The 1153433-nt window shown below is 44.8% G+C and overlaps 1 protein-coding gene, 1 long non-coding RNA gene and 1 pseudogene across 3 annotated transcripts; 2 read left to right on the top strand and 1 right to left on the bottom strand.

Moving 5' to 3' along the window:
• The first annotated feature begins 281902 nt into the window (after positions 1–281902).
• LOC144792966 (uncharacterized) lies at positions 281903–283219 on the top strand. Its single transcript, XR_013602645.1, has 4 exons — positions 281903–282009; positions 282093–282172; positions 282724–282793; positions 282881–283219. It is a non-coding gene; the product is annotated as an uncharacterized LOC144792966 (long non-coding RNA).
• Positions 283220–533253: 250034 nt separating this feature from the next.
• On the bottom strand, positions 533254–1041732 carry LOC144791256 (ephrin type-A receptor 3-like). Of its 2 annotated transcripts, none has more exons than XM_078665908.1 (17): positions 1041603–1041732; positions 902490–902554; positions 893252–893912; positions 761897–762052; positions 719910–720245; positions 703166–703278; positions 692159–692321; positions 688807–688915; positions 638091–638176; positions 627876–628001; positions 616033–616218; positions 581033–581094; positions 544722–544931; positions 543294–543443; positions 539280–539473; positions 537008–537148; positions 533254–535997 (listed from the first exon to the last, which is right to left on the bottom strand). In XM_078665908.1, the coding sequence occupies exons 1-17, from the start codon at positions 1041691–1041693 to the stop codon at positions 535898–535900; spliced, it is 2949 nt and encodes a 982-aa protein (XP_078522034.1). In that variant the 5' UTR covers positions 1041694–1041732; the 3' UTR covers positions 533254–535897. The 2 variants fall into 2 exon arrangements, with proteins under 2 accessions (XP_078522034.1, XP_078522035.1); XM_078665909.1 differs by having other exon boundaries at positions 638091–638158.
• LOC144791992 (ubiquitin carboxyl-terminal hydrolase isozyme L1 pseudogene) lies at positions 756802–757454 on the top strand (annotated as a pseudogene).
• Positions 1041733–1153433: the final 111701 nt, after the last annotated feature.

Genomic DNA, 1153433 nt, shown 5'->3' with positions numbered 1-1153433 from the left:
ATCCACGATATCTGGTCTGGGCTTCGTGCATAGTTCAGTCACATCAAGGCAATCGTGGTCTTCACATTCTTCGCCTTCTATTACACTTGGTAGTGGCATCAGAGTAGCAGGGTTCAAGACAGAGCATCTCTTAAGGGTCACGTTCTCCGCAGCAAGGATAACTTGCTCGTAGCGCGTGAGCCTACTATTGGTCAGATGCTGCGTCTTGGTCCTGGTCATTAACAATTCTACTGAATGTGGTACATACACCACTAACTGGTGTCCCATTACAATACTCTCACACCGTTCAATGCTGACACCCGTTGCAGCAACGGATTTGAGACATCCGGGCAACGCTGCGGCTACCGGATCTAATGTAGCCGAAAAATAAGCAACTGGTCTACGGGCATTTCCATGAGCTTGTGCCAGGACTGACAAGGCACATCCCTCTCTCTCACAGCAGTAAAGTGAAAAAGACTTCTCGTAATCGGGCATCCCCAGGGCCGGAGCACGACACAAGTCATCTCTCAGCTGCAGGAATGCCACCAAGCATTCATCGTCCCATGGTACCGGATCACTCACCTCCTTGTGCGTCAGTTTCTGTAAAGGTTTTGCTTTCAGTGAAAAGTTAACTATCCACTGTCGGCAATAACCAACCATTCCTAGGAACATCCTAACTTCTCTCTGTGTCGTAGGCGCATTCATCTTCATTATCGCCTCAATCCTGTCTGGAGACACCTTACGCTTTCCCTTTTCTAACCGGTGCCCCAAATACTGTACTTCTGTCAAACAGTACTGTAACTTGCTCGGAGATACCTTATGTCCATTTTCAGCTAAATGGTTCAACAAGGCAATGGAATCTGTTTTACAGGCTTCCTCGGTCTCTGACGCAACAAGTAGGTCATCTATGTACTGGACCAGAACCGAATTCTGCGGCAGTACTAGATTTTCGAGATTCTTCTTCAACAACTGGTTGAAGATTAATGGGCTGTCTGTGAATCCTTGTGGGATTCGACACCATGTTAAGACGCGATTTTCCATTTTAAAAGCGAAAAGATACCTGCTTTCTTCATCCAATGGGATTGAAAAGAAAGCCTGGCAAAGATCTATCACTGTGAACCACTCAGCTTGGCATGGTATCTGAAACAGTATCATTGATGGATTCGGTACCACTGGACAGCATGAAACAACTATATTGTTAATTTTTCGTAAATCCTGAACTATCCTGAATTTCCCACTAGGTTTCTGCAAGCCCATAATCGGGGAGTTACAAGGACTACCCACGATTTCTTTTAGTATTCCCTGTTGAATCATTGACTCGATCACAGGTTTTATTCCTGCAATCGTTTCTTGTGACAATTTGTATTGAGGCGTTCTTGGATACTCGGCATTTGGTTTTACCATGATCTTTACTGGTTCTACCCCTTTGATCAATCCTATTTCTTCACCTGTGAAATCCCATACCTCTGACGCCACTGCATCTCTTAAATCCTGGGGAAGATCTTCTACAGTCAGAGTAGGATATAGTTCTATGCAAGATTTTGAATTGGCTACTTTGAAGGTAGCATCATCGTCTGTAGTCTGTACCTCCACTCCTTGCGGTGTGCAGTATATTGTGCAATTCAATTTGCACAACAAATCCCTTCCTAACAGACATACAGGACTCGAATCATATACTACAAACTGATGTTCATTCATATAGTTTCCTATTTTTATGGACACTGGTTCAGTCAAGGGACTAGTCATCCTTTTGTTTGCGACTCCTACCACTTGAATTGTTTCCCCTGATATCGGTAAATCTGGATCCACCGCTGATCTCAGAGTTGATCGAGTAGCTCCAGTATCCACCAAGAACGTTGTAGGACATCCTGCCACTTCAGCCTCAACAAACGGTCCCCTTTGGTCCACTTCTAGAACTGCCCCGAGGGTACAGTCCTCCTCTTTACTCACACGTTGTCCCGTCAATGGATCAATATAATAACATTTTTCCTCCTCTATGAAGAGAGGCATTTGTCTAAAGACCTTTCCCCCCGTCGCAATCTTAGGTGGCTGTGGAATCTGGGCTCGTGGAGCCGAACTCCCCCCTTTGACCACCTTGTTTCCTGGGACTGTCGCCTTTTGGGCTGGAACTTCTTGAACTTGCTCTTCTAATTCTAGCTCTCCATTTTCAGGGTTAAAGGGACACTCGCGTCTCCAATGTCCCACCTGGTGACACTGGTGGCACTTCGTCGTTTTCTTTAAAGTGGCAAAATCTATTCTAGGTCTCTGGCTTTCTTCACTATCCTTGTTCTGACCATTCGACTTCCGTCCCATTGTCCCCGTTCCCTGTTTCTGCTGTCCGCCGTTTCCGGCTGACTGCATTTGCACCACCATCAGCTTCTCCTTCATTTTCTTTGTCTTGGAATCTATCTCATCGCTACAGTATCTGGCATACCTTAAAATTTCATCTAGTGGTTTGTTTTGCCAACAAATTAAATGTTGCTGAATCATCAAACAAATATCAGGTCTCAACCCCAGAACAAACTTTGACACAAACTGTCCTATATCTTTGGGATCCATTACATCGAGTCCACTGTATTGTTTGAATGTTTTCAACAACCTTTCATAGAACTCATGAACTGTCTCCTTTGGTTCTTGTCTTGTTCGGTCTATTTTTACCCAATCTATGTCCTGGGGTGGTACCTTATCTTTCAGCCAAGCTATTACCCTTTCATACTTTTGCATGACAATTTCGGACGGTCCATTTGTCAGAGCATCCCTCACTGGTTCAGTAGTTCGCCATTCAACACTAGTCTTGCACGATGTCCACAAATCAGATGGGACCACGATGTCAAACAAGGTGTTCAAATCAATCCACAATACTTTCGAGATCTTTACAAACCTTTCTACCTGCTTATACCACTCTACTGGATTGTCCCTTAACTTCGGAAATGAGTTGGTAAATGCAGCTAAATCTCCTCTACTCCAGGGTACATGTACATAATTCCCATTCGATATTTCTCTCAAAGGGAATGCCTCCATCTGCATTACCCTTCCTTCTGGAGACATCCCACTCATGCTCCGTCTGACAGTGCCCCTTTTGGACCACCTCTCTTCCCATTTGTCCAGATCCCTCCACGCTCTTATTCCTGCTATCAGTTCCCTTATGTGTGTTTTCAATCCGGTTGTCCTTTTTTCATCTAAATCCTGATCTGTGTATTGTAACCTATGGTTACTCTGTAGGGTCTTTGTTCTGGACAAATCTACCGTGTACCTGTCTGCCAGTTCAGACAGTTTCTCATGAGTCGCTCTCGCCTTTCGAGTAACATCTTTCGCTATGAACAGCAACTCATCTTGTTCATACAAGTCGATCCTTTCTAAGGCCAACGTACCATCTATGATCTCATCCAAATCAGATTTTAAACTGGTGACATCAAGTCTTTTCGCCTTTATTGTAGCTTTCAGTACGCTAGCTCTAGGGGGTCCATTCACATCTTTCCCATCCCAGCTCCGAGTCCTACGTCTGGGCTCAGGTGAGTTACGTGGAGTCCTCCCATGCTCCCACCCCTCCAGGTCCCATGCTGTTCCGTCCTCTCTGGGTGGATGATGAAACACTCCATTGTGCCTCATAGTCCCACCTTCCCCTTCATGCCTGGATTCTCTGAGTTCATGGTAAGACATTCCATTACTCCCCCTTTCTTCACAATTGGTCTGTGACCTCTGCTCACCCGATGTATGGCAAGATCTTTCATTGTTCCCCCTATTCCAGTGTTGCACATTCTCCCCTGGCGCGTGATAAGTGCACCTAAACCTATCTCTGTATGCTAGTACCATTTGGTCTCCACCCTTTTCAAAGAGCCGAGACATCTCTTCACACTCCATGCTTCTACCATCTCGCTCTTGCTGGTCCCTCCCATCATTAGGACGTATCACTCCTCTGTTCTCCTGGCTTTGACCCTCACGTCCCTGACTGCTTTCGCTAGCCCCGCAGTGAGATACTGTCCCATTGCCTCGATTTCCCCACTCAGCTTCTGCTCTAGACCTATTGCTCTGCGTTTCTGCGGACCCATCCCATTCTCTCAAGTCAACCCTTAACTCTTTAAAGGATTTCGGACGTGGTCCCCTTAGGTCCATCGGTCCTCTTTGACCCCCCTGCTCTGTTGAGGGACTCACTGTCGGTTCGAATGGGGTGTTCCACGTTACCGGTCCTGGCAATTGCTTCCAGGCATTTGTCGTGTTATTCCTCCTTTCCATCTCAACCCTTTCTCTATCTAACCGCCTCTGTTCTTCCTCTCTGTCTCTCTCAGGGTTATAGATCGATACTATAGGTCCTATGGTAACAGGCACCTGAAGAGCATCTGGCAATCCAAAAGACTCCACCTTTTCGGTGTTTGGCGTCTTCTGTACCACAAACCTTCCCACTACACTCTGTACTGTATTATGTTGAGGTGTCTCCTCTCCTTTAATAGGTGTCCATTCCGATATAGGGAGTGGTGTAAACCCCTCTATGGCAGCCCCATCTTCCCTTGCGAGTCCTCTATCTTCCATCTCCCCAACTCTCGGAGGTGGTCTATCTATCAGCAATCTGTTTATCAAGTTGTCTTCCGAGTCGCTCTCCTCATCCTCTTCCATGAGGTTCCTTTCTCCTGCCACCTCCCTCATTGGATACAATTTATCCACCTCAATAGCCTGTACCCTCCATCTCTTTGCATCCTCGTCCCATTTAGAATCTCGCACTGCTCTTACCGATCGCGTCAGTCTTTGTTGACGCCTGTTCAAATTTCTGTCGTGCGCCGCCCTAATCCATGCATTAAGGGCCTCAAACTGGGTTGGTCTAGGCGGGGGTTTCAATGAGGACATGGTTGCTTTTAGCCGATGTAACACCTCTAACTTAAACGTCCCATACTTTGGGAATTGCATTTTCTCGTTCCCTTCCGTAAGCTTATTCCAAGCCCCAATCCATAATATGGTATGCAGCCCAACATTCGCTGCCATATAATGAGCTGGTGTACCCTCTGGCGGTGCTTCTTCCCCGTAATAGTATTCGCTACTTTTTCTTTTAAAAATCCCTTTCAAACACTTAAAGCACTTCATGATTTCTCTTTTCTCCGCGTTTGTTTACTTCCTGATGACAATCCACCAATCTCAGCGCTGTTCTCGCTAACTGGCCTATCCGCGCGCGCCTTTTCTCCGACGTCACTCTAGCCGCCCAACCAGAGCGCGGCTCTAGCTAACGTCACACCAACCGCTCAATCACAGCGCGGCTCTAACCAACGTCACCCGTCCCCCTTTGCAGCAGTTCCCCTCCTTTTTCAGCTCGTCTCCTCGGTCATGCATACATCCCATTCATACTCTGAAAAATGATTACTTCCGTCCAAGCGATCACTTTTCTTGACTGTACGCCCACAGTCTTTCTGTAGTTGTCACCTTAACTTGACGAAATGTCTTTCCGTTTACTTCCAGACAATCGCCTTCTCTGATAGGTTACTTACACACGGTAACTTTTCGACCAGCGTCAGTTACCCACACTCTCACTCTTACACTCCCCCTATCTCGGTCCCACGGCGGTCAATGGTACCTTGTGACCTCCGTACCTTGGTCGACAACTACTCTGGATGTTCGATACACCCAAAACCACTTAAGCTCTGGCCTGAACTTAAGATTTCCCACCAGTTTTCCCTTTTACCAGGTTTACCAGTTCACCAGGTTGCGCGCGCTCACAACCTTCTCTCACTCACTCTACAGGCATTCAACTCCGCAAGACATTACAATACAAATACAATACAAAACCCCGCAATCTGTTCACGCATGACCCTTGTTATACTCACTCCTCCGATACTGCTGCTTCTCTCGCACCGTCAGCACCCTCGGCGCACGATTCTTCCGTTGCTCATCTCTCGACGCCTAGCTCTAGGGGCCTTGGGGTAAACTAACCTAGCCTAGATTACCTTCCTCAAGAAGATAACCATCCTAATCTGCTACCAACTGTTAACGCGGGGTATCTGGTCTCTAGTTACTTTACCAGATCCCCAATCATGTCGACTGAATCGTTGATACCTGTCATTGAGTAAAAGGCAATCTTCTACTAGGTTAGTCAATTAAGAACTTAAACCACTCTAAAGAATCACTTACCACTGGGAAAGTTTAAAAGTTTTAATTCAAAGTCAAAAGTATCTGGAGATACAAACATCTCAGAATAAGATTTAAAAGGTATACAGGTATTAGTACAAAAAGGTACTCTCTGAATATTCTCAAACGACAAAAGGAAATTATCAAAACTATTTCAAAGAGCATGAGTGTTGCAAGAATCGCTGTGAGTTGCAACTTGAAAGTCATTTACAGAAAAGAAAATTCAGGTTAGTCTGTCCCTACACTAGACTAAGTGACATCCCTACTTAACAAGATCTTTACCCCAAAAAGGAGTCAGCTGTGGTGACTTCCTAAGAAGATCACACACTCCTCCTAGTCTCTTCTTAAATCAGTATCTTGTGCTCACCCTATCTGCCTACCCAACCGCTCTCTTAGGCTCCCAAAATCATCTGCTCTCTCCTCTTCCCCGGGTCGCTGTCCCTAATACGAAATCACATTTCCAATAGGAACGCCCCTCGGGACGCCCCTCACGTGGTGCAGTTTTGAGCGGCAAACTCCATGATGATACTCTTCGGGACCCTCGTTAAAGTTGACCTTGCTTCCCAGGCTTCTTCTCCAGCGAGACGGTACCCCCTAAATTCCTGAAGACTCCTCCAGGCCTGCGCCTGGCTCTCTTGAACAAAGGGACTGTTCATCACGGTACTGATTAGGGCTCCTCGCACCTGCAACAGACACATGTACTGTGGGCCTCAAATTCCAACCTCCACCATATCTTGGACCATAAAACATGTGAAAGGATTTGCAGTTAGTGCCTAGCACGACTTTCCCCTTAACGAGCCCCCTTAGATCAAAAGAAATGACTTTATCTCTTCAGACCTATCAGGAATACATAGAACGGTTTCTGCTCCTCTGAAACATTTAATTTCTACCTTTAAACAGTATTTCAACCAACACCCTATAATATAATGCGACACATCTATATAAAATATATTTCAATTCAATGAGTAAATCTTAGAAAACAATGTTAACCACGTTTCACGTTAGTTAGCAGCACTTTATCTCTACTGTGAATTGCCATGCGGCCTACACATCTTCATTGGTTTGTAAGGTTTCATCTTCCTTTACACACAGTCACTTAACATGAGAAACGTGAGGTTTCATATCATTCTAACATTTCTACATTAGTCTCACACTGCTATGTTTACTGTTACTCTACTTAAACACTCTTGTATATTTCACTTCTGGATATATGACACTCTTGTGCAATGTATATTAAAACTAACTACGTGCTTGTAAATATGGTGCACTTATACCATTTTTTCCAGATTTACGCTCTCTCAAACTCATAATCCATTTTAAAATGAGCTCCCACTAATTTGCAAATTCCATGCCCTGCGATTGGTGGGTGTGCTATTTGCACCTGCCTTTTGTGCTCCAATCCTCTTTCGATCCTTTGAAAAGTATCGCCAAATAACGAGAGTTTCAGAGAGCATTAGAATCTATAATGATTTCTCTGAATTGAATGAAGTTCTGGATTTTATTTTGCAACCTTGTGGCAGGACCAAAAAAGGCTAGAATGACAGCTCATATGTTTCAGTTAGAGTGTTCTAATACATTGGTGCGCTGAGGTTGGAGAGGCACTTTCTCCAAATGTTTTCCAGTCTCAGAAGACAATTCCAGATAATAACTGCAGTAACCCCCTTCTCTGCATTTTGGCGCTTCCAGGACTTGAGTCCTCTTCAAAAGCAACTAAAAAATAACAACATCAATTTTAAGGAAGGACAGATGGCGACGTATATTTTTCTTTCTTCAGAGACAGCTGGTTAAATATTTGTTGCTTGCTCTGGGCATATTTGGACTGCGGGACTCCTAGTTCTTGTCCTGCTCTCTCTGCACAACAGCGTCTGCTCTGCCTCACAAAGTATTTTCCAAAGCTCTTTGATTTTTTTTGTTAGAAATCCTTTTTGTTTTTGAGCAGCAGATGGCAACTACATTTATTGAATGCTGCTGGGCGTTGTCACAGTTAGTTGCTCTTTCCAGATATGTAATTGTCTGTGAAACGAAAATCCTATTTCAATTAAATTCAGAAAAAAAGTTTATTAACATTTTTTGTCCTCATAAACAAAATACACCTTATTTAAAACACAATACAAATATTTGGTCTCTGTTTAGAAAAAAAAAGTAATCTTCACAATGCACATAAAGTGCTTATCAACATAGTGCCTGAAGCTAGAGTTCAGGTTAGAGCACTTCTCTTTCTAAGGTTACAAGAGGTTCAGCACACAGGTGGGCATGTGTAGAGTCCACAGGTAGGTTGCATAAAGCAGGGTCGGAATGCGATGGAAAATAGGGGGGTGCCAAAGTGAAAGTGGCTTCCATTACAGGGGCATAACAAAGGCTGCTGCAGACCATTTTAGAGACCCCCCCAACCCTCCATTCAGGTCAAGGAAAATGAATATCTGTGAGATATCTGAGACTCAAGGGCCCTCGTCAGATTTTGCAGGGGGCTCCATCATTGTTCATTACGCCACTGCCCCGCTAGCGTATCAAATAGCTAAAACCTGGCCCATGTTTGCAAATTGGGACAATTTTTAACTTGAAAAAAATATTGTATTAGTGTTTTGCAACACATGAAAGACTGCATAGCCTTAGGAAATGCGGACCAGGAGAGAATTCAGAATGGAAAATGATAAGGTTTACAGAAGATATTGTATGTCACACCGCATGCACTGGGCTGCCAAGAAATAAGGCTAGGGGCTATCCCAGGAGGAGAGAAGAGGAAAACGGGGGTCATCCAGGGTACGCGACTCACACCGGGTCACTGGCAGTGGACTGCTGGTCAAGAAATGCAGGTAGGACCACCCAACCAGGAAAGTGGCAGAGGGCATGTTGCCAAAGAGCCAAATTACCAGGGTCAATGTGGAGGGGGCAAGCCTGTGTCATGATTTGGAAGGACAAGGGACACCAGGTTGGTGTTGGGAGCTCACTACTCCTGACATCAAATAGTCCAGCAGAGACTACATCCTGCTGGAGATGGCCCATGGAGAGATGAAGGAAATCAGCACCGGTGGAGAACAAGTGCCACCTGCCTACTAGGATCCATTGAGCCCCCTGCACAGAGAGAGTCTGTGGACAATAGGAAGCGGAAGTGCAAATATCCGCTGCCAGTAGCATGATCAAAGCTACTAGTAGTTCATATTGTGTAAATACATTGGGGAAATGAGACACACTAGGATCTCACCAAGTCACCTGGCCCAACAATGTAGTGGCGAAGCAGATGCTCTTATGAGAGCAGGCAAAGTACTGCTCTAAGAACAAGGAACCCTGGATAAGCACCAACAGAATTATGTGTCCCCAATAAGAAAAATGACCTAGATCCCCAAATATGGTGAACAGATTTGAGCTGCACACACACAAGGGCACTGAATGAGTTAGGTACCTCAGAGGTGATCAGATGTCCCCTGGGTAACTGAAATAACCTGGTCCCTGGAATAGGAGTAGATAAAACTGGAAATATTTTTCCTCTGGTGATATGCGCAATTCTCAAGAGAATTATGCTTTTTACGCATGTTACCCATTGGCAGTCATCAGTGTGAATATTTTACCTCAACTCAGTTGTGTACACAATCCTTATGGTGGCCAGTTGAATCAAAATAAAAAAGGGCTGGTTTTCCCTAACATTTTCAATTGCCAGCACAAAAAAGATCTCCTTCAGTAGCTCACTAGCAGACAATGTGGTACCCAGAGAACTGAGGAAACTCAAAGAGGGAACCTGCAGTCTCTTTTTCAGAAGTAGACCATTGGAATTTCAAACAATTTAGCAATCTGCACATGATTGTCATGGTATTGCTATCTGTCGCTAGACACGGGATGATTGTGGTTTGCATCTTGTTCAATATTGCCACAATCATGTTTATTCTGAATAAGTGTCCTATAAGCTGACACAAAATATTACATCAACAAAAGCATTTACACAACAGGATTTAAAGTTTAGGAATCCCAGTTGATTCAGGATTTTACTTTGTGTCAGATATTTATTATTGAGTTCTAAGTGTGTTTGTGATACATATAATTAATAACCCTAAGTGGGTGTTTAGGTGTATGAGGCAATTGCATTATCTAAAGCGTCCATTATAAGAAAATGATTAATTTTTAAATATTGATTGCAGACACAGGACTCTTACACATCTATTTAAAATGGCCTTCAGGTCTGGGCTTTGAACAACTTGTGGAAAGTAGTGGCTGAATCCTCATAACACTGTGCTTCATGTGTACTCACGGCTCTTTCTAGACACCGCTGGGAGATTCTCGAAAATTTTGTTCTGGGTTAGCATAGCAATAGTTCAGCTAACCAGCAATTTTTTTTTCCTGATTCACTCTTTAGGGCAAAACTTGCTTGTGTGCAAATTGTAAACACAATCGCTCTCTGGGCCTTTATGGCATCCTTGTAATGGAGCAAACAAACAAAATATGCAACACATTTTGCTCCTTGGCAGCCTTTGCCCAGTCAGAACCAAGGGCCATATTTATGGCCAAGTCACGCAGTGCACAAGTCACCTTGCTGCGCTGCACTGTATGACAGGGAAAGGGCAGGAGTGTGCTGTATTTAAGGCAATACATTGCTTTCCTGCCTTTTCCTCTGCACTGTTGCCCTTTTGGCTGCCGAGCACCAATGCAGGCCCCTCTGCACCATGGTGCATGGAGGCATGGGTAGTAAGGAGAATTGTTTTTGTGCAGGAAGGGGCACCTTCCTGCACAAAAACAATCCCCCAAGGCTTTTTCCTCTTTCTATGTGGGCAACAGAATGCAGCACACATAGAAAGAGGAACAAATGAAGAGAAATAAACATATTTCTCCTAGTTATGCCTCACCTGAAGAGCCGTATGTTTTGGCACATTTCCAGGTCTACTACTTCTGGTAAATCTGAGAATGCATCAGAAATCCATGGATGTTGCATGGGAACACCCATGCAACACCCATGCAAATGCCTCCCTGGTGCAGAGTAATGCAACACAGTGATTTACGCTGTGTTGCATTACTCAAGATTTTTGAAGCCACTCAGGGCCCTGCAAGGTGGCCTTGTGTGGCTTTATAAATCTCATTTTTAATTTGCATTGCTCTTTCACCACATTGCAAGTCAAGTCAAGTCAAAATATGCTTTATTCGAGATTTCACTCATAAAAGCAAAAACGATTAAAAAATACAATTTGGTTATCAATCAATTACAATATAAAATTAAAGCATAATATTTACAGTTCATGACTCAATATACCAATCAGAATTTCAAAAAGTCATATATCAATAGTTTTCCATTAAAAGTTTAAAATAGTTAACAAACGCCCACATACAATCAGGTTTATGAAAAATATAGCATGGATCGATTATACAGGTAGTTTATCTAAACAGAGAATAATCTATTGACTAGCAGTCTCTGTCTGTTTGACCATACAATTTACCCAGACATAGAATAGTCAACTGATTAGCAGTCTCTGTCTGATCGACCATGCCCATCCAAGGTATTTTGCAGTTGCTATTGATATCCATATCTCACTACTGGTACATATAATACGCAAGGCAACAGTACTACTAGTAGTCCCTAAATTCATGCACATAGGTTTCAGCCATACACGTCTCGGGTCCAAGTAGGCTGTGCAAGAAAATAGAAAATTACCCTTAGTTTCATTATCGGAACCAGAACCAGGACAACTAGGATTCAGGCCATCTTTCCATTTAGTAGTCAGAGATCTAAGAGGTAAAGAACCTGCTCTTAATTGGAACAAAAGTTTTCGGTCACTAGGCCTAGTTATACAATCCCAGTACGGTTCCAAGGAGGGATACAACTTAGCCTCTAAAAATCCATCAGTCATGGCTCCTAGGCTAGTGCTACTCAAGCCCTGCGAAGCTACCTTTTCCCAATAAATTTCTTTTAAGATTCTTTTGGAATGGAAGGTTGTTCCAGCTGGGTGTAACCAAAGGGAGCTTAATCCCAAATCATTCAAAATTGCTTTCAGGGAGTTCAGCCACCTATTTTTATGAAACGTATCCGCTTTGATAATATCTAAAAAACCCTCAGCATAATGGGAAAGCTCAGGCGTAGTTCAGAGCCTTCTCCAATACAAAATTGGTCGGAGCCCGGCCAAGTCTGTGACCATTTTTCTACCCAAATCGTACCTGAGGGGCAACAAGGGAGTACTCTTCGGACACCAGTTATAGACCGGAGGAACTTATTTTCTGAGATTTGCAAGGCAGCCACCTTTTCAAAGCCCCATAGCTCAGCACCGTATAGTGCGGAGCCAAGGGCTTTTGCCTCGTAAACCAGCGAAGCTGGTTTTATAGGTTTTGTCAGGGACTGCCTATGCTCAGAACTAATAGCACCAGATAATTGTCTGTGCCTCAGCGTAGCTAATTGTATATGTTTACTCCAACCATTTTTGTTTGAGATATGGATACCCAAGTAAGTAAAGATGTTCACCACTTCTAGAGGCCGACCGTTCATAATGATTTTAGATTTAAAACTAGGATGTGGATTAAAAATCATAAGTTTTGTTTTGGTCGCATTAACCTCCAGACCATGCTCACTGCAAAAAAAATCAAAAATAACCAATGCTCGCTGAAGACCACTTGGAGTTTTTGATAGGATGAGAGTGTCATCCGCGAACATTAAAATTGGTATTTTAATACCTGCTAATGAAGGGGCGTCCAACTCTGCCGATTGCATGCGGGATACAACACTGTTGATAAACAGAGTGAAAAGAGTAGGGGCCATTGAACAGCCTTTGCCGAACGCCCCGTTCCACCGGGAAGTCCGCTGTCTGCTGACCCTGTCCCCCGCATTGAATTCTGGCAAATGTTGATTCGTGAAGCCGCATTATCAAAGTTAGTAAATCTTCAGGAACACCCAGGTTCTTGAGGACAGACTACAACGTTGTCCGCGGCACCAGGTCGAAGGCAGCCCGCAGGTCGACAAAAGCCGCATATAGGCTGCCTCCGCCCAGCACCACGGTCTTCCATTGCAGTAAGTTAAAGCGGAAAACCTGGTCCACAGTACTAGTGGACCTGCGGAACCCCGCTTGGAACGGTGACAAAGCATCGTTGTCCTCCGCCCAGTCAAGGAGCCGATTCACAATCACACGTCCTATGATCTTTTGTATAGTATCTATAAGGCTGATCGGCCTATAGTTACTGGGCTGGGATCGGTCACCTTTCTTGAACACTGGAATGATTACAGCTCCCCTCCAGGATATCGGTACCGCAGCACCCCTAGCAATATTGTTGATAAGGAGGCGGATGTACTTACACTGGCGTTCCTTATCATTAATAAAACCGTCGGCTGGTACGCCATCCATGCCCGGAGCACGTCCACTATTTGCCGAACTCAAAGTCGCCAGAATTTCTTGGGGACTAAAAAAAATATATTTAAAGTGGGCATATTTTATGACTGGTATAGGTAGAGCTTGGTTTGTCTTAGCATACTGAGTTCTAAAAAAATGTACCCACTCTTCTTCCGGAACATTGTTATTAGGAGGATCAGGTTTCCCATCTCCACCCCATTTAACAATGTTCCAGAACAGTCTTGAATCTTTCTTTTCACTGGCCCTTTTTAATTCGGACCAGTGATGCTCATCCCAAGCTTTCTTTGCGTTTGTTATACTGGCCTTGTAATCCTTTCTGGCAATTGGGATAGCCACAATATCCCTACCCTTTAATGCAATACTTAGGGCCTTTCATGCTTCCCTGCAATCGGCATTATACCATTTTGCATTTTTGGGAACTCTCTCTCCCCTGCCCTGTGATGGCTTCAAAAAATGGTTCTTAATTAATGAAAAGAGAGTGTTGTGGATTGCAACCAGGCCTCCTAGCCCATCAGAGGGAAAGTTAATATGTTCCATTGCTATTATTGTTTTGTCAGCTTCGATTTTGATATTATCCATAACCTGTTGATTGGTTGCAACACTTATCCATCTTAACCTACGCATATCATTAGAAGGGACAGTTAGAGGTGGAACAAGGGCTGTGTCACAGCTAGTCCTGTTAGATAATGACCACCATTTATGCTTTATACACAGAGGATTGTGGTCACTCTCACCCCTCCACACAACCTCCATGTCATTTAACAGCGGCCATAATTGCAGGCTACAAAGTACATAATCTATTCGACTCCTGTGCCGCCCATTATCAAATGTCATATTACCCTTTTTGTCACTTGTCGTCCTACCATTTAATGCTCTGAGTCCTTTCTCAAAGCATAGGGCATTCATGCTAATCACGTCTTCAGTCCAGCGTACAACTGGATCCAACTCTAATTTAGGGACCCCCCATTGCCAATCTTCTTCATCTCCTAGAAAAACATCTTCTGTGGCTAAGGGTTCAAAAGTTCAATTAAAGTCACCCGCAATGACAATGTGATTATCTTGGGAGTTAATATCAAGTAGGGATTCCAAGGCCACCAAAACCTCTGACCTCCCACCCTTAGAACTCCTCACATATACATTGTAGATGTCTAATGTTCCCATAGTATCAGATTTCATTGTGATTAGTTGAATGTCTCTATGGTTAGTTACTTTTACTTTAACCTCTAATTTCAAGGACTGTCTTACCCAAATGGTTAGACCTCCCATCGGTCTTCCCCTAGGACCTTTTGAGGCTGGCACAGTATTATTCAAGTATCCCAGAGCAAAAGATGGTTCACATAGCCAAGTTTCCTGAAATATACATAGATCAAAGGAATAAACAAATCGAAGCCACTCTCCATGAACTAGTTTGGAGCCCAAGCCTGCAATGTTCCATGAAAAAATTTTCCCCACATTGTCCTCTGTGCCGTCCCAGTCCGTCAAGATAGGATTCTCCACTCTTCCTCGTAATAGATCCTGTTCAATTCCAGACAGCAAACCTTCGTGACTAATAACATCACTAACATCTGCTCTTGCGGGAGTATTCTCTGTATTAATACCCGTTATTGAGACAGCAGCACATACTTCGATCTCAGCCTTTGCGATGAGGGCCGAAGACAGCTTTGGGGATTATTTCCTCTTACTATTCGCCAAAGGGTTTGGGTTACCTATCAGTATTCCTTGAGTCATAAAAGTAACGTCGGAATAACCATCATCCTCAACAGGTGCAGTGTAGATCCTATTTATCTCAGCCAGATCTTGGGCCATACCACAGCCTACTCTCTCAAGTCAATCACAATCATTCAGGTTTGACAGGGCAGCAAATCTATTTTCAACACTAATACCCCATTCGCTAGGTTGTGCAACCCTGCCCCATTTATTTGTTACAGAGTTCCATTTCGTTTTTAAAATACTTGAGTTCACTGTGCATCCTCTCCTATAGAAAAAATCCAAGGTTAGCAGGACAATCTCAGTGCTCCTGCGCTGTGGGGAAGAATATATCTTAGAAGCTCTGGAAGTACATCTGGACTTAGGAAATGCAAGACTACACAGTCTCCTTTTAGTTTTTTCGCGCTATTCCCTATCCAGTCCACCCTTCTTGCCATGGTAATTTCCCCTACTAGCAGTTGTTTTCCCCTCGGAGATATCAGCATATTATTACATAGCCAATGGTATGCTTTGTTAATCAAGGAGGGAGTGGATTCAACCTGACCTGGATTTAGAGCGAGTACATTAGCCAGGACCAGGACAAGGGGAGAGGCCTCGACAATAAGTTGAACCGGGCCTTTCTCAACACCAGTCCCTGTAGAACTTTCGAATAAATCTTTATTGTGTATTACCCTGTCTCTCGTATCTACTGTCTGTTTAGTAAGTGGCGAAACTGATCTTGCATCAGCATTACCCCCTGTACCTTCCTTAGATGTATTTGACAATGGAACGACCCTATTTGAAGCTGCAGTTGGTATAATACCCCCCTCCGTCACTGGCTTGTTTAACAGACCTCCTAATCGGTTTACTTCAGCTGTTAAAAAATCAATCTTGGCTACCAGTGGTTTAATTATCGATTTCATCTTTAAGTTGACCATACTCGCTAGCTTGTTAATTAATTCATCACCCAATGTCACATTTTCACCTTGATCCCCCTTATCCTCTGTAATTGCTGCTGCTTTAGGTGGGGAAACTGTTCTTTTCCTACTGGAACGTAACCCACCCCGTTTGCTCTGACCCTTTCTGCATGCTCTGATGGCTCTAGCCACAGGCACAGGCACAGGGGAAAAAGGGTCATCTACAATTTTATTTAACTGGTTACCTGGATCATTGTCTAAATTAACAATCGAAGAGATATTCAAATCGAGTTTAACATTAGGGCTTATCTCGGTAGCTGATGTATCACTGTTATGTACCTGGACCGGAACTTCAAACACATTAGGATCTATAGAAGTATCCTGCATGGGAATAGAAGGTGGTGAGCTCAGGCCCAACGATATACGTCTTGTACTATTTATTTTACTTACAACATGTACCAAGTAATTATCTATAGTATTAGGTACAGATAAAACCCTTTGTTTAGACATGATGAAACAAATTGTTAGTAGTCAACTTGGAGTAGCGCCCCAAGGTCAAGTAGAATATAATAATCGACTATTGATTGGATGGTTCAACAGGGGCTTCAAAGGAAAGTTGTCAAAAATATTTCTTACTTGAAGGGTAGCGATAGTAAACCTCGACAACAACAGACAACAGACAGGGTTCCTGGCCCAGCCCAGTACGGTCAGTCACGGACTGTAACAGACTGTCTGCCCTTTGTCCGGGCTTCGTCCCGGGCTGCGTCCCGCTAACGCGTCCCGCTAACGCGCAGTGGGGGCGCCTAAAATACAAAAATCAAGCTGAAGGGGAGGAGTCACGGGAAGAGGCGGCAGGTGTGCGAGGTGTTAGTAACGCACAGCCTGATGGGCCTCGCAGTCCCGGTCTCGAGCAGGCTGACAAAGTTCTCAAAGGCTGTCTCCAGCGAAGCAGGTCACCTCCAGATACAAATAGCGGCAGAACAGAGCTGGCTTTCACAAAAGCGACTTCGAGCGGCACCCGCATCATGTAAGAGCGATGCACAGGGGCTCGTAAATATGCCCCCAAATGTTTATGATATGTTGGAAGGTGGATACCTGACTATGGTTACCCCAGATTTTTCTGCCTTGTGTTTAGCTGGTTTTCGACTTAGTTGGCCTGGGATCCTGCTAAACAGGTCCCCAGGCTATCTGCTCTCTCTTTAAAATGGACTCCATGTACCCTAGGTGCATAAATAATTGGATATTGGGTCACCTTATCAGCCCCTGTACAGTGTACTATAGGTACCCAGGGCATAGGTGCATCCAAGGCCTACCAGGGGCTGCAGCATATCTTTTGCCACCCCTGGCTGGCTATCCAAACTGACGCAACTGGCTGATCACTCAGCTGGGGCAAGGTCGTGTAATCACCCCATGCTTGGATATAGTATACCTATATCTAAACCTATCTGGACACCTATATACCTATAAGTCCTATGGCAGGCCTTAACAATCCTGGAGGCAGAGTGCTAGGTTTTATGTGAGATGGTGCTCTAGCATGAGCTGAGCCTGTCTGCAGCTTTTGGAACCATTTCCTTATAGCTGTTCCAGGGTATTGCCATACCATATACTCTTAAGTGCATTATAATCCTCGCGGTTATTGCTAACTTTGGTTTGGCTTTATCAAAACATGTCGTGTAAGGTGTCATACACTTTGGAATACTACCCCCTCGCCAGTTCTGGCGATGGGGGTAGCATTCCACCCTTCTAGAGGGAAAAGACATGTTACTTTACTTAAAACGCGGTTAATCCTAACCAGAGCCTCAGCATCACAAAATGGATGCTGCTGCCACAGACACAAGTCTGGCCTCCTGCTGCTGACCGAAACCTGGCAGGGGAGGCTTGGACAAAGAGTTTCCTGTCACAGGGAGGTGCTACACCTCCCCAGATAGGAGATAGTGGATTGGGGCAGGGAGGGCTGAATGAAACTAGACACTGCCTGGGGCACACAAGGTGTCCCATGCAAAATCCAGTCAAACCGGTTCTGGGGCACTCCAGCCCCAGCTCTGGCACGAAACTGGACAAAGGGAAAGGGGTGTAACCACCCCCTTCCTGGGCCCCACCCATAGGAGAGACCTAGCAGGTAATCCAGCCCCTTGATTTGGAATAAAGGTAGGAGCTGTGCCAATGCACATCAGATTATCCTGACTGAAACTTTGATACATAACTCTGGACCCTTCGACATCCCACTCGACGTGGAAGACTGAAGAATCTCCCTTGTGGTCAAGGAGTGACCACCCTGTGCAAACAGGCACCATCCAGCTCCCAACAGTTTGCTTAGTTGCAGTTCCCGCCAGAACTCAAGCGACAGAGATCAACAAGACCCAGCTTCCCTGACTTACAGCAGCCCGATCCACTGTCCCAGCGAATCTGAGACCCATGGAGGCGACGGGAAGCGTGGAGCCGGCCATCTTGGAAAAACTATGAAGTGCTGACCGTGCAGCTCCCGAGGCTCCCTCGAAGCTGTGCATCGGGTTTGAGAAGCCCCAGCCCCGAGCAGCTTTTGCATCAAAGATCTCCCCTCCACACTCACCGAGTGCTGCGTGGGGCCCTTTTGCATTTTTCTGCTTGACGCATTGGTCCGGTCATTTGCCCGTTGGCTAGTGGCCCCAGTACCGACGAAACCTTGAATTTACACTGCTAGTCTGGTTGCTCCAGACTGGCCCTTGCTCCCCTCAAAAGGAGCAATCTATCTGACCTTGCTGGTCCGAACAAGAAGCGATCTTCCAATCCTGCATGGGTTGCACTTGCCAAGGCTTGTTAACTCCGATCCGGAAGCCGATACCGCCGACAGTGAGAGCTTTTGTGGGACAGCTCGTGATTCACTCCAAGTCATCCTCGGTGCCCCAGAGTCCACGTGACAGCGGAGACAAGCTTCTCAACAATCACTTGATTGCGCCCGACATCGCCTGGTTCCTTCCTGGTTCCTTCCTGGTCACTGGCCTGTGACCCAGACTCTGTTCCTTCTGCTTTCAGGTACTCTACATCTTCGATCCACCCTTGGATCCAACCGGACTACTCTCTCCTGGCCGCCTGCAGCATCTTCATCTCCAGGCTCCATAGAACTCCACGACGAAACCCGACACGCTTTGGCACCTATGCACCCGCTTCCTGTGGGTGAGGTAACTCATGAACGCCGGTGCTCCTGTAGTGGTTTACACCTCTAGTGTCCTAGTTTAAAGTGGCTAAGTTCTAGTACAGTCGGAAGACTCCTAAAACTGTAACTCGATAACTTTTACGCACCATTGACTTTGCATTGGTGCATGCGTGTGCTTTTAGCGCTGCACCCGAATCCCGCGGGTTACTCCCGTCCTAACTGCTGTTAGTCCAGTGTAGTCCCAGCAATTCCCAAGGCCCCAGGCCTTACCACTGTTCGTAAAGTGATACTTATACCACTTTTTTGATATATGGTTTGAGTGGCCACCGGCCCTATCCATAAACGTGCAACTTTCATATGTTAAACTGTGCTTTTGTTTAATTGCTTGTGCTTCTATACTCTTAAAGAGTACAGGGGATTTTTCTAGTAATAAATACATATATTTTTTATAATATATAACTTGTGTGGTGTTCTTTCATTTGATATTAAAGGATTGCATATGGTAAAACAGCTGGCTTCACATGCCCTCTTGAGTTTAGCCTGAAGGCTGCTTAGTCCATGCTACCATTAGGATAGCTTGTCTTTTAAGGTTGACTTACAACCACCACCATAAGGGATTGTTTGGACTGATACAAGGTGCCCCCAGAATTGGAGACATCATACATCAGGCCAACTTCTCACATGATATAAGGAAATGTTTGCCTAACTCGGAAGCGAGTTATGTTTGGCTTGAATCGCTCAGCAAACTTGATCATTACAGCTGACTTGGGAACCAGGATTTAATTCCTGACACTGGCTTACAATTGTATGGTTCTGGGCAAATCACTTAGGGGCATGTTTAGGAGAGAAGTTTATTTTCACTTGCACCACGCAACATGGTGTTTGCGCGATGCAACTCTGAAATGTGATTTTTGAAGCCACGCATGGCTACTTTGCGTGGCCCTCAGTGGCTTCATAAATCTGGAGTAAGGCAATGCTGCACAAATCACTGCGTTGAGTTACTCTAGCCTGGGAAGGATTTCCATGGGCTTTGCTTGGATGTTCCCACGCAACTCCCATGGATTTTGGCGCATTCACAGATTTTCCATCACAGAGCGACCTGGGAATGGATGTATGACGTTTCAACGCATGCTTTTACCACGCATTTCTTTATAACGCAGGTTTTACAACGACTTGCGTTGGGGGCGCTGGATAGTGAATAGTTTAATTTACTATTCCAACTCCAGTCCCCGTGGATAGTAGGGAAGGTGTTGGATAGTAAATTAAACTATTCCCAATCCTAGAGCGCCCCCCAGCGCAATGCGCTGTAATAACTTTCGTTGTAAAAGTTGCGTCGTAATGGTAGTGCGTGGTAAAAGTTGCGTTGTAAAGGATGTTTCCCCTGGGAATGTACCAAAAAAATATGGCTTCTCAAAGGAGGCGTAACAGTGAGTAATATCTTTATTTCCCCTCTAAGGATTGATTTTGGTCAGGAAGGTGACCCATACTGCACAAAAAACAATCCTGCATGCAATGCAGACTAAGGGTGCCTGTGTTGGCGCTAGGCAGCCCTTTATACCTGGGACAGGGGAAAGGACAGGAATGCACCGTGTTGTAATACATATGGTGCCTTCCTGCCCTTTTCCTATAACACTGCACAGCAAGGTAACTTGCTGCACTGCATTACATAAATATTCGCCTTAATGTTCTACCTAAAAAATGTTTAAGCAGTTTTCTTCTCTTGAAAAGCACTGTAGTGCCCTTGGGTCAAGTTTGCTCTATAATAAACTGCAACAAATATCACGTTCTAGGCTGCCCTGATTATCTTTCCTCGCATATTATCTGTTAGCAGTAAATGATGGTTGTTTACATTAATTTGGCTTTATAAAACACAAAGCCTTCAGATAATGGCTGGTGTATTGCAAAGTCTGTACCCTTTTACTCTGTTGTAGGTTGCGTTGCAGAATGTTTTTTTTCCTTAGGGATACCTGACAAGACATTTCACAGATCCATCTTATTAGAAGAGAAAGCAGAACTTGAAAGGTGTTCGTGTCGAGTGTACACGCTACACTTAAGCTCTTAATGAAACACAATGGCGCGTGGGCAGCGGGCGGGAGAGATCGGCGCCCTGGAGAGAGCACGATAATAATCTGAGAGGGATCTCGACCTTGTTTTCCATTCGAAGGGATTGGTGTGTGTGCCCTCGCCAAACACAGCACTTTTTAGGTCTCGCCTGTCGATGCGCATGCGCATCGAGCAAGCGAGACTATAGGGGCTCATCTACTCTTTATCTAACTTGCAAGGAATCGTGGCGATTCCTTGCAGTGCCCGTGACTTTTAAGCTCAATGCGCATGTGCATTGAGCTTAAAAGCGCGTGCACAGCCGCCCGCATTCCTCCGACACCTTTGAAGTGAAGCTTAGCTTCACTTCAAGGGCCCGGCTTCCACGGCCGCCAGGCCACATCAAAGGCTTCCCCAGCACTGCCCCGCCCATCAATCACCCTCCCACTGCCACCCCCCTCCCTCTCCATATGGTGCGGGTATTTACTCCACTAGCAACTTCCAGGTACCGACTTAATCGTTTCTGTGCCTGTCCGGGGACCCGTGCTGCTGAGATCGCCAGCACGCCCCTCTACAACACTTCTAATTTATAAAATAACCCTTTAAAAAAAACATCTTTTGCGGGTTGCTTCATTACATGCTTCCACGGCCGCCAGGCCACATCAAAGGCTTCCCCAGCACTGCCCCGCCCATCAATCACCCTCCCACTGCCACCCCCCTCCCTCTCCATATGGTGCGGGTATTTACTCCACTAGCAACTTCCAGGTACCGACTTAATCGTTTCTGTGCCTGTCCGGGGACCCGTGCTGCTGAGATCGCCAGCACGCCCCTCTACAACACTTCTAATTTATAAAATAACCCTTTAAAAAAAACATCTTTTGCGGGTTGCTTCATTACATTTAGAGAGAATGATGTAGCGTTCTTAGGAAATAAAAAGCCATCTGACCGCTTTGGCTTTCTCCTCTACTCCCCCGCCCCCCTCCCCCAGCCCCACTTCTCTCTGCAAAAAGCCACTGAAATGATAAATATTTGGGAAAGCGAAGTACACTCCAGCCCCTCAACTGTCCTTTCCAGGCACGCTCACGGCTGCCAGAATTTGGGCGGATTGGCCTTTCATTTCGACAAAAGCCGGCATTCCTTAGATAAAGCCGCGCTCGGCGCCCACAGGCCAATAAACCCTTTTTCACAACACAGGCGCTTCGAGGGGACTCCGTCGCGGCCTCAGGAGGCTCCCCTTTTTACACAGTCTCAAAATACACCCCACTGTGTCTCGTTGACCCCCACTCAGTGGTCCTTTGACCTCCCCAATTGTTTGCGCCTAGCATCAGGAGCCACAGAATCTGCCCCCACCGCAACGCCTAATGCGCCTTCCTTCCTGGCTTTGGTGAAACCAAATGCAACAGTTCCTTTCAGTCCCCCCTCCTCCCTCGCCACTTACACTTCTGCTCCAGATGTTAGGATTGAAATGTTGCTGACTGGGGGGCGTGCAGGGAGGGCGATCTCGCATCTGTGGAGCAACAGCCAAAACACAGAACAGAGCCAGAGGCTGTGACAATGACCGAGCGCTGCTCCCCCACTCCCCGTGCCCCAGCGTTGCCCCCAGGATACAACCGGCCATAAAGCAGCAATATATCTGTGGCCACATGACAGCGCCGAGCCCCTTGACACTGGCACACAATGAGGGAAGTGGAGCCCGAGCCACCCCTACGCTCCCCGCCCACCCCCATCCTTCACACCCTTCGGCACCACTTTTACATGAGAGCTAGTTGCATAGTACAAGAACACATTGCCTTCTTAAAGCCGCAGGAAAATTGTGTGTATAAGTTACAGTTCACTCGCTGATGCACACAGCAACTCCGCGGCGCTGACGCGCACAGTTGGATTTTAAATTGCGTGCCTACTTTACAGTTTACTCACTGATGCGCACAGCAGCTCCATGCTTTCTTGCAGACTCGCACAGCAGTGCCCAGTGCAGACTTTTACGTTCTTTCGCTGACACGCAGAGCACTTTTGTACAAGTATTTGGTCGTCTACCCTGCAATCTTTTCGCTGATACGCACATCTTGATTTTAAAACTGCGTGTCTAGTTTACAGTTCACTCGCTGATGCGCACAGCAACTCTGCTGACGCGTTTAGCTGGATTTTAAATTGCGTGCCTACAGTACAATCGCACAACACTTTAGTACAAGTATTGCGTGTCTACTCTGCAATCTTTTCGCTGATGCGCACAGCAACTCTGAGTGCAGTCTCTTTCAATCGCTGACACACACAGCACGTTCCCATCTAATTGTGTGTATACAGTACAACATATTATATCCTATGTCTTCATTAACAATATAGTGTATCTGTACTGAATATATATCCAGCATTTCAGACTGCATTTCAGAGCTTTTAGAAATGTTTATGGCTTTTTTTTTTTGAAATTCTTTAGCATTGGCTACAGGAAACAAAAATGCTAAAGATTTACAAAAAAAACCCATAAACAATTCTAAAAGCACTAACTCTAATGCTGCGAGACCTATTGCATTTTCAATGCTTGTTAATCAGAGGGTAGCTGGAAGGGCACCCAAACAGTATCCTGGAAGCGTGTAAGTCGACTTTGTGGATTTTAGCACAATGTTTGTTTTACCACTCATGACAGAATATTGTTCACAATAAGACAGCAGGTTTTAGGTGAAAAATTTACTCACGTGAAACTCAAATTGCAGAATTAGTATAAAATACACTTGAGTAGAAAATACATTTGAATCGGCATTTAGGCTGACTTGTTAAATGCAAGGTGATACTGAGATGTGGTTATTATATTACTGCGTTTGGAATCAGCGCTTTACACCATATTTAGGCTTTTATGCACATGAATGGGGATTGCTTTCATTGAGCAATATGCTATTAAGTCACTTTAAGGGTTTCAAGGGGTCCAGAAAGTATTATAAATGTGAGTACTCGTTTAAACCTTAGACCCTTGGGTGAGGACCATTCCGGAGTGACTTATGTGGGTCCATGACAACCTTGAATCAAGCGTTATGCCCAAATAGACATTTGATTCTTGCTTAGATTTTGTTCACCCACATTGATATTGCTCTTAAGGTTCTTGTGTGGTTTTATTGCCATGTATTTAGTGTTCCCGATATTTATTTCTAAGCCCTTTTTACTGCAGTATGTATTAAAATCATCCAGTAAGGTTTGAAGACCCCTCAGCGTCTGTGAGATCCAGATGGTATCATCTGCGAATAATCACGCAGGAATAGGTATTCCACAGAGTTTCGGTGAATCATGCTTGGATTTGTTAAAATTATCAACCCCATCATTAATATAAAGGGAGAACAGGGTGGATGCATGCACGCATCCCTGCCTCACTCCTCTGTTAATTGAAATCAGGTCTGTTAGTTCGCCATTCATACCCCAGCAAACTCTTGAATGATTGCCTTGATGTAACCTTACTAGCTGGTTCAAAATATCTTCAGGTACACTGTGGTTCTTTAGCGAGGCCCACAAGACTCCTTTGGGTGTGAGCTCAAATGCCATCTTTAAATCTATGAACGTGAAATAAATGTGGCCTCCCTTTATTTTTATTTACTTCTGTACGATACACAAAAGTCTAAAGACTTGAGGAGGAGCTTGGCGGGCCTCTGTGATGGCCGCGTGAGCACAGCGCTCTCCGGACCCCCGCCACTCCCGGCATGAATCCTGAACATATCCTGAATAATTACAAGGATTCTTGTAGAGGAACCTGGGCTGAACTTGATACTGTTTTTGGATTTCGAATTGGACCTGGGGCGCCGAAGCTACGTCGACTCGAACTTTCGGGGCCCGCCCTGGTGGTGCGCCCGGGACTTGGTGAGGCTCTGTTGCCGTGTCTGAGTTGAACAACAGCGGCAGGGGGATTCGACTTGTGGGTCCCCCTCTTAACTTTCGGTTTCGATTTGACTCGGACTACGTTCTCCAGCGGAGGTGTCTGTCCGGTGTTGAGATCAGCGGCGCGAGGTCGCAGTTGCACCTTCTGTCTGCTTTGTGTCCTTTCGGGCCGCTTCACACCTCGGTGTGCCCTCGTGGCTGACTTTTGGCTCCGGCACCTTGTCTTCCTGCGGCCATTTTCACCAGGTCGCGTGGGTCCCTCGGGGACGGATTCTCCACTATGACTGGCAGAGGGGACCAAGAGAGGCGAAAGACCAAGACGCCCATTCGCGGGGGCCAGGTCCAGTCTAATATCATGGACCGGTACACTCAATCGAAGGGGTCCCCGGGAGCTGCCTTGCCTGGCCCGAGTGCTGTGGGGCACCCTTTGGAGGCTTCGGCGGAGCCGTCCCTGCAAGACATTATGGGCGCCATCTCTGGCATAAGAGAGACCATCGGCCAACAGTATGAGGCTCTGGCCCACAAGATCGATACTGTGGCTATTGACGTGAACTTGATCAGGGCCGACCTATCTAAAACTAATGAGAAGGTGAAATCGTTGGACCTCAAGTCATCTAGCCTCACGGCCGACGTCTCTGAAATACAGACGGAGATTGGCAACCTTAGAAAGGCAAATGGTTTCATGACTCAGCGCTTGGAGGATTTTGAGAACAGAGCACGGCGCTGCAACGTGCGTGTGGTTGGTGTTCCGGAAAATCCTGACCCACATTCTGTTGATCTCCTGGTTGAGGACTTGATACAAAACTACCTTTCTCCATCTGGATTGAGCAAATTCTTTGCGGTGGAGCGTGCCCATCGCGTTCCGGGCGGCCAGGGCAAACCGGGCGCCCCGCCGAGGCCCATTGTTGCAAAACTTTTTCACTATAGGGACCGAGACGCTATCCTGCAGGCCTCGCGAGTTAAGGGCCCGGTGGCCTTCGAAAATGCCACGGTGAACTTTTATCCTGATTTCTCCCAGCTTGTGCAGAGACAGCGAATGGGCTTCCGTGGAGTCAAGAAGCGTCTTCGGGACTTGGGACTGCGCTATGCCATGCTTTTTCCTACCAGGCTGCGAGTTGAGTACCGTGAACGGACCCTTTTCTTTGATCGGCCTGATTCGGTGAATGACTGGTTGGACTCTTTGCCGGACCGGCCTACTTTGACTGAGCCCACCGAGCACCCGGGTGGTGCCGAGGGTGGTGTAGAGAGTTGAACTTGCTGTCTGCGCCCCTGTCTCCATGTAATGTGTTTCTTCCTGGGTTCTGTACTTGAGTGCCTTTATTTTCTGTGTCTTCTCTTTTTCTTTATCTCTATCGGGGTGGCGGGTGGGACTGGGGCCTTTTCCTCCTCCGGGGTCTTTTTGTAGAACGGGGGTTTTTGGGCGACAGGCACACTGCATGTTGGGGTGGCTTTTTTGCTTATTGCAGGGGTGCAGGGTGGGGGGTGTTTTCTTGGATGTTGGGGGGTGGATTGGAGGGGTGTTTGAGGTTCGTGTTTTGTTTTTTCAAGGCGATTCTATCTTGATAATGGAATTTTCAGTGTCATGCTCATTTGGGGATGGTTCCTGCATCACTTTGTGGGATGGGGGTAGCGGGTTGAAATTTGTTTCATGGAATGTCAATGGTCATGGGGATCGTATAAAGCGGGGGGTGGTGTTGCGATGCCTGCGACGTTTGTCTCCCGATGTTGTCTTTCTGCAGGAGACACATCTAGTGGGTAATACTTGTCATGCAATGAATAGGTGGGGCTATCGTCTTGTTGCGCATTCAGGATTTACTACGGGTTCCAGGGGGGTGGGCATCCTTCTCCGGACTTCCCTTCCCCTTGCTATAGATGATGTAATCCTCGATGATCGGGGGCGTTACGCCGTCCTCGTGGGACGATACGAGGGCCGAACCCTTTCCCTGTTCACCGTCTATGTGCCCCCCGGCCAACAGTCCTCTACCTTCTCCGATTTGGGCCGAGTGCTGTTGGGACTCCCTGATGGTGCCCTTTTCATGGCTGGTGATTTAACGCTGTTCTCTCCGGTTTGAATGATCGTTACCCCCCTAGGGATACTCCTTCGGCCCAATTGTGGCTGGGTGGCTTTTTGGATACTTTTGGTTTGGTTGACTGTTGGAGGCTTATGCACCCCACTCAGCTTCAATACACCTTTCATTCTGGAGCCCATGGGAGTTTGTCTAGACTGGATTACTTCCTCATGCCAGCTGCACAATCGTCGGCTGTCCGGGAGATTAGACACCTTCCCCGGGGCATCTCGGACCATTCTCCACTCTGGCTTTGTTTTGATGTGGGGGTGGAGGCGGCGGGCCGAGTAGCCCCTATCAACCCTTGGTACCTGACCTCCCCTGTGACCCGTGGTGTATTGATTAAGTCCCTGGACAACTACTTCCTAGATAACGAGGGGTCTGTCTCCTCTGCGGTGTCCCTTTGGGAGGCTTTTAAGACAGTGATTCGTGGGCAGGCCCTGTCTCTTATTGCTGAAACCAAAAAGGCGAGGAATCGGGAGGTGGTGGGTCTTGAAATGGAAATACTTGAGCTGGAAGCTGACTTGGAATCGAGTGTTACTCATGACAAGCTCCATGCCCTGGGTCTGAAACAATTTGCCTATAAGTCTCTGGTCACAGATGCGGCTAAAATGATGTTTCGAGAGCAACAGGGTCGTCTGTATGATGTTGGGGACAAAGCGGGTAAATTGCTTGCCTGGTTGGATAAGAAGGAGAGGGCGAACCGAGTCGTGCCTGTGATTCGGACTTTGAGTGGTGTGAATGTGACTGACCCAGTTGAAATAGTTGATTGCTTTGCTGATTATTTTCGTGCGGTTTACTCCCCAGTGTCGAAGCGGGATACAGACGACTCTCGCCTCTTGTTGCGCGACATAGCTTTGCCCTGCCTCTCTGACTTGGAGCGGGGCTCTATGGAGGCCCCGCTCTCTACGGATGAAATAGCGACTGCGATTCGCTCTCTCCGTTCGGGCAAGGCTTTGGGCCCGAACGGTTTGCCAATCGAATTATACAAACTGTGTCCTGATAAGATTGCGCCCTATCTTCGTACAATGTTTTCGGAGTCCCGTGAACGGGGTGCTCTTCCTTATGACCAACGTCTAGCTACGATTGTTGTAATTCCTAAGGACGGTAAGCCCCGGGATCTTTGTTCGTCGTATAGACCCATCTCCCTGTTAAATGTTGAGCCCAAGGTTCTTGCCAAGGTCTTGGCTACTCGCCTCCTAACGGTCATTAGTGACTTGGTTCATCCGGATCAGTCCGGTTTTATCCCGCACCGTAACACGGCTCTGAATCTGCGTCGCCTCAACGGAGCCATCGCGAGGGCGGGGCTTCTGACGGAGCCGGCCATTTTGGCTTCGTTGGACGCCTCGATGGCCTTTTATACGATAGAGTGGCCCTACCTTTGGGCGGCTCTTGAGAAGTTTGGTTTTGGCCCGGGGTTTATTGGATGGGTGAAGCTGCTGTACACCAACCCCCTGGCGCAGGTTGTGGTTAACGGCCGAGTTTCGGTTCCCTTTTCCCTTGGTAGGGGTACCAGACAGGGCTGCCCCTTGTCTCCGCTGCTGTTTGCTCTCGCATAGGAACCGCTGGCTGCGTGGCTTCGTTGGGAGCCTTCTATCAAGGGTATACGTTGGTCCCCGGATCTTGAGGACCGTGTTTCGCTTTACGCGGACGACATTCTTCTTTATCTTACTTCCCCGCGTAAATCTTTAAATGTTTTATTTGATGTTCTCACCTCGTTTGGCAAAAATTCTGGTTTGGTTATTAACTGGGCTAAATCCTGTGTCTATGTTCTTTCGGGTGATCTGCCCCCATTGCCGAACAGAGTTCCTATCCAGATTGTTCAGTCCGGGTTCAAATATCTGGGGATTTTTATTACGCTGGATTCGTCGCTCCGGTTTGAACGTAATCTCCTTCCCCCACTTCTTAGACTGAGGCTGGATGTGGCCCGTTGGCGTAGATTACCGTTGTCACTGCTGGGCAGGGCCGCCCTTTTCAAAATGATGTCCCTACCGCGATTCCTTTAAGCACTCCAAAATTCTTATGATCTTATCCCTGCTACCTATTTCCGAGAGGTTGAAAGTCTGCAAAGGCAACTGATTTGGGACGGGCGTCCACGTCTCGCCCTTGCGAAGCTCACCATCCCTTGGTATGACGGGGGCATAGCACTTCCTGATATCAGGAGATATTACTGGGCTACCCAACTGTCTGCCATTAACCATTCAATGTATTCCCCGGGTCGGAACCCGGCCTTTGACATGGATAGACTCCAGCTGCCGGGTGGGGACTTTAATAGAGCGCTTTATTCTAGGTCGGCTGGGCGCCATCTTACGGGCCCTACCAGGATCGCGGTTAGTGTATGGCGCGCTGCGAATGTGAGCCTGGGGTGGGACGACCGAGTGACGCTTGCTACTCCGCTCTTTGCATCTGAGCGTCTGGGATGTCTCTGGACGACGAAGGGGTTTGACCGCTGGGATACGATTGGTATTTGTAGAGTGGGTGATGTATGTGTGAATGGAGCGGTGAAGTCCTTCGAGACCCTTCGGAATGAATATGAACTGAGTGATAGGGAATTTTTTAGATATTTGCAGGTCCGTCATGCTCTCGCTTCTGTGCTGACTTCTGGTACCGCTCTTCCCGAATCTTCCCCCCTCGAGGATCGTATCCTGGACGGCCATCTCCCCGATAGCACTATCTCCTTGATTTATAAGAAGCTGATTCACAATCGCGCCTACTTGCTTGTTCGACTCAGGGAGGCTTGGGTCGGCGACGGGCTGGAATTGGATGACGAAGATTGGCAGTCGGCGCTGTCTTCTCCCAAAGAGGTCGCCATTCCTGCCCGCCTCCGTCTAGTTCAGCTTAAGATCCTCCACCGGGTGTACGTCACTGGTCCTCGTTTGGTTGTGATGGGTTTTTCCCCGGATGGCCTGTGCAAGCGTGGGTGTGGGGTGAGTGCTACGTTTCTTCATATTATCTGGGAGTGTCCGAGGGTGGCTGCCTACTGGACGGAGGTGCTTGCGGTGATGACTGATGTGACTGGAATTGCTCTGGCGCCAGAGGCCCGGAGATGCCTGTTGAATGTGTGGGAACCCACCGACTATTCGGTGGCCCAGACCAGATGGGCGACCCTGGGATATATGATTGCGAAGCGAGACATAGCGCAGCTTTGGGGCTCCCACAGGCCCCCCAGTGTCTCTGTGTGGGAAGACAACATGGACTGGTCTATGTTCCGCGAGAAGACTGTTTACACGGCCAGGGGCAGGCCTAGGGCATGGACGAAGATCTGGAGTCAGTGGAACGCCTATTGCGGTGATATTTGCGCTCCTCCCTTGGTTGAAACCCCTGATGTTACCCTGTCTCCCTAGGCTGACGTTCCTGAACTTTCGTATACTGTCCCTTGATTTGATTGACCTCCCCGCTGTCCCCCCCTGCCTTGCCTTATCCTGTTGATTGTGACTTTGGATTCCTGATCAGTGGGGTTTCCCTCCCCCTCCTGGGCTGACTCCGTTTATTATGCATTCGCCTTTTAGATGTTTGTTTGTTTTTGTGTGTATAAAATGGAAAATTGTCTTCTCCTGTTCTATAGTGTGGGCGACATCCTGTATCCGGTTTGTGCCCGCCCGCCGGAAAGGCTCTCATTGTTTTTATTACATTGTGCTTTGCTTTTAGCGGCCAGCCCGTGCAGTTGTAGGCCCATCTCTGTAAATTTGATTTTGTTGCTCAATAAAAGTTTTTAACCAAAAAAAAAAAAAAAAAAAAAAGACTTGATCAACCATGCTTGTACGCGCTCTAAACCCTGCTTGGTAAGATGTTAAGATATTGTTGTCATCTATCCATTTGTTTAATCTATTCAACACCTGGCATAGATTTTCTGCAATACATCTATTAGTCGAATGGGCCTGTAATTCCCTGGTTCTTGCCTATTACCTTTTTTATGAATAGGGACTATTTCGGCCCCCTTCCATGTAGCAGGATTTTGCGCTCCTGAAGCTGTGGCATGAGTGCCCAAATTAACAGAGGGGACTCACATCTCTTTTTCCTGCTTAAACAAGTCCCCAGGTAATTTATCTAATTTAGCAGCTTTTTAAGGTTTGATGGTGTCAATCTCCTACGTTGTTTCTTCCAGGCGAAAGTAGGACGTGTATCCCATATCATTCTAAGGGAATTGGGGTTCACAAGTAAACAAGTTAGTGTCGAGTAAAGGTTAGCAAAATGCTCAGTCCAGGTCGCGGGTCCAAATAATGTTCTGTGGAAGCAACTCTGTTATTGCATCTGTGAGCAAAATAACGATGGATTAAACCCAGATCTGTGACTGGGGGCGAGTGTTTTGCCATTGTGCAACATTCCGTCCATAATCTTGTGTGTTTTGCTGTTCACCCTATGTGGGAAGGGTATGCCCAGACGTGGGTCCCGTGCTCACTAAGCCACTGGAGTCAAGCTATCCTGGCTGAAGACGGCTGATAGCCAGAAACCGGTCCTAGGATGCTTGATTCTTGTCCAGGGAAGACATGGCTTGGCAGTTCGGGCTGGACTGTTCCCATGAGGCACAGGGTCAAGACTGATTTGCATATGGCCATGTCTGAACTGGGGTGGCTTGGTGAGCAAAATAACTATGGATTAAACCCAGATCTGTGACTGGGGGCAAATGTTTTGCCATTGTGCAACATTCCGTCCATCATCTTGTGTGTATTGCTTCTGTTAGCCACTATTCTCCAAAATGTAGTTGTATCTTTGGACTTTGCTGCCTCAAGAAGGTCGCGCCAATTAATCTCCTCCCATCTGTTTTTTGGCACTATTTATTATCTTTTTATACTGATCTCTAGCTTCCCTTACCAACTGTGCGTTCCCATCCTTCAACTTCTCAATTACTATTTCATTTATAAATGCCAGTACCAATTCAATACATTACCTTGCTTCATTAATTACTCTAAGAGGATCATTTGTAGTAATTTGATTACAACACATGCAACATGTTTAGCACACTTTATATGAGGGCATGGATGCTGCTGCATCCATGATAGTCTTAATAACAAGGAATCGAGAGGTCTTCAAACTGTTTTGCTCTGAGCCCCCAAAGCAAAATATTTTGAAGTTGGGATCCCGCTCCAAAACTTTATGGCAAGTATTGTGGGAAGGACAATGCTGAGCACAGGGGTGTGGTTTATGAAATCATTTCATGGGTATGTTGTAGCTTCTAATCCATAATGAATGCAACATTTTACCAAGGCAAATTCATCAATCAAAAACAGAAATTGACCAAAAAACTGTGCTCCCCATCATTTGGGTGTTGTTGTGTGCCCCTCGCGCTCCTGGGCCCCAATGCAACTGCAGCTACTGTACTAATGATAGATGTGGCCCTGAGTAGCACTATGTTTCCTCTGCCTCTTTCACCCCTTCCCTACCATGCCTTGTCAACACTTCAATCTTGAAACAGACTCTCTGTACCTTTAGGTTTTGTGGAGTTTTACATAACGCAGACTCGGTCAAAGGCATTGGAACACTTTACATGAGCACCAGATATATTACACAAGGTTAGAATCACAGAATGTTGAGCTGCAGCCTGGCTTGAACCCAGTTCCCCTGTTCCAAAGTTGGCAGCTCTCCACTTAGGCCACATCTCCTCCTTTTTTAGAAAACATTAGCTCCTATGAGTTGCCTCCCTTTATGCAGCAAAGGTGCCTTCTGCCCTAATTCTACCAAGGAAATGAGCCCCCATACACTTTACTTAGAGAAAGACAGTCATAATTGTGATCCAACGTGCCCTTCAGACCCTTGGATCCCAGTACTGCTGCACCTGCTTCACTAATGATAGCTACTGCCTTGCAACATGGGCTGTTCTTTCTGCCCTTTATTAATAAAATGTGCTGCGAGCTTGACCCATCCCTGTTGCTGCCATCTCTCAGATGTCCAAACTAAGGTGTCTCCTCTGCTTCCATTTTCCATTCCTGTGAGCAGTTGCTCCAAGGGCCAAGGCACCATTGGTACAACAAGCATGAACTGGGGGAACATCCTTTTCAACGCGGATGTTAATTAATTAATTAATTAATTGTGGGTTTCTAAAGCGCTAGAATCGACTCCCGAAGGAGTATCTCTGCGCTGTAGACCGCTGGGGAACCCGTCCTGGCTTTCCCTGTGAGATAGTCCCTACTGGGTATCTCCAAGGTGAAGCCAGGCATCCCTGGCATATGTGGGGGGCCGTTGTGGAGATGAGGCAAGCTAATGCCCAGAGTTGCCGAGTGTGATCCCTGGTTAGAGTAGGCACCGAGGCGAGAATTATCGAGTCCACGACCCTGCCGCGTCGGGGATAGAACCCTGGTCCCGGCCCGTCCTCTGCTTCCGGGTCTGCCGCCTCTAACCAGTGAGCCACACCACTCCACTACCCCGCAGTGCTTTTACGACGCGTCCTTTACAACTCAATTCGTAACCACGACTTGTGCTGGAGGGCGCTAAAGGATAAAGAATAGTATATTCCCTACTATCCATGGGGACTGGTGTTAGAATAGTAAATTATACTATTCACTATCCGCGCCCAACAACGCAAGTCGTTGTAACGACTTGCGTTGTTAAAGACGCGTTGTAAAGGCACGCGTTGTACCGTCATACATCCATGAACTGGTGTCAAGTGTAAGGAAGGACAGTAAAACAGCTATAAATGGGCTTTAGCCAAGATCACTAGAATTATACATGTTTTCTGCATAAATATGGATTCACCATATTTGCAACAGAATCAATCATCTGCTTCATAATCTATAAATTTTAACAAAATAATTAGTTTCTAGCTCAAAAAATCAAAGTTTCAGCACATTAAAAGGCCCTTCGTAAAGATTAACTGGTTACCTTTCTGTCGCTTATTGCTGTATTTGTGTGTTAAACTTGTACTAATGAGATGAAATCTATGCCCGCAATGTTAACAAATGTGAACATGACAAAGTAAAATAATACTATCATAAAATGTGCTGCATTATGCCGCATAATTTGCCTTTACATGTCGCATCATTTAGTCCACCCTGCCACACACTCTGGTCATTCCAGTGGCCCTGGGTTTAGTTGGCCCTTCCTATTGCTTAACACTGTGCGATTGCTCAAGCACCAAAGATAAAGACTGCCTGACAAGTAGTACAAGCTTCAACTGATGGAGTCACTTGGAGCTCCACCGTGACACAGATTTATTCTTCTTGCTCGGCAATGCAAGAGTGTTACCACTTTGAGTTCTGGAGTGCATCCTTCTAATGGACAAATGCTCCATGTATATTCTAATTACTTATTACAAAAATATATACTTATAAATGTATTTTATATTATTACTGCGCATGCTTAGAACGACCCCCCTCTTTGCAATTTGTAATGAATCTTTTAAGATTTTGCAAGTCCCTAAAATCCCTTCTGGTTTAATAGTAAGTCCACCTCACTCACATAACTATTCACCTCTTTGTTTCCGTGTTTGATTCTGATGGTAGCTCCTGAAGATGTGCAGGTAACTGCACGCTTTATAATTAAAAAATCAAATCAAGTTATATCAACAAAGATTTGCATATGCACGGTGCTTTTTGGCTAAGGCTGGAGCTTCGTAGCACTATAAATACGCAACTCACTGTTCCCTACTATGCCAACCAGGATTTACTTCTGGAACTCTGAGTTAAGGTGTGTGCATGTTTGCCTCATATGCAGTTTCCTGACAGTAACAAGGCAAAATAGTTATGGCATAGTTTATTCTTTTTAGCCACATTTTTGACTCCACCACGGTACTCAGGATTACAGTTCCACACTTTTAATCTACTTCAGTTTCTGCATATAAATAAAGGCAGCATGGAAACGCCCCAAACAAGCAATCTGTACTTACAAGACCTTATAGAAGCAGGGAAACCATCTAGGGATATCTAGGGGGCAGCCCCACAGTTTGAAGACCTCTGAACTAGAGAAATTAGCATAGGAATGTGACCTACAACTGTTACATCATCCTTATCAGTGCTATCATTCAAATAATGACCCTCTTTTTATGTGTCTTTGAAAGGTAGGCTAATTACACTACGTTCAGTTTTGAAATTTAGGCTCAGAAAGCAGATCATGTTTACAAATATTTTAACAAGAACCTCTGTAACCCATCTTCTCTGCTGCAACCCTGTGACATTTAGGCCCTCATTACTAAAGTGATCTAAATCTGAATGGGACAAAATCAAATACAAAGTCCGCTTAAAAGGCTATTTCACAGGTGTTGACAGAGCCAAGAAACGTTCTTACATTCATTGCATAGTTGCTTCCTCAATCCTAACAAGTGAACTTTAAAAGATTTTTTAGGATATTCAGATAAATTACTTATCATTCATTGAATTTTTATCGTCCTGGCATCTTTTTATTTATTTCTTAATTTGTTCTATATTTCTAAATTGGTTGGAGATTTTTCTTGTGTTGTTTTGTTACTTTATTACTTTTTGTGTACTGCATAACTACTTTGCACATTGCCTCTATGTTAAGCCTGACTGCTTTTGTGCCATGATACCCCAGGTTCAGTTAGATTTTATTGTGGTTCACTGTGAGAAGTTGGCCTGATGTATGATGTTCACTATTCTAGTGAGCACCTTGTATCAGTCCAAACAACCCTTATGGTGGTGGTTGTAAGTCAACCTTATAGACAAGCTATCCTAGTGGTAGCATGGACTAAGCAGTCTTAGGCTTAACTCAAGAGGGCATGTGAAGCCAGCTGTTTTACCATATGCAATCCTTTTAATACCAAATGAAAGGACACCACACAAGTTATATATTATAAAAAATATATGTATTTATTACTAGAATAATCCTCTGTACTCTTTATGAGGACAGAGGCACACGCGTTTAAACAAAAGCACAGTTAAAGATACAAAAGTTGCACAGTTATGGATAGGCCCGGTGCCCACTTAAACCATATACTAAATAAGTGGTATAAAAACCACGTCTCGAACAATGGTAAGGCCTAGGGCCTTGGGAATCGCTGGGGCTACTCTGGACTAACAGCAGTTAGGACGGGAGAGGCCCGCGGGACTCGGGTGCAGCGCTAAAAGCACATGCATGCACCAATGCATAGTCAATGGTGCGTAAAAGTTACAATGTTACTGTTTTGGTAGTCTTCCGACTGGACTAGAACTTAGCCACTTTAAACTAGGACACTAGAGGTGTAAACCACTACAGGAGCACCGGTGTTTAATCGTTACCTCACCCACAGGAAGCGGGTGCATAGGTGCCAAAGTGTGTCGGGTTTCGTCGTGGAGTTCTATGGAGCCTGGAGATGAAGATGCTGCAGGCGGCCAGGAGAGAAGAGTCCGGTTGGATCCAAGGGTGGATCGAAGATGTAGAGTACCTGAAAGCAGAGGGGACAGAGTCTGGGTCACTAGCCAGTGATCAGGAGGGAACCAGAAAGGAACCAGGCGATGTTGGGCGCAATCAGGTGGTTTTTGAGAAGCTTGTCTCCGCTGCCACGTGGACTCGGGGGCATCGACGACCAGGAGTGGAACACGGACTGTCCCACAAAGGCTCTCGCTGTCGGCGGTGTCGGCTTCCAGATCTGAGTCAACAGGCCTTGGCAAGTGCAACCCATGCAGGATTTGAAGATCGCTTCTTACTCGGACCAGCAAGGTCTGAGAGGCTGCTCCTATTCAGGGGAGCGAGGGCCAATCTGGAGCAACCAGACTAGCAGTGTAAATTCAAAGGTTCGTCGTCGTAGTGGCCACTAGCCAACCGGCAAATGACCGGACAGACGCGTCGAGCAGGAAAATGCAAAAGGGCCCCACGCAGCACTCGGTGAGTGTGGAGAGGTGATCTTCGGTGCACAAGCTGCTCGGGCTAAGGCTTCTTAGTCTCCAATGCACAGCTTCGAGGGCGCCTTGGGAGCTGCACGGGAAGCACTTTGCAGTCTTTTCAAGATGGCCAGGCCCACGTCTCACGTCGCCTCCACGGGTCTCAGCTTTGCTGGGGCTGTGGATCGGACTGTTGGATGTCTGGGAATCCGGTTCTTGTCGATCTGTGTTGCTCGAGCTCCGGCGGGAGCTGCAACAAAGCAAACTGTTGGGCGCTTGATGGTGCCTGTTTGCACAGGGTGGTCACTCCTTGACCACAAGGGAGATTCTTCAGTCTTCTACGTCGAGTAGGATGTCGAAGGGTCCAGAGTTATGTTTCAAAGTTTCAGTCAGGATTATCTCAAGTCTATGGACACAGCTCCTACCTTTATTCCAAATCAAGGGGCTGGATTACCTGCTAGGTCCCTCCTATGGGTGGGACCCAGGAAGGGGGTGGTTACACCCCTTTCCCTTTGCCCAGTTTCGCGCCAGAACTGGGGCTGGAGTGCCCCAGGACAGGTTTGAACTGGGCTATGCATGGGGAGCCTTGTGCTCCCCAGGCAGTGTCTAGTTTCACTCGCCCTGCCTGCCTCAATCCACTATCTCCTGTCTGCGGTGGTGTAACACCTCCCTGTGACAGGAAACCTTTTGTCCAAGCCTCCCCTGCCAAGTTTCAGTCAGCAGCAGGAGGCCAGACTTGTGTCTGTGGCAGCAGCATCCATTTTGTGATGCTGAGGCTCTGGTTAGTTTTACCCGTGTTTACTGTTACCCACATGTCTTAGCCCTCTAGAAGGGTGGAATGCTACCCCCGTCACCAGAACTGGCAAGGGGGTAGTATTCCAAAGTGTATGACACCTTACACGACATGTTTTGATAAAGCCAAACCAAAGTTAGCAATAACAGCGAGGATTATAAGGCACTTAAGAGTATATGATATGGCAATATCCCAGAACAGCTATAAGGACATGGTTCCGAAAGCTGCAGACAGGCTCAGCTCATGCTAGAGCACCATCTCACATAAAACTAAGCACTCTGCCTCCAGGATTGTTAAGGCCTGCCATAGGAGTGACTTATAGGTGTATAATATAGTATAGTGTATAGTATAATAAATAACTGTCTACATAAATGGTTGTTGATCTTTTGACGGCATTTGCTTTTCTGTATTTCGTTCTCTTAGCCATGGCGCCGGGAAACCCTTTGTGGGTATCTGTGCGCATTACAAGTGTAAAAAATAAATAAATAAATAAATAAATAAATAAATATGTGTCCAGATATAGGTATACTATATCTAAGCAAGGGGTGATTAGACGACCTTGCCCCAGCTGAGTGATCAGCCAGTTGTGTCAGTTTGGATGGCCAGCCAGGGGTGGCAAAAGATATGCTGCAGTCCCTGGTAGGCCTTGGATGCACCTATTCCCTGGGTACCTATAGTACACTGTACCGGGGCTCATAAGGTGACCCAAGATCCAATTAGGTATGTACCTAGGGTACATGGAGTCCATTTTACAGAGAGAGCAGCTAGCCTGGGGCACTTATTAGCAGGGTCCCAGGCCAACTAAGTCGAAAACCAGCTAAACACAAGGCAAAAAATCTGGGGTAACCATAGTCAGGTATCTACCCTCCTACATAACCCCCCCCCCCCTCCAAACGAAAGGAGATAAGGCTATCCTTGACCAGGTAAGCCTATATTGCCTGAGTGGCCATATAAGGAGGAACCTGCACTGGCATGGTTACCCCCATCTCATGGTCCACTAAGCCATCCCTCACCCTAGGGGTATCAGAGGGTCTCCACCATAGGGAATTACTAAATGTAGTGTGTTTTGGCAAAGTAAAAGGCTGGTGTTGAGATGGAGTACTGAAGTGAGGCTCCACTACTGTAGGGCTCAACTTCCTCCAATCACTATCCACCATGGGTGCCTTTCTTTCCATGACTGAGTTGCACTGTGCTCTCAGGGTCAACCCCTGGCTGCCTACAGCTGGAGTCTGGGTCCCTTTGGTTGGCTTACTGGAGAGACAGGACAGGTTTGGGGCCTTGGGGTCCCAGGTTTGGATGTGCCCAACAGGGTCCATCTGGGGGAGGTTCCTAACTAGTGGTAAGGGAGATCCCTCAGGAGTTTTTAAATGTTTCACCTGGCTAGGGCTGCTAGCTTTGGTGCCCCTAATCTGCTGATGGGGGGTTTTATTGGACAGGGGGCCCTTTGGGGTCCACTAACCTCCTTGACCTCTGCAGCCCTGTGCTGACTGAGGCAGGGTAGAGAGGGGCAGGTTACCTGCTCCAGACTGGGTCCCACCTTAGAAGGGTCCACTGACATCAGGGGCTCTGCCAGGCTAGGCCTGACTACCTCTGGGGCAGTTTCTTCACAAGGGGTAAGATCAGTTTCCTGAGGAGGCTGATCCATTCCTAAAGTCTGGTGGGAGGGAGATTTCTCTTCCTCCTCAATGCTCTCTGTTTGTGTGGATTGATCCATAGTTTCAGGCTTCACAACACATGAATCTGTTTGAGTTTAGGCTGTGCCCATCACAGCCCCACCAACCTTTTCAGGAAGGGACTCAGTTTGGGTATGGGCTGTTACCATCACAGCCCTGCTAATCTGTCTAGGGAAGGAGTCTGCTTAAGATGGGGCTGAGTCTAGCACAGCCCTACCAACCTTGTCAGGGAGGACAACTTGGATTGGAGCTGTGGCCATCACAGCCCCACTAACCTTTCCATGGAGATTTACCATTTTAGAATGGGTTTCTTGTTCTACCTCAGACCAGGCTGAGATTTCCAAATCATTTCCAGTAGACAATCTACAGACATGTTTGTTGACACTGCCACTCTCTTGGGGCAAGTGACACCTCCCCAGCTGAGATTTACTACTGCCATGGGATGATTTGTCTGCACTCCATCAATATTGGTCACCTGGTATGTGGCACCAGGTAAAAGTTGCCTTGAGGGGACTAGATTCTCAGTCACCATAGTGATACTAGCCCCTGTGTCTCTATAGGCCTCAACTTTCTGACCATTGATGATGGGCTCCTGTCTGTACTTGCTCAAAGTGTTTGGGCAAGCAGTGAAGTTGGCAAACCCCATGCCATTTTCACAGACAAGAGTAGCTGTAGTAGGGGACCTGGTTAGTCCACATGAGTTCCAAAAGTAAACCCAGCCAAATTCTTGGGGGTGCTCCAACCACCTGGGGGATTACTACTAATAGTAATATGAGGTGTAGGACCCTTACTTGGAGGAATATTTTCTTATTGTTATTCTTTGGGCAACTGCTATCAGTTTTTTCCAGTGGCCAGGCTGCTTACAGGCATGGCAATAAGGTTTCTTTGGGTTAGAGGAAGTGTTTTGGGACCCACCCCCATCCTTGGAGTTTTGGAGCCCTGTGGGAGACTTGTCTTTTGATTTATCCCCACCCTTCTCTTGAGTCTTGGAATTATCCTTCTTTTGGTCACCACCCTGATTCTTAGGCCTAATCGTGGTTCTGACCCATTTGTCTGCCCTCTTACCCAATTCTTGTGGAGAGGTCAGATCTGAGTCCACCAGGTGCTGGTGCAAAAGCTGGTTTTGACAATTACTAAGGATCTGCTCCCTCATAATCAAATTATACAATCCTGTATAGTCATGTACTTTGCTGCCAAGTAACCAACCTTCCAGAGCCTTAGTAGCACAATCTACAAAATCAGTCCAATCCTGAGTCTGAGCTTTTTGGGTATCTCTGAACAACAACCTGTATTGCTCAGTGGTTAAGCCAAATCCATCAATAAGAGCACTCTTCAGGACAGTGTCGTTTTTAGCATCCTCGTGTCTAACAGTGAGGAGCTTATCTCTCCCTTTCTCAGAAAAGAAGAGCGACAAGATTGCTGCCCACTGAACTTGGGGAACCTGCTGTACCATGCAGGCCCTCTCCAGAGCAGTCATCCATTTGTGGATGTCATCCCCATCTCTGTAGGGGGGCACAATCTTACTCAGGTTCTTATGATCATAGGACCTGTCTTTATCCTTAGGGATATTGCTGCCACCAGTGGAATCTAATCCACCCAATTTTTGTTCCCTTGCTAAAGCAAGTTTAGCTTGGGCCAGGGCTATCTCTTCCCTCTCTATCTCGAGTTAGACAGCTTTCATCCTAGCCCTATGCTCTTTTCTCTGACGTGAAGTAATTCCCCTCTGAGAAACTCTTGAGGTATTAGAAATGAGGGATTCCCTGGAAGGGGACCTGTCTCTTCTAATGACTGGATTAAGTCTACTATTAGGCCTGGAAAAGTGGAACACTTCTCCATTCCCATGTAGGCTTAGGTTAGCCTGGCTAAGCCTCCTGACTTGAACCTGACTATCCCCCTGATCATCTGAATCTAGATCTCCATCTACGTCCTCCTCATCTACTTCTGGGGAGATGGTTTCAGGGTCTATGAGGGTTTCCCCTTCTCCTGTAGCACCTAAGGGGCCTGGAACAGACTTCTCAAGATCATCCTTCTCTAGGACTTGTATCAGGATTGGAATGGTACGGTTGTGACCCTTTGTCAGCCCCCTTGTAGTGCACAAGGCACTCAAGTCTCTGAAGCTGAGTTTTTCATAACTGGAAGGTGCATTGGGAAGGTCACCTGTCACAGGTAGAGAACTGGACTGTTCACCTGTGCCAGACATTCCAAGTGAGGTGTGGGTGTATGCACCTACCTACACTATGTGTTTACCTACTAGAACCTTGCTAGTGAGTTGTAGTCAGGGTGTGCTAAGCCCTTTGGTCTAAGTGCAGTAGAACTTAAGTATTTTAGCTTTGTTTATATGTACCTATGGTACTTAATGTGATCTTTCAAATGATATCAAAGATTACAATTGGTAAAACAACAGCAAGCTCAAATCCCACCCACTGCACACCAATGTGAGAAGTTTGCCTGATGTATGATGTTCACTATTCTAGTGAGCACCTTGTATCAGTCCAAACAACCTTTATGGTGGTGGTTGTAAGTCAACCTTATAGACAAGCTATCCTAGTGGTAGCATGGACTAAGCAGTCTTAGGCTTAACTCAAGAGGGCATGTGAAGCCAGCTGTTTTACCATGTGCAATCCTTTTAATACCAAATGAAAGGACACCACACAAGTTATATATTATAAAAATATATGTATTTATTACTAGAATAATCCTCTGTACTCTTTATGAGGACAGAGGCACAAGCGTTTAAACAAAAGCACAGTTAAAGATACAAAAGTTGCACAGTTATGGATAGGACCGGTGGCCACTTAAACCATATACTAAATAAGTGGTATAAGAACTACGTCTCGAACAATGGTAAGGCCTAGGGCCTTGGGAATTGCTGGGGCTACTCTGGACTAACAGCAGTTAGGACGGGAGAGGCCCGCGGGACTCGGGTGCAGCGCTAAAAGCACACTCATGCACCAATGCAAAGTCAATGGTGCGTAAAAGTTACAATGTTACTGTTTTGGAAGTCTTCCGACTGGACTAGAACTTAGCCACTTTAAACTAGGACACTAGAGGTGTAAACCACTACAGGAGCACCGGTGATTGATTGTTACCTCACCCACAGGAAGCGGGTGCATAGGTGCCAAAGTGTGCCGGTTTCGTCGTGGAGTTCTATGGAGCCTGGAGATGAAGATGCTGCAGGCGGCCAGGAGAGAAGAGTCGGGTCGGACCCAAGGGTGGATCGAATATGTAGAGTACCTGAAAGCAGAGGGGACAGAGTCTGGGTCACTAGCCAGTGACCAGGATGGAACCATTAAGAAACCAGGCGATGTCGGGCGCAATCAGGTGGTTGTTGAGAAGCTTGTCTCCGCTGCCACGTGGACTCGGGGGCATCGACGCTGACCAGGAGTGGAACACGGACTGTCCCACAAAGGCTCTCGCTGTCGGCGGTGTCGGCTTCCAGATCAGCGTCAACAGGCCTTGGCAAATGCAACCCATGCAGGATTGGAAGATCGCTTCTTACTCGGACCAGCAAGGTCTGAGAGGCTGCTCCTTTTCAGGGGAGCGAGGGCCAGTCTGGAGCAACCAGACTAGCAGTGTAAATTCAAAGGTTCGTCGTTGTAGTGGCCACTAGCCAACCGGCAAATGACCGGACAGACGCGTCGAGCAGGAAAATGCAAAAGGGCCCCACGCAGCACTCGGTGAGTGTGGAGAGGTGATCTTCGGTGCACAAGCTGCTCGGGATAAGGCTTCTTAGTCTCCAATGCACAGCTTCAAGGGCGCCTTGGGAGCTGCACGGGAAGCACTTTGCAGTCTTTTCAAGATGGCCAGGCCCACGTCTTACGTCGCCTCCACGGGTCTCAGCTTTGCTGGGGCTGTGGATCGGGCTGTTGGATGTCTGGGAATCCGGTTCTTGTCGATCTGTGTTGCTCGAGCTCCGGCGGGAGCTGGAACAAAGCAAACTGTTGGGCACTTGATGGTGCCTGTTTACACAGGGTGGTCACTCCTTGACCACAAGGGAGATTCTTCAGTCTTCTACGTCGAGTAGGATGTCGAAGGGTCCAGAGTTATGTTTCAAAGTTTCAGTCAGGATTATCTCAAGTCTATGGACACAGCTCCTACCTTTATTCCAAATCAAGGGGCTGGATTACCTGCTAGGTCCCTCCAATGGGTGGGACCCAGGAAGGGGGTGGTTACACCCCTTTCCCTTTGCCCAGTTTTGCGCCAGAACTGGGGCTGGAGTCCCCCAGGACAGGTTTGAACTGGGCTATGCATGGGGAGCCTTGTGCCCCCCAGGCAGTGTCTAGTTTCACTCGCCCTGCCTGCCTCAATCCACTATCTCCTGTCTGGGGTGGTGTAACACCTCCCTGTGACAGGAAACCTTTTGTCCAAGCCTCCCCTGCCAAGTTTCGGTCAGCAGCAGGAGGCCAGACTTGTGTCTGTGGCAGCAGCATCCATTTTGTGATGCTGAGGCTCTGGTTAGTTTTAACCGCGTTTACTGTTACCCACATGTCTTAGCCCTCTAGAAGGGTGGAATGCTACCCCCGTCGCCAGAACTGGCAAGGGGGTAGTATTCCAAAGTGTATGACACCTTACACAACATGTTTTGATAAAGCCAAACCAAAGTTAGCAATAACCGCGAGGATTATAAGGCACTTAAGAGTATATGGTATGGCAATATCCAAGAACAGCTATAAGGACATGGTTCCAAAAGCTGCAGACAGGCTCAGCTCATGCTAGAGCACCATCTCACATAAAACTAAGCACTCTGCCTCCAGGATTGTTAAGGCCTGCCATAGGAGTGACTTATAGGTGTATATGTGTCCAGATATAGGTATACTATATCTAAGCAAGGGGTGATTACACGACCTTGCCCCAGCTGAGTGATCAGCCAGTTGTGTCAGTTTGGATGGCCAGCCAGGGGTGGCAAAAGATATGCTGCAGTCCCTGGTAGGCCTTGGATGCACCTATTCCCTGGGTACCTATAGTACACTGTACAGGGGCTCATAAGGTGACCCAAGATCCCATTAGGTATGTACCTAGGGTACATGGAGTCCATTTTACAGAGAGAGCAGCTAGCCTGGGGCACTTATTAGCAGGGTCCCAGGCCAACTAAGTCGAAAACCAGCTAAACACAAGGCAAAAAATCTGGGGTAACCATAGTCAGGTATCCGCCCTTCTACATAACCCCCCCCCCCCCTCCAAACGAAAGGAGATAAGGCTATCCTTGACCAGATAAGCCTATATTGCCTGAGTGGCCATATAAGGAGGAACCTGCACTGGCATGGTTACCCCCATCTCATGGTCCACTAAGCCATCCCTCACCCTAGGGGTATCAGAGGGTCTCCACCATAGGGAATTACTAAATGTAGTGTGTTTTGGCAAAGTAAAAGGCTGGTGTTGAGATGGAGTACTGAAGTGAGGCTCCACTACTGTAGGGCTCAACTTCCTCCAATCACTATCCACCATGGGTGCCTTTCTTTCCATGACTGAGTTGCACTGTGCTCTCAGGGTCAACCTCTGGCTGCCTACAGCTGGAGTCTGGGTCCCTTTGGTTGGCTTACTGGAGAGACAAGACAGGTTTGGGGCCTTGGGGTCCCAGGTTTGGATGTGCCCAACAGGGTCCATCTGGGGGAGGTTCCTAACTAGTGGTAAGGGAGATCCCTCAGGAGTTTTTAAATTTTTCACCTGGCTAGGGCTGCTAGCTTTGGTGCCCCTAATCTGCTGATGGGGGGGTTTATTGGACAGGGGGCCCTTTGGGGTCCACTGACCTCCTTGACCTCTGCAGCCCTGGGCTGACTGAGGCAGGGTAGAGAGGGGCAGGTTACCTGCTCCAGACTGGGTCCCACCTTAGAAGGGTCCACTGACATCAGGGGCTCTGCCAGGCTAGGCCTGACTACCTCTGGGGCAGTTTCTTCACAAGGGGTAAGATCAGCTTCCTGAGGAGGCTGATCCTTTCCTAAAGTCTGGTGGGAGGGAGATTTCTCTTCCTCCTCAATGCTCTCTGTTTGTGTGGATTGATCCATAGTTTCAGGCTTCACAACACATGAATCTGTTTGAGTTTAGGCTGTGCCCATCACAGCCCCACCAACCTTTTCAGGAAGGGACTCAGTTTGGGTATGGGCTGTTACCATCACAGCCCTGCTAATCTGTCTAGGGAAGGAGTCTGCTTGAGATGGGGCTGAGTCTAGCACAGCTCTACCAACCTTGTCAGGGAGGACAACTTGGATTGGGGCTGTGGCCATCACAGCCCCACTAACCTTTCCATGGAGATTTACCATTTTAGAATGGGTTTCTTGTTCTACCTCAGACCAGGCTGAGATTTCCAAATCATTTCCCAGTAGACAATCTACAGGCAAGTTTGTTGACACTGCCACTCTCTTGGGGCCAGTGACACCTCCCCAGCTGAGATTTACTACTGCCATGGGATGATTTGTCTGCACTCCATCAATATTGGTCACCTGGTATGTGGCACCAGGTAAAAGTTGCCTTGAGGGGACTAGATTCTCAGTCACCATAGTGATACTAGCCCCTGTGTCTCTATAGGCCTCAACTTTTTGACCATTGATGAGGGGCTCCTGTCTGTACTTGCTCAAAGTGTTTGGGCAAGCAGTGAAGTTGGCAAACCCCATGCCATTTTCACAGACAAGAGTAGCTGTAGTAGGGGACCTGTTTAGGCCAGAGTCCACATGAGTTCCAAAAGTAAACCCAGCCAAATTCTTGGGGGTGCTCCAACCACCTGGGGGATTACTACTAATAGTAATAGGAGGTGTTGGAGCCTTACTTGGAGGAATATTTTCCTTATTGTTATTCTTTGGGCAACTGCTATCAGTTTTCCAGTAGCCAGGCTGCTTACAGGCATGGCAATAAGGTTTCTTTGGGTTAGAGGAAGTGTTTTGGGACCCACCCCCATCCTTGGAGTTTTGGGGCCCTGTGGGAGACTTGTCTTTTGATTTATCCCCACCCTTCTCTTGAGTCTTGGAATTATCCTTCTTTTGATCACCACCCTGATTCTTAGGCCTAATCCTGGTTCTGACCCATTTGTCTGCCCTCTTACCCAATTCTTGTAGAGAGGTCAGATCTGAGTCCACCAGGTGCTGGTGCAAAAGCTGGTTTTGACAATTACTAAGGATCTGCTCCTTCATAATCAAATTATACAATCCTGTATAGTCATGTACTTTGCTGCCAAGTAACCAACCTTCCAGAGCCTTAGTAGCACAATCTACAAAATCAGTCCAGTCCTGAGTCTGAGCTTTTTGGGTATCTCTGAACAACAACCTGTATTGCTCAGTGGTTAAGCCAAATCCATCAATAAGAGCACTCTTCAGGACAGTGTAGTTTTTAGCATCCTCGTGTCTAACAGTGAGGAGCTTATCTCTCCCTTTCTCAGAAAAGAAGAGCGACAAGATTGCTGCCCACTGAACTTGGGGAACCTGCTGTACCATGCAGGCCCTCTCCAGAGCAGTCATCCATTTGTGGATGTCATCCCCATCTCTGTAGAAGGGCACAATCTTACTCAGGTTCTTATGATCATAGGACCTGTCTTTATCCTTAGGGATATTGCTGCCACCAGTGGAATCTAATCCACCCAATTTTTGTTCCCTTGCTAAAGCAAGTTTAGCTTGGGCCAGGGCTATCTCTTCCCTCTCTATCTCGAGTTAGACAGCTTTCATCCTAGCCCTATGCTCTTTTCTCTGACGTGAAGTAATTCCCCTCTGAGAAACTCTTGAGGTATTAGAAATGAGAGATTCCCTGGAAGGGGACCTGTCTCTTCTAATGACTGGATTAAGTCTACTATTAGGCCTGGAAAAGTGGAACACTTCTCCATTCCCATGTAGGCTTAGGTTAGCCTGGCTAAGCCTCCTGACTTGAACCTGACTATCCCCCTGATCATCTGAATCTAGATCTCCATCTACGTCCTCCTCATCTACTTCTTGGGAGATGGTTTCAGGGTCTATGAGGGTTTCTCCTTCTCCTGTAGCACCTGAGGGGCCTGGAACAGACTTCTCAAGATCATCCTTCTCTAGGACTTGTATCAGGATTGGAATGGTAGGGTTGTGACCCTTTTTCAGCCCCCTTGTAATGCACAAGGCACTCAAGTCTCTGAAGCTGAGTTTTTCATAGCTGGAAGGTGCCTTGGGAAGGTCACCTGTCACAGGTAGAGAACTGGACTGTTCACCTGTGCCAGACATGCCTAGTGAGGTGTGGGTGTATGCACCTACCTACACTATGTGTTTACCTACTAGAACCTTGCTAGTGAGTTGTAGTCAGGGTGTGCTAAGCCCTTTGGTCTAAGTGCAGTAGAACTTAAGTATTTTAGCTTTGTTTATATGTACCTATGGTACTTAATGTGATCTTTCAAATGATATCAAAGATTACAATTGGTAAAACAACAGCAAGCTCAAATCCCACCCGCTGCACACCAATGTGAGAAGTTGGCCTGATGCATGATGTTCACTATTCTAGTGAGCACCTTGTATCAGTCCAAACAACCTTTATGGTGGTGGTTGTAAGTCAACCTTATAGACAAGCTATCCTAGTGGTAGCATGGACTAAGCAGTCTTAGGCTTAACTCAAGAGGGCATGTGAAGCCAGCTGTTTTACCATGTGCAATCCTTTTAATACCAAATGAAAGGACACCACACAAGTTATATATTATAAAAAATATATGTATTTATTACTAGAATAATCCTCTGTACTCTTTATGAGGACAGAGGCACAAGCGTTTAAACAAAAGTACAGTTAAAGATACAAAACGTGCACAGTTATGGATAGGACCGGTGGCCACTTAAACCATATACTAAATAAGTGGTATAAGAACTATGTCTCAAACAATGGTAAGGCCTAGGGCCTTGGGAATTGCTGGGGCTACTCTGGACTAACAGCAGTTAGGACGGGAGAGGCCCGCGGGACTCGGGTGCAGCGCTAAAAGCACACGCATGCACCAATGCAAAGTCAATGGTGCGTAAAAGTTACAATGTTACTGTTTTGGAAGTCTTCCGACTGGACTAGAACTTAGCCACTTTAAACTAGGACACTAGAGGTGTAAACCACTACAGGAGCACCAGTGATTGATTGTTACCTCACCCACAGGAAGCGGGTGCATAGGTGCCAAAGTGTGCCGGGTTTCGTCGTGGAGTTCTATGGAGCCTGGAGATGAAGATGCTGCAGGCGGCCAGGAGAGAAGAGTCTGGTTGGACCCAAGGGTGGATCGAAGATATAGAGTACCTGAAAGCAGAGGGGACAGAGTCTGGGTCACTAGCAAGTGACCAGGATGGAACCAGGAAGAAACCAGGCGATGTCGGGCGCAATCAGGTGGTTGTTGAGAAGCTTGTCTCCGATGCCACGTGGACTCGGGGGCATCGACAATGATCAGGAGTGGAACACGGACTTTCCCACAAAGGTTCTCGCTGTCGGCGGTGTCGGCTTCCGGATGTGAGTCAACAGGCCTTGGCAAATGCAACCCACGCAGGATTTGAAGATCGCTTCCTACTCGGACCAGCAAAATCTGAGACGCTGCTCCTTTTCAGGGGAGCGAGGGCCAGTCTGGAGCAACCAGAACAGCAGTGTAAATTTAAAGGTTTTACGTCGTAGTGGCCACTAGCCAACGGGCAAGTGACCGGACAGACGCATCAAGCAGGAAAATGCAAAAGGGGCCCACGCAGCACTCGGTGAGTGTGGAGAGGTGATATTCGGTGCACCAGCTGCGTGGGGCGAAGGCTTCTTAGTCCCCAATGCACAGCTTCAAGGGTGCCTCGGGAGCTGCACGGGAAGCCATTTGCAGTCTTTTCAAGATGGCCGGTCCCACGTCTCACGTCGTCTTCACGGGTCTCAGCTTTGCTGGGGCTGTGGATCGGGCTGTTGGATGTCTGGGAATCTGGTTCTTGTTGATCTGTGTTGCTCGAGCTCCGGCAGGAGATGCAACAAAGCAAACTGTTGGGCACTTGCTGGAGCCTGTTTGCATAGGGTAGTCACTCCTTGACCACAAGGGAGATTATTCAGTCTTCTACGTCGAGTAGGATGTCGAAGGGTCCAGAGTTATGTTTCAAAGTTTCAGTCAGGATTATCTCAAGTCTATGGACACAGCTCCTACCTTTATTCCAAATCAAGGGGCTGGATTACCTGCTAGGTCCCTCCTATGGGTGGGACCCAGGAAGGGGGTGGTTACACCCCTTTGCCTTTGTCCAGTTTCGCGCCAGCGCTGGGGCTGGAGTGCCCCAGGACCGGTTTGTACTTGGCTATGCATTGGGAGCCTTGTGCCCCCCAGGCAGTGTCTAGTTTCACTCGCCCTGCCTGCCTCAATCCACTATCTTATGTCTGGGGTGGTGTAACACCTCCCTGTGACAGGAAACCTTTTGTCCAAGCCTCCCCTGCCAAGTTTCGGTCAGCAGCAGGAGGCCAGACTTGTGTCTGTGGCAGCAGCATCCATTTTGTGATGCTGAGGCTCTGGTTAGTTTTAACCGCGTTTACTGTTACCCACATGTCTTAGCCCTCTAGAAGGGTGGAATGCTACCCCCGTCACCAGAACTGGCGAGGGGGTAGTATTCCAAAGTGTATGACACCTTACACGACATGTTTTGATAAAGCCAAACCAAAGTTAGCAATAACCGCGAGGAGTATAAGGCACTTAAGAGTATATGGTATGGCAATATCCCAGAACAGCTATAAGGACATGGTTCTGAAAGCTGCAGACAGGCTCAGCTCATGCTGGAGCACCATCCACATAAAACCAAACACTCTGCCTCCAGGATTGTTAAGGCCTGCCATAGGAGTGACTTATAGGTGTATATGTGTCCAGATATAGGTTTAGATATAGGTATACTATATCTAAGCAAGGGGTGATTACACAACCTTGCCCCTGCTGAGTGATCAGCCAGTTGTGTCAGTTTGGATGGCCAGCCAGGGGTGGCAAAAGATATGCTGCAGTCCCTGGTAGGCCTTGGATGCACCTATGCCTTGGGTACACATAGTACACTGTACAGAGGCTCATAAGGTGACCGAAGATCCAATTAGGTATGTACCTAGGGTACATGGAGTCCATTTTACAGAGAGAGCAGATAGCCTGGGGCCCTGATTAGCAGGGTCCCAGGCCAACTACGTCGAAACCCAGCTAAACACAAGGCAAAACATCTGGGTTAACCATAGTCAGGTATCCACCCTCCTACATTCACCCTGATAAGGAGTGTAGTTGTTTCCTGAGTGGGGCTCTCACCCCCCAACAAATCACTCAATTTATTACATTGGTGTTCAGTGGTTGTATCCAGTAATTGTGTTTGTGCAATGCCTATCAGTGATTTGTGTAAAACCAATAATTCCATATACATATTCTGACATCAGAACTGATGTGTGTCATTTTAATTCTTCATCCTTGACCATAATGTTTTCTTTTTGCAAATGTAATGTCTTCCCTATGCTGTCCTAGCATTTGATCTGTTAACAGTTGCTATTTTACTCTCTATGGTTTTAGTTGTCTCTTTTTTTATTGTTTAGAATGCTGCTGCCATCTGTACTTGAATTTTAATCACAAACCTGATATACTGTATACCTCCAACTACTTTGAGTTATATCAATGTGTTAATTTTTTTTAGAAGATTCAGCAGTTTCGTGTTAACTATCTGTGCGAGAAGAGCTCTCTGGTTTATTTTACTTTATGGAAATTTGAAATATTAAGTCATTAAGTGCAATGTGCTGTGAACCAATGATGACATTTACATTGTTTTATTTTTTTTGTTGTTTTGTGTCAAACTTTTATAGCCTACGACCGAAATAAAGTATTTATAACGCAAACTTCTGCATCACATTTGTGCACCTGTGACTCCTGCTTGCAAAGATGAAGCTGGAGTTCAGCACCACTAATACCCTCAATGTGGTAGAGGGAAGAAGAGAGGGCTGACCCTGGGAAAGAAAGCCACAAAGGTGGATTTTCAAGGTCCTCAGAATGCAAGTTACAACAAAGAAGCGGGAGGTGGATGACCCTGACAATGAGGAGGTGGATATGGATGATGAGGGAGGAAATGGCCTGGCATCAGGTCCATAGCCTGCAGCAGGAGGCTGAGGAGGACAACTTGCCCACAGGAGGGAGATCCCCTGCCAGGGAGAAGTGTGGCCTTCCACAAATCTGTCCCTTGAGGAGTTGGTGGTTAGGAGAGCTGAGAGAAAGCTCAAGCTGCAGCTGGCACAAATGAATCTGGCAGAAAAGGAAATTAAAGCAGCTAAGCAGATAAACGTCTGTCTTTGGAGGAAAGAAAGCTGGCCCATGAGGAGGAAAAAGGCTGAGGCTGAAAGTGCCTTGAAAGAAAATTAACTCTTGTTGGCTCAAGAGGTGTGCCTGAAATAACTGGACTTGAATACTGTTAAAAACTGGGTTTGTTGTTGACAGGGGTATAAACCCTAGGCAAGCAGCAACCACAATCCTAATCAGGTTAAGAGGCGGGAAAAACTTAAATTAACCTGTGATCACCCTATAATAGCTTGGCACAGAGCAGTCAGGCTTAACTTTAGAGGCAATGTGTAAAGTATTTGTCCAACACTTCAAACAGTAAATCAGTGAAAACACCACACAAAAAGATTCCACAGCAGGTTAGAAAAATAGAGCTTAATTAATTATATTTAACAAATTGCAAAACAACAAAAATTCAATACGTAGAAGTTGAGATACTCAGTTTTAAAGTTTTTATTGAAAAATAGTGCTAAGAAGCACTAATGGGGCTATCTGGTCGCGCCGGACTGGGACAAACTCAAAATTTCCTTCTGACTCCGATGGAGTGCAGGCCGACTACAGGGACCCAGTAATGCCTGCTGAACCAAAGTTCCTTAATACTGGTTGAGGAGCGCTTGCGTGAATCCATGTTGAATTGCGTTGCGCAGCAGTGGCAATGTGCCAGTTCCGAAATGCGACAAGGCTGCGGTGCAAAGTCCTGATGTGTCAGCGTCCAGATTCTTGTCAACAGAATTTCCTATGCGAAGGCTAGTGTTGAGGTTGAGAGTCACATTGAAGACGATGTGTCAGTTCTGACAAGCCGTGAAGCAGTGATGAGATGCGGCAGTGCGTCATCAAGGCCGCTGTTGACGAGAGATGCAAGCAGTTTGTGCAGGAAAAAGCTCCATGCAGTGCCAATTCTAAAGACAATGCATCTGTCCTGGATGTGGAATGCAGACATGATGCAAGTCTTATGCGACAAGTCTACTCCACATAACAGCGGTGATTCATCGGTTCTGCTCAAAGATGCACCTCTCAGCCAATGAGATGTGTTAGTTCGGCTTAGAGATTTGTTGCTCAGCAGAGGATGTGTCAATTCCATTGGGGAAGTACCTTAACCCCACTTCCAAAGGTCTGAAACTGGGGTTGCACCACTTGGCAGGGTAGACTCATAGATGGCAGAGGATGGGTGCAGAAACAGGTTATTTGGAAGTCTTTAATGCCACTGAGACATTAGATCAGGAGGCCAGCCAGCTAGTCTTTGGAGTCACTCTTGGTTCAAGTGATGCAGGTCCAGTCCCTTCACCCATGCAAGAGGCAGCAGGTCAGCATAGCAAGACAGGAGTACAGCAAAATAGCAGTCAAGCAGAGTGGCAGTCCTTTCAGCAGCACAGCAGTTTTTCTTCCTGGCAGAGACTTCACAAGGCCAGTAGTGTACTTCAGTGGTTGTGTCAGTGCACCAGTACTTGTACCCAGTTGGGCCTTTGAAGTGGACAGATTTCAAAGACAGGCCTTTGAAGTGTACAAAGGTCCTGCTCTTCCTGCCCAGGTTTCAGACTGACTACAAGGGGTATGGAGCCCTTTGTATGGGGAAAGGACGCTGCCTATTCAGGTGTAAGTGAGGCTAGTCCTGCCCCTCCCTCCCATACTAGTAGAGAATAAAATTACCCCTGGATGATTGTTGAGACAGACACACTAGCACCTTCTGTCATATCCTATTCACATACCACTCATGTACTAGGGAACCCCACTCTATAGAATTATATCTAACATATATCTCCAAATCAAGATGTACTGCTAATGAAGCAGTACACATTTTTATTTCTAGATCATAATAAGTACAATGTCAATTCATTAAAAAAATGCTAAAATCCAAAACATCTTTTTTCTATTGCATGTTTTTTTACAAATTTCACAAAAGAACCCACATGTCAGGTAAATATCAGCAGAAAAATATACAATCAAATATATGCATGTAAATATGCATAAAAAAGAGAACACAAGGAAACCCACATGTGCACAGATCTACTTAGACTGTTGCAAAAAGTGATCCACCATTTAATGAAAGACAGAAGAGCTGGTGGGAATATTACTCCTATCTCAGAGCTTCGCATGGTTGGATTCAGGTAAGTAGCGTTGACACGTTTCGGTGGTATGTAGTGCTAATTTCTTAAAAACCTTCCTCAGGACTCACAATCTGGGATTTACTCCTCTTCTTATTGGTAGGCGTGTTTTATATCATCAACTGAAAACATTTCGTTATTGTTAGTAGTCCGGTTTTTCATGCCAATATTGCTTTTTTTTCCTACTTGTGTCATGTATGGGATGGAATTATTCAACAAAACAGTGGTACATAATTTATGACTGCAGAGAACAGATCCATCCATGGCAGAGCAGCATTTTCTGAAGCTATCAGGGCAAAATATACGGCACCACCTAACAATACTGTTGTTTTGTTTATTTTCTCAAAATCTATGAATGAGGGAGACAAGTTATTGCTGGGCAGTTTCTCACTCGTAGGAAGGGCATGGACGCAGAACGGCAATTCTTTAAGTCTTTCCATCTGTTTCACCATAGAGGTGGTATGACTATAGAATACAATAAGCTTGCCTCTAAATCTGTTAAGCAACGAATATACAAGTAAGACCTCATTTGATTTGCCTCCAAAGCATGGTATAATAACGGAATAATTTGAAACTGGGCCTGTTGTAACTGCTCCCCGCCCCCTCCCATGCCTACTTGCTTTGCTATAATAGCAGTAGAGAGACTGTCTCCTTTGTGTAAAGCAAGGAGGAGTAATCCTCTAATCCTCTTAGCCTTATTGAACAAAAAAAGGTAAACTACTGTCTCCTTTGATTTATATTTTAGTTTTATTTAATGCACTACCTCACCCCCCCCCCCCCCCCCCCACACCCAATGGTAGCCTAAGAAGGCTATTGGGTACAGGTGCACAAAAGATGTAATAGAACAATATAACTGCAGAAAAAGGGGCTAGGAAGCCAGTTAGTTGATTGATAGAAATATAAAACTGATAGGTCCGCTCACGCAAAAATATCCCCAAATGATGGTGAGTCCCTGAGGAAAATAGAAGTTCTGCTGGACCAGGATGTATAAGGAAGAGCTGGACTTAGGAGTCTGGGTAAAAAATAAGCATCCTTTGACTTCATTTTTTTAAAATCGTGGCTTATTTACAAGCTCCCTGTGCTACCGGTGCATCACTTTTAATATGGGAAAAAGGGACATACCGACAGTGTAAGGGTTTGTAAATAAGCACCATGGTTTTTACTATATCTGCAACCTTACATGAAACATCAGGTGCACTGTTACACCTTCCCCTGTTGATGAGACTCACCTTACCATGCCTGAAGCGGAAGTCGGTGGTGGAATGTTTATTGGCCCCGAGGGCTAGGGGCTGAGGACTGTGCTATTGACCTGGGCAGGGGAGTACTGTAGAGCCTCCTACCCTTACAAAATGTTTGGTACTACCCACAGGTGATGTGGGTAGGGTAATGAAAAGAGAAGAGGCGTGAGCTACAGGGTTCTGTGCTACTGCTCGAAAGCACAACGCTGTGTCCGAGACTTCCATTTATTCTAAATCCACGGTCTAACCTCTAGTGGTGCTCATGCCATGCCCACGCATCATGTAGGCTGGCCTCGCCTGCGCTACCTTCCGGACACGCAGCATTCCACAGCCTGGAGTGAGGGTAATGATATCAGTATCTTGCTCCTGAGCACACGCAGCACAGAAAGCCCACTATTGTTGATACATGGGGAGAGGCTGTATCAAGCCCATACTCATAAGAAGAAGGATAAAGAAAAGATGGACAGAGAAGCACTCTAGTGCACTGTTGCTGCCATACCTGCCACCAGCAGCACAGCAGAACTCACTTTGTCATGGCAAGAGTGCTGGCCATAGAACCTTTCATCATTGAAGGGGTATCATCCACCCATGTGCCCAAATGGAAGGATTTGGTGGAATGCCTGGAACTGTACTTTGAAACCATTGAAATGAAGGCAGAGAGAACAAGAGCACTCCTGCTTCACCTGGAAGGAAAAAGAACCCGCAAGATATATAAGACACTCAATGAGGCATTGCCTAAAACACCCAGGGGCAGATTTACAAGCCCCTTGCGCCAGTTTTGCATTACTTCTAACATAGGAAAAGTGACACAAAATTGGCGCTAGGGGCTTCTAAATAAGCCCCCCAATTTGCAGCCCTCAGTGCCCACTTTAAACGTACGGCCAATCAGGGCTATGAATGCTATATATTACGGCAAGCACGTCATAAATCCCTTGACAGCTTCTACTGCAGGCTGTGGGAGTAGGCCAGGACCTGAGGGTTTGCATATGAACAAGGGGAAATCCGAGGTCAAATCATCCAAGTGTGTGCCTAGATGAAGCTGAGGGAGAACATTCTGCAAGTCTCTGGAAAGTCCCTGAAAGATATCCTCATGATGGGGAGGTCAAAAGAACTCTCACAAATTAGAGCTCCGCAAAAGTGTGAATTTCCGAAGCAGAAAATCAGCTTATTTGGCTACATCTACTCAGTGAATGGATTTGCCCCGTACCCTGAGAAGGTGTGTGACGTCAAGGAAAGCCCAGCTCCTTCCAACATCTCTGAGCTGAAGAGCTTCCTTGACATGGTGAACAACTGGGGTCTATTCATACCAGACCTGACCGCTCTAACATTGCCACTACATGAGCTAACCAAGGCCACAACCATGTGGACATGGAGGAAACTAAACCAAAGCATTCAGGACACTAAAATCACACTGCCAGCAAGCACCACATTGGCCTACTTCCACCTGGTGAGGCTCACGACCCTTGTGGAAGATGCCAGTCCAATGGGGCTAGGTGCGGTTCTCACCGAACAGCAACTCTGTGGGAAAGTGGCCCCAGTCGCTTATGCCAACCGGCCGCTAACGCCAATGGAGCAGGGGTACTCCCAAATTGAAAGGGAGGCAATCGCCATACTTTAGGCATGTATCATTTCCATCTTTATGTTTACGTACATCCATTCACCGTGATCACAAATCACAAGTTGCTTGTCCCACTGTTCCATGGAACATTCTCCAACGCACTAACCCACATTGGAAAGTGGATTCTACAACTACAAGACTACGACTGCCAAGTGAAATACAAATGAGTAGCGAACAAACTCATGAAAGCCTTAGTAGCCACTGTAGAAGAAGAGGAAGACGTGGAGAACAAAGAAGAATATGTCAGATATGTCCGGGAACGATCCCAACCACAACCACTGTCCCTAGAGAACATCAGCCAGGCAACCGAGGGAGACAAATGTTTGCAGCTGGCCCTAGCAGCATCCTGGACAGAAAAGTGGGAGAACTAGAAACAACACTGGACACTCCGGACACCCTAAGTGAAACAGATACTAGAGTTGCTAGTGACTGGGGGTGAGTGTCTGAAAAGTTTCAGCACTCGGTCCATCATGTCCTTGTGTTTGCTTTGTTCGCCCTAAGTTGGCAGGGTATGCCCAGCCGTGGGTCCCATGCTCACTTTGCCACTGGATTCAAGTTAGCCTGGCTGATGAAGGGAGTTACCCAGAAACCGGTCCCAGGATGCTTGTTTCTGGTTCAGGGAAGACCAGTCTTGCCAGTTCAGGCTGGACTGTTCCCATGAGGCACAGTGTCCAGACAGATTTGCATATAGCTGGGTCTGAACTGAGGTGGCTAAGTGAGCTAAAGAATGATGATGGATTCAACCCAGATCTGTGACTGGGGTCAGTGTCTGAAAAGATTCAGCACTCCGTCCATCATCTGCTTGTGTTTGCTTTGTGCTCTAAGTTGGCAGGGTATGCCCAGACGTGGGTCCCTTGCTCAATTTGCCACTGGATTCAAGCTAGCCTGGCTGATGAAGGGTGTTATCCAGAAACTGGTCCCAGGATGCTTGTTTCCAGTTCAGGGAGGGCCTGGATTGGCAGTTCTGGCTATACTGTTCCCATGAGGCACACTGTCCAGGCTGATTTTCATATAGCTGGGTCTAAACTGAGGTGGCGAAGTGAGCTAAAGAATGATGATGGATTCAATCCAGATCTGTGACTGGGGGTGAGTGTCTGAAAAGTTTCAGCACTCTGTCCATCATCTCCTTGTATTTCCTTGGTGGAGACAGAAACCTAATTTTCCTCCTAATACTGGCATAAATAGGAATTCAGGTGCATTTTATCCCGGGGAGCTCTATAATAGGATATATTCATGCGCCGTGGAGGAGGTTTCAGGATACCAAGGTCTAAGTCTAGAGCTATCAAGTTGTGGCTAGATGTGCTATTCAGGGTTATAGAGACCTCCACTAAATTGCATGATAATGTTTCTGCCATCAGTAAGTAGTCTATATGTGAACGGGTACCATGGACACATGACGTGAAAGTGTAATCTCTGTCTTGTGGGTGTGTTAGGCACCAGATTTTCATCAGGGCATGATCACTTAGAATATCAGTCAGTATAAATGTTCTCTGGGTTGTCTGGCATTGGGATTATCAGACTGTCGAGGTGTGGGTCTAGGGTTGGATTCCAATCCCCCATCACAAGTTTGGTTTTGCTGAATTAGTGGAGAAGTCTGGATAGGGTAGTAAGAAGGTCTGATTTGTCACCCACTGCGGAATAGATGGAGCCAATAATCATTGGATTATCCATGGATTATTATAATGTTTCAAGGCGTATCCTAAGTTTTGCAAAAACATAATGTCCTTGCGGTTCCTCCATGTTTGGAGTGTGCAGATGGCAAGAGTTTTATGAAGGAGGATAGCAACTCCTCCCTTGTTATGTTCTAAGTCAGAGGTGGAGGTTGCGTGATCGCGCAGCGACCTGCTAGAGTGTACCACTGGATACACCCATTCCATTCTTATTTTGTCATGTTCGGCATCAGTAAGGTGGGTTTTCATGATCAGTGCTATACCGTGGTGTTGGGATTTGTGATACGTCAGAATTTTCTTTTGTTTAATAAAGTGTGTTATACCATTGACATTGAGGGACACTGATCCGCAAGGGATTCGAGGACTGAGTTTAGGGGGTCATCCAAATAAGACACAAGAGATGCACGGTGAGACAGGTATGGGTGCATGTGGGGGTGAGATCCAATTAGATGGTAACTGTGAAAGTAATGACACTACAAACATAAGAGAAAAAAACGAACCCCATGATGTTGGGTCAGTAGGTGCAGGGTCAATAATTTATTTCCTGATTCTGAAGAAGGGGAGCAGTCCACCTCTGGTACTGAGGCAAAGCGACGGTTGCGTACCTCTGGCCGTGGCCACCAGCCATCTTTGTGTGCAAGTGATAATTGATTCACACCAGTTGTAGTATTATACCCATCACATAAACCCTCTCCCTGAAGAAGACAAGCATAGAATAAGTAACAAGTAACATGGAAGGTAAAGCACAAGATTCCATAGATAAAGCCGGGACATTGGGTGACTCTGATGTTCATCCTGGTATTTGACAGTGTTATCAATCCGCAAAGGCCAGCCTGTGAAAACTAAACATTGGATCAGAAACACCCTCAATCTCAATCCGGACAAGATATCTGCCTCCTGCCTAAAGTTTTGTTTCCTCCCACTGATATGGTTGATGCTCAAGACCTCACTAAGCACTATCTTAGCTCTATGTCTAACATCATGGACTCTATTGCCCCCAAACGACTAAAGAGAGTCCAGATAAGAAGAACCAATACCTGGTTCAACTGTAGCCTTAACGAGGAACGCTGCGCCCTTAGACTTGCAGAAAGAGTGTGGAGACAGTCCCCATCTCTTTCAAACCTTAAACTGTTGCATAAAAAAAGAAGGAACTACAATAAGTGCATCAGACGCGCCAAATCATAATTTTTCCGTCAGCAACTGGACACAGCCATCAACCGTTCCCAAAAACTCTTTGAACTGGTGAAACAAAAAACTAATGGGAAACGTAAATCCTCCACATCTGACACTACAACCCTACCTAATTGTTAAACATTTTCCTCCTCCTTTACTGAGAAAACTAAGTCAATTGACAGTGAGCTCTGCATTGCTGTGAATTGCTTACTACCTGAAACCCAGTCACAATGCACCTCCACCTCGCAGGAAATTTGTTCTAGCAGCCTTCTCTTTAAACATAAAACAATGCCTTGTGGTCCATCTTTCAGACACTTGAGGACGCTGACATCTCAAAACTACTGTCTTCCACTAAAGTTTCCAACCACTTCAATGACCCTCTCCCTTCCAAATTCCTCAAGGAAACTTCACACCTCCTGCTACACCTATGGACCAGAATTATCAACGCCTTTCTTATGCGAGGCACCATGCTGGACTGTCTAAAAAGTGGACAAGTCACACCTATCCTAAAAAAGCCAGATGCAAACCTCTCTGATCCCATCAATTTTCTCCCCATTTTGAGCATCCCAACCTTAGCCAAGCTCCTGGAAATATGTGTTCATCAACAACTCTTCTTGACCTATCAGCAGCGTTTGACACAGTCAAACATGAAACCCTCCTGAACCTCTGAACTTAGGATGGGTCTCTATGGTACTGTCCTAAAATGGTTCTGCTCATTCCTACAAAACAGATCTCAACGAGTCCTAATCAATCATGACTTATCAGATCAGACACCGCTCACTATCCACGTTCCCCAAGGTACTTCACTTTCGCCCACCCTGTTTAATCTTTACATGGAACCCCTGACGGAAATCCTCAAACACTCCAACATCTCCCACCATATGTACACTGATGATACGCAATTGTACATGAAAATTACCTCCCCTAACAACATCAGCACTCTCAATAACGGTACACAGACATAATATCGACTCCAAAATATCGTTTGGACATAATATCGACTCCAAAATATCGTTTGGAGAAAATATCGACAGGACAGAATATCGACAGCCAAAATATCGTTTTTAAGGTAAGTGAAGTAATATCGTTTTTAAGGTAAGTGAAGTAATATCGTTTATATTTTTAGGGTTCAGGGTCAGTTTTGGGTTTTTGGGTAAAGGGGTATTTTTAGGGTTCAGGGTTAGTTTTGGGTTTTTGGGTAAAGGGGTATTTTTAGGGTTCAGGGTCAGTTTTGGGTTTTTGAGTAAAGGGGTATTTTTAGGGTTCAGGGTCAGTTTTCAGTTTTCGGGCAAAGGGGTATTTTTAGGGTTCAGGGTCAGTTTTCAGTTTTTGGGTAAAGGGGTATTTTTAGGGTTCAGGGTCAGTTTTCAGTTTTTGGGTAAAGGGGTATTTTTAGGGTTCAGGGTCAGTTTTCAGTTTTTGGGTAAAGGGGTATTTTTAGGGTTCAGGGTCAGTTTTCAGTTTTTGGGTATTATTTTATTATATTTAATTAATATATATATATGTTTAATAAATATGAAATAAAAAAATATTTATTTAACTTTCATTAATTATTTAATTATTATAAGTTAATTTAAGTAATTTTAAGTATATTTTAGTAATTAATTATTAATATTAATTTAATTTAACACTGTTTTTAGTAAATACGATATTTTTTACAACTATATTTTTGTAAACGATATTTTTAACTCGATATTTTTGTACTTACCTGTTTGTAGATAGAAACTCGATATTTTGACTGTCGATATTTTCTCAACGATATTTTTGATGGTCGATATTCTTTCAGTCGATATTCTTTCAGTGATCCCTCAATAACATCTTGAACAAAACTCAACACTGGTTAACACTTAACCACATCAAACTTAATACCCTTAAAACCAAGTTCCTATTAATCTTGCCTCCCAACCCCACCTCTAACATCAAAGATTGGTTCCCACTACTCACCGCCTTGAACTGTACCCCACATATCGTTGAGTCAGGAATACCCCCCTAGGACTAACACTAGACAACAACCTCTCCATGATGAATCACATCAGCTCCACAACCAGAGGGGCCAGTTTCCATCTCCACGCCTTAAGAAAACTAAAGCATTTCCTGGCCAATGCAGATCTCAAGATGGCGATCGGCTCTCGTGATCTCCAAACTTAACTACGGGAATGCTACCCTTGTTAGCCTACCGAAAATAAAACTAGCACCGCTGAGGGCTACCCTCTGTGCGGCTGCATGGCTCATCACAGGGGTAAAGGAAAATTATCACATCACCCCAGCCCTCCACTCTCTGAACTGGCTACCTTATGAATCTAGGATCCAGCTAAAAATAGCATGCATGACATACAAAAGCATCCACCACAACACTCCTCACTACCTGGCTCAGAAACTGGTTCTATCCGAAGGAATAGAGCTTCTCATTGTACATGCTCCCTACTGCTGAAATCCTAAAAATTTCACAAAAAGAAAACCTATAAGAGATCCTTCTCTGGAATTGCCCCAAGAATTTGGAACTTTCTCCCCCCCAGAGATCAGGACCATCCCTTCATTCGCTCTTTTAAAAAACGAAGTAAAAATGAGACTACTGAATAATCTCCTTCCTATCTGAGACGACTATCCATGCTAATTTGATTTCTTTGCTGGTGTTTTTACTATGTTTCTTTGTATTATATTTTTATGCTGTACATTCTATATTTTGCTTCTGTATATTTGATGCTATTTATTAGGCTGTATAGCGCTCCGACACCAAACTTTTTTTCATGTTCGCGCTTTATAAAACTTCATAAATAAATCCTCTGACATGATGGGTGATACTGGGGAGGTGCGCAGTTTGTGAGTGTCCATTTCTGAGGTGTCCAAGGCATACAGGACTTTGGCCAGGTTTTCCTGTTCCTCGTACTCTTGTGTTCTGCAGTCTATTGTAATTATCATTACAGCCGGTTACAGGAGGACTTAGCATATGTCCCATTTCCGGAGGTGGGGTCCCCGTGCTGATAACGGTTTCCTTTTATGGTTAGTATCATGGGCGAAATCTGCTGATACATATATGGAGTTATTCTCACACTGGAACGCCCCATGATTCTGCACTGCGAGGATGACCTGTTGCATCTGCTAATGTTGAAGGAGATAGGTCAAGATGGGCCGTGGAGCTAGTGATGTGGTAGGAGCACAAGACTTTACTCTGTGGGACCTTGTATCTCCAGTGGTGGGGCAAATGACAATCCCATGAGATGTTGTAGGAAGGTGCCAAGGAACATTGTCATGTTGGCCCCTTCAAGCTGTTCGGGGACTCAAGTGATGCGTACATTGTATCTCCTGCCCCGGTCCTCCAGGACCATCACCTTATGCCTCAGGGCCCATATCTCTGAGGCCCAGTCCAGCAATCCATCTAGTCGCATTTTCATGTTGGTCACTCAGGCATCCAAGCAGGTATAACAAAAGGAGGCAATATCAGTACTTAGAGACTGCACGCATCTCTCACACTCTTTTAGACACTGCAACACTGCCCCCAGTTATGGGTACAGGGAGACAGAACGCTTGATGTCCGACAGTTCTCGCAATAAGGTGTCTGGAGCAGGTGGAGGCACAAATGGAGATTCACTGGCCATAGCTTCTGAAGTTGTTGGGGTATATGTTTTGGAGTGTGAGACTGCTCTGAGAAGAGGAACTTGTGTGTGGGTTTCATCTTAGACATGTGCCATCAAGGTCTTCAAGAGTCGTGCAAACTAGGAACAGCAAGTGTAGACATGTGTCATGCTGCTCTCCCCCAAGCCAGTGATAAGGGATATACTCCTCGTGTCAGGTGTGGAGATACAGCTGGAGAAGATAATATGCACATCACAACAAAGGATGGAGACCTGAGGGAATAATCATGAGATCCAGGAGCAAAGAGTGGAATGTGAAGTCCAAGGGTGGTGCCCCAGTCAGACTCTGTGGCAAAGGGCGGTTTTAACTTTCAGGCATAAGAGATATATGGGAGCCCACGACGATGTACACCATAGAGAGGAGCCTCTCTTAATAGTGGATTCCCCCAGAGATGTAAGGCAAGTCAAGCAAGGGTTGACATGCCCACAACAAAGATGGCTGCTGCCCCCACTGTGGAGGGAGATGTATGGAGATCAACTCCAGGGTGCAGGTATTGATGTCCCTAGTATTCTAGGTGCCGGGGTCCCGGTCTATGTGCAGTGAAGTGATTCTGGCAGTCTCGTCGTTGTGGGTTAATTGGTGCAAATTAACAATGTGCCCAGGACAGCTATGCAGGTGGTACCTACGCATTGGTGCACAACAAAGACTGGACAAGACTGCGGTCGCTAGTTGCGGGATCGATTCAAGACACCCGGGGTATATTGCCCCGCAGCCTCTGCTCTCCTTGGTTATTCACTCGTTTTGAAAAAACAAATACAGTATTGGATGCCTTACTTGCAAGGCACCAAGAATTACCTGTAGTGGACGACATAAGAGGTCAGACATGAAAAACGTGCTATTAAATGAAACAAAATCACATAAAGGTGGCTGTTCTTTTTCAGGGACTGTTGTGTTGAATAGGGTTAGGTGCAGCAAGGGCACCAGTATGGAGGAAATATTACATTTTGGGGGCTGTGAATTAATTATAAATAACTGGTGATGGGACAACAACTGTAGAGAGAACCGATGCATATAATATCTCAAGCACGGATAAATAGGAAACCTAATAGCATGGGTGCATCAGGGTATCAGTGTCTGTTGAGGAAGCTACTGGCACCAACTTTAAGCTACTAAACTGCAAGTAGTGGATATGGAAAATCCCAGTGGTTCCAATGTAATACTTAGAGATGGGCAGAGCTAAACAATCAGAGGGTGGAGTGTGTAGATAAACCTAACACGTTTAACACAAACATTGATATTACTCCTAAGTTATTTGACTCAGTACAAGACATTCTAATAATAGTAAGTAACCGCAAGATGATGTTAAATGACAAGCTTTTAGTTATGTAAGCCCATATTTACTATGACTTTCCATCGCCCTTGTGTTGCACAAGGCAACCCAGATCAATGCAAAAACTTATTTTGAATTTACAGAGCCATGCAAGGCTTGCTTTGCATGGACTTGTGTCGTGTTGCAAAGAAATGTAATGCAACGCATTGGCTTGAGCTGCTTTGCGTTACATTCCTTAGTGGTAGGCATTCCATTGGTGGAGCATGGGCGTTCCCATGCATTCACTCAGGGATTGCACACATTTACTAAGTTTTTAAAGCTGGAATTGTGTGAAAGGGGTATGCCTGTCACAGAGAGCCATAACAAGGAGAAATATGTTTATTTCTCCTCGTTACTTCCTCTTTCAATGCATAAAGCATTCTGCATTACACAGAGAAAGAGGAAAATGCCTCTTTGGATTGTTGTATGCAGGAGGGTATCCCTTCCGGCACAAAAACCATCCTGCCCATAACACAAGGCACCCTTCTAATATGGAGTAGGGATGCCTGCTTAGGTTCTAGGCTACTTCAAGTGCACCAGTGCAGGGAGACAGCTGAACAGTGTATTATCCTAGTAAAAAGGGCGCTCTTCATCTCCCTCCTGGTCACGTAACATAACCCAGCCACTTTACTTGCCGCCCTGCATTTTGTGAACTTTTGATAAATAAGCCCTGTAGTCTGAAAAGTTGAATACATCTAGGAGAAGACATATGTGTTCTACAAATATATAGATGGTTGTAAACTCGGATCCCATACCCTCTTTTGAGGGAAGCTCATAAAAAGGATATAATGATTTTAAAAGTCATATATTTGATACCCCCTTCTTGGATAGTGAATACATTTCATAACATAGGTATTAGTATAAATACATGGCTGCTCATGTAAAGTGAATGTTTTGGTATTAGATAGATTCCCTTGTGCACTTGACAAAGGAGGTACGATATCACAATATAGTAAATAAGGGCATTGCATGGAGGTCACTTACTCATTTTGCTAAACTTTATTCCTTAAGATCGGCAGATGTGGAGGTTGTCCAATTTGTATTGGATACTGTCCTGTGGTAAGAACCTTGCTTAATTTGAGCTGGTAATTTCTGGTGCTGGGCACCTGCACTTAACTGTCAACACTGGCACTTATGACAGTCTCAAAATAAACAGATACTGTTTACAAATGGCGCACTGTTCACTTGCCCTGTAGGTGCTACTACTTCACATAAATGTAAATCTTATAAAACCAAGTACACTCAATATTACTCTTCTTGTAAAAAACTCCAAACACAATACATGACGCATTATTCCACTCCAAATTCAGCTAAATTCGGTCTCAGCCTTGTAACTTCTTACCTAGTACATCATTTGTAAAAAATACGGGCTGGGGCCCTCATTAGGAGCCCACTGCAGCTTGCAGCACACATTGCGCTGCCAGCACTCCCAATGACAATACTAGCACAACTACTGCCATCACACGCCTTACACATGTGACAATGCAGACTATTCCAGGCCCCCAAAGCTATAAGAATGGCTTGGGTGGCAGGAATCTGTAATTTATAATGCACAGTGAATTATTAAACAATTGTTGTTGGGCCAATATCTAAATCAGACAGACAGAGCCCACCACCATGTGGAAGACTGTCATAAGTTGATATATTGTGAGTGATGCCCTGCACACCCTCAGTTTAACAAATTAAATACTTTTTCACATTAATCATTCATCATGATAAAGGTGGCGCCATTCCACCTGACTGGCTCTAGTCAGTTCGAAAATACCAAAATAAACAGATACTGTTTACAAATGGCGCACTGTGCTACTACTTCACATAAATGTAAATCTTATAAAACCAAGTTCACTCAATAGTACTCTTCTTGTAAAAAACTCTAAACACAATACATGACGCATTAATCCACTCTGTTTGTGTGTTGTATTTCTTCTTTTATTCTTCTTCTTTATACTTCAATTGTTTGAGGTGAACGCATTACTTCATGTATCCACTCCTTAACAGCAAATCTATGTGGTTTCCCAATGTATTTCGGTATTCAATACCTTCATCAGGGGAATTTCTACAATAAAACAACAGAAACTGATACCAATATCCATCAAACAATTAAATAGGAAATAAGATAGACCTTCAGTGTAATTTTGATTTGTTGGTTATTGTGCTCGTTAAAAAATGAATCAAATGGTGACGGGGGATTCCAAATCCTGTAACCACAACCACAGACCAAAGAACTGTGTACTGGACAATGTGCTACCTTAACCCTAAACTGCCCCATTTGTAAACAGTATCTGTTTATTTTGGTATTTTGGAACTGACTAGAGCCAGTCAGGTGGAATGCGGCACCTTTATCATGATGAATGATTAATGTGAAAAAGTATTTAATTTGTTAAACTGAGGGTGTGCAGGGCATCACACACAATATATCAATTTATACCCCGGCGGCTCGATAGATACCCAGCACCCATAGATAATGGATTTAGAAGAAATTGCACACATTACGCCTAATCAAGCAGAAGTAAAAGCTTATACAACAGAAGAAGCAGAAAACATATATACATTGATTAAGGATGTTAGGGAATTGCATGGTAGACCAGGATCAACAGCACAGGTCATAAAACAATTACAATATACACTTAGAAAAGAAATCAGCCAAAGGCTTCACGCCACCACCCTGATCCAGTACCACAAGGTAAAACGTATTGCGAGAGGTTTACGCATATCTCTAAGACCGATGCTTTTCAAATTCTATAAACCGTTTATGTTGAGAAGGTACGCCATTCTCAATAAATGTTCTTTAGATCTTATGTTACTCATTATAGAGGAATAATCGAACATTTTAAAGGAGTTAGAAACAGAAATACAGGAAATGCAAACAGAATTATCTAAACGTCTGACAGAAGATGAATTGACTATTACACTTAAAGAGCTCAATGACAAATTAGAGGAACATACAAAAGAGGTACATGAGCGCAAGTTGCGTAAGTTTAAGCGCGACACGATTGACTACAAGTTAGACGAGGTCTATACTTGGGCGGATCAGTATGCGCAAAAGCGAGAATTAAAAAAAACAGACGCATCCACTTCAGAGGAAAGTGTAGCCACTGAAGCAGACACTTTACCTACTAGAGCACCTTTAGGATTGACACCTAGTACAAGTGCAAGTGCTGAAGCGCAAGGAAGTAGCAGCACCTCACCTAAGAAGGCTTTTTTAGAGGCAGGCCGCACATCGAACCATCCGCCAGACGACAACACTGTAGCTAAACAAAACGAACAAGGAGTGAACAAGCAAAAAAAGTCACGAAGCAGGAGGAACTAGTAATGAATATCTCTGATTATTCATTGAATAAACAAGAACTACAGGTCTTAAACAAAGGCATGACTTTTGTGCCGACTTATCAAAGCAATCCATTGGAAACAGAAGTGTCACTATTTAAATTTATGAGGAAATTGAGGCTCAGATGGTTTTTTCATGTTACCTCTGGTGACAGTGATACACAGCAGGGGTCGCAAGGAGCACCACACACTTTTAGACCCTAAAGCACATTTGTAGCACCGTTTCCCCATAAAGCATTGGACTTGTTCGAGACTTTGGTCAAAAAAGATCTTAAAAGCCTTTCTTATAATGTGAAGGGCAAGAGTAACTTAACCAGAACTGAGAGAAACACTTTAAATCAGTTGGTCAATAATGACACAATCAAAATAGTGCCAGCGGATAAGGGGGGAGCCTTAGTGGTTCTCAATCAACAATACTACAAATCTAAAGTTGACCAGCATGTTAGTGATCACAATACGTACATCAAACTAGACACAGATCCTACGGTTCAATTTCAAGCTGTATTGAAACAGATTTTGGACAGAGCAAAGCACATGGGCTGGATCAATGAGCAAACACATAAATTCCTAACAGTACAGCATCCAAAGAGACCACATATTTATATGGTCCCCAAGATGCACAAAAATGCAGTAGATCCTCCGTTCAGACCCATCGTGGCCGGATGCGGGTCAATGCACGAGCCGCTGGGGAAGTACTTAGACCACTTTTTGCAGCCACTGGTTCAGCAATGGACAACGTACATACAAGACACAACTGATTGTTTAAAGCACATCAATGAAGTTATCATTTCACCAGATGAACAAATACTATTGTGTACTATAGACATTTCAGCTTTGTACACGTCTATCCCACATCAGGAGGGAATAGAGGCAGTGAAATGGATGTTGTTGCAACATGATTATGAAGAGGGCATCAATGTTTTTCTGTTGGAATTGTTACACTTTTGTTGGTACCATGGATATTTTTGTTGGCAAAAAACATTTTATTTACAGAGAACTGGGACCTCAATGGGTTTTACTGGGGCACCCACTTTTGCCAATATTTTCATGGCTCGATTTGAAGACATGTACATACTGCAAAACAAACAATGGTTGGATCATTTGAAATTGTATGTCAGATATATTGACGATATACTTATTGTATGGAAAGGCACACATGATCACTTGACATGAGAATTAAAAATTTTGAATACATGTCATGAACACATCAAGATCACATATTTGATTGATGCAAACACAATGAACTATTTAGATGTCCTCATTGAGAAACAAGCACACAGATTGAGTACAAGAGTGTACAAGAAAGCAACAGACAGAAATAGTGCGTTGCATTACCAGAGTTTCCATACCACCTCATTGAAAAACCATTTACCGTTCTCTCAGTTTCTGAGGGTGCGTAGAATCTGTTCTGATGAGAATCAGGGATTACAAGAGATGGAAAACTTATCTAAGGCATAGGAAGAAAGGGGTTATCCATTTAAGATTTTACAAGAGGCCAAATGTAAAGGTGTGTCAGTGCAGAGAGAGGCTTTATTAAAAAAGACCACAAAGGCACCTCTCATGAGGGAGGTATTCGTCATCAAACACTCCACAGCAGCTAGAGCAATTAAGAAAAGTATTCTTAAAAGATGGGAAGTAATTGAACAGGAGAAAGATTTCCAGCATGTGTTCAAAGGTACACCAATGTTTGCACACACAAGGTCACAAAAACTGAAAGAGATTTTCAAGCAACACAGTGGTAAACTTGACTCTTTACACCATAAAGGGATGATCAAATGCCATAACTGTGGCCACTGTGGGAACGTGATAATAGGGGATGTTTTCACACACCCACACACAGGCAAACATATTAAGTTGAGACACACAGCAGACTGTAATCCGCATAATGTAGTATACGCCATCAAATGTCCGTGCGGGCCGGTGTTTGTAGGTAAAACCACAAGGAAGGTAAAAATTCGGGTTACTGAACACAAGAGTCTGATAAGAAACAACAATCTGAAATCAAATTTGGCAGTTCACTGGAAAGACAGGCAACACTCTATCCCACAATTACGATTTACTGTGCTAGAGAAATTGGATGAATCAATACATGCTGATGTCAACCGTTATTTGTCTCAAAGAGAGACATTCTGGATTCGTTTCTTGAATACGTTAGAACCTTGTGGACTTAATGACAAACTGGAAATGTTATGTTTTCTATAATATTCATGTATCTTATAATAATGTATGTATGTAATGCATGAGAACTTGCATTAGTTGGTGGCCAGTTGAACTATGAATCAAATAGTTTTGGGTGTACATTGCACAGCACATTAAGCTTTAGTATTCACATTACAGCAGTGTATCATGGGCACTAGGATTTCAACATTGGCACTATTGTTATTTATTTGTTCGTATGCACACATCGATTTCGAGGGGCACATGCACGTGCTCAGTGCTGATGACTATAGGAACATCATTAGGTTATGTACTAGGCAAAGATGGCGGAACGTTATCACAAGAAGGGATCATGATCCTACTTTAATGTTTGGTCGCATGACATCAGACGCGGGTGTATTTTCAGCGTCAGGTAGAAGTAGAACACGGCGGCATTTGTACGATGTTAAAACACCGAATCGACATCAGATAGCGGGTCACGTTGACAACACAGTGGCTGTAAGGTAAGAGTTAGTAGCTGAGCGGGCACAGGAGCATTTGAGGAGGTCGAGGGACTGTTGTCAGCAGTGTTTCTTATTCATTTGATGCAGCATTGGAGTACTGAGCTTTGCGAGACGGGAATTGCTACACAAGTATTTGCGCTGAAAAGATGTTGAAGAGAGACACGAAAGGTATCATTACACGATTACGTAATTCATTCACTATGGGTAGCTAGTGATGCACGGATAGTTATATTAGTGGTTTGTTTGTTACAGGTTGACAGCAATTAACAGGTCAGTGCAAGTCACTTAAGGGTGTTCTTCAGTTTAGGGTTAAGGTAGCATATTGTCCAGTACACAATTCTTTGGTCTGTGGTTGTGGTTACAGGATTTGGAATCCCCAGTCACCATTTGATTCATTTTTTAACGAGCACGATAACCAACTAATCAAAATTACACTGAAGATCTATCTTATTTCCTATTGAATTGTTTGATGGATATTGGTATCAGTTTCTGTTGTTTTATTGTAGAAATTCCCCTGATGAAGGTATTGAATGCCGAAATGCATTGGGAAACCACATAGATTTGCTGCTAAGGAGTGGATACATGAAGTAATGCGTTCACCTCAAACAATTGAAGTATAAAGAAGAAGAATAAAAGGAGAAATACGACACACATACAGAGTGGATTAATGCGTCATGTATTGTGTTTAGAGTTTTTTACAAGAAGAGTACTACTGAGTGAACTTGGTTTTATAAGATTTACATATATGTGAAGTAGTAGCACAGTGCGCCATTTGTAAACACTATCTGTTTATTTTGGTATTTTCGAACTGACTAGAGCCAGTCAGGTGGAATGGTGCCACCATTATCATGATGAATGATTAATGTGAAAAAGTATTTAATTTGTTAAACTGAGGGCGTGCAGGGCATCACTCACAATATATCAACTTATGACAGTCTTCCACGTGGTGGTGGGCTCTGTCTGTCTGATTTAGATTTTGGCCCAACAACAATTGTTTAATAATTCACTGTGCATTATAAATTACAGATTCCTGCCACCCAAGCCATTCTTATAGCTTTGGGGGCCTGGAATAGTCTGCATTGTCACATGTGTAAGGCGTGTGATGGCAGTAGTTGTGCTAGTATTGTCACTGGGAGTGCTGGCAGCACAATGTGTGCTGCAAGCTGCAGTGGGCTCCTAATGAGGGCCCCAGCCCTTATTTTTTACAAATGATGTACTAGGTAAGAAGTTACAAGGCTGAGACCGAATTTAGCTGAATTTGGAGACGGTCGTATGGGGAAATAAGTGGCACTTTAGAAGTTATGGAAATCAGGGAAAGAAGACGCTGGAAATAAAGATACCCGGCATTTTTGCAACAACAGTTAACTGGGTAGGTTTGGAAAAATATTCCTGAAAGTATTGTGATAGCAAAAGTTAAATTCCCGATGAACCAGCGGAGTATTTAGATAAATTAAGAGGTAGTGTGGTGATCAGTGCAGATGTTGGTTTGGATATAAAACAGTCATCTGTAGTCAAGTCACTTTCCTCTAAAGCATTGGGGTATTCTAAACTAGAAAGAAGTTAGGTTGTTAATTCACTGTTGTAGAAACAACAGTAGCACTCATCATCAAATCAAGTGTATAACTCTTCTTGTGTAGGATATTCATAATTTGGCAGTAAATGGAAAGATGGCAGCCAGTTAGGATGTGTAGGCAGTTGAGCATAAACTGACCAAATCTTTCCAAGTTGATGAGGAGTCACTTACCTGTGAAAATGGTGCTCCAATGGTGGGTCTGTGCCTGTGTTTATTTGGAAGACAGAGCCTTCAGCCATTGCTTACTGCACTCAGCAGGATGCCATAGCTCCTCTCTATTGGTAGTCTAACCTGTTTCTTAGTAGTGTCACCTTGGTTTTTAGCAAGGTCTAGCCAAGACGAGACCATTACATATTGGGTAGGAGGGATTGGCCACTGCCATGGCTTGCAACAGATGCTCACCTGTAATCCCAACCTCATTTGTTCCTAGATATTATTGGGCTCTGCTTACACACTTTGCTCAGGGCATTGTCACTCAGGATGTCATCCGCACTGGCACGACAGAAGTCATGCCACCCAGGATTGTGAATTCTACATGTGTGGTGCCTAGATCCAACCTCATCCTATCACCAGCAAAGACAATCCTGACACATGCAAGCACCTCAAAAGCTTTGACAGTATGCCCCATCTGAGGGGCAGGCTACAGTGGCATTCAAGAATCTACCACAGGATTCTAGGACTCGGGTACTCTAGGAGCCAAAGCCGGAATTTGGTGATCCTGGAAGTTGAAGCTCTACCACAGTATTCAAGGGTCCTCCTGTCTATAAAAGTCACACCCAGTGTGTGGCCACACACTTGACTTTCCTTTCTTTTGATCAAAGGTAGCCTCGACTTGGGCTCTGCTCTTCACATGTGTTGCTGCGTTCTGGTTCTGCTCTTCACCTGTGCACCTGACTCTATAGCTGAGGCAATTTTCATGCAGGACATTGCGTTAATCTTCTTCTAAATGTTCTGCTTATGGCGCATGTGAGATACCATGAACTATTATATGATGTGGTTGTGCAACCTCACCAACAATTTCATATTAGGTTCAGTTAGGATTGTTTGCAAACTCTTAGCTTGGTCCTGATTAGCTGTGGATGGAGCAGTCAAGCTTTAGCAAAGGAACAAGTGTAAAGTATTAAGAAGTACTAAAACAGTAAATAAGAACAAAATTTGACACAACAAATATCCAACACCAATTTATAAAAATAGGATATATTTTATGTTTATATAGCCACTTGAACATCTAAAATCCAGTGGAGGGATCCAGACGTACGATTTTTCAAGTCAAGTCAAGTCAAAAAAGGCTTTATTTCGACATATAAAATATCTTAAAAAGCATACATACAAGTAAAATTCATTTCAAAACATTTAAAGATAAAAACGTATTTTAAAAAGAAACCCCTTGCATGATCTAAGTCTGCAATTTTTACTATTATGTTTTTTATTATTTTTTTTTTTTTTTTAGGGGAAAAATATTTAAATTACCTAAAATAGGCATGGTTATGAAACAGCCGTAAAAATAAAAACATAATTAAACAATTTGTCTGAGTCTTTTTGACCGAATCCGCCATGCCCACCCAAGATACTTCGAGGTGGCGCATGCATAAAAAGTGCGAGTGTCTGAAACAAGAATCCTTAGTGCCTCGTTGCAATGTCTAGTTCCCAATGTACGACACAGAGGTTTTAACCATTTCATCCTGGGAATAATGTTCTTGAGTATTCTCTGATTACCTTCACGGGTCGAGAAAACTCAGGGGTACCTCATCAGGATCAGAGCTCAGTCTCCCAAGCTGCGCCTCAGCAATCAACAGCAGGCAGGGTTCTTGGTGCTTGGCTCCAAAGAGTGCAGGCTTCTCAGTTTTTACAGTACTGTGGCTGTAACAGGGACTCAGCCAACTGACTCTGAGTCACTTCTTCTGCCTGGAGCTTGTGGGCAACTTTCCATGAGTGGGGCACCACAGTCACAGTCCTCTGCTGGACAGTCCTCAGGTTCAGAAGGTGCATTCTAGTCTTTGCTGGATCTGGGGAGCATCAGGGCAATCCTACTTTGGTCTACTTTCCAGGCCAGCATGGATCTCAGGTCTGGGTGCCAGGGGTGCCAATTTTTATGCCTGCTATGAGCTTAATGGGCTACCAGGTCCCCTCCAATCTGATGACAACGTCCTCCCTAGTATGGCATCTAACTATTCAAGAGTGTACTATTCTGCCCACTCCCACATGGCCAGATCCTTCTCTTGGTGTGCAGTGCTCCCTAGCCTGACCCACTGATGTGCCTACCTGGTGCTACGCTCACCTTGGAAAACCGATTTCCTACGGGCTTTCCCTCCCAGCCTGAGATGCAAGCCTGTCTTCCTAAACAAAAGATCAGCATTTCCTAGCCTGACTAGCATTTGACTTTCCAAGGCAGCTTCCCCTTTGAAACAACCGCTTGGGCTCACTCCCACTCTGGCCATCCTGCTAAGAGGAGGTCACACCTCTTCCCTCGGCAGGTCTTTGGTTCTTCTTTCTAAGAGTAGCACTTACCTCTCCCCAGGAGGGCAGCAGGCTGTCTCAAGGACAGCAGCTATTTGCAACAGAAAACAGCTATTGGAAAACTTGAGCAATAAAGAGTCAACTTTCTAAAGTTGTCGTTTGTAAAATAGTTACATTCAATTCAACTTGGGCAACAAGTCGGGTAGAATGCTACAACACTTTTGATACCATGAAGTATAATATTTAGTGGTCCAATCTTGAAGTCAGCACTGCTGAGCTGTCCGCGTGTAACTCCATTCTCGCCAGTGCGGTTACTAGCCATAGTAAGAACAACAATGCTGGGTTTTTACTGACAGGACATGAAAAGTCATTAAAACGCATGTCCTTCTATTTATTATATTTCACACTTCCTATAGGACTTGTTGGACCTACTAGGCTCAACTAGAAATATTACAATATTAGAAAGGAAGGTTTGGGCTCCGCTAATGGTTTAAATGTCAAAGTAGAGGAAGCAGCTTAAAAATCGCTATGCCAGTGTGCAGTTGCAGGCTGAGAGTCATGTTTTTGTTTGTCACAATCGTGGTGGCACAATAAGTGCTTGAGGGTCACTTAGAGTAAAGGCTCTGGGTGCACCTAGTACCATATACTAGGGTCTTATAAGTAAGGTAATAAGTAATCCTTTTGGGTATAAGACAATTAAACATATACTTTTTAAGGGTCAAAGCACTGGTGCCTGGTTGGCAGGGACCAGTACACTTTCAGAATTGGAAAACCAGCAGCATCAGTCCAAACGTTTAGGGTAATCATGCAAAAAGAGACATTTTTTTACAGTGCATCTTATAGATTCTTCTTCAGGATCAACTCATAGAATTACCTCACATCTTTAGAATTCTTCAAAGAATTTCCGTACACCCTTGGAACTCTGAGTACTTTCAGTGTGTCTTTAAAGGCTTCTGCATAGGGATTAGAGATAGATGCAGTTGTTTGAATTGTGAGATGACTGCAGCGTTGTTAACCTGTGACATTCACAAACATACAGGAATTCTACCTCGCTTCTAAGTGCGCTGTAACGACTGTCATTTGGGCCTTCACAGAGTTATTTACAAATCCTGAGTGAACCTTTTTTCAGTTCAATCCCTCAAATTTGGAACTTAAATAACTGTGTTTAGGACATTGGAACAGGATCAGTACCACAACTATTCCCTTGACTCAGCAAGACAAAAGTACTGTGCTATTGATGTGCTGAATGTTTATTGTATTGCACTTGATGCTAGAGTGATTCTTAGGTATTTGGCAGCTCCTGTAAAAAGTTACCATTCACTTGAAATTCTTGTAAACTGCATGCAACTGGAATTGATGTGTAAGAACAGAGAGTAACAGTAGTATTAAGTTATGCTTAATATAAAAGAGTCTTCACTTGTGAGAGACTGCAGAACACCTGAGAGCACACCTATGTTATGTTATTTTAATCTTGTAAGGCCCACAGCTACCTAAAGGTTTCCCGGCGCTGCCTGACAGGAACAGAAGGGGGATAGAAGATCTATTTATTAAACAGACAAGTTTTTAGACCCTTTTGAAAATTCCCACAAGCTGTTTCATTTCGAAGTGACAGAGGGAGGGAATTGCACATAGAGGGGCCCAGGCAAGACCACCTATTCGCGACAGTCTGGTCCGAGGGACAGAAAATGTAGCCTGAGTAGAGGAGCGAAGAAGGCGCCATGGTAAGTAAGGGTGAGCTAAAGCATTCAGGTACTGAGGTGACTTACCAGATTTGATCTTAAACATGTAGCTAAGGGCTTGGAATGTAATACGATTCTCCACCCTGAGCCAATGAAGGTCCTGAAGATAACCTGAAATGGAAGCCATTTTGGGAACCTGGCAATTCAACCTAGCGGCCGCATTCTGCACCACCTGTAATTTGCGTATCACATCCTTATTGACTCCTAGATACAGGATGTTGCCATAATCCAATCTAGAAGTGACAAGAGCCTGGACCACCGTTCTTTGAGTGGGGCCAGGCAACATCCAAAGGATTTTCTTGAGCCATTTTAAGGATGGTGAAGCAGGTCGAGGCCACCTTCACCGCCTGTTGCTTCATTGATAGCTGGTCATCAATTATAAAGCCTAAAATGGGGACCTGATAGGTAGGCTGGGGTAGGGCACCCTTTTCAGATCTTTATTATTCCCCAAAATTAGCACTTCCATCTTTTCGCCATTGAGTTTGAGCAGTTTGGCTTGCATCCAACCTGCAATGTTCCTCAACCCAGTCAGAAGAGGAGATGACTTAGACGCCCGCTAAGCAGAAAGGGAGAAGATTATCTGGGTGTCATCAGCTTAGGAGAAAATAGACAACCTAGCATCTTGCTTAAGGACAGCCAAAGGCCTGACATAGATATGGGACAGGAACAGACTAATTTGCATATAGCCAGGTTCTGAGCTGGGATGGTGCATTGAGCTAAAAAACGGTGATGGATTAAAACCATGATCTCTTGACTTGGTAAGAGTATTCTGCATCATTCAGAAACTCTGTCCATCACCACCCCCCTTTTCCAAAATCGGTTTATCCACACTATGTGTGGGAGGGTATGCTCAGACGTGAGTCCCTTGCTCATTGCACCATTAGGATTCAAGCAAGCCGGGCCGAAGAAGGCTGTGTTGCCAGAAACCGGTCCCCGGAAGCTTGTTTCCTTACCAGTATAAGAATTGGCTTGGTAGTTTGGTTTGCCCTGTTCCCATCATGCACTGGGACAGGAACAGACTAATTTGCATATAGCCAGGTTCTGAGCTGGGATGGTGCATTGAGCTAAAAAACGGTGATGGGTTAAAACCATGATCTCTTGACTTGGTAAGAGTATTCTGCATCATTCAGAAACTCTGTCCATCACCACCCCCCTTTTCCAAAATCGGTTTATCCACAATATGTGTGGGAGGGTATGCTCAGACGTGAGTCCCTTGCTCATTGCACCATTAGGATTCAAGCAAGCCGGGCCGAAGAAGGCTGTGATGCCAGAAACCGGTCCCCGGAAGCTTGTTTCCTTACCAGTATAAGAATTGGCTTGGTAGTTTGGTTTGCCCTGTTCCCATCATGCACTGGGACAGGAACAGACTAATTTGCATATAGCCAGGTTCTGAGCTGGGATGGTGCATTGAGCTAAAAAACGGTGATGGATTACAACCATGATCTCTTGACTTGGTAAAAGTATTCTGCATCATTCAGAAACTCTGTCCATCACCACCCCCCTTTTCCAAAATCGGTTTATCCACAATATGTGTGGGAGGGTATGCTCAGACGTGAGTCCCTTGCTCATTGCACCATTAGGATTCAAGCAAGCCGGGCCGAAGAAGGCTGTGATGCCAGAAACCGGTCCCCGGAAGCTTGTTTCCTTACCAGTATAAGAATTGGCTTGGTAGTTTGGTTTGCCCTGTTCCCATCATGCACTGGGACAGGAACAGACTAATTTGCATATAGCCAGGTTCTGAGCTGGGATGGTGCATTGAGCTAAAAAACGGTGATGGATTAAAACCATGATCTCTTGACTTGGTAAGAGTATTCTGCATCATTCAGAAACTCTGTCCATCACCACCCCCCTTTTCCAAAATCGGTTTATCCACACTATCCCCCACATGCATCAAGCATTTTTGTAGTCGCAAACGGTGCGATTCCTTAAAATCGGCCGTTTGCGAATGCAAAAGTGCTTTTTGGGATGCATGAAGCAATTTTAGAATTCGTAACATGTTTGCGAGTTCTAAAATTGCGGGTGCTTTTAAGAAGTCGCAGATGTGCGATTTCTTAAAAGCAATGCATCATTAAATTTAAAACTGTAAATTCGCAATTAGGATGCCAAATTTACCGAGTGGTTGAACCACTCGGTAAATTTGGAAAAAGTGTTTAAAAAGCTGAAAATGTTTTTTTTTCAACATTCATGTTTCACACACACATGTCCTTAGGACATGTGTGTGTGTGAACCATTATGCGAAAAATACATTTCAGGGGTGCATGGGGGGGTCCTTTGGACCCCCCCCCTGCACCCATGAAATTTTCTAAGTGCCACTCGCAATTTGCATTGACTCCTATGGGCCTTTTGGCCCATAGGAATCAATGGGAATTGCGAAAATTACCTTAAGAATTCGGTATTTATTTGGGATTCGGTAAAAATTGCGATTTTTACCGAATCACAAATGAATACCGAAAATAATGATGCATAGCATTTTGCACTTCTTAATTTGCGATTCCTTATTTTTCGCAAATTAAGAAGTGCAAAATGTCACAATGATGCATGTGGGGGTATGTGTGGGAGGGTATGCTCAGACGTGAGTCCCTTGCTCATTGCACCATTAGGATTCAAGCAAGCCGGGCCGAAGAAGGCTGTGATGCCAGAAACCGGTCCCCGGAAGCTTGTTTCCTTACCAGTATAAGAATTGGCTTGGTAGTTTGGTTTGCCCTGTTCCAATCATGCACTGGGACAGGAACAGACTAATTTGCATATAGCCAGGTTCTGAGCTGGGATGGTGCATTGAGCTAAAAAACGGTGATGGATTAAAACCATGATCTCTTGACTTGGTAAGAGTATTCTGCATCATTCAGAAACTCTGTCCATCACCACCCCCCTTTTCCAAAATCGGTTTATCCACACTATGTGTGGGAGGGTATGCTCAGACGTGAGTCCCTTGCTCATTGCACCATTAGGATTCAAGCAAGCCGGGCCAAAGAAGGCTGTGATGCCAGAAACCGGTCCCCGGAAGCTTGTTTCCTTACCAGTATAAGAATTGGCTTGGTAGTTTGGTTTGCCCTGTTCCCATCATGCACTGGGACAGGAACAGACTAATTTGCATATAGCCAGGTTCTGAGCTGGGATGGTGCATTGAGCTAAAAAACGGTGATGGATTAAAACCATGATCTCTTGACTTGGTAAGAGTATTCTGCATCATTCAGAAACTATGTCCATCACCACCCCCCTTTTCCAAAATCTGACATAGATATTAAACAGTAACGGGCTGAGACTAGATCCCTGGGGTACCCCATAAGGTGATACATGGGTTTTGGAGCTGGCCGTAGGAGAGAAGACCTGGAACGTGCGATCTGTCAAAAAATCAGCAAGCCAATTGAGTACGGGACCATTGACACCAATTGATTGTAGGGCTTTCAATAACACAGTAGAGATGAACTGTGTAAGTAATACCCAACAACCTCTCTTGTGTGCCTTCTCTCATATCCCTATTCCTCTTTCCCCACTTTGCAGTTGGTACTAAGCACGGCCTTGAACATGTTTGGAACTGTCTATGGGCGTGCAGAAGGAGACTGGAGGGTTCCACTTTATTTGACCAGCAACATATGGATCTACAAGTTAGTGGTAATTTGAACTCACAGCTGCAAATACGAGGCTGGTGCTCTGGACTACAGCATGAAGTATAGCAGGAAACATAACAAGAGGCTAGTGACCTGACTGATGTGGGCTCCATTCTTATAAACTAGGGAGTCTACCCACAAACCTGAGGTATTTCGACACAATACTCTCGCTGAGTTGTCAAAAAAAAAGCAGACCCTCTAGGAACAACCTACTAACAATAAAGAAGAAAAGATGGCATGGTTGGAGGCTGTCCGGGCTCCCACAAGATGATGTCTACAATGGTCCTCCCCTCTCAACAGCCTCCGACACTGACCAACCAGTGAAAATTTCTCCCAGATCACAAGCCACAGTCTCTGCTTCTCAGAATATTTTAGCTCCGTGGGCAGATGTAACGATGAAGACACTAGCAAGAAAGCCTGGTTACATTTATCAGGGGCACGTACATTATTAAAATATTCACAGGTACCAGTACCGGTGCCACTCTACACTTCCGGAGGTTATGTCACTGAAAATAAAATGAGTCTGATATCAGTGAAGGCTACATTTTCTGGCACTACTACTACTCATAGTATTCAACAAAGTGAGCAATCTGACCTTTGTGAATATTATCATACGGATGGTTCACACTTAATTGCCTCAGAATAGATCGTTAGAAACAAATCCTCACATGGGGGCGAGCCTTCCTTTAGTTGCTGATACTACTAGAGAGGAGATTTTGGGAGATCGATTAAAAAATCTAGACCATATGAAATCAATTAAAAGGTATCTTTGGTCTCCCACATTGGTAGCACAAACTCAAGATGATAGTCAGGCAGCCAATCCTTCTAAACATATTGAATGTCTAACAAACTTGGGATTTTTTAGCATCTGAACTGTCATGTAAGCAAGATACACATAATAAGGATACGCTAGACCCAGATCAGAGGGAGGGAAATATTTAAAAAAATTCTCTTTGAGAAGTACTGCAAGAAATTGGATTATTATTCATGTAAGGATAAACCTTCAAAGTCAAAAATTCATCTGAATTCAACTCCCTTATAGCTATCACACAGAGTTTACAGGCTTAATTTAGGGCAATGTGTAAATCTCTTATGCAGGACCAAACCAGTAATAACAAACAGCAAGCAATAAAACTCAAAATCTGAATCAAAAGATAGAGTAAAATGTAATAAACACAATGATCCCAAAATAACAGAACTCCAGTAAGGTGAACTGGAGATATAACTTTTCAAAGGAATAGGTGAAAAGAGCACCAAAATATGCAAAGTGATGATTGTGGTATATTGAAGAGGTAGACTAGGACCTAAGCGCAGCTTGAGGACAAGCACGAAGGAGCACTCGTCAGATACACCAAGTGGATTGGTCCTGGTAAAAGTCAGGAAGTCAGAAAATTTGAAAAAGTCCCAATGCAGAAATTGGCTTTTTGAGAGGAAAAATCCCCCAAGCAGGGTTTGCCGTTGAAAGGGTAGCCGCTGTTGTGAAACTGATACTTCAAGCAGTTTGGTCCCACTGAAGCTTTGGAACATTGGAGATTTCATGCTGAAAAGTTTCCAGATCCCAACAGATAATGAGATAGTCCAGTACAGATAGAGTTGTCACTGGTCAACTGACAACTTCCAGGAAAAGGCCTCATACAGCTTGTTGTGCTTCTGTAACCACACAGGAGGTCAGCCAACTGACCCTTGGCATCCACTCTTTTATACTGAGTACAATACAGAGCAGGTTCAGTTCTCCATTTCTCCTCTAAGATCACAGATAGCAGGTCCAGTCCTCTTCTGATCTTCCACAGGTCCAGAGAGTGTTCTCCGAATTATACTTTGGGGTGCCACATTTGTGCCCAGTGCCAGTTAGTGGGTGGGGGAACTCCTGGGCATTTCCTAACCAATGGGGTAAAGTTTACTGGGGCAGCCCTACCCACCTTTTTTGTAGTTCCTGTTTGCTTTACTGCAAACAGGCCCAAAATGGCATGTGCCTGGACATTTTCCAGTAGGCGAAGGTCTTTTTCCACACTAAACTTGAGCTCTGAGGGCTGTGGGCGTGTAGGGGAGTGCACTATGGCATTGCTACTGTCCTCCCAGATCTAACACTAAACTCCAGTTTGAAGCAGGGCTTGTACCCACAACAAACCAGGTGACAGAAATCTGGTATGACAAAGGCAGGGTCCTGCAGCACTCAGGCAGTGCATGCACAAGAATTGACCTGGCATCCTATCTGCTTCCGTTGAAGTATACCAAAGTTTTGCACATGTCTTAGCGAGAACTGTAATGCACGATTTGACACTTTTGTGGTAGCAGCCCAGCCCTTTTGCTGAGCTCAGATGCGCCATTTCTACCCATTCCTGGACCTGTCAATCACAGTGAACTGTTGTGTGGCTGCTAGGAGGAACGTCACACCTGGGATGGAGACAGGCTAGAAGTTGACAGGTGGTAATGCAAATTAGCCTCCAGGAGTTTCAGACGGAGTACACATAACTTTCTAAGAGTTGCTTTTCCTTAATATGCGTTAACAATCTGACTTCACCATTGAATTATATGTTTAATAACTATGAAGTATAGTAGTTTAATTATTTCTTTAGCTGGTCCCATTTCCGAGATACAATATTAATTATTTTAATCTATACACTGCTTTTCCATGCTGGACAGCTAGGCCTTGCTCAGTGAAATCACCGTATAGAGCCTTGTCACTATAGGGACATGGTATTACTTTTCTACATGTCCTACTTTAAAATACCATGCACCCTGCAATGCAGATTACAAGACCAAATTAGGAGTGATTTATGAATATTTTAAAGGGAGTTCTCTACCTGTTAAAATGGATTATCTTGACAGGTCACGCTGCAGGTTTTACAATGCAGCAGTCAATCTACAATGATACGCCTGAGCCATGTTTTACTTTGTCACACTAGTGATTGGCACGATAAGTGAAGTGATGAAGTTCACAGGTGACATTTTATCTTTCCATGCCACAGATGTATATACTATACAGCCTTATTTAAAGGTTAAAGAATCGTTTTAGGGGCTATCCAATTTCTACATGTTTATGGGCCAGAACACATACACTCAGCACTGGACAGCAGTGCTCCAGTGTGCAGAGTCTAAAAACTAGGAATAATGTTCAGCAAAAAATTGGGGTGACCAGACAAAAAGGGGCATTTTGCCACAGTGGGGAATGTCTGGCTTTATGAAATCTAAGTATATTTGAATGCATTTATTACTAGAGTACCCGTTTTTATCGTCCTTTCGCAGTCAATATTTAATACCAGTGTTTTTTAAGTACGTTGTTAGAACTCAGGGCCATATTATCAAGAAAGGGCGATACATTATCGCCGCTTTTATCAGCAGGAAACTGACGATAAAGTGGCGATAATGGGCTTGATAATATGCCCTTGTGAATTCCCATAGAAGCCCAGGTTAACACCAGAACCTGGGCTTCTATGGGAATTCACAAGGGCATATTATCAAGCCCATTATCGCCGCTTTATCGGCAGTTTCCTGCCGATAAAAGCGGCGATAATGTATCGCCCTTTGTTGATAATATGGCCCTATGTCTCAAGCAATACCAAACTTGTGCCAGATGAAAAGGCAAGAAATTAGTTCTGCTTTTGGCTGCTTTTAAATTCACAGACCGTATGAATTGTTTTATATTTTTATACTGTGTTTTAGAATCATGTGTGTTCATTTGCTATTGTTTTAACGAACGTACCTACAAATTCTTCGTGTTATTAAATGTCCCATGGTAATGATAAAACCTCAAAGATATAGATGTGTGACAAAGTGACTGAGTGGCCTCAAGAGTTAACCGAATGCTAACATGAATAAATGGGTCTTTAAGGATCTTCTGAATTGTAAATGATAATTTTCCAGTCTCAGGGGTTAGGAGGAAAGTATTCCACAGGGAAATCTTGTCCTTGGATTTTTAGCAGCAGGGAATGAGAGGTACGCACAGTGCTGGTTCACAAACAGTAAACAACTACCAAGCAAGGCAGTTGCTGCCTGAGCAGCAGCAGAAATGTTTCAGTTTAAATGCAGGGCCCTTTGCGCTCTTTTAGGTCAAGCCTACCAGACAGCAGTCTGTGAGTTTACAAAGAACTTGCAGGGGCTTACAAAAAATGTACAGGGGCTTAGAGCCCACCCAGTGTTTTTTACAATGGTTAGCTTTATTTTCACTTTCATTAGCTTGCTTCTTATTTGATGGCTTTCTTATCCATCTTGTGTTTGTCCCACCCCAGGAAAATACCCACTTTACCATAATCTTGACTGGTTGACACGTTCTGCCACTGCTCATTTTTTAAGGAACTAAGGGGCATATTATCAAGCAGGGAGATAGGCAATTATCGCCGCTTTAGCGGCCGTTTTCGGCCGCTAAGCGGCGATAATTCTATCGCCCTATTAGCAAGTTGTCGCTAACTGATGTTAGTGACAGCTTTTAGGTGATAGCGAGCGGTTTGGGGCCCGCTTTGCATGTCAGCGATGTTTATCGCTCAAGACATGCAAAGAAAGTGGGCATACCCAAACAGTTAGCGACTGAAAGCAGTCGCTTACGTTGCTATCGCCTATTAGCAAGGCAGGCGTAGCGATGGAAATATTCACGCTAAACCCGAATATCTCCAAATACTAACATCTGCACAGACCAGTTCTTAGCCATGTTATCCAATGGGAGGTGGATAACATGGCTAAGAGCATTTTGTCGCTAATGCGTGAATATCGCTGTATTCTCAGTGATATTCACGCATTTCGCTGCTATTGCTGGATATTTTAGCACAATGGAGAAAAATTTTACTAATAGCATGTTTTCTCCGCTAACATATCCAGCGATAGGCAGAGATAAAACAATTGTCACTAAGCCTATTTAGCAAGAATTATCGCTACTTGTTGGTAATATGCCCCTAAGGGGCATATTAGCAAGGAACCTCGTTAACATTATCGCCGTTTTATCAGCAGGAAACTGCCGATAAAGCGGCAATATTGGGCTTGCTAATATGCGTTATAGAATTTCTATAGAATCCCAGGTTAGATGTCCTGCAAATTCTATAGGAATTCTATAACGCATATTAGCAAGCCCATTATCGCCGTTTTATCTGCAGTTTCCTGCCGATAAAACGGCGATAATTTTAACGAGGTTGCTTGCTAATATGCCCCTACTTTTTTCTTTTTGGTTAATCAGTCTATTTGAACGCATGTCTTTTCCAGCTCTCTTCCTCTTGTGTTTCTCTCTTCTCCACTGGCATGTTCTGTGATGGGTTCTGTAGGGGCTGCTCACACTCCCACTTGTGTAGTTCTCTACCGCATCCACGCCATTCCACTCCTTGCTTTGCCCCAACTGCTGCCCATCTATCTCAGTTGTTCTTTTTCTTTTAAATATATTTTGTAACTATCTTTTTTTTTTCAAAAGCACTTTGCATCCTTACAGTCTATTTTTTTTTTTATTGATCAACCTTTAACCACCTCTATTTAGATCAGTCACTGAAAAATAACGGGAAATGGTGCTCACTTTATTTCCTTTGCTCGTGTGCCGACAAAATGATGCAACCTCCAATAATGGCAGCATCATCGTGCCTTTCTTTCCTGATATTAAATAGCACCTGCAAAAAGCCCCGCGTTTTAGTACTCTTTGGGCTTCAAGAAAGACTCTTAAATAACTTCTCCCTACAAAGAAACTGGGGGCATATTATCACGAAACGGCGTTAACATTATCGCCGCAAAGCAGCGATAATGTTAACGCCCTGCTTGAATATGCCCCTTAGTTCCAATAGCCGTAAGGATACACCTCGGGTGTTTTTCCCCTCCCCTCTAGTATCTATCTGGCCGCAACTGCCCCAAACAGTCCACCCCGTGCCTGGATAATGAACTGAGCACAAACGGCCATGTTTGTGGTCCTCCGTTGTCTGGTTTACAAATTGCATGTTTGCTCGGAATGACAATGTGATGTATAGCGTGTATTTATCCGGCTGATGAAAGTGGCTTTGATATTCCGGGGCGATGTTAATTAATAAACCTCGCCGGCTGCAAGAGCAGCCGCGGTGATTGGTTTCCTCGAAGGACCGCGCTCGCGCTCATGCACTGCTGCTCAAAGCAGCCGCATCCATTATCAGCCAACCCGCCCCTCTACCGGGTTTCATCTCAATGATTTTATATGCTGGTAATTTTATATGAAACTTCTTTTTTCTTCATCCCCTCCTGACCCCGCCAGCCCCCTTCCTTCCCTCCTTCCCCGCCCAGTCGTTTCGATTCTTCGCCATATCCTATTGAGTGGTGAACTGGTGCCAATGTCGTCATCTGTAACCCGTACCTCCGAGCAGGGACCAGTATTATTCTAAAAGACGTCATAGGTCATTATTGTGTATCCGAATACAAACTGGCCTATTAAATGCCAGGCAAGACATTGTTTCTGGGAAAGGATGGGGACTAGAAAATAATCATTGGCAAAGGCAAACGTTTTGATCTTCCTCAGTCTTTTTTTGATATTTATTTATATTTTTTTGCAGTTTTTATATAGCACAAACTTGGTCCACGGGCATTAGAGCACTTTACATGAGCACTAGACGATGTTCAACGATTTCCCCAAAAAATGTGAACATGGGAGATTAAATTATTTGCCCAGGTTCAGAGGGTGTTGAGCCGAGGTGGGGACTCCAAGCCAGCTCCACAGTGCCAAATTCAGCAATTCTTGTGGATGGATTGTATTCTAAAGCATCGTAGACCATTGTGGCATTTGAAGAGCACTTCATAATTCAGAAGAGGGCCAGGGATGAGGTTAGCTTTAGCTGTACATGGTTGGTAGGTGAGAAACATGCGGTGCTGTGTGGCAGGTTCGGAGGGGGTGCTCTAACCGCATTATGGCAAATCAATGGCTGTGCTTAAGCATAGGTTGAAGCAGAGGGGTGGAAGGGTAATAGCGTTGTGCTTACAGATGCTGGGCCAGATGTAAACAAATGTCATGCAAACGCATCACAGCAATCCAACTTGCTGTGCTGCATGAAAAGGAGAGGGCAGGAATGCAACATAACTATCGAGATATGATGCATTCCTATCCTCTGCATGCGCTGGCGCCCAATCTGCAGGAAGGGACACCTTCCTGCTAAAAACAATCCTTAGAGGTATTTTTCTCTTTTTAAGTATGCTGCAGAATGCAAGGCAGCGCTTTGCGCTGTCTTGTGTTACTCCAGATTTGCCAACCCACGCTTGGCCACACAAGGTAGCCTTGTGTGGCTTGGTAAATCTCATTCTAGATTTTGTGTTGCCTTGCGTCTCTCTGCGTGGCATGAGAGCGGTGCAACATTTTAATAAATCTGGGCCACTATCTAGAGGGAGACAAGGTGGGATCTCTGTCCATTTGGTATGTTTATTTGGTAGAGTATGGAGTACTTGTTGGAGCTTTGTGTGGAAAGCACTAGGGGCCTCATTTATGAGCCCTTGCGTCACTTTTACGCCGCCGGTGCGTCACTTTTTGTGACGCACCAGCAGCGTAAAAAATGTGCCTTTTTGCACCATATTTACAAAGTGACGCATCTAGGTAGATGCGTCACTTTGTAAACCACTGCGCTACATTATACCTACGCCAGGTATAATGTATGCAGGGGGGGCGTTCTGATGCAAGAAAGGGTCATAGAAGTGACGCAGTGAAATCTATAAGATTTCATTGCGCCACTTCTAGGACACAAATGCGTCCATTTCTTACGCCTGCCTCACAGCAGGCGTAAGACTGACGCAGAGGACACATTGCTGGAGTTGCGTCACTTTTGTGACATACTCCAGCAATGCGTCACTTTTGCGCCATACAGATACTTCAGAAATACTGACGTATCTGTAACTCCTTGCGCCATGATGCGTCATACTGTAAATATGACGCATCATTGGTGTCGTAAGGAGGGCGCAGTGAAAAGTGACGCATCCCTGTTTTCACGCAGTGATGCGTCACTTTTCATAAATTAGGCCCTAGGTGTCTTGGGCGCTGCACTTAAGTTTCGGGTGTAGTTGCGCTTACGTATAAAAAAGGGCAGCGAGGTAAAATATTGTAATAGAGAGGCCTATAGAGAAGTGCTATCATCGTTTATTTTACCTGTATCTCAGTGGGTTATCTCTTTGGGAACAGCCCAGTTTTTCCACATTGTGGAATTTAACAATGATCATGGACGACCCTTGTTAATGCTGGGAGCAAGTTTTCAAGCATGGCAATATGGACCTAGATGGAATTTCCACTGATGCTAAACTTTTTGACGTAGGGGATGGGATGGTCAGGAGAGCGGATACATTGGATCGGCTGTCTCTTCTTAAAATGACATCACTGTTGCTCTCTGCAAACAAAAAACTCCCTCACCCATTTCATAAACGTTTAAAAAAAAGTTCTTATCAATCAATAATCCATCTATCAATACATTCTTTATTTAAACATGAGATGGTGAACATTGTGCGCTGTAAATACAATTGATGATGATAATGTTGAAGTTTGAAGTTTCAGGATGCATGGTTGTACACTAATGGTAGCCAAGCGGGTGATGCAAAGAGTCTTAAATAAACTAGCTCTGGCCATGGGTAGCCTGTGGAGATCTAGTAGGGCGAAAGAGATATGGTTATGCATGATTAGATGTAAATAATGTCTGAAGGATGAATTCTGTATTCTCTAGAACCTTCAGAGGAGGTAAAAGAGAGTGCCAATGTTTAGGCCTGTGGCAGGTTAGGCAACATAGAACCAAGGCACTGTACAATGAAATGTAAGAAGATGCCGCAAACAGTTTACATGGTGGGGGAGAAACCTTTGGTCCTGTGGTGCAAGGGAGGTGTTGGTGTATATGATCATTCACAGGCTCCTCACTTCCATCAAGGATGTTGGCCCTGATTTCAGTAACTGAGGTCGGATAAAGGTGGGTAAGACTGAATCAAGAGTCATCACTTGAAAGTGTCTGTTTTGTTGAGTTCTGCAGGAGGTGATTGAGTTGCTCCCAGTGACCTACTGTGGGCAGGGATTGATCCTGAGATCAGGAGTTCAGTTCTGAAGATTTTGCAAGCTTTATGAGGTTGTTTATGTCACCTGCATAGTTGTAACAGGTAGGTTTGAAGAATTTATTGAGATCCATTTAAAGAAATACATTCTACACATGGTTTGATGAGCCCAGTGATATATTGTGGTGTAGTTCTACGATGGGCTGTTCCTGTCAGCTCCTATTCTCCCATTTTGACTGAGTGCCCACAGGGCTGCTCACATGTCTGATTCACATCAAATGTCTCATCAGAATTCCTAATGTCTGCCTGAGCAGTACTGTGGACATGATGGAAATTTGCATCTCCTAAGTACAGGTTGCTTCATCTGCTGTGGGCAGCTGCGGCCTGTGCAGGTAAAAGGGGTGGGACTGGGTTGGGAGGGATTCGACAGATGACCAAGAGGGACAATTTAATAAAGAATTAATTTTTCCTCCTCATCGTCTGTTGAAATCCCCCCCCCCCACACACACCCCCACCGCTCTTACCTGCACAGGCCATCGCTGGCTGCGGGCCATTGATTTCTTTGTGCCTGCCTTAATGCATCAGATATCAGAAGAGCAGGTGAGCCTTACAATACCTTACTTATACATGACTATCCATAATACACTTTTCACCAATGTGCCGAAAACCTCTAGAAAAATTGATGCACCGTTCTTCATTATGGTGGCAAAGCTACCAGCTTGTGCCAATACCACCATCAAAGGAAGCTGGGTTTTGGTCTTTTAGGACATACATTCAACACTGGCTATCTGATGAAGTGCTTCAACAGAGGGGAGCCTGTTTATTCCTCTCATGCAGACTAAATGTACTCCCTTCTCTTTCACAGGTGTGAGGCTGCTAAGAAGCGAACGTAAATAAACAAATCCTAAAGATGCAGGACTATGTTTTCATAGACAAAGAACATTGTATCAAAGAGATGTTATTGTTCTCCAGGCACACAGAATTAAATTGTGATTGTGGTTTCAAGAGTCTTTTTCGTTTGGTCCAAACACTTGCTTCTGACACACACTGCGGACCGAGATATGTGAGGGAGACATATACAGCAACTAAAATACATCTAATCAATCTACCTGCGAAACAAAGCTCAGCAATTCCAGATAGAGCCTGAAGTGATGAGCTATGATACAACCTGATACGCCATAAAACTGAGCTTGCGTGAGGAAACTAAAATCTTGCCCTGATGAAGTCTGCTGTGACATCAACAGCTTGAGACGAAACATGTGTTGGCAAAAGGGCTTTCTTCATCAGAACAAAGGAATAAAAAGACTCTTGAAACCACAATCTCAATTTAATTCTGTGTGCCTAGAGAACAATAACACTACGTTTTGGAACCATTCCATTGAGAAGAATGGATGGCTCTTCCTCCTCCGGAACACCAGCGAATATATAGATATTTGTCTGAAAAAATTGCTCTCTTTACAATACTTTATTGAGACATTTTGTTCGAGTGCGCCAATCTCCTAGCCATTGCTTTGTCTTGTTATTGTATGAAAGAGCCAGAATAAGAGTTACCGCAAAACTTAATTCTTAAGAAATTCACTGCATCCATGGAGGAAATTAAGCTGCTGGCATTCTCACTGCACAATGGCAGCCATCCCTCTTGGTGACTGTATATAATATCGTCATAAGTATATACAAAAAAATCTTCCTTTTGATTTTGCATAATTTATGTATTACTCTACAGACATTGGATACAATCAATGACTTCCCCCCGCGAGGTAGAGCATTATATCATTTTCAACTTTCCATTTAAATGTATGTCAGTGTTGTGAGGCCTCAGTAATAGCAATGGAGCACTATATAAGTCTCTCTCAACATAACAAAAATAGCTTATAAGCCAACAGAATATTCCTGAGGTAATTTTGTATTCCAAGGTCTGGGACTCCAGCCATCCTTTAGCATCTTGTCTGCAAGAATTAGCGGTGGACCTAGTGCCCCCAGGATGGGATTGGCTTGGGGCCACAGTGGCGACGACATGCAGCTGTCCTTCCGCTATTGTTGGTGGGCAGCCTTTGCTCACTTCCTTCTTTAGCAGTGTTAACGTAAAAAAGACTACAGGATTTTTACCTTTTTAGACCCACAGTGTGGATGTCAGGCACTCTTTATATGCCATCCTTTACACTACTCACCCACCCAACCCCCTTGGTCAACTATCTTTGCCATCTGTTGTGTTATCATATGCTAGGATGGCCAGCTTCCCATTATCACTTTGCATGACACTTTGGGGCATATTTAAAAGCCCCCATCATCATAGGAACGTCACTTTTTACAACATTCCTGTGGGGGTAAGCTGAAAGCCCGAAACGGGTCCTAGGATGCTTGTTTTCAGTCCAGGGAGGACCTAGCTTGACAGTTCGGGCTGGACTGTTCCCATGGGGCACAGGGTCAAGACTGATTTGCATATGGCTGGGTTCAAACTGGAATGGCATGGTTAGCAAAAAAACAATGAATTAAGGCCCAGATCTCTGTACTGGGGTGAATGTATGACATTGTTCTGCATTCTGTCCATCAACTGTTGTTTTTGTAAGGGCTTTACCTTATTTAAAAGGCAGCGCTAAGTCACTTAACGTGGCTTAACGCCGCCTTGTAAATAAGGCCCCCTTTTTCACTAGACTTAACGCGAAAGGGGTGGGCAATTGGTGATTTTGACGCAGCACCTTTTTACAAGGGTGGCCTAAATAGGAGGCAGAGTCAACATTAAGAGCAGGGAAAACCAGGTTTTAACATGGCGGAAGGAGGAGAAATGCTTTGTATCTCCAATGCCATGAATGATTGTTTATGTGCAGGAAGGTGTCCCATTAAAAAAAATGACGATTTGCAACTTCTCTGTGTGCATCACAATGCAGCACACATAGAAGTTTAAAATCAAGATTCTGTATTTTTTTATGTGCTGGAAGGGACACCTTCCTGCACATAAAGAAATATTTCCCTCAATACAGGTGTGACATCATACCTGGTTCTATGTGGAACCTCACTATGTATTCTATGTGGAACCCGACTATGTAAAGGGGTTCTACTGTTGTCAGTTACTGAGCAGCAGTTGATGGATGAGGTGAATAAATCGGACCAGAGCCTTTCCTGATGTGCGCCTATTTATTCCTGATGTGGAAGACACCACATTTAGTCTGGCGACGAGGGTGGGCATCACCTCAACATCAGTCTCCCTCCTTTTTCATTGGTAGAGAAGTTGTGGTCCTCTCTTCTCCAGCGGCGGAACAAAATACAGATGAGAAGGTGTGCTCCCTCTCTTTTCCAGCGGCTGTTTTCTGTTTCATGGAGGTGAGTGTACTGCCTGGTAAACACCACGGTGAGGAGATCCGCGGGAGGGGCGTGTGGTGAGATGCATGTGCGTTCCACTGTCATTGCGCGTCCTCTCTACGCAGGCTAGTTAGGTCTCGATTCACCAGTGGGACGATCAAGTGTTGGAACCCATTTGGGCTCCAGTGATGTAAGGTGCATAGTCAGTATACCACGAGCGTCATGACGTGCGTCGTCACGCATGGGCGCCATTTTGGAATATTGGGAAACTTTATACCCCGGCAGGGTTGTTTGCCTCTCAGCTTGGGAGTTCCGGAGGAACCCTCCAGTTTGCCCCAGCTGAACTATTCTCTTCTTAGCTTGGCAGTCTCAGGAGTATCATCCAACTGTCTCCAGTTGAGCTGCCTTTCCTCTAGTCTGGAGGCTTTGGAGAAATCTCCCAGTCGTCCCCGGCAGAACTGCTCTCCCCTTAGTCTGGGAGCTTCGGGTGAACTCTCCAATCAACCTCAGTTGAGCTGCTTCTCTTTTCCATCTTTTGTGGAGTTCTGTAAATTGGCACAGACTGTATCATCTGGCTCTCCGCTGGATCCTCTTCTGCATAAATTCTGGAAAATATTCCAGGAAGAACTTTTCTACCCTGTGTACTCTATCTGTCACCAGTCGCTTGTTACTGCGACTGTTCCAGAGAGTTGGAAGCTGGCATTGGTCTCCCCCTCCTGAAAAAACCTACACTCGACCCCACCTGTCTGTCAAATTACAGGCCCATCTCCCTGCTCCCTTTTCCGGTTAAGATCTTGGAGAAGTTGGTCACCCGCTCTCTATCCAGTTTCCTAGAGGACAACACCAGGCTGGATGTGGCCCAGTTTGGGTTCCGGCCAGCGCATAGGATGGAATCTGCGTTGGTGGCCGTGTTGGACATTCTTCGTTCGCGGGTCGACACAGGTCCGGCAGCCTTTTTAGTGTTGCTCGACATGTCGGCCGCGTTCGACACGGTCAGCCACTCCACCCTCATTGAGAGACTGGAGGAGATCGGGGTTACGGGGCTGGCCAGGGAATGGTTAGTCTCATACCTCAACAACAGACAGCAGGTGGTGGCTTTGCCGCCTTTTAAGTCGGATGTGCGGAAAGTTGGGCAGGGGGTACCGCAGGGATCGGCCATCAGCCCCATATTATTCAATCTGTACCTCCGCCCTCTGATCCTATTGATAAAATCTTTCGGCATCTCGGTGTTTAATTACGCCGACGATACCCAATTAGTCTTTTCTTTGGAGGGCAAAGACGCTGTCTCTTTAGAGACATTCCACCGCTGTATGACTGCCACATCGAACTGGCTACGCTCCAACTCCCTCCAGTTTAATGGATCTAAGATGGAGGTGCTGTACTGCTCCAATGACCGTGTCCCGCGTGCACTACCGGATGATTTCTGGCCCCCTTCCTTCTCCGGGGCGGTGACTGCAGCAGAGTCTGCTCGAAATCTGGGGGTCATGTTTGGCCCCAACCTACAACTGGACCTCTTCGTCAACAAAACCGTAGCCACCTGCATGATGCTGCTTCGGATGTTGCGGAAAGTACTACCACTGCTCCCAGCGCAGGCTAGGCCAGAGGTAGTGCGGGGCCTGATCCTAAGCAGATTGGATTACTGCAACGCACTGCTCCTGGAGGCGCCTAGTACGCTGGTTGGCAAACTGCAGCGGGTCCAAAATATGGCAGCTAAGCTGGCACTTTCTCCACCGCGCGCTGCCTCTTCCACCACGGCACTTCAGGATTTACACTGGCTCCTGTACATCAGCGTATCCTTTTTAAAGCATCCTGCCTGGTTTTTAGAGCTTTACATGGACAGGGCCCAGTTTTGCTGCAGAACTTATTCTCTTGGTATTCCACCTCTCGGAGCCTACGCTCCTCCTCTGCCTGTTTGGTGACGGTCCCCAGAGTTCAGAGGATAAGGATGGGTGGGCGGTCGTTTAGCTTTGCGGCCGCCAGACTTTGGAATTCTCTCCCGCTCTTGCTAAGGAGTCAGGTTGAATTCCCAGCTTTTAAAAAAGGGCTCAAAACCCATCTGTTCCCAAGAGCAGTCTGAGCTCTGCATCGGTGGTTCGGCTTGTTGTGTCAAAGCGCCAGGATGCCCTCCGGGTGACAGTATAGCGCTATAGAAGTATGCAAATACATACATACATACATACATTATATAGGGCAACAAATAATTCAAGTTGTTCACGTCCTACGCGCAAGTGTGTTGCTGAGCAACTGTGTAACACACCATCTGTTCCCTCTGTTTGAGAAGTCGGTTTGTATGTGCAAAGATCTGCGGTGATCGGCACACCTCTGCTTGTGTGCTGATATTGAGGTGTTACACACCGATCATTTACTCTGTTTTGCAAGCCACGTGAGAATTTGTTTTGCAACGACCTACGGTGATTGGCACACCTCGGTTTTTGCTTAATATATTTTGTGTGCCGATGACATGGAACCACAGTGATTGGCACACCATAGCATAGCTACTAGAGCAGTAAGTCCTTCATCTCCTCTTTTATAAACTCAGTGCTACTTTGTTTTAGCCGATTTGTATTCACCAAGTTTGTAGTTTTTTTGTTTAAAAGAGAGTTTGACAATTTTGCTACAGATGGAAGATTCAACACAAAAAATGTATCTGAAGGAAATTAAGACACGTTTGCATCATCCACAGCGTAAGGGACAAGTAGCTGGCTTTGATTTTACCAAGTTAACATGCGAATGTAATTCAACCACCATTTTTCTTTACCAGTCCTGGAGAGCCAGCGATAAAGTGGCAAAAATGAAAGAAGATCTCCGTAATCTATGCGAGTTTGAGAAGTTGGCCTGATGTATGATGTCCACAGTTCTGTGGGCACCTTGTATCAGTCCAAACAATCCCTTATGGTGGTGGTTGTAAGTCAACCTTATAGACAAGCTATCCTAGGGGTAGCATGGACTAAGCAGCCTTAAAGGCTTAACTCAAGAGGGCATGTGAAGCCAGCTGTTTTACCATATGCAATCCTGTAATACTAAATGAAAGGACACCACACAAGTTATATATTATAAAAATATATGTATTTATTCTCAGAATAATCCCCAATACTCTTTATGAGTAAAGAAGCACAAGCGTTTAAACAAAAGCACAATATAACATATGAAAGTTGCACGTTTATGGATGAGGCCGGTGGCCACTCAAACCATATATCAAAAAAGTGGTATAAGTATCACTAATCGATCAGTGCTAAGGCCTAGGGCCTTGGGAATCGCTGGGACTACACTGGACTAACAGCAGTTAGGACGGGAGTAGCCCGCGGGATTCGGGTGCAGCGCTAAAAGCACACACATGCACCAATGCAAAGTCAATGGTGCGTAAAAGTTATCGAGTTACAGTTTTAGGAGTCTTCCGACTGGACTAGAATGACAAAACCACTACAGGAGCACCGGCGTTCAAGAGTTACCTCACCCACAGGAAGCGGGTGCACAGGTGCAAAAGCGTGTCTGGTTTTGTCACGAAGATCTAGGGTGCCTGGAGATGAAGATGCTGCAGGCGTCCAGAAGAGAAGTGTCCGGTGTGATCCAAGGGTGGATCGAATATGCAAAGTACCTGAAAGCAGAGGGGACAGAGTCTGGGTCACTAGCCGGTGACCAGGAAGGAACCAGGCGATGTCGGGTGCAATCAGGTGGTTGTCGTGAAGCTTGTCTCCGCTGCCACGTGGACTCTGGGGCATCGAGGACGTTCAGGAGTAGATCACAAGCTGTCCCCCAAAGGCTCTCACTGTCGGCGGTGTCGGCTTCCGGATCGGAGTTAACAAGCCTTGGCAAGGGCAAGAGATTCATTTGTTTTGAAGTGTGCTCATGATAAAATTAGAAAGGATTTATAGTTAAAAGATAAGCCACCCTTGGATGAGGTTTTGATGATTGCCAAACGGGTCGAACGTATGATCAAATGTGTAGACGAGTTAAGTAATGCAAAAAAACAAGTTAAATGCTTTGACCACTAATGTTGACTAAGTTGTTTGTCAGGTAAAAAATAAGACATCTGATGATATTGAAAGTGGAAAGCCTTCTCTTGTCGCAGAAGGTAGCAGTCCGTAAGATAGCAAGTCTGTCTGTTTTAGACGTGGCAGGTCAGGCCATAGAGAGAACAATTCCTTCTGTCCAGCTATGCAAGTCGGTTGCAATGCGTGTGGGAGGAAAGGTCACTTTGAAAAATGTTGTAAGAGCAGGGTGATAAGAAGGGAAGAACCGCAGGTTAAAGAAATTCTTCATCAAGTAGATGACTGAAAAACAAAACATCCCTCTCATGTAGTCGTAATTGAAGGAATTGAGCTTGAAATTAAGTTTGACTCAAATCTCACCCCACTATGATTAGCAAAGACACTTTTGAAGAACTTTTTAGAGACAAGGTTACTCTTCTGAAAAATAATGTCTCTCCCGTTGGTTATGGAGGTTTACCCATAAACATGTTGGGCTATTTCTTGGCTTGTATTGAGTTGAGTGGACGAATGACTGTTGGTAAGGTATACGATGAAAGGAGAGGAGATACACTCTGATGATAGCGTCACCAACGTGTGCTTGGAGTTCTCCTTAACCTGAACGCTGTACCGCAAGTTCAGTTACAGGTGGGCGACAATCCTGCAGCTGTGTTAGGGGAACATTTTGCTGATGTATTCGAAGACAAGTCGGGATGTCTAAAGGGGTACAAGCATCATATAAAACTTAAGGAGGGTGCCGTCCCCGTTGTTGCCAAGGTTAGGAGGGTACAGTTGAATGAGCAAGCAAGTGTGCAGAAGGAGATTGAGCCTTTGGTTGAAATGGGTGTTATTGTGTCTGTCGAGGCTACTGAGTGGTTAGCTCTGATAGTCATTGCAAAGAAAGCCAATGGCGAGATTCACCTCTGCATTGATTTGCACTCTCCTAACAAGGAGGTTGTTGTGGATAGGTTTCCCCTACCAAACATCAATGCGATTGTCAGCACCTTAGCAGGTGCTAGGTAATTCACTATTCTAGATTTAGCATCCTCCTACCATCAGGTGGAGTTGGACAAGGCTTCTCAAGATTTGACAGCCTTTATGACACTCATGGGAACTTTTAAATTCCTTTGGATGCCATTTGGGCTTGTTTCAGCTGTGTCTGCTTTTCAGCGGAGCATGTCGAATGTGCTCAAAGGCCTTTCTGGGGTGAAGTGTTATCAGGATGACTTGCTAATTTATGGCTGAACATTTTTCAAGGGTTTGTGCTTTGTTGGAAAGACTGAGTTGGTTTGACGCTTAAGAAGGAGAAATGTAAGTTTGCTGTTGAAGAGATAAAGTATCTGGTCATTGCATCATTGGGCAAGGTGTCTTCCATAAAAAATAACTAGTTAGCACCATTGTGAAATTGAATGAACCTTGTAACAAGGAGGAGTTGCTGTTCTTTTTGCGCGTGGTCACATTTTACTGTAAATTAATTCCAGGGTATGCTGACAAGATGCAAAGTCTTAGGAGATTGACGGGCAAGAATGTGGTCTTTGAATGGATACAGAGTGTTCAAGGGAATTTGCTTTCATGAAGGAAGATTTGAGGAAAGCTCCCTCCTTACAGGCCTTTGTTCCAGGTGATGAGACTCACATTTTGACTGATGCTAGTGCAAAGGGCATAGGAGCAATGTTGCTTCAGAAGAGTTGTGGAGTAGAACGTCTGAGTGCTTGTGCTTCAAGGTGTTTGAGGGGGTCTGAGCTGAAATGCTCGATAATCGAGAAAGAGGCCTTGGCCATCTTTTGGGCTTTGAGGAAGTATAGGAATTTGATTTGGGGTACTAAGTTAAAAGTACTCTCAGACCATGAGCCCTTAAAGGAAGTTTTTTCAAAGAGGTCTAGTTTAAATTTCATCAAGGATAAAGAAGTGGATAATTTCACTTCAAGAGTATGACTTTGACGTTGATTACATTCCAGGAGTGATCAACAGCTCATCCGACTGTTTATCTCGTTTGATAGATGTCAAAGAGATTGATCTGGATGAGAAGAGCCTTGTTGATGAAGTAATAAATGTCTGTGAGGTTACGTTGGGTGCAGTTGACGTGACTGAGTGGAGAGCTGAGATTGCCAAGGATGTAGAAATCTCTAAAGTGATTGAATTGCTGTTGTTAGGGAAGAAAAAGCATCTTGAAAAGCCTTGGTCCATGGCTTGCGAGAAGTTATCATTCATGGATGGTGTGCTTGTACGTGATACCAAGCTAATTCCACCATTGGGTGTATAGAGTAAACTCCTCATCTTGCACATATTGGTCATCTAGGCATATTTAAAACAAAGGAGTATTTGAGGATGCAATTTTGGTGGCCGGGGATGGATAAAGAGGTTGAGAGGATGGTCCGGGATTGCCTGGAGTGTTGTGCAAGTGAAAACATTTTGAAAACCAAGTAAATGCCCATGGCCTGCAGGAAGTTACCAGAAAATCCCTGGGATGAAATTACCATTGATATTGTTGGACCCTTGCATGGTGTGAGTGATACCACTTATTTGATTGTTATCTTGGATCTTTATTCAAGATGGATTGAAGTAAGCTCAGTAAGGGATATTTCTTCGACAAGTGTGTTAGAAATGGGGGTCTCTAGTTGGTAGGGGTAGGTACCACTGTCCAAATAGGGACCCTTGCTTCTAGTCAGGGTAAGGAGGAAACCATCTGAGATACGCCACGAACGGAGGCCACGCCCCCTCTATCCTTTGCCCTGAACAATATAAATTATGTGCATTTATCGGTCCCGCAGCGGGCGAGCGCAGCGGGCGCGACGAATGCGCGCCGAAGGCGCGCCTAAGGCAAGCCCGTCTGCGCCCGTCCGTGGCCGGGCGCGGTCCAGGGCCATAACCCCTGTCCGTTCTCCAAATGACCTGATAACCTATAACAGACAGGCCCTATGGAACCTATGCCCGACTCTAAATGAGTGCTGCAGGCACAAAATGGAGGTCATCTCCTCTGGCAAATGCCGATATTGCCCATTTCAAACGATAGGCGACAAAGAACATACTAAGAGCCTCAGAGGAGGTCTGTTAAACTGTCGATCCCTCCCGAGACACGCCTTGCAAATCTGGAACATGCTCATAGAAGAGGGCCTCGATATACTCTTTCTGACGGAGACATGGTTAGGGGCTGATTCCGACCCTGAGATTATCGAATCCCTTCCACCAGACTTTAGTATAGCCAGGGTGGATCGACCAATAGGCCGTGGAGGTGGCATCGCTGTGATCAGCAAGGCCCCCCTGGTTTGCTCCCTTGAACCTCTTGGAATAGACATCAGCGAAGCAGGCAAATTCGCATTGAAACTCGGCCCTCAGGACCATATCTCGGGTGTCCTCCTTTATAGACCGCCTGGGACCCTGGGAAATTTCAGACCAAGCTTACAAGAACATCTTGCTCACTTAGCGCTGAGACATTGGAAGGTCCTCCTCCTGGGTGATCTTAATATTCATTTTGATGATATCCAGCTAAAGGAAGCCACAGACATGCTGCAGGAATTACGAAATACGAATCTGGTTCTAATAAATCAAACACCCACACATATTCATGGCCGGTGCACAGACATAATATCGACTCCAAAATATCGTTTGGGCAGAATATCGAGCCAAAAATATCGTTTGGACAAAATATCGACAGGACAGAATATAGACAGCCAAAATATCGTTTTTAAGGTAAATGAAGTAATATCGACTGTAAATAATATAGAAAGTGAAAATATGTAAGTATATAATATAGATAGTAAAAAAATTTGTTTTTATTTTTAGGGTTCAGGGTCAGTTTGGGGTTTTTGGGTAAAGGGGTATTTTTAGGGTTCAGGGTCAGTTTTGGGTTTTTTGGGTAAAGGGGTATTTTTAGGGTTCAGGGTCAGTTTTCAGTTTTTGGGTAAAGGGGTATTTTTAGGGTTCAGGGTCAGTTTTCAGTTTTTGGGTAAAGGGGTATTTTTAGGGTTCAGGGTCAGTTTTGGGTTTTTGGGTAAAGGGGTATTTTTAGGGTTCAGGGTCAGTTTTCAGTTTTTGGGTATTATTTTATTATATTTTGTTACTATATATATATGTTTTAATAAATATGAAATAAAAAAATATTTATTTAACTTTCATTAATTATTTAATTATTATAAGTTAATTTAAGCAATTTTAAGTATATTTTAGTAATTAATTATTAATATTAATTTAATTTAACACTGTTTTTAGTAAATACGATATTTTTTACAACTATATTTTTGTAAACGATATTTTTAACTCGATATTTTTGTACTTACCTGTTTGTAGATAGAAACTCGATATTTTGACTGTCGATATTTTGTCAACGATATTTTTGATGGTCGATATTCTGTCCCTCGATATTATTTCAGTGATCCATTCATGGCCATATATTGGACCCGGTGTTCGCCAACTGGGAGGGCATAACTACGAGCACTCCTAACCCACTCCCCTGGACAGACCATTTTCTAGTCCCTTTTGAAATTGACACTGTAAGTAAGCTTGCCCCCCAATTGAATGGCAATAATTGTTACCCATACCGCAAATGGAAACATTTTTCTATACCCAGTTTTATCGATTTGCCAAGTTTGGGTGGGATGCCGGGAGGCACAGATAGTGAGAGTGCTAATCAAAACTTAGAAACCCGAATCCTTGATGCCTTGAACAAGGTAGCCCCTCTATCCACGGCCAAAAAAGGGAACAGAACAAGGAGAGCGGCCCCATGGTATAATATGGATCTGCAGTCGGTCAGGTCAGAGTGCAAAAAGCTAGAGAGACTTTGGCGCAAGGATAAAAAGGATTGCACTAAACTTCAATACAGAACAGCCCAGAGAAGCTATCAAAAACAGGTCAGAGCTGCTAAAGCAACCTTCTATGGAAACAACATTAGAGAGGCAGACTGCTCATCTAGAGAACTGTTCAAAATCTATAAAGAAATCTCAGTCGTCTCACTTTCCAATATTCCGGAAGCTGATTCCGTCATGGAATGCAACAAGGTGGCAGAATATTTTGCCGACAAGGTTAAAAAAATATACAGCTCCTTCTCCAGATATCCTGCGGCTGGAGAAACCTTCACAGAACTGAAGGAACTGGAGATGACAAATGCAAAATCAAGGTTAGAATGCTTTACCGTACCACCCAGTAAAGAACTTGTTACCATCTGTACTAGCATAAAATCGGGCTCCCCTCGTGACCCCGCTCCTCCAAGAGTCCTGGGCGCAAGCATAGCCGCTTTAGAACCGTACATCCGCCATGTCCTGGCTACATCCTTTGACTCCCAGACCCTGCCAAGAAACTGGAAAAAAGCAATTGTATTACCTATAAGGAAAAAACCTAATGTAAGCCTAGAGGTCCTGGAGAACCTACGACTTATCTCTCTGCTACCCTATACCGCTAAAATTGCAGAGAAAATTGCAAATGTGCAATTGATGGCATTTGCGGAGAAGAACAATCTCCTGCACCCCTCGCAATCGGGGTTCCGAAGAGGCTTCTCTACTGAGACAGCGCTATTAAGAGCCACCGAAACTCTACGTCAAGGAGCTGACGCAGGCCTAACCATGGCACTGGTCATGCTAGACCTAAGCGCAGCGTTCGACACTGTAGCACATATCACCTTGCTACAGTGTCTGAACAGAGGAGGTGTGACTGATAGAGCACTCGGCTGGCTTAAATCGTTTCTGACAGGCAGAAGCTTTCAGGTTCAGCGGGGCTCATTTCAGTCTGAAGAGTGGGTATTGGAACAGGGGGTGCCACAGGGCTCTGCTTTAAGTCCTACCCTTTTTAACTTATATATGGCCCCCCTGGCTGAGTTAGTTCAATCGTTCGGCGTAGAGATTGTATCCTACGCCGACGATACACAGCTCCTACTCACCCTCACCCAAACGCCGGCGGCTGAAGCTAACAACTTCAGAGCCTGTATGCAGGCACTGGCCATGTGGATGGATACGCACTGCCTTAAATTGAACGGATCCAAGACAGAGGTCTTGGTGGTTGGTGGTGATCAACGGTTTTGGACATGTGATTGTTGGCCAAGCTGTTTAGGCGATATGCCTACACCATGTACTGAAGCGAAAAACTTAGGGATATGGATGGATCCCGCACTCTCTTATGAGACACACATCAACCGGTTAGTAGGCAAGTGCTTCGGAGTCCTAAAGACCCTCAACAAAACCCTAGATCTTCTCCCTTTGGAGGCTAGGCGTACTATGACCCAGGCACTGATTACGTCAAGCCTCGACTATGGGAATGTCCTTTTCCTGGGAGCTTCGAGTAAAAGCATAGGACGACTCCAGACATTGCAAAATGCTGCAGCCCGCCTAGTGCTTAGACTCCCACGAAGAGCCAACTCTAAAACCACCCTGGAGGCCTTCCACTGGCTCCCAGTGAAAAAAAGAATAAACTACAAAGCCCTCCTGATATGTCATCGGATCCTATGGCACAAAGCTCCTGGTTACCTGACCGGTCTGGTTACCAGGTATGAACCTCGCAGATCGCTGAGATCGGGCGGCATGGGCACGCTTGTGACACACCGATACAGGAGAGAAAAAATGGGAGGTCGGTCCTTCAGAGTGGCGGTAGCCAGAGCATGGAACAAACTTCCCATTAACCTCCGCCTGGAGCCTTCGGAAATTATTTTCCGACGGCAACTTAAAACTCACCTGTTCACCCTATAGCTCACTTAATGCCTTATGCCTCGCACGGCTCTCTCCCCCAAAATGAGTTTCTTCTCTATCTTAGCGCGGGGACACGCCAAGATGGCGTACTTATTCCATGCGCTCTATAAATGTCTTTATTATTATTATTATTATTATATTTTATAACCCCTGCTCACCCTCTAGGTAGCTTGGCACGAGCAGTTTAGACTAACCAGAGGCAATATGTAAAGTATTTGTACCAACACTCACAGTAACACAGTGAAAACACCACAAACTGACTCCACAACAGTTTAGAAAAATAAAGGTATTTAATCTAAACTACACAAGACCAAAACGACAAAAATCCAACATACACAGTTCAAGAATATGGTTTCAAAAGAGTTCTTAAGGTTGCGATAAAGTTCTTTACGTTGCGATAAAAATCCATAGTCAAAAGTTCACAGTTGCGTCACGTTTAGCTCACAGTACCTTTAGTTGCGACAAAGTTCCAAAAGTAGAAGGTGGTGCGGTGGAAAACAAGCGATGCGTTGCTCCTGAGACCCTGAGGAGGTGTTTGCGACAGCCCCGCTTCAGCAGCGGGCGTGTTGCGATGAATCCGGTCTGTATGGGGAGGAAGGCCACTTGTATGGATTCCGGTGCGTAGGTTCCGTAGGAAGTTTGTTCTCGCAACGGCACGATGCGACGATCTTTGGAGGTGCGGCGATCTCCGGGGCGACGATGCGCGGACCAGCGGTGATCTCGTCTCTCGCAGCTCCACGGTGCATTGGCTTCGGCGATGACTCTCGCAGTGACGTGATGCAGTCCGCAAGCAGGCGAGGCGGAGATCTCACCCAGCGATGACAGGCTCTGCAACGACACTCGCAGCGATGTTAGACTTCCCGCACCGATCGGGTGCGTCCCGCAAGCGAAGGATGCGACGGCTCTGACAGTGGCAACAGGCGCTACGACGATCTCGACCTTCGTAGCGGCGGGAATCTTCTCGCACAGTCGGGGATGCGCTCCGCAGCGAGCGATGCGATAACTTTTCTTTAGCAAAGTCTCTCAAGCTTAGTTTCCAGCTTCCCAACACAGGTACATCTTCCAGAGGCACCACACATGGGCCAAGCACTCCAGGAAGGACAGAACTCTCTCAGTAGAGCTCAGGAGAAGCTGGGGGTGAAGTCCTTTTGTTCCTGGGACTTCAGAACAGGGAGCCAGCTCTTCTCAGGCTCTTGGAGATTCCTTCAAGCAAGGGGACACAGCACAAAGCAAAGTCCTTCCCCTCTCCTTGGCAGCAAAGCAACAGCAGGGCAATCCAGCAGAGCAACAGCTGGACAATCTTCCTTCTTCAGTTTCAGCTTTCTCCTTGGCAGAGGTTCCTTCTTGATTCCAGGATGATCGTATTTTCTGTTGTCAGGGGTCCTGTACTCATACCCCTAAAAGTCTTTGTTCTCTTTGTGCAAGTGGGCCCTGAGCCCGGTCTGAACCAGTTCTGGGTGTTTCTTGAGCACTTTGTTTTCCTGGCTTTTCCTTTCCTTTCAGAGTGATGGGCAGGGTCGTCAGCTGCCCAGCAGGAGGTGGAGCCAGCATTGTGGAAGGCAGGCACAGCCCTATTCAGGCCCAGGTGCTATCTCCTCCCACCACTCAAGTTGCAATGCAGTCATTCAGCCTAGGGCTGACTCAGCCAGCCTCATGGGGAATCCCCAGCCCCTGTCACTCTCAAACCAGACAGTCAATACACAAACAGGCCCAGGCACACAGAAGGGTCAGACAAGAGAACAGCAACTTTCTAAAAGTGCTGTTCTCAAACACAGGATTTAAAAACAACCTTTCCTAAAAGATGTGTTATTAAATTCTGAGTTCAGAGATACTAGATTCTTATGTCCTATCTTGTTCCTATGAGAAGAAATGCTGGTAGCTACTGTAGCCAGCATCCCCCATGTTAACCTATGGAGCAAGATAGCCTTACAATAGTGAAAAACGAAAATGGCTGTAATTCACTACCAGAGCATGTCACCTGCACCAGTACATGCTCTATCTTTCACATACACTGCGCCCTGCCCAGGGGGGTACCTTGGGCCTTCCATAGGGGTGACCAATATGCACAAAAAGAGAAGGGTTAGGCCTGGTCAGTGGGGACACTGACCAGGAGGACATGGCAGTTCACAGACTGCACACAGGCACTGCGGTGGCAGGCCTGAGACACCATTTTAGGGCTACTCATGTGGGTGGCACAATCAGTGCTGCAGGCCCACTAGTAGCATTTGTCATCGCCAGCCCTGGCACACCCAGTGCACTTTACTAGGGACTTCATGGTTGTACAAATATGCCAATCGTGTATATCCAATTACAATAACAATTTACACAGAAGTTACCAGAACATCCCTGGGATGAAATTGCCATTGATATTGTTGGACCCTTGCATGGTGTGAGTGATACCACTTATTTGATTGTTATCTTGGATCGTTATTCAAGATGGATTGAAGTAAGCTCAGTAAGGGACATTTCTTCGACGAGTGTTATTAAGCTCTTAGAAGAAATCTTCAAGAGGGAAAGTTATCCCAAATGTATTCTTTCAGACAATGGTCCACAGTTTTGTTCTTCTGAAATGCAGACCTTTTGAAAGATTGTGGGATAATTCATAAGAGGAGTTCAATTTACCACCCAGAAACAAATGGGGCTGTAGAGAGAGTAAATAAAACTCTCAAAGAAAGCATTCAATTAGCCAGGGCCAGTAATTTAAACTAGAAAAATATCATGCAAGACAGGATCACTGCCTAGCGTATGTCACCCCACACGACCACTGGAAGGACTCCCTTTGAGTTATTCAAGGGAAGGACATCCAACTCTAAGTTGCATCCAGGTTGGATGGTTTTGAACAAAGGGTTGAAAAGCAAGCAGATAGGTGATTGGAGGAGCAGAGAGCTTGATAAACATTGGGCAAGAAAATTGTACTTTGATGAAAAAAAGTGCATTCAAACCACTGACATGAATGTGGGGGACTATTTAAAAATTAAGATCCTGTTGGTTGTCAACAATGGTCTAAGTACACCAGAGTAAGAGAAGTTGCTAAAATATTTAAGAATACTGTGAAGACTGATGATGGTGGGGTTTGGAATTAAAGCAGAGTTGTCTTGGTCAAAATAAATCCAAATCCAGCTTTCAGGAAAAAGGGCCGTACTTGCATTATTTCTCAACAAGTGATGTTGATTCTTCTCCGGAAGAGTCTCATTCCTTGCCCGTTAATGTTAGATAGAGGAGTCACAGGGTGCGTAGACAACCTTTGCATATGAAGAACTATGTTTGTTGAGTTCTCTTTTATGCTTTGTTAATTACCTTCCGTTGTTGATTCATTATTTACCATGATTGTAACACTTCATTCTCCCTCTTGCCTTTTCATGTTTTGTTTTATTTCTATTGTTGTAAAGAGGGAAGATGTGTGACATCATACCTGGTTCTATGTGGAACCTCTCTATGTATTCTATGTGGAACCTGACTATGTAAGGGGGTTCTACTGTTGTCAGTTACTGAGCAGCAGTTTATGGATGAGGTGAATAAATTGGACCAGAACTTTACCTGGTGTGTGTCTGTTTATTCCTGATGTGGAAGACACAACAACAGGCAACTGCACTATGGTTCAAGGGAGCCTGTGTTGGCGTTAGGTAGCTGAATATAGCACCAGCACATGGAGAAATGCAGGGCTGTGCCCTATTGTTGTAAATACAGCGCATCCCTGCATTTCTAAAGTGATGGCGTTAGTAATTTTGGAACTAACCTGCGTTCCGCCATTTTCTTGTAAATATGACCCTTTGTGCTGAGGAAATACTTTGAGCGAGAGGAAAAGCTTTGTGCTTACATAGATGATTTGCATGTGCAGAAACACTTTGCACAGTGGAAAATGTATACTTTTTTTAGGGTTAAGAGGGACTAAAAATCAGCGAGCTAAGTTTTGGGGATTCATTTCGTAGCACCCTCATTTAAATCAGACCCTTTTAAAAGATATAACTCAACTGCATTTTGAGTGCTTTGAGTCTGACTACTGGGTCTTATTGTATATACACCTCCTGGAGTGAGCCCTGGTTGGTCCTTTTTGTCACCTCTGGAGAGGCAAGTTTACAGAACACCAATGGTAAACAACATTGCCCACCACAGAGATTGCCCAGTAACCATGTTCTAACCATGAAACTAAAGAAAATGTCTCACAATTTGCTTCTGCCTTTTTCAGAACTTTGAGGCCTGGGGACATTTCACTGGAGGTGCCTTTTGTAAAAAGCAAAAGTGACCATTCCTATTAGGAACACTTAAAGGGACTGAACAACGTCATGGATGGCCTGGAAATCTGTCAGAAATATAACTACATACTGACCTGGAAGTAAAGGATTTCGAAAGAGGTTAGCACCCGTAATTATGCATGAAACCAAAATGAGTCACCATGTAGCAAATATTTACATAAAAATGTTCAGTGCCATAGATTGAGGACCACTGGCATTATGTTATTCTGCGTTTTCCACATCATTCTGAATTTATCACATTCACCACATAACTCATCTATTGCAAAACTTGCAGGTTTAACAAAAAATAGTTTCCAGCTCAAACGGATCAAAAGTTATAAAAAAAAATGTGCACTGCATGGTGCTGCAATGTTTCAACTCCCTTGCAAAAATGAACTGACAGGAATGAGGTTACATCTTTTACATATTTTATAATTTATCTTTAGCAAGATAGTATCATTGTCAGCTAAAATGGCAAACTAGTGAAATAATACAGTCATAAAATGTGACAAGTTATCTGTACATTTGCCTGTCTCTGCAGCATAATTTAGTGAACGCTGCCACATAATGTATTCGCATGTTACCACATAAGTCTAGATGCCCAGCTATAGGAAAATCCCACGCTGATTATCATTCTATTGTGTTTGCTACAAACCATGCCGCCAAGCTGGCTTTTCATTCACAGAAGTGCTGTGCCTTCGTTTTTGCAGTTACTAAGCTAGAATGTCGTAATTATGTGTCCCACCAGTCCCCAATGCCCGACCTGCTGCTCAGAAAACCTGTTGCCTTTACAGTCCACAACAGAGAGCGTTTCTGAAAGAGAACGGACTTTGATGTGCGGGCTGCATAACAAACAGCCGCCATTAAACCGCAGCAGGCTTGTTAAGCAGTGTAAGGAAGTGTGAACTAACCATTTCATTAATTCCCTTGATTTGCTTTTCAGTTGACCTAACCAGAGCTGGGCGCGTGGTTTCATTTTATGTGCACTGCTCACTTCCTTAATTAGATTGCAAAGGGATTACCGGGGCTCATTGCACCGATGAAACAGCAATTCTGCTCGGAGACGGTAGAACCATGATGGCTGCTCTCAGCTCGTTTTTTATGTTGAAATATTTATGAAGCGCTCCCTCAACGCCCAAGGTGGCTCGGCGTACTGTGTGTGCAGTGAATGCCGACAATCCCGCCTCTCCAGCCCCCTGGACCTACTATGCGACTTTAGTCAGGGCAGACTTTTGAATGTCGCTCCCAATCTGCATGTTTCTGAGACGCATGCGAGGCATTTCAATCATGTGAAAAGCAAGCTCTGGCTGCTCTAAGCTTTAATGGTGAAATCTATAAAAACCGTCAGCTTGATGGCAATTACACTGAGGTGCTATTTAGCTATATTTTAGGTGTTGTAAGTTGTGCTGATTTGCAAATATGTAAATTGATACTTGTATAGCGCACTACTCACCCGCAAGGGTCTCAGGCGCTTGTACGAATACCACTGTGGAACCCATCCTGGCTTTCCCTGTGAGGTGTCCACTCCTGGGCACCCCCAAGGTGGAGGCCAGGCATCCTTAGCATAGTGGGGGCCGTTGTGGAGATTAAGCAAGCTATTGCCCAGAGTTGCAGAGTGGGACTCCATGATTGGAATAGGCACGAGGCAAGAATTATCAGGTCCATGGAATTTTGAGCCCAAGACCCGCCGAGGCGGGGAATTGAACCCTGGTCCCGGGCTAGACTTCTGCATCAGGGTCTGCCGCTCTAACCATTGAGCCACACTTCTCCACTGATTTGCCACATTCATTTCTTTATGCAGCAGCCAGTGCTAGTTCGCAGCAACAAAACTCAGGCACATATTTATGGGAAAGGTGGCGCAGGGCAGCGCAGCAAGATAACTTGGGAAATTGCAGGAATGCATCACATTTAACCAATGCAGTGCATTTCTGTCCTTACCCCCTGAGCTGGTGCCATTTTGTCAGTTTAGCGCCAACGCAGGCACCCTTGAACCATGGTGAAAGGGTGCCTGTGTTATAGGCAGGATTGTTTCTGTGCAGGAAGGGTCACCTTCCTGCACAAACACAATTCATGGAATAGATAGCACACATAGAAAGAGGACAAAATGAGGAGAAATAAGAATTCTTCTCCTCGTTACGCCTCACCTAGGGAAGCGTGAGAATTTGACTCATTCCCAGGTTTACAAGCTCTTGGAATTTAGGGAATGTGTTAAAAACCATGGGAGTTGCATGTGAATGCCCACAACAATGCCTATGGAACGCCTCCCTTGCGCAGAGTAAGGTGTAGTGATTTTCCTTCAGGACCCATTTTGGTGCTCCCTTAGTTTTGCGGATTAGAAGTTTTAGGCTGCCTCTGCTCTGCACAGCCACACATATTTGATTTTGTGCCATTATTTCAGGAATATGCTGTACAAGTTGTTTGTTATTCAGTGAATCTTCTCTGGAGTCAGTCTGCACTTTTTGTACAAGGTTACCTGAAATACATAACAACATGCTCCAATGTTTTCTTTGTTTGAGTCACCAACAGTTCCTAAAGTTGTATACATAACACGGTACCACATCTGCAGCTTTCCAACACTGAAGTTTTATCATATAAACTTTGTCCCATCTCCCTGGGGGCAGAGAGGAGAATTGTGGCAAAGAGACCAGTCCTGGAACGAATGCATTCAGAGCTTGACAGGCAGCCTTGCGTAAACTGTTTACACTCATGATACGGACCACCTAAGTATGTACTTCAGGTATGGGATCTGCTTCAACTCCCAGAGATCACTTATATATCTCTGTGTCCTCACAGTAAGGGTGCGAGTCGACAGATGAAAATGTTGCCATTTTAGGGATGTTTATTTTATACAGTCTGAAAGTAATGCTAATTACTTTTTTTAGTTTTATCTGCCTAGTGATCTTCGTGTCTTTCTTTTGTTTACTAAGGGCATGAATGAGTGTGAGATGGAAGGTAATGATCTTTTTTCACGGTTCTCCTGAGAACTGGAGGATCAGGTTCTAGGTTGCCAAAATCACCTATTGCCCTGGAAAGGTAAAGAGTTCAGGTGAGGTAGTGTAAGCTAGTCAGGAATTGGGCCAACAGTTACTGACATTGCAGAGAGACTCATTCCCTACATTCTGACGTGCTGTCATCCAGAGGCATAGTTCTGCTTTACCAGCATAACCCTTGTGACATCGAAAGAGGAAAAAATTAGAAATAAAGATATTTCTCCTCATTACGCCACACCTGGGGAGGCATAAAAGTTGTATGCATTCCTGGGTTTACAAGTCCTTCTAAATATGGGAATGTGTCAAAGACCATGGTAGATGCATGGGAACATCCACTGCAATGCCCATGGAACGCCTCCCTTGCGCAGAGTAAGGTAATGCAAAGATTTGTGCTGCATTGCATAACTCCATATTTGTGAAGCCATTCAAAGCCACACAAAGTGGCTTTGCGTGGCTTCATAAATATAAATGAGAGGATTGCGTTGTGCATGTACCACGTTGCGTGGTGCAAGCATGATGGCAAGCCTTCATATATAAGCCCCACAATGTTTGTGGGTTGACTGCATATCCAGCATAAGAACATTGCATTTTTCTGTTGCAAAATAGAAGAGCCCACCACATATAGAAATAAGGAGAAAACACCTGCACAATATTTACAGTAATAATACTTTGGAATGGTGGGAGGTCCATTGAAGGCAACAAAGAAAGAGGCTTAGGGCCAATATTTGCTGGCACAAAAGTTTTACTTCAAGACTACAATGTTTGTATTTCTGTTTTTCACCTTTTTAATTTTAGAACATTCTTCTCTCAGCTGGTGAAATATGTTGATAGCATTATAGACTTTTTGTGTTGTGCTATGTCAGTTGTTAAAAGCCCTTTCCTTTGTTATACCCCTTTCCTGCAACTTGTTCCTATAACCCGGGTTCAAGGCCTTTAACAACAGTTAACAGGGTGCCTAATGAAGTACTTCCATTTGATCATCCTTCAATCTCCTTATGCACTCCTACCTGCACTCTCCACACACAATGGCTCCTTCCCTCCTTTTTATTGTTTCTCTACTCCCCTCCATTCAACCTAAATGCCATCTAGTATATATCCTCCCTAGTTGCTACTTGACAACATCATCAGTCTTTTTATTACGATTCTATTATTTTTTCATACAAAAGATTCAGAGATATAAATCACTCAACCCGTTTCCAAAATACCAGACACAAAAACAACATGGACAATAAGATCAGCACAGATTATGACATGGAAAGAACATCCCATGTATAGCCATTCCTCTGCTAGACAAGAATGAAAGTTGTAGTTATTCCTAATGCTGGGCATTAGCAGTTAGCAGACAAACATGAGCAAAAGTAAATCTGAAAGACATCCACATACTATACACAATTTCTTAAATTGTTTATTAGTATTGCCACGAAAATGTTTCTGGGTGTAGCACACCACTACCAATTTTTACACTGATCAGGACTGGGTGAGGTGGTTTCCTTCCATCCTCTTGAAATCTTGACTACAGACAAACAAGTGCTACTTTTTTCATTCAATCACCAGGGTTTAAATTCCTCCTCATTCTTTTTAAATCGCTTTTCATGGCAGCCCTCAATCTTAAACACAACATTACACCAACAAGCAGTTTCCCATTGTAAATTACCATACTGTTCTCAGTCAGGCAGAATTATCAAGCCCAGTACATTTCTGCAATGGCCTTACAAAATATTCCCTTAAGGCAGAACCCTTGCACTTTTTATTTGTCTTGTAGAAATATATGGAACTTGTTTGGTCTTACACAGGACTGGACAAAACACTTCAGCTGCCCAGTGAAAAGTGCACAATCTGGCTGCAAAGGAATTCAGCACATTGAGGGAATTGAAGTGGGTTTTTGTGAAGCTCCTCCGGTCGGCACTCCCGACCGCCTATTCATGATGTGACCGCACATTGTGCGGTCACATTCCCACATTTCCCTATGGCAGCATGTGTTATGGCTGTAAACTGGACGTAGTACATGATCCCATAGTGAAATGCGAGGTTGTGTTAATCTCTGCACCCCATGGCAGGCACCTCAAGGTGCCTGCCACAAAGTGCAGGGATTATCGCGCGGGCACCATAGGTACCTCCTCTGCCCCCAACCTGAGGCTGCAAGGGAAAGGGGGGCCTAGTAGGGTTTTCATGTCGTAAAGCCCGGTATGGAAACCCTGCCGGAAACCGTGCATCATAATCCGGACGGCATAAACCGCTGGCCATTTGAATTATGGGCCAGTTCTAAGTGGCTGATGGGCTCCTGGAGCCCATTGGAAGCCAGTTGGAATCACTGTCCGGTTTCAATTCCGACTGACTGTATAACCAGCCGATCGGAATTGAAACCGACGATGAGTGACCTGAGGTCAAAGGCTTTCCGACACGCATTGTAATCAGCCCCTACGTGTTTTCACAAAACAATGGATTAAGTTTGGTTGGGCTGTTTCAATGGTCACATTAACTTGGATCCTCCGGTAGCTTAACCCCTTCGCTGCTAGGTCTTTCCCCCCCTGTGCTAAGCCTTTTTTGGGCTATTTAGGGTAGTTTGGCAAAGGTCCTTGTAACTTTTTTACCGCATAAGGTATCCACACCAAATTTGCGTTCTTTTCTTCCAACATCATGGGGATTCCAAAGGTGCTCAGGGTTTGTGGATTCTCCGGGAGGGGACCCAGAAATTAGCCAAAATGCAGCTACATTTAGTTTTTTTGGAAAAATGGGAAAAAAGGGCTACAGATCAAAGCATCTGGTTTTTCCCTGCACATGGTATGAACAAAGGGGTTATGGTGCTGAAATCAACATCTTCCCAGATTTCAGGGACAAGCTGACTTTTGTCATAAAATCAAAACATTTTACACAGTTTTGGCATTTTTCTGGGACATAGCCTATGTTTGCTTTTTTTTGGGCCTTCAACCTCCTTCCAGTTAATGGTAGAAATGGGTATGAAAGCAATAATGGATCCTGGACAGCAATACATTTTAGAAAGGTAGACAAAATTCTAAATTCAGCAAGGGGTCATTTGTGTAGATCCTTTAAGGTTTCTTTATATAAACTAACAGTTGAATCTAGGAAAAAATGAAACTTAGTTGAAAAAAACAGCCATTTTTGTCAACGTTTTCACCTGTAACTTCTTCTAATTATGACAGTTGTTTGAAAGCAATATACTGTTACATCCGCTGGACATATTTGGTTGTGGGGATATATAGGAGTTGTAGGTTCACCAAGAACCCAACGAACCCATAGCCAATAACTGTGCAGCGTCTTGCAATGTTTTTTTTATTATGTACCGGGTGTATAGAAATGAACTAGGGAAAATATATACATGAAAAAATCGGCATGAAAGACACCTATATATTTCTAAAATTGGAACAAAATATAGAGTTTAGAAACAGTAGATATTTGCATATTCCCGAAATTGGGGGTACCAATACTAGCATGAGAATTATAGGTAATTTTTGAAAAATATAATCTTTTACCCTCTGCGGTCAAGGTTTTAAAGCTCTGTGCGCACTAGCTCATTTCTGATCCTGCACCACCTATTCCTGCGCTCAACTCTCAGTGCGCCACCACTGTAAGCCTATCCAATCTTAAAACATGTATACAACGAAAGGAGCATCTACATCATGTATCACATTTATCAGTCAATTATTGTAAATCATAGCAACTGATCCAATCCACAGACCTTTCGATGTTGCAAATATTTTTTTATTCTTAAAAGTTCTTAAAAGTTCATATTCTTCATACATTTGTAGATTTATTCCATTAATTCTTTATATTCATAAATTCTTAACAGACACAGCCTACGCTTTTCGTCCTAACACAGGACTTAATCAGGGCTGTAAAAAAACAAAATAAATACACTCATCAGTGTGGTATTCATTCAAATTAAATTAATAATTTTAACCCTGATTGCATTTAACTCATTGTGGCTGGCCTATCTCCATTCTAAATCATTTAAATAACATCACTTGATGGAAAACATATTTCAACACAATATCCCGCACCAAAGTATATCTATCTCAGTATACACCATTTTCTCATAATCCACCTTATCTAGGTATTGTGTTCACATCACAATCCTTTAATACCTGAAAAAACTCACTCTTGTTTTCATAATTGAGCATGGTGTTAAAATATTAGCACAGTTTTTAAATCGCTACCCTGCCCAAACGTTCCTTTCCTAGCTGAACTCAATTATTGAGTAATTATTGATTTATTACCTTTCCTAGTTTTGATTGTAGGATGTTACAGATCCTATATTCACGACCTGTTATTATCTATTGGTCCACCTTCTTATATTCTCGTCCTTAATCCTAATCGGTAAACACAATTAGTTATTGAGATGACAGCTCTCCATGGTTATTGTATTATAATTTCCAAAATCCAAACTACGTACCGGTATTCTTAGATTCAGATGTGGATTACATTTCAAATTAATTTGACGGTGGGAGTTTTTCTTATATCACTGAAAAGTAAAGAGTATAAATCTAAGTATATTAAAACAATTCTTCTACCTATAAATCTTCACTCTAGTGAAGCGATTATGCTCCTATGCTGTTCTATTTCAAGCTTCTTAACCATTAAGAACACCCTGTTTATTGTACAAATTTGGTAGATAATCCTCCTCCCCATCTTGGTTTTTATTTCCCCAAAAAATCATAAATCTCATGTATATATCTATAACTCGATTTTAATTCAACATCAGGTACCTGCAGCTTATGCCAGAATCTATTTTCTCTGTTCATGGTCCATGTTCACTCTGTCCTTGTTCCTATAAATATTGTCCTCACTCCTATTTAATAAAACCACAAATTATTCTAATATACGCTATGTGATTATAATTTGACTTCTACTAAGTGAATGAATACACGTACCATTGTTTCCTATTTATTCAATCCTCCAAAAATTCTTTCCTCCAATATGATCCTTCTTGTATTCACAACTCCTGTAGTCTTGATACAAGTGACTCACCCAATTTCCTGTAATATGTATAAAAAAAACATAAATCGACCCAAATAATACTCCAATTTCTTCTATAAGTTAACCCTATCCACTTATAGTACGTATATTCACTAATCTTATATTATTTCTATGCTAGTCCCTTATTGTCTCACCTTTCACATAGTTGACGCGTCAGTCACCATTCCCTGCTGGACCCGTGAATCCCGCCAAAACCTGACTTCGCTGACTTTCCATTATTTAAACCTATTGCCCAAAATGACTTCTTTTTTACACATTGTCTTTCATTTGGAAGGCAGAAATGCATCAGAAGTCAATAGGCAATAACAGTTGCTCCACACTTCTGTGTTACCTTAAGTCTCCTGATAAAAATGGTACCTCACTTGTGTGGGTAGGCCTAGTGCCTGTGACAGGAAACAGCTCAAAACACAACGTGGATACACTTTATTTTTACAGTGAAAACTGACCCTTTATTTGCAAAGTGCCTAGCTGTAGACTTTGAACCCTAGCTCTTGCGGCACCTAGGGAAACCTAGCAAACCTATACATTTTTGTAAACTATACACCCAGTGGAATCGAGGATGGGGTGACTTGACTGACTCTCACCAGGTTCTATGACCCAGAATCCCTTGCAAAACTAAAAGATGGTAAAAGAAAACACATTTTCCTCACATTTTGTGGTGAAAATTTCTGGAACCTGCGTGGATCCACAAAATGCCCACCTACCACGCGTTTCCCAAAGTCTTCCAAGAAAAATGGTACCTAGCTTGTGTGGGTAGCCCTTGTGCCTGTGTCAGGAAATGGCCCAAAACCCAACATGGTCACACCACATTTTCACAGTGAAAACGGACCCATTTCTTGCAAAGTGCCTAGCTGTAGATTTTGAACCCTAGCTCTGCCGGCACCTAGGGAAATCCAGCAAACATATACAATTTTAAAAACTAGACACCAAGGCAAAACCAGGATTGGGTGACTTGACTGGCTCCCATCAGGTTCTGTTACCCAGAATCCCTTGCAAACCTCAAACTTTGTAAAACAAAAAACACATTTTCTTCATATTTTTGTGGTGGGAAGTTCTGGAATCTGGGTGGATCCACGAAATTCCACCCACCGCGTGTTCCCCAAAGACTTTAGAGAAAAATGGTACCTCACTTGTGTGGGTAGGCCTAGTGCCCGCGACAGGAAACGGCCCAAAACACAACGTGGACACACCACATTTTCACAGTGAAAACTGACCCTTTTTTTGCAAAGTGCCTAGCTGTAGATTTTGAACCCTAGCTCTGCCGGCACCTAGGTAAATGTAGTAACTTGGTCCAGACGGATTGTAGTGTTTCAAGAGTATTTATTGTAGTAGTTACAGGTCCAGATGTTCAGTCCAGGACTAGCCCCACCAGGAGCAGCCACCATGCTGCTAAGCCCTTCTCCAACTGAATTCTCTGCCCCCAACATTTCATATTACATCATTCTAGGAGGAACTCACTGGCAGAGCATGAACACATATAAACCAGGATATAACATATCCTCCTTTCTTCCAAAAAGGAAAACAGAAAAGAACACTGTAACAGATGAAGAGAAAAAGAGAAAAGCAGATCAAGATTCAGAAGCTCGATGAACGAAATAGAGAACCAAAGAAAGACAAGAAGAGCAGTGAAGGAGACAAAGGAAATATGAAAACAGATAAAGCTAATCCATTAACCAACCAAAAAAGAGACAGAAAAAAGACAATGCAAGAATAAAAGGAGAAACCATCAATGATTACCCCCTACACACCTATTGGCCAGAAAGGTATGCGAGAAGCAAGTGAGAGCAGGAGGAAACAAGAAGACAGAGAAGCAGAGAAATACAAATGATTACACATACTTCTCCATCACATATAGAAGACCGAATCAAAATAGAGAAAAACACTGGGCTATAGTGTAAACAATGTAACATGAATCATAAAAACAAACACCAAGTGTAACGTAAACCATGCACTATGGAAATGGGACTGGAAACCAAACCATACACCAAAAAGGGTAACAACTCGCTTGTGCAGGATGAACCTCGAGAGGAGGTAAGACGTTGTGCACTGTTGGAAACAGAGAACAACACACACTACCTTAAGTGAGGTAAATTGTGCACTAAGAAAAGAAGGTAAAATGAGTGTGAGTAAGTGTGTGAACGGATGCACCTCGAATTGAGGTCATATGTTGTGCACCATTGTATAAATAAGCACCTCGTGGAGAGGTACAGACAACGTGCACTGAGCAATGGGAATAGGACCCTCGCAAAACACCTCGAGTGGAGGTAAAACGTTGTGCACCAGTAATGCACTATAGTAACAGGATTAGAACCCTGTGTAAGGACACACCTCGTGGAGAGGTACAGACAATGTGCACAGAGCGAAGCGAAACATCTCGAATGGAGGTCATGTGTAATGCACATACCGACTGGGAGAAGAACCAACAGACACACCTCAAAGAGAGGTGAAGAGTTGTGCATTGTAGGTGCGGGACTACAGTCCACGCAAGACACCTTGTGTACTTTGAGGTAAAATAAAATTGTGCACTGTAACAAAAAGGCACAATAAACATTGTGCACTGTATTACAGGAACAATAAATATTGTGCACTGTACGATATAGACATTGTGAAGACTAAGTGAGGTTGTGCACTGTACAGCAGGAACGATAAATATTGTGCACTGTAAGATATTGACATTGTGAAGTGTAACGTAAACCATGCACTATAGTGCACAACGAAAACGTGAAGCAGACTGTCCAAAAGGTGATTGAAACTGCAACCACGGAATTTGAAATTAGGTTGAAGACGACACCACACATGACTCCAATGTATACTTTCCCTAAGGTCCACGAGCAGCGTGTGAAAGGGCAGGAAATATCTGGAGTTGGGAGCATGAACAAACAAAAGGCAGTCGAAAGTATAGTCAAAATGTACCTGATGCGTGGAAACCTTGATGAGGCCAGAGAAAACAAGCTAAGAGCAGGACACCTTGACAGACGCTATGTTCTCCATCAGGAGGAACTCTCTCTTGCGCCACACATGCTGCATTCTGACAAGCGCAGAGAGCGTGGTAGGAACAATTGAAACTGAATACATGCGAGAAAACACATACAAGGCGAACTCCAAAATGGCAACATATTGGTTCACGCCATGCTGGGTGGCTCAAGGCAGCTGTGTGCTCCAAAACGCCAGAAGACATAACCATGGATGTGTGAATTAGTGCGTCACACTGAAGATTCTGAAAGGTTGCTGTGTGTGTGTCTATTTCCTCCTGAGGCGGAAGCCGGGAGGTTGCTTGGTGACTGTACTGTTTTCTTTACCCTCTCCCTATTGTGCCACGGATTTAACGTGCTTTTAAAATGTTATAATTAATTTTAACTTGCCTGCACTCGCACTTTGCCTCGATTTAGGAGCGCATTTGCTTTATTTCCCCGCCATTCCCGCATCTTGGGCCAGCTCACAGCCGATTTAGGTGCTGAGTCTGCCGGTCCCAGGGATCATTTTGGAGCGGCCATTTTGGATAGGGAGGAAGCGCTTTGCGCAGTCCAGCGCTCAGTATAAAAGGGGCGGATATGGCTCCGCGCAGTGGACGCGAGCAGCGGACGCGCCGGACCTGCGTTGGAGTCGCGCCAGAGTCCAGCCCGTCTGCGCCCGTCAGCGCTGAGGAAGCGCCAGGGGCCAGAAAGGCTGTCCCCGGCTCTACATTTCCAGTTGACTGTGAGTTATACTCCCTTGCCCCTCTACTCTTGCTCAGGCCACCCTCGTTACCGTGCCACCATACAAGATCCCCTGATAATGTCACCTGTAGCTGTATTACCCACTTCCCTGGGGAAGCACACATGGGTCCAAAAATCATCGGATCAGGACATTGACAGATAAGGGGTCAGACAACCTGGTAATGGAGCCTGGCTTTCTCATTAACACCAGGTCCCTGGTCAAAAACAACATATCTTTTAAGGAGTTTGTATTACTAAGGGAACCCCCATGGGTTTTTATAACTGAGACCTGGGGTTCGGGGACTGCCGGTCCTGATCTGGTTGATGCTATCCCCGAAGGCTATGCACTGGTTAGAATGGACCGAGAAGGGCGTAGAGGTGGGGGGCTGGGAATTCTATGTAGAGAGGGTTTCACGTGTCGTATAGACCCCCTCTCCTCCCCCTCAGATAAATTTGAAGCCCTTTATTTCTCCATACAGTTTGCCCCCACTTCTTCCTGAATTGAATTGAATTTAAAAAGCTTGTATAGCGCAACATACACCGTAACGGTTTCTTGGCGCTTTTGGAGGCATGATGAGCAAAAGAAAAAGGAAAAGGAGCCGTTAATGTGGGAAGGCCTGAGCAAACAAGAAAGTTTTCAGGCCCTTACGAAAGAGGGAGTAATGTTTTATCGCTCGTAGATGGTCAGGAAGGGAGTTCCAAAATACGGGGGCCAAGACTGAGAAATTGGAACCTCCCCATTTTTTCCTGGTATAACGAGGGACCTGTAGAAGGGACTGAGAGGATGATCGAAGCTGTCTAGTGGGGACATAATCTGTTAAAAGGGAAGAAATAAAGGCCGGGGCCGTTCCCTGCCGTGCCTGGAAAACCATGCACCCAGTCTTGAAAAGAGACCGTTGCCGAACAGGCAACCAGTGCAGCGCCTTCACCAGTGGTGTAGAGTGGTGGAAACGGGGGAGGCCATACACAGCCGGGCTGCCTGGTTCTGCACGAGCTGGAGTTTCCGTAGGCTGTATGCCGGGATGCCGTTGTACAGGGCATTGGCATAGTCTAGCCGGGAGATCACCAAGGCAGACATGATAAGTTTAAGTGCAAGTGGGGAGAAAAACCGGGAGACAGAGCGAATAGTGCGGAGCATCAGAAAGCAAGAAGAGACGACAGAACTGATTTATGAGTGGAGGGTAAGCAGGTTGTTGATTTTTATGCCAAGAGTCTTGACCGTGAAAGAGGGAACAGGAGGGGAACCAAGAGTGGAGGGCCAGAAAGAAGAGTTCCAGGGACTGGGGGAGCCACCAGTGAGCACCAACTCGGTTTTATCTGGGTTCAGCTTCAGATGGTTGTGGCTCATCCAGTCCCTGATGAAAATCATAGTAGTTTGGAAATTAGAAACAGCGTGAGGGGAAGAAGAGAGGTTGAAAACAAGCTGGAGGTCATCCGCATAGTTATATACAGTGACCTCCAGCTGCTGAAGTGCAAAGATAAGGGGATAGATATAGAGATTGAACAATAGGGGGGACAGAGAGGAACCCTGGGGGACACCACAAGTGATCTTAAGAGGGGCTGCCGTGAACTCTCCCAGCCGGACCGCCTGGGTGCGATCCCGCAGGAAGGACGAGAGCCAGACTAGTGCTGAGCCTCCGATTCCCGCCGCTCCGATACGTGAAAGCAAGATGGAATGATCCACCGTATCAAAAGCGGCGGAGAGATCGAGGAGCACCAGGGCTTGATGTTTGTTCTGGTCCCGGCCCTCCCTGAGGTTGTTCAGGACCGACACCACAACGGACTCAGTGGAGTGCTTAGGACGGAAGCCAGCTTGGCAAGACGCCAAGCCTCCCGTGGCCTCTACATGGGCACTGAGCACCGAGGTGACATGGCGCTCAAGCACCTTGCCCAGGTATGGCAGCAGGGATATAGGCCGATAGTTGGTTAAGATAGCTGGGTCGGCACCTGGTTTCTTCAAGATGGGCACGATGGTGGCCGCTTTAAGAGCCGGAGTCACAATCCCTTGTGAGAGGGAGCTGTTAAGAAAGGTGATCGGGGGCTGTATACAAACTGAGTAGATTTGTTGTAGGATGCGTGCCGGACAGACATCAGCAGGGGAACCTGACTTGACTTTAAGAAGTGTTTCCCGGAACACTGCTTCCGTAATGGGGGGAATAGAAATTAAGCAAGGCGGCAGGGTAGGCGGGCGGGGGTCCACATAAGAAGCAGAGGGAGGGGGAATGTTGTTCTTGATATTAGAAATTTTATCAAGAAAATGAGAGTTCAGAGAATCACAGAGGGATTGAGTGGGAGGGGGTTTAGACATGCTCCTTTCTGAGAAAGCTAACTCGTGGACGATTGAAAAAATTTCTCGCGGTTGATTTTCTGCTGTTAAAATTTTGGCAGAGAAATAGGCGGTTTTAGTTTCTACGATGGCTTTTTTGTACTCCTGCCGTAGTGTTATATAACAGGTTTTCAGAAGGGGGCAATATTCCCTTCTCCATAATCTTTCAGCGCGCCGGAGGGCCAATTTATTTTCCTTTAAATCTGTGTCAAACCATCGATTCGCCTCCTTAGCTCTTTTGACAGATATCCGGCGTAGGGGGGCTGATAAATTACAGCCTCCCGCAAGCCAGGTGTCAATCCCAGTAGCTTGTGAAGACGATGGTAAGCCAGCTAGATCGGGTATAGCAGCTAGGAGGGAGGATGACAGTGAGGTCAGATCGACCCGGTTCCAATTCCGTGCCCATATGTTTTTTTCCCGCGAGGTCTTGAGTGTTAGACTGAGGTGAAGAGAGAAGAAAATAAAAGAATGGGCAGACCAAGAACAAGGGGACACTAATATGGAGGAGATGGAGTAATTAAGGGACCAGACTTGGTCTAACACGTGTCCACCGGTATGTGTGGGGACGTGAATGCGGGAAATAAAATTTAACGAGTGAAGCGAATCGGTAAATTGCTTTGAAGCCGGGCATTCTGACGGATCGTTGGGCCAGTAGTTGAAGTCGCCCAAAATAAGGATAGAGGCATGATTGACCGCCAGCGTGGCCACTAGGTCCTGAAATGCTGATGTGAAATGGGGAGTATTCTGGGGTGGTCGATAGGTAAGTAAACAGATAAGTGGGGGGGAGAAAGTGACGGAGCGAGCCACAAGGTGCTCAACAGAGTCAATGGAAACGGAGGGGAGAAGTTGAAAGTTGTACTCTGATCTGGCGATGAGTGCCACGCCGCCTCCTTTTTTCCCTGCAGGGCGATCGACCCGAAGGGCCGCATAAGCCGGGGGAAGAGCCGCTAAGAGAGAGGGCAAAGACGAGTCGCAGAACCACGTCTCCGTAAGACACAATATATCTGGCTTCTGGGAGTCAAGCAGGATGAACAAATCCTGGTGGTGTTTCACGGCTGATCTAGTGTTTAATAGAATGAAGGACAAAGAGGAAGGGGGAGGAAGAAGAGCTGAGCGAGACACCAATGTAGGAGGGCTGAGGCCGAGGGCAGAGATGTTACTGCTAATGGCAGGTGGAAGCGGCCAATTACCTTGTAGATGTTTCAAACTCTCCGAGGAATAGGTGGTAAGAATAGCAGAGTGCCGTGCCCCTAGCCCCGGTCGGCCGCGGACGGGCGCAGACGGGCTTAACTCAGGCGCAACTCCGGCGCGCCTACGACGCGCCCGCTGCGCTGACACATATGGGTCGTTGAAATAGTATGGTGGCGAGGGGGGTGTGGCGAGGCTCTAGCTCGCACAACCCGTTCCAAAATGGCGCCCGCGGCCGCTGGGGAGCCCGTTATGCGGTGAGCCCACAGCAGGCGACTGGGCTTCTGCACGAGTGGGGGACCACTCTAAAGGTAAGGGTCCCCGCTAGTGATCAGCGGAATGGAGGTGGGGTAATTAAAAAAGAGGGGTCGCTGCTCGTAATCAGCAGGACAAGGTCGAGTACAGTGCTGCTCGTAGTCAGCAGAGACAAAAGTTAAAATTAAAATTAAAATAAAGGCAAAGACAGCGCTCCAACAATCGCGCGTTAGCCCCCTGCCACAGGGCAACTAGCAATCCTTCTCTGGCATTCTCTGCTATAGGCACCCCAGCCCTAGGGCCCCATTTGCTAATGATATACTTGAAATGTTAGAGCCTTTTATTAATAGGCCTAATCTACCTCTCCTGGGTGACTTTAACTTTCATCTGGAGAAGACTGAGGACTCGGACACGAGTGCCCTTGTGGAGAGCCTGAACGCATGTGGGTTGAGCCAACTGGTAGATGGCCCTACGCACATTGCTGGTCACACTTTAGACGGTATTTTTTCCAACGATAACAGGTTGAGGACCGGAACGCCGATTCCATTAACTTGGTCAGACCATTGGGCTGTTCCTTTCCGTCTAATTACACCTTCCTCTGCCATGACTACCCAAAAAATAGCAACTCATGGGAAACCAGAAGAAATTATAAAGAGGTCAACAATAGTTCCATAGCCCCTTTTTTGGCAGAAGGCAATCTCTCCCTCCTGCCTGATGCTAATGCTGCCGCTCTTAGTCTGTCCAGTGCACTAAGCACGGCTATGGACATTCTAGCACCTCCTAAAAACCACTATTCTGCTAGGAAGAGCCACTCTGCCCCCTGGTACTCTGAACGATTGAGACTGCTTCAGCAGAAATGCCGACAAAAAGAAAGAGCCTGGCTCACCCAACCTAACTCCCCCGAGAAGAGCCAGCATAAACAGGCCCTAAAAGAATACAAAAGGGCGATAATAGAGGAGAAAAAGAGCTACTTCAATAACACCACTGCCGCATTGAAATCTTCAAGAAAGCTCTTCAAAATCATCGACTCCTTATCCTCACCTAAAACCTCTAATTCAGTGGTTGAGACACAGGCGCTATGTGATAGTATTGCTAACTTTTTCCACACTAAAATAGCAGACATACATACTGCCCTTGAAACTCTAAATTTGGAGTTGAACACTCAGCCAGCATCCACCTCATCTTTGGTGGTCAGGCCTGTGGTCTTTGAAGCAGGTCCTTGCTCCCGTCTGACATACTTTCCTTTGAAGTCACTGGTAGAGCTTAACAATCTCCTAGACGCTACTAAGTCTTGTTCCCCCTTAGACCCCTGCCCTTTAAAAACCCTCAAGGCTTGCAGAGAGGCTGTTCTCCCTTCTCTACTGGAGATTATGAATATGGCCATCACCGAAGGGATTTTTCCCGTAGCCTGGAAAACCGCGGTTGTTAAACCCCTGCTAAAAAAGGCCTCCTTGAATCCCGAAGTCCTAAAAAAAATTCGGCCCATTTCTCTACTTCCGGCCCCGGCTAAAATACTCGAAGCTCATCTCAATTGGCACCTGTCCTCATACCTGGAGAGGGAGAATCCGTTGGATGTTTCCCAGCATGGGTTCCGTGCGGCCCATAGTGCAGAAACGGCCCTTACGGTGGTAGTCAACAACATCAGATCAGAAGTTGACAAGGGTCAAACCGCCCTACTGGTGTTGTTGGACCTAACAGCAGCTTTCGACACCCTGTCCCCTGCAATCCTGGTAGACAGGTTGAGGGCGATAGGGGTCGAGGACAACGCTTTGAATCTCCTTTCCTCTTTTCTGCATCAGAGACAGCAGAGAGTTAAATTGGGAACATTTCTGTCTCCCTCCCAGGCGGTGCAATGTGGGGTCCCACAGGGTTCAGCTCTGAGCCCTGTATTATTTAACATATATCTGACCCCTCTCGCTAAAATTATAAGATATTTTGGGTATCAGGTACGCTCCTATGCCGATGATACTCAGATCATTGTCTCTACTTCCCGACCGACACAAGACTCTGCCCCTAAATTTCGAGCGTGCATGGAAGAGGTATCGGTATGGATGATACGTAACCATCTTAAGCTAAACGGAGAGAAGACTAAGGTCTTGGTCTTTGGTGGGAGCCATGAATTGTGGAATGATGACTGGTGGCCTGTCTCACTAGGGGACTGTCCCCAACTGGTACAAGTAGCCAGGAATTTAGGTGTCATAATTGACCCGGCCCTCTCCTTCGACCGTCAGGTCAATAAAACAGTGGCCACATGCTGTACTATTATTCGGATACTGAAAAAGATCGCCCCCTATCTATCCCTGGAGGCACGTAAACAGTCAACGGTCGGCGTGGTATCTTCCAGGCTCGACTATTGTAACAAGCTATATGGTGGTATTAACAAGAAATCGAGTCAGCGACTTCAGGTGATTCAAAACGCTGCCGCTAGGCTGGTTCTCAATCTTCCCAGGCGTTTATGGGCCACCAAGGCGAGAAAAGACCTCCACTGGCTGCCAATTGGATGGATAGGTTTTTATATAGCGCAATATCACCGCCAGGTCTCAAAGCGCTTTGCATTGGGAACCCGTCCTGGTTTTTCCCTGTGATATAGCACCTACTGGGTATTCCCAAGGTGAAAGCCAGGCATCCCGCCGCGGGGGGCCGTAGTGGAGATTAAGCAAGCTATTGCCCAGAGTTGCAGAGTGTGAATCTGTGATTCGAGTAGGCACCAAAGCGAGAATTACCGAGTCCGTGGACATTTTTTGGGCTCAAGACCCTGCCGCGTCAGGAATTGAACCCTGGTCCCGGGCCTGATCTCAGCGTTCGGGTCTGCCTCCTCTAACCAGTGAGCCACACTTCTCCGCCAATTCAGGCCAGAATTTCTTTTAAGCTTCTCTGTCTGGCCCACAGGGCTGTATTTGGATCAGGTTCTGAAGGGATTAAAGCTTTAGTCAGCCCCTACATCCCCAACAGATCCCTTCGCTCATCCACCAAAAACCTGCTCACCGTCCCTAGATTCAATAAGGTGAAGTGGGGAGGAAGAGCGTTTTACTTCTTGGTGCCCAAACTGTGGAACACGCTCCCGCCTGAACTTTCCAGCCAACCCTCATTGGTGATTTTTCGTAAACTTCTGAAGACATGGCTCTTTTCCCTGGCTTATTAATTATTAATTATTACTATATCTCCTTCCTGCTTTGCTGTGCCTATCTGTTTGTTATCTGCGCCTTGATGCCCCTTGGGGTTAAGTTGTAGTGTAGTTCCTATTATCCCAATAGGCTCTGCGCATTGGAATAATACCTTCAATAGTATAGGCCTAGACCAGACGTTAACTAGGTCTACTACTGTCGATATTAGACTTAAAGTTTTGGGTTTGCCAGCTAGCTCAGAGTTCACTAGAAACTTTCTCGAATAGGCAAGGAGGAGTTGAACCTCCCTGGATAGACAAGAAGGGATTTAGTTTCTGACAACCATAGAACATGACAACTTTGCTCTCCCCTAATCAAGAGTGTATCTCTAGAGTCGTGTGAAAACAAAAGACGACTTATTTTACTTAGTCAGAACGTGCATTCTTAGTCTCACCAGATTGTAGAGAAAAGGAAGAGACGGGCGTGTTCAATAAAAGATGTTATTTATTGATCAGTCTCTTTTCTCATACAAGAGAAATGGATCGATATTATTGCAATACTTATGGTTAAGTAAAGTGCATACATTAAAAGCAGAAGTATAAAATAATACTGTAAAAACATTGATATGGTTTCTAAGCCATATGATGGTTTAAAATGGATAAAATAGATACATACACATATACATTTGACTAATCGTACTCAACTGGTGTTTCTAACTACGCCTACCCCGGTGTACCTGACCTAAGCCTAATACGTGGGCGGGAATAGAAAGTAGCAGTTTAAGTTAAGTTTGTTTTGCCAAGTGACTGACTAAAGAATTCTCTGCAAGGGGTTATTCAGTTCTGTACCTGGAATCTAGGATGAATGAGGGATGGTATCTCTCGTCTCTGGTCTCGATATTCCAGGCTGCCTGCGAGGGCTACCCGGAAGCGCCGGAGCTGGATTTCTCGGCAGGAGAAAGCAGCGTCTCGTTCTCAGCGCGTCAGGAAGGCGGGGCTGCGCCAGCGGGGTCTGCTCTGCTCTGGGCTTCGGCAAGTCTGGCTGCTCCGATCTCGTCACCACCGCGTGTGTTTGCATAGGGCAATATCGGTAATATTTATACCTTTAAGGTGCCGAGATTGACGTAAGGATGGACATAGATACGTCAATAAGGATGTCATACGACCTGGTCATTAGCACATTCCTTTGCTGAAGTTCTCGGTGAAATCAAAACAATGGCCGCAGGGTTTTTCCCAGGTTGTCATAGGTTTGATTTGTTTTGAGAACTCCGTATGCCTTATCAGGGGCTGGAGGAATATCGCTTGTCTAATTAGATTGCAAGCGTTATGACCTAATCAGATAACACGTTCCTGTGCCGTAGTGTGGCTTAATCAGATAACGGTTTCTGCATCATGGGGGTTTTCTGCATCATGGGATGGCTGCTAGTTAGCTTGTTAACCAGAATAGGGTCAGGAATAGGGGGATCGATACAGAACCTATAGGAATACATCACAAAGTTATGCGCATTATAAGACACCCATTCATTCATTCATTCAAGTGACGAAAGGTACAACGGAGGTGACGGCACACAAACAAAGGCTACTCACAGGTAAGCACGTGCATTGCTTGTCACAAGCATCTTTTGAATTTGAACATGAAGATGTCGTTAGAAAAACGCTGCAGACATGGAGTCTCAGTGTGCCCCCACAATCAATGACCAAACCAAGTCTAACCTGACTGTAGCATCTGGGTACATTATGCCACGTTGAAACCCGTCCCAAATCACGTCTTCAAACTAGATTTTATTGTGAGGGAAAACACAACGTGTAACTAGTAACATTACGTAGGCTTGCTCCTGGAACACTGTCCAATGTCCACAGCTCTGCTACCTTTGAAGGTACAGCGTTGAGAATGATGACAGCTTACAGTATGCCTTCGTGTCCACAGCAGGCGGACCACCTTTGCGCATGACCAAGTGTAGGGGTAACAGCGCCAGTAGCAGATGTGTATCAAATTGAAGATGTGTAGAAGCAAAAAAAGAGCAATATGCAGGCACCTTCCACATTGCGTCGACATCTGTAAATGAAGTCTTTGCGTAGGCCAACTGACCATGTAACTCTGGTGAAGCGCTCCAGCTTCACCAGTGGAGAAGAGAGAAGTCCCAAACATAAAAGCACAGGATAGAAAGCTGACGTGAAGTTGGGCGGCAGGTAGAAAGTAACATGTAGATGCGACACACACTCTATGGGGATTACAAATTATCACATGGTGTGCTACACTGAAAACAAGAACACCTCAGGACAGTCCAATTACCTTTCCTGTTGAGACGCTGTAGGGACAGGAGGGACTAAGTTCTTGAGACGCTGTAGGGACAACAGGAACCGACTTGAGCTGCAAAAGGGACAACAGGAACAGACTTGAGCTGCAGTTGAAACATATGCTGTAGGGACTGCAGGAAAAAACTTGAGCTGCAGATAAAACAGACGCTGTAGGGACAGCAGGAACAGACTTGAGCTGCAGTTGAAACCTTGTTTGCAGGAACTGGCACTACTGTGTGGTGGGCGTCCGATGGCAGAGGTCGCTGGTGGGACTGAGGTGTGCCAGTTGGTTGAATATATGCAGCTGTAGATCTGCGCATGTGCTGAGGACAGACACCACATTCTACACCAGAGCCTGAGCCTGAGACGCCACGCCCACATCTGCACTGCGGAGCTTACCGGCTTATCCGCACCCGTAGCAGTGTCGACAACCTTCGACAGAGGATCTTCGGTGAGTGGGAGGGCGTGTGGCAGGGAGAGGTTGGAGAGAGCAGTTGCCTTGCGGTTCCTGCTCCCGGCTCCTGAGCCCACGTTCCCATGCTCCCACGCTCCCACGCTTGGCGCTCGGCTTGGTGCTTGGCGAATCATCTCGCGGCTCCCGGTCTGCGGATCCTGCTCTTGCCCCTGCCTGGTGAAGTGGCGGAGCAGGAGAAGTGGTGGCGGTGGTGGCGGTGAATTCACGCCTGAGCTACACCTGACGGCTGACAACCTCGGCACCCCGGTGACACTTGGACCCATCGCGCACCACCACTCCTGGTGTACCTACAGCGTCCAGAGGCGTCTAGAGCTCACAGAAGAAGCGGCAGCAGCGGTGGGAGCTGTACAAGCCGGGGGGACAGAGGGGGAGTTTGCGACCAGCAGCAGGCGGTCAGACACCCCAGTGGACCCACCTGCTTCCTCTTTCCTCTCCCTCCTCTCACTTCCCGGACGGTGCTGAGCTGAGCCAGGCAGCAAGAGGTGAGCGAGAGCCCCCCTGGCACCCCCAACTTTACAGTCCCCTTGCCGTCAGGCACTGACACTGCGTGCAACAAAGGCGGCAAAGGCAAGGGTAATAAAGGGGGCACAAAAGGGGCAAAGGAAACCCACCTGAAAACCTGCCCACTTAAGTTCCCACCTTAAGCTTCCGCCTTACTCCAAGCCCTTCACTCTACCTACCCTTACCCTTACGCCTCAGCATCGGAAAAAAAATAGAACCAGAGAAGCTAGAGGGGTTCGAGGACCAGAGGTGCAAGAGGCTTAGAGCTCGAGCCGGCGGAACTTTACAGAGGAGGCAGCAGCCTGCAAGGAGCCAGCAGCCCGCAAAGAGGCATAAGACGATACAAGGAGGCACAAGGAATCCCCAGGACAGGAAAGGGTAAAAGGACCTGACAAGGGATAAAGGGAAACACCAGAAACACTTGAAATGAGGCCAGGGAAGCAAAGGGACAACACTGCATCCACAAACCCCCCGAAAAGGTTAAGGAAAACAAAGAAGAAGCTCAAGAAGGACTTAATTGGCATGAGCGATGAAGGCGACGGAAGTGGAAGGGACCGGGGAAAGAACGAAGTAGAGGAAGCAGAGGAAGGACCCCCTTTGGTTTCCCCTTTGCTCACCAGCCCTGTAGGTTCTAAAGCTTATGAACACCCATGCAGTTCCACCAGCAACAAATACTGTTTTCAACCTAAAATCTACACAAAATTCGCATTCATCAAAGCCCCTAGCACAGTCCTTTATCTAAATAATGCCAACACAACTGACCTACCAACACCACTTAACCCAACCAAAGTACACGGACTAACCCAAGCAGAGCAGGAGTCAGACCGAGTGGGGATGGAGGAAAGGAACCAAGCTAATCCCCAAAAGAAGGACCTCACCTCTGAGCACAAGGCCCAACCTGCAACCAGCGACGCACTGAGCACAGGACCCCCGGGGAAGCAAACTGCAATGGTTAACAGACAAAGACAAGAGGGGGCCGACTCAAACGCAGGAACAACAGCGAAGGGCATCATGCATGATCACCCAAACGAAACAAAAACGGCAGACATAAGGGCGAATCCAACCGCAAACCACGTATCAAAAGCGATTACGGGGAGGCACCATACAACCCCCGCAAGCCCAACAAGACAAAACGTAACATGCAATGGCAACGAAGAGGACAGCTTCGAACACCGAGCACTCCAGAAGAGAACCCAAGGTTCACCAGGAACCACTGAGGTCCACGGCGGACCAGACATGGCAACAAAACAGGGACTCCAAGACCTGCCCCCCCAGGTAGACCCGAGTTTACTTTTTCCAAACATACATCAAACAACACAAAAGGAAACAACACTGTGCAAACACATAAGGAAAAGGACAGCGGATAGACAAGTAATGCCTGCCTCCAGGGACTCGAATGAACCTTCCGCATGGGCGGACCTTGATGAGGCTGGGCAATCAACCAACACAACAAAACAGGATAGATGGGATCACGGCCAGCGCTCACCCCAAACCAATGATCAAGCACACGAGAAACACAACAAACCTGACCCACAAAAGGACAGAGCCGATCAAAGTCTCGCCCCAATACTACCCGGTACAAACGTCCAGACCCAACCAGCTGCCTATAATATACTTGAAACCTCGTATCTCACTCCGGAAGATTGGGAAGAATTGGTCGCATCCTACCCAGTAGAATCGGAGCGAGAACTGCCAGGAGAGGGTATCTGCGAAAATCCAGGAAAAGAAAGAACGAAACCCAAGGTAGACATTTGGGCATCCCTCCTGCAGACAATGCAATCATCAGTAAATGCCATTCAATACCAATCTGACAAGATGGACTAGCAGCTCTCTGTCCTCAACTCCCTGGCAATATTTGTGTCTAACATTGACGCCAAACTAGCCGAGCTGAACGGCATGATAAAAAGAGCGCAAGCTGAGACTCAATTAGTAGCATCAAACTGATCTTGCATTACCATAGTGGATAAACTGGTAACGCTACCAACAGCACTGGACAATCTCCTTTATGACATAAGGACAGCAGTCAAAAACAACCATCCACGCAATCACACAGAGGGAAGCCAAGAAATTACACCATCCGCGCAAGAAGAAACACAGACCATAAAGCAGGAAAACTCAAAGATACCCATGGACCCATTCCCGCCCAGGGAACAATTAAACAATAAGAATATACCAGCCACTAACAAACAACAACTTGAAGAAACTCAAATTTCCGCCTTAGAGAGCACAGCTCCCCCCGATAAAACTAACCAAAAAGACGGAGCATTAACCCCTCCTCAACAAGGAAAAACAGGAAGAAAACAGAAAAGGAAGGGAAGAAACCAAAGGAAACTGACAGGGGTCGTTGCATGGTGCAAGGGCCGGAGCAGCGACCAGCCAGCAGCAAACTCACCACAAGCCAGGCAGACTGAGAAGGGCGACGTACCAGTTCGTGAGCATACCACCATGGAAAAGAACGAATCTGGGACAAAACCTGGAATGGCCTCGGCACCGCATAGAAGTTCCATCAACAGCACCTCGACCGAAAGCATGAAAGCCACTTCGAGCCCGCCACAAGTAGCCAAGAAGACTGGCAAAGACAAGACCGAAAAGAGGCACATAATACAAGCAGTCACAGAGACACCTGATAGAGAAAACCAGGAAAGAATCCAACAGAGCATGCAAAACCACACCAAAAATTCCACGAAGAAAAGGGATAAAAAACAACCTCAAGTAATTCCCGAGCAGACTGCAACAACGAGGGAAAACACTCCTAAACAAGAACTGCAGGAAATTAACAAAACGAACGATCAACGCAATGCAGCAGGTCCCAAGGAACCTTCCATCCAAGGCGATATCCCAATCAACACCACTGAAAACATCCAGCCATACGACAGTGGACAAGGCGGCTCCACCATAGTAATATTCCACCCTGAGTATCACTCAAGAGGCCCAATGGACATTCTAAACAGGGGAAATATATTACGGCTCCTGAAAACCATAGACAGCCTCAAGACTATATCATCATCTGACTTGGAATCAGTAGAATTTATGGAACCCTTGAGGCATCCCGGAGTAGAACCATCAAAAACAGTATGGGTCACATGAGAACTCACTAAGAGAATACTAAAAGAAAAAGAAAAGTTTGACTCTTGGGGAATAAAATTAGAACTTTCTTCCCAATCAAGATACCCAAAACCCTTACTACACAACAGTCAACAAAAGAAAACAAAAGAGGCATATAGGAGGAGGAGCCTAGCTCGAGGACGGAATGGCCGCCTTTTAGCTCGGCTCCGTCGGCCCTCCGGCTAACCTCGACTATCCTGCAATATATCCTGCACTGCTGCGATACTTCAATACAGAATTTGAAATTTAAAGATCCACTCTTACTCACCGTCTGGTCCGGAGGTTCCTGTGTGCTGTGGGTCCGCAGCTGTGCCCTCGGTGAGATTGAGGCCTCCGGGCACCCGAGACCGGGACCTCGCCTGCGGGACCCGACTGGCGGAGAAGTGATTGCCGGCCCCGGCCGCGAAAGTGAGCCACTGGTGGGAACCATTATGCGTGTGCCCCGGAGAGCCTGAACCGGCCCCGACGACTGGGCCGTGCGGCTGGAGGGGGACGAGATGTGTTGGGGGCTGACCGTGTGAAGGGGTCCCTTTGCCTTTGTCCTGTCCGGCGGCCCTGAACCCCGCGCCTGGCTCTCGCCTGTGGGGCCTGCCACTGTTCGGAGGGGACCCCCCCCCCCCATCGGGCGCTCGCCCGTCCTGTGCCGGTGGGGCCGTTGTTGGGAGCCTCCGGAGGTCTGTAAAGTCCTCCATTTTGGAACTGTTTGGGGGCCCACGGTGGAGTGTGGGGCGGCGAAACTCACAAGATGGCTACCGACAACGCGGGGGATGCTCCGCTCTGCATCGGCGCTCCTTACCGGCCGGATTGTGCGGAGGCCTGGGTGTGTACTCGAGCGCCCACGCCCGGAGATGTTCTGGACGCCTTGATGTCTTTGTACGCTGTCTTGGCCCCCGGTGCCTCTGCCGACCCCATGCGGCTCGCCGCCATTTTGGGCCGCCGCTCTTCCATACACCCCATCGTCCTGATGCCGCCATTGCTTTGCCCCCTTCAGCTGCGCCAGGAGTTGCTGTTGTTATTCTTCGGCCGATAGATGGGCCGGTGACTTTTGACCCTCCGCTTCCTCACCGCCTGGATTTTGAGGACTTCCACACGCCGCGGAGATTTGCTCCTTCCCGGGTACCTGGGACTTATGGTGGGCCGCTGTTTGATCCCGCTTCGTTGGATTCAAACTTTTGTCCTGGAGGTGTACCTTTGTATTGTCGAATTGCGCATCTGGACTCCGGCTTGCCTTTGCTTGCCCTGTCGTTGCTACTACAATTGACTTGCTTTATTGACTTTTTGTGTTCCCTCCGTACGAAGGCTCTCCCTGACTTATTTCACTGCCGTGACTCTGGACAACATTATGATTATTTTGTGCTGGGTGGTCCGCCCCACATTCTCCTTTACTGGGTTGGTTTCGTGGTCAGGAAGGGTTGGGGGTGAGTTGTACGACATGATAGTTTGCCGGTTTATCTGCCCGTTGCACTGAGGTATGTACTCCCTGACACGGTGAATCGTTACACTCTCTTCCTCCTCCCCCTCCCTGTGATTTTTGCTGTATGTGAAGATGTAGTATTGACTTGATGCTTATTCATTTGTTGGTCGGGGGAGGGTCGCGGCCGAATGTGTTTGCTCATATCCTTTGGCTCCTCCCTCACATTTATTTTTGTTTTGTATTTCCTCTCCTTCTCTTTTTGTCTTCTTCCTCTACTTTCTTTTTTCACTATATTTCGGGTTTCGGATTAGGGCGACAGGCACGCTGTTTGGAGGGTAGGCCGTAGCCTTCTGCAGGGGTGCGGGGTGGGACAGGTGGGCGGGGTCTTTCAGATGTTTTCCTTTGGTTCTATGGCCCTTTTCTATCCCTTTCTAGCGGTGCCGCTTCTGTCCTCGCTTCTCAGGCATGAGCGGGTTGGGGTCTGTTGCTATGCCACTTTTATCTGTTTCGATGCTTCGTAGCGACTGCCAAACCCTTCTATTTGCCAGCTCTCCACTTTCTTCTGTACTATTAGCCGCGGGTTGCCTGGCCCGGGGTGGCGCCCATCTTGCACGATTGTGTTTCTCCTTTTATATTTCTTTATTTTTTTCTTTCTCCTTCTTTTCCCCCCCTTTCTGTCCCCCCCCTTTTTGGTTTCCTCCCCTTTGTTTCGCCCCCCTTTCTCCCCCCCCTCCCCTTTTTTTCCCCAGGCTCGTATTGTTAGAAGTGGGTTCGGTTCGTACAGTTTATCCGTTCCCCTTGCCTCTGTTAGCGTGTTATTGGGTGGGGGACATAAGATCTTGGTAGCACTTGTATGCTCCTCCACTGTGTTTTACGTTTATTTTGTGCTGCGATCGACTCGTGCCCTTACATCCTCCTCCCCCCCCCCAAAATCCCCCCCCCCTCCTCTCGTCTCAGCATGGGTGTATTCCTGTTTCTGGGTTATCCCGTATTTGTGAGCCAGTCATGAGCCTTGTCCCCTTATCATAAAATAGACCTCATTGATCCTGATATTGGGCCGTTATTGCCGCTTATCCCATCTCTAGCAATGTTTAAATATGTTTGCTTGCCTGCCAACTGGTCTTGTGTCGCTTATTTTGATTTTTGATCGTCTTTGACTTGTGGCCGGCCGGATTGGTTGTAGGCCTGCATATGTTTATCCTAATGATGCAAATAAAGGTCTTCAAAAAAAAAAAAAAAAAAGAGGCATATAACAAAAAAACTGTCCTGAGAGGAGCCGGAAGCAAAACGCCAGAAAATCAAGCGCATTTAGACCAGTCCGATATCAGAATAATGGCCAATGACAGCTGGCCCCTACTTAACTGGAGCTGGCTCGCTAGGACCATAAACATGAAAGAGACAAATCAATGACAAAACAATATAAAATCAACGTATACCACCAGTATCTTAAGCTTTTGCTCATGGAATATCAACGGCTTAAGCGATAAGCTCTCAGACACGGACTTAAACTCCTGCCTGAAAAAATTTGCTATCATCTCTCTGCAAGAAACCTGGTCTGACTCTCCACCAGCGCTGTCAGGATACAATCTGAACTTTCAACCGCCCACTCAGAACTCAGTGTTCGGCCACAAGACAGGGGGCCTTGCCATATGCAGCGCGCTTTCGGTGATAACGAAGGCAGAGCCACTAGACTACAACATAACCGCCCCAAATGCAATGCAAGCAATACGACTGTCATTCCGCTCGCAAGATACAAAAGAGGATATATTCTTAGTAAACCTCTACCTGCACCCCAGGGAGAAAAAGAAGGGTGCACAACAACTGAAGGATGAACTCATAAAACTAGTGAAAACTGAAAACACGAATAGCCTAATTATCACAGGGGACTTCAATCTAAATATGCTTAGCACCTTGGACCCTGAAACCAAAAACGACGAGGACCAGTTTGCCTGGGAGCACAACCTCCCAGACCATACCTCGGGAGGCAGAAGCACAAAAACATCTAGGAGCCTGCTGGCCAAACTAGAAGAGCTGGGCCTCAGGGCACTTAATGGCAGATTTTCGGGTGACCGACCGAAGTCTGCAACATTCCACAGTACACTGGCAAGCTCTACAATTGACTTTACATTCTTCTCCCGCAGCCTGCATCACAGGGTTAGAGATTTTCACATCTGCCCAATGGATTACAGCGACCATCTGCCCCAGGAAACAACGATAAACACACTGAAAATACCAAACCCACGAGGCGCCATCAACCTGGGCACGGACTTTACAAAAAACGAAAGACGGGTAAAATGCAAAGTTACCAACCCACAAAATCTTTTAGAGCAAGCGAAACACGCTCTCATTGAAGTACAGTCCGAATCATCAAACCTGATAACATGTTGGGAGGCATTCACAGAAAAAATGAAAGACTCAGCTGAAAGAAAAGTGCACATTAAGCGAGTAATAAAGACCAGCAACGCAACAAACAAGAGCCATCACAATTTCCCAAATAATACCGGTCTAAAAAGACTGAAGACGCAGATCAACCACACTCTGCGAAGAGTAAACATAGACCCCTCCGCTTACCAGGCGCTGAGACAGCTAAAAAGCGACCGAAGGAAATTAATATGGCAACTAAAAAAGGACGCAGATGAGATATTCTGGGGAAAACTCCTACACGATGCCAAGACAAACAACAGTGCACAGTTCTGGCAAAAGATCAATGGCCTGATCAACGAGCAAAGCCAGGTGATTGAATCCCATGTGACGGAAGATGCCTGGACAACCCACATTAATTCACACTTCAGCGACACCAATGAAATATGGAAAGAAACTGGCAAAGCATATTCCAGGCGCAAAGAATACGTGTCTCCACACAAAGAACCCTCGACAACCAACGAAGCACTTTCAATAACGACTCTACAAATAACTAATAGGATCTCCAAAGGGAGAACGGAGGGAGCACCGGGCCCCAACGGAATACCTCCAATAATATTCAAACATGCACCAGAATACTGGGCAACTACTCTAAAACCAATGTTTGAAAAAATATGGCAGACTGCGACAATCCCACGATCATGGAGGGGGGCAATAATCACACCGATTTACAAAAAAGGCGATAGAAAAGATCCAAGAAGCTATCGGTTAATTGCCCTATTGGACAACGAAGCAAAATACTACGCGGGCCTCTTACTTCAGGAACTAACATCGTGGGCGGAAGAATCATCAGTAATCCCACTTAATCAAACAGGCTTTAGGAAAAACATGGGGACGTCCACAAACATCCTTGCCTTGTCACTCCTGATCGACTCAGCTCTAGCAGGAAAACAACCCTTGTATCTGTGTTTTATCGACTACAGCTCCGCATTTGACCGCGTAAACAGAAATCTGCTGTGGCAAAAACTGAAGAGAATGAAAATTCCAGCAACACTACGGAACCAACTAATCCTCCTGCACAGCGACACATGGGTCCTGGTCAAACTAGGTACCGGAGACTTTTTAACTAAGAAAATTCCAACTAGCACAGGAGTAAAGCAGGATGTGTGCTAGATTCCAACTTAATTTAATCTATTTATGGCCGAACTATCTACTACACTCAACGAAAACAGTTCACACGCGCCAAAACTAGGGGCAGTCAGTTGTCTAACCTATTTTATGCTGACGACTTGGTGCTAATCAGTCGGACCCCGATCGGCCTACAGCGGCTCCTCGACATCACCGCCCAATACTCCAAAACAAACAAACTCAGTATTAACTACAGTAAAACAAAAGTCATGCGCCTCAACTATCGCAAGAAGAAATCAACTTTCAGTTGGAACCTGGATAAAAATAAACTGGAAGTCACAAATAAATATTGTTACCTGGGAGTGACTATCGACCACAGGGGGAGCTTCAAACCGCAATGTGAGGAGATAAAAAAGAGAGGCTTAATGACAGCTGTATCTCTCAGGAACTTGAAAAACAAGATCATGGCCCAAGCTTCATCCCACTCCTAAAACTGATCCAAGCCAAACTGATACATACGGCAGCGAAGCATTGAGAGGCCGGGACACCGGAACCTTAGAAGGAGTAATTACAAGACCAATGCGGATGATGTTTGGCCTCTCCAGATACACTTCTCTGGTGCAGATTCGACTCGAATTTGGGCAGGTTAAGGAAGAGCTCGCTCGCAAGGGAGCATACCTTAAGACCTGGTACAAAATAAGTAGAGGGGAAGTAAATACCCTTAACGCACTCCTCTGGAAAGATCTACAAAGCAAAGACAACTGCCCAGCAAGACTCTTTCTGGAGGAAGCAATAAAACAACTGGGGGCGAGTCAACTATGGGATCTGCAAGGGAGCCTGGCAGGTTTCAAAAAAGCTGTAAACAACACCGTTAGGAAAGAATCCCTCCTACAAGACAAAGCCTCACTAACGGAGCGAGCACATGGCTGGCTGACAGTACAAACTTACAATAAACTCACACCACAGGCATACCTCTTGTCCAGCTTCACCAAAAAAACAAAAGAATCATTCCTAAAATTATGATTAGGAGTATTACCCTCAACGGACCACATGGCCCCTTGGCTGCGGCCCCCAAAACCAGCCAACTGCCGCCTGTGTGGAACTCAGGAGGAAAACATTGTACATCTCATTACCACCTGCAAAGCGCTGCAGCAAGACCACAGGAATCTACTGAGACCCCTATTCATAAAAAAAGGAATCAGGACCTGCAGACAAGCAACCCTTGTTTGATTTAGACGCGACAACGTTCAAATGGCCTGCCGACTGGTAAAATACCTCGGAGCTGTAGAATGCAGAATCAACATAAAGAAAGAACAAACGAACATGGACAGTACACACTCAATACTGCGAGTGCCAAAACACCAAGACTGCTCAGAGACTTAAATTGGATCAAAACACCGACATACTATTACCAAAAGTTATGAACACTCAGGATAAAGGCCAGCCCGCCTTCCAAAACAAGGAAAAGACACCGTATAGGAATGAGGGCCAGGACAGAGAAAAGAATCCCTCTCCGAGGAAAGACACAAGCACTTAACGGCGGACGGTCTCTCCCTTCTTTTTTAACAGTTTTGAAATGTACTTTGTAACACAGTTTAAACCGAATAACACCATCATCTGTGCTGCTATAAATATTTATAATCCTTCCTTTTTTTACTGCAGATGGTTTTTGTAATGGTTTTTATTAACTGTACAATAAAGTATTACTTACTTAAGCTGTAGATTGAGAAGTTGTTTCAACTTGATAGTAAGTTCTCAGATACTCCAGACTTGAATAAGGAGGCTTGACTGGAAACTCATGTAGGTTCTTAGGATAACTCCTCGCCATACAATTGTAGTAACTTGATCCAGATAGATTGAAGTGTTTCAAGACAATTTATTGTAGTAGTTACAGGTCCAGATGTTCAGTCCAGGACTAGGCCCACCAGGAGCAGCCAGCATGCTGCTCAGTCCTTCTCCAACTGTAAGCTCTGTCCCCCAACATTCCATATTGCATCATTCTAAGAGGAACTCACTGGCAGAGCATGAACACTTAGAAACCATGATATAACAGTACACCTTGCAAACCTATACATTTTTTAAAACTAGACACCGAGGGTAATCCATGATGGGGTGACTTGACTGGCTCTCGCCAGGTTCTGTTACCCAGAATCCCTTGCAAACCTAAACATGAGTAAAAAAACACATTTTCCTCACATTTCTGTGGTGGAAAGTTCTGGAATCTGTGTGGATCCACAAAATTTCACCCACCCCGGATTCTCCAAAGAATTCCAAGAAAAATGATACCTCACTTGTGTGGGTGGGTCAAGTACTCGTGACAGGCAAGGGCCCAAAACCTATTGAGGTGACATCAAAATTACCTATCACAAAACAACCTGGTTTTGCAAGGGGGTCCCATTAGATTTTGGCCCGGGCTCAGGGGCCATCTAGGGAAACCTACCAAACCCACACATTTCTGAAAACTAGACACCCAGGGGAGTCCAGCAAGAGTCCAGCAAGGTATGGCTTGCGCGGGTCCCCTAACATTTCACTACATATAATCCCCTGCAAACTTCACATTTAGCTGACTAAATCACTTTTTACCTCAAATTTCTGTGTGGGAAAGTTGTGGATCCACAAATTTCCTACCACCCAGCGTGGGGGGGGGGGCATTGGCCTGCCCATCTTGGGCAGCCCCCACCCCTACATCAATTTAAAAAATCCCTGGTGTCTAGTGGGGTTTCTGTCCTCCCCTGGGGGCAGATTGGGGGCTACTGCCCCTGTCTGCCCCTGGGGGGCTGAAAAACTGACATTTATCAATGAAAAATAAAATCACTGGTGTCTAGTGGGCTTTCCCCCCCTCCCCGGGGGGCAGAAAGTCTCAAAGTACCAAAACAAATGGGGGGAGCAAAAGCCTAGTGAGATTCTCCCCTTTCCAATTATACGCTCCTGTCTTTTTAAGTGCTCAGTGGGTTGAGATAGCCCCCTGAGCACATAGAAAGCGAAACTGAAATGAACCTCTTGGCTCATTTCAGTTTCGGTTTCACTGAAATTACGTCAGCGTGACGTGCGCGCTGATCGTCATTTCAGGGAAACCAAGGGGGGGCCTCGGGAGCAGGGGAAGCTCTTTCCCAGCTCCCGAGGCTGTTGGGGGTAAAGGGAATCCCCCTGGTGCCCACTCCAGAAGGATTTCCGGTGCCATGGCGTCGGACGCGCAGGAGCCGTCTGACGCACATGAGCACTAATTTTATAGTGACCATGAGACACACAAGTTTGACTACGCCCTGAACTCAACCGAATAAATGACTAGACACAACTCCTCGCCATGGGTAAAAGGTCAGGTTTAGCAACTCACACACAGAAACATGATGATCACAAAATTCAAGCAGTAAAGGTAAAAACAATTTTGAGAATCATAAAAACAGTTAATGAGCATACACTTCTAGAAAAACATGTGCAAACAATAGCAAACCGTGTAGCAAGTACCTATTTAAAACTAAGGCATAGCCTGAGATTTCACAGCTCTAAGGGCGAAATCTTGTACTTTTGAATGATTGTCTGAACCACACAGATGAAACCACCTATAACCCTGGGGGCAGTCCCAACCCCTTGCGCTCTAGACAACTTGCCATGGCCCCCCTCACACCAAACTGTTAAATGAGGCAGACCATGAGAGCAGGGGCTAAAGCTCCTTGTTTTACACTGGCAACCGTACCCTCAAGCAGGTGCTGATGTCCCTTGTAGAACCAAGGATTTCTGTCCCTCCCCTCAGTGCTGTCCTAGGAGGTATTTTTTGTGTAGGAAAACTTTTGACCCCTTTGAGGGGTCAGCCACTAATACGCCTTGAGGGCGTCTAGGGCAATAAGGTCCTTCATCCTCCCTACCAAAAACCAGAGACTCAGTTAATCTCCAATGTCCTCAATGAAGAGTTCTGTCCTCAAGTCAGAAAGATTTACTCAATAACAATGGAACATCTGTTCATTCCTGAGGAGTTTATGAGAAATATTCCTCTGACAGCCATATCCCACACACAGTTTGGCCATTTTTTAATTGAGTCACTGCACAAACACATTGATGTCCCTTGGCCTAATGCCCTGACTCCATTTGCGATGAGGTATCATGTAGGATCATGCAATGAAAGTGTCAGGGTATAACCAACCAACTAAGCAAACTCCCTCAGAGTGGATTCCTTCACTTAATTTTGGCTAACCTTTACCAGATTATTACCATCCAGATGCACAACAATTAGGTCGAGCAACTGAACTCCCTTGCTGCCTTTTGTGTCCTCCACTATCTTTCATTGCTGAGGGATCTGGAGACCTCCCACTTTGCACCATCTGAAGAAGACATTTCTCAAAGCTGACAGCTTTGGCCTACGGATCTGTTGCAACTCGTAAGCAGGGTGCCGCACGAAGGCGTGACCGATGATGCACACATTATGTGAAGGATAGTCTACTAAAAACAAACAGAGAAATAGGCAAATTAGGAGAAGCAGGCCCAAGACACTTTTAAATAACAGTTCTGGGTGGATGTAGCATTTGAAACATGTGGAGGACCTTCTCCCAATTTACTTGACTTCCTCATGGGAAACTCCCGCCCCTGCTGCAAAAATTGCTGAGAACTGGTAGTGTGTCAGGCAATCACAGTTCATATGAATACGAAAAGCTGGACTCCCAGCAATGGGTGTAAATCAAAGTTAGTCGTCATACAGGCAACTGGGCAGATGGAGGAACCATTAGCTGCCTGGGCTTTAATGAAAGCCCCTTTAAAGACCTGCTTGGTTTTGGACCTCCTAAGCATGATGAACAGTTTTTCTTAGGAGATATGGACATCTGACCATTGAAGACTGCTAAGTTGATCCTACTTGGAGCTGCCCACTAGTAAGCTGATCCTGGAGAACTTGCAGAAGGTGAACGCTGCAGAAAACACCACAACCTCATAGGGCAAGCTGCATAGTTTGACCAGGTTGCGTACTATGGCTATGAGTCTATGAACTTCAAGTGGGCTCCTACTGTCCCTAGGTGACAATTCAGCCTGGGCCCAACCTTACAAGGAAGCTATCACCTATATCATGCACCCCTAAAAATGTTGTGAATATGCTACGTGGGCCCTAGCGTGTAATACTTGCCTGCCCTGTTTACGCAACTCCTCCAAGAGCAGGCACTGAGAGGAAACCGAGAACATGGTTCCAAGGTGATTCTTGCACAGGAAAACCCTATACATTAGGAAAGCACACTAATATGCCACTCTTGTAAGCTTCATTAATGAAGCTGCCACCAGACTAGACAAAGTAAGACACCAATCTTCCACAGATTCGCCAGGAACTCCATATTTTTTTCCACTGCATGCTGGTGGAATCTCCGAAATTCCTGCAACTTGGAGTGCGAAAAAAGCATCAGCTGTGTTTGTATGAACACTGGGGACATTTTTGGCTTTCAAAAACACATTGAGTTTCAGGGAGAGGAGAACCAAGTGTTTCAAGAGCCTTAGGAGAAGCCTGCAAGAAACCCTTTGCCTGTTAACTGCCTCAACCACTGACATGTTATCTGATCGTTTAAAACATTGTGACTGCCATTACAATGGGCAATAACTCACTCCAAGAAATTAACATTTTTTGTTATGCCTTTCTCATGTCTAGAAAGAAGCCAATCACCCCAACACCATCTGGTATCCAGAATACCTCCAAAACTCAAGCTGCCTGCTGCATCTGAGTACAAGCCCAGTGCCTGATTAAAAATGGATGGTGCAGGCCATGCCGCTGAGCCACTGAACTGATCTATGAAATGGTGTCAGATTTAAAGTCTTCCCTACCCTTAGCAGGCAGTCACGTGTGATGTTTTTTTTTAAGCGTGCCATTGATCTAGCTATGGACCTAGAAAAAGCGCTTGCCATGGGAATGATTCTGAAGGCAAAATTGAGCTGGTTCACCAGTACCTGCAGCTGGTGTAGAATCACATTCTTGTGGGATAGCACCACACCAATTGACTCACTGATTGTCCTGACCTGTTCCTGCAGAAGGCGACATTCAACACCACAGAGTTGATATTGATTCCCAGGAAAGTAAATAAAGGTTTGTAGGTATTAGGTAATAGATATTGCAAGTGGAAGGCCCAACTATTGTGTCAGCAGAGAGCAGGACCCTTACATTCTGGAAAGGGTGATGAATGCTCTAACACCCACTTATATTAAGAATAATTTGGTGGTTCCATGAACAGCAAGTGATCAAAGTAGTGAATGACATCCTGGCACCCCGTTTGCTCACTGAATATTCACTCCATAAGGGAACTAAACTGCTGAAAATAGTTGCAGGATACAGAGCATCCCATAGGCATGCACATGATAGTAAAACGTGCCTTTAAACTGAAATCCCAGGAGATAAGAATCATCAGTTTGTGCAGGCAGGAGCCAGAAAGCATGCTCAACAACCTTCATGGCAAGGAGGGTGCCATGTAAGAGTGCCTGATCCACGAGGTGTACTTGACTGAACACACCCGAGGGTCAATGGCACTCATGACAGATGCCCCTCTTGGGGTAGACAGGTTATGAAGCAACCTAAAATGGCCAGGCTCTTATTTGGGTACCATGCCCAATGGTGAACATACGAAACGAGGAAGAGGAGGGTCCGAAAATGGGCCCACTACTCTGTCTAGGAGTGTCTCCTTGAGGTGTTTCTTTGCCACTATGCCAATATGAGCCATGACAGAAATCTGATTTCTGCATGCAGGAATTGGGGCAAACCTAGGAGAAGGGGCCCAGAAAGAAGAACAGAAACCAGGGTATAACGTCTGTGCTACCTTTTTCTTTGTGTACCTGCTAAGCCAAGGCAACAGTTTGTCAGTCTAACTGGCATGAGTAGGAGGTGAATGGTTGAATTTCCAAAATCCTGTTGGGCATGTGCACGCTTTTCAATTAAATACCCATCAAGATCCCCTTTTGTCTCAGCCAGAGTGGTTCTGGAGAAAGGGCTGCTTCAGTTGAGTTTTATTATTGACTGACACCAGACACACATTTACCTCTTCGTGATCCCACCCAATTTGAGGGTCTTTAAATTTTTCCCACCTGAAATTCCGATCATAGTCAGGTCATACTGTCCCTTCATACACATCATGAGCCTTAAAAATCTTGTTAGCATAGAAAATCATTGAAACAGCCAGCTCAAGCTTCTTCTCCAACATAACCATCATATAGACATTACAAACAATGGATGACAACACCCCTAATGTAGGGTTAGAGGTATTATTACTGACCAACGGGGGCTAGGGCACTTGAGGATGGTGTAGAACCAGCCAAACATTACCCACCACCTAGGTGAAATGCTGACCTGTTGATGTAACAGCTGGGGTGGGCTTGCCAGAAGGTGAGTCGCACCATGGCCAGGGTGAGAACTTTCAAGGTTTGCCTAATTGCACCCAAACCTCGCTAGACACATTGCTATCATGTGTGGCGGGGCTGACTGGTGTCGGATACCGGGGCAATCACTAGAAGGCTTGGTGCCAGTGAACTGTCTGTTCACTGATTTCTAACCCCGCAATAGAAACCCCCTTGCTAGGTGGCACGTGAACCCTAGCGGCACTATCCCAAGGGGTATCTTTCCTTGCCCTCTTCTTAACAGGGTGAAAAGTTGCTGATGGTGGGACACTGGATCTTCTGGAACACTCAGCTGTCTGAACTTCAGGCTCCAGATCTGATTCTGGCATTGACTCTGAAGACCCACACTCCTGACCTAACTTGGCCAGGACTGGCCTAAGCAACTGAATTAGCTCAGGGCGCCTACCCTTTCTCTTATTTGCCCATACTTCAGCCATTCCGCAGTTGGCCCAGACAGAGAGCAAATGGTTATCACAAGGAAACCCTTATGTAGTCAAAATGAAATGCAGCACTAAGTGTGGGAGAGACAAGCAGAATAATAAAATAATGATACAAAACAATACAACAATTATCCAATTAGAGATTACCAGCACCAACTCCCAGAAAATGTAGCATCCTCTGTGCTTCTCCTGCACACTGCCAATCCTTGTTCCTAGCCATGGGCAGCTGCCCAGTCTGGAAATTGAGCACTTATCTCCACAAAGTACCACATGTCTTGGGAGTCATAGCCACCAAGGCCAGGAAGGGAGACAGTGGATGATGGGATCAGGACAGAGTAGGACAACAGGCCAAGTAAATTGGAGGGGGCTGGGGATAAGGCAAGTAAGAAAATGAGGTAATGTCAAGAGCAGCAATAATGTGAGCCTAGCGCTGGCAAAACATAAAATTGTCAGAAGAGAATACTCCGTATAGGGACACAAGGCTAGAAGAAAAATGGACAGAAAGAGGCTAAGAACAGAAGCCTCACCAATGTGGACCCGACCCCCCAAATCAGGACGGTGTAAATTAGCAAAATACTCAGTCTGGCTTTGAAGGAAAAATGGGCTGATTCAGAAGCCACGCTGATGTGGACCTGACAGTCAGCAGATGGTAAATAAGTGGGGAGAATACTTTGTCTGGTCCAAGGCACCAGAGATCCAGGTTAACAGTAAACTAATAAAAGTTAGGCCTCAAAAATGGTAGCCGCTCCAATATAAATCTGGCAACCCCAATCAGGAAGGTCAAATTAGACAAATGCTCTTTCAGACACAAGAGAGCAATGACACCTCAAGGGGCCACAGTCAGCACTCTATTGGGCCGGGAGCTTAGATCATAGGCTGTACTCTTTTGGCAGCCAGGAGATTAAATCCCACGGCCGGATGCTAGATCCTCCTAAAATGGCTGGAGCACTTTCCTGGTCCAAGATTTGCAATGGCACATCAAAGATGGGGAGGCCGTGAACCGGCTCCTCGCTAAATGCCTGTTTGCTGTTGCGACACGTCAAGCAGGAAGTGAAGTGCTATTCGTGTCTGCTACTCCCTTTTTCCTTCCCATGAACCACAAGGTAAGGGACAGGAAGCACTTCCTACCCATATGGCACACTCTATTCATCCAGCCATTAAGTCGCAAGAGTAGACAAGGGGGAGGGTGGTTTCAGGGAGTTCCCCAGTCACTAAAAACACACACCTATGGGTGTGCACTCTGATCATTTGCAGTAACCTTATGGGTCTTTCTTAATTATGTTATTTTAAACACATGTCATTTACCTTCTCATGTAACCTTGCTTCTTTGACCGTACATGTTGCTTACACATATTAATAGATTTCTTTGTACTTGAAGGCAGGAAGCATTTTATGTTGATCCTTTCACTTACAATGGCTATTTCCTTTACCATCCTATTTTGAGAAATTGTCTGGCGCTAAATAGGCATGAGTGCTATAAGAGTCTTCGTTTAGCTGATCGCCCACATTGTCTTAATCCAGTAATTTATGACAGTGTCATGTCAAGTCTGCTCAAGCTCAACTCTGGTAGAGATGCCAGTGGATGTTGGAATCAATAAGCACAACTTCAGTGCAGTTAAACTTTCATAAAAATGTGTTCTAACAGAAATCCATTGAAGTCTATTTGATATGAAACAAGGACAAGAAATCTCCGAAGTCCATTTCAGGTTATTCCAATGGAACTGGGATCAATGAACAGGCTGAGTGGTAAACAGCACAAGCCATCTTGAAATCAAGAATATAGCCTGGTAGGAAAACTCAATTTGGGAGGTAGAAGAAAGACTGGAGCAAAAAATCCTTTGAGTGGAAATTTAAGTTTTACTGAGGTTTAATATAAACAATGCTGCAGCCTGTCTTTCACATTGCTCTTTGATATAAAAAGTTCTGCAGTACATTCTCATGTCAATAAACATTGTTTTGTTAACTTTCCTGCGTTTAAATATACAGTTTTAGCTATGTATCTGCATACACCATTTACATATGATTTAATTAGAATGCAACTTAATTTAATTAGAATGCAATTTTACTTCCCTGATATTGTTGCCATCCCCTTGCTCTGTCAATTGTTTGGATAGCCAAATACTAATGCCACCTGTTCTTGCTTTCCCCTCATTCATCTTTTTCTACCACTGATCATGATGTTAAGAGTATAATGGGACATAATACCACAGCCAACAATATATTATTTGAGGTTCTGATTCACTGAGGTAAACTTACACTGTAGAACTTTCTTTTTATGTAGAAACGCTACACTCGTATAGATTCTACTCGTGAATTCCTTTGTGAATAGTAAATAATTGTAAACTTACACAAAAGTGTAAGTTCACCTTTGTGAATCAGGCTCTGAATGTTTAATATCACTTTAATATAGTTGAATAATGAATGCAGTGATATTATTTTTGAATCATTTTGTTATAGTTTTACTTTTTTGTTATAGGGTAATATTATATGAATGGTAATTATGTTTAATAATTTTTGTATCTAGTTTATTTTTGTTTTAGTACTATATCTGTTTTGTAAATGTTGTTAACTCTATTTATTGGTGGGTTGTTGTATTTTTGTATTTTTATAAGGGTAGCGTGGGAAGTATCAATATATGTATATATTATAGTTATTTAATAAATACTTTATTTTATAACGTTTTTTATTCGATTGCCAATATCTAAATTATATCTTTTTAATTAATTGATTACATTCATTTAAGGTATTGTGTTTTAGTTGCAGATATAACATAACTAGTATTTTATTTTTTATACTTTTTTTAATCATGTAAATCTCTATTTTTTTCTAGCATAATTTGTCTAATGTTTTGTGGGTTGTTGGGTTTGTATAGGAGTAGGGTTGGAAGTATTTTCACTATAAATGTTAACAATCTTTATGAATAGTTTATTTATTTTATAGTTTATTATTTGTTATAATGAACATTATTTTACTTGAACATTATGTATTTATATTATTGGGAAATGTCATGATATACTATGTTTTAGCATTTTTAATAATTATTTTTGTGGTAATATAACTTATTTAAATATTGTTTACTCAATTCTTTTAGTTGCATTTTTATTTTTGTGGTTTCTTGGGTTTTTAGAGTAGCATGGTGGGATGTGTTTTAAATATATATTTGTTATTTATTGTTTTTAATTGGCAATTTCTTTATGTTGTCATTTATAATCCTGATTTTGTATCCTATAATCTTAATGCCTATTCATTTAGATTAATTATTACAGATATCAAAATTGTTTCTTATCATATTTTTTTAATTGATCTTTATTCTTATTTTTGTTTATTTAGGATTGTGAATACTACAGCTGAACCCTACAAAGTCCACCACTTTCACTACTGATACATATGTTGGAGTGGAAATAGTACATTTGACCTCTCCCAAGTCCTAACATTTTATTATTGTTGATTAGGTGGGAATATGACTGCTAAATCTAACACCTACAAAGTTCACACTTTCCCCTACTGTAGCTTGGGTTGGAGCAAGAATAGTGATTCTGACCAGTTCAAAGTACAGTGCTTTCCCTATTGTTGCTTAGGTTGGAGTGGGAATAGTAAATTTGATCACATTGAAGTCCAATACTGTCACTACTGTTGATTAACTTGGAGAAAGAATAGTAAATTAGAAATTGAGGTCTAATTGTAGCTCCTTGCTTCCACGTTGTGTATTACTGTTTTTTTTTTATTGTAAAGGAGCTGAGTCTTTCATATGTTTAGCACATTGCCTGTAGTTTTGAATCCTTTATCCATATTTTAGGCCATTGGCCACTAAGGACTTATTTAGGGCCTCATTATGATGGAGGATTTTCCGCCTCCTCCGGGCCGGCGGAAGCCACCTCCGGCCCGGAGGAGGCGGAAAATCCTCTGCGGAGTCACCGAAGACCCACCGCCGCATTACGATGGCTGGTGGGTCTTGGTTTCTGTCCGCAGCTTTTCCGCCGCGGTCGGATTACAACCGCGGCGGAAAAGCTCTCATTTGGCTGGCAGTGTCTATCAGACACCGTCAGCCAAATTAGGAAGCATTTGGAAACATGCTTTTCCGCAGCGGTTTTTCCGCCGTGGAAAAGCATGTGTACTTTTGATTTTGGGGGTCCGTTGCGGGCCCCCAGTGTGTAGGCCGGTGGGGGGTGCACATGGAGGGTACCTATGGTACCCCCCAGTATTTACATGCACAAAGCGGCAGGCACCGCGCGGTGCCTTTCGCTTTGTGCATGTAAATGTTAAACATGCACTTTTAACATTGCGGCGGGGGCTGCTTGAAGCAGCACCCGCGGCAATGTTAAATATCCAGGATGTGACCGCCAGGGTGGCGGTCACATCCTAATTTGCACGGAGGGACCGCCGCTGCCCCTGCGGACGGTCCCTCCACCTCTGGGGTGGCGGACAGACGCAAGTCCGTCCGCCATCCTAATCGGCCCCTTAGTGTTTAGTTGATGGGATACTCCATCACAAACAAGATGAATGTTCTGTCCTGCGTATTATAAGTGCATTACAGCCTTTAGCTTTTGTTATACGGCAGATGAGATATTTGCCACGTTTTCACAGAGTATCCCATCCACTAAACTTCAAATAGGGCCCTGTTATTTATTTGCAACAGTTTTTCTATTCATCTTTACTCCAAAAGGGAATATTTAGGATCCCTTGTGCTGACCTTTCAAATGTGGTGCTGTGTGTGTGTGGTCTTTCTATGTGTAGATCTTTAGCTATATTAAATTGGCCACATTCAGGAGTGTGTAGCCCTTTGAAAGTTCTCATCTACATGTACTTTTTGTACACTTAAGATCAAAGGTATGGGGTGGTTTCAAGTAATGTTAAAGGTCTGGCTTATCTCATTAAAGGGTATACTTTTTATTCTTTTTGAAGGGGAATGGAGTGCTACAGGTTACACCCCATTGAGGAGGCTTGCGGAAATCTGGAATATGGGTCATGTATTTAAAACTCTAAAGATTACTTGCATATGGGATTGAAACAAAGGGTGTCATGTTCCACTTGCTGTCTGAAGGCTTGACAATTTCCCAGTGATTGTGATTCTCCTAATGAACCTATACCCTACTGTCTATATAAATACTATTTTTTCTCATGCAAATTATAAAGATGGGGCCCACTGGCACTCATTTTTTGTAAAACGACTTGATTCAAAATATGTGCGAGAAAAAAAAAGGGGGAAGGAATTAGGAATAGAAAGAGAGAAAAACTGTGACAAAGGGAGAAAGCTGGAATGAAAACAAACATTCAAGGGTGGGATATTGATGTAGGGAATGTCTGGTGGTGAATTAAAGAGGCATGGGGGAAGAAACAAACTAGTCAGCCTTGGTTTTCAGCATCCAACCTTTGAAAGCACCGGCCCCAGACTTCTGAGCAAAACTTTGGGCTTCAGCACATAGTCTTTAACAAATAAAGTACTGCTTAATTTACTTTATTTTGTAACTTTTACACACTAAGGGGCATATTTATCAAGTAGTTGGGTTGCCCTTGCGACGTAACTACTAAGTAACATTTATCAAGCCACGCAACGCCACCTTGAGTGGCCTTGCATAGCTTGATAAATCTAGAGTAACGCAATGCAGCACAAATCGATGCATTTCATTACTCTGGCCCAGGAAGGCATTCCATCAGTGGAGAGTGGGTGTTCCCAGGTATCCACCCATGGAATTTGGCACATTCCCAGATTTACCATTACTGTTATACCTGGGAATGCGTCAAAATGCAATGCATCCCCCATGAGGCGTAACAAGGAGAAATATCTTTATTCCTCTCTCTGTGGTGAGAGCTATGTTTAAACCGAGCTTCTTAGTCCGTTTTTTAAATCTTTATTGCTGGTTTTCTTGTAGCGTTCTAGGCGCGAGGAGTTGCCTGGCTGCTGTGTCACCTTTATTTTATTTTATCCACTTCCTTAGTTTCAATGTAAAGGTGCTGAGAAGTGCCTGGCTCCCCTGCACTCTGGTTTTACAGGGGTTCCCCCTTCTCCTTTTTCCCTTATGACCCCCCTTTTGACTTCACACCACTTGCTGTGTGGTTTTGCATGGCAATACTTGGTCTTACCTTCGTCCCAGCGGCTGCCTCTCGATCTCCGTAGTCAGAGCTTAGCCACGACCCTAGAGTCAGGCTACAAAATCATGGCAGCTGCGCCGCTGGTGTGCCGAAGATGTGCCAAAGGCAAGTCCGTCTGCGCCCGTCAGCACCTGGACAGTGCCGGGGGCCAGGAACCATGCCCATCCAACTAGGGGGGCAGTCTGTTACTCCTCTACAGAGATCCTAACACTTAGAAAGTCAGCAGAGAAGGAATGCCTCCACTCCATAGATATGGGTACTTGAGCTAATGTCTGCAGTAGGTGCCACTTTTCCTATAATATTACAGCAAAGGGAGGGACGGGGGCAAGGGTCCCAGGGCCCACAAACAACTCCTTACTCTGCCTGCCTTTAAATTGTAGGTCTCTAAGCAAACATAGACAGGAAATCTGTGAGCTATTAGCTGACCAAGAGCCAGTAGGGCTGTTTTTAGTTGAAACCTGGCTGCATGGACAGTCAGCTCCGGATATTCTGGAGGCATTACCTGAGAGATATGCTAATTTGAGAATAGATTGACCTGGGCAGAGAGGTGGGGTGTTAGTAGCGATTTTTAAAAAGGATTACCAGGCTAAAATTACTGAATTGCCAATTTTGGGGTGTGAAGTGGCATTTTGTTATCATGTCATTAAACAGTGATTGTTCAGTGGCTGGACTCCTTATAGGCCCGGGCCAGGCTAGAGCATTTATTAATGCTTTGGGAGAGCTATTACTATCTTACACCATCCATTACTCGATCTTTCCCCCAAAGAGTGAAATATCTCATGAGGGAATGTTTACCTTCCAACCACCAGCCGAAAGAGATATATATTACAGCTTATGTCGGAAGTAAAATCAGGCTCTCCCATGGATATTATCCCCCAACCATGTTGCTACGAGGGGTGGAAGCTATTGCACCAGTGCTTACAAACTTGCTGAACTCATCTTTTAGCTCTGGGCAAGTCCCAAGCCACTGGAAACATGCGATGGTGGTTCCTTTACTGAAGAAACCGCCCTTCGACCCTGCGCTCCCAGAACATTTTAGACCAGTATCATTGCTACCTTTCATCGCTAACATAGCAGAGAAATTTCTCAACTTCCAACTGACCACGTTTATGGAAGAAAACCAGATACTCCACAAAACTCAGTCAAGATTCTCTATATAGTACTGAATCTGCCTTACTACTACCCTCAAAACCACTAAAAATGGCAGAGGAGGAGGATAGGACAGCAGCGCTGATCCTGTTGGATGTAAGGGCAGCTTTTCATACATAATCCCACGGACTTCTCATGGAATGGTTGTGGGATACTGGTATCAGAGGCTGCACTTGGGAATGGATCAAGCATTTCCTACAGGACAGATACTTTCAAGTCCTTCAACGGCCCTTTAAGTTGGAAATCGGACCTTTGTTACAGGGGGTGCCACAGGGCTCTGCCCTTAGCCCAAAGTTATTTAACATTTACATGCGCCCACTAGCGGACACAGTCTTAAAACATGGGGTGAAGCTGGTGTCCTATGCTGAAAACACTCAGCTGATCTTCACGTTAGAACAGAAGGATGTAGAGGCTGTACCTAAATGTAAAGCCTGCTTAATTGATCCGGCCAACTGGATGAATCTCAGTAGCCTCCAAATCAATACAGGAAAAACTGATATTACGGTAGTTGGTAAACAACCTTCCATCTGGTCTCACATCTGGTGGCCGTAAGATTTAAGTCCGACCCCAGTTTCCAAACCCAAGATTAAAACCTTAGTAGTATGGTTTGATAACACCCTTTCTTTTGTGGAACAAATATCAGCTTTGGCCAGCACCTATTTTGGTCTACTAAGGATGCTATGGAAAATCTTAGCTCTTTTACTTCTGGTAGCAAAAAAGACCATCATTCAGTCTTCGATTACACCTCACTTGGATTACTGCAACATTCTCTAATTAGGGGTCACCAAAAGTAGTATAAGAATGTTACAAACAGTTCAGAATGCGGCAGCCCGGATACTATTGAACATACTATTGAACATCCCAAGGCAAGCCCCGGTGGGAATTGCCCATAGGGAACACACTGGTTACTGGTACAGGACAGAGTGACTTTTAAAGCTATGTGCTTCTGCCATAGGATTCGGAATGAGAAAGTACCTAGCTATCTCAGCCTCTACTCACCCCCTACATACCTATTCGGAATCTAAGGTCTGCGGCCACTGCAAAGCTGACAGTGCCCAAAATTCAAAGAGCATGCTTAGGAGGTAGATCCTTTGGCTACTTAGCAGCTAAAGCTTGGAACCAACTGCCGCTGGTTCTTAGGATACAGCCTTCGGAAGCGCTGTTCCACAGGAAACTCAAAACAAGGTTCTTTAGGTCATGCCAGGTAGACTGGTGTTAAGATAACCTTTATTATAGATAGGGGCTCACTTTACAGAGAGGAAGAATTCCTAGCGTAGGAACACTCTGCAGCACTTGCGCATATATAGAAAGAGGAAAATGCCTCACAGGATTGTTTTTGTGCAGGAAGGTGCCCCTTCCTACACAAAAACAAGCTTCCTTTTGCAGGCACCCTTGTACTATTGAGCAAGGCTTCCTGTGTTGATGCTAAGCAGCACATTGTAGGGATTGCTGCAGCCTCATGGGAAGCTCATGTGAGTGCCATGTATGGAGAGTCAGAGGCAGACGGCATGGGTGGGAGTCTGTTCGCAAAAGCCAACAGAAAGGCATGCCCAGTCACCACAAATTACGTGGACCAAGTGAATTATGACAAGCATAATGATTACACAAATCACCACCATAAAAATCAGACTTCAGTGGGGGACACAGAACTGATGAAAATTTTAAAGAAATTAAAACCAGAAGGTACAGCTGGTCAGAATAGAATCCCCAATGCATTATTTAAAGGAGACAGGGAAGAGGAGGTGGCCTCACGGCTAAAGCGGTCCTCCTCGACGCAGGAGAACCAGCTTCGAGCTGGGATGCTCAACATCCTGTGATTCTGGGCAAATCACTTAATCTCCCCGTGCCTAACAAAAAATGAATGTGTCTGGCAGTAACGCAATTGGTGCCCATGTAAAGCTCTCAGATACCTTCGGCTCAAGTTCATGCTATATAAAACTCCGGGGGAAAAAAAGACGCAACTCACTGGACCCATTACTTTGTACCACTTTCTAACAAGCTGTATCGTACCAATCAAATTCTAGATTCATGGAAAGACCACATCTTCCAATCCATCTATAGAGTGGAAACCCAGCCTTACCATCCAATTTCAGGCTTATCACATTAATCGACGGCAAAACAAATCTCTGTGCATCTTGTTTACTACAGCACTTAAAATCATGGGCAGATGAAAAAAGCTTATTTCATAAATACAAATGGGGTTCAGGGCGGGCATAAGAACGCTAACAAATTTAACAGCATTAACTCTCTTAGTAGAGAAGGACAAATATAGAAATTCTCAGCTATTTCCATGTTTCGTAGACCTTAAGTCTGCATTTGATCGAGTCCCTTGAGGACGATTAGGGTTAAATTGGAAGAATGGGGCACCAACTCCTTAAGGTCCCTTCCCCGGTGACTTCCCTAGAATATACTGAAGCAAGGTGCAATCAGTTAGCGGAGTTCTTTGATACTGAGATACAAAGAATCCTTGAGAGCCTTCCACAGAATGTCACTATTACAGGGGATGACACATATTTGACTCCTACCTCCGGCTTCTCATTGGATTCCTTTAGCTGCATCACTATGGAGGATTTCTGTAAGACCCTATCTCTCCAGAACAGTGGTTCTCCATATGACCCGGCACCAATGTACATCCTTAAACAGATTGCAAACACAATAGCCCCCTTAGCAACAGAGCTGTTAAACTCCTCATTTGCCTGCGGGGTGGTGCCACCCAGCTGGAAACAGGCCAGAGTCAAAACGCTCCTAAAAAAACCAGGGCTTGATACTTCTGACCTGACCAATTTCCGCCCGATCTCTTTGTTACCTGGTCTGGGCAAAATTGCCGAAAAAGTGGTTAACCAGCAGCTATCGGGGTTTTTAGAAAGCACTGGGCGGCTGAGCAACTCCCAAACGGGTTTTCGCCCAGGACAGGGCACGGACACAGCCCTTATAGTGGTGGCAGAGGAGGCAAGGTGCATCTTAGATTCAGGGGGATCCGCAGTTGTGATCCTCCTGGATCTGAGTGCAGCGTTCGATACGGTGGACCATGTAATATTGGCCCACCGTCTCGCCAGATTGGGCATAACAGGATTAGCCCTGAGATGGCTTGAATCTTTTTTGAACAATCGATCGTTTAAGATCTGGGAAAATGGTGTTCTGTCCAAATCAACCCCCCTCCAGTGTGGAGTGCCGCAGGGCTCGTCTTTGAACCCTACCTTGTTTAATGTCTATAAGGCCCCAATGGAGGAGGTGGTGGCCCCCTTTGGGATCAAATCAGTAACATATACAGACGACACCCAATTAGTCGTCTCATTAACCCAACAAGATGGATGTCTGGGCAATCTCTCAGCCTGCCTCACCGGAATATTCTCCTGGATGACAGGCTCGCGGCTCAAGCTCAACGGAGCAAAAACTGAGATCATGCTCCTGGGCAACCAATGTACATCTCTCCCAAAAGCTTCCTGGCCTTCCTGTATGGGTGAGTTGCCCTCACCAAAAGAAAAAATTAAAAGCCTGGGGGTGTGGTTTGAGCCGGACCTAACCTTCAGGACGCATGCTCAGAAAATCGCAGGCGTCTGCTTCGGCCTGCTTCGGGCAGTGAGGAAAGTCCTCCCCCTCCTGCCTTTTCAGTCCAGGAAACTACTGATCCAGGGATTAATTCTATCCAGACTGGACTATAGTAACGCCCTATTCTTAGCGGCGCCAGAAGCCACCATTAACATCTTGCAACGGGTACAGAACGCAGCAGCCAGGATGCTGTTTGGGGCTCCAAGAAGATCTTCGGCAAAACCAGCGCTGAGAGCTCTCCACTGGCTGCCAGTCCGCGAAAGAATTGTCTTTAAATCATTATGTATCACCCACAAGGCGCTCCAGTACAAAGGCCCCCCGGCTCTTAGGAGCCTGATTTGCCCCTATAAATCCTCCCGGGCTCTTCGGTCGGATGTGAAAAACCTAGCCATAGTCCCTAGAGTGAGGAAGACTCGCACAGGGGGACGTCGTTTCACGGTAAATGCGGCAAAAAACTGGAACACTCTTCCTAGGCACATTCGGACCGAACTCTGCTATCCTAAATTCCGGAAGTCTCTTAAAACTTTTCTGTTTTCCAAGTCCCTCTGAGAACGGTTTATCGCTGAGTTTGTTTTCTGTTCTCTGTTGGGTTAGCGCTGGGACGCTCTAGGGCAGCCATGCGCTTTACAAATCAAATTTCGTTTAATTTCATTTCATTCCAGGAAGCCTACTGAGGGCAATTATAGAACTACATATCGGAACCTTGGCCCAAGTCGAAATAGGAGATGGAAGCCACGCTACAAACAAAGTTGACATACAGAACGTTCCTAAACAGGGATGTGTCTTGGTGTCAAGTCTGTTTAACCTATATCATGCAGATCTTGTAGGCACCCTGGCACCCTTCCACAGGACAACAGCCACCCGCTAATCCTGGCTCAAGAGAAACTAGGATGCCTCCAATATGCAGACAGTATTGACCTATTGAGTCAAATGCCAGCATGCAGTATGAATGCCCCACAAAGTTACCAGGACAAGTAAAAGCTAGAAATAAACTTGAATACATCTAAAGTGGTTTGGCTGGTTCACTCCAACTTGAAGTCATATTCCTGGTTTTTGGAAGGGAAAAAGGTGATCTAACGGCTACATATAAATACCTAGGATTCAACGTGGAGCATCAAATTACTTTTAAACATCATCTAGCTGCTATTCAGGCCAAAGCACAGTTGTTAAAGAAAGAGCTGAGCTGTCTGTCACATAGCTTTCTGCTCACAGTAATACCTGCTCAGTTAATGCCAACAGTAACCTATGGCATGGAAATTATGTTTGGAAGTGAAACAGTCACTCCCAATAAGATCCAAAGGAAAGTATACACATACAAAAATCAGCCTCACCAGACCAGGTATGCTTAGAGTTGTTCCGCTTGAAAATTCAATTATTTCAATGGAAGCAATGCCAGAGATCTAGTATCTGTACATATCAAACTCCTACAAACTCCCAGGTTCAAGAAAGCCTGGTAAGGCAGATTAAGCTTTTTGTTAGGGACAGTTAAAACATGGAACTTGCTTTCAGCCTGCATAAAGAACAGCCATTCGCTGTTATCCTTTAGGAAATTTCTCACCAAAAACAAACCTAGAATGCTAGTTTGCAACTTTCATGTGTGCTACTTCATGCAGCACACATGTAAGTTACAAAATGGCATTTTTTAAAAGGTTTGTTTATGTACAGGAAGAGACACCTTCCTGTACATAAACAAACCTTGGCATTTTGCTATTCCCATGTGTTCTGCACAAGGCAGCACATATGGAAATAGCAGATATTAAGCATTTCTCCTCATTTCGCCACCTTTAGACCACGATTTTTCTGGTCTTAACTTTGGCGCTGCCACCATTATCGCCACCCTTGATAATAGGCGATAATAGGTGGCAGCATTGATCACAATGGGTGTTGCGGTGGACCGGCCACTGCAACACCCACTGCACGCCCCTTTCACTCTAAGGTTAGCGTGAGAGGGGCCCTCTTCTCAAGGTAGCGTTAAGCCACTTAACATAGCCCTATCGCACAACAACAACTATATATATTTTTTAAACCGATTCAGTACCTTGCTGCCCCTAGTCTTGTTTCACTTTTAAATCGCCCTCAACTGACTTATTAATTATTTTATAAATATAGCCCATGACTGACTCTAGTGCCCCTCCAAATCGTGCAAAAATACAATGACGTCAAAAAATCACGTCCATTTAATTGTTTAACAATTACCCAAGTGTTGTGGCAAAACAATTGAACTTGGATAGCTTTTTGTGGCAAAAGTCAAAGTTAGGACTAAGTGTTCTAAGGTTTATGAAGGAAGGGGGGGGGGCGTGGCTTAGCCGAGCAGCAAGATGGCATATGTCTCTATAAATTTGGCAAAGTCCATCGCGTTTCCCTTGATGGATAATACGGCCTCTGTGACCTCTGAGTTCCTTTGAGGTGGGAGGCCGAGGCGGTTAAATATTTGGGCATTTGGATCAGCTGGAATCTCCAGGAAATATTGATGTGCCACTGTCTGGCTGGAGGAAAAGGTCAAACTATGGGCTAAACTCCTGTTATCTCTAGCTGGGAAAATTGCATGCACGCCTTCTTCAAATCATTGAGATCACTGGTGGTTTCTTTGGTGGGGGCAGCTGGGCAGGCTCGAGTACCCTGGGATCTGCTGACACTTCCTCTGAAACAGGGTCGGATGGATGCCCAAGATATGCAACTATATGCCTGGTGTGCTCAGGCCCAATTCCTCCAGCAATGGCGTTACCCGACACCCTTCCAGCCTCATGTAGCAGTGGAGAATCATATGGTGGCACCTGTCCCTCTTCGTGTAGCGCTGTATCAACCTTACCGCCGCCCTCAGGATGGCATAGACACTGCGGAGACCCTTCGCTGGGCATGGGACAAACTGCGTAAGAGGGCGGGCGCTGCCGTATTGTATGCCCCTTCTATACCGCTAGCACATAACCCCATGTTACCTAACGTAAAAGACGGACTTGGCAGAGTAGTGATGCAAAAGCTGAGCCTCCATACATTTGCAGACCTCTACCCCAGGTGCACATTTTGACCCCCCGGTCGCTGACAAGGGGCAGTGGTTGCCATTTGCCGAACTCTTCCTATATCATAAGCTCCAGATCGCCTGTCGTTGTCTGCACAACAGTTTTCCAGCATCCCGCCACCTCTGTCAGCACTTGAGAACCTGCTGAGTTCACCCTCGCCTCGTAAGCTTGTCACACGCCTTTACACACACATGCAAAACACGGCGCCATTGATGACATCCAGAGTGCTCCAAGGGTGGAACAATGAACTCCCTGCTCCACTCACTGAGGACCAGTGGTCGTATAGCTGCTGCCAACTCACAGAATTGTCCCCTAATTATAGGCTTCGCCTGATTCATTTCAAATTCCTCATCGGTTTTACAGGACACCCAGGGGACTGCATCAAATGGGGTTTTCTCCTGCGTCATTTTTACACATGGCATGGGACTGTTCGAAGCTCATGACATACAAGTTCACGATCTTCACACTGATCAACCAGATCATTGGTACATCTTGTCACCCACCCCCCTACTAGGATTGCTAAGCTATGTCAAAGACATGTCTGTTAAGGTATGCAAACTACACGCGCAATTGCTTCTATTTGCCAAGCGCCAGATCGCCGTGCACAGGGGGAGGAGGAGGGTACCTTCCATAAAGGAGTGGATCAGGGACGTCACGTATGGTCACTCCCAATTAACCACATTCTGGGAACTTATGCCCCCCACTTCAAGACCTAGAAACATCTGGGAGCCATTTATCGCTTGGACCTGGGAGAGGCAAGGGTCAGATGGGGACATCTTAACACATACAGTGTCAGCTGCTGGGCTGTTATGAGATGTTGAAGCTGTCTTTCCTTACAGTTAACCTTCATGCAGTGCAAATGGTTTGAGCCGAGGTTTGTGTCTTGTGATTGCAATCCCCTCATGCTCCTTACTTGATTGGTAATGCACTGTGGATGCCCCCTATGTCTTTGTGTTTAATATTAGTGAGTTTGGCGCATATTGTGTAACACCCGTAATGTTCAGAAAGTGCAGATTTTAAATCCTGAAGATGCCTTCCTGGTATACTGGCTTGTTGTTTTTTGTATTTTTGTATTTTCTGTTCAAAATGCCCAAAAAACGAACTTAAAAAAAAAGGTTTATGAAGGAAGACAACACAAACCGAAGAAAATGTTAGCTTTTTTCTCAGTCTCCAGAATGTTGCTGTCTAATCAAGGCCTACAGATGTTCTACCAAGAACATAAACTCCCTAAACCTAACAACATGTGATTATTCTGCCTTAGAGCCTATATGCCCATGAGAATTGTAGTCAGTCATTCTTCAGGTATTTGAGGCTAAGACCCTGGTCCCTGGACCTTGAAGAATACTGCCCAGGATTGGTAACCTATTCCACACTCTAACTGATTTTGGAACCCCTCAAAGGTTTCCGTTCCTTCTGCAGCATTAGTTTCTGTTGAAGTTATATTCCTGTTTGTGTTCATGAGGGCTAGTTTGAGACTTGGTATTGAACAGCTGTCTAGCCTTTGCTTTGTCATCATACCACACTGCTTTTCCTTTCAGCGGCACCAAGGCATTACTTCCCCTAACTTAGCTATGTCCACTAGCATGCTTCAAAATCTCACCTACAATGTTTGAGGCCATAATAACCCTATCAAGTGCAACTCCATTCTCCGTGAACTATCCTTTCTCTATGCGGACATAGGGCTCCTTAGGGAAACCTACCTAGTACAATTAGACCACTCTCACATGAAGACCCCTCTTACCTGAAATCACGGCATTACCCGGATCAATATATCCCCTCAGGTCATACGAAAACAGCTGGGGTGGAAATCCCAACACAATGCCACTGTTCACTTGTGGTAAAGGGGACCCTCTGAGATATTGGTGGACGGTAGATGGCTATACGAGACTTTCTTAAGGGGCAACCACTCACTATACTGTCGGCCTACAGCCTTAACCACCAGAAAGTTCCCTTCCTCACAGATACCATTCACACTCTGGCAGCCTGGTCAAATGTCGCTCTGATTATTGGGGCTGATTACAATCTGATCCCTTGGCTGATACCAATTATACCAGGAGGGTAGGCTAAATAGTCCTATCGACTGCAAGCTATTGTTGGTGGAGATGGGACTGATAAATGCTTGGAAGACTTGCCATCCTCTTCCATAGGACTGTTCTTATTTTTTGGAGCTCACAAATCATATTCTAGTCTTGACTATGTGCTTTTAAGATTAGTGACTGCTTCCCTATTTGACAGAATCTATACAACACCTCATCATATGTTCTGACCAGGGTTCAGTCTCTTGTATTCTGACTGACATTGGCTCCCGGGAAGCCAGAACTAGAGGAACATGATGAAATCAGGACCACCAACTGAAAGACCCTGTGACAGTCAACAATGTAAAAAACGGTAGTGATGACTACCTCCTCCATAAAAACACTGGAGAAGTGAGCATGGACATCCTTTGGGTTGCCCTGGAGGTGTCCTTCTGGATACTTTTATGGCAGCAGCTGCCCACCTTCTAAAGCTCAGAGAGGAGTTGCTCCTCAAATTAGGTGCAGAACTGGAAGCACTTGAGTTAAATAAAAAAAAAATACACACTACCCAAAAGTGTGGAGCAAAATAATTGCTGCTCTGGGTCAACATGGGTCCTGGAAACAAACAAGTTAATATATCTCCTTTTTTCTAATTTATAAATTCTTTATTGAAATTTTCAAAATACAATACAAAAAAGAAAATATATGCTTGAATACTGCCATGGCTAGAGAGTTAATCCCCCCACCCGACCTAGCTGGTCCAGCTTGCTTACCAGATTATCAGTTCTTCCATGACATAAATGGAACATTACCCATGAAAGCAAAAAAAAAGACAAATGTGTTGCAGACAATTATTTAACCATTGCCAAGCCTTATATACCACAGACCATTATAGCATGAGGATACAAAGACGGAGAAAAGTAGAACAAAAATAGAACTCTATCCTAATAGCCAAAGGAAAAAAGTCTTCTAATACCCCAGCCAAATTAATTTTGGTTATTGCCTGCCTCATTGCTCTCGAGAGACCAACTTCTTAAGGGAGCCCTAATTTCCATCCCTTTTTTTTGCCCTGTGCCACATTCTAGGGCAGACTGCAGTTTCCAGTCTATATACCGCCAAGAATCTACCTGGCCACTGCCGACAGGTAGGAGGGTTTGAATCTAGCCAGTGGGTGGCTAGACAGAGTCTAAATACAGTGATAGCAATATATAGGAAAGCCTGTGTCTGCCCCAAGAGTAAAGAGCTACCCACCCAAGTACAATCAATTGTGGTGACAAAAGGTCCAGAATTTGAACGCACAGGTCAAGGTTTTGAACTTCACCCTTTTGTAGTAGTTGAATTTTGTATCTCGTAGAAGACAGCCCCTGGCCTTTTTCACCAATAACAGCGGAAAAATTGATACTGGGACAACAACCTATAACAAATTCATTTATCCATTGAGTAAGATACCCATTTTGTATAATATTGAAGCCCAATGATATAGCTGGAGATTGGGTACAGCTCATCCACCTCTATCTCTCGGCAGCGTTAAAAGTGTAAGCGCTCTTCGAGGGCGACAATAAGCTCAAATTAACTTAGAAAACATCTGGTTCATGGAGTTAAACCAGGAACTATCGATGGACAAGGGAATAGCCCTAAAAAGGTATACAATCTTCTGCAAAAAAAGCATCATAATAATATTGCATCTCCCAACCAGCGTAAGTTTGAGGTTCTCCAGTCGATTAAAATCGGTTTTAAATTTTGGGAGTAATGGGCCCAAATTAATTTCAACAATCTTAGAGACATCTGCCATTAATACAACCCCCAGATACGTAGCCTTCTGTACTACACATGTATCATTCAGCTCTATCCCTTTACTAACTACCACTTGGGTCTTATTTTGATTAAGACAATAGCCTGAAATATATCTAAAGGTATCCAAGGCCAAGATCTTGGTGCTCCCCCCATTACTATGTATTGATAGAATCCAGTTATTACATTCAGTCTTTCTAACTAGCAGGTCAATATACAGTGCGAACAATAACGGGGAGCAAGGACAGCCCTGACGAGTCCCCCTGCCGATCAGAACTGTATCCGACATCAACACCTTTATTGCTACTCTGGCCACAGGGTTGCTGTACATTATTGACATAGCCTTGATAAAGCTTTCATCAAACCCCCTGTTCTTTAGAGTTGCCCATAAAAAAGGCCAGGAGACCCTGTCAAAGGCTTTCTCCGCATCCAGCTGAATCAGCCCGATAGGGTCTCCGGTAATACCCGCGACATCAAAAAGTGCAATAACCCGCTGAATATGGTTCATGGTGCTACGGCCAGGGACAAACCCATGCTGGATTGGGAAAAACAATTTCTTTATAACTGCTGCAAGTCAGTTAGCCAAGATCTTAGCATATACCTTAACGTCACTGTTTATTAACGTGATAGGACAATAGGACCCGATACATGAAATTCCTTAATACATCTTCTGCCTTACTACCAATGGCCTATGTGTCCACGACATGAGCCCATATTGGTTACTGTGGATGGGAGTATGTTCATCATGTAAACTTAGGTATTTGTCCATCCCATTTGCGTGCCCAATTCTAGACTCCCTTGCATGAGACAAGACATTTTTGTGTTAAGCCCAGACACTCAGGAGCATTACACATCAGACAACAGGCAAGACAGTGCCCTGTTGGGCATGTACCTAGTTTAAATTGAGATAAGTCTAACAGATAATTCCATTGCCAACAAGTGTTTGTTAACCATGATTCACAGGCAGACTGACAGGTGACCTATTTACATATGTATGAGGTAAACAAATATTGGCTTTGACATTATGCAAGGCCTTGCTCTGTGATGTGTTGGGAACATAAATCTAGTGTCAAGTATATGATGACTGATGCAAATCTGTTTCCCCTTCTTGTTCACATTATCATCAACACCAACTGGAGGTGAGACTTCAACAGACCAGGAGGAAGCAGCTAGCCAGATGGGGTCCACTGTGGAGGAAGACGAGGGACCCAGTGGCACAGAGGGTGAGGGGAGCCACTCTGATGCCCGCTCAACCACATCAACCTCAGCTGATGAACCATCCAGCTCCAGTGATGACTCCCTTGTGGTGGTGGATGTTAGCAGAGCAGAGGCTGCACCCACAGAGTCTGTCCCCGCCACCACCCCCACCTCCACCCTCCCAGCTGCTCCCATTCCAAAGGTCCATGGACACTCCCGTGTGAGGGAGCATGTCTCCTTTGGTCCAGGCACTGCATCCCCTGTATCTGTCACCCCTGCTGCCCTGAGTGTGGAGTCCGTGGATTTGCTGAAACAGTTGCATATGGGGCAGACATCCATACTGAGTGTCTGCCATGTACATGCCAGTCTATTGACCCAATTGGTGTCATACTAGGAGGGCATATCAACAAACATGTCTGCCCTACAGCGGCAAATAAGTCCTTGGTCTCCTTACTGATGGCAGCAGTGTCCCTCCTACAACAGTCCCTTACCTCTCCTACCTCTGCCCCGTCCACAGTCCACACTGACCTACCTGCCCAAAGCACACTCTGACAGGCACATGCACACACCAACACATAAAAGCAGCACACAGCAAGCTAAGACAAAGTCTAAACAAACACGCACGTTCACTCAGGTGACTGACTTCACACACACAGGGGATAGGGCAAAAAATTTGATACACCCATCCACAACCCCTGCGCATTCCTTAACTACCTCGCCCTCCAAAAGCCCTACCCTTTACTCCCCTGCAACTCCCCCTTCCCGGAGGGTCTTACTCTGTGACCTAGGCCTCTTCCCCACTGAAACATCAGTTCCAACTTGCAAAGGAAAGAGGAAGTCATCACACAGAGAGGAGATGCCCCACCTCACGCACACCCTCCCCTAAAAATAGAAACACTGAGGCCCCCACCTGTGCATCCGCCAGGACGAAGAAAGGCAAAACCCCATCCCACACTCCCTCTACCCCAAAAGCAACATCCGCCCAATCCAAGACCACCCATCCCAAAGTTCACACACCAAAAGCTACCCCTGGTTCATACACACACCATTACACCAACCCCAAGATGATTAGGCCCTCACCCCTACCACAGACACTTCCACTCCCACAACACCAAACACTCAGTCACTTCCAGGCACTGCAGCGGAGACACTGGCCCTCCCATCTGAACTATCCACTGCATTGGATCTGCCACCCCCACAATTTGACATGGGCACTGCAGTGGAGCACCCACCCCCACAATCTGATATGTACACTGCATGTAGCCCACACCCACTCAGTCCATGTCCACTGAAGTAGCTCCAGCACCCCTCAATCTGATTTGTCCAATGCAGTTGCTACAGACACTCCCGTTGCCCCCAATCCTCCCATTTTCCATCCTGCTACACCCTAAGCATGTCCCTGCATTGCCTGGCCTGCCCCAGAAGACGCCCCTCCTTGGGGAGTTGGCCCCTAGTGATGTAAGTGCAGGCAAGCAATGTATTACAAGTCATCCTATATAGTCCCTGAAGGACTCATTGACATGGACTGGCCATTGGCCTTGTTTATTTACGAGAATCATTATTGCATATTTAAATGCTGAATAAAGCAATTCTTTGGTATTTTGGCAAATGTTTTGGGTGCACATAATGTTGCTGATTATTGTACAGCAAATGTTGTTGTAACATTGTTTTAGGCCAACTCATGATGGAGTGATGTGATGGACTGCCTGAGGTCCATGTGATATGTGCCATAGTACAGTATGTTGTGGAGTTGTTGTAGGCTGAAATGGCTTGTTGTCACAAGCAACATTGTATTTGACAAGGAGTGTGACATTTTCTTCACAACCTCTCCCATCTTTGGCGTACACTTTAGCACATATGTTGGTCTTGACATTTATACTAACTTTTACTGTTTTTATTGGTATGCTTTACTCCAATGGACATGCATATTAGTGCATTGATGATGAACAAGTCATCTGTGTACTTGGTGGCACTTGGGATACATGGATTCTGAGTACGTGTAGGCAACTTGGGAAACACACCTGTACACAGGATAATTGGACCAAAGTATTATGTGTGTTCTAATAGATTAGTCAATGTCCGAATCTCATTCTGACAATGCGTACACATGCTAAGACAGAGCTTGACACAGCAAAACTCAAACAGTAGTGAAATCACCTCTTGGCAGTGTGTTACTCTGTGACCTTTCCTAAGCCCATGGTATGTGTTCTGTGAGCATTAATTTCTGGTGTCGAAAGCCCTTTTTCTACCAAGACTGTAGTCCCTGCAGATGTTCCTGTCAGCGAGGCTTGCAAAATTGTCCATTGATTTGACAGCCAATTTGACTGTGAGTGTCCGCGCTGTGGGTGCATGGGACAAAATAAGGAAATCTGGTGTCCGGTATAGTTTTGTTGCTATTAGTGCCGGCGCTGTGTGTAAACTCACATTAGACATAAAAAGGATTTCACAACTCACATCTGTGCTACCAACATTGGCGAGTTTTTGATCTTTCTTCTGTTTTCATGCATTTGCTACTTGATTCTTCCCTTCCCCGTCTCCCGATGTCAACGTGTCTTGTTTGTAATTCTCCTTGGGTGTATCATTGCTAGAGGGCAGTTTTATGTTTCGTTATGTGTCAGTTACATTTCAAGTTATGCACATGTCATTAGGCCTAAGTGGAGTGACAAATTCAAGCATGTGTTATGCCTAGCTATGTGTCTTGTGTTTGTGAAACACAGATCCAATCACCGCCCCTGGGATTGTCATGGGTGAATGTGCAATGTCACCATTCAATGGTGGCTTAGCTGCTGCAGATTGTGTGTGATCAAGGTGTGTGGTATTTCGACTGGTTAAATGTGACTCACATCTTGGCATGACCCCTAGCTCCATTGTGGCCTTAATTACAGGCCATGCCCTGTGAGTGATGCTTGGGTATGTGTAAGGGAAAGTGTTCTGACAAGACACGTGACACAGTGCATAGGAGTGAGTGTGCTTAAGAGTATGGTCCACATCATGATTTGGCAACACAGTGGATAATCATACAGGATACTGTCACCACAGTGTAGTGGCCTTGAGGTTACCAGGGATGGTGAGTCAGTCTCCTGATGTGTTGTTAGGAGTTCCACCAAGATTGTTCCACAGGTGACTGTTGCTGACCTGCACATCAAACAATGCCAAATTGCCAATGGTCTGTGACACAATGGTGGAGATGCACCTGGGTTATACTCATCTCGCATATGTCTCAGTGGAGTTTGGCTAACCATTGTGTGGGGAGGGAAGCCTAGGGACACTTACCCACACACATGTTGTGTTTTTTCTGCAGTGTGTGGTTTGCTGGTTGTATTGGCACATCTCAACCTGCGTATTTCTACTGGCTTTGTGAGCAGTGATTCGATATACGGTTTTGTTTGTTTAGCTACTGTCCCTGGGAGTCCAACATCTTCAATTTGACATTCATCATGCTCTTGATTTGCCATTGCTGCCAAGTGTGGACCCAGATCTTGTCTACACTTTGGTTTCATACAGAATGCCTTTGTATGTGTGTCTGTATGTGAACAAATGCATGTTTATGCATTTAGATGGTAACTTCCTCCATTGTCAAAATAAACATTGGTGGCAGTGTTAGCCCACAATGGCAATGCTTGTCTCCACATGGCATGTTTTTCTTTCTAAGGCCAAACTATGTCTGCCTCAACATATATTTGTTCCTTTGGCACACAACCATTACTTTGTCACTACATTGCTAGTGGTTTTAGGCCTCAGAGAGTCATTCCTGATTGTCTGCACATGCTGGGAGTATGAACCCCACACTCACCTTTTTGTCACTACACTGATGGGGGTGTAACAGCTCATATCCCCTATGTGTTTTCAGAAGAAGGGGGTTTAAACCCCATGTTCATCTTTTGGGTACCACACTGATGGGGGGGGGGGGGGGGTGATAGCCCATCTCCCCTAAGTGCTTGTCAATGCTGGTTGTTTGATCCCCCATGGTGACAACACTGAGGGTTGGGGGGTTTAATACCCCATTTCCCCTATGTGCTTGGCATAGCTTGGGCTTTAAACTCCAGGGTCATATGTTGTACACCACATTGATGGGGGGTGATGCCCCATCTCCCCTATGTGCTTGTCAATGCTGGGGGTTTGTTCCCCTCAATCGGTCTTTGTTCACTAGAGTGATGGATGTAATAGCATTTGTTTAGATGATGTGTCACTGACTCTAGATGTTTGTGCACAATACACAAACCTGTCATGGGAGTAGTGGGGGAGTGTTTGCCCTCCACCTCCTCTGGGGTGGACTGTGCTGGGGGATGTGCAACCACCTCTTCTGGGGTGGACTGTGCCCGTCTGGGGTGGACTGTGCTGGGGGGCTGTGCATCCACCCCTTCTGGGGTAGACTCTGCTGGGGGGATGTGCATCCATCCCTTCTGGGGTAGACTGTGCTAGGGGCTGTGCATCCACCCATTCTAGGGTGGACTGTGCTGGGGGCTGGTCATCCACCCCTTCTGAGGTAGACTGTGCTGGGGGATGTCATCCACCCCTTCTGGGGTAGACTGTGTTGGGGGCTGTGTATCCACCCATTCTGGGGTGGACTGCGCTGGGGGATGGTCATCCAACCCTTCTGGGGTGGACTGTGCTGGGGGATGTGCATCCACCCCTTCTGGGGTAGACTTTGCCCTTCTGGGATGGACTGTGGTGGGGGATGGTCATCCACCCCTTCTGGGGTAGACTGTGTTGGGGTATGTGCATCCAGCCCTTCTGGGATGGAATTTGCTGGGGGATGTGCATCCACCTCTTCTGGGGTAGACTGTGTCCTTCTGGGGTGGACTGTGATGGATAGTCATTCACCCCTTTTGGGTTAGACTGTGATGGGGGATGTGAATCCACCCCTTCTACTTTGGACTGTGCCTTTCTGGGGTGGATTGTGCTGGAGGATGGTCACCCCCCTTCTGGGGGGGGACTGTGTTGGGGGATGTACATCCACCCCTTCCGGGGTGGACTGTGCCCTTCTGGGGTAGACTGTGCTGGGGTGTGGACATCCACTCCCTATGTGTGTTTAAGCTTTGCGGGATCATCACGTATTAGTGGGTGGTAGCTGTCTGACTTACCGTCTGCGATGTACGCGTTGGTTCCGGTCGTTGGTTCGATCATAGGCGTAAAGTACAGGGATGACATGCGCGATCGGATACATGGCAGCTTCGTCTCGTACGTGTGTTGCTCGGGAAGTGCACACATTTCTGCATCGTACTTCCTCGTTTGGAGGGACCGGCTCCGGGTACGAGTTGGTCGGCAGGTAAGGCTACGGATGGGTTTGGGAGAGCCATCCTACCAAGATCGAAATCGACCCCTAAATGGGTGACATTTAATTTTCCCATTCCAATTTATACCAATGTGGAGAAGATGCTGGACATTAAAGGGGTGACATTTACTATTCCCACTCCAATCTAAACCAATGTGGGGAAGGAGTTGGGCACTAAAGGGGTAACAATTACTATTCCCACTCCAATCTAAACCAATCTGGGGAAGGTGCTGGACACTAAAGGGGTGATATTTACTATTCCCACTGCAGTCTTAATCAATTCCCCACTGAAGTCTAAACCTATTTGGGTAAGGTGTTAGACACTAAAGGGATGACATTTACTATTCCCACTCCGGATTATACCAACTTGAGGAATATATTTGACACTAAACCAATTTGGGGAAGGTATTGGATGCTAAAGGGGTGACATTTACTATTCTCACTCTAATGTATACCAATCTGGGGAGGTACTAGACCCTAAGGCTCCAATTATGAGTCTGGAGTTCCACGGACAGCCAGACTCGCGGGGTGTGGCGGTCTCCCGTATGCCTTATTAGTAGTCGGTCAGTCCGACCGCCACAGCCGCCAGGGAACCACTGTTCCCTGGTGGTGTTGCGGCGATGTAGCAACATCCATATGCTTGGAAGGACCGCCACGGTCCCGCCAAGCATACTAGGAGTTTCCTCTCTGCCAGGGTTCTCATGGCGGTTCCTCCTCCATGAAAACCCTGGAGGAGAGGAAACAAAGGGGCCCTACAGGGCCCCCTGGTGCCTCGGCACCCTGTGGATGCACACATTTGGGCACAAGTGCCCCTCTGTGTTCATGCACACCAGTTTCTGCACCCCCTGGACTTAACAGTCCATGCTGTGCAGCAATGGTTTTTAATGTTCCCATTATGGTTCCCGTTTTTAGAGGTACTGCTGTGGGAACACCAAAAAAAAGCCTGCTAGACAGGGGGAAACTCCTAATCTGGCAGGCGGCCCGACCATGGCTTGGTGGTGCAGCAGCATGGCAGGCCCGAGAGCGCACTGCCAAAGTTGTAATCGGGCCCTAATGGGGTGACATTTACTATTCCCAGTCAAATCTAAAACATTTTATGCAAGTTCCTGCACACTAAATATTTTATATCTACAATCAATAGTCCATAGCACAAATAATGTTTGATCTATAAAATGAAATACAAATTACTGAAAAAACACAATAACCCAAATGAAAAACCTATATGTTTATAAACTTAACATATAAAATTAGGTGTTTATAAATATGAATAAGTATTATATGTAATTAATATTTACAACCATCCCTAAACATTGAAACATAATATAAAGAAATTCATACTCCAACAAAATCATAAAATAACAAACAAATATACAACTCATTTTCAAATAAATACTATTTATTTAAAGAAATATTAAATGTAATACACTTTAGAAAATATATTCCCAACAATAGAACATATTCCACTATTAAACGTATTAAAAAAGTGTTCATAGAAATTTTATTCGAAGCTTTTTTCAAAAATAAATGTATAACATAAATATAGAACAAAATATAAATTAATGCATCATCAAAAATGCAGATCTATTCTATGTTTACTATCGTACATTTCAAAAGCTCATTTAAAAAATGTTAACAAAATTCAAACATTCTATGTACAATAACAGTATAATTTTCAACATTAAATAAATCCTTACAATGTTTTACAATACAAAAATTGATTTTAAAAAAATGTTAAACATACATTTTGTAAATAAAAATTAACATTTTACATTATTAAACTTAACTTTGCTATAGATGAATTCTATCATTTCTATAATTAAATTATTTTAATATTTACAATAATGAACTTTTTTTACATGTAACATAATTAATATGTATATATTCAAAATAATTATAAACTACTATTTAGAAAAATTATTAATGTTCCAAAATAAATGTATACATTTTGCAATATTAATTTGATTTTAGTTGAAATATCTATCAATAAATTTAAATTTAAACACTCACTTTTTAAAAATCTCCCAACCCTTATCTCCTTGAACCCCAAAACCCTGCTACCATAAAAATTATATATCAATTATTTTTATGCATTAATACAATTAAAAATACAAATTTAAATATTTTTTAAATTGTTAATATATCCTAGTAAACACACAAAAAAATGTAACATATCAAACCAAACACATTACAGTAAAATGCATACAAAATAACACTTGAAAAATTATATTATGTTCAACATTTTTAGTAAGATATTAAAAAAAACTCTATTTTATTAACTTCGATATCCTTGTTGATGATATTTTTGACATTCTGATATTCCTGACACACGTTTTTCATCATGAGATCATTTTTATTTGATTTTTTCTCCAAAAAGTATAGCAAAAGGTTAAGGTTGAAAGAGCTGTGTTGGGATTCGAGCTGTGCGCAATTGCATAATATTTTTCGAGAAAATTACATACAAATATGTGGATTTAATCAAAATTGCACGAATTGCCTTTTTTTTTTAACACACTTTATTGATTACCAAATAAGGGATTGCATGATGACACATGAAGTACATATGGTATTTTTCGTTTCCTTGTCCCACCCATGCACAAATTACTGCAGTACATCATATACAGAATTTATGTTTAGATGTCCATGTCATAATTTGGCTTTCCGATCCAGCGGCAGTTAACATGTCTATCTAGTATATATGAGAATCATCCGGATTAATTTTTGTGTGTCGAAACATTCCAATAACACTTAACATATAACAGATAACACCCTCCCTCCTGGTCTGTCATGGCTCATGTGGGTATTGTCTAGTAGGTCTGCATAGATGTTGAACTTAGTACTTAGCTGCCAGTGTGCTGGGACATTATCAATAGGGCCAAAGGGGGTTTGTATCCTCCCACTTAGAATATTTAGCTATGTCATTGAGTGTGGTTGGCAGTAATTGGGAAAAGGTCCATGTTTTTAAACCCCTCCATCATGAGATCCCATCCCATGGAAATGGGATGTTTCCGTAGTCCCCTTGTCTCTTCCCTTCTCAGCGCCGCACTCTCCGTACCTCCCCATTGTATCACATCGTCTTGCCAAGTAATCAATAGAGGACACCTAGGATTTTTCCATCTCATGGTGATTGTTTGTATCGCTAGTATGAGGGCAAGGTCCAAAAAACGCAACTGGACTCGCTGCGCACTAGTGCGCTTGCGGAGGCCCATGAGGCATTCCAGAATATTGTCCTGGATTGTTAAATGTGTGATCTCTTCTAGGGATTGTCGGATCGCACCCCAGTAGTCTTGTAGACATGGACAAGTCCATAACATGTGTGCAAAATCCGCCTAATCCGCCTTGCATCGAGTGCAACAATGTTGTGCTTCAGGGAACATGAGGTGTATTCTCTTTGGGGTAAGGTAGGATTTGTGCAATACCATTGTTTGAATACATTTGTTTGGTGTTGTGGGATACTCTCTTGGGGTGCTCTAACATGCTTGCCCAGGCCTTGTCAGTGATTTCTCTGTCTGTGTCTCCAGCCCATTTGGCGCCGAAGTCAGTGAGTGTAAGGGATGCCTACGCTCTGATGCCTGTTTATAGCCATTTAACTAGATGTCCACCCTTCCCCATTTAATATAATAAGTATACCAGTTCATGTTGTGGAGGTTCCATGCGCTGAGGTGCCCACGTTTCCCTGACATAGTGCGACACAGACGCATGAACCAGATACAGTCGATCTGGTGCACCCGTAACCTGTACAAATGTGTCATGGTCTAGGAGGTTGCCATCACCAAAAACGACCCGACCTCCTCCACGTCTGCCGCCGTTCATGCTTGTAATCGGGCCTTCATGAGCCCACCTCCCGGTAGAGGTATGCCCAATAGAGGTATATTTTTTGCGTACAGAACCATAGCTGACGTGTAATGCAGGGTCTTCCTCCAACAGTGAAGCGCTATCTTGAGCAAGGGGGGTCCATCTTGGGGGATTCTGACTTTCAGCAATAAAAATGAATGCAGGGTGCCATGGTTGAGGTCCTGGGGGGTATACCCTAGCTCCTGTAGGTTCCCTACCGCTGTCCAATAGGACAACCACTGAAGTTGACATGCAAAGTAATAAGCTTTAAAGTCAGGGACCCCCAGACCTCCCCTGTGGGTTTCCAGTTGTAATTTCTTGAGGCTCACTCTCCGGCGGCCCTTTCCCCAGATAGGTTCTAAAAGAATGGTGTCCAGTTTGCGAAATATTGATTGCGGAACCATCAGAGGCAGGTTCACAAATTAAACAAAAGACGGGGAAGCACCACCATCTTAGAGTTGGCGATCCGGCCCATTACCGAGATTGGCAGGGATTCCAGAAAGCAACACTTGAGCATATGGCAGTGATAGCCTTCGATAAATTGCCTTCAAGTTGGTCTGTCTGTGCCCTGTACACCTGGATCCCTAGATACCTAAATGTAGTGTGTGCTACTAATAAGGTTGAATTACCAAATGGAATTGCGTCTGGGTGGAGTCCATAATGGAAATAAAAGGCGTTTGATTTCTGGTGATTGATAGCAAGGCCCGAGATGTGCTTGAAGTTTGAAAAAATTGCGGGGAAAGGCTCAGCTCCAGAGGTCAGGTCGCGCAGAGAAAGGAGGATGTTGTCGGCATATATTGAGGTTAAGTGGGTGGTGCCATCTATCAGTATGCCAACTTGTTCAGCCAATTTTCTCCGGGCTATCGCCAGTGGCTCCAGCGCAAGGACAAACAACAGAGGGGACAAGGGGCACCCCTGGCGAGTGCCTCTGTGTATAGTGTACTCTCCCAAAATATGGCAGCCCATGCGTGCTTTAGCAGTTGGAGCTGTATACAGTAGGCACACCAATCGGAGATAATCTGCCTGGAGACCAAACCGCTGAAGGGCGGTGAACATGTAATCCCATGTTATAGAGTCAAAGGCCTGGCGCAGGCCCAATGCCAAGCATCCGGCCTCCTGATATTCTCGAGGGGCAGCTGTCATGATATGGTGTAGGTGCCTCGTGTTTAGGGATGTGCTGCGGGCTGGTAAGAACCCACATTGATCCTTGTGTATGAGGGTATTGAGATGTGGTTGTATGCGGTTAGCGAGTGCTTTACTCAAAATGTTATATTCGGTCGCTAGTAAGGATAAAGGCCTATAATTGCCTATATCGTGGCTGTCCCGCCCCAGTTTGGGGATGGATACGACCAGCGCCTGCCTGGTAGTGTATGGCAGGTGACCGTCCTCTGAGGCTATCTTATATAGTTCTTCCAGTTTAGGGACCAGGGTATCCGAATAGGCTTCATAGAATTCTATGGTTAGACCATCTGGACCAGGCGCTATATTATGATTGAGACCTTTGATCGCAGCCCGTATCTCGTGCTGGGTGATTGGCCCAGAAAAGTCCTTCTGTGTTTCCGCAGAGAGAGCAGGAAGGGTTAAGCCCTGGAAGAATTCTTCCCGTAGTGTTTCATTAGTGTGTGTTGGGGCAGTTTATAAGTGGATAAGGTAAGTGCAAAAGGCCTCATTTATCTTGTGTTGTGTATTCACCAGACCTTTACTTGGTACCCTAATCTGTGTAATGACTTGTGGTTCAGGATTGTCTTCATTGTTGCTGCTGAGCTGTGGCAATAAAGGAGATTTGCATAATCTTAGCCTGCGTGTCCTTAATAAAATCCAGATTTTCTGCACACCAGGCTGTGAAAAATCTAAATTTGTCCTGTACTATCCGGGCCAAGAGTGCTCCGGATTTGTTTGCTTCAGTGTGTTTTCGTTGTGTGAAGGCCCTGTGATCAATAGTTCGAAGAGTTTCAAAGGTTTCGGCACTGGAGGGCCCCGGGGGAAGCGAAGACGCAGTCTAGTCTTCCCCCGGGGTCTTTCGCGCACGGAAGGGCCAGGCTGGTGTGGGGGGCGTGGTTGGGGGGTGGGTATAAGAATGCAGGGGGAGGAAGGCGACTTCCTCTTCCTGCATTCTGGCATTGCTGGGTGGGTTAGTTTTTCTGTGGCGTGTTAGGGGGTGTTGTGGACGGTCAGCGACGGCGGTTTTGTGTCCTGGAGGTGGCGGAAGAAGTGTAGGGCTGGTGCCGGACGTTTGGAGCGAGCATCCAAGTCGTTTTGGTCGGTGTTTTCCCTGGTGACAGTATTTATTCGGTGGCATGGCGGGGGATGCTGAGGCGGTTCGAGAGGCCTTGAGTGTGTTGGGGAGGGCTGGGAGGGCGGACCTTCTGAGGCCGGGCGTTTTGGAACAGGCCTGGGTGGGTTTTACTCGGCGTACGCGGGCGGCTGCAGCGGGCGTTAGCGCTGCTGTGCTGGCATGTCAGGAGGACTCGGCCTCGGCTGGCAGGTCGGCGCCTGCCAGGGGGCGGGGCTCGGGCACGAGAGGAGTGCAGCACAGAGGGCGGCGTAAGAGCCTGCATCCGCGCTCGAAATCATCGGGGAGTGGGGGCCCGAAGGGGGGGGCCCCGGAGCGGTTTTTGCCAGAGGCTCTGGATTGTGCAGTGCAGGGCACGCCGGGGGAGGGGCATGGCACCCCCTCGGCCCTGGATGTGTCAGTGGCCCCGGAGTTGGGGAAAAGGGGGGCAACTTGGGTTTTTTGCTCCTGGGTCTCTTGGTGTGCCTGGTTAGTCCGTTTTGGGTGGCGCTGGGCAGGGGGTCCTGCGGTGGAGGCTCTGGATGCAGAGGGGGGCAGCGATGGTGAGGAAGCAGCGTGTGTGGTCCTTGGGGGGAGCTTGCTTAGGGTGGGCCCCTGGATCTGTCCGTGGGTTCTAGGGCCAGCACCCCGGTACTGCGGGGCGCTGGCGGGCCGGCTGTTGCCCAGCTGGCACAGGTTGTGAAGCTGGGGGGCCTGGGGAGTCCCTTCCATGGAGGTCCATGAAGGGAGTGGGGTCTAGGGGCTACTGCCCCCCGCTGCTGAGCAGGTGGGAGGCCATGGATGTGGAGTCAAAGATCAGGGAACAGAGGCTGTTGATGCAGAACGCGGATGCCAGGCTTTTGGAGTTGGAGGAGATGAGGGCGAGGGCAGCCTGGGGGGGAGCAGGAGGGCCCCCCCACACCCACGTCGGAAGAGGAGTTCTGGGCAGAGCAGGAGGAGGCCGAGAGGAAGGTCAGGGCCTGGGGGGGCCAAAAGGGGGGGTGAGTGACAGGCAGGGGCAGTTAGGGACGGCTAGGACAGCGACGAGGCCCAGCAATGCCAGAGCCTGCCCGGGTTGGAGTGGCCCGGGGGGTAGGGGGATCCCAGCTGGCAGAGGTCAGCAGAGGGGTGGGTGGTTCGGCGGAGCGCAAGACGGCTCCGGGACGCCGCCATGAAGCAGTAGGGGAGTCGGGGGTGGCTTTCCCTACATCGCGGGATCGGGCCTCGGTGCGTGTGGTGGAGAAGGAGTCGGAGAATGGTGTGGCATGTCAGAAGGGTGTGAAACGTGCGGTACGTGAGGTGGAGTGGAAGCAGGTGGAGGATGAATGGGAGATTGAGCTGGATTATGGAGCTGAGAGTGAAGAGTTGGAAGATGGTGAAGTGCGAGATGACACGGACAGGACAGCTGGCGGGGCGAAGGGCAACAGTAGTTTTGGTGTCTTGCAGGCCCCCGTGAAGAAGACCGGGAAGTCGAAGGGGTCGGTGGTGCAGCCCAGCGGAATGGACCGTCGCAGGCCGCAGTAACAGGTGAGGGTGATTGGTGGGCTGCTTGGGGGGAGGGCCAAGATGGTGGCAGGAAGAAGGCCTGCAGGTCAGTGGGAGTGGGAGAGGGGTCTGTGCGGGAGGATGGGGTTAAAGGGGCCAAGGCGGGGGCACTTGCGTCAACAGGTAAGCAGGTAGTGACAGCAGGGGTGCAGACGGACAAGCCGGGGCTGGAGGACAAGTCAGAAGGGATGGAAGACAAGGAAGAGAAAAGGGGGACAAGCTCCAGAAGAAGCTGCCCTATATGGGCTTGGCCATGCCTTTGGGCTCTCACTTGTCGGAGAAGATAAAGAGTAGGATTTGGAAACACGAATATGTTGATGTTTTCAAGCTGTTACACAGGGAGGTACAGGCCAAGGAGGGCTCCAAAGAGGAGGAGTGGGAGTTGACCAGGAGGCCAAGGGTCCCGGTCAACATGGAAAATTGGGCGTCGGCGTTTTTGATATACGCCAGCATCTATTGTGAAAAGTATGTGGATAGGGCTATCCCCCTTTTCAAGTACATGGACATCATCAGGAAGGCGCAATTACAATTTGGTGGCTTTGCATTGGCTGAGCTATGACGAAGAATTTCGGGCGAGGGTTAGTGTGAATCCGGACAAGCCATGGGGGGAGATTGATCAGGAGTTATGGATGCAGTGGATGGCGTTGACGCATTCGTCCGCCTCGACAACCTTATCGGTCTTTTCCAGCGTGGCCAGCCCACGCTGGGGCGGGTGGGGTGGTTACCCCTGCAGGAAACACTGCCCCGGGGGCTAAGCCAGGCACTGCCACGACTGGTGCCTGCTGGAGTTACAACAAGGGTTATTGCTCCCGATACCCTTGTAAGTTCAAACATGAGTGTTCCAAGTGTGGCGGCCGTCACGCGGTCACTCAATGTCTCACCCTGGCCACGCCTTCGGAGCAGTGGCGAAACTCCAATGCAAAGGGTAGGGGACAGCCTGGCGCGAAGGGCGCCTACTCCGGTTAGGGTGGAAGCGATGGCCCACTGGCTGGCGTGTTACCCTGACAGAGAGGCTGCTTTAAAGTTGCAGTGGGGTTTCACAGAAGGTTTTAGAGTGGGTTACCAAGGACCAAGAGTGCGTAGGTGGGCAGATAATCTTAAGTCAGCAAAAGAATTGCCGGAGGTGGTGGCAACCAAGTTGCAGAAAGAAGTGTCAGAGGGCAGAAGTGCGGGCCCCTTTGTGGAATGGCCCTTGGAGCACCTGATTGTATCACCTTTGGGTGTGGTGCCTAAGAAGGAGGAAGGGGAGTTTAGGATGATACATCACTTGTCCTGGCCAGAAGGCCAGTCCGTTAACGATTTCATAGCGGACGTAGACTCCCGAGTCCTTTATGCATCGGTGGTTGACGCTATTCGTCTGGTGCACAGGACCGGACGGGGGGCGCAGATGGCTAAATGTGATATCAAATCAGCCTTCCGCCTTCTGCCGATTCATCCGGCAGTTTTTTCCTTATTGGGCATGCAGTTTGCAGGGGCCATCTACGTGGACAAGGTCTTGCCCATGGGGTGTGCCATATCCTGTGCTCTTTTTGAGGTATTTAGTACATTTTTGCAGTGGGCTTTTACTCAAATTAGCGGACACCGGGCTGTGACACACTACTTGGATGATTTTCTTTTCCTGGGAAGGGAGAAGTTGGGGGATTGTGGCAGGGCCCTGTCACAATTCCAGGACATGGCACAGAGTTTCGGGGTCCCCTTGGCGCCGGAGAAGACGGCTAGGCCTAGCTCTTGCCTGGCATTTTTGGGGATCAAGCTGGACTCCGTTTTATGGAGGGCTTGCCTTCCCCAAGGGAAGGTCTCTGAGATACAGGCATGTCTGCTGTGGGTCATTGGCGAGAAGAGGATTGCGCTGCGCACTGTACAACAGCTCTTGGGGTTCTTGAACTTTGCATGCCGTGTGGTGAGAGCGGGGAGGACTTTTTGCAGGAGACTCGGCATGGCCATGTCGGGGGCGGTGTTGCCACATCACAGAGTTCGGATTTCCATGGGGGTGCGGGCTGACCTGCGGACTTGGTGGACTTTTCTTTCTGACTTCAATGGTGTGTCACTGGATTTTGTGGAAGAGAGGACGGTGTGGCAAATTCAGATTTTTTCAGATGCAGGCAGGGGCGGCAGGTTTTGGCCTATTCGGGGATGGCTGGTGGTGTGCCGAGGAGTGGCCGGCACATTGGTTACAGCAAGGGCGGAGCATTGCTTTCTTGGAATTTTTTCCTCTGTTGGTGGCGCTGGAGGTCTGGGGTGCGGAGTTGCAGAATAGGTCAGTGTTGTTTCATGTGGACAACATGACAGTGGTTGAGTTGGTCAACCGACAGAGGGCGAGAGACTTGAGAGTGTTGCGACTGTTGAGGGGGTTTATGCTGCGTTGCTTGAAGTTGAATGTGATTTTGCGAGCCAAGCATGTCCCTGGGGCAAATAACGACATTGCGGATGCTTTGTCTCGTTCGCAGTGGCGGCTTTTGCGGAGGTTGGCACCTGGAGCGGAGCAGCACAAGACCGGATTGCCGGCCGGCGTCTGGGCCTTGGGGGAGTGAGAGTTTCAGGACTGGTGGAGAGCTTCGTTGCAGAATCAACAAGGAGGACATACAGGCTGGCATGGGATGAGTTTGCTTCTTTTGTGGGGTGGAGTTGGTTGGCTGCGGGGGGTGCTCGCTCGGTGATTGAGCAGGGAGTTTTGCAGTTTGTTTTGCACTGTATTGACAAAGGTTTGTCGGCTGCTACAATTTCAGGAAAATTGGCGGGATTGTCTTTCTATGCTACTCTGTTTTTTGGCTTTGACCCCACAAAAGATGTAGTCATTGGTAGGATGCTGTGGGGTTGGGGCAGAGAGAACAAAAGGGGGGGGGGCGTTGCGGGAGGCGGTGACATTTGAGTTGTTGGCTCGCACTGTTGATGTGTTGCCGTTATGTTGTTATAATGGGTCTGAGGTCAAGCTGTTCCGGTTGTGCATGGTGTGGATGTTTTTGGAGCCTTTAGGGTTTCGAAGTTGTTGGGTACCAGGTCTGGTGGGGGTAGGCGTTTTGGAGATGTTCGTTTGGAAGCTGGCCGGCTGGGTATTTGGTTGAGCAGTCTAAAACGGATCAGTTGGGGAGAGGAAAGTGGGTCTGGCTGTGTGAGAGTGGCTGGGACGGGGTTGCCCGGTGACGGAGTGGAGGATGTTTGCGGAGCAGGTGCGATTGCCGGATGGGGAGATATTTTGTCATGAGTCTGGAGCCAGGGTCACAGCGGGGCAGTTGTTGGCGGTTTTGCGTAAGGCGGTGAGCAGGTTGGGGCTGAATCCTTTGGCATTTGGGACACACTCCTTTAGGATAGGGGCGGCAATTGCGGCATCGCGATTGGGATGGTCCTGGGATAGGATACATCAGGTTGGTAGATGGAAATCACGTTGTTGTGAGCGGTATGTTAGAAAGTAGGTTGCTGCGTTGAAGAAAGGGAAATCTTCATTCTCAGGAAATACTTACTAATATAACAAAGAACTTGGCACAGAAGCTGCAAATATGAAAAGACATCTTTATTAAATTTAATAAGTGAGGCCACGTCACACAGAAGCCGTAGTAACTGAATGAGGCAGTCTGAGGAATACAGAGGACAGAGGCCTTTTATATGTTTTAGGGTTACATAACTCAGCACAAAAGTAAGGGGCAGTCCTAGCTTTTGCAAGCATGCAAAAAATCCAACATTCCTTCTTTACAGTTTGACCACCCTCATGTTTCGACGACAAAAGCAGGATCATGATGACAAGCCCATTTTTCAGTTAGTCCAGCCCAAAATCAATCATTGGTTAAACTTAACATTTTTCATCAGACAGGTCGATCGGACCCATAAGAAAAACGGGCACATCCCCATCGTAAATAGACCATAAAGAAGGAACAGAAACAGATGAGACGCAAGATAGAAAGGTGTGTGCGTGTATCATAAACTCAGCAATGTCCTGCTCTTTTATCTGTATCTCGATCAGCTAAAGGGCAAGAACTGGTTTGGCAAGGTCAGCTTCAGGCAGCAGGGTTAGTTCATTTCAGGTCAAGCAGGAGTCAGCACAAACTCAAGCTAAGTTGCACGTGTCCCAGAGACGTGTTCAGCCATAGTTAGGCTGTCCTGTTTTCAGTTTCTATTTTTTGTAAATTCTGGTGGGGTTTTTTCAGTGTTTTCAATATCTTAATAAACAGTTGTTATCAGTGGTTACATATTTTCATGCCCCTAAAAACAACAGAAAAAGTGTTTTTCCGGTGTTTATGGAACGTTTTGCTTTTATCATTACTTGCTTTCTGCACTGAAAGAACATGGTATATAGACAGTGTACGTATAGTGTATATGAGGTCCAAAGAGATTTTTGCTAATTAATCTTATTGTAGTACACCATACAATACTTCTTCAGTGAGTCTTGGGTCATGTGCGCTCGCACTTTCCTTCCCATGTAAACTTCTGTGAAAAGGCCCTCTCAGCATTCATAGCCCCTTGGGCTGAGAACCGTCAGCTAAGGGGGACAGTTGGGATGACTCTTTCTTTGATGCCAGATAAAGCACGAAATGATAAATATTTGCATTTTAGTTCCTGGGCATAAGAAAACAGTGCACCAGAATGGACTAAAAAGTCAATAGCATCCCTCATTAACTCTGAAGATTGTAAAGATGCTTTCAGCATACCATCTAACAAGTGGCAAGGATCTCCTACAGGGAATCACTTCAGCTCGGGTATCAATTTTGACAGGTCATCACACAATTTTTTTATATACGTAGCTGAATCACTACAAATACAAACAATATCACTCCGATCTTTGTTGAACTTGGAAAGAACCTTTTTTGCAGAGCATAATAAGTGACACTGTGTTCCATGTTTTCCAAAAGTCTGGTTTCACGTTTTCACCACTATCCCAGATGCTTGGTGATATATATACTTGTCACTATACCTTGCATTTAATGTTTAAAGCCTGAGGTGTTGGCAATTCACCTACTATCAATACTGACCCACTAGAAACTATAGTCTGATGTATTAAGGGTTTTTACCCATTCTCTGTGGGTAAATGTGATGACACATATTAGGAAAGATTTTTATGAAACTAGCCATTTTACATATCAGTGAAAGAATCAAATGCAGCCAAAATATCAAATGTGAGTTTGATATGTCCTGATTCTCTACAGTTTATAAAATAATTAAATTAAACCTAGAACGAGAAAGTAAACCCTGCGTCTTTAGACCAAAGGCCATAAAACTGAAAAAAGTAAAAGGAAGAAGAAACAATATTTTAGTGGAATCCCTAAAGAACAAAACTCAAGCAGAATAATGTTAGCCAGTCTTTCTTACTGCTAGCTTGTATAACAAAGTTACATTTTATTGACCCATTCAGAAAGAACAAAATGACTCTTTCACTTTCTTTTTCCTTTCTTTGAATGGCATTTAGTTTGTGGTTATGCAGGTGTTTATTCAGTGTTTATATGTTTTCACCGGTGAGGGGTATTTTTCTTCCAGTGGGGTTTAATCAGTTATTATAGGTTTAAACCTAAAACCCCACAGCCTAGCCATAGTCATGGGCCTATGTGAGGGCAACCATAAAATGGCTGCCATGCACAAAATGGAACCCAAGGGTTTCAGAACAAAATCGTCAAATACACAGTGAATCCACCAGTGTAGCATGACGGAAACACTCATGCTTGCTGAGCTCACTGTTTACGGTTCGCTGTTACCAAAATCGTAACAGAACCACAACCTTTATGATCCAGGTTCAGAATTCACGGAACCTCAGACCCTCCTTTTGCCTTTACATAGGCAATAACCTAAACTCACGTCAATCTGAATCCAGGTCTATATTCATCAGATCATCAAGATGTTGCTGGAGCATAATCCTATTACTTAGCAACTCTCTTCGGGACAGGTCTCCTTACACACGTAGTAGCACAAAGGCCGAATATGGCAGGACAAAATAGGGAATACCTCAATCTGTAGTATGTGGCATAATACCACACACCCAACAATTACTGATGTTCACTACTAACTGGTGTTGATGCAGAAGCGGTACAAAGGAATTATTTATAAACTCTGACCTCCTAACCAGTTCATGTTCAGGTAAAGTATGGAAAGAATGCAAAGGAGTAGTAGGAAGAGACATAGGTTGGGAGGTGGGTACAAATGTCAATTGGGTAGCAAAAACAATCCCACCCATAAAAGACAATGTCATGTTTAAAAACACTAGAAAACACGTTGTTAAGAACATATAGACAACAGGAGAAAGTAGTGACCACTATTACAAATGAAATCATAATTTTTCACAACCCTAAGCAAAAAGTAAATCCTAAAATCATCTAGTAACATTTTTTAGGGCTCCTATGCATTTCAGTAATTTATCATATGTTCAGGTGAAACAGTGGTGATCCTTATTAATGCTCTCAGATGAAAAGGGATACTCTTCCACAGAGAATGGACTTTATTCTGCTTTTACTAAACAGAATACTACTTTAAAACAATGCCAGCAAAACAGCAAAAATTAGTCTCCTAACTCCTATTATATGCAATCGCACGGAAACCACTTGTGAAACCAACTATGCCCAGAGTCCGTTCAAAAAGCCTCTCTGGCAGGCTTCTATTGTCCAGCTAATCTTCTTTTATTGTTTTCTTCCGCATGGGCCTCTTCATTCAAGCCTTTCATGTAAATGGTGCTTCTCAGTATCCGTTGGAGTGCCCTCCTGGCAAACACTCAATGCTCACTTAAAAGTCTCAATGTGCCAATGCAGTGCACCAGTATCTCACCTCTGCGGCAGACACTACAGATAGCATGATCTTCATTGATCATGGGCACAAATCATCTCGTGCAGACCCGGGACCATTCTCAGACTCCAACACTCATCATTCAGTGTCAGAGGACGCTCAGGCTGCTCTTTCATGGGCACCAGAATGGAGTGCCTTTTGCCAATCTTGGATCCTCCGGTGCACTGCACTTCCGTTGAAGCAAAGGAAAAAGGGGAATGCGTGGCCAAAACTCAGGCCAAGGGGCTCAAGGGACTGCACACTGTCAGAGGTTAACCAGCACATGACAGGCGCTCTTTTTGCACTAAAGTTCTGGTTCTGTGGCAAAACCAGCTCCTCCTTCTTTTCTGATGTTGAACGCCTTCTGATGAAGCAAGCGCGATGCTTTAAACAGTTCGTTGTATAACAAGGGGACTGCAAACAGGTGGCCTGTGATCTTCAAAGGAGTGGCCACACGCCATGGGACAATTCTGCGTTGAAATACACTGTCATTCTCAAAGGAAATACAAAAACAAAGGCAGTAGGCAAAACAGTGTCTCTAGGCTCTTCAATTGGGTTTCCGTGTGAGAGCATATCCTCCATCATCTAATGGTAGAAAGCTACATGAGAATTCTATCTGAATGGATGTCCTCACACATAGTGGCATGTCTAATGGGGCAAACACATTTTATTTCAATGATTACATATAGGTGTTCCTAAATTCCTCATCTAGAACATCTCAAAAGAAAAATCGCATAATGCAGATTATCAGGGAAAACAGTCTGGTTATGCAAAAGGGAATTATATATAAGATGGGGGTCCATGGTACAGTACTGCAATCTGAAAGTGTGAACCTGAACAATACACTAATAATAATAAAAGCTGACTGGTGAAAGGAATACGGAAAAGAGAAATGGGACTAGGACACAGCTAAAATCCCCAATAACTAGGCACGATGCGCTTGGGTGATAGTCAGGCATGTGACACAATACCAAGAGTATGGGTGATACACAAAAAGAAATCACAATAGTTTACAAATTTAACTCTACCGCTGGCCGCTACACCATATACGGTAATCTCAGCTAATGTTCCAGTTCCTTCTTCAGGGAAAAATTAAACCTGGTTTCCTTTATGGTACAAAGCCATATACTACTTAGGAAGCTGAATAAAACTGACTAATGTAATATAGAAATTAGGTCACCATGTACAAGAGTCACAAATCTATAATTTATCCTTACGTCTAATCAGGATACATAATTTTAGGGCTGCCTGTTCCTTACACAAAAGGGGGCAGTAATGTGACTGTAGGTGAAACCTTGTTTCCTGTATATCTTTTTTATTTTCCTTCAATTACCATTAAAGCCAAATTTGACATACACTGATGAAGTGTTGTCTGTCTTTCTGTGAAATTTAGTGTCAAAGCAAATCTACCCAACTGTTTGCAGGATACACATCGTCATGTATATCCCTTCACAACACAGGTAAACTTGTAATAGTATCATAAGCAGCAACATAAAACATAAAACATGCAAAAAACGCACAAAACGGACATGTCAAGCCATCAGATATACTCGCTGTAAAACAATAGAATATATAAATGAGCGGTGACGCATAATACCGTGTCAGGTTTAAAATCCTTCCCCTCCTTTTTGACAGTAGATCACCAATTAGTGGATATCTGCTGTCAAATACAACTTTCAGACACACAGAACCAGCAAGAACAATTCATGATAGAACCAAATACACAAATATGAAAAACGCATGGACATTTCTTTCCAAACGAGTTACGCAAAAAAAACCATCTCATTTCAACCAACCAAACTCACGTGTCTTGACTTCCTTAAAATCCCCCAGAGCAATCCATGGATGATCTGTGAGCAGAAGCGGGAAAGGAAAAAAACACAACACACAAAAGAGAGACATTTTTCATAGCAAACAAATATCAATTATAACTTCTAATCAGAAGACAAAACATAATACACATTAACAGACACAAAAATAAATTTCCATTACTTAACTGTTACCATCTAGTCAGTCACCTTGCAACATGAAGCCCTTTTAACTTTTCAAAAGTACAATTCTTTCACTGACACTCCATGTTAGCCTTACCCCACAATTCGTTCTCACTTGGGCATGTAGCCTTCAACATTTGAATAAAGAGCTTCCTCTTATTTTCTGTCTAAAACTTAATGCAATGCCTCATTTTCTGTCAAAAATAAAAGCAAGTAGCGGACATCATTTTTTTAGAGCAGAAATACAAATGTATCATTTCTGTAGAGCATTTAGCATGTGTTGGGACTTTTAAAGAAACCTTTTTCATATTTTTCCCTTTGGAATTAAGTTCTTTAATTTTGTGGAGAAAACAGAAACCCTTCCTTTTAGAGGCCTGTTTAGCAAGGTCATTCAGCATTTCACAGAGACAAGTCCTAATTTAAAAGGTCACAAATGTCAACATGACAGCCTCCTTCCATTGTTTACAGGGAAACCAAAGATAGCATCTTAGCGCAACTTGAGCAGCCTGTTCTCCTAGCCCACAGCTTCTGCTCATTGTGAGGCTGACAAAGACAGAAGGCCTACTACATTTACTGTGAATGATTCACAGAACCTAATAACACACATACCAGTTTTTAGAACAAATGCTTGTTGCAATGGTACTCATTTCAGCAACCTTAATTGGATTTCACTGGGCCATTTAAAAGTAAACCCAAATGAGGACAACCTGCAAATTTGTATTATACCTAAATGTATGCATTTACTGAAGCCTAAAGCACTTTAAAGCTATTAAAAATGGCAAGAATGCTGTTTTAAATGGTCTATTTTACCCAAATTCGACTTTGATATTAGGGGCACTTAAAAATAAATATCCTATAATTATGTTACATATTAATCATCCTAAGAATGTTTTTTTACAAATTACAGAGATTTTTAATCAGACATATCCCATGTAAATGTTTAGAAAAATGAGTTTTTTACGCCTGCGCTAAGTGAAATTCTATATGCTAATGTTCTCATCATGCGGTATAGCACAACTTAAATTACATTTTAATGCTAGGATGTCATAGTATGAGCATTAAGCTTCATGAATAGTAAAAAACGAATTTTGTAGCACTTATTTTTAATAATTATTTTTCATAATTAATAAAAAAAATTAATAAACGCAATTATTTTTGATAATTCCACATATAAGAGCAAGCTGCATCCCTTGCCTATCATTTTTAGACGCATTCATTTATAAGCCCAAGCACAGACGCCTAACTTGAAACATGACAAAATGTTAGCGCCATTATTTTCTTTCTAAAAAGGACAATTTTATTTAGCAACAGACCCAAGAATATGTTTACAAAATGTTGCTTAATAGACTGGAAACATCAAGAAAAAACCACGAACAGACATTAAGCTAATTTCAGACGTAAACAGAAAGGGGTGAAATACTCAGGACACACAATACGGCGCGCTTTTAACCATGCATCTTATGAATAGCGCCATCGCTATGTACTTACAGAAATTGCACTAATGGGAAACCCACATAGACATTTAAACATACATTTAACCCACAAATCAATACTCAGGACAGAAACCAAGGACAGCCCACAGACTGTACTTAAACCAAACCATTTGTAAATACTAGTTGTAAGTCATATTTACAAGAAACGCTTCTCAATTGTGTTTCAAAAAGACTGCAAAAACAGCCCAACAGACTGATGTATGTCCAAGAAGCGAAAATACACTCAATTGTCTAGCTTTGGTTAGCAGAACACCAAACAAAATCGTTCTGCATATCTTCATTCATAAAACTGCGCAGAACAAAGGATCCTTGTTTTGTATTATGTCATATTTTAATTCCCTGGGGATACAAAATCACCAAGGAAGAAATATGTTTTTAAATCTAAACCTATTTAGATATTCCCTTTAGGGGAAGCCGGCTAATCCAAACGTATACAAAGTTGGCCAACACAAAGCTCCAAATTTGCTAAGATCAGGCATCTTATAGCTCACTAATCTAGCTTCAAACTTCAAGGGGCTATCTCTATCGATACACTCGTAAATATACAAGACCCTCAGTTTTTGAAAATTGCAATCTTCAAATAAAACTAAGGACCAAACAAACTAAGAACCAAACTAAGGACCAAGCAAAACTAAGAACCAATCAAAACCAAAGAACCAAAGAACAAAGGACTGGGAGCGACCCACTTATACTTAACTCTTACTTTTACTAATCAAAAGGTTATCCAAATTCTAACTGTCAAGGTTTACATGACCTAACGGTCTTTTTAGAATACTCACGGCAAAAAGGTTCTCAGTCAGGAGTGACATCATGTGGAGGATCAAAATCAGGAAGATCAGAAATATACTGGGCTGCAGAATTAAAGAATCTCCAGAATCCCTGTGCACAGAGTACCTTCTTAGTAGAATCCTGTTCTGTCCTCCTCAGTAGATTTCAGTCTCCTGACAAGATCACTCCCACAGAAAGCCACTTCTCTGATGAGCCCAACGTTGGGCGCCATTTGAAGAAAGGGAAATCTTCATTCTCAGGGAATACTTACTAATATAACAAAGAACTTGGCACAGAAGCTGAAAATATGAAAAGACATATTTATTAAATTTAATAAGTGAGGCCACGTCACACAGAAGCCGTAGCAACTGAATGAGGCAGTCTGAGGAATACAGAGGACAGAGGCCTTTTATATGTTTTAGGGTTACATGACTCAGCACAAAAGTAAGGGGCAGTCCTAGCTTTTGCAAGCATGCAAAAAATCCAACATTCCTTCTTTACAGTTTGACCACTCACATGTTTCCACGACAAAAGCAGGATCATGATGACAAGCCCATTTTTCAGTTTGTCCAGCCCAAAATCAATCATTGGTTAAATTTAACATTTTTCATCAGACGGGTCGATCTGACCCATAATAAAAACTGGTACATCCCCATCGTAAATAGGCCATAAAGAAGGAACAGAAACAGATGAGACGCAAGATAGAAAGGTGTGTGCGTGTATCATAAACTCAGCAATATCCTGCTCTTTGATCTCTATCTCGATCAGCTAAAGGGCAAGAACTGGTTTGGCAAGGTCAGCTTCAGGCAGCAGGGTCAGTTCATTTCAGGTCAAACAGGAGTCAGCACAAACTCAAGCTAAGTTGCACGTGTTCCAGAGACTTGTTCAGCCATAGTCATGGGCCAATGTGGGGGCAACCATAAAATGGCTGCCATGCCCAAAATGGAACCCAAGGATTTCAGAACGAAATCGTCAAATACACAGTGAATCCATCAGTGTAGCATGACAGAAACACTCATGCTTGCTGAGCTCACTGTTTACGGTTCGCTGTTACCAAAATCGTAACAGAACCCCGACCTTTATGATCCAGGTTCAGAATTCACGGAACCTCAGCGTGGGGGCAGTTTGGGGAACAGTTGGAGCGCCATTCTTAACAGGATGTGTATTAATACCTTTTTCTTTCGTAGGTTGCGTGGGCGGCCCGGGGGCCAAGACGGTCACGTGGATTGTGGGGCATTCTTTTGTGCACTGAGCATCGAAATATGCGGAGCAGCAGGTGTACGGCCGTAACCTGGGACTCAATGGACTCCAACATGAGGTGCACTGGTGGGGAAAAGGGGGGATGCGATGGGGGGGCACTTTTGCCCTGGCTCGCGAAGATGGTCCCACAAAGGGGATGCCCGGACTTGTTGATCATCCACCAGGGTGAAAATGACTTAATCCAGCTGTCGGGTTTGGCGCTCTTACAGCTGATGCAGCGGGACCTGGAGGTTATGAAGCTCAGGTTGTCTGGGGCTTGCATTGCTTGGACGGAATTCATCCCCAGAAGAGTTTGGAGGGGGGCGAATAAGCATGGGGCAGTGGAGAAAGCCCGAAGGAAATTGAACAGGGCGATGAGGGTTTTCTGTGAGAAGAAGGACATTAAGGTGAGTTCCCATCCAGGACTACGACTTGAAGAAAGGTTGCTCTTTAGGGACGACGGGGTGCATCTTTCGACGATTGGAAATGCGTATTACATGATGGAGATGCGTGACGTTGTGAGCAAGTTGTGGAATGAATCGATCTGGTGCTGCAGGGATGTGTGATTGTGGAAGCGAAAGATGCACAGTGACACCTGGGGGGGGCAGGTAACCGCCCTACAGGGGGTTCCCTGGTTGGTGGTATTTGGGAGGGGTGGGGGAGTCACTAGCGGGCGCACCCACCTCTCGTGGGGGGGAGGAGTGAATGATGGAAGGGGCGACTGGTAACAGAAGAGTAGTGCCAGGATGCGAGGAGAGATTGGAGGGAAGGTTGAAGAAACGGAAGGTGGAATGAAAGGAAAGTATGAGGATGGAGTTTGGTGTTGGGGGGGGATTTAGTTGTTGTTGATTATTCTTGTGGTTTATTGTTTGTGCAGCCTGAGCCTAATAAATGGCCTATTACGCTTAACAACAGTGTGGCCTGATTATTGCGCGATGGAGGGCCCCAGGGGAAGCGAAGACGCAGTCTAGTCTTCTCCCGGGGTCTTTCGCGCAGGGAAGGGCCAGGCTGGGGGGGGGGCGTGGTTGGAGGGTGGGTATAAGAATGCAGGGGGAGGAAGGCGACTTCCTCTTCCTGCATTCTGGCATTGCTGGGCAGGTTAGTTTTTCTGTGACCACCCGCCCTCCCTGCAGTTTTTAGGGTTTGAGGGTAGGGTTGGCAGAGCGTGCCAGTTTAGGAAGGGCTGCGGGGTTTTGGCGGTATTTGGGAGGGGTGGGGGAGTCACTAGCGGGCGCACCTACCTCTCGTGGGGGGGAGGAGTGAATGAAGAAAGGGGCGACTGGTGACAGGAGAGTAGTGCCAGGATGCGAGGAGAGATTGGAGGGAAGGTTGAAGAAAGGAAGGTGGAATGAAAGGAGAGTATGAGGATGGAGTTTGGTGTTGGGGGGAGATTTAGTTGTTGTTGATTATTGTTGTGGTTTATTGTTTGTGCAGCCTGGTCCTAATAAATGGCCTTTTACGCTTAACAGCAGTGTGGCCTGATTATTGCGTGAGGCGGATGCGTGCGTCCCATAGAGCTTCCTGTTTGTCCGGGTTGGACTGGCACGCATCGCCTGTTATGTTGTTTTCAGGGTATCTTGTGTGAAACTATTACACAAAGACAAATCTCTCATGAGATAATAATGAAGTATACCAAGGCTCACTGGGATTATGCAGCACAGGAGGTGCAAATTATATGAAAGGTTTGACTAAATTATGTGGCAAGAAAACATTATCATTAACACTAACATTTTGTGATAGGGATTATTTATATTTTTACACTTAACACTGCCTTGGCAAAGGTTTCACCTCACTGCCATGGTGTCTCTGTTTTGCAATACTTTGTGTCCCATTCATATGTCAAAATCGCAGCGAACGGGTGACTATGGGTTGCAGCCAGGGTTGAGGTGCACTGGCAGAGCTGTAAAGATGCTTTTGCAATGTAAATACAGCTCACGTTGCAGCTCCGATACAGTGTGTCAATCCATAATAAATCCCCGCAGACCGTCTCTCAGTACAAGTAGCTGCTTCTCTAATGGTAATGGCTTTTTCAGAGAAAAGGGGAGAGTTCCTCTTGGGGTGGCTGCTGTGTAACTATGGACCACTCACTCCTAACCCCCTCCCGTTCACCCCTCTCTCTTTAGGGACTCGTGCTAATGGCCTCCCTGATTTCTCCTGGCACCTCTGGGAAGCTCCGGTGTCCTATAATATGGGGATGCGGCCTCATTAACAGAAAACAGGAGCCATCATCTGCGACCTTTCAATAGGGTGTAAGTGACAAGCAAATCCTCTGGTGCTGCTTCTACCCCGCCCCGCCCCGCCCGGCCGCCCTGCTCCTCGATTCGCCAACAAGCACTGTCCGTATCTGCAAGTCACTCAGAAGAGGTCAGCCGCGTTCAATCAACGCCCCCGCGTCGCCTAGGCTTTCATTCCCCTCAGATGTAAATGCGGCAGATATTAACACTGAAGATTGATGTAAACGCTCCAGTGTCTCTCAAGCAAATACAAAGAACCTCTCCCTCGGGCACGCTAGCTTCGTCCGCGCGCTCGGGTCTGATCCGACATTTTATTATTGCAATTCAGTGTTTTTTCCCGATAATTGGTGTTTTCATTGGAGGGTGTGTGTGTGCGTGCGTGCGTGCGTACGCACGCCTTTCACACTTTTTAAATGTTTTCTGGCTACAGGTAGCCTCAAATTCCAACCAGACAAGATACGTTTCACGCCTGAAATGCAAAACTCCTATAGAGGTAAAATTATCTGACCCAGGACCCTGAAAATGTGCACCTATGTGCAACGTTGTAGTGGTGGAATAAAAATGAGGAGAAGGGAGTTAGGGATGGACGGATGAGTGGAGGGGCACCTTGCCTCAGCCCAACGAGCCCGCAGGCCAAGCATACCCACTCTACTTAAGGAGTGTACAGCATACTGATTGGTTTGAAATGGCATCAGCAGCAGAGGGTTGCACTCTGAGGTAAAGTTTTTTTTAATTCCAATTATAAAGTAGTTTTAAATCCTATTTAGTTTTTATCACTGTTAAATACCTAATAGGCGGCGCTGCCTTCACTACCAACCCCAGGCCAACCCACGTATGGAACAAGCAAGAAAGGTCTGAGTTTCACATGCTTACACATGCTAACACCCTCATGCACAAATGTTGTTTGCATGAGTTAACACGTTGAAGTCAAACCTATATGCCTTCCCCAGCAAATGCATTTATTTTTGTAGAAGTAATGCATGTTCATGATATTTTCACAAAGTTAAAATATATATGGAATTAAGTGCCACTTGCCGTGCACTATAAGGATATTGCTATCACCGAGAAGTCCCAGGACCATGAAGAGGAACAAGACCAAAGGCTGAATTCTTTTTGAACGTTTATGGAACTCAGAGGTAACTAGTAATATCCATGTCATGTACAACAGGTGGTAATTTATTCATTCTAATACGTGGTCACATCCTCACTTTTTCCCACAAACCACTTAAATCCATGGTGCATAGCTTTTTCAAATAAAAGAGAGAGCATGTTTGCAAAGATGAAAAATAAAAAGATGCTCTAGTGCAGAATTAAGCACATCAAAAAAGTTGTTAAATATTTGTTAAGCACAAGGGCAGGGGAGGCACAGCCAGAACAAAGAGGGGCATGGGACAAACCCGTACTGGGGGGCCGAAACCGAAAGCAGGCAGCAGCTGAGTCCTAAAAAATGTTGGGCGCTGATTTGTCAGCTTGGATTGAAGCGACCAATCAGTGGAGGGCCCCCCAGGTGCACCACAGGGTTATAAGGTTGTGAGGGCCCCCAGAGAGAACGTGCCTTCGCCATTGGATGTGCCTTCGCCATTTATTGGTCCGTGTTGCTGTGGAGAAGGGTCCCTGTGTTGCTATTGGAAAGGGACTGCAACAGGAGCGCAGGCAGCGGCGTGAGGAGAGATCGCTGCCCAGTGCTCCATCGCTCTTTATCTGAACAGGACAGGGCTTTTCAAAGTAGCTGAAACCCAGGGATGAGCGTGGTGAGGGGGGCTCTGTGCATGCATGGGCACCCTCTCACATAAAATCCAGCACCCTGCCTTCAGGATTGATAAGGCCTGCCATAAGGATGACTGATAGGTTTATATGTGCAGTGATAAGGTAGATTATAGTGAACCTATATCTAAGTAAGGGGAGAATGCACCACCCTATACAGGTTGCAGTAGCAGACCTGTGGTATCAATTTGAGTAACCTCTCAGGTGTGGCATAATGCATGCTGCAGTCCTTGGGAGGCCTCTGGGGTACCTATGACCTGGGTATATAGTATACCATATACTAGGGATTTATAAGGGTACCCCAGAATCCAATCTGGAGTGTACCTAAAGTACATGCAATCAATTTAGAGGAGAAAGCAGCTAGGCTGGGGTCCTGGATAGCAGGATCCCAGCCAGACTGTTTAAAACAGTGAAACATCAGCAAAAAGTGGGGGTAACTATAAGAAGTAGATCCTACTCTCCTACATTCCCATTGCATTCCTGGCTTGCCCATCCAGGAGACCGTTGTGATGGGCAGCCACATTCCTTCTCTATTCCTTCGTGCTGGCACCTACTGCTGTTCCCTTGTGACAAATGAATGTTCCAGGGTCCACACCGTGCACAATTGATCGAGGGAACAAGTCATGATAGAAAACTTAGGTTAAGTTGGGTCAGATGTAGCCCCGACAGTCCCCTGATGTTCACCAGCCTATATGTTTGATGCACTCAAGGGTCTAGCACACCCTTCCTCCAACTCAAGAGAGTTTAGCTCCCACTAGGATAGGTAGGTGCCTACACCACATAACACTAGTATGTCTTCTAGGGCAGAAGCCAGTGGCTCCTTGCTTACTAAGTATGACCTTCTCTCATTTCAGGATTTGAAAAATATGTGTGCATCTAGAAGAGTGAAGACAGGAAAAAACCCAAACACTCACCGCCTCATAGAGGCTTTGCTGTAAGATGATCTCAGAAAGACCCCAGGGTCTGATGAGACAGGAACGTTGGATGGGGCAGCAGAAGAGGAAAAGCCAGGAAGTGAAAACCTCTATGACCTGGACTCTAATGCTGACCATGATGATCAGAATGATTCAAACCTGGACAATCCAATTCACCCTGGGGATGAAGAAGAAGACCCCAGTGGTCCTCTCTTCATTCCACAAGGAAGAATTCACAGTTTACCAAGAAGATCCAGATCTCCTTCTCAGGAATCTAATCATTCTGGTACATCCGTAGAGCCCTCTGTCTCTCATAGGACCTCAGCTCCTCACAGAAGAGAATCTTCCTATGATAGAAAGTGCAGACTGCTTGAGTTTGAAAAAGCTAAGCATAGGATCAATAGAGAGCAGTTGGCCTTTGACAGGGACTCCCTAGAGCTCCAGAGAGCTTCTAAAAGGATGGGGCTAGAGCTCCATGGTGGCAGGAACAGTGACCCTAGAGGTAGAGAACATACTCATGACCATAGGAACCTGAACAAGATTGTCCCTCCCTATCAGAGTGGGGATGATATCTGTAAATAGATAACTGTACTTGAGAGGGCCTATAAAGTACAGAGGGTCCCACCAAGAGCAGTGGTCAGCAATTTTGTAGCTCTCCTTTGCAGACAAAGGTAGAGAGAAGCTCCTCACTGTTAGAGAGGAGGATGCTGATAATGACAAAGTCTTGAAGAGTGATCTGATTTATGGGTTTGGCTTAACCACTGAACAATACAGGATTAACTTCAGAGATACCCAAAAGGCACAGACTCACGACTGTGTTGACTTTGTAGATTGTGCTACTAAGGCTCTGGAAGGCTGGTTACTTGGCAGTAAAGCGTGTGATTTTAAAGGATTGTACAATGTAATTATGAGGTAGCAGATCCTTAATAATTGTCAAAATCAGTTGTTGCATCAGTACCTGGTAGACTCTGATCTGACCTCTCCCCAAGAACGGGGTAAGAAGGCAGACAAATGTGTCAGAACCAGGGTGAGGCAGAAGGTTCAGAACCAAGGTGGTGACTCCAAGAAGTAATTTTCAAAACCCTCAGACAAGGGTGGGGAAAAGGGGAAAGACCAGAAGTCTTCTCAAGGGCCCCAACAATCTTCTACTGATGGGGAGTCACAATCCAACAAGGGTAAAAGCAAAAAATCAAAAAGAAACCATCATGTCAAATCTATAAACAGAAGACCCATTGGACAAGTAACTAACAAGCCCAAGGACTCAACTCCAACCACCACTGCCTCTAAGGCAACTGTTCCCCTTGTTCAGCTCCAAGTGGTGGTACTCAGAATAAGGGTCTAGTAGGTTTAACCCTGGGATCTGAGATGGGCCCTGGCCTAGTCAGAGTTCCAACTCAGGCTGTACTGATCTGTGATGGAGGCATGATATGGGCTCCTTATTTGTCAGCCACAGTAATCTGGACAAATACAGACAGCAGCCTTTGATAAATGGAAAAAAGTCCTTGGCATTCAGGGGCACAGGAGCAAGTGTCACAATGGTGACAAAGGATCTTGTGCCTCCTGAGCAAATCATACTTGGTGAGATGTACCAAGTGACCAATGCTAGCAATGTCAGGACTGACCATTCCTTGGCAGTTGTTAATTTTACCTGGGGAGGGGTAACTGGCCCTAAGAAGGTTGTGGTAAGTGCAGACCTCACTTTTGAATGCTTGTTGGGCAATGATTTAGAAACTTCAGCTTGAGCTGAAGTGGAACTCAGGGCTCATGCAGAAAAGTTGGGCATCCCTGCAGATGTGTTTGCTATGACTAGGTCACAGGCAAAAATGACGTCCACTGAACAGGCCCTGGATCCTGTAAAAATGGACCAGGTGCCTTCCAAGAAAAGGAGCAGTAGGGGTAAGGCAGTGTAATAACACTGCTATGGACGAATCACGCATCTGTTCGTGTTATTGATAAGAGGTCCGGATGGGCATATCAGTACACGGGACACCTTTGGAAATAGAGTGACACTTTTCGTACGTATGGATGGAATTGGAAGAGAAATGACCAAAAATTGGAAGTAAACTTTGAGTACATGGACAAAAAAATGGAGTAAAATAAATGTAGAGAGTGGTTTTCCCACCTTTGAGCTGTGCAATTGGGTTTGGGGTGTAATTCACAACCAAATATATCTTTTGGTTAAGCATCATGTGCCACCAGGGCAAGGCATTTACCCAGTTAGCACGCAAATTTGAAACTATCAAGGGAAAAACATGGATGAACTTTGACCTATATGGTGTGCATCCTATAACTCTGATTCAATTTTGCATTACTAATTGCCCTACAATAGGATTGCACCCAAGTAAAAAACTGCATAAAGAGAAATACTTTTCCATAACTCTTTGGAGCAGTCATACGTACGGCGAATCATCTTGTGTGTCATCAAGCTTGTGTTTATTGTGTCTTTTAATGAACTTTACAGCATTCACGCACATTAGGTGGCAGACATTATATGCTAATATATATTCCATTGAGCACACTTGTTTGAATTTTGCAGCAAAACAAATTATTGCCTGCCAGGATGTTCATGAAATTTTGAATGTAGAAAGTGCATTGTATTATGGGAATCATAGTTTATGTCACTTTGAGGTTGTTTTTTAAAGCAGTGGGTGGATCAGGTGATCAATTACGCATCATGAATGTGGGAGGGATAAGGGTGTGACTGTTTAATTTAAAATTGGCCGGTTGAATGGTAGAGGGATCACTTCTTTGAAACGTACTATGGGGACAGAGGTGTTAACCAGTTTTGAAGTATGTTAGGTTCGTGGGTTGAGTGCTAGCAGCACGCGGTTTATTTGTGTAGGTTTGTGAGGTGTTAACGTGGGTGGGAATGAGTGAAGTAAAGGCGTGATGAGGTGAGGGATGTACGGAGTAGGTTCGGGTGAGGGATTCAGTGAAATAGGGTGGCTGTGAATATAGCATGTTGAGGAGTTGAGTAGTTTGTGAATAAGAGGGGGCGATCGTCGTCGTAAATGGTTGGTTGATGCTAGATTCAAGAGCGATCATGATGAGAGCCCGCGAAGTCGGCAATAAGAAAGGGATGTCATTTGTTACTACTGGGAGGTGCAAACAGTCGTAACTTTTACATAAAGCAAATTGGAAAGTGAAAACGGGCGGGATAGCAATCTATGAGGAAAGGTTATGAGGATGGATGTTTGGTGTTTGGAATGGCACATCAGGAGTGTATAAGTTGAAAGGGGTGACACATTGAAACGGGAAACAACCATTACAACGCAACTTTCACAACGCACTACCATTACAACGAAAGTTTTACAACCTAAGATCCATTACAACGCATGCTATTACAACACAGATGCTATTACAATGTATGTCATTACAACGTAAGTATGGGTAAGTATATTTTCTAAATTTAATTACAATTAAATTTAATAATATAACATATATTTTTAATTAATTTAAAATTTTCATTTAATTTTATATTACCTTACTATTACACCCCCCCCCTGTAGTAAGAATAGTAATTTTAACCCACTACACTATCCAACACTTACCCTACTATTACACCCCCCATGGAGTAAGAATAGTAATTTTAACACCTACACTATCCAACAGTTACTCTACTTTTACACCCCCCTGGAGTAAGAATACTATTTTTTACCACTACACTATCCAACACTTACCCTACTATTACACCCCCCTGGAGTAAGAATAGTAATTTTAACCCCTACTATATCCAACACTTACCCTAATATTACACCCCCCGGAGTAAGAATAGTAATTTTAACCCTTACACTATCCAACATTTACCCTACTATCACACACCCCCCTGGAGTATGAATAGTAATTTTAACCCACTACACTATCCAAACCGTACTCTACTTTTACACCCCCCTGGAGTTAGAATAGTAATTTTAACCCCCTAAACTATCTAACACTTACCCTACTATTACACCCCCCTGGAGTAAGAATAGTAATTTTAACCCACTACTCTATCCAACACTTACCCTACTATTAAAACATCCCCTGGTATAAGAATAGTAAATTTTACCCCTACACCATCCAAAACGTACCCTAATATAACACCCCCTGGAGTTAGAATAGTAATTTTAACCCCCTACACTATCCAACACTTATTCTACTATTACACTCCTCCTGGGGTAAGAATAGTAATTTTAACCCCCTACACTATCTAACACTTACTCTACTTTTACCCCCCTGATGTTAGAATAGTAATTTTAACCCCCTACATTATCCAACACTTACCCTACTATTACACCCCCCTGGAGTAAGAATAGCAATTTTACCCCCTACACTATCCAAAACTTACCCTACTATTACACCCCCCTGGAGTTAGAATAGTAATTTTACCCCTACACTATCCAACACTTACCCTACGATTATTACACCCCCCGGAGTAAGAATATTAATTGTATCCCCCTACACTATCCAACACTTACTCTACTTTTACACCCCCCCGGAGTTAGAATAGTAATTTTAACCCCCTACACTATCCACACTTACCCTACTTTTACACCCAACCCTGAAGTAAAAATAGTAATTTTAATCCCTAAACTATCCAACATTTACCCTTCTATTACACCCCCCCCTGGAGTAAGAATTGTAATTTTAACCCCCTACACTATCCAACACTTACCCTACTATTACACCCCCCCGGAGTATGAAAAGTAATTTTTACCCCTACACTATCCAACACTTACCCTACTATTACACCCCCATGGAGTAAGAATAGTAATTTTAACCCATACACTATCCAACAGTTACTCTACTTGTACACCCCCCTGGAGTTAGAATAGTAATTTTAATCCCCTACACTATCCAACACTTACCCTACTGTTACACCCCACCTGGAGTACGAATAGTAATTTTAACCCACTACACTACTAGTGGAGAAGTTTGGCTCAATGGTTAGAGCGGCAGACCCTTATGCAGAGGTCTAGCCCGGGACCAGGGTTCAATCCCCCGCCTCGGCGGGTCTTGGGCTCAAAATTCCACGGACCTGATAATTCTCGCCTCGGTGACTATTCCTATCATGGAGTCCTACTCTGCAACTCTGGGCAATAGCTTGCTTAATCTCCACAACGGCCCCCACAATGCTAAGGATGCCTGACCTCCACCTTGGGGGTGCCCAGGAGTGGATACCTCACAGGGAAAGCCAGGATGGGTTCCACAGCGGTATTCGTACAAGCGCCTTGAGACCCTTGCGGGTGAGTAGTCCGCTATACAAGTATCAATTTACATTTATGCAACACTAACCCTAATATTACACCCCCCCAGAGTAAGAATAGTAATTCTAACCCCTACACTATCCAACACTTACCCTACTATTACACCCCCCTGGAGTACGAATAGTAATTTTAACCCACTACACTATCCAAACCGTACTCTACTTTTACATCCCACTGGAGTTAGAATAGTAATTTTAACCCCCTACACTATCCAACACTTACCCTACTATTACACCCCTCCTGGAGTAAGAATAGTAATTTTAACCCACCACACTATCCAACACTTACCCTACTATTAAAACATCCCCTGGAATAAGAATAGTAATTTGTACCCCTACACTATCCAAAACTTACCCTTACCCTACTATAACACCCCCCTGGAGTTAGAATAGTAATTTTAACCCACTACACTATCCAAAACTTACTCTACTATTACACTTCTCCTGGAGTAAGAATAGTAATTTTAATCCCCTACACTATCCAACATTTACTCTACTTTTACCCCCCCGGAGTAAGAATAGTAATTTTACCCCCTACACTATCCAAAACTTACCCTACTATTACACCCCACTGGGTAAGAATAGTAATTTTTATCCCTACACAATCCAAAACGTACCCTACTATTACACCCCCCTGGAGTTAGAATAGTAATTTTAACCCCCTACACTGTCCAACACTTACCCTACTATTACACCCACCCTGGAGTAAGAATACTATTTTTTACCACTACACTATCCAACACTTATCCTACTATTACACCCCCCCCCCGGAGTAAGAATAGTAATTTTAACCCCTACACTATCCAACACTTACCCTAATATTACACCCCCCCCCGGATTAAGAATAGTCATTTTAACCCCTACACTATCCAACACTTACCCTACTATTACACCCCCCCCTGGAGTTAGAATAGTACATTTAACCCCTACACTATCCAAAACTTACACTACTATTACACCCCCCCCCCGAATAAGAATAGTAACTTTAACCCCCTACACTATCCAACACTTACCCTAATATTACACCCCCCCCCGGATTAAGAATAGTCATTTTAACCCCTACACTATCCAACACTTACCCTACTATTACACCCCCCCTGGAGTTAGAATAGTACATTTAACCCCTACACTATCCAAAACTTACACTACTATTACACCCCCCCCCCCCTGGAGTTAGAATAGTAATTTTAACCCCCTACACTATGAAAAAATTACCCTACTATTACACCCGCATCGAGTAAAAATAGTAATCTTAACCCCCTACACAATCCAAGACTTACCCTACTATTACACACCCCCTGGAGTAAGAATAGTAATTTTAACCCCCTACGCTAGCCAACACTTACCCTACTATTACACCCCCCCTGGAGTGTGAATAGTAATTTTTACCCCTACACTATCCAACACTTACCCTACTATTACACCCCCCCTGGAGTAAGAATAGTAATTTTTAGCCCTACACTATCCAACACTTACCCTACTATTACACCCACCCTGGAGTAAGAATACTAATTTTTTTACCACTACACTATCCAACACTTACCCTACTATTACACTCCACCCAGAGTAAGAATAGTAATTTTAACCCCTACACTATCCAACACTTACCCTAATATTACACCCCCCCGGAGTAAGAATAGTAATTTTAACCCCTACACTATCCAACACTTACCCTACTATTACACCCCCCTGGAGTTAGAATTGTACATGTAACCCCTACACTATCCAACACTTGCAGTACTATTACACCCCCCTGGAGTTAGAATCAATCAATCAATCAATCATCGACATTTGTATAGCGCACTACTCACCCGGTAGGGTCTCAAGGCGCTGGGGGGAGGTGTCCGCTACTGCTCGAAGAGCCAGGTCTTGAGGAGCTTCCTGAAGGAAAGGTGATCCTGGGTCAGCCGGAGGTGGATGGGGAGGGAGTTCCATGTCTTGGCTGCCAGGTAGGAGAAGGATCTTCCCCCGGCGGTGGCTTTGCGAATGCGTGGTACGGCGGGGAGGGCGAGGCTGGTCAATCGTAGCTGGCGGGTGGGCGCTTAGAAGGTCAGGCGGATGTTGAGGTACTTGGGGCCCAGGTCGTGGAGGGCCTTGTGTGCATGGGTGAGGAGCCTGAACGTGATCCTCTTGCTGACGGGGAGCCAGTGCAGGTCTCTCAGGTGGCGGAAATGTGGCTGTGTCGGGGGACTTCCAAGACGAGTCGTGCGGAGGCATTCTGGATGCGCTGGAGTTTTTTCTGAAGTTTGGCTGTGGTTCCGGCATAGAGGGTGGTCCCGTAGTCCAGTCGGCTGGTGACGAGTGCCTGAGTGACCGTCTTCCTGGTTTCGGTGGGGATCCATCGGAAGATCTTACAGAGCATGCGCAGGGTGTTGAAGCATGATGATGAGACGGCGTTGACTTGTCTGGTCATTGAGAGGGAGGAGTCCAGGATGAAGCCCAGGTTGCGTGCGTGGTCCATTGGCTTGGGAGTGGTGCCCAGGGCAGGGGGCAACCAGGAGTCGTCCCAGGCGGAGGGCGATGATCCTAGGATGAGGACTTCCGTCTTGTCTGAGTTCAGTTTCAGGCGGCTGTTCTTCATCCACTCGGCGACGTCTTTCATCCCTTCGTGCAGGCTGGTTCTGGCGGTGGCGGGGTCGTTGGTGAGGGAGAGGATAAGCTGGGTGGCGTCGGCGTAGGAGATGATGTTGAGGTTGTGTTTGCATGCGATGGCTGCAAGAGGGCTCATGTAGACGTTGAAGAGTGTTGGGCTGAGTGATGATCCTTGTGGTACGCCGCAGATGACTTCGGTGGCTTCGGATCTGAACGGGGGGAGGCGGACTCTCTGGGTTCTTCCGGCGAGGAACGAGATGATCTACTCCATTGCCTTCTCTTGGACTCCGATGTTGATGAGGCGCTGCACTAGGGTGCGGTGGCAGACAGTGTCGAACGCTGCAGAGAGGTCCAGGAGGATGAGGGACGCTGTTTCCCCATTGTCGAGCAGGGATCTGATGTCGTCAGTGGCTGCGATGAGGACGGCCTCGGTGCTGTGGTTGGCTCGGAAACCGCTCTGCGAGGGGTCGAGGGATCCGTTCGTCTCGAGGAAGGCGGCAAGCTGTCTGTTGACGGTCTTCTCGATGACTTTGGCAGGAAAAGGGAGGAGCGAGATGGGGCGGTAGTTCTTGAGGTCAGTGGGGTCTGCTGTTGGTTTCTTCAGGAGGGCGCTGAGGTCGGCGTGCTTCCAGATCTCCAGGAAGGTGGCGATGTTGAAGGAGGTGTTGATGATGTCCCGGAGTTGGGGTGCGATGATGGAGTCGACCTTGTTGAAGACGTGGTGAGGGCAGGGGTCGGTTGGTGATCCGGAGTGGATGGTGTTCATCGTGCGGGTGGTGTCTTCGGTGCTGACCAGGGTACAGGCGCAGAGGGTGGTGGTGGGGGGCGCTGGTTGAGTGGTGGGGTGCGTGGTAGGTGCGCCGAAGCTGTTGTGTATATTGGTAATCTTGCGGTGGAAGAATGAGGCGAGAGAGTCGCAGAGGTCTTGCGAGGGGGGATGTTGTTGTTTCCGGCGCTGGGGTTGGAGAACTCTTTGACAATGCTGAAGTGTTCCTTGCTGTTGCGGGCGTTGTTGTCCAGTCGTTCTGTGAATGCTGTCTTCTTGATGGTGCGGATCAGCTGGTGGTGTTTGCGGGTGGCGTGCTTGAGGGCATTCATGTTGTCTGTGGTCTGGTCGTGGCGCCAGGCTTTCTCGAGGGTGCGGTAGTTCTTCTTGGAGTTCTTGAGTTCGTCGGTGAACCAGGAGGCTTTCTTGCTGCCGGGTCTGTTGGGAGGGTTCTTCAGTGGTGCGAGATCATTTGCGCAGTAGGTGAGCCACTGTGTGAGGTGAGGAATGGTAACTTTAACCCACTACACCATCCAATAATCACCCCCCTGGAGTTAGAATAGTAATTTTAGCCCCCTACACTATCCAAAACATTTACATTACCATTACAAATCTCCTGAACTTAGAATAGTAAGTAACACTTCACAAAGTATATTACAAAATTATTATTTTTTAAATGATAACGATTTATTATTTAAAAGAATTATTAAAAAAATTAAATACAGATATCTTTTAATATATGTTTTTATAAAAATATTATTGAATTAATAATCATTTAAAAAAATTATTTAAAAAAAAAGTTTCCACGCTTTTACATTGAATACAATGTAAAGTTATGTCCTTAACTTATTTCCATAGATGTCTAGGGGATTGACGAGTCTATCACATTGGAAGTCATTTGAAGAGTAACAAGGGATGGTAAAGAAGCAAAAGAGAGCATGTAAAAGGTAAGAATATTATTTAGAAGTATAATACATGTTTAAAAAAATAGTAGTACATTGTTTATTATATTTTTTTTAAATAATAGTCAGAATGCAAGACTGTATATTTAATATTTTTATTTAAAAAAATTAATTTCTTTAAAAATAATTTTATTATTTTTGAAAATATGTAAATAACATATCGATAAACTTTATTTTCAATGAAAAATATGTTTTCAACATAAAATAATAATAAATAGTATATAAATTGTCCGTTTTCTTTTTTCATTGCTGTAGCTGACGTATACCCGTATACGTGAATCACAAAGGCAGCCATATTGAGGAGCGTCGCTGGACAAAGCAGAAGCAAGGAGTCCTGCGCTCAGGTAGGAAACTTTAAAAACTTATATTCTAATGTGAATGATGGTGTGAGTGACATTTGTTGCAAGGAGAGATGAGGGAGGTTTAGATAAGTTAATTATATCTTTAATTGGTAGAGTTTTTAGCATGTCGCCGATCTTGTTGTTAGTGTATGCCCACGCCGGGTCACGTGCTATTTGCATTTCAATTTTTTTTAAATTTATTAGTATTTACTACGTTTATTACACTGTAAATACTGAATTTTGTTTGAAGAAATGGAAAAATGATTTGATTTTTAAAGACCAGAGATCGAAGAAGATCGATTTCGGAAGATCTGATTTTTTCTTGGGAAACTGAATTAGTTTTTTTGAGATTTTTGGCATCGAGGAAGACATCTATGTTATTGGGTTTGTTTTTTTCGTGGATAATTTTCAAACGAATGAGGATTTCGAAGGGTTGCATTTTTTGGCAAAGGAAGAAGATGGATCGTTATATCGTTTTTTTGGACTTCAAGATATTTTGGATTTGGAGAAGATTTCTTTTTATATGGAATGCTTTTGGAACATCGATCTTTTTCTAAAGGTTTCTATTTTGGGAATGGAGTACCAATTTTTTTGTAATGCTTATTTTTTGGAAGATGACTTTCAAAAGAAGATTTTGCAAATGGGATTTTAATTTGTGGATTTTAATTTGGAAAAAAAACAGTCATGGATATGGATTGGATTATTAAAGAAAAGAAAAGAAAAAAGAAGACATTTAAAGTAAGGTGACCCAACGTAAATTTTTAGAATTTTCTTTTGAAAAATGCCAATTTAAATGTGTGTTTATATAATGCAGGGCAAAACAGGAAAGCAATGGTGTAGGTAGAGTTAGTAATGTAGAATGTGAGCAACATTATCCAGGTAGTCTGAAGCCACACACCACGAAAATTGTTGTAATGCACCCAATAGTCTTTCTGACATTCCTTTTGATTTTTTAGAAATGCATGGGTTTAGACTGCCTGTTAATGCTAGTGACATTCTCATTTCTTGAAAACTTTGCTCCTTCCTCAAAGTTTCCAAAAAATGATAAAAGTTGGGGTGAGGTTTTCCAATTGTGTGGTTGAAGGAGTTGTGCCATCCCTCTATGGCATTGTTTGTTTTTGCTCCTCCTTCTAAGCAACTCGTGTAGTAGTTCCACCACTCCACATGGAAATGTGGCTTCCTCCTGCGACCCGACCTGCTTAGATGCCCAATCCATGTGTCTTCTAAATAATTTAGCAAGGGTGCCAATTTTTCTTCACTTGATGTGTAAAAGTCTGATTCTGTAATTGCAGTGTAGTACTCGTCTACACTTTCAGGAGAAACAAAGCAAAGTGCAGTTAGTTTTTTAGATTCAAATTGCAGTTTGCTATCTGATACTTAATCCACAACTAAGGATGTTTTTTGTATTTTAAGCCAAAATGCCTGGGAAAAATGGAAAAAACATCCTTGAATTTGGGTATCCGTGTACGTTTTAGAAATAACATTTATCATTGCGAATTCAAAATCAATAATTATTTTCCTAGGACTTTTGTTTGATGTTTTTGATTTTATCACTGTTAAAAGTTCAGTGTACATTGCGGATTGTTTATCAGGTAGCAAACTGTATACTAAGGGGACTATTGTATTGTTAATTTTTGCATGAATAGTGTATATTTGGGTGAATGGATGGGGCTTGCCTTTAAACATCCCATCCATCATCCAAACATCACTATTCTCTAATTTGGCTAGATTACGAGGTGACCTAAAGAAAATGATTAGTTTTTTAGGTTTTTTTTTGTTATCCAGGATGAAAGGTTCGTTAGATAAAGATACAGAGAGTTCAGGAGGAATACGAATATCAGAGAATGTTGGAGGTGTAACTCTTTGTGGGTTACGTGCCTGTTTTTTTCTTTGAATAATTCGTCTCAGATTCGGTATGATGGGCATACTGCTAGCAACATGACTAGGGACATGCTGGGCAACCTCCCTCAAAATGGAACCATAGGAGTCATTGGAGGTGCTTGCAATATCTTTCATTTCATTAATTGTTTCTCTTACCTCAATCTCCATTGCAGAGGCAGAGTGGTTATGTTCTGATATTTTAACAACTGTGTCACCCAGAGTAACCGCTCTGCCTGTGCAATGGGTTGAGTAGTATTGTACGCATCTCCAAAGTCTCCTTGGTTCTGATATTCTCTCCTTGCAATAAATGTACCCTGCATGTTTCAGAAGTCTGTTTCCTTTGCTTGAGGTAATATAATGGGCTGTCTTATTTGTTGACATTATCTGAAATGATAAGATATAAAAGAAAAGTATTTTAGAATTATTACTAAATCATTTTTGATATCAGTTTGCTTTGTTTTTGTTCTCTATTTTACATTTTAGTTCTAGAATTATAGTTTGTAAAATATGAAAAAGTATTTTTCACCTTTTTGTTTGCTTGCTGGTTCGTTACGGTAGTTTTGGTTGATATTCTTGTTAGTTGGTTCACTTTTCAATTTGTTGTGCTGTAAGAAAAATTAAACATTGTGGGTTTAAATCATGGTGTTGCTTTGCGATGTTTCTCTATCTGGAGAAAAAGCTGTTAATTTATTATTCGTTGATTTTATGAAATATATTTACCTTTAGTAAATATTTTTGGATGTATTGAAGATGCTGGTGTTTTTCAGTAGAAGGTGTTCTGAAACTGGTTGTTTTTCTTTGTTGCGTGTGCTAAGATGTAGATGTTGATATCTGTAGTAGGATATAATAGATGTAGACTGTTCATTTTCTAATTATTAATTCCCTAGTTAAAGGATTTAAAATATTGCATTATTTCATAGTTAAAATGCATTACAGTTTTTTAAAAAAAATCATTTTGACAGCAAAGACAATATCGACATTATTTATGAAGAAAATATTGATTTTATTTCATCAACTGTCTCATAAATGTTCATGAATTATTATAAAATCTTTAAAAAAATTACTAGCTAATTGCTATCTCTTAATGTTTTTTTATTACTTTATATACCTTGGCACAGAGATGTCGTTCTTGGTTATTGTTCTTTTTTCTTCTTTTGATTTTATGTACAGTAGATCAGAATTAATTTCAGAATGCTGTAATTAAGTTAAAGAGATATGGATCACCATTTTCAAAACAAAATGAAGAAGAATTCAAAATCTAAATTCCCATTCCTTTCCTAATATTGAATTTGATTTCATTCATAATTTTGTAATTGAGAAAATGTGATAATACTGCAGGATTATCCAACAGTCTTACCTGTTTTTTAAAAACATAAAATTTCGAAAAATTACACTTAGGGGCTGATTCTGATACGGGTTGGAAATGCTTCCAGACCGAATCGGTTTGGAAATGGTTTCCGACCCACTCGGATCGGGAGAGTCCGACCGACCAAGTACGAAGCATCCGGAAGCTTCCAGATACGATTTGGTTGGACTCCCATTGACTTCAATGGGAGCACATGTTCCTAACCGCATCATAATTGGGCACTGGGTCGCTCCAGATCCGTTTTGGAAGGAGCAAATGCCATTAGGAGGCCTTCCTAACCGCATCAGAATCAGGCCCTGGGTGGGAATGCTTTCTAATCCGTATCAGAATCGAGCCCTTATTCTACTATATATTCCTAATTACTATTACATGTGAATCTAACATAAAACATGTATTCCTTTTCTATGAAAAATGTTTTTATTTTTGCATTTATAATTGAATTTTATTAACACACCTTGTTAGAAATATTATAAAAATAAATTTAAAATTGTTATTACAACATTGCATACATTTGCCTTTATTTTTGAAATTTTTAAGATGATTGTTTTTCGGGTACATAAATAGTAAATTTGTTGTTTAAGTGTCATCCAACTGTGATTCCCTTTTTATATTTTACTGAAAAGTATCCTTCATTTTGGGTATGAAAAGTCATTTTTTTTCTTATTCAACTCTATATTTTTTCTAAATAATTCACTTACTTTCAATTTTCCTAATTGCTTTTAATTATTCGGCTCTTTGGATAAATGCCTGACAAGTTTGCCAAAGACTGAAAAATAATTTTTAATCATCATAAACATTTTTTAAATACTTTTTAATTAAAGTTAATATTTTTATAAAAAAGTATTTTAGTTACTTGCTTTTTGAAAACGGTTGTGAGGTAATTCCACTGGGTATCTTTCTGTGGGAATGTGAGAGGTAGCGTAAAAAGGGTCTGCTCTCGCTCGTAGTCTGTTGACCACTGACTTCAAAATGGTGGCTATGCAATATTTATACTTTTTTGGGTGTCCATAGCTGCCAAGGTTTCAGATTGCCATGTGTGACATTTTAAAAATTTGAGTGAAATTATGAGTGACATTTCAACGACTATGAGTGACACTTTCTCGCGAGCAAAAATTATGCAATTATGACAATGGAAACTTCTAAATATCAGAAATTACAGCCAATTGAGCAACAAGAAACTCCAAGAACTTCTTGAAACTGTTGCAGAGCACCAGAAATGGGAGACTAACCCTATTGCTCCCGCCTGTGATGCTCCCGCCGGCCTAATCTTGGCGGGATTTAGGGTTTATGACGTGCTCTCTTATTCTGCCTGAGGCACCTCCTTCGTCACCGACTAATGCACGTGCACAAACAGAAGGCAACTATTACCGCCTTACACCGACTGCACAGGACCGGGCCTCCTATGGACAATAATATGAAACACCAGACCGCTATGTTTAAGATGCAGGAAGTTGTGCGTATTTGTCTAACAGTTACTTTAATTTGCTGTTCACTTTCCGCTAACTTTTAACAAAAGTCCTCAGTAGAAGAAAAGTACAGTTTATGCATGCATGCCTGTGTTAGGGTGATTATCGCATCTAATAAGCGTAATTCTTGCGAGAATGACTGTTATTATGTGACTTTAGCCAGGGCATTGTGCAGTCACTGTGTAAACACTGTAGTTTATGTTTGACCATCTGTACACAAAGCATACAAGGTGTCAGCCCAATGCATTGTTTATACAATTTGTGAAGAACTCTGCTAGTATAGTGCGTGTGGCGAATGACATTACCTGAAATAAGCAAACCCAATAACCAACAAAGTACACGCAATTACACTTACATTTTAAAAATATGCACGACGTGCGCACTGCTGAACATTAATAAAAATAAACTACAGTGCGGACATCAGATCATCACCGGCGTCGCTCGCATGTGCAGCCAGCGCTGCGTGGGGGCTGACACTTACTTGTTGACTAGAGACCACCTGCTGCTGCCCAGCCCTGATGTGCAGCAGTGACTGCCATTACTGCCAGAGCACTGCCTGTCTTCATCCAGGCAGAGCTGCTTGCTGCTGCCTCCACTCGTCGTCGGACACTCCTCGCCTCGGCACCCCCGCCGCGGCGCTCGTGCTCCCTCGTCCTCCAGTGGTCAAACAGCCCAGAGCTGACTTTCGCCGGCTGGTCGGTCGGCTGCTGCAGTCTCAGGTTTGCGGGGCACAGGTTTGCGGGGCACAGGTGGCCGCGCCGCAATCGATTTGTGGCCCGCGGAGGGTGGCTTGCCATCATGGCATGAGAGAGGCTGGCTGTGGCAGGCTGCAGTCTCATTTACCCCGCCGCCGACTTTAAATTCCGGGCCGGACGTGACGGCAGTACCACCGCCGCACACATCCGGATTAATGATTCCCGGCCCCCTGGTGACACGGTCGTCAGTGATTGGCTGAAGCCGGTCGGACTGAGAGCCCAGCCGGCAGCCCGGCCCCTGTGTCAGAGCCGCGCCCGCGCACGGCACCATTAAAATTCATGTAGGAGCATTCTGTTTCCAGGGCAACAGGCAGCTCCTGGTGGCAGAGTCGATATTAGTTGTAGCGCTATCAGAGCTGAGAGCTGCAGGAGTGTGAGTCTGGTTAACTAACACGACGGGCGGCAGGCCGGCGCACCTCTCGGAGGGAGCAGCACCGCAGAGAGAGCCCCGGGCACAGTCAGTGACAGGCGCCGCTGGTATGCGTGACAATGCATTTCAGTGCGGTGATGCGCATCACCGTGCTGAAATGCGTGAGTGTCACACCTGTTGCGTGACGCTTGGCAAGACTGGGTGTCTAACCATTATTTTCGTAAAAATATTAATTTTTTATCTAATTTGTTTATATTTGTTTGATGTGAGAACCTATAATTTAATTGTATTATAATAAACTGACGGTTCATTTCATTTCAAAGCTTTATTCGGTTGAGTATATCAGCCATACAGCATAACAGTAGTTAAAAAGGTACAAGCAGGAAAATATCAACAATTTCAGTAACTACCTCCGTACAAAACATCCATAAAAAACGACGTACACAAATTCATTATACAATAAGTAAAAAAATGAAACCTTTCAATGATTTAACAAATGTTCCAGCAGCAAAATCCAGCTATAAACATCATAAAGTGCAAAATACAGGAGACACAAATGCAACGGGTACGAATTCATTATACAGTTGGAGCAAAAGATAGCCCTTCATAAGTGTAACTGAAATTCCAGTGGCAAAGCCAACATGAATCGACATAAAGTGCAATGTGCAAAATACAAAAATAGTACACAATCCATTATACCCTTTAAAGTACAGTCACTAGTTAATAACAATTGATTTCCTAATATCGATGGCCTTTAATAAAAAAAGATGCTAGGTAGAAACACAGTCCCAGATCTTCCATTCCAATGAGCAGATTCATAGCATCCTGCGCGGATCTAATATTGTACTTTAAAAAGATGGGTTTTAAATAAAAAATCCTAAAATTCAAATAGAATTTACAAAAGAGTAAGATATGGAAGCAACTTTGCTGGGAAGCTCCATCACATGGGCAAGGAGTGGTGGTACTCTGTTTCATATTAGGAAAAGCTACCAAATGATGGGCTATTTCTAGTCCTAGGCGGGTCAATACATATCTATGGGAAGCAATAGTTACGAAAGTTAAATACGGTTGGAAACCCTTTATAAGTTCCAGTTGCAGATAAAATATCACTGTCGGTTGTTTCTCAGTTACACAGGAACGAGATACCTTTTTCGCCTCCAGAAAAGCTGTTTTAATCTCTGATTTTGATAAAGTATCTGTGAGGCATGGGTCCAAACGTATATTAAAATTAAATAAGCAGGTAAACCAGTAACAAACATACTTAATCCATGGTATTTTGTTGCAACTATCTAACCTTAAGCATTCTCGAATTAAGGTTTGCGTGAACGCAGTCTCTTCCTTACTCCATATGGATTTCCAGAGGAGGAGGGGGCGCATAGCTGCTAAATCTGAGATATATTCTAGACCCAACTCGTTGTGTATTAATTCTGTAGAGGCAGAGGACGGGGCACATAATAGACGTTTAAAGTACAGGTTCTCTTCAATTAATAGGGAATTTTTTTGCACAATAGCCCCAGAGACCTGCCCCATATAAGGCTGCTGTCACACACCTGGCCTTGTAAATATCCACCATATCCTTTTGTCTACGAGTTCCTAATATAGCTGCAAATCTAAATATGCCATTGGCATTCCTCGACATTATCGACCTGACATTGGCATGTTCGTGAAACCCAAGTTCCGTTCCCTGAAAAAGTCACTCCCAAATAACAGAACGAGTTGATCACCTGTACCCTAGAGTCATCAATGTAAAAAGGCCTGGACAGTTTGGGGTGCTTACCACATGCCATGATAAATGTTTTTGTGTTATTTATAAGGAGCTTCCTTTTATCAATAAATAATGTAAAATTGTTAATAAGGCGCTGTAAACCAATAGGAGTACGGGAGAGTAAAACCGCATCATCAGCATATAATAGAATTGGTACAGTTTTCTCAAAAATCATAGGGGAGTCTGCCAGGATTAACCTCAGTGCTGAGTCTACGCTATTAATAAATAGTGAAAATAATAATGGGGCCAGCACACATCCCTGACGGATGCCGCGTTTGACATTAAAAAGTGGGGTGCATTCTCCTGATAGTCCGTACCGCACTTTACTGGAGAGTTTATCATATAATCTTGCTAAAAAGAAAAGAATCTCCTGAGGGGCACCCATTTCTATTAAAAGTGGCCACAAGATGGAATGGTCGACCAAGTCAAAAGCGCTGCTGAGGTCCGCGAAACAAAGGTATAAGTTGCCTTCTTTTGCTAGGGTATATTTACTAATCAATAGGTCTAGGTTTACACATTGTTCCAGAGTGACTAGGCGTTTCCTAAAGCCATATTGGACTTCTGAGAGGATCACGTTTTCATTCACCCAACTTTTAAGTCGTTTAAGCAAAATCCTACTCATTATCTTAATGGAAGAGTCCAAAAGGGATATAGGGCGATAGTTACTCGGTTCAGACTTGGACCCTTTCTTGTGTATAGGTATAATTATCGAGTGACCCCAAGACATCGGAATAGAATCCTCAACAGCTGCATTGAAAACTTTGTTTAAAATTGGGGACCACAACTCCATTTCATTCTTATATACGTCAATTGGCACCCCATCAGGGCCCGGGGCCTTGCCCCCCTTGCTATTTATTATACCTTCTTGGACTTCCTCAATATCAATCAACAGGGGTAATACATGCCAGTTGGTGTCATTTGGAATTGATGGATTAAAATTGAGTAGTGTGCTCAGCAAACCTGAGACCCGTAACCCTCGTGGGGACCGTGCAACCTGAACCCCTGGGCACTGTGTCCATTTGCAGAAGCATCTGCTTTCTGGTCACCCCTTGAGCTGTGCTTTGGGCTACTTGTAGTCCAGACCCCGAGCAGTGATTCCACTGAAGATTACTGGCCTACACTCCACGAGTGTTCCGTGGGCTGGTATTTAGTGGTTCCTCTTGAGGTCCCTTTGCGATCCCCGGTCCGTTGACCTGTGGGTCCCTGTGAAGGCAGCTTTAACTTTCAGTGGGCTTCCCTAGTTGCTCCAGATGTGCCCTGACTCTCCATCAGTTGAACCTTGCTAGTCCTCACCGAAGCATATTTTCTCTGACTGCATTGGTTGCAGTTGCCAAGGCTTGTTGGTGTTCCATCTGGACACTGATCCCCCAGCACTCGACATCCTTCATGTGTCAGATCGCCTGCGGACTTTGGTTGTCCTTGACGTCTCCTGGTCCCCGTGGCTGCAGGGTCACGCATCACCTCTTCTCACCTGAAGTACCCGACATCGATGGGAATTCGTCTACCAAGCCGCTGGTCACTGACAAGTGACCCAGACTCTGTCCCCTCTGCTTTCAGGTTCTTCTCACCCTTGATCCAGGCTTGGATCTAACTGGACATTTTTCCTTTTCACTGCAGCAGCACTTTGCAGCATCACGCCATTGAAAACGACGAAGATTCCTGACACCATTTGACACCTATGCACCCAGCTTCCCTGGGTTAGGTAACACGAGTACTCTGGTGCTCGCATGGGTGATGGCCTTAGAACCTTCTAAGTTTAAAAGGGTTTGCTCAAAGTCCTCTCCTAAGTGTCCTTAAACTTTAAAATTCCAACCGCGACTTTCCCATAGAGTTGTATGGAGCTCGCGGTTGTGTTCTCAACCTTCACGCGTCCCCCATGGGTCCCCTGTGTCACTACTTTGGGGGGTTCCTTGGGGTCCCAGCAATTCTACGTGCTCTAGGCACTGTGTCTAGTCAAGTCGTGGTTGTTATATATTAGTAGAGAGTGTTTAGTAATAAATACATATTTTTATAATAACACCTGTGTGTTTCTCCTTTCATTTGGTCATTCAGGAGGTAATAGACTGGTAAAACAAGCTGCTTTAAATTCCTTCAAGATTTAGCCTGAAGGCTTCTCTCCATAGCTACCACTAGGATAGCTTTCATATAAGGTTGTCTTTAACCTAATCATTAATAAGGGTTGTTTGGACTGGTACAAGGTGCCCACTATAACTAGTGGTCAGCATATACCTGGCCAACTTCTCACAGGGAACACCTGCTGCCTACGGTTCAAGGCGCAGTAAAGTGCGGAGGTAAACCTAATGAATTAGTGGTGCATCTGGGAGGGAACAATTTAGCCGACCTGAAGTGTAGGGATTTAATTGGGGCCATGATAGCTGGAATAACAGCTGTTGCAAGACTGATCATACTAGCTAGCATGATCTAAGATCAGACCACCAGTTGTGTGTATGTGGGCTTTGGATGACGCTGCAGTAGAAAGGTCAAGGAAGACATTGAACATCACCATGTCCAGAGTGTGCAATGCCAAAGGATGGGCTTTTGTGAGAAATGGCCTCATTAACCTTAGAACGTAAGGATACTGTTGACCACACAGGTACACTTGATGGATGTGAGTGTTGGCGTGTTCCTCTTCAATATCGGGGGGCTCTCAAGTTACTAGGCTTCAGGTAGGGATTGTCAAGAGGCAAGCAGGTGGGGGAGCTGTCTGAGGTCGTTAAACCACAGGCAGCATGGTGGGGACAGCACAAAGGGACAGCAGAAGGAGTGCAATAGTCAAAATGGGAGCTGCTCAAGTGCGTGCCCTTGGAATGCCTTATGGCAGTGCACAGGGAGCAGGGTATGGGTCAGCAAGTGGTCAGCAGAGAGCAAACACAACACTTGCAACCCTGCTCAGGCACGAGGGCCGCCTACAACACTTGGCTCAAGGTGTAGCCTTGAGGCCGCAGGAGGTGCTAGGCCTTTGCAGAAAAGTGGCATTTGCTGAGGGTGCTGTACCAGGGTGCTGTTATGGATTACGGACTGGATTTGAGCTACAGACAATTTGGACATAAATGATGTAATACTTGTTTAAACTTAAACTGTGTTTTTGTCCATTCAATTATGTGAATAAAGAGAAGCTGCAGCTTTTTTGCATGATCAGAGTCTCGTTTCATCTGTCACCTCAAGGGAAGGTGGGGTGCATATATCAGCTGGGGAGCTCGTGGGCACTCTCCTGTCTGGGAGGGGTTAGCACCTGGGTCTGGGAGGTGCAGCTGATGATAAGGGGCCCGCAACAAACCTCTATCAGGGGTCGGAACTGAAAGCGGGCAGCAGCTGAGTCTGGGAAAACACTGGGTGCCGATTGGTCAGCTTGGTTTGAAGCGACCAATTGGCAGAGGGCCACCCGGTTGCGCCACAGGGTTGCAAGGGCATGGGAGGCCCCCGAAGAGAACATGTGCCTTCGCGGTTGGCCCACCCATCCACACTTGCATCACAGGCTTTTGAGCTGCGGATGGGCTCAGGCAGGGGGGTCAGTAGTGGGGAAAGGACAAAGGGACAGCAGCGAAAAATCCAAACTTGGAGCTTCTCAAGTGCGTGCCCATGACCATGCCTTACAGAAGGTCATGAGGAGCAGGCTCTGGGTCAGAAAAGGGTCAGCAGAGGCAAACCACAGCACCTGAAGCCCGGGTCAAGCACAAGGGCTGCCCACAACACTTGGCTTCAAGGTGTAGCCTAGAGGCAGCAGGAGGTGCTAGACCCTTGCTGAGAAGGGGCTTTCACTCAGGGTGCTGTCCCAGGGTGCTGTTATAGAGTAAGGACTGAACTTGAGCTACAGACAATTTGGGTAATAATTATGTTCTGCTTGGTTAAACTTGAACTGTGTGTTTTGCTCACTGAATTATGTGAATGAAGAGAAGCTGTGGCCGTTTTGCACTATCAGAGGCTGGTTTCATCTGTTACCGCAAGTGCAGGAGGTGTGAATATGTTGGCCGGGGAGCTTGTGGGCACTGGCTCATCTGGGAGGGGTTTTTGATCAGTTCACTGCAAGTACACTTTTTTTTTAAAGTTGCAGTATTTCTATAATATGACTTTTACTGAAATCTTTTTGATAGTTGTACTTATCATGCTGTTGTTTAATTAATGTCTGATGAATATGATCATGTTTATGTGGGAGAGGACATTTAGCTATGGTGAGGGTCCTTAATTTAGATGTCAGAATGTTAATGCTACTTAATTTAGATATCATGATCTTGTTGATAGTGTTATTTTGAAGTTTTAGAATATCTTTGGTAAGTGTATTTTTTATTTTAATAATAATATCAAAAATATTAACATCTATTACTTAAATATAGAGGTGTTTAATATTGTATTAGGTGTTTTAATTGTTAATGTTTAATGTATTTGTTTTTAGAAAATGTTCTTTAATTTTGAACATTTTTATTGTTTATTTTGTTAAAATGTTGCTCATATATTCTGTAAACATAATTTTATTTGGTTGGAAGATTTTCACATTATATATATTGCTTCAAGTTGTATTGTAATTACTTTTGAAATGATTTTATAAAAGATATATTTTTAAAATGTAATGTCATTCTCATATGTATGTAAGCATGTATAGAGTTTTGTGTGGGGAATGTCTTAAAATAATGTTTTTTTTAAATTTCTTCAAATTAGCTTAATATTTTGATAATTCTAAAAATGTTTACATTTTGTTTTTCAGTATGTTATGTTTTATAGTGTATTTGGTTGGTACTGTTTCAAAATGTATACATTTGTAATGTGTTATTGAGTTTTTTTCAATATTTACATTTGCATTGTATTTCGTATTTTTTGCTTTATTAGTATTGCCATAAAACTTTTTCCTTGAGAATTTTTGTAATTTTTTTTTAAGTGAAAAATATATCAATGAAATGATCTTTATTTGAATACACATTTTAGATATATTTTAACATTTTCAAATGCAAATGCTAGTTTTTATTTTGTTTCCATTTTATGACTTGTATACATAATAAATGACTGATATTTTACTGTTACTATATTTATTTAAACAAGTTTTGTGGTGTGTTTTTTTGGTTTATTGTTTTGGCGAGGTGATATTACATTTCAGTTTATCGGAGTACAGCACTGTTCCCAGAGTCAGTTACAAATTAGTTCATTATATTTAAAATTGTTTCTCTATCTAGAAACATAATTAAGAATGCAGATACGTAGCAAATTATCTGAAATACCAATGTCGATGGAATAGCATGGCAAAAATTGCCAGATCTAGACAATGACACATTTTACATAAGTAAATTTGAAGTGGAAATAGTAAATCATACCTCCGCCCACTCCACCTCACTCCAGCCGTCCGCAAGTCCAACACTTCCCCCAGTATTTTCAAGGCCCCGATTATGATGGTGGGTGGACTCACGTCCGCCCGCCACCCTATCGGAGATTGGGATCTCCCGACAGGCTGTTGGCGGTCCTGCAGTAGGCATTTTGTTGCGACCGCCACCATGGCGGTCACAATGCCTTTTTTTTACATTGTGGTGGGTGATGCGGGCTGCAGCACCCGCCACAATGCAGAAAAGGGACAATTTCCTTATCCTTGCACTACATGGCCAACACCATGCGGGCCTGCCACATAGTGCAGAGATATGTAGAGGGGCACCATGGGTGCCAATGAAAAGGAAGGCGGAAGGGGACATTATAGTCCCTACGTCAGTGCCTGGTAGGCCCCCAACCATTGTAGGTCTACGAGCCCCTCCGTGGCACTGGCAGGCTCAAGGAGCCTGTTGGATGTGTGGCGGTCTTTCTTTACGGCGGCCACACATCCGCTCGTCAATATAATATGGCGAATGGTGAAGTTGGTTACGATGGTGGGGAAACCGCCACCGACAGCCTGTTGGTGGTGTTCTCCCTACCATCGTAATCATGCCCTTATTTTGGAGTGAGAATAGTACATATGATTACTCTACATGTCAACACTTTCCCCAATGCTGTTTACTCTGAAGTTGGAATTGTAAATCTACATGCCTTAAGTTCAACATTTTTCCCAGTATTGGATGGTCCTGCAGCAGTCTTCGCAAAGGCGATCTGCCCAACTCATGGACCTTCACTGCTGATACAGCAGTCCACGGAATCGCCAAACTCATAATAAGGCTCTTAAAGTCTTGGCATGGTGCTCATGGACCTCGATCAAGGGGGTAACAGACAAATGTCAAAATTACCAGGGTAACACATTCCCGTCAACTCATATTTGGTTAAATCTTGTACAATACACCAAATTAGATTACATGTAAAAACTCAATTCTCGTAACACTTGTTAAATAAGCAAATTCTATGCAGTGATCTGCTATCATTTGTTTCTCAGGTGGCTTTAGAGATCTACCCTGCTAGTGTCCCCTTAAGTCTAGTTTTTAGCCAACACCCTTCTTTGAGATTTCATTGTCTATACTTCACTCAGCAGCATCTGGTGTCACTGCATACCTTTTAACGTGAGTCAGGTGAATCAAGATTGGGCGTGGATTCACCTTGACTACACTGTGGAAAATTTGTAGAATCTGGAAGGGGGCACTCCACTGTGGCTTGAGACAGTCCTTTTTTTCAAACAGACCCAGTTGCCTGGCTGCAATTGGCTGGGACTGCAAGAGGGAGAGTTTGGGCACTTTTAGCAAGATCATGATATTTGGTCAGAGCCCTTTCCATCCTTCGGCAGTACTGTACCAAATCTCCATCCCTGCCCATAAGAGAAACACATTCAAATCTAAAATGCTCCAGGTGTGAAAATGGATTTCATAGGGAGTTAGCCAATGCTTCTTTATGAGGCTGAGTCTAACGTTCATTAAGATCACTGGGAGAACTTCTAGCCATTTGAGTCCTGTCTCTTGACATATGTTTGCCAGTTTGTTCTTGACCTGTCCATTGATTTTTTTAATGGTTCCTGAAGACTTGTGTGAAAAGGAGTGTGCAGACTATGAGAAATACCAGGACACCTAAGAATGTATTTAAACACTTGCGCTATGAAACTGGGCTCATTGTCCAAGTCCAGAGATTTTGGGACTCCAAAACATCACATATGTTTTTTTGCTATGGTAATTGCTTCTGCTTTCCTACACAGAAAGACCTTTTGCCACTTTGACACCCTAGGCGCCAGGACACCCTAGGGTAACAGTTCGGCTTTACAAATGTCTCTAACATATCAAGCATCCCAAGTACTTTTGTGACCTTGTGAGGGTGGTAAATCGATGAAATCAGTTTGTAGATGCTGCATTGGTCGTTCTGCCCACTGCCTGGCTCCTTTCTCTTGTGGCCTTAGTGACCCTCCTGGATTATTTCTCCTACATCTGATTCAGTTGTGGATAACTTACTTTGCCAACTGGTGTATCCTGGGGGACATACCAATCTATCAGTATCTCATTAACAATTCTACCGGTGCACATGTGTGACACTGAAAGGAATGCATGTGCCACCTGTCGGAACACAAAAGTAAAGCTTTATCTACCATCATGGGAAACATACAATTGTGAAGCAGGGTCTAGTGTACAGCCTTGTGAAGTTAAATATGAGATAAGCTCTGGAGTAGCCAGAAGATTAGAAATAGAATGAGACAAGGGTTTCTGCAAAGCACCTAAGTATGGGAAGGTGTTTGGGGCCCTTTGCAGCAAAGCGTGACATGCTTCAGTATCAGCAGGGGCATATACCCATGAGCCACATCTGACTGTTCTTCAGTGTGGACGTGACAATGAACAACAGCAATTTCCACAGGAAGGTGGATAGCATAAAACAGAGCCTTAAACAATACAGCATGAAAAGTTGTAAAACCAAAATAATTGAGAGAGCCTCTCATCTTACATAGCTGACCACTACCATAACAAACATTAAAGGCATAACAGGAATCATTGTAAATAGTGGCACAAGTTGACGCAGGCAACTTTCATGTTCTTGTGAGAGCAACTAATGCTGCAACCGAGCACGCTGCAGGCTTGGGAGAGGGCAACAGCCAGGCCCGGACTGGCCGTTGCGGGCACCGGGCAATCCCCCGGTGCGCCGCAAGGGTGGGGGCCGGTTTTGGGCTCTGGGGGCCGTTTTTGTTACAGGGCCGTTTTTGCAGCATAGCTGCATAATCGGCCCTGTAACAAAATCGCCCGAAAACCGGCCCCGCCAAAGAGCTCGGTCGCACCCCCAGGGGGCCGGCCGAGCACTTTGCCAGGGCCGGTTTTGGTTCTCAGTCCGGCCCTGGCGACAGCCTCTAACACAGTGAATGGCGAGAAAACAGGGTAGCCAATGCAGAAAGCACTAAAATCATCTCGCAAAGCAGAACCATCAGTTTGAAGGAGTCAGCATTAGGTAATGGTGTGCCAATAAGGTCTGGATGCAGAGTGGTAGTAATGGCCACAACTGGGTGCAATCGTAAGGCTGACCATCCTCCGCAGTGGAGTGAAGAGTGGCAGGATTAAGAAAGGTGCACCTAACTATGTTGAGATTTGTGTCCCTATGAACAGAAAACTGCGTTCCAGGCAGCCACCACTTATAATCATACCACCTTACCATAAGAAATCTGAAAGAGGCACTGCTTTTTCAGTACAAGCTGTCAAACTCTGGAACTCACTACCAGCCAGCATCAGAAGCACCCGTAAGGCTATACACTACGTAAAACAGTTAAAACGTCCCTACTTCCTAGATACCTGCTCCACCTGCATCCCAGCAATAAAGACCAGAAAAAGTTCATACCACCAAATGCAATCTTCTGCTTACAACCCACAACCCACAAACTGAAAACAACTTAACCAGAAAACTGTTTTTATTATGCAGGTCAGCAAAAAGATCTGACCTGTGGGTCACTGTGGTATTCTATAGTTATGTACTTCCATAAATAACTGTTATGGCCCACATTAAAACTAAAACCATATTACTAAGCAGTCAGCAACAAATTGTAACTTGTACCTATTAAATTCATGCAATACTTATCTGCTATGAGGGTTGCCCATAACCAGCACTGTACAGCCAACAAATCAAACACCACCATAAGAACGGGCATGGAATAACTGAGATCTGTCACACATTACTGGGCAGTTTTGGAGGACTTTAATAAATTCCATTAATTGCAGTCCACAATATCTACACAGTCTGACCCCTTCTTTATATCTCACATACACACTCAGCTATAGGACAAAACCAAGAAATTCCATCCCTACAGATATCTTCACTTATTTCCCCCTCCAGCTATGGCAGGGCCACAACTATACACAAAATTTCATATTGGACAACCCAGTGCAGTAACCAGCTAAGCAGATTATAGCCAATCAAATACCATAAAGGGACCTGCAGAGCTGTTCAAAGCTAACAGCATACTGAAAACCATAATACTGAGAGTCTGTCTCTTACTCTTCATCATCCAGTGCTGTGTCTGAAAATATGATAACGGCACCTTGGTGGTCATCGCTCATGACATGGAAACACTTCCCACATAGGATCAAAACAAAAACGACATCCTTCCAACCCCACACCCTACATAGTGTAGGATGCTACTCATGTAGGCAAGTGCTTCAGCAACCCACAAAGGACTAGTAAGTGCTATATAAATGCTGCAATAAAGTACAATACAATACAATACAAAATCATGAATATGTATATCATCTAATACTTTCAGAATAAATAATGGAGAATATTCAACACCCATAGCCATGTTTGTGTCTTAAACCGAAGCCTAGCCAGAACTGGTATTGTAAGCAATTATTTCGGTGTTCCGCAGGCAAACTCTACAGTCGGTTATCCAAAGAGACTTCCACTGCTGTAATAACACTGCAATACTAACAGGGAAAGCATGACTTGTGAATAGATGAATAAACTCCTGTCACTAGCCCTATTAGGAGTGGAATAGCAATCTTAATCGAGGCCTCAGTGATGTTGGTGTAATCATCCTTACCATCATCATTAGTATGGCAAGAAATGTAACTGACAAAATATTAGAGGTCACACCTTGGTATTTAAGGTGAAAATGCTTATAATAAAAAGAAAGTGATATTTACAAGGTGATGTGCAAAAATTTGTGCGTGACAAAATGAGCATAGCTGTAGCTTTGCCAACCTGTTGACGTAATAAGACAATGTCATAAAATGTTGTAGAACCAGTATATTTATTTTGTCCTTGGCTTATGTTAAAGGGTGCTATTTCACACAATGAAACTAAAGCTTACAATGCATTCATTTCTTTTTTATATTAATTATTTTTTATCGAAAAACATTTATTTTTAAAGTCCTACTTTGCACTAACAAATCAGCCACCGATTCGGCGATGCAGCAAGTGCAAGGTAAATAGTTTTATTTATTTATTTACTTACTTTACTCGTGGACGTCGTATATCCAACTCCCCCACCCTGCCCCTCCCCCGCCCGCCCCGCAACACTCCCACTGTGAGCCTTCACTGATGTAATTATGAATTTATGTTGAGGAGTGGGACATGGTTTTGTCTGCACTTTTCATGTTACTTGTAGGATCTTGTGTGAAAACTGAAATGACAGAGTGCTACTGGTAGTTCACTAAGTAGAAGTGACGCCTAACTCATTCACACATATAGGTATGTCAGTGGGTTAAGCACCTGCTCTAGACATCTGTTTGCAACCTCCACACCACTGATGCCTGAGCCATAAAACTTTCTGTATGAGGAGTGAGTTGGCCCTACTGCTGCTGGGCTCTGCCCATTCTACAGATATGGGTAGATGGCAGTGCCTTCTGTAAGGGAAGAAGCTTGTTGTGATGTTGTCACAGTACAGTTTCTTTTTAGAAGGGAACCTTATACCACTGGTATTCATTTTATTGAGGTTCTGTGAGGTAGTGAGTCTTCATTGCTGCTACCCAAGCGATATCAGTTCTGTAGGGGAGGGATGCTGTTGTCTAAACTCCATCTGTTCTGTGAGGGAGAGAAGCTTGCACTGCTGCTGCTTTATCTGTGCCTGTTCTATTTAAGAAAACCTTGCACTGCTGCTGCTTTATCTGTGCCTGTTCTATGTAAGAGAAGATTGCACTGCTGTTGCTTTATCTGTGCCTGTTCTATTTAAGAAAAGCTTGCACTGCTGCTGCTTTATATGTGCCTTTTCTATGTAAGAGAAGCTTGCACTGCTGCTGCTTCATCTGTGACTGTTCTTTTTAAGAGAAGCTTGCACTGCTGCTGCCTGCTTTATCTGTGCCTATTCTATTTAAGAAAACCTTGCACTGCTGCTGCTTTATCTGTGCCTGTTCTATGTAAGAGAAGATTGCACTGCTGTTGCTTTATCTGTGCCTGTTCTATTTAAGAAAAGCTTGCACTGCTGCTGCTTTATATGTGCCTTTTCTATGTAAGAGAAGCTTGCACTGCTGCTGCTTCATCTGTGACTGTTCTTTTTAAGAGAAGCTTGCACTGCTGCTGCCTGCTTTATATGTGCCTATTCTATTTAAGAAAAGCTTGCACTGCTGCTGCTTTGTCTGTGCCTGTTCTATGTAAGAGAAGCTTGTACTGCTATTGCTTTATCTGTGCCTGTTCTATGTAAGAAAAGCTTGCACTGCTGTTGCTTTATCTGTGCCTGTTCTATGTAAGAAAAGCTTGCACTGCTGCTGCTTTATATGTGCCTTTTCTATGTAAGAGAAGCTTGCACTGCTGCTGCTTCATCTGTGCCTATTCTATTTAAGAAAAGCTTGCACTGCTGCTGCTTTGTCTGTGCCTGTTCTATTTAAGGAAAGCTTGCACTGCTGCTGCCTTATCTGTGCCTGTTCTATGTAAGAGAAGCTTGCACTGCTATTGCTTTATCTGTGCCTGTTCTATGTAAGAGAAGCTTGCACTGCTGCTGCTTTATCTGTGCCTGTTCTATGTAAGAGAAGCTTGCACTACTGCTGCTTTATCTGTGCCTGTTCTATGTTAGAGAAGCTTGCACTGCTATTGCTTTATCTGTGCCTGTTCTATTTAAGAGAAGCTGGCACTTCTATTGATATATCTGTGCCTGTTCTATGTAAGAGAAGCTTGCACTGCTGTTGCTTTATCTGTGCCTGTTTTATTTAAGGAAAGCTTGCACTGCTGATGCCTTATCTGTGCCTGTTCTATGTAAGAGAAGCTTGCACTGCTATTGCTTTATCTGTGCCTGTTCTATGTAAGAGAAGCTTGCACTGCTATTGCTTTATCTGAGCCTGTTCTTTGAAAAAGACACTTACACTGCTGCTGCTTTATCTGTGCCTGTTAAATGTAAGAGAAGCGTGCACTGATGCTGCTTTATCTGTACCTCTTCCTTGCTAAAGAGGTTTTCACTGCTGCTGCTTCTCGAGTTGTACTTGCTCTGTGAGAGGGGGAGATTTTCACAATTGCTATTGTGCTGTATGTCTTCTGTGTTTTTACACAACCGTTTGCAGTTCCTTGTGCTGTTGCTACCTGTACTGCACTGATTATTTTGTTAGGAAAGCTGCCATGGCTGGGTGTAAATTTGATGTTTGATAGTGATGCATGAAACAAACCTTTGCAGTAAACAAAATCGAAAACCATATGGCATTACCGTTGCTTGTTTTTACACGATTGGAAACTAGAGCACAACCAAAAATATATGAATAGTTTGTAAGCTGTTGGGTGTAAACCAATTTTCCAACTAGATCAAATTATACTTTTAAAACAGCTGCAACGTCTTTGTAGGTCATGTGTTGAGCCTGTACTTGCAGTTTTGTGCACACAACTATACATACCTGAATACAATGTGTTCTTGGCAGAAAATAACTGGCATACGGATTCCATCCTTCGTTTTGGGGAGTGCTCAAAAAAAGGTTATCAGTCAAGTGGGGGAGGGGCAGAGTTTGCCTCCCAAAGTCTGGCATCCAAGTGCTAAAGGGCAAATTTTCCACACCTTTAAACGATGGTAAACGTTAAGAAAAATTACTCGAGTCAAAATATGCCGGACAAGGTAATTCGCCTCAAATATGACGGAATGCCCTGTCCTAAACCGACAACACCCCTCCCCTACTAACAGTCAGGAGACTGGCAGCTTTCCATCGATGGAGACCCCATTGGCTCTGTCATCATAAAGCCAAACCCGAAGACCTAACTGAGATGGGGCCATAGTTTTTGTTTTTACTTAGGGTAGGAGACCCACTAATTAAAGTTGTTTTCGTAGGTACTCCCAACGCTATTTTATATTCTCTTTCATCACTCACTCACATCTACACATACGAGGACCCCCACCCGCACATCACCTGACGGCTGTTGGAAAAATATCTCCGTCAAAGTGCCCCTACTATAGGTAGCCCGTCAGGTATTGTTCCGCCGACCCGACGAGGAGCAGCCCGATGATGAAGCATGACACCTGACAGGGTGTGTGAGGGCATTACAATCCAATATAATGGATTCCCAACTTTGACCTTTCTTGGACAGGTTGGTACATAATTCCCTGTGTTTTGTCTCTCAATCCAGAGGACCAGCATAACTTTTTTGTTGAAATGATAGTCTTTGGGCCTTTATGATGGACCTGTCTAAAAGCCCACAGTCCCTTCTTTGTTAATTGGTGGAAAGACATTACACTGCCTGCCCTATTCAAAAGTGAATGGCAGCAGTACACCAAACGTTTTGTACCTTTACTAGACAGGTGTTTCCTGTCAAGTTATTTATTTATTTAAGCGTTTTTATATAGCGCGTACTTTACTTGAAAGTGTCCGAGCGCTTTACAATAGAACCCGTTATGTTACATAAGGACTTCAGAGTACATGAATTACATATACAAAATGAAACAGATACATGCATCTAAACACAAAAAGAAAACGTTACAATGATGTATACAAGAGATGTGCAATTTAAACTCAGAGACGTTGTAAGGCATTGGCAAAGTGGGCTCTGGCCCAGGGCCCCAGTCTTTCTGCCCTCCCCCTAAAAGTTGCAGCTCTGTTCTCCACACAATCCTCCCCTGATGACCTGTAATGATTCTTAAACATTGATTGTTTTAAATGCCCTTTTACTTTAATTAATTTTTTTAAATTTCAAAGTATTTTATTAATTTTTTTAAAAGACAGGTACACGAGTGATGTGTGGGAGTATATTGCAGACATTTTGCAGAAAAATGTTGTTTGTTTTTCAATACCATGCAACATCCATAAAGAAAGTTCCTTTTAGATCAAAACAGGACCTCACATGTGAGAAATGGCAGTGGGTCGCAGAGATTATTTACAATAATATTGGTAAGCTGCTGCTCTTTTGCAATACTGAAAGCACACATCACTATCCCTGAATATTAATGGCAACCCATTTAGAATTTGTAGCAGTGTGCCTGCATAGTGTCAGCGACCTGGCCAAAGAGGGCATTAAAAGGCACACATTGGATCATAAATTAAAAGCTGTTCCACACAGGGGCCTCCAAAATACCTTTGGCCCGGGGCCCCCAAAATCCTTAACAAGACCCTGTTTAAACTAACAGCGTAGATGTTATCTACCAATAGTGGCGGGAAGAGAGCACAGAGTATTGGCAGTAAGGAGGCGTAAAGAGTATACAAATAGCTTAATATTATATAGCATACCATTATGTGTGACAGGGTGGCCAGTTCATGGTCCAAAAAGCATCTAAGGGCCCCAGCTGCTAACCATTACCCCCCATCAGCCCACAGGATAGGCTCACGCTACCTACATCGGGGAATCGAAAGAACATAGGCCTGACATAATTTAATAGCCTAACACTGATGACATAACGGCACAAGCTACTCTAAGGATGGGAGTGTGCCCAAACAGTAGCAAGTTCTATATCAAGGGTTCCGGAGGTGGAGGGGAACTGTCTGATGTAGAACACACTCAGTATGGCATGGGGACGATGTTGCAGTCTCCACTCCTCAAAGGTAGCAGCAGAGATCCCCGGTTACCTGCAGGGTGTATGGGAGTTCCCTTTTGTGTTGCCCGACCCAGCACACGGACTGGGGTTCGAGACGGGGGCTGAGTGGGACGATCTGCGGGGATGTCCAAGTCAGAGGGCGCCACAGGCCCACCTGTGGTGCCGAGTTGGCGCAGTCTCCGGACTACCAGTGGGCTGGGCACAGTGGGGTACCAGCAGTGGACCCGGGCCCACATGCCAGAAGATCAGTGGCAGTCTCCCGACCACCAGTCAGCTGAGCACAGTTGAGCACCCGCAGCGGACCCAGGACCAACATGTCGGATGAGACGGGGCAGGCCGTAGAGTGCACATCGCCCTTTCACAGTGATCTCTAAATTTGGCAGACAGTAGTCATCAGGATGGCACAGGAAATGACTTCCACCACTCTGATGGCATGGAATCCATCTGCCAAACAACAGGACAGTCCCCTGAAGCTTCAACTCGGGATGTGGGAGACAAGAAGCGGCAGGGGACAGCAGAAGCCCTTTAGGGGAATGGGCATTGTGCCTCTATGCCTAAGGGAAGGTGAACACTTGTCAGTGGATACAGTGCAGCACTATTAAGTAAGAGTGTGCATGTGTATAGTGGCAGATACTACTATGAAAACCAAATACGAAATAATATGCCAATCTTTAGTTTTCCTAATTATGTTCTGTGTAATTGACGTTGCTAACGATCGCAGAGTTTGTCCATTGACTTTGTGGCAAGAGAGTGTTATGTCTGAAGGAGAGGGGAAGATAGTAAAGAATTCCAGGAGCATGGTGGGAGCAATGAAGAGGAGCATCTGGTCAGATACCCCTGTGGTATGAAAAGGCCAGAGACAGAGCCCATCATTTCACACTTCAAAGCAAGGCAGCTTCACAGTTTCCTTGTGTATATCCTGTCGGAGACAGAATCTAAATAAGTAATTTGACAGCAGATCGAAGGCAAGTGCTATTTTTCTGATGTCATTTAGTTTACATACTGTGCAGAATAGAATATATATTCTTATATGTTGATAAAAAGTTTTGATAGGATACCTGATTATTAATCTTTATTCTACTGTTACAGAAATGTTGATTTATACATATTATCATGGGTGGTTACATACTCATAAATCAAATAACTGTGAAGAACTCAAAAAATTATATTAATGATTGCTTTAGAAGCATTATTTTGCTGTTGTGTTCCATAAAATTCTGAGACATTTTAACGTTTCATTTCGGCAGGTACACCAATAATTTGGATGCATCATACTTCAGTAGGTCCATATCACTGTGATCCATACCCTTTTTTCCTTCCCATAATGTATGTTTTCTTTCCCCTCCAGGTTGCTCATGGTGTTTATCATGATTATTAAATGTAAGTTTATGTCAATGTAAACATACATTGGTGTACGATTGAAATTACTTTCATGGATGGAGTCATAGTATTCTGTTCTGTGAATTGTCTGGTGACTGCTTCCCTTAATTGGAGATTTATTGTTAGGTCTGCTAACATAATAATTGTGTCAGTTAACTTGTACCTTGTTTTAAAACCCCTTTTACTGGCTAGGCCATGGACGTCGATTCCTCACAATGCCAGAGGTAGTGGAAGAGACATCACACACCCATTGAACTTCATGATAATACAGGAAGTGACATCATATGACTCTCAACTTTTCCCAGAGAGTGATGTCACATTACCTTAACCCTAATGACCCCTTAAAGAAAAAAGGGAGTGGCATTGCCTGTATCTACCACTCCAACCTCCTTGTTACGGAACTGCCGGTGGACCAACACTTCACAGCTGTGCAAACTTCACATATTTTACCGACCCCAGGCAAGAACGACACCTTTACGGACCTCCTCATGGAAATCATCACAGTCAAGGTTTCTCCAAACTCTAATGACATTTTCCTTGGCGACTTTAACTTGCATTGGAACGATCCTAAGGACCCTCAAGTCAATGCCATCAGAGACTTCTTGGCCGATCAAGCCCTTATCCAAGCTTGCTCCCTCCCTACTCATTCAAAAGGCGCAACTCTAGACTGGATCATTGCTAAGGAAACAGCGGTCAAACTTATCTCTATTGACATTTGTAATTAGTCTGATCACCACGCCATCACCTTCCTCCTGCCCAGCACCCACAAAACATGGACACCTGAACCCGTGATTCCCAAACAATGGGTTAGAGACACCAAGAACTTCGACCACTAGCAACTGGCAGCGCATTGTGAGTCTGACCTCCCCCCCCTCAGTGCACCTCGGTAAACAACCTAGCGGATCATTACTCCTCAACCATATCCAACATTCTCGATGACCTAGCACCACTAAAACTAAAAAGAACGCAGATCAAAGACAGAAATCCCTAGTTCAGCGGATCCCTCAACAAGGAAAGGAGATCCCTTCGACAGACTGAACAAATCTGGAAACAACACCCATCAGCAGCACATCTAAAACTTCGCCGCCAGGCCAGAAATGCCTACAATAAGAAAATCCTCAACACTAAAAAAGAATTCTTCAGAACTGAATTGGAGAACGCCAAAAATCGACCTCGCAAGCTGTTCGACTTGGTCAAACACCAATCCAACAAACTAGTGAAAACCTTCAAAGAAACACCTAAACCCTAAACCCCTAATATTACGCGAGGAATTCTCTTCCTTCTTCTGCGACAACATCTCTGCCCTAGGAAATGAACCTAAATCCGCAACTCACCACCAAAATCAAAATCTGCCAGCTCCACCTCTTCTCTTCGCGTTGTCCTCCCAAACCTCACCCAAAAACCTAGCGCACTGGTCCAAGTCTAAAATCTATGACAAACACTCTATCTTGAGAATTCTTGCCTCCTTAAAACCGAATAATCACTTTAATGATCCTCTCCCCTCTAACTGCCCGGCTGCTGCCTCTCAGACTATCATCCCTTCCTGGACCTCAATAATCAACGCCTCCCTCCTACAGGGCTCAATTCCTGATTCGCTCAAGGCTGGCCAAGTTGTCCCCATCCTAAAAAAAAATACACACTGGACCCTGCCTCCGCTGAGAACTATAGCCCCATATCCAACATCCCACTCCTTGCCAAAGTTCTGGAAAAATGTGTGCAACAGCAGCTAAGCCTACACATCAACAACTTTCACCTGCTAGATGACTTCCAATCAGGGTTCAGACCTGGACACAGCACGGAAACCACCCTCCTCCACATTGTGGATGGCGCCCTTCAAGCCCTCGGCCTAGGCAAAACCTGTCTCCTAATCCTTCTAGCAAAACAAACAAGATGATGGACGGATTGTTGCACAATGGCAAAACATTCACCCCTAGTCCTAATCCTTCTAGACCTTTCCTCCACCTTTGATATGGTTAACCACAAAATTCTCCTAGAAGGCCTCAAACTCAGAATGGGGTTGGATGGCACAGTCCTTGAATGGTTTAGATCCTTCCTCCAAAACCGCTCACAGAGAGTCCGCATCAACGGTGATCTATCCACCCCTCTGCGGTTTCGGTTGGAGTCCCCCAAGGATAAACCCTCTCCCCTACCCTCTTCAACCTATACCTTGAGCCTCTCACCCAGGTACTTCGTGCCGCCAACATCTCTTACCTTATGTATGCCGACGATACACAGATCTACATAAACATATTTTCCCCTGAGGATATTTTCTCCCTGAACGAGGCCCTGAAGCTGACAGTCCATTGGCTCACTGCCAACCAGCTTAAACTCAGAGCAAATAAAAATGAATTTCTTCTGATCCCCCCCACCCAAACCCAATCCAGACATCCAGGAATGAACTCCCATTGTTGACTTGGCGAAATCCCTTGGAATAACCCTTGACGGCAGGCCGAATATGTGTGGCCATATAAACTCGATGGCCAAAACAGCTAGATTCCACCTGAGCTACCTAAGAAACCTAAAACCCTTCCTCAATGTGTCCGACCTTAAAATGGCAACCCAGGCCCTAGACATTTCCAGACTAGAATATGGATGCTCTACTCTCGCAGGGCTACCCAAGAACTCTCTGACCCCATTGAAAGCCTGCCTCAACACTGCCGCCAGACTCCTAATGGACCCAAAGAAATTCAACCACATCTCTCCCCACCTCAAAGCTCTGAACTGGCTTCCCCTAGAGGCCAGATCCAATTTAAACTGGCCAGCATTACTCACAAAGCTCTTTACTCCAATTCCCCTACATTTCTCGCACAAACACTCGTGGTATGCGGAGGAGCCAGAAACTCCCGATCTGTCAAAGACCTGTTGCTGCAACCAGCATGCCTACAGAAGAAAAAAACCTACAAACTTGCCTTCTCTGGCGCCGTACCAAGAATTTGGAACTTTCTCCCACCCGCCATCACAAGACTTCCATCCTTGGCACACTTTAATAGGAGACCAAAACCTTCTTAATGGGAAAATACATCATATAATGAATACTTTACAATCACCTCATCGACATGTTCCACCCTCCACCTCGGCATTATCTATGGCCTCTACGGATGATTAATTTTTCTGCACTCCAGGGCATACACCCAAGAGTTGAGACTGCGTACCTTCTTGTATATTATATCTACCTGCCTTAATTTTTACCCCACATGTAGCTTGGACTTTAGAATGCGTGCTCTTCCTTTAAAATGTACCCCCTATCTTTCCCAATTTATTCCCTCCCATCCTTACGCTTTTTATTCCTCCCCCTTAATCCTGTAAAGCACTCTGATACCCTCACGGGTCTGGTTCACGCTCTATAAAACTATAAAATAAATAAATAAATAATAACTGACACTGCTTGTAGTTCCATAATGATATAATATTTATATAATAACACAATACAGGCAAATGTCTGTTTTCGATACAATGTATATTAGATTTCTACCATCATTTTTTAAAGTGGTGGACAGTAATGTTTCTCCTGATTTGTACTGCAGATGTGAAGCAAGTGAGCCAGACCTTCTCTAAGAAGATTTATATAGAATATTTAGTAAAAACGAGGTCCCAAGGTGCATCAAAAGCATAATTTTCAGATACATTTGCTAAAATGCCACTCAGGTTCTGAAAGGGCTCTCAATAAATATTCATATCCTTTCATGGTGCGCCAAGTAATAAAACAGATGCTCCTCAGGACTAGACCTCATTTTTTTCAAAATTTACTTTGGCAGCCTCTATGTGTCAAAGTGCATCTCCATTGTGCCATGGCTAGCATTTTGTCATGGGTGCCCTTCATTTGCCATGGATGCCCCTATGACAAAAAAATTCCATACAGGTTTCCAGTGCATGAATTTTGCCACAGTGCCTCATTTGCCAAGAATTACCTCTAGTATGCCAGTACTAGTATTTTGAATCTGTGAATGTAGATGTGCGCACCTTTATTTTACAATCAATGCTAATTTGAGGCAAACTCTACTCTTGTGAGTGCATCCCAAAAAGAGGTAGCCCAGCCTCTTACGCAATGACCAACATAAACGAGTGACTCTTCACTTGATAACTGGTTGCACAGCATATATTTCACTTTTTGTATTTTCATAAGAATCCAATGAAACAATTTGATGCTGTAACTCTTTTTGTTGAAATCCTTGAACATTTGTTACATAATCATAATGTATCTTCCTCATCAATCTCTTGCTGGAATATGTATGAAATAAACAAAACTATCGTCCAAATTGTTAAAACAATTAAACATCTACAACTTGTGTTGCCCAATGCATTTTGAGATCCAACAATCCCTTCTTCAGGGGCCTTGGATGTTGCTGTCAGCCAGATGCTCATAATAAAAAACTCGTAGTGTGTCTTTAAGCACCCCTAAAACCACAAGAATATCTGCCTCCATCTCTGTGAATCACGCAGAATTAATCACAACGTAAACTGACAATACACCAAAACTTCTTCGTGCTTTAGGATAGTTTTCACAACATTTGAACTGCAACCAGCTTCAAACACAATATATTATTGTCTTTTGGATAAAAAACGAATATATCAAATCCTCTGAGAAAATCTTCCACCACAGTAATGGCCGGAACAGGTCTCAAAAGTCATCAAACTCTGCGGTATATTCACAAGAACGTGTGCTAAACATCACCAAAAAATGCTAATGCACCTTTACAGATCGCAGCCTATCGCGGGAAAATAACCCTGTGTTAACGTGGAATTTGCAACAAGGAAGTACCATGCGATAGTCTGCCGAAACAGCGGCCAATGTCCGCGATACAACCACCTCACTGGAGATAAAAACACAAACCACAACACAAAAAAATGTGCGAAGAGCCCATTCGCGATGATGAAAGCCTTTTAGAAAGTGTGGTGTGACAGCGCAATTAAGATTCCCTGCTAGTTTGCTGGTTATGCACAATAATAAAATGCAGAATTTTCAAAATGTAGAGGCAGCTGAAGGGTTTCTGGAATTAATATCAGATCCGAATGCAAAATAAGGAAATTGTAGAGAATGGTTTACCTCTGGTAAAATATAGTCATTAACCCCTTCATTTTTTTTTTATATATCAATAGCTGTCTATGAGTATGTGGTAGTTAGCCCTACCTAATCACTTTTTATTTTATTATTGGGTACAGCTGGTGTTATTCAATCTAAGTCAAGTTATTTACTCACATATTTTTTCCACTTTTTCTATGCACTGAGAAATGCTTGTTGGATAGATCTCGAACCCCGGGAAGACTCCTCAGGCGCAGGCTATGGAGAAAAAAGAAAAGGGGGGTTTTCCAAGGGAGAGAAAGGGGGGGGGACAGTTAAGGGTGGGGGAGCAAAGGGAGAAAATAAAAATATATATTTGTCCTCTGTTAATGCCCTGCAATGCTGACCATAGGAAAGTGATGGATGTGAGGATTAGACAATGAGTACCACTAGGGAGGTCCAAATAGAGGTACTGTCTTGGAATGTTAATGGCCTTAGAGTGAAGCAGAGAAGGGAAAGAGTCCTACAGTACTTAAACGATGCCTCTGCTCAGATTATAATCTTGCAAGAGACACATTTAACAAATAAGGAAACTATGGAGATTTTTAAATCCAGAAGATGGGTCCAGAAAGTGGTATGTACTGACCATCAATGGACTATAAGAGGTGTGGTAGTTCTTGTTAAAACGAATCCCCAAATAATTATTGAAGACAGCAGAGTTGATAAACTAGGCAGGTGGGTAATAGTTAAAATGAGATACCATAACCAGAATTTTACAGTAGTTGCTACTATGGACCAAATCTGGATGATCCTAATCAATTTAGTAACCTACTGTCATAACTCTTAGATTTTCATGACCCTGTAATAATGGCGGTAGATTTTAATGTGGTACTGGACGAGAAACTAGATCGCTCCACTAAAAGTAGAGCTGTGACTCATAATGAAACGCGCTCTTTAATTATAAATTCTATTAAAAACCTAGGCTGGTGTGATATCTGGTGTGAAAGGATGGGTGGGTTAAAGAGTTTCGCATTTATTAACATGAAATACAGACATCAGTCAAGAATAGATTTTTTTCTGATAGATCAATGTATAAAAGAACAGGTGAGGGTTGTTATTCACGTAGTATCTCATTTATCAGATCACTCAGCGGTGACCCTACAATTGGCATTATTAAATACTGTATGCCAAAAAAGATGGACCCTGGACCGTACTATATTGGCTGATGAAGAGAGAATGGAAGCACTAGAGACAGATTCCCAGTGGTTTTTTTTTAACAGAACCTAGAAAGTGCCCCATTAGGCATAGTATGGGATGCCTATAAAGCCTTTTTAAGAGGGAGAATTATGTCTAGTCAGATCTATAAATATAAACAACGAATGGCAGAGATAGCTTCCATTGAAGAGAAGATCAAAATATTACAACATCAGATACAGACTCAGGAAAGGGTTGAGTGAAATGAGGCGGACGCTATCGAAGCCTTGAAAGTGATGTTAAAAGGTATCTTGGGAGGAAGAGTACAGGAGAGATGGAAGGCAAGCAGATTAGCGCACTTCAATTATGGAGAAGGATGTGGCAAGTTACTTGCCTGGAAGATAAAAAAGGACCAGGCAAGGAACTTCATAAAAGAATTAAAGTAGAACAGGCCAGTACCTCTAGTTAGATCAAGGGAGGGGATCAAAAAAACTTTAGTCAGTCATTTTGAAACAGTGTACTCTGAAAATTTAGTTACAAAGGGAGAGAAAATGAAAGAGTGGTTAGGTCAAGATGTTCCTCGTAGGCTCTCTGAGAGACAAAGGGATAACCTAAATAGTCCAATTTTAGATTCTGATATAAGGAAGGCCATTAAAGCAGGGAAAATAAATAAAGCTGCGGGCCCACACTGTATCCCTGCTGAGATATATAAAACGTTAGAGTGCTGTTTAGTCCTGACAATGTGTAGACTGTTTAAAGAGATTCTTGAGTATGGTAAGGAGATCCCAAAATCTTGGAATGACGGTATTATCACCCTGATCCTCAAGCCAGACAAACCAGCTAGTGGCTGTGATTCCTATCGACCTATTTCATTACTGAACTCAGACTATAAAATCTTCTTGAGGGTCTTAGCAGATACGCTGAGTGAAGTATTGGATGTGTTATCGAATGAGGACCAGAAGGGTTTTATGCGGGGTAGGGGAATCAAAGATCTAACATACAACTCAATTGGTGCAGTGGATATAGCAACTACTTTTAAACTGCCTTTAGCAGCAAAAACAGCATTTGACCGAGTGAACTGGTCTTTTTTGCAGGAAATTTTACAACTCTCTAATTTAGGGAATAATTACTGCAGGGCAATAATGCTTATCAATAAGAATCCTATGGCCAGAGTAGTAGTGAATGGTAATATCTCTAGCAGTTTCAATATTCATAGGGGGACTAGGCAGGGATGCCCATTATCCCCGCTGCTTTTTAATTTGTACATTGAACCGCTGGCGGAAAAGATAAGAGCTCACAAAGACATTCAACCGTTTAGGTTCAAGGGAGTGGGCGAATAAAGTAGGTCTGTACACAGATGATTTAGTAGTGTACACTTGAATACAGCATTACCAGCAGTGTATGACTTGGCAACACGATTCAGCCAGTTTCTGGGTATGAACTCAATGAAAACAAGACGGTGGTGATGGAATGGAATGCTAATTTGTGACTAAATTGTGTCAAGGAAGAGATGAGGTATCTAGGGATTCAAGTTGTGCAGAAGGTAGAACAGATATCAAAAGTTAACTATCAAAAGGTGAATAAGGCAGCAGGAAAACTCTTACTTAGTTGGTCCCATCTCCCGCTAATCTATGGCAGAGTAAATCTAGTGAAAATGGCAATTTTGCCTAAATTAACCTTCCTGTTTCAAAATATTCCAATGGCATTTAAAAAAAACTGGCTTAAAAAATCCCAAACCAGGATCTGCAACTTTATTTGGACATCAAAGGGGACCAGAATTGCCTTGAAAAAACTCAGACGGAATATGATAAAGGAGGCTTACGGTTACCTGACATATTATGCCTGGGTTTTCCTGTTAAAAGGAGGGAAATCTTTATTGAGTGTCCCAGACAGTTCAGAAACTGGCACGATGTTTAAAGCAATGTTATCTGAGAAACAAGGGGCTGAGAAGGGGTTCTTACAAAAGTATGGAGATCCTCGCTACTTCAAAAAGGTACGACTCAAAACCCTGCAGAGCTTTGCAGTAATTTGGTTTAAAATCAGGAGAGAAGTCAATATAAGTTATTATAGCGGATTTGCCCCAATGTGGGAATCCCCGGGGTCCCCAGAATGGTTAAGTGACAGTCTTGTGCGTCCTCTGAAAGAGGCGGGGATAACATCTTGGGGATAGCTGATGGAGGAAGAAGAGCTGATCTTCTGAGAGGAGGCCCAAAAGATAACCGATGGGAGTTTGTCTAAATTTAAATATTTCCAAATGATAAGCTGGAGCCTTGCAGAGGGGAGTGGTGTGGGACAATCAAATCCGGTTGAAGCTTCAATAATGTCTGGAGGACCCAGTCGAAAAGAGGTGGCGAGATGGTATTGGAGTCTTGTGGACAGCACTGATGGGGAATTCAATTTTCCAGCGACACTGTTTGAAGAGAACTTGCCGGCGGGAGTAGCTGACAAATTTATGGCAAGTATCTTGCAACATGCTATACTCCACAGTACGTGCTGCAAACCTAAGGCGGAACCACCTCTTTTGTACCCACAGTGTCTACTGGACACCTTAGAAGCTGGGAAAATTTGCAAAAGGTGCTACCCCGAAATGTGCCAAATGCGAGGAAGTAAGAAGTAATAATGTACACATGTTCTTGGAATGCCCGTCATTACAAGCCTTCTGGAGGGATGTAAGTAATACATTGTGCTTAATAATTGGAGTGCAGCTCCAGGTAAGCATCCCTCTTGTATTTTTTGGGTTACCAGAGAATTGTGACTCTCTCACTCAAAATGTGGAAAAACTAATTTTTTATTGAATACTGTTGGTCCGCAGGGAAATTGTAAAAAATGGACTAAAACTATACCCCCAAATAAAGTTGAATGGTTATCCTCAATTAAATATATAGTTGCATTGGAAAGAGTGCTAATGTGTAGGCAAAAACTGGATAAATGGTAGTGGAAATTCATAATAATTGTCCGATGATTAGACCTCTATACCATTCATTGCTTGGTTATTCCGGTGGTAGCGGATGGGAGGGTCTGGTCATTTGACAAGGCTACCTATGGTCGGAGTATGAAGAAGCAAGGCATAGAGTGATCCAACTTAGGTCAAAACAAGCGAAAGACTACTATCTATGCCTTTTCGCTGACCTGGGCTAATGAGTACAGAGAAAAAAATTAAAAAATAAAAACGTGCAAAGAGCCCATTTGTGATGATGAAAGCAGGGATTAGCACCGCCAGGCCTGCGACACACACGGCAAGCGGGAATAAGCACAAGAAAAGCCTGAAAAAAAGAGATAATCCAAACAGAAAACAACAGCCAAGCACAATGGAGGCAACCCGAGCCAGTATACAACCCCACAAGCCCCATTGGCAACAAAACATTGTACATAGCAGGCCATCTTAGACAAGGTCAATGCAGCGTGAGAGCGGAGGAGGACAATGGAAGAAAACCAGAACATCCCGAATTATGCAAAACGCACAATCAGAAACACGCCGACAACAAGAAGGTAGCAATTCACACCTGAGGTGGGAGGCCAGCGCCACACCAGGAGCTGGATGACATGGAGGATATGGTGTCCACCACTTCAGTCTGGAGATGGTGGCAGGACACACGGACCGGAAACTGCCCAGAACAACAGACACAACAGCAACAGGGAGAGGGAAAGGAACCAGCAGGGACCGGGAGGACAGGGGAGATGGGCACAATGGCACACATGCACAATTAAGCACAGCACAACTGCAGACAAACCATGCCCAAGAGCAACAACACCAACCAAGATTACAAGTCACACAACCCGGCAACATCACAAAACTGAACAAGCGCAGAAGTGAAAACCACACTGCCTGAAAGGGAGAAGGTTGAGCCAAATCAGAGCTGAAGGGACATCTCACACACAATGCAGCACACACACATAGGAAGCAGAGCACCCCAACATCGAACACAATGTGGTACAAACACCAACATTTGCACAACCGAACACAGGACACAAGTGCACCAGCCTGGTGCCGGTAAACGGCCATACACATCTGGCAAAGCACGAAACATGGACATGATAAGGCACAAGTTCAAACCCACAGTCCTGATAGGGTAGCAATGCATATATGTCAGGAAGCCAGAGAGTCCGTGACCCACACAATGGCATACAAATCAAGACACAACACATTTGGAGACAAGTGAAAGAGGGCAAACTTTATCAACAAGTGCGTGTCAGTACGGCCAAGAGAAGTGCCACGATATGCAGACCAATGCAGTAGCATGTCTGAATGAGGAACGTAGGAAAGCGCCCATTTCCACCTCGGGGGAGTCCATCACCAATACAAGTCAGTGACAACCCGCGTCGGTTGTCTGTGCATGGATCATGAGTCCAGGCTAATGCAGCCATGCCCACTGCCGTCATGGGACATGTGACTAGATACACAACATGCAACCAGGCATCAGTACACATGCAATGGGTCACATCCAATTGTGGCTGCAGGTACCTTGTCACTCGTCCATGAACGCGAGTGCAGCTGCATGGGCCAACATCTCCAATGAACGATCGTCGTCCACCACATCTGACATGTCGTCGACGTAATCCATCAGCTGACCCGGGCAGAAGTGCTGACTCCAACCACTGGCCCCAATGTGCACCAAAGCCCAATCGGGTAGTGGCTCAATGTGCTCACTGCACACAAGGACTCGTGCAATCTCCCAGGTCCAGTTTCCAGCCTGCATGCCAAACATCCATGCATACCAAAAGAAGGCTGTGGATAACCACAGCCTGAGTGGAGCACAGCAACAGACCAAAATGGTCTAAATAAGCTAACGAAATTAATCAAAAAGACTCATGAGCTCTAAGGCATGTTAACTTTATCATACCGTAATCAATCATATATTCCATACGCAAAATATAAATCAATAATGTCAGAAAATGTGCAGTTCATTACAATGCATACATGAGCTTAGAAATAAAGTTATATATTCAACGTCAAACCCCAAATCAGTGATTTAGTACATTCTACAGATTCTAAACGAACACTCCCAATGCATTTCGGGTTCAGAATTGAACCCTTCGTCAGGGAATAAGTGTTACAAGCATGTTGAGGTTTTGATTGTTCACTTGTGTCCTCCGCAGGAACCTACAACACAATAAAGTTTTGATGTGACAAGCACAACGCTATTTACAATGAAGTGAAATAGAATTTGCACTCTACAAAATGGTGAAAAGTTGTGAGGAAAAAGGTTGTGAAAAAGTTATAAAAACGTTAGGTGTACAGAAGTCAGTTTTCAATTTCGTAAACATCCATGCATGCCGTAAACGGGCATCATGGTGACACTCCAGGTCGTGGGCCAACAAGGGGCGCACACACACGTCTTAGTCCAGGTGAACTACCATTACGTTGGAGAGACAGACATCCATGGACCACTCGATTATGCATCCATGGACCACTCGATTATGCATGAGCAACAATGCAACATAGGCAGATGCTCAGCCGGTAACTGATCCGCAAGACGGCCATTGCAGTGCCCCCAGTACATGCAGCAGATGTGCACGGTACAGGTCCACGTGACTGGAGTCGAGCATATGTCTGGGATGGCCTGCCATTGCATCAGGGGCTCTGCTCGAAGCTGCACCGACTTGTCCTGCGCCAGTCCTGTGGATGTAATGGCACAGCTCGGTGCAATGAGCAGTGTCTGTGTGCAATGAGTGAAGGTCTAGGGTGGGGTGGGAGTGCGTGTGAAGGTCATTTCACACACGCCAACTATGACCAAGGACTTCTGCGTGTGGGATGTGTACACGTTGATGTCACATTGGGCAGTGCCTGAGTCGCAAGCAAATGCTATAGTATCTGTCAGGGGGTGTCGGCCACATGCAGGTTCCTGCTCTGAGCTGCAGATATGCTACCGCCTGATAGTTCAGACAAAGGACCTTTCGTCCCTACAGTAACTTCACCATCTGCATGCATACAGGAGATGTACAGAGGCCGGTCATGGGTGTGGTGGGATGTCTGCGACCCTGGGAACACAGTGATTAAGCATGGGCGTAAAATCCGCTCCGATCGCGGATTTTTCGGATTTTCGGCAAATTCGCAATCCGCGAACGCTCGCGAATTTGTCTAAAATCCGTGAATCCGCTCGCGGCGGATTTTTTGCTTGGTTGCGGCGCGCGGCGTGGTGCACGGCGTTCACTTTCCGTCATTTTAGCGTTTGCCGAGTTGTTTTTCTTTGCGAGTGACGCGCCATTTTAGATCTTGCTGCGTGTTCCCGCGGGAGTTTGTCGCCCGCGAATACGTACTCGCGGCTTGCCACCTTGCACAGCACACCTCGCGAGAGTTCGCAATTGCGAACACGTAGTTGCGGCGGAAAGGAACAATCTCGCACTTGCGAAATAGAGATTTTGCAATTTCGCACAAGAAAATCACCAGCAAACAGGATAAACCTTCAGAAAATTATGATTTTTATCAGAATCACTCCTCAGGTTGACATTTGCATGGCCTTTTTTTTTGCAAGGAGTCCATTTTGGGGGGGGGGAGGAAGGAAGTGCCCCACAGTCTCCAACTTCCTGTTCCTGTCCAGCAGGCTCCTCCCAGTGCTTTGTCCATCTCCTGGTCACTTTCATTTGGATCTGGAGCTGGAAGGATTACTTTTTGTGGGTGCTGCTGGATATTTGGATTTGAGGCCTTTTTGACTGTCTTTGGATCACTTTTGGATTAGAAATCAACTTTCACAAGTAAGTTTGTTTGGGGCATTACAGTTGCTGCAAGTACAATTTTGGAACTTTTTCAGAAAATTAAATAAATTATATTGTGGGTAGCCACAGTATCCAGTAGGACCAGGGTTGGTTATGGGTGCATGATACAACTGTTTTGTTGAATTTAAACACCATTGAGGCCATGGATGGGCTGGGATTGTGCAGATTTTATTGTTTTTTGTCGTTTTTTTGGGCCTGCTGGTGTGGCCCTTTGCCCAGGGGTGGTGAGTGTTGCATGGGCCTAGTCTTTCTGTGGGGTGTCTTCTTGAATTTAAACATAATTGAGGCCATGGATGGGCTGGGATTGTGCTTATTTCATTGTTTTTTGTCGTTTTTGGGGGGCTGCTGGTGTGGCCTTTTGCTTGCCCAGGGGTGGTGGTGGTGCATGGACTGAGTGTGCCTGTGGTGTGGTCTCACTCTCTTTGATGTAAACATCATGGATGGCATTGGATTGTGGTGATTTCTGGCTGTTTTTCTGTTTTTTGTGGGTGTACTGTTGATGTGGACTGGCCATGTGGGTGGTGGTGGTGGCCATCTTGAGTGCTGGCTGGTACAGGCAACATGTGCTTGGGGTGTAAGGGGGCCATTTTGAGGAGAGGCAGTGTCTGAGGCCTGCACTTATTTTGCCTACTTTTCATCCCTTATGCCCAGGGGTAGTGAGTGTTGCATGGGCCTAGTGTTTCTGAGGGGTGTCTTCTTGAATTTAAACACCATTGAGGCCATGGATGGGCTGGGATTGTGCAGATTTTATTGTTTTTTGTCGTTTTTTTGGGCCTGCTGGTGTGGCCCTTTGCCCAGGGGTGGTGAGTGTTGCATGGGCCTAGTCTTTCTGTGGGGTGTCTTCTTGAATTTAAACATAATTGAGGCCATGGATGGGCTGGGATTGTGCTTATTTTATTGTTTTTTGTCGTTTTTGGGGGGCTGCTGGTGTGGCCTTTTGCTTGCCCAGGGGTGGTGGTGGTGCATGGACTGAGTGTGCCTGTGGTGTGGTCTCACTCTCTTTGATGTAAACATCATGGATGGCATTGGATTGTGGTGATTTCTGGCTGTTTTTCTGTTTTTTGTGGGTGTACTGTTGATGTGGACTGGCCATGTGGGTGGTGGTGGTGGCCATCTTGAGTGCTGGCTGGTACAGGCAACATGTGCTTGGGGTGTAAGGGGGCCATTTTGAGGAGAGGCAGTGTCTGAGGCCTGCACTTATTTTGCCTACTTTTCATCCCTTATGCCCAGGGGTAGTGAGTGTTGCATGGGCCTAGTGTTTCTGAGGGGTGTCTTCTTGAATTTAAACACCATTGAGGCCATGGATGGGCTGGGATTGTGCAGATTTTATTGTTTTTTGTCGTTTTTTTGGGCCTGCTGGTGTGGCCCTTTGCCCAGGGGTGGTGAGTGTTGCATGGGCCTAGTCTTTCTGTGGAGTGTCTTCTTGAATTTAAACATAATTGAGGCCATGGATGGGCTGGGATTGTGCTTGTTTTATTGTTTTTTGTCGTTTTTGGGGGGCTGCTGGTGTGGCCTTTTGCTTGCCCAGGGGTGGTGGTGGTGCATGGACTGAGTGTGCCTGTGGTGTGGTCTCACTCTCTTTGATGTAAACATCATGGATGGCATTGGATTGTGGTGATTTCTGGCTGTTTTTCTGTTTTTTGTGGTTGTACTGTTGATGTGGACTGGCCATGTGGGTGGTGGTGGTGGCCATCTTGAGTGCTGGCTGGTACAGGCAACATGTGCTTGGGGTGTAAGGGGGCCATTTTGAGGAGAGGCAGTGTCTGAGGCCTGCACTTATTTTGCCTACTTTTCATCCCTTATGCCCAGGGGTAGTGAGTGTTGCATGGGCCTAGTGTTTCTGAGGGGTGTCTTCTTGAATTTAAACACCATTGAGGCCATGGATGGGCTGGGATTGTGCAGATTTTATTGTTTTTTGTCGTTTTTTTGGGCCTGCTGGTGTGGCCCTTTGCCCAGGGGTGGTGAGTGTTGCATGGGCCTAGTCTTTCTGTGGGGTGTCTTCTTGAATTTAAACATAATTGAGGCCATGGATGGGCTGGGATTGTGCTTGTTTTATTGTTTTTTGTCGTTTTTGGGGGGCTGCTGGTGTGGCCTTTTGCTTGCCCAGGGGTGGTGGTGGTGCATGGACTGAGTGTGCCTGTGGTGTGGTCTCACTCTCTTTGATGTAAACATCATGGATGGCATTGGATTGTGGTGATTTCTGGCTGTTTTTCTGTTTTTTGTGGTTGTACTGTTGATGTGGACTGGCCATGTGGGTGGTGGTGGTGGCCATCTTGAGTGCTGGCTGGTACAGGCAACATGTGCTTGGGGTGTAAGGGGGCCATTTTGAGGAGAGGCAGTGTCTGAGGCCTGCACTTATTTTGCCCACTTTTCATCCCTTATGCCCAGGGGTAGTGAGTGTTGCATACTTGCATGTCCCTAGTCTTTCTGTGGGGTGTCTTCAATGTAAACATCATGGATGGCATGGGATTGTGCTCATTTTTCTGTGTTTTGTCGATTTTTTGGGGTGTATAACTGAACTGATGTTCCTCTGTCTTCCATTGCTTTTAGGTGCACAAGAAGACTCAAGAGAACCACCAGTGCCAGGAAGAAGTCCTGCAGCGGTGTGTGTGTGCAGCATAACGTCACGCGACGTCACGTCTGGACACAGAACCCTCTGCAACTCGTGCAACTGCTGCCTGCTGACCTGCTCTGAAGAAGATGGCCCCAAAAAAAGTAACCCGTAGCTCCTCTAGCAAGAAAGTTGCCAGTAAGGAGCAGAAGAAGCAAGTTACCAAGGACACTGGTGTGCCGCCCGCCCCTTTTTTTGGGAGTAAAAAAAAAAGTATGCCTGCAGCAGCTGCAGCGGGATCTGCTGGGGACCAAGCTGGCAGCAGCACCCCCGCTCCATTGGGCTCAGTGCCACCACCACCACCACGCCAACTTAAGTCCAAGCCCTTGAGTGCTGCAGAGGCAGCCAGTATACTTCTTCAATCACCATCGACCAGTGATGTTGGCTCATCGCAAGAAAGCAGCAGCAATGTCCCTCAATCAACACAGGTTGTTGTAGCTCATCTGACGAGTGTTGAACAACCACAGCCGCAACAACAATCACATGTGCAAGTACAAGCCCAAGTACATGTGGAAGGAGAGGCAGCGCAAGGAGATGCGCAAGCAGAGGTGCATGGAGGGTCACAACAAGTGCCCACAATAGTTGTTCCTCCCGAAGTAGGGGCACATCAGGAAATCGACAATCAAGGCGAGGTATCATTTGAGGAAGCCACTCCTCCTGATGATCCTTCATTGTCTTCCACACCCCTAGCAAGGAAGAGATCAAGGGTGGTGTCTACATCCTCTTCAAGCACACCTCCTTCTGATGATACGGATCAAACTTGGGAACAAACAAAGGTAGTTAAGCGTAAAAGGAAGCTCGTCCAAAGTCTCAGAGTTATGGAGTGTGATGAGTCTCAACAAGAAGTGGCGGATACTGCTGCTGATGAAGACTCTGCCAACGACGACCCAGTCATCATAAAGGTCACTGCAGCCCCAGCGGGCATGCAGCAAACAGACATTTTGACCCTAGCCCGAAGAGCTGCTGAGCGTGATGATGATGTTGTCGATGAGGAGGCAGTGGAAACACCACAATCATTGGAGTTAAGTAGTACACCAACTCGTCCCGCTTCCATATTTCTTTCTGGCAAGAAGAGACCTCCGTCAACCTCGACCTTAATTAGTGGCGGTGAAAGTGCAAAACGTACAAAAGTTGGGCAATCCACATCCTCCACTTCATCTAGCATTAGCTTCATGACCACCACCACCAGTATCGCCGCCTCCTCCATGTCCCACAGACACTTCAAGTCCCCAGTTTGGGATTTCTTTACTGTTTGTCCAAAAAATCCAAAGTTTGCCATTTGTACCATTTGTAAGCAAGCAGTTAGTCGTGGTAAGCCAGGTACCAACTATGGTACCGGAGGCCAGAGAGGTCATCTTAGGAGACAGCACACTGTCAAATGGTTTGCGCACCTAGATGCGATCAAGAAAGGCCAAATTCAAGGAAACGTTGATGTTTCATCTGATGATGACGAGCAGGAAGAAGACGTGTCAAACACTTCCCTTACACCCAGTACCCCTGTCAGCAGCACACCCAATGTGAGGCACACTAAGAGTGTTGGAGCGAGTGAGACACCAACGCACAAAAGTTCACCAGCGAGCAAAATTGGGTCAACGAAGTCATTATCAGCCCGTAAATGCTTGGTCCAGGGCAACATTAGAACAATGCTTACTTCAGACGTGCCATATGAACGCAACCACCCACTGACGCGTCTGTATAACACTAAGCTGGCTAAAATGCTAGCTGTGGACCTTCTACCTTTTTCTTTTGTAGAAGCGGTAGGTTTTCTTGAATTAGTGGCAACGCTCTGCCCTAAATGGAAGGTTCCGAGCCGGTTCTATTTTGCCAGAGTTGCGGTTCCAGCACTACATGAAGATGTGCTGCAGGCGATTGGGGCAGCTTTGCAGAAGAGTGCTGTTCACACAATACATCTGACAACAGACATGTGGACCAGTGGCGCAGGCGCTGATTACATGTGCATCACTGGACACTGGGTCTCTTTTTCAGGTGTTTTAGCAAAGCTAAACGCAGGTGTTGACCCGGACAAAGTTTTCAAAGCTGCTCGGAAGCATGCAACACTAGCCATGTTTGGCTTGGAGAAAAGTCACACAGCAGAAAACCTTTTGGAAGAGTTTAACAAAAAGGTCTTGAAAATGCTATCCCCCCTAAAACTCAAGATTGGTTATGTTTCCACGGATAATGGCGCCAATGTAGTTAAGGCCATGCAGAAGGGTGACCATGTTAGAGTGCCGTGTTTGGCGCACTGTATCAACCTGGTAGTTCAAAAATTCTTGAGTGATAAAGACAGTACAGCGTTCGAGGTAATGGCCACCTGCCGCAAAATGTGCAACCATTTCAGCCATTCTTTTAAGGCCCGGAAGCATCTGCGGAGACTGCTATTTATACGTGGAATGCCAGTGAAAGCACTCATCCAGGAGGTGGCAACACGTTGGAACTCAACCTTCTACATGCTTGAGCGTCTGTATGAGCAGTATACGGTACTCGATCACTATTTCTTCACAGAGGGTACATCTCAGAAGGAGGACCTGCGGATGAGTGCGGCGCAATGGGACATAGTTAAAAGCCTGACAGACATGCTTCGTCCTTTTGAGTTCTTCACGCGTGCAGTCAGCCAGGAGGACGGTAATTTGGGAAAAGCTATCCCATTGTTGTGCATGCTGGAGCACCAACTGATGGCGGTGTCTTCTGAGTTTGAAAAAGATGAAAAAAAAAAAGACCATTTCATTTTGTCTGAGAAATTATTAGAGCGCCTACGTGGTGATGAACGTCTTCAAAAGATCAAGTCAGATCAGCATTACATTTGTGCTACTATTCTGGATCCACGCTACAAAAAGGCGCTGGCAGGCGAAGCATTCTTTCCTTTTGCTGATGCAGATGTTCAAAAGTACAAACATTGGTTAGCCTGGTCAGCCAAGAGGTTTGAAAAAGAACGGCAGGTTATTGAAGGAGAAGCCAGTACATCAGCATCAGCATCAGCAGGCCATCCCCAGTCACAAGAATCCACTTCTGCACCTGTGGCTGGGGCACAAGTGACCTCTCAGCCGTTAAAGACACCGGCAACTGGATCATCTGCACCACACACAACAAAAACAGTGGCTGTTGTAGAGGATTGGCTAAGTTTGCTTGGGTATGGTTCTCGAAAAAATGTCACAGCCACAGCAAAAAGTAAGCAAAGTGGAGGAACCGTTGCTGACCTTGAGTCGATGGTGCAGGACTATCTGAATGACTCAACAGTGGTCTTTCTTAATGATGAGCCATTGCAGTATTGGCATGGCAAAAAACAATTGTGGCCACAGCTCTTCAACCTGGCTATAAACTATTTGTCTTGCCCACTGGCAAGTGTGTCTTCTGAACGTGTTTTCAGTGCTGCTGGTGGCATTGTAACTCCCAAACGGAGCCGCCTCTCGCCCAAAAATGTGGAGCGGCTGACAATGATCAAGATGAATCAGCACCTCATACCACCAGATTACAAAGTACGAGAAAGCACGCCGCATGAAGACGAGGAGGACGGCAACGTAGATGAGGGGATTTGTTCTCTGTTCGGTGGCACTGACCTCATCCAGCCTGAATTCGCAGAGTATGATGACGAAATCTTGTTCTTATTCCCTGACACCGAGCCCTGAAAATGAGACAATCAATCAAGAACTTTCTTTTTCGTCCTTATTCACTTTTATTCCTGTGTGCTTTGTGTCTCTCTTTCTTTGTTTTGCACAGTTAATTTAATTCAAACTTTAATCACCTAATCCCAAAAACAAGACCATCATCAGAACTGTCTTCACTTGTTTGCTTATTGATTTGAAGGTGCCGCAGTCTACATTCCTCAGGTTCACAAGTTCTGAAGAACATGCTCCTCTATCCTCCTCCTCCAGACTGCGATTTCCCTCCAAGCAGAGTGCTGGATTACGCCCAATGAAGAAAGACTCAGCACTTGTGGGGGTGTTGTACTTCTTTGCGGGTGAGTTGACGGATTTGGGCCCATTGCTGTGAAGCTCTAATAATGGACAAAAGTGTTTTGGACCAAATATGAGGTGGAAATTTCTTGCCGTTTTTGCTGACTTGCTTGCCTTTGAGGTGCTCTTTGGCGGGGTTCCGGGTGTTTGTGGGTAATTTTTGGTGTCTGTCGAAGCACTGATGCGACATTCTAATCTTGATTGCATTTGCTTTTCAGGAAATCCGTGGTGGAAAACAGGAGTTATGATGATTGATGATGATGACCTAGCTGAACAGCGCCGCATTTGGACCGAAGGCCGAGAGATATTGTAAGTATGAGATTTAGCTTTTTCGCTGTTTGGGGGTGTTGTCGGGTGTTTTTTTGCGGGTGGGTTGGCGGGTCTTGCCTGGGGCATTCCTGGGAAGGTCTAATACCGGATAGAAGTGTTTTGGACAAAATCCATAAGGAACAGCCTTTTTTTTGCTATTTCTTCTGACATCTTGCTCTATGTAGCGTTTTGGGGGGCTTCCTGCTGTTCGTGGGTGGGTTGCGGCCGGGGTCTCTGTCTTGTCGAAGCACTGCTGCGACAGTCTAATCTTGATTGCATTTGCTTTTCAGGAAATCCGTGGTGGAAAACAGGAGTTATGATGATTGATGATGATGATGACCTAGCTGCACAGCGCCGCGTTTGGACCGAAGGCCGAGAGACATTGTAAGTATGAGATTTAGCTTTTTCACTGTTTGGGGGTGTTTTTTTGCGGGTGGGTTGGCGGGTCTTGCCTGGGGCATTCCTGGGAAGGTCTAATACCGGATAGAAGTGTTTTGGACAAAATCCATAAGGAACAGCCTTTTTTTTGCTATTTCTTCTGACATCTTGCTCAATGTAGCGTTTTGGGGGGCTTCCTGCTGTTCGTGGGTGGGTTGCGGCCGGGGTCTCTGTCGAAGCACTGCTGCGACAGTCTAATCTTGATTGCATTTGCTTTTCAGGAAATCCGTGGTGGAAAACAGGAGTTATGATGATTGATGATGATGATGACCTAGCTGCACAGCGCCGCGTTTGGACCGAAGGCCGAGAGACATTGTTAGTATGAGATTTAGCTTTTTCGCTGTTTGGGGGTGTTGTCGGGTGTTTTTTTGCGGGTGGGTTGGCGGGTCTTGCCTGGGGCATTCCTGGGAAGGTCTAATACCGGATAGAAGTGTTTTGGACAAAATCCATAAGGAACAGCCTTTTTTTTGCTATTTCTTCTGACATCTTGCTCAATGTAGCGTTTTGGGGGGCTTCCTGCTGTTCGTGGGTGGGTTGCGGCCGGGGTCTCTGTCGAAGCACTGCTGCGACAGTCTAATCTTGATTGCATTTGCTTTTCAGGAAATCCGTGGTGGAAAACAGGAGTTATGATGATTGATGATGATGATGACCTAGCTGCACAGCGCCGCGTTTGGACCGAAGGCCGAGAGACATTGTAAGTATGAGATTTAGCTTTTTCGCTGTTTGGGGGTGTTGTCGGGTGTTTTTTTGCGGGTGGGTTGGCGGGTCTTGCCTGGGGTTTGAATACAATCCACGGTCTGTATTTGGGCCTACTGTTACTTTCAAAGTACGTTTTGTAACCATTTTTCTGCTAGGCATCGTTTTTGGAGATCTGATTGGGGTTCTTCTACATTTTTGCGACTGGCTTTAGTAAGGGTCTTGGTGGGAGCATTGCTGGGAAGGTCAAATTTTGTTCTAAAACACAGTTTACAGTACACCTACCTTGAGGGGAAAGATCCGCTATAATATTTTGGCCATACTTATTTATCCTTAAAAAGGTGACTCAGACAGAGCACGCAATTTCAAAAATATTGTACTGTCTATTAGGGAAATCAAAGTGTCACTTTTTGAACCACACAGCGTACATACCTTTTATTTATTTATCAGTGGTATTGTAATAGCACTTCCTGTTTTCCGTTCAATAATTACAGGCCGGGTCTCAGTCAACATCCGCCAGGCAGGCAGTGGACAGGGTGTCTTCTGTCAGTGGTCACCACATTGATGGACGAAGCGTCAGCTGGAATGGAGGAGTGCCGCCAATAAGAGGAATTGTTTGCTGCATGCAACTTACTTACCAAATTCAACAGGACAACTCCAACAACATACGCAATACAGATACAGTATCCATTGTTGTCTTTTATTCTATGAGTGTGACTGCATGTGCTTACCTTTACTTTGTAACCAAAGATTGTCTGTATCTTCAATTATTGTTTGTCCATGCTCTGCTTTTTTTTTCTTCTCTCAACAAAACCTACCCAAAAAGAAACCCCCATTCCCATCCATTTTACAAACCCTAACCCTCTTCCCCCGGGCTGTGTTGTTTTGCTTGATGTCTGACTAAAATGACATCAATAATTCCACACACTTGCTGGGGAGGATAAGGTCATAGCAACAGGCTGGTGAAGGAATACGAAGATATCTTCTAGACTTACTCAGCTTCAGTACTATATCTTCTAGTAGTAGTAGCCAATGTCAAATAAATTCAACGCAAGTACTAGTTATACTTGCAAGCAAATACTTTACCATTTGTTAGGCTACATTATGGCACTGTTCTAGTGTACTGTCACCTGCTATTTTCTCGATCGTACCGTAACCGTTGTAATGCTACAGTAAGGACAAACAAGGTTTCGTTTTCTTTTTTTCCATAGGCATGCAACTGCCACTGTGTCACACCACTAGTACCACCGCAATGAGGAAATGTCACCCGCCCAGGATTGACAACGTTAATCCCCATTTCACCTGGAGCCAGCCCTGGGCCTAGCCCTAATTTCTAACACAAATTACAGGTAAGATAAGCGTTTGGTGGGAGGTAGTATAATGGAGTATTATTTCGGAGTAGACAAGAGATTGACGGTTGTACTACTAAAGTCCTACGACTGTTCAGGAAAACAAAGTTACTGTTACACCCCCGCCCCCCACCCACCAGACTGAAAAGCAGTAAAAAACAGGTATGGTCAGATAAAGTTTAAAAATATATTTATTTAGCCCTAACAAAATAATCTCCCTCACCCACCCTAACCCCAACGATTGTCTTTGAAACGTCCCAAAACGATCCCAACTCCCAAATCCCACCCCCCAAAAGTCTATAAAAAAAGGGCAAGGGACACTCCACTACTGGAGGGTGCTGGTGCTGGTGCATGATGCGGCATGGGCATCATACTCCTTGCGGAGGGTGGCAAGCTCGGAGCGGAGGCCCTTAACCAAGTTCTTATACTTCAGGACCTCCTGCTCCAGGTTGGACATGCGGACTCGTAGGCGGCGTTGGCGTTCCTTGCAGCTCCTGTGGGGGGCAGCTGGTATTTCGGTTGCTTGGCGGTGGCGGTCGTCTTTCTTAGCCCGGCTCGGTCGCGCTGGCTTAGTCACGGAGGAGGATGCAGTGGTCACAGTCGAGGATGTCGTTGTTGCCCCGCTCGACTGCGTGTCCTCCTCCTCCTCCAGGGCCACCAGCCGCCGATATTCGGCGACAGTGGCCTCCAGCCTCCGTTGCCGGGCCAATCTAGCCTGCTCCCTCCTTGTTGTTGATTTGGAAGGAGCAACTATATGAAGAAAGAAAGACATAGTCTGTAACCAATGCTCCTTATTAATAACACAAAGTGATTGAGCCGAAAGTTGGGTCACAGAGTACAAGTAGCAAATTGAAAGCACAGTACATAACTATTGAGGACAGTATCTATGTAACCTCCCACTTCTGCATCCTTGCTCTAACATGACTTTAGGTGCTTTGCTTAATATTGAGTGAACAGTGATACACCCACACATGAATGACGTACTACAAGTAAACTAAAGTTATTAAGAGAGGTACGGAGTGTCCACCGTAATAACCAGATATATGCTGTGATTGCAAACGCAGTACAAAGTACTGCTACTATTCATGGTAGTATTGGACACATTTACAATTTCTTTTCCTTGCCTTCCCTGCACTGGAACGGACGTGCGGGTGCGGTGGTACATGCTCTTCAAGGTAACACTTACTTCACCTGGCGACCATCTACTCTCTCTAGATACACATGTGCTATCTAAGAGTCAGAGAATACCATGCTCCAGGCATCCATTCAGTCAAAGTATACGCACACATACAGTTTCTGTTTCACCCACCCAGGCTGCTGTCCTTCCACCCATCCTTGCTTCATCATTGACCCAGCCATGCACCATACCATATTCTTTCCTTCCCAGCCACCTCGGGGGCCAAGCAAACACATATCGTTCTTCTTTGCCAGCCATCATACAAGTTCGCGTCCCACTTACTTACAACCTTCTTTCCCTTTTCGTTCATCCCATCCATCACGTTCGTCTAAGAACTTATTGGGATTCTTCTCACCAAAAACTTCACAGCTAAGTCGAAGTACATTTCGAGGAGGCTACTACCTGGTTGATTTGTAATTGTAATACACCCGTGCAGAAAGCACACTATGCAGTCTTCAATCTCAATAAGTAAGGAATATATAGCTTACCTGTTTCCGCCACCACCGTTTGATCCCCCACAGGACCGTCCGCCGGCTCTTGCACCGCCTCCTCCCCAGAGGCCTCCGAGTCCTCGCCCAACACAGCCACCTCCGCGCTGGCCCCGTCACCAGATGTTACACCTACAAAGTACATTTAAGAATGTTAGAATACACCACTCACTACTATATAATATTTGGTCTAGGAGAAATGTTAAAAAAACAGAATACAATGTAATAATTTGTGACTGTCTACTCCATAGTAAAAATGTCCCATTTTCAAGGGAAGGCTGTTGTCTTGCTGCACTTTTATGCACAACTGATGAATGCTTGCTTTTGATTTTTAACACGCACCACTTTTTCTCCTAACAGACAGAAGCTTGACTCCTAAGAACACGACCAGGATCAAGTTCAAACCAGGTGAGAGCTCGGCTCGACCACAAGAAATGTGTCCAATTAATCGTCAGCACTAACCACTTTTCCGTTTTCAGTTAAATAGTTTTATGACAAAGTAGATTTTAATAAATGTGTTTACTTTTAATAAAGCTTTTAAACTTAAATAGACTCTGTGGTTTTTGTTCCTCCAGACTAGAGTGGATGAGCTAAAGGTTTTGGAATTTTTGCAAGCATGAGTGCCTCTGACACTTCTTGACTGTGCTGTGACTCCGTACTACTCTCTTGTCCTGCGTACGATAATCTAGAGATCATTGGGGATCTATAATCGGTGACTTCGGGAGCTGAATGACTCTGCCACACTATCTAGTCAGTAAGGAGACAGTGCATAGAGCTATTGCTGAATAGAATGGGAGTCCAATGGAATTGCCAAATGTCCAATCTTAGTTAGCTACACAGACAGACTAATAAGAATAGTCTAGTAATACCACAGGGAGTCATATTCGAGGCAGGATAAGAATTTATATCCAGTCTACAAGAAGATCAAAGACGATTTAGAAAAAATCGAATGAGGAACGCTAGGAAAAAATAGGTACTCTTTATTAAAATGTAAACTTACTGGGGCCAGCAAAGGAGCCCTCGCCTGCCCGATCCTGGCCTGCATCCTCAGCACCCTCCTCCTGTGTCCTCCTCTTTCCCTTGGGGGGAGCTGATGTACAACATGAAAGAAAGAAAGACCAGAAAACATGGATGAGATTTTTCAACCAAATCAAACATTTCAAAAGAACAATAACTAAATATTTTGGAGAAATAGCAAATAGATAGACAACTATTCCACGGGATCTATCTCATGTGGTATACTACGTTATTCGTATTGCCTGATTTGCGGAACGTTGACTTAGAAAGTTCCTATGTAACTCAATAAACAGACTACTAAAGAGGTTTGCCTAGGCCTGGCACTGCAGGCAGCAGTCCGCAGCACGCGAAGTGACAGACAAAGTCCATCCTGCTTGCAGATCAGTGAATACTCAAACTATCAATCCACCCACCACCGCCACTATTTCTTCTTATAGCCATGTGTCTAAAGGAAGGACTGGACTTCAGTCTGTTGGGGCTGATTTAGAAGTCCCTTGCGGCTCATTTTCCTCCATTGTTGCGTGCCTTTTGTGACGCAGCGGCAGAACAAAAGACTCGCCATGGTGTTGGTGCGGCGTATATATTAAAAAAAAACACATATGGGCATATGGGCGATGCATCACGTTGTAAAGCCCTGCGCCATCAGGGGGCGTTCCGGCGCAAGGGAGGGCGTACCTGCGCAGGAACGAATCCTAAAAGTGGCTGAGGGAAATCGACAAGATGTCAATCAGTCACTTTTAGGACAATGATGCATGACTCAAACCCTGCGCGCTTGAAGCCGACGTACGGCTTGATGCAGCATTGGGGAGATAGGGTACCCCAGAGCATTGCTGGAGCTGCGCCGTCGTTGGCACGCAACTCCAGCAATGCGCTGCCTTTACGGCACAGATGCGTAAGGCTTCTGTGACGTTTTGGGCCAATGGGTGGTGGTGGCATGGCACACAATTACTGCCGCATCCCTGCTACTTTGCAGGGATGCGCCGGTAATTGAAAATATGACCCTTAGTGTCTAGCATTACGCAGTTCTTATCTTTACACTACACTCATACATAATTTCTCAGGCCAATGAAATGCTTCTGAACACAACATACAAAACAAAGAAGCATAGTAGCAAGCAAGGCTACTGAGAAGGAGAGCAGTGCACCTGAAATGCATAGAAGATTTTGAAATATAATTTACCTCAATGTAATCGGCAGCATTATTGCTCTTGGTAAAGAACAAAGATTTGCAAATAACAGAGCAGGATAAAACAGAGTAGTAAATGTACTACTACTACTACTCACCAAGCCCGGGGACCTCTACGCCGAGCGCGTCCAGCAAGTCCCGCTCCCGGTCCATGACATCGGTCCAGCGGTGGGTGGCCTGGTTATATGTGCGCCGGACCCCAGAGATCTTGTACATGGCCCGGCACACCTTCTCCCACCGCTTGCGACGCTCCCGGATGCCATAGCCAGTCGCGATCTTGCCGCCTCCCAGGATCGTCTTGGGGAGGCGGCGCTGGACGTGGAAGATCAGTGCCGCCACTTCCTCCGCGCTGAAGATCTCCCTCGGGATTACTTGCTCCCCCCTTAAACGCCCGCACGGGAGCCGGGCACGGGGTGCGGGACCCTTCCCCTTCTCAGGGTGCTTCCCGGCTCCCTTTACCATGGTCTGGGCAGAAATAGAGTTAAATGATAAACAAGAAATAGAATAGTGAAGAAGAAAAGAAAAGAGTTTAAAAAAGTAGTTTAAAAGTAACTAAAAGCTGCAGAAAACACAAAAATATAGAGCTAGAAAAATAGAGGGATAGATAATAAGTAAAATTAGATCAAAAAAACTTCAAACAAGCAAAGGATGGCAGAGATTGAGAGAGGATAGAGAAAGCATGCCCAGAACCATAGCAATGAATGAGAAACAAGATGGCCGCGCCCGTTCACGACCGCGTGGGTAAGTTCGCGCGAGATTTTCCTTGCGAGTACGCGCGAAATTGTACTAGCGAGCAGCACACTTTGCGAGATTACACATAGCGGCCGGAAACGGAATTACGTCACGCCAACAAGATGGCCGCGCCCGTGTACGACCGATAGGGTAACTTGGCAAACGTATAGCTAGAAGCGCCTCGCGAACACGCGCAAGATCACGCGAACATACACGTCGCAAAAAAAAACACTTTTGTATTCGCACGTATTCGCGGCTTCCGAAATCGATCTCGCACGGATTCGCGCCCCAAAAAACGCGCGAAATTGCAGAAAAAAACGATTTTAGCTAAACTGAAAGCAATGAGCAGGTGCAAAAGTTCAAACTTAACATTAGTAACATTCAAGGTAGTGCTTCCTGATGGGCCCCTCCAGAGTTTGCAACTATTCTATGACCCTGCTATGACCCAAACAGCAGGCTCATAGAATAGCTACAAGTAGACCATAAAGGTCCTGTGAAAATTTTTTTTCACTGCAACAAAAAGCAAATTACAGATAAGGAAGGAAGCAGGTGCCAGCCAGACTGGAACTTTCAAAATTACTGACACATTAATGAAACACAAATTAATTGATGGCAGTTGAAGAAGGGCAGGTGTGCTTGCTTTTTTCAACCACCATAATCTACAGTGATAAATAAACCTAATGGGTGGCAGTGAGGATGTACCAGAGGGTGGCATGGGTGTCCCAGAGGGTGGCAGTGGTGAAACAGAGGGTGCTGTGAACCTGTGATGATAAACCAGACGTAGAAACAACATAGTCGCGGCCGTTGCGAGCCGAAAAGTAAGTTCGCAATTGCGAACTTGTCCCAAAATCGGCGCGAACGCGCGCCAACACAAAAAACGGGAAAATCCGCAAATCCGCTAGAGTTCGCGGATCTTCGCGGATTGCGAATCCGTAAATCCGCAAGTTCGCGTATGCGAGATCCGCTAGATCCGCCCATGCTTAACAGTGATGCTGGCTTTCAAGGTGTGCGGCCACATAAATGTAGGCCAATGGACCGGACAGTGCGGACACAGGTGTACAGCCCATGGCTGGCTGTGATCGCCCACCAATGAGGCCAGGCAACTGACTCATGCATCCGCAGGACTGATACACATAACACTTGGCATGCATGTGCCAAGACCCCGAGTGGTCTTGCGCTCCTACATGTCCCCGTACGCGTGGGCCCGCCCTCCTGTTGCATGCTACATTGCAAAATCGACTACTGTGGCCCTGGTGGCGACTACACCCCAACACAGAGACACACTTACCGCACTTCCTGCCCAAGGCCAGGTCCGAGCCACGTCCTGCTCCCCCTGTCGAATCAGCACACCCCTGCGCTGACCTGGCGTACTCCAGAGCAGCACACACCGCTTGTGCATGCAGGGGGGTGCGTGCGCAGCTACATGTCAAGGGTCACTGCCAGCACTGAGGTGACATGGTAACGTCTGCTGAAGACAGCACACTGTGATGTTGCAGGGCCGTGCCCATCAATCTGACACAATGACCTCATGGACACACTTGCTCAGATGGTGTGAATGGCTATGGGCACATGCGCACGGCCACATTTATTAGCAGGGACATCCCTTTTGCTGTTGTGTCTGTTGTTGTGGGCAGTTTCCGGTCCCCGTGTCCTGCCACCATCTCCAGACTGATGTGGTGGACACCATTTTCTCCATGTCATCCAGCTCCTGGTGTGCGCTGGCCTCCCACCTCTGGTGTACATTGCTGCCTTCTTGTTGTTGGCGTGCTTCTGCTTGTTTGTGCATTTTGCATCATTCCGGTTGTTCTGGTTTACTTCTATTGTCTTCTTCCGCTCTCAGGCTGCATTCACATTGTTCAAGATGTCATGCCATGTACAATGTTTTGTTGCCAATGGGGTTTGTGGGGTTGTATACTGGCTTGGGTTGCCTCCTTTGTGCTTGGCTGTTGTTTTCTTTTTGGTTTGTATTTTTATTTTCAGGCTTTTGTTGTGTTTATTCCCGCCTGCCGTGTGTGTCGTGGGCCTGGCGGTGCTTATCCCTGCTTTCATCATTGCAAATGGGATCTTTGCATGTTTTTTGTGTTGTGGTTTGTGTTTTCATCTACGTCGAGGTGGTGTATTGCGGACATTGGCCGTGGTTTCAGCAGACTATCGCATGCTACCGCCTTGTTGTGAATTCCACATTGACACTGGGTTATTTTCCCGTGATCGGCAGTGATGTGTAAAGATACATTAGCATTTTTTGGTGATGTTTAGCACATGTTTTTGTGAATATACCCCTATATATTATGGTCTTTCGGATGTAAAATGAAAAGTCATCAAAGTCTGGGGTATATTCACAAGAACATGTTTTTTCATCGACCTCCGGCATTTGAATTGTTTGACAACATAACAACTTTTTCTCTAGGTTTTATAATAGTGAAACAATTTATGTATAGCACTGTAATGTTTTGTCTGTGAAAAACAATTTGTGTATTTTTTACGTGTCAGTACTTATAAAATATATCATTTCATTATCTATGTATATAAACAATTATCAAAAGATTTTAAAAAAGACATATATACATATATAAAAATATGAACTGAAAAACATTGATTTATAAGAATAAAGAAAGACAATTTCATATAAAAAAGGAAATATTTCCAGTCATATGTACTTAACTAATTGATGTGTGCTGTTTACACATAGATTCAGGCCTGGTGCTCTGTATTAACCCGTTCCGTGCTCTCGTCGGCCAACAGCCGCCGCGAGCATTACCTTCGGGGTGCTGCGCACGACGGTTGGCCGTCGCAGCCCAGCCCATCCATTAGAACGTCTTCCGCCACTGTAAACGGGTTAATTAATTATTATATATCTTGTGGATAGCTCGTTGTCTTACCCCAGATGAATGGAACAGACACATGTCGGACACCAAGTCCGTCAAAACAACAAAAATGGGGAGGGTAGAGGTTATGGATAGAACCTACCTCCTGTGAATCTATACATAAACAATAAAGTTCTATCCTTAATTGGTTGTGGTTATTTATGTTTTTTTAAATATATATATATTGGGGTGTGTTTGTTAGTAGCTATCCGCCAAATGTGGGGAAAGCACTATGTGTTTTTAAAATACCCCTCACACACTATGAATCCCATAGTGTCATGCTTTATCATGAGGGTATTCCCGTCCCTCTACGGGGCGGGGCGTGCTACGACCTACGACTACGCGGGAGCACTAGATTTTGTGAAAGTAAACTATGTGTGTGATTCAGTGATGGTGATCTAAGTGATACTTTAAAGTGTGCAATAAAGAGGAAATAAATAGATTAGAAATTCCCTGGCTGGTAGAAAAAAATAACTTTATTAGTATCTCTGGCTGGGAACGTTAGAAAAGGGGGGAGAGAGAAGAGAAAGAAAACAAACTAATTATGTTGTACTTTCTACTTGGTCGACATGTTTCATGAGCAGTCCCCTACTGCTGCATTCATCAGGACCTATTGTGATAAATATTGCACTAAGACTAATGGTTGTAGTAAGCCTATTTCACAACACACTGACCGCAAAAATAAGCTGGTCAGTTAAAAGAAAAAGAGAAAAAGATATATTGTATCTTATTGGAGGATAATTGTCCTCTAAAAATTACCTTGGCGGTAATTTTTTTGCATCTAATCGTGCCCCATGAGCCAGCATCGGGGTGGGGGAGGAATCTTTATGAAATAGTTGAATACCAAAGTTCCTTGCTCCATCCGTCACCCTCCGTGCTGCTCCGTGGTGACACCTGCGTAGTTCAGGTTCAGTGGCACCACGTGATGTGGACTTGAGGTGAAAAGGGTTGATGGCATCAGGTCAGTTGTTGATAGTGTTCGATCACCTACGTGACTCTGATCCGGCTTTCGTCCAGATTGAGCCGCATCTTCCTCTGACTCCTCTCCATGCATTCACTGGTGTGGACTCTGCCATTCATGAGTCGCGACTAAGTGCTGGATGTGGGACCTATTAGTCCACAGGGTAGGCTAGAGCCCTCATCCACGTGTGGCTGGCTGGCATTGAACAGGGCTAGTGGCACCACGTGTGGCCAGATGGCATTGAGAAGGGTTAGTGGCACCTCGTTCAGCCAGCTGGTGTTGAAGAGGGTTAGTGGCACCTCGTGTGGCTGGCTCGCATTGAACATAAGTAGTGGCACCACGTGTTGCAGGCCTGCCATATGGAATTATGCTGCCTCACTGATTGATGGGAGTCTGGTGCTGTGGCGGCTGCCATGGACTTGGGGTCACTGCCATTCAGGACTCAGGACACAGTTCCACATGTTGGACTGACTGGACCGAAGCAGTGGTCGCGGGACTGGGGCTTGGAGCTTGTACCGGCACATGGTGGGCCCTCTCTGACACACGCCGGTGTAGGCAGCTGAGTGGTACCTCGTTGATGCACTGGGGCTAGCATGATGGGTCTGAGGATCAGTGGCCCGGGGTGCAGCAGGTGCTCAGGGATGCAGGCCCGCCGTGCTGGGTGCAGGACTTGTGGCACGCTGAGAGGCGCCGCCCTGGCTGATGCGTGGTCCATTCCGAATTAGAACCATGACCAGTGTGACGGGCATTTTGTTCACACCCCTATACAGGCCTGGTGTACGCAGGTCCAACCCACTATGCATGTGCATGCAGGGGCGGACGTAATGTGCGACATTTCCGCGTTCTGCCCCATAGCCGGTGGGGACACGGTATCATCCACTGGCCACTATACTCCATGCACCAGCAGTTGATCTCTACATGGCCATTTCCGTTGTTTGCACTCTTTGGTCTGTCCGGCACCTCCATTCCACACCTGGCATTGGGTAGGTTCACATTCCTTAGTCACTTGCCACTCTTGCATATGCCTGCTCCATGCCTCTCCTCACATCCTGCTATTGTGTGTCTGTGGTGCCATGTCGTGGCTGGGTTGTGGGCATGGCAAGGACGGATTCCCAATGGAGTTGTGTTGTTGTGTCTGGTCAGTTGGCATGTTGTTTGTCATGTTGGAAGCATTTGTGCTGTGTGACCATTGGCAGTGTTATGAGTTGCATGACTGTGGGTGGCAGGTGCGTTTCAGGTGGGTCCGCTGGCTTTGTGTTCGCCGCCTCTGTGGTGTTTCGGGGGGGGTCGGGATGGGTCCTGCGGGTGGTGGCGGGCCTGGGGGGTGTTGCTGTGGGTGTTGTGTCCCTCATGGGTATCAGCTGTGCATGGTCATTGTCTCCATGGCATCTGTGGGTCTTCAGGTGTGGCTGTTGGCTGGACTCCCTTTTATGCTGCAGGTAGCTGTCCTGCTTAACACCAGCAGTAGGCAGGTGTTAATTCCATGCTGCTACTGCAGCCTATCACTTGTTTTTGTTTCGCATCACAGATCTAGCAGTTTGTTGGAAAAGTGGTGTTGTGTTTTTTTTGTGTGTTTTTGCACTGGAACGCCTGCTCTTCATCTCATTAGGGTTAGTTGGTGGTGTCCACCGTGGAGATACATTTTGGGGCAGTTATCGCAGGAATACAGGCGATGTCTGCAGTTTGCACCAGCTTGTGAATGGAGTGTTAGATCTATCTCCACTTTTGATGTGTTAAGGTGGGGATTAATCAGAGTTGAGTCCTTGTGAATATCCCCAAAGTGTTTGAAGATGGTTGCAGTCCAAATGTTGTGAAAACTATCCTAAAGCACAAAGAATTTTCGGTGAGGATGATACATTGTGAAAATGTAACAAATGTTCATGGATGTCAACAAAAAGAGTTACAGATCATATTGTTTCATTGGATTCTTATGAAAATGTTAAAAGGGCAACATATGCTGTGCAAATAGTTATTGAGTGAAGAGTCACTTGTTTATGTTAGTACTAGTATTTTACCATGGGTCTCCATTGTGCCAAGAATGACCTCCAGTATGCCAGCACCAGTATTTTGTTACAGGTGCCTGTCATGCCAAGAATTGCCTGCAGCATACTAGTGGCAGTATTTTGCCATGTGTGCCACTCACATTTACTCTTAGTTGCGCTCACTCATACGTTGCCACTTACTCACAGTCACTTGAACTCACTAGCACTGTTACTCTCCCTTATTCTCACTCACAATTACACTACACACTGTTGCTCACTCTCACCCATTCTGACTCACTCTAGCAGTGCTTCACACTCATCCTTACTCGTGCATTCTAATTCATCAACTCACTTCAGCCACTCCTGCTTACATTCACTCTCACTCATTCATACGCCCTTACTCAGACTCAATCTCACTCATTCTCACTCACTACGTATTACTCTCTCCCACTCAGTTCCCCTCACACACACTTGCCCTCAGGTATAGTCATGCCTGCTCACATGCACACTCTCTCACTTGCACAAACTTTCACCTGCAAACATGCACACAACATACATCTAAAAACATTCCTCTTTTTACCTTAACTTTCAGCAAAAGTCTCATTCCAGCTCCCGGTGATCCATTTTTTGGTGAATAATCAGCTGTTAATAACTTTTAATGTAACTAAAATATGGGCAGCAAATAAAAAGAGTTGTGCACCAAAACCCAAAAGAAACAGCTGCCTCTTGTTTTTGGCACTCGATATATATCGCTAATGACATGCAACATCGCCTATCGCCTATTATCAACGCAGGCGTAGCGATGGAAATATCCGGGCTAAGCGCGAATATCTCCAAAAGCTAACGCCTGCTCAGACCAGTTCTTAGCCATTATATCCAATGGGAGGTGGATATTATGGCTAAGACCCTATTGGCGTTAATGCGTGAATATCGCTGTATTCTCACCGATATTCACGCATTTTGCCGCTATCGCCGGATATTTTATCGCTTTGGAAATAAACATTGCTAATAGCATGTTATCTCTAAGATAATATCCGGCGATGCTTGGCGATAAAAAAAACTCGCTAAGCCCATTTAGCGATAAATATCGCTAGTTGTTGGTAATATGCCCCATTGTTTTTATGTTTACATTTTTTCTTGGTGAGAGCAACTGCCCAACCCCTCCTTAGGCCATTCTGGCTCCACTGTGAGACTCCCACACAGAGTAAAATTCCAGGATCTGATTTCTACCCCAGACTGTTAAAGACCACCGGCCGTCAGGGTATGATTGTGGTTTGTTTCGACAATAGGCTGCCTTTTAAGAGAGGTTGAATGTCAAATGTATGTTGAAGAGATTTAGACGAAATACTACGCATTTACTATGAGAAATGTAAATGTTGAATTTTCATCAGTTCTCCTTTTTGAAGGATGTCATGTAGACTTTTAATTGGATCCAAAAACCTATTGCAGTAAGCTAAAGCATGGCTGTGTTAAGTGCTTTGACACAAACGTCGCTGAGGCAGGAGATAAGATAGGAGCTTCTCTGAATACACAAACCATCTTTTAGAGAAATGCAGGTGTCCGGGTTGTGTTTGGGTCATGCCATATGACGTTGCGCTGTGAGATGGACAATTTTTGGTATTTTATGAAGCTGCGTGGATTACGGAAATAGCTGTAGCAGGTGGTTGGACGAGATGCCATCAGAATTTCTTGGTGCTGTAGTGCTGTCACTTACACAACTTTCCATCAACTGTCCCATGGAGACCATCCATGTCAGTGACTCGTCACCATTGAGAGCACTTGAGTTGAGAGTGGATCTGGCTCCTCTTGGGATCAGGGTTAATTGCTGGAAGGGGCGGAGCAAGTGATCAAAGCTCGGTGGATTCCGTCAGAGAGCTTAGCAACAATTAGGGACTGAAGCCCCGCACTCTGGGAGTCCCTTGTGCTTTGCAGAAGTGCTATATTAAAAACCTGCTCCTTATTGTGCGCTTCTGTGTAAAGTGCTTTACATGACTTTCCATTCAATTTGTATTACCGAATTGACATTTCTACCCAATGTACAGACCTAAAAATGATAAATTCCTGTTCCCATCGCCAAGAAGTTTGGACAGAATCCGGTGGCTGCGAAATAGCTTGTTTAACTCATTCTTCTGTGAAATCTTAAATGCACTTAATTTGCATTTCCACCACATCTACTACCCTGTAACAGGAGTTTAAAACCCGGAAGTTAGGGCTATGTGGGATATTAAATACAGCATGTTAGCCTCTTTTACTATTAGTGCCTAGTTGGAGGTGAGCAGAAATGAGGCTGTTCCAGTTTTTTGACCATCGATTACCACCAGAATTAGTTCGTGCGAAATGTCGATGCAAAATGAAAAAGAAACTGCAACGAACGGGGCCCAAAACAAAAATATTTTCAAACAATATACTCACGACTTTTTATTGCCAGACTCACAATTCGCAAAAAGTCATTAATTGCCAGGAATAAATGTTATTTTTCATCTATCCTTCATTCCATTTTCCTTTCCTTCTTTCGTATCTTTTTTCTTTCATTTATTTACCTTGAATTCTGGCTTATATTCTCTCCTTATTCCTCTTTACCCATGTTTTGCTCTCTTAATAATCATGCTTTCCCCACACTTCTTTCCACCTTAACCACATCGCTGCGGCGGCTATTCCGCCGCAGCGCTAAGGGGGCGGGGCGGCCGCGCGGCGGGCGCATGCTGGTGACGGAACCGCTTCGTCACCAGCCGCGGTTGGGCTGTGCTCATGACGGAGCGGTTCCATCATGGCCCCGCCCGCTCAATGGAACGCCCAGCGCAGGCGCGGAATCCGCACCGCGCAGGTGCGGCGAGAGGGCCATGACGGAACCGCTCCGTCATCAGCACAGTGCCACCGCAGCTGATGACGGAGCGGTTCCGTCATCAGCATCGAAAGACTTAATGTCCTCCTCCCTTTTCTTGTTTTTCCCATCTCTCTTCCATCATTTTCTGTCTGTCTTTCCTGCTCTCTATTGTTCTTTCCGTGTGCTTCAGTCTTTACTCCTGCTCCTCCTTCCTTCTTTGGATATTTCTATCTTTCTTTCATTACTTTTCTTTATTGCTCTTCCTGGCCTTTTCCCATATTATTTCTTCTTTCTCTCATTCCATTCTGTCTTTAAATCCGTCCTTCCGTAATTTCTTCCATATTTTCCTCCCTCCACCTATCCATCAATCCTACATTTTCTTTCCATCCTTCCTCCTCCAGACATCCATCCATCCATCCATCCACCCATCCACCCATCCATCCATCCATTCATCCGCCCATCCATTCATCCGGTCACCCAGCCATCCTTCCATGCATCCATCCATCCAATCCATCCTTCCACCCACCCACCCATCCATCCATCCTGCCATCCATCCATCCATCCATCCACCCACTCATCCATCCAGCCATGCTTCTTATCCACAATGGTCCATCATTCTTTCCTTGTCCTTCCCCTATATTCATCCTCTACTGTTCGATTTGTTCCACTACCAGCAACTCTATTATATTTGTATAGGGGTAGGGGTAAGGGCTGCGGTTACTGTAAAATCCATGACCATCCACGGATGAGACCAATTACTTCAGATTATTTCAGTGGATTTAATATTAAATTGCCCTATCCACATCCTGCCAGTCTCTAAGTCGGCAGGAACGAACTCATATATAATTCCACCGGTATGACATAATCATGGAGTGCTGAGAAGGAACTACACCAAAGAGAATTAAAAATCACAGTTAGGAATGGGTTAAGTATGGGTGTCTGGACTGGGTTTGGGTTAAGTCAATTTTTATTTTTTTTAGGGTGCAAATAAGGGGCAGTACATGATAAGATGTTCTACTAAGGGTTGGCATAAGAGTTAGTGTTAAGATTTGGGTACAGGTTATAGTTAGTACTGGCGCAAGGTTTAGAGTTTGAGCAAGGGATGGAGTTGAGGCAAGGTTAAATTAAGGGATTGGGGTAGATTTAAGATTATGGTTAGATCAATGGAAAGTGTGAGTAATCAATCAATCAATCAATCAGGGTATCGTGAAGTGTGCTACTCGCCCGTGAGGGCCTCACGGCGCTTGGGGGGGGTGCAGCTCCGGGTCAGCCGAAGAGCCAGGTCTTGAGGCTCTTACTGAAGATGTGCAGAGATAAGGAGCGCCTGATGTCAATCGGGAGCTTGTTCAAGGTCTTTACCCCAATGTAGGAGAAGGCTTTTCCAACGGCTCTGGCTCTGTGCATGCGCAGTGTTTCAGCAAGGTCGGCGGAATGAAGGTTTCTCTTGGGTACGTGGAAGGAGACTTTTTAGTTGAGATATTGGGGTCCGGTGTTGTGGAGGAATTTGTAGGTGTGGGTGAGTAGCTTGCAGGTTACTCTCTTCTTTAAGGGGAGCCAGTAGGGCTTTCGCAGGTGTTGGGTGATGTGTTCATGTTGTGGGATGCCGAGGACGAGTCTGGCTACAGTGTTCTGGATGGTCTGGTGTTTGTGAAGCAAGGATTTGTTGATTCCAGTTTAGAGGGCGTTCCTGTAGTCCAGTCTGCTTTATGAATGCATGGGTGACGGTCTTTCTGGATTCGGGGGACATCCATGTGAAGGTCTTCCGCAGGATGCAGAGGGTGTTGAAGCAGGTGGAGGCAATGGCGTTGATCTGTCGGGTCATGGTGAGGGAGAAGTCGAGTATGATGCCAAGGTTTCGGGCGTGGTCCATGGGGGTGGTGGGCCATGCTGAGGGGACGGCTCCGAGGACGACGACTTCTGTCTTTTCCGAGTTGAGCTTCAGGCAGCTGCTGCTCATCCAGGATGCACCATATTTCATTCCTTTCTCATTGCTGCCAAGGTTTCAGATTGCTATGTGTGACATTTCATAATTTCAGTGTAATTATGAGTGACATTTCAACGACTATGAGTGAAACTTTCTCGCTAGCAAAATTAAGCAATGAAGACGAGGGAATCATGTAAATATCGGAGAGTACACCCATTTGAGTATAACTGCTAATGTTTCTGATTGATTATTTGTGACATTTTCATAGATTCAGTGTATTTAGGAGAGTCAGGCAATGACTAAATATGTAACACATAGAGTGGCACTTTCTTGCAACCAAAATCATGCCACTCGAGGTAGCTGGCAGCTCAGCCCCCACCCCCCGGGCATCCGTCTTACTTGGTCCAGGTGGCTGTCGGGCTGTGTGTCCTCAGTGAGTCCTGGTGGCTGCTGCAACCGTGACTCTGGTCGTCATGACTTTATCACTGACATCCCTTCCCACGGCACTCTCTCTAACCCGCCATGGAATTACATTATAATTGAAATGATTTAAATTAAGTTTCGGGCGAGCGGATATTAAAGGGATGGTGCGAGCCGCAGCGCTGTGGACCCAGTACCATGTGCGGCCGGCCCCGCCTGCAACCAGTGAGCTGCCAGCCCTAGTCCACAAACTCCCCGTGCACAGGGACGTAGCGTTCCCCCACGGCGGTCACAAGTTTGTTCATGCTGCACGCAACCTAACTGGACTCCAGGCTGTCTTGGTAGCAACTATTGAGACTATCTAGTCTGTGAGGTCAGGCAGGCTATCTGGCTGACAGTGACTCAGCCGCATGGCGCCACGGGAATCCTTGATTGAGATACATTGTAGCTAGCGGGGGTTACAATTGAAGGGTTGACCCAAAAGTACTGGGACCTGGGTAACAATTGGTACATAGGTAGGGGTCCCAAACTATGTAGAATTTGTATGCACAGAAACTTTTTCTTAATTTTAGATACATATGACTCGTACCATAGTTTCAAGACGGATGTTATTTATTCACATCCTCTTAGTCAAACATCTTATGTAACACATGTATTCAATATTCACAAAGTGCCCATAGAATAAAAGAAGAAGGAGAGGAGGGGTTTTTTTGTGCCGTGAGGGAAGGTTTTGTGCAGATACAGGTAGTGGACAGACCAATTTAGAAAAATTACATGTGATGTAACAATATTCAATACGTTTAGATCACAAGGGTGCTGAGTTCAGTCACCGCACATATTGATGAACAGCAAAAACGTTCCTATCCCATATATAATGATTACACAATAATTAATCCATTGTTGTAATATTGGGTAGGTCACATGTAGAGACAGTCGACGTTTCGACCCGTGGCGTGTGTAGGTTAGTTCCACCTTACAATGGGGTCTTCATCGGGACGTGATGTGAAAGGGGGGCACCTAAAGTTAAAAAGGGGGGGTTTTAGTATAACAATACATGGGTTAAATATATAAAAAAGAGACTAGATCAACCATTTGAATAGTTACCACTCATTTGGTAGAGGTAATTGATTGAAGGGCCAGCCGGCTCCTCTGGAAAGTGAGCGTGGGGTAATATCTGCGAATGGAGAATATGGTATACTAATGAAATCATGGTCCCATTAAGGGTAGGCTACAGTAATGTACCATATCTATCATGAGCCCACAAGGGGAGAGATAATTCAAAGAGCATACATTGAGGCAGTGGTCTACAATAACATATTTTTGTTGCAAAACGAGGGACGCAAAAAATGCTACAGACTTTGAAACACACTCGACTTAACATCTCCAATCAGGAACGCAAAGCACTTGTCTCTCTACGCTCCAACAAACAAATTGTGATTAAACCTGCGGACAAGGGTGGTGCCATTCACATGGCGGCAGTCGGCTGACTGCAGCGGTGCTCCGCTCCGTCTCGGTCCCGGGAGCCTGATCTTTTGTGCCTTTTACTCGCTCGTTTTCCAAATTATGCGGCAGCGTTGAGCAGGATCTTGCTCACAGATCGAATATTCCTTTTTGAGGTTCGATACACAGCTCTAAATCAAGTTCTTTTTCTTACCCCGATGTGCCTCGACCAAACGGCAAAGAATGGTGCTCAGGAGGGAGGGCACGGCAGCTCCGCGGTGTCGATCAGCTGTAGTAGCGGAGGTGAACGCCCTTCCCGAGGCAAGCCCACACCTGAACTGCTACGTTGGGAGCGAGCCGTCCTGGAGCTCCGCAGAACCAGGTGGATCCGGAGCCTCCGCAGGGATTCCTGCATAAGCGGCGTTTCTCACGATAGAAAGTCGGCATGTGGAGATAGTGCTTCATCGTCTTCAAAATCAGACGGCGGTTTTGCTCTCCCGCTCACAGGAGCCTCATATGTGAGTGAAGCTAACGAAGAGGTGATAAATATCAGCAACAATCAGAAACCCACAAGCTTAACATTGGCACACATGAGCGCTGTAGAACCTGCTAGGAAGTTAAGAGGTAAGAGCGCAGCAAAGGGCTTGGTGGGGGCCAGTATATCCCGAAAAAAGAGAGCTAAAAGTGTGCTGCATGTAATTGAGGAGGAGGCTGGTAGGGTGGTTTCTGGTTCAGGAAAAAGTCCTCAAAACGGAGCAAAATTAAACTCAGATCAGGAATCATCCTCTTACCTTTCAACTGAAGTTAAAGCAAAAAGGGGCAGGAAACGCGGTAAGGTGAAATCCCCTACCGCTTCCATACTAAAAATCACTCCGTCTCTGCGCTCATATTTCAAGGTAGTTCCCCAAGTCTTAAAATTGGCAAAGAACACCAGCAGTCTAGCAACAATATTACGGATCTCAATCTAGGTTCAGAGATCATGCTTACCGACGGGCAGGTTTTGTCCCCTGCTACAGAGGCTGTCTCAGCTAATCCTTCAGACACTCAGCCGCAAACGGCTAATACTGACTCCCCTCACTTACTACAACCAGCAGAGAAGTCTCCTATAGAGGAAGATGGAGAGGGAGAGGGTTTATTGCTCAAAAATCCAGCAGACTTAGCTACAATAAATGCTGACGCTATAATGATAGTGGATGAAATAGTGCTACCCTCAATACCAGAAGATGGCTGCAGAGACCCTACCAGCGCCCCTATCTGTGTAACTACAGCTACCATGGAAGACAATTTTGAGGCTGGAATATTTTCTGAACCCCCCTTGATAACGTCTCAAGAAACAAATGGCGCCGTAGGATCGAGTCCAGAAACTATCTCTGTAACTTCAATACAACAAATGTTTGCAGCACTATCTGCGGAAATTAAGCAAGGCTTTGCTGAGTCAGCCTCTAATCAGAGGGAGATAAGAAGTTTCTGTGAGTCTCTTGATGAGAGAATAGGCACCTTGACGTTGAGAACCCAAGCTCTGGAAGAAACAGTGGGGCAAATAACTATGAGAGCTGAGGCCACCGAGGAAGACATTACAAGATTAAAAAAAGAAGATCAAGCCCTTTTGGAGAGAATGGAGCTCTTAGAAAACAACGCAAGGCGTAGCAATATACGTATCCTGAATGTTCCTGAAGGAAGTGAAGGCACGGATATCAAGAGCTACATAATTACTCTACTAAAAGAAACTTTAAATCTTTCCCACTCTATTGAGGAGCTTGCAACAGATATTCAACGCATACATAGGGACCCTTTTAGACGCAACCCACAGCGTACTAAACCCAGGAAAATTCTGGTAAACTTTCACACCTACTCATTGAAGGAACATATCCTAAATCAAGCGCTTAAGCTAAAGTCACAATCATTTAAAGGCTACAACTTTCAGATTCGATCAGATCTCTCCCGGTTCACCTTAGACAAACAGTGGGAGCTGGGCCGGAGGATGGACGCTTTTCGTAAATATGGCGCTACAGTACAGATGGGTTTTCCCGCATCTCTCAAGATTATGCTAGACAATAAAATGCACAATATTAGATCAGTGCAGGCTGCAGACGATCTTCTACTCTCTCTCGGTAGCAGGAAGTAGAGGGAAATAGAGGGAGTAGAATTGAATGTGTTGAAAACATTGCTACAAGGAGCACCCTAAGTGATAATGCTCTAATGCCTTAAAATATCAAACTTTTATTAATCAAGTAGGATGGATAATCAGAAAATAAGGGTGTGAAATCACCTTGGGTAAAAAAACAAAAAAAAAGGGGGGAAAGAGGGAAAGAGAGAGAAAAGGGAAGGTAAAAGGAAAAAAAAAAAAGGAGAAAAAATACTTGCCCATAAAACAAATTCTATATCCAAAGGCGAGTCACACTATATATATAAGAGGCACACAGGGACGAGATGGGGAAGAGCTAGGGGCACTTACTTCCGGAAAACTTCCGGTTGGTGAGTACAGGGTTTTCCCAGGGTAGGAGGGGGGGTGGGGAGGGCACGGGGGGTGTTGGGACACAATCACACTTCGAAGAATGAGCTCCAATCTCTTTATGTAAATAAGTTTTTGAATATAAGGTTTTTTACTCATCTCAAGCTAAACAACATGCCTTCATACAAATCATCACATAAACTTCTAGTTTTATTGTCAGTCTCATCAAAGAATCCAAACTCACAACACAATGAGTAAACTCAAATTATTATCCTGGAATGTTAATGGTCTCCGCACCAGGCTTCGTGCTAATAAAATCATGCAATATTTACGTGATTCCAATGTGGGGATCATTATCCTCCAGGAGACACACTTAAGTGAGAGCGAAATACTCGAGTTGGTTCGAAGGAATAGGTGGATAGAATCATCGGTTTCAACAGCACAAGGATCTAACACACGGGGGGTCTCGATTCTTTTAAAGAAATCCGTAAGGTTCAAGATAAGGGGGGACCCTCTTGGAAGTGCGTGGAACCAACCTCTGCCCTATAGAGGACTGTGGATTGCTGTGTCCTGCTCGTCGTCAAGGAGCCGCATAGCGCCTCGCCGGATCCGCTTCACGGGTCCCGCAGCGCTTGAAGAAACTCTCCTGGTTTGCTGCCGAGTGGTTGGAACTTTGTTGGAACTTTGCTGGGGGAAGTGCGGGGCAGGCAAGTGGGTCGGCGGGGCTGCGAGCTTGCTGGTAGGGACTCCAGTGTCCAGGAGTCCCTGCGTGCCCAACTCGTAACACCTGGGCTGCTCTCCCCGCTGGCCACGTCCCCCGCCAACGGAGTAAAAGCAGACTTGTCCCGCTGCTTACTGGGACCCTCTTGGAAGTGCGTGGAACCAACCTCTGCCCTATAGAGGACTGTGGATTGCTGTGTCCTGCTCGTCGTCAAGGAGCCGCATAGCGCCTCGCCGGACCCGCTTCGCGGGTCCCGCAGCTCTTGAAGAAACTCTCCTGGTTTGCTGCCGAGTGGTTGGAACTTTGTTGGAACTTTGCTGGGGGAAGTGCGGGGCAGGCAAGTGTGTCGACGGGGCTGCGAGCTTGCTGGCAGGGACTCCAGTGTCCAGGAGTCCCTGCGCGCCCAACTCATAACACCTGGGCTGCTCTCCCCGCTGGCCACGCCCCCCACCAACGGAGTAAAAGCAGACTTGTCCCGCTGCTTACTGGGACCCTCTTGGAAGTGCGTGGAACCAACCTCTGCCCTATAGAGGACTGTGGATTGCTGTGTCCTGCTCGTCGTCAAGGAGCCGCATAGCGCCTCACCGGACCCGCTTCACGGGTCCCGCAGCGCTTGAAGAAACTCTCCTGGTTTGCTGCCGAGTGGTTGGAACTTTGTTGGAACTTTGCTGGGGAAAGTGCGGGGCAGGCAAGTGTGTCGGCGGGGCTGCGAGCTTGCTGGCAGGGACTCCAGTGTCCAGGAGTCCCTGCGCGCCCAATTCGTAACACCTGGGCTGCTCTCCCCGCTGGCCACGCCCCCGCCTATCAGCCTATCACAGAGTTGCATAGCGCATAACAGGCCCTAGGGTAACCGCTTCGCGGGAGCGAGCAGGAGCGTGCCGGGAGAAGCCCGGGACAAGGGTGGGACCGTCTGTGGCCGTCCGGGGCCGAAGGAGGCCGGGCTGGGCCAGCCCCTTAACACCTGTAGTTCAGTGGCCCGTGTCTTGCCACACGCTGGATATGGCGACAGAAGAGGAAACCCCGGGGAAAAAAGGTAGATTACGCAATGGGTCATTGGAGAATTATTTTCCGAAGAAGAGTGAGGGTGAAAAGGATTCTATTCTAGCAGAGCGTAGGGCAGAGCGGCGTCGCTCAGTTGAGAGCATGAAACATAGACCCCTCACTGATAGTTCCCTGCTCGATTTGACCCGGGAGGGAGGATCTGTAGACTTGAGTGAGGACAACGCTAGTCAAGAAGGCGTTCCTCTATTGTTCCGTGATTTTGTCTCCACACCCTGTTTGCCTTTGGATAACATTATAATCGTTTCTCCTACCCCTAGTCCAAGTCGCGTCATTGTGACATCTAAACCCAGGAAACAGAAACCTAAGCTATTACTTGCGGCCCAGATCCACCGCCCACCACCTAGTAAAAAAAGGAGGAAACATAGGGTGGCACCAGGTAAACCCAAAACCCCGCACACTGAGTTCGGTAAAGGGGCAAAAAAAACCATTTTAACTGAGATTACCCCAGCAGTGGAACAGGATTATACACCAGCAGTAGCACCACCATTGGTTCACAGTCCATTTGAAGTAGCTATACAGGCGGTGGTTCCTGATAGCAACACTAGAGCTACAGCAGCTGTTACTTCTCCTCCCCCACATTGATAGGGAATTTGGAGTTTTTGTTGAGATCTCTCCTTTTACCTATTAATGAGTCCATTAAAAAGGTGGAAATCAGACTGACCATATTGGAAGCCGCCATAACTAGCATGGCCACTCTGACTAAAACCCAGGGGAGCGGGGTGGCGCATCTTACACCCTTAATAAGGCCCCCTCCCACCTCAGTTAAAAAAAAAACACCCGCCCCAGCTCAGCCGGCCAAGCAAACTCTACAGTCCCAGGGTAGAGTTGACCTTTCCTCTCAAAATCCCCCGCCTCCAAAACAATTAAAGACACCACAAATTGAATTGGGTGTTGCCCCAAATAAACCAATCTTAAAGGCCCCGACAAGTAACAATCAGAACGTCCAAGGGGAAGGTAGAAATAATAGAATACCACAAAAAAAGGTCCCACAAGTGGAGATTCCCCCAGAAGCAGTGCCCTTTGTGGTGGTCTTGACTGGGGTCCCTCAGTTAGCAGAAAATAAGAAGGAGGGATATGTTGACCTCAAGAATAAAATTATTCATTGGTTGAGAACGTACAGGCCGATAGCGCCCAATATAGATGGGGATATAGTCCATGTTAGACGGATTAATTGGCTGGGGAGTAGAACTAAAAATATAGAGGGAGATGTAGTGGTGGTCAATTTTAGAGATCCTCGGGCTGTTGATTATATTTTAAACTGGCCATCAGGAAATGGGGAAACTTGCATCATCCCTCGGGCCTTAACATACTTTTATCCCAGGTCAGAGGCTACCCCTTTTAAATATCCAAATAAATTTCAATCCTATAGGCCTTCTCTTACCTTGCCGTACAATAATAATTACCCCCAGCATGGGCAACATTTTGCCTTGGTGCCTGACCAGCACCTTGCCTGGTCTACGGTCCCTTATAGACACACGATGAACCACGACTCCCGGATGAATCATCTGAGACCTTTCACCCCGCTGGACACTTACAATCGGTTTTCTCAGCTCTCTGGGCTGGAAGACTGCGATTGAATTTCAGTGCCCGGGGGGGAGATAAGTGAACTCCCCGGGGAGGAGGCCCCACAACGACTCTGTGGTAGTATAGATACAGGGGAAGTTAGTCCACTTTCAGCTCAACCTGTTATTACCAACAACATTACTGAGGCTTCTATGTCAGCTAGGCCTCTGACTAGCATGGTTGGTTGTCCTGCAACCCCTATTCCCTTGGCACAGGAGGGGGGAGCTGCATGACCATGGTGGATAATGAGGGTGTGAACGGGAGGGATACACCATAGTGCCCAAAGTACGGCGGGTAATAAACCTCCTTTCTTGGAACATCGCGGGGCTAAAAAGGAAGTTAGAAATTCCAGAGTGGCACACGTTCATTGAGAGGTTTGATGTTTGCCTGTTTCAGGAAACTTGGAGCCTATCACCGTTATACAAATCGGGGTACACCACCCACTTTTTGCCAGCAGTAAGCAAGGGAAAGGGTAGACCATTGGGGGGCCTCATGGTCTGGATTAAAATAGAACTGGATTGGGTGGCCACACGCCACAACTTGGAGTGTAATGATATACTCCACCTCACCTGTAGAGGAAAGTTGGAGGGTAGTAGGCTCGACCTTTTCAATGTTTACGCTAGAGGGGCCCCTGGGGACTCTGCTTCTTTGATTTTAACAGCTCTGGACTCCGCCTTAGCTAATTGCCCGTCATCAGCAAAAATCATCGTGGGGGGTGATTTTAACTGTACGTTTGAACCCCTCCTCGGAGATGACCCCTTGGGTATTGAAGAGGAGGATTCAAAATGGTCCATCCCAACTTTATCCCTGCCCCCCATTAGGAAATGGTCAGCCAGGGCAATCCAAATCAATGCACTGACTAGGGACCACAAGTTAAGAGCCCTCAACGGCAGGACTATATCCGATCAGGCAGGGGCACTGACCTTCAATAGACTTACTGGGCCGTCCCGAATTGACTACATCCTAATGGATGTTAGTTTTTGGGCAGACCTTATTGACATGGAGGTCCTCCCAAGTCAGGATAGCGACCACAATTCCCTGTGTTGCAAGTTTAATTGGGGTACCCTTAAAGATAAGAGGGCGAATGTCACCTTAAAAACATCTAAAGAGGTTATCCCATATAACAACAATCGCAGACTGAAATGGGATAAGGCTAAACTTAAGGAGGATGATTTAGGGGCCATTAAATCTATGGTAGAGGGCTTGTCTTCTGACTTTGAGGTCTGGGTCGGTGAAAACCAGATTAGCAGGCTTCCATACCCCTCCCTTGACTCAGTTTATAAAGCCACAATAGATCATGTTGGTCAATTTTTTACCTCGAAAGGGAAAAGCAATAGGGCTACTGTTACACCCCCCACTTCTAATAAACCTTGGTATACAGATCAGTGTAAGGGCAAAAGAAAAAACCTGACAAAAGCCCTGGTTTCTGGGGATCCTTTGCTGGTTAGAGCGGCCAGGAAGGATTATCTAAAAACATTATCACTGGCCAAACGCGAGTGGGAGGAACAGCATTGGCAGGACCTATCCAATGCTGTGAGTAGTAGGAACCCGAACCTTTTTTGGGATCTGATCAATAGAACTAGGCAGAGGAAATCGCAACCATTGGCTGCACACATAACTAGTCAGCAATGGTTTGATCATTTCTCATCCCTATATGGAGGCATTGAGGAAACAGCCAGCCCTGGGGCAGATAGTTTGGGTGACGGGGATTCCCTAGGGGTGGACGTCTTCCCATTTACGACCACAGAGGTAGTGATGGCGATCAGACATCTGACCCCCAAGAAAGCAGCCGGGCAGGATGGGATTCCTGGAGACCTGTTGTTAGCGGAGCCACAAGCATGGGCCAAATTAATAGCCATAATAATGAATTTGATTACCAGAGGTCACCAGGTGCCAGATTCTTGGAAGGGGGCAGAGGTAGTAACCGTGTTCAAGAAGGGGGCAAGAGATGACCCTGCGAACTACAGACCTATCAGTCTGATAGATATAATTCAGAAAGTGGTTGGCGGGGTCATCATTTCAAGAGTAGGAGATTGGATGGAGGAGGCCAGTATTCTTTCCCACCTACAAGCGGGTTTTAGAAGAAAGGAAGGCACGATGGACCAGGTCTTTCGCTTTTTTGTTATCTATTGCAAGGCAGTTACCATCAAGAAAGGCAGTTTATATATGGCCTTCATAGATCTCAAAACGGTTTCGACCTGGTCCCCCGTGCAAAATTATGGGAAATCCTAGGAGAGATGGGATTTCCCAGTGGACTCCTGAACCTAATCGTAAAGCTCCACGAGGGGAATTACGCGAGGGTCAGATGGGGATCCCAGGGACAGTTAACAGATAGGGTCCCTGTGAGGAGAGGAGTACGCCAGGGCTGTGTTATGGCTCCGACCCTTTTCTCCCTATTCGTGAATGGAGTGGTGGACCATCTGAAGGGGGAGGAGGCGGATGCCCCATCCCTGGCGGGGGAAAGAATCCCCACTTTACTCTTCGCCGACGACACCATATTAATCTCCAAATCCCCAGTGGGTTTGCAAAAACTCTTGAACCGGTTTAGCTCCTTCTGTACCATCCGAGGCTTAACCATCAATACCTCGAAAACTAAATTGATGGCACTCTCCCCCTCTAAAAGATTCAAAAATAACTTCTTGCTCAATGGTGTTCCTCTGGAGTTGGTCGAGTCTTTTGACTATCTTGGTGTTCGGATAAACAGTCGCATGACCTGGAAGGACCATTTGGCAAAAATGTTACTCAGTCACCAAAGAGTATCTGGGGTGACTTTGAGGGAGCTCCGTGAATCATGTAGTAAACCTGTCTCCCCGGCTATGGCCATCTATGAGGGTCAGATTCTCCCTGCGGCACTATATGGCTCCGAACTCTGGGGGTTTGAAAATGTTTCAGAGCTATCGACAGCGGAAAACAATTTTCTAAGGAAGGTGGTGGCTCTTCCTACTTCCACCCCACTGGTCCCCCTGAGACTAGATCTGGGCAGAAGAGCACTAAAGGACTTGGTAAGGTTACGCCCGCTGCTCTTTTGGACTCTTTTAAGAAGAACTGAGGAGCTTGCAAAATATGCTGAAGGGTTGGACGATCTTCTTCTACTGGATACGGGTAAAAAAATAGGATGGTTGAATAAATTGAAAGACCTGGCTCTTAACCTGGGGCTAAGAGACGCATGGGAGTCACAATCGCCGCCACCCAAGGAAGTGATCAAAAAACTATATTGGGACTGGGTACAGAGTAAGGCGCTGAGGGTTACGGATGGGGGCTCACTCACGGACCAATTTTTGTTATTTAAATGTGTGAGAAAATTGGAGCCCTTCCTTGACCTGATAACCAAACCTTTAGATCGAGCGCTATATCTAAAACTGCGATATGGGACGCTTCCGGTGCATGATTTTACGGTGAGGTGGTCAAACTCTGGTGCCCCCCTGCGTTCATGCCCTGGTTGTGTAGCACCAAAGGAGTCTGTGGCCCATCTATTTTTTGCTTGCCCAGCTTACAAAGGGGCGCGGAAATTTTGGTTGAAACCTGTATGCAGGGAACTGGGGTTGAGGTGCCACAGCCAGGCATTACGTGTACTTTCTACGGACTCTTCATCTTCCATCATGATTTGCGGGGTGGCAAAATTCTTGGGTAGTGCGTGGATGACGCGCTCCCGTTTACTGAAATTGCATTCGGGGGGACCTACGGTCTGATGCTGTATCCGCTGGTAGCAAACTAGTGACTGTGGTGCACCTCTTCTTTTATTCGTATTTTATTCGTATTTTAATAATTTATATGGAGAATTGGAAATGTATATTGCATATGTATTCTTTTATGGTGATTAATTTGCCGAATAAAGATATTGAACTGGATAATACAACAGAAAGTGGATTCAGGAGGGAGATGGGCCATTGTAGCAGTAGAGATCGGTGAAATGAAGTTAACACTAGTGGGCTATTATGGTCCAAATATTGACGATCCCTCAGTACTACAAACTTTATTCAACCACTTGTTAAGTTTTCCAGATCCGGTGATTATAGCGGGGGATTTCAATATCACTTTGAACCCACTTCTGGATAAATCCCCTAATAGTAGACAAAGAGTTATCTCTAAATCCAGAAACTGCCTTTTAGGTTTAATGAATCAGTATGGATACATTGACACCTGGCGGATTAGAGAGGGTCAAAGGCAAGACTTCTCATTCAGAAATTTGAAGTATAGACACAAATCCAGAATTGATTTTATTCTCACTAGTAGAGCTTTGGCTGATGACATTATCTCAACACACTACATTCCAATACATCTCTCCGACCATTCGGCAATCGAGTTAGAATTAAAACAGGCTATGGTACCTCCTACAAGAACATGGTCCTTTGACAGGTCTTTACTTTCATCAATAGAGGATATTGAATTTTTACAGTTAGAAACTCGTCACTTTTTTAACATCAATAAAGGTACAGCCTCAATAGGAACTATATGGGACGCATTTAAGTGCACATTAAGAGGCCTCATTAAAAATAAAGTAGCCTACAGAAGAAGGCAGTATATAGAGGAAGTTACTTCTATGGAAAATAACATGTTGGCAGTTCAAGCTGATATTGACAATATTGGTTTAATAGACAACCATGACCTTGCCGAAAAACACGTTGAGTTGGATAGGCTAAAGCACGCTTTATCGGCAATTCTGGAGAAACGTGTCTTGCAGAGATGGGAGGCAAGTAAGCTTTCACATTTCCAATATGGGGAGGGGGCAGGGAAACTACTTGCCTGGAAAACAAAATCGGACCGGGTCCGCAACAATATTTCCTCTGTTTCAACCGCGAGAGGTACCTTTTCCAGGGACGATGAAATCAGAGGGGCTTTTAGAACTTTCTTTCAATCCATATACCAGGACGATCTAAATGTCACTCAGAACGACATCATAAGTTGGTTGGAAGATATCTCTCTACCTTCTTTAACACCAGAACAGAGCTGTTCCTTGGATGATGAAATAACCATCACAGAGGTAGAGGAGGCAATAAAGAGATCAAAATCAGGCAAGGCTGCAGGCTCTGATGGTTTGCCATGTGAACTATATACAAAACTGATCACAGAGGTCTCTCCAGTCCTAGTTACCCTATTCAATCAAATCCTAAGAGACGGCGAATTGCCACCTGAATCATGGGATAATGCCACTATAACCCTCATCTTGAAGCCTGGCAAACCCTCTTCAGATTGTGGCTCATATCGGCCTATCTCTATCTTAAACGCCGACTACAAAATCTTTGCCACTATACTGTCTAGTCGGTTGGGTCGGGTAGCGCCTGATATTATAGCTCCGAACCAAAAAGGGTTTATAAAGGGTAGACAGCTATGTGAGCTTACTTATGAATTACTAGGCTCTATAGATATTGCTATAAAAGAGGCTATCCCCCTGACTGTCCTCGCGTTGGATGCTACCAAGGCCTTCGACAGGGTGAATTGGTTGTACCTGTCGGAGGCCTTGAGGAAGTTCAATGTAGGGGACAGATTTCGCAGAACGATAGATTTGTTGTATCGTTGCCCATCTGCTTCACTCCTGATAAACGGTGGTTTGACTGAGCCATTCAAGGTTACGAGAGGAACTAGACAGGGTTGTCCCCTTTCCCCCCTCCTTTTTGATATATACATCGAACCATTTGCCCAAACCTTAAGAGATAATACACTCATTAAACCTTTTACTTTTGGTGACTGGGTTAAAAAGGTGGCACTTTATGCGGATGACATTATGATTTTTACTACAAGTTATGTTGAAGCATACCCAGAGATAATTGATCTGGCCCTCAAATTTGGCAAAGTTTCAGGGTATGAGATTAATGCCCTAAAGACAGAGTCAATGTCCTGGAATACTAATAGAACTAACAATAACGGGACATTTAAAACCCAAATTCGCTACCTGGGGATAAACATAATTAAAGATATCAATTCGATTGCTTCTCTAAACTTCACCAAAATAGCTGCAGAATGCCGGAAACTTATGAGAGACTGGTCACATCTCCCGCTTACTGTTTTGGGTAAGGTTAACCTAGTGAAGATGAGTATCTTACCGAAGGTTTCTTTTTTGTTTAATTCAATTCCACTTTTTTTTGATTCAAAGTTAATTTCAAAGCTACAGAGCGCGATTACCAGCTTTATATGGAATAGTAAGAACCCCAGAATCTCATGGAAAAAAATCAGACGGCGTAGGGAGAAGGGAGGGCTGGCCGGTACAGACCTTCAAATCTATGCATGGGCGTTCCAGCTCTCGCACACACGTATGTTGCTTAAAACTCCTACATCAACAGGGATGGGCCTTCTCTTTTCCACACTATTGGAATGTGAAAGAGTGGACCATAATGGTTTTTTGTTTAAATTTGGAGACCCCAAATTCTTTAAGAAAATAAAATTGAAAGTTTTACAAGGGATTGCATATACTTGGTATAAAGTGAGGCAAGCGACTAATGTTGGCTACTACTCTGGGAAGGCTCCTACATGGAACTTACCCGCTCCTCCCTCGTGGACAATGGATGCACTTACCAACCCGCTAATAGAAGCTGGTATCTATAGTTGGGATGATCTGTTCATGGATGGATCACTGCTTCCATGGGACTATTTAATAAATAAAGTAGGCCCAAGGCTCTCGAGATTTAAATATATTCAGATTTCCAGCTGGTCGCAGTCATATAAAGAGCTGCCAGCACGGATTAGTAAGTTGCCTATAGGAGGTTACAGTGACTTAGTAACATGCCTTCTGGACAGCCCAGCGGCAAAGAAAGAAATTTCTCGTTGGTATAATAAAATAATCGATGAAGTAGATGCTAACATTCATTTACCAACATCACTATGGGCTGAAATAATGCCAGGTTTGGATGTGGAGGAGCTCTGGATTGCTTCTTGCTCAACACTCTGGGACCTAGTCAAACCTGCGTGGCTTCGTAGGAACCACCTTTTTACTATACATAGGGCATACTACTCCCCGCATAGATTGACTAAGTCTTCTTTAACAGGCCCAGTCTTATGTCCAAGATGCGGGTTAATCGCAGCATCAGACATCCATATGTTCTATGATTGTCCAAACTTATCCGCCTACTGGCAAGCCATTAGCGATAAGCTATCACAATCTTTGGGTGAACATATCTCAATAGACCTTGCTCTTGTCATTTTTGGTCTTAAAAGTAAAGCTCGCAACGCCGTAACCAATCTGCTATTTTATGCCATTCTAGCGGCACGTAGGGAGATTTGTAGACACTGGAAGGATGCTCAACCACCGACAGTGTATGAATGGCAAACATCACTTCTCCAAATTTCCAAACTCGATCTAGCCAGAGCAGGAAATCCCAATATGAGAGCTTTCTGGGCTATGCTTGGATAGTAACGACAAACCTGTTTTTTTTTTTTTTTCCCCCAAGTCCTATGATTAATGCGCGCATTACTTATCCTTGCTACCACGACTGAGAGCCTTCGTGGTATGGGGGTCTTGATAACTCGGGCACTATCTACTAAGGCACAGCCCTAAGCAGGATCAGGTCTGGTCTGTGTGAATGGTGCTGATGGGAACTGGTCTTCCTCCCTAACGAATTCTCCTACCAGCTATAAGCTGAGACAGCACAAAACACGACCATTCATCATTTTGCTCTGTGGCGGTCTTTTGGTTTTGATAGATTGGAGCCATGCACGCAAATGAGAAAAAAAAAAAAAAAAGGGTGGTGCCATTGTGGTACAGGACACTGAAAAATACAAAATGGAGATCCTTAGACAGCTACAGGATGGTAACAGCTACATAAGACTACGTGGTGATCCCACCAAAGAACTTGCAGAGGAGATCCTCACAGTAACTCAAAAAGGTAAAGATCTTGGCTTTGTGAGTGACCTAGAATTTGGTTACCTGAACCAGACAGACCCCCGTTTACCCACCATATACTGTCTGCCGAAGATCCACAAGAATATACAGGACCCCCCCGGACGCCCTATAGTATCCGGATGCGGATCTATTCTTGAACCACTCTGCAGGTACATCAATTTCTTCCTGAAACCTATTGCTGAGGAAACGGTGACCTACCTACGTGACACCACCCAGACTATTAATCTTGTGGAAGGCCAACCATTTGACCCTTTGACCCAGCTTCTCGTTACTTGTGATATAGTCTCACTATACACTAGTATTCCTCAAAGACAAGCACTGGATGTGATGCAAGTTGCCCTTGATAGACGGCCAGCACCGATGGCAGTACCAACGGAGTTCATTCTTTCATTGCTCACCATCGTTATGACCAAGAACTTTTTCATTTTCCAAGGCAATTTTTAACTCCAGACGAAGGGAGTCGCCATGGGGGCTGCCTTTGCGCCTTACCTGGCGATAATATACATGGATGATTTTGAACATCGATACATTCTGAATACCTGTAATCCATACCGTGATCAAATACTCCTACTACGTCGATATATCGATGATGTGCTGATGATATGGGAAGGCACCAGAACTGATCTAGATTCATTTCACCAATGGCTTAACCAGCAAAATCTCGATATACAATTCACCCTACAATCTGACAATAACAAAATTGATTTTCTGGACATAACCATCTTTCATGAGGATAATCGACTTCTGACCACACTATACCGGAAACCAGCGGAACGAAACTCTCTCCTCCAATATCAGAGTCATCATCCCCGTGCCCTGAAGGACAACCTACCAGTAGGCCAATTCTTCAGGATACGACGCAATTGTACCAAAAAAGAGGATTACTTCCTACAATCCACAGACCTAAGTACAAGACTCTTGGCAAGAGGCTACCCCCGTAGACTCATCAAAAAAGCACAGAAACGTGCCTGGTACAATCCTCGTGAGAGTTTATTAGAAACTCAACTCAAAGATGATGGAAAACAACAGAGGATGATATGTGTAACTACGTTCTGCACTCAGAGCAACCTAATTCGCAAAATTGTGAAAAAACATTGGACTCTAGTGTCCGATGAGATCGACCAACAAGACCCTCCCATGCACGCTTTCAAGAGAGGAAAGAGTATTCGAGACCATGTAGTATGCTCCTTTTTGGACCCCCCGGAACAGCCTACTCTGAGAACAATGTGGAACCTGCCACCAATATTGGGACACTTCAAGTGCGGACAATGCAAAGCCTGTGACACAACGACTCAAATGCAACAATTCGTATATCGACAACATACGATTAATCTCAAGGCGTTTACAAATTGTAACACTAGTTGTGTGATTTATTGTATCATATGTCCCTGTGGATTAGCGTACATAGGCCAGACACAACAGAAAATTAAAGCACGCATTTTACAACACCACAGTAGGATCAGATGTGAGGTACCCGGGGCCCCTTTGGTGGACCACTGTAAAACACACAAACATACACCGAATGATCTGAGGTGGTTGGTCCTTGAAAAAGTCACCTTAGGGCCGCGAGGAGGCAGTGTGTCCGGAATTCTAAACCTCAGGGAGAGCAAATGGATGCTGTTACTTGACACAATCATGAGTGGCCTCAACGAGCAGGACTCAAGCTATGCACAATTAGCCTGTCTAGATTGAGTTATGCCTTTGACTTGTTCAGATGGGGCACGTTGTTTCCATCCCACTCTTCTTCTACAAGAAAAACAGAGATGCAGACACAGATGCCTTGTCACCTTGGCAACCCTCGTCAATTCATGAATGCATTTTACAATTGTGTATAATTGAATTGTTTGCATGTATGTCTATTCATTGTCATCTCTGCAACCTTCGTTAATTTATTATGAATTTACAATCTATTATGAATGCATCTTACAATCTTGAAATGTCTATTACACATCAACGGGGCCTGTGTTCATTAACGTGCCCTTTTTAAATATTACATCTGGCATAAAATAACTTCACTCTGGAAATACCACAATCCAGTATTACTGTCTGCTAAGAATATTTCCTTCTCCCAACCACTCGACTGTTAGCACTAGTCTTTTCTCACTGGCCGCGCGGCACCAGCATCTAGCTGCTGCATGCGCGCGCGCCATTCACAAACATTCCAGCACGGCAGGGAGCGGCTGTCCCCTTGATCGTCATGTCGGTTTCGAGTTGTGCTCTTCGCGGTAAGCATACCAGCGTTTTTTGCTTAAGCAAACATACCGACAGCCCTTACGAATATCCTGCTGACACTCTGCATTATCTACAGACTAATGCACGGACTGAAATTGCGTGAGCTTGCCGTCTGATACCATAACGTCGACTATGTCATCGACTGACTCGAATTAGGTAATTTTTTCCTTTTCTCCACTTAACATAGTGCTGGTTACGAATGTCGGTCGTCAGAGGAGTACTTATTGTTAAGTTTTAGCCACACGTAATGTGCCAGATTCTACTCACCGATTCCAGCTTTTAAATGTTTTCTCTGCCCCGTGTGTGTATTGTTTACAAACCATTGGCAATAATACTGTCCTGGTTGTTTTAGGGGTTTATTAGTGACTTAACCCAGTTTCCTGTCCTATTGCTACAACTTTCAGGCAACGGGTCTATTTCTTCTGACCATGCTCTCAGTCTTTTGAATGTTTTTAACCCGGAGGGGTATATGCAACGAGGGACGGCTCACACCCTTTTTTTTCTTGACTTACCTTGTATCCCTTTCATTCGGATATACAGGCGTCCCTCGTTTTGCAACAAAAATATGTTATTGTAGACCACTGCCTCAATGTATGCTCTTTGAATTATCTCTCCCCTTGTGGGCTCATGATAGATATGGTACATTACTGTAGCCTACCCTTAATGGGACCATGATTTCATTAGTATACCATATTCTCCATTCGCAGATATTACCCCAAGCTCACTTTCCAGAGGAGCCGGCTGGCCCTTCAATCAATTACCTCTACCAAATGAGTGGTAACTATTCAAATGGTTGATCTAGTCTCTTTTTTATATATTTAACCCATGTATTGTTATACTAAAACCCCCCCTTTTTAACTTTAGGTGCCCCCCTTTCACATAACGTCCTGATGAAGACCCCATTGTAAGGTGGAACTAACCTACACACGCCAGGGGTCGAAACGTCGACTGTCTCTACATGTGACCTACCCAATATTACAACAATGGATTAATTATTGTGTAATCATTATATATGGGATAGGAACGTTTTTGCTGTTCATCAATATGTGCGGTGACTGAACTCAGCACCCTTGTGATCTAAACGTATTGAATATTGTTACATCACATGTCATTTTTCTAAATTGGTCTGTCCACTACCTGTATCTGCACAAAACCTTCCCTCACGGCACAAAAAACCCCCTCCTCTCCTTCTTCTTTTATTCTATGGGCACTTTGTGAATATTGAATACATGTGTTACATAAGATGTTTGACTAAGAGGATGTGAATAAATAACATCCGTCTTGAAACTATGGTACGAGTCATATGTATCTAAAATTAAGAAAAAGTTTCTGTGCATACAAATTCTACATAGTTTGGGACCCCTACCTATGTACACATTGTAGCTAGCAGCAGGAAGTCCACGTGAGCAGCAATTCAGCACAAGCCGACCTCAGCGCGCCGCCAGCCAGCTGAGCTGCAACATACACACACACACTTTGCAGCGCTTCAGTCAAAGTGATAGCTGAGACACTATGCATTATGGGAGACAATGCATTTCAGTGCGGTGACGCAGTGCACCTCACCGAAATGCGTTAGTGTCACGTCTGATGCTTGATACTTGGCAGTACTGCTTCCTGGAAACTGAGTCTGGTGGTGTGGGGGTCCTTAGTGAGGGAGAGGATGAGTTGGGTGTTATCGGCGTAGGATACTATGCTGAGTCAATGACGATGGTGGCGAGGGGGGCCATGTAAATGTTGAAGAGCGTGGGGCTGAGCCATGATCCTTGGGGTACTCCGTAGTTGATCTCTGTGCGTTCAGAGAGGAGGGCGGGAGTCTGATACTTTGAATTCTGCCGGTGATGGTGCAAGAAGAAGCTGCGTTAGGAGAGGGACAAAGAAGGTGGCACAGTGGTATGGTGTATGGTGATGACAACTTGGCATAAACAGCAAAGACTAGGGTTAGGGCGGCACCAAAAGTAATTAGGGTAAAGGTTCATTTCTGTATATGTACAATTCCCAAATGCAGTGGTAAAAAATGTTTACACCAGCATTTTTCTTTTTTCCACAGATATACATGTTAGTTAAATAAAAATATTTATTTCCATGAATTGTTTGATTGCTTATACTGTGCTGCTTTTGTACAGCACTAATCAACATTTCAATATATCTCAGCTGAGAACTGATATTTGACCAAGGAAGTCGTCTGGTGGTTTGTCCATTGATTTATTGACATGGATATAAATATATCAGCTTGCTGGTTCTTGGTAATCCATTTTGTGGCTTATGCTCACTTGCAGGTGGCAGTTCTGGCCTTCTCTGCTGGTCATTAAGATGAGCACGCTTATAAAATAAGAACTGATACTGATATGAGATAACTTCCATTCCTTGTAGTTGTTGAAGATGCTACAGTGTGGTATTTTCAGACAGCGCTACGAAACAATTGTAATCGTAAATTGTATTTATATAGCACTTACTACCCAAGACTAGGGGCCAGATGTAGGTCGGTCGGTAACGGCCGAAAATCGGTATTTTAGGCCGTTACCGACCGGTATATGGGTGACAGGTATGTAGGGGGCATTATTTTACCAAATCGGTAAAATTACCGATTCGGTAATTTTACAGATTCGGTAAAATAAAAAATCGGTAAATTTACCGATTCTGAGGCACCGAGATGTAGGTGGGACTCTTCAGAGTCCCAGAGGCCTTACAGAATCGGTATTTTACCATCAAATCCAATTTGATGGTAAAATACCGATTCCGGTGTGCATGCACATGTGTGCATGCACACCTATGCCATGTGACAGGCAGACCTGCCCTTAGGGCATGTATGCCTGCCACATGGCACCCGAGCCTGTTTTGGGGGTGCCAGAGGGTGTCAAAGTGACACCCCCTGCACCCTTGTGCAAATCGGTATTTACCGATTCGGTAAATACCGAATCGGTAATGCCCATTCATTCCTATGGGCTTCAAAGCCCATAAGAATGAATGGGCATTACCGATTCGGTATTTACCGAATTGGTAAATACCGAATTCTTCAGAATCGGTATTCCAGCACATCTGGAATACCTACATATCCACCCCTTAGATTTACCGATTTTTAATTACCGAATCGGTAAAATTCGGTAATTAAAAATCGGTAAATCTATTTTACCTACATCTGGGCCCTGGAGTTGAAGCACTTTTCGGTAAATAGGACTCTACTCTGGATCCCAAGATTAGAGTAAAATACTTACTGGCAGATGCATCAAGCAAAATACCTCCCGGTAAAATACCGAATCGGTAAAACAGGCCGTTGCCGATCGCTAAACCTGAAAATGCCATGCATCAACCAAAAATCGCAAAAAAATAAAGAATCGCTAACAACATCCCCTCGGTAAATTACCGATTCGCTAATCAGACAATCGGAAATAACGAACACCAAAGCTGACCTCGGTAATACCGAATCGCTATTAAAGAATCGCAATGGAATGCATGAACAATCGCTAATACCGAAAAACGCTAAAATCGCTATTTAGCATGAGCAAAATAAGGGGAATCTGAATCAGGAGGTAAAGTTATTTGAAGGATAGAAAAAAATATATATATCTCAGCAGGTGCTGACAATCAGTAACCCTTCACATATGCCCTGGGAAACCCCACAAGTCATCAAAAATGGCTGCCCACTACGTGCTTGCTAGGAGGAGGAGGAATAACGCCCAGGCTCAGCGCAGGAGGATGATCCAGGACAGGGTCTTCAGGGTGCGCATCACTTTGCTGGGGCAGACCGAGGAACAAGTGTACGATAAGTACAGACTCAACCGTGCCATGATCATGCGCCTAATAGCAGATCTGGAACCATTACTGCAGCATGAGACCCGTAGGACCAACGCCATACCAGCCCATGTCCAGGTCCTATGCTGCCTGCACCTACTGGCATCTGGAAGCTTCAAGGGGGTAATAGCTGAGACTGGAGGCGTGTCGCAAAGCGCATTATCACGCTTCTTCCACCGGTTCCTAGAGGCCGTGCTGACATTCATGAATCGCCACATCACCTTCCCCACAACCCCCCAGCAGCTGACCCGCACCAAACGGGAATTCTACCAGGTGGCACAATTCCCCCATGTGATAGGGTGTGTTGACTGCACGCATGTCCCCATCTGTCCTCCATCAGCCACCGAATACATATACCGCAACCGGAAGCCATATCATTCTATTAATGTGCAGGTTGTGTGCAATGCTAAGTACATAATTACGGACCTTGTAGCCCAATTCCCCGGGAGCACACACGACGCTTACATATTCCGTCACTGTGGCCTCCACAGGCGCCTGATCAACGGTGAATTTGGAGAGGGACACCTACTAGGTACATATTGATGCATCATCGTCCACTCCATCCCCACATGTATCATTGCATTCATGCTGATGACCTTTCTCTCCCCATCCTGCAGGTGACAGCGCTTACGCATTGCGTGAATATCTACTGACTCCCTACCTCAACCCAGCTACACCGCAAGAGCAGCGCTACAATCAGTTGCTAGAGCGCTCATACTGGCTCGCCTTGATTACGCGAATGCACTGTTCAGTGGCATTCCGGCATACCTGGTCAAACGCCTCCAAATTATTCAGAACGCGGCTGTTCGCTTATTATTTAACATCCCCAGGTGGAAGAGCGTTCGCACGGAGCTGCGCTCGCTTCACTGGCTTCCCGTAGCGCAACGGATTCTGTTTAAATCTTTGGTGTTGGCGTTTCGGGCAATTCATGACCAAGGCCCCTCGTACCTGAGAAAGAGATTCATAAGGTACATTCCGGCACGCACCCTGAGATCTGCCTCTCTGTTTAAACTGTCCCTACCCCGTTTTAAACGTGCCAGACTGGGCGGTCAGTCACTGTCTGTTGTGGTGGCTCGGGCCTGGAATGCCCTCCCGCACCATCTACGCTCCACACCGACAGTGACTGCTTTCAAAAAACATCTGAAAACTCATCTATTCACGAGTGTAGGCTAGGAGGATCCCCCGTTGTTCTGTTCTCTGCCGATTTGTCCCTTTCCCCGCGCCAGGATACTCACCAGTAATAGAGCGCGTTACAAAACGGTTTATAACATAACATAACATAACATAACAACAGAGCACACATCAGCACACGGAATGTGGTCGAGCGTACTTTCGGCATCCTCAAAAGTCGCTTCCGAATACTGCACAAGACTGGAGGTGCCTTGCAGTACGACCCAGTGACCTGCTGCCAGATCATAGCAGTCTGTGCCATCCTGCACAACATCGCCACCCGCAGGGGGATACCCATAGAGGTGGACGGAGAGGATGAACAACGTGCACAGCAACCCCCCCCAACACCAACAGGCGCATGTGCCCAACACAGCAGAAGGGCAACGGAGGCGGACATACATCACACAGCATCATTTCTGAGACAGGTAAGAGATGCCTTGACAACAGTATTTGATTTGGAAGGGTTTAATGGAAATGAACACCTGACAGGTGCAGAAATATGTAACTCAAACATGATGCAGCTGCAGTAGAAGTTAAACTTCAATTGTCCCTTCTCAACACGGGTGATGCACGTGGCACTATAATTGGGCCATGGTTACGTCACGATGGATAGTCTGACTTTGCCACTTGTCTACTTGCGTTTGCCGGGTACCCCCAGTCTCTTGTCCTGTGACTCCTCTGCTTCTCCACGATGGGTGTCAGTGGCAGTTGCGCTGCGCATACTGCGCCTCCTCCCGCTAGTCTCCGGCAGGGAGACGCTGCTCACACTGGAGGCTGCCTCACTCCCCTCATCCACTCCCACACTGCTGACACTGGCTGACCCAGGCTGCAGTTGCTCCACTGCAGTGGTCACCCTCTCAAGGGCCTTTGCCACATCCCCACTATAATGCCCTTGGTCCACTTGCAGGGACACGGACCTGCGGGACAGCACAGCTGTGCTGTTGCACAGCTTATTGATGGCCTTGTTGGTGGAATTCAAAGCGAGCATGACCTGCTTGTGACGCCAGCGCTCACTTTGTTGGCCTGTGACTATGGCACGTGTCATTTCCTGCAGGCAAAGCTTGATCTCATTGTTACCCGCAGCAACGGCAGTGGTGTGCTCACGCACAGCGTCAGTCATGTTGCCTATTTTGTTGCACAGTTTTGTCATGGAGAGTTTCATAGCACCCATGTGTCTCCCCTGCAGGCGCTGGACACGCAGCATCCGGGCCTCCACAGCTCCGTACCCTTCGGACGGATCCGCTTGTCTTGCTGCTGCCCTGACCAGGGGCACAGCCCTCTGTCTGACCCGCTGACGTGCTGCAGTTTGGGTGGTTGGAGTGACGACAGCCTGGCGTGGGACATTTTGGGGTGCTGAACTCTGCTCCGACTCCATCTCGACCAGGGAGGGAACATCTGCCCTGCGGCTCTGCGGAGTTGATCCGCACTGGTGGTGGTGTCTTTGCCCGCGAGGATGACGGTGGTGGTGGTGGTGTCTTTTTCCGTGAGGATGGCGGTGGTGGTGGTGTCTTTTTCCGCATGGATGGTGGAGGTGTTGTCCGCGGTGGTGGTGAAGGGGAGGACATGGCTTCATGTCCCTGTGAGCACTCCGCATCGGTCAGCACTGGTGACTGCGAGAAGACGAGGCGGTCACTGCCGTCAGAATCCATGGGGGATGCATCTGTGTGTGAAACAGTGCATAGTTAATATAAATGTATTGTATGTGGATATAGCATTGTTGTCTCTAAATAAAGCTGTTTTTTGGACAGACATTTGGCCCTTTCCTGCTGTATTCATTTCATTCACCTCTGGGGTCAGACATGCACTCCTTCATGTATTGACTACAACTCCCATGGTGCAACACTGTGGTGAGGCTATGTGTTTGAGGCATGGCTACATGTGCACTGGGTCTGGCATGGGGGAGTGGGCAGGGATTGACTACACGCTGCATTGCTACGCTGCCATGCATCTTACCTTGTCCTCCTTCCGCAGCACCAGAGGTGTCCAGATGGGTGACCCCCACAACAGCTTCCGGCTCTATGGTAGACTCCACTAGGTCCTCCAGGGCTGTGTTAGGTGTCACATTGGATGTGCCCCCACCTGTGCCTGCAGCATCCTTGACCCTCTTCGCAATCCTCTCCTTGGCCCTTTTACGCAGGTCATACCAGCGTTTTTTTAAATCGTCGATGCTGTGGTGGGTGACTCCGCAGGCATTGACCTTGTCCTTGATGCGCAGCCACATCTTTCGTTTTTCAGCCTCAGGCACCTTCAGCGACAACTTCCCAAACAGTTTGTCATTGTTGCTGGTCACACACTCTATCAGGATTTCGAGTTCCTTGTCTGAGAACTTGCGCTTCCTCTTTCTGTGTGTGTCCTTTCCCTGCTGGGGGGCCTCCTTCTCCATCTTGACCTGCTTGCCTAGTCCTGGTTGCTGCTGGTTCAGTCTGGCTCCTCAGCTCCTGTGCTCTGACTCCTCCTCTGAGCTCCTAGGGCACAGAATGGAGCATGGACTGTCCTACTTCCTGGTTGTGATTTCATCAGCCTGCTTCCGATGCGTCACGTATTTTTGCCATTTCGCAAATACCGGATTCACTAATACCGATTCGGTATTTGCTAATTCGGTATTTGCTAGTCTCGCTGACGGTATTTCGCTATTTAATACCGATTTTTACCGATTCGGTAATTAATACCGAATTCATTGATGCATCGCGGTTTGCATGTCCTTAATAGCGAGTCCTTATTTTTCGCTATTAAGGACATGTAATACCGATTTTTGATGCATATGCCCCTTAGTAGATTAGTAATAATAATGCCAATTTCAGACATCCTGCATTTCTACTAATAATGGATCTTCGAGTTTGTATATACTTCCTTACAATTGATTTGCAAGTGACCTTACCCATTATACTCACCTGCCTAATTACTGACTTATCTACATAAAACACAAGGCTGAACACTGATTGCACAAAAACAAACCAATTAATAAGAGGGTCCAAGGGTGAGTTTAACGACCCAAACTAGATACATACCCCAATATACAATATTCATAACATAAACAGTATCTAGGGGTCAAATGACCATATGACTCAACTATGGACACGGACCTCAACACAATACAAGAGAAGTAGTGGATAACCGAAAATGCAAGAAAGTGTGACATGTGATTACCAAGTGAAGACTCAAAAACATGGGCAAATATTCCCATCAGTAACCATTCTGTACCGCCCTTTTTTAACATCATTCGGGTTCTCCTTGCCCAGGAGACAAGACAACACAACACAGCCTACTGATGTTATCAAGGCTATGTGTAGTTCTTAAAAGAATGTGTTATCAAGAAGGGTGGTATTTCTAAGGAATGTAATATATTTATGGTTTACTGAATAAGCAGTGCAAAAATTAAGTGAAAAACAATAAATGTGATTAAAGATAAAATTGGATGAACTGAGTAGATTGTTGATTTTAATGATATCTCTCAATTGTCCAAGTTTTAAAAACAAAGTGATAATACAGATTTAACAAAATATCTGTAAGCAATATTGGTCGACATGTTTCAGCATTAGAATGGAATAGTTCCTATGCTTTCTTCAGTACCTGTTGGCAACTACTGCTGATCGAGTGAGAATAAAATCAATATCACCTGCAATGTTCAGGATGCATAATCCACCACATACTGTTATCGTATCATGTTGTAGACACGACAGCCACAGGAGAAACATGGAAATAAAGACAGAGAACAAATTAACAGAATTATGTCACATTCCAGACACATTCATGTAGTCAGTGTATCATAATGAACATCACTGTATATCATAATCATGCCATTTCGTACTTATTGATATTGCTAATTTAAGCCACTCACCCATTTGTAGTGGTGATAGCACTTCACCACTACTGGCTGCAGCTCAGGTTTAGAGGAGCACCGCTCTAAATTTAAGGTTGAACACAGAAAAACAATTCATTGATCCCATAACTAAACAGATTTACAACACTAACACCACAGATGCCCAAATCGACAGGAACCTGATCGTCATATGTGGGTGTTGTCGCGCTTTTCACGTGCCCATATTACGCACACAACAAGATTTCTCTTTGGTAACTTTTCGACTACTTTTAGCATTCTAGATTAGGCGTTTAACTCAAATTGTCAGACAAAGCACAAGGGCAACCACCGTATGTCATTTTCAGTTATAAAGATTGCCATATGACCCAGTGGGAAAGACTTTCCATTATCAGTAAATGTACAATGACCTCGAATGAGGTGTCGGGCCATCATCTATAGGTGTTGTCGCGCTTTCCACGTACCCATGTCACGCACACAACAAGATTTCCCTTTGGTAATATTTTGACTATTTTCATTAGTCTAGATTTAGTGTTTGACTCAAATTATCGGACAAAGTACAAAGGCAACCACCGTATATCATTCTCTAATCATAAAAATTGTCATATGACCCAGTGGACAAACTTTCCATTATCGGCTAAACTCCGAAGTGTGCAAAGCTAAACTCCGAAGTGTGCAATGACCTCGAATGAGGTCTCGGGCCATCCGGAAGATTAAACTAAGCCCAGTGCCGCACTGCGCCATTTGCGGCAGCCCCCACGCTAGTTAACAGGGCGCCACCAGCGTGACCCGCATTTCTTTGTAATTAGAGCCTAAAGCGGAAAAATAGATCATCTTGCCGCAGTGTAACGTACCTGTCCGTCGGTGTCTCCACACAGTCGTCTGTGCTGTCTGGGGAGGCACCGAAAAGCAGGAAGGCTCCTTGTTTATCAGAAAGTGGAACTGCTTTGGAGCACGTGATCGCGGTCACATAATTCACAGGCATGATGGAAGTTGTGGTCTTTTACCTGTGACCGCGATAGTGTTTTCCGTTGTGGACCTGCATTCACAGCTTTTGTGATTATTTCGATGTAATATTTATAACAAACAGCATTAATAAAACGGCCAGAGTTTATATATTTGGCCGCTAGTTATTGAACAACGTCTGTTTGAAGTCAGACTTTTACAGTATATTAACTGAAATAAGACCCCATAGGAAATCCCGGTTAGTTGTTTCACAGAGGTCTGCTGGTCTATTTCTGGTATATGTATTAAAGAATAATTTGGAGAATGTTTTTAAAAAAAAAGGATGTATAGAGTGTTTTTAGGAAGTATTGTTAGAAGCATATGTACAAATAGTGTATACAAAAGATTATGGCTATCCTCACACTCTTACTACCCACAACAGATGGAACTTGTCTTTTAACATCTACATGGGTATGACGAACATACTGGGCATGAAAAACATTCTGGGTCTAAACCATCAAAGGGACATCCATGGTATTGGTTCGTTGAGTCCCTCTTTATCACTGTTTAATTTATAGACCCACTTCTGCTCTTTTTTTAATAGGAATTTGCCGACATCTGGGCAAAATTCTGGTATAGTGGGCTGTTCAAGAACGGTCCAGTAGAAATCATTTGGACCGTGTCCAACCTCAAGAAAGTGCGATGTTAGCCTGGTCGCTTGTTTGCGACAGCGTACTGTACTCTTATGTTCCAATATTCTTGTCTTAATTTTCCTTGTCGTCATGCCCACGTACCGCTTCTCACATGGACAGACTATAAGATAAATTAAGTTCTCACAGTTGCAGTTTGTGAATCTGCGTTGTTCCCAGGGCCTGATGGTACCTATATCCACATATGTTGATTTATGTGTTTGTGGGCATACTGAGCACGTCCCACTCGGATGGTGGCCCTGTACTGGCGGCAAATTCCACAGAGTGCCTACCTGTCTTGGTTCCTTATTCTTTGGTCGTGTGTGGACTAATTGGTCCCTGAGACTCTGTCCTCTCTTGAAAGCAAAAAGGGGCAAGGGTATCTCATCCCCACTTGTATTTAATATTGACCAATGTTTTCGAATGATCTTCTGAACCTGATTGGATCTGATGTTAAAAGTGTTCACAAAAGTGATACGGCTAGACTTCTCTTTTGGTGGATTTATTTCAAGAAGGGCCTCTCGATGATTGTTAGACGCTCTCTTCTTTGACTGACGAATTATGTGACCGCGATCACGTGCTTCAAAGCAGTTCCGCTTTCTGATAAACAAGGAGCCTTCCTGCTTTTCGGTGCCTCCCCAGACAGCACAGACGACTGTGTGGAGACACCGACGGACAAGTACGTTACACTGCGGCAAGATGATCTATTTTTCCGCTTTAGGCTCTAATTACAAAGAAATGCGGGTCACGCTGGTGGCGCCCTGTTAACTAGCGTGGGGGCCGCCGCGAATGGCGCAGTGCAGCACTGGGCTTAATTTAATCTTCCGGATGGCCCGAGACCTCATTCGAGGTCATTGCACACTTCGGAGTTTAGCTTTGCAGACTTCGGAGTTTAGCCGATAATGGAAAGTTTTCTCCACTGGGTCATATGACAATTTTTGTGATTAGAGAATGATATACGGTGGTTGCCTTTGTACTTTGTCTGATAACTTGAGTCAAACGCTAAATATAGACTGTTGAAAATAGTCAAAATATTACCAAAGGGAAATCTTGTTGTGTGCGTGACATGGGCACGTGGAAAGCGCGACAACATCTATAGATGATGGCCCGACACCTCATTCGAGGTCATTGTACATTTACTGATAATGGAAAGTCTTTCCCACTGGGTCATATGGCAATCTTTATAACTGAAAATGACATACGGTGGTTGCCCTTGTGCTTTGTCTGACAACTTGAGTTAAACGCCTAATCTAGAATGCTAAAAGTAGTCGAAAAGTTACCAAAGAGAAATCTTGTTGTGTGCGTAATATGGGCACGTGAAAAGCGCGACAACACCCACACATGACGATCAGGTTCCTGTCGATTTGGGCATCTGTGGTGTTAGTGTTGTAAATCTGTTTAGTTATGGGATCAATTAATTGTTTTTCTGTGTTCAACCTTAAATTTAGAGCGGTGCTCCTCTAAACCTGAGCTGCAGGCAGGTGGGGTGAAGTGCTATCACCACTACAAATGGGTGAGTGGCTTAAATTAGCAATATCAATAAGTACGAAATGGCATGATTATGATATACAGTGATGTTCATTATGATACACTGACTACGTGAATGTGTTTGGAATGTGACATAATTCTGTTAATTTGTTCTCTGTCTTTATTTCCATGTTTCTCCTGTGGCTGTCGTGTCTACAACATGATACGATAACAGTATGTGGTGGATTATGCAACCTGAACATTGCAGGTGATATTAATTTTATTCTCACTCGATAAGCAGTAGTTACCAACAGGTCCTGAAGAAAGCATAGGAACTATTCCATTCTAATGATGAAACATGTCGACGAATATTGCTTACAGATATTTTGTTAAATCTGTATTATCACTTTGTTTTTAAAACTTGGACAATTGAGAGATATTATTAAAATCAACAATCTACTCAGTTTATCCAATGTTATCTTTAATCACATTTATTGTTTTTCACTTAATTTTTGCACTGCTTATTCAGTAAACCATAAATATATTACATTCCTTAGAAATACCACCCTTCTTGATAACACATTCTTTTAAGAACTACACGTAGCCTTGATAACATCAGTAGGCTGTGTTGTGTTGTCTTGTCTCCTGGGCAAGGAGAACCCAAATGATGTTAAAAAGGGCGGTACAGAATGGTTACTGATGGGAATATTTGCCCATGTTTTTGAGTCTTCACTTGGTAATCACATGTCACACTTTCTTGCATTTTCGGGTATCCACTACTTCTCTTGTATTGTCTTGAGGTCCGTGTCCACAGTTGAGTCATATGGTCATTTGACCCCTAGATACTGTTTATGTTATGAACACTGATTGCAACAAGTCTCATCTTTCAGTATATGGAGGCATTTAACACTTAAACTTGGGATTTTAGAAAAATGTGAGGATCAAAAACGTCAGAGTGGAGGAACGACAACCATGGGCAGTGCCTACTAACTGGTAGAGGGAATGAAAGTTTGAAAATACTCCCTTGGCCATGAGGTCAGTTGACCAGCTGACCAATTATTTATTCACCATCTGGTTCTATGAATTTTAGGCAGTGTTAAAAGCCACCTTGGGATTTTCTCAGCAGAATCTTTGGAAACCACAACACCAACACTAGTGCCTAAGAACTTCTAAAACTACTGGGAATTTTCAATCTCTTATGCTGGTTTAGCAGTACCATTACTCCCAGCAACCATCCCATTCAAGTACTCACATTGTAAAGTTGTGCTCTGTGGAAGAGAACTCTGTACTTTCATTGTTAGAAGCGACCTTTGAGATTTGCTGACAGAAAACTAGAGGAGATAACAATGTGTTGGTGAAAGAACTTAGGCCCAGATTTCCTAAGGTTTAGTGGAGATACTTGTACCATGCAAAGCAGTTTGGTGACTCAGTGGACTAATGCTCCACTGCAGGAATCTGTGTTTGACCTCATGGTCACAGTTTTTTCATTCTAAGGCAGATAAAATGAGTACCATTGTGTTACGTAACAATACACATCCATCTATCAAGACCAACATGTCATACCATAGGAAAAAGGAAGTTTGCATTGGCAGTTGATGCGACTGCAGTGTAAATGTATTTGTGTTGAGTAGCATTGTTTATGGAAATTCATGCAACTAAAAGCTGCACATTTTCATAAAACTTTGCATCGCATAATTTCTAGTGAATCTAGGGGGCATATTTACAAGCCCCTATCGCCACCACAACGTCACTTGTCATGATGCTGCGGTGGCGATAGGGGCTTTGACTTGTTTACAAGTCAGCGTTAAGCCACTTAATGTGACTTACTGCTGGCTTTTAAATAAGGCACCCTTTCACGCTATACTTAGTGGGAAAGGGGAGGGCAATGGGTGTTGCGGTGGGCGCTCCACCGCAACACCCATTAATTTTGATGCTGGCCAATATTTTCAAAGTCGGCGTAAATCTGGGGCAGCACCAAAATTAAGACCAGAGAAAACCTGCTCTTACCTTGGTGCAATGAGGATAAATGTTTAATTTCTCCTTGTTTTTAAAGTTTCCATGTGTGCTGCTTTGTGCAGCACACATGGAAACAGCAAAACGCCATTGATTGTTCATGTGCAGGAAGGTGTCCCTTCCTGCACATAAACAATCATTAAGAAAAAATTACATTTTGCAACTTCTATGTGTGCAGCATTAAGCAGCACACATAAAAGTTACAAAACACCATTTAAGGATTGTTTATGTGCAGGAAGGGACAGGTTCCTGCACATAAACAATCTTCCCCTGCAACGCAGATACCATTGCATTATGGTACAAGGGTGCCTGTGTTGGCACTAGGCAGCTGAATTTATTGCCAGCTTTGCAGGAAATAAAGGGCTGGACCATATTGTTGGAAATATGGTGCAGTCCTGCATTTCAGAAGTGGGGGAGCACGGCGTTAACCCAAGAAGGCTAAAGCCTGCTCCCTCACTTCTATTTTACATATGCCGCTAGATCTTAGTATTTGTTGATACACCCATGGTGATCAGTTTTGTGAGTTGGTACTTAGGCATAACATTAGTGTGAAACAGTGATATGCAAGTTCCCTCCAGCATACAGGCCGACAATCAAGCTTCCAAACCTTTTTAACCGACTCAAATTTCTTTTAATAATGACCCAAATATTGTCCATTGGCATAAGCTGCTTTCCTCTCTGGGCTAAACACAAAAGGTGAACATCCTATTGTTTGCAGTAAGACAAAATCTGAATTAAAAGGAAAGTATTGTTTTAGGGAAAACATCTTTCTTTTCCAATTGTAATGCACTAATAATGTCCGGCTAGATGCTCTTGTACTGTAAGCAGTTTTTCTTCTAGAGCAGTATAAATTGAAAATTGCTGAAGACACAGTGAATGCTAAACATTGATTGCAACCAAGAATCCATAACTTTGAATTGTATTTTGTCTTTTTAATCTTTTTGGAGTGCCTTGATTTGGATATTTGTAATTGAAAGGTTTTATTGCTGTGTTGTATATTTTAACAGGCATTGTAAAAGTCCTACTTCAATTAAGTATGAACTCTGACTAGGAAAAATAGCAAACACCAGTAACACATCTACCCAGGTCTCTGTGGTATCAGAATACAGTTGTTGGAGCATCTCTACCAAAATATCACGCCATCAGAGTTAAGTAAGAACATATACACCCAATGATATTTCTGTTAATGATGGCAAGATTTATGTCAGGCGATATTTCTGTATATGATAGTCCGACATCAAATAAGAAATGGCTTAACAATTGCATTTCGAGTGAGGGTTGCGGCTTCTCTCCAATGAATGTTTAAAAATAATTGATGGCAATTTAGACATTTTAAAGGAAATTGATCAGCAACATTGGCAAGCACATGAAAAGACACAAACATCTGTTTTGATCACTCACCCAGAAATATGTTGAGGGAAATATAGCTAAAAGGAGCATTTTATAGCGTTTTGTGGCTAACAAAGACCAGAATTTGATGTATTATAAATTAATTTTCATAGGGTTTATATGAAAGTATTGCAGCCACTCATGTACTTCTTAATTACACATTACACAGAGGAGAAGAAAAATCTCAATACACTGTCCTGATCTTAGAGTGCATAATATTTTAGTACAAACAAACATCCCAAAGACCCAGTGGAATTGAAAATATGCATTTTGTTTTTGAAGCCGTCATTGTATGTATTATTTACATTTTACCTTGTATAGATATATGGTGCAGGTCATTAGAGACCCAGTGGAATTGAAAATATGTATTTTGTTTTTGAAGCCATCATTGTATGTATTATTTACATTTTACCTTGTATAATATATGCTGCAGGTCATTAGAGAACCAAAATACACCAAACAGTGCCCTGTATAGCATGAATCTCAAACATATTAACATTGCCGTCCCAATAAACACAAATTCCCAAACTTCCTTTGTAGAGAATTTAGTAGTACAATAACACAACAATAATACTACTAACTTACTACAAATTCACCAACTTGCTTGCAGAGACTGCCTCCGCATCTTCTCCTTTGTCTGTGCAGAGATCTCCTCCCTGACTGCAGAGTCTCAGCACACATAACTATATGTTTTTGTAGGAAATGTGGGAAGGACAGAGGGGAATTGCTGGAAAATGGGAAATGCTTATTACTAAATGGGATGGGTAAGAGAGGAGTAGGGGGGGATGAAGGGAGGGTTAGGGAAGGCTTTAGGAAGGGGCATGCACCCAACCAAAAAGGGTAAGCCAGTCAAAAATGTCATAAATATACTCCAGCTCAGAGCTGGAGTAAGTCTAGCACCACACATGGCCACTCATGGGTACTGCAACACACTCCAATAGAGAGAAAGGGAGGTAGGGACATAAAACAAAACCCCACAGGAGCTAATGTTAAATTAAATTAAATTAGTGAACATGTTTAAAAATATAAATAAATTGTATTTAATGTTAAAAACAGTTCTAAAAATAAATCGTAATTATCACTTCATTTTAAAATATGTCATTAACATTTTTAAAATGTAAAAGTTGATGTGACATTAATATTTATTAGACTAATTAAATTCCTGTTACTTAATTCAACATATCTCTTGGAATACTTTTAAATACATATTAAAAATATTTTTTTTACATCAGGTGGAAATTTATTTTAATTAAACCCTCAGAAAACTAATGTTATTTGACATGTAATGTATTCAGAATATTTACATTTTTAATTTAAACTAAATTAGGAATGCTATATCATTTTATTATATTCTAAATTAAAAATAAAAATGTAAAATAATTAATATTAATGTTTAACTTAAAAATATGTATCTAGTTTTATAATAAAACTTTTAAAAAACTTTGAAATGTTCTCCATACTTTAGCATATGGAGATCTCTGCCTCTATAGTGGAGGTTACCGCCAAATATGCAGAATGTCAGATACGATCATAAAGTCACTACTAGTAATAACTTTATGGTTGTGTTGGACTTGACCCTTTCTGCAGGATCATCCCCAACCTTTTTACCCTCACTGCTTTTGTTTCTGCTGAATTTGTTTTTGTTGGCCATTGGACTCTGTGCACTGTACCACTGCTAACCAGTGCTAAACTGCTTGTGCTCGCCTCTAAACAAAGTAAAATTGGCTTATTGACAATTGGCACATTTAATTTGCTTTCAAATCCCTAGTAAAATGGTACTGTGTGTACCCATGGTCTGTAAATTAAATGATACCAGTGGGCCTGCAGCATTGAGAGTGCCACCCAAATAAGTAGCATTGAAACGTCTCTCAGGGCTGCCCTTCCAACCTGTGTGTGCCATTTTAAGCGTGCCATTTCAACTTAGGAAAACCGGGAAACAGCCATTACTATGCAGTTTTAACCATGCGTAGCCATTACATCGCATGCGTTACAACGCACGCGATGTAACAACTCGTAGCATTTACTACGCATACCATTACATTGCATGCGCTTTTATAAGGCATGCGATGTAATGGCTATCAACATCGTTGTAAGGAAACTGAGGCTGTTTCCTCACAACAACATGCACCGCCCCTCAGACGATGCTGGAAGCAGGAACCGGGAGCAGAGACGGCAATGCTGGAGAGGTACCACGAGGAAAGAGAGGTAAGGGGGATTGGAGTGGGGGTTACTTTTGTTGTGTTTAGGGTAGTTTCAAAGTAGTGTTGTAATGTGTGTGTTGTGTGGGGTTGTGTTTTACGTTTTAGGGTGTTTGTGTAGTGTAGTGTAGTGTAGTGTCTTAGGGTAGTGTCAGTGTTTTAGGGTTTAGTGTAGTTTGGTAGTGTTTGTGCAGTGTAGTGTTTTAGGGTAGTGTTGTAGTGTTTGTGTAGTGTTTTAGGGTGTAGGGTAGTGTTGTAGTGTTTGTGTAGTGTGGTGTTTTAGGGTTTAGGGTAGTGTTGTAGTGTTTGTGTAGTGTTTTAGGGTTTAGGGTAGTGTTCTAGTATTTGTGTAGTGTAGCGTTTTAGGGTTTAGGGTAGTGCTGTAGTGTTTGTGTAGTGTAGTGTTTTAGGGTTTAGGGTAGTGTTGTAGTGTTTGTGTAGTGCAGAAGGGTTTAGGGTAGTGTTGTAGTGTTTGTGTAGTGTTTTAGGGTAGTTTTGCCGTGTTTGTGTAGTGTAGTGCATTATGGTTTAGGGTAGTGTAGTGTTTATGTAGTGTAATGTTTTAGGGTTTAGGGTTGTGTTGTAGTGTTTGTGTAGTGTAGTGTAGTGTTTTAGGGTTTAAGGTAGGGTGGCAGTGTTTGTGTAGTGCATTAGGAGTTAGGGTAGTGTTGTAGTGTTTGTGTAGTGTGTTAGGGTTTAGGGTAGTTTTGTAGTGTTTGTGTAGTGTAGCATTTTAGGGTAGTGTTGTAGTGTTTGTGTAGTGTCGTGTTTTAGGGGTTAGGGTAGTGTTGTAGTGTTTGTGTAATGCATTAGGGTTTAGGGTGGTGTTGTAGTGTTTGTGTAGTGCATTAGGGTTTAAGGTAGTGTTGTAGTGTTTGTGTAGTGTTTTAGGGTTCAGGGTAGTGTTGTAGTGTTTGTGTAGTGTAGTGTTTTATAGTTTAGGGTAGTCTTGTAGTGTTTGTGTAGTGTTTTAGGGTGTAGGGTAGTGTTGTAGTGTTTGTGTAGTGTAGTGTTTTAGGGTTTAGGGTAGGGTAGTGTTGTAGTGTTTGTGCAGTGTAGTGTTTTAGGGTTTAGGGTAGTGTTGTAGTGTTTGTGTAGTGTAGTGTTTTAGGGTTTAGGGTAGTGTTGTAGTGTTTGTGTCGTGTAGTGCATTAGGATTTAGGGTAGTCTTTGTGTAGTGTAGTGTTTTAGGGTAGTGTCAGGGGTTGTGCAGGATTGTGTAGTGTTATTGCAGGGAGAGGACTGGGGGTCGGGGAGGGTTGTGCAGGAGTGTAGCTTTACCACGTATGCCTTTGCGTTTTAATGGCATGTGTGGTAAAGGCATAGTTGTGGTAAAAGTTTGCGATGTAATGCCATGTTGTTGTCATTGACATTGCGTAGTAATACCCGCGTTGTAATGGCACTCGTGGTATTGGTATGCAATGTAATGACTTACATCCAGCAAAACCTATTGCCATCCCAAAACCTTCCTTTTAAATACATGTTAGTCAACTCTAGGGTAGGCCCTGAACAACCCAGAGGGCAAGGAACAGTGTATTTAAAAAGTTGGACATGTACTTTTAAGTTTTACATGTCCTTGTAGTAAAAAAACTCTTGAATTCATTTGTCACTATGTTGGAGTTACCTAATCACATTTAATAAGCTGTAACTTCCAATTGGAATGAGGTAAACAGCTTGAGTATGGTGTCTAAATAATTGTAATTAGCAACCCTCTTTAATGGAAAAGTCAGATTTTTAATCGCAATTCTGGAAATGCCACGTTTAGAATGTTTAGACAGAGAGGTTGGGTCTATTTAATCAGCAAGGTTAAACCACCTTCTATATACAACAAAATATCTTTGCTGATGATTATTCGATCAACATTGTGGATTGAATAATCATCAACAAAGGTATTTTGTTGTCCTTTTAGAAAGTTGGCAATTTCCTGTTTCAGCTATTTAATGCCTACAATATGTCTCTGTATCTTATGACTGGGTGTAGTTGACAGTTGGGTTTTGCATATTCTTCCTAGACAGCCACACGGAGTAGAGAGGTTAGGTGTGCCTGGATGGACCATCACTGGCAGAATGGGCGGGCAGAGATGGGCCCACCCCTACCTACACTTGAATAGACTGTGTACTGGCTCAACAAAAGGGCTGCATATCCCCTGTGGTTTAGTCTGGAGCCAGTGCAGGGAAGGCAGGATGCCTGACGATTTCAAAGGGAAACCTCCAGAAGCTTCTCCCAAATTCCAGAGGGAGGACACCAAATATAAATATTAGACCTCACGCACCACCTCTTCAATACACTTCTGGACCTGTGAATACCTTGCCAGGAAGAAGGACTGCTGTGATACTGAAAGGACTGCCATTCGGCTGGACTGCTGCTCTGAAGGACTGCTGCCCTGTGAAGCTGACCTGCTGCCTGCTGCCCTATTGCCTGGGTGACAAGGACTGGTTCTGCATCTGTTGAACCCTGGACTCTGCCATCTTTGAGTCTACCTGACAAGTGGTGTTATCCTGAGTCCCAGACACTTGAAAGTGTGCCTACGGTGCTCTACCAGCCTCTGTGGGTCCAGAAGACTGACACATCTCCTCTGCTGCGGTGTGCTACCATGGGAAGAACTAACGCATCGCCACTTCTGCTTGAAACGGCTCTGTCACAAAAACCTGCATTACAGTCCATCGTCTCATTGGAACTGCCGCTGTGTGATGCAACCTCGTCTCGGGCCCTCGCATCTCTCATCAACGGCAGCCTCAACAACAAACTCTGCATCACACCCTCGCAGCTCATCGAAAGTGACACAGCGCCAAGACTCCACGATGCATCCTTGCTGCCTGGTTTTGCATTACAAGCCCTCATCAGCAGGATCCTTGATAATGATGCAGAACTTTGCAGCACAGCCTCGACACATCTCGAACGCTATGCATCACTTCAGCTGCACGATACTACCTAAACCAGGAATTTAGGTACTGAGTTCAGTGGGTCTAACTGGGTCCCTGTAGCCGGCCCATGCCCCATTACTGTCAGTCAGAACCTGTGACTTTATGCTGGCCCGGTGCAGCCAGATAGCCACAGCTAGCACTTTGTGCTTTTTTGCGCAATTTTCACTGAAATCTTTAAAAGTGCATATCTCTGCTTTTACTTATATGATTTATGTCCTTTTGGTATTGTTTTATTTATTAAAAATTACTCTCATTTTCTAAACTGGTGTAGGATCGTTTTGTGGTGTGTTTTCACTGTGTTACGGTTTGAAGTGTTGCAGAAATACTTTAAACATTGCCTCTGAGTTGGGCCTGACTGCTCTGTGCCAAGCTACCTGAGGGTTGAGCACAGGTTAATTTAGGGTTTGCTTGTGACTTCACCCTGACAAAGATTGAGGTTCCTGCTTGAGTAGGGTTTCACCCCCTCAACCAGTAACACAATTTCTTACAGGCTGCATTTGAACAAGATGTTTGGGAGGCCCTAGTAAACGTTTACTGCAACTGACGAGCTTCACAAGATCATTGCTCCGGTCAATATGCTGCAGCTTGTTTCCATATTGAACAGTAACATGTAGTGCAATGATCACAATTCAAAAATCCCAATTTTGCTACTGCAGGATGGGATTTTGTAGATCAAAATGACAAAAAAGTATGTGAGAAATAGACGGGCAAATTATTATTATATTAAGAACTAAGCAGCACAACCTAATCCCAGGGGCAGCAGAATGATGTGTGCAAACACACAAGAAAGGGGAGAAATTCATAGGAGGTCCAGTAATCCATACATCAACATGCGGCAAGCAAAGAGAGATGCTGTTGAATGAGTAAAAGGATACCAAAGAGGCAATAGTTGTGATGTAAGCAGTAACCAAGCACCATTTTCTTTATTTTGTAAAGTCTGGGACACTGTCTACTGCTCAACAAATACTTGAAGTGTATGGAAGAGCAATCATGGCTGGCAACCTGAGCAGAATCTACAAAACACTAAAAGGCCCAGATATCTCTTATTTCTGCTAGCCTGAAGGAAGTCAACATTTTGAGCAGGGGTTCATGTCCCAAACCCATCTTAAGCTCTTGAAGACTTTCAAATGTAGGAAAGCCCTTGTCGGGTCATAGCTCAGACCCCAGCTAGACAGACACTCTGCACATGGGAGGGTGAGAGACAAATTGCTTAGTAAATTGCTGTCCTGAAAGTGCAAGAGTGAATCAGCTTGCCTTGTGTTACCCTGCTGTCCTCATCCATCCATGCAGACCCAATTATTTTCTAGGATCTTAGAGGCCCTACTCCTTTCTAGTTTGCATAATGAGGCATCCTACTAACCTTCTCGAATGTTCTCCCTGAACAACTTTCACTTTCATTTTTAGTAGTGAATGCCATTTCGAGGTTAAAAAAAGAGGCAATGTGATGACAGGAGACTTACCCTGCTTCCATTATTTCGGATAGGATAGCAGCATAGCACCAATTTGGTAGTTCTCAATTTGTTTAGTCTTAGCCCAGATCTTCTCTTTCTTGTGAGCCCTCTTTCAAAACACTTTGAGGTTTCCAAAATGTCATGAATCTAATCAGCATTCAATCTATAACTGTGGTGAGGAAGACAATCAGTGTTGGTTATATGGCTGGTACAAATTGTGCAATGTACTGAATGTCATAATTTGTGAAACATTCATTGGTTAAGGCAATAGGCACTCTACTACCCTAGTGGTGGTAATGATGTTGTTGGCACTATACTAGCAAAGGTCTCAAGCAGGGCTGCGTTCTGGCCCCGCATCTTTTTAATCTTTTTATGGCAGACTTAGCCCCAACTCTAAATAAGATCCCATCCCATCCACCCAAATTAGGCTCCTTATCTCTAACTCACCTATCCTACGCGGATGGCGTGGTATTGTTGAGCCTAACGAAGATTGGCCTTCAAAGGTCACTGGTAGGGCTGGCGGAATTCATAATAAATAACAACCTGGAGATAAATACAACAAAAACAAAAACAATGGTCATCACCAGACGACGGTAAGTCAACCCACACATCCAACTGGAGGGAACAAAACTAGAGGCCGTGACCAACTATAAGTACTTGGGCTTCTACTTTGATAATCGACATAACCATCAGCAGCAAAAGACGTACATTGCCCAGAGAGCAAACTCACTGTCATTTGCTTTTAGATCTTTAGCTAAAAAGGTTACGGGGCCATCATATAAACCTTTATTGGCAACGATAAAAGCAAAGGTGCTTCCCACCCTGTCATACGGCAGCGTGGGATTGCACGGGAAAGACACGGAATTGCTCAACAAAATGCAGACAGCCATCTTTAAATCCACCTTCCAAATTGAACGGGGAGCTTCACCAGCACAGATGAGATTAGAATTTGGAATAATAAATGAAACAGTGGGAAGAAAGTACGCAATCATCAAGTACTGGTACAGTTTGAAACAGAACAAGGCAACCTCAGAACTGCACCAAGCACTGTGGGAAGAAATAAAAGCTGATGGTAAATCACCACACAACCAGTACCTCGAGAAGGACATAACTGAGACTGGAACAAGAAATCTTTGGGAACTCAATCTGCCCTACCCAGCGTTCAAACAAGTCATAAACAAGTCAACAAAATACCATTCTCTTCTACTTGACAAAGCCACCTTCAGCACAAGAAAACACGCTTGGATGGTCATATCGAACTACAAAACTCTCACTGCAGCCCCATATCTAACAATTACATTCCCAGTTTATAGAAAACAAAAATTAATGGGGCTCCGTCTGGGAAATTTTCCATCAATCATGGGCCTACCAATTTGGGTGCACGATGGACCCAAAATCTGTAGACTATGTGGGAGCAGTAAGGAGGACTTTATTCATCTTGTTCGTATCTGCCCGAAATTAGCCCAAGCACAAGCTGCCTTCCTGAAAAAGGCTATGAACAAGCGAGGCATAAGAACGTGTAGATCGGCGATCATGTCAACTTTGAACCCAACAGACACCCGTTTGAACTGTCTATTGTTAAAGTTCCTCGTGGCTCACACCCAAGCACTGAAACATAACTTGGTACCCTGTCCATAAAAGGACAACATAACTGCGGTTGTTTTGCAAGAGGGCTCTTTTGAACTTAATAACCTATAATAACAGAACTCTCGGATCTATAAACCACATGGATTGCTTTATTGTTTTTAAATAACAAAACCTTGCACTAGACTCAGAATGTTTTAGAATGAACTAGCAGCCCATCCCGACCTTGTCCGGGAGCAATCAGGCTTCAGGGCCCCCGCCCGCCCCGGCCCCCGCCCGCCCCGACATTGTCCGTGGGTCCCCCAGAGTAGCAGCCCGTCCCGACCTTGGCTTCAGGGCCCCTGCCCGCACCGACATTGTCCGTGGGTCCCCCGGAGCCTTACCTCATCCGCCGCACCTCCCCGCGCTCCTGAGTTCACCGGTCCACCGCTCCTCGCCGCTCCTCCCCTCTCCTCCCCGCCTGTCCGCCGCTCCTCCCAGCCTGTCCGCCGCTCCTCACTGCTCCTCCCCGCCTGTCCGCTGCTCCTCCCCGCGCTCATGTCCGCCGCTCCTCCTCGCGCTCCTGGACGTCGCTCCTCCCCGCGCTCCTGATGTCAGCACGCACGTCGCGGCCGGCGCTACTTCCATGGGACTACTTTTTTTTCTCGTAAATTTTTTCAATAACGTATATTTGTTAAATTTATATAGCCTATGTCCATCTGCACACCCTGACAATTTCAACGATGTATCGGGTGTGTGGATTGGCGCTGTGGTTCCCGAGTTTACCCGCCTCAAAGGTTTAAAGTTCTTTCTTTATAATAGTAGTATAGATTAACAGAGAATGTATCCATACATAAGGAAATTTTTAATGCAGTAGTTGATTTTATAAAATGTATTGTTATGGTTTTAACTAACTGAAACAATAAAATAAAATAAATAAAAAAAAATGTTGGTACAGTTAGTGGTAATGGTAATAACAATGATGGTGGTAAAAGTGGTGGTGCTATGGGTGATGGTAATAGCCATGGTGGTGGTAATGGTAATAATGGTGTTTGTGGCAATGGTAGTAGTAATGTAAGTGATGGTGTGGTAAAGCTGGTGGATGGAAGTGGTGGTAGTGGGAATGAAGGATCTGGTGGCAGTGTAATGATGGCGTTAATAGTTTGGTGGTCATCATTGTAGTGGCTGTTATGGTTTTATATTATTTTAGAGTGTTGTATATACATTTTCTATTGTTGATTGCTCTGCCCCTACAAATTAGATCTTTCCTTGGTATGAGTTTTGTAACAGAAATAGGCATGAAATAAGTAATTGTGTCTATAATAGTGGAGTATAATGGGGATTGCGATGTAATGTGGTGGCAGAAAGGGTATGGCGATAATGGTGGTTGCATTCATAATTGTGGTGGTGGTAGTGGTAATGGTAATGGGATGACGCTGGTGTTGATGGTAGTTATAATAGTGCTGGTGGGTTTAAAAGTGGCCATGTTAATTGTAATGGTAATTTGGTGTGAGACATGATGGATATGGATGTGTGAGAGGAGGCACAGATATGGGGAGAAACAAGTTATGTTCATTAAGGAACCAGCAGAGGTCAAATTGCATTCAAGTTATGTATTTACTTTGTAGCTTGTAGAGCGAGCGGCTAACCCCAACGGAGGTGTTCCGGCGCTAGCAACAGAGACAGAGAGGTTAGGGCATGTTGTCGGGTGCCACTCGGTTCTAAGAAAGGCCAAAGAGCCAGGTTTTCAAGGAATTACGGAATATAGATTCTGAGTTGGCCTTTCTGCTGTGTTCAGGCATTAAGTTCCACAGAGATGCAGTTCTGACGGGGAAAGATATAAAGATGAAAAAAAAAAACGAATACTGCAATAAAAAATGGTGTTTCTCATATATATCACAGTCAGTGTACTCTGTAGGAGACAGAATAATAGACAAAAAAAGCCAATAGTAGGACGTTATAAAGAAATACTCCTTGGGGCAGAACCCAAGCCCACTCTCTATGTATTTTAAAGAATGAGTAACAATGCAGAAATCTATACTATCTATGCTGCACTGACAACTGGGAATCCGAGTGGCTAATGGGTTTATGTAAATGTTGAAAAACACTAAGCTCCATACCAATCCATGCAGTACTCTCGAGGAATCACTTCAAAGAGAAGATCAGACATACCCTAAAGCTACCTGTTGGGAGTGGTCAGATTGAAAAACGCGATTTAAAACTGCTTCGCAACCTATCACATTAGGCAGTCTCTTGACCAGGACTCTATGGTCAAAGGTACTAAAAGCACCAATATGTCTAACAGACAGCTGCGGTTTGTGGAGGGAGTTCAGTGGGGCAGGGAGGCGGTGCAGGGGAGGGGCAAGGTGGACAGTGGTAAACACCGGAATATGGACAATTGCAGATGTAAACAATTTAATAACTAGAAAGCATTTCATAGCCCCCCATGCATCGCAAAATGCGATGCAGCGCGCGCTACGAAATTTGTTTTATTTTTGTTTTATTTTTTAAATTGTGGCTTAGCGGCTGCTAACAGAATTATATCAGTGACACCTTTCCTCTCTGTGATCTGGCAAAGCTCATCCATCAAAGTTCTTTAGACAGATTGTGAGGATTCACTGCACCTGAAAGCCTGCACGAAATGAGTTGAGCAGGCAACTGCTGTGTTGCGCTATGCTGTAGTGGTGTAGCCATAAAGAACAGATTTGATATTGGTCAAAGGTTTCCCATGTCTGTGGGTTTTAACAAGAAGAGAGGGAAAACTAATGTCTTCTTTACCTAGAAGGGACCCGCCTGAGGTAAGTGAGGTGTTGATAAGCAAGGTGACCATGGGACTATGATGCCTCATAATTTATTACGGGGATGTTCTGGAGAGACATCACAGGGAACACCCATGATATGCTTCCGATTGATCGGGGTGAAGGGGTTTCTTACTAACAAAGTTATTAACACTTGTTTTTTTTAATTAATGTTTGGTGCATGCGTGCGTGTATGTAGGAATGTTTGGTAATGTGTGTTGTGAATGGATGTGCTTGTGTGTGTGTGCACGTGTCTGAATGTAAGGCTTTGAGTGTGTATGTGTGAGTCTATCCCGTCTCCCCCCTCCCTCCTAAACTTACCGGCAGCCACTGCATGCCGTAGTATTTAGTGGACATGTAATACGCTGGACAGGATATCCACCATGTTTGTGACAGAGTTGCCCATCTGCCAAACTCTAAATCAGGCCCTTAATTCTCACCATGCTCTTACCATGGTAAAAGTTTTAGTTACTAACCATATCCTCCCGGTTTTATTGTATGGAAATATAAAAATGATTTATGATGATATGACCGAGGTAATGCTACCAAAATATGAGCTGCAAGCCCTTTGTTACTTCTGATGATGTGGAGCTAGAGTATGGCATCTATGGAAACTTTTATTTGGATTACTTTATACACATTGAGGCACATGCATTCGCAATTTGTGAGTACCAAATAGGAACTCACAAATTGCAAATGCAATTTGAAGGGTGCTAGTGGGCCTTAAAGGCCACCCTGATGCACCCCCAAATTTGGCAAGTATGCTCATGTTGCGCATACATATGCCCTAAGGGAATATGTGTGCGCCAAATGGCACTTTGAAAAATGCACTTTTGTGCATTTTTGAAAGTTTTTGCAAATTACCATCAACTTGCAGTTGATGGTAATTAGCATTTCCTAAATGCGAAGTCACATTTAGGAAAGACTTTGATGCATCCCAAATAATGAGCATTCGCAATGTAGGTAATCACAAAGTTTGCGATTACCTATATTGCGAATGGGTTTTAGGTTGATGCATCTCAATTGCCTAAATACCGGTCGCAGAGGGGCCTATTCTGAGTAATCGGCCAGTTTGCGATCGGTATTTAGGTTAATGCATGTGCCCCATTACATTTTTCGCATTTCCGACATCCGAATGAAGTGAACTGGGATCTCCACCTGAGACAAGGCTGGTGTTCCTGATTAAGACAAGGCAAGAGGCAAATATGGCACATCAAGGGAAAATGGGAGGTGCAGAGGGCTTCATAAGAACAGTGGACAGGCATTCACAGTTCCTACTGGCACGCATGCGGTTAAACGAGGTTACCTAATAAGGGTGGGAGTGTGTGGGATAAATAACAACACAGGTTAGAACCCCACCAGGATGTAAACCAATAAGAAAGAGACTGTCCGCGCTAAGCAGATTTATTTTGCTGCTGCTTCTTTTGTCCGTGGAAGGGCTTTTAGCAAATTACCTCTTTTGTGTATGACAAATGGCTCGGCTTTCTTCTTGATTTATCGCCGGCTCGTTCTCCCTCTTATTTAAACAGATGTTAGAACTATTTTCCAGTGTACCGCGCATCGATTTTATTGTTGCGGCCATCAAAAAAGTATTGTGCGCTGCTTATGTCAAGCACCCGCTTCTAGATGCTGATACCTATGTGTTTGATGGCAGGATGCAGCTAGCCACCGCCGGCGCGCGGTGGTTTAAAGCTGAGCCGGAAACCCATCAGCAGTGAAGGAAGGGGAGGACTGTCGCAAGGAGGAAACCACTTGCCAGGCCATGCTAAAGATGCTGAACAGAAAGCACATGTAAGCCTCTGGTCACGGTGGCACATCTAGGCAGGATGCAGGATTTACAGCTTGCAGTTCTTGAGGTCTGCACAGGTGGGTAGCCTGGCACCATTGGCTTTATTGGAAAGGCTGTGATCCAATGTGTTTGCTTGGGGTTTCCTATGTACTGTTCTTTCCAGGTGTCAGGCTGTTACTATTAGTAGCAAACAAGGACAAACGGGCTCCTTTACAAGATGAAACAGTGTCACTCAAGTTACTGATAAATATAGTTTCCGTGAACAGGTGTTTTTACTATTTGCTCAAATGCCATAGAGCCAGTCAGCTGAAGTCAAATATTTTTAATCAACATACTTACTTGTTAGAGAAAGTAATTTTACCCCAAAGTCGGATTCTCTTCTAAAGAATATAGGGGCAAATTTACAAGCCACTATCGTCACCTTTTGCGATGTTCCTGTGGGGATAATCTCTTTGCATTATTTGCAAGGCGGCGCTAAGCCACTTAACACCCATTGATTTTGACGCTGCCCCCTATTTACAGGGGTGGCGTAAATAGGAGGCAGAACTAAAATAAAGACCAGGGCAAACCAGGTCTTAAATGGTGAAACGAGGAGAAATGATTAATTTCTCCTCATTTTTTCCTGTTTCTATGTGTGCTGTATTGTGCAGCACACGTAGAAAGAGCAAATCACCATGAAGGATTGTTTATGTGCAGGAAGGTTTTCCTTCCTGCACATAAAGAATCATAATAAAATGATGATTTGCAACTTCTATGTGTGCTGCACAATGCAGCACACATGGGAGCTGCAAATCGGCATTCTGGATTGTTTATGTTCAGGAAAGGCCATCTTCCTGCACATAAACAATCATTCCCCAAACGCAGTCACCAAGGGTGCCCGCGTTGGCACTAGGTATCTTAATTTATTACCAGCGCTAGGGTAAACGCAGGGGTGCGCCGCATTCTTGTGAATACAGCGCACACCTACATTTTTAGAATGGTGAAGCGTGGCGTTAGCAATTTTTATTTGACGGCATTGGTAAGTATTAATTATGTTGCTATTGTCCGTTAAATCCTGCAATCACAGGCAATTAGTCACAAGTGGCACGGGTCTGCTGTTTTACATAACAAGTCCTTTATATCCTATGGCACTCATAACGTTACAGATGGGCTAACGCCTAATTTGTATCAGATTATTTCATTGGCCAAATTCTAAATAAGGCCCTCATTTTTTACTTTGCATGCTACATATAGTTTTCAATACATTTTTGATTATTATCCAAATTGTCTAGAGGTCCTGGCTCCCATTTCCCACAAAACAATATTCTGAAATTGCTCGGTCTCACATTGTCCAAAATTACTCGAAGTAGCATAATGGGGATAGAAGTATTACATTAAATATGTGTAACATCTAAACTTGAAATTACGCAAGATTACACTCGTAATAACAAAAACATCATCCTGTCCCAGTCAGCTAATGTCGTTTAGACGATGGCATAGTTAAAATAAATTATCTTAGTGGGGAAAAGATCTTTAGGCGATGGTTGACTGCAATGAAGGGTGCATGGTGCATCAAAGGTGTCAGAAAGGCTAAAAACTTTCCTCGAAATTGTAAATGTTCATACAAAGCAATGGCAGTCAAAGGCCACCAAACCAACTGTCCCATTTACTCCACTAGTATCACTGTCATGTCTACATGGCGTTCTTCTGTGAAAGTTCCAAACTACACCATCAGCATTTCTGACCCTGGGAGAATCGTAGACATTTAGAAATTATATTTCTTTGTCACTGAATACTTCAGATTTTTACATTCTTTTGTTAGGTCTGACTTCAAGACTTTTTGATTTTAGTAAATAAAATATACCTAGTTATTTTAGTCTCTATTCATTGGTCTGTGGTTGATTCATTCACATTTCTCTTCTGTCACAGCAACATATACAGTGGTGGCCAGCATGGATCGTGGTGGGCTGGGGAAAGGAAGGGGAATGTAAAAAATTATTTTAAAAAAAAAAACCACTTACCTTAACGGTGCGTCCCATGTCTCTGCTTTGTCTCTCCATCCGTCAGACTGGGGCCAGGAACAGCAACCGGGAAGTACACCCAGGCTCCCCTGACCGATCACAATGCTGCAATGCAGCATTGTGATTGGTCTGGGCGCCGTGGTTTGGCACTCAGACGGGGGCTGGGAGCCTGGTCATGTTCTCCATGCAGGCTGGAACGCAGCCTGCGTAGAGAACATGCAAAGTGCGCATGACTGTTTGGCCGGCTCCAGAGGGTCTGTCAAGCATTCATGCGCACTAGGGGTGGGCAAACCACTCCTCCCCTGCCCTGCTCTGAGAGCAGAGCAGCCCCGCCTGCCCACAAAGCAGCTGGAAACATACAAAGATAATAACATTGAGTTAACATCGTTTTATTTTTCCTTTAGTCAAACTACTTAAAAGCAGCGAGGCGACGCTCCTCCGCCTTAGCGGAAGAGCCGCCACTGGACTTACAACAGTCCAGATCACTTCCGACATAGGCTACCTTCACTTTAACTGACACTTTTTTCACAAGAAGCATGTTTACACAAAAAGATGTTCACTTATGCACAAGTGACCATTATGGCAATGAATGCTTTTTGATACTAAAAAAATATTTTTGCTTGTGTTACATTTTTTCCAATATTGACACAGGCCTAGCAGCTTCCATAACGTTTTCTAAACAGCGAGGCAAAGCACATCAATCTTTAACAAATCCAAGAGCATGACAGCCACACCCATTGGCTTTGTGAATGCTTATTTAATATATTGGGGTGTTACGTTTTCTGTACCAACGCAAAATCTATTGTGAACAGCTCTGTGTGCCTTTGACTGTCACTGCCCCCTGTGAAAGTTCCTAAATGCCTCCAAATGCAAGCAAGCCCTAACAAAGGTTTGTGCCTCGTGTCCCTGGAAGATGGCCTTTGGGGAGGGTCGACTTAGAGGCAGATGGCAGGCCAGCATCCTCCTCTTGGGAAAGTAAGAGATATGATTCCTCAAGTGGTACAATCTGTCCAAACAGCGATCTGGGATTTCATGGTCAGTGCAAGCACTTATGATTTAAAACATTTACATGGTTTTTAGATATTTAGTTACAGTTGTTCCTTCCATATTTGCTGTATATTTCGTCTAATAAACTTTAAAATCATTTGGGGTCTATCCAATTGGTATCCAGTTGATATACAGCACCATTGAAAATATATACATTAAGAAAAAGGATTTCCTGCTTTGAGGGCCGGCGCTAGGCATGGGCAGCGACCTGAGCCTCGCACCTGCTCAAAGCCAGGGGGCATCACACCTTTGAAGACTCCAGAGTTACCAAGCCCAGGGGCCCCCTCGAAGTTAATATTTTTTCGTTCTGTTTGGTTCCCCTGCTGGCCCCTTTCTCTGGGCCTAATCGCTGCGCCTGAATGATGATGACAGCAATTAGACAGATACCTGAAATGACCTTAGGTGTGAAGTGCGCCCTGACCCTGTATGAATGAAAAGCAGGATATCCTGCAGGGCTCACAACAGAGAAGAAAGAATCAGGTCGCATCCAATGGGCGCTGCTCCCCTATGATGCAGGGAAAAGAAGCAGAGCAGAGAATGGCCCGGAGAGGTGAATAAAATAAGTAAGAAAGTGAGAGGAGGGGGAGAACAGATAGGCGAGAATGCATCAGTGAGACCAGAGGTGCATGCAGAGGAGAAGAGGATCAGAATCAACTAGAAATAGTGAGTGACTGGCGGAAAGAGATTGGGGAAGAGGTGAGGTGGATGTAATGGCCAGAATCAAGGGTAAGGGTGGGTAGAGAGATGAAGCGCAGTCATAGCATGCAAAAGAGAGGGATGTAAGAAGGGCAGAATCCACACAAAAAGGTAAAAGGCAGAGGTGGCTGGCAAAAGAGGTGGGGGCAGAGGAGAAGTGGATGTAATGGGCAGAATCAAAAGGAAGGGGCTGGTAGAGAGATGAGGTGCAGGCATAGCATGCAAAAGAGAGGGATGTAAGAAGGGCAGAATCCGCACAAAAAGATAAGAGGCAGGGGGTGCTGGCAAAAGAGGTGAGGCTCAGATACCTTCATCAAAGAGGAAAGATGTGTGAAGCAGGGAAGCACTACTCCCTCTCTGAGGGTTCAGGGGCTTTCTCACCAATAACATTCTGAAAAACAGGGCTAAGTGGTACAGCTTACTGCACAAATGCCACAAAGTTGGATGAATGTACAGCGGTACATAATGAAACTTTCAGATATTTGTGGTATAGCAGGCAAGCCTTACCCTTCCCTGTGGTTTTTGGGTGTTCAACCTCCCCAGGAACACTTTGAACAAGCATTTGCAATGCAATAGTTCTCACATTTGGGAGAATTTAAGCAATTGGCATTTTAAACGACAATGTCTTTTATGTATCTCTTTTGATAATTAACACATAAATAAAAGCCATTGCCATTTGCAATGCCAATAATAAAGGAATTTATAAATAATAAAGGAATTTATAAAGCGCATGGTTACACCATCTCGGCGTGTCCCCGCTCTACAGTGAGAGAGGAGGAAGCAGCCCGGCCTACGTTACAAGGCGTCTACGGGATTAACTTAAGAACAGATAGGTTTTAAGCACCTTTCTGAACTTAACTTCAGAGGTCTCCATCTGGAGTTTTAACAGGAGTTTATTCCAGTTCTGAGCTGCCAAGAACCGGAAGGATCTGCCTCCCATTCTGGCCTTCTTCACCCTCGGTACTTTCAACAGGCCAGTCCCACTCGATCTCAGGGACCTTCCCGGCACATAGCTGGTGACAAGATCCCTCAGATAGGAGGGACCAGTTCCCTTGGTGATACGATGGTAGGTACAAAGTGCCTTAAACATTACTCTTTTCCTTACTGGGAGCCAGTGCAAGGTATCCAGGGCTCTTTTGGAGGCAGCACTCCTTGGCTGCATAAGAACCAGTCTAGGGCCGGGCCAGAGACACTGCCTTTATTCAGGCACTGTAGCAAGGTGTAGTGAGCTGCAGTGTCGAAGGCGGCACCCAGGTCCAGCATAATCAGGGCCATAGTATGTCCAGCATCGGCCCCCTTCCTGATGGATTCCGTGGCAAGCAGTAATGCGGTCTCCGTAGAATGACAAGCCGGAAGTCCGATTGAGACGGGTGTAGGAGGCTAGAGTCTTCAATATAAGTCATGAGCTGTTGGTTTACTACCTTCTCTGCTACCTTCGCTAAATATGGCAAAAGCGAGATAGGTCTTAGGTTTTCCAATATGTCCTGGCTGATATTTGGCTTCTTCTGGAGTGGTAGAACAATGGCTCTTTTCCATCTCCCAGGCACCGTGTGCGATTTAAATGAGACCTCCAAAACATGCCTAATATAAGGTTCAAGAGTCTCCATACTCTCGCCCAGCAATTTAGGTGAGGCGGGATCTCTCTGTGAGCCAGACTTAATGCTGAGACAGATTTTACTGAGCAGCTCCGGGGGAGGAATAGTAAGATTGCTCAGTCTCTGACCTGCCTCGGCTTCACCAACCATTTCCTCAAATTCCATGCCCCTCCTTACCATCCCAGGAAAGGAGGAGTAGATTTTCTCCACCTTTTCCGAGAAATAGTTCGCAACCCGGTTGCACAACTCAGCCGAGCCATCTATAGGGGTAGCCCTGACTGCAATGGAGGAAATCTCCTTATAGACTTGAAAGAGCTCTTTAGTTGAGTTTTCCGCTATCCCAATTCTCGCCTGATAATAGGTGGCTTTTGCCCGCCTAATAAGACCATAATATTTTTTCTGTTCCACCTTATACTTCGATCTATCTTGGCATTAGAATCCCTTTCTCCACTGCCTCTCCAAGCGTTTACATTCGGCTTTTGCAATATGCAAAGCTGTAGTAAACCAGGGTGCAGATTTATGTGCCCTCCCCATCGGTTTATTGGGGAGCAGTGGGGCCACCTTATTAAGAGCGTTAACTATCCACCTTTCCAAATTCAGGCAGGCAGTTTCGCTATCTGTGCCACCTGGGGCCCCCCCCTGAATCAATGCCCTGTTGAAGTCATCCCGTACAAAATGTTTCAATTTCCTGCGTGGGTGCTTGCTACCGTCCTGACTCGATCGGCCTGACTCGATCGTCCTGACTCTGAGGTGACCGTCCTGACTTGATCAGAAGCGGTCGCTCCCGACGCTCCCTCCTCAAATTCTGGTATCGTAGCGCTTTGTTGATCTCTGCTGCCATCACCAATTGAAATCGTATCGCATTATCAGCATCTGTGCTCTGCTCGCATTAATTGTGGCTGCTTGTAATTTGCCTGAGTGATATTTATAGCGCTTTCAGTGCATAGCCCACATCGCGCCTGTGTGACCTCGTAGCGCTTTTTGTGTAAGATCGCATTGCTTGTTAATTGTAATTGTGCCTGATTGTGCCGGTGCCGACATCTGTGCAATATCCTTATCTGTGCCCCAATCTCGTCCTGCTTCGACTTTGGTTTGCTGCCATTTTGTTGTTGTTTTGTTGCCTGCCAGCCCGCCTCTCCACCCCGCTCCCGCCTCCCAGCTGACCCTCCCTCCCACTAGAAGTTAGAGGCCGACCTCTCCGCACCTACGCTGTGACCGTCCTGACTCGATCAGAAGCGGTCGCTCCCCACGCTCCCTCCTCAAATTCTGGTATCGTAGCGCTTTGTTGATCTCTGCTGCCATCACCAATTGAAATCGTATCGCATTATCAGCATCTGTGCTCTGCTCGCATTAATTGTGGCTGCTTGTAATTTGCCTGAGTGATATTTATAGCGCTTTCAGTGCATAGCCCACATCGCGCCTGTGTGACCTCGTAGCGCTTTTTGTGTAAGCTTCCATTGCTTGTTAATTGTAATTGTGCCTGATTGTGCCGGTGCCGGTGCCCACATCTGTGCAATATCCTTATCTGTGCCCCAATCTCGTCCTGCTTCGACTTTGGTTTGCTGCCATTTTGTTGTTGTTTTGTTGGCTCCCAGCCCGCCTCTCCACCCCGCTCCCGCCTCCCAGCTGACCCTCCCTCCCACTAGAAGTTAGAGGCCGACGTCTCTGCACCTACGCTGTGACCGTCCTGACTCGATCAGAAGCGGTCGCTCCCCACGCTCCCTCCTCAAATTCTGGTATCGTAGCGCTTTGTTGATCTCTGCTGCCATCACCAATTGAAATCGTATTGCATTAACAGCATCTGTGCTCTGCTCGCATTAATTGTGGCTGCTTGTAATTTGCCTACGTGATATTTATAGCGCTTTCAGTGCATAGCCCACATCGCGCCTGTGTGACCTCGTAGAGCTTTTTGTGTAAGCTCGCATTGCTTGTTAATTGTAATTGTGCCTGATTGTGCCGGTGCCGGTGCCCACATCTGTGCAATATCCTTATCTGTGCCCCAATCTCCTCCTGCTTCGACTTTGGTTTGCTGCCATTTTGTTGTTGTTTTGTTGCCTCCCAGCCCGCCTCTCCACCCCGCTCCCGCCTCCCAGCTGACCCTCCCTCCCACTAGAAGTTAGAGGCCGACGTCTCTGCACCTACGCTGTGACCGTCCTGACTCGATCAGAAGCGGTCGCTCCCCACGCTCCCTCCTCAAATTCTGGTATCGTAGCGCTTTGTTGATCTCTGCTGCCATCACCAATTGAAATCGTATTGCATTAACAGCATCTGTGCTCTGCTCGCATTAATTGTGGCTGCTTGTAATTTGCCTACGTGATATTTATAGCGCTTTCAGTGCATAGCCCACATCGCGCCTGTGTGACCTCGTAGAGCTTTTTGTGTAAGCTCGCATTGCTTGTTAATTGTAATTGTGCCTGATTGTGCCGGTGCCGGTGCCCACATCTGTGCAATATCCTTATCTGTGCCCCAATCTCGTCCTGCTTCGACTTTGGTTTGCTGCCATTTTGTTGTTGTTTTGTTGCCTCCCAGCCCGCCTCTCCACCCCGCTCCCGCCTCCCAGCTGACCCTCCCTCCCACTAGAAGTTAGAGGCCGACCTCTCCGCACCTACGCTGTGACCGTCCTGACTCGATCAGAAGCGGTCGCTCCCCACGCTCCCTCCTCAAATTCTGGTATCGTAGCGCTTTGTTGATCTCTGCTGCCATCACCAATTGAAATCGTATCGCATTATCAGCATCTGTGCTCTGCTCGCATTAATTGTGGCTGCTTGTAATTTGCCTGAGTGATATTTATAGCGCTTTCAGTGCATAGCCCACATCGCGCCTGTGTGACCTCGTAGCGCTTTTTGTGTAAGCTCGCATTGCTTGTTAATTGTAATTGTGCCTGATTGTGCCGGTGCCGGTGCCCACATCTGTGCAATATCCTTATCTGTGCCCCAATCTCGTCCTGCTTCGACTTTGGTTTGCTGCCATTTTGTTGATGTTTTGTTGCCTCCCAGCCCGCCTCTCCACCCACTCCCGCCTCCCAGCTGACCCTCCCTCCCACTAGAAGTTAGAGGCCGACCTCTCCGCACCTACGCTGTGACCGTCCTGACTCGATCAGAAGCGGTCGCTCCCCACGCTCCCTCCTCAAATTCTGGTATCGTAGCGCTTTGTTGATCTCTGCTGCAATCACCAATTGAAATCGTATCGCATTATCAGCATCTGTGCTCTGCTCGCATTAATTGTGGCTGCTTGTAATTTGCCTGAGTGATATTTATAGCGCTTTCAGTGCATTGCCCACATCGCGCCTGTGTGACCTCGTAGCGCTTTTTGTGTAAGCTTGCATTGCTTGTTATTTGTAATTGTGTCTGATTTGTGCCGGTGCCGGTGCCCACATCTGTGCAATATCCTTATCTGTGCCCCAATCTCGTCCTGCTTCGACTTTGGTTTGCTGCCATTTTGTTGTTGTTTTGTTGCCTCCCAGCCCGCCTCTCCACCCCGCTCCCGCCTCCCAGCCGACCCTCCCTCGCTCCGCCCCCCCCACTATCCACTTATGACAGATGCTTTTGCGTGCAGCGTCCACGCGCAGCGGACGTGCCCCATGCGCGCCGAAGGCGCGCCAAAGGTAAGCCCGTCTACGCTCGTCCGCGCCTGGACCGCGCCCAGCGTCAGACCCCCTGGCTCCCGCAAGCTCCTCTCCACCCGCATAACGTACGACTCTGCTACCCTTTCAGCACTCAACCCCGGCCGACTCCCAAACTGCTACCAAGCCGCCCCAGGACACACCCATTGACCCTTCTCCTGCCACTCCTGCAAGTTCCACTGCATCAGGACCAACACCAAATCAAAAAACTCCAAACAGAGCTCCGACACTAACCACCTGAAGTGCATCCAGCTCAACACCCGCTCGGTCCACAGACACGCCATTGAACTTTGGAACCTACTCGACACCACATCGCCGGACGTCGCCTTTCTTACAGAAACCTGGATGAACGCCTCATCAGCGCCCGACATCGCCATAGCCATCCCGGACGGCTACAAGATCATCCGAAAGGTCCGCATCAACCAAACAGGAGGAGGAATCGCCATCGTCCATAAGAACACCATCCGCATCACGACCAGTTCCGATGACAACCTCACAACCGCCGAACACCTTCACTTCCAGATCCACACCGACCCTAAGACCACACTCAGAGGCACCCTCATCTATAGACCACCCGGACCCCGCACACAATTCAACGAAGACATCACTGACTTCATCAGCCCTCACGCCCTCCCCTCCGAGGAATACATCTTTCTGGGAGACCTCAACTTCCACCTGGAAAAGAACAACGACAGCAACACCACCACCCTTCTGGACAACCTCGCCAATCTCGGACTCAAACAACTTGTCGACACCCCCACCCACTCTGCTGGGCACACGCTCGACCCAATCTTCACCTCCAGCAAGCACATCTCCTTTAATCACACCACAGCTCTCCATTGGACGGACCACAGCTGCGTTCACTTCAACTTCATAAAGACCACGACCCACAACCACCCACAACCTATTCCCCGGAGAAACTGGAATAAAATTACCACCGAACAGCTCTTCACATCGCTTCACCAAAACCCTCCTGCAAAATCATCGAACCCAAACCAAGCAGCCACCAACCTCACACAATGGATCACCCAGAGTGCTGACGAATTAGCACCCCTGAAAAACCATCAAATCAAACAAGGCAGCAAAAAAGCCCCCTGGTTTAATGATGACCTTAAGAAATCCAAGAAGAACTGTCGCACCCTCGAGAAAGCCTGGCGAAAAAACCCAACCACTGACAACCTGACCACCTTCAAGAACGCCACCCGCAAACACCACCAACTGATCCGATCCACCAAGAAATCAGCATTCAAGGATCGACTCGACAACAACGCCCACAACAGCAAAGAACTGTTCAATATCGTCAAAGAGTTTACCAACCCCACCGCCGGCACCAACGACATCACTCCTTCCCAAGACCTCTGCGACTCTCTAGCCTCGTTCTTCCACAGCAAAATCGCCGACATACATAACAGCTTTGGAGACCAGTCCACCCCACCTACCTCTGAACTAAAACCCCCCTCCAACAAACTTTACGCCTGGAACCCAATCACCACTGAAGACACCATCCGCCTGATGAACACCATTCACTCAGGATCGCCAACCGACCCATGTCCCCACCACATTTTCAACAAAGCAGACTCCATTATCGCACCCCATCTCCGAGACGTCATCAACTGCTCCCTCAACTCCGCCACCTTTCCAGAAAGCTGGAAACACGCCGAACTCAGCGCCCTCTTGAAGAAACCTACAGCGGACCCTACTGAACTCAAGAACTACCGCCCCATTTCGCTCCTCCCTTTCCCTGCCAAAGTCATTGAGAAAGCCGTCAACAGTCAACTCGCCGCCTTCCTCGAATCCAACAAATCCCTCGACCCTTCACAGTCCGGCTTCCGAGCCAAACACAGCACCGAGACCGCCCTCATCGCAGCAACAGACAACATTCGAACTCTACTAGACAACGGAGAAACTACGGCCCTCATCCTACTTGACCTCTCCGCAGCCTTCGACACGGTCTGTCATAGCACCCTCATACAACGCCTCAGCAACGTCGGAATACAAGGAAAAGCATTGGACTGGATAATCTCGTTCCTCGCCAGAAGAACTCAGAGAGTCCGCCTCCCCCCTTTTAGATCAGAGGCCACCGAAGTCATCTGCGGCGTACCCCAAGGATCCTCACTCAGCCCCACCCTCTTCAACGTATACATGAGTCCCCTCGCATCCATTGCGTGCCAACACAACCTCAACATTATCTCCTACGCAGACGACACTCAGCTGATCCTATCCCTTACCAAAGACCCAAACACCGCCAAAACCAACCTACACGAAGGGATGAAAGAAGTAGCTGAGTGGATGAAGAACAGCCGCTTAAAACTTAACTCAGACAAAACGGAAGTTCTCATCTTAGGATCATCCCCCTCCGCCTGGGATGACTCATGGTGGCCACCGGCCCTGGGAACCGCACCCATACCAACAGACCACGCACGTAACCTGGGCTTCATCCTGGACTCCTCCCTCTCGATGACCAGACAAGTCAACGCTGTCTCATCATCATGCTTCAACATCCTACGTATGCTCAACAAAATCTTCCGTTGGATCCCCACCGAAACAAGAAAGACTGTCACCCATGCACTGGTCACAAGCCGACTAGACTACGGAAACACCCTCTACGCCGGAACCACAGCCAAACTACAGAAAAAACTCCAACGCATCCAAAACGCCTCAGCCAGACTCATCCTAGACATCCCCCGCCAAGCTCACATTTCCGGTCACTTGAGAGACCTCCACTGGCTCCCAGTCAACAAAATAATAACGTTCCGCCTCCTCACCCACGCACACAAAGCCCTCTACGACCTAGGACCCGAATACCTCAACACGCGCCTATCCTTCTACACCCCCACCCGCCAACTTCGATCGTCCAATCAAGCCCTCGCCGCAATTCCACGCATCCAAAGATCCACCATGGGAGGAAGATCCTTCTCCTACTTAGCGGCCAAGACCTGGAATTCCCTCCCCACCCACCTCCGCCTCACACAGAACCACCTCTCCTTCAGGAAACAACAAAAAACTTGGATATTTGATAAGTAAAGCTCCCCCCCTCCCTCAAGCGCCTTGAGACCCTCTGGGTGAGTAGTGCGCTATACAAATTCAAACTTGACTTGACTTGACTAGACCTTCACTACAAAGTGAACCAGAAAATGATCCGACCAGGGAACAGGGATAGGGGTGGTAACTTCTACATTCTCCCAGCTGGCGAACACAGGATCAAGTAAGTGCCCATGCTGAGGTGTAGAGGCACATGATTTCAGGCTCAGATGAAGCGCCATAAGATCCTGGCGTAGGTCAGAGGCCTCTTTTTTCATAGGATCCTCCAAATGAAGATTCAAGTCACCTAATACTAAGAGCTTGTCATATCTTAAAGCTTGATGGGCAATACCCTCAACCAAACTGGGCAGAAAACATGTAGGGGGGCCAGGGGGTCTGTAGACCAGGAGCCCTGTCACCGTGAGGTTGGGGTTGATTTTAAGTGTAAAAAGGCCCGCCTCACTCTCACATATCATGAATGGTTCAAGAGAGCACTCAAGGGGGTTTTTGAAAATAGCCGCTATCCCACCTCAGCTACCTGTCAAGCTATCAATTTTGGCTATTGTATAGCCTGGGGGAAGTGCCTCAAGAATGTCTGGCTCAGAATCAGTGTCTAGCCAGGTCTCCGTGAGAAACAGGAGATCAAGCTTTCTGTCCGAGAGCAAGTCAAAGTTTTCAATTCTGTGTTTACTTAGGGATCTACAATTCAGTAGCCCACCGCAGAGTTCAACACTCTCTAACTGCCTTATGTGGTCCATGTTCCACCTAAACTCACAGTGTCTGCAGGCACCATCTTTAGTGACCATCATACTGTGCCTGCAATCCCTGGCTATAGGCGGGCACAGTTCACGCAGTTCTGCCGCATTATATTTTATTCTTGCTGCTGCTGACCTACCAGGGGTTATGGCCCCGGTCCCCGTCCGGTCGCGGATGGGCGCAGACGGGCTTGCCTTTGGCGGGCCTTCGACTGCACGGCCATTTAAGCATCAGCCTTTTATCCCTGAAAGAATCTGCAGGTAAAGAGCACTAGACCGCCAACCGGCCCCCCAGCCAACCAGAAGTGCCTGTCTCTACCCTTCCTCGCCCTCCGCGCTACGGTGCTAATCACCGCGTCGGACCGGAGCGGGAATGAGGAATTTGAGCACAGGCCTCAGGTCAAAGGGGACAGCCCCCCAATCAGGTAAGCTTAGCTCAAACTTACCTCAAACTCTTGTAAATGCGAGACCTATTTTATTTTAAAGAAGCAGCTGCTATTGTCCCAGGCTACTTGGAAAGTGAAAGCGCGCATGGCACGCTGAATGTTGCAGGAAAGCATGTCGTGCCTACAGTAGAAGAAACTTGTTAAAGAAAATAGTGCTTGCAAACTAAATAAGACATACAGTGTAACAAGAGAAGTAAAAGGGCCAGTCCTCATGGAAGGTTACATATGAAGATAAGGCGGTTCTAAGGGGGGACTAACAAGCCTATTAATGAATCCGAAGCCAGCATTTACAGTGGACAACGACACAAGCCAATGAAAATTATGGGCAGAGCTTCAAATCCATACTCGAATGCAGCATGCCTCGCAGAGCAGCGCATGCGTTGCCCAGGCTCAACCTAAAAATGAGGGAAGATAGTATTTTTAGCTCAGCTTTCTTAACAAGTGGCCAACAAGATGCATGTGTGATCCATTCAAACCAGTATGCACCATTTTCCTGTTCCTAATTCTCCTCATGTAATCACTGCACTCCTGCCTTCTCCCTTCTCCCTTCTCCCTCTGGTATTTTCCAATTGAGGGTCTCTAGTTGGCAGAGGTATGTACCTTTGTCCAAGTAGGGATCCTTGCTTCTAGTCAGGGTAGGGAGGATACACACTTTAGATAACCCCTGCTCACCCCCTTGGTAGCCTGGCACGGGCAGACAAGCTTATCCCAAAGGCACTGTGTAAAGAATGTGTAATCAAAACACACATTATCACAATGAAAACACCACAAATGGACACCACACTAGTTTACAGATCAAAATAGCACTTAGAAACTGTTATTGCCAAAACAAAGCTTGCAGGAAACAAATAGTTCTACCTTGGGTCATTACAAGGTTGTTAGAGGCATAAATCAAAAGTACAACACTGACCGTGGAGAAGTGTGGCTCACTGGTTAGAGCGGAAGACTCTGAAGCAGAGATCAGGCCTGGGACCAGGGTTCAAGTCCTGACGCGGCAGGGTCTTGGGCTCAATGTCCGCGGACTCAATATTTCTCGCATCGGCACCAACTCTAATCATGGGTCCCACGCTGCAACTCTGGGCAATAGCTTGCTTAATCTCCACAACGGCCCCTACAACACTGGGATGCCTGGCTTCACCTTGGGGGTGCCCAGGAGAGGCATCTCACAGGGAGAGCCAGGAAGGGTTCCACAGCCTTATACAGCGCCGGGACGCCCCGTTGGGGCAGCTGTGCGCTTTACAAAAATACACTACATTTACATTTACATTTACCATGAGGAGTGCGGTGTTTGGCATGGAGTCACACAGACCCCCAAACAACAGTACCTTCGAAACGAAGTCTATGGACGATGCACGGCGTGGTAAAGCTGAGGCATCGGTGCCGAGGTCGAGACCGGTTTCCTGAAGGTGACATATTGAGTCCAGGACAGAGGAAGTTGACGGTGTTGGCAGTGAGGCATTGGTTCTGGTGAGGCGATGTGAAGTAAATGAGTTCATGAAGTCACCCTCGTCGGTTATCGGCTCCGCGATAATGGGATGCTGGCACTGGGGGTGATGGCGTTGGTGTGAGCTCTGGCATCAGGAAGGCTGAGAACTGCAGGCATCAGCAGGCATCAAAGCTGTAGTGCAGGCGGGGTGGTTCATCGTGCACTTCACAACTGGTGCTCCTGGCCTCTGTGCAGGTTGCTGAGTCACTGGCGGCAGCACTCATGGCGTCAGGGTTATTCTTCTTGCTTTCTTTAAGTTGCTTCTAGCTCCCAACAGCAGGAATAGCCTCCAGAGGCCCAGAACTGGAACAGGCACCTCCTGGCAGGTCAGAACTCCCAGTAGTGGAGTTCAGGGGAGCTGCTGGTGAAGTCTTTGCGTCCGTGAGACTTCAGAACAGGAGGCCAGCACACACAAACCCTTTGAGATTCCTCTTCAAGTAGGTTCATAGCAAAGTTCTTGTCTTTGTCCTTTCCTTCGCAGAAGCAGCCACTGTAGGCCAACCCAGCAAAGCCCATGTATAAGGGGCAGAACTCCTCCTTACAGCTCTCCAGCTCTTCTCCTTAGCAAAGATTCCTCTTGAGTCAGAAGTGATCTAATTCTCTGGGTTTTAAGGTCCACTACCTGTACCTTATTTGGTCTTTGTTCACTTTGTAGCAAGGGTCTTTGAGCCCAGTCCAATCCAGTTATGTCCTCTCTGGTGCAGCTTGACAACAGGAGATAGAGACAGCATTGTGCAAAGGAGACACAGCCTATTGAGGTGTAAGTGAAACTCCTCCCACCACTCTAAATGCAGACAAGGTCTATTCAGCTCAGCTGTGAGTCACACAGGAAAGGCAGGAGACACCTCAACCCCCCATGGGGCTGTCTACAGTGAATCCACATCCCCAGCCCCTGTCACTCTAAAACCAGACAGTCAATACACAAAAGAGCAGAGGCACACAGAATGGTTAAACAAGGAAATGTCGACTTTCTAACACGCAATTTAAAAACCATCTCTCTAAAAGGATGTGTTATTTAATTCTAAGTTCGGAGAGCCTAAACTCCATTTCTCCATCTGGTCCCAATGGAAAGTTATACTTGTAAGGTGTTACAAAGTAACTCCCATATAGCCTATGGGACAGATAGCCTTTACATGGTGGAAGCCAAAATTGGCAGTATTTCACTCTCAGAACATGTAACACACACCAGTACATGTCCTACCTTTTATATACACTGCACCCTGCCCATGGTGGCCACTTGGGCCTACCTGAGAACAGCATGACATATAGGAAAAATGGAAGGTTGGGGAAGTGGCAAGTGAGTGCACTTGCCAGGTCAACATGGCAGTTTAAAACTGTGCACAGACACTGCAGTTGCAAGTCTGAGATACCTTTACAGGGCTTCTCGGGTGGGGGCATAGTCAGTGCTGCAAGCCCACTAGTAGCATTTTATTTACAAGCCCTGGCACACTCAGTGCATGTTACTAGGGACTTACCAGTAAATCAAATATGCCAATCAGGGAAAACCAATCATAATCATAATTTACACAGAGAACATATGCACTTTAGCACTAAAAATGGTAAAGAGCCCAGAGTCCTATAGCCAACAGAAACTGATCAGGAATAATAGGAGGAAGAAGTAAATATTTGGTGGATAACCCTGCAAAAATTGCCATTTACAACACCCACTTTCCAGTGTGCACTTTTTTCTCCTTTCAATTACCACACTTGCCAGTCGGCACCATTCTGCCCCAGTAATCACCTCTGTCTAGTGTGTACTGTTTTATAGTGGGTAACATGTTGCTCTCTAAGCACCTCTCTCTTAGCTACACCTTTATAGTCCACATGTACCCTACCTGAGTTGTCCCCATCTGCCTAGTGGGCAAAGCAGGGACAAGCTCCATTTGGGTTCTAATATAAACATTACATCTAAATCGGGTAAAAATTCGTTTTACATCTATTTCTGCCATGCCTGGGTCTAAATTCCAGTGACCAAAGAGAATGCTGACACCTAAATCAGTCTGGACTTAAAGCAAAGTGTATATATGAGACAGGGGACTCATTAAGGAATTTGACATTTCAACTCATGTCAGAATGCTGGTTTGTGTAGGGAATAAAACATATTTAAATCTACATTACAATGGTCAGTAAGTCACAAGTTTCAATCCTGACAAAACCAACTCAGCAATTCCTTCTTCACTGTCGAAAAATAGAATACCATTCAAGTCTAATAATAAAACATATTTACAGTGTTTAGTGAGGGAAAATGTGTGATATTAAGTGCTATATATCGAAGTTATTGTTCCATTTACTTATCTTTCAAATGACTCATTCTGCCCTTGAAAGTTGTGTCTAATCAAGGGTAGACATTGTCAGTCTAAATTATTTGCAGCAAATCAATATATGTCTGGTTTAGACTGTGGACTCTCACTGATTTGCGCAAAATACATGTCTATGTTCAAACTTGGAAATAGGAAATATTACAGCCCAGGTGGTACATTGGAGAATAGAGCCAATAAACATACATTTTCCTCAACTGACACTTTTGTGTAAGTTCTGTTTCTGCATGAGATGCGTGGATTAACAGGGTTCAGACAAGTGTATCTTTTTTGATCGCCCACCTAGCGAACAAATGCCCACATTAAAGCAAATGTGACATGAGTGACTATTTGCACGATGTGTGCTCCTTACCTTAAATCATGACACCCCATATAATTTTGGAACCTTGATTGATAAACCATGCTTTCTGTGGCATGCCTTAGAGATGTATTTATGGTGCCAAAAGTCATGTGTCTTGTGATGCCTTTTCCCTGCGCCCTATGGCAGTCTGCAGCTACTGTTTTTCCAAAAGAGTCTGAGGCACACTCCTCCAATATGCAAGTGTTTTTATTTGAGATGGAACATGACACAACATCTTGTTTTTCATATAGTCCTTTATGCAGCGCTTTCTGGCAATGCTAAGTGCTGTGAAATGCGAGGTCACTATCATCCATGTCAATGCTACCCTATTTAGTGATCTAGGAAGGATGGAAGCTGAACGATCCTTGTCGTGATTGGTACTCAACACACCACACTGATCCATTGTACTGGCTTTTAAATAAACTCAATGCATAATCATGGCTACTACTTAGAGAATAAATAAAGGCTATTTTATTGGCCACTCAAAAACCACTCAAACGCTAACAAGTTGTAGTAATAGTCTCTGGAATGTGACACTAAGGGGCATATTATCAAGTAAAGGCGTTACATTATCGCCGCTCTTATCGGCAGGAAACTGCTAATAAAGCGGCGATAATGGGCTTGATAATATGCTCTATGAATCCCAATCGAAGCCCATGTTAGATGTCTTCACATCTAACATGAGCTTCGATTGGAATACATAGAGCATATTATCAAGCCTATTATCGCCGCTTTATCGGCAGTTTCCTGCCGATAAAAGCGGTGATAATGTAACGCCCGTTCTTGATAATATGCCCCTAAGTGTTTCTAAGTGATTCTTTGCTCAAATATTTTTCGCACAGTGTGATCATAGGCTATGAAAGCTGACATACTGTATGACCATCTGCATAGCATGCCATGGTTTTAGTGTGGAAAAAAATATTTGCCAGTGGTGGGCAAAACGGTCAGGAAATACCATGAGCAGTCGAAACAGTTCGACTTACTGACTGGTATGGAGACAGGCTTCTTTGGACCAGTTTGTCTCTGCACATGAGGTTACTGGCAGTCCTATCAAAAGAGAAATTAGGAATGTGGGCTGGCCTCTTTACTTTCTAGCTCTGTGATGTCTTCCGATAGGGCTTGGGTGATACTGCTAAAAATGTGTTACCGCCCAAGCATGCTCTTTTTTTTCATAGGCCAGTGAAAGTTTATTGATAAACTGTGCGATTACTTAAAATCATTACAGTGTATAAAAATGCAGTTTGGTTCAGAAAAAATACAATAAAATACAGTAAAATACGCCCCCCCCCCTGCTCGACCTACACCCGTCAGGGACCATTGGTGCAGCTATGTGGTCTCGATACTGACTGTGTTCACTGGTACTGTACATTATTAATATTAAAAAGAATTAAAGTTTTTAGAGTCATCATGAGACCTTGCTTACTAGAGTCTGGAAGGCGTGTAAAAGTTTGACATCCTCAGTTGCACTGTGGGCTTTATGGGCCCCTGAGTCGGCCCCAGCTTTTCGGCGACTCCCTGTGTTATCTGTGGATTACCAACTTTAGGGCGGCGGGTCACAGGGCTCTTCGGGATGGTGTCCTTTAGTTGGTTTTCGAGTGCCATTTTAACTTGATGGATGAACTTGCCTATCCTGGCTAATAAACATGTTGTGGTTTCAGAGAAACACCAATCCGAGGCCTCTCTACAAGTTCTGAGACCCAGGATACGTAGTGCCGGACGTAGCAATCGCTGTCGGTCACTGGCCAGCTTAGGGCAGCAACATAGCAAGTGTAGCCAGGATTCTCTCGGATATTTGCAAAGTCGGCATGCAGTGGCTCCGTCCGAGCGTGCCCAACGTGGGTTAAAGTCCATTATCCTGAGGGCCAAAAGGCGCATAAACAGAATTTTTTGTCTTACTTCAATTGTTAGTGAGTCTTGTAAGTATGGCTGAGGTTTAACAGGAATATAGGACTTGTCCAAGGCCAACGTTAGCGGGTTGGGCCGGAGCGAGGAAAGGTCTAGCTCAAAGGAAATAGACTGGACTTTGCGCTTGACGGCTTTTGCCCAGGCGGAATATGGGATTTCGTGTAAGTGCAGATTCCGCCCCTCGATCTTCAGAAGGTCAATGGCTAGTTCCACCTTGGCTTGCCATGGGGAGCCCTCTTCCCCAAAGATGGTTTTTAGCGAGTGCTTCAAGGTGTTTTCGGGCGACTTCAGAACGCTGATGTAGTATTTTAGAAGTTCCCCCAGTAGCACCAGTTCAGGACGTTTCAGGCCTATTTCCAGTCTCACCCTGCTATTCCGCGCCCGTTTGGGGGCTCGTAGCACCATCTTATAAGCTTTCACCTGTGCCGCTTGGACCACTTTCTCAAAAGCCCCTGGATAGGCTATATGGCTGTACGTGATGGTGGGGATCAATTTAGCATTAAGTACTGTCAGCATCGGATCTGCAGAGGGACTGGCCAGGCCGTGGCTTAGACGTCTTAGAGATGTAATTATTTTATCAATTTTTGGTTTAAGCGTCTTCAGATGTTTGAGTGCAGTGGCCCTCTCTGATACCCATGTGCCCAGGTAGTTGTAGGATGGGGCAGTGGTGATAAGGTGTTCCCCCAGAGACCATGAAGCTTTTGTTTTGTGTGGATGTTTGCCAAAGATTATTATCTTAGTCTTGCTCACATTAATGAGTAACTCGTTCTCCTTGTTGTACATGGCGAGACTGTTTAAGGCTCTTTGGAGGCCTACCCTGGTGTGGTCCATAATTACTGTGTCATCTGCATACTGGAGCGTACCCAGAACCAGCTTCCCCAGTCTGGGTGGTGCTAGGTTGGCATCTTTCAGGGCTTGCCCCATGTCTGCAGTGTACAAGTTGAAAAGCAGGGGGGCCAGGACACACCCCTGCTTTAATCCCGAGTTAGTGGCAATTCTTGTGGTTGCAGATGTGGCGCTTAGTTTCACCTGAACCCAGGTTCCCTCGTAAAGTGCTTTTATGGCCTTTAGAAGATCTCTGGGGATCCCCCAAGACTCTAGTTTTGCCCAGAGCCGACTTCTGTTCACGCGGTCAAAGGCCGTTGAATAATCGATAAAGCAACAGAACAGGGGCAGCTTATTCCGCATGTTGGCCTTCTTAGCGAGGTACGAAAGCGCTATGATGTTATCCAGCGTAGAACAGTTAGCTCTGAAGCCAGTCTGTGAGGGCGGGAGTATGCCGTTCTTATCTACCCAAGTTTCCAGGTCCTTAAGTAGGAGGCGGGCATAGACCTTAGCTTCAATGTCAAGGAGGGCTATCAGTCTGTAATTAGCCAGGTAAGAGTGGTCACCTTTTTTATGTATAGGAAAGAGGATTGAACCTTTCCAGGAAAATGGCAGGGTTGCGGTTGCAAATGCGTGGGTAAATAGAGGAGTAAGTTTGGAAGCGAAGAATGCAGGATCTTTCTTAAAAACCTGTGCGGGGATTCCGTTAGGTCCAGGGGCACCATCGGTTCTGATGGCTTTGATGTGCTTTACAATCGCCGCCTCCGAGAATTTTCCAGATCGAGTCGGACTTAATTCTTCATTCGGGGCACTTTCAGAGCTGATGGTAGCTGCCGCCGCCTTGGACCAACCGGATATGCAGTGAGACATCCGATTTGGCTCACAGGTGTACAGCCCCTTTGCATACTGTTCCCAAACTTTTCCTCCAACACTATTAACCTTGTGTACGCCTCCTGATGACAAGCTGTTGATGTAGCGCCAGAGCTTGCTATTATCTTTGCCTTTGATTATGGAAAACACTGTCAACGAGTTCTGATCGGTCCGTTTTCTTTTCAAATCCCAAATGTTCTTTTTGTACTTAGCTCGCAAAACAGCAATGGGGGGCCCCCCTGGCGGGTAGATACCTTTCTTGATTGCTCTCACTGCCTTGTTAAGTGCCTGCTTAGCCAGCTTAAGACTGTAGGATTTTTGGTGGCCTGGGATGACATTTTTTTGACCGCTTCTTGATTGGTGAGTGTTGCCCAGGTACTTCAATAAGTCATTGGTCAGTGTTTCCCATAGGTGTGTTATACTGTCTTGTGGTCTTGGTACATGTCTTGGCCAGTGTTTCACGGGGAATGCACAGCTTTCCTATGGCTTCTGAATGTATGAAGTGTTCAGGAAGGAGCACACCACTCATTAAACTAAACACTTAGGGGCATATTTATGAGTTCTGGCGCATCCCTGCAAATCAGCAGGGATGCGCCAGAACAAATGCGTCACGCAAAACTACCCTTGGGTCACGGTGGATGCGCCGCATTTACAATGCCGTGGCACAAGGGTAGGCAGATGCGTGACGCATCTCGTGACGTAAGGGCGGCGCATCGCTGGAGTCACATCGAAAGCGCGACGCGACTCCAGCAATGCTTGTGTGTGCCCTATACTTAACGTGCTGCGTCAGTCCTTACGCCTGCTTCAAGCAGGCGTGAGGAATTGACGTAGCAGCGTCGCACAAGTTCCTGCGTGAAATCTTATAGATTTCACGCAGGCACTTTTGCGAGGCGCACCTGCTCCGGAACGCCCACCCTGCGCCGGAACGTCCACATGTGGCACAGGGCTTTACAACGTGACGCATCTGCCTAGATGCGTCACGTTGTAAATGGGTCGCAGGGATGCGCCACGTTTACGCCTACTGATGCTGGGTAGTGGTGTTCTAGCACCCTCAGGCACCAGCAGCCACTGGTAAGAGGATTGGGGAGGGTAGAAGAGGAGAGGTAGGTGTAAAGGAGAACAGGCAAAACAAGATAAGGGACTGGGGAGCAAAGAGATGAAGATCAGCACAAGGAGGGGAAGAGGTGGATGTCATAGAGTCTGAACCAGCAAGAGGAGGGTAGCGGCGGGGACGTATGAAAGATGAAGAGTAGAACATGGAGAGAAGAAGTGGATCTATAGAGGGCAGAACCAGTGAAAACCGATGAGGCTGGAGGGAAAGATGAAAGGTGATAGGTGGTGCATGGATGGGAGCAGTAGATATTAGAGAGGCAGGATCATCAGGGGAATGCAAGTGGCGGGAGAGGGAATGGTTAGAGCTGGGCGTAAGAGGGAAGGAAAACCAACAGCGGAGAAAGAAGCAGGGTTAAAGTAGTTGTTAGAGGGCCAGAACCAGTGATTAAGGAGGTAGAGCAGCCTTAGTATTAAAAAATCTTAGTGCCAAGTTTGACACTGTTTCCTAGCTGGTGCCTATGAATCAACATGGACAACCTGGAGTTTAAGGTTCTCCCCATGGGTGGTTTACCTCTATCCCATATGAGAAATCTGAAACAATCCACCCACCACCTATTTCTGTTATGTAATATGCTTCTGACTTGAATTAATAGTTCCTCTACTGTTGAATCTTTATCTTTGCTAGTTAGCTTTACTCATAGAGTCATTTGATTTCATGCTGATGTCTTACACATATTGATTCTCAAATCATCATCTCCTCAGCAACAATCTGGTCGCTGCCCCAAAAACGTTTTGGACCTGCATGTTAGCAGTTGAATTCTTTGTGAAGACAAACTCATTAAAACCTTTTAGTGATACGTCAGGGGTTCTCATCCTCAAAGGGTCTCTTACCATATGGTGTTCTCTATGGTGGCCAGTGGAGCCCGGTCACCCACACTCTGTGGCAGAGTCAGCAAAAGAAATACTGGATTCATCTTTAAGCATCTTCTCTCCTTTTCAGAACAGATTAACCATGTTTCATCACCCGCTTATACTGCATCCATAACAAGCACAAAATCATCCCTTTTCCCCCCACTCACTACCTTAAGGCTGTTGTAAGGTCACTTATCTTCTCATACCTGGATTATGCAAATGCTCTCTATGTTGGGCTTCCTACCTTTTGCATTCGATACCCCTCAAATCAATTAGACGAGTGCAATGTTCCTCATCTGAGACTGCTGCATTTCTATGCCACTTCCTCTCACCTTTCTGCTGGTTTCCAGTCACCAAACCCTCTATCTGAAAAACATTGCAAATTTGTCATTGTGCACTGTTAACATGGTCCTCTTTTTCTTCAGCACTCCTTACATTCTATCCAGAATCTTATACTCTGTGACAACCAAGATCCTAAAATTAAGAAGACACATACTGGAGGCACACCTTCTTTCCTTTCCTCCTCTTGAGCTGCGGTGTAAATCCAATCTACTGCAGAAAACACTTAAAACTGACCTTTCTTCACATATGTAAAGTCTCACCTCTCCATTGGAAATCCCGTAGGGCCAGGATGCTCAGTTAGCTACTAACTAACTAAAGATATGTGCTGCAACTTTACAAAATGTCCTGGGGACAGTGGGAGGTGAGGAAGCCTAAATGTCTTGTAAACATATGTTGAAGGTCTGGTAGGTTGAGGCCAATGTATCTGCCCCAGTGTATTTAACAGTGTTTGACTGTGCACCATTTGCCACTAACTGTTTAAGAAAATAGAACCATGCATGCCACTCTACTAGTTATACTCTCTGAAATCATGCACTAATCTGGAAATAATTAGTGAACATTGGAGTGATTTTGTCAGTTTTGGAAAGACATAGGCCTAGCAAATCCACCTATTTTAATTAATTTAAAGTATTTACAATTAATGGAGATTTAAAATATATGTACTTATTTTACTATGATTATTATTTATATTTTTAACCATTATACTGATATACAAATTAGAGGGCTTACTTACAAGGAATTGACTTTGGACAACACCTCAAGTCATTTTGCTGTGCTGCCTTACACCAATTCAAAAGGACAGGAATGCGACGTATTTAGAAGATACAGAGCATTCCTGTCCTTTCAGCCATCACTGGTTCACAATTAGTATCCGTGTGCCAACGCCGGCACCTTTGCAATATGGTGCAAGGGTGACTGTGTTGTTGGCATAAATCATTGGAGGCGTTTTCCTTGTTAGGTTTCGCCTGGCGTTCGCTGCGCAGCAGCGTTCGCGCAGGAGAAATCTTTTGAGAAGCAGTAAGGGGCTTTGTCCCGCCTCTCTGTTCCATTGGCTAGCTCCATAAATGGAGGCTAGCCATTGGAAGAGAGATCTGTCAGTCATTTCCCGAGCAGATTTGTGGGCGTTCCGGCAATTTTTACTCATCCCGCCCCTTTTAGTACGTCATGCGGCGGTGGGCGGTTGTTTTGTTTTTTTTGTCTCGGCATGTTTGTTTCATTTCCAATGTGTGCTCTGCAGGGGTGGGCTGCGCGATTTCACTTTCCTTGATTTGTAGGTAAGCGGCATTTTTTACTACTTTTTTTATCCCGTTCCCGCCCCCCCTCCCGCTGTCGTGTGCCCGTTCCCGCCCCCCATCCCGCTGTCTGTGTGCCCGTTCCCACCCCCCCCTCCCGCTGTCCGTGTCTCCGGCCCCACTTGTTATGGCTCCTTTCAGCTCAACTGTCGGTATTATCCAGCCTCGGGGAGTTTACATCATTCCTCGCAGCCCACGATTCTGCTTTCCCACAGTTGTTCAGTGTCTGACTCATGCTCCTTATGTTAATTGTTCAGCTCTCAAAATACAGCATTTTCGAGGGTGTGGCTGCAAAGGGAAAGTCTACTGCACTCCTAGGGCATGTTCTGAAGTGTTTCACATATAAATCATTTCGTTTTCAGCATTTGTTTTATCCTCAGCGCAGCTACTGTACGAAAAAAAAGGATTCTGGAGCACAATGGGACTGAATTCTCAGAGGTCTTCCGTGATTCAACCCTCTTGTGTAAAAAACAAAGTACCCAGACTTTCTGAATGTTTGGCATCCGATTGATAAGGTCCATTTGAGACGGTGCTTCGAGTCGGACGCCAGAAGGACTTGGAATACGCCCTCATTGTGCCTGGGGCGTACTCCTCGCAAGTCTTGGCGTTTGGGGAGTAGCAAAGGTTTACCTCCGATTAAAAGGTCAGATACTGAAGTCCGTCTACATGATGAAGTTCAAACGCACGAAGCCAAAGAACTTTTGATAGCACAAAATGAATCCCGTTGTTACCAATACTCTCAGCGCTTGTAGCTTGCGAACGAGGGTCCGTTGACGACTGGCACATATGAGTAGCGCTGTCTGTGGGGAGGCCCATTTACGCAAGAATGTCAATTTCGCAACCTGTTCCCTGTAATTTTAATTTCCTTACTGGACAGGGCAAGCAGCTGTGAAGATTACACTCAAGAATTCAGTCAATCCATCGAGCATGACCATCTGGGAAGCTGATTACAAAGACGAGTTTAACTCGAAATTATGTTTACGGTGTGTACAAGACTAAAAGAGGATATTAAAGACTGTCGAATTTAGTGAAAAAGAGAAACAGATACAACTAATTGTGTCTTCCACTGTAACCTTCTTCAGATAGAAAGAAACATTTTTGGAAAAAAAACAACCTCTTGTTGAACACTGACTTCCACTTTCCTGTTAGTTGCTGTGTTGCCCGTTTCCTTACTGGCCAACATCAGCTTCGAGAGAGAGTTTTACCAGCAGCCATGGCTGGGGAGAGAGCACTTCCTCCTAGGGGCGTGTTTTAGTCGGTGAGATTCGGGGGATGTGAATCTCAAATTTCCCAACTAACAAAGTGGTGGGCAGCAAAGGAAAGGAAACCTGGTATTTATAAAGCGCCCCCTAAGGCTGTCAAGGCGCCGTCACGAATATTAAGCGAGCTATTGCCCAGAGTCTATGTGCTTACATCTGTGTGCTTGTATTTTTATATTTAGATATTGAGCAATACACTCTGACATGCAAAGTCACTTTCAACATTTTAAGCAAATATCGCTACTTGGCAAGGTAGTTGGACAGGGGCAATTTAACTTTGTCGTTTTGTAGGGGATCCGCGCTGTGTGGTTCAGGTGGTATTTGTCCCTTGCAGTTACAATTGCATCCTCTCTCGTGTAGTCAGGACATAATGTTTCTACTTCTGAGGTTTCATTTAGCTATTTAAGGTATTCAGGGAGTTGTTTTCGTTTGAGTGGCAGGCCGGATACCAATGGTTTGTTCAGAATAGCCAAGCACTGGAAACATGACTGTGCTTGCTTCCCTGCCCCCTGGCTGTGCTTGCTTCCCTGCCCCCTGGCTCTGCTTGCTTCCTTGCCCCCTGGCTGTGCTTGCTTCCCTGCCCCCTGGCTGTGCTTGCTTCCCTGCCCGTGCTTGCTTCCCTGACCCCTGGCTGTGCTTGCTTCCCCGCCCCCTGGCTGTGCTTGCTCCCCCGCCCCCTGGTTCCCCTTACCCTGGCTGTGCTTGCTCCCCTGCAACCTGGCTGTGCTTGCTTCCCTGCCACCTGGCTGTGCTTGCTTCCCTGCCCCCTCGCTGTGCTTGCTTCCCTGCCCCCTCGCTGTGCTTGCTTCCCTGACCCCTCGCTGTGCTTGCTTCCCTGCCCCCTCGCTGTGCTTCCTTCCCTGCCCCAGCGCTGTGCTTGCTTCCCTGCCCCCTGAGTGTGTGTGTGGCTCTGGGTGGGTGGGTGTGGCTCTGGGTGGGGGTGTGTGGCTCTGGGTGTGTGTGTGTGTGGCTCTGGGTGTGTGTGTGTGTGTGTGACTCTGGGTGTGTGTGTGTGTGTGTGGCTCTGGGCGTGTGTGTGTGTGTATGGCTCTGGGTGTGTGTGCGGCTCTGGGTGTGTGTGTGTGGCTCTGGGTGTGTGTGTGTGTGTGGCTCTGGGTGTGTGTGTGTGTGTTTGTGTGTGGCTCTGGGTGTGTGTGTGTGTGTGTGTGTGGCTCTGTGTGTGTGTGTGTTGCTCTGGGTGTGTGTGGCTGGCTCTGAGTGTGTGTGTGTGTGGCTCTGGGTGTGTGTGTGTGGCTCTGGGTGTGTGTGTGTGGTAGTAATTGCTGTCTGCTGAGCTCGTCCATAGGGTACAATAGGTCTCACATTTGCAAAAGATTAAGCTAATGGCAATGTAAATGACAATGCCATTAATTTATCTGTTTTCAAAACCAACACATAAATACAAATTTTGTCATTTACAATGCCAATAGCTCTAGATTTTCCAAAGGCGAAACCATTGCATTGTAAATGCTTGTTCTATGTGTGTTGCAGAATGCAGCACACATAGAAAGAGGAAAAAACGAGGGAGAAATAATGTCATTTCTCCTCATTATGCCGCCCCTGGGGAGGTGCACAGTTCTAACGCGTTCACACATTTATGCTATGTTGTAAATCTGGGAATGTGTCAAAACCTATGGGCGTTGAGTAGGTACACCCACTGCAACGCCCATGGAAGGCATCCTCTAAGCAGTGTGAGGCAACACAGTGACTTGCGCTGCGTTGCCTTACTTCATATCTGCAAGGCCATGAAAAGCAACGCAGGGTGGCTTTATGTGGCCTTGTAGATGTGGCTAAGCCCTGTGTGTCACCGGAACATCATAAAAAGTGACATTCCGGTGGGGCACAGGGCTTGTAAATTAGCCCCTAGGTAAGTAGCTCCTTCCATAGTGAGTTCAATGATACTAAATAATTAATGGCTAATTGATGTTGCTTCCTATGAGGTCACTTCTTGTGATATTATTACTTCTTGTGAGGTTTCATGTTATGAAAATTATAGGAGCCCCATGTATCCTATTCTGCCTAGGGCCCCACAAATCCTAGAACCGGCCCTTTTACTCACTCAGGATGATGAAACCCACCGAGCTAGTGTGGTGTGGTTAAGACCAAATGAATTATACAGCAGGGTTGACTAAATTATGGTGCAAGAAATGGCAAAATATGCGATCTAACGCAGCACATTTCGTGATGTTATTACTTCATAATTTTGTCAATTTTTCACATGTTAACTGCATGTTAAAGGGATTTTGGCAAAGGTGTCACCTCATTAGTACCAAATTAACACCCAAACACAGAGAAAAGATGGCCAGACAACGATTGCATAGGGCCTTCCAGCTTGTGGCAACACGAGTCACTGCGATATTAGTAACATTTGATCCGTTTGGCCAAGGAACAATCTCTTATTACATTCTGAAGATTATACACAGATGTGGGATTATGTGGCAAATGCACCAAACCATAATCATGCGGATAATGCAGCAGCTGCAGAATTACATAATTCCAGTGGCCATGGGTATTGTTCATCAAAGGGCTCTCAATCACAAACACCTGAAACATTTTCTTTGGAGGAAGAGAGGAACAGAGGTTTTTATAAGGCGCTACATCAGTTGCAAAACTGGTATTTTACAACCAGTGTACAGGGGGAGTTCAAAATGACAGTACCTTTTGGAGGTTTATGCCTATCTGCAACTATCTATGGAGATGTAGTACCTATATTAATGTGAGACATCAAGCTCTGAATGTGAGCTTGTTTAGTATTCACCCTGTACACCACTGGAAATGATCAAAGCCGTGCTGACTAACACAAATTGGACTACCCATCCCAGCTTTCTCATGGCGTAAATGCAAATGCTACATCTGCGTGCATGTCACACTCCACTTGATGGCAAACAAGTGTGGGCTCAGAACCCCCTGAGCTACAAACTTCTTTAAATACTGCAGCACACACCCATTTTGTGACTACATCCAGGAAAATCTTGGATAACAGAGGGTTAATCCTCAACATGGCATCCTTGAGGAAGTAAGCAACTGGGCTGAAGTAGCCAGGTAAATACTATATAGAATGCATATCAGAAGACGTTTTGTTTTTCGTCCATTAATTCTTCAAACCTCTGCCTTTTGTACTTACTGTCTGCTACACACAGTGTGTGAATATGGGGGGGATGTCACCACTTGGTTCCTGTAAAGCGCAATAAAATAGCATGAAGGGTTAGAGACTGATAAACTATAAGTATCGTGATCACCTTCAGTATTCAGTACGGCGAGTTTCATAAGTTGCAGCACATGAGACATGTTGCGTCTGTACATTGTGTGTGACTTATATGCACTGTAGGAAGGTGGCTACCTGACTATGGTTACCCCAGATTTTTTGCCTTGTGTTTAGCTGGTTTTTGACTTAGTTGACCTGGTCCCCTGCTAATCAGGGCCCCAGGCCATCTGCTCTCTCTGTAAAATGGATTCCATGTACCCTAGGTACATACCACAATTGGAAATGGACTCCTTGTCAGCCCCTGTATAATGCACTATAGGTGCCCAGGGCATAGGAGCCACCAAGGCCTACCAGGGGCTGCAGCATATCTTTTGCCACCCCTGGCTGGTTCTTAAATTGACACAACTGGCTGATCACTCAGCAGGGGTAAGGTGGTGTAACCACCCCTTACTTAGATATAGTATACCTATATCTAAACCTATATCTGGACACATATAAACCTGTGAGCCACTCCTATGGAAGGCCTCATCAATCCTGGAGGCAGAGTGCGTGGTTTAATGTGAGATGGAGCTCTAGCATGAGCTGAGCCTGTCTGCAGCTGCCGGGAACATCTCCCTAAGCAGTTTCAGGATAACGCCATACCATATACTCTTAAGTGCCTTATTATCCTCGCGGTTATATAGCAACTTTGGTTTGGCTTTATTAAAACATGTCGTGTAAGGTGTCATACGATTTGGAATACTATCCCCTCGCCAGTTCTGGCGACGGGGATAGCATTCCACCCCTCTAGAGGGGTAAGACATGTTACTTTACTTAAATGCGGTTAATTTCTAAAAGGACCTTAGATCCACAAAATGGATGCCTCTGCCACAGACAAGAGTCTGACCCCCTGCAGCTGACCGAAACTCAGCCAAATGGGGCCTGGACAAAGGGTTTCCTGTCGCAGGGAGGTGTTACACCCCCTCAGACAGGAGATAGTGGATTGTAGCAGGGAGGTTTGAAAGAAACCAGACACTGCTTGGGGCGCACAAGGCTGCCCCTTGCATAATCCGGCCAAACCGGTTCTGGGGCACTCCAGCCCTCGTGCCAGGGCGGCCTGGATCAAAGGAAAGGGGTGTATCCACCCCCTTCCTGGGTCCCACCCATAGGAGGGGACCTAGCAGGTAATCCAGCCCCCCAGATTCGAATAAGAGTGGGAGCAGTGCCAAGACACTTCAGATTATCCTGAAGAAACATAAGAAATGAAATCCTGGACCCTTCGACATCCTACTCGACGTAGAAGCCCGAAGAATCTCCCTTGTGGTCAAGGAGTGACCACCCTGTGCAAACAGGCACCCTCCAGCCATCGACGTCTGCTTTGTTGCAGTTCCTGCCGGAACTCGAGCAACAGAGATCAACGAGATCAAGCTTGCCTGCTTTCCAACAGCCCGATCCACAGTCCCTGCAGAGCTGAGACCCGTGGAGGCGACCGGAAGCGTGGGGCACGCCATATTGAATTGACTACAAGACGCTGACCGTGCAGCCCACGAGTGACCCTCGAAGCTGTACACCGGGGTTTGAGAAGCCCCAACCCTGAGCCACACTTGCATCGAAGTTCAGCCCTCCACACTCGACAAGTGCTGCGTGGGGCCCTTCTGCTTCTTTTGGCTCAACGCGTTGGCCCGGTCACTTGCCAGCCGGCTAGTGGCCCCTGTGCCGACGAAACTTGAAAATCAACCTGCGAATCTGGTTGCTTCAGATCTGCACCAGCTCCCCTGAAAAGGAGCCCCCACTCTGACCCTCCTGGTTCGAATGAGAAGCAATCTCCCGGTTCCGCGTGGATTGCTTTTGCCAAGTGTTGTTTGCTCCAATCTTGAAGCCGACAGCGCCGACGGCGAGAGCCTGCGTGGGACAGATCGTGACCTGCTCCTGGACGTCGTAGATGCCCCAGAGCCCACGTGACAGCGGAGAGAAGCTCCTCGACAACGACCTGATTGCGCCCGACATTGCCTGGTTCCGTCCTGGTTCCACCCTGGTCACTGCTGAGTGACCCAGACTCTGTCCCCTCTGCTTTCAGGTACTTTTCGACTCGAGTCCACCCTTGGACTCCACCGGACACTTCTCTTTCACCCCGCCTGCAGCCCTTTCAGCTTCAAGCACCAAGAGCCTGCGTGACGAAACCCGACTCAACTTCGACCCTGTGCACCCGCTTCCTGTGGGTGAGGTAACTTTGCTCCGCCGGTGTTCCCACACTGGTACACATCTCTAGGGTCTGTGTCTTAAGTTTTGTTCCTCTAGGTTCAGCGGAAGTGTCCTTAAACTTTAACTTTACAACTTTTACGCACCATTGGTTAACATTGGTGCATGCGTGCGCTTTCCGCACTGCTCCCGAATCCCGTGGGCCTCTCCCGACTTCAGCATTGCTTGTCCCGACTGCTCCCAGCGATTCCCTAGGCCCTAGGCCTAACCACTGTTCGATTGGTATCTCTTATACCACTTGTTTAGTATATGGTTTGAGTGGCCCCCCGCCCTCATCCATAATTGTGCAACTTTGTATGTTTAAACTGTGCTTTTGATTTAACGCGTGTGCCCCTTTATTCATAAAGAATACTGGGGATTGTTTTTAGTAATAAATACATATATTTTTATAATATATACTTGTGTGGTGTCCTTTCATTTGATATTACAGGATTGTATGTGGTAAAACAGCTCGCTTAACACGACCTCTTAAGTTAAGCCTTTAGGCTGCTTAGTCCATGCTACCCCTAGGATAGCTTGTCTAACAAGGTTGACTTACAACCTGACACCATAAGGGATTGTTTGGTCTGATAATAGGTGGTTCCAGAATTGGAAACATCACCTATCAGGCCAACTTCTCACATTGGTGAGCAGCGGTGCGGATTTGAGCTTGCTGTTGTTTTACCATTGCAATCTTTTATCAAATTGAAAGATCACATCAAGTACCTCTAGGTACATATAAATCAAAAGCTTAGCATACTTAAGTTCTACTGAACTTAGTAGTTGTAGATTAAAGGGATTAGCACACCCTGACTACAACTCACTAGCAAGGTACAGTAGGGAAACACTTAGTGTAGGTAGGTGCATCACTTACACCACACTAGAGTCATGTCTGACACAGGAAAAGCCTCAGGGTCTGCTCCTGTGACAGTTGACCTTACCAAGGCAACTTCCAGGTATGACAAGTTAACCCGAAAGGACTTGATTGCCTTGTGCATCTCAAGAGGGTTAAAAAGGGGCAGAAGTCCCACCTGTCCTATCCTGATAGCCATTCTAGAACAGGATGACTTAGAGAAGGCGAATGAAGTTCCCTTAGAGTCAGGAGATGGAGTGAACCCCCCTGTAACTGATACCACTCCAGAGGAGGAAGAAGAAGAGGAGGAAGAGGAGGAGGATGGTTCAGACATAGATGGACCTGAAGATCAGGAGCTAGGGGTTAACCAAGGTAAAGTTGCCAGGCTTAGCCAGGCCAACTTAGACCTACTGGGAAATGGAGAGGGCCAGCACCTCCCCAGATCCTACCATGTCATTCTCCCAGGCAACAGAAGAGTGAGATCTCCCTCAGGGGACTCTCATATTTCTAGTGCCTCAAGAGAATCTCAGCGAGGTATGACTGCCTCTCAGAAGATAGAGCATAGGGCCAGAATGAGGGCTGTCAAACTCCAAATAGAGAGGGAGGCGGTAGCCTTGGCTCAAGCTAGACTTGCTTCGGCAAGAGAGCAAAAATTGTGTGGCTTAGATGCCACTGGTGGCAGCAATATTCCTAAAGAGAAACCCAGGTCCTATGATAGTAGAAACCTGACAAAGATTGTGCCCCCCTACAAGGAAGGGGATGACATCCACAAGTGGATAACTGCTCTTGAGAGAGCTTGCATGGTACAGCAGGTTCCTGAGGAACAGTGGGCAGCAATCTTATGGTACTCCTTTTCAGAGAAAGGGAGAGATACGCTCCTCACTGTTAGACATGAGGATGCAAACAATTACAAAGTCCTGAAGAGTGTTCTAATAGATGGGTTTGGCTTAACCACTGAACAGTACAGGTTGAAGTTCAGAGACACCCAGAAGACACAGACTCAGGACTGGACTGATTTTGTTGATTGTGCAACTAAGGCTCTGGAGGGTTGGCTACATGGCAGCAAAGTACATGACTTTACAGGATTGTATAATTTGATTATGAGGGAGCAGATCCTAAGTAATTGTCAGAACCAGCTCTTACACCAGCACCTGGTGGACTCTGATCTGACCTCTCCCCAAGAATTGGGAAAGAAGGCAGACAAGTGGGTCAGAACCAGGATTAGGCCTAAGAATCAGGACAGTAACCAGAAGAAGGAGTCTACCAAGCCTCAAGATAAGGGTGGGGATAAAAATAAAGAAAAGACTTCCCCAGAGCCCCAAAACTCCAAGAATGGGGGTGGGTCCCAAGACTCTTCTTCAACAGAGAAAAAGCCTTATTGTCATGTCTGTAAACAGGTTGGGCATTACAAAACAGACAACTGTTGTCCCAAGAATGGCAATAAAGAAAATATACCTCCAAAGCCAGCTCCAACACCTCCTGTTACTGTCAGCAGTAATCCACCAGGAAGTGGGAGCACACCCAGGAATCTGGGTGGGTTTACTTTTGGAGCTCAGGTGGATCCTGGCCTATCCAGGTCCCCATCACCCAATGATCTTGTTTATGAGACTGGCATGGGGTTTGCCAACTTCTCTGATTGCCCAAATACCTTGAGCAAGTATAGAAAGAGCCCATCATCAATGGTTTGAAAGTTGAAGCTTTTAGAGACACAGGGGCTAGCATCACCATGGTGGCTGACTGTATAGTCCCCTCTAAGCAACTTTTACCTGGTGCCACATACCAGGTAACAAACATTGATGGCATCAAAACAAATCATCCCATGGCAGTAGTAAGTCTCAGCTGGGGAGGTGTCATTGGCCCAAAGAGAGTGGCAGTGTCATCAAACTTGCCTGTGGACTGTCTACTGGGTAATGATTTAGAAATCTCAGCCTGGGCTGAGGTTGAACAGGAAACCCATTCTAGAATGGTGAATTCCAGTGGAAAGGTTAGTGGGGCTGTAATGGCTACAGCCCCAATTCAAGATGTCCTTCCTGAAAAGGTTGGTAGGGCTGAGAAACTCTCTGCCCCATCTTTAGCAAAAGCTGTTCCTGAACAGAATAGCAAAGCTGTTATGATAACAGCAGAAACCCAAACTGAGTCTCCTCCTGAAAAGGTTGGTGGGGCTGTGATGGCCACAGCCCAAACTCAAACTGATATGTGTGTTGTGAAACCTGAAATGATGGATAACTCCACACAAACTGAGAGCATGGAGGAGGAAGAAAAATCTCCCCCTCACCAGACTTTAGGACAGGATCAGCCTCCTCAGGGAACTGATCTCACCCCTGATGAAGGAACTGCCCCAGAGGTGGTTGGGCCTAGCCTGACAGAGCCTCTGATGTCAGTGGACCCTTCTCAGGTGGGACCCAGTCTGGAGCAGGTAACCTGCCCCTCTCTACCTTGCCTTAGCCAGCCCAGGGCTGCAGAGGACAAGAAGGACAGTGAGACCCAGAGACCCCCCTGTCAAATAAAGCACCCCCATCAACAGATTAGGGGCACCAAAACTAGTAGCCCTAGTGAGGTGAAAACTTTAAAAACTCCTGAGGGAGCCCCCTTAAAAACAGTTAGGGACCTCCCACAGATGGATTCTGTTGGGCACAGCTAAACCTGGGACCCAAAGGGCCCAAACCTGAACTGTCCCTCCAGCAAGCCAAACAGAGGGACCCAGCCTCCAGCTTTAGGTAGCCAGAGGCTGACCCTGAGAGCACAGTGCAACTCAGTTAAAGAAAGAAAGGCACACAGGGTGGAAGATAATTGGAGGAAGCTGAGCCCTAACTTAGTGGGGCCTCACTTCACTACTCCATATCCAAACCAGCCTTTAACTTTGCATAAACACACCCAAGGTAGTAATTCCCTATGGTGGAGACCCTCTAATACCCCAAGGGTGAGGGACTGCTTAGTGGACCATGAGACAGGGGGTACCCATGCTAGTGCAGGTACTTCCTTATATGGCCACTCAGGCAATATAGGCTTACCTGGCCAAGGATAGCCTTATCTCCTTTCGTTTGGGGGGGGGGGTTGTGTAGGAAGGTGGCTACCTGACTATGGTTACCCCAGATTTTTTGCCTTGTGTTTAGCTGGTTTTTGACTTAGTTGACCTGGTCCCCTGCTAATCAGGGCCCCAGGCCATCTGCTCTCTCTGTAAAATGGATTCCATGTACCCTAGGTACATACCACAATTGGAAATGGACTCCTTGTCAGCCCCTGTATAATGCACTATAGGTGCCCAGGGCATAGGAGCCACCAAGGCCTACCAGGGGCTGCAGCATATCTTTTGCCACCCCTGGCTGGTTCTTAAATTGACACAACTGGCTGATCACTCAGCTGGGGTAAGGTGGTATAACCACCCCTTACTTAGATATAGTATACCTATATCTAAACCTATATCTGGACACATATAAACCTGTGAGCCACTCCTATGGAAGGCCTCATCAATCCTGGAGGCAGAGTGCGTGGTTTAATGTGAGATGGAGCTCTAGCATGAGCTGAGCCTGTCTGCAGCTGCCGGGAACAACTCCCTAAGCTGTTTCAGGATAACGCCATACCATATACTCTTAAGTGCCTTATAATCCTCGCGGTTATATAGCAACTTTGGTTTGGCTTTATCAAAACATGTCGTGTAAGGTGTCATACGATTTGGAATACTATCCCCTCGCCAGTTCTGGCGACGGGGATAGCATTCCACCCCTCTAGAGGGGTAAGACATGTTACTTTACTTAAATGCGGTTAATTTCTAAAAGGACCTTAGATCCACAAAATGGATGCCTCTGCCACAGACAAGAGTCTGACCCCCTGCAGCTGACCTAAACTCAGCCAAATGGGGCCTGGACAAAGGGTTTCCTGTCGCAGGGAGGTGTTACACCCCCTCAGACAGGAGATAGTGGATTGTAGCAGGGAGGTTTGAAAGAAACCAGACACTGCTTGGGGCGCACAAGGCTGCCCCTTGCATAATCCGGCCAAACCGGTTCTGGGGCACTCCAGCCCTCGTGCCAGGGCGGCCTGGATCAAAGGAAAGGGGTGTATCCACCTTCTTCCTGGGTCCCACCCATAGGAGGGGACCTAGCAGGTAATCCAGCCCCCCAGATTCGAATAAGAGTGGGAGCAGTGCCAAGACACTTCAGATTATCCTGAAGAAACATAAGAAACGAAATCCTGGACCCTTCGACATCCTACTCGACGTAGAAGACCGAAGAATCTCCCTTGTGGTCAAGGAGTGACCACCCTGTGCAAACAGGCACCATCCAGCCATCGACGTCTGCTTTGTTGCAGTTCCCGCCGGAACTCGAGCGACAGAGATCGACGAGATCAAGCTTGCCTGCTTTCCAACAGCCCGATCCACAGTCCCTGCAGAGCTGAGACCCGTGGAGGCGACCGGAAGCGTGGGGCACGCCATCTTGAATTGACCACGAGACGCTGACCGTGCAGCCCACGAGTGACCCTCGAAGCTGCACACCGGGGTTTGAGAAGCCTCAACCCTGAGCCACACTTGCACCGAAGTTCAGCCCTCCACACTCGACGAGTGCTGCGTGGGGCCCTTCTGCTTCTTTTGGCTCAATGCGTTGGCCCGGTCACTTGCCAGCCGGCTAGTGGCCCCTGTGCTGACAAAACTTGAAAATCGACCTGCGAATCTGGTTGCTCCAGATCTGCACCAGCTCCCCTGAAAAGGAGCCCCCACTCTGACCCTCCTGGTTTGAGTGAGAAGCAATCTCCCGGTTCCGCGTGGATTGCTTTTGCCAAGTGTTGTTTGCTCCAATCTTGAAGCCGACAGCGCCGACGGCGAGAGCCTGCATGGGACAGATCGTGACCTGCTCCTGGACATCGTAGATGCCCCAGAGCCCACGTGACAGCGGAGAGAAGCTCCTCGACAACGACCTGATTGCGCCCGACATTGCCTGGTTCCGTCCTGGTTCCACCCTGGTCACTGCTGAGTGACCCAGACTCTGTCCCCTCTGCTTTCAGGTACTTTTCAACTCGAGTCCACCCTTGGACTCCACCGGACACTTCTCTTTCACCCCGCCTGCAGCCCTTTCAGCTTCAAGCACCAAGAGCCTGCGTGACGAAACCCGACTCAACTTCGACCCTGTGCACCCGCTTCCTGTGGGTGAGGTAACTTTGCTCCGCCGGTGTTCCCACACTGGTACACATCTCTAGGGTCTGTGTCTTAAGTTTTGTTCCTCTAGGTTCAGCGGAAGTGTCCTTAAACTTTAACTTTACAACTTTTACGCACCATTGGTTAACATTGGTGCATGCGTGCGCTTTCCGCACTGCTCCCGAATCCCGTGGGCCTCTCCCGACTTCAGCATTGCTTGTCCCGACTGCTCCCAGCGATTCCCTAGGCCCTAGGCCTAACCACTGTTCGATTGGTATCTCTTATACCACTTGTTTAGTATATGGTTTGAGTGGCCCCCCGCCCTCATCCATAATTGTGCAACTTTGTATGTTTAAACTGTGCTTTTGATTTAACGCTTGTGCCCCTTTATTCATAAAGAATACTGGGGATTGTTTTTAGTAATAAATACATATATTTTTATAATATATACTTGTGTGGTGTCCTTTCATTTGGTATTACAGGATTGTATGTGGTAAAACAGCTCGCTTAACACGACCTCTTAAGTTAAGCCTTTAGGCTGCTTAGTCCATGCTACCCCTAGGATAGCTTGTCTAACAAGGTTGACTGACAACCTGACACCATAAGGGATTGTTTGGTCTGATAATAGGTGGTTCCAGAATTGGAAACATCACCTATCAGGCCAACTTCTCACATGCACTATAGGCATATGTCCTCCCTGTGCCACCCATCATGAACATTACACATATTGAAGGCATTGTTTTGTTCTTTGTTTGTGAATTCTTGACATGTACTGTGCTGCATTTATATGCATCCTGTAAGAAAGTGTTTTTTTGCCCTGATATTATCTCCAATCAATAATAAGCTCCCTCCCGGATTGTAAAGGCTGGCGCACTTAAAATATTGGACTCTCTTCTTCAAGTAGAGCAATATTACTGGGCTACCTCAGGTATGACTTGCTTCCTAGGCCTACTGCTGTAGGAAGATGTACTCATTGGACTGGTCGACTTACCCAATATTCACCATATCCCAAAAGTCAAAACCATCTTATCTCTTGTTTTCCCACCTATCGATCTTCTCAAAGAAGGACACTGAACTTTTCCAAGCATGCTAAGAAGGCATAGATGTTTGAGTCCATAACTTACATATTTCCCTTCTTGCAATCAGGATTAAATAGAACATCAGATTTCTTTGCTTTATGCTTCGAGAAGAACCCCACAGATCTTGCTGCGTTATCCCAAACATGATTAAGACAGTGCTTACCTCAACGGTGATACCCAATGAATCGGAGATGGTCTTACCCACAGCAGGACAGAATTCTTCTAACTTTGGACAAGTAGCTCTCCATTTCTTCCACACGTTTACCTTTGGAGTCACCACTTCCCCTTATTTTTGCCAACCTTTTTGGGGTCTAATAAACTCTATGAAGAGTAAAAAAAAATGGTTCTTCCTTAAAGCAGCAGATTTAACTACCATATAAATTGTAGATAAAGATACTTGTCATAACTCTTCCACCTCAGCATCCAGCAAGTATCCATCCCATGCAGAGAATGATGCTTTCATCTTATCGTTATTAAAGTAATGGGGTACACCTGTAACCCTCAGAACCTGGGTGGGTAATTAAACAACAAAAATGGTTCTGTTGGGAAACAATTAAATTGAAAAACGTATTGAATACATAAAAGGAAATAGTATATCCAATGGAGGATATACCAGAAAAACGGACACTGACCACAGTGGAAGAAAAAGTAAACCTTTAGTATTCAACCTTTTAACGGATTAAATTCAAAGTGACTTAGATGAGCTGTACAGTGCACTGCGGGTGCCCAGGGCTGGTAAATCCAAATTCTGCTGGTGGGCTTGCAGCACTGGTTGTGCCACCCACAGAAGCAGCCTGTAAAAGTGTGTCTCAGCTCTGCCATTGCAGAGCCTGTGAGCAGTCTGGTACTGCCATGCTGACTGGGCAAGTGCACCCACTTGCCAGTCCCTAAACCTTCCCTTTTCTTCATATCAGACACCCCTATGGTAGGCCCAAGGGCAGGGTGCATTGTAGGTAAAAGGTAGGACATGCCCTGTTGTGCGTGGCATGTCCTAATAGTGAATCACAGCCATTTTCGTTTTTCACCATTGCAAGGCTACCTGTTCCCCATGGGCCTGAATGGGCTGTATGATTATTACATATTATAATACTAACTGACTCAGGGAACCAGGTGTTCCTTGTTTGGAGTTTGAGTGACATGGGCTGGGGGATCCCAGGAAACAGGGTGAGTCAGCACAGGACTGAATAGAGAGATCTACATGCAGATGGTTGGGAGGAGTTGCACCTGGGACCTGAATAGGGCTGTGCCTTCCCTCCACAATGCTGGCTCCACCTCCTATGGTGCGTCTAATGTCTCTGCCCTGCACTGTGAAAGGAAAGAAGGAGTCATGTAAACAGAGCGCTCCAGGACTGACCAGAACTGGTTTGGAGTAGGCAAAGGCCTCTCTGCTTTCAGAGAACAAAGAGAAACCTTGTATAAAAAGGGGGACCCAGACCCCAGAGAATTAGATCACTTTTGGGAAACCAAAAGAAACCTTTGCTGAGGAGAGGAACCAGAAAGACTGAGAAGAGACTATCCCTTAGCTGAAGTGCTGCTTGGGGGAATGGCCTGCAGTGGTTGCCTGACTGCCAAAGAAAGGAGAGAGGAACTGTGTGTACTTTCATCAACTTGTGAAGGATCTCCAAGGGCTTGAGAAAAGAGCTTGCCTCCTGCTGAAGTCTTAGGGACAACAGACTTCACCCACCAGCTCCCCAAGAGTTCTCTGGAAGTGCCTGCAGTTGTGTTGGACTTTCTGAGGAACTGTGTGTTACAAGGAGCTGGAAGCGTGACTCACGAGCAAGAAGAGTGACGCCGAACTGCCGCTATCGCTTCACAACAAGAAAGCGCTTCGCATCGCCGGAGAAGAGGATCGGTGTCGCTGCAGACGCGCCGCAACACCAGGAAGTATGTCACAGGGCCTGTCGCCGCTCGCATCGTTGTCGAAGCACCACTCATCGCCGGAGAAGAGGATCGCCGGGAAGCGTGTCGCAGGGCCTGTCGTGGTCCACATTGTGTCGCATCAAAAGGAAGACGCCATCTTTGTTTCATCTCACAGGATCTTCATCGCATCACTGCGTTGCGAGCGGCATCGCCACGGAAGTGCAGTAAGAAACCGATGCATCACCTCCCCTTGCAGAGAAGAACCAACGCATCACCGTCCCCTACACAGCAGTAGAGAACTGACATGTCACCTTTTCTTGCGTGTAAGGAACCAACGCATCACCTGCAACACTTCTATTATATAGCGTTACTCATCCTAAGGTACATTGACTCAGAGTGTCACATTTGAACATCTAAAGAGAACTAAGCTAATTCTACCATTTTTAAGTACAGTATTGTGAATTTTGGCATCTGTGGTCTTGTGTTAAGTCTATATAAAGAATATTATTTTTAATATACAGCTATGTGGTGTCCATCTTTAGTGTGGTCACTGGGTTACTGTATGTGTTCACAAATGCTTTACGCACTGCCTCTGAGATAAGCCTGTCTGCTTGTGCCAAGCTACCAAGGGGGTGAGCAGGGGTTATTTTAGGAGTGTACCCCATTACCCTGACTAGACGCAAGGGTCCCTATTTGTCAAAGGCACCTACCTCTGCCAACTAGAGACCCCCAAATCTAACAGTTGTGGGCAGCAGTGTGGATTTGGACTTGAATTTGTGATTCATATACAGTGATTGGTGAACACTACTAGTGAGCACAGACCAAAACACGACCACATACTTTTTGGTAGATTGTTTTTCTGGGATTTTCTATTTTTGCAAATAACTGCCAAGTTTAACCACCACGAGTAAAGACAGCTTAAGCATTTCTGCAGGAGATTTAAAGTTTCAATGACCGGTCTCACCAAGAGGGATGAGTACCAAAAGGTGCTGAGGGCCTGGGTCGAAGCAAGGAATACCCCTGAGGAAGGGGCTGAAAATGCAGATGAGCAGCTGGAGGGGCCATTGGGTCCAGAGGGGAGGAGAGTAACCTCCCCAGCAGGTAGCAGCGTGTCTGCCGAAGGCCTGTCCCCAGAGGAGTTGGAGGACAGGAAGAAGACTAGGATGCATGAGATGAAGCTGACCAAGCTCAAGTTGAGTTGGCAGTTAGAATTGGAGTTGCAAACTAGGAAATTGGCCCTAGAGGAAAAGAGGATGCAGTTTGAGCATGAGTTGAGCATGAGGGAGCATGAGTTTGAGCTTGAGAGGTTTGAGGCCATGAGTGTCTCAGCCTAGAAAAAAGAAATCTGTGTGTTAGAAATGGTATCTCTGGTTGCCTAAGGCTTGCGCCAAAGCCAGGCACAAACCACCACTCTAGTCATGGCGAGGGAGTTACACGCCAAAGATAACCCCTGCTCACCCCCTTGGTAGCTTCTCCCGGAGGCCATGTGTAAAGCATTTGCGCACGCACACAGCAACAACATCCCAGGCACACTACAGAAGGAACTCCACATAAGGTTATGTCAAAAATAGCCTTTGAATTCTCATAACACATTAGAATAGTAATCACATAATATACATTGTGCCACCTGGCACTAGGTCATATCTACAAGGTATTAGTTACACCTGACAGGGCCCACTGGACCACTGTTAGAACCATCACAAAGCGAAATTAGTAAAAGTAAGCCATATCATAAATGTACAACCAGTAATCACTGGTAACCACTGTTCTCAGCATCAGCCTGTAATATAAACCACATTATGCACAGTATCACATAGGCGCCAAATCTATTGGACGCCAACCTCATCAGCATAAATACATTATGCAATCATCTCTTAAATCTAAACGCATAAGACCCTTACCTCCTAAGCATAATTCACATTAGGGGCATAAATCACATTGGAGGATAACCTCCCAAGCATAAACCATATTATGCAAATAACCTCATACCTAAACCACAGTTAGAGGCATCAAACAGGGTGCGTAAATCATACTATGAATCACATTTCCTAGCACCACATAAATCACATTTAGCACATGGTCTCCTAATAAAGAGCCTAGTAGAGGCATTAATCACATTAGGGCCTGGCGCCCTATTAACCTCACAGTCCCCCTGGCCAACTGGCCTTCAAAAAGGGGGATCAAATTCCCTATGTCCCAAAGTCAGGGCATGCTGCCTGTGCAGCGGAATCCAGAGTGCGCAACTGTGCAAACCTAAATGAGGCAGCTGCCCACTAATTGCTGGGCAGCTGGGAAGCTCACTGGCACCTCCGTGCCTCTGGTCCCACTCCGGGACATCTCACGCTCATGCACCTCTCGCTGAAGCTGCCCGCGCTGGTGCACCGCAGCTGTGACATTTTGCATGAAGGGAGACCGGCACCTCTGTGCCCTCTGGACCCCCATGTGACATTAAACACCTGCCACCATTGTTGGGGAGGCCTGCTCTCTGGCGGTACTGCCCAGGTGCAGACAATGCGCCTCGATCTGCCCCCAAAGAACTGTGGCCCTCAGGGGCCCTCTCATGCACAAAATAACTGCCCCTCTCGTTGGAGCGACCCGCGATGGCTGGCCCGCTCAGGGAAATGGCCATCTCAAGAACAAGGACTCCTCTGGCCCTTTAAACCCCAACATGCTAATCGCATTGGAGCGGCCCGCAATGGCTGGTCCACTCAGGAAAGAAATAGCTGCTGGCCATGCGTCCCGCCCAGCCCTCACTCACCAGGCTGCATCGGGGACTCCTGGCTTCTCCGGCCTCACTGCTCTTCACCCGGGCCCCCTCTTGGGACCCAGGAATTCTCTTTTCTGACGGCTGCCACTGCGGGGCTCTCCTTCGATCATGGGAGCCCCGCATCACTACCGGCGCCAGACTACTCTCTCGCTGGGCTTCCCTTCAGTCTCGGAAGCCCCGTCCATGAAACCACAGCCTTGCCTGCCTTCCGGGTCGCACTGGGCAGTGGCACGGGAGAGATTGGATTAGCAGTACAGGCCGGGGGGGTGATTTCTTGCCAGTAACACGGGGTGGGCTCCCGCCATGCAAATAAAGGTATAAGCGGGGTGGGCACCAGCAAAGCTAGCAAAGAATGCGGGGTGGGCACCCGCCATGAACTCAATAAGTGGGGTGGGCACCCGCTTCGCTCTCCTCAATCAGCGGGGATCCCCACATCGGGATTCCCTCGGATGAGCCTGCAGCTTCGCGCTGCGGAGCCCTCATGCTCCTCTCCTCAAAAGTCATGCGCCCTAAGGGGGTAGAAGCAGGCAATGGTCCTGCAGTCAAGAATAAGGCCAGTAACAAGTTGCTGTAGAGATTAAGGGCAATTCAGGGCCCAGGAAGGCAAGCCCTCATGGTAGCCCCCCTGGGCCCAAGCCGCAGCACGCCCCAGCAGGATCAGCACCCCAGAGACTAAACATATTCATGGGGTCAGAGCCCCTATATTTATACTACATTTCCCTTTGTGTCACAGCACAGGGCATGGGGATACCAGTCAGAACTGGTTTAGGGGAGCTTTGGAGCACTTTGTTTTTGAAGCTCCTCTTCCCCTTTGTCAGGTGGGGGCTCAGTGATCAGACACACCACAGGGGGCGGAGCCAGCTTTGTAAAGCCTGGGCACAGTCCTATTCAGAGTCAAGGCTTAACCCCTCCCACTACTCTTAGCCCAGGTGTCCCATTCAGCCTAGCTGACTCACTCTGCCTCTCCTGGAGCCACCCACACCTCTCGGCTCCTCTCAATCACAAGCCAGACATGCAATTCACATCAGGCAGGCAGACACACAGCACACAGAAATGCCAACTTCTAAAAGTGGCATTTCTACACTAGTCAACATAAATCTGCGCACACCATTGCGTAGCATTTATCCTCACGAGTTCATACATATTAAACTCAACCTTGCACTCCTCTCATACCAGGAATTACCATGGACACACTTATCCCCCATCCATTCCTATGGGAGGGAAGCCCAATCTCGCCACATGCACTTAGAGTGAGCATTCACTTTCCACTGGGTCACAGTGCTAAAGTGCCCAGAGGCCTAAAACCACTACCACCATGTCAGAGCATCAGGAAAAAAGTTCAGGGGTGAACCTGCCAAAAAGGGGCAAGCACAACACAACCCCCTTCCAGCCAAAATTCAGAGCAGACAAATCACCACTGTGATGTGCTTCCCTGATTGGGCCGATAGAACACGGACGCGGGCCCGCACTGAAGGGACACCCGCTGGTTCTATGCTACTCTGAACCCACGGAGTTCTCTCTGAAAAAGAACTCTCAGGCATAATTAGGCTACCCCACTGGTAGTCCCTAGTTGTCCAAGGCCAGGAGCTGGCCCTAGGCAAACTAGATACCACTAGTCCTTTCCAATCCACGGAGTGGGGGGGCAGTAACCCCTGGCATCCAATAGCCATTCTCCACTCTCCCTCTTAGTGTAGTTCCCAACAACCACTGATCCTCCAATCTAGGGTCCGGACCCTCAGGCTGACCAGAGGTCATCGGCAAAGCATCTCCTCAACCCTACCTCTACTTCTGGGGTTCCGCACCATCTCAGGGGAACCACCGACCAGAACACAACTCTCCCACCAGTTCAGGACCTCTCTCCATCAACTGGTCTACCACCTGGGATCTGGAGACTCTTATCTTCACGGGGTGCTCCGTGTCACGAAGAGGGTGAACTTACCGGGTCAGCTTGCTGTTGCTGGCCGCCCAGAAGGCATTTCTTTGTCCCATTGCTGAGGTGTCGGGGCACTCACCGTTGGTCTTCCCAGCTGCCACTGCCTGTTTCCATCTGAGTGCGTGGCCGCCGACGGGGAGACTACAACCCCCAGGAGTCCTTGCGGCTGGACGCCACCTACGCCTACATTGCGCCCGGTGGCGCTTAAAAGCAAGACGGAGCTCAGGTGGAGTGGGTGCTCCGTGTCACGAAGGGGGTAAACTTGCCAGGTCAGCTTGCTGTTGCTGGCCGCCTCGAAGGCATTTTTTTGTCCCAGTGCTGAGGTGTCGGGGCACTCACCATTGGTCTTCCCCGCTGCCGCAGCCTGTTTCCATCTGAGTGTGCGGCCGCCGACGGGGGGAACTACAACCCCCAGGAGTCCTTGCGGCTATACGCCGCCTACACTTACATTGCGCCCGGTGGTGCTTAAAAGCATGACAGGCGGTGCAGGGAGAAGCCCGGCACAAGGGCGGGACTGTCCTAGGCCGTCTGAGGCCAGAAGAGGCCGGGCCGGGCAGCACCTCTTAATTTGGGATTTTCTGGGACTTTCTTGGCTCTACTAAACTTAAGGTACTGTGACTCTCCCCACAGAGATTGTTGTTCCGCTCTCCTCTGGGCTATTGTTGTGTTTTGTGATGGCCCCACCAATTCCCCCTTCTCGGGCATAAGGGAAACGTGCCTGTGCAAAGAAGTTTCACTACCCAAAGCCACCCCTACTCTAACAGTACTTCCTACAGCTATAGACCTAATGCTCCAAAAAGCGATAGGTGTGGTAACATCTGAAATTGAATTGACAGAAAGGCGTCTTTCTATTACACCTGACTGCTTTTTACCAGTATCACCTTCTTCAGATGTTGCATTAAGTTCACCTAAATCTATTGGCCCCCACAATTTGGTTACAGTTATTAACGATCCTATGTTGTCATCAGGTTCAGATTTTAAGCCAGAGGACTCCCCCCCACCGGTTGCCCGTAATGCTAGGAAAAGGATTTTGGGCAATAATTGGGGTTCTAGAAGTAGAAAACCTAGGGGGGCGGTGGTAAGTGGCACCAAGAAGACAACTAAAAGTGGCATTGTCGAGTCTAACGATAATGAGCCCCAGCAGGCCCATACCTACCCTCCTTGGGCCCAGGCTCTAATGATTGACTTTTTGGCCCAATGCAGAATGTTGATAAGGGAAGAGATCAATCCAATTCTTCAACATCTTCAGAATTATACACCCCCATCAATTCCACCACCAATACATCCTTATAAGGAAGCAATTATCTACGTTGATGATAATACAGACAACGTGGGATCTCTTATACCTCATGATGCAATCATGAGCCGGTGTTCACATTCACCTAAAGCTTCCAACAAACAGGTGCCCAAACATTCTAAATCCAGCAATTCAATGGGCACTGCAAACCCTTACCCTGGCCAAGGCCCCTCTCGATTAGCATCAGCACAAGGGTCCCAGGGGGATATCCCTAAACTGCCTATGCCATCTAGTGGACCTAAAAATCAATCAGAGCCAAATATAATAGATGGGGATTCAATTGCGCTGCCCAATATCGAAGAGAATGTAGGGGGTGGTAGTGGTTTGACTCGACAATCTTCTCTTCCCATTATTAATCTTCCGCCTGAGGCTGCTCCATACGTCCATACGTCTTGGTGGGAATTCCAGGATTAAAGGAAGATCATAAAGAATCTCAACTAGAATTGCGAAATAAGATCTTGTACTGGCTAGTAAAGAACAAGCAGTTCCCTTATGACAAGGCTGGTGAGATTTTGATGGTTAGGAGGGTTGCGTGGGTGGGCCCCACCCAAAAGTCCATTGGCGGAGATTGCGTAATTATCAACATCAGGCATCCAGGAACCAACCAAAGAATAATGTCTCATGTTTCACTCCCTTCCAACCAATCTTTGTCTATTAGAGCCCTTACCCAAGATTTTTTCTATCCTGGGCCAGGGAGGGCAGGCTTCTTTCAGCCTACAAATCGTTTTAACCTATGGGCCAACAATTCTCTTAATACCCCTACCTTCTGCTACCGCAATCCTTTTTCTTTTGGCGTTCCTGTTTCAAATCGGTTTGCCCCCCTGGAGGAAGTTGACTGACTAAGTGGGCAGGTTATCCTCGACAACCCTGTCTTCCAACCCAGGTCATGCGTGGCTACATCTACCAAGGACCTGTCCCCTGGAAAATTAGTCCAGATTCATTGATGACATCTTTTTTATTTGGACAGACACAGAACAGAAATTAAACGAATTTCTACAGTGGCTAAATCTATGCGATGAAAACCTAAGGTTTACATCACACTGTAGTTCCCAACAGGTGGAATTTCTGGACATTTACATAAAACACAATAATGGCATGCTGGAAGTAAACTTATTTACCAAGCCCACAGCGCGTAACACATTACTACACTTTAATAGTTACCACCCTCGGGCACAAAAAGAGGGAATCCCGTTCAGCCAATTTCTACGTCTGAGACGTAATTGTTCAAACATCTGTTATTACGATATACAAGCTAAGGTCCTCAAAGAAAAATTTCTAACTAGAGGATATCCTCATAGGTTGATCCGAACATCATTTAAACGGGCTCGTTTTTATGATAGGGATTCCCTGTTAACACCAAAAATTAAACAGAATAAAAACCAATTAGTATGCATTACCAGGCACTCCACCTTGAACAATACGGTAAGACATATTATAATGAAAAATTGGCACATTTTAAATAGTAGCTCAGAAAGAGAAAATCATTTCCCAAAACCCATCTTTGCTCAAAGAAGGAACAAAAACATTAAGGATATAGTCTCTCACTCAAGGTTCACAGAGAATCACCCAATATTGCACAGAACTATAAATGGGAGCACACCATTGACAGGTACCTACACATGCAATTCATGTGTAGCATGTACTTCAGCTATGGTGGGTCCTAGCATTAACTATCAGGGACTCACCATTAAACCAACAAAAATGTCTAACTGCAAAAGCAAAAATATTATCTATCTACTCCTATGCCCATGCGGGTTGGGACATGTAGGAGAGACTTCTAGATCCCTTGCGACAAGACTGACTGAGCATCGCTCAGCAATCCGCACGAAAAAATCAAATGCACCATTGGTGAAGCATTATCTAGAGCTTCAACATAAACATACGGACATACGATGGTACATTATAGAAAACTGTAACCATGACAACATCGTAAATATAGAACAATTCCGAAAAAAACGCGAGGTATATTGGATTTTTCGCCTGTCATCATACCCCAAGGGTTTGAACCACGAAATACCGTGGGAGAACGCAATTAAATATAACACCTAAATAGGTAACCTGTGCTAACCCAGACAACTCACTCTATGAATTAAAGAAAGGAGAAAGTTAGTTTAAATAGATGATAATTTAGTTACACATATATCTCTTCTGATTCGAAAAAACAAAGGATGTGAAATAAAAATTGGTTGTAACTAGTGGAATAACCTACATTAATTCCAACATCAAAGGATAGGAATGGCACTCTGTCACTAACAATAAAATAAAATATTTTTTCTAAGAATATGAATCCAGTGTGAAAAGACCTCACAATATAGTAATCATCTAGATAAAGAACAATGAAATTAATACATTTTAGGTCCAAGCTGAATCGGGACCATAACAACAAATATACAGTCTTTTTTTTCCCGACTCACTGAGAAACAACCTCCAATATGGTGACCGCGATAGTCCATCGTCGATTTCGATGGCACAATAGCGATCGAAATTGAAATTGACAACCAAGAGCCACCGTAACCTTACAACGTTACTACAAACTAGGCGGAAATATCAATTAATCAAAGATTCGCGCTATTTAGCTAACTATAAATAGAACAACCTCAGAAGGCAGCACAATACTGCAGCAGACCCCCACGTGAGGCCGCGCAAAAATACTTCAACAGGTAAGAGACCGAGTAGCGCGTTAAGAATAGGTTTGCAATAATAGAGATAGCAATGTAATATGTATATGAGGCAATACCTTATGGACGCCTCCGGTAGCTCTATCTCCGGTAATTATCAAAACTAAAAGGCACTATCTAACATAGATACAGGAAACCGGAATATAAGGCAGGGACACGTATAGCACGTTTTGTAAATAAAATGCAATCGCGATGCACTTAATTAGAGAAATCATGCAGAGCGAAGAATGCCCAACTTAATGAGTTGGGCGTTCGTACTCATTACGTGTGCATCTTACCTTTCCCTTTCTAGAAACAAATCGAGGATTAGGAGGTCATCCAAGCCCCTTTCCGTCGACCAGCTTTGGGAATATAAAACCATTTTATCAGAAGGTAATACCACATAATGAATCGAGTGATATAACAACAATGAACTAAAACTCCATTAATAAGAGTGTTGACTGCTTAATTGATTCGAATACTCGAGCCTCATCTTATTTTTGTTTCCATAGGACCCATTTTATCCATTGCTAAGAAGTATTCGTTTTAAAATTTATGAAAATTGAATGCAGATGTCATATCGCTTGTTATACGGTATCCTCTAAAAAATGGTTAGTAAATAATATATATTCCCTTATCCTAAGCATGGGGTAGAGTTAATTTTAGTTTAATGCTGAATAAGTAACTGAAAAATACATTAAACCTGAATATATTTTACCTTGCAGTGTACATTTCTTTAGATAATACCGCACAACGCAATCTAATAGACTAATCGCACCGCATCTGGCGAACATAGGAATATCAAGAAATATAACCCAGAGTGGCGCAATTGCCAAAGTTAAGGTAACCTTATGATGTTAAGGAGAAATACACAACCCCTAATATTAGAAGCAGTTATATGTATCTGCTGGGTATTGTACTTTATCCCCATTCTTTTTGTAATTATTCCCACTAAAGGATACAACAGCTTCATCATACACCTGTGTAAAGAACCAGAACCCAATACCAACTTGATCGATCGACAGAAGTATTTGGGGTAAGAAGTTTGAATAATATAAAGATATCCAAAAATACCCATAGATAAATTTACCTACAAAACGCCTGAGACTAGCCTGATCTGGTTACAGAAACCCTAATAGCCATCTTAAAGTAATATCTCACTGGTTATATAATCAGCTATCTATCGTGATAATGATGTTTAGTTATTTTAAGGAATATGTATGGAAAAGAAACTGAAATATGATCCACAACAGCCAACGATCTTAGCGAAATAGCCTTATAAACTTTCAGAAATGTAGCCGATAGATTGTAAATGTAGTGCACAAACAACTGTAAATATATATTTGTAACATAGTTACCAATACATCTTGTTCTTTTTTAGAAAAGTCGAGTGGTTCTCCAGAAGAAGGCGTGAATACGCCGAAACGCGCGTAGAGACAGATCGTTAACACCACTTGTTTGATTTGCTGTATTGTTAAAAATCTTTTTTTTTTTAAAAAACAAAATTGTGTATATAAACTGACAAGATTGCCATTTTGAAATATGATCGTTTGGATAAATATTTTCTAATACAATCTCTTTTATTATGTTTGAACTGTGATTGAATAAATTTTATATTTTTAATAAATGAACTATAAATATCATTTTTTTGTCTACTGTCAATACATGTATTTGAAGTGCACTACATGAGGGTTATTTGTGTTAGGCTACAAGTATTTGTGTCACTATAGCATTTGTTATCCATATAGGACCTATTAGTTGCCTAGGATATGTTATTTTTATAAAACCCTGGAAAATTAGATCCAGCTGCCACTACGCCAGATGGGGATTTTTTAGTAACTCCAGACCATCCCGAGCCAGGCTTATCTGTAGGTCACTTTCAACTGGACTATTCAATAAGGGGCTGCAGGGTGGTGGTAGCCAGTAATGTTGATACTGTAACCATAGATAGTAGTTTTTCTTGGGCAAGCCCCAGTGACCAGGACTGAACCTGGTCACAATGGTGGGGCGAAAGCTTGTAGTGATAAAATTTCTATTTTAACCTGGAATGTTGCAGGACTCTCTAACAAAATGCATAGCCCTGACTGGGGAGGCTTTATAGACAAGTTTGACATCTGTCTCTTTCAAGAGACATGGGCTAGGGAAAACGTGCATATGATAGAGCGCGCAGGTCACCCGACCAATAAATCTACCATATACGTTTCGGGCCCATAAACTCAATTTATCATATACATTAATCAGGCGACCTTACACTCTACTACCAGTAACCCCGATTCCTTCCTATTTATTTCTACTGTACCCGACTTACCAATCCACCTCTACGGGTACCTATGACCACAACGGATCAGGGAGCTAGCTGTAAAAGAAAGGCAGGCAAAATACAAATACCAACTTTTATATTTCTTTTGTAATTCATAAATGACCACAAACTCAGGAAGTTTTAAAGGTTTTATCTAGAATTCAGATTCAGAAAGCAAACAGTTTACAACCAACAGGCAATCAATAATCAAGATAACAAAGAGCACATATCCATAAAGAAAGAAAATTAGGGCAACCATGTATGAGTCTATAGAAAGGTAAGAACTAAGAATATGCTACTCAAATCTTTAGGGATGAGACATAAGCATGAATAACTATAGATGGACAAAATTTAAAGAGCATTCATGGAATATCACTACTAAGATAGTGCTTCAAAAGCATGGGAGAGAAATTTTGTGAATCATATACATCTATAGGAAGGGGAAAAATGGAACACGCTATAGTGCTAGCAACCTTACTTCAAACAACATTAGAAAGGGAAAATCATATACCACATCTATATTTCAATAAACGGTATGAAAGTTGTACTTAAAGGAAGGGTAACATAGGAACATGCTAAGAAAACAGCAATAACGTATGAGCTTTCATTCAGTAGCTTTGCGAAAACATGGAAAATCAATTATGCACAAAAGTATGTCTTTATTAAAGCAAAAGACAGAGAAATAGAAGGTGCAGCATAGTGTTTCAGCAGTATATATTTACCTAGAATGGTGTGAAGACCAACCCTGGCCACGGATCAGTCAAGAACAGGAAATACCCCAAGGAAGGACAGTCATCAATGGGACAGCAGGTGCAGAATGGACACCCCAGGACAGGACAGGAAAACCAGATTAGGATCAGGACAGGACCACCAAGGAAACGACCAGCACCCGCAGTTCGGAAGCAAGGCCTGCGCTCCACCCTCTCTGCAGCTAACGGCCAGAACCCCGATAGGGTTAGCGAATTCTCCAGCAAAAGTGCTCTGCCAGCACTTAAGGTTTAGTAAAACCTCTTGAGTCTATGGAATATTTCGGACAGAGTGCTCCGCAGCACCTCTGTATCAGTCACCTATTGAGTGCGTTGGGTCAGTGACAGGTCAGCTATTCAGACAAGTCGGACAATTTCTCTAGCTAAACCTAGGCTAGTTATACTGTTTTCGGGTCAGTGTACCACACCCCAAATGTTGCAAGTGTCAGAATCCCCAATTTCGATTGGTCCCCAAGTAGGATAGGTCAACACACCAATAATTTTTTACTTCTACAAGCCTAATTTTACATACTCTGGGACCGCCTAGCGGTTTTGGGGTTCCCATGAGATTTTCCACAGAATACAATGAAAGACTTACAATTGTAGCAATTGCGGAACAGTTCAGCTCCATCCTGCTGGGTCGCAGGTCACGTTCTCAGGAGCATCTTGACTGTGGCTGCCAGCTGGCTGAGTTCCACTGTTCAAGGTTGCCTTCTCTCTGCCAGGGTGACATGCGCAGTAGAGACTTTCAAGATGGCTCGCGTATCCCTCAGACCCCCAATATCGCGGTACATGAAAAGTAAGCGAAAACAAATTAAAACATATAAATAAATGAATTCACTGTATATCATGAATAGCTACTCTATACCCCTTACTTTATAATATACTATTGCGTGAATGATTAGTGCAAACAGACAACAACATAAAACACCCGCGCAAGCTTCACCATGTGAATACACAGACAGCCATTTTAGAAGCAAGTGCGCAAGCGCAAAGATTCCCACCAGAATTGCAAATACGTCACGTCACGTGAGTGTGACTAACGCATGCGCAGAAGAAAACCCGCCAAGCAGCGGCCATTTTTAGGAACAAGAGTTATTGAGTTAGTAAAACACATATGCAAGCATCACTAGGACACCCAAATGTCAGAATAAAGGGAAATTAGTAAGACGAACAGGTTGAATTACAGGGTTATAAAATATTCGGGGTTCTTGAGTCCAAGCAAGTCGCGTAATATGCGAAATCTTGCTCCATCAATCCCCTCTTTGATGATATTTACTATCATCACAAACCTAATGGAATCAGATGCCAACTTTTCAAACTTTGTTCATTTCAATCTCTTCCAACATTCGATTCAATTTCTCCTTCACATCTTTGTCAGGGTGAGAATTTTTCACCCTTTTGTAAATCTGATTATTCAGTTCCTCCAATTCAAGTTCATCCACACTCCTTTTCACACCTCTCTTATTCACAGTGTATTTCTTTTGGCGTTTGCGACATTTGCAACCGACAAATATAAGGAATATGATGAAACCTATCACTCCAATTGGCATCAGTACCTTAAACAAAAAACTTTTACCTAAATTAGAAAACCAATGACCTACAGCGGAGAGACCATCAGTAAGTCTCTTCCAGGCACTATCAACCTCCAGTGGTTTGAGTTCTTTTTCCAAATTTGTAATGTTCCTTACATATTTTTGGATTTGCACACTTTTGTCCGGTATGTAAGTGCAACAATGTTGCGCTTTCAACATCCGGCAGACTCCGCCCTCTTTCGCTAATAAGGTATCAAGAGCAAGTCTGTTCTGTAAAACCATTGATCTGATCGCAACCATTTCGGTATTGACCAACAGAAATCCATGAGCTGTGTCAGTAGACAACAGATCCACTATTGTGGACAATTTGCAAATTCTGTGTGTGTTCAGAACCACTCCCACTCCAGGTATCAGTGCACTAAAGATACTACCCATTATTTCACCTACACTTTCTCTTTTACTACGCACTAAGCCATTAGTGTTTTCATTGTTTCCAGCAACTTCATTCACATGGTATATTTTCGGGAAGACAATGCCAAAGTAGCAGCTTCCATACCAATGATCCGGAAATTTGAAATAAGCCTTGTGTCCACATATATAATAAATTCTGGGAAACACAGGTTCTGACCCATTTTTGAAACCCCAACCTCCAATTACCTTGTAATTGTGTTCACATTGACTGGAACCAATGAAAATGTTATTATAGTAACTAGTCTTTTCACGGTGAAGACAGAGTTTTCCCTTCCTTTCGAAATCCAGCAACAAAGCAGGACCAGCCCCACCATCTGAGGTGCTTCCCATGTTTTCAGCCCATTTAGGAGTTTTCTGTCTTTTATCATTTGCCTTTCTTTGGAAACTCTCCCTTCTTTTCTCTGCCATGTTTAAAAACATCTTTTCTTGTTCATGTAATGAACAGGTCAAGTTATCTCTGTGTGCTTCATTTAAGTCTATGGTACCTATAGTCAGAAAGTATTCTCCCATATAACGTGTAACGTCACTTTTAGTATGTACAGGATTCAGATTTCCACGTATAGGAAGTTCAGAAAAGATCACGTTTGAGTTAGAGTAATAGTACTGTAACGGTGCTCTTTTGTAGAATAAGCTAGCTAGAATACTACAGGAGATTCCATAAGTCAGGGGCAAGTGATGATAAGTCACGCCTTCAGCTACAGAAGTAGGTAGCTTCATGCAGACATAGCAGTCTTCTATTTCCATTGTTTCTACATAACGAACTAACAAGTTTGCGAATACATTTAAATGAGTCTGGTTCTTAATTCCGTGATAATGTAGTCCTTCCTCATCTGGTGCTTCTAAGTCTGATTTTGTTTGTCTAATGCTAAGTGCTTTCTCACGTCTTTCTACACTTCGTGTTGTCAGTTCTTCAGTATCTTTTGTCACCGTCTGCGTAGGGTCAATATTAGTACTTTTGCTCACCATATAAGGAATAACAACTGTTAGTCCTATCCATAATATTAATACTATGGCAACACTACATATACATACTTTGCAGCATGTTTTACAACAATTACGTCTAGGCCTTCCATTCACATTTGAATCAGACATTTCTGCTTAACAGAAGTTTACCAACCCCTCTTTGTAACTTTGCACAGGTAGCTTACACTGAGCAACTTCAGGTTGGTTCGTCTTCTTCGGCAGATTGATCAGCTGTCTGTTCTTCGTCACTTTCGTCAGTTATATCAAGATCTTCAAATTCTTCCAATATCAAATAAGTCCATTCAGGATCTTGATATTTTTCATTCAGTCTTTTTATTCGATCACTTCTTCTTTTAGAGATTTCTCCAGCTTGTTCGGCTATACGAGAACTCTCCTTCTTTCCTCAAGTTTTTCCTCTACTGTTTTTAGTCTCAGTCTCAGTCTCTTAATATATCTTGGTTCGATATTTTTCTTTTTCTTCAGTCTTTTAGCTGGCACTGTGATTTGGCTTTCTTCTAAGGCTCTTTTATTCTTGTTTGTTTGTGGCACTTCTGCTTCTGTTTCTTCCCTTCCTGTCTGACTACTCCCAGGTCTTACTTCAGTTTCTTCTGCCTGGTCACTAAGCTGGCCTTGTTCAGGTATATACTGGATTTGGCTTTTGGGTGTTTCTATTTTTGCTTCCTGAACACGTTCTTCTAATTCTCTCTGGTCCTGTTCAAGCACTTCGAACCTTTGATTTTCTTCCGCTTGAACTTTCGCCCTAGTTTCTGTCTGTCCCTTTTCAATCTCAGGAGTTTGTGGAGGTGTGTCAATCACCTGTTCTCTCCCTATCTGATCTTCTTCCTCCTCAGATTTGTCGTGAATCTCAATAATCTGAGTTGGTTCTTCTTGTCCTATCTCTTCCTCTCTATTCCACTCTCTGTCTGCGTAGGTTTGACTTCTTGTTCTGATAGGATCATCAGTCAGGTCGATTATGGGTATCCACTCATCTTGACTGGTGCTCGGTTGTTCGTCATCAGCTACTTCAGGACCATCGTCTGGAGACCCCTCAGCTGGACAACCTTCAGCGTCAGTTTTCTCGTCTCTGATCACCTTCTTAGTATGGCTGGCATGGATCCACTTTGGAATGCAGGCACACTTCACCGCTGTCGTGGTCACCAGTATCACTTGGCGTTGTCTTCCCCACTTCGGTGCAAGGCAAGTTGAACGAGTATGCTTCTTCAGTACAACCCAATCGCCTGGAACCAAATTATGGACTGGAGTTGTTGAACTGGCGATGGCGTCTTCCCCAATCTGGCGAGAGATAGAACGCACTTGGTCACCCAGTTGCTTGCAGTACTCAAGTACTAAATCATCAGAAATGTTTAGCAGTTTGTATCCTGGTACCCATGCTTGTCTCATCACTCTTCCCATCAGGATTTCATGGGGGCTCAGGCCTGTTTTTGGATCTGGAATACTTCTGATTCCCATCAGAACAAGAGGTAAAGCCTCTATCCAGTTCATGCCAGTAGATTCACACATCTTTCCTAATCTCGATTTGAGAGTGCCATTTATCTGTTCCACCACTCCAGAAGCCTCTGGACGATAGGCACAGTGCAGCTTTTGTGTAATCTTGAATGCTTTGCAGAGCTGATCAATCACCTCATTCTGGAAATGCCCACCTCTATCTGATTCAATTGTGACTGGAACCCCGTACCTAGGTATCAACTCTCTTAGTAATAACTTGGCTACAGTCAATGCGTCATTCTTTTTGGCTGGGTAGGCTTCCACCCATTTTGAAAACAGGCAGACAATGGCAAGGACGTATCTCATTCCCTGACAACGGGGCAGCGTGATGAAGTCTATCTGTACCCTTACAAAGGGACCTCCTAATTTTCCAATTTTTCCCAATTCGACTACTGTTTTCTTCCCAGCGTTAAACTGCTGACATGTTAAGCACCTCTGGCAAAGTGACTCTGCTACTTTCCTGAACTTTGGGTTATACCATGTTTGTTGGATGACCCAAACCATGGCATCCCTGCCAACATGTGCATCTCCATGCATCAATCTGGCCATAGAAGCAAGCAGGCATCTAGGCAACACAGGCATACTATCAGGGCCCACAATGATACCATCCTCACTTCTCTGTCGACAACCAAGTTTCCTCCATTTTTCCTTTTCCTTTGATGGCGCAGCATGCTGCCAATCTCTCAATTCTTCCCATGTAGGCACATCCTCAAACACCATAAGTTGGCAGCAGTTTCCATATCCCCCCAATTTGATGTTTACAGACATTCGATGTCTGGCACAATGTTGGGCCACTTCATCAGCATATCGATTTCCTACCTTCACATGATCATCGCCAGATTTGTGAGCAGCACACTTGACCACTGCCAATTCTTTTGGCAACCGGATTGCATCCAGTAATTCTTGTACAACTTTCCCATTTCTGATAGGAGTACCTGAGGAAGTCAGAAACTCTCTTTGCAGCCACTATTGGCCGAAGTCATGCACAACCCCAAAACAGTATTGACTGTCAGTATATACTGTTATTCTTTTATTTTTCCCAATTTTACAGGCTCTTGTCAATGCAACCAATTCGGCTACTTGTGCAGACTTTACTCCAAATAAACAGGATGCTTCTACAGTGCCTTTTACTGTTACCACAGCATAAGCAGCGCTTAAGCCTACAAGTTCGTGTCTCAGACATAAGCCATCCACAAACAGCTCGCTATCCTCTACAGGCAGGGGTGTTTCCTTGATATCTGGGCGTGGTTTAGTACTGAACTCTGTCAGGTCAATACAGTCATGCTCGACCTCTCCCTTCGCTTCTGCAATTATTGAGTCTGGTAACAGGGTAGCTGGATTTAGGATGTTACACCGAGTAATGATTACATTTGCAGCACCTATAAGAATCCTCTCATACTTAGTCAGCCGACTAGGGGTGAGATACTGGGTTTTAGTCCTGGTCAGTAAAATTACAACTGCATGTGGGACATACACAGTTACAGGATGTCCCATGACAATGGATTCACTTTGTTCTAGACTCGTGCAAGTTGCAGCTACTGCTTTCAGACATCCGGGTAATCCAGCAGCCACTGGATCCAGAGTAGCAGAGAAATATGCCACTGGACGTCTAGTCAAACCATGAGCTTGGGTTAGGACTGACAGTGCACAATTGTCTCGTGTGTCACAAAACAGTGAAAATTCTTTAGAATAATCAGGCATTCCCAAAGCAGGGGCTGTACACAGGCATTCTCGTAATTTCGTGAATGCTGTCAAGCTTTCCTCATTCCATTCCACTGGGTCCTTTGCTCCTTTCTTGGTCATCTTTATCAAAGGCTTTGCTAGGACTGCAAATCCCACAATCCATTGCCTGCAATAACCTACAACTCCAAGGAACATTCTGACTTCTTTCTGAGTACAAGGTAACTGCATTTTTCTGATTATTCTGACTCTCTCTGAAGTAACCTTTCTGATACCTTTTTCTATCTGGTGCCCCAGATATTTTACTGACTTTGAACAGAACTGAAATTTGTCAGGTGATACTTTATGTCCTCCTTCACCTATATGATTCAGCAAGGCAATGGTGTCAACAACACAGTCTTTCTGACTCTTAGACGCCACCAAGAGGTCGTCTATATATTGCACCAAAACAGATTTTCCAGGTAATACTAAAGATTCAAGGCACTTTTTCAGAATCTGATTAAAGATAGAGGGACTTTCAGCATACCCTTGAGGGACGCGATTCCAAACGAACACGTGACTGTCGAAATCAAATGAGAAAAGAAATTTGCTGTCTGGATGTAATGGGATCGAAAAGAATGCGTGACACAAGTAAATCACAGTGAACCAATCAGCATCCTAGGGGATCTGATACAGAATTACTGCTGGATTCGGAACAAAAAGCCAGCAAGGAACCACAATTTGGTTTACCTTTCTCAGGTCCTGCACTACCCTGTACTTGCCACTAGGTTTCTTGATTCCAATTATGGGTGAGTTACATGGGCTACTCATCACTTCTTGTATGATGTTTGCTTCTAGCAATCTTTTTATTTCAATGGTAACTCCTGCTCTCACTTCTGCACTCATTTTGTAAGGCTTGGTATTGGGGTAAACTGCATTTTCTTTCATAGCTATTTTGATTGGGTCTACATTTGCCATTAAACCTACATCCTTTCCGGTAAAGTCCCATACTTCTGGTTTCACTGTCCTTTGGAGTTCTTCAGGTAAGTCTTGTATAGTCAGTTGTTTAATTTCTGAGTCTGGTCTGATTAACATTAATTTGTATATGCCATCTTCGTCTGGGGTCTGAATTTCGACGCCTTTTGGTGTGCAAAAGATGGTACAGTTCATTTTGCACAACAAATCACGTCTCAGTAAGTTTACTGGACTGGTATCACAAACTACAAATCTATGCATTTCTTTGAAATTCCCTATTGTGATCTCCATGGGCTCAGTAACTGGGGTACTAATCAATTGATTAGATACTCCCACTACTTGGATTGCTTCTCCCGAGAGCGGTAGGTTTGGAACGTCTGCTGTTCTCACAGTAGAACGGGTAGCACCAGTGTCCAACAGAAAGGTGACATCATTTCCATCAACCCTTCCTTCAATGTATGGCCCTGACTGGTCTACCGGCAAGGAGGCGCCAAGTACACACTCCTCGTCCTCCCCTCTCAGGCCCCGTCAGTATTGATCGTCACAGAGAAAAGTATCATTCAACAAAAATTGCGAAGTTGCTGCATTTCTATCCTCATTGCCTCCCCAGATCTCTATATCATCACCCTGTGTTTTCCCTTTATAATTCGGTTTAGGAGCACGAGGCAACTTAATCGCCTTTACCTGATGCTGGGTCTTTCTTGGTCTTTCATTCTGCATCTGTGGATTTAAATCAGGTGTTTGGGGGTTTTTATTCTGTAAGTATGGACACTCGTCTCTCCAGTGCCCTATCTCTCCGCACTGGTGACAGGGAAATTTCTTTTTGGCTTCCTCTCGACTCATTTTCACTCTGGGCTTCCCTCCACCCCCAGAACCTTGATTTTGGGAATTCTTATTCACTTTACCTAATTGCTTTTCCTGTTGTTCCGATAGTTTTACTTGTGCCCACATGACCTTCTCCTTCAGAGCCTTTCGCTTATCAGCCATCTCGTCTTCGCAATACTTTGCATATCGCAAGACTTCATCCATTTTCTTAGACTGCAAACAAATTTTATTGTCTTTGATCCACTGGCAAATTTCGGGTCTTAAACCGTTTACAAACCTGTAAATGAAGTGGGTCATGTCCTTCATCTCGATGTTATCTATACCACTGTACGTTTTAAACACCTGTAATAGTCTCTCATGAAAGGAGTGCACAGTCTCGTCCCTCTCCTGCGTGGTTCTATCTATCTTGGTCCAGTCAGTTTCCTTTGCAGGCACCTTTTTCTTTAAGTGTAACATGACCTGGTCATATTTTCTCATCACCTCCTCCGAGGGAGCACCAGTAACAGGGTCCCTTGTGTATTCTTTGTTAGGCCAATCAATGGCAACCTTACATTCGGTCCATAAATCCACAGGAACTACAATGTCGAAAAACCCATCCAGGTCTTTCCATAGGCATTTTTGCACCTTTACAAACCTTTCCACCTGCCTGTACCAGTCCACAGGCTTTTCTCGTAATTTTGGAAAGTCATTGGTAAAGGACACAATATCCTGTCTGGACCATGGAACATGCACGTATTTTCCACCTGGCACTTCACGCATAGGGTATAACTGCTCTGGCTTGTCAGCTTCTTTTAGAACGAACTCGGAAGTCGCCTGTTTGGATCTAGCCTCATCCTTTTTCTTTGCCCACCTGGCTTTCCATTTTTCTACGTCTCCCCATTTTTGCAACACAGTCAATAATTCTTTGACCTGTGCCTTTTTCCCTGACACATTCATGTTTTCCAAATCCTTGTCTGAGAAATCTGCTCTGTAAGGTTTTTGTAATGGTTTTGATTTTGAAATATCTATTCCCATACTAGCTGCAGTGTCTGTTAGTTTCTCATGGAGCACTCTGGTATTCCGGGTAAAACTCTTGCCGATAAACAGCAGCTCTTCTTCAGAATAGGTATTTAATCTGTCTAACCCCACGTTTCCTGCCATCAGTTCTTCCATTTCTATTCTCAGTTTGTAGATATCTAAAGGTTTCAACTGAGGAGTTTGTTTTTCTAATTCTCGACTCCATCTTTCAATTTCTTCAGGAGTCACTAACGTGACACTCTTAGTACCCGAAGTTGATTCCATTTGAATCTCTCTCGTATTGAAAGGATTATGTCTTTTCTGTAACCTTTTTCCTGCATCCCTAATTGGCAAATCCATTAATGAAACCTCAGACTCACATTCACTTGTCTGATCATCCACGATTAAGGGCTCTTGTCTCGGCTGTACTATAGCTGGGGTAATAACTGGAGTTTTTGGACTCCCTTGTCTGTCCCCATACAACGGAACCACTGGTCCAATAGTTACCGGGATAGTCAGGGCCTCGGGACTTGTATTCAACTGAGAAATTTTCTGAATTATCTCGGTTCTTTGCTTGGCTAGAGCTTCTCTTTCCTTTTCTTCCAATAACCTGTCTAGGGATTTTTCATGCAATACTTGTGGGGTCAAAGTTGGAGCACAACTTGGGGCAGTGGGATGCGTCATACTTGGTCCTTCACCATAATTAGGGTTTGGGAACAAACTTCTGGTGCTTAAGGATCTTGGTTCTTCCTCATACGGAGGTCTTGAGAACGGAATCCCTGAATTTGAGGGTCTCGCCTCACCCTCATAGGGGGGTCGGGGGCAGAAGTCTCTTTCTCCTGAGTATCTTGACTCCCCACTAAATGGAGTTCTTGGATAGATATATCTCACACCAATGGGTCCTAGACCCTCGTTATAGGGAGGTATTTGACAACCATCTCCTACATTCACAGGTCCAGTCCCTACCTGAGGAGGAGGTCTTCGGGAAGCATCCCCTACACTAGAGGATCCGGGTCCTTCATTGTATGGGGCGGACTTTTCATAAACATGTCATCTAATAACTCATCATCCGACTCCCCAAGGGGCACCCAATGTTTGCACTTTTCTGTTTTCTTTTCCCCCGCAGGACCACCCATTGGCATCATTGGGAACAGTCCTTCCACAATCATATTCTGCCTCCACTGTTTCATCTTTTTATCTCGAGTTTCTTGTTTCTGTTTTGGGTACCATTTGGGCAAACCTTTATCCATACGGGGCTTATCTCTCTCAAAAGCCTCTATCTCCCATTCCTCTAATGCTTCGTATTGGGTTAATCTAGGTCTGGGATGTAAATCATTCATTCGGGTTCTCAAATTAAATAAAATCCTGCCATTAAATGTACCCTCTAACGGAAAAGCCAAAATTCCGTCATCCTTTGTGTATTCCGCCCAATTTTCCAACCATACACACGAGTGGTACCCTTTATCAAACATCATAAAAGATGCGGGAGTATTAGGTGGCGGTATGACAACACCTTCTCTAGTTTTAATCGGTTTGTCCTTTTTGAAATAATTCTTCACCTTATTTACAAGGGACAATTTTCTCTTATTTCCGTACATAATGCTAGTGTTGTGACCTTTCCACTGATTGTTCTCGAACCCTAACTGTCTCGGATCAGGTCTAGTATGCGGTCTATACGAGTGCCACATACGATTTCTGCGAGTGACTTTGTTTACAAATCACTTCCAATCCAATTGCGTCTTTTATTTTTGTGCAACCAATCAGATGCACGGGTTCAAATAATTTCGACCAATGGGTGCGCGCCTTTTCGCGAGACAGTTCTCACGCTTCGGCACTCACTCCTCCTTTACAATTCCAGCTCCGCTACACACCTGCTGTCTCTACCAATCCCAGCGCGGCACAGAGTGACGTCAGAGCAGCTCTGCAACTGACTCCCTCCTTTACAAGGTAGCGGAAACTTGATTTCTCTTTTAAAGTGCAAGTGCTTTAGTTATTTAACAACGTAAACACATTCGCCACTGTACTCGAGTGTCTAGAAAGGAAAGATTACGTTTTACTGCAAGTAAACTTCTTCTGTCTACTTTTCACACACTACGGATAGATCTCTTCTGCCTACCCTTCACTCAAGCATCAGACAACCTGCTACTTCTTAGACTCATCCACTTCTTTCCGGGATATATACTAAGTCTAAAGTTCACCAGCGAACCCCTTTGCTGTCTCCCAAGCTCCGACGAACCTGCTACTCCTTCCGGTGCGACCCTTACTAGGTTATGTCACAATAGAAGTTTTGCCAGCGAACTCGTTGCTATCAATTATTCGAACATACATTCAGAAAACCCTAATTAGTGCTTCCAGTTCTGCTTAACCTGCACCAATTTTTCTAGAGTAAGTGACCTCAAAGCGCAGTGGATTCTCTTCACCACTCGCTATTCAATTCCCCGGGGATTCCAGACGAACACGTAACATCGACTAACGAGTTTTTGTTAGAACATAAATCAATATAACAGCAAGAAAAACAATTTAAAACATTTCATATTTTTTTTCAAAGCAAAAACATTTCATGTGGTTGATCAATTCCACAGTACCAAGATTATTGAAAGTTAGCAGCAAAAAATGTTATAGCAGCATCCGACCTACCTAGCTTAACTAGTCCTACCTAACTTTAACTAGTCCCTAACCATTTCCTCTGCTACCAGAAAATTACTGATAGAGCGCGCAGGTCACCCGACCAATAAATCTACCATATACGTTTCGGGCCCATAAACTCAATTTATCATATACATTAATCAGGCGACCTTACACTCTACTACCAGTAACCCTGATTCCTTCCTATTTATTTCTACTGTACCCGACTTACCAATCCACCTCTACGGGTACCTATGACCACAACGGATCAGGGAGCTAGCTGTAAAAGAAAGGCAGGCAAAATACAAATACCAACTTTTATATTTCTTTTGTAATTCATAAATGACCACAAACTCAGGAAGTTTTAAAGGTTTTATCTAGAATTCAGATTCGGAAAGCAAACAGTTTACAACCAACAGGCAATCAATAATCAAGATAACAAAGAGCACATATCCATAAAGGAAGAAAATTAGGGCAACCATGTATGAGTCTATAGAAAGGTAAGAACTAGGAATATGCTACTCAAATCTTTAGGGATGAGACATAAGCATGAATAACTATAGATGGACAAAATTTAAAGAGCATACATGGAATATCACTACTAAGATAGTGCTTCAAAAGCATGGGAGAGAAATTTTGTGAATCATATACATCTATAGGAAGGGGAAAAATGGAACACGCTATAGTGCTAGCAACCTTACTTCAAACAACATTAGAAAGGGAAAATCATATACCACATCTATATTTCAATAAACGGTATGAAAGTTGTACTTAAAGGAAGGGTAACATAGGAACATGCTAAGAAAACAGCAATAATGTATGAGCTTTCATTCAGTAGCTTTGCGAAAACATGGAAAATCAATTATGCGCAAAAGTATGTCTTTATTAAAGCAAAAGACAGAGAAATAGAAGGTGCAGCATAGAGTTTCAGCATTATATATTTACCTAGAATGGTGTGAAGACCAACCCTGGCCACGAATCAGTCAAGAACAGGAAATACCCCAAGGAAGGACAGTCATCAATGGGACAGCAGGTGCAGAATGGACACCCCAGGACAGGACAGGAAAACCAGATTAGGATCAGGACAGGACCACCAAGGAAACGACCAGCACCCGCAGTTCGGAAGCAACGCCTGTGCTCCACCCTCTCTGCAGCTAACGGCCAGAACCCCGATAGGGTTAGCGAATTCTCCAGCAAAAGTGCTCTGCCAGGACTTAAGGTTTAGTAAAACCTCTTGAGTCTATGGAATATTTCGGACAGAGTGCTCCGCAGCACCTCTGTATCAGTCACCTATTGAGTGCGTTGGGTCAGTGACAGGTCAGCTATTCCGACAAGTCGGACAATTTCTCTAGCTAAACCTAGGCTAGTTATACTGTTTTCGGGTCAGTGTACCACCCCCCAAATGTTGCAAGTGTCAGAATCCCCAATTTCGATTGGTCCCCAAGTAGGATAGGTCAACACACCAATATTTTTTTACTTCTACAAGCCTAAATTTACATACTCTGGGACCGCCTAGCAGTTTTGGGGTTCCCATGAGATTTTCCACAGAATACAATGAAAGATTTACAATTGTAGCAATTGAGGAACAGTTCAGCTCCATCCTGCTGGGTCGCAGGTCACGTTCTCAGGAGCATCTTGACTGTGGCTGCCAGCTGGCTGAGTTCCACTGTTCAAGGTTGCCTTCTCTCTGCCAGGGTGACATGCGCAGTAGAGACTTTCAAGATGGCTCGCGTATCCCTCAGACCCCCAATATCGCGGTACATGAAAAGTAAGCGAAAACAAATTAAAACATAGAAATAAATGAATTCACTGTATACCATGAATAGCTACTCTATACCCCTTACTTTATAATATACTATTGCGTGAATGATTAGTGCAAACAGACAACAACATAAAACACCCGCGCAAGCTTCACCATGTGAATACACAGACAGCCATTTTAGAAGCAAGTGCGCAAGCGCAAAGATTCCCACCAGAACTGCAAATACGTCACGTCACGTGACTGTGACTAACGCATGCGCAGAAGAAAACCCGCCAAGCAGCGGCCATTTTTAGGAACAAGAGTTATTGAGTTAGTAAAACACATATGCAAGCATCACTAGGACACCCAAATGTCAGAATAAAGGGAAATTAGTAAGACGAACAGGTTGAATTACAGGGTTATAAATTATTCGAGGTTCTTGAGTCCAAGCAAGTCGCGTAATATGCGAAATCTTGCTCCATCACATAGGGTAGGATTTTTGTCAGTAAACACTCTGGCTTCGTCGGGTGCGAGAGGAAGACCTTTTGGGGGCATGACTATTTTTGTAGGCTCCCATCTGGGGTGTACGTGACACACTTAAATCCCCCTTCGCTAGATCTTCAATGCACTAGACTCTCCTTTACTCCAAAATTTAGTCTAACCCTTATTAATGTCTATTCTCGTCCTACTAGGGCGGGCAAAGAATCTCCTACTTTGGATATATTAGATAACTTCATCACAAAGGTCAAGGGTGAGAGTACTATGATAGTTGCAGGAGATTTCCATTGCCAATATGAGCCGCTCCCAGGTTTGCTAGAATCTATCTCTAGCACCGAGGAGACTCTATGGTCCATCCCTGATCTGCTAATTTCTCCGATCAGGGCCTGGACCCCTTTAGCACTCCAAATGAATTCCATCGCATTGGGCCACTCTTTGAGAGCTTGTAATCGTCATACTAAATCTGACCTAGAGGGTAATCATACTTACAATCGGCTAGCCCAATCCTCTCGTATCGACTATATTCTGGTCGAGGCTTGTACCTGGCCTAAGATCATTGATTTTGTCGTCCTTCCTCATCACGATAGTGACCACTATACCTTGGTACTTGAGCTAAATATCCCTGAATTGGGCATAACCCAGGGCGAAGGAGTAACCACCTGGGAGCCCCCATTAATATCCAACAACAGAAGAAGGCTCAAATGGCCATCTGTTAAAAACTCTCCCGAACTTATGAGTCTACTGTATCAAAGTCTCCTTCGGGCACTTGATGACCTAAGTGGCCACTTAGAACGGGGGCAGGAAGCACTTTCCAACCAAATCCTTAATACCCATTCAGAACTAATAACGAGTCTTATGCAATTACTTAATCCACCTGCCCATAAGCTAAGGAAAAATAGGAGGGGTAATTCTTGGTTCAACGCTAATTGTAAGGCAGCCAAGGTGGCACTCCTGGCTGCTATTAGAGCCAAGAATAGATTATTATTCCAAACCAAGAGGCATGAGTATAATAAAGTACAGTCTGATGCTAAACAGACCTTGGAGGATTCTAAATGGACCGCTATAAAAAAATGCCCTTGGGCGCAGGGACATGAGGGAATTTTGGTCCATTGTTCGCTCTAGTAGTAAGGTGGGTCAAAAGGTTGATGTTTGTAACCACACCAGAGAGATGGGTCGAACATTACCAGAAACTATATGCTTCTCCCACTGAAGATGATACGATAATGGATCTTTCTATTCAGGTACCCTCTTATGTCCCAGCACCAAACAGCAATCTGGTCCTTCCTCACTTAGCCCCCTATAATAGCCAACCCTTAGAATCTAAAATTACACTGAAGGAGCTCGAAACTGCCATAACTAGGCTCCCATTGGGTAAGGCACCTTGCCTCAACAAAATTCCTGGAGGCCTTATCAAATAGCGGTCTGGGCCCCTTATTTGTATATCTTATACTAGCAGCCCGTCCCGACCTTGTCCGGGAGCATTCAGGCTTTCCCGACCCCCGCCCGCCCCGACATTGTGCAGCAGCCCGGCCCCCCGCCCGCCCCGACATTGTCAAGCAGGCCGCGCCCCCGCCCGCCCCGTCCCCCGCCTGCTCCGACCCCCGCCTGCCCCGACCCCCTCCTGCCCGGAGCCTTACCTCAGCCGCCGCTCCTCCCCCGCGCTCCTCATTTCACTGCTCCTTGCTGCTTACCGCTCCTCCCGCCTGTCCTCAACGCCATTCCGCCATTCGTCACTGCTCCTCCCCCGCGCCATGTCCGCCGCTCCTCCTCGCGTTCCTGGACGCCGCTCCTCCCCGCGCTCCTGACGTCAGCACGCAGGTCGCGGCCGGCGCTACTTCGAAGGGACTACTTTTTTTTCAATGTTAATTTTTTAAATAACGCATATTGTTATACTTTATATAGCCTATGTCCTTCTGCACACCCTGACGATTACAATGATGTATTGGGTGTGTGGATTGGCGCTGTGGTTCCCGAGTTTACCCGCCTCAAAGGTACAAAGTTCTTCCTTTATAATAGTAGTATAGATAATGCTATAATGCAGGGTGCCACCTTACCCAATACTTGGGTTGGTGCCGAGATCATTCCGGTGTTTAAAAAAGGTTCTCCACTTCTCCCGGTCAATTACCATCCGATCAGTTTGATCGACGTCAGTCAAAGGGTGGCAGCCTCTACTTAATTTTTGTTGACCTCAAAACGGCCTTTGATCTAGTACCACGCAAAATCCTTTGGGCTGTTTTGGAGGACTTGGGGATTCCGGCTTACCTTCTCAATATCATCAAGAGACTCCACTTTAACGACTTTGCACAAATTAGGAGTGGTAAATGGGGTAGTCTGACACCCAAAATTCCAGTCAACAGGGGAATCAGACAAGGGTGTGTGCTGGCGCCAACCCTTTTTTGTCTCTTCGTCAATGCCCTGATCTCCCACCTCAAGGGGGTCAAAGATATCGATGCCCCCAAATTGAACAACGAACAGGTGGTGGCACTGATGTTCGCAGATGACACCCTCCTATTGTCCAAATCATCTATGGGTATTCAACGGGCCCTGGATAGTTTTGTTAACTTCTGCCATCTTAGGGGGCTAGAAATTAATGTCCAAAAAAACAAGTTTATGATTTGTACCCCACCGAAAACTAGATGCTCTAATCCCTCCCTAAATGACAGAGCTTTGGATAGGGTAACAGTCTTTGAATATCTTGGTATTACCCTTACGGATAAAATGCACTGGGCACCCCAACTAGCAAAGGCCAAACTTAGATTAGTTCAGACCACGGGTGGCATTTTGAAAATCCATCGAGAATCCACCTTTAAGCCAGTTGCTCCCATCATAGAAATGTATAAAGCCCAAGCTCGGGGAGCAATTTTATTTGAGGCTGAACTCTGGGGCCATTGCTTGGTGGATGGCATTAGCAAAGCTGAAAACCAATTCCTAAGATCACGGCTGTCACTTCCATCTAGTACCCCCTGATCCTTATGCGATTTGATCCCGGCATAACACCTATTCAAGAGGCAGTTGCCACAGGGAATAGGCATTTTTCCTCCTTGCTCAAAGTGTATAAAGTAAAAATACCCTCGGTCCTGTCATATGCAACAGAACACTTACCAATAACCCAATGGTCTTTTATGAATATAACAGAAGGAAAGATTTTGAAAAGAATACTAAAGGTTTCTGTATCAACATCTGTGCAGGCTATCAGACTGGAATTTGCACTAACAAGCTTGTATGCCACAGCTGTGGCAAATGTCATCCGATGGGCCTATAACATCTTGCATGCAAAAGAAGGATCACTGAGATTCTTGTTAAAGACTGAGATATTTAAATCAGACTCTCGGCATCTTAACTTTTCCAAGAATATGTCCGAAGCATTTAAAACAGCGAACCTTACAAAAGAGATCTTGTTATCCTGGTCAAAATCCCAGCTAAAACTTTTTTTGAAATGCTTTACTCCAAGGTTAAGTTATGATCTTGACTTTATGCATTGTAGCAAGCTATCTACGTATAAAATTTTCATAGAGTCACTGGAATATAAGCAATTGAGGCCATATTTGGGGCTCTGTCTTACTCATGGAGCTAGAAGGTCCATAACTATGTTGCGTTTAGGCATCTTACCTGTTTCCGTCTTTACATCTAAATGGTCACCAGGTCACTCCCCTATATGTAATCTTTGTTTAGGTGGTGATCAAGATATTGTGCATATTTTATTTGTTTGCCCTCACGCAAGTGTAGTTAAAGCGCGGATAAGATATCTTCAACCAATATATCGAAAATGCAACATTACCACAGTAAATCGTTTATTATTCTTATGTAAATATCCGACAGAAGAATGGGTTTGTTATAATTTCTATAAATTTTTAAAATCTTTTTTAATTCTATATTGATGTGAATGCATATCTGTTGTAAATGTTTTTAAATTTGTGGTGCTCAGCTGAGTACCAAAGCAAATAAAAACCTTTTGACTTGACTTTGACTTTGACTTGAAGAGGCAGTTGCACTACGCCCTATAATCTATTGGCGCAGACTATGGGTAACCCCAGAACTATTATGTTTTAGACGAGCATTAGAAGAGGTACCGGGCCTCCCTGGTTCTTAGAAACTGCCATGGTTTGCCTTTTTTATAGGGGAAAGTAAGAGACTGGACATACCCGGACTATGGTCTAACCCAGCTTTGGTTTGTGCGCAATTGTCTTGTGCAGTTAGTCAACCTTGACCGTCGCTCCAGGATCATGGCCACCCTTGGCAGTTCTTCCTTAGGTCCACTCACTGTCAAGTTTTTTAATTCCAAAAATGATTACTTAATTGAGCCTTTTCTTGACGAGATTTTACCTATTTCAGCGAGGAATTTTTACCTACAAATCAGATATGGTACTCTTCCTCTTAGAATCTTCTCCCATAAATGGTGTACTACTAAATTAATTAACTGCCCGGCGTGTAGAGCCAAAGAGGAGTCTGAGTCCCATGTTTTCTTTCTTTGCCCTAGTTATAAGAACATACGGCAACGTTGGCTCATCCAACTTTGTAAAAACTTAGGGTTCAGATCCCACCAAGAGGCTCTCAGAATTTTGAAAAGTAATACTTCCACTCCGGTTGTATTTTCAGTCTCTCGTTTTATTGATGCTATGTGGCGCATGAGAAGATCTTTTTTGAAGTAACTGTAGTTTATGGAACCTATTCATGAATTTACCAAGTATTATGTTGTACTTCTTTTTATCTATTTAATATTTTTATAATCATTGCTATTTGCTCAAGTTTTAATATGTCATGAATGGCTGCTATGTTTCTTTTATGGTCTTTGACCGAAATAAAGATTACTTGACTGACTGACTTATCTTCAAAAAAACAAAGCACACAGCACAGCTCCTCTTCAAGCAGGGCGGACACAGCACACAGCAAAATCCCGTAGTCCTCTACCTCAGCAGAAACAACCAACTATAGGTCATCCCCCAAACACACAGCAATGGCGGCACTTTCCCTAAGTCTATTCAGCTGTTTTCTTTGGCAGGGATTCCCCCTCGATCACGAAGTTTCCAAGTCTCTCATCCTAGGGTCTAAACCCTCAGGTTTCACCGGGTTAGAGGCAAGGACGCCCTCCCTCTGCACCACCTTCCAGAGTTCTGCACCCTCCCACCTTGGAGCAGCACCCCTGGAAGCCAAACCGGTCCGGACACTGCTTATAGATGCGCTTCCCTCCGGGTCAGGCTGAACCTGGCCTCCCCAACCTTGCGGTTTAACCCTTTGGTCAGACAATTGCCCAGCGAACAACTTCCGGGGGAGCACGCATACCCCCCCTTGAGGGTGACACATAACGAATGTGTCTTGTGACAGTCTGCCTGGCTCTAATCTCTGACCTCTTGTCCACCTGACAGGGCGCAGAGATCCCCCAGGACAGAAGTGGCGTCACCATGGTCACTCATTGGTGGCTCACCTCTTCTGGCTGGCCCCTGACCCAATGGTTCTTCCACTGGGGACTCTTTCCCCCTCTCACTCCTCAACCAGGACTTCTGCACCCTCCACTTAGGAGCAGTACTGCCCAACACCAGGACCGCTGGACCTCTAGTTACAGATACTCCATATCCTCTAGACACTGGAAGATCCTCCTCAAATGGCCTACAAGTACAGCCTAGGCCCTGACCTGGTGCTCCCTTAGGGAACCCTCCAGGCCCTGAGACAGAGTTTTGGGCCACCATGGGAAACACCGTCCCACACTCACTCCGTGTCCACTGAGACAGGACTTGAGCCCCTACACCCCTCCCCTTCCACTGGGACCTAGCTGGGCTACACCGAACCTCTTCCACCACACAGGACCGGAAGATACCCAAACCACTACTTTTGGAATCACTCCCCAATGCCTCTGCAGGCCCTCTAGCACACATCCAGAGGTCCAACTGCTGTGCAAGCTCCTTATCACCAAAAGAACTCACACCAACTCGTCCAGTGCAACACACCACTCATCCACATACCCCCCGAAGACTGGTGAGACAGTTCCTTACTGCCCCTGAATCTCAACCTGTACCCCTCTTACTGAGCACTAGGTACCATACTCTGGGAATGGGAATGCGGCTTCCTGCACTGGGCTCACTTCTGTTGCCACCACTGGATCCCACCCTACTGGTGAATCCAGACACACACTACACTCAGGGGTTAACCACCCTCCCGAGCTAGCTGTTTCTCCTCCACACTCTCTCTCTTCCCTCCTATCTACCCACACCTCTGGGGACAGGGAAAGGGAAAGGCACTGGACCCAGGAAGGGACTCCCTATCTATGGGAACCCCCCAACCTACTGGCGCCCCGCGCTGACATTATCTTTCTTCTGCCACTAAACATAAAGCTCAGAAAACACCTTTTAAAAATGACAATCTTGAGGAGAAAACAAAATCAAAAACAATAATCTCCAAACGTGATTATCTAAAAGCAGAGTTTTGTAGTGCAACCAGTGGTCGCTGTGGTACTGCGCAAACGCAAGTCCTATCCTCACCGTTGACAATCAATGTTAGAAATGGGATCTCTGGTTTGCTAAGGCTTGTGCCAAAGCAAGGCAGAGACCACTACTCTAGTCAGGGCGAGGGAGTTACACGCCAAATAACCCCTGCTCACCCCCTTGGTAGCTTGGCATGAGCAGTCAGGCTTATCCTGGAGGCCATGTGTAAAGCATTTGCGCACGCACACAGCAACAACATCCCAGGCACACTACAAAAGAAACTCCACACAAGGTTATATCCAAATATAGCCTTTGTATTCTCATAACACATTAGAATAGTAATCACATAACATACATTGTGCCATCTGGCACTAGCTCATATCTACAAGGGATTATTTACACCTGACAGGGCCTACTGGACCACTGTCAGAATCATCACAAAGAGAACTTAGTAAAAGTAAGACATATCATAAATGTACAACCAGTAATCACGGTACTCAGCATCAGCCTGTAACATAATCCACATTATGCACAGTATCACATAGGCGCCAAATCTATTGTACGCCGACCTCATCAGCATAAACACATTATGCAATCATCTCATCAGTCTAAACGCGTTAGACCCTCACCTCCTAAGCATAACTCACATTAGGGGCATAAATCACAGTGGAGGATAACCTCCCAAGCATAAACCATATTATGCAAATAACCTCATACCTAAACCACAGTTAGGGGCATCAAACAAGGTGTGTAAATCATACTACATTAATCACATTTAGCACAAGGTCTCATAATAAAGACCCTAGTAGAGGCATTAATCACATTAGGACCTGGCGTCCTATCAACCTCACAGTCTCCCTGGCCACCTGGCCTTCAAAAAAGGGGGTCAAAAGCCCTATGTCCCAAAATCAGGGCACGCTGCCTGTGCAGCAGAATCCAGTGTGCGCAACTGTGCAAACGTAAACGTAGCAGCTGCCCACTAATTGCTGGGCAGCTGGGAAACTCACTAGCACCTCTGTGCCTCTTGTCCCACTCCGGTACATACCACGCTCATGCCCCTCTTGTTGAAGCTGCCCGTGCTGGTGCGGTGCTACTGTGGCATTTTGCATAAACGGGGTCTGGCACCTCTGTGCCCTCTGGACCCCCACGTGATATTAAACACCTGCCACCATCGTTGGGGCGGCCCGCTCTCTGGTGGGACCGCCCAGGCGTCGACAATGCGCCTCAATATGCCCCCAAAGAACTGTGGCCTCAGGGGCCCTCTCATGCACAAAAGAACTGCCCCTCTCATTGGAGAGGCCCGCGATAGCGGGCCTGCTCAGGGAAATGGCCATCTCAAGAACATGGGCTCCTCTGTACCTTTAAACCCCAATATGCCATTCGCGTTGGAGTGGCCCGCAACGGCGGGTCCGCTCAGGAAAGAAATAGCTGCTGGCCATGCGTCCCGCCCAGCCCTCACTCACCGGGCGGCCTTGGGACTCCTGGCTTCTCCAGCCTCACTGCTCTTCACCCTGGCCCCCTCCTGGGACCTGGGACCTGGGACTTTTCTTTTATGGCGACAGCCACCGCAGGGCTCTCCCTCGCTCATGGGTGCCCCGCATCACTACAGGTGCCGGACTCCTCTCTCGCAGGGCTTCCCTTCTGTCTCGGAAGCACCGCCCAAGAAACCACAGCCTTGCCTGCCTTCCGGAGCACGCTGGGCAGCGGCCCGGAAGAAATTCGATTAGCGGCCCAGGCCGCGGCGGTGATTTCTTGCCAGTAACGCGGGGTGGGCACCCGCCATGCAAATAAAGGTATAAGCGGGGTGGGCACCAGCAAAGCTCCCAAAGAATGCAGTTGGACACCCGCCATGGGCTCAAAACGCAGGGTGGACACCCTCTTTGCTCTCCTCAATCAGGGGGGATCCCCACGTCGGGATTCTCTTGGGCAAGCCTGCAGCTTTGCGCTGCGGAGCCCTCATGCTTCTCTCCTCAAAAGTCAAGCACCCACAAGGCGCTAGAAGCAGGCAATGGTCCTGCAGTCAAAAATAAGTCTAGTAACAAGTTCCTGTAGAGATAAAGGGCAATGCAGGGCCCAGGGAGGCAAGCCCTCATGGCAGCCCCCTGGGCCCCAGCCACAGCACGCCCCAGCAGGATCAGCACCCGAGAGACGGAACATTTTCATGGGGTCTCAGCCCCTATATTTATACTACATTACCCATTGTGTCACAGCACAGGGCTTGGGGATACCAGTCAGAACTGGATTAGGGGAGCTCTTTGGAGCACTTTGTTTTCGAAGCTCCTCTTCCCTTTTGTCAGGTGGGGCTCAGTGATCAGACACACCACAGGGGGCGGAGCCAGCATTATACAGCCTGGGCAGCGTCCTATTCAGAGTCAGGGGATTACCCACTACTCTTAGCCCAGGTGTCCCGTTCAGCCTAGCTGACTCACCCTGCCCCTCCTGGAGCCACCCACACCTCTTGGCTCCTGTCAATCACAAGCCAAACATGCAATTCACATCAGGCAGGCAGACACACAGCACACAGAAATGCCAACTTCTGTATGAACTCTCATGAGTTCATACATACTAAACTAGACCTTGCACTCCTCTCATACCAGGAATTACCATGGACACACTTATCCCCCATGCATTCCTATGGGAGGGCAGGCCAATCTCGCCATAAGCACTCAGAGCACGTTACGCACTTTATTACACTGGACCACAGCGCTAAATTGCCCAGAGCCCTAAAACCATTACCACTATGTCAGAGCTTCAGGCAAAAAGTTCAGGGGTGAACCTGCCAAAAAGGGCCAAGTCCAACAGTGTGCAGCTCAGGAAGTGACTTTTGCTGAGTTGGAGGTGGAATCCAGCTCAGATGGTGGCAGCATAATTTAATTTTCTAGTGCTGAGGGAGTAGTACACACACCCAGAAATGTGGCGTCTGACTTGAAGGAGGGGGTTGACATACACCAGGGGGTTCTAGGATGTGAAGTAGCTCCAGTGGTGCGCAGTGTCCCTGAGGTGGATTGGGGAACTGCCACAGGGGTTCATGGTCCTAGTGGTGGGGGGACACTCTACTGACTCTAGATGAGAGGTGCAGGGAGAGGAGTTTGCCCAAGGTTGAAGGCCTGGTGTGTGAGTGTGAAGACCGCCCGGAAGAGTGTGGATTGAGTGACAGAGACAGTCAGATACTGTCTTGCCAGTCTCAGGAGAGTGGTCTGGAGTACGTGTGCAAGGCACTGGCTGGTGAGGTGAAGGATAGTTTGGTTAACCCCTGGGGGGGACTGTGTGATCCAATTGTGGGAGAGCATATTGTAAGTCCCTGTTTTCCAGAGCTATGCTAACATCTGTTGGAGAGTGAGTTTTCTGACCCCAGAGAGCTCATATTGGAGGCAGACCTTTTGGTGGATTCCAAAGGATCTGGAGAGGCATTGGCAAGTGTTTCTGTGGGGAGTGGCTCGGGTATCTTCCACCCCAGAGTGGTGTAAGTGGTGTAAGTGGTTCGGAGTAGCAAAGCTAGGTCCTGTTGTAGTGGGAGGGGTGTAGGGGCTCACATCCTCTCTCAGTGGAGAAGGAGTGAGTGTGGGGCTGTGTGTCCCAAGGTGCCCGAAACCCAGTCTTAGAGCATGGATGCTTCTTTAAGGGAACACCAGGTAGGGAGCCAAGGATGTCCTGATTGGCCGCCCGTTGAGGGTATCCCCTAGTGTCTGGCGAACTGGGAGTGTGCGTAAGCAGGCCTCCACCAGTTCTGGTGTCTGGCAGTGCCACTCCTAGGTGGAGGGTGCGGAAGTGAAGACTGAGGGGTGAGAGGCGTAAAGAGTCCCCAGTGGAAGAACCAGTGGGTCAGGGGCCAGTCAGAAGGGCTGAGTCACAGGTGAATGACCATAGTGACACCACTTCTGTCCTGGGGATCTTCGCGCACTGTCAGAAGGACAGGGGTCGGGAGATCTGCGCCAGGCAGACTATCACACTATACATCAGTTATATGTTACCCTCAGGGGGGGCATGCGTGCTCCCCAGGAAGGCCTGCTGTGCCAGGCAAGTGTTTAACCACAGGAATTGGGCCCTGGGTTGGGAAGCCAGGTTCAGGTGTTGTCTGACCTGGAGGAAGGGGCAACTGTAATCAGTGTCCTGACCGATGTAGCTTCTAGGGGTACCACTCCAGATGGGAGGGTACAGCACTCTGGAACGGGGTGCAGAGGGAGGGAGTCCTCGTCTTTGACCCCAGTTCAACTAGAGGGTTTAGACCCTAGGTTGAAGGGCCAGGTTCAGGGTGTCCCCCCTGACCTGATAGCCCATTTGCAGGATATAACCCCTGAACTGGTGGGCGAATTGTGCAGGACACCTACTACAGGCACCCTGACTATTCTGGAAGAGGATACCTCTCCAGGTGGGAGGGTACAGAGCCCCAAGGAGGAGGACCGGGTGTGGGAGAGGCCACTCCAGTCTCTGGTCCACCCACCGGGTACAGACTTAGGACTGGTGGGTCAGTGTCAGGATGTCATACCTGACCTGACAGGAGGGAGAGTGGACAAAGGGTGCCAAGCACCTGGGGTTACTGCCCCCCGCTCTCGAGAGCCCTGAGAGGCATAAGGCCTGGGTCTCATCACTGACTATTGTCAGTAGCCACTGTGGCTTGCTGTCCGTCTGTTGGGACACACCTGTGAGCAAGCTAAGGTTAGGTGCTGCACAGATGGTGTCCACAGAGGAGGAGAAGGGTTACACATGGTTTACCTTGGTGGGCCCGAGAGTATGGACAGAGAGATTCCAATAGGTTCAGACTGACGTAGAATGGGAGTATACCAGGCCAGGTCCAGGTTCTATCGCCCAAAGCAGGGAAGCCAATCAAGGAAGTGATTGGTCTACCCTGCATTTTGGCTGGAAGGGGTTTGTGTTGGACTTGGCCCTTTTTGTAGGGTCATCCCTGAACTTTTTGCCTTTTCCTGTGTTTTTCCTGACCTATGTTTGTTGGTTTTATGACTCTGGGCACTTTACCACTGCTGATCAGTGCTAAAGTGCATATGATCTCCCAATTGGAAATTTATGTATGGATTAGTGACTCCATGATTGGCTGGTTTGGTTTACTTGTCAGACCCTAGTACAGTGCACTGCGGGTACCCAGGGCTGGTAAATACAAATGCTGCTGGTGGGCTTGCCACACTGGCTGTGCCACCCACAGAAGCAGCCTGTAAAAGTATGTCTCAGGTCTGCCATTGCAGAACTTGTGTGCAGTTTGGTACTGCCATGCTTACTGGGCAAGTGTGCCCACTTGCCAGTCCCTAAACCTTCCCTTTTCTTCATATCAGACAGCCCTATAGTAGGCCCATGGGCAGGGTGCATTGTACATAAAAGGTAGGACATGCCCTGATGTTTGTGGCATGTCCAAATAGTGAATCACAGCCATTTTCATTTTTCACTATTTCAAGGCTAACTGTTACCCATAGGCCAGAATGGGCAGTTTGATTATTACATCTTATAATCCTAACTGATTCGAGTTTAGTATGCCTGAACTCAGAATGATAAAATACATCTTTTAGTTAAGTTGGTTTTAACATTCTGTGTTTGAAAATACCATGTTTAGAAAGTAGGTATTTTCTTGTCTAACTATCCAAGCCTGCCTCTGCTAAGTTGTGTATTCCTTGTCTGGAGTTTAAGTGACAGGGGCTGGGGAATCCCAAGAGAAAGGTAAGTCAGCACAGGACTGAATAGAGAGATCTACATGCAGATGAGTGGAAAGAGTTCCACCAGGGACCTGAAAAGGGCTGTGCCTTCCCTTCACAATGCTGGCTCCACCTCCTGTGGTGCGTTTGATGTCTCTGCCCTGCACTGTGAAAGGAAAGAAGGAGTCATGTAAACAGAGTGCTCCAGGACTGACCAGAACTGGTTTGGACTAGGCAAAGGCCTTGCTGCCTTCAGAGAACAAAGAGAAACTGTGTATAAAAAAGGGACACAGACCCCAGAGAATTAGATCACTTTTGGGAAACAAGAAGAAACCTTTGCTGAGGAGAGGACCAGAGAGACTGAGGAGAAACTATCCCTAAGTTGAAGTGCTGCTTGAGGGATTGACCTGCAGTGGTTGCCTGACTGCCAAAGAAAGGAGAGAGGATCTGTGTGTGTACTTTCATCAACTTGTGAAGGATCTCCAAGGGCTTGAGAAAAGAGCTTGCCTCCTGCTGAAGTCTCAGGGACAACAGACTTCACCCGCCAGCTCCCCAAGAGTTCTCTGGAAGTGCATGTAGTTGTGTTGAACTTTCTGAGGAACTGCATGTCTCAAGGAGCTAGAAGCTCGACTCACGAGCAAGAAGTGTGACGCCGAACTGCCACTGTCGCTTCACAACAAGAAAGCGCCTCGCTTTGCTGGAGAAGAGGATCGAAGCCGCCGCAGACGCCGCCGCATCACCAGAAAGCGTGTCGCATGGCCTGTCGCAGCCTAGAAGAACCGTTAAGTCATCGCAGGGCCACCAAAGCGCCTCGCATCGCCGGAGAAGAGGATCGACGTCGCATCAGATGCCGCCCCCTCACCGGGAAGCGCGTCGCAGGGCCTGTCATGGCTCGAATCATTGTCAAAGCGCCTCGCATCGTCGGAGGAGATGATCGATGTTGCATCTGACACCGCCACATCACCGAGAAGCGTGTCGCAGGGCCTGTCGCGGTCCGCAACGTACCTCATCAAAAGGAAGACACCATCTTTGTTTCATCGCACCGGTCCTTCATCTTATCACTTCATTGCGAGCCGCATCCCCACGGAAGCGCAGTAGGAAACCGAAGAATCACCTACCCTCGCAGAGAAGAACCGACGCATCACCGTCCCCTATGCAGCGTTAGGGAACCGACGCGTCACCGTTCTTGCATGTAAGGAACCGACACATCACCTTTCCTTCAACACTTTTGTTGTATAGCGTTATGCATCCTAAGGTACTCAAAGTGTCGCATTTGAACAGCTAAAGAGAACTAAGATAATTCTACAATTTTAAGTACAGTATTCTGAATTTTTCTAGTTTGTGGTCTTGTGTTAAGTCTATTTAAAGAATACTTATTTTTAATATACAACTGTGTGGTGTCTATCTGTAATGTTGTCACTGGGTTACTGTATGTGTTCACAAATGCTTTACACACTGCCTCTGAGATAAGCCTGTCTGCTTGTGCCAAGCTACGAAGGGGGTGAGCAGGGGTTATTTTGGGAGTGTACCCCTCTACCCTGACTAGAGGCAAGGGTCCCTATTTGTCAAAGGTACCTACCTCTGGCAACTAGAGATCCCCAAATCTAATAGGGCCTGTTTGTGGTCACAAAGAGCCCAAAACTGTAGGAGTTCTTCTTTTTTTTTCACAGCTCAGAACAGGTGGTCAGCTGTCTAACTCTTGGAGTCACGTGTGGCACAATAAGTGCTGCAGGCCCACAAGTAGTATTTAACTTACAGCCCCTGGGTACATGTTAAACCACTTTACTAGGGACTTATATTAAATTAAAGGTGCTAATCAGGTGTAGTCCAATTTTACATTTGTTTTAAGTAATGAGCACATGCACTTTAACACTGGGTAGTAGTGGTAAAGTGCACAGAGTCCTAAAGCCAGCAAAAACGAATTACAGTAAACAGGGACATGAGGAGGCAAAAGGTTTGAGGGAAGACCACCTTAAGGGCTGTCAGGTCTATATACCTTTATTATTAGGGTCGGACTGGAAACCAAAACCGGCCCTGGCAAAGTGCTCGGCCGCCCCCTCCCCCAGGGGGTTGGGGGTGCCGCTGAGCTCTGTGCCAGGGCCGGTTTTCAGACGATTTTGTTACAGGGCCGATTTTGCAGCTATGCTGCAAAAATGGCCCGGTAACATACATGGCCCCCAGGGGCCCAAAACCGGCCCCCACCGGTGCGGTGCAACGGGGGATTGCCCGGTGTCCTGTACGGCCAGTCCGGCCCTGTTTATTATTCCCAGTACCACCAGGTGCTATAGATTTGGGATAAGTAAGCCTGCATGTTTTCTTACATATACCTGCCCTTCAAAAATATACAGAGATCGGTAGGGATAGAACAGCACATACAGCAAATGTAGGGGTGCAACATTAGTCCTGATAAAAACCTAGGACCAAAAGTGGCAACTGATCAGGCTGAAACATGTTAACCGTTCTAGGGATGTCCAGACAATAATATCAGTGAACATCCATATTCTTTGCTTTTAAACTATACCAAGGGAACATAAATATAGGGAAACCGGGGAGACCCTTAAGTATTTTTTATCTTTAAAACACAGCTAGAGGAATATACACAGTGTTCCCTTTTACATGGTTGAGCCCATCCTGGTTTATATGGACAAGGATGAGATCCAATGGTGAAGCACGATACTAATAGAGTGGGTGTGGGCCTTCAAGAAAAATAAGAACATTGATGTTTTATGGGTACCAATTTCCAAACGTTGGGATCACTTTTTTGGAATGCAGGCTATTCAATTAATCAGTGGTTTCCACATCTAACAATGTAGGCATCCAAGGCTACATCAGTTCTCTAGCTGCACAGTCCCCTGGATATGGGTTCCCTTGGTTTGGAAGGTTATGTCCCTTTTGTCAACAGTTATGCTCCCCCTTGACTAAACTCTCAGATCTATATTAACATTGTGTGTGGGTGAGATAAAAATATTCTTACTAGTGTCTCCCTGTCACAAGAGTGTAGAGTAACATGTTTTGACACTCAATTATTGCCATTTTTGGGAAAGGAACTTCCTCAGCATACAGGCATCTCCCATCAAATATTTTGGAAAAGTGTCTATTCATAGGGTATGCTTTGCAAGTGCATTCTATATACCCTTTTTGCTTCATAAGCAGTGAAAAAGCCTTTATTTAGAATTAAAAATACCCCATCTTCACAGAACAGGTATACCCTGGGGAGAAATAGTGCATGAATGTATGCACATACCTACTTTATTTGTAGTGCGATCCAAGATCAAAGGCAGCAGAGCGCTGTACAAGAGCAAAGGGATTCCTAAAGGCAACAAATAATAGGAGCGGAAGGTGGGGTGCAGATGTGTAATGCATTGTAATGTTGTGTTCTTCTAAGAGTTCAGTCTTCAACTCTTTCCTAATTTGTAGCAGCATGGTACATCGGTGAAGATGGTTGTTTGTCTTTTTTACATTTTGTAATCTGCAGTCTTGTGGTATCCTGGCTGCAGATGTTTCAGGAACCACCAGAGATGAGAGTTTGTCTGCAAAATAAGACATGGCACAGTGATAAGGATGTCCCTTCGGGCTGCCAGTGTGGTGTCTGGGAAGATAAGGGGTAAGGCCTGTCGTGTCGCTGCAGATAGAAGCTATGTGGAGACAGGTAGGTCAGTATCTTTGCTTTATTCTGTTTCTTCTTCTCGTGCCCCTATGCACGTTTGTCCCAGTACCCTAGTTCTCCTTGAATCCCTCCCCACTCTCTGACCGGAAGTGGTGTCCGGTTGCTGTCCCCTTCCAACATTCGGGTGCAGGGTCCTAGTGCCCTCTGACCCAGTTCACTACATCTCCCCCTTTGTGGAAAGAAAATGACGGAAAAGTTATAGCAAGATCGGGAGAGAGAGACAGAACGAGAGAGAGAGAGAGAGGGAAACGATAGTTGCTGATCCCCATCATTACATTTTCTCAATCAGTCTTTTTGGCCTTTTGCTCACTCTTCTTGGACATGCTCCTTCCATTTCCTTCTGTGGTACCTCTTCTTGTCTCTCGCCATTGTGCATCCTTCTTCCCTTGCCTTCCATTACTTCCTCCTTCCCATGTGTTTGGTTGTTCTTTGCTGCTGTGTCTCCTCCGTCTTCATCCAGTGTATTTAGTCCCTTGAAGTGAGAACTATTTCTGGTGATCCGGTAGGGGCCCGATGCAGCTGTTATCATTGGCACCTTGACATTTATTATTGTCAGTGGTTCATCTGAGAATGGATTGTCTGATTTTCTTGATTGTCACTGGCGCACCACCACTGAGTCCCCTTGCTTCAGGTGCGATGGAGTGGCATGTCTCTTGGCGTCCGCATAGACCTTCATCTTGTTTTTCGTCTCTTGGTCTCTTGCTGCAATGTTGTTGTGCTCTGGTGGTGCTTTTGCTTCTAGTTGGGGCAATCTTATCCTGCTTGTCCTTCCCAGCACGAGTTCTGCTGGACATCATTCCGTGGAGCTGTGGGGTGGTGTTTCGATAGTCTGTTAGTATTTGACAGAGAGCTTGTTCTATGGAGATCTGCGCTAGCTTTGCTCTTTGGACTGCTTTCTTTATGTTCCCCATGAATCTCTCCACCATGCCATTTGCTTGTAGCCACAGAGGCGTTATTTTCCGGTGGTGAATGCCTAGGTAGTCCATGAACTTGCGAAACTCCTCTCCTGAGAAGGGAGGACCATTGTCTGTCTTTACTGTTTGTGGGGAACCCCTAGCTGCAAATATGTCATCAAGCATCGGCAATGTCGCGATCGCTGATGTTGACAAGACGTGTCGTACTATGGGAAATCTGGAGTATTCATCAATGACCACTAGCAAGTAATTGCCCATGTCCAATGGCCCATAGAAGTCTGCTGCCAACGTTGTCCATACTGCCCCTGGAAGCTCAGAAATCTGTAGCTGTTCTTGCATTGCTGGTCGTCCTGTTATTTGGCATGGGTGACAATTTAGGATAGTGTTCTCCACCAGTCGATCCAGGCCTGGAAACCATACTTTCTCCCGTAGCATCTTTTTTGTTGCTACCATGCCTCTGTGGGGCTCATGTGCCAGGTTTACAGTCTGCCAATATAATGCATTTGGCATGACTATTCTTGTTCCTCATAGTATGATTCCTTTTTCTGTGTCTGAGAGTTCCTCGTGTATGTTTTTGAATGCCAGCATCTCTTCCCTGTTGACTCCTTCTCCGATGGTACTGTTGCTGTTTACGTGTCTCCATCTATGCTGTTGTGTTATCATTTTGATTGCTTGCATTGTGGCATCCCTCGCTATCTCTTGTTCTAGCACTGTGATTGTTATTGGTGCAGGAGTGTTCTGCCTTAACACAAAATTGAGGTATTCTTCTGCCATTGATGTGTTCTCTGGTGCCTATGGTAGGGGATGTCGTGACATGTAGCCAGCTGGGTTTTGTTCTTTTCCGGGCTTGTGCGCGATCATGAAATCATAATCCATCAGTCTTATTCCCCATCTTTGAATGAGTGGCGGTATCTTTGCGTTCAGGTTTCCATATATTGTCACAAGGACCTGATGGTCTGTTACGATGGAAAATGGTTTTCCTTAGATGAACATGTGGTAGTGTTCACACGCCCATACCACTGCTACGCTTTCCTTCTCTGGCTTTGAGTATGCCCTTTCAATGTCAGACAAAAATGTGCTCGCATATCCGACAATTTTCCTGGGCGAATCTCTTCCAGGCATATGTTGTGCTAGGATTGCGCCTAAACCGACCGGGCTGGCATCCACAGTCAGCTCAGTGCACTGCGATGGGTCAAAATATGCAAGAGGATCTACAGCCATTACTGCATGTCTAATGGCCTCAAATGCCCTATTGCATTCCTGTGTCCAGATAAATTTCTGACCCTGCTTTATAAGGTCCAGAAGAGGTGTGTTCACTGCGGCAAAGTCTTTTATGTAGAGAGCACAGTATCTTGCTAGACCAAGAAGTGGCCTCACTTCCGCTACTTCTGTTGGAGGTCTTGCTTTTTCCAGTATCTTCATTTTGCTGGGGTCCAGCCTCATTACTTTTTTTGAAAAGATGTGTCCAAAATATACTGGTTCCCTTCTCCCCAGTTCGCACTTGTCTTCATTTAGCGATAGGCCTGCTTGTTCAAACTGGTCTCATGTAGGGCCTTGTCGTGCTCCTCATCTGAACGGTCAAACACCATCATGTCATCACTGTAATTCAAACTATTCTTCACCAGCCTTATTACTTGCCTTATGATATCTTGAAATAGCTCTGCTGCTGAGTCGTTTTTAGCAAAAAAGACCCATGTGAGTAGAGGAGGTAGTGATGTACTGTGATTACGGATCAAGCTCCAATTGATGGTATCCTTTGCACAGATCTAGCTTTGAAAATCAGCATGCACCAGTGAGACAGCTGATCATGTCATTTAGGTGAGGTCCAGGGTACCTTTCCCTCTCAATTGCAGTGTTTGGTACTCTCACGTCAACGCATATGCGAATCTTTGAGGTGTTCTTCTTTGGCATGCTACTATTGGAGATACCCAGGAGGTTGGTCCTTCGGCTACCTCTGTGATATCCTGTGCCAGCAGGCTTTGTATTTCTTCTTCTACCTGTGGTTGCAGATGTATGGGCACTCTTCGGTGATGCTGAGCCAGAGGTTTGATCGCTTCATTGATATGCAGTGTTTTTCCTTTAGTTTGCCAAGCCCTTGTAGTATAGTCGGATGTTCTCTCAGAATATTCTGTCTTTCTGACATGTTGTAGGTCATTGCTAGGAGACCCATCACCTGTGCAGTGACATTGCATAGCAGATAGGGTGCTGGAATGTCTCCTTGTAGTACATGTATTTCCTCTTTTCTTGACCTTTCTTTGTAAGTTAGTGTCTCTTTGAACTTCCCCATGTTCACTACTGGTTTTCTCGAGCCCAAGGGGAATATATCATCAGTGGGCGGTGATAGTGGCGGTTTCACCCTCATCTTCTCATATTCTGACATGCGCATGATGTTGCATGTAGCTCCACTGTCTAATACTGTCTAATAGAAGCTTGTGCTGTGACTTCCCTCTTCAATGTTCACTGTCGCTGTTTTCTTTATCTGGTGTTTTTCTACGAGATGAATGTGTTCTAGCGTGTGGTCTTCCACTGGGGCATCTGACATCAGATACATTCGTTCTGCAGCCTCTTGCGTGTTTGCTCCATCCGATTCAGCTAAGGGACTGTGACTTTCAGTTTCAATGTGCCTTATGTATCTACTCCTCACTGTCCGGGGTCTTGCTGGTATTCCTCGCTCACTTTTTTTTTATAACTCTGTTTATTAATACATAAGGCATTTTACAGTTACAAGGTATTAGTAAGCTGGTTGCCAGCTGTAATCATTCAAATAGTATGTCCTCATCTGTACAAGCAATAACATAGGGCTGATAACATTAGTCCTAAACATTCAAATCCCAGCAGCGATATCGTCTCTGACCCTCGGTGGCTCACAAATGTCCCCCTGTAAGCATTCCATAGCCCCCATATTTGCCTCAATTTTTTCTGACACCCTCTGGATTCATAAATTGATTTTTCAGTTACAATGCACCAGTCCATAATATTAGCCCACTCAACAATCCTCTGTGGGCTCTGAGCCTTCCACAACAGTGCATTATTCTGTTTAGCAACCATGAAACCTAGAGTACACCATATTCTCTCCTATGCGTTGAAGTCTGTAGGGTCCCAGATGTTCAACAATGCCAGTTTAATGTTACACTGAATATGTTGCCCCAATGCCTCCTCCATCCTGAGGACCACCCTTTCCCAGTATTTCTGAATCACAGCACACTCCCAGAGAATGTGTATATTGTCGCACACAGCCACTATCTTGGGTATAAACCATATGGACCAGCAAGGGCCCTGACAAGTATGTTCTGTGGAGAATCTTTAGTTGGACCAGTCGGAGTCGGGAGGATATGGCCGCTTCACAGGGGAAGCCACTGCTGCTTGCCACTTCTCATCACCCAAGCTGGCCACATTGTGGTCCCATTTTCTTCTCAGATGGGTCAGGGGATCTGTCATGTTATTAATAAGCTTTTTGTAGATAAAGGGTATGGCTTTTTTGGGTAGGTTGCCATCTAGGATCCTGTCTTCAAGAGGGGAGGACTCAGAGAGGGCAGTACCCATAGGGAGAACTGCGAGCAGGGCGTGCCTAATTTGAAGATATCAGAAGTGCTCAGACTTGGCCATTTAATAATCCTGCTGTAGTTGGGAAAAAGGAATTACTTCACCCGATTTGATTTCCCGAGATCCCCCTCCCTGGAGATACTGATGAGGTTCCATTTATCGAAACACTTAGAGCGAAACAGCCGACCCAACAGTTCACAGTGCCAGAGTGGCGTGACTTGTGTGAGCTTACCAGCCCAGCCCAGGCTCCTATTCCCCTCTTTCCATACTTGCACAGGATGCCCTGTCGGGCCGGACAGGGCAGGCTTCAAAGACCTGCATATAACGCGCCCTCAAAACTAACCCCGGGGAGGAGCCACCTGTCGATCCGAAAGGCCGGGTCATCTTGCGGTCTATAACTGCATTGGTTGACTGCTTTGAGCTGCGAGGCCCAGTAATACCTTAATGTCCGGGAACCCAATAACTCTGTCAAAGCATCCTAGTGTAAGTTTGTGTGTAGCGATGCAGGGGGTGTACCCTCCCACAGCAGATCTCAAACAGTACTGTCAAGTTCTCTGAAATACGATGCAGCAACTGGAAGTAGGGTATTCTGTAGTGCATATAAAAGTCTAGAAAGGGACATTATCTTACATAGGGCTGTGCGTCCTAGGAGAGTCAACAGAAGCGACTTCCAGTGTTGGACATCAGATTTAAGACACAATAGCGGCGGTCGAAGATTATTGTCATGTAATCTAGATAAGTCTTTGGAAACCCAGATCCCCAGGTACTTGAAGTCTTCAGCCGCCTCAGTCAACTGACAACCCCGGGGAAGCAAAGGCCGCTGTCCATAGAGGACATAGGACACTGATTAAGACCAATTGATTGCGTATCTTACGAACCTTTCAAATACTTGAAATATGTCCAGGACCACGTTGAGAGACGCCGCTGAGGAGGCCAAATAAAGCATAATGTTGTCCGCATATAACTATATGTGGTCCTCCCAGCCTGATGTCCATTGAAGGCCCGTAATGGCGGAGTCCTGTCCAATCCACGCCGCCAAAGGCTCCAAAGCCAAGGCAAAGAGGAGTGGCGACAAGGGGTAACCCTGTCTTGTACCCCTACTGAGAGAAAAGACGGGGATTTCCTGTTGTTGACGACCACTTGATGGTACAAAATGCGCACCCAGTTGATAAATTCAGGGCCAAAACCCGGTTTATGAAGCACAGTGAACATGTAAGGCCACTCGATGGTGTCAAATGCTGATGCAGCGTCCAGGGATACCACAACAGCATCCTCCCTGATTGTATCCACCGGGCATAGTACTCCGTGGAGCCTGCGGAGGTTGAGGGAGGTATTTCTCGCCGGCATAAATCCCGACTGGTCCGGGTGCACCAGGTGGGTGGGAACCCAGAGGAAACGAGTGGCAAGGACCTTCACAAGGATTTTGGCTTTGCAGTTGAGCAATGAAATAGACCTTTAGGACAAACACTGATTAGCGGGCTTGCCCGCTATATGAATGACAATGATGTTGGCCAGTCTTTGATCCTCGGGAAGGACGCCTACCTTTTTACTTTCTCTGTACATATCTGTGAGAAAGGGATCAGTAATGTTTGCTGTAATCTTAAATACCTCTCTGGGGATCCAGTTGGGGCTCGATGCTTTCCTCCACGTAAATCGTGTATGGCTTTCTCAACTTCAGCTACTGTGATATCGAGATCAAGGTCTGAGCTCTCCTCCATGGTGAGGACTGGCATCCTAATATCGCGTAGGAGAGAGGAAGCCTCCTCCTCCGAGTGTGTTGTGTGGGAAGTATAGAGTGATTGGTAATACCGGCCAAATGCGTCTGCGATGTCTTGTGGTGCAGTAATACAGGATTGTGAGTTAGTAGCAATTTCAATCACCACATGCTGTGCCCCATCTCTACGATCTAACCAAGCCATTAACTTGCCTGCCTTATCACCCACGTCATAGATCCTGCTGAGCGTGGCCCTGTATTGTACCTTGGCCGCATCTGTGGCTAGGTCTGAGAACTCTTAGATTTTAATACGGAGCTTCTGACGCACTTCCGCCGAGTCCTGTGTCTGAACTGCATTTTCTAGATCTAGGATTTCTCCCTTTAAGCGCACCATGTCTGCTGCCCTCTCTCTGCGCTGCCCAGCAACTTGGCCCAACACAACCCCCCCAAATAACAGTCTTATAAGCTTCTCAGAGTACGACGGACGAGCTAACCGATCCTAAGTTTTCCTGAAAGTACATATCCGACTCGCTCAAGACCTTATCTCTAATGGAGGGGTCGTGAGATACCAAGAGTTAATTGGCGCCACCCGGACAATCGTGGGTTCGCGCACTTTTAGACTACACTGAACAGGCGAGTGGTCAGAAATCCCCCTAGCCAAGTGTTGTATGTCTTTGACAGTGTGAAGATGATGCGTGAGTATGAGCACATAGGCTATACATTGCATACTGCGATGAGGTCCAGAAAAATAGGTGTATTGGAGCTCACCGGGGGTGCAGGCGTCTCCAAACATCCACGAGGCATATCACGCCCCACAAACTATTGATTCACTTGCGGGTGGGTGGCAGATGCTTCTGGGGCCAGCGGTCCAGGGAGTCAGAGACAATGGATTTAAAATCGCCCCGATCAGTAACCTCCCATCCGGCAAGCCGAGGAGGAGATTGCCGAGATCAATAAAGGCCTCTGTATGTAAGTCTGGTGATATATACACTGAGACCAGATTAAGGGGCCGATTATGATGGCGGACGGACCTGAGTCCATCCGCCACCATAGAGTAGGAGGGACCATCCGCAGGGGCTGCAGAGGTCCCTCCGTGCAGATTAGGATGTGACCGCCAGGGTGGCGGTCACATCCTCAATCTTTAGCCGCAATGTTAAAAAAGCATGCCCGGCATTTGCGTGCACAAAGCAGCAGGCACCGCGCGGTGCCCGCCGCTTTGTCCACGCAAATGCAGGGGGGTACCATAGGTACCCCCCATGTGCACCCCCCACCCCCCCCGTCACCAAGGGGGCCCGCAACGGGCCCCCGAAGCCAATCTCCGTATGCTTTTCTACGGCGGAAAAGCCGCAGTGGAAAAGCATATGTTTTCCGCTATCCTAATATGGCTGGCGGTGTCTGACAGACACCGCCAGCCATGTTAGGGCTTCCGCCCCAACATGGCGACTGCGGCGGAAAAGCAGCGGACGGATTTTGAGACCCACCGCCATCCTAATTTGGCGGTGGGTCTTCTGTGCCTCCGCAGCGGTTTTCCCGCATACTCCGGGCCGGCGGTGGCTTCCGCCGGCCCGGAGGATGCGGGAAAACCGCGATCCTAATCAGGACCTAAGTGTGGACCGCTCCCAGATCCCGGAAATGGCAGCAAATCTACCCAGAGGGTCAGTACGGAACACGTCAACAGTCAGGGGAAACGATTTTCGGATTAACATGTCTACCCCTCGGGAACCAGAACTGAAAGCGGGGTGGGCCGCTAGCTGGAAGCCCCACTGTGACAGGGCTTTACATCCATCCCCAGCAGGTGGGTCTCCTGCAGGAGAACTAAATCTGGTGAATGTCGCTTAAGGAATTGGAGAACCACACCTCTCTTAATTTTGTAACCCAGTCCGTTTACATTCCAGGATAGCAATTTGAGCTTCTGTCTAGTCGCCGTGCCGATCTCACAATTATAGAGGTATATGGTGACCCATAGAGGATCACTCCGCAAGGCTCCCGGGGAGAGGCATTAACATATCCCCTACTAGTCGCATCAATGAGGACATCCAGAATTCTGAACCTGCATCTGCTTTTACCTTAAACCAATCAAATACGTCATGCCTAAAAAACAAAACAAAAACAACACAAACATAAATACATTCCCACCCCACCCTTCCCACAGACCCAAAAAACATTACTCTATACCCCCCTCCCTGCCTCCCTGCTCGGCGGTGTCAAAACCTCCCACTACCCAAACTAGCAGAGTGCCTATCGCCCACCCTCCAAAAAACTTGCGGGTACATGTAGCTGAACCAAGCACACGTCCCTGAAAATTTGTCAAATGGTAATCGCATTCCAGTAATAGAGATATACTAGGAGCAGCTGCCAAAGCCTAAAGAGCGATTTATAACTCATACAGAAATGTTAGGGGATCATGGAGAGTCTTGGAGAGTCTATTTCAACAAAGTCTCCAGAGAGAGCCTGGCGCATTTCGATCGTTAAGTCTGTTACACTTAGGGGAGCCATCACTCCGACTCATTCCTCAGTAATTATTGAAACCCTCCACTCCTGAAAAGTAAGCATACAGACCAATTATTTGATGCCACCCGTAGCCTCATTCTGCCCCCAGGGTGATGTGCCTTCGTCAGAGTGCCGGGTATCACTGTCCACTCTCGCACCCTGGGTGTGGTTGTTGTTCTGGCCGGCCTTACGCCATCCATCAAGCCAGTCCCAGGTCTTCTCAGGGGTAGTGAAAAAGCAAGCTTTCCCCTCCGATTCCACCCTCAATTTGGCAGGTAAGAACATGGTTTACTTGAATTCCCTGTCATGAAGCGCCTTCTTCACATCCAAGAAGCTGCGCCGATGTCGCTATACCCTGAGGGTGAAGTCCGGGAAGATAACGTCTCTGTCCCGGAAATTGAAAATCCTAGCACGGAGAAGTCCAGATGCGGTTTCACATCAGTCGAGCAGCTCCGAGCGGCTCCAGGCGCCTCCGCCAGAGACCCTCGTCACTCTCAGCCCCAGCAGGGATTGTGAAGTTCAGGGTGGGCCCCCGGGTCTTAGCCCCAATGATCACCCAGTGTTGTTCGGGCCAGCAGAGTCACCAAAGATGGGCCAGGCCAGAGGTGCAGGCCACGACGCAGGGAGGTCTGGGCACCAAAGCAGGCAGCCGTCCCTGGCGAGGTACGTCAGCGGTCCGATCTCTGGAACCGCCGGCCGAAATTAGCTGGGACTCGGCTCCCATGATCCCCAGTAAGTTGCTAAATGCTCCTGCGTGTAATTATGTTATCTACCGGATCTTGAAGATGCGGATAGTTGCTTGGATGGGCGCGCTCAGACGGAGTCGCCTCAAGAAGCGCCCATTACGCTCGGCGTTTGGCCACGCCCCTTCCTCGCTCACTTTTAAATTGTCCACTCATGCAGGCGCTTGCAAAATGGTTTTCTCTGTTGCATTTCCTGCATTTGTGGCCCATTGCCGGGCACGCACCGGCATGTGAAAACTCAAGTCTGCATTGATAGCACATTCTTTCTTGCTTCTTTCTGGGCGGCGGTGTATTGTCTCTCTTTTTGACATTTCCAGTTACGCAGTTCGCTTGTTCCACTCTTCTTGCCTTTCCCAGTTCCATCTGTCTTGCATGTGTTGTTGCTCTGGCCTCCGCTCGGGCCATGGTAAGTATTTTCTCTAGTGAGGACGGTTTCTTCAGAATTAGTGCGCGGAACTCCACTGACTGACAGCCTTCAATGATGCGCAGCCGTATCGCTTGTTCTTTGTCAAACTTGTTGAATTCACAATATGTTACTAGTTTCCGCAGGCTGGTTGCGAAATCATCGAGGGACTCCTCTACTAGTTGACACGTGGGGTTGAACGAGTACCTCTCGAAATCTACATTTCTTTACGGTTCAACTTTGTCTGTGAGTCACTTTTCAGTCTCTTCTATGTTGCTGATTGATCTCGGGGAAATGTTATTAGAAGGTCCTCAACCTCATCACCTACGAATTTTAGGAACAAGTCTAAGTTTTGGTCATCTGTGTATGTCTTGCATGTGGCACGCATGTATCATTTTAATTGTCTTATCCCTCTTTCCCACCAAATCCAAATAGTTGTGGCTGACCGCGGTGTCGCGGGCCAGCTACGGTGTCGGGATGACCCGCAAACAGTACCTTTCAGGAATGTAGGGTGTCGATGACCTCTCATTGAGCTTCTGAAAACACAGCGTCCGCAGGCGTCAGTTCTGGAGGTCAATGCAGGAGTCGTCGGGCCCTCGAAGTCACACGTGTTGCAGATTGAACTCCTCTCTGGTGAAGTCAGGAGCGATGACATCGGCAGGTGTCGGGTGCTGTGGTGCGAAGTGCAGCGGGCAGTGTGCGGTGCCCACAGGTCGCGGTGCAAGCAGCGGCTCGGTGGCGGCATCAGCAGGCGTCGTCGGTGAGACAAGGGTCATGGTGCGGCATTGCAGAGGTGCCCTCTGCGGTGCCTTTTGGACACGGAGTCGGCAGCGTCGTCGTAGACAGGGTCAAGCTTGAAGTCTTTGCTGTTCCTGACTTCTTGAAGAGGGGGCAAGCTCTACCTCAAGCCCTTGGAGAGACTCACAAAAGTAGATTGCAGAAAGTTCAGTCCAGTCATTTCACTGCCCAAGACAAGCAGCCACTGCAGGCCAACACAGTAAAGCACACAGCAAAGTGGTAGTCCCTCCTCACACCTTCTCCGGCTCTTCTCCTGGACAGTCTTCTTGATCCCAAAAGAGTTCTAAAATCTTCGGGTCTCATCCCCAATATTTATACCAGCAATTCCTTTGTCCTCTGAAGGCAGAGATTCTTGTACCTAATCCAAACCAGTTCTGGTCAGTCTTGGAGCACTTTGTTTACAAGACTCCTGCTTTTCCTTTGACAGTGTAGGCTAGGGACATCAGACGCACCACAGGAGGTGGAGCCAGCATTGTGGGAGGCAGGCACAGCCCTATTCAGACCCCGGTGCTACTCCTCCCAACCATCTATGTGCAGATAGGTCTATTCAGCCCTGTGCTGACTCACCCTGCCTCCTGGAATCCCCCAGCCCGTGTCACTCAAACTCCAGACAAGGAATACACAACCTAGCAGAGGCAGGCTTGGATGGTTAGGCAAGAAAATACCTACTTTCTAAAAGTGGTATTTTTAAACACAGAATGTTAAAACCAACTTCACTAAAATATTTATTTTATCATTCTGAGTTCAGGCATACTAAACTCGAATTTCTACCATGTTCCCTGAGTCAGTTAGGATTACAGGATGTGATAATCAAACTGCCCACTCTAGCCTATGGGACCTTGCAATAGTGAAAAACAAAGTAGGCTGTAATTCACTATCAGGACATTCCACACACCGTAGGGCATGTCCTACCTTTCACATACAATGCACCCTGCCCATGGTGGTACCTTGGGCCTACCTTAGGGGCGACTCACATGTAGAAAAGAGAAGGTTTAGGGACTTGCAAGTGTGTGCACTTGCCAAGTCGACATGGCAGCCCAGGCTGCACACAGGTTCTGCAATGGCAGGCCAGAGTTACACTTTACGGGCTGTTTGTGTGGGTGTTACAATCCAGTGCTGCAGCCCACCAAGAGCATTTGATTTATAGGCCCTGGCACTCGCAGTGCACTTTACTAGGGACTGACATATAAATCAAATAAGCCAATCATGGAAATACCAATCCATAACACATTTTACAACAGGATCACTTGCACTTTACCACTGGTCAGCAGTGAGGAAAGTGCGCAAAATCATTACACCAGCAAAAACAGAGTCAAAACCGGGAGGTCAGAAAGCAAAAACTCAGGGGAAACATGCCAACAGATGCCAAGTCTAACACATGTCCCCTCCAGCTAAAAGTAGGGAGAAATACCCAACCTCCTGGGAGTGCTCTTCACTAAGGAGGAAGACCCTGGACAGACCATCTGCGTTGGCATGTTCCTTGCCAGGGCGGTGTTCCACCATACAGTCTATTCCCTGTAGGGAGATGGACCACCTCAGCAGTTTTGGACTCTTACCCCTCATCTGCATCAACCATCTGATTGGCCTGTGGTCTGTCTGAACCCGGAAGTGAGTCCCAAACAGATATGTTCTCAGCTTCTTCAGTGCCCAGACCACAGCAAAAGCTTCCCTTTCTATTATTATTATTTATTATTATTATTATTATTATTAGGTTTGGTAAAGCGCGTAGTCACCCGTAAGTATCCCAGCGCTAAGATCCACACAACCCGAGGGTGGCAGGGGGAGAAAAGGAGGAGACAGGAGATTAGGGGAACAGGTAAGTTTTCAGTCGCTTCCTGAATCGGAGGTAATCTGGTTCTGTCCTAAGATCCCGGAGGAGGGAGTTCCAAAGGCGGGCGGCGTTGACAGAGAAGCGCCGTCCACCCGTGCGCACCCTCTTCACTCTGGGAACAGTGATGAGGTATTCATGGTCAGATCGGAGGGATCTTAAGGCTTTGTAGGGCCTGATGAATTTTTTTAAGATGGAGGGGCCTTTGTCCTGAAGGAGCTTGTGTGACAAACAGAGAGCTTTGAACTGCACTCGCTCTCTCACTGGGAGCCAGTGGAGATGTTTCAGAGCTGGTTTGGCTGAAGATCTAGCCGGGGTGTTTGTAAGAATCCGGGCCGCGGCGTTCTGGATTCTTTGCAGTTTGTTTAGGGTTGCCTCGGGGGCTCCCAAATAGATGGTATTGCTGTAATCTAGCCTTGATAAAATGAGGCCTTGGATTAACAGTTTCTGGGAGACAGGAGGGAGTAAGGGCATAATCTTCCTGGTAGATTTAAGGAGCCCAAAGCAAGTCCCAGCTATTTTATTGGCTTGAGTCTTGAAAGACAGATCTTTTTCAAGCCAAATTCCCAGGCTCTTAATCTCAGATTTGGGAGCAGGAGGTTCACCCAGGCAGGGGGGCCAGATATTCTGAGGGAGGGAGAGCCCCTTCTGGCCAAGGAGGAGAATGTCTGTCTTAGATCCATTAAGTTTTAATGACGAGCTATTCATCCATCCTTGAATTTCGGCCAGACAATTGTAGAGGTCCGATGGATCTTGGTCAGGGTGAGACAGAGACACCACTAATTGGGTGTCATCAGAGTAGCTGATAATTTTCACTCCGAACGGGTTGACAACCTCCTCCAGTGGGGACATGTAGACATTAAATAATGTATGGCACTCCATCTCTGTTCCCTGGGGAGTAGTCTCCTGCTAAGGAAGACTACAGGCTGATCTAGGCCCTCTTCACTCAGTTGGGAGAGCACCGCTCCCACACCATGCTCTGAAGCATCAGTCTGCATGACAAATTCCTTGGAGAAGTCGGGTGCCTTGAGCACAGGCGCTGTGCACATAGCAGCCTTCAGGGCATCAAAAGCTTTCTGACATGACTCAGTCCAGATCACCTTCATGGGCTGCTTCCTGGAAGTCAGCTCTGTTAAGGGCGCAACGATGGTGCCATTACCATTAACAAATCTCCTATAGTAGCCAGTGAGACCTAAGAAGGCTCTCCCCTTTGTCTGGGTCTTGAGGGGCTCCCAAGCCAGAATGGTGTCGATCTTGGGTTGTAGGGGCGTCACTGGCCGATTCCTACCTGGTGTCCCAAGTACACCACAGAACCCTGCCCGATCTGGCACTTACTGGCCTTGATTGTGAGGCCTGCTCCTTGCAGAGCCCTCAACACTTTCTCGAGATGCTGTAAATGTTCTTCCTAGCTGGAACTGAACACAGCAATGTTATCCAGGTAGGCGGCACTGAAATCCTAAAGTCCAGCCAACACCTGATTGGCCAACCTCTGAAAGGTGGCAGGGGCATTCTTCAACCCAAAGGGCATCACCCAGAACTGGTAATGACCTGGGGTGGAGAACGCAGACTTCTCCTTGGCCCCATCAGTTAAGGCAATCTGCTAGTACCCAGACTTTAGATCAAACGTGCTGAGGAACCAGGCAGCTCCCAATCGATCAATGAGCTCATCAGCTCTGGGGATGGGATGTGCGTCAGTCCTGGTGATGGCATTGAGTCCACGGTAGTCCACACAAAACCGCAGTTCTGGAGTGGCACCGGGTGCAGCAGCCTTTGGGACCAAGACCACTGAGCTGGCCCAAGGCCTTTTGGAGGGCTCAATCACCCCTAACGCCAACATCTTAGAGACCTCCTACTTGATGCTGGCCCTGACCCAGTCAGTCAACCTGTAAATCTTGTGCTTTACAGGAGGGCTGTCACCAGGGTCCATGTCATGGGTACACCAGTGAGTAACACCTGGGGTCAGAGAGAACAGTGGGGCGAACTGTCCCAACAACTGGTGACAGTCCCCTTACTGCTCTTGAGTCAGTGTAGGGGTGAAGATCACACCTTCTACTGATTCATTGTGCTCCTTGGTAGACAGGAGGTCAGGGAGAGGCTCACTCTCCTCTTCCACCCCATTATCTGTCGCCAAGAGCATACTCACTTTGGACCTCTCGAAGTGGGGCTTGAGGCGGCTCACGTGGAGGACCCGCAAAGGGTTCCTTGGAGCCCGCCATTCCACCAGATAGGTGACGTCACTTTTGCACTCCACCACCTCAAATGGTCCAGTCCACTTGTCCTGCAAGGCACAAGGTTCCACTGGGGCCATTACCCACACTTTTTGCCCAGGTTGAAACTCGACCCGAGTGGCATTCTGGTCACATCACTTCTTCATTTCTTCCTGGCTTGCTTCCAGGTTCGCCTGGGCGAGTTTCCTGAAGCGGGCAGTTTGGGTTCTGAAGGCCAGCATGTAACTAAACACATCCTGGAGGAGTTTTCCTGGGAGCTGTCTCCCAGCCTTCCTTCATCAAACTCAGAGGTCCCCTGACAGGGTGGCCATACAGGAGCTCAAAGGGACTGAACCAAAGAGACTTCTGAGGCACCTTCCTGTATGCAAAGAGAAGGCATGACAAGAGGTTGTCCCACTTACGCCTCATAGGTTCTGTTACACCCTTGATCATGCCTTTTTAGGTCTGGTTGAATCTTTCCACCAGACCATTTCCTTGGGGGTGGTAAGGAGTGGTGAACTTGTAGGTTACACCACACTCCTTCCACAGGGATGTCATATACTTGGATATGAAATTGGTCCCCCTATCAGAAACCACCTCTCTGGGGAATTCCACATGGGAAAAGATCCCCATTAATGCCCGGCCCTCCACTGGCATAGTCATTGTCCTGAGAGGGATGGCCTCCAGGTACGGGGTGGCATGGTCTACCAAGACCAGGATGTACCTGCTGCCCATGGTGGTCTTGGGATCCAGTGGCCCCACAATATCCATCCCTACCCTTTCAAAGGGTGTTCCAACAACAGGAAAAGGTTGGAGAGGAGCTTTGACCTTCCTCCTACTCTTGCCACTTGCCTGGCACGTTTGGCAAGACCTGCAGTGTCCATCTGACTGCCTTTGCATTTGGGGCCAAAAGAAGCGGGTGGATAGCCTGTCAAAGGTCTTATCCCGCCCCAAATGTCCTGCCAAAGGCATGTCATGAGCCAGACCCAGAAGGAAGGTCCTGAAGCGCTGGGGTACCACCAGCACACAGGCTGACCCAGGCTCAGCAACTTTAGGCTCACTGAATAGGAGACCATTCTCTCAGTAGAACAGATGTGACCTGGACTGATCACCAGCTGTCTGGTCTGCAGACTGCCACCGCAGACCCTCCAGAGTAAGGCACTTTTTCTGTTCCTTGCAGATTTCCTCCCTGGTGGGAGCCCCCTTCTTGCTGCCAATGGGTCAGCTTAGAGATGTCTCTCAGTTCGGCTACCTGCTCCCCTGTAGGCACCTGGGCATCCCCCTTGAGGTCCTCCCTGTCCATGGGAACATTGGGGGCCGTTTTCCCGCACCCCCTGCCCTTTCTCTTGGCAGGAACTTGGGTCACCGTATCAGGCTCCAAGTCCTCTTGATCACCCTTTCTGGCTGTCATTGACCGAGTAGACATGCATGCCCACTCTGGCAACCCAAGCATCTCCAACCAGGAGCATAACACAAGCCCACGCATCCCCCGCAGTGCAGGGGGCCCTCAAGCTCAAGGGGGCCCCCTCAGCACTGCACTTCGGCCGGAGAGCTCCTAATAGAGTCCGGAGGGGCCCCTTCCACGTACCTGGCAGGGGGGCCTCCTCAATTATCGTTACGCCACTGTCTCCAAGTGAGACCTGAGCTCCACATCCTTCCTTAAGGACTGCTCCAGGTCGTTACCTAGCAGACAATCTACAAGCCTGGTAGGGCTCACAACCACCTTCAAGGGACTTGAGACCCCACCCCCATTCAAAGGGAACACTGGCGCTCAGAGTTGTCTACAGCAACTAATTGGTGGAATGCCCCTGGGACTACCTGCTTCTTAGAGACCAGGTGACACCGGACTGGGGACACATTGGCTCCAGTATCTCTGAGAGCCTCTACCCTGTACCCATTGATGGTCATCCAGGTGCTATATTTCTTTCTGTTAGGGGACACCTGGTTTCCTGGGACCATCTCACTGTACCCTAGTGAGACAAGGGTCATTTCTGTGGGATCTCCACCCTCCGGTGGGCACCCCTCCTCCCCAAGAGCTACACTAGCCAACACCTTGGACTGCCCACCGGTGGGTGGCTGTGTCCCCTAGGGGCACCTGGGGTCCCCCTTCAAGTAACCCACCTGGTCACATGCAAAATACTTGCGGGGCCGGTCTCAGCAGGCTTTCCTGTAGAGTCCCCTTTCTTCATATTACCTGGGGGCTGGGAACCTTTATCCTGGGTACTCGTTTGGGGCCCTTTAGAGAACTCCTGTCTTTACCCTTGTCCCCCCCCCCCACTTTTCTGCTGGGAACCTTGCCCACCTTTGGCTGAGTCTCCCCCAAACTCTTTCTTGTGGACCCTGGTACTCACCCAGCGGTCCGCCTCCATAGCAAGCTTCCTAGAGTAAGTCAGCTTACTATCAACTAGGTGCTGGCACAGATCTGCAAAACATAGACTAGACAAGTGCTCCCACGCAATCAAAGTGTAGAACCCCTGAAAATCTGTCAAATTACTGCCCTTCACTCAATCATCCAGCGACCTACAGAACATATCTACACATTCCAACAAAGTGTTGGCATCAGACTTTTTACTGGACCTAAACTGATCCCTGTACTTTTCAGGAGTGAGTCCATACCTAGTGAGGACAGCGTCTTTCATGTCAGCATAGGTGAGGTCCTGCCCCTTACCCAAAGCTATCAGAGTATCCCTAGCTTCTTCTGGAAACGGAGGCCACAACCCTGCCCCCCAGTTCCTTTCAGGGACCCCATTCATCTGAATATACGACTCGTACCCTTGAAACCACCTTTGTACTCTTACCTACATTCTTGGGGATGTGTACAATCCTGTCTGTGTGTGCTGAAGAGTTGCTGCCACCATCTGAGCCGGTTCTACTTTTTAGCTCCAGCTCTTTGATAATTCTCACATGATCCAATATCATCTTCCTTTCCTCCACGGCTATTCTTTTGTCTTCCCTCTCACTGTCTATTCTGAGTTTCTCCAACTCAAACTTCCTTGCTTCACGCCTGTCCTCCAGCTCCTCTGGGGACAAGCTACTGCTGCAATGCCTTGAGGGTTCCCCCCCCTCCCAAAAGCACACCCACCCCAGGAACAGGCTCCTTCACCAAGATCTCCAGATTGCCCACTGGCATGTCTGGCTGCTACCCAAGCCATCAGCGCCTCTTGTAAATCCTCCTTCCTGGTGAGGCCTCTGACCTAGAATTTTTCAGAATAGTTTTCAATTCCTTTACGTTGTAGGATTCCAACATATCCTCCTCAAAGGCAATTTACATTGATGCAATTGATGATGCTCTAGATTCAGGAATGTTGAAGTAGCAAGTTTAAATTGGTAAGATCAAAAATAGGCGATATGGTAGTAGTGCACACCAATCACTGTAAGTCAAGTGCAAACACAAGTCCTATCCTACCGCTGCCGGTACCGATCCCGGTCAAAACCGGGAGGTCAAAAAGCAAAAACTCAAGGGAAACACGCCAAAAGATGCCAAGTCTAACAGTTCCTGTCTTCGTTTGGACTTTGTAGGGAGGCACGTGCTTCTGGATTTCTTGATCCCGCCTCGTTGTTGCAAGTTGTCGTGTCACTGCAGATGGAAGCCATGTGGAGACAGGTCGGTCAGTATCTTTGCTTTAGTCTGTTTCTTCTTCTCGTGCCCACATGCACGTCTGTCCCAGTGCCCTCGTTGTCCTTGAATCCCTCCTCACTCCCCTCCCTGACCGGAAATGATGTCCAGTTGCTATCCCCTCAGGGTCCTAGTGCCCTCTGACCCAGGTCACTACAGGGCCTTATCCACCATCCCTATTCGAGAGTACGAGGGCTTGAACAACAGTTCTGAAGTCACTTTCTAAAAGAAAGGGTTTAACTTTATATTCCTCTCTGTTTTTTAACCCTCAAATACTCTTGTTATGCATATGAATTATGTCTATGTAAGTTATTCTTTTGATGCATGTCCAATACACATAAGGCATTGCGAGTCAATTCCTAAAACGGTACAACTAGAAGTATCACAGTGCAGTTTACACTCAGCGGACATGTCAAGCTGCAGAAGTGGGGGGGGGGTGCTTGCCTCTCTTTGCCAATTGACTGTGCCTCACACCCTCTGCTTTCTTTCGATATACCTCATTCAGACTGAAGAGCAAGAGAGCAAGATGTCTTCGGCAGACTAATGCTGGAGGCAGACCTCTCGTCTCATTTCTGAAATAAAAACACAGCAGCTTCGGCAGTAAAGTTTAAAGCACAGGTCTGATGTCTGCAATTAGTAAACGTGTTGAGTTGTAGCCACGGGCTCTGTTTCTAATTAATATCAACATTTATTGCAGGGGCGCTGTCAAAATTAATTAACAAGAGCAACAATATGAAACCAACCAGGCGTTCTTTCTGGTGACTGGAGAGCGGAGTAAAAATATAACATCAGTGACAAATTTCGCAGTGATGAGGTCTTGGTTCGAGGTGCTCGTTAATTCAACTGCTGTTATGTTTCGAAAACACCCTTTGAAAAGCTTTTTATAAGAAATGTTACTTTATCAGGCGGGAACAAGTTCACAATTATTGTATGTTCAGGCCATATGCCATGAAAACTATTAGTGTCCTTCCCTACAAATTAATGCATCTTTTCACTGCTACCTTCTTAACATGAAACAATTTGTCATGTCTGGCTTTAAAAAAACCTTTCTGTTTTTCACATTTAACCAATCCACTTTAAACGATAGGCTGATCTTTCAGCTTTTCTTTGTATATTGCTTTTCAAAAGGTTATGTCTACTAGTGTTAGCTACGCTTCTCAAACACCTTGCACTCATTAAAATTCAGTGTATGCAGGCTCATTTTCACCATCCACTACAACACATTACCCTTCTACCTTGCAATGTCTCCGCCCCTCACCCTATATGATTCCCACATCACCTGATCTCTCCACCTTGACTGAACACAAAATAGAAATAGACATCTGAGCACTTTGACTGGCATCCTAGAGTGTTAATGGAACCTCCAGTCAGTTTGTAACTAAATATCCTACATTGCTAATCTGCATGATGTGCACAGCACTGTCATCAGTGAGACATAGATGCATCCTAGACACCCTGCCACCACAGCAGCCATTTACACCAACGATATAGCCTTCTCTCATACTTCACAAAGAATCCATCCCTTAATCTGTGCTCAGACCTGTGTGTTAAACAATCCACCCACAGCTTCCTTTTTGTCTTGGGAAGTGAGTGAAACCAGTTATAACCCCCCCGCCCCCCCAGAAAACAGACATATATTATCTCAGAGACAGTGCAGAGTGTGTTTTGAGACTGCAGTAATCTGCTGTTAGTTGTTCAAGCTGTGTTTGGAAAAGGATTGTTACACTCGTTTTTTGGCTAGGAGAGGGATTTGAGTAAGTTCTGGAAAAGCAGTATGGATTGAGCCTGTTACAGGGACGTTATAGTTAAGCTGACATCTCTCTCATACAAAACCTGGGAAATTCAGCAGTTATAGTTAGCTAAGCTAGCCATAACTTGCGCTCCCGAAATGCACTGCTTATGAGCTCACATATTACATCACTCATGACATTGTCAGTGACATCAATGATGACATCTCAAATGACATCACTGATGACATCATCCACAGAATCTCTGATGCACCTACTCTCACCACAAAATAACCTTTCATACACCCACTCCAACTACCACACTAGCATTCTCAAAACCTCCGACTCACCCATACCCATACTTACACACCGACCCACTAATTCATAGGACTAAACACACATCCACTCAGTCACCCGTAAAGCCACGCGTAAACCTAATCACTTATGCAGCCACTGATATATCCATTCATACACCCATACAGCCACTCACATACTCCGCCACTCATAGAGCTATCCACACACCTACTCACTGGCCCATATGGTCAATTACACAGCCACTTGCTCACCTATACTGTTATACACATATTCACTCACTTATTCATACAGATACTAACACATACTCATCTATACAGTCAATGACACAAGCATACACTCACCTATACAGCCACTCATAACTAACCCACAGACCAATACAGCCACTGATATATCCACTCATACAGCCACTCACATACTGTTAGTCACCCATAAGGTTACTCACACACCTAGTCACTTACCCATAGAGTCAATTACACAGCCACTTACTTACATATACAGTTATACATACACCCATTCACTTATTCATACGGGTACTAACACATACTCACTCACCTATACAGTCACTGACACAAGAACATACTCACCCATGTGGCCACTCTCACAATCAATCAGTCACACATACAGTCACTCATCTACTCCCAACACTCACCTATACTGCCTTTCATATGCAGTAATTCACCCATATACCACTGACACATCCATCCACTCACCGACACAACCATATACACACTCAGTCACCCATACAACCCCTCACAGATGCACTCACTAACCCATATAGCCACTGACTCCGCCACTCACTCATCCATGTAGGCAGTCACACACCCCCTTACCCACCTATACAGACACTCATACAGGTACTCAGACAACCAATCAATCACCCATACAACCACTGACATACCGACTCACCAATCCATACAGCCACTTAGACACCAATTGACAGACTGAAACAGACATTCGCACAACCTAGTCACTCACCCACACATTCACTGAGACACCTAATACTCACTTATACAGTCAGTCATGCACCAACTGAATCATCCATACAGGTACTTATACACACACTGATTCACCAATACACCATGGTGTATATATATTTAGTACTCATAAACTTTTTTTAAACGCTCAGAGTCACTGGATGATGTCATTTGTGATGTCATCAGCAATGTCATTTGAGATGTCGTCAGTGATATCATCAGTGATGTCACTGACCATGTCATGTGTGATGTTATTAATATGTGAGATTATAACCAGTGCTTTGCAGTTGCGCAAGTTTTAGTTAGCTCAACTAACTATAACTGCTGAATTTCTCTGGTTTTGTATGAGTGAAATGTCAGCCTACCTATAACGTCCCTGCAACCTTTGGTTTTTCAAGTGAATTTCTATGGTTTTTAAAGTAGTAATCACGTTTGCAGAGTGGTGGAGAAAGGGGACAGGGTTTCCGGTCCGCTCTCAGGGATTCCTCTGTGTAGGACGTACCAGGAGGGCTTCTTGGCCCCAAAGGTCCCTCAGGAGTAAAGTTGACTTCAAACCCCAACCAGTAGTGCGCAAGGAGCCACATTTGTATAGGGTTGGGGAAAGGGGGTGTGGCCTCCGAAGACATCTTAAAAATCCCGCTGTGTGGGACATATTAGAGGGTGAACAACCTTTACAACGCAACTTTTACAACGCAGTGCCCTTACGACGCAACATTTACAACGCAAACCATTACAACGCATTGCGCTGGGGGGCGCTCTAGGATAGGGAATAGATTTAATGTACTATCCAACACCTTCCCTACTATCCACGGGGACTGGAGTTGTAATAGTAAATTAAACTATTCACTATCCAGCGCCCAAAAGCATTATGCGTTGTAAAGGTATTCGTTGTAAATACCGCGTTGTAAAGGCATGCGATGTAAAAGCATGCGTTGTAATGTCATACATCCATATTAGAGATAACAGGAGGGTTAGTTGGCCCCCAAGAATGTCCTTAGGGGCCAACTACCCTTCCTGTTACCTCCAGTAAGTCCCACATAGCAGAATTGCTGAGAAGTTGTCATTCTCCAACCTGGAGAGCGCCAGGAGGTGTGTTTGGAGTGTTGTGGAGAAAGGAGGAAGGGCCTCCAGCAAGTTGCCACTTTTTACATGTTTGTTTATTTTTTAGGAAAGGGGGCCCCCCTTTCCTGAATTATTTTGGGCCCTGGGAACCCAATCCCTCGGGGCCCAGCATTTATTGTTTTCCTTCTTTATTTACAGGGAGGGGATCTGAGTGGCACCCCCTCCCGGGCCATTTTCGGCCCCAAGAACCCATCCCCCAGAGCCTACCATTTTCCTTTTTTTAATAAAAAGGAAAGGGGGTGTGCAGCGCCCCTCCCCAGGCCAACTTCGGCCATGGGGACCCCATCCCCCAGGGCATGGCCACTTCATTGTAGACCGTGGGGGAAGGCCGAAGGCCCCAGCGGTCCCGGCCGGTTCCCACCTCCTGTGGGAGCAGGCATTACCTTTTACAGTCAGGCAGCTGCTGACATACAGCTCCCTGTGTGTAAAAAGCAAAGTGTGCTCTGCTTTGAGCGAGCATGAGCAAATTTATCTTGCTTGCTCAAAGCAGAGAACTCTGTTTGCTATGGTAGGACCAGAGCAGTACTCCCGCCATAGCAAACTGCAATGTTCCAGGGTTTGGCACCCCGGGACATTGCTGGAGCCAGCCCTGGAGGTAGCCGGTCCCCAGAGCCATGGTGGGCTCCTAGAGGGGGGTCGAATGGCCCCCCTACTTTTTTCAAATTTGCCCCAGGGATGTGGTGGCCCTTGGGGCTGCAGGGGGGGCTGGAGCCCCCCAAGCTTTGGTATTTATTTTAGCCTTGGGAAGGTGGCGGTCCCCGGGGTAGGGGGTCCATGAGGCCCCCCATATTATTGAAATTAGCCTCGAGAAGTGGAGGTCTTTGGGGTATGGAGGGTCCTCTGTTGTAGTAATTAGCCCCAGGGAAATGGCAGTCCCTGGGGTGGGGTGATCTGTGAGACCCCCCCAACATAATTGTAAATAGCTAAGGGGAGGTGGAGGTCCCCAGGACATTGATACGCCATAGAGGGGCGCCTCGTGAGCCCCCTTCCTATATATATTACAGTTCACAGAACCTGGCCCACCCGTTGGTTTTTTAGAAGCAAGGGGGGAGCCTGGGCATGATTTTTTTTTGCAGATAATTTGCGATTTCACAGCAATTTTTAAATGTTTTTTAAAATGCCTTTATGCCATGGCAGAGTCCCAGGGGGACCCCAACATCATGGCTTAGGTGTCATGGTATTCCTACCCTGCCCCCTTTTCTGTATTTTCACTAAGTGAAGACAAGTCCCAAGATGGCTTCCAAAACTTCCTGGTTAAAGTGTTGGCAGTCAATCAGAGCAGTGCATCTCCCTGCATGAGCACGTCTTTGTTCGCAAAGACTTCGCGGCCAGGGATAGAATCTATCATTTTCAACTTAAATTTCACAACAACAACTGAACGGATTTATACCAAATAAGCAAAAGGCACTTCCTCAAACCAACAACTATATATATATGTAGATAGATAGTTTTATATATATATATTCACTGAAAAAAACATCCAGAAGAGGGATTTCTTTTGTGAAAATACAAATGGAAATACAGCTCTTTACATGGGAATACACTCTTATGTCAAGGGGAGCAGTTAGCAGTTTTCACTGCCCCTTACTGGCGATGATGGGCAGTGAAGACTGACCTCTAATTCTACCCATCAAAATCAGGTAGGTTAAATTTTACGTCTGCCTCCGTCAACCCTTACTCCGCAGGGCCTTCGGAGGGGTTTAAACCAATGGTCCGTGCACACCTATATGTAGGGGGCAGGCCATATTATTGGTTGTACAGATAATTTGTGGCCGTTGCGATGGAGTATCTTTACCACCAAGACTTGAATCAGGCCCCATGTGTCTGCTTCTGCAGGAGATATTCCAGCAAAATAACCAAAACTGTCTCAGTTACATGATGTGGGCGGAATTCAGACTAAAGGCACCAGGTAACCTTTACAATATGCTGCAGTTGCTCCACTACAGACTTCTCTAAGACCTTTCACAGTCACTCGAGTCCTGCAATCAGCCAATCGCTATTCAATAAGTGGGATCATGGTGATGGCTTCTTAAGGAGAGGCGACAGGACAGAGCTTTTAAATGGCTGCAGAACAGCCCCTGAATGAGGTGACAAATAAATCAATTTTGTAATCCTGGGAGCAATTACTGCAGTGCATTCTTTCGCTGTATTGCTTACCTACCAGTGCCAGGAAGTGTCAGACTCATAACAAGTAGGACTTAAATGTTTTGCAAGGGATTTGCAACCTTGCAGATTTATAACAACAACACACAAGCCTTGATGTTATGTGGCCCAGTCCTAAATGTAAAATTGAGTTTTAGATTAACTTGAAATCTATTATAAGATTTTCACCCTGCAAGCCAATAAAATAGCAGTACTTCAGTTGAAAGAATAGATTGGAATATGAATAGGGAAAACAATAGGGAATTGCAGTTTCATGCATAAGGCCTCTATTTTGGGAAAGAAAATATATTACAAATCCATAGCAACCCTGTAGAAGCTGAACAAAGAGTTATTGTTAACGTGACATAATTTGACATGTCCCCCATTACCTATACCTTCTAGTTAAATTTCTATCCAACTGGTGTAGCTAAAACATTGAATAATAATGGGTCAATAGGGGCACTAGAACCCCATCACAAACCTAAAGTGGCATTTAGAAGCCCATGGCCTAGTGGCTTGTTTTTTTGTTCTCTGTATTGTAGGGACAGAAAACCCTGCAGGGCAATGTGCTTTGTGGTTTCCTTTCGGTCCTGTCTGTAAGGGTAACTGTAACCTTATAAAAGCTTGCTCTTTATGTATGACACCTTGACTTACAGCACTGTTCTTGCTTTGTTGCTATCATCAGCGCTTAATTTGCGTCCACAGTTGCAGGGAAACCTGCACTCGTTTTGGGGACTGGGCTATATTTTTCAAGATAAGACTTTGGCCCAGAGAAAGAGAGACAAAGGAAGAAAAGAGAGAAAGAAGGAGGAAGAGAACGATAGGAAAACAATGGCAAAGGGAGCTAGAATGGATGAAAAAGAACCTACAGTAGTGCGATAAAGAGACAAAAACTGTAGGTGGTTGAAGTGGCAGACTAGGCATTCCGGCACTGCCGCCAGCAGGCTCCTAAGAGAACTGTTTGCTGCGCACTTAGGGGCATATTTACAAGGAGCTAGCACCGCTGCAGCGTCATTTTTTTATGCAGTGCCGGCACAATCAGTGCTTGACACTGCTCCATATTTAACAACTGACACATTCAGCCCAATGCATCATTTCGTAGAGGCCTGCGCCAGGTATAATGTATGCAGGACAGGCATTCCCACGTTAGAAGCTATGTAGAACTGTTGCAGTGATAAGTACAACTTTTCACTGAGTCACTCTATGACTTGACTGTGTCAAGATCCCCACGCCTTCTCAAACCAGGCGAAAAGATTGATGCAGGGCTTTTAACATGGGACTTGCCTCTGTGTTCTGCTGCATTCCTGGAGCTGTGTCAGTCTTATGACCAACTTCAGCAATGCATCAATTTAGCGTCAGAAGATGCATCAGAATTTCTGACGCATCCATGAATCCTTGCATCATGTCTTACATGGAGAAGTGTGGCTCACTGGTTAGAGGAGGCAGACCCTGAAGCAGAGGTCAGACCCGGGACCACGGTTCAATTCCCGACGCAGCAGGGTCTGAGCCCAAGTGTCCACGGACTCGATAATTCTCGCTTCGGTGCCTACTCGAATCACGGGTTCACACTCTGCAACTCAGGGCAATAGCTTGCTTAATCTCCACTATGGCCCAACCACCACGGCGGGATGCCTGGCTTTCACCTTGGGGATGCCCAGTAGTGGTTATCTCACAGGGAAAAGCCAGGACGGGTTCCCAAAGCCAGCGCCTTGAGACCTTTCGGTGAAAAGGCGCTATATAAGAACCTTTGACATGAAATGACATGACATTTGCGGCCCCTTATGTTTTACAAATAATTAACCACGGGATAGTGCAGACTACAGCCTACAGATATGAAGACATTTTAGAAATTGATAATTGCTAACTCCAGAGGAAATGACCCCAGGGTTAAAAAGAAAATATCAGACTCACAGCACTGTGCTACCAAGCAGTTTTATGGCCAAACCTTAAGCCTTAAAAAGTGAAAATAAAAACACAGTAAAGCCATTCATGTTGACTCCTTATAACCAAGCTTATTAATATTTGAACAACACTGCTCTCTGCACCCCACAAACTCCAGACTATGCTGATTATTTGGAGGTCAGTCAAAACTGTCCGGCACGCATGCCACTTACCCATGATAATTGGACCATTTATTATTACGTGCCTGTAACACATTTTTGCTTTTCAATTGGAGCTGAAGGGATGTTCGCTAACCCCTTCCTTTTTTTTTAACATTCAATCGGGCATCTGAAGCTTAAAGTAGCCCATTGAATGTTGATTCGTACAATCATTACCTATTCGCCTTGCCCTCAATGATGCCGCAATTTCTAACTTATTTCCCTTTCCTTAAGAGAATATTCATTCATCTTCTAAGATAGAATAAACTAAATATCTGAAGAGCACATGTTCAGGTCAAGTTTTTTGCGTTGATTACATACACTGTTTAAGGTTAGCTGCAGTAAGGGGCATATTTACAAGGAGCAAACGGCACCGCAGCGTAATTTGTTTTGGCTCAGTGCTCCACACTGCTCCATATTTACAAACTGACGCATTGGGCCCAATGCCTCAGTTTTTAGAGGCCTGCGTCACATTATACCCGCACCAGGTATAATGTATGCAGGGTAGGTGCTCCCACGTTAAATGCCATGTAGAACTGATGGAGGGAAATTTACAACTTTTCACTGTGTCACTCTATGACTTGACTGCGTCAAAATCCATACGCCTTCTCAAACCAGGCATAAGGATTGAAGCAGGGCTTTTACCATGGAACTAGCGTCCGTGTTCGAATGCATTGCTGGAGTTGCATCAGTCTAACGACCAAATCTAGCAATGCGTCACTTTAGCACCAAAAGATCCAGCAGAATTTCTGATGCATTTGTGAATCATTGCGCCATGGAGCACTGTACTGTAAATACCGCACATCCATTGCATTGTTAGGGCATTTGAGGCAGGAGCAAGAAATCTGACACATCAATGCCGATGCGTCCGATCTTATTAATATGCCCCTAAGGGTTCATCTTCAGGCAAATCTTCGGTGATGCTCATGCATTCAAAATAATTGGAAATTTTCAAATTGCATCATCTGCCTTGCAAATGCACAATCCGCAGAAAGATATGCTTGGCAGCCATAAGACCTATTATAAAAACATGCATCAGAACTTAATTAACTCCTTACATACTTTAATATTTTCAACGGTATGTCTGTTTCCCCATCCTTAAGCTGTTTCTTATACAGAAATATAAATATTTTATTTTCATTAAGTGCTCTTTGTGTATCTTTCTAAGTACTGTGTATTTAATGAAGATTTTTATTATATATTACTTACTTTAGTACATATACACAACGCCATGAAGTTAGATGTTTTTGTAGGGTAAGGGTGATCATGCAATACCATGACAAAGGTAGAGATAATAGTTTCTATCACCCATAGTAGCCATTAAAGCAGACACAATTCCTGTTGAAAGAGAGAAGAGTATATTCCTACATTGTTTAGGATTTGAGGAACAGCAGATATTCGGAACATTACCCAGATCACTACCTGCGAAGGGTGTGTATGGGATGAATACCCGCTCTGAGGTATGAATAGACTTCAGAAACGTTTCCAACCCCAAAGTAGTATAACAGTAGAAAGCTATAATTATTAAAAAATTATACAAAACCCATTGAAACATTTGAGGACATTTCTGGAAGCATTAGAAGGTTTAGCTATTTCATGTAATTTTAGTACAGCAGTAGAGGAGACGATTATGGACCAATCAATGGGTAATACCTACTCCAAAAGAATTCAAGAGCAGTTATGAATTTCAGGTGATCTGAAATTAGACGAGGCAATCAAAACAGCTAACTCCATTGAACAATGTGTGAAATGGGTGAAAGGTGCAAACAAATATAGAGTAGAAAGGAATTGTAGCAACATTTCAGCATGAACAATCAATGTGTAAAACCTGAAGGCAGCTAAGAAAGGAAAACTGAGGGTAAATGTGCATGTTGCAGCTGTAGCAGCTTATGTAACATTGCCCCATTAGAAGGATGTCTGCCTGTCTATAAGGTTGCAAAGCTTGTGGCATACGGGGCATGTTATCAAAGTGTGGAAGGATGGAAAGAAACCTGTTAAGTCAAAGGTGGCTCAAGTGAGGGAATCCAAATATCTTGTGTAAGAGAAGTGCAGCAATGTTGCGAACATGGGGCCTCATTTATGAGGCTGTGTGTCACTTTTACGCCGCGTGATGCACCAGTGGCGTAAAAAATGCGCCTTGTTGCGTCATATTTACAAAGTGACGCATCTAGGTAGATGTGTCACTTTGTAAACCCCTGCGCCACATTATACCTGCGCCAGGTATAATGTATGCAAAGGGGGCGTTTTGACGCAAGAAAGGGTCATGGAAGTGACGCAGTGAAATCTATAAGATTTCACTGCGCCATTTCTTGGCCGCTAATGCGTCAAAATCTTCCGCCTGCTTCATGGCAGGGGTAAGACTGACGCAGGCACTAACAACATGGGGCTTGCCCATGTGAAAGTACACATTGCTGGAGTTGCGTCACTTTTGTGACACACTCCAGCAATGCGTCACTTTTACGCCTACAGATACGTCAGAAATACTGACGTATCTGTAACTCCTTGCAACATGATGCGTCATATTATAAATATGACGCATCAATCATGATGCAAGGAGTGCGCACTGAGAAGTGACGCATCGCTGCTTTCACGCAGCGATGCGTCATTTCTCATAAATGAGGCCCATGGTCTTTGTTATTAGAAGCATACACAGCATGTCAGAAAAGAACTAGCGGAGTCCTCCATTGTGCAGCATCAAAACATTAGCCAAAAGCTTACATGTTATAGTTAGTTCTGGTTCATCATATAGCACAATTACTAAATAAGTATTTAAGGGTTTTTTATGTGATGTGGTTAGCAATTTGCAGGAGCCTCATGTAAGGGCAGTAACAATTGAAGGCAATGGTATTGAATTTATTCGGTTTTATTCATCAGATGTTGAATTTAAATCAAGAGATACAAGATTTAAAGTTTTGGGCTGTTGTGACCAACACAGACTGCACATTTTATTGAACCAGTGTCCCTCAGAACTAAGGGCCTGACTTAGATCTTGGCATAAGGGTTACCTAATCACAACATCTTGTGAAATATAAATCCCATTATATCCTACGGGATGTATATTTCGGTGGATGGGATATCTGTCACCGTTGTGACCGAACCCATCCGCCAAGATCTAAATAAGGCCCTAAGTGTTGGTCGTTGGAAAGGACAGGTGCAAGACTGGTGCCAATTATTAGTACAATTGTTTCCTAAAGAATTTTGTGACACTTTATGGATTCTTCATGGCTTTCAACACAACATTGTCCTAAAGGAATATTACACCTCTATCAGACACTGAAAAGTGAGGTACTGATTAATGTGAGGAAGGACTTGCAGTTGATGCTGGAAGAAATAGTTGCTCAGTATATCATAGAGGAACTTGAATTGGCTGAGTTGATTTCTCTTATTGGGTTGCTGCTATTACTAATAGCATATTATGCTTGTGTGTAGATTTGAGAGCCCAAAATAACTGGATTTTAGTTGACACGTCCATGCTAGAAGTTTAGTTTTTTTCCAAACTTGCTCTTAGAAATGCTTACCAGCAAGTTGAGTTGATGCCAGATTCTAGAGTGTTAACCACCTTTATTATTGCTTTTGTGATTTTTGTTTTAAAAGGAAGCCATTTGGCTTGGCATGGGCCACCTCTGTCATTGAACGGATGTTTAACATGTCCAAGAATTTTAATGTATGTGTTAAATGATTCCAAGCTGACATTTTAGTATACTCCAAGGACCATGAGTCAGATGTTGCTGTATTTGCAGAAAGTGTGCTCATTGCAGCCTGAAAATGACTTAGTGTTGTCTCTTCATAAATATTAATTTTTACAGGCAAAAGTAGATTACTTAGGCAATACCATTTCCCTTAAGCGCATTGCTATAAGAGAATGTTTAGTGGGTGCCATTCGGTTGACACTATCGCTGACTCTATTTATTTAAAAATTTTTAAATTATTACTATTAATACAAGTAACACAATCCCGGGCTCAATCCAATAAGAATACCCATGTCCGTACTTGCCATACATTGATCATGGTAAAACTGCAAGTATAAAACCCTGCATTATCAAGACAATGTACAAAGTGTAATCCAATAGTGAGCCCTTTCCTGATATCGAAGAACCAAACTCCACCCTAACCTCCCCAAGCTGATGCCTCTGCAAATGTTATCTCATAAACTGTATTACCACATGCACTCAGTGTTTGCTTAAATAATCAGCAAAGTGGCTGTATGATTAACAGTACAATGTAAAAAAGATGGTTGGGAGTAATATAAAATCTTTGTTCTCAGTGTTCACCATTAATCACAAGGAGGCCCTGTAGTGAGGTAACAGTGTTAGAATCGTGAAAAATGTGATACCAACATGAAACTTTGCACAGGGTTTAATAATAAGGTAAACAATGAGGGATGATATAGACGTCAAATATCGTATGGCTACTTTACTTGTTTAATGTCATGAAAGAAACCGGCTGCCGCGAATATTTGCATAACAATTATGAATCTAATGTTACGCATCCATCACATCATTCAATGTTTTTCAATGCCAAAAAGTAGTACATATTCAGAATTTTAGTTGACCCTTGACGAAGTTTGACAACATTTTAATGTATCCAGTAAGTAAATACCCTGTGATGTAAATAACAATGTATGTTGTCCTGCCCTTGTAAACTAACAAATTATATTTTTTGAAGAAAGTGAGTGGACCAAGAAATGCACTTCATCCCTGCCAGAGTGGTATTTGCAGTACCATGTACAACGGTAAAAACACTGCCAAATATACCTGTAAGTAATATCAGTGCCTTCCTTCCTCCTCCTATTCATAATGAACCTATGTCAGACGAATAGCTGCAGATGATTCAAACTCTTGCTCTCCATAATCTAACCAATATAAGCCACATTAGTTGGGCTGCTTTCCACTCCAACAGAAGTACTTCTGTCACAAAAAGTCATAGTGTATTGCGGCAGTGCTTTGATATACTAAAGCGTACACTGGCCACAATTAATCCTAATCAAACTCCTGTGATCAACCAGTCTATGCAAAAGCTAAACAATTATAGTGGTTACTTCCAGAATTGTATGGGGAAGACAAAATAGTAGTCATGATGGGAGCATTACACATTGAAATGTCATTGGTTGCAGTTTTAGGAGATTGGCTTGACAGTAGTGGCTGGGCCGATATTTTAGTTGAAGCCAATGTTACCAGTGAGGGTAAAGTTGGACTATGTCTAAAAGGGTCTCATGTAAAATGATCTTGCTACATACACGTAGTTAGTGTTGCATTACTGTATACTTTTGAAGACGGCTTATGATGTGTCTACTGATGGGCAAATATCCATTAAAGAATGGATTACACAAAGAGTTGCAGGGTTTGTTCATTTCAAATATTGGTATAGTTCACTTCAACTCGAATTACTGCTATTCCCATTTCTTGATACCATTTGATCAGCGAATTTTGAGAAGTTTATTGTAACCCTGCAAATGATATGTCCTTGGATGTTTGATTATGGACCACACCCACTTAGCCAGGTGGATGCCAGTATTCATTAACTTGCTTGTCGAGCTGAAAACAAGAGTTCCAGATGTTTAAGAAGAATTTTCAAACAGATATGTTGTTGCTTGTAAAAGTGGTAGACATTATTCCTGCATATTTCATGATCTGATTCAACGAGCAGTGTAACAAGGATATTAAATCAGACGGCGGTTCAGTTGGTATTCTTAAAAATCCTAGTGCATTTATCAAATGGATGGTGTCTGGATCTCTAATTGCCATCTTATTGGGACAATTTGATGAACAAATAGGATTCAGTGAATACTAAAAATAACTGTGTTCAACATGGAGACAACGTCTCTTGCAACACTCGATTTGTAAATGATGTTAAGGAAAATACACAAGTGTTTTTGCATGATAACAGAAATCCTTATGCCTGTGGTATTGGTGGAAATCTTATGAAAATTGCATCCAACTTAATCATGAGTGACAATGCAGATAAATCTGTGTGCATTGCTGACAATGTGGGGAGAACTCAATATTGAACGCTTGGTATGCTGCAAATAATCTGTTTTTAACCTATTCCTAGAAACCGGCTATGTTTATTTCATTAGGTAGTCCCATAGTTAGTGAACCACAAAGTGTCCATCTTAAAAAGTGACTGCTCACTTTTCACTAGACTGTATATTGCTCGCCAAGACAGAGAAGGAGATTTAAAGGAATTTTTGGCACATGAGAATCTTGATTAGCCCCCTTCACTTTCTGAGGGAGGATTGCAAGGAAAAAGGGACAACATCTGGCATCATCTCATGTTTGGAAAAGCTTAATGGTATTGTAGATAACATTGCAGACACTGCAAGTTGTGTTATTATGGATGGATCATCAATAATCCTTTTCTTAAAACCCGACAACGTTTTCAAGACTACAGCACCTATATATTCCAGCCATATGTAATGAACATACTTAACAAGTTGAAAAGAGTAGACAAAGTATTTGGCTATTACATAGAGGGGTCTCTGAAAAAAGAAGGGGGAAATAGAAGAGGTTTTGGTCCACACTATTGTATAAAACGTTCAACAAATATTCCCAAAAACTGGATGACTTTTCTACAAAAAGAAGATAACAAAAACATTTTGTTCCAATTCATGACTTCTAACTTTTTGATTCTGGAGATACCAGAGATTAAAATTGTAGTAGTGACAAAGTATGATAACGTGGTGAATATTCCAGAAAAACAGAATGTATCTGAACTCAAGAAGAACCTGATATAAGAATACTATTACATGCAAAACATGCTAGTGAAAGCGGGCAGAAGTTTATAACTGTTTATTCCGATGTAGCAGTTATTGCTCTTTATACATTTAGCAGCTTAAATCTTTTACATTTGTGGATTGATTTTGGTAATGGGAAACATCAAAGGCTACTGCCTATCCATGAGTGTGCTCATAAACTTGGCAAAAGTGTTTGTGACCTCTCCCAAATCGGTTTCCGAAGCAACCACAGCACTGAGACTGCCCTCCTCGCCACCACAGACAATGTCCACTCCCTCCTTGACTGAGGTGCAACTACAGTCCTCATCCTTCTGGAACTCTCAGCCTCCTTCAATCCATCTTTCCCTGCACCCTATGCACAAGACTCGACAACGCCAGCATCTGTGACAAAGCCCTGGAATGGGTTGGCACCTTCATCCCTGGCCGAACCACAGACTCAGACTACCTCCGTTTCTCTTGGAACCCACAGCGATCAGCTGCAGAGTGCCTCAGGGCTCCTCCCTGAGCCCCGCGCTTTTCAACATCTTCATGGTCCCACTCACAGCCATTGCAGGAATCATGGACTCAACATCGTCTCCTATGCCGATGACACCCAGCTGATTCTCTCTCTCAGCAACGAACCAACAGTCACCAAGAACCAATTTCATGACAGAATGAAGGCTGGCACCACCTGGATGAAGAAGAGCTCCCTCAAGCTCAACTCAGAGAAGACCAAAGTCCTTATCATGGGCTCCACCACCTTAACCTGGGATGACTCTTGGCAGCCCTCAGCACTTGGAACCTCCTCCACACCCACAGACCCCACTAGAAACGTTAGCATCATCCTGGACTCTTCACTCACCAAGAGCCACCAGATCAATGATGTCTCATCATCTTGGTTCTCCACACTATGCCTGCTCCAAAAGAACTTCAAATGGATTCCTTTGGAATCCAGAAAGATGGTCCCCCACGCACTTGTCAGCAGCAGAATCAACTATAGCAATGCACTCTATGCCAGCATTGCCCACATACTTCTCAAGGAACTGCAGAAAATCCAGACCGCCTCTGCCAGACTCATCCTCTACATCCCCCGCTGCAAGCACATCACCAGTCACCTATTAGACCTCCACTGGCTCTCAGTCAACAAAAGAATCACCTTCAATCTCCTCACACACGCCTGCAAAGCCCTACATGATACAGGACCTGTATACCTCAACCACCGTCTTGCATTCCACATACCCATCATAGACCTCTCCACTCCGCCCTACTGGCCCTGGCAACCGTCCCATGTATCTGCAAGACCACAGCCAGAGGAAGATCCTTCTCCCACTCAGCAGCAAAGACCTGGAACACCTCTCCACCTCAGGCAATCATCGTCACTGACTCAATTCAGGAAGGACCTCAAGAACTGGCTCTTCGACTGAACCACAGCACCTCGACTGACCTGCAGCTCTCCCCCCCCAGTGCCTTGAGACCCTTATGGGTGAGTAGTGGAGCCATACAAGCCATTCATTGATTGATTGATGGATGGTATTTTATTTTTCCATGTATTTACAGGTTGCAACACTGTATCTGAATTTGCAGGTCATGGCAAAAGAACAGGTTGGGAAACGTGGCAACATGTTCAGGCTGTGATGGAAACATTTATTGAGCTCTCTCATTACCCACCAGATATTTCAAATAACAGGTTCAGTGAGCTTCAGTGATTTGTAATTAGATTATACAATAAGAACATTAAAGCAGTTTCTGTTAATGAGTGTCAAAGAATAGTGGTGACCAAACTTAATTGCTCTCTAGAAAATGTGCCACCAAGTGAGGCTGCTCTTTTACAGAACAGCAAGAGAGCTATTTTCCAAGTGGGTAAGTGTGGTCTCAGTGGGGAGATGTGTATCCTGATATACCTGACCCAGTCCAGTGGGGATGGCAGAGGAAAGATTCTGGATATGAACCTCTGTGGTCACTTTTGCCTGATGCTTCCAAATACTGCAAGGAGCATGTTAAGTGTGGATGTAAAATATTGTGTACCCATCCTTGTAAATGTAAACAATTGTGTCTTCCATGTAGTAGACTTTGTGTTTGTGATGTGCAATGCAATCAGGAGGCCATGTGTTAGATGAGTGAACAAAGTGTAACCTTTATCAAAACTGTTGCCTATAATAAAAATAAACATTAATAACAATATCATTTGTATCTTCGTTCTTTTTCAATAAAAAAGTTTTAGCGTTTAAATGTTACAAAATCCATTTTTATAATTTAAATATAGCAAAAATATGCAGGGTGTCTTTTGAAATGATGTAATAGACTTTTGGTACACCCTGTTTATGGGGTGCAAGTGCTCCTGAAACAGTAACAACATAATCTAGACATTTTTTGATGAACAATGAATTTCTATCTTTACCCATTCAAAGGTTAAGGGGGGTGAGCAAGTTATGTGGAACACCCTGAATATCTACAATATTTCTTCATACTTATCATAGTGTCCTTTGAGTCAATTAAACTGCAACATTTTATAAATCCTTGGCTAAAAAGCCATTACAATTACATCACACGCCTAAAATGGGGAGGTCAGATTTTTGGGGTCTATATCAAAAGATCAATGTTCATATGACTATCTAACACTGCCAAATGCCACATTAGTATCACAGTTTGCACGATTCTCGTGGTTTTTGACACTACACTAGGTCACTACTGTTTTGTTTCATCTTTATCTATGAATTTCCCCACCTGCTTTGTGTCTTCTTTAGCTACGCATGTTGTCCAAATGAGCTTGCAATTGTATGTGACATTTTAATGAGCTCTTTCAAGGTTATACCTCATGCTCGTTTTATTCTTCTTTTTACTGTATTTTTCACTAAATGTTTCGCCGCTAGTCTTCATACTATATTAAGGGAAGGGATGTGTGATTTGTGATTCATATAATCCTTACCTATTGACCTAATTCTCAGTTATTATGCTCCATCTTTTAGAGATGGAATGGTGGTCTTTGGGGATTCTTTTTTTAGTTTAAAGATAAAATGCATTGAAAAGTCAAATAATTGTTACAGGGTAATATACATCCATAAAATAACAAAAAAATTTAAAAGTATAAATAATAATCAACTGGAATAACGTAACAAACTATGGAAAGGAGAAATAAGAATAAAAGGACTATGAAGTAATTTTTATATGACTGTGTCATAGTAAAAATTCCATAAAACCATTGTTATTGCATAGATAGGAGAAAATATAAAATAACAGTAGCATAGTAGCAATATTAGTGTATAATACAAATGAATAGAACAGCCATTACACATTATGGAGGTTTGGATACCTCTTCAATCTATGGTCACTGTAAACTGATAGATTTTCACTAAAGAATCCAGAAAAAGTGTCACTTGTGACCAGATTAATTTCTCTTTTGATAGAAAGGGAGAGGATTGAAATACGCTATGTCAAGTCTATGATTATAATGAACACCATACCACGATGATTGAAAAAGATGATGGAAAAGTCTTTCCAGGCTTTGGTTATTTGCCGAAAGGCATCTTTAGAAACAGCCAACGCATTTCGCCCTAAAAAGGGCTTCTTCAGGGCAAAAGGATAATGGCGTAATACTTGTGCCAAAAGGATTCAATCTGGTGATGCCTGGTTGGTATCAAGTGTCCAACTTAAGGAGTATCATATTAGCGTGAATCGCAGTGTAGCGATTCAGGATCCATGTCCAGCCAGACACGGATCCAGAATCTCTACACTACGACTCACGCTAATAAGATACTCCTTGAAGACCATTGGAAGCAAATGCCATTTTATTTACTAACACAGTCTGGTATCTGTACACTAAGGATACACAGGTGGTTCCCTTTGGCTTAAGGCCTCGTACCCTGGCATTACGTCCTTAAGTTGGATGCTTCATACCAACCACGCATCACCAGATTGAATCCTGTTGGCACACGTATTACGCCATTATACCTTTGCCCTAAAGAAGTCCTTTTTAGAATGAAAAGCGTTGGCTGTTTCTAAAGATGTACACCAATTGTGCATGAAATAAAGACATACATCAACATCAACAAACGACTATTGACTATTGACTTGCCCTTTATTTGACTGACTCTTGAGTTTATGTGCTTTAAGAATATGTGTCAGTTGTTTTTGTAACACTTTCTCTATTGGGATAATGGCAAACTACATGAAGACACATGAGACATAAGCAGATATTTTGTTTAACAAATTAACTAGTGAAGCCGGGTGAGTGTTTCAATTGCACCAAGAGGTCTATGGAACTTATTCTTGAAATTAGAGCTAATTACTAAAAAGAATACCCAAAATGGCTAAAAAATATTCATTTTCAAGCATTACTTGGAAGTTGGCAGGATCCCTAGGGGCTGCAAATCACTATCTTTCGAGCTGCGGAAGATAGAGATGCAGAACAAGCTGAAAAGTGGGAGAAAAATTGAAAGCCACCTCTAATGATCATGTTAATTGAACAAGCTGAGATTAAGATGGAGCTTCTAGGTAAGGAAATAGAAGAGACTAAGACACCCATTGCAGAACTTAAGTTGGAGGAAGGGACCAAGAAAAATGATGAAATATTATGGAGTGTCCTAGATAAATATCAAGACGAAAATAACTACAAGAAGAAAATCATGTTTTTACATGATGAAAGGGATTAAAACTGAGGATGCATCTATTCTTACACCAGAATATTTGATTCTAGGTAAAACATAAGTTGCAAGGCAACTACAGAGCATTGGCAATTACAGTGTTTTGATTTACGTTAATTCATGTTATCAAATTAAGTTTTTTTTTGTTGCAGATTTATATATTGACCCGAAGGTATTTGGAGCGCTTTATATGAGCACCGGTTACGTTACACAAGAACACATATTTTTTTGATAGGCACAGGGAGATTAAGTGATTTGCCCAGAATTACAGGAGGTGGAGTCGACCCCGAGGCTTGAATCTTCGTTTCCCAGCTCCAAAGCCAGCAGTCTAGCCGTGAGACCTCATCCTCTCCCCATTCATGGCAGCTACAGACCTTTGGCAATTACAGCGCTTTTATCTGTGTTAGTTATCAAATGTATACATTTATGTAACTGAGCTATTAATCTGTTTTTGATTTTGATAATAATGTCAAGACACTCCGACCGCGGCGGACGGATCACATCAAACACCGTCCGCGGCGGACGGAGCACACCAAAGACCGCCGCAAGCGGACAGTACCAAAGAAACACCCTCCGCCGGGGACGAACATGACCGCGGGAACAGGCACAACCGCCGCCATACCTGCGGAGGCTCCGGCCTCACGATTAGGATAATACCGCCATTCCAACGGAACTCACCACCTTCCTCTACCGCTGCGGAAACAATGCATCGACAAACGGAGCATGACTGCGGAAGGACCACACAAACACCATCCCTGGCGTCAAACCTATTACAAAATGGCAGACGGAAGTAAATAGAAAACACACTAAACAGGACACCCGCCCACCTGAAACACCCACCCCCAGCAACTACATGCCCCAATGACAACCCCCAAGCACCGAAAAATGCACCCAAGTCACCACACCCACAGAACACCTGACTGGCAACAACCATTGGGACACAACCACCACACAGAGTATAAAATGGATCCCTCCCACAACCACAATCCTTTGCATCACAGCATAGCTGCAAGCAAGAGGCAGAATACCACTAACAGCAGACACACAAAAACACACATACAACCTGCACACAAACACACCCACCACACCATCCCTACACACCACACACCTGCACATCCCACCCCACCCCACCAACACCTTGCACATCACACACCATGGCACCAAAGAAAAATCCCAAGTTCACAGACAATGAGTTGAAGGTCATGGTGGATGAAATCATCCGTGTCGAACCACATCTCTTCAGTACCCTAGTCCAGCAGACCACCTTGGCAACCAAAAACAACATGTGGGACAGGATAGTGACCAGAGTGAATGCGTCAGGGGCCATGCCACGCACCAAACATGAGATCCAGAGGCGGTGGCAGGACCTCAAGACAAGGATGAAAGGCATCAGGGCAAAGAACCACCTGCGGGCACACCACACTGGCGGCGGCACTCCCCCGGAGCCCATACCATATGCAGAATGGGAGGAGAAGGTGCTGGGCATACTGCACCCTGAGAGCCTGGAAGGAATCGAAGAGGGATAAGAGGCTGGTAAGTACAAACCAATGACCACTATCACACTGCCATGGTCTGCCTTGCACAACTGCCAAGACACATCTCCCAGACTCCAATCCATGCATGTGGGCCACATAGTCACCCAAATGTGAAGTCCTGGGCTCAAATGCACCCACCATGACCAAACACAAATGTTGCTTCCTACGTTCCCAGCCTTGCATGTTGTCAAAGTAGCAAGCACCACAACTCCCAACAGGCCCCCATGTCCACAGGGAGGGTGGTGGGGGTTGGGGTCTGTGAGAGACCAGCACTACAACTCCCAACAGGCCCCCATGTCTACAGGGAGGGTGGTGGTGGGTGGGGGGTGTGTGAGAGACCAGCACTACAACTCCCCACAGGCCCCCATATCCACAGGGAGGGTGGTAGGGGGTGTGTGAGAGGTGGGTGGGGTGTGTGAGAGACCAGCACTACAACTCCCAACAGGCCCCCATGTCGACAAGGAGGGTGGTGGTGGGTGGGGTTGTGAGAGACCAGCACTACAAATCCCAACATGCCCCCATGTCCACAGAGAGGGTGGTGGGGGGTGTGTGAGAGGTGGGTGGGGTGTGTGAGAGACCAGCACTACAACTCCCAACAGGCCCCCATGTCCACAGGGAGGGTGGTGGTAGGTGGGGTGTGTGAGAGACCAGCACTACAACTCCCCACAGGCCCCCATGTCCACAGGGAGGGTGGTGGGGGGTGTGAGAGGTGGGTGGGGTGTGTGAGAGACCAGCACTACAACTCCCAACAGGCCCCCATGTCTACAGGGAGGGTGGTGGTGGGTGGGGGCTGTGAGAAAGGTGGGTAGGGTGTGTGAGAGACCAGCACTACAACTCCCCACAGGCCCCCATGTCCACAGGGAGGGTGGTGGGGTGTGTGTGAGAAGTGGGTGGGGTGTGTGAGAGACCAGCACTACAACTCCAAACAGGCCCCCATGTCTACAGGGAGGGTGGTGGTGGGTAGGGTGTGTGAGAGACCAGCACTACAACTCCCAACAGGCCCCCATGTCTACAGGGAGGGTGGTGGTGGGTGGGGTATGTGAGAGACCAGCACTACAACTCCCAACAGGCCCCCATGTCTACAGGGAGGGTGGTGGTGGGTGGGGGTGTGAGAGAGGTGGGTGGGGTGTGTGAGAGACCAGCACTACAACTCCCAACAGGCCCCCATGTCTACAGGGAGGGTGGTTGTGGGTGGGGTGTGTGAGAGAGGTGGGTTGGGTGTGTTAGAGACCAGCACTACAACTCCCCACAGGCCCCCTTGTCCACAGGGAGGGTGGTGATGAGTGGGGGGTGTGAGAGAGGTGGGTGGGGTGGATCACTGACAGAATATCGACAGTCAAAATATCAACAGTCAAAATATCGAGGTACAAATATAGAATGCCAGAATATCGACTTCCTATCTACAAACAGGTAAGTATAAAAATATCGACTCCAAAATATCGATAGGAAAAATATAGACAGTCAAAATATCGATTTTTTTAAATATCTTAAAAGTAATTTTAAAGTAAATAGTAATAAATATAACAATTTAAACATACTTAAAATACTTAAATAAACATAAAATTATTAAATAATTATTGTAACTTACAAAATTATTTTTTTAAACATATATATATATATATATATAAATATATATATATATTACATCAGCTTCTTCTCCCCACGATTCCCGCAGATGAAGACACGGCACAGCAACAGATAAGTTTTCACTTGATTTATTTACACACCATGTGCAAAATATATATATACATATTATTAACAAAACATATACAATATTTTTTCCGTAGGATAGCGAGAGGTTTAAATTTACTATTCCAACTCCAGTGAGTGCAACAGTAGGGAAAGCGTTGGATAGCGTAGGGGTAAAAATTACTATTCCCACTCCAAAGAGTGCGACGGTAGGGAAAGCGTTGGATAGCGTAGGGGTGAAAATTACTATTCCAACTCCAGCGAGGGCAATAGTAGGGAAAGCGTTGGATGGCGTAGGGGTAAAAATTATTATTCCAACTCCAGCGAGTGCAACAGTAGGGAAAGCGTTGGATAGCGTAGGGGTAAAAATTACTATTCTCACTCTAGAGAGTGCAACAGTAAGGGAAAACATTGGATAGCGTAGGGGTAAAAATTACTATTCCCACTCCAGAGAGTGCAACAGTAGGGAAAGCGTTGGATGGCGTAGGGGTAAAAATTACTATTCCAACTCCAGCGAGTGCAACAGTAGGGAAAGTGTTGGATAGCGTAGGGGTAAAAATTACTATTCCCACTCCAAAGAGTGCAACAGTAGGGAAAGCGTTGGATAGCGTAGGGGTAAAAATTACTATTCCAACTCCAGCAAGTGCAACAGTAGGGAAAGCGTTGGATAGCGTAGGGGTAAAAATTACTATTCCCACTCCAAAGAGTACAACAGTAGGGAAAGCGTTGGATAGCGTAGGGGTAAAAATTACTATTCCAACTCCAGCGAGTGCAACAGTAGGGAAAGCGTTGGATAGCGTAGGGGTAACAATTACTATTCCCACTCCAGCGAGTGCAACGGTAGGGAAAGCGTTGGATAGCGTAGGGGTAAAAATTAATATTCCCACTCCAGAGAGTGCAACAGTAGGGAAAGCGTTGGATAGCGTAGGGGTAAAAATTACTATTCCCACTCCAAAGAGTGCAACTGTAGGGAAAGCGTTGGATAGCGTAGGGGTAAAAATTACTATTCCAACTCCAGCGAGTGCAACAGTAGGGAAAGCGTTGGATAGCATAGGGGTAAAAATTACTATTCCCACTCCAGAGAGTGCAACAGTAGGGAAAGCGTTGGATGGCGTAGGGGTAAAAATTACTATTCCAACTCCAGCGAGTGCAACAGTAGGGAAAGTGTTGGATAGCATAGGGGTAAAAATTACTATTCCCACTCCAAAGAGTGCAACAGTAGGGAAGCGTTGGATAGCCTAGGGGTAAAAATTACTATTCCAACTCCAGCGAGTGCAACAGTAGGGAAAGCGTTGGATAGCGTAGGGGTAAAAATTACTATTCCCACTCCAGAGAGTGCAACAGTAGGGAAAGCATTGTATAGCGTAGGGGTAAAAATTACTATTCCCACTCCAGAGAGTGCAACAGTAGAGAAAGCGTTGGATGGCGTAGGGGTAAAAATTACTATTCCAACTCCAGCGAGTGCAACAGTAGGGAAAGGGTTGGATAGCGTAGGGGTAAAAAGTACTATTCCCACTCCAAAGAGTGGAACAGTAGGGAAAGCGTTGGATAGCGTAGGGGTAAAAATGACTATTCCAACTCCAGCGAGTGCAACAGTAGGGAAAGCGTTGGATAGCGTAGGGGTGAAAATTACTATTCCAACTCCAGCGAGTGCAACAGTAGGGAAAGCGTTGGATAGCGTAGGGGTAAAAATTACTATTCCAACTCCAGCAAGTGCAACAGTAGGGAAAGCGTTGGATAGCGTAGGGGTAAAAATTACTATTCCCACTCCAAAGAGTACAACAGTAGGGAAAGCGTTGGATAGCGTAGGGGTAAAAATTACTATTCCCACTCCAGAGAGTGCAACAGTAAAGAAAGTGTTGGATAGCATAGGGGTAAATTTTAATATCCCCACTCTAGTGAAAATAAATTAATCTGTCACATAATTATAAATTAATCAATTAATACATTTTAATTACCAATTAAGAATTAATTAATTACCAATTAAAAATTAATTATCTATTTATTTAAAATAAATACCAATTAATTAATTATCATGTTTAATTAACTATATTAAATTACTTCCCACCCTATTCTGCTATAAACCCACAACCCGCTACTACAAATAAAATAATATTATTCACATAATTATTAATTAATCAATTAATAAAAATTAATTATCAATTAACAAATAATTAATTACCAATTAAAAATTCATTGACAATTTATTCAAAATAAATACCAATCAATTAATTAATTAACATTTTTAATTAATTAAATTGAAATTACTACCCACCCTATTCGCCGATAAACCCGCAACCCACTAATAATAATAATAATAATCCACATTTGTAAAGCGCACAATCACCCGTAAGGGTCTCTAGGCGCTGGGGCCGTCGGGAAGATTAAGCGAGCTATTGCCCAGAGTCACATGGTGCTGGGCTAACCTGCCGCCGGAGACGGGGATCAAACCCTGATCCCCAGATTCCAGCGTCAGTCGCCCTGGCCGCGGCGCCACACCTCTCCCCTACAGAAAATAAAATAATATTATTCGAATAATTGTCAACTAAACAATTAATTTGAATTATTATCAATTAAGAATTAATTATTTATCAATTAAAATTAATTAACAATTAATTCAAAATAAATACCAATTAATTAATTCACATATTTAATTAATTATAATTAAATTACTTCCCACCCTATTCCCCTATAACCCCACAACCCGCTACAGAAAATATATTACTAAAATTAAAATATTTATCAATTAATCAATTAAAATTAATTACCAATTCGATTTTAATTAATTACCAATTATTAATTAATTAACAATTAATTCAAAATAAATACCAATTAATTAATTAACATATTTAATTAATTATAATTAAATTACTTCCCACCCTATTCCCCTATAAACCCACAACCCGCTACAGAAAATAAATTACTACAATTAAAATATTCATCAATTAATCAATTACAATTAATTACCAATTATATTTTAATTAATTAACAATTAATAAATAATTAACAATTAATTCTAAATAAATAACAAAAAATAAAATACAATTTTTAATTAATTATAATTAAAATACTTCCCACCCTATTCCCCTATAAACCCACTACACGCTACAGAATTATATTACACAAAAAAATGTAATATTAACTTACCTAAAATTCGATATTTTAGTTGTCTATATTATGTCTAGTCGATATTATGTCCATTCTATATTTTTGATTCGATATTATGTCCATTCTACATTTTTGATTCGATATTATGTCCATTTTATTCGATATTAAAATTTTCTAGTCGATATTTTGGTAGTCTATATTATGTCTAGTCGATATTATGTCCATTCTATATTTTTAACTCAATATTATGTCTACTCGATATTAAAAACTCGATATTTTGACTCTATACCGGGTGGGGTGTGTGAGAGACCAGCACTACAACTCCCCACAGGCCCCCATGTCCACAGGGAGGATGGTGGGGGGTGTGTGAGAGGTGGGTGGGGTGTGTGAGAGACCAGCACTACAACTCCCAACAGGCCCCCATGTCTACAGGGAGGGTGTAGGTGGGTTGGGGGTGTGGGAGAGGTGGGTGGGGTGTGTTAGAGACCAGCACTACAACTCCCCACAGGCCCCCATGTCCACAGGGAGGGTGGTGGTGGGTGGGGGGTGTGAGAGAGGTGGGTGGGGTGTGTGAGAGACCAGCACTACAACTCCCAACAGGCCCCCATGTCTACAGGGAGGGTGGTGGTGGGTGGGGGCTGTGAGAAAGGTGGGTGGGGTGTGTGAGAGACCAGCACTACAACTCCCCACAGGCCCCCATGTCCACAGGGAGGGTGGTGGGGGGTGTGAGAGGTGGGTGGGGTGTGTGAGAGACCAGCACTACAACTCCCAACAGGCCCCCATGTCTACAGGGAGGGTGGTGGTGGGTGGGGTGTATGAGAGACCAGCACTACAACTCCCAACAGGCCCCCATGTCTACAGGGAGGGTGGTGGTGGGTGGGGTATGTGAGAGACCAGCACTACAACTCCCAACAGGCCCCCATGTCTACAGTGAGGGTGGTGGTGGGTGAGGGGTGTGAGAGAGGTGGGTGGGGTGTGTGAGAGACCAGTACTACAACTCCCAACAGGCCCCCATTTCTACAGGGAGGGTGGTGGTGGGTGGGGGGTGTGAGAGAGGTGAGTGGGGTGTGTTAGAGACCAGCACTACAACTCTCCACAGGCCTCCATGTCCACAGGGAGGGTGATGGTGGGTGGGGGGGTAAGAGAGGTAGTTGGGGTGTGTGAGAGACCAGCACTACAACTCCCAACAGGCCCCCATGTCAACAGAGAGGGTAGTGGTGGGTGGGGTATGTGAGAGACCAGCACTACAACTCCCAACAGGCCCCAATGTCTCATCCCAGAGCAAGATTGAGTCATCACACCATTTGCTGACCACTGCATCTCCTCCTGCAAACTGACAGGTAGATAGACATCTTCACAGGGGGAACATCCAATAGCAGGACAGGACCACACATATCCAAGTATTGCCTTCCCACCTCCACGCCACCATATAGGCCTGTACTGTCAACCACACCAACATGATGACAACAACAACCATGTCCTGATTACATAGTGATTTGTAATGTTGGTACCAAAAACATGTCATGTCCACAGCATTGATTCTGAAAATCTTGTCCCTCAGGTGATCGCAACTTGACCGGCGAAAGCAGCAACCGCCAGCACCAGTCACCCCCTCACAGCACGGACTCTCTGGGGACGATCCCATTGCCAGCTCGGGTGCTGAGGTTGATGCGGGCCCAAGCATACTACCAGGGCCATCAGGCTCCCAGGACATCCCTGCCTCCACCACCTTGGCCTGTGTCACTACACCAACACCTGCCATTGTGAGCTGTGCAGCCACCACCACCACCACCACCACTCCTGCCTGTGCCACCCTGCCTGACCCATCGCCCGATGATGGGCCATCGACATCCCAGGCAAGCAGGGAGAGTAGACGGGAGAGGACACAGGTGAGGCCACAGCTCACAACCAGGAGTGCAGTTGTTAGGCGAGGTGGGGAAGGACACCCACCCCATCCTGGGGACGAGACCCTGGAAGCCATTGCCAGAGTCCATGCCTCCTATGAGCGGTCGCAGGCACAGTACGATCGGGCACACCAAGACTCGCAAGAGAGCAGCCAGCTGTTGCGGTCTATTGACACATGCATTGGCTAAATTGTGGACCTCATGGGCCAACAAACTGCTCTGTGGAGGGATTGGTTATCCCACGCCACACCACCACCCCCTCACCCAAGTGCCCAGCGGGACAGGTCACCAACACCACCGCCACCCACACCTGAGCCCACAGACAGGGAGGTGGCCCCTGACCAACCTGCCCCCACAGCTGTCTCCACTCCGGCTCCAATACGGAGGGGCCGTCCGAGGCTGGATCCAGCTGAGAGCAGTGGAAATGCCCCATCTACCCGCTCTAAGAGGGACCGCCACTGACTTCACCCTTGCTTGAGCCTGACATTTACCCTGCCAACTATCCTGCCCCACAATGCCAAGCATTGGCACACGTCTGTTGGACTAGGTGGACATCACACAATGTGGTGTCCCCATGGTGTTTTCATCTGCCATGACCTTCAACTCTCACTTCCCCCAACACCTACTTGTAAATATGCACCAACATCAATCCACAACCTGTTAATAAACATCACGTAAACACTCAATGCTGTGTGATCTCCATGTTTTAATCACATGATTGTCTTAGAATTTGTCGTTACCAGGTGCAGGGATCAATGTTGTTGAGAATCATGCCTCTGTGGGAGTGACCTAGGGATAATGAGAGAACAACAAACACAGGTCAGGAAAGTGATTCACACCCATCACAACACACTGTACTGCAACATCCCACAAACCACACTCATCACCAATTAAGTGGATCACAGGACACACATCAGGAAGCTTTGCATGTACACCATCTACCACACACATTTGCAAACAGAACATACCAGAACAGGCAGCATAGACACACCACATCCACACTCCACCAGCAAACATACATCACGCATTGTCTAGCTGCACAAGAGGTAGTTACTCACATTCAAGGAAAATAGCGATCAATGAGCTGACGCCTCTGGTCCACACCTTCTTCCTCACCACTATCCTCATCAGTGGACATGGGTGGGATGGGAGGCCGAGCAACCTGTTGGTCTTCAGGGTCCATGATCAGTTCAATGTTATTGCGCAAGGCCAGGTTGTGGAGCATGCATCAGGCAATCACGATTTTGCATACTTTGCCTGGTGAGTATGGCAGTGCCCCTCCGGTTTTATCCAGGCAGAGAAACCTAGACGTCAGCAGTCCAAAAGTACATTCCACCACTCGACGTGTCCTCCCATGGGCATCATTTTAACGCATTTCACCAGGGGTAGTAGGATTCCGTATGGGGCTCAGCAGCCACGGCCGGTTTGGGTACGCAGAGTCGCCTAGGTGGGGGGATGACAGACACAAATATTATTACCAGGATTGGTGGGAACACCATGCCACACATACAACACAATTGTCCTCACAGCATACTCACCTACAAGCCAAGCACGTTCTGGACGCAGATTAGCCATCAGTTGGGAGACAATGCTGCTCCGCAGGATGTGTGAGTCATGTGCGGAGTATGGTATTCTGGCACACACATGGGAGATGATGTTGTCAGCCAGGCACACCACTTGCATGTTGATCGAATGGTAGTGCTTTCTATTGCGATATACAGGTTCACGTGCCTGGGGTGGAATGAGACCAATATGTGTGCCATCAATGGAACCCACTACGTGTGGTATCTGGGCCAGGGCATAGAAGTCCCCTTTGACTGCTGCCAACTCTGCTGGCCGTGGAGAATGGATGTAATCATCCTTGTAAAGCATCATGGAATTCAGAACATCCCGCAGTACCATGCTGAACATGGGTTGTGACATCCCCCCGGCTTGTCCAACTGTGTACTGGAAGGTGCGAGTTGCAAAGAAGTGAAGTGCCGCCATCACCTTTGCTGTGGGTGTAATAGCTCCAGGATATGTTCTGCTTGGCTGCAGATGAGGTGACAATTGGGCTACAAGCTCCAGCAATCTACGTCGATCAAGCCGGAATTTGCGGATCACCTCCTCGTCAACCATGTCCTCCAGCACAGTGTATGGTCGATGCACATTTGGAGCCCTCCTGTGTGGGAGTAGATGGGAGCAGATGTCAATTGACCAACAACACATAGCTGTGCCACACTATCACATGTTGACCAACACAATGCAAATAAGACATGTTGCAGACAATGATTATATGTGTGACGTGACCAATATTTAATGCAATACAGATAACTACAAAAACAATGTTCACCCACAAACAACATCATGTGTGCAAACATGTCCAATGTAACGTGCACGCATGTCGAAAGAACTGCCAACGACACATGACTGAGGGCCCAAATGTGGACAAACGTCACCACAGACACACATGCACATGCACACACAACACGAACATGGAACACACCCTCCTTGTCTTCATGCACCCATGACCCCACCTACAATGCTGGGCATCCTTACATGACATGCATGGGCACACAACAGGCAACACACATACGCATATACAGAATGCATGTATACCCCCATCATTGTTACTTGCACACACAAACCACACACTTACAACAGCTTCTGAATGTGGTTAGACACCCTTGATGTACTGTGTAGATGTGTACAAATGGAAATGTGTGTCCGCCAAACCAAGACGTCAACACGTCGCCATGCACATCTGACGCAACTTGTGTGCACATCAATAGCCTTTGTTAACCACTGGCAAGGTCAATAGTATGAACACACATGCAAAAAATGGACATGAAAGACACACGTGGCCACAGGACATTGACTTGACATCATAATTCTTGCAGCATTCTGGACATGTCCTAACACACATGTACAACTATCAACATTACATGTGTGCGGAGACATGCAGTGTGTGTACATACGCCATGTGTGGACGCCTTCCACCTACACAGAAGTTGATCGTTGTTCCTGCTATTGTGCATGACATATGCTGTATGGTCAAGGACCATCACGGTCACACCCCGCAAAACGCATGTGCGTACTACCGCGACTGTGCATCATGTGAAAATTATCACTCAGTGGCGTCGCTATGGCGGTGCACGCATTCCGCGGGGGCGGTGCAGGCTAACACATACTTTTGAATATGCAATTCGAAATGGCAGTTGATACCCCCCTTACAGTCACATTGCAGCACCCACTGCAGACCGCCGGTCCTGGCCGGTCACCCACCGCCAGTCCTGCCCGGTTACCCACCACCGGTCCTGGCTGGTCACACACCGCCGGTCCTGGCCGGTCACCCACCGCCGGTCCTGGCCGGTCACCCACCGCCGGGTGCTGGCCGGTGACCCACCGCCAGTGCTGGCCGGTGACCCACCGCCGAGTGCTGGCCGGTCACACACCGCCAGTCCTGGCCGGTCTTCCACCGCTGGGTGCTGGCTGGTCATCCACCGCCCGGTGCTGGCGGTGGGTGATCGGCCTGTGCATTGAGGTCACCATGGCATGGGTGGCCTGGCCGGTCACCCACCACCGGTCCTGGCCAGTCACCCACCACCGGTCCTGGCCGGTCACACACCGCCGGTGCTGGCCGGTCACCCACCGCCGTTCCTGGCCGGTCACCCACCGCCGGGTGCTGGCCGGTGACCCACCGCCGGTGCTGGCCGGTGACCCACTGCTGGTTGCTGGCTGGTCAAACACCGCCGGTGCGGGTCGGTGACCCACCGCCGGGTGCTGGCGGTGTGTGACCGACCAGCACCCGGTGGTGGGTGACCGGACTGGCAAATCCATGCCATGGTGACCTCAATGCACAGGCTGCTCACCCACCGCCAACACCCGGCGGTGGGTGACCGGCCAGGACCGGCGGTCTGCGTTGGGTGCTGAAATGAGACTGTAAGGTGGGGTATCAACTGCCATTTTGGAATTGCATATTCAAATGTATGTGTTAGTCTGCTCCGCGGAATGTGTGCACCGCCCTAGCGACGCCAGGGTTTGATTTTTTCCAAATGATGCACCGTCGCGGAAGCGCGCACATGCGGTTGCCGATGTGTGACTGTGACGGTCCGTGCACATGTAGCCAATGGAAACAGGTAATGCGGGGGCGCGTATGCACATTCAAAACTAGCGGAAGCCGTGCACCACCAAACCAGGGCCAGTCATTGGCTCTTTTTGAATGAGGCATCCAGGGAAAACCAATTGCTGCAGACGTGTGCCACTGATATGAGCTCAGGGCCCTATATATGTGTGAATTTCTGCAGCACACATTCACTGCTTTCAGCCACTGCTGCCTGCAACCATCACCTCGACCTGTTGCTGCTGAGCTATCCAACAACTCCTGCCTGCGACCATCACCTCGACCTGCTGCTGCTGAGCTATCCAACAACTGCTGTCTGCGACCATCACCTCGACCTGCTGCTGCTGAGCTATCCAACAACTGCTACCTGTGACCATCACCTCGACCTGCTGCTGCTGAGCTAACCAACAACTGCTGATGTAGTGCCACAGTCCTGAACCTTGCCATGCAGAGAGTGCGAGAGATCCGGTCTCGTCCCTTCACCGCAGCGGAGCTGGATGTCCTTGTGGATGGTGTGCTCAGCCACTATGAACGGCGTTACGGTGCCCCCGGACAGGTGGTAAGTGCAGTGGGGAACATGTTGGTGGGAATGAGGTGGTCACGGACCCCTGGCTTCTGCAAGCTTGGCGGTGTGCTGTGGGACCTTCACATGTGTTGTACTGAGCATAGCTGCATGAAGATACGTGTTTCTACTATGTTTGTGAATGTCAAACTGTCCACTGACGTTCCCCTCTTGTCTCCCATCATAGTAGGTCAAGCTGCACCTTCGCAAGGGCGTGTGGAGGACCCTAGCACGTGATGTACGGGCAGTGGGGGTGTGCAATAGACGACACACACACTGCCACAAGCGCTGGGACGACATATCCAGGCTAAGCAAGAATGTTGCCGAGATGACACTGGGGATGATTCCAAGATCAACCCATCTGGCCCGACGCACCATGACCCCTCTAATGCACCGTATCATTGCTGTGACGCATCCTGACCTGTCCGCCCGGCTGAGAGGGGATCAACAGCAAACTAGCGGTAAGCAGTCTGTATGTGTCTGTGACTTGTGAGTGCATGCATGTATTGGTACTCAGACACAGTAGTGACATCCGTGGTGCGTTTGTTTTGCTGCAATTGCATGTTGGTGCCATTAGCGGAGTGAGCGGTAGCCTCCATATCCTCCAGGTGGACATACCACTTGCTTTGTAGTTGAGGGTTCCAGGACATGCCGTTGAGGTCTGTGGTCCTATGGCATGACATGTGTGGTGGTGTGCGTGCACTTGCCCTGTTTGTATGATATACATGTTTCACAGCCACCACCTGTTCTTTGATATGAGGATGTCTGGTAGGGGTGGGTCGTGTGCAGGATGGGTGCTACATGTTATTCGACTGTAAGGAAAGTTGTGATTTTGTAACCTTCAGTACGTGAGTGTGGCACTTAGGTAAACCTCTTTTCTCTCTCTTTCAGCTTTGGCACAGGGCACTGACCCACAGACGACGGAGATGAGTGGTGGCAATGCATCCGGATCGAAATCACACACACGCAGACTGACACTGAAGAGGGCAGCCCCGGAGAGGGGGACAGAACCGTCCCTGAGGACTCACATGTGGAAACACCATCGTCCTCATCTTCAGACAGTGTTGGTGAGTCAGCACTGTTGTCACAGACAGGGAGTGGGCAATCAACACCTTCAGTCGGGACACAGCACACAAGGCCCACACTGCCACCAACTGCAACAAGTACTGCTCGTGCTCGCCAGAGTAGGGGGAGCAGAGTTGCCTTCGGTGCTGGCACCGCAGACCCTGCCCCTGTGACACAAAGTACACTTTGTGCTGAGGCAGTTGATCTGCTGCGACAGCTGTGTGTAGGGCAGACCAACATGATCAATGCATTCCAAGACTACGATAGGAAGTTGGGGCAGGTGGTGGCATTCATGGAGGGGGTGCATGGCGATGTTCCTGGTCTCCACAGAACAGTTCAGTCATTAGCAAACACTGTGTCTTCAGCCATTCTACAGTTGCATAGACAGGGTGCTACTTCTGTTCCCCCATCCACACCACTTTATGTCTCAGGGGAGAGTGAATTTTCAGACCAGGCCTCATTTTCAGGTTATTGCACTAGAAGCAGCCACAGGCAGCAAGGCAGGGCACGGAGGGCACAGACACCATCCCCTAGGACTGGGAAATCTTTCACCGAAGACGACGTGAGCTACACTGGAGTTGACACACAGGATCCTCAAGGGGTGTTGGGGGAAATGGCTTCACATGCTACACAGGCATCCCCACAAAAGGTACTCCCAAGGCAAGGGCACCTACCAAGTCCAGGGACAATCCCAAGGACAAGGACACTACAAAGGAAAGGGCAACTCCCAAGAGCAGGGACACTCCCAAGGACAAGGACACTACAAAGGGAAGGGCAACTCCCAAGAGCAGGGACACTCCCAAGGCCAAGGACGCTTCAAAGGAAAGGCCACCTCCCAAGAGCAGGGACACTACCAGGGACAAGGACGCTTCAAATGAAAGGCCACCTCCCTAGAGCAGGGACACTCCCAAGGACAAGGTCGCTTCAAAGGATAGGTACACTACAATGGACAAGTCTGCACCCAGGGACAGGGCACCGCCCAGGGATCAGGGACATTCCAGAAACAGGACACCTCCTACGGCCAAGGCACATCCCAGGGCCAAGGGTTCTCCCATAGACACGAGCTCCATCAATGGCAGGCATACATCACCCCTGGCTGCACTGAGGCTGATGTTGTTGAAGGAACGTAAAACACATGTGTCAGCAGTGGAGTCCCCCATACCTCTACTCCCATCCACGCCCCGCAGAAGCAGAGGAAGGAGTACACTGTTGTTGCATCCCCCATTACACATGATGCAGAGGGCAGAAGGCAGGCCCACAGCAAACGACAAGCAAGGTCCAGCACGTCCCCAGAGAGCAGACCCCCACCAGCACATGATCCACCTTTGATGGGTGATGTTACCAGTCCAGTCATGTCCAGGGTGCCCTTACATATCCCTAAGAAACGTAGACACACACCATTGACACCTGACCACCCCGATGTCGCTCCAGTACAGCTATCCCCGGCTCCTTGCGCCACCCTGCCTCCTGGCCCATACAGCCCTGTGGCTCATCATTTCAGTGGTCCTAGTGGCGCAGCTGCAGTTCACTCTCATGTTTCAGATAGTGGCACTGTGTCTGTTGTTCGCTATCATGCATCATGTAGTAGCACTGTGTCAGTTGTGCCCTCTCCTGTTTCAGGTACTGGAACTGTGTGTGTCCGCCACTCTCATGTGTCAGATGCTGGCATGGTATTTGTTGGTCACTGTACAGGGACATGTCCTGGCAGTGAGTCGGGGTCTATGGCTCATGTGTCAGTGAATAGAGCTGTGGCTGTGTCTCACACTCCTGTTTCTGGTGCTGGCAGTCTGTCCGAGGCGAGTAGTTCAAGCAGTCCACCAGATTCTGTGATGTGAGGTTTAGTTCCCATCACTCACATGTCCTTTGACTTGGTGTGTAGATTGTCCATTGTAACCACCCTTGCATTATTAATGTCCTTGGGGCGGGTCGCTTGACCCACGTACTTGTGTTGCCAGTGATTTACCAGTTCTGTCCTATGGACTGTTGATGCACTTAGCCCCTCTCATGTACTGACTCAGATGTACCTGTTCTGTGCTATGGACTGTTGATGCGCTTAGCCCCTTTCATGTGCTGCCTCAGATGTACCTGTTCTGTGCTATGGACTGTTGATGCACCTATTCCCTCTCACGTGCTGCCAGTGATGTACCTGCTCTGTGCTATGGACTGTTGATGCACTTAGCCCCTCTCATGTACTGATTCAGAAGTACCTGCTCTGTGCCATGGACTGTTGATGCACTTAGCCCCTTTCATGTGCTGCCTCAGATGTACCTGTTCTGTGCTATGGACTGTTGATGCGCTTAGCCCCTTTCATGTGCTGCCTCAGATGTACCTGTTCTGTGCTATGGACTGTTGATGCACCTATCCCCTCTCACGTGCTGCCAGTGATGTACCTGCTCTGTGCTATGGACTGTTGATGCACTTAGCCCCTCTCATGTACTGATTCAGAAGTACCTGCTCTGTGCCATGGACTGTTGATGCACTTAGCCCCTTTCATGTGCTGCCTCAGATGTACCTGCTCTGTGCCATGGACTGTTGATGCACTTAGCCCCTCTCATGTGCTGCCTCAGATGTACCTGCTCTGTTACGAACACTGCCCTGTTGCTGTTCTGATACTGCATTGTGGCCTCTCATGTGCTGCCTCTGATGTACCTGTGCCTTGCCATGGACTGTTGATGCACTTAGCCCCTCTCATGTGCTGCCTCAGATGTACCTGCTCTGTTACGAACACTGCCCTGTTGCTGTTCTGATACTGCATTGTGCCCTCTCATGTGCTGCCTCTGATGTACCTGCTCTGTTATGGACACTGCCCTGTTATTGTTCTGATACTGCATTGTGCCCTCTCACGTGCTGCCAGTGATGTACCTGTTCTGTGGTCTGTGCTATGGACTGTTGATGCACTTAGCCCCTCTCACGTGCTGCCTCAGATGTACCTGTTCTGTGCTATGGACTGTTGATACACTTAGCTCCTCTCACGTGCTGCCTTAGATGTACCTGCTTTGTGCTATGGACTGTTGATGCACTTAGCCCCTCTCACGTGCTGCCTCTGATGTACCTGTTCTGGGCTATGGACTGTTGATGCACTTATCCCCTCTCACGTGCTGCCAGTGATGTACCTGCTCTGTCCTATGGACTGTTGATGCACTTAGCCCCTCTCATGTACTGACTCAGATGTACCTGTTCTGGGCTATGGACTGTTGATGCACTTAGTCCCTCTCATGTTCTGCCTCAAATGTACCTGTGCCTTGCCATGGACTGCTGATGCACATAGCCCCTCTCATATGCTGCCTCTGATGTACCTGCTCTGTGCTATGGACTGCTGATGCACTTAGCCGCTCTCATGTGCTGCTTCAGATGTACCTGCTCTGTTATGGACACTGCCCTGTTATTGTTCTGATACTGCATTGTGCCCTCTCATGTGATGCCTCTGATGTACCTGTGGCTTGCCATGGACTGTTGATGCTCATAGACCCTCTCATGTGCTGCCTCTGATGTACCTGCTCTGTTCTACCCAGTGCCCATGCTCTTGGCTACTCTAGGATTATACCCCTATTATGTTGAATAAAGCAAGTCAATCATGTGTAGTGGTTTGTCGTTGTCATTCCTGGTTGTGTACTTGAATTGTGGATATATTGGTGCGATCGTAAATGAAGTTTCTCAAACATGACACTCCCCCTCCCAACGTCACAGCCCTGGCAGGTACTCCCCTTCCGACAGCAATTGGTGTGTTGGCGTACCTGCGTCGTCGTCGATGATGGTCCATGACTTGCTGGTGGTGGAGCACGAAGAGTATCGGAAATGCGTGTAGCGCTGGGTCCATGACGGTGAGCTGCTTGTGGTGGGTATCTCTGCAATGTGTTGTATCTTCGCTGTGGGGAACCCGCCGTGTTCAGGCAGATTGTTTTTCCGCAGCGATTTGATGTGTGTTTTCCGCCATCGTGATTTAGAGGACGGTCGGAGACGTCATTCCGTACGGCGGTGTCTCTGGATTGGTTACGTCCACCGCGGGGTCGGGGGTAGTTCCGCGGCGGAAGAGCACGTACCGCTCGGACTTTTGACAGTGTTTCCCATCCTAATATAGCGGACGGAGTGACCGCGGCAGGCAGACTGGAAAAAGGCATTTTCCGCCTACTCCAGGCCGGCGGTCGTCCTTCCGTCCGCCATCGTAATCGACCCCTATATTTGCAGATTTAATTGCAGACACATGGATGGAAACATCATATGAGTATGTTATTCCTGTTTTGCGATAATACCAAAAATCCCAGAGGCGGTAACTTTATTACAGATTTGCAGAATTACAGTGAATATTCTGACCTGTTCTGTTTGCTGTCTAGCCCTTAGTCTGATTAGCTATGTATTCATCTCATATCCATGTATCCTCTTTCATCACCAGCATCAAGTGCCTGTTCCTCTTCACTGCTCCTTCAGCTTTTAAACCTCCCTCCAATCCATGGGGCGGATTTACAAGAAACTGATGCATCTGTAGAGATGCATCAGTTTCCCTGCGCCAGCCTGCGATACCCTTGCACCATGGATGTGCCATGTTTACAATATGGCTCGCCATGGCGCAAGGATTGACAGATGCGTCCCAAATTTTTACGCATCTGTTCGTGCAGAAGTCACCCATTACTGGAGTCGTGTCACAAGCACGACGCAACTACAGCAATGCATGGGGAGGCCTATACTTCTTGCACTGCATCACTCCTTGTCCCTGCTACAAGCAGGCATAAGGTTTTGATGCACTTGCATCCTGAAAGTGGCGCAGTACAATCTTGTAGATTTCACTGCATCACTTCTACGAGGCTTTCCTGCGTGGGAATGCACACCCTGCATACATTATACCTGACACAGGTATAATGTGATTTACAACGTGATGCATCTCCTTAGATGCGTCACGTTGTAAATGGGCCGCAATGTGGCACATTGTTTACGCTGCTGCTGCGTCACAAAAATGGACACAACGGCAGCGTAAAAGTCTTGCAAGGGGCTTTTGAATCTGCCCCAAAGTGCGTACAGAATGCATAGATTATACAAATAGGCATCCATATGTACTGTGCCTAGGCATACTATAGAGCTGCAGCAGCCTCCTAGATTCCATTACATGGCTTTTCATTGCGTATCTTGCATTTACCAAGACATTTTCCAGGTCTGGACGTGAAAAGCCATGAAACCCAAATGTATGTCCAGCTTTCCAGATTTATTTTTAGTTATTGGGACAGAGATGGCATTAAGGGCCTTGGATCAACAACATCAGAGCCCTATAGTCAAAGGCAAGGGAGAGAAGAAAAGAAAGCAAGGGTTCCCAATTTAGGAGAGACACTCAAAGACAAGGATAAGAGTGCATTTAGTAAGAGAAGTAGCTCTGGAAAGGGAAGGAAACGTCTGGGATTTGGGTTCGCTGGGATCACCTTTATATTTATATTTTGCACTCAGGCTTACTGAAGTTCATGGGCTATGTTAGGAGAATTATTCAGAGGGATAATGGGTGTCCTCTGAAAAGATCTGAAGGTCACAGGAATGAACCCAGCAGGCACATCTCTGCTGCTAACAGCAGTGTTCAAAAGCAAAATCTGCTCATGGAAAGCCATGTATCCCTATTGTAAGAGTTACGGCCCTATGCCCTCATGCATTAATACACATGACACAGTGGTATAGCATCTGGAAATAGCCCAGTGCACTTGCGCTGGCACCTTTTATTAGCAGGGTCACCTGACCGGTGACACCTGCAGTGTATGGGTTGTTTGGTTTTGGGTGAGTGTGGAAGCCCGCCCTCTAGGAGTGGCAGGTTGAAACACATTACTTTACAAACACTGAACCGTGACCAGCTGATCACTACATCCCTCACAAACTTTATTGAAAAGGTACGACAAGTTCAACCTGTGGGAAAGAACAAAATAACAAGAGAAAAACTCCACTACGTCTATTCAGGTTGTTTGTAAGACCAGATGAGGGGACTGATGCAGCTAGGAGCACCCAACATCACAGCACGCCTCCATAGTTTCACCACACTACTCTGGACACAAATGGCAGTGTGGATGCCATGGGGTTACTGACAAACTCCCAACAGGGCCAAGTCCAAGCCTCATGTGCAATTCCAAGGGTGGATGGTCCAATGGTAGAGAATGCTCGCACCAGCAGGCCTCTGGTTCACTGGGGCACACAGATGCTTTCTGGGCGGCCAGCCTCCCATGGCACTAAAGATACCTTGTTGACATCTGGGTGTTTCACAGGCACAGGGCTCCACTCTAGTAGTCTGCGGTGTGACAGGTGTCTATCACACACTTTCTCTTCTTCCATCATCTTTTTCACACTCTAGTGCTGTGGCCTCATGCCACACTCTTCTTTTCCTTTCCCATCTTCTTTTTCTTACCTTCTTCCTTTTGGCCAGGCCTCTCCATGTGACGTGCACTTCCCTTGGACCTTCCTGGTCACATCCTACCCCCTAGGATTGACTCTCCTCACCTCTGTCTCTCCTGACCAGGCATCTTGCTGTGATCTTCTTTTCACAGGGACCTCCCTGTTTGCATCCTGTCCTCTCTGTAGGACTCAATTCTCCTTCTTTTGGTTGACCTCTCATAGATCTTCTCATTGTGGTCCTCTCACAGGTCTTCTCGTTGTGGACCTCTCACAGGTTCTATCCCTTCCCTGATGGATCTTCTTAGAGCTTCACTCCGTGACTGTGATATTTGCAAACATTTTGTCATACATTTAGTTGACATTTCTACATCATTTATATGGGGAGATAGTCTCTTTTGTTTTTGTTTCATGTAGCGGCCATTTCTTTTTATCACTACCTACTATTTTCTCATCTATTTGTGCTTTTTTTAGTCTATTTTCGCTGTAAGGTGTTGCTGTTCATTGGAACGGGTAAGTCCTTTTGTAAGGATTTTTTAAGAGTTATAAAGGAGCAGGGGGTTTAGGGTAAGATCTAGAAGGTAGTTGAAGTGTTGATTCTGGTTTTTTGGTAGATTTAGATGTATTAGTGTTAGTGTTTTTCACTAGTTTTGCATTTTTGTGCACTATTTTAGTAATGTTTTGTTATGTTATATTAAATTAATTAATGTTTGTTATATTTTGATGATTAACTTGCAAGTTTTTTATCTACGAGCGTGTCCTAGGGCAATTGGGAATTTACTTTTATTTTTAAAGAAATCATTTTTGGTTCATCATAAACCATTTTTTTTATTTTAACATTTTATTAGTCATTTCAATTTTACAGAAACATAATAATATGAACAAAGAAAAAACAAAATGGTATGGACCAGAAGTAAAGGCAGTACAGTGATTTCCATTTATCACCTGCGAGTCCAATAAAAGAAAGAACATTTATATACTTGAGATGTCAACGTAAATTGGGATAGTATAAGTCATGAATGAGATAAGATGTCAAATGCATCGGTTGCTACGACTGCCAGAAAATGTTTGGTGGTCAGATGCAGATTTACTTCTCGTGAAAAGAAGAGTGGAGAGAGAAGAGGAGATATGGGGATAGTAATAAACGGGACGGATGGCGGGGGATATACCAAGTATTTAGTTGAGTGGGGAGATAAATTAGTCAGGATTTCGCAGTTTTATTGGTAGAAGTGTTGGTTTATATGTGAGCATCCAAGGGCAACCAAAGCAGTCTCGATGTGTCATGGTTAAAGTTAAAGTGTTCTCTCTCAGTGTCTGTCCAAAGGGGCAGAGGGAATAGAGGGGTGGGAAGAAACTAATGTATGGACTGTTTGAGCATAAACGCCTTTTGGAGTTTGCTAAAGTTGGGAAGACCCACTCCGCCCTTCTCTTTATCTAGTAATAAGATCTTAGTAGTGATTGTAGGTTTTTTACTTCACCAAACAAATTGAATAATGGCCTTGTTGAGTAGGTTAAATAATGAGTCCAATAGTTGAAGGGGGAACATACTGATTATAAAGTTCACCTGGGGAGCTATTAGCATTTTGGTGCATTCTAGTCTGCCTCATCAAGTCATGTGCTTGGATGGCCATTTCTCAAGGAGGTTCTGTATTTTTTTCAACAGTGTGCGACATTCGAGGAGTGATGTGCCTAGTTGTAGGTCGAGTTATCTAAGGTGGCGATTTTGCCATTTGAGGTTGGTGTTTCCGAGAATTGTGTGGGTGCATATAGGATTGAAAGAGGCGACCTCTGTTTTGTCCTTGTTTAGTGCATAATCAAAGGTGTTGGAGCAGTGATTAAGTTGTAAAAAACATACGTCCCAGGGCACTCGTCAGAGGACCACTGCAGCTTGCACTATACATTGCTCCTGCTAGCACTGCCAATAATAGTACCAACACAACTACTACCATCACACTTCTATGAGTTTGACAATTCAGATTATTCCAGGCCCCCCAAACGCTCTAAGAATGGCTCAGGCGGAAGGTAAGAGACATTTTCAACCTATATTAAATAATAAACAACTGCTGTTCTGTTCATCTCTAAATTAGATAGGCAGTGCAACCATGTGGCAGACTGGGGAAACATCACTTACAACGCAACTTTTACCACGCAGTGCTTTTACATCGCAGCTTTTACAACGCAAACCATTACAACACATTGCGCTGGGGGGCGCTCTAGGATAGGGAATAGGTTAATTTACTATCCAATAACCTTCCCTACTATCCACGGGGACTGGAGATGGAATAGTAAATTAAATAATTCGCTATCTGGAAGAGGGAGGAGGAACATGGCGGCTGCAGGCTAGCAGCCGCGATACCTCGCTCTGGGCTCGAGCGGGGCGTTTGTGCTCTACATTCTATGTCGAGGGCCGAAATCAATGTCTTTTTTTCACGCTGGATCACGGTGCTGATTTCTTTTCACCTTGAACTGTCAGTGAAGCATTTTTGTTTCCGCTGACCAAGTTTTGCGGAGCGTTCGGTGAATTTAGAGCTTGCCGGTAACGCGCGTCCATTCCCCGTGCTTGGACTCGCAGGGGGCGTGCTCTGTCCGCACTCGCTGCCGGCGTCTGCACACACCCTGCTGAGCCTGTCAGTTCTGTCGGCATTGCGGACACCGGTCAATCCCACGCCGGCACCTTGGAGGTGGGACCAAGCCGCTCTGGAGCACCGCCGAGGGAGGCAGGCTCGCTCCCTACGCAGAGACCTTTTTCCGACGGTCTTAACAGCGGCAGATACAGAGAGGCAGCAGGCAGCAGCAGTGAGCGGAGGCGGAGGCTGCGAGGACTCTGGGCATTCCGGTGCACTGATTACAGTGTCTCCCAAGGGGTCTGGAGGCCATGAGCAGCTGGATTATTTTTCTCCAAAGAAGGTGAAGGGGTTACAAAGGGCGAGGGAGGAGGAGAAGGTTGCAAAGTTCTGTGTGTCAAATGCGGCTAAGCTTGTGGATCAGCCTGAGACCCCCCCAGTTGTACACTTTGACCCCGTGGGTAGCATAAGCTCAACGCTTGAGGTCGTAGACCAGGCTGTCTGTTTAGTAAAAAAAACTTACTTTCTAAGAAGTGGAGCTATCACCCAGACTGAAGTAAGAGTAAAATCAGTCTTAGAATCACGCAGAAAAGGTCGTAAAGCTGGAAAACCAACTAAAGTAGGAAGTGTACTGAGTAACCGAGGGGGATCGGCCTTAGAAAAATCTAACTGTTTCTCTGCCTCAATACTGGAGTCTTCACAGTCAACGGCGCAGGAGGTCCAGGTTAGCGCTACTGAGGACCCTAAAGTAATAGTCCCAGCTAGTCAAGCTAGTCTAGCACCCATCACCTTTACTAGTATTATTGACGGTACAAAAAATACACTTTCCAAATCCTCCTCATACCTCTCAGTAGAAGCCAAGCCCAAAAGATCTAAGAGGTCTAAATTAAAGAAAACTGTTTTGGACCCGGACACAAAGATAACACCTTCTTTGCGCTCATACTTTAAGGCAATCCCCCAGGTCCTGAGTCTCGCACATGCCAGTCATTTCTCCACTGCAGCCTTTTCTGAGACAAGCCTAAGCCCTAGCTCACCACAAGTTGGCAATATGGCCGCTGTCTCTATACTTCCAAACATGGAAAATAGGCAACCAACTGCTATACTAGAAAATTCTGTAAACTCTAAGGAGGATAATGACGCACTCCAGTCCAACATAAAAATGGCTGTCTCACTCAATACCGCAGAACCGGCAGACTTTGGCCTCCCCGACAATGGTAACAACCATGAAACAAATGACGATCAGGGAGTAGAATCAGCTCAAGTACTTGAAGATTTTCCAACTTCAGCTGATAGCTCTCAGACTCCTCAGAGCACTATACAGCAAGTAAATCAAATATCTCAACCTCTCAGTCCTGTAGTCGCTATCTCTACCCCACCTTCAGACCTCTCTGCAGTACTAACCATGATTTCGAACTTAGCAGTTGATGTTAAACGGGGATTTGAGGAGTCAACTAAAATCCAGAGAGAGAGATAAGGTCCTACTGCGAATCGTTAGACAGCAAAATTGATGGCCTATATTCAAGGACAGGGGCTTTGGAGGAGACAACAGCAGTGATGTCCATAGAACTAGACAACGCTAAGGAGGAGATACTGAAGCTTAAAAGAGAAGACACAGCTCTGGCTGAAAGAATAGAACACTTGGAAAACAATGCGAGGCGATGCAATATTCGCATCCTGAATGTCCCAGAAGCAAACGAAGGCGCCAACATTAAGGCTTACATCATCCAACTCCTAATTAAAACTCTAAACTTAAAACACACAGAGGAGGAGCTTAATCTTGACATACAGCGAATTCACAGGGATCCATTCAGGCGTAATCAACAGCGTACAAAACCCCGCAAGATTCTAGTGAATTTCCACACGTATGAACTTAAGGATCATATTTTAAATTTAGCATTACAACAAAAATCCCTGACAGGCGATGGTTTTTCCTTCCAAGTGCGCTCTGACTTGTCAAGGGCGACCCTTGACAGACAGTGGGAGCTAGGTCAAAGGATGGAGGCATTCAGAAATCTGGGAGCATCAGTCCAGTTAAGCTTTCCTGCAGCTCTCAAAGTCATGCTAAACAACAAAATGTTCAACGTCCTAACAGTCCTAGCAGCAGATGAATTATTACTAAGTTTGGGCGCCTCAAAAAAGTAATTCTTGGTGGCTCTTCTTATAAACCAGTTCATAGAGTTTACAGTGCTTGCTTCTGACCGAACAGTATACGGCTCAAAATGACTTTGTATAATGAAGCAAATAGAAGGAAAACAGAATAGTCAACTAGAGAAGAAAACAAAAATAATTTTTTTTTTTTTAAAAACACTATTATAACACTATAAAACCTCGGAAGGTTCTATTAAAAAAAAAGGGAGAAAGAAAAGAATGAATGGGGGAAAAAGGAAAGAAAAGAAAGAGAGGGGGAAGGAAAGGAAAAATAAAAATAAAAAAAATAGTAAATAAATAAACACACACATCACCTAATAGGAAATTCTAAACAGCACTAGGGTAAGAACTCTTTTTCTCCCTCTATAAAACTCTATAGTTACCACTTTAAGTTATTTAGTCAAATTTTTACACCGTGACTTTCCGACAAAAGGCTCAACAGATTTAGATATATTCAGCCCTAAATGTTAAATAAGTCTTGTTCGAGCCCGGATAGAGTATCAGGGGTATCATAAACCGGACTTCTTCCGGTTGGATAATTAAGGGTTCCTCAGGAGTGGGGGGGGGGGGTTTCACGAGGGGAAGGGCTTAGGCAAATAAAAAATAAAATGTTTCTCACTTCTAAAATGGCGGTCGATAATTTTGTAATTAAACATTGGACTAATTTTCCTTATTTTTGTAATATCAAACTGAATGCATCGGTAGGACCCTTAATCAATACTAATAGACCCACCAACTATAAATAGCATTAAGATTCTCTCCTGGAATGTTAATGGCCTGCGCACCAAACCTAGAGCTAACACAATTATACAATATATTCGGGATTTTGATGCTCAGGTCATTATTCTCCAGGAGACACATCTGGTTGAAGCAGAAATACTGGACTTAGTAAAAAAGAACAGATGGATAGATCTGTCAGTTTCTACTTCCCAGACAGTCAATACAAGAGGGGTTGCCATTTTATTAAAAAAAATTATTACAACAAAGCTCTTGAAGGCAAAGGTCGATCCTCATGGTAGATGGGCTATCGCGGCTGTAACGATAGGGGGGTCAAATATTACATTGGTAGGCTATTATGGGCCTAACTGTGATGACCCTTCGGTCCTGGCCACGTTGTTCTCTGAGTTGCTACATTTCCCAGAACCCATGATAATAGTGGGAGATTTTAACATTGTGCTCGACCCGAAGTTGGATAAATTTACTTCCAGCCGCCAACAGTCACATTCTAAATCTAGAGATCTACTAATTAAAAATATGCATCAATACGGTTTTATTGATATCTGGAGAGCAAGGTTGGGTCAGAAGTCCGGCTTTTCTTTTAGAAACTATAAGTACCGCCACAGATCAAGGATCGATTTTATATTGGTCAACAAAAGCTTGGGCAAGTTAGTGAAGGATATAACATATTTACCATCACACCTGTCCGACCACTCGGCCGTACTCATAAACCTCGAACTACAGTCTCAAACCGCGACAAGGTCGTGGACAATTGACAGATCTTTTCTTACATCTTCTGAGGATCTGAAATATGTTAAGGTGGAGACGCAAGAATTTTTTCAAATCAACATTGGGTCGGCGCGCTCTAGCTTAGTATGGGATGCTTTTAAATGCTCTCTGAGAGGGATCGTTAAGAATAAAACTTCGTTTCGTAAGAAACAATACACCGAAGAGGTTACACTAATAGAGGCCAATATATTAAAAACTCAATCAGATTTAGAAAATGTAAATCATTGCCCAGATCATGTTATACATGCAAAACAGGAGCAGTTAACAAAACTTAAAGGGCAAATGGCTTCTGTATTGAATCAGCGCATATTGCAGAAGTGGGAGGCTAGTAAACTTGCCAATTTTGAATTTGGGGAAGGGGCAGGCAAATTATTAGCCTGGAAATCTAGAACAGACCAAACACGCAATAACATCAGCTCTACAATCTCTGATTCTGGTACAGCATCTTCGGACGCAGAAATAAGGTCAGTTTTAAAATATTTTTTCCAGGCTATTTATAGAGAGGATAACAACATCACCTCTATTGATGTAGCAAATTGGCTCAACAAAATTTCCCTACCAGTACTTTCTAAAGAACAGGCAACTACATTGGATACCCCAATCCTGGTTGAGGAGGTAGCATTTGCTATATTAAATAGTAAATCTGGCAAGGCGGCGGGCCCGGATGGCCTACCGGCTGAGTTATATAAATATATTGCAGCAGATATTGCGCCTTTTCTCACCACGCTATTTAACCAAATACTGGTAGAAGGAGATTTACCTCCCTCATCATGGAGCAAAGCTTCCATTACGTTAATATTGAAACCAGGTAAAGATGCCACCGCCTGTGGATCATATCGCCCAATTTCAGTCTTAAACGCTGATTATAAAATCTTTGCGTCTTTACTAGCCAAACGTTTGGGACAAGTAGCTCCTTCAGTATTACATCCAAACCAAAAGGGCTTCGTTAAGGGCCGCCAACTCTATGAGCTAATTTATGACTTGATAGACACAATTGACATGGCAACTAATTCATCACAGCCCCTAGCTATTCTTACCTTAGATGCCGCCAAGGCTTTCGACAGGGTTAATTGGAAACACCTGTCGGGGGCCTTGGAAAAATTTGGGGTGGGGCGGCTTTTAGCCGGGCTGTGGAATTATTATATCAGGAACCTTCAGCCTCGGTTTTGGTTAACGGCGGACTATCTGAGCCTTTTACCGTCACAAGAGGTACCCGACAGGGCTGCCCGCTTTCACCCCTACTTTTTGATATCTATATAGAGCCTTTCGCCCAATCGATCCGCTAAGATATCAACATTGCTCCATTTAGATATAGAGATTGGGAAAAAAAAGTAGCCTTATTTATTTATTTATTTATTTATTTATTTGATTTATATAGTGCGTAATCACCCCGGGGTCTCTAAGCGCTTTGCCAGGTATATGCCAAACAAGTTCTGAAAGTCGAACCTCAAACCTACAGCCCCCCCCATGCTTGCTGAAAAAGCACTGTTTTTAATTTTTTTCGAAAGGGCAGCAGATTAGATTCCTTGCGCAGTTCAGTTGGTAAACTATTCCAGACCGCTGGAAAGATGTTAGAAAAGGCGCGACCACCAAGGGTAGATAGTCTGAAGCGCGGTTGGGTTAGAAGAGTAGCATCAGAGGAGCGCAACGGTCTACCGGGTTTGTATGAGGCTAGACGGGTTTTGATGTAGTTTGGTGCCTTCCCATACAGGGCTTTGTGTGTAATACAAAGCCCTTTGAACAACACCCTCTGTTTGACGGGCAACCAATGAAGTTCACGCAACAAAGGAGACGCATGCGTTCTCCTTGGTTTCTTAAAAATCAATCTTGCCGCATCATTCATGACAACTTGCAGACGATTCAGATGTTTTTGCGGAAGCCCTGCATATAATGAGTTGCCATAGTCCATCCTGGATAAGATCATGGCAGATACGGCACTCCTCAGGGTGGCAAAGGACAGAAGTCGGGAAATTTTCCTTAGTTGTCGGAGGAGACCAACACACGTGCCCACCACTCCTGAGACTTGTTTTTGCATCGTCAGGCTCCCATCCAGGGAGATGCCCAGGCTTTTCACCACTATTGCAGGTTCCGGAGGCGCTCCTAGTTCTAGTGGCCAGAACTGGTCATTCCAGGGGTTGCCCATGATCGTGATTGGCAACACCTCGGTCTTATCTGGATTGATTTTCAAAGAATTCAGAGACATCCAATTAGCTGTAAATCTTAGGATGTTCTGCATTCTTGCGTGTGCGCCCGGACAATCTTCCATTTGGATAATGATTTGAGTGTCGTCGGCATAGTTGTATATTTGACAATCTATCTGATTGAGAGCCGCAATCAGAGGTTGTAAATAAACATTAAATAAGAGAGGGCAGAGCCCTGTGGTACCCCACAGGTGATCAGCACTGGGGTTGAGGATAGGTCTGCCAATTGAACTCTCTGAGTTCTCCCTTGGAGGAAGGAAGAGAGCCAGACGAGTGCGGTGCCCTGGATGCCTAGATGCCTCAGCCGCAGCAGCAGTTGACTATGACAAACGGTGTCAAAAGCCGCGGAGAGGTCTAGTAACACCAGGGCCCCAGGGAGTTTCCTGTCAGCTCTGTTCCTTAACTCATCCAGGATAGATAACATCACTAGCTCCGTGCTATGATGCGCACAGAACCCCGCCTGGTTTTGCTCCAATGAGACATTTTTCTCCAGATGGTCAGAGAGATGTGTAAGGACGTGCTGCTCCAGAACTTTGGCCAAGAATGGTAGCTGCGAAATAGGCCTATATGCTGATGATCTCATGATTTTAACTTCGGACATCAACACAACGTTCCCATCAGTTATTAATTTGGCACAAAAATTCAGCAACATCTCAGGCTACGAAATTAATGCCACAAAGACTGAGATCATGGCATGGAATAGTATAAATGCGCCATTCCCAGTACAAACTCGGGACAACATGAAATATTTAGGTATACAAATCTTACAAGATATCAACCAGATTGCCCATACAAATTTTACATTAGTAGCCAAAGACTGTAGGAACTTAATGAACTCTTGGAGACATCTTCCATTGACGCTCCTAGGCCGATCCAATCTGGTCAAGATGTCCATTTTGCCTAAGTTGACCTTTGTTTTCAATAGTTTGCCACTATATTTTGAAAAGAAAATGATAACAAAGATGCAGAGTGACATCACCTCATTCATATGGAGGAACAAGAATTTTTTGGAATAAGTTGAGGCGTCGTACGGAGAAGGGGGGGTTGACCGGCCCTGATATTCAAATTTATGCCTGGGCATTCCAGCTGACACATGCCCGAATATTATTTAAAATTCCATCAGATCAGGGAGTCGGCCATATGTTTTCAACACTGCTAAAATGTGAAGGTTTAAATCAGACTGGTTTCTTATTTAAGTTTGGTGACCCAAAATTCTTTAAGAAAATTAAGTTGAAGACATTGCAAGGCCTGGCAAAAACTTGGTATAACATTAGAACCATTACCAAAATAGGCTATTACTCTAACGGCTCTCCCATATGGGATCTTCCGGCTCCACCGGAGTGGACTAAAGATGCTCTGACTAGCCCGCTAAAAGATGCTGGGATCTTAACTTGGGGAGATTTGTTTTTTGAGGGGGAAATGCTCTCCTGGGAACATCTAGTGAGTAAGGTAGGCCCCAATCTCTCTAGACTTAAATATCTGCAGATCTCTAGCTGGGCGACTGCACAAACATCCGGCCCCACTCGCCGTCCACAACAATTATTGGGAGACAATAGTCAACTAGAATCTTCCTTACTGGATATTTCCTTAACAACAAAACAGGTTTCTCATTTCTATAACCTAATCTTAGAGGAAATAGACGGAGTGTTACATCTTCCCGATCAACTATGGGGATCATTGTTGCCGGCGGTAAATCTAAAAGAATTATGGAAGTCATCCTTCACTGTACTATGGGACATTATTAAACCAGCGTGGCTGCGAAGAAACCATCTCTTCACCCTTCACAGGGCTTATTATTCTCCTCAGAGGTTGTCCAAATTTTCATCAGGCATTCCAGTAGTTTGCCCCCGTGTGGTCAGGTGGCAGCCTCTGATGCTCATATGTTTTACGATTGCCCATATTTAACATCTTATTGGCAATCAATAAGCAACAAACTAACATCTTCAATAGGCACTACTGTGAATATAGATCTAAGCCTGGTAATTTTTGGAGTGACGGACAAAAAATGCAGTGCAAATAACAACCTTTTGTTCTACTCAATCCTGGTGGCTCGACGGGAGATTTGTAGGCGTTGGAAAGAGGCATCCCCCCCGACACTACAAGACTGGAGTTCCTCCATACTTTCTATATCGAAATTAGATCTTTCTAGAGGTGGCAAACCAGAAAAAAGAGCTTTCTGGCTTAAATTTGATTGGTCTCAATAGTCAAGACTGGGTTTTATTTATTTACTTTATTTTTTTCCCCAGTTCCAATGATTACGAAGCCATGTTGCACCCCTTTTGCTTATTCATGCTTGTCCTTTACAATTAAGGTCAATCTGTGGTATGAGTAGATGGTGGAATTTGGCTAATGGCAAGCATCATCCCAGGAGTATAAAAGGGTCTGTGATATATCGTGAAATTGACTTTGCTGTAGGGTCCTGGCGTATCCCCGAAATGATTGACCCATACCAGTCCTGCACTGAGACAGCATGTCTATTTCTCAAATCACACTTTTCCTGGTCCGCGGCACTGATGGACCTGCCATGGTTGAGATGAGGAACAAAAAAAAAAAAAAGAAAAAAAAATAATAATAATAATTCACTATCCAGCGCCCCAAAGCACTATGCGTTGTAATGGTATGCATTGTAAAACTCGCGTTGTAAAAGCATGCGATGTAAAAGCATGCGTTGTAATGTCGTACATCCGGCAGACTGTCACAAGCGCTGGTGTTAACAATTAAGGGTCTGATTACAATGGTGGTGACCCCACTACTAGCAGGCTGCTGGTGACGGGTTCACCGCCATCGTAAGGTCATTCCCTGACCACAGATAAGTTTGGTGGGTGGTGTGATGGCCGGCGGGAAGACCGTCTGCCATGTGTATGAATGAGGCAATCGTTATGATTGCCTGTAGAACCCGCCCCACATCCCTAGAATGTTACCAGTGCCTAGCAGGCACCGTCCGCCACATTAGGATGCTGCATCCCCACCAGCCTTTCCATGGTGGTTCCCCCGGCATGGAAAGACTGGTGGGGATTGACTTTGGGGGCCCATTGCAGGCCTCCCCTGTGCAGGGGCACTTCCATCTTGCACTTGGTGGGCACGCATGGTGTCACCCTACATTTGACTGCACCATGTGGCAGGCACCGCTTGGTGCCTGTCACGTAGTGCAGGGAAATGCAAAATCTGCATTTTTTACATTGCGGCGGGTGTTGCAGCCAGCAGCACCCTCCATAATGCTATAACTGCGTTTTGTCGCCACTGTGGTGGCAGCAGCATTATAATTTGTGGTGCGGGAACGCCTCCATATAGGCAGGCGGTCCCAATCCTGGGACGATGGCGGACGGACTTAAGTCCGTCTGCCATCGTAATCAGCCCCTAAGTGCTGGTGCTGAACACCTGCAACCACCGGCTCAAAATAAGCACTGGAAAGGAGTAGGCATTAATCAGGTTAAGGATTTCCAGAATAGCTGATTCTGCATCCTCAGAGAAGATGAGCACATTGTCTGCAGAACCTACTACCTTGTGAGTTGTAGAGCCAAAAGGGATGCCTTTGATAACAGAGTTATGTCCTAATTCAGAGAGAAGGGGTTTTATGGTTAGAAGAAAGAGTAATGGTGAAAGGGGGCAACCTTGCCTCAATCCTCGAGATAGTTTGAATTTTTCAAAGAGGGTGCTATTTACCCTTACTCTGACCAAGGGGTTATCATATAGTACAAATATCATATGCTCAAAGGAGGGGCCAAGGTTGAATTTGCGGATTGCTGATCTTTAAAAAAAGGGCAAGAGACCATGTCAAAGGCCTTTTTGGCATCTAAGGCTATGGCCATCGCTGGGGAGTGGAGGAGGGAAGCCTTTTATAGGGCATGGGCAAATAGTCTGTGTTAATAGTCTGTGTTATTACAGGCCAGTCTTCCTATTATGAAGGCCATTTGTGAGGGATGTATTATTGATGGAGTAGTTTTTCCAATCTGGTGGCTACAATTTTTGCATACAGTTTGCAATCTACATTGAGCAATGAAATTGGGCTGTTGTTTTTGGTGTCTAATGGCTCTTTGTTGTCTTTGTGGATGACTGTTAAAATCGCTTCTGTGAAGTTCGGGCTGGTTTTGCCATTGGAGGCATAAAAGTCAAAGAGGGATTTTAGGTGTGGCGTGAGTTAAGGTTGAAAGGTTTTGTAAAAAGACCTATGAAGCCATCTGACCCAGGGGCTTACTTTGGTTTAAGTGTTTTGATCCCCTTATCTATTGGTTTATTCAGGGCAAAATGGTGTGCTTTATTAAGGGAAGAGAGATTTATATTTCTGGGCTCATTTTTACAATCTGTGATGTTTGGGTGCCAATCCAGACTATAGAGCTCTTTATAATAATGTGCGAAACAGCTTGCTATTTTTGTTACCTTCAATTTTACCTAATTTTCTTTTGATTGCAATAATCGAATAGCACTGGGCTTTCACTTTTAGGTAGTTGGCAGGCCATTGCCCACCCTTGTTGAATTTGCATAGTTTTTTCACTTTGTAATTATTTAGCCAGATGTGAGATCTCTCCCTTGTTAGTTTTCTGTTTTGATATTTTAGGGTTTTGAGTTTGTTGATTGTTTCTATAGACTGTTTTGAAACTAGGAGATGCTCGAGCTGTTTGGCTTTAGATTCGACTTCCTCCAAGGTTCTGTTGGCAGTTTTATTTTTGTTGGTCATAATATTGATAATTTTGCCCCTGAGTTCAGCTTTCATTGCTTCTCATATGGTTTCTGGAGATACATCCGAAGAGGCATTCTCTTGAAAGTACTTGACAACAGCATGACTTATTTCATCTCTACAGGTAGGAGCATTTAGTAGGGTGTCATTAAGGTGCAAATGTCTATCAGGGTTTTGGATGTAGATATCATGACATCTACTGAAAGGCCAGAAACAGGTCCTCGGAAGCTTGTTTCCGGTCCAGGGAAGACATGGCTCGGCAGTTCGGGCTGGACTGTTCTCATGAGGCACAGGGTCAGACTGATTTGCATATAGCCATGTCTGAACTGGGGTGGCAGAGTGGGCTAAAGAACGATGATGGATTAAACCCAGATCTTTTGACCGGGTGTGAGTGTTTGATTGATTCAGATGCTCCGTCCATCACCACCCCCTTTTGTACCGCTTTTGGCCGCCACAAGTGTGTCAGGGTATGCTCAGACGGGAGTCCCTTGCTCACTTTGCCACTGGATTCAAGCAAGCCGGGCTGAAGACGGCTGGAATGCCAGAAACCGGTCCTCGGAAGCTTGTTTCCGGTCCAGGGAAAACATGGCTTGGCAGTTCGGGCTGGACTGTTCCCATGAGGCACAGGGTCAGACTGATTTGCATATAGCCATGTCTGAACTGGGGTGGCAGAGTGGGCTAAAGAACGGTGATGGATTAAACCCAGATCTTTTGACTGGGTGTGAGTGTTTGATTGATTCAGATGCTCCGTCCATCACCACCCCCTTTTTTACCGCTTTTGGCCGCCATTAATGTGGCAGGGTATGCTCAGACGTGAGTCCCTTGCTCACTTTGCCACTGGATTCAAGCAAGCCGGGCTGAAGACGGCTGGAATGCCAGAAACCGGTCCTCGGAAGCATGTTTCCGGTCCAGGGAAGACATGGCTTGGCAGTTCGGGCTGGACTGTTCTCATGAGGCACAGGGTCAGACTGATTTGCATATAGCCATGTTTGAACTGGGGTGGCAGAGTGGGCTAAAGAACGGTGATGGATTAAACCCAGATCTTTTGACTGGGTGTGAGTGTTTGATTGATTCATATGCTCCGTCCATCACCACCCCCTTTTGTACCGCTTTTGGCCGCCATAAGTGTGGCAGGGTATGCTCAGACATGAGTCCCTTGCTCACTTTGCCACTGGATTCAAGCAAGCCGGGCTGAAGACGGCTGGAATGCCAGAAACCGGTCCTCGGAAGCTTGTTTTCGGTCCAGGGAAGACATGGCTTGGCAGTTCGGGCAGGACTGTTCCCATGAGGCACAGGGTCAGACTGATTTGCATATAGCCATGTCTGAACTGGGGTGGCAGAGTGGGCTAAAGAACGGTGATGGATTAAACCCAGATCTTTTGATTGGGTGTGAGTGTTTGATTGATTCAGATGCTCCGTCCATCACCACCCCCTTTTGTACCGCTTTTGGCCGCCATAAGTGTGGCAGGGTATGCTCATACGTGAGTCCCTTGCTCACTTTGCCACTGGATTCAAGCAAGCCGGGCTGAAGACGGCTGGAATTCCAGAAACCGGTCCTCGGAATCTTGTTTCCGGTCCAGGGAAGACATGGCTTGGCAGTTCGGGCTGGACTGTTCCCATGAGGCACAGGGTCAGACTGATTTGCATATAGCCATGTCTGAACTGGGGTGGCAGAGTGGGCTAAAGAACGGTGATGGATTAAACCCAGATCTTTTGACTGGGTGTGAGTGTTTGATTGATTCAGATGCTCCGTCCATCACCACCCCCTTTTGTACCGCTTTTGGCCGCCATAAGTGAGGCAGGGTATGCTCATACGTGAGTCCCTTGCTCACTTTGCCACTGGATTCAAGCAAGCCGGGCTGAAGACGGCTGGAATACCATAAACCGGTCCTCGGAAGCTTGTTTCCGGTCCAGGGAAGACATGGCTTGGCAGTTCAGGCTGGACTGTTCCCATGAGGCACAGGGTCAGACTGATTTGCATATAGCCATGTCTGAACTGGGGTGGCAGAGTGGGCTAAAGAACGGTGATGGATTAAACCCAGATCTTTTGACTGGGTGTGAGTGTTTGATTGATTCAGATGCTCCGTCCATCACCACCCCCTTTTGTACCGCTTTTGGCCGCCATAAGTGTGGCAGGGTATGCTCAGACGTGAGTCCCTTGCTCACTTTGCCACTGGATTCAAGCAAGCCGGGCTGAAGACGGCTGGAATGCCAGAAACCGGTCCTCGGAAGCTTGTTTCCGGTCCAGGGAAGACATGGTTTGGCAGTTCGGGCTGGACTATTCCCATGAGTCACAGGGTCAGACTGATTTGCATATAGCCATGTCTGAACTGGGGTGGCAGAGTGGGCTAAAGAAAGATGATGGATTAAACCCAGATCTTTTGACTGGTTGTGAGTGTTTGATTGATTCAGATGCTCCGTCCATCACCACCCCCTTTTGTACCACTTTTGGCCGCCATAAGGGTGGTAGGGTATGCTCAGACGTGAGTCCCTTGCTCACTTTGCCACTGGATTCAAGCAAGCCGGGCTGAAGACGGCTGGAATGCCAGAAAACGGTCCTCAGAAGCTTGTTTCCGGTCCAGGGAAGGCATGGCTTGGCAGTTCGGGCTGGACTGTTCCCATGAGGCACAGGGTCAGACTGATTTGCATATAGCCATGTCTGAACTGGGGTGGCAGAGTGGGCTAAAGAACGGTGATGGATGAAACCCAGATCTTTTGACTGGGTGTGAGTGTTTGATTGATTCAGATGCTCCGTCCATCACCACCCCCTTTTGTACTGCCTGTCAGACTGGGCGTCACTTGCTATCTGTCTCATCCTTGTGGCCCCTTCCACTGATGTAGCCTTGCCCATTCAGTGCCCATTTGTGACCAGTCCCTGTTGCCATGCCCCAACCATGCTCCTCACCTCACTGCCCCTCCCTTTACCTTTACTGTGCTTTGCTCACTCTGGGCCATGTGCCATTGTGTACCCTTGTGCTGATCTGGTGCACCCTGGGCAGCTTAGTAGCTGTTTGGCATCTGGCCCCCTCCGGAGTGCTGCTCTCTTTTCTACCTCAGCCCCCTTCCCACTTTTAGAAGGGGCTTGCACAACTTTGTGCTGCTGCTCTGCAAAGATGGCACCACTTCATTACCTGTATTTACCTCCTCAGCAGGTTCCTTCTTCCCGATCTTGCCACGAGAGGTCGGGACAAGCCCACACCGCCTCCGCAACCCCTTTCGCTGCTCTCCTCACTGGTCAGGTTCGCTCCCCTGCTCCAAACCTTGACCCTGTACATCTCTTCTTTGCGCCCTGCTTCTCTGAGAAGTGAGAGCGCTTCCTTGACCCTGTTGTCTTCCTTTCCCTCCCATCAGCTTACTTTGATACACAGAAATTTGCAGCCTCTGCCTTGCTACCTGCTGTCAAGTCACCATTCCTTTATGGAATGATTCTATAGGGATGACGGCTCCCAGTACCTCTCACCCTCCACTCTACACCACCATCTAAGAATCATGCAACAGTCCATCTGGACTGCTGCACCTTTAAAAAAAACCCTACCCAATAGTGGTTGCTACGGACCAGTGGTGGGGGGGGATGGGGAAAGAGGGATACTAAAAACAAATAGGACTTACCTCTTTCCCGCTGGCTACTGCCTCTTCTTTCTCCATCCTCCTCTAAGCAGGAAGCACACAGTCTCCCAGAATCCCCTGACCAATCACAACACTGCCTTAGCAGGCTGTGCACGTTCTCCACCCAGGCTCTAATACAGTCATCGTGGAGAACATGCAGTGTGCGCATGACGCTTTGGTTGGCCTGAGATGGCCGCCCAAAGTGTCATGCCCACATTAGGTGCTGCCATCACTCCTACCTCTGTGACGCAGGGAGCCTAGCCCCACCGTCTGGCTTCAGCTGCAAGCTGAATACAAAAACCAAATGATAATAACAATGGTTATTATCATTATATTTTTTATATTCAGCTTGCAGCTGAAGCAGTAGGGCGATGTTCCTCCACCTCAGCAGAGGAGCCGCCACTGCCCCTACCCTATTGTCTTAGAAAATACAAACCGGAGTGCACAGCACGGCAACCACTCCGAATCTGTAATCATTGAATATATGAGAACCACCTTGATTGATCTATCTGATGTACACTTCACAATCAAGGCAAATACAACCAATATCTAGCGCTTTGCCACAGTACCCCCTCGACCTGCCAAAAATGCCTTTTCTAAAATGTGTTTCATGCATTCCATATTCATGCTGAGCATACAGGATCACCCTATTGGCCTAGCTTATACCTTTACTGCATTAGGTAACAGGAGACGGATTTATCTCAAATCAATCAATTGATGTCACTAAAGTACTAAGTACCTCCGTGTGTATCCTTAGCTTACATTTGTAGAACACTGTTTAGTTCGCATATTTTCTCTTTAGGTTGATGCAACAATCTTTTACATTTTCCAGGCACTGCTTTCTATATTTTTGAAGCTTGAAGCTAATGGAACTCTGGATCTGATTTTTATTTTCTTCTGATTGACTTATTTTTGCATCTATTTAAATATTAAGCTAGAGAGACTCTAATACAGACTGCCTCCTATATGAAAGGGTCTGTCTTGTGGGACACTGACAAGTGTGCATTGTTCTCAAAACCTGCTGTTTGAGTGATGTGGCTTTTGTGACCAGTTGGCCTAAGTGACACGCCAACATGTTTCCCCCTGAGATTCCTGACGCGGTGTCAAACGCATAAAAGCTTGCAGATTATGCTCAACGAGAAAATCTGAGCCATAAAAATAGAAACCTGTGGTGATTCATTCACCCACTCTGCCATACAATCAAATCACTGATCCCTCTTCGCGTGGATCTCACCTCCTGTGTTATGCAGCCATTACTCAGTGATGGTGGCTTGGGTCTGCTTGCACTGAGCAGGTTCTTCTTAAGGGCTGATCGAAGGCAAAGACATATCTTTCTAATGAAATTGCATCAAGGTCTGTACCTTGATTTACTGTCAGTTAGCAGACATGGAGCATGTGTGTGGCATTCTACTTTTCACAGCCAAGTCCTTTATTTGTGTTGTTAGATTCCTGATATGTTGGTTAAACCATGTCACTCCTGTATGGACCTCGAACATCATGTACCTGTAACCAGTGCACGATCATGATGGCAATTGCTACTGGATGAACTCTGCATTATACTTACACCGGATGTCTGTAACCTAGTCATGTCTGGCAGATTCCCATTTGTCACTTCTTGGTGGCCCCCTTAAGAGGGTTTATCTGGCTACCTGTAACCATTACATGCCTGTGAGTTTTGCCTATGTCACGCCTGAGTGGGCTCTAAAGGTCATTTACCTTGGGAAGCAAACCTGAAATCTGACCGTCACTATTCAGTATTTGGCAGAATGAGACTCATAGGCATTGGGCAATAGCTTCCTTTATTTGTAATTTTCTGCATATATTGCTTTCCTCCTCCTGGACCTATCAGCAGCCTTCGACATGGTCTGCCACCGCACCTTAGCAGCACACCTCCATGACGCCGGAATCCAAGAGAAGGCTTTGGCCTGGACCACATCCTTCCTCTCCAGCAGAACTCATAGCGTCCGCCTCCCACGCTTCTGCTCAAAAACTACCGAGATCATCTGCGGCGTCCCTCAGGGATCCTCACTCAGCCCGACGCTATTCAATATCTACATGGCACCGCTCTCCCACGCCGCACGACAACATAACCTCAACATCATCTCCTACGCCGACGACACCCAGCTGATCATCTCCCTCACCGAAGACCCCCACACCGCCAAAGCCAATCTCCACAAAGGAATGAGGACCGTCCCCGACTGGATGAAGGACAGCAGACTGAAGCTGAACTCAGACAAGACAGAGGTCCTCATCCTCGGACCCACCCCATCAGCCTGGGACGATTCCTGGTGGCCCACATCGCTAGGCACTGCCCCGGAACCCACCGACCACGCACGCAACCTGGGGGTCATCCTCGACTCCGCCCTCTCCATGACCAAGCAAGTCAACGCCGTCTCCATGTCATGCTTCAACACCCTTCGAATGCTCCGCAGGATCTTCAAATGGATCCCCCCAACACGAGAAAAACCGTCACCCAGGCCCTCGTCACCAGCAGACTCGACTACGGGAACACCCTCTACTCAGGAACAACAACCAAGCTCCTGAAACTACTACAACGAATTCAGAACGCCTCAGCACGACTGAGCCTCGACGTCCCCCGACGCAGCCACATCGCACCCCATCTGAGAGGCCTACACGGCTCCCCGTCAACAAGAGGATCACCTTCAAACTCCTCATCCACGCACACAAAGCGCTACACAACACTGGACCTACATATCTCAACGACGACTCAGCTTCCACACCCCCACCCCCAGCCTCCGCTATGCCAGCCTCTCCCTCGCCTCAGTTCCTCGTATCCGGAAAACCACCGCCGGCGGCAGGTCCTTCTCCTACCTCGCCGCCAAGACCTGGAACGCTCTCCCTACCAGCCTACAACAGACCCAGGACCTGCTGCCCTTCAGAGTACTCCTCAAGACCTGGCTCTTCGATCAGTAGCAGCCCCCCCCCCAGCGCCGTGAGACCCTCATGGGTATGTAGCGTGCTTTAGAAATGCAGTGATTGATTGATTGATTGATTTCCTGTGCAGAACATCTAGGTTTCTTTTGTTTTGGGGCCTCCATATTCCCTCAGAGCCCCCGTAGCTTGTAAGCAGTGCAGGCTCATTGTCCAATCCACTTTCACTCTTGGATAGACTCCATTACACCTGACATCCTCAGGCTTGCTATTCCCCCAAACTTTTTTGCCTTCACACCTCCTATTTGCTGAATTAATTTTTGTTGGTTTTTATCCTCTGGGCCCTTTACCACTGATAAGCAGTGCTAAAGTGCTTGTGCTCTCTCCTTCAAACATGGTAAAAGTGTCTCACACATAATTGGCATATTTAGTTTCCTTGAAAGTCCCTAGTACAAAGCATGCAGGCTTACTTATCCCAAACGCATAGCACCTGGTAGCGCCTGGAATAAGAAAGGTATATGTTGGACCTGACTGCCGTTAGAGTGGTCCCCTCCCTGAACTTTTTGCCAATCAACTCATCTCCCTGTTTGAAAATTAGTTTTTTATGACTTTAGGACTCTGTGCGCTTTACCACTGCTAACCAGTGCTAAACTGCTTGTGCTCACTCCTTAAAACATGGTAAAATTGGCCTACACCTCATTGCCATCTTTAATGTGCTATAAGTCTCTAGTAAAATGGTACAACATGTACCCAGAGCCAGTAAAAGAAATGCACTCATTGTGCCATCCACTAAAGTAGCCTTTTAAAACATGTCTCAGGCCTGCCACTGCAAACTCTAATGCAGTTTTAAACTGCCATTTCTATCTGGTAAAATACAACTTTTTCCCAGGCCTAAGCATTCTTTTGAATGCATATAAGTCACCCCTAAAGTAGGCCCTAAAGGCTCATAGCGTCGGGTGCATTTTATTAAAGAAGTAGGATATGTGGGTTTACGTTTTACATGTCCCAGCAGTGAAAACATCTTAATGTTGTTTTTCACTGTGATAAGGCTATTCTCCCTTTGACTAACTCTGGGTTACCTTATGTATGTATGTATGTATGTATGTATGTATGTATTAACCATTTTATAGCGCGCTCCGTTACTTGAGAGTATCCTGGCGCGATAAGGGGAAAACAGAAACAGAACAGCAGGAGGGCATTTTAAATTGTACTCATGAATAGGTGTGTTTTTAGATTTTTCTTGAATAGAGCCACAGTTTGCGTAGAACGTAAGTGGAGAGGGAGAGCGTTCCAGGCCCGGGCCACGATCACAGAAATCGATTGGCCACCGAGCCTAGCTCGTTTAAAACGGGGGAGAGACAATTTGAACAGAGTGGATGATCTAAGGGTACGAGCGGGGGTATAGCAAGTGAATCTCTTTCTTAGATAGTGGGGGCCTTGATCATGGATAGCTCTGAACGCAAGCACCAGAGACTTGAACAGAATGCGCTGCGCAACAGGAAGCCAATGGAGGGTACGCATCTCAGTGCGTACACTCTTCCATCTAGGGATGTTGAGTAGCAGACGGACAGCCGCATTGTGAATGATTTGCAAGCGTTTCACCAGGTAGGCCGGAATGCCACTGAACAACAACTTATTACATTTAATAAGTGATAACTTTTGATTGGGAACAGATTGAGATATGCTGTTTATACTCAAATGAAGAGAATTTTTAAATCCTCTTTGATAGTAAACTTGTATTTTTATGTCGCAATTCTGAAAATGTCGCTTTTATAAAAATTGCCATTTTCTTGTCCTAACCATCTGCGCCTTCTGCCAGTATCTAGTGTCACATGACCTTGAATGACTGTGATGTTGGGGTTTGCATATTCCTCCCTGACAGTGACACAAAAGGAAACTAGGTCTGGCCAGGATGGGCCATCTTGCCAGGATGGCTGGGATCGGAGCTGTGCTCTGCCTTACTAGTACTTCAAAGTGCCTGCCACCAGCACACATAAAGGAACTTGGCACTAGTCTGTTATCACCGTAGATTTCTTGGACCTTCTCCCTTGAAAAATGACACAAAAAGAGATTTCCAAGGCTCAAACAGTCCCCTAAGGTGTGCCGTACCTAGCATTCAGAGAACATCAGAAAATCTCCAGGAGGACACATAAAGATGGAAAAGATCCTGAGAACTAAGGCAAAAGAGACAAGTTTCAAGATGCTTACGAAAATGAGGAAGTTACCCTTATTCCCTGGCTAACCTGAGAGACTCCAAGGTCAGCTGGCTGACCTCCTGTCTGAGCTACATGGACACAACAAGGTTGTTTCAGAGGCCTCCCTGCAACTGCACAGCTGACCTGCTGACCTGCTGCACTGGACATGCAAGCTGACTTGCCTGAGCCCTGATGGGCTCTCCTGGAGTGAATTCCTAATCCCCAAGAGGTGCCTCCCCAGGTCTTAGACCATTTGCTGACATCAATGTATCTACTCATGTGATGAAAGGTGAAATCCTGAAATTTTGGGCTCTGCACACTGAGACTCTGCGCCCACAATGACTGCCTATGCAAAGCATTGATGAACACGACTCTTCACGATACTGTGACCACCAGCGATGATTGACATCGCGAGATCTGTACTACATGCTACAGCAACGGCAACTCACTCTGACCACCAACGTAAAGCTCCAGGAACAATCGATGCCCACCCAGATCTGCGCGCTACAGCGACAGCCGTATGCGATGCCAGGCCTACTTTTCGTGCTACAGTGACTACCATCTGCAATGCTCTCCCTCTTCCTCACAGCTTCCCCCACCTAGAATGGAACTCTTTGTGCCGGACTTTAAGAAGATTACTTTTTCTACAGGACTAACCTGGTCCCTGTACCGGCCTGCAATCAATTGAGGCTGGCCTGTACTCGTGACTTTTCCCCTGGTCTAGTATGTCCTGATGACTTTCAGTGGCGAATTTCGCTTTTAGGCTCTGTATCTACCTAAAACGTTAACATTGAATATCTCAGGTTCTATTGGTTGGATTTTTGTCATCTGGTGTCAGTTTATTTATTATAATTTCTCCTATTTATTCAAAATTGGTTTGGAATTTTTCTTGTGTTGTGTTTTTAGTTGATTACTGTTTAAATGCTGCATAAATACTTTGCACATTGCCTCTAAATTAAGCCTGACTTATTTGTGCCAATCTACGAGAGGTTTCAGCACAGGTTAAATGAGTGACTTGTTGTTCACCCTAACAAGGACTGTGGTTGTTGCCTGACTGGGTTTTCAGCCCCAAACCAATAACCTGATTTCTTACAGACTCTATAAGCCATTTACCCTGAGTTTATATACACTACCTTGCCTAGGCCTATGGGTCTCTCCCCTGTTCCTTGTGAGTGGACCTCTAAGAGCATTTACCCGGCTCTCAAACAAAGGGGAGCAGAACGGTAAATTAGGAAATAAGGGAACCCTCCACTCAAAACAAAGTAATAACAATAAAAAAACAATTTCCCACTCCCTTTTAGAATTGTTTTCTTTTCTCACAAATAAGTTTAAGCCCCAACTATAGAACTTCACTGTGTGTGGACTAACCAGTGGAGTAATTTTGTTCGAAAAGATCAGGGGTGTTCACAGCTGAAAAATACCATACTAGGTGAGTACTTTTTAGCTGCATAAAATAGGAGTCGCTTCACATTGGCTTCCCCACGACCCAATGGGTAACAATCTCACTAGCCCCTGCTTCTCATCAGTGGCGAAGCTCCCAATTGCAGGGGAGGTGCTCAAAAATCATGCCAAAAACAAGTGTAACCATCGATTTGGGCCTTCATCTAACACGGGGGGGAATAATAAATCACCTACAATATCCCTGCAACAAACACTCTGCTAGTGGTGTATGAGACACGCTAGCTGGAAAACAATAAAGTGCACACATACACTCAACAGATAAATAAAAATGGGTACAAGGAACTATGCCATTCATACATTTAGTCATCTAGACCCTCAACACCTAATCTCACATGGTGAAAAAAGCCCTCACATCAACCAGACATATAAAAAAATTACATTTTGAAATTGTTATCTACAAGGGGACATTGTGTAGTGTTCATGCCACTATAAAGTAATGGGCAGAACAGAGAAAACCGTCTCGTATTCTCAATAAACGTACTATTAAACGGTCATAATATAAGATAAACACCATCTCTAACTGCAGAGCAAGGAATAAACGATATGATGATGGCCCATAAAACCCCCGAGAGCTAGCATGTCACCCTGATTGATTTTTAAGACAAGGCTGAATAGGACTCCTATGTCAGGCTAATACAGTTCTGTTTCACATGCTGGGCACATCAAAAACCGGCAATTCAAACTGCCTCCCCCTCCCGCGCATCTTACCTGCGGTGCCAGTGGCTACGCTGTGCAGACGGATCCCTGGTTCTGCCAGGGAACGCCACTATTTAAATGGCAGCAACAAACCTCCTAGCTCCAGGACTCTTCAGGGACCGCTAGAGTGGCACGTGCCAGACGCCATTTGCCTGGCTTCCTCAAACTGGTGCAATAATTGGGGACGCCAATATGTTGCTTCTGGGTGGACTTAATGAATCCTTTTTACCTTGGCCTTTTGTAATCAGTGTATACCTGGTGGTAGTTCCTCTTTCCTTTTTCAATGCAACATTTTCCGTAGCTTGCAATAACCAATATATTTGCTTGTGGCCTTCTCGTCTGTTACTCCTGGGTAAATCCCGAATTACTCCATAGATCACGTACCAAGGCTCTTGGAAAATAGCTCACGGTTGTGGGACGCTCCCATGTCACTCCTGGAGTGTGTCGATAGATTTCGTAACATGTTTGACTGTAATCAGTGACTTTTTTACAGGTAATTCCTCTATCATGCCTTCAAGGACTCCATAGACAACTGGCCATTGGTTTCTGTAACCAGTCCTTCAGTGCATAATTTGTAAAAAAAAAAAAAAAGAATACGTTGCAGGGCCCTCATCAGGAGACCACTGCAGTTGCCCCATACATTGCCCCTGCTAGCACTGCCAATGATAGTACCAACACAACTGCTAACCATCACACTTCTATATGTGTGACAATTCAGACTATTCCAGGTCCCCAAAGGTATAAGATTGGCTCAGGTGTAAGATAGGCATTTTCAATCTATATTGAATTAATAAACAACTGTTGTTGTGTTGATCTCTGAAAAAGACAGACAGCATCACCATGTGGCAGACTGTCACAAGCGCTGGTGTTGACAATTAAGTGCTAGTGCCGAGTGTCATGTCGTGACAGAAATAAATACACCAGAAGCAATGATCTTTTGAGGAGCTTTATTCTTAGCTTCCTTCTCCGAGCCTGTCCTTACTCTATCTGCTCCCTTCCTGTTATCTCCCCGCCTCTTCCCTCAGCCCCGAAACTCCTCCCATCCCAACTACTAGACTGCACAACATTGCATCTCCCCCTTTGTTAACAAATAACTGGAACAGCTTCTAGTCCATTTCCTCAATCAGTCTCTTTGGCTTGATTATGTCTCTTCGTGGCCTGAGACGTGTCTCGGTGTCTGTCAGCGCATTTTCCTGTGAACGGTGAAGTCTCAGGGTTGAGCTTGGTTGGCCAGAGTCGATAACCTCTGGCTGCACCGGGTCTCTCTCAAGTCTTTCCTTCATACCTGGTGTACATTTCTGAAAATGAGATGCGTTGCGGGTGATTCTTCTCTGCTCAGACTCAGCAGTAACCATGGTGCCTTTGTGCTGGGTAACAATGAGGGGTTCATCTTTGAAGCGACAATCCGTTTTCTTGGTCTGCTCTTGTTTGACCACGACACAATCTCCTGTTTGCCAGGAGGGAGACTTGGCATGCCGTCTGGCGTCAGCATATATTTTCATTCTGTTCTTCTCCGCACAATCAGCTCTGGCTGTTTCTTGATGGGTGCGTGTCGGGGACACTGGTGCCAGAGCTCCTTCCCACGTAGGGATCCTTGTCCTGATGGGTCGACCTAGCATGAGTGTAGCAGGGCATTTCCCGGTGGTGGCGTGTGGAGTGGTTCGATACACCCTTAGTACTTCGTTCAGAGCCACCTCTAGATCTTTCTTTTCTAGCGTGGCCTGTTGAAAAGTCTTCTTCAGAGTGGCCATGAATCTCTCAATGGTGCTATTGGCTTGGGGCCACAGCGGGGTAACCTTTCTATGTCGAAAGTTTAGATGCTTCGCAAAGTCACTGAATTCATGGCTGTTGAAAGGAGGGCCATTGTCTGTTTTGAGTTCCTTAGGAACGCCCCAAGCAGCAAACACTTCGTCCAGTACAGCGATTGTGCTGGAGGCATTGGTGGACGATACAAATTGGGCTATGGGGAATCGCTAATACTCATCCATGATTGCCACCAAACATCGGCCAGATTGTAGTGGGCCATCAAAGTCCATGGCAAGTTCCTGCCATACCCCTTCCGGCAATGGAGTCATCTGAAGAGGAGCTGGGGGCTCCCCTGATTTTACCAGTTGGCACTGTGGACAGTCTTTCAAAGTGGACTCAACTATTTGGTCTAGTTGCGGGAACCAAACTCTCTCTCTTAATGTTCTCTTGGTGGCAACTACTCCTCGATGGCCTTCATGTGCCAGGTTAACCACTCCTTGACGTAGCTGCCTCGGGATGACTATCCGATGGTCCCTCAGTAAGAGCCCCTCTGAGGTGGTTGACAACTCATCCCTAACATGACGGAAGGCTTGCATCTCCTGACGTATTTGTGGGTCTTTCATTTTGTCCTCGCTCTCATGTCTCCATCGATGTGTGCGCAATCGGTGCATTACTTTCTGGAGGATGTTGTCTTGGGCCGTAGCATCCTTGATTGCTTCTAGAGGAACTGCAGGCGGTCGGGCTACACCTACCACTAAGTGTATGTACTCTTCAGCCATCGATGAGCGTGATTCATGGGATGCCTGTGGGTGTCTGGACATGTAGTCCGCCAGATTCTCACCCTTCCCGGGTTTGTGAATGATTGTGAAGGTGTACTCCTGCAATCTCAGACTCCATCTCTCAATGCAGGGTGGCATCTTAGCCTTGGGGTTGCCAAAAATGGTGACAAGGGCCTGGTGATCCGTGATCATGGTGAAATGTTTGCCAAAGATGAATACATGGAAATGTTCACATGCCCACATGACGGCTAAGCTCTCTTTCTCAGGCTGAGAATAAGCCTTCTCAGTATCAGAGAGGCTGCGGCTGGCATATGCTACAATGTGGCGTCGCTCAGTGTCGTTGTCATATTGAGCTAAAATGGAGCCCAACCCTACAGGACTGGCATCCACCGTTATTTCCGTCTTTCTTTTTGTGTTGAAATAGGCCAGATTATCCGCTGATTCCACTGCTTGCTTGATTTCCTGAAAGGCCCTTTCGCACGAAGGGCTCCACACAAACGGTTGCCCCTGTTTCGTGAGAACACGAAGGGGGTGACTGATCGTTGCATAGTCCTTGATGTATCTGGAGCAGTAACTGGCCATGCCCAGGAATGATCTGACATCGCTGACATCTTGAGGGCTCTTGGCGGAGTTGAGCGCAGTCACCTTCTCTGGGTCAGGCTTCATTCCAGCCCCTGAAAAGATGTGACCAAAGAACTTGAGCGTTGATTTGTGGAATTCGCACTTGTCCTTGTTCAACGTTAAATTTGCTTCCAAGAGAGCATGACATACTCGATCCAGGGCTTGATCATGTTCTTGGGTGTTTGATCCATACACCAGTATATCGTCACTGTAATTCAGGGAGTTCGGGATATGCCTGATGGTTTGGCGTATCACTTCTTGAAAAATTTCCGCTGTGGAAGAGATTCCGAAACTTAGTCTTTTATAGCCGAATAGGCCCAGATGAGTTGCGAATGTTGTGATGTATCTCGATTTTTCATGTAACTCTAACTGATGATATCCCTTGTTGAGATCTAACTTCGAAAACACCCTGGCTCCATTTAAAGCCGCTATCATGTCACTCAGGTGAGGCCCTGGATGTCGTTCCCGTTCTATTGCTGTGTTGGGAAGCCTCATGTCCACACATAATCTCACTTTCTCAGGAGTACCCTTTTTGGGGACGATCACAACTGGGGACACCCATGGTGTGGGACCATCCGTTTTCTCAATAATGTCCGCCTGAAGCAGTTCCTGAATCTCGTCCTCCACTGCCTGCTGTAGGTGAAAAGGTACTCACCGTGGGTGTTGAGCAATAGGTCGCACTTGGTCGTTTATGTGCAGGCGAATTAGGCACTTGTTCATTTTGCCAAGTCCATGGAAGAGCTTGGGAAACTTCCGGACAATATCCGGATTGTCATGTACTCTGTATAGTATTTCGACTAGTCTGATTCTCTCTGCCGTGGGCAAGCTGAGGAGACAATCAGCCTCCGGTCCATGAATGACGTGAATATATGCTTGAATTGCTGTGGACTCATGTTTGAGCGTCGTTGCGAACTTGCCCAGACAGTGAAGTGTTTTTTTTCGCCATCCAGGTGAACACCCTGACGTGAGCGGGGCTCAGCGCAGGCTGCGGTCTCATCTTGTTGTATTCAGTCACGGGCATGTAATTTAACGATGCCCCACTATCAAGTACAAATTTGGTGGCATGAGTCCCCACTTCGATGTCCAGCGGAGGGTATTTCTTTAGTTGATCTGGGTCAGCCACCATGCAGACATATTCGTCGGTGTATGTCGTCTCTCGAGAGCTTGACCTCGATTCCCTTGACAAGGATCTTCTGGTCCGATGAGAGCTGTGAGACCCTCTGCTCGAATGTGAAGAGCCAGAGGACGATACTGCCCTGTCTTGCATGGCCTTTGCATGGTGTCGCCTTTCATCCGTCCGAGATCTGGTTTTCTCACTCTTTCTCTCCGTGTTGTATACTCCACACATGGCTTCGAAATGGTTCATGCGCCCACATTTCCGGCATTGTTGTCCCATAGCTGGACAGGTGTCAGTATGGGGAAAATCATACCCACATCAATAGCATTTCCTTGGACGTTCTGACTTCTTGGTATAGCTCGATCTCTTTCCTCTCCTTTTTGATTCCTGGCGTTGATGACTCCGATGTGTGTGTCTAGACGCTGGACGAGACCTTCTCTGCTGGTCGCCGGATCTTCTCTGAGGGCCAGAGCTTTGAGTCCAATATGCCTGCTCCTTTTTCTCGCCCCGTCCTATCTCCATAATCTTCGCGTGCTCTTCGGCCTGGTCATGCACCCTCGTCATCTCCTCAATCTCGTTGAGGCTATGACTCTTTCTCAGCAGTCGCCTGCGAAGGGTCTCTGAGTGACAACCATCGATGACTTTCAATCGGATGGCATCGTCAGTTGAAAAGGAGTCAAAATTGCAATACTGTGATAGTCGACGCAGTCGTGAGATGAAAGTGCTCATCATTTCCTCTTTATCTTGGCGTGCCTGATGAAACACTTACCTCTCGTAGTCTACATTTCTTTTGTGTACAAACTTTTTGTTGAGTGCATCACGTACTTTATCATATGTCCCTTTATCATCTGTCGGTAGCTCTTTGATCACCTTCCCAATTTCTTTGCCAACAAGATTGCGGAATGCAATTAGTTTGTCTCTGTCTCCTATGACTTTCGACCCCTCTAGGTAATCTTCAAAATCTTCCAGCCACTCTTGCCACTTAGGTCCCATGCTTCCCCCCGCCACTAGCTTCAATGGTTGCGGGGGGCGTAAATGCGAGATGATGGGTGCGGCAGGGGCAGCCACGGCTGCGGCTGCGCCACCTCCGTTTTGAGTGGGTGACGTTGACATGTCTGGACTCGCGTGGTACCAACACCCTCGTGTTCTTCAAGGGTGCTCACTTTTGTACTCGCCAAGGCTTGTCCGGCAATTATTACTTGTCCTTGCACTCACCAGTGCTTGTTTTGTATCAGTCAATGCTTGTTTGGAATTTAAACTACTTGTCCTAGCTTCACACATGAGATGCCTGACTTCAAAATGGCCGCTCATGCACTTCACAGGGGATGTCCTGCACAGCCGCCTGACTCTAAAATGGCCGCCACACATCACCCACGAGGCTTGACTCCTCGGTCACTCTGCAGCTCACTCGGTCTCATGGGGCACTCACCGAGAGTCTCTCCTTCACACAGCAGGAGTTGGCACCTCAGCTTCTCCTTCCAGGCCACTCTCACCTTCCAGGTAGGCCAGGAGCAAGCTCCGATTTCGTTCGTCTGCCGCTTGCCGTTCCTCACGCAACGGGGGTGAGACCCGATGTCGGTACTTTCTTCCGGCACCTCCACGTGTTGCTGGCTTCTTCTGGTGCTCCTCCACTCCCTTCAGGGCACTTCAGAAGAACTGAGGTGGGCTCTCAGTGTCTTCTCAAAGCCGCGGTCCACCGTGCGCACTCGCGATTTATTTGGCGCGACTTAGCGCGTCGAGTGTCAGCAACGCAGCGCTATGCTCACACTGTTGCATTGGGGTCGACACGATCGCCAGATCGTGGGGGCGGCTCATTTACCGCTGGCCTAATGATGTAGACGGCGGCTTCCTCGGGGCACACGTGTCCTGCGGAAGAAACTTTCTTTTCTTCGGGTGCCCAGGGACAGGACGCTTCTTCTTGGGTTCCAGGGAGGATTACCTTTACATCCCACCCTCGTCGCCAGTTGTCATGTCGTGACAGAAATAAATACACCAGAAGCAATGATCTTTTGAGGAGCTTTATTCTTAGCTTCCTTCTCCAAGCCTGTCCTTACTCTATCTGCCCCCTTCCTGTTATCTCCCCGCCTCTTCCCTCAGCCCCGAAACTCCTCCCATCCCAACTACTAGACTGCATAACATTACACCGAGCACTGGAAACCACTGGCTCAATTTAAGCATTGCTGAATCCTTATCTCTGGCCCCTGTCTCTCCAGGAGGGAATCTGTACAATATTTACCCTGTAACCAGTGTGTTCCTGTCAGCTCTTTGGCATTTCACTGAAATCCCCACCCAAGAAGATGAATTTATTTGCTTTAAATGTTCATAGATAACAAGCCATGCACATTTCACAATCCACGTCAGGCACATGAGCAGCTACATGACCACAGTAACATGAGGAAATACATTCTAATAATCATCGCACACAGCACCAGTACACTTCCAACGTAGACCACATACATAATCCAAACCCTTCCAACCAGATGCCCAATACATTAATTCCAATGGTTTTGTTCTTTTCCTCACTCTTATTCACTTTACTTCATGGTGAGACTATCAATAATCAAATAAAATCTATAAGATCATTCATAAAAATTGGAGATGAGTTGACTACGAAGCAGAATCAGTTTAATGAGAGGCCTATGATGGGATGTGAAAATGGACCATATATATAGATGTAACTCATTAGAGCAACAGCAAACAGACTGGAGCATCAGAGATGCCTGATCACACAAAAATTGGCACTTATGCACATTTAAATTGTTAAAATAATGTAGAAATAAAGTGAGATGGAACATCACCTGTGCTTAGGTAAAAAGATGAAATTGAGGCAACATTTTTCTTGGGAGAGTAAGAAAGGAATGCAAGGATTAAATGCCCTTCTGGTTTGTATTCCGTGGGGGTGACTGAAAGAATTGCAAAAACAAGATGGAGTGAGCACAAATCAAATTTGAGATTAAAGAGTTTGAAATCACTGTTGGTAAAATATTTCTTCAAAGAGAGACATTAAGGGGCCAATTCCGATTCGGTAAAATCCCTTACAAATAGCCGTACGGAGCATATTTCCCATACGAATCGTACCCTGAAATGTCCCCGTACGTACGATGAAGTACAATTTGGATCCAACGCAGATCTCCGTACGATTCGTACTAAAACCATACGACTGAAATATACATACGATTTGTATCCGGAAGAGGCATTACGCAACGTCCGTCCTTAAAGAAGCAGCAGTTTCCGGACCAGCAAGTACGATTCGTCTCTGTGACACTCCGTACGACCCTTTTTCTACGAGAGTTCAAAACGTCCGTAAAAGCAGAATCGTATCCGAGCCCCATCCCTGGTACGCGACGTACACGCCATGAACCCCATTGTCCGTGTCATCCCAGTCCTGTACGCCTGCCATCTGGTGCACAGAAACGGACGGCGGCGCATACAGTGATAACAACGTACCGCAACAATGGATGTGTACTTGTACGGAGCGTCTTACACGCTCACGTATAACACCATTGTAATAGTGATACGATGCGCACACACGCCATGAATGTTGGGGTACGGTGCGTTTCACGCGCTCGCGTATGGCACCATGACAATAATGAAACGATGCACATTCAGGCCATGAACTTTGGGGTACGGTGCATTTCACGCGCTCGCTTATGGCACCATGACAATAGTGTTACGATTCGCACACACGCCATGAATGTTGGGGTGCGGTGCATTTCACGCGCTCGCGTATGGCACCATGACAATAGTGATATGATGCACACACACGCCCGGAATGGAGTGGTACGGTGCGCTTGCGTATGGCATGATTACAATAGTGATACGATGTGCACATACGGCTGGAATGTAGGGGTACGGTGCATTTCCCACGATGCATTTCACATGCTGATGCCAATGCAGGGATATGGTGCGTTTCCCATGGTGCGTTTCACACGCAGGGGTACGGTGCGTTTCCCACAGTGCGTCTCACGCGCTGATGCCAATGCAGGGGTACGTTGCGTTTCCCACGGTGTGTTTCCCACGCTGGGGTATGGTGTGTTTCCCACAGTGCATCTCACACGCTGATGCCAATGCAGGGGTACGGGGTGTTTCCCACGGTGCGTCTCACATGCTGATGCCAATGCAGGGGTACGGTGCGTTTGCCACGGTGCATCTCACATGCTGATGCCAATGCAGGGGTACGGTGCATTTCCCATGGTGCGTCTCACACGCTGATGCCAATGCAGGGGTATGGTGCATTTCCCACAGTGCGTTTCACATGCTGATGCCAACGCAGGGGTACGTGCGTTTCCCACGGTGCGTCTCACCACTGATGCCAATGCAGGGGTATGGTGCATTTCCCACGGTGCGTTTCACACGCTGATGCCAATGCAGGGGTATGGTGCGTTTCCCACGGTGCGTTTCACACACTGATGCCAATGCAGGGGTACGGTGCATTTCCCACGGTGTGTCTCACACGCTGATGCCAATGCAGGGGTACGGTGCATTTCACACGCAGGGGTATGGTGCGTTTCCCATTGTGTTGTTCACACGCAGGGGTACAGTGTGTTTCCCACGGTGCGTCTCACACGCTGATGCCAATGCAGGGGTACGGTGCTTTTCCCACGGTGCGCTCACATGCTGATGCCAATGCAGGGGTACAGTTGGCACAAGGATGTCTATCAAGTACGTGTCATTGCATACTTTCATGTGCAGGCCCTAGGTGTGGCAGCCAGTGACATAGCACAGGGCATCAAATCTTGTTGCACAATTGATGTGTGATTACCTGTGGACACGTGTCATGTGGGATGGGGTAGTATGTGGCACACATCACCTTGACACTTGTCACATGTGTATCATTTGTCCTATTTTGTCATGCACAGCAAAACTGGGATGGCACAGTCATCACTACCGGCACCTGTCTCCTGATGCCAGGGACTGGGGCACTTTGTCAACTGACATGTCACGCTCAGCATGACCCTATGTGACTATGAAAGGTGTGTGTCATGTGTAACATTGAGCTTGTTGTTTGTGTTTCGTAAACTGCATCTGCTGTTGGTGCATATTACATGGGTCTGTGTTGAGATGGCAATGGTTTGACATCTACGCACACCATGCCACATGTGTATTCCCATGTCTGTTGGGTCTGACGGCATCAGACATCATATTTCCCCAGGCATACATGTCTGCGTTGTGACAATGGCTGTGTTGTTTTGTTGTCACGTGTATACCTTAATCCCAATGTGTTTGATATGTACATTTGACATTCCATGTGACCTGTGCGTGTGCCTTGCAGTCAGCTGTCTGGATGTGATGACAACCTTCCACTGCAGATATTGTGACTTGTGTCACTCCAGTGATATCTCGGGCTGTTCACTCAGACCGGTCCAGCAGCTCATTTCAGGGGATCTCATGTTGATTTGTCAATCAACAGGTGTATCTGGCTTTTCGTAGGAGTGCCAGCAAGCTGGCATATGTGTCCTGGATGTATTGCACATGCCAGGCTCCATAGTGACCTGATGTCTAGTAGCAGTTTTGCATGTGCTATGTACATTGCCATTGATGTTGGCTGACTGTTAATCTACATTTTTCCCAAATATGTTCTGCAAGGCACCGCCTCTACCAAGGCCATTCCCAGACTTGGCTACCACGAGGGTACGTGCCTGCATCCAACGTTACAGATTCACTCAACAGTTGATTCAGGAGTTGACAAACAAGCTGGCACCACATCTCCAACCGCAACACAGGTATCCTACTGCGCTGACCCCCCAAGATAAAGGTGATGGCAGCCGTCCATTTTTTTGCTACCGGTACGTTTCAATTAACCACAGCTGATGTAGGTGGAATGTCACAGACGATGTTCAGCCGTGTACTGTGTGATGTTTTGGCAGCCATGTTGGAGCACATTGATAAATTCATCAAATTTCTGACTCCTGAAGAGTTGAGAGATGTCAAGGGTGATTTATATGCCCTGGGAGGGATGCCACATGTCATTGGGTCCATTGATGGGACACATGTGGCTTTGGTGCCACCACAGGCACAGGAGCAGGCATACCGCAACTGTAAACATTATCATTCAATAAATGCCCTTGTGGTGTGTCTTGCTAACATGCTGATTTCCCACGTTTGTGCACGTTTTCCAGGATCGGCACACGATGCATTCATCATGAGGCCTAGCAGGGTGCCTCAAATGATGCTGCCGCTGCCCTACGAGCGGGCATGTCTTGTTGGTGGGTGAACTCTGTTTGTCCTGTGTGTTTCAGTATCTTTTGCTCTGACGGCATCTCCTGACCCACTTATTTACATGATATATCTATGTAAGGGACTCGGGATATCCCAACATGCCATGGCTAATGGCACCTCTCCGCAACCCAAGAACAGCTGCAGATCAGAGGTACAATATTGCACACGGGCAGACCAGGCGAGTGATTGAGAGGACGTTTGGCCTCCTCAAGAGCCGATTCCGGTGCCTCGATAAGACCGGCGGATCCTTCCCATATGCACCGGACAAGGTCTGTAAAATCTTCATCGTGTGCTGCATGCTGCACAACATGGCAGTTTACGAAGTCAGTGCCACTCATCCTGGATCCTGAGGAGCAGGAACATCCACCCGTCGAGGATCAAGGGCTTGGTCACGATGCAAGTGATGATTAGGAGGAGGATGATATCCGGAGTCAGCTCATACGCCAATTCTTCTCATAATTGTGAGTCACTGGGAATGAGTAAGCAAGCTTGTAGCATTGAGTGGCATGTGTTGCAATGTGTGTGTCCAGCTGACTGTATGCAAAGTGACTTTGATGTGTGTTCTGATGTGTAACGCAGGTGCTGATGTCATGCCCACAGTAATGCGCAATGACTTGCCTTGAAATTTGCATGTGTCCTACAAAGTTTCTGTTTTGTAACTGCCCATGTCTTTTGCAAAGATTTTTACCGGTGAACTCTTGTGTGTCTGTCATTCCCAGGTTGCTGTGCCTGTTGTCTGTTCGTGTCATCTTTGTCCTCCTGCTATTCGTCATGATGATTGCAACGTGGGCTGAATCAGCGTTCCATGCACGGACATGTGTAAATGTCAGTTCGGGTAAGCGATCCAAACAGGCTTTTTTGTTTTGGTATGGTTTGGGAATGTATGGGAACTGTTTCTGTGCATGTTGTAGTACCATGCATACATGTCTCATCCACAGAGATCAAATTACATGTTCCACCACTCCCATGACATGACAGTCACCCTTCTTGACAGTCATCTGTAGTGGAGTGTGGACTCTGGTGAAGGCATCAATGTGTGTAAACCATGCCCCTGACACATTGCGGATACCACGTGTTGACATTATGTGGAACATCACAACAACAGGTCCTATGGGGAATTGCAGCCTTGCTGTGTGCAGCAGGATGTGTTTGTCTCATCCACTTAATCTTGTGTGCCAGTACATTTTGATTTCCAAAAAACATGTTGTGAAGGTGTGGGTCAGAGTATGTACCACATGTTCTGTCAACTGTCCTGTAAGTCTGTTCGTATGAATGCATTGCCCTTTGTGCCAGTATGTCATGTCACTGTCACATCGCTTCCTCAGGGCCGGTGGAGAACACTGCTTTGCAAGTCTTCTCAATAAGTTGATAAGAAATTTCAATTCCCATGAAGCCAAGAAAGTTGCGCTGATGACGTTACAACGTTGTGCTGTAGCTAATGTAAACGCTTCTGTGGCACCAGTAGGCTGCCGTAAATTCCAGGATTCTCTTGTGGTGTGCTGCATATCCTGGTCACCGTAGGGTTGCTTTTGGGCCATCGCTCCTCATTACTCTCTCTATTGAGTTCCGGCCCAGCAGCTTGTTCTGTTTGGCATTTCAAAGCCCAGTTGGACCAGCTGATGACTGGCTCTTTCGGGGCTTCATTGTGTTTACCTAATTCCCTCCCTCGTTGGACGAGCTTCTTAAGGCTCTTGCGGGGGATGTGTAATTTCCATTCTTGACCCGCACTGATTCCCCGGGGTAACTACGGATTGTTGGCTTCGTGTGAGTCACGCTGCAGCGCATTTGAATTTCAGCCGCGGCCCGTGGAGGGAGTTGCGGTGGGGCGAAAGACGGGTCGCGGGAGGGGCAGGGTGGGGGATGCTAAAAACTGGAGTATGGATAATTGGAGGTAAGTAAACAATTTAATTAATAAAATTAATTTCGTAGCGCGGGCTGCATCGTAAAATGCAATGCAGCCCACGCTGCAAAATTTGTTTTAATAATTAAGTTGTTCACTTACCTCCAATTATCCATACTCCGGTTTTTAGAATCCCCCACCCTGCCCCTCCCCCGCCCCGCCTTTCGCCCCACCGCAACTCCCTCTACCGGCCGTGGCTGTTAAATTTCTGTTTATTGGACCTTATTCATACACTGTTATTTTCAGGATTACAGCATGGCTTAACTTGCCTTGAAGCAGCCTGCAGAGCGTCATACCCCCTTCATATTGCTGGTGTGTTATGGTGTTTCATCACCTTTCCATGTACTATGAATTAATGTGCATTGTTCATCTCTGTTTTCAAAGCAGGGGCTTGTAGTGCTCGTCCAAAAGTAAGCTCAAATTTCCCAGTTACGTGGCTGTTAAGACTTTTTGGGTATGTTGATAACTCCTGGATAAATACATGTAAACTTATGGAACATCCTTCTTAGTAAGTGTGTAGTTATGTCCTTGTTTGATCCTCAGATCTAGAAGCACTTTCATTACTGTGATCCCAACTAGGATACAGTGGCTGTTGTTTTCCTTTACTGGTGTAACTGTTACAGTATAGGTTCTGAGGTATTCTGTGATTCAGTGACAAGAAGTGTTGAATCCTTATGCTTGTTTACCTTTGTTTCAGATCTCCCTCCCTGCCCTTCCCTCGCCTGATCACCCTTTTGAGGTTGTCATTTCTACTCAGACCAAGGGGCTATCTGGAGATGGACAACTTTGAGCATTGCATGTTTCTGAGGATTCAAGGCCCTGACAGTCACAGTCAGTCCTGTGCACATTGTTTCACCAGCAGTACAGGTAAACTCCTTACATGACTGTTAATTTATTCAGAGCAATGGCACTGGTCATGGAGATTGGCTCATGCAGCATGGCCTCAACACATACTTGATCCGTTAGTGTAGTAAATGTGTTCACCACAGTACAATGTGCCTCATCACTGTCACCGCAGATCTCTTGCCACTTTGCATGCGTCATCTATGGAATAATTGACAAAGATTGTGCATATGGGAGTATGTGTATTTTGCCAACTTGCATGCAGTTCTTCATGGCTAATGATCCCTATTGTGCATGAAGTACTTGGTTGTGTATGTATTTGTGCAGGGTGCTACCCACAACGGGCAGGCAACACCTGCTGATTCTGTGTGTCCTGGGCGCAGCTTGGCCTTTTGGTGCCTGATCCTGTGCCCGTCTTTTTGATGGATTTTTCATCCATTTTCTTTGAGTGACCCATGAGTAACCAGACACTCCTTCCTTACCATACGCCGGTTACACTGTGCCTTTCTAACCTCCTTGTCTTTGTGTGCTACTTTTTGCCTGGTGTCTCACCCCTTCCGCCGTCAGGTGTTCACTCATTCCTGCTGCTGCCTCCCCTGCGGCACCGCACCACCGAGTGCCCTGATTCTGCAACCCACACGCCTCCCAGATGCTCCTCTCTCCACCCATTCTTAATGCAGGCAGCAGCTTGTCTGTGCCACTGTTACACCACCTCCGTGCCAAAGGCAGGACCGTCAGCGCCCGTCAGCACCTGCAACGTGCACAGTGCAAGACCCTCTGGTCCTTGCATGACCCACGTAACACAACAGACTCATGCTCCAGCCACACTCCAAACAATGAACATCAGACAATCAACCACCTGCTATCAGGCAACCCCTAAGCGCTCATATGACAGCTTCACATGCTGTGTGTGCAACTCCTACTGCCTACACCATGCTGCCCCACCTCACAGACCATGTCCGTACAATCCAGGTCATGTGCCTCCTACTGCACATCTGCTCCATCCACCAGCAGGCCATTGGACTCTGTTACCTCCTAAACACAACAGCACCACACATCGCCTTCATTACAGTAACCTGGTTGAACGCATCTTCAGCACACAACTTCAACATTGCCATCACAGACTGATACAAGATCACCCGCAGGCAGGGACCACACCAACAATCCAGGAGGATGATTTGCAATTCATTCAGAAGTACACCCTCAGATTCACATACAACAAGCATTGTGAAGCACCTGCAATTCAGGTTTCACACCAACCCCCTGACCACCCTCAGTCTAACACTCATCTACAGATCTCCAGGCCTACACCCACAATTCCGCTAAGCCATCAACAACTACATCAGCACGCAGGCCCTCACCTACACAGACAACATGTGGCAGGGGGACAGCAACTTCTGGCTGGAGGACAACCACACCACCATCCTTCATTGGTACATCAACATTGACATCCAGTTATCCAACAAGCAACACACTGCACCACACTCTGCTACAGATCCCCCAGAGATGCTTGACCTAAGTCACCACAGACGAGCTGTGTGACACCCTCGCCCAGGACACTCCAACCAATGCCACTGCCACACCCTGCAACCTCACACACTGGATCAGCGACTGATCAAACACTCTTGCCACATTGGCGGACTTTCCTGTGAAGCACAACAACAGTTAGGCCACTTAACTAAGGAGTTTGGGGCTGTTTCGGGCTACCTTATAACCGAAGATAAAACGGAGATTATGTCCTGGAACTCGAATGTCGAGGGTCTAGTCTGTAAATCTGAGATTAGATACCTGGGGATGAGGATAACCCACGATATACGGGATCTCACCAAAGTTATTTTTTTCATGCTAAAGAAGGAGATAACTTTTTTTTTTCCTAGGAAAAAAAAAAAGAAGGAGATAACTGCTACTCTTCGAGGCTGGGCACATTTGCCGCTCTCTCTGTTTGGGCGCGTGAACTTGGTGAAGATGATTTTACCAAAGATAACTTTTTTGTTTGAGTCATTGCCGTTATTATTTCAAAAATACTGGTTTGCAAGGTTACAGAGCAAGATTAGCTCTTTTATATGGGCTTCAAAAGGGTCTCGCCTCTCTTGGAAGAAGCTTAGGAGGAAACTTGTCAAGGGAGGGCTGGCGGTTCCAAACTTTCACATTTATTCATGGGCCTTCCTGCTAAAAAACTGCCGAATGTTGCTGGCTACCCTGGCGATCTCAGTTATTGTGAAATTGTTGGCTGCGCTGCTTAGAAAGGCTAACTATAACGAGCATGGCTTTTTGTATAAATTTGCAGATCCGAAGTTCTTTAAAAAGATTAGGTTAAAGGTTCTAAGAGACTTAGCAGAGGTCTGGTTCAAAATCAGGAGGTCATTAGAAATTCCATATCATAGTTATATGGCTCCGATTTGGGATGCACCAGGGATGCACCAGGGTCCCCTCTCTGGACAAAGGATGCTCTGGCCAGACTACTAAGAGAGGTTGGACCTCAGAAATGGAGAGATTTATTTCCGGATGGCAAGTTGATCACGTGGGGTTTTTGTGAACAGGAATGGGGTCAGAGCTTCTCCAGGTTTAAATATTTGCAGATACAGAGTTGGCAACCGGAAAGGGAAACCTAATTGGTCTTCACAATGATCTTGAAGAGAAGCTTCTCTCGGAAGTCATGTTTAAAAAAGAAGTTTCATTGTCGTACTGGCTGATACTTCAGATGGAAGATGGTCCCTTTACGCTGCCTGAGACCCTGTGGGGAGAGTACTTGCCGAAGATTGCTACAGAAGACCAATGGCAAGTAACAATGTCTATGCTATATAAAATAGTCAAACCTGCAAATTTAAGGAGGAATAATTTGTTTACGATTCACAGGGAATACTGGTCTCCTAGAAGACTTTCTAAATTGAACTCCGGCGGTGTGGTGGTGTGCCCTAAATGCAAGAGTCCCAACGAAGACGATCTGCACATGTTCGTGTTTTGTCCAAAGATAAAAGAATTCTGGGAGGCTGTAGGTAGCTGCTTGTCAAAAGCCCTAGGCCTGCAGATTAAGGTAAGCCCTGAACTAGTTATGACGGGGAGATTGGACCTGCAAGGTAAGGACACGTATGATAATGCCAAACTCCTGTTTTATGCTATATTGTTAGCTCGGAGAGAGATATGTAAATTATGGGTTTCTTCGGTACCTCCAACAGAACTGGACTGGCTAAGAACCATGAGAGCCATTGCCAAGTTAGATATTTCGGATCAGGATAAAAAAAGATACAGATTCTGGGCTCCATTTTTGTTATGTTTTGGATGAGGGGGAAGAATGTTGTTTGATTTTCTGCTAAAATTATAAATCCCATGATTAAGCCTTCTCTCATCTCGGTCGGTTTTCTCTGGTCAGGTGAAGACCTGAGGATAGGGGGTCACGCTTTGGAGGAAGACCCTCTGTCCCACCTACTTAAGGGGCTATGCCCGGAGGAGGGTTCTGACTTTAAGCAGCGCTGCATAAGCCCATTCACTGTATAGCCGGCATATGAGATAAAACAGCCCAAGGGTGGTTTCGTCGAGTAATGGGCGGTGAGAAGGCCACCTTGGGGGTGGATAATTATCGCTATTGCTTGGTAATATGCCCCTAAATTCCCAACAATACCTAAATTGTTTTCTAAAAATTTAAAAGATCAAGATCAAGTGAACAGTTGTTAAATAGAAACTGTCAAAGAGATCATACTATTCTATGATGTGTCTTGAAGGTCAGGTTACCTAGTGATTATTTACAGAAAATCCACAGCAGACACAGATTTTGGAATTAGCTGGTAAAAATATTTGTTGACACTTACAGGGGGGATATGCTGGCACATAACATTATTTCGTGAAAAACTGTCAAAGACTGAATGTTGGATTACTTTCAGCACAGCCTTTAAAGAACTGAAACTAGGAAGAGGAGCGAGGTGATTTACGGGGACAAGAAGACGAGAGTACTATGGCGCCACTTTTGGATTTTTAGATCCGTGGTAGGACTGTCGCCACACAAATTTTGTCCGGGTGACCGAGGCGGCATATTTGGCGTTAATCACTTTGAAATTATAAAAGTGAATCCTCGATTTATATAGGTGCAACATAATTCTGAATGTATGCTTAAGCCCAAGTCCTGATGAGGCCCAGAATTTAAAGGTGGCTGAAACGCGTCGACAACCCTGGAAACGGACACCCAATGAATTTAAATTTGGTGATAATTAAGAAAAGAGCAGTTTAAAACAGGAGGGACAAAATAATCTATTTGAAGGAAACTGCGAAAGTAGGGTGTACCAGTAAAATTACGGAATACTCTTTAGATAACAACATCTAAAGAATAGGGGCTATTTTTGAAATAGTATGTAAATAATGTAGTACATTTTTCACTTTTTCGTTTTGAGATTTATATATATTGTGTGATAATTTTGTATATATTGCTTTTTTAGATTTAGAGAACCCAAAAGAATTGTATTTCTGTTTGAAAAAGAAATGTGGAAAGTAAAAGAATAAATATACAAAAAAAGATATGAGTGAATAAAACGCATTATACAAAGAATATATATTATCTTTGGATTGGTTTCTTTAGGTTTCAGGATGTAAATGAAATATATAACTGAGTTGATTTATTTTTGAAAAATTATGTAAGTTCAGATGGGTAATTGATAGACCTATTTGTAATAAGTTCTTATACATATTGGTCCCATAGCATCATTTTGCTATTGAAGTATATTTTTCCCAGATGCATTTTGGGTTATAGAGGGAATACCCCTTATTGTATTGAGGTTTAAAGAACTGAAAGGCATGAGAATGTGATTGTTGGCACCACTGCACAGAGGTGAACAAATGCATTTTTTTTTTTAAATCGATATGGCAGTAGCACATTCATAATGAGTGAATTAAATGATATTGAAGGTTTGAGTTATTTAACAAAGGCAAAAAGTGAGCTGAATAGTGAACAGGAATCATAATGAATATTAAAAGGAGTTCATGCAGAGAAGAATAAAGGAAGGGATCTTCAATACTTGACTTGAAAGATATGCTCTAGTCCTGCAAAAAGTGAGATGAACCATCCCAGAAGCTCTGAGCAGAACAAGCTACACACCAGAACGGCATTCTGAATAAACGTGATGCCAATGACATATTGGCTGAGCACTAACAATAGGACTATACACAGTTTTAGCTTTACATTATTAAATGGTTTTGTTGTCTATCTCAGTTGTCACCTCTTTTTTTTTTTTTTTTCCTTTATGCATCAATGGAAGTACATGTCTTTTCTTGCCGTCTCTCAAAAACCCTTTCATTTCTTAACACACTCATTGTTGCCTTTCCCCTCCTTAAATCCTGCTTGTGGGGTGCTTACCCTGCTCAACATTTTTTCGTGAATCTTTTTTTTAATACCCTTAAATCCTCTAATGCCCGCTGCCTCTCTCCTCACTTCCGTTGCTCCCTCTCCCCGCCCATTGTGTCTGTTTTTTTATTTTTATTTTTATTGACAGTCCTGCAGCTGCAATGTGCTGCTTTACCACTGCTCTATTAAATTGTGTTTTTATGCATATTGTATTCTTTTTAAAATTTTACCACTTCAACATTGGGGTCCACCATCTCTGAATGGCAGCTGCAATACGACGTATGTGTATGCACGCATCATCTCACATGCAATGGCGGCTGCCTCACAACAGGGTGGTGGGTGGGGGTAAGTGAGGCTGGGATCGGGATAAAAAAATAAAAGAAAGCTTACCTGTGTTGCCGCTGCATGCCTCTCCTCATTCTTCTTGTCTTATTCCTGTCTGCTGCCTGCAGCCTGCACTGGAAGCACCCAAGCTTCCGACTCTCCCAGCCAATCACGGACTACAGGAACAGCGTCTTGATTGGTCTGAGCAGCTTTTTTGGCCACTCATGCTGTGCCTGGGGAGGCTGGGCATGTTCTCCACTGGGTTGTGCAACACGGCCCAATGGAGAATATGCCAACTACGCATGATTGTTTAGCCAGCCCTAGAGGGTAGGTCAAAGAGTCATGTGCATGTAGGGAAGGAGTGAAAACCTCTCCTGCTCCCTCTGCTGCGAGCTGGCCCAGCCTGCCCCACCTGGACTCGCAAAGGAAATTAGAATGACAATAACTTCATGTTATTATTATTTCCCACTGCTGAGCAAGCAGTGGAGCGAGCTGCCACTGCTCACATGCCTATGCACCCATTATCAATCTGCGCTCATACACTAAAGACTCAACCATTGAACGACTAGTAGAAAGATGTGAGAAGGACTTATACACACCTAACAACCTGCAAAATGTGAATGAGCTGACAGACCACTACACCTCATCAGTAGAGAATATAGTCAATAAAAGCATGGCACTAAAACTGAAAAGAGTCACAGAGAATTTCAAAAATCCATGGTTTAATGAGACACTGAATGAAGATAGGAGGAAAGTAAGATTTGCTGAAAGAAAATGGAGACAACACCCATCATCCCCCGAATTGAGATCCCTCAGGAAAATCAGAAACTAATACAACTAAAAGATCCTCAACTTAAAAAAAGAATTTATCAGATGAGAATTGGATAAAGCCAAAATAGACCAAGAAAACTATTCGAGATCTTGAAACAACAATCAAATAAATTGGCCAAATCTGCCCAAGAAACCACAAAAGCGCGAATAAGTTGTGAGGAATTCTCCACATTCTTCACCGACAAGGCCGACAGGATAGAAAGAGAGCTCAGGATTGCAGCGGACAATCTCTCTATCCAACCACTCTCACTGATCCATATCACCTCGAATACCGACCATAAGAGGACAAAAAACAAGGCTCAGTGGAATACATTGAAACTATATGACCAATATACCATCGCCAAAACACTCCTGGACATCAAACCTAATAACCACTATAATGACCCACTTCCCTCAAAATGTTTGACAGAAATCAGCCATATCATCATTCCAATTTGGACAAAAATAATAAATGACTCTCTTTCCCATGGGATCCTTCCTGATTGCCTTAAAACTGGACAAGTAGTCCCTATCAAAAACCTACAGCGGACCAGGCAGATCCTAATAAATTTCGCCCAGTTACCAATATCCCATTACTTGCCAAATTATTTGAGAAATGGGTGCAGAATCAGTTGAGCAATCACAATGCCAATTTCACACTATTGGACGACTGCCAGTCGGGCTTCAGAACAGGACACAGCACGTAAACAGCGATCCTACATATTGTCGATGACACACTACAGGCCCTTGACCATAATCGTACATGTCTGCTAGTCCTTCTTGACCTGTCATCTGCATTTGACACGGTAAATCATGAAAAACTACTAACCAGACTCCATGACAGGATGGGAATGTCTGGAAATGTGCTGAAATGGTTTGAATCATTCCTTCAGAATATAACGCAAAGATTCCTGATCAACCAGACACTATCACCATCCTGCCATAACACAATTGGAGTTCCCCAATGATCTACATTATCTCCATCTCTATTCAACATGTATGTCGAACCTATCACAGAAATTCTCAGAAACTCGAAGATTGACTTTCACATGTATGCAGACGACACGCAGATATACATCAAGATCACATCTCTCAAAGACATCAACTTAATAAAGGAGGCACTAAAAATGTCATTACAATGGTTAACGTGCAATCATCTGAAGTTAAATGCACAAAAAACAGAATTCCTATTAATCTCACCACCAGAGAACCACACAGAAGTGAAGGAATGGACCAAACTAATCACAGCATTAAATTGCACCCCCACTCTTGTGGATTCAGTGAAATCACTAGGAATCACGCTGGATGAGAACCTTGACATGAAAACCCACATCAAAAATATGGCAAAAAGTGCCCGTTTCCATCTAAACTACATTAGGAAAGTGAAACCATTCATCTCTATGGCGGATCTTAAAGTAGCAATCCAATCCTTGGTTATCTCAAGGATCGAATATGGTTGTACAACCTTAGCCGGGCTACCAAAAATTTCAACAGCACCTCTAAAATCATGCCTCAATGCAGCTGCAAGACTCATCTCTGGATCGAGGAAATTCGACCATATCTCTCCACACCTGAAAGCATTAAATTGGCTACCGTATGAAGCCAGGATTCAACTAAAAATGGCATGCATTACCCACAAAGCGCTCCACTGCAATACACTGAGATACCTGGCCAAGAAAATTGAGTTATCAGGAGGAAACAGACCTGCCAGGAGTGCCACAGAGCTGTTGCACCGACCACACATCTTCCGGAAGAGGAAAACATATGATAGGGCTTTCTCTGGAGCAGCCCCAGAATCTGGAACTCACTCCCTCCAAACATTAGGAAAATTCCAAACACGGCAACATTTAAGAGGGAAGCTAAGATCTTCCTTATGAGTAAGTTCCTACCATAGACAAGACAGCTCTTCACTAGCACCGTGACATAGATGTCACCAAACAGATCAGCCTTGTAATTAAAAGAGAAAATCACCAGCGATATTGGAGAGAAGCATTAACTGTCTCAGGGAGGGAGAGTGGTTAGAGAAATCACACTCCAGAACTAATAGGTACTGGAAGTCCCAGTACTCCTTTGTTGCCAAGATGTATCCAAAGACTTACCTCAAATATTGATGTATATATATTGTTAGGCTAATATGTATGACTGTTTATGAATCTACCTGATGTCATTGTGAAATGTCTGTTATACAAGATGTATCTCTAAACTACCTCATGTAATGTGAAGCGCTCTGATACCCAAGGGTCACGTCCACGCTAAACAAAACTCTTAAATAAATAAATAAAATGCCTGAGTGTGCATGGATAATGAAGCAGGGTGTCTACTTAAGAATGTGCTTCCTTTATTAGGAATCTCATGTCAAGATTCGCAAGGCATACATCTATGCATGCATTTAAATGCCAGCAAATATGCATTGCTATTTAAAGCTGAGACTTCTATGCTTTATCAATGCTTGTTTCTACCAGTGCAAAAAGTATTGCTCGTCAAGAAGAGGTAAATCTTCAAAATGCATTGGGGATTTTGATATTGAAATAATTGGAGATGTGATTTCAAGTAAATTGATTAACTTTTTGGATGAATTTCGAAACTTGATTAATAACTTATATTCAGTGAAAAACGTGTTACTTTAAAATACAAAACATTGAAGTTGAGTCATTTCATATTGGTGCGCGATTTACAGGACTGGGAGTGGCTTAATCGGTACTTCATTTTAGTAATTTGGAAATGTTTTACTTCTTTTACGAATGTACTGAAAAAGTAATAAGAAACAGACAGAAAATAATATTTATTATACATGTAACTGCTTGAGCACTTACAGGTACTTTAACAAAATGCTTTACCTGGGGAAGCAAACTCTCAAAATTTTAATTTTATTTCATTGGACAGCTGTGAGATTGATAGCTTTGTGTGCTTCTTTTTTTTCTTGAGCATTTTTGCCATTAAATTTACAGTCCAATGCAGCCATAATTATTCTTATTGTGCCCCGCAATTTTTAAATTAATGCTTTCGTTATTGCTCTGAAATACCAAATGATGCAAACCTGATCGACTGATAGCTGCTCCTCGTGACTCCACAGAATGCCAACTGTGGTTACCTTCCCATCTTTCAGTGTCTTCAGAAGTTACTTTTTTGTTCATTGTATTTTAGAACATTGGAATGTTGGGAGCTCCATTGAAAACAATGGAGTAGCTCCGGTCTTATAATGGCTGGTATAAGCCCGGAGCTACAACATTCCAATGTTTCTTTGTTCACAGCTCTGGTTGTGAACAAAGGCTTCAGGGAGCCTGAGGGGATTCCAATCCCCTCGCGCTCCCTTAAGGCTTTGTTTTATTTGTTAGAACATTCTACCCTCTAGTGGCAGAATGTTCTAATAGCCTTATAGCCCTTTGTAGCTGGGCTATACCGGCTATTAAAGTCCCTCTCCCTTGTTATAGGCCCTCGCCTTTGGCTCGGGGCCTTTAACGCTGGAGAGGGCCTTTAAAAGCCGGTATAGCCTGCTACGGCGGGCTATAAGGGTATAATATGGCGTGGGTACTACATTAAAAGTCTAAACTGATAAATGTTATGTTATGTTATGTTAGTCTGAATTTGTAGAGCGCACGTTCACCGCTTGGTTTCTTGGCGCTGTGTGCCGCTGGGGAACCCGTCCTGGCTTTCCCTGTGAGATGGTCCCTGTTGGGCATCCCCAAGGTGAAGCCAGGCATCCCCAGCAGCGAGGGGGCCGTTGTGGAGATTAAGCAGGCTATTGCCCAGAGTTGCAGCGAGGGACCCATGGTTAGAGAGGCACCGAGGCGAGATTTATTGAGACCGCTGGCATTGGTTCCATACGCTGCCGCGTCAGGAATTAAACCCTGGTCCCGGGCCGACCTCTGCTTCTGGGTCTGCCACCTCTAACCGGTGAACCACACTTCTCCACTGGACCTTCAATCAATACCCTTCTCCGATCCATGCACTACAGAAATAGTAACAACTCACTTGACCATCCAGAAAGTGATTTTGGGGCATCGAAAAGCTGTAGGATAGCACTTTAGAAATATTACAGTACAAAGTCGTACAGGGAATGAAGTTCTCTCTTAATGGGAACTAGTATAAAAAATAGATTAAATTGTATCTGAAGAAAACATCTGTCTAGTGTGTTTTAAAGAACAGACTTGCTAACTGAAGCCATTGCATTGCAGGCACCTAGTAGTTAACCATACAACTATCATGGTGCCTAACAGCTCTTTTCCTTATACCAACACATAATTTATCGTTTTGTCAGATCTGACATCTTTAGTATGGTTTTCATCTCTAACTTTTTGCCTTCAGCCCTCCTGTTTTGCTAACCTTGTTTTTTGCTGGCTTTAGGATTCTACACACTTTACTACTGCTGACCGGTGTTAAAGTGCCTGTGCTCTCACCTCAAAACAAGGAAGAATTGGCTTATACCACATTAGCATAGTTAATGTACTCATAAGTCCCTAGTAAAGTGGCACTACCTGTGTCCATGGCCTGTAAATTAAATGCTACCACTGGGCCCCAGCACTGATTGTGCCACCCAATTAAGTAGCACTGTAAAAATGTCTCAGGTCTTCCATTGTTGCCTGTGTATGCAGTTTTAAATAGTCATTTTGACCTGAAAAATAAACCTTTTGCCAGGTCTAACCCTTCAGTTTTGATACATATAAGTCACCCCTAGGGTTGACCGTGAACAGCCTAGAAGGCAGGGTGCAGTGTATTTAAAAAATAGGACATGTACTTTTAAGTTTTACATGTCCTGGTAGAGAAAACTCTCAAATTTGTTTTTTACTGCTGTAAGGCCTGCCTCTCCCAAAGCATAACATAGAAGGTAACTGATTACAATTAATAAGTGCTAATTTTTAAATGGGAGCAGATAGCTAGATCATAGTGTCTTTGAAGTTGTAATGAAAAAACAACTCTCATGGTGAAGTCAGATTTTAAATTACAATTTTGAAAATGCCTTAGCCATTTAGTACCTGCAGCCTGTCTCTGGGTCACTGACAAGGTGTAGATGATAATTGATCTTTGTGTGCTTCTCCTAGACAGCCACATACAATAGAGAGCTTAGGTGTGCCACGATGGGCCATCACTGGTACAATGGGAGGACGGAGCTGGGCACATTCCTTCTTACACTTCAATAGGCTGTATCCTGCTTCCACCCAAATGGCTGCATACCCTGTGTAGTAAGTCTGGAGCCAGGACAGGGAGGCAGGAAGTCTGTGGACTTCAAAGGGAAACCTCTTTATAGGCTTCTCACACTTCAAAGGAAGGCCCAGCTAAAGCTACTGGACACCAGACCCCATCTCTTCAGTACAATTGTGGACCTGTAGATATTTTGCCAGGAAGAAGGACTGCTGTTTTGCTGAAAGGACTGCCACTCTGCTGTCGTGCAGCTATGATGGACTGATGCCCTGCTGACCTGCTTCCTGCTGCCCTCTTGCCTGTGTAAGAAGAAATGGACCTGCATTTTTTGAACCAAGGACTCCCAAGGACTCCAGAGGGACTCCAAGGGCTAGCTGACTAGAGCCTCAGGGACAGAAGGCTCCAAAAACCTTGAACCCAGCACCTAGACTCTGCCATCTTTGAGTCTTACTCTGCCAAGGGGGTGCCACCCCAGTCCTAGACCCTTAGAAGAGGGGTTGAAGGTGCTCTGCCAGCTCATCTGTGGCTCCAGCAGACTGACGCATCTTCTCTGCTGCGTGGTGCAATCCTGAGCAGACCAGACTTATCACCTCCACTATGAGGATTCTATCAGCACAAGGACTCCATATCAACCTCACATCCCACATTGGAACCACCACTGTGTGAAGCTTCGCAGGCACAGGCCCTTGCATCATAAATTTCTTGTCGACTGCAACCTCGATGACCACACAGGTTCTGGTATTGCAGCCTCGCAGCTCCTCAAAACTGATTCATTGCCATGCCTGCATGACGCATCCTCACAGCGAGACATAGCAACACTCCGGAGCCAGGAATTAAGGTACTCCTGTTCAGCGGGCCTCACCGAGTCCCTGAAACCCATGCTCTATCACGGTCTGCCTAAACTTTGCCCAGGTCCACAGTAGGCTCTTCTGCTTTTTGGCGCTATTTTTATTGAATACTTTAAAATCTCATATCTACGGTTCTATTGATTGGATTTTTGTCTTTGTGGTTAGGTTAGAAATGGCAGCCTCTAGTTGGCAGTGGTATGCAGCATGCCCAATTAGGGACCTCTCCTTCTAGCCAGGGTAACGGAGTTACACACCCACGATAAACCCTGCTCACCCGCTCTGTGGCTTGGCACGAACAGTCAGGTTTATCTCAGAGGTAATGTGTAAAGCATTTGTACATAAAACACACTATAAAACAGTGAAAACACTACAAATGGTCACCACACCACTTTAGAAAAATGCCAATAATTATCTAATCAAAACAAAAACAAAATGATAAAAATCCAGCATACACAAGCAAAGATATGAATTTTAAAATAATATCTAAAAAATACAGCTCCTTGAAGTCGATAGCACCAATCGTGGCTATCACGGCATCGTGACCAACAAATGCAACAGTTCAGTCCGACCTCAGTGAAGTCAAGGGCCGGCTACAGCATCAGCGAAGACCCACAAACAGTACCTTGGAGTTGAATCGGCCTCAAGGTGCTGTGTCATCACGGGAGGTGTGTCGTGCTCGTCACAACGCAGTGTCCATGGCTTCAGTGCAGGAAGCAGCGTGGCGTCGATGTTGGAGCGCTGGTGTCAGAGTCAATGGTGCTATCTTCGGCAGCCTGAGGCTGCAGTGTCATTGAGGGTAGCAAAGTAGTGACCACGGCTACGGTTGTAAGCAGTGGAGTTGGAGACAGTGCATGGCCGTCGTCTTTGATGAGGCCAACGTTGTGATACTGTCGAAGTTGGTGCACCGAGACGGTGCCATGGACACAGTACAGGCAGAGGCATCGATGTCAGTGAGATGCTTTGTTGTCAGTGAGACCAGGGCTATGGTGTCATAGGGGTCAGTGCTGCTTTCTCCCAGTGAGCAGTGACTGTGACATTGGTGCAGGCAGCAGCCTAGGTGACGGCATCGGGAATCCTTATCTTGAAGTTACAGCCCAGCAAACACCTCCAATGGCCCCGAACTGGAATTGGCACCACTTGGCAGTTTAGAACTCCAAGCAGTGGAGCGCAGGTTCTGTAGATGAAGGTGAAGTCGGTGTGTTCCTGAGACTTCTTAACAGGAGGCAAACACACACAAGCCCTTGGAGAAACTTGGAAAGTGAGATCAAAACAGCAAAGTCCAGTTCCTTCACTGCTCACAGACAGAAGCAGCAACTGCAGGCCAACACAGCAAAGCAACTCACAGCAAAGGGGCTGCACTACTCCTGACAATTATTCAGCTCTTCTTCTCGACAGAGTCCTCAATCCAGAAGTGTTCTAAAAATGTAGGGTTACAAGTCCAATAATTAAACCCCTTTTGACCTTTGAAGCACGCATACTTCAAAGGAAAGTCTTTGTTGTCTACAAGATCCTGCCTTGCCCTGTCATGGCTCCAGACATACTACAGGGGGTTGGAGACAGCATTGTGAGAGGCCAGCGACAGCCATACTAATGTGTCAACTCCTCCCACAACTCTAGCTCAGGAAGGCCCATCAGCCTGGTGATGGGCCATCGGGATATGCAGGGCACACCTCAGCTACTTTTGTGTGACTATCTAGAGTAAATGCACAAACAACCTAGCTGTCAGTCTAATCCAGATGTTGATTCCACAGGCAGGCAGGGACACAGTATGGTAAAGCCAGAAAATGCTCAATTTCTAAAAGTACTGAAAAAATGTTAGCGCAATTTCGCGCCACCAAATGATCCCACAGCCTTGTATACAGTTTATTCAAGAAACCACATTTTTCGTCATAATCCATTTTAATTCACTTTTCATCCATATGATTTTTCAAATCTTTTCTCTCATTTCTCCATTCCAATCAAGAGTTACATGATTCCATTATTTTTTCAAATGCTAAGGAATTGCCCATCCAGGCCTTATTCAAAAGCACGCTGGAATACCCAGTTCATCCAGGACAGCCATACCTTTATTCACCCAATGCATTTCGGGCTGTTTAAGCCCTTTCTCAGGGGTATCTAAAATGTTAAAACAAACATCCAATTTACTAGTTTTACATAAAACTCACAAAACTCCCTGTACCATTGAAATCATGACCAAAACAGTCTTGAACCCCACCCTGCCTCGTGACAAAAACTTTCAAACATAATGCTCAGTGAACCCCTCATTGCAACAAAGGATTCCTTAACAAATACAATTCCTCAAATGGAGTAATTGCTTGTTTACAAAACAAAAAAAAAACACAATTTTGTATCCCATCTCCCATTCCAAGTCTCAACCCACAAGAAGCATGTACTCTTTTCCTATATTATGTGAGCTCTGTTTAAAACTAGCATCTCGCTGCTTCACTCCTTCAGTCCCCCAGGTGTAAACCATTGACTTTGAACATCCTGCGAGCTTAATAGCCCGCCCTGTGAGTGCCGATTCATATGATAAAGAAAGAAGAAATACTATACCCTTCCCTCAGCGTTGTCCTGCTGAATCTGTTGCTATCTCAATCAACCTCCAGAGTTCAAAAAGCATATGTTAAAACATATATATACATATTGCCCTGTGTTATTAATAATATCTGTGTTAAATAAATGACGGTTAACATAAATTATACATGTTACTATAGTCAACACATTTGTGCACAATCCATAATAATATGTGTTTGCAATTGTTCAATCGTGAAATGGAGTCCCTCTTGTATCTGTGTTAAATAAATGACGGTTAACATGAATTATACATGATTACTGTAGTCTACACATTCTAAAAGTGGCATTTTCAAACACACAATCTAAGAAACGCCTTTCATAAAAAATGTGTTTTCAAATCCTGAGCTCAGAGAACCCTAACTACAAATCTCTAGCTCTTCCCAATTGAAAGTTACACTTGTAAAATGATACAAGGTAACCCCAATGATAACCTGGGCGAGAGCTAGTCCTTTTAAAATTGAAAACGAAATTAACTATATTTTACTATCAGGACATGTAAACCACACCAGTACATTTCCTATCTTTCACATACACTTCACCCGGCCCATGGGGCTATCTTGGGCCTACCTTAGGGGTGCCTTGCATGTAGTAAAATGGAAGTTTTGGGCCTGGCAGGTGGTGCACTTTCCAGGTCAACTTGGCAGTTTAAAACTGCACACACCGACACTGCAGTGGCAGGTCTGAGACATGGATGCAGGGCTACGCAAGTGGGTGGCACAATCAGTGCTGAAGACCCACTAGTAGCATTTGATTTACAGGCCCTGGGCACACATAGTGAACTTTACTTAGGACTTATCAGTAAATCAAATATGCCAATCATGGATAAACTAATTACCAATACAATTTTGGGATAGAGCATATGCACTTTGACACTGATTAGCAGTGGTAAAGTGTCAAGAGTCCTAAAGCCAACAAAACATGTCTGAAGGAAGAAGGCAAACAGTTTCGGGATAACCCTTCAGAAAGGGCCAAGTCCAACACTTTATTTATTAAAATGTATTATATTTTTGAAATTGCTGTGGGATTATTCCATGTGTTGCATTTTCACTTTATTACTTTTTGAAGTGCTGCATAAATACTTCACATATTACCTCTAAGTTAAGACTCATTGATCTGTGCCAAGCCCCCAGAGGGCTGAGCACTGATTAATTTGGGGCTGTTTGTGTCTCACCCTGACAAGGATTGTGGTTGCTGCTTAGTCTCTCCTCATCCCCCCCAAACCAGTAACTACATTTTTCACAGCACAATTCTACACTGCAAAATGTAATAAGTGTTCTTCCTTTTCTCGTGTATAATTTATGTTGCAAGGGTTTGTTTGCTATCCTTACAATGCTCATTACCTCTGTGCCATTTTAGCTGACTTTGCATTCATAGTTCTACAGTGCAAAGATGTTTGAAGACACCTACACTGGTAACAAATTGTTTGTGTTTCTATTCAAGTGCACCCGAATAATTACCACTTGCCATTAATTCAAGCATTTCATGCATCACTTTATTATTGGTCCTAAGCAAACTAAGACATCGTACATAAATTACACCCCAAGAAAAGGGCCCAAAAGGCCATAACTGTTATGGTGTTGCTTGTGTTCCCATTTGGAGAAAACCTAGACGGGAAATTCAGGCTGAAATGTTCCTATTTGGGGAGGACCAAGACGGATTTGAATATGGCTGTCTTTGTCAAGTGTGGCATAGTGGGTCAAAGTCGCCTGAGTGGAATGGGACCCCAAGTAATTATTAACGGCAGAGATTAATTCAGATATACCTTCAATCTTTTTTTTTTGGTTGCACTGAGAAAGATGGGCTTTCATAAAACACAAATAATCAACAGGGTCCACCTCATAAGAAGTTGCTGTATATACTGGTGTTAATGGAATACACTCTGAGTGTTAAAATACCCCTCACACACCAAAAGGGCCCTTGGTGTCATGCTTCATCATTGGGGTCTTTCTAATGATTAGCACGGAAGCCACTGACGAAGGAGGAAGCACCGTGGTGCTGGGGGTTGATTGGACCCCCTCAATACCCTTCGCTCAGTTTTGGCTCATGGGGCAATGACTCCTTATTTACAAAAGCTTACAACATCAGAAATTCTGATATAGCTAGAAACCTGTATATCTATAATTTATATTTATACACATTGATAAAGAATACATTTATTCACACCCTTATTTGTGGCATAACATTAGTGAGTGACAGGGGGATCTAACCCGGTCCTGACGAAGGGGCATGGCGCCCGAAACATGTTGACCCACACAGGAGAGTAAGCCCAGTAACTGGCTTTACCTCTCCGCTTCACCCCTTTTAACAATACCAGCCGGCGTTTATTAAATAGTTTTTTCTACCACTCGGCCAGGTATTTTTTAACTTCACTTTCTATTCATCACTCCTGACCCCACTGACACTCACTCATATTCACTCACATAGCACTCACAAGAAATAGGTGCTCCAGCGTAGTCGCTTGTCGCAGCACCGCCCCGTCCCGCAGCGGGGCGGGAAGACCCCAATGATGAAGCATGACACCAAGGGCCCTTTTGGTGTGTGAGGGGTATTTTAACACTCAGAGTGTATTCCATTAACACCAGTATATACACCAACTTCTTATGAGGTGGACCCTGTTGATTATTTGTACTTTCAGAAGAGGAGGATTTGCCCACCTCGGTGCCGTCAGACACCACCTCTTCACTCCCCCTTTTGATATTTTTTGGGCTTTCATAAAACACCATCTCACATCTTCCAGTTTGCAGTACATCCTTGACTGTGTGGTACTGTTATAAATATGCTATTAAGGATGTTTTGGCTATATGATGTGCATATTAAAAATGTGATGCTATCTCACACCAATCAGGGATTCTAGCATCTGGATTTATTAATTGTGTTACGTGTTAATCACAAGAAATAACAGGCTGCCACACACATCTGTTTTGTTGACATTCAACTATTGAAAGTAGAGCCTGTTTACATCTTTAATTTGATAGTTAATAAAGTGTGAGTGACGACCATTCCCAATCATATTCCGTCACACCCCCAAACGTATCCTCGATAAATCAACTCTGCTTATGAGCGGCTGAGTACCTGCCAAAGGTATAAGAACCTAATTGCTGTACTGTTGACTGCTAAGCCATGCCATTTGCTCAACTGAAATATTTGTACGTGTGAAGCGTTTGGAGACTTTGCAATGTTCTTGCAAGAAAAGCGTGCAGGAAGGAATATGCTTGCTGAAGAAGGTTTGATGTAATTGCACATTTTTGAAGGCTTGTTCCAAAGAAGTTGTTTCTGCAGAAAAGCAGAGGGGTTGAATTTTATATAGGATGCATATTATCACCTGGTTGGAGAATGCAACTGACAGGCTTCTGGACACACTAATTGCCTATGTAGAGCAATAATCTATTTTTAAGTCTTTAACATACTGACAGATAATACAACCATGTACATAACAGCCCAAATTCATTTTAGGGATGCTCATGATACAATTCATAGCCCCTCTCTGTCACCAGCATGGGGCATAAATGAGCATTGTGCTGCAAGTGATTGTATCCTATATGCTTCAGAGTAGCAATCTAAAGACCCCATTGACCTAATCAAGGGTACCATGGGAGGACACAGCTATCATGTGTATTCAAGTTAATACCCTACTTCAATGATGCTTTAACCTACTGTAACATCACCCTTATGCATGTCCTTAATGAGAAATTTCCAGACCGATAAAACTACTATTTCCATGCTGTTGCACTAGTACTGGGGTAATAAATTTAACTGCACCAACCTGACTAAGCAGCTTTTAGAAGCCAGCTTTAGAGGAAGCGTGTACCTGTTTTTTAACAATTATTCACCAATTTTAAATTGTTTTTGTCTTTACTTGCGCTTTGCACACTGCTCGTTCTCCCGGCTGCTGGTCACCGGTCCGTCACGGCGTGTGCCGACTGAGCGGAGGGACAGGCAACCAGTTGAAGCCAATCGACTTCTGATTGGCCAGCATCATCAGAACTGACCCGCCTCCCTTCCCATTTAAATCTACCGTCAGCGCTGACGCGCGCAGCGGCGCGCCGAAGGTAAGCATGTCTGCGCCCATCTGCGCCTGGACACCGCCCACTGCCCGGACCCTTGTTCCTGTCATACCCTAAAATCTAGGTAATCTGCCTGTAAAATGCTGTGCTACACCAGCGATAATCTGAAATCCTTAAATATCTTACAGACTCCTCATACTAGTACGACCACCCTGACGATTCAGCCTCCTATATATCGTCACATAACTACCCGGATTGAGTCCTTAGTACGCCCCCATGTAATCACCGCTAAAGCGATTGAGTCCTCAGAACGTCTGTATGCTATTACAGCTAAAGAGATATTGAATACTGTCTCCAAATCAGAGAATATCGCTACACTGGCCATTGAAAAGAAAGAGAATGACAAACCTCTCAATGCGATGTATCTTAATACACGATCCATACCTAAACATGCTATAGAGCTATGGAGCATTCTAGACGCCGATAAACCAGACATTTGTTTCTTCACCGAAACTTGGCTCCATAGCTAAGCTTCATCTGACATAGCATCTGCTTTTCCCCCAGAGTATAATCTAACCAGGTTAGACAGAGAAGTGAGTAGAGGTGGAGGCATAGCAATTGCGGCCAAACTTCCCATACAGATTGAATTGCTGGAGTCTTTCTCCAGCCCAATTGTGGAAATCATGGTTGTTAATATTAAAATTTTCAGCTCCGAAACATGGCGAGGGGCCTTAGTCTATAGACCTCCTGGTCCCAAAACCAAATTTGTCAACCATCTTTTAGAAATCATAGTCTCTCATACACTGGCAAATGACAATTTTGTTTTACTTGAGGATTTTAATTATCATGCCGAGCTTCAATCTGATCCTGAAACAAGTCATTTAATCCGAACAATGGAAAGTCTAGGATTGACCAACAGGGTAATCGGCCCGACCCACCTAGCGGGCCACACATTAGACTTAATCTTCACCAACTCATCTAAAATGAGTAATGAGATCCCGCTTTCCATGATTTGGACTGACCATTATCTTTTAAGGTACAGTCTCCCTAGACACACCCCGGCTAAATTAGTACGTAAAAAAAGAGCGCTCATACGACCTTGGCGTAAATTGACGTCTGAAGCTTTCCTTAACCATTTTAAACCTCTAATAAATCAGGGGGCCCCACTGGAACTAATGGTAACTAACCTAGAGACCTCCATCCTACAAACTCTGGATGAGATCATTCCTGAGACGAATGTTAATGTGAAATCCGTTGCTTCCCCATGGTTCACTGCAGCCCTAAAAACTGATAAGCAATCTAGTCGAGCGCCCGAACGGCAATGGCGGAAAACAAAAAAGAAGGAGGATCAAATGAATTACAAATTGCTGCATTCACTCTATGTAAAAAAAATCAAAATGGCTAAAAATACTTATTTAACCGCGCGCATAAACAACGCAGCTAATTCAAGTAAAGAATTATATAAAATATTAAAAGAATTCACTTCACCCCTGGCCAAACAGCCTCCTTTTGCACCCACCCAAGAATGGGTCGAGTACATGTCCATTTTCTTTGATAATAAAATTAAATCAATCTATTCCTCCTTCTCGAACACTGACTCAAGTCTACTCCAGCAAAATAACTACCCACTTATAAGATCCCCTTTGGCCAATTCCAAGGATATTCCTTGTCTGACTGAATTTGACCCTATCACTATCACTGAAATACTTGAGGGCCTAAACAAGGTAAAATCTGGTTCCCCTTTGGACCCTTTCCCTCCCCGCCGCTGCACTAAAATTATCCCACTACTGGCTGACTCTCTTATGGAAAATTTTAACACCTCACTAGAGCAAGCCACTGTGCCTACTAAATGGAAACATGCACAAGTTAAACCTATCCTAAAAAAACCTTCTACTGATCCCACATTACCAGTTCACCACCGGCCCATTTCTCTGCTACCCTACTTAGGGAAAGTGTTAGAACATCTAGTCAACAGACGGCTAACGGCTTTCATAGAATCCCACGGGGTTCTGGACCCCTCTCAATCTGGTTTCCGTGCCGCCCAAGGCACGGAGACAGCGGTCATTGAGATCGTGGACAACATCAGGCTCGCAGTGGATAGAGGTGAATCAGCTATTCTCATCCTCTTGGACCTATCCACTGCATTTGATACCATCTCCCACAGCATTTTGAAACATCGACTGTGGGAGATAGGTATCAGAGGAAGGGCCCTCGGTTGGATTGAAAACTATCTTACTGACCGCCTCACCACTGTGCGAGTCGATACTCTGGTCTCAAGTAGGCGCCCTGTAACCGTGGGGGTACCCCAAGGATCGATTCTTAGCCCTTTGTTATTCAATGTATATCTTACCCGGTTGGCGAAGATCATCAACTCATACGGTTTTGTAAACGTATCATACGCTGACGATACACAATTGCTTATCACATGCGGTACAGATCACTCTGGTACCCGTTCTCGTTTTAAAAACTGCATGATTGATATTAGCAACTGTTACAAACTCCAATTGAATGCCAGTAAAACTGAAGTCATTCTGTTTGGCAATGCTGAAAAATCTTGGTCGCAAGACTGGTGGCCTCCTGAATTGGGAGCATGTCCCTCCAAAAAAACCAGCAGTACGTAATCTGGGAATAACGTTAGACTGTGCCCTATCCATGAATAACCATGTCAATCAGGTCGCAGGAATCTGTTATGGTATCATGCGTAATCTTCGGAAGATCTTCAAATGGCTTCCTATTGAAGCCAGGAAACCTCTGGTACAGGGCCTGATCATCAGCCATTTGGACTATGGCAATGCCCTGTACGCCACACTCAATGAAGACCTGCTTTCAAAGCTGCAGACCCTCCAGAATGCTGCAGCCAGATTGGTTCTGAATCTTCCTCCCAGAACAGCCTCTGCTCCAGGCTTGAAAAAACACCTCTGGCTCCCTGTTTATCTGAGAAGCCACTTCAAGATCTTGAGTATGACACATAAGACATTGTACAACACCTGTCCTGAATATCTTCAAAAGAAATTCAACTGGTATGTACCCAAAAGACCCCTAAGGTCCAGTAAACAAATCATTCCTGATCCAACCACGTGTCCGTCCCTCCCGTAATGGCCATCGTTCCTTTTCCTATCTTGCTCCTTTGCTTTGGAACAAATTGCCCCCCCATCTTTTATCCATCACCGAACACAAACAATTCCGTAAAATTCTCAAAACTTGGCTGTTTTCTAAATAACCTTCGACACTTCCCACAATAGCTTTTAACGTGGTCTACCGTTTTTGCTGCAAGCGCCTTGAGACCTCACGGTGAAAAGTCACCCTATATAAAAACTTGTGACATGACATATCATAAGACTCGTGCTCAAGAAATATCCAAAAACTGGTTCTATGACAGTCTAAAGTAAAGTTGGCTGATGCTTAGAGGGCTGGGGCACAAATGGTGGATTTCATACATGGATACAGATCCCCTTATCTAAAGACAACAGTTTAAGATCTGCCAAATAGCGTTATACCTCGCTAAATCATATTTATTTATCTAATAGTATCCCACAATCTGGTAACACCTCAAGGGATCTATTGAAGACTCTGAAGTCAACTCTCAAGCCTTCTGCAATACCTCTGCAGCCACCTCATCACAATTATTTTATAAAGAGATAGCTTAATAGTTTTCCAACAAAATGAAAACAATAGATATTGACATACAAAATCCCGCATTCTACGCTATCTTGAGCTGCTAGGGTTTTCTGCTGTGCTCCTTCTCCGCTAACCCCAACTAGCTTGGTCCACCTTAACCTACAAGAAATAACCTCTCTGCAAGACTAATTAAATCTGTCTCACCCAATAATCTCTGCCTGGATTCGTTCTTGTAGGCTTATACACAGATTTTAGGACCTATTTCTATGAACATCACTATTGTGTTTCTTTCATCTTGAATGGTTACTCCTGACTAGAAGGCGGGAGTTTTTACAAAATGAGCAAGAAGGACAACTTGGAAGGCTCGGTGAGAGAAAATTAGAGAACCATCACAATAGTACCTTCCATTGTTAAACTATTTGGGTGTATTGCAGCCAAGCAGTTAGTCTAACATCTAAGGAACTCTAAATGCCTTGAACCATGCAACTTGATTTCTGCTTCAGTTGTGCAATTGCCCTGGCCCTCCCAATTAAGACTTTTATTAGAACAATGTGATTCTGCTGCTTAAATTCTCCTTGACTTCTCGGTGGCCTTTGATAAAGTGTATCACACTATACCTTTGAGTTGTATGACTTAAATTTCTATCCAAAGTCTGTAGTCACTTGATGTACCTCATTAGGTCGAGCCCTGGCAAGCACCGTCTCTGCGAGACATGCTGTATTCACTCTCTGGGCTTACAGCCTGCCCATCGCCTTTTTAGTCGTTCCTTCGATTATCATTTAAAAATGCTTGCTTGCTAGTGGTTAGTCCTTCCTCTATGTTCCTCCAATTAGTGTTTGGTTTCCTCCCACAGAGCACCACCCAATTACTGTTAACATTACGCTTCTGTGTTTGTGTGTTTATTTGGGGGACTATTTATTTCTTTGATTCCTGCTCATGACACTATTTGCCCGTCTTCGATGGTTCAGCTTCGGTGCCCATCACCTAATCTCCCCGTCCGTTCAAATAGCAAGATGAAATGTCAGACACTGGAGACACTGTTTTTGAAAAATAGCCTCTTTAATTTTCTCTGACTTCAAAGTGCAAGGATTTCCCCTAAACCCCTTCCGCTTCGCTGCTTGTTGCTTCACCGAGCCTCAGTGACCGGAACCTTCAGCAGTCCATGCTTGCAGCACAGTTAAGAGCAAGGCTTGGGTAACGACGTCATATTTTCGCTGAAAATTGTTTATATAATGTGAACTCAAGCGACCCGAAGGTGTTGGAGTGCTTTACATGAGTGCTAGTTACATTACACAATGCCAGATTAATTGGGAGGGCATTTTAATAGTGTGTGAAGTTTACTGACCCAAAGGTATTGAAGCGCTTTACAAAAGCGCCAGTTAAATTACACAAGTCAGGTTCATTTTTTAGCCTTTAAGTGTGTGGAGATTAAGTGAAGCAGATGCCGCACTTTTTTATACATTTTTCCCCTCTACCTGACAAATAGGAATATTGTGTTGTTATTGCTATGTCCAGTGCTTCTATACCCAGGCAGCTGCGACAGACCACAGGTCCTGGGGCTTGCTGGTAAACGAATGGTGCAAGCAGTGTTTTAAATGGAAAACTCTGGAGGAAGGTGCCTGGTGAATAGAGGCCTGTGAGATGAGGAATGTGACGCCAATCTTCATCCCTGGGTGCCCTGCACCCAGGACAATGCTGCATGGCTAAAAAAACTTATAAGGTCCCAAAGACATGACACATTGGTTATGTCTATCCTTGTTTTTTAAAGAATGGGTTCAGTCTGTGGCTCTAATTCCTTATTGGTTCCACGGGGCTGCTCACGCTCTCCAACACTATTCAATATATACATTTGCCATCAAGATCAACTTATTAAAATCTTCTGCTGTGAAGCTTTCTTAAGCTGGTGACACACATTTGATTGTATATCTAACTCTGTAGTCAGGTCGACTACATATCTGCATGAAGTTCAGTTTTGGATGTCGCCAAGCTTCCTGAAACTCAGTGCTAATAGGAGTGAGGTCTTACTAATTGGTTGGAATGTTGATTGATGGTAAAAGCTCCCTTCCGGCAAAGAAATTTAAATCTTTAGGTGTATTGCTGGAACAAAAACTTTAACTCAAAGTCCAAATCAGTGCTCTTCCTTTGGCATGCTTAAATGTGTTAAAGCTTTTGGGGGAAAATCCTCCAATTCCTGCCACATCATTTTATTGATCCGGTAGTGTTGACGTGTTTTATCAAGAATTTGTGATTCTCTTTTTTCCATTGCTTCACCCCCTTCACCTCCCCTCCACCCCACCCCCTCCCCACCCCCTCTAGAAGGAACGAAAACCCCAACTGTCCCACTGTCGTTCCCTCCTTCTCCTTCTTCTTTTTGGATGCCATCTTGTTGCATCCTGTTATATGTTTTATAGGAATCTCTATATCTCCAATAGCGCGAATAATGCTGCTAAGGAAAGTTTTTTCTTTGATGTACTGTGTTTTTGACTTATGCATGATATGTTGCACATTGAACATCGCATCCTAATGCACTTTAACGCATGTTGTCTTTTTTTGTATGCTGCTATAATATTTTGCCCGATTTGCACTTTAAATATTCCTTCCACATTTGACATGACAAGTTGCGCTATTTGTACATTAATGCTGTTTTTTGCACAATTGTTACGAGGTCCAGTTCGACTGTCTTGGTTTAATATCTGCATAATTTGTATTTTAAACATTTTGTATACAGCGGATCTGACAACAGCGTAATTTGCACATTAATGCTATTTTGCACAATTACTATAATGTTTCGATTAGATGTGTTGGCTCAATATCCACGCAAATTGCACAATGAAAAATGATTGGTCTTTTAGAGGATATAGCAGTTAGTTATTGTGGTTGTAGTGTCCTTGGTAGGAAAAGTCCCTTGCACATCTTGCACTTTAGAAGCATCTCTTTTGCACATAGAGCACAAAACTGCACTTTATCAGTTACTAGTTACAATCTGTGGATACAAATTAAGCAATGACTTTCTTTTTTTTAGTACATTATGAATAGGAATAAGGTGACATTCTTGTGTTTGAATGCAAATGGGTTAAACAATAGTCGTAAAAGGCATGCTATAGAGAGCTGGCTAAAAGGTCACCACCCTGATGTGATTTTTATCCAAGAGACACATTATAGGGCCCTATCATATTCAAGCAGAATGTTTAGAAATTGGGTGGGCTATAATTTTTCATCTGTATCAGGGACGGCACAGAGGGGTGTGAGTATCTTTATAGGCAAGCATGTTCAGTTCCATATCGAAGACTCGCATTCAGACATGAGTGGGAGATGGGCATTTCTACATGGGAAAATAAATCAGATAAATGTAATACTTGCCACAATAATATGCACCAGTTATAGATGACCCGCTCACTATTTGACAATTGAAGCAAGCATTGACAGGCATACCTGGTCAAATAATATTTGGAGGCGATTTTAATTTTTTCACAAAATCCCATGGTTGATTCTACTAAAAAAGATCGGCGACAAAATAAACCACATGTAGCCATAGCACTGAAGGGATGTAAGACAGATTTAGATATATTGGATAATTGGCGTTTTAAAAACCCGCTTAAATGTGAATATTCTTGTCACTCTGCAAAATATGACTCATCATCCAGGTTGGATTTTTTTAACTTCACATAGTCTCGAAATAAATAAATACGAGCACTTAGCAAATGCATTTTCAGACCATGCACTAATTAAGATGGAAATAATGATAGGTAAAATGGACAAAGAAGTATCAAGAAGATGGTACTTCAATAAACTAAATCTAGCGGAACAACAATGGTGTGCAGAAATCGAGAATGAGATAAGGGTCTTTTTTAACATAAATAAAGGCTCTGCCCCAATTAATATAGTATGGGGCGCTTTTAAGGCCACACTGAGGGGCTTAATCACCTCTAAAGAAATACCAAAACAGAAGGCTAAAAGGGAGGAGAGAATGGCATTGCAAACTAGATTGACCCACGCAAATCTAGAGTATTATAGAAATAGGACCCCAACTACCAGACGAGAGGTAATTAATTCAAAAATAAAAATGAGGGAATTCTACTATGATTAGGGGACTTGGCTAGTAGGCTATATCTGCAAAAAAACTATGAAGAGAGCGAGTATAGGGGGAGATTGCTAGCCTGGCAAGCAAAAGAAAACCAAGTCTGTAATAGAGTAGACTGTATATATGACAATGTGACTAAAGTTCGTATGAAGACTACTTCGTCTATAGGTGAGATATTTCTTAGACATTATGAAGATATATATCAAACATCTCACCAAGTCACATCGGAAACAATGAACAATTTTTTACAGGGACTTCAGATTCCAAAATTAGGAAGTAACTTTAAAGAGCTGCTGTTAGCGGAATTTACAAAAGAAGAACTAGATGACGTTATCAGCTCCCTGCCTAACTGTAAAGCCACTGGGGAGGATGGTATCCCAGCGGAATTCTTTAAGGCATTTACTGCAACACTTAGCCCTGAATTTTTAATACTTGCTAATCATCTACTACAAGGGGGGAGGTCCCGCCAGCATCTTTTAGCACTGCAGTTGTGGTCAGTATTTTGGAAAAAAACAAGGATAGTGAAAACGTGAATTCCTACAGGCCAATAAGCCTCCTAAATACTGATTACCAAATCTTTACTAAACTGCTTGCAAAAAGATTAAATAAGATGGTAGGATCACTCATTGGAGCAGACCACTGCTGTTTTATAGCAGGGAGACATCTCTATACAAATACAAATTTCTTATTGGAAGCTTTGGATTTTTTTAGTGGTAATAAGGTGGAGGCACAAATCTGGTTTTTAGACGCCGAGAACGGCATTTGATCTTGTCTCATGGAACTGTCTCTTTGCAATTTTGGAGAGATTTGGCTTCTTGAGTGAATTTGTATTTTTATTAAAGCAACTTTATAGGAATTTCCAGGCGCAGATTTTAATCAACTCATCAAACGTAGGGACATGTCATATAAATAGAGGTACTCGGCAAGGTTGTCCCCTCTCCCCGATTTTATTTGCCCTATTTATTGAACCACTGGCATTAGCAGTTAGGGAAAAAAGAGCCCATACGGCCCCGGTTAGAGGAATGACCAACATAAAACTCTATGCCGATGATATAGCTCTCTTTTTGGACATGAGGAGAGCTACCCAGTCAGAAGTTATGAAAGTGTTTGCGGACTTTGAAAGAATAGGCGGGTATAAAATAAATAAAACCAAATCAGAAATCATATTATGTAATTGTACCGTAAACACTCTGCTAACTGAATTTAGACAGACATATAATACCCGCCCAAAGGTATTTAGGAATTCATATATCAGAAAAAGTGGAAGATCTCTATTCACTAAATCACATTCCATTGCTGAAAAAGGTGAGCTCTCAGCTAGCACGATGGAACCAGCTCCCGCTTTCAATAATGGGACAGGTTGCGTTAATTCGAAGGTCTATCCTTCCACTTTTCAATTTCCTTTTTAGTGCAGCTCCTTGTGCAATACAGACTTCCTTTTTTAAGCAGATAGATAGTATGTTTCTTCTTTTTTATGGGTAAATAAAGCACAAGATTGGCACTTAGCACTTTAAACTCGTCGATCACAGAAGGAGGTGTATCTCCTACGAATATTAGAGATTATTATTATGCGACATTTGCACATCACAGTTTTAGTTTTTTCTTTTTAGACACTCAAGAAGTAAATAATTTTTTCATGAAAGAGATCTTAAGGGAACACAATATCATTGACCCCTCAAGAGTGACCAAGTACCCGAAGGAAGTACGTTATAAGACCTTACAATGGTTACTTAAACAAAAAGCCCAGCTTCTGGCATATTATGATATTCTAAGAATTAATAATTCAACCAGACTTGCGAACATATACACAGGAGAAATGGGCATTTTGGATAGAAATACATTGAGATTGTGGAAAGAAAATGGGTATGATAAGATCCAGGATTTTATTAAGGAGAACTGCTGGAAAACATGGGAAGAGATCGAGATAGGGCTTCAACATTCTAATATAATTTTAAAATGGTCATTTAAAATGGTCTTTTATTAGATGAAATGCTATACTGGAAAAGTTAGATACAGAAAAATTGTGCTACAAACCCAGTATTAGCGAAGCCCTCAATGGCCCCATACAACGGAAGGACAGTAGCTGGATCAAAATATTTGAGAAAAACAAATCTCTCCTGCTATACGAAAAGATCAATGATAGATCGAGAAAAAGGGAATTCATACAGGTTAGTAAATTAACCTGGGATAAATTAAATAAATGTAATGCAGTTATATTCCGAGGTATAATTACAACAACAAGGGGCCCCAAACAAGTCAACAAGGGACCTCGGGGAGTTAAATTTTTTAAACAACAGCGGTCCCATGCATTCATTAATGAAGAGAACAATAAATATAGACAAAATCCGTACTATATTCTGAGTGACATGTCCAGCCGGACAGAGGTCTGTAAATTTTAGTGAATGTACAATTAAATTCAAACGGAATACCTTCAACTGATCACCCGTGTGGTACACAAGCTTGTGCCCAACACTAGCAGGTCTTAATACAGAAGGTAGATGTACAGAAAGAAAGGCTTTTTTAAGGCAGACAAACGTTTTTCTGTGTACTAGATACCGTTATACAGAAAAATCAAGAGAACACCATTACAACACATAGCAATCACGTTTTGTATACGGTGTTACAGGGTCGACGGCGTTTCGGTCCTCCGATGTTATAGGGACCATCATCAGGACATAAAAATAATGCCTTAACGTTGTGAGCCTCTAAATACCTACGGGAAAAGATAGGAAAAGGAATCATAGTTATTGGAGAAACAGCTTACATTTATTTAGGAAGGTGATGCATGGTGAGGGTGAACCAGTGGTGTTTAAACAAAAGCGGTCAATAATTGTGGAGGTGAACCGTGTTAGGTGGGCTAATTTGGGCGTTCATGGGTGTAGCTAGACTGGTGATCAAGCTCAACCGAACATTTACGGGCTAATCAGGTATCTGGCGGATGGCCCGTGGTACGGAACAGTGTGCCGTCTGTGTTATATTCCGAGGAGCAAACTTTAAACATATACAATACTATACAAAATGGTTGATATATATAGAACACCCTCTTTTCTCCATAATATATGTCAAGTCAAGTCAAGAGATTTATATAGCGCGCTACATACCCGTAGGGTCTCAAGGCGCTTGAGGAAGGGTGGGGAATTACTTGTCGAATATCCAAGTTTTAAGTTGTTTTCTGAATGCTAGGTGGTTCTGAGTAAGGCGAAGGTGAGTGGGAAGTGAGTTCCAGGTTTTAGCTGCCAGGTAGGAGAAGGATCTACCTCCCATAGTGGTTTTGTTGATGCGAGGTACAGTGGCAAGGGCTTGGTTGGAGGATCGTAGCTGACGGGAGGGGGTGTAGAAGGACAGTCGTGTGTTGAGGCATTCGGGTCCAAGTTCGTAAAGTGCTTTGTGTGCATGGGTTAGGAGGCGGAAAGTAATCCTCTTATTTACGGGGAGCCAGTGGAGGTTTTTCAGGTGACCAGAGATGTGTTCTTTACGCGGGATGTCTAGTATGAGCCTGGCTGAAGCGTTCTGGATGCGTTGGAGTTTTTTCTGGAGTTTTGCGGTGGTACCGGCGTATAGGGTGTTTCCGTAGTCCAGGCGGCTCGTGACCAGTGCGTGGGTGACCGTTTTTCTAGTTTCGGTGGGGATCCAGCGAAATGTTTTTTTGAGCATGCGAAGAATGTTGAAGCAAGATGATGAAACGGCGTTGACTTGTTTGGTCATCGAGAGGGAGGAGTCCAGGATGACGCCCAGGTTCCGTGCGTGGTCCGTCGGGATGGGTGCCTTTCCAAGGGCCTCTGGCCACCAAGAGTCATCCCAGGCGGAGGGGGAGGTGCCTAAGATGAGGACTTCTGTTTTGTCTGAGTTCAGTTTCAGACGGCTGTGCTTCATCCACTCGGCTACTTCTTTCATTCCTTCGTGTAAGTTGGTTTTGGCGGTGTTAGGGTCTTTGGTGAGTGAGAGGATCAGTTGAGTGTCGTCAGCGTAGGAGATGATGTTGAGATTGTGTTGGTGAGCGATGGCCGTAAGGGGGCTCATGTATACGTTGAAGAGGGTGGGGCTGAGTGACGATCCTTGTGGCATGCCGCAGATGACTTCAGAGGCCTCTGACTTGAATGGTGGGAGGCGGACTCTCTGGGTTCTTCCGGTGAGGAACGAGGTGATCCATTCCAGTGCTTTTCCTTGGATTCCGACGTTTCTGAGGCGCTGTAGAAGGGTGCTATGACAGACTGTATCGAAGGCAGCGGAGAGGTCGAGGAGGATGAGGGCGACTGTGTCTCCATTGTCCAGTAGAGTTCGAATGTCGTCTGTTGCTGCGATAAGTGCGGTCTCAGTGCTGTGTTTGGCTCGGAAGCCGGACTGTGAGGGGTCAAGGGATTTGTTGGTTTCGAGGAAGGCGGCGAGCTGGTTGTTGACAGCTTTCTCGATGACTTTGGCCGGGAATGGAAGAAGCGAGATGGGCGGTAGTTTTTGAGTTCGGTGGGGTCAGCTGTGGGTTTTTTCAGAAGGGCGCTGAGTTCTGCGTGTTTCCAGCTTTCCGGGAAGGTGGCGGAGTTGAGGGAGCAGTTGATGACATCTCGGAGGTGTGGTGCTATGATGGAGTCTGCTTTGTTGAAGATGTGGTGAGGGCATGGGTCAGTTGGGGATCCTGAGTGGATGGAGTTCATCAGGCGGATGGTGTCCTCGGTGGAGATTGGGTTCCAGTCGTTAAGGATGTTCAAGGGGGGTGAAGGTCCTGCAGAATGTTGGGTGGGTTGGTCTCCGGGTTGGTTGTCGAAGCTGTTGTGGATGTCAGCGATTTTGTTGTGGAAGAACGAAGCTAGGGAGTCGCAAAGGGTTTGAGAGGGAGTGATGTCGTTGGAGTTGGCAGAGGGGTTGGTAAACTCTTTCACGATGTTGAATAATTCCTTGCTGTTGTGGGCGTTGTTATCTAGTCGGTCTTTGAATGCGTCTTTCTTGGCAGATCGGATTAGTTGGTGGTGTATGCGGGTGGCGTTTTTGAAGGCGTCCCTGGTGCTGGTGTTTGGGTCTTTTTTCCAAGCCTTCTCAAGGGAGCGACACAGTTTCTTCGATTTCTTAAGATCATCGTTGAACCAAGAGGCGTTTTTGCTTCTTAGTTTGCTTTGACGTTTTTTCAACGGTGCTAGGATGTCGGCGCTGTTGGATAGCCATTGGGTGAGGTTAATGGCTGCTTGGTCGGGGTTTGAGGAGTGGGTGGGGGGGTTTAGAAGAAGCGATGAGGAGATCTGGTCGATGGTGATTTTGTTCCAGTTTCTTCGCAGGGTAGGTTGAGGATGGTTGTGGGTTGTGGTCTTATTGTAGGTAAAGTGAACGCAGCTGTGGTCCGTCCAATGAAGAGCTGTGGTGTGACTGAATGAGACATGTTTGCTGGAGGTGAAGATGGGGTCGAGTGTGTGACCTGCAATGTGGGTGGGGGTAGTGACAAGTTGTTTGAGTCCGAGGTTGGTCAGATTGTCCAGAAGGGTGGTGGTGCTGCTGTCATTGCAATTTTCCAGGGGAAAATTGAGGTCTCCAAATAGAATGTAGTCCTCGGAGGGGAGGGCGTGTGGGGTGATAAAGTCAGTGATGTCGTCACTGAATTGTGCACGGGGTCCTGGAGGCCGGTAGAGGAGGGTGCCTCTGAGTGTGGTTTTGGGGTCGGTGTGGATCTGGAAGTGGAGGTGTTCGGCGCTGGCAAGGTTGACGTCTGAGCTGGTTGAGATGCGGATGGAGTTCTTATGGACGATAGCGATGCCTCCTCCTGTTTGCTTGATGCGGTCCTTACGGATGATCTTGTATCCTTCCGGGATGGCAATGGTGATGTCTGGGGCTGAGGAGGCGTTCATCCATGTTTCTGTTAGGAAGGCGACGTCCGGTGATATGGTGTCTAGTAAATTCCAGAGGTCGATGGCGTGTCTGTGGACCGAGCGGGTGTTGAGCAGGATGCATTTTAGGTGGTTGGTGTCAGGTCTCTGATTGGTGTTGGTGGATGAGGAGTTGGTTTTGGTGGTGTCGAACTTGCAGGAGTAGCAAGAGAATGGTCCATGGGTGTGTCCAGGAGCGGCTTGGACGCAGTTGGGGGAACGGCCGGGGTTAAGGGCTAGGAGGGTGGTGGCATCGTATGTGATGCGAGTGGGCTGGGCATTATGGGAACCAGGTGGTCTGGCGCTGGGCGCGGTCCAGGCGCGGACGGGCGTAGACGGGCTTACCTTTGGCGCACCTTCGGCGCGGCCGCAGCGCGTGGACGCTGCACGTTGGGTCATTGGTCATAAATGGAGACAGGAGGGGCGGAGCGAGGGAGGGGCCGCAGGGAGGTGTGATCGGGGTGGGGGGCGGGCTGGCAGGCACAATAACAAGCAAAATGGCCGCAACAACAAACACAGCGCAAAGCACCACGAGATCGTCACTGCACAAGTGGGGAAAGTAATTACAAGAGTGTGCAGAGGCACCTCTAAAAGTATGAGCAGCAGGCAGAAATAATTCTAACACTTATAAAACGCTGCAGGCAAATTATTGAGTCACTCGTGCGAGGTGGGCGGAGCTTACCGCTGCTTAGCGCTACCAGAGTGCAGAGCACAACCCAAATACAGCTGGTGGCAAAGATATATAAAGCGCTACGATACCCAGATTTCAGGGAGCCTGGGGGAGCGACCGATGCTGAGCGAGGTCAGGTTGGTCACCAGCAGATAGAGGATAAATGTTTTTGGTGTGGGGAGAAAGGTACTTGGACACATCATGTGGGAATGCCCAAAAATTCAGAATCTGTGGGAGGATATTGAGAAATATCTTAGAGGCACAATAGACACCCAAATCTCTCTTAATGAATCAATAGCAATTTTGGGATGCTCCTCTGCCAACTCCACGAATGGCGAAAGTTTATTTATTGCAGCTCTAATAGCAAGATCTTTAATCCTGCAACTCTGGAAAACAGATAAAGTACCTACTCTTAATGCATGGAGAGCAAAATTGTCTAAAATACAAGGAATAGAGAAGAAATATGCATTAAGATCAGGAGCAGTGAGACAATATGAGAAGAACTGGAGTAGGTTTGAATCTTAGATCCCATGGTAATCCCTTTTGTATATTATTTAAAGCAAGATCTTGATCATAACTCTCGGAAGGATAAGATTTTTATTAATATATGTATTTGATTTAGCACTTTGTACTTTATCGAAAAAGATCCTCCTTTGGATAATAGGAACCGTGTTCATGTGTTTGAATCTTAGGTCCTCTGGTATTTTTTTGTATTTTACTTAAAACAAGATTTTGATCATATTTTACGGAAGGCCTAGGATTTCGGTATTAATGTATGTATTCGATTCAGCACCTTGCACTTTATTGAAAATGATCTTCCCTTTGATTATAGGAACCCTGACTGTACTACTTTGACTGCACTGTTTGAATCTTAGGTCCTTTATTTAAACAAGTTTTTGGTTATAACTTGCGGAAGGTCTAGGATTTTTTTTTCTCAAAAATGTATCTATTTGATTCAGCACTTTGCACTTTAAGAAAATGATTCTCTGTTTGACCATAGGAACTGTGGCTGCACTATTGAGTACTTTTAAAGATGTATTTAAATAGTGTTTTGATAAACTTGTTGCACTTTGCAACTATGCCAATTGCTGTGTCCCAAAACTTGCTGGAATTTTATACGAGTTTCCTATGTGTTTTATATTTGTGTCTATGTACTCTCAATAAAAAATATTTTTAAAAAAAAGAATTTGTGATTCTCTCTGAACCCTCAATGAGTCCTCCTTAGTCAAATGTGTGAAGAGACAGAACCTCTCAGCACGTAAAGTAAGCAAGTTCCTTGAATTCAACCACATTACCCAAGCCAAAGTCTAACTCTACTCCCTTACAATTAAACAGAAGGCTGTTCTTAAGAAGTTCTGTCTTATGGGGGCATGGCTTCGGAGCCTTCGGAGATGGCCGCGGTTCTTGGGAGCTCCGACGCTACGTGAGGATTTGGATCGGCCCCAGGACTTATTTCTTTCGTCCGGACCTGAATTTGTTCCGTTTTGTACGTCGGAACCAAGGCTGCCTCTAATGCGGCGAAAAACGGCACTCATGGTGAGCCTTTTGACTGATTTTTCTTCGTTTTGTTGCTGCTCCTCAGCGTAAACCCGCGGCCGCCTCTTCGTTTTTCGGTGTTCCGCTGATCCTCGCTCTGTTTCTGCGACATGAATCTTCCTCTCAGGACCACCTCCCTTTTTGGAAATGTTTACTTCTTTCTCCATTGCTGATTATTTGTGACCATCCTGAACTTGCTGGTCTCTCGACTTCGTTTGTGTATATTACTCTCTGCTGCTGACTGACTTTCCATCTCTCCTTTATCGCTTAATTTTCGAGACACCTCACGATTTCCCTGAAGGAATTTTTTATATTTCTTCATGGCGTCGTCTCGAAATAATCGTGGCAACTCCACTCAGTCTAAACAAGCTAGTTTGGATGACTACAATCCATTCAGCATTTTACAAGATCCTATGGATGGGGATGTCGCTGATTCTAATACATCTAAACCGTCTCTGATTAGCTTCCAATTCTCGCTCCAGCTCCAAACAAACTACTAAAGTGCCCTCAACATCGGCGGCTCCTTCTGGCAAACGAGTGAAAACGAACCCACCGTCTCCTACTAACTCGTCTTCCACAATTTCTATGGAGCTTATTCTTGAGGAGATTCGGGCTCTTAAGCCCCACATGGAAGAAACTAATACTCGCCTGCAGAATCTAGAATCTTCTTGGTCGCTCACTGAGCAGAGAATTGGAGAGTTGGAAGGTCGTGTGGACTTAGTTCAAGGTCTTACCAATCAAGTCCCCCTCATGTCTAAAGAGATATCTTATCTTAAACAGCAAATTGAGCAATTGGAGAATCGCAATGGACGCAATAATTTGCATATTTATGGACTGGCAGAAAATCTTGAAGGCTCTAATCCAATCTCCTTTTTTCAGTCTTTCCTGCCACCTCTTTTGGGTCTCCCTGACACACCACCATTGAACATTCAACGTGCTCACCGTCTTGGTCCACCCCCTCACTCTGCTTTTGTTTCCTCAAAGCCAAGAGGTGTTATTCTTTATTTTTTGGAGTACACTGAACTGCTCAAAGTACTTCATGCAGCTAAACAACGTGGTAAACTTACCTGGAATGGCTCTAACCTCTTTTTTGCCCAGGACTATGCCAAGGCAACGGCGGATCATCGGAAAAGATTCTTAGAGATGAGGCCTGCTCTGCGTAGTCTCAATGCCCGCTATGGTCTCTTCCACCCTTGCCTCTTCCGAGTGACCTACAATAACAAGATGACCACGTATGAAGAGTAGCAGTTCCATGGAAGTTCCTCCGCCCTAATGGACCATTGCTTCTTCCTTGATGAATCTGTTGTGCTTTGTTCTTGTTTTTTGTTTCTTGCTTATATTTTGTGGTGTTCATGTTATTTGATGTTTTAGTCCTGTCGAATTGCATTTTTATTGTGTTGTAGTTTCTGATTTCTTCTTTTCACCCATTTCCTCCGTAGGTAGCGGTTTTGTGGTCCCTCAACATTTCGTACCTTCGTTGTTCCTTCCTGAGGGTTGTTCCTCTCCTCCTGGTCCCGTCTTGGAGTTTCCTGTTCAGCGTTCCATTTCCCTCATGTGGCTCCACCACCCCTGTTCTGTTCGTTTTCTTGTGGTATGTTTTTGGTTACCTTACTTTCTATCGAGTACTTTTCTCTTTTTGTCCTCCTCAGCTGTGTTCTCTTCTTTCCCTTCTTTTCTTTCTCGCTCTCTTGTTTCCCTATCTTTCCTCTCATTTTTCCCGCCTTTTTTCCTTTTCGCTCTTCATTTACTCATTTCGCAGTTTCTTCTACCTTTTCTTCTCCTTCTGCCTCCACTCCTTTTCCTATTTTCTTTCCTCATTTATTCCTATTTGGTTGTATTGTATTTAATGTTTTTTCCTATGTTCTTGCTACTATTGTTGCATTGTTCTCATGCTCTTTGCTTTTTTCTAAAAAAGTTTTAAATGTCGATTAATGTAGTTTCATGGAATGTTAGAGGTTTGGGGTCTCCTATTAAGAGACAGCGTGTTCCTTCTCATTTAGACCATTTGAAAGCAGATATAGTTTTACTTCAAGAGATTCATATTGAGGACGTTGAAGTTTCTAAGTTACGTCGAAATTGGGTAGGCCATGTTTTTGCTTCCCCTGGTTCGGGTAAGCGTAATGGGGTTGAGTTCTGTGTCATAAACGTCTTTCTATTCAACTTATTACTCAAGATGCGGATGCCGAAGGACGTTGGGTAATTGTTTCATTATTGGTTAACAAGATTCCTCTCACTATTTTCAATGTTTATCCTCCCACTGTGCACGACAAGTTATTTTGGCCTCAAATCCTTTCTTCCTCCATGCAGCTCTCTGATGATTATTTTATTCTTGGTGGGGATTGCAACATGATTATGGATCCTTTTCTAGATAGAAAACCCACATCCTGTTTCTCCCCATCCCAAGCCCATTCCCAGTTTAAAAACACCATATCCCAACGTTCCCTTGTCGACTCCTGGAGACTTTGCCACCCTACTTCACAAGAATATACTTTTTTCTCTCCCGTACACTCCTCCCAATCCCGAATTGATTATATTTTTATTTCCAAAGCTTTGACGCAACACATTACTCACTCAGACATTGGTTCCATCCTCATCTCTGATCATGCCCCTGTTTCCTTAGGTCTTGATTTACTCCCTCCTGTTAAAGGTACTCGTCAATGGAGATTCAACAATTTCCTTCTTCTAGACACCCAATTTACATCTGCCTTCCTTGACTTTGCTCCACGCTTTTTTACAGAAAATGAATCTCCTCACACTTCCCCTCAATTAATCTGGGACACTTTCAAAGCTGTCTCTAGGGATTTCATTATTTCATATGTTGCCAAAAAACGTCGTCTTGCACGACAATCCTTATCTACTTTAACGTCCCAAATCAAACAGCTTGAACATTCTTATTTTTCTACCAAATCCCCTTCTGTCCTTACTCAGCTTATTAATGCTAAACTTTCCTTTAATAAATTATCTACCGACTCTGCCAATTTGATCTTACTTAAATCTAGTGCTAAGTTCTACTCCTCTCAAAATAAAGCTGGAAATGTTCTTGCCAATTACCTTAAAGTCAAAAAAGAGCGGACAAAAATTGATTCGATCGTCTCGTCTTCCAATGTTACTCTCCACAAAGATGAAGATATTTTGGAAGAATTCACTCACTTTTACCAGACTCTCTATACCCCAGAATCTCCTCCCTCCTCCTCGGACATCGATGCGTATCTCTCCTCCATTCCTCCCCCCCCCAGGTATCGGACATTGACTTTTCATCTCTTGATAAAGACATTCTTCCCGCGAACATTTTGGAGGCCATTCGTGTTCTTAAGAAAGGCAAGGTCCCAGGTCCTGATGGATTCTCGCTTGAATTCTATTCCCATTTTTCCTCTTTTCTTGTCCCTAAACTTCACCAACTATTTTCCTTTTTTATTACCTCTCAGAAATCAGAAGGTTCTTTTCAGGAGGCCCTCATTTGTCTTCTCCCCAAGGACAACAAGGATCATACCTTATGTAAAAATTATAGGCCCATCTCTTTAATTAATTTAGATTATAAGATTTTTGCAAAAATTTTAGCATTACGTCTGGATAAAATTCTTCCCCAACTCATTGGCAAAGAGCAATGTGGTTTCATCAAAGGCCGCCATCTTTCGGATAATACTCGCCTTTTCTTTAATATTCTCAGTAAGTCCCCTACTTTCTCTCACTCTTTAGCTGCTATCGCTTTAGATGCTGAGAAAGCTTTTGATAGGGTCAACTGGTCTTTTATGCTTTCTACTTTATCCTGGTTTGGTTTTGGCTCTAAATTCATTTCTTATATTTCTTTGTTATATTCTTTTCCTAGGTCTTTTATTTTTGCTAATAGTCTGGTTTCTTCTTCTTTCCCTCTTTTTAGAGGTGTCCGTCAAGGTTGTCCCCTTTCTCCTCTTCTATTTATTTTGGCTTTGGAACCATTTTTATCTCGGATTAGATTAAATCCTGATATTTCCGGTTTTCCGTATGGAGATACTCACTTAAAGCTTTCTGCTTATGCGGACGACATTCTTTTATTCCTTTCTCACCCTCTTACCTCTATTCCGGCTTTCTTGTCTGAGGTCTCTTCCTATGCCAATGTTTCTGGTTATAAACTCAACGTTGATAAATGTGAAATCCTTCCACTTAATAAATTCTGTTTCCATGCTGATTTATTACTTTCTTCATTTCATTGGAGTCCTTCTAAAATAAAGTACTTAGGCCTCTGGTTCACTCCTTCTATTAAAGATATGGTTGCCTTAAACATTAAAATTCTACTTACAACTTTAACTGACTCCACTACTAGATGGCATCCTTTGTTCTTATCTTGGTGGGGTAGATTAGACTCCATTAAAATGATGCTGGTTCCAATAATTTTATTTTTCCTCTCTAATCTTCCTGTTAATATTCCAAAATCTTGTTTTAAATCTATTTATTCTATCCTTTCCAAATTCTTGTGGCAACACAAAAAGGCGAGGATGTCTTTTGCAAAACTTAAGCATCCTAAATCCTTAGATGGTGTTAATTTTCCAGCTTTCTTTTCGTACCACTCTTCTTTCTTCCTCTCCCACTCATCCCCTTTATTACTGGATCCCAGCGATGATACCCCTTCTATTCCATTGTGGTGTGCACTTGAATCCTCCTTTTTTCATCCTTTTTCCTTTAAAGAATTTATTTCTTTATCACACATTCCTCCCAAGTTGTCCCTCCCTATTCTTAAAAACTCCAGGAAAGTTTTTCTTACTCTCTTCGTTAATGGTCTTGATGATAGAGCCCGCTTTTTGCACTCCTCCATTTGGTACAATCCTCTTATCATAATCAAAAATAAAACTTTTTCTGGAAGGATTGGTATTCTTTCGGTCTTTTTTGGGTCCATCAACTTTTTCAAGATGGTCTTTGTCTTCCCTTTTCATCTATCCAATCTCGCTTTTCTCTCCCTTCTTCCTTCCTCCCCAAATATAATTCATTACGTGCTGCCGTTCAGTCTTCTTATGATTCTTTTGCCGCTCCTCCCGCTCATCCTACACCTTCCTCGCTTACTATTCCCTTTCTTTTGTCCTCTCCTGCCGCTTCCCAAATTTACAAGCACTTACAAGATGTTCCTCTTCTCCGTGACAAATCTAAAGTAGAGCAAGATTGGGAAACTGATCTTGGCACTTCTTTTACTATCCCAGTATGGCATAACATTTGGAATAAACTAAGGAAATCGTCTAGAGCAGCTAACACCACCCAGACTTTATTTTTTATTTATAACCGACTTTTAGTTACTCCCTCTAAACTGCATGCTATTACCCCTACTATTCCCTCTACATGTTGATCCTGTCCCCATGCCCGTGCCGACCTTAAACATATGATTTTCACTTGTCCCCTCATTCAAGTTTTTTGGACCAAGGTATGGCAACAAATTAATTCTATTTTCTCCACGCAATTTCCATTCTCACTCGCCCATATTTTTCTAGGTAGTCTCTCTGACATTTGGTCCTCCCAAATTTCCTTTTCCAATACTTCCATTATCGACCTTCTCCTAGCGGTGGCCTTTCAACAAATTACTAAATCCTGGAAAAATACTTCAAATGTCTCCTTTCAGGCTTGGTGGTATGGTGTTTGTTACAATCACAGATTAGACAGAGCTTATGTATACCCCATTCAACTTGCTATCAAACGTAATTTACTATGGTTACCAGTTACTACTTTTTTAGATATATCTGCTCAATCTCGTCCTTTGCATACCCCTTCCCATGAAGAAGTTCCTAAACCCCCTTGATTTGCCTGTGATGCCTTTTTCCTTTTTACGAACAGATTGCCTTCCTCTTATTTTGCAATAATTTTATGTAGAAGTTTCCCATGTTTCCTGCTTTTGATATTTTATGCCTCTGATACTCTTCATTTATGACTTGTTTCTTTACTTTTTCCTTTCCCCATCTTTTCCCTTCCCTTTCTTTCTTTTTCTCTCTCTCCTTTCTTTTTCTTTTTCTCCTCTCCTCCTCCCCCTTTCTATATTGTATTTTTTGCTCCTTTTTTGCATTGATTGCTTGTATTCCATATTGCTGATTTTGTATCCTTATTTGAGGCAATCTTTCTTTTAATAAAGTTTCTTTTAAACTTAAAAGAAGCTCTGTCTTATGTACAGGGGCTTCTAAGAATCTGAAACCTTTCCTCCTCTTGCACTATGCAACCCCTACAGCCTTGCGAAAACCTCACACTCCAACATGAACTCCGATTCACGTTCTCCTGTATTAAAGCTTATTAGACTGGAGGCTAAGCCCTCTGATTATGTGATCCTCACCTCTGGAACAATCTCCTTTCACACGTCAAAAGCTTTCACTCGCATCTTTCCTAAAGTTTTCCTTTTCCTTGGTGTTAGTTCCTCAAACATGTAATCCTTATTTTGTAGCTCCAAGATGCGCATATCGGTAAATAAACACTTATACAGTTCAGTCAATGAATGAATCAATGAGTCAATGACTTCCCAGAATTGACAGTTAATTCTGGGACATATCAGTTTCCTCTGTACTCATTCAGCTCCTTGCCTTGTATATTCTGGTGAACCAAATCGGTTTACCTTTGGGCCAGTAGGTTGGTAAGGGTTTACTATGGTACATCTAATATGGTTAGACCGTATTTTTGGTGGAAATGTGGCATATCCAACACTAGAGCCATAAAGAATAGCTATTTGAGAGCAGCAAGGTAGGGTAGTGTTTAATATAAGACCGCTTTCATAAATAGTGCAAGTCTCCTGCTTTGTCGGTCTTTAGTGTTCCCTCTCCCAGGTTTGCTCTAGTCTGTCTGCTTCTTCCATAAACAGTTGAACGATATTACCATTCAGTCCATTCACGTCCGCCATACCTTACACTCAGCTTTTCATCCGTTTATGTTTCCTTTAGATGCAGCTCTCCTGCCTCTTCACACCAAAGTTCTACCTAGTCTCACTTATCTGCCCTCTCTTCATTTCCTATCAGTGTGCTCACACTTACCTCTCTTACCACACCCGCCACACTCACTTAAGTATTTTACTCTGCACTCCCCTTTCATCAGGAGAAGCCATAGGAGGGGTTAAAGTAAGTACTCAAAGTGGGCCAAGACTGCCAAGGCAGGTCCCCAAGAAACAGGCTTTGAACCAGGGTTCTAGGGGTCCGATGCTTCGGTTCTTCACCAGCTGAAGAAAACGAAATACCTACCTGACTCTGACGCACTGGAACTACAACACAACTCTGGGCACATGGTTATTTGTTGCAACTGAATAACCTGATTAACTTGTCAAGAGTTGTATTGCTGATGGAGAAAGGTAACCATGCTTTATAATGTAAACTGTTAAATACCTTGGTGCCTGCTGATTTTATCTTTTCTTTCTTCAGTAAAACACTATTAATGAAACTGTGACGCACAGGATTCTTCTTCGCATGCATTAGGTCACATCCTTATTTTCATAGGTCATGATTATATAGAAGGTTTTTTGCAAGCGGTTCTTAGGCCACACCCCTTTTACAGCCCACCTCCTAAATGTTTAATCCCATGTAAGAACCACTAGAGAGCACAAGGCTCCACCTTATTCTAGACTCTTTCTAGAACACAATTATTCAGCACAACAGTCATTGCTCTCTGTATCACCACGCTTAAAGGCATTGACTCTTCATTCAGTTTTTTTATTCAACATCTGAATAGTTAGTCATAACATATTAAAGGATCAAGTGCTCCAGAAAGAAATTGAGAAATGTATACTCATAGGAAAATACTTGATGGCAGGGAAAGGTGAGAATGATTTAAGAGAGGGTGAATGGATCCGGCCCATGTCTTTGTGGGTCTTTTTTCACGTTGTTAACTATCAAGGGCTTAATTACAAGTCTGGTGGTCCAAGGACCATCAGACCCATGGTGGCACGGCAGTCGGGATCCATCCACCGCCATACTGGCAGTCCATCTGCCCTGTTACAACTTGGGCGGTTGGACCGTCATTGGACGGACGGCGCAGCAGTCAGGGGCTATGTAATATGCCGATGTTGCCGCTGTGGCACCGCCATGTATTTTGCAAGTTTCAGCACCACCAGGAGTTTCATATAGGTCTTCCCTCCATGAAAAGGATGGCGGTGCTGAAACAAAGGGGCCCTACAAGGCCTCCTGGCCCCCTCAGCCTCGGGATGCATGCAGCTGGACACAACATGTGCCCCCCTGTGTGCATGCACTCAGGTTGCTAACGGCATGGACTATCGAGTCCATGCTGTGCAGAAACCCCATGAGGCATTCCCGTTGCGGTGCCCCTTCCAAAAGCACTTCCACCTTTGAAAGATGCGCCACAGGGGGACCTTCATGCCACCCGCCCGCCAGACCACAAAATTGGTTGTAATCTTGGGGGCGAGCGGTGGTGACCTTCGACGGAGCGGTGGCGCAGCGGTTCAATTGGTAACAATTAGAGTGTGCACAGCACAATGACATCAAAGGAAGTGATACCACAAGCTAAGTGTACCCTGTGTTTAATAAGGTTACGCCTTTTTACAGTCAACAGCAGGCTAATATTATGCACATTCAACTAGGTAGGATTCCATTTTTAACCTATTTGAGAGTGTGCTTCAACCTTCCATGTACTGTTTTTCTTCGTCTTTTATTTATTTGTTAGAATTGAAATCCTGTCCCTGCCCAGACCTCTATGGCCCCTTAAATCAAGTTTAAATCCTGACATAGCCAAGTTGACCTTTTCGTCAATCCTGATTACTTAATAATGTTTTTAAAAGTTTTCTATACCACGGAATTTGGGTACGAGCTCAATATACTTTACATTTTATTGATAACATTTTAAAATAATCAGTCAATCTTTTTACTGAAAAAGTGTCAGATATTGCATACTTGTTCTGCCGATATTATATATTGTAAATGATCCTTGTTGCAATGACTTTAGTTCATACTGGCATTTTTGTAACTTCAGACAAAGCACAACAAAAGTGGGTCGTCAATCCATCAACAGTCTCTCAAAAATATGCCAGAATTATTTGATGTGTTGAACTAATTGCCTCCTTAAGCCCTACCTATAGGAATGAAATGATGAATTGTGGACAGGTTCTCTTCTAGACATTTAAAGTTCCCCTTCCTGAGCTCTTCCGACAGCATTAAGAAGCAAGCGGTATGTCACAACTCGTTTCACACATTTTTAATATATTTTAAACACAAAAGTAACTATACAAAACTAAATTAAATAAATCGCTTTATAAAAGTTTCTGAACTGAAGAACAAATTATACAATGAAAGGACATTTTACAAGTAAATGAGAACCCAAGAACCAACAAAATAAAAATCACTAGCACATATTCTTAGACCCGCAAATGTAATGATAATTTATCTCTTACAACGGTATAGTGGCTGTAAAACTACAAACCCGACAACAAAATCTCAATGTGAGAAAATAGAGCGTGGAATGGCTTTGAAATTAAAGTAAAAAAATCCACATATATAACAAATTTGTAGCACAATGTATTGTATATTTTAGTAACTCTCCAAACTCGGGAAGTGTGAGACTGCACTGTAAATAAATGAAGTTACGTCAAAAACAGCACAATTTGTAGTAAATCTAATTCATGCCTACAGTCCCATTCACTTGTATGCAAGATATCCTGTGTTTGGTTAAGGCAGAGGGTATCAGCGTACACTGTGTCCCTCTGTATGACAGATTGTTTGTGGTATGCCCCTATTCTCACCCCCACTGGCTCATTTGCTTAGGTGATCCCTCAAGGTCTGCCTATTAGTGCAGTGTGTGGAACACTAGAGAAATAGCACGAGGTCCCACAAAGCACATTTTCACAAGAGATCCTTCCAAAAATATAAATCTGAATCTGGCCAAAAGCAACATTTGGTCGAAGAATTTACAGGGATCCATAAACATAATGTGAACTTGGGGCGCTCGTGCTACTCCCACTATGCACTTTCACCCTTGCGTAGTTGGGTGAGTGACTGGTTCCACTGCTAGCCCACTTTTGAAAGACAAAGAGCTGGACTCGCACCCAGCTGTACAGTAATAATTGGTTGTCCAAGTCAACAGAGAGAAGATACAATGGTCCACTGCAGACAGCAGACTGTTAAAGGGCTCCTACGACTGACTTAAAAAATATCTGGAAAAGTGTTTTTACGCGTGAAACATTTCTAAAATACATTAGGTGAGACTGCATGTTGAGCAGAAATGTACACTGGGATCAAGGTGGATCTGTGTGCGTCAAACATGCAATTACAGGTACCCAAGTTAACCACACGTGTATACTGCATGCCGCTGCATCAGATCCCTTTATTCCCTCACTGAATAAAATATTGTGCACAATATAGCCTCAGCATGCTCATATCTCAACACTTTCCACCAAGACTATAAAGATCAGCTGACTCAAAAATGTGTTCAGATGTCCACTGGAGAAACACTTGTAAAGGATGTTCTTTCATTTGAACCGCTCTGCACATTAGCATAGTGTATAGTTGTGCATGTCCAGCTGATACTTGGGCATCTGCAATTACTTAGTGACGATTTGACAAATGCTTTTCTCATAAGAGGTATGACTGGTATGTTGTTGGATCACTCACTGTTTATTTTTTTTATTCTTGGAAAATTAAATGTCTAGGCTACAGCAGTTTACTGTTCACATGCTCTCACCTGCACCATTGTCGCTTATGGGTTATACGTTATTGAAGAACCAAGACTGATTTTCAAAATGTCACTGAAATAGCCTAGCACAAGTGAATTTGCTTATTAGACAGCTCATCTTTTTAACCTAAGACAATAGCTGTGCTTTTGCAAAAGTCCCTTTTAGCTACATCGACAAACCCCTTACATAAAGGTGAGCATTGAGCAACCAGTGTGGATTTTGTTGTTCTTCATTTAATATATTACCTGCAAACTAAAGTCCTATTTATTATTTACTTTATATAGCACAACTCATCTCAGATTGGTTTCAATGTGTTGTACAAGTAAATCAACATTGGAGAGCAGATGGCCCTCCTTACAGAAGAAACTAAAGAAACACTAAGCAATTAGATATCCTGAAAGTGCAGAGGATGTTTTCTATGCCTTAGCCAGACCTACCTTATTCTAAGCCTCTGCATGTATTAACATTTGTCTATGATCAAGGTACCACTACAAAAGAAGAACAGTTTCATAACATGTTTTTTCAGATGCAGGGGTTATACTGATGTTCTACCGCCACAGCAGTAAAGCTTTTTCATAAGAACAAGTACTGATGGAGGTTTTGGTCTTGTATAGATAAAGCTGTTGGTCATGGTGGAGTGGGTTTGATCTAAGTTTGAGAGATGAAGTCTTAAGTGGCCTGGCCTTTTAGAGGTAACTGGGTGCGCGTAGAAGGCAGAGTATGCTGAGTTAGTGTGATTGACTTAGAAGGATGTACGTTGTTACAACGCATGCATTTACTATGCATGCCTTTACAACGCAGGTTTTTCAACGCAAGTCGTTATACCGACTTGCGTTGGGGGGTGCTGGATAGTGAATAGTTTAATTTACTATTCCAACTCCAGTCCCCGTGGATAGTAGGGAAGGTGTTGGATAGTAAATTAAACTATTACCTAGCCTAGAGCGCCCCCCAGCGCAATTCGTTGTAATGACTTGCGTTGAAAAACCTGCATTGTAAAGGCACTGTGTGGTAAAAGTTGCGTCGTAAAGGATGTTTCCCGACTTAGAAGCAGTGCACTAGTGTATTTAGTGAAAACTCAAGCTATAAGATGAGGTCTTCTCATGATCACAAATTTGACCAAAGAAAGATTGAGGGGTTTATGTTGGCGTTTGTTCAGATACTAATAACAGTTTACTAATAAACAGTTCCCAACAAGAGTAGTGATGCTGAATGCACTTTTTGTGTTTTTCCTACAAAATCAACGTTTTTACAGTGTCATAATAGATCAACTAGTGCTGGACATGCAGGTCTCTCTGATCCACTGTACACCAATGCCAATATTCTCCAATAAAGGATGCTTTCCATGCAATGCGTTTGGTGTGGTCAGGGTACCAAACTACAGGAGATGTCGCAAAGGGTCTTTTCAAAGTCTTGACACTTTCTTGGTCAAGTAGGATACTGAGTGATTTTTACTGAAATGTTCTACCCTACACATGTATCAATTTTCACACCGTGACTTAGATTCCAGTGTTGGAGACATTTCATTTCATTATACAACTTCTGATCTTTAATCTCTAATGATAATTCTGTCATGGATGCTCAAAATATCACTGCTTCGCCAACTCTGTTTCCATTTACCCCTAGTGTATCATACATCTTTCTTATACTGATAATAAACTTCTCAAGGTAGTCAATTCACAACCACCAGTCACTATGAATAAGAAATAGCTAATGGCAACTTTTAGGCCACCTTCCTTCAATGTTGTAAATGCCTCTTTTTCATACTGGTCGGTCTTCCAGATAGTTAAGTCGAACGTCTGCTTTCTACCTCACTATTGCTGATTCAACAATTCCTCTCACCTTCCTGTGATGAGGTGACACGTGTTATACATCACAATTAAATGAATATGTTTAAACAATCACGTGTGGTGTGTCTTATAAAAGGGTATAACTATTTACTGAATTTAGCTGCCCATGGCCATGAAGTGTAGGACAGTTTTGTGTGGCAACCAAAAACCTTATACACTATCCCTTCATGTTCCTCTTTTCATTCTGTCCTATTTTTTCCCAGTGAGGCACAGATGTGGAGAAGGCAGGCTAAGAATCTCAAAACAGAAGTTGTATTGGTGTCCAGCATCCAACAGATCAGGTCTTTTCACCTCAAATATTGAATTCAATGCCCCAAAAAAGACAGTGATCTCAGTTAATCAGTGATCTATCCCCTAGTGGAGGAAATATACACTAATCTTAATGAACCTTTTATGAGGTATCTCCCAGATGGTTTAATTAATGATCCAGAGAAAACATTTAATCTCCAGAGAGTGTTGTCTACAAGCAATGCTTCTATCCCACATCAGGCATGGTGACAATCTGAAATGGAAGCAAATTAAAAGCTGTGCATCGGTGGGAACCGTAGGGGCAGCGGAAGGCATTGTACATTGTATGATATGATCACATGTTTACATCAGCAAAAAAGTCACAGGACGTTTCTTGGGACGAAGATGAAGGAAATTGGTTGTGATGAAAGTCAATCTATCCTGTGATGGTGCCTTGCAGCAGTTCTTGTGTTATTAGCTTACAAAATAACATAACTTTTCTCTAGTTGCAGTTACTTGGAGTATAACACATTGTATCTACCACAATATCACGCCTTCTCTGATAGTGTAATGTTTTGACATAGGAGTTTTCACTACTATTTAATTTAAATTAAAAACATGGACAAAATGGGGTGAGACAATTACAATTCATCAAAAAGATCTCCCACCCCTATGGATGACGTTCAAGGGAGGTGCAAACCAGAATTTTTAGTCACAAATGGATTTAATATTTATATTTTATCACAAAGGTTCCATATCCAGAGCATGGGATGAGTGGCCATCCAGCTCTTTCCCAGTCTCATCATTTTCTTGATCTCATCTGCCTTATCCAATTGTCTTCAGGTGACAAACTAGTCATGTAGAAATTCCAGCACATAATGGTCCTCGCCAGGTTTCTTGTCCCAAATTTGAATTTTGCCAAGGCTTCCTTGAGTTGCATGCCAAAAACAGGGCCAAAGAAAGAATACAGAGTTGCTCTTCACAGATGAAAGACTTTATAGATAATCTTGAGGGAAACTTGACTGTTACCCTTCTTCTCCTTGTTTGTGTTCAACGCAGGAGCTTGCAATGACATCAACCAAGCATGGGAGGACATCAAGCAAGTTCTTCATGCTGGAGACAACTTACAAGCTTGTACCGTGTTGCGTAAATATTATGCACAGCAGCTTCATACTTCTCTCCCTTTGCTGCCTAACCAACCAGCATCCTATACAGAACAGGCCCTTCCTGTTGGTGAAGATTGCTTATTGGAAGAAATTCTGCTGTCTAAAATCCAGTTCTAAACAATGGAGTCATTGGATGAGATTATCATCTTTTCACACTACCTTACCCTCCCTGGCAAAGTCCTGTTTCTTTCGACAACCCCACTGACATTCTTTCCCGGACACCATTTTCAGTATAAGAGAAAGTCCCAATGTCAACAGTGTTGGATCCTTCACCCATTTGGTGCACATCCATTTTGGTGCTACAAAGGTGGTTTAGAACCCAGCTCTCACAGGTCCTATTGGGTCCACAAGTTTGTGAGCAGTAAAGCTGTTTGGTATGTACTAATAATACACAGCCTCAGGCAGAATGCAGCAGTCTTTGTCCAAGTTAGTGAAGAGTATTGTTATACTTGAAGGTGCATCCCCTGAGCCTGAAGGTTCTGTACACTGGCGAGAATCTTCTTCTGGTGGCCAGCCAGTGTGATGCCTATTTTGCTGAGCTCACTGAAAAGCAAAAAAAAGAAATGGTCATTATGTGGCCCACATTTTCTTCTGAATTAGCTAATTGGATGCTGATCCATGTTATTTTAAATGTGATTTCATGATGTTGGTTATTTTAAATGGGATTTCATGTTGTTGGTATTGTAATAAAATGATCATGAAGTTTTGTACTAGAATGATTATCTTCATGGAATAATTTTAAGAAGTTTTGTAATAATACATTTTAAAATCATTTTGATATACAATTAGGTTTTGTGAAAATACTTGGGCGACTTGGAGGGCAACATTGAGAGTGGTGTTGAATAGTATGGATTTGGAGTATGCTGAATGAAAGTGAGAAATTATTGACATTTAATGGTTTATGTCTCCCAGAGGACCCCATTTGATAATAGTTCTTGTCTGAACCCTAGTCCTTTGGGTAACCAAGGGTTCCTCTCGTTTTTTGATATATGTATATATATCACATACAAACATACATATATATGGAATTTAGCCATTAAAGTTACATTTTATTACACTGCACTACTTTATCATGAATGATGGTGTCCCTTCATGGTATTCATCTTTGTAATCCTGGCACAAGTTGTTTGTACCCTCAACTAATCAACACGTGAGAATTTAATGAGTATGACAAATCCTAATAGATTTTTACCACAAACTGAACAGGCAAATCAGAGTAGATGTACAGCCACTTGTTATTCTTTTAAGGCTTAGTGCAGAGCTGTCATGCTAGAGGCCAATTTGTATCTTTCTCTTGAATAGAATCCATGTAGAGGTACTCAGCATGGTGTTAAGTTTGAGAGTGAAGGCTTGGCCAAGTACCACCAATATGAGTTCTCGAATTCCAATAGAAATGCAAGAAAATAAAAGTATCCAGTACCATCTTTCTCCAACATAGGTTGTAAATGAATTGCTCAGCATGTACCAGCGTTGTAATTTCTCTTAACCTCTCATTATTGTAAGCCTATTTGTAAAGAGCAGCATTTCCTCAGATGCAAAGCTTTGAACTTCACCTGCTGTTTAAGAACACCACAGAGTCCAGGGTGACATATCCTGCCATGGTGAAGTTGTCCCTGTATTGTGTCATCTTGATGGCTTCCAGCCACTCATCGATGGTCGTTATTGGAAAGGCGTCTTGCAAACTCGGATCCTGCCTGCAAGAGACAAGAGACATGGAGATGCATAGTGAATCCTTTTATATTCTTGAGTATTCATTAAGGTCACTTTCATGATTTGGAGAGGGTCAATTATAAGTCTCATTCATATTTTTCTATTGGTTTTTGTGTTGGTACGTCTGGAATATCCTTGATGTCATTCTTCATGTACCAGTGACCGAGCAAGAAACTGGGTTCCTAATTATACCAGAGCAGAAAATACATTACTTGTGTTATGTTAGTGAATTGCCATGCCTCGCCCTTCAACTGTTTGTTGGCATTATTGATTTAACCTAGGTGGGTGGGACCAATCACAAGACCATTTTTTTTTAAACCACTTATCAGCTGCATTTTACAACTATAAGTCTTTTACTCTAGATTGTTTCCCATAAAATATTTTCTAGTGGAAAGTTTGTACTTGAAGCGCATAACTCTTGTGTGATTTCCGCATCACAAGAGGCAACATTGGACAACATTGAACATCAATGCAATTTTACAGCACAATGTTTTATGGTGTCATTTGCTGAATACTGTACAGCAGCAACTCAACTCTGCTCTAAACTGGGCCTTTAGTGACTAGGCATTAGTTGTAAACACTAAAGGCCCCATTATGAGTCTGGCGGTCCTCGGACCGCCAGACTCATGGTGGCGGGGCGGTGGGGGATCCAGCCACAACCGCACCGGTGGTCCAACAGCCCGATTACGTCTCGGGCAGTCAGAACGCACAAGGACCACCAGCTCCGCCAGGGAACCGCCCTTCCCTGGCTTATGAGTGGCAGTCAGAAGCCACAATGTGCTTGGCGGGACCGCCACGGTACTGCCACGGTCCCGCCACGCATATGACGAGTTTCCTCTCAGCTGGGCTTTTCATGGTGGTTACACCACTGTGAAAAGCCTGGCAGAGAGGAAACAAAGAGGACCCTACAAGGCCCACAAGTGCCTCAGACATATGTGGACGCACACAGTAGGGCATAATATGTGCAAATAGATTCTTGCACACTACGGATTTTTGAGGCCATGCAGGAACCTTTGAGGCGTTCCCATGCCAGTGCCCTTTTAAAAGGCACCACCACCTTTTAAAGGGCACCGCAGGGGGAACCGCCATGCCACCCACCCACCAGACCACTGAAAAGTATTAATCTGGCCAGGCGGTCGGCGACCTTCTGCGTAGTGGTAGCACGGCGGTTTGCACCATCGTGCCACCACTCTGCTGTAACTGTAAGGTCGTAATCAGGCCCTAAGGGTGTCCTTTTATTTCTGCTTCAATTGTACGACCCTGAAAGTCAAATAGAATTGGCCATACATAGTTGATGGAATAAAGGCTATTGAGAAGGGGGTTGATTTACTAGTGACAAAATGTTCTGGGGGATAAAGGAATCTTTCTTTCTAACTCTCCATATGGTACTAACATGCATTAGTATCTAACTGTTCCATGTACAGACAAGCACCCCTGCCTGAGAGCAAGGAGCTGAGCAATAAATCACCAACTCAGCTGATCATAGTATTTTACAAGGAAACCCAAACTGTTTCTGTTCTTTCATTAGTTTGATTGAGTGAGTTCGATTTTCACTCTGTTAATCTGTATCACCTTCCACAAATGACACACGTTTACAGACACGCCTTTGCGGGTCGCCCAACCTACAGGTAGGGGGTGGGTGGAGTTCACGCAGTTTCACTCTGCGCAGTTCTACAGAATTCCATAAAAGCTCTGTGATTTTCTGCGAAGTTCCACCAACGGTTGGGAAATATGCAGCTTGTGCTGCAATTTAGCATGGGTAGCGTGAACAACACTGAAAATCAGAGCAAACTGTACCATGCACTGTGCAAGAGCTGCCGGCCTTTCAAGTTGATTTTGCTGCCTCTCAAGTACAAAATCTACTCAAGGTGCAACAAATCTACTCGAGAAGCATTCCTCTGACCGCAGCCGCCTGTGATTGCCTGTGCTCAAAAATTGAGCTAAGTGATGCCAAATCTCGCTCGCCAGCCAGCATTTTCTGTAGCCTCAAGGGAGACAAATTCCACCATGCAGCAATTTGAACAGAACTCCACATTAAAGAGTAACGTGGAATGACCAAAAGTCTGCCAATACCGTGGGGGAAACAAACCATGACAGGTCTGCCTCAATTCTTACCATGCACAGGTGTTGGCCAGCTGCTTGAGGCTGCTGGGGTTGCGAATGAACTTGTCCAGTATGTTTACGATCTGGCCAAATTTGGGGCGGTCGCTACGGGACTTCTGCCAACAGTCCAGCATGAGCTGGTGAAGGACGATGGGGCAATCCATTGGAGGAGGGAGACGATAACCTTCATCAATGGCCTTTATCACCTAGAGAAAGACAAAGCAGAAAGAGGCCTTTAAAGCTCACACCTAAACAGGTTGGCCTGAAACATTGTAATTGGAAAAATGTGATAGAATACTTAAAGCATTTAGGAGCAAATTCTATTATAATTGAGTTGCAATCACATTTGAAAGTTCTGGTGGGTCACTTGATAATATTTTTTTAACTCTATGATACTGAAAGGAAAGAAAATGTGTAGGGAAATTATGGAATTACGCTAGATATATTATCATTTAAAACCTTTCCCACAATGCAAACAGTTTTCTTTGTCCGGTGGCATAGTAGGTATATAAAACATGGGTGGGAGACCTTGAAGGTGTTGTGGCACACTTCAATGGGAAAATAAGGTTGCCTTAAATATAAGGCTTATAATTCAGAATAGACTTGTCTCTCTCTAAAATATTTGAAATGTTACTAGAAGTCTAGAAAGGAAACATGAAGGATAGGTAATTAAATAATCCTGTCTTACTCTGGTTATAGAAAAATTACATCTCCGACCTCGAAAGGAGCACCATATATAAAAGCAATACTAGAAAGTCAACGCGATTGGGCTTCTCCATTATACTCACTCTCTGATTAGAGTCCTGAAGGAGGTTGTCCCATCCTTTGCTACAGATGAACTATGGCACTGACGAAATGGTAAAGACCGACTGACTAACATAAATCCAATGTACATTTATCTTTCTGTATATTAGAGACAATGCCTCATCCACTGTTTAACTGAGTCTTTAATGTATAGTAGAAAATACTGAGATAGTTTGTAAGAATATCCAAGTTTAAAATATTAGTTTTTCAGAATATCAATCACTTGGTTTTTACAATGAATAAATGTAAGGATTAGATATTACTGTTTCAGTTTAGAGTGGTTGGAATGGGTCATTACAAGAATATCTCTAGAGAAGTCTCATTGTTTTGCTTACTGACTGTGACTTCCCTCTTCCCTATTTTCTCATAGTAGGGGTTGTCCTTGTTTCCTGGTATTTAAAAATAGAATGCAATACTTTGCTTGGCACCCAGGGAAGGATAGAGGAAGTAAACTCCACCGAGGAAAATCAACAAGACTTGTAGCTTCTCCACAATAGAGTGGAGGCTATCAAAAACGCTGTAATGAAGAATCAGTGAAAACAAAACATTCTTCATGGCCCTTGGGCTCCAGTGCAGGTATTCTATTTGCATATGGCTGTTGTAAATTAAATGTAAGTGGTGTATTGCCTGTCACAGTCAAAAAAGTGTTCCTCCTTTTTCTTTTCATTGAAATACAACAGATTTAATTTTTGGTGAGAAAACGTAATCTCTCTCGCATTTTTGTCAAATGCTAGGAAAACCTTGGCTGTAGAGATCGATGAGAAGCCAAGAGAATCATGTGCAATGCACCTACTTCAAAAGGGAGTGGGTTTGTCTAGTGGCAAAAGTGAAAATCATCCACCCAGGAGGCCCAACTTTTGATCCTGTTTCCGTACTTATTCATGTATTATGGTCTTCTGGAATTGGAATAGGGAATGTTCCCTTATTTGCCAAAATTAAACACACTCAGGAACGGGTTGAGAATAAGTATGAAGCATTCCATAACAAAAGAAGGAAAAAAACTTTGTTGTATGTGTGTGGCCAGACATGGACATCTAAAAATGTCTAAGAAACAGGGGTGTTAATTACCACAAGCCTAATTAATGCTGGGTATGTCATATTAATCATGAGTCAAGATTGAAAGCTAAAAATATCCTAAATAATAATGATCTACCATGGGATGAGTAATTCCTGGTCCGATTTGCCTAATGAATTCCACATTCTCCACTGCAAAGGTCTGGCCTAATCCTTCGAAACCAGCCCCAGGATGTTTGTTTATGGTCTAGGGAGGACCTGGCTTGGCAGTTCGGGCTGCACTGTTCCCATGAGGAGCAGGGTCAAGACTGATTTGCATATGGCTGGGACCAAACTGGGGTGGCATGTGGAGTTAAAGAACGATGGATTTATCCCAGATCTCTTGACAGGTGGGTGAATTCTTGCATTGTTCAGCATTCTGTCCATCATTTGTTCTTTTAACTTTCGAAAAGTGGCATTTTCAAATTTCCGCATTTAACCGAAAAGCTTTATCTAGGAGACAACTGAGCATCACCAAGGGTCCAGGACCTCAGGGGCACCACTTTGGTGTCAAGAACTCGCTGAAGGTGGGTCCAGGAGCTGTAGGGGAGCACTTTATATATACCTGTTACTCGGATCAGGAGGCCAGCAGACTTGCCCTTTGAGTCACTCTTGAGTCCTGGGTTCAGGATTTGTTGCATGTCCAGTTCTTTCTCCCAAGGCAAGAGGGTGGCAGGCTGCGGGTGAGCACAGCAGGGCAGTAGCTCCTTAATGGTTGAGTCCAGCAGAGTGGCAGTCCTTTCAGCAACACAGCAGCCATTCTTTCCTTGCAGACATTCCACAGGTTCAGAAGTGTACTGAAGAGTTGGTGGCTGAGTTCCTTCTTTTATCCACTAGTGCCCTGGTTCTGGAAGGTGGGAAATGCTTCTAGACAGTGGCTTTGAAGTGCATGGAATTTCCTGCCTCTTCTGCCCTGGCAGGTGACAATGCATGGTTGTTAGGCCCTTTGTGTGAAGCCAGAGCACAGGCTATTCAGGTGTAAGTGGGGCTGTGCTCAACTCCGCCTTGTCATTCTGGCAGCAGATGGACCTGTCAGGCACAACTAATCCTTCTACTGTGTGACTGTCTGGGAGGAATTCCAAAAGTATAACTGTCAGTTACACCTAGACACGCGATTCAGCCCAGGCTTCATCCTCAAAAAGGCTAAGGGCACAAAAAAATGCCAACTTTCTAGGAGTGGATTTTTTTAATTATGGCCCCAATTCCAAAGATTCCAAACATGTACTAATTATCTATTCCCATTCGGAAATGACACTAATAAAGTATATTAAGGCAACTCCAATGTAATCCTATTAGAGAGATGGGCCTTGACATAGTGAAAAAAGAAATTAAGAGTTTTTCACTACCAGGACTTGTAAACTTAAAAGTACATGTCTAATGTTTTAAATTCATTGCACCCTGACCTAAGGGATGACTTATATGTTTTAACAAAAAGAAGGTTTGGGCCTGGCAAACGATTTGTTTTGCCAAGTCAAAATGGCAGTTTAAAACAGCACACACAGGCTCTGCGATTGCAGGCCTGATACAAGAATAAAGGGCTACTTAAGTGGGTGGGACAATCAGTGCTGCAGGCCCACTAGTGGCATTTTGGTTACAGGTCTTGGGCACATGTAGTGCTCTTTAATAGGGACTTAAAAGTAAATTAAAAATGCCAATTGGGCATAGGCCTACGTTACCAAGTTTTAAGCATAGAGCCCAAGCACTTTAGCACTGGTTAGCAATGGTAAAGTGCACAGAATCCTAAGGACAACAAAAATGAATCGAGAAAAAATGGAGGGAAAAAGCTAAAGGTTTGAGGTGACCCTGCAGAGAGGGCAAGGTCCAACACAAGCTTCCAAAATTACAGGCCTCTTGTAATAAAGGCCACAATGAATAAAAGAATCACCTACTGTGGTGGTTGCTATTTCACAACTACACAGACAAGTTTTGATGTGATAGTATTACTCAGACAACAAGGATAAAAACGCTATTGTGGTGAAGTTGTAACCTTTATTGCAGTAACCTGGGAGGAGTAAATGCTCCACTAGCCTAGTTCCAGTATTATAATTTACTGGACTTTACTGAATGGGGAACAATTATTCCTTACCTAATGTTTAACAACTTTCATAGGCATCACACACTCTCACTTGCATTGACAGAAAGACTTAGGAGAACATAGAGTGAACTCACATCCTGATTGGACATTTCCCAATATGGTCGCTCTCCATAGGAGATCACTTCCCACATTACTATTCCGTAACTCCAAACATCACTGGCTGAGGTGAACTTGCGGTAAGCAATGGCTTCTGGTGCTGTCCACCGGATAGGAATCTTCCCCCCCTAGAAAACAGTAAACACATGTGTTACTACTATTCCAGTCTGGCGGTTTCCTTCAATGTATTTAACTACCACAGTATAGGATATAGTCATTGACAGTCCATATGGGAGACTAATTGGACTGGTTATGTGTAAGTTGTACAGTAAGAACTTTATTGAGCATGAGTTCTATGTCACAATATCCTTGTTGACCTCTAGAAAAGAGAATGCATTTCATATTCTTGTTTTTATTTAAGATGTGTAAATAAGGATTGTATACACACAAAGTGACAACAGAATAAATTCACTGGCCTTCAAGTCTGTCAAACTACATGACTGTTGAAGAATCTGTAAACGTTACTTAGTTTTAGGATTCATCCCTAACTCAATGCATAATAGGAATTAAAAATACTGTGTTAATTAGCAAGTATTTTGAGTCTCCCTTGTTCCACACAAGGGGGGGCAAGGGTCAATCAAAACATAAGTGACATTGATCAAAGCCATGCATGACTTGATGAATCTACAGTAATGCAAAGTAGTGAAAATCACTGCCTTGCATTACTCTGACCCAGACATTCGTTCAATGGGTGGAGCCTGGGTGTTTCCAATCATCCATTCATGGATTGTGTTGCATTCCCAGTGTTACCATTAGTAGAATACCTGGGAATGCATCACAATGCTACACCTCCCCAGGTGAGGTGTAACGAGGAGAAAATGTCTTTGTTTCTCGTTTTTTCCTCTTTTCTGCTGCACACCAAGAGAGAGGAAAATGCCTCTCAGAATTTTCATTGTGCACAAAGGTGTCCCTTCCTGTACAAAACAATCCTGCCAACAATGCAGGCACCCTTGCAACATGACGCAATGATGACTGCACTGGCGCTAGGCAGCCAACAGTGCACCAGCACTAGAAAAGAATAGGAATGTACCGTATAACGGTAAATACGGTGCATTCCTGACCTTTCATGCAGTGCAGAGCAACAAGGTGTCTTGTTGTGCTGAGCTGGGTGAATGATTGATAATGATTGATAAATATGCCCTGCTGTGCTTTCTTGTCCTCCATTTTCAGCCTAAGTCACTAAGTGCCCGCCAACCAGTCATTGTCCTGGGAGCATCATGCAAGATTTGCATCACCTGAGCTACAGACTTCCATCTGCCCCTTCTACATTGCTCCAATATTCAAGACAATGTCATGATACATGTGGGACAAGTTTTAAGGTGGAAATGATCTGCTCAGGATCAAGTGTTGGCTCTGGTAGGAAAACTATGCTCATCTTTAGTTTACCAAATCCCCACTGGACTTACTCTGGTGGTGTAAGCAGCCTCAGGATCATCCTCCAACACCCGCGAGAGCCCAAAGTCCGACACCTTGCAGACCAAGTTGCTGTTGACCAGGATGTTCCTGGCTGCCAGGTCCCGGTGCACGTAGTTCATGTCTGAGAGGTACTTCATCCCAGAGGCGATGCCTCGCAGCATCCCCACCAGCTGGATCACTGTGAACTGCCCATCATGCTTCTGAGGGAGATAGAGGTAAAACAAGGGTGAACTTACACACTCAACTGTTCTTCAAAGTCACATGGGTAGCATTAAACTTAACACAACCATGGGTGCAAAACAGAAGGACCAGACCAAGAAATGTACGCGATTGACATAATCATTTTTATTACATTGGCATTATTAGTCATATCACTATTTTTTTTCTGGTACCAAAAAATAGGGCAGTTCCATTTTCAGCATTGTTGAGGCCTCTCCATTACAGAATGGAACACACCTTTTTTTACCAATACATGGTAATTTATGTACCAGGCACCAGCGAAAAAATATAAACAGGTTGTGAAACTACATTCAGTACATCCATTGCTTCTAAGTCATTTTAGGTGCAGTTTTAACAAACAAAAAAACCACTATTTTTATGTAGCGCTACATGTTGCATCTCAGACATTTCAAAGCGCTTAAAATACCTGATGTCATTATTTCCCACTCATGATACTCAATTTACTAGCCTTCAGGAGAATGGAAGGTTGAGAGAGAGGGGACAGGACTTGAACACTTAACTGCCCACCAACGCTTTGTTCTGGGGGGGGTGTTCAGCCCGAATTAGTGAATTTCCCCTTTGTAAAATGATACAGCAAACTGCTTCTGCACTGTTTGCACCACAGAACAGAACAGGAACAGACAAACCGATTTGCTGCGAAGGAAGAACCATATTCTAAATTTGCAAGCAGAGTAAATATATTATTTCTATGTAACCAACAAGCATATTATAAAACCAAGTCGTTGCATATTTTGTGTTTCCACAAATACCATTTGTGACATCTCTTCTTACATAAGGCGAGTCAATGATTCAAATCGATTTGAGTGGCATTTTCTTTCATTCACTAACATCTCTCACATAAGTGTTGAACTTGTTTACAAAAGAGCATCTCCATATGTTTGAACAACAAACAAATGACAGCGACGGTGGTGGTTTGGATGGTGAAATATTGATGCACACAATACAATGTTAAATTGATGCAACTATTAACATACATTAAATGGTGGCAACATATCAATGGTATTTCTGTGGGCAAATTTTTTATACCCGCGAAATTCTTAATGTTTTTTCCGCGCAGGAGAATAGATTTTGCAGGAAATATCTTTATGGAGGAGTTTTTCTCCCTGAAACAGTATCCTTCTTGTCTTTCATAATACTCTGAATGCATGGTATCCCCTCGTGTTCAATTTTCACACAAAATACCAGCAAGTGATTTGCTTACAATTTCGACAAAAAAAAAAGATTTTGCACACACCTAGTTCTGAATGTCAGGCGTGAAACATGACATTCAAGGATTGGGCCATTTAGGAGAATGGAGGCAGGCTTTCAGAAATGATTTATTCTCAATAAATGTGGGGATGGCTCCTAAAGGAATTGGTTAATTTAGACAATCTAATGGTAATGTGTAAACTGTTTGGAAAAGTCGATGAACTAGCAAATTATTCTGTAGAGATTCAATAATTCTATAATTTTTCCTGAAAATGGACATGTTCTTCAAGGCTGCCTTCATGAATTTCGGCTATAATTTAGGTAAGTATTTATAAGGTGGGACGCTTATAGATCTGCTCAATAAGCACAATCCACAACATCTCAACAGTGCCTACTTGGAGTTTTTCCTGTTGAAAGCACTAAAGACACAGATGTCCAGTCAGCAGAATTTCAGTAATGGAGGAAGTGGCATCACTAACAAGATCTCCCACAGTTCACCTTTAGCACATCTACAGCATCCAATTTGCTGCTGAGGGCATAGAGGAAGCATACTGAGCAGAAACTACAAAAAGAAAAAATGGCGCTTAGAAGAACCATGCTCTTTTCCCCCACTCATTTCCCCTCGCTTCTTCCTTGACTTTTAAAAGCAATGACATTAAGAGCAGTGTCACTTTTACCAAAAAGTGTCACTTTTGCACCATATTATTCCTGATTGAAGTCCACAGGCAAAGGGCTTTTTGGCCTGAATAAACCAACATTCAGAAGTGTACTTCTCATGTTTCCTCTGATGTACACCTTCAAACGCCCATGTCACACAAGAAGTCCCTATTACAAGTCTACACAAGAGATTCACGGCTTGCCGTAAAAATGCTAAAATAAGAATTCCTAGGGCCTCATTTATGAAAAGTGACGCATCGCTGCGTGAAAACAGCGATGCATCACTTTTCATTGCGCCCTACTTGCGACACCAATGATGCGTCATATTTACAAAATGACGCATCATTGCGCAAGGAGTTACAGATACGTCAGTATTTCTGATGTATCTGTAAGCGCAAAAGTGACGCATTGCTGGAATGTGTCACACGCAACTCCAGCAATGGGTCCTTTCACATGGGGAAAGCCCCATGTGAAAGGGCTTGCATCAGTCTTACGCCTGCTGTGAGGCAGGCGCAAGATTTTGACGCAACAGCGTCCTAAAAGTGACGCAGTGAAATCTCATAGATTTCACTGCGTCACTATTACGAGGCTTTTTGTGGGGGAACGTCCCCTCTGCATACATTATACCTGACGCAGGTATAATGTAGCGCAGGGGTTTACAAAGTGACACATCTGCCTAGATGCGTCACTTTGTAAATAGTGCGCAACAGGAGGCATGTTTTACGCCGCCGATGCGTCACAAAAAGTGACGCATCGGAAGCGCAAAACTGAAGCAAGGCCTCATAAATGAGGCCCATAATTTTTTGGTCGCATTAGACAACTATATATGGGATCTCTCTGACAGCGCTTAGAGGCCTGATGGTGATAACGCGCTTAACAAATGACAATTAACAATAACAATAACAATAATGTATTGGCTCTTCCCTTATGTATGTACCAAACAATGCGATGGAAAGCATTAGCCCTACACTTTCTGCCCCCCGCACCTCCTCACACACTCTACTTCCCAAATGTTCTCTGGCAATGAGATTTCCATTGATAGGAACTGTGGCGGGGAGGGCCATTACACCCCCAACCCCTCCCGTTGTGCAAAGCGGCGCGCGTGAGGGCCGTGTCTTTGGCTTTGGACGAGCCTAAGAGAGCATCCATTAGGTACCGAGGAGCGGCAGGTGTGTCTGGGACCGCATGATGGATGGGCTGTTAGGTTTCATCCGCCTGGAGCATAGATCACTGTTCGGCGTGTTGAAAATGGGTGGCACCCGGGGGTCAGCTCTTGAAAATGAGACGTGCTAATGTAATAATGAAGAGCTCTCTGCTCCTCGTGGCTGGCGGCCCCTCTCGGCTAATGATGCTGGGAAGCCATTAACCGCTTCACTGCCGGTGAGCGTCAACTGAGACGGGCTGATGATGCATGTTGCTTACCAGTTGTATAAAGGATTCGTTTTAGGGTGTCACATTAAATACATCAAACTCTCGGTCACACGGCACAACAGCTTAGTCTTTACGTAGAAGATGATAGCCAATGTCCTGCATTTCGGCCAAGGGCCATTGAGACCGAATAACCGTGTGCCAAGCAAACTTCGAAAGAAGGCAAATCCCATCTGTAGCTGTCAGCTACAAACAACCCCTCAAAAGTGAGCACCTCCCAAACCTTTGGAACTCCAAATGTAGACAATCCCCAAATCTAAGCAAGCCACAAAAGCTGGTAATTCTCAATATGATGCAACTAAACAGCAAGCAATTCTGAACACAACCCTCCCCCACCCGCCTTGTAAACAACATCGAAATAAACGCAAGCCCCAAGTTAATAACAGACAAATGTTAACAGGCTAAAACCTTAAGCAACCTTGTCCTGTAAGCGGATAAGCAGCCCTACAGCATATGCAACTCTAGGACACAAGTAACTCACCAAATATAAGTTTCCCAGACACTATGCGTGTCCAAATATAACACAATAAAAAGTGCACATCCCTCAAATGTAACCAAACCCTAAACGTAGGCAACCCACAAAAACATAAACACATTATTATAGGTCGCCCTCACCGTCACCTCCTCACAAAAATAGGCACACCTCAAATATATGCAACCACAAAGCATGTGCTACCCCAAATGTAAACAAATCCTACATATTAAACACCACCTACAATTAAACAACCCAAATATTTACAACCACATGGCATCTACTTGGCACGTTAACACATGAAAATCACCAATGACAAAGCATCCGAAATGTAGCCGATGTCCAAGTATAGTAATACACAATGTAATCAACCTTCAAATGAAAGCAGGCCCTAAACTCAACCAACCTGCAAATATAAAGGCGCCAATATTGGGCAGCCATAATGTCACCTCCAGCTAAATATAAGAAAGTCTTAAATGTAAACAACCACAATACATATACTACCCAAAAACCTAAGGAACATGTTGGAGCAACTTCACGCCGCCTCTCCACCCAAAAGCCTTCAGATGACCTTCACATATTAATCTGGTCAAGATTCACGATGAGCATTTCTAAGATTGTTCCACCCGCCTTTGGGTTGCTCTTCTGGTGGATTTAGGCACTAATCTTCAGCCGACTCAAAAAGTCAACCTAGGAATCGCTGAATCAGTAGTAGCATGCATTAGCATCACGGTACATGAAGCGTAGACTCCAATCATAATGACAATTCAATCAAACAGGATAGATAAGGACCAGTCGCAGAACCATGAAGATGATCATTGAAACATTAGAACATGTCGGGAAGAATAACTTCCATGTGACATGCAACCCACTTGCTATACGTGTGGGTTAACGTTTCAGCACCCATCATAGGGGTAATAAGCGCTAAACAAATGCTACAATACAATACAATACATACACTATAGTGAGCAGAATCCAAATATTCACTATGGAGAGTGCTCTAGTCAAGCCACAACTACAGCACTAGGACACGGACACAATAATGGTTACTTTACAATCACATCTACCTCAGCAGAAAACATATATAAAAGGTAGGAAAGAAGAGAGCAAGGGTTTCTGTAAGGGTCAGGCATGGCGAGACTTTGGGGGAAAAAGGTACCGCACAGCAGGCAGCAAGGTGAAGGATGAGATGAAGTAGTGAGGGAACAGTGCATAGTGCATTTGAGAGTGGAGAGGGTGAAGGACTACTGTGAAGATGAGTTAAGGAGCCCAAACAAAGCAATTGGCTGATAAAAAGAAAAGTGAAATGATGAAATAAGAGACGTGCAGAAACAAAGCGTGGAAAAGTAAAGGAAGAATAGCACCAAAGTAGACGAGGTAGGAAAAGGAGAAAGACAGAAAAAATAAATGGAAAACCAAACGAAAGGGAAAAAAGTTCGCATTAGGGAAACAAGGGGGTATAGTAGAAAGGGAAGAAGAAAGAATCAGGCAAGAAAAGAATAGAAATAAAGACAATATAAAAGGACAAATGAAAGAATGGAGAAAAACTCAAGACAAAAAGTCAGAGCACGGAGTAAAAATCAAGATAGATGCAAAAGGACAACAATTTCTACGAGTATAATTTAAACAAATGTATTCAGAAGAATGGGAAATAATTTCGGACAGCTGCAGTCGTATTGAACAACATTTACGACAATGCAAAAAAAAAAAACACCCCGGAAATCAGCAAGCTTGATTTTTTTTTTTTAAGGAGCAAAAGGACTGCAAACCCGTTTTTGCCCTTTCGATATTAACAAGGGTGCAAATGAATTTCTCCATTTTGGCTCCGGTGAAAAGTTTCTCTAGTATGACCCCAGCAGTTCACCTTCACTTTCCTCCTCGTTAGATTGATCAGATTACCCTCCTGTCATCCATTTCCGCCCACTCCCCCTGTGCAAAGCCTGAGCCGATGGCGAGAGATTTACAAAGCTCGCTTCCCTAAAGATCTGACTGCGGGCTGCGGCAAACCCGAGCCAAGGACGGGAGGCAGCAGCTGCAAACTAATTACAGCTGATTGATTTTAGCATTAACCTGGATCCAGGTTTGGAGCTTGGGGAAGATTAGAAAAAAAGCGAAAGTTTCAGCAGCACAGGCTCTAGACACTTGGGGAAGATTAAAAGCGCGAGAATTTTAGCAGCACCGGCTATAGACCTGGAAACCGGATTGGGGAACGCGGAGCTCCCCTCTCTCTGTCTGCACAAGGGTACCCTGTAGAAACAAGTCATTTTTTTATTCCTTCTTTGCAGATCTAACCATCTTTTACCTGCAACGGAGAATCTGTGCACTATTTGTCACTGTGAACTTGAAAAACAGTAAAAAAAAGATATGACTCTTTTAAACTCATTGCATGATTAAGGAGCAAAAAATATGCTGCTGTTATTTGACATCAGGAAAGATGGGAAAAAAATCGGACACTGAGGGGTTGGAAAGAGGCAATAACAATGAGAAAGGTGTTCCCTCAATGGCCACAATTTTTCAATATAGGTATACATCCCACTCTTGGAAAGAGGCAATGCAACACAAAGGCCATCTCACTTCCAAAAACAGAAAAGGGATTTGTCACGGAGGAGTGTTGCCCCGCTTCAAAATACCCCCAAAGCCTCAGAAATGAAACATAAAATGGTAATTAATTATCATTGTATTTTTCATCCTCCTTCCAGAGCCGAGGGTCAGGACGGGGACGGGGCGCTGCTAAGTGACAGCAGGAGGGGGTAGGGTGGGTCGGTATTGCACTGTTTCAAGTGCGCATGTCCTTTTGGCTGGCAGTCTTGTGACGGCCAACCACACATGCGCCCTTTAAACATCTCTAACCCAGCTGTCTTAAGCCAACTGAGTTACAGCAAGCCAACGTCGCCAGATCGCTGTGGAGCGCCGACTGAGGCTGCCGCCACCATTCCTGGAGCTGCGATAATGCTGGTGAGAGCAGTGCCAGGATTGGCAAAGGGAGTTCCAGTATCCGGTTTCTGTGTCGGTGAAAGAAGAGATCCAAAGTGAGGATTTCGCCGAGTTTGGTTGGTTTTATTTCATTTATCTTATATTATTTTACACACGCGCAACCCCCATCCTCCCGTATATGCCAGCTGCCACTGGATTCGTGGTATGCTTGAATTAAATTCAGCTGCTGGTAATTATCACCTAAATGGCAATCATAATTGGCCCCACTTCAAAATAAACAGTCAGCTCGATTTGCCTGCCTGGTCCCCTCTTGATGGGAACAAAAGCAACGCAAAACTAGTTTTACATATGGTTGGTCCCTTCCAAGAGTGGCTAAGTTAGGGAAAAAAGTGATGCGTTGGATTGAAGTCATGAGGGCCTCATTTATGAGAAGTGACACATCGCTGCGCGAAAGCAGCGATGCGTCACTTCTCAATGCGCCCTCCCTGCGACATGATGGACATGTCATATTTACTGTATGATGCATCATGTCGCAAGGAGTTACAGATACGTCAGTATTTCTGACGTATCTGTAGGCGCAAAAGTGATGCATTGATGGAGTGTGTCACAAAAGTGAAGCAACTCCAGCAATGTGTCCTTTCACATGGGGCAAGCCCATGTGAAAGGTCCTGCGTCAGTCTTACGCTAGCTGTGAAGCAGGAGTACAATTGTGACGCATTTGCACCCTAGAAGTGGCGCAGTGAAGTAGATTTCACTGCGTCACTTCTAGAGGCTTACTTACCTGGGAACGCCCCCCTGCCTACATTATACCTGACGCAGGTATAATGTAAAGCAGGGAATTACAAAGTGACGCATCTGCTTAGATGCGTCACTTTGTAAATAGAACGCACCAGGAGGCATGTTTTACGCCGCCGATGCGTCACAAAAAGTGACGCAATGGAAGCGCAAAACTGTTGCAAAGCCTCATAAATAAAGCCCATGAGTGTTTACCTTTAATTGAGATTATTTCAAGCATTCTACCCATCACCTTTTAAGAGGTTAACTCCCTAAGTAGGGTAGGGTAGGGTGACGGTGGCAGAGTCATCCGATCCGCTTGCTCGCTAGAGGTATCAGAATTGTGCCTTGCGCTGTGCCTAAACTACTGTGTTGAGAGAATTGCTAGTTTTAATGCTGTTTGCTGTTGAGTTAAAAACGCTGCAGTTGATTTAAAAACGGATTTTTATTTTGAAATGCACACATTTTAAGGAACCAAAATCTCTGTGTCAGCACACATTTTAAAACGCTAAAATTTACTGTGTTAGCCAAGTACTCAGCGCTACCTGTGCTACTTCTCCTCAGCCCTGAATCAATAGGGGGAGGACGACACATCTGGTCAGCAAGGAAGCCTGGGCTCGATTTCCCTCCTGCCTGCCCCGGTCCGACGCGGTAGCTAGTACCGTTGCGCGGAGGGCGGGTCAGGGAGAGCCAGGCACTTCCTGTGGGGTGATTGCTGGAGCGGTTAGCGCTCTAGTGCCTGCTTTTCTCTGGGCTATTTAGCCCTCGCCCCCTCCTGAGCACGCAGCGGTCGCGCGTTGGGGAGCCGAAGCTACGCCGAAGAGTAGCCAAAGAGTTGTCCGTCTGCGCCCGTCCGCGACCGAACGGGGCTAGGGGCAAAGGGCTAGATACTCTGTTTGATCTGGTATGGAACCTACGGAGGGCTACAGACTCAGGTACACCTCCCAGGCGTTGCATAACCTACGACCACAGGGGGTGGGGGGTTGTGCCCTTGATCAATGGCCATGCCCGGAAGGTCCCTTTCCATGTGTACAATGTAGATTTCAAGCATCTCATACCGCTATCTCCATTGGACGCGCGGTTAAGGAAACGCCAGTGTCTAAGGGCTGGAAAAGTTTTCTTCTTAATGTACGTTCATTATCCAAACATTACCTTGAGATATGGGACCTTATAAACACTGTTAGTCCCGAAATTTGTTTTTTAACAGAAACTTATTTAAAACCACATGCCACTCCGGCAATAACATTAGGAATTCCGTTAGGATATAAAATCCTAAGGCCCGACCGCCCAATTAAAACCGGAGGCGGGATAGCCATTATATATAAAGAAGACCTGAAAGTCTCCATAATTGAACAGAGCTGTTGCCCATCGATGGAAGTGATGATTTTTAAGATAAAGTCAGGCTCCAAAGAAAATTGGAAAGGCGCTCTGATTTATCGTCCGCCTGGGCCAAGTAGTGGATTTACCTTATCCCTAACAGAAGTATTAGCACAACATCTTAAAGCTAAAGAAAATATTCTCTTATTAGGTGATTCTAACTTTCATGTAGACATCCCGACCACCCTGAAAATCTGTCCCTGCTCTCTGACCTTTCCCTGTTAGGATTTCAGCTACAAACAATGGACCTACTCATATAGGAGGCCATACCTTAGATTTAATTTTCTCTAATGGCCCCACAATATGTAGCCGCCCTCCGACTCAAGTTAATTGGTCAGACCACTGCCTGGTTGAATTTTCCCTCCCTGGACTAGTAAAACCTGTTAAACAACAAACCGCTCCTCCCATATGGCGCAGACAATGGCACAGGGTTACTCTAGAAGAGATCCAGAAAGTATGGAAAGAACCGCTTATTACAGCAACAGATAATGCGGAATCAGCTCTTTCCAAATGTAATACAACCCTTAAAGAAGCTGTTGATCTCCTAGCTTCGTTGAATCTTATGAAACAATATCCAACATCAAAGCAGGAGATATGGTACACGGAACAGCTGAGATTAGAAAAGCAGGGCTGCAGGAAACTGGAAAAGGCATGGAGAAAGACGCATACTGAAGAAAGCCGGAAAAACCACTCAGAAGCTTTAACTTCCTATTATAAAAACATCAGGCTAGCTAAAAAGAACAGTTTAACATCACAGCTAGCAGAAGCAGGGAACTCCTCTACAGAGCTGTTCAGGATCTTACAGACCTTTGTAAAGCCCTTGGCCTGTGAGAGTCCTGATGAGTTCTCCCAATCCCTATGTAATGAAATCTCCCTCTTCTTCGAAAATAAAATAGACGCCATTTACCAAAAGATCACAGTGGCCAAGAGCTCTGGGGTTAGCACTAAAAGCACTCTGATACCTTTCGATAACAATCAATCCAGGTTGACGGATTTTCCTGAAACCAGTCAAACAGAAATCCTGTCCCTGATAAGTAACATCAAAACTGGCTCCCCGCTAGACCTCATTCCAGCAAAAACAACGGCCTTAATAAGCAACCTACTGTGCCCTATGATACAGACGATCATCAATCTATCTCTTAAAGAGGGAAAAATTCCTCAAGACTGGAAAAAGGCGGTAGTAAATCCCATCCGTGAAAACACGGCCCTGCCATGGACAGAAGTGTCCATCCTACGCCCCATCTCCCTACTACCATTTTTAAGCAAACTGGCCGAGAAGCATGTGAACACTCATGTGTCAAAATTCATCGAGGCGACAGGGGGTCTGGACCATTCTCAATATGGGTTCAGACCCAACTACAGCACTGAATCCGCGCTCCTCTCCGTGGCAGATAACATCAAAATGACACAGGATAGAGGAGGCTCTATGATTTTGGTGCTGTTAGACCTATCTGCAGCCTTCGACACTGTGTCACATGAGATTCTTCTCAGCCGTTTGCAGAAAGTGGGGATTGGAGGTGTAGCGCTGTCCTGGCTGGAGAGTTTCCTCACTGGCCGCTCACAAAGTGTCAGCTTGGGCTCCTATCGTTCCATCTCTAGGGAGCTCACCAAGGGGGTTCCACAGGGCTCATGTCTAAGCCCCACATTATTCAATGTGTATGTGGCCCCCCTTGCTGACATTGTGAGAGCATATGGGTTTACCCCAGTGTCGTATGCCGACGACACCTAGCTCTTGTTTCCTTTCCAGACTCTTACCCCAGAAATTAAGAACTCCTTTGCTGAGGGCATGAGAGCGGTATCTAACTGGATGGCTTCCAGTGTAATGTGGGCAAGACAGAAGTCATGCTCTTTGGGAAAGCCAATCTCCTATGGTCACCAGACTGGTGGCCTCTGGAGTTAGGACCCATCCCTTGCCCAAAACAATCAGTCAAGAATTTGGGAGTGTGATTGGACCAGAACCTGGTTTTAAAAGAATATGTGAACCTGGTGACTGGATCCTGTTTCCGAACAATTGGTCTCCTAAGAAGGGTTTTTCCCTTCCTATCAGACGTTTATAGAAAGACCTTAGTCCAGACACTTGTAATAAGTCGGCTGGATTACTGTAATGGCCTCCTTATCTCTGCGAATGAACATGTACTCAACCGACTTCAAGTGGCCCAAAACACCGCGGCCAGACTGGTTCTTAATGTCCCCTCGAGAACACCATCTAGGCCCCTCTTGGAGGAGCTCCACTGGCTGCCTGTATGCCAGCGAATCAAGTTCAATATTTGCTGTATCATACATAAGAGCCTTTTCGGATCAGGCCCTCATTATTTGACTCAGAAATTTCAAATTTACACATCGGAACGCCTCTTGCGCTTCAGCAGTCAATTTCTATTAAAAACCCCCCTCATTAAGAAGGCTAGGCAGGGTGGCCGAGCACTCTCTTATGTAGGGCCTTCCCTATGGAACAAACTCCCTATTGGCATGCGACATAACACCAATCTTCTCTCCTTCAGGAAAGCACTTAAAACACACTTTTTTGGGAGGTTTAGCCTCCTATATCTTATATCCCAAAGGCATTGTTTTTGACATCTACAGCGAGCGAAGCGCGGAGATACCCCTTCGGGGGTCGAGTCCAGCGCTATAAAAGCAAATAAATAAATAAATAAATAAAAGTGTGACTGGTATGCCCCGTCGTGGTTCCCGTATTCATTCCACCATAGGACACAAGCTGGAAGTCACTAAGGAGGCCTAACAACATCTTATCCTGTTTTCTGTTTCTTGTGTTCCTGGCAATAGAGACCTTGTCAGGCAAATTGGGATGGACTGTTCGTGTTGGAGCAGGACCAAGACCGAATTGCATATGGCGTCTCCTCTGGAGTGGCATAATGCTGAGCCTAGTAGTTACCACTGGCAGAAATTAAATCAAGCATTTCACTCATCTTTCTTGTTTTTCTAAGTGATAATGTGACACAAGCGGATGGCCATCACAAACACAGGTAATATATTCAGACAAGCTGCAGATTACCAATCTACATTTTATAAGCAACACCAAGGCTCTTCACCTCTGAGCAAGTGCTGAAACCTGGACTCAACCTCTTAGGCACCCTAAATAAAGCACACACAATGAGTGGTTAAGAAAGGAAACCAGTATGCAAGAACACCAGTAGCTATGCTATAAGCTTTAGTGTCTTAGACCTGATTCACAGCCCATGATTGCAGCAAAACAAAACACAACTTCAATCATTTGTGGTCACCTAATTCCAGGGCTTTAAGTGGGCCGGGTCTTACCGGTGCTGAGCACCGGCAGTTTTTGAAAGGGGGCCTCGAAACGAGTCTCTATCGGGCTCTGTTTTGGGCCCTGGCACAGGCGGTCCATTTTTTTCCGGACTGCAGTGACAGCAGGCACATCGAAGTGCGCGTGCTGACACTGCTCACTTGTCACTAGTGGAGAAGTTATGGCATGACGTCAGGCCAGGTGAGCGATATAGGGGAAGGGAAATCCTATAAAGTGGATCACTTTCTCTATGGATTTCCCTTCTCTTTTTAAAACTCAGGAGCAGCAATGTTGTCATGGTGTCACCAGGGCTTTAAGTGGAAGCTTTTTCAATATTATATACAAGCCACAGTTGCTGCTTATTTATCTTATGCAACTAACAACCATTGACAAAGCCAATAGTCCTGACTTGTTGTAGGTATGGTGTGACTTGTTGTATCCTATATCTGGATGCAATGACAGAAACAGCAAAATACAAGTCGGGCGGTACGCTCTGCTAAGCACAGATTTTTAGCTTACATGTTTTTTTGTAGGGCAGGGCCTGTCTCGCTTTTGTATTATGGTAATAGCCTGGTTTAGAGTCAGGAAAATACTGTGCTGGTTACTGACTTGTATTATTTTTGGGAACGATAGCATGCAGCTTTTGTTGTAGATCCATAACCAACTTTTCAAAATGGTCTCCTCAGGGGTGTCTCTTTTTGTCTTTGTGAAATGAGCCTGTCTTTTGGAAGCTTTGTGCTGGTGCGAATGCACTCGTAACCAAAGTAAATAGCATTGCACACACGTTTTGCATCACAATTTGAGATGGTTCAGATAATAATAATTGTTTTAGGGAGAATAACAAAGATTTTAAATGTATAGTTTGAAAAAGATGTGAGCGAATACCACAAAAGATAATGTGTATGTAGGTCAATGTTTGGATGAGTGGTACTACAGAAGATGTTTTGGGGAAGTTCACACCAGTTGCGCAACTAATTGAGGATGGACATTACTGTGAAGCAAAAAGTTGTTTGAATGATTTCTGAACCACTGGGACCCTTGGTCCAGGGAGCCAAATGTGCAACCTGCCAATAAGGAGATATAACCTACATTTGTCGCCCACATGCTAGATCCACAGGCCCTCCATTGTAAAGCCTCTGGTGTTGCTTTCAATCCCCTCGGTCCATAAAACTCCCAGAGGGATTCTACCAGGATCAGGGACAGGACAGCCTGTTGTCTGATGATCTAGAGCTATTCCCATTACCCAGTGGTCTGGTGTGACTGTCGCGTTCCTATGGATACTTAGATGTACAGGTTTCTCATTGGCTTAGGAATGTTAGGATAGGTCTCGACCTCCACTCATGGTAGTGTAACTCATGCCTATTTCATGCATTCCAATGAAGCACTTGTGTCTGTGCTAATTTTGGGAAAAGCAATTAAGTGATTGAATCACCTACATTTCTGTGCCGGCACTATGTAAATGTGATTCATTATTCTGGGACAATGGCAGCCCTATACAACCTCCAGGTATAAAGGAGCATCACCTGTTGTATAGAACAGGTTCCACAGCATCTTATCTTTCCTAGTCGAGTAAGGAGCAACGCCTTACCTTTCGTGGCTCATTTGCTCTGGTTAGGTATGATGGAATGGACGTGGACAGGGCCCGTGGAAAGTGCAACTATTGTAGGCCACATGCTGTGTCACATACAAAACACAAGAATGTCATTCGGAATCAAAAACAAACAGCATTCTGCAGGGGATCTTCATTCTTTTGTTTTTGCAAAGTGTGTGGCATGGTCCTTATTCTTAACACAGTTGGTTAGGCATCTACTGATACAAGGGAGCAGCCTGAAAATTAAGATACCTCCCATTTTAAACTAAAGCGCTGATGCCACCAAGAAAATTAGCAGACCGCATCCTAGAAGAGCTTCCTAGTCTCTCCCATCCATGCATCTATCCACTCATTCTTTCACCTTTCCATCCACCTGATAATATCCACTATTCCACCTTTACATTTTGTCATCCATTCATTCTTTCTTCCATCATTCAGTTTTTTCCATTCAACCACTTAATCTGCCATCCATCCAATATGCAATCCATTCATCCATCCACTCAGCCATGTATCCATCCCCTTGTACATATATCCATACACTGCCATCCATACACTCAGCCATACATCCATCCACCCACTCTACCATCCATAAACCACTCTGCCTTCTATCTATTCTGCCATCCAGCCACAATGCCACCCATGCACTCTGTCATCCATCCAGCCACTTTGCCATCCTTCCATCTACTCTGCTATCCATCCATCCATCCATCCATCCACCCACCCTGCCATCCATTATCTATCTAGGCAATCCTCCATCCATCCCTACATGCTGCTATCCATCCATCAACTCTGCCATCTATACCTTCGTCCACTCTGCCATTCATCCATCCACCCACTCTACCATCCATCAAACCACTCTGCCTTCTCTCCATTCTGCCATCCACCCACTTTGCCATCCATCCATGCACTCTGTCAGCCATCCAGCCACTTTGCCATCCGGCCATCCATCCATCTACTCTGCTATCCATCAATCCATCCACCCACCCTGCCATCCATTATCAATCTAGACAGTCAGCCATCCCTCCCTACACTCTGCCATCCATCCATCCTCTCTGCCATCCTTCCATTCGTCCACTCTGCCATCCATCAATCTACTCTGCTTTTTATTAATCAATCCATCAATTCTGCCATTCATTCATTCATATACTCTGCCATCCATTAATCCACTGTCATCCGTCATTCCACTCTGCCATCTATCTATCCACCTATTCACTCTGCCATTCATCCACCTACTCTGCCATTCATACATCTAACCATACATCCATCCACTCAGTCCTCTATCCATCCATCTGACATTCATACATCCACAGAGCGATCAGCTTTGCCATCTATCCACTCGGCCATCTGTCCACTCTGATAGCCATCAGCCCATCCACTCTACCATCCATCTACTCTGCCATTCATCCATCAATTCACCTATTCTGCTGTCCATCCATTCATCCACTCTGCCATCCATCAAACCACTCTGCCATCTTTCTATCCATCTATCCTCTCTGCCATCCACTCATCCATCCATTTACCCTTCCTGCCATCCATCCATTCATCAACTCTTCCATCAATCCATCCACTCCACCATCCATATATCGATCCATCCACTCTTCTATCCAACAATCCATTCATCCACTCTGCCAAGCATCAATCCACTCTACCATCCATCCATCCATCCATTCACTCACTCTGCCATCCATCCATTCATCAACTCTGCCATCTATCTATCCATGCTGCCATCCAGTGATTCACCCACTCTGACATGCATTCCCTAATCTTTTCACTCACTCAGCCATCCCTTTAGTCTGCCATCCTTTCACCTGCCCATTCATCTATCCATTCACTCATTTATCCATCCACCCATCGTTTTACTTTGCCATCCTTTCAACTGTGCATCCAACTATCATTCACTCTTCCTCTCACCCAGTCATTCATCCACATACTCATTCATCCACATACTCATTCATCAACCCACTCATTCATCCATGCTTCCATCTTTTCACCCTTTCTTACACTATTCCTACTTTCGTTCCCTGTTCTGTTTATCCAGCTGTCACCTTTCCTCGCTCATGTTTGCTCTTCATTTGACGCTATAGTCCAGTGTTACTGGTGAGTTTTTGTCTGCTGAGTTGCAGACTAAGAGGTCCATAAAGAACCCCACCCCGATGTAGCTGCTAACGCGGGGATGGGTGGGGTGGGTGGGTGGATGGGGTCACAACGCCCATCTTGCCCAATTCCCTCTGCCTTGCATACTTCCCCGGTTGATATTGCGTGTACTACTGAGTTGGGAAATAGTGGTACTACCTGAGGTTAGCTCTAGGTTAGGTATTTTGCTGTGTGTCATATGTAAATGATGGCTGCATCAATCAATCAATCCTTTGTAAAGCACACTACATACACATGAGGGTCTCAAGGCACTGGGGGGGGGGCACTACTGATCGAACAGCCAGGTCTTGAGTATCCTCCTGAAGGTCAGCAGGTCTTGGGTCTGTCGTAGACTCAGTGGGAGGGTGTTCCATGTCTTGGTGGCGAGGTGGGAGGATGGTCTCCCACCGGTGGTTGTTCTTCGGATGCGCGGGACGGTGGCGAGTGAGAGGTCGGCGGAGCGTAGCTGGTGGTTGGGGATGTAGAAGGAGAGCCGTCTGTTGAGGTAGGCTGGGCCAGTCTTGTGGAGTGCTTTGTGTGCGTGGGTATGAGCTTAAAGGATATCTTCTTGTTGACGGGGAGCCAGTGCAGGCTTCTTAGATGAGGGTGATGTGGCCGTGGCGTGGTACGTCGAGGATTAGTCATGCCGAGGCGTTTTGGATGCGTTGTAGTAGTTTAATGAGCTTGGTCGGGGCTCCCGCGTAGAGGGCATTTTCGTAGTCGAGTCAGCTGCTGACGAGGGCCTGGGTGACTATCTTTCTTATATCTAATGGGATCCATCTATAGATCTTGCGGAGCATGCGGAGGGTGTTGAAGCAGGAGGGGGAGACGGCGTTGACTTGCTTGGTCATTGAGAGCGTTGAGTCTAGGATGATTCCCAGGTTGCATGTGTGGTTGGTGGGTGTCGGGGCTGCCCCCAGTGCCGTCGGCCACCAGGAGTCGTCCCAGGCTGAGGGTTGGAGCAGAGGATGAGGACCTCCGTCTTGTCCGAGTTCAGATTCAGACGGCTGGTCTTCATCCAGTCGGCAACGGCCTTCATTCCTTCGTGGAGGTTGGCTTTGGCTGTGATGCGGTCCTTGGTGAGGGAGAGGATCAGCTGAGTGTCATCGGCGTAGGAGATCATGTTGAGGTCGTGCTGTCTGGCTACGTGTGCGAGCGGGGCCATGTAAATGTTGAACAGTGTCGGGCTGAGGGAGGATCCCTGGGTTACGCCGCAGATGATCTCAGAGGCTTTGGAACGGAATGGGGGAGGAGGCGCTCTGGGTTCTGCTGGAGAGGAAGGAGGTGGTCCAATCCAGAGCCTTGTCTCGGATCCCTGCGGTGAGGCGGCGTGTGCGTAGTGTGCAGTGGCAGACGGTGTCGAAGGCGGCAGAGAGGCCTAGGAAGATGAGTGCTGCGTTCTCGCCGTTGTCCAGCAGGGTCCTGATGTCGTCACTGATGTCGTCAGTGGTGGCAATGAGGGCAGTCTTGGTGCTGTGGTTGCTGCGGAATCCTGACTGGGGTTCTTCGAGGTATCGGGTTAGCTGTCTGTTGACGGTTTTCTCAATGACCTGGCCGGGAAGGGGAGCAGAGAGATGGGCTGGAAATTCTTGAGGTCTCTTGGGTCTGCCTTAGGATTTTTGAGTCAGGCGTTGATCTCGGCGTGATTCCAGATCTCTGGGAAGGTCGCGGTCTCAAGGGAGAGATTGATGACGTTGCGCAGGTGGGGTGCGATAGGGTTGCTTGCTCTGTTGAAGACGTGGTGCGGGAATGTGTCCGACAGAGAGACGGAGTGGATTGAGCGCATGGTCTTGATGGTGTCATCGATGCTCACGCTGGCCCAGGCTAGCAGGGGTCATGGTCGATGGTGTACAGAGGGTCTGTTGTGTTGCTGTCTGTTGGGGCTGTCTCGGTGTTGAAGCTGTTGTGGATGTCTGCTATCTTGCAGTGGAAGAAGGTGGCGAGGGAGTCGCACAGGGTTTGTGACGGCGGGATGTCGTTGGTGTTGGAGCTGGGGTTGGAGAGTTCCTTCACGATGTTGAAGAGCTCCTTGCTATTGTGTGCATTGTTGTCGAGGTGGTCTTTGAAGGAGGTCCTCTTAGCCGCCCTGAGGAGGTGGTGGTGGTTGCGGATGGCGTCCTTGTGTGCTGCGTGGCTGTCTGGAGTTTGTTCACTGTGCCATTTCTTCTCTAGTTTCCGGCAGGCTGTGGGCAGCGTCGTCGGTGTTGGAGGGTTCGACGGGTGGGCTGAGAGCGAGATTTGCGTGTAGTTGGTATTCGGTGATTTTGCTCCAGCAGCGGTGGGGGATCTGTTGGGTGCGGTGGTAGGTTTCTGGAAGGTGAAGTGGATGCAGCGGTGGTCGGTCCAGAGGAGTTCGGTGGTTTGGCTGATGGAGACGTACGGGCTTGAGGAGAAGACTGGGTCGAGCGTGTGGCCGGTGGAGTGGGTGGGCGTTTTGACAAGTTGCTTCAGTCCGAGGTTGGCGAGGCTATCGATCAGGGTTGTCGTTGTTGTTCTCAAGGTGAAAGTTCAGGTCTCCGGGGAGCATGTAGTTGGTGGAGGTCAGGGTGTGCGTGCTGATCAAGTCGGCAATGGTGTCGCTGAACTGGAGGTGGGATCCGGGGGGTCGGTAGATGAGGGTGCCTCTGAGGGTGCAATTAGGGTCTATGTGGATCTGGAAATGCATGTGTGCGGTGGTGTTGAGCGCGTCGTCGAGTGCTAGTCGAGACCCTGATGCTGTTCTTGTGGACGATGGCGATTCCTCCTCCGACTCCGATGGTGCGGTCTCTGCGGGTGATCTTGTAGCCATCTGGGATGGCTATGGCAATGTCGGGTACGGAGGAGTCGTTAAACCAGGTCTCTGTCAGGAAGGCGACATCCGGGGATGTTGTGTCGAGCAGGTCCCAGAGCTCGACGGCATGCTTGCATGCGGAGCGGGTGTTCAGTAGTATGCATCAGAGGTGGTTGAGGTCTTAGGCTCTGAGACTGGTGTAGCTGCCGTTCCGGCAGGTGAAGGGGCTGTGTGTGCATTTCGTGGCGGCCTTGAAGCAGGTGGCTCCGTCCAGAGTTGAGAGCGTGCAGAGTGCTGGCGTCGTAGTGGCGGCAGTCATCGTGGCGGGAGCTGGGGCCAGGGGTTCTGGCGCTGGGCGCAGTCCGAGCACGGACGGGCAAAAACGGGCTCGCATTGGGCACACCTTCTGCACGCCAGCGGCGCGGCCACGCATCGGCTGGCATATTTGGGGAGGTGGGAGGGAGGAGCAGCTGGGAGGCGGGGGCAGCGAATGGGCAGTGGGCAGTCAGGGGGCCGGGGCCGCAGGGGACACAACGGTGAGGGCGGTGAGGGACAATGAAGGTAACAGAAGGAAAAGGGGCACAAAAATCGAGGGTAAAACGAGTGGCACAAAAGGCAAAAGGGCACAGAAATAAGGGGAAAATGAGTGGAACAGAGGGCAGATAGGCACAAAAAATGAGGGGAAAACGAGTAAAACAGAGGTCAGAAAGGCACAAAAAACTAGGGAAAAACGAGTGGAACAGAGGTCAGAAAGGCACAAAAAATTAGGGAAAAACATTTTAGTAGGGGTGATTAATTTTGTTTCTCATCACCCTCGTCTAGTTCTCTTAAAAGCAACATAAATTAAGTGAAAGTTACAAAAATATATTCAATCAGGTTTTCTCGTAAAATTTGGAAGTTTTACAATATAATATTCCATACTCTCCATTTTAACCATTTGATATGTTGGTTCATTTTTGCATGTGCATCGTCGCACACAAGCAAAAACCATGGCAGGCGTGCAGTTGATGATCTTTTTTTTACTTATTTTGAGACTAGGAGGTGAGAGAGAAAGTAAAAAAGGCATTTTGTTACTTTTGGTGTTTACTGTCTGAGTGAAACTATGCTCTGCACATTGAAGGGGAAACATGATATTCTGTGAACTGTGTAATAGAAAAAATAAAGAACTATGGTTATCTACACAAAATTGTTGTGCTCACCTATTTATGGCAAAATTTGCATATTTTCTTTTTATGTTTGCCTTGATAGTGCAGCAGATCGCATAATTCGTGTTACCAAGAGGCAGTTTTATCAATCTTTCATACAGAGCAACGCAGCAAGCCGCCTAGCTGCGCTGTTTGAAAGGGAGAGGGCAGGAATGTGCTGTATTTAAGATTATGCAGCAAAACAAACAAACAAGATGATGGACGGAATGTTGCACAATGGCAAAACATTCACCTTCAGTCACTTGTGTGTTTTAAGATTATACAGCACATTCCTTTCCTTTCCTTGCACTTGCACACTTCTGTTTATTGGTTATTGTGCAGGAAGAGCACTTTTTCTGCATAAAAACAATCCTGAGGGGCGTTTTCCTCTTTCTATGTGTGCTGCATAAGAGAAAAAGATGAGGAGAAATAAAGATATTTCTCCTCGTTATGCCTCACCTGAGGAGGCGTAGCATTTTGATGCATTTCCTGGTCTACCACTAATAGTAAATCTGGGAATGTCCCAAAATTCATGGGTGGATGAATGGGAAACCCCACTCTCCACCAATGGATTGCACCCTGGGACAGAGTATCGCAGGCCTGTGATTTGTGCTGCCTTGCGTTAGTCTAGATTGATCAAGCCATGCAGGGCCACGCAAGGAGGTCTTGCGTGGCTTGATAAATCTCGCTTACGTTTTGCGTCTCCCTTGCGCTCCCTAACCTGGCACAAGAACGACACAAAACCTTGATAAACATGGGCCTAAATCTTTCAAATATACAAAGAGTGAGTAAAGCCCTGCACAGAGTAGTACTGCACGCTCACTTTATGCCAACAGCTGTTTAGTATACAATTTCTTTCTTGTGTGTGCTTACACTGCAATGCTTAGGGACTATTATAATTCCCAAAACTGTGCTGAATCATCACACATTTAATTATTTCGTTCATAGATGCATTATATACAGAAAGTAATCTTTTTTTTTTTCCTTTTTGTAATTGGAGCAAGCTTTTTAAAAAAAAAAATACTCAGGACTCTAAATACGAGGCAGACCTATTGGCTTTGCCAATGCTTTCTGTTTTCCCCCACCAGGGCACACTTTTGTTATGACTGAAGCATTTCAAAGTTTCAAAACCTTTATTGTAAATGCACCATGTTTGAAACCTTTTGTTGTTGGAAAAAATGTACTGTTATGGTTGATGCAAGCAGCACAGGTTTAGGTGCTGTTCTCATACAAAATGATTGTGGAAAGGAATGGATAATTGCTTATGCTTCAAGGGCATTAAAGGATGCTGAGAAACATTCAGTTATTGAAAGGGAATTGTTAGCATCAGTTTGGGGGCAGAACATTTCAAAACTTTCTTATGGGGAACGAAGTTTACAATAAAAACTGATCATAAACCTCTTATCTATATCATGGCACCGGGTGGAGGACAAACTATGTCAGCTCGTCTTGCTAGACTAGCATCTAGACTACAATCATTCCAGTATGAAATGGTTCATATAAAAAAATCATTTTTTTTTGTCATTACAACATACTTTTTACCATAATTTACCCAGGACTCTAAATGCGAGCCAGACCTATTGACTTTGTCAGTGCTTTCTTTTTTTTCTCCCACCAGGGCATACTTTCTTGTAAAACATTCAGTGTCTTTCAAATAAACGTACTTTTAAAGGCTAACTCACGACATTCTCATTAGGCCCAGCAGCCCCGCATTGTGATGAGCTCAGCGAATGCATCTGCTGATAAAACAACTCGTCAGGTAATTAGACAGATGTCTCATTTCACCTTCAATAGATTGAAAAAAGGCGGGGAGGGAAAAGGGCTCGCCGATCCGGGGATGATTTATTGGCCACCTTTCACCCCGATGGGCTGCAGCCATTTGTCATCGGGAGGGTCCTTAGCCCTCTGCTGCCAATCCGGAAAGGAAGGCCTTGTTCCCCGCGCGTGCTGACCCTGCTCTTTCCCCTCGGAAGACCCAATAATGAGATGAGGGTCCGCGGAGCCAGCTCAGCTGTCTCAGGAACAAGGCGGCTGAGCCAGAGTGATATTCAAATTAAATCACCTGTCACTGAGAGGCCGCTAGGGGGCAGTGTGTTATCCTGAGTGTCTCCCTTCTATGCAGGGCACAAGTCCTAAAAACAGAAGTGGGGGGACGGGACGCTGATTTCACAACAGGAAGTGACGTCACGAAAGGTGGCTGGCACCATCAGACTCATTGCCTCCCCTCGCTCACCCCTTAGCAAATGGAGCCACACATTCACTCTTTGGCCTCTCTGGGGCAAGATCTCGCCCCAGAGAGGCCAAAGAGTGAAAGTGTGGCTCCATTTGCTCCAGTTATCGAGCTCCCGGTAAAATAAGTGGGGGGACGCTGTCCACCCGCGTGGTACCCCGACTCAAGCCCTGCTTCTATGTGTCTGTTATGCAGTGCATGGAGTGTGTCATGCTCGTGTTTCCTCTCCTCTTGGCTCCACCAGTGACTATTGCCCATGGTTGCTGATACCAGGGGCTTAACACAGGCCCCCGCAGCCCACGCGGTGCGGGGGTGCCCGAAGCTCCAGGGGGCCCCCTCGGCACTGCACTCTGTCCGGAGAGATCCTAATTGAGCCCGGAGGGGACCCCTCTACATACCTTGCAGGGAGGCCCCCTCAATTTTCGTTACGCCAGTGGCTGATACCTGGAGGCGGAGCAAGAAGAAATTGAAGCGAGGCTTACATGGAGGGGCATATATTGGAGTACAACGGTAACCTGACGCCTTGAAGTGAAGACCGCTTGTCTGCCTGATGTCAATGTTACATTTATGCGGCACGTGGTAATGTTCACTATAATGCAGGTTACAACTTTTAAAATGGCCCATCTGTGCACTTAGCATCCAGGGCCACTGGAAATAAGAAATTCTGCAGCTGTGTCATTAAGTATGGATTTGCCACACTTGCCGCATAATCCATCAACTTCAGCATTATTTGCATATTTTAACCAAAAAAACAAAACATTCTAGGTGAAACGGATTAACAGTTTACCAAATACACCACCACACTTGTTGCCATGCAGTGGTAGGTCAAGGCAGGTCAACTTTAGGACGGTGATTGCTGTATGTAGGTGTGGAAGTGATACCAATAAGCTTAAACATTAGCTGTTCACATGAGTAAAAATAACAAAATAGTGAAATAATACTGCTTCAAAATATGGACAATTTTTCTTTTCTTTCTGCATAATTGAGCCAGCCCTGCTGCATAATTTAGTCATTGCCTCTAAGCAATTCCAGTGTCACTTATTACATCTGGCAGCCACTGTTTGCAACCCGTGAACTAATTTACTGCCATAGAGTTTAGCTAATCTAACTATGGATTTTTATAAAAGAAAGTACGACTTTAACAGGTGCAGTTTTTAATAGCTTGGTGACTGTGCCCTTTGTTTTAACATGGGGCAGTGCTGAGTTTTCAAAGATAAGTGCTTCTTCATTTTGGCCAAGGTCGCCTTATGTCACGTCCTGTGATTTCTGTAGGGGTTACAAGGAGTGTGATGCCACATTTCCAAATTTTCTTTCTGATAAACTGATGCAGCTAACCTCTCTTCTCAGTCTCATACTTCAGAATTTGAAGATGCAGTGCAGATCTGGCCAATTTTGTGAATGTGTTCCTCTCGGTGAAATTCCATGGTTATAGTAGAATGTATGTGGATTTCAGCCTCCTTTCACAGCACACACTGACTAACCATTGCAAATTAGCAAACGTTTGGTGCAAACCCATTTCATTCAGGTAATTTGTAGATGCGATTACACAGAGACTATAGTGAATCAACAGAGAGTGTCGCTTACACACTTCGCGAAAAAAAGGCTGCCTAAAATCAGTACTTCTGTCTTGTCTGTGTTCAGTGGCAGGGTCATGAAAGTCCCAGCTCTGTCACCTCCCCTAGTCCCTTTCTCTTAACAAGCATTTCAAATGCAATAAGACTCGCATTTACGAGCGTTTGAGCTATTGGCATTGTAAATGACAATGCCTTGTATTTATGTGCTGTTATTAAAAATTATAAATAAAAGGCATTGTCATTTAAAATGCCAATAGCTTAAACTCTCTCAAATGCCAGACGTATTGCATTGCAAATGCGTTCGGTGCCTGTGCTATAAAAATAAAAAAAAGAGTTAGGAGAGAGCGTTCCCTGCCTGCAACAGCAGGCAGGACAAAGCTATTTCGAGAAAATAGTGCTCAGAGGCTGTAATTAAAGCCTAACGAGTGACAACACACATAACAGTGGGTTTCGCCTGGGAGGTTACAAAATGAGACAATACGGTACTAAGGAGGGACTACTAAGCCTTTTGACCAATGAACAGCCACAGTTTACAATGGACAATGACAGAAGCCAATGAAACATATGGGCTGAGAGTGGGCGGTGCTTCAAGTCCCTACCTGAATACAGCATGCCTCGCAGAGCAGCACATGTGCTGCCCAGCCTCGACCTAAAATATCAATTGCTTATTTGAGAGCAGAAGATTTGAGATTGCACATTGTTGTTACTGGCTTTATTCTCAGGAATCTGATGGCTGTCCTACTCTCAATATTGCAATGATCTTGGCTTTCTTTAGGTGTGTTGAAGAATGTCACATTCCTGAAAAAACCCCGAGGCATATAAAATACCAAGGAGTACCAGATTTTTGTGTGCTGGTGTTTTTCGCCGAAACACACTAAGTCCCTGTGGGAAGCCTCAATATATCTGATATTTTCCCCATTTTTACAGAAAGCCCACGTAAAGCTCCAATAATTGGCACTGCTCAGCTTTATGGCTCAAACAGCCTGATTCATGTACATGCCGTTTTGCGTGGCCCTAATAGCGAATCATAGCGACTCGCTATTGAGGACACGCAAAACGGCATTCATGTAGGAATTGCTAATAAAATAGCGATTCCTACATGTTCTTTATTTGCGAGTAGCAAATTGCTACTCGCAAAAACTCCCCATTCATTCCTATGGGCCAAGAGGCCCATAGGAATGAATGGGGAGTATCCCTTATTTGCGAGTAGCAATTTGCTACTCGCAAATGAGATAGCGATTTTAAGGGTGCCAGGGGTGTCCAAAGGACGCCCTGTAGCACCCCTAAAATGCACATTTGAACAGGTGTTGCGCACACACATGTCCAAAGGACATGTGTGTGTGCAACATGCAACTTAGAAAAATGCTTTTAAAAGCATTTTTCTGAGTTTTTGCTATTTACCGACAGGTCTGACCTCTCGGTAAATAGCGGCCCCAAAAGTGCAAAATCGCTATTTCTTGATGTGTCATGAATAGCATTTGAGGAATCTCTATTAGAGATTCCTTAAATGCCATTCCTCGCAAATATGCGAATTCTTAAATAGCGATTTTTGCATTTGGGATTGTGAATACCAAATGCAAAAATCGCACTCGCAAAGGGCCAGATTCTCAGAATCTGGCCCTTTTGCGAGCGCTATTGCCTACATGAATCAGGCTGAAAGTGTTTTACTGTGTTGTTTCAGGTCTTTTGCCTGTGAAATCAGGCCTTCGAAGGGTCAAAGAGATTTTCTTTTACACTGTGCACATTTGAAAATAATGAAAATGTTAAACACATATTATTGGGATCCACAATGATGTTCCCATCTCGTACACTCCGGAACCTTGACATTCTATGACAATGCCAATGCAAGTGGATACATATTTGAAAATGGACACAAGAATGCAATCTGCGTGATGAAATATAGCTAAATGCAGAAGAACACGAATAGCGGTTACTCGCTAAATGTGCTATCGGGGTACAATTCCCCCTTGTCAATTCCTCATAATTACACAAGCAGGAGTGTCAACATTTATGCAGAATTACTGAAATTACTCTGATTACTCCAGTGTAATTGAAACTACCCCCGGTCCTAGAGTTATGTGATTCTATGGCCACAACATTTTCCGCATAGTTATGCATTTCCCTACTTTGCCACAATCAAACATCTGATACATAAATTGCAGATTTTAACAAAAAAAACTGTCCGGTGCAGCAGAAGGCCCTTCATAAAAGTTGACTAGTCATCTTTCCGTTGCTTATTGCTGTTTTTGGTTGTTAAACTTGGACTAATGAAATGAAATCTTTCCCCTGACCGTGAGCATAAACGTTAATGTAATACTATCACAAAATGTGCCACATTATGCTGCATAATTTTCTATGTTTTGCCGCATAATTTCCATGCTGCAGAATTTGTTCCTCCTCTGCCGTATAATTCCACTGGATTTGAATATATTTAACAAAGGGTTATGAAATGTTTTATTGGAAGATAAGTCCCACACTTTAATGAACTTTCTAGGGAAAGATATCAGGTAAAGGAAATCGATATTTTTAGCATATTCTCGAGGGACTATGTCGCAGGAAGAGAACAGATCTATGGATCAGAGAAGCTCATATGACGAAGGGTTGGCTACCAAAGCTTTGTTATTTTAAGTCTTCTCTGTCTAGAAAGGCGGCTCCCTCCTTGAACAAATCGCCTGTAAGTGTTTCCCCGAGGACTAGAGGTAAACATAGGAGAGTGTTAGATTATTAACACCAACGCAGGCAAGGCTCTTAAAATGCAAATGAGAATACAGGGTATTAACATAATAACATTCCTCAGCTAATCCGTGAGCACATTCTGTGAATCCCTGAAATACGCTACAAAGCATACTGGCGATCTCGACTATCTACCGACAGTTGGTGACCAATCACTGTGTTTGTCCCGATAGCACATTTGTAAAAAAAAAAACCCCACAATTTTCCCATTAAATATTCATGAAACATTTATGATGCTTTCAGTGTGGCTTAAGGCTTCAATGGAGTGAAAATGTTTAAATATTCGCAAACTACCAAATATGAAAACGCACAGTCTTTCTTTAAAACCAACACATTCGTCTCAGACTGGTAATATTGTACAAAATCCCACTAGGAGCGTCACTCACCCACATTTTAAGTCTGACCTCTTAGCAAAGGGTCTGAGCCAAGTCCCCTTTATGTCTACGGCAGTGGCATAACATCATATCACATCTTGAGTGAAAGGCATTCAACCAGAAACTCTGACTCCTAGGTCAAAATACTTTAAAGGTTATTTCTGTTACATCATTCCATCGTAAACCACGTTGGTGATCTCAACACACCAGCGGCAGATTAAAGTGCCAATTCACAAAGCAAAATAAATATAAAAATTGTTTTATAGAATTTCTTCAGAAAAAAATGACAGTTGATATAAATCTATTCTGAATGATTCTTTAAATGTAGCCTTATTCACAATAGAGACTTCTATCATAAAAAATAGCTTTCAATGCTTGAAAATTCACATCATTTCATAATAAAACTGAAAAGCGAAATTCAAAAATATCGAAGGTAAAAAGAAGTATTTAAAGTGATAGCGCTGTAAAACTGTGCAGTGGACTTTGGAAGGTTAAAACACACTGCAGGTTCTTCTACTTGCAGTGCAGAACATGATATTTGCATGAACTGACAGGAATTCGGAGGGAACAAATATGTGCAAAAACTAGAACCAACTTTAGGTTCTATTCTGGAGAAAACCTAGAATGTTCCTTTCCTTGACTGTTCACTGTTCAGTCTCAGGTGGAGCCTACAAGAACAAGCGTCACGGACCATAACTACATTAGCAGACTCTCGGGGTGCGTGGACTCATGTCTGCCGCTACCAAGCACCGGAGGGGATGGACGTAGGGCAGAAGATCTACCTTGGTCCAAAAGCGAATGAGGTTATTTGAGGACTCTGAGAGGTGTGTCTGGCTCTGCGACTGAACTCCCTTCCTTAGTACTTAATGTCAACTTTCAAAATTTCAAGAGAGGTAATCGGGTACGGCAGCCGCGTTTCTTGTCAGAAAGTAAAACAAATGAATCCGTTATTGGCCTCCTTCCTTACTCCCTCCCTTGCTGCCTTGCCTTGCCCTGCCTTCCCTTCCCTTCCCTCACCCTCCCCTCCCCTCCCCTCTTTTATTTAAGGTTTTTGCATAGCACTGCAAACCACTGGTTGCAGCCTCAGAATGCTTTAGGTCTTACATCAGTAAGAGTGCTGAACAAAGAAATACAAAGTGGACAGCAGAAGCCAAAAATATTACCAAATTTACTAATGCACAAGTTACTACTTGTGTAACGATATATCTGTAAGAGACATTAGTTAGTGATAGATTCCTTACCTTAGAATATCCCCAGGCGTCAGACTGGATCCGGAAAATTTTGCGTAGCAATACCCCTGCGCGCCGGCAGGCGTCGTCCGCGGCTCCGCGTCCGTCGTCGGCGTCGTTAGCGCCGGAATGACGTTGTCGGAGTACTTAGACGCCGCCCATGCGCGCTGACGTCAGTTCTGATACACAGCTTTTCCGCGCCAGATAGGCAGAGTCATGATAGAACCAACACTGGTGCCATGAAACTAGGGCCCTGAAAGGGGATGACCTTAACCCTAGATATCGGTTCGCAGAACGGGGAGGATGGGTGAGTCGGTAAGGAATCTATCACTAACTAATGTCCCTTACAGATATATCGTTACACAAGTAGTAACTTGTGCATCTGAAAGAGACACGTTAGTGATAGATTCCTTACCTTAGAATAGATACCCCAGCAATACCAACCCCGGTGGTGGGTCTGCGAACCAATAATCACACCAGAAAGTCCTGGAGGACGGAACGGCCAAAGAAGCCATCCCTCCGGACTTGACTGTCCAGACAGTGGTGTCTTGCAAACGTGTGCAGCGAGGCCCACGTAGCTGCCTGGCAAATGTCCTGCAAGGGCACACCCCGGCCCAGGGCAGTTGTAGTGGCCGTGGCCCGGGTGGAATGAGCCCGCAATCCAACAGGGGGCTCCTTTTTAGCCAAGGAGTAACATGCCTGGATACACAAGATGATCCACCACGAGATGGTCCGCTTGTGCACCGCTTTCCCCTTCTTAGCGCCCACGTAACCAACAAAGAGTTGGTCATCACCCGGAACTGGCGTGTGCGATCCAAGTAGAATGAAAGCGCACGTTTTGGGTCCAGACGGTGGAGCCGTACGTAACACAACCTTGTCCGGATGGACAGAAAGGAAAGGAGGAGTACAAGAAAGAGCCTGGAGCTCACTCACTCTCCTGGCAAAGGTGATGGCAACCAGGAAAGCAGTCTTCAAGTTAAGAAGATGGAGAGGACAGTTGTGAAGTGGCTCAAAGGGAGCGCACATCAGAAACGTAAGAACAAGGTTCAAGTCCCACTGAGGCATCACAAACGGAACAGGAGGGAATGTGTGTGTGATGCCCTTCAGAAATCGATTTACAATAGGGGACTTGAGCAAAGAAGGTTGATCAGGCAGCCGTAGAAAGGCTGAAAGGGCAGAAAGGTAGCCCTTGATAGTGCCCAGAGCAGAGCCCTGCTGGGCAAGAGAAAGAAGGAAGAGAAGAACCTCAGAAAGAGGGGCAGCAAGAGGATCCACAGCCTTTGCTGTGCGCCATGCCACAAATCTGTTCCACCTGCAGGCGTGTACTGACTTAGTGGAGGGACGCCTGGCTGCCAGAATGACATCACAGACTTCAGGAGGCAAGTCAAATGGCCTCAACTGTCGCCGCTCAATCTCCAAGCATGGACGTGGAGACTGGACAGGTTCGGGTGGAGGACCGTCCCCTGCTGCTGCGACAGAAGGTCCTCCTGAAGAGGCAGACGAACCGGGGGATCTACTGACATACTGAGTAGCTCTGGATACCAGTACCTTCGTGCCCAGTCCGGAGCCACAAGGATGACTTGTGCCCGGTCGCGCTTGATCTTCTTCAGCACTCTGGGAAGAAGTGGTATAGGCGGAAAGGCGTATAACAGACCGCAACTCCACACGCGACGAAAGGCATCGCCGAGCGAGTGCCGCCTGGGAAATTTCAACGCGCAGAACTGATGACATTGCACGTTCTCTTCGGTGGCGAATAGATCTAAAAAAGGCTCTCCCCATTGCTGAAAGAGGCCTTGCGCCACGTCCGAGTTCAGACGCCATTCGTGATCCATTATGCACCGACGGCTGAGTTCGTCCGCCCTGGCGTTCGGAGAACCTGCCAGGTGTTGAACCACCAGGGTCATGCCCTGCTGTTCCAGCCACTGCCAGAGGCACAGAGCCTCCTGGCAAAGGGTCCAGGACCCCACCCCGCCCTGTTTGTTGCAGTACCACATGGCGGTGGTGTTGTCCGTAAACACCTGCCCTACACTCCCCCGGACAGAGGGGAGGAATGTCTTCAGTGCTAGACGAATCGCCCGCAGCTCCAAAAGGTGGATATGGTGCTGGGTCTCCACCGGAGACCAGAGGCCTCTGATCTCCGCCTCTCCCATGTGGCCTCCCCAGCCCTGGAGGGACGCTTCCGTCACAACTACGTGCTCCGGCTGGGGAAGGGAGAGGGATCTGCCACTGACCCAATCGCGGTCCGTGAGCCACCACTGCAGCTGTCTCGCAGTGCCCTCCGAGATCAGGACGTGGTCAGAAAGGTTGCCTTGATGCTGGGCCCACTGAAACTTCAGGTCCCACTGCAGAGCCCGCATCCGCCACCGAGCGTGATGCACCAGAAGGATGCAGGAGGCCATCAGTCCCAGAAGCCGCAGCGTCAACCTGACCGATACCCGGGATAAAGGCTGAAAGAGTGGAATCATAGCCTGAATATCCCGGACCCGCTGTTCGGGAGGATAAACCCGAAACTGCGCCGAGTCGAGAACGGCTCCGATGAAGAGGAGCTTCTGAGAGGGGCACAGGTGTGACTTTGGCACATTGATGGAGAACCCCAGCTGATGCAGGAGGTCTGCCGTCGTCTGGAGGTGGCTGACGACTGTCTGGGGCGAGCCCGCCTTCAACAACCAGTCGTCGAGGTAGGGGAAGACTGAAACCCCTAACCTGCGCAGATGAGCTGCTACCACCGCCATCACCTTTGTGAACACCCGTGGGGCGCTGGTAAGGCCAAAGGGGAGCACGGTAAATTGAAAGTGCTCGTGGCCAACCGTGAACCGCAGATAGCGCCGGTGGGCCGGCAGGACGGGGATGTGGAAATAAGCGTCCTGCAAGTCCAACGCTACCATCCAGTCTTCTGGGTCCAGGGCAGCTAGGACCTGAGCTAGTGTCAGCATTTTGAACTTCTCCTTCCGGAGGAAGCCGTTGACGTTCCGTAGGTCCAAGATAGGGCGTAGGCCCCCTTTGCCCTTCTTGGGTACCAGAAAGTAGTGGGAGTAGCAACCACACCCTACTTCTGGCCCAGGAACGCGCTCGATGGCCCCCTTGGCAAAGAGGGCCGTAACTTCCTCCTGCAGAAGTCGCAAATGATCCCCCGATACTCGGTGGCATTGCGGTGGCATGGCTGGAGGGGTCGCCTCGAAGGGGAGGGAGTAGCCCCTTCGGACGATTTGCAGCACCCACCCGTCCGACGTGACATTGCGCCAGTGGAAGAGGTGATGGCGAACCCTGCCACCCACTGGCGTCACATGGGCCTGAAAACACGGACTAGGAAGGTTTTGAGGCAGGTGCTGCGGAGGGAGGTGTGGACTGGGCTCGCCGCTGTCCCCGACCGCCGTTACGGCGGTTTCCACGGCCACCACCGCGCTGTTGAACATTCTGCGGTGCGTGGGTGGCAGCTCGTGTGGGGGTGCCCATTCCGTGGCCACGAAAGGAGCGAAAGGCACCCGATTGCTGGCGTGGGGGCGAGAGGCCCAAGGACTTGGCCATAGCCCTGGAGTCCTTAAAACGCTCAAGCGCATGGTCTGCCTTGTCGCCAAAGAGGCGACGGCCATCGAACGGCATGTCCAGAAGAGTGGACTGGACATCGGCCGAAAAGTTGGCGGTCCTAAACCAGGCGTGGCGTCGAACCGCCAACGTCGTTGCCATCGCCCTGCCCAGTGAGTCTGTGGTATCCAGCCCACACCGGATGGAATATCGCGCTGCATCTCGACCCTCCGCAAGGGATTGGGCGAGTTTAGCCCGGACCTCCTCCGGGGATTGTGGCAGCACGTCCGCGACCGTATCCCACAGGGTGTGGGTGTAGCGGCCCAAGAGGCATGCGGTATTGAAGGACCGCAGTCCCAAACTGAGGGACAAGAACACCTTCTTCCCGAACTGCTCGTACCTCTTGGATTCCCGATCGGGCGGGGCCGTCGGGAATGCGGTCTGGGAAGTGGAGGCCTGGATGACCAGGCTCTCGGGGTGGGATGGGTGGACAAAAAGCAAGGGTCGCCCGGAGCTGGCCGGTAGCGTCTGGCCACGTTCCTATCCACAGGCGGACCTGAGGCGGGCTTGGACCAAGTGCCCACAAGAACGTCACACAAGGCCTCATTAAACGGCAGCAGTGGCTCACTGGAGCTTGCCTGTGGTTTAAGGACCCCAGTGAGGAGGTTAGTCCTCACGGCCACGACGGGGAGCTCAAGGTTTAAGGCCTTGGCCGCCCTCGTCAACACTACACTGTAAGCAGCCCCCTCCTCCGTAGCCACGGTGGGAGGGGAGGCAAATCCAGTGTCTGGCGAAGTGTCAATACCACTGGCCTCCCCAAGTTCATATGTCCAGTCCTCTTGAGACTGGCATTCCTCTGCCAGAGGGTCAGCAGACCCCTCCCAATCACCCTCGTCACCCATCTCCTGTAGAACAGGTTCAACAGACGGGGCCTACTCATGGAAATAAAAATCTCCAAAGGCCGTCGGAAGCGGCGCCCAGCGGTGCCGTTCCGGCGCCAGAGTCGGACCGAAGGGAACATTGGGGACGGGGTCCACAAGGGGCGCCGGGGGTGACACCCGCGGGGCCGGCGCCGGTGAGGTCGTGAGGTCGATCGGCGATGACCCGGATCCGGAAGCGGGTCTGGTGAGGTCCTGCGGCGCCGGGACCGAAGTCGCCGGCGGCGCCGGCGCCGAAGCACCCGACGGCGTCGAGGCCGAAGCACCCGACCCGCTAGGGCCTCCAGCCGGGGCCGCTGGGCCCGAAGGCGCCACGGGACCCGGCTGAGGAGGGAGGGACCTCATGGCAATGAGGTACCACTCGATCTCCTCCGGCGACGCGCCATGCCCAGGGACCCGAAGGTGTGGGGCAGGTGGCGACGCCTGCGACTCAGTCGGAGCCGCGTGGGTGGTGTCACCCGAACCCCCGGCTGCATCGCGCGAGCGTCGGGGTGGGTCGGAGGAACGATGACACCTCTCCGACCTCTCATGCCTCTTACCTGAGGACTTGGATCCCGATGACCGATGTCCACTCCCGGAGCTGCGAGGACTCCGACCCCGCGACCGGTCCCTCAACCTCCCGTGGGACCGGGACCTGGAGCGGCGCGGGGCCGACTGCAAAAGCTTGAGCCGCTTGCGGGACCGCTCCCGCCTAGCTTTCGACGTCAGGGCCCGGCAGTCGGAGCAGGTACGGTCGTCGTGGTCGAGGCCTAAACACTTCAGGCACCGGCGATGGGGGTCGGTAACCGACATCAGTCGGTCGCACTTGGAACAGGGTTTGGACCCGGGCATCCCTACCGGCACCGTCGGAGTCGAAGACTCTAGTAGAAAAATTATCAAAAAGATCTAAAAGTTTAGTCAAAAAAAGACTAAGGGGTAGAGCTTCTCCGGATCTGCGCTAGCTGGCGCGGAAAAAAGAAGAACTGACGTCAGCGCGCATGGGCGGCGTCTAAGTACTCCGATGACGTCATTCCGGCGCTAACGACGCCGACGACGGACACGGTGCCGCGGACGACGCCTGCCGGCGCGCAGGGGTATTGCTACGCAAAATTTTCCGGATCCAGTCAGACGCCTGGGGATATTCTAAGGTAAGGAATCTATCACTAACGTGTCTCTTTCAGATAACACGATTAAAAAGAATTAGAGAGACCTCCTGGGGGGGGGGGGTAATCTTAGGTGTCTAGGTCGCTTCCCTGGATCAAAGACCTACGCCAGGTGGCCAGCTAAGTGGAAGGCTAACTCTATATCTGACTGAACAGGTAGGCTTTCCACCCTGTGCTAAATCTGAAAGAGTACATTTCCAGTCTTAGAATCACTGGGAGCGAGAACTATAAATGTGATCTTTGTATGAGGCAGGCCTACCTCCAATTTTGTTGTAGATGAATGGCCTGATAGACAATATGTTATGGTGTATAGCTTTATGGATTCTAGGAAGAAGGTGAAGGATAAACACCACAATCAAGTAGTCAGGTGATCTCCTGTGTAAAGGTTTATGGTCATTCATTCCATGACTTAACAAGGGATGAGCCTGTTACACTGGAATTCAGAGCTCATTCCCATAATCAGCCTTTGGTCCAGTAGACCTCCTGGTACAATAAGAATTGCCAGGTCTGTGACCCTTAGCAACGCTCCTCCTAATCTCAACCTCTTCCATTCCTTGTGCTACCCAATCGCAGCTGGTGATTCAGCTGACTCTTTGTATTCGCTGCATAAGTCACTCCAACAGGCCTTCTGATTGTCATGTTTTTCTTGTCAACACTGTTTGCTATTGGTGAAAAATGCTGTGATGTTAAAGAAGTGATACATGGATCAAATGCTTAGGTGTGCACAACCAATATTTTTGAAATGACAACCTAAATTAGATTATTTTCAAAACCTTTGGTGGGGCGAGAATGAAAATGTCTTGTATGTTAGTCTATGGGCTATTTTACATTTGTTGATAGCCCCCACCACACGTGCATGGAATTAAATAAAAAACGTGTCCTGATCTTCAGTCCTACTAAGCAGATAGGTTACATAAATGCTGCTAGGAGGTGAGAGAAACTACTGTTCTTCTACGGAGAACTGCTGTACTTCCATTGGGACAGTTACAACATGACCCTGCAATGCAGGTATAATTTGAATGGGACAGAGCCTGGCTGTACCAAAAATGCTTAGCATCGAAGTACCACCACTTCTTAGCATGATGTCTAGATGTTCGTTGAGGTACAAATTACACACGTTAGCGGGCCTGTTGTATGTGACTGTGCCCTTGCGGCTAATTTTTTACAAGACTTCAATTCATTTATTGGCCGAGTAGATTCACTACACTACACTGCTACTGCACTTTTATTGATAGAGTTCTAGTTCTACCCTGATACAGTTCCAAATCTACCTATCATGAACTTCGTTTTTTTAAGAGAAGTTTCAGAACTTCTGTGTAGGAATGCTATACTTAGTATGGCATTCCGACCACTCAGCAGTGCTGCTATAATTATATTGGGACATTACTGCCCCTTTCCATACATAGGGTATAGATACAATTGCAAATGCCAGTTGTTACTTTTAGTGGGGTAGCTGGGGGGCTTTGGGAGCAGTGCCGAGTGCAAGGCACCGACTGCTCATCGTATACATACATACATACATATATAGATCTATATATACACACACAATCACACACATTAAAAATATCATTTAAATTAACAGTACATGTATGTAATTAAGAGTAATATTTTTAATTTAAATTCGATCCTTATATACTTCAAGAAGTTCTCCATCCCAGAACTTTAAAAACCCTTACTACCGCATAGTCATTATCCTAGAACCCTAAAAACACCTTTGCTACCCTTATACACTACACACTTCTGTTCCCTTAAAACCCCATACACTTGACATTTCCAGAAGAAAGTCTGGAAAACTGTGCTTTGTACAGTTTACGAGCCATACTTCTGGATATGTTTAAGAATTCCGAAAAGTGGTAAATCTGCATCTAACATAGGCATACTCCTGTGGATTTACTGCTTATTTTAGCCAGCGCTAGGAGTGGTGACTACCTGGCCTGCGACTACTACAGTTAGTTTCTCGTTGGTATGTGGGACAGTGGTGGCTCCTTCGCTGAGGCGGAGGAGCGTCGCCCCACTGCTTTTAGCAGTGAAAATAAAGGAAAACTAGAATGATAATACCTAGACGTTATTATCATTGTATTTGTTCAAGCGTCTCTGCATGCGGGCTGCTCTGCTCTCAGAGCAGGGGAAGGAGTGGTGGCACTCTGTAAAGTGTGCATGAATGTTTGACTGGCCATCTTGGGCCGGCCAAACAGGCATGCGCACTTGGTATGTTCTCCATGCAGGGGGCATTATAGCCTGCATGGAGAACATGCCCAGACCCCATTCCCCATCTGAGCGCCGAACAGTGGCACTCAGACGAATCACAACGCTGCATTGCAGCGTTGTGATTGGTCAGGGCAGCCTGGCTGCTTACTCTTCCGGCTGGAGCGGAGGAACAACAACGAGGGATGACACGGAGAGACACAAGGAGGTACGTTTTCTTTTTTTTATCTCTCCCCGCCTGCCCCACCACCCCGATCCTTGCCAGCCGCTACTGATGTGGGATTCTGTAAAATTAACCTATAGAGAGAGAGAGCAAGATGTGTAATGAACAATTGGAATCGCCTTACCTTCAGAAAAGAATCCAGGGACCCATTTTCCATGAATTCTGTGATAATCATCACAGGTTTACCTGAAAAAAAGAAATCCAAACGTCAATTAACAGCTACCATGTCCTTCTGGTATATCCTGGAAATCCAGACAGTTATATGGGTGAAATTACAGTTGTGCTACATAACATCACATCACATAACATCAATTGTGGGAGATATAATTCAGCACAGTTTGCAGAAAATTAGGCAATATTGTACATTTTAGGAGATGCCCAACATTTGCTACATGCAAAAGAGCTAACATTTATGATGCCAAAATCTTACGCAACATGGCTCTACATCGGATGATGTTTCCTTCTTTATTGTAAGCAATGCTTTCCTTCAATCAGGAACCCGCACAACAAAAAATAAGTCACAACCCTCTTAAATTTTAAAGATGTGTTAACATAATTATTTACCTAACATTTTTTTGATTTTTCACAACATTGACTGAAATTCCTTTAATGCTACAATTGATAAAGCCTTTCTCTCATGGCCAATCATTACAAACTCAGTATCTCTTCTCCAGGGACTTGACATTACTGATCCTACATGTAAACACAATGTCTACCATTACCTTATCCCTAATTACACATATCACCGTTCATTAAGTTAACTGATCTTTGTTATCATTTAGAGCCGCTCATACAAATAATATATTTCACCCCTATTCTGATATAATCCAAATCTAAAATGGCTTATATATGAAATGGTAAATGTATGGTATGGGTATCTAAGAGTAATTATTGTGTTTATCATATTAACGTAGCAGAGCCGCTGATTAAGAGACGTGCCATTTTGCTTTTCACCCATCTTGCACCTTCTGCAACGTCCTTCTCGCACCAATAGGAACACACACAATATCTTGTGTCCTGCCACCCTCCACAATCATTCAAAGTAGTGCCCTTCAAACTTCTGACCTGACATTTAAAAACACACCAGACGTCCATCTACCCTCCCTGCCAATCCTTGTTAATCCCCTCCCTGATCCTGTATGACTATTAAGACCCGAGTAGCTGGAGTCCCGCCACTTTACCTCACCACCGTCTGTGGGCTATCTCTCCCTTCCCTGGCAACTGCTGTGCTGTCTGCATTCAGTATGGCAGTAGGAAGCATGGACGCCTTGCAAATCGCTGAGGTGTCCCAGGTCAGATGGAAGTTCCTTTGAACCGCCGGTCTGTGCAGACCCATGACTGAGTGGAGAAATGGATTTTCTGGTGAAAGATGGGCACCTTCATTTGACTGCTTCGCTTAGGTCTTCAGAGTGGGAAGTAGAAACTGGGAAATTATTTTACATTCCTTACTAACAAACACCTACTTATAGTTCTGAAGGTCCGACCAGTTAAACACGACAGTAAATCCTTTTTAAAATTGGCCCTTACCCTTTGGAACTCTCTGCCCATACATCTACGAATCGAGATCGAGCATTCAAAGTTTCGTAAATCTCTTAAGACCTGGCTATTCTAAACCATCTTCTCTGTCTGTGCCTGAGTCTCGGCAAAGCGCTATGAGACCTCTTGTTGATATATGTGCTCTACAAGAAACAGTACATAGATATAGACATAGACATAGACTTTGGCTGGGGTCTTACCCGGGGTAAGTGAGAAAAGACTTGTGAAATTAATGCTTCCATTGGTGATGTCTTATCAGTGAAAAGCAACTTCTGTTTTTCACTGCTGTGAGGATACTGCAGTGAATAACTGGATTTCAAATGATGTAGTCACACACAACCAATGGAATTGTACTGGAGAGTCAGCAATGCGGTTGTTCTCCGCTGAACGGTTAAGAGTGACATCATGGGCAAGAGCGAAGGCCTAGTTGTCCATCATTTTCTTCAAAACTCCCAGTTTGAAATAAATGCCCAATCTATTTTGTATGTGGCCAGCCTCTTTCTCCCTTGCACAGTCACCTCCCAGAATGTCCTCATTGACAACCAAACGAGAGGGGCGGGGAGCATGCATTTTTTTGTTAAAGACATAAAAAGTATAATCCAATGTGTGAAAATCAGGTAAGATACACATATTTGTTATCAAGTTCATTCTTTCATGCATTAATTGTTAAAAATGTTGTGCTAACATTTTCTGTGGCAATTTCTATGAGCTGCCTAAAGACAGCTTCAATGTTACCAAAAAATCATAATGAAAAATGATACATGTATGCATACATTCAGGAGATCTCGTTCAAACCTCTTAATCCACAAGTCTGTGCAACATTTTGCTATCCTCTGCACCACCTCCCCCCTTCACCCCCACCAGCAAACCGAATGGGTCCCTTGATCAACCCAGTTCATCAATTGGCTGTCTTGCACTGTGAGTGCTTGCATCTTGCCTGATTACTTGTCCACAGCTGTGTTAAAAGCAGTGCCCTCCTGAGCTAGTTAGCCTGCCCTGCTGCCTCTCTCTTTTATTTGTATATTTTTGCATCTTACATATGTCTAAGGAAACAAATAAATAGAAAAAAACATAGCAAACAATGCATGTTTGGCAATGCAAGACCAGATGGCTTTGCACATGCTTGTTGTTTACAGTTGTACATTGCAGGTTTCGGTTAAGACTGCATAACAGAGAAAGAGTACTGTTTTGATCTTTATCTCAGGTATTATTCATAAAAACAGGTACCTTTCCCTAAGGGGTTATGCTTTATTGCGGCAGTAAGTGCGAGGCCCCTTTGTTTTTTGAGAAGCAAGCTGTGAAATTGTTTTTTTTCGGTACTATTGTATAGCGAAAGTAGGTCACATTTTCACTACTGTAATATCAGGACAGTGAATGGCTGAATTTTGAAAAGATTATTTAAATGACTCTGTATATGTCCCCTGCCTAACAAAAGCTACCGCTGAAGTTCTTAATCTCTACCTCTCCATGAACTAGGGTATGTGATTACTGATTTTATTAATCTCAGTCTTCGAGATTTATAAAACCGTTCCGACCAATATTGGCCTCTAGTTGACAAAGATCAACCCTAATGTTCTTTGGATCACTGCGTAATTATGTTAATTTAATCTGCAGCGCGCCGCGTGACACCTGCTTGGACTTGGACAGGCCCCTCGCGCCTGGGAAGCGGCCATCTTAATTCTGAGCTCATTTGTTATGGGGCTGCAGTAACGGCTCTTTAATGGACTATGCCTGACATTTTGGGCAGTGGGGTCAGTCAAGTCACATTCACGGTGACCTCTGTCACCAATGACCTTCTACGGTGCTGGGGGTTCACAATGAAACCACAGACCCTGGGGCTTTGGAAGGAACCCCTGTGACAGGAGGGGTATGGTTATTTATAGCAAGGAAACGGGCATGCGCGATTTCCTGTCACACAAAGAGCCCGTCAGCCTCTCTGTGGTGTTTGAACCTTGACCCCTGCTAACAATAAACATAAATGTGCCGAGTTCCTTCATAGCAATAGCTCACTTTCTTCTATTTTTGCAGTGTGCTGTTTCACCTTTTTTTCCACTGTATATCTTACCTTACTCGCTCTCTTCGACTTCACCTTTGGCAGCCATTTGTCCCATTTTGTCTTGTATGCCATTCTGTCCCTCAAACGTTGTGCACTATTACTCGATTACTTCCACCTTGATTGTCCGAGTCCCTCTAACCCTGGCTCTCTCACTTTATCCCACTCCTCTCCAGACCCACCATCCCGCCTCTGTCTTTCAGTCACACTATTGTGGGCCTGATGTGCCTGCAGAAAAGTACAATTAATTCAAGTTGCATTCTACAACTGTTTTGAAATTGCATGAGCTGTTTTTATATCTTTTTGGTGACAGATTATGTTTTTTGCGTTTGGCTGTTGGATTTATTTAACCAATGTTTATGAATAATCCAGTGTGTGTACACATAGATGTAGATGCATTTCAACAGATAACTTTCTGCCTCAATCCCTTCTCCTATTTTTCACTCCCCCCTCTCTATTTGCTCTACACTCCACTTGCCTAAAGTGCCAAATGTTATTCACCTCAGAAACCAGGAGACAGTGCTTAATTTGTAAAAAAAAACATACGTCCAGGGCCTCAAAGTTTGCACAACGTTTTGCTTACGAGTTCACTGCCTGTGTTGACAAATGCTGAATGCAAAGGCTGTATTCTTTTAATTCTGCTTCTTGCCTTCATCTGCCACCACCCTACACCACTTGGCAAGGTCTCTCACTCTTCAAACTCTTATTCATCACAGATTCCTCCCTTTGTCACTGTTTTCCTGTTTTTGCTGCATTCTCTTTTCTCTTTTTTAGCCCTTCTCTTTCTTGTTGTGGGTCAAAATCAATTGATGAAAAATAAGTTCCTGTCCCCAAAAATGCCTTCTGGTGCCCACCACCAGCGACTACAGACACAACTGCACTGGTGCTAGGATTTGTACCACACTAGAGAAAGGGATAGTTATTCCACCCCTAGAAATGAAGCCTTTTTTTTAAACAGGAGTGGCTCCTTCGTAATGGTGGAGGACCGTCGCCACACCGCCCAGAGCCAGCAGATGATAAATGAAATGAAATAACACAACCTTCTTATTATTTCATATATCCCTGTCTGACAATGCAATGAATATTTGGTGGGGCCGGTCTGTGCCGGCATGGCAGGGAGGAGGAGTAGTGTGCTCTTGCAGTGCGCATGTCAGTTTGGCAGGCCATCCTAGGCTGGCCAAACAGGCTCAGTTATGTTTCTCCAACCCATCTGTTTTGCACAGGAGGGTTGAAGAAAAACCACAGGCTCCCAGGCTCTATCTGAGCAGCAAACAAGGCTTCTCAGACCAGCCCTGGTGCTGCTCTGATGCTTGAGAGCAGTGTCTGGATTGGGTGGGGAGCCTGTGCTTTGAGGCCCATCCACTTCCGGGACGGACAAAAGCAGCAATGAGCGGGAGCAGAGCGGTAGGTAAGTATTTTTTATTTTCATTTCTGTCCCTCCAAGCTCTCCATTCTCCCCTCGGCTGCCCTACCTTTCTTGATAGGTGGTGGCTGCCACTGCTTTTCAACTTTCATATACCAGCCTGGAGCCCGGCTGAGAGTGCCCTTGATGGCCGTCTGGATGAGGCTTGCTGTTGAATGAGCCCTGGGTGCTTGCCGTCTATTGACATTAGTTTCTTGTGCCTTCCCTTGCTGTCTGCAGGGATGATGTAAAGATCTCAAACCTCTGTTTTCGTGAGAGTAATCTGACCCCACTTGCTCACGACGCACAAGGATGCTGACTGGTCTTTGTGCTAGAACTGGCCAATCCTTTCCCTCTCTTACAGCTAGATTCATCAAGCTTAAACCCGCTCGCAAAGCGGCAGATTCTCAGAATCTGCCCCTTTGCGACCGGTATTTTTGCATTTGGGATGCATCATCCCAAATGCAAAAATCGCTAAATAGGAATTCGGTAAATTGCGATTCTTTGCATTTAAGGAATCTCAAATTAAGACTCCTTAAATGCAATGCATGAAAGTGAAAAAAATAGCGAATTCGCTATTAGGGCACGCAAATTACCATGAAGTACAACTTCATGGTAATTTGCAAAAACGTTGAAAAACGCACTAAAGTGCATTTTTCAAAGTTTCATGTTGCGCACACACATGCCCTAAGGGCATGTGTGTGCGCAACATATGTGCACATATGTGGACACCCCTGCACCCTTGAAATTGCAATCACAATTTGAGAATCGCTAATTGCAATCAGCAAATTGAGATTGTCTTCCCATTCATTCCTAAGGGCCTCTAGGCCTATAGGAATGAATGGGGAGATATTCCTTAATTGCGACTCGCAATTTGCGAGTTCCAATTGAGGAATTATTAGAAATCGCTATTTTTTTAGTGATTTTTTTATGCATAGCATTTTGCTATTCCTTAATAGCGAATCGGTATTTTTCGCTATTAAGGAATAGCAAAATGTGTTCTTGATGAATCTAGGGGTTAATCTCTTATTGGCCTGTGATGGATATCTTGTCCTCTGTGTCACATTCTGTCTGTTGACATCAGTGTCACAAAGTCAAGTAGCTGCAGCTAGGGGTATCAGCTGCTGTCTCTGGCTTGCCCTTTGCTACTACGGTCTCCGCCATTGCTAACCCTAGTCTCAGTCTTGTAAAAAGGAACTCTAAGACACTAATTTTATCAATACCGCACCTAGTGGTATTAGCATGTTATGGTTAACTCATGGACAGGCCCTAACAGCTCTGTTTACTTTCTGTAGACTTCCCTCTCTGCCATTCCCTCAGTCACTCATCAGCAAAAAGGAGGCTCTTGAGGGGCCTCACGATGAAGCAGGGCCAGGACACCTCCGGGTAACAGTCGTGCTCTAGAAATGTCAATAACATTAACATGAACTCTTCTGTGCCACTGATTGGTCAAGAGGTATATACATTTGCTTCCACTCACTCCAGCATTTTCATAAACTGATGTCTTTGTGGAGAACGTCTCACTGTCTGACGCTGCCTTCAGCGAGCAGGCTGCATGCCGCTAACATACACTCAGCGTTTTACTTCTATCAGATGCCCTAACGCCGTTGTCTTCTCACTGTCCGTGTCTCTATTACCAGGAGAGGCTGCAGGTGTGTGGAGCCGATGCCCTCTTCTACGGCTCCATTTACAAGGACGTACGGCCTCATTCTCGGACTGGTCAATAAAAGCGGCTGTCAGCGGTGATGAATAGGCTTCATTTCCACGTGGAGCCTACTCCTGGCAGGAAAGCATGGCGGGGACAGGGAAGGTCAGCAGTGCTGACAGCAACCGTAAGCCACCCCAAGAAAGCAAAATATGTACAGCCGCGGCCCGTGCAGGTAAGAGCGGTGGGTTAGTGTGGGGTGAGATTTCGACAGACAACCAGGAGGGAAAAATAATTATTTATTTAAATTTCACTCGTGGACTTCGGTCAAATCCCCTCCGACCTGGCCCCACAGTTCTTACCTGCACAGGCCGTGGCTGAATATGCACAAGCTTAGCCGCAGAACTCATTAACACAAGAGCCCCCCTTCTCTATCTGAAACACAAAATGTCACTATCTGGGGCTTTAGTTAGGAGGTGGGTGCAACAGGCTCTGAAAATGTCACATATGTGGGCTAACCAATGGAGAAAGGTGAAGATTGTTCAACAGTCCCCTGTTTCCAGATGTTGTTAATCAGCTTCAAATTCATATAAAAAACACAAGTGCATGCCCACATTTTCCCATGATATCACTGCTTGCACTGATGAATGCTGAGCTTGCTGAATACCAAGGCTACCTAGTTCTCCTCCCACCTCATGCTTCTTTCTTGCATCACCCTACACTTCCTGTCTCTTCCTCTCACTCTTGCTTGGTATTTTTCTGCCCCACTTTCTCCCTTTGCATCCACTGTTAGATCTGTCAGCCTTAGGGTGGTCTCCACCAAGCTTTTTGCCTTACTCCTCCATTTTTTGCTGATCTTGTATTTGTTGGCCTTAGGACTCTGCACACTTTAACACTGCTAATCAGTGTTAAAGTACGTGTGCGCTCTCCCTAAAACATTGGCTTACACCAAGTAGGCACATTTCATTTTTTTCATTTTACGGAATTTTATATAGCACAAACTTGACCCGGTATCGGGTATCAGAGCGCTTTACATAGCACCAGTTGCATTACATGAGGACACATTCATTTTTGTTAGGCACAGGGAGATTAAGCGATTTGCCCAGAATCACAGGATGTTCAGCGTAATTGCAGAGACTCGAACCCAGTTCCCGAGATTCGAGGTTGACCGCCCTTGCCGTTAGGACAACTCCTCTCCCCATTTACTTATAAGTCCCATGCAAACTGGTACAAGATGTACTCAGGATCTGTAAATTAAATACTACTAGAGAGCCAGCAGCACTGATTGTGCCATTCATTTAAGTAGCCTGTAAACAGGTTTCAGGCCTTTCATTGTGGCCTGTGTATGCGGTTAAACTGCCATTTCAAACGGTTAAAATAAATCTTTTTAGGGCAGGGCCAAACATTCCTTTTTTATACTTATAAGTCACTTCTAGAGTGGGCCTTAAACCCCCTACAGGACAGGGTTCAGTTTATTCCAAAAAGTTGGATATGAACGTATAACTTTTACATATCTTGGTTGCGAAAAACTCCTACATTTATTTTTCACTACTGCAAGACCAACTTCTCTCATAGGATAACATTGGGTTACCTAATTATATTTAATATGTGCTAACTTTCAATTGAGAGTACTTTCAACTGTAATGCTAACGTTGGATTTTAAGTTAGAATTCTGAAAGTTTCATTTTCTTGTGATAATCATTTGGTGTCTGCAAGCTGCATCTGGGTCACATGACTAGGTATAGGTGGCAGTTGGTCTTTGTGTGTTGCTCACAAGCAGACAGACAAAGGGGTAATAGGTGATGGGCCATCTCTGACTTGATAGCTGGGACGAGCTGTCACCTACCACACTTGCACATTCACACCAGTCTATTGTGAACCCAGACAAACTGGGGTCACGGCAGGGAGGCAGGACATTCCAAATACCTCCGTAGCTGCAGTCCTCCTGCATCTTTTCCTACTTCAGAGCTGGCACCAAGTATAAATATTGGACCCTCAGACCCTGCTCTTCAGTACACCTCTGGACATATGGAAGACACAGAAGGACTGCTGTGCTGCTTTGCTGCAAGAAGGACTGCACCTCTGCTGCCCTGCTACCCTACTGCCACCCCAGTCCTGGACCCTTGGACGTGGGCCTGAAGGAGCGCTGTCAGATCAGCTGTGGTTGTTTGGGTATAATCGGCCCAGCACAATGCATCTCCTCGCAGCTGTGCTTGGCACCACCTCATCCTCAATGCAAGACCCACATCACAGCCTGCAGCACATTGGAAGTGCCACTGCACAAAACATCCCTGATGCAGTACTTCGCATTGCAAACCTTCCTCGATGTTGGCACAGGACCTTGCAGCAAAAACTCTGTCGACCACTTCATCGGAACAATTGCTGTATGAGGCATCCTACATGCAGGACCTCACATTGCCACCTACAGCTCTTTGGAACCACCGCTGTCGGACGCATCCTCAATGCGGGATCCCGCAACGCTACACAACCAGGAATTAAGATACTTTGTTCAGCAGGTTTAACTTGGTCCCCGTATCTGGCCCATGCTTTATTGCCGTCAGCCTGAACTTGTGACTTTGTTCCGTTCCTGCATAATCATATAACATGGCACTATGTGCTTTTAGGCACTATTTTCACTTAAATGTTGCATATCTCCAGTTCTACTGATTGGATTTTCGTCCTTTTGGTCTCAAATAATGTATTCATTTTTAATCTTTTCTTCTAAAGTGGAATTTTTCTCTAAGTTGTGTCATCACTTTATTGCTGTTTTTGTGCTGCAAAAATACTTTAGACTTTGCCTGGCTGCTTTTGTGGCAAGCTACCAGTGGATTAAGCACAAGTAACTTTGGGGTTTGCCTGTGACTTCACCCTGGCAGAAATTGTGGTTGTTGCTCGAGTAGAGTTCACATTCCTCAACCAGTAACCCAATTTCCTATAGTCACTGATTTGCCTGCTTTCTTGCACTTGCTCCCATTCAAAGTCTAATACAAAACAACAAAAATGAGTGCAGGAGCCAACCATCAGCAAGCATTGAAACAAATTCAGCATAGTTGGGGCTGGGGAAGGTTGACGCAAGTATGAATGAATTCTTGCCCAGGAGGCTTGATCAAGACATGCGCACTTCCATTTGGGATGAGTGAGTGCAAATATCTGTAAAGTGCACATTGTTGTGGTAGGCGTCTCTCGTTGCAAGATATCTGTTACTACACAGAGCTGCCGTGGTACAAAGAGAAACTGCATGTAGAAATTAACGTCATGCCAGAATACATAGAAATTATTGAGAACTTGATGATGTAATTGAATGACCAGAGGTTTATGTTACTTTCTTCTGACCTTGTGTAGCTTGTTGCACAGTAAGGAAGTAATAACTGAGAAGGCACATTTCGCAACCGAGGATAGTCTGTAGTCCTCGGCTTGATAACATAAGGCAGTTCTCTGGAAAGTACTGTCCAATAATGATTAGAACATACTGCTTAGGGGAAGGAGTCTTCCTTTCTATGACCCTGATACTTCAGCCACTAAATACACCCAGATATACCAATACTGGGTTAATGATAACTTCCACTGGGTGGAATTAGGCACTGCTTATAAGAGGAATCCTGACAGTGCTGTTAAAAATTAGGATTTACGATGGGTGTCATTTATTTCACTCCTGATTCTGCTTATTCCTCAAACTTCCATCTCGGTATTTCACCTGTAGTCTTTCTAACTTTCATAAGATGGAGACAACGGGGGAAATCCACCCGATGCATGGTGTTCTCACAGAACCCACACTACTAGAACCATGGGGTTTCCACCCACAATCCCTATGTTGACCGCTAACTCACATTACTGGTTTAATCAGAATTTGGAGTGCACCCCTAATGAGACTCATGATAGCCAGAAGCCTACATACTTATCATACAGAAACCAGTGCAACAATACTTTGGTCCTGTATACCTGGTCCTTTTCATTTTTTTACATAGAAGTGAAAGGCAGCAAACTGAAACTGAAGCTGGATTACACCAGATGCTTATGGATAAAAACCTCAGACACACAATTTTACACCCGCAACACACTATTTTACTTATCTGTAGGTAAAAATTAAGCTTGCTTCAACGGATAGGCCACATCAGTCTGAAAAAAGTAGCTCAAAGCAATTCTGAAAACTGAATAAATCTATTTTGTGGATCCACAATATATTGGGTGATAGAAGATGGCTGCGAAATGTGCCTTCTCAGGTATTACTTCTTCACTGTGGAACAAAAGACACAAGGACAGTAGAAAGTTACCTAAATCTCTGGTCTTTCAATTACAGTATCAAGTTCTCGATTATTCCTGTGTTATCTGGCATGAAGATAATTTCTACATGCAGTTTCTGGTTGTACCACAGCAGCTCTGTGTAGTAACAGATAGCTTGCAACGAGATATGCCTTCCAAAAGGGAAACATCCTTTACAACGCAACTTTTACCACGCAGTGCCTTTACGATGCAACTTTTACAACGCAAACCATTACAACGCATTGCGCTGGGGGGCGCTCTAGGATAGGGAATAGGTTTAATTTACTATCCAAAACCTTCCCTACTATCCACGGGGACTGGAGTTGGAATAGTAAATTAAACTATTCACTATCCAGCGCCCCAAAGCACTATGCGTTGTAAAGGCATGCGTTGTAAAAAACGCGTTGTAAAGGCATGCGTGGTAAAAGCATGCGTTGTAATGTCATACATCCCTTCCAAAACAGTGTGCACTTTACAGATGTTTGCACTCACGCATCCCAAATGGAAGTGTGCATGTCTTGATCAAGCCTCCTGGACAGAAAGTGGATGGAGTTAGGAAAAGCAGAGTAACAAAGGGCGGTGTACACGACAGTGAGCCTATGATTTCTCTGTTCATGTGTATTATTTTTGCAAAATACACCCTCAAAGAAACTGACAACCATTATATTGTAATAAAACTATTCGGGCTCAAGTTAAAAAGGCTTAATTTTTAAATATTGATGGGTTTAGGTCTCAGAGTCCAATAATATGATTTTATGGGTGGTTAATACATTGGCTGCCCCAATCTGTATATAAACTGCTGGTCATCAGTTTATATCATGATAATATCATTAAGAAGATTAGTGTACTTGCTGCAAAGTTATGCGTAAGACTGATTTTATCGTAAAGAGCTTTGTATAACTTGCAGGTCCCACCTTCCAGTCCTGGTAATATAGGTCAGTGGTTTATGTTAATTATGTAAACTCCTGCAAGGCACAAGCTTTCATCCTCGCTTGCTTTAAATCTTGCATTTTATATAATTAGTAACACTGAATTAATTAGTAATTAACGCTTATCAACAAGTGGCAAAAATAATTCTGTTTGATTGGTTTGCTAAATTAATTGTAATTATCAATATGGTTACACAAACACGCACTTTGACCTATCTAGATTATGTATAACAGCCAGTGAATAGACATGCTATTTTAATTTACTCTCTTAAATGCAGGATGCATGTCTTTCAGCAATTTCTGCTGTTCAGATTATTTTGTTAGTGCCTTGAGCACACACATTTTCATCACATGTATGTATGTCTTTTTTAGAGCGCGTTTGAAAGTATAACACTTTAATTTCTTCATTTATACGTTGACCGATTGGTGAAGTGACACATTGTATATTATTTTCCACATATTGGGCTGCTCAGCCTGCATAAGTGTTTGCACAGGGTCCAGTTTGGCTCCCTTTGACTTCCCACACATGCTTCCACCCATGTGAATTTAGCATAAGGAAGCACTGATGGTCCTTGGAGCAATGCATTTGTAACTGGAAACTGTTGGGTTCCCACTGTTTACCAACACTGACACACAGTCAGGAATGAAGATCAGAGATGTATCTAGCTGTCAAATGCTGCACTAGTGATGAGGGTAAATCCAAGCCCCAGTGGCCAATACAACATTATTCTGAGTCCCATCACAATCTGTTGAGAAGGGACCCAGATGGAAAGTAAATAGGGAGTGGGGAGGAAGAGTCCTTCTAATTTCCTGATTGCTGAAGGAGGTGAGTAGAGTTGGCAACACAATGTTCAGCTGTGAGAGGATGAGCAGAAAAACAGTCAGTGGGAAAAGGGAGTGGGAAGAGACAGTGGCGCCCGGCACGGCTCGTGTGTGCCAGGTTAGGCGCAGGGGTTGGGACGCCCAATGTAACATAAAAAAAATAATTAAACACTTACCTTGCCGCCGGACCCCGCATTGCTGCTCCTGCTCTCCGCCATTGGACTCTGGGAATAGGAAGCACTGCCAGGCTCCCTTGACCAATCACAAAGCTGCAATGCAGCGTTCTGATTGGTAAGCAGCCAGGCTCCACTGACCAATCACAATGCTGCAAAGTAGTGTTGTGATTGGTCTGACAGTAGTGGTTCGACTCTCAGCCAGGGAATGGGGGCCTGGGCATGTTCTCCATGCAGGCTGTAATGCAGCCTGCGTGGAGAACAGGGAAAGTGCGCATGACTGTTTGGACAGTCCCATAGGGCCAGCCAAATAGTCATGGGCACTTAGGTGTGGGCAAACAACTCCTCCCCTGCCCTGCTCCGAGCGCAGAGTAGCCCTGTTCACCCGCAAAGCAGCACAGATACATAAAATGATAACTCAAAGTTATTATCATTTTATGTTTTCTTTATTTGTACTGCTTAAAAGCAGTAGGGCGACACTACTTCACCATGGCAGAGGAGCCACCACTGGGCAAAGATAAGATTGAAGGATGAAAATAGAAGAGAGAAGGGGAAAGAAGAGATAAATCGCAGAAAGATTTTGAGGAAATATGTGGCATATAGGCGAAGTGGGAAACCAGGGGAAGATGGAGAGGGAGAATTAGAAACTGAACAGACTATGGAGGGGGGGTGAGACTCAAAAAGAAAAGGAAGAGAAGGTGTTTAAGAGCGAGTGTCAATGGGAGTTGTAAAACTAAGGTTAATGATGGCCAGGTGTAGTGCTCAAAAGTGAAGTAACTCATTTACAATGTCCACAGAAAATGCAAATCTGATGCTGAGTGTGATGTTATAACAAAGCCTACCAATCTGAGCCCTGGCTACTCATATGTAAAGCTGATAGCACTTAGAATCGAGGCAGAGGAGCCTTCAAATTCGGTTGGCAGTACAAAAAGATGAAAGAGACAGAGAACAAAGGAGAGAAAAGGAGGCGTAGAGGGGAGTGGCACAGACTGCGCAGCCCCTTCGCCTTGGCATGGCTCTCCTGCCAGAGAGTGAAGGAGGCAGTGCTCCCTGGTGCCCTGCGCTTTGATGACTGTAGAGCTGGCTGCTTCCGCTGTCTCTCAGCGCCTGACATGGCATATGTTTCTAATGCCTCCTAATTAGGCTTGGCTATTGCTGAGCACCCTGAGCAGCACTCTGCTGTGCCCAAGTGGCATGGAAAACCCCTGCCAATAGAGTCATCTTTATTCAGTGGAATGGAAGATTGGAACCACACAGACCAGCTGCACCCGCCGCAGCTCCAACACACACAGACAAATAGTAAACCACACACGCTTATAAAAATAGAAAACCACTTTAACACACAGATATAGAAACATATATACATACACAAAATTAGTGTCTGGTCACCATAGGGTTTCTCAGTGCTTAGTTTGAGCCGGTGGTTTCCGGTGCTCTGCACCAGCACTTAATTGTCAGCATCGGGACTTATGACAGTCTGACACATGGTGGCGTTGTCTGCCAATTTTAGGGAAGAGTATAACGACAGCTGTTTATTAATTCAATATACATTAACATTGACCAATATTTGCCACCCAAGCCATTCTTATTGCTTTGGGGGCTTGGAATAGTATGAATTGTCACACTTGCAAGAGCATGATGGTTAATAGTTGTGTTGGTCCTGTTATGGCAGCGCTCAGGGGGGCAATGGGTGGTACAAGCTGCAGTGGCTGCCTGACAGGGCCCGGCACTTATTTTTTATTTTTTACAAATTAAGCACTGGGGTTTCTATGGTGAAGCACATGCCTGTCCTTTACCCGAGTAGTCCTTTGGAGAACTACTATTTAGGACACCCAGATAAATGTGCTGGAGCTCAATGAGGAATTCCAGAATGGGACACTATTAGCACATCATGAGATGGCTCTTTGGGACTTCCATATGGTCTCAGTGATGTCTGCAGAAAGGGCCGGTTCTTCCGTAAGGTAAGGTAAGGTAAGGCAGCAGCCAAAGAATGCCACCTAGTGGCTGTGCCAAATTACTACCAAAGGCCTCAAGGTATATGAAGAGCGCCCCTGAAGGCATAATGGTATTTTGCATGTAGCACTGAAAAGATTTTCATCATACCTATCTTCAGGTTCTAAACTGCAGATAAGGGACACAGATACATGGCAGAGGGATACAGAGAGAGATGAATGTATGTGCTTACAATGAGTCATGGCGGCTGCATGTACGATGCCAATGAACTTGTGGATTCATCCGAATCAAAATTGTACTCTCACTAGGTGTAAGAACCAGTCCTTACCTAGTGCCATGAAGCCCTGCTAAGGGTGAAGTGAGGTGCACTGCCAGGGTGCAACCACCCTGAATGCTATGCAGTTAAAAAAGCAGAGTCGGTGCCCCTTGAGCTAGCTCTGGAGAAAATAACCCCACCTCGACCTAGCCTCCTTGGCACAATTCTGACTGAGCAGGCCCCACTAATCAGTGCAAATAATGTTGCCTCGGCACCAAATACGCTAACTCAAGCTAGGCTTTCAGACTCAATACAGTCCTCCACTCAGACCCAGCAGCTGCAAACAAGTCAGCCTTTCCTCCTGTCTACCCATCATCAGGTAGACAGGATAGTGTATACATAACCAGTGAGCAAGAAAAATGTGGGGGCCGGACCCAGCACCTACACACAGATCAAATATCAAGAAATGTAAACTGGCAACAAACTAAAATTGCTTCTCCAGAGAACAATGTCATCAACAAACAGCAGGCTCGATCCTCGGGGACAGTTGGAACCAATTCATTCTGCCTGACAACTGAAGAATGGGAGAAGATGGTGGATACATACTCCCAGGGAAAAGGGGTAATGCTACCTCAAGATACTGAAAGCAAACATGACGACTCATCAAAGACTGAAAGGAGAGAAGAGAGTGGTTTATGGGCGTCACTTCTAAATACCATGAACCCCGTGACAAAAGCAATGGAGTACCATTCGGACAAAATGGACATTCAATTAAACTTGCTAACTCGTCTAACCACTCATGTCATTAACATTGACACTAAGTTATTAGATTTGAATGAGCTGATTAAAAGAGTTCAATCACAAACTACAATCAGTCCGTCTAGCTGCACATGTTATTCTATCATCGATAAGTTATCCACCTTACCAAAAGCAATGAGCGAACTTTTAACAGACCTCAAGTTCGTAAATAACTTGCAAAGAGAGGCGTGGGTAGCAGCAAGTAACGAGAGAAACAATCCAGATAATGAAATAAGGGAAATAACTGAGGTCGAGACCATTCCCAACTCCATCATGGACCCAAATAAATTAAATGATCAGCCTAAGGATTCGAACGAACCAAGACTCCAAAAAGCAGGATGCCTATCCGCCCACCGGCCAGAAGAACATAAGCAGGTCATGGCAATTGTCGAAAGCCAGGATCAACCGGGTAATAGACAACTGACGGCTAAACAAAGAAGGAAAATGAAGAGAAAAGGGAGAAACAAGATAGGCTCCATCAAAACTTATTTCCAAGAAGTAAACAAATCATTGGCAGAACCAAAGAAGGATCAAGGGAGCACAAAGGAGGAATTAAGCCCCAGGTCCGGGGAGAATACCTTCCCCGCTCTCGATCTCAAGGGTCCAGAGACAACTTCTCCCAAGATCAATCATACAGAAGTACAGCCCACAAAGGGGACAGATGAATAAGGGCTAAAATGTGACGAGTTGGGGGCGACAAACAAAAGTGTAAAAAAAACCTTATTTCCCCAGATGGCGGATTCACTTACAGTTCACAATCTGGTCGCCCAACCGATTGGAGGCACTAACCCCTGGAATCCTGCCACCTGTATCTTTTCAACAGCCAGTAAAAAAGAACTCAATGTAAAGCTTGACATGGAATCACTGTCCCAGAGAGTTCAAGTCTCTGGACCAGCTGAAAACACAGCACTCGAGATAAAACCTGGACAATCGCCGGAGAACAACAAATATGACTCCTGCGATCCTACAGCTAACCCGGGTCCATTAACCGAGAGAGTGCAAGGTTTACAAGCCCAGAGAGTGCAGGGCTCACAAGCCTACGATATACATCAAAGTACGGGACGGGCAACAAACCATGAACTACTACAGGAGGCTACCACTGATGATGAGTACAAAACAATACTCTTCATTCCTGACTATAGATCCAAAGGCCGTGAGGATATTCTAAACCGAAGTAATATTCTTCAAGTGTTGAACTCGATTATATCCTTAAGCACGCTTACTAGCAAAAACTTGGAATCTATTGAATTTATCACTATGAAACATCTATCCGAGCACAAAATAACAAAAACAATCTGGAACACAGGAGAACTGGGGAAGAAAATTCTAAAAGAAGAAAAACAACTGAAAGAATGGGGGATTCGAATCAAACCATACCTCATCCCCGGCTACCCGGTTCCACTACTCCGTAATCCCCAAGAAAAGGTTATATCGACCATGAGAAAACCCTAGCCAGGGACACTCAAAAAATCTATACTAAGAGGAGCATGTGGAAGCTCAGCCGAAAGAAAGGCCGGTGCATCCCCCCAGCAAAAAAACAGGATCCCACATCAAGAATGGGAGTGGATCGCTAAAACAATCAACATCAGACAGCCCGACCAATGACAATTTAATGAGAGAAACAGCATCACCCCAAACACAAGGCCGTCACTAAAACTGTGTTCCTGGAACATAAATGGACTAGGAGCAAAAACCCTTAACAAAGACTTACTGTCATACTTTCAGCAGTATGACTTAATTTTGTTACAGGAAACCTGGTTAGCAGAACCATTCCATCTTCAGGGTTATAAAACATTCTACCTCCCAGCAAGGAGAACTTCAAAATTTGGTCATGAGAAAGGTGGCTTAACCATATACACCTCGATACAAACAACAAACCACGCAAAAGAACTCCTTAATAAAAATATTTCGGGGACTGAAAACGGGATCATTGCAGTCCAGCTGGAAATATCAACATAGAGAACCATCAGGCAGGAACTAATCCTGGTTAACACTTATTTGCACCCAAAAGGCAAAAAAAGCGGGGCTAAACACCTGGTGACAGAATTGACTAAACTAATAACGGAAGCGGAAAACTCTAACCTTATTGTCTCAGGAGACTTTAACATGTTCCTTTGGAAGTCATCTGGCAAGAATCCGCCAACGGAAGATCATCTGTTTGCCAGGGGGATTCCCCCACTGGAAGTATGTCCGTGGGGCAATTTGACAAACCTATCAAAAGGTTAATGGAAGATTTATCAAACCTGGGCCTGATTTCGATAAACGGCCGGTCCCTGGGGGACAGACCCCAAGCGGCAACTTTTCACAACACCATGGCCAGCTCGGCGATCGACTACACCTTCCTGTCTTTTTCAATGTTCACATTAGTACAAGCCTTTAGAATTGGCACACTCGACGGCAGCGACCATCTCCCGCAAGAATTGACACTGAGGGCTCAAGGAACAGCTCTGACATTTCCCACCAATGGCCCAAAGCTATTGATAACTACAAAATTTAAAAGAATCAAGTGCAACATCAGTGATCCGGAGCGACTAGCGAAAGATGCGAAGCTGTGCTGGGAAAGCACTGCAGACCTGAATGCTGGTAATATTACTGCCTGGGAGTCCTTCTTGAAATCTTTTGCCCTCTCGAATTCCAAGTCTAAATTGTCTCAAGAAATCGATGTACAGATAGGCCAAAAAACTCCCGTCCGGCCCATTAGCGACTCAAAAAAACATCCTCAGACTGTTCTATCTTCCGATTTAGGGGCAATAAAAACGGCCATAAACAGAACACTCCGTGAGCTGCGGAAAGCCGGGAGTGATAACGACCTAATTACCAAACTGAGAGCATTAAAGTGTCAAAAGAACAAAGGGGTATATTATCAACAACTAGCGATAATTTTTGTCTCTAACTTGTTTAGAGACAAAAATTATCGCCGCACATCGGCGATTTTTATCGCAGATAAACCTTGCTATTAGCAAGGTTTATCGCAAATGCGATAAAAAACGCCCGCAATGCATGAATATCGCTGAAAAGTCCGCGATATTCATGCATTATCGAGCAAATGCTCTTAGCCATGTTATCCACCTCCCATTGGATAACATGGCTAAGAACTGCTCAGGGCAGGTGTTAGCTTTTGGAGATATTCGCCCTTAGCGCAAATATCTCCAAAAGTTGGTAATAGGAGATAGCGATGTTAGCGACTGTTTCCAGTCGCTAACATCTTGGCACGCCCACTTTGCATATCATTAGTGATAAATATCACTGACATGCAAAGTGGGGCCCATGATGGTCGCTATCTCCTATTAGCTGTCGCTAACTGGTGTTAGCGACAGCTTGGTAATAGGGAGATAATTTTATCTCCGCTTTCTTGGCTTTTAAAGCCAAAAAAGCGGAGATAAAACCCCTTGATAATATACCCCAAAATCCTGTGGCGACTCAAGCAGGAGTCCACTGAACAAATCTGGGCGAAACTGCTCTGTGATTCAAAAAACAACAACAGCGCAATATTCTGGAAAACCATCAACAAAATAGAGAATCCGAATGCCCATGGTGTGAACTCTCATATCACTGAGGACACCTGGGCAAATTTTCTTTTTAAACACTTTAACGATGAAGACCCATGCAAAAACCAACAAAGCCCTAAATTTTGCCAAGCGATCCAGATGGTTTTAAAACCCTTAGTTGAGGAGTCCAACTTCCCAGGTTCAATAGTCCAGCTGAAGGGTCGAATCGCGAAAGGCCGGAAGGAGGGAGCTCCTGGCCCAAATGGTATTCCACCCATCCTCTATAAACAAGATTCAACTTATTGGGCCGATCAATTGCTCCCTCTCTTTGTAGAAATCTGGAGGGCTGAACAACTCCCATCCTCCTGGAGGGGTTCAATAATTGCCCCAATTTACAAAAAGGGCAATAAGAACGAGGCAAAGAACTATAGGCTCATAGCTCTTATAGATATAGACGCTAAATACTTTTCGGGGCTTCTCTTGGAAGAATTAACAGCATGGGCATCACGCAAAAAATTTATCCCCATTATTCTAACCGGTTTCCAAAAAAAACTGGGGACCACGACAAATATTTTAGCCCTTTCCCTGATGACAGATGCAACAATCAAACACAAAAAAACACTATATGTGTGTTACATCGATTTCTCTGCTGCATTTGACAGCGTTGACAGCGGAAAACTGTGGGCAAAACTTTCAAGGTGGGGAGTTGACCCCAAATTGCTGAAACTTCTGATGTTACTACATACAGATACCTGGATCCAAGTAAAACTGGGGGCCGGCAACTGTCTGTCAAAAGAAATACCAACCACAAAAGGGTTGAAACAGGGGTGCGTTCTCGCACCGACCCTGTTCAACCTTTTTATGTCTGACCTCTCCAAAGATCTGGATAACTGCAACCACCATGCCCCAAAGCTAGGGGGTTTTACGCTGTCCAATCTACTATACGCAGACGACCTGATACTAATCAGTCAAACACCAGTAGGCCTGCAACACCTCATCAACACCACGAGCAAATTTGCCGAAAAGAATGGGCTAAGCGTAAACACAGAAAAATCAAAGGTGATGGTACTAAATCAAAAATCAAAAAGGCATGCTTTCCAATGGTCTCTCCAAAACAAAAAAATGGAAATAGTCCAAGAATACAAGTATCTGGGCATAATTTTTGACTCAAATGGCTCCTTCAAGCAACAACAAACATCAATAAGGAACAGAGGGATCTCATTGGCAATTGCATTAAAAAACATCAAAAATAAAATAGCGGGCCCAAATTTAGTCCCCTTGCTAGACATATTTCGTGCGAAATTGCTGCCGTCCATTACATATGGCAGTGAATGTATGAGAGGGAAGGATGAGACCATCTTAGACACCGTGGTCAGCAAAACATTGCGAATATTATTTGCGCTTCCTCCTTACACTTCCCCAGCACAGCTAAGGCTCAAGTTTGGCCTACAGAAGCAGCAAATCGCACGCAAAGGTGCATACGTAAAATGCTGGCACAAAGTAAAGAACGGGGAAATAGACTCTCTAAATGCCCATCTTTGGAAAGAATTGGAAACAAACAAGGACTCCCTTGCAATGGTCTACCTCCAAGCAGCCATAAATTCCCTTGTGCTAAGAGATCTTTGGGACTCGAGCTGTACACACAATTGCTTCAAGCGTCTTGTCAATAAATCTGTGAAAACAATTTCCTTGGAAGAGGACAAAACAGCACTAACCAAGAGGTCTCATGGGTGGTTTGTGATTCAAGGCTACATCAGCGCCTCACCACAGCCATATCTCAGCACCGGCTTTTCAAGGAAGGCTAAGGAAGACTTTTTGCGGTTGAGGATGGGGTGATACCATCTAAACCACATCTTCCCCCCTGGACGCGCCTGGACTGCAACCCCAAGTGTAGGCTTTGCGAAAATGCTAAGGACGACGTTCTGCACCTGCTGTGTATCTGCAAAGCTCTAGATAGTATCCGAAAGAGCTTACTAACACAGCTTTGGAATCAAAGACGTGTGTGAACTCGTAGACAAGCTGTGTTGATGAGCTTTAAGGGAGAAGACATCCAACTAGCATGCAGGCTAGTGCGCTTTATGAAATTAGTCAACACGGCCCTAAACCCAGCGGTTATTAATTGAATTTGACTTAGCGTGAATGGCTTCTGCTCTTCAAGACTATTTTCCTTTGATAACCAAAGTCACAACTGATCGTGAAAGACTTTTTTCTCTGAAGTATAGTACAGTACCACCCGCATGGTCGTTCTTTCACTTTTTTAACCTTTCTAAATGTTTTTAAAATTGCTTTTCTAAATGCTTTATTCATGTACTTTTCTCCTTTCTTGTTTTTATTGCCTAATTGCAAAGATTTTAATTAATCAAGCAATAAAGATTATTATTATTATGCAGTGGCGCAGTTGTGCACAGGGAATTTTGCAAGTCGCCAGTGGCCCATTTCTGCACTGCCTGGGGCCCAGTGGTGGATGTTTCCAAGGCTTACTTCAGGACATCTTTACCAGGATGTGCAAGGAGAATTAGACAAATACAAGGAGATGATGGACGGAGCGCTGAAACTTTTCAGACACTCACCCCCGGTCGCAGATCTGGGTCGAATACATCATCGTTCTTTAACTCACTCCGCCACCCCAGTTCAGACACAGCCATATGCAAATCGGTCTTGACCCTGTGCCTCATGGGAACAGTCCAGCCCGAACTGCAAGCCATGTCTTCACTGGAACGGAAACCAGTATCCTGGGACCAGTTTCTGGCTATCAGTAGTCATCAGCCAGGCTAGTTTGAATTAGACGCCAGAAGAAACAATCCTGACTTCCAACATCTGACTGACCCACCCTTAAATCTGGCAGTTTTACACGGGTTTCTCGTGCACCAATTTGTAAAACAAAAAAAACATGAGTGCGGTGGCTCAACGTTTTTCTTTTTTCTTAAGAGCACCAAATGCCCGGGTTGCTGAATACAAAGGCTGCCTTGTCCCGATTTCACCTCGTGTCTTTTCCTTCCGCAATCCTACACACACTTCGGGTCACTAGCACCCTCTTTCAGGTTCTTTTTCAAGCCCGTGTTTCACAGTTTTCTCGTCTCTCCCTCACTCCTCCTTTTCCCTTTTGTGCTTTTCTGTTGCTCTGGGTCAAAGCATGATGATGAAAAAAGCCCTGGCTCTAAAACAGTGCCCACACCAGCAACTACTTGCACAAATGAAAGCTGGCTCGAGTCGGGGTACCACGTGGTTGGACGGCGTCCCCCCACTTATTTTCCTGGGGGGATGCTATCACCCCTGCCAAACAGCTGGACTTCAGTCTTTGGCCTCTTTGGGACGAGATCGGAGCCACATTTAGTGACATCACTTCCTGTCGTGACGTCACTTCCGGTGACAGCGTCCCCCCACTTCTATTTTTAGGACTTGTGCCCTGGGCATAACCCATCCTAGGGCTGGGCAGAGTCCTGTGGGCACTGCTCGTTAACAGACACTCCCTTTGCCACTGCCTCTGCTTCTCCTATCCTGGGAGAGAAGAGATGACTTCAGCAAACAGTGCTGTAAATCCAGCTATCTTTTACGAGCAATTACAACGGCAAACAGCAAATAAATGCCAAATAAAACGGATCCAATGACAGGCAGCGGTGACGCCCCGGTCCAGAAACTGTCATCGCCTGTCCCTTCCCTCGGAGTAAAGAGGCAAACGTCTCCACTCCCCCATATCTCACGCATAGCAGGGAGCAGCCAAAACGCTGTTATTTTCCTACTTAAAATCTTTTCAGGCCCTTCTCTGCGCTGTAACCTCGGTGTCAATTGAGTATTGATTTTGTAATCTTGCTGTAAGTGCCTTGCAAGGAGCCGATGTGTTATGCTGCAGGTGTGTATCAGATTCCGGCTTGAGCTGTGTAACCTTGGACCAGGAGAAAAATGACTTTTTTCATCAACAGCTTAAAAACGACTTAATAATTAATTCTTCGGGAAAGCCCCTAGGGGCTTAGAGCTGAAAACCTCCTGTCCCTGTGCACAGCTGTTATCAGCTCATGTTGTGCCTTAATGTGCCTGTGTCCGCTCACTCCAAAGCCATTTTCTTACTGCTTGAGGGGAGTCCACCAGCAGACTTTCTTCCATCATTGAGGATTGAGATGTCACAGAAAAATCTCCAATTTGGAAAAAATCTGAATCCAAAGGAAGATCCGCTAGCAAAATGTCCTCCACTAAGCTATCCCAGACAGAAAGGCCCTAAGGGCCAGATGTACAATTTCATTTACTGTCCTCAAAGCCTGTGATTCACTAAGGGCAAGATGTACGAAGCATTTTACCGGTAAAATGCCTTTTGCTATGTGCAGAAGGCAAGATGCGACTCAGTAACTTGTTGCCGAATCGCGTTTTGCTTTAGCGATTCGGCATTAGGAATGGGCGTGTTTAGGGCGTCTCTTGCAAATACCAAATAGCACTGGTATGTATGAATATTTTGCAACCAGGAATGTGGTCACAAAACATTCACAGTTACCACCAACTTCAAGTTGGTGTTAACTCACTCACCAGCGGGAAGGGGTCCCCAAGGGTCCCCATCCCCTTTGTGAATGTGGGCTCCAACATTTTTTAAGAGCAGGCAGTGGTCCCACGGAAATTAAAAGGTAGCATTTACATTTCGAAATGCATCCATTTTTTATTTTCGAAATGCATCCTGTTTACCTTTAAGGAAGATTAAGACAAATTACAGAAAGTACGTTGGGGAGGGTAAAAAAACGCTATGATGTGAAATGTGGGCATCAAGCCATGGTGTAGCCACAATGAAGGCTGGGAACCCCCTATTCTCTGGAGGATTTTGTCTGGCTGCAGTTAGACAAGCCCTCAGTGGCATTGAGGAGGAGCACAAATACACGAGCAAAGTCACAAACAACAAAGGTGGTTTACAGATCTCCAAATAAGCAGTGGAAAGAAAGCCACTTGATGTCTCAATAGCCTGATATACCCCTGTATGCTAATCTTTAAAGATTTCAACTAATTAGGCGAGTTGTTTTACTACCTGATCAGTGGGATTATATATTCCAGTTATTTTGACCTGGGCACCCATGTACATGATAAACTCTTTGATCCATCCTTCCATTCTTCCAGCATAGAGGGAACATCCATCCTACTTACTTTTTCATTCAATGTCTAAATAAATGAAATGGTTAATCCTGTTATGCCCGCGCGAAAACCACTACCAATGAAATGTACTTATACTCCGCATGGCGAATTAATGCAGCTTGAGGGAACCTTGCGAAGTTAAAGGCATATTATCAAGAACCATGTTAAAAATTATCGCCGGTTTAGCAGCAGAAAACTGCAGCTAAAGCGGCGATAATGGGCTTGATAATATGGCCTTGAGAATTCCAATTGAAGTCCATGTTCTGGTGTGAACATGGGCTTCTATTGGAATTCTCCAGGGCATATTATCAAGACCATTATCGCCGCTTTAGCAGCAGTTTTCTGCCGCTAAACCGGTGATATTTTTAACGCTGTGCTTGATAATATGCCCCTTAGTTTTTCCAAACCTCCACAAAATAAAGATTCCACAAATGAAACAATAATATCAGCATCCTTCAGATTGAGAGAGTCTACAAATCTTCTACTGGACAAAGGGCTCAAAGTCTATAAAGGGGGAACATTAGAAGTTCCTGAATTCCAAGAAAGGGCTTCAAAAGTTACTTTTACCTGGGACCATATAACACACAGTAACATATTTTATTCCACTCTTCAGTTTATTAAGCATTTCTATATCCTGAGTGGAGGTGACTATTTGTAGTCCTACATGAATTACGCATATAGCCAGTGCTTAATTTGAGCTGCTGGCATGTGGTGTTCAGCACCAGCACTTATTTCAAAACAAATGCACTTATTTTTAAACCCCCAATGGTATTGCTGCCTGTCTATTTTGTAACAAGTTCCTTTCCATTATTACAGCACAAGGTAAACTGGAATATACCGTAATTTTCCACTTGTATAAATGTCATGGGTTAGTATATTTCCTCTTTTTTAGCCATCTTCACCTTAAGTCCATTGCCCTATTGACCATCTGCAACGCCCAACAAAGGGCATTGGCCAGACCCATGATTTAGTCATTGGGGGTTCTGGGCTCTTTTACTCAGCCTATTCCACCTTGTAAAAGCAGAGCTTGGAAGGTGTTGAAATCACTAGACCCATATATGCCTAGAAAAGACCAACTCAATCATCGGAGACGAGATGTTGGCCTCCTTTATACTAGGACATCGTATGTCCAGCATGCATACTTACTTAACCCGTGCCACTCATTCTATATATTCAGGGGAGGATGGATCAGTCCATTTCTAGCAGAAAATGTCATGGGTTAGTTTACGTGGTCTCTGGCTCTTATTTTTTTTTTTTACAAATAAAGCATTGCATTCAGCTGTATTATGGTCTGTACTCAGCTCTGCATTGCACTTGTAGTGTTATTCCATATAACAAACTGCTGACATTCCCTTGTACAACATGCATCTTATCATATGCAGATCTAAACCGATTCATTATTTAATCACCCACTTCAATATTATTAGTTCCTTTTGATGTCAGTGCTTCAATCTTATACATTTGTCACATACCCGAACCTATTGCATTTGTAACTGAGGCAACAACTAACATCCATGTATCCTGTTTGTGAGACCCTCATTGATAACTGCGATTCCTCTGTATGGAATGATGACAACGCTTTGCTTCTCTATCCAGTAAACCACAAGGACAGACCCTGACAATAGAAAGTGAGGAGTAAAGTCTGATAACCCTCAACACATCCTCTTTTTTAGTTCTTCTACAGGAAAGAAAGCCTATAACTTTATACACCACCTTATGAGCTTGCAAAATGTTCCCTGAAAGTTCACCCACATTCTTTGATGGCTTGCCAAGCTGGTCACTAGTGTAAAGAACCAAAAGCGCGGGTGTCCCTGAGGCCAGAAGTAGATCTGGTCAGTAGACTACAGAATTGTGCTTCCAAATCCTGACACATGTTTCTCTTGGTTCTGGTCCACCCTCAATTGCCTTAATCCAACAATATGGCAACTCCACATGACTTGTCAGCTACATTCCTTGCACTGTCCTAATCGCCACTTTCAAAACCATCATCAATACATATCTTTGTTAAACTAAGTGAAATTACAATGGGAAAGCCAGAAAACTGCTTAGAGGCCTGGTTCCAAAGTGTATGTTAAATATGAAAAGTCCCGGTTACAACACAACTGTGTACCAGCTCGGTCATGACAGGTGATGTATACTGATAAAACCAGCACCTGGCCTGAAAACCAGGCATGGTCTGTCGAGGAAGTACCCTCTAACCCAAAAAGCACACTTTGAAAATGATCTCCGACACAGGAGCCAGTGGTTAATTTAAGTGGAGGCACAACAATCAGATTTAAAATGGAATTTCATTGATAATTCCCGACAAGCACTGCAGGAGTAACATTACTTGTCCAAATAAATGAAGAATTAATTGAAAGACACTTTGTTCTGTTACATTATAAGTAATAACAGAACAACATCACTTTTCTACAGGGTTATTCACAGGTCTATAACACATGCTCCTGCAACTCCTCTGGCACAGTGGGGCCCTACATTTCAGAGAGCCACATTTTAACCCAAAGCTACCAGTATATGTGAGATATCTTGGTGGGTCCTAGCCACATTTTTTAAGATTGGGTGGAACCATGTTTTGTCATGCTGCTGGCTATACACACTGAAGTTTGCCTTCGGAAAAATAATATAAGGGCAATATTCAGCCAAATTTCTGGTATTAGTAATGGTGTTTATGAAATGCAAATTGAGATGAAGAAAATAAGCACTATCAATTCACATTTACACATTTAAAGGAAAACACATAGATGGTCCATTATATTTGGGGGGTGAGAATTGCCGATGTAAATAATGCGAATAAAAGAAACAGGGGGAAGCACAATGATGACATTGTTTTCATGAATTGTGTAGGCCTTTTTAGGTAGAGCTTGGGCAGCGCATGTGCGACTCTGCTCTGCGAGGCATGCTGTATTCAAGTAGGGACTTGAAGTTCCGCCCACTCTTCACCCATATTTGTCCTTGGCTTGTGTCATTGTCCACTGTAAACTGTGACTGTTCATTGGTCAATAGGCTTAGTAGTCCCTCCTTAGTACCGTCTGGTCTCATTTTCTAACCTTCTATGGCGACACCACCTGAGAAGTGTGTTGTTACTCAGTAAGCTTTAATTGAAGCCTCCAAGCACTATTTTCTCAAATACAGTGGCGTCACTGGGGTTGGTGTCACCCGGTGCGGGTAACTCATGGTGTCACCCCCTCACGACTTACCGCATGGACCACCTCTGTCGAAATGTACGGCACTAGGTACTGTCTTACTCCCTCTAGCTCCCTCTCTCTGTCTAGCTCCCTCTAGCTCCCTCTCTCTGTCTAGCTCTCTCTAGCTCCCTCTCTCTGTCTTACTCCCTCTAGCTCCCTCTGTCTCCCTCTTTCTCTGTCTTACTCCCTCTAGCTCCCTCTCCATCTGTCTTACTCCCTCTAGCTCCCTCTCTGTCTTGCTCCCTCTAGCTCCCTCTCTCCCTCTCTTACTCCTTCTAGCTCCCTCTCTCTCTCTGTCTTACGCCCTTTAGCTCCCTCTCTCTCTCTCTCTCTCTCTGTCTTACTCCCTCTAGCTCCCTCTGTCTCTGTCTTACTCCCTCTAGCACCCTCTCTCTCTGTCTTACTCCCTCTAGCTCCCTCTCTCTCTGTCTTACTCCCTCTAGCTCCCTCTCTCTGTCTTACTCCCTCTAGCTCCCGCTCTCTCTCTCTTACTCCCTCTAGCTCCCTCTCTCTCTCTTACTTCCTCTAGCTCCCTCTCTCTCTGTCTTACTCCCTCTACTTCCCTCTCTCTCTTGTTTTACTCCCTCTAGCTCCCTCTCTCTCTCTCTCTCTGTCTTGCTCCCTCTAGCTCCCTCTCTCTGTCTTACTCCCTCTAGCTTCCTCTCTCTCTGTCTTACTCCCTCTAGCCCCCTCTCTCTTACTCCCTCTAGCTCCCTCTCTCTCTCTTACTCCCTCTAGCCCTCTCTCTCTCTGTCTTGCTCCCTCTAGCTCTCTCTCTCTCTGCCTTACTTCCTCTAGCTCCCTCTCACTCTGTCTTGCTCCTTCTAGTTCCCTCTCTTTTTCTTACTCCCTCTAGCTCCCTCTCTCTGTCTAGCTCCCTCTCTCTGTCTTGCTCCCTCTAGCTCCCTCTGTCTCCCTCTCTCTGTCTTACTCCCTCTAGCTCCCTCTCTCTCTGTCTTACTCCCTCTAGCTCCCTCTCTCTGTCTTATTCCCTCTAGCTCCTTCTCTCTGTCTTATTCCCTCTAGCTCCCTCTCTCTCTGTCTTACTCCCTCTACCTCCCTCTCTCTGTCTTGCTCCCTCTAGCTCCCTCTGTGTCCCTCTCTCTGTCTTACTCCCTCTAGCTCCCTCTCTCTCTGTCTTACTCCCTCTAGCTCCCTCTCTCTGTCTTACTCCCTCTAGCTCCCTCTCTCTCTGTCTTACTCCCTCTAGCTCCCTCTCTCTGTCTTATTCCCTCTCGCTCCCTCTCTGTCTTATTCCCTCTAGCTCCCTCTCTCTCTGTCTTACTTCCTCTAGCTCCCTCTCACTCTGTCTTGCTCCTTCTAGTTCCCTCTTGTTCTCTTACTCCCTCTAGCTCCCTCTCTCTGTCTAGCTCCCTCTCTCTGTCTTGCTCCCTCTAGCTCCCTCTGTCTCCCTCTCTCTGTCTTACTCCCTCTAGCTCCCTCTCTCTCTGTCTTACTCCCTCTAGCTCCCTCTCTCTGTCTTATTCCCTGTAGCTCCCTCTCTCTGTCTTATTCCCTCTAGCTCCCTCTCTCTCTGTCTTTGTCCCTCTAGCCCCCTCTCTCTGTCTTGCTCCCTCTAGCTCCCTGTCTCCCTCTCTGTCTTACTCCCTCTAGCTCCCTCTCTCTCTCTTACTCCCTCTAGCTCCCTCTCTCTCCCTCTCTGTCTTACTCCCTAGCTCCCTCGCTCTGTCTTACTCCCTAGCTCCCTCTCTCTCTGTCTTACTCCCTCTAGCTCCCTCTCTCTCTCTGTCTTGCTCCGTCTAGCTCTCTCTCTCTCTGTCTTACTCTCTTTAGCTCCCTCTCTCTCTCTGTCTTTGTCCCTCTAGCACCCTCTCTCTGTCTTGCTCCCTCTAGCTCCCTGTCTCCCTCTCTGTCTTACTCCCTCTAGCTCCCTCTCTCTCTCTTACTCCCTCTAGCTCCCTCACTCTCTGTCTTGCTCGCTCTAGCTCCCTCTCTCTATCTTACTCCCTCTAGCTCCCTCTCTCTGTCTAGCTCCTTCTATCGCGGTCTTACTCCTTCTCTCGCTGTCTTACTCCCTCTAGCTCCCTCTCTCTCTGTCTTACTCCCTCGAGCTCCCTCTCTCTGTCTTACTCCCTCTAGCTCCCTCTCTCCATCTTACTCCCTCTAGCTCCCTCTGTCTCCCTCTCTCGCTGTCTTACTCCCTCTGGCCCTGGGACCCAAACTGCAGGGCAAGTGTCAGTGAAACCAAACTGCAAGTTAACGATGCCATTGCCTGCCTACCTGCCTGGTATATGCATAACTGGGTTTGGTTTGGCTTCGGTTTCGTTTCGACTTTCATCACAGAACAACAATGCAAACCCAAACCCTTGACTATTTGACTTCTGTGACCCATCCATTCCGTGCACGTGCAGAATGCAGATGGCGGATGGTGCCCGAAGCTACGCTGGGCCGGGGTGCGGTGGTGGCGCGCTTCTTGCACTAAAGCAGGACGCAGGTAGACTCGTCAGTGTAAATTGGTGTCACCCCCTAGATGGGGTGACACCCGGTGCGGTCCGCACCCCCCGCACCCCCCTAGTGACGCCACTGCTCAAATAGCTTTGTCCTGCCTACTGTTGCAGGTAGGACACGCTCTATCCTAACGCTTTCTTTTAACTTCTATAGCACGAACACATTTACAATGCAATAGGTCTCGCATCTGCGAGAGTTTAAGATATTGGTATTGTAAATGGCAATGCCTTTTTTTAATCTGTTTTAAAAACAACACACAAATAAAAGGCATTGTCATTTACAATGCCAATACCTCAAACTCTTGTAAATCCGGGAGCTATTGCATTGCAAATGCTTGTTTCATCTATGCACCCAAGACCGAAGACAAATCCCTTTACCATTAAAACTGCCCCAACGCTGCTCCAATTTAGGAAAGAGTTCAACAATGACTTCTTTAAAAAAAAAAAAGTTTACATCACAGTGCATTAAGCATCCACAACTCTGCTTCCTCTCCTCTTGCCTTTGACTACATAAAATGTCTTTCGTCTACGTTTGTGCTATAGAAATACCATTTACATATATATCAATGAGGGTTATAATTGCACTGGCCAAATATTTGATCACCACTTGTACTTTATTCACTCAAAGAATGGAATATGCTTTGCTATTGCCTAGTGAGTCTATGCGCTTAGAAATGAATAAATGGATGAATGAATGCTATTTATAAAGTGCATTGTTACCCAAGACGGTGTCCAGGGGGCAACAAGGAAAAGCTGTGAGCGAACATTTACCAAATTAGAGGCTAGATAGCTAAAGCTGGGCTCTGGGAGATAGGGACTCCGTAACATAGTAGCCAGCCATGGAGGAAGGCACGTTGTTATTGTTATGTTGCACAATATAAGGCTTCGAGAAAGTCACCTCGGACTTGCCACTTGCTAACCAAGGCTGCACACGACGCACGTGCAGCCCGCGGGCCACACAGTGCCACCGTCTCTCTTCAGCAATACGACCCTTTTACTTTTTAATGCTACGGCGCAGCTGCCGGCTGATGGTTTCATGCCTTCATTAGCAGCGGAGCGGTGCATAGGTGGTGTCTCCGGGGCCTAGACATGACCCAGGCGGCGACCTGTGAAATTACACTGGCTGTCCAGTAATCAGTACTGCCAGCCTCTGATAGCACCGGCGGATCCAGCTGGCTTCACCGCGCGCGGCTAGCGCTGCACCCGCGCGCATCTCCAAACCAGTCACGCTCGGTGGCGTCTCCTCGGGGCCTCTCATTCCCTTTCATTCATTAGTATGAATCAAGCGGTATATTACTGCTGCCGCCGTCTGCGCACGCACGCGCACAAACGCACTGTAAACACACTCTTGACAGAAAACTACGAGCGGGAAAACAGACAGGAGCGGCCATAGGCACATATATATATTTCTCGGAGAAATACACAAAACAACAGAGAGATATAACTTAAGCATAACTAGGGCTTTGTATCCGTTGCCTCCGTTGTTTTGGTGTTGGACGTATTTGAACTGAGCATTACGTATATTTTCTCTCACTTTGTCCACGATTCCTGCAGAGAGCAAAATGTGGCAAGCTTTGGTAATAACGTGCAGTAAACAAGCACAAAAGCCCAGTTATTTACAACCACGGTTTCTACCAGTCTCAGTGTACTTTTAACTTTCAAACGAACTGGCCTGGAGGATAAACATGTATAATTTAGTTTACCAATGTCAAGTAACTCAGAAGGGTGGTTCGTTGGGTAGAAACAATTCGATTGATAGGGAGAATACATTTATTTAAAAAAGACCTCTCTTTCTGAGGTGTCCTAATATTGGTTGTAGAAAGGATCTAACTAACTATCTATCTATCTATCTATCTATCTATCTATCTATCTATCTATCTATCTATCTATCTATCTATCTATCTATCTATCTATCTATCTATCTATCTATCTATCTATCTATCTATGTCTGTCTGTCTGTCTGTCTGTCTGTCTATCTATCTATCTAGCCATCCTATGTATCTGTCTGTCTATGCCTTTCCATGCAGTCTTCCATTTATTCTACCACCATGGCCATTACCAGTCGACTCTTACTTCATCTAACCTTTCTTTTGCATCACTCTTATACCCTAATTGGTTATGGCTAGACTTATAACGTCAAATGAGTTAAGTTTAAGTTAAGGTTAGTTAAAGTAAAAGACAGGTCAAATTAACTGAGCCTAAATAAATAGAAGGCAAATTTATGTTGTATGAAGTGATTGCCAATAAAGCAATGATAGTCCTATGCAGAATACTTCACTAGTAGAATAACAATACGTTTTAGTGGTGGTATAAAAGTACTGAATATTTACACAAAAGCTGTAATAAAGTGAAGTTTTAATTAAAGGGAGTAACCATACAGTTTTAATTGGGTAATGTTGTAGTAATGTAGTGGAATAAACTTTCTGTATTATAGTGGAGACCCTCTATAGTGGAGTAGTGATATTGAAATACCATTATCGTGATGATGGTCTTATGTTTTGGAGTTGTGATTTAACCCGTTTACCGCTGCGGCAATTCCGCTGCGGTGCGGTGGGTTTAATGAGTGGGCGGGGCCGCGTCGGCCAACGAACGTGCGCAACATTACGAAGGTGGTGCGTGCGAGGGCCGTTGGCTGACAGAAGCACGCAAGGGGTTAAAAGAAAAATGCTGTAGTGAAAGCTGAAAAGTGGAACACAATGCAGTAGACCACTGAAATATGAATTTATTACTGCAAAGATATAGCATTATAGTTACGTCAAAAGTAAACAAGTTATGGAATTGAGTGCAGAGAGTGAACTGTAGCATGGTAACAGTGCAGTGAGAACCATACATACCAGTTTTGTGGGTTTGTTGTGATGCTGTGATACAGTAGTGGAAAAGTTGAAGCTGTCATGGAAAAGTAATGGAGTTGTGTACCTTACCTGGGATGTGGTGGACATTTTTTTTAATAGAGCTTTGAATTTATTGCAGCGGTGATGCAGTTTTGTAAATTACTTGTGTTGTAGTGGAATCATGATGAGTGGAGTGAGTGTAATCAATCAGAGAGCACACAAAAATAAAATGTGAACATCTTAATGGTGCTGACCATCAATTTAAAAGAGGCACCAGCATGCAAAGCCAGGAGTTGAACTGGAAACGTTGAAAGAAAATCCTAAAGTCACCGTAACCTTTTGGGCCCCATTTACTATTGACCCAATTGTTGGCGAATTTGGTGGTAACTGTTACTGCACGGTCTCACAGCTCTCAAACCCAGCTGCATAATTTCCAAAGTCACCACAATCAGCACCCCGCTTACTCTGCAGCCAAGCTCACCATCGCTAGTGGCTTTGGGCTCCTGGCATGCCCACAGCTAGGACATCATCAGACTGCAGACTAAGAAGTGTAAAAAAGAAAGAAAACAGGGCACAGACTTCTCCATGTGGGTACCCGGGATCTAGAACAATGTCCCTATATCCATCATGACTGCTTCAATGCTGTTTCAATTTCGGAAAGAGCTGAGAACTCAACTCTTTAAAGAAGACTGCATCACATTGTATTATTGGTCCACAAACCAACTACGTTTTTCCTTTACTTATTAATTTTATGCTTGACAGTTGCCATGACTATGTTTGCACTTCAACATCACCACATACATACATATCTCAGGCATTCCCCCCCCCCACCCCAGTAAAAGCAGGACATGTGAATTGTCCCTCAATACTTAAAGCCTGTTTACTGGTGCCCTGGATTATCTGAATGGGGTCAATAATGCAGGTTTACCAGCCCCATCAGAATTACATGTTGTGGTGTTTCACTTGAAGTCACAGCTCCTGAAAATTCTGAATTCCACAAGAAACATCTTGAGAAATGCTGCAAGAACATGCAGTGACCCTGTACAGCTCTCCGCTGCCTTTTGAATAAAAACACTTATGTACAAACATCAATTTCCACATGTGATCCTTTAAAATATCAGAATGGGGAGTATTTCCTCCCCACTGACCAGCTTAAATAACGGATGAGCTTGGTTTCAGTAACTTGTGGGGATGAAGAATTGGAAGGGGTTTGGGTGAGGAGAAGGGGGGTGCAGGGCCTAATTTTGTCCGACTCACAATCCTGCCTTAACAGAAGCAGCAATGTTGTAAATTTGTTATTAGTGTAAATATATAGAGGGGGATTGGTGTCGTAGTGCATTAGACTGATTGTATAAGGCTGCATGCATGTGGCTGTGTAGTAATTTAATGTAGTATTGATGTTCTTGGAGAAAAGATAAGGAGAAGAGTGTACAACGTTAGTAACGTCAAGTATGTAAATAATGAATTAATTGTCTGTATAGTGGAGTCATTACATAGAAGTTACGTTATCCTGGAGTAGTGCAATGAAGAAGCAGTATGATGAGAGTTATAGAAAGTCACAATGCATTTATATTGAACTGGTGTGGTACTGAATGCATATAGTTAAAAACTCACATAGGCGAATAGTGAAGTAATGACGTAGATGATGTAGAGAAGAGATACTGTGGAGGAAATTTTCTGTAGGTTTTATGGATACAACTAATAGTTGTGCCACAATGTATTAATCGTTTAGTGAAGTAGTGCAGCTATAATGTAGCGAATAAGGAATGTAGTGGTGTGGACAAGTAGTGGTGCAGTAAAACAGCCATGTCATGGAATCATGCTATAGTCACAAGTGGCACTGTGTACTGATAATAGTGTGAATTTGTGATACAGTTGACTTCCCACTTGAAATTGAAGTGACAATCTATCAGAAAAGCGATGCACTAGCGTCATGATGTAATTTAGAATAGAGCAAAAGTAATGCCGTAAGAGAGTAAATAGGTTGAGTAACGGCAGACATGTAGTAGGATGGTGGTATCCCAATTTTTACTCACAAAGTAGCTGGTTGAGATGATGGTTTAAGAGCACTGCTTTTCTTTCTCTTAGCATAGTTGTACTGTGTGGTGATGATAGTAAAATGTTTCATGATGCTATATTGATCGCAGGTCCCTCATTAGAGGGCCATTAATGCTTTTAACAAGTCACAAAAGATAAATGAGAATGAGGAAAGAACCTACATTTGGTAACGACTCCCTCCAAGCGGATTATGTTCGGATGGTCAAACTGCCCCATTATACTGGCTTCTCCCAAAAAGTCTCTCCTCTGCTTCTCTGAGTATCCGGCCTTTAGACTCTTGATAGCCACAAAGATCTCACGCTTGCTTGGAAGCTTCAGGCGCCCACTGCAGACCTCTCCAAACTCACCTATGGTTTTGACAAAAGAGAAATATAGCATTAGAGTGAATGCCAAGGTGATGTGGGGAATGTCTTACTCTCAATAGTGATGTCCTGATGTCATCAGGATCCAGAGAAGCTTGATATATATTAGAATTCAGGAGACATCCTACCACTATAATGAGGGTTTTTCACAACCTGAAAAATAAGTGACTGATTACATGAGTCCTTGGGTGGAGCGATCACACAGATACTGACGCATCAGTGACACCTGTTTGGAAACTGGAAATAAGATATGTTAAATATGTCAGTACTGCCTGCAGTTCACCTTTGACTACACCCAGTTGCTATTAAGTCCAACTCAGCAGTGAATGAAAGATGCGTGCAGAGAAAGGCAGCACACATAGAATATGCAAAGAATACAAGGCCTTTTGGCCGTAAAAAGTTAGTTTTTCTCGGTTCCGACAGAGAGACGTCGAGACCGCATCCGAACCCAATGGCGGAAAAAAACAATCTGGGGATGGAGCCGATGCCCATGCGCACTGTAGTCCAGGGGAGGAGCCACCTATCTCAGGATACTTCGAAGACTCTTCCAGGACAACAATGTGCGATCATCCGGACCCAACACTAGGCGGCGATCTAATGCTAAGATATGAATTTAGCAGCCCACATGCCTCGAACAGAATGTTAGCCAGCCCACAGTCAAATGTTCCCTTGACTGAGTTAACATGCATTGGCAATGCTAAATGTTCCAGTTTTGTATAGTGATAGAGTATCTCAAGCTTCAGTAAGACAGAAAGAGCAGGTACTACTAAATGGACATAAGCAGTGCAAGAGTCCACTGAAACCAGGAAATAAATGTGACAAGACCATGCAGAAAGTAAGAGGAATGAATGGGTGCAGAGGAAGAGATGTCACTGACAAAAAAATGTAGTCTAAGCAGCATGTGTGAAAAGAACACATTAACAGTAAGACCGTATCTAGATTATTGTTGTGTCTAGTTCTTGGTCCCTCATGTGTCCACTTATGAAGGACTCCTATGGATTTTTTCAGTTCTGCTTAATTTAGGGGTGGGCGTAGTTCGCGAAGTAGCGCTACGCGTAGGTACGCAAAATGCACTTCGCATTACGCGAGCTACGCATAGCACTACGCGAACTGCGTAGTAGCATGTTCGCACTGTGCAAGATGTCATTTTCAATGATTGCACAGTGCGGACAAGCATCTGGCACTGTGCAGTCATTGAAAACAGCATCATACACAGTGCGAGCTGTTCTTTTCTGCCGCTTGAGTAGATTTTTACTCGAGCTGCAGCTTTCTCAACGCGGACTGGTAGTTTCTCATCGTGAGCGGTCGTGAGCATGAGTGACCACTCGAAATGAGAAACCTGACCTCCCCGCATTGAGAATCTCGCCAGAAGGTTTATTTTCCATGCTTGCGATCAGCAACTTGATGTTGCTGATCGCGAACAAGGAAAAAGTCTCGCGAGAATGTCATTTTGCTTGCTCGCGGTCACCAACTTAGCGTTGAGGACCGCGAGCAAGCAAAAAATGACCGTTGCACTACGCTACGCTACTCATGTTTGCACTGTGCTACGTGCAGTTCGCGTAGTGCAAAGTTGCGCAAACTTCGCAAACTACGTGAGCGTAGCGTAGTGCTTTGCCCAGGGTTAATCTTACTTCTGATGTACTTTGTCCAGTTCTGGAGAACACATAGAGCATGATGGGCACAATTTACAAAAGTTAATTTATATGAGTTGATATACTCGCATGTAGCTCTACTTTAACACCTAGGTGTTAATCACCACCTGCTTACCAATTCATAATTTCTGAATAGAAACTTACATCTCGGTGTAAACTTACATGTTTCCATCCTCTCAAAGAGAAAGGGAAGCCTCCTAAGACTGAATTTACAAGGGTAAAGTTACTATTGATATGCTATCATCTGTTAGTGGAAATCTCCACCACAAAGGTTGAAATCTACCTATGGAAATTAGTAAGTAGTAGTAAGTATGCAGTACTACTGGAGTGCTACTTTAACTACTACAAAATAAAGTTTGACAATCAGCCCATATAATCCCATACTTGGGGCCAGCTGTGGTGCATTACAAACAGTTCTGATGACCACCTCTGTCAAGTCAAGTTTATTGACAGATCGAACATCATAATTCATTGTCAAAAAATGTATCAATACATGCCGAAATAAATAAAATAAAAAACTATACACTATGTATTAAAACAAGTAAAAGAAAAAACCTACAATCATAAAATAAATATGAAGTTGTAAAACATCAATTAAAATGATTAAGATGGCAGAACACTGGTCACAGTCATCGAAGTGCAATTTGTGCAAACCATTTCGTATTGCTAAAACTTGTACATATAAAAGCCCTTAGTTTGAAATAGTTATAGTTAATTGAGTAACCATTTTAGGTTTAGTAGACCATGCAGAAACAAGGAATTTAGATACTGTGGTTACTACCACACTGATAGAGTCACTTGTACAAATTCTGAACTCATTTATGCGGTAACATCTCCAGCGGACGACACAGATGGATAATCCACCAGATTAGAATGGGCAAAAAAGAGCAGATGTTGCTCTGTCTCGACAGATAACATGCATGACTGGCACAAAGTGGACTTTGCTTGTAGAAGAGGCCATTTTGCTAAAAACACAGCTGTCGGCAAGATACCGTACTTAAACTGTAAGTAAAGCAAGTGTACACGTGCTGGATGAATAAAGCAAAAAAATCCTCAGACCTGGGCACAATCTTATGTAGTACAAAGAACCATGTTCCACTGCTTGTAGAACTAGACAATTCATTCTGGGCATTAGCTCTCTCCCAGTATCTAGCTTTAACAAAGTAGCCATGGTGAGCGTGATAGAGGTAGGCTCTTCGCAAAAACTCTAACAATGGCCGCAGTTCTATGTGTTAGCAAGAGTAAGCTTTTCAATATCTGTGGGGCCCATGATGCTGAATTAGCCAGATGGATCCCCAGGTAATCAAATTCCTTCACCCTTTCCAGAACGTCCTGTCCCACGCTAATGGTTCTCATCTCCCTCTTACCTTAAATCATCTGCTTCGTTTTTAATGCATTCATTTCAAGGTCTTGAAACTTCCAAAATACATTGAATATGTCAACAGTGGTGTGCAACCCAGCTGTAGTTTTGGAAAGCAGAAGATTGTCCTCGGCCAAGAAGAGGGGATGAATTTTAAGGCTTGCAAGCATAGGGAAATCTTTTGCACAGTTGCTCAGGAAGTTTGCACAAAATTAATAATATACAAAAGGAACAGAGTGGGATTTAGGACACAGCCATGATAGACATGCTTATCAATAGCAATTTCCAGGGTTATTTCGCCATTCACACCACAGGAAACCCTGGCCAAGTTCCCCTCATGAAGGCGTACAATGAAGTTTAACAGATTACGAGGGATTCCCAGCCTGTGAAGAACCTTCAAGATGTTCTTCCTGGGGACCAGATCAAAAAAGTGTAGACCAATAAACACCAAAAAAAGACTCCTCTTCCAGCGTCCACAGTTTTCCACTCAGTCATCAAAAAGCGGTAGAGCTGTTCGAGGGAGCTGGTTTTTGCCCTAAAGTCTGCTTGGATGTGGTAAAGTATATGGTTGTCTTCAATCTAATAATCGCTCCAGTAACTGACTGCAAATGATCTTTTGTATGTCTTTGAGGAGACTAATTGGTTGATAATTAGACAAAATGTTCGGGATTTCTTTTTTAAAAACAGGAACAATCTCTGCCACCTTCCCCGAAGCAGAAATTGTTGCACCAGTCAAGAGAACATTAGAGATAGCATTAATGTAGGGGACTCAGATACTTTGATCAGATTTAAAAACATCCACTAGGATCTTGTCCAGGCCCAGTGCCTTGCCTGGATTCTGAGGAGACTGCTGCGGCTGTCTGGGCTATGGTAAAAACAACTGGTGGAAATATAGGCTTAGGAAGACAAACAAAGTCTTCCTCGCTACTCTTAAGAATTGAGTACATTTCTTGTGAGTATGAACACAGGTTCTCAAAATGTAAGCCCATTCGCTTTGTAGAATAGATGTTTTTACTAGCTTCGGTTGATTTCCACTATCTAGACTCACTAACCGCCAACATTTCCTCACATCATTATTAGCAGAAGCTTCTGAAAGACCTTCTCATTGGTTCTTTTGCAGTTTTGCCTTAGCTTGCCTTATGGAAAACCAATATATTGCTCTACAGTTCTTAATCTCATGCCATATTGCTTTTTTTTATAGCTTTAAGGAGACTGTTATGTGCCCATCCGGACTGTTGGGAGAAACACACGGCCTGGTTAGCCTTCTCAGAGACCTTCCTAAAACTCTTTATGAGCAGGTTTTTAAGACCAGAAAACAAGTTGGCAGGCTCAGCGACAATCATATAAATATTTCCCCAGGTATTAAGCATCACCACCATATGAGAAGGAACATCAGCCTACATACTTGTCAGCACCTCAGGAAAAGAGCACACATCTTCTCACCTCACATTCCTACAGGTATTGGTGGCCTCCAAACTTTGGCAGTGGGGCCGAGATAAAAGTGGTGGTATACAGGAATTAGGTCCTTCACAGTTAGGATCAAATGATAATGGCCACTCTCTTCCCTCTCTAGGACATTTGTGTCCTCCATCAACTACCATAATCTATGATCTAAAATAATGTAGTCAATATTGCTGAAATCAGCCCCACTTTTAAAGGTTGGCGTAAGAGAGACATCAGATGATGAGCAGCCATTAGAGTCCCGCAAGCCAAACACTAAAGTAAGATCAACCATTTGGAAGGCATCCCTTGCAAGGGTGTGACTCATTGGAGATGTTAATGCAGAAATGCATCATTCTAGATCTTCATTGTGGCACAAGTCCTGGGAGATTCCATATGGCTTGTAAGTTAAATTTAGGTCACCTGCCAGAACTCCGGTTACATATATTAATCAATAAGAAAGGGGTTACCTTTGTGAGGGTAAGGATTAAACCTTGCATATCCAGTGATGCAATAGGTAGCGCAGCTACTGAACAGGTCAGCATAATATTCACCCAAATAAGCAACCTAGCCCAAGGGTTGTCCTAAGGTGACCTAGTAGCTGAAACACAATAGCTCTTAAAGCCACTTCCGATAACGCTGTCAATCACCCATGTTTCAGGAAAAAGGATATAGCCCATGAAGAATCCATAAATTGACCCCATTTTAGCTCTTCTAATTTCAGGTTTATCCCAGCAATGTTCCAGCTAATAGGAGCTAAGGTGTTTGCAGAGTGTCTATGTGCCACTGGGCGGGTGACAATAAGCCTGCTGGTGTACAATTGAGATTTAGGGATCAATCTCTAGCAGCCCCTCAAAATAAAATGATGGACAGAGTGTTGAAGCTTTTCAAAAAACACTCACCCCCAGTCACAGTTCTGGGTTTAATTCATCACTATTTGGTTCAAAATGTCACATCAGTCTTGACCCTGCTCCCCATGGGAACAGTTTAGTCCGAACTACCAAGCCAGGTCTTTCCTGGACTGGAAACAAGCATCCTGGGACCGGTTTTGGGGTATAACCCCTCATCAGCCAGGCTAGCTTGAATCCAGTGGTGCAGCAAACAATGGACCCACATCTGGGCAAACCCTTTGCCAATTAGGGCGGACATACCAGCATCACAAAATAAAATGATGGACAGAGCGTTGAAACTTTTCAAACACTCACAACCAGTCCATCCATTAACCAAACAGAGGAAACCCAAATTTGAACAGCTGGAGACTGGAATATGGAGAGAAAAATAAACCCTGTTGCTGCAATATGATCCAGTCAATCAACATCAGTTAGGGTCAATGGCATCAAATGGCGACTGGTGCTTGAACTGCTTGGCGAGAGCCTCGCTTGATGGACTGAAAGTGCAAGTTCCGACTGCAGGCATCAATAGAAATAACTCAAAGGAAGGAGGATGATAGCCGTTTGGGAAACACAAAGCAGCCACCAGTTAAAAGATTCTGTGCAATGATAGAGAGCTTAGTTAACAATGACACAATCATCTAGTGTTCTCTTTTCTAAAGGATCCAACCATCCCACCCTACAAATCATCAGAATATTTGATGTTGCTGAATGAGGAAAATTATGTGTTAATATGAAAACAAATGGAGTAGCCTATTTTTTAGTTGTCCAAAGGATTCAACATTGTTAGGAGCAAAGCAGGGAACATTTGATACTACCACATAAGGGCAAGCCTCAGGAGAGAGGTTTACCGTAGGGAGATATGACTTCTGGAGTAATGAATGTTCCATTACTCTAACCACCCAGCCCCTTTACCCCCACCCCTGATACAGGAATCAACCCGCTCTTTGCCTGGAGGGGCATGATTGCTCAAAATCTTTGACCTATACCCTGTGCTACTAGAGGTGTGAATAGGTGCCTGACCAGTACTCTCAGCACCATTGACCAATCAATTAGGGAAATAAATGACACCCGCACCAGAGGAAGCGGGCATGGAGAAGTATGAAGTCCGAGGTAATGGGGCTTAATTCAACTTGCAAAGTTCTTCCTCAATAAACACCAGCCGTTCATAAAATAGCTATAGTTTGGCCTCCAAGACATCTGTTATTTTACTGCACAAAACCCTTACAGCTACAGCAATGAATGCCTCTCCCTGGTCACTACAGTTCACATTTGAGCTTGCAGTTTGAAGGCCAGTAGTATTAGTGTTAATGTGTAATTGAACCTCTTCCACTTTGCTGGCAGGATGGTAAACATCGTTTACCACGCATGCGACACAATGCATGCCATTACAACGTGGTCATTACAATGACTGTATTGTTACATCGCATGTCATTACAACGCAAGTTGGAACAACGGCCTGCTGTAGGGGTCAGAAGGTGTTAGATTTAAAATCCAACACCTTCCCTACTATTGCACAGACTGGAGTTGGAATAGTAAATTATACTATTCCAAAATCCAGCGTCCCCCCTACATCATTTTGTTGTTCCGACTCGCATTATAATGGAACGCGATGCAACAACGCAGTCGTTGTAATGACCCCGTTGTATAGCCAGGAGGTGTCTAAGATCTCTGAGCCGGTTGCAAATCCGTCCATGCAATTTAACAGGAGTACGATGAGATCCGCTAGCGTAGAGAGTCCTGGATATGGGACCTCATGGTGGAGCCAAGAATACGCTTCACTCAAGACCGGTTATACCGCCGTCCTGGCTGAGAGCTACGAGTACAAAGTGGGGAGAAATACAGAGTGGGGGACTCTCTGTAATTGCCCCTGGGAGCAATTCTGAGCACGCGTGTACGCTGTATGAGTCCACAACCGCAACAAATGATGTATGTTAGCCGGTAACTTAAGTGCTCATGTTTGAAGAAGTAGAGTTCTTTGATAGCCAGGTGTAACATAAGCAGCAACAGTGCAAACTTAGCTTTATCATTGAACAGACAGGCGCAAGAAGAGGGGTTGCTGATGTAGTCGTAGGAACGATTCAAGAAGTCACTGAGATTGTCGTGAGCCCGTCACACTCATGGAGCATTTCACTTCTGCGGTGGTGCAGGTAAGAGACTAAGCATTATTGCGAGTTGGAGTGCTGACAGTAGAGAGAAAGTAGGGGTAATGGGACGGTTCAGAAATGACTTGCTTATGGTGTAAATTGAAGCAGAATCCCTTAATGGGTTGGTATTGTTACAGAATCCACATTGGGGCAGCGGCAAACAGTCTGAGCTTGTATTGGGGAAGATTCTACTTACTAGTTCCAAGCCCAATCACCCGCCTAGTGCCACTGTGCTTACCTGGTGTTCACCTGCCTTGTGCCACTGTGCTTTCCTGGTGTCTTTGATCTGGGCACATGCTCACGGAGATGGAAACGGGATGGTCCAGTAGATTAAAAATCTCTGTGCTTATATTCTGGAGCCACCCACCAAATGATCGTCGTGGACGTGAAATGTCTAAATACCCTTGGAGAGGCATAGAACACGGTCTATAGGCTTTGCTGACTGCAGATCAGAAGTAGTAGTAACTGTCTTTATGTCAACATCAAGAGCACCACTTTGGTAGAGCACCACTGAGCTCCACAACCTGATGGTGTTCCCTGCGGTATCACATTTCCGGCTGCATGTTCAATGGTCATTGAAATGAAAGAAGGACTGAAAAAAGGACACCTATTACACATATTGTTATTGCCAATCAGTGGCAAAAAGTGTCACCGGGTAAATCAGTGCTTACATCAAGAGGATCCATGCTACCATTAAACAAAATAGCTGTTTCAAGGTCCAGGCAGAGCAATCCAAGCCTTCTTTTGCAAAGCGAGGATGTTTGATGAATGCAGCCATTGCCTCCTCTATGGTCCATAGAATGTAGTACTCCAGCAGTTATCCTCGCGTAGCACGAAAGCGCCTCTATGCCAAAACATAAACATGTTTTTAGTAGATCTCTATAAGGGGAAGCCTGGATGAACGGATTTATTCAGTGCATATAATTGGAAGATGTTCATCAACATGAAAATGTGCATCATGTGACATTTAATTATTCCGTGTGCAAAGACGATGTAAAACCACAGCGCCTTCGCCCGCTGTCGCACAGAACACGTGTCGCAATGTGGCTTTTAGCGGGCTCTCTATTAGCCTTATTATTGTCTGTCCACTTTCAGCCTCGGCTCTGTCACTGCCAAAAGCACTCAGATCAGAGCATCTCCTTCTTGCAAATGGAAAGCAGGCTCCTCGGTAAGAGGGCCATTGTGAGCCACTGAATGAAGGCAAAAACAGCTTACTGTGTACAGCTAAGTGCAAGAGACCCTCGAATTAAAACCTAAAATAGTCATGAAAGTTGGAATTTACAGACAGGAACCAATCTAGTGCCGAACCAGGAGACATTAGTGCTCAAGTGTTTGTGTTCTTTTTGTCAGCCCACTTTCCTCCATACCATGTCCCAACCCTAGCACATTTCATCCTTTCTTGTTGTTGAACCATCTTCTTCACCTCTAGCCTGCTGCTCTTCTGTCTTTTTCCTCCTGCATTTCGCCTTTCTATTTGTTGCTCTACAAATGTTACTTCCTCTCTCGGTGCACTCATCTTTCCTCTCTGCCATCTACTGCCTTGTTTTTTTTTCCTTTTTGAACATCTTCCCCTTTGCCTTCAATTCCTCTTGTTATATGGTATTCTCTGTGAGACATCCTTATCAACTTATCTCTTCCCTAGACAACCCTTTTCTTTGCCTCTCTATTTTTCCACTTTTATTTTCTTGAATACATTTATTGTTTCTGCTTCTACATGCGACTTCAAGCTTTACCACTAATGCAATTATGTTCCTTTGTTTACTTCCCTTTTTTATCTTCCCTGTTGTCCCTTTCTCGCTTCTCATATTCTCCCCTTTGCTTCCACCCATTAGCCTCCTCATTATGTGCCATTTCTTTCCACTTCCTCGCCACCCACACATCACTCCTCATGGCTTCCCCAATGTTCTACCCTCTATTTTATTTATTTGGTTCACAGTGGCACACTGATTAAATTAAGGGCAAACTATAGCATTAGTCAGGACCTGCTTTTATTGCATTCCATGTTCATGGTGCATTGATATGATTTCATGAAGGCCTTCTTCCATGACCATTATCGCCACCGCTGAAGTATCATGCTATGCTTGGCCCCAACATATAAATATACCTTCAACCCACGTGTTTCTGTGTATGAGACTTTGTATTGGGTTCACAAAGCTGTGAACTTGAGAATATTGTTGGTTTATACAATTTTGGTGATGACAACGTTTAAATAGTTAGTAGAAAATTGTTCTGACTTGCAGAAAGTGTTATTGTATATTTTCTCTTGCAAAATCAACGTGTCAACTTTTCAACTGGATTTTTCAAAAAGCTCCTCAGGCGTCATAAATTTAAGGATGTTTGAAGGGGTTAAAAAAAACAGCGAGGAGAAGCCATGCTGCCCAACTTTCCACACCTATAAGGTGAACACAAAAAGGGAGTTTCCTCATAAAAAGGTCGTACTTTTTCAAATTATCCTGTCACTAGAATATCATATAATGGGTGCTGTACCTTTAAAACTGAATTGGCGCCACCCGCACCTAGGGGGGTGGTGCCCTTAGTTGCATCTCGGGCGGAAGCCCCGGCTTCCCCCATCTTCGCGAACGCTTCAGAATGGCTCTGGTGAAGGGGCAGCGTTGTGACATCATCCAGGTGTGTGATGGACTCCAGGGGGATAAAAAGTGGGGCAGCCTGGCACCTTCCTCCTTTGCTGCCTCCAGCCAGCATCCCAGCGAGCTTCCCACCCACCCATCCCCTGTGTTTTTGTGGCAGGGTCCTTGGTAGGAAAGCAGCGGGAGCTACAGAGAGTTACATTTTGATATGGACTGACTAAGCCCTCTAGACTGGGGGGAGCATTCTTTCAGTGGGGCTCCGGGCTGGCGGGAGGGGGGCTGACCTGCTGGTGGTCCTGGACTCTCCAGCCCTACTCGTGATACCGGTGGTGAAAAACATCTTTCCGGTGCACCTGAGAGCAGGGACCCCGGTGAGAACCAAAGCGTTATGTGGTGCCCTGGTTAATGGTTACCCCTTGGATGGAGGTGGGGAAGTGGCTACTTAGGACAATCGTGCAAGTTGGGGCCTGCTGCGTCCACGAGCACAGGGTCACTAACACTAATTGGTTGGTGTTTTAATACAAGTTCGCATGAATGTAAATGCAATTTCACTTATGTAACTTGCTTCTGCCTGCTTCTGCATCTTTACGCCATCTTCAGAATTACTTCAGAATGTCGTTTAAGCATCAAGTAATGTCAATGTTGAATTTCCTGGTCAGGATGTATAAATGTTCACTGGCTAGCAATCATGTTTACGCAAATAAAAGGACTTCGCTGTGGAAGATCAACTATGACAATGTGTAGCCCCTGTTTCAGGTTGTTTGGGAAAGGCTGACTTGGCCTGTGGTTGGGGGGGGGGGGAAGGCGAATCGCACCTAGTATGCCCACTATAGAAAAACATTGCTTACCTGCCACGTTTTTTCCCCAATGTTTTTGATGTTGCATCACTTTCTACTGCACTTTCTGTATCTCCACAATCTACTGCATAGTTAGCAAAAGACCTGGTTTCTATTCAAGGCTCTACACATGAGCAGGTTGCAACAGAGTGCTTAACACTACAAGAGTTAAGTAGGGAATGCAGAGTAATGACTGCTATCTTCAGGCATTTGAAGAGGCGAAGATTTTGCCTAGGAGGTATAAACATTCACAATTGATAGACTGCATGCAGGGTGAGCTGTTTTCCGCAGTCCATCCAAAACATACTAAATTAATTAGAAGTTAACCCTGTAGAAAGAATGATTTTTCATTGGTTGTGCAAATCTTTGTTTCACAAAAATTGAAAATTTTGAGAATTTGACTGACAAAAGTAAAACATGAATGGGGCTACTAGGAGGACAAAGATGACACTAGGGTCTGAGGTGGCACACCATTTCCTTTGGATATCACAACAGGCATCCATGGTTCCATTTTATTATATATGATACCTGTTAACGTGGTTATTACTTGAGGTTACTTGCGTTCATACAGTTGCACCATGTGTACATTTGTTGTAATGCTCTTGTGATTGTTTGTTGTTGGGTGCTTTGAGAGTTGGAGTGGAAGCATCACTAGTCCATAGCCTGTAAATGAAAAGCATAATTCTATGTATAGAAAGGAGATAGTATTTTATATCTCTCCACGCTCACCTGCCCCAATTACTCGTTCAATTCGAATGGAGGAGGCGTCGATCTCCTTGGCAAAGTCGCGGACGGCCTGGTTAGGGTCCTCGTAGGTGTGCGGATGGATGTATGTTTTACTTCCAGGCAACTTCACTGAGGAAAGACAAGCATAGTAATGGGTCAAAAGCATGATGAGAGCAACCCTCAGACAGAGGCGTGGCCTCTCAGTATGATTGAGGGGGTTTGAGCTTCAGATTGCTCAACAATCACACTGGGACATCTTGTTCAAACATATTATATGAGAAGCAGGACATGGGGGGCTTAAGGAGCAGTGGAAAGAGAAAAGAGTGCGGATTGTGACAGGTACTTAAGATGCAATAGTTTTGAAACTAGTCAACATTTTTTAATTCGTTCAATACATAGACGAGAGAGTTATGTGATTTTGTCAGTGTGGGCATGTAAAAATCCCAGGTGAACTCCGACAGACACTTCACATCACCCTTCGGAAAGCACTTGTACTCAACTGTTTACTCAGAATACATTTTTTAGGGGGTGTTACACCCCAAGCCCCTCCCCCCACATCCCCCTCCCAGAACTATGCCCCTGCCACCCGCAGCCTGTCAAATGTGCTGCCTCTGTTTCCTGCCTTAGCCTCAATGTTACAGATTACCAGCACCAGAGTTACATCAGGCCAGGCTTGCTTGTCGCTCGGGTCCAGCACATCAGTAATAACATTCAATAACTAAAGGTTTTGCATGTAGATAAACTCTCCATAGCGACGGAGTAGCTAGGTTGTCCACCAACCTCATGCCCAATTCTGCTCAATTCATGTCTTAACTGGGTTTATTACAGAGCTGTGCAGGACAACTGTATACAAACTGTGAAAATGCCGGTCCTTCACCCTACTCTTGATGTGCCACTCAGTCACAGGCAAAGGGTCTGGCATAATGAAGAGCATAAAAGCTGCCTCTCTAACCTGCATGGCGCATTAACTATGGGCCAGATGTAGGTAATTCTAATTTACCAATTCATAAATACCGAATTTTACCGATTCGGTATTTATGAATCGGTAAATTAGAAGTAGGCAGATGTAGGTAAATTTCATTTTACATTTACCGAATCTGTAAAAATCGGTATTTACCGATTCGGTAAATACCGAATCGGTATTGCCCATTGACTCCTATGGGCTTTGAAGCCCATAGGAATCAATGGGCAATACCGATTCGGTATTTACCGAATCGGTAAATACTGAATCCTGCAAGGGTGCAGGGGGCGTCACTTTGACACCCTCTAGCACCCCAAGTACAGGCTTGTGTGACATGTGGCACACATGCATGCCCTAAGGGCATGTCTGTGTGTCACATGGCACAGGTGTGCATGCACAGATGTGCATGCACACCTGAATTCGGTATTTTACCACACAATAGGATTGTGTGGTAAAATACCGACTCTTAAGGGCCTGTGGCACACTTTGAAGTGCTAGCTACATCTAGAATTACAGAATCGGTATGTTTACCGATTCGGTAATTTACCGAATCGGTAATTTTACCGAATCGGTAAATATACCGATTCTGTATTTTTAAGCCCCCTACATTGCAAAACCCAAATACGGTAACGGCCGAATTCGGCTGTTACCGACCGGTATTAGGGCTCCTACATCTGGCCCCTAGTGTCTTATTGCACATAGCTACAGATGAAGAAACAGGGGCTGATCCTCCACTACGGTGGAGGAGCGTCAGCCCACTGCTCTTTGAGCGGGAAAAATAAAATGATAATAACGTAGTTATTATTATTTTCTTTTTCACATGTTCAGGGCATGGTTAGGGCTTGGCGGGGCTTGTGGCACAGGGGGAGGAGTGGTTTTCACACTCCCAAGGCCCATGACTGCTTAGCCGGCTGTCTCCGGACCGCCAAAAAGTCATACGCAAATGGCATTTTCCCCACCAGGCTGCAGTAATGCAGCCTGGTGGGGAGCATGCCCAGGCCCCCAGGCCCCATCTGAGCGCCGCTTAATGGCACTCAGACCAATCACAACACTGCATTGCAGCTTTGCGATTGGCTATGGGGGGCCTGGGTGCTTCATGGTTCCAGGACTTGAATCCATCGATGGAGAAGGGGAGGAAAGACTGGACGGGCAGATGAGGTAAGTGATATTTTTTTTAAATGTGTCCTCCCCACTGTCCCCTCCAGCCACCCCACTTCCCCAGCCCCTCCACCCTCATTCCCTGCCAGCCTCTACTGTGAAGAAATGGAGGCTGCAACAATCACACATCCTCCCTGACTGCTTTAGCTTTCCTAATGTGCCATCATTGCCACCCTTGTTCATTATAAAGTCAGGGCTTGCATTGCCACAGATATTGGAACATTGCTGAATACGCACTGGCAATACCAATTGGTTTGACTCATAAATGAAAGAGCCTCTCCTGTAACTGAAAACGTTAGACATACAATAAGACATCCAACATGCACTCATTATTTAACTCATACATTCACCCAGTGACACATTATTTAATTCACCCAGTCACTTATTCACAATAAAACAGAAACACAACCTCAACAAGCAAATGGAGGAGAAATTAAAAGAATAAAAGTAGAAAAATACAACATCCCACCACCTTAACTTGGTTGGCATTTGATTGCAATTCAAAAATAAAATGAACATAGCATGTGGTGGCTCTCTTACATGGTGCTGTACAAAGTCTATAGCTGTTTTAAAGTGCCAACACAACTGTCATGTTTAGTAGCAATGCATACTCCATTTTCAAGAGATAAAAACAGTGATTCACTAGGCACAACATCATTTCAAGATGGTCTCTCTGTAAACACTGCATGTGGAGACCATCTTCGAATGGTAATATGTAAAGTGCATCACTCTTGTACTGCTTCTAGGTGTCAAGTCAAGTTTATTTATTTGTTTGATTAATTAAAATCTTACAAAAATGCTTAAAATATCACCAAGTATAAAAAAAATTCAAACACTAAATACACAAATTTTCTCATATGGTATACTTACTAAAATGCAATACACAGTATATTTTTGAATACAGTGACTAGATAGTTCAGATATTACTCCTCTAGTTTTTTCCAACAGCACATACAAATTTTACAAATGCAGAGTTCATAAATATGTCTTTAGAGTTTAGGCATGCCATCAATGCTTGCCTACATGTCCTTACTCACGGGAATTGAATAGTCTCTTAAGAGTGATTTTCCTTTCAATTTCTAATTAAGGACAAAGACATAATAAATGTATGATGTTCTCTTGTCCACGTTTACATAACCTACATACAGTGTTCTCCTCATTGCTCTTCCATGTAGGTCTGAAAAAGATTTGTTTATTATTCTACGACCATGATGTTTCAAGATATTCTTGGACTTTTTTCATAAATCCGTTTATAATTGGCCAAGCATGTCTTCTTTTTACAAATATATCTTTATCTTTTATCAGCGACAGTTGATTAGTAAGTTTGTTAATTGTTTTTTTTTAACTTTCCTGGGTAATTGTATTCTCCCAAATTGATATTACCCCAAATTCTTCCTTTGCTTGATTTAGATAAGACCAGACTTGCAGTTTCCGATTATCTTTGACTTCCCGCCATAATAGCTGGGACATTTGGTTTTCATGATCGTTTTTTATTCGGTTCCACACTTTAAGGGCTTGAACTTTTCTTGCATATAGCTGGTTATTTATCCCAAATTCCAAACTGCTTCTAGGTGAACAACATAATGCTTCCAATGTTGCCAATTTCGGAAAGGTAATGACATATTATGGACAATGTTATTTCAAGGTGTCTATGTTGTTTAGAATTTGTGGCCTGACAGGATGCAGGACATAATAGATCATATGAGTGTCAAACAATCTACCCATTACGGATAGCGGCAGGCAGAGCCAGAAATGAATGCAGTACTCCAGTCCCTGGAGGACTCTACCCATATTAAGACTATATCGGGACTCCGAGGTGTTTGCTATCTGTATCCGCTGATACCGGAAGTGATTCTGTTCCCATCTGTGCTCAGTTTCGGAGAGCTCGGCTGGTCTCACCCTCGCCAGCGCAGCCTTGGGGAACTGAACACACATCTACAACAGTAACCTCACTGACTGGTCAGGTTGGATGACAGATTCCAATGTGTCATCTCCATAAATTTACTAACACACCAAGCACGTGTCCAAACCCAACACGCCAGTGTCTGGGCAGCAGTACGCAAGACCAGGACCCAATATAAGAAATTAATATGGATTGAAAAACAAAATCTCCAAAATGAGTTCTGGTCCAAACTACTGCACAATATAAAGAGAGGGGACTCGCGGGCCTTCTGGCTACAAGTTAACTCCGTAAATCGGACAGCCCACCCAACAAGCATGGCCTGCATAACTGAGTCTGAATGGTCCAAACACACAACGGACACATGCTCAATCAACAACCCGAGCAGAGCCACCGCCCTGAATATGGAAACAGAAAACCACGAGCGGGAAGACACCGCCCGAGCTCACCAAGGGAACTGCGCAAAGGCGTCCGGAGCAACCACACTACGCCTCAGGCAAGTTGACTTACAAAGCATTTCAAATATAATCGGAAAAAGTCGACAAGACAGCGCCCCAGGCCCAAACGGCGTTCCGCAAGCCATCTACATGGAGGACCCACAGTACTGGGCTAGCAAATTTAACCTACTGTTTCGATCGGTGACCGACACAGGCGGCATCCCCGAGAGTTGGAGGGGGGCGATCATAACTCCCATTTATAAAGGAGGAGACCGCAAGGATCCGAACAACTACCGTCTGATCGCTCTCCTTGACGCAGAATCAAAATACTATGCCTCATCGATACTAGCAGATCTGATCGAATGGTCTGAAACGAACAGTAAAATACCACCGAACCAGACCGGATTTCGCCGCGGCATGGGAACAATGACGAATGACATGGCCCTATGCCTGATCGCCGAGAAAAGTCTACAGAATTCCCAGGAGCTTTACACGTGTTTTGTGGACTTCAAGGCGGCTTTTGACCGTGTCAACAGGCAAACGCTATGGGCAAAACTAAAACATCAAGGCCTACCGGACTCAATTCTCTTGCCCATCATCAACCTACATACCGGAACGTGGATGCAAGTAAAAACCAACAACGGGCGCCACCTGACCAGGAAGATCTACACCGTCGACGGACTTAAGCAAGGCTGCGTCTTGGCTCCACACTTATTTAACTTATTTATGAGTGATCTGACAGAAAGCTTAGACAAGGTCAATGCACACCCTCCCAGGCTAGGCACCCTTCGTCTAACGCACTTATCATACGCTGACGACGTGGAACTGTTGAGCCAGACAAGAATCGGCCTTCAACGCCTGCTTCACGACCTGTCCAGCTACACAAAAAGGAACCTGCTAACAATAAACATCAGGAAAACAAAGACATTGCTCATAACACGACGTCGCAAAAATCAGCCAACCTTCCGAATAAATAATGATCATCTGGCAGCCGTAAATAGCTACAAACACCTGGGGGTCCACCTAGATAAGCGCCTAAACTTCCAAGAGCACTTTAAAGTCGTAGAAAACAAGGGGGCTGCATGCCTTTACGAGACTGGCAATAGAGCTAAAGGGTCCTCTCGTATCCCCTCTGCTAATCGCAATGAGAGCAAAATTACTGCCCACAATAACATACGGCAGCGTTTTGCACCACGGCAAAAGCGCCACCCTCCTGGACAAAATACAAATCAAAGTCTACAAACGTGTTTTTGCGCTACCAAATAGTTCCTCTCCAGCGCGAGTTAGACTTGAATTCGGACTACAATCTCAAGTTTTACTGAAAAAATACGAAGCCATCAAATTCTGGTACAATGTCTGGAGGAACAAGGAGAACATAATGAACGTCGCACTCTGGGACGCAATCCAGACTAGTCCGAACTCTGACTATTCTAAGTACCTAAAACTTTCACTGGAGGCAACCGAGCTGGGAACCTTGTGGGAAACAAAACTGCCAGTTCCTTCGTTTAACCAGGTGGTTAAAAGGATTTCTAAGAAGCACTTGTTCCTCATTGACAAAACACTTTTAGCACCCGAAACCACGCCTGGATGACAATTAAATCGTACACAAGGCCTGCCCCAGCACCTTACCTAGACACCGCATTCTCGTTGACACTTAAACGTAAATTCCTCCATTTACGGCTGGGCATTCTGCCCACAAAACTAGATCAACCTAAATGGCGACCGCAAGAAACATCGGAATGCGATCTTTGTGGTGCAGATAAACAAGACATTATACACATTGTTTGCATCTGTCCTGCCATGAATCAAGGTCGGCGGCACTGGCTTAAAGACAAATTTAACGAGCAAGGAGTCCGCACCTGTCGATCCGAGATAGTTCAGATTCTATGTTCAGCGGACCCTCAACTGATCTGTCGATCAGTAAAATTTCTGGACAGTTTTGTGAAAAAACGAGGCCCACAGCCATAGGCCGGATCCTCGTCGAGACCTAAGAACACCAACTGAAAGACAAATTTGTGCCCCAGCAAAGTTCATTGAAACCAGAGACAGCCTGTTTGTAACTTAGTTTTCATACTCGTCTTTTAAATTCTCTCCCCTTTTCCTATTTATAATTCCTTCCTCATTTCCTAATTAGTTGTTTTAAATGCCGCAGAATGTTACACATTGTAATGGTTTTAATTAACCGAGCAATAAAGAATTTACTTACTCTCCATAAAGTGAGACAACATGGGTGACGACCCCACGCCGCCATATTGTGGCAAAGGTAAATTGCCATTGGTTCCATCACCAGAGAGAAAAGAAACAGAGGCACGGAAATCCCTGTCTCATACCTCTCCCAATGGGGAAGCTCTCTAAAACAACAGGGCCAGTTCGAACATGCGCGACCAGGCCAGAATAGAGCAGTTTCACCCAAGACAGAAACACTGGTCCAAGCCCAATTCTCCAGAGGACATCTCGGAGGTATTCCCAATCGAGGGTGTTGAACGTTTTTTGACATCTAGCACAATGAGTGTAGCATATAGGAGAATCTGTGGCGATTCATCTGTGTCCCCTGTCCTGGCATTAAGCCAAACTGGTCATCATGCAACAAGTGGGTGACTATGCCCTGCAGCCTAGTGGCCAGGTCCTTTGAAAGTAGCTTAGTATATACTCCCAGCATTGACAAAGGCCGATATGAGTTAGGATCCAGAAAATCCTTACCTGGCTTGGGAAGCATGGTTACCTGTGCTTCACGCATGGCCTGCGGTAACATCCACAACTCTGTGCCTCCTGGAGCATCTCTTATAACCAGGGAGGTGTAACTTAGAATGTGTTTGGTAGTATTCCACTAGCACGCAAACTCCTGGACCGCCTCCTTCAGTTCCTCTAACAAAAGCTCCCCCCCCCCCCCTCCATAGGGTCTCCACCTAGTCGGGCGTGAGACGAGGGAGTGGTAGATGATCTAAAAAAATTGCTTGCCCCAGGTGATCGGCCAACTCCCGTTGTACCATAAACTTTCTCAAGGTGATCCCACAGGAGGAGATTAATTGCAGTCGGTGACCCTTCCAGAGGACCATCCCGGCGCCTCAGAGGAAGAATAACCGGTTGTGATAGTTCTCTCTTAAGTGACCATGCCAGCAGCCATCCCGAATTGTCATAATGGCAATGCAGCAACTGGACATTATCCCGCCCGACCAATCAGTCCAGCCTATCCCAGCTCTCCTCCAACGCCCTCCAGGCCAACAAAAGCAGCTCACACCGGCTCCTCAATGCAGGGGCGTCTTATTGGAGGTCCATCAGCTGCCGATGTTCCTTGAGCAGTTGTACCTCCAGCAGCGTCTGGCGCCACTGACACATGACAGGCACTCCCCGTGTCATTGCCTTCAGCGTATCCCACTCCACTCCCAGGTGTGCCGTTGTCGACCAGTTGGATTCAAAATAACTGGCAGTCACTGTCCGGAGCTCTTCTCAGAACAGCAAGTCTGTGAAAGGATACTTGGTATCTATTTAATGCAATTAAGGATGATCAGTGCAATGCAGATTTAAAAACTGCAAAGCATATGTGGGCATTGCAAGAGTGCCTTTTCGCAGTGGGAGCTGCATGTTTGGATGTATTGCCATTTTAAGAATTAATGGGGGCACTCTGCTTTCATTCGATGTTAGTGTTCCCTGTCTATATTCGGCCTTTCTGATGAAGCTTCTTGTTCTATTTGCCTTTCAACAGTGAAGGCATCTTTGCTGTATAAATTGTGAGTTTTCCTCCACTCCACGTCTCTCTGGTGCCCCCCTAGCTCTGAGGAGTGCAGCAGTGCTTTCTCAAGTTGCTGGCAACCTTTAAATGAGATCTTCTATATTCACCGGAGGCACAGTTCGCTCTACAGGAGCGCAGATTCAAAAGGTTTGCCAGAATATGACATTTGTAGCCCTTGAAAGTCGGTGAGAAGCCTGTCTCAGTTACAGTTGTTGCGCTCAGCGTTTTCCAGCACAGTCTAACTCTGTGGGAATTCCTTCGCATTTTTGATCCACATTTATGCCCTTTTCACCTTTGCTAAAAAAATATCATTCTACACAATGTGTGTCGGTTAAAGATGAGCCCTGAAAATGCTGAGTGTGTTCCTTGCTACTGAAAAGCACGACACAATTTTAGATCTATCAATTAGACAACGATGAAAAGCAGTGAATTTGCAAAATAATCCATTAATGGTGGGTGGATGTTGAAAAATTTAAAATTGAGTCCATTCGGTTATATAGAAGAATGTACAACACATGGGAAATTAATGACACAAATAAGCAGAGAGAGAGAGAGCGAGAGAGAGAGAGAGAGAAAGAGAGAGAGAGAGAGAGAGAGAGAGAGAGAGAGAGAGAGAGAGAGAGAGAGAGAGAGAGAGAGAGAGAGAGAAAGCAAGAACGACAGGCTAAGGGTATAAGTCATCCACTCATCTGTTCATTTTAGGCCTTATTATGAGTCGTTGGGAGACCTAACACACCTGGACTTATAAGATTTGTGGGAACATTGTGGTTCGGGAGTTTTTTATCCACACGCAGTACCTTCCCAAAGTAGGTAAAGTATCTAGGTGAAGAAATGCATAGAAATATACATAGATATAAACATGCTGAACTTGGAGTGGAAAGACCGATGCCTACATGTTATTCCCCATTATCTGATAATCAGGAGTATTTCCCCAACACTGGAAATACTGATGGCTGTGGGATTGTTGTTAGTGCTGTGCGTGAAATATGCGGTACAAAAGGGGGTGGTAATGGACGGAGCATCTGAACCAATCACACACTCACACCCAGTCAAAAGATCTGGGCTTAATCCATCACCGTTCTTTAGCCCACTCTGCCACCCCAGTTCAGACATGGCTATATGCAAATCAGTCTGACCCTGTGCCTCATGGGAACAGTCCAGCCCGAACTGCCAAGCCATGCCTTCCCTGGACCGGAAACAAGCTTCTGAGGACCGGTTTCTGGCATTCCAGCCGTCTTCAGCCCGGCTTGCTTGAATCCAGTGGCAAAGTGAGCAAGGGACTCTCGTCTGAGCATACCCTGCCACACTCATGGCGGCCAAAAGCGGTACAAAAGGGGGGGGGGGGGGGGGGGGTAATGGAAGGAGCATCTGAACCAATCAAACACTCACACCCAGTCAAAAGATCTGGGTTTAATCCATCACCGTTCTTTAGCCCACTCTGCCACCCCAGTTCAGACATGGCTATATGCAAATCAGTCTGACCCTGTGCCTCATGGGAACAGTCCAGCCCGCACTGCCGAACCATGCCTTCCCTGGACCGGAAACAAGCTTCCGAGGACCGGTTTCTGGCATTCCAGCCGTCTTCAGCCCGGCTTGCTTGAATCCAGTGGCAAAGTGAGCAAGGGACTCACGTCTGAGCATACCCTGCCACACTTATGGCGGCCAAAAGCGGTACAAAAGGGGGTGGTAATGGGAAACAGACAAGAGCCGAAAAATGTAAAAGTGAAAAGGCACAGTAATGCATAATTTACTCATTCAGATGTACCATGGAGTGAACAATCTGCATGAATAACTTTCATCAATTAGAGACCTCCAGGAATTTCTAACTTTTACTTCCGGGTCTTGATGAATTGAACTCAGACTAACATTTCTCACTAACACCAACTCCGCCAACATTAACACTCACTGAATACTTTTAACAAAAAAATCCTTGCAATCATTTTTTAGCCAACAAGATTGACCAAGTGCATCCCAGTCTATGAAAATTAATTTGACGTACAATGATATAGAAGAAATCTTTGGTCGCCCTTACCTCTTCCATGCTGGAAGTGCATTTTGTCTTCATCAGGATCCTGCTTCGCCTTGATGTAGCCGCAGTGCCTGCGGAAAGGAAAATCACTACGAGTAGTTACTAACAAACCAGCTGCTGGAGTGTTACTTCATCATATTACCATATGGACAAATCATTTCAATAGCCTACCTACCCTTTACACACTTTACCCAGAACCATGAGAAAGGCCACTTATTTAGCTGAGAACAGTTCACGGCCGGACTGGGAAGAGAAAACAGGCCTGGTAATTCCACTAGACTGCCCCCGGGAGAGGGGTGCTAGTGTCAAGCACCACTGCCGCCTTTGTTACACGGGGGCGATATTCCAGCAATGTTGCAAAACGGTCCCCCAGTAACATAACCGTCCACCATGGGTCAAAAACCAGCCCTCCTGGAAAACGCCTGATGCCTGCTATGACCAATCCGGCCCTAGAACAGGTGCATACTAAAATATTAAGGTAAACAATATCAACCTGCACATAATGAGTGTACAATAGTGACTTACAAAATATTGTCATGGTAAGGATACACTATGAAGTGGAGGAAATAATGATAACATATCATCAGGAGCTACCATTCATTTAACTAAAATACTCTCAAGTAGTAGCTCCTGTTGATATCGCTCTTAAGTTGGCATAATGTAACTGCACCAGGGTGGCAGCTCCCCTACAGGCACGTTCAGAATAGGGATTTTATCACAAACTTCCCCTAAGGTGCTTTTAAGAATCTCTCAAAACATTATTATTTTGCTCTTACTTGTTTTGGTTGAGTTCACTGCAAGATTCTCTAGCTTGGCATGGAAATTGGAAACGTGAATTTCTTTGTGACCATATATTAAGTGAAATATCCTTATTCTTCTAACATATCACAATACTCTTAAAGTTGTTCTACCAGGTTATTAAACTGTGACACAAAATTGCAAAGGCAAAAGAGGAGGTGACTAAGCTGCTATATTTGAAGAAACAACATATTTCACCAAAGCTGAGAATATTTCTTTGCAAGATAGTGAGGCCCTCCTTGTCAGCAGCCCTACCTCAACCTTTCATGTTACTTTCTCATTCTCTACAGAACACCACCTACCAATGCAACATTCCCAGATATATTTCTAGACACAATCTCTGCACTTCTTACAATCTGCTCAAATCTATGCATCGTTGGCAACTTCAACATTTAGTTTGACAAACCTAATATGCCACACCGCAGGACCCTGCTCACTGGCCTAAACACACAACCTACAACTGCTCATTCCCAACCCCACACACATCACAGGACAGACATTAGATATAATTTATTGCCAGCCCAGAACTAGTCACGCTCCATAGGACTACTCCAGTCCCATGGTCAGACCACTACATCGTTGCCTTCCAAAAGTGGGAATATTAATTTTTACCTCTCCGCTATCCAACACTTTTCCTACTGTTGCACTCACTGGAGTGGGAATAGTAATTTTTAACCCTCCGCTATCCAACACTTTCCCTACTGTTGCACTCACTGGAGTGGGAATAGTAATTTTTACCTCTCCGCTATCCAACACTTTCCCTACTGTTGCACTCAATCGAGTGGGAATAGTAATTTTTACCCCTCGGCTAGCCAACACTTTCCCTACTGTTACAGTAATTGGAGTGGGAATGGTAATTTTTACCCCTCCGCTATCCAACACTTTCACTACTGTTGCACTCCCTGGAGTGGGAATAGCAATTTTTAGTCCTCCGCTATCCAACACTTTCCCTACTGTTGCAATAATTGGAGTGGGAATAGTAATTTTTACCCCTCCGCTATCCAATACTTTCCCTAATGTTGCACTCACTGGAATGGGAATAGTATTTTTTACCCCTACGCTATCCAACAGTTTCCTTACTGTTGCACTCATTGAAGTGCAAAATGTAAGTTTAAAAATTATTAAATATTGAATGCTTTTATTTCAAATATAATGTTTTTGTTAGATTTTATGTTATAGATGTACATATATATTTATTTGTAAAGTTATATATATTCATAACATTTTAAATTAATTTATAATTATAAGTTTATGAATTGCTTTAAAGTAAATATACATTATATATATTACATTTGATATGTGTATGTTTAAAGTTTTTAATTAAATGTATTTATTATAGCTGTTAAAATGTACATTACATCTAAATATTTGTTTTTAAATTAAGTTTATTATTTAATTTATTTAACATTATTTTTTATATATAAAAAAATTATATTTTATACATCGATATTTTTGACATCGATATTTTTTCAACATTTTTGTACTTTACATTATAAAGATAGGATGTCGATATATTTGCCATCAATATTTATGTGTCGAGATTTGTGTATGGGGATATTTTTGTAATCGACATTATGTCAGTGATCCTCCAGCTACCTTCTCTGTTGTACTTTCACACAGGATTATGCTAATGGTCTAGATCACTGCTCATCTTTGTCAACTATGAGAAGATTAAAGAGATTTCAGAACTCAGCTGCTAGGCTCCTCCTATATGTAAAGTCCGGGGCCAATCTGGTCCCTAGTAGCATTTCCTGCCATGCACCTTCTTTGCAGGCTGCACCTAAATCTCTCAGTTCTTCCGTATTTAGCCCTGCCATCCAGTGGGCTGTGCTGCAAAGTGATGAAATTAAATATTCGGGCCCCCAAGTCCACCTCTAGCAATAGGCCTTTGAAGTGTACAGAGAGACACCCGGTTACACTGTCCATCCCAAATCTGTTCCCGGACTAAGCGTTCAATGGCTTTGAACCATGCCCTTGGCACCCAAATGGGTAGATCTGGAAAGTAATAGAGGACTCTGGGTGACATGACCATTTTCACCAGGGCCACCGAGTCACGATGGGAAGCTTCAGCATCCTCCAGAATGCTACTGTACCTCGGAGAGTCCTGAGCACTCACCCAAGTTTGCCCTCTTGTATATCATTGTCCTTCTGATGCATCCACATACCCAGATATTTAAAAGTTCTTGGCTACCACTTGAGTCTAACATTTAACACCACATCTGGGGGCTCCATCAATCCAGATGACACAGGGAAAGCGCACGATTTACTCCAGTTTGATAGAAGGCCAGAGACAAAGTCAAACTCCTCTAATAGGTTTACGTCCAACGGTATACCCATGTCCACATCCCTCAAAAAGAGGAGCATATCGCCTGCATAAAGTGTGACCAAATGCTCCCCATTGTGTAGTGGGATCCCCTTATCCCATTGCATCAAGCATGCAAATGGCTCAACCGCAAGTACAAACAGCATGGGGGAATAGATTTACATGCTCATCCATTCAGCCAACTGAGTCATACAGTTCCTAAATTATCAGTCATGATAACTTTATTTCGGTCAAAGACCATAAAAGTGCAGATAAAATACATACAAGGCACAGTAAATAAGACAATAAATATGCACGATTCACAATGAAGATAAAAAGTTAATTATACAGATAGTTATCAGTTGACGGTCTTGATAAAATAATTTTCTTATTAAAAAAAAAGAGAAAGGGTTAAGCCAGATAAATTTCCAATAACTCTAAACAAAGCTTTTCCTATGGCGCCACATACCATGTAAGAAGCAGGAGACAGCAAAAACAATAGGTGGTGATGTGTCGTACGTTAAGACTCTACACGCCTGCATATGTTGCCTAAAGCCCAAGTTTCTGCATAGCGGGATTAGCCAGCTTTTTCTTATTGTACCATATGCTGGGCAGAAAACATGACATGTGCAACATCTTCTCGGATATAATTACATGCTGGGCAGGTTTCATTATCTGTTTTAGCCCATTTTGCAGTAAATGCCCTTATTGGTAGGCAGCCGTGCCTCAGTTGGGTATATAATTTCCTTGCAAGAGGGGGTTGGACTACATCAAGAAATTCCTCCTGTCGAGGTTCAGATTTTACTAGGAGAAACTCGACAGACAACCTACCCTGGGTTGTCAATCGATGTAGTGCAATTAAGTTTTTCTCCCTCACTAGGGTTAACAACTGTGCCCTAGATATACTTGGACAGCTGAGCTCTGGGGTCTCCCATAGTTGGGGCAGTCCCATATGCCTAGTAAGGGCCTTGATATGAGACAGCCAAGGAATGTTTTTGTCTTTTATATGCCCCCAGATCTCCGCAAATTCAGCTCTATAGGATACCAGTTCTGGCGCTGACCAGAACCTCCTCCAATAGAGCAGAGGCCGGGCGGCTACCAGTTCTTCTATGGACTCTAGTCCCAAATCCAACCTCAAAGGGGTAAGCGGTGTACTTTGTGGCAGGCCCACCAAATTCCTCATAAAGGACTGCTCAACTCTCAAGAGGCTATATGTATTCTTATGTCCCCAGAGTTCAGCGCCATAAATGGCTGCTGACCTAGCCTGAAGTCCATAGATTTCTCGGACAGGAGCTACCGGTTTAAATACTGAGGTTCTGTGGAGCTTACTGATACCCCCTGCTATTTGTGATAGTCTGAGGGTAGATTTAGCAATTTAATGGCCCCAGCTGAAATCTTCAGTCAAAGTGATGCCAAGGTAGATAAAGGTCTTTACCCGTTCCAATGGAATGGTGTTCAGGACAGGGTTCGGCGGGTCTGCCTCGGGGGATTGAAGATCATAAACTTCATTTTGTCCAAGTTAATCTCCAATCCCCGCGAGGCACAGAATGTTACAAACCCATCGAGAACGCGCTGGATGCCCGATGATGTTTTGGATAGCAACAAAGTGTCATCCGCAAACATCAGAGCGGGCACCCGACCAGTTGCCAACCGGGGAGCGTCATTGTCTTTCACGCCATTTAGGGCGTCCACAAGGCCGTTGATGAAGAGGCTAAACAGTGTGGGAGCCAAGACGCACCCCTGGCACACACCCCTAGATACTGGAAAGCGGGCTGACAGATCCCCAAGTCTCCCGCACCTCACCTGAGCATAGTTGCCAACATGCAATCTAATTAAGATGTTCAATAGATAAGGTGGGAGGCCCAGATCTGCCAGTACTTTCCATAGCTTTTCCCTGGGGTCTAAATCAAAGGCGGCTCGCAGGTCCACAAAAACAAGGTAGAGACTGCCACCCTCCACTCTTGCTGTTTTCCAAAAAAGGACCTGGAGCCGAAAAATGTGGTCGAGGGTTGAGATGCCTGATCTAAATCCTGCCTGGAGAGTGGTCAAAATGTGATGTTCCTCCATCCATACCTGGACCCTGTCCAATATAATTCTGCCCATCAATTTTTGTGTTGTATCTATAAGGCTAATAGGCCTATAGTTTGATGGGGTTAACGGACAGCCCTTTTTGTAAATGGGGACGATCTCAGCTCCCAATCAGGTGTCCGGTAGATCGGACCCCCTGAGGACTGCATTGAACAGGATAACCAGGTATGGTGCCCATACTTTAGGTTGGGATCGGAACAAGTCCCCAGACAATTTGTCTAGGCCAGGAGCTTTATTCGGGGTTAGCCTCGCTATGGCAGATTCTACCTCCTTCAGGGCGATAGTCTCAGGCATTATGGAGCGGTGGGTCTCCGGGGCTTCCATGTAATCCACCCGCAACTTCATGCCCGAGTCCCCCACCAGTCGATACTCGTGGTGGAGGTCTAGGGCGGCGGGAGCGGTAGGGCAACGGCTCCCTCCAGGAGCGATGTTGTTATCAGTAACCACAATCCTCAGCAGATGAGAATGTGCAGGTTCTTCATGCTTATCACTTGCATCAAGTAGATCAAACGCCCTGGACATCATAGGGGCAAACAAAATTGTACAACCATCACACCGCACATGAAGGGAAACCACTAACTTACAGGCTCGGCCCATGCAGGTAAGAGCGGTGTGACCGGGTGGGGGAGGATTTTGACGGACGATGACGAGGGAAAATTAACTAAATAATTAATTTTCCCTCATCATCGTCTGTCAAAACCCCTTTCCCCCACCTGGCTCCACTGCCCCACCGCTCCTTCTCTGCATGGGCTGCGGCTGCTGACAAATTAATGCGGTGAAATGCACTGCCTGGATATAGCACAAACTAGTGGAGCTTAGACCACTGGACACAAAAGTAATTCTCCTACTCTTTGGTTCCTGTTTTCAAAATTTCTTCATGAAACAATATGTTTTCAACTCCCATATCGATTACTCGGATTGCTGTGTCTCTTTCTTTTTTCATTTAATTGTTTTTCTTCCATAAGGGTAATTTTACATAGAAAAAAGGATAACCCGGTGCAGCTACATCCTATGCCGATATTCCAATCTTGCAATTTTCAAAAATCTTTGATGCATAATTAAAAAGAAGAAAAAATTCAATTCTGATTTTGGGGACCACTCGTTGCCCAGATAAACTGAACAGACACTGTGCAATTTGTGAAAGTGCCACTATCAATGAACATTATAGGAAATCACATCCAAACGTTTTTCATGATTCAAAACGCTGTCCTGAAGAACAAAATGTCTATTTGGTCTCAGTAGATTCCTTGCTCTAGATTTTGTTTTTTACTTTTCACTATTAACTGTTTACATGTCTTTGGTAATGGACTCTAATTGTTTTTACCTAAAATGTGATTCTCCTTTTGTGCAACGTTTTGTTTTGTTTTTGTATCCTATTTTTCTTTGACTTGAGGTCAGCACCTCCTAGGGTGAGCCAACAAGACATCCTCTGTGCCATCTTTGAATGTATCCAGTAGCATTTGAAGTGGCCCTATGCCTTGCTCTAGTGATTTCAGCTTTTCTTTTATGGAGGCAATCCGCAGGAATGGACAATGTGGCAAAGCCTTTTATGCATTCTGTTTTCATCTGTTTCTCTAAATGATAACAATCTGCTATCTAGCGTTTCATTATGTACAGATGCATGAGTGCCCAACATAAAAATGTGCTTCTCAATCAACTATGTTTACTTTCTTTTGTTGCCATCTCCTTTCATTTTCTTATTTGGATGCATTCATTGGATCCATAACATGTATACCACAATTGCTAGTTCTTTAAAAGCTTGATTTTTTTAGATGATCTCCATTTGTTAGTATTTGCTTGATAGCAAGGATAGGAATCTTGACTTTACTTAGGGATGCAGTATAGGATGTATGACATTACAACGCATGCTTTTACATCGCATGCCTTTACAACGCGGTTTTTACAATGCATGCCTTTACAACGCATAGTGCTTTGGGGCGCTGGATAGTGAATAGTTTAATTTACTATTCCAACTCCAGTCCCCGTGGATAGTAGGGAAGGTGTTGGATAGTAAATTAAACCTATTCCCTATCCTAGAGCGCGCCCCAGCGCAATGCGTTGTAATGGTTTGCGTTGTAAAAGTTGCGTCGTAAAGGCACTGCGTGGCAAAAGTTGCATTGTAAAGGATGTTTCCCGCAGTATAACTTGTAAAGCGAGTGGACTCTGATTGGCTCAGCTGATTGAAGCAGTTCATCAAGATGACTGTTCTGCCCAGGGTTTTGGGGATTATCTATAACTGGTGAGATGCTCGGCCATTTTTTTTCTAGCAGGACTATTTTAAGATTGGCCCTTATACTGAGCAACTTTAAACTTTTCAGTTATATCTAATTTCTCAGGTTCTCATTGCACATGTTTTACCAGGTAATTCCTACATTACAAAGATCCTACTATCTACAGGGGAATATATGCTCTGTACTTTATGATACCTGTATAAGTATGTTTTCTAGCACAGGAGCTTGGCTATACACCTATAATGATTGCCAACTGATTCATCCCGCTGCATCAGTTAGCATGTATAAAAGTGGTACCCAACTTTCAGTCTAATGTATACAGAGATGCAGCAACCGCGGTTCCATCAGCGTTCTTAGCTATGTCACGCAGGTTGTTTGGCATAGAAGCCTATACAGAGGGCAGGAAGCCAGAGATGTTATTTATTTCCACCAAAATGCCTCTTATTATTTGCTTTTCTATCATACTTTTGCTAATGGACCTCTTTGCTTGTTCTGTATTACTGCACTCTCCATTAATGGAATACTTATCTCAACGTTGCCTTGTTGGTTCAAATAATCTAAAAGACCAACAGAAAAGCTTACCCTAGTTGTCAGATCTGTCCGAATTCCGCATCTTATGTGTTGTTTTGCATTTTTCAGTATACTCTAACTATCCCACATATTATCCAATAAACCGCCTGATTTTGGTCAAAGGGATCGTAAATGGTCATGTTTAAAATACCAATAATGAAACATTCCTTACCCAGTAGTTCGTTTTTAAGCAAAGATTAAAAACTACTTAAAAGTTCTTTCTAGCTACATTTATTACTAATGATCTCTTCCATTTTCTTTGTAATAAAAGCTCTTGTTAGTGAGTCCTATTATTCCCTTACAGTGGCAATTTAAATAAAACACTAAAACAAATATAATGGGGGCTACCAAATAATTCATTATTGGCATAAAATGTACTAAAAGATTATTTACTTGCTTCGATTCTAAGCAGAGTGGAATGGCCTTGACTGACTTGATGCCTTTGGCCTGTGCACAGGCACCCTGCTGTCACACCGTACCAGTAGATGGGCAGATTGTATTGCATGAACTAGCCAATCACTAACCGCACCCCTTCTACACTCACAAGTACCAGTAATGCTGTGCCAAGCTACAAACCAGTAGAGGTGGGTGGGCCTTTGTGGAGTTATGTTATGGTAACAGGATTTTGTATAGCGATTAACTGCCCAGAGGCGTCTAAGCGCTATTCGGTTCCGGCTCAGTGTGTCACAGGTCGGCCGAAGTAACCAGGACCAGAACAGCCAGGTCTTTGCAGCTTTCCTGAAGGCTAGGAGACTGGGTGCTGTTTTTATGCAGAGAGGCATTATGTTTCATGCTTCCAGCACAATGCTCTTTCCACCCCATGGTGCTTGTTTGAATCTTGGTAGCATTACTAAATTAGCATATCCTGACCAGAGATTTCTGACAGGGAGATATTCTTTGAAACTCTGATTCAGGGAGTAAGGACCCAGATCATAAAATGCTTTATAAGCTAGACATAACACCGTAAAGGTGGTTCTTTGTTTAACATGAAGCCGGTGCAAATTTTTTAGTTCTTGAGACACTGAACAATACTAGGGAATTTTTAACAGAAGTCTAGCTGCAGCATTTTGCAGAACCTGAAGTTTGTTAATATTGTACTTGTGAGTGGTCAGAAGCAGACTGTTACAATAGTCTATCTCAGACCAAATTAAAGAGGTGACTAATGTCTTTTGTTTTTTGAGTGGTATAACGGGCAGAACCTTTTAAATTATGTTAAGAGTGTTAAAAGTAGATGAAGTGAGCTTGTTTACCTGATCTGTAAAACTAAGTTTATTATCAATGATCACACCCAGGTTTTGAGCCTTTGCCACTGGGGGTGGGGGGATTGGGCCCATAATAACTGGCCAGGCTGCTGGACCCCAAAAAGACAATTGTGGTGCAAAACGTAGGACTTCTGTTTTTCCTGCATTCGATTTACGGCAGTATAGCCAGCATGCAGTCATGAAATCTCGACCCTAGGTCTGTCTCATTTTTTTTTCTATAGAGACGACAATTTGAGTGTCATCAGCATAGAATGTAAGGCAGAATCCAAAGCTTCTTATCAGATTTCCTAATAGGGAGACATACATATTTAAGAGGGTAGTGCTCAATGAGGACCCCTGCGGGAACCCACATGGAAGGGGAAAAGGATGAGAAATAACGTTCTACAGTTATACTATTTTCTCCCGTTAGATAGGATTTTACCAGGTCCCATGCCAGGCCAGGTGAGCCACGGGATCGAAAAACTTCCCTACATAGAATGCAAGCAGTGAAAAATGTTATTGCCAAAAATGTACATGAAGTAGTTCAATATCACATATATTTATAAAGCGTCTCCATAGAGTAGCATCGCAGCACCTATCAATATTCCTAGTTCAGCTGGTGTTAGATGTAATCCCAATGTTCTGTATGGCTCTCATTGAGGGCCACTATTGCGAATACCAGATTCTAAAACCGGTCATTCAGTGACATAACAGCAGTGGGAAACAAAGAGGATTCCCACTGGTACTGTTTTTTAAAGGAACTCCTGGTTACTCTTATGGGGGAACATCCTTTACAACGCAACTTTTACCACGCAGTGCCTTTACGACGCAACTATTACAACGCATGTCATTACAACGCATTGCGCTTGGGGGGCGCTCTAGGATAGGCAATAGATTTAATTTACTATCCAACACCTTCCCTACTATCCACGGGGACTGGAGTTGGAATAGTAAATTAAACTATTCACTATCCAGCACCCCTTAGCGCTATGCGTTGTAACAGCATGCGTTGTAAAAACTGCGATGTAAAGGTAGGCGTTGTAAAAGTATGCGTTGTAACGTCATACATCCCTCTTATGGGGCTATTTGAGAGCCTGTAAGGTCAGCACTGGCTTTCTACTCTGGATGAAAGTAGAGAGCAGCACCTCAGGAAAGGGAGGGAAGGGAAAGAGAGTGGTGGAGGTTGGCGGACGGGGTGCTAGGTATTTTATTTCTGTCCATTTAAGGGACTGTAGGAGCAGCCACGGTATTTATTACTCCACACCACTACTCAAGGTTCACTGAGTCACATCATTGGCAACCCGAGCTTCACTCTGGCTAACAATTTGATTTCACTCGGGACCACACAGTGAAAATCATCCCTGTTCTACCTTGTTACCCATTCATAATTGTATATTTTGTTGAACATGCCAGCCAATAACCAAATGCAGCACTGTTCCCACCCTCTGTGCCTTTGTGAGCCAAATCAGACATCTGAGTTAGGAGTCCCTTAGAGTGTGACACATGAAGAGACTCCTGTGCAGGGACTCCAGAAAGGATTTGTGGAGCCCGGGTGGACATGTGGCTCCATTTCTCAAAAGATATTCACGCAACAACCGGATCGCATCAGTCATCGATACACTGGTTCAGCAGGATACACCACGACATCAGCTGATTTCAGTACAACTGTAAATGGCGTAATGATCCCTGTACATGACAGTAACATATGCGGATAGCCTAGTCACCATTGAAATGTCATAGATAGGAATGTAAAATACACCCTTTCATAGGAAGATCATGATCTTTCATATTTTTCTCAGAGAATTTATTTGGTCTGGCCGTCTGACTTTCAGAAAAAAATCTCAGACCCCTTTGTGGTGATATTTCCATTGATATATTACAGGCGATTTGTATATGTGCTCTCCTCGCCCGCGGTCTTTCCTCCTTACCCTTGGCACAGCGAGGCTGCCTCATCAGCCCTTCCCTCTCATGCAACACCACCTCATGTTGGCATTGTTCCCATTATTAGAACACATTGACAACCCCTACACACACTGAACAGAACTAGCAGCCCCACATGCAAAACACAATACCACAGCCACATAGCTGGCGAAGCGTTGTTGCCTCATCAGCCCACACTTTATCCAAATAAGTTTTCCTCCAAAACCCAACAGACCATCTTAGCCAGATATCAACAGAGACTGATGCACACACACAGCACAAAAGCGTTGTTGATGGTCAAATGTTACCACGTCAACCGGTCACCCCGCTCATCACATATTGTTACCTCACACAACCATGAGAAGCTGCTAGATAAAATAAACCCCACCCACAAATTCACCTACCAATGTCAATTTCATGAAATGTCGCTCAGCGTTAGGAACACTTCAGGGCGGGAAAAGTATATCCTTTCCTTTACTTACATCTTGCAACTTTGCCACATGAATGAAATGGTAAACTCTTTACATACACAAACCCATGCATGAAGAACATCATCACTGGGCAACACATGGGGATGGTATGCATGTATGTGTACTATCAAAATGATAGGCTAATATTCCCAGTAAAAATCTATATTTCCTTCTCGGATGAAACTGGCGAATGGTAATCCTCAGGTACCACTGCAGTAGGCAGTAGAAGATTAGAAACCTGGAGAGAGGGTTGGGGAGCAGTGGAACCACAAACGTGGCAGGCACTAAAATCTACTCTTTCACAGCTACAGCGATCACATTTTGGCAATATTTGCCCCTTTTTCATCCTGCTGTCCAAGTTTCCCAGAAAGCCAAATAGGTACATTATCAAAACAAACTGCATTTGCAGTTTGCACAAGGTGAATTCCGGCACAAACATAAGTTTATGACACAATTTACATGTTTTACACTTTTCCCAGAGTTCACAGATGTATTCATGGCAGATGTAAACCCATTTGCAGGTGTATGGATCTCCACTACGCGTGTGGAGTTCTCTGCATCTATAAATCCTATGTATGGGGTAATGAATTAATGAATGAATGAATATGAATGAATAATTTATTTGCGTGTATGGGGTATGAAAAAGGCAGTTTCGAGACTTGCAAATTAGTGGACACCCAAAAACAGATACATTTGTGACATTCACACAATGCTTTCGTTCCTCCCAAGAAAAGGTAGGATTTTTTTTGCAGGCAAAGGCTCACACAAAAACCCTTTCCAGGATGGGAAGAGGAATGGATCAACTCCAGATTTGAATGGAAAGTAGGGCAAGAGGTTTCTCCAGAAGAAACAATATTTCTCATGGGGACTAAAAATGTGTGTGTTTGCAAAGAGGATCATATTACCCCTGTGCAGCATTCTTCACTATGGATAATGTTGCACATCAGGAATAGGAGCCTGATGGGAAAGCCACATGACCTTCACAGGAATCTGCACAGAACCCTGCTCCTGGTGCAGCTTTCCAGCTGGATTCCTGGGAATATTTGTGAATTCCAGAAAATTGTACAGCTGCACTCATGCAATGGTATATCTATAACTTTCTTTGTGACTTAGTCTATAAATTTCTTTGTGACTAACAGCCAGATTAATCAAAGTAAAATCGGCTCGCAAACGGCCAGATTCTGAAAATCTGGCCCTCTGCGAGCGCTATTTTTGCATTTGGGATTCATCATCCCAAATGCAAAAATCGCAATTCTAGAAATCGCTAAATTGCGATTAATTGCATTTAAGGAATCTCAAATTGAGATTCCTTAAATGCAATTCATGAACCTTTTAAAAATTGACAATTCGCAATCTGGGGCCGCTATTTACCGCGAAGTCTAACTACATGGTAAATAGCAAAAACTTTGAAAAATGCACTAAAGTGAATTTTTCAAAGTTTCATGTTGCGCACACACATGCCCTAAGGGCATGTGTGTGCGCAACATATGTGCACACATCAATTTCAGGGGGTGCAACAGGGTGTCTTTTGGACACCCCTGCACCCTTAAAATCGCAATCTCAATTTGCGAATCGCTAATTGCGATTAGCAAATTGAGATTGTCTTCCCATTCATTCCTATGGGCCTCTATGCCCATAGGAATGAATGGGGAGAAATTCCTTAATTGCGACTCGCAATTTGCGACTCGCAATTAAGGAATTAGTAGAAATCACTATTTTTTGGTGATTTCTTGATGAATAGCATTTTACTATTCCTTAATAGCGAATCTGTATTTTTCGCTATTAAGGAATCGCAAATTGCTTTGTTGATGAATCTGGGGGTTAGTCCCTATTATTTCTTAATTATGTGTAATTTTTAAATATTTTTTGCAGATCAGCAGAAACCAAACAGCTAAGTATTTTGTTTTATATGTTATCCCCCCAAAAATGTGTTCAGCTATAAAATAAGTCCTGATGGCAAAACATTTTATGCTATAAAAATAAAACTCGTACCGAAAAGAAATGACAGTTTCACTTAAGGACTGTATTTCTTGTGACAAAAGAGAGAATTTCGATTAATTCAAATTGCTATTAATCCATATTGACCTTGATTTCCCTAGACCTGATTGATGTATCATTCAAGGACATCTTAGTTTCTGCTTCACCTTTCTTGATATAGTTTAAATTATTCCTTCAAGCTTTCTACATTGATTTATGAAAATGTGTTAGCTTCTTGTTCTGCCCATCTCATCTTTCCGTTTAATTATTTTACTCTGTTTCTTGATATCTAAATATTCTGCATGTTTTAATGGAAAAACCAGTGTTTTTGCCATTCCTTGAAATAATTTACATTTTTAATATTAAAAAATGTCTTCGTTGTTTTACGGGAAATTATGTTTTTACTTCCTATCCTGCCGATTGTGAACGTCTGATCTTCTTGAGAAAATATGGTCAATGTCACTACATTGTACACCAGACTCATGCTTTAATGCTTTTATTATCATTGACAAACCATGTTATTATTGGTTAATCCACGGATGGTCACATTTGAGATTTAATTTGTCTGAATTGATCACAGAAAATGTTTTAACCTATATTCAAAATTGTGACCTGATTCACAGAGACGGGTCAGGTGATCAGCGTTTGTATGTGTTATGTGTGCATGGGTATTTATCAAGGTCAGATTGGGACCAGATATAGGCCTAGACACCTCAAAAAAAGTGGCCCACATTTGCGAGTTGCAACTTTTTGTGAAGCATTGCCTTTTTAGTATGAGGGGGATAATTTTAGGATAATGTATGGCAAAGAAAGCATTGTATTGCCATTATCTATGTATATCCTGATTAAGGCAACACACGATGAGCCAAAACGTTTTGTACAAAGTTGATAATTGTTGAAAAAGTGTCTTGAAAGGAGAGGGAACTACTACATGAAATTCATATTGCTTGGTGTTTTTGTGGCCCCTTAACCAGGACGTATTCAGTAGATATGTGTGACTTAGAAGAGGTGCCTGGAATAGTATTTTAGGGCCCGATGTAGGTCGGTCGGTAACGGCCAAAAATCGGTATTTTCGGCCGTTACCGACCGATATTACAGAAATGGGATGTAGGGGCATGTGTAACTGATTCGGTAAAATTACCGATCGGTAAATTTACCGATCGGTATTTCTACCGAATCGGTAATTATGAGATGTAGGTGGGACTCTTCAGAGTCCCACAAGCCTTACAGAATCAGTATTTTAACATCAAATTCAATTTGATGTTAAAATACCGATTCCGGTGTGCATGCACATGTGTGCATGCACACCTATGCCATATGACAGGCAGACCTGCCCTTAGGGCAGGTATGCCTGCCACATGGCACCCGAGCCTCTTTTGGGGGTGCCAGAGGGTGTCAAAGTGACACCCCCTGCACCCTTGTGTAATTCTGTATTTACCGATTCGGTAAATACAGAATCGGTAATGCCCATTTATTCCTATGGGCTTCAAAGCCCATAGGAATGAATGGGCATTACCGGTCGGTATTTACCGAATCGGTAAATACAGATTTTTACCGATTCGGTAAAAGAAACATCTGGATGCTCCTACATGTCCCCCCTTCTTATTTACCGATTCTTAATTACCGAATCGGTAAAATTCGGTAATTAAGAATCGGTAAATAAGTCCTACCTACATCGGGCCCCAAGTCTTTTAAATATTTTCATAGATATGCTGTGTACTAAATGGTATTTGATAGAAAAACGATATAAAAATGTAAATAGCCAGTGACAGTTTAAAATTTGTATGGATTGTATTGGTATATAGAGCAATAAAGATGATATGATATCAGTGATTCTCTTCCTTTTCATATGAGGGAAACATAGACATTTATATAGCTGAAATTGTGGGGATAAAATCATCAGTTGAGAAGTAACGATGGGAGTGGTATCAATATTCAAATAAAATTTGAAGAAGATTGACTAGATACTGTCTAGATGCAAAGACTTACCCAATTTTAAATTAAAAAGAGCAGAGGTTCTCACCATGGCCAAAAAGATAGAAAAGACAAACTCAGCTCATGGCCTTTGGAATGCACGAGAGATGCTAATTGTGAGTTCTCTGTGGAAGAGATAGCAAGGACAAAAGTCTGGAGGTAGGCCCTCGCCATTGGCTCTGTAGTAGAAGAGGATTCCCTCCAACACAAACAAATTGTGTTTATTTATATACACACACACACAGATACTTTACATCTGTGCAGAGGCTCAGATTTGTTTAAGGAGCTCTTGGTCAGAGTTGTTGACTGCAGGGCTGCTCTGTACCGAGGCAACCAACCAAAACTTAGTTTCACCTTATCCCACTTTCTTCCACCATCCTACACTTCCTCCCTCTTTATTTCACTCCTGCAAATTCTTCTTGCTCTCTTCTTTCTCCCTTTGTCAGTGGTTTCCCATGACTGTATTCCCCTCATTTTCTGCCTTTCTCCCTCTTGGGCTGGTCAAAATCTCATGTTAAAAATAAGCCTTGGTGTCCAAAAATGAGTGCTTGTGCCAACCACTAGCAATGACCTGCACAAATCAAGCACTGTGTTGATGCTGTGATAAAAGGATGGTGATTTGTGCAGTGAGGACAAATAAAATGAGCTACAGACATTTGTGGAACAGAGTCAAAAGGCAGAGCATTACTGAAAGAGGCAGGAAAAAAAAGGTGCATACAATTTGAGTTGTTACAAAGTGCATTCAACTGAATTTTCTGACATTTTGTAGTACTGTACCAAACAGGTGTTTTTAATACCATGATCCATTTTTATCACAAAGAGGACTAGTTGGGTTGGAACTATCATATCATCATATCATATCAGTCATATTTATATAGCGCGCTACTCACCCGCTAGGGTCTCAAGGCGCTGGGAGGGGAGGGATCCGCTACTAGTCGAATAGCCAGGTCTTGAGTTGTTTCCTGAAGGAGAGATGGTCCTGGGTCAGCCGAAGGTGGATGGGGAGGGAGTTCCATGTTTTGGCCGCCAGGTAGGAGAGGGATCTTCCTCCGGCGGTGGCTCTGCGAATTCGTGGGACGGTGGCGAGGGCGAGGCTGGTCGAGCGGAGCTGGCGGGTGGGTGTGTAGAATGTGAGGCGATTGTTGAGGTACTTGGAGCCCCTGTCGTGGAGAGCCTTGTGTGCGTGGGTGAGGAGTCTGAACGTGATTCTCTTGCTGATGGGGAGCCAGTGCAGGTCTCTCAGGTGGGCAGAGATGTGGTTGTGGTGGGGATGTCCAGGATGAGTTGTGCGGAGGCGTTCTGTATGCGCTGGAGTCTTTTCTGTAGTTTGGCTGTGGTTCCCGCGTAGAGGGTGTTCGTGTAGTCCAGTCGGCTGGTGACGAGGGCCTGGGTGACCGTCCCATCCAGAATGAATGCTGAAGGTTATATCCATGGCCACTGGAATTATGTGATTGTTATGCGGCAGCATTTTCCGCAAAGAGATTTGTTTAATTTGCCACACAATCCATCATCTGCCGCATAATCTGCAGTTTTGACAAAAAAATGGTGTTCCCAGCTCAAACGGTTCAAAAGTTACTTAAACCGCAGCAACACAAGTGGCTGCACAGTAGAAGGCCCTTTGCAATGCTTGACCTCACCTATCTGTTGCTTATTTCTATATTTGAGTGTAAAACTGGGACTAATGAGGTACAACCAATACCCAGACACCGTTAACAAGTGTAAAATTGAGAAAATATTGAAGTAATACTATCATAAAATTTGCAGCATTACACTGCATCCACTCCGGATCTTCGTCAGACCCATGCCTACAGCACATCTTCAACAAAGCCAGCACCACCATCGCACTCCATCTCCGGAAGGCCATCAACATCTCCTTCAAGACAGCAACCTTCCCAGAGAGCTGGAAGCACGCCGAGATCAACGCCTTACTCAAAAAACCCAAGGCTGACCCTAAGGACCTCAAGAACTTAAGGCTCATCTCCCTGCTCCCGTTCCCAGCGAAGGTCATCGAGAAGACCGTCAACAGACAACTGACCCACTACCTTGAGGAGAACAGCATCCCGGACCCGTCCCAGTCCGGTTTCCGCAGTAACCACAGCACCGAAACTGCCCTCATCGCCGCCACCGATGACCTCAGGGCCCTGCTGGACAATGGAGAAACCGCGGCCCTCATCCTCCTGGACCTGTCAGCCGCCTTCGACACTGTCTGCCACCACACCCTACGCACACGCCTCCACGACGCTAGGATCCGAGACAAGGCTCTGGACTGGACCACCTCCTTCCTCTCTGGCAGAACCCAGAGCATCTGCCTCCCCCCTTTCCACTCCGAAGCCACTGAGATCATCTGCGGCGTACCCCAGGGCTCATCCCTCAGCCAGACAGTGTTCAACATCTACATGGCACCGCTCGCCCACGTTGCCCGACTACACAACCTCAACATCACCTCCCATGCCGACGACACCCAGCTGATCCTCTCCCTCACCACGGACCCCCTCACCACCACAACCAACCACCACGAAGGAATGAAAGCCGTCGCCGACTGGATGAAGAACAGCCATCTGAAGCTAAACGCGGACAAGACAGAAGTCCTCATCCTCGGCTCCACCCTCTCGTCCTGGGACGACTCCTGGTGGCCGACCGCATTGGTAACATCACCAACACCCACCAACCATGCACGCAACCTGAGGTTCATCCACGACTCTACTCTCTCCATGACAAAGCAGGTCAACGTTGCTTCATCCTCCTGCTTCAACACCCTTTGCATGCTCCGCAAGATCTACAGGTGGATCCCCACAGAAACAAGAAGAATGGTCCTCCAGGCACTCAGCGGCAGCAGGTTGGACTACGGAAATGCCCTCTATGCAGGAGCCTCGGCCAAACTCCTGAAAAGACTATAACGCATTCAGAACGCCTCTGCACGCCTGTTCCTTGACATCCCTTACAGCAGCCACATCACACCCCACCTGAGAGACCTGCACTGGCTCCCCGTCAACAAGAGGATCACCTTCAAGCTCCTCACCCATGCACACAAGGCACTCCATAACACCGGGCCAGCATACCTCAACAGACAACTCACCTTCTGCCCCCCAACCGCCAGCTCCGCTCCGCCGACCTCACCCTCGCCACCGTCCCCCGCATCCGAAGAGCGACCTCCGGGGCAGAACGTTCTCCCATCTTGCTGCCAAGACCTGGAACACCCTCCCCATCCTCCTATGGCAGACCTAGGACCTGCTAACCTTCAGAAGACTTCTCAAGACCTGGCTATTCGAGCAGTAGCAGTATGCCCCCCTCCCCCCAGAGCCTTGAGACCCCCACGGGTGAGTAGTGCGCTTTGCAAATGTTCCGATTGATTGATTGATTGACTGCATAATTTTCCTTTTCTTGCAGAATAATTTACTCAACCCTGCTACATAATTTGCCCTCCGATGCTGCATAATTCCAGTCGCCCGTTCATATCAATACACCCCCAGCAGACAACACGTTAATGACTGTGCTGTCTTAACAAATAAACTACATTTGTAAACATTTTCGGTTACACTGGTTTTGTTTGAAAGAGCTTTATGTTTTTTTTCCAAGGCAGTAGTACACGATGAAACATTTGGACTCTCAGAAAAACAATTACACTTTCTGTGGGGCCCTCCTTTGAGTAAGGTAGTTTAAAAGATGCACTGTGGTGGCACTGATGCCCAGGAAACTCACTGCCAAGGGTATCTGCTGACAAAGCCTCTCAATTAAGTGCCAAATCCCAAAGAGACAGGTAAGACAAGGTGTGGCTTTCCAGTTAAATTCCGCGTTTGAGATGGGAGGTTGGTAGAGCCACAAGGATACCTTGCCTGGCCACCATGAAATGGGAACAGGCCAGCCATGAAGTGGGGAGGGAAGTAGCAGAACCCTGTTTATTGCACCCATCACTTCTCCTTCCAAGAGGAGTGAAAACTCTGCCCCTCAGTAGCAGCATCTCCCGTGGCGAGGCCTCACTCGCCACCCTAAGGCCAGGGCGGGAGCTCACACCACATGCTGTGCCTGCTGGGTTTGGCCAATTTTCATTTTATATATGACAATGGGCTGCGATAATCTGTGCTGGTTTGGCCAGGGCTGCAGCAGCCTCTCGGGTTCAGAACAGCTGAGCCAGCCCGAACACTGATGGGGAAAAACACAGCCCACATCAAGCCTCAGGCACTGGCTCTCGGGCACTGGCTAAATACCCTCCTTGCCAATCCAACTATATAGTGCTAACCTAACCAAAAGGTAGCAGAGCAGTGGACAGTGTCGGAGGCAAAAGCAGTCAATATGTAATTAGAGGTGTTGCTTTTTTCTACCGAAAGTGGACTGTTACTGACATGGATGTTTGTATGTTAAAGAGGTGCGTCTTTGGCTCGTTCATAAATTGGAGAAGGGCTGTGGCAGTCCTGATCGATATGGGGTATCATTCCAGATTTTGGGTGCATAGATGGTTGTCCTGTTCCTGTGCTTTTTCTTTTTTGCATTTCTCTGCCTCTAATCAGAAGGTGTTTTGGCTGTGCATGTATCAAAAGCCAGTGGAGAGGTTGAGCTTCTCATCCAGATAGGCAGGGGTGTCAGTCGTGATGGCTGTGTAGATTATGCAACTGGTTTTGGAGAAGGTGCAGCCTAGCAGTGGCAGCTCGTAGAGTTCTATCAGTGAGGGCATGATGTGGTGATATTTCTTCAATGCTCCGTCCATCACCACCTTTGGTTTTTCTTTGTGATATTTTTTCCGGTCATTGATGAGGTGTACTGCTTCAGGCAGGTCGTCCTTAAGGGGAACAGTGTGGAACCTGGAAGGCCAGGAGCAGTGCAGCATAGGTTTGTCTGCTACATATGAGGGTGGAAATATTATACAGATTTCTCTCACATTCATCAGTGACACTTAGAGGACGACTAGCTGGTGTTGCCAGACCAATGCCAGAATGTGGTTCAGTGAAATGCTATCTGAGTAAGAGGTAAACCCACAGTCCTTCCCAGACATGCGCAATGCACCTTGAGAAACAACATTACACCTGAATTAATTAGACACAAAAGGCACAGGAATTGAGGAGGTGTACATAGAACATCTTCTCATTTCAAGGTGTTGGAGAAGAAAACCACTCAATTTGAGGAATATTTTCCTTGTGAATAAAAATGAAAATAAAAGATGCAATTATTATAACCCAATACATGCAGGTTTCCTCAATGATGACTCTCTGTACACTTTGGGTTAGGTGAAAGAGGCCTTCCCCAGTAAAGTTTGTAAGATTGCATGTTTTCTTCTCATTTGCCTGTCATTTCTTTCTTAAGCTGCACATTTGTTAATCTCAGTAATGTGTAGACATGAAGCTTCACATGTGGAGTTTTAAAATTGCATTCTGTAAGTGATTCACAAGAAATGCAATAAAAAAACGACAGTTTTAATGAATGAATGAATGAAATAGATTTGTAAAGTGCATTGCAGTTGCTATAAAAGGAGTGTATGGTGCTAGGTAAAGTAAGACACAGCTAAGAGAAGTAGATTGAAAGGCGGGTCTGCCAACATTATATCTCTCTGATGAGGTGGGACTTCAGAAGGCTCTTGAATGTGTTCTCAAAAGTGGCACATCTAATGTGCTTGGGTGTAAGATTTCAGAGCTTCGGGGTGAAAAAAAGAGTAGGAACGCCCAATCGGATCTGATTTTTAGGTATTACTGCCAATCCATGTCAGCACAATGCAGTGGTACAATCCTTGAAACAAATATATAAATGTTATCAGTTTCGGTGATGAGTATTCTGTGAAAAGTAACACACACGGAGGTGCGGTACCAGAATATTGACTTCATAATAACCTGTAACCATGCTAATATATAAAATAGGTTTGGTGTTAACCAGCACATTTTACTTCAACTAAAAGTTATATACATAATATAGTTAGTTATAGATACTTTCAGCCAGCCTTCTTCGTCCATTGGAATGCTGTTGTGTCATTCACATTTTTCTCCACCCTCTACATAGACACCATGGGGCTATGGGTCAGCCCACTTGAGCCATTGGCGAGCTTCACTATGAGTGACATCATTCTATTCTTTCACAAGGAGCACATGCAGACTGCAATGGCAACGTGTGCTTTTTGAGACTAACATCATACTTATACTCTTAGACGATGTGTTTTTTATATTGGCGTGGGCCCTGCAGCTCCCCCAAAAAGTTTACAAAAACCAAGACAAAATACAGAAAGCATTGACCAAGCTAAGAGGAGCGCCAAATAAAGTGGATCTGCCAATGCTTGTTTAAAATGGAACTGTCAGTGACAGTTCATCGGGTACAAAGATTGCAACACTGCTGTCAGAGAGTACCACAAATGTATGTGTAGTATCTCTCTCTGCGGTTTAAGGCGCTCCAAAACCTAGGGGCATATTACCAAGGGCCTTATCGCCGCTTTAGCGGGAATTTTTCCCACTAAAGCGGCGATAATTCTGTCGCCCTATTACCTAGCTGTCGCTAACACCAATTAGCGACAGATAGTAGGAGATAGCGATCATCTTGGGGCCCACTTTGCATGTCAGCGATATTTATCACTAATGACATGCAAAGTGGGCGTGCCAAGATGTTAGCGACATCGCTATCTCCTATTACCTACAAAGGCGTACTTTTGGGAATATTCGCGCTAAGCGCGAATATCTCCAAAAGCTAACGCCTGCCCAGAGCAGTTCTTAGCCATGTTATCCAATGGTAGGTGGATAACATGGCTAAGAGCATTAGCTCGGTAATGCATGAATATCGCTGACTTTTCAGCGATATTCATGCATTTCGGCCGATTTTTATCGCTTTTGAGATAAACCTTGATAATAGAAAGGTTTATCTACGATAAAAAGTGGCGGAGCTCGGCAATAATAATATTGCCGCTAACAGTGTTAAGCAATAATTATCGCTTAATCTTGGTAATATGCCCCCTAATTCGTGATAATTGCAGAATCTCACTAAAGAGGGACCATGCATGTAAGTGGGAACAACACATTTTAGTTTCTGATCCTCAAGCAGAGGTATCGCACTATAATATTTCCATATTCATGTGGTCATGCTCTAACTTAATTATTAAATAATTACCTTAATTATATGTTAGAGCAGACAGAGCAATTCACCTCTTCACACTCAGGCACCACTTAACTCAGTCAATCACAAACTGTCTGGCATGTGGGAAAGAGACTCAAATAGAAAACTGAAGGATAAACAAGGTGTTTTGAAACAGCAACACGACTGTTGCACCTACCACTGCTTTATGCACTCAAACCATTATTGTATTTCATTCAACTAGTACCCACTTGTTCGAAAAATACATTTAGTTCTCTCCTATATAAATGCTTTTTTTCCAAAGAAACAGTTCAGTGAACTCATGTAAAAATACAAATTGCTGTTCTCGATTAGATAGACTTTCCTGTAATTGCATGCAATCTGTGGCCAGAGGATATGTTTCAGCATTGGGTGTTTATATAAAATGAGAGTATTAAATACACTCAATTATCACAAAATAAACAGGGGTGCTCTATAATTATAAGACAACCATTTCAGTCTCAACCAATTCCTATAATGAATTTTTGTATTTCATTTCCAAAGAGCGGCGTTTCTGTGAACATTGTGAACACAATTTAATTTCCTCCCTTTTAAGTATTTATATTTCCAGAGGAGCAGTTCATTGATCTCACATAGAAATTACGACTCTATATCATTTCATATATGCAAGCATAATGTTTCCTTGGGGGAAATATCGATGCCGCTACACGATAGCTAGAAACGTGCAGGTACTGCGAGAGTTAGTTCTAAGCGCTGACTGAGGTGGTGGGGTGGTGGGATGGTGAGGTGCCAAACACAAACCCCAGAGACAGAGCACAAATCCACCTTCACCTCTGAAAGATTTGGGCACGGCCCCTGCAATCCTCTGATTAGAGCCCAGGCCACAGGCCAATGTATCTCCTTTTCATGGGCAGGGAAATAATGACAAGTAGGCCATACAAGTCCTTCTATGTCAAATTTGCCACATGATGTTTTTTCGGGATCTACAAACTTAAGGAATGTTAGATCTTAGCTAGTAACTGCCCTCATGAAATTGCTAGGCCTGGGGGGAAATTTTATTATGCCCTAGTAATTAGTGTATTTTTGGTAATTTACACTCTACGCTCTAATGCTGTGAAATAAAGCCTGGACAGGCATTTCTCATGTATTTGAAGATTGGAATCATGTCGCCTCTGTATGAACTTTGATACTATTGAATAAAATGGATTAAAACTTTGATTACTATGGATTACATGGTTTAAACGCAATTTATGTTGCTAGGCTGTGTGTCTTGGGCCGGGCATAAACCAAGTGCTGCACACCAAATTCTTCCCTTCAAGCATTTATTTGTCCCATAGGATACCATTGGGTTACCTTATTACATTTAATAAGTGTGAACTTTCAATTGGGAACAGGTTGGAATATCGAGTTTGGTGTCTAAAGAATTGCACTTTAAAACCCTCTTTAATGGGCAAGTTGGATTTTAAGTCACAATTCTGAAAATGCTACTTGTAGAAAGTTGGTATTTTCTTGTCCTAAGCATTTGGTACCTGCAGCCTGTATCCTGGGTCATTTGACTAGGTGGAGATGACAGTTAGTCTTTGTGTAATACTCCCAGATACTAAGCCAAAGTGGAATAGGTGCTGGCAGGACAGGACCATCTCTGACTTGATGAGGGGAAGGGCTGTCACCTGACATTGTTCTGCATTCTGCCATCAACTGTTCTTTTTGCATCTGCCACCTTCCCCACTTGTACATCACAAAGGCTCTGCCTAAGCACACTCACAAAGAGTTTGACACTAGTCTTTTCTGACCCCAGACAAGTTATGGCCAGGGCAGGGAGGAAGGAATATTCTATGCACATTTGGCAGTGGAAATCTCCAGAGCCTTCTCCTACTTGAAAGAGGGCACCAGGGATATTTAATGGCTCACAGACCCAACGCTTCCATACACTTACAGATCTGTGGAATACTCAGAATGACTGCTGTGCTGATCTGCAAGAAGGAATACAACTCTGATGCTCTTCTGCCTGAGTGAAAAGGCTGGGCATGTATCTTGAACCCAGGACCACACGAGTGACTCCAGAGCTAGTTGGCTGGCCTCTTGAAAAGAGCCCCAGCAACAGAAAAGGCTTCATTTACCTGGACTCTATCTGCTTTGAGTCATACACGCCAAGTGAAACCATCCCAGTCCTGGATTATTGAAAGTGGGCCTGAAGGTGCTCTGCCAGCTCAGCTGTGGTCCTGTGGGCAGAACAAATGCAGACTGATGCATCTCCTCGCAGTTCCGCTTTGGACCCACAGCTACTTAACGCACCCCCAATGCTGGACCTTGCATGGCTACCCGCAGTCTCCTCTGAATCACTGCTGCAGGTCACATTTAGCAACCTCGATGAACGAGGCAGGACTTTGCATTGCAGCCCAGCAGCTTCTTTGGAATTGCCGGTGCATAACGCATCTTTTACGCAGGACTTTGCATCAAAAGTCCCTCATCAAAAGCATCCTCAATGGCGAGGCAGGACTGTGAATCATAGCCCCACAAGTTCCTCTGAACCACCACTGTGTAGTGCATACTCGACGCATGATCTCACACCGCTCTGCAACCAGGATTTAAGATAATTTGTTCAGTGGGCCTAACTTGGTCCCTGTATACAGCCCACACTCTATTGTGCCTGAGCTTCTGACTTTGTCCCGGTCCGACGCAACCAGATAATCACATTTACTGCTTGGTGCTCCTAGGCACTATTTTTACTTAAAACTTTAAAATTTCCTATCTCCGGATCTATCATTGGAATTGTGTCATTTTGGTCTCAAATACATTATTACATTTTACTCTATTTTTCTAAAGTGGTGTGGATTTTTTCTTGTGTGTGCTTTTACTTTACTACTTTTTGAAGTGATACATAAATATTTTACACATTGTCCCTAAGTTAAGCCTGAATGTTTTTCTGCAAAGCTACCCGGGGGTTAAGCACAGGTTTGCTTATGTTTCACCATGACAGACATTATGGTTGCTGCTTGAGTAGAGTGAGTAAGGTTAAACCCCCCTCAACCAGTAATCCAGTTTCGTACAGTAGTGAAAAGACAAATGGCCGAACTGTAAGTATTAAATTAAGGCAATTAAGCACTGAAATGACCCAACCAAGCAGTAAAAGACATAAAAGACCTGCTAAAACACAGTGGCGGCAGCCACATACAAACAGTGGTGAGGCAGGGAGGAGGGGTCGCTGGGAGAGCGCAGGAGAGGTTGCGGGGGAGGAGGAGGGGGAACGAGGGACTTTAACAATAATTAAATGTTTTTTAAAAAGTTAAATGTATCTGCTGCCGGCCGCCTCCCGTGTTGCACCTCCGTGCTGGGTACTCCATGTCCCAGCAGACGCTGGGACTACGTCACAGGCTGCCAGTCCAATCCCCGCACTGCAGAGCAGCGTGGGGATTGGCCTGAGTGAGCTGAAGTGACGTTCCGCTCAGCTCAAGGAGTCTGTGGGGTTTCTCTATACTGGCTGTTCAATACAGCCGGGTTAGAGAAACCTAAGTGTGCATGTGTGTTTTGGTTGGCCTGCGATGGCCGGCCATAGATAGGCATGTCCGCACTCAGAGGGTGCACAAGCACTCTTCCTCCCTCCTCCCATGCCCCGGCCCTACCCCTCCCTGCACATGCTTGGTGAGCCTGCTGCTTAAAAATAAAATGATAATGGAATATTGTTTTATTTTTTTGCTGCTGGCTCTGAGCCAATGGGGCGCCACTTCTCTGCCATTGTGGTGGAGTTGCCCCTGCTGAAACAACATTTGCACCAAGGAGCTACTCATAAACCGTTTTTTGCATCAGTTGTTTAACGTAAATGTCTAAATCTAAGTCCCAGATTGCCCTGGCCCATTCAATATCAATGAAGTAAGAAAAAATACCTTAAGCATCTGTTAGTAATCCATATAGGACCTGGGTAGAATTAATTTACACAGGTGTAATCGTAATTGAGATGGGAAGAACATGAATCAACCAAGCATGATTCGGTGTTGTACACCTCATATGCAATTGTCCAGTTGTTTTTTGCATGAAATACATCCTCGTGCTAGAAATTCATGCAATCAACTCTAAAAATGGTGCATAATGCCAAAGTTGACATTTTGTGTAACAGCTCGTAGTTTTGCCCAATTTCTTTGACATTTCACATAATTGCCGGAAATGCAATTCCACTAATTCCACCCAGGTGTGCACGCCGCTTGAAGAGTGCAAGAGACCTTTCTGGGCATTAGTGTTAAACACTTTCAGAACTCCTGGCAGCTCTGCAGCTATCCGTGGTGCTGTACTCTCACAGGCTAATTTTGACGCATTACTTCATATGACTCATTTCGCTCAAATGACGGTTGAATAGCAACTGGACTCTTCTGTCCACTGTGGAAAACCGGTTCGAAGTTATTTTTGAGTAAATCTCTTGAAATAATAGGGTTAGAGATGTGAGGATATCAAAATTTGTCTTAATTTTAAGTCCACCTTTAATTTAAGTTGTTTAATAAGGGGGTTTTCTTTTGAACTTTTTTAGTAATCAACCTTGCTGGACAGTCACATCTCTTGTGTGTGTAACAACTTATTTATTTCTTTGATAAAGAGCACATTTGACTAAAAAAGCCTTCCTGGCACAGGAAATCAGAAACAGGATAACCGCAAGAAAATAATTGTGCTATCCTGTATCTGACTCAGACTTCACTTCACAGCCCATTTAGCCTTGGGTGCTCGATGAACATCGATAGGCACGTCAAGGGGATGGATTCAAGAAGGTAAACATACACATTTGTGAAAGTTTACAATTTTTTTGTATTCACAAGCTGTAACATCATACAATACAATACAATACATAATAGCTCTCAAAACAAAAGAAGACAGGGGACGCTGGAATCTCTGCCTTACCTGCCGTGAGGGGAACGGCTGCTGCTTCTTCTTGCTTCACCTTGCCATACCAGCGCGAGGGAGACGCCGTGAGGGGAACGGCCGTCGCGCTTGCACCGCCACTTTGCCTGCGGCCACCGGGGGTCAAACACTACACCTCCCAGGTGCCCCGGCGGCTGAGTCGCGTCCCTGACGCCACCTCTGCGCATGGAGGCGCCTGAAAAGAGAGGAGCGCCGAGCGCTCTGTGGGACGCTGGAATCTCTGCCTTACCTGCCGTGAGGGGAACGGCTGCTGCTTCTTCTTGCTTCGCCTTGCCATACCAGCGCGAGGGAGACGCCGTGAGGGGAACGGCCGTCGCGCTTGCACCGCCACTTTGCCTGCAGCCACCGGGGGTCAAACACTACACCTCCCAGGTGCCCCGGTGGCTGAGTCGCGTCCCTGACGCCACATCTGCGCCCGGAGGCGCCTGAAAAGAGAGGAACACCTCTCGCCCCGTGAGTCGCGCGCGGGAGCGCCCGGGCTAAGCCTGGGCAAAGGGCAGGCCCTCTGTGGCCCTCAGAGGCCGAAGGAGGCTGGGCTGGGCCATACCTCTTGGCGGTGGATATATACTGAAATCCAATTGAGCGGTCTCTTTGTTACTTATTCCAATGTTTAACACTATGCGTAGTTCTCCCTCTGCCACGGCCACCGACAAAACAGGGGGCTTGGTAAATGGTACTTTAGATAATTATTTTTCTAAAGCTATCCTTGAGGGAACTAAAGATTTCTCATTAGCGGAGCGCCGGGCTGACCGACGTCGTTCTATTGAACGAATTAAGAACAGAGCACTGTCTGAACCCACTCCTGATACTACAGTGTTTTATGACCCAAGTACTGTTACTATGGATGTTACACCAACGGGGGAGAGCGTGCCATTATTGTTTAGGGAGTGCTTGGCACCACCTATTGGCCCCACACAAATCGACTCAGTTACTATCTCCCCTGATCACCCTGCAACCACTACTGGATTAAAGATCATAATATCACCTACGGCTAGGCCAGGAAAGATAGTAAGAGGAAAAATATCGAGACCATTACCACACAAAATCCACGGTCCCCCACCTACCAAAAAGAGACGACACAGATTGGACCCGACTAAACCAAAGTTGAGCCATTCTGAGTTTGGGAGGAAGGCTAATCCTATTTGTACTGAAGTTACAGGAACGGTAGTCGCACAGGAAGTTGTAGAATCAATGTCAAAACTTTCTGCACCTCCATTATCTACTCTCCATTTGGTCTCTGATGCTAACACCGGACAAGATCCAAATGTAGAAAATCCCTCACCTATTCTCCCTAGTAATTTACTAGATAATATAGAACTTATTGTGAGGAGTTACACGTTGGCAATAGTTGAAAGATTAAAAGGAGTGGAGTTAAGACTGGAAAGGATAGAGGCAGATTTGGTTACACAAAGTACTTCCTCTAGGACCATAGGAACCAAAGGTCCAACAACAGTACTAACTTCCAGCCAAGCACCAACATCGGCGATTATCTCTTCATCTGACGTCGTTGTGGCAACATTTCCTAGTACCACCCCTTGTAACGACCTGACAACTATTGTACCAGCTGTAATTAAAAATAAGCCCTTGAGTACTTTTTCTGCACCTAAATACCACCCTTATCAAAAACCAATTCAGGCTAAAACACCAGCATTAGCACCAGTTGCTACCCCGAATCGTATCCCGCATACTGTGGTTGATAATAACTTGGTAAAAGATTCGGGAAACTTATATAATGGGCAGCCAAGAATGGAGGCGGATGAAGCAAGACACACAAGAGGAGCCCAAGGTAGGAGACTACTTACAGAACTTCCGTCAGAAGCCGTACCTTATGTGGTGGTACTCACTGGGGTACCTGAATTAGCTGGTAACAAGCGGGAAGGTTTGTTTCAACTCAAGAATAAGATCATGCATTGGCTAACTTCACATAGACCTAAAGCCAGTAATATAAACGGTGAAATATTACATGTTCGACGTCTGCCCTGGCTTGGTGGAAGACCTAAGGACATAGGGGGAGATGTGGTTGTGGTAAACTTTAGAGATAAAAATGCAGTTCAATACATCTTGTCTTGGCCACATGGTAATGAAATTAACTGTATTATACCGCGACCACTAACCTACTTTTACCCTAGATCAGTGGTACTCCCACACCAACTGGCAACTAGCAAAGCCCTTTTTGATAATTATTTTTTTAACATGGAACAAACTAGGAACCCTGTTCATATGTACCATCTAGCCCCAACCTCTGGTATATCAGGGTGGAACACCGTACCCCCGAGACATTTCACAGGCGATTATAGAGGAATGGCTCATCCACTACCATTCACGCCGCTTGAGATATCGAATAGGTTTGATGTATTCAGTGGTCTGGAGGAATGTGATTGAAGTTTATTGAACAGGGGAGGAGGTGGCGGAAGTATAACTAACTGTAACACTGATGGAGACATGGAGGTAGAAGGAAACAGTTCCCTGTTGGCAGAAAACACTGTTGTTGTAATCGGGGGTGGGGCTAAAAATAGCCCGTCTTCTTCTATACGAGTGGGCAATTGTGGGTCAAACGCTACACTAGCTAGATTAGTTTCATGGAACATAGCGGGTGTGCGTACAAAATTATGTGATCCTGATTGGAATAATTATGTGAACACTTTTGACATCTGTATGTTACAGGAGACATGGGCTACGGACCCGGTCCATAGAGTGGGATACAAAACATACCAAATTGAGGCAATGCCCTCAACTAGAGGTCGGGCCTCAGGAGGCCTACTAATATGGATCAGTGTATCTATTAGAGTTGGTATAAAAATTTTGACAACCAATTCTATAGATATTCTTGGTCTGGAAATAACTACTGAGGACAATAGGGTAATTAACCTTATAAACGTGTATAATAGTCCTCATCCATCCCACAAGGTGTCGCCTTGTATTGAAAAATTGGAGTTCTTTATGGACACCTTAGAGCCAGGTGCAAGTGTTATTCTATGTGGGGACCTGAATTGCAATTACGAACCTATTACGGGTATGGCCAACTTGTTTGAAGATGAGGATATGGCCAATAAGATACCTTTCTTGACTGAAAATGGAACTGTACCTGGGACTACACTAGCACTCCAGATTACCAGGCTACTAACAACTCATGGTCTAAGGGCATGTAATGGGCGTATGCCATCGGACAGCCCAAAAGCTCCTACCTTCAAGAGGCAAGACTACAAAAGTAATTTAGACTATGTCATTATTTCCTTTGATTTGTGGGCATATACAATTGACTTAAATGTCAGTGAGAGGTTTGAAAGTGACCACAACCCCTTGGAAACTAGTTTTCTTACAAGTATACTACAGGCGATGGGTAATATAGAGGGAGGTGCCACACAAGTTCAATTGCCCAGACTAGATAACATCATAGTCAGCAATAACCGAAGGGCTGTCAAATGGGCATATGTACTGGAAAAAGAGGACCTCTTATCTAATATTTATCATACTTTTGTAAATACATTTGAACCTCATCGCCCATTAAGCTGTGAACCTGGGGAATTCATTAATCTACATAAACTCTTTTTTAGTCAATTGTTAGATCTCCTAACAAAAAAAACAAAAAAAGGGTCTGGTATAGCAAATGCTAAACCAGTAGGGAAACCCTGGTACAATAAGGAATGCTGTGCTGCCAAAACAGCCCTGATTGAGGCAGTCAAAAGGAAAAGTCCTGAGGAAGTAAGAGACAAAAGGAAATTATATAATAGTTTATTGGTGAAAGCAAAATCCTCTTGGGATGAGGAACTATGGTCTAGCATGCTGCAAGCAGCTAAAACTAAGGACCAGAGGCACTTTTGGGAGTTAGTTGTTAAAGGGAATAAACGCGAGAAGGGCTCCAGAGAGGTTTTCTTGGACGAAGACACATGGGTACAACATTTTACTACGCTGTATGCAGATAAAATTACTGATGTTACCTCATTGGGAGAAACGACCCGTATGCAGCCAGTGAACACATACCCATTAGTAGTCTTCGACCTATGTGAAACGGAACAAGCACTTGCTTCAACTAAACAAGGGAAGGCACCCGGTCTTGATAAGGTCCCAGGTGACTTGTATCTGCATAATACTGATGTTTGGGCACCTTACTTAAATCACTTATTCAATGCTATTGCGGCTGGTGACCAAATCCCAGATACTTGGGAAGGAGCAGAAATTATCACTATTTTTAAAAAGGGGGATAGAGGCAATCCAGCAAACTATCGCCCCATTAGTCTTTTAGACATAACCCAAAAGATATATGCCAGGCATATTTTAAATCGTATAAATACATGGTTAGACGAGGAACTTGTTTTATCGAAATATCAAGCGGGGTTTAGGGAAAAAACTGGGACAATAGACCAGGTATTAAGGCTATGCTGCTTGTATTGGAAATATGTTATTATCCGCAGAGGCCACTTGTACGTGACCTTCGTGGATTTACGTGCAGCATTTGACCTGATACCTCGTGATCTACTTTGGAAATCTTTGAAAAGCCAGGGACTCCCTGGGGAACTCCTACAACTAGTGATGGGCCTACACCAGGAAAACTATGCTAAGGACAGGTGGGGCCCTAACGGGGAACTTACAGACTCAATCCCAATAAAAAGAGAGTCCGCCAGGGTTGCGTACTGGCTCCTACACTTTTTTCCCTATTTGTAAATGATATTGCGGACTATATGGAGAATTGTGATAACGATTCGCCTCGCTTGGGTGGGGAACGTGTGCCGTCCCTTCTTTTTGCGAACGACACGATTCTTATATCACAAACACCACGGGGTCTCCAGATTTTATTAGATAGGTTCCAGCAATATTGCATTTTAAAAGGGTTAGAAATCAATATAAAAAAAACTAAATACATGGCATTAAATCCGCATAAAAGTTTTAAAAGAAACCTAACGTTGAATGGTCATAAGCTCGACTATGAACAGAGCTTTACATACTTAGGGGTACTTTTAGATTCATCAATGGGATGGAGACCACAGCTAGAAAAATCTAAAATAGCGTTTAAACAAAACTGTCTTCCAATAGCAAAAAGATATGCTAAATGTGTGAATAAGGCAGTTACCCCAGCAATAGAGATTTTTAGGTATAAGGTCCAATCAGCTGTTCTGTATGGAGCCGAGCTATGGGGACCGGTATGCAGGGATACCTTTGGAATACTGGAGAATAAGTTTATTAGGGGTTTATTAAAAGTTCCCACTAATACTCCATTGGTACCTTTATTTCTAGACCTAAATATTAAGCGTACTGATCACCATGCCATGTTGAGACCACTATTACTATGGGTTAGACTATGGACAACACCCGAATTGACCGATTTCAAAAAAGGGTTGAAAGAGGTATTGGACCTAGACAGTGGTAACCAAATCTATTGGCTTAAACACGTAAGAGTTTGGTTATCCAAGCTAGGTTTAACCCATTTCTGGAGTGAGCCAGAATCTTTAACTATGGCCTCTAAGAAAATAGTTAAATTGTCATTCTGGTCCCATGTGAGCCTCGATTCTGTGTACGTCAAAACCCATGGTCCTCTGACGGAAAAATTCCTGATCGTCAAAAATGAGGCGTGTTTTGAACCATTTCTTGATGAAGTCGAGCCGCCATTGGCCAAAACTCTCTATTTAAAATATAGATACGGAACATTGAGAACCAAGGTAACAGAGAAAAGCTGGGGGAAGATTAATAGTGATTACTGCACTTTATGTTCTAATAACATGAGGGAAGACATTTTACACATACTTTTTTTTGTCCAATTTATGGCAAAGCCAGGAAAAACTGGATAGCGCCCTTGTGTCGCAACATTGGCTTTAGATCTTACATTGAAGCAGGCAGAATTCTAAAAATGGATACTATCCAAGTAATTGTGTTTGGTGTTAGTAGATTTCTTCTGGCTGTATATTTTCTTAGAATGAAATTGTCCCTCCCATTTTAAATTTACGCACTATGTATATTTGACCTAAACCATGGACTAATTTTTTTGATAAATTTTAAATCTTATGCCTTGGATGTTATAAACTTTATTTAATGTCTTTTTAAATTCTGTAATAACTATTTTTAATTATTAATTATTTATTAAATCTGTGATAACTCTGCGACAACTTTAAACCATAATAGATTGTCCTAAAGTAATGACGCGTAGCATTGAGTACTGATTATATGTTTTGCAAATGTTTTTAAATATTGTATCATGTATATCTTTTATGTTGCAAGTCAACGAAATAAAGATTTTGAATTGAACTGAAAAGAAGACAGCACTAAACAAAAGGTCATTTTGGAATGCCAATTATTGATGGTTGTTAGAGATGCAGGTGTGGGTAAAAAACATGTTTTTCTCTGCACCAGCGGCTCTAAATCAAGCATTCTCAGTATTTGCCAAACCATCCACGGAAGCAACTTGCAACCTCCATTTTTAGTGACATATGTCAACCACAGCCAGTGACGGGCCACTAAGAACAACTTTAGACCTCTGTACTTATTTTGCCCAACTGAAGCAGTGGATTAGAATGTGAACTCTCACCATAAAGCAAATAACACAGTAGAAGAGCCATGTTTGGTCAAAGGAATACCCCCAAATACCACCACACCGCTGCAACCTCAACCAAACACAAAACACACACCTTGGACTCTATAGTGCCGCACGTGTACCTCCATTATAGGAACCATTACCAAGCAACGCACAAAATAGACTTATTGCCTCAAAGATCCGACAAAAACATGTCTGATTACCGTCACTTCGGTCAAGAGAAACCTGGGAACGAACAGAAGGGAACCCCCTTACTGCCTAGAATGCTACTGGGACACACATATAACAAATATGTGGTACAAAAACCAGGATAACACAACACAAAATACTATAAAACAAAAAACATAACATTTAAAACAAAACATTAAAACAAAACACATAAACAAACACATATACCAAAATAAAAAAGTTTAAAAAAGCTAATAACATATACAGCAGCAGTGTCCACACCTTTCTCATATATGCGCAGTGCAGTTCCCTCAAAGGCCGTGTGTGGTGTCTGTCAGGGGCGGTGCATGCATTCGTCCAGGAATACAGTTCCTTTATATGGACTGTTCCAGAAGTGCCCAAACCGTCTATGAAAAGGATGGCCGCAATTCTCTTCAGGACAGCGGTCACTTTGTGCGTCTTTTACCGTCTGTTCTCTCAAGAATTGCAGTAAAATGTAATGAGGCGATAATGGCCCACCGCTCCACCACTACAGAGCATTCAGTTTTCACTGCCAGCGCATCTTTCCAGCGAGGCAGTTCCTTTCATTCAACAGTCCCAGCACATCCCTAAAGGCCTGCATTACTTTAATTCTACAGTGCCAGGACATTTCCCGTCCACTGTGATACCTTTATTTCTACTGATAGAGCGCGAATAGCACTCCAATTTGTAAGGGTGCACTATACTCATGTTTATGACACACCTGTATATAATCATAGTGTTGCAGTGTATTATGTTTATATGAATGCATTTATTCTACATGATCAATAAGAAATGTACTGTGTACTTTAAAAAGAATGTGCATGGTTTAGAAAACACAATTTTTTAACATGTATAAGTGTGCCTTTTAATTAGTATATTCATGAAAATATATCTGTATGTGTTAAAGTTGCCTGCAGTCTAGGCCCAAAGCTGCAGGTTGTTTACGAATTGTTCTCAGCTACTGAAGAAATAATTAAATGTATTTTTGCATGAGCAGAGACAGTGTGCTTCCCTCCCATTGCAGGTATAAAGAATAACATCATTATTTTCAACTAGGGAGATACTTGGAATGTCTTTGAACAAGCCTGAGAAGTGATGGGGAGTATATGCTCTGTGACTGGCCTATCTACACTCCAAGGTCATAAGAAGCAAGATGATTTAATTAAAGAAGTCATGGAAAAACACTGAACCTTTGGAAATTTTGGAGAAATGAAACAACTTGTCACATGATACTCAAAGGAGGGGGCTAAATTATTTTCTTTTGTATTATGCGCAGGGACAGAAACACCAGACTTCTAGATTTTGGAGAATTGAGAGCATCTTAAAATGAGCTCTATAGCTTTAAGCTATTTGACCCATTTTTAACGTGAGTACTTCTTAGGAAGTCTACATGTGCTGACACCTTCGAAAGTTGAGACAGGGGAGCCACTTAGAATCATAATTCATGAGAGTAGTGTAGGAAGAGATATTTCATGCTTTCTTTCCTGATGAAAAGGGACTTGGACTCTGCATCCGTCTTGGGTTGCATGCTGATCTTGGAGTTCATTATTTTGTGTCTCTTTTGCCGAATTAATTATATGCGAAGATTTGGCTCCGTATTGATTTTCTTGTACCTATATACATTGATATTACAGTGTGTTTATATACAATTATTGTTGTTATAATAAAATCCATAACTGGAATTCGGAGTTTGTGGTCCTTAAAGCATAATGAAATTGTAAATATAATTTTGATGTGTTGTGTTTCCCCTCGACAAACTTTAGTAGGCAAATAAAAGACCATCCGAGCCAAACTCGAGTAATAACACAAGGTCTAAGTTTGGCTCTATCACTACAATTCCAACACATCTCTCCAGGACTATGGCGCTGTGTACAAGCACATCTCTCAAGCATAGCAGTATTTTTTAAACTACAGGCCCAGCACGTCTCTCCAGGCCTGCAGTACCTTTAAACCTACAGAGGCAGCACGTCTCTCCGGGACTGCAGTCCCTCTAAACCTACAGGGGCAGCACGACTCTCTGGGACTGCAATACCTTTAAATCTACAGGGCCAACACGTCTCTCCGGGACTGCAGTACCTTTAAATCTACAGGTCCAGCAAGTCTCTCCGGGATTACAGTACCTTTAAATCTACAGGGGCAGCACATCTCTCCAGGACTGCAGTACCTTTAAATCTATAGGGGCAGCACGTCTCTCCTGGACTGCAGGACCCTTAAATCTACAGGGGAAGCACATCTCTCCAGGACTGCAGTACCTTTAAATCTACAGGGGCAGTATGTCTCTCCAGGACTGCAGTACCTCTAAATCTACAGGGCCAGCACATCTCTCCAGGCCTGCAGTACCTTTGAACCTACAGGGGCTGCACGCCTCTCCGGGAGTGCAGTGCCTTTAAATCTACAGGATTCAGAAAAGGGGGTGGTGATGAACAGAGTGTCTGAATTAAGCAGACCACTCTTACCCAGTCCAAAGATCAGGGCTTGATCCATCACCGTTATTTAGCTCACTGCCCCATCCCAGCTCAGAACCTGGCTATATGCAAATTAGTCTGTCCCTGGCCCAGTGCATCATGGGAACAGGGCAGACCAAACTACCAAGCCAATTCTTCACCAGAAAGGAGACAAGCTACCGGGGACCGGTTTCTGGCATTTCAGCCTCGTCGGCCCGGCTTGCTTGAATCCTGATGGAGCAGTGAGCAAGGGACTCATGTCTGAGTATACCCTGCCACACCTATAGTGGCCAAAAATGATTCAGAAAAGGGGGTGGTGATGAACAGAGTGTCTGAATTAAGCAGACCACTCTTACCCAGTCCAAAGATCAGGGCTTGATCCATCACCGTTATTTAGCTCACTGCCCCATCCCAGCTCAGAACCTGGCTATATGCAAATTAGTCTGTCCCTGGCCCAGTGCATCATGGGAACAGGGCAGACCAAACTACCAAGCCAATTCTTTACTGGAAAGGAAACAAGCTTCCGGGGAAGAATTGGCTTGGTTGTTTGGTTTGCCCTGTTCCCATCATGCACTGGGGCAGGAACAGACTAATTTGCATATAGCCAAGTTCTGAGCTGGGATGGTGCAGTGAGCTAAAAAACGGTGATGGATCAAGCCCTGATCTTTGGACTGGGTAAGAGTGGTCTGCTTAATTCAGGCACTCTGTTCATCACCACCCCCTTTTCTGAATCATTTTGTCCACCATAAGCGTGGAAGGGTATACTCAGATGTGAGTCGCTTGCTCATTGCACCATCAGGATTCAAGCAAGCCGGGCCGACGACGCCTGAAATGGCAGAAACCGGTCCCTGGAAGCATGTTTCCTTCCCAGTACAAGAATTGGCTTGGTAGTTTGGTTTGCCCTGTTCCCATCATGCACTGGGACAGGAACAGACTAATTTGCATATAGCCAAGTTCTGAGCTGGGATGGTGCAGTGAGCTAAAAAACGGTGATGGATCAAGCCCTGATCTTTGGACTGGGTAAGAGTGGTCTGCTTAATTCAGGCACTCTGTTCATCCCCACCCCCTTTTCTGAATCATTTTGTCCACCATAAGCGTGGAAGGGTATACTCAGATGTGAGTCCCTTGCTCATTGCACCATCAGGATTCAAGCAAGCCGGGCCGACGACGCCTGAAATGGCAGAAACCGGTCCCCGGAAGCTTGTTTCCTTCCCAGTACAAGAATTGGCTTGGTAGTTTGGTTTGCCCTGTTCCCATCATGCACTGGGACAGGAACAGACTAATTTGCATATAGCCAAGTTCTGAGCTGGGATGGTGCAGTGAGCTAAAAAACGGTGATGGATCAAGCCCTGATCTTTGGACTGGGTAAGAGTGGTCTGCTTAATTCAGGCACTCTGTTCATCACCACCCCCTTTTCTGAATCATTTTGTCCACCATAAGCGTGGAAGGGTATACTCAGATGTGAGTCCCTTGCTCATTGCACCATCAGGATTCAAGCAAGCCGGGCCGACGACGCCTGAAATGGCAGAAACCGGTCCCCGGAAGCTTGTTTCCTTCCCAGTACAAGAATTGGCTTGGTAGTTTGGTTTGCCCTGTTCCCATCATGCACTGGGACAGGAACAGACTAATTTGCATATAGCCAAGTTCTGAGCTGGGATGGTGCAGTGAGCTAAAAAACGGTGATGGATCAAGCCCTGATCTTTGGACTGGGTACGAGTGGTCTGCTTAATTCAGGCACTCTGTTCATCACCACCCCTTTTCTGAATCATTTTGTCCACCATAAGCGTGGAAGGGTATACTCAGATGTGAGTCCCTTGCTCATTGCACAATCAGGATTCAAGCAAGCCGGGCGACGACGCCTGAAATGGCAGAAACCGGTCCCCGGAAGCTTGTTTCCTTCCCAGTACAAGAATTGGCTTGGTAGTTTGGTTTGCCCTGTTCCCATCATGCACTGGGACAGGAACAGACTAATTTGCATATAGCCAAGTTCTGAGCTGGGATGGTGCAGTGAGCCAAAAAAACGGTGATGGATCAAGCCCTGATCTTTGGACTGGGTACGAGTGGTCTGCTTAATTCAGGCACTCTGTTCATCACCACCCCTTTTCTGAATCATTTTGTCCACCATAAGCGTGGAAGGGTATACTCAGATGTGAGTCCCTTGCTCATTGCACCATCAGGATTCAAGCAAGCCGGGCGACGACGCCTGAAATGGCAGAAACCGGTCCCCGGAAGCTTGTTTCCTTCCCAGTACAAGAATTGGCTTGGTAGTTTGGTTTGCCCTGTTCCCATCATGCACTGGGACAGGAACAGACTAATTTGCATATAGCCAAGTTCTGAGCTGGGATGGTGTAGTGAGCTAAAAAACAGTGATGGATCAAGCCCTGATCTTTGGACTGGGTAAGAGTGGTCTGCTTAATTCAGGCACTCTGTTCATCACCACCCCCTTTTCTGAATCATTTTGTCCACCATAAGCGTGGAAGGGTATACTCAGATGTGAGTCCCTTGCTCATTGCACCATCAGGATTCAAGCAAGCCGGCCCGACGACGCCTGAAATGGCAGAAACCGGTCCCCGGAAGCTTGTTTCCTTCCCAGTACAAGAATTGGCTTGGTAGTTTGATTTGCCCTGTTCCCATCATGCACTGGGACAGGAACAGACTAATTTGCATATAGCCAAGTTCTGAGCTGGGATGGTGCAGTGAGCTAAAAAACGGTGATGGATCAAGCCCTGATCTTTGGACTGGGTAAGTGTGGTCTGCTTAATTCAGCACTCTGTTCATCACCACCCCCTTTTCTGAATCTTTAAATCTACAGGGGCAGCACGTCTCTCCAGGACTGTAGTATCTTTAAATGTACAGGGGCAGCACGTCTCTCCGGGACTGCAGCACCTTTAAATCTACAGGGGCAACACATCTCTCCGGGACTGCAGTGCCTTTAAATCTACAGGGCCAGCACGTGTCTCCAGGACTGCAGTAGCTTTAAACCTACAGGGGCAGCACGTCTCTCCAGGACTGCAGTACCTTTAAATCTACAGGGCCAGCACATCTCTCCAGGACTGCAGTACCCTTAAATCTACAGGGCCAGCATGTCTCTCCGGCCAAGACTGCAGCACCTTTAAATCTACAGGGCCAGCACCTCTCTCCGGGACTGCAGTACCTTTAAATCTACAGGGCCAGCATGTGTCTTCAGGCCTGCAGTACCTTAAAAATCTTACTAGTCCAATATGTCTCTCCAGGACTGCAGTACCTTTAAATCGGGCAGCACATCTCTCCAGGACTGCAGTACCTTTGAACCTACAAGCGCAGCACGTCTCTCCAGGACTGCAGTACCTTTAAATCTTCAGGGGCAGCACGTCTCTCCAGGACTGCAGTACCTTTAAATCTACAGGGACAGCACATCTCTCCGGGACTGCAGTACCTTTGAACCTACAAGCGCAGCACGTCTCTCCAGGACTGCAGTACCTTTAAATCTTCAGGGGCAGCACGTCTCTCCAGGACTGCAGTTCCTTTAAATCTACAGGGGCAACACGTCTCTCCGGGACTGCAGTGCCTTTAAATCTACAGGGCCAGCACATCTCTCCAGGACTGCAGTACCTTTAAATCTACAGGGGCAACACGTCTCTCCGGGACTGCAGTGCCTTTAAATCTACAGGGCCAGCACATCTCTTGAGGACTGCAGTACCTTTGAACCTACAAGCGCAGCACGTCTCTCCAGGACTGCAGTACCTTTAAATCTTCAGGGGCAGCACGTCTCTCCAGGACTGCAGTTCCTTTAAATCTACAGGGGCAACACGTCTCTCCGGGACTGCAGTGCCTTTAAATCTACAGGTCCAGCACATCTCTCCAGGACTGCAGTACCTTTAAATCTACAGGGGCAACACGTCTCTCCGGGACTGCAGTGCCTTTAAATCTACAGGGCCAGCACATCTCTTGAGGACTGCAGTACCTTTAAACCTACAGGAGCAGCACATCTCTCCAGGACTGCAGTACCTTTAAATCTAAAGGGGCAGCACATCTCTCCGGGACTGGAGTACCTTTGAACCTACAGGCGCAGCACTTCTCTCCGGGACTGCAGTACATTTAAATCTACAGGGGCAGCACATCTCTCCGGGACTGCAGTACCTTTAAATCTACAGGGGCAACACGTCTCTCCAGGACTGCAGTGCCTTTAAATCTACAGTACATTTCGCCAGACCTGCAGTACCTTTGAACCTACAGGGGCCGCCCGCCCCTCCAGGACTGCAGTACCTTTAAATCTACAGGGGCAGCACGTTTCTCCAGGACTGCAGTATCTTTAAATCTACAGGGGCAGCACGTCTCTCCGGGACTGCAGTGCCTTTAAATCTACAGTTGCAGTACATCTCGCCAGGACCGAAGTATCGTTGATTCTACAGTGTCAGCACATCTCTCGAGCATGTAGTAACAGAAGGCCTACGGTGTCAGCATGTTTTTTCACTACTTCAATATTTGTAATGCTATAGTGGCAAAGTGAATCGCCAAGACCGCAGTGATTTTAATTCTACAGTACGTTCACATCTATCCGGGACAGCCATGACTTTAAGCCTGCAGTGCCAGCACGTCTCTCTATGACTATTTCTACAGTACTATCATCTATTCAGTACTGCCGTTATTTTGCCCTGCAGTACCAGCACGTCACTCATTGCCTGCATTACCTATAATTCCAGAGTGCCAGCACTTACCTTTAAATATGGAGTGTCACATTTCTCCAGGACTGTATTACCTCTAATTACAGTGTCAAATCTCTTCAGGACTGCAGTGCCTTTAAGCCGGCAGTGCCAGCACATCTCTCCGTGACTGCATTACCTCAAATTATAGAGTGTCATATCTCTCCAGGACTGCAGTGCCTTTATTTCTGCAGTGCCAGCACATCTCTCCGTGACTGCAGTCCCTCTAATTATAGTGTCACATCTCTCCAGGCCGGTGTACCTTAGATTCGACAGGGCCAGCACATCTCTCCAGGACTCCAGTGCCTATAATCAGTGCTTGAAATGGAAAAATAGAAGTGCGTTTCTGACAAGTGCCGGTACTCTCTGCTTAAAAGTATTACGTCTCGCTTGAAAAGTGCCGATACTCTCCAATTAAAAGTATTACGTCTCACTTGAGAAGTGCCGGTACTCTCCGATTAAAAATATTACGTCTTGCTTGAAAAGTGCCGGTACTCGCCAATTAAAAGTATTACGTCTCGCTTGAGAAGTGCCGGTACTCTCCGATTAAAAGTATTACGTCTTGCTTGAAAAGTGCCGGTACTCTCCAATTAAAAGTATTACGTCTCACTTGAGAAGTGCCGGTACTCTCCGATTAAACGTATTACGTCTTGCTTGAAAAGTGCCGGTACTCTCCAATTAAAATTATTACGTCTCGCTTGAGAAGTGCCGGTACTCTCCCTATCAAAATTAAAAAGTGCCAGTGCACCGTACAGGACAGGTACAGGCCTATTTAAAGGACTGCCTATAATGCATGAGTGGCAGCGCTTTTCGCCAGGACTTCAGTGCCTGTAATAGACAGGACCAAGATCTCACATGGGCCTCAATGTGGCAATGACAGACGTCATTGCCACATTGAGGCCCATGACCTCAATGTTGCACCCAATGAATTACGTCACGAGGGTATACTGCTTACGAGATAGTCATCACTGCTGTGGGGCAAATATATTTCACTCGATAGCTAATAATAACGTAATAAAATAATTTCAGCCACAGGAGAGAATTGTGGACGAGATTTAAGGGAAATTGACAACACCTTTTTAATTTTGGAGTTCTTAGGACAACATCGCCATTTATGTATAAAATATTTGACTTCGGGGAGTTGAATCAGCATACAGACCGACTGCAGAAACGATATTAGCAAAATGCCAAATATATCTTTGATATAAATAATATAAATAAAATACAATAATGTTAGCCGTTAAAGTGAACGAGTGGAATAGATTTAAGGGTAAACGACAACAGTTTTTTTTTTAATTTGGAGTTTTTAGGACAACGTCGCTGTTTTTGTATAAATATTCGACCCCCGGGAGCTGAATCAGCATACCGATTGATTGCATACGCCATATTGGCAACTTGTCAATTATCTCATTGAAAGGTAAAATTGCTTCCCTTATTACTGCCATCCCAAAGGGGCATTTGTAACAGCTTTCAGGCAGGGAACAACGTACCCTCCCCGTGACGCTGACGCCCTTTGGCCCCTGGAGGACCTCCAGCTTCCACATAGCAGAAATGAGGGGGTGAAGGGGGCAGCTGCTGCTGCCCCTCATCAATGCAGGCGCAATGGGGCAGCAAACGACGGATGCACCATTGACATCCGCGTGCATTTATTTTGAAGGGTCTGGAGGCGGTGCAACGAAGTTAGCTTGGTAACACGTGCCATCTCTTTCTTTTCCGGCGCACTAACGGAAGTGGGAGCGTGGGGCGCAGGAGGCCTTGGCACACTTCGGCAATTAGTCCCAGAGTCAGCGGAGGTGACAGATGTCCCTGCAGGGGACGTGTCTGTCAGATAATTGCCAGCTCTTGATTGTGTCAAGTTTCCCACCTGCATCCTCCCGCTTCGAAGTTTCCCTGTTTACTAACGCGCTTCCAGGGCTAGCAGAATGAGGCAACATTGGCAGTTAACTCCTTCGGCGCTGGCGGAAGTGCAGCAGGAAATGGCAGGGTATTGTTTCCAGGTCAGAGGTACTAATATACTACTGGGTGGGTTAGCAGTTCTATGGTATTGGATTGTATTGTATTGTAACTACATTTATATAGCGCTTACTACCCCTGACGAGGCCTCAAATCGTTTTTTTGTCGAGGAGCATGCTACTCAGGAACCCATAAATGATTTGAGTTGAATTAGTATAGTGAAATATGAATGTAATTTGAGTGGTGGATAGGTTAGTCAGTTATTTGGATTCAGAACAGGGCCAGACTGGGAACCAAAACCGGCCCTGGCAAAGTGCTCGGCCGGCCCCCCCACCCCGGGGGGGGGGGGGGGGGGGGGTTGGGGGTGCGACCACGCTCTTTGCCAGGGCCGGTTTTCGGCCGATGCTGCAAAAACGGCCCTGTAAGAAAAACGGAACCCTGGGTCCCAAAACCGGCCCCCACCCTTGCGGCCCACCCGGGGTTTGCCCGGTGCCCACATCGGCCAGTCCGGGCCTGATTCAGAAGGATAGCGGAGGGCTAGAAGAGGGAAACATGTTGGCATGTACATATCGCTTGTAATGTCAGGCCTCCCAAAACACACACACACACAGATGCACACACACTAATCTGTATTATGCAGGGAGCGCTTACGACCCCATTCTTCAGCTCTTCCTGCTACTCTTGTGAACCAGGCACCATCTGTGAGCGGTAATGAGGCATCTCGGGCAGATGACAGGTTCCCATGTGCACCAGCAGAGAGAGGACGAGGTGTCTCCGATCAAAACCCTCCCTTCCCTCTGCCTCCACATCTTTGCTTGTGACCTTGGCCACACTTCCGAGCATCACAAGTTTTTCCTATGGGTCGACGCAACTTAGAGCCCCATATACAACCTTTATGGGTCAAAAGTGTCCTTCAAGCGGTTACGTGAATGGTAATTAGAAAGTTGATAGTACTGCATGTGCCTCGAGTCCATATCCTACATGTGTCCCAGGGCCTGGGCTGGGATAGTAAACAAACTGGACAACTTCGCTCTACAATTGTCCCATCCACTTCCATCACCTCATTTTGGAAAGACACGTCTTAGGTTTTTTAGGAAAAAGACCAGATTTGCCACCGCCATGGACTGCAATCTGCGCCAGCTCATTTTGATGGAAGAATGTGCACTTTGATTTCAAAATATTTCTCAAAGTGGCTTTTGAATTCTGACACCATGGACTTCAACAGTTAGAGTTGGTTGCCTTTGCAAACTGCAGGGAAAGGCTTGTTATTTATCTGCTGCTGCTTGGAGGAATTGGGGAGGTGGTGTAGTAAGAGTAAACTCATAAAGGGGAAGATTTTGAAAGAAATATCCATTAGCCTGTATTGAATGTCCTTTGGTCTCTTTTTCTGAGTGGCTAAAGATGCCTCTCATTGTTTTAGTGCTATGAGGGGTTCAGGATCTCTTAACAATGAATGTTGACAAACTATAAGTGGTTTCTTCTCTTTCGTAGGCGCAACAAGCATGGTGAAGTGTGCGCATGCCTATAAAATGATGTGGCCGGCTGCGTCAATGCATTTTTTAAAATATATCTTGTGGTTATTCTTTACTGCATTTTCCTAATGCTGTACAGCGTCGCCAAAAGGCATTGGCAAATCCAAAATGTCTCAAAGGTGAGACCTATTGGCTTTGCCAATGTTTATTCTATTTTTGTCACCTTGAACGTACATCTTTCTGTTGCCTTGTTAGTAGTAGCCAATGGAAACATGCAATTCAAGAACAAATATGGTGAAGCTAAACAAACAGAGACCACGTTGCTGTTGGGTTACCTGCTCCGATTGGTGGGTGCAGCTGTGAGACAAGTGGTGGTAAGACTAACTGAAGCTACAGCACTGGATACTGTGAAGGTATTCCTAATAAAGAATGCACAACTTCTACGCAGTACTTAGAATGGGGACAGTGTTATTAATGGACGCTACAAAGTTGTCTCCATGGATGTACCCTTGTGTTTCCGAAAGGTGATGGAAGAATCCATGAAACTGGATTTTGTATTCCTAAAGCACAGTCCAGGACTGAATAGGGAAAAACTGCTTCAGTTTAGGACTTTTCCCAGAACCTCAACATATTGAAATCGCCTCCACTATCAAAGGTGAGACTAAATGCATGTGCTCCCTTCGTGATCTATAAGTAAATGCTGGTCTCTGTCACTATTACGCCTTAATGCTGTTGAGACATATTAGCCTCCTATTGGGTTCTGATGTGGTGCATAGGCCAGCGCGAAAGCTTTTGGAACTTCATCAGGGCTTATATGGCGGAATGCAAAGATATCTCTTCCAGGCATCACGAAGGAAGGTTATCAAGGTGGCAAACTTTAACAATTTGGAGCACCACTTCTCAACAAGGAATTTTCTATCTCCGATCTACAACCGTCTGGCACATTTTCATTCAGCCATATAAACCCTGATGAAGTTCCCAAAGCTTGTGTTATTTGAGGAACGAAACGCGTTAGCTGGTTTAATGAGCGAGTATCAATCTTAAAATAAAGGAAGAAATTAAAGAAATCACAACGGACTAAACGCGCTTTGTTCGGTGCACCTCCTTGTGTTAGATTTGCTTTATGAATCTGTAACCAGTGGCACCAAAGAGTGACAGGTGCTTGAGTACTGCGCACGACCATTCTTAATACGACAGCAGCGATATAGTGAGGTGCTATCTATTAGGTCCGTCACCTTGCATCGTCTTTGTTTTAAACTTACCTTTTCAATACGTTGTCCCTCAATATTCTGGTCACGACATTGTGACCTTTCTATATTCTGCCTTGGATATTTCCTTGTGCAAATCCGCACAACAAGCATTCGCTCCTGACCAGGGCTCGAGTCGAGGTACCACGCGGGTGGACGGCGTCCCCCTACTTATTTTACCGGGAGCTAGATAACTATAAACTGCAACTGAGTGCAAGCCACCTTTCGTGACGTTAATTCCTGTCGTGACGTCAGCGTCCCCCATTTATTTTTTTAGGACTTGCGTCCTGCTCCTGACTCTGAGGAGGGACTGCTGTCAGGCACGCTGCGCGGGCATTATTTCAACGCAATAAGGCGGGGGGGGGGGGGGGGGGGTTAGAAAGGCAGGGAGTAGAAGGGAGCGTCGTGTGTCTGATACGTTCTTCCATCTCAGTCACCAGGTCGCTCTGCTCCTGCGGATGGCCATTACTCTCATGACGAGGACCTTTTCAGATTTGGAGTACGAAGCCCTTTCACGCGGCCCGGCTCCTCAGACCTGCTCTCAGTCTCAAAGTGCTTTTCAGAACGGTGTGTTCTGATATATTTCGCTTCCCTGCATACCGAGAAACTGCCAAGGGCGCCGAGCTCCCGGGAGTAAATATACAGCTCTGATAGAGCTGTCAGAGGAAAAATGTTCGGTTATATTCAAAGGAAGAGAGAGAGGGGGTGAGAGGAGGCTCGCGCGCATGAGAGAAGGAGAGGGAGGGAGAGAGGGAGAAGGCGGAGGGAAGAGCAAGTGGGTGCTAGGAAGGGAGGAAAGGACCGAGGGGGGATTAGGAGTTGTTAAGGGAGAGACAGGATGTAAGTGGGGAGGGACTGGAGATGAGCAGAGATAGGCAGAATGCAACGACCCGGAAGAAAATATTTGTAAAGACCAAAGCCTACATCAGTGATATTCATGTGGCGAGAAGGATGATAAAGGAGGTGAAGAGAATGAAAAGGGGGAAACATGGAAATACTAAGGAGAGAAGAGAAGAGAAGAGAAGAGAAGAAAGAGTCAGAGGAGGAGGGGAGATATGAGCAGTGGATGAAAAGAGCATGATATTGAGAGAAAATGAAGTGAGAAGTCAGAAATAGCAGGTGCTTGCCAAGATTGTGAAAAGGAGGGTTTTGCGCAAAAAGGTCGAAGGAAAGGAACGAAGAAGATAGAAGCAGCGGGTGACAGTAGAAAGAAGGAGATAAGAATGTCAACTCTTGTATCTCTTCCCTTCTCGAGGTCAATCTTCCCTTGCCTGCCCCTGGGTTCTCTCTCTCCTTAGCTTCTTTTATCGCGTTGTCTCTTTCAATGAGACTCCCTCTTCACTTAGCAGGCCCCGCGGATACTGCTTCCGGGATTGCTAAATTCTGCAGCACATAAAAGTAAAGTCTGGAGAAATCCAGAACACAATGTGATATGTAACATCTCAATCCCCTCAGTCTTCCAGTCCTGGGGTACTGCCATCGATATCTCCTACAAAAGTCTCTCCACTGAAAGACGGTGCCATAAACATCTGTACACTCTCATCTTGCATTAAACCAAAGACTTTCCTGGTGTTTCTGAGCTCTGACCCTCACTACCCACTAGTTCTCACCAACTTCTCATGTGACGTTCCTCCTTTGAGATTCCTTCTCACCTCCTTCTCTCCCTGTCTCTTTTTTCCTCTTTCACTGTGTGTACCTGTTTATGTCTTTCCTCTACTTATGTATCATTCCTTTGTGTCTTAATCCTCGAGTCTGATTCTCTCCACCAATTATGTCATTTAGTCGTGCACCCGGTGGTGGTCTCAAGGCTCTCTCTCTCCAGTGCTTTGGGGTCTTGCACCTCCGTTGGCCGGATGTATGACATTTCAACGCATGCTTTTACCACGCATTCCTTTACAACGCAGGTTTTACAACGCAAGTCGTTACAATGACTTGCGTTGGGGGGCGCTGGATAGTGAATAGTTTAATTTACTATTCCAACTCCAGTCCCCGTGGATAGTAGGGAAGGTGTGGGATAGTAAATTAAACTATTCCCTATACTAGAGCGCCCCCCAGCGCAATGTGTTGTAATAACTTGCGTTGTAAAATTTGCATCGTAATGGTAGTGCGTTGTAAAGGATGTTCCCCCCGTTGGCCTATCACTCCCCTCCACCCTCAGCCCACTGGACCTCCAGAGCACATAGGCTTTCAGAGCCTTCCTCCACCCCTCCAAGCCCATCTGAGCCGCCCGCTGCTTGGGAAGGCCAGCAGCTCACTGCGCCCTGTCGCAGGCGGCGCTACCACGCGAACCAAGCAGGAGGCTGGAGCAGAGCAATCTAAGAAGCCATCTCTGGACTAACTCCCACAGCGCCTGAGGGATTATTAGCAGCGTGGATCAATAGGGCAATCAGGGAGAAACACAGCTTCAGCAAAGCTATAACACTGGTCTGTACGGCGCCGGCCCAGCTGGGGACAAAGCGGGACAGCTGTGTGCGGAGGCGGCCATTATTATTCATTGTCATGAAATGGTGCAGACTTACAGTAACTCAAAATAGGAAGGGACTATTTTTATTTGAAAAAGCAATCTGAGAGCTCCACCCCAAACTCTGAAAATCTGTTGATTTAGATTTTCAGTGATGATGTTTCGCTTTACTTGCATACCAGTTGTCAGATATGTTAAGATCACTCATGGTTTGCAAATTTTTGGTATGAAAGTGCTATCACCAACACATTTGTTTTAAAAAAAAGTTCACAATGCTGAATCTCTCATTTCAAAATAGTTTGCTTTTAGCGTAGATGAAAATCAGATCTTTGCAATTAAAAATATATTGCTTAGGCCACTGGAATTATGTGACTTTCAGACTCTATGTTTTCCACATAATTATGGATTCTCACATGATCATCATCTTCTGCATAGCCTGCATATTTTAACAAAAACATTTTTCTTTCTAGCTCAAGCTATGAAAAGGTACTGAAACATGGAACAGGATCGCTATTCATCAGGAATAAAATCTCCAAGTACATTAAACAAAGGAACCTCCGCTAAAATTGGCACAGCGCCTCAAAACTTCACTATACAAGTAAAAAGCTATGGGTGGTACATTTTTCTCGGTTCAAGCAGCCAAAATAAGGTGTTCATTGCCCCTGAACATAAGATCCACGGATAACTATCTCATCTTCAGAAGACTACTCAAGAGTTGGCTCTTTCCTACATAGCCACTATACTCAAACACTGATGTATAGCATATCCCTGTTTCCAACATTTATAATTTGTTTAAATGTATATATCTAGATATGTGTATATCTTTTTACAAATATGTATAATAAATATGGTTTTTACAAATATATAGATATTGTTTAGGTTTGTTTATCAAACCTAAACCTATATGTTACTCATGGTTAAATATATATATATATATATATATATATATATATATATATATATATATATATATATATATATATATATATATATATATATATATATGTATGTATGTATGTATATATATATATATATATATATATATATATATATATATATATATATATATATACATATATATATTTATAATTCCAGGCTTAATATATTTATAGATCACTACATAGTTTTCATATAAGTTATTTGATTAGATGCTTATGGGTCTCGGTTTTATTCATCTATCACAATATGTAAATATTAGCATAGATTATTTATCTTCAGGGGCTGTACTACACTGATAACAATGAGAAGAAAACTTTGGCCAGGAAGCGTTAACTTTGTACAAAAATCTAAATAATAAAGTAATGTGATCACAAAATGTGCCACATTATGCTGCATAATTAGCCTTTTCCTGCAGAATAATTCAGTCAACCATGCCACATAATTTGGCCCTTCATTCCCACACAATTGTAGGGGCCCTTCATATAGCCAGCTCTACTCCTGTCTGATGCCATGACATGAAAATAACTTTACTAGTAAAACATCCTGATGCTCAGAGAACAGTAATTATTTTCAGAGCTGCAAGTAAGGTGCCATATTGAAGGATCCCTGATTACCAGAATCAAGAGGAGTCGGGCAGGCAATAAATAGACATGGGATAAACAAGCTCTACTAGAGGAGATACAGCAGTATAAGGCATATAAAAGGCGTGATAAGAGGAGGCACCCATACATATTTATGTATATATTCCACCACAATATAGAGTTTTAAATATAATATAATTCAGCTAGATTATCAAGACAAAATATCAACTGCCATAATATTGTGATGGTAAGCATCTATATGTAAATAAAGATTTACTATACTTAACTCTCCAATCATTTAACGTGCCAATATATATATATTCAAGTTTAGTAGATGTGGAGTTAAGAATAGTAATAGGATAAATAGATAGATATATAGACAGATAGATAGATAGACAGATAGATAGATAGATAGATAGATAGATAGATAGATAGATAGATAGATAGATAGATAGATAGATAGATAGATAGATAGATAGATAGATAGATAGATAGATAGATAGATAGATAGATAGATAGATAGATAGATAGATAGATAGATATTATCCTTCACGATTTTATGGTAGTAGGTATTGTTTCTGGACAATACTTAAAACTCAATATTGGGACATACAACTGCTCCTTTGTGGCTATGAACACACCAGCAATAGTGGTAAGTTATAATGTAGAGGTTATTTCTATAAGGAGACCTGCAGATGTAATTCGAGCTCTTACCTCCCGCTCACGACGAAGCAAGTAACGAGGAATACAAGGAGGACAATCCCGCCTGCGATGGAGATAGCCAGAATGGTGGCCTGGTTTGGGTCTCCAATGGCAATCATGTCTATAGAACAAAAAACATACAATCACGCTTTAGTTTATCTTTATTCTGCTCAATGTTTTCTTGAAAACACAGTAGGAAAGGGCATGTGAATGAAACATCAGAATGTATGCACATTGCAGTTTTCTACCAGTGAGGAGATATCGTTTGTATAGAATCATGTGTTGGAAATCGCTGTTAGCACAAGGGGTTAGATAAATGACACCCTAACAAGGCTGGGAGAAGGTCAAACCTATCCTTTGCAACCACTACACCACCTCACCCTGGCTGTCTGACAGGCAGGCTGGAATGCTCATTGTATTCCCAGAGAGCAAGAAAGTAATCTAGAGTTTGACCACTTGGTGCCTAGAGCTCCACTTCATACTGACCAACCGCACATATGCAAGATCAGTGTGGGCCTGTGCTGTTCTTTTGAATTAAACTTAAAGCTGAATGATTCTACTCCCAACCCCACATATGGACAAACCTTTATGCTCTGCCAGAGGCATGCTGTTCTACCTGCATAGAGATTTACATTTAAGGAGACTCCTCAGCCAGCCCTGGAGACCTAAGGAGTGGCCCAGAGTATCTTGAAACACTTCAGGAATTCTTTGCCAGATATAGTTGAGAGCTAGGTTCTGCAGTCAAGCACAGGTGAGCTATCTGACAAGCATGATCCACTGCACAAATATGCTCTGGATACTTTGTGCACCCTCACCCCTCTGTGATGTTTCCTGGTATCCTCTGTATATGGCCAAGAGTGGCAATAACCGGGGCCATTATCATCCTCTGGCCAGTGTAACTGAAGAGTTCCAAGGTCATACTTGGATGGCCCTTGGCCCTCTGGTCATCTGCCACTTAGAGGGTTCTCTGACGAGTTAGCTTAATAACCTGCCAGCCTTGTGCCAGTGGTCCAGAGCTTACAGATGGACCACGGCACCATTTTGTGTTCCCCCTTTTCTCTTGAAGATGTTGATAGCAAGACTGAATTTATCATCTTCAGCAACATTATCTCCAAATAATGACTCTCCCAGATCAATCTGGAGTAATTTAGTCACCAACTCATCAACACCTGAAATCGCTAGGATTCATCATATATCACTCTCTACCTCCAGACCCATATCATCGAGAACAGGCACACTGCCTGGTATCAACAGTCAGCCTACCAAAATAAATCATGCTATACCTCCTCGAAGCCTCCTTCAGAGCCTTCATCTGAGTCTAGTCCTTTGAGACCTGCACAGTGGAAAAGCCATACTCTTCATCATCCCCAACAGCCAAGTGTCCCCACTGAAGAGAGCTTTGAAAACTGCTGTCCTTTTTGTCACCGAATAACCACATATGACCACATTCTTCGAATTTGAAAAAACATCTGTAGCAACATATGCAAAGTTAAATTTCTTTAAAATGTGTTGTGTCTCCTACAATACAATAATAACTAACATCGCCCCTTCCCGAATGAAAAATTACAAACACATGGATATCAAGAAGTGTACAGACAAGCCATTGAGGGGATGGGATACATATAGAATGGTCTATAAGAAAGTGTGTAGAGAGAGGTGTAGAGAGAGGATGTTCCACCATCAAGGGAATATCGTACAAATATAATAATATATAGTAAAGAATGAACAGTGAGTGGGATCTACCATTATGAAAGTAATGTATATACAAAGAATGGTGTGTGTAGAGGGTGAACTGCAATGAAACATACTGAATAACCCATTGAATATGTGCGTAATCAAACTCTGTCCTATATATATTTCAATGCCAATATAATTCTGCTTGTTGAGGTATTGAGAATCTAGTAAATATATCTATAAAGATTTTAATGCATGGGAGTGCTCACTGAGAGAATAGGTCAGGAAGTGATGGTCAAATTATACATAGGTAATGCATGTACACGGCCTACCCCCTTCTCTACAACACACGCAGGTTCCTTGCCTGTTTATTCTTCTCTGCCTGACTATAATCCTTCCCGATCTGGTCTTTAATCCCTCCAGACTGTCACTGCTCTGGGGAGATCCCAGACTGCATGTGATTACATTTATTTGCACAAATCCTCTGTGTGTCCATAGTTACATCTGAAAAACTAAACCCAATGGGAGAACGGATTGAGTAGGCGCAGTGGTGCTTAGCTGAACATGACCGGCTCCCTTAGCAGTTCACATACACTCGCTTGGCTCTTAAATCTCCCATCATTAATGTTCATCAGCTTCTTCATTACAGTTTGACCTTCTCTCGAAGATAACACCCTGGACTGGCTCTTACTAGTCCTCTCCTCTTACGATTTAGTTCCAGCTCTTGAGTCCACAATTGTTAATCTGCCTGCTAACACAATCTACGGCTACACAGTATTTTTTATTTCTCAGACATTATCTATATAAATTTAGCAATCAATCATTCCCCTATTCACTGACATGATCCTACCCAGTTGTCTGTTCATCCTTCCATCCATCATAGTGATCCATAGGAAAAATGGAGTACATTTAAGGGGTTCTTGCAGAAATGTTTTTTTTCTCTAAAGGGTGAGTGATACCAAAGGCTAGTTGTGACTGTAAGAATTCTCAAGTCAATTTAGATGTAATACAGGTCCAAGGCTGTCACTAGGAAAGGAGATTTGTAGCAAAAGTGGACACATGGGGATGACATGGCTCCAGCACAACAAGAGAAGGATGAGAGTATGGAGGTACTGCCAACATAGCACAAACTATAATGAATCAGAGGTGTGATTCAGAAGAGTCGCCCGATTCTCAACTCTGTGAAGTGGTGGAGGCCTGTCAAGGTACAAAACTCCAGTGGTTAATTTGTAAGATAATTAGTGCTGGTGCCCAAAGCTGTGCTCAGAAGCACTTGGCCAGTGCTATTAAACGCCATTGGAATGAATACCAAAGATTTGCAGTCTCAAACCATGGGCCCTTTAAATCCACTACCAGACATTTCCTGCCCTTTTATCTCATGCCGGGAGGTTTTCTGCTTCTTCTCTTTGTGGCAGTTTTTCCTTCTTTCTCTTGCTCTTTCTTTTCCCCTTAACATGATTTTTCTCTCTTGCTCCTGGGAAATGTCCGAAGAAGAAAAATGTGTCTCAGTCCCCAACAATTAGTGCTGGTGTTCCCCACCAGCAACCACTGGCTCACAATAAACCCTGCAAAACTCTATGTGGAAAGTGACTGAAGTGGTGAGTATGCCTCAGGTGACCATACCTCTGAAAAGAGAGCATAGAGATGGGAAGAGTCAATGTGCTGAACTCCATTAATGGTGGGGACTTACCTTCGTTGCTTGTTTCAAGCTCTATCTCCCCTCCGTATGTTCCAAAGCCACCTTCAGTGTGAGCGCGAACTCGGAAAACGTACGTAGTCCCTGGTTTCAAGCCATCCACCGTCATGATGTTGGATTTGGTTTTAAGAACGGTGTAATTTTGCTCTTTTTGATTCTGTTTTTGGAATATACAAAATGAATAATCAAAACTCTGCACCCTTACAGGATCTCGCCGCATCCTTAACTGTCGTCAGAGAGGTTGAGCACGCTTGACAATGACCGATTCCCTTTCCCACTTGTCACGTCAAGGGCAAGAAGGTGCCTTAGGATATAATGCAGTTGTAATAAGGCAGACGGGATATCCATCATGTTTGTGTAGCAGTAACCCATTGGCCAACCTCTAAATCAGGCCTCAAGGCACTGGAGCTGAAGCGTGCATCACCTCTGCCTGTGCCAAGCCAGTACAGAGGCAGAATAAGTACCCTTCTGCTTACAGAGTACATTTGACAACCATTCATTTGATAAACATGGTATTTATAGTAGGAGTGAGGGAAATTGCTGGACTTATCTTATGTAATTTTTTTGAAGTTTTTTTTTAATTTTACAAACATTGCGACATTTGAAAAGTTTGAAAACGTATAAAACGTAAGAAAATCATATAGGAACCAAATTTAATCAAAAGAATTTGCAGAAACATTCTCCCACAAATGTATTCATTTATTTTTTGCAGGAAGTTTCCCTTGCATGCAAAGCTGTGTGATGTTGATTAACTTAGTAATTTTACAAACTGCAAAATTCTCAGTTTAGCATAACTATCCCTATGCGTTTTTATTTCCGCACATTCCTACCATAAAGTCTAAAGAATAAGCTAAATAAAACATTTAATTACGTGCATTACAGGAGAGAATGTGATGACATAGAAGGGGGAATCAGTAGAAAACAGATTATTTTTAAATTGAAATGAGGATGGCTAAAATGCAGCACATTGTCAAATGTAATGGGCAATAAACACAGTGTACTGGCAGGTGAATGAGAAAACATGTTTAACAAAGTATAGCATTACATAGAAGCAAATGACTTTCAATATTTACACACACAATGCAAGCCATAATTGGACTTCTTTGTGAAGACCACCACATTGCAGTACCTCATTATTCTCCTACATAGGGCTTTAAGTGGGATGAAGAAACTGGGAGGTCTCTCAAAGGGGCGCACCCGATATAATTAAGGGTGTGGCTTAAAAACACATAACCTGTCAAAGATACACTGAGAGGGGACTCACAAACCCAAAAGGGACAAGGCACCACGTGTGACTCCAGGTTAAATATATAATTCCCTTTTGGGACACCTATACGGAAACATTCCACATATATTCACTTATTTTCTAATCCCTTTCACAGACACAAAACTAAACCGGATATCGAAACACTTATAAATACAATTTAATAAAAAAGAATCTAATTCACACCTATATCAAAACATTGCTAAAAACATGGATAATACACATTTCATAGGTTTTTTCAAATGGAAAGGACTTTGCAAAAGACAGTCATATTAATCATTAAGCACATTAATTCGAAAACATATATAAACTGAACATCATGTAAATCATCAATGCTTTATCAAGACAGTGTTCAGTGCAATATAAATGTAATGACAACCAGGGCGTTGTCATGTTTCGGTAGACTAAAATTATGGAAACACCTTCTTCAGGACCAAAATGATTTTTTTTCCTCCTCTCCTCTTATCAATCCTCAAATCGGTTTTGACTAGGTGACATGCCGATTGTAGTTAGGCGCGGCTTGACTGCAGAGTCATCTATAACCTGTTCCTCGAATGACAGGATGATAACCATTTGGTCATAAAGTACGTTGTGCATCAGGGTTCAAATACATTTGCCTCTTCTTCTGCCATATTCAATGTTCTATTCTGGAGAAAAACATGCTGTTTGATGCATCTGGGAGTTAAACAACTTCCCACACTCTTGAACAGTCTGTTTAAAATTTGGTAGGTGGCAGTGAGGCAGTGACCTGCTGTTCGAATGCAGCGGACTCAAGGTTAATGCGGGAGTTAAACAACCTCCCACATTTATAGGCAGTCCGTTTACAATTTGGTAGATGGCAGTTGTTAGGATGTACATATGTTCGTAGGAGCTGTCACGAGCTCTCAAGTGTGTTGAAGCTCGTGACAAGCTCGTGCATGGAGATTGTAGTGTTGACTTTCGAATAGGTAGAATGTGGGGGAGTTAGGCTTGGGTGGACTGTTGGATTATTATTGACTTGGAGTAAGAGATGAGAGGATACGAATAAACGCTCCTCTGACTTCTTCCGCTGTCTTGCCTGATTATTTGACTTCCCTACACTGGCGACGGGCGGGATTCGTCACCTGCATCAAGGATTAGAAGATTTAAAAAAAAAAAAAAAAAAAATGTTACCACATTTTTACGTTTTTTTGAGACGGTGAATAGCGCTGGACACGGCTATTATATTGGAAGCTGAATTGTCTTTGAACAGCGTTGAACTACTGCTGTCTATTGGGAAGTGAACAGCGTGAACCACTGCTGTATATTGGGAAGCGAACAGCGTTGAACCACTGCTCTCTATTAGGAAACGGAAGCGGATTTAATTTCTTTGCAGCACGGATACACGGCCATTGCTTGAAAGCTGTTTTAATCTACATTTCAGTAAGAAAGGCGTGGAGAAATTACTTACTTTACTTTTGTGCGCATCATTTGAAATCCTCTCGACTCGACTCACGAGCGTGTTGTTATTGCCAACGTACGTGCGCAAAGGCTCGTGCACAAGGAACGACAAGGACAAGGAACGACGTTGATTCTACACGCTGCCTGACGTCTATGAAATAATTGACGCCTGCGCGCTGTGGAATTGGTTTACCTTGTCAGAAGCTTGTTTCAAACGTGACAGAGCCACAGTTACATCGCGCAAATAATTTGCAGTTTAATGAGGAAGCCTGGAAATTTATTACTTCGAAGGTTATGAGTGTCACGAATACTATCTTTTGTGACTAAAAATGTAAATAATCTTATTGTAAATTGGAAAAAATATATATATATTTATACATATATATATATATATATTTTTTTTATTATTTTTTTTGCATTCTGACTTATTTACGTGAAATTTGTTTAACAACTCAAATAATATGTCTGGCATTGTACCTCCTCCTTCATTTTTGTCATCACCTGGTGAACCACCCATGGCTTGGGAGATTTGGGAACCTGTCTTCTTAGCCTACGTAGATGTATTGGAAGAAGGGGAGTGTGAACCAGAAAGGAAGCTATCACTTTTAAAACATTGTTTGGGTGGAATAGCTTTGAAAGAATTCAAAACCTTACCAGTGTTAGTAAATCCGGGGAATATTAATGTATATGAATATGCATCATTACAGTTAAGTTTAAGATATGGTAAGAAAAAGAATGTTGTTATGGAGAGGTTTATTTTTTATTCTCGGAAGCAACGCACAGATGAACCTGTAGAGGATTTTGTCTCAGCATTAAGGTCTTTGGCTGTTACATGTGATTTCGAGCACATATCCTATGAACAAGTCTTAAGAGATCAAATTTTGATGAGGACTAATAACAAAAAAGTGCAGGAACGTCTTTGGACAACCTCTGATTTATCTCTTAATAATGCCATAGATATTGCAAAATCAATTGAACATTCGGAAAAATTTGTCAAGGAGATTAGGGGCAATGATAAAAGTGATGTTTTTAGTGTGTCTAAAGACTTTGACAAGTCTAAGAAAAGTTTTTCACAGAGAAATGAATTTCCTGTCAGAAATGATAACAAATCCAGAAATCAGAAACATGAGAGGAGAACCTCAAAACTTTTATGTTTCAGGTGTGGAAGTGATGCACACTTAGCAGATTGTAAGAATTGTCCAGCCTTAGGTAAAACTTGTTCGAAATGTTATAAGAAAGGCCATTTTACAAGGTGTTGTAGGTCAACATCGGGAAAGATGAATTGTATACATGAATGTTGTGATGATTATCAATTGGATGATGAAGAAAATTTTCAAGTCAACACCGTCATCAATGTTTGTGAAGATGGGGATTGCACAAAATTTCCATCTTGTATGATAACAATTGATGATGTGTGTCTGGAGATTTTCGTGGATTCATGCGCATGGTATACCATCATTTCTCTAAGTGTTTTTCGAGAAAAGTTTCCAAATAGGAAGTTATTTGATTCTGATGTTTCTCCTGGTGGTTACACAGGTCACAAGATTAACCTGATAGGTTATTTTATTGCTAAAATACAATTTTCTGACCAACACACATCTGGGAAAATGTATGTGTCAAAGTCTGGGTTATCACTTTTAAGTTGGCCACACCAGCATCAATTAGGAATGAAAATTGATCCCAGAGCTAGTCCTCCGGTTTATGTGGTGCAACCTTTGGATGTGTCAAGTGTAGCTGGGGATAGCTCATCGCTAGTAGAAAATTTACGCCAATCTTTTCCTAGTGTTTTTAGTGGGAATTTGGGTCGTTATAAAGGGTTTGAACATGTCATCAAGTTGAATGAGAATGCCATTCCAGTGAGACATAGAGTGAGAAATGTTCCTCTTTCTTATAGGATCAAACTTAAAGAAATGCTAAATGATTTGTGTAAAAAAAATATAATTGAACCGATAGAATCGTCACCTTGGGTTTCCCCTATTGTAATTTCTGTTAAATCTAATGGTGAGCTCAGGCTATGCATTGACCTTCGCAGTGTTAATGGTGCCATTTGGGTAGATTCACACCCGTTACCCAATCTTCATGAAATGGTTTCAACCTTAGCTGGTGCACAAGTTTTCTCTTGTGTAGACCTAGCCAGTGCTTATCATCAGGTGGTACTAGCTGTGGAATCTAAGAACATAACTGCATTTATCACACCTGAAGGTTTATACAGATTTTGTCGCATGCCTTTTGGGTTAGCGAGTGCAGCTTCAGTTTTCCAGAGGCTCATGAAAGAAACTTTGGAGGGTCTAAGTGGCGCTGTAGCGTTTCAAGATGATATTTTAGTGCATGGAAAGGATGACATAGAACACAACAAAAATGTAAGGTGTGTGATCGCTGCTTTAGCAGAGAAAGGCCTTACATTACGTCTTGACAAATGCAAATTTAAGCAGAAAGAAGTGGAATATTTAGGCCATACCATTAGTGGGATGGGAATTAAACCTAAGAAAAATCATGTCAAAAGTATCATGAATGCTCCTGTGCCCACATCAAAAGAACAACTAGTAGCATTTCTAGGTCTCATTGAATTTTATGCTAGATTTATTCCGAATTTTTCAGTCAAAGTTGACCCTTTCAGGTGTCTATTGAAGAAAAATGTTAAGTTCGTTTGGACTGATGAAATGACAAAAGCTTTTCAGTCTTTGAAAATGTTTGTTGTGAATGCTCCGTGTCTCAAACCTTTTGTGGTTGGTGTGAAGTGTATTATAATGGTGGATGCAAGTTCATCAGGCCTAGGTGGAGTGCTTTTACAGAAGGATAGTGAGAGAGAATGGGTTGTTGCGTATGCGTCGAGAGCTTTGAGAGATGCTGAAAAGAATTATTCTGTCATAGAAAGAGAGTTGCTGGCTTGTGTTTGGGGAGCTGAGCATTTTAGGTCTTTCCTATGGGGTACAAGATTCTTGATAAAGACTGATCATAAGCCCTTAGTGTATCTTATGGCTCCAGGTGGTGGAAGGACTATGTCGGCGCGTCTTGCAAGGTTGGCTTCAAGGTTGCAATCTTTTCAGTGCAGTATTGAGTACGTCCAGGGTAAGGCGAATGTACATGCTGATTGCATGTCAAATTGATTTCTGACACGAATCCTCCTGAAGTGATTAATGATGATGAGTGTGAGGTTGCTTTTACTTTTCAGGATGTCAATTTGGTGTGTGGTGAAAGGTTTACTCTGCAGGAGGATGTTTGGAGGGAAGAGATGGGTAAAGATTTGGAGTTGAGTAATGTTAAAAATTATCTTGTACATGGTTGGCCAGAACAGAGGAAATTATCTGGCAATATGATGGGTTTTTTTAAAGTCCAGGAAGAGTTGGCTGTGGAGAGTGATGTAATTCTTCGTGGTGACAAGATTATTCCTCCTTTTTCTATTAGGAACACCTTGCTTGAGATTGCTCATGAGGGTCATTTGGGGATATCTTTTACCAGAAGACGTTTAAAGGAATCGTTCTGGTGGCCAGGGATTGACTCTTGCGTAGACCATTTTGTGCGTTCTTGTTCGTTTTGTTCTAATAGTGACAAAACAGCGGTTGCTTTACGTCCAGAGCCCTGTCCTATTGATTTACCTTTGGGACCTTGGCGGAAGCTAGGGATAGACATTATTGGCCTGTTCAGTTGTTTGCCTAAACAGGAAGCCTTTGGTATTGTCCTTATTGACTACTATTCCAAATGGCCAGAGGTCAAGATGGTTAAAGAGGTTACTTCTCATCAGGTGATAGAGTTTTAGATGAAATTTTCTGCAGAGAGGGCATTCCTCAGGAAGTTGTGACTGATAATGGCCCGCAGTTTGTGAGCAAGGAAATAGAACAGTTTTTTGACAAATGTGGAATTATTCATAGAAGGATTGCAGTTTTCCATCCTGAAGCAAATGGCCAGGTTGAACGATTCAACCGTGTGATCAAAGAGGCCATCCAACTTTCTATCAAAGGTAAATTGAATTGGAGAGTGGCGTTACAGTCTATGTTGTTGGCCTACAGGACTTCTCCTAACTCAGTAACATTGGTCACTCCTTTTGAGCTTTTAAGAGGAAGGAAACCTAGTACAAGGCTGGTACCTTGGTGGTTGAAAAAGAATTTAGCTGGCTTTGAAAATTGTTTAAAGGTAGATTTTGATGCTGTCCAGCATAGGGTTCAGTTGTACAAGGATAAGATGAAACATAACATGATTAAGAGGATTGGTTCTATGTCTAGTCGTTCTATTAAGGTGGGCGATTTTGTTCGCATTAAAAGGAAAGAGGGTGTGAGTAAAGGGTTTCCTGTTTGGTCAAGTCCAAGGAAAGTTATTGAAGTTTTTAGGAATGCGGTTAGGATTGATGGTGGTTCCGTGTGGAATTTGAGTAGAGTTTCTTTGTTTAATGGGACTAGTCAATTAGTGGATGATGTTGACAGCAATGTTTTTCTGGATGTTGGGGAACAAAGAGAGAATGGGGATCGTACACATGCTGAATGTAACTTAAACAATACTAGAGCTATACGTTCTCATCGTTTACCTGTTCGGTTTAATGATTTTGTGATGAACTAGTTTTTTTTTTTACAGAGAATGTTTATGTAATTTAAACAAATTGTACAGTCATTGATTTTGTGATGAATTAAGGAACATCTGTTTTTTTTTGTTTTTTTTAAAGGGGGGAAGGTGTGTTAGGATGTACATATGTTCGTAGGAGCGGTCACGAGCTCTCAAGTGTGTTGAAGCTCGTGACAAGCTCGTGCATGGAGATTGTAGTGTTGACTTTCGAATAGGTAGAATGTGGGGGAGTTAGGCTTGGGTGGACTGTTGGATTATTATTGACTTGGAGTAAGAGATGAGAGGATACGAATAAACGCTCCTCTGACTTCTTCCGCTGTCTTGCCTGATTATTTGACTTCCCTACAGCAGTGACCGTTCAAAATTCAATATAGCCCTTCGATTCCCAGTCTGCTTCAGTTCAATGTAACATGTTCAGATTCTTATTTATTAAATGGTATTTATAAGTGTTTCGATATCCGGTTCGGTTTTGTGTCTGTGAATGGGAGTGGGAAATAACTCAGTATATGTGGAATGTTTCCGTATAGGTTTACCAAAAGGGAATTAGATTTGACCCTAAAAACACAGAAGCTAAACATCTGAGCTTATCATAGTGTATTTTGATGCTTCTGTCATTTCATCTAGGTATATGATACAACAAGTAACATTACACCTACAACAAGCCAGGGCTATTGGCTTGGTCAATGGTTGTAGCTGCATATGATAAATAAGCAACAACTATGGCTTTGTTGTATATAATATTAAAAATGCTTCAGTTCTGAAATGTTGAGACCACGAAAGAACTATAACCAGTCTCTTTGAAGTTACATCAAAAGCAGTGAAGGGTGGTACTGCCACAGAGTAAAGGTTTTTTTTCACCCTCAGGGTGAGGGCAAATATCGAGAGCCCGATAGAGATTTGCCTCAGCACCTGCTTTTCAGAACTGCCAGTACTGAGCACCAGCAGGATGCCGCCCACTTAAAGCCCTGCACCTACATATTCGGCCTGTTCTCCCACTCCTGTGATTCTTCACACCCGACAAATTAATATTCTTCTTATGGTCCTCATTAATGCATGGAAAGTCTCAAGCACAACCCCCTGCCTCTCTTGCTCTCAATATGTTGCCAAACACATGCTCTAATGATAAGTCATGCCGTAGAATATGCTTCAATGCTTCCTGGATTTCCCCTTCCTCATTACAATACTTTCACCTCTCCTCTCGCCTACTTCCTTTTCTCCACCTTAAACCCTCTCTCACCTTATGCTGTCAGTCCCTCTCTGTCAACCTCTTTCCCATCTACCTCTCTCTTTTCGACACTCTATGCACCACTCCCTCCTCATCTCTCATATTCCCTCCTACACTCTCTCAATCCTCCCTCTTGGAGATTTTCTAGGAATAGACCCTCTCAGCAGCAAAAGGTTGCTCCAATACCAATCAAGTGCTTGTTGTGTGAGTTTAGTGGTAGTTCCTGTGTAGAGTGTGTTGCCGCAGTCTAGCTGGCTGATTGATGAGGGCTTATGTCACCATTTTTCTGGTTCTGATGGGGAGCCACTTGAAAACTTTGAGGAGCATGCAGAGAGTGTTGAGGCAGGCCGACAAGACAGTGTTGACCTGGTGTTTCATGGAGAGTTTGCTTTCCAGTGTGATGCCAAGGTTGCAGCCATGGTCTTTTGGAGTTGGGTTGGGTTTGAGTTCCGATGGCCCCCAGCAATCGTTCCAGAGGGAAGTGTGTCTGCCAAAGACAGTACTTCAATTTTGTCAGTGTTGAGCTCCAGTCAGTTTTTCTTCATCCAGGCTGAGATGTTTATCACAGAGCTGTGGAAGTTGGTTTCTTCATGGTAGGGTCGGCTGATAGCGAGAGTACGAGCTGAGTGTCTGGGCATCATTGGAGTAGGAGATGATGTTGATGCCTTGGGTTCTAACGATGTCTGTGAGTGGTGTCATGTAGAGATTGAAGAGGGTTGGACTGAGGGATGAGCCTCAAGGGACACCGCAGATGGTGGACTTGTACTGCCAATGCACAATAGGGGAGCAATTAACCCATTGTGTTACCATGGTTCTTTTCCAATCAGAAATGCAGAGGTAAGAGATAACCAAAACAATTTTCACAAACTATTGGCGTTATACTGCATTTAACAGGTATTGCTTTATTTAGAATGATGTATATTTGCAAAAAAAAGAAATCAGTAGTCAGTAAGGGGCAGGTATTAGGGTGTACATTTCCACCATCTACTAAAAATATGTTTCAATTGTGTTTTGACAGTTAATTATCACACCCTAACCCTAGGTTGCACCTCCTATTACACAGCACTGATTGTGCCATGTGGCGTCAATTTCTCAATATATTAGCGAAGCAAGGTCATTTGTTTCAAAATCTTATCAGAATCTTTCGGGACAAGTGTTTACGCCATTAACAATTGTATATTTCTTAAATGTAAGTGTCACTTATTTAATTTCAGCCATACATTCAAGACCATGGCCCCAATGCATTTCAGGAGCTGGCCTTCATCAATAACACCTAATGATACCCTTCAGGTTCTGCAGTAGCAGTCTTGAAAGAGCTGGGCATGCTGCGAGCATGTGGACACCAGAGTTGTGAGAAGTTAACGTGGAATTCTAGGGAAAAGAGTCAAGGCGCCCAATATGTGCTTTGAGGGATGTATAGGAACATTAGACCCCCCTCTCCTATTAAGGGCACCCATGCAATCCCTAGTGTCCCAGATTTTGTATATTTTGATACAATTTAATAAATGACAAGTAAATTCAAAAAATAAAGCAAAACACTTGCCACAAAGGCTACACTCAAATTAAGACTCTTCCTGCAAAGTTCTCCCACACAATGCAGTGTGCTACCCATCTGCAATCACGCTAAGTTGCCTCGTCACAGGTATGTGCACTATATAATCAACTACAATACAATAAATATAAAACGGACTCCATTTTACTGGCACAAGCGAAGTGAGGGCAGGAGTGCCTAGACCTCAAAGTTATGTGTCACCCCATAAGTGATGGCTAAGGTGTTTCCACAAAGGCTCAATAACTGTTTTGGCATAAAAGTTTTAAGGTAAGGGCAAAGGTGGCAACCGCAGAGGGCCACCATCTTCCAAGGGGCCCCTGAGAAAGTGAACCTTCTCTCTATTTCACTTCTACTTTTATATCCCACCCTCTCTCGTTCTCTCTGCTTACCTCTGACTCCGTACCTCTTGGCCAATGTCATCTTAAGGATTTTTGGGCCCCATGAAAAAAGACATACTTTGACTGTTTTTGTGTGATTCTGTTCCTGAAGGTTGTTTAGCAGGCATCACACAGACTTGAATTAGTAGAAGAATAATATTCAAAGTTATTCCGAACAGGGACCCCCAAAATATGTCTTGCCCCGGGGGCAGGGGGGACGACAATTCTAAAGATGACAGTGCCAATGGGGAAACACGTCAGACCAGCAGGGTCTCATCATTACCCAGGGCACAAGTTGTAAAAAAAGAAGTGGGGGGATGCTGTCACCGGAAGTGACGTCACAACAGGAAGTGACGTCACGAAAGGTGCTGAGCTCCTCGTCCCAGAGAGGCCAAAGAGTGAAGCGTGGTACCCCGACTTGAGCCCTGCCATTACCACTGCTCAGTCCCTCTTGTATGGGGCTGTATTAATGCGATCGTTCTGCAGCAACCATCGCTGCGCCCACAGAAGACACAGCGCGAACCGCAGCACAGGGATTCCCTGAGCAGAATCAGCCTCCGGCCTTAAATAGCCCGTCTGCCCCTCCCCGCCTCAAGGTCTCAGCACTGACCTTCTCGTAGTAGATAACTTCGTATTCCACAATGGCCCCGTTGGGCCTCTCTGGCCCTTGCCAAGCCAAGGTTATGCTGTCCTTGCTCCTCCGCTCTTTTAAGACGACGTTCACTAGAAGAGAGATAACGGGAGAGCCTCATTAAACCACACTGCACACAGAGAAAATAACCAGCCCAGACATGTACTGCTTTCAAAGTCTTGCGGAAAACCGTTACAGAGGGAGGAGTGAGTCACATACATCTATTTTTAACCCTGTCCAGCGCCGACTCAAGGAACCGGGAGGTATTGCTCACAGTGTGCAGTTATTTGAGGCAGGGGTGACCCCTTCAGATCTAGGACATCAACAGAGCATTACTAACTCCAGAAACAAACCACCCTCCAGGGAAGGAGAACAGAGAGGAAAGTAATTCAGGTAGAAGGGCAGAGGGAAGAAGCGATAATAAAAGAAAGAGGGGGAGAGTAGGGGGGAAAGAGAAGGAGAGGGGGAAAGCAGAGAGGGTGGGGCTAAGGAAGTAGGTAGAGAGCCCTTAACATATTCATTTTGTTTATTTATTTATTTGTTTGCTTGTTTGTTTATGCGAGGATGGCCCAAGGGGATTAGAGCGTTTAACTGTAACAGCGTTGGTTGCCAGGGTACAGGAATCGCTACAGTACACATTTGGTTTTACAAATATCAAATAAAGCAAAAATACACTTCAGCAAGGACGAGAATATTACACATTCCATACATAAATTAACATGAAAAAGAACCTGACATGTCTGACTCCAAAGTGCAACACCTGAAGAGTACAATTGAATTTGGGGAAAAAAAGGGAGCGAGGATGAGATCTGACAGAAACATCTCAGGAACAAAGAGACAGGAAAGGGTCACCTCAGGACACCAGAAAGGTATGCGAGATATGAGAGGGATACCACTGCTAGAGGTTGAAGATAAGAGTATGGGGCAAAAGACACAGAAGATCAAGATTGCGAGAGATCAGAAAATAATCAGTTTGCTGGGTTCAGAGTAGAAGTGCAGTGCTTAATTTGTGCCAAATATGTTACAGGGGATTATAAAGCGCTCGTTCACCAATCGGTTTCATGGCGCTGAGGAGGAAACAAGAAAGGGAATACAGTTAGGTAAAGTGTTCATTATACGCTTGTCTAAATAGCCAGATTTCCAATGCTTTCCTGAAATCTGAATAACAGGATGCTGATCTGGTTTCAATGGGTAAAGAGTTCCACAGGCTGGGAGCGATGGCTGAAAATCTGGCACCACCCAGTCTCTTCCTCTTGAATGAGGGAACTGACATGTAGTTTAGGTAAACAGATTGTAATGCGCACTTGCGAGTGCACGTTTCAAGCCGGGAGGTGATAAAGGAGTTGCTTTTATTGTGCAGTGGTTTAAAGATGATGCATCCAACTTGGAAGGTCGTTCTTTGCTCTACAGGCAGCCAGTGGAGGTTTCCAATGAGAGAGGTGATTGCTTAGATTGTTTATAGATTAGACAGGCTGCCTGGTATTGCACCATTTGGAGCTTTTTAATGAGGCATTTAAGCAGGCCAGCATATAAGGAGTTGGCATTATCAATCTGAGGTAAGGAATTTGGTGATTTTCTTGATTTTGTGGAGCATTAGAAAGGATGAAGATATTACTGAGCTTATTTGTGGCCTCATAGAGAGTTCTGAGTTAGTTGTCACTCCAAGACTTTTTACTATGTTTTTGGAATGGAATGGGTGGAAGTCCCAGCTCTGGAGGCCAAAGTGAGTGGGTCCAGTATTGAAGCTTGTTTTTGGTAATGATGACCTCTGTTTTTTGCGCGTTCAGTTTCAAGGGATTGCTGTTCATCCAGTTGGGGATGAACAGCATAATGTATTGAAAGTGTATCTTGGAGTCAGGGATGTTATGTAGCCTGAAGAGTAATTGCATATGATCTGCATAGTTGTAAGTGATGCAGTGCATTTTTTTTAGAGAATAGGCCAGTGTGCAATTGTAGATATTGATGAGATGGGGGAATAGGGATGATCCCAGGGGGACTCTGCAATCTAAATGGACGTGGGAAGAAGTAAATGAAGCCGGGTGGAAGGAGTGAGCACAGTCTTTCAGGAAGGAGGTAATCCAGTCAAGAGCTGGACCCCTCAGCCCAGCGGCCTCGGCACAATTCACTAAGATGTTATGGTCCACCGTGTCAAAGGCCTCTGATAGATTGAGGAGCACCGGTACCCAGGTGCCGCCATTGTCACTTTCCGCCTGCATATCGTCAATCACAGAGAGGATGACTGCTTTTGTCGAGTGGGCTGGGCAGAAGCCAGCCTGAAATGGGTCTAGAAATTCAGACTCCTCTATCAAGATGCAGAGGTTACATGCTACATGCATCTCTAGTACTTTTGCTAGATAGGGCAGGAGGGAAATATTTCAAGGTAAGAGGGTCTTCACCTTGCTTTTTCTGGAAGGAGACTACTTTTGCTTCTTTGAATATGCTGGGTACTTTCCCTGAGTTGAGGGAGAGGTTAAGGAGGGATAGGACTGGTTCCTGGAGGGTGGAAAAAACCTTTTTTAGGATTTTCGGGGGAGCAAGCGTTGTTAGGCGAGCCAGATTTTGCTTTCATCAGTATGCCCTTAAGGCAGTCCTTAGTGGTTTCTGGAAAAGAACATAAGGTGTTTGAATTCATGTAATCAGGGTTGTTCTTGCTTGATAGGCAATTGGTAGGGATGCTCATTTGTATTGTCTTGATTTTGCTGATAAAATAGACATTGAGTGAGTCGCATAAAGGCTGGGAAGTGATGATGGGTAGTCTAACTCCGGTTTGAAAAGTTCTGAGATTATACAGAGTATCTCCTTTAATTTGATAGTGGACATGAGTATTTTATTTGTAAAGAAGGTAGATTTGCCCAGACTTTACTGGTGCTCAGCAGTTGCACTTCTTTATAAAACTGGCACTTACTTATGTCATACCACCACATTGTGGTGCTGTCTGTCCTATTGAGCAACAGAAAAGTGTTTCACAGTCTCCCAACTTGACAAATCATAATGAATTAGCATGTATATCCCATCCTTACATGATACCCTGGAATAGTGAAAATGGTCATGATGTTATCAGTGTGATTGTTACTAGATAGTGATAGCACTGGAACTGGCACTTTATAGCCCTAGCAGGGGCATTGGGTGGTGTGAGCTCTGGAGGGCCTACAGAGAAATAAGTTGGGATCCAACACTTCTGTTTTACAAATTAACCACAGTGGAAGTGTCTTTGGAAAATAAGCTTTTCAATGTATTTCTTAAACACATACAGACACACAGTTGTTCACAGGCTTGATGGTATGGAGCTCTAGACACTACTTTTTTTTTTTTCCAAATATTTTCTTATTGCAGCAAAAACAGAGAAGCGTACAGTATATTCAATCCTCTCCCCTTGGTACTCAGTTGAAGTGCCGCCCCCTCATCCCAGTATCACACAGCCATTCAGCTCACACCCCGGAGGTTGAGCGGCAATATCACGGGGGAAAAGAAACTGCGCTGGAGCATTCTGTATATGTCTATAGCCACCAAGCGGGTGGGGAATGGCAGGGCCGCTTTTTGGTCCTAACGTTCCCTCCTCCCTGTCCCAAGCCCAGTTAAACCAAGAGCCACTTTTCACCCACCTTGAACAAACCCCCCCCTCCCCCGCAACACCCTCATCCCCACCTACCCCTCCACCCTCGTCCAGGACCACCCCTATCCGCCCTCCCGCCCCCGCCCAGGCCCCCCACCCCCCCAGGCGTGCCAGAGTATCACCTAATCAAGTTCTCAACCCTTCCAACAAGACCAGATCCGGAACATAGCACCAGGATTTATCAACAGCCATTCGTAAGATGGAGCTCTAGACACTACACGTGCTCCCTGAAAAGACTGGGCCATTGTCTACTCTCTTTTGAGAATTGGGGTTTCTAAAGTAGCTTCCAATATCCAATGTATAGCAATCGTTGGCCTCCAGACAATCTCAGCTTGTTTGTCAAGTAAAAAGACTGAAAGAGTGTATAAGATTCAAGGCATCTTGTAGAAGGATCTCACTTTGATGGTGAACCACTGAAGCGTTGGTAAAATAGGTGAAATGCGATCAAATGTTTTGCCTCCACATACAAACTGACACACTGCACGCAGAACTGCCTTCAGCCCTTGAGAAGTGAATTTGTTTCCATATTCAAACCAAGATAATACCTGGGATTTAATCATCAAGGATCAATTGATTAATTCTCCACAGAAGTTGCATTTGGAACCGCACATTTGTAGCCAGTGAGTTGATTTCTCTGCCATTGGAGATTCAGTGTTTTTTATCCCAAAAAAGGCCCAGAGAATACTCATGGTCAATGATAGTCAATGTGCACTTCAAAATGTTACAGGAGTCAATCGAAGATTGAATTAGTATATTAGAAAATATGATGAAATGAGCAGAACCTAAGGGCCTGATTACGATGGTGGTGAAACTACCACCTTCAGCCTGTCGGTGGTGGTTTCATCACCATTGTAACCAAGTTTTACGCCCACCAAATTACGATGGCGGGCGTGTCTTTGGTGGTTGGAAATACTGACTGCCATGGTTCCAATGGGCTCAAGGAGCCCGTTGGACCATCGGAGGGGAATCATATCCCTACAACGGTGGGGGTGCCTACCAGGCACCGCCGTTAGGATTATGATGTCCCTTGCCGCCTGCCTTTTTCATGGTGGGTATCCCGCCATGAAAAGGCAGGCAGAAAGGGACTTTGGGGGCCCGTACCGGGCCTCCCCTTCCCACCAGATATGGGCACAGGGGGGCCATATCCCTGCACCACGGGGCAGGCATTGCATGGTGCCTGCCACGTAGTGCAGGCATATGTGTGAGGTCTCTATTTTGAAATGTGGTGGGTGCTGTAGAGCGCAGCACCTGCCACAATACAAAACATGGCCATTTCGACCACCACTGTGGCAGTCGCAAAGTAATTGGCCCCGTGGGACCTCCGCCTTGTAGGCGGGTGGTCCCAGCCCCCGATACGATGCTGGACGGAGTGGAGTCCGTCAGCCATTGTAATCACCCCCTCAGTTATTAGAGGGTTAATTTTCAGATTGTGGAAGGTCTTCCATTCTTTAACACTTTATACATCTAGGACCAGGCACTGAACATGATTGGGTGAGGAGATCTTAAGTGAGAGCTGTGTATCATCAACATATTTATGATATTAGATCCTGCACTTGTGTAAGACCCCAAGCAGCTCTATGCAGAGATTTAAGAGAGCCAGGTGGAACAGCCTAAGTCAGCAGAACCGGGTTCGATAAACTGTTACTGGGCTCGATCTGATGAGAACCATTTGTTAGATAGGATGCAAACCAGTTAAAGACAGTGTTCTTGATGGCCACGCACTCTTTGAAAATATTGATAAGCATAGAATGGTTCAGTATATCACAGGCAGCAGATAAATCCAGGAGGAAAAGAAGACTAGCATTTCCAGGATGAAAGGTGCAAAATTCATCATCAAACTCCTGAAGCATGAATCGCAAATTGCGATTCCTTAAATGCAATGTAAGAAGCACAGAAACAGAGCAATTTGGACTTAAGGAATCGCAAATTACCACCAACTTCAAGTTGGTGGTAATTTACGATTTCTTAGAAAAATGCATTTTTTTGCATTTTTTATAGTGCCATGTGACTCACATACATGCCCTTAGGGTGTCACATCTGCACCCATGCTCATTTCAGGGGTGCAACAATGTGTCCTTTTGACACCCTGGCACGCTTGAAATTGCAATCTCAATTTGCGATTCTCTAATTGGGAATCGCAAATTGAGAATATCTGCCCATTCATTCCTATGAGCCTCTAGGCCCATATGAATGAATGGGGAGGTATTCCTTAACTGCGAATCACAATTTGCGATTTGCAATTAAGGAATAAGTAAGATTTGCAAGATGTATTGAAAATCCTACATACATAGCGTTTTGCGATTCTCAAATAGCGATTCACAAAAAATTGCTTTTTGAGACTCACAAAGTGACATTTTCATACATATGGCCCATAGTCTTCCAGATGAGGTCTCATCATTAATGTATGCTGCAAAAGAAGGCCAATTTTCTTCTGGTTGTAAATCCTCATATGCGCCCCAACATTCCTCTGTCTGTCAGCATGGCCTTATCTCAGTCAATTGTCTCTCTGAATGAGATGCAAGACTTTCTTGTCCACCTTTAAGATTGTAGACCAAGAATGCACGAAGAGTATGAAGCACGCCTATGATTGTGGCTACTACAGTTTCCGGTGGAACTGTGTTGTGTTTGATCTCTAAGGCCACTCTTGCAGGAAGTGGCTGCCAATGGTGCAGCAAGTGTAGTGGAGTCTTGGCCCAGAGACCTGAGGGTCCCACTGAAACCTGAGTATCATTTTGTTTTGCTCCCTAAGCTGCAGCGTTGGTCACGAATGTATCTTGCTTGCCCTGGGGTCCATTCTTTCCTTCCTCTGTCTCTGCACTCCTAGTAGTCTAGCCGGCAGCACTGTCTGGCGTGGGATGAGAATAGTGTTGTCAGAGTATCGTCTGACATAAATATTGTTTGCAAACTAATAGCCCCTCTGGAGTTAATAACAGAAATTCTACATCCAGTGGGGTCTCATTTTTGTATGTGGAATTTAGAGCACACAATTTATGTCAATATGATATTTCATATCATATTTTTATGACATTCAACCCAATGTACATGTGAGTACTTTTAGGCCTGATATTTAGTCAGAATCCCAAAACTGCAATTCCCAGAATGCAAAGTAGGCCAAGTGAGCAGAAAGCCAGGAATAGGTGAATGTGTAGCACATGCTATGATTCTCCTTAGCACAGCTTTGCTGCCACTGGGCTAGTTATGTCGCTACCCGTACGATAAGAGATTTTTATCTGCTCAATCTGACATGGTATCACCTCTCTTTCTCTGGAGGGCCTGAACATCGCCTGTGCCTGTATGATGCTCGGGATAATGTCAGTCAATGTGGGAGCGCCGGGCGGGAGAAGGGAGGCGGTTGGTTCGTGATTGATGGCAGAAGGTATAATGTATTACTCTGACATTACATAAGTGAATTAAGACTTCCCTGATTTTAGATTTGTAAATTACACATGCTGCAGAATGCGAGATGGGGCCCAGTCGAAGGCAGCGCCATAATTCAGCCAGGAGGTTCAGCGTCGTGCCGTCATAGAAACCTTCAGGGAATTACGTTACAGTAATTGCGCAGGGAATGGTAGTTTATAGAATATGTGGTTTTTGCAGTAATTCCATTTTCTGTCTCCGCTTCCCTCCTCCTCTTCCCCCCTTCTCGCCTCAGCGACCTTCTCCCTTCTCTCCTCAGGCCTTCTTCTCTGTCTCCTCAAGGTTTTTTCTCTTGTTAATTCCGAAATCTCACCTTAATATGAATGTGAACAATGCAAACTCTAATCAAACAAAATCCTGCACATGGACGTGCACCCGGCTTTACTACAGTGTGTTTCAATCCCGAAGAAAGCAGATATTTCATGTTTCTGAATCATTTCTTTGGGTCCTATTCACAATCGCAAATTAGGTGGACATTTTTAAAAGTAGGCGGACCAATAAATGAAGAGCTGGAACCGAGCTAAGGGTTGGCTCGGGCTCTAAGAGACTGTGCAAGAGCTGAGCCTTGAAAATATTTGGCATGTAAATCATGCGACAAATATGACGTTAGTATGTGATAAATTGTCTTCAAAATAGAAAAAAAAGAGTAATCCTTGAACACGTGGAAGTGTTTTGCCTTTGTACACCAGGCTATGGGCCAGATGCATCAAGGCAAAACTTTGCGACCGGTATTTTTGCATCTAGGATGCAACCTCCAAAATACAAAAATCGCAATGTAAGTAATCCAAAAATTGTGATTACTTAAATTGCAATTGTATTTAAGGAATCGCAAATTGCGATTCCTTAAATGCAATGCATGAAGCAAACTGATATAGCGATTACGCTATTAGGGGTCGCAAATTATCGTGAAATGAAACTGGACGGTAATTTGCGAATACTTTGAAAATTGTTTCAAAGTTACATGTTACACACACACACACACATGTCAATTTCAGGGGGGGGGGTGCAACAGGGTGTCCTTTTGGCAGCCTTGCACCCTTGAAATTGCATGCGCAATTTGCAAGTACCTTTTTGGTACTCGCAAATTATGCATGTAATTTCCATTGATTCCTATGTACCGCTAGGCCCATAGGAATGAATAGGGAGCAATTCCTTAATTGCGACTCACAGTTTGCGCATCGCAATTAAGGAATGTTTAGGAATCGCAACATTTTTTGCGATTTCTCCATGCATAGGCAATTGCGATTCTTTAATTGGGATTCTTTAGAAATCGCAATTGAAGAATCGCAATTGCCTTTTTTGATGCATGTTCACCTATATCTCTGGATTGAGAAGTATTTATTACAGGTGAAAGGTTTTAAACATAATCTGAAAAACATTTGTCATCCCTGATAACAATGCTCTTAGTAAATGAAGCGGCAAGTCAGATGTCATGTGTACCCTACATGTTGCTTACATTCTTATTAGAGAAAGAGAAGTGTGGGACCACGAGCCAATTTTTAAGCAGGTCCTGCACACGTGGCTCCAAGGAGAACATGTTAAACAAGGGTATGCAGTTCCGAGAGGGTGGTTGGAAGGGGAAGGGGAAAAGACAAAACTTTTGTCATGTTGCCCTCACACACCCCGAGAGGTGTCATACTTCATCATTGGGCCTTGCTCCTCATCGGGCCGGCGCTGCTATGCTCGACGGGCTCACAGCTTCCGGTGCTCTTTGTCAGAGATCTTTTATGGAGAAGCCGTTGGGTGCATGCGGTTGTGGGGGCAGTGAGTGGTTATGTGCTCGTGAGGGTGATCTCAAATAGGTCAGGGTCAATCCTAATCTCAATAAGTTTAATCGTAAAGGTGGATCCTGCCTAAGTAAAAATAATTGGATGCCCTGTGGGAATGTAATGTTCCTAGCAGGCAGTCTCTAAGGTGGGGTCGACATGTTTCATGCCTAGTTGTTCCAAAGGAATCGGATGGCACTTCTTCAGGACCTATGTGAAATATGGTGCACAACTGTTGTGAGGCCCTAGTACTCCTGTACTGGGCGTAGTGGGAGCCCGTAGTAGTTCCCCGTGAACCGGAGCAAGGGTAGGCATACCAGCAAGTTGCCGCCACCCTTCTGAGTGGAGCAACTTTGTGCACCCTTACACCCCGTTGGGCAGTAGATCCTGTACTCCGGGTTCCCACTACGCCCAGTACAGGACTACTAGGGCCCCAAAACAGGCTACCCTCAAAAGTCTTGGAGCCTGTATCTAGTTGTGCACCATATTTCACATTGGTCTTGAAGAAGTGCCACCCAATTCCTTTGGAACTAATGGTGAAGTATGACAAAAGTTTTGTCTTTTCCCCTTCCCCTTCCATCCGCCCTCTAGGAACTGCACTACCCTTGTTTAACGCTTACATTCCTATTACAGATGAAACAAAATTATAGGCTGTTAAACCAAGACAAGAGAGGTTTTTGAAGTGCGCACGTCATATTTGAAGGCACTTTTATATCTTATTATGAACAAAAATGAGGCTCGGTGAAATGGTATATTTGCCTAAGATCACACAATTTGGACAAGCTGGTAAGTAGGGGCTGATCACAAATTTCCCAGTTTCACACTGTGCAATTCTGATTGGTATTTCTTTCTGATCTCAAGGTTTGTCCTTAATTCTTGACAGATGAGATTATAGATGGGCAGAATCCACATTTTTTTTTGTAGTTTTACATAGCACAAATCTTGTCCAAGAGCATAAAGGTGCTTCACAGGAGCCAAACTACTTTACAATTTATAACATTCTGTGCTTTAGTCATGTATTTGGGAAAATGTGCCCCAAAATGCACTAATGGGCACATACTACAGCCCTGCCAGTCTCTTGCTGAATGGGTGTGGCTCATTTGCTACAATTTGGGCCTCATTTATGAGTGATTGGCGTAGGGGTGCACTACAAGTCTTCTTGCTGAGCTGATCTATGCCAATGTGAAAGTGCAGGAATGCACCATATTAATGACTTACAGTGCATTCCAGTCCTTTCCCCTGGCCCAGGCACACAATTTGCTGCCTAGTGCCAATGTAGGCACTCCTGCACCATGGTGCAAAGGTGCCTCTGTTGCAGGCAGGATTGGTTTTGTGCAGGAAGGGACACCAACCAGCACAAAAACCATCCAGAGAGTCGTTTTCCTCTTTCAAGATGTGCTGCAGATTGCAGCACACAAGGAAACAGGGAAAAATGAGCAGAAATAAAAATATTTCTTCTCGTTACGTCTGCTCTGGGGAGGCGTAAGGTTTTGGCTCTACCCAAGGTTTAGTAAATCAGGGGCAGCGTTAAAACCATGGATGTTGTGTGGGAAAACCCACTGCAATGCCTCCCTGATGCAGAGTAAGGCAAGGCAGCATATAGTGCTGCTTGTCTTACTCCATATATATGAAGCCATGCAAAGCCACACAGAGTGGCTTTGTGTTGCCTTATAGATATGATTGAGGGGCTATCGCAACCGGAGCATTAAGAAAAGTGATGGGACGGTGGTGCAAGCCTCTCATAAATTAGCCCCACTATGTATTAAGTTGATTTTTCACAAAACCTATGATGTTGCTGACGTAACATTCATTGCAGCACCCCACTTTGAAAATTGTTTCAGCGCCACTGGCAAAAGGATTTATGGCAGGCGTCAACACATTTATGTGTTCAGAGATCTCTGTCACAGGGGTGGAGTTCTCTACACTTGTAAATTTGAGTGATTTACAAATGATGAGGCTGAGGTAGAAGGAGCACGCGCCTATCACATTAAGTAATCTTCCTTTGGCCTGCAAGCACACCCAAGCTACCGCTCACAACAAATTCAATTTTGATGCCAACATAGGCACTGGAAACCTATTGGGAGGGGCATGTCTCTAAAGACACAAGGGATATGCTGATACAGCTATAAGAGAACAATAAGTGCATGGGACCAGCAGAAAACATGTTTTATTCTTTGGAGGAGATGGGATTCCTCATTTAGACATGATATGTTTCAAACGGAAGAACAGGATTTATGAGACTCCAATACATTAAATAACAAATTAAGCCCTGAAGAAGTCTCTTGTGAAGAGACGAAATTGGGGAACATCCTTTACAACACAACTGTTACAACGAAGTACCTTTACGACGCAACCATTACAACGCAACTTTTACAACGACTTGCGCTGGGGGGCGCTCTAGGATAGGGAATAGTTTCCAACACCTTCCCTACTATCCACGGGGACTGGAGTTGGAATAGTAAATTAAACTATTCACTATCCAGCGCCCCCAACGCAAGTCGTTGTAACGACTTGCGTTGTAAAACTTGCGTCGTAAAGGCATGCGTTGTAATAGCATGCGTTGTAACGTCATACATCCGACGAAATGTGTTGGCTACACGAGAAATCTGATTTAAAGAAGGGAAGAATACTGGAATATTTTTTATATAAAATAAATAAAGAACATATACAGGAGGTTTAAGCTTCCCATGTCTTAATAGGATGTTATAATAAGATGGGTATTATATGTTTATAAATGTGTGTGCAGATCATCTTCGTTAAACTTGTAAATTTGACTCAAAGTGTGGGGAAATGGGAATTCCAAGTTGTGGTTTCCTTACGAAGTTTGTACAGACCTACAAACCTGTACCTTGTTGGTGATCACGAACTCCTCTCATTTTCCTTTCCACCCTGGACATGGTAGGATATTTACTCCGACCTGGAGTTGGCATAAATCCCTTTCTATAGTGGGAATGGGAATGGGTTACTGCCAGATGTGGCAGGAAGTTAAGGAAAGGAATTCCTTCACAAGAAAAAATATTTTCCATGTAAAGAAAACAAAAATATGCACAAGGGATCCTGTTCCCCAAATGCTGTGTGGAGTTCTCTGCAAACGGAGAACTCCTCACAGTGGGAATGGGACCTTGATTGTAATGCAACACAACATTCCAAGGATTCTGCATGAAAAACCATGCCTAGTACAGCTTTCCATGTGGATTCCTTTGAATGTTTGTGAATTCCAGAAATAGTACATTTACACTCACCAGTGGGTGTACATCTGCAAGTGTAGATTGACTATTGCTTTTTGAATCAGGCCCTTAAATTTCTTTGGTTGAATGATTTCATTCATAAATAGAAAACAAGGCTGCTCTGTTTCATCCTTTTCAAACTTTGGAAAATTCCTCATAGTTCTTAAACACAATTTCAGAGGCACTCACTCTAGGATTGGAAATAAATATCAACACATTTAACTTATCTTCCATATATTTTAGAATTACAATTTGGGGATTGAAAATATTCAAAGAAGCCATAGAGAAGATGGGGAATGATAATTGCGACATCTGCTATTTTGTGTTTTGAAGGTCTTATTTCTATGTGATATATTTTATTTATTTATAGTATTTATTGTGTACAGCTCAGTGATAGTTCAGGCATTTGCAAGCTGGATAAGATCTGTAGGCCTTCAGTCAGTTCTTATGAATTTCGTTACTGCCTTTGGAAGACACAGTAATGGATTTTGCCTACAGATCCAGTAATGGCTCTTCTAGTCTCAAACATTTTGAAAGAGAATACCAGCTGACAAAAATACTGCAACTTTAGAATGCACTGATAAAACCATGTGTTTTTATAAAATTAATTGTTAAGATCTTTTTTCTATATCTTCAGATACTTTAATCAAATTGATAGTCTGAAAGGCCTAATGGCTAGTGGTGACTGTAGCAGACAGGCACATAGAGGATTTCTATTGGGCAGGGCCTCCTATTTCTATTTAAGTCTCACTGTGCTGCTTCATCTCAAGGATAGGTGGCTGTACACTGGAACTGCTCAAGTCCTTCCTGTAAGGCAGAACCTTCCAGGTGTGTGACAAAGCATGTTTCTCTGTTACCTTGTCCATGAAATGTGGAGCACCTCAGGGCTCCACATTAAGGGGTTCATTACGATGTAGGGCGGATATGTCCTACATCCTTCCCCGCCCACCACCCATTTACCCCGCCATATTAATATGGCGGGGGTACCACGGCGGACAGGAAGACCATCCGCTGCTTTTCCGCCCGGTCGACACCGCCATCCATATTAGTATGGGGGCGGAAACATGCCAAGGCATGCATATTCTGCTTTCGGGGGCCTGTTGCGGGCCCCAAGGGTATTGGGGGGTGGGGGGGGTGCACATGGGGGGTACCTATGGTACCCCCCTGCATTGTCATGGACATGGTGACAGGCACCTCGCGGTGCCTGTCACCTTGTGCATGACAATGCACGCAGTGCATTCCCAGCATTGTGGCGGGCGGTGATGTGAGCGCCGCCCGCCACAATGCTGGGAATGAAGGATGCCACCGCTGGTGGCATCCTAATCGCCGGGGCGGAACCGCCGCACAACTGGTGGCGGGTCCCAGCACCGCTAGGGTGGCGGACTTGACGGAAGTCCACTTGCAATCCTAATGGGCCCCTAAGTCCGACTCTGAATAATCTTTACTTGCATCCTTTAACATAGCTAGTTCAGTCTTTTGGCCTGACTATAGTATTGTATGCTGATGATACACAATTAGTTTCATCTATCATTCCAGAACAAGGCTCCAACTGCACTCAGCTTGTCTTAAAGAGATGGCCAACTGGATGGCCAACTACTCCCTCAAACTGAAAAGGGACAAGACAGAACTTACGTTGCTAGGAAACAACGAAGTGAAGAGGGAGTCTCTCCTCTGGCCAGAATGCCTAAGAGCTGCTCCTACCCTGAAAAACATAATAAAAAGTCTGGGCATCTGGTTAGATGACAGACTCACAATGGAATTACAGGCAAACTCTCTAGCTACAAAATGTTTCAGTTTTCTTAAACTTTTAAGGAAAGTGTTAGATCTTCAGCCCCCCCACCCCCTCCAGCACAGAGACTCATTATCCAGGCTCTGATTATATTTCAACTAGATTACGGGAATTCCCTATGTCCAGAAAAAGCTACAAACCATTCAAAATGCCACTGCCCATTTCCTCCTCAAAATCCCAAGGCATCTGTCCACAAGGAGGGCCTTGGTGGACCTTCATTAGTTGCACACAGAGCAACCAGTCCAATTTTACTCTCTGTGCATTACCTTCAGGGCCTTTCACAGGAAAGGGCATCAAATCCTCCATGCCCTTGTCAATCCATAGAACCCTAGCAGATCTATACAGTAGGGAACCTCTTCTCTCCCAACAACACACAGAATGTGTACATCCAGATTAGGTGGTCTCTCCTTTAAATATCTGGCACCTAGACTCTGTAACTTCCTGCCACTTAAACTGTGTCTTTTGGATTCTGAACTTGTCTTCAGGAAAGCTCTTAAGACATGGCTATTTTCTAATCTTCGATTCACTCAGCTCCTAGCTGGGCTGACCTCTTGACCTGCTGGTTTGAATCAGTGCTGGGAAGCCTTTGGGTAGCTAGGCGCCACACAAATTGAGTGGATTAGATATAGAACTCGCTGTTTCATTCCTTTTCTTTCTTTCATTCTCTCTCTTTTTACTCCTCTGCCTCACACACTCATTGGCCAACTCCAGTGCATTTTTAAGGACTCTTAGAACCCTGGATAATACATGTTTTGGGTCCCCTTTTCGGGATAGCTATTTTCATCTAATTCAAGCCCTTGTGATGCCAAAACAAATTGAATTACATGAGCAATTAAAAACAGCTCACGGTCCAAGCTGCCCATGACACTGTAGCCAAATAGTACCAATAAAAAACCTTGATCCAGCAAGGTAGGAATAGAGGTGGGGTTGAGAGAGATGAGGAAATGAGGCAGATATTTAGTAGAGAAAGGTAAGGTAGAAAGTAATGAGGTAGAACGGACTAAGAGAGAGGTACACATATAGGGGCTTATTTACAAGCCCCTTGCGCCGCCGGTTCGTCACTTTATGCCATATTAAAAGTGATGCACCAGTGGAGCAATGGGCTTGTACATAAGCCCCATAATGTTTAAAAGATCTCTTATGTTTCTCACTTCAGAGCATACACTGGTGTGCAGTTTCAGGTAGCCCCAAGTGGTGAGAAAGTGTTAGAGAGAGGTGAGGTACAAGGAAAAGATGGCAAGGGTACAAAGGTGAGGTAAAGGCAGACGTGGGTTTGAGAGACATCAAGCAGATGGAGGAAAGATACATAGAGGATGGAAACAGAGCAGTGAGGTACAGTGGGAGGTGATGCGTAGAGTTAGAACTGTGGTAACGCAGAGGGCATAAGGATGTGGAGGTAGAAACAGGGAGGAGAGGGTGCAGTGAGTTCATCAGAGAGAGAGTGCAAGAGAGAAGCATATTGAGAGAAATCTGAGGTAGACATGGATGAAGCAGAGAGTTAAGAGAACAAGTGAGGAGTTAGGCTCACGAAGATGTAGAGGCAGGTAGAGGGATGTTTAGAGAACGAGTTAAAGAAAGGGGTCAAGTTGAAGCTGTGAGAAAGAGAGAGAGAGAGAGAGAGAGAGGCGAGAGCAAGACTAGTCCTCGACCTGCCAAGACACTGCCACATCTCCCAGCACCTGCACACACTCCACTGGCTCCCTATCAAAGCTAGAGTCACCTTCAAGATGCTCACCCACACCCACAAGGCCCTCCATGACACTGGACCAGGATACCTGAACAGCCGACTCAAATTCCACGCATCCCAGGGAACTCTACGATCAGTCCAGCTCTCCTACTCTGTGGTTCCCCGCACCCGAAAGACCAGATCGGGAGGCCGCTCCTTCTTCCTCACAGCCCGAGCCTGGAACGCCCTTCCGCTCCACCTCAAACAGACGACATCGCTCCCCATTTTAGCAAGAAATCTCAAAACCTGGCTCTTCGACAGACCACCCCCCCTTGATGGACTCAAGCCTGCCCCCACACCCCCCGCCCCCCAGCGCCTTGAGACCCTTACGGGTGAGTAGTCGCGCTTAACAAACGCCTGATTGATTGATTTATATTTAAATGCCACCAACTACCAGAGAGAGTGAGGTTCAAGGTTGGGCAGGAAGGACGTGCCCAGTGGTCAAACTAAACACCAATCTGCTTTTTATGCACACAGTTGTCACCTTGTAAGTGAGTCCCCTGGAAGCAGAGGGCTCAGGGCCATGGCCAGCTTTGCCCGAGCCTTAAAATCTCTCACTCATTCTCTCCCTCACTTACACTCACTTTATTTCGCACAGTTTATAGTAAATTACATTTTGTAACTCACCTGTCCGTTCAAACCTTGTTTTCTCCCTCACAGTCAATGCAAACATCCATGCAAAAGTGCCCAGTACCTGCGAACAATTGCAAGGTATCTGTGCAAAATCGCCCGACACCGGTGTAAATATAAGATCTTGCCACTTGTAATTATGCTTACGAAAATTAACTCTGCATAATAGTATCCCTTGACTTGCAGGCTGCTTAAGCGTCTCTGCTCCAAGCTCTTCTAAGGTGCATGTCTAGGAGGGGCTTCCAGCCTACCCCCAAATTCTCTCTTTGTTACTAAATCTCTTTCTCCGTACTTTGTTCTTGGAGTGTTATTTAACTGTTAGTCACAACTTCAGAATTCAGCCCAGATTCACCTAAGTTATAGCTTTTTTTTTATAAATGTATGCAATTTGAGAAAAATGTGTGTTTTTCTTAAACTGCATGTACATACAGAAAGCTATGCAGAACATAGTCCATATGTACTCACACAGATATTTTGCTTTGTCCACCAAAAAGCAATGCTTCTGAACATCTTACGACCATACAGTTAAAAGGTGGCTGATGGTAAAGGGCTCACCTGCTTGGCTGGTGGTGATGTTGAGAGTTATGAACTGCTTCGGGCTGGGGCTGAGCTCTGAGACCCCATTCACTGCCTCAATGTCAAATGTGTAGTTGGTGTGAGGCAGGAGGTCGGTGACCAGGACCCTGGGCAGAACCAATCCAAAGGGGCGGGGGAAGTAGTGGACTCCGCTCCCGCACGAACTGCAGCCGCGACCTTGCCACGGGCACCTGCGGCAGTGGACGCTGTAGGTGGTGTCGCCCCGGCCCCCGCCATCCCGTGGTGGACTCCACTCGATGGTGATAGATGTCTCGTTGACAGTGGAAATTGGATTCTCCGGAGCAGAGGGTGGCCCTGGTGAAATTAAGAGAAAAATAGAGAGGAAAGGGCGTAAGATGGAAATACAGATGAGCACGACAAAGCCAATCCATATGGGAAGCACCTGTCTAGACCGTCACCCATGATAGGATAACAAACGACCTCCTGGAGATGAAGCCGTTCATCTTCGCCGGGCTCTCAGAGGCACCCCACAAATCATCCGCCCCAGATGACAGGAGGCTGCTTGATGGCATATAGAAGCAGAGCTGACTTTCCTCCTTGCTGGGCCGTCTGCGCGACCCCTACAATCTCCCCACAATCAATCAAATCAGATTCCCATTATAACGCTTGAGTCAGAAATGGAGCCACCTGGTAAGGTGCTTGCGCAGTGGTGCAAGGAGAGAGCAGTGCTTAATTTGAGCAGGGGGTTTCCGGTGCTTGGCACCGGCACTTAATTGCTGCACTTAATTGCTGGAACCTGCAGTTATGAAGCTGCCACATGGTGGCGTTGTTTGTGCAATTTAGAGATGAGCAGAAAAAACATTGTTTGTTAATTCAAGGTACATTAGAAACAACTAATACCTATCACCCAAGCCATTCTTAAAGCTTTGGTGGCCTCCAAAAGTCTGAATTATCACACTTGTAGCAGTGTGATGGTTAGGAGCTCTGTAAGTACAGTGGCAATGTGTGGCGCAAACTACAGTTACCTCCTGACAGGGTACCTGCACTTATTATTATAATTTTTTTTTTTTACAAATTATGCACTTGGAGAGAGTACTGTGGGCCTGAGTCCTTGTCAATGCATCTACAATCAACTTGGACCAAAATACCACATCTTGACTATGCAAAGCTCCTACAGGATGCATTTAGTAAACGTAAGTTGTTGCTGAAGTGCAAACATCATGAAACATAGGCAGGGGTATCCAAGGGAATGGCTGTAGAATCTTTTATACATAAGTTTTACAAATATACATCAGTACATAAGAGCAATGAATTTGCTCCCAAATTCATGATCAGAGCACAGGGCTCTACCACATCCCTGTAGTGCTCAGAAACATCCATCATGTCAATCAAGTACCCCCCACCCAAAACAAGAAGGAGCTTCATGCTTCATAATGTTGAAATAGACCACTGCTTCCCTCCCAATCCAAGGTCAGAGCCTTGAACTCTACCCACATCACTGTAGTGCTCGGAAGCTACCACCATGCCAATTAGGCACCCCAAACACAAATCAAAAAGTGCTGCATAATCTTGAAATAAGACAGCTACACCTCTGGGACCTACTGGGTGCCTGGGTACTTTAATACTGATAAGACTCCCCCCATCACTGTGTGTCCTCTGTTCAAATATTTCTATAACTCTGAAGAATACATTTAAGCTATTCCAGTCTTAGCAGTTTTAAGAACTGTCAATTGCAACTCAAGCCTGCCACACCTTGGCAAGAAGCACACCAATCCTGGACGGATGTATGACGTTACAACGCATGCTTTTACCACGCATGCCTTTACAACGCAGGTTTTACAACGCAAGTCGTTACAACGACTTGCGTTGGGGGGCGCTGGATAGTGAATAGTTTAATTTACTATTCCAACTCCAGTCCCCGTGGATAGTAGGGAAGGTGTTGGATAGTAAATTAAACTATTCCCTATCCTAGAGTGCCCCCCAGCGCAATGCGTTGTAATAACTTGCGTTGTAAAAGTTGCGTCGTAATGGTAGTGCGTGGTAAAAGTTGCGTTGTAAAGGATGTTCCCCATCCTGGACATGCTCTTGAATTCTGGCCTGTATTTTGACATCACGTTTCAACACTCTGGGACTTTGGCACAACCCCTGCTATGTCCATCCCAAATGCTCATGCCCACTGTGGATGAAATATCACAGGTGAGTAGTCATAGAGAACCACCCAAGAGAAGACCAATTATTAAACCTATAAAGCTTCCAATAGGATACCAACTACTACCTCACTCACACTCCTCGATAGGGTACCCTTCAGTCTGAAAGTGACCCTTCACTTACACTCCCCAATCACTACACTAGGTTCTCATTTCTCCCAGGCTGCTGGAGCAAGAATGTTATGTGATTGCTTGCAAATTTGATGAAGATTAATTGTGCTACAACATCAAAGAAAGTCTTGGGTCCAGATTTACAAAAAGCTAGCACAAATGCTTACACAATGCTTACACTTCTCAAAGGTGATGCAAAGTAACACACAATAGGGAAACCCAATAATCCCTCAATAGGCTGGGTACATGTACACAAACAACAAGACCTCCTGAAGAAATAATTTCAACAAAAATTACAAAATTAGTGGTTGGGTAAATAATTATCCAACTTGAACATTTAACTATGGCTTGCCTTCACATAATTACATTCATGATTGATCTAAACAATGATTTAAGAAATGATTTAAAGATTTAAAAGAAGCATACTTCAAGTGTAAGCTATAAATATACCTAGTTATCTTTAATTCAAGAATCTTTAGGGTCTAAACACAGCACTTTTACACTATCATAAAGGGCCACAGTGATATTTTCGAGTCCCAGAGGTGACTTTTCATAATATGGAGACCACTAAAACAAAACACAATTATTTTCAAAAAGCCCTTATTGAATCCTTTTTTCTATTAGATGGCTTGTTAGTCCATTTATGTGAGTATGTTCTGATCAATACGTCGAGGTTTCGGTCTCTAGGCGTCTAAGCAGCACTTGAGGCCATCCTCAGGACAAAGTGCCAGACACATTTCATTTTAGAGACTCCTTAATAACGCCTAAAGGTTTCATGTAAAGGTATCCCTCTTAATTAACCATGTTTGAATACCATGTGTATAGCACATCAATGTACATCATATTTGCATATACCATACTCCATAATGATAGCGCTAAGATTTCTATGTACAACTATGCTGACTGGAGAAAGCCACCTCTCCTCCATCTTGTACTTTAGTCCAGGCTGTGGGTATCCAAAATGGAATTCATAGGCTTGATCACTCGTGCACAGCACACAATCACCTCTAGCACACATGCTCACTACAAAGCACAGGGCATCACGTTCAAGATTCTATGACCATTGCGAGCACCAGAACTGTAGATGAATGGGCCTGCAAGCACACATTCAAGTCTCAGAGGTAAAAGGCTGCCACTATAATTCACCAACCCTTAGTATTGCCCCCTCCTGGTTCAGGATCGAATCAAGAACCTTTGATTGCCAAAAGACCGAGCTGAGGTCAATCCGCACATAGGGTTTAATGTGCGGCATGATTGAAAATTTAAAAAAACAGCATTACGGGTATACAGTTCAGGTGCGCATGGGAGGGACCATGTCTGTACATCATGCATGGGACATTCCTATTCCAGCATAAACTTTTCAAGCAGTACAACACAAGCATCCTTTTGAGCAACAGGGCACTTACAAGTCGGAGCTTGTTCATTGGGATTTCAGGTGTATACCTGAATCATGGGATGTTTTTGCACGGGACCGTGGGACAGTATGACACAGCACATATGTGAACATAAAAAATAGCTTTTAGTGTGATCTGAGAACTACATTAACTTTGCTCACAGTTGGTACAGGTAGTGTCATGTTACGATTTTAAACAAATTAGGTGGAGTTTTTGTATGCTCTGGAAGGGGATCAAGTTAATTGTTGACTTGAAGAGAAGGACACTGCAGTGGAGTAAGAGGGGAAGGCATCTAAATCTGGAACTGGCAAAGGCAAGATTTGGGGACCACATGCCAGTGCAGGGCCGGCTTTAGCGATGGGGCATCCAGTGTGACAATGTTTGTTGGCGCTCCACAATGACCACTTCCGCCATCGATTCCTTCACTGCCACCATTTAACAGTGCCCCTCAAGTTTCCATAATCGCTCTCTCTTAGATCTATTTTATAGTTTTATTTTTAAAGTGCTGTCGCCACTCATACCAGTGTAGAGTGTCAGAGCACCTTACATCACACACACTACACAGAGACAATTAATCATAGGTGTGTAAATCAGTGTATAGGAAATGTTACATAAGACAGAGGACTACAAGGTGTAGGAGCCACGTGTCAGCCATTCTAGGAGGAAGTATAGTTTAATTTGACTTGCCATGGAGAAGCACAAACTAATAATTTATAACGTAACACCATGGTTGGAGGTTCTCTTTAATAATCTGGATTGATTTCTATCCAAATGAACCCTTTTGCCAACAGTGGATAACAAAAGACTGGGGAAAAATCATAACGTTCTAATCTATACCTTGCAGTTTGCATGCAGCTCTTTGATTACAGTTAATAGCTCACTGTTCCATGTTAGGATTATAATTTAGAAGTTGCAAGTAACAAAGCATCTCTCAGACAAAAACAGTGATCCACTGACCTATTTACAGTTTATGCACTTTGTGATCTGAATGGTACACGTTCTTTGTAGCATGCATATTAACACACTGTGCTACCTCACCATGAGTCAAAACTTCCACTAGACAAACCTCCGATGTATCTATAGGAAGAGCATTAGTCACCGGAGTTATCTTGACATTTTTATTTTTGCCAAAACTTTGCTGGAGGCCAGGAACAGCGCAGCAGGTGCTTTTAAAACCTTAATATACTTCAAACACGGCGCCCCCACCCGAAGTCAGCACCCGGTGTGGTCGCACCGGTTGCACCTCCCTAGAGCATGCCCTGAGGCAGTGGTTTATATTGGTGCAAAGGTTGGTAAATACTGGGAGGTTAACTATCGGAGTTAGTGTTGGTGGTGGGATTATGACTATATTTGAAAACTAGGGACAGAAACCCATGTCAGGATCTGTGATATATTTATGTTGAGCTTGCGAGAAAGCAGATGTAAGGATGGAGTGTAGTAGGGTGAATGGTGCATGGGTGGTGACAATGAGAACCCTTCCCTGGAGCTAACATACTCCAGGAGACTGATGTAGAATTGAGTGTGATAAATACTAGTGCATAGTGGAATATCAGAGGAAATTTTATTTTTTAGACATTGAGAGCTTTAGGTGCACACTTTTGTGATAATGTAGATCAATAGTTGCTAGTCAAAGTGCTTTGCAAAGTCTTGAGTAATGGAGAGAGAAGGATGGCATCTAAAGAGAATGCAGAGGAGTGCGGGATGGATTTAAGAGTGGAACATAAAGAAAAATGGATGATTTAGAGCCTTATGAATAAAAAAAGGTGGAAAGGCAGTAAGTGTTTTTGCAACTTAGCCTTCGTTTTGTGATGTAACTGAGGTACACACAGTGAAATATAGATTCGAAGGAGGCTGCAAAACCTCATACTAAATAAATCAACCAATCAATCAAGGGTTGTTATAGAGCTCAGCTAGTCACCCGTTAGGGTCTCAAGGCACTGGGGGTTCTGCAGTTCAGTCGAACAGCCCAATCAGGTCTTGAGGTCCTTCCTGAAAGGAGGCAGTGAGGGTGATTGCCTGAGATGTAGAGGAAGAGAGTTCCAGGTCTTTGCGGCGAGGTAGGCGAAGGATCTTCTTCCGCCTATGGTCTTGCAGATCCGTGGGAACAAGTCTCTTCATTTTCATACCTTGGATAATCATTTTTTTTAAAAGCTGTCTTTGGCCACTGGAGGGGCAGGTGCTGCTTTAAAAAATCTTTCGACCAACTGTAGACATTAGGGAGACCCTGATATTGTCATCTGGACCGCTCTGTACACCCTAGGGCTGCCCACAATGATTCCCAGATGGGAAGCTGGGCCCAGGTGGCTGCTTCATCTTTCCGACTGAGTTACCACAAAGTAAGGGGTTGGTTGAAATCAATGATTTGCAACAGTAATTGCGGTTATAAAGCAATGACACAGTCCTTTGTGATTTAGAAGAGGATGAGATTACCTCTCTTGCACCCTTCTGTTTGTAATTCAGAAGAGGTCATAAAAGTTACTTTGCAAATTGCAGAAGTAACTTTTGTACATTTCACAGCATTCTTTTGAGGCTGCAAATCTTTTGAATTTGCAAATCACAGGCTTTGCAACAGTAAAGGAATTTGTACATCATGTCCTTAGTTATTCCCAGGGAAGGAATTAGGCAATGTGCAGTGATCCATCTCAGTAACGCAATGGGCAGTAATTACTGAAACTTTGGAATATGTGACGGAGTGGGAAAGAGATTAAAACTTGGGTGCCATCTCCAAAAGACGATTGGGAAACGGCAAAGGATATGATGATAATTAGCAACGGTGCTTAATTTGAGCAGGTACTACCAGTTAAGGACACATTCAAATACATTAAGCACAGGGAGATTACGTGATTTGCCCAGAATCACAGGATGTTGAGCCGACGCCGAGATATTAACCTGGTTCCCCAGCTTCTAAGTCAGCAGCTCTGAACATTACGTCACACCATCTCCCACTTTCATGGTTTTAGGCGGCGCTAACAGGAGAAATGGGTTGGTGCAAGTTGCCTCCTGAGGAGAGCCCCGGCAATGTTTTTTTTTTAACAAATTAACCACTGATTAGTAATGTCGTGGTAATGCCCTTTATGTAGGAAGGACAACCTCCTAGACTAATTAGCAGATGTTAGACACTCTTTATGGTCCATGCCGTGTGCCTGAACGGACTGAGATGAGACACAATGTGGGGGTCAGGGGAGCAGCACGTTACAAACGATTCTACATGAGAAATAGAATGTTTGACAAGGAAATGCTGATGCGGAGCAAACCACTGTTACAAAATAAAAGCACCTATTTTTACCATTTTTTCAGTGTGATGATTAAAATAGGGACAAACAGTTTTTTGTCTCAAAACCATATTGCCAGCATTTACATTTTAAAGGTCAGAAATATTTAACATGATTAAAAATATTGCACCGTGACCTTCGCCTTGCAACACTTGTTTTCCAAGATGCAAACTTTACATTGTAGCACATCACATTTTCCCGCTCCCTCACTTAGGCATAATAAAAATGGTGCAAAATGTAATTGTTCTGATTTTTCAATGGTGTAAAGCATTAGATAATATTGCCCTACTGACCAGTGCTCGAGTCGGGGTACCACGCGGGTAGACGGCGTCCCCCCACTTATTTTCCAGGGGGGACACCGTCCCCCCTGCTTATTTATTAATACGCCGTCCACCCTGCGCTGGCCTGCTCCTTTAGAATGCGATACAGCGCGCACCGACCAAAGCACACATTTCCGGGTGAAGCCTCGGACTGCTTACTTATCACCACGCCCACGCATATCGCAGCTCATGCAACCCGCTCCACCTTGCCTGGGGGACTCGGACCTACCAGTGGAACAGAGACGTCTGCGACCAATCAGTGGTCATAGCAGACGTCACTGGATGGGTGTTTCTGCACCTCAACAGTCCCGTCCTCGTGCGCCATGCCCTTTATTTTTCAGGCTTTTCTTGCTCTGGCTCCTTTCCCTTTTGACCGGATCTGGATATCGACGCGGTTCTCAGTCCCTGCCTGGCCTCGCCTGCTGCCTGACCTGCTCGAGACTTCCCTTCCTGCATCTACGACCTACACCGTCACCTAGGAAACCATTTTCGGCTTCAGTTTCACTTTTAAGGTAAGTGTAAGCAAGTTTAATGGCTCCACTCGTTTTTCCCTTGTTTTTGTGCCTTTCTACCCTCTGTTAGACTTGTTTTTCCCTCATTTTTTGTGCCCTTCTGCCCTCTGTTCTACTCGTTTTTCCCTTGTTTTTGTCTTTCTGCCCTCTGTTCGACTCGTTTTTCCCTTGTTTTTTGTGCCTTTCTGCCCTCTGTTCCCCTCGTTTTTCTCTTGTTTTTGTGCCTTTCTGCCTTCTGTTCAACTCGTTTTTCCCTTGTTTTTTGTGCCTTTCTGCCCTCTGTTAGACTCGTTTTTCCCTTGTTTTTGAGCCTTTCTGCCCTCTGTTAGACTCATTTTTCCCTTGTTTTTTCTGCCTTTCTGCCCTCTGTTCGACTCGTTTTTCCCTTGTTTTCTGTGCCTTTCTGTCCTCTGTTAGACTTGTTTTTTGTGCCTTTCTGCTCTCTGTTCGACTTGTTTTTCCCTCATTTTTTGTGCCTTTCTGCCCTCTGTTCGACTCGTTTTTTGTGCCTTTCTGCCCTCTGTTAGACTCGTTTTTTCCTTGTTTTTTGGGCCTTTCTGCCCTCTGTTAGACTCGTTTTTCCCTTGTTTTTGTGCCTTTCTGCCCTCTGTTAGACTCGTTTTTTCCCTTGTTTTTTGTGCCTTTCTGCCCTCTGTTAGACTCGTTTTTCCCTCGTTTTTGTGCCTTTCTGCCCTCTGTTAGACTTGTTTTTCCTTAGTTTTTCTGCCTTTCTGCCCTCTGTTAGTCTCGTTTTTTCCTTGTTTTTGTGCCTTTCTGCTCTCTGTTCGACTTGTTTTTCCCTTGTTTGTGCCTTTTTGCCCTCTGTTAGACCTCGACGAGCTAGAGGAGCGACTTTTCCTCCCTCTTACTGCTCTGGCGTGGTGGCGGGTTCCTGGACTTGACTTGGCTGTCCTTGTTTCCAACCGGCGTGTTTGGCAGGTTGCTTCGAAGTGATTTTCTCTCCCACATCGGTGGCACTGTTGTCCTATGGCAGGACATTGTCCCGAGTGTGGGTAATCTTGACCGCATCTGTAACATTTTGAGGCGGGCTTATTTGTGTGATAACTTCGGACTCCATGCCGTGATGAAGCTGCTCGGGTCGTCTGCGTTGGTCTTTCTGATTTGCGGCGGTCTGGATAGCGCTTCGAGTCTATGTGCGATTGCATTCGAAAGGTTTGTTCTTTTTTCTCAGACTTGCTAGCTTCCATTCTCTTAGCATGGTCTTCGGCTTGATCGTTGATGCGCGGGAGTTCTTCGAATTCTTCAAGCGTGTAATGTTTCTTCAGCAGTCTGCGGCGCAGTGATTCCGATTGGCATCCCTCAATAATGCGCAGTCGTAGGGCGTCTTCCATGTTAAACGCGTCAAACTCGCAATACCGTGCTAGGCGCCGAATGCGAGCGATGAAGTCGCACATTGGTTCGTCCTTTTCTTGGGAATCAAGGTTGAACGTGTACCGCTCGTAGTCTAGGTTTCGTTTGTGGAGGAACTTCGGATCCAGGGCTCCTTTCACATCTTCATATGAAATGGCAGTGGAGGGTAATTCTTTGATGATCTGCGCAATGTCCTTTCCTATCAGATTTCGCAGTGCTATGAGCTTCTGCTTGGAGTCTTGCACCTGGGACCCTGTCATAAAGTCCTCAAAATCTTCTGCCCAGCTCTTCCATTTCAGCCCCATGCTGTTTCCAGATGTTAATTCTAGGGGCTTCGGCGGGCGTAGGTATGACACTCCCATCATCATCGGGTGTGGTTGCGGGACTTGCAGGGTGGACCCTGTGGCTTCTGGGCGTGAAGTATCAGGTTCACCAGGCATCTTGAGTGCAGATGTAGGTTCAATTGCCCTTGTAACGCCTTATTTCTATGAATTTCAGGTTTCTATGAGATTCTTTGCACTTGCCTGACCTCAAGATGGCCACCGTGGCAGGAGCTGATGAAGTCCTATGCCCGGTGCCTGACTTCAAAATAGCCGCCTATGGGGACACAGGTCTTCCTTTGCCCAATGACTGCTTTTATTTCTGGCAGTTGTTCCAGCAAGGGTAGTTGCTGCTCAGACTCACCCTTTTGCGCGCTGCTGATTTCTGCTGCTGGCACCCCTGTGGCTCATAGCTTTCAGCGCGATCGCGTCTTTTTCGTGCTTTTGCGTGCTCTTTCGACGTCTCGGGCAGGTCTCTGGGCATAGGCAGACACGCGCTGCAGTTACAGCGAGGGGCAAAGCGGTGGATCAGCAAATCCCACCCTCGTCACCAGTGTTCAATCTCAGGCCCCCCCAATGAGACTCATGCCCGGAGCTGGGGTTTAACATGACTTTATTCCTCTTCCTCTAACCCCGAACTGCTTCCTGTTTGCCTCAACCCTCCCCATCCGCTTCCGCCTGCCTTGTACGCAGACAAGGTCAGGCGGACGACACAACACCTACTGTTTCCTTTCTCTGACTACAATGTGAGACATTTTTCGAAGTTAATTGTGTAACAGTCTTGCTGGGGTATAGGGAGTGTGAAAGGAAGGTTCGTAGGATGCCATTTTGTTCTAATTCACCAACAAAATGTGAATACATGTAAATGAACACATATTTCAGAATATATAAGCAGCTAGGAAAGCACAAATGCAATGAATACTCTTTTTGTGATTCTAAAATGTGATTGAAACAAATATTTGCATAGGATCAAAACAAATCAAGACATTTTACTTGGTGATCCGCAAAAGATAGATGTTCGCAGGAACTCTCCATCCACATATTAATGTTTGTGTGTTATATAATTTAATCAGTAAAACTGTACCTCTGTGCAAATGTAGTGGTCATTTCAATGGAAAGTGTGCTGTCTGTAAATGACGGAGGGCTACCAGTCCATGCTTTAGTAATATATTAGTGACAGTGAGCTCTCAAATGCACCTTCACCTACATACTACGCACTCACCACTCTTGCTGAATACATTTGCTATACTTGTTCTTTGTGTGATGCTTGGATTTTTCACAGTCACTATGAATTCAGAGATGTAACTCAGATTGCAGCACCCCCACTCTGAAAATTGTTCCAGCCCCACAGGTCAGGTGTACCTCTGTGCCCTTATAGCTTGCCTTTTTTAATGTTATTTTTCTGTTCGTGTTTTATAGTTTGAGATTTACTTTTGTAAACTATCACAATATCTCCTCGAAGTGGATTGAATGTTTTAACATGATATCAGTGTGACTGTGCAGAGATGAATGACCACAGGTTTTTCAGTGAGCTGTCCCATGCAGGTGTTTTTATTTTCTCAATTTTACCCTGATATTTTTGCTCAAAGTTTTAGTGCGCTATCACTCGTAACACAACATCCATTGTTCGTCTTCACAACCCTAAACACAAACCCAATGTGCTTCTGCATGGTCCTAGACTACTACTTGGTAAAGGGCTCACAAAATAGTCTGTCAGCAATGGCTGTTGAGGGGAAAATGTACCCTCGCCTGATTACTGTGAGGGCGCTCTCTGGTGGCAGTGAATTGGGGTTTACTGTCCCTGCATCTTCCATAGCATGTTGTAAGGCGGCTTCTTTACTCTTTATCCTGTGTATTTATGGATGCCGTAAATGTACATTTTAGTGCCTACTAGCAATATGACTTTTTGTGTGAAAACAAGGTGTGGCTCTATACATGAGAAACTTTAGTTCCCCCCTCTCAAGTAAATCTCATCTTTCTTTGATTTCTTGCTCTTGTTTAATGCGGAACACTGAAAAGTTTTTTTTGTTTGTTTTATATAGCGCAAACTTGACCCGAATGTATCAGAGCACTTTACAGGAGCACCACTTGCGTTACAGAGGGACACATTCATTTTGTTATAAATGGGGAGATTAAGTGGTATGCTCAGAATCACAGGATGTTGAGCGTCCCTGCCGAGACTCGAACACAGTTCCCCAACTTCGAGGTCGACCGCTCTAGTCGTTATGCTACATTCCCACGATGTATCTCAGGTAAAAGAGAGTCCAACAAATCTGACCTCCAACATTGGGTTGGAAATTCCATTATGGGAGTTATTTTGTCCTGGCTGGCTTTGGTTTGGGATATACAACGTATACAGCCAAAGTCAGGCCCTGACACTTCCAGAGAGGTGGAAAACATGCAAATGTGCATTCTAATCTTATCCAATGCTGGATCTTGATGTCTAATGAAGGTGGACCGAAGAAGGGCTTTACCAAGTTGCTTATGCTTCCAGGTAAGTAGACATATCTATTTCCCTGCAGACCGAGAAGTGTAAATGGGGCTTGTCGACGGCAGGGGCTGTTGGGTGCTCTGATAGCTAGTAACTATGCTCATCAATGTTTTGTTCAGTTTTTTAGAGATTTATTTTGAGCAAATAGCTTTTACAATATAAAGCTTACACATGTATTAGAAGACAGTGAAACCATATACACAATCTACAAAACATTCCTAACAACAATCAGAATATAACATATTGCCCACACTCCTTCTCGTAGTCCATAAATTATGCCACCTCTATTTACTAATTTCACACAAAAGTAGCCTGCATTTTCTGTAAAAGTGAATGTGGGTCAGTGCTTAATTTGTGAATATTCAAGTGCCAGGCAGGGCCTAACTGGGAACCGAAACTGGCCCTGGTAAAGAGCTTGGCAGGCCTGGCTGGGGGAAGGTTGGGCGGGAGGATTGCTTGTGGAAGGAAAGGTTTATGCCGCTTTTGTTGATGGAGGCCATATCTGCCCCTGGTAACAAAAACAGCCCCCCAGGGGTCTAAAACCAGCCCCCACCCTGGTGGCGCACCGGGGAAACGTCCGGTGCCCGCTACAGCCAGTCCAGCCCTGGTGCCAGGGCTCTCCTTGGAAAGCCACTGCAGCCTGCACCACCCATACCCTTCCAACTGCAGTACTAACATAACACCAAACCATTGCACTCCTACAAGAGTGACAATTCTGACTATTTCAGGCCACACAAAGCTATATAAAGGCATGAGGGGCTGGTATTATTCATTTTCAATGTATATTAACTTAATAAACACGGTTGTTATGCTCATCTCAAAATTAAAATGACAGCGCCACCATGTTGATGGACTGCCACCAGAGCCGGTGCTGGCAATTAAGTGCCAGTGCCGAGCACCGGAAACCACCAGCACAAATTAAGCACTAGTGTTAGCTTTAAATAAATAATAAAGTGCAGTCTGGTATCCCTTACTTTTAGAGCCGTCCATAAAAAGAGTGCCACGGCAATTGGCAATTCATGCTTCCCATAAAGCCAAAGATAGGATTGCCAAAGCATCCTCGACTCCCCTAATTACATTTTTCAAGAAATGCATGCCTGTTTCCAGAGATAAGTCATCATGTTTCCAAAAAGGTAATACAAGTTCTACTTAAAATTGAAAAAATGCTGCTAAAACTGAAGTTCTGCTTCACACAGAAAGACACCTGTCACCTTTCGGCTGGACTCAACTGGAAACTTCGATTGCAAACCTTCAATCATTGGCTGTGTTAAATCACAGGATTTATTCTTGACAAAAAACTCAATATTCAGGCCCACAGAAATAATCTAGCTAGAAATGACAAATGTCAACTGAGCTTACTTTGAGGGATTAAATATTACAGGCCTGAATTGCAGTGTGGTACTAGGGAGGTCATTATCACTCTGTTTCCAATTCTAAACTTTTGTGTGACGGTCTACTGCATTCTGGGTTTTGTAGTCTTGTTTTTCTTCCATTGAAATAAATAGAATAATCCGACAAATTCAATGATTTGAAGGTGAAAAGTTTAGGGCCGAAGTAAGTGTATGGTATGAACTGGAGTGAGGTTGTCACACCTTGTGATACAATCACTAGTAGTTACAAGGCTAGACTATGGTGTCTGTCATCCCAATATTTTACCCAAAACACTGGTTACTCTTCTCTAGGTAGCCACCCATGTAGTAAAAATGTTAGTTTCGGGAACAAACAAATTGACCATATCTCACCCATCGTCAAGATGTTAGTGGTTTATTGTTGACACCACAAGTATCTACAATTAGCATACATAATTCAAGATGGCCTTCACATCGGCGTACCCAATTGACTAAGAAACATACTTTTTCTAGTGGATGCATGCTCCAAATACAACTCCCATGGACTTTGTTTGAGACACAAACTTTAAGAAAAATAGCATTCCCTTTCACTGCACCCTTGGTGGAGAGGAGAGTTAAAGCTATGGATCTTCCTTTCACTCTCACATATGATTGTCCTGCCCTCAAAACAGAAAAGAAGACCAATTTAATACCATTTCTAGTTCTGATAGCGTACCGTTGTTACTGGTTACTTAGGTCCCAACTTACGTGGTGTTACTTACAGCCCAATTTCGATTGGGCTGAAAACCAGGGGTTGAAATGCCATTAATCACTTCTAGTGTGGTATTTGGTACTTAGTTGGGGTGCAATCTACGCCCAATATTTTGAGTCTCACACCTTGACTTGCGGAATTACATCCAAACGGTGCTTGGGTCCACCAGATCTGAAGTGCACAAGCCTGAACTGTGTGCAGTTTACTCTAAAGATTATCTTCCAATGCATTAGCAGAGAATTGTTCTTATGACAGACCCTGCATCTGGGGGTTATGGCTCAACTGATCACAAGAGACCTGGTGTTTTTACACCAGGAAATACCCTGATTTTTCAGCTTGAAAGAAACAGTCAAATCAAGTGTGAATCCTGGCAGGGGGATGAGGACACAGGCAGAGGCTAGCTCCTCCCTGACCTGTCCTAGCACATGGGGGCCTGAGGAATGCTCCCGCTTGCCTGCAAACTGCCTTCAATGACCACAAATGGCCTTTCTGCCTTTAAACCCCCATTCTGATACAAAGTGCTCTACGCACTCCCATATAATACCGTATCACACCAGGTGTTGAACAGGACCAGAAAAGGGTCCAGTATTCCACCTAAAACATAGATCTGCATTCTGTTTTGGACCGCGTTAATTCTACATATTAGTCGCTTTCCTGGTGGGATAATTTATAATTGTGATTCCAGTCAATACAGTATGTTAACATGCTCTGATGAGGGAATGGCCTCATTCACGCAGTATATAACTAAAAAAAATTACTGAATACCCTATATTCTTGCAGTTGGTGCTTATGCCGGAAGGATCATCAGGCCTGCACTGAAAATAGAGCCTTCTCAATGGTGGGGGAGAATTTACATCCAAATGCTTCTCTTGACCTAATTTTTCCTTGGCATCCAAGTATCTCCTCAGAGTGGTGCATGTGATAATCCTCACTGTGTACACTGTATGTTTATGAATGTGTGGTACAGTGTCTAACTCAGCCATCAAAGTCCATTCCCATCACTCCCCGCCACAACTAATCCTCAGTTTCTCATCCAAGCTACATAGGGATTAAGGGAGGCTTTGGAAGCCTGGGTTTCATCTAAGACAAAGCGATCAGTATCCTGGTCATTAAGAAACCCATACATTTGCTCCTTACATATTGAAGGATCAAACACAAGAACTGGCAGACTTTTGCTGGTTGAGAAGCGATATGGACATTATACAAAATTGACTACAACAATAAATAAATAAAATGACCAAATATAATAATAATCCATATTTGTAAAGCGCGAACATATCACCACTTACGGTTTCAGGGTGCTGGGGGATATCGGGGAGATTAATTGAGCTATTGCCCAGAGTCACATGATGCTGAGCTGAGCTGCCGTCAGTGCCGGGGATCGAGCTGTGAGCCCCGCGCTCTGGAGTCAGCCACTCTGGACGCTGCGCCACACCTCTCCCTATGCAATATAGGCATACTGAAGTTGAAACTGGAGAGGCTAATTTGCAGAAAAGGTTTGACAAGTGAGAAATATACAGCACATATATCCCGCATTGGGTACTGTCTGTCATTTCCTAAGATAAAGTAACACAGAAGAGGTGACTTACTACCTACTCTGTAATGATCCTTGAATCTCACCAGTAGTCTTCTCTGATGCTGCTGGTATTTGCAAAGGTCTAGTTACCAGCTGGCCACTGTGCTCCAAAATCCAGAACTCAGTGATTGGGGCCTCCATGGTCCACTTGCTATCCGTTTGCTATCGAGCTATGGTTACAACTTAGCTGTTTGAGACCGCAACTATTTAAAACACCTGCCAGTACTCTGAACTCTGGATGGCTGTCCCATGTGGCTACTCGAAACAGGAAGGAAGCCAAGGTTCCCTTTGTCCACCATCTTGGAACAGAACCCACACCAGTCCACAAACTGGAAAACACAGACGTCTAAAAAGTTATTCTAACCCATACCTCTTCAAGTTTTACGGCTAGAAAAATGAGACTCCCAACAGTTGTTCCTCAGTGCTTAATTTAAGCTGGTGGTTTCCGGTGCTCAGCACCAGCATATATTGTGAATGGCGGAGCTTGTGACAGTCTGCCACAAGGTGGTGTTGTCTGGCTAATTCAGATATGACCAAAGAACAGTTGGTTATTAATTCAATAGATATTAAAAATGACTATTACCTGACGCCTAACCCATTCCTAAAGCTTTGAGGACTTGAAATAGTCGAATTATCAAACTTGCAGGAGTATAGTGGCTAGTAGTTGTGTTCTTACCATCATCGGGAGCATAGCAGGGGCAATATGTGATGCGAGCTGCAGCAGGTTCCTGATGAGAGCCCTGGCATTTATGTGTTTTTTTTTACAAATTAAGCACTGTTTTTCCTTATGCTTCAAATATTTAGTAATCACCACAGAGTCAAACAGCCCTCTCACTGCACACCTCCACTTATGACTGCATTATTGTATGCCATCAGTCCCCATGTGATGCTACAAAGTGGCACGGTGTACATTCAAATCTTGGTAGTGCTAAAAGCTCTGCATATAATAGTCTACTTTTGTAGGTTTTCCACAGGGCTCTGCGGTCTCCTCACTGGAATGAATCATGCGATCCCACGCGTCTACTCTTTGAGTGTTTCAAGAAGCTTCATATTTTATTTGGTTCTACCAATGATTGAGAGATGTTTGGTCGCTCATTGACATGCAGGCTTTCTTGTTAAGTAACAGATGGAAGATTAATTTATGGTTCAACAGTTATCAAGAAGCTCACCCATCTGTCCTAGTAACACCCCTAACATTTACCAATGTTAGGGGATGTACTGAAAATCATGGACGCCAATTCATCAAAATACCAGAGGTAGAGGAAATGACATCATGCACAATTTCACCGCCAGATGCCATTACGGTACTGCCCACTTGACCATCCCATAACTGATAAAAAGCCACCTATTTCCTGTTCGGACACTAGGGAAAAGTCAGGTGTGAACACTGCAAAGTTAAACATGGCTCCAAGAGCCATGTTTTCGGCCTGTTCTAGTTGTTGCCCCCATGAGTCCTGAGGTCCGACACAGAAAGGGAAGTGTTAGGAATCCCAAAAAGCTAGACTGGGGTTGTAGCTCCTGTCAATGGCGATCCCGCATTGATGTCTGTGCTGCAAATCCAACCGCAGTCCACCTTCCAAACCTCCATGCTCTTCCGCCAAACCTCTCCTCCAGTCCTTTCTGGCTGAGCTCCATATATTCAACCCTTGCGCTTGCTCATTTACTGTACTGCTTTCTCAGTTGTGAAAGGGCGAGATTTTGATCGATACCTTATATCTATTGATCCAAACCTCGATCTGGTCGACTGAACCTTTGTTGCCTGTCTGTAAGGAAAGAAAGTGCACCTATTTCCAAGCCAGTTCACCCAAGAAAGGACTCTACTCCCAAAGATCACGGACAACTTCTAGTTTTCAAAAGTTTATTGTAAAGAAATGATAAGCTGCAAATACAGGCATCTCAGAATGAGATTCACGAGATACACAGGTCCAATTACATACATGTGCTCTCGAAAAGCCCTCAGACGAGCAACAGAAATCACTAACACAAGTTCTAAGAATAATAAAGCTATAAGCATAGACGCATATCGCTCCTTCATTTAGATTGGAGGAAAACAAACACAGGTTAGGCGTCCCTACCCTGTTCTAGATGGTATCCCTACTTAACCAAATCCCAACCTAACAAAGGTGTCAGCAATGAATGACCCCCAAGGGAAGTCACCCACTCTAAGTCTCTTGGTGAAAACCTAAAGTTCTCCAGTCATGACCCCTCTCTGCCTACCCATCCGCTCTCTAAAGGGTCCTCAGGTCTCTGTTCTAACTCCACCCAGGGGTGCTGTCCCTAATACAAAACAGTCAACAACATTTGAGACGCCCCTTGCGAAACGCCTCTCACGTGGTGCAACTTCAGGCTTTTTCCATGATGCTTTGTATTGGGCCTCAGACGTTAGAGTTGACCTTGCTTCTCAGACTCTTCTCCGGCCCGCTGATACCCCTTAAACATTCCAGAACCCTCCTCCATGTCTGGGCCGTCCACTGAACAGACCTCTATTCATTCATTTATAATTGGATCCCCCCTTTCCTGTTGCAGACAGATATCTGCCGCCAAGAACCCAACTCTCATAGCCTTCTAAAAAGGCTTGCAACATTTCTCAGCCCAGACATGTACGTGTAAATCAATGCTAAAACATTTCAGGCCTACAATATTTCTCATTATGATTATAGCATTCAACTTCTTCATTTAATTAAAGCATGTTAATACTCTTATTCTATTATTCAGTAAACATTACTATAAATCATGGCCCATTAATGCAATGACCAAAAACGTTAAAACAATCTGTGTCGTGAAAAGAAACACCTTCCCTTTTAGCTCCAGCTCTGGCCCTGAGGCCTACCACGTTCTGCTCTTAACCACATACCACCTTATGTTTTAGCAGCTTCACGACATGGATTCAAAAAAATAATCACGTCTAATAAAGTCACATAATGTCACACATTTCTGTATTAGTTCCACTTCTATTAAATCTCTACATTAGCTATACATTCAGAATATATTTGCAGATACTATTAGCACTCATGGCATTTCTCTTCATGATTTGTGCTTACTACAGGTAAGTGTGATGTACTCATATATTTAAATCAGTTTGCGCTCTCTCAGTTCCCCCCTTTGATGACCTCTCGGGGTCATCACTAACATTTAAACTGCCGTTATTGCTGGCATTCTCTGCGCTTCCAGAGCTCTCAGGCTCCTGTACTGATTATCTTGTATGGCAGCCAATCTCCGCAGCTGTTCTCTTTGGGCCCTTTCTGACCTTCTTGCTCTGTACCATTTGAATACCCTCACCAATCCCCACAATATTATCCCACAGATCAATATTATGATGATAGGCTTTAGGATATACCAAATAAAGCTTTTGCCTAAGGTGGAAAACCACCCTCCAACTGTACTCATTCCGTGGCCCACCTTTTCCCAGACATTTTCTCTACTCAAGTCTTCGATCTCCTTGTGTATATTAGTTATGTTCTTAATAACCTTCTCAAGGGGCTTCGAAAGGTCTGGAATGTAAGTGCAACATTCCTGGACCTTCAAAGCCTTACAGACTCCGCCCTCTTTTGCTAATAAGACATCTAATGCAAGACGATTTTGAAGAACCATAGCCCTTATCGATTGCATCTCTCCTTCTACCAGCATTAAGGACTGAGCAGTGCTGGCAGACAACCTGTCGACAACTGTTGCCAGTCGTCTAATTTTAACATCATTAAGGATTATTCCCAAAAGAGGGAACATAGCTCCAAAGACATCTCCAACCATTTCGGCATCACCTACATCTCTCCTTCCCCTCGATGATGTCTGACCCTCAATGATCACTAAGTCTTGTGCATGATATATTTTGGGGAAGACAATTGCCAAGTAACATGATCCATACCAGTTGTCAGGTAGTCTCACGTAAGCATTTCTTCCACATACAAAATACACATTTGGAATCACTTGCATTCCCTTCAGGAAATCCTTAGTGTAGTACTCTAAATTAAAAGCATGTTCACAGTCAACTTCACCCACGTATACATTTTCATAATACGTTTTGGCTCGGTGAAGACATAGCTTTCCTCTCTGCGCTTTATCTAAAGCTATTGGACCACTACTACCCTTTCTCTTATGTGACTTCTCTTCCTCGGTCCAATCTAATTTCCCTTGTCCTGATTTTTTCAAAATCTTTTGTCTCCTGTAACGATCATCCACCTGCCCTATGAACTTCTTCTCGACTTCTGACACCTTGCATGTCAGGTTATTTCTACGGGCATGTGAAGTATCTAAGGTAATCCAAGGAATGAAGAATTTGGCCAATCTGTCTTCACTCTTCCAGTAATCCCATTTATTCATCTGCTTATAATTCGGGACTTCTGGCAACACTGAATCATAATTAGAGAAATAGTATTCAAAACTATCTCTCTCATAAAATATACTAAGCAATAAGCTACATGTAATGCCATATGTCAGAGGGAGGTGATGATAGCGAATTCCTTCATCTACAGACGCAGGCAACTGCATGCAGACGTAGCAATCCTTAACCTCCATGGCATCCACGTATTCATATAAAAGTTTAGCATAAGCATTTGACCTAAAGTCTCCTTGGGACTCGTCTACATGTAACCTGCGGGCTTCTGCAGCTAATAACGCTTTCTCTTGAGTGTTTTCCCTTTTCTCACCAGCAACAATAGGTGTAAGCGTTACTACAGAACTCACATCAGTTACCTTTACCTCTTCTTCATTTCCCTTTACATAAGAAATTGTTACCACTAAAGCTATTAATATTATCACTCCTACTATTAGTGTACCTATTATACATTTAGCTCTGCGGTTCGGGGTGCCGGCCTCCATTTCGTCAGATATTATAGCTCTCTCTTTATCTTTGCAAAAAGTTCCTTTACTCTCGTTCCTTTACAGTCTTTTTTTAAATCCTTTTTGTCTTTAGAATCCACACAGCTGGAGGCTGACAGCCTTTTTCGCAAAAGTCCTTTAACAGTTCAAAAAGACAACCCTAGCCCTTCTCCATCAACTCAAGGGATTCCCTAAAATTCTCTGCTTCCTGGGCGCTAGGTAATCTTCTTTTTCTGCTTGCTTTATTTACAAAATCCTTTAACAGTCAACTATCAGATTTGTGGTTGCAGCTTCAATAGCATAGTTCAATATTTCCAAGCGAAGAGTGTGCTCTTCATGTGCTGTTATCGTTGTACCAAAGTCGGGGAATTGCAATTCTGTAAGAAACATATGTTTTAACTTGCTGAGGCGGGGAGGTCTGGGGAGCACGAATGTTAGTGACCCTTCTTGTTCGACACCGGGTACCAACAGTCGTATTTCCACGGTGATAATGGGCTCAGAACTGGACACCACCACCGCTCGGATCCTCCCTGTCTCCGGTTTCACAGACATTTGTCGCCAGATATGTCCACTCAGGTGTGGAGTATCTTCTGTTAGGCACACGCACTCTTCTTGACCTTCTTCGGTCCGGTGCTTCAGCGCCCTGAGCACCTTCTTCTGGGTCTGAGTCTTCTGATATCGGAGGAAGGGTTGCTTCTGGAGTTGACCTCAGGCTAGAGCTCCTTCTTTGCGGCCAATTAGCTTCTCCACGTGCCCTTCTACTCCTTCTCCTTCTGGTCTGTTCTCGCTCTCTTTCAGACCTGTCAGGGTCAGACTCGTACTCCCAGCTACTTTCTCCTTCTGTAGCGTCTTCAGTTTCGCTGTTGTACTGACCGTCCTCAGCTTGGTCAGACTCGTTCCCTGCTTCCGCGGGCACCTCTACAGCTTGACTAGCCCCCTCTATGGCTTCTTGGTCCTCAGCTGGACGTCCATCCGAGAGAGGAGCTGTTTCCAGAGGTGCTGGAACCCTTTTCGTATGTGACGCGTGGATCCAATTGGGCAGGCCTCCCACCTTTACAGCTGTGCTTGTGATCAGGATGACCTGGTAGGGCCCACGCCAACGAATATCCAAGCAGCTTCTTCTCACATGTTTCTTCACCAGGACCCAGTCCCCAGGATACAGGTCATGGCAAGGGCCCTGGCACGCTGGAACCTCTGCAGCCTGCACCTGAAGGGACACAGAACGCATGGCGTCAGACAGCCCCTTACAATAGTCCAGGATCATATCATCTGTGATATTTAACAGTGCAGTAGCTGGAATAGATGGCAGCCTCATTGCTCTCCCCATTAACACCTCATGTGGTGACAACCCTGTTCTTCTGTCTGGGGTACTACGAAGGCTCATGAGAACTAATGGCAGGGCATCAGGCCAACTCAGAGTCGTTGAGGAGCAAACTTTCGCTATTCTGGCCTTGATTGTTCCATTGATCTGTTCCACAATTCCTGAGGCTTCTGGTCGGTAACTGCAATGTAGCTTTTGGTCAATATTTAGTGCAACACAAATCATCTTCACAAGCTCACTGTTAAAATGTGTTCCCCTATCTGATTCCAAAAAGGCCGGCACCCCGAAACGAGGGATAAGTTCTCTAAGCAGTAACTTAGCCACTGTGAGGGTGTCGCACCTACGTGTAGGGTATGCCTCAACCCATCTGGAGAACACACAAACAACCACCAGGACATAGCGGAGGCGGTTGCATCTTGGCATTTCAATGAAATCTATCTGCATTCTGTTGAATGGACCTCCAGACCTTCCTATGTGACTTAGTGCAACTGGTGTTCTTTTTCCTACGTTCAGCTGCTGGCAGGTCACACAACGCTGGCACACTGCTTCTGCTGCTATTCTAAACTTAGGATTGTACCAAGTCTGTCTAAACACTCTCAGCATAGCATCTCTCCCTAAGTGTACGGGACCATGTATGAGTCTAGCCATTGGACTCACCATCTCATTGGGCAACACTGCTCTGCCGTCTGCTGAGACCCAAAAATGGGTCTCACCCATTACACATCCTGCCTTTTCCCATGTTTCTTTTTCAGAATCAGGAGCATTTTCTTGCATGGTTGACAGTTCATCCCAAGTATCAACAGTTTCCAGTATCATGGCTAATTCAGTTCTTACATTTATTCCACCCACATCCACCTCTGTGAAAGAGTAACCTTGTTCCGCGCAATACCGCGCAACTTCATCTGCATATCTATTGCCTTTCGAAACAAAGTCCTCATTTCTGGTATGTGCGATGCACTTTACAACTGCGATACTTGCTGGGCATTGCAATGCTTCTAACAACAGGCGCACAAACTCTCCATTGCGAATGGGAGAGCCTGAAGAAGTCATGAACCCTCTTTGAGACCATAACTGCCCGTAATCATGAACTACCCCATACCCATACTGGCTGTCGGTGTATATGGTGACTCGAATTTGATTGCCTGCTAAGCAAGCACGTGTCAGGGCAATAATCTCGGCTACCTGAGCGGAGTGTACTCCTTCCAGGCACCCTGCTTCCACAACTCCTTCAATTGTACAAACAGCATAAGCTGCTCTCAACTGCCCAACTTCGTCTCTTACACATGAGCCATCGACAAAGAAAACTTCGTCTGGGTCGGTCAGTGGCTCATCTACGATGTCGGGTCTGGGTTTGGTGCATAGTTCAGTCACATCGAGACAGTCATGGTCTGTATATTCATCATCATCATCAATATCATTTGGAAGTGGCATTAAGGTAGCAGGGTTCAAAACAGAGCATCTCTTGAGGGTCACATTCTCTGCAGCAAGAATAACTTGCTCATAGCGCGTGAGCCTGCTATTGGTCAGATGCTGTGTTTTGGTCCTGGTCATTAACAATTCAACAGAATGTGGCACGCACACCTCTAACGGGTGCCCCATAACGATATTTTCACATCTCTCAATGCTGACACCCGTTGCAGCAACGGATTTGAGACATCCGGGCAACGCTGCGGCTACTGGGTCTAAAGTAGCCGAGAAATAAGCAACTGGTCTACGGGCATTCCCATGGATTTGGACCAACACAGACAACGCACAACCTTCTCTCTCACAACAGTAAAGAAAAAATTGTTTATTGTAATCAGGCATTCCCAATGCCGGAGCACGACACAGGTCCTCTCGCAGCTGTAAGAATGCCATCAAACAGTCTTTGTCCCATGGTACCGGATCACTCACCTCTTTGTGCGTCAGTTTTTGCAAGGGCTTTGCTTTCAGTGAAAAGTTCACGATCCACTGTCGGCAATAACCCACCATCCCTAGAAACATCCTGACCTCTCTCTGTGTCTTAGGCGCGTTCATTTTCATGATCGCCTCTATCCTGTCTGGTGACACCTTTCGTTTGCCTTTCTCAATTCTGTGTCCCAAGTACTGCACTTCTGTCAGGCAGTACTGCAATTTTCCCGGGGACACCTTGTGCCCATTGGCAGCTAGGTGATTTAACAAAGCAATGGAGTCTTCCCTGCAAGCTTCTTCTGTTTCTGACGCCACAAGGAGGTCGTCTATGTACTGGACCAGAACTGACTTCTGGGGCAGCACTAGACTTTCAAGATTTTTCTTCAGAAGCTGGTTAAAGATCGATGGACTCTCTGTATACCCTTGAGGGATACGACACCATGTTAGGACGCGATTTTCCAGCTTAAATGCGAAAAGAAAATGGCTATCTTCGTCCAAAGGGATCGAAAAGAAAGCCTGACAAAGATCGATCACAGTGAACCACTCAGCTTGGAATGGAATCTGAAACAGTATCACTGATGGATTCGGTACCACTGGACAACATGAAACGACTATGTTATTAATCTTTCGAAGGTCCTGCACTATCCGAAATTTCCCATTTGGTTTCTGCAGACCCATAATCGGGGAGTTGCATGGACTACCCACGATTTCTTTCAGTATTCCCTGTTTAATCATAGACTCGATCACGGGTTTTATGCCTGCAATCGTTTCTGGAGTCAATTTATATTGGGGTGTTCTTGGGAACTCAGCATGCGGCTTCACTACAATTTTCACTGGGTCTACCCCTTTGACCAATCCAATTTCTTCCCCAGTGAAATCCCATACTTCTGATGCCACTGTCTCTCTCAAGTCCCAGGGAAGCTCCTCTACTGTTAAAGTAGGGTACAATTCCACGCATATTCTAGAGTTTGCAACTTTGAAATCTGCGTCATCATCATTGGTCAATACCTCCACCCCCTGAGGTGTACAATATATAGTACAATTCAATTTACACAACAGGTCTCTTCCTAGCAGACACACAGGGCTTGAATCGCAAACCACAAACTGGTGCTCATCACTGTACTTCCCTATTTTCACCTGCACCGGTTCTGTCAATTGGCTGGTTATTCTTCTGTTTGCAACCCCTACCACCTGTATAGTCTCTCCAGACATGGGCAGGTCTGGAACTGCAGCTGATCTGATTGTGGATCTAGTGGCTCCTGTGTCCACCAGAAATGTCGTAGGGCACCCTGCTACTTCTGCTTCCACATAGGGTCCCCTCTGATCTACCTCTAAGGCTGCCCCAAGGGTGCAGTCTTCTCTTTCCACTCTCTGTCCGGTTAATGGGTCCACATAATAGCACTCTTCACCTTCCACAAACAGGGGCATTTGTCTATAGGTCTTACCCATACTCCCTACTCGAGGAGGTTGCGGGAACTGGGCTCGGGGAGGAGCCCCCCCCCCTTTGAGCACCTTTCCTTGGTATGGCGTTACCCCTCTTGTAGGCGCGCTCTGAACCTCTTCCTCCTCTATCTCTTGCTCTCCTATCTCTACATTGTAGGGGCACTCGCGTTTCCAATGCCCCAGCTCGTTGCACTGGTGGCACCTAGTCGTTTTCTTCAAGGTAGCTATGTCTATTCTGGGTCTAAAGGTGGAACTCTCCTCATTACCCTTGTTCTGACTGTACTGCTTCTTACCTCCTGTACCTGTCCCTTGCTGCTGTTGCTGCGGTCCCCCTTTGCCTGCTGCTTGCATCTGTACCACCATCAACTTTTCTTTTAGTTTCTTAGCCTTGGAATCTATCTCATCACAGCAGTACCTGGCATATCTCAGTATTTCATCTAGGGGTTTAGTTTGCCAACAAATTGAGTGTTGCTGAATCATTAAACTAATATCCGGTCTCAGTCCCAGGACGAACTTGGACACAAATTGCCCTATATCTTTTGGATCCATTACATCCAAGCCGCTATACTGTTTAAACGCCTTCAGCAATCTCTCGTAATATTCATGAACTGTCTCTTTGGGTTCCTGTCTTGTTCGGTCTATTCTGACCCAATCTATGTCTTGCATTGGCACCTTCTCTTTCAGCCAAGTCATCACTCTCTCGAATTTTGCCATCACAATCTCGGACGGCCCATTAGTCTTGGCATCTCTCTCTGGCTCCGTTGTGGGCCACTCAGCGCTAACCTTGCATGCTGTCCACAGATCTCCTGGTACTACAATGTCAAACAGCGTGTTCAGATCTATCCATAGGACCTTGGAGATTTTTACAAACCTCTCGACTTGCTTGTACCACTCCACAGGGTTCTCTCGTAATTTGGGAAAAGAGGTGGTAAAAGCAGCTAAATCTCCCCTACTCCAAGGGACATGTACATAGTTCCCATTTGCAACTTCCCGCAAAGGGTAAGCTTCTATTCCCTGCTGTCCTGGTGTCATACCAATCATGCTTCTCCTGCCGGTCCCTTTCTTGGACCACCTCTCTTCCCACTTATCTAGTGCCCTCCATGTCCTTATTCCAGTGATCAGTTCCCTTATGTGTGTTTTCAGCCCAATCGTTCTCCTCTCATCTAGGTCTCGATCTGAGTAATGTAGCCTGTGGTTACCCTGTAATGCTTTGGTTCTTGACAAGTCCACCATATATTTGCCTGCTAGTTCGACTAACTTCTCATGGACTGCTCTCGCCTTTCGAGTGATGTCCTTTGCCATATACAGTATTTCATCCTGTTCATACATTTCCATTCTTTCTAAAGGCAGGGTACCATCTACCATGTCATCCAGATCTGACCTTAAGCTGGAGACATCAAGTCTCTTGGCTCTTATCTCAGCTCGCAATATGTCTTTCGAAGGGGGCTCGCTGGTCTCCCTACCATCCCAACTTCGAGCTCTGCGTTTGGGCTCAGGAGAGTTAATGGGTGGCCTCCCTTGCTCCCATCTCTCCAGGTCCCATGCTCGGCCATCCGATCTTGGAAGGTGATGGAACACGGGCCTGTTACCCCTATTCTGGCTCTGCCCCTTCTCTTCTTCTTCTCTCCTCTCACTGCACACCTCTCTGTTATTTTCTCTCTGGTCGCTACACTCCCTTTGCCTCGTATCGCTCAGTATCCGATACGATCCTTCCTGGTTCCCCATATTCCCTGGGCTGCGCTCATTTCTGTCATCACAGGGACTATGGTGCGACCTCTCACAACTCCCATTCAGTTCTCTGGTGCCGGGCACACAGTGTGGACACTTAAAGCTGTTTCTGTACTCTTGTGCTCTCCTCTCCCCTTCACTGAGTATTGGGCACGCCACCCCTCCACTCCCGGGGCCCCCGTTTTCCAGATCTGTTCTACCTCCATTCCGGGCCCAATGGGTGACTCCCCTACTCCCTCTACAGTCCCACTCCGGGCTACTCTCCCCAGCCCCGCAGTGAGTCCGTGCTCTGCTGTCCTGACTTTCCCTTTCTGCTTCTGCAGCATTGATGCACTTTTGAGCCTTCACTGCCTCATCCCACTGCTTCATGTACTCATTTAGCTCTTGAAAGGATTTTCGTCCAGATCCCCTCAGATCCATTGGCCATCTGGGGCCCCCAGGATCTCCTCCTGGGTCCCCTGCTGTGTGCATCGGGGTGCTCCACTCTCTGGGTATCGGCATCTGACTTGGGGAATTAGTGGTATCGTTCCTCCTTGCCTGCTCTGCTCTTTCTCTGTCTTTCCGTTTCCGTTCTTCCCCTTTTGCTCTCTCTTGGTCATATATCGATATTATAGGACCTATGGTAACAGGTACCTGTAGTGCATCTGGTAATGGGTAGGATGTGGCGCTTTCCGTTTCCGGCGCTCTTTGTACCACAAACCTACCGACTACCTGTTGCACCTGACTAGGCTGGAGCAACTCTTTCTTTGGCTCGGGATCCCACTCTGAACTGGGAAGCGGTCTATGCTCTCCTGCATTGCCCCCCTTTGCTCCTTCAGTATTCTCGACCTCTCCCCCTGCTCTATTATACGGGGGTGGCCTGTCTGTCAGTAATCTGTTTATCAAGCTATCCTCTGTTTCGCTCTCATCATCTTCTTCTAGGGGACTTTTATTTACTGGCGCCTCTAACACTGGGTACAGTTTATTTATTTCCAAATTATGCACTCTCCATCTTTTAGCATCCGCATCCCACCTGGCATCCTGCACTGCCCTTACCGATCGTTTCACCCTTTCTTGTCGTCTGTTCATATTCTTTTCATGCGCTGCCCTAATCCATGCTTCAAGAGCTTCAAACTGGGTTGGTCTAGGCAAGGGTCTCTTTGAGGTCATGACTGATTTCAATCGATGTAACACCTCTAATCTGAACGTCCCGTACTTCGGGAACGTCAGTTCCTCATTTCCTTCAGTAATCTTACTCCACTCTGATATCCAAAGGATCGTATGCAACCCAACATTTACTGCCATATAACGAGCTGGCGTACCCTCCGGCGGGGCTTCTTCCCCTTCATACGATCCCCGCTTCTCTTTTTTAAACAGCGCTTTCAACCATTTAAAACACTTCATAATTATGCGCACAAAATCCAGCCTCGCTACTCTGTTTACTTCCTGATGACAATCCACCAATCCTGTCGCGGCTTTGCTAGCTTGGCCTATCACAGCGCGGTCTTTCTTCTGTCGGCCAATCACGTCGCGACCCTGTCTGACGTGTTCGCTAGCTGGCCTATCACAGCGCGGTCTTTCGCCGGTCAGCCAATCACTGCGCGACACCACCTGACGTCACTTTTCTCCGCTTCGCAGCAGCACCCCTCCTTTCTCAACTCGTCTCCCGGTTATGCATGCGTCCCATTCATACACCGAAAAATGACTACTTCCGACCAAGCGGTCACTTCTCTCGACTGTACGTCCACAGTCTATCTGTAATTGTCAACACAACTGACGAGATGTCTATCGTCTCTCTGATAGGTTGCTTACACACACAGTAACTTCCGACCAGCGTCCGTTACTCACGCACTCACTCTTACGTTCCCCCTATCTCGGTCTCTCGGGTGATCAATGGTACCTCATGACCCCCTTCACTCTAGTTGACAATTACTCTGGGTGTCCGATACACCCGAACCACTTAAGCTCTCCTTGAACTTAAGATTTCCACCGGTTGCGCGCGCTCACAACCTGTTCCACAGTCACTCTACAGACATTCAACTCCGCCAGACATTACAACATAGATACAATACAAAAACACCGCAATCTAACACGCATAACCCTTTATACTCACTCTCGACCGATACTGCTGCTTTTTCTGTCTCACGTCATCCGGATCTTCTTCTGCGGGCTGTTCTTCCGATCATCGATTTCTAGGGGCCTTGGGGTAAGCTAACCTGGCCTAGGTCACCGTCCTCAAGAAGGCAACCATCCTCTATAGCTACCAACTGAAAGGGCGAGATTTTGATCGATACCTTATATCTATTGATCCAAACCTCGATCTGGTCGACTGAACCTTTGTTGCCTGTCTGTAAGGAAAGAAAGTGCACCTATTTCCAAGCCAGTTCACCCAAGAAAGGACTCTACTCCCAAAGATCACGGACAACTTCTAGTTTTCAAAAGTTTATTGTAAAGAAATGATAAGCTGCAAATACAGGCATCTCAGAATGAGATTCACGAGATACACAGGTCCAATTACATACATGTGCTCTCGAAAAGCCCTCAGACGAGCAACAGAAATCACTAACACAAGTTCTAAGAATAATAAAGCTATAAGCATAGACGCATATCGCTCCTTCATTTAGATTGGAGGAAAACAAACACAGGTTAGGCGTCCCTACCCTGTTCTAGATGGTATCCCTACTTAACCAAATCCCAACCTAACAAAGGTGTCAGCAATGAATGACCCCCAAGGGAAGTCACCCACTCTAAGTCTCTTGGTGAAAACCTAAAGTTCTCCAGTCATGACCCCTCTCTGCCTACCCATCCGCTCTCTAAAGGGTCCTCAGGTCTCTGTTCTAACTCCACCCAGGGGTGCTGTCCCTAATACAAAACAGTCAACAACATTTGAGACGCCCCTTGCGAAACGCCTCTCACGTGGTGCAACTTCAGGCTTTTTCCATGATGCTTTGTATTGGGCCTCAGACGTTAGAGTTGACCTTGCTTCTCAGACTCTTCTCCGGCCCGCTGATACCCCTTAAACATTCCAGAACCCTCCTCCATGTCTGGGCCGTCCACTGAACAGACCTCTATTCATTCATTTATAATTGGATCCCCCCTTTCCTGTTGCAGACAGATATCTGCCGCCAAGAACCCAACTCTCATAGCCTTCTAAAAAGGCTTGCAACATTTCTCAGCCCAGACATGTACGTGTAAATCAATGCTAAAACATTTCAGGCCTACAATATTTCTCATTATGATTATAGCATTCAACTTCTTCATTTAATTAAAGCATGTTAATACTCTTATTCTATTATTCAGTAAACATTACTATAAATCATGGCCCATTAATGCAATGACCAAAAACGTTAAAACAATCTGTGTCGTGAAAAGAAACACCTTCCCTTTTAGCTCCAGCTCTGGCCCTGAGGCCTACCACGTTCTGCTCTTAACCACATACCACCTTATGTTTTAGCAGCTTCACGACATGGATTCAAAAAAATAATCACGTCTAATAAAGTCACATAATGTCACACATTTCTGTATTAGTTCCACTTCTATTAAATCTCTACATTAGCTATACATTCAGAATATATTTGCAGATACTATTAGCACTCATGGCATTTCTCTTCATGATTTGTGCTTACTACAGGTAAGTGTGATGTACTCATATATTTAAATCAGTTTGCGCTCTCTCAGTTGTGATGCAAGCAGGAATAGTAACCAATCAATAAACAGGCAACCTCATAAATGGACCGCATCAGGAACTGGCAGAGAACCAGTTTATTCCCAGAACGGCTGAATTGAAGATGGTACCTGTTTTTTTTTGTTTTTTGGCGCTGAAATCTGCCCTCAGGGCAGCAGTTTCTGCAATTCAAATTATTCTACTTTTCGACCCATCCTAAAAAATATTTAGGTGATTTATAACTTTTCACAAAATATTCCAGGACTGAAGTTAGTTTTATAAATAAAAATGTTGAATATCTTAGTAAACTTGCCCTTTCCCAAATAATATAGAACAGTTCATTTTACCTCGCAGTGTCCGCCATGCCAACTGCTGTCCACTGTCACACAACAGACATGGTATAGTGCAAAATGTTACGCTATATTGCCTTTAAAGCTTCTTTTCTTTTATTACAGCCAAGGCAGATGCATTCTTAAAGGTGTTTAGTTCTGCTGGGAGTTCAATGTATTTTTGAGATGCCAGTCAGACAATATCAAGGACTTGATGTGATTCTCACAATCGGGCAAAGAAAAAAACGCTTATTGGCTGTTTTTTGGAGACGTCTCAGCAAGCTATGGCAAATTTTGCTTGAAACTGATTGCAGCTGCCTGGTCACATACTTCAATCCCAGCAAGACCGACTCAGCCTTTTGTTTTTCTGGGGTCGATAAAATGAGTACCATTAACTTGGGCAATAATGCCATCTGTTATCAGCGCTTCGGCAGTTTGCTGAGTTAATGCAAAACAATCCTTCAAATGAACCCTGAAGCACAAGATGTTTTCCACAAATCTTTTCTAGCAGAAATTTGAAATGATATATATGATAATACCAGTCCCATAAGGAAGTGGATCATTGATCCGCTGGAAAGAACATGCCCCCCTGCAGAAATATGACAGCTGGCAGTATGGACTGCAAATGGCGTGGTTACCAGAGCAAAAGAAAAGGGTTTTAAAAAAAAAAAAAAAAAAAAGCAAAATAAACGCGACGAGTGATCTTGCTTAGATATCTTTCATAACCTAAGGAATAAGTTAAAAAGAAGAAGAGGGAGATAAAAGGGTGGCATTTTAGCATGTCTAATAAAGGGTGAAGCACAGTCAGGCCTGCATGTTTTTGTGTTTTCTGCACGAGCGCTTATACATTTACCGAGGGAAGGAAGCCAGCGCTTAATGGAGTTCTGCCTGGCAAGCTTCTCTCACACTTAGAGAAAATGTACAGCTAGGGTTGCTGCAGAGCGAGCTTCTTTGACTCACACATAATATGTACAGGTCGGGCAACAGAAGTGCAAGCTTCCTTCACACGTACAGTGGCAGCCTGACCGTCTCTGGCACATAAAGGGCACAAACAGCATTGGCTGTGCAAGCTTCTATCACAGGTACAGAACAGGTTCTGCAAGGGCAGCACTTGAGTGAGGTTTACTCTCAAAGCCACATTACAAGCTGAAGAAGCAGCAGCAGTGCAAGCTACTTAGGCTCATACAGAATACAAACAGGTCAGGCCACAGCAGTGCAAGCTTCCCTCACATGTACAGAGGCAGTGTGAACATCTCGGGCACATAAAGGACACAAACAGCATTGGCTGTGCACACTTCTACCACAAGTACAGAACAGTTTCTGCACGGGCAGCACTCGAGTGAGGTTTACTCACAAAGGCACATTACAAGGAACATGGGCAGCAGCAGTGCAAGCTTCCCTCACACGTACATTGACAGAGTCAACTTCTCTGGCAGATAAAAGACACAAACAGCATTGGGTGTACAAGCTTCATTCACAAGTATGAAACAGTTTCTGCACGGGCAGCATTTGAGTGAGGTTTACTCACAAAGGCACATTACAAGTTGCAGGGGCAGCAGCAGTGCAAGCTTCCCTTACATATACAGTGGTAGTGTCCACTTCTCTGGCACATAAAGGGCACATACAGCATTGGCTGTGCACACTTCTATCACAAGTACAGAACAGTTTCTGCACGGTAAGCACTTGAGTGAGGTTTACTCACAAAGGCACATTACAAGCTACAGGGGCAGAAGCAGGGCAAGCGTCCCTCACACATACATTGACAGCATCAATTTCCCTGGCACATAAAGGACACCCATTGCATTGGCTGTGCAAGCTTCTATCACAAGTACAGAACAGGTTCTGCACGGTAAGCACTTGAGTGAGGTTTACTCACAAAGGCACATTACAAGCTGCAGGGGCACAACAGTGCAAGCTTCCCTCACATGTACAGTGGCAGCGTGAACTTCTCTGGCACATAAAGGACACAAACATCATTGGCTGTGCAAGCTTCAATCACAAGTACAGAACAGGCTCTGCACAGGCAGCACTTGAGTGAGGTTTACTCACAAAGGCACATTACAAGCTGCAGCAGTGCAAGCTTCCCTCACACGTACATTGACAGTGTCAAATTCCCGGGCACATAAAGGACACATAGCATTGGCTGTGCAAGCTTCAATCACAAGTACAAAACAGGTTCTGCATGGGCAGCACTTGAGTGAGGTTTTCTCACAAAGGCACATTACAAGCTGCAGGGGCCTCAGCAGTGCAAGCTTCCCTCACATGCATAGAGGCAGCATGAACATCTCCGGCACATAAAGGACACAAACAGCATTGGCTGTGCAAGCTTCAATCACAAGTACAGAACAGGTTCTGCACGGTAAGCACTTGAGTGAGGTTTACTCACAAAGGCACATTACAAGCTGCAGGGGCACAACAGTGCAAGCTTCCCTCACATGTACAGTGGCAGCGTGAACTTCTCTGGCACATAAAGGACACAAACATCATTGGATGTGCAAGCTTCAATCACAAGTACAGAACAGGCTCTGCACAGGCAGCACTTGAGTGAGGTTTACTCACAAAGGCACATTACAAGCTGCAGCTGTGCAAGCTTCTCTCACACGTACATTGACAGCATCAACTTCCCTGGCACATAAAGGACACACATAGCATTAGCTGTGCACGCTTCTATCACAAGTACAGAACAGTTTCTGCACGGGCAGCAATTGAGTGAGGTTTACTCTCAAAGGCACATTACAAGCTGCAGGGGCAGCAGCAGTGCAAGCTTCCCTTACATATACAGTGGTAGTGTCCACTTCTCTGGCACATAGAGGACTCAAACATCATTGGCCGTGCAAGCTTCTATCACAAGTACAGAACAGTTTCTGCACGGGCAGCACTTGACTGAGGTTTACTCACAAAGGCACATTACAAGTTGCAGGGCCAGCAGCAGTGCAAGCTTCCCTTACATATACAGTGGTAGTGTCCACTTCTCTGGCACATAAAGGACTCAAACAGCATTGGCCGTGCAAGCTTCAATCACAAGTACAGAACAGTTTCTGCACGGGCAGCACTAGAGTGAGGTTTACGCACAAACGCACATTACAAGCTGCAGGGGCAGAAGCAGGGCAAACTTCCCTTACGCATACATTGATAGCATCAACTTCCCTGGCACATAAAGGACACCCATAGCATTGGCTGTGCAAGCTTCTATTACAAGTACAGAACAGGTTCTGCACGGTAAGCACTTGAGTGAGGTTTACTCACAAATGCACATTACAAGCTGCAGGGGCAGAAGCAGGGCAAGCTTCCCTCACATGTACAGTGGCAGCGTGAACTTCTCTGGCACATACATCATTGGCTGTGCAAGCTTCAATCACAAGTACAGAACAGGGTCTGCACAGGCAGCACTTGAGTGAGGTTTACTCACAAAGGCACATTACAAGCTGCAGCAGTGCATGCTTCCCTCACACGTACATTGACAGTGTCAAATTCCCTGGCACATAAAGGACACACATAGCATTGGCTGTGCAAGCTTCTATCACAAGAACAGAACAGTTTCTGCACGGTAAGCACTTTAGCAAGGTTTACTAACAAAGGCTCATTACAAGCTGCAGGGGCAGCAGCATTGCAAGCTTCCCTCACATGTAGAGTGGCAACGTGAACTTCTCTGGCACATAAAGGACACAAACAGCATTGGCCGTGCAAGCTTCAGTCACAAGTACAGAACAGGCTCTGCACAGGCAGCACTTGAGAGAGGTTTACTCACAAAGGCACATTACAAGCTGCAGGGGTAGCAGCAGTGCAAGCTTCCCTTCCAGATAAAACATGTAAAACATCGTCAGTTTTGCATCAACTTTCGATGAGACATCCAGTATAACACTGTCAGTAGCAATTCAAGCTTTCATCACACATACAGAATATGCACAGCATAGGAAGTGACTCTCCCGTACGCCATCACCCATACAGAAGGCAGACCTTAGCTGTAGTGACAGTGCAAGCGTCCCTCACACATGCAGACGAAGGAGAGAATGCACGGACAGCAGCAGTTCAAGCTTCCCATATTTTCTCTCACACATATAGCGCATGTACCCCAGTAACCTTCCATGAGACATTCAGTCCAAGCAAAACTCCGGCATCGGCAGTACAAGCTTTCATCATAGTTACAGAATGTGCACAGAATGGGAACTGACCAGGGCTGGACTGGCCACAGCGGGCACTGGGCATTTCCCTGGTAGGCCGCTTGGGTGGGGGCCGGTTTTGGGCTCCTGGGGGACTGTTTTTGTTACCGGGGTCGGCAATATCGGCCCTCTGTAACAAAATCGACCGAAATCAGCCCTCGCAAACTGCTGGGCTGCACTCCCCCTCACCCCAGCGGGGGTGGGGGGGGGGTGGCGGAGCCCTTTGCCAGGGCCGGTTTCTGTTCCCAGTTCGGCCCTGGAAGTGACGCTCCAATATTCGATCACTCACATAGAAGTCAAACCTTATTTGCTGTGGCAGGCTAAAGATCCCTCACCTATACTGACCAAGGAGAGAAAATATGTACTTTGGCAATGCAAGCTTCCTTCACACATACCCAGGGAGTACAGCATTCATCTGCACTGAGGGGTTTATTCACACATACATAAAAGGGACAGAAAATGTCAGTGGTTTTAGAGGCTTGCTTTAAACATACAGGTAACTCACAGCACACCATTCAGACCTCTCCCAATAAATATAAACCATGCACTGGAAAGGGAATGACATTGTGAGTGTCCTCAAACATACAGAAAGCATAGAGCATGGCAGAGGTAATGTAATCACTGACACATAATGAGCAGGGGAGATGCAAGTGTCTGCCACACATAACATACCGTGCATGAATACATGATGTAAAGAATAGCGAGAAACACTCTTAGAAAAGTATATTCAAATTAAATTTCAGCGGCCCATGGTCTATGTAGAAACTTTTACATTCATCTTCCCTTCACCCAGAAGGATTAAATCACAATTTCTTGTAAGAATTCTCACATTTTATTCTGATGTTTTCTTGTTTTGTTTATTGAAACATCTCACACTGATTGAGTCAGCCAAGCCAATACGTTTCGCCCATTACTAGGACTTTATCAGGGATAAAATTCCAGAAGTGTTTCAGTAGAAACTAATGATCCATATGAGTCTTTCTAAGCGTCACTGTCCAGTATCATATGTATATCTATATCTAGGAAGTAATAGACCATGGCCCCACTATGTTAAAGCAGCATTGTGCTGGCATATTTAAGCGAACTAGGATGTGGATATTTCATCAATCAGCATGACTAAAAGGATGAGAATTAATCTGGTGATACTCCCATCTGTCCTGCCTCATCTGTAGAAAGCAATATCTACATTTGTTCCTTCTGGTCACTTGAAGACTCTGTGAGGAAAAGGATATTCATAGACAAACTATTGCAGAAAATAGTGCCAACTCCATCAGAACAAGACAGCCCCATGTTCAGAATGCTGATAAGTGATTTGGGAATGTCATGAAAGGTATAATGAACAATGCCTAACCAGGTCGATCGCAGCACAACAGGGAGCTGGTATTAAATCTACGTTGTACATGCTCACAGAAGACACACAATGTGTAAGCCATTCTAGAGACATTATCAGTATGTGGCTCCATACCAAATGGATTTTATGCGGTGTATCCATAACAAATTATTCCAGCAAACCAAGTGCCAGGTTTATAATTTCTGGTGGTACTGGAACTCTACAACCAGCGGCCGCATTATACATGCTGCGCATTTTCCTTCATTGTGTAATATGGCCCCAGGTAGCCACTGGAGTTGAAAACAGTTCCAGGGAAGCCATGCTCCAAGTTAGACTCCCTCTAAAGTTAGAGAAACATCCTGAGTGAGAAACACCTGAGCCTGATGGCTCCTTCACAGGCTGCACTAAACATTGGGCTCTATGGGGCTATTCACAACTAAGCAATTTATCACTGTTTGTCAGGAAAGACCGATGACCAGTGCGGTTATATGTATTGCTTATGTAAATGGTTGCATTGAGTAGAGTGATATGTTTGCTGTTGTATATTTCTTAGTTGCCTACAGGAAACATTGCCACAATGCAGTACAAGATTATGGAGATGAACCCAGAGAAGCTGACCAAGACCCCGAGATGGCTGTGTGTGGCTCCTGGGTGGCACAAGCTGGAATTCTCCGGCGAGTCTCTCGAATCTGTCCCTGGTCCATTGTGCCATTACTTCTCCTCTTTCCCCTCACCTCTCAGCATGAAAGCTTTTGAGAAAAGCAAGCTGCAGAACAGAGTGGGAATGAAAACTACCTAAAGTGTATTTTATTATTCAAACACTTTCCAACTTGGGTGGCACCACTGGTTTAATTCATGCAGTTGCTAACAACCAAGAGAAATTATGCTGTGGTAAAGGGTCTGCTCTTTCTTATTGACAGTGCAGATTTCACTCAGGAGGAAAAGGCACAGCATCCTGAGCTGAAAAATGCTTTTCGGGCAGCCCAGGATGGAATTGTAGAAGAAAGTCAATGCCAGGTTGATGGTAAAGTGAATTATCATTTCATTTTGTTCACCTGTGTGGATGACAACCTCCTTGAATTAGATGGACAAATGCCATTTCCTGTACACCGTGGTGCCACTTATGACAAAACACTGCTAAAGGATTCGGCTATAATCTGCAGACAGTTCACAGTTTGTGAGCAAGGGCAATTCTGGTTTTCTGCTGTGGCTCTCAGCAAGTCAACATGAAACAGCAGCAGCTCCTCTTTAGGTTGAAAATTGCACAAGCTTGGAAAATACTGTAGCTGTTGAGCTTTTGGTGAAGGGTGTCACCACTGTATTGCCTCTGTACTTCCTTCAACAGCTCATCTAATATCGGTCATATCAAAGTGCATTGAATATTTGCTCTGTATTGCAGTGTTACATGGTTACTTCTTAACATTCTTTCGTCTATAAAAGTTACAAATTAAATTGTTGCTTATATGATCTAAAAAAAAAGGTCACCTGCACCTTCCTCCAGAACATGGTAACACACCATGACATTAACGGATAGGAGCTCATTCCAAAATTCAGATCTAGCTCCCTTCGTCTGTTGAGTCCCTGAAGGTTCATGCTCAGCAACGTTCCTCCTTGGTTTTCATCTATGGCCGCTGGCTGGTATCGATTAAACTGGAGTTCCCTTTTATACACAGGCAAATTACAATCAGAGTTTTCGGAAGGTAGACAAAAGCAACGTTAAATTATCATTACACCTGCTAATTTATTTATTTAAATTACTTATAAAGCTATCCTGGCGCTGTCTTAGTAATCAATAACACACAGGGTGCTATACAGTATGCCGGTGATCTGCAAAATTCAGGCTATTATCAAGTCTTACGCCACACTTTAATTTTTGGGGAACATGCCATGTTTTAAGCCCTTTCCTAACGTGAATTAGATCCACAGACAGTCTCAGGGCGGTTGGCAGTTCGTTCCATAGTTGATCTGCTTCAATCATGAATGACAGATTATTGACAATCGAGTCAAGTTTAAGCTATCAGAAATAGAGGTCATGATGTTGGCAGTAAAAAAAATCATAAAAAGGGTACTCCCAAATTTACTTTTTAGGTCTAGAGGGGGGAGAGAAAAGGCAACTATAAACACAAGACCTCTAATCTGACCTATTAGTCTTTCAAAACAGAATTAATCAAAATCTTTCAACAGGAATGCAACATCAAGAAAAGGTATTCAAATAGACATAATATTCTTTAGTATTTCATTTATTTTCATTTTCAAGGTTTGAGATAGATAAAACATTTTTTTAGCATTTTTTTGATATTTTATGACATATGGCAAATAAATAGTTCAGTGCTAGAGATACATTATTTGTAATCAAAAAACTTTTTTTTGAACCCCACATAAAAAACCGAACAGTGCTACCTATCTTTCAATCATTCATACTACCTCATTCATACATTTTATATACACATTCTAATTAGTAGCTAAATACAATAAAAGACAACAAAAAACAGCAATACATCTAAGAACCTCATTTGATCTTTTATCATTGAATATCCATTTCTTTTTTTCTTGCTGGGTTTAATTCATATGATACTATTTCTTTTGGTTCTTCTTTTGTTTATTTTTCTTTGTACTGGGGTCTCAGATGTATAGGGCCTACGTACGTTTCGGTGATCTGATAGATTTGAATCACCTTCTTCAGGGCCAGACAAATACATAAACATACATGTAATAAAATGAGGGGGTTCTCCACATCTGAAAAATGAAATATAATATGCTGCATATTAGTTGCAAAATATGTGTTGCATCCTGTTCTGCAAAACTAAAAAGTATGCTTAAATTCAGTACATGCTATTGTGAAGATACTGGCCCACATAGTGATACCTATATTGAGAAAATATTCTTCATGTGACCAAAGAGATTAGAGATCCATAGGTTCATATTATGTGTTAGTAGGAAGGAAATGACGTTGTTAGAATAAATAGACATGCAATTAATATGTGGAGTCAGAGCCCAAAAGGGACAGAAAAAGAGTTTTTCCAAAGTGTCTCTAGGTTTGAAATACTCTCTGTGTTTAAACCAACCACCTAAAAGGTTCAAGTTTAGATATACCTACTTGTAGAATGTAAAGGCCGATGTGCAATATATGATACGCAGAGTAGTTATCTCATATGTATGTGGCTCTAGATCAAGTCCTGAGGGGAGAAAAATTAAAATGTAGCTACTATTTATTGATTGTAATAGTCTTGATTTTAGCGAGAGGGGGAAAAAAACACAACTGCTACCTGTTAGATGTTTGAGACCGTGCACATCGTATCTGTATAATGTGGTGCAAACGTCATTTATGATGCTGGAGAGAAACAAGGTAGCTATATGGTCAAAACGTCTCGAGTAGAGACTAAATCCTAAAAGGAAAACAGGTTTGTACATTATAAAGCTAGTCATTTATACTGGAAACTAAAAAGTTGCACTACTCTAATGAATTTGATCGCATAAAAATGGAAGAACACATCTTACCTTAAACTACTCAAGATAGTAATAAGTGCTTAATATCTTTTACCCTCGAATATTTGTAAGGCTAGGTACGGCTCAACTTAGGTTTGTATTATCCTGTTTGGGAAAAACCATAGGGAGATATCGGTGATATAGCCTACGAGCTGTACATCTGAAAAAAGTATGTACTCTACATATATATTTACTCAGGTTATCTAATAGATAAAAAATCACGCTATTATAATGGAATAAAGATTTCTGCAGAAACCATCTGGCATTGTATTTTGTTAGCTCGTCAAATTTATAGTACTCATGGTTGGCTCATTGGTGGTTGAATACAAGGCTTTTTAGTTTCCAGTATAATTGACTAGCTTTATAATGTACAAACCTGTTTTCCTTTTAGGATTTAGTCTCTACTCGAGACGTTTTGACCATATAGCTACCTTGATTCTCTCCAGCATCATAAATGACGTTTGCACCACATTATACAGATACGATGTGCACGATCTCAAACATCTAACAGGTAGCAGTTGTGTTTTTTCCCCCCTCTCGCTAAAATCAAGACTATTACAATCAATAAATGGTAGCTACATTTTAATTTTTCTCCCCTCAGGACTTGATCTAGAGCCACATACATATGAGATACTACTCTGCCTATCCTATATTGCACATCGGCCTTTACATTCTACAAGTAGGTATATCTAAACTTGAACCTTTTAGGTGGTTGGTTTAAACACAGAGAGTATTTCAAACCTAGAGACACTTTGGAAAAACTCTTTTTCTGTCCCTTTTGGGCTCTGACTCCACATATTAATTGCATGTCTATTTATTCTAACAACGTCATTTCCTTCCTACTAACACATAATATGAACCTATGGATCTCTAATCTCTTTGGTCACATGAAGAATATTTTCTCAATATAGGCATCACTATGTGGGCCAGTATCTTCACAATAGCATGTACTGAATTTAAGCTTACTTTTTATTTTTGCAGAACAGGATGCAACACATATTTTGCAACTAATATGCAGCATATTATATTTCGTTTTTCAGATGTGGAGAACCCCCTAATTTTATTACATGTATGTTTATGTATCTGTCTGGCCCTGAAGAAGGTGATTCAAATCTATCAGATCACCGAAACGTACGTAGGCCCTATACATCTGAGACCCCAGTATAAAGAAAAATAAACAAAAGAAGAACCAAAAGAAATAGTATCATATGAATTAAACCCAGCAAGAAAAAAGAAATGGATATTCAATGATAAAAGATCAAATGAGGTTCTTAGATGTATTGCTGTTTTTTGTTGTCTTTTATTGTATTTAGCCACTAATTAGAATGTGGATATAAAATGTATGAATGAGGTAGTATGAATGATTGAAAGATAGGTAGCACTGTTCGGTTTTTTATGTGGGGTTCAAAAAAGTTTTTTGATTACAAATAATGTATCTCTAGCACTGAACTATTTATTTGCCGTGTGTCATAAAGTATCAAAAAAATGCTAAAAAAATGTTTTATCTATCTCAAACTTTGAAAATGAAAATAAATGAAATACTAAAGAATATTATGTCTATTTGAATACCTTTTCTTGATGTTGCATTCCTGTTGAAAGGTTTTGATTAATTCTGTTTTGAAAGACTAATAGGTCAGATTAGAGGTCTTGTGTTTATAATTGCATGATGTTGGCAGTAGGCATCCACTGCTGGAGTGGTGGTGTTTGTCAAGAGCTGAAACCCAGAATGACTTATACGATAAGGTAGATGATGTGGGTTAATGGCTAGAGCGGTCAACCTCGAAGCTAGGGAACCAAGTCCAAGTCTCGGCAGGGATGCTCAGCATCCGCCATTCTGGGACAATCACTTAATCTCCCCATGCCTAACAAAAAGAATGTGTCCATCTGTAATGGCACTGGTGTTCATGTAAAGTGCGCTGGTACCTTCAGGTCAATTTCGTGCTGTATAAAACGCCAATATTTTTTTTTTAATGCATTGTGTTTTATTGTCAACCATTGAGAACAGTGATGACTGCCCTTTTCCACCAAATAATATTTTTGGGAAGAATATTAGGCTTCTCTCTTATTGAGGGTTCAGACTCTCTAGAAGGTACATTGCTGTTCTCAGGAGCATACAACTATGTCAGTGTGGAGCCAGAATTAGACGTAGAGTAGTAGTCGCCTGCTTCCTAAAGTGGAAAACTTACTTGTGCAAGACATGGACTTGGCATCGGACTCAGCCCGGTAGAAGCCCCTCTCGCACACGCATGCCTCCGAGCTGTGTACATGGGAGTAGCTGTGTGGCGGGCACTTGCTGCAGCTAACATTGGTGGATGTGGACTTGTAGAACCCAGGCCGACACGCTAGGGAAAGAAAAAAGAAAAGCTGATGAACTGGTTTAATCATCCAATTAAGACACATCTAACAATACAGGTAAGCTAGCAATTTTCTGTCAAAACATTGTTTTAAAAAGTAAAAATGACCGAAAGTACTGATGGACAACACATTTTATGCATAATGTTTTGTCAGAAATATATAATTTTTTCCCCAGAATATGAGTTATACTTTGTCAGGTGGGGGGTGCTGGCTTTGCAATACTGCTGAGATATAACTGAATCTGTCATAAAATTAGCCACATTTCCCATATTGGCCCTCCCTCCTTATCATACTCTGACAAGTATGATGAAGGCTGCAAGTCCGGCCTCCCATTGAAGACATCGGTGAAGGATTCCCAGAAACCAAAACAATAGGTAACGTGCAAAATCACATGGGGTTGAAAAGTACAAAAAGTACAATGATGAGGATTCACAATCACCTCAGGAAAACATGGACAGTAGAGCAAGAACCACTCTGAAAATGAGGTAAGATAGAAAATGTCCAGGTTCCAATATTACAATGAGAGTGAGGCCTCTGTAAGTTCTGACATATGCCGAAACTGGTCACCACAAATATCAGACTTATGAGCTGAGGATATTATCACACACACTGTCCATCCCTCAGAGTCTCTTTTCATTGTTTGTCAAGAGTTTACTTAGTTTGTAGGAATTAAAGAGTAACTATGCAAAGTATTGTTTCTGATATTTTTTAAACAAATATTTTAAACAGATATGCTGCCCAAGTTTTTAGCAGCGTTTTAGTATTTTAAGCCTCCTAGAGTAATTCACTTGCTCACTGAAAGTTCCCCTCTGACTAACCAGCCTCTGGTACAATTCTTGGAAACTGAACAAGCATCTTCTCTCAGAAAATATTCATCTTTTGCTCAGCCATTCTTAGAGGCTCGGTTCTGCCTCTAGTTCGGACTGATGTTTAAATTCCCTCTGTATGTGTACTGGAATATATAGTTTATTTGTGAAAGACACTCTTCTTGAATACGGTAAATGCGGGTTTCATATAGTAGGAGAAAACTGCAGCTCATTCAGTAAGTAAATAAAATTCTCACTAAAAATACATGGATATATATACATACATACATACAGGGTCTCGGGATCAGCCCTCTTCATCTATTCGTCTGGCAATGTGATTGGCAGCATTTACCCGATCACATGTGCACATTCACCTAAAAATAAGTGCACTTAAAAGCCAGGATTATTGGACTAGCGCTTTACTTTGCTAGTGCCTTTTCTTTCTATTCTTTAGCTTTTTTTCACCTTCTAGTCGACTTTGAGTGTTTATACTATGTTTCCAGGTTACAGCACATTAAAGTGAACAGTACTTTTTCTTTGTGCCAATTAGAATCATATTTTCCATTAAAACTAACAAGGGTTTCCATACCTGTTTAAAGTACCAGCCTGATATGAAGCACTTGTGTCGTTGTATTAAAATTATAAACTGGTTCTTTTAAAAAAAAAAAATGTTTATTACAGGCAACATAGCCACTGTATTTAGACAGCACAAACGTTTTCTTTTATCTTTTCTTTGTGGTATTTGCTTGAAATAAAAAAAATTAACCTTCACACAACCTTGCCAACACAAAACGGACAGCTACTTTACCAACTGGATTGTTTCAGGCTTTTAAACTCACAACATAAGGTGTCAACTACACCTGTAAAACTAAAACATTGTGCTCGCCATACTATGAATAATATTTTTTTTCCACTGGTTGTACATGTGTAAATGTGTCTAAAAATAGATTTTTGGGAAAGGAATGTTTTCCATCATACGTCCTTTATTGCATGTTTTACAGAACTTCTGATCTGTCCATATTACACACAATACTCAAATGCTATTAAAGTGATAACAGGAAAACATTTGTTTTAAGAATTGTCAATCTTTTCCTAGTAGAATCACATTAGTTGGGAGACTGAAAATGTGTTTGAATCAATAATGTTATTCTTCATGAAAATGCTTTTACATTAAACAGTTAAAAAATATGGACAAAGGAAACACTTTGTTTTCTGTCTATATTTATTTTTAAAATCTGAAAAATACTGAAAATTGTGCTTTTTGTGAAAGACTCTCGATGCTGTCTTTCATGAATTGTAGGCCACAACTGAGAAAATAGACAGCATGGGGGGATTACAAAATAGGATCAGCTTTTCTTAAATACAGGCATACGTTAACATATATTTGTAGTATAACACTAATATGTACCTGTGAGTTTAGGGGTGTGTTGTATAGTGTTAAGTGGCTGCTTAATGTGCTAAAATGCGACAGACATCCATATATGAAGGTACGTCTAAGAGTTAAATAAATATGGAAATGTACCATTTGACGAGTCCCTTTATCGTTAAAACACAACATAAATATGGGCAAATACCCAAAAATAAATACGGATAAATACAGACAGAAATTAAAATAAAAAAATACCATAAAACCGGGAGCCCTACTTATATTTAATAAGTTTGACAAAAGAAATAGATGCTGTTGACAAAGTTCATGTTGATGCTGCAAAAAGCTGATGGCACAGTATCTTTAATAACAACTGCATAGAATGCATAGTAATATTTCACAAAAAATGTATGAGCCTCGATCCAGAAAAACCTTGCCCTACATTATAGGTATTTGCAAATGGATATCAGAGCACAGTGTGTCCTAACTTCCCATCCTTGTCTGCGAATATCAATGAAAAACATATCTCTAGCTTCAGATGATTAAGTCCTGCTCATAAACGTTGTAGCCCAAAAATGTATTACTTAATTATTTGAGAAATTGCTTTCCAATACATTTACTCACTTGCCATTAATCAAAAGCATGCGTGCAAATCTATTGCTGGTTGCTGGTGTATGCTTTCAGCTATAATGACCCTTATATCGTTTATGCTTTTAAACGACCTATTTTAAAAGGCTGAAATAAATTGGCATCGCACCTATAGTGTTGGTGTGAGTGGGTATGGTGTGCAGATTAATAAATAGAGTAGTCCCATAGGACTGGGCATTCACTTTTTTTTTTGGTACCAAAATATCTTTCCTTTTGTTTTAAGATAAAGGACTGCATAGATAACTTTTCATATTATAGAGCGGACTTTATTTTATTTTATTTTATTTTCGGAGTTTTGTATAGCGCGAACAAGACCCAACATAGGGTAACAGAGCGCTGCACAGTAAAGAGTAAAACAAATTCAAGACAGTTTAGTAGGGTCCTAGACAGAATGAAATCAGGTACATGTGAAGAACGGATAGGTAGAATACGATAAAAAAATGTTAAGAAGACATGGTACTTCAGTTCCACTTCATGGTCAATTTTTTGTTTGTTTTTTAAAGCCATTTACAAAGATATCAGCCACGGCCGGCAGTGGGAGTACCTGCAGGGCGGTGATGTGGGGATTGGGAGGGGCAGGGTGGGGGGTAGTAATGTATGGATTACAGAGTTCTACAGGTAAGTAAACATTTAAATAAGTAAAACTAATTTCGTTGCACGCACTGCATCGCATTTGGGGATACAGTGCACTCAACGAAATTCGTTTTATTTATTTAAATGTTTACTTACCTGGGAGACTCCGTAATCCATACATTACTACCCCCCACCCTGCCCCTCCCCCTTCCCACGTCACCGCCCTGCAGGTACTCCCACTGCCGGCCGCGGCTGAAAGATATTGCTGTAAATTCGATTATTTTGCATGCTTTCCATTTTCAAATGAATTTTCTTTTTTTTGCATTGCTGAAAAACGGATACTTTTAAAAAGTTCCGTTAATCACAAAAAGAAATTGTGTTACCTAGGCAAACCTGAAATATAAGCTTCCCCAAATCTAATTAATGACCATTTTCTATAAAGTGCCAACGCTTACTGGGGTCGTGTCCACTGAATAAACATTTTCAGGAGCCTGGATGCAGTGTACGCATCCCGTCCCACTGCTTTGGATGGAGTTATAAGCATCCTTCCCGGCAGTCAGTGGGGTACCCCACAACTCCCAAACACTAGCGGAGTTACGAGAGCTCCTTCTATGCCAACAACAAAAAATACCCAGAGTTACACCTTTATTCTAGAGATTTTTGTGTACACTAGGGAACACATTCAAGTAACGGTTCTGTAACATACAAAATGTAACTAATCATTTCTAGCTCCTGTGCAGTGGCATCTGCAGGGCGGCAGTGGTTAATTTGAGCTAGTGGTTTCCGGTGCAGTGCCGGCACTTAATTGCCGGAACCTGCACCTATGACAGCTGCCACATGGTGGTGCTGTTTGTGTAATTCAAAGATGAGCAGAAAAACTGTTGTTTGTTAATTCAATATACATTCAAAATAACTAATATCTGCCACCCAAGCCATTCTTAAAGCATTGGCGGCCTCGAACAGCCTGAATTGTCACACTTGTAGCAGTGTGATGGTTAGAAATTGAGTAAGTACACTGGCAATGTGAAGTGCAAACTGCGGTGACCTCCTGACGAGGGCTCCTGCACTTCATTTTTTACAAATTAAACACTGAAAGGGGTCCAATCAGACATATCAATGTATACTGTATCAACATTTGTATGTTCAAAAGTGAACTTTGAGCGCCCAAGGGGGTGAGGTGCTGTCTGGGGTCTGTTCCACGCTTTAGCATTTGATTGAAAATCTTATGAGGGTGGGCATGTCATTTAATCCCCCTCTGAATAAAAACTGCCGATAAGTAAAATGTCATGAAATTAAGAACAAGCGAAATATACTGTGATTGTATCATTTGTAAAATGTTGAATCCTATCAAAATGTACCTTATATTGTATCACCTCTCCCATTAATGTGTTGATCTCCAAGTAGGCTTGGCTTAGCCCCATCAGAGAGCCCCTTAAATTTTATTTTCTGATCTTTGTACTCTGACAGCGATGTATTTAGTTTCTTTTACAGCACTTTGTGCTGCCGTCTGGCGCACCTGGTTACACACCACTTTGGGTGCCATATTGGAGGGGTTATCCCTTCATTTACTTTAGGTTTATGTTTTTAACTGTCACACTTTTATTTTAACTAAGAGTTAATTTCCATTATGCTTAACTCTGAGGGGGAACCCTCTGTATAAGTGGAAATAACTTGACTCCAGTTTGCATTTCTTTTAACCACCCTTGTGTTTGGCTGCCGCGTCATGGCCATAGCCATGCCTCTTTATTATGTGAGCTTTTTAAACATCAAGGCAGTACATCGGCATCCACACAGCGGGCGAGCCATTTGCACACCAAAGGCAGGCCAAGTAGAAGCTTATCTGCACCCAGGCAGCATCTAGTGCCAAAACTCCTGGATCTATTAAATGAGAAACTTCAGTAGACATACCTACTACAGAGAGGCGCTTCTATCATTTCATAATTCAGGTAATTGGAATAGATGTGCTCTTTTAACTCTTGAGTTTGTGATTATTTTAATTCATTCTCATGTTCACACTGTGATTTCTCCACTATTTATCTTTCTGAGTATGGTGAGACATGTCTGCCTAATATACCCGCCATGTGTCCCCTTCACTATAGCTGTATCCTCTGTGCTTGATACTAATATAGTGGCACCTGATATATTATGCTTCTTGATCAATGCTAGATCTTTAGTGAGAGAAACATTTGAATTTGAGGAATTCATATAATTGGACAGCCCAGATATTATTTTTGTAACAGAAGCCCGCACTGGCGTAACAAAACTTGAGAGGGCCCCTGTGAAAGGTATGTGGAGGGGCCCCTCTGAACTCATTAAGGAGCTCTCTGGCCGGAGAACTGTGCTGAAGGGGCCCCTAGAGTTTGGCACTGCTGGGGCTGGGGGGGCCTGTGTTACACCACTGGAAACCCGTTTGCATGAGTCCTCTGGTCCTGATCTAGCTAAAGCAATTCCTAGCAGCTTCACCATTTCAAGGCTTGATCAGATTAATAAAGTAGGGGCGGACTTGCAGTGGTCTGTCGCACTTCATTCTACTGCACTACTGGGGTTCCTGCTGCAGGTGTTGGGAGGCCCTTTCTTTCAGGACTTAGATCAATCCCAGCCATACCCAGCCAGGAATACTCATTTTTCGACCTCCTGAGCCTCAGCCAGATTTTGCACTTTTGGAACCTTTTTTAGATAAATCATATTTTACTCTCCGTGGGGATTTTCATTTCTATTTTGAACTCTTTAATTATAAATAAGGCTCCTAGTTTTCCATTTTTACTGATTTTTACAGATAAATACAGACAGAAAACAATGTGTTTCCTGTCTGTATTTATTTTTAAAAGCGGAAAAATACTGAAAATTGTGCTTCTTGTGAATGACTTTCAATGCTGTCCTTCATGAATTCAAGGCCAACAGCTGAGCAGATAAGCATCATGGAGATTTAAAAAAACAGCATCAAATTTCCTTCAATGAAGGAATACGTTAATAAATGCTTGTATGTAATGCTAATATTTACATATGAGCGTAGTGTTTTGTTATATTTGTCTGCTTAATTAGCTAAAATGTGGCAGGCATTAAAGTATGAGTGCATGTGTTTTAGTTAAATAAATGCAGAAATATGTGTTTATCAATTTATTCTCAAAACACAAAATAAATATGGAAAAATACCAATAAGATGGCAAAGAAATAAATATGGATAAATACAGACAGAAATGTTAAAAAAATAAATACCATAAAACCAGAAGTCCTAATTATAAAGATATAGTTATGAACACTAAGTCAAGTTTTGGTTTCACACAATTGGTAAAAGCCTGACCTACTCGGCAGGGCACTAACTCAGAGCCTTTGCCTTAAAGAAAGTATTTTGCTGACCCGTTCAGATCACATGGCTGATGAGTTTAATTTCTGTGATATCCAACCACCCTATTCTAGCCCCATGTGGTATCCACATGCGTGCATGGGATACATTTAATTGTATCAATCTTAGTGCAGGCTTGCTAATTCTTCCTTTTCTTGCCCAAAGGCGGCTGGCGATGCTGCTAGTGCTTAAAAGGTCTGGCTCACTGAGGCACTTACCTCTAGTAGAGACAATAAGGTCATAATTACAATGTAGGTCAGAAAGCCTCCGGCACTTGCCTCAATTAGAGACAATAAGGACCTAATTACAATATCGGTTGGAAAGCCTCCAACTGCTGGTCGGAGGCTTTCTGACGGACATTGTTCAACGAGCATAATATGATGATGGTGGGCGGAGTTTAAACTGGCAGGGGAATCCAATGCATTTTCGACTGGCTCATGGAGCCCGTTGGCTAGTCGGAAAGCCCTCATCATCCCTTAAGGACAGAGTTTCCGCCGTCGCGATTATGTCGGTTTCCGACAGCCCATCCATGTGGGCCTTTCCAACATGGATGGGCTGTCGGAAACTGACTTTGGGGCCCCTACTAGGGCTCCCTTGCCCCCTGGCCCTCCGCATTTGACCCTCAATTTTCCAATGGCAACTTGTGCTGTGGGCAGTTTCAGCCACCTGCACAAGCTCCCATTGAAAAAATGGAAGTTTGTGACTGCACATAGTGTGCTTGCATCCTAATTGCGCATTTGGAACCGCCGACCTATTGTCGGGCAGTTCCTTCCCCGAAATGGTGCCAGTCGGAGGCAACTCCGACCAACATAGTAACTACAGTCTCAATCTAAGCAAGCAGTTCCAGCTGTGCCTTTATTCTCTGAAACACTCAAATTGTTGAAATAGAAATGTCACAAACGGAAGAAAATATTATAATTTGGCAGAAAAAGAAATATATAAGGCTATCTTATAAGAAAAAAGTAAATACACATAAGTTAAAGTTGACAACACAAAAACTCCTACTAAGGAGCATTTCCTCAGTGGTTACGTTTCTATCTAGACAGGTTAACTCCCTATACCAAGAATCCACAAAGGCCTTCTGTGAAGAACTAGCTAACATTTTTCAAACAAAGATTGGTACTATCTACCACGAATATCTCCTAGCATTTCATGTAAATTATGTCATGGTCTCGTTGCAGGCAATCTACCTGAAAGCCCCTCAGTGTTAGAAAGATTCTCTTCCCTCAGGGAACAAGCAATTCCGCATTTTATTGTAACCACAAAATCGGGCTCTTCATGGGACTTTTTCACTCCTCATATACTATGGTTGGTTCCTGACACTATTTCTAAGCATTTTACACAGATGTAAAGTTTGATTATCGTCGATTTTGGCACTTTTCTTAGCATATGGAAAGGTACTATGATAATTTCCCTTATTAAAAAACCCTCTGAAAATCCAAAAGAGCTAAAGAGTCTACTGACCTTTCTTTGTATAGACTTTACTGGCAAAAGCTCTATAGAGGCCATTGAATACAGAACTGTCAACCATGATAGATCAGCATGGCCTACTTGACCAGTCTCTGTTTGTTTTAGAAGCGGTCACAGCATGGAGTTGGTTGTGAAAGTGGCTAGCAATGAAATTAGAAGCATAGTTGACAAAGGTGGTTCCGCTGTGCATATTTTTTTGGATCTCTCAGCGACTTTTGACACCATTAGACACTCCATGTAAGTGACCCGTCTCGCCCAGTTAGGGATCAAAAACAAAGCACTTCAGGCATTACTTTCATTCCTATTGGGTAGATCACAGATGTTGATCTGTAATTGATACTCCTCTAAATCCTTTTTTTTTTACCTTCTAAGGGCCCACAGGGCTCCTCAATGACACCACCCTATTTAACTTACACGTCTCTCCTTTAGCTGCCTAGATTAGGTAATTTGGACTTTCTATCTTCTCTTATGTGGATAGTACTTAGATAATTGTTACTGGTACTGATGACATCAAGTCTGCTGCTACCAACTTGCATAACTCTATGTGGATGCCAGCAACTGGATGAGTAACAAATGTCTGAAGTTAAACACTGAGAATATAGATCCCTTCAAGATCCCTCTCCTCTCACGAAGCTACTGTTACTGTGGCTATTCAGTGTGTAGTTTGGTGTGGTTTTGAGGTGAGACTCTGATGGGCTGGTGACAGTGCTCAGATGCTCCCGAGCATTCAGGAACTTTATACAATGATTGTCTTTCTTCTACATAAATACCGGCACAAACATGCACAGGGCACACTGCAAAGTCCAGACTAACACCTCCATTGGGGGAATTTCCCTCGCTTACAGAAACTTCATTGCATTAATTGAGGAAAGAGTGATAATATATCTCTAGCAGCACATGACTGTTGAATTCATAATTTGCCATTTTCTGCCTTCAACTATCCCAGTAGTTAAAGGCCCTCTCACTTTGTTCTAGGACCACGTCCTCGACTCTACAACTTGGGTTCAGGGACTTCAATGACTGACATAGCCCAAAGCAGAAGTCTCTTCCTATTTTTGTGATCAAAAGGGTTATATTACTATTAGAGCATTCAACACACTGAGCGTAGATTGCTCTACATTAAAAAGAAAGAAACAGAAAGACAACATTGAAATGCTGGAGCAGACCTACCACTATTTGCCCAGAACCACAGTAGTGTGCGAATTACACTCACCCTAAATCGTTCATTATATTGTTCATAGGCCTTAAAAAATAGAGATGGAAGTCATCGTGGAGAGATATTTTTCAGATTTTCAACCAAAGCTCAATTTTGAGTTGGATTCTTCAGAAGTAGACTAGTATTTGTTCTCTGGAAGCAGCTGCATTTATATGCTAATGTTGAAAAAGAAATAAAAACATATCCCATGCTGCCCTTCTTCCACACCTTCAGGAATTTACCTTTGATTTCACTCAATGATAATTTCCTTTTAGCTGCTTAAGTAATTTTCTTAAGCACAAATTATGTGGGTCTCATTCCTGTGACTAACTCTTTACAGTATCTTGACTATAGAACCAACAATTTTACAGGCCAACTGCAAAGACAAACTGAAGTTCTGATATTTTTGATGTGATGAATGGCAATTCTTTAATCTTAGCTACTGGCAATTCTTCTTGGTACTATTCTGTGCCATCATTTTTAGCTTGACTATGACAGTGCAAGTCAACACAATTAGTCTTGGCCATGACCGAAAAGGAGCAGGCCAGTTTAAACATCTCTCTTATATCCCATCTGCACTTAAGTTAACCCCTGTCCATATGGCAATTCCAGCTTGACACCACGTATGGCCAAGTTCTGGCCATACGGATAAATGGTACAAACATTCATGGGAATACATGAATTAATCCTAACCACTAGTAATTCATCTGAGTTACAGTATATTTAAATGCCTTTTACCTCACAATTTCCAGAGGGATACAACAATGCAAGCATTTCCACCCATCAGAGTTGTGCTTTCTAATTGAGTTGCCCTGGTTCACTAAGATGTAGGCTTAGCGCCTGCTATGTCATATTAACTCAAGCTGCACCTCTCTGATAAGCTCATGTCTGGGATTTAATGTGCTCCTTTTTAAATGGTATATGTTGTAGCAGTTTTCCTGAACTGTGTTTTTTTGCTTTGTAGCTAGGTTTGCAATTTATATATAAATCTCTGTATACATCTGATCTGGAATGCCTCATTGCGGGTGAGCCAAGACAAATTTGCATCTCTTTTGTCCCTCTCTGTAATGACAATAATGCGCTCAACAGCGATGCATTGGAATGTGTCCAGATCATGTGCCAGTGGAGGCACTAATTCTAGGATTTCAATCTGTAGCTTCAGTGGCTATGGTGCCAGAATTCTTTGGCGTAAATATCATATTACAAATGTACTGTATCCTTAATATCATTTACAAACATATTTCTTTGGGGAGAGGATGTGGCCTAACGGCTAGAGCAGTGGATCTCAAATCAGAGTAACCTGGTTTGAGTCTCGGCATTGCCGCTCAACATCCTGTGATTCAGGGAAAATCAATTAATCTCCCTGTGCCTAGAATAATTAAGGTGCCCTTGTGTAACACAACTGGTGCTCATGTAAAGCGCTCCGATACCTGATACATTCAGGTCAAGTTCACGCTATATTAAACTCCGGGGAAAAAAGACTAATAATAATAAGAAAAAAATTTAATTCTCCATTGGATTTCATAATAGAAAACTTGCACTCAATGGAGCGACATTTTATATAAGCAATATTTAAGTCGGAATATTTGTATCAGATGGTATTTTTGTTAGTTAATGACATCCTGACACTCAACCCTTCTGAAAAGTCTAGTTCAAACAAAAGTCTACAAGTTCTTTGTTAAAGGTTTTCCAGGTACCACTGCAGATTCAACTCGGACTCAGGAAAAACAAAGATTCATCCATAACAAGTTTGCTCAAAGCTGAGCTCTTCTGAAAGGGGGTTCATTAACACACTAGTCACAGCGTTCACGCATTGCATGGAAAAACACCAATTAGGCGAGTCATCAATTAAGTGTGTTTGTTTCATTACACTATGTAGGAAGTGTTAATTAACGTGTTTGGAATCACAAGAACCTAGCAGTAAAACATTATGAAACTGCCCTTTTCAGAGAGGCACAATTATTGATAAATGTACTCCAATTCTACTCACAAGTGTCTTGTAGAAACAACATCCTCATTCACTGTGCATTGTTGAGGTGACCAAACCACTGGTTAGTCAGTGTTTTAAATCTATGATTAAATAAACATAGCAGCCATGCTATGAAAAAAAATCCTTTCCTGCTCCCTTACCCTTTCGGATTTTTTTTTTAAAATCATATAACATAACGTGTATTTGTAAAGCGCACATTCATCCAGAGGTGTCTTGGCACTGAATAACAGATGTTCATTGTTACCCAACTCAATGGTACTCATTTTATCGACCTCAGATGGATGAAAGGCTGAGTGGACCCACCGGGATTTGAACCTGTGACCATGAGATCAAACGCAGGCTCCTGCAGTGGATTCATTAGTCTATTGGGCCACCAGACCTGGCCTAAATATGTATATGATTTACAGGTATGGATAACTCCCCAATTCTACAAAATGTTTTTTTAATGACATTTTATAGAGTTTTATATAGTGCGAACTTGACGCAAATTGGGTATCAGAGCTCTTTAAATAGCACCCGTTGTGTTACATGAGGACACATTCATATTTTTAGGCATGGGAGATGAAGTGATTTGCCCAGAATTACAGGATGTTCAGCGTAGTTGCAGAGACTCGAACCCAGATCCCCAGATTCGAGGTCGGCCATCCTATCCGTTAGGCCAACTCAAGCCTCTAGGTGATGCAATGGACAGGGATGTATGACGTTACAACGCATGCATTAACAACGCATGCCATTACAACGCAACTTTTACCCTGCCGGTGCCATTACAACGCATTCCGTAACAACGCATGGCATTACAACATAGGTGCTGTTACAACGCATGCCATTACAACGTAAGTATAGGTAAGTATTTAATTTTTGTAATATTAATTTAAAATTAATTAAATTTAAAAAAATTGTTTAATAAATAATTGTAATTAATGTTCATTTTTTAAAATATATTTAAATTTATAATTTTTACTCCTTTTGTGCGTAATAGTAGGGTAAGTGCTTGATAGTGTAGGGGTAAAAATTACTATTCTAACTCCAGGGGGGTGTAATAGTAGGGTAGGCACACATCACAAAATGGGTATCACGGAATCCAGTCATATTCAGTTTTCTTTCTCCAACCTCTAACATTAAAACAGAAAGTTCTGGTGGATTAGGCCACTGGAAGGCCTTTTGCAATGGCTGGAAACATCAGGAGGAGATGTTCTACAAAGTTTATTTTGACTGTAACATGAAAATGACATAAAGAGATACATCTTAAGAAATTTACCATCATTTGCCACCCAAGTGGTGCATGTTGGTAAGTATATGGCCTGATCCTCCTTGACATCTCATCAGTTTTCTATATGGTTAATCAGAAAATACTATTGGGTGATCCCACAATCGCACTTGTTGAACAGTGAGTTGAATTCACAAATCCAGACTCCAAATTAAGTTCCAAAGATGTATAGAGACACAGCACAGTATCTGCCTGCAGTCCACCCCCCACAACGCCCAATTCTCACTAAAATTGGAGGGCCAAAACCTTTGAGGCTAAGTAGTGGCATGAACAGGATTAAAAGTAAACACAAAGTATTTGAAGCAACCTACAGACTATATGTAACAGTGTTCCAATTATTCGCCTCCTTTGTGTCCAAAAGGTAGAAACCTCCCTGCCCATCATCAATGATATCAGATATTTAGACTTTGATAAAGTGCAAAACATCTTGATTTCCTCGTTTTATTTAGAGATAGGTAAATTGAATGGTTTTCACTGGTGGAGACCCAGTTGGCCCATCGGTGGAAACCCTTAACCTAGAAGCTCATCCAGAGCAGGGCCGTCAGGCCATAGTGACTTTTGCCATGCCAAATTTCTAGGAGGGAACTTCTATAAATGTACTTGTAAAGAGCCCCCACGTACAGCAGACCCTGGCCAGAAAATCAACAAGCATTTACAATGCAACGGTTTCGCCTTTGAAAAAGTTAGAGCTATTGGCATTGTAAATGACAACATTTTTATGTATGTGTTGGTTTTGAAAACAGATAAATAAATGGCACTGTCATTTACAATTCCAATAGCTTAATCTCTCGCAAATGCCACACACAAACACACAGACCCACACAGAGTCCCACACGCATACATACCTACAGAGCCACACACACACATACACAGCCACACACACACATACACAGAGCCACATACACAGACACACACACAGAGTTAATGTTTCAACTGCTCTGCACTTCACCCTTCCTGGTTGAGGAATACGACCAACAAGTGAGATCAGGCGAGGCCATCCTTCGAATACAGTGAAGCAAGCCAGACCGACCACGACCGGCGCCACAAGAGATTAATCATTGTCTGAGAAAAGGGAAGCTGATCTGGATCTGCTCCCCCTTACGATCCGGGGCAACAAGTGAGTGCCTTCTTATGAAAATCCTAGGCCTGCTGAGGAGTGGTAAAGACATAATGTTTTCCCGGTGTGTGACCCGCAGATTGGCCGGATATAGCAAGACTAAAGGAATACTGGTCTGCTGCAACTTTCGTTTTACAGGTTACGAATGTCTTGCGTAAAATCTGGGAAAATGGAAATCTAGTGACCATCATAGTTTAGATCTCGCTTTTCCTGTGTCATTTGGAGGATAGCATCACTGTCATTGTATTTTTATCTCCTCCTTGTGTGACTTTACATCTTGTACATTTGCAATTTTTTTCTGTTTGTATCCTTTCGTAACGCATGTAATCCTAAGTCCTTATGTTTTTCAACTGGTTCTTATGTAAAGCGCTCTGACACCTTCGGGTAAAGTTTGCGCTATATAAAATCGCATGAATAAATAAATAAATACATACATCAGGTGCAGCCTCTATCGGCACCACGACGTCTGTAAAAGTGACGTTGTAGTTGCGATAGGGGCTTGTACATATGCCCCTTAGTTCCTTTAATGAGAGTAACGCAACTTTTAACCAGAGAATGCAAAGGCAAAGCAGGATTGGATGAAACACTTGTGCATGGAGCCGTCATCTTCAAAGCTGTCCTGGACCTTAGCGGCTAGACTCAGTCCACCAGCACTACAAGCAAAAGCAAGATCTCTCACAGCAGTGCCATGCCTGTGCTCTCAGCCCAAGCAGTATCACACTTCTCATTACAGGAAGGTTCCCAAGCAATGCGTCATCTGTGGGGCTTTAATCTGGTCTTGGTTCTCAATGAATCATTAGGTTGCATTCTGGGAGGTGTCGTTTAGCTTTTCATAAGCCACAAATCTCAGCATGAAAAGCGCTCCTGTTGGCTAAAAGCTATGAATGGTTGGAGGTGTTCAACGTGACCTAGGGGAAGTTGTGAACTCTGTGCTTCAACCCAGTGAAATGTATCCTGTTGTTTTTCCAAAGCCGACTTGGTTTTAGAAATGCAACCAAACAAAACCGAATAGTGTTCTTTACACATGCGGGCAACACCCATTGGGCTCATGGGGCTTCAGCCCCATCTTAATTGCAGCCGCACCAGAGTACTTAACAGGTCTTAAAAAGACCATTAATTGTAAATGAGGCTTTTGTTGTGTGTTCACCCATTCTTACAGCCACTTTGTGGTTAGAAGAATTAACACCCCCCCCCCCCCCCCCGAAATTTGGCTGCCTTTACACAACGGTGTAAACAAATTGTACATACAGTGCCACTGAAATTTCAAGATAATGAGTGTACAGCGTTTTCCATATAATAATGAATATGTTGAATTTGCCACATAACTCATCAACTGCTGCATAGTCTTCCGATTTTAATTTTAAAAAATATCAAAAGTTACTAGAAACGTCAAGACATGTTCCCACGCAGTGGAAGGTCCTTCGCAAAAGTTGTCTGGCCACCTTTCACGTGCTATTGCTACATATGGCTCTTACATTGGTACTAATGAGGTGAAATCTTTTCCCAGGCAGTGTTACCATGAGAAAACAGGACAAAGGAATAAAGTAAGATTGTCACAAAAGGTCTCGCATTACGTCGCCTAATGCTGACTTTTTTAAAGTACCGCATACATTTCTTAACAAACTTTCAACAAAATGCATCGTTTTTTCTTTTTGTAATATTTTACACGCTATCAGTTTTATGAATGCAATGACAAAAAAGAAGAAATGGTTTTACCTGTCAAGGGATGCTGCCGGTATGCCGCACAGTTTGCGGTTTTTCAACTCCCCCTGCGCGTGGTCTTTTCCGCTGATGGACGGAGCGCAGGGGGCCCTCCCAACCTGCATCAGGGCATACCCTCCTTGGAGCCGGGAGTGTTGGCACCCTGTGCCAGGCTGAAGACGAGGGGCTCGGACTGGTGTCCAGAGGGGCCCAGCTGAGCGCTCCGGCTGTTGAACCGAGGCACCCAGGTTGGTGAAGGGAGGGGCCCAGGCTGGGGAACGGAAGTTGCGCAACCCCCTTGAGTTGCAGGTCAGCGGTGCTGTGATCGATTACGTCAGTAGTCGGGCTACCCTTGAAGACTTGCCCGGGCTGCCGGCCGCGTCACGCCCAGGGCACGGAGGGGTCTTATCTGCAGGCATGCTCAAGGGCAGCGCCGCGGGCGCACGCCACTGACTAAGTTACCAACTCACCAAATCACGGCAGGAGACTATAAGGTTTTTTGAGGCCAAACTGGCTTTTTTATTTCAATGTTATCTTAAAAGTTACTTTGTGTTAAATAAATTTAAAGGATGCATTTCATTCCCTGAGTGTTTTTTTCTTCCTCCTAACTCTTCAGCTTACCTGCTCGAAAAGAAGGCATGCCAAGTGCACAGAGAATTCCTGTCGGTAGATTACTTATTAAAGGATGCCCTCCCCCCCCCTACCGAGAGCCTCGCGCAGACCCCTTCGTAAACAGGGCTTCCCCCTCCCCTCGGCTCGAGCACAATGACTCAGAGTGAAAACAGAAGAAAGCGTGTGAAGATTGGAGCCGTGCTGGGGACAGAAGCGTCCAGGAAAAGTGATGTGTGGTTGGAGATTTCGTATTAACTGCCCATCCCCGGTTGATATTTTGGCAACTTTTCCCCTTTGTTTGATAACTTACCTCATTGGAACTCTAATCGGAAAATTTAAATATCCACGTTTGTGTTGCAAACTCATCACCTTCTGTGATGCCCCCATACATACACCCTCCCCAACTCTCTAAAACTGCACAGGACTCTCACACACACAGCTATCAGTTAAGTTGGCCAAACATTGTACGTTAGTCGTGATTTAAAGCAAGCCGCAAAGGTACGAACACATTTGTGGTCCACTTTAAATGATGGAGAAACAAAGTGAAGATGCAAGCTCTATTACCTTAAAGCTAGCACTTGCTGAAAGTGGTCCAAAGGTTCTGCACAAGACATCACGCACACATGGGACTGATTGTCAGTAAGGCATACAATTCAGTCAAAACAATTGCTTTGTGGGAGTTGTAGTCTTCTTCCCTGTAGGTGAACGCCACTAACGCCCTGGACAGCAGTTCGTTTTAAAAGAGAGTGCAGTACATACACACAAATACCCGTTTAAGAAGACTTTCTGCCCACCCCTGTGCACTTCCCATCACGTCCTAAACTATTGTAAATCATTTTCTTTGTGTGCAGTTTTATATATCACGAACTCAACCCGAAGGAACCGGAGCGCACTGGTTGCATTACAAACAAACAAGTCTGTTTTTTAGGCACGAGTGATCAAAGGATGCTTGAGCTGGTTATCCAGCTTCAAGACCAGCCGCTCTAGCCGTTAGGCCACCAGACCCTTTTTGTTTTGTCTAGTTATGATTTTTGCCTTCGCTCTATTACACGCACTATGCTCTCTACAGCGCTCTGGCGCCTATGCTGGGCAGTGGGTAAACCCCAAACAAACGTTCAGAAACAAAAGCCATTTGCCTTTCGAAATGTAACCTAAATCAGGATTAGTGAAGACTTAACAGCGAGACGAGACGTCTGCAGGAGGGGTGGGACTCGCACCGCCATAAATTCAAGGGTTAGGGGTGAATGAAAGGGGAGCTTCGTATTACAGAAAGATGCTCTGCGAGATGCAGTAAACACCCAAAACGTGCAGTGTTCTGTGTAAAAAGGGGATATCTTATCACAAACGTTTTAAAGGTGGGTTGCAACCCCGCAAGCACACATCCAAGGAAAGAGCGAAAGGAGCTGTAGGGCCGGGGCAGAGACAGAACAACGCCCCCTCCCTCCCCCGGAATTCCCGAGAGAGTGTAAAAGAATGTTCTTAACGGGATAAACATTTTCCCAGTGAAGAAACACGAAGTTACGTGGGCAAATGCACATTATGCAAAATACCAGTGTGGCATTGTAATTTACTTTTTTTAGAGCAAAATGCATTCTTGCCTATTTTGGCAGCAAGAGAGCGCTTCGGAAAAAAAAATGTTAGACATTCATGCAAATAATCACATGAATTGTTTCTGCCTTCAACAAAAAATTAAATGAAAACATAAGTAACATTCATACACCACGGGGAGGGGGGCGGAACGGACACACGGACAGCGGGAGGGGGGGGGCGGGAAGGCAAGAATTAAAAAAGCTGCGCACGCGCAATCCTTCACCCTCGTACAGGCAGACATGCGCAGTACATCGCTTCCCACGCTTGCGCATCAGAGCTGCGCAACATAGCGTAAACGGGGAGCACGTAATGGCTACGTAGACCATGACGCAGAGCCCCTTCTTCGACCCCACACCTAGTGACCTGCCTTCACGGTACAATCACCGCCAATCCTGGTCAGTCACTGCCCAAAGGGCCGGAGACTGCGAGGCCTTGGTTCAGTTAAGTGTACTTGTCAACAGACCAGATTCAGGCGAGAAATTCCCATTTCTCGTAAAACTGCCTCTGCTTCAATAGAAATTAACGGGTAAAACACATCTCACCGTTTTTATCACCGAAATGACTCACTTTCTTGTTCCATGGTGTTGGCATATATGGTCGAGTGTCACACTGTTATATTTGCAGGTTGCAGATGACCAAACCACACCACTGGGATAGGCATGCTACCGTCCCGGACGTAGGCGGGAGACTTTACTCCACTTAGTGCGAACATTGCCTTAAGGCGTTATAGCACTTCATGTAAGAAATGTTAGATATGAGGAAGAAGAGACTAACGTGGTAACATCAGTGAGTAGTTAAAAGACTATACACACGAAGGATAGGTTCCCTGCAGTGCTTTCAATGGTAAACAAGAAACAGGGGGGCAGAGGCTCCGGTAGACGCTGCTCGGAAAGCACAGCGTCCTGTAGGGATTCGGGGGCGTGCTCTCCCCTTCCCATTGGCTGGAAGGTAAAATTCCAGCCAATGGGAAGAGGAGAGGGCGTGACTTAAAAAAAGACACGGAAACTCCCCCGAATCGCGTCAAGGCGGGCCCTGAACTCAGTGACGCTCCTCTCCTCCAATGGCTGGCCAGCATTTACGAGGCCAGCCAATGGAGAAGAGGGGCGTGTTCAGGCCCCCTACTACTAACAAAAGATTTCGGCTCCGCCCACCCACTGCTTACGCAGTGGGACGGTAGCCGAAACCTAAAAAGGAGCCACCATGTAGAGCAGACTACGGCCAGAAAATCAAACAATGACACCTTTGCACAATTAGAAAACACAATGCATGTAGGGATAAAACATTCAGCTTATGGGTCCCATTTTTGTTTTTCAAAAACTCCTACTTTATGACTTTATTCTCATAATGTGGCATACATTTCTCGATCAGTTGAGTAGAGGCCATAACTTTCACTTATCTGGCAAGCTAGCAAGCACTTACCAGGCTCCAAATACACCTCATAATAAATGATGTTAAACAATGTGCATCCTTTTAACCTCTCTCATCAACATCTACATGGTACCACTCACATCAACACCATCAAGAGCTCAAATTTGGCGATCATTTGTATGATGATGACACCTGAATTCACGTTAAAGTCTTCAATGGCCTAGCGATCATCAGGGAGTGAAGCAATACCCTGTACACATCAAAATTTAGATGCACCACAACGATTTCTGTCTTAACACCTCTAAAACTAAAATGGTAATACTAAAAAGAAGCAACCACTCCATTCTGCCATTTGACTGGTCTTATTCCTCATGACAAGCCACAATCTATTCAAAATGTCTCCAACCAAGATCTTGTTGTTGCACTAACATTTGTATGACTTCACAGGGGAACAATGTCCCACAAACTGATTCTTAAGGCTATCCTGCCTCTGTGGAGTCTACCCCAAAAGATTACTTGCAAGCCACAGTGATCTCCAGAATTGACTACGGTGTAGCAATCTAGTGCAGCCCTATTGCAGATGCCTGTGCCCAGGCTCCAAACAGTGGAAAACTATTGAGCCCACCTAGTCTTGCACATCGCCCCGCATTGATGCTTCTGGAGTGGCTCCCCACCCTACAAAGAAATGAAATGAAGACTTTACAGCTTGTGTTCAAACCCCTTCAATGCCAAGCTTTTTCATACCTTTGCTGATTTTGTTAGCTGAGTCTGCCCTCTGTTGATGAACATCTAAAACATGCAGATCACCTGTGAGGGGCCTCTTGACAGGGGTTTCCTGCACAGAAAATTATTTGCTCCTAGCAATCAGTTTGTTAGCCAGATAAGGAGTTTTTATCAATATTTAATGAGTATTTTATTTGAATGCTTTATTTACCAGCCTGTGCAGTGAAGGCTATGGTGAAATTAATATTTCTGATACCAGCTGAAAGATCAGCTACTTCTTTTTGTCGTGCTTTAGAAAACAGGCACCCTGCTAGCAATAGGTTTTGATGTTGCTTGCATAGAGCCCACAAAGGATTAAATGGATTCAATATGAGTGACTTTCATTCATATAGATGCCAAACTTTCAATGGCAAAACAAGTCTCTTCAGTTGTCGGTACTTGCGTAGGTCTACTAAGACAACTGCAGAAAATATCACGACTTCTAACCCTGGCTACTCTCAGACGGGCAGTATCAGATATGATCTTGTCGCGCCTGGATTATGGCAACTCGTTGTAAGCTGGCCTCCCCCAACAACTGCTGGCCAGATTATAAATAGTCATGAACGATGCGGCAAGATTAATTTTTTTTAAACCTAGACGAGCACATGCTACACCACTGCTACATGAGCTCCATTGGCTCCCAATCAGGCAGCGAATCATGTTCAAGGGCCTCTGCACCACTCATAAAGCCCTGCATGGACAAGCCCCAAAGTATATCAAGGAACGCCTAGTCCCCTACGTTCCTGGCAGGACCCTTCGATCAGCAGATGCCACCCTCTTGGTCTGCCCTCGCTTTAAATTAGCTGCCATGGGAGGGCGAGCCTTTTCCAATGCAATTCCTGTGGCTTGGAATAATTTTCCAGTAAACTTGCGCAAGGAATCAAACCTTCTACCCTTCAGGAAGAAGCTAAAAACTATACTCTTTCGGGAGGCCTGGAGGTATGTCCTATTAGCTCCTTGTCCTTCCACTGAACCAGTGTATGCCCTCTGACAAGCGCTTAGAGACCCCTGGGTGATAAGGCGCTCTATAAATCTAAATAAATAAATAAATAAATACAAGGTCAATTTAGAGATGTCCATCATTGATATTAGCTACTAAATGTATGCCTTTCATGACACCATGGTAAGTGTAACAATATGTGGTAATGGGCTGTATGTCGCAATATCTTTCTCAGAATTATTGTCTGACAAAAATATTGCATCCTTAAAATCATTTAGAACATTATCGTCCCATGTGGTGTATATTTTCTGCTTTTAACTTCCAATTGGGCACTATTTATTCAAGTAGTATGTAGAAGATATTTTAATAGAAAATATTCTGACAATGATATTCTGGTACCACGCGGCTGTACTACCTTAAAGGTCTTTGGAAGTCATGTGTGATTGTGCGGCAAATATTACCCTTTGCAACATAAAAAGTATTACTTTTGAGACACTGTGTAAAATTATGTTAGTAATGCATCATTGGGTCATTTTTTTGACAAACACACATTTTGGTCATGATTTGTAGCTGGGTGGTAGGTAACAGCATCTTGTTTCTGGAGAAATTCTTACATCTGGAGCAGAATCTATCCTCTGAATTACTCCACCCCAGGGAAAGTATAGTTCAGGAAAGTTCAGTGGACGGTTCTTCTCTGGATTTCACATTTTTCTAACAATCTAAGGACGTTATATTACCACCCAACTGGTACAATATTTTCTAAAATTCCTTTACTTCCCTCAATACCTTTCTCATAATATTAAGGAGCTTTTGCATCATATATGTACTCAAATTCCAGATACTCCTTCTCAAAGCATTTTTGAAAACGTTTATGAGAACAATGTTTTCCTTAGAGAAGAAATGAATGATAACTGTTTAGTGGTCTGCACTGCTAGAGATCGTCTACTAACAGTGTGTCTATCTAATTATATATTTATGATGAGGACAGGCTAACTTAAGCATATTTGGGAGAGCTTATTTTTATACGTGCCCTTTGTATTCAACGAAATACTACAGTCATTAAAATACGAAAATCTACTTACACAAACAAATCTTTTGTTAATCATATACTCAAATATTAAAGCATACTCTGGATTCTCTCTAAACTCTTATGTAATTGATATTATTAGACACCTCATTGGTTCATATTTTATGGAGCTCAGGGCAAGGGCTGAGTAAGTAGCTCCTATATTTATTTTCTTGTTTATTTAGCTCTAATAATAATATAGGGAAAACAAAATATTACGATCAGAATAATCAGTCGGTATATTCACAGCAGTGCCTGAGATCAGTGTAATATGAAACTACTACAACATTTAGATCTGTATCCTGCTGATCTTAAATAAGAAGAGGGAAGAAAGGAGGGGGGCATAAGATACCCACACAGGAACATCTAACATAGGACAATTAAGAGTGTCATAAACTTCCCATAAGACATTGCACACAGAATGATGTTTTCTCAAAGTTTTGTTACACCTTCTAATAATGATTTTGCATTGAAACATAACAGGAAACTATTGCAACAACATAAAAGACACCTACCTTTTTATTATATTCTTCCATTAACTCAAGAACATTCTGCTTACATTCTACAAGTTACACAAAGACAAGGCAAAGGGTGCTCGAGCCACTAAGCAGTCTTGGAGGCACGACACAGCTGCAAGATGACTGCCTCATTGTCCATTACATAACATTTTTAAAACCCTGAAAGCATATATAAAAGCACTGAAAAAGCCAATAGGTCTGGCATTGGCTGCCAGCCTTTTGGCTTAATTGGTACTTGTTTTTTAATTGTTTTAGAAACATTTTATAGTTGGAAACGCTGTTGGGCTCTCATCAGTCTAAAAAAAACATTGACTAAAAGCAAAAATATTTTTGTTTCAAAAAGCACACATTGCCACAGTAGTCCCTGACACTCCTTGGAATAACTCTGTGTGCAGAGGTGCTCCTTCTTGTGAAAGGGCAGCTGTTCTCACTCCCACTGAAGTTAGCAGGTGGCTGGAGTGAACTGACCCATTGCCCCATACTGAATGCTGTAAAGTGCTGAACAAAAATGTGAGCTGCACAATAAAAGACCAATGGTTGAAGAGGGCTGGCTCAAAGTCTCTATAAGTCAGTATATTATACATATAATGCAAGTATAATCAAAAGGTCTTGGCTAAAGAAAGACCTAAAAACCAGGCAGCCAGTGAAATAATTGATTTTTCACATATACTAAATGAAAAATTAAAAGCCAAGAACTTCACTAATGAAGTTTTAAGAGCAGATACAATGTGCTGTTCTGTAATCGCGAGTTGACAAATTACAGCAGCTCCACCTTTCCTTGTCTCTTACGCAATCTACATGTAAAATGGAAACATTTGGAGGAACCAAATCAATCAAAGTAGAATTAGTGTCAAGGGAAAGCCATGTTTTCAGAGATAAACCAACAATCCAGATTGAAATCTATAATTGGAACAACAGATCTGCCATTAATCAGGACACAACTGAAAATAGGAGAGGGTTCTGGAAGAGAAATGTTCCTTAAAGGCTGATCAGAATGCATCACACGTGTAGCAAAACTGCCTTAAAGCTATTGCATATCAATGCCAATTTTGCTCAATATATATTTTACATTAATCCATTCATTGTCCAAAAATGTACTGACTCCTTTTTTATCATAAACTAACCATATAAATGCTGTTCGATGGTACACGGACATACATTTGCAATATCTGTATGCTAATCCAGTTTTAAAATGTTTCACTACTGAGCAGATTTTTATAGCAGTTGCACATACTTTGGTAATCACTGATTTAAGAAAAAAAGGAATAAAGCTACTTCAGTTCAGTTCAGTAAATCTTTATTTCGATGATTAAAAACCATCATAAAAATACATATGTACAGTTAAAAATTGATTAAATAGCATGTCTGAACTTTATCTAAAAACAAAAGTGCACAATTATAAAACTCAATATAATATACATTCATTCCTTAACATTAACCTCTTGTAGTTATTAATCTTACTGCTATTTAAAAAAAAATCATAATAGAGCATAATGTTCGCATATCGTTTGCTCTTTGTAAAAAAAAGTAAGGCAGTTTTGGCATGACGAAATTTTGCCTCTTTCAAAATAGCCACCAGAAATTTACGTCGAGGCATCTGATAAAATAAAGCTATTTAATCTTACAAAAAATCGTAGGGCCATTGTACAGCAAATCTGAAATGCCTTCACCTAAAATTGGACTGAATATGACCCTAGAGAGAGTTGCTAAATGCCTCAATGAAAATAATGTATTAGACGTGCAGGTAATTGGAGGCCCAACTATCACATTACAACCCGAAACATAAATTCTAAACAACAATAACAGTTAGTGAAATTAAACTACACCTACTTCATGTAGTCTAAAAATATAACCAGGCTAGGAAATAAAATAAATAGCTGGGCTGGATTACATAAACAGCTTGCATGGTGCTGTTTATTTGGTGTGTGCTAATTTTCCCAGTTTAGCTAATCAACACTACATTATATGTGTTTAGTTGTTTGTTCTTTTTATTTTCTCGTCAAACAGATTGATTTCATGGCATCAAAAATCAATGGTCTTTTATATTGTCTAAAAAATAGGTTGACACAAAGCCTCGCTATATATCTTCAGAGGTAAATGGTGTAAAATGATACACTTCTGAAAATGTGTAATGTGGTGCTAAATGGCACATTGGTAAAAACTATCGGCGCCAGGGCTGTTACTCTAATCTTGCACCTTTGTCTTTATTTGTGCAGACTGAAGAGACCTGTGGGTATGTTGGGTCTCTTGATGGGGAATCTGTGCTTAATTTGTAAAAGAATGAGTGCCGGTACTTGAAGCTCTGCACAGAACCTCACAGACGTTGTTATCAAATCTGTGTAACCTCAGTTCACCTCAGGCCTCTTTAATCAACCACTCTTTGCCCCTTTAGAAGTTTGCACTTTCATGCTTTATTCATTTGTGATGTTTTTCTGTCTTCCTCTTCCTACATCTTTCCGTTTTGTGTGTTTTTCTCTTTCTTGCTATCGATAAATGTCTGATGCAGAAAAAAAAGTGCCGGTCTCCAAAAATGAGTGCCGGTGGACTCACCGGCCCAAATTTAGCACTGATGGGGATGCTACATGGAACAGGGCAGTGTCGAATGGTGGCTGCTTCAAGTTAGGGCACTGAGCTTTGGATATTACAACATATATATCATGGCTCCAACCAGGGTAATATTAGGTAACTTTTACGTGCTTGTCTCAGACAGTCTTAAAATTATGATGACGAAGAAAGTTTGCTTTTGGACCTATAACGACAGTGACCATCTAGCTACATGCTGTATGTGTGCCACATGTAGACTGTAAAGATTAGCCAGTAAACGGACACGGTGGGCTGAACGCACCCAAGCTCGGCTTCAGATTAACCACATCGCTGCTGATGATATTCTTCTCCTGTGCTGGACAGCAACGGGTGTGGTCATGACGAGCTCAGCTCGTCATGAGCATGACGAGCTTAGCTCGTCATGAGCACCGAAGGGGTTAGATATGTTTATGTTTATGTTTGGCATTTATAAAGCGCGACTTATACCCGAGGGCGTCTTGGCGCTGAGATTTGCAGGATTATTGTTCTGTGCGACTTGTGGTGTCCAAATGGATTCAGAGATAACAACTATTGGTTAAACAACCATGCACAACAGAAGTTCTCTTTGATGCTCTGATAGAGGAACAAGATGCAGATGGAGCTGATTTATTTCTTGATGCAAGTCTGCTCCACAGTGAACCAGTGAGGTTAACTTTCTCTCAATCCAGAATTCTTTCTGAGTGGGTTGAAGTCTTTACTCTCCATTCACCCCTAGGCCTTTCAGCCATAGTGGATCACTTCCCACAGGTACTTTCTTAATTTTAATGTTGGCGAATTCCTAAGAGACTTTTCCATCAAAGCCATTCAATTCAATTAAATGCATAATCTTTGGTCTTGACTGAATTTATCACAGTGCAAATTGGCAAAGGTATTAAGATCATGTACCTTATACCTTAAATTGTTTGGTTTGCACTTTAGGTGTCACCACCGTCTAGACATGCATGCATAAGTAATTTCTTTATGACAGAGAAGTATGGCAGAAGATGAAGATTAAGATAACAGATAAGGTTAAAGAGTAAGGCCAAGAATTTCATTTAAGGAAAACAGAAAGAGCAGTAGAAGATGGCAGAGGAGGATGGAGAAGGAAGCAGAGTGGGCCTGGAAGGCAGAGTATCAGAGATAACAAACAAAGATGGCAAGGGAGAATAGAAGAAAAAAAAGGAAGAGAAGTAAAAGTCCAAATATGCACACAAGGTACAGCTGGATGGCGAGAAGAGTGAGAATGAAAGATGGCAGAACAAAATGGCCAGACATGGAGAGCAGAAAGACAAAGTGATCGCTAATGGTTTTTTGAAGGTAAGTAACAAGCACCATAATAAAGGCTTGCTCGCTCCTCTTTCTTTTTTGCTTGAGACTGTGCATTTCAGGTTTATATGAAGGGGGCAAGGCTGTGTCTTCCTGCATAAGGTCCCTCCCTTGTCTAGCTCTCTTCCATCTGATTCCACCGCCCCTTATGATTTTACTACTCATCCAATGTCCATGGTTTGAAGTTGGCTTTGTTCCTCCCCTTTTCACACATCATTCTTGCCTCTACCTAGTCGGCGCAAATCATTTCTCCAATATTGAGCTGTTCTCTTTCAAGACCTTCTGCATGTCCCCAAACAGCACTGCATTTTCTGGTAAGCAATCAGGCCAATGCTTTTTCTTGATCAGGCAGACAAGGAGGAGATAGGGGAGACTAATAAAGGCCTATACACAAACCAGTTTTGGATACTTGTTATTTCACCAGCAGCAGTGCTAGTGCAGTGACTTTGGTCTGTATTTTGAACCATTCCTAGAAGACAGTTAGAGGTTTCCAGCACTATGTTCTATCATTTTTGATAATGCAATGTTACCTCTTGCCTGAATTTATTTACTGGGAGTCATAGCAGTGGTCCAGACAGATGTGCAGTCATCAATGTTACTTCACTAAAGTCATAGGGATTGTGAAAAATCCAAGCGTCACACAAAGAACAAGGGTAACAAATGAGCTACGCCCATTCAGCAGGAGAGCGGTATAGGTCCCATACACTGTTGCAAATATATTACTAAAGCATGATGTTGTAAGACACTGTCCTTCAAATGCAGCACATTTTCAATTGTAATGCCCACTAAGTTTGCACAGACATAGAGTTTTACTGCTAGAACTGTATAGCTACCAAGGATAAAGTGTAGAAAACGGTCTTCAGCAAGTATTCATTTGCACATCACCAAGCAAAGTGTCTTGATTTATTTTGAGCCAATCAGAATCTTTGTTCCATCACAGTTCCGAATAAAAAATGTGCCTCATTTGTGCTTTCCTTGCTGCTGGCATATTTTGAAATATTTCTACAGTTCATTTACTGTTATTTAAATTGTATTGTGTGTTAGAAAAAATATGACATCCCACAACCTTTCCTTTCAGACTGCCTTTACCACAGCAAGATTGTCACATAGGTCACTGTTCAAAATCCTCTCACTTTGCAGTCAGAGAAAGAGAAGTAAACATCAACTTCCATTTTAAAGGAAAAAGATGCAATTTGGCAGAAGACTTATCCTGATATTTGACCCCTGTCTTTGAACACATTGCAAATGTGACAAGATAAGAGCAATGTTTAAAGGCATCTCTGCTGCTCATTGACTTTCTGAACTCCAGCATGGTTATTTTGGGGGCGCTGCAGCACTCTTCACACCATTATTTCTAGTGCCTATGGGTCAGAGCTATGCAAAGGCAATAGGGCAGCTTCCTTCTAGCACAAGTTGAGTAGGCCACAAGACCTCGTTTCATTAAAGTAAGCGGGGAGCAGTATAATCTGTGCAAATACTGGAAGTGTATAATAAAAATCTTACTGGTAGGAGGAAGAGTGCCAATCTCTGCGCGGCAAAAGTACCAGTCCGCCTCGAAAAAGATTCAATATGAGCTGTGAGGTGGATTTAAGAACTGGAACCTCTAATTACATGGAGTTTTAGAATCGCGTGATAAGGTACTTACTAGTCTTGCAGTTAGCATTGTGTTTTGAGCAGTCGAGGTTCATATGGGAATATAGAAAAAGTAGTCTTCTATGTTGTATGTAGGCCATAGGATAAGAACATTTCTGATGTGGTTGGGTTACCGCCAGTGGCATACCAAAACTTGGCGGGCCCCCCTGCAAGATATGTGGAGGGGCCCCTTCAGACTCAATTAGGAGATCTCCGACCAGGGTACTGTGCTGAGGGCACTCCTGGAGGCCTATGTTACACCACTGGTTACGCTCTTGGCTATATCAGCTAGTCGAATGAACTCCCCTGGGGGAAACATATTGCAAAACTACTGGTTTGATTAAATGCAGTAGGAATAGACCCTTTCTCTCAATTGTTAGGGCTATCTTCGGATTATAAATGATTATTGAGGGGCATATCCGGGGCTACATGAATTTTAGATAGTCTCTTGCACACAGTTTCCCCCAAACCTTCAAAGAACAGGCTGATGTGTCAGTTTCTGGTCTTATGGGCTATGTGTGCTAGTAAATCATAGCCTGGAGTAGAATAGATACTGCGTTGTATTTTTCAATGTCTCCATGGGGGAGACATGGCAGCGGGTATAACAAGAAATGCGAGCATCGGGTTTGTGTGCAACAGCAGTATATCGCAAGATTGGGGGCTGCAAATTCACCCCGCTCAAACAGCAGTGTAAGGTTCCCCTACATCAATCTAGGATTTTGCCTGCCCATGAAAATCATTATAGACCAGAAAATGACAAAAATCCATTAAGGGATCTGGGAATCTGTAACATGATATTATTTAAATGGTACAGATACTAAGGAAGGACAATCACCTTCATGCGTGTAATCCGGCAAGGGATAGGTGGAAATATGACCAGCTATAGACCTTGATCCCCAGCTCTAACTACACCCTCACCTTTACATAGATATTGTTATTTTTCCCACTGAACCATATTTCTAAATATTTCACAGTCTGCACAATATTTGAGAGTGTATTCAATGACAAATTCTTCTATATTAGGGATGACAGAAAAGATTAATGATTTATTCCAGTCGATATCAAGGCTGGAGAAAAAAGACAAAATACAAATGTAATATATTCTTGTATAACGGATGGCAAGTTGGTCTGTGGGTTTTTGATGAAAACCAACATGTTGTCCACGTTGAGAGACATAAGCAGATCAAATAAGCAGCTTCTGATCAAGGAAGATGATTTCTCAGTGTGAATAATGTTTTTTTAGTTGGCATGCAAGAGGTTCTAACGTTATGCAAAGATATTAGCTGATATAATATTATACGATGGACATGGATGTGTATCCTAGGGTTATAATTAAGCAGTAGTTTTCCACTCTACTTAATCTCTCTCTCATCAATGTCATGGTATTCTGCAATTTTCCCTTTAAGGTCTGCGAGAATAACTGGATCTGATCTTGCAATATTCCTAGTTTGCCTAGTGAATGACAATGTCTACGATCCCCGGCCAACATCATATATAAAGCACGCCATCACCGCTCATACACGTGCCGAGCTGAACTCCCCAAGTTTCATGAGTATTGGATCTGTCTGCACCAAATTGTTATTGTTGTGTTGTACATATGTTCTGTATTAATACGCTATACATTCTTCGTACACTCAAATCATTTTTGTCCTGATTATAACTATGTCGGGTGCCTGCCCAGAATGTACCATGGAAATTCAATAAAATGTGTTGTACAAAAAATCTAGTTTGCAAGCCTCAGCTATCGTATTATAGTTTACTCATAAGCATACAGAGAGTTGGTAAAATCCCACTTTGTTTCACTATGTAGGCCCCTCTCATGATAACCTAAAACACTTCCCAAAGTGTGTGCTCATTATCCAGTGATCCAACATTAGCTTTTAAATATTTCAACTATTTCTTATCTAAGTTCATTGCTGAACTTATTCTCTGATAATGGCCCAAGCGTGAGTTTCCGGAGAAATGGTCTACAATACATGCTATGCCATGTTATGCCTAATAAAATTGGGGAGTGGTCAGAGAGGGGCCAAGTCATGTCTAGAATGGATGGCACCTAGGCGTTCATGTCTTTTGTGGTCAGCCAGAAATCCAGCCTTCACCAATTGGAACTAATGTTAACAAATTAAATTTTTCAGAAAATATATCTATATACACCTCCAGGCATTAAGATGGAAGGTTACGGTAACTCAGAAGACGTAGGTGGAAAAAACATTTATTTTCACAGACATGAAGCATCTCTGTTTTGGTTCACAGATTCTTGATCCCTGTAATGTACATGGCTGTGTGAGCTGAAACGTGTGTGGGGCCTGTGGAATAAACTGACATTGCTACACAGCCGATAGGGTTGGGCAGATGATATCACTAGTGTGAAGTTATATAAATATATATATATATTCTCTGAATAAACTAAAGGTTATAGGGTCGTTATAGTTAGGAACTAAAATTGAAAAACCTTAGACATTCAATGAAAAAACAAAGATTACAGGAATGTTATAGTTCAGTTCAGATTTTACACACACAAAACCATAGCAAGTCAGCAGTTTAGTTATTCTTGTCTAAAGGAAACTATAACTCATGCCCTAAGGTAACTATAATTCACGCCCTCACCATGCACTGCTAATTATCCCACATATTACATCAATCATGACATCTCCTTTGACATCATTGATAATATCATTGCAACATTTATAATAAAATTGTTGATGAGAAAATTGTCATTGGTGGGGGTGCGAGTTATAGTTACCTTAGGTCACGTTGCTGTTGGCTCGCCGATCTACGGATCCACTGCAGTTGGATCCGCGGTGGTTCAGCATCTCTAGATATAGAGACATCTTTGTTTCTATAATAACTCTATAACTACTCAACAGATTTACACCACATTACACATTTTCTGGTCTAACTTTCAGCCAAATTTGGTGTAATTCCTTTCAGCTGTTCGGCCTGTAGTCATGTCTAACATCCCTATGTGAAATTGCATTGGGAAAATGCATTTTGGAACCCCCCTTTTTCGCAATCACCTCTTGACAAATCACACCAAAACTTTCCAGACAGCAGCTGAATGGAGTGGCAAATTAGTTGTGGTGCCAAAGTTATTAGCAAAACAAAATACTCTTTTCCTATGGAAGCTAGGTCCTAACTATCCCTACCTACTGGCGACCGCCAGTAGGTAATATATACATATATATTCAGTCCTTTCTTTGTTTCCATACCTATGTCCTCCAATGAGTGAATGTGATGTGTGACTTAAATAGATTGTTCAAATGGTGCTCTGATATCCAAGTGAGCGAGCATTGAGAAAGGCATGGAGCCAGTAGGTACTTATAGTTATAGTTAGGCCTATGTTTCCATAGGAAATGCATTTTTTGATTTGCATATCTTTCGCAGCGTTTGATGAATCTTCACAGTATGCTGGAGAATCTTGTTGACCATGGAAAGTTTTGGGATGATCCGTGAAGTGGGGGACACGAAACAGGGGTGGTCAAAATAAGTGTGTTTTCCCATGTTAATTTGCTCAGGACTTGTCAACACGCCTACAGCCTGAACCGCTGGACTGTATGACACCAAATTTGGCATAAAGGTATATTTGCTTACACAGATCAAGTTGTTTGTTCTTTGGCGTAAATACAGTTAGTAGTTGTTGAGAAATCAAAGAAAATCAAGATAGAGATACCTGTGGCTGCAGGTTCTTCGTGAATAAGCACTAAAAAGGATGAGCTTGTGTAGGGAAAGGTAGAGCTCTGATTGGCTGCCAACACTTCAACCAGGAAGTGTTGGCAGCCATCTCGGGACTCAACTTTAGCCCAGTTCCCAAGAGAAACATAAACAATTAAAAGGGGGTCAGGGTAGGAGTACCCTGACCCCCTAAACTTGGTCATCAAGTCCCAGATGGACCCCCACCAGACCAAAAAAACGTTTAAAAATAAAATGTATGGCAAAATTGTGATATTTGCAATTTCACTGCAACATTTTTTTTTTTTTTTAAACAAGCGTGGGCTCCATGCTTGTTGTGAGAGGGGCCCCTGGGTGGGCCAGGTCCCTGGGGTATTTTATAAAAAAAAGGATGGAACCGCACGGGCCCCGCCTCCATGAACTGTATAAGCACCATGGATCAACACCTTGCTGGGGCTATTGAAACATTGATGGGGCCGCACAGACTCCCTGAGCCACCACTATTCCAGGGTCAAATACATTAAAACAATAGGAGAGGGGCTGTACGTTCCCCTCCTGGGCCGTTTTCTGCCCCAGGGACACCACCTTCCTGGGGCAAGACCTTAAAAATCAAAGGAAGGGGGCAGCATGGCCCCGTCTTGGAGCCAATAATTGCCCTTGGGACTGCTACTCCCCCAAGGCTGACTCCTGCTATGACTCGAGGTGCCCATCCCCGGGACATAGCTGTTTGCTTTCACTTGGCGAGTGCTCACAGCTCCCACCAAGCTAAAGCAAGCACTCTGCTTCCAGCATGCGGTAGCACTTTGACAGCTCCAGCCTGTTAGAAGCAGAGGGCTTGCTTTAGTGCAGCAGACATGCAGGCAGGGAAAGAGATTAAACAATTACCCCTGCACAGATGGAGCTGCCTTTCCAGCAGCTCCCTCAGTGCAGCAGCAAGGCCGGCTCTCATATGAGGCGGGGAGCCAGCTAGTATCGCGGGGCCTTGAAGTTCCCCTGCAGTTCTGGGGAAAAAGAGTAGAAGGAGGAAAAATAAAGGTCAAAAACAAGCAGAGAGGCAGAATAAAGTTCAGCAATGAGCAGAAAGAGGCAGAATAAAAGTGAGAAACAAGCAGAAAGAGTCAGAATGAAGGTGAGAAATGAGCAGAAAGAGGCAGAATAACGATCAGCAATGAGCAGAAAGAGGCGAAATAAAGGTGAAAACAAGCAGAAAGAGGCAGAATACAGGTCAGCAATGATCAGAAAGAGGCAAAATAAAGGTGAGAAATGAGCAGGAAGAGGCAAAATTAAGGTCAGAAATTAATACAAAGAGGCAAAATAAAGGTCAGCAATGAGCAGAAGGCAAAATAAAGGTGAGCACAAAAAGGTTGAAAACAAGGAGAAAATGGGAAGAACCCACTTAGGCAACAATAGGGGTTCTTGGCCCCCAACGACCATGGGGAATTCATTCCTCAACCAGTAGTACACCAGGAGTCCCCTTTGCACAGTGGTTGAAAAATGGGGCGGGCCTCCAACAAGGTCTCAGCAATACCGCTGTGGGGAACTTAGTAGTGGCAACAATAGGGGCTCTTGACTAGACCGGGGCGGTGAACTTTGCCCCGTTTGCGGAGTTTGCGGAGTTTTCTGCACTTCGCACTCCTCAGAGTTTGCAGAGTGCAGAAAACTCTTCTTCGCGGTGTGCAGTGGAGTTTTTACCCTGCTCGCGATTGCAAACAGTAAGTTCGGGATCACGAACGGTAAGTTCGCGAGCGCAAGCTGCCGCTAGGGTAGAAATTCTACCCGAGCGGCAGGAATACCAGCACAAACTGCAGTTCGCACTGCACTCCGACACTCGAGGAAGTTCGCTGAGGTTTTTTGTAACTTCGTGGAGTTTCACGTAGCAAAACTAAGCAAACTACGCCCAGGCCTGCTCTTGACCCCCAACGTCCCTCAACAGCCAAGGGAAATTCATCCCCCAAACAGTAGTGAGCCAGGAGGCTCCTTAGCAGGGTGGTTGAAAAAGGTGGTGGGCCTCTGACAAGCTCTCAGCAGTCCCACTGTGGGGTACTTACTTGATGAAACATTAGGGGATCTTGGCCCCCAATGACCCTCAGCAGTGAAGGAGAGTTCATGCCCAAAGCAGTAGTGCACCAGGAGGTGCATTTGCAGAGTGGTTGAGAAAGGAGGCGGGGCCTCCGGCAAGGTCTTAGCAATCCTGCTGTGGGGGACTTACTTGTTGCCACAATAAGGGTTCTTGGCTCCCAATGACCCTCAGCAGCCAAGGGGAGTTCATGCCGCAACCAGTAGTGCGTCAGGAGGCATGTTTGCTGAGTGGTTAAGGAAGAGGTTGGGGCCTCTGAATAGGTCTCAGCAATTCTGCTTTGGTGGACTTACTGGTGGTAACAGGAGGGGTTATTGGTCTCTAACTACTCTCATCATCCAAGGGGACTTAATTAGAGGTTGCGGAGCAATACTCTGTCCGCTCACAGAATCCGCAAAATTTGGCAGAGTTTTTCGGTAAATCCGCTGGAGTGAAACTCTATGAGCTATGCCCAGGCCTAGCAGAAAGAGGAAAAATAAAGGCCAGCACTGAGCAGAAAGAGGCAAAATAAAAGTCATTAGTGAACAGAAAAAGGTAGACAATGAGCATAAAACAAGGTGAACCCACTCAGGCACTCATGCACCCACTCACAGAACAACTCAGAAACTCACACACCCTCTCAGACACTCATGCATCCACTCACAGACCCATGCAGACACTCTCGCACCCACTCACACACCCAGTGAGACACTCATGCACTCACTCACAAACCCACCGAGACACTCATGCACTCACTCATACACTCACTCCCAAAGGTTACAGGTTAGAGTTAGGAAATAACATTAAACAAACGTAGAAAATCACTGAAAACAACAAAGGTTACAGAGACATTATAGTTAGGAAATAGAATTTAAAAAAAGTAAAAATTCATTGAAAAAACTAAAGGTTACAGGGACGTTATAGTTATGAAATATAAGTAAAAAACATTGAAATTCACTGAAAAAATCAATGATTACAGGGACGGTATAGTTAGGATCAGATTTCACTCGTACAAAACTATAGAAATTCAGCAGCTGAGCTAACTACAACTCTTGCCCCCACAATGCACTGCTTATGATCTAACATAATACATCACTCAGGACATGGTCAGTGACATCACTGATGACATCATCCACAAAACCACTCACACACCTACTCACACCCCCATGTAACATCTCATACAACCACTCACACACCCACACAACCACTCACATATCCATTCACAACGCCATACAAACACTCTTTAACCCACACATTCATGCATAGAACCACTCATACACCCACTCACTCACTCATACAGGCACTCACACAACCAGTCACTTACTCATACATATACTCACACACCCACTAACTTACTCATGTGGATACTAGCACATGTATTCAGTCACCTAAACAGTCACTGAGACACCAACACAGCCTCTCATAAAGCCTCTTCAACTCTTACTTACTCACCCATACAGGCACCCACACACCCAATCACTCACCCATACAGCCACTCACACGCCCACTCACTCACCCATACTCCCACTTATACACTGATTCTTGTGAAAAATACAGTTACTCATTTACCCTCACCCACACAAGCATTTATGCAGCTGCTTACTCATCCATACAGCCACTCATGCACTCTCTCATTCACCATTTACAGCCACTCACTTTCCCATACAACCACTTATACATCCTCATTTCACTATTTATAGCCACTTACACACCCATTCACTCACCCATACAGCCACTCACTTACTCATACAGACACTGGCATAGCCACTCGCTCACACATACAAAAACTCACACAACCACTCATCTATACTGCCTCTCACATACCCAGTCACTCATCCATACACCACTTACACACTCACTCACTTACCCATACATACACTTACCCTGCCATTCACTCACCCATACAGCTACGCACCCTCCCACTTACTCACTCATACAGCCACACACATATCCAGTCAAACACGGAGATACACAGTTACACAGACACTCAATCTATGTTTTAAAAGAGAATCAGTCATTAGTAGTACACAAAGAAAACTAAGTTAACTTTTGTGATACTTTAATATATATGTTTAACACTTTTCGAAAAGACTCACAATCACTGGATGATGTAATTAGTGCTGTCATTTGAGATGTCATCAGTGATGTCACTGTCCATGTCATAGGCTTAGGTCATAAGCAGTGCATTGTGGAAGCTAAAGTTATAGTTAGCTCAAGTAACTATAACTGCTGAATTTCTATGTTTTTGTATGAATGAAATCTGAGTCCCTGTAATCTTTGTTTTTTTCAGTGAATATATATATACATATATTTCAATTGTTACCAAAGCAACATATGACAGGCACTCATGGGGTGAAAATCTTTACTTTTATTTCATCATTCAAGAACACACAACACGTTTCGGCAATCTGCCTGTCTTATTGTGTACCTTCAGTGATTGATTTCGGTACTTCGTTAAAAGCAAACATTCATAGAGATAGAAAGCATAATAAATCAACTAAAGGCACATTCTCATCAAATGAACAACAGCAGCTACATATGGTGGCCATAATGGTAGTGCTAACAAACTCATTAGGCTAATGGATTAACCAGTAAAATCAGTTGAATAAATAAACTGTTTGGTCATAAAACTTCCTATTGACATCATTTAGGAGTAGTCAGGGGTCACAGCTGTGGCCTCTACCTTGCTCCCTGCTACTCCTGGCACTTGCGGTGCAACACCTGGCCTCATATGGGGCATCTGCATCCTCTGGGGCCAGGGGTCACAAAGGAAGAGCCAGAAGTTGCAGGGAGCAAGCTAGAGGCCACAGATGTGACCCCTGACTACTCACCAATGACGTCTATGAAGCTTACTTCCTTATGCCACAGAATACCATAATAATTTGTCATTAAAATCAATTAATATGATGTGCTCTAAAGGCATTCTTCTACATTAGTATTCAATCATGCCCTAGATAGGCTAATGCATTTCATGTATTAAACACATATATGTAGCTGCTACTAATTGCTGGAAAATAATGTACGCGTCAAACAATATTAATACACATTAATCAATAATGTATACCACTAATTAATTCCCCATTATTTGGTTTACCGTCATGCCCTGAATGGGCTGTTGTATCTAGTAAATGATATAAATGTGGGCAGGTATCCTTTCAGTGCACATTATTCTCCTAAGTGACTAGCAAATTGTTGTGGCCAGTGAGTAAAACTAATGAGGCCTCACAGGGCCCTCTGTTCCCTCATGGCCTGAGGATGGATGCAGGGGGCACATGGTGTGCTCCCCTGCCTGCATGCACCCCCTTTCCTGCACAGCATGGATTTCACAGTCCATGCCATGCAGGAACAGGATTTGGCATTCCCATCGTGGTGCTCTTTAATAGGCACCGGTGTGGGAACGCCAAAGGATCACCAGCCAGGCCATGAGAAAACTTGTAATCTGGCAGGCGGCCGGCGATGAGGTTTGGCTGTGTGGGAGCGGATGCCGCCAAACTCATAATTAGGCCCTTACTCCTAAGTATATCCATTAAATATGCATATGAGTAAATCCAGTGCCATATGTTTTTGGCAAAATGTTCACATTTTGAATGGCTCACAAAAATTAAAATGTATCTGATCACCAGAAATGTATTTTCCAATAGCTATTTATTATGAAGTAGGTATCTCATTGTTAGATTTATAAATAAAATGTATGCTATAATATCTTGCAAACTGAGTGTTCTTATGATCGTTACAAGTCACAGAATGCTGGTATTGTAGCATTATGCTTATAGTCGCTGCGAAATTATATTCCTACTTTGAAGTCTATGGCATGTCCTGGGTTTTTGGTTTTGAAAGTCCAGTTGTCCTGGTGGGTGGGCCTGTGCAATGGCGATATCATTTTTTTTTCATTTAACATTTGCATAGTATGAGTTTGTACTTATTGCCTTCAAACATGGTACGCATGGGTGCAAACTAAAGCTATGTTTTTCACCAAATGTTGGCCCATGCAATCATTTGCAAAGCATAAGAAGAACAGGAATGGCACCACTTAAAAAATAAAGCAAATGAACATTGTTCCCTAATATACCTAACCTTCCACCCCACGCCAACCTCTGTCTTTCATCCCCAAACTCAGCCGCGGCCGGTAGTGGGAGTACCGGCCGGGCGGTGACATGGGGAGGGGAGGGGCAGGGTGGGGGGTAGTAATGTATGGAATCCGGACCTTCACAGGTAAGTAAACATAAAAATAAATAAAACAAATGTTGTTGCGCGCACTAGATCACCAAATGCAATGCAGTGCACGCAACAAAATTTGTTTTATTTATTTTTATGTTTACTTACCTGTTAAGGTCCGGATTCCATACATTACTACACCCCACCCTGCCCTCTCCCTTCGTCACCGCCCGGCCGGTACTCCCACTACCGGCCGCGGTTGCCCAAACTCCTTGCCGGAGTGTCAATCAATCAATCAGGGATTTGTAAAGCACGCTACTCACCTGTGAGGGTCTCAAGGCACTGGATTGTCCTGTGCTAATACCATGAGAAGTGCCACAATCGAGATCTGTGCTACTGCCGAGTCATGCAATGCTACATGCTCTATATTTGCCACTTCAAGTGATCCCACCAGTATTGAGTGAAATCTCTTGAGATATCGGACAACATCAATAAACTCTAATGCGTACAATACAAGGTCCCAACATAACTGCCCTTTATCCAAACGTATTATAATCACTGAATGAACCAATCAAAAGAGCAGGAATGTAAGCCAGGGGTAGAAGAAGTGTACTAGATTTTCAAATAAGTAGTCCAAAAATATTTTACGAAGGGGGCAGAATGCAGAACCTCAACCCTACTAGAATCTGAACTTAGACTTTATGAAAAAAAACAAAAGAAGGGCTCTAGGGTTAGTGTTCCATCTGGTCCCACACAACTAGCTAAAGGCAAACCCGAAGGTGCCCATCGAGGGTTACCATCAGAAGCAGGAGAAACCCAGCAAGCGAGGGAGGTGGCATAATAGAGCGAAGAACTGTAAGAAAACCCCAGGCCTTCTTGGAAGAATGAAGTTCCCAACAGCGCTCCGCAGAATCCATTCCGCGGTAGCCAGGGGGGCCTACACAGACAGCTAGATCCGGGCATCAGGGATCGATGGGCCCCACCTCTGAGCCAACAACAACTCTGCTGCACTGATCAATTATGCAAAGTAAAACTTCGACAGCATTGCAGCACTTGGCGGCTTGAAAGTGGAGTGGAGGAGGACTGGAAAAGCGAGGCATGGCGGTTGAGGTGGGGGGGGCATGTTGTAGGGGAGGAGAGCTAAGGGAGGGAACTGCAAGCCTTAAAATGCAGGCAGCTTCAGAGGAGGAATGAAAGGAGGCGGACGTGTCAGCACTCATCCCCTTTTCGCGAGGACGAGGTTGCTTATTAAATATTAACGGCCCGCTGACTCAACGCTGTGTTTTTTTACGATCAATAGCTTTTAGAACGTATGCCCCTTATGCTGCAGAGTCCAGGGAGACAGGGCTGCAGGGAAGGAAAAATACTGAACACAGGCATGTGTGCTGCTTTTTTAACACAATCTGTACAATTAGCAGCATGAGAGTAATAGAGCCCTGCTCAACACTATTATACAGAGAGCGCATAGGCTAGCAGGCTCAAAGCTGTGGGCGTGGCCTCAAGGTGCTACAGCTTCTGACTGTCATTACTAACTGATGATTGGGGTATCTGAGCATTAGAGCCAGTCTAATTCAATTGTACTGTGCTAAATAATTCACAGACCCAGTGCTAAGAGAAGGGGCAACTCCCTTGGATTGATGTTGATAGCTGTCCTCTCTTCCCCCGGAGCCCCATCAATCAAAAGATGAAGGGGCTTTGCATAAAATTCAGACCAGGAAAGCTATAGTAGTGTGTTCAAACAAAGGCCCGTGTCACTTTACACCCACACCAGGTAAAATGTATAGAGGGTAGACGTTCCCGCATTAAAAAGTTACGTACAACTGGCGCAGTGAAATCTACAACTTTTCTATGCATCACTTAATGAATTGATTGTATAAAGATCCCTACCCTTTCTCAAACCAGGCATAAAGATCGATACAGGACTTTTAACAATGGACTTGCCTCTGTGTTCTGACGCATTGCTGGAGTTGCATAGGTGTTATGACCAAATTCAGTAATGCGTCACTTTAGCACCAAAAGATGTGTCAACATTTCTGAGGCATTGATGCCACTACATTAGTTCTTGTAAATATGCCCGCTAGTTTCCTAAGAACAGAGAAGGGTGGAGTAAGAGAAAGACGACGATTAGATAGATAAGAACAGTAAAAAAGGAAATATCACATAAAGACAAGAGATGGTGGCGGAGGAGAATGGTAGGTAAAGCAGACAAAGTCTTGGATGCAGAGTAGCAAGGCTGAATAGGAAAAGGAAGATGGCAGGACAGAAAAGTAGCTAAAAATTGGCAAATAAAAGGTCGTAGAAAAGTACAATAGACAAGGTAAAGCTGGTGGCAGAGAAGACTGAGAATGAAAGATGAGAGAGCAAGATGACAGAAAATGCAGAACAGATGGAAAGGGAGGCAAAGGAAGTTGCAACAAAGAGTAGCAAAACAGGCTGGTGAGAAATGTGACAGAGAATTAACACTCGGAAGATACAATATGATAACATTGAACAGTGACTAATGGCAGAGAAGAAAGTCAGAGAAAACCAAAAAAAATTCTGAGAAAGCTGAGTGGGAGAGTCACCAAACACCTCTAGTTTGCGTTTAACTTTATCTGTCACTACCTTAACACAGTAAACTTTATAACATCTTCATTTTGAGTGCCACCATAGATTTACCTTCAAAACATACCTTTTGAATTATTATTTTTTATGTGATATATTGTTAGTTCTGCATCCTCTTCCAACTTTTGTACTGTGCAATGCTGAATAACATGAAAAAATATCTTTGTAAACTGGTATTCCCCACTACCACACTTATTTACCCACACAATTATATCAAGGTAATACCTGGAAGTAAGCTGTGTAAGCACAACAGAGCACAATTTACAAAACCCCATAAGGAATCTAAAGGTCCAACAGAATCAGGTGAAGGGTTTGTCCGTAGCTGGTACCCACTCAAGCGATTCTTGGTTGAGCAGGTGCAGACTTGCACCCGGTAAATCAACTTCATGAGTCAAAACAAAACATATAGGAAAAGTCTCAGTAATTCTGGGATTTGCATGTTAGTCTCCATTCCAGTATATCCACTTAAGGAAAAATAGGAGGAATTTCTGTGCAGAAACTGGACCAAAATGAGGACAACAATTTTGGGGGAAAGGGCCCAATAATTGTAGAACTCACACATTAGTCCCCATTCCAGTCATAAAATCTATTACTTTCACAGTGAAAGGCTGATAATATCCATTGAAATCTGAAATTCCGCCCCTGTATTCCCATCAGTGTTTAATTTGAGCTAGTGGTTTCTGGTGCTCAGCACCGGCACTTAATCATGAACACCAGCGCTTACGCCACAAACTCAACCCAAAGGTATTAGAGTCCGTACACATTCATTTTTGTTAGGCTGAGCCTTGGAGGTAGCTAGATTCATTGAGATGAAGGTTATAAAATTAAAAAGCCCAAGAAAGAAGTCATGTGCCACAAGCTGGAAGGAACATGGATGGTTAGATAGTTCATATGGGGTAGTTTTTTGGCATTGCTTTAGGGTGACCTACAGACCAGATGAGTACTCATTTGAGTCTCTGTCCCTTCCAACTAAATTCTGTGTCACATCTCATTGATTGAGAATGTAGTTGGACATGGGAGAGTAAAAAAAAATCTCACATTGTACAAATCTCATAGAGGTCACCGACTATGGTACAAATTGTACAAATCTCATAGAGGTCGCCGACTATGGAGAAAGACAAACCTTTCATGCTCATACCGAAGTGCTACCGATCAATTACTTAAAGCTGGCAGGAAAATACAGCAGACGTAGTACACCACAATGACAAACTATGGCTTCACACAGCAGAAGTAATAATATCATAAATAGCTTTGTTAATCTAGATGATGACACCTCAATGAATGTAATGAACAGTGGCGACATGCACAGGCAAGCGTGGTGAGCAGGTGAGGCTGGCGGGCGATCCAGGGAGGGGTGGGGAGTGGTGGAAGTAGACATACGACGGGATGGTGAAAAGTTAATAAATGAATAAATAAAACCACTTACCTTTATTAATTAATTTATTTACTTTTCACTATCCTGTCGTATTTCAGCTTCCACCCTCCCCACCCCTGCCTCACTGTCCCACCGCACTTACATGTGCAAGTCGCGGCTGGTCATGAAATAACAACCATAGATGTAACTGCCCTCTTGCCTATCAACAGACATGAAGAGTTCCTCATTTGTAAAAGACTAAGAAAAGATTTTTCCCAACTATCTGTGCCCAGAGCTATCCAATGTCAGCATGCTGAATACCAAAGCTGCGTAATCTTGATTCCATTTCATGCCTCTTTTACCCACCAGCAAACACTCTCTACTCCTTCATCTAACTCTTTCAGGTTCATTTTTATCCTTGCTTTCTTTCTTTATCAGTGTTTTTCCACCTTTTTCCTCCACCTTCTTCCACTTTTGTGTTTTTCTCTCCCATGCTCTGGGTAAAAGTCGGATGAGGGAAAATAAGTGCCCGTCGCCAGGATTGGGAAAGACAATATACTTCTCCTATGTGAGAGCTATTGACTTTGCTAATTTTTTTTACTCATATTGTAAAGCAGATTGGCTTCTGTACAGCATGTGTAAAAGGTATACATAAAAAGTGCTTTCATGCAGGAACTGGAAGCTGAGGGAAACTAAAAGAAAGTGCTATGACAAGGCCAGCGCTGGCCTCGTCATTTAGTTTTTTTTATTTCTTATGCAGTTGGGGTCAACATAGACAATGGGGGTAGGGGTGTAGGCTGGGATGCAAGAGGCAACACAGACAACGGGAGAGTGGGTAGGAAAAGCAATATGGACTACAGTGGTGGTGGTGGTAGTGGGGGTGGGAGGGAAAAAGCAGCATGAACAGCAGAGTGGTGAGTGATGGGGCAACTGCACTCGCAAGAAGAAGACTAGTACATCACTCACAGCAGCAGAAGCACCCTAATCAAGGTAAAGCAATCAATACTTGGTCAATGCTCCAGATGAAAAAAGAGGAGGTGAAGCCTTAACGCCGTGCCCAATTAGAAGGCAGCAAATGAGAGTGACAATGAAGCCCACAAATGGTAAGCAATGGGTGGGTTCCAAGCCCCTTCTAGTAGGCAATATCTCTTCCAAGCGAGAACGCATGCACTAGCAGAGTACGCGCTGTCACAAGCTAGAAACCACCTGCAGCCGCCAGCTCAAATTACACACTAGCCCCAGGTTTTGATCATGCCTTGATTATACACAGCCCACAGCTGTAAGAGTGCCTTGATTGTCATTGGTGTGCAGGCGCATTGATAATTCTCAGCCCTTTGATCTGTCATGGCCTTGGATTCTAGCAGTTGTTGGGACTGTAGAGACCGGAGTCCGGGCAGTGCACTTCTTTTCACCCTCGTGGAGCTGCTGTTGCGTCGATTTCTAAAAAGGCGGGAAACTGCGAGCGCGTATGTTTTCTGCACAGGCCTCGGATCTGCCACTAAAGGGCCCTGATTTCCTTGTGTCTGGTTTCCACGCTGGGAGACAGGCCCTGTTAGTCAGCTATCATGTTGCAGCGCCTCCGGAGCAGCCGTCAGATAACGGGCATGACGCGCCTGACACCACATCTTGTTACTGTCTATAATGAACACCGCTGTGCCTGCCGAGGAAGGACTTGGACTTGTCAAGGCCGGGCTGGGTGCGTCGTGACAGACAATGAACAGCCGGGTGGCTTCAGGGAGCAAGGGCCGCTGGGTAGTACAGCGAGGAGAGGTCCCGGGTCCTTCGCTGACACGACCGTCCCCGCCGCCCCGCCTGTCACCGCCATTCATATTTAATGACAGGCACAGAACAAATACCGAGGCGAACGCTTTGTTTTCGAGTGTTTTCAGTGAGCATCTTAAAAGCCGCTCTCGAGCCCTGCTCTGCATAGTGGAGAGGGTGCGTTTCCAAGACAACTGCGGAAGATGAGGGTCGACAATTTATTTGATGTGGCCCTGGGCCCACACGGAAGATGTTATGGCGACAGAATTCCAGGACGGGCGCCGCCTTTACTCAGTCAATAGATGGTGGAGACAGTGGGTAACTATTGGCTAAGTTTGCCAGTTGAAAATGCAGACATAAAAGGACAACTTCCTGATAATTAAAAGCAGAGACGAGAATGAGCTTTCTATTCTAATTGATGTCTATCTAAAACAACTGCTATTCTCCTTGGCTAGGGGTCATGCCTAAGTGTACCCAAGCGCCCATGTCCTTAGCTGTTCGCCATTTTGCAGCCAGGCATTGGGGCACGGCCATTGGAATAACCAGGGCACAAGTCCTAAAAAAAGAAGTGGGGGACGCTGATGTCACACAAGGAAGTGACGTCACGAAAGGTGCTTGCACCATCAGACTCATTGCCTCCCCTCACTCAACCCTTAGATGCGATTGCATCAGGGAAGCCAGCGTGTGAGCAGTGTTCTGAATGAGCTCCGATCTCGCCCCAGAGAGGCCAAAGAGTGAATGTCTGGCTCCAGTTATCGAGCTCCCGGTAAAATAAGTGGGGGGAACGCCGTCCACCCGCGTCGTACCCCGAATGGAGCCCTGGGAATAACCAACAAAGACAACATAATTGTGGTTTTGTGAATGCACCATACATTGGATGGCTGAAGTGGTTTGCTTTGGACTGTCTTCCATTGATCAGTTTTGTGCAGTATAGTTAGTCAACAAAAGTGGAATGGGTGTGGCCAGATGTGTGTCCAAAGCTCAATGTTTAGAGGACTGAGGCTTCACCTTTCATAGGAGGTCGAATAAGGCTAGAACGCACTTGGAACTTTTGTGTATTAACTTTCAGAGGGGACGTGCCCGGGTATTTGAAGCAGAATTGTCTCCTATGAGCTAGGGACAGTTTGTTAACAGTGGTAGAGGTGAGCGATAAAAGAAAGCAAATTGAGTGTGTACACAGAATTTACCTGTGATCAGATTGATTCCAGAATTGCCACTCCACAATTTTGCACATACTAACTGTAAAAAAATTACAGCATTAATAACACATTGAATTATAATAGAAATGGGCCCATTTTCATGCCAATTGATTGGATTATATCTACCTCACCCAAATTAATCGGAATTGTCACTATGAGGCGGCTTTGATCATACACTTCCTGCGCTCAACATCTCCACACAACTTGTAGAAATCGGTCATGCTCCATGTGGTAAAAGAAAAATGTTGCCCTGTAAAGTGAGTCTAATAACTTTTAGCGTTTGCTGAAACAGATTTAAAGGAACAAACAGAAAAATATATTTCACTCTCACTATTAGATAACTCACTGTTCCAGCAAGCTGTCTCCTTTCTCTCAGCATCTCTCTACCACTAGCACCTCTTTTGTTAGACATTTATTCATGTAAGAGTTTTCATTGAGGGTGAGCAAAATTCTCGTAATTTCATTGGGCAGAATTTTGTATAATTATGCCAAATTACGTGGCATTACGTGAAATGCAAACCTGACATTATATTGTAGTGCGAAATGTGTTCTTGCACCCCCTTTGGATGCATGGATGCATTTCACACTAAAAACAATACTGCAAAACATAAGTGCTGAGCACAACAGCTGCTTATTTTGTGTTTGTTCACTTTGTTGCAATGATCCAGCAATATGACTTTCACCAGAACAGACTTGAAATAACATGACATAGCGTAATCGTGTAATTTCAGGAATTTGGCATAACAAGCGCAATGCTAAATGGCGGAAAGTATGCACTAATCTGCCAGCGTATCAGAAATTTTTCCCAGGCCAATTGTTAACCCCTTCGCTGTGGGGATAATTTCCCCATGTCGTGGGGGGAGGGAAGGGGCCGCGGCGCCGCGGTGCTCGTGACGAGCTCAGCTCGCCATGAGTCACAGTAGAGCTGTGCTCATGACGAGCAGGGTTCGTCACGACTCCGCCCACTGATTAATTCGCCCGCACAGGCGGGGAATCAATCGCGCATGGGCGGACCGCGGCAGTTATGACGAGCTCGTCATGAGCACAGCAATACTGTGACTCATGACGAGCTGGGCTCGTCATGAGCATGGAAGAGGTTACTAAAGTGAATATCCAACCCATGCATGACTACTTGATGGATGCTAAATTCATTGCAATTTGCAGGTATATGTGCTACATAACCTTGTGAGTGGAGCAGAAGGACAATTATCAGAACCCACTGCGTCCTTCCCAGCAGGTTAGGTTGTTTCTCACTCTCCCTACTTTTTGTGTGCTGCTATGCCAGTCACCTCATTTCTCACCCTACAACTTAAAACGAACTGCAACACACACATAGTCTCCCCGGGCAAACGGCTTGTGTGAGATGGGTCCTTCTCAGCGTAGTTTGGAAACATGGATTCAATGTTTCGTGAACTATACACACTCTGGAGCTGGGGCATTGATGCATTCATACTGCTATTATTGTTTTTATCGAGGTTCCCCTTTAGAGCACTCTGTAACTATACTTTAGGATTTCCTAAAGTAGTAGAGCAGTGTTGCCTAAAAAACAATCTGTTGTTAAGCTACACTTTCCCAGATCGTCGTAATCTAAATGGTGTTTTGGTTCCAGATTGAGCTAGGTTTTTAAAAATTTCTTTTTGGGTTTCTTTTGCTGAGGCTCACCAAGACTTTCAAGATTTAATTAGAAATTCAGCAGATACAAATTCCTGCCCGAGTCCCATTGGAAAACATACACCGAAACCTGCCCTCACATTGATACTTTTTGTCCAAGATATATGGACCGATTGCATACACATAGAGACATTCACTGAACCCCTTCCTTAGATGGGTAAATGCATGAACACATTTCACGTTAAAGAAAAGATGAATCCCTCTTGATTCCATAAACAACCTCAGATTTTCCCTGCCAAAATGGGTGTATGTAACCAAACTTGCTTGGGATGGCTACCTCGTCACCATAAAAAATGTGAGGGGCTTATTTACAAGCCCCTTGCGCCGCCGATGCATGACTTTTAACATGGGAAAAAGTGATGTACCGGCGGCGCAAGGAGCTTGAAAATAAGCCCCCGAATTAGTTAAACTGTCCTTCAAATGTTCCTTCACTTAGCAAACATATGTACCACTCCTACATATATGGAACACGTCCATTGAAACCGGCTCGTTTCCTGATTGTTGGAAACATGCCACACTTCTCCCTCTGAAAAAAAAGCCCAGTGGTGCTCCCGATGACTTGAGTAATCTCCGCCAAATTTCCCTACTAGCAGCCCCAGGAAAAATGCTCGAAAAGTTGATACAACGTCAACTGAATAGCTTTATCGAGGAAAAAGGGATTTTACATGAAACACAGTCAGGTTTCAGGTCCGGTTTTAGCACCGAGACCGCCCTTATTGAGGTTGCCGAGTCGATTAGGTGGTCCTTAGATTCAGGAGCATCAGCTATGCTGGTGCTCCTGGATCTATAAGCCGCATTTGATACGGTGGATCATGGCAGACTGCTGCTACGGCTGAAGGACATAGGTCTGGAAGATAAGGCTCTGAGCTGGCTTCAATCCTATCTCACTGATCGCTCCCAGAAAGTGGCATTGGGCACCTTCTCCTCTAAGCCAAAACGCCTCTGGTGTGGCGTCCCTCAAGGGTCGGCACTCAGCCCTCTACTTTTTAATCTTTATTTAGCCCCACTTTTTACCTTGATTGCCAAATGGGGGGTCAAGGCGATTTCGTATGCAGATGATACGCAATTAGTCTTCCCCTATTTGGAGGTGTCGCAGGCAGCTTTTAGCAAACTGAGGGGCTGACTTCGAGATGTGGCCAGCTGGATGAATGCAAATAAATTGAAGTTGAATGCAGGCAAAACGGAGGTAATGTTTTTTGGTAAAAACACACATCCTCCCTCTGACCTATGGTGGCCTCCTGAAATGGGTCCATCACCTTCTCCCGGAACCAATGCAAAGAATTTGGGAGTAAGATGGGATGAGAATCTTTCGTTCTCCTCTCACATACAGCAGGTCACTACTGGATGTTTACACAAACTTAGAAACCTCCGCAAATTCCTCTCTTTTCTACCAGCTGAGTGTCGCAAAATGGTAGTCCATGCGACAGTTACATCCAGGTTGGACTACTCGAACGGTCTCTATCTTGGTCTGCCTAAATATCTGGTGCAACGCCTGCAGATCGTGCAGAATGCGGCTGCGAGATTGATAAAGCGCATCCCTTTCAGACAGCATGTCTCTCCGCATCTGCGCGAACTGCACTGGCTTCCAGTGGTGAGTGGAATAAAATTCAAAGTTCTTACCCTGGCGTTTAGAGCACTAAAAGGGACTTGTCCTAACTATTTAAAACTTAGACTCCCCCGCTACCAGCAGGAGAGACACCTGCGATCTAACTCCTTGCTCCAGCTACTCGTCCCACGAGTTAGGAAAGCCAGACTCGGGGGCAGATCTTTCTCTGCTGGCACGGCGAAACTCTGGAACGCCTTGCCTTCTGCCATTCAATCGGCTACGACAGAAGCCAGCTTTAAGAAGCTTCTAAAGACCTGGCTCTTTATGCAGAAAACCTAAGCATTTCCCCGTGCCCCCCGATTTGCTGAAGTACTCTTCCAGCGCCGGGACACCTCCTCGAGAGGTAGCTGTTCGCGCTCTACAAATATCAGTATTATTATTATTATTATATTCTATTTTATGTTTCAAGTTATCAGTTTCTAAATAAAGCAGTTAAGTATCGGCCACAGATTCCTCGAACCCAGTCTACTGACTTGGATGGTCTGTCATCCTGGTCCGGTACAGCCTCTCAGTTATGGTTCTTAACCCGTTTACCTCGGCGAACATTCCGCCATGGTGCGGGCATTCTAAAGGGTGGGCGGGGCTGCGTCTGCCAACGGTCGTGCACAGCACCATGGAGGTAGTGCTCGCGCGTCGGCCAACGGGTTAAGGGGGAACCACCCACAAAAGCCATGCAATGGATAAGAGGATCATGGATGGTGGCTACTACACACTGCAGATCATGAGTTGTGACTACTGCATTCGAGAGACCCTATCAGCCCTCCAGGAGGGAGCAGAGGAGCTGTCTTTCAAAGTATGACAACTCCATACAGCGCGATCTTTGAACAACAAGCACCGGCTTTCTCCTCTGCCTCTGAATGAAGGCCAGAAGCATGCCTGCGGCACTTCTGACGAGGCACCTGGCGGCTGAACAACAGCAAACATCAAAATACAGAGACACTGACTAAAAGACAGATCCCGGCCAATGAGAGCAGAGCAGACTGTCACCTACAAGCCCTGGGATTCAGCATTTGAGCGCTTCTTTTACATTTATCCACCATTTACAGCTAACCTTCACATAGACGTACAAAATACTGAAGTTTATTCCAACACAGATGTGTTAAATCCTGTTACACTGTTCATTCCACCATTTTTAACCACCACAGATATATCTTTGCCTGTGGTGCTAACTTATTTTCCTGGACAATCCCAAGAAAATCATGTGATGCTATTTTTGTCTCTTGCTATTGGCTATTTGCAAAGGATCATTTAAGAACAGAATTTGAACTTCTCAATATCTGTGGGAATTGACATTCCAAATTTAGTTCCCAACTGCAAGTTACCACCAGAGTAGAAAATGGCAGGTGAAGCCTATTTCCAATGTGCTCCAGGAGCCTCAACATGTATTTGTGCTCCTTTTCGCACACTTAGGGAACCTTTGATTGCAGAAAGAGCACCGCAGGCATATGTGACCACTCCTGTAAATCCTGTGCCCGTGTGCAAAGTGAAGCTGCTGTGTAATGGAGAGTGCGTGTTCCCTTATTTGCTTGGGAGTGTTGTGCGAGACAGCTGAAGAAGGCCTTTACCCAAGTGCCTGCATCATATACGAAACAAGGGCATATGGGTAAAAAGTCCCTTGAAGGACAATCTTACTGTTCTCAGCCCACGCGATGGTGCAAGTGTACTGAGCCACCGTGCACGCGTTGGGAGGGGCGTGGATGGATTTAGAAGAAACTCACACCTGCCATTCACAGGGGGTGCTGTCGCCAATACTTTCACAGCCCTGGAGGCGGATACTGAGGGCACCCATGACAGTCGTGGCGTTCACCTTCTTTGGGGCCTATAAAGGGCCCCTGATAGGTTGGCTTAGCCGCCTCTGCCTTCTTGCTCTACAATCCAGAGTGCATGCATTAACCTTCTAAGATAGTATAGGTGCTTCTAGCAGCATTCTTCCCTAACAGATGAGGTGCCCAGACCCGGTCTGTACGAAGTGCACCACGTGTGGGTGCGCAAGGGTGTAACCGCAGGTCGTGTGTCCCATTGAAATATACAAATCCACTCAGATTAGGACTTGGCGCGTTGCACTGCAAGGGCTCATCTGCTTTCAGATTCATGACTACCTGTTTAGCAGTACAATTTAATCAGATGTCGTTGTTTCTCTTTTACGCAGTAGGGTTCAAGACCTTGATCTGTAATGTGCTGGCATAAAGCTTGTTTTTTACTTGTTTCCTATCTTGTCCAGTCATCCTACTCACCACAGGTAAGAATATTATTCAGCTTTATAATCTGTGTGTGCTTGTGTGTGGTGTGCCAATTGTTAACTTCTTCAGCGCAGCTCACATGAGTAACTAGTGATATAAGATAAAGGCCCTATGTACAAGTTAGCAGTGTAGTTGCCACACCCATTAAATATTGATGCTGCAGCGAGCGGTTTCCTCTAGGCGCAGTATTGCTGTATAAAATGCTGAATTAAGTGTTTTGCAGACCAAGTGCATTATTTAGAGTTCCGCGGATTGAACACTCAGTCACAAAAATGGGGGATACCTCATCCTACGTATTACAAGTTCTAATAGAGCAAATGGGATATTCGCCGCCTTTGTTGATAGAGTGTGCCGTCTGCCAAATACGGCCACATATACTGTCATTTATTGCATATTTTCACCCTGTAAATATTGGTAGGCTTGACATGCTGAAACTCAACAAGTGAAAATTGCAGAAGTGGGGTAGTTATAGGAAATCTCAGAATTCCAATCCTACAGCAGACCAGTGGCATAGCTAGGAAAAGGGGAAGGGGGGCAGCGGCGCGAGCAAGGTAAGTTTTCTTTTTTTAAATCTTATTCGTCCTCGTCGTCGTCTCTCGCCCCCACTCTTTTACCTCGACCAGCCGTCACTGGGCAGCAAACTCAGGGACCGCCCCAGGCGCCAAAAGATCTAGCTATGCCAGATCGTCCAGAATGCGCCGGCCCATTTGAAATCAGGGCGTATAAGTAGATTTGCCTCTTGAATAATGTTCCTCTTCCTTTCAGTGGCACTCTTAACATCTTCCTTCTCTCTTCAATTAGCAGTTTGCCCTTCAGCTTGCTCTCTCATTATTTCTTTGACTGTGTCAAATTCAACAAGGAAATTCCCCTGTTGGGGGTACTCATTTTATCATAGTGTTTGTGGTCATTATGATAGCCCTAGAGAGAGGTGCACGAAGGGTGTTAAGTGCCCACAGGCTAGCAGGGAAAATGGACCTCATGAACCGCTGGTTGGGTAGTGAAATAAAGTGATAATTGGGGTTTAGTCGGCCCTCACACCCCTTGGCCTTGATGACACTGCGGCTACTCCACTGATAAAAGCTATGCTGCTTCCCCAGAGGCTCAAGTGATTTAAACATTTAAGGGCAAGTGTAAGCTCAAACTCAGTTTATTTAGAACATGTCTGTGCTTTTATGGTTCTATTTTTAGTGCTGTGATTTATTAGGTTTTATGTGTCATTTGTTGTAAATTACAAAAAGTTATTTTTTTATCAATTTTTTTAAATTTTGAAAACAACCCATTAAACAAATCAAATCATACAACATACATACATTAAAATATACGGTTTAAAAAAATATATTACTATATTCAAGCTCCAACACGATCCACTACGAAAAGCAGTGCAAGATATGTACAGAATAGGAGACTGGAGCAAGGGCCATATGTATCAACATTCCGTTTTGCGATTCCTAAGTAGCGATTTTTAAGGAATCGCTATTTAGAAATCGCAAAATGGTATGTATGTAGAAAATTGCTTCTTTTTAGCGATTCCTTAAAATTCCTTAATTGCGATTAGCAAATTGCTAATCGCAATTAAGGAATAATTTCCCATTCATTTCTATGGGCCAGGAGGCCCATAGGAATGAAGGGGAAATGTGCGACTAGCAATTTGCTAATCGCAAATTGAGAATATTTTCAAGGGTGCAGAGGTGTCCAAAGGACACCCTGCTGCACCCCTGAAAATGACATGTGTGCGCATATGGCGCACATACATGCCCTAAGGGCATGTATGAGCGTCACATGGCACCTTTTGATTTTAAAAAAAATGCTTTTTTAAAAGAATTCGCAATTTACCACCAACTAGAAGTTGGTGGCAATTTGCGATTCCTTAAGGGCATTTTGGATTTTTTTTTTCCTTGATACATTGCATTTAAGGAATCGCAAAATTTGCAATTCCTTAAATGCAATCGCAAAATACGGAATGGCAAATTTTGCGATTCCTTATTTTGCACCAAAATTGTTTCATACATACCATTTAGCGAAAATGGGTTCGCAAACACCGGAATTCTGCGAATTTCGGCGTTTGCGAACCAATTTGGCCTTGATACATATGGCCCCAAGTCTCTTAGCCAGAGACACCTCTTTGTTTGACATTGTTCCATTTGTTCTGACGTCTGTGAAAAATGCAAGCGTTTTCCCTTCTCTGAAACCTTTCAGTATGATTTTGACAGTTGTTGTGAGATAGGAGCAGGTGTTTTCTGCAGAAGAAAACTGTCATTTTAACTGCTGCGGTCATAATAGGTAACTTTGTTTCTTGAACTTTTACAACATTCTGAAATCACATTCTCTCTGTTTTGTTAGAAACTTGTGCTGACAGAAAATGTCTGTGCCAGCTGACATCCCCTCACAACTTTCTGTAAAGAACTGCCCCATATAATCTTTGATAGGGAAAAAACACTATTCGTTTGTACTTGCAGTCAATGTTTCAATTAAATCAGTGCTAATTTGGTGCTCAGTTGTTGCAGAGGTCGGGCACTTGGCCTAATTTTTGGGGGACAATACTTATTTTTCATCATCAGACGTCTTCTCAGAGCCAATGAAGGAAAAGAAGAAAATGGAGAATGAGGAAAGAAAGTAACCATAGGAAAACAGTCACAAAGGGAGGAATAAGGACACGACAAAGTACAGGACATAAAACGAAAAGAAATGCAGGGTTGAGTTAAAAAGTGTGTTTTGCAACCTGTCAAAACTTTGGGACCCCACCAGTTATTTCTATTTTTTTAATTATTTTGCAAATTAAGTCCTGGAGGAAGCCGTGTAGTTGAGTGCTAAAGGTTTTCAATAAACCGCTCTAAACTCTAAAATAATAAAATATGAATCATGTTTGGTCATGATTCTCCTCTCATCTTAACTTCTATGCCTTCCCTCCACATGTATAACCCACAACTATTATTTTTACTCCCGCCTTTCACATCTCCGGTGTGGCAGGTTCTGCAACTACACGCGTTTATTTTTGCTGCTTCCTATCTATTAGCTCCATGTTCACTGTTAATATTTTACAGAAAATATGCTCCTAATTCCCTGGGCTTCTGGAACTATGTTATTCTGACGCTGAAGCATTTCCTGCATAATTATGGATTAGGCGATTTTGCCACATAATCCATTAGCTCCTGTATAGTTTGCAGATTGTTAAAAAATGTTTCTAGCTCAAACAGATCAAAAGATGCTAAAATGCCGTTGCATTTGTTGCCGCACAGTGGAAGGCCCTTGATAAAGATGGATTGTTCACCTTCCATTTTCTCATTGCTATATTTGGTTATTAATAAACTGCTGCTAATGAGGTGAAACCTTTGCACAGATGAGGTTAACATATGTAAAAAAAAAGATAAAGAAGTGATAATATCACAAAATGAGCTTCATTATGCTGCATATTTTGCTTTTTCTTTCACTATGGCTTAGTCAACTCTGCTGTATAATTTTACCCTCTCCTGTCACACAATTAAAGAGACTGCATATACCCCTGTGCTTGTCTTATCATAAAACTCATTAGGTCCTTTTTGAGTCTTCCTGAGTAGACTCGGGTTTAATTGTTTCTATATGCTATTAGAATTTTACTATCTTTGTTGGTAGCTTTTATTTTTTTTTTATAGTTTATTGATTTTAAATTAGAACTAATGGATGATGATGTGTTATTTTTGACTCATTGCTAATTATGAACACGTCATTCTTGGCCTTGCTTTCTAGTAGAATATTGGTATTATTGTTGGGAGCGTTTATTACTTTTATTGTTTATTGATTTTGAATTAGTGCTAATGAATAATGATCTGTTGTTTCTGACTCATTGCTAATTATAAATATGTCATTATTGGCCTTGCTTCATAGTGAATAATTTGTATGTATACTTGGAAATGGTTAAGCTATTGATATTTCACATTGGTTTTCTTTTTTTTTTTGCATTTGTGATTGAGCATGCATTTGCTAATGCAGTGCATAAATTGAATTTAGGATTATTGTCCACCCTAAGAGTGCTATCCTTTTAATTGCTTTGTATGCCCCTTACAAAAAACATCGAATTTCTTGACTACAGTAGAGGCATGCACCGTGCTCTAGATGTAAAATCTCCCATCATCCTTTTAGGCATGGCCACAAGTGACTTTTAAGGAAAAAGCAGCGACTTGGCTCGTAACGCCATTGTGGCCTTGACTGTTTCATGCATTTTACCATGAGAGGAGCATGCTGGGAGGATGCATTAAAACACTGAGGCTTGGTTGGTGACGTATATAGGCGCCTGAGGAAGTTGTAATTGTAATTGTAATTGTAATTGTAAAATCACTTATATAGCGCATGGCTACCCGTAGGCATCCCAGCGCTCTTGGCAACGGTAACCCTGGGCTAGTCCGATCTACATTCCTACTGCAGGCTAATTTCTGGGGAATAGGAAGGTTTTGAGTTTCTTCCTAAACTGAAGGAAGGTCTGTTCCTGCCTCAAGTTATATGGGAGGGCATTCCATTCTCTTGCTGCTTGCAGAGAAAAGAGCCGGCCGCCTGAGCGGGCTCGCTTTATCCTGGGAATGATTGCCAGGTTGTGGTCACTCGAGCGGAGATTAAGTTGGTCAAGAAGGTCACTGACACGTCAGGAACTCATAGCAGTGTTTTCAGTAAGGACAAAGGGTGCATGAATTTGCTAAATATTTATTTTGCATAACAAGCATCATTTCCCTTACAATTAGGATTGTAGTGTAAAATATATTTTGTCAGTATCTCGAGTGATATTTCTCCCAAGGTTACACCTCGTGTACAAAATTAAATTTAAGTTGCTGTAAAAGTGTAGTGGAAGAAGAAACGTGACTTGAAGCCTCAGACCACAGTCCCTCTGTGACATTTTCTGCTTGAACCAGTATATCTTGAGGCTAAAAATTACACACACTAGCTTGTGGGGAAAAATGAGGCAGAATACACATATTGCATAAGAATGGCCATTATGCTGGCATACTGAACATTTTGCCTGCCCCTATTTAATACCTAATAACAACATTAGGTTGGAAAATGTGAGCATATGTCAATCCACAAATGTCACACAATGGATTGATTCTTTCTGAAGCCGATCAACACACACCAAAACTCTTCCCCAACACCTAACCAATCTTATCTCTCAAACTTAAGTGAATTTCTAAATCTTTTCAAATATTTTTACTAAATACCTTACCTTAACTGCCTCCTGTTTACGCAAGTAGAAAAGGACCCTATAAATGTTTCACTTGATTAATGATGTTTTTGATTTTGGGTTTTGCGGTGACATAATGACTGGTGTTCTTAAACATTCTGAAAGTTTAATTAAATATTATATAATGAGAGTTGCCTAAGATCTCTAAAAATTCTCAATTGGAAGTGATATATCATTGGTTGACTAGGACAACGATTGGGTAATATGGAGGCAACTTGCATATGAGTAATATCATATCTGCAACAAGCAGAAACCAATGTATTTACCTTCATATGCAGCCGCTGTAATTGATATGTTCTTATGATTGGCAAAGCAGAATGTCAATCAGTAAAAGTTAGAGGACTGAAAAATGAACTGAAATGTGAAAGATATTCCGATTAAAAGGTTAAAAAGAAACTTTAAAAATAAATATATCCCTATATAAAAATGCTTACAAGTGGATTAATTTTCACCGTGTATTATTTTATATATATACGTATATTTTCAAAGCACTACTTGGAAACAATCAATGAATTGTGCTTAGAGGGGAATATTGCTCCAGCCTTTAAAAGTCTCTGCATATCTTGTTATAAGAGCTGTCTTGCTGTTTTGTATTCCAAACTACAACGACTAATATTATAATAATCCAATCAAAGATTGGTAGACCGGACAGTTGTTTACAATACTATTTGCTACAAAAATATCTGCTAAAAATCCTCTCTGACTTTGCTTCCCTGGCTGTTGAGGCTACAGGCTACTGCCGAGCAGAGTCCTTCAGGGAAGGCTTACCCTGCCTCCCATTAATCACTAGGATTTGGAGGCTGGCCATGCAGAGAGAGAGCTTGGAACATTTTTTTTTCTGTAGGAGGATTGCTCGTGCATTATTTCAGCAGCTGTGACTCCCTGATCCTGGGATTATAACAGATATTTTCACCTTAATAAAGTAAAAAAAATACAACATAACAGGTTCTGTGTATGACGTGAAAAGTGTTTAATGGGGTAGATATTTTTGTGGAATAGGTTTTTAGGAAGAAAAATAAATTGAAATATTAATATTGTACATGTGTTGTTTTTAATATATGATTTTTTTATTGCAACATTAATTAATGAGATGTATTGGTTTAAGGTGCTTATGCCTAAACAGCCTAGGGGTGATTATGAGTTTGGTAAGTTACCAGGTCAGTGAAGTCTACGGACACCGCTTCCCTAGTGAAAGGCTGTTTGCAATACTTGGTGATCGCCACCATGCAAGTATGCGTTGCTTTGCCTTCACCAGAATTGTTGGTGGGGCGGATCCAGTGATGGCACTGAATATTTGTGCAATGGGTGCCATGTTTGATATGCTCAAAATGTTCCTTTTTAGTAATAAACTCCCAAAGAATGAGTCTGCTCTTAAAACAAAAAAAATAGCCCCAGTCTGCTGGAGGTTTACTCCAAGTGTGAAAGGGTATGTTTAAATTTTCTGTTTGGGACACCAGACTTTCCATGTCTGGTGGTCACTAACAGAGTAAATGTGTATCGCTAAAAAGGCAATTATACTTCCTTAGTTACTTACGTGTGGTGGGCGGGCTGTCGACCAATGATTTCTCTGGCAAACTCAGCTAAGGCTCTGCCAGAGGACGCCTGGTAATCTGCCAAACTCTAATTAGGGACACAGAAGCCACCAAATTCTAAATGACCCTCTTGTATCTTTAATTAATAAACAATGCAACCGGCCACAACAAAATAAAAGGTATTCCCTTCAAATTGTGTGCATCCAAACGTGATGTGGTGTCAAGAACGTTTACTGCGACCGACTGCTTGTTTAGGGGTGGCATGACATTACTATTAGCACTTTGTGTGGAGGCTGCATTCATGCAGACCCATCTTGTGGGCGGCTGGGCTGACAACGGTTGGACCGCTGTAAACAGATTATGATGTTCATACTTTTACTCCTTGTGCACTAAGTTGTGTGCTATGTCAAGTTTTATCAAGGTCTAGTTAAAAGTCAGATAATCAATGGCTCTGAAGCATGAGTCTGCACACAAACAATAATGCCATCAGGGTACGAATTTTGTAACAAGCAGAGCTGATGGCAAAAAATGGGATATGGGGACTGTTTTGATGAGTTCTATTGTGACAGGATCAAAAGGTCTTGGATGTTTCTTTAATGCCAAGGGAAAGGATAACACGTCTATTTTTATTTAGACATTTTGGGATGGAACAAACTGCACCCTTTACTTGGTTCTAAAGTGTGGTAAAATTCACTGTTGAGTAGGCTACAATGACTTTATTACCTTATGTAGTATAATATTATAGATTCCAATTAAATGTTTCTAAAATCCTATTTAGCTTCTCCCTAAATTTAAGATTATTTGAAATTCTAAAACAAATCTAAGTATATGTTTTTAATGTATCCAAGAGACAAACATTTCCATCACAAACACTGTACATAGTGACATGCCAGTATATTAGGTAATTGGCAGCAGAATGCCCACATGCCTGGTATTCTAGTTGATTGATCAGGAATAGAACACTACTTTAGGGCACATTATATATAGCAGTACACCTCCCACGTTTAAAATTGTGAGACAAAAAGAGTTCTTTAGAATCACATGATGGATGACCAAGTGCCAGATCTGGGAAGTGCTGAGCAGTCCAGATGACCAACATAACCAGTTGTACACAACGCCACCATAAGTACATCCAAAACACATTTAAAAACATTCTTACATCTCTGATTACATTCCATAAAACCTTGTGGAATGCCGAACAAATAAAATCAAGTATTACTAAAATCACAACACGATTCCAAAAGATATGCTTTAAATCCTGAAGTGATATTCCCCATATGTTCATAATATTGTATTAGTATCAAACGAAACACCCTTCAGATAAAAAAATTGTAATGATAACATCAACAAACATTTCCTCCACCATACTGTTTAAGAAAGAAGTAAAAGCTATCCTCATGGCTAAATACACTTGTCCTATTAACGGCGATTTTGAAGACTCTGGACCGATCTGTATTATCTGTTCGTTCCCCTCGATTATTTGTTTTACCTGTATTATTGACTTACCTGACTATCTATGCTCACACTTATTTGTATTTTTTTGCATTATTGATGTACCTGTTTTACTATGCTCCCTCATGTACCTACCCCACCCCACTTATTACCTACAACTACGCTATACTTAATGGCCTGTTATTCACTCTCTTGTTTATATTCCCTGCTTTGTAAAGCGCTCTGATATCTGCAAAGATCTTGTTCGCGCTATATAAAACTTTCAAAATAAATAAATAAATTATAGAAATTCTACCAGAACGCACAAAGTCTCTGCTCTTTGGATGAACACTTCTTTCTGCGAAAGTGCCATTGGACTCATAATAGTGATGCTGATGACACCCAGCTGTTATTCACCTGGCCAGATGACCAACTTGACACCTCAGCAGTTCAACTCTGTCTGTCCTCTGTCTTCCGCTGGTTGACTTTGGCCCAGCTGAAATGTAATGAGGACAAGTCTGAGGTCCTCTTCTATGGGTCTTTCCCCCCCTGCTTTAAAAACTCGCTGTGGCCACCCAATATTCCTAGCCCCAAGGTGATGGGAGGTCCTGCGAAAAATCTTGGCATTTGGTTCGGAGAGGACCTAAGATTCGAGAACCATATTAAAAAGCTATCTTGGACTTGTTTTGCCACCCTTAGAATGCTACGTAGATTTTTTCCGTTGCTTCCCAGGGAAGCAAAAGAGACGGTTGCCCGAGCTCTCATTTTAGCAAGGCTGGATTATGCTAACGCTCTATTTAGTGGCATTCCGGCGTACTTGGTCAACCGCCTACAGGTTATCCAGAATGCCGCTGTCTGGCTACTGTTCAATGTGCCGAGATGGAAGAGCGTTCGCTCTCACATGTGCTGTCTTCACTGGCTTCCAGTGTCGCTGCGCATTTTGTTTAAATCCCTAGTACTCCTGTTCAAAGCAACTCATGATCAAGGGCCTGCCTATTTGAAGAAACGATTTATTCTATATGTCCCCTCTCGAGATCTTAGATCGGCCTCTCAATATAAGATGACTCTCCCCCGCTTTAGGCGATGCAGACTAGGGGGCCAGTCCATATCTGTGGTGGCTGCCCGGGCCTGGAACGCCCTTCACCTCCATCTGCGCTCTGTTCAGTGTGTAGCCCAGTTCAAGAAAAGCTTAAAAACGCATGTTTTCACTAGTTTTCGGGTAAGTTGGTTTCTGTTAAAGTATTCCTCTGCCTTTCCCCATCGCGCCAGGACACTCCCAAGTAACAGAGCGCGTTACAAAATGGTTTATACATACATACATACATACATAATAGGGCTCTAGGACACTTCCATGATAGGGCCTGTAACCTCAAGGCACTCAGAAAAGAACAGCCTGGGAACCAGAGTGCACTTGCACCCTGTAGGAAAAATGGTGGGCATAGACCCAGACCTCGGAAAATGCAATTGTATTTTCTGGACTTTATGTGAAATTAGCGATCTTACAGCTAGATTCATCATAGTCCCGTTTTGCGAGTCCTTAATAGCGATTATTAAGGAATCGCTATTAAGGACTTGCAAAACGGGATTCATGTAGGAATAGCAAAAAATATTGCGATTCCTACATCATCCTTATTTGCAATTAGCAATTTGCTAATCGCAAATAAGAATGCGATTTCAAGGGTGCCAGGGGTGTCCAAAGGACACCCTGTAGCACCCCTGAAATGGAAATGTAGCCTGATGTTGCGCACACACATGTCCAAAGGACATGTGTGTGTGTAACATACCACTTAGAAAAATGCACTAAAGTGCATTTTTCTAAGTTTTCGCTATTTACCACGAAGTCAGACTTCGTGGTAAATAGCGGCCGGAAATTGCGAATTCGCATATTTTAAAAGTTTCATGAATTGCATTTAAGGAATCTCAAATAGAGATTCCTTAAATGCAATTCCTCGCAAATATGCGATTTTTGTATTTGGGATGATGAATCCCAACTGCAAAAATTGCGCTCGCAAAGGGCCAGATTCTGAGAATCTGGCCCTTTGCGAGCCGATTTTTCATTCATGAATCTAGCTGTTAATTCCTCAGGATATAAAACAGTAGAAACTTGGAAAGTGACATATGATCTCTTCACCAAGAGATGCAACACATTTCTGTCTTGAACAGTGCTTTTCTTCTGAAGTGGCTCTCCAGAATCATGTTACTGTATCTTTCCTATACCCTCGCAGCCTTCATATTTTCTGTCTTTCTTAATATGTAATTTATAATTGTGGTTGCATTCCATAGATCAACAAACCAGCTCCTAGATGGGGTGGTAACTGATTTTTGGCACATGTCCTCAGGGGCAGCCGACATTGATCCAGGGCACCATTGCATGGTCTCCTGTTGTCTTCCCATTGTTTAAAATAAGTTTAAGCACCATCTTAAAAGACAATGGCTGTCTTTAAAAAATAAATGTTGACAAGTTGGAAATGTGAAAGCCGGTTTAATGGTCTGCTGTCCCTCCCTTTGCTTGATAACTGATTAGTACATCGGCCTAATCACAAAATCCTGGCTAGGTTGCCAACATTTGGTGCACAGATTGCACCATCTGTTTCCAACCTGCCCAGTGATGAATCAAGCCCCACCTTCATTAAGTGCCCAAAGTTTAGTGCTTCGGGACACCTTCATCCCAATCACTGCAACTTGACCTCGTAACAATGAATTTTTTTAATGCTTCAACTTATTTTTAGATTGTGACAACAATCTGTGATGTGAAGTATGAGTACAAACTTGGTGCACATTAAGGTGGTTTGCACTCATGTTAATTTGCAAGTATACATGATTTCCAGGGAATTCTGAATTAAAATGCTGTATAAAAACAATTTCCCTTTTGCTCACTCCACATTCAGTGTTAATTTGCAACAACAAAAAAATAAGGTTGAGGATTTGGGATTTAGGTATATAAATTTGAACCCAGACTCTTCCCAAAGGAGTGAAGTTCTGACACTAGGACAGGGAGGGACGACATTGGGTCAGTGAGGGCAAGGATTACATCATTCGGGTAGAGGCTGATGAGGTGGCAGTCTCATCCAAAAGTGATTCCTATAATGGCAGGATTGGCCTTTTTTCTTTGCGCCAGGGGTTCCATGTATAAGGCAAAGCACAGAGGAGACAGCAGACACCCCTATTGCGTGCCTCTCTTGATGAGAAATGGTGGGAATAGGAAGCCATGAACTATCACCGACACCCTCGGGGAGTTGTATGCACTTTGGACCCATCTTCAGAATCTATCTCGGAGGCCGAATTGTTTCAAGGTTGCAATGCAAACAGATGGTGCCAGTGCACCTTGTCAAATGCTTTTTCAAAGTCGATCAAAAGAAATGCCTCTCTCTGGGACAGGTGAATCTTGCTAATGCACATAGAGAGGGACGGGGAGCTACGGGGGAAAAAAGGTCCAGTACCCGTGCTCCCAAGGTAAGGCGTGTCAATCACATGAGGGTAGCTGTTCCTATCAATGAAAGCTCGCCCATTCGGCAGCATGAAGTATAGGTAGAGAAGTGCCTATCTTCCTTTATGTCTGAAGGTTGGATAGAGGGAAATTCCTCCTAATTGGAGAGTTGCCCTCACACACCTATCTGGGTGTCATACTTCATCATTGGGCATTTTGCTCCTCGTGGGGGTGGTGCTGCAGTCCCCATAGGGCCCGCGAGAGGGCTCTTTGGCAGAGATCTTTTTTGAGGAACGCTGCAGTGGTGAGTGTGTGTGTGTGGAGATCTGTGCAAGTGGGTTTAAAAGTACTGTGTTGGTACCCTCAAAGGTAGTTATTCTTGGGTCCGGACGGTATATTAAAAACAGGCAAAAAAGAACTCATAACTCTGCCGTAGATGAGGAGAGTTTGTTCATTTTTACAAATTCAAGTGAATGCTGGTGATGAATGTATAATCACGTTTTATCAGCTCGACAAGTTTCGTGCCTAATCGGTCCCCAGTGGATCCTATGGCGTTTTGTGAGGACCAGTGGAGTTGTTAAAAAGGTGAACAATTGTGAACACAGGGGTCGGGACAGACACACACAATACACCCTGTGATATTACCCTGATTCAAGTATGTGGTCTAGGCGGCTCTGCACCAATTGCTAGTGTCCACCTTAACGTGTACATCCAACCTAAACACAGATATAAATAGAAAACAAAATTCTTCGAAAATCAGCATTAGCAGTGCAATAGGTCTCGCATTTGCGAGAGTTTGAGCTATTGGCATCGTAAATGACAATGCTTTTTATGAACCCCTTCGGTGCTGATGACAGCCGCGTCCGTCATGCACCGCGGTGGGCGTGTGCTGATGACGGCTGGGGGCCGTCATGAACCCGCCCACTTCGAAAAACGCCGCACAGGCGCAGAATCGCGGCCGCGCCCAAGGGGCTAAACTCTGGAATTCACTCCGATTCCATATTCGTGCTCTTGACGACTTGCTTGATTTTAGGAGGGCTATCAAAACTTTCTTGTTCCCCCCTGCACCTTAGTATTCTGTCCTCTCTGGTTTCTCTGATGTCTCTGTAGTGTTGTGTTTCTTCTGCCTGTCCTAAGCGCCGGGACGCCCCTTTGCTGGGGCAGCTGTGCACTATAGAAGTTTTATTAACATAACATAACATCTGTATGGATAATTAACACATAAATAAAGGCATTGTCATTTACAAAGCCAATAGCTCAATCTCTTGTAAATGCAAGACCGATTTCACTTCAAAGAAGCGGAACAATATTGTCCCGGACTGCTTGGAAAGTGAAAGCAGCCAAGATGCGCTGAATGAAAGCATGTCGTGCCTGCAGTAGGAGAAACTCATTAAAGAAAATAGTGCTTACAGACTAAATAAAACATACCCTGTAACAACAGAAATAAAAAGGGCCGGTCCTCATGGGAGGTTACAAATGAATTTCATTAACAACAACAAAAGAGTGTTCAGAGCTCGTCGGGAAGGACGTGTTTCAGAGCACAAAGAGAAGAAAGTAGAAACACCCTCTTGGTGTTTATAGAAAGTCCTCACTCGCCGACCTGGTTGGTGACATGCTTCATCATCGGGCCCCACTGGGAGTGGCCGAGTGCCACCCCAGTGTGCTTCAACGCCAGAATTACTGCGGAGCGGGTAATGTGAAGTCGTGAATGGCTAAGTGGTTGTGTAAGTGACTCAAGAAAGTGTAGGTGGTGAGATTAAAAATGCCTTAGTTGTATCAAAAAATTCTTTATTGCCTGATCAATAAGACATATTAAAAATATGTGTGGGAAAACTCAGTCAGATAAATTAAGTGGCTTGTTTCCTCTAGATTTATGTGCTGGTCAACATGTTTCTGCCAATGTCGGAGTTGATTTACCTGGCATTCGTCAGGACCTATAGTGTAATAAACCCCGGCGGTATGGACGCACTAAGGCCCACCCTACCAAGGGACGTGAAAGTAAAAATAAAAATACTATCAAAAGGAAGTGAAACAAAATGGTAGGTTCTCGCAGTTTTGGAGACCACACAAAAATTAAAATGCACTTGACAGGTGTGAAGCTATCACACCATAGACCTCGGGAGGGGGGTGGTTATGCAATTGGCACACTGCCCTCAGCATCTAGCACCCGCTTGGTACCTGCGTCTGCCCTCGGTAACCGGGTCTCGACACCTCATTTTTGATAGAAGATTTTCTAAAAGGGATTCTCTATAGTTTGATTCTTCCTGCACCAGGTTACAAATGAAGACAAGGCGGTACTAAGGAGGGGAAAACAAATCTATGAACCAACCAGAAACCAGCATTTACAAAGGGCAATGACACAAGCCAATTCAAAATATAGGCAGAGAGTGGGTGGAGCTTGAAGTCCATACTCGAATACAGCATGCCTCGCACAGCAGCGCATGCACTGCCCACGCTCGACCGAAAAACCTAAAAGATTACAAACACTTTTTAATTTTACAAATGATGCAGCAATTAGTGAATTATGTGGCAAATTCCTGAGCAATGCTGTGGTCATGCAATCGTTTCCTACTACTCAAGTGCCTCTCTGGCCGCAAACATTGACTGTGGCCACCCAAAAATATTGCTAGAGAAACGCGTCACCAACACTCTGCAAAACAGCGTCACACCTCACTGGACTCATGCGATGAAATATGCAAAGCCAGTAACAATGGAGCCAAGTGTTCTATCCTGCTGGGGCCGGACTGATAACTTTTTAATGTTTCCATTAACCAGTGATATATTACCGGCTAATTTTGATGGAAGCCTTGCACGAGGCCTGTGCCGGTCCGAAGGGAATTGATCATGGTTTTTACCGACCTCAACAATTTCATGGTGATGAGTCACTTTACAATTAAGTGGCTAGGACACTTGCTTTCTAAGGATGTCAATCATAGGCAGTATCAGTCTACGCGGAAACTCAGTACAGCGAATCTGACGTAGTGTTTTCTGTCAGGAAAGGGAAAATCTACGGAGCAGTCAGTCAATTGCCCGACAAGCACTTCCTTCAGAAATGTATCTAGAAATATGAGGGAAAATGCGCGTCTGCTGAATTTACAACAAAGCAGGGTCTTTCTGACACGCAGAACGCGGAATAATAAATGCAGTAGTATTTTCCAAATCCTCGTCTATCACTACACTACAGCGTGCAACTAAGAAACACAATGATGTAAGGATAAATGTCTTCCATTTCTTATCACATCCCTGCATGGACCAAGGCATGACACTCCATTATTTTGTGTCATTCTGTTGAATAATGTATTTTTGCCATCATGTTTCATGCCCAGGCACTGAATGGAATGAAGAAAGCAAGTCTATATGTCAACTGTTCCTCTGTGCATCACTGCATGGAAAGCAGGAACATAGGGAGGTTGATGACGCTTGTCTAAAGGTCTAATGTAGCAGACATATGGAGGCATTAGGCGCGAGACGAGCTAATAACATGTAAAAAAAAAAAACTGAAATATGGACTTTGGTGTGAAATATTGTAAATAACACAAGCAAACAGTTTTGTCGCCTGCTTTGCCTGTGGTATTCTCTCTTGCATACTGTTCTGCATCCAAATATTCACCAGCTACAAACAGGTGGTAGTTGTCTGTGCAAAAACCCAGGCAAGTGCAATGTGCAATGTGCAATCAATTCCCAATTGGGAGCATGCACTGAAATGGGTGGCAATGCTGCTGCCACGTATTTCAGCAATGTGGTTGAAAGAATTAAATAAGCCCTCATGCTCCGCGACCTCTCAGTGGCCTGCGACAGGGTGGACCACTACCTTTCACTGAGAAGACGTAAGGGATGTGGTGGTGCATCTGGATCTGTCTCGGAATGGGTTTGATCCTTAATTCCCAATCACAATCTACAAGTGTGGATCAATGGATCATGCACACACATTGTGATGTGGGGTACCAACGGGGTCATCTTGATCCTAACTGCTTTTCAGTATCTCTAGACATGCTTTGTCTCAGCTTGTAGGTGCCACCAGTTGAGCCTATAAAAGTACACCGACAATTCCCAAGTCCACTTCCAGGTAGAGAAGTGGCCATCAAACAGACCAATAATCCCTATTTACCTAAACATTGTGTAAGACTTCGTCTATGACCTTTATATGGGCTCTGCTTAGGACAACAGGAGTACTGTGTTTCGCAGATGGCCTTTGTTTCCTGCTCCCTGCTGTTCCCGTAGCAGACGCCAAACACATTACCGGGGTGTGCCTATTAGTATTCAGCTGATCAATGACACATAATGTTTAGATGCATTAAGTGAAAATATTACTAATACCTACTGTCCTGACTATAGAGAATTTAGGGAGTGAGTTACCAACATTTCAGTTTGATATAACGGCAATAAAGCTTGTGTTTTCCATACTTTGGGCCAATGGCAATTGATTCCCTTTAAAAACTATGACCTTCAAGCTAATCATTAGAATAAGGTCTTTAGTAAGGTTGCTTAATAAAAAATGTTATAATTGAGAATGTTCTTTATCCTTTGCTACTTACCTCAATTTACATACTGCTACCTCCACACCTCATTTTTGATGGAAGATTTTCTAAAAGGGATTCTCTATAGTTTGATTCTTCCTGCACCAGATAATGAAGGGCTGCTAGAGAAAGGGAGTATATATTCAGAAGATTTGATACATTCCATCCCTCCTAGCAATCACATTATCCATACTGATAATGCCCTACTGCTCTTATGACATGTTGGGCCCCACTAAGTGGATCCTCTTCTATGCATGTCTCTGTGTAATCTTGATCATATGTCTTCCATTTCTCATTTTCCGAGTTACATTTGGGTTACGTGTATTCTGAGTTTGGCATTAACTGTACCTTGGGGCTCTTTGCTACTGATTCAGAACTGGCATTTCTTGTGTGTGAACCATATTATATAAACTCTAAAGCTTGTGGGTGTGTAAAATCAGTACATTATATTGGACTGAGCAGTTTTGTCTTGGTTAGAGGTAGCCAGTGCTTAATTTGTAAAAAGCCAAATAGGGTCCAAAGTTTTTCTTAGGTGCTTGGCACTGCTGAAGACCAGGGCTACTGAATATTGAGACAGCCTAGTCTTTTGATTCCACCTCAGGCCTCTTTCTCCCACTATCCTACATTCCCTGTGTGTTTAGCTCACTCTGGCAACTTCATTTTCGCATCCTTGCTTTCTCCCTTGGCACTGTCTTCCTAAATCTCTCTGCCCTCTTCTTTCTCCCTTTTCTGCCTTTTTCTCTTTGATGTGGGTTAATGTCTGGTGATGAAATTGAAGCTCTAGCCCCCAGAAAGATAACATGTGCCCATCACCTGCAAGAACCTGGACACACTAATCAATGTCAACAATCCATTCATGACAGCCTTCATCCATCACTTTGCATTTCAGGTTATAGCTGTTCAGATGTTTGTGTTTCGACCACGAAACGTGTTTGCCAAACACATTTCTTGTCTACTGCATCCCCTTTTCCTCCTTTTCTGTCTGTATATTTCTTGCTCAGAGTAAAAATACAATGATGGAAATAAATCAATGATGGAAATAAATCTCAGTCCTCAAAAATTAATGTCAGAGCCAACTATCGTCAAAACATGAAGCACTAGATGAGGCATTATGGTACTGGCATTGTTTTATTCCTCTTTTGGCATTCTTCCGGTACAAGAATTGTAATGTCATATTGTTGTTGTTTGTGCTGGTGTAGTCATGTTTTAAACTGCTTTGGGTGCAGTGAAAATGATTTCCAGATATTTAGGATTTTTTTTATATTAGCCATGATCTGACCCATTGACCAGTTTTGGTTCTCTTAGATATATATAATTTTTTAAGCTATCCTTAAACAGTCCTTACATCTCTCTTTAATCCAGTAGCCAATATAAACATTCTGTAGCCACTCCACAACAATTAATCACAAGTTAATGTTTAGGAATACCAGAGGACGGTAATTATTTCTTAATAAACAGGATACTAAATATAGGCAGCCAGCGCCAACAGGATTTCAATCTTGAGCAGTAGGAGGCATGTATTTTGAGAAGCCTGGTTGTATAATCGTGTTCTACTGAGTGCAGCAGGTTGAAAACCACAATGCTGAGGTGAATAAAATAGACCTGCAGCTATAGCAACCTCACAGTATCTAGTACCAACACGTCATCATGGTGAGTATATGTAAAGAACTACTTATTTACTATTATTAAATTTGCATCTACTTTGACGGCTGGTTGGTTGGTGATGTTGGTGTCAATATGAGGGAATGCTGATATTAACCGCATGCGTGCGGTGCAGATTTCCGCGCTGCGCTGCATTTTTTTAAAAACAGCGGTGCATGACGAGCTCAGCTCGTCATGAGCGTACGAGAGGCGTAACTCATGACGAGCTGAGCTCGTCATCCGCCTCGAAGGGGGTAAACCATGACTTTTGTGGTAGAACACTGTTTTGTTCGCATGTAAGGCTGTCACTCCTTTTTTGCACACTATCTCCACTGCCGGTCCTTTTGCATTTACAGCATTCAATGATGGGTCAAGGGTGTAATGGCGATCCCTCTAGTGCACACAAATCACCTTCAAAGATGATAACTCCGAAATGAATTATCAAAGGTTTATACATAATTTGCCACCTTTTGCACCTTCTTTATTTATTGTAAAAGTTCTATATAGCGTGAACATGACCCCTGAGGGTATCAGAGTGCTTTACAATTTGGCAAACGCAAAAGGTACAGAAAGTAGTAACAGTAAACCAACAGATCAACATACAATCATAACAGTCAAATATAGACAAGCGTGTCCTTGAGTGCCTGGGGGGCTGGGGATCTAGGCCAGAAATGTCTTCATCAGTATCACTTTAACTTCTCTTTTGAAAGATGCAACCAAAGGATTCTTCAGTCTGATTTCTGGGGGCAGGGAATTCCAGATTCTCGGTGTGATTCCCGAGAACTATTGATTGTGAGTTTTCTTTTTATGGCATTTCTGTGGCTTGTGGCAGTACTAAATCTTATGTAAATTTGGCCATCATGGGTCTCAGCCATGTTATATGTAGTTCTACTAACCCAAATGTCTATTTAAAAAAGAAAGCAGAAAAAACATCAGCGAGGAATGGGAGTGGCCTCCTTATCCTCACTAGTTGGTAAAGGAGATGACAGTCACAGCACAAACCCAACACACCAAGATAGTATTTGATGCTGAGCTTGTCTGATTAGGTGTCTCTGAAAGGCTACATTATAATGAATATGTAGTAGAGATGTCAGTACAACAGTCCCTCGGTTTCCACTTGAAAAGATCAAAAACCTTGTTTGCCAATGTAGCCATCACATCACAGATTAATTGTCTGCAAACTCCCTAATCTTTCAGGCTGAATATCAAACATCCTGCAGTTTCTTTTGCCATTCACAGAGGAAAAGTATTAGTTACTCTGTATTGAACGCATGAATAATTGCACCACAACAGGAGCATACTTATGGACCCATGCACCTCTATTTAGGGCCAGATTATGAGTTTTGGTGGTGCGTGTGGTACACCACCCCCATGCCCCCACACCGCTGAGACTCTTCATCGCCCACCTGGGTGGACGGCTTGGTAGTCCCAGTGTGGTGCTACTTTCACCGCTATGAGAACGCATCACAAGGCTCCTGCAAGGCATGGGCTGGCAAGTAAATGCTGTGCAGGAACTGTTGTGCACAAGTTATGACCCCCTGAGTGCATCCACAAGCATAGGCTTCCTTTGTTTTCTCTACACCACAGTGTATATGGAGGAGGAACCTTCATGACACCGCTGGCAGAGAGGAAACTGGTAATTTGCTTGGCGGAGCCTAGGCGGTCCCGTCAAGCGTACTGTGGCCTGAACGCCGCACCACCTCCAGGGAACTGCAATTCCTTGGCGGTGGCAGCAGTCCCAGGGTTTGTTCGACTGCCCAACTCGTAACGAGATGGTCGGACCGCTGGTGCGCCAGTGGCTGGACTGCCACCACCGTGCCCCCGTGAGTCTGGCAGCCCTCCCACCGCCAGACTCATAATTGAGGCCTTAGGTTCCATCAAAAGAAATTGATCAAAGATGTTCAATTTTTTAATAGATAAATACATTTAAAACACTTTGACAGGGGAAAGCATTTATGACTGTAGTCTTACGTGCGAGGTATGTAGCTTTGACCCAGATTTGCTCAAGGACCGGACCCTATTGCAAGGGTGATAGGGTCAGGGCTGGACTGGGAACTAAAACCGGCCCTGGCAAAGTGCTCGGCCGGCCCCCCCTCCCCACTCGGGGGGCTGGAGGTGCCGCCGAGCGCGTCGCTAGGGCCGTTTTTCGGCAGATTTTGTTGTAGGGCCGATTTTGCAGCTATGCAGCTCAAAACCGGCCCCCACCCTTGCGGCGCACCGGGGTATTGCCCGGTGTCCGCTATGGCCAGTCCGGGCCTGGATAGGGTCTTCTATTCTCAGTCTTAGGCATGATCTGTTTGAGGACACGTTTGTGGATCCAAGCAATCCCACCTTCTAAGGCTGATGTGGAATTGTTAAAGCACAAGTCTTCACGCCTCACTAGCTTGCCCAAATACATTAACAACTGATATTTCATATTCAAAGCTGCATTCTGCTTGCTGCTCTTCTTAGGGACAAGTCAACAGAGTGTATGTTCTTTCTGACAAGTCAAAAATGGTATGTTTCTATTGTACACTGCTTCTCTAGGGCAAGCTAAGACTGGCACACTGTGAAGTTTAGAAATATGTTGGTAACAGTTGGATGCCAATAAATATGACACCGGAAGCTGGGAGGCGTCCTCTAGATTCTTGATACTGTGGCTCCAGGGCTTTTAGAACCAATCAAAACTGAAATTGTGTGAAACACTAAACTCCTGAAAATATCCCAAAACTCTTCTAAATAGGTTTCCAGCACAGGCATGAATGCTCTGCAGAGCTGGGCTCTAATTAAAACCTCCTCTGGACAAGTGAGGTGGCTCCAGATGATTTTGTTCTTGCTGTGGGGTAGAGTGCATATGACTGAAGTGCAGGTGAACCAAAATCCTGCTCTCCATGCCACTGCCCCGTCTCCAAGGCACTGGACCCCTTTTCTCTACTTGATCACATGGGGAAAAGTATTCTAAGGCTGGTAAATCTGCTAGTCGCCCCCTTTCCCTATAACTCTGATTTCAAGGATCACAGAAGCTATACTTTTCTTAGACCACTGCTAATATCTGAAATATATGGCTGACCTTCACCCACGCTATACTTAGAGAACCAATTTATAAAGTAATTTGCCATCTTAGACCTTCACTGTGATAAATCCTCTCCTTGCTAAGTGCCGGCTAATGTTATTGTTGTTTCCCCAAGTTTGCACTTAACTTGCTGTGCAGCAATCTTCGCTATTAATGCTGCACTACCTCTATTTTTATCCACTACTTGATCTTGTTTCAAACCTGTAATAATTTCCCAGTTCAGGAAATACAAAAACTACCTGCCTCCATGCTTTTTAATTTATTTATTTTGTAGTTCTTGCATTAGCCATGATCTTTTGATGTTAGTAACATTATATGTACAATATATGTGTATCTACAGGAGCTTTCAGCCGTTCCTCTTCATCCATTGGTCTGTAATTGTATCATTCATGTTCTTCTTCCACCCTCTTCGGCATGGGGCAATGGTTCAGCCCACTTCAACCACTGACTGACTTGACTATGAGTGACAACATTCTGCCCTTTCACAAGAAGCACATCAACACAAAAAGTAGTCCTTCTTAGAGTTAGGGACTTCTATAGCAATATGTGCTTTTTAAAACCCCAAAAAATATTTTCGTTTTAGCCACTGTTTCGTTTTTAAGACCGACGAGGGCCGAGCAGTTTCCCTAACAGGAAAGTTTTGCAAAATCCAAGACAAAACACAATATGCATTGCCAATATCAATAGGCTGCCAGCTAACGCCAGACCTTTTGGCTTTGCCAATGCTTGTTTGCCAACTGAAATCGGAAAATGTTGGCAAATTGAATTCTGGGAGTCCACAGGAGAAATGGACTCCTATTTATTTTATATAATGGATAGATACCTCGAGGCACTCAAGGTGTTTATGGTGCTAACACCGTTTTTGTTAGTTCCCATAATTATAATTATATTGGCTGATGACTAGGTCAAATAAAAGGGAAGCTGTTTACACCAAACCTGAATAGGATGTACAATGTCCTATGCGTAGAAATACATCCTTCAAATGTACTTGTAACTTGATTTTATAGGAATTCTCAGATGTGTAAGGTTATTAACTATCAGGATTGGGAAGCTTGAAAAATCAGGGAGACTCTTTTGATTTCAGGGAGACAAGGGTTGTGAATATTTCATACTTTTATCGATTTTACCCTCACTGACCTACAGAATATTTTACAATAATAAAATGTGTAGTACCCAACAGGAAAGCCATTTCATCGGATGTCGATATACATGTGATGCATCTTTAGGAGATCTTATATCTATCAATTTATATCCACAGACCGCTTTCTATTTCAGTCAGCCCTCGCTTTATGGAACCACCATTGCTCTAATCACACAACCATGACAAAAGATCCTAGATGAACAAAGATCAATCCTGAATTCTGGTGTAATTTTTTATTTAAATCTTGATCTGTGTGGACCTAATGGATAAGGAACACAATTTAAGTGATAAAACAATTCTGAGAATATGCAAATCTTTGGAGAGCACACGTAGGATGAGGTGGCTTTAGTCATCAAATGATATCGCAGCAACTCTGACAGATGAGCATCCCCTCACACAGGCGACCCGCTCCATCCAACTGAATCCACCCTTTATTCCTCTACATGTCTTCTTATGAGTGTCTCATCATGCCATGATGATGCGCCACCTGTTTTGGGAGTCAGAAACCTGTCTTATGGCTCTATTCTGTGGGAAGTCTGCTTTGCTCACTCAGGCTATTTTAAGGGTTTTCTATCATCAATACTGAGGCTGCATTTTTGCGAAGAGTGTGCTCTGTCATGAGTCAACCATACTGTAAAGAGTCTGCACATAGATATACACGGATATTAGACTACAAACAACAATCAGAAGAACCTGTGAGGAAATTGCAGTTAGTTATCCAGGACACATCCTAGGGAAAAGAGAAAGACACCAGAATAGGGACACTCTGTTGGACACAACCAGAAAAGAAAAAACTGAAATAAGGCTCATCTGTGTTACAACATACAACACAATGTCTAATCAAGTGACTAGAATCATTCGGAAACATTGGCATCTCATGAATACAGCGTCACTAAAGTTTGAAAAGCCCTTTTTCTTACATAAAAGGAGTAGTAACCGTAGAGTTATTCTACTACATACCCGGGATAACACAAAGACAGACATGCAAAGTCATACACAGTGACTCCGTATACCAGAGACCTTAGGATAAGAGGACACTATCCATGTTATTGATGTAGCATGTGTAACCTAACAACACACAACATCCCTGAATCTAGGATTAGGTAAAACGTAGGTTCTGAGACGAGGCACAAACTGCAACTCAGCTTACATGGTAAACTACCCCTGCTAACCGAGGTATGTAGGATCACCGGAGCAATTTAAAAAGTGCGAGAAAAATCAGACAAAAATTGCCAATCACCAAAAAATCAAGGGCCGGGAACAGACTGACCTGAAGGAGTTACATTAGAAACAACTCAAGAAAGGTACAAATAACCCCAAGAAAATACTTTTTGAGAAAGAACAATACAGGTGTTCCGCCTTCAAACCCACCTAGTAGGAATGAATGATGATCTCTCTTGGGCACCAATGAAAAAATTAGATTCTCAAGGAAAAACATAGATTGGGATTCCATATTTCATTATGTATTACCAACACTCCAGGCTCCAGTATACCAACTAATAACACTTCCTTTAACCTCTCCTTAAGAAAAATGAGGCCATAAGAAATCTATACAGATGACAGAAAAAGAACTTATAAATCACAAATATCCAAAAGTAATAAATCTCTTAATATCCAAGGGTGTATTCCCTAAACACTCCCACTTGTTGACCTTCCACATATTCATGAAGTCTCATTAGAGCACTTTATCCGATGACACCAAATATGTTTGTGATTAAAAATACAAAAAATGACATACAATGCAAAACAAGTTTGTGTGTTATACTTATCGGGTATGTAAGCTACCCATTAAAGTACTCAGAGGGTGGTGATCGAGAAATAATTATATAAGAAAGACAACTATTTCTTTGAAATATCCAGTAAAATACCATAACAACATATATAGTACACATAAGTAAGCAGTGTAAAGACATGCTCACTCATATACACAAACCATGTGACCAAGTCATGAGATTTTGAACGGACTGCATGCAAAGTTAAAAAGACCCTCCATGACTACACCGGCAAGATGCAGGTGCTGAAAGGATGAATTAGGTGAATAAGCCTGTCAGATCCTTTAACAAAGTTAGTGAGCCTTCGCTTTTTAATAGAACTCTCTACCCATTACAAGGTTTTCTTATGTTTAAGAGCAGCAGTGACCTGATGTTATTTTTACAACTAATTTTCTACAGAGTGTGAAAACAAGACTGACCACTCCCTGCCATCTATGAGTGAAACAGCAGAAAAACAAGTATGTGTGTACAATAAGTGTGCTGTAAAAACTTCAGCATGAGTTACCACAATAAAGATATATGGTAATAACACAGAGAGGAAATGTTACCGAAGACAGCAGCCTCATCTACCATAGCAGTTCTTCATCTTGCAGTGCATGTGTGTGTGTCAACAGATTTTCTCTGGGAATTATTAAAAAAATATATTTATATATGGAATCAACATGAACAACAGCACTGCCAAAACCTTGTCACTTGCACTCCCCACTAATGCAAAGTTCCGTCAACCCAACCGTTCACACTACTACATCAACTACTCGCAGGGATTGGCACTGCAAAGCTCCGGCTTGACCATTCACTATGACAACAGGATCTTTTCGCTAGAGAGATGACCAAACACGATGCCAGACCTGCTTTTTTCGCTACATTAACAACCATCTGCAACACTTTCCTGCTCGCCGTGGCCCCCTTCCACAGCAAACGGAACTCTTTGTGAAGGACTGAGAAGGGAACTTTTTAGCAGGACTAACTTGTGACTTTTTCCTCGGCCGTGCAAGACCAGTGGTGAGTGACGCTTGGTACTTTTTGGCGCTATTTCACTTGAGTCTTTGAAATCGTATATCTCCGGTTCTCCAGTTCTACCGATTGGATTTTTGTTGTTTGGTGTCAATTAATCATTATATTTTTTTCTGTTTTTCTAAACTGATGTATGATTTTTCTTGTATTGTGTTTTCCCTTTATTACTGTTTGAAGTGCTGCATAAATATTTACACATTGCCTCTAAGTTAAGTCGGACTGACCTGTGCCAAGTTACCAAAGGGTTGAGCACAGGTTACTTTGAAGTTTGCTTGTGCCTCACCTTCACAAGTATTGTGGTTCCTGCTTGAGTAGGGTTTCATCCCCCCAATCCCGCAACCAGTAGTCGAATTTCACACACTTCTGCTGAAGACAAACCAAAATCAATGGCTTATTTAGATACAAATTTCGGAATATAGAAGTGGAAACCCAGCAAGGGTACCAAAGTTGTCTGCAAAGAATCAAGAAGGTGGGATAAAGATGTGCTGCAAATACAGGCTCTAAGATAAAACATGCTTGTCCTGTTTTGTGTTACCAGTCTCTTTTCTTCCACTAATCATTATAATGGGTGATGTAAGTGCACATCTGTGTGAGGTTTTTTATTCAATTTTTGTGGTTGATGTTACACAACAGGTCTGGTCAAATTGAAATGTCTGCTTCCTGTTTACGACTGTATCTTTATACTAAAATAAGAATCTATGTAAGAATCTGTTTTGCTGGTCCTTTCATAAGTCATTAGGTTAAGAATTTTAAGAAATTATCACCGTTTGGGGTTTTAGATCTCAATTTCTGGTTTCATCACATTAGAAGCTCAATACCCGAGGGCCTCCACCGAAACATGGTCTCCCTCTCAGTGACTCTGGTGCCATGTCACTTGCTAGGGAGTTCGACATATCTCACCCCATGCTTCATAAATTTCACATGTCTCATGTACAAATGTGATCGCTATGTTTGATTAAGCCCTTGACATCGGACATCTGTCTCAAGATATTCTGCACCGCCACCTCATTTGACAGAGTAGGACAACGATGGCTCGTTGGGTACTATTTTTAAAAAAAATATGATTTTGATAAACAAAGAACTCTGAGCTGTTTATACAACTGTTGTAAACAAAGCTTAGAAGAAATATGTATTTTATGCGAAATATTTATTTTGTGTCAAATGATGGAAAAGCAAACTAACCTATAATTTCCACACATGATGGGCATGGTTGTACTTTACTAGAAGGGCTGACAACTCAATATGCTAGAAACCTATGGGACACTACTGATAGAACTACCTTCAGCAAAACAACCCACCGTGATTGCTTATTCCACATTGCACACCAAGATCTCATGTTTTAGTCTTAATGTAGATCTCCACCCAAAAAGATTTAAATTCCAATGCTGGCCGTCCTTCCTGCTCCCTCTTTTCTTTTCTCCTCTCTTCCTTTCTCTTTTCCTCCATGCTTTTATCTTTTCCCATAACTTTTTTCCATGTGCTGTTTTTCAATAAAAGTACTCTTCCATCACCTAGGTACGCTCGATGTAATACCACATCACTCAACATGCCTTTGGATGAGAATTATGCTCTATGTCTTCTTTTTTAAATTATCCATGTGAGGTTTGGTGTGCCACTGACATGGTGTATCAAATCTTTCAAGAAATATGTAAGAAATGATTTAAAAATATTTATTTTAGGGTCTCAAAGCTAAGGGTGATCTCCACCTTGGTTTAAGCATAGACTTTGGACCTTCTGCAGCTTCATCACTTTTGACACATGCGGGAAATCATCAGAACTCGTTTATTTCAATTCTTGCTGAAAAACAGCAGACCTCTATAGTACGTTCGAGCTTTTTACAGGTGCAGCACTCTGCTCTTTACAAGGAACGCCTGGGTTCAATGGATCGGGGGCAGGAGAAAACAGTTGACTTTTTCTTTACCAAGAGAGGTTGGTCAGGGCCTCCATGGTTAAAATTGAGTGCTGCTTTGACTCGAGTTCAACACTGGATGTAGTGCTAAATTGCGTGGTGAGCTCTCTCTCCTCAGTACATCACAGTTAGGGGGCGCATTACAGGCTTACGGGAAAGATCCAGCACCATCAGGCCCCTCACCCCAGTACCCTGTGATCAGTGAGAGTGTAACGCAGGGTGACTGGAACGGGCGCCTCGCTCATTAGGTGCCTCGTGCCTGACTGAAGTGTACCTTGCACTGTAGTGCGAAGTGCAGGATGTTTGTAGGAAGCGAACAAGCATTCTCTGGACACTTGCCCAGTGCCTTTGAAGCATGGGGCTTTAAAGGACTTAATCTGTGCGGTAAGTATCGGGGGTCTCAAAAGCACCTATTTATCAGGACCCGGACTCTTTGGTCCTGTAGTGTGGGCAGCTATTTTTTATGTATATAAAATGTGTTTGTGTGGACTCTGTTTTGCAGGCATTCTCCATTTTTCACAGCACTACGCCACTGTGAGCTTTGGCACATGCTGCTTCCGTCGTGACGAGCTCATTTGTGTTACAAGATGGCGGCTAGGTTCCTGAGTGCAAGAGTAGTAGACTCATCTATACTGTGTCTGTGTTGAACTGTGTGCATTAAGGCAGGGGCGGCTGGTGACATTTGAAAGTGGTGAGGCGTAAAAGTTCAGGATGAGCGGCATGTAGCGAGCGAGCAGAGCATACCTTCTAATTACACTTCCACCACATCCATCCATCCTGAATCCATGACATCCATCCATCCTGCATCAATGACATTCATCCATCCATCCTGCATCCATGATTCATCCATCCATCCATTCTGAATCAATGACATCCATCTATCCATCCTGAATCCATGACATTCATCCATCCATCCTGCAGCAATGACATTCATCCATCCATCCTGCATCCATGATTCATCCATCCATCTATCCATCCTGAATCAATGACATTCATCCATCCATCCTGCATCAATGACATTCATCCATCCATCCTGAATCCATGACATCCATCCATCCTGCATCAATGACATTCATCCATCCATCCTGCATCAATGATTCATCCATCCATCCTGCATCTATGACATTCATCCATCCTGAATCCATGACATTCATTCATCCATCCTGCATCCATGACATCCATCCATCCTGCATCAATGACATTCATCCATCCATCCTGCATCCATGATTCATCCATCCATCCTGCATCTATGACATTCATCCATCAATCCTGAATCCATGATTCATCCATCCATCCTGAATCAATGACATCCATCTATCCATCCTGAATCCATGACATTCATCCATCCATCCTGCAGCAATGACATTCATCCATCCATCCTGCATCCATGATTCATCCATCCATCTATCCATCCTGAATCAATGACATTCATCCATCCATCCTGCATCAATGACATTCATCCATCCATCCTGAATCCATGATTCATCCATCCATCCATCCTGAATCAATGACATCCATCTATCCATCCTGAATCCATGACATTCATCCATCCATCCTGCAGCAATGACATTCATCCATCCATCCTGCATCCATGATTCATCCATCCATCTATCCATCCTGAATCAATGACAATCATCCATCCATCCTGCATCAATGACATTCATCCATCCATCCTGAATCCATGATTCATCCATCCATCCATCCTGAATCAATGACATCCATCTATCCATCCTGAATCCATGACATTCATCCATCCATCCTGCAGCAATGACATTCATCCATCCATCCTGCATCCATGATTCATCCATCCATCTATCCATCCTGTATCAATGACATTCATCCATCCATCCTGCATCAATGACATTCATCCATCCATCTTGCATCCATGATTCATCCATCCATCTATCCATCCTGAATCAATGACATTCATCCATCCATCCTGCATCAATGACATTCATCCATCCATCCTGCATCTATGACATTCATCCATCCATCCTGCACCCATGATTCATCCATCCATCTATCCATCCTGAATCAATGACATCCATATATCCATCCTGAATCCATGACATTCATCCATCCATCCTGCAGTAATGACATTCATCCATCCATCCTGCATCCATGATTCATCCATCCATCTATCCACCCTGAATCAATGACATTCATCCATCCATCCTGCATCAATGACATTCATCCATCCATCCTGCATCCATGATTCATCCATCCATCTATCCATCCTGAATCAATGACATTCATCCATCCATCCTGAATCCATGACATTCATCCATCCATCCTGAATCCATGACATTCATCCATCCATCGTGAATCCATGATTCATCCTTCCATCTATCCATCCTGTATCAATGACATTCATCCATCCATCCTGCATCAATGACATTCATCCATCCATCCTGCATCCATGATTCATCCATCCATCCTGCAGCTATGACATTCATCCATCCATCCTGAATCCATGATTCATCCATCCATCTATCCATCCTGAATCAATGACATTCATCCATCCATTCTGAATCCATGACATTCATCCATCCATCCTGCATCCATGATTCATCCATCCATCTATCCATCCTTTATCAATGACATTCATCCATCCATCCTGCATCAATGACATTCATCCATCCATCCTGCATCCATGATTCATCCATCCATCCTGCAGCTATGACATTCATCCATCCATCCTGAATCCATGATTCATCCATCCATCTATCCATCCTGAATCAATGACATTCATCCATCCATCCTGAATCCATGACATTCATCCATACATCCTGATTCCATGACATTCATCCATCCATCCTGAATCCATGATTCATCTATCCATCTATCCATCCTGAATCAATGACATTCATCCATCCATCCTGCATCAATGACATTCATCCATCCATCCTGCATCCATGACATTCATCCATCCATCCTGAATCCATGACATTCATCCATCCATCCTGCATCCGATTCATCCATCCATCTATCCATCCTGCATCAATGACATCCATCTATCCATCCTGAATCCATGACATTCATCCACCCATCCTGAATCAATGACATTCATCCATCCACCTGCAGCCATTAAGTCAAACTCTCCCACATGACATTCATCCATCTACCCTTCATCAATAGAATTCAACTCATCCATTCTCGCAGCCACCAGGACCCCCCCCCCTCTCCTCCCCCCATCCACCAGTATCCCCGGCAGGTTGCTGTGCCTGATATCCACCAGCGGGTGCCGCAGTGTATTTGTATTTTTCATGTCATAAAAATAAGCTATGGTCACTTTAAAACCAAACAGTGGCCCTAACATTCCGTGCCCCCACCTTCCTACTTGCCCCAATGTATCATTATATTTGAGACTACTCGCTTTGCATATCTCTGCCTTCATTATGTAAAGTGATTCGCCGCCCCTCAGGCCAGGTTTATGTCCTGCAAATGCCTAAAAGATACTTATTGGATAGGTGGACACTTCAGTTCGTGGATTTATTACTGAAACAATAGCCCTGGTACCAGCCAATCAAACCGCAGAGAGAACAGCTCGCCAGCTGTGCAACCCCAGGTGCAGATAGTTCTTGTCAGTACTGATGTAAACATAGAAACACAGCCTTCCGCGCTCTGATGTTAAGGCAACAAATTCCACGTTACATCACAGGAGGGTCTGTGATTTTTTAAATAGTTATGGTTATACTTGAACGGTCCCCTTCTTTACCCTTAACCCTCCTCGCAGGGGGACATTTTGTGTGATGAGGGAGCGCAGCGCCTCCACACACAGACGGGAGGCAGGATCACCACCAAAGGTACAGCTCCTCTAAGCCAATCCTGGCAGCGCCAGGGCATGGCTATTCTTCGCCCGTAGCACGCCCATTAGGAGCCCAAAGGGCTCCTAATGGGCATGCGCAAACAGGTCAAAACAGGTCAAAACACAAGTGCGCATGAGTGGGCAAGGTGCCCTCCGTCCCCACTCATGCGCACTTGTGTTCTGCTGATGCCTGTTGCCCCCCACTGGTCTGACAATCATGTCAGTCAACATGACGCGGACCGGGTGGTCCGGCGTCATGTTGACTGACATGATTGTCAGTTCTCCCTCGGCGTCTTTAAACTTAAGTAAACTGAGAGTTTACTTAAGTTCAAAGACGCCGAGGGAGCTGCGGGCGGGGGGGCTACGCCCCCCGCCCCAATGGACACACCGCGCCTGCATTAAGGGTTGGTGTTAGTAATATTTTTACATAGCCGCTCTGGCTCTTTGGATGCAAACTGACTTCACAGGTGCCAACTTCTTGGTGCATCTATTGGCTTTGTCAAAAGTTGTCAGCGAATTATCGGCATATTTACTTCAAAAACTACCAGTGTGAAAAATGTAGCCCATTTCCCCTTTTCAATGAAATGCTAGTATCGGGGAGTACATTATAGTTGAGGGGTTTGCTCTGCATCTGCAAGTCTTATGGTTATGCACATTGCAAATTAATGCGGATTTGCATAACTCTTTTCCCCTTTCAATGCCCTCTGATCTCACAGGAGCTCACAGAATTGTCTTACAAAACTGTCCAGGTACAGGAATGCGGAAATGATTGATTTGCGTGAGTTTAACCCCGGAAGCGTGATACTTGGCAGTGCAGTAACCACAGTTCCGCTCCACACCCATACGAGCAGTGGCCGTGAAGAGGTTCTTCTGCTACCAAAGCTCAGCCCCTGTACTGCAGAGATTTAATTGGCAGTCACGTTCCCGTAATGCAACCTGGTGCTTGAATCCGCGTTACCTTTTCCAAGTGGGTAAAAAAGCACTTCATGCGCCGTCTTTTTAATTTTGATGTATTATTCATTGTGAATCCGCGTTTCAGTTTGATGGATGGCGGCTGTTTGTGTAACGGCTGCTCTCTGCGGGCTGCGCCGGAGGAAGAGGCCGCTGCTTCTCAAGGACACCGTGCCCTGAGCAGGGCCGGGCGCGCGCGGCGAGTTGCCGGTGCCAATCATGTCCGGCCTCCGGCGGCCGGAGGCCTGGCAGGTTTTAGCGCATTTTCAGCAGGTGTGATTGGTTGTGTTTCACCTTCGAATGTGTAATGCTTTAAAATAGCGATAGAGGCAGGCGTCGTTTCAGAAGTTAGGTGATATGGAAACAAAAGCTCTGAATCAACAGAAAGGCTGACTAAAATGTTTTCAAGCACTCTCACCCTCTCGTATTCCTCCGCCTCTTTCTTTCACCTGTCTACATTTCTCTCTCATATTCTCTCTTTCACACCCCGCTTGTGTGCGAATGTGGTTCCCCGTCCATGTACCCCGCTCTCTCTCTTGCTGTTTCTCACACTCATCTGTCGACCTCTTGTTCCATCAAAATCACTATGTTGCCCCAGGTTTTCTCCACACCTTTCCCCAGCTGTCAAACCCTTTCTTTCCCAATGTTCTACCTCTATCTCTGTGCCTTTGCAAATGTTGGTCTCTCCCAATCTGTCTAACTTAATCACATGGGCGTCCGCAGGGGGGGGCAAGGAGGGGCGCTTGCCCCCCCCCTCCTTGCCCCTCCTTGCCCCCTGCCAGGGCCGGCTCTAGGGTGGTATGACCGGTGCCATCGCACCGGGCGCTGGATTCCTGGGGGCGCCGTGTTTACATCTTAATTATGATTTTAAAAGCACCTGCTGCGCGTTCCTTTCCTTCTGCAATTACAGGGCCTCACAAAAATGTCAAGATTGATGTTCTTCCTAGCCAGAGATCAGAGTTTTGTGTAGTTGAGGTGTTTGACTTATGTGAAGGTAGTACAGAGGGTTAATATGCCTGCTGCAAAGAACGTGTACCAAGTAGATTAAAGAGTGCATTTAATGTAAATAGATCAGCATGTTATGGCTTTTAAAAGAGCTATCCTTTTCTTACTTGCAATTTATAACTTAAAAGTCCTAATATAGAATAGTGAGGTATTAACTTTCATCGTAGAAGTGCATACACTCTGCTAAGTATAGAACATTGATTAATGTTGCAAAAAGGGTTAATTTGGGTAGAAATGGATTCTTATTATTAAAGAAAACTCCCAACTATGCTGTTTCTTTTTCGACTCTGAGTTTGGGCTTCTCCACACCAAGCACTCCTAAACTATACTGCATACCAGTATGGATGACATGTGACTCCTACACTTTTAGGGGCATATCTTCAACGGCCAGCGATAATTATCGCTGGCCGTGTGTAGCGTGCAAAAAATTAACGCCGCATGTCGCCTTATTCTATCGCCTGGTGAGCGCACTATCAGCAAGGCAAATCGCCCAGGCGATAGAAATCCAGGCAAAAGCGGCGGAAAGAGTCGAAATCGCCGGAATTCCAGTGATAGAAAACCGCGTTAGGGAAAACCTAATCTATAATGGGAGACGTGGACTCAGCATAACAATCCATATCCCATTATAGATATGGCTTAGTAAGGAAAATAGCAGGCGTTACAAACCGTCGAAAAAACCGGTTAGCGCTGATTATAAAATCGCTATGTGTGTTAGCGATACACTTGAAAATAGAGAGAATCAGGGTTAGTGATAATATCCCATGTTGTTTCACGGGACACACCTCCCTTGCATCTCATTAGCGATGCAAGGCGATGCGATGTTTTTTTTTTGTTGGTTTTTTTTGCAGAGTTTTATATAGCGCAAACTAGACCCGAACCGAATCCGGTATCAGAGCGCTTTACATAGCACCAGTAACGTTACATGATGAGGACGGACACACATTCATTTTAGGCACGGGGAGATTAAGTGATTTGCCCAGAATCACAGGAGGTTTTTGGCGTCGTTACCGAGACTCGAACCCAGATCCCAAGGTCCGAGGTCGAGCGCCCTAGCCGTTAGGCCAACTCCTCTCCCCTAATGTTGAAACCAGCGCTAATCCCATTGAACACGCTTTAGCGTGCTCTTGTAAATAAAGCGATATTTCTATCATCGCATTTCGTCCGCAAACGCGGCGATAAGAATATCGCTAGGACTTGATAATATGCCCCTTTGTCCTTTGGCTTATGTAACATTTCCTATACACTGATTTACACAAGTATGATTGATTGTCTGTGTAATGTGTGTGTGATGCAAAGTGCTCTGACATACTTTAATGGTATGAGTAGCGCTATATAACGAATTCAATGCATCTGAGAGAGAATGGTTATGGAGACTTGGTCACTGTTAAAGGGTGCTAGTGAGAGAATCCGTGGAGGAGGTGGTCATTGGGGGCGCCAACTAACATTGTTGCACTGGGTGCCACCAGCGCTAAATCCGGCCCTGCCCCCTGCGGACGCCCATGCCACTATGCATTACACATGGTGCTCCAGCCACGGTTCCTCTCCAGCACGCACTCTGTTCTATTCTGAAGCTCCTCTGCATTTCAGGGCTCAGTAGGACAAGACACGGGCTTTATTTTCCTGCACCGTCCCTTTGGCACTCTCTTCTAGGTGAACTCCTGTGCATCTCATCGCATGTCACATCTAGACAACACCTTGAGACTCTTCTCTTTTCTAGATCCTTGTGAGTACCCTCTGCCCCCCCCTCCATCTTATAATTTAGTCAGAAGCGCCAAGAGACCTCTGACTTTATAGCGCACTCTGACACAATAACAAGATTGAGGCAAAGTCTTTTCAAATAATTATTGGATTATAGTTATTGACTGCCTAGAACAGTTACTGTTAAGTAAATTACTAAGCAGAAAAAATAGTCACATTTGAATAAAAGAGTAGCGTCTGCCTCTTGCTCTGGTGTTGTTTTTGTCCTCAGGCTGCTCCCCGCCCTGTCTCACCTCTCTGAGAGCCAGTGCCCCCTTTGACGCTCTACCTGCCGCCCACCCCCTCCCCCGCCTCTTCTCCTGGTCCACACCTTGGTGCTTTCACACTTAACATCACCTCCAGCTCGCTTTTTCAGAGAGGGCCCCGGGCTCCCTATCACCGACATGAGGAGGAGGAAGAGAGAGGGAGGACAGAGGAAGAATTGGTGGGGTCGGGGAGACGGATACGGTGGGGGTGAGAGTGAACGAAGAGGGGGGAGAGAAAGAGAGAGAGAAGCAGGGGAGAAAGAGAGACCGAGAAGTAGGGAGGAAGGAAGATGAGAGAGCAAGTGGAGGGGGGGTGGGGGGTCTGGGTGAGGGAGAACAGCTTCAGAGAAGTGAGACCTGTGTTCTAACTCCGCCAGTGAAGACAGCAGGTCCAAAGGAGAAAGAATCAGGCCAGACAGATTAGGTCCAGGCAGTGTGCACGGAGGCAGGCTCGGTGGGTCCGGAAGAGGAACAGGGCAGGCAGAACAGCTCCAGAGAAGGGCGAGCGGAACCGGACCAGGGCGAGCCGATCCGGACAAGCAGATCCTCCCTGAGCAGAGAGACGGCGCGATACACAATCAGAATGTAGTGTTCAGCTTTTCTGGTGCCAGGGGGTAACTTGAGGGTTCAGGTTTTGTTTGGATTTTAAGGTGCCAGGGAGTAATTTTAAGGTTCACGGTTGGTTAGGGATTGGGGTGCCAAGGGGATAATTTTAAGGTTCAGGGTAGGTATGGGTTTTGGGGTACCGGGGGGGGGGGTAATTTTAGGGTTCAGGGTGGGTACAGGTTTTGGGGTGCAAGGGGGGAAATTTTAGGGTTCAGGGCGGGTATGGGTTTTGGGGTGCCAGGGGGATAATTTTAGGGTTCAGGGTGGGTATGAGTTTTGGGGTGCCAGGGGGACAATTTTAGGGGTCAGTGTGGGTATGGGTTATGGGTGCCAGGGGGGTAATTTTAGGGTTGGGGCAGGTATGAGTTTTGGGGGGGCAGGGGTACTTTTAAGGTTCAGGGTGGGTATGGGTTTTGGGGTGTTAGGGGGTAATTTTAGGGTTCAGGGTGGGCATGGGTTTTGGGGTGCCAGGGGCGTAATTTTAGGATTCAGGGAGGGTATGAGTTTTGGGGGGTGGGGTAATTTTAGGGTTCAGGGTGGGTATGGGTTTTGGGGTGCTAGGGGGTAATTTTAGGGACCAGGGCAGGTATAGATTTTGGGGTGCCACAAAAGAAAGAGATGGCTGTGGCACAACAACCCAATGGTGTATGAGATCATATGCGGCATGCTTCCTGCCCCCCATGGCTCCTCTTGTGCCCCAGTGTTTCTTGTGCCCCACCTGACACACATCATGTCGGAGGATGGTGATGATGTTAACATTTTGCCCCCCCTTGGAAAAATTTCTGCGGACGCCCATGCTTAATCACTCTCGTTTCTTTCTATGTCCTCTCTCTCTCTTTCTCACTTTAGCTTATACTTTCTCTCCCCTGAACCGTACACCGCCGTATCTGTCTAGCCTTCGATGGACCCTCTACCCGTCTGCTTCCCTCTTCCCCGTGTCACGGTCCATGTCTATTTCTTTTAATCTCTGGCCAGTTCTCTCTCTCTGTCTCACATCTGAATTCATTTCGCTCTCTCTTCTCATTACTATCATGTTGAACCCTTCTCCCCATACCTCTATCTATTTTCAGTTTCTGGTTTCCTTCTCACCTGTTCCACCTCTTTACATTTATGACTATTTGCACACCTCCTTCTCTCTCTTTCTTTTACTGACTTTTTTTAACACTATCCCCCACTCTCTCTTCAACTTCATCTGGGAGAATCCTGGGAACGAACATATATCTAGAAAGGGATTCCTCAGGGACAAACTCTTAGCTAGAAAATAGTTCGACTACTTCAAAATGAAAGTTAATGTCAAACTTTCATTAAGAAAGAAAGGCCCATCAAGGTTGATTGACCAAAATATCGAAGATAAAATAATATTAAAGATAAAATATTGTATGATCAAAATATTGTGGGAAGAAATATGAAGGATAAGAATATTGTGAATGTAAGTTTCTATGGGCAAGCAAAGTTTTGCCCTGCTTTGATCCACACACACATATATCTTCAAGGTGCGTAGATTTGGAGCTTAGAATAGCAAATCTGTACTTACCTATTTGCACTTACCTTCTCAACATTCTGTCCTCAATATTTTTGCTGCAATATTTTGGAGAAACAATATTTTTGTCCTAAAAATTCTGTAAAACAACCCCATTAAGGCAATGACATACATTTTCAAGCAATTTTTTCAATTACAAAAACAGATTTATTGCAATAATACGTGAATGAACGTATAATGGTGCTGACACAGTGAAAATCACAAACTATCAAAACACACTGGTTAAGAGTAAATACAACATTTGCTGACGTGATGGGTAATCATCAGGACACAGTGAATTCAACATGCATTCACTGTTACTTCATAAATGAAAACAACATTAAATGAATCAAAACAATGTGGGAGTTTATTTAGCCACGTCGCTGCGGGCGGACATTCTGCCGCGGTGCTGAAAAAAAGTTACGCGTGTGCGGTTCGGACGGCCCCCGGCCGTCCTCCGCACACCCCCACTGTGATATTGAACGGCCGAGGTCTGTCCGATGCATCAAAGAGGTTAGAGCTTGTTTTAGGGCCGCTTGACCTTTTTAGAGAGCTTTGCCCCCCTTGCATTGATCTCCGTGATGAACCTGCACCATGCGGTGCAGCAGAAGCCATTTTATCACACTTCAATGTTGTGTGGGCAGCCATGATTTTTTCAGCCTGTTGGGTATTCTCTTTTGAATTTCAGTAACAAACCCCCAACGTGAAGCAGTCACTTCTGCTGCTCTTTCTGTTTGGTGAAATGGTTTCACTACAGGACCACCTTAGGAACCCATGATAAACCACACTTTAGGGTGTTCCTTGACAGATATTAGGTAAAAAGTGCCTAGAAGGTGCTTACTTTTGACCCAATGATCTCTTCTATAGACAACCCTAATCCAACTATCTGCCCAATCCAAGTCTCTGATCCAGTTCAGGACAGGACTCAAAAGTGTAAGGTCTAACTTTATCCCATAGTCTTTCCTCGTTCCAAGTCATATTTTCTGATGCACAATATTCTCTTGTAAATTGAGTTCAGGTAGGGAATCAGCACTCTCCTGTGTCATCTAAGAAACCAGCCAACAAGTGTGGTCCTTCTCAGACCACCTCCTCAAACCTTGTAGTCATCTTTTGTTCCTGCTTGCATTTGATTGGACTCTGAGGATTGCAGAGATCCCACCTAGACCCTCCTAATAGCCTATGAGTAAGGCTCTCTGTAGTCAGGCCTCAGTGACGTCTTATGTTCGGTCAGCATTTAAGGTTGCTATGCATCATTACTTGAGCACTTTTTGTTTCTCCTCGAACACGTGACTGCTCATGGTACTCTGACTACACTGCTATGAACACCCTCAACTCTTTGCACCCACCGCAGATATTCCTATCTAGCTCTACGCTACAAATAAAGCAACAGTAGTGATCTCCTAGGCTCCGGCACCAGACATGGGAAGCCAACACTACCAGTCTGAGAAGCTGTGGTCTGGAATATTTAGTATATACTATCAAGTGGGCACAATATATCAAGGAGGTAAATGCATATAGACAAGTATAGACTTACCACTCTTAACTCCACATCTAAGTAACTTGAAGATAAATATACACATTGATATAATACACATATGTTGAGTCACATAAAGAAAATCGATATGTACTTATTTGTCATATACATTTCTCAAAATACTGTACTGCCACTTTAAGAAGCAAGCTAATGTTTAGGGGTTAGAAACATTCTAGTCTCTCTCTGGCCTCTTGCACAGGTCACAGAGCACATATGCACCCACCCCCTCTCCTCAGAGTTAGGCTCACAGTCCAATGCGGATGTTGCAGCCTCCCCTGAGGCCGAATCATTGTAGCAGCTTTCTCTGCTGGCAGACATGCTACTGTGCTCACCACACCTAAGGAAACGCACGCTCCCCTACAGCAGACTCTCAGAAGTGCCACTCTCTCGTGCACTGCAACCACACAGGAAACCCACACATGCAAAAGCACTTACTCAGCACACATTGCACTCTTGTGGGGATGTGCTAGAGTTACCGAGTAAATGGAAACGAGGCTTGTGAGAGATAGTCCCTCTGGAATAACATGCTCTATAAATAGGTCAGAAAACGACAATAGTTACAAATTATGTATTTTACACACAGACACATACTGTTTTTCTCTCGCTCTCTCTTCTTCACACTGGGGAGTTCAGGGCAACACCACAGCAACCATTTAAGTTTCCACTCTCAGTCATGTTTATGGCGCTGCCCCCTTAAGCCCTCTGCATTAAGCTCCCTTGCTGGTTACTTGGCTTGTGGCGGCATTCAGACAGGCTCAAACAAACAGAGTCCAATAGAACAGTGGATGCCAGGCATCTCTACGGATGCCCTTGAGTATTTCTATTCTTGGAATATTATTCCATTCCACTGTACCCACAGGAGGCCAGAAAAAAGCGCTACCCGGTTTGATGCTGTGGCCACCCACACAACCGCGCGCAGCATGGCTACCGCACCGCTGTTGTGCTCAAAGACTTGATTTCAGACCACATCACAAGCCCTTGTGAAAACAGCACCTTCTTAAAACTCATGCGACAAAAGTTTAAACTGAAGATTTTTATTGGCCAGTGGGAGCCCGGTGGTGAGCTGCAGTGCAGTATTACTTTTCATGGTAGACAAAACACCATGAATAATTCCATACATAAATAAGCCAATTCTCATAAATATCTTAAATGATTAATTAATGTGTCTTTATGAAGGTTATTTCTCTCACATTGTCTGTTCTATTTTAGAAACCTCTTGGGGAGACAATGCTCAAATAAGACTCACACCCCTCAAATTCCCTCATAAAAAACCCACTCCTCCCAAACTCCCCCACCTCCATTAAGCCTCAGCTCACACAATCAAGTAACATAATATTTCCCTCTGGAGTGAAAGGACTGATCATGTTATTTTTGTATGTGTCTTAGGTTGGCTATTTGTTCCTTGCCACTGCTTCAGTGGAAGGGGAGAGGGCTGGAAGTGATTGCAAGGAAATTGACAGTGCAGAATAGATCTCTTTAGACAAGGAAGGAGGTGTGATCTATGATCAGCCGGCCTCAAGGAGCTCTAGCAAGTGGCAATATGGCCGTGGTGAAGTCCCCACTCCAGTGTGAGTGCAGGCACAGCAGATGCTGATGCTGAAATCCAATCTTCCCACCGCCTGCTCATAGAGTTCATCCCTCGTGGTATCAGAAGGAAGAAGGCCTGATGGACCGTTGCACAACTAATGTGCTAGAGTGAGCTGTATGTAAGGTAGCTACGCTGGCTTATGGTTTCTTGCAGTGATACCCAGCTGTGACAGCTAACAAATACTGATGGGCCTGATCGTTCTTTGCCCTTGAAACTCAACTGTGAGTGGTCCAGAGGTCATTATATTGTTCAACTGTTTTAGCCTCCATCAATTGCTTTTTCTGATCATGAGCTTTACCACGATACCATCCCAGCGGAATAAAACAAATTACCTGGGTAATAGATCCAGCTTCCTGTATAGAGTGGCTGCCAGAATAGGAGGAACAATTTCCAAAGGGGGGAGGGGGAGATAAATTTCACTCAAATGAAATAGGATGTCTAGAAGTTGTTTGATTCACCTTGATGATCCACCTCGAGGTTGAATGAATGAGAGTTTTCGAACTATTGTTATTACTAAACATAACTTTTGTTGCGAGAGAGATGAAGGAATCCCTAGCCCTCATTTTATGTAGTTTCTCAGCTAGGTTGCCTATCCAAAAATATTGCTATATACATACATCTATATATGCGTAAATAAATCTATACATACATACTTACATACAAAAAAACTTGGACACAAGCCGACTTCAGTCCAATATTTTGCAGAATTGTTCAGTTTTAGTAGGCTTCCACAATTTTAAGTACTTTGGTTCTCTTCAGAGTCAGGATTCCAAAGCAATCCAAAGCTTTGGACGTTGTGTTGGCAATGATTAGCTCCTGTTTTTCTAAGGACCGAAGTGGAATTGAGGTCTCAGGTGAGCAGACACTGACTGAATGTGGTCATAGGGTTGTGAGGAGGAGTTCACTTTGGTACATATGTTAGGCCATTGTTTGTGGCGTTTTAAATTAATTTAGGTTTTCCGGCTATTTAAAAAAGATATTCATAAACAATTTAATAACCTTAATTTTAATGCAAAATACATTACAAAATTAAAGTTTACAATTGAAATGAATCGTTTCATTAAATTAATAGGCTTAATTCCCTTTTTTGTTTCAGAAGCCTTTTTAAACAATAGGAAATATATCAGCAATCAATTACCCCGTATGTAAGATTACCACGACTCAAGAATTGTTTTTTTTTCTCAGGGGCTCGTGAGAATCTGCACACTTGAAAAGGCACATACACTACTATATACATAACATTGGAAAAGGCCAGGGAGCCAAAACGTGTTTGTCAGCTGTAGGATGCATGTGAAATTCAAAATAAAATATCAAGAAATGAGAAGCCTTGCGTGCCCGGCGTCTTTTTGAGAATATATATATATATATATATATATATTTCCATCTTCACAGGACTCCAATTCGACAAAGGCCACAGCAAGTTAAATTCAGCTCCGTCTTTATTTCTCTGCAACTTGCTGAATGATCCCCGGCACAGAAAAAACATCCATACTGGTAGAACGCCAGACGCGTTTCGGGAAAATGAAATCCCTTTCTCAATGGCGTGCAGTTCATGGAAATGAGTCCCAGCGCTCTATACTCTGCACTACTTATTGACCTTTACCTGCCACGTGGGCGCCGCCCACTCAATGGCCTTGTGGGAGGTGTAGTGCATACATAACACCCGAGTGGGTGCGCTGTCTCTCAGTCCTTATTAAAACATTAATGTTCCCAAGTGGGTTGATGTAGATTCAGGCGGGCATCAATTCTTGCTTTGTAGAAGCCGAGACGAGCTCATACTGAACGCCCCCTGCAAGACGCCAGCATTCTTGCTTCCTCAATTCAAGCACCAGCCTGGTGCTCATCTGGACCCGCTGCAGCAGGGAGCCTTCGTACGCGACCGGAGAGCCGCACATAATTCCATCTTCACAGGACTCCAATTCGACAAAGGCCACAGCAAGTTAAATTCAGCTCCGTCTTTATTTCTCTGCAACTTGCTGAATGATCCCCGGCACAGAAAAAACATCCATACTGGTAGAACGCCAGACGCGTTTCGGGAAAATGAAATCCCTTTCTCAATGGCGTGCAGTTCATGGAAATGAGTCCCAGCGCTCTATACTCTGCACTACTTATTGACCTTTACCTGCCACGTGGGCGCCGCCCACTCAATGGCCTTGTGGGAGGTGTAGTGCATACATAACACCCGAGTGGGTGCGCTGTCTCTCAGTCCTTATTAAAACATTAATGTTCCCAAGTGGGTTGATGTAGATTCAGGCGGGCATCAATTCTTGCTTTGTAGAAGCCGAGACGAGCTCATACTGAACGCCCCCTGCAAGACGCCAGCATTCTTGCTTCCTCAATTCAAGCACCAGCCTGGTGCTCATCTGGACCCGCTGCAGCAGTGAGCCTTCGTACGCGACCGGAGAGCCGCACATAATTCCATCTTCACAGGACTCCAATTCGACAAAGGCCACAGCAAGTTAAATTCAGCTCCGTCTTTATTTCTCTGCAACTTGCTGAATGATCCCCGGCACAGAAAAAACATCCATACTGGTAGAACGCCAGACGCGTTTCGGGAAAATGAAATCCCTTTCTCAATGGCGTGCAGTTCATGGAAATGAGTCCCAGCGCTCTATACTCTGCACTACTTATTGACCTTTACCTGCCACGTGGGCGCCGCCCACTCAATGGCCTTGTGGGAGGTGTAGTGCATACATAACACCCGAGTGGGTGCGCTGTCTCTCAGTCCTTATTAAAACATTAATGTTCCCAAGTGGGTTGATGTAGATTCAGGCGGGCATCAATTCTTGCTTTGTAGAAGCCGAGACGAGCTCATACTGAACGCCCCCTGCAAGACGCCAGCATTCTTGCTTCCTCAATTCAAGCACCAGCCTGGTGCTCATCTGGACCCGCTGCAGCAGTGAGCCTTCGTACGCGACCGGAGAGCCGCACATAATTCCATCTTCACAGGACTCCAATTCGACAAAGGCCACAGCAAGTTAAATTCAGCTCCGTCTTTATTTCTCTGCAACTTGCTGAATGATCCCCGGCACAGAAAAAACATCCATACTGGTAGAACGCCAGACGCGTTTCGGGAAAATGAAATCCCTTTCTCAATGGCGTGCAGTTCATGGAAATGAGTCCCAGCGCTCTATACTCTGCACTACTTATTGACCTTTACCTGCCACGTGGGCGCCGCCCACTCAATGGCCTTGTGGGAGGTGTAGTGCATACATAACACCCGAGTGGGTGCGCTGTCTCTCAGTCCTTATTAAAACATTAATGTTCCCAAGTGGGTTGATGTAGATTCAGGCGGGCATCAATTCTTGCTTTGTAGAAGCCGAGACGAGCTCATACTGAACGCCCCCTGCAAGACGCCAGCATTCTTGCTTCCTCAATTCAAGCACCAGCCTGGTGCTCATCTGGACCCGCTGCAGCAGTGAGCCTTCGTACGCGACCGGAGAGCCGCACATAATTCCATCTTCACAGGACTCCAATTCGACAAAGGCCACAGCAAGTTAAATTCAGCTCCGTCTTTATTTCTCTGCAACTTGCTGAATGATCCCCGGCACAGAAAAAACATCCATACTGGTAGAACGCCAGACGCGTTTCGGGAAAATGAAATCCCTTTCTCAATGGCGTGCAGTTCATGGAAATGAGTCCCAGCGCTCTATACTCTGCACTACTTATTGACCTTTACCTGCCACGTGGGCGCCGCCCACTCAATGGCCTTGTGGGAGGTGTAGTGCATACATAACACCCGAGTGGGTGCGCTGTCTCTCAGTCCTTATTAAAACATTAATGTTCCCAAGTGGGTTGATGTAGATTCAGGCGGGCATCAATTCTTGCTTTGTAGAAGCCGAGACGAGCTCATACTGAACGCCCCCTGCAAGACGCCAGCATTCTTGCTTCCTCAATTCAAGCACCAGCCTGGTGCTCATCTGGACCCGCTGCAGCAGTGAGCCTTCGTACGCGACCGGAGAGCCGCACATAATTCCATCTTCACAGGACTCCAATTCGACAAAGGCCACAGCAAGTTAAATTCAGCTCCGTCTTTATTTCTCTGCAACTTGCTGAATGATCCCCGGCACAGAAAAAACATCCATACTGGTAGAACGCCAGACGCGTTTCGGGAAAATGAAATCCCTTTCTCAATGGCGTGCAGTTCATGGAAATGAGTCCCAGCGCTCTATACTCTGCACTACTTATTGACCTTTACCTGCCACGTGGGCGCCGCCCACTCAATGGCCTTGTGGGAGGTGTAGTGCATACATAACACCCGAGTGGGTGCGCTGTCTCTCAGTCCTTATTAAAACATTAATGTTCCCAAGTGGGTTGATGTAGATTCAGGCGGGCATCAATTCTTGCTTTGTAGAAGCCGAGACGAGCTCATACTGAACGCCCCCTGCAAGACGCCAGCATTCTTGCTTCCTCAATTCAAGCACCAGCCTGGTGCTCATCTGGACCCGCTGCAGCAGTGAGCCTTCGTACGCGACCGGAGAGCCGCACATAATTCCATCTTCACAGGACTCCAATTCGACAAAGGCCACAGCAAGTTAAATTCAGCTCCGTCTTTATTTCTCTGCAACTTGCTGAATGATCCCCGGCACAGAAAAAACTCCATACTTGGGAACATTAATGTTTTAATAAGGACTGAGAGACAGCGCACCCACTCGGGTGTTATGTATGCACTACACCTCCCACAAGGCCATTGAGTGGGCGGTGCCCACGTGGCAGGTAAAGGTCAATAAGTAGTGCAGAGTATAGAGCGCTGGGACTCATTTCCATGAACTGCACGCCATTGAGAAAGGGATTTCATTTTCCCGAAACGCGTCTGGCGTTCTACCAGTATGGATGTTTTTTCTGTGCCGGGGATCATTCAGCAAGTTGCAGAGAAATAAAGACGGAGCTGAATTTAACTTGCTGTGGCCTTTGTCGAATTGGAGTCCTGTGAAGATGGAATTATGTGCGGCTCTCCGGTCGCGTACGAAGGCTCACTGCTGCAGCGGGTCCAGATGAGCACCAGGCTGGTGCTTGAATTGAGGAAGCAAGAATGCTGGCGTCTTGCAGGGGGCGTTCAGTATGAGCTCGTCTCGGCTTCTACAAAGCAAGAATTGATGCCCGCCTGAATCTACATCAACCCACTTGGGAACATTAATGTTTTAATAAGGACTGAGAGACAGCGCACCCACTCGGGTGTTATGTATGCACTACACCTCCCACAAGGCCATTGAGTGGGCGGCGCCCACGTGGCAGGTAAAGGTCAATAAGTAGTGCAGAGTATAGAGCGCTGGGACTCATTTCCATGAACTGCACGCCATTGAGAAAGGGATTTCATTTTCCCGAAACGTGTCTGGCGTTCTACCAGTATGGATGTTTTTTCTGTGCCGGGGATCATTCAGCAAGTTGCAGAGAAATAAAGACGGAGCTGAATTTAACTTGCTGTGGCCTTTGTCGAATTGGAGTCCTGTGAAGATGGAATTATGTGCGGCTCTCCGGTCGCGTACGAAGGCTCACTGCTGCAGCGGGTCCAGATGAGCACCAGGCTGGTGCTTGAATTGAGGAAGCAAGAATGCTGGCGTCTTGCAGGGGGCGTTCAGTATGAGCTCGTCTCGGCTTCTACAAAGCAAGAATTGATGCCCGCCTGAATCTACATCAACCCACTTGGGAACATTAATGTTTTAATAAGGACTGAGAGACAGCGCACCCACTCGGGTGTTATGTATGCACTACACCTCCCACAAGGCCATTGAGTGGGCGGCGCCCACGTGGCAGGTAAAGGTCAATAAGTAGTGCAGAGTATAGAGCGCTGGGACTCATTTCCATGAACTGCACGCCATTGAGAAAGGGATTTCATTTTCCCGAAACGCGTCTGGCGTTCTACCAGTATGGATGTTTTTTCTGTGCCGGGGATCATTCAGCAAGTTGCAGAGAAATAAAGACGGAGCTGAATTTAACTTGCTGTGGCCTTTGTCGAATTGGAGTCCTGTGAAGATGGAATTATGTGCGGCTCTCCGGTCGCGTACGAAGGCTCACTGCTGCAGCGGGTCCAGATGAGCACCAGGCTGGTGCTTGAATTGAGGAAGCAAGAATGCTGGCGTCTTGCAGGGGGCGTTCAGTATGAGCTCGTCTCGGCTTCTACAAAGCAAGAATTGATGCCCGCCTGAATCTACATCAACCCACTTGGGAACATTAATGTTTTAATAAGGACTGAGAGACAGCGCACCCACTCGGGTGTTATGTATGCACTACACCTCCCACAAGGCCATTGAGTGGGCGGCGCCCACGTGGCAGGTAAAGGTCAATAAGTAGTGCAGAGTATAGAGCGCTGGGACTCATTTCCATGAACTGCACGCCATTGAGAAAGGGATTTCATTTTCCCGAAACGCGTCTGGCGTTCTACCAGTATGGATGTTTTTTCTGTGCCGGGGATCATTCAGCAAGTTGCAGAGAAATAAAGACGGAGCTGAATTTAACTTGCTGTGGCCTTTGTCGAATTGGAGTCCTGTGAAGATGGATATATATATATATATATATATATATATATATACCTTGCTGAAAAAAACGGTAAAAGGCTTTGTCCCTTTTAGCTAAGCGCGGTTGGCACTGCCCTGAAACAGACATTTGAGTTGAGCAGATTTGGAGTGTCACTGGGTTGTAGGGTGCTCCATATAAAGGACCTGCCCGCTGTTTTGCTTAACTTATTCAGTACTCTAAGCCTGAAAGGATATTGTCTTGACTTATACTGGATGTTCCTTTGTGTCTGTAAAAAACTATACCTCTCACTGAAGAGCTCATAACAAGAGCGAAAAACCAATCAAGGGTTTATTTTCTTTATTCCAGGTTGACTTTGATACTATTTTACCAATACAACTATGCCTAGGGTGGTAAAAGCTTTTGTCATTTTTCAACTTGGAGTGGATGGCACTGTGCTAATCCAATGTTCAAAAACAGACATTTGAGGTGAGCAGATTCAGAGTGTTGCTGGTGTTGTAGGGTGCTCCATATTCAAGAACTGTTCTCTGCCTAAACTTGGGAACTACCCAGAGATCCTATCTTTCTGCTTTGCATAATGTATATGGCACTCTAAGCCTGAAAGGCACTGGCTTGACTTATACTGGGTGCTCCCTTACGTCTGGGCAAAGCTGTACCTCTAACTAGAGTGAAACACATGTCAGGAGTTGCGTTTATTTATTCCAGGGTGGCTTGGATGGTATTTTATCAATCCAAAAGCTGTAATACTTCACTTGGAGTGGTAAAATGCTTCTGTCTTCTTTCTGCTCGATGTAAATTACACTGTGCTAATCCTATGCTTAAAGACTTTGCTGTAAAAATAGATAAAGTCGTTGTCCCTTTCTAGCTTGTGTGGATGGCACTGTTCTAATCCTATGCTTAAAACTCTGCTAACAAAACAGGCATTTGAGGCGAGCAGTTTCAAAGTGTCACTGGTGTTGTAGGGTGCTCTATACAGGAGCTGATCTCTTCCTCAAATTGGAAATTACCCTAAGTTCCTTGCTTCCTTTTTTGAATAATTTAGACTGCACTCTCAGCACTTGGGTATCTGTGGACTGGCCCTCAAGTGAATAGTTTTCTTCTTCAGAGAAAAAACTCAACAAGTTAGACTTCCCCCCAACACAGCAGAACTCAAGAAACTCATCTGCGGAGTCCATCAAGGATTGTCAGTCAGCCCAACACTCTTCAGTGTCTACATGACACCCCTTGAAGACATTTTCAGAGGCCATGGCATCAAGATGATAGCCTACTCATATCCTACAGATGGCAAGATGGCCGCCGCCGAGCAGGAGCCTCCCGAGGAGCTCCTGGTTTGGGGATTACCAATTTCGTAGTTATCCCCAGAAAAACCACTGCACCGGCCCTCCCCCACCTGCCACTGAAACGGCCTGCGCTGATCTATGGAAGCATACCACTGAAGTGGCTCAACAACATCCAACTTACCCGCTGGTTTGACTACCACTGTTGCTCCGGCTGCACCCACGCTGTCCGAACCCCGGCACCGATTGGCTGACCTCCCTCTACACGGACAACCTCCGGCTGGAGGGCAGGTGTCCATTGCGATGAGCCTGTGGGATCGTTCACTGTGCACTCCCCTGATCTCGTGCCTCCCAGCCTCTTGAAGACCGATAATAGAGCTCCAGTGGGGACCTCGTATACAGGCGCCATTGACAGGGTCCCTCCAGCGGGTCAGAGGAGACTCAGTGGTGAGACCCTGCCTGCTCTCATAGTTTCACGTCTATGAGGACCCGACCGGAGCCCTGGAGACCTGCACCTGAAGGGTCGGCCTTCGGAAGTCTCGAGGTCTCCTGGAGCCAGCAGGGACACCGTATACAGGCGCCACTTCTGGGGTCTCTCCCTCTTGCCAGAGGAGCTCATCAACAAGACGCTGCCTGCTTCCACCGATCGGCATCCAAGAGGACCCGACCGGAGACCCTGCGAGCCGCACCCGAAGGGTTTGCCCTCCTCCTCCTCCGCCCCCCCCCGAGGAATGATGTCTCGCCCAATTTCTACAAGGGAGCAATGTCTACCAGGATCATTTGCCATCCGGCGCCATTTTGATGCCTCGGGCACTGCTGCTGGCTGCCATAGTTCCGCAACTAGGACTTTCTCCTTCCCGCCATTTCACCGAATCTCCCTGGCGACCAGCGTTCGGTGGATCCCGTCGCCACACTGCCGCTGCCCATGTATTTTCTCCGGATGGCCGCAGAGGAGCCGAGCTGAGGATCTCTCCTGCTTACCCTCCCCCGCCTCTGGACTTGACGGCTGCAGCTTTTCCCTACTGTTATCCCGCCTGCCTCGCCTCCCGTATGACTTCTTGGACTATTTGGAGGTTTACTTATTTTATTTTGATTTGAGTGGAGGTAAGAACTACTCCTTTGAACTTTTGGTCTAAGACTCATATGCGCCCGCAATTTTGGGACCATCTCCTGAAGACACTTGTGTCCTAGCCGCCATCTTAGTAACCTTGGTCCGTACCTCCCGTCCCGCTGGTCTCCAGCTGGGCGACCTTTCGATCGTCTCTCTTTTCCACTGATCTGCTCCTCGTTTGTGAATATTGCTGATGCCACTTAACCCATCACATTGCCTCATGTATACCTTCCTCGGGTACCCTCTTGTTTTAATGCCATGGTTCTTACTGTGCAACATTGTATTTTGCCATTGTAACTCTGTGTAACATGTTTCTTACCAATACTCTTGTAAAACACTCTGATACTTTCGGGTCAAGCCAATATCCCTGGTGAACCTGCCTATACCTGCCTGACCTCAAAATGGGGGCCGGAATTTCCCCCAGTCCGTATCTTCCCTTTTCTCACCCCAACATGTATTTCCAATGTTACTGCAGACTCCATAGTCTGCCAACGCTCCCTCAACTCTATGGCCACCAACATTGGCTGCATTGGGGCAGCAGTCTCCCAGGCTACTGAACCAGCGTCCCAACTCTAAATTCCCCCAAACTGCAGTGAAAGTATTTTCTCTACTAGCCCGACTATCCCTAAAATGGCCTCCATGAATGTGCCCCTCGCCAAAGCACTCATTCCCCCCTTTTTGGGGAGGGATCCAGCATTTATGCCCTGGAGTCTCAGATACCCCTCTGAGAGACTCCACAGCGATAAGGGAGTAACACGTAGTGGAGGATTGGGAATTGCACCTGTAACCTATGTATCTCATGTAACTACGCTCCAGTAACTGATGTAACTTTATAACTATGCTTTGAAACAATTGTCCTTCCTTATGTATAGCACTCTGATACCTCCGGGTCTAGCCAGCGCTATATAAAACTTTTCAAATAAATAAATACTCCAATGACACACAGCTCATCTTCTCTCTTACTGACTCAACCAGCACTGCCAAAGCAAACTTCACCAACTGCATGAGAAAAATTGCTGCTTGGATGGAAAACAACTGCCTCCAGCTCAACACAGACAAAACTGAAGTCCTAATCTTCAGCAACAACAACTGTTCGCCCTGGGATGCCCCTTGGTGGTCCTCCAAACTTGCTGCCCCACCCACCCCTGAGGACCATGCCAAGAACCTCTGGATCATCCTGGACACCAACCTCTCCATGAGCAGACAGATCAGCGTCCTCTCCTCATCATGTGTCAACATCCTGCGACTGCTACACAAGATTTTCAAGTGGATCCCATTAAACACCAGATGAACCCTCACCCAGGCTCTTATCACAAGTAGAATTGATTACTGAAAAGCCCTATGGAATCCCAGTCCATGTCCTAAGCCCAAGCCAACTCCAAACTACCCAGAACGCTGCCGCCTGACTCACTCTGAACATCCCTCAAAATAACCACATCCCTCCACACATCAACTACCTCCACTGGTTTTCAGTCCAGATGTAAGTTTATGCTACTCACCCATGCTTACAAAGCTCTCCACAATGCAGGCCCAGCTACATCAACCCCCACCCCAACTTCTACCAAGCAACCAGACACCTTTGATCTGTGTGTCAGTCAAGAGTTCACCTCCCTTGCATCAAGAAGGCCAGAAGAGGAGGACGCTCATTATCATACCTCACAGACAAGACCTGGAACGACTTCCTGAAACACCTCAGAATCTTCCCATCCCTCCAAAGAGCCCTTAAGGGATGGCTCTTCCAGACGAAACAGACATGGTCTTCTCCTCCCCCTCAGACCTACCCTACTCAGTGTCTGGATACCCTCATGGGTGATTAGCCACGCTATACAAATCCACATAACACTCTATGCCTGAAAGCGTATAGTCTTGACTTATACTGACTGGGTTGTCCCTAGTGTCTGGAAAAACTGTACCTATCTGCCGAGCTCTAACTAGAGTTCAACAGATGTCAGGGGTTGGTGTGACTCTCTCTCTCTCTCTCTCTCTCTCTCTCTCTCTCTATATATATATATATATATATATATATATATATATATATATATATATATATACACATATTGTATGCCTATATATCTGTCGATCTATGTGTATATATATATATATATATATATATATATATATATATATATATATGTATAACATAGATAGATAGATAGATAGATAGATAGATAGATAGATAGATAGATAGATAGATAGATAATCTTTTACGACATAGATACAACTCTTAGGAACGATAAATGAGATTTGGAGCTATAGTACTGTGCAAGTATAAAAATATTGTATAAACCATTCGACATTACCTTAGCATTTCTAACATCTGCTTTAAATTGTAACAGTTGTTCTGGCATAAATTCTCACTTCAGGATTCCAGTTTACGTTGTCAAGTAAGGGCTTATGATAATTGGACAAAAATCGAATTTCCACTGCAGGAAGAATCTGGCTCGGAGTTCTTTTTCTAATTTTAAGGTGGTAAGTGTAAATTATCAGGAGGTGAAAATCACACAAGAACATATGTGACATCTGGAGGCATATCTTTCCCCTGAGGTCCTAGCAAAACAGGAGTTGGTTCAGACAATTTCTGTCTACGTGCTCAGTACAAGAGAGGACATTGACCTTGAGTAATTCTTTAATCTTGATCCAATTATTGGTTAATGGAAAAGGAATGAAAAGGCTAAGCTGGCTAAATAAAAAAAAGCCTATTAGAGCTAGCAGGATTACCTCTCAATATTTATGATCAAGAATTGAGGGGGTGTACTTTATTGAATAGTTTTTAAGCACGCCTTGACAAAAAGTGATGCTGAAACAAATACATCTCCAAAATGCTTTATGCAAAAGATTAACATTATTAAAATGGTAGGCTGGCAGTTAACTTTGCATCTATCTTAATGATTTTGCATTCTTTCTGAAAACATCAGTAATATTTTGTTGGGTAACCTATGCTGCGAACGGATGCTGCTACCCGCATAGGATTGTTTCAGTTGCAAATTCAAGTCAAGGATTCGCAATTCTGGATTTACGACGTTTGGTTACAACAATATGTAATACAACACTTGGAATACACGCACTTGGTAGGTTGTGGAGGAGAGTGGCTCACATGTACAGAAAAGCATATAGATGTAGTTTGCTAGTAAACTTTATGAGTGTCTATGCAAAGAAATAGGCCTGAGTGGCCAGGCCTCACCATTGTTACTGGACTGGATGCACTGAGGGAACGTTTGTTCCATTTACCTGAAGCGCGGCAAATCGTGACACATAGGGTGCCTAAGATCACTTGTTTGCCATATTATTAAATAGAGCTAAAGTGAATTCAATAGCAAACTTTCTCTGGAACCCGCTAGCATCTTCAATGTCAATTTTGTCGGTTTTCTAAATGTGTTTAACGATTCCAATGAACTGGTATCGGGTAACTATACTTGTCCAAATCTTCTAATCAACCAACAGGGTGGTATTCATCGCTTAAACAGCTGTTCATCCAGCAGCTCGACGACAGTGAAACACTGGCCCATTACCATATTTGTGAACAAGGGACCTTTGACAAGAAGCTTCATGAGTTCCCACTCAACCAGGTGCTTGATTAAAACCCCAGCTGATAACTCTTGCCCTGCAATAGTCAATTTCTTGATCATTGTCTCTGTAAAATCTACATCAGGTTAAATGAGCCACTACTTCTGATAAATGATGGAATGCAGCTTTTGCTAAGCCCCGTATGCTCTTCCAAGCTGGTACATAAGACACAGAAAAGCCCTTAAGAACCCCTCGGTCGACAATCCATAACTCCTGAAGCATAACAGTATCACATCTACTTATCCACTCTAGCCGGTTAGTATCAATGAGTTTGCTAATCAGTACTGGCATAAAGAGGCACTGACAATGAGCCTATGGGGTCTCAGAATAAGGAGGGAGCTGCAGAGAGCAGTGTCTTGAAGTTCAGCTAAAGAGTGAGCTCTAGAAGAAGCAGAGTCGAAAGTAGAAGTGCTAAACTGTTGCTGTTTCTTCCAGTGCTGGACTTCACCAGAACGAGTACTAACAATAATGGACGCTCCTCCTCAATTGTGTCTAAAAAAGCACCAGTGATGCGCTCAATCAGTTCTAAAATCAGGTCAGCGGTATGGGAAAAAATGACCTTAACTGGAAGCCAGTGAGGTCTACTCCATTGCAGAGCATGAGTCCATTCTTCGGGGTGAGACGCCATCGCAGGGTATGAGCATGAGTAAAGTCTTACGGAGAATGAGTGTGACTCCATTTATGTGAATAGGACCTTTGACGGGAAGAGAGCATGTGACTATACTGATGACCGTACACTTTGGTCTCTTTCCCTCTGTGGATGTTCATTTTACTCCTGCCTATGACTCTTCGGAGAGACTTACCCATTGTTATTTTGCCTACTGAGTCTCTCTGTGGAAGCTGCTGTACCATCCTTAATTGATATAGATTTTCACTTTCCTTTTATTACTCCAAATGGGCTGTTACATCTTTATCTCTATGGATGGTAGCGCGTTGTCTGTGATTTTCTCACGGCGTTGATCCCCTCTCTCCTTCACATGGTCCATGAATTCTCTGTGAAATAACTTGAGTGCTATTGGCTCAGTTTAATAGATCACTCCAGGCCAAAAAGGACAAATGTGCAGCGTTTGGGCTTTCCTTTCACAGTCCATTGAAATATGTGAGATCCGTGAATCGGTTTCAATTACTTGAATCATGATTATAACTTCAGAACGGCATTAGCGTTTTTAATACAAGCCCTGGATTGGAGCACTGTGCCTTTGGAAACATGGAGTGATCTAGAACCCATCAATATAGCACACCCTTCATGCTTAACTCTGCTCCTTCTCAGATAATTGCTGACTCAGTATTGCCCCCCCACCCACCCCATCATAGACATCCTTTTACCCGCCACAGAGGAAGCTGTTCCCTTATTGACTCTGTGCCCACCTCACAATCCAAAGTGACTAAATTCTGTCTTCCTTCAAGAAGTCCTCCCCATGGGATGTAGCCAAGGCCAAAGCCATTACAATTAGCATTCCAGTCCTAAAAACCTTCCGTCACAAATCTCATCAATTGCCCCTTAGCTAATGAGGATGTCCCTCTGTCAGTTAAGCATACCACCATAACCCCCATCCTAAAGAAACTCTCACTGGATAGGAATCACCTTGATAATTACAGATTCATCCCAGGCCTTCCTTGTGAGGCCACAGCACTTGAAACAGAAGTCTCCCGTCAACTTTCATATTACATTGAGCCCAGTGGCCCCCGCAGTGACTTTCCAACAGGAGTCAGGAAGAAAAGAAGCACTGAGTTTACTCTCCTAAACTGTAGAGGAAAACTCCTATCTGCGTGAGGTCTCCCTAGTGTACTGGTACAACTACTGAGCTGCATTTGACTTCGAGAACAATGTATTTATAAACAGACTGCCATCAGCAGGCATAGGAGAAATGGTCCTTGCATAGTTTTCCTACCCCCTTCAAATTCGCACACAAGTAAACTAAGCCTGTTCCTCCCTAACACAGCTAACATACTCTACGGTGATCCCCAAGGTTCAGCACTGCCTCCTATCCTATTCAATACTTATTGGCTCCATTGGCTGACATCATAGATTCCTAAAACATTGGGAACTAAATGTATGGGGAAGACATACAGATTTTCTTGAAGCTAGAGGAAAATCCCAGCAATTCCTCTATGCTCTCTCAAGTACTCTCACACAGTCTGCGATGGATGCACAATAATTGCGTATGCCTCACGGGGGACATATTTGAAATTTTGCTCTTTGGTTTGGACAGTCACACACTGCCCTTTGTTTGGCTTGCGGAAATGGGTGTCCGCTCACCCCCGGTGAAGCAATCATGCAACCTGGGTGTTATCGTTGATAGAGATCTCTCCAATATCCTATATAAATTTACTTTGGACCACATCACCAGTCACTTTGTTCCCTTCTGCGATATCTCTTATCTGGTGATAAAAGGCTGCTAACACCTCACCAATTCAAATATAAAAGATATGGCAGTCGAAACGTCCTTCTCCAAGGTACCTCCCTTGGAATGGCCCACCCATTCACTTCAAAATGTGTACAGGATAATTGTAGATTCAGGAGAGCCTTAAAGACTTTCCACTTCACCCTGGTGTTCGGATCCATCACTGCCAGGAACATTTCTTCAATCTTTAACTCCTACTGTTCAGACTTAGTGGCAGCTGGCATTGATGGGGAGAGGGGGCGGGTGCATGTGCATGTTCAAATAAAATTTAGAAATAAGAAATAAACTTAAAATATATTAAAAATAAACTTACCTTATGACAGGACTTCCTGTTCCAAACCTCTCTCGACTGTAGCTCAGCCACCACCACGAAACTCCCTAGTCCAATCCTGGCGCTGCTCTCATGCTGTGAGATCAGCGCCCTGAATGAAGGGAGCAGCCTCAATTGGCCCTCCCATCCACCCTGGAGACCTACACTCGCTCTAACGGTTAGAGGTTTCAAAGTGCGCATGCCAGCTGGCCGTCTCCAAACAGCCGGCCAAAGGGACATGCACACTTTGAAAGTGTATATACTGTCCACCCTCCTCCCGGCTGCCATTATTCAGAAGCGGCCTCTCCCCTGCCCTGATGCTCGGTTGATACTAATGAATTACCATTTTATTTTTCATCTCTGGGTTTTGGGGAGATTTGTAAGTGGGGCGACGCTCCTCCGCTCAAACAGAGGAACTGACCCATAGGCTCTAAAAACTTGTCCCCCACTTCTAGGGTTAATATGTACACACAAAGCTTTACCATCTTTCTCTTATTGCTATCCACACGCTCTGAGACCCCACTAGGCAGAGAGCAGTGTATTATAAATCCCAAAACTTAAAGAAACATAAACAATGTAGGGTGGGCTACAGCAGCATGTCTCAATTCAAGCCAGACCTAGCCATCATTGAAAGGCAGCAGATCCAAGCACAAATAAAGAAAATAGGATTCTTGGATGCACCAGAGTAGCATCAGCCAGCTGAATATTTGATTAACAACAAGGAATGTGGTTTGTGTCTTCATCACAGCCTCCAGACTGTGTTTGTGGGTGGGAGGGGCAAGAAGAAAGCAGAGAGAAAGAGAAAAGCAATTCAGATTTAATTGTAGCGGCATTAAAAGGAGCATACAGCAGAATGGCACACAATGAGCGCAACAGGCCCGTCGGCTGTCACACAGAGAGGATAAAATCCCTGCTTGCTTTCAGAAGGGGGAATAATGGCATTATCTGATGACACGGATGCGGCTGGCAAAGAATTAGCCGACTGCCTCGCTGTGTAATTACCAAAGTGGAGAGAAACAGATAGTATTAAACCTGCTTCATTATATTGTCAGTCAAAGCAGTCCAGGCTCATTGGTCGTTTTCCTTTGCCAGCCTTTATAGGAAATTAAAGGATTCCAGGCTATGTGCTATGATATATAATAATGTGCAACTATGTAATATGATCCGATGTTGCCGACGTGGGGTTCTAGTGACATAAGAAACCATGAACCAGAAGACCAAGTTGCTTGTAAAAGATGGTAAATTTCAGGTCTCATGTTTGCCATCTTGTATTTGCCTGATGAGCTTCTGTGTTTCAGTAGAGGCATGGCTCTATGTATGTGAGGCAGAAAAGAAAGGCAAACAGGGATGACATGACGGTACTTTCTAGCATACCTTTAAGGTCTTATGTACCCTGCGACTTACAAGGATGGGAAACAGCCTTTAAAACGAGGTTTTTACCACGTTGTGCCTTTACCAGCATTTTTAGCGCGCATGTTTTTACCACATGTATGTTTTTACGACGCGTGCCTTTTCCACTCGTTTAAGGTAAGTTGGGAGCCTCCCCCCACAAATACATTGTTTTTATATATATAAACAATGCGTGGTAATGGCAAACGTTGTAAAAGCATATGCATTTCTCAAAAAATGCGTGGTAAAAAATCCGGGGTTAAGGCATGCAGTGTATTTACCCGTGTTGTTCTGTTGTACAACCACAAGGACCTATAGGCTCAACATGATTGTCGATAGTGTCTTAGTAAACAAGCAGCTAGAGAATCTGAGGGACGGCAAACTGAACAGGCAGTAGAGAACCGGAAGCCAGAATTTGATTGTTCGTTCAGTGTAACCAAATACAATGCGTCTAGATTATCATAATGATGGTCGCACATAAGCGAAACAAGAGACTCAAGATGGCGGCATGCAGCAATGGCACGCAAAAGTGCGTGTAATGCCAATATGAAGAATGCCAGGTTGCACTGGGTTTCAAGCCAGCAATGGGTACAGAACGCTGAAGATAAAGAATGAATAAAGAATAAAATCAAAAGTAAAGCCAAACTACGAGTTTGCTAACGGTATGTATGTTATCATATATTGTAAATTAAAACTACCAGTGCTGTTCTCAGACAAATATCTTACCGTTTGCTGGGGGAGGATGGAGGATGAGGATGAGATGATGCTGAGTGTACAGGAACCAGCAAAGGCAGCACAAACAAGTGGTTCATTGGGGTTGAAGTTTACTTTTCGGCAAATTCTTGAGTCGTTGCATGCCAAGTGACGGCAGGTACCAGTTTCTTTAATTTGCAGTTTAGAACAACTCAACCCCAGTGAAGGAATTGGAGAAGGAGCCTCAGTACCCTCCTTCTCCTCCAGCCTTCAACATTCTCAAAGGATTATGGGCAGAGGTAAGGGTTTAGGAAGCCTGGACAGACCACTACCAACTTAACAGAGAACTGTGGCTCAAAATGGCGGCATTGTGATAGCTGAGCGTAGCGAGGAACAACTGTAATGCGTAATGTTCAGAACGAAAGGGCCAGGGCACTTTATTTTTTCAGTTTTCTTCAGATTCCCCAATTAGTGGTCTGGCCTTTTAAAGTCGGAGGTCACCCAGGGATTTTCCGTACGGTCATCTGCCTAGGCAGAGGTACTCCACAGGTGCGAACCAGTTCATTAATTGAGCATTAAATGCTTACACTCCACTTTGGAGTGCTTAAATTATGCATTTTGCCCGTAAAATGAGCCGGTCTCTCGTGGTCCTCGGATTCACTCTCATCTCGCAACCACTGCAGACCTCAGCAGAGCTCGCGGCCGGATAGGTCTCGCCTGGAAGATCAGAGTTAATAATGTACTTGGCTGGCCGAAAGGATCTGGCAAAGATGCATGAGGACCTTAGCAAGGAATGGAACAAAAGAAAGAATGATCCAGGATTTCAAGTGCTTTTGCAGGACTGTTTAAGGAGAGAGCGAATATTTAATCTTTGCAACATACAGCAATTCTCTCAATTCATTTTTCTCTAGGATTAATGCCAATTTTCCGCAGAGTTTTTTGCATGTTGAATTTTACATTACAATGAAACTCCTGTGCCCAAGCGTGATCTGCATAATGTTTTCTCTGCAATTTCCCAAATGTTTGAGAACATTACGTGAAATTACGCAAGTTGCGTGAAACATTTACGCCTACTATCTTGCGATTTTTTAAATGACAGCAGTCCTGCATGACATTGCAGGTGATTGATTCAAGCAGAAAATGTCTCCCAGTGGCACATTTTTACTCCAATGAATCTCCAGTGGGCAATATCATAAGAAACTGAATGTTATCAAAGATGGTGAAATGTTTGCTTATTGAACGTAACATGAAATTTGGGGATCATGCATAATGAAAAACACATACCGGGCTACTTTTAGGTTGTTTGAGAAAAAAAAGATCACCAATATCCATTCATCTTCAAAGTCAAGAGCAAACATGTATGAAAGTTAAAATGTGAGAAAACACCAGGCACACTTGCTTTTTGCACAAGCTAGAATTTGCCATGGAATATTAATACTCACATGGAAATGTTGCCAGTTTGCATGGAAATTCAATGCACCTGCAGAGACTTGCGGTAAATTCATTGCAGATTAGGACCAAGATGCGCTTTGGTTTAGCTATGTAAAGATGCAGGGCTGCTGCGGTGTTGGATTGTAATAAATATTTTTTTCACTGTGTTGCTGAGGTGCAGCAGACGGATGTATGACGGTACGACGCGTACCGTCACAACGCATCCCTTTACACCGCGTCCCTTACAACGCAAGTCGTTACCACGACTTGCGTTGGGGGCGCGGATTTCGAATAGTATAATTTACTATTCTAACACCAGTCCCCGTGGACACTAGGGAAGGTGTTGGGATAGTAAATTTACTATTTTTAATCCTTTAGCGCCCTCCAGCGCAAGTCGTGGTAACGACTTGCGTTGTAAGGGACGCGTTGTAAAGGCCACGCGGAGTAAAATCCGCGTGGTAAAGGTTGTTTCCCGCAGCAGACTGCTCGGGTTGTCATGGCTGAATAGTTGGACTGCCTCAATTCAGGGAGGACCTCAAGACCTGGTTCTTCGACTGAACTGTCGTCAGGGTCGCCAGCGCTGAAAAAGCAGGGAGCGCGGCAGGACGTGATTGAAGAGCTCACGGAAACCTGATACACAACAGTGCTCCCAAAAAAGGGGAATTTGTGGCCACTCCTAGGTTTACCCCAGACAACTGATGTGAATCATCTGGTATGAGGATACAGGAGCATTTGAATGACAATCTTTAGTGATCCATAATAATAACCACAGCGACCTGTTTCAGCATGATGAAGATGCTCAGGAAAATTTTTGCGAGTGCATCTAAGAAAACTCTAGTTCAGGCACTGATTACAAGCAGGCTTGATTACTGCAACACACTGATTATTTGTCTTCCATCTTATTATGAATACTGGGTCAAACTGATTCAGAATGCTTCAGCAAAACTCATCCTAAGTCTTACTTGATTTTCAGTATTTCTTGTCGTTTAATTGGCTTGCAGTGGCTCTCAGTCTACAAGCGCAGTACAGTCGAAGCCAGCTGCATGGGATGGGTCCTTCCAACTATATGGCTGATTTGTCCACCCATTATCAACCCTCTACACAATTTTATTCTAGTTCTGGTTTTCTTGTTTCAGGCCCAGGTTTCATAAAAGGTCTTCAGCGGGTCGCCCTTTTCCCATCATCACAGCTCAGACATGGAACTGCCCTCCATTTACTATCCATGCAAAGCAGAACCATATGGCATTTCACAGAGCTCTGAAAACACATCTTTTACGATGATAGATTTTTTTGGTTTCCCTCAGCTTCTTATTACCACTGGGACACCCTTGGGTTTTTGCATGGTCCACAAACTTCAAATTCAAACTCAAATTCAATCTACCACAGATGACTTCTGACAACCAAATAAATTTGCACTGCCAGGCAGTGGTTCTTGTCTTTATTAATTAGCCAGATGAGAGACATTCATTATGCTGAAAAACCCTCACAATTCTTTTAGATTGATGACTGTAGTATGCCTGTGATAGTGTCTGGAAGTAGACCCATCTGCGCTGTTGTGTTCAAAAGGTCCATTATTAATCAAATAATCAATTTCCAGGAGTGCCAATCAAAGACATTGAAATTGATGGAGAGTACTGGTCAGATGGGCTCTGCGTTGGTTTACATGGGAGATGGAAGGCTGGCCTGCTCTTGGACACTTGTGAAGAACACTTACAGATATCTTTAATCTTGGGTTTTAAGTCGAGACATTATAGTCTACAGGATGAAAATCACAAAAGACTACACAATCAGATACGTCCTAAGAGACTCAAATCAGTAAAGAATTAGAGTGCATGAACCATGTGGAGCCTGTTAAGCCAGTGAGCGAGGATGCAGAAAAGGAGACATTTGACCATTGAATGCCCATGAGAAACTGTGGCCGGGAGCATCTGGACTGAATGAGCTAAAGTAGAGAAGTGGATCTTGCTGGTCCTGCTTCTCCTCAGGAACACTAATGAGCGAGACATAAACGTTTGACAAGAAATACCCTAGATTTTCGCACCATACCAGTTTAATCTCACATACTTGCTGTTTTAAAAGTCCTTTAAACAAGGCCAGGGTGAAATCTTATTTACACCAGAGTGATTTTAGTAATTACGCATTACTATTGTGATGTGAAATTACAAAAAGGACATGATTATGCAAGCTCCAGAAATTAAGAGTAATTTGGGGGTAAAAGTCTTCCTTATGAGCATGGAAACAACAAACTAAGAGAGAAAGTGGTTCCTGGCAACTGCTGTTCATATCTTTTAGCATTTAGTGTTATTTTCCTAGCGCAAAACGCATCCTTGAGCAAATTTTGGATGCAAGAGTGTATTTTATACTAAGAAAATAGTGCTAAATGCTGGATCACGCTTCCCACACAATTACATGTAATTTTGCATTGTTGATTCTGTGTAAGTACGCTATAAAGAATTACGCCTGTTACAGGTTGCTCCATCAAACATTGACGGATATCCCACCTGCCAAAGTATAAATCCCATTATATCCTATCGGATTCATATTTCGGTGGATGGGATATCCGTCACCGTTGTGATGGAGTAACCCGTCTGCCGAGATCTAAATCAGGCCCTGAGACATAAAAGTTATCATTAAATATTAGCTCACAGCAAACAAAATGGCTCTCTTGCTAGTTCAAGGGTCCTAGTCCTTTTTGAAAACCAAACATGAAAGGATAAGCTCGGAAACAAGGAAAGAATAACATTCTAAGTGCCTTTTTATATGTTATCGGAAGGATGCAGCATATTGTAAAAACAACAAACAGTGGATGTTTTATTTATGTTCTTTGAAACAATGTTTACTGTGTTACACACAGTGAATCTTAGACTTATAATGCAGAAGAACAGAATCCGATACTGAATTTTGTTTTATGAGGCTTTTGCATAAAAAAAATCAACAGTTTTCTCTTACTGCAATGAGCCCCATTAAGCACCTGTACTTGACTGCTGATAAAGCTCAAATAGCACTCTAACTTGTAAGGGTGAACTATACTCATGTTTATGACTCACCCGTATATATTCATAGTGTCATACTGTATTATGTTTATATGAATGCATTTATTCTACACAGTCAATAAGAAATGTAATGTGCACTTTAAAAAGAATGTGCATGGTCTAGAAAACACCATAATTTTGACTTGTATAAGTGTGCCTTTTAATTAGTATATTCATGAAAAGGTATCTGTATGTGTTAAAGTTGCCTGCAGCGTAGGGCTAAAGCTGCAAGTTGTTTATGAATTACTCTCAGTTACTGAAGAAATAATTGAATGTATTTTTGTATGTGCAGAGACAGTGTGCTTTCCTCCCATTGCAGGTATAAAGAATAACATCATTATTTCCAACAAGGGAGATGCTTGGAATGTCTTTGAACAAGCTTGAAAAGCGATGGGGAGTATACCTTCTGTGCCTGGCCTATCTACACTCCAAGGTCATATGAAGCAAGATGATTTAATTAAAAAAGTCACAGGAAAGTACTGGACCTTTGGAAACTTTGGAGAAATGAAACAAAATTGTCACGTGATACTCACTGGAGGGGGCTAAATTATCCTCTTTTGTATTATACGCAGGGACAGAAACACCAGACTTCTAGATTTTGGAGAAGAGAGAGCATCTTAAAACGAGCTCTATAGCTTTAAGCTATTTGACCCATTTTAATGCGAGTACTTCTTAGGAAGTCTACACCAGCCACGGCCGGTAGTAGGTGTAACTGCAGGGCGGTGACGTGGGGACGGGGAGGGGCAGGTTGGGGGGTAGTAATGTATGGATTACGGACTTTAACAGGTAAGTAAACATATAAATAAATACAACGAATTTTGTTGTGCGTACTGCATCGCATTTGGTGATGCAGTGCACACAACGAAATTCGTTTTATTTATTTATATATTTACTTACCTGTTAAAGTCTGTAATCCATACATTACTACCCCCCGCCCAGCCTCTCCCCCTCCGCACGTCACCGCCCTGCAGTTACACCTACTACCGGCCGCGGCTGGTCTACACGTGCTGACACCTTCAAAAGCTGAGACAGGGAAGCCACCTAGAATCATCATTAATGAGAGTAGTGTAGGGAGAGATATTTCTTGCTTTCTTTCCTGATGAAAAGGGATTTGAACTCTGCCTCCATCTTGGGTTGCTGATCATGGAGTTTATCATTTTGTGTCTCTTTTGCGGAATTAATTATATGCGCGGATTTGGCTCTGAATTGACTTTCCTGTACCTATATTCATTGATATTAAGGTGTGTTTATATACAATTATTTTTGGCTTTATAATAAAAATCCATAATTGAAATTCGGAGTTTGTGGTCCTTAAAGTGTTACGAAATTGTACGTATAACTGGACATGTGGTGTTTCCCCTTGACAATTTTAGTAGGCAAATAAAAGAGCATCCGAGCCGAACTTGAATAATAAGACGAGGCTTAAGTTTGGCTCTATCACTGCTTTCTGTGGGGATTGGCTTTCCTTAGAAGGCATAAGGCATGCACAATGCACGGCACATGTATAACCATAGTTTCACACAGTAAATCCCATTTGTTGATTTCAGTCTCTTATTAGGCGGCCCTGTGGAACCACCACCACATGTCTAGTCCACGAAACAAAAAAACGTCAGTGAGGATCGCCAATGTTAGAGATATTTTGCCCTCCCGACAGGCTGGAACTTTGTCACTATCCTCATACAGGCCTCTCAGTGTTCTTGGAGTTTAAGGGTGGTGGTGGGTGCCCTTGTGGATCCACCGTCAAGAGTACCACCGATGATGCTTTACAGACCTTGATTTCAATGGCCAACACTCTCAATGGGCTAGTCTTATTTTAACGATATGTCACTGACCACGGGGCAATGAGTTTCGGTCAATGCACTGGTAGATGTACAAACCACGGTGGTAGTCATATGCTTGGGCTAAATCAATTGCTACCTGCTTTTTTGAATAAATGGGTCTTTACCTTTTTCCTAACAGCACTAAAATTCTGTGCTGTTGTCAAGACGGACAGAATACCAGAGGTGTGTCCCTTCCACTTCCAATAATGTGTTTCCTATGGTTCTCCTCTGAGCGTGGGGAATAGTCAGAACGTTTCTAGTTTTGACTAGAGGCCCCTCAGAGGTGAGTACCAGAGGAGTTTACTATTTCACCTTGCTGACAGTGTCTCTCTCACTCACACTGCTACTGCCTACAGCCAGGCACATTGACTACTGCCAAGTGGCTCTTAAATTCAGTGAGTATTGCCCATTGTTCTCTGGACAATCTCTTTGTTCTTGGGTTTTAAAGCAAATCAGACCATGACATGTTTTACACCTAGTATTTGAATAGATGGTGAGCAGTACACCAGCAGCAAGCAGATAATTCCACTTCTCCTTGGAGTAGATGAAACAACTGGCTTCTTGAGATCTGGAGAGCAAGTTCAGTCAGTACAGAAGAGGGCACTGGTGATAGAGAATAGGACTTGTTTTGCTTCATGTTCCACAATTTGGAAACTGCCATATCAGGAAAGCACAAATTGTAAATCTTCTCTAATTTATCTACATGCTTTTTAACCACAATGTGACGTGGAAACAAGGAGAAATTTGGTTTGAGACAAAGTTCCAAACTACTATTCTTCTCTGTTATAACAGATTTGCTCTGTTTAACTTCCGGTGCTGATACCATCAAATAATCCACCGGTCAAATCAAGAGGATATAGAGTTCCATTGACTTGTGAAAATCGATCCCATCATGTCCCCTTGAGAAAAATAAGACTACCTTTTGTTGAGCAAGGAAACTTTCAGGCAAGTTGATCTATATGGAGCCAGTCATTCCAAAGTGCATTGACGATTAATAAAAATCAGTGCATTTAAGATAATTTTCTAAACAACTCATATGTTAAAGATATCATCAATGAAGCATCAATTACATAGAATATATAAAAATGTTAAAGCTGAATAGGACCCCATAAATACAGGATGTAAACATGTTTTAACAGATGGTAATATCAAGAATCTGTCACATATTCAGACCAAATACATCATGTTTATGTTACTAAAGGGCAACTTCCTCAATTTAGACCTTCATACTGTTTATCTTGTTTTGGAACACTCTAGGTGTTTTAGGGTCATCTAAAAAAATCTGGCAAAAAAGGAGCTGACCCTCTGACAACCAGCATAGAAAGCACCAAAAAAATGCATATTTACACCTGTGCTTGCCATTTTCCAAGATCAATGTCCTCAGCTGAAACCAGCATTCCACCCACTTGATTTAGAGATGTCCGCTACTCCTACAGACATCTCTAGCATTTTCTGGAACCGCCATGACAGACGCTCTGGAAATACATTGTAAGTAGCACGGACGGCTCCGTCAACATTATGGAGCCATTTATCAAATTTTCATTTTTTTTATTTTCAAAAAGAAACTCCCAAAGCAGAATTTTCACTTCCACTTAATGCCAGAATCTAAATCAGGCCCTATGTCTCCGATTTGGATTGAGTAGAAACAGCAGAACCCATTGGAGGGCGGATGTTTATTTCATGATGGACATAATTAGTAAGAGGGTCTGTGAGAAACTGTCATCACAATTTTTTTTCTTTTTTTGTCCTCTAACCGATATAAATTCTGCTAGATTACTGATAGCTTGTCATCATAGTAAACAATTTTCAGCCCGCTGAATTTGTCTTAGCGCATCTCACGAGACAAACAATAGACTCGATCCATGACTAAGTTCAGCGTTTTGAGTTCATGAGGGTTTCATTTTCGTTTGACGACTCAAATCATCCTAACTCTAGGCCAGGAGATTAGACCAAGGGCTGCCATATGGCCCTGTATTATCCTGACTTTCTCCTACATGTATCACTTTGATGATGCTTGGTCTAATACTACTCAGTCTATTTCAAACTGATAGATATTGACTGATGACAGAAAATGATGGCTTTTGGAGATTAAACAGCAAGTGGATGTAGAACTGAATGGTTGATAGAGATAGATAGGATATTGCTCAGAAAGTCAGACATTGTACAAAATAATGTCACTTACGAGACCTTTTGTACCGCTTTTGGCCACCATAAGTGTGACAGGGTATGCTCAGACATGAGTCACTTTGCCACTGGATTCAAGCAAGCCGGGCTGAAGACGGCTGTAATGGCAGAAACCGGTCCTCCGAAGCTTGTTTCCGGTCCAGGGAAGGCATGGCTTGGCAGTTTGGGCTGGACTGTTCCCATGGGGCACAGGGTCAGACTGATTTGCATATAGCCATGTCTGAACTGGGGTGCCAGAGCGGGCTAAAGAACGGTGATGGATTAAACCCAGATCTTTTGAGTGGGTGTGAGTGTTTGATTGGTTCAGATGCTCCGTCCATTACCACCCCCTTTTGTACCGCTTTTGGCCGCCATAAGTGTGGCAGGGTATGCTCAGACGTGAGTCCCTTGTTCACTTTGCCACTGGATTCAAGCAAGCCGGGCTGAAGACGGCTGTAATGCCAGAAACCGGTCCTCGGAAGCTTGTTTCCGGTCCAGGGAAGGCATGGCTTGGCAGTTCGGGCTGGACTGTTCCCATGAGGCACAGGGTCAGACTGATTTGCATATAGCCATGTCTGAACTGGGGTGGCAGAGTGGGCTAAAGAACGGTGATGGATTAAACCCAGATCTTTTGACTGAGTGTGAGTGTTTGATTGGTTCAGATGCTCCGTCCATTACCACCCCCTTTTGTACCACTTTACGAGATGGCCATGGATGCAGTGCTTCTGTCAGAAACCTCCTGTAGGTCATGGCATCATCAGAATATTTAAGAGATACTTTCTTTTATCTTAAGGACTGTGGAGTGCTCTAGTGGCAGCAACACATTTCTAAAGGGTTGTAAAGTGATTCAGTGGGACTCTCCCTTTGCTCTGAGAAGTGTAATACTAGATTGCAATCACCTAGGTCTTAAGGGGGTATTTTGCGTCAGCGATGCCCTCAGTGTCACTCTTTTCTAGATGTAGGACTGTAGAGTGCCTCAACAGCATTCATTGTTGTCCGGAGGGTGATTGACTACTTCAGTGGGACCCACCTCTCAAGGGTGTGGACAGGCTTCTATGTTTCTCTTTATCTCAAGAAGTGTAAAGCACTTAAATGGTTCTTCGTTAGTTCTCATGGATTGTGTTCGAACAGAAAAGTCCTCTGCATGGTAGAAGATGTGTTCCCTGCCCTGACTGCCCAACTGTGCTGTTGTATGGATCCGTAAGGAGAACAGCGTTTACAACACAACTTTTACCATGCAGTACCTTTACCACACAACTTTTACAACGCAAGTTGTTACAACGACTTGCGCTGGGGGGCGCTGTAGGATAGGGAATAGTTTAATTTACTATCCAAAACCTTCCCTACTATCCACGGGGACTGGAGTTGGAATAGTAAATTAAACTAACGCAAGTTGTTGTAATGACTTGCGTTGTAAAACCTGCGTGGTAAAGACATGCGTTGTAAAAGCATGCGTAGGAACGACATACATCTGATCCGTAATGCTGATTTGTTTGGGATATATGACATTACAACGCAAGCTTTTACAATGCAAGCTTTTACAACTTTGTTATTACAACACAAGCTCCATTACAACACGTGCTATTACAACGCAATCCAACACAAGGCATGCACCATTACAATGTAATTGACTATTCTAACACCACTGGCTGCTTACCTCAGGGAAGGTGCTGGTCAGGGTTGTAATGGCATGTGTTGTAATAGCATTCAGTGTAATGGAACGTGCATAGTATTGGCTGCATTGTAAAGGCATTGCATTGTAATGGATGTTTCCTGATTTTTTGTTGTAGGTAAACACAGATCATATGTGTGCACCATGACATCGGCCTGGCTCATGGATTGGGGTCTTGTTGGACCAGAAGGGGCACTCAAATCGCTACCCTCATAGTAGTGAAAGGCTACCGCCTTCACCAGGAGTTAATCTGCACAAGTGTTATGATGACAGCATACCATGTAGTGATCAATAGCAGTGAACAATACCTTTTTCCCCTGCATCACTCGAGTTAGGCCTACAGACTCACTCAGCTTTGCTTAATTCACCTTTGGACTACATAAGGTAGATGTGGAGTGGTGCACAGCGCGGGTATAGTACCTCTGCACTCAATGTATTTGTTCCTTGGAAGGGTACAGGACAGAGACAGAACCGTGCTATGTAGTACATGTAGGACTAGTGCATGTACTGAGTGTATGTATGCCTGTGAGGAATATATTGCGTGGAAGATGTAGGGCTGAGCAGCACGCACACAATGGAAGAATGTCCTGGGTGTATGCATGCTTTCATAGAGTTCAATAAATGGAAATAGCCCACCCTGGTATAGTATAGTAAGGCTTCAGTGTTGAACAGTACTGCAGACTGAATGTGTGTGCTGAGCGCATGTGTACTTGTACTGGTAAAATATATGGAAGTAACAAAACTGAAAGGTTAAGTGTGCTGTGAATGTTCACCGAGTAAGTGTGCCCCCAATTGTAGATTATTTGGAGGACACTGGCTTCCATTTTGGGAAACCCTAGCCTGCCTGGTGAAGAAGTGAGGACGCGAGGAATCCCCCCTAACATATTTGTGTATTGCTTCACTCCTGTGAACTGTACGGATGCACACTGGAGGAAAGGAGGAAGAGAAACTTCAAAAGACTGCTCTTTAATTCAGTGATAGATCATATCTCAGGAACGGAGAATGGACTCCTAAGGGAATCCAAGTGGTAGGGCTGGGGTATGAGATTAACATTTTAATACACATATCTCTGTGGCTGATATCCAGGTGTGAACTCTGTTCACTCTCATGCATTGTGGTGGTGTCAGGAGTTTTCCTGCTGTGACAGACAGCCTTTAATGAGGAAAGAAGAAAAAGAGGCAACAAAGCAGAATACCAACACAAAATATCCAAGATTCAGACTACACATTTCATTTTGGTGTCTGGAAATGGACTATAAGGATGGGAGTTTGAGACCCCAAACTTTGTAATCTGCCAAGCAGCTAGACAGGCTGTGTGAGAAGGGGAAGAGCTGCAAGATTTATGCCTGTGACCAGGACTGGGCCAAAGGCCTTGCAGTCTTCCTGCTGGGTGAGGGACATCAGCTAGGAAACCAACTCCATTTGCCCCGGGGCATGAAGCAACAGTGCCTGCCTGCTTGCCAAGACCAGTGTGCCCTATGAGGAAGAGTAGAGTGTTGGAGGGAGTGAGGTCAAGTGGGGAGCCCTCTCGTAAAGCATCCCTGTGCGAGGTTTTCAGATGCGGCTGTGTACTGATCAGGTCATTGCCCGTGTTCAGTGTTAGCTGGATGACCCGCGCTTGCCAGGAGAGGACGGCTGTGTACTGAGCCGGTCTTGCTAAGCCCATATCGCCATTCTGTAGTGACCATGATTGCCAAGAGGGCCACCAGTAAAGTTGCTACTGTGATAAAATAACATAACAGGTGTATTTGTAAAGCGCACGTTCACCCCAGCAACGGGCATCTTGGCGCTGAAATAACAGATGTATATTGTTACCCAACTCAATGGTACTCATTTTATCGACCTCAAACGGAAGAAAGGCTGAGTGGACCCGCCGGGATTTGAACCTGTGACCATGAGGTCGAACACAGGCCCCTGCAGTGGATGCATTCGTCCATTGAGACACCAGACCCGGCATTGTGCTGAGACTTCTAGTTGTCTTGGCAAGGGTGCTTGTGCCAGAAGAGTCTGCCCATTAATATCCTGTACCCTGGCAACCCTGTATGCCAAGAGAGGCTGCCGCTATCAATGCTGCCGGAAGGAGAGGACGAGGCTTCATTTGGCAGGTTGGACCGCATTGTGATGGAACTGCCCCTGACTAACCAAAGACGAATGCCGAGGACACCATAGATGACTTCGCACTCTGGTAGACTCGTCGGGGCTGAAGAAAGGATTCTCTTGCCCCCTCTGCCCCCAGCCTATAGCCAACTTACACCATCTTCATGAACTGGGAGCTGCTTGAACAACTGAGAGAACTCCGGCAGCACCGCTCAGGAGGGAGAGCCTTCACCGCCAGGTGTTGCCGCATGGGATGCGGGCAGCCCAACTTCTGAGAGCAGAGCAGGTGCTTGCACTAGGGGCACCTCCTGCACAGCAGAACTCTTCCGTGCTGTGAGAGCGGGTAAGATGTGAAATGAGCAGGTTAGGCCTCAGGGGGTTCGCTGCTAATGGTGCTGCAGCACCATAGACACGTTGACTAAAACCTGAGTCAAAGGGTAACTCTTGAGTACGAATTAATAGTGAGCATTCCCTAGATGCAGTCACCAGTGAATGGGAAATAACCCTGAACACATTACAAAAAGGTGAGTGGGATCGGGATTTACCTGACAAGTATTAGAGCCCGAACTTCAAGAGGATTGTGTTGTTGTTTCTGAATATTGTATTACTTTGCATGTGCAGAGTCAGAAATAAAAAAAATACTTTTTCATATAAAAGCAAGTATTTGACTGGACATTGATTTGTTGTCTGTACTCATTCACTTTGAGTTATGAGTCATGTTCACTGACTTGTATCTACATCAACCCCTCCCCCACCCATCAGCCCCCAGAGAACCTTGACTGCTCGACCACTGCTACCACTGAGAGTAAAGTGCAGAAGGGGTACTTGACCCAGTTGCTCAGTATCCATAGTAGATTGCGCCCCAGGGAACATCAGGAATAAATGGCCTCAACCACCACGGTTGGGCCCAGTAGCCCCTGCGTGCCCGTAGCACTCTGAAAGGGTTCTGACAGATGGCAGAGTGCTCCTATGACCCCCCTAGTTCTCAAGGGCTGTAAAATGCTTTAGTGATCTTCCCTTTTTCCCAAGAACTGTAAAGTAGTCCAGCCACCTTCCCTAACTTATCAGGGAGTAAAGTAGCTTAAAGAACCATCTTATTTCTCAAGGCCTGTAAAGTGCTCCATTAACGCTCCCTAATTTACCAAAGGCTGTAGAGTTCTTTGGTGATCCTCCCTTGTTTCTTAAGGACTGTAAAGTGGTCTCCTTCCCTAACTTTTCAAGGGGTTCACAGTGGTTCAATTACCCTATCTAGTTTCTCATTGATTCCCCCATCTTTCTGAAGGACTCTAGTGTTATAATGCTAATGTCCTTTTATTTCTTGTTTGGTGTTCTTGTGAAAACTGTTTTCATATAAGGAGCAATTGAGAGTTCATGGAATATACAGATGTTTGTTTGGGTTTTCTTAAGGTGAGGTCCCACACCTACACAACAAGGGCCCCAGTAGCGGCTTGCACAGGTAAGAGCTGTGAGATGGTGAGTGGGGCGGGGCGGGGGGGGTTGTCCGAGAGCGATGCCGCGAGCGCAAGGTAAGTGGTTTTATTTATTAAATATCCTTTTGTCTGTCAAATTTCAATACCCCCTCACCCCACCCTGACCCACTCCACCCGACCGCCCTACCTCTCTTAACTGTGCGATCCACTACGAAAGAGCTCAGGAACATCTCCCATATACAACCTTCCTACTATCCCGCAAAGGGTTTGAAGAGGAGGCAGTCATTTCTGCAGGGCTCCTGGGGAAGTGCCAAAGAGCCCACAAGCCCATCAAGTAGGAAGCTTTGTGTGTGCTTATTTCCTGACAGTTGATGCTGGCTGCAGGTATTGACTAGGTGGCGCAGAAGAGTTTAATGTGCAATTAAACTTTTTATGTCTTCACCAATAGGCACCATTGCGCCCTTCACACTGACAATACTCGTAAAGTTCAGGGCTTGATGGACTCCTGGGCCATTTATTTCCTGTTTTTATGCGTGGCACGATACATGTGATGTGTATTAGTTTTATTCAAGTGCAATTTTTGCAGTACCTACTTAAAATAGTTCTTTCTCCGTGTAGACAACCGCTGTTGTGCTGCAGCAGCACTTGCAAAGTTGCTTGTTGCTGTGCTGGCCTCAATGTGCTACAGAGAGTGCAACCTTTTCATGTTTTTTTAACTAACATGCACCTTTCTGAACTTAATTTATTTTCCAAATCAAGGGGCCTATTAGGATGGCGGACGGACCTGCGTCCGTCCGCCAACCCCGAGGTGGAGGGACCGACCGCAGGGGCAGCGGCGGTCCCTCCGGTGCAATTAGGATGTGACCGCCACCCTGGCGGTCACATCCTGTATATTTAACATTGCGGCGGGTGCTGCTTTAAGGGAGAGCCTTCACCGCCAGGCTTTAAGCAGCACCCGCCGCAATGTTAAATATGCATGCTTTGCATTTGCATGCACAAAGCGGCAGGCACCGCGCGGTGCCTGCCGCTTTGTACATGCAAATGCAGGGGGGTACCATAGGTACCCCCCATGTGCACCCCCCACCCCCGACACCCTGGGGGCCCACAAGGTGCCCCCAGAAGCTATTGTCCACATGCTTTTCCACAGCGGTAAATCCACCGCGGAAAAGCATGTTTTCTAAACCCATCGTAATTTGGCTGGCGGTGTCTTGCAGACACCACCACCAAATTGCGCCCAACACCCCGCGGATCAGCGGCGGCCGGACCTGCAGGCCGCCGCTGATCCCACCGCCATCATGATCTGGAGGTGGGTGTTTTGGAGGTCCGCAGCGGTGATTTCGCATCCTCCGGGCCGGTGGAGGATGCGGAATCACCGCAATCCTAATCGAGCCCTAAATTATAACGCTTAGAAAGATATTATGGCTGTCCAGTCCTACTTCAATGCATGTTTCCATTATTTTCCTTTAATAAGCCATAAATCATAAAACTTTGTGACAAGTGGAGTGTCTCCATAGATCTGTGGCAGAAAATAAACACTATGTAAATGCAAGAGTTATTTCTTTAAAAGTGCAAAATGAAAATAAAATTAGTACATTCTTTGAATGCGAAATTGCATGTATTCACACAATGGTATGTTGAGAAAAATTACATAAAATGCAACCACAGTAAAAAAACACATAATGCAGGAATGTGACCTTCCAAGGTGGCTGCTGAATTCCAATTATTTAAAAAAGTAACTGAATGACCAGTTCAAAGATACGACTTTGCTGTCCCTTTAATACTTCTTCCCCAAGAAAATCCACTAACAAGCAGAAGATTGTGTCTAGGGTAAGTGCCGGATTACCAAATAGGCAAAGTAAGCACCGTCCTATTGACCCCCCTCTTTTTAGGGTCCCCGGAACAGATCAAAATAATATTGAATTGATCTTGAAAGCTAATTACAATGAAGCTTTCTTAAATTGTTTCCAAAAGATTTCTATCTAAAAGATAGAAACAAATGAATCAACTCAAAGAAACGAAAACTTTACATTAAAGACTCTTTAGAGGAAATACTGTATTAATGTAATGTATCCATTAACAACTTTAAGTACATAGACCAGAGACATCAGATTCACATAACAGTTTGTCTCTTAAAAGCTCATTTTCTGGCAGCTTGTAAAAAGCGTGCAAACCTACATATGTGTAATAAACAGTAGTGATTGTTGGTTGGTAAAATTAAAAACCTATTAGGAGATATTTTGCGGGGGGGGGGGGGTGAAATTTAGACTTCCTAGGGACTTCCACAGGATTTAATCTGGCACTATCTAGTGGTCCAGATACACAAAACAAATAGAGCTGGCAAGGCAAAGTGAAAGAGCCTCGGAGAGAAGGAATGACAGTAATGATTCAAAATAGTCACTCAGAGGCCATTAACCCGTTCGCTGCTGCCGTCGGCCGTTGGACGTTGACCGAGCTACCTCCCTGGTGCTGCGCACGTCTAACGGCCGACGCGGCCGCACCCGTTTCTTCGAACGTTGAGCACTGGCGCTGAACGTTCGAAGCAGCAAACGGGTTAAAAGTCATTCACCTGTGAGCTGAAAATAAAGAAGTGGCCACAACCCCACAAGGTGAAAAAGGAAACTGTATAAAGGTAGGTGAATGTTGGTGCAGTGTCCTCATCAGTGTAGCGCATGTCTTGCAGTAATCGTATTGTGAGAGAATCCCATCTCAAAGTGCCCCTAACTGATGTAATCTATCTAGTGTGTGACCCTTCACTGGTGGATCAGAACTCCATTCATTTCCAGTGTATTCACTTGTATAAAAGTAACCACTGTGCTATGCTTTCACCAATGCGCACTGTGAAGATGTGCAACGAGATACATTACTATGGCCAGGGTTGGACTGGGACAAAAAATGGGCCTGTGCACCAAAATAAAAATGTCCTCCATTACCGAAGCATATAGCTAAAAAACGTGCTATATCAGGGAAATGAACAGTAAAAACTGTCCCACTCGGCCCACAACTGCTAAAATACTAACCTACACAGTGGTCTGTCAGACCAACCTATCGGGAACTGCCTGATTGCCCTATAGACCAGTCTGACTCTAAGTATAGCCACTCCCTTTATATTGACAAAGACAAAAACGAATACTTGGGTTAGACAGTCCTTCTGTGCTGGCTGTTAAAATGCCTTTCACCAGTGCACCAAAGTGTAATAGTACGGTCTTCTGAGTCTGAAGGTTGTTAGATTTTCAGTGACGAACAACAATTGTGATTAGAGGTCCCCAAAATTAGGAAAATAAAAAAACAATTACATCCAACTTCGACTGTTCTTTCATTGTCTCTACTTTGTATTATAATGAGACAAACAAGCACACATTTCTGCACTCCGATACAAATGGTATGCAAAACATCATTTGTTTGAATTATTGTAGGAGGCATCCCACCCCACACTCCTATCATGTACAAACATTCACACAGCTTCCTATGATAAGTACGATTCTTTGTTTAACCTATAAGGAAGTAGCCCATCACATCCTTCCAACCTGACAGCTAAAGCAGTTGCTAACCCCTTGGGTGCGGCCGCGATTCTGCACCTGTGCGGCACATTCCGATTGCGGGTGCGGTAATCAGCACACAAGCACTGTGTGCCATGACGGCTCCCGGCCGTCATCAGCATAGAAGGGGTTAAACAATGCATAGTGCCGGTCACTTCTCTTTTATTAGTTCCATGTCTGCTTTATAATACCACATATTGGTACTAGACGACTCTGGGATGGATGAAAAAAACATTGCCTGGCGCTACTAAGGCAGTGTTTGCTCTAAACTTCATTTGACAAGCTTCTGTGTGCACATTTGCATTGTGGCATTTCGTTGTGCTTGGAATGTGTTTGGTTATTTTTGTGATGCTGTTCTTCTGTGATGCCTCAATGTGTGATTTTCTTCTGTTGTACTGACGTTTTTGTGTTGTGTTCGGCTTCAATTGATTTTTTGAGATGTGCCATGTTTTGTTACAATTCTTGTGTTATGTTGGTTTGTGTATGCACCTGTGTTATGTTCAGTTGTTTACTTTAAATATGTCAACAAATGTTGCTACATTTCCAACCGAATGCAACACATACCTTGAAGGTTTATGTGACAAGCAACAATTTAGCACTTTCTAAGATCGTAAAATAGCACTACTCTAGCTCTTCAACCACTTAAAAATCCAGCCAAACCAAATTGTGGCCAAATTCAGTTTAACCTGTATGTGATGCTGCTTTCTCACTTAACCAACATTCCATAATAAATCTCTTTGCTCTGCGTAATCAGAAACACTGTATAATATAGCAATTCTGAATGATTTTTCATTAATAATGGTTGTTGTGCAGACATTTTAGTATAACAAGAATGAGAAAAATGTATCACATATACAAAACGCTAAAAAAGAAGGAAATATTCTTAAAAAATGACATGCTTTAATTCTACAATGTTTTTTTATATGAACAAGCTCCTGGCCGTTAACTTTACATGGCTGTTTGTTGATTAAACAGACTCAGACCCTTTTCTGATTCAATTGGTCTTAAGTATTTAATTTACTCCTCTTTAAAAAAAATTGCATATTCAAACATTATTGAAGCATGTCTTTCTAAAAGACAGACCACCTAAAACCTTAAACATATATACACACTGTGTTTAACATTGAATTAAACAAACATTATATACAAAGTGCAACATGAATGAGTTTACAATCAAGCTACAACCAGTCAATATTAAACTCAACGGCCATTTAGCTGATTATTTATTAGTAATAAGTTGCAAATACTGTAAGGGCTGTTACCTGCTCGGTACACATTTTAGAAGTTTGACAGAGCAAAATGATTTCCAAAGGAATGCTCCACACAGACAAGTATTGTTCATTAGGTATGTTATCCCAGTAGGAGTTAACACCATTAATTCTACAATGAGCATCCTTAATGCCATATAGAACTTCAAGATGGAAAATCATTAGTTTTCCAGCATGATTTCAAAGGGCACTACGGAATAAACCATTTTAACTGCTCTCACTGGTACGCCCAAGAAAAGAAACCGCACCTGACTGATGTAAACGTTTTCTGAAGTCAAAGTAAATGGTAAGCTCCACACCATCTAGTTATTTTGTCCAAAAAAAAGGCTTTCGCAGAAAGGTCTGTTTGCTCCTCCTTTAAAGTGGGCTACCAAACAAAAGAAAGCTCTCAGCAGTTTAAGATAAAAGATGGGCCTAGCCAAACTTCCTACTAATAGCCTTCTTAAGGGTCACAGCAGGAGTAATAGTAATAACATAGCACCCATATCAGTCCATGAGAACCTCCAATGATCTTAAAAGGAGAATTACCCCATAGTTCAGCTCTAAACACAACAGCTTTGACCAAGCAAGGTTTCATAATTGTCCCACCAGAAATCCTCAATATTCACAATCATGCATCCTCAAGGCCTTTATGACCATGTCAACCAAACAGGCACTGCCCTATAATGATATTTGCAACTTGTGTCTTCACAAAAGTGACATAACTATAAGTTAAAGGTGGGCACTCTATCAATCAACATATTCATAAAGAGACTATTTGTCATCAACCACCAGAAAAACCATTATCATTGTTTTGTATCGAATTTACAATCAACTGTTTACTAACATTACAGAGATTAATCAGTTATAACTATTCTTACAAGCCCTTGGGGGTGTCAAATCAATTAAAGCTGCTTCATTGGAATACATTAGTGGACTTGTCATCTACTTTTGGGATATTAACTGAGTCCTACAAAGTCTTAAGGGAAAGTCACTCAAGAAAATACTAAACCAGAAGGGAAAAGGGCACAGTCCTGGCATAAACCATTCTTAATGACAATATATGATGAGGAAGGGACCTGACCCACTCTGACAGACAGGCAGGTACTAGCGTCCAGCATAAGAAGAGTAGTGAAAAGACCCTTATGAATACTAATATTTATCCATTTTGCCCAATAACATTAGCGTGGGACTCAAATGAATACATTTACTAGGTCCACAAAGGCAAGAATTAAATTTCCCTGGCAGAGCTTACAATATTTATCTACCAAGTGACTCAAAACAAATGTACAACATGGATAGAGTAGTGCTTTCCAAATCCTATCTCATACGTGGACAGCCAATCATGAAGGTGACTCAAAATCAGCCTACAGGATAGCTTCCCAATTACACTCAAAAGTGAAATGAACTCAAACGACTCTGGATCATTGAGGATAACTTTTTTTTAAATCACATGATGGAGGCCCGATCATCAGAAGTTATTCGGTGCTGAGGTTACTGGGAATGGCTGTTCCAAAGAACTTTAAAAGCATAGCTAAAAGAGCTTCGGAAAGCTTAGCTGATAAGCAAACTTTTACCTCATTACAAAGACTGGTATTTCTTGGTGTCGTCAGAAATCAAAGACTTCAATGACTTTGGATACTGAGTAATCTCACAGAAGTTGTATTTTGCAAATGATGATTGAAAAATCGACAGCCTGCTATCTCTTCAACATAGAGAAGCATTGGGCTTTCATACACAGAGTCTCTTTAACCAAAGCACATGTGTATTCTCCATGCCTCTTATTGATTAGAGCAATCTCTGTAGCTGGAAAACAATGAGACTGAAACAAGAAGTCATGATTATTGGAAAGAGGTGATCAAAAATTACTCCTCTATAATTTGTAAAGGAAATTTCAATGTTCATACATAATTACATCAATCAGACATCTAAATAAATTCTAAATAACAATTTTCTGTTAACATTTAATTTATTGGAGTACTGAACTGCCCTTTTTCTCTTCAGGGTAAAACTGACCTATATTAAAGTTAGAGATATGTCAGGGATATCAGTGAGTGAACTGCGAAATATGGTTATGCGGACAAATTATAATATGTAAATCCAAATCTCGATTCACTTTTTAGAGTTAAGTTACCGTATCCTTGGATGAGACTTGTAAGTCAACTGTGGACACAGGGAGACATATTTAAGAGGTACATGTGGGCGTGGGAAATTAAGATGACCCATCCTTATACTACATGTATTTCGTAATTAGAGCAGTTGTGTTAATACATTTTCTTTAATCCTTTTGTCACAGGAGAAGTGCTGCCTTATCTACTAACTTGCTAAATAATGCATTATTTGTGAAGCACGTTTAGATCCAAAGAGTGTCAGAGAACTTTACCCACACAACCAGGATTTCACAGGTCATGTAATGTAAGGATACAAAGAATATATTTGAGTATAAAAAACACATATGTAGTATGAGAGGTACTCATCGTATACATCAATCATAGTAACACAACACATACTGGTATGTACAAAGACAGACAAATCAAATAATGTTAATCATGTACACACAAGAGCCAGTATAGAGGGTTGTACAATGATCAAGGGTATCCAATAGTGGCCCTTATCTCTACCACTCCGGGCATAAAATGGAGAATATGAAAGAACTGCTAGACTTCAAAGCAGTTTATCCTACTGATTAGGTGCAATTAGAGGGCTATGCTTGGAACTCCTTGGTGAAAGCATAAGGCTGAAGAGAGGTGATAAGAAAGAAGATAGGAAAGAATATTTGGATGGAGTTCCAAATTATGGGTGAGCAGTCTGTGACTGACTGTTTCAAAGTATCTTAAATGGGGCAAGGTGAATTTTGGGAAGACCAGTGAAAATGGAATTGCCATGGTCAAATCTGAAGAAAAACATTGATTGGAAATTTCCTTAACGTCATATCAGGTTAAATGGGTTTTATTGTATAAATAATTGTCAGCTGACATTAGAAATTGTTAGCTATGTATTGATATGCTTGTGAAAACTAATATAACTTTCTACAATAAAACCTGGACATTAAGAGGTCTCATTAATGGTCATTACAAATAGGATGTTTTTGGACTCCAATCGATTGTGAACCTGTGTGGAGGAGGGATAGGGAGAGATTATAGAAAACACTGTTTCATTGAGATTGAATATAGGATGATAATGATATTATGCAAAATTGAATGTTGGCCAGATTAAGGCTAAGACTGGACAACGAATAGGGGGGGCAAAGTTATTCCAATAAAGGTGTGTGCCATCCGTACATTGGTAAGAACATGTTTCAGAGTTCTTAATAATGTCTCCAGGAGATTTACGATGCACATTAAAGAGAATTTGTGCTAGAGTGTAGCTTTAAGCAACCCCACTTGCATAGTGACTGGGTTGGATAACGAGTTGCCTACCTTGATCTACTGCAATTGAATGTTGCAGCAAGATTCACAAAAGTTCTGGATATTTCTTAAAGGATGTGGTTGATAGTTTCAAATACCACTTACACAACAAGGTGACTCAACAGGATACTTCATAACTATAAAAAATTCCCAACCCACCATTACAGATTGCATGATGGTTGCTTCAGTACTACGCCAAGATCTGATCCCAGATTGGACATCATGTAGAGAGAGCATGGGTACTCACAAATATTTTACCAGGGGCACAAATTATGGACTGTGGTGTGCCAGAGGGCCGCATTAATGCAAGCTTGGTGGGATAGGGGTTTTGTGAGAGATGTTTAGGTGGTCGTAGTGGAAGCAAATAATATTGTGGTCGGTGAGCCATTCAGTTATATGGATTGTTGCATTCCATACCTTCCTCTAAATGAAGCCCATAGTCTCTAATAAGTCATAGATCTGACGATACTGCGTTATGCTGTCTCTGAATTGCTAGCCCTTTACCACACTTTATGGTAAGCCTTGAGAGAGTCAAGTGTAAAAAAGAAGAAACTTGATTGTTGCAAGGGAATGAAATAAAATTGTACAATGTGAAACCAAAAACCTAGTATCAATCCGGGCTTCCCCACTTGACTAAATTGTGTGAACCTAGGCAATTTTCTACTTTCCTTTAGCTTCCTTTTTCTTCATTAGCACACAGAAGAGCCTCTTGAAATACACAAATTCAGGATATACCCTGTACAAAATCGTCTTTGGTGTTTGATTTAATAATATGTAGTACATGTGTAATAACAACACAGGCCACACAGAGAGTTCCATGTGACAACTGACGTGCCTGTTAGTTCACTATTGACATTGTTGCCCGGGTGGGAGAAGGCATGAATGTTTGTACATTCATTTTTGAAAACTGCTTTCGAAAAGATTCTTCTGAATTACTGAAATAATCTGATGTTCTGAGGTAATACACGTCTGACTGTTAATGAAATACACTTTATTTAATTCTGAAGAAATTGCACATTATTTTTGGACATTTGTTTCAAGATTTCTTTAAAAATTAATGTGTACTTAAAGCTAAGTGGTGCAGGGCACCTTATTTGCCTCTTCTGTTTTACTTCAGGCAACGTGTAAATAAAACGCTTGCCCGGTTATTTCATATCTTTCTGAATGTTAATGCTGTCTCAAGTAAGCTGCAGTCCATTGCAGTCATTCAGCCGGAGGCTGCATGTGAAGGTCAGGAGGGCCGCATGCAGACCCTGGGCCATACTTTGAGTATCACTGATCTAGAGAGTTAGTGTCATTGCCAAAGTGTCTCAGATCATTATTAACACAACTTTCAATAGCTCGTATGAAAAAGGGGAGGCCAGAGACTGAACAGAACTTTTTAAGATCATCAAGTCTGGCAGATTGTTATGGGAAGTGACAAATGCTCTCCTTTTTGCAGTAAAGGACCCCCTCCCACCCAAGAGAGGTGAGATTGATACTGTTGGTCCAGTGAGGTCCTCGATACAGAAGCAGATCTTTGATTACGCTAGCCAGTATCAGATCAAAGAAATGGGCAGAGAGAAAAGAACAACCAGTTAAATTTGATCAGCCATCTAAACACAACAAAGACAAGACCATTAAGGAACTTTTCCAGTTGAGGTGATTGAAAGAGTACAAGGGCATAACAGAAGTGATTAGATCCAGGTTAGAACAGTTTATATGATTCCTACCTCAATTAAAACACTGGCAGAGGAGCTGGATGGTCAACTGTGTTGAAAGCAGCTCACAGATCTACAAGTATCTACACTGATATCAGAAGCCATTAATGAGAAGATTCTTGGTTCTCTTACCAGTGCCAGAGCCAAATTTGGATCCAAAACATCATTCTCTTTCGTAAAACATTGAGCTGTGTAATAACCATGTGCTCAAGATTTGTGATGAAGATGTGATATGCACTGTGATGGGTTTCATCTGTCAGATCCAGTGATATCTTCTTTAAGAGAGGCCTTGCAACTGATGCCTTCAAGGTAGCAGGGTGGTGACACAGAAACACATGTTTTGTTTAACTTGGAGTATAATGTCGGATGGCACTATACAAGTAGTGGTGTGCCACCTTAGACTCTTTGGGGTGCCATTCCATAGAAGTAACATCTTTTACTGCCTAAAGATTGCAAATGTGTCCTCTTTATCTAAAAGTACACAGGCTAGATTCAAAGCAAACAATTTACCTAGCAATAATTAAGTCTCAATTATATAAAACTGGGGCTTTAAATTTCCAAAACAATGTTTGACAGTGACATTTTTAGATAAGTAACCATGCTACTCACGTTGACAACCGTCCTTCTTCTCCTCATATCCAGGCCTGCAGACACAGCGACCAATGGGCACCAGCCAGCCTCCATCAGCACTGCAGTACATCTTGGGGGTGTCCACTTCCACTGAGTTGTTGACGCAAGTTCCTCGCACTTCCACCAGTGTTGAGTCCCCACCAGTGACAGTATCAGCAAACTCAGCCAAATTGAGAACAGTTAGAGGACATCTCTTGTAGAAGATCCGCACAGACACCAAGGCGATGCAAGCTCCCACATCCTGGAAGGCTAGATAGAAACCTTTTTTGTTAAGGTTGCTGATGTCGCGGACCTCTGTGTTTAGCTTCATCACCCGATCACCCACGTCAACTTGAGTGAAGCTTTCATCAGCAGCAATGGTGTCAATCTTGACATACTGGCTCTCCTTTATAAACCAGAGGTTACTGTTGCTGGATTCATAGTAATACATGTTAAAGGTCTCCTTGCAGGTGCCGGGCACACCAGGCAGGCTATTGCAATCCCGTAAGGTAAACTTGATTTCAATGTATACACGCTGAGCCCCTTCCCGGGGAATCCAGCTAGTCCGCAACCAGTTGTTCTGGTTGGCTTCCATTACATTGCACACCTGGTAAGTTCGCATGGGAGTATTCAACTCATCCATAACACTGATTTCTTCCCACTGCTCACCAGGAAAGTGAGAAAGCAAGGAAGGAAAAGAAGACATTGTAAGTCAAATACAATGGGAAGAACACAAACAAAATAAACTGACAGAGCACAATTTATTTAAACATGCCTAAACATTACTAATGGTTAGCTTGTCCTGTTACTTCTAATTATTCCTTCACAACACAGGATTGTCTTGGTGGTAAAGGTTTGTCACTTACAGATGTATGCCTAATTTCATTGATAAGTGAATAGGATAAGTATAAAAATGTATTTTAATGGAAATGTATAAAACAACACAACATATCTGTGTGGATAGAAGCTGAGTGGCCCTCTGCTGTTTTATTCATTAACGTAATTGCAGGACATAGACTTTTTGCACTTGACTATCATGGTAGACAGGATGAGCAGTCAAAGGCTTCTTAGGGAGGTAATGTGGGGGACAAGAGCTCATAACTCAAGAGTCAACCAACAGATACAATAACATATTGCTCAACACAGTGTTTATCTTTTAGTTCAAATACATTTCTTAATCTCACAGCAAAATGAAACACTACTGCAGTTACAGGGTTGTAAACCGATGTTATGATGTTCACTAAAGAGCTGCATGCCATTTTGGGGATGTATGATAGTACAACGCGATCATTTTGATCGCGGTCCTTTACATCGCGGATTTTACAACGCAAGTCGTTACAACGACTTGCGTTGGAGGGCGCGGATTGAGGATTATTATAATTTTCTATTCCAACACCAGCCCACGTGACAGTAGGAAAGGTGTTGGAATATAAAATTACAATATTCCTTAACCAACAGCGCCATCCAGTGAAAGTCGTAGTAACGACTTGCGTTGTAATGGCAGCATGGTAACGGTCGTGCGGTGTAAACACCGCGTTGTAAACGACGTTTACCCTTTTTGGTACTCTCACCCAAATCCAAGTGATTGCTAATGTCTATAGTCCTCAGTATATTGTGGGGAGAGGAGCTGCTCAGATTACTTCACATTTCCCTACTGGTCACATTCACAAATTAGTTCAACATCTTTCACCCCTTGTGTTCACTTGGGAAAAAGCCTTAATCCCAAGCAGCAGATTATTCTGTACATTGTACCACAAGTGAAAAGATGCACTCTGGGAATTGGTCGAAACTTCAATGTGATATCTGTAGGAAATCTTTTTTCATTCCTTCTTCGCTTGAAATCCATAAATAAACAAAGGACATCAAGCCAACGCATTTCATTCAAAACATCTCTTTTGAACTTCATCAGGGCTCATATACGTTGAATTCAAATATGCTGCATCTCTTAGTGAAACAGTAAGGTCATCTGTTAAACCAGTAGGTGTAGAGTTTGTAAAGAGTTCCATCTCTTCTTAATGTAGGTCATATTGAATTCAATCGTATTTCCAAAATGTTATCCGATAGTGCGAAAAATAGGGATAAGGAGCTCAGAGTGGATACCTTAATGCGTATCCAGCCCGGCCTCACGCGGTCCAACCATCAAAAACACTGGAGAAATTGTAGTCCTTCATTCTGGTCACAGACTAAGTTGCAGTTTTACCTGCCGGATGACATTACAGTTCTAGTGGTATGGTGGTGGGGTTTGTGTACACACCCTCACTAGTGTTGGCTTCACGTCTGTTGGTGCTTCAGTGGCGAGTTAGCATTTTAACAGGAACCACTTGGCAGCGACAGAGCAGCAGGTCTGTACAGTGGCACTCGTCTTCAGCAGCTGTAGCCTCTCTGACTAGGTGCAGACAGGTGCATAGATACAGCAGTTGTGTCCTCTGAAATATGTTGTCTATGATGGCTTTATTCAGCACTTGCAGCCTCCAGGATGATCAGAGCTTCTGTTTAGTGGCGATGCAGCTCTTCATCCTTACGTGGGCAGTGGCAGCACTGGTCTCTCAAGCTCACAGCAGATTAACCCCCTGGCTGCGGCCGGAACTCTGCGCCTGTACGGCACATTCCGATCACGGGTGTGGTCATGACGGCTCCCGGCCGTCATCAGCACACGCCCACCGTAACTGATGACGACCGGGAGCCGTCATCAGCACCGAAGGGATTAATGGTGGACACATTTTGGGATAATTAACAGTGGGAACTGCACAGAGAAAACAGGGAACCCCCTCTTAGGAAATTTGCTCCTGGCTTCACTCTCTCTTGTAATCAAACTTCTTTTGGTGTTCCGGATTCCTGGAACATGCTAGGCTTCTCCTCCTGGGCAGTCTCCCCTCCTGAAAGACCAAGCAATCTCCTTCCCTATGTCAGCAGCCAGGCAGTCTTTTAGGTATCTAGTAAACCCTGAGCTCCTGCAGCACAAAATGCAGACCTCAGGTGATGTCCCATCACCTCTAGGACCCTGGCTTTCTGTCAGACATGAACCATGATCACAAAGAAGCTCTTTAAATACTCTATGACCACTACACTCCTTCAGCAAGAAGAACTAGGAACTGGAACTAAATGTGATGCATTGGTTCCAGCTTTTATTTCAATTTTCCAGACATGGGAAGCAGATCCACTGTCTCAACCTTTAGAACAGGGCTGAGCTAATTCCATTCCATATGTCATTTAGAGGCTGCTCTCCAGACACATTCTTTGAGTAGGATGGTGGCTCTCTCAGCCACTAGCAATGGGATGGGCTCCCAGTAATATTATCCAGAACAAGGGTATGATGAATTTGAGAACGTTGTACCTGCCTGTCATCAGCCTACCAGAAGGAACACTTAGGAGCAAACAAAACAACAACCCCTACCTAAATTATTGCTTGTCTTCAACAACAGAAAATGCAGTCCCTTTGCTACCAATGTCCTCACTGAATGTCTAATGGAACCCTTGTCTCCATCCCCCTCGCTTCAGTGTTGAGATTTCCCCCCACCAGCCATAAAATTTAGCCAATGCACTCCAACTGCCTTGTGAAGCTCTCCCATTCTTCTGGTGTCATGCTAAACCAGGGGAATATATAATGTTTCCCACTGAAAACAAACTCACTGCACCTATTCTAATGGAATGTCAGCATAAGGTTCTGGTTTTCACATAACAGCAAAATATGAAAGGGATCTGTAGACCGCACTCTCTGACACCTAGAAAAGGTCTGGTCACCTAAACATTCACAAAACATGGTAGCTGCCACCACCACTTTACAATGATGAACTTAGAGCAGGAACAGTAGTCCTGTGCCTACTATGGGGCGCGTTGGGTCCCTACTCCAGGTCACAGAGCAGGTTTTAGCCCTGACATTTCCAGAAACAGGCCTAGAGCTCTACACACAATAAATTAGTAGGATGTCAGGGCCCAAAAAAAAGCCAGGACAATAGTTTCACAAAAAATTGGGCACTCAGGGCAGGGTACAAAGGTGAGGGTAGCAGTTGAGTGGCTTTCCATTAGGACATATGTGGCAGAGCACCAACAATAATGCCCCCAGGCCTGTGTGCACCACTTGATTGAAGTCGGTCAGGATCAGCCAATGGTGTAAAAGGCCCACAAAAGATGGAATCGATCATGGAGTTGCTGGTGGCTGCAAGCAAGCGGGTGATCGTGTTTGTGTGTCTGTACGCATTTGCATATGCACATACAGGCGCGCAACACCCATTGGACTCACCGGGCTTCAGCCCCCCCCGTCGTGTGTGGCAGCCTGGGATGAGACAGATCCCGGGCACACACACAGCCACACCCGAACGTTTCACAGGTCTTTAAAAGACCATTTGAATGTTAATTAGCCCTTGCTGCTGTTTCACCCCTTTTTGGAGGCCCTGCAGCTCCACTCTGCCTACTGATTAAAGGTTCAGCCCCCCCCCCGAATTTTCTTCTTAGCCCCCCCCCCCCCCGAAATTTGGCTCTAGTTGCGCCTCTGTGCACATATATGACCACGAGCATGTGAGCGTGTCTACCCATACATTGCGTGTGTGTTTGGACCATATGTTCTGTGCAGGTGAATATAAGAGCAGTTTATCTGCTGAAAATGGTCTACTAAACAAGTACCCTTTCATTTAATTTCAAGCTGATCATTGATTGGTAATTCACGCCTATTTCGGGAGTGCTGATGTTATGGCCTCAGTTCATTGGTTGCCAGTGTGCCTTCTTTCTGGAACTTAAGTTATTGTTTGACCTGTGTGGAGATCTTTTATGATCTGCATTGATAACTTTTAACGACCGTAACATTATATGCAACTGCTTCTGGTGCTCGAGCGTCCAGGGTAAATGATACCTAGTTTGGACTTCCAGGATGTATGCTCTGTATGTGAGGCTATCTCGATGCTGTCTAGGGCCTGAGATTTGAGTAACTATTATTTTCCCATTCGATGTCCCAAGAGAATGCTCAGTCACACAACATAGTTGAGAATCGACAAGGATGGAGCCTAGGGGGGAAATTACATGACCTGTAATGTAAAGTGAAAGGAGATGCCTCATACATTTTTCATACTGCGATTGTCGAAGCCGACTGTAAAACCTATTGGGTTACATACTCGTTGTTTGGGAAAAAGTTGTGTAAAATTTGGATTGTTTTTTTTAACTTCCTCTGGGACATAGAACATTGAAACACACCTTGGGTGTGCTGGGCACGCTCAGCAGCCCATGACGTATTTAAATATTTCACGTGTTTACCTTGAGAACTACCTGTAAAATGTATATGGCCGGATTCACAAAGGGCCTCCGCACACGTGGCAGCGGCCTCCAGTGATGGCGGGACCTCCATACTGCAGTTACTCATTGCGGGCCCCCCGCCACGGGTGCAGCCCTGATGTGGGGCCTCCACCACAAGTGTGCCCCCTTTCCTCCGCCACGCCACAACGTGGGGCTTCAGCCCTTTGTGATTCGGCCCCACAGTTTTTTGCCAATTTATGCGGGAAATCCTTAGCCACCGTTTTTGTTAAATAAAACCCTACACATTCATACTGTTAATGACAGAGCTTCTTTGTTCCCTTCATTTGAAGTAAAAGTATTTATGTCCCACCTGTTTGAGCGTTCACCAAATGCCACAGCTCACCACATGTATGCAGGCAGAGGGTCGGTTCTGTTTAATGAGGGCGAAGCAGGCAGGGTGGTTATCAAGGGGAGTGAAGGTCAGAGTGGGGAGGAAAGGCATTGCAGGCTATGGAGGAGTGTAAGGGTCGAGGAAAGTATGTCAAACAGTGTAGTGCAGAGGTCATGCGTGCATTGAGTGCAGATGTAACCCAGGTCATGCTGGGGGCCTTATTTGTTGCTGATCCCAATGGGGGGGGGGGGGGGGGGAGGATTTTGTAGACAAGCTGAAGTAGCAATGCTGCAGGTCATGTCGGAGGGCAGGCCCAGTGCATCCAGGGATTGGGGCAGAGCTGATGTAGGACAGATGGAGAGCTAGGCATTGCCCCTGAAGTGATTAAAAACAACAGAATGTGGAAAATGCAAGCTTCAGTGGTTGATGCAGACCGAGCTGGCTGTATGTGTAATTCAAGCCTTTCACTATGGAAAGGAAGAGTTTACGGTAGCTACTGGCTAGCGCTCACGCATATATAGCTGCTACGCATTTCAGACATCAGTCCTTCCCAGAATAGTACTGATTTCAGTAGCCTCATGCTGAGTATAGTCTCTTTACTTGTGTCCTCCCACTGCTTATTTTTGGGGAACTACATTTCTTTTGGTTAAGAACCCAATGAGAGTGCATGTGTTTTCCAGCTGTCTCCCTCATTTACTTCTCTTCATCCCTCCACTGCACTTTTTTTGCACTCTCCTGTCCTTGTGCTTCTCCCCGCACCCTTCTGTGTTACAATTGCCCTTGTGTGCTTCTCCCCACATTGCTTTCTTATTTGTGTACTTCTCTTTTGAATTCTGCTTCTCCTCCCCTCACCTGTTCCTCCTTGTTCTCCCAACCACACTCCCACGCCACATGCTTCACTCTCAGAGCCCTCACGGCTCCTCTCTTTCCCCCCTTTTATTTAATCTATACCTCCGGCCATTGATCCACTCGCTCAAGAGGTGGGAAATCACAGTGTTCAATTCCGCTGATGATTTGCAAATCATTTTCCCTCTCGACTCCCCTGATGCCGCAAAAAATTTTCAAGCAGTGATGACTCATATTCAGTTGTGGATGAACCACAACCAATTGAAAGTAAATCTGGGGAAAACGGAGCTCATCCTTCCGGGAAATAGCCCAGCATACTGGCGCCCTCAATTCTGGCCAAAGGAGTTGGGCTCTCCCCCTACCCCGGCAAGTGTGGTAAAGAGCTTGGGGTCATCATCGACACGGAGCTCTCCCTCAAGGCTCAAGTAGGGGCTGTGATCTCCTCCAGCATGTTTCAACTGCGTAAAATCCGCAAAATAGCCCATCTACTACCACATGCGGCACTAGTACAGGTGGTGATCTCTCTCGTACTAGCCCGCATTGACTTCTCGAACTCCCTATACTTTGGACTCCCTCAGTCATTGCTTCGCCGCCTCCAAATTGTACAAAACCAGGCTGCCAGACTCATCCACAAAACTCCAAAGTGGGAATCAGCAAAACCACTACTGCGTAAATTACACTGGTTGCCAGTTGAGCAAAGGGCGGCCTCTAAGATTGGCTGCATGACTTTTAAGGCTCTTTACTGCAATAGTCCTGCCTTCCTGAAAACACTGATCACGCAGTACCGTCCGGCACGCAACCTCCATTCGTCTCATCTTCACCTGCTGGTCGTTCCCACAGTAAAGCTCAAAACGTTTGGTGGTCGTAGGTTTGCACACCTGGCCCCTAAATTAAGGAACCCGTGCCCCTTGTCAGTTAAATCAAGCTGTTCCTTATTGAATTTCAGGAAACTTCGGAAAACCCGGCTCTTCACTTTAACTGGTTAATCCGCCTCCTGTAATCCCAGCACTCCCTCATTTAGCGCCAGGAAACTTATGGTGTCAGTGCGCTTTACAAATCTCACTTAAGATAAGATAAGATAAGTTGCCCAATGCTATTCCCTTCCAGCACTGTGGTCTTTTTTTAAATTTTTTTTGTTTTATTTGTGGAGGATCAGGCAGCAGATTGCTGTCGGCTACTCTTCCTTAAAAGTGCTTTGGTGCTTCTTCTATTTTGTGTTTACTAGTCCATCACAGATTAGTTAATAAATTTGGTGCCTACCTCATTATGTAATCCACCATGCGTAATAGAGCATATGCGTGCTTACAAATTGATGTGGTTGCATCATTGCACCCTTTTTCTTTTCTTTTTTCTCCAACATTTTGCTATCCCACATGCTGATGCTGTAGAGCATGAACTGCAAACACAACAATGATGGACAGAATGTGGATCAATGTCACACATTCACCCCAGTCCAAAGATCTGGGCCCAAATCCATCGTTTTTCCACTCCACACCACCCTGGGTTAGACAATGGCGATATGCAAATCAGCGCTGACCTTGTGCCCCATGGGAACAGTCCAGTCCGAACTACAAAAGCCATAGAGCATGGCTAAAAATCATTGGCATACAAAAAGGTCCTAAAAGCTAGAATTATTGGCTTTGCCAATGCATAGTGTTTGGGAACTCCATGATACATTTTCTCTCTCTATTTCCTTCTTGATGTATGCTCAATCTGGAGAAGTGGAGAAGTGTGGCTCAGTGGTTAGAGCAGGCAGACCCGGACGCTGAGATCAGGCCTGGGACCAGGGTTCAATTCCCGACGCGGCAGGGTCTTGAGCCCAAAATGTCCACGGACTCGGTAATTCTCACTTCGGTGCCTACTCGGTTCACACTCTGCAACTCTGGGCAATAGCTTGCTTAATCTCCACAACGGCCCCCCGCGGCGGGATGCCTGGCTTTCACCTTGGGGATACCCAGGGATAACCAGTGATATTGCGCTATATAAAAAACCCATTCATCCATCCATCCAATCTCGGCACTTCATGAGGACAAAATATGCAAAGATCTCTCCTTTAAAGTTGTTTTGTCCTTGAATTATTTGAACTTAGGGTAGGTGAAAATGTGAACATTTTCATTGTATTATATGTGAAATGTCCATGAAAATTGCCTAAATCTGCGTGTGAAGACAAAATGAATTGAGGGGTCATGTTTGATGAAATCTGAATGCAAAGGAACTGCAACACAATTTTAAAAAAGGCATACATGCTCGAAACCCTGCAATTGTGAATTATGCAAGATTATGTTGGTGCAACAACTAACCAGCAGCTCCTCATCTCAAAGGCATCATTAATGGTCATGAATTGCCTTGTTTGCTTCATAATTTAGCCATCTCTGCCACATAACTAGATTCTCTATTGCCACATAATCCCAGTGGCTGTGGTTATGCCATGCTGCTAAAAATGTGTATAGCACATTTCTACCAATTATATTGTCCTGTAGTACTCTCATGAAATGGGTGTGCTTCACAGATCTGGGATTCTGTGTCAAACTGTCACTTTACCATCAAGTTCACGAGCTCTGACTGCTTCCCATCATGCACACAAAAATAGATTTAAACCATATAAACCATTTTTTTAGTTTTTTTCAAAGGCAAAGAATTACATTTTGCTCAGATTTACATTTTTAGTAGGTTCTGTATATGAGATGTTCTACAGGTACAGAGAGTAGGTGTATTAATCAGCTGGCCATAGTCACAAGGGTATCATTGAAGAAAATGTGGGTTAGAAACAATACTCACCCCCTCAGGCGGATACGCCACCCAGCCCAGGTCTCCAAGGGCAGACATGGAGTCCAGCAGGGTAACTGCAAGAAAAGAGAAGGCAAAGGTCATCAGAGCCCCGAGTTCACCCTCAGCAGGAAATCACAGGCTAACTCAAACCATCTGCAGCCTCCCTCAGGACCACATGGTCCTCAGCAGCCCATATAACCCCCCATTCTTCTAGAATTACACCCAACAGTCAATTAAGGGGAAGTGAAAGACACGTCACAACAGTTTCTAATTATGGCTTCCTGTTACTGATGCATTATCCTGCTCCGACTGGCCCGGTATCAGTTAATCCATCTTCTGGGGAAGTCAAGACACAAACGCAAAGCACATGGTGGCCCCAGTCACCCAATGGAAGCACTGGAGGGGGAGGAGTGGGGCAGAGAGAAGAAAAGGGTGGGAAGGGAGAAGGAGAGATGGAGATAGAGTGATAGAGAGAGAAAGAGATGGAGCTGGAGAGAGCGACAAAGGTGGCGAGAGAAAAATAGAAGCAGAACGAGAGAGAAAGTGAACGAGAGCAATAGAGACGGAGGGAGGGGGAGGGAGGATAAGACGGGGACCACCGAGGGAGGATAATAAAAAGGAGATGGAGAGAAAATGAGACAAAGTAGCATGGCGTCAGTCAGACGCACGCATGCAGAGAGAGAGAGAGAGAGAGAGAGAGACAGACAGAGGAGGGAGAGAGAGAGAGAGAGACAGACAGAGGAGGGAGAGAGAGAGAGAGAGAGAGACAGACAGAGGAGGGAGAGAGACAGACAGACAGACCGAGGGGGGAGAGAGAGAGAGAGAGACAGACAGACAGACAGAGGGGGAGAGAGAGAGAGAGAGAGAGAGAGAGAGAGACAGAGGGGGGGAGAGAGAGAGCGAGAGAGAGACAGACAGACAGACAGACAGACGGGGGGGGGGGAGAGAGAGAGAGAGAGAGAGAGAGACAGACAGACAGACAGAGGGGGGGAGAGAGAGAGAGAGAGAGAGAGAGAGAGAGAGAGAGGAGAGAGAGAGAGAGAGAGAGAGAGAGAGAACTACAATTGTCCCTCAAAATGTCCAATTTCACAAAGCTGAAAATTAACAAAGGGCTCCTGTTGAAGACATTTCTGCCTTAGCATGCCAGCCTCATCTGAATGGTTTCATACCCGTTTCATACCCGTTGTCTCTGGCCCAGCCACCTGGTCCACGAGTAGGTCGGGCATTTCTAGACTTTGATTTTTGCTTGACTGTGTTTTGACACTCTGATCTTGTCGTTTTGTTTATTCTGCTTTGCATGCTTATACCCCTGTGATGCATAATCTGTGTTTTTCCCTTGCGATGCACAATCTCTAAAGCGCTCTGACACCCTCGGTGGTCATGTTCGCGCTATATAAAACGTTCTAAATAAATAAATGGTCCTCTGTGAGAAAGCACAGGTCTGGTAGAAAATGCAAAAGCATATTAAGGAAGTACTACTACTACTGCAATACAAGAAAATCCATAAAGCTGTGGTAACGTGTTTACCCACAAATCCTGACGCGAACAATACACAACTGAATTGAACTGACAGAGACATATAGCTAGAGAAAGAAACAAAAAGGGAGGGGAGGACAGGAAGAGTAGGGTAGGAGTGAGAGAAAAAGAAAGCTAAAGAGAGGAGAAAGAAGACACAGCGGAACAAGGGAGGATGAAAGCATGAGAGAGAGTGTTCGGGGGTGGATATAAAAATGTGAAAGGTTTGATAGACAGAGTTAGTGAACAGGCCCGGACTGGCCGTTGCTGGCACCGGGCAATCCCCCGGTCGGCCCAGAGGGTGGGGGCCGGTTTTGTTACAGGGTCGTTTTTTGCAGCATAGCTGCAAAAACGACACTATATCAAAATCGGCCGAAAACCGGCCCTAGCAAAGAGCGCGGTCGCACCCCCCAACCCCCGGGGGGGAGGTGGGGGCTGGTCGAGCACTTTGCCAGGGCCGGTTTCGGTTCCCAGTCCGGCCCTGTTAGTGAATAGAGGAGACACTTTGAAAAGTGACAAGAAGAGGAAGACAGGCAGCAAGTGAAAGAATAAAATAGTAGCCTAAAGTCAGGCGGATAAATACAGTAGTGGAGAGGGGATAAAAACGCAAACAGAGGGAGTCAGTGATCGGATTAAAAAGTAAAAAGAGATTGGAGTAAAAAGAGAATGAAAGAACAAATTAAGAGAGAGATCTAGAAATGTCTGAAGGATTAGCCAGAGGGCTCCGTGTACATAGCAATGATTTTTGGTTTTCAGTAACATTCTGATACCTTTGGGAACTTAAGGGCAACTTTTGTACTCAAACAGGGTGACATAATTAGATAGAAGGCAAACAGAAGTGTTCAGCTTATAAGGTAATAAAGGCGCGATGGAGAAAACTGATGATACTAGTAAAGATAAAAAGAGCAATAATGAACAAAAAAGAAATACAACAAGCATTCACATTCTTAATAGGTATGTCTTATGAGTGCACTGTCAAGCCAGACCTAAGAAATACATGTATGTTAATGACTGCCTTCTCCTATCTGTGCTTCTGCTGAGAGCTGATTTGCTCAAACGCTCCGTCCATCATCCCCTTTTGGTTCGCTTTGTTCGCCCTAAGTGTGGCAGGGTATGCTCAGACGTGAGTCCCTTGCTCACTTGGCCACTGGATTCAAGATAGCCTGGCTCATGAGGATTATGAATCCGAAACCGGTCCCAGGATGCTTGTTTCCGGTCCAGGGAAGACATGGCTTGGCAGTTCGGGCTGGACTGTTCCCATGAGGCACAGGGTCAGACTGATTTGCATATGGCCATGTCTGAACTGGGGTGGCTGAGTGGGCTAAATAATGGTGATGGATTAAACCCAGATCAGTTTACTGGGGGTGAGTGTTTGATTTGCTGAAACGCTCTGTCCATCATCACCTTTTGTATCGCTTTGTTCGCCCTAAATGTGGCAGGGTATGCTCAGACGTGAGTCCCTTGCTCACTTGGCCACTGGATTCAAGATAGCCTGGCTGATGAGGATTATGAATCGGAAACCGCTCCCAGGATGCTTGTTTCCGGTCCAGGGAAGACATGGCTTGGCAGTTCGGGCTGGACTATTCCCATGAGGCACAGGGTCAGACTGATTTGCATATGGCCATGTCTGAACTGGGGTGGCTGAGTGGGCTAAAGAATGGTGATGGATTAAACCCAGATCCGTTGACTGGGGGTGAGTGTTTGATTTGCTCAAACGCTCCGTCCATCATCCTCTTTTGTATCGCTTTGTTCGCCCTAAGTGTGGCAGGGTATGCTCAGACGTGAGTCCCTTGCTCACTTGGCCACTGGATTCAAGATAGCCTGGCTGATGAGGATTATGAATCCGAAACCGGTCCCAGGATGCTTGTTTCCGGTACAGGGAAGACATGGCTTGGCAGTTCGGGCTGGACTATTCCCATGAGGCACAGGGTCAGACTGATTTGCATATGGCCATGTCTGAACTGGGGTGGCTGAGTGGGCTAAAGAATGGTGATGGATTAAACCCAGATCAGTTGACTTGGGGTGAGTGTTTGATTTGCTCAAACGCTCCGTCCATCATCCCCTTTTGTATCGCTTTGTTCGCCCTAAGTGTGGCAGGGTATGCTCAGACGTGAGTCCCTTGCTCACTTGGCCACTGGATTATAGATAGCCTGGCTGATGAGGATTATGAATCCGAAACCGGTCCCAGGATGCTTGTTTCCGGTCCAGGGAAGACATGGCTTGGCAGTTCGGGCTGGACTGTTCCCATGAGGCACAGGGTCAGACTGATTTGCATATGGCCATGTCTGAACTGGGGTGGCTGAGTGGGCTAAAGATTGGCGATGGATTAAACCCAAATCAGTTGACTGGGGGTGAGTGTTTGATTTGCTCAAACGCTCCGTCCATCATCCCCTTTTGTATCGCTTTGTTCACCCTAAGTGTGGCAGGGTATGATCAGACGTGAGTCCCTTGCTCACTTGGCCACTGGATTCAAGATAGCCTGGCTGATGAGGATTATGAATCCGAAACCGGTCCCAAGATGCTTGTTTCCGGTCCTGGGAAGACATGTAAATGTAAATGTAAATGTAGTTGAGCTTATATAGCGCACAGCTACCCGCAGTGGGTTTCCCGGCGCTTGCTTAGGGAACCCGTCCTGGTATTCCCCTGTGAGATAGCAGGGTATCCACAAGGTGAAAGTCAGGCATCCCGCCGCGAGGGGCCGTTGTGGAGATTAAGCAAGCTATTGCCCAGAGTCGCAGAGTGTGAACCCGTGAGTCGAGGAGGCACCGGGGCGAGAATTATCGAGTCCGTGGAATTTTTAGCCCAAGACCCGCCGAGGTGGGGAATTGAACCCTGGTCCAGGACCGATCTCAGCTTCCGGGTCTGCTGCCTCTAACCCCTGAGCCACACTTCTCCACTCGACATGGCTTGGCAGTTCGGGTTGGACTGTTCCCATGAGGCACAGGGTCAGACTAATTTGCATATGGCCATGTCTGAACTGGGGTGGCTGAGTGGGCTAAAGAATGGTGATGGATTAAACCCAGATCAGTTGACTGGGGGTGAGTGTTTGATTTGCTCAAACGCTCCGTCCATCATCCCCTTTTGTATCGCTTTGTTCGCCCTAAATGTGGCAGGGTATGCTCAGACGTGAGTCCCTTGCTCACTTGGCCACTGGATTCAAGATAGCCTGGCTGATGAGGATTATGAATCGGAAACCGGTCCCAGGATGCTTGTTTCCGGTCCAGGGAAGACATGGCTTGGCAGTTCGGGCTGGACTATTCCCATGAGGCACAGGGTCAGACTGATTTGCATATGGCCATGTCTGAACTGGGGTGGCTGAGTGGGCTAAAGAATGGTGATGGATTAAACCCAGATCAGTTGACTGGGGGTGAGTGTTTGATTTGCTCAAACGCTCCGTCCATCATCCTCTTTTGTATCGCTTTGTTCGCCCTAAGTGTGGCAGGGTATGCTCAGACGTGAGTCCCTTGCTCACTTGGCCACTGGATTCAAGATAGCCTGGCTGATGAGGATTATGAATCCTAAACCGGTCCCAGGATGCTTGTTTCCGGTCCAGGGAAGACATGGCTTGGCAGTTCGGGCTGGACTATTCCCATGAGGCACAGGGTCAGACTGATTTGCATATGGCCATGTCTGAACTGGGGTGGCTGAGTGGGCTAAAGAATGGTGATGGATTAAACCCAGATCACTTGACTTGGGGTGAGTGTTTGATTTGCTCAAACGCTCCGTCCATCATCCCCTTTTGTATCGCTTTGTTCGCCCTAAGTGTGGCAGGGTATGCTCAGACGTGAGTCCCTTGCTCACTTGGCCACTGGAATCAAGATATCCTGGCTGATGAGGATTATGAATCCGAAACCGGTCCCAGGATGCTTGTTTCCGGTCCAGGGAAGACATGGCTTGGCAGTTCGGGCTGGACTATTCCCATGAGGCACAGGGTCAGACTGATTTGCATATGGCCATGTCTGAACTGGGGTGGCTGAGTGAGCTAAAGAATGGTGATGGATTAAACCCAGATCAGTTGACTTGGGGTGAGTGTTTCATTTGCTCAAACGCTCCGTCCATCATCCCCTTTTGTATCGCTCTGCTGAGAAAGACACCATGCATTATCTTGTCTAAGACATTTTAATACCATTACAATGGCATGTGTGGGCTCCTTAAAATTCAAGCTTGTGCAGCTGCCTAAATTAACAAAATAATCACAGCTGCGTGAAAGGCAAGCACTCTTTTGTGGAAACACACAACTTCTGCCCACTCAAGGCATGTACTCCTAGGGTCCGACATGTGGGTGGGGTCAAAGCCCCTTTAGTGGTGGTTCTGACATAATTGTGTGGTGACAGCTGTGCTGTCAAGCCAAACTATAACAAGCACTGGCAGTGCCAATAGCTCTGGCTTTAAAGGAAAGCTGTATTTTAATGTGAAGCGTTACATGTATGTAGTATGGAAATAGATGTGTATGTGTGTGGAAGCAAATAACTGTAGAATAATGTTAGTGAAGGGTAACCCGCAAGGTGACAGTTGGACTTTCAAGCCAGACCTAAACATCCATGTAGGTTAATGACTATCCAACCTACATCTGTGCTGCTGCCAGAGAAAAACACCATAATCGTTCTCATTATCTAAGACACTTTAATAGCTTTGTAATGTCATGTGTGTGCCCCTAAAAGTTAAAGCTCAGGAAGGTGAATAAATAAACAAAATAATCTGTGTGGAGGGTAAGTACTTTTCCTGTGGAAGCACACATCTTCTGTCCAATCAAAACATGTACTCCTGACTCTCCTCATGTGAGCGGAGCCAAAAGCTCTCTCTAGTGTTGCTCACATAACTGTCTGGTGAAAGCTGCACTGTCAAGCCAGACCATAAAAAGGGCACAACACCAATAGAGGATGTACAAGATGAAGCATTAGCATGTATAGTCTTATAATGACATTCAGTGGTCATGACAAACCAAGGATTCTCCAAATGTCACCATAACCCTGAGAAGGCATAATAAGAAAGTATTTAAGGTTACCCTGTATGCAGTTTTTTTTAATATATCACAATTCTTTTTTTTACATTGTTTTTTTGCAAAGATACATTTTAATTGGTAGCGCAGGTATAGTTCCTATGAATTAAAGGTTTAGTATCTAATGGTAACCCTGAAATAAAAGATATAATACAGGAAACTATCACAATCTTTAAAACACACATTTGTTTGCCGCAACAAATGACTCATCTATCGTTATAGCTCTCAATCTGTGGATGGCGCGATTAAAAGAAGAAGAAAAAAAGCTGACCTGGACCAACTCATTGAGCCTTACCTTGAAATCGATTGTGGGTCATAGAAGTGAACCAGAGGGACATTAATTAGGGGTAGCAAGGAATAGCAATAGCTACCCCTACTTTGTCCTTTTCTACTCCTGGTGCTGACCCTCCTAATCTGATTTCTGGGCATCAAGATGTCAGTGACATGAGCAGAAATTAAGTAGGGTGGTAAGGGTCTCATTGTGACCGTTAATTCAGATTCAGCCGGTAAAAGGAGTTACTGGGCAACTCAGGATTACAAGGTCAACTGTAACTCCTTGGATCAAGACTATGTAACCTGATGACTTAAACTACAAAAAAGCAGACAAAAACTCAAAGTAAAATACCAGTCAAAAAAATGTGGGAATCAACGTGTAAACATCGATTCGTCCATGTCATCGCCTCAAAACCCAAAAAAGATGAGTATTTCTGCTGCTGAGTTTGCTGAGGCCCTATTATTGGTGACGGCGAGAATGGGAAAAATCAGACAGAAGGGGTTTCAACTAATCATGGGCCCATCAGGGTTCCATTTCCTTCTACAGCACCCATTCCTTAATCTTCTCAAGCCCCTCACCAAGAAATAGAAGTCACGCTCCCCACCCCCAGCGCCTTGAGACCCTTACGAGTGAGTAGTTCACGCTTTATAACATTACTGATTGATTCTTGCACTAAGATTGGAACAATGGGTCAAGCCCTGTCATGTCATCTGGGAAAAAGATGTTGAGAGAGGGCTCAGTGTCAAGGAGATGTTATTACTTCTTCTATTCCTGGCATTTTGGTGACTTGACTTCCATGGAAAAGTCAGCCATCTTTGACTAAAAATGATGATAGATTAGGGTTTAGCCTTCAAATTTAGGAAGCTTGCGATCAATGCCTATAAAATTGAAAATGACAAAACTTTCCAAAAGTGTACGTGACGTCACTGGTGACATCATCGCCGAGAGCGAGGACGCCATTTTCTGCTCAGCCCAGCTAAAGGAAGGACATGAGATATTAAACCATGTCTTCTGGGAAGGAGAGCCTCCTGTCCATATGTTCAGTGTGAATTAAGTTTTCAATCTCTGTTTTACGCGATGACAGTACTTTTAATTTGCGCAGATTTAAGGGCTGTGCCTGACAGTTTGTGCAGACGGCGACAATCATTTCCTCTTGTAAAGCACGGTTGCTTCGAGCTAATTAGTACGAGAGTAATTCTAAACAACACGGACCTGCTGCACCTGCTTCCTTTAAAATCTCCACGGGTTGCAAATCTCCGCTTTAATGAGGGAATTTTACATGCGTGAAACAGGCCTGCGTCTCGCGGAACACGAGGGAGCCTCCCCGATTGGCTGCTAATGTCCTGCATTCTAACAATGGGCCGGATGTCTCGGAAATGAATATACTTACTTACCCGCCACGCGCGCGCTCATTTTTGGCGCCCCAGGCTCCGTGGCATTTAAGTCCATTACCCCTGCACCCCCCTCAGACACGGGGAGAGGGCATTCTTTGCTGCTCATATGGGAAATGTGGGCTTCTCCACAGGTGATGTCTTAGACATTATCTTGCCATATTCTTGCTCTAAACACAGCTCAAAAGTACCTAAATTAAATCTGAAGGCAATGTCGTTATTCTAAATCTGCCTATGCTAATGTCAATCACGGACTCCTGGGTTGGAATGGCATTTACTTTATGCCTGTGTTCATTCCGTTTTACACTTGGGTCTGGCTGAAGAGAGAGAGAGGTAGCTAGACGTGAAGCTAATGAGTCAGAGCAGGAAAGGGCTGATGTCTGAGAAGTCTGTATGAATGGCAGTACCAATCACCATTCAGGACAGAGACTTGGGTGTGTGGCTGCAGCACACATTCTTATTGGTTACTTCTTGCTCTGTCCTTCTATGGAAGAGTGAGGTCCATCAAACTTTATAATCCTCCTTCCCTCCCCTTCCTCTGTCTCAAGATCCGCCCACCTCCTGGAAAGCAAGGCTGTGTCCCGGGAGAACTCTGATGTCATGAGCAGACTGGAGGCAACTGAATCTTCTTGGTTTTTTTTTGGGTGGGGGAGTTTTGTGTAGCTCAAACTCGACCCGAACGTATCAGAGCGCTTTACATGAGCACCAGTTGCATTATAGACTGACACATTCATTTTGTTAGGCATGGGGAGTGATTTGCCCAGAATCACAGGATGTTGAGCATCCCTGCCGAGACTCGAACCCATTTCCACAGCTCCGAGGTTGACCGCTCTAGCCATTAGGCCACACCCTCTCCCCTATCTAAAATCATACTGCGTTTTCCCCCTATGCGCCTCAGTGGATGCTATATTGGCTCTTCCATAAGGCAAGGTAAGGGAGCAGTCTCAGGGAGACTAACATTAGGTGTTGACAAATTACGAAAGGCACTAAACATGCCATATTTATTAGCAGCCAATGAGCGCTCTAGTGGCAAAATTACACTTCACTGTTTAGCAATTTCAGTAAAACATTAGCATATCCTTTGTCTTTGATGATGCAGCCACTGGCCTAGGTGAGAAGAGGGAGGGCCTATGATAAATGAGATGAGGAAGTTCTAAATCAGTAGTCACTGAGTATATGTTTCAGTAGGAGAGTCAGCATCAACAGTGCAAGGATTATCAGCACTGAAGGAAGAAGGCTGGTTTGTCTTTAAGAAACACATCAGAAGGAGTAAAATCTTATTTTTGGGTCTTTTTCTGTTAAATCAGTGCTTCCACTTGGTTGTGCCTAAGGGCTACTCCTTTACCATGCCTTGTAGAAATCATGATCCTTACTGTCGATTATAAACCTGGGGGCATATTTAAGAGAGGGTTGCATCACATTTGCACCATGCAACGTTGTACATGCATGACACAAACTTCCAAGTCAGATTTTTGAAGACACGCACAGCCACTTTGCGTGGGTCCAAAAATCTGGATTAACGTAACGCAGTGCAAATCACTGCTTTAAATTACTTGGCACTAGGTAGGCATTCCATGGGCATTGCATAGGTGTTCCAAAGCAACTTCCATGTTTTTTGACACATTTCCAGATTTACAAGACCATGTAAACCTGGGAATGCACCAAAAAGATACACCTTCCCAGGAGAGGTGAAATCAGGAGAAAAAGCTTTATTTCTCCTCGTTACTTCCTCTTTCTATGTCATAGATGGGCCTCTCAGGATTATTTTTGTGCATGTAGGTGCCCCTTACTGCACAGAATCAATCCTGCATGCAACGCAGACACCCTTACATCATGGTGCAAGGATACCTGCATTGCCGCTAGCAGCCCATTGTACGCTAGTTCAGGGGGGAAAGTCAGTCATGTACTGTATGCCTTAATTATGGTGCATTTCTGTCCTCTCCATGTGACGCAGTGCAGTGAGGCAAAGTGACTTGCTGCACTGCGGACATTTTTAAAAAATGTGCACCCTGGTGACTGCTATGGCCAGTCTCTCCCTTGTGCAAGGTTGCGCTCACACATACCCTTCCCAAACCTCAGGGTGAACGATGCCCAGCCGCTCGCTCTGCTCATGGAGAACTCTGCGGTCTTTCCCTGTGACCTCTTTCTGCTCCTCCCTTCCTCTCCACTGCTATTCGCAACTCTTCCCAGTCCTGCTCCTGAACTCCTTTCTCTGAAGCCTGAGCATGCAGCCAAAGGTGATTCAAAGTGTGGTTACCTCCCCCACCCATTTAAAATCTGCGCACTAGGTGGAGCCATCAGCCCTGGCCTTTTCCCAGGCTCAAGCACCTCAGCTCAACTTCGGAAGATTGTGGAACCCCAAGGCTACCCATTGCCAGCCAGGGCCGGACTGGGAACGGGAACCGACCCTGGCAAACTGCTCAGCCAGCCCCCCTGGGGTGAGGGTGAGTGCAGCCGAGCAGTTTGCGATGGTCGGTTTCGGCCAATTTTGTTACAGGGGGCCGATTTTGCCGACCCCGGTAACAAATATGGCCCCCCAGGGGCCCAACACCGGCCCCCACCCTAGCAGCACACCGGGGAAACGCCCGGTGTCCGCTATGGCCTGTCCAGCCCTGTTGCCAGCTCCCTAAAGGTCCACACACTGGGCGATGATTCCCTCCAGGGCTGAATAATGGGTGGGTGGAAGTAAGTTTTATGAATTACAGACATACCACAAATAGGAAACCCAAAAACAAGCATAAACTCACATTCTGCAAACATGTCCCCAACCACCTGCGGTCGCGGGGAGTACCTCGGGGATTGGCTGCGGCTTCCAGAGCGGTAAATTAGTAGTGTGTACTGTAAGTGGGCTCTTTCTTGTCCGCATTTCCTTTAATGCACAGGCATTATGAATATCTCATGACTGGAACCTCTGTGGCTCCCATTAGCTTAAATAAATGAGCGCTAATGAGTCCGCTCCCCCCCTAGCAAGGTTGAGCCCACGCTTTGTCGACATGGCCCAGCCGAGGTTGCCCCTGAGATGGCAGACTGGAGGATGTTAATTTACAGTTTCCAGCTGACCTTCAGCCCCAAGGTCCTCTGGGATACCAGAGTTTAATAAGCTCCATGGCTGCAGGCTAATTGTAGAACAAATCACCTCTTCCCCACAAGGTATGAATCACTGGAGGAGAAGGCCTGCCAGGCATAGCAGGCTGGGAGGGGGACACAGAGCGCAGCCATCTTTGATGCTCCTTGTTTTTCAGTCCAAAACTTTCACTAGGCATTTTAATTTAAAATGACAAGGACAGCACACATAAAGGCACTGGCGTAACGAAACTTGAGGGGGCTCCCTGCAGGGCACGTGGAGGGCCCCCTCCAGACTCAATCAGGAGATCTCTGGCCAGAGTGCTGTGCTGAGGGGGCCCCTCGGAGGTTCGGGGCCCCCCATACTGTGGTGGCTGTAGTGGCCTGTGTTTCGCCGCTGTGTAAAGGAAGTTGTAAGTGAAAAGAGACCAGAAAATGGCGGTAAACGGAGAACTGAATAAAGAGCCTAGAGTTGTGTTTAACTAGCTCGTACTTTCTGGCTAGCCACAGTGATTCAATTGGGTTTTAAACTACTCTGTGCCACAGAAGGACCTCTTTGAGAATTTTTAAGGTGAGAATTACTCGTACAGAAGGGGACTCACAGTTCCATGCATACAAACGTAGACTACGCACTGCAAATTTGTGGCCTATCTACAATCGAACAAACTTTGAAAAATGAAAATAAGCCCTAAAAGATATACGCCCATATGTACCAAAGGGCTTATTTATGAGCCCTTGCGTCACTTTTGCGCTGCCGGTGCGTCACTTTTTGTGTCGCACAAGTGACGTAAAAAATGAGCCTTGTTGCACCATATTTACAAAGTGACGCATCTACCTAGATGCTTCACTTTGTAAACCCCTGCGCCACATTATACCTGCGCCAGGTATAATGTATGCAGAGGGGTGTTCCGATGCAAGTAAGAGTCGTAGAAGTGACGCAGTGAAATCTATAAGATTTCACTGCGCCACTTCTAGAATGCAAATGCGTCAATATCTTACGCCTGCCTCATGGCAGGCGTAAGACTGACGCAGGCACATTTCACATGGGACTTGCCAATGTGTAGTGACCCATTGGGGGAGTTGCATCACTTTTGTGACACACTCCAGCAATGCATCAATTTTGCGCCTACAGATACGTCAGAAATACTGCCTTATCTGTAACTCCTTGTGACATGATGCGTCATACAGTAAATATGACGCATCATTGGTGTCGCAAGGAGGGCACAATGAAAAGTGAGGCATCGCTGTTTTCGTGCAGCGATGCGTCACTTTTAATAGATGAGGCTCCAACACATTTATTCACAGACACAGAATGGGCAAAACCCTTTGATAAATCTGGCCCATAGGGCCACTGGTGATTTTCGATTTAAATTGTCTTAATCTAACCAAATGTAGTAGAAAAGCTGAAAAAGGTTAACCTAAAAAAAGCCCTCCTGCTTAGAACTGACACTGATACACAGGGACTGAAGAGTAATCGTGCTAATGAGGTTTAATGGCCTCCCACTATTTGCAAATAGGGCATGGTCAAGATACAGAGACACCATAGAATATATTAAAATAAACTTCTATTTAAATATGAAACTTTTTTTTGCACTTTGTTTGTTTGTGTTTAAAGTGGGAGTCTGGCAAGCCCTGACAATTTATACCCACTGCTTAATTTATAACAAAAATAGATGCCTGGGTTCTGGTCAGAAGACCACTGCAGCTTGCACCATGCATTGCCCCTGCTATGCTGCCAATAATCGTAATAACACAACTACTAACCATCACACTCAACAAGTGTAACAATTCGTTCTATTCCAGGCCCCCAAATCTATAACAATGGCACGAGCAGCAGGTAATAGTCATTTTTAATGCACATTGCGTTAATAATGAACTGTTGTGGTCCTCACTAAATTAGATGGACATCGCCACCTTGTGGCAGATAGTCAGAAGCACTGGTCTTCGCAGTTAAGTGCCGGTGCCCTGCACCGGAAACAACTGGCTCAAATTAAGCACTGTTTATGCCTGTACACTTTAGGTGGTTTCACTAAGCCATAACCGAGAAGCACAATCTGGCCAATCGCAATGTAAGCATTAAAACTGAGTTTTCGTATCAAAGGGACCCTTTTTATGAACTATAGATTATTCCCATAGTTGCGTATACACTAGCTTGCACAGGGGTTGCAATTCCAAGTAATGCAGTTATTACTGCATGTGGCAGTTACCACATGTACTACTTACAGCCACGCCTTGCAATTTATCACCGACAGGCTCTGTCCACTAATGGGACAGAGAGAAATGAAATAATTCCTGGGCCCTATAACTACTGGCAGGGTAAGGCATTTAATGGGGTTCATCATAGCTCAATTTGAAGAGGTGGATCAAATGCAGAATTGTAAGCCTACCTCACCATATTTCTGGCGTCCGAGTAATTATCTAGGATTTTCCGGGTAAATTTACTTGGGGAAAATTGCAGGGTTCATCAAACCCAATACTCACCTTCTGTAGTAAACTCTGCATTACTTGGAACTCAGTTATCTGTGCAAACATGTGTTTATACAGAGTTGGGACTTGTATGGCCCATTTCTAATCGGGACCTCAAATTTAACCAGGAAAAAACCTGGGGAAATGAATCAGTGCAACAAGAACCGGAAAGAAGGCAAAATTAGTCAAATTCATTGCTGTACATACTCATTGATATGTTATGCCTCATTTCCAGGAGGTGTGAGTGCACCCAGTAAATATCCTATCATGGAGCATTAGGAATTATCTGGTGTGCTAAATACCACCCCTTCCTTGCCCAACTTAAAATTAAGGGATAGATGTAAATAAAATCACAAAACGGCGAATATGGGCATGATATCTGGTTGTTAGTTCTATTCAAACAATAAGGGCATACAGCTAATAAAACATAGTCTTTCAGAACGATCAGGGCCGGACTGGGACCCAAAACCGGCCCTGGCAAAGTGCTCGGCCGTCCCACCGAGCTCTTTGCCAGGGCCGGTTTTCGGCCAACTTTGCTACAGGGCCGCGACGTTGCTATGCTGCAAAAAAGACCCTGTAACAAAAACGGCCCAGAGAGACCCCAAACCGGCCCCGGGCGCACCGGGGGATTGCCCAGTGCCTGCTACGGCCAGTCCGACCCTGAGAACGATGGACCAAGAAACATGCCTGCTTTCTTCTAGTCCATAGCTCAAAAAGAGCACGTGCAAGCGGGAGATTTTCCTGAGGCTCCAACCAAGTTATATCCCTGGAAAGCCCTATTACCACCTTAGTCACCCCTTCCCACAGGAGAATCCCAGGGCACAGCTGCACATAGTCTAAATTGAGAAGGATGTGTCTACAAATGTTGTTTTAGTTCATGGGGGCTCACATCGTTGACACTCATCTCTACCATTTATCAATACAGCGGCACCAAGAAAGATGGCCAGTCCCAGAATAGACAGAGTTTTAAGGAGAGCTTCTTAGATGTTTATGATGGTGCAGATCAAAAGTTCTGATCTTGTAGGTTTTCCCTGACATATTTCTATTCCTTTGCTTTTACGCCTGCACAGGCCATTAATCCTAATCTTGGTGCCCTTGATGTACCCTAGCGCATCACTTACTCAAACATCGAGATGAGCAATCTTCAATCCATAGGTGAACCATGCTCCCATTGGTGTCCTAACTATTGTAATGCTCCCACCTTCATCTATAATTAGTAGTGGCTGGTACGGATCGGGAGTAGCAGGGAGGGTGGGGGGTGACCTTTTTGCCACTCTCCTGCATGTTGTCTCAGTCTCTCCTCTCTGGTGCAAGAACAGGAAGCAGCCAAGTTCCCTCCCCTAAGTCAATCACAGTGCTGCAATGCAGCATTGTGATTGGTCTGAGCACCATGGGTCAGCGCTCAACCAGGGAATGGGGGCCTGGGCCTGTTCTCCACACAGGCTGTAATGCAGCCTGCATGGAGAACATGCGAAGGGTGCATGATTGTTTGACCGGCCCGAGAAGGCCAGGCAGTCATGTGCACTTAGGAGTGGGCAAACCACTCCTCCGCTGCTCTGAGAGCAGAGCAGGCCCACCACCTTGCAAAGCTGTGCAGCAGGAACAAATCGACTAATTTTTACTTTCCCTGCGCCACAACATGCCCTTTTAAGCATTGTTTATCTCAGCTCTCCCATAACACACATTTGCTAACTGTTCTCTTATGAATGAATGCTCACTCCGACAAATGAACTCAAAATTCGCGACTGCATTGAAAGTCACACACCAGATATTTTGTTTACAACTAAGACCTGGTTTCGCAACTCATCTGACAGTCGCTATTCTTATTTATTTATTTATTTATTTAGTTTGTATAGCGCAAACAGCTACCCAACAAAGGGTTTCCCGGCGCTGTGATTCAGTTATGGCTGACCGGACAACTGACTTAGATGTTGAATACTAGCTATTTAACGGATAGATGCACAGCAATGCTATTTGAAAAGGTTGAAATTAGGATCAAAAGTCACTTTCTTGATCCAAGGAGGGACAATTATTTGTGTGCCAACGAAGGGATGAGACTAGAGACCCTCTAGCCTCACGTTCTAAGCGTTAGATGTTGAATAGCCATGTTTTCAAGGCCTTTCTGAATTTCATGTAGTTTACCTCAGAGCGCAGAACTTGTGGCATGGCATTCCACAGTGAGGGTCCAAGGTAGGCAAAGGATTTGCCGCCCATGCGTGAAAGTTTTATTTTAGGGACAACAAACTTGTTGGCCGTTGCAGATCTTAGAGTCCTAGATGGATGATAACAGTGTACCAAATTTTGTAAATACTTGGGGGCTTTTTTTGTAAAGATCTTGTGCATGATGCATAGGGACTTAAATTTAATCCTGTTCTCTATTTTAAGCCAGTGTAGTTCACGCATAAATTTGATGGTAGATGAAAAAATAGGAATTTTTCCTAATAGTCTCGCAGCTGCGTTCTGCACAGTTTGCAGTCTGCCGACTGTAGCTTTATTTGCCCCCACATATAACACATTTGCCTAATCTAACCTTGATGTTATTAGGGCATTGATGACCGTTTTTTTGTGTGTTCTGGTAGCATCCAGCAAATCTTCTTTAGCCATTTTAAGATGACAAAGCAGGTGGCCGATGTTTTAACTGCTTGCTGGTGCATACTCAACGAGTCATCGATAATAAAGCCTAGATTACGGGCCTGTGCAGTTGGAGTTGGGGGAGTACCCATTACAGATGGCCAATGTTGGGGTCCCCAAAGTTCTTTATTTTTCCCCAATACTATTAACTCGTTTTTTTCACCGTTTAACTTTAAGAAGTTTTTTTGCATCCATCCTGCAATTTTTACCAGTCCTAGATTTAAAGTGGAGGGGTTGTTACTTCCTGCTGATGAAAGGGAAAAAAGAAGCTGAGAATCTTCAGCGTAGGAAAACATCATCAAACCGGTCTCTTCAACAATTTTTGCAAGCGGACTCATATACAAATTAAAAAGTAATAGACTTAAAATCGAGCCCTGTGGAACTCCATGTTTAAAAGTAAGGGTTTCGGAACAAGCAGATTGGGAAAAAACTTGGAACGTTCTATTCTCAAGTAGAGATTTTATCCAGTTTAAGGCAGCGCCACAGATGCCTAATGAGTGGAGAGTCCTTATTAGTACCGCATGTGACACAGTGTCAAATGCGGCACTGAGGTCGAGAAGCACAAGTGCCACCGTTTCTCCCTTATCCATCATAGCACGGATATTCTCTGTCACACCTAACAGGGTGGTTTCAGTTGAGAAACCAGCCCGAAAGCCAGACTGATGGGAAGGCAGCAGGTCGTGTGAGATTATAAAATCCGTGAGACAACGATGAACATGTTTCTCCAAAATTTTCGCAAAAATAGGGAGAAGGGAAATTGGTCGGAAGTTAGAAGGCACATTTGGATCTGCATCAGCTTTTTTTAGCAATGGATGTATCATTGCGTGTTTCCAGTCATCTGGCACATGTTCTTCCTGTAAGGATAAGTTTAAGAGATCAGTGACAATGGACATGGCTTTCCTACGGAGTAATTTTAAAATAGAGCATGGTAAAGGGTCTCTTGGTGAACCTGATTTAATCGTATTTATTAGATCAATGACATTGTCGACATTCAGCCTGGGCCAATTATCTAATAAAAAGTGTGAGTATCACAAACTTCGTCATTTATGATATCATCTTGATTACTTAATCTATTAGGAAAGGAATTTCGAGTATCTATGAGAACTTCATGTTGCTCATTCTGTTCTTGTTCAATGCTCTGGTATATTTTATCTACTTTATTTACAAAAAAGGTGGCTAGTTGATCACATTGTATTTTATTGAGGTCAGGTGGGGTTTGTAAGTTATTAGAGCCGGCCAGCTCTTTAACTAATTTGAAGAGAGTCTTAGATTGATTTAGGGCTGCAGTGATTTTAGTGCATACAAAATCGGTTTTAACTTTACTACACATCTTTTGGTAGTGTGTTAATTGTATTTTATATACCTTTTTAGATTCTATGGCATATGACTTTCTCCACTGACGCTCAGCATTTTTACATTTAGTCTTTTCTAGCTTTAAGGAGTCATTGAACCAGGGGGCAGGCAGACGCTGGTTTTTACCCTTTAACTTTGTTTTGGGCAGACACGAATCGATGGCTGTTAAAAGCCATGTTTGAACAGATGCTGAAAGATTTTGCACTTTTGATTTAGTGCAAGGTGTCGTGTCTTCTAGAAAGATATTCAAACTGTTAATATCTAGTCTTTTCCATTTCCTAACAGTAGAGGTTGAGACCAACGATGTGTCTTTATTTAATAATTGTGCTCGAAATGAAAATTTAATGGGAAAATGATCTGACCAGGGAATAGGTAGGGCTGGAAAGGTGTTCAAATTATCAATATTGGAAAAAATTGGGTCTAATAGATGACCCGCAATATGCGTGGGGCCAGATTTCTTCAGGTTTAAATTAAGAGACGCAAGATCGGCAATGAGTTCAGTGGCCTTTATACAGTGGTCATTGTCCAAATGTAAGTTCAAATCGCCTATAATAGTGAAGTTGGCAGCATTCATGGCAAGAGGGCCAAGAAGTTCTGATATATTAGTTAACCAGTTTGATGCTGCACCAGGCGGACGATAGATGAGTGCTCCAGAAAAAGTAAACTTTGGGGAAAGTGTAATTTTAAAAATGCCGCCTTCGCACCCAGGACAAGGACATTTTTTAAACTCACAAGTAAAGATTTTTTTAAAAATCACGGCAATGCCTCCTCCTACTTTGTTTATCCTATCAAGGCGTATAATCGCATATGAATCAGGAAGGGCCATGGCAACATCGGGTCCAGAACTCGCATGAAGCCATGTTTCGGTTATAAACAGAGCGTCAGGAGCCTCATCAATTAATAAATTGAAATTTTCTATTTTGTGTTTGGGCAGGGAGCGGCAATTTAAGCTGAAAAAAGTAAATAGCTTAGAATCAGAATTGGAACATATGGTATTGATTCTATCCTCTGTTTGTTTTGTCCCAACCGAGTTTGTTGCAAAAAAGCAATTATAACAGACATTATTCTTTCTGTCCAACTCGAAAAAACAGCAACACGGCTGTCTAGGGGGTTTTAAAGCAAATAACTGTTCAGAACTGTGGGGTATATTATCAAGGGGTTTTATCTCCGCTTTTTTGGCTTTAAAAGCCAAGAAAGCGGAGATAAAATTATCTCCCTATTACCAAGCTGTCGCTAACACCAGTTAGCGACAGCTAATAGGAGATAGCGACCATCATGGGCCCCACTTTGCATGTCAGTGATATTTATCACTAATGATATGCAAAGTGGGCGTGCCAAGATGTTAGCGACTGGAAACAGTCGCTAAAATCGCTATCTCCTATTACCAACTTTTGGAGATATTTGCGCTAAGGGCGAATATCTCCAAAAGCTAACACCTGCCCTGAGCAGTTCTTAGCCATGTTATCCAATGGGAGGTGGATAACATGGCTAAGAGCATTTGCTCGATAATGCATGAATATCGCTGACTTTTCAGCGATATTCATGCATTGCGGGCGTTTTTTATCGCATTTGCGATAAACCTTGCTAATAGCAAGGTTTATCTGCGATAAAAATCGCCGATGTGCGGCGATAATTTTTGTCTCTAAACAAGTTAGAGACAAAAATTATCGCTAGTTGTTGATAATATACCCCTGTATTTTATAGAGGGAGTAATTGTGGTAGCATTGTTTATAGAGTCACTAGAGTCTACCTGTGAAGGATACAAAGAAGGCCGAAGGATATGGGCCATAGCCGTCGGTCTCGTCCGAGGCGTGGACGGGCGCAGACGGGCTGACTCAGGCGTGACTCCGGCGCTGATGCAGGTGCGTCCACAATTCGCGTCCGCTATCGCGGAGAACTGCCGTTTCCTTAAGTAGGGATGGCTAGAGCGCTGTTGAAGCTCACGCCTCCCACCTAAGATGTCCGCCGTTAACAATTCAATTCCCAAATAAATCGGTATTCAGCCCGTAACTCGGCTGTTACCGTCTACGTGCAGGGTCTAGATCTAATAGTGGCAAGAGTCTATCAGGTGCAGTAAGTTCTTCAAGCCTATAACATTATTAGACAAGAAGAGCTCAATCTCACTGGAGGAGGTGTTGCCATAATTTATCTTCCCAACATGTCTTGCACTATTCTAGATGGTGGAAAGTTTTCTTCTGCAGATTGTATGCTGCTTGTTCCAAAATCCATCTGTTCTACCTTCTCTACAGAAGCTTTCATTTACCACCATCCACATCCACATCCAAGAAGCGACTTTGCTGACACAGTGTCAAAGTATCAGTAAAACTGTTCTTAGTGACCCAAATGTTCACCGAAAACACACTACTCTCCCAAACTCCGCAAATCATCTGGATTCATTAGCGGCCCTAGGCCTCCGACAATTAATATCCACTCCCACTCATTCGGGCGTTCAGACCCTGAACTCAGTCCTCATCTGGAAAGCTCATATTCTTTCTAAAACATCTCTCCCTCTAATCTGGTCGGACAACTATACGGTCCCTACGCAGATCATAAACCCATTCAGTCCTTCTCACTCTAGACCAGTTAATCCTGGCCTAACAACATGCAATGGGCAAAAGTGTCTCCCTCTAACCCATGGGTACTCACAAACATTTGCCCAGGGGTACAAAGTACGGCCTGTGGTGTGACCGAGAGCGGCACTGATGCCAGCAGGGTGGAGGTAGGGAGACTGGGTGGGTCAGGAATTGCGTACGGAGGTCTAAAAAAAAGGTTAAATAAGTGGGCAAGCATTCATTTTTCAGGTTAATAAATGCGTGTTCGTTTATTTAACCTTTTTTATGGATATTAGTGCTCAGCAACTAAACAGCTGCTCGTGCTGCTGTTCACCAGGGGGGGCGTATGTAAAGGTCAAGAGGGCCACAAGCGGCCCCCGGGCCGTACTTTGAGTATCACTGCTCTAACTTCTTAGCTGCGCTATCTAATCTTCCCACACCAGCTTCTGATGATGTTGGCTTGTGTTTTGGCAAATCCCGTGCATGGATTTCATTCACCCTCAATTTAATTTCTCCACTAAGTCCCACAACAAGAAATAGGAAACTCGCTGTGGCCCTTAGTACAATGACGTGCGGAAAAACATAAATGTAAACATCTGGAAATATTTGGAGCGAAGATTACTTCCCTGCACTTCTACACCACCCAAATTGAAAAGTCAGAAAACCCTTTTCACAAAAGCGTCTTGATTGTGAAGAAACTTTTTAATCCATCTTCTTGTGACATTCCGATAGGGTCATCTCAAAATCCTCTTGACGTTATTTAATTTCTTCAGAAATAAAGTCGTCAATGTTTTCCTGCTCCCTCTAATCATGTCCCTCCGCTCAATTTCTAAATTATTTCTCAGACTGCCAATAGCTCCTCATTGTCAGACATTTCTCCTCTTGACTGGGAAGAGGAACAGAACATTATGTCCATCAATATTTTGAGGTCTCTGGCTGATCCCTGCCCTCAAAATATTCTCTATATTGTAAAAAAAAAAAAAGAAAAAGCAGCCCATGCCGATATTGGTGAAGTTATAAAACCAGTCTCTCTACAAAGCTACAATTCCTACCTCATGGAAAGGGGCAAAAGTAATCCCTATACTCAGAAAATCTTTCATCGACCCAAACATGCTGACCGATGTCAGACCTATAGCTCCCCCAAATTTAACTAAAAAGTTCTTGAGAAAGTGGTCAATCTGAGCTAGCCAATTACTTAAAAACCAATAAGACACTTATCTTTTTTCAGTCTGACTTCTGACCCAAGCACAGCACTAAATCGTTCTGCTGCCCATTCCAGATTATATTAGATCGGCTTTAGAGTGGGACAGTTCTACCGCACTGGTCCTATTGAACCTATCTGCATTCTTCAATGCAGTCTCACATCCTATCATTCTCTCCTGCATATTCTGTACCGGCAACTGAAATCAAGCTTTGAAATGGTTTCACGCCTTTCTTTCCCAGTCCTTTTCTCTACCTTCCTTTCAGTCTCCTGCTACTACCATAAGGTATAGTGTTCCCACAGGATCTACATTGGGTCCCAGCCTATTCAACATCTATATTTTCCCTCGCACCTCTCTTGTCCATGCTCATGGCTGGGAGATCGATGGTAAGTTGAGAATATGGAGAACCTTTTGCCTATATCCATCAGCCTCCACAAGTCTCCAGACAAGTTCACGAAGTGCATGGAGGAAGGAGACAGGTAGAGGAGCTCAAACTATTTAAAACTTAATGGAGATAAGACTAAGGGACTGGTATTTCTCAAGGATTCACCAGTTTGCTCAGACACTTGGCCTTCCTCCAACGACATCGGTAAACGATTTGGGTATTAAGTTCAACAACAAGTTGTCTTCTTTCCATCAGATAAATCATGTTGCGACTATCTGTTATGTTATGTAATGCAGCACTTATAGCGAGCACGGATACTCGGGGTGTCCCGGGGCAAAAGCCAGCTAGAGGAGACAAAAAGAGGGGCCTGAAAGGAGCTGTATATTAGTTAAAAAGCAAGGTTTTTAACTGCTTTTTAAACAGCCTGAGGTCTTGGGTGTTTCGCAGTTCGCAAGGGAGGGCGTTCCAAGCTTTGGCCGCCCTAAAGGAAAGGGAGCTACTCCCTATGCAAGCTAGACGAAAACGAGGGATAACTGCAAGGCATGCTGAGCTGTTGTTCGCAAATGTCTTTGGGGCACATAGAAGTCAAAGCTTCTCCTAAGAATCAGTCAATTAAATCATTCAATTTAAGTGGAATCTTCAAATTGCCTTTTTTAATGAATCATTTCAATAATAGTTGAAATTAGGAATGCATAGATTTGTTTAACGATTTATGTGTTGTGTATTTTTTATTATGATGCTTCTGATAAAAATATTAGCATTATATATGTGAGCTCTATTGTAATAATGGGAAGAACATATGGAAAAAAATTAACATAAAGAACTTATCAGTAGCTCATGAATATCGATAATGTTGCAATGATTTATTCATTTTAAAAAAATCGGGTTCCAATTATATTAAGGGGTCAGAATGAATTATTTTCTCATAAATTAAATCTCTGAATGCGAATATAGGAGCATTGGTACCTGACATTATTTGATATATTGTATGTTCACATCCCGTGGTGAAGGATAGCCAATTCCAGAAGTGTTTCCTTAAGTTTGCAATACAAGTTTTTAATTTGATGTAATAGATAAATTCATAAGGAGTTTAAGACTAAGGGACGTAGTCAGAGTTTCTAAGGAACTCAAAATCCTCCCATTTTTGGTGGAAACCCTAAATATGGAGTACAATCCAATGGCTGATTTCCCCCCACAATAATATCCCTACATAAGAGGAAATTCAGCAAATGAGCTGTATTAAGTACCAGGACAGAAGTCTTCAAACTTTCTTACTGTGAGCCCCCTGGGCAAAATGTTTTCAAGCAGGGCCCCCCTCCAAAACATTATGGCCGACTTGTGGGAGCGAAAAGGGTCAGGGCCGAGTGCAGGAGGGTGGATTACCATTTCAGCACTATATTTTGTGTAGCTGATAATCTTCACTAAATGTGAGACTTTTAAACAAGCAAATATATCAATCAAACAGAAAACACGACTTCTGATAATTGGGGTAGTGTGAGCCTCTCACACCCCTGGGACCCAATGCAACCGCACCTGTTACGCTAATGATAGCTGCAGTCCTGAGTAGCAGACTGTGTCTTCTGCCTCTTTCACCTTTTCCCCCACCATGCATATCCATTAAATCAATCTTGGAACAAATTCTCTGTCCCTTTCAGAATAAAATGAGCTCCAGCAGGTTGCCCGCCACTTTGTACAAGTGTGCCCTTACTTCTAATGCTAGGAAGAAGAGTGATCCTCAAAACTTCTTTCATAAATGAAGGCAGTCATAATTGTTATGTGGTGGTCCTCTCACTCCTGGGCCTGAGTGCCATTGCACCTGCTTCAGTAATAAGACCAGCCGCCTTGCAAAGAGATGGTCTTCCAGCCGCCTTATTGAACAAGCATTTACAATGCAATGGTCTCGGCATCATTAAAAGTAGAGCTATTGGCATTGCTCATGACATTTCTTTTTTTTTTCTTTAAATCATAAATAAATGGCATTGTCATTTACATTGCCAATACACAGCACTCTGCACTCAACAGCACACACCACTCTGCACCTGCACTCACTGCTCTGCACACTCACTCTGCATTCTGCACTCACTACTCTGCACTGACTACTCTGCACTCACTACTCTGCACTCACTACTCTGCACTCACTACTCTGCACTCAACAGCACACACCACTCTGCACCTGCACTCACTGCTCTGCACACTCACTCTGCATTCTGCACTCACTACTCTGCACTCACTACTCTGCACTCACTACTCTGCACTCCCTACTCTGCACTCAATACTCTGCACTCACTACTCTGCACTCACTACTCTGCACTCACTACTCTGCACTCTGCACTCACTACTCTGCACTCTGCACTCTGCACTCACTACTCTGCACTCACTACTCTGCCCTCACTACTCTGCACTCACTACTCTGCACTCACTACTCTGCAATCACTACTCTGCACTCACTACTCTGCACTCACTACTCTGCACTCACTACTCTGCACTCACTACTCTGCACTCTGCACTCACTACTCTGCACTCACTACTCTACACACTCACTCTGCACTCACTGCTCTGCACACTCAGTCTGCACTTTTCCTGTGTCAAGCAATTCAATTGATATTTTAGCCACTGGCCACCCACACACTCATAGTCACATCCAACACGGGCTTGCACTCATATTTAAACTGCTGTTTTAATACATCCACACTGTTTTTGCTGGGATACAATTGTATCTGTATGGGAACTAATATCTTCTTTTTTTGGCGATACGAATTTTACTTGTAGGATATCATTATTTCAACAGAAGAGGAGTCATTAGCTGTATATTTATACTAATGCACTTAATCATTGTATTAGATGTTTAGCTATTGTTTTCAAACAAATCAATGTGACTTCAAAACCCAGATGCCACAGTAAATGTAATTCTCGTAAAATGTTTTTCATGAAACATGGAAGATCATTTTTGTGTAAAATATGGATTTCAGTCTACGTGGTGACTAGGGAGGGGGAGCAACAGAAAATGCCCCCCGGAATCCCGCCGCGGCCGCACCGGAAGTCAGGCAAAGTCGCCTGTGATGGGGGCGGGGCCGCGTCCGGACCGGAAGAGGAGGCAGGCGGAGTCAATGCGTCTTGCGCCCCGGGGCTCCGGTGAGCGGTGGAGAGCCCCGGGGCCGCGCCAGCAGGAGGTTGCGCGCCGCGTGCTGACAGCAGAGTCCCCCGAGATTGGCCAGGTAAGTTCAAAAGGGCTGGGGGGGGCTTGGTGCACTCGTGTGTGTGTATGCTCGTGTGTGTATGTATGTGTGCGACAGTGACGGCGGCGGGGGAGGGGGGAGGGGGGCCTTGGTGCACTTGTGTGTGTGTGTATGTGTGGTGGGGGGTGTGAGTCTCTGTATGTATGTATGTATGTGCGTGTGTGCGTGCATGGGCGCTTGTGTGTGTGTGTCTGTGTGTATGCGCATGCGTGTGTGGTGTTTCGAGCTTCCCAGGAGACAGCGCCTGGCCACAGCGCGCGTTCGCGTGCGCGTGGCAGTTTCAAATCGCCATGCGCGTGGCCAGGATTGTCTCCTGGGAAGCACACACGCCGACAAAAGGTTCTCGGCGGAGACGCACTTCGCGCGGCTAGCCGAGACCTAAAAAAAGGGGCCTCCATCTTGGTCCATTCCCCACTCAGTCATCTCTCTGAGGTCTAAGCTAATGTGTCTCCACTGCTTAAATTTTCCCTTCTCTTGGGTCATTGGCCCAAAAGCAACACTTGCACAACAATGGTGAACTGAGCCCTAACGTAAGCAAGAAAAGATAGCAAAATAAAACAAATTGGGGTTTGGTTGAGGCCTCACACCCCTTGGCCCCCATACCACTGCTTCTGCGGCACAAATGATAACTACTACTCTGCCCACTCTCTCCACTGGGCCATTACACCTATATATGAGGCACAAAGCAGGTTATGTGCCACTTTGTGTTAAAAAAAGGAGTAAATACCACATCTCAACGCCTGTTGCTGTGGACCAGCAAGGGTAACCTGTGCCCTATTACTAATACGGAAAAAAGGGTTCCCACCCACCATTTTGCTAGTAACACAGTCAAAATTGGGAAGCACTATCCTAGTGTAACTGCACCTGCTGCACTAATGGTCGTGACTGCCATTTAAAAAAATCTCCACCTTCCTAAGGGGATCTCCCTGAGAGAGCTGTGTCTGTCCATTTTCAAAGGAAAAATTAGCCCACACATTGCACCCTTTGCACTGGGCCATCTCCTTGAGGCTATCCATGGTCAGAGAACTAAAGAAGAAACAGGCCTTCTCACCAGGGTACCTGCAATCTGAAAGAAATGTAAATGTTTGCTATTGGTTAATCACCAAACGTAAAGGCTGTTTGGAACAGATTACAAGCTTTAATTTATTAAGTCATATTCTTTTTGAGAGGTGATCTAAAGGTGTTAAGTTTTGGAAAGCTTCTTTTAATGGTCTTATAAAAATGTTTGCACTAGGTACAGTATAATAACCTATTTCTAAAAGGTATTCTTTGAAAGCACTTGTTTTATCTTAAGTGCTAAATCATTCTGTGGCAGCCTATCTTATACTAAGGACCACTGGAACTATGCAATTTTGCAGCTGCAGCATTTTCCCCATAATTATGGATTTGCTGCATATGCCACAAAATCAACCATTTTCTGCATAATCTACAGGTTTGAACAAAAACAATGTGTTTTTAGCTCAAACGGATAAAAGTTACTAAAAAGACAACAACACATGTTGCCACGCACTGGAAGACCCATCACAAAGGTTGGAGATCACCTTTTTGTTGCTTATTGTGGAATTTAGGTGTTAATTTGGCAATAATGATGTGAAACATTTGCCCACACACTGTTAGCATGTGTACAACTGATAAAACAAGGAAGTAGAACGACCACAAAAAGTGCTGCATTAAGCCACACATGTTGGCTTTTATTCACTGCATAATTTTGTCAACCCTGCCACATAATTGTGTCCTTCCCACCGCATAATTCCAACAGCCTTGCTTATACAGTGTATAATACAATTTTTCAATTATGAGTTGAATATTTGCAGTGCTTTGTGTGATAGACTGGGACTTCATAGCATTATAAATACACAAGTCATGATTCCGCACTGTGCCAGTAGGATTCAATTGTCTGACTCTCTGGTCTCACAAACAGACATCTGCAGTGATCGCATTAATGAATTGATGTTTAATAACAAAAAAGAAAGCGTTCCCAAGGATTAGTTTAATTTGAGTTTATTTTTCTTTGACAGTATGTGCATTCTTTTACATGCAACTGGCTAAATGTGAAAAAGCAACAGAATATTTACAGAAAATGTTGTTCTTTTTAGCCACGTCTTTTGACACTGCAGAGCCTAGAATAATAGTTGTCATTCTTTTGTATGCACTTAACCTGCTGGATGTAAATGAAGACAGCCTGAAAATACGATCAATAGTTGCACTTCCAGGCCATCTTCATTTACATGTATTTACAAAGGCTTTTGGGCCCCCCTGGGAACATAGCCAAGTCCACCATGGGGGGCGCGCTTCCCAGTTTGAAGACCTCTGTACAATGAGTTTTCTCTGTAAATGTCATCTCCCTCCTACATCTCAAGGAGAACCTCTTCTGAGTGATCTAGACAAGGGTTCAGAGGATCAACTTAACCAGCGAAGAAACATGAAAACCAGGAATTTGTCAATAAGAGGAGTGCTCTATGGGTGTCATTTACAATGAATTGGTGAAGGGAAGCGCTGTAAATGTTTTTGCTACGCTGCTCTATGTCAAATTCAAAAGGCAGGAATGCACCATATTTACGAGATATGGTACATTCCTGTCCTTTCAACCAGTGCCAGTGCATAATATAGTGCCTGGTGCAAACGTAGGCACCCGCGCACCATGGTTCAAGAATGTCTGCACTGTTGGCAGGATTGCTTTTGTGCAGTAAGGGACACTTTTCTGCACAAAAACAATCCATGGACGTGTTTTCCTCTTTCTATGTGTGCTGTAGAATGTAGCACACATAGAAAGAGGAAAAAACAAGGAGAAATAAACATATTTCTCCTTGTTACGCCTGCTCTGGTGATGCGTACAGTTTTTATGCAGCCCCAGGTTTAAAGTTCCTTGTAACTCAGGGAATGCTTCAAAACCTATAGGTGTTTCTTGGGATCACCCACTGCAACGTTCATGGGACGCCTCCTTGATGCAGAGTAATGCAAAGCAGCAACTTGCGCTGTGTGGTCTTACACTATATCTACGAGGCTATGAAAAGCCATGCAAAGTGACGTTGCGTGGCCTCGTAGATATGATCCCGCATGCTGCACCGTTGGAGCGTCGTAGAAATTGATGCACCAGCGGCACAAGGGCCTTGTAAATAAGCCCCTATGTGTCTGGGACTCATTTCATCATCAACAAACCCTGATGCAGAGAAAGGAACAAAAGAAAGAGAGAAGAGGAAGTAAAGGAAAGAAGTGCAAAAGAACCTGCAAGAGTGATATAAAGAAACTGGAAGTGTCGGAGGGGGAAGAAGGAAGCATGAGGTGGAAGCAGGCCTAGGCAGCCTGCCACTCAAACAAATATTTTGGGACCCTGCTCTTAATTCACTTACAAATTAACCCCTTGCATGCTGGTGACGAACCCCAGCCGTCACGCTCCGCGGTGCTCGTGTGCGGATGACGGCTGGGGTTCGTCACGGCCCCGCCCTGTTCGTTTGTTTACCGCACAGCGGCGGAAACGGGCAAGCATCGAAGGGGTTAAGCATCGACTTCAAATGTTATGGAAGCACCAGGCAAGTCATCCAGTAGGCCTGATGCTGCAAAGAACGGCTCTCACCACAAGTCCCATCAAAGCACTGCACTGATCTCACGGCAGGGCTTTAAGACTTATTGCATCAATATCTGTTGTTGACCCACCCATCATGTTGGTCTTATAAGGTGTCTAGATATCCGCTGGTAGTGGTTTGGAGCTGCACCGTATAATAACACAGCTCAAATATCTCATCTTGCAAGAGATGTGATGTGGTTGCTAAGCTGCATTTCTTTGAACGTGGCAATTTGAAATCTAACCCCTGCTGTTGCACTTGACAAATCACTTCACCAAATTGCTCTCTCTCCCAGCGCCTGATATTGTAAATATGTGTATAATCTAAACAAGTGCAATGTAAATATCTGGCATCTCGCGCTAGTGCTCTTCTAGTTGTATATATCCCCTCCAGATCGCGCCCTGGTTTCAGAGACCAGTCTGCTTGAGGCACCACTGTTCTGTTAAAACAACTCACACAACAAGAAATTTGTAAATCACTCCATTGACCATTGGCGCTAGGTCAGCGCTAGGTCACATATTAGAGAATAAAAATAGGAAAAAGGTTGCCTGTATTATTTGTTTAGCGTGCTGCGTGATAATGATGATAAAAACAAGAACTAATAATAATCTATTAACTTGTAAACACTTAAAAAAATGATTGCGTGAGTAAAGGAGACGAGTTTATAATTAACAGGGCAGGACTCACGGCCGCATCTTAAGGTGTGGGTGGGGTGTGTGTAAACCGAGACCTTATTTGTGAATTTAAAAAAGTTAATTTAATTATTAAATAAAAAAAATAAACTGCGCCATCTACAAATCTCTAAACCTCAGTTGATACAATTTCTTATTTGCATTTCTGTCCCCACCCCCCTCCCACTCCATCTGTATCTAATGTGTGGATTTATGAGATGGTCGGCCATATCTCGCTGACTGCTTGCGCTGCTTCGACTGCAGGGCCCTACTGGTTTATTTCACAATGTCCGCCCATGTAGTGCTGTGACGGTTGAAAACATAGGAAGCCCCTGCCCATGAAAGCCTGCGCGTGAAAGCCTGCGCCGTGCCGCGCGCCAGCACTTCCTGGCTGCAAAGGGCTCCGCGCGCAGGTCCGCCTCCGCTCTCGAGTGGTGGCGAAGGCCGCCCCCTCCCTCCCTCCCTCCGCGAGCTCTGGTCCGTATGAATGAGCATTAGCGCGCGAAGCCGCCATCTCGCCACTTTCACGTGGTTACTTACATAAAGCATCCTGGGGGAACTTCCGGAGCTGGCGTTATATAAGCAGCCCCCCCCTCCCTCCCTCGTAGGTGGCTGAGGCTTTCTGCCTGTTGGTAGAAGCCACTAAGTGCTCCTTGAGGGGGAGTAATGGCGGCCACAGCAACGACTCAACCCCATAACGACAATCCTTTTCCATCCAGTGCTTTAAATGGACAGGTGTTATAAGGTGCATACAGCCTGATTCATCAAGCTAAATTGCACTCGCAAAGGGCAAGATTCTCAGAATCTTGCCTTTTGCGAGTGCAATTTTTGCATTTGGGATTCATCATCCCAAATGCAAAAATCGCTATTTAAGAATTCGCATATTTGCGAGGAATTGGATTTAAGGAATCTCTAATAGAGATTCCTTAAATGCAATTCATCAACCAATTAGAAATAGCGAAATCGCAATATTTGGTCTCAATTTACCACCAGGTCTGACTTGGTGGTAAATTGCGAAAATAGTGTAAAAAGCACTTTAGTGCATTTTTTTCTTTTGCATGTTACACACACACATGTCCTTTGGACATGTGTGTGCGCAACACCTGTTCAAATGTGCATTTAAGGGGTGCTACAGGGTGTCCTTTGGACACCCCTGGCACCCTTAAAATTGCTATCTTATTTGCAAGTAGCAAATTGCTACTCGCAAATAAGGGATACTCCCCATTCATTCCTATGGGCCTTTTGGCCCATAGGAATGAATGGGGAGTTATTCCTTATTTGCGAGTAGCAATTTGCTACTCGCAAATAAGGAATGTGTAGGAATCGCTATTTATTTAGCAATTCCTACATGAATACCGTTTTGCGAGTCCTCAATAGCGAATCGCTATGATTCGCTATTAGGGGCTTGCAAAACGGCCCCTTGATGAATCAGGCTGAATGTACCTTATAAGGTGCATAGTACCTGGCTGCACTTCATCAATTTGGAATCGAGGCAACGTGCATTTAAAAAACTGCCTACGAAATCTACCAGGTTTTACGAATACATACCACTAATGTCTCTCACAAACACTGACCATATCTATGGACTGCTGCGTGGCTAGAAGCAACAGAAACTCTCGCCTAAAGAGCAAATGTTTGCCAGTTCCTTCTTTGCACCCAAACTTCTTACCAGTGTCTATTTAAGCGCGCCCTTTCCTGTTCGTGAAATTCTTCAATGCTTGATATCCCCTTTTCTCGGTCTTGTTCCATCTTTGTCTCTCAGGTGATCTTCTCCCAGGAAGAACCTTAATTGGCAAGGATGATTCAAACACCTCCACTATATGTTTTTACCTTTATTATTCTTAAACACATGTTCTGAAAATTGTGAGGAAGCGATTCAGCAAGATGGCTCTGTTACCCACACAGGAATTCGGTAACAACATGTGGTACTGTTTTCCTATCTGTGTTTTGTTTATTATAATGAATTATAAACGTTAAAACGTGATGCTTTCAGGGGCACCCTGAACCTTGTTTGGCCTTATATAAAACTTCCAAAATTAAAAGTGAATTTTAGACGGACCGCAGTACAGAGGGTTTTACACAGGGGAGGAGGATCGGCCCTTGGGCATCTCTGGGACAGTGATGCTGGTAGAAGGGGGTTCAGGCACCCCTGGGACAGTGCTGATGACTGGACCAGGCAGTGACCTATGCAGAAGGCCACCAGTGACAGTGGGCACAGACGGTACAAGAGTCCAGTGGCTATGGTGGTCAGTCACAACCCGAACCGAACCCACTGTGCCAAGGGACAGGAATGACAGGAACTGTGATGTTGGCTTCAGTCCATCCAGGAGAAGGGGTGGGCATTGCTGATCAAAACCCCGTTGGGATTAGGGGGTCAGGAAACGTAGACCGTGATTAAGCCAAAACCATGTCAGCACTGAATTTTGGGGTTTGCTGGAATAGTGCTATAGTCACAAAATGTGTCACAATTCATGTTCAAATGTCAACCAAGGTCGCTTCTCTTTGCATTATTCCAGAATGCAGCTGTGGCACACATCCGCGTTTAATAGGTTTGACACACATCCGCTATAACAGGTTAGCACTAGATATTTTTTGGGATGAACCAGTCTCCTGTGAGCGAAAATCACATGTGAAGAGTAGGGAGAGAAAAACAATAACTATGCAACATAGGAATAACAATATAATTAATGCACGTGGCCACCTTAAAAAAGAGTTTCTTCAGGGCCTAATGCAAGGGGTTGAGGAGCAGACGCCATGGGGGCAGTAATGCCTTCATTGCATGGCTTCATTAAGTGTTATCTATATTGCCAGCTAAAAATCTGTCGATATCTCAGCTGAAATTGAGGTAAATTTCGTGAGAACTTAACTTTATGAGTCTTCAAAAAAAGTACCGCATTTTTATTTCTTTTCTCAATATTCAGGACGACCACTGTCCGTGTAAATAATTCTCATGTAGATTAACAATATGTAAACGTTTATCATTTAGAAGCACCAAAATGGGATCAGCGAGTTGAACGATTGCTACCTTCATCTACAGTTCACAAATATGAAGAGAGGAAGGGCCAATTTAGCCTTTCATCTTCCAGAGGTCTGCACAGTAAGTAACATTACAGTGCATAATAATAGGTATACCTTTTATTTATAGTGCTTAGAAACAGCAGAAGTACTACCTAAAATATACCATTAATAAACATACCGGTAAGATTTACAATAACTGGCGCATCCCTGCATATCAGCAGGGATGCGCCAGTCATTGTGCGTCACGGCAGACACCTCTTGTGCCACCATGGATGCGCCGCATTTACAATGCGGCGCACCATGGGGCAAGAATATACAGATGCGTGACGCATCTGATGCCGGAAAGGTGACGCATTGCTGGAGTTGCGTTGCAAGCGCCATGCAGCTCCAGCAAGGCTCGGGTGCCCCTATGCCTAACAGGCTGCGTCAATCCTTACGCCTGCATGGCCGTAAAAGTGACTGAGTGAAATCTTGTAGATTTCACTCAGCCACTTTTAGGAGGCGTTCCTGCGCTGGAACGCCCCCCTTCCTGTGCCGGAACACCCGCATGCGGCGCAGGGCTTTACAACGTGACACATCTCCCTAAATGCGTCACGTTGGAAATACCCCGCAGCATGGCGCTGGCTTTGCGACGCCACTGCGTCACAAAAGTGACGCAACCTCAGCGCAAATGTGGCGTATAGGGCTTGTAAATCTGCCCCACCGTCCTCTGGATCTAGGCCCTTGCCAAACCTACACTTGTGACGTCACCCCTTGTTCTAAACCTTTAGCACACTTATACACTGGGAGCAGGTCTTTAAGTGGGAAGAAAAAACTGTAGGGTCTCTCAAAGGGGCGTGGCCAATGTGATTAAGGGCGTGTCTTAAAAACACTTCAACTACAAAATCTGTGCTTTGCATAGTGTGCCACCTGACTTGTATTTTGTTCTCTCTGTCATGTCATCTAGATATATGATACAACAAGTAACATCATACCTAGAAGTCAGGACTATTGGCTTTGTCAATGGTAGTTAATTGCGTAAGATAAATAAGCAGCAACTATGGCTTATATATAATATTGAAAACACTTCCACTTAAGGCCCTGGTGACACCACGACAATGTTGCTGCTCCTGGGTTTCAAAAAGAGAAGGGAAATCCAGAGAGAAAATTACTCTCTTCAAAGGATTTCCCTTCCCCTAGAACGCTCACCTGGCATGACATCACGCCGTAACTTCTCCACTAGTGAGAAGTGAGCATTGTGAGCACGGGCACATCGATGCTGTCACTGCAGTTCGGAAAAAACGGACCGCGTGTGCCAGGGCACAAAACAGAGCCCGAAAGAGACCCGATTCAAGGCCCCCTTTAAAAAACTGCCGGTGCTCAGACCCGGTGAGACCCGGTCCACTTAAAGCCCTGACTGGGGGGGGAGAGTTGTTCATGTATACATTGCTTTTCCCTTCATAATAAGCCGAGTTCTTCAACCCCTGAACCATGCCCGGTGTTTGAAAACTTGACAAGTGTGTTGCAACTTGTAACGCGGTGGAACGGAAGCGAAAGTACATCTATGAGCCTCCCTCTCTGAAGAGGCGGCGAAGCGGCCATCGTGCCATCTCGGCAGCTTCGTGATTAACCGCCAAAGCAGGCACCAGACAGATTGCTTCTGCTGTACAGTTTGTGTTCCTGACTGCGCGGTAGGAAAATAGTCCTGTTTGTGTTTTCCATTCTGTCCCTGCCTGCTTGACGTCCTTGTTTAGTCCAAGGTGTTATGTTGAAAAAAAACACCTCTGCCTGGCACCTCGCGCCCCGGAACAATGGACTCGCAAGAGACTGCAATTATTTTCCACGTTGCCGAGGAAAGAGATAAGACTGCCGCCGATGTCAGGTGTGATCCTCTTTAAACTCATTAATTAGAGCTCCCCGGCCAGAAGGCAGCATCTGCTGCTGCGGCTTCCAGATCCAAGGTGACAGGGCGCTAAAGGGAGAGTATGCGCCCCCGTGTGCCTGAGACTGGGAACTGCAGCCGAGGACTTGCAAAGCTGGTATAGAGAACTCTGCTGCTAGTGCTCATGCCGGTGGTGGGCATCGATTCTCAGGGGCTTATTCAGTCGCGGCCGGTATGGGAGTACCTGACGGGCGGTGACGTGGGGAGGGGCAGGGTGGGGGGTAGTAATGTATGGATTACGGAACTTAACAGGTAAATAAACATATAAATTAATAAAACGAATTTCGTTGTGCGCACTGTAGCACATTTGGTGATGCAGTGCACGCAACGAAATTAGTTTTATTTATTTATATGTTTACTTACCTGTTAAGGTCCATAATCCATACATTACTAAACTCCACCCTGCCCCTCCCCCTCCCCACGTCACTGCGCGCCAGGTACTCCCATGCCGGCCGCGGCTGGGCTTATTTCCAAGCCCAGTTTGCTGCCGGAATGTCAGTTTTCATGACTTTCAGGCGGCTCAATGGGTTTACGAGGCCGCGTAAAGCCACCCCACATGACTTTTCATGGCCTCGTAGATGTGGTGTGAAGCAAGGCAGCGCAAGTCGCTGCGTTGCCTCACACTGTGATGGGGAGGCATGCCATGGGCGTTACGGTGGGTGTTCCCACGTAACACCCATGGCATTTGACATATTCCCAGATTTACCACATGCTGTAAACATGTGAATGCGTCAAAAGTTTGCGTCGTCCCACGGGTGGCGTAAGGGTTGTTTTTGTGTTTGAAGGTATCCCCTTCCTTACAAAAACAACCTGATTTCAACGTAGACACCGTGGTGCAGAGGTGCCTGCGCTGGTGCATGGCAGACATTTGTGGGCCAGTGCTCTGAAAGAGGACATGAATGTGCCATATCTCATAGATACAACGCATTTCTGCCCTTTTCTTTTGATTTAGGGCACAGCAGCAGGAAGGCTTGCAACACTGCCCTTCACCAAAATGTTGTAAATAAGCCCCACAGTTTTTTGGGGGTGGCGGACCAATTTTTTAGTATAAGACTCTGACCTAGAGCAAGTGAGAGACGAGCAGAAACGGGAAAAAGAAGTGACTAGAAAGTTACGAACACAGTAACCAGGGGAAGATAGACCTGTCAGTCAAAACAAAATCACTGTGTGATGAGGGGGCGAGGCCTTGGAGTAGTTGGGGAATCATGCCAAGAACTGCCTGAGAGGTACGTCTGCCTTCTTTCTACTCCTCTTAGTGACTATCCCACCTGTAAAAAATGAATACTGAGGTTGCCATCGACGTCTTTAGGTGTTTTCACATCCCTTTGTGAACAGGTGCTTAGGAGAGTTTCCAAGACGAGCTAAAAACCCTTTGAATATAGGTATTTCTGGCTCTTCTTCCCTGCATTGGTGCATTTGAGAGCTGGGCCCATGCCCAGGGCCCCACCCTCTAGAGGGGCTCAGGAATTGCCTGCAGAAGTCTCTTTCCTGACCTGGGACACATAGATAATGAAAGAGGACGAACTGGGAAGGTCAACTTTGATTTCACCCAGGGTGCAACCTGACCAAAGGCCAGCTTTGCCTCTGTGGGATATCAACTCTTCACTTGTGAAGAGAGCGGATATCTTGCCACACACAGTGGCACCATGTGAGTCGGCATGTGTGGGAAAAGCAGGAATGAGAAAGAACCTGCAACAGTGAAATAAAGAGCATCAATGGTGTAGGGTGGTGGAAGAAAGGCATGAATCGAACCAAGACTAGGCAGCCTTGGTGTTCAACGACCCTAGTATTCGGCGGCTTCTAAGAAAAACTTTGGGCCCCTGCACTTAATTATTTATTTAAAAAAATGTAGTCTTGGCAACAGTTTAAGTGCTGTCTCCTGTGTGTTAAATCACAAAACCTGCATACTGCCACTACTGTGTTTGTGCCTAGGGTTGGACCTATTTGTATATAGCATTAGGAGTACTGTTGTAAAAAACTAAAACATCTTGAATTTGAAAATTTCCCAGTGCTGTTTTGTGATATAATGTTTGTAAATATTGTGTTATAATAACTGATGTACAGTTTGTTTTTCTTCTTCTTTTTCCTGCGCGGCGTGTATGCTTGATTGTATGATTGTAGAACATTTTAGATATGAGTGAGTGATGATTGAAGTAAGAAATGTACAAAAATGTGTGAATCTTTGTTTAAAATATGATATGGTTTAAAAAAAAATTGAAAAAAATAAATGATTAACTCAGGACTGAAAAAGTGGTCCAATGATTTTCTGTTCAAGTCAGGAAGTTGGTAGGTAGAAATAGGTTACCCCGATTAATTTGTCAATACTGGTGCTTGTTTTGGTTGTTCTACTATAGGAGGCTTGTCCTTATTGCCCGTGAGCCCAGACCTAGTTTTGGTTACGGTAGGGTTGGAAAACAGCAGAACAGTAATCAGTGATGCTTATGAATGACGGTCGTCCGGGGAACACGGCCAACCGCGCCTTCGGGGACAGCTCATATGAACTTCCGCCTCTGCGGCGGGGGATCTGCTCTAGGGTTTCCTATGTGTCTGTAATTCCCACATTAGAAAACAGGAAAAAATAGTTTTCAAGGCAGGGGAGAAGGAGATAACACAGTGCACAAAGCACAGTTCCTCTGTTTTGCTTGGTGTATCACTGTATGGTTTCATCAAATGACTTTTAGTATTTTGTGAAAATGGTATCCTGTCAATAATCAATGTGATAATTCAGACCATTGCAATTTCATCATTTAGGCATGGTCAATGCCTGAACGACCCACGCCTCCCTCAGGAATTAGGAGTAAAATAACTGTACATCAAATGGCCTAGATTCACGTACACTAGGCAACGCCGCATTTACTAAAGCCCTGATTATGAGTGTAGGTGTTACTTTTTGCACCTGATCAATAAAGATACCACAAGGTACGTTATTTATTAGTGCGATAAATAGTGTCTATTACAAGCTTGTGGGGAATAACATCTGGATTTTGATGTTCAACGCAGCAAAATCCCCATGGTACTGTAAATACTGTACACATGTGCCTTGCAAAATATTGGCAGTTTTAACCTGCCGAAATATAATGAACCATGAGGTATTTAACACAATTATCAGATGCTTTAAATACTTTTTAGCCCATAATTCTGATCGATTCATTAACGTGGGTTTACGCATGGGTCGGAATTAACCGACCCACTTGTAATCAATGTTTGAGAGTCATGTGTACCGCTGATGTCTTTTGCTGTTTCTCACCTAAAATAATCCTGTTTAGCATAGGAGCATAGGAAAAGTACAACAGGACCTGCCTGGTCTATGCTACTTTGGCATGAAGCAGAAAGGAAAACAATGAGCAATTGTTTGTCTAAATCAGGAGTTTCTATATGAATGTGTACACTAAAACTAATTAGAAACAAGGAGAAGATTTGCTATACAGTACGACATTAGGAGATACTATGGGCCTGATTTACTATATGTTGTGCCTGCTCTGCGCTTATGTACAAGATACAGCACATTCCTGTCCTTCTCCCCAAAGCAGGTGCACAAACAGCAGCCATGCGCCAACACAGACACTCTTGCCCATGGTGCAAGGGTGCCTTCATTGCAGGGATGATTGTTGTTGTGCAGAAAGGGATACCTTTCTGCACAAAAACAATCATTATTACGTGTTGCTCCTTCTATGTGTGTTGCATAATGCAGCACATATCGAAAGAGCAGAAAACAAGTAGAAATAAAAGTATTTCTCCTAGATTTCACCGCTCCTAGGATTCTGGCACATTCCCAGGCTTACAACACTTTGTAAATCTGGGAATGTGTCAGGTTCCATGCATGTTGCGTGGGAACACCCACAGCAGCATCCATAAAACACCCCTTTTATGCAGAGTAATGCGTGAAACGGGCCCATATTGAGAAGGCCATGAAAAGTCACGCAGGTTGGCTTTACGTGTTCTTGTAAACATAGGCAGGCCCACTGTGCCGCGGGTGCTTCTAAAAAAAGTGACGCATCAACGGAGCAATGAGGTTATAAATGAGGCCCTATCTTTGTAAAACTAGGGGCTCATGGTAACACCATCATCCATTATCATTTTAGGTGGCGCCATATGTCATCCAAGTGACGGCAACCTATAGAATGGTTCTCATCTTAAGAGAGTGATATCAAACTTGGGATCTGCGTTGATCTCATTATAAAGCAAAAGCTTTTCTGTTTCTGCAGTCTGCCTAGAGCATTCAAGTGAGGCTTAAAGAAACTTAGAACGGACAACCTTTGTACAACGTGCACTGTTAACTGAACCCCTTTATGCTTTTGGGAGAATGTGTGGAGATACATGTGTAAATGTAAATGTAGGTGTACTTATATAGCGCAAACCTGTCACCCAAAGGGCATCCTGGCGCTTGCTTAGGGAACCCGTCCTGGTATTCCCCTGTGAGAAACCCCGGCAGGGTGTCCACAGGGTGAAAGCCAGGCATCCTGCCACGAGGGGCCGTAGTGGAGATTAAGCAAGCTATTGCCCAGAGTCGCAGAGTGTGACCCCGTGAGTCGAGTAGGCACCGGAGCGAGAATTATCGAGACCGTAGAATTTATGAGCCCGAGACCCGCTGAGGCAGGGAATCGAACCCTGGTCCACGGCCGATCTCAGCTTCCGGGTCTGCCGCCTCTAACCACTGAGCCACGCTTCTCCACAATACATCTCATAGAGTTTGCCAGATTTAAATTACTAGAGTTAAGTCATCAAAGCAGATGCTAGAAGAGACTCCAGCTTGAATTCAGCTGTTAAATTGTGCTATGCTACCTCGGTTAAGCGGGCGGTAGCAGTACTTAGCGGCAGGCCGGCCAGCATGCATACGATTAAGATGTACATCTGCAGTATGGCGACCAGTGCTGGCACATTCTCTCAACAACAACTGCACTCTAGTTTTTTCTTAGAACTCCGGGACACATTAATATACTCTACCAAAAAGGCACACTTTGCGTTTTTAACAGAGAAGTTGGGATAGTCTCATACCCGTTTTGTATCTGATAGGTTCCCAATGCTTTGTCAATGCTAAAAGCTGCGGCCATCTTGAACTGGAGACAATTTGATTTAAAAAGTGTGGGAGCTCAGTGAAAGAGGGTCCCTTTAAAGAAACAGGATGAATTAAAACTCGAAATAGGGAGCCTATTAGAGACCTGCTGTTGATCTTTATAGGGACTGAGCCCCTTGCCCTTAAGACATTACACTTCTGCCTCATACTGTTGTAAGCTTTTTCTGTAACTGACTAAACGTTTTCTCCAGGGCTACCACTTTTCAACAGAATATTTTCGCGCATTGATGGTGCCATCCTTTGTGGACATTTTTCTTGTGTTGCTTAAGCTAAGTAATGGCATGCACTGGTGCAGCACATTGTGGAGGTTTTCTCTGGTGACTTGTGTACTAGAATGTATATTTATTTGTTTAATTCTTTGGTTTACAACAAACCTTTTGCATTTTTTCCAAACTCACGTTTTAAGATGGTAAACATTAACTTTAAGCCCTCCCTCGCCACTGCAAAACCATTAGTTTCATAAATCCAGTTTAACCCTCTCATTCCACAGCTGTGTTCACAGGGGGCCAGTCTGTGATGGTACATTGTATTGTGCATTTACTGATCACATTGCCCAGGTGAAGCCTTGTCTTCTTAAATTGAGTGGTGATTTCATTACTGAAACGTCACATGAGGATACGCTGGACCACAGGAGTTTTCAAGTGCACTACGCTCCCCAGGCATATAACCCCCAGTGCCTCAACAAGGGTATTCTCTGTTTTTTAAAGGTTTCCAGCAGCTGCCGTTGTAGGTAAGTACGGAGGGGTGGGGCAGGGCGGGGGTGGGGGGGATGTTGACAGACGATGGAAGAGGATTTTAAAATGTATTTAATTTGTCCTATTCCGTCGTCTGTCAACATTCCCCCTACCCTGTCCACCGCGTTACCTGCACCACCGGCCGCTGATGAATTTTTCATTGGACCCTACATCTAATGCATGGTGTCAGACTTTGCTATCATGGGCTGATCATGTGCCCATCGCTTTACATTTGACTTTACTTCATCTTTATGACTTAAAATCAAAATAATGACTTATGTCTAAGAGCCACCCTTGCCTCAGTGTTCAGCCACAATATTGAAGTTTTAATATCAAACAGCACTTATATCAACTCCACAATATCGACTACCAACATATTGTCAAGCTAAATGGACGTGGAGCTAAGAACAGTAAATCTCTACTGCCTTACCCTTACTCACTGTGACAATTGTTGGTAGTGGACACTGAGGAGTTGATCTATGCCTAGGTCAATATTTTAGACCTTGAAACCGTGACAATGTTCTGGATGCCAATCAAGTGAGCGTTGACTCCAGAGGCTCATATGCACATATTTAACCCTACGAGCTATCCGCTGTCAACTCTCTTGTACAGAAAGCCATTTGGGTAAGAAAAATAACAGTCATATTAATTGGTTTAGTCCAGTGCTTCTCTGTACTGTAATCACCTACCAAACAATCATTTTGTTGCCTTTAAGATTCCACTGCCCCAAACTACCACAAAGATACCCTAAAGATTGTTCAAAGTATTTCCATCCCATGAACCCTTAGCTGAGAGATCCCTATACCCTTGATCCTGCACAACAAAATGGCCGCCGACTCCACTCAGGTCAGCATTCCATCCTGTAACAAGTACAGACACTGTATTCATTGCTCTAACAGTTGGACTATAAAGGATGGCTCATACCAAAAGTATCTGCATTCTGATTTTAATAAATCTCCAGCATTCGACATGTCAAGCCCACCGTCCTGCTGGAATGATCCCTTTTCCTGACATCAGAGATGCTCTCTTCACTGTCTCCAGTTTTTCTGATGGACCACATGATGTGGTTTGGTTAGTAAGGCCACCCCTAGAGTAAGTAGAAAAGCACACTACAAATAGTCAAGTAACATCATTAAGGTATTAGTAAGTAACATCAATGGTGGAGAACCTTTAACTCTGTTGGGATCCGAAGGTAGGAGTAAGTTCAATGGTGCGTGTTGCTCAGCAGGCCTTCGATAGCGCTGGCCTCGCTCTCCTACTAGAGTGCTTTTCAATGTAGGAGTCAGCACCCCCAGCCACTTTCCGCGCTCTGACTTATTAGTCATGGCCACTACACTTCCCAAAGGCAGAACTGGAGGTGGAACATTTTTCATCTGCAGCTAAGTCCTGGAATGACCTGCTCGGATCTCTTAGACTGGCCGCAAGGTGTTTGGCTCTTATGCAATCAATTTGAAAGAATACTCTTTCCTATGTAACCAAAGGCTGCTCTTTCCAGCAAGGCGGCTTGTTTAAATGCAACAAAGCCACGCGTGGAGCATGATTTGTCTACAAGGTGAATTAACAAACCATAAAATAATGTGACACCTCTTGTACACTTCAGTGCTCTTGCTTTTAGGAAGCTTGCGTACATGGGCTCCAGGAAAGCTTGCATATGTTTCCCATGATCTGGGAAACATGGACTACTGCTGCTCCTGCTCGTGGGAAGCTTGCACTATGGTGGCTCCCATTCAAGGGAAGCTTGCACTGCTGATTGTGCTGCTCCTGCTCAAGGGAGGCTTGCACCATGGTGGCTCCCGCTCATGAGAAGCTTGCATTTCTGCTAATTCTGCACATGGTAACCTTGCACTTTGGTGGCTCTCGTTCAAGGTAACCTTGCACTGTGTTGGCTCTCGTTCAAAGTAAGCCTGCACTGTGGTGTCACCCACTCAATGGAAGCTTGCACTGCTGCTGCTCCTGCTCAAAGGAGGCTTGCACTGTGTGGGTTCCCGTACAAGGGAAGCTTGCACTGCTGCACCCCAAGGGAGACTTGCACTGTGGTGGCTCCCACTCTAGGGAAGCTTGAATTTCTGCTGCTTCTACTCATAGAAAGCTTGCTTTCAAGGGAAGATTGAACTTCTGCTTCTTCTACTCACAGAAAGCTTGCACTGTGGTGACTCCCGTTCAAGGGAAGATTGAACTTCTGCTGCTTCTACTCATAGAAAGCTTGCACTGTGGTGGCTCCTGTTCAAGGGAAGATTGAACTTCTGCTGCTTCTACTCATAGAAAGTTTGCACTGTGGTGGCTCCCTCTCAAGGGAAGATTGCACTGCTGATTTTGCTGCTCCTGCTCAAGGGAAGCATGCTTTGCCGATTCTGCTGCCCCTGTTCCTACTCATGGGAGACTTGCACAGTGGTAGCCCCGGCTCAAGGGAAGCGTGCACTTCTGCTGATTCTGCTCATGGAAAGCTTGCACTGTGGTGGCTCCCACTAAGGGGAACCTTACACTGCTGCGGTTCCTTGCCAAGGCAGATTTCCACTGTGATGGCTCCCACTCAAGGGAAGCTTGCACTGCTCCTGCTCAAGGGAGGCTTGCACTGTGGTGGCTCCCACTCAAGGGAAGCTTGCACTGCTTCTGCTCAGGGGAAGCCTGCACTGTGGTGGCTCCAGCTGAAGGGATGATTGCATTGCTGCTGCTCAGGAAGTTCACACTGTGGTGGCTCCCTCTCAAGGGAAGATTGCACTGTGGTGGCTCTCCCACAAGGGAAGCTTGCACTGCTCCTGCTCATGGGAAGCTTGCACTGCTGCTGCTCCTGCTCAAAGGAGGCTTGCACTGCTGCGGCTCCTACTCAAGGGAAGCGTGCATTGCTGCTGCTCCTGCTCATACAAAACTTGCACTGCTGCTGCTCCTGCGCAAGGGAAGCTTGCATTGCTTCTGCTCCTGCTCATACAAAACTTGCAATGCTGCTGCTCCTGCCGAAGGGAAGCTTGCACTGCTGCACCCCAAGGGAGACTTGCACTGTGGTGGCTCCCACTCTAGGGAAGCTTGAACGTCTGCTGCTTCTACTCATAGAAAGCTTGCACTGTAGTGGCTCCCGTTCAAGGGAAGATTGAACTTCTGCTGCTTCTACTCATAGAAAGCTTGCACTGTGGTGGCTCCCGTTCAAGGGAAGATTGAACTTCTGCTGCTTCTACTCATAGAAAGCTTGCACTGTGGTGGCTCCTATTCAAGGGAAGTTTGAACTTCTGCTGCTTCTACTCATAGAAAGCTTGCACTGTGGTGGCTCCTATTCAAGGGAAGTTTGAACTTCTGCTGCTTCTACTCATAGAAAGCTTGCACTGTGGTGGCTCCCTCTCAAGGGAAGATTGCACTGCTGATTCTGCTGCTCCCGATCAAGGGAGGCTTGCACAGTGGTAGTTCCCGCTCAAGGGAGGCTTGCACAGTGGTAGTTCCCACTCAAGGGAAGCTTGCGCTTCTTCTGCTGATTCTGCTCATGGAAAGCTTGCACTGTGGTGGCTCCCACTCAAGGGAAGCTTGCACTGCTCCTGCTCAAAGGAGGCTTGCACTGTGGTGGCTCCCACTCAAGGGAGGCTTGCACTGTGGTGGCTCCCACTCAAGGGAAGCTTGCACTGCTCCTGCTCAAGGGAGGCTTGCGCTGTGGTGGCCCCCACTAAAGGGAACCTTACACTGCTGTGGTTCCTTGCCAAGGCAGACTTCCACTGTGGTGGCTCCCACTCAAGGGAGGCTTGCACTGTGGTGGCTCCCACTCAAGGGAAGCTTGCACTGCTCCTGCTCAAGGGAGGCTTGCACTGTGGTGGCTCCCACTCAAGGGAAGCTTGCACAGCTGCAGCTTCTGCTCATGGGAAGATTGCACTGTGGCGCCTCCCTCTCAAGGGAGGCTTGCACTGCTGCTGCTCCTGCTCAAGGGAGGCTTGCACTGTGGTGGTGCCTGTTCACGGGATGCTTGCACTGCTACTGCTCCTTCTCATGGGAAACTTGCACTGCTGCTGCTCCTGCCCAAGGGAAGCTTGCATTGCCGCTGCTCCTGCTCATACGAAACTTGCACTGCTGCTGCTCCTGCTCAAAGGAGGCTTGCACTGTGGGGGTTCCCGTACAAGGGAAGCTTGCACTGCTGCAACCCAAGGGAGACTTGCACTGTGGTGGCTCCCACTCTAGGGAAGCTTGAACTTCTGCTGCTTCTACTCGTAGAAAGCTTGCACTGTGGCGGCTCCTGTTCAAGGGAAGCTTGCACTGTGGCGGCTCCTGTTCAAGGGAAGCTTGCACTGTGGCGGCTCCTGTTCAAGGGAAACTTGCACTGTGGTGGCTCCCTCTTCATGGAAGCTTGCACTGCCGATTCTGCTGCTCCTGTTCCTACTCAAGAGAGGCTTGCACAGTGGTGGCTCCCGCTCAAGGAAAGCTTGCACTTCTGCTGATTCTTCTCATGGAAAGCTTACGCTGTGGTGGCTCCCACTAAAGGTTAACCTTACACTGCAGCGGTTCCTTGCCAAGGCAGACTTACACTGTGATGGCTCCCACTAAAGGGAAGCTTGCACTGCTCCTGCTCAAAGGAGGCTTGCACTGTGGTGGCTCCCACTCAAGGGAAGCTTGCACTGCTCCTGCTCCTGATCAAGGGAGGCTTGACCTGTGGTGGGTCTCGCTCAAGGGAAGCTTGCACTGCTGCTGCTCCTGATCAAGGGAGGCTTGCCCTGGGGTGGGTCTCGTTTAAGGGAAGCTTGCACTGCTGCTGCTCCTAATCAAGGGAGGCTTGCCCTGGGGTGGGTCTCGTTTAAGGGAAGCTTGCACTGCTGCTGCTCCTAATCAAGGGAGGCTTGCCCTGTGGTGGGTCTCGCTCAAGGGAAGCTTGCACGGCTGCTGCTCTTGGTCATGGGATGCTTGAACTGTGTTGCCTCCCACTCAAGGAAGGCTTGCACTTTGGATGCTCCCACTCAAGGGAAGCTTACACTGCTGCTGCTCCTGCTCACAGGAGGATCGCACTGTGATGGTGCCTGTTAAAGGGACACTTGCACTGCTGGTGCTGAATGGAGGCTTGCACTGTGGTGGATCCCGCTCAAGGGAAGCCTCCACTGTCGTGGCTCCAGCTCAGTGGAGGCATACACTGCTGCTGCTCCAGCTCAAGAGAGACTTGCACTGTGGTGGCTCTCGGTCAAGGGAAGTTTGCACAGCTGCGGCTCCTACTCATGGGAAGCTTACACTCTGGTGGCTCCCACTCAAAGGAAACTTTCACTACAGCTGCTCAAGTGAGGTTTGGACTATGGTGTCTCCCACTCTAGGGAAGCTTGCACTGCTGCTGCTCCTGCTCATGGGAATCTGCTTGCACTGTGGTGGCTCCCACTCAAGGGAAGCTTGCACTGTGGTGGCTCCCACTCAAGGAAAGCTTGCACTGCTGCTGCTCCTAACCATGGGAAGCTTGCACTCTGGTGGCTCCCGCTCAAGGGAAGCTTCCATGTTGGAGGCTCAGATTCAAGGGAAGCTTACACCGCTGCTGATCAAGGGAGGTCTGCACTGTCCTGGCTGCCACTCAAAGTAAGCTTGCACTGCTGATGCGCCTACTCATGGTAAACTTGCCCTGCTGTTCCTCCTGCTCAAGGGAAGCATGCACTGTGGTGGCTTTCACTCAAGGGAAGTCTTCCCTGCTGCTGCTTTGCTCATGGGAGGCTTGCTCTCAGGTGGTTCATGCTGAAGGGAAGCTTGTCCTGGTGCTACTTCTACTTAAGTGAAGCTTGCAGTGCTGCTGCTCCTGCTCATGGGAAGCTTGCACTGTGGTGGCTTCCCCTCAAGGGAAGCTTGCATTCTGGTGGCTCCCCCACCAGGGAAGCTTCCACTCTGGTGGCTCCCGCTCAAGGAAAGCTTGCACTGTGGTGGCTCCCCCTCAAGGGAAGCTTGCACTGTGGTGGCTCCCCCTCAAGGGAATCTTGCACTGTGGTGGCTCCCCCTCAAGAGAATATTGCACTGTGGTGGCTCCCCCTCAAGGGAAGCTTGCACTCTGGTGGCTCCCCCACCAGGGAAGCTTGCACTGTTGTGGCTCCCCCTCAAGAGAAGCTTGCACTGTGGTGGCTCCCCCTCAAGGGAAGCTTGTACTCTGGTGGCTCCCCCACCAGGTAAGCTTGCACTGTGGTGGCTCCCGCTCAAGGGAAGCTTGCACTGTTGTGGCTCCCCCTCAAGGGAATCTTGCACTGTGGTGTCTCCCCCTCAAGGGAAACTTGCACTCTGGTGGCTCACCCACCAGGGACGCTTGCACTGTGGTGGCTCACCCACCAGGGACGCTTGCACTGTGGTGGCTCCAGCTCAAGGGAAGCTTGCACTGTTGTGGCTCCACCTCAAGGGAAGCTTGCACTGTGGTGGCTCCCCCTCAAGGAAAGCTTGCACTCTGGTGGCTCCCTCTCAAGGGAAGCTTGCACTGTGGTGGCACTCCCTCAAGGGAAGCCTGCACTGTGGTGGCTCCCCCCCAAGAGAAGCTTGCACTCTGGTGGCTCCCCCACCACAGAAGCTTGCACTCTGGTGGCTCCTGCTCAAGGGAAGCTTGCACGGTGGTGGCTCCACCTCAAGGGAAGCTTGCACTGTGGTGGCTCCCCCTCAAAGAAAGGTTGCACCCTGGTGACTCCCCCACCAGAAAAAGTTGCACTGTGGTGGCTCCCGCTCAAGGGAAGCTTGCTCTGTTGTGGCTCCCGCTCAAGGCAAGCTTGCACGGTTGTGGCTCCCCCTCAAGGAAAGCTTGCACTCTGGTGGCTCCCCCACCAGGGAAGCTTGCACTGTGGTGGCTCCCGCTCAAGGGAAGCTTGCTCTGTTGTGGCTCCCCCTCAAGAGAAGCTTGCACTGTGGTGGCTCCCCCTCAAGGGAAGCTTGCACTCTGGTGGCTCCCCCACCAGGGACACTTGCACTGTGGTGGCTCCCCCTCAAGGAAAGCTTGCACTCTGGAGGCTCCCGCACCAGGGAAGCTTGCACTTTGGTGGCTCCCGCTCAAGGGAAGCGTGCACTGTTGTGGCTCCCCCCTCAAGGGAAGCTTGCACTGTGGTGGCTCCCCCTCAAGGAAAGCTTGCACTCTGGTGGCTCCCCCACCAGGGAAGCTTGCACTCTGGTGGCTCCCGCTCAAGGGAAGCTTGCACAGTTGTGGCTCCCCCTCAAGGGAAGCTTGCACTGTGGTGGCACCCCCTCAAGGGAAGCTTGCACTGTGGGGGCTCCCCCACCAGGGAAGCTTGCACTGTGGTGGCTCCCGCTCAAGGGAAGCTTGCACTGTTGTGGCTCCCCTCAAGGGAAGCTTGCACTGTGGTGGCTCCCCCTCAAGGGAAGCTTGCACTCTGGTGGCTCCCCCACCAGGGACGCTTGCACTGTGGTGGCTCCCGCTCAAGGGAAGCTTGCACTCTGGTGGCTCCCGCTCAAGGGAAGCTTGCATTGTTGTGGCTCCACCTCAAGGGAAGCTTGCACTGTGGTGGCTCCCCCTCAAAGGAAGCTTAAACTCTGGTGGCTCCCCCACCAGGGAGGCTTCCACTCTGGTGGCTCCCGCTCAAGGGAAGCTTGCACTGTGGTGGCTCCCCCTCGAGGGAAGCTTGCACTTCGGTGGCTTCCCCTCAACGGAAGCTTGCACTGTTGTGGCTCCCCCTCAAGGGAAGCTTGCACTGTGGTGGCTTCCGCTCATGGTAACCTTGCACTGTGGTGGCTCCCCCTCAAGGGAAGCTTGCACTGGTGTGACTCCCACTCAAGGGATATTGCACTGTGGTGGCTCCCCCTCAAGGGAAGCTTGCACTCTGGTGGCTCCCCCTCAAGGGAAGCTTGCACTGGTGTGACTCCCACTCAACGGATATTGCACTGTGGTGGCTCCCCCTCAAGGGAAGCTTGCACTGGTGTGGCTCCCCCTCAAGGGATATTGCACCGCTGCTCCAGAGACACGTGCACTGGTTGTGATGTTCTCTCTCGCTGGAGGCATAGCATGACATGAGTCATAACCGCACTTATTATACCCAGACCTTAGTAAGGTTAATTTCCCAATGTCAGGTCAAGCTAATTAAGATGTTGCTGAGGTTGCTTGTGCACAGATCAGCCCCTGGCACTGGCAGCCGATATGAGTCAAGGAGCATTTTTTAGATAAGAGCAGACGTGAGGCTAATTAAGGTGCTGCTGATGCGGCTGATGCCCAGAGCTCCCTCAGACACTGTCCAAGGGCAATTCTCGATTGGAGATGGACCGGCCATCCATCCTCCACTAGGCCAGCCTCTGAAGCCGAGACCAGGAGGACGGAAGTGACATCATACGTCCGGGAGGACAGGTCATCTGTACGAGGCGTTGGGTCTGGTGGCTCAGTGCACTAATGCATCCACTCCAGAAACCTGTGCATGACCTCATGCTCACAGGCTCAAATCCCGGGGGGACCCCTCAGCCTTCCATCCTTCCGAGGTTGGTAAAAGAAGCACCTTCATATCAGTATAAACAGAGAGTGAGAGAAAGATTACTTAACGGGTTATGGTGTAATATGGGCCTATGTTGGCACTGAGAGGTTCTGGTGAAATCTATAAACCACTAGGCCAAATGTTGACTTCATGCTGGACCACTAAATGATTCCGCTATCAATCGGCACAGACTGGAGCTATAATGTTTAGGTTCACCCATAATGAATACTGTAAATCAAACAATGGACAATGGCAAGGGTCAGTGGATTTATGTAATTCTCTGTCTGCAGCCCCTACCATATAATTATGGATTTCTGATATTTACAACATAATTTGCAGATTTCACAACAAATATTGTATTAGCTCAAAATGCTTAAAATAATACTGTCAGATAATGTGGTTCACAATTTTGGTATGTTGCCTCATAGTTTATATAACGGTGCAGCATAATTTAGATAACCTTGCCGCATAATCCTGGTGGGCCTTGACCACAGTGAACCATTGCAGAGTGGCTTGAGGGCAGTGAATATGCTTTAAAAAACGTATTTCACAAGGGCCCATAAAATATTTCTCATATTTCGTGGGTCTATTTGAAATAGGGGTCTTGTACTATTGTTTTTATACAATAAGAAGCAGCTGGCACTAAGTAGTTATGGTTCTGACACATTTTCCATTAAAAAATCTTTTCTATATTGCCTACAACTTTTGACACTATGGATAGATATGCACCAAATTAGTCTTTTGGCATAATCAGCTAAGATGCATCATGCTAATTTTATAGCAGACCTTCGCAGGAGAACAGGATGTGATAAAGGGTGTATTTTCGCATTTTAGCTCCCAGCGTAATTTTTACTTGTATACTAAACTTAGCCTGAAAGTAGACTTTTGTTGTTTTGGTGGAAATCCGTCAGTGCTTTTTGAGATATATAACCAAGTACAACATGTGGCAGAGTGTGCTTTAAAGATTTAACATTTGTGCCATCAAAAATTATGAATCATAATTCAAAACACCTATCAATCACAGTGTAAGTTTTTAGCCAAATATGATCAGCGGAGGAGGTCCCTGATTGTTTTTTCGATTATCTTGAAAATTGCAATTTGGTTTCCATTCACTATGTTGGCGCTATGGAAAAGAATGTTCCACTGCAATGGAGGCCAGCATTACAGAAGAAATCTCAGGGGAGGCTGTGGCGTGCCCAGGTGTGTGGAATCCTCAATCCCATACCAGGGTAAAAAATATAGAAACACGTATGCTTCCAGTAAATCGCCATCTTGGATGCCGGATTTGACCACCATTTTGTGAATGATTCGCAAATCAATTGTGATTCATGGGCTTCGCGCATGAAAAAAAAATCCACACAGTGGCGTGGGAAGGGGGGGGGGGGGTGCGGTTGGTGCGGGCTGTCTCAAGTGTCATTATTGAGGGGGGGGGGACAAAATGGTAAAAATATGTGTTTTAAACACATATTTTGGGCATTTTGTCAAGCCGGGGATGACAAGAAATTTTCCGCACCGGCTACCACCTGACCATGCTATGCCTCTGAATCCACAGTCGAGGGGAAACACTATGATGAGTGTCTTACCACCGGGCGGGCACAGGTGGTATGGACTTGGAAGCATGGAAAATACAAGGCTGCTGGCAGTGGGATGGGTGAAGGGCTGGCCTGCAACGGGCCAAGCAGTACCAAAGAGGCATTGGGCCAAGCAGTACCAAAGAGGCATTGGGCCAAGCTCAAAGAACAACCAGCACCCCAAGAGCATGTGTGTTTTAGTTAGCAATACTGGGGAATCCAGAGGCGAAAACACTGGCTGGGGGTGGGGGGGGGGTAGCATCCAAAGAGATACACGCATGCTCAGAACGACAGGACATTACTTTTAAAGGAGAGAATGCTGCCCTGATGAGGAGCTGGATGTAGAACCAACAGCGTGGGCGGTACCCCTTTTAAGAGGGCAATGATCTAAGAGAGAGCTGCACTATGAGTTTGACAGGAAAGCACATTCTGAAAATCCTGGATTTAGTGAGCGACAGAGAGAGAGAGGGATAGAGAGACAAAAAAGTAGCACACTGTGAAGGGTACACTCAAAGAGAAAGTGTGGGTTGCATGGTGAGGCGAGAGGAGCCGGTTGGTAGACCGTGGAGAGAGGGGGGAACCAGCATACTTTGGAAGCTTAATAGCACCAATGTACGCACTATACCTTGGTGAGCAAAGGGGTGCAGCAACAGCCTGAGGAGAAATTGTGTCCACTACTTTAGGCTAGACATACGTGTCATTGGAACAGTTATGTCGAGTCCATAAATCTGTAGATTTAAGGGTGGGTGGATTAAAGATGGATTGTTATTACACTGTGTAAGCAAAGCCTGCAGACATACTGCAGTACACCGATTCTCACAGATTACTGTAGTAGGCAAGGGTTTTGATATTGGGTTTCTCTTCGAATAAACCCCTGGATGGAAGATCTGCACCTTGATAGTGCTTGTTAGGACTTCCGAAGGAGTTTTGCCAACAGTAATGTTATAGGTATTAGTAGGTTTGCTGACTCTCTGCCTGATGCCTGCCTTGTGAGAAAGATTATGCTTCTCATGGGAGGGCGGAGTTGGTTTTGGTAATTAGCTAATGATAAAGGTTTTAAGCCTGATTATTTTTTATTAATGAACCAATGTCCACCGCCATAGGTTCCATCTGTTTAATATGGAAAACTGCAACATGCGCAGCAGGCCTGACTTATTGTGAGAATCATATAGAAAAGCCAGTAGGTCTTTAAGGATGGATTTTTATTACACCCTGTTAAAGCCTGTACACAGTTTTTTGTTACATGGAATCTACGGATTACTGTAATAAATAAGCATTTTGGTGTTGGTTACTTCCTTAAACACAGCTTTGAAGATGTACCCTAGGATAATCCTTGCAAGACCATTTTAGGAAGACAGAGCACGTGTTGTTTTCTGTCAGGCAGAGGGGTAAGTGGGTGAATGCAAGAATGACTCGATGGCAAATGAATGGATACATTCTCAGCCCTTATCAGATGGGTATAGTGGATGGCCCCATCCCCATTTCTTGGCATGTTAACTCCACTTCATCCCTTGGTTAGTTAGCCTGCCCCATTGCTTGGTGTATTACCCCCAACCCCGAAGTTCAGGTCTAGTTGCGTCTCTGGTCTGACACATTTAACAAGTAATGGTGCAGGCACATATATTGCCACTATTAAAGAAACCCAGACTAGACCCTTGCATTCGCGCCAACTACAGACCTATTTCCCTCTTGCCTGCCTTAGCCAAAGTTGTGGAAAAACATGTACACGGAACGATATCTGCTTTCCTTGAGACGGGGAACATCCTCCACAACAGCCAATCTGGGTTTCGTTCAAACCTGAGCACTGAGACGGCCCTGTTGGAGGTAACCGAATCCATCAAAGAGGTACTCGACAACGGGGAGAAGGCCATGTTGGTTTTACTTGACCTCTCGGCGGCATTCAATACCGTCCCCCACAGCCGTCTTCTCGCTAGACTTCAGGAGATAGGTTTAAGAGGGACGGTACTCGAATGGTTGGCGTAATTTCTATCAGGCCGCCAGCAATCGTTCTGGGCCCCCCCGTTTTCAGCCCCCATCCCTCCCCTGGAGGTGGGAGTCCCACAGGGATCCGTTCTCAGTTTTAATATTTATCTGTCCCCGTTGGCAACCCTTGCTGAGGCCCATGGCGCCCGTATTGTATCCTATGCAGATGATACGCAGCTGCTTTTCTCCTGCGACAAAGACTCTAACTTCAGTGGCGATAATATCAAAGGCTGTCTTGCAGCAGTCTTCGCCTGGTTCCAACTGAATCAGCTTAGGTGCAACTCAGACAAGTCGGAGGTGATCTTTTTTGGATGTCCTCCAGTTGACAACTGGAAATCTTGGTGGCCCGCAGACATGTCCCCCCCCTCGTCCGCCACTGAGCCGACAAAAAATCTAGGGGTGAAAATAGATAGTAACCTTAATTTCAAATCGCATATCCTCTCAGTTGCTGGTCAGTGCTACGGTCTTCTAAAGTGTCTAAAGAAATGTCTTCCTCTGTTTTCCTTCTCCCACAGGAGGACTATTGTGCAAACACTGATAGGATCCTGGTTGGATTATGCTAACATATTGTTCCTCGGTCTGCCGGAGTACCTTATCACACGCCTTCAGTCAGTCCAAAATTTGGCTGCTAGGACAATCTACGGCCTTTGCCGCAGATCAAGCACTTCCGCGTTGCTGAGATCTTTGCACTGGCTCCCGGTGCGCAAACGCATCCTCTTCAAGACTCTCACTACTGCCTTCAAATCTCTACATGGATTAGGGGCTCCCTATTTGAGGAAGAGGGTACACTTCTATTACCCTGCTCGGTCCCTGCATTCTGCGTCCTTGGCCCTCGCCTCTGTTCCTAAAATCAAGCGAGCACGTATTGGTGGGCGCTCTTACAGACTCTTGGCTCCTCAACTATGGAACAAGCTGCCAGTGAAAATCAGACAGCTGAACGACCTGCTCTAATTTAGGAGGGAGATTAAAACCTGGTTGTTCCTTCAGCAATCCACGGCTCTTCGCTCTTTCAGTCTAGGCCTCCTAGCACCGGGACACTCGGTCCGAGTAGCTGAGCGCTATATAAAACCCCCTTAACATAACATAACAATTATTCTTACTACATTGAGTGAGCCTCCCCAATGTATAGAATCTACTGGCTTTATTGGCATCAGTTACAAAAGCAGAGACCCGTGAAACAACTTTTAATCGAATTTTCTCAACATCATTAAAAGGAGAGCAAAATAACATATCAGATGGGAGCTTTGATGTGAGTCTCTTTGTCCCGTTGCCCTTATTGACCATTGAAGGCCACTTTTAGTGATGGACCCAAGGCCCATAATAGACAATGGTACATGAGTCTGATTTATAAGTTTACAAAAAGAAAAGTATTCATATTTATTCAGCTACAGATTTTAAGTTAGCGACTTTAAGCTATCAACTTTACGCTGCTGACTTTAAGCCATCAGCTTTATACTAAAGACTTTAAACTACTGACATTATGCTACAGACTTTAAGTTACCAACAGTAATCTTTCAACTTTATGATGCCAACATCAAGCTACTGACTTTAAGCTACCGACTTTAAGTTACCGACATTAAGCTACTGACTTTAAGCTAACGACATTAAGTTACTGACATTAAGCTACTGACTTTAAGTTACTGACATTAAACTACCGACTTTACGCTACCGACTTTACGCTACTGACTTTAAGCTACCGACTTTACGCTACCGACTTTAAGCTACCGACTTTACGCTACCGACTTTAAGCTACCGACTTTAAGCTACTGACATTAAGCTACTGACATTAAGCTACCAAATTTAAGTTACTGACATTAAGCTACCGACTTTAAGTTACTGACATTAAGCTACCAACTTTATGCTACTGACTTTAAGCTACCAACTTCAAACTACCAACTTTAAGCTATCAATCAATCAATCAATCAGGTCATTTGTAGAGCGCACTACTCACCCGTAGGGTCTCAAGGCGCTGGGAGGGGGGGGGTGCCGCTACTGCTCGAACAGCCAGGTCTTGAGCTTCTTCCTGAAGGAGAGGTGGTCTTGGGTCAGGCGCAGATTGGTCGGAAGTGAGTTCCAGGTCTTGGCGGCCAGGTAGGAGAAGGATCTTCCTCCTGTTGTCGCTCTTCGGATTCGGGGGACGGCGGCGAGGGCGTGGTTGGTTGATCTGAGGAGGCGCTTGGGAGTGTAGAAGTTGATCCGGTTGTTGAGGTAGCTCGGGCCTTGGTCGTGTAGGGCTTTGTGCGCGTGGGTGAGGAGCCGGAAGGTGATTCTCTTGTTGACCGGGAGCCAGTGCAGATCTCTCAGGTGTCCGGAGATGTGGCTGCGTCGGGGGACGTCGAGGATGAGTCTCGCCGAGGCGTTCTGGATCCGCTGGAGTCTCTTCTGGAGTTTGGCAGTGGTTCCGGCGTAGAGGGCGTTGCCGTAGTCCAGTCGGCTGGTGACGAGGGCTTGGGTGACCGTCTTCCTCGTCTCGGTGGGGATCCACCGGAAGATCTTACGTAGCATGCGCAGGATGTTGAAGCATGACGAGGAGACGGCGTTGACTTGTCTGGTCATGGAGAGGGAGGAGTCCAGGATGAAGCCCAGGTTGCGTGCGTGGTCCGTCGGTTTGGGTGCGGTGCCCAGGGCGGGGGGCCACCAGGAGTCGTCCCAGGCGGAGGGCGTGGAGCCCAGGATGAGGACCTCCGTCTTGTCTGAGTTCAGTTTCAGGCGGCTGGTCGTCATCCATTCGGCTACGTCTCTCATCCCTTCGTGCAGGTTGGCTCTGGCGGTGGCGGGGTCGTTGGTCAGGGAGAGGATCAGCTGGGTGTCGTCGGCGTAGGAGATGATGTTCAGGTTGTGTTGGCGTGCGATGGCCGCGAGGGGGCTCATGTAGACGTTGAAGAGGGTTGGGCTCAGCGAGGATCCTTGGGGTACGCCGCAGATGACTTTGGTGGCCTCTGACTTGTACGGTGGTAGGCGGACTCTTTGTGTTCTTCCGTCGAGGAAGGAGGTGATCCATTCCAGTGCCTTCTCCTGGATTCCGATGTTGCTGAGGCGCTGTACTAGGGTGCGGTGGCAGACAGTGTCGAAAGCCGCGGAGAGGTCCAGGAGGATGAGGGCCGCTGTTTCTCCGTTGTCCATCAGAGTTCGAAGGTCGTCGGTGGCGGCGATGAGGGCGGTCTCGGTGCTGTGGTTCGCTCGGAAGCCGGACTGTGAGGGGTCGAGGGATCCATTCGTCTCGAGGAAGGCGGCCAGCTGTTTGTTGACGGTCTTCTCGATGACTTTGGCCGGGAACGGGAGGAGCGAGATGGGACGGTAGTTCTTGAGGTCGGTGGGGTCTGCTGTGGGCTTCTTGAGGAGAGCGCTGAGTTCGGCGTGCTTCCAGCTCTCAGGGAAGGTGGCGGAGTCGAAGGAGGTGTTGATGATGTCCCGCAGGTGGGGTGCGAGGACAGCGTCGGCCTTGTTGAAGACGTGGTGAGGGCAGGGGTCAGTCGGAGATCCGGAGTGGATGGAGTTCATGGTGCGGATGGTGTCTTCGGTGCTGATCGGGGTCCAGGTGCGGAGGGTGGTGGGTGGTGGCGTCGTTGCGGTTGTGGCTTGCGTTGGTTGGTTGTTGAAGCTGTTGTGTATGTCCGTGATCTTGTTGTGGAAGTAGGACGCGAGGGAGTTGCAGAGGTCTTGCGACGGTGTGATGTCGTTGTTTCCGGCGTTGGGGTTGGAGAGCTCTTTCACGATGTTGAAGAGTTCCTTGCAGTTGTGTGCGTTGTTGTCCAGCCGGTCCTTGTATGCATTTTTCTTGGTGGCGCGGATCAGTTGGTGGTGTTTCCGGGTGGCGAGCTTGAGGGTGGTCATGTTGTCCGTCGTTGGTTCCCTTCTCCAGGCTTTCTCGAGGGCTCGACAGTTCTTCTTGGAGCACTTGAGTTCGTCGGTGAACCATGGTGTTTTTCTGCTGCAGGATCTGCTGGGCGGGGTCCTTAGGGGGGCGAGTTCGTCCGCGCAGTTGCTGATCCACTTCGTGAGGTTGTCGGCGGCCTGGCTGGGGTTCGCTGAGTTGGCGGGAGGGTGCTGGCTCAGGGAGGCGGTGAGCTGGTCGGCTGTGATCTTGTTCCAGCTTCTTCGAGCAACCTGTTGCTGGAGGTGGTGGATCGTCGTTCTTCTGAAGGTGAAGTGGACGCAGCTGTGGTCCGTCCAGTGGAGTCCTGTTGCGTGGCTGAAGGTGACGTCTTTGCTGGATGAGAAGACGGCGTCGAGTGTGTGTCCGGCGAGGTGGGTGGGGGTGGTCACCAGTTGCTTGAGTCCGAGGTTGTCGAGGTTGTCGAGCAGGGTGGTGGTGTTGCGGTCGTTGTTGTTCTCCAGGTGGAAGTTGAGGTCCCCCAGGAGGATGTAGTCGGCGGAGGGGAGAGCGTGCGGGCTGACGAAGTCGGCGATGTCCTCGCTGAATCGTGTGCGCGGTCCCGGGGGTCGGTAGATCAGGGTGCCTCTGAGGGTGGTCTTCGGGTTGGTGTGGATCTGGAAGTGCAGGTGTTCAGCGGTGGTGAGGGTGTCGTCGGTGTTGGTCGTGATGCGGATGGTGTCTCTGTGGATGATGGCGATGCCTCCTCCGGTCTGGTTGTCGCGGTCCCTCCGGGTGATCTTGTAGCCCTCTGGGATGGCGATGGCGATGTCTGGGGCTGAGGAGGCGTTCATCCAGGTCTCGGTGATGAAGGCAACGTCGGGGGCGGTGGTGTCGAGCAGGTTCCAGAGTTCTACGGCGTGTCTGTGGACGGAGCGGGTGTTGAGCAGGATACACTTGAGGTGGGTGCTGCTGGAGTTCGGCTTGTCGGGTGCAGGGAAGGTCCGGATGCAGGTGAACTTGCAGGCGAGGCAGCTGAAGGGTCCGTGGGTGTGCTTCGGGGCGGCTCGGTGACATCCTGGGATGTGGCCGGTGTTGAGTGCGGTGAGGTCGGCGGCGCTGTAGGTTCGTCGGGTCGGCTTCCGTCGGTGGGGGCCAGGGGTCCTGGCGCTGGTCGCGATCCGGTCGCGGACGGGCGCAGACGGGCTTACCTTTGGCGCGCCTTCGGCGCGCCCGCTGCGCGTGACCGCTGCGCATTCGCACGGTCGCCATTTAAGGCGAAGTGCGCGGGTGGGCGGAGCAGCTGGGAGGCGGGAGCGGGGAGGGTTACAGAAGGCAAAAAGGGGCGTGGCTAAGCGGCGGTGGCGGGAAGGGAGGGCGGGGGGCGTCGAGGAAGGCGGTAGGCGGACAACAAGGAAGGAGGGCAACACGGAGGAGAAAACAATGTAGAAAACAGGCACAAATGCACGAAAAAGCGGGGAAAAACAAGGAAAAACAAGTTACAAAATACAAGCACAAATCACTGTCAAAATAGCACAAAAAACCACTCGCAGCGGCGGGAGCCGGCAACGAGGCGGCGCTGAGGCAGAGGCGGCTGGGGGCACACGCAGCAGCTGGTGGCCGTGCGGCGCGGGGGTGTCCCACAATCGACTTTAAGCTATTGACTTTAAGCTTCCTACTTTAAGCTATCAACTTTAAGCTACCAACTTTAATCTATTGACTTTAAGCTGCCGATTTTAAGTTACCAACATTAAAGTACCGACTTTAAATTACCGACATTAAGCTATGAACTTTAAACTAACGATTTTAATTTACCGACTTTAAGCTATCAACTTTACGCTACTGACTTTAAGCTATCGACTTTAAACTACTGACTTGGACGTACACCCATCACCAGGCTTCAGATGGATTTGACCGGAAGGGTAACCTCATCGCGGTCTCCTTCGCGAATGCCCTTTGGTGAGTCCCCATAGCCATGGCACTCGCTCAAGCCGACAGAAAAATGCAGGCAGTATTAAACAGCCCTTAAACGGGAGCTATGTTGATTAATTTTGAGCAAAACATTGCTTCCCCTCTTCGTGACAAGTTCAAACAAAGGCTCAACCCTTCATTACCATTTTCATTTTTAAATCTTTTCCTTCCAGTAAGCTTTGCCTAATTTGATTGCATTTTTTATGAGTTGCTCAAATGTTTACTAATAAATCACATTGATTGGGCTGATGATTTCCTGTCTGGAAGCATGGAGAAATGTGAAGGACTTCTAGGGGAGAAACTGCAATTGAATTCTCATACAAATAGTGTTACTCTGCGTGCCTCTGAATGAGTAATCAGTTAATCAACTTGCTGAGATTAGCATATGCAGTATTAACACGAGGGACCAGCGAGGCTGGCATTAATCATTTTTTGATCAGGATACATTCCATTAGCTGTCACATAGCTACATAACTCCAGATTGGTACTTAAAGTCACAGCAGCCTCAGACCACAGCTAATATTCCATGTGCTGAAATATTGCTCCAATCTGACAGTCACACCCCAAGACTGTCAGACCCTGAATAACATTCTATATGCTAAAATACTGCTAGTGACTGACAGTAACGCTCCTAGCAGCATCAGATCCCAAATTACATTCCATGTGCTGAAATATCGGTACTGATTGACAGTCATATTCCTGGCAGTGTCAGCACTCAGGTGCTTCTTTGTGGTGAAATATTGGTACTGTCTGGCAGTCACACTGAAAAGCAGCCTCAGACAGCAGCTAATATTCCATTTGCTGAAATAATGTTACACTCGGACAGCCACACCCTCAGGACTGTCAGGCCCCGGATAGCATTCTATCCCCCAGATTCATCATGGTCCCGATTTGCGAGTCCTTAATAGCGATTATTAAGGAATCGCTATTAAGGACTCTCAAATCGGGATTCATGTAGAAATTGCAAAATATATTGCGATTCCTACAGCCTCCTTATTTGCGATTAGCAAATTGCTAATCGCAAATAAGGAATAACTCACCATTCATTCCTATGAGCCTAAAGGCCCATAGGAATGAATGGATAGTCAATCCTTATTTGCGATTAGCAATTAGCTAATCGCAAATAAGAATGCGATTTCAAGGGTGCCAGGGGTGTCCAAAGGACACCCTGTAGCACCCCTGAAATGTCAATGTAGCCTGATGTTGCGCACACACATGTCCAAAACACATGTGTGTGTGTAGCATACCACTTAGTAAAATGCACTAAAGTGAATTTTTCAAAGTTTTCGCTATTTACCACGAAGTCAGACTTCGCGGTAAATAGCAGCCAGAAATTGCGAATTTGCAATTTTTTTTAAGTTTCATGAATTGCATTTAAGGAATCTCAAATAGAGATTCCTTAAATGCTATTCCTCGCTAAAATGCGAAATCTGTATTAGCGATTTTTGCATTTGGGATGATGAATCCCAAATATGCTGAAAAGCTGCTACTGACTTACAGTCACACTCCTGAAATCTTCAGATCGCAAATTGCATTCCATATGCTGCATTGCTATAAACAGACCGTCACACGAGGAGCAGCCTCAGACCCCTGATAACATTCCATGTACTGAAATATTGGTACTGATTGACAGTTACATTACTGGCAGTGTCAGCCTTCAGATAACATTCCTAGTGTAGAAATATAGCCCGTAACTGGAAGCCACAACACAACCAACACACCCAACAATTTTAGATCTTAGTTAACATTGAATGTGCTGATGTGGACCCCTGAGGGGTAATCACATGCTTACACCCTAAATATCATTCCACATGTAGACAGCCACACCCAGTCTTAGAACTCAGGCAACATCCCCTGTCCTGTAATATGGCCTTACCCTAAGATAACATTCCATTTGCTGACATGATCCATGGACCTTCTGATTGGAAGTCACACTTCCTAAAGGTTAACCCCTTAGATAACATTCCACTTATTGATGCCAATTGGTGTTCACACATTAAATAGCCGTAGATGTTGTGGAACTTGTTATGAGTGGCATCTTAATTCTGATGGAACTAGGAGCATTAGGAGTCAGATCCATAATAATTTTGGGATCTACAATAACACAGCATTTCTCTTTTATTTAGCTGGAGAACCTGGCTACTAAAAGTAACTTACATCGCCAGATAAACCACTGGGAAAAAAATGAGAAATTATCGGAGGAATCAGACACAGAATTTTGTCTCACCTGTAATGCCTCATTTCCTGGGGGCAACTTCAGGCTTCAACTTTTATCCTAGTTAACTCTCCTCTTCTGGAGTAAACAGTGCTCCTGGTACTGGTTTATTGGGGCATATTGAATATAGAGAACTCTGGGTCACTCAGAATGAGGACATGTATATGTGGTAAAAGTATCTCCTGGTTAGCAGTTACATCACCGCTAGTTTTAGACTTCAAATAACATTCCACCAGCTCATAAGTCCTCCTGATTTCCACTCCTAATTTCCCCGGCCACAGACATTATAAATGATTGGACATGCTCACATATAGATCATTATTGGTTGTTGAGCTAGTAGATATCTTCCACCTCAAATGATAGATCATGTACTCCCGATGAACACCTGACTAGAAGTCACTCTCCAAGAAGGCTTACGCCGCAAAGGAAAACCTGGAAGAGACATAGTTTTCCACTGATGGTTGAGCTCAAATAAGCTTCACTCTGATTTATTAGAATTTCTGCAAGTTAGTCCTATTCCAAGTGAGCATCCAAGCTTCCTTCTGATGTTAGTATATAACCAGAAGTGTATAAACTCTGTGCATCCCTGCACTCACAACATTGACCTAACCACCACATCCAAAGGAAAGTCTAGGTGGAGGAAAAAATAGTAATTACATACTTGCCATTTGAAGCAGTCCTTGGTGGCGTAGTCAATGTAATACCATTGTAGGACAATATTACTGAACTCCATATAGTTTCATACAATTCACTGGCTCAAGCTTGTCAGACTTAGTTACTCCAAGCCTCTCCTTTCGGTACATTATACAAAGAGACAAAAAAATAATAAAGACAGTTTTCCAGTTCTGATTCTCTAGAATTTGTAACTCAAGACGTACTGTTCCCATTTTGCTCCACCCAATGTCCATTGGTTGTCCTGGATAAGATTTCAGCTAGTGTACCCACCCAACTTTCAACGTCCAATGACCATTTCCATGCCTCAGATTTCATGTGACCTTTCCTGTGGGCTTTTCTGGTGGAAGAGGGTCATACAGCTACCTTCCTACTTTTACACAGGGTTAAACAACAGGTTTTTTACCCTCACACCACCAGTTCTCTGCCCTTTCCCTACCACACACAGAGACAAAGCAGACACCAAATTGAGCAAAAACAAGTAATTTTCAGAGGATAATTTGTGCTCAGCAATTAACCGGTTAGCTAAACTAGGTCTATCAATCCGGTGTTCTCGATGTATCCACAAGTGAAAGGATCACATCTTATAAAGAGACACCCTTGTTTCATACAATGCTTCATTTTGCTCAGTGAACCTTGAAGCTAGAAGGCACAGAATGCTTTACAATTTAAGACGGATCGCCATGTGCTTACAGCTTGTGGATCAAAAGCCAAAGTCCCTTTGACGGTCAAGCAGCACAAATCTTCTCCCACCTTTAAAAATACAATGATGTAGAGTGTTGAGAAAGCTTATCGCAAGCATGCTGCACAGCTCCAACATCTCTTTTTATAAAATATAAAGTCATGTGACTTTCCGAGCCCGTCCCATCCGTTGACCGCATCGCTGAAACGCCGAACTCGGAGACGCAGTTCCCTTTCCGTCCGACGCCCTTCTCCACAGACTCCATGGGTCCCATCTTATCTCAAGTGGAAGGGAAGGTTGACTCTGTCCCCTGATATGCTCTGTAGGACTGGTAACCACCTCACCCCAGGCCCTTTTCCATTACGGGGAAGTCTTTGGATCTTACCTTGCTATCGCCGGCCCCATTGTTGAACTTTCTCGCTGATTTTATGAGCCTTCATCAGTTTGGATACTGTTCCTGTGTACTGGATCCTATTCAGACTTTTGGCTCGACACTGTGAGCCAGGCCCTAATGGAGCCGTGGACCCAACCCTAAATTTGATGCATATATTATTCTCTTGTTTCTGTTCCCCAAACGGCACAACATTCTGTCTGGATGTTGTATACCTCTGTGCCCTGAAGAAGGTGACGGCTAGACCCTAGCCCACAATGAAACGAGCGTCGGCACTGCACTGGACTGAAACCATACAGTGGCATATATATAAAACCAGCCGAATACTGAATGTATAAAGTCTATGTTATTCCATCTGTTATCTCATGCCATCAAAGTACTGCTGAATGACATTATCTACAATTATTCTTGGAGACCATGATGTTATCCGAAATGTTCTTTCAGTGAAAGTTGTGTATCAATCACCATAATACCACTGTATTTCTGATGTACTGGTATTAATCCTCTGTATACCACTGTAATATTGATGTTTTTTGGTTTCTGTCCAATATTGAAGTCATTCTTTTTATCTGTATGTTGGCGTTATTAAGAGAGTAGTATGAATGGGACGTGTATTTGAATGCCTGCATATATGGTTGAGTGCAGTTAGTGTGATTGGGTGCCTGTGCTGTTTCTTATTGTGTTGGGGGAATCTCATCTTTCTTTGTTCCTGAGGGGACTTGAAAAACAACATACAGAACTGTTTTGATGTTGTTCATGTTGCTTTGAATTTTGGTGTACTTACCTCAAATTATTATTTAAGGAAGAAACATTGGTTATTGAGAATTTTTTTTTATATGTTGAATAAACTGAATATATATTTCTATTACTCTTCTTGGTCTATCATTTAGTATTTTCCCTTCTGTCTGATTCATTTCCTCCTTTTGCTCCCTGGACTCAAAACCCCTTTCAGGCTTATTCAAGATTCTTAGCGCTTACATCTATTTCTAGGCAGGTGATTCTCCTTCCCAGCTGGGGGCGCTGTCTTTATTTAATAAAATATAAAGTAACATTGTCGGGCGGTATGCCTCACTAAGGGCCCAGGGTATTACATTTCTCCTGCGATTTATGGCAAAAATCCTGACTATTTAAAGAATAACTGTATGCCGAACAAGTGCCTTGGGTTGTGAATTAACATTTTATGGGTGTCTGATGGTGATGGGGTGACAGGCATAGATCCACTACTACAATAAATGTCAGGGTCTTAGCTGAGTTTCTTCCGAAGTAATGTATAGAGTCATTTTTATAATGTAAAAGTCCCAGAAAATGTGATAGTTGAACATTGATCGCTCCTTACTGCAACTCTTTGAGTGTGTAAAACGATTACCTAAACATAATGGATAGAGAAAGTGACATAACGGCCAGAGCTGCCAACTTTGGAGCTGAGGAACCAGGTTCAATTTTGGCACTGGCTCAGCATCCTGTGATTCTGGTCAAATCACTTAATCTCCCTGTGCCGACCAAAAATAAATGTGTCCTGTGTAATGTCACTGGTGCTAATGTAAAGTGCTCCAATACCTTCGGGTCGAGTTCGCGCTATATAAAACTGTAAAAAAAAAAATAGAACAAAACTTGGTCGAGGGAAATATCCTCGCTCCACGCTCACTCTTACACTACTGCAATACTGTAAAATAAAAAAAAAACAAGAGCAAGGGCAGTTAGCGATCTAAATGAAAGTAAGAAGATGCTTTGTTTTGCACGATTCACTCTGTTTCACAACTTGATGGTGAAAAATAAGACTTGGTCCAAAAAATGAGTGCCACCGCCCACCCCCTGCAGCCTCCAGCACAAATTAAGCACCAGATTAACCCATAACCAGCTGATGCGGTCTGCAGTTCAGGCTGTGCCTGGTGACCCTACAATTAGACAACACCAGATGATCCCATGGAATCCATATCTCTTCGAGCCAATAATGATCAGGTGCAGCCCCTATTAACGAATCTCTCTCACAGAGCAAACGCGATAGGAGTCGCGCTTTGGGCTACAGGCCAGAGCTCAAACTGGGAGAAGGGTTCGAGTCCCAGAGTCTGCTCACTATTCCATGATTCTGGGCAAATAACTTAATCTCCCTGTGCCTACAAAATAAAATTATTGAATACCAATCTAACCTTCTGCAATGAAATATGGTCCTCGTGCTCACCCTGGACCAATATTGCGCTATAAAACAATTGACTTGTATGCATTGGGGCATAGCTTTCTTTAAATAATAAGATACCACACACAGTATGCATGGAATCTCTCATTCAATAAGATTACCCACAGAGCCTTTTAAAACCAATGAGAAATTACATCTACGAGAGACAAGAGACGTCGTGTAACAATGGGCAATGCTACATCTAAAGCCCATTGTGGAAAAGAACCAACACACAAGTGGCATTGCATACTCCATGGTTTCAAAATGGCGCCATTAAAGAAATCTTACAATAATGCAAAGAAGGGATTGTAGAAGAATGACGAATTTCTCCTTGCAGAAATGGTAAATCATTCCCGTGCTTCTCTCCTTGAATAACTTCTGGGCTCAGCTTACACAAATGTACTTTCTATTTCCTGATTCAAAATAGAAAGCGGGCTCAGTTCCAACTCTTTCATCTTTTCTGGGTGCTGCCACTTTTTACTGGCTGTATGTTCTGCACAGATGTTACTGATTAGCATCTCTTTTGATTGGTGACCTTTGATTCATCCCTGTGTCTGCTATACAATGCCTGTTGAGCCCATATGTTTTTGATAAGTTACAACTGCACCCTGAGGGGGCTTGTGTTGTGTTTGAACAACGCAATGTGGTACATGCATGACGCAAACCTTAAGTAAGGTTTATGAAGCCAAGCAAGGCCACTTTGAATGGCCCTGAGTGGCTCTATACGTCTGGAGTAAAGCAACGCAACGCAAATCGTCTTACTCTGCCTTGGGAAGGCAATCCGAACTGGGGTGGCGAAGTGAGCTAAAAAATGATGATGGATTCAACCCAGATCTAATAGTGACTGGAGGAGAGTGTCTGAAAAGTTTCAGCACTCCGTCCATCGCCTCCTTGTGTTTGCGTTACGTGGGTGTTCCCATGCGACTCCCATGGTTTTTAACGCATTCCCAGATTTACCAGAACCAGTAGACCTGGGACTATGTCAAAAAGATACGCCTTCCCAGAGGAGGTGTAACAAGGAGAAATATCTTTATTTCTTGTTTTTACTTCCTCTTTCTATGTGTGCTGCAATTTGCAGCACACACAGAAAGAGGCATATGCCTCTAATGATTATTTTTGTGCAGGCAATGGAAGCACCGTTGCACCATAGTGCAAAGGTTCCTTCATTGGCGCTAGGCAGCCAAAAGGGCGCCAGTGCAAGGGAAAAGGCAGGAATGCACCATACTGCCTTAAACACAAGACATTCCTGCCGTTTCCCTGTCACGCAGCGCTGCAAGGTGACTTGCTGCACTGCACTGCATGATTTTTTCATAAATAGGCCCCTGAATGTTTCAATGTAAAATACCCTTGCTCCTTAGGGCCATTTTTGCACTATATAAAACCGTAAACATAAATAAATAGCGTTAGTTTGTTTCATTGGCCGATTTCATTGCATCACCAGTGTAAACTAGGGTTCTGCGATGTAAGTCAGTTTTCTATTACCTCTATTTCCGCCACCAAGAATTGAGAATGGGCTAACAGTATTGATAGAGCCGATCTGTTATTATTATTAGTTTTTTTTTTTTGTGAATGATGCAAATCTTTCTTCACTTCGAAAATGATGATATACTCATCAATATTTCAATATTGAGGGTTTCAGCAAAGTGATTTTGGCCTCGCCTTCCTAATACCAGGATACTGAGGCTTAAGCGAGAGCAGTAAATTCCAGGATAAAATTGTCCAGGCCGGTAAGTGGCAGGTACAGAACACCAATATCATTGATCTCCCAGGTTCCTGTCTCTTGCATCTACTCGTGGCAGCAACGTCTGTCCTGCTGTAAACGCAACAGCAGCAAACACATAAAGAAGTAACACCCACAAGAAAAGCGACACATGGGTGTTGTTTAGGCATCCACAGGGTCCCAATTAGTATTCCAATGGTGACTATCAACTCTTGTGCGATCCTCATAGCTCTAAGCTTTTAGGTGAGCCATCACCCAAGTTTCTAACCCAAGCAGGAGTGGAGGTAAAGGCTCTTTTGTGCACCACCTGGGCAAGCATTCCTTGGGATCTCAGAGTTGCAACATTGGGCAACTCTCCACACAAGTTTAGTCCTCACTTCTTGTACACTGAGCAGCACTCTGACACTGTTGAAAGCACTGTTGCTCCTATTTTTGCAGTTTGAGCAGCTCTCTTATAGTATTGTCAATGCCTGTATATGTATGCAATGCGCACCAGGCAACACATCTGCATTTCGACAGTCTTGGATAAGTATTGAAATAAATAGCCATATATTTGAGCACCTCACAATATGCATGAATCCTTACACATGACGGTGTTAATTCTGATTGTGATCTATTTTCTGTTCATTGGCATACAAAGAGTGATGGGCAATATATAAACTAACATTGGATTTATGACAAATTTCTTTATGGGGAACTGTGCATCAACATTTCTATATTCACACAAAATGTTTCTGGTATATATCCAGTGTGTAAAAACATCTTATGATGGCCATGAAAAAAGGCTATTTAAGCTTCAGACCCTTATGTTATCTCTAACTCTAAAAGACAACAGCAGTTCATCCCTCAAGCACAACAACCTACTCCACAATAAGCCAACCCAAACAGCCTACCTGGGATGCATTCAAGAGAACAAAGAAAATTCCTACCAAAGACAACCAAGTCATCCCAACGCTCAATGCTAAGACCACCGTTTGAAACAACGGGGTATCACATGCCCCATAAAATGATTTATTGCTTAGGTATGGAAACCAAAGCTCTATACCTTCTCATGTACCTCCTTAACAATGGTTAACTGCAACATGGCAAGGTCTTCACACATCACAACCACATTTTCCTGCAGGACTTATTATAACCACACACTCTTCCTAATGAAACATATTGGTGTGCCTGCAATGGCACTGGGTAGTTTGAGTGACGCGGTCTCCCTATTGACAGTTTTGTACTGTACAAAAGGCTGCATAGCACAACACAGCAGGCATGCATTGACATATACAAAGGAACACTACTCCATGGTGCAAGATAGACCAAGAAGTATCATATTATTTCATATGTTACTGTTCAGAAGTTACTCTAAATCCTCAGACTTTTTTGTTAATTCATTTGGAGTGGGTTCTTGAAAATTCGGGTCCTCATTTACTACAAAATGATGCAGCACAGCTCCGCAAGCCATTATGCTGCACCAAGCTCTGTCATTTTAAAAGCAGAGGGATGCGTCCTATTAACAAAAACATGAGGTATCCACGTGCTTTCCCCTGTGCCGGTGGACAATTGGCTGCCATGGGGAAACATCCTTTACAACGAAACTTTTACAACGCAGTGCTTTTACAACGCAGGTTTTACAACGAAAACCATTAGAACGCATTGCGCTGGGGGGCGCTCTAGGATAGGGAATAGATTTAATTTACTATCCAACACCTTCCCTAGTGTCCACGGGGACTGGAGTTGGAATAGTAAATTAAACTATTCACTATCCAGCACCCCAAAGCGCTATGCGTTGTAAAGGTTTGCGTTGTAAAAACTGCGTTGTAACAGCATGCGTGGTGAAGCATGCGTTGTAACGTCATACATCCGCTGCCATGTGCCAGGGCAGGCACCCATGCGTCATGTTGCAAGGGTGACTGCATTGCGGGAATGATTGTTTTTGTGCAGGAAGGGACACCTTCCTGCACAAAAACAGTCATGTATGGCATTTTCCTCTTTCTAAAGCAGAAAAAATGAAGCGAGATAAAAGTATTTCTTCTCGTTGCGCCACTCCTAGGCCGGAGGCGTAGGATTATGACGCATTCTCAGCTTTACAAAGTGCTGTAAATCTGGGACGGTGTCAGGTTCCATGGATGTTGCATGGGAACACCCACAGCAACACGTAATTAATGCTCCTTTCACACAGAGTAATGCGTGAAAGGGGTCCATATTTACAAGGCCATAAAAAGTCACACATGGTGAATTACATGGCCTTGAAAATAGGGGCAAGCCCAATGTGCTGCTGGTGCATCAGAAAAAAGTGACGCACCAGCGCGTAATAAGCTTGTAAATGAGGCCGTCATTGTTAGAAATATTTATTTCTAAATCTTACGCAGGGCAGTATACAATCCACCCAAATCTCCCTTGATTAAATAACGTCTCTCTTTGCATTTTATACGTTATCACTTGAATGAAATTCACAACCCTTACAGGTTACTGAAAAGGCGTCCATGAATGGAATTTAAAAAATAGGCGAAAAAGAAAGGGAAGTATATAAAACTATTGTTAGGCATGACCCAGAGAGAGGCAGAAGACAGAAACACACGAAGAGAACATGATGAACGGGATCAAAACCTTGACGGCGCTGCAGAGTCAAACATTAGCGCCCACCAACCTCGTGGCACTAGAGGAAGGCGTTCAAGATATTCTCAAGTACAGTAGGAGTTTTTTTTTTACAGAATATATATGCATCAGTAAATATATCACTCAGCCAATGAACACAAAAACGTTTTTTTTAAGTTTCTTAATTTCCCAAATTTTCTAATTCGAGTAACATTGGTGAATAAATTAGTACATGGGATCGCTGAAGGTATTTCTCATTAAAAGCATGTTCTGATGTCAGAACCCGCCTTTAATAGGACAATTAACGGGAAACTATATTTATGGGGATTCCACTTTCCATGTATTATAAAGTTCTCGTGCTCAGTAGTTTGTATTTATATAATTTAGTGATGGTAGTATAGCGACTTCTACTATTTCGATAATACAGCTCTTGATCCGCACTATAAAATACTGTTTATTATTACTTTATAAAAATGGGGATGTACTTTTGTCATCTGGGGGCTGGTAATGGACTGATTAGCTCAGACTCAATATTAATATAGGATGGGACATTTTTGGATATCACATTAATTGAACTGGGAAGGAAATTATTCACATAGACATTTATGAATATTGCCCTTTTTTGGTAACCTGTGACATAGCAGTCACACACACAGAAACTTCCAAGGGTGGCGCATGGCATTTCAATTTCCCTTTGGAAGACTATAGTGAGGAGTGTTGCAGCTTATGAAAAGAGTTTTTACATTTCAGCTGAATCTGATACAGTTTTCATTGTGTTATTTATAATTATAATACAGAACCCGAGATTTGCACATCTGTGGTTTGCATTGAGTAATGCTATTGTAAAAAGGTAGGTTGACAGAGGTCAGCAATATTAATTTTGAAAAAGATATTTGGGGTTCGAATTGAAAACGGAAAAGTATAACATATTAATTGGCAGGCGGTAAGGGAGATGAGAAAGAATAGAGAACCTGACAGGAAATATGATTATGAACGAGTGCTAAAGCTTGGTGTTGATTCATCAAAATGCTACCGGTAACAGTAGTGACATCACATGCTCTTTGACCTTAATGGCATCACATGAAGTAACATATGGCCTATGACCTCGACTCTCAGTAGAATGTAAAGTTACATGATTCTAACCCTGATGACACCACCCTAACTGACATTGCCGAAGTTCCATAATAACTGTATGACCAATATAACATCACAACACAAAAAAATTACTGTTGCTGTAGCGCCACTGGCTCATTTACTTTGCCTTACTTTATCTTGTTACACTACACCTTAGAGCCATTTACTTGGTCGTCTGATTGATTTTTGAACTGTTCCAAGAGAGTCAGATATAGGGGATCAAATCCAGATATCCAATCAGGACCAGAAATGAGGTAACTGACCTACAAACTAGTGATTAAATTAATGTATATAACCCTCAACACTAAATTATACAAATACGAGATTATTACAGCTAGGCCAAATCTCCTGGAGAAATTCAGTCGAACTAGAATCATGCAAATGAATAATTCAATTAGAGCTATGCAGTACAATAACATTAGGATCTGTTGACCCAAGACCTCTATATTTAGATTCCCGGCCCTTATTAATACTCAATTGGAATGCTCAATCAATTATTGAAGATGAGACATAAAAAGAGTTAGAAACAAAATTTGAGGATGGTTAGATTTTTATCAGTAAGTTAGGAAAAGTAAATACATCAAGGGAGCAATCGGGAACTTGCCTGTTGCCGCTGGGAGACCGGGTGGAGGACTGCTGACCAATTTGACCCGCTGGGATTGCCGCCTGCCTGCCGCCTGCCTGCCTGCCTCCCGCTGCCCGCTCCCACTACCATCAGGGGACGCGCTGGCCGTTGCGTGGAGTGCAGGCTAGAGAAACTACAAGCCCCACCAGCCCAGAGAACCACGTGATTAATCCTAGCGCTAGGAGGCGCATAAAACTAACGTCAGCTCTCCCTCGCGGGACGCCGGGCTAAGCCCGGGCAAAGGGCGGGCCCTTTGTGGCCCTGAGAGGCCAGAGGAGGACGGGACGGGCGACCCCCTTTGGATCGGCGACAAAAGGAGGTACACTGTTTTGAACTATACATCAACACTCTGCGGACAGTGTATTTTCCCCAGTAAGCCATCTTCACCGTTTAAATATTACCACACTGTATTATGTCACGCAAGGGGACCTATAAGAAATCTCCTTCACAGCGCAACCCAGGTCAAGGGACTTTAAACTTTACTGTGACCAGGAGAACTCAGCCCACTACTAGTGAAGAGGAGAATGAGCTGCGCCAAACGATAGTAACTAGGCAATCTCCCCCATTGATCCCTGATAGTCCGCAGAACTTCTCTCTTTGGGAGGAAATAAACGCTTTATGTGGCACTAAGTATGCCCCTGTGGAATCGCCATCCCCCGTAAAAAGCACCAGTACCATTACCCCTAATAGGAAACCTTGTGACTTATCTCTACCATCTGTAACAGATAATACCCAAGGTATTGCATTATTTCAGGGCCCAAATGCTAAAAGGAAGTACGATGGGTCTAATGACAGCAGGAATCATCCGAAATCACCAAAAATGTGTGTTGGTCCTACATCACCAGTCACTAACCCCACCTTAATTACGGTGGAGACTGGAAAATGTGAAGACCAAGTACCTTCTTCCTACTTTCCTCTACTGTCTCAGCTAGAGCTGCTGTTAAATTCCATCGTATCACCATTGGTAGAAAAAATTAATGTCTTGGGTGATAGATTAACAGGTATAGAGAAAATCATTCAAGCCAACTATCCACCAATTATCAAAGATCCATCTAATGGGGGAAGAGCCCCTCCGGCTACTATCATAACAAAAGAGAAAAACACTAAAATCAATTCTCCGTCCTTTACTAAGAAGGTAATATCCAATGGTACTGACCTATCACCCCCAATGCTCCTTTGTCTATTAACATAAGTAAATATGCCCTGACCTCTCCACAACTTCCTAATAAAACTGCTATAATTGTCCCTAAAGTCGCCCCCAAATCTGGGTTTATTAAGCATACTGCTGCCAGACGGGACCCAAAAAGAGCAGCATTTATACATCTACCCCCAGAAGCCGCCCCATTTGTTCTTGTTCTCTCAGGAATACCGGCACCCTCCCACGGGAAACCCGAAGGACGCCAGGAACTTCTAAATAAGGTTATATTCTGGCTATCTAAAAACAGACCACTTGCACCCAATCACGACGGTGGAATCCTTTGTGTCAGAAGGGTGGGCTGGCTAGGGTCCTTAACCAAAGACATCAGTGGGGATCTGGTCCTAGTGAAATTTAGAAATAGGAACATTGTCCCCTATCTACGATCCAACCGGCCCCAAAAAGGAGACGGCCCCATATCTGTGTGGGACTTACATGATTTTTACCCAAACCACCACATATATCCCGACAATAAGATCAAAGGCGGACTATACCCATCTGCTGGGAAGGGGTCCCATATGTATACTGAAACTTAATCCATGCTGTACTTGAATTTTCTGTACTATGTACTGATATTGTACAATTATGAACTGCTTTTTTATGTACTTTTATGGTTATTATTCTTTTAACCGAATAAAGTCAATTAAAAAAATTTTTACAAAAAAAAGACATCAATATCAGGCATTTGAATTTAGGAATGCAGAATAATCAAATTAATCTCATTCGGGCTGTCAATTACCAAAGTTCCAGAGGAAAAATTCAAGAGGGGACATGAACCTTATCAGCTCAAAGTACTCTCCCATGTGGGAAAGAAGTTCTGAAATGGCACACACAGGGTGTGCGTCTGACAATAGAGTCCGCACGGAACAAATTATGTCTCTCAGTCCGCAAATAGCAAGATCATCAAAGAAAGAGGAAAGGGTCTCTCACATCTTTCTCCATAACACTGCGTATATTAATTCACACGGTCTGGGGTGACACCTCCTGCGTCACCTTATCTGGACAGACCACTCAGTCCATTGATCAGTTCGTAAAGGGTGCTTGTCATGCAGAATTAAGAAGAAGACACATTTTCTAGTAAAAAGGTGGTAATCAACATGTAAGCTGTTAAACCATTCAAATATGTGACCTTGTGAACAATAGTCTTTTAGCAAAAGCACATGAGTGAGTTCAAGAAGACAGTTTATCACAGCTTTTGCTAATGAAATACAGATGACAAAATAATGTAAATATGCATTAGCTTCAGAGTCTCTAAAACCTTTAGATGGTTACTTTCAGTTCATTGTACTCATGAAGCATTTTAGTGTCATTGGAGTTAACATGTATACTTACGACATAGTGCTACATTTCCAAAGTCCCAATGTGCAAAATCATTTCAAAATCTAAGATGTCAATATTGCTTCTAGTAATTCGCATTAATACATGTAAATTAGAATTATTAATAATGTGCAGCCCCACTTCTTTCTTTCCCCTCTCAGTGCACATTTTCACATATGCAAAACATGGAGTTTTAAAATGAGACTCTGAAAATACACGCAATGCAATCAAAATTACATTAGTTTAATTCTTCACACACATTATTATTTAAAAGAGAATGGTTAGTGAAATCTCATATAACATGAGTCATCACCTTCTCTTTTCTGTTTCACATTAAACAAATACACCATTGCAGTTTAGTAAAACATGAACCTATGTTATTCAATGAGCAATTTCGTCTAGTCTAAACTCTTCTGCATGCTTTTACGATGCAGTAACTAAGTCTTTTCATAATCTTATTTCCCTTATAATCTCCAATATCTAGTGAACACAAATTGAGCACATTTATTATTTACCTCTCAAGGGTGTCAACATCAGTTTTGTGTGTCGACTAAGAGAGTCAGCAGTTTATCTGCTTCCTCACTGTCTTAGGTGCCACCTATATGAGGGTTCTGATGTGATCTTTGAAAGTGGTGGCGAGTAAAGTTCGTGAATCAGACATCTTCTAGGAGGGCTCAAGGGTGTTCTTTCCTACGAACATTTAGAAAAGATGGCGGGAAACCGTGCATTTACAGCACACTTTTCCATAAATATACTAAAAGTCCACAGGCTTAGAAATCGGTTTCATTAATCATTCAACCCCTTTCGTGGTGTGCTGAGCCAATGAAATCTGACACTCCTCAGATCTTTCTTGACCCCATTTTTTCGAAATGTTTTTGGGTGCTCCTGAATGACAAAAAATACTTCAGTTACTCCAGGGAAGCATTTATGCCATGGGTGCCCCTAACATGCCGAGGACGTACCGTATGCCAAAAACTAAATGTAATATGTCCATGCCAGAATTTTGCCATTAATGCCATCTATTAGTTTTCACTCACTCACTCGCACTCCACTCACTCATACTCTTACTCACTCTCACTTATTCCCACGTTGACTCACACATTCTCTCTAATTCATTCAAACTCACCCGCATTTACTCTTAGATTCACTCCCTCATACTTTGTCACTTACTATCACTTGTACTCACTTACTCCCACTCTTTGCCACTCACAATTGCTCTCACTCTAACACTCACTCTAACACTCCATCACACTAACTCTTACTCATTCATTCTCATTCATCCACTCTCATCAATTACACCAATTCGCACTCTCACTCATTCTCACTCACTCTTTTTCTCTCATAATCACTCACTTAGACTCAGTCTAACTTATTTTCACTCACTGACTCTCAACTGCCCACTTTTTCAACACACACATGCTCACACATACAGACATGCACACTCACACATACACGCTCACACATACACGCTCTGTCGCTCTAACACAGACTCTCACCAGCAAACATGTACACAACACACATTTAAAAGCATTTATCTACTTACCTTAGCTGCCATCAAAAGTCTAGTTCCAGCTCCTGCTGCCCCATTCTTTATTGCACTAACAGTGAATAATATATTATTATTCACTATTAGTGTAATAACAAATATGGGCATTAAACAAGGAGAGCGAAACTCCAACAACCAAAAAAAAGAGATCTGCCCCTGTGGTCTTGGAACTGATTTTGTCACCCTTGAGGCCAGGGGTCACAAAAGCAGTGCTGGGCATTTGAAAGGGCAAGCCAGGGGTCAGAGCTGTGACCCCTAGGGACCCCTAAATGACGTCTGTGTACTGAAGGCTGAGATCTGGGAGTAGATGGTAGAATGAGGGAAAAACATTTGCTGTAACTTGCAAAGTCTCCTCAACAGTTGGTATGTCCAGAAAAATCACTCCACATGTCATCATCCCTGAGAACATGGAATCCGTTGGTGTGAGAAGCTTTCAATATATGGTTCAGATTGGGTAATGTTGTAGTAAATTAGCTATAGCAGCTTTCTATAGCTACTCATTCTCATTTTGCCCCGTTCTCTAGAAGGATTTCTTACAGGTCGGGTGGACTGTCAGATTTTCCTTTTTTTTTTACAACAGTATTAATATTTTCCATTTCAAAGTACTATATTGATTTTCAAGAAGAACAATACAAAGAATAATACTGTAACAGGGTTAGCATATAATATGTGTAAGGTAAAAATATCACGTATAGAAACCTAAAGTGAGGTTATTACGCCTATGAGAATATCAGGAGACTAACCCTAATGAGCAATAGAGAAAGAAGAAAGACAGGCAGAAAGAAAGGAAACGGAGAAGAGAAGGAGGAAAAGAAAAGGGGGAACAAAGGCTAGTCGGGCGATAACATATACTTCCAAAATTCTATGCAAATGTTGGCACAAGAGCAATTCGGCATTGATAGGCTTTGCATATAGCATGGCCGCTAGCTTCTTCAAATGACTAATTCACTGCAGGCTATTTCCTCATTGGGCCCACTATTTGGTTGTTTCAAACAACAAGCACTGTACTTTGTGCTGCATTGCTTATGTCTGGAGTTCCAAACTAACATATTTGTACCTGGCCAATGACAGGGTTCATAGGTGGCGTTTGTGTGCCAGAACATTGGTGTCAGAAAATCATCGGACATACATTTTGCATTCTAAATATTTTTCACAAAAATATCAAATTTTAGGTGTTCATTATCTACACTTCACGGGAAAAAATGTTGTGAATGATATTTAGAGCAAGATTTTGAACTTTACACTATCCATTTTGTCTGTTATTTTATTTCACTCTCCTTATTTTAGCAACCTAGATAGGAATATAAATGTGAAAGCATTCCAAGAATTATTAATGACAAAAAAAGCAGACTGGACAAGAAAACGTACTTCAATTTGGAAATGCTGGCACAATTTTACAATGGCATTAAAATTGCCAACATTTGCTAAATGTAATGGCTTTGATGATTCACTTTTTCTTGACATACATGTTGAGTTCTGTATGTTTCCTAGTTCTTTCATGTCTTTGACAGCTACCTCACAGCCACAAATCTGTGTGTTTTAAGTCTTTGATTAAGCCCATAAAAAACAAGCCATGTTCCTCTATGCCATGAACATTTCTAAAATTCACTCTAAATCATTACTTCAGGATATTGCCAGTTTCAGTTTTGTTTATAATAATCAATGATTCAAAAACATGTAACTGTTAGTGTCCCTGACAGACTTGTTAAAGTTTTGCTTATATTTGTTTTTTTATCAATCACAGGGTATGCTTTGTTCTCTCTCATGGAGAGATATAGCTCATTCCGAAGCTCTTGTTCAATAGTTACTAAATCTCAGTCCCACAAAATTGGAATTATCTAGCTTTTATGCTTGGTTACGAGACCAGCACTCTTTAATCAAATCCCGTATTCTAGAGAAATGGAAAGAACAACGTAAGATAGTTTTAACATCCTCTAAATGATGAAAAGTATATTCCATCGATTTCAGTTTCCTAAGAGGCACCAATTTAAGTATATTGCAATATTCTAATATGTGGATAATTTATTATACACTGCCATATCTGAGCTAATACAACCCCAATGACAACTGTCCAAAATACACTGATAAATACATTTTCAAATGTCATTCATATATTTTTGTCTTCTAGTCAACTTGCCAAACATGGGCAAGTAATCTTTGATTATCTTCATCTGTTTATACCAAGAAAGGCTTTCATTTCATCTTCAAAATTTACTCAGTGCTTCAGTAAAATATGCATAGATTCCAGAAATATTTTTTTGCAGTGATTCCCATATATTCTGTCTATACTACTCATTGGAAATATAATTTCTCTTGCCATATTAAAAGTATTTTGCAAAACTGTTATCAATCTGGAAATTCTGCACTGAAACAATATCCAAATATTCCGATTTGTTTGAGGAAGTCTTGGAAAACGGGATAAAATACAAGCTAGGTCTCGATCACTTCTTTTTGCTAATTGCACATTTGTTTGGAATATATATAGTTAGACACTCTCTATAGCCATAGTCTCTGTTATCTCTTATTTTATCTGTTGTATATCGATACCGTACTGTAAATGTGTAACCTTCCTCGATGTTAAGCGCTCTGATACCCACGGGTCTTGTTCGCGCTATACAAAACTCTAAATAAATAAATAAATAAAATAAATAAATAAATTAACATTCAATGAACTACCAGATGAGCCATGATTGGAAATTGTTTGTCTTATGATGACATACATTGTGCCTAATTTCATAGTCTCTGGGAAATAGCTCACTTAATTTCCACCACGGCCCCCAGCGCCTCGAGACCCATAAGGGTGAGTGCTTTGCACTTTACAAATGTGGATTTACGTTTTATTTATTTATAGTTATATTATTGTCTTCAACTTTTACTTTGTATCTATTTTCTAAAATAACTAGTGCTTGTACAGTTTTAGTATTGGTTGTATATTACAGTTATTCCATGTTAGACATGACATCCATGGTGTGGTCTTCCCTCAAGCATTTCCCTGCTCCCCTCCTGTTTTCTGAATGTCGTTTTTTGTTGGCATTTGAGCACTTCACCACTGCTAACCAGTGGTAAAGTGCTTGTGCTCACTCCTTTCAACATGGTAAAATTGGCTTACACCCAATTGGGACATTACATTTACCAATAAGTCCCTAGTAAAGTGGTACTATATGTACTCAGAGCATCTAAATTAAATGCCTCTAGTAGGCCTGCAGCCCTCATTGTGCCACCCACTAACGTACCCCTTTACAACATCTCGGTCCTGCCATTGCAGCCTGTAGTGCAGTTTTAAAACTGCCAATTTGACATGGCAAAATAAATGTTTTGCCAGACCTAATTCTCCCTCTTTAAAACAATATAAATACAGGACCCTTATATCAATTTTTCAGTATACTCCTGGACCTGCGGAGGACAGCAGAAGGACTGCCTTGTTCTTCAGGGGACTGCTCTGCTGCTACCATAGAACTGCCCGCCTGCTTGAAGCCTGCTTTGTACCTCAGAGGACTGCCCTGCTGCTTCAACCCAGTCTACTGGAGTGACTCCAAAGGCTAGTTAGCTGGCCTCCCGAGTGAATTACGGGGACAAAACAAGCTCCAGACACCTTAAAATCTGCATCTGGCCTTTGCTGAAGTTAGTCCTGACCCCCAAGTGGTGCTCACCCAGTTCTGGACCCTTAGTTGTGGTCTTGAAGATGCTGCTCCTGACTAACCCTAAAAGTTGGGACTTAGAACATTTTTCACCAAAAAGTAGCTTGAGAACCGAGTGAAGACTAGGACCGACTTGCCTGCTGAAACACCCAAGCCACATTACCAGTCGGCCTAAGATTACGGGACCCCCCACTACATTCTTCTCTGCAGCAGCAAACCCTGTTCAGCAGGACCTTCGTGGAGCCCTTGCTGCTTTGTCCTGCGGTAGATTTTTGACTCCCATAAAAGTCTGAACATAGAAATCTTTGTCTAGCAATGTCTTCTCACCAGAGACCACCAGCTGCCTTGCCCTACTGAACTTGACCTTTTCTGGAACTTTGCTTCAAAATTTCTTTTAAGTCTGAAGGTAAGTCAAGACTAGGCCCAATCCACCTCACATAGCAGAAGCGAGCTCCGTCGCGGCTGCCCTTACCTTGGTTTTGCCCCGATCTTGCGCAACTAGGTGCCTGCGGTTGGCACTTTGATCTTTTAGCTGGTAGTTTTCATTAACATTTTTAAATTCATAACTCGAGTTCAACTAATTGGATTTAATTTGTTTTGGTTTTATTTTATTCATTATAACACGTTACTCTATTTTTCTAAATTGGTTTTGCATTTTTCTTATTTGGTGTTTTCACTTTATTACTGTTTGTGTGCTGCATAAATACTTAATAGTGTCTCTAAGTTAAGCCTAAACAGAGGTTAATTTAGTGACTCTGTGGTTTACCCGTAAAAGGATTCTGGTTGTCACTTAACAAGGGTTTTCATCCCCCCAAATCCATAATCCAGTTTCTTACATTTGATTCAAAAATTAAAACAATTACGGTAGCTGAGAAATTGCTAAAACAATGTAAGTTTGTGCAATAGAGTAACTATGACATTCTTATAAACTCTTGTTTGTCGAATTAAATCTAAGATTTCCTTCACCACGGTGTACAAAGTGATCAGCACTTTTGTGATGTTCCTTTCTTTTTTATTCAGTATTGTGTGACACAATAATAATATTGATATAAGGTAGGAGCTTGTTTATGTTTCTGTACCTAGTATCCTGCATGTTTTAGTTTTAGTTTCAATATGTCATCATTTTGATAGTGTTCTTACTTCAGTGTTGCTGGTGTTTTAAAAAAATATATATTTCACACACTCTCTGCATTTGTTTAGGTTTTTTCCCTGCCACAACCATAAATGAGTTGATTTAAAAGCAAAATGCACAAGGAGCCATAATAGGTAGATGGTTCTGGGTAATTTTGCACCAAGTGTCTAACGCAAGTGACACACCAAAGCAAAAACTTGAGTTTGCGCACGTTGGACTGTGTAAACGCTGGCGGTCAGGACTTTAAAGGCAGGTGGGTCACCGACACTCCAGTAATTAGAAAACAACTTTGAAACTGGTCCATATCAGGTTCTATGCTCAGGCCCTTAATTTTACTGGTAAAAACACTGGTTTCTCTAAAGTGATTCTAAAAACTCTTAAGGTATTTGAGGTCTGTGATACAATCCCTGTTCACATTTCACGTTTACTTCCTCTTGAATACCCATAGAGTATTGTCTTTTTTCAGAATGTTGTGTTCCTGATTTTTTTAATGCAATTTATAACTTGTGTACTATGCATACCTTGAAATGATTGAACGCCAGTTGTCTGAATGAGTTCTGGTTGCAGGTGGGTGTTTATTGTGGTGCATGATTGAGAGCTCTGGAATTGAGGTTGAATGCAGTGCAAGGTTCTCGTAGTGTCTGTCAGTGAGTCATAAATGTGTGCAGCCTACATGCACATCCAATTCTTGGCATCTCTGCAGAGTGCACCGAGCGATGGTTACATATATGCCAATTGTGGGAAACTGTGATCTAAGCAGTAAGAGGATTTTATTAAGATGTTGGGAGAAAAAGGCTGCCAGGAGCTAATGGAGGGAAACACTGCAGAAGAAAGTGACGGCCTGTGAGACTTCAAAGGACTGTTTAATTCACAGTCTCTTATTTTCAGAATTTAAACATTTTCAACTCCATTTACTCATAACAAAACAGCTCTTAATTTGGAAAAGAATAAGTGCCAGGGCTCAAAGTTTTACTAAGAAAATAATGGTCGGTGCTACTGAATGGAGGAGTGAAATGTGGGGACACTGCTCTGCATTGATCCGACTCGGGAGGCAACACTTGACGATTCAACGCAGTCAAGGAGGAACGAGGTGGGCTTAAAATCCATTTTCAATCAGTCATTGGTAGCTACTATTATTGCTGTTATGCTGAGGCAGAGACTTCACCCGCACAATTTCTGGCAGTGGGTGGGTGCCGTCCGTGTGCATCCAAATGCAAATATCTTACGCACCAATCCCAATCAGGCAACACTGAACCCAGGCAGGAATGGATTTACATGCAATATCAGCTCTTTGCCGAGAGAAAGTGTGACCTTAGTGAGCTGATATCACATGTAGACCCGGCCCTGGGAAATAAGTGCCAGTACTAAGCACCGGCAAGCACCGGCACAAATTAAGCACTACAACAAAATCATAGTTACTCGTTTATTTGATCTAACTAACTAGCACTGGAAAAGCCAATATGTCTTGCATGTTACGGTGTTTGTCCATTGTTTAATTAAATGTCGAGGTGCAGTCTTAGAAAAGTCACTGTGATGCACCTAAAGCCTCTTAAAGTGGCGCTCTGTGTGAAGCACAGAATTCAAGTTTACATTTTAAAAGCCAATCCTTTCAATATCTAGGCCCACCTCTTAGAAAGGATTTCTAGTACATTTATTGAACCAGGCCCCTTTTATAAACCCCACTCCCCATACTCACATTTTTAATAGCACTTAAAACACTGATTAGGGCTGCATTTACTTGTATGGGTCTATTGTAACTCAGCCTGATTTTCATTGTGCATTTCTTTATTTGGGCATTTATTTGACTTAGAGATGCCATTCATCCTCCATTTTGAATGTTACTATCATCCTGCACAGATACTGCTCAGATCTAGAAGATAGCACTGTGAACTGACAGCTGAGTGTGCTCGGATTTGTTGAGCGCCGTCACTCCTCAGAAGGGGTGTTAACAACACACGTAGCCATGAAAGTAAGACTTCCTCGGATAGGCCCTTGGCTAACTTAGCTTTTGGGTACGTCTGAGTGCAATGCTGTGAACGGGCCCTGGTGCAAGCAAGAACAAAATGTGTCCGTTGACTGCTGCTGGGGTAGTAAAATACAGCATTGTCAGGGTTCAATGGGCCCTGGTGCCACTGCACCTGCTGTACCAATGGTAGCTACGCCCTGGGTTATGAAGTAGATAACACAAGGCGAAGGTCATCTGAGATTCTGATTACTTTTTCTGCATCAACTACCTCGAATGTTTCTTTGCTGCTCTAAAGATTCCCCCCCCCCCCCCCCGAAGCGGTAATAATTCTTCGACACAGGACAGCCGACTAACTCTCCCACTCCATTTCCGTGCTGCGCCACAGAGTTACAACCCAATCCGGACAGCTCAATAGGAAGCCTGCGCGCGGGCCGCGCTGTTCCGTGGTTTATTGATTGAAATACATGGCTCGCAGGGCCAATTAACTTAACTGATAACCAGCAGGAGATGACATCCCGTGTACCGTCAGGGATATCACTACTGCATCTTTTAACGTCCAGTCAGGGAACAAGAGATGCCATCCCTGATCCCGTCAGGGATATCGCTTCCAATGAGGGTGATAAGGATACGAGATGATGTCACCTGCTCTCTGTCGGCATCCTTCACTCACAGTTAGAGCTAGAGACATCCCTTATGAAGCATATTACCCAGGGTTGGATTGGGATTGAAAATCGGCCCGGGCACGCAAAAAAAAAGAAATCGGCCCACATTTGTATAATCACTCCTCAAATCACTGCTTTGGCGTAATCTTATGAAAAAAACTGTAGGAGGGGGGTAAAAAAATGCATGTGTTAAGTTTACAGTGGTGAAACAAGTAAGGCCACTTCTACTCGGGGGGGGGGGGCCTGCCACCACTCAGTATGTGCACACATTAATGGGCCGGCCAGCGAGACAAAGGGAGTGACACCACTTGCTAAACGGAGGTAATGAGCGCCCATCTGCCTCTAGAAAGGCCACTCAGACACCTACGGGGCCGCTGGCTGTATTCGAACAATAGAGACAGCGCCCAAATGGCCCCCCGGACTGCTAAAAAAAAGAGGCCCACAGCAGCACTCGGACACCGGCCCCTCGGGCATTGCCCGAAGGCCCGCGTTACCAATCCGACGCTGATATTACCTTAACTGACATCCCACACACAGTGGCAGCTCGGAGATCATCAGAGCTATCAGGTAAGGGCATCTTGTCTGAATGAACCAGAGTAAGGGATCATAATTTAGAGGTGGGTGAGTCAACAAATTAACAGGGAGGGCCGAGCCAGAGCTGTGACAAGGGTTGTGTTCCGATTCTAAGAGATCTTACTCGATACTAACCTGGAAAACATTTGAAAAGTAAGTAAAGCAACCAAGATCATGCTACAATATGAAAAGGTGTCTTCAACAATCAAAAAGTGTATTTCTTTAATGCACTGAAGTGTAACACCCAAGTGCATCAGAATATTTGAGAAGTATTAATTACAAGTGGGAGTTTTCAAACATAAACTGAGAAACATTCCTGCCTCTGTTCTGATGACAATGCTTTTAGTGAACTAATAGGCAAGCCAGTTGTCATGAGTGCCCTATATATGGCCTAGATTCTTATTATGGGTGGAGCAACATTACAGTCTATTAAATCAACAGCAAGAGTGATTTTGTACAGTGCACTCCCTGAATGTGCATATTTGAAGGTCCTCTCCAATGCGACAATGAACAAAATGGAGGCTTAGTGAAATAAAGTATTTGCCTAGGATCACACAGTTTGGTCAAGCAGGGAAGCCGGGAGTGATACTAGTTTTCCGTTTTCACACTGTGCAATTCAGCCACTAGACGGGTATCGTTTTCTGACACCAAAGGTTAATGTGTTATCTTTAGTTGTTAATATTTAAGATCAGTGTGCGAGTGATCTAGCATAGCTTTATAGATTGGGGACCTAGCCCAAAGACATAAGAGCACTTCAAACAGTCAATTTTTCACTATGTTCTTTTCGACGGGAAAATTTGCTGAGATTCATGAAATCAGCAACAATACCAGTAAGTAAAGATGCTACTACGAGCCCTCTTTAGTGTCTGCAGTTCCCACACCTTGCCACTTTTGTAGCCAATGAGCAGCAAACAGGAGTCTTGCTCAAGGGTTTCTTGGTTTCGGAGAGAGTCAAACTTCTGATGTCATTGGTCGGAAAATAAAATAAATATTTGAAGGTCCTCTCCAATGCGACAATGAACAAAATGGAGGCTTAGTGAAATAAAGTATTTGCCTAGGATCACATAGTTTGGTCAAGCAGGGAAGCCGGGAGTGATACTAGTTTTCCGTTTTCACACTGTGCAATTCAGCCACTAGATGGGTATCGTTTTCTGACACCAAAGGTTAATGTGTTTTCTTTAGTTGTTAATATTTAAGATTAGTGTGCAAGTGACCTAGCATAGCTTTATAGATTGGGAACCTAGCCCAAAGACATAAGAGCACTTCAAACAGTCTATTTTCCACTAGGTTCTTTTCTACGGGAAAATTTGCTGAGATTCATGAAATCAGCGACAATACCAGAAAGTAAACATGCTACTACGAGCCTTCGGTAGTGACTGCAGTTCCCACACCTTGCCACTTTTGTAGCCAATCAGCAGCAAACAGGAGACTTGCTCAAGGGTTTGTTGGTGTCGAAGAGAGTCAAACCTCTGATGTCATTGGTCGGAAAATAAAATGATATATAATGTCAATTATAATTAAGGCTACCTGTTTTCCATTTTTACGTATTTTTACAGATAAATACAGACAAAAACAATGTGTTTTCTGTCTACATTTATTTTTAAAAGAGGATAAATACAGAAAATTGTGCTGCTTTTAAGTGATTCTCCGTGCTGTCTTTCATGAATTATAGCCCAACAGCTGAACAGATGGACAGCATGGGAAATTAAAAAACAGGATGAAGTTTCTTTAAATGACGGCATGTATCAATATGCATTTGTGGTTTAATGCTAATGGTTACCAGCGGATGTATTGTTATGTAATATTTGCCAGCTTAAATAGCTAAAACACGACAGACATTTAAGTAAGAGTGCGCGTCTATCAGTTAAATAAATATGAAAATGTAGTTTTACAACTTCATTTATAAGCAAAATACAAAATAAACATGGATAAATACAGATAAAATGGCTAAACAATAATTATGGATAAATACAGACAGAAATCTTTAAAAAAGAAAAAACATAACACAAGGAGTCCTAATTATAATATCCCTTTCCTCCAAATATCTAATAAAGATCGAATATAAAGACAGGTTCACTCTAGTTACAGTCACTGGATGTTCCATAAGACATAGAGAACTATATTAATTACAAATAACCAGGGACACAGGAATTATGCAGCAGCAGACGACCAAAGTATGCAGCAGGGGTGACTCACCAATGCAGCAAAAAAGGCAAATGATGAGCACAGTGTGGCACATTCTGTGTCCTCGCTATTTTACTGTTGTCCCATTTATATACAGTGATGCAGAGAGGGAAAATATTGCCCTCTTTAGTACTAGTTTAACCTTGAATAAAGCGGTCTGAAAGTGACATAATAAGCAGAAAGGAGACCTGGCACACCTCCTCTTCCACTGCACCAAGGTCAGGAAATTATGGGACTCAGTAAACACACTAATAAACGACGTTACAGGAGCGACTCTAGCACTTGACTTTCACCATCTAGCACTGGGGTACACCGATCCTTCCATAACATCCGAAACAGACAGAGACCTGATTGACCTCCTGCTCACAGCCGCGGTCAAGACGGTATTGACCAATTGGAAAGACACAGCGAAAGCCACCTTCAAAGCCTGGTTCAACTGGGTCATATTCCTGCGGGGAGCTGACACTATACCAACCAACAGCTTACCGAACTCAGGGAAGAAAAGCGAAATGTGGCTCTCGCTGGACAAATACCTGTCCTCACACAAGCCACCCTGAACGTTAGGGGGACAACCGGGAAAGAAGCCCAGAGCCAGATAAGGCATCACTAAATAGACTACTTAGATCACCTACTCTGTAACTAACTGTGCCTCTTTACTCTCTTTACTCTCTATATCTCTATACCTCTCTCTCCGCGCCACCAGGGGAGCGAAAAGACAATCGGACAGTCTGCAAGGGGGAATGGGGAATGCCGAAAGAAACGGGAAGAAGAAGCAAGAATAAAATGGACAAACGGCTGCAAGTCACTGCTTAACCGCCCCCTCTCCCCCCTCCCCCCCCGGCGCCCCTTTCTGGTCTTTTTTCCCTTGTTTTCAGTTATCTCCCATGTATATCCTGTATATCCTCTGCACCATGTAAATATAATTTACAATAAAAATGTACTGAAATAAAAGAAAGTGACATGTGTCAGGTGACTGATTAACCTTTGCAAAGGGTCTGCTTCTCTGTGTTATTAGCCGTGGGACTTTTTTGGTAACAAGCAAAAAAAAACCTTGAAATCTGCAAATTAAGCAGCAAGTGGTTGATTATGTTGCAAGTGCACTTAATCCATAGTTTTATGGAAAACGCTGCAGGAAAAGGATTGCATAACGTCAGTATTCGTGAAGAAAATCGACCTTACACCGTCCACCTGAGTGTAGGGCTTCTGCCTATTGCTGATACTTCTAAGCAGGGCCGGACTGGACATTGCGGGCACCGGGCAATCCCCTGGTGCGCCGCACGGGTGGGGGCCGGTTTTGGGCACCAGGGTCCGTTTTTGTTACAGGGCCGTTTTTGCAAAATCGGCCCTTTACCAAAATCGGCCAAAAACCGGCCTCGGCAAAGAGCTCGGCGGCATCTCCAACCCCCGCCCAGTGGGGAGGGGGGCCGGCCGAGCACTTTGCCAGGGCCGGTTGTGGTTCCCAGTCAGGTCCTGCTTCTAAGAATGTATCTATGTACTTGTGACTAGCAGCATTCCTTCATGTTATCAGTCTCACTTAACCTCGACTATTAACCACAATTTAATCTACCAGACGGGTTCTTGCTCCCAGAGTACGGTGCATCGTTGTCAGGTACCCTCCCTTGATAGGCAGCCACAGCAAAGAATATTGGCAACAGGCAATCATTTTTTACTTTCTGAACTGAGATTCAGCAGCGGCTCCTCTTCGCCCCACTGCTATTAAACAGTGTGACCAAAGAAAAAATAAAATGATAATAACTATATGTTATTATCATTTTATTTGTTCCAGCTGCTTTGTGAGCGGGCGGGGCTGCTCTGCTCTCAGAGCGGGGTATGGGAGGAGTGGTGAGCTCAGTGGAGTACGCATGACGCTTTGGCCAGCCCTCTGGGGTTGGGCAAACAGTCATGCACACTCTCCATGTTTTCCATCCAGGCGCATTACAGTGTGGGTGGAGAACATGCCTAGACCCCTAGTCCCCGTATGAGTGCCGAACCACGGTGCTCAGACCAATCACAATGCTGCATTGCAGCATTGTAATTGATCAGGAGAGCCTGGGTGCTTACCGATTGGTCTGGGGAGCCAGGGTGTGTTTCCTGGTTCTTGTTCCGACATGGAGGAGAGACAGAGCAGGGACGCAGGATGCAGCAATAAGGTAAGTGGTTTTTATTTTTAGTTTTTTACATTCTCATTCCTTCTCCCCCACCCCCTTTGCCTTGATTCATGCTGGCCGCCGCTGCCAGTGGTGGCTCCTCATCTAAGCGGGAGGAGCGTCGCCCCACTGCTTTCAAGCAGTGTGACTAAAGGAAAAATAAAATGATAATAACTGAATGTTATTATAATTTTATTTGTTCCAGCTGCTTTGCAAGTTGGCAGGCGGGCGGGGCTCCTCTGCTCTCAGAGCAGGGCAGGGGAGGAGTGGTGGGCACTTAGGAGTGTGCATGGCGCTTTTGCCAGCCCTCTAGGGCCAGCCAAACAGTCATGCGCACTTTCCGTGTCTTCTATCCAGGCTGCATTACAGCCTGGGTGGAGAACATACCCAGGCCCCCAGTCCACGTCTGGGCACCCCACCAAAGCTCTCAGACCAATCACAACGCTGCATTGCAGCGTTGTGGTTGGTCAGGGGAGCTTGGGTGTGCTTGCTGGTTCCTGTTCGGACATGGAGGACGGATGGTGCAGAGACGCAGGAAGCAACGATAAGGTAAGTGGTTTTTATTTTTATTTTTTACATTCTCCTTCCTCCTCACCCACCCCCATCCTCGATCCATGCCAGGCGCTGCTGCTGAGCTTCCTTATAAAGATCAAAATCGAAAGTCGGATAACCCAATAATTCAATATGACCTCTCTTAAACTAAGTCTTCTTGTCTTCCAATGCTCTTCCATTTATATAATTATGTTATCAAAGATGTTCAGCTACCTACGAACCTAACTACGTAATCAAATTAGGCATTGCGCATATCGAGACATGGCTCACTTTATCAGTAAATAACTCACACACATAACAGAACATGACAACCTAAACCATCCCAAAAATTTAGATCACTGAATAGCTCACCAGCATCACCCATCTCACTAACCATTTATGCAGCAGAAAAATGCAAAAAAGTGTCAGAAAGCGCTACAAATGGAAAACAAATTAAGATAAATACAAAAAGCAAGTCTATTAAAAATCGAAAAAAACTAATGATCATTCTCAACATAGTCCACAATCTGTATCATATGGAGGGAGAGAACAGCTTGTAAAAGGAAAAAAGAAGTACTATGACCTTAAATCAACGACCAAAATCACCTGCAAATCCTAAACCAAAACAGAGATGTATGTTACTACGTATTGTGCGGTTGAAAGAAAATAAGTGGTACTTTATCTGAAAATAAGAATGAAGGAAGAAAATAACCGTAAGACTAGCACATGGGAGTTCCAGTATCTGAGAGCTGCTGCCAAGAGCAGCATTAAAGACTCAGTCAATGATAATTAATGATCTTTTAGTCTTAGAATTTGTACACTGAATCTTTTTCTCCAACACATCAAGATCAGGTGTGTCCTGAGATTCCCCCTTAGATCAATTCTTGTGTACACATTAAATAGACAAATTACTAGACCATTAGCACATTTTAATGTGAGGTGATGGATGCTATCTGGGCCTTCTGGTGTGTTTTTGATGGAAGTGTTCATGTAGCGGTCGTCTTTCTACAAACTAGTTAGGAGTTGGGTGTGTCGGGAAACATCTATTACAATGCAGGCATTACAACATAGTGCCTTTAGAATGCAGTCAGTACCACAACTGTGACAATACCATGAGTTCCATTACAACACAACTCATTACAATGAGTTGCTTTAGGGACTGCTGTGTTGGACTGGTGTTGGATTTTAAGTCCAACACCTTCCCTACTGATACACCGACTGGAGTTTGTTAGAAATGGGGGTCTATAGTTGGTAGAGGTAGGCACCTTTGTCCAAATAGGGACCCTTGCTTCTAGTCAGGGTAAAGGGGATACACCTCTAAAATAACCCCTGCTCCCCCCCTGGGTAGCTTGGCACGAGCAGACAGGCTTATCTCAGAGGCAGTGTTTAAAGCAGTTGTGAACACATACAGTAATACAGTGAAAACACTACAAATGGTCACCACACCAGTTTAGAAAAATAAGTAATCTTTATCTAAACCAAAACAAGGTCAAACGACAAAAATACACAATACCGTAATAAAAAATATGACTTTCAGATGGTAGAAATAGTTCAGTTCAAAGCAAATTGCAGATGCAACACTTTTCACACAAAGTACCTTGGATGTGTCGCGCAAACAAACAAAATGGGCCGCAGGGAAGGTGATGCATCGGTTCCTTAGACTCGGGGAAGGTGATGCATCGGTTTCTTGCTCCGGGGGAGGAGATGTGTCGATTCGTTACTGCGGCGCAGGGTAGTTGAGGCGTCTATTCCTTACCGGAGAGGAGATGATGCGTCGATTTCTTACTGCATTGGGAGTTGATGCATCTGTTTCTTACTGCGTCCCTCAACGATACGACAAACGTGGCACCTCTATTTGATGCCATGATCCGGGAAGATGTGTGGATTCTTGCAGTCGCACAGCAGGGCTTGCGTCGCACTCGGTGCGGTGATCTTGGACTTCGGAGGTCATGGCACTTGATGTGGCGTGGGGCGATTTCTCGAGCTGCAGCAGGCGCTGCAACGGTTTCTTCAGTGATGTGTCGGAAACAGGTACAGATGCGTCATGCTTCTTCGATGTTGCATTGATTTTCCAGCTCCCAGTGGAAAACAGTTCTCTAGAGATCCAAAACAACAGCAGCCACCTCTTGCTGATCAGAATTCCCAGCAAGGAAGTTCAGGGTGAAGTCTTTGTGTCCCTGAGACTTCTGAACAGGAGGCAAGCTCAGTTTCAAGCCCTTGGAGATCTTTTCCTCAAACAGTTGACAAAGCAAACAGCAAAGTCTTTTTCTCCTTTCCTTGGATGTAAGTAGCCACTGCAGGCAAAACCCAGAAAGCAAACAGCATAGGGGCAGTATTCCTCCTCAGCTTCTCCAGCTCTTCTCTTTGGCAAAGGTTCCTCTTGATTTCCCTGAAGTGATCTAAAAGTCTGGGGCCTGGGCCCCTCTTTTTATACAAAAAAATCCTTTGTTCTCTGAAGGCAGAATGTGTCTGTATGCAGCCCAAACCAGTTCTGTCCTCACTGGTGCAGCTTCCTGGCAGGAGGTGGAGCAGCATTGTTGAAGGCAGACCAGGCCCATTCAGGAGAAAGGAAATCTCCTCCCCCGACTCTAAATGCAGCCCAGGTCTTTTCAGCCCAGCCCTAACTCATCAAACTTCTGGAGCGGCTGCCCCTCTCCAGCCCCTGTCATCCAAAAGCCAGACATGCAATACACAAACCTAGCAGAGGCACACTGGATGGTTAGGCAAGAAAAGACCCACTTTTCAAAAGTGGTATTTTCAAACACAGAATGAAAAAAACACCCTCACTAAAAGATGCATTTCAACATTCTGAGTTCAGGCATACTAAACTTAATTTTTCTTCCTTGTTCCCAGGGCCAGTTACTTTTATAAGATGTTATAAACAAACTCCCCATTCTGTCCTATGGGAACAGGTAGCCTTGCAAAAGTGAAAAACGAAATTTGAAATATTTTACTATCAGTGCATGCCACACACATCAGGTCATGTCCTACCTTTCACATACAATGCACCCTGCCCATAGGGGTAACTTGGGCCTACATTAGGTCTGACTAATATGTAGAAAAGGGAAGGTTTAGGAACTGGCAATTGTGTGCACTTGCCAAGTCGACAGAGCAGTCCTAGACTGCACACAGGCTCTGCAATGGAAGGCCATAGTTACATTTAACAGGCTGCTTCTGTGGGTGGCACAATCAGTGCTGCATCCCATTAACAGCATTTGATTTACAGGCCCTGGGCACACACAGTGCACTATACTAGGGTCTGACAAGTAAGTCAAATATGCTAATCATGGAATTCCTAATCCGTAACAACAATTTACAAAGGGAGCACTTGCACTTTGGCACTGAACAGCAGTGGCAAAGTGCCCAAAGCATCTAGACGAGCAAAACGGAGTTCAACACAGAGCAAAAACACAGGAGGTAAAGGCTAAAATGCAGGGGAGACCCACACCAACGGTGCCAGGTCTAACAGAGTTGGAATAGTAATTTAAACTATTTCAAAGTCCAGCACTTCCCTAAAGCATGTTGTTGTAATGACTTGCGTTGTAATATAACTTGTGGTAACGACACAGTTGTGATATTGACTGCGTTGTTAAGCCACATTGTTTTGGCTTGCGCGGTAACAGATGCTGTGAAGGGGGCAACAGAGGCTCGGCGAAGGACAAAGGGAACTCTTTTTAAATGGGGAAAGAGATATGCTGGGCTTTGTGTAGGGTGAGAGGAACTGTTGGTGAGGCTGGTAACCATCTTATTTTTAGTGGAAAAATAGTCTAATGCTTTCTTTCAGTGGAGACAATAATACTCCAGGACCAGGCAGGAAAGTAGGGCCATACATTCTGTCCTCAAAGGCTTTAGCCCCAGCGCCATTTTATAGCCCATTAAACACTCACTTCCTGCTTTATGAGCCATTCCTCAAAGCTTGCGTTTATTCATGTTCTGCGATATTATAAAACATACCATAAGACATACATAAACGTACCCGACAGACCATGACGAATATGTGAACATTTCTCCCATGCCAATAGATCATCAGTTCTCAGCTGCTCTCATCTCATCACAAGCTACGAATGAGCTCTGATGATCACTACTAAATGGATGATGTGTGGACTAATGTTGCGCAACACTGTATCACTTATGCCATGGAAGACACTTCTTACAGTGCACAGTGACTTATAATTCTGAGCTGTTTAAACCCCATTGAAGGTCAAGGGCAAGGCATTGTGTGAAACATTCTCCAAAGGACAAAAAACGAATTTCCTCTCATACGCCTTCAATCAAAAAGAGTAAACGAAGAGCAAATATGGAAACCAGATGAAATATTGATTCAGCCATGTGTAAATATTAATGCCGCATTTCGTTTTGTGCTGCATTGAAAGGTTACACAGCAGCAGAAAAGATTTGAAGGTGTTTTGGACGATATTTCAGATGGCGCCTGTTCGGGGACACTGGGCGGCCTCTCTTCTTTAATATCTACTGCTTCCTAGAGCTGAACGGTCTTTCTTTAGGGAAAGAGAGTTAAGTGTTGGTCTCTCTGCTCCTGTCTGTGGGTTCTAAAAGTGAAGGTTTCTACAAGGATTTGAGCTTCTCATTCTTGTTGCTTTCCATTCTTGTCTAATCCCTGCATCCTCAGATTCTCTGAGGTCGCTCAGCATTTCTAATCCCTGCCTCCTCAGATTCTCTGCAGTCACTCAGCATTTCTAATCCCTGCATCCTCAGATTCTCTGCAGTCACTCAGCATTTCTAATCCCTGCATCCTCAGATTCTCTGCAGTCACTCAGCATTTCTAATCCCTGCATCCTCAGATTCTCTGAGGGCGCTCAGCACTTCTAATCCCTGCATCCTCAGATTCTCTGCAGTCTCTCAGCATTTCTAATCCCTGCATCCTCAGATTCTCTGAGGGTGCTCAGCCAGCCACGGCCCGTGGTGGGAGTTGCGGTGGGGCAGAGAGGCGGGGAGGGGGAGGGGCAGGGTGGGGGGTGTTAAAAACCGGAATACGGATAATTGGAGGTAAGTAAACAATTTAATAAATAAAACGAATTTCGTAGCGCGCCCTGCATCGCAAAATGTGATGCAGCCTGCGCTACGAAATTAATTTTATTAATTAAATTGTTTACTTACCTCCAATTATCCATATTCCGTTTTTTAGCACCCCCCACCCTGCCCCTCCCCCACCCCGCCACTCTGTCCCACCACAACTCCCTCCACGGGCCGCGGCTGTGCTCAGCGCGTCTAATCCCTACATCCTCAGATTTTCAGCAGTCACTCAGTATTTCTAATCACTGCATCCTCAGATTCTCTAAGGTCGCTCAACACTTCTAATCCCTGCATCCACAGATTCTCTGCAGTCTCTTGCCACTTCTAATCCTTGCATGCTCAGATTCTCTGAGATCCTCACAACAGGTTTGGTTCATTGTATCCAGGTTCCGCTTGTATCGCATGAAAGGATGCTCTTTCGCATATTTAGGCCCAAAACTTTGGAACTCCCACCTAGATTCGCTGAGGAACTGTACGTCTTTTCTTGCTTTTTGCAAGGGCCTGAAGACCTGGCTTTTCTAATTTGCTCACTTTGATAGCTGCATCCTTTCCTCCTGTCATGTGCCTGGAAACTCCTTGGTATAGCTGTGCTCACTATAAGTCTTAATAATAATAATAATTTTGAGAATAACAGCACTGTATGAGCTTAGCCTGGAGAACGCGAGTAACAAATCTGACAAGTCCGCCTTCCAGAAGTTTCCAATAGTTGCTCCATGACTCCCACCAATGTTCAACATATAAATGCCTTCAGCTGTCTCTCAGATTACCCCCGATGACACACTATCGCTGCTTGGCTTTCTAAGTAAAATGCCCTTACCTATCGACCTATCAATAAACAATTTAAAAGCAACATTTGTTAGGTCAGGTTATCACCAGATGCTGTGCTCCAGGAATAAGCTTACAGTGCATTCTGGGAAATAAGGCCCTTTCCAAACTTAGAGTTACAGCTTCTTTTGGGCCCAAACATTGGCAGCATTAGTTCTAGTTCAGGGATGGAAATGGCCAACTGTGGCATCACAGCAGTGCTTAATTTGAGCCGGTGGTTGCAGATGGGGTCTACAGACACTCGTTTATGGGGACCAGCACTTATTTTAGCTCACCAGACATTGATCCAAAGCAAAAGACAGAAGTACAAAAATGGGAAAGAAGAAGGATTAGAAAAACAGTGACAAAGATAGAAAGCAGGGCTGAAACAGAACCTGAAGTATGAGGTGGAATCACAGGTACACAGCTTTGGTATTTTGCACACCTACATCAGTTGCATCGGTCATGAGCTTCTAAGCTAAACTTTGGGCCCTGACCGTATTTGTTTACAGATTAAGTGCTGCATCACAGCTCCTGGTCACCAAAGATAAGAGGCAGCGTTTCCTGGCAATGCAGACATAACCCCCACAAGATGAGTTCCGCCTGTTCCCAAGGCCAGTTCTACCCCCAGCAGAGATTGCCTATGTGTATGGTTGCACTGTTGAATTTATATCAAAGTTATGTCAAGGGTATCCTTGATGGTCCGCCCCAGGCGGCATGAGTTTTGAGGGTGGTGGCCTCCCAAAGCTCTCATCTGCTATCTCAGGGCTGCATTCGCAAGCACCCCTAGACACCCCTCCCCCCCCCAGCTATTCAGTGCGGCAATGTTGTGGGGCAGAAATCCTTGGATTGGCAAGCACTCCCCCCGCCCCACTCTTTAACACCTTCCATGCTCATGACGAGCTCAGCTCGTCATGAGCCACGGTGCTCGTGTGCTCATGACGAGCTGAGCTCGCCATGACCGTTGGACGCTCGCACGCTGGCAAATTCCCCTGCTGTGCGAGCGTTCTAAAGAAACGGGTAGCTCGTCATGAGCACACGACCACTATGGCTGCTGGCGAGCTGAGGTCGTCATGAGCACCGGGGCGCTGAGCGCCCCCTCCTCCCAGCACAGCGGGGGAATATGCCTCCAGGGAAGGGGTTATTGAGCCCCGCCGTGGGTGCCAAACCCAGGTACCGCCCCAGGCAGTCTCAGGTCCAGCTACGCCATTGGGCACTCCTGGAGGAAGGCAGTTGTAGTGTATGTGTATTTGTTTTAATGTTTCTAGAAGCAGACCACGATCTTTAAGGAGAAAAACACTTTTTTCCTGGACCAGGATTTGAAACAAGACTTAAAAAAACAATCAACACCTTGAGCATTGAAAAAGCCCATGGCAAGTCTGCCACAATAGGTAAAACATCTGCCACCTGAGGCTACTCTACTATGTAAGTGCTGTGAGCTGAAAGATTTTGTAAAACAATAATAACGTGTTCAAACACGATTGTTTTTTTAGATATTTATTACAACCTCGCCATTAATACTAGCTATTGTCTGTGGTTCTTGAGGCAGATGCAGCTGCTGCCAATATACAGTGGTGGGTCGGCGGGTTAATTAATAAGAAATAAAGAAAAAAAGAATTACCAGATGCTGCTGACCACCTTGCACCTCGGTGCTCTTCTGCTCTCCTGCTCCTGACAGTCTCTTAGACAGCATCACAGACTCCCCATCTAATGCAGACACTGTTCTCATGCTATTACCAAGCATGAGAGCAGTGCCGGGATTGGCCTGAGTGGACTGGTTTGACATTCGCTCAGGCACAGGGAGTCCATGCCGTTTCTCCACCCAGCTGTGCACCACAGTTTGGTTGGAAAAAGTGGACATGTCGGTTTGGCCGTCCTAAGACGGCCCGCCAACCCGACACGGCACTCACAGTGCTCACCACTCCTCCTCCCTGCCATGGCCTGTGCCCGCCCCTCCCTGCACACGCATGACTCACAGGCTCAGCCAGTCACTTAAAAAATGAAATGATAATAAAATTGTCTTATTATCCTTTTATTTTTCAACTGCTGGCATTGAGCAGTGGGGCGACGCTCCTCCGTCATTACAGAAAAGGTACAGCTCTTTTCCACTGTACAGAATTAACTGGTCACCTTTCAGAAAAGTTCTGAATTCAAACAATATATCAGTACTAATCAGGTGAAACTGTTGCCCAGGTAGTATTAATGTCCCCGGATACAGGACTTTTGTCGTCATTAGGACAACAATATTTAAATACTTAAAATGTAATCAAAAGAGAGTAGAAATAACGATTCCTTCTTTGTCAGGAAATGTTTTGTTTGATTATTCCTGAAATCCATGTTTCACCAGAGACACTGTTCTCAGAGCAGCAGTTATTTCAAAAGGACACTCAGAACATAGACATCTCAAACATGTTATTACTCTTTTTAAGGTCTGATGGTCTGAATTACACAGCGTTTCCTGGCATAACATATGCATTTTATTCATGTGCAGTGCAAAACTGATCTGGGAAGCTTAATAGAAAGAGGTGATTCTAAAGGTCCAGGTTTGCACACGGAGTAAACCCAAAAAAGGCCATTCGTAAAAAATAACTCACTAAAATAGAGGCACACATTTATTACTGTGAGTGTGCACATGTGAACTGCTCAGTGAAGGAATAATACTGCGCTCAACAGAAAACAAGCCTAGAAGTGGAGAATGCTTGTAACGAACAATATTTTATTTTTGGAATTAGAAGAGGCAAGGTTAATAAATTAGGTTTGCTGAGTTTCAAATCGAGACAAAATCATTAGAAATCTTTGTATTTTACAAAGAGCATGGAACCTCTTTTGCATCAATGTTTGTATCAATGTGTGTCATAGTTATAAACAGTCAGACAAATAATGGCATTTAATGTACTGCATAATTTCGCTCATGCCTGTTCTTACCGCATAACTTAGTCAGCCATGCAGCTTAATCAGGTTTCTAGTCTTCCATAATTCCATTGGCCCTGCAGATGGACGTGCAATGAATGACTGCAAATGCTTCTGAGTTTCGGGTTTGTAGGTGAAGGTTTACACAAGACAGTGTCTTTCTAGCCTTAAACAGGATAGTTGGGGTGGGAACCACCCGGAAATCTACCCCAGTGTTTCTCCACTCAAAAGTCAGCCATGTGCACCTGTTCTCTGACTGCCCCACTCTCCCACATGCTTTGAATTTCCCTCTTATTGTTGCCCCTGTTTGCACATTCTAGATGCAAAGTAGGGGGTACACTCGCAATTACCACCGGCACCCATTACGCAAAAGTTCTATACATTGGGTGCTGCCCGTGCTTTAACCCCAGCTCCACTCTCTTCTGCAGCTCATAGCATCGGGGTGTGAAATGTTCACGGAAGCTTCCAGAAAGAAACCCAGCCCGTATCCGCTCATTAGTATGCAGCCGTTGCCTTACGACTGTTGAGTGGCTCTTCCCGCTAGGCACCAAGGCCGGTGAAGCATCAGCTGGTTCCTCTGGCACTTCATGTCTATGCTGGTCCTAAGTGGAGGGACTTCCTCCTCATGTCTGGGTCTAGCATTCCTGGCCTCTGGGACTCTCTGGTGGACATGAGAGCTGGTGTCTTTGAGCTGATGATACAGCCAGCTGCTTGCTAGGCCCAGCTTCACAAACCAGTCACAGCCTCATGTGCCTCGACAGGCTTCACCCACCACACTTGCCATGGAAGCCAAGATCCAGAAATACAAGTAGGGGAAGGACAATGGCTGAAGCACATTTCCTTCCTCCATGTCTCTCTTTGAGTCACACACTGTCATCTCAGATCTCGGCTCGGTAATCTCCAAATGCTTCTTCCAACTACGAAAAACCAGGAAGATTCGTCGCCTACTCACGCAGGAAGCCTTTACCCAGGTTGTAATAGCCACCGTCTTGTCACACCTGGACTATGCTAACTCTGTCTACTTGGGCATGCCTCTCTATCTGCTCAAACGGTCGCAGATAGTCCAGAATCATGCAGCCAGACTGATTCTACGACACTCTAGACGGCAACCAGTGACACCCCTGTTAAGGAAACTGCACTGGCTTCCCATCCCTCAACGCTGCGCTTTCAAAACAGGATGGCTGATCTTCAAATCGTTGCATGGTCAAAGTCCCAAATTCATCAACAACCTGATACTCATGCACACCCCCTCCCGCAACTTGTGCTCAGCTCACCTCTCGCTCCTTTCCACCCCCACTTTCAGACTGAAACATCATGGAGGCTGCAGATTTGCAACTCTCACCCCTAGACTGTGGAACTCCTTCCCCCTGGAGATCCGAGCATGCACTGACCTTCTAAAGTTCAGAAGGTCTCTCAAAACCTGGCTATTTGCGCATGCCTACAACTAACGTCCCCATAGGTAATGATCAGAGCCTTTTTTTTTCTACAGCGCCATGAAACCACCCAGTGTACGTGCGTTTTACAAGCCATTCTTAACATTAACATTAACAAATACCCACTTTTGCATAGAGTGTAAAATTCACTGTGTGCCCCCCGGCATGTTCTCCTTTAACTTAGTAGTCTGCAGTCCCCCGCACACTCTTCTGTCAAAGAGTGGCCTGCAACTTCTATCATGCCATGCCTCCACGCAGTAGCCTGGAGGCCTTTGGTGCAAGTCTGACACACTGCACCACAACAACACTCTTACATTTACTATTAAAACTAATGTCTAATGCTTTATAGGGGATTCCACAGCAGCATAAGCACCACATGCCTAACCAGTAATACAATATTTGTTTTCTGCGCTATTTTCAAGTCAGGGTCGCAATATTAGACCCTAAGAAGCAAATATTTCCATTGCCAGTGAATACATCAAATTTGTTATCATCAGATTTTGATCCAGAAAAATAAACAGAGAAAGGGAAGAAAGAACGGAGGAGATAAAGATAAGGAAACAGTGACTGTGGGAAAAATCAGGGAAGGAAAATCTTATGAAAGTGAGAAGAAGAGGTATGGTCAAGACCAGGGAGCCTTAGTGTTCAGCCACCGTGGCATTCAACATTGCTAGCGGAGGGCTCCTAAAAAATCTTTGGGCACTGGCACTTATTCTTTTTCCAAATGATCCCTGCTCACAGTCACAAAAAAAATGCCACTTTCTAATCCCCTTGCACAGCAGGAGACAGTGAACCTTTTAAACTGTGTACAAAAATACCCTTTTGCCACTCTCCTGAATAGAAATTGCACATGTGTTGAATGAGGGTTTAAACAGATGCTCTTCCACCTCCTGATAGGACCTTTTGTGAACCAGAATAGAGCCTCAAGGGTTCAGAGTGAAGAATTCAGAAGATGCTGCTCATGAACTCGTAAAGCTGAAGCACTGACATTTCTTTCACTGCTTCTCAGTAACTGCAGTAACATTTCACAATCTCAAGAAGCGGTACTAAATTTATTAAAAACAATAAGTGCCAGAGCTCTCGTCAGGAGACCGCTGCAGCTTGCAGCACCCACTGCCACTGACAGTGCTGCCAATGACAGTGCCAACACAACAACTAACCATCACACCCCTACAAGTGTGACAATTCAGACTATTCCAAGCCACCCAACGCTACAAGAATGCCTTTAGTGCAGATATCAGTCATTTTGAATATATATTGAATTATTAAAGAACTGTTTTTGGCTCATCTCTAAATGAGACAAACATCACCACCATGTGGCAGACTGCCATAAGTGCCTGTGTTGACAATTAATTGCCGGCGCCGAGCACCGGAAACCACTGGCTCAAATTAGGGACTGAGGTTGGTGCTTCTTGTGTCTTTGCATACAAATGAATGCTACTTTTGCGGTTCTGTTTTGACAGCTCGCTTGCAGTAAAACATTATGGCTGGGGTCTGGAGTATGTGTCGACAGACATTTCTGCTGGAGAAGCATACACAATTACAGATTGTGCTGTAATGATAATAGGGTAAGAGTGAGTTCCTCTGCATGAATCATGCCCCTGCAGACCCGGGTCGGCTCACATTACTCACTCACATGCAATCTAATACCGAAATAACTAATAAACATCAAAATAGGCATTAAAGTCACAGAGATAATTATTTTTGCTTGGAAAATATTGTGTAGCCTGGGACTTACGAAGAAACTAAATGGATACATTTAGTGCTAAACTCCCTTGAAAATATTCAATGGCATGATTCTGTTCAGTTAAACATAAACAAAAGAAAAAAGCCATATATTTACTATTTTCATGATAAGGGTGCTTCAATTATGATTGATGTAAATAGCAATACAACAAAATAAAATAGTCACACTACAACTATAATAATTACAATAAACAATACTTATTACTATTAATATTATGGTTATAATGATTATTCTCGTATCATTCTTGGTTATGCAGTCTATTTCTCTCCACACTGTAATCTCAATTCCTCCGGAGATAGCAGCCCCCAGTTCCATATCCACTAACAGCTCCTTCGGAGCTCTGTTATCGCATCCTTTTTTCATATCTCTCACGTTTCCTCCGCGGTTGAGATAATCCTCTATGGGTGCGCATGACCTACTTTTCACTAGGCTCCCGCGGAGGAGGCAGCGTCCTCAGGCCTAGACAAACCCACTCGTTGCAATCCCAGCTCCACAGCCTGAGCTCCCGCGTGCCAGCGAGGAGATGCGGTGCTGCTCTGCAACTATAGAGAGGGTGGCGGGGGTGCTAATGTACAGTGGCGGGCGCCTTGACCAACGAGAGTGGCCATTGCAAGAATGATACACCTCAGTCATATGCAATGGGAATGGATGACAAGTAGTTGTTACATGGGCACTTGGCGCCCTTTGGAGTCTGGATCCATGGGAACTGGACCGCTGGATCATGCAGCTTTTCGGTGCTCAGAGATCCAGGCAACTACACCAACTGTTTAAGAAGGAATTGTCCAACCCTACACATCCGATCCATATAATAATAATAATAATCCACATTTGTAAAGCGCGAACACTCACCCGTAAGGGTCTCTAGGTGCTGGGGGCTGTCGTGAAGATTAAGCAAGCTATGGCCCAGAGTCACATTGTGCTGGGCTAATCTGCCACTGGCGCTGGGGATCGAACTGTGATCCTCAGATTCCAATGTCAGTCGCCCTGGCAGTGGCGCCACACCTCTTCCAGCCTAGCATGGCCTGCCCTCACACCTGGTGTCTTGGATGAGAAGGTGCATGTAGGCTTCCAGTGCACAGTGCCACTGCTTGTCATGCGATATCTGCTCCTATCACACGGTCAGCAGTCGAGGAGCCGATATCACATGGTGTGCACACCAGTGCTGTAAATAGGCCCGGTACTCACAGTATTGAGGACCGGCACTTCCGATTTTTTTTTGCCGTCCGTACCGGCACTTCTCTGTTGCCAGGGAGAGTACCAAGACCCTGATCTACAGCACACAGGCTCAGGTTAGGTTCCTCCTACAGTGCAGGGCAGAGGCAGCTCTGCTTCCGATGAGCTTGTAATTAACTCGGCTGAAGTAGCCCTTTGCAGAGTTGCTGGTGAAGATTCCAGCAGCACCCATTTGAATGTCCCCAAACTGCAGGGGGGTGAGAGGGCTTGTGTCACACTGTGATTAACAGGACAGGGTCTCTAGGCCGACCCTGCACTGTCAATCAGGTGCGCAGCGACCATTCGGGTGAAAGTGCCATTGTGACTATCATTTTGTGTAATGAGTTAATCTGTTTTTTTTTACATAAACTAATTTCTCATGTGTTTTAATATGTGCTGCAACTGGTACAGAAGTCATTATGTATGACCATATTTTTCCCTTAGCCCCACCCACTTGCCACAGCTCTATTGTAATGAGTACCTGCACTTATTTTTCCCCATTTAAAGTACTGGTGCACACCATTAGCTGGAAAACCTGGGATCAGGTTTCCAGCTAACTGTTCCAAGGTTCTGCACAGTTGATGTCCATTATTGGAGGTGAAATCTTCTCAGGACATTGGTGGCAGCCTCAGAAGCTTTATTTGTTTGTGTTGAGGTGAGCAGGGCTCAGCACTAAGCCCCACCCTTTCAAGGTCTGCCCAAACCTCACAGGCTGAACAATGTTCATACATTTTCAGGACTGCTGAATGCATTGGCTGACAACTGTGCCACTCTTGTGGTACAGACTATGAACAACATAACACCACTAAACACATATAAGAAGTTGCAAACCAAGGAAACAGAATTATTTCCATCTGTGTGCATATACTTGTAAAGATACGTTACTCATTGTTATATCAATTTATGAGCGCCAAAAGGACAATATATGGCACACAGGTACTCTAGAAAACCCCATAACCTTGCATGGGAATGGAGAGACACGTGATTTATCTGGTGGATCAAAGTGGCAGCAACATGGCCGACATTAACCATCTATCTCCGCTAATGTGTAATCTGCACACCACCTGTAATTTTAAATGAAGACGAAAACACTGTTCCTGCACAATAAAGCAGACGGGCACCCTTCACATGGGCGTGCAAATAGGCAATGCGAGCTCAGAAAACACATATATAGAGGATCAGATTGGACATATCCCCAGACACGCACAGGGTTACTCCAAAATCAAGGTTAAGTACATTGTGTTTGGCTTTTGAGTTAGGGGTAAAAGCAGATGAGGATGGAAATAAAGCTTAATAAGCCTGGGAAAATTCTATGGTTTTAGGGTACGTTAAGAGGGTAAATTGAATTTTACAGGCGGTGAACGCCCTAGCACAACTTACCACTATTTAATTTAGAACTAGAAACCAAACGAAGATATGGCATTTTTTTGTGGAACCAGCCCATCATTACACTAAGCATGCATAGCTAATTAGTCAAATGATTTTTATGAGGGGTCCCCAAACTAAGGGTCATATTTACGACTTTAGTGGCGCAAGGCAGCGCAGCAAGTCACCTTGCTTTTGTTGCACTGCGTCAAGGGAAAGGGCAGGAATGCGCCGTATTTATCTAATATGGCGCATTCCTGTCCTTTTCCCTTGCGCTGGTTCCATGTTGGCATCCTTGCCCCAAAGCAGGAACCCTTCCACCATGGTGCAAGGGTGCCTGTGTTGTAGGCAGAATTGTCTTTGTGAAGGAAGGGGCACATTCCTGCACAAAAACAATCCTGAGAAGCTTTTTCCTCTTTCTTTTCAGAATGCAGCACACATAGAAAGAGAAAAAACACTAGGAAAAATAAACATATTTCTCCTCATTATTCTTCCCTTGGGGAGGCGTATTTTTTTGACATATTTCAAGGTTTACATGGTCTTGTAAATCTGGGAGTGCAAATAAACCATGGAGTTGCGTGAGAACACCCACTCAACGCCCATGGAACGCCTGCGCAGGGTAGAGCAATGCAACAAATCGATTTGTGCTGCGTTGTGTTGCTCCATATTTTTGGAGCCACTCAAAGCGGCTTCGCATGGCTTAAAAAATATGACTTACGGTTTGTGTCGCTCTTGCACCACCACGTTGCAAGAGCGACGCAAACAGGGTCATAAATATAGCCCTCAGTTTTTTAAAGATTGTGACAAACATTGTATTTTTAATACCAGGGACTGCAATAGTACACACCTACACAAACCAGACCTACTTTGTAACAGCACATTGTGAAATCTCCTGCCTTCCCTACTGTTCTGCCTGGATTTGCAAATAGCAGAAATGACTATTTTATGCATGTGTTAGGCTCAAAAACAAAAACCTCAGATAAATCATTAAATGTCTAAAAGCTTTTGCAGGATTTCAAAGGATATTCATACTAAGCTGATATAAGTCACAAATATTTTGACGTCTTTCTGGAGAGCGAGGCAGTGTTTTTTTACATTTCTCCTGTTCTGTATGCAATAGCAGGAACTAATACTGTGAAGTAATGAAACCCTGCACCACTTCAATGATGGGAAGCAGCATTGGGCTCTCAAGGGGCAGTAGTGTGATGCAAGGGACCCATTTTCTGGTGCCATGGGTAACGTTATTTCATTGGGGGAAGCTTCATGCTGTTGGAAGTCAGGATGGTGGTGCTGGGCAGCATTTTGATGTCTGGAGGCAATATATTGCTGTCAGTGGGCACTGTAAGGGTGTTAAGAGTGGTAACAGTAGGCAGCATGTTGGTGTGAGGGGCAGGATAGTGAAGTTATTAAGTGGTGTTGTGATGTTGGGAGGCAGAATTATGGTGTTGGGGGAATCATGGTAGTGTCAGGGACTGTCTCATAAGTGACAAAGTTGTGAGGTTAGGTAGAAACATCGTGGCATCAGGGCAGTAATGTGGAACCAGTGAATTCACTGTGATGCTAATGGGCAGTAAGCACTGGGGCAACAAGGTACATTAGGCGATGCGGTGAGTGCAAGGTAAGTGGTTTTATTTTATTTTGTATTTAATTGTACTTATCCCGTCGTATGTCAACTTCCCTGCCCCCCACCCCGCACCACCCCGGCCTCACCGGTGTTATCTGTGCCAGCCGCCACTGTTAGGAAGCTAGAGAGGGAAACCTGAAAATCAACCTTAGAAGTCATCAATCGCAATCTGGGTTTCACCTAGATGCCCTGGGTCTTGAGGGTGCCCTGTGCCTAGCCTCATCAGTGTAGTAGGTGACAGCCATCAGGCCCAGGAGATTATGACAGTTAACCCCCCAGAAAGGCAACAAAGCTGACACACATATACATGCGAGCATTGGCCATTGACCATATTAGGGTGTGTATTAACCATGCATTCTCTGACGGGTGATGAGGGAAACATCCTTTACAACGCAACTTTTACCACGCAGTGCCTTTACGACGCAACTTTTACAACGCAAACCATTACAACGCATTGCGCTGGGGGGCGCTCTAGGATAGGGAATACGTTTAATTTACTATCCAACACCTTCCCTAGTGTCCACGGGGACTGGAGTTGGAATAGTAAATTAAACTATTCACTATCCAGCACCCCAAAGCGCTATGCGTTGTAAAGGTTTGCGATGTAAAAACCGCGTTGTAAAGGCATGCGATGTAAAAGCATGCGTTGTAATGTCATACATCCGGGTGATGATACTGGGGTAGGCTGTAAAGCAGACAAAAGCAAATATAACTGCGCTATTAATTTGTTTATACTGTTACTCAGAAGTTCCCGTTGGGCACTGTTCCTCAGAAAAATAATGTTTGTCTGGGTTGTTCAGGGTTTGCTAACACTGTGATGACTGCTTTCGTCCTCATACTGTGGGTCAAGCATACACACTCACATACGCACACACACACACATACACGCTCATGCGCACACGCACGCGCACACACACAGAGTCAGCTAATCAGCCACACTAATTATTAGCTATAGAATGACAACTAGTCGAACCAACCCAGCTTGCAAATGCATCCATGCACCAAGTAGTAGTGCGGAAGGATTTAGCGAGGTCAGAACTGCTGCCCTGAGTCCTGCATGATCCCTACTTGCGACAGGCTACTCTATGAATATGGAGTCCAATTGTGGGTGTTTTTCTTAGCAGCAGCAAATGAGGAAGAGAGTCTGATGAGAGGGAGCTGGAGATGAAGAGGCAGACAAGTAGAGTAATGGTAAGACATTCAGAGGAGGTTCAGAGAAGAACAAAGGCTGCATAAGGAGGAAAGCTTGTGCTGAAGAGGAGAAAACTGAAGGAAGGAGAAGGCACTATACCATTAGGGAAACAGAAAGAGTTTGAAGTAACTAGGTGAAGAAAAGGAGTGAGTGGATGTTTCCTGCTCATTTGGAACACTGTCCATTAATAAGGAGTATGTTCGAATATCCGGTACTGATCAGTATTTATACCCATCTTTGACAATGTTGTTCCATCCAAATCACACAGTCCCCACAGCTGGCCATTCTCCACGACATCTCAGATTGCCCCGATTTGTCAACACATGAACACCGCTGTCGACTTCGCTTATCACAGGAAAGTGTTGTACACTTCCCTATTGGTGACAGCCCTCCCTACCGACTCACCTATCAGCGCAATGGCAAACTAAATGTTTTTAAATACTCTGCGATCCCTTCAATGTGAGTGATAATGTACTCCATACTTCAGGTCACTTGTTGCGCCCCCACTGCCCCCAACCCCCAACCCTAGATGTGGCAATGTGTGAATGGTTGATGGCTGGCCTTGTTGTCCTTGGCCATGGCCTACCCTTTGATTCTGACTACATAAAGCTATTCTCCCCACGTGGCAACGAGTCAGTATCCCTTTCTGAGAGATTCCCCCTTCCCCCACTCTCCATATACTTCCCGCTACAGGCTTTCATGCTATATCCATAGAAGGCAACTTGGTAAGATAACTCTCTATGTTTCCCTACGGGAGATGCCCTGACCCACTGTGGGAACTTGTGTTATTGCCACACCTGTCCACCCCAGGTAACTGCTTTTCCCTTACCTCTCTTACCTGATTGTATGCTCTGAACCAGTTGCTTTTTACGGTGTTGATCTCCATGGCTGTCCTTTGGTATTGGACTTTTAAACAATACATAATAAATACAGGTTGCCAAATAAGAGTTCTGATCCCACACACAGTTTGCACAGGGATGGCAATTCTGGCCTGTGCACCAGTATCACACCTCACTGTCAGACCTGCTCAAAATGAATTGGGAGGAAAACGCAGTAAAAAAGGTGAAATATGTGGAACTTGGTGCATTAAATAATGATTCTGCATGTAATGCCCCATTTCCAAGCGAAAAACATGCAATAGGAGGTATTTATCACAAACTAAACAGTTTACTCTGTGATAATGTTTTTTTTTTATTACCAGACGTGGTAAATATCTCGTTCCAATTTGGACCATGTGAAATCGAGGCTTTAGTGGGACGATCTCCCTGATGCAGTTTTTTCTGTATAATGCTTTCGGCAACAGACACCAAACACCCTAATATGTCTTTTTAAATCCAATTCATTCTGGACACATGTTAATGGCCCAGTGTTCTCTAAAATACACTTTCTGACAACACTATCAGCATAAAAACTCATTAGGAGAGTACCCCTTCCTAACCTCCACAGTAGCGATGTAAATTAAATACTGTCCAATTTTTGTCTATACACAGGGCTAGAGTGTTTCAAAATGCACACCACTGTCGAAACAAATACAGAAAAAAATCCTTGAGAGATAATCCACATACCCCCTGCTAAGATTCCTTAAACGTATATCCAGTTTTCACGATTGTTATTTGTTACTGGCTTAAAGTGCTAGAAAATGCACCATTTTACAGAAAAGTATTCTAAAAAAGGACTGGTAGCACAAGTTGTGACGCAGTAACATTTTCTTGCCATGGGGAATTACTTTGTATCCTAGTCCGTCTTCCGGAATGACTTGGATGAATGACCTTGGTTTTATGAAGATGTATCTCTTAGGATTTGCCAATATTAATTTGTCCCGCCCCCTCATTTCATGACGTGAATGTTAATTGCTTCCTTCGCAGGATCCTGTGGCCCCTCCCCCCGGTGATGTGGACGCCTCCGACTAGGGACTGTGCAGGCCAGAAGCCTGTTGCCTCTCAGTGTGAGGAGAGATAGCATTGCCAGGGTCCCAGGGCGGGAAACGCGGCCTTCCTCAATCACTTGTCTCCTGTGGGTTTTTGTTGCACGTCACTGGGAAAAGAAAACGATCTGTGGATGTCAGCCAGGCAGAGGCTGACGAAGCTCCTGACAGCAAAGAGACTTGGGGACACAGAGTGAACGATTAAGGAGGAAGAAGGGTGCGTTGTACCTTGACCCTACAACTTCATGCTGACAGATGCACGCAAACACGAGTTATATGTGTTATTTTTAGTTATTTCTTTTTTTTTGCCTGTGGTCTACCTTGCTTCACCTGTGCAGCGTAAGCATGCGCATTTCAGATATTAGACCCAGGTACTAGCACACAAGGGAGGCAGTTAATAGGGTGAACAGATGGTGCCAGGTTATAGATTCCATTCCAGTTTTTTCAAGGTTTCATAAAGCAGTTATTTCCTGTTATTGTGTTCGTTATTCTATATTGTATTGATTTATGAAAGTAAGAAAGCCCAAACTGGGAATTAGTTGTTCTGGTAACAAGCAGCTGTTTGGTAAATATTGAATTTAAATATTTTTCCTAAGGAAAACCTAATTTATGTGGATCAACGAAAAATAGTCTTTAGCGTCCTCGCTGGTCTTTAGTATATTACTCAATTGCTGAGACTGATATCTGTGATATAAGTTCAATATCTATTTATTATATATCAGGCCACTATGGGTAACAAGGGCGAATAAGCCTGGAGCAATCAAAAGCCTACCATTTTATGAAAACAATTAATACCATTCATTTGGATGTTATAACCACTAAAACTTCGTATAAAAGTATTGTTCTTTATTAGAAGAGACACACTCAGTCACAATGTGGGACTAACTTCAGCACCCATCATACAGGAAGTTGCTGATTCAAAGAAGGCTTAATCTTTTTCCTGTTTTCTAAATAAAAGGTAAAGTAAAATTTCTCTCACTAGGTGGCAATGCCAGTTTTTGCCACAAGTCCAGAAATACTTGCACATTATGTTCTTTTATGATGACATGGTGACCCTACAAAGTAACTATCAAAACCTATGCCTGGCATATGAGAAGTCTGAAAACATTGTTTATGAATACTACAAATCACTATGCCTGTAAATGAATTGTTTCTTAGCAAATTTTGAAAATGATATAGTTTAGACATCACATTTTTAATGAAGTTTATTATGGCTTGTTTTGAACTCAAGCTTATTAAAATAAAAATAGTTACAAGATTGAAGATGTGTAATATGTAAGAGTTACATAAGATTCTTAAAGTCAGTAAAAGACAGATTAAATTGTTTTGCTGACTATGCAGATTTGTAGAGAATGTTGTCCTTTGACAATGTGGAAGGGATGGAGAACAAATGGTTCAGTCGTAGGTAATAAGCATTTCACATAGCAACAGATCAGATAGACCTTGCAAAACTGTAAGATCATAGCATAAAGGAGTTGCGTGCAATATATGCTAATAAAGCAAATGTAGTGATCTGCTGGCGATGCGACTAAAACTGGTGACTTGACAGTTTGAAGAAGGCCGAAGAGAGGCTGGCGTTGTTCATTTTCATAAACATTGAAGCTGAAAGGGGACTGACACTAAAGACCTGTGCACCTCCTGTCAGTGAAAAGGTAACCAATAAAAACGCTAGGAGGTAGCACAAGAGCAGACGTTGAATTAAGCCATTATCTGGTAGAATGGATACAATGTGTATCCATATTGATGGACAGAGAGATCAGAGCAAGAGATGGTAAAGATCTGCTCTTGGCTATTTCCAATGTATTATCTTGAGGCTCCCGCCCTTCCAAATTGATGAGATATTTCTACATCACTTTTCTCTCAGTGACCCTCAAAAAATCTCCATTCGCGCTTCAGCCATCTTGAAGTCTTGTTGCAGGTTTAATTAGTTTAGATATTTCATGTTTATCTACCCGGGGTTTAGTTACTCTATGACAGAGCCGACAGGGTATGGTGATATATTGTAGATGTTTGCACCAGACTTTGCACATTGCTGTTCCACCTTTCCCCACTAGTCTTCAGTCTTCACTCACCACAGCTGAGTGTCTGGCCTTTTTGTTTACCGGAATTACCACTTTTTCCTGAATTTAGCTATGTTATGTCATGTTGCCGTTATTTGTCTACACAGTGTGAGCGAATTAAGAATTTGAAATTATGACAACGTTTACCTCTGAAAATGTCTCAATAAAGAATTCTTTTCAAAAACAAAAAAGGATGAGGTAGGTTTAGTTTGAAATAAACCCTCTATCTATTTCTCTTTCTCTACATTTCTAGCGCTCTGTCTCGCTGTCCTCCTCTTATGGGTTAGAAATTTATTTTATTAACAACAAAGAAGTAACCATGACTAGCCCAGCTCCCAAAGTACCAATGTTGTAAACCTTAGGTTTTATGCGCATGGTTTGCACCACTTACTGCAAACATTTTATATTCAATTCTTACTTTAAAGGGCAGCTTTAATAAACTCCAGGGAGAGGCAAAGGGTGGGATCTTTTAAACTGCCCCAGTCACATGTCTCCCTAACAAAGGCTACCTACCAAAATGTGTACCTGTTCCAGGCTCTCGCCCACTGCTGAAGAGGATTATCAGAAGGAGGCCCCAGGCACAGGGGGTATCCTTCAGAGGATAATGGAGCCCTCACACATCGAAGTGTCATGCTTCATCATCGGGTTTGCTCCTCATCAGGCGGGCGCTGCAGTGCCCAACGGGCACCCACAATGAGGCTCTTTATTGGAGATCTTTTACTTATGTGAGCCCACTGAGATGTGCCTAATCCTATAGTGAAAGGTGGAGGTGTGGGTTGTGGTGCAGGGTGTGGTGAAACAAAATGAAATCAAATAAGCTGTAACGCCTGGACACTTTAATTCAGATTTAGGGGAGGTAGATCTGATTAAAAACAAAATGCAAACTAAATAAGACATAACATGTCAGTAGTAGTAGTAGTTATCTCATAGGGCTTTTGGGTGATGACTGGTGTACAGGAGCAGGCTGTTCCTATCAGTATCTTTGTTGAAACTTTTAGTGGTCAGTCTGACTTCGCAAGGTAAGATCTCTAAATCCAAAATGAGGATCCTGGTCTCCGTGATGGTGTATGTGAACCTCAGACAGGGGTGCAGGGAGTTAATCCATGTGCCGAAATTCTCGCACTGAGCAGGGGTGGAGCTGATGGGGCACCAGTTTACAAGGCCCCGTCAACTAAAATCTTTCCCAATTACCTGTATTACTTTGTATTGATTCCCGACCGGCTAATGCACATTTTAGTGGCAACGATCTCCCGTGGTCTTCACTCATTGTTTTGGGTGCTGAATGGGGAATACAGCGCCATGTTCAGTGTGCAGAATTAAAATACCGCTGTGATACATGCTGACCACTTGAGCAGCTTTGTTTGATTGTAGCATGCTTATTAGCAATGGGAAGTATCCCATGTATGTGTGAATTGGCCTATTTAAGGCTGTAATCTGTGTCTGTCATTTCATATATGTGTTGTCTGTGGTTTATCCTTCTTACAGGTACCAGGATCCTGTCCACCAAGGGGATGGTTTTGATTAACTGGTTTTGAACTTATCACTGGGGTTATATTGCCTTAAAACAATATGGGTGTGTTGATGAGAGTGCCTTGGGCTACTTTGCTTATGGTCTTCGTGAAATGCTGTGGATCCCTTCAGGGACCAACAGTGGCATGAAGCATGTGGATCTTCCCTTAATATAACAAACTTCTGACGGATTATGTTTTATTTAGTTTGCACTTTGTTTTTAATCACACCTGCCTCCATTGAATCTGATGAAAAAGTGTCCAGGGAGTTAGAGCCTATTTTAATTCATATTGTTTCACAACACCCTGCACCATATCACACACCACTACCTTTCACTATTGGATTAGGCACACCTCAGCGGAGCCACATAGGAAAACAATCTCTTATAAACAGCCCCCTTGAGTATTCCCTTCGGGGCATTGCAGCGCCCGTTGGATGAGGAGCAGCCTCGATAATGAACCATGACTCTTTGATGTGTGAGGGCTCCACAATCCTATGAAGGATATTCCCAGGGCCTGGGTTCTTCTTCCCATAATACCCTTCAACAGTGGAAATTAGCTTGTTTTGCACTAGAACCTTCAGTCATTGGCTTGAGACATTGTCAATCACCCTTAGGATCAGCCCTCAGGAGAATTTTAATCTCATTGTTTTTTAATTGGCTGTTTGGGGGTTCCCTTCTCCCTCCATTAGAAGACATCAGGGACTATTATACATTTGAAATCAATGAACTAGTGGCCCTGTAGCACTGGGAAGAGAACCCTGACAAAAGCATCTGAACATAACATAACAATGGTTGCTACAGAACATAAAGCTGTTTTTTTAAAATCTGTACCAGCCATTTTTCAGATTTTCTAGTGTCAATCGCCCCCCATTGCTGCCAGGCAAACAAGTAATGGCAACTGCAACATGTTTGTCAATTACAAGGCATGCACATGTTAGATTTGCACAACCATACAAACATCAAACCTACTGGGTTTCCCTATGCTTGATAACAAATGTGTTCACAAACAACATTGCAAATGGGCTGGCATGGAATGAACACCTGTTTGAGATTGCATTAATGTTAGAATACAGTGAACACACCAGGAGTAACTCAAAATTTTAGAAGGAACCAGAGAAAGCCTGGTAAGTGGTTCAAAGTGTGACCATGAGTTTTACTGCAAACAAATTAAACTATTTGCATTCAGGTCCTAAAAAAGCACATTGACTATCTGCAAAGGAGCATGGATTTTGCAGACTGTCACCAAACCCAGGGTAGGATTAGAAAGTCATAATACCAAATTGTAGTACTGGGAGGAGAAAAAAGGAAAGTGGAAGGAAGTTGACCTGCCCAAGAGAACATTGCTCCAGCAAGGAAAATGACATTGTGAGAATAGGCTGACAAAGAAGTGTAAATACAAAAAAAAGAGTATCTTTACTGCACAGTTATCAGTAAAATCAAGTACACTCCTGCTGGATCCGGAAGAGCAGCATCAGAACATCTAGAGTGTCTCCTTTCTCATCAAAGCCCCAGATTTAGAGATGAAAGAAATCAGGTGAATCGGGTGGCGTAAAGAAAGCTCCCTCTAGCCTCAAAAACCGGCAAATCAATATTTCTTGTAAGTAACATCTTCAGTGTTGAGATCTCCTTATAAAAAATGCATGAAGAATATCAAGGTACCCCTCTCAAAGCACACAAGCCCGAGAATTAGAGGAAAATAATATTAGAAGGAAGAGAAACTATGCGTACAACGTTTGCATTCGCATAGGCGTGAGGAGAAATCTCATTTAGGTGGGAAAGACTCATGTTGAAGGAAACAGAAATACCAAGCACAAAGGGATACTAAGGCCTGGCATGAATTATTCATGTGGATTGAACACCTTCACCGATTCAACCGTTGCTCTCTTACCAAAGATGGCTGCCTGCGAGACAGGATGTTTCATACACCAACATTCTAAGTGACATCAACTCAAGAGTGTTCTACAGATGGAGGAGTGGAAATCATGTAAAACATAATAACCAGGATACTACAGCGCCCTCTACGTGTAGCAGGTCATGTGCATGTAAATGCGCCTGTGCAGCGCTCCTGCGCATGTGGGTCATTTATTAAGAGAATGAAAGTAGGCTAATAGGAGCCCGCCAGTTGCCGGCTGACTGCGGGAGATTTCCATGCAGTTTATCCACAACTTACAGCGTTAGGGAGGACCCTCCTCCCCACTTCTTTTCATGTGCCAAAATAGCACAGTCTAATAAGCTGTTTAAGCATTCTCACAGTGCACCTCGCCTGCTCTTCGCTCTTCCCTCATCCTAACGAAAAGAAATCGCCTGGGGAAAGTAGTCTATCACTTTTTTTCCCCCCGCTCTGCATCTTACGCAAGACAATCCTTGCGTTTACTTACTGAAAATCTCTCCTGTCCCTACTCCTAGGATCCACCTTGTCTACGGGCAGAAGCAGATTTACCTACACAAAGCGTAGGCAGTCGCTGGTGGTAAATACAATAAAATTAATGATGGTTACAGCTATCCAAAATGTTTTATTTGAAACTAGTGACTTATTAATTATACATATATGAAACCACTTAATGCATTGTTTGCATGATGCTAGGAGCCTAATGGTAACATCCGTTAGATCATCGTCAAAGATAATATATAGGGGATAAAGAACCCCCTGCTGTTCATTATAAGGATATTGCAAGTCACAGAGGAGTTCCATGACTATATAAAGGTAATAGGCAGAAGAGGGTGTTCCTATATAAGGTTATGCAGCTCTAAGGTGACTTGCAATATCCTTATCATGTACGGCAGGGGGTACTTTATTCCTTATAGTGCATGGTCACTCTTTCAACTTTCCCACAACAGAGAGCATATTTACAAACATGAAGAAACAATTAGAATCTCTAGTGCAAAATTAAACACATCTAAAAAGCTGTTAGTTGTTTTTACAAAAGGATATTAGAATCATTTTACTTAGAGTAATAAAAAAAAGTGCAAGAACCCCAATATTTAGAAACTTCCAGAAAGATTCTAGCTTTTCTATAATGACCTAAGGAGTGCAAAAAATAAGCATGTTGTGTCGCGACACTCCAGCCAAGTGTTCTCCGCCAAATTGAAGCAGGTGAGCTGGATGCAGTGCCTTCTTGCAACGTGAGCGGCAGAACTCACACGGCAGCACCAGGGGGCCAGCACTTATAATTTCCACATTCACCTTGCGCTTGGTCCTTCAGCACCCGCCTGCCAGAGGATTTACTTAGCCACAGGAGGAACAGGCAGTTCATTTTGGGATATCTTCCAGACCAGTCTTCTTCCCAGAATCCCTCTGAAGGGATTCTGTATCAGCCTCCGTAGCATCCCATTCTAAGATGGCTGCCACGGTTCCAGCTCTCATACCATCCCAAACAGTTATAGAGGTGTTTTGTGATTCTGTTTCTTCTTCCTCTCCTAGGCCTATTTAAGGGAGGCTATTCCTGTCTTCCAGGGCGTTGCAATGCTTCTACTGTTCTTGTAGGGTTCTCTCACACCTGGATTCAGCTTTATGCTGTTCTTCAGTTTCCAGCCTTTTCCTGTACTTCACCCTCCCTTGTTCCTGTGCCTGGTTATCACTGTTTCGCAATCTGTCTGATTCATCTTGTCCTCTGAGTCTTCACAACTACTTCTTGGACCTCCATCTTTGTAGGAGGTGCTTTGCCTGCAGTTGTTTTCCTCCTTGGAGCTGCTTTTGGATGGCACTTTTCTACTGGGTGCTCACTTGTGTCGGTGGCAACGTGGCTACCAGAAGGGGTCACCCTTATCCATGGCATGCCAAGATCTGGACAAACAGATTTTGAACCCGCTCGGAAGACCCCATCAGAGTCTACATTGTGACATGTTGCCATAAATATCCCCTTTCTGCTTGTGACTATACAGCTAGAAAAACAGAGCAGAATCAAAAGCAACATTTCAGTTTTGTTTCTTAAACAGCTCCTTTACTTATGCTCTGTGGCCTAGCCTGCCTTTCCCCTTTGCAGCAGGCATAATTGCCCTAGAACTCAACTATAATCAGTTATTGCAATTGAGTTCTGTCATCTAGGCAAAGGGGTCCATCACAAGTCACCCATAAGAAATTAGAAACAGGTTTTTATACAGGGATTGAAGAATCACATGTAATATATTAGAATTATGTACATGCCATAATAAACACTTTCAATCTGTCTCCCTTTAACCCCTTCGATGCTCATGACGGAACGGTTCCGTCATGAGCGACGGTTGAGCTGTGCTCATGACGGAACCGTTCCGTCACGACCACACCCGTTTCTTAGAACGCTCAGCACAGCGCGAAAATTCGCGCCGCGCTGAAGCGGTTAACTTCACTATCCCTCAAAGCTAGTTTTCCATCTTCTGCTGTTATTGTAGGTAATTGTACCAGAATATCGTGGTCTAAAGATAATTGACAAACATATCTCAGGTTGGAGCTAATAAAATAAAATCTGCACCCAGTTCAGTGACATTTTAGTAAAATGCATTTGCCACCTTTCCCAGAGAAAAATACTGGCCATGTGTCCATCTTTAGCATCCTGCAAATGCCCAGACATGATTCTTAAGTAGAACTTTATATGAAATTATCTGTATTCATTTTTAACAATGGCCATTCTGTCTAGTTTACATAGTTACCAGTAAGGGGTCAATTCAATTTCACAAGTCTTTATTTCGATTTTCGAATCAAGTCAAGTCAAGTCAAGAAATACTTTATTCGGTTCAATTTACAAAAACCATAAAAGTACACAAGCATGAAAAACTGGTCCACAAGTCAATAGTGATAAAATACAGCGTAAAAAGCGTACCCATTGAGATATGCAACACATAATGAAAAGAGTTTAAAAACAACAATATATATGGCAATCAAAAAAAAACTCATTATGAGAAAATTAAAAAAAAACTTGGTTCAGGTAACAATGGTCGACATTTGTGAAGGGTCATCTAGGACCAGGTGATCTTTTTGCTAAGTCTCACCGCTATGGTTAAAAATTTGGCCACGTTATAGATTTCCCAGATTTCAGCTAAAAGTTGAAGGTACAACAAAGCTGGCTTGACTTGCCTAAAACCTTTCCCTTTTAACAAGGGTATGATGAACTTTTTCCTAATGCCTTTAAAGTGCTCACAGAAGAACAGAAAGTGAACAGTATCCATAATCGAACAACCGTCACATTTGCACAGATCTAGGTCTCTACCCTGGTCCAGCCAGGGCGGCCAGAAATTAGTAAGTGAATCTTGTTCAATCGGAACTTAGTTAGAAGATACCTGTGGTTGGAGTTGTTAACAACCTTAAGGTAAAGTTCCAGATCGTGGCCAGAGGAAACAATCAATTGATGGGTCCTGACAGTGGGCTTTAACAGCTTCCTGCCTTCTCTATCCATTCCTCTGGTCAACAAAAAAGTGTTTTTGACCCATTTCAAATCACCTTGCACCAGACTCGAAGGTTTGTTAAACAATTCAGGCCGACCCAACTTCTCGCACATCTGTTGTACATATTTCAACCAAGGGATCTTTTCCCAGTGATCTAGCATTAGGCAGTCTTTTAAGATTTCATGATTCACTTCAAGCTCTAGATTAAGCCAGACTGATATCCATTTTAAAATGGGAGCCATGGCAATTCTATCCTCCAAATAGTCCCGCCGCATTCCTGGTGGACAATGAAGCTTGCCGTGGATCTTGGGAGGGAAAGGAGCGTTTTTAAAAAATTATCTTCCGTAACCTGAAGCGATGTAGCTGACCTGAAGCCCCACAGGTCAGCGCCATACATAGCGATGGCAGTACATTTGGCAGCATATACTTTTAAAACTGCCTCAATGGGCTTCACCCCTAATTTACGTGAAAAGCCCAGCACCGCAGAAATGGAGCGTGCCAGGGCTGTTTTTTTCTCCAATATTTGTGGGTGCCACGTAGAACATTCATCAAATACAACCCCCAAATAGGGAAATCTGGGGACTCTTGACAATTTATGCCCATTGCAGTACAGTGACATCACATTTTTTTTGGCCTTCGCTTTATGGCCCACCACCATGACATGGGATTTACCAAAGTTAATACTTAAATCAAGATTGTTCATAAAAAAATTAAAAGAGTTCAACAGGCATTGAAGTCCCACTGCAGTTCTGGCTAGGAGAGCGGCGTCGTCCGCGTACAGTAAGGCTGGCAGTAGGTATTTCCCTGCCCTCGGGATGTCCTTACACGCTGCGCCCAGGTCTCTACCTAAGTCATTTATATATAGTGTAAAGAGCAGGGGAGCGAGAATGCATCCCTGCCTTACACCATTAATAATACTAATTTTTTCCGTGCAGTTCCCCTTTCTGTCGTAACGGACCATAGCAGTAAGGTTCCTATGGAGGTCAGCTAGGAAGTACACAATATTTGGATCTATTCCAATGTTAAGGAGCTTGCCCCACAACTTGGATCTGTTTACTCGGTCAAATGCCGAGGACAGATCCATAAAGGCAATATACAGAGATCCTTGCTTAGCTAAAGTGTACTTCCCGATAAGCAGTTGTAAATTTAAGCTTTGGTCAATGGTACTGCGCCCCTTTCTGAAACCGTACTGTAGAGGGGAAAGAGTATTAGTCTCCTCTAGCTAATCGGTCAGTTTACCTAAGACCACTCTCCCTAAAACCTTGACCGCAGAGTCAATGAGGGATATCATAAAAGACATTACAACAACTAGACATATTCAAATTTAAAATTGCCCACTGTTATATCAAAAAAATAAAGTTTTAACAAAACAACTTGTAGCTACCACTAGGTGCCGCATCAATTGTTGGCCAGTAAGGGGTCATTAAGGCAGCTGTAGAACACATTTTAAGGTACTTTCTTCTTACATTTTCTGTTTAAAGATGTTCTTGTAAGGGGAAAAATAAGCCTTTAATTTATTTTCCTAATTTTGTACTGGCATGGAGGTTAAAATACTGGGCATGCAGGTATAAAACCTGATTTCATTTTCACAAAATGAGTAAGAAAATAGTGGACCCTTAAAATTTGGAATATGGGGTTTAGTATCAATTCAGTACAAATGATTACGACCTGGGATGCTTTTAAAATGTGCCCTGGTCATGGTACACCAGTTTTCCTTTACCTTCTCCATCCACTCACTTTCAAAGTTGGTAAAACGTGGGTCATTGCAGTGATTCCCAATGGTTCTGCATCTGTACACTTGCAGGGTTTTCTGTCGCAACTGACAATATTACCTCATTAGTGCCAATATTTCATCACAAGTGCTAGATGGCATTGCAATTAAAATGGTTTTCTTGGAAATTAAAAATGTATACCATTTTTCTAGCAAGCTTGAAAAATAGATCAGAGGTCTTCAAACTGGCAGGGCATGCTGGCATGGGGGTCTGTGGTGCTATTTTATGGGGTTGTATGTCTCTCAGCAGAGTTAGAGGAGCAACATAGAGTTGCATAAAGTGCCTAAACGCCTCGCCATGGGTAGTAAACGCTGTATAAATGAAATTAACATTGCCATTGATCATAGGGCACTTACCAGCGTTTGTAAAGCTTGCCTGGACGAACAACCATGTTTAGTGTGGTTCCAGGCTGTCTTTAGCAATTCCTTCAGATTTGACCTGAGAGTAGTGGAGCGGCATGATGTCCCATCAGTCTGTCACTGGCGCCCACCCTGAGCAGCCCCACCCTTTGCATGGACTCCTGGGGGCTTTAATAATAATATTAAATAATATTAATCCACATTTGTAAAGCGCGAACAATCACCCATTGGGGTCTCCAGGCGCTGGGGGCCGTCGGGAAGAATAAGCAAGCTATTGCCCAGAGTCACATGGTGCTGGGCTAACCTGCCGCTGGCGCCGGGGATCGAACCGATGTTGGCCAATGGGAGAGAGGTGGGCGTGAGCTCCCTCTGATGCTCTACAAATACAGTGAGGAGACGGCCTGATGAGTAGCACACAGCATTGGCCCAGGAGACAGGATGAATAGGGGGCCTCATTGTGTTGTTGGTAAATAAGAAGATGACACTGCCTGCTGGGGTCCCAGGTGAGTGGTGTAGGGGATGGGAGCAGATAGAACAACTCCTGCCTGTTGCAACATGTCAGCTCACCTTGTTCCAGAGAAGAGAAACATACCCTACTGGGCAAATCTTCTAATAAATAAACAGGACTAACAGATCTCAGATGTGTTGGCTTTGAAAAACAAACAAAAGAATCGCATCTCGAGGTTACTGCAGCAAGAATGGACAGGAGCAGCAGACCTGTGCGGTGGTTCTTTACCAATGGCTCTATTTGCAATACTTTGTTCAGTGAAACTTGGTAAACACACTGAAAATGCTACACATTAGAAAGCACTTTTTGAAGAAAGGCAGCTCTGAGATCTGTTTTTTCTGTCTGCCAATGGATGCTGACTGTGTTGCAATGGGGATGTGAGCATCATGCACACATCTCATTTCATCTCCTCTAGGGCTGGCCACCCTTCAAATGAGGGCCAATGCCCCAGTAGACTTCTATGGGCTCTATATCTCTGAAAACCTTCCTCAAAGGGCCATTTACATTGATTTCAAAGGGATCACCATCCAGAACTACTGAATCTCAAATTTCCATTCCATTTGCAAAGAATGGAAGGTATGCATCATGCCCTATAAGTTGAAAGATGTACATTTTTGGGGTGTCATACACTACATATGCTTCCTTCATTGGTCATTTAGGGATACATAATATAGTACTGAAATACAAAAATAAATTACTATAGATTTTTTTACTTAGAGTTTATATTTCAAAGACTAAAAATATTGTTGTTGCAAATGGCTCCTTTTTTACCTGTCTTAGTTTATTAAGCCATGCTCTTCCTTCCCCACCACCTTTCTGACCATAAAGCTTTGGCATGAAAACATTTGGTTCAAGGGGAACTTTGAAGAGGAAACTTTGAAAACCTCTCAGCTAGATGGATATATATTTTTTCATCTCGAAGCATCATAAAGGGGAGCAAAAACGCCCAATTTTAATATGAAACACCAGGGGCTCAAAAAAATGTCAGCTACCAGCAGAGATTGCATTATTCGTGAGAATTAGCAGATGAGAGAAAAGTTTTGCTCCTTCACACACATCTAGTAAAAGAGGCGTAAACCACACTTACGCCACATATACAGTCACTGCTCCACTCACAGGAGCAACGCACAGGGCCAGAAGATTTTGCTAAAATTGCATCCATCACTGGGACATGAAGGAATGCTGCTTTTCTGGAACAGTTGGCAGTAATGCTGTAAATTGCTGGGAGATTTGGGGGAAATTGGACCAATTTCAGGTATGAAAGTTTGAGTGTCCATTTCACAGTGATAGTACTTATTTTTTCAATCTCGAAAGGGTGAAGGGATGCATTGGCCTTATTCATCTTAAAGAGGTTTAAGATGGGGAAAGAAAGACAGATGGAGAGGGAGGGACTGGGGCCGAGGAGTTTAAGGAGGAAGGAAGATATAGATCATGACTTTCTGATCTCCATTGCTTGGTAAATTCTAAGCCACTTATGTGGCATTAGTTACAACAAAGTAACTAGGTGGAAAATCTGGCATTTTCGATTACCTCATCGTCCCTTCCCTCGCTTCCATTCATTGCGACATTGGGGGAGGGTCTTTTATTTGTGAAAAATCACGTGGTATGGGTGTGTGGGGAAGCAATCCTGCACACCCACCATTTGTTTGCCTATGGACCACTACAGGGCCAAACATCTTGAAGGGGAAAATTCCTTAATTATCAAACCGATGCCAAATTGTGCGACTACCCCAAAACGCCATCTTGCTGAATCCTGCCCAGCTTGCTATACAAGGAGCCTTCACCAGGGCAGAAAGATGCCGCCGCCCTGTTGTCCCAGTCTAGTGGGCATTTATTTTTTCTTCGAGGGACCTTCGTGCTGTTCTATTGTTGGGGCTAGCACCTGGAGATCTTCCCTAAGTTGATTTGGCAGCCTATAACCACACAAGAGAACTACAGAGAAGAAGAGGTCTAGTGCGCCTTGAAGCCATTTGTCAGCACTTTGCTATGACTGTGGCACACCTAGCACTCTACTATGAGGTTTTGGGTATCTTGGTGACCAGTCCCGAAGATTTCTTCCAGGGTTCTGAATGAGCAGTTTCCGAAGTCACCCATCACCGCAAGCATTGAAGACTTTCTGCTGAAAATAACTTAGTTACTTTCAAAACTCTATTCCAGAACTTCTTTGCAAAGCTAAGTCCTAAGGTTTACACGTGTGACCTTGGTCGCATTGGACAACCCATGTTGAGACATCCTCATTTTTCTACCAGTGCTTGGCGTCCCTATGGAGTTTAAAGGACCCCAAAAGAATTCCAATTTAACCGGGGGTCCAACTGACTGGGCAAGTAAAAATTATTAATGTTTTAATCAATATTTATCTTGCCTACTTTTAGTGTTTTTTATGAATAGATATATATTATCAAATAGTTTGGCATGGGCCTTAGGTAATTTATATTTTGGCCCAATTGCAATAGCTCTTTTTGATTTCTGCACTCACCTAGTACCTTGACATAATAAGCCTTCTGAGCTCAGCCTGTGCTACCTAAGGTAAGTCAGGGAAAACCGCTAAAATCACATTTCACTTAACTCTGGACATGGATGTTGAAGGGTCTTCCACTGACCCAGCATTTCTGAACCTGCTCTACCCAAGGGCGAGCCATGTTATGTTATACATACAATATATCCCGAGCAAAATCAAACAATGTACAAGTCATCAATCAAAATAAAGCATCATATTCCAAGTTAGGTGTCAGTCTTCTTCTTTAATGTTCAGAACAGCATCTCTTTTCTGGCTAACTTGGAATATGATGCTTTATTTTGATTGATGACTTGTACATTGTTTGATTTTGCTCGGGATATATTGTATGTATTCTTGTTGATGTGGTTTTACTACATTATATGGTGACGGTTAGATAGACGTCATCCCCATCCCTAGTAGCAGCCCTAACAAGTTCCATCTATTACTGTTGACAATAGAGCGCAAGCATATTTCTATTGCTCTTTTATCATGTTATGTTATATTGAGATTTGGAGAGCACATTGTTTGCCCAGTATGGGCATCTTAGCGCTAGGACAGAATAAACACACTCAAACTGCAAGGCTTATGAAAGTGTCATAGTTTAAGCACTGACTAGAAAACAGATATATATGCCTTTTGACTCTTTCTGAAGCAAAGGTGGGTAAGAGAATCTCGGAGGGAAACCCCTATTTACCTATCTAGCCAGTTTGCCACAACTTGCTCCCATAGTCTTGCTGTTTCAAATCATCCTAAATAGCAGGCGTTAATAGTAAACCAACGTAATTGTATTGCATTAATCGACCTTACAAAGATGACAGGCTGAGCTGGCCCACCAGGCTGCTAACCTGAGGCGTCCATGTTTCACATAAATCTGAGCAGCAGCTGCGCGAGCCCGCTGGGCTGTCTTTGCAGCGCATATGCATGTATGTATACATTTATTCTCTTTTGAGCAATTAGGTCAAGTGCTTATGAATATTTAAAGTTTGAGTTCCCAAGGGGGCGACTTGTTTGTGGCTTGGAGAGTGAGATTCGTACGTCACTTCCCCTCGCACCTCCCCCCCCCCCCCCTACTTCTATAATACATGGGGAGGCCGCGCGGACACTACTGGACATGGAGAAATCGCTGTTCATTAGGCGCGGCGTCCGGGCTGCACAGACATCTCTGGGGCCTTGTTTGCTAATTGTGCGCGCGCTTTATCTGATCCTACGGTATCTGTGCTGCGTCTTAACCCTTCAGGGCTTAGAACAGCAACTCTGTATAACCGAGCCCGAAAGGGAGGCTGGTATAGAAGATGGCGAGGAAGCTCAGTCGGTTGAACTGCTGCTGAAGAGATGTGTTTGCAGCGTGCTACCCACGGGTTAGAGGACCACTCAGCATTTCATCCTTTAGGCGCAAATAGGCTATTGCTCGAAAGGCTCGTCAGTCAGCATTATACATGCTCTCTGCTTTGTTAGGTTGGCCACTCGAGCTGTCCTGCGACCTCTAGTTTTCACAAATAGATCTTTTTACTGTGGCTGCGGCTTGAGTGGAATCTTTTAGCCGCTATTTTATCAATAGATGATATTTACTCTAAACGTGATGCCTGAGGGCTCGTCGGTGTTGTTACTGCTTAATTAAATGCCCGAGTGGGCCTAGTTTGAGCTTGATTAACCCTAAAGTAAAGGATTCTTAACTTTTGAAGGGCTCAACAACTCAGTGGGTTAGTGGTTCCTCTGAAGAAATATGCATGTCAATTGCAGGTGACAGGTGTAAATCAGATACTGATTGGTTTACTCAGTAATCCTATCTAGATACTTAAAATACCTTTCTTTGGGTTGGGTTAACTTGTTATCGTCTTTTTAGGGCATAAAAGATACACAGTCACACTGCTGCTGCATACTTCCTTGGGGCGGGCAGACCTGATAAGAGATAGAATGTGCCCCCAAAGCATTTGGTCATGATATATATTAGGGGTCTGCAGCATAACTCCTGGTGGGACAAAAGCATGACAGATTTCCAGGATATACACATAGGATAAATATAAGAACACTCAGTTTAAAGTGAACGTATCAGTTAAAACTGAGTGTGTTCATATATATGCCATGTGGAGTGTCCAATATAAGTCAAGGTGGGCCAAATCCATGGCAGGTTTTTGAAATAACCACTGCTTTGTCAGCCAGCCAGACATGCCTGAGAGATGCTCAGACATCCCAGGTATGTCTCGCCCTATTTTTGGGGTTCAGTGTCATCTATATGACGTTTTAGGAGGGCAGCAAAGCTCAAGGTGGGCTAATATCAACGTGTAGGATAGTCTAGAATAACGCAGGATGCAGAATTTAGGAAGAGACAGGGATTAATATGAAATTTTGAAAGTGTAGATTAACTTTAGCAACATTCTGCAGTGGAACTATGTGCAAGTCAATATTTAAAAATTAAAACATGCATAAAAATGCAAGAAAGTAAAAGCCTGTTCAACACAGATTGCCTTAAAGGTACCCCAATGATTCTATTGTGCAAGAAGGAAGCTAAAAAATAATACTGAGTGAAAAGAAGGTGCGATAACTCTTTGATTAACCACTTCGACGCTCATGATGGCTCCACGCCGTCATGAGCCACAGGCGGCGTGTGCTCATGACGGTGTGGAGCCGTCATCAACTGCTGCTCCGCCCACCCTCCACCTGCGTGTCACTAATTCCCTGCCTGTGCGGGCGAATTAGTGAGTGGGCGGGGTCATGACGGCTCCCAGCCGTCATGAGCACAGCTCGCCCGTGACTCATGACGGTGTAGAGCCGTCATGAGTAAGGGAGCGCCGCACTCACCCCCAAGCCCCGCACAAGCCGCAGCCAAATTCGCGCCGTAGTGATGTGGTTAATCAGTACTAGTACAGTGAGTAATAACAATAGCACTTGTGCTAGGGCAATTTTTCACCAACACAGTAGTGCAAAGCATTTTGGAACTAGTCAGGGGATGCCTTTCTTTATATGGAGGTTGTTTCTCATGCTGCTATTCTATTTATGCGTTAGTGGTATGCCAGGGTGTGGGCCAAAAAGGCTGGCAAAACAATAGTGTTTATAAAGTGATTTATCTGTCAAAACCACACAGCATTTGGCCCATCAGCTCTGCAATAACTTGTTCTACTATGATATACACACACACACACATATATATATATATATATCTTATATAGATACATATACGTATATATATATATATATATGAATTTATTTCCATAGGAAAAGCATTTTTTATTTTGCTAATAACTTTGGCGCCATTAGGCGAACCTTCACGAAATTTTCAAAACTAGTGTATCCATCACTTCAGATGCTGTCTAGAAAGTTTTGGGGTGAGTCATTAAGTGGGGCCCGAGAAAAGGGGATGGTCCCAAAACGTGTTTTGCCCATGCAATTTCCCATAGAGATTTTAGACAAACCTCTCAACTGTATTACACCAAATTTGGCAGAAAGCTAGATCTTAGTCCAGCAGAAAGTCTGCTTTTTGTAATTGTGTGTAAATCTGAATTGGAGTTATTAAAGAAAAAAGATTCATGTATATCTAGAGATGCGGATCCACTGCAAATCTATTGCAAAGGATCTGCGATCCATATACCAACAGCAATGTAAATGTATTTCGATTTATATAGCGCACGAATTACCCAGGGGTCTCAAGGCGCTTGCTTAGGGAACCCGTCCTGGTATTCCCCTGTGAGATACCCCAGCAGGGTATTCACAAGGTGAAAGACAGGCATCCCGCCGCAAGGGGCCGTAGTGGAGATTAAGCAAGCTATTGCCCAGAGTCGCAGAGTGTGACCCCGTGAGTCGAGTAGGTACCGGAGCGAGAATTGTCAAGTCCGTGGAATTTTTTAGACCGAGACCCGCCGAGGCGGGGAATCGAACCCTGGTCCACGGCTGATCTCAGCTTCCGGGTCTGCCGCCTCTAACCACTGAGCCACGCTTCTCTGACCACAGCTTGAGGGAAAAATGGCAGCTGCCATTCTGTGAATCAAGACACGGTTCCCGGGGGAGAAAATAAGGTAGAAATAGGATAGAATGGGTCAGGAAAAAGGTATCTGACCCCTGGTTGAGTGATAGAGGGGAACTGTGAGGGACCCCTCATAGGGAAGAAATAGTCGAAAAACGTGTGTGCGAGAGTATTCGAGGATCCACTTTGGTGCTCAGTGCGCCCCCTGTGAATCCAAGGCGGACCTGTGGATCCAGAACCCAATTAAAAAACACATACACTCACTCACAGACCCACTTACATACTCTGTCACACACCCACACAGCCACTCACACACCCACTCAGAGACACTGAAAACTACCTCTCGCACACCCACTCAGACACCCGTACAACCACTCACACACTTAGTAAGACACCCAAAATCCACTCACAAACCCATTTACATACTTATACAGCCACTCACTCACGGACCCAGAAAACCACCTATACATCCACTCACAAACCCACTCAGACACCCACGTACACACTGATACAGCTACTGACACACCCAATTATAGACCCACACAACTGGTTACACACCCACTCACACACTCAGCACATACTCACACACACTTACACACTCACACAACCATTCACAAACCCCTACAGCCAATCACACACCCAGTCAGAGTCCCAGAAAACCACTCACACACCAACACAGCCACTCAAACACCCACTTACAAACCCAGAGAACCACTCACACACCACTAAGATACCCATTCACAAACCCACCACACATTCACACACCCAGTTAAACACACAACCAACCAAAGGTTACAGGAGCATTATCAATATTCAATAACATTAAAAAACTTACAAATTCACTGAAGAAAACAAAGGTTACAGGGATATTATAGCTGGGAAATAGAATTAAAAAAAACCTTACATGGACATTATAGTTAGGTTCAGGTTTTACACACACGAAAACATAGAAATTCAGCAGTTATATTTACCTGATCTAACTATAACTTTTGCCCCTGCAGTGCAATGCTTATGACCTCACATATTACATCACTCATGAAATAGCCAGTGACATCACGCATAACATCAATGAAGACATCCTAAATTCTTTTTTAAATGCATCTCAGACCAAAAATTGACATGATGGTGCATTTTCAGGCTAAAATATAGTGCAAAATGACACATTTGCATTTTACGTAATTCCGCATAATTTTATCAAAAATTCAAGTAACTACATGAACTCAAATTACGCAGATTTCGCATACCCCCCTACTTAAAGTGCAAATTGCTGCTTTTGTCGAGGGTGTATGTAGGTGTGTAGTTTTTATATATATCAAAACTGGCTATAAACAAACAGAGTACTATACAGTAGGAAGCTGAAACAGATTAAAGGAAAGCAGAAGGTAGTACTGCGGAGAGCTAAAGGAGGGAGACATGGGGTTGGTGGGAAATTGAGGGGTGTAACAGTTCTCTTCTGAGATGGTGCTAGTAGGAACGTTAAGCTGCAGCAAGGTGTGGTTAGTAGAGGGGAGCTGAGTTTTTGTCTAGGAGTGGGCTTGAGTGTTATTTTTGATGGAATTTCATGAAAATGATGTACAATTTTGCAGCACTTGCTGGCATCTCACATGAAAACTGAACGGGATCATAACACATACGCATTGTTCAAAACGCAGGCAAGATACCAATAGATGAGTTCAAGGAGAAAATATTTCCTGATAGCAGTTCAACAATGAAATCTGTGAATTTTGCAAGATTTCGCTATCTTACAGCAATTGCAAAGGCATATTGTCTTTTTCTTGAATTGGAGGAGAAATGGTGCTTGGCAGGCTTGGAAGGGATGCTTGAAAAGGTCAGCCAAAATTAATTTCTGTTTTTTGAAATTCTTAGTTTCAAGGTTGCCACTGTGTTATCTTACACGGCAATCCTGTGATTCTGACCTTGTATGCCATCTCTTGTGGGCGCCAGTGTGTAAGGCTTTGTATATTATGCAACATGTTTTGAAGGTGATGTGAGGGAGGAAGAAGGAGTCAGTGTGGGTATCTAAGTGTTGGAGTTTCCAATGGTGTCTGAGATTCTGACCAACAAAACATCACCTCCATCAGGGCGGGACAGTGTTAGAGGTCTGACTGACTGAAGTCATCTTCTTACTAACTGCATGGTGGTGATGCTGAGACTTAATTGTGTTGTCCTATTCAGTCAGTCAGTCAAATACACTTTATTTGATTTGTTAAAATCATAAAAGGCATAAAAGATTTACATGCATGCATATAAAATAGAGTGTTGTCCTATTATAAGCACAGCCAACAGCCCTGTGCCTGAACTCTTCTGGTACCGTGCATCCTATATCCGCCATATTGAGAGGATTCGGTACTTTTCTATAGGAAACATGACAGCCCTCCTGAACATACAGGTGTTATCTTTTGAAGAGTGACTAGTCTCGGTCAGTAGTGCTGTTGATGCCCAGTTGGAGGTATAGCAGCCCTGCTGGGAATTACCAGCACTGTCTCACATGAGAACCCCGTAACACTTAAACGGCAAGTGCTTTCCCATTAGTGGAATATACGCTGTATTAAATAATGCCAGTACTGTGCCTTTAGCAATATAGGAGCACTGCTGAGCAGCCTCAATTCTGTCCAATTAGCAGAGTGTGAACCCAGCTAATAGGTGCCAGTACTGTCCCATTACTATATAGCAGTTCCCCTAAGCAGGGCCAGTACTGTCTTGGTATAAGTACACCAGCAAAGCAGAGAAGGCCAGTGTTGCCCCTGTAGGGATGCAGCTGCTCTGATGAGCAGGATTGAGTCTGCCCCATTATATGAATATCAGCCATGCTGAGCAGTGCTAATGCTGACATATTAACACTATATTAGCCCCAGTGTGCAATGTTAGTGTTGTCACAGTGCTAACACTTCAGCCCTGCTGAGCAGTGTCAGTACAGCCCCGTGCACTGCTGTCACTGTTCAGTACTGTCCCATTGCGAATATAGAAAACCTGCTCAACTGTCGAATGGTGTCCTGTTAAAGTACGCAGGTCCTGCACAGGCGTGCCAGCACTACCTAACTGGATGCCCATATGCTCAGCAGAGAAGCTCTGGTGGGCCTCCATTTGAAATAAATGTGCACTGCTCTAAAATTAGGGTGATGCAGGGGTATTCTGGGTGTAGAAGAAGCAGTGGTAAAATTTGACTCTGTAGGATTAAAGGTGTGACAGCCTTGATATGAAGTTTGGATGCCTTCCCATTAGAAGTGACAGCACCACGATGGGCAAGTGCCAATAATGACCCATTATAAGTGCAGCACCCTAAATGAAAAGCACTGGTGTTGTTTCAGTTCGCAATAGAAATCAAAACTATAGCAACTACAGAAATGTTGCTGTCCCATTAGTAGGGAAGTTGTCATGTTAAGAATTACCAGTGGCATCTGATTAGAATCATAGTCCTACTGAAAAGTGCTGGTGCTTTCCATTAGCATTCTAACAACCATGTTGAAACATGGTAGTGCTGTGTCCTTAGCACTATAGTAGCCATCATGAGCAGTGCTGGTGCTGTCCTATTGGCAGCCATGTTGAATAGGGCTGGTGCTGTCCTGTCAGCAGTGTTGCAGCCTTGTTGAGCAGGGCAGTGCTGTCCTATTAGCAGTGTAGCAGCCATTTTGAAAAGGGCTGTTGTGGCTGGTCCTGTCCTATTAGCAGTGTAGCAGCCTTGTTGAGCATGGTTGGTGCTCTCATATTAGCAGTGTGGCAGTCATGTTGAACAGGGCTGGTGCGGTCCTGTCAGCAGTGTTGCAGCCTTGTTGAGCAGGGCTGTGCTGTCCTATAAGCAGTGTAGCAGCCATGTTGAAAAGGGCTGGTGTGGCTGGCGTTGTCCTATTAGCATTGTAGCAGCCATGTTGAACAGGCGTAATAGCCTTGCTGAGCATGGTCGGTGCTGTCCTATTAGCAGTGTGACAGTTATGTTGAAGAGGGCTGGTCAAAGTTGTCCTGTTAGCAGTATAGCACCCATGTTGAGAGATGCTGTCGATTTTCCCTTAACAGTATATTAGCCATCATGAGCGGTGCTGGCGCTCGCCCATTAGCAGAGCAGCAGCCATTTTGAGAAGCGCTGCTGCTGTTGATGTAGACGTGCGTCAGCCGTGTTGAGAAGGATGTGTGCCGCCATTAGAAAGCATGACGTGTATAAACGTCCAGAGAAATGTCAGTCCTATCTTTTCAGACATCATGTGCTCATGATCTGGAAAATTAATAATACTTGTCGAGTTGCCCTCCCAGCACTGCACAAACAGGAGAGAGAGCCCCATGTTAAGGCCATGTGATTTGGGAAGGGACCTAGTAAACATAAGGTGCTATCAACACTTTTTAGCACATTCTTTGAATGTTAAGATTAATTATTCCATAGGTAATAAAAAAAATCACAATTCATTTTTCAAGCGTAGCAGAGCTGAGAGTAGATCTGTCGTCTTCAGAATATAACAGCCTGGAGATTTAGAGAACATGTAGACATATTTAACATAAGTCTTATATGCCATTGGCCGAGGGGTGAGATCGAAAATCTGTCAGATGATTGCTCACAAGAAATAGAAATCCTCTGGCCACTCCCAAAATAAAGGGTAAAGGGTAACTCTTGTCTTGTGCCAGTCCAGAGGCCATAAAGTGAATGGTGGATTGGGGAGATAATCAGCCCACGAGATTGGAAGTATGCGAGTTTTGTTAATGTACACTTTTGTTCACAAAACATGACAGAAAAATGAGGCCTAAAACAAGGGGAGTAGGGTGCGTCACAGCTGCTGTTTGACACCTGTACCGCGTTTTTTCCTATAATTTTTTTAGGAGGAAAAGGAGCGACTCCTGCCCCTGAAACCTACAGCCCCAGATGTGCGAACAACTCTCTTCCACCTGCGATCCTTTTCCCAATGTCCCCTCTCGACCCCCGTGCAAAGCTGATATGAAGTGCGAAACGCGAACGCGCGCAGATCCCTGGTGCAATGTGAAACACTGTACTTCTCCTCAGGAAGTACAGTACTCTCTGTGACAGAAACGCATTAGGATAAATTTAGAAAAAAACACAGCTTCCCCTCAGTGCCTCTGGGAACTGGCGTTAGAGACCGGGAGTTCTGAACGGATGTTTCCAGTGATGATTTTATAAGAAAAGGCGGAGTGTGAAAACATGGCGGCTACATCTGGGACATGCCACACAAAGGGGGAACAGGAGGGTACCTCTGGGACACACTTGCAATGCATGGCCTAGTTACGAGTTTTGGAGGCACGGCTTCAACCAGTCCCAGAACCAGCTCAACACAACTGTGCGAATTTAGGCCCATCTTCCCGCAATACGAAACTAACATGGACGTACACGGATATCTCGTGGGGCTTGAGTGAGGGAGCGCCCTTATACAATTTATATTTTTATATAAATATAGAATAAGCATTATCGTTGGGGCCAGGAGTTTATGGCCTTTGTAAGTGGTCCTAACGACTGAGGTCTCAATATAAAATAATAAGAGCTGAATATATATATATATATTTTTTTTCAACAACAAAGTCCATGTCACGGAGGGTGCTTGCGGCAAGGCTGGACTTCTCCTTGAAAATATATTTATCACCAATTTCAAAATATCATGCAGCACTCTCCAAGGGGTTTTCTTTTTCTTTATTTATCAAGCCATCTTACTCCACCACCTACGTGTTTCAACCACACAGGTCTTGGTCACGGTACATAGCATGGTAAAGCCCTTGGAGAGGGGAAACATCCTTTACGACGCAACTATTACTCCGCACTACCATTACAACGCGGGGATTACAACAAAAGTTGTTACAGCGACTTTCGCTGGAGGGCGCTGTTGGATAGGGAATAGTTTAATGTTCTATCCATCACCTTCCCTACAATCCACGGGGACTGGAGTTGGAATAGAAAATTAAACTATTCCACTATCCAGCGCCCCCCCAACGCAAGTCGTTGTAACGACTTGCGTTGTAATCCCCATGTTGTAATCGCATGTGGGGTAAAAGCATGCGTTGTACTGACATACAACCCTTGGAGAGTGATGCGTGATATTTTGAAATTTGTGATAAATATATATATATTCACTGAAAAAAATATAGGTTACATGGACGTTATAGTTAGAAATTAGCATTTAAAAAACCTTAGAAATTCACTGAAAAAACCACTGGTTTCAGGGAAGTTATAGTTAGTTGGACATTTTACTCGTACAAAACCAGAGAAATACAGCCGTTATAATTAGTTGAGGTAACTATAACTCATGCACCCGCAATGCACTGCTGATGACATCACATATTACATCACTCATGACATGGTCAGTGACATCACTGATGACATCTCAAATGACATTACTGGTGACATCATCCACGTGATTATCTGATGCACCTCCTCACACCCTAATATAACCTTTGATACTCCCACTCTAAAATACAGACTACCAATTTCGAAACCAAAGACACAATACCAGTTACTACATACCCACTCACTGATTCACAAATAAAAGGTGTTCGACACAACCGTGTGCGGCGTCTCAATTGTGGTGCGCTTACATTTGGATGTATAGCGGTCTGTGCCAGGCCGCGAGACGCCCCGCTGAGGAGGAGCATATCCTGCACGCCGATGATCACAGGCTTGCAAGGAACGGCGTGACTACTGTTAACACAAGCGGGGAACAAGCTTTGCCCTGTGAAGCTACCTACTATGAGAATAAGAAATGTACTGGGAGGAAAAGCGCAATGCCACTATGATTTTAAAGATATTGGAACTCAAAGTACCAGAATGTAGTCGTCAGACATGCCTACTACGGCGGGACGTTTCGAGCCGCCGTGAGTGCGGTGCAAAACTTCTGCAGCCGCTTACTCCATTATGACACCAGTGACCAAGGGACAAGGAAGCCCGAAACATGTTTGGCAATAGACTCTAGCTGCAATGGTGACCCTGCCTCCCTGCTATCCTGCCAAATAAAAGGTGTTTGACACAACCGTGTGCAGCGTCTCAATTATGGTGCACTTTCAACTGGATGTATAGCGGTCTGTGCCAAGGCACGAGACGCCTTGCGGAGGAGGAGCAGATCTTGCATGCCGATGATCAAAGACGTGCAAGGAACGGCGTGACTACTGTGTCAGGTTAACACAAGCGGCGACCCAGTTTTGCCTTGTGAAGCTACCTACTATAGGAATAAGAAATTTACTGGGAGGAAAAGCGCAATGCCAAGTGGAGTGGTGTGGCTCACTGGTTAGAGGCGGCAGACCCGGAAGCAGAGGACAGCTCGGGAGCAGGGTTCTATCCCCGACGCGGCAGGGTCGTGGACCAGGGTCAGCGGACTTGATAATTCTTGCCTCGGTGCCTACTCTAACCAGGGATCACACTCGGCAACTCTGGGCATTAGCTTGCCTCATCTCCACAACGGCCCCACACATACGCCGGGGATGCCTGGTTTCACCTTGGAGATACCCAGTAGGGACCATCTCACAGGGAAAGCCAGGACGGGTTCCCCAGCGGTCTACAGCGCACAGATACTCCTTCGGGAGTCGATTCTAGCGCTTTAGAAACCCACAATTAATTAATTAATTAATGCCACTATGGTTTTAAAGATATCCGAACTCAAAGTACCAGAATGCAGTCGTCAGACAAGCCTACTACGCAGGACATTAAATCGAGCAACATGTTTGGCAATAGACTCTAGCTCCCGTGATCAAGAAGAAAGGTGAAACGCGTTGTTTCCTGCCATTAAAATACTTTGCACGAGCAATCTGTGGTGTCTGAGCACGTCTGTTGGAGAACGGTATGGTTTTGGTATATTTTGGGCTACTGGTGGCTGCAACTCGGACCGCCCGTGTGTCAGCCAGGCATTGTCCTTCATACCGGAGTTGATGTAAAACGATTATATATATACGGACCCAGTCAAATGTGCAGGTGAGTAGTTTTGTTAAGAGTTTCAGCAGCCTGCCTGCATGCCGCTTTTCAGCCTACCCAGAGGCCTTGATCACATGATGCCTTAAGAGAAACATGCCGCATTTTAAAGTGAAAAGTGCAAAGTAACCTAGTACACGATTGGTTACCAGTCAAACCAGATACATAGGCATAGAGAAAATACTGAAAGGTTTCAAGCATGTCATTAAAACCAAGTAGATGTCAATACAATTCAAAGCACAATCAGCAATACCATAAATACTTTTAAGAATATAAAAACCACATTGTAGGCATAAATAATTCTAGTTAAAAGTATATGCTGTATATGAAAAAAGGAGAATTAAAATTGATAAACATTTTAATTCATCCTCTACATGTGCAAAATATATGCGAATGTGCAAAGTAGGCAAGTACAGGATGAGACCCAAGTGGGTATATATAATATTCCAGGCTTTAACTGCCTTGATATAAATATGCGGCAAATGTGAAAGCTAACAATCTCAAGTGTTTTATGTGTATTGTCACATAGTTGATAAACTTAAAAAAAATGTAAATATGTTTTATAAAGTTGCTCTGCAGGAACATGTTCCTTACTGTTATAGTGGCCCCTTGCACCTTTCAACGGTAACTTGTACTTGATATCAAAATAAAACATATGTCTATTGTTAAAAGTTGGATCTACATCGACAGTCACCGCAATTCTATGTCCGTGTTTATGTTCATGTCAGGGTTTCCTGAAGTGAGATTATCACTTAGTATGGATTAAAATCTTCAGAGAGCTAGGTTTCAAACTTGTACTGCATTCATGTATTGCATGTTGAGATTAGTATTAGAAAAAAAGGTCGACCCCAACAAAAATCACATACCAGGGCACAAGTTCTAAAAAAAGAAGTGGGGGGGACTAACCTAGTTAGGCAGTATGCAAGTGACATCACGGCATGCGACATCACGGCGCACGACATCACGGCGCACGACATCACGGCGCGTGACATCATGGCCTGCGACATCACAGCACACACCATCACACAAGCCATCACAGGAATTAACATCTATGAAAGTGGCATCACAAGCCACACCTCTACAGAAAGTGGCTTCACAAGAAGTGACATTCTATCTAAAGCCCTCACATACATGTTTAGCAGGTCTATCATGTGTACGTTTGAGCGCATTGCAAGGCTAATAGCACTGTAAGCTATGGAAGATGCTATGTGACTTCTACACCTTGCAGTCCCCCAGTTTTAGATAACACAACTTGTAAATTCCTTTACAAATGTATATGATTTATTGTACATGTAATTAGTACATGTTGATGTAAAGCGCTCTGACACCCTGCATTGGGATGAGTAGGGCTATACAAGAATAAATAGTGGTACTTAAATTATTTCAACGCCTCCTCAGGTGAAGTAAGCCCTATATAAATGCAATTTGCTGTGTGTAAATACTGGGAAAGACCAACACATTTGATATTCTTACAGTGCATGCATATCTCCTAAACAGGGGCTGAACAAAGTGTAAAGCTGCCTCCCTTAAGTACATGTGAAGTGCTAACAAGATGTAAGCCTTTGTATCCCCTCATTTTCATTTCAGGTGTGATGCTCCTGTCTGCTCCCAGCCAAGAGACTTGAACAAAAGGAGGTCTGATGACCCCTCAGATTTGGCCTTTGTTGTGGGCCCAGCAGGAGTCAGAAATAAGAAAGCCCTGTCGCCATCTGCACGTTGTTGCTTGTTGAAGATGGAAGGCAGAGAACATGCCGGCACTGCTGAGTGTCCCTCTATTTGTAAATTACACCGGGACAAGTTCAGCACATTATTCAGTGGGGCCCAAATTCTTGGCAGGGAGGACGGCGTATAATCTCTGAAAATAGTGGATAGACGCCATCCACCTGCGTGTACCCCTGACTCGTGCCCTGCCACATACCACCTGAAACCAAACTATAAAGCCAACATGAGATACAAGACCCATTCCAGGAAAAGACCTACTCATAAGCCACACCTCTGGGCAGTTCTGACATTATCAATGAATATTTGATGGGGACGGGGGGGGGTGGCATTGCCAGTAAGAGGTGCTTCCCGTTCTCCATGGCGCTACAGTCAGCACCCTTTCCAAGGTGCCAAACTGCACTATTCCCCCTTGTCTTGTTCAAATACCAGGAATTCTGTAGGATCAAAAACGTGTTATGAGAACACTCTTCTACGACAAGTCGATATGTACAGAAGAACTTGAAATAATGGCATATTATTAGAGGTGCCACCTCGATCAAGTTCATCGGGACCCCAAGTTTCCGGTCCCGGGCTTCGATTTGACAGCATAAAGTGATCTGGAACTTGTAGCCACAGGTTGCTTCCATTGAACCAATTGGGCAAACATAGCTGATAATAATTTGCCACAGAAAGGACCAGGACTGAAAAGTATGGTGCCCAGAAGAGATGGAGATGTGTGGAAGGGCTACATATTGGAAAATTGGGGGTCACAAGCTCTAGCAAAGTAAAGGGAAAATAAAAATGTTACTTGGGCAATCATTTGGATCAGGTCTATCTACCTATGGAGGCGGAAAATGTCGCCTTCTGTTAGTAAGGGTATGCTGGTGACACCAAATAGTGATACCAATGGTAACACCAAATATCTAAATAACTTGACGTATTTTTTACCGAGCAATCTCCCTCCCACAAACAATCCCGTCTATCCATGTTTTTTCAGTATCCACTACATTGTCCTAGCACTATGTTGTAAAGTTAATTTACCTTAATTCTTATTATTTCCACCATATGAGCTAAGTATAAGTGGATTTACGAATTGTAATTATATATTTACCTTTCCATGTAAGACTCAAACAGTATAGTTTAGATATTAATGAAATTACATATATCTCATTCAATATACATGCCCCAGAATTAGTGAAGATTAAGTAAAAGAAATGAGGTGATTCACTAAATATATTTATATATCATTATTTTTTGTTTTTTTTTAGTTCTGTGTGTTCAATTGGTGTAGCATTTTGCTTTCCTACACTTTTCTAGCAACACAGGCTATATTTTACGGGTTTACAGGTGAGCAAAATGTACCGTGCACGCAAGCTCTGAGTCCCTTGCATGAACAACACTTCAACAATTGCAAATCCTCGGCCAAGCAGGGGTGTAGCTATCATTAGTACAGCAGGTGCAGTGGCACCAGAGCCCTCGGATGTGAGGGGCCGAATGCAACCCAATCACGGCTGCATTTACTGCCCAACGGGATGGAATGAACACCCGTTTTCTGAGCTTGCAATAAGTCCTGTGGCACCATACACTACGCAAACACCACCATAAGTATTAAGCACCTCTGAACATTAGAAAGAAAGGAAATATGGACTATGAAATAGGGACTTGGGTTAAAAAATACATTCAAAGAATTGGCCAGATGGGATTTTAGTAAATATCACAAAAGGAAGAGAAAAAAAGAAAAAAATACATATATCATCCACAATTCTAAGTATTTCAATTTGTATTTATATCTCAAAGCAAATTCCAGAAACAACCCGAGCATCTCGGAGCCTGAAAACAATTCATATCTGGGACAATGCATAGTACAAAAGACAAACGCAATTTTAATTATCTATAGTGGAAATAATAAGAAAAGAACTGAGATAATGTAATGCAGGAAAACATAATGCCTGCCCTGAATAGGGACAGTTGTACGTGTTTCACCCTTTATCTTATTCCAGTCAGTGTGAGGCATTGCAACCAGCCCACCAAACTCATGTTCAGAGCCATAAAGTGATGGACTTTTCAGTGCATTTTCAATACAATGGTAACTCGGTGTTGCTCTTGCATGTTCAGAATATTACATGGCACAGTTTAGCATATTGTAACAAGATAGCATAAGGTGATATAATGAAACGTAAAGCAGTATAATACTAGATGTAATGTGTTGTATTACAGCACAATGTAATGTAACATGTCATGAGATAGCATGTAACAAAAAAGAAAACGCCATAACAGGCCATTCTTATTATCTCCTATACTCAAGCTCTAACAATACTGTGGCCAAATCGTGCAAGAGAAATGAAATTGATGACATGAGTCGCAAACGTTTCTCCCATGACTTACTATTCGAACTCATGAGCAGGGCCACAGGAATGATGTGAGTCTGCGGATATGGCGTTTCCGCATAAATGTGGATTTGCCACATTGTCCACATAAACCATCATCTGATGCATAATCTGCATATTTTAACAGGAAATTTGATTCTGACTCAAACGGAACAAAAGTTACTAAAAAACATGATTACACATGTTTCTACGCAGTGGAAGGCCCTTCGCAAAGTTTGATTGTTCATCTTTTGGTTGCTTATTGCTGTGTTTGGGTATTAAGCTGGTCAATAAGGTGACATTTTTTCATATACAATGTTACCAGGCATAAAACCGATAAAATAATAGATACTAACACAATCATCCTGCATTTCGCCACATAATTAGCATTTTCTTGTCACATATACTAGCCAAAAAGTCAAATAACTTAGTCTTCTCATGCCTCATAATTCTATTGGCCCTGCTCAAGAGTAACTCAAGACTGCTTGACGAGTAAGTCGTGGCAATTTACAATAATATCTTTGTGAGTCTGGCCCCTGTATTTTGGGATGCTATCACACAAAAGTTCTTCCAATAAGAATAATAAGATAACTCATTGGGTTAAGCCACCTGCAGCAGGACTCCATTCAGCAAGTAATTACATTCCCATTAATTATACCACTTTAAGATACCAGAGGATCTTATTTAGACTCTGTCTGAAATAGAAATTTCCCAATTTATGGCAAAAATTATAAATCTCCAGGAGAATCCACTGTTCTGACTTTTCAACACAATTGTATGGTGGAGGAAATTTCGCTCTAGAATTAGCAATTCCTCCAGAAATCTAAGGGCCTGCCGCTACCTCCCTACTCACTCAATCAGTATGTACATCCATTCATACGAAAAAACACAGCAGCAGCTACAAAAGTACAGATAAAATTAAGGCTGGCACTCAAGCTTTCTTAACAGGTTGGCAAATAAAAGTCTTACAGCCCAATGTAACTAGAACCTTGAGAAGGTAAAAAGATGGATGCCGCTATCCCTACCGCCCAAGCCTAGTCGTGTACCATAAATAAGCGTACAGCTTGTGCAGAAAGGGCAATGAGCCTAGACTTGCTGTTTGTGCATCAAGAGCCACCACCTTCCATGAAACTCTGAAATATGATATACATAGGTTTGACCTTCATTTCACCTTTATATTTAGTCAGAGAAGGACCACCTTCCAGGGCTTTGCATTTGTTTGCATTGCAGATGCATTATCATAGAGTTTCATACCCCTGAAGAGCACTCTAATGCATTGGTGGATTGGCTACTCCACAAGCTGCGATTGGTTGGTTGGAAAGGTTTCTGTTTTTACTGTGGTGTATGTGGAAACTGTTTCGGTTTTGTGCCTGATGGCCAGAGTGAGGTTTAAAGCCATCACATGTTGCTGTGTTTATGCAGAAAAGGCGATTGGGGACAGAAGAAAGCGTTGCGTTGTCTGTAGTTGGGAAGGCGTGAATTGTGAGGGTAGCTAACACGAGAAGTATATTCCAGCGGGTTTTAATGGAAGTTCAACTTGAATCAACACTTTAAAGCCAGAAGACTGCTCTTAAAGCTGGGTCTGGCTGATAGTCTTCTTATGAGCAGGGCTGGATGGACACCCCTTTCAACATCAGGACAGGTTTCTCTTTCAAAGTCATCGCTATCACTCCCCAAATCATATGTGGCAGAACCTCTGATAGGGGTCAAAGGGCTATATGAACCTTATGAGCCACGTGTCTTTATTTAGATGGCGGTGGGGTGGGGGAACGGGCTGCACATAGCGCCCCCCCCCCCCATAACTGTCATTCTCTGCAAGACTAACTCATCCTTTCATCCCCACGAGGTCCAATAAATCGGTTAATAGTGACACTTGTTATTTACAGCGCTTAGAAATAGCAAACACTATGATAAGGAGCAATATACGAAACACATTATCATTATTAATAAATGCTATATGATGTGTGCGCGCGTGCACATCAGCCGGTGCAGGTAGGATGTGACTGCACGTTCCTAGTAGCGCCTCTGAAAATATTCTTGCTGTTCCAAGCACCTGATCACAGAGCACACGATGAGACCGAGGCTCGGTGAGATGGGGAGGTTTGACCAGGCTAGGGATGAACCCCAGCTTGATTCCACAGTCCTAGTCTGCATCATCTCTCTCGGGCACAACACATCCCTCCAAAGGGATCTCACCACTCGTAACGGGCTTGGCAGACGGGGAAGTCTTCGGGTTCTCCTGAAAATTGACAATACACTCCCAATCTGTCACCCTGCCAGAGCACATTTCATGGCTTCAAAATGCACGGGGGAAGGGTTCACGACCCGTCCTATCCTTCCCCCATACCCCTAGTTCTGTTCCCCGCACAGCGCTCTCGTAGACAGGACTGTCAAACAACTCGCAGGTGCGGGTAGTCCAATCCCGGCACCTCCGCTTGCTCGGTGTGTGATCCTGGGCGTACCCATTTTCCGTGGCGTTGGATGGATGAAGAGGTTTTTGCTTATGAGCGCAGCAGGAGTACCCAGAGCAGTTTGTGCTGGGGGTGTCATGAACACTGCCACCTGTCTGCCAGGGCACGCGGCAGCATCAGTGATGTGGGCAGTGGCAGCACAAGCCCGCCTGCCTCTTCGTGGGCTCGGTGATGCCCTTGACTACATGGTGGGCAGTTCGCGTGCTTTCAGTTCATATCTGTTCGGAGATAAGCGCGGTGCTGTGTAGCAAAGTATCCCGGAGCACAGCAGGCGAGGCATCGCAGCCAGGAGCCCTCGGGTGCCGGCACCCACCCCTCACACACCCAGGGCTTCAGCTGCTCTGCTGTCTTATTCTACTGCAAGTTGAAGAACAGTGCCAAGAGGGGGGGAGCAATAACTCTGCCTAGAGGTTGTGCCATCCATTCATCCACTAATCCACTCATCCCACCCATCCATTAATTCATTCATCCATCCATCCATCACGCGACGAGTCATTTTAGGATGAGGCTTTGCCGCCACACCTCACACCCCGCCCGGCCCCTCCTCCTCCCCTCCCAGGTGAGCCGTGCCCTCACCCTACCTTCATTAGCAGGGTATGTCCGCAAGGGCCGAGCGGGCAGCACACAGCACAGGGTGATGAGGAAAAGGGGATAAATCCACGGGAAAGCCATCTCCGGGCTCGGGGCGCGCAGCAGCCTGCTGCATCCCTGGCCAAAGTTACTAAGCTGTAGAGACAGAAGGGTAGGCGGGCAGAGAAGGGGAGGGGGGCGACTGGAGTAGGGGCAGGAGGGGGAGGACCCACGGGCTGGCTTTCAGCTGTCACTCAAAGCAGCTGGCTGCACCAAAGAGACCCTGGGAATAGTGTGCCCTCGAAGCGCCTCCTCTAACCCTACCCCGCCCACCTCCTCCTCTTTAAAGGCGCAGGCAGGCTTCCCTTTCAAGGCGTCTTCGTTCCCGCGCTCCTGTCACCCTGGCTCATCCTCTCCCGGCTGCACGGCGTGTATCACTCTTCGCTCTTGTTTTTCCCGGTCTCCTCTAGCTGTCCATAACAACCTCCTTTATGTGCCCCTTTCCCATTCTCCTATTCCATCACTCAATTTTCTGACGTATTTATTTTTTTGTTCTTGCCTTTCATCTCCTACCCGTCTTATCCTATTGTTAACAATTCCGCACCTCCGTCCGTCTGTCTATTAATCGTACCTGTCTGTACGTCTCTGCTCATTTTTTGTAAGCGAACTTGCTAACTGTCCTGTCATGTGCTGTTCTTTACGCGCACATTTTAATGATCGGCGGTGCAGCGCCTCACGCGCACATTAAGCAGTACCTGCAACGTAACGTGCGCTCTCCTTTACTGTCACTTCCTCCTTCATTTGTCAGGCCCACAATTACGCTCTAATTTTATGTCATTCTTTCTTCGCGCTTTCTCCTATCTCTTTCCTCTTTTTGCTCTCCTCTGCCCTCCATCTCTTTACCCTCTGCATCGCCCCTGATGGATCATGTTTGCCACCTGTCCGCTGCTTCCCTTCTGTCTCAATCCCTTCTTTCTCTTCCTCCACCTTGTTTCCCGGCGCCCGTCTTTTCCTTTTTTTTTCTCTTCTGGCTATGTTTCTTCCCGCCCTTCTTCTTTAGCTATTTGGTCCCTAGTTTTTACTCCCCGGTTTTGCCTTTCTTCCTGCCCCTCTCTCCGTCTCCCCCCTCTGGTCTCACGCCATCTCTCCCTCATTAGCTGTTCTCCTTCTTTACTTCCCCTCTTCCGTTCCCTTCTTTAAGTCTTTCAATCGCTCCCTTTCTGACTAATGTTCGTGTTCATTCTTTCCCCTTTCGTCGACCCTCTCGTTGTTTGTCTTTTCGGCTCATTTCTCCCTCACCCACACTTTTGAGATTTCTCATCTTTCCACATTTGTCACATGCGTTGTTTCTGCCTTCCGTTAGCCTTCTCCTGCCTTCACTTCTGGTTTATTCTGTGTAAATATCCACCCTTGCCACTTCAGATATATCTATATATATAGAATATCATTCTGCCTATCCCTTTCACTCTCCTTACTTATTCCTATTTTTACACTCCTTGCTTTATTCTCTCTCGCTCCTTCTGTTCATGTCCTCACATTAGCGCCCCTTTACCCTCTTTCCCCTCCACTTTTCCAAATTCACCATCCTCAGCTTTCCCCGTCTTCTACTATTTCTAAATCCATTTCTGTTCCAGCCCCCCAACGCCAATCCCTCTATCTCGCTACCTCCACTTTCTCCCAGACCCATCCCTTCTCACCACTATCTGGCCTTTGTCTTGCACATTCCTCTTTTCTCTCAATTTCTACTTTTCTTCCCGCAACCCTCCGTTGCCTCCTTTCCCCCTGTAATTCTTTTCTCCAGATGCCTTTTTCTTCTCGCGCGCCTCTCCCCCTTTCACTGTATTCCATCCCTCACTCAGCTCCTCTCCTCATTCATTTTATCTAGCTCAGTGTCCTTCCCCGCCTACCCCGACCCTTCCCTCATTCCTTTCCCCCTCAGCCCAATGTTCTCCTCTCATCCCCTCTCCCGTGCTTCTCCCACAGGCACAGGAGAGGAAGCGCGCGGCGCGAGCTCCAGCATCCTCTTAAAGAGACAGGCGCTCGCGCTCCTACTCGGGAAAAGAGCAATACTTGACGAGTCGGGAGGAAAGAGAACAACCTCACACGTCTTGGGAGAGGGAGTGGTTATCTTGTAATCCTCATTTCGGGGAGGTGTCGCACTGCGCGTTTCCATTCTTTAAGTAAGGGGTACTGGAGATAGCGTTCACCACCGTGCTGTCTTATAACATTGCTATTAAAGGCGGCCATTTCAGAGGAGGCTCCTTACCTGGCCAGACCTCACTGAGTCTGAACAGAGAAGGAGCCTTGGGTGAAACGGGTTCAGAGCGAGCCACGAGTACCACAGCCCACCATTGCCGAAGCTGAGTTTGTTAGGGTTGTGAGGGTTCAGACTAGGGGACTATTTGGGTGGCTCTAGACCAGTGTCTTTACAGTTCTCGTCTTTGTTCTGCTTTTTCTCACCTGTCCCTCACTCCGCCACTGCTGATGGGCGAGTACCGCAGGTTTCCCGCCTCCTCCCCTGTGGGGATGGGGCTCTGTGCGCATCACCGAGCATCTGCTGATGGCGTTTATTCATCCGGCGCATGGGAATTAAACACAACACAACCTCCCCGTCTCACTTTCCCCACTGCCCTCCCCTCCCCACCTCCCTTCTCCCCAGGACTGCTTCTGCGCCCTCGCTTTCCTCCTTGTCTGCTTTCTACACGCTTCATCTTTGCTTCCCTAACGCCTCTTCTTGTCTTACTTATTTCTCCCATATCCACAGCATGTCTCTCTTTATTCCTTTGCGTTTGTCTTACATGTTTCTTTCGACACACGCACGAATAGCGTTCTTCTTATGCTTTCCTTGCGCTTTATTTCAGTTTTGAAATTTCTATACCATCATATCAATTCCTTGATATCCCTCCCTCCTTCCCTACCTCCCTTTATCCTGCCTTCCTTCCTTCCTTACCTCCCGGTATCCTTCCTTTATCCTACCTCCCCTTCCTTCCTTTCTTGCTTTATTCTTCCTTCCTTCCCTCCCTTCCTTTTTCCTTCCCTCCTTTATCCATCCTTCCTTTCGTACCTCCCTTTATCCATCAATCCTTCCTTCCTTCCTTTCATTTCCTCAAATTTTCCTTCCTCCCTTCCTCCCTCCCTCCCTCCCTCCCTCCCTCCCTCCCTCCCTCCCTTCCTTCCTTCCTTCCTTCCTTCCTTCCTTCCTTCCTTCCTTCCCTCCCTTTATCTTTTCTTCCTTCCTTCCTTCCTTCCTTCCTTCCTTCCTTCCTTCCTTCCTTCCTTCCTTCCTTCCTTCCTTCCCTCCCTTTATCTTTCCTTCCTCCCCTTTATCCATACTTCCTTCCTTACCTCCTTTATCTTTCCTTCCTCCCCTTTATCCATACTTCCTTCCTTACCTCCTTTATCCTTCCTTACCCCATTTATCCGTCCTTACCCCCTTTATCCTTCCTTACCCCATTTACCGTCCTTACCCCCTTTATCCTTCCTTACCCCCTTTTATCCTTCCTTTCTTCATCTGTCCTTCCTTCCGTCCTTCCTTTATCCATCCTTCCTTTCTTACCTCCTTAATCTGTCCTCCTTTCCATTCTTCCTTCCTTACTCCCTTTATCCTTCATTCCTTACTCCCTTTCTCCTTCCTCCCCTCTCCCCCTACAGAAAAGAAACACAAGTTTTAATCTAGACGATTGATTGATTACAGGGATAGATGGTGACAGGAGCAGCAATCCTTGTTGGTTGCCACCACCCGTCGGTGCTATGCCTCGGCTCATTTTTAGACCCAACTCCTTTGTAGCATCCAATGTCATTATATCACAGATAAATCAAGCTTGTGCCATGAACCCATCCCTGTATGTGCTGCATTCCATGACGCCATCAGATGTGCCATTAGCATAGCCACAGCGCTAGAATTGAGAACTGGCTAACTAACCATTTTCATGAATCTAAGCCTTCTGCAGTTCATGTGTAAAGCAAAAACAAGGAGATGATAGACGGAGTGCTGAAACTTTTCAGACACTCACCCCCAGTCACAGATCTGGATTGAATCCATCATCCCTCTTTAGCTCATTTCGCCACCCCATTTGAGACACAGCTATATGCAAATCAGTATTGACCCTGTGCCTCATGGGAACAGTGCAGCCCGAACTGCCAAGCCATGTCTTCCCTGGACCGGAAACAAGCATCCTGGTACCGGTTTTGGGCTAACAGCGAGCAATGGACCCACATCTGGGCATACCCTGCCAACTTAGGGCGAACAAAGCAAACACAAGGAGATGATGGACGAAGAGCTGAAACTTTTCAGACACTCTCCCCCAGTCACAGATCTGGGTTGAATCCATCATCATTCTTTAGCTCTCTTCGCCACCCCAGTTCAGACACAGCTATATGCAAATCAGTCTTGACCCTGTGCCTCATGGGAACAGTCCAGCCCGAACTGCCAAGCCATGTCTTCCCTGGACCGGAAACAAGCATCCTGTGACTAGTGTCAGGCTAACAGCCCTCATCAGGCAGGCTAGCTTGAATCCAGTAGCAAAGTGAGCAAGAGACCCACGTCTAGGCATACCCTGCCAACTTAGGGCAAACAAACCAAACACAAGGAGACGATGGACCGAGCGCTGAAACTTTTCAGACACTCACCCCCAGTCACAGATCTGGGTTGAATCCATCATCGTTCTTTAGCTCACTTCGCCACCCCAGTTCAGACACAGCTATATGCAAATCAGTCTTGACCCTGTGCCTCATGGGAACAGTCCAGCCCGAACTGCCAAGCTATGTCTTCCCTGGACCCGAAACAGGCATTTTGGGACCGGTTTCGGGCTAACAGTAACCCTGGGCGAAGCACTAAGCTACTCTCGCACAGTTTGCGAAGATTGCGCTACTACGCACTACGCGAATTGCACGTAGCACAGTGCAAACACGTGTAGTGTAGTGCAGCAGTCATTTTTTGCTTGCTCGCGGTCCTCAATGGCAAGTTGGCGACCACGAGCGAGCAAAATGACATCCCGTCGAGACTTTTTTCTCGTTCGCGATCAGAAACATCAAGTTGCCGATCGCGAGCATGGAAAATCACCTCCCGGCGCGATTCTCAACGCAGGGAGGTCAGGTTTCTCATTGCGAGTGGTCGCGTCTGCTCACGACCGCTCGCGATGGGAAAGTAGCAGTCCGCGTTGAGAAAGCTGCTGCTCGATAGAAATCTACTCGAGTGGCAGAAAACGACCGCTTGCACTGTGCAAGATGCGGTTTGCACTGATTGCACAGTGCGGACAAGCATCCGGCACTGTGCAATCAGTGCAAACAACATTTTCCACAGTGCACTACGGAGTTCGCTTAGCTACGCGTAGCTCACGTAGTGCGAAGTGCACTTCGCATAGCTACGCGTAGCACTACTACGCGAACTACGCCCAGGGTTAGGTAACAGGCCTCATCAGCCAGGCTAGCTTGAAACCAGTGGCAAAGTGAGCAAAGTGAGCAAGTGACCCACCTCTGGGCATACCCTGCCAACTTAAGGCGAACAAAGCAACCACAAGGAGAGGATGGAGGGAGCGCTGAAACTTTTCAGACACTCACAAAAATTGGGAAATTGTTTGACAAACACACATTTGTATAATCAGTAGATGCTGAAATGCTGAGCTTGAAACAAGACAGGTGACACTTTAATTCCTACTAATTTCCCTGAAATCTTCTAGTAGCAGAGTATCGATGGCCAGAGGAGAAGAGAGCCTCAATATTTTATTGTGGTTTAAAAGACAAATGTAAGAATTTTTGGCTCAGCAGGTTGATCATCCACAGTCCTGCAAGGAACTCATGGATTTAGCAGTTAAACTAAATCATAGCTAGGCGGGACACCGTGGTGCTCAGACTAAGCCTAACTAAAGGTGGTGGCTGTTAGAGAAAAGAAAACATAAGTTTCTAAGACATCAGGTGAAAGCGAACCAAGGCACATAGGTGGTCTCGGGGACCTTTAACTTAAGAGGAAGGTCAATGCTGTGGAAATGAAAATCAGTTTTTATTCTCCTTGGAACATGGTCATTTCTAAGAGGATTATCCATGTAAGCCCAAAAACAAAATAAAGTCTATACTTCTGGGTGGAAGTGTGACAGGGATCTCATATTGGTTAGAGACTGTAAGTCAGTCTGACAGTTGTAAATGCTTCAAATTCCAGTCACATTGTATTAGTCATCACAAAGGAACACTTCTTTGGAAATGGTGCTTAATTCAGGAGCTATGGCACACCTGCTGGATAGGTCATATGCCAAAATGTTGGGTGTTCCCATGGAAAAGGCAGAGGGACCTGAAAGTGCATTTTATTGATGGAAGTGAGTTATTATTAGGACCAATAGCTTTGCTAACTGGTGTTTTGATATTGTCAACTGAAGAGTGTAATCAATGAAAGTTACAGTTTAATTTATTTAATGCACCACAGTTTAGAGCAATCTTATTTGTACTTTGGTTGCTAGAACAAAACCCAGAAATCAACTGGACAATTTGTTAAGTACTCTACAGGTCTCCGTACTGTGAGAGTATTTGCTGAAGAGAAACCTAAAGAAGGACACTCCAATACAATATTTTACTGGCAGAACCAAATCTTTGATTCCAAAACCATACAAATAGTTGGCTTAAGTTTTTTGTAAGGCTAAAAAGAATGTTCTAACCTGCATGAATCTTTTGACTGTTGACTGAATTTGTTTAATAGGTCACATATTCTCACGTGAAAAGACAATTTGAACCTGTGACAATATCTAGATCAGTTACTAGAATACCATTAATTTGCCGGTTTCATTCACCACCCTCTACTCCATTGTTTTTTGTCCCTTGGAAGTGTAGGAAATAGAGGGCTTTTTTGAATACAGGGCTCTGAACCACTTTACAATAATTACCAGATATCCCTTGCCGTTAATTTCAACTTTTAAAGACCAATTTAAGAAGACCACAATCAAAACTAAACTGGATCTTCTTGGACCTTACCATCTAGAACAGAGGTCTTCAAACATTTTTGCTCCAAGCACCCCCCCCCCCCACCTAAGTAAAATATTTTGAAGTCAGGCCCCCCTCATAAACTTTATGGCAAGGATTGGGGGATCGAGAGGGACATGGCTTATGAGATAATTTCAGGAGAGCTTTTTCAAGAGCTCATAACCCATTCTAAACATGATACTTATAAAACAGCAAATGCATCAAACAAAAGCAAGCAATGACCGAAAAATACTGCTTCCCTTAATTGAGGTGGTGTGAGTCTCTTACGCACCTGAACCCCAAAGTAATTACACTTGCTGCACTAGTGATAACTGTAATCCTAAGTAGCAGGCTATCTCCTCTGTCTCTTCTACCCTGACTCACCATGTCTGACCATCACCCCAATCTTGAAACAGGCCCTCTGTCTCTTTCAGGAAAAAAAAAGCTCCCACATATTTTCTCACTTTTTTCTACAATAGTGCCCCCGTCCTTATACTAGAAAGGAAAATAAGTTCCCATGCCTCTTTTGTAAAGTGAGACAGTCATACGTGTGATGCAGTGGGTCGCTCCAATCCCTGGGCTCCACTGCTACTGCATCTTCTACATAAATGATAACTACTGCCTTGCAAAGAAGGAAGTCTTCATAACTATCGCAGAAAAACAAGCAGGCCCCTATGTCATTAGCCCAACCTTTGGGCATTTGCACCTTACAACGTAAGTGTTCCTTCACCGAGGAATATGTAATGCCTCTCGCCACTTTGTTCATCCAGTATTATGGACTAACACAATTGTGCAGAAAATAGTCAGGATTGCCTTACACTCCCCCCGGGTGTCAAGCTTTATCATCAGCCATCCCACATTCGCCAAAGAAACCTCTAATGGCACACAAGTTCATATTAGGGATGTAGTTCAAGCATTAGCAGGAAACTAAGGGAAAAAGAAAAAGGGAAAAGAGTCCAATAAAAATCCCTACCGTCTGCCAATTCCAAAATTCCTACATTTTATTCCTTGGTGGAGGAGGGTTGCTTAAAAACAAAAACATAGGACAGTACCAGCCCTGGTAAGGTGCTGATTATGAGTAGTAATCAATTAGGTCGGCATGCTTCAGCCCCACAGCGGCCCCACGTGGTCCCGATCTTTCTTCAGGACCGAGTTGAACTCTGTTTGTCCCTAAAGTGCTTCCCTATCTCAGTATACCACATGTGTTGTGAAAACAGGCATACAATACCCAATTGCCACATGGTCCAATCCAGGCCCTTTTGTGCTAGGAGGAAATTCTCTAGAAAACATAATCATATGTAAAATTCAGTGAACTACAAGACACATGACAAATGCAACATTTACACATTAACACATAATTGTCTTTTTTGAGTGACCAAGGCATGTTTGTAAATACAACTAATGTGCGAAACTGCTTTTTTCCCCAAATGTAGTCGGCCGTTAAAAATCGTGTGAATACTACACGCACTATTGTCCACCCATGTGCATGCACGCTCAACTTCCAAAACGTTTTATATTTAGGTTGTGCCATAGTCAAACCCTGCGATTTTCGCAAAATTCATGCTTATCCCATGCCGTTTTATACACCCAACCTATATCGAAAGGTATCTTACCCTGTATGTTGAGTTCGTGTGTTTCATGCAGGGGCGGGGGAGGGAGTCCTGTAGTCCCACTCTGCATCAGTGCAACTATATAACATAAACTTTAAATTCGCCAACGGCCGTAAAGATTGCAGAAAGTGGTTATGCGGTCATGAACGGTTGGAGGAGGAGGAACATATACATCTTATGAGGCTTACTTCATCAAGGATCTCCCTCGCTTGATCACCTAAACTATATTCCTGTCCTCCTCCAGACGTTACTGGTTTGGATTATATCATGATTCCATCATGCCTTTTGCAATGCATTGCTCCCACAAGATTTCAGTTCTTCCTTAACAAAGTCCTTCGGGAGTTTATTGACAAATATGCTGTTGTCTATATTAACATCATTTTCATCTACTCTCACACTGCAGACATTCAACTAAAACATAATGGGTCATTCTTCAACAGTTGCCAGCACACCATCTGTATTAATGAATGAATAAGCATTTATAGAGTACATAACTACCCTCAGGATTCCCAGCGCTACCTGTGGGCGCCGAGAGAGGATGCATGTCTACTGGCTGTTGATTTGGAAAACCAGGTTTTTAGTAGTTTTTGGAAAGATGACTACGTAGTTGGAGAGAGAGGGAGTTCCAAAGCTTGGCAGTATTATAGGAGAAAGAGCGGCCGCACTTCTTGCTCTCTTTATTTTTGGGACGACAGTGAGCAAAAGGTTGGCCGAGCGTAGGCTTCTTTTGAGGCAGTATAGGACAGCGATGGATTGGTTGATGGGTGGGCCTTTCCCCCAGAAGGACTTTGGGTGATGCAAAAGGCCTTGAATTTGACTTTCTCAATGCAGAGTGTTCAATGCGGGTTTGGCCGATTGCCGATAGGGGATTTTGAGAGGTATGCGAGCTGCACAGTTTTGAATAACCTGAAGTTTGGAGATGGTGGATTGGGGGGCTCCCAGATAGAGCGTTTTCCCGTAGTCCATGCGTGAAAGAATCAGTGCCTGGACCATTATCCACCTGGCAAGGAATGGGTGAAGGGGAATAATTTTCCTCTGCATCCTCAGCATGCCATAGCATGTGGCCGACAGTTTAGCTGCTTGAAAGTCAAAAGTCAGGGATTGGTCCAGCCATATGCCCAGACTCTTGATCTGTTTTTTTGGTACTGGTGGATGCCCAGGACAATCTGGCCACAGTAGCCCAGAACTGAAAGTTGGCAAGTTGCCTATGAGCATGAGATCTGTCTTGTCTCCGTTTACTTTCAGGCAGGAGAGCTCCATCCATTTTGCTACCTTCTCCAGGCATGGACCTAAGCTAGAGGTCGAGGTTCCTGGGAGGTTTAAGGACAGAACAAGTTGTGTGTCATCAGCATAGGTGACTATTTTTATGCCAAATGGATGGACTGTCTCTGCCAACGGGTACATGTATACATTAAATAATGTAGGGCTTAGGGAGGACCCCTGTGGCACACCGCAGCTGAGTGGCATCTGTTTAGAACTGACATTTCCCCCAAAGACCTGGAAAACCTGTCTTCCAAGAATGACTGCAGCCAGGTGATGATGTCCCCAGTCACTCCCAGCTTCCTGAGTCTAAGTTATTAAGATGTCATAGTTAACGGTGTCAAATGCGACACTGAGGTCCAGGAGAATGATGGCCGCTGCACCACCTTGATCCAATATTCTACCGGATTCTTCGGTCACTGCTAACAGCGCTGTTTCCGTTCCATGTTGGTGCCGGAAGTCAGTCTGTGAGGGATGAAGCAGGTTATTTGATTCTAAGAACCCGGATAAGACTGAATTAACATGCCTCCCTAGGATTTTACTAATTGAGGGGAGGAGGGAAATAGGCCGGTAGTTCCCCAGGGGTTCTGGGTCAAGGTTAGGCTTTTTGAGCAATGCTTCGACAATGGCACATTTCCAAGGAGGGGGGACAATTCCAGAGGAAATGGATGAATTGACCAGTTCACAAATCACTGGGAGGATTGTTCCTGGGGCCAAGTTCAGACTCAGGATGGATTCTAGCAATTTAAGATCCAGCAGAGGGATCGGTTCCAATAGCACTTGATGTGGACATGACCATAGGGGACATATCCCTGTGAGATGCTGTGTGTGTGAAAGTAAGATATATATCATGCATTTTCTTGTGGAAAAACTCTGCTAGATCATTCCAGCAATTGAGGGCACCCTCAGCGGGAGTTTGTGGGGTGGGAGGCTTGATTAAAGTTTAAGCAATGTGGAAGATCTCACGTAGCGAGTTCGACGCAAGGTGGGTTTTCCCATAATAGGCAGCTTGTGCAGATATAATTTCAGCTTGGTAGATTCTAATAGCCTGCCTGTATTTTTGTTTGCTAGTTGCTGCATAGTCCCTCCTCCATTCCCTTTCTATCCTCTTACTGGTTTGTTTAAGTTCACAGAGCTTGGGGGTGTACCATGGAGAGAGCTTAGAGCAGTTTTTTTCGTGATAGTTTTTTTTGGGAAGGACTTGGTCTAGAGAGTGCTCGATCCACTTATTAAACTTCTCATTGGCCCAGATAGGATTTGATTAATTGGAGGATCAATTGGCATTGAGGCCTATGACCTACTGTTCTAGGGTAAATTTGGACTATGAGCGTTACCGGCTGCTGATCATACCAAATGAGAAGGGGGGACCTACAATGTTCCACATCAAGAGGATCAAAAGGTGGTCTGACCATGGGAGCGGTTTGGGAGCCCCTGCTGAGACTTTCTCGTTGTTGGTAAAGATGGGGTCCAATAGATGGCCTTTGACATCGGTCACCCCAGAGACTTTTTGACTGAATTGCAGTGCTGAGAAACTCCTAACTAGCTCTGAGGCCGCAAGGTTAGAAGGATCATCCAAATGCAGGTTAAGGTCACCTAATATTGTGAAGTTGGAGGGGGAAGTAGCTAGATTAGCAGTGATTTCTGGGAGTACCATGAGAAATTGTCTCAGGGCTCCGGGGGGACGATAAATTGGTAGTCCTGAAAACGTGTGTGTAGGTGATAAGCTTAGTGAGAACACAAAATGCTCGCAATCGGGTAGCGGGTCTGCTGAGATGCGGCATTTGAAATTGTTTTTATATATAATGGCAATCCCGTCATCCTTACCTCTGTTGCGGTCTTGCGGCTGAATGAGGTAACCTGGGGGAAGAGTTTGTATAAGTACTGGCTCAGACTCATTATTGAGCTAGGTTTCGGTAAGAAATAGTGCATCGGGGTGTTCCTCCTCTAATAGTATAGAAAGTTCAGTGACATGTTTGACTAGGGACATACCATTTAGAAGGAACATTTTGCAAGGTGTGTAGTTTTAAGTGAGGGTCTAGAACTTTGACGAAGGATTGAATTTAAAAGAGAAGTGGGAACATGTGCTGTTGCTCTTGGAAGTGAGTAGGGCATGAAGGCAGCCTTCCTTCATAATCCCCCTTAGTGCACGCAGGTGATTGGGGGAGTAGGAGTAAGTACCAGCAGGGGGAGTGGCCCCTGGCCCCGTCCAGACGTGGACGTCTGCTGCGCATTGTGGTCTGCATCCATCTAAATAGGTTGAGCAGCAGGACTGCTAACCGTGCGACTCCGCAACATTGTTCAACAATTGCCAGCACACCATTTGTATGCAAGTTTGGAAAAGTGTGTGTCCCATACCTCGTTAGTAGAGTTTTAGTTTTTTATTATCACTTTGTCAGGTATCAGATGGACCCTAAGAAGGATGTGGAGAAGCGGGGGGCCCCAGAGTATATTAGGGAGTTTCAAAGCTTCCTGTGGTTTAGTATTTTATATTGGCACTTCATAGACCACGTCTCTACTACTGTAGCATCAATTACTGGAATACTTAGAAAAGGAACAACATGTCCTTGGACAGACATGGCCCAAAAGGCATCTCCAGATTTAGGAAACAAATAATTACTACCGCAATCTTACACTATTTAGATGCTATTCAACCTCTCACTGTGGAAGATGTTGCTTTATAAGTGGCTAAGGGGCGTGCCCTGTGACAGTAGGACACTATCCCTGGGCAATGATTTCCAGTCACCTACTTATTAAGGAAGTTTGCTCTAGCTGAAAGCAATTATGTAGTAGTAGACAGATAATTGTTGGTTATTTAGATGGCATTTTAAGACTCAAGACACTATTTGTTAGGTACTCATCATGTAGTAATTGTTTTGACTGATGATTGTAAGTGCATTTTTTTAAAATCAGCACAAGGTTTGTTTGCCAGACAGTCGAGATGGACCGTGTTGTTAATTACTATATCCTTGTAATACAGATCCAACCAGGTAATACAAATGGAAAGGCAGATGCCAAATCTAGATACAGATACTCTGCAGCAGAGCACATATCAGAGCAATCATTAAACAACAACAAACTCTATTCAGCTTTCACCAAATAAAACCATAAAAGGTCAAATAATCAATACATTTGAAACATTAAGAATCTGTAAAACCATACATATGCCACACCACACCTCAATATCAATACAATAAAATTAACGATGAGTCGGTAAAAATGATTTGGAAAATTCAGAGATACATGAATACAAAAGAAATAAAAACAGTCTCTCAGAGACACATTCAACCATGACTAACCCTCATCTTTTAATCTCATATAGCTATAAGCCTATCTGCAGACTGTACAAAATGGAGAGCATAAAATACAGTGTTACTTGAAAGCATTTGTAAAAGGGTAAAAGCATGTAGGACCTGTCTAAAATGTGCCTCTTTTAAAATGGGGATAATACATGACTTCCTGGGCAAGGAGAAAATAAAAAAAAGTCCAAGCGTAACCTGGTTAAGAAAAAACAGCCATAGTTCCTTTAAATCCATAGGAGATATGGCTCAGTTGATTGCACAGTTTTCAATATAATGTGCCCATGGGTGAAGGGCTTTCTAAGCACTACGTCTTCTCTATCCAACATCCACTTTCTTAAAAAATAACTCCTTCACCCTACAGAGGTCCTTCCTACAGACTTTTATTGGATTGATAAATAAGTCTGCCCGTCCCAAGTGCATAAAACACTCCCCGATATACCTAAGCCAAGGGTATAAAAAAAATGGTCATGGGTGAGACAGTCCTTCAAAATCTCTTTCCCTAGTCCAATTCCCTTCCTGAGCTAGGTTTTTATCCTCAAAGAAAGGAGACAATAAGCCAGAATGTCAGAGAGGTAAGCCGTAACCAATTCTTTGTGTACAGCAAAGGTAGAAGTACACTGCGCACACATAAAAGCTGTCTCAAAAAGTTGTTTTCCACAGTTTGCAGTACTTCATGAGTAGTGTAGCCGCAGATCTCATTCCTATAGATTATCTTGGAGATACACTCCTGTATATCTGTAAAATGGCCCCAATGGGTCTATTACCCAATAGAGAAGCAAAGTTAAAAACAGCAGCATTGGCCCTAACAACATCACCCTTCTTTCTATACGAATTCAAAGCAGAGTTGAACAAAACCCCACGGTATAAAAAAGACACTAGTCTTGGGGACTCAGGTGGATCCAACCATAAAAGTAAAAGATTTTTTTTTAACATGGTCCCCCCCACCATCACATAAGACTATTGTTAACCAAGAGATCCTTTAGTTTTACTTTTAAAACTTTATTCAATCTTTTCAGTTAGATCATAAAAGTACAGAAAAAAACAAATCAATCAAGCCCCAATACAATCACCAACATTGCAGTCCCGAGTTCATATTCATTTGAATATCAGGGCAACATTCATTGTGACCATCCAAAATAAAAAAAACACACAAAGTATCATGTAAGATTTTGATTAAAAATACAGTTTATCTTAAAAGACTAACAGCCTGATTCATGTAGGCAATAGCGCTCGCAAAAGGGCCAGATTCTGAGAATCTGGCGCTTTGCGAGTGCGATTTTTGCATTTGGTATTCACAAACCCAAATGCAAAAATCGCTATTTAAGAATTCGCATATTTGCGAGGAATGGCATTTAAGGAATCTCTAATAGAGATTCCTCAAATGCTATTCATGACACATCAAGAAATTGCGATTTTGCACTTTTGGGCCGCTATTTACCGAGAGGTCAGACCTGTCGGTAAATAGCAAAAACTCAGAAAAATGCTTTTAAAAGCATTTTTCTAAGTTGCATGTTGCACACACACATGTCCTTTGGACATGTGTGTGCGCAACACCTGTCCAAATGTGCATTTTAGGGGTGCTACAGGGCGTCCTTTGGACACCCCTGGCACCCTTAAAATCGCTATCTTATTTGCGAGTAGCAAATTGCTACTCGCAAATAAGGGATACTCCCCATTCATTCCTATGGGCCTCTTGGCCCATAGGAATGAATGGGGAGTTTTTGCGAGTAGCAAATTGCTACTCGCAAATAAAGAACATGTAGGAATCGCTATTTTATTAGCAATTCCTACATGAATGCCGTTTTGCGTGTCCTCAATAGCGAGTCGCTATGATTCGCTATTAGGGCCACGCAAAACGGCATGTACATGAATCAGGCTGTAAAATCTTCCACCCAATGAGTTATAAAAAGAGATCAGCAGCCATTGAAGCCCAACTGTTTCCTATGACCCATGCTCGGCCACACATAGCGTGCCACTGCATAGCAAATTAGGGGATCCTGCAATGACTTTAAGAAATATAGTGCAACCCGACACTGTTCTAACTTAAACCACTTTAAAATTGGGATGATATGTTCCTTTCTTTCTTTCTTATAAAACCTACAGAAGAAAATTAAATGAAGGTCGGACTGAGGTGAGTTCCCGTCACAGAGGCACTGTATTAAATCAGTGTTGTTAAACCTCTTTGGTGGAAAACACAGCATCAGTGGAAGGAGGTTCAGACGAAAGCGTGTTCAAATGAATTTGTGTTGTGGGAGCGGAATATCCACCAGGTATGAGTAGCCACCCTCTACCAGGGGAGGGACTAGTTGATAGGCAAGGACCGACTGTTTGTTGTAATTCCGCTCCCTTCTGAGGTATTGGACCCTCTTAATAAAAGTGTCCACCAGTTTTTGCCTAGATATTCTTCTGCAAGATGTTGGATCTTTAAATAATTCTTTTTGTCCCATATTTGTCCGTTCCAGCTCTACATACTTTAGCCATCTAATTTTCCGGTGGTTCTCCAATGTTAGGCAGTCTCTAATGATGTTTTGGGATAAGGTCATCATATCCCGCCACCATATGGAGAGCCAGAAGGAGACTCATGGCTAACCTTAGTCAGTCAGCAATATAAGGTAAGTCAAACTCGATATGTAAAATGTAGTTCAAATAAGATTGTGGGAGGGACACTATAGACTTAAAAAATGTATTCTCAATAGCTTGCAGTGAATCATTAGGGGCCACCCCCAGACCCCTGCCCCATGCATCGCTGCAGACTTTGATTTGGCCTGATAGATCTTGATGGGGACTAGTGGCTTTGAGCCCAATTTTTGGGAGTAGGCCTTAATCGCCATCAGGCTTCTCTCCAATCCCAATGCTATTCCCTCCACCAATTTTTCCACGTTTGGTGTTTATCAAGGAGGACCCCCAAGTAAGGGAAGCAGTCCACCATCCTAAATTTACCTGAGTCCTTATAAAAACACGGTGTTTTACCTCGTTTTTCTGCCCCAGCCGCAATTACAAAAGCTTTAGTTTGATTAACTTTCAGGTCCAATGATGCCATAAAAGACGTGTAGGCTGAAATAAGGGTCTGGAGGGCTTGCTCTATTTTAGCAATCAGTACGGCACCATTAGCATAAGCCAGAATAGGTAATGGAATGGAAGCATCCACAAGTACATCCAAGCGCCTTTTCTACTCCGTTCGTATAGATCGGTAAAAGGAACGGAGCCTGGACGCAGCCCTGCCTTACCCCCCTTAAGATCGTAAAGGGATGGGTACATTCCCCATTTTTTCCGTAAAGAACAAATGCTGAAGAGTCAGAATATAACTGGTGTATAAAGTTGGTAACAGCTGGTTCAAAGCCCCTTTCCTCCATTATGTGTCAGAGCTTGGAGTGGGAAACACAATTGAATGCTTGCGAAAGATCCATGAATGTAAGGTACATTTTCCCACCCTCTGCTCTGGTATATTTATCCATAATTAGAGAGAGATTCAGACACCTGTCGATGGTACCTTTTCCTCGCTGGAACCCAAACTGTGATTGTATTAAGATAGGAGAAGTCGGGCCATTAATTTAGCTGTGGTGTCTAAAAGCGAAATTGGCCTGTAATTCTTAGGAGTTCCCCTATCACCATTCTTATATATTGGGAAAATTATGCTGCTTTTCCAGGACAGTGGAGGGCCTGGCTGGGCTATATTATTAAAAACATTCATTGATAGGGGTACCCAAAGATCTAAGTTATCCTGAAAAAATCTATTGGCACCCCATCAGGGCCGGTGCCTTCCTTCCGCTGCAGGCTACTAACCCAGCCCTCATCTGTTCAAGTGAGAAGGATAATCTGTCTTGATCGCTAGTAGGGATGTTAAGAGGGGGTAGAACAGATAGAGTATTGGCAGAGAAAATTCTCACATAGTGGGCCACCCAATCCTCTTCACCCACATTGGTGTCCAAGGAGGGCTGCGCCTTAGCTTTACAGTGAGGGGAGCTAATTAAATCCCAGAACTCTCTACTGTTACCCATATTTGTAGCTTGCTCATGCTTGGCCCATGTTTCTTCCCTAATAAGGCTCTCTATTTTCTTTCTTGCTGCTGTATACTCAGTCCAGGCTAAATAGATTTGAACCCTGGTTCTGAGTTGTTTTTTTCCTTGTTTTTATACATGGGGAATCAAACCAGCCTTTAGCTTTTACTGAATTTGATGATTTAAAACAAGTGAGTGCCCTCTTTATTCGATCTAGCAGTTCTTCAAGGAAGGTGATTAAAATTGATGGTGATCATTCTGGATCTAAACAATTAATAATAGTTTCTTGCGATTTAATTATCAGCTCTGGTACCATTTTCTGCTTATCCATTTGGGTCCACTTTAACTGACAACCGTTTTTCCTGGCCAGTATAGGGGATCCTGTTAGCTGCAAACTTTCTACTTCCTGGATGGTAAGAATATCCCACACATTAGTATAGCATGATCACCGACATCCAGGTCAGTGATCCTACCACCAAGGGAATTGGAAGTCATTATAAAATTGATGGTTGATTCTTGAAATTCCCGATAAAAAGTTGTCTGTGGAGGATCCGTCGGACCTTTTCAGTTGCTGACTAAGGCCATATCTCCAGTAAATAGAAACCTATTTAGGGTACATCCATATTTACTGTGCGAGAAATGATAAACAGGAGATCTCATCAAATCTACTAAGCCACAGATTCGATGTTGGCTGCACTTACAAGGGTGGACATTAAAGTCACCCACCCAGATAATACATAAAGGTTTATTTTTCCCTATTTCATTTGAGGCCTCATTGATTACCCTGTTTACCTCCTCTGCTACTAGGTGCATTTTGGGACCAAAATTATTATTAAAGTAGTTAATTAAGAACCATAATCCTTTGTTTCCCACTTCTAAAATAAAAAGGTGAAAGTACTGGCTAATGACCCAAATGTCTTTACTTTCATTTTTGCCGTATTAGGGATTAGTGTTAAGAGTCCCCCCTTGGCCCCCATGATGCAAATTGTAGTGCATTTGTTTGGAAGGAGCAATAGCCATTCATAAAAATGGGCTCAGTTGACAATGTCTCCTGGAAACAAGTGATATCTTGGGGTTTCCAGAATTTTAGCCAATTAGAATTATTCAATTTATTCGTAATCCATGCGATAATCCAAGACGATATTTTAAAAACTTTATTTTGCCCCTTCCTATTTTACGTTACTTTTTTGGGGTGTTATTTGGATATCGCAGGGTATGACTTTTGATATGCCATGGGCCTCATTGTCGGTGGTTTTAGTCAATCACATTGTTCCATGTCATTGAGAGGGGCAAATCTATTCTCAAGGTTTACCCTGGATTACCCATCTCAGATGGTGAACATTCCCCATTTGCCCCCCCCCTAACCCCCAAAAGCTCTAGATTCATTTGTCAGTGTCAAAGGGTGCCTAAAAAAGAACTCATATGGTAGGGCTCTGAGCTGTGTGCCTTTTGGGGGATCCCTATGTAGATGGTCCGTGAGAGCTCTTGAAGAGTGGTAGTTATTAAAGTTCACAATCACACAATTGCCCTTTATTGTTTTGTTGGTCGATCCCAGCCACTCCACTCTTCTAGCCATAATGATTTGGTTGGCTGGTGGAATACCCCCATTTCCCCTACTAAGTATTTGACGGGACAGCCAGTGCAAGAATGTATCCATTAATTGGGTAGTGTTTTCTGCCTGGTCCTCCCTTACGGTCGGGACAATTGCCAGGAACAGCACAAAGGGGGCTGAGGCCTGGAGAGGTGCAGATACTGGTGAACCTTAGCGGGTCTCCCCATATAGGGTCTTTGCTGGCTAATACGAGGCACCCCTCCTCCAATCTCCTGTGCAGACGATCGTGCGTTGCTGCCTAAATCATTCAGGATAATAGAAGAGTGCACTGAGGGACATTGTCTCCGCCCTGGGTCGAATAGTACTGAGCTGAATGAGAAGACGGCAATTGGGTATCGCCACGAGAGGTAGCTACAACGTTACTCAGATTGCTAGCCATGTGTAAATTATGCTCCTTGTTAAGCTTCGTTGGGCCCACCCCACTCCCTTGATAGGGTTGAGCCCCTGGACCAGCTCCTAGACATGAGAATGGAGGGGGACCTACTCTTTGGCGGGGTGATGGTCTACCCAACCCATCAATTAATGACAATCTCTCCTCTATTTTAGATAGTATAGTTAGCAAGTAGTTAAAAAACACATTGACCAATGCCTCTAGTCTTTTCCATGTGTCGTCGACCCCTCCTTGGGTAAACAAGATAGTGGCATCATCAGTAACCGTAGGACATAGGGTAGGGTTTAATCCAGATTCAGTTGCTTCATTTCCTCTTTGTTTATTGGATCGGATCTTCTGCTTTACTGGGCCGCCACCCCTTCTTCATTTTCCTGTAGGGTCACTATTCTTATCTAGTGAAACAGTTTCAGTCTGACCCCTTGTTACTATTTTCGGTCTAGTTGCGGGTTCTACAGAGCAAGAGGGCGATGCAACCAGGGCCAAAGTAGATACAAGCGGCACTAAAGGGGGAGGCGGAGATGCTAAGGGAGGACTTTGTGGTACACTACCCACAGATTTACATCCAAGTGAGGAACGCTTCTGGATGATCAAGGAATCCAGAGAAAGGCGTCTCTCCATTAACTCAATCTTGTGAGTCAAGGCCGTCTCAGCCCTTGTCAGAAAGGCATCTATTGTTCCTGCTACCCACCCCGGGTGTTCACTGAGGCCCTTATGCTTAACCATTTCTCATAAGATGTAGATTTTTATAGAAGGACCAGTACTACGGTAAACAGTACCTCAATGTGTATATCCTTGAAGTCCCACACTCCTGGATGTCAGAGAGTGGGCCCAGCCCAGCCTCCTCTGGGCTCCGACGGGTGTGGACAGGCCCGCCCTTGGCCCCGGCTTGGCCAGGGCACGGCCCGGGCACGACCTCACGCGTGTCCCGCGGGCCAGCGTCTTCAATTTATGCTCGTTGGTTTGGCGCTGTGCCTCCTGGGGTTTGTAGTCCCCTCAATGCGGGTAGAACTGGCCTAAAAAATGCCCCCAAGAGGCAGAAGGTGGGTGTGGAAGCCCACGCCATATCGAGGCAGTGTGACTGCACGCCGCGACATTGAGAGAGACAGGTTTCATTATATCCTGTCTTGAAATTATATCCAGTGCAATAACAGAAGAGCCTATTTAGAAGTGGCCTTAGATACTAACAACAGTTTGGACAGAATTATAGCCATTGTAAGGGGAGTGGGACATAGCAATGAGCTACGCGATGTGAGATCCTCATCTATACACTCTCATATCTTGCCATTGAAGTACAAAAATAAAATAAATATCTGCATTCCACGCTTCCACTTTCACTGGTTTTATAGATAAAAGTATACACTTGCTTGTAAGTCGAGTTCCTTGACTGAACTGTACGCCTTTGTCAGAAGACAGAAGAATTACAAGAGTAAAGAAACAATAACTGATCATAACCAATATCTCTTGGTATACCACTAGTGAGAACACCTTGAGGAAGGTTTAAAACCGAAACGCGTTGGTGGCAATAACGTTTTGTAACCAGTGTTTTCTCTATGACATGTTTAAGCTATAAGTGTGAGACTCATTAACTGAAATCTGTTTGTCTATAAAATAGCATTCGTAAATGAAATATTCTTTACAGTAAAACTGTTGTGATTATTTCTCGTCTGCACCTTACAAGAAGACCATACCTCGTTGTCATTTTGTCTCTGTGTTTATATTTGCATAGAAAAAGATTTGTGATGAAAATTATTTTTTAAATATATGAATATTGTATTGTATGTACGTATGTTTTTCTATAATATTTGATATCAACTATGAGAAACAAAAAAGAAAAAGAAATAAAAAAGATATATTTTTGTAAAACAGGAGTACGAAGTATATCATTGTCTAGAAATGTATGATATGACTGCTGCACAACCTAATATTTAGCACTATGCCCAGTGCGAGCGTCTTTCCAAGTAGGGTGTGGAAGCAGGTACACCCTCAGCAGACCGGCGTTTTCAATTTATGCACATTGGTTTGGCGCTGTGTCTCCTGGGGTTTGTAGTCCCCTCAATGCGGTTAGAACTGGCCGCAAAAATGTCCCCAAGATGCAGAAGGCGGGTGTGGAAGCAGGTACCAACAGATCCTGTTCCTCCATAAAGCAGACATAACAATTCAACAAAAGTTGCAGCCCCTCGTCTGCGCACAATAATACAGGCAGACTTCATCATCCCACCTGGGGTAATCAACTTTTAACTCCAAGACTACCTGCTCCAGGGTATTTTAACACATATATTAAAAAGAAAAGGGGCCAAAATACAGCCCTGCCGGCCCCCTCACTTTATTAAGAATTGCTGGGTAACTTTAAAATCTTTTGTGCAATGGACCACCATATTGGTATCTGTGTGGAGATCCCTTAGGAAAAGAACAATGTCTCTATCTACTTCGATGGACAGCATGATCTGCCAAAGTTTGGATGTATTAACACAATTAAATGCGGAAGACAGATCCATAAAGGCCAGGTGGATGGAACCGGAACCGTCAAAGGTAAAATTATTGAGAATCATGTAAAGGTTCAAACATTAATAAATCATTGAACGTCCTCGGAGAAAGCCATACTCAGCCTCCGATAGAATTACTTTTGTGTCTGCTCATCCAGAAAGCCTATCTAATAGGATACTTCCAACCACATTTACCACCGAATCAAGCAGGGATATGGGCCAGTAACAAGGGATACTATCTGTGTCACCCTTTTTAAAAACAGGGATTATAATAGATGTCGCCCAAGGACCTGGGGGACCAGTTACAACTGTGCATTAATGATAGAGGTGAGAGCTGGTACTCAAATGTTCATATTAGAGATATAAAGATCAGGTGGAATCCCGCCTGGACCTGGGGCTCTCATTCATTATAGCAACTGAAAAGATTCTTGGAGAAGTCTATGTTTAGTAATCTATGGCTTAGCTATATGAATCAAAAAAACTATTCATGAACAAGAAGGCAGTATTGTAGATGATTTATGTTATGTTAAGAATACATTGTACCTTTCAACTGCTGCCTAACAGAAAACCCATTACAATGGTGTCACTGAAGCCAAATGACGAGGCACCCAGTGAAAAGAGAACTTTAGAACCTTTACAATGATATTTCTAGTCATAGTTAACTTCCATTGATGAAAACAGGTTTGTCGCTACTGTGTGCAGGCAAAAGGAGCCCATGTAGCACCAGCAGAGTCACTGCAGCCCTTACCCTCTCCACCAAGACACGGGCATAGAGTTTCTTTAGATTTCCATTTTGAACTGCCTAAAATTTGTCAAGGTTACAATACCATGCTAGTAACCGTGGATTATCTGAATAAAATGGTGCATTTAATTCTCTATAAAGGGCTGCCTTTTGCAGCATAATTGGCAACAGTGTTTTTATAAACTGTGGTTCTATTACATGTTGTTGTGTATCTCACATTTATGGAAATATCCATGAACTGAAATGGAAATTGATACCCAATTATAATCCAGTCACCATCCAAAGACAGATGGTCAGAATAAAAGGGCATATCAGTGACGAGAGCCACATTTATGTTGCCACTTGCTATAAGAAGCAGATGCTTAGGGGGAATCCATATGAGATGTACAATTTGAATATAACAACTCTTGATATTCCTATTAGGCTTTAATTGTGCAGGTGGGTTTTAACCCTGAATGATTAGTTTAGATATTAATCCTGCCCAACCAGTTCCAGCAGTATAACATCTCCATGAACATTGGCTTAGGATTTATTAATCTGCACATGAGAAGCTGACAATAGCCCCACAAAGGTATTAATTGAATGCAGACAAACACTGACAACCTAATGTATAATTCAAGCAAGAAGAAGTAACATTGTTCTTCTGAAAACATTTGAGCTTAAAAGGATGAAACAGGTTTCAACCTAAGTTTGTTGGACTATTCAAGGTCATTACAAAAATCAAATCACTTTGGTAGCTATTTAGGGTCTCAATACAATGTCGGTCAGAAAGCAATCAGACCGACTCTTTGTCGGAATTGGTTCTCACCGACTCGTGTTCGGAGCGTCGGACCGACCAATTACAATGGTTCCTAACACTGTTCGGAAATTCTCCCATTGACTTCAATGGGAGCCTGTGTTCCACCCAACAACACAGGCTCCCACTGAAAACAGGGGTGGTTGGGGAAACCGTGCATCCTGTCGAAGGCACCCCATGGTGCCTGCCACACTGTGCATTGTTTTAAAGGGGGGGCCTTGGGTACCCCCATGGACCCAAACCGTAGCCCTCAGGGTGAATGCGATGCAGCGCGCGCAATGAAATTCGTTTTATTTATTTATTTGTATACTTACCTCCGTTAGGCCATAATCCGGAGTTTACTTCCCCCCACCCTGCCCTCCCCGCCCTGCCTCACCGCCCGGCAGCACTCCCTCCAGGAGTTGCTACTGATTATTCATAATGTTCTGAATTGATTTGGGACAATAAAAAGGTTGAGGAAGTTAGTAGTAACCTAAATTCAATATTTTCCCTACAGAGGTATAACTATGGAAGTCAGTAGAGAATCACCTAAACCCAAGATTTCAGTTCAAAGGAAAGAGGGAAATTCAAGGTGAATAGTTTTATCTCTTGAATCAGAGTAAATGTCAGCAGCTGTTACAAAAGTCTTGAAACGAATCTTTTGTGAGTGAAGATAAGTACGCAGTGCAGTAGAGCCTTTATGCTTAGCTGGTTCATTGAGGCAACAGCCAAGCTTCAGTCAGAACCCATGAAGAGTCAAACAGCTGTACAGTTCTGTTTCTCTTCTCTGTCGCATTCCACTCTACCATGCAAGACTGGTGTGCCTGCATGCTTAAAATAGACGCAGTACCATCAGCCGGTATGAGAATTGAGAGTCTGTCTCTTGAGAATCCACATTGCATCCAAAGGATCAGCCACTAAGAGGCTACCAGCGATAACTGGTTTGACAATTCCTTCCTCATTTACTCCTCATTATTTCTTCCTTCCTACATTTCCTCCCTCCATTCCACCCTTTGTTTCCCCTTTCATTCCTCCCTTCTTTAAAATATTGCTTACCACCTCCCCCCATTCCTACCCCCTCTTCCTTCATCCTTCCTTCTGTCCACCATCCCCTTCTCCCTTGTTTGTTCTTCTATGTTCTTCTTTGTTTCATGTCATCATTCTTGATTTGCAATTTCTCTGTTTTCTCTTGCGTCCATGCAACCATTTTTTGAAATCTCATTTCCTTCTTCTTCGTTCACCGATCTTTATATTATTTTTCTAAAATCGTATTCTTATGTTGTGTTTGTAAACAGGCTTTTGCAAACACCTAACAGCTCATACGGTCCTTGAATATCCAAATAAAAATCCATTGCACAAGTTGTAACGTGGTGATTTGTAATGTACTCATAATGTTACATATTTTCTCACTTTAGAGATGTCTTGTCTATTTAACCCTTTTGTTCCTACTCTATCCGACAGTGTTTCCATTGGAAATATAAAAGGGCAGGCACTCCACATCCCAGAATATCTATATGACTCAGAGAAGTGCCAGTACTCATCCTTTAAAAGTTTTACACGACTGCTGAGAAGTAGTAATACACTTCCTTTCAAATTAAAACTGGAGGTACTCAGTATGTACCCTTTTAAAGCACTGCCACTCAGTACAGTTAGATAGCTCAGCTAATTTGACACCGATTGCATACATCTGTGCACCATATAACTCACACTGAGCCCAAATCACTATCCTTTTTACTTAGCCCTTGATCATTAAGTGGCTACTATTATTTAGTTTGATAATGTTAACATCTGTTAAAACGCACAGCGTACAATATTCGATGCAAAAGTTGCATTAAATATCAATTGTCGTTATCCGCTTTTCTTTTTACAATGTTATCCTTCCCTTGTTTTTCTTTATTTTTCTTCAACCCTCTCTCGTTCTTTCTTTATTATAATTTAACTAAGTTGCAAGATTGCTGATGCACATAAACATGTTGTTCCCTCTAAATATATACTCAAAAATATCGTTTCACCTTAATATCCATAATATCATAATCAAAACATAATGACAACAGAAATATTATGGACAAAAATGTCTAAGGAATGTATATAATTGTTAAAACATATTTAAAATAATTTTTAAGTTTACAATATTGCTACTGTGATAACATTTTTTATGCTTTTTTGTTTATTCTGTTTTTATTGCATTGCCTATTCTATTGTGAAAAGTATTTTTCGTTATTTTGAAGAATATTATAATAATATGTTTTGGGTGGTTACATTTATTGGGGGATTTGATGGGTGGTGTTTTTTAAGTAACATACGTTGTTTCATTAATTATTTTGATGTTTTCTATTTCTTATTTATTTGCCTATATGTTTAACACACTTTTACATGTTTATTAAGTTTTAATTTAGGGTTGTGGGGTTTATTTTGGGTTGGTAGTGTTATTTAAATTATTATTATATATAGATGTATTTGTTGTTTTGTAAATATTTATTTAACGTATTTATTAGTCAGGATATTTAAAACATTTATTTATAGTTATGACTTTTTTTATGATTATTTTTTCAGTTTATGTGTGTCGTATTTGAACATACCAATGTTTGCACTTTCCCTCAATGTTTGGTAGATTTGAGTGAGAACAATACATCCAACCCCCTCAATGTGCACATTTTCCCTATGCTCGTTAGATTGAAGATACATTGTTTATTCTGACCCCCTCTCCAGTTTATGCAATTTGCCATATGTTTTTTACACTGGAGTTAAAATATCAAACCTGATCTCCTACAGTTATGCACTTTCCTCAGTAGTAATTAGAATGGAGTCACAGTGGTAAATCTGACTACCCAATGTTTGCACTTTCCTCAGTTTTTTATGCACTGGAGTTAGAATACGAAATCTGACCTCCCGCTCCTGTATATGCACTTTTTCAAATGCTTGTTCAACTGGAGTTAGAATAGTAAATATGAAGAAAATGTACGCAGTTTACTCAATGTTTGTTATTGTGAAGTTAGAATTGTAAATTTAGTACAGCAAATGCATGCATTTCCCAATTGTTTATAGAATCTTAGATAGAATAGTATATATATATATATTTTTTCAATAAATTGGGATGGGCGTTTTGTTGATGCAAGCTACTCTATTGTGGAATATTGTAAGATGTTTTGAGTACGCATAATTTAAATTGATATATATTTTTAATATATGTTACTTTTTAAACTCATTTTCGACTATGGATTGTGTGAATACTTTAAAAATATATATTTACTGTTGTCTACTTTTTGTTATTTACATTTTTTTTATGTAGGTTTAATTATTTATAATTGAAATTTATACATTTAAACTATTTAAAAAAAAATATTTATTATTTAATATACATTAAAATTACAATGTATTTTTATTTATTATTTTATGCTCTTAATACATGTATTGTTGTTTATAATTTGATGTTAAAATGTATATGTGTATCAAAGTATACATTTTATAAAAAGTAATTTACTTTTAATTTTAAATTACACTAATGTCAGTTACAATTACTTGCAAATATTTACCATTGGCAATTGCTACTTTTGACTATATTATTCCAATCACAATATTTTTTAACTTTATGTTATAAGTGTGTAACGTTGGGTTTTTTGTAGTCACTACTCTTACCATGATATTATTGTATGACAATATTTTTTAGTTTGTTCAAGCACCCTCAAAACCTAAACAAAGTCTTGCCATTGCACATGTAGAATGCTTTATGGTCGCCGATGTGTGTGATAAATTCAACAAGTTTTCCCCTAGTCATAAAATCCATATAGCTCATTGTATTTCTCATGGTGAAGCCAGTGCAAGCACAAACATGTATTCTAATGCAGGGATACTAGAATATTGTGGTGACGGGGGACCAAATTAGGCAGCAGGATTGAATAAATTATCAAACAAGAAAAGACAAATTGTGCAGCAAACTGCAGCATGTGCTGTGGAAGTTTTATTTTTTATTTAGTCATTTTAACATACGTTAATATTGTCTTGGCAAAAGCTTCATCTCGTTATTACCAGGTATAATGTAAATGTTAATGTTGATGTTACTGCAATTTATATATAGCGCAACACCTGCCCCAGCAAAGGGGCGTCCGACGCTGTCAGCAGAGCAACTAACACTGAGGGAAAGGCAAAGGCTGCAATGTGGGAAACAGGTATGTTTTAATGGCCTTCCTGAAAGTCAAGTAGTTGGTGTGGCTCCAAATATGGGTGGGCAGTGAATTCCAGAGGTGGGCTGCCCTGCTGCGGAAAGAACGGCCACCTGCCCGCACTCTCCGAAACCTTTGAACCCTCACCAAATGCTGGCCTAGCGAGCGGAGCTGACTTGTGGGAACGTAAGGAGTAGCTAAGTTGGCCAGCATCCTGCGGGTGTTGAGTTTCAGGGCTTTAAAAGTGATGCAGTGGGCCCTAAATGTAATTCTCCTGGCCACCGGCAGCCAATCTAGCTGGTGGATGGTGGCTAACACCGGGCAGGGCCTGCGCAGGCCAACCAGGGATCTGGCTACTGCATTCTGGGCCCGTTGTAGCCGCGCAATCTCGGCCTTATTTGCCCCTAAATACAGAGAGCAGGCATAATTAAATCTGGACATTATAGCTGCCTGAATGATGGTCTGGCGCGTCGGGGGGGGGGGGGTCAAACCAGCCCAATAGGGGTCTAAGCCACCATAAAAGCCCAAAACAAGCCCTTTTTAGTTTGAACTTTGGTAGCTAAGGGATGAGTCCAGCCATACCCCCAGGTTTTTTATGGCCTGCATAGGAGGGGGCACTGCCCAGGCTCTCTGGCCATCAGAGTTCGCACCACAGACCATGGTCCCGCCCCACCAATAACATCTCTGATTTACTGGCGTTCAGCTGGCGGCAGTTGGCCGTCATCCACTCAGCGACCACCGCCAGATCTCCCCGAAATTTCAGGGCATCCCTCTTGGCGTCGCTAGAGAGTGCCACCACCAACTGAGTGTCATCGGTGTAGAACTCTAGTTCTGGACCCATGCATGTGCCTTTTTTATCATGCCTAAATTATTAGCAATGTATTGAAGCACTCACAATCACTCTATTCCACTTATAGGCACACTGGGAATATGCTGGTGCATTTGGATGCATATTGTTGACTATTTCAATTTAATTTCTTTTAAGAACCAAAAGCTGATTGTCAGTGCTTTTATCATGAATAGATCTAAATTCTTTGAAGATTTACATCCTGATGTAGAAAAAGGGTCAGGCAGATCAGGTCGATTACCCCTTTTCAAGGTTTGCTCGGCGTTAGCCGCCTCTCACCCAACTCAAGGTTTACCAAATAAAGAGGCAGGCGCTGGAGACTGGAAGACAGGAAACAGGAGTTTATTCCGACGGAGCAGAACACGTCAAATCAGACAACAGGGTATCTTCTCGAGGTGCTCTAAACGCATCCTTGAGGCCTGGCCTCTTATACACGGGTTTATTGCTTTATTACATGAAACACATTTTTGTCAATACTTTGATGTACGGAAAGACATCCTCGGAATCCTCACTTTGGGCCTGTTCCCACACATATTTACAGTAGAAGTCCCCACCCTGGTCACAGTAGGTGATGACTATCGCACACCAGGACATTCCGGCGGTTCCCGGAATGTGGGCGGCTGATCGGATCTCATGGGGCGGGGACTTTAATCAGTCATAGATTCTTCGAGGAGGGACAGCTTCCTACTGTAAGGGGCAATAAACTGCATCCGCAGGGCTAGGTGATGACCTGGGATCGGGCCGGACAATCGGGCACAGAGGAAGGGGGTTCATCAAAGGATGTGTGATCATCAAAAGGACGGAGGGAGGTGTTAGCCGGGTACGGGATGTGGCTCCGAGGCAGGGCCGTGCTGAAGGGGTGGTTTATGGCCCAAGCATGTGAGAACGTGAGCTGTCAGCGCGCGGGGGGATGCTTGCAGGGTCAGAGAGGGAGAGAGAGACGCGCTGGCTATCGGCAGTGGGCAGAGAGGCCATGGCACACAAAATGGCTGCTGCTTACGCGCACACATAAGTTGGAAAAGGGACAAGGTGGCGCCGATATTGTTGATGCCGTAATCTAGATTTTAACAGTCCTCCCTTTTCAACATGTCTAGCCAGCTTGTTTAATTCACGTCAATCCCCATGATATTGCGGATTTCTACATCATACAAGGCTTCCATGCGTTCGGCTTCAAAGTCCAGAGTCTTGCGGCAGATGCAATTTGCAATAAGCGAACACAAAGGTGGCAGACATTGGACGCCCAGGCAAAAACCACAAATTACAATGATCGGTATCAGGATAATCATAAACAACCTCCACCCCCAGTCTTTTATTGCACTCCAGAACCAACTCCCAAGCGACCATTCTTCTTGTTCCTGATGAACCTCGGAGGAAAGTCTGTGGAGATGTTCGATGGCTTTGTACACTGAGGGTGAATTGTCCGGTACGTAGGTGCAACAGCTGGACCCAATGATGCGGCATGCTCCTCCACGATCTGCTAGAACCACATCTAGAACTAGGCGGTTCTGAAGAGCCACCAAGCGGACCGCTTGAAGCTCGGCTGTGTTATTTGTGAGGATGCCAGCTGTAATGTTCATGGTTGTTTCAACTGCCTGGGTCAAATGTCGGATGGCACGGCTGTTCGCCATCGGGCCCCAGAGTGGAACAAGTCCCTTTATTGCATCGAGGAACTGTGCTCCAGTAGAGTCGGCTCGTTCAATGTCCTTGGCTCGTTTGTGTCTGTGATGGTTCGCTGGAGCAACATAGGTCGGAGGAAGGATGAAGGCAATATAACAGGCGCCCCCCAGCCTTTGGGGAGCCAGGTGTAGGCCTTTGTACCACAAACAAAGTACATGTTCAGTGAGGAGACGAAAGAGGGTGGATCGATGGAGTCCAAGGTTCGGCTGATGTGGCAAGTGCTGCGGCCTACCAGCTGTGTCCCAAGCCCTTCGATGCACATAAGGCCTGTGACGTTGATGACAGATAGGGCCACAGTCAGGGTAGCAGCTGTTCGTTTACGGAGGTAGGAGAAAGTGGGTCTGGTAGGATTGTTAAATACCTGCATTTCAATCCGTTCATTGACGGGGATGTCCATATGGATAGAATCATTGGAGGTCCGTGGGCAGAAGGGTGTAGTATTTTTCTTAGTTTTGTTCTGCCAGACCTCATGAAAGAAATGGGCCATAGTTCTGCTGGAAGTGGCATTGTCTCTGTAGCTCTCTTGCAAGAGGATCAGCCAAGCAAGGCAGGAGCCATGAACAGAGAAAGGTGAAGGGATGAAGGGAATGGAATGTCCGGTGGCATGTGGTATCAACCCACAGATCCAGCAATTCGTGGCATTTGCAGCAAGGTTGTGTTGGTGCAGCAACTGTACGAAGGAGTTGTTCCAGAACTCCTTACGCCTTTCTTGGATTTGAGGTGAAAGAGAGACCAGGTAGTGTTCTTTCATGGTGGTAGGCTGTGCAGTCGTTAGAAATGTCTTATGAGCCGGTGCGTTCTCTTCCACGATCCAGAAGGTAGTCATGAGGAGGAGGCAAAAGAGAAGAGTGATAAGAAGAGCAATAGTCTTTGGGCTGTGCAACCTGTCAGTTTTCGGGTTCCTGTAGTGGGTCTTCGGATGTCCGGTTGCTTCCATCATCTTCGTATCGGGCGCTTCCATCATCTTCAAGGTGCTCGGTAGTGGGCAGAACCACAACTTTGTCAGGCTTTCTCTCCTGACAGCCATAGAAGTGTTAGGCCACCGTTCTGAGAATTATGACTTAATCAGTGGTCTGCTTAGCCGAAGCTCCCTCCTTTCGTCGCAGGTTATACCCTTCTCTGGATGGCACAGTGGGATCGGGGATCTTCGCCAGTTCGAGTGTCTCTGTGTCTGGATAGCAGTTCAGTGATGGTCGGTCTTTGTTCAGGAGCTCTTCCTGGGTGGCCACGTCTTCGATTGTCGTCAGAGTCGAGGAGATCCGCTTGCAGTGGTGCGCATGTACCCAGTTGCGTTTTCCCTCCACTCGAAGTGCTGTTCGGGTGGTGATGAGGACTTGCCAGGGGCCCGTCCACCGGGGTTCCAGACTCTTAGCACGCTGGAAATTACGGATTAGAACGAAATCCCCAGGTTGGATGGCGTGTCCGGGACTCCTGGAAGCATCAGGGATGGCATGCAGCACCTGTTGGTGAATAACAGACAGGGTTTTAGTCAACTGGCATAAGTAATCAGACATTAGGACGTCCGGGACGTCATGAATGGATGTCGGTTTTGGTGCAGACCAGATATTCATAGGCGGGCCAAATACAACCTCGTAAGGTGTCAAGTGGTGTTTGGTGGGGGTAGAACGCATTGAGAGCAATGCCAGTGGGAGTGCGTCTGGCCATTTCAGTCCTGTGGTAGCCACTATTTTGGCCAATTTGAGTTTCAATGTGGCATTATGTCGTTCAACCAGTCCAGCAGATTGGGGATGGAAGACTGCGTGGAACTTTTGTTTTACACCCAACCCCTTCAAGATGAGTTGGATAACTTCGGCTACGAAGTGGGGGCCATTGTCGCTCCACAAACTTCGACAGAGGCCGTAACGAGGGAAGAATTCCTTTAATAGTATCTTTGCGGTAGCCATGGCAGTGTTGTCACGGGTTGGATAGGCTTCCACCCATTTGCTAAATGCGCACACCACAACTAGTACGTACTTCAGGCCTTGGCATCTATCTAGCTGGATGTAGTCCATCTGCAGGACTTCAAATGGGTGGTTGGGAACACCAAACCCTCCCCGGGGTACCACAGTTCCTTTCCCAGGGTTGTGTTGTAGGCATGTCAAACATTGCTGGACCAGTCATTTGGCGGAGTCTGCGATTTTATCATTGTGCCAGACTTTGGAGACAAGTTCGGTCATGGGGGCTGGTCCTATGTGAGCAGGGGAGTGTGCCATAGTCAGAATGGGAATCAAGTATGAATCGGGTAGTAACCATTTGTTCGAGTCTTGTGTCCGCCAGCAGCCTTCATCATCCTTCAGTCCCACCCGTGCCCATTCAGTTAATTCATGTTGTGAGCTAGCCGTTTGAATGTCCCTAATAGTGTCCCTAGCGTCTGTCCATTTCTCTGCTTGTGACCTAGTCACGTACATGCGTGTCGTCGTCCTATTCTCAGCTGTGGTTCGAGCAGTGATGTCGGCTAGTGCATTTCCCTGTCCAATGATATCTGTCACCTTTTTGTGTGCCTGGCATTTGATGACTGCAAGTCGTTTGGGAAGGAGGACGGCTTCGATCAGGGCGGAGACCAGATCTCCGTGCAAGATGGGTGTACCATGCGAAGTCAGGAATCCCCTCTCCCTCCAAAGGAGCCCAAAATGGTGAACCACCCCGAAGGCATACTGGCTGTCCGTGTAAATGTTTGCTGTCGTCCCTTTTGCTAGGATACATGCTCGTGTGAGGGCAATCAGTTCTGCCGCCTGGGCGGATCGTTGCGTTATGCGGGCGGTTTCAACTACAGTTCGGGCTGTGGTAACTGCATAGGCATCTGAGGTGGTGCCGTCGGGGAGTTTAATGCAAGAGCCGTCTACCCATAGCCATCCGTCAGGGTTTGGGAAGGCAGTGTCTCGGAGGTCAACCCTACTCCTAGTCTGTTCGTCCGTGAGGGTCACACAGTCATGTATTGGGGTCACATCGGGATCATTTTCAGGCAGAGGCAGCAAGGAGGCTGGGTTCAGTGTGGTGCATCGTTTCAACGTGATGTGAGGTGCGAGCAGTGTCAGTTCGTACCCAGTCAGTCGTGCGCTGGTCAGGTGTTGCGTCTTGGTCTGGTTTAGGAGGGTGTCAACAGCATGAGGCACTAGTACCATGAGGGAATTCGAGAGTACGATTCCCTCACTTTGTCGGATTGAGACAGCAGCAGCAGCTACTGCTCGAAGGCAGGCAGGCAAAGCTCTTGCTACGGGGTCAAGAGTGGCAGAGAAATAGGCACATGGTCATTGTTTGGGGCCAATGGTCTGAGTCAGGACAGACAAAGCGCATCCCTCCCTTTCGTGAGTGTAGAGAGAGAAGGGCTTTGTATAATCAGGGGTTCCTAGGACGGGTGCTGAACAAAGGGCGTCTCGTAGTTCCTTGAAGGAGGATTGACATTCAGGGGTCCAAGGGAGCGGGAAGGGGGCATCTTTAGCCAGTAGGGAAAGTAGTGGTTTCACAATGAGGCTGAAATTTGGCAACCATTGTCGACAGAAGGAGGTGAGGCCTACCAAAGAGCGGACTTGCTTCGTGGTTTTAGGGATAGGGGTCTCCAGAATAGCCTGAATTCGGTCGGGTGTGAGTTTTCTCCCGTCTTTGGACAAGAGGTGGCCTAGGTAAGTGACTTGAGGTTGGCAGAATTGCAACTTCTTCTTGGAGACCTTGTGGCCGTTTTCCGCGAGGAAGTGCAGGAGTTGGATGGTGGCTGTGACTGCAAGTGGAGTGGTGTCGGCCGCCAAAAGGATATCATCGACGTACTGTATCAACACCACTCCATCCGGCAACTGGACTGCATCCAGCTGTCTCTTGAGGGCCTGGCTGTAGATGCTTGGACTTTCAGTGTAGCCCTGGGGTGCTCTGCAAAATCTATATGAGCGGGATTTTAAAGTGAAGCCGAAAAGGTAGCGACTGGATGGAGAAGAATGCGTTCTTAAGATCGATTACCGTGAAGGTGGTGGCAGTGGAAGGAATCAGAGTCAGAATGGTGGTGATGTCTAAGACTACAGGGTACTGGGGTACAACCACTTTGTTGACTTCCCGTAGGTCGATGATGAAGCGGTACGCTTTTTCATCTCCCTCACCCTGCTTCTTCACAATGGGTAGGATAGGGCTGTTGGAAACATTGCTAACTACTTCTTCTACCACTCCTGCATCTACCAGAGACTGGATGATTTTTACCAATGCCTTCTCGCCTTCGGGCGATATCCGATACTGTGGGAGTTTGGGGAGTACTGCGTCCTGTCGAACTGTTATGTGTACAGGGTCTATCATCATGCGTCCTACGTCCGAGTCAGTCTTTGCCCATAGGTACAGAGGTAGGGTGTCGAGTAAGGACAAGTCAGCGTCAGTGATGGAAAACATGCGTTGTGTGCGACAAGATCTGAGCAGTGTTGGGTTGTCGTACAGAATGACTCGAACTCCGTCTTGTGAACACCTAATAGTAGCTCGAAAATGTTTCAAAAAGTCAAGTCCCAAAATGGCGTCGGGGGTGTTGGAGGAGAGCAAAAACGTTGTGTCAGTGGTGTTATTGTCCAAGTTAAAAGAGATCGGTGTGGACAAGGGATTAGTGGAGGGCGTTCCATCAAAATCTATTGATGTCACATGTGAGCCAGACAAGGGTGCCCTGGGAATCAATCGTTTAGACAACGCACTACGTGTTGCACCAGTATCTACCAGAAATGGAGACTTCGTACCTAGGGCCTTAGCGGTGACATAAGGGCCTTGCTGGTCAACATAGAGCTCAACTGGATCCCTTCCTTGCCCTTGGCAGTCCTAAGCAAAGTCGTGGGCATTGTCGCAGTCAGACTGTTGGCACTGATTCTGTCGGGGACGGTCAAACGTGTTCGGTCTGTTAGGTCTGTCATTGTTGGTGTCGTTTGTGTGCCCTCGTCCCTGTCCTCTATTTCTCGGCCCGCCCGCTACGTCTCTCGTGTCTTTATTTCTGAGTGCTTCTTGCAGAACTGGACATTGAGACTTCCAGTGGCCATATCTTTTGCAAAACGCACACTGGTCCTCATCGAGGTCTGTTCGTGGAGTGCCGGGTGCGGGTGTGCGGTCTCTAGGGGGTGGATTTCTAGGAGCATTCGACTGGTAGTTTCCTCTATACTGTTCTCTTCCTATAGTCACCCCTTGCAATTGAGCAATCATCACCCTCTCCTTCAAGTCCTTTTTCTTCTTCTCAGTCGCTTGATCGTTCTCGTTCTTTTGTCGCTCATAATATTGAGCCATCTGAAGAATAGCTGCGGGCTTGGAGGCCGCCCAACTACTCTCGCTAGTCTGTAGTTTCTGCGAGACTTCTGGTGTCAGGCCTTTCACATAGTTCTGGACAAACAAGTGATGTCCGGTCACAGTGGTCATGTCCTGGCCGCTGAAATCGGAGAACACCGTTTCAAACCGGGAGAAGTATTCTGATACGTCTTCCTGGGGTTTCTGGCGACAGGCCGTTACTATCGACCAGTCCACCTTCCTTTCTGGAACTAGGGTTTTTAACTTCTGCACAATCTTATCTGGTAGGTCTAGAATGGCTTTCAAAGGTTTCTGTCCCGGTTCCCGCTGTTTGTCAACATCACCGAGTTGTATCCAGGTATGTCCGAACAGCTCAAGGTGGTCGACTTTCCGGATTTGCTTCCACACATCAGCTGGCAGACATAGCCCGAAAAACAAATCGATATCCGCTAGGGTCATAATCGTTGAACCCAAAGCGGTGGCTAATTCTGTATAGAAGGCTGTGGGGTTCTTTCGCAGATCAGGCAAGGACTTTCGGAAAGTCAGGATGTCTTGCCGATCCCATGGTTGGTAAACCCAGTTGTAAACTACCCTCCCTTTCGCATCTTGGTGGTTAATATCGTCGTGTGTTCCCTGTCCTCGTGGGGGAACCCAATCTGGAGCGGCCTCCTTTATGGGCATCATCGTGTCAATTTTTTCTACTCCGGCTTCAGTTGCTGCAGGAGTCGTGGTGCTAGTCTCTGGTTTCTGTTCCGTGAGGTGGCGGAAAACTTCAAGCGTACGCGTGAAGAGGTTCGTCACATCACACTCGTCCCCATCTCCGACATCAACTTTCCTATACAGAGTCGTTAGGTTTTCAGGGCCCTTTCCTTGGTATCGGTCTTCATAGGCATTAAGGCTATGGTAACAAAGGCGTACGACAAAGTGTCGTCTGTGGCTATTGGCATATGTATTGTACATATAAGTTATATAATCCTCACTTTCCTTTCGCACCACCAGGGTTTTTACAATCTTATCGATCCCAGCTCGTTCATCCTTACTTAGTCTATTCGATCTAGCAGGGTCTCTCCTCCCAGCTTCGGGATCATCTGAAGTCGCTGCTCGTGTTACGCTGGGTACGAGGGGTTCGGTCGGCGCAGAGGCCATGAGGACCGAGGCTCCGGCACTACTCTCGTCTGTCGGTGGGGGTTGCGGGTGCTGCGCTAAGGGTTGGGAAGGGGCGTATGGAGGGGGCATGTAGATGATCGGGGGACCTAATAGTAAATCATCGTTCGTTCGCTGTTTCGAAGGTAGCTCGGGGTAAAGTGTAGAGGGTGTCCTGACGGGACACTGGCCTGATGATTCGGAATCTTGTTTTAGCTTGGTTTCCTCTCTTTCTTTTTTTTCTTCCTTCAATTTGTTAGCGGCCAGGTGAGCTGCTTTGCGTAATTCCTTTTCTAACCTGACCTCATTTCTCTTTTTCCGCTGTTCTGTTTCTTTGCGCCACATGCCGAAGCTATCGAGCATAGTGGGTGTTGTCTTATTGTTATAAAGGGCTGTTTCCAGCGCTTTTATTTTGTCGTTATCAAAGGATCCTATCAGTGGCCACTGACTTTCCCGATCCTTTCTTGTGTATTTATGCCACAGCTTACTATAAGCCACGGCGACTAGTCCATATTTAGTAAACATGTCCTTATTAGGGGTGCCCTCCGGTGGAGCCGGATGGTTCACCTCTAATAAGCGGTCCGGGCTGAACCAACTACCAACAAACGGGGCAAAAATAGGCATGACGAGTTACAAAGGGGACAAAAGTCTGCCGACCCGACGGACCTACGACGCCACCGAACTCAGCGCACTCAACACCGGCCGAACCCCGGGCTGTTACCGAGCCACACCGAGACGCACCCACGGACCCTTCAGCTGCCACTCCTGCAAGTTCACCTGCAACCGGACCCACGCCACACCAGCACCCACCAAGCCGACCTCCAGCAGCACCCACCAGAAGTGCATCCTGCTCAACACCCGATCCGTCCACAGACACGCCGTCGAGCTCTGGAACCTGCTCGACACCACAGACCCAGACGTCGCTTTCCTCACGGAAACCTGGATGAACGCCTCCTCAGCGCCCGACATCGCCATCGCCATTCCAGAGGGCTACAAGATCATCCGGAGAGACCGCATCAACCAGACAGGAGGAGGCATCGCCATCATACACAGGAACACCATCCGCATCACGACCAACACCGACGACACCCTCGCACCCGCCGAACACCTGCACTTCCAGATCCACGTCAACCCCAAGACCACCCTCAGAGGCACCCTCATCTACAGGCCCCCGGGACCACGCACACAATTCAGCGAGGACATCGCCGACTTCATCAGCCCGCACGCCCTCCTCTCCGCCGACTACATCCTCCTCGGGGACCTCAACTTCCACCTGGAGAACAACAACGACCGCAACACCACCACCCTGCTGGACAACCTCGCCAACCTCGGACTCAAGCAACTGGTGACCACTCCCACCCACTACGCCGGACACACTCTCGACCCGATCCTCTCTTCCAGCAAGGACAACGCCTTCAGCCACCCCACGGGACTCCACTGGACGGACCACAGCTGCGTCCACTTCAGCTTCAGAAGGACCACGCTCCACCATCACCAGCAACAGGCTCCCCGCAGAAGCTGGAACAAGATCACTACAGACCAGCTCGCCACTTCCCTGAACAAGAACCCTCCCACCAGCACAACAAACCCCAGCCAAGCAGCCACCAACCTCACGAAATGGATCAGCGACTGCGCAGACGACCTCGCCCCGCTGAAGACCCCGCCGAACAGACCCGGCAGCAAGAAAGCCCCATGGTTTAACGACGAACTCAAGAGCTCCAAGAAGTACTGCAGAGCACTCGAGAAAACCTGGCGCAGAGACCCAACACCGGACAACATGACTGCCCTCAAGCTCGCCACCCGAAAACACCACCAGCTGATCCACGCCACCAAGAAAACCGCATTCAAGGAACGACTGGACAACAACGCACACAACAGCAAGGAACTCTTCAACATTGTGAAAGAGCTCTCCAACCCCAACGCCGGGAACAACGACATCACCCCTTCGCAAGACCTCTGCAACTCCCTCGCCTCCTACTTCCACAACAAGATCGCGGACATACACAACAGCTTCAGCACTCAACCGATGCACGCCACGACCGAACCACCTCCCCCACCACCACCCTCTGCGCCTGGACCCCGATCAGCACCGAAGACACCATCCGCACGATGAACTCCATCCACTCCGGATCTCCGACAGACCCCTGCCCTCACCACGTCTTCAACAAGGCCGACGCTGTCATCGCACCCCACCTGCGGGACATCATCAACACCTCCTTCAACATCGCCACCTTCCCGGAGAGCTGGAAGCACGCCGAACTCAGCGCCCTACTCAAGAAACCATCAGCAGACCCAACCGACCTCAAGAACTACCGCCCCATCTCGCTGCTCCCGTTTCCGGCCAAAGTCATCGAGAAGACCGTCAACAAGCAACTGGCCGCCTTCCTCGAGACGAGCGGTTCCCTCGACCCCTCGCAGTCTGGCTTCCGGGCCAACCACAGCACCGAGACCGCCCTGATCGCAGCCACCGATGACATCCGAGCCCTGCTCGACAACGGAGAAACAGCGGCCCTCATCCTCCTGGACCTCTCCGCGGCCTTCGACACTGTCTGCCACCGTACCCTAGTACAGCGCCTCAGCAACGTCGGCATCCAGGAGAAGGCACTGGAGTGGATCACCTCCTTCCTCGCCGGAAGGACACAGAGAGTCCGCCTCCCCCCGTTCAGATCGGAAGCCACCGAAGTCATCTGCGGCGTTCCTCAAGGCTCCTCACTCAGCCCAACACTCTTCAACGTCTACATGAGCCCCCTCGCAGCCATCGCACGCCAGCACAACCTGAACATCATCTCCTACGCCGACGACACCCAGCTGATCCTCTCCCTCACTAATGATCCCGCCACCGCCAGAGCCAACCTGCACGAAGGGATGACAGACGTAGCCAAATGGATGTCGAACAGCCGCCTGAAACTGAACTCGGACAAGACGGAAGTCCTCATCCTGGGATCCTCACCCTCCGCCTGGGATGACTCCTGGTGGCCCCTCGCCCTGGGCAGCGCACCCAAACCAACAGACCACGCACGCAACCTGGGCTTCATCCTGGACTCCTCCCTCTCCATGACCAGACAAGTCAACGCCGTCTCCTCGTCATGCTTCAACATCCTGCGCATGCTACGTAAGATCTTCCGATGGATCCCCACCGAGACCAGGAAGACAGTCACCCAGGCCCTCGTCACCAGCCGTCTGGACTACGGCAACTCCCTCTACGCCGGAACCACCGCCAAACTCCAGAAGAGACTCCAGCGGATCCAGAACACCTCAGCACGACTCATCCTGGACATCCCCCGCCGCAGCCACATCTCCGGACACCTGAGAGACCTGCACTGGCTCCCGGTCAACAAGAGAATCACCTTCCGGCTCCTCACCCACGCACACAAAGCCCTACACAACCAAGGACCAGGATACCTCAACAGCCGCCTCAACTTCTACGCTCCCAAACGCCAGCTTCGTTCGACCAGTCACGCCCTCACCGCCGTCCCCCGCATCCGAAGAGCCACCACAGGAGGAAGGTCCTTCTCCTACCTGGCTGCCAAGACTTGGAACTCCCTTCCGACCCACCTCCGCCTGACACAGGACCACCTCGCCTTCAGGAAGCAGCTCAAGACCTGGCTGTTCGAGCAGTAGCGGACCCCCCCCACCAGCGCCTTGAGACCCTCCGGTGAGTAGTGCGCTATATAAATGCTCTGATTGATTGATTGATTGATTGACTACCTATCCTTCACTATTCACAAGGACTAAACAGGGTATTGCGACTCTGTGCTTTTTTGTAAATAGAGAATAACCCAAAGAGAACCAATTCCGAACGATCAATGTTCGGACAAACAATCAATCAAATGAGGGATAAAAATAGGCACGACGGATTACACCAGGGGCAAAAGCCTGCGTTGCCTATCCTTCACTATTCTCAAGGACTAAACAGAGTATTGCGACTCTGTGCTTATTTGTAAATAGAGAATGATCCAAAGAGAACCAATTCCAAAGCAGTAAATGCTTGGATAACAATCAATCAAATGGAGAGGGAAGTAGGCACGACGGATTACAACGGGGGCAAAAGCCTGCGTTACCTACCCTTCACTATCTGCAAAGACTAAACAGAGTATGGCGACTCTGTGCTTGTTTGCAAATAGAGAATCTCTCAGAAACAATCAAATGAGTAATACTAGTATTTTCAAACAATCAAACAATCAATTCGCAACTCGTCGTGATACACGACCTTACCCGGACCGCATGGACGGTTTCTCGTCTTCCGTTTCCAGTGCCCGATCGTCCTCTATTCTCCGTAATTGTTGTGGCACTCCTGATGGTTCCCAGTCAGGACCGTAGATCACTCGAGAGAGGTCTGCTCAGAACCGGTGAAGTTCGGATGATCGGCTGCCAGACGAGGGTCTATCGGGCAGGAGCTCTTCCCGATCGTTGCAGTCGTTCACGCTGTCGTCGGGACCTCTCCCACTGGATCCACGTGTCGCTGATGGGCCCCACGTTTGGGACGCCAATTGTAGAAAAAGGGTCAGGCAGATCAGGTCGATTACCCCTTTTCAAGGTTTGCCCGGCGTTAGCCGCCTCTCACCCAACTCAAGGTTTACCAAATAATGAGGCAGACGCTGGAGACTGGAAGACAGGAAACAGGAGTTTATTCCGACGGAGCAGAACACGTCAAATCAGACAACAGGGTATCTTCTCGAGGTGCTCTAAACACATCCTTGAGGCCTGGCCTCTTATACACGGGTTTATTGCTTTATTACATGAAACACATTTTTGTCAATACTTTGATGTACGGAAAGACATCCTCGGAATCCTCACTTTGGGCCTGTTCCCACACATATTTACAGTAGAAGTCCCCACCCTGGTCACAGTAGGTGATGACTATCGCACACTAGGACATTCCGCCGGTTCACGGAATGTGGGCGGCTGATCGGATCTCATGGGGCGGGGACTTTGATCAGTCATAGATTCTTCGAAGAGGGACAGCTTCCTACTGTAAGGGGCAATAAACTGCATCCGCAGGGCTAGGTGATGACCTGGGATCGGGCCGGACAATCGGGCACAGAGGAAGGGGGTTCATCAAAGGATGTGTGATCATCAAAAGGACGGAGGGAGGTGTTAGCCGGGTACGGGATGTGGCTCCGAGGCAGGGCCGTGCTGAAGGGGTGGTTTATGGCCCAAGCATGTGAGAACGTGAGCTGTCAGCGCGCGGGGGGATGCTTGCGGGGTCAGAGAGGGAGAGAGAGACGCGCTGGCTATCGGCAGTGGGCAGAGAGGCCATGGCACACAAAATGGCTGCTGCTTACGCGCACACATAAGTTGGAAAAGGGACAAGGTGGCGCCGATATTGTTGATGCCGTAATCTAGATTTTAACACTGACAACGTCTACTTTCAGTGAGGGTGCAGATCCTGATACACTCTTACTTCACTGCAGGCTTATTTGACAGCGGGCCTGATTTAGATTTTGGTGGATGGGTTGCTCTGGCACAATAGTGACGGATATCCCATCTGACAAACTCTAAATCCCTTAGGAAATAATGGCATTTAGATTTCAGCGGACGGGACATCCTTCACTGGTGTAACAGGCCCAATCAGGCCCATAGTCTTGTAATGGCATGGACCCTTCAGCAAATGTGACATGAACTCTCACAGTTAGGTTTTAACACTCTTTCATCCTGTCTTGCAGGGCCGGGCTGGCCGTAGCAGGCACCAGGCATTTCCCCAGTGGGCCGGAGGGGTGGGGGCCAGTCTTGTGGCAGAGGGGGCCACTTTTCTTACAGGGGACTAATTTTGCAGCAGTGCTGCAATTTCGTCCCCCTGAAAGAAAAGTGGGAGAGGAGCTTTAAGGCTACGCGCTAGTCCCCCACCCCCAGGGCTGGTCGAGCAGCAACCTGCCAGGGGTGGTTGCTGATCCCAGTCTGACCCTGATGTCTTGCATGCATTTCTTTTTTTCTTGTCAATTCATTTCATTTCCGTGGAATACGTTTTTGTGCCCACTATTGGCTCCTGATGGGATGTGTAACTATAGATCTGCTTTGTAATTTACTAACCCTGAAAAGTCCATACATCCATTTTGCAGGGTCAACATTTCCTATAGAATAAAGGTAAGTGACTTGTTGTACTGAAAAGAAGAAAGTGTGCACTCCACATATACAATAATGTATATTAAGGCGACTCCTAGACTCATGCAGGGAGACATAGTTGACGGGCAGCAGCCTAGTGCTATATTCCCATGCCAGCCAAGCCCACATTTGTGATGAAGAAAAGGGGCACGAATAGATGCAATGTATTGCAGAGTAGCCCCTCAGAACCCCCTAATTCCTTCTAGTCATATCACGTGTGGGGTAGGGCCAGGCAGTCCAAACCTTCAACTGAAACCTCGGTCCAACCTTTTTTGAGGGTTGCAGAGAAACCCACTTTACTTCTTAACGATGTTAGGATTTGGGTAAAGTTCATGCTGTTGGTAACTGTTGATGTCCTTGATGGTTTGTTTTGTAAATAGTTTGTGCATTGCAAGTGAAGTCACAGGGCTCTCCAATGGTCTTGTTTTTTTTTTTTTAATTAACCAAAGAAAAGGACCAGAAGAAGGGGTTTCATGTCCAGTGGTGGCTGGTGACATTTGAAAGTGGTAGGGCGTAAACATTGGACATGGTTTTTATATAGCAAGCGATGTGAACAAATTCTATGGACACACCTGGGGTTCCAGGGGGAGTCCCTCTCCTGAGAAAGAAATGATAAAAAAATTGTCAAATGGTGCATTTTAAAGCAAATGAATGTAGCGATAAAGCATGGCTTATAAAGCAGTAGGAACATATAGTCTTGAAATATTAAACACATTAAAAACGGCCCCATATCTTCTGGCATTCATTTGTTCAACAGTTACTGTTAAGTGTAAATTGTTCTGCATGACAACTTTAGCCCCTTAAAATGTATGTTTCACCAGTGTCTTGTAGTGATGCAGCATTAACTTTGGAAAAATATGCCCTAACCAGACTTCGAGAAGCACCCATAGATGCTAGCTGTAACCAGTCATATAGAAATACGTGCAGACAGGTCTTCGAATGAGATGAAAAAAGTGGGTGCTCTCTATAAAGGAACATGCCAAACACATTTCTGTGATTTCCATAGTGTGCCATCAGATGGGTATTTTGGTTTCTCTCTGAGATGTAATTTTATCCAGATAAATAGAACAGCAACTGACATATGCCTAAAGCCTGTCAGTATGATTGACTTTGTCACTGGGTGTTAGCTGTTAAGGACAAATGAGTAACAATAATGATTTATTTCTTATAAATAATTAACATTGGCAATGTTTACATTCTGAAATAGTGAGTCTGTGAAATATATAGCATTGAGTATGTGTTCTTTATGTTAGATATGGATCCTCTTTTTCTCTGCATATCTTGTCCATCTACACATCTTCAACCTCCTCTCTTTCCTCTTCAGCATCCTCTTTTCACTCTTCCCTGAATGCCCTTCTTCACATCTCTGTCACTTCACCCCCCAACATGCGCTGCACTCCCTCAAATTTAAGCTCTTTAATTTCTCTTACTTTTGCCTTGAAAATATGTTGACATCAGTGTACCCACTTCACACACATATCCACAAAATTTCAGTTGCAAATGGAATCTACAAACTGTGTTCTGTGTGCTCTGCAGAGAGGCCAACCCACTGACAGGCACTTTGTTAGGCTTTAGCTTTAGCACCTGAGCACTCAATCAAAGCCTCTCATAAACGCCTGGCATGGCTCAAGCTTCAAAGTATGCACAGAAAAAAATACAGATGAACAACAACATTAGAAAATAGTTAACTCATGGGGAATGCAAGATTAAGTAAAGCATGTCAAATAAGAGAGGAACTAAATTGCTGATATGCATTCCCTCAACGTTTTTAACATTCATTGTTTGCAAGTGAATCCATGTTTTTAGCATCAGTGTTAACTTAGGGGCATGTACACAGGGCCAGTTTTAATGCCATACATCAGAGTACTGGCCAATGTAAGCACATGTTACATAGTAAGCACATATCTCTCACTTTTGGCATGACTCGGATATTTGGTTCCATTTATCCAAGAGCGAACCCTGCTCCTTAACCGAGTCAGGCCCAAAGCAAGAGATACGTGATTACTGTGTAACGTGCTTACAGGGGCCAGGTATCTGATGTATGGCATTAAAACTGACCCTGTGTCCATTTCACAAGGGAGAAAATGCTGCAGCTCCACTTGTAAAGGAGCGAGCAATGTTCTGCGAGGGCCTGGGGTGTCATTGTGGGGAAGGTTAGAGTAATGAGGGGTCCCGGTCCAATATACAGACAAGGCATTAGCTTACAATCACTGGCCATTACTGAGAAGATATACAAGAACAACAACGGTCCCAAGCAAGGAGACAAGAATGAGTAGGAAATAAATATAGACCCAGTCAGTTCTATATTGATGATGACATGTCCAGCCGGACAGAGGTCTTCTAAATTTTTACTTAATAAAGAATTTTAGAACAACGTAATAACCTTCAACATTTCACTGGTGTGGGGCACAAGCCTGTACCCAACCACACAAATATACAGACACAACAGGACAGGGCTTACAAGGCAAGAGCAGCAATTTCTGTAGAAATCCAATCATACAGAAAATTTGAATAGGTACCATTACATAGCATTGCATAGAAATTCATTACACAAGTATATGGTACTTAGGTCGACGGCGTTTCGGTCCCATTACTAAATAACGGGGACCATCATCAGGACAAGTCAATAATTGCCTTTCAATATAAGCCTCTTTTGCCACAGAGCGTGGAGCATGAACCAATCCGGGGCCAGTGGGGCCAAGGTCTGGGAAGGGTTGGCAGGGACTTAATCAATAATCACGATTGAGAATTTATATTCCGTTTGGACTCGGAACCATAAGGCGAGAGCAAGCGTAGTGCTACAGTTCAGAATGAGACCGCCCTCCGGATGTTACCGGTGTGCGCCGAATCGCGCTGAGGTCATGGAGCCAGGGTGGGCCGGGTCAGTCGGCTGTATTCGAGTTCCTGGCTGACGGTGTCATGTGACCGACACCTTAATAACGAGAATTGCCTGGGGTGTCATTGTGGGGAAGGTTAGAGTAATGAGGGGTCCTGGTCCAATATACAGACAAGGCATTAGCTTACAATCACTGGCCATTACTGAGAAGATGGCACTGGATCAGAAGTGCTTCCATCAACTCTCACGTATGACGAAAGGGTGGGATCTACGTCTTTGAATGACGGACATCTGACATCATGCAGGGATGATATCTCCTATGCTCCTGAAACCTTCACTAGCCTACAGTGTGCATACAACCAGAGACCCCAATGGCAATGAAAGGCTTTAAATCAGAAACCCCTGCATCCTGAGTCACTTTAAGAAAGTTGATTTACTGCCTTTCTTCCGTCTCCTGCTTCAGAGCGAGGCGGGCAGGCAGCCTGAAAAAGACAACCCAGACTTAAATACATCAATTGTTTTAGAAATACGACCGTATCTCTAATTAAATCGATCTATTTTATATTTTTTAATGTAAGTGTATAGCGATTTTCAGAGGGACACAGCCCTAATGGAGAAACTGCCCCTGTTCATGTCAAGACCTTTGAAATTATTTGGTGGGGCCCTGGAGAAAGTGATGGAGCCCCTTATTTCCCTGTGATAGTGCAAGCTGGAGCAGCTTTGTGGCTTGCCTATGATAGTTCCACCTTCTGTGGGAATTATGTTCTCCTAGACTATGTTCTACAAATATGGGGCAAACCCATAACCCTGCACACACACAAACAGCAAAAATGAGGAGAAATAAAGCATTTCTCCTCATTTCACAATTTTAAGACCAGGTTTTTCCTGGTCTTACCTGTGGTGTCCCCTTCTATTTATACCACCCTTGTAAATAAGGGGATGCATCAAAATGAATGGGTGTTGTGGTGGAATGCCCACCCCAACATCCATTGCTTTTCACGTTAAGTAGAGTGTGAAAGGGTGCCTCAATTACAAAGTGGTGTTCAGTGGCTTAATTCCGCCTTGTAAAAAAGGCAAAGCCATTTTCGCCACAGAAACATGGATAAAAGTTATATTCCTGTGGTGATATGGGCTTGTAAATATGCCGCCTAAGAGTAGGAGTCTGGATAGACTTATCGAAATGTAGTTGAATATTTTACAATAAGGTCCTGTTGGTGACCAGGAGGGAGAGCGCATGGTGGTAGATAGATAGATGCACACTGCCCACAATAGGGACTGGAACACATGATAGCTGGAAACGTGGTGTACTCAGATCGTAGTTGCCCAAAAACCCAAAAAGATTTGAAGTCTCTGGAGGGAATTCTGAGGCCTTCTATGAGGGGCGTTAGAGAGTATATTAGAAGGTTGCATACTTTAGAATTACATAATGAAAAAAAGAACCCATACCACCAATCGTACCAGTAAGTCAGTTTTATATGGTGAATGTATGGGTGGGAGACAACTTCTCTAAAGGTCTTGAGAAAGCCAATGTAATCTTAAGTATTTCAGGGGGCCCCTATGGGGAACTAATTTGAATTTTTTACCATCTTCCTGCTAATTCAAGCCTGCATAATGACAAACAATATTACATTATATGGCAAACTTTAACAGGATCACAAAAAACAGTTAAAATATGTCTTGCCTGTGACCCCAAAAATCATTAGGATGACATTGGCTAGAGAGAAAGAGTTGGCAGAGAGTGAAAGAAATAAAGAGAAAGTTTTCTTACCCAAGGGCCATTTGAAAGGTGGGGGCCCTGGGCAACTGCCCACTTTGCAAATGCAATAAAAACGTCTCTAGAGAAAGCAATATAACTCAATGAATCAGTGACCTTTCTATGTAACTGTTAAACTATTAGATTGTATTTTATTTTTGCAGAGTTTTGCAAATTTTTTCTTGGTATTTTAGGACGTTTTTTGTGCACCTTTAAAAACATTTTAACATCATCCAGAATGGGAATTGAACATGGTCTGTAAGGTGCCTTTTCCTGCTATTCACTGCAGTGCTTGTTCTATAAAATTAAGAAACTACTGTCGATATTTTAAAAAGAGCTTTACACTGTGTGGCCAAATATGTTTTTTACATGAGCAGAGTCATATGTAGAACCCAATTATTGGCGCACCTCTAAGTTTATGCCTTGTCATAGTTTTTCACCAAACTTTTAGTATTACCTCGCAAGTACTAGTTGGCTCTGTATTAAAATGGTCTGCTGTTCACACAGATTTTAACCTAATGTTCCTTTCGGCTTTTAACCAAAATGGATGTTGGTGAACTTTTTTTTCTTCTAAAAAATTCAAAAGGGGTGCTAGAATCCCAGTTCTAATTCATAGTCCCACATGCAGAAAAAGTTGTAATCTATGAGTAATAGTCAATTTATGACTGAGAATTGTGGGAAGTTCACAGTACATGAAAATGGAACTTCGCACATCCAGACTTTACACATTTTTAGGACTAATTTCATAGGTTTAACGATAAAGAAACTAATTCTAAACCCAAAACACTTTTGCAGATAAACAATGAACAAGTGCTTGATTAAAACAATATGCATTTATTTATGTTCTGATATATTTAATAGTCTAGTGTTGGTCTTCCCCAAATTAATATAAAAAATATAATATCGAAACAATAAAAAATGAAAAAAGACAGGTTAATAGCATTACTTGTAAGTATTACAACTACTTAGACAAGAGGAAGAAGCTAATCCCAGAACATGCGTACAGATCACATAATATTAGAGATTTCAGCATACATCCAAAAATTGTCAGCGTTCTGCACCTTCATATCTTTATCTATGTGGATTAATTCAATACATTCAATGTAAATCTTCAGAATCAAAGTTTTAGCAAGGCATTCAACAGACATGAAATGATACCTTAGGGGCAAAAATGACAGTTTTTGTATTCATGGCACACAAAGATGGGTGCCTCTGGGTTCATATGTGATAACCTGGTGGAATAGAATCACTAAAAATGGTTTCTGACTTGAGGATTTTTAAATTACTGGCTTGCAGGCTGGCAAATAAATGAGTTCTAAATGTGAACAGTGATATAGGTTGTATGAATGTTTGATAACAAACGCGTCTGCTTCTTTAGCGAATTCATAAAGCCTAGCCATACCTATGCTCTTCTTACATTTACAGAAGGTTGTACATACTCACAATTTATTAGACAGGCAATTCCCACAGAAGGACACGCGTTTAGCACGGTTCAGATTATGCTGCCAGTACATTCCTCCAAACCGATCTGGGCAAGAATCAGTTTTTGAACATTCAGCCAAAAATAAATTGATTATTAAAATCGACTAAGACATGTGCTGATCGAATTTCATACTCTAAGCAAATCACCTCCATCAGATCTGTACTGTGGAGTTAAAAATTTTTCTTAAAACTACTGCCTCTATGTATCAACAACAGCATTCATTCTTTGAAACCAAGCTGCCTCACTATTGGTTATTATGGGAAACAATGTTCAGAGCAAATGCTTTCAATTGTAGTTAGTGTGGATAACGCACATGTCGAGCCTTTTAATTTATTAAGCACAGCATAAAACCATATAAACCCAGATAGACATATAACGGATTAAGTACAATATAGAAGGGAGAAAGAAGGGATATTGTAGGCAGACATAATGTCCCTAATTCCTAAACTGAGGCTAAAATACCTAGCTAACATGGTTTACTCGGAAGGTCAATATTGGGCCACCTATATCATTAAGGATCACCAGCCTACACTGCTTTCACCTGATTAATTTATGAATCATTGGAAACTGTTAGTAGGCAGCCAGTGTGGCCCTTTGTTGTTGTTCTTAGCAAATAACTGAGGGCAGAAAAGAAGTTTTTATTTGAGCGTCTCTCCTGGTTGTGTAAACCCCGAAAAAACAAACTAGTGTCTACACTCACGAAATAAAAAACAAAATGTTGTGAGCAGCCTCTGGAAACTGAGGGGCTCATTCACAAAGTCTGTACACGGCCACAACGCCACTTTTAGTGATGTTCCGGTGGAGCACAGGGCTTAACCATATCTACAAGGTCACAAAAAGCCACTCTGCGTGGCTTTTCATGGCCTTGAAGATATGATGTGAGGCAACTCAGTGCAAGTCGCTGCGTTGCCTCACACACAATGGGATGATGTGCTATGGGGTTTACGGTGGGTGTTCCCACTTAACACCCATGGCATTTGACACATTTCCAGATTTACAACAAGCCAGTCTCCAAACCTTGGACGATAACAATAGAGAGGCCATTCCTACGCAATCCTCTAAAAATACCTATGCCCGTTTTCATATGTATAATAAGACTTGAAACAGCTTCTGGACATATAAATAACATAACATAACATAACATAACATAACATGTGTATTTGTAAAGTGCATGTTCACTCCTGACGGGGTATCTTGGCGCTGAATAACAGATGTTTATTGTTACCCAACTTAATGGTACATATATATGTATATATATAGGCACATTCGCTGAAATGCATTACGCTATGCAATTGGTCATATTAAAGATTCCTCCAGAAGTTCCCCGCTGTGGCCTCTGATCTCTTTCAAGTGAAGCTGTCCATTGGTAGCAATTATACGCTTGTCGGCAGCGCGTGAAAGGGGCCCCACTCTCAACGTGTGCTGTGGCTTGGCTGACATAAGTGGCAACACTTTCTTTCAATCCCCGAGGTATCTGATTCTGCAGAACAGCCTTTGACACCAACTTGGGCAAGTGGCTACTGCTGGAAGCAGCTCGACATTGCAGATGAAGGTGGGGTCACTAAAATCCACGCCTTCAGCCCTACCCTCCATGTGTGTTCCCAGGCAGAGTGTTGGGGACCGGAGGAGGTACTGACAAGAAATATACAGGTGCTGCCAAGAGACATTTCATCCCCCCGCTTTTGCTTGGTATTTCAGCGTGCATTAAGAGAGAACTCCGCCAGTGCACTTACCTTGGTGCATGATGGGAGCTGCAGTCTCCAGTACTCTGACAGCAGCTACCAGTGACGTGGTGGTGTCAGCTGACTTTCCCCTCGGGGGAAGACCTCAGGAGAACAAAAGGAGGGGCTTGGTGGTGCTTGCAGTTTGCTCCAGCGTCCGATGAAGGCACATTCGCCGAAATGCATTACGCTATGCAAATGGTCATATTAAAGACTCCTCCAGAAGTTCCCCGCTGTGGCCTCTGATCTCTTTCAAGGGAAGCGGTCCATTGGTAGCATACATATATATATATATATTTTTCTTTTGACAAAAAGCCGTGAGGCGAAATGCGTCTGTCGATATGGGGGGAGGGGGGGGAAGGCTGAGCACCTAATAAAGCATCTCTGCTTTAACAGAACTTTGTGTGTGCCTTTCGTTTGTGAGCAGAAAGGGTGTTTGCTGTCCAGAGAGAACATATATATATCAATCAGTGAGAGCGATGCACTGAGTATACGCCCACTTTGGGGCTTGTTTAATAAAAAGGTCAAGTGATGTGGAAAATGTTCTTCGAGTGGTTTTTACAGCAGCCCATGAGGAAGGGGGTGGTTTTCCCTGAAACGCGTCGGGCAAGCAAACAGAGAGGAGCGAAAAGCATGCAAACCTTCAAGCCTTAAAGCCCCGAGGGCGGGGACCTGTCAGTGTGCCTCTGAAAAGCTTTGAGCAATTGGTGATTTATGTTCCTGCACGGCAGCTCTGTCGTGAAGAGTGCACCATCGTGGACTGACAGTTGAAACGAACTGTCAGCGCAACGAGGCTCTGAGTTCTCAACTGCTGTGGACTCGTGGAGCACAGGACTCCATGGCTTCAAAAATATCATGCTGGATCGCAAATCAACCTACTGAAGGTAAAGGACAATTATGCATCAATTAGTAAGAACACTCGAGCTTACTTAAAGAAATAGACATTGACTTTGCATTTTCCAAGGACCACAAGTCCCATCAATCAGTGAGAGCGATGCACTGAGTATACGCCCACTTTGGGGCTTGTTTAATAAAAAGGTCAAGTGATGTGGAAAATGTTCTTCGAGTGGTTTTTACAGCAGCCCATGAGGAAGGGGGTGGTTTTCCCTGAAACGCGTCGGGCAAGCAAACAGAGAGGAGCGAAAAGCATGCAAACCTTCAAGCCTTAAAGCCCCGAGGGCGGGGACCTGTCAGTGTGCCTCTGAAAAGCTTTGAGCAATTGGTGATTTATGTTCCTGCACGGCAGCTCTGTCGTGAAGAGTGCACCATCGTGGACTGACAGTTGAAACGAACTGTCAGCGCAACGAGGCTCTGAGTTCTCAACTGCTGGGGACTCGTGGAGCACAGGACTCCATGGCTTCAAAAATATCATGCTGGATCGCAAATCAACCTACTGAAGGTAAAGGACAATTATGCATCAATTAGTAAGAACACTCGAGCTTACTTAAAGAAATAGACATTGACTTTGCATTTTCCAAGGACCACAAGTCCCATCAATCAGTGAGAGCGATGCACTGAGTATACGCCCACTTTGGGGCTTGTTTAATAAAAAGGTCAAGTGATGTGGAAAATGTTCTTCGAGTGGTTTTTACAGCAGCCCATGAGGAAGGGGGTGGTTTTCCCTGAAACACGTCGGGCAAGCAAACAGAGAGGAGCGAAAAGCATGCAAACCTTCAAGCCTTAAAGCCCCGAGGGCGGGGACCTGTCAGTGTGCCTCTGAAAAGCTTTGAGCAATTGGTGATTTATGTTCCTGCACGGCAGCTCTGTCGTGAAGAGTGCACCATCGTGGACTGACAGTTGAAACGAACTGTCAGCGCAACGAGGCTCTGAGTTCTCAACTGCTGGGGACTCGTGGAGCACAGGACTCCATGGCTTCAAAAATATCATGCTGGATCGCAAATCAACCTACTGAAGGTAAAGGACAATTATGCATCAATTAGTAAGAACACTCGAGCTTACTTAAAGAAATAGACATTTACTTTGCATTTTCCAAGGACCACAAGTCCCATCAATCAGTGAGAGCGATGCACTGAGTATACGCCCACTTTGGGGCTTGTTTAATAAAAAGGTCAAGTGATGTGGAAAATGTTCTTCGAGTGGTTTTTACAGCAGCCCATGAGGAAGGGGGTGGTTTTCCCTGAAACGCGTCGGGCAAGCAAACAGAGAGGAGCGAAAAGCATGCAAACCTTCAAGCCTTAAAGCCCCGAGGGCGGGGACCTGTCAGTGTGCCTCTGAAAAGCTTTGAGCAATTGGTGATTTATATATATATATATATATATATATATATATATATATATATATATATATATATATATATATATATATATATATATATATATATGTATTTATTTACTTATTTTTTGCCCAGTAGATATAGTTACGTCAGCTATTCCATAGGAGATGCCTTTTTTTGTTTTGTTAATACTGTGGTGCCGTTTGACGATACTTCACAAAACTTTACCAAAAAGTGATAGTTTTTTACCCTTTTGTGCATGGGAAGCCCCCATGTATTTTTCATAGACTTTTTTAGGACGCACTACTGCTGCAAAATTTATTAACAGAATTACACAAAATGTTGCAGGAAGATAGATCTTGGTCCAGAAAGTTTGTTTTTTCTGATTTGGTGTTAAGCCACTCAGTCGTTTTTGAGATGTTAACGGTGAGAAATATAGGTATATCTGGAAGTTTGGGTTTGAGTGACTCTCATGCGAATTCTAGAGAATTCTAATTGGTCCAGGGGGACTTTTTACCCTTGGGTTATATTGCTACCATGGGAGAAAGACTCCTGCAGGAACAAGGCTCTGACTGGCTGCCTGAAACATGATGAAAAATGTTGCAGATAGTCATTACAGGACTCTTGGACTTAGTCCCCAGTGCTGAGGTCAGGTAAAAAAAAAAATATAAGGGGCAGGTTAGGGGTACCCTGCCCACCTAGGCACTGTGCGGGGGGGGCCCAGAGGAATCCCTCTCAGGGCCAAAATAAGATAAGTAAATAAATAATAAAAAGCATTTCAAAAATGTAAAAACATTTTTCAAAGTTGTTCCTGCAAGAGTCCAGCAGGACTCCTGGGACTCCCTCCAAATTGCAAATATTTTTAAAAGTACATTAAACGCTAGTTGGCATTTAAGTAAATATATAATTATTGAGTGGGAGGCATGAGTCCCCCCTCCCCGAGTCACAGAGGGGAGAGGGCCTGCATCCTGACATCATGAATATTCATTAAATAAGTTACGAATTGTAACCTACTAAGATTTTCTGTCCTCGTACACAAGATAACTTGCTTGGCTCAATAGACCATCATGTTTGTATTCACTTCGACGGAAGCTTAGCCAAGATTGGCCGCAAGGCCTGGTCTTTGCCCAGGGTCTGTGGGCAACCCACTGAGGATCGACCAACCCCAACTGTGCGAGGTCTTCGACTGTGTGCAGCAGAGATTGGCTGCCGGGTCAACTCACCGCCAGGTAGCCAAACTCCGCTGCTCATGCCAGAAAGCTGTGTACAGCTAAGGCTTAATTATATATATAATTAATGAGAGGGAGGCATGAGTCCCCCCTCCCCGAGACACAGAGGGGCCACAGAGACCTAATCCTCCAGGCCCAAGTATATCAAAAGGAGGGGAGGGCCTGCACACCTTGAGCCTTGAGAGTCCTCAGGGACAAAAGGTAAGATAATATGGAAGGGAGGAGTGCAGCCCCTCTACCTGAGCCCAAATGCAACCTGGTGACCCCATTCCCTGAGGCCAAAGATTAACTTGAAGTAAAGGGGCACACAGCCACCTCCACAAGACCTAAGAGCTTAAGAGGCCCTGGGGAACCCATCTCCTGTGGCTGGCTCTTTATCTATGTTCCCAGGGAGCCCACCCCAGGAACACAGTAGTTTTCCCTGCCTGCAGGGAAGGAAGCGTGCTCCCACACAGTGGGAACCTCTTGCAGACAAGGAAACTGTGATTTCAGAAGCAGTAGGAGCCCATGGGGAGTGAGCTGGGGCCGCAGGGGCTCTGGGACTGCCCCCACAGCCCCCAATGTTATGTTTGGCTCTGCAGGATGGGGCCAAGGTCCCATTTGAGCTTGGGGAGGGGAGCACAGCCACTCTCCTCTAATATTAATGTATTTGCCCCCTAGGATGGGGCTCCATACGCCTCTCAAGGCTTGAGGAGGGGGCCCAATCCACCTCCTTCCCCGATAATTAAAGTATAGTCCAGTGGGATGGAGACCCGGGTCCATTTGGGCTCTGGGAGAGGGACCAAACACCTCCTCCCCATATAATATATTTTGGTCCTGAGCGATGGGGTCTCAGGAGCCGATAGTAGCTTGAGGAGTTGGGGTGCGCGCCTACCTCTCCTTTATTAATCAAGGCGGCCCTGGGGGGTGGGTTTCCCAGGACCGCTAGAGGCTCATTGAAGGGGGTCTCCCACAACCACTGCTGCGGTCGGGAGCCAGGCCCTACAGCCAACTACAATTCCCCAAAAGGCCAAAGGCTATGCACGCAGGGGTTTGCTGCCCACAGGGGGTTGGTTGCAGGGCCTGGCCACAGGCCATGCTTTGCGGCCAAGCCCTTGCTGTTCAAGACCAACCATCATGCGTGGCAGTTGGTTGCTTGACTAAAAGGGGTTTGCCGAAGGGCCTAACCACAGCCCAGGCTTTGCAGCTGACCCCATGCCATACACGGCCAAAAGCCTTGCATACTGGTGGTGGCTTGGCTGTGAGGAGTTGGCAGCAGCGCCTTTGGTCGTGCACAACATGTGGTTAGCATTACCTATGGTAATAAAATATTGCTTTATGTTAAAAAGCTCTAGAGGTGCACCGAAAAAAATCAAAGGTTAAAGTGATGCTATAGTTTGGTGAAAAATCTAGTGGCAACATAACGTATTAACTACTGAAATTCAAAAGTTATATTTATCTCTAGTAACTATAACTCATACCGTCAGGTAACTATAACATTGCACCCTCGTGATGCGCTGCTAATTTCCTCACATATTGCATCACTCATAACATATTCTATGATATCCTTGCGAAAATAACTGGAACACTTGAAATACCATTTGATGACTGTTAGAGTTATACGGCGCGGGCAGCGTCAGAGACATTGACATGTGATTAGTCTTGGTCTCCCCAGGTATTTCCACACGTTCCCTAATCATGAAGAAACATCACAAGGTGGTTATTTGGTGACTCACCCGTAGTTACGTAAAGGGACGCTTCTCCGTGTAAGCCATTGCTTGGCTTACTGTTCCGGTACCACGCCCCCTCCTTGCTTCCTGGTTTCTGAGCAGCGCCTCTTTGCCCGTGTCGCTGCCCCGTTCCTGCCTCGTTTTCATTGTCTGTCTCTGTGAGAAGTTGGCCTGATATATGATGCTCGCTAGTTCTAGTGATCACCTTGTATCAGTCCAAACAACCCTTATGGTGATTGGTTGTAAGTCAACCTTATAGACCAGCTATCCTAATGGTAGCATGGACAAAGCAGTCTTAGGCTAAACTCTTTTGGCATGTGAAGCCAGATGTTTTACCACAATATAACCCCTTGAATACCAGATGAAAGGACACCACACAGGTTGTTATGAAAATAAACAGTATATTTATTAATAACAACACCTCTGAACTCTTTATGAGGTCAGAGGGCTAAGCACATGACAATCTCTTACGAAAAATACGACAAGTTGCACAAAATTACAATGGTGCCCTAGGGGCACGACAAACCATATACTAAGTAAGTGGAATGTGAAAGTCAATAGAAGGAATGGAGCTGTCCAGAGGCTGTAGGATCGTTGGGACCACGCTACACTAACACTAGGTAAGTAATAGGAGGCCCACGGAACGCGTGTGCAGAGTGTGAACTCACACGCGAGATACATAACAACGTCTATGGACAGTACAGTTCAAGTTTAAGGTAAGTGCGGACAATGCTGACTAGTTAGGACAACAACGACTGTTGAACTGGACACTAGGACAGTTAAACTACCCTGGAGCATCGAAATGCTCTCGTTACCTCACCCACGGGCTGCGAGTGCATAGGTGCCAAAGTGTGTCGGGTAATCGCGTTGAAGTCAATGGAGCCTGAAAGAAAAGATGCTGCAGGCGACCAGGAGGAAGATGTCCGGTGCAATCCAAGGGTGGATTGGTGAAGAAGGAGACCTGAAAGCAGAGGGGACAATGTTCACAGTCACTAGCCAGTGACTGGAGTGGAACCAGGAAGGAACCAGATGTCGTCGTCGCGATCATGTGAAGAGTGGACGCTTGACTCGGCAGCAACGTGGACCAGAGGTGTCTTCGACAACCAGGATGGAGGCACGAGCTGTCCCACGCAGGCTCTTGCTGTCGGCGGTGTTGGATCCGGAATCGGCGTCAACAGGCCTTGGCAAAGGCAACCCACGCGGTGAATGAAGAAAGCGTCTGGTGCGGACTAGGAGAGTCCGGGGTGCCCCTCTTTTGGAAGGGAGAAAGGGCCAGTCTGGAGCAACCAGACCAGCAGCAAAGATTCAAAGGTTCGTCGTCTAGGAGGCCACTAGCCAGCCGGCAAGTGACCAGACAACGCGTCAAGCAGCAAACAAGCAGAAGGGCCCCACGCAGATCTCGTGGATGCTGGAGGGCTGATCTTTGGTGCAGGGACTGCTCGGGGCTGGCGCTTCCCAGTCCCCAAAGCACTTGGTCGAGTTTACCTCTGGAGTCGTGCTGGAAGCGAAGTGCAGTTTCTTCCAAGATGGCCGGTCCCAGGTGTCTCGTTGCACCCACGGGTCTCAGCTTTGCTGCAGATGTAGGTAGAGGTCGGAGAGGTCTGGGAATCCGGGTCTCGTCGGGCTCTGAAGTCTAGATCCTCGAGGGAAGACGACAAAGGGAAGCCGCTGGACGCTTGGTGGTGCCTGCAGTTGCAGGGTGGACACTCCTTGCCCACAAGGGAGATTCTTCAGTCTTCTGGGGAGCAGAACGTCGAAGGCCAGAGTTTCTTCTTGTTGAATAGTTCAGGATAATCTAATTTGGAATGGGACCAGCTCCTACCTTTATCCTGCTAAAGGGGGCTACACTACTGACTAGGTCCCTCCCCTGGGTGGGACCAGGAAGGGGGTGGTTACACCCCCTATCCTTTGTCTGGTTTCCCACCAGAGCTGGGGCAGGGATGCCCCAGCAACTGGTTTGAACCGGTGTATGCACAGGACACCTTGTGTTCCCCGGGCATGTCTCATTCCTTTCAAGCCTACCCTAAACAATACACAAAGTCCTGTCTGGGGTGGTGCTAGCACCTCCCAAGGCAGGAAACCCTTTGTCCTAGCCACCCCCGCTGGAAGGACTCCCAGCAGCAGGAGGTCAGACTTGTGTCTGTGGTGGCAGCATCCATTTTGTGATGCCAAGGCTCGAGTTAACTTTAACCGGGGTTCTCAGTTACATACATGTCATGTCCCTCTAGAAGGGTGGAATGCTACCCCCGTCGCCAGAATTGGCGAGGGGGTAGTATTCCAAATCGTATGACACCTTACTCGACATGTTTTGATAATGTTATACCAGAGTTAGCATTTAACCGCGAGGATTATAATGCACTTAAGAGTATATGGTATAGCGTTATCATGGAACAGCTATAAGGACTTGGTTCCGCAAGCTGCAAACGGGCTCAGCTCATGCCAGAGCACCATCTCACATAATTCCAAGCACTCTGCCTTCAGGATTGATAAGGCCTTCCATAGGAGTGACTGATAGGAATATATGTGTCCATTTTAGGTTTAGATATAGGTAACTAGATTACACCACCTTGCCCCAGCTGTCGTGCAGCCAGTTGTGTCTGTTTAGATGGCCAGCCAGGGGTGGCATAATACATGCTTCAGCCCCTGGTAGGCCCTGGGTACATCTATGCCCTGGATACCTAATGTATACTGTACAGGGACTGATAAGGTGGCCCAGTACCAATTGGTAAATGCACCTAAGGTACATGGTTGTCAATTTAGAGAGAGAACAGCTAGGCTGTGGGTCTGATTAGCAGGCCCACAGCCAGGGAAAGTCGTAAACCAGTGAAGCAAAAAGCAAAAAATCTGGGGTGACCATAGGATTGCAGACCCCACTCTCCTACATAACCCCCCCCCCCCAAACCTAGGGACATTAAACTAACCTTGACCAGGTAAGTCTTCCTGTTCTAAGTGGAAATACCTGGAGAGACCATCTGCATTGCCATGGTCAGTCCCTGGTCTGTGCTCCACTGTAAAGTCCATTCCCTGTAGGGAAATGGACCACCTAAGAAGTTTGGGGGTTTCACCCTTCATCTGATTTAGCCATAAGAGGGGCTTATGGTCGGTCTGAATCTTGAAGTGAGTTCCAAACAAGTAGGGCCTCAACTTCTTCAGGGCCCAAACCACAACAAAGGCCTCCCTCTCTATAGCTGACCAACGTTTCTCTCTAGGGGTCAGCCTTCTGCTTATAAAAGCAATGGGCTGGTCATGACCATCAATATTCGGTTGAGATAGAACAGCTCCCACACCTAACTCAGATGCATCTGTTTGGACAATGAAGGTTTTGGAGTAGTCAGGACTCTTGAAAATAGGTGCAGTACACATGGCCTGCTTTAGGTCATCAAATGCCTTTTGACAGCTAACTGTCCACTGAACTTTCTTTGGCATTTTCTTGCTACTCAGGTCATTAAGTGGTGCCACAATGGACCCATAATTTTTGACAAACTTCCTATAGTAACCAGACAGGCCCAAGAAACCTCTGAACTGTGTCTGGGTGGTTGGAGGAGCCCAGTCCTTTATGGCCTGTATCTTGCTCTCCAATGGTTGAACCTGGCCTCCACCCACAAGGTGGCCCAGGTACACAACCTGACTCTGCCCTATCTGGCACTTAGTAGCCTTGATAGTGAGGCCTGCCTTTTGCAGGGCCTCCAAAACTTTCCTCAGGTGGATCAGGTGATCCTCCCAGGTGGAGCTAAAGACAGCAATATCATCTAGATATGCTGCACAGAAGTCATCCAAACCAGTGAGAACTTGGTTCACCAACCTTTGAAAAGTGGCGGGTGCCTTTTTCAAACCAAAGGGCATCACCACAAATTGGTAATGACCTCCTGGGGTAGAAAATGCTGTCTTGGCCTTGGCATCCTCAGCTAACCTGATCTGCCAATAACCAGCTGTTAGGTCAAATGTACTTAAGAAAGTTGCAGAAGCCAACTTGTCTATCAGTTCATCTGCCCTAGGTATTGGGTGGGCATCTCTCTTAGTGACAGCATTGAGACTCCTGTAGTCTACACAAAACCTCATCTCTCTCTTACCATCCTGGGTGTGAGGCTTTGGTACTAGAACTACAGGACTAGCCCAAGGGCTCTCTGAGGGTTTAATGACTCCCAACTCCAACATCTTTTGTACTTCTTTCTTTATGCAGTCCCTGACGTGGTCAGGGGTCCTGTAGATTTTACGCTTTATAGGCAGACTGTCTCCAGTGTCCACCTCATGTGTGCACCAGTTTGTCTGACTGGGGGTCAGAGAAAACATTTGTCTAAAGGATTGAAGGACCTGCTTACAATCCTTTTGTTGATGCTCAGAGAGGCTGTAAGAAAAGAATACACCATCTACTGACCCATCATCTGAGTGAGCAGGTCTGGGAGAGGGTCACTCTCTTCCTCCTGCCCCTCATCTATGGCCATGAGCAAGCCCATGTCCTCCCTGTCAACAAATGCTTTGAGCCTATTCACATGAAGTACTCTGTGAGGGCTCCTGGGAGTTCCCATGTCCACCAAGTAGGTGACTTCTCCCCTTTGTTCAATGATGGTATGGGGTCCAGACCATTTGTCCTGGAGAGCTGCTGGGGCCACTGGCTCCAACACCCACACCTTCTGTCCTGCATGATAAACAGTCAGGACAGCCTTTTGGTCATGCCAAGCTTTTTGAATTCTTGGCTGGCCTCAAGGTTTTTGGATGCCTTCTCCATGTACTCTGCCATCCTGGAGCGGAGACCAAGTACATAGTCCACTATGTCAAGCTTAGGCTTTTTGAGAGGTAACTCCCATCCTTCCTTCACAAGACATAGGGGTTCTCTTACAGGATGTCCAAACAAAAGCTCAAAAGGGCTGTGACCAACCCCCTTCTGTGGGACCTCTCTGTAAGCAAACAGAAGGCAGGGTAAAAGGATGTCCCATCTTCGCCTAAGCTTTTCAGGTAACCCTTTTATCATCCCTTTGAGGGTCTTGTTGAATCTCTCAACAAGCCCACTGCACTGTGGGTGATAGGGTGTGGTAAAGTTGTAATTTACACCACACTCCTTCCACATTGCAGTCAAGTATCCTGACATGAAGTTTGCACCTCTGTCAGAGACAACCTCCTTAGGAAACCCCACTCTGGAGAAAACTCCAAGCAGGGCCCTGGCCACAACAGGAGCTGTAGTGGTCCTAAGGGGAATAGCTTCTGGATACCTGGTGGCATGATCCACTACCACCAGTATAAATCTGTGCCCAGATGCTGTTGGGGGGTCCATTGGTCCAACAATGTCAATCCCCACTCTTTCAAAGGGAACCCCCACCACAGGTAGTGGTATAATGGGGGCCTTTGTGGTGCCACCTGATTTGCCACTGGCTTGGCAGGTGACACATGAGCGACAAAACTCTTTAGTGTCCTCAGACATATGAGGCCAGTGAAAGTGTGGGGCAAGCCTGTCCCAAGTCTTGTTCTGGCCTAAGTGACCTGCAAGGGGAATCTCATGGGCTAAGGTGAGAAGGAAACCTCTAAGAGACAAGGGGATGACCAGCCTCCTGGTAGCTCCAGGCTTGGGGTCTCTTGCCTCAGAGTATAGGAGTCCATCTTCCCAATATACCTTATGAGCACCTGTAGCATTCCCTGCAGCCTCAGCAGCAGCCTGCTGTCTGAGGGGTTCAAGAGAGGAACAGTCTAATTGGGCCTGTCTCAAGTCTGCCCTAGAAGGTCCCCCTGTCCCAAGAAACTCAACCTGTTCAGGTTCAAGCTCTTCTAGGACAGTTCCTTCTGGGGTCTTGGGGTCAGCCTCCTGAGAGAGCTGATCCTCAACCTGAGGCAGGGGGGAAGGCTCAGCCTTACCCCTACTGCTCTTTCTCTTGGGTAGTGTCTGGTCCATTCTTCCAGGAACCAGCACTAGTTCAGCTGGGCATTTCTTGGCCTGTGACCTAGTCACAGCAAGGACATGTGAGGAGAGACCTAGCATTTTTACATGAGTCCTGTACTCCACATCTGACCACAGTGAGGATTCCAAATCATTGCCCAAAAGACAATCTACTGGGAGGTCTGAACTAACTACAACCCTTTTGAGGCCAGTTACCCCTCCCCAGGAGAAATTAACAACTGCCATACTGTGATTGGTAGTGACATTGCTAGCATTGGTCACTAGGTAGTCTGAACCTAGCATGATCTGGGCAGGGTCCACAAATATTGGTGTCACCATAGTGACACTGGCACATGTGTCCCTGTAGGCCTGAGCCATCTTTCCATTGATTAAAGGCGTTTGCCTGTATTTGCCCAGAGTACTAGGACTTACAGTAGGGGTCATATCCATGTCCCCAGTACAAACAAGAACTGCCTGAGTAGGAATTCTAACTAAGTCAGAACCCACCTCAGTTCCCAGGGTTAACCCAACTATAGCCTTGGGAGGTACACTACCACTACTAACTGTACTAGGGGGTGCAGGTGTCTTAGGGACAGTAGTGGTAGGAGTTTGGCCTTTCTTGGTGCACTCACTAAACCAGTGAGTCTTACTTTTACAGTATTGGCACCATGGTTTCTTAGAACCATCATTCTTCTTCTTTTGGGAAGTTTGGGACCCACCCTCCTTAGGTTGTTGGGGCCCTGTTGAAGACTTCTGGTCATTTTGCTTATTCTCATTACCCTTCTGGTCTGCTTTCTTCTGGCCACCACCCTGGTTCTGGTTCTGCTGCTTGACCCTTGTCCTGACCCATCTGTCTGCCTTCTTTCCCAATTCTTGGGGAGAGGTCAGATCTGAGTCAATCAAGTGCTAATGCAACAACTGGTTCTGACAATTATTTAAGATTTGCTCTCTCATAATTAGATTATACAATCCTGTGTAATCAGTAACTTTACTTCCCGGTAACCAGCCCTCCAGAGCCTTAGTGGCACAATCAACAAAGTCAGTCCAATCTTGAGCCTGAGTTTTCTGGGTATCCTTGAACATCAACCTGTACTGTTCAGTGGTTAAGCCAAACCCATCAATCAGAGCAGTTTTCAAGACTTGGTAATCATTAGCATCTTCATCTCTAACAGTGAGGAGCTTGTCTCTACCTTTACCTTCAAAGGAGAGCCACAATATAGCTGCCCACTGACTCTGGGGTACCTGCTGCACTTTGTAGGCTCTCTCCAAAGCAGTTATCCACTTGTGGATATCATCTCCTGTCTTATAGGAGGGCACTATTTTACTCAGGTGTCTATTATCAAAACTCCTGTCTTTATCCTTGTGGATATTGCTGCCACCAGTGGGGACTACCCCACTCAACTGTTGCTCTCTAGCAAAGGCAAGCTTCTCTTTGGCAAGGGCAAGTTCTTCCCCCTGGATCCTCAGATTAGCCTGTTTCATCCTTGCTTCATGCTCTCTCCTCTGAGGGGAAGTCATTCTCCTCTGCGCAGATGCATGAGAGTGCACAGATCTATTGGAGTCCCTAGAATGAGATCTATCTCTCCTAGCTCCAAAGTTAGGCCTGCTTAGGGTCAGTACTGGGGGTCCCCCAGATCCTTCCCTATGCATGTCTAAGTTAGCCCTGGTTAGTCTGCTGACTACCACAGGACCTTTGTCTGCCTCATCCCCAGAGGTGTCCTCTTCTTCCTCCTTCTCTTCTACATTCTCTATTTCAGGGAGGTCTGGATCTCCAGGAGTACCTTCTAAGGGGGGCATTCTCCTATCTGGATTAGAGGGGTCTGTGTTAGCAGCCCTTCTGGCATCATATGTCTCTAAGAGACCTAACAGAAAAGGAGTGGCAGGGTTAGAACCCTGTTTCAATTTCCTGAAGGTACACAATTGTCTCATGTCCTGGAAACTGAGAGCTGCATATCTGTAAAGGACCTGTGGAGGGTCACTAACCACTAGGGGAGTCTCTGTGGACTCTCCATGGGTAGACATGCTTTCTAGTGAGGTGTAAGTGATGCACCTACCTACACTATGGGTTTTCCTACTGATCCCTTGCTAAGAGTTGTAGTCAGGGTGTGCTAGGCCCTTTCTACTACAACAGCTGGTTCAGTAGAACTCAGAGTATTTCTAAGCTTGTTATATGTACATATAGTACCTTATGTGATCTTTCAAATGATATTTCAAGATTATACGTGGTAAAAACAACAGCAAGCTCAAATCCCAACCGCTGCACACCAATGTGAGAAGTTGGCCTGATATATGATGCTCACTAGTTCTAGTGATCACCTTGTATCAGTCCAAACAACCCTTATGGTGATTGGTTGTAAGTCAACCTTATAGACCAGCTATCCTAATGGTAGCATGGACAAAGCAGTCTTAGGCTAAACTCTTTTGGCATGTGAAGCCAGCTGTTTTACCACAATATAACCCCTTGAATACCAGATGAAAGGACACCACACAGGTTGTTATGAAAATAAACAGTATATTTATTAATAACAACACCTCTGAACTCTTTATGAGGTCAGAGGGCTAAGCACATGACAATCTCTTACGAAAAATACGACAAGTTGCACAAAATTACAATGGCGCCCTAGGGGCACGACAAACCATATACTAAGTAAGTGGAATGTGAAAGTCAATAGAAGGAATGGAGCTGTCCAGAGGCTGTAGGATCGTTGGGACCACGCTACACTAACACTAGGTAAGTAATAGGAGGCTCACGGAACGCGTGTGCAGAGTGTGAACTCACACGCGAGATGCGTAACAACGTCTATGGACAGTACAGTTCAAGTTTAAGGTAAGTACGGACAATCCTGACTAGTTAGGACAACAACGACTGTGGAACTGGACACTAGGACAGTTAAACTACCCTGGAGCATCGAAATGCTCTTGTTACCTCACCCACGGGCTGCGGGTGCATAGGTGCCAAAGTGTGTCGGGTTCTCGCGTTGAAGTCAATGGAGCCTGAAAGAAAAGATGCTGCAGGCGACCAGGAGGAAGATGCCCGGTGCAATCCAAGGGTGGATTGGTGAAGAAGGAGACCTGAAAGCAGAGGGGACAATGTTCACAGTCACTAGCCAGTGACTGGAGTGGAACCAGAAAGGAACCAGATGTCGTTGTCGCGATCAGGTGAAGAGTGGACCAGGAGGTGTCTTTGATAACCAGGATGGAGGCACGAGCTGTCCCACGCAGGCTCTTGCTGTCGGTGGTGTTGGATCCGGAATCGGCGTCAACAGGCCTTGGCAAAGGCAACCCATGCGGTGAGTGAAGAAAGCAGCTGGTGCGGACTAGGAGAGTCCGGGGTGCCCCTCTTTTGGAAGGGAGCAAGGGCCAGTCTGGAGCAACCAGACCAGCAGCAAAGATTCAAAGGTTCTTCGTCTAGGAGGCCACTAGCCAGCCAGCAAGTGACCAGACAACGCATCGAGCAGCAAACAAGCAGAAGGGCCCCACGCAGATATCGTGGATGCTGGAGGGCTGATCTTCAGTGCAGGGGCTGCTCGGGGCTGGGGCTTCTCAGTCCCCAAAGCACTTGGTCGAGTTTACCTCTGGAGTCGTGCTGGAAGCGGAGTGCAGTTTCTTCCAAGATGGCCGGTCCCACGTGTCTCGTCGCACCCACGGGTCTCAGCTTTGCTGCAGATGTAGGTAGAGGTCGGAGAGGTCTGGGAATCCAGGTCTCGTCGGGCTCTGAAGTCTGGATCCTCGAGGGAAGACGACAAAGGGAAGCCGCTGGACGCTTGGTGGTGCCTGCAGTTGCAGGGTGGACACTCCTTGCCCACAAGGGAGATTCTTCAGTCTTCTGTGGAGCAGAACGTCGAAGGCCAGAGTTTCTTCTTGTTGAATAGTTCAGGATAATCTAATTTGGAATGGGACCAGCGCCTACCTTTATCCTGCTAAAGGGGGCTGCACTACTGACTAGGTCCCTCCCCTGGGTGGGAACAGGAAGGGGGGTGGTTACACCCCCTATCCTTTGTCCGGTTTCCCACCAGAGCTGGGGCAGGGATGCCCCAGCAACTGGTTTGAACCGGTGTATGCACAGGACACCTTGTGTGCCCCGGGCATGTCTCATTCCTTTCAAGCCTACCCTACCCAATACACAAAGTCCTGTCTGGGGTGGTGCTAGCACCTCCCAAGGCAGGAAACCCTTTCTCCAAGCCGCCCCCACTGGAAGGACTCCCAGCAGCAGGAGGTCAGACTTGTGTCTGTGGTGGCAGCATCCATTTTGTGATGCCAAGGCTCGAGTTAACTTTAACCGGGGTTCTCAGTTACATACATGTCGTGTCCCTCTAGAAGGGTGGAATGCTACCCCCGTCGCCAGAATTGGCGAGGGGGTAGTATTCCAAATCGTATGACACCTTACTCGACATGTTTTGATAATGTTATACCAGAGTTAGCATTTAACTGCGAGGAATATAATGCACTTAAGAGTATATGGTATAGCGTTATCATGGAACAGCTATAAGGACTTGGTTTCGCAAGCTGCAAACGGGCTCAGCTCATGCCAGAGCACCATCTCACATAATTCCAAGCACTCTGCCTTCAGGATTGATAAGGCCTTCCATAGGAGTGACTGATAGGAATATATGTGTCCATTTTAGGTTTAGATATAGGTAACTAGATTACACCACCTTGCCCCAGCTGTCGTGCAGCCAGTTGTGTCTGTTTAGATCGCCAGCCAGGGGTGGCATAATACATGCTTCAGCCCCTGGTAGGCCCTGGGTACACCTATGCCCTGGATACCTAATGTATACTGTACAGGGACTGATAAGGTGGCCCAGTACCAATTGGTAAATGCACCTAAGGTACATGGTTGTCAATTTAGAGAGAGAACAGCTAGGCTGTGGGTCTGATTAGCAGGCCCACAGCCAGGGAAAGTCGTAAACCAGTGAAGCAAAAAGCAAAAAATCTGGGGTGACCATAGGATTGCAGACCCCACTCTCCTACAGTCTCTTCTCTGCTCCTCAGCTTCAGGCGGCATTGGAATCTTTTCTCCCTGCTTTCCGATAACAATCCCCCATTCGGAAAGCGCGGTCGAATCCTCTCGGCATTTTATGCCCTAAAGCCCTTCTTCTTTCCCGCGCTCTCCTGACGCCCCTGCCATAGTCTCAGTCATTAGGCGTTCAGAGCCTCGGATTTCTCCTTCCTCTTCGGGGGCTCTATTTTGTCTGCCCTCAGGTACTCTGGAAGGTATTCCGCCTCTGTACGTGACTCGGCATGTTCCTTACTTTTTAAACACGCGTGTTGACCAATGGTCATAATTTCTTATTAGTAATTATTTTGCTAACCTGTTGAGTGTGTGCACGCTCCGCTTGGGGATTCCTTCCTGGGCAGGGCGGCACACCTCTTGAGTGTGTGGCTGCTCTGTCTTCCCCCCCTTGGAGAGCCGGCCAGCACACCTCAAATCCTATCCCCATTTTTGTTTAGTTTTGTGGATGTTGTGTGAGTGCGCCCCTTGATGGTCCTGCCCTATTTCACCTGGCATCAGTATTTCCCAGGTTCATCCTGACTACAAATTACTTCATTTAAGGCGCCATTGGACCTCACTGGGGTAAGTGCGACTAATTACTAAGCCCTGTTTTCTTGCAGCTTGATTCCTATCCGACAGACCAGTGCACTCCTTCCTGTTTTCCCCCCACCTTCGTATGGGGAGAGTGATGGACACTCCTTGGGTTTTTCCCGCATACTTTTAGGGAACAGCTGAGTGTTTATCTGTGCATTCCTGTCACCGTTTTTTAGAAGTTAGGAGGATTTATCTTCGCTCCAGTGGAATCCAGCTTGTATCATTTTCAAGTCTGACAATGACAAGACTGTGCATGGTGGGGGCAGGAGTTATAGTTACTTTGGAACATGAGTTATAGTTACTTAAGATAACTATAACTGGTGAATTTTAGTGGTTTTGTTAGTTTAAAACGGTTTATTTTAGGTGACATTTTCACCACGCTATAATGTCCTTTTGACCTTTGTACATATATAGTTGCAAAGGGGTCTTTCAAATATAAGTGAGGTGTGCACTTGTAGCTGGTGCCGGCTTGGAAGGCTGGCTGTGCCTTCCAATATAATGTCCACAAACAAAATAAAATCACAGCACACCAGGGATAGACCCTGAAAACCTTTATTCTTGGAATCACAGCTCCACCAGTAGATATATACATATTTTTTCATGGTGTAAACCACGGGCCACCCAACGCGTTTCGGCAAACACCATGCTCATGGATCGAGAAACAATAACACAGCAAGTATTTAAAATAAAAAGGTGAACATAAATATATAAAACACAGGCAAAATAATAATAGCCATATGAAATCATCTTGGAATGGCAAATACATCAAATTTTACATTCAATTAATTTAGAGAACTAGTCACACATTAAATCAGAAAAAGTACAAAAATAAGTAAGAATGACAAAATCATAGGCATTGACCAACTATACAATTTTTGAAAAATCAGCTCAATTTTATATAGAACATAGTCAAATAAAATTTGTGAATTCATCATACAAACAGAAATGCAATCACAGTGGAAGGTTGTATCAAGCCAAAACATACAATATGTCAAGAACTTAAATAAAACAATAAAATAAAATCAGACATCAGTTCAAAATCCTGCCCAAGCAAAGCAATTCATAAGTTTACATGTAGGACAGGAACATACCCACATAACCAAAGAAAAACAAAAAAGAAACGAAAAGAAAGTCATATAGCATGATGGGAAGCAACAAAAAACTTCAAACTTCTAAAAAAGGAATACATTAAAGCTAGTTATCTATAATCGACAAAGGGAATGTAGGAACAAAAGATGCTTTAACTATTGACATCTAAACCTGTATATCATATTTCTTGAGAGTTTTGGTGGGCAAATTCCCATAGCAAAACATAATAATATTATCCAATAAATGAAGGGAAGATATCCAGAAAGGAATGCAACATGAACCTGTCCCAGTGGAAAAAAAACAGTCACCAATCTGTAAAAAAACAAATAGCTAAAAGCCTGAACTCCTTAAAACAGCAGCATTACCGCATATACAAATCCTCAATGAATATGTACAGGCAACCTTATCCTTAATCTCATATCATATCATAACATACAAATGCATCAAATTGAATCAAATGAAGAAGATGATAGGTGTAAATTATTCACCCACATAAATATACAGTTCCTCATCCTGATTTAAGCCATAGGGTATCTTGGTTTCCAGTTTGATAATATATCTGAACTCCAAATGTTGAAGTTTCAATACTCTATAGCCACCTCTTAATCTAAATGTCACTCTTTTTATTACAAAGAGCCTACGTAGGTCAAGATTACTAATGATATGTTTGAAAATGTTGTGCCACTTATCAGGGTTTTTCTTTTTTAATGGCACACATGTGTTCCAGCATCTTTTTTTTGCTGCGTGAATCTTGCAGCCTATATATCTCAGAGGACAAGGGCATGTAAGAACATATATAAAAGATATATCAGAATTGCAGGCAGTTCATCTATTGATTAATGGCAATGGGTTCCCTTGAATGTGGTGACAAGTATTCATTAAAATTGTGACTATTTTTACAAGCTTTACACTTGGTACATGGTACAAGCCTAGGATGATAGACACCTCCCACTTAATCTTTTTTTTTTTAACATAAAATTTTATTAAAGAGAAAATCAGAGTCAAAAGAGGTCGTCATCAATACAATACATGGAAATCAATACACAAATCAAGCAGGTTGGAAATTAGCGCATAGTGCGTCCTATGGGTCCAGCACGGGACATAGCCAGCTCAGATGTAGGAGAGTTACAGAGTTCACCTCGGTATTTATTCCAGTGTCCCCACTTCATGTCCCACTTCTTCGGGCAACCTCTAATTTTGTACACTGTCTTTTCAGCAATCATGCAACGGTCCATCTCAGCCTCCTAGCCCACCACCAGCGGCCCGTCCCAGGAGCCCCACTTCATTGCAATGGAGCGGGCAGGTCTGGGAGAGGGTCACTCTCTTCCTCCTGCCTCTCATCTATGGCCATGAGCAAGCCCATGTCCTCCCTGTCAACAAATGCTTTGAGCCTATTCACATGAAGTACTCTGTGAGGGCTCCTGGGAGTTCCCATGTCCACCAAGTAGGTGACTTCTCCCCTTTGTTCAATGATGGTATGGGGTCCAGACCATTTGTCCTGGAGAGCTGCTGGGGCCACTGGCTCCAACACCCACACCTTCTGTCCTGCATGATAAACAGTTAGGACAGCCTTTTGGTCATGCCAAGCTTTTTGAATTCTTGGCTGGCCTCAAGGTTTTTGGATGCCTTCTCCATGTACTCTGCCATCCTGGAGCGGAGACCAAGTTCATAGTCCACTATGTCAAGCTTAGGCTTTTTGAGAGGTAACTCCCATCCTTCCTTCACAAGACATAGGGGTTCTCTTACAGGATGTCCAAACAAAAGCTCAAAAGGGCTGTGACCAACCCCCTTCTGTGGGACCTCTCTGTAAGCAAACAGAAGGCAGGGTAAAAGGATGTCCCATCTTCGCCTAAGCTTTTCAGGTAACCCTTTTATCATCCCTTTGAGGGTCTTGTTGAATCTCTCAACAAGCCCACTGCACTGTGGGTGATAGGGTGTGGTAAAGTTGTAATTTACACCACACTCCTTCCACATTGCAGTCAAGTATCCTGACATGAAGTTTGCACCTCTGTCAGAGACAACCTCCTTAGGAAACCCCACTCTGGAGAAAACTCCAAGCAGGGCCCTGGCCACAACAGGAGCTGTAGTGGTCCTAAGGGGAATAGCTTCTGGATACCTGGTGGCATGATCCACTACCACCAGTATAAATCTGTGCCCAGATGCTGTTGGGGGGTCCATTGGTCCAACAATGTCAATCCCCACTCTTTCAAAGGGAACCCCCCACCACAGGTAGTGGTATAATAGGGGCCTTTGTGGTGCCACCTGATTTGCCACTGGCTTGGCAGGTGACACATGAGCGACAAAACTCTTTAGTGTCCTCAGACATATGAGGCCAGTGAAAGTGTGGGGCAAGCCTGTCCCAAGTCTTGTTCTGGCCTAAGTGACCTGCAAGGGGAATCTCATGGGCTAAGGTGAGAAGGAAACCTCTAAGAGACAAGGGGATGACCAGCCTCCTGGTAGCTCCAGGCTTGGGGTCTCTTGCCTCAGAGTATAGGAGTCCATCTTCCCAATATACCTTATGAGCACCTGTAGCATTCCCTGCAGCCTCAGCAGCAGCCTGCTGTCTGAGGGGTTCAAGAGAGGAACAGTCTAATTGGGCCTGTCTCAAGTCTGCCCTAGAAGGTCCCCCTGTCCCAAGAAACTCAACCTGTTCAGGTTCAAGCTCTTCTAGGACAGTTCCTTCTGGGGTCTTGGGGTCAGCCTCCTGAGAGAGCTGATCCTCAACCTGAGGCAGGGGGGAAGGCTCAGCCTTACCCCTACTGCTCTTTCTCTTGGGTAGTGTCTGGTCCATTCTTCCAGGAACCAGCACTAGTTCAGCTGGGCATTTCTTGGCCTGTGACCTAGTCACAGCAAGGACATGTGAGGAGAGATCTAGCATTTTTACATGAGTCCTGTACTCCACATCTGACCACAGTGAGGATTCCAAATCATTGCCCAAAAGACAATCTACTGGGAGGTCTGAACTAACTACAACCCTTTTGAGGCCAGTTACCCCTCCCCAGGAGAAATTAACAACTGCCATACTGTGATTGGTAGTGACATTGCTAGCATTGGTCACTAGGTAGTCTGAACCTAGCATGATCTGGGCAGGGTCCACAAATGTTGGTGTCACCATAGTGACACTGGCACATGTGTCCCTGTAGGCCTGAGCCATCTTTCCATTGATTAAAGGCGCTTGCCTGTATTTGCCCAGAGTACTAGGACTTACAGTAGGGGTCATATCCATGTCCCCAGTACAAACAAGAACTGCCTGAGTATGAATTCTAACTAAGTCAGAACCCACCTCAGTTCCCAGGGTTAACCCAACTATAGCCTTGGGAGGTACACTACCACTACTAACTGTACTAGGGGGTGCAGGTGTCTTAGGGACAGTAGTGGTAGGAGTTTGGCCTTTCTTGGTGCACTCACTAAACCAGTGAGTCTTACTTTTACAGTATTGGCACCATGGTTTCTTAGGACCATCATTCTTCTTCTTTTGGGAAGTTTGGGACCCACCCTCCTTAGGTTGCTGGGGCCCTGTAGAAGACTTCTGGTCATTTTGCTTATTCTCATTACCCTTCTGGTCTGCTTTCTTCTGGCCACCACCCTGGTTCTGGTTCTGCTGCTTGACCCTTGTCCTGACCCATCTGTCTGCCTTCTTTCCCAATTCTTGGGGAGAGGTCAGATCTGAGTCAATCAAGTGCTGATGCAACAACTGGTTCTGACAATTATTTAAGATTTGCTCTCTCATAATTAGATTATACAATCCTGTGTAATCAGTAACTTTACTTCCCGGTAACCAGCCCTCCAGAGCCTTAGTGGCACAATCAACAAAGTCAGTCCAATCTTGAGCCTGAGTTTTCTGGGTATCCTTGAACATCAACCTGTACTGTTCAGTGGTTAAGCCAAACCCATCAATCAGAGCAGTTTTCAAGACTTGGTAATCATTAGCATGCTCATCTCTAACAGTGAGGAGCTTGTCTCTACCTTTACCTTCAAAGGAGAGCCACAATATAGCTGCCCACTGACTCTGGGGTACCTGCTGCACTTTGCAGGCTCTCTCCAAAGCAGTTATCCACTTGTGGATATCATCTCCTGTCTTATAGGAGGGCACTATTTTACTCAGGTGTCTATTATCAAAACTCCTGTCTTTATCCTTAGGGATATTGCTGCCACCAGTGGGGACTACCCCACTCAACTGTTGCTCTCTAGCAAAGGCAAGCTTCTCTTTGGCAAGGGCAAGTTCTTCCCCCTGGATCCTCAGATTAGCCTGTTTCATCCTTGCTTCATGCTCTCTCCTCTGAGGGGAAGTCATTCTCCTCTGCGCAGATGCATGAGAGTGCACAGATCTATTGGAGTCCCTAGAATGAGATCTATCTCTCCTAGCTCCAAAGTTAGGCCTGCTTAGGGTCAGTACTGGGGGTCCCCCAGATCCTTCCCTATGCATGTCTAAGTTAGCCCTGGTTAGTCTGCTGACTACCACAGGACCTTTGTCTGCCTCATTCCCAGAGGTGTCCTCTTCTTCCTCCTCCTCTTCTACATTCTCTATTTCAGGGAGGTCTGGATCTCCAGGAGTACCTTCTAAGGGGGGCATGCTCCTATCTGGATTAGAGGGGTCTGTGTTAGCAGCCCTTCTGGCATCATATGTCTCTAAGAGACCTAACAGAAAAGGAGTGGTAGGGTTATAACCCTGTTTCAATTTCCTGAAGGTACACAATTGTCTCATCTCCTGGAAACTGAGAGCTGCATATCTGTAAAGGACCTGTGGAGGGTCACTAACCACTAGGGGAGTCTCTGTGGACTCTCCATGGGTAGACATGCTTTCTAGTGAGGTGTAAGTGATGCACCTACCTACACTATGGGTTTTCCTACTGATCCCTTGCTAAGAGTTGTAGTCAGGGTGTGCTAGGCCCTTTCTACTACAACAGCTGGTTCAGTAGAACTCAGAGTATTTCTAAGCTTGTTATATGTACCTATAGTACCTTATGTGATCTTTCAAATGATATTTCAAGATTATACGTGGTAAAAACAACAGCAAGCTCAAATCCCAACCGCTGCACACCAATGTGAGAAGTTGGCCTGATATATGATGCTCACTAGTTCTAGTGATCACCTTGTATCAGTCCAAACAACCCTTATGGTGATTGGTTGTAAGTCAACCTTATAGACCAGCTATCCTAATGGTAGCATGGACAAAGCAGTCTTAGGCTAAACTCTTTTGGCATGTGAAGCCAGCTGTTTTACCACAATATAACCCCTTGAATACCAGATGAAAGGACACCACACAGGTTGTTATGAAAATAAACAGTATATTTATTAATAACAACACCTCTGAACTCTTTATGAGGTGAGAGGGCTAAGCACATGACAATCTCTTACGAAAAATATGACAAGTTGCACAAAATTACAATGGCGCCCTAGGGGCACGACAAACCATATACTAAGTAAGTGGAATGTGAAAGTCAATAGAAGGAATGGAGCTGTCCAGAGGCTGTAGGATCGTTGGGACCACGCTACACTAACACTAGGTAAGTAATAGGAGGCCCACGGAACGCGTGTGTAGAGTGTGAACTCACACGCGAGATGCGTAACAACGTCTATGGACAGTACAGTTCAAGTTTAAGGTAAGTACGGACAATCCTGACTAGTTAGGACAACAACGACTGTGGAACTGGACACTAGGACAGTTAAACTACCCTGGAGCATCGAAATGTTCTCGTTACCTCACCCACGGGCTGCGGGTGCATAGGTGCCAAAGTGTGTTGGGTTCTCGCGTTGAAGTCAATGGAGCCTGAAAGAAAAGATGCTGCAGGCGACCAGGAGGAAGATGTCCGGTGCAATCCAAGGGTGGATTGGTGAAGAAGGAGACCTGAAAGCAGAGGGGACAATGTTCACAGTCACTAGCCAGTGACTGGAGTGGAACCAGAAAGGAACCAGATGTCGTCGTCGCGATCAGGTGAAGAGTGGACCAGGAGGTGTCTTTGATAACCAGGATGGAGGCACGAGCTGTCCCACGCAGGCTCTTGCTGTCGGCGGTGTTGGATCCGGAATCGGCGTCAACAGGCCTTGGCAAAGGCAACCCATGCGGTGAGTGAAGAAAGCATCTGGTGCGGACTAGGAGAGTCCGGGGTGCCCCTCTTTTGGAAGGGAGCAAGGGCCAGTCTGGAGCAACCAGACCAGCAGCAAAGATTCAAGGGTTCATCGTCTAGGAGGCCACTAGCCAGCCAGCAAGTGACCAGACAACGTATCGAGCAGCAAACAAGCAGAAGGGCCCCACGCAGATATCTTGGATGCTGGAGGGCTGATCTTCAGTGCAGGGGCTGCTCGGGGCTGGGGCTTCTCAGTCCCCAAAGCACTTGGTCGAGTTTACCTCTGGAGTCGTGCTGGAAGCGAAGTGCAGTTTCTTCCAAGATGGCCGGTCCCACGTGTCTCGTCGCACCCACGGGTCTCAGCTTTGCTGCAGATGTAGGTAGAGGTCGGAGAGGTCTGGGAATCCAGGTCTCGTCGGGCTCTGAAGTCTGGATCCTCGAGGGAAGATGACAAAGGGAAGCCGCTGGACGCTTGGTGGGGCATGCAGTTGCAGGGTGGACACTCCTTGCCCACAAGGGAGATTCTTCAGTCTTCTGTGGAGCAGAACGTCGAAGGCCAGAGTTTCTTCTTGTTGAATAGTTCAGGATAATCTAATTTGGAATGGGACCAGCGCCTACCTTTATCCTGCTAAAGGGGGCTGCACTACTGACTAGGTCCCTCCCCTGGGTGGGACCAGGAAGGGGGGTGGTTACACCCCCTATCCTTTGTCCGGTTTCCCACCAGAGCTGGGGCAGGGATGCCCCAGCAACTGGTTTGAACCGGTGTATGCACAGGACACCTTGTGTGCCCCGGGCATGTCTCATTCCTTTCAAGCCTACCCTACCCAATACACAAAGTCCTGTCTGGGGTGGTGCTAGCACCTCCCAAGGCAGGAAACCCTTTCTCCAAGCCGCTCCCGCTGGAAGGACTCCCAGCAGCAGGAGGTCAGACTTGTGTCTGTGGTGGCAGCATCCATTTTGTGATGCCAAGGCTCGAGTTAACTTTAACCGGGGTTCTCAGTTACATACATGTCGTGTCCCTCTAGAAGGGTGGAATGCTACCCCCGTCGCCAGAATTGGCGAGGGGGTAGTATTCCAAATCGTATGACACCTTACTCAACATGTTTTGATAATGTTATACCAGAGTTAGCATTTAACCGCGAGGAATATAATGCACTTAAGAGTATATGGTATAGCGTTATCATGGAACAGCTATAAGGACTTGGTTTCGCAAGCTGCAAACGGGCTCAGCTCATGCCAGAGCACCATCTCACATAATTCCAAGCACTCTGCCTTCAGGATTGATAAGGCCTTCCATAGGAGTGACTGATAGGAATATATGTGTCCATTTTAGGTTTAGATATAGGTAACTAGATTACACCACCTTGCCCCAGCTGTCGTGCAGCCAGTTGTGTCTGTTTAGATGGCCAGCCAGGGGTGGCATAATACATGCTTCAGCCCCTGGTAGGCCCTGGGTACACCTATGCCCTGGATACCTAATGTATACTGTACAGGGACTGATAAGGTGGCCCAGTACCAATTGGTAAATGCACCTAAGGTACATGGTTGTCAATTTAGAGAGAGAACAGCTAGGCTGTGGGTCTGATTAGCAGGCCCACAGCCAGGGAAAGTCGTAAACCAGTGAAGCAAAAAGCAAAAAATCTGGGGTGACCATAGGATTGCAGACCCCACTCTCCTACAGTCTCTTCTCTGCTCCTCAGCTTCAGGCGGCATTGGAATCTTTTCTCCCTGCTTTCCGATAACTATCCCCCAATCGGAAAGCGCGGTCGAATCCTCTCGGCATTTTATGTTCTTCTTTCCCGCGCTCTCCTGACCCCCCTGCCATAGTCTCAGTCATTAGGCGTTCAGAGCCTCGGATTTCTCCTTCCTCTTCGGGGGCTCTATTTTGTCTGCCCTCAGGTACTCTGGAAGGTATTCCGCCTCTGTACGTGACTCGGCATGTTCCTTACTTTTTAAACACGCGTGTTGACCAATGGTCATAATTTCTTATTAGTAATTATTTTGCTAACCTGTTGAGTGTGTGCACGCTCCGCTTGGGGATTCCTTCCTGGGCAGGGCGGCACACCTCTTGAGTGTGTGGCTGCTCTGTCTTCCCCCCCTTGGAGAGCCGGCCAGCACACCTCAAATCCTATCCCCATTTTTGTTTAGTTTTGTGAATGTTGTGTGAGTGCGCCCCTTGATGGTCCTGCCCTATTTCACCTGGCATCAGTATTTCCCAGGTGCATCCTGACTACAAATTACTTCATTTAAGGCGCCATTGGACCTCACTGGGGTAAGTGCGACTAATTACTAAGCCCTGTTTTCTTGCAGCTTGATTCCTATCCGACAGACCAGCGCACTCCTTCCTATTTTCCCCACACCTTCGTATGCGGAGAGTGATGGACACTCCTTGGGTTTTTCCCCCATACTTTTAGGGAACAGCTGAGTGTTTATCTGTGCATTCCTGTCACCGTTTTTTAGAAGTTAGGAGGATTTATCTTCGCTCCAGTGGAATCCAGCTTGTATCATTTTCAAGTCTGACAATGACAAGACTGTGCATGGTGGGGGCAGGAGTTATAGTTACTTTGGAACATGAGTTATAGTTACTTGAGATAACTATAACTGGTGAATTTTATGGTTTTGTTAGTTTAAAACGGTTTATTTTAGGTGACATTTTCACCACGCTATAATGTCCTTTTGACCTTTGTACATATATAGTTGCAAAGGGGTCTTTCAAATATAAGTGAGGTGTGCACTTGTAGCTGGTGCCGGCTTGGAAGGCTGGCTGTGCCTTCCAATATAATGTCCACAAACAAAACAAAATCACAGCACACCAGGGATAGACCCTGAAAACCTTTATTCTTGGAATCACAGCTCCACCAGTAGATATATACATATTTTTTCATGGTGTAAACCACGGGCCACCCAACGCGTTTCGGCAAACACCATGCTCATGGATCGAGAAACAATAACGCAGCAAGTATTTAAAATAAAAAGGTGAACATAAATATATAAAAAACAGGCAAAATAATAATAGCCATATGAAATCATCTTGGAATGGCAAATACATCAAATTTTACATTCAATTAATTTAGAGAACTAGTCACACATTAAATCAGAAAAAGTACAAAAATAAGTAAGAATGACAAAATCATAGGCATTGACCAACTATACAATTTTTGAAAAATCAGCTCAATTTTATATAGAACATAGTCAAATAAAATTTGTGAATTCATCATACAAACAGAAATGCAATCACAGTGGAAGGTTGTATCAAGCCAAAACATACAATATGTCAAGAACTTAAATAAAACAATAAAATAAAATCAGACATCAGTTCAAAATCCTGCCCAAGCAAAGCAATTCATAAGTTTACATGTAGGACAGGAACATACCCACATAACCAAAGAAAAACAAAAAAGAAACGAAAAGAAAGTCATATAGCATGATGGGAAGCAACAAAAAACTTCAAACTTCTAAAAAAGGAATACATTAAAGCTAGTTATCTATAATCCACAAAGGGAATGTAGGAACAAAAGATGCTTTAACTATTGACATCTAAACCTGTATATCATATTTCTTGAGAGTTTTGGTGGGCAAATTCCCATAGCAAAACATAATAATATTATCCAATAAATGAAGGGAAGATATCCAGAAAGGAATGCAACATGAACCTGTCCCAGTGGAAAAAAAACAGTCACCGATCTGTAAAAAAACAAATAGCTAAAAGCCTGAACTCCTTAAAACAGCAGCATTACCGCATATACAAATCCTCAATGAATATGTACAGGCAACCTTATCCTTAATCTCATATCATATCATAACATACAAATGCATCAAATTGAATCAAATGAAGAAGATGATAGGTGTAAATTATTCACCCACATAAATATACAGTTCCTCATCCTGATTTAAGCCATAGGGTATCTTGGTTTCCAGTTTGATAATATATCTGAACTCCAAATGTTGAAGTTTCAATACTCTATAGCCACCTCTTAATCTAAATGTCACTCTTTTTATTACAAAGAGCCTACGTAGGTCAAGATTACTAATGATATGTTTGAAAATGTTGTGCCACTTATCAGGGTTTTTCTTTTTTAATGGCACACATGTGTTCCAGCATCTTTTTTTTGCTGCGTGAATCTTGCAGCCTATATATCTCAGAGGACAAGGGCATGTAAGAACATATATAAAAGATATATCAGAATTGCAGGCAGTTCATCTATTGATTAATGGCAATGGGTTCCCTTGAATGTGGTGACGAGTATTCATTAAAATTGTGACTATTTTTACAAGCTTTACACTTGGTACATGGTACAAGCCTAGGATGATAGACACCTCCCACTTAATCTTTTTTTTTTTAACATAAAATTTTATTAAAGAGAAAATCAGAGTCAAAAGAGGTCGTCATCAATACAATACATGGAAATCAATCAGGTTGGAAATTAGCGCATAGTGCGTCCTATGGGTCCAGCACGGGACATAGCCAGCTCAGATGTAGGAGAGTTACAGAGTTCACCTCGGTATTTATTCCAGTGTCCCCACTTCATGTCCCACTTCTTCGGGCAACCTCTAATTTTGTACACTGTCTTTTCAGCAATCATGCAACGGTCCATCTCAGCCACCTAGCCCACCACCAGCGGCCCGTCCCAGGAGCCCCACTTCATTGCAATGGAGCGTTTAGCCAATAGAAAACCCAGTGCCGCCCACTGTAGTTCCTGGTCATTCAAGTCATTGGCTCCCCATATGTTGAGGACACATTCCTTAGGAGACAGGAGGAGTGGCTTACCCAGGGAGCTGCTCATTTATCGGACCGTTCCTCCCCAGAACTGTTGCACCGTCGGGCAGCCCCATAGGATGTGATAGAAGGTACCAGGTGAGCCACATCCCCGCAGGCACAGCACGTCAGGACGTCTCCCTATTTTGGCCAGGGTGAGAGCGGACATGTATGCTCTGTGTAGGACATTCAATTGGATCAATCTGAACTTATGGCAGATAGCCAATTCTCCAGGAGACATTAGGGCTGACTGCCACTCCTCTTCGTCTAAAGGACCCAGGTCCGCTTCCCATTTAATCCGCAATGACTGAAATGGATCAGGGAGATTGCTCCAGAGTTTGCGGTAAGTGTGAGAGATAGCTTTCTCAGGGAGGGGTTCTGACAACAACCTGTCCTCCAAAGGGAAAGTCTCAGGTATGGAAGTAAGATCCGGAATAGCGGCCAGAATGGCGTGTTTGATTTGCAGATATCGGAAAGATTCTGTCAATGCAAGGGAGTACTTGGTTTGGAGGGCACTAAAAGTCAATAATTTACCCCTGTGGACAAGGTCCCCCACCTCCGCAATCCCTATCATGTCCCATTTATCGAATCCCTGGAGGAAGCAAAGGGAACCAAGGCGTTCCGATGACCATAAGGGTGTTGCCTTTGTGAGCTTGTCCGACCAGCCCATGCTCTTGTTGGCTCTATGCCATAGCGCAACCGTGTGCGCCATGGGTCCGACATACCTATTTCTGGTGGGTTTGCTGTAGAGGGCCCCGAGTTATCCTTCCCGTCCAGTTTGACATCTGCCTAGGAGGAAGGCCGGATTCGAGGGCGAGCCATGAATCCAATGGTTGACAGCCACCAACTGCGACGCCCAGTAATAGAGGCGGAGGTTGGGTAAAGCAATGCCTCCATCGTACCAACCTTGAGAAAGTTTACGAAGGGCGACATGAGCCGCCCCGCCATCCCACAACAGGAGGCGGATTTCGCTCTCACCCGTACGGAAGTAGAAGTCCGGAATCAGGAAGGGGCAGTTTTGCAAGACATACAGGAAGCGCCGGAGCGCTAGCATTTTGAACAATGCCGCCCTACCTGGGAGGGACAGCGGGAGGGACCGCCAGTGGGCAACGTTGCTTTGTAGTCTGCGCAGGGGCCCCTGCAAGTTACGATCATGAAAATTCTTGGGATCAAGCGTGACATAGATACCGAGGTATGTAAAGCCTTCAGTGGCCACTGCGATGGAAAATCCCCGGGGTAAGCGGGGTGGGGGGCCATGTAGTATATATAGCGTAGATTTGGTCCAATTGATCGAATATCCCTAGTACTTCCCAAAGTTGGTAAGGACGTGAAATAAACTATTAATAGAGGAATGGGGGGAAAGAGACATATATCAAAATGTCGTCAGCATACAGGGAAATTTTGTCCGTTATATCGTCGTTCCAGTGGAGGCCTCTGATGGAGACGTCTGTACGGACCCAGTGGGCTAGGGGTTCGATGGTAAGGGCGAACAACAGCGGAGACAAAGGGCAGACCTGTCTGGTTCCCCTGTGGAGGCGAAACCGCCGAGACGTGTGGTTGTTGACCCGGACTTGGCCCAAGAGGTCTGTGTATAGGAGCCGCACCCAGCTAATAAAATGGGGCCCGAAGCCAAATCGGAGCAGGACCTCTAATAGATAGGGCCATTCGATCGAGTTGAATGCCATTGTGGCATCAAGGAATAAAATGGCCGCGTCCTGTTGTATAACGGACCGGCGACTCATGACATTGTTAACCCTCCGCAGGTTCAGTGCCGTGTTACGACCCGGGAGGAAACCGGACGGGTCGTCATGTATTAGGGAGGGAAGCACTAGAAGGAGGCGATTTGCTAGTAGCTTAGCTAAGACCTTTGCCTCCGCGCTGATCAGAGAGATCGGTCGATAAGAGCCGCAATCGGTGGGCAATTTATTTGCCTTGAGGATGACTGCAATAGAGGCTAGCCTCTGATCGAGCGGTAGGGCACCGTTTGCACGGCTTTCTGTAAACATATTCTGCAGATGGGGGACAATTTCTGGGGCCATGCCCTTCAGGAATTCGATGGGCACCCGTAGGGGCCCATAGCTTTGCCGGAGTTGAAGGCAAAAAGTGCTGTGGTAAGCTCCTCCATCGTGATATCGGCGTCCAGTGCCTCGTTATCAACGTCTGAGATAACAGGGAGGTGCATTTCATCCAGAAGTTGCCTGGACTCCTCCGACGTATAGCACGCACCCGCGGTATAGATCTGTTCCAGATGGTCGGCAAAAGCCTCCGCGATGTCTTGCGGGTCTACAGCTGTTGATCCGTCCAGCCTGATTATGGACGACACCCATCTGGACCCTTGGTCACGTCGCTCTAGCCAGGCAAGCATTTTGCCCGCGCTGTCACCAAACTCTTAAACGCGATGTCTCATGTGGAGCAGCCGCGCTTGTGCCCTTTCCTGCGCCAGCGCTTTGTAGGCCAATTGCTGTGATCGGAGACGGCGAGCAGTGTCGTCCGATGGGTTTGCGTTATGGGACGCCTCGAGGCGGATGAGGTCAGATTCAGCATGAAGAATCTGCTCATTATGCTTCCGTAAATACCCCATTTTAAGTGCTAGTGCCTCGCCCTTCAGCACCGCTAGGTATGCCTCCCAGAGCGTGGCCGCCGAGTTCACAGAGCCCACGTTTTCAGCAAAATAAAATTCAGTGCATTCAGTCAGGCCTTCTTTGATATCTGGAACTTGCAAAAGCCATGGGTTAATGACAATGGGACCTCGCGTGTACTGGCGATTGTAAGTTAGGTCCACACTAAGGGGTGAATGATCAGATATGCCCCGTGGAAGACCTTTCGGGCGGATGAAGCAACCAATATCTGTGGTGGGACAGAATAGGTAATCAATTCGAGACATGCTATTATGTGCATTGGAATAATGTGTGAAATACGGTGTTCCCGCGGGACCCAGATGTGAACCCCGCGTGGACCAGTAGTTTGTAACCCCCTCTCTGAAGAGCTTGACAAGTGTTACCCACCAAGTGTGTCTCTTGCAACAGAACAATGTCGGGGGAGTGACGTCTTAAATACTGAAGCACTACGCTTCGTTTTATTTTGTGCCCCAGCCCGTTAACATTCCACGACAGAATCGTGAGGGTCCTAGAGATAGACTGTGTCATAGTGGTGGAACAAGTGGGATCTATGGAGGGAGAGGTGGGGGAGTGGTCGTCCGGGCCACCAGACCACTGGGTCACGGTGGGGCGTAAGATCAGGAGGTTTCTGGACCTCTCGGGGACCAGGTAACACCCAAGGTGGCCCACCCGCCATTAGTGGACCCAGAATGAGCAGTGAAATGTGACAAGAAAGGGATCTGCTGAAGATACAAAGGAACAGTAGAACATCAACAAAACAAACCCGTTCACCCCCACCCCTCACCCCACCCCCCTCCCTGGTTCCCTGCCCGCGGATTCAAAACTATCCACACCCCAACTATGCAGAGTGCCTGTCGCCCTCCCAACCATGTCAGGGGTACCTGGTGAGCCGTTGATGCCACCCGCCCGACACTAAAATATGCTGTGACTAATGTACATTTATATAACCAAACAAATCTCAGTGCAGCATCCACATATTAAAGAAGGTACTTGTTAGTCAGCCAGTGCGGCCCGGTCAGGGCCGGAGGAAAGCGCCCCCCTGGAAGCGGAGACACTTGTCGAGCAGAAGTCTGCCGCCCACAGCAGTAGCAGAAAACAGACAACGAAACACTGTCTGAACTCTATCCCACAGTGGTCTCAGTGTGGCAAAAAGATGTAATTCCTCCTCGTTGTTGGTTCCAGTAAACAGTTCTTGGCTTCCTGGCAGTTGATCCCCGTTTGGGCGATCCTCTGGGACGGCATGGTCCCTCGGAGATCCTCCGACTTGGCGCCAGCCCTCTAGCCAGTCCCACACTTCGTCCGGCGACAGGAAAAACCAGGCTTTGCCGTTCATTTCCACACGCAACTTTGCAGGAAAAAGCATAGAATACTTGATGTGTTTGTCACGGAGGGCTTTCTTAACTTCCAGAAAACTGCGGCGCCGTGCCTGTACCTTCACTGTAAAGTCCGGGAACATCATGATACGGGCGTTTTCCAGGAGTAGAGGCGGCCCCGTGCGAGCCGCTTGAAGGATAGCATCCCGGTCTCGAAAATTGAAAACCCTCGCAATGATGGGGCGGGGAGGGGCCCCGATCTTCGGCCTCCCCCCGGGACCCTGTGTGCCCATTCAATGGAGAAGTAACTTAAGAGGTGCTTTGGCTGAAGATGTTTCGTGACTAGTTTTTCCACAAATAGGTCTGCCGCTGGAGCCTCCATCTGCTCCGGAACTCCCAAAATGCGAATGTTGTTCTGTCTCGCCCTCTTTTCATAGTCGTCCAGTAGGTTCCCCATTTGTTTCTGTTGTTTCTGGAGTTGGGCAACTTGTTGCAGGAGGGTAGAGGTGTTGTCGATGAGGGCCGCGGTTTTGACTTCAACCTCCTTGACCTTTGTGTCCATTTTACGTAGGTCTGCTCGTAATAGGGTCACTTCAATATTGACCGAGTCAATACGAGTTTCTAGGGAGGACCGGACTCCAGCGATCGCTTCCATGATGTCTTCCAAGGTGAGAGACTTCGCTCTCGGCGAGGGGGACGCAAGTTTTGGGTCCCCGGAGGAAGCTGCGTCCTTATTGTCCCCTTTGGAACCCCAGGAGTGCTTAGTGATCTGTCTCTGGTTCGGTTGCCTGGCTCCTTTACTCGACGCCATTTGGAACACTAGGCTACCAGAACCGCAGGCACAAAGCGGAGTAGCTCACCGTGCAGCGAGCAGTCCTTATACGCGACCGTGACCGTCTGTCACCAGTCCTGCCAACCAAGCCCCTGCAGTCAATCCCAGCGCCGGAGCAGGAATACCACGTGGAGGAGTCAGCGCCCTCGGAGACGCACCCCGAGCTACAGACTCACCAGAGTCGCACAGTCTGCCCTTCAGCAAATACAACATCACTGAGATCCACTGCGTCATGTATAGCGGTGTATCACGGTCCCAAGTCCTCCAAGGCCGGAGACGGCCCAGCTGCCAGGAGCCCAGAAGCCAGTCTCTGATCCCCCCAATGCGTGAGGGGCTCTCCAGGCGCCCGGGAGGAAAGGGCCTCCACTAGGGGCTCAGGGCAGAAGGATCTCGTCACGGGCCGCCCGGGACACCCAGGTCCAAAAAACGGAGTGTCGCGTAGGTGCCGCGCTGGGGTAGAGGCAGCCACCACCAGCGCCTCCTCCACTCGCCTGCATGCCTCCCAACGATACGGTGGGTTGTCTGAGCCTCCGCTGGGACTCGATGCGCTGTTGGGGTGGAATGCCGAGGGTCCAGTGCTATGGGCCCAGAACCTATCAGCCGATGCCAGGTGGGCAGTCCGGTCGCTTACCCCCGATACTGCGGGCGCTCCTCAGGGGTGTAGTGCGGGAGAGCCGACACCAGTGTCAGGGGAGGAAGGATTCAGCTACGGGGCCTCCGGAGTGCATACGCCCAAAAGCCAGGGTCTTGCGTGAAGGACGCCCCGTGGGCAGGCGGCGGCCCACGGCGGCTCGCGGTCCCTCCGAACCGTCTCACCCGGGTCCCCAGGCGATGCAGCGAGCGTCCGGTGGCAGCGGAAGGAATCCGCTGAGCTCTGATTGTAGGCAGCGGGCCAAGCTTCACCTCTGCAGGCCCGGACACCTCTCAGGCAGGGAGGGTCAGTCAGTATCAAGGCCGGAGCTCCAACACAGGCGCCATCTTAGGAGCGGCGGGGATCGCACTTTGGCAGGTACGCTCTCCTTCACGGCGTCTCCAGCCGGGCCAGCACCGTTTCCTGGCGTGCACTAGAAGCTCATAACGGGGATCTCCCGATTGCAGAGGAGTCTCCGGTCAATTAGCGGATAGTAAAGGTGGATAGTCAGGCGAGGGCCGGGAGCCACGTTAACCAGCAACCATTCCCTCCGGCTGCTAGCCACGCCCCCCCTCCCACTTAATCTTAATATGATTTCTGCCTGCATAAATCTGTCCCTGAGGAAATGGTTCCTCCTATATGTAATATTGTGGTATTGCTACCATTTTACTACAGAGTATAGCGGAAAATAATTTTGCATACCTCAGTGGAGCTGGTGTTGAAAGTAGAAATCACCTGATTTTACCATTCTCTCCCTTTCAAAAATCGTAACATTTGGACTGAATGAGATCTCTTCTATCCTTAGACATGACCCTCTGTTTAGCACATTTAAGTACATTTCTGAGGTAACCCCTATGTGTAAAGCATTTCAACATCTGTTCCTGTTCTTCCATGAATGCATTATGTTCACTGCAATTTCTTTTAACCTGCAGTAATTCTCCATAGTGGATGTGAATTTTAGAGGGTGTCCTTATTTGCATGTAGCACATTGTTACCCACAGTTTCCTTGTGGAATATACATGTTTTTTGCACTCAATAATTTTTAACCCAATGTCTAAGTAATCATTGCATTCCTTGCTGAGTGTACTGGTAACATGTAAGTTGAAGGTGTTGCAATTGAGAATCTCTATGAACTCAATAGCAGTGGTAGCATCACCCTCCCAGATAATAAACAAATCACCAATATATTTCCACCATGCCACAATATGATCATGAAAAGTGGAGTGTTGGGCCCCCTTTCCACCTGCTCCTCGCTCTAGCTCATCACCAAATTGGCATAACTCGGGGTGAAGCATGTGGGCATTGCAGTATCTTGCATTTGTACATAGAACTTTTCCTCAAACCAGAAAAAAGTATGCTGGTAAGGCAAAACTCAGTCATACAGATTAACATCTCTGTATGATTATTAAAAAAAATAGGTCTAGCCCGTAAAAAATGTCTCAATGCATTGAGCTCCAATTTCTGACTAATGCTTGTGTAAACATCTAATGTCATCAAGATGTAAGTAGGGTTCCAATACACTCGTTCAAGACAAGTAAAGAACTCTTGACTATCTTTAAGATAGGAGGGTAAGGTCTCAGCAAATGGACGTAGAAAATACCAATATATTTTGAAATATTTTCTAGAAACTCCCCCTAGATGAAATGATGGGTCTACCTGCGGGAGGAGGGTGCATTTTCGTTTTATCTTTTTGGACCTTGGGCAGTAGATACAGGTTAGGTAGAGTAGGATAATCACATCTAAGGATATCAAATTCATTTGAATCAATCAATCTGTCAGCATAATGGTGTAAGTGATGTGTGCTTTGTTGTAGCTAGATTGAGCTGAGACCATATAAAAAAACAGCATAAGCAAGCTATTTATAAGCCTCATCAAAGTAAATCTGCTTGGGCAATATGACCACTTCCCACCTTTATCAGTAGGACTTATCACAAAACGTTGGTCACTCTCAAGATACTGCAAGGCTTTCCACTGACATCAATTTACATTATGTTTAGCAGGGCAATTTTTACGTCTCAGTTTTTAAGGTACCTAATGACCACTTCATGAAAGGTGTCAATGTGGTCGTGTAGTAAAGTAGGTGTAAATCTAGGTTTAATATTAAATCCACAGGGGCATCATGTATCTAATTTCTGACTATGCAGATTCCATAAGAAGGAGGAATTGTAGTAATAATGATGTCTTTGAAAAAGAACAAGAACAAATGCTATCAAGATTTAGAGAAAGATGGTATCCAGAATGTGTTTAGAAAAAAGTGGTAACAAGGGTAAATGAAAAAAACAGGGGCTCTCTTTTATAACACGCACCCCTGCCATGCAATGTCTTGTCATCAATTATGTAATTTCAGATGTTGCAGTCATGTTATCAATTATGTCCTAGATCATGCCACAAGTGATGTAATATGTGGGGTAATTAGCATTGCATGGCGAGGGCACAAGTCAAGTTATAGTTATTTTAGGATATGAGTTATAGTTACTTGATACCTGGTGAATTTCTGTGTTTCTTTTTTATTTAAAATATTACGTTGTCACTGAATTTTTCACCTAACTTTAACGTTAATGTAGCCTTTGTTTTTTTCAGGGAATTTATACGTTTTTTTAATGGATAGTAATATTTTATTAACATAAATAGACATAACTGCACCGCGCCTCCTATACTACTTTGCCAATATTCCAACGTACGTCCCTAACCGGGTGTTTCGGGACCTCGAGGCATTATTACGGGACCTCCTCTGGAACAAAGGCCGCCCACGCATCGCTCTGGCGAAACTATACATGCCAACCGAAGCGGGAGGTCTGGCTGTCCCCCATCTGGAGCTGTACTATCTGGCAGCGCAAATGCAGTGGGTGTCGGGATGGCTGGGCGGGAGAGACTTGGGAGACACGGCCACGGATATTGCGGTCTGGACTCAGTTACAGGTCCAGGTACTATTCCACCCTCTGACCAAAACCCCGCGTCCGTCGCAGCTCCATCTCGCGGTAGCGCGCAAATGCTTCCTTCTCTGTCTGCGCCTCACGCGGACGACGACGCCATATGCCCCGATACTCCCCTTACTGGGCACCCCGACTGCGACAGGGACGCTAACGGCCGCACAGCTTGATAGCTGGACCACGGCAGGAGTGGAAATGTTGGGGGACCTTTACTCTGACGGCGCTTTCCTCGCCTTCGCCACCCTAGCCGATGACACATCTTTACCGGCTGGGCAGTTCCTATTGCACGCGACCCTCGCACGTACGCTGACTACGGCCTGGGGAGACATTACTGATGAATTGCCCACCCATAACTTCCTACAATACCTACACGTCATGAGTAATGGCACACACATAATTCACTGGCTAGCGCAGGCTCTCCTTCTCCATACGCATTCCGCCACAGCGCAATTGAGGGAGAAATGGGCAACTGACAGAGGACGAGACTGGACGGATAAGGAATGGGCAATGGTTTTGACTGGTCCGGTTAATATCCCCCGTAACCCCCGCTTTAAAATTATACAATTATACATACTACACTGCGCCTACCTCACACCGGACAAGATTAACAGGTACTTCTCAGTCGAGGATACGGCCTGCAATCGCTGTTCCCAGACCGGAGCGGACCTTTTACACATGCTCTGGCACTGTCCTACCCTTCAACAGTATTGGGATGGGGTGACCATGATACTGACGCATTGTACGGATGAACGAGTGCCGAAAACGTGGGAGGCCTGCTTACTGGGGTTGTACAAACGTACGCGCCTTAATAAAGTTCAGGCCCAGTATTGGGATCTAGGGCTCATCACAGCAAAGCGACTACTCACCAAGCGGTGGAAAGCTGACGTGCCTCCACACATCCGGCACTGGAGCCTTTCGATGGCAAACTGGGCCCGGGCGGAGAGCACAGCTTTGCGGCGTGAGGAAACAGCTGGCCTGAGAAAATTCCCAATTGCACAACACTGGGACTCTATCCTCCAGTCCTTTCAGCAGAAATGCATAGAGCAAGGGATCACATGACGGACTGTGGACCATCCCTGCACCCACACGCAGCGATGAACATCACGCGCTGTGCTCACTTCTAGTGAGCCTCTTCCATGTACCTTCCCCCCCCCCAGACCCTGCTGTGATACTGAGACATGACTGCTACTACACTACTTACAACTCCCCTGGGGCCCCTGGGTCACAGTCACTGCACGCCACGCACGAGACTGTCTAGTATTGACGGTTATGCAGACTTTCCCGCACCCGTGCCCCCACGCACGCTACCATAGATAGGGGTCTTCCTGCCGCCTACGGGCGGAACAGTACTATCCAAATATATCTGCCCTCACGGATCTGACGCGCAAGTGATCCCCCTCCCGCTCACCCCGCTGAATTGCTACTTGCATATAGAAGATACCTCCCCCCCCACCACATGGCTACTTCCATCCCACCCCCCCTCTTCCTTCCATACATGCTTCCCTAGTTGCTGTTACAACTGTTTTTCGACCCTTTTTGGTCCCCCAAACCCCTGGACCACATCCTTCCTCGCTGCTTATCATACGCACTGCGCCTGGGGGTTTTAAAAGTCACCTGTCAGGGCTGAAGTTAGACTACCCAGCTGCGACAATGGATGCCTGGCATCCCTAACGAGCTGACCATGTTATCTACTCCCCAATGACTGTCACACTTGCGGCACTGTGCAACTACAGCTCTCCTTCATGCAATCCCGCGCCCTTCTAGGGAACGAGATATCTTATTATCCTTTATGTGCCTCACAAGTTTGCTGGCGAGCCATGGCTAGCAGACGGTTGCTGATGAGTACTCCCAAAGCACTGAGTTCTTCTTTAAGTTTGATTATGAGCATAAAAGAGAAAATGAAGACCTGCAGACTTACAGTCGTTATTTTTCATGTTGTATCCTTTTAATGCTAAATGCACGCATGATTACGAATTACAGAATTGATCACTTTGACGCCGCCGGACCTCCGGGTTGTCGGCCATGTGGCTGTGTTATTTCATTTCTTTCCATGCGAGTGCTGCAAATTTCAGGATGTGCGGCTGGCCTGGATGGGTTGTCAGCAGAACGCTGTGTACTGTGTATTTTCTACAATAAAGGTCTTTTTCAAAAAAATAAATAAATAAATAAATAGACATAACTGCAATTCCTAACTATACCTTCACTTTAACCTTTGTTGTTTTCAGTATATTTCAAATTTTTTAAAATGTAAAGTAATATTTTATTAAGATAAGTAAAGCTGACACTCCATCATGCACAGCCTTTGACTTTGCATGGCATGGGGTTGGCTGCAGGGCCTGCCCAGCAGCCAGGCCCGCGTTCAACTCCTCACAGGCAAGCAAAGTGCAGCGTGGAGTTGGCAGACGGGCCCACATGCATTCACACTTCAACTGCACAGACCTCTGGCCATGTGTGGTGTGGAGTTTATCAGATCCTGTGTCCAACCTTTCATAGGCAATCACCCCCAAGCTGACTACGGCCTTCGGCCATGTGATATTGGCCACAGTCCAACTCCTTACAAACAGCAAACTTAACGCTGTGCATGGCCTTCTGAAATGACCAGAGTCCTGTTTGTCTTGTAGGCCCTGGCTGAACTCAGCAGACACACTCTCCCAAACAAATATTTAACAATAATGGGCTATGACCAATCCTGTGGGTCACAATAATAATGAAAAAAGACAACACCTTGCCAGCATTTTTTTTCCACCATCCCACTAGAGATGGGATCACCAAGGCAGATACTGACACTGACATTTATAGGAAATGTGGCCCAAGGGGATAGGGTCCCCGGGAGCCAAAAATGGCTTGGAGAAGGTGACTGCACTCCCGATCTCCCGCTCGCCCATTTCTTTTTCAAATCGATTCTGGAGGATGGGGTCTCCGGGGCCCAATAGTGGCTTGGGGAGGGGGAGTCACATCTCCCCTTTCCTGTATTTAATGTTTGGCCTTGGAGGATGGAGTCCCCAGGGTCCAAGAATGGCTCGGGTAAGGGGACCCCACTCAAGCCCTCCTCCTCAAATATTTAACAACAATGAGCCCTGGGCCCTGGTCCACCCCGTGGGTCATAATATTTTTTTTTTTTTAAATAAAGCCGGCAATACTTTTTTCCCTCCACCATCCCATGGGAGTTCAGCAGGACTGTGACAAAATGAACATTTGAAAAACATTTTGACCTCAGGGGACCCCCCCTCACAAGTGCTAGCGGGGCAGGATATCCCTACCCTACTTTCTTATATCATTTTGTATAAAACAATCTCAGGACAAGAGACTACGTACTCGAGTCCTTTAATGGCTGCCACAACATTTACTTTCATGTTATGTCCAGCCAATCAGAGTGCTTGCTCCTACTGGAGCCTTATTACCACGGGAGCAAGAATGCCCTAATGAGAAAAAACCCTTTTGGCCATTCAGAATGCTTTATTTTTTTAAGTTGAGCTTACGTGACTGTCATGAGAGTCCCTTGGACAAACCATCCTGATATACAAACATTTTCTAACCTTATTTTCTCTAAAACTACTGAAATAATTTACACCAAATCACCAAAACCATGCCCTCTGGGCTAAGGTCTAGCTTCCTAACAAATTTGGTGCACACCTTCAGGAAGACCGTCAAGACCTGGCTCTACGACTGCCCGGAGCTGCTCCCCCCCCTGCTCCCCCCCTCCCCCCAGCGCCTTGAGACCCTCACGGGTGAGTAGCCCGCTTCACAATTTCCGTACTGATTGATTAATTCCATTAATTTGTTTTGCCTGTAGCCCACTCAAAATAGTCTATGGAAAATACATGGGGATAGTGCGCTTTGGAACTACTTCTTTTTCTCGGTTCCCGCTAGATGTGATGGATTCCACAGAGGGAACAATGCCAAGTTCAGATTTTATCTAAGTGACCAGAGAGATGAATAACCTAATAGTAAAGAAAGGGCCTCATCACGTCCACCATAAAATCACAGTTTCAAAGTTTTAAAAAAAAGGTAGTGCTACCTAACTTCGAAAAAGAGTAGAGCACAATATCCTCAACATATTATTCCAACAAAACCCTCCTCTGGTCTGCGATGGAATCCTCAAAAATGCATAGAAGAGACCTGAAAGACCCTTGAAGTTACAAAGCCATATCACTGATAGAATGGGTTATAGAGCTGCCATTATCATACAAGTCAGTCAATTTATTTTAGATGGACGCACTCCTTTCTAACCTAAGTATGCATGCTGAAAAGTTTCCTTTCCTAAAGTAATTCACTGTAATAGTTTAGACCAGGGCCGGGTTGAGGCATGGGCAGTGTGGGCGGCTGGCCAGGGCCCCACGCTCAGGTCAAAAACATGGGGCCCGCTTTTGAGTGAAAGGCCAAATTATCAGTTAGCCCAACTGCTCCTCCAATGCCCCCTCCCCAATCCGATCACATTACAAATGCATTTTTTAAGCAAGGTGTCTTGACCTCGCTCGTCCAAGGGATTGATGGCATTGCTGAGGTTTCAGGGGTGGGTGTAAGGAAATTGTGGTGGGGAAGTAGCCAGCAGCAAAGCCAACAATTGAGGACAGCAGCTCTCTTAAAAATGCACCCTGGAATCTTGTCTGCCCTTTCTGTTTTTGGTTACCAGGTATCAGGTGGCCGATTTGTTCCAAGGACCAGATGGACATAGTCAGGTGAGGAGAGCTGGGTGGGGCGAGGCAGTAGCCAGATCAGACAGGCAGGTCAGCAGCCTTTCGCAAAGCGCACTCTCCTGGGCCTTGAAGCCTGTGGTATCGGTTTAGTCGTTCCGACCTGGACCGGAACCGGAAGTCCCTAGGCAGGAACCGGAAGGCGGCCATTTTGTGTGGCGCCGGACGGCTCCGAAGAGAGTCACGTATTCCCGGTGCTCCGGGGGAATAAAGAAGTACAAGTACATAACCTGTGTCCTCGTGTTATTTGAGGTGAAATAGCCTTCTTACAAAGCCCTGTATCAGGCTACAAGGTCCCAGTATGGGGCCATCTTCCCCGTGCCTTGCAGCCATTATCAAGTGCTGCGGGACTCAGGGCAGGGGCCCTATCTCCTTGGCCTCGCAGCGCTACACTATGATTATGAATTCCAAGGTGGCAAACTCCATCTCCTGGGACTCGCAGAACATAGAGTAGTTTAATGGAACTGAGGAACCAGGTACAAGTCTTGGCATCAGCTTTCAATCCTATGATTCTGGGCAAATCACTTAAATCTCTCTATGCCTTAAAAAAAATCGAACTTTTTGTAATGTAATTGGTACTCTTTTAAAGTGCTCCAAAGACCTTCGGCAGAGTTTCCACTGTATAGTAAACACAATGCCATGTCACAGTCACCTTACGTCCTGGTACTGTGCATCATGCATGACTTGGAAGTTTTCAGATAATCTACGAGCAGGGGTGTTATGAACCCCCCAATCTCCCTCCCCCCAGATTTAGCAGCTATAATGCGGTAGACTGCTTGATGGCCTCTTCTGTATGCATGTCTGCAAGTCCGAATGGATGCATGGATGAGTGGATGGATGAGTGGGTGGGTGGATGGATGGGTGGATGAATGTATGGATGGATAGATGAATGGGTGAATGAATTGGTGAATGAATGGGTGAAACTGCAGATTACTGGATGATGATAAAAATAATGGATCGATGTGTGAGTGGAAGGATGGATGGATGCGTGAAAGGGTGGTGACAGATGAGTGAAAAGAAAGTTGGATACATGTATGAATGGATGAATGGAGTAAAAGGGTAGATAGATTGACGAAGTCAAAGGATGGATGGATGAGTGAAATGATTTATGAGAGGATGGATCGATGAATGGATGAGTAAAAGGGTGAATGGATGGATGGCTGAGTGAAAGGGTGAATGTAAGGATGGATGAGTGAAAGAATGGCTAGATGAGTGAAATGGAGTCTGAATGGATGAAAGGATAGATGGATGGGTGATAAGGTGAATGGATGGATGAGTAGAAAGGGGGATGAATGGATGGATGATGGGAGAACGGATGGACGGATGAGTGAAAGGGTCAATGGGTGGATGAGTGGATGGAAGGATAGGTGGAATGGTGGGTGGATTAGTGAAAGTTTGGATGGCTAAGTGAAAGGGTGGATGGATGAGGGAAAGGGAACAGATTGATGGATTGATGGATGGATACGAGAAAGGATAAATGAAAGGGTCGGTGACTGAAAGAAGGGATAGATGAGTGAAATGGAGGGTGGAAAGTTTGAAGAAAGGATGAATGAATACATGAATGGATGAATGAGCAGATGAGTAAATGGCTGGCTGGATGAGTAAGTTAGAGAATAGCTGGCTGGGCGAAAGGTTGAAAGGATGAGTGGATGGATGGGGGATGGATGGATAGATGGATGGGTGAGTTAAAGGGCAAATGGATGGAGTGAAAGAATGGATGGATGGATGAGTGAACAGGTGGAGGGAGAGATGGATAGGTTTGGAGATGGATGGGCGCATGGATGGATGGATGGACTGAATGGTGAAAGACTGAATGATGGATGAAAGAATGAATGGATGACTGAATATAAAGGCAAAATGGTGGATAGCAGTGGGTGGATGGATGGATGAATGGTGGAACAGACAAGAGAACTCTTCTGGGGAGGGTTGTGATGACTTTATTCACTTGTTTGGTGCCATAAGAGCTTTTGGTCAAAGTGGGGGTATTTTAATTTTCTGCCAACTCCCTTGCCTATGTGTAACATTTCTGTATTTGCCATGTATTTACGTGTGGCATCTCTACATCACACATATGACATTTTGAGTGACACCCAACTGCTACTTGAATGTTGTACTAGTAATTGCAAATGTTTGCATGCTTTGTTTTAAGTGTAAGGTTCTAGAGCGAGCCTCATAGTGCCATGAGCTGTGCTTGAGATGTATATTAAGTTTGTAGCAATACACAAGGTGCCCAAAATAAACTGTGTAATAGTGTGTCCTCAGTGCCTTCTTTAAGAAAGCTACAGGAAAAAAACACCTTTGTGACCTCTGTTAGACAGTGCTAGTGTATTTGCCATGTATTTACGTGTGGCATTTCTACATCATACATATGACATTTTGAGTGACACCCAAATGCTACTTGAATGTTACACTAGTAATTGCAAATGTTTGCATGCTTTGTTGTAAGTGTAAGGTTCTAGAGCGAGCCTCATAGTGCCAGCTGTGCTTGAGATGTATATTGTGTTTGTAGCAATACGCAAGGTGTCCAAAATAAACTGTGTAAAAGTGTATCCTCAGTGCCTTCTTTAAGAAAGCTGCAGGAAAAAACACCTTTGTAACCTCTGTTAGACAGTGCTAATCTCTGGGTATGATAAATATATAGCAGCTCTCCACAAAGCCCCCTTAAACAAAGTCTAACTCCTTATTTCAAGCCCCACTTGCTGACACACCGATAATTCGTCCCCTATAGTGAGTCTTTCACAGCAATCCCCTTCTTAGTTCACCAATATAGCAAGAGCTCTTTAGTAACATCCCCGCAGCAATGCAATGCAGGAACTTCTTAATGACTCCAATACTTTAAGACCAATTCTCTGGAGATGAGTAAGGTGTCACCTTCCAGTATCTAGCTGAGAAACTGAGCTGTTCTCCAAAAGTCTTGAGGCAAAACATAATTGCTGATAGTGTTTCTCTGTCCAGAGGATATAAAGGCCTAAACTCTCATCTCATAGCAGCTACAAGAATAAACAGCCCTGGTATACTGTTGTGACAAACACATACACTGGCGTGAACACACCAAAGCTGTCCACTGCCTTATCCTCACAACTGGCTTCACTAATGTTTCTAAAATAAGTGCATCACCAAACTATATTTTCCGTTACAGTAAAATGGATTGATAAGAAAACTGTTACTTTTACTAGCACAGACTTCCACCAAAGGAGACTTCAAGTTGCTTCTTTATACCACATCCAAGTAGTTTATCCTGTTGTTATTTCCTTGCATTCTGGAACTTGCCTTTACATTTTTCCATCATAAATGCAGGAGTATAAGATCCAAATGAAAAGACTAGATCCTTTCAGCGATGCCAAAGAAGATTAATAGTCCAGTGATTTCACTTTCTATGATGCCACCTTCTGTGATGTCACTTTATGTAATGTCACTTCTTGTGATGTCACATGCAAATTAGAGTGGCCTTACACATTTTCCCTTATGCCTGCAGGGGGCCCCAAAAGTCTTAGGACTGGCCCTGGTTTAGTCCAATTGCTCTAATTTATGGGATGCATTGCTGCCAGAAGGATGGCTAAGGAAGTTGACCGTACTGTGGCACGAGGAGCTATGGAGGTCTGGACTCTGGAGTTCGAATCTCAGGGTGGGTAACTCAACCGTCTACCCATTCAAGGTTGGTAAATTCAGTATCTTCATATTAGGTAATAGAAAAATCTATTAATTACAGTGCTTGGAAATTACAAAAGGGCAGTACAAGCAATAAACTGTAGTTAGTAAAAGCCCTGGGGAAGAGTGCTGCATGCTTGGAGACAGGAATTATTATGGTAATGTTAATCGTAGCACATACAGGCCAGAAGGTGGTGTTATGCCCAGAGCTTTCAACTTTGGAATTGGAAAACCAGGTTAGAGTCTTGCATAGGGTAAACACCCTGTGATTCTGGACAAATCATATTATCTCCCTGTGCCTAAAAAAATTAATGTAACTGGTGCTCATGGAAAGCGTTTCAATACATTTTGGGTCGAGTTCACGCAGTGAAAAACTGCAAAATAATGAAATAAATAAAAATACTACCATATAAAACTGTGCAGGTGGGCACAGTTTATTTATAATGGTCAAAAATACTTTATTTGGTTTTTCATAACCATAAAGCTCACAGTAAAATATATAAAATCAGCACAATACAAAAATTAAAAATAGTGGGGCATATTATCAAGGGGGTTTATCTCCGCTTTTTTGGCTTTAAAAGCCAAGAAAGCGGAGATAAAATTATCTCCCTATTACCTAGCTGTCGCTAACACCAGTTAGCCACAGCTAGTAGGAGATAGCGACCATCTTGGGCCCCACTTTGCATGTCAGTGATATTTATCACTAATGACATGCAAAGTGGGCGTGCGAAGATGTTAGCGACTGGAAACAGTCGCTAACATCGCTATCTCCTATTACCAACTTTTGGAGATATTCACGCTAAGCGCGAATATCTCCAAAAGCTAACACCTGCCCTGAGCAGTTCTTAGCCATGTTATCCAATGGGAGGTGGATAACATGGCTAAGAGCATTAGCTCGGTAATGCATGAATATCGCTGACTTTTCAGCGATATTCATGCATTGCGGCCGTTTTTTATCGCATTTGGGATAAACCTTGGTAATACCAAGGTTTATCTGCGGTAAAAATTGCCGCAGCTTAGCGGTAAAATTTTGTCTCTAACCAAGCAATAGCGATAATTATCGCTATTGCTTGGTAATATGCCCCAGTGTTTTTCCTAAAATAATTCATTATTAGATTTACAGTATTTATAAGGTTTACTTTCCCATTTGTGCCATGTTCGCTTTTATGTGTCCACTTTTCGGAGGAGGTTACCAATTAATGTGAGGAGCTTTACCCCTCGGCAAATTAGAATGCTTGATCAGCCCTCCATCCAGCAGGTTACGGCTTGCCTGCAGGTGAGGATATTTTGTTCACCTATGATCGGTTTTAAAAGCATCCTTCTTGATTCTTTAACTATTGGACGCACGCACATCAAATGGCTTATGGATTCTTCATGGTATACACATAAGTGACAGTTTGCTAGTTAATGTTTGTCTTCAGTTCAAAAGCTTTATTCGAAATGTTAAAAACAATTCATAAAAGCATACATACAATCAGGAAAGCAGAAAAACTAATTCTTGTTACAAAGACAGTATAAAAAATCCATGTATATGCTAAAATTGAAACGACATGTGGGAATTATGGATTCAGTAATAAATAGAGCATAACCTCGAGCGGGACCGTTGTATCATCAATGAAACGTTGCTTATTCTAGCGTAATGTCCCGTCTGGATTTCAATATTGCTCTTAAATACATCATTACAGTATTAATTGTATAGTAATCTTCCAGGGATCGCAATTTATTATATGCTTCTCTCGATTTTCTTATGCCCCACTTTAATAAAAGGGGCCGTAATATTTGTCGCCTTGGAAGTGCGTATAAAGTGCAATATAAAGTGCAGTGAATATTGGATTGGACTGACAACTTATCACAGGGGCAAATTAGTTTAGCTTTGGACCAGTCGTTACACCTTGGAAGAGTAATAAGTCTGAAAAATGTTTCCAATCGGAAAGATGTTAATATTCTACGATAAAAAAAGGGTTGGTCAACAGTAAGGTACAACTGGATGTTTCTATGAAGTGTCACTTCATCGTGATTTCTGACTGACATCTTGACCCTTTGGGTTTTCCATCTATTTGATTCACAATGTTCAGTCAGTATTTTCTTTAGCGCGGATCTGGAGATAGAGTCCATGGTGGCTGGGTTAGAGAAATATTCTGGACAGCCGATCTCAAAGCACAGACTCTTAACATAATTAAGCCACATGATGTTTTTTACCCCGCAGCACTGCAGGCAGTCCTCTGCTACCGCTCTGTTGAGATTTGTGGCAGGGTTGGTCCAGATGTTATGCCACAATAAGATTGGTGCCATCTTAATGGTATCAGAGATATGTTGTATGGCCAATTCTGCATGCAGGACATATATTGATGTGCTGGGCGGGACTGCCAAGACATACCTTAAGAATTTGTTCTCTATTCGTTGGATGATTTCCACAGACTGTATCCCCCATAACCCAGCCCCATACGTGCCAATGGAAAGACATTTAGATTTATATATTTGTAAAAGTTCCCTTGGTGGCCTTGATCCAATCTTCTTCGCAAAATTGAGGAGAGCTCCCGTTGCTTTAGTGAATGCCAACGCTCTTGCTTTCACTGCTGGTTTCCAATTACCTTGTCTGTCCATATGAACCCCAAGATAACAGAAAATGTCTGATAATTCAACACACTTATTATCCAAATTTATATTACATGGAGCTCTGAGTTTCCGTGGGCCACAGGACATGGTGAAAGTCTTGGACACATTTATAGATAAACCCCTCTTATTCATGTACTCAGAGAATGTATTTACTGCGTTTTGCAGGCCTCTCTTAGTCTGTGACAAGATAGCCGCATCGTCGGCGTAAAGGAGTATGGGTATGGGTTTTCCTTTAATCACTGGATAGTGATTATACTTCTCTGATAGCAAGGTTCCCACATCATTTATGTACAGATTAAAAAGCAGGGGTGCAAGAATGCACCCCTGCCTTACTCCTCTACGGATAGGGAAGAAATCCGAACATTCGCCTCCCTTGCCGAACCTCACCCGTGCGCCAGCCCCCGAGTAGAGTTCTTTGATAAAGATTATGATCCTGCTATCTAGACCGATATCTTCTAAGATCTGCCACAGGGTGTCATGCCTTACACAATCGAAAGCAGAACTGAGATCTACATATGTTATGTACAAATTAACCTTTTTGGCATGAACATATTTTGACATGATAAGGGCAAGATTTAAACCTTGTTCAATTGTTCCCTTTCCTCTAGTAAAGCCGTACTGCATTGTAGATAGGATATCTTTTTCTTCGAGCCACTCCTGCATCCTGGTAAGGATGATTCTGCCTGCTGTTTTCATTAGGCCATCTAAGAGCGAGATGGGCCTATAGCAGGCAGGATCATTTCTATCCCCTTTTTTGTGTATAGGGACCAGGATGGCCTCCTGCCAGGTTTTGATGAATCCGACTTTATTAGAGGAATTAAGGACATTTGTTAAAATTGGGGCCCAAAGATCAGGGAGATTTTTAAAAACATCTAATGGGACCTTGTCTGGTCCTGGCGCTTTTGCCGCTGGACTTTCTTTTAAAGCTCTTTGAACTTCTTCTAGGGTAAAGGAAATATCTATTGGAAAGCTAAAACCCTCTATTACATTTGTAGATCTTGTAGTCATGTGGTCCTCATCAATAGGGACTGAACAGCTATAAAGTTTCTGGAAGTGTTGGACCCATTCCTGTGCTGAGATTGCGTTGTCTATTGAGGGGCCCGCCCGCTCCTGGTAAAATGGAGCGCTCACGGCCTTCCAAAAGGCAACGTTGTCCCTTTTGTTACATGCTTCATGCAGGTTAGCCCACGCTTTTAATTTCAGTTCTTTTTTCCTAAAGCTTAAGGCAAGGCGATAGTTCCGTCTCGCAGTTCTAATCTCTACTCTCGTAGATGAGCTACAGTGCAGGGTATTTTTTAATGCAGTAAGGGCACTTCTGCATTTCTTATCAAACCAGCCGAAAGGACCTTTTTGTTTGTTGGATTGGGTTCTTACAAGGTTATCCTTAATTTTACCTGAGATGTTACCAAAGGATCTAAGGACAGTTAGTGGGTCCTCATCTAGAGATAGACAGATATTAAAATCATCCAGAGAGGAGCTTATCAGGTTTTTATTAAAGGTTTCTGGGATTACCTTTTCCCATTTAATTGTAAACCCATTTTTTTGACCTAAGATCGGGGTAACGTCATAGCAGCTGCCAAGAGGGTGAAGTTGATTGCTAAGTTTAAAATTATAAATAGAAAGGATAGGAAAATGATCGCTCATAGGTGAATCGAGAGTACGCCAATCAATTACCTGAGCTGAATACCGTGCTGAAAATAGGGCAAAATCGATTATTGAGTTGGCTCCTCTTCCATTAAAGGTAGGTGTGAACGGTTTAGATGGAGTACAGAGCTCATTTGTAAAAGCCAAGGAGTAGTGCCCCATGATCCTATTCATCTGATCTCCAAATTTTGTATGACAGAAGTGATGATAAATCATCGCCTCTTCGTCGCCCTCCCAACCGCACACCCCCTTTGTACTCAAGGGACATAAGGAGCAGTTAAAGTCCCCCACCCATATAATTGTCATATCCTCTTTTGATGACTCTTCAATACCATTAAGAGTGGAATCCAGTTTCTTAAGCACGTTTTCCGCTTCCAGAGGTGGGATATTATTATAAAAATTTATGATTAATAGATTTTTCTGAGAACCCCATGTGGAAAGAAGTATTTGAAAATAGTTATCGTCCAGAAGTGTTTTTTGAATCACTGGGCCCGAGGTTATAGATGTATATATAGTTAGACCTCCCTTTGGCCTACCTCTCCTGCTGGCTATAGCTGGGGTAAAGAAAGTTTTATAGCCCAGAATATGGACTGCCTCGGTAGCCCATGTTTCTTGGATCGCGATCACAGGATGAACTGTTGTGATCGCCTGCCATTGTATGTCATCAATCTTTCCTGCTAAACCTGCCACATTCCATGAGACTACAGACATATGGATTTCTGTGCATTCCAAATGGGACGGGATATTTTGAGAGGTATGGGGTGGGTCTATACCCCTATCCTGGGTGCCCAGTTCAGGGATTAAGTTTGCCACCAATAGTAACGATGATTGACTAGATGTTTGGGGATCTACAATGAGTGATTGTAATTGCGGACTGGGTATGGGGGTGGAAGATCCCTGGGTGCATCAGTCTAAGAGATCTGCTCCCATCAGTGCCTGATATCTATTTGATAGGGATAGTGGATAATAGTAATCCTCATGTTGAGGTCTCTGGTGCCTCTGATAATTCCACTGAATAGGTTCCTGCTGGGGCCTAATGGCTACCAGAGACCTAGGGTAAAAGTATGTTAATTCCTGAAGTTGGATACCCAGGTTATCTCTCTCCTGATACCACTCTCTTAGATATTTCATCACTCTATAGTCTTTAAAGTTGATGATTATGACATCCCCACTGATGTCTTTTGGTCTAAGACCCAGCCATTTGGCCCTTCTGACGAGGAGAATATCCCCGTTTATATCTGGTGGCAAAGGACGATTTTTTTTAAGCCAATGTATTATTTTGTTTTTAAGGCTCCCATAGTCCTCAAACTGATTCGGTAGAAGCTCAGGGACCCCGGTCAGGATGGCCACGAATGGGGCTGATTCCGGTGGAAGAGTAATTTGTATCTCTCGTTTTGGTCTAGTTCCTTTGTATGTTTGAGGTGACCCAGTGTTTGTAAATTCTGCCGCATTGGGGTTATTTCTAGAGACTGGAGCGGATGTAGGATTTTTATTAAGATTTTTTGTTGCGGGGTCTGCTCTTTTGGTTTTTTCCCCTATATTATTCGCACCTTCGGATGATTTAATTAAATTGCTGTTATTGGTTTGAGGCTGACCTGATTGCAATTGGGTCGACCTAGATTTTTGAGTTAAGGAGTTGGAGTTTTGTTGATTAGTCCCTGATTTGTCTACAGGTCTAGCAGATTTCTCGGTGGGGGCTGAAGTCGTATTGGGTTTCCTAACTCCTGTGGTCTTGTCTCTCTGATTCACAAGTTGTCTGGTCAGTTCCACATTAGTTTGTGTAGTGACTTCTAATTCACCCAATTTTTCTGTAATAATTTTTAAGCGATGAACTAGGGGTAAAATTAAGGAAGTGACCAAGTGTTCGAACTTCTCTACCAGCTCTTTAATTGGGGCGGTTTGTATTGGTGGATCATTAATGATGTTTATTTTATTGGTGTTGGGCTTTTCTACTACATTCTTATTGGGTTTACTTGTAGGGACCATTTTCTTACTAGCTTTGGCCCTTCTACCTTGATGTGTTTCTATGTCCCTTTTCCTCTTTCTGGAGTTGGGAGGGTTTTTGGTATTTAAAGCTGTAGTAGGGGAATTGTTTTTCTGCTTTTGCGATGATATATTTTGAGGGCCGCGCTCCTGAGATTGAGTCTCACTCCCTACTAGATCTATAATGGGGGGAGGTGAAGTGGTTTGATCGCGTAACTGAAGGGGGATACTGATATCCCCCAATATTGCTTTGGTAGGAGAGGGATTTTTCGGGGAAATAATTTTATTAACAGCATCTACAGAATCCAGAATATCATCGACCAAAGGAAAGGATAGGGCCGTAGAGTGAAGAGAGGGAAAATCCAGAGGACTAGCCTCCCTTTGTTGGTCTTGGGTGAGTGGATCCAGTAAAATATGAGGAGCACAGGGAAGAGAGACAAAAGAAGGCAAAAGGTATGAATCCTGGGAGATGTTAGTAATATCAGGTAAAATAGTACTGGACAGAGGGGGTAATGTTCCAGCAGGTAGGGATAAACGTTTTTCAGTCTGTTTTATGACTGTTGTCACAGCTCCTATGGTCCTCTGCAGCATGCGATCAATGGCTGTGAGAGTTTGTACAGAGTTTTTCAAAGGTTTTACAGATTTAGCGGGAGGCATGATAGGTGATCCCAATTAGGGCAAGGACTGGTAATCCCCAAACAAAAAGATACTAAGCAGGGCTTACTGGCTCCGATGAAGTAGGCGAGGACCGATGAGTAGATCTAATACCTAGGGCGAAAAGGGGTTGCCCAGCCCGGCCTCCTTCGGCCCCCGAACGGCCACAAAACGGCCCGCTCTTAGCCCGGTCTTCGCGCGCGCGTCCCGCGTCGCGGGTGATTTGATGGTGTTTATGTGCTTGTGTACTTGCCGGCGGTGGGCGTGTCCGTGGGCGTGTCCGCCGGGGGAAGAGGAACCAGCTGAGCAACCTAGGGATTGCTGGTCCTCGCAGTCCCCCGGCTTGCAGTTCGTAGTTTTTGCCCAAGCCCAAGCCTCTGACCCTAGGACTCCAGCTGGGAGCGCTGGGCTGGCTCTGCCGATTGCAGAGCTCGCTCACACCAGCGAGTCCTTGGGGAGGCGGCAGTCAGGGAAAACGAGCAACGAGCAGCTCCCAGCTTCACACGGACCTTGATTTTCTGCAGGGACAAGTGAGTGGCACCCGGGAAGCGGGTGTCACGAAAGTTTAATAGTTGGCTCGAGGGTGGGCGTGTCCGTGGGCGTGTCCGCCGGGGGAAGAGGAACCAGCTGAGCAACCTAGGGATTGCTGGTCCTCGCAGTCCCCCGGCTTGCAGTTCGTAGTTTTTGCCCAAGCCCAAGCCTCTGACCCTAGGACTCCAGCTGGGAGCGCTGGGCTGGCTCTGCCGATTGCAGAGCTCGCTCACACCAGCGAGTCCTTGGGGAGGCGGCAGTCAGGGAAAACGAGCAACGAGCAGCTCCCAGCTTCACACGGACCTTGATTTTCTGCAGGGACAAGTGAGTGGCACCCGGGAAGCGGGTGTCACGAAAGTTTAATAGTTGGCTCGAGGGTGGGCGTGTCCGTGGGCGTGTCCGCCGGGGGAAGAGGAACCAGCTGAGCAACCTAGGGATTGCTGGTCCTCGCAGTCCCCCGGCTTGCAGTTCGTAGTTTTTGCCCAAGCCCAAGCCTCTGACCCTAGGACTCCAGCTGGGAGCGCTGGGCTGGCTCTGCCGATTGCAGAGCTCGCTCACACCAGCGAGTCCTTGGGGAGGCGGCAGTCAGGGAAAACGAGCAACGAGCAGCTCCCAGCTTCACACGGACCTTGATTTTCTGCAGGGACAAGTGAGTGGCACCCGGGAAGCGGGTGTCACGAAAGTTTAATAGTTGGCTCGAGGGTGGGCGTGTCCGTGGGCGTGTCCGCCGGGGGAAGAGGAACCAGCTGAGCAACCTAGGGATTGCTGGTCCTCGCAGTCCCCCGGCTTGCAGTTCGTAGTTTTTGCCCAAGCCCAAGCCTCTGACCCTAGGACTCCAGCTGGGAGCGCTGGGCTGGCTCTGCCGATTGCAGAGCTCGCTCACACCAGCGAGTCCTTGGGGAGGCGGCAGTCAGGGAAAACGAGCAACGAGCAGCTCCCAGCTTCACACGGACCTTGATTTTCTGCAGGGACAAGTGAGTTTGTCTTTCCAAGTTGGTAACAGGTCCTTTGAATCATGTTCACCTAAGAGATACAGAATAAACCTCTTTTTTTTAACTCTAATCAGAAATGTGCTGCTAAATAAGCTTGAGGTTTAAGTTGTATACATTTATATATAAAGTACATATGTTGAACAAAACTTCATTTTCTGTAGAATTATTGACGAGTTACATACAGGCGTACGTATTAATTGTGCAGGCTTTAGATACACTATAAACACTGGACCCATTCAAAGCAAGTGGTTTAGATTACCTGTTCCTCTGTGAAAAGCTTCTGCCTCCCTTCCTCTGCTAATGTCAAAGGTCAGGGCAGCATATACTGTGCGGGGCCTCTGGTTTCAGCCTGCTCTAATGTCGGCATTCAGCTGCTAAATGCCTGGCTCCTGATAGCTTGGTGCTCCTACTGAGTCCAAAAGTAATATGGCCGCCACTTTCTATTTATTTATGCGTTTTTATATAGCGCGGACTTTACCCGAAGGTGTCAGAGCGCTTTACAATAGGAACAGAACTGATACATGAGAACATTACAGGTGAACAAATTACAAAAGCAAACGCTAAGTTACATGAGGCAAAAGTGACAATCGTGAGCAAACAAAATACACGAGGTAGCAAACAGTGCATTACAGGAGGAAAAAGTGACATGTGTGCAGGTTACAAAAGCGTACAAAGTACAAATAGAGGTATAATACTGCAATAAATGGAGGACACTCAAACACAAGAACAAACGTTACTTAGGCAATGGTGGCACTTGTGCAAGTATCTAAAGCAAACAAAATGTAAGAGGTAGTAAACAGTGTGTTACAAGAGAAAAGTGACGTGTGCATGTTACAAAAGATTACCAAACACAGGTAAACGGGTAGTACTGCAATAAATGGCAGACTCCCAAACTATAGGAACACACTGGGATTGAAGTCCTCAAAAACTCCTGGGGGTGGGGAACCATCAGATTGTGGGTGGCTCCAGCAATGTTTGCTCCCCTGCCACCCTCTCTTTCCACTAACTGCCAGCCCTGTGGGAACATCACAGACAGAGCTCTGATAACGCTCTATTTTATTCCATCGGAAAAGTGCTACCCGGGCCCTCTCTCCGGGCGTGTTGTCATCAGCAATTAGCATCACGCGCATTAGAGATTTCCAATGGCTTGCTGAGCACAGCGTGTCTTTATCAATTACAGGTGTGGGCTGGAGCAGAGAGCATCCTTCTAATCTGATGCTTCACAGGGAGGCTACTCAAGAGCAAATGTAATCACACATTTCACTTTCTGGTTACTGTTTGGATCTGGATGTTTATTTGTGTCTCCATGTGTTCCTGCATATTTATCAGCCTGTCAATTATACCTTGTATCCATCTCAATGAGAAGTCAAGAAGTGCATGGCCTTCTGCCACTCAACTCCTACCACACTCTGGGGCTTATTTATAAGCCCCTCGCGCTGCTGGTGCGTCACGTTCACTAAGGGGAAAAGTGACATACCTTTGGCGCAAGGGCCTTGTAAATAAGCCTCTCTGTGCCATCCCACTCACCACTGCGCAAAGCTCTGCTTTCTGATATCACTTTCTAATCAGAGATCAGGGGGGTAAGGAACGTCCCAGCAGCAGAGCCGGACTGGCTGTAGAAGGCACTGGGCATTTCCCCAGGTGGGTTGGATGGGTGGGGGCCGGTGTTGTGCCCTTGGGGGCCGGTTATTTCACTGGGGGCCAGTTGTGCAGCGGTGCTGCAATATTGGCCAACTGTAACAAAAGCGGGAGCGGTGCTTCTTGCTAGCATTTTCTATCAACCCGCCCCGATCCCAGGGCCGGTTGTGCAGCAATCTGCCAGGGCTGGTTGCTGTTCCCAGTCGGGCACTGCCCCACAGCCCTGCGGTGCAGGGAGCCCCCAGTCTTCTATGCATTAAGGAGGGCCCCCTCAGATTGTCAGCTCAAGTGTATGGGTATTACCAGGGCCCTCTCACCATCCCTTTAAGGGGGGCCCCTAATATTTCATTACACCACTGTCGGAGAGAGACGGCATCATGCTGTCAGCAGCTCTGTGAGATCCGCTTGTTAGTGTGGGTTAATTTCTTCTCACATCCCAGGTCTGTGGATCTCTAGAGCCCAGCGCTTACAGGGAAGAACTGCACCATCCACGTTTTTCCTTCTCCCTCGAGTCTGTAGAGAGTTGGGAGATGTGGAAGCATGCGGGTGAGATTACCAACCATCATTCCACCAATGTGGTTGGGTCTCAAGAGACATGGGTCAGGTATTGGAACAAAGGGGAAGCAAGCATATCTTTTAGTGATGTCTAATAAGTGGCTGACCACTTTGATCATTTGTTGTTGTGACTTCATCGGAGTGAATAACTGGATTATGATCCAATTGTTCACTATAAAGGCTCTTTATGGAATCATGTATAATATAAAGAATTTTAGATGGGACTCTGTAAATAACAGGGATGTTTTTGATCTTTGGATTCTGAGTGACATCACATAGACAACAAGAGTTAAGTTCGAGATGTTTATGATATCACTCAGAACCCTGAAGTGAAAAGCTTTTCAGTCATTCAATTTGCCCATCTATTATTTTATGCTGTACATGACCCCCGCTCAAAATAAGTACCCATCCTTCAACCATCTACGCAGGGGAAGAGGATTAATGGAGGAGCCATACATAACATATTAACCCCTTCCGCGCTCATGACGAGCTGAGCTCGTCATGAGTTACGCCGCTCGCACGCTCATGACGAGCTCAGCTTGTCATGTAACGGGGCTTTTCGAAAAACACAGCGCGCAGCGGGAAAACCGCTAGCGCGCATGCGGTTAAAGAAAAGTTTTTTTTAAACCTGTCTTCCTGCCACCCCCCCCAGAACCCTCTGTAAAAACCTTCCCACATGACCTGAAAAAAATAAGTACTTGGACTCCTGCTTACCACCTCAACCACACTCTGCACCATCACACTTCCTAAAAGCATTCTCCACTCTCACACTGGCAGCAGATATCAAGCACCATGCTGACAGCAGCTCTATGTTTTATTTATCTATATATTTAAAATACTTTTTGGAAAACTAATTTTGCGATGTTTTAAATTTATTTTAGTGATATGAAATTTTGATAATGGTGTAATGTATCTATATATTTAGTTTAGGTTTATTTGTATTTTTTGGTAAAATAAAATGTTGTTATTTTAAGGTTTAGTAATGAAATGTCCTTATTTTTGGCAATATGAATGTAGTCCATATTGTGTGTTGATATATTTTTGATAATTTATATGTTTATTTAAAGGTGATAATATTTTTGTTTCTAATATTTTTGGTGTCGATATAAATAAAAATAGATATTTTTAACTGCAATATTTTGGTTATCGATGTTAGGGAGGTGATATTTTTATGAATAATATTTATTTACATATAGTTTTGAAAATTGATATAATGGCTATCGGTATTATGTTATTGATCCCGAAATGTTCCCTGGACAGGATATCCTGTGGCAGGAAACCACAACATGAGTTTGCAACCATCAGACTCTTCCAGGCATGAGGTGCAAGGAGGGGGGAGGGTGGCAGCATGGGGAGGAAATCCAAGTTGAGGGGGGAGGAAATCACCCACGAAGTAAAACCGTGCAATGTATGCACTCAAGTCCAAGCCATTGGTTTATCTAGCTGCCATCTACATATTTTAGAAATAATAAAAGAGGGATGGAGGCACACTAGAGTTTCCAATATTATTTGGTAAATGCATTTGACTGAATTTAATAAAGAGTTATTTCCTATAACTTAACACCTGCTAAAATAATCTACATTTTACCCACATATTTTGTGGAATAAAATATGTGATATGTCACATCCTCAGTGCATAAAATATCATGAACAGGTTACCATACAGACTAGTATAACATATGTTAATAATAAGGACAATAAAATACTAAGCACAAGAAAAGCTAGATTTGAATATTTATTACAAATTCCACCAAAACAAATGCTCACTCAGGGCAAGATGCAGTGTGACATGATGATTTCGGCCAACAAAGGCCTTGATCATATGACAGGGCATTGACTCCTGTTGACTTTGGGTGAATGCTTCCTTTATACGGACATTGAACATGAGGCAGGCATATAGACACCTTGAGAGCAAGACCTCTACATTACCCTGCTCTCACTGAAATGATTAGTGACATGGTTGACTGCTATATAAAAAGCAATGTATTCTTGTTCAATGGTACTCTAGACAGACAGCTGGTGAACGCTGCAATGGCACCTGCTTTGCCCCAGCTTATTTAACATTTTCTTGTTCTGGTGGGAGGAGCTGGTGTCCTCTGCAGTCAGTCGAAAAAGAACCAGGCATGGAACATGCAGTTCTTTGGTTGCAATATATTGATGACCTGTTCATCATTTGGAAAGACTCTGAATGATCAGTGAGATAGAGTTTGTTGATAAATTAAGGAGGAATACTCTCAATTGTGATTGCACATGTGCCATCAGTAGGGAAATGAATGAGTTTTTGGATGTTGTCATTGGGATCAAGTTTAACACGATGCCGACCTGAATATACAGAAAACTGACTCTAGCAACAGACTTCTCCATGCCCTCAGCAGTCACCCGGAGATTCTGAAATGGAGTATTCCCTTTGGGGAGCTACTGAGGGCAAAGAGGAACTGTAATACAGAAGAGGCATTAGATATACAATAGACAGCAAGCCACCATGGTAACAAGATTTAGAGAACGAGGAGATCCCGGATGGGTTTTTAACAAGGTCATTGAAAGGGTCAAAAGAATAGGCAGAGATAAGATTCTGTTTGAGAATGAATGGGCAACATTAATGAACAACCTGCAGCCACACACATGGTGATGACATACAGTAGCTGCTAAAAGAAAATTAATTTGTAGGGACATGGGATATTCTCAAATGTGATCCCACTGTAGATGGTGTTCTAGGGGGCAAGCTCAGATTATGACTTTCAAGAGAGGATGTTTACTAAGGGACTTACTTTTGCACAGTGATATTAAACACTTTTTATTAGACCTGTCATCTTTTGGCGTACTTCCCCAGTTTTTTGCCTTCTAAACTCCTGTTTTTGATGGTATGCTGCACTTTGTTTTTGAAAAATAGACACCCTGGTGAATCCTGGATGGGGTGACTTGTGTGGCTCTCACCAGGTTCTGTTACCCGTGCTCACTACGCCACTGGAGTCAAGCTATCCTAGCTGATGAAGGCTGATAGCCAGAAACCGGTCCTAGGATGCTTGATTCCGGTCCAGGGAAGGCATGGCTTGGCAGTTCAGGAAGGACTGTTCCCATGAGGCACAGGGTCAAGACTGATTTGCATATGGCCATGTCTGAACGAGGGTGGCGTGGTGAGCAAAATAACGATGAATTAAACCCAGATCTGTGACTGGGGGTGAATGTTTTGCCAATGTGCAACATTCCGTCCATCACCTTGTGTGTTTTGCTGTTCGCCCTATGTGGGAAGGGTATGCCCAGACGTGGGTCCCGTGCTCACTACGCCACTGGAGTCAAGCTATCCTGGCTGATGACGGCTGATAGCCAGAAACCGGTCCTAGGATCCTTGATTCCGATCCAGGGAAGACATGGCTTGGCAGTTCGGGCTGGACTGTTCCCATGAGATACAGGGTCAAGACTGATTTGCATGTGGCCATGTCTGAACTAGGGTGGCGTGGTGAGCAAAATAACGATGGATTAAACCCAGATATGTGACTGGGGGTGAATGTTTTGCCAATGTGCAACATTCCGTCGATCACCTTGTGTGTTTTGCTGTTTGCCCTATGTGGGAAGGGTATGCCCAGGCATGGGTCCCGTGCTCACTAAGCCACTGGAGTCAAGCTACCCTGGCTGAGGACGGCTGATAGCCAGAAACCGGTCCTAGGATTCTTGATTCCGGTCCAGGGAAGACATGGCTTGGCAGTTCGGCTGGACTGTTCCCATGAGGCACCGGGTCAAGACTGATTTGCATATGGCCATGTCTGAACTGAGGTGGCGTGGTGAGCAAAATACTGATGGATTAAACCCAGATCTGTGACTAGGGGTGAATGTTTTGCCAATGTGCAACATTCCGTCCATCACCTTGTGTGTTTTGCTGTTCGCGGTATGTGGGAAGGGTATGCCAGACATGGGTCCCGTGCTCACTACGCCACTGGAGTCAAGCTATCCTGGCTGATGACGGCTGATAGCCAGAAACCGGTCCTAGGATGCTTGATTCTGGTCCAGGGAAGACATGGCTTGGCAGTTCGGGCTGGACTTTTCCCATGAAGCTCAAGGTCAAGACTGATTTGCATATGGCCATGTCTGAACTGGGGTGGCGTGGTGAGCAAAATAACGATTGATTAAACCCAGATCTGTGACTGGGGGTGAATGTTTTGCCAATGTGCAACATTCCGTCCATCACCTTGGGTGTTTTGCTGTTCGCCCTATGTGGGAAGGGTATGCCCAGACGTGGGTCCCGTGCTCACTATGCCACTGGAGTCAAGCTAGACTGGCTGATGACGGCTGATAGCTAGAAACCGGTCCTAGGATGCTTGATTCCGGTCCAGGGAAGACATGACTTGACAGTTGGGGCTGGACTGTTCCCATGAGGCACATGGTCAAGACTGATTTGCATATGGCCATGTCTCAACTGGGGTGGCGTGGTGAGCAAAATAACAATGGATTAAACCCAGATCTGTGACTGGGGGTGAATGTTTTGCCAATGTGCAACATTCCCTCCATTACCTTGTGTGTTTTTCTGTTACCCGGAATCCCTAGCTAACCTCAAACTTTGTCAAAAAACACCTTCTCCTGATATTTATGTGATAGAAGTTTCTGGAATCTGTGTGCATCCACAAACTTCCACCCACCCCACATTCCCCTACATTTCCCAATAAAAATGGTACCTCGCTTGTGTGGGTAGGCCTAATGCCCACAACGGGAAACCCCCAAAACGCAACATGAACACATCACATTTTTCCACTGAACACTGACCCTTTTTTAATGTGCCTAGCTGTGGATTGTGAACCCTAGCTCAGCCGGCACCTAGGGAAACTTAGCAAACCTAGGAATTTTTGAAAACTAGACACCCAGAGGAATCCAGGTTGGGATGACTTGTGTGACTCTCTCCAGGTTCTGTTACTCAGAACTAAGCCTGGGCGTCCGAATCGGCTACGCCCACGGAGTAGGCGTAGTGTTGCCTCCTACGCATTTTGCATAGACAGCGTAGCCGGCAACACTACGCCCACTCCGTGTGCGTAGCCGAGTCGGCCGCCACCCGCCTCCCTCCTGCCCTCCCCTACATACATTATTTAAGCAAACTACCCTTAATAAAACAATTTTAAAGCACTTACCGTGTCCGGGGCTCGTCCGGGGCTCCCTCTTGGAATAGCATCCCTTCATAGATACCAATGCGCATGCGCGGCCGCCCGCGCATGCGCATTTCTCAGGAGAAATGCGCATGCGCGGCCTCCCGCGCATGCGCATTGGTATCCATGACGATGCGATTCCAAGAGGGAGCCCCGGACGAGCCCCGGACACGGTAAGTGCTTTAAAATTGTTTTATTAAGGGTATTTTGCTTAAATAATGTATGTAGAGGAGAGCGGGAGGGAGGTGCGTAGTGGGGCTACGCGGAGTGCGGGAGTGGGCGTAGCTTCTCGCCCACTCCGGGTAGCTCCGCGGAGCCCCACTACGCCCACTACGCCCAGGGTTACTCAGAACCCACTGCAAACCTCAAACTTTGTAAAAAAAATAAATAAATCCGTCATATTTCTGTGATGGAAAGATTTGGAATCTGCGGGGATCCACAAATGTCCATGCACCCCGCATTCCCCAAAGTCTCTTGATAAAAACGGTACCTCATTTGAGTGGGTAGGCTTATTGCCCGGGACAAGAAACGGTTCAAAACGCAATGTGAACACATCACATTTCTCCAGTGTAAACTGACCTTCTGTTTGCAATTTCCCTAGCTGTGGAGTTTTTACCCTAGTGCTGCCGGCACCTAGGTAAACGTATCAAACCTATACATTTTTTAGAACTAGACACCCAGGGAAATGCCGATAGGGTGACTTGTGTGGCTCTCACCAGTTTCTGTTACCCAGAATCTCTTGCAAACCTCAAACATTGTAAAAAATACATTTTCCTCACATTTCTGCGATGAGAAGTTCTGGAATCTGCATCGATCCAGAAACTCCTACCC

The sequence above is a fragment of the Lissotriton helveticus genome, chromosome 11 (assembly GCF_964261635.1).
Source record: "Lissotriton helveticus chromosome 11, aLisHel1.1, whole genome shotgun sequence".
NCBI classification, from domain to species: Eukaryota; Metazoa; Chordata; class Amphibia; order Caudata; family Salamandridae; genus Lissotriton; species Lissotriton helveticus.
Note: the sequence above shows the minus strand (reverse complement) of the source record. Positions and strands in the feature narration are given on the sequence as shown.

What these genes read in the sequence shown, in the direction of transcription:
- LOC144791256 (XM_078665908.1), bottom strand. Translation starts at nt 1,041,693, where the DNA reads ATGGCTTTCCCGTGGATTTATCCCCTTTTCCTCATCACCCTGTGCTGT. An exon ending in CATCACCACCAGCCAAGCAG is followed by an intron (nt 703,279 to 719,909) that starts GTGAGCCCTTTA and finishes TCTCTCTTCTAG; the next exon opens with TGAACGTCGTCTTAAAAGAG. An exon ending in GCTTGAAACAAGCAACGAAG is followed by an intron (nt 688,916 to 692,158) that starts GTAAGTCCCCAC and finishes TTTGTTCTATAG; the next exon opens with ACATGATTGCCATTGGAGAC.